Source organism: Mus musculus, chromosome 3 (genome assembly GCF_000001635.26).
Source record: "Mus musculus strain C57BL/6J chromosome 3, GRCm38.p6 C57BL/6J".
In the NCBI taxonomy this organism is placed as follows: domain Eukaryota; kingdom Metazoa; phylum Chordata; class Mammalia; order Rodentia; family Muridae; genus Mus; species Mus musculus.
This window is the reverse complement of record NC_000069.6, coordinates 67,813,873-68,892,002: the sequence shown is the minus strand read 5'-3', so window position 1 is coordinate 68,892,002 and position 1,078,130 is coordinate 67,813,873. Positions and strand designations below refer to the sequence as shown.

Here is a 1,078,130-nt window from a genome sequence, read left to right as displayed (position 1 = left end):
ATTAATAATATATATACATATATATGTGTGTGTGTATATGTGTATATATATATATATATATATATATATATATATATATATATATATATATATAAAATATATGCATAATGTTGGCGTCTGTCTTGTTAGAGTTTTTGTTCCTGTGGTAAAACACCATGAGCAATAACAACTTGGGGAGAAAGAATTTATTTTTGTTTTCAGTTTCATATTGCAGCATATCATCACCGAAGGAAGTCTGGTTAGGAATCCAAACAGGGCAGGGAACTGAGGACAGGGCTAGACCTCTCAGTTAGCTGAACTCCGGGGGGCCAAATGGGTTTGGAGATTGCATTTATTTATTAATTTGATCAATGAATCTTATTAAGGCATTTTCTCAAGTCTATCTTTCCAAATAATGCTAACTTGTCTCATGTTGGCAGTATAAACCAGCCAGGTCAGCCATGCTGTTGGCCTTCATCTCCAGCCCCAAACTTCTGCCCTGAGATCTTTTTCTGCCAATCACATCCCATCTAGATTTCATTCCCCAACCACCCCATTTATTATAACAGATACCCTAGCATTCAGGACAATTCTGAGACTTTGCAAGTTCTGTGCCAGTTACCTTCCTTCTCCCAAAGATCAGGTAGATTCTTCATTATAGCCTCCTCCCTGGTTTTTGACACTATCTTTTATAGTTAAAAAAATCCATACCTTGCTGAGCATAGTAAAAGCAACATTTGTAATTTCCCAGTGCAATTGACAGCACTGATACTGGACTCTTAACCAAACAGGCCAGTGTGAATCACAATTATGATATAAATGTAACTAAAGATACTGGTGCATTACCTGAGCCCTATCTCACTTCTAAAAGGTGAAGGTATAGACCTTCAGAATTTGAATGACCACTACACCTCTGATGAAAATATGGCATCACCCTTTCAGTCATCAGGCATGATTGAAATAAGACACTGTCTTGTCCTTCTCTAAGTCTCTGTTGAGGCATTAATGTAATCTTGGCATTCTGTTTCATTCACTGGCTCATTCCTGTATCCTTAGGTACCAGTCCTCTACATCATCCATTTCCCCCTTTGAAAGGGTATTGGCATTGTGATGACCTAGTTGTAAGCAACAGTACTAGTTAGCAAGTGCTTTTCCCTCAGTCCACTTCACATAGTGTAAGATTCCACTGAGTATAGAATCAGCAAGCTTTGTCTATCCATAACACAGTAGTAGCTAATAATCCATAGACTGCCATGGACTGAATATCCTCTCCAAATCTCATGTTGAAATTTAACTGCCATTGGGAAGGTATTGGGAAGTAGGACCTTTAAGAAGTGTTTAGGTCATGGGGACCCCACCCTCACAAATGGATGGCTTAACAAAAAAGTGTTGTTAGAAAAGTTTTCTCTTATAACAGAGACATGTGTTCCCTCCCTCCCAACCTCTACTTATTTCCTTACTGTGTCTTGCTCTCCACCCAGTTGGGATGCAAAGAGATGGACCTCACCAGATCTCAGCTCCTCAACCTCAAAGCCATGAGAAAGAAATGTCTTTATAATTCATGCATTTCCAATACTTTATTATAGCAACTAAGACACCCACCTCCATCAGATGTTTAGGGGTTTAGATGCAAAGCTTTAATGTCTTGATTTCTTACTCAGGAAGCAATTCTGTTTCCCATACTTGCCGTTGCAGCCTTGGTCTTGAGCATTGCATCTGGTGCTCCACTTTCATTTCTGTTGCTGTGATCATAAAAGAAGCTTTGTAGAATAAAGGGTTTTTCCCCCTTACCATCCCAGGTAATAGTCCATCACTGAGGGACTATAAGGCAGGAACTCAAAACAGACCTGATTGCTAGTCTACTACTCTACCAAGAAACTCCCTTCACAACCAATGAAGTAATCAGGAACTGTATAGGATATGGCTACTAGTTGGCTTATACAATTCAGGGAATGGTGTCACCCATAGGTTGGGCTCTCCAACATCAATTATTAAGAAAACCTCTTACAGAGATAACTACAGACCAAGCTGATCAAAGCAATTTCTCTCTTAAAGATCTCTGCTCAGGTGACCGTAAGTTATGTCAAGTTGACAAAGCTATCCGGGACAGATAGGACGAAGAAATTTAAAGATGGGAGAGTGTAGTCACAGGAGCATTCTTCCTGCTATGAGAATTGTGTAGTCATTCTACTCCATCCCCTCCTCCTGACACCCCACCCCAAGCCAGCAAGAAAACAGGGGTCTGTCTAATGCAGATCCTCCATCTTCTTGCTGACAACCATGAAGAAGGCTAGCCCTTCATGCAGGATGCTCCTTGACTTTCTACAATCAATGATTGTTTCAATTGCATGCTACATTCTCAGAATAAAGCCTTACTGTAAGTATCCTTTGGCATAAGAAGGTGGCTCGTGGTTGAATCAGTCTAGTGTCTTCTCCTCTGGTCCTTTGTGTGTGTGTGTGTATTCCTAGATAAATTAAGCTGATCCAGAGCATCAGCCTTGTCAGGACCCATTTGAAGCCCTCCCCCATCCTCCATCTCCCAGATCTGCCAGCCTCAGTCAACTCCTCAGCAGTTTGTAAGGCTTTCTGCTTGGAGACTGTGACCTAGACTTCTATCTGTGGGAGAAGTTCCTTGATTCTATCTATCTCTCCCCATTCTTGTTAATTATCATCATGTTCTCAGGCTTTACAGGGGCCACTAAGAGAAAGCCATGACAGACCTGATGAGGTTTCTCAGACTGTTGGTGGATTCTGTAGCAGTAAGGTTTGGTGGGATGCCATGCAGGTGAGGCCCCTTAATAGCAACATTTCCCAAGCCCTGTGTGACAGACCTAGTCAGTGGATATGATCAGCATAAAACTGAGTCCTGCTAACAGCACACACCAACTGCTTCATCAGAGCTTCTGTTGAGCATTTACATGGAGACCTGGAGAGCACCTTCAGCAAGGGCACTTCACACTTTTCCTCACAGCTTGTATTCAGTCCTCCAGGATGGCCATTCCCTCTGGAATAGTCACTTGCCGTGTAACTGGATCATGTGTGACTGTCTGTGATTGTGCCATGGTGAGCTCTGTAGAAATGAATAGCCTTAAAAAGGCTATTATTATAACTGATTTTGAAACCAAGGGCCCAGAGAAACCTTCACAGACTATTTAAGATAAAGATTCTTACCTGGGCCCACAGAAGCAGAAAGTTATCAAGGCTAGAGTGGGCTACATAGCAAATTCCAACCTCAGCAAAGTGGTGAGAGAGTTTGTCGTGAAAAACTAAAATCCAAAACAAAATAGAGATTTCCCAAAAAACTAATCTAATACCAGGTACCCACAAAATGAGACAGCACTTTCATTTAATAGCTATGGGTCTCACTGGTTTCTTGGTTTCACCCTGTCTCTATGTGGAGTGTCTTCTTGATGAAGAGGCCTTAGCAGTCCCTTTTGCTGTGCCAGGACAACTTTTCTTGAGGTAAGTGACTATGTCTCAGACTTATCAAAATTTGAGCTTGGTTCAGGGTCAAGGTTTTGTACCTCCTTACATATCCAAACCAGCTTCCTGTTCTAACACTGAGGCTGCCACCAATTCTCAATTCCATTGATAAATTACATTTTACCTTTATCAGCTGTAGTATAGTTAGTTTCATATCATGCATGACTTGTTTCCATCTATGGTTTCATATGTACGAATTTAACCCCTACTGTCTGATACAGACATGTGCTATGGTTTGAAGGTCCCTGGAGGCTTCATGCATTGAAAATTAACCTCCATTGCTAGGTATTTAGAGAATGAAAACAGTCTAACTGACATTTACAAATGGGGGCTGGGAGGTAGACTTAGATAAAATCATTATCGTGGCATCTCCATAATGGGGATTCCTTCTCCGAAGAGAAAGACAAAACACGTACATGCACCCTCCCCTCCCAGCCCCCACCCCTCACCTCCAGTCTGATGCTGTGTGATGGCCTATTAGGGGCAGTTTTTGATGCTAAGGTCCTGTTCCCCTATTGGTTCTTGAACTGTCAGTAAAGAAAGCGAGGTGGGGAGTGGGAATTGCTGGGCTGGAAGGTATAGGCAGGACTTCCGGGTCCCAGGAGGAAAAGGCAGTAGCAAGGAAGAAGAGGGAGTTTTTGCCATGCTTTGGAGGAAGAAGAAGCCAGCAACCATATAAGGTCTCAGGAGGAGCTGGGGCCTATGGCCACTACTACAGGCTAGTGGCCAGGGATGTTTGGTGTGGGCTAGGTGGGACCAGCCACTGAAGTTTAGGGCAGGTGGGAGGAGCAGAAATAAAAATATTATTAAGGGCACACTTCCAGGCAGGAGATGGCAGCTCCCAGCAATTGTGTCTTAAGGCAAGTTGAAAAGGAACAAACTCTCTCTCTCTCTCTCTCTCTCTGTGTGTGTGTGTGTGTGTGTGTGTGTGTGTGTGTGTTTTGCCCAAAGATTCAAGGGAAGTTGGGTGGGGGGTGGTAGCACAGCCCACTTCCCAGAGTGAAGGCAAGAGCATAAAACAACAGGCTACATCATATATGCCTTGAGGTTCACCCAGCAGGAGACCATTGCCAGCCTTGTATCCTGGAGTCTCAAAGACTGGGAGCCAAGTACCAGGCTGGGCTGATGATTAGCAACAGAGAGTGGACTAACATGGTAACCACTCAGAAAGGAAGGCTCTTCTTGCTATCTGCACTTAGCCTTTCTCTTTGTGATTGGCATTGTTATGAATCAGAGCCACTCAAGCAAGTCTTGTCATGGCACAAATGTGACCAAACCACAATTTTCTGGCACCAGCTGCTGTCCTAGTATTCAATTTTGAGATAAACTATCAGTGAATTAGCATCAGATCACACTAAAGTGATTTCATGGAACGCACCAAGACACTACTTAGAATTTGAGTTTTAGCATACAAGATGCAATTTAACAATAATCAAATGAGAGACATGCACCTGCCAAGTTCAGGGTGGGAGTAGGGCAGGATGTAGATGGGACGTGATCTGTGTCTCCTTGTGGGATCTGCTTGTCATCTGTGCAGCACATCAGTGTATTAGCAAACCAGCCTCAGTGTCCTCAGGTCTTTTCTGATTATTTAATCCGGCATTCATTACATAGGCATGACATAGAATTTATTGGCCGAATAAATGGACTCAATCTCCAAACCCATTTTGCCTCCTGGAGTCCAGCTGACCGAGAGCCCTAACCCACTAATCACGTGGGTGGTACTGCAGCTGGCCAGCTCCATCCTGAGTCTCATTAGTGTACTGAAGTTATGTCGGTCACTCAGGACATTCAGAAGGACCAGATATATTCTGTGTTGTATCAGAAAGTCATGTGCCCAGTCATTTGAATATTATATTTACAGGTGATCATGTGTATGTAAGGTGTGTGTGTTGGCACATACCTATATATACCTATATATACAGACCTATGTGTGTGTATATAATGTATATAGTTATGTGTATACATATATATGCATGTGCATATATATGTATATGTATGTGTATATATGCCAGGTGTGGTGGCTTATACCCATAACCTTAGTATTTGAAAGATGGAGGCAGTAGGCTTGCCAGAGGTCTAAGAAGAGGAGCTTGGTCTACGTAGAGAATTTTAGGTCGGTAAGGGTCAAATAATGAGACTCTGTCTCAAAATATTCAATAAAAGTAAAAAAAACCAAAAATAACAAAAAACAAAACCCACATTTATCATAGTAGTGTCTCAGCTGCTTTAGCACTATAACTTTTATAATCTTGGTAAAAATTTTTCACATATATGTTAACATTCTGTGTATTTTATAAACATATCAAGTGAAGAACAACTCCTGGCACTGGTCCCTGCTACAGATTGATATTTCCAAGGTTATGTTTTGGACAGAGAATGGTGTACAGAATAGAACATACATTATGGTAAGTATGATTCATGTTCATGGGTCTGTATGTGTGTGTGTTGTATGTGTGTGGTATGTGCACACATATGTACCTCTGTGTGCACGTAATGGAGGTCCAAGGCCGGCACTGAGTCTTTCCCTGATCACTCTTGATCTTGATCATTTCAGTCAGGGTCTCTCACTGAGCCTGAAGCTCATCAATTCAAATAGGCTGGGTGGCCAGAGCTGCAGGGATTCATCTCTCTCTGTCGACCTCTGACCCCAGGCTGAGGTTAGAGCACAGGCCCCCATGCCTGGCTTTTTACATGAGTTCTGAAGATCAGAACTCAGGTCCCTTGGCTTGCCTGGAAGACACACTATGAGTGAGGTCTCTCTCCAGCTCAAGTTATGATAAGTTTTAAAGCACATATATGTAGCTGGACTTAGCTACTTTGTGGGTTCTTCTTTTTCCCACCTTCCCTCCACCCCCATTTTCAGCCCCTATCACAAGATAGGAGAGAGAGGTTAGAGGGGGAGAGAGAGATTTCTGAATCTAATTTCTTTCTTCTTTGAGCATGACTACTAACAAGCCACAACTGACCCCCTGAATGACCAACCACCACCCACCTCTTCTAGCAGGGCGCTAGCATTTATGTACCCTCTGAAAATTTTCCAGAATTCCAAACATCATACAATTCAGAAACTATCTGCAGCTGGCAAAAGCATGCCTCTGGTAGAGCACCGGGTAAATCATTGTCAGCTGCTGCAAAGCAGCCCCGAATCTCCACACCTGGGATTGCAACAAAACTATTCTGATATTATCTCTATAATTAAAACAAAAACAAAAACAAAACAAAATTCCAGAATTCTCACTACATATATATTTTAGGATATGATTTACTATAGTAAACAATTAGTGTAAGTGTCTATTGAAGAACATCTCCAAACTTCTCTTTGTAAATACAGGCCATATATGCCTTTTAGACAGTGGCTATTGCTCAGTGGTAGGCACGCCTGGAGTGTGTAAGTCCACAAATGAGATCCTCGTTGTGGCAAAAATAAAAAGATACATTATTCTTTTCTGAAAACAAAGTAAGCATGCTATATAAATCGTCTCCAGGACTATACAGTATCTTAAGTCCATTTCCCTTAAAGTCCTCATTAATAATGAAACAAAATAGAAGTATTGTGTACGCCCCACAAAATGTTATGCAATAATAAAATATTCGTTGCTAAAAAATCTTGTTGATGTTCTGCAGATAAGATTGTGGGGGAAAAATCATTGGTCAGGGCTTCACACCATGCATACAATACCAAAGAGAAGGTGGCGTCTCTGCACTTTTGAAGAGTCTTTCTTATCTTCTACTCTCGCTTGAGTTTCTCCAGTGGCTTCTGTATACTGGCAAGTGACCTTTGGGCTAGAAAAGTTACACAATTCTCCAGACCTTTTACAGCCCCTAACAACACCATTTTTGTTCTGCCTGCTTCTCCGCTCTGTCCCTCTACTTGGCTTGAGCTGCTGTAATATTGTCACCTAACGATGGCAGCCCCGTGTGCCACAGACTCACCACACCCTTCTTGTACCATTTTAGATCAAGGGACTTTTAAGAGACCTTTTCACAAACACCCATTTCAGTACAATTTGGGGCTGTTCAATGCTTCAGGTATTCTCAATGTTCTAGATTATCTGAAACTTACTTGTAATAATCTATAGCAAAACAACTTTTATACTATTTTAATAGATAAACACTATAATTTGATGAAAATGGGTGTAACACATTCCTTTTTTTGTGAATATAAGAGGTCTCTAAGTTTATCTTCACTTTGAGAGTAGTATCACCAGAAGAGACTATTTAAATGTATTACCTCAAAAGCAAAGAAAACATTTACCTAGAGTGTATTTTTCTCTCAAGTTGACCGGAGCTGTATCAGAACTATTTGTAGTGGGCAGATGAGTAAACAAATATATTTCCTTCTACAAGAAATCAATAATCCAGAATTCATAAGACAAGAGCCTCTGTAGTTCTAGCATTAACTTAGGCTGTATCTTAGGTTTGGTTGCCCATGCCTGACCTGGCAAAGGGGCAGCTGGGGCATTATAAGTTTGCCTAATCTATACAGTGAGACCCATTATAAAATAAAAAGGGGAACAAAAGTTTAGTGGGACAAATAATGAATTTTCAAAAATGCATTTCCTCTGGTAAGTATTTAAAAAGCAACAAAATATGACTTCTTGCAAAGGTTAAGAGAAATAGATTTGAAAGTTAGTGTTAACTACATCACTTTATAGATGACAATAGAATTTGTTTGTTGATTGGGCTAAACCATCCACAATTAGAACTTCTGTACCGTGCTATTTGAGTCTCCTGAGAGATGAATTCCTGGGCTCAGTGTCCATGGTTTGCATTGGCCCACAGTGCGGGTTTAGTTTTGAGAAGCCGTGTGGATGTGCTTAGTGCAGAGACGGCCACGCGCAGGCGTTACTTCTAACTCCACAGTGTCTTCTTTATGAGAACCTTCATAAGCTTCCCACCAACTCCTCGTCCCCTGTGACCTCCTTAAGTTCTAGTCTCTATTTATTTATTCAGCGTTGTTGTCTTTAGACAACAAGATTCTTTCTTTGTGTTTCTTTCTACAAAGTCCAGAGCCAAGATGGGGCCCGACCTTCCAACTAAGCTCTTTACCTCAGGTTTTCTTCTGTTTTCAGGGTATCTTATTTAGAATGTTTTTTTAAACACCCCTAAATCTATTCCTCTGTAAGTTGTAGAATGTGTGGGCGAGTCAATAGAGATGGATAAGGAGTTCTATCTTCTTAATCTCTATAAAAGAATACTACGTCCATAGACTTATCTTATGGATGTTATTTTCCCTAGAGTTAGGCTTAAGGTTATGATCCCTTCTCCAGGTTAAAAAAAATCACAAGTGTTTATGAAAGAGCCTTTATTTATGACTCAGTTGTAGCATTTCTAAGTGGGTTTTCATGCCCATTGGCTCAGTTCATTTGCCCTCAATACTGAACGTGTTCTTTGGTGTCTTTAACATATGTCCATCCCCGGCCACCTATCTCCCACTCCATTCCTCCAGCCTCAGGTCCATTTTCCCAGGCCTCACTTCCAAGGCCACTGCTTCAATCCTCTCCTTCCTCAGAGCTTGTCTAGAAGGGAAGCCTCAAGATTCCATTTCTGATCCCTGATGCTAATGACCAATGCTCAGACCAATCTCAGCTCTCCCCACCATATTTGTATTTCATGTTAAAAGACACCCCCCCATCTACCCTCCCAGATCTATCATTCCGTAACTCCAAGTCCTTCCTTGCCTCTCCCAACTGTCCATCTTGCACCACAGAGGATCATAATGCAACTTACATGAGCCATGTCTTGTTGAGTTTATTAAAGCATTTGTTCATTTCACAAATTCTTTTTCATCAAAAAATGCCAAAAATATTGTAAAAGCTTTGGAATGGCCAAAAGTAAGTATGGGATTTCACAATGAATGAGACCAGTGTCAATTTTCAAAACATTTTAATTTTTATTATTGTCATACATGTGTGCACATGTATGGAGGTCGGGGCACACATTTTATCTATGGTGCATGTGGAATCACAGACAACTGAGAATGTTTTGGCACAATTCCCAAATAGATTTTCACCTACATTTATCTGGATATAGATACTGATGTAGATGACTCTGTACCTTTTAAATTAGTCCCATAAGCATCTTTCTTGACACTTGGAAAAAATAATGTTGTTGCCTTTTCAACACTTGCTAGAGAAAAGTGCAGTTCTGAAATCTACTATTTATCTCACTGCTCTGTTGTTTTATATTCTTCTCTTTTAATCAAACTAGAATCACTATGGCTTTCTCTTTCTACATTTTACTTGAGCTGCTGGATTTGAACTCAGGTTTCCGGGCTTGTGCGGCAAGCACTTTTAACCACTGAGTCATCTCACAGCTCCCATGTCAATCTGATTCATTAGTACTGGAAATCCAGCTTTAAACTCCACAGACTATGTTAAGTACTCTACACATTTCCTATCCTCACAATAGCTTCTACGGTAGGTATTTTACTGGTAAAGAAAATAGGTTTAGACACACTACTTTGCAGCCAGATTTATCAAGCTGGACTAGACAGGCTAACACTAAACTGCTACCATCCTATATGAAATCTTAGCAATAACATTCTCACCAAAATAGACAGAGAACCCTATCACAGGGACGCTCTATGTGTGTCCTTCCCACAGTAACTCCCTTTATATTGGATGTTCAGTTACATTAAACTCTGTGCTTCTCATTTGCATGCTGAGCATGGAAACCATTGTTCCCCCACTTAAAATGCTAACAGGGCTTTTCAGATCTTTTAAAGAAATTCTTTTAAATCCTAAAAATGAGCCAAGTCAGATTTAAAAAGTGAAACAGACAGAAACAACGTGAGTCACTTTTTCAAACATCTTTTATCATTAAACATGTCTCCATCCTACACACAATCTGAAGTCATTGTAGGTACCCACACAAGTTCTATAACTTTTTCTTTTTTGACACAGGGTTTCTCTGTGTAGCTGTGGCTGTCCTGGAACTCACTCTGTAGACAAGGAACTCACAGAGATCTGCCTGCCTCTGCCTTCCAAGCTTGCACCACCATGCCCTTAATCATTTCATGATATTTTAAATAATGGTTCCTTTACATAACAAATTTAAATTATTTTGCTGTGGAAAAACAAGTGAGGCTAATGTGCACTAAATGCCCCTCCTTGATTCAGAAGTACAAAATAGGGTTGCTGTTGTTCTGTGTCCATCAGAGTGCACAGCCTGTCCCCCGCCCCAGCTGTTCTGTACTTGTGTCTGTCCTTCACTCATTTCCTCATCTCCCTGGTCAGGTTTCCAGGACCAAGCTATGCAGGATGAGGCATACAGCTAGTACTATTAATGTTATTACTGCGTTTTCTTGATTAAAAAAATGAAAAGTCACCTCCACAACATGTGACATTATATCCAAAGACATATTCATGCCCATATTTTATTTTGATCAGTTTTATCCATTAAGCATGTCTATATCACACAAATAGTTGGGAGTTATTATAGATATTACCCAATAAGAATAGCTGAAAAGAAATTTGGTACCAAATGTTATAGTACAGAAAGCTAGAAGCAATGCACTTCCGTGTATTATGGTGAATTGTGTGGTATACATTTGCAACCTTGGTGCTTGGGTGGTGTAGACAAGAGGATCAGAGGTTTAGGTCATCTTTAGATACATGTGGAATTTAAGACCAGCAGCCTGGGGTACATGAAACCCGGTTTCAAAACTCCAGAAAGGATAAAATAGGAATATAGAAGCTCTGAAAGAAAGAAAATGATTATCTTAGAAAGAGATACATTGACAAATTTTTGTAAGACACTGTTTCTGGGGAGACATGATCAAACATTTACTTGTTCAAGATCTGAATCCACAACAGAACAAAGTAAGTCTACTGTCTGGGTTAGGGTTTTATTGCTGTGAAAAGATACCATGACCACAAAAACTCTAATGAGGGACGTTTAATTGGGGGCGGCTTATACTTTGAGAGGTTTAGTCCATTACCATCATGGCAGGGAGCATGGCAGCATGCAGGCAAATATGATGATGGAGATGGAGCCAAGAGTTTTACCTCTTCATCTGTAGGCAGCAAGGAGAAGACTGTCTACCACACTGAGCATAGCTTGAGCATATATGAGACCTCAAAGTCTTCCTACACAATGATGCATTTTCTCCAACAAGGCCATACCTACTAATAATGCCAAGCATTCAAACACATGCGTCTATGGGGGCCATACCTACTCAAACCACCACATTCTATTCCTTGGCTCTCATAGGCTTGTAGCCATAATACAATACAAATGCATTTAGTCCAACTTCAAAAGTCCCCATAGTCTATCATGGTCTCATGAATGTTTAAAAGTCCAAAGTTCAAAGTCCAATCTCTTAACTGTAATCACCTATAATATCAAAATCAAAAACAGATCACATACTACCAACATCTAATGGCAAATGATATACATTACCATTCCAAAACATAGGTAAAGGAGCATAGTGAAGAAATACTGGAACAAAGCAAGACCAAAAACCAGCAGGGAAACTCCAAATTCTGCATGCACACCACAAATCGCTCTTCAGATTCCCAACTCCTTTCATCTTTGTTGACAACAACACATGTCTTTTTCTTGGTCTGGTTACACTTCCAGTTTGTAGCTTTCCCTGACAGGTATTCCATGGTTCTGACATCTCTAATATCTCTGGGGTTCTAAGGCAATATAGGCTTTACCTTCAACAGCTTTCCTTACTTGCAAAGTAAAGATTCCTTAACCCCTTTCTTGGTTTTAAAGCCAGAACCACATAGCCAAAGCTGCCAAGTTTAACAGCTTGATGGGGGCTGAAACATGACCCCCTTGTTCTATTACATTTTCATCAGCTTTCTGTTTCCTATAATTTCCTTTACTGCTTAAGTTTGGCCATCCTGAAACTTGCTCTGTAGACTGACCTTGAACTCAGAGATCTGCATGCCTCTGTCTCTGAGTGAGGTAACCCACTCACAAAAGAACACACATGATATGCACTCACTGATAAATGAGTATTAGCCCAGAAACTTAGAATACCCAAGATACAATTTGCAAAACACATGAAACTCAAGAAGAAGGAAGACCAAAGTGTGGATACTTTGTTCCTTCTTAGAATGGGGAACAAAATACCCATGGAAGGAGTTACAGAGACAAAGTGTGGAGCAGAGACAGAAGAAAGGACCATCCAGAGACTGCCCCATCCCATATACAACCACCAAACCCAGACACTATTGCATACGCCAGCAAGATCTTGCTGACAGGACCCTGATACAGCTGTCTCAGTGCCTGGCAAATACAGAAGTGGATGCTCACAGTCAACTATTGGATAGAACACAGGGCTCACAATGAAGGAGCTAGAGAAAGTACCCAAGGAGCTACAGGGGTCTGCAACCCTATAGGAGTATCAACAATATGAACTAACCAGTACCCACAGAGCTTGTGTCTCTAGTTGCATATGTAGCAGAAGATGGACTAGTAGGCCATCAATGGGACGAGAGGCCCTTGGTCTTGCGAAGATTATATGCCCCAGTACAGGGGAACGCCATGGCCAGGAAGCGGGAGTGAGTGGGTTGGGGAGCAGGGTGGGGGGAGGGTATAGGGGACTTTCAGAATAGCATTTGAAATGTAAATGAAGAAAATATCTAATAAAACAATTGTTTTTGAAAAAAATAAAATAAAATAAAGGTGTCTATTACCGTGGCTGGACCTAAGATTTTCTTTAATTTCTTTTCACAAAATGGAAGCTTAGCTGGGTGGAATCTTGCCTTGAGGTCACCACTCCCTTAATTCCATTTAGTATCTTTAATGTGTTTATCTCCTTGAACACAGGATTTAGCTCCATACCACTTCCTGGTGCCTCTTTAATCCTTGAACCATACATTTTGCATTTTTTTCTTGCACAGCTTGCTCTGTCTTATCAAAAATGGTCTTCATAAGAGTGAACTACAGGACAGAGCCTATACTTGACTGTTTTGAGATTTCCTTTGCCAAGGCAACTAATCTAAATCTCTTCACCTTAGCCTCAGGCATATTTGGACAAAGTCAAAAAGTACCCACATCCTTTGCCAAAATATCACAAGAATGACCTCTAGGCAACTTACTAAAATTCTTTTCCTCTGAAACCTCTTGAACCAGGCCCCCATAGTTCAAATCATGTTCAATACCACTGTCTTCCATGTTCCTACTAGAATTTCCCCACTAAGCTCCACTTAAAGCTTTCAAGTGCTTTTCTAATTCACAGTCCTAAAGTTCATATTCCTCCAAACAAAAACAGGGTTAGGCCTGTCACAGCAATACCCTAGTCCCTGGCATCAATTTCTGTCTTAGCTAGGGTTGTATTGCTGTGACTTTTAAAAAGATTTATTTTTCTGTTCATTAGTGCTTTTCCTGCATGTATATCTTTGTGAGGTTTCAAAAACTCTGAAACTGGAGTTATAGACAATTGTGATTACATGTGGGTGCTGGGAATTGATCCCATATCCTGTAGAAGAGCAGCCAGTGCTCTTAACCAATGAGCCATCTCCCCATCCCCCACAGCAACTCTTATAAAGGACAACATTTAATTGGGGATGGCTTATACTTTCAGAGGTTTAATCCATTCTCATCATGGCAGGAAGCATAGCATACTGGAAGACATGCTGGAGACGGAGCCAAGCATTCTACATCTTCATCTGCAAGCAGCAAGAAGACTACCATACTGAGCATAGCTTGAGCATATGACCTCAAAGGCTGCCTACACAGTGATGCATTTCCTCCTACAAGGCCATGCCTACTACAATAAGGCCACACCTCCTAATAATGCCACACCCTATGGGCCAACCATTCAAATACATGAGTCTATGAGGACTATATCTATTCAAACCAACATAACTACCAAAGTCTGACTTGGTGAACAGATTAGTTTATTGGGATTACTTATGGGAGCTCAGATGACTCAATGGCCACCAAAGTCCACTTCAGTATGGGTGGTGACCAATGAAAGCTGGACCCTGATGCACCATTTGTAGGCAGCTTGACAGCTCTGAGAATCTCCCCTCCTCAGCGGACTTCACAACCTCTGTAACGTTGGGGAAGCCTGTCCTTTTGGTTAACACAGTAAATCTATTCCACTGTAAGTTGCAAAATGTGTGGATGAACCAACAAGGGATAGATGAGTTTTATTTTCTATAAAAGGATACTAGTTCTATTTCTGCTACTTTGTCTGGTGAATCTGGTAAGTTACAGAGACTTCCTGAGACTTGGGAGCTGTTTGCTTGCAGAGTATTAAAGGAAGGAACTTGCAGGGATTGACTGTTTTAATTCAAAGACAATTGTTACATCAATTTTCTAAAGCATAGACCAGAAGCAGCAAGAACTCTGAGAACCCTCATGAAGTAGCTGAGGGCACTTAAGATGAAACCAGGACCCATGAAGATCCAGAAGCTTTCAGAGGGCGCCCATAAACACAGGAAGAGACCAGTGAACAAACCGATAGCAAGTAGACATAATGCCCACGGAACACCTGGACCCATTTCAGAGAAGAATCTAGAACCAGCAAATTGTCTAACAGACACAGGGAAGCTGTTGCTTTCCTAAAACAAAATCAGAATTCATGAAAGACCCAGTTCTCAGAGCTCCCACAACACTTAAAAAGAGATCGCGTGGTGATAATGTCTATAGAAAAATAAAGAATTTTGTGCTTCGTGTTTTCCAGACCTCCAAATCAGAACTACAAGGCTTCTAGGGACAACTGGAAAAATGCAGTAAAAAAGATCAAAAAAGGTACTAAACAACTTATTAAAGTCCCAAAACAAGCTGAAGCACTAAGGGCTTCCTATCTCCCAAATGGAGATGTGTGAAAAGCCAATCCTCACCCAGGAGTTTGTTTAGGCTGCTCAAAAAGAAGGCAGAACCTAGGAAGACAGCAGAAAGCAGATTCTAAAACAAAAGTGTCCTCCATTTGAAAACAACCCCATCTCAGGCTAACTAGTGCTTCCGACTTCCTGTAACCAATACTTTCAACTTCCCAAAGTCAATACCACAAAAAGCCTTCTTTATCTCTGCCCTCTTGCCTCCCTATGGACCTATGGGGCCATTTTTATTCAAACCATCACATTGACCATCTATATTAGTGATTATTTAATACACTGACCACCTACAACACTGACCACTTATAACATTGGCCATAAAAATACTAACCATCTACATTAGCCATCTAAAACATTTTAAAATAAAGGAAACCCTTGAGCCAAGTAAGAGATATTTTTTGTTTGTTTGTTTGTTTCTTTGTTTGTTTTTCGAGACAGGGTTTTTCTGTATAGCCCTGGATGTCTTAGGACTCACTTTGTAGACCAGGCTGGCCTTGAACTCAGAAATCCGCCTGCCTCTGCCTCCCAAGTGCTGGGATCAAAGGCGTGCGCCACCATGCCCGGCATAAGAGTTATTTTATTGAAACAGTCAAGCACTAAAGAAAAGTTCAGTTGAAGACTTTTGGAACGGGGGCATGTATGATAGAACGCAAGGGAAAAATGGTGTTTGCAAGTCAAACGGTGTTTGACAGTAGATGTGGTGGCATGCTCTGTACAGCAAACCCAGAGAGGGCTGAACAAGGATCCCAGTCAAGAAGACTCATGTGATCTTTGTGAATATAAATCCAAAATTAATGTCTTCGAAGCTGGAAGCAAATGGGAAAGAATCTGCAGACAGAGTTAGTCATTAAAAAAGATCACCTCCTCCAACCCAGAGATGAGTTTCAGAAATGTAAACATCTGTCCTTTCAAACAGTGGGCAGAGTAAAGAGTTAGGAGATTTCATTTTCAAAAGGCAAATAGGAGACTGTCCCTTTGTTCCAGTCACAAATATGGGCCTGGTAGATGATAGCAAAGGTCTTACGGTTGCCTCCGTGAAAAGAGTCAAGTAAAGATAAGGATGTTGTGAGGAGCTTCCAAGAACAAGGCCTGGAAGAGTGACCTACGAAGCAAGACAAAGAGTGGAACACAAAGGTAGAGGCAAACTTGTCATGAGGCTGCAGAAAGCTGGCAGCTGGCTAGTCCAAAGACTGTGAGCATCAGGCAGGGAATATGACACCCTAATGAAGTGTCCTGACTTTTGCTTTTTTATCAGCCTGATACACACTAAAGTCATCTGGGAAGAGGAAGCCTCAGTTGAGAAAATCCTTTTTATCAGATTACCTGTAGGTAAGTCAGTGGGCACTTTCTTGATTAATGATTACTGTGGGAGGAGCCAGCCCACTGTGGGTGGTACCACTCCTGGGCAGGTGGTCCTGGGTTATACATAAAAGCTGGGAGAGCCAGGAGGAGGAAGCCAGTAAGCAGCATTCCTCCATGGTTCCTGCTTCTTTCCTCCTGAATCCCTGGTCCCACTTATCTCAGTGATCGACTATGACCTGGACAGGACCAGTAGGTCAGATAAACCCTTTTCTCTTCCAGCTGCTTTTGGTTATGGTGTTTATTACAGCAGCAAAAGCAAACCAACACAAAGAGTTTGCATCAAGAGATGACAGACACCTTTAAGACTTAGAAAAAGAATCAAAGTTAGTTTTGATCTGGTAAACATCTTGGGCTGATAATAAAAATAAAACTCATACAAACTGAAGAACAAATGAATGAATCTAGAAGGGTCAATCCTTGACCTAATGAGGCAAATGTGACCAACAAGGAGGGTAAAGACAAAATAGTTCTTTAGACAAAAATCTTAATGAAGCTATGAAAATTAGAAGATCATGTGGAGGCATTAAAAGACAGTCAGGGGTTCCTTCTGGTCTAGCCAATTAAACAGAGACACTGCAAATACCTTATGGAGAACACGATGAAGCAGGCAAGACCCAGCAATCATCCTAAACCGAGTTGCATATAGACTATGGGTCTCCAGGCTCAACCCCCCATTCTAGTTGTTCAGGACCCACATGAAGACCAAACTGCACATCTGCTACATATGAGCAGGAGGCCTAGGTCCAGCCCACATATGCTTTTTGGTTAGTGGTTCAGTCTCTGAGAGCCCCAAGACTCCAGGTTAGCTGACACTGTTGGCCTTACTGTGGAGTTCCAATTCCCTTAGGGGCCACAAATTTTCCTCCTATTCTTCCATAAGAGCCTGCAAGTGCCATCCACAGTTTGATTGTGGGTGGCTGTATCTGCCTGAGTCAGTACTGGGTAGAGCCCTTCAGAGGACAGCCATGCTAGACTCCTGTCTGCAAGCATAACAGACTATCATTAATAGTGTCAGGGATTGGTGCTTGCCCATGAGATGGGACTCAAGTTGAGCCAATGATTGGTTGGCCGTTCCTTCAGTCTATGCTCCACCCGCCTGTCACAGGATGGGATCTTTTATCCAGGACAACAGATTATTGGCAAGCCAACATGGGTTTAACCAATACTTAGATAAAGCAGTAAGCACCAAGGAAACCACAAAGCAAACTGAGAAAAACTGAGCAGAAAACTATAGCAGACTATGAAGAGGTAATATATACATAAGGACTGGAAGCAAAATAAGATTGCTGTTATGAAGAAAATGCAAAGGTTAAATTATGTTCATGAATATAGTAGAGAACACATTTTTGGAGCAAGATAGAAGAAGTATTGGCCATCTTTTCCAAGATATCTAGATGAGGAGCAGTAAAGAGATAGCAACAAGTCAGGGGCTATTGTGTTTGAGATCTAGAAACAGTAAGATCCCATCTTTTACTCAAAGTGGCAGAGAGGGGGAGGGGGAGGGGGAGAGGGAGGGGGAGAGGGAGAGGGAGAGTTCTACATATAAAAATTAGAGGGGCTACTGAATGAGTTCCAGGACAGCCAGGGCTATACAGAGAACCCTGTCTCGAAAAACCAAAACCAAAAAGTTTAATGAATAAAGAGGAAACACTTAACTTGGCTCAAAATATAAGCCTACAGAAGTCCGATGGAAAGAGTAAACAAAGAAAATGCTAGAAAATTACTCATTTGAAAGAGTTCTGTGCAAAGGGTGAAGCTGTAAGTCTAGTCTCATTGAATTACTCCAGTGAGAACCAATTGGAAGTGCTTCTGAGGTAAACCTAGAGAGACTGCAGAGCAAGAACACAGGAGAGAAGAGAGAGTAAGAAAGATATCAAAATCACGGGGATATTTAACTAAAAGCTTAGCTGATACTATTTGGGTTACGGACAAGCATTAAGTGTCGTCCCCCAAAATTAAAAGTGAATTTTGTAAGTAAGTAAAATCAGGCTCTATATGATTTTTATGAATAACCAAAGTACTGGTTTATTTAACACTTGATGATATTTATGGTGTTTTAAAGGGATCACTACATCCTCATTTCTGTGATTGGCCATATGAAAGGAAGGAGGGTTTTTTTCTACTACCAACGAGTCACGTTGGAGAGATGGTTCAGGCTTGTTACTCAAAATTCAACACACACACTCTTTCTCTCAACCAGGAAATCCAGGTTATTTACAATTTATGAAAAGCCATTATAGAATACTGTATAAATCTGAACATCACATTCATGCTGATAACATATCCATTTCAGCTCTGAATTCCACTTAAGAGAAACTATGTACAAAAATGGATATCGGGGTACTTATCATATTGCCTTTTAAACTGTTAAGAGAGGCCATTTCCTTTATATTGCCTTTGGCCTTTCCAATTGCATCTCCTTTTCCTTCTATAGAACGAACCTTCATGCCCTTTGGCATAATTGCAAATGTCATTTGCATGGTTGGAGCACCTGTGCATTTGCAGAATGTGGCAATTACTGGGCTTTTAAAACTCATTCTCTCTCGAGAAGACCTTTCCCCTTTGGTTATGATAGTGAACTCTCATAACAAATTGCATCTCACACAGCCTGTGATTACACATATGCACATTATTTGCATGTATATGTTCATCTAGCTTGTAAACTTCTGCATTATAGATGAGTTACCATATTTGGAATTTTTATTATCTTTTGTCGGGGGGTGGGGGGCGGAATGGTGAGAAGGCCTGAGGTTTTCTGGAAAACACGGTACTCTTGAATTCATTTGCCTAAGATATATATGCCCTAAAAATAAGCTCATTTTATGATTACTGATAGCCATGTACAGCACAATGTGCGATATCTGAGTAACATAAATATATAATTCAATATAATTATGTTTGGTTTAATCTTGTGTCACTTTCAGTTAATAGAGTCTCAACTACTAATGCTTTTCGCCTCTCAGTTCACAGTTTAAAATTGCTTTTCAACGAGAGATACATACTTCACATTTTAATATGAGTAAATCTGATAAAATTGTACAGAGCCTGGTATGGTGGCTCACACATGCAATCTCAGGACTTGGGAGACGGGGCTGAAAAGACAGGGCTAAGTTTGAGGCCTGCCTGGGTTACAGAGAGAGTCCCAGGCCAACCTGGTTTACAAACTGAGATCCTGTCTTTTAAAAAGAAATAAAAATGCACAGAGAAATAGTTTACTGTTTTTCTGCTTTAATACACTTCAGATGATTTTCTTTAATGACAGGGTCATTAGCTTTGAGAAGTTTAAAGCAAACCATTCTTTTTATTATAATCCATACATTAAAAAAGTTCCCAGGACATCAGACTTTTTCAATCACCCTTTAAAAGTTAAAAGTAATCAAATCATTTTAAAAAATCCAAACCAGCTAATTGGAGATTTCTTGGGCCCACCCAGCTTCTTCAATCATAGACCCATGTGGGTAATCTTTCTTGACAACTGGTATACTTCACGCTTCTCCAGAGGAAGCTGGACTTCTTGCCACCCTTTCCTCCCATGCTAGCCGTAAGCCACCACAGCTATATGGCATACAATGTATATAGTGTACACAGACATTACCATATGTACATTATACATGATGCATTAAAATGTGTCTTATTACCCTTTCCTTAAAGGGAATGTCCCAGAATGGTAAATCTAGTAAAATGATACCACTTAATTTTAATAAACATAGGTTGGGTGAATCCATCTTTGGACATTACTGAAAAGTTTCAGACTTAAATGAAAGTTACTAGTCCATTTTTATGTTTAGAATCACATTGCAGAATGTATCTCAGATGAAAAATAGAGAAGGAAATACAGGCAAGCCATCTTGCTACATGGTGTGGTATATATATATATATATTCCTTTTACATGATTCCATGATGAATGATACAGTTCAGAGCCAGGCTACATAATGTACACAGTTATTATAAAAAGTTATGTATTATGCTTCAGTACTAAAAATAAAATATATTCTCAAATAGTGAAAATAAGATATCCTTCATGTTTTTATGTCACATTTCCTGCTTGACCCTGACCTCCGCTTAATGAAATGATGTCCAACACTGTATTAAACAGTGACAGCACGTGGGCGATTTCTTGACAGTAACTGGCCTAAAACAAAACTGATTATCTTGTCAATTTGTTGAACTGTCTAATGCATGACAAAATATAAAAATAAAGGACAAAGATAAACAGTCTACATACTGAAAAATCAAAGTCCGCTGGTACCACATTACAAATACGGTCTGGACATCTTGAACAGATGCAGCCACTAAGCCATCCATCATGGTACCCCTTCCCCAACAAAACTGTGAGCCAGGAAGACACCAAAGGGTTTTCTGGGTCCTTTTCAAGGGATCGCATCACAGTCAAGCGCTGCTTCTACAGACTGCATGCAGCAGTCACTGGTCGTGGTCCAGAGCCAAAGGCTCCTCACCATTATGTCCTGGGAGACCGTGACCGGTCCAAGCAGGAGAGCAAGGAATGGACCTATGCTCCTTCCCTTTTAACAACAGTAAAGCAAGCCGCTGGTCTCTAAACACACCAAACGGTTTACCTGTTCTTTTGGATTGGAGAAGCAGGCACTTACAGTGAACACAAGGGGAGGCATGGCAGAGGGCGGGGACGACCGTCCAAGAAGAGCTGGGGGCTAGTCCTAAGCCATTGCCCCGCCGAGCTGCCCAGCCTTGAGCCCAAAGAAACATAGAAAACCACAGATTCCCCGGGAAGCGAGAGGGAGGGGACTGACCCCAACCCAGGCGCGGGGCTACAGGTTGTACGGGGATGCTAGGTGTGGTCAGAGGCAGTCAGTGGCGGCCGCCAACACACCAGCTGTTGCGTGCCACCCGCAGCCCCCAACCTTGTAGGATCCGGGCGATCCCCATGAGGCTCCCTGAACTCAGATGAGCGGGAAACGGACCTGGCCGCCGTCGGAGTCCCCGGCACTGCCGCCTCGCGGGCGGCCGAGCACCGACACGGGCAGCACGACCTCCGCTGGGCTGAGCTGCTGCAGCCGCATGGACTCCTCATAGGTGGGCAGGTACTTGACCTCCTCGTAGCTGGGCAGCTGGAGAAACACCGGTGACACCACGTGCAGCTCGTGCTCCGAAACGCAGGAGGGAGGCAGGCGTCCGCCACTTCCTCGGCCCCGACCACCGCCACTATCCAACAGTGAGTCCTGCGAGCCCGCGGCCACCTCGTCGCGCAGCAGAGCGGGCGAGTCGTCGTCGTCGTCGGGTGGCCCCGCCGTCCCCGGCGGTCCCGCACCCCCGGGAGGCCCGGGTCGTGCCTGGCCAGGTCGCGCCTGGCCACGCGGGTACCTGCGTGGGCTGGGGCAGATGATGCGCTGCAGGAAGTAGCCGATGGCGAAGAGCACCAGCAGGATGAGCAGCCCAGAGAGCTTGCGGACGAACCAGCCCACGTTGTCCAGAAAGGCGTGGAGCGGCAGCTTGCAGCAGCGCACGGCCGTGGCGTTGGCCGAGTCGCAGCAGCGCTCCCGCTCACCGCACGCCAGCTCCGCGCAGCCCCCGCCGCCCCGCGAGGGCGCCACCAACGCCAGCGCCAACAGCAGCAGCAGCGGCAGCAGCGGCGGTGGCGCTGGAGCCACCGACAGGCCCTCGGCGGTGACCCCGGGACCCCACATGGCCGGCGCAGATCTCCGCTGGCGTCCGGGACCGCGAGGCTCGGAGCTCCGTCTGGCCCCGGCGCTGCGATGGGTCCCGCGCGCGCCGCCTCCCGCGCCCCGGCTACCTGCGGCCCGAGCGGTGCTCACTTGGCCACGCTGGGGCGGGAGGAGGAGCCCGGGGCGCGCCGAGGCTGCGGGAGGCGGCTGCTGCTCACCGCTGTCGCCGCCTCGGGAGCCTGTGACCTCGAGCCGTAGCGCCTGGGCGCCAGGGTCCCGGGAGAAGCGTGCGGAGCCGCGGAGATGAACAGAGCCGGCCTGCGCTGGGTCTCTCTGGGCATCTCGGCCGTTGCCCGCCGCGCTCTTCTTCCGGCACCTGGGTACCCCGCGGCGCTGGAAGGGTTAAGGCTGAGCTCTCAGCCCCGGAGCCCCTTGATCTTGATTAATTCAGCCGGCGCGCTCTTCCTCGCCAGACGGGCGGGGCGCGCTCTCTCACTAGCGTAGGTGTCTCAGTTTTAAGTGATTGGATTTCCCCGGGAATATTATTTAAATTGACTCGGACCGGGTTCCGCTTACCATCTTTCTTGTGATCTTTCTGATTAAAAATGAATGATGGCCATTAATGGCCAGTGCAGCCCCATTGCTGCCCTAAGGTTCTAGGGTGGGAATTGCTGGATAGTTCTGCTGACAGGTAGGTCCAGGTTGTTGGGGAGCGCGGACCCTAAGAAACTCCAGAACAGGTAAGAATTCTTTGGAGAGGCTCAAGTTACAGCCACAGAGGTAGCCCCAGAGGGACCGAGAAGCACTCTGTTGAGGTGACCCTGCTCACCAAGGAGAAGAAAGAAGACCTTTAGTTCTCAGAGACTCACCTGACCCAGCCCTCGGCTTTCCTGTACTCAAAGAGGACAGCAGAATTGTGGGGTGCAGGGGCTCCCTCCTGCAGCATAAATAGCCTATGTAGGAAGGCGGAGGGGAGCAGTAAGTGGTTGGCCAAGTTCCTGAGCGCGATCTGAAGGTCTTTTTCAAGGTTATTCTTGTTTGCAAAATCTGACTTTAAAGGAAACAAGTACTTTGTTTCCAAATAGTACTTGGGTCCGTTTCCCTTCATGTCACCCACCCCTGGAGGAAAGCTCAGCGCATCCAGACCCTTTGGGCATATATCTGTTGGGTGGTGGAGCCCCTGAGAAAGCTGCTTTGGTTGAGGCAGTATAAAACAGACACACTTACACAGAAGGACTCACTGACGAGGAAAACTAATAGGGAATTTTCAAGGTTGGTGTGAGAAAATAAGTAAAAGGACATACAGTGCCCGAACAGACTCAGCTATGACCCAGGCTTTCTCTTCTGAAGAGAGGAGGAGAGCAAGCAGAATGGGGTGGGGTTAATGGAGGTCAACCATGGGCCAGCTTAAGTGCAAAGTCTTCTGGTTCTTCTTTTGGTGGGAACACCATGCTTTGCTTGAACTTCAAAACGACGATGCTTTCTCTTCTAGGAGAAGTGTCTGTGAAACCTCCCTAAGCCCAGGCGTTTGCTAAGTTCTTGTGAAGCCAAAGCATTCTCTGGCTGTGCTCTGCGGGAAGGACTGAGGCCTAGTCCATAAAGCTTAAATCGACAATGCTTTCAAGCTATAGCCAGATAGGGGAATGTCAGAGTCAAGAGATTGACTCTGATAAAGTGCCTGTTGTATTATTTTCAGTCTCCCCCATTCCTTTCCCGAATTTACATTGAGAATGTATACTGAGTATGTTCTGTATTTGGGGAATCCTGCTAATTGATGAATAAATAATAGCCTCCCAAGAGTGGGGTGACCCCAGTTCTGCATACCAGTTTCAACTGATCAGAGAGAACAAATGCCAAATGTCTTCCTTCTTCATAACTTGCCCTAAGCTAAGATAAAAATTGATGTGTTTAATAGTCTCAGGCTAAGGGAAGCTCATGGCTTGATATGCCATGAGAGAAGTGCAGGGTCTCCTTGGGTTTTTAGAATTAGGGGTCCTAGGATTTCTGCCAGTCCTAGCAGAAGCAATGGCAGAAGGAAAGGGAGGGGGGACTCTGTGATTGATGAAAAGAGGAGGGCGGCCTGCTGGGTGGTGTCTTGAAATTTGAAACAAAGGCATTAAAATTTTAAATTACACTTTATATATTTATTGGGGGGGAATTATCTTCTTCCCCCATGGAAGTCCCAGGAATCAGACTCATGTCTCTGGCCTTGGCAGTGGTCACTTTTACAGTTCCAGGCATCTCACTGGACCCTAAACAATGACGTTTAACCTGTTTCGCTTCTGTCTTCTTTTAGTGAGTTAGAATTTGTTGGCAGATCTTTAGGACACAGTTAAAGAACACAGGCCTTGTATAAAATGAAATACTGAGAAGCCTTGCTTCCATGAAAGCAAAGGAAAGTGAGTATAGAACGGAGTTTTTATTTTTGTTTTCCAAACTGGTAGTCCCAAAGTGTCATCTCTTAGACCCCTCTGCAGACACTCTTGAGTCTCGGGGCCCTTGGTTTCACCTAATCCATCTTTATTTGCAGACTAATGCATTGTGTGCAGCTTTCCGAAGGGAAGAAGAGCAATCCGAGTGCTCCACGTTGCTGCGTTCATTCCTCAGATGCCTTTGCTTATATCTAACTTGCAAATGAGTAGGACAGGAAGACAGAAGTTAATCACATGTCTCATAGGAGTTTCATAGGAAAAAGTGCATTTTGTTAAAATTTGCACTAGATTGTGCTAATAAGTACACGGGGGTGGGGGAAGATAGTGAAAGGTGACTGACTTTGATCTAAAATGCATGCTTTGTTGGAATACAGTTTGGTAAAAATAAAGAACATTACGAGCTGGGGAAGGAACTGGGTTTGGATCCCTGGCAGCCATATAAAAAGCTGGGTGGGTCAGCACAGATCTGAGGAGGTGAAGAAAGCCAGGTCCTGCAAGCTTGCTAGGATCAGTGAGCTCTAAGTTTTGAAAAAGACTCTCGAAAAATAAGGTAGCTGTCAACTAAAAAGACACCTGATATCAACCTCTGGTTTACACGCGCGCGCGCACACACACACACACACACACACACACACACACACACACACACTTAAGAACATGAGCTGAGCTGCTCATAGTGACAGATGTGTTCCTGACAGCTTGAGATAAACCAAGTGGATCCATCATGAATCCATCATGCATAGCGCATCACACGAGAACGGAAGGTCATTTCCTCTCATGTGTGCTGCCCAGGGTTTCTTGCCTTCAGGCCTGAGAAACAACAACCCTAACCTTTTCACATCCCTTCTTCAAAATGTCTAGGCATGGGCAGTTTGGAACATGTAAACAATCCGGACTGTAAGAAGCACTCAGGGTGTGCAGCATGGCCCTTCCTATTGACATCTCATTACTATAATTGATTTATTAAATACCCTCCTTTTGTGGCTTTCCTTCACTTGTAATAAGTCTTCCCTGAATAACAGTTAAGGGTTTTGTAAATATTTGCATGAATGTGCCTTCCTAGAAATGACTTGTGACCCGAGATAATCTGCTTTGGGTTTGTTTGGGGTTTTAATATCATATTTCTCCCCTTCCTCCTTCAATAAATATTTAATGTGGGCCCTTATCTGAGTTAAGTACTCGGTCCCACTCTGGGGATGTTATGAAATCAAGCCTTTCTCTGTCCTCGGGGAGTTTACTAAGAGGGTTTAGGATGCAACAGAAAAACAGTCAAAATAATGAAACGATTTGCCATCGATGAATGCTTATGGAAAAGTTCACTATGCAAAGCTTTCACCTTGGCCTGCCATGGGGATGATACTGGCTTAGAAGATCTTTCTAGAAAAAATATCTCTGTAAAACAGAACAAAAAATAGGAGGCAGAGATCTTTTGGGCAAAGGAAAGTTTATAACGCTAAGTCTCCAGAGTGGCATGGTTCTTCATCTAACTTCTCTAGTGTTCGGAAAAAGCAGTGTCACTTGGACTGCAAGAGTTGCTGCTATAGACAGGCTTTCAGTAACTAAACCACCCCTACAGTTAGACCGTCTCAAAGTCAACCTTCTTCCACCCAGTGGTCTAGGTGGTGATGGTTATCGTTAGTTCTCTTAGAGACCAGGAAAGAGATGGTAGGGTTTCCTGTTCTTCCAGTCTTCCTGTCTTGACTGGAGCATTATTCAGAATTCCTCTTTCAACATGGTGAACTCCCGACTAGTCAGCAAAAGGCTTCTTCAAACTACATGCTAGGAGAAAGATCGAAGTAAGATGTCCTGACTTTTTTTGTTTAAACTATGTGCAAAAGGAAATGGAGTGCTTGCCCCAGGACGGAGATTGAAATTTTCAGGCCCTTATGAACATAAGGGCCTCACTCTGTAGCCATAGGCGGGCCTTGAATTCACATTTGTATTGCTTTTATAATTTCTCAGAGAGCTTTCATGAACACTATTTCTTTTCTCCTTATCTGATGCCTATAAGATAGGTATGTTACTATTATCCTTTTACAAGCCAGCATATGTTAAAACACCTGAGTTGGGTTGGGGATGTAGCTCACTGGGAGAGTACTTGTTTAGCATGTGCAAGGCCCAGGATTCAGTCCCTAGCACCGGAGACAGAGAGATGGCCAGACCTGCACCTGAATCACAAAATAACCTAGAGACAGCACTGAAAGCAGACCCAAGGTCTATCGATCAAAGTCTAACTTGAAAGGCTAAGTGGGCAGCTCACCTCCTATTGTGTTAGACTAGTGCAGGGAGGGACATTATTCTTCATTTTGACAGCTCTTGGAGCATGGAAGAGGTAAATAATAAGACTAATGAGGAAGGTGGGCATAGTGTCCTTTAATTCCAGCACTTGGGAGGCAGAGGCACGTGGATCTCTTGAATTCAAGCCAGCCTGATCTACAGAGCAAGTTGTACGATAACCAGAGCTACACAGAGAAACCCCTTCTCAAAAAAAAAAAAAAAAAAAAAAAAAAAAAAAAAAAAAAAAGAAAGAAAGAAAGAAAGAAAGAAAGAAAATAAAAGAAAGAGAAAAAAGAATTGTTTATGAGGTTGAGGCTGGAATAAAATATAAAGCTCTTTGAAGAAATAAAAATTTTTCAATAATTTGTTTTGTGTGTTTTTATTTTACGGGTTTTGCCTGCATGTACGTCTGTGAGGATATCAGATCTTAGGGTTACAGACAGTTGTGAGCTGCCATGTGGATGCTGGGAATCAAACTCAGGTCGTCTAGAAGAGCAGTCAGAACTCTTAACTGTTGAGCCATTTTTCCAGCCCTGAGACAGAACTTTTATGTCTGTCTGTCTGTCTGTCTGTCTGTCATTTGGTGGCCACTTTTAGTAAGTAACCCATTGTTGATGCTTTAGGTAATAATAAGACATAACAGCTGTTTTTGTTTGTATTTCTGCAAACAAGTTCTCTCCTCCATTACAATTAATTCTTACCAATGAATCAAATCACCTAATGCTGATAAACAAGAAATTCTATATACTTTTGATAAGGACAGATTGATTGGGTTGTAAAACAGATGAACATACAATGTTATTACCAATGACTTACAGTTCTATATATGTTATTTATTTTTGTTGCAGGGATTGAACCTAAGGCTTTGCACAAGTTAGGCGAGCACGCTACTTCTGAAGTAAACCACCAGCCCTGAATGTTTTAGAAAAAGGTTTATTTACTTATTTGTGTGTGTGTGTGTGTGTGTGTGTGTGTGTGTGTGTGTGCGCCTTAGTGTATGCATATGCAACGTGAGGATGCAGGTGAGTTGAGAGTCCAGGAAAAGGCACCCAGATTTCCTGGAACTGGAGTTCCAGGCAGTTGTGAGCCACCTGATGTGGGTGCTGGGAACTGAGCCTGGTTTCTGCGCAGACCAGTGCGCGCTTTGAACTACTGAACCATCTCTCCAGCCCGAGCTTTTGCTCCATCATAATTTACTATGGCAACCTTGTAGGTGAGGCTGGTAACATTCACTTTACTGCTGACAATATGAAAACTAAACCATAAACATTATGAGAACTACTTAGTGAGGCCCTGGCTGTCTGAAATTAGAATTCCAGTTATGTTAACCGAATGAGTTTTCTCTCTCGTGCTCATTTGAAATTGTTAGAATGTTCAAGTCAGAATATGTTTTTCAGAGGGTGATGGAGTAGCCAAATGCTCACGTTGGCAGAAAAATCATACAGCATGAAATTATTTCATAAGAAGAAATAGCTTCATGAGGTGAAACACTTTTATGGCCCATTATTTTCGCTTGAAGCTGGTAATATACCTTTCGCACCCTTCTCATAACAAGGGGAAATTGCTAATTACACCCCGGCCTGCTCATTCTCAGTAAACCCGGGTGCTCCTTCCAGTGACTGTTCATGCTCTGCCCCACCCCACACCCAGCCCAGAATCTGCACTTACACCAGCTCTGGTGGCACCACTCTGTCCTCATTGCTGGGATAAAACAACTGTCACTTAAGAGTGAGAGGATTTAGTATCCCATGTCCCAAAGGTTTCAGTACACAGTTCTTGGTTTCTCTGATTCGGATGAAGCAGAACATGATGGGGTGGGACCGCATGGCAGAGAGTACTTAAGTCATGGTGGACGAGAAGCAGAGAGAGGGACTCAGAACAAGGCACAGCCATCATGATCTTGCCACTTCCCCCAGTAGTCGTGACCTCCCAAAGCTTCTGCCATCTTCCAAGATGGCACCACAGGCTGGAGTCCAAGCCTTCAAGAGAAGATCTTTTTGTAGGGAAGATTTCATATGTAAGCTATATCGAGGTCTATGGTCCCTCTAACCAACTGGATGTAATAAACTAATCACCCCCCAAGACATCGGTCTTCAAAGAATTTGAAGCTACCCCATATATTTGAAATGTCTCCTGGAAAGTCTCATTGAAGGCTTATCCAATCACGGATTTGAAAAGGCACCTCAAATATAATCTTAACCTTCTTCCCTGTTTTCTACCTCTTTCTTTCCTGCTCCTTTGCTTCAGTGAGTGGCTACCGGATCCAGCTGCTCAACACATGGTTCTGAGATATCACGTAGCCTTCTCTGTGAGTGCCTGTGGGAATTCGTTCTTTCTTCTAGCCATTCAAAACCATACAAGACATACATGGTCTGATGACATCTCTTCAAAGCCTTATGTGTCTCAAGCTCCACCTTCCCCAGCTGGAAGCTATGCATCTCTCTTTGTAGGATCCTTTAGCACCTTCTCATATGTGAGGTGATTCTCATCTTCTCCCTCATATTTGTGGCGTCTATGTACACATTGTAACTGTGATGGGTTGTATGTGCTCAGCCCAGGGAGTGGCACTATTAGAAGGTGTGGCCCTGTTGGAGTAGGTGTGGCCTTGTTGGAGTAGGTATGTTACTGTGGGCATGGGCTTTAAGACCCTCATCCTAGCTGCCAGAAATGAGTATTCTACTAGCAGCCTTCAGATGAAGATGTAGAACTCTCAGCTCCTCCTGCACCATGCCTGCCTGGATGCTGCCATGCTCCTGCCTTGATGATAATGGACTGAACCTCTGAACCTAGAAGGCAGCCCCAATTAAATGTTGTCCTTCTAAGAGTTGCCTCGGTCATGGTGTCTGTTCACAGCAGTAAAACCCTAACTCAGACAGTAACCGTAGAAGTTTTAGAAATAAGCTTCTATTAGTGAGAGGACTGAGTTAGCTGGAGTCAGGCTGACTCTATGACAGGCTGCAAACTGGCAGTTTGGGAGACTAGGCCTAAGTTTCTGTTTTCCAGAAAAGAGAACCCAGGTCCAGGAACATGGTCAGCCAACCACAGATGCAGGCAGCCAATCAGAGGACACCTTGTCATCTGGCCTGAAATAAGAATAGGTAGCTAGAATGAGTAAGCAACCCCCCTGGGAGGTCGCCAGAGTCAAACTAACTGTAGCATCAGCCAGACAACTAGAGATAGATCTAACCAATCAAGGCTAAAGGGCACATATCCCTCCCTGGAATTCCCCTAACTGACAATAAAGCTGGACCTGCGAGTCAATCACAGTTCTCCATCCTCTGCATGCAAGAAATTCAGTTGAATAAACACTCTTTACTTTTACATGCTATTTGAGTCTGGGGTATCAATCTTCAGAAATTCTTGGAGTTAGAAATGAGTGCTATTAGGAATTCATGAGGCAAAGTTCTCAGATGATGGCTTTTAGGCACCACCTTAGACCTTATTGTTAGAACAGTCTTCCTGGATACAGGTCATCGACATTACTCATGCACGGATAGGCTCGCCTGGGCCGGAACGAAGGCCACACACCCATGAATGGCTTGGAAGAGTTAGGCTGCCATGGCCATGCCATCCTAGGACCTCTGTGGAGTTGTTCATTGTGCCACAGAAAATGTTTATGTTTTTTCACAGATTTTGCCTATATTTATGAAATAGCATTGTTAGTATGTATTTCCTCCTGAGTTCCAACAATTCTATGGTTCTAATATCTGTAAAATGCAGTGTTTTGCTGTGGTTTCTTTTTTCAAGCCCAAAGTGGATTTCTGCCTTGCTATGGGGACTTGGGGTTTGGAGGACAAGCATTGCATTAGCCCGTGATTTGCTTCCTGAAGAACAGATGCCCCAGCTACAAGAAGAAGGAAATTTTACATTTATGCTGTCAGCACCTGAGCCAGTCTTGAAGGTTTTGTTTTTTCATTTCTTTCTTAACGTTTTGAAGCTCAGTTCAGATCAGAGGTGGCTCAGCCTTGGAGGGTGTGCTTCCCTGTGGGTAGAATTTGGCTGCATTCTGCCAGTGAGATAGTGGACAAGTCGGGCAGGCAAAGTGGGTTTTAACAGGTCCCTGGACTAGCTGATGTTCGTGATTCTGCAGGGGACCCTACCCCAAGGTTTCTTTCCATCAGTGGCAGTCTCAAGGCTGCCTACTCTTTCCCTGACAGATCCTTAGCTCTTCTTGTAAGTAATTTCTTGTTTTAAATTCTGTTTTAAAAATTCAGAGGTGTGTTTCTTGTTTGAACCCGATATTAATTACTTGTCTTGTCGCGGTGATAAATTAGCTGACAAAGGCAATTTAAGGGAGAAGGGTCTATGTCAGATCACCGTTGGAGGGGGGGCAGTCTATCACCATGGCAACAGGAACTTGAGGTTGCTGGCCATATCACATCAGGGAGCCTGGAATAATGACTGTTCAGCTCACTTTTTCTGTTTTATTCAGTCCAGGACCCCAGCTCAGGGAATGGTGCCTCCCAGAGATAAGGTGTATTTTCTCACTTCAACAAACCTAACCTAGACAGTCCCTTAAAGACATGCCCAGAGGCTTGTCTCCTAGGTGATTGTAGATGCTGTCCTGCTGACTGTCAACACTCGTCATCACAGATTCTGATTGCTGCTGGTGCCTTTGAACCATGCTCTCCAAGTCTAGAAAGCAAAGACTGTGAGTTATCCTCTGATTCTGCGGACTGACCCGAACGTCATTTCCCTTCCCCTGTCAACAAAGCAGAAGAAAGTTGGCTGCAAAATACTAGCTACAATAAACAGTGTACCAGCTATGGGACCTTGGACATTTTATCTCTGGGTTTGTGCTTCTTAATCTGTGTTACAAAGAGCACAGCACTGGGTAATTCATAGAGATTTGGGGATTAAGTAGACGGATACTTACTAAGTGCTCAGAGCACTCCTGGGCACAGTGAGCAGTTTGTGAGTATAAGCAATAATTATCATTTAACCACAAAGAGTACATACCTTTTCCTTACTTGGCTGTTAGTTTGAGTCTTAAAATGGTGAACTGCAATGCTAATTTTTTGAGGGTACTCATTAGCTAGATTTGCAACTTGTCTTCCTGAATCATCTACAGACAAATGGAACCCATTACCTGTGTAAAATTTAATATCTGGCTCTCAGGCTTATCATTGGCAATACTCTAAGAATTAGCAACATGTCTTTCTTGCAGTGTTTGAGAAACGGTTGGAGGTACTGGGTCTCCTATGATATTCTCCTTTTAGATGATTGATTTTAGAATCCCAATAAAGCTATGTTCCATACATGCCTGTAAACACTTGATTCTGTATCATCATGGTAATTGTGTAAATGGTTGTGAATCCCTTTGTGTTTCTGCCACTAGAAAACGTGGAACTAAATTTAAAGTTGTAATATTAATGTTGGCCATTCTTTTTATATTTATTGTTCTACTTTAGTAGAACCTTATTTTTCTTACTGTGTTGATGATTGATTGATTGATTGATTGATTGAAACAGGGATTCACATAGTACAGGCTGGTCTCAAACTTGCTCTGTAACTGAAGATGATCTTGAACTTCTGGTCTTCTTGCTTCCACCTCCCAAGTACCAGTGTGCTGGGACTGTAGTCATGTACCATTGTGCTGGGACTGTAGTCATGTACTACCATGCTGGGACTGTAGTCATGTACCATTGTGCTAGGACTGTAGTCATGTACTACCATGCTGGGACTGTGGTCATTTATCACCATGCTGGGACTGTAGTCATTTATCACCATGCTGGGACTGTAGTCATGTACCACTGTGCCTGAATCATACTGATAATGGGACCCGGGGCTTTAAGTGTATTTTGCAAACACTATACTAACTAAGCTATATATCTAGTTATTTAGTTCATTCTTTATTCATATCTTGCCATTTATATTCATGTTATAAGTGATGATATAATTCTTTGTGATAAGATGGAATATAAATAACACTAAATTTGTAGGCTTTTCAGAATACATTATGAATTTTTTTAAGCACCAAAGTGCTTTTAGAATATAATCTCAATGCAAAAAATAATCACGTTCTTTATTTTTTTCTCAGCTGTGCATGTTCTGGCATGCTCAAGAGTTTTGGTCACATGTTGGTCATTTTATTTCAGAGTCAATTATATTAGCCTTTACCAAACTTTTACGAGGCATGAATCCGTGGTTCGCTTTTTTTTTTTTTTTTTTTTTTTTTTCGAGACAGGGTTTCTCTGTGTAGCCCTGGTTGACCTGGAACTCACTTTGTAGACCAGGCTGGCCTCGAACTCAGAATTCCGCCTGTCTCTGCCTCCCGAGTGCTGAGATTAAAGGCATGAGCCACCACCGCCTGGCTGGTACGCTATTTTTGTTTCAGAAAAAAAAAAATGGTTTGTGGTCAAATCAGGTTGGGAAATGCCCAGTGAGCTTAATTACCTCATCATTTCCTAAAACCTTTGCTTTGTTAAGGAATATTGTGATTCTCTATAAAGAAACAATGCAGGGAAGAACTGCCCCAAGGGCTAACACTCCCCAACTTCCTCCTCTGTCATTTTTTTCTTACCTGAAATTCCAATTATGCTGAGTGTATGGGGCTTTCTCTCATAGGGTAATATTGTCGCAGTTTTGCTTCTGTGGGCTGGTGCTTTTCCATAAGCATGAAATGTTGTGAGGGTTTGCACAGGGAACATCTCCCCTAGTGTCATCATGGTTTTGAGCATGTGGTCCCCAGTAAATAGGACTATTCTGGAAGGTTGTGAGACCCTTTAGGGGTTGGAGTCTCACTGAAGGAAGTGAGAATCTTTCAACAGGCTTTGAGCTTTAACTCTGGCCCTGTTTCCTGCCAGGTCTCAATTTCCTGGTCCAGGGACTTCTGAACATACAGGGTCATACTCTGCTGCCACAGCTGCGAGCCACTCTACCACCACGCTCTCCCCACTGTGATGGGCCCTCTTCCTTGTAAGTTGCTTATTGTTAGGGAATGGCGTTCAGTATGGAGAAAAGTAATGCAAGCAATAGCTCACCATCAGTGTGGAGTGTTCCCGTGATGAGCAATCCTGAGGACAAAAGGACCCCACCCGGGGATCCATCCCATAATCAGCCACCAAACCCAGACACTATTGCATATGCCAGCAAGATTTTGATGAAGGGAGCCTGATATAGCTGTCTCTGGTGAGGCCATGCTAGTGCCTGGCAAATACAGAAGTGGATGCTCACACTCATCTATAGGATGGATCACAGGTCCCCCAATGGAGGAGCTAAAGAAAGCACCCAAGAAGCTAAAGGGGTCTGCAACCCTATAGGTGGAACAACAATATGAACTAACTAGTACCCCCAGAGCTCGTGTCTCTAGCTGCATATGTAGCAGAAGATGGCCTAGTCAGCCATCATTGGAAAGAGAGGCCCCTTGGTCTTGTAAACTTTATATGCCTCAGTACAGGGGAATACCAGGGCCAAGAAGTGGGAGTGGGTGGGTAGGGGAGCTGGGCGGGGGGAGGGTATAGGGGTCTTTCGGGATAGCATTTGAAATGTAAATAAAGAAAATATCTAATAAAAAAGAAAAAAGGATTGTAATAATAAAAGTCAAATATTTAAAGGTAAATTCACACTTTAAATGAGGTATTTTCGCTATTTTTGCCTAAAATCTACTAGTCTATGTAGAAATTCGAAGGTCTCATCATTCATTTGGGACTACAGCTGATGATATTGGGTAGCTACGGGTTAGCATTAGACAGAGCTAACTTGGATATGAGGCTAAGGATGGAGTTAGAGGGGTGAACTGAGAATTTTTTGACTGATGTGGTAGGAAATAAAGGGAATTACTTTCCAGCAATTTCTGTATATGTAATTCCCAAACATCAGACACAATTTTATTAAGATTGTCAAGTCAATCTGTAATCAAGCGGTTCAGAAAGATATTTCACCTTGATTTCCTGCTTATTAGAGCAGAACAAGAGATACCACAAAGTGAACCCTGAAGGATGAGCATCGTAGCGTCTGGCTGTGACCCCACAGTGCAGCAGCACAGCACTGGAACTCTGGGTTCCTGGTTATATGGTGTATATTCTCTCAGACTTGACAAAAGCATACTCAGACAGACCTGATTTTAAATTCAGTTCTGACACTAGCTCTGAAATCTTGGGTAGGTCACCTAGTTGCTGCAAGTCTCACTTCTGCCCTCTATAAAATGAGAGTAATAATAAAATCTAATTTATAAGGGGTTTATAAGGATTAAATCATAATACGAAGAGCTTGGTGCATAGTAAGTGCTCAGTAAATACATTATTATAGAGACTTTAGAAGAAAATGACATTCGGGAAGAGCCGTGTGCTCAAGGTTACAGAAACAGGGAGAGCTAGGATTCCACCTCTGGTGTTCTCAGTTACGACGGTAGGAAAGTCACAGGGGCCCTGGGCTGGGTCAGCGGCCTGTCTGGGGTGTCACTGCCAACCCTGCCCAACAATACTCTACACCAGTTCTACCATGGTACCAGGAGAGAACGGTGTGTGTTTTAGGGGTGAGGGTGTCAGAGTGGTAGTTACAAGTTCAAGCCCAAGTGTTGGATGCTCCCATGTCAGTGGTTCCTAATCACCCTGAGAACCGTGCTCCCTGAGGTGGTGCTCCCTAAGCGAGCAAGTGGATGTTAGCTGTTGCTGAGAGAGCATCCTGGGTTAAGCCCCTGCCCAGCCCAGCCCCAGCAGGATGGAGACTTAGACAAGCTGTGCTTTAGGGCCCCATCCCCAGTATTATTTTTAACAACCATGTTTATAAACTTTATCTACATAACCCAAAATAAAATATTTAAGCTGCTTAATAGGCTCTTAAAAGCAAAGATTTTTGGCAAGCTCTTCAGAGTATGTTTACTGCATCTTAGGTTTGTAGTTACAGTAAGCCAATATGTATTTTTAGATGGAATTTGAAGTTTACACTTACATATTATAGGCATAAAAGAACACCGGAGAATAAGATATTCCCATGATGCCCCCAACAACATTTGCTATTCACTACCATTAATTGGGAATATCAAAAGCATCAGATATTGTAAAAGTGATATCCTGGACTCTGTGAATCTGGGGAAGGAAAGGAACCTGGGGAGAAGGCTGCCCCCCCTCACTGGGATGAAAGCACATTGTAACTGAAGGTGGTGCAAGACTCAGGAAAAGGACAGAGCTGCGCAGGGTTATAAAGTACAACGGGTCTTATGATCCATCCAGTGCAGTAGCTGGGCTTGAAGGGGCATGTGTAGTTCCAGCATTTTGGGAAACCAAGCAGGAAGATAGTAGTGGATTCCAGGCCAGTCTGGGCTAGACAGTAAGCTGAGCTGCAGGTTATCCTGGGCTATGGAGTAAGATCGTGCAATTAAAAAAAAAAAAAGAAATAAGGGAAATAGAATAGATAAATAGATATCAGATGTTAGTGTTCACAGACCATAACATTGAGTAGGTAATTCTCCTTTTCCCAGAACTATGGCAATATAAATATCTCTTTGCCTCTTGACTCTGCTATGGCCTTCTCCTATGATAAGAATTATGGCTATCTTTGATATGTTCCATTTTCTATGGTTGTTGTTTTGTTTTGAGGCAGGTTCTTACTTGGTAACTTAGGCTGGCCTTGAACTTACAATATTCCTGCCCAGCCTCCCAATGCTGGAATCATGGGTGAGTGCCACAAGATCCATTGTATGTATCCTCTTACAATATCCTCTTACAACCTCACCTCATCTGGAATTCATGGTTTTTTTTCCTTTGAACAACAACAGAAAACAAAACAAAACAAAACAAAATAAAACAAAACAAGAAGACCAGTAGAAGTGAGTCAGGATGACTTTCAAGACTAGATTATAAAATACAATATGGCTTTCCTTTCCCCCTTCTTTTCCCTACCTCTCCCTTTCTCCCATTCCCTTATTCTCTCTTTCCTCTTCTCCCCCTTCCCCTCCCCTTTCTTCTTCCCTCTCTCTCTAGACTGGACATAGTGAAAGCCCCAGGTCAGTGGTAGTTGACAGCCCTGCTCAGTTAGGTCTTTAGTCAGTATCTGGGATCATGTGCGTGAACTAGCCTGATAAGAAACCTGCCCCCACATCCCCTGAGGTCACTGGGGAACAGCCATACTGCACCAATGTCACAAGGCTGCATTCCAGTTCCTGGCCCAGGGAACCAAGGGACAGAATATGTAGCTATTATTATTTTAAGGCGATTTACCAGGAAACTGCAGGAATCAAAGTGAGTTCTCCCACCTCAACTAAGTCTGAGAACACCTGAGGCCATCGAGTGTGCCTTGTGGCCATCTGTCTAGGTCACTCAGCTTGCCTTCTATCCAGCGATCACTGCTCTAGAAGCTGTCCCCTGGCACAGCACCTCCAAATGTTACGATTGCAGTGGGCATAATTAGAGCCACTTTAGGCTGGCTTGGGAACCTTCACATGTAGCAGAACTTTGACTCTGCTACTCAGCTCTGTAGTCAGCTGGAGAGAATCTGAAGGAGGAATGTTACAGACAGTAAGCTCATGTTTTGTAAGTATATTTGCCTTCTGGGGCCTTGTGTGTATATATCCGAATATCTGGATGCATGTTGCTTCTACCCACCACACAACTTCTAAACAGGAAGAAGAACAAATCTTAAAAAAGTATATTTAACACTGTGTCTGCCACTGCCTTAAGAAAACCACACCCAAGTAAGGCTATAAACTACACTAAGGAGGTAAGGATGTTCCCACTGCCAGTTTGTAAGGGACCTGGAATATGTAGGTCAGTAGGTGAATGCATTCTCCCAAAGCAATGGAGGATCGGCTGGCTTAAAAAACAAAAGGGTTGAGCATCACACAGCTTGTGAAATTTCCTGTGTGTTCTTCCTGGGACCAATTTTAGAAAGGCTGCAGAAAAAATCGTGGGTGACCATGTGGCTATGCCTGACCTCAGCCAGAATATCTCCAGGAGATATGGATACTATAATGGTCAGGAGACAAATGGAATTAATGGAACCTTTGTGGAGTACAAGAGGCATTGTTCATAGGCTTTTATGAGTTACTTAATATGACCATGGAAGAAGCCAATATGACACTTTTATTGGATGGGCGCTTCCTACTGAGGAGAGGAGGAAGTTGATGAGAGCCCATTATAGATGTCATCCCAGAGTCTGGGCACAGGTGACAAAGCTCTGGGCTGTGACAAGGTCATTAGTAGAGTGCATATAAGCCTTGAGAGCAGACAACTTCATAATCTCAGTGGATTTGCTCAGCAGTGTTGTTCTTCATTTCAAGAAGTTCAAAGCAGGTCCAGTCTCCACTAAGCAGTGATTTGGAGACCCAGGTTCCTTTCGTGTCTCAGATCCTTCCTCCTTCCTCTTCAGTCTCTCTACCAATGTGCTAAAGGCCTGTGGAGACTGAATGAGCATGCAAGAAGGCTGGTTGTATGTTGAGCCAGGTGTGTGTGTGTGTTGCATTGACTTGAAATTGTGGGACTATATCTAATTGCAAAAGATGCCGGGAAGCAGATTGCTACCATGTACTCGGGAAGCAGGGGCACAAGGCTAGATGACTGCTAGCCAGTGTCTTCCATGGAGAAGACAGTAAAGGCCAGTTCAAAGATGTAGCCTTGATTAATAAAATCATAAGGGGCTGTGGATGTGGCTCCCTTTAGAGTGGTTTCTGAGTACCCATGAAATTCTGGATTTAGTCTCCAGCATTATATAAACTAGGCATGGTAGCCTGCAATCCCAGCACTCAGGATCCAGGAGGATAGCAAATTCGAGATTTTTTCTAGACTACATAATATATTTGAATTCAGCCTTATGCTGGCTAGATTTATGTCAACTTGACACAAACTATCGTCACCTGAAGACGAAGGAAGCTCAACTGAGAAAATGCCTCCATGAAATCGTAAGAAAGCCTGTGGAACATTTTCCCAATTAGTAATTGATGAGGAAGGGCCCAGCCACACCTGAGCTTGCATTCTTGGGTTCTATAAGAAATCAGACTGAGCAAGCCGTGTGGAGCAAAACAGTAAGCAGCACCCTCCATGGCCTCTGTATCAACTCCTGCCTCCAGGATCCTGCCCTGCTTGAGTCCTGTCCTGCCTTCCTTGGATGGTGAACAGCAATGTGGAAGTACAAGCTGAATAAACCTTTTCCTCCTCAACTTGCTTTTGTTGGGTCATGGTGTTTCATCATAGCAATAGAGACCCTAAGACAAGCCTGAACTATAAGAGACTCTGTCTCAAGTCAAGTCAATTCGAAATGAATCAAACTTTAGGGCCAGAACAAGGTTTTAAAGTTATTTAATTCATCCTATTTAGTTCCATTTCAAGTCAAGCCAATGAAATTTGCAGACTCTATGTTAGGCTCTGTGAGGGCACTTAAGGAGAAACTGGGTCCAGCATTACCCTTGCCTTGCCTTGCCTTGAGGAATGGAATGTATGTGAAAAAGTGTGAGGCAGGATGGGTGGTTGCTAGGCAACAGAGGAAGCCTCAGGGGTGCTCAGTTTAGGTGTCAGAAGTGAGAAGATGGTGCTTCAAAGCTAGTAGCAACAATCAACATTGGTTTCCAAGAAGCCAGTTTCAAAGTTTTATCCCTGGATCTAGAAGCTCCTGGTAAGAAACCCCAGGGCAGAATCTAGCAGTGTCTTTAGCAAGTCTGTCGAGCAATTTTTCTAATATGTACAGTTGGAGAGTGTGGGTATCATAGTTCATTTTGTTGTTGCTGCTGTAATAAGGTACATTGAGAAAAGCAACTGAAGAGAAAGGATTTGTTTTAGCTCATAGTTTAAGGTATCATGGAAGGGAAACCCAGGATCCTCTTCCCAGGGAGTTCTTCCTACAGCTAAAGACGGGCCAATTGATTTAACCAAAATAAACCCACACATGTCCATCTCCAGATGGCTCTAGAGTCAGTCAACTTGACAATGGGCACTAAGCATCAGAGGGAACTTTATCATCAGCTTAGCAGTCATCCCTTTGCTTTGCTTCTGTGTTTAGATGTTCTGCCCTTTCAATGGTGTAAGGTTTTCTTCATCATCAAATATCAACATAGACCAAATTCTGCTATCAATCAGGGTCACTTAATGGGATAGATTTGATTGAAGATGCTCTTTAAAGTATGTGGCTTATGCACTCACATGGCCATGAAGGGTCCAATATTTCTAATTCTTTCTCTAGAATCTAAATCATGGACCTTACCTTTCCATGGTATTTCACAGAAGGCAAGGAACTAGAATGGTTTATAGGGATAATTTCATCAGGGCTGTGGACTGTAGGTTCTATAGAAAAAGAACAAAGGGGAGAAAATAGATTGGCCTACTGATATGGGCTTGGTACTTCACTGCCACGGACCGGACCGGGTCCAGTGGGCCCTCCTCAATCCGTGGGAATGAGGGGTTCTGGCAGATGGGCATAGAGTCAGCGGGAATTGGGGTGACAAACAGACTCAACACAAGGGAGTGTGGATCTGAATGTAATTTGTTAAATCGAGCATCAAACTTTTTATACAGAAGAAAATAGGGAAGTTGGGTGACACACCGGCAAGGTACAAAAAGGTTACTGGATTCTTACACAAAACAGAGGAATGCAAACACAGAAGGACTGGCAGGAACCAATTGGGATAAAATTCAATGTTAACAACTGGGATCAAAAACAGCTCCACCTAAGGTCCACTTAATCTTTGAAGTCAGGGGCAAGGGCTTCGTGCCCTTGCCATAGTTACTATTCTATTCTATTGTATAGTCCACCTTCCCCCTTGTACTGGCTAGTTTTGTATCAACATGACACAGATGGAGTTATCACAGAGAAAGGAGCTTCAGTTGAGGAAATGCCTCCATGAGATCCAACTGTAAGGCATTTTCTCAATTAGTGATCAAGGGGGAAAGGCCCCTTGTGGGTGGGACCATCTCTGGGCTGGCAGTCTTGGTTCTATAAGAGAGCAGGCTAAGCAAGCCAGGGGAAGCCAGCCAGCAAGGAACATCCCTCCATGGCTTCTGCATCAGCTCCTGCTTTCTGACCTGTTTGAGTTTCAACTCCGACTTCCTTTAGTGATGAACAACAGTATGGATGTGTAAGCTGAATAAACCCTTTCCTCCCCAACTTGCTTCTTGGTCATGATGTTTTGTCCAGGAATAGAAACCCTGACTAAGACACCCCTAGACCATTGTAAATACTTGTATATGGGTATAACTCAGCTATCTATAGTTCTAATTATCTACTCTGGTTCCTCCTTAGATCACAAACTTCCTTCTTTCTAGATAATGGTAAATTCCTGTGTGGGGCGGTGACTTAGCTATCCATGCCCAGGGTCGGATCAAGGACTGCCTAAAATCTAACTTAGCTATATGTCAAAATATCAATCCTTAGAAGCACTTGTAATAAAGCAATATTAATATATATTATATAACATATAATTGATTATATATAATATATAATTAATAATATTAATATATAATATATTAATATAATATTAAGGGAAAGTACACAGATCTGTTTACCAACTAAAGCAAGGACATTGGAGCATTCTTTATACAGGATGCCACGATTCCAGGAGACTAAGTTTCTGTAAACTTTTCTCCTCTGGACAGCGCCCAGGTTTTCGGAGCCTGTCGTGCTTGTTACTACTGGAGTGGATGTAGCACTTCACCAATGGCTTTCTGTATGTTGGGAAGGCTGAGAACTCTGTCCATTAAAATGGATGCTTTAGCAGGCCCAATCTGATGCTGAAGTCGTGGGTGATTCCTGGAGATCTGCCAGTCTTTATTTTACAATGTAAGACAGGAGAAGATAAATTCTGCTGTTAGCAAAGAATAGCAACAACAGTAGCAGCAACAAGGTAGTCAGACTCACCAGCAAGGAGAAAAGCAGGCAGGCAAAAACAGCACCTCTCTTCTCAGATATCTTTCTATCACCACAGGAAGGTGGTGCCTGCTCTACGAGAGGATTTTTCTCTCTCGGTTAATCCTTCCAGAACACCCTCACAGACCCACTCAAAGATCTGTTTCTTAGCTGACTTCAGATCCAATCAAGTTGATAACAGATTAACCATCACTGGATAGCAATTTGTACATACATATTTTAGGGAGAAGGAGCCTTAGTTTTCATAAAATCCAAGAAGACTATAACTCAAAAACATTAGAACAATGTCCAGTCGAACCCACATCTCTCAACATTATAAATTCTGGAAGCATCAGGGTCTCACAGATGACAAGGCATGTTTTAGAGTGTTTAGCTGAAGTGGTGGCAGAGCTGAGACGTAGAAGCAAAGCTGTCAGACTCCCAAGTACCTTCTGATCCTTTCCTTTTTAAGGAAAGCTGCCATTTCTGGTCATCCCCTGTTAGTTTGGACTACTCCCATGATGCCCCAGCACCCCATGGCACTGGCCTCTGACACTTGCTATAACCATAAATTTGAGTGAGGTTATAATATACAGTGGACTTCAGTGAGGGGGCTTTTGGGATGAAGAAGTGGCTCAGCAGTTAAGAGCATTGGCTTCTCTTTCAGAGGACCCAGGTTTGCTTCTCAGTACCCACGTAGTGGCTAACGACCATCTGCAGCTCCAGTTCCAGGAACCCAGTGCTCCTTTGGCCTTTGCAGGCAATGTATGCCCATAGCACACAGACATATGTGAAGGCAGGACACCTGTCCACATTAGATGAAAATAAACACTTTAAAAACATTTTAAAGAGAGGGCCTTGCCTTTCTGATATCATATTGGTCTAACTTGTCAATTGCTTACCTTGTACCACTGATATGTAGTACAGTGAGCATCACGTGTATAAACTCCAGTTTCCATAGGAAATCACAAGGGTATAACATGGTTATGGAGCAACTGTGAGATTAGTACCAGTTGTTAGAACTCAGTGTTTTATGATCTCCAGCTATGGTGACAATTTAAAACAAAAATAATTTGAATAGCTGTTGGGAATATAACCCACATAAGTTCATGCAATTTCTTTTAAAAGGTATCTATCTGACTGTTTGTCTGTCTTTTTGTTTGTCTATCCATCTGTCTGTCATTCTGCTCCCCAACCCCCACACCAACTGTGCAGCAGTATTTGTAGGTGGAGGTGAGAGGACAGCTTGTGGGGGATCAGTTGTCTTCTGCCATCATGTGGGTCCCAGAGATCAAACTCAGGTCATCAGGGTTGGTGGCAAGTGCTTTATCTGCTAAACCTACTCGCCAGACAAAGTAAACGCAATTGCTTTAGGTTTTGGATATAGTTGGGTAGGTAAATGAGCAACTTATTCTCAGCTTTCAGCTAGGAAGAAAAAGCCATAAGTTCATACTTTACAGAAACATAAAGGGGAGAGAAATAAAAGTCTTATGTTTTAGGTTTTCACTTATGCCAGTGTAAGGCAGGAAGCAGTCTATCACAACTCAAGCTTTTGGTAGTAATTATCCTTCATCTGCTAATTTCTAGGAAGGAAAAAAATATGATTTAGATGTGTTTCCGCACAGCTGTTGATTAGGCATAATGGCAGAGTAATCATGGGTGAGCTAATAGAGTGAAGCTAACATCAGAACATCATTGTCTGAGGGACCAAGGGCTCCAAAGCCAGAAACAACGTACAGAGAACCAACAGTTCCTCCCACACAATTTCACTTTGTCTGCACTTCAACATCAATTAAACAGAGCACACCAGAGCCAGTTAATGACATCAATTTCGAGGTCACCTCCAACAACTCAAATCTCTATGACAAATAAACCACAGTATTGAAAGCTGTTGTTTTAAAATCAATATATAGACAGCAATCATAGTATAAGAAGCTGCAGGGCATTTATCAGCCTATCAATAAATTCTAAACAAGTCTTGAGCTCTGATGGCCCTTTGTACCCTGTTTCCAAACGACAGCCTCCTTGTTCTTTGCAGGCTCAGTGACTGCAGCTCAGTGAGGCTGCAGCTTTGCAGCCATGAGAGTCCTCCAAGGAGCAGCACTCTGCAAATGGCTGGGAGGCAGACGGATAAGCTCACAAATGGGATACAAGGTGCTCTTCAGAACGCTTGATAGCACAATCGTGACCAGCCCTACATTTGTTATCCAGAAGTCCAAAGTTACAGAGTTGATAGAAAAGTAGGGGTGTTCAAGTAGAGGAAGAACAATGGGACCAGGGCTTGTCTTTCTTTCTTTCTTTCTTTCTTTCTTTCTTTCTTTCTTTCTTTCTTTCTTTCTTTCTTTCTTTCTTTCTAGAGGTCTCCTTTGTCATTTTAATTGAAGCTCTGCTAATCACTCTTTTAAAACCTTTAAAAGCACCAAATTTTAATATCTAAGTCAATTTTGGGGGTGAGAGGGGAGAAACACTATCAGGAACTTCTCTCCAGAACAAAACAATGATGTTCATTCCTCCACATGTCCAAATTAAAGGTCTACTGAAACCAAAATGAAAACCCAACCCCACACAGAGGAAAAAAATACTAAAATCCCATTCTAGGGGGTCAGTGCATTCTGCAGTCTTTGCTGGGCTGTCTAATTGTCCTTCGGCTGACTTTTAAAAATTAACACCCTAACTCATCAAAATATACATTTTTCCCATTGGCTTTTTAAAATTAAAAATAATAATTAAAAGTGAAAACCACTTGAAGGAATTCATGAACAGTTGCCTGACACATTTGATGGCATGGCATATGGAGGTCAGGAAGGAGGCTCGCAGCACACATCATTCAGGGGATGCTCATCTTTAAGGCTTAACTTTCTTCCAAACAGTGTAAAATACACACAATTCCAAGTATGAAGGGACACAGATAATCTCTTTTGAGAATTCCACAGGACAATACAGACGCCCCAGTTGTTCTCCATAGAGTGACAGGGCTTCAGTCAAGTTGACACAGTTCCCCTGTGTGAAGTATTTTCCATCCTGTTTCAGAACCTTCACTGACAGGTCGACAATCAGTCTGAGGAACTCCCATGTGCAATCTTCTTCTGGAGATGTAGAGATAGGGACAACTGTCAAATCACTAATCACATAATCAAACTCTCCCCCTTCTTTGGCATACCTCTTCAGAACTGGGTTGCAGTCTTCTATAAGACGCAGTCTTCTATAAGACCCTGATAGCAGCCTCCTTTAAGATTGTCTAAGACGGGTTGGTGAGATGGCTCAACAGATAAGAGCACCCGACTGTTCTTCTGAAGGTCCTGAGTTCAATTCCCAGCAACCACATGGTGGCTCACAACCATCCCTAACAAGATCTGGCGCCCTCTTCTGGAGTGTCTGAAGACAGCTACAGTGTACTTACATATAATAAATAAATAAATCTTTAAAAAAAAAAAAAAAAAAAAGATTGTCTAAGACATCTCCACATGTTCTCCGCATGTATTTCTTACATCCATCAGTGACCATTTGGTCAATCTCTACCATAGTGACCATCTTTGGTTTCAGTTTGACAATTTCACACAATATGCCTCCATCGCCGCCTCCCAATATCCGTGTATCTTTGCCAGTGTAGTCTTCTTTACCACTGCCCATGATGGCCCGAGTATATGCCAAGTCACTCTCTGCCAAATTAACATCCCCGCTGAGGATGAGAGTATTCCCAAACTGCTTTGAGTGTAGGATTTTAATGTTCTGATAGGGTGAATCTCCATCATACACCACTTCATCTATGTCATACTCAGCCAGGCGCCCATAGCAGTAGGCCAGTATCTGTCAATGGCCCCTCCTCGAACTATGGGTGGTAATCGCTTCACCTGCCCAGTACTGTCTTGACTCAATTCTTTCATTTTTCCTTCTATTTTGTTCAAAAGGCTGCCAGTTTCTTGTTTGCCTTGCACATCACTGTCGTAACTCTGAAGGTCCAGCAACACCAATCCATGTGGCTAAATTCGCACATTGGCAAAGTTGCCGTTCTTGTTCGTGTAAGTTGCTAAATATCCATGGTCCTGCCAGGTGTGCACTGACTCTGTCATCCCCTGCTCCTGAAAAATGGACTGAAGACCTTTCAGAATGGCCTCACCATCAGCTTTGGCGCCAAGTGTGAAGTCGAGCGTGCTGTGTCTTGCTGCTGCCATAGTGTGGCAAGGCCCTGTGCCATGCCTGGGGAGACGACGACGGCAGGAGACTGAGGGACCGCGCAGCATGTCAGGCTGCAGGCCGGTGGGGAGTCTCATTGTTTCTTTGATTGAAGGCCACTAAACAAAGTGTATTAGGACTCCAGCCACAACCAAATGGAAATCACTGTAGAGACAGAGTGACTAACAGTGACAGTCAACAGGGGAGGAATGGCTAGATGCTCAGTTGTAGAGAGAACTGTAACCCAAAGATACATTCAGATGGAGTCAGTATCCATTGCTGTCTTCTACTTTTGCCCCCTTTTATTATTTTTTCTTTTCATACATTTAAATGTCTCATATTCAATTCATCTTAAAAGGGCCTAATGACCAAGAAATGGATCACCTATGAAGAGTGCTTGTTCTTCTTGTAGAGGACCTCTGTTGGGGGTTCCCAATACCCACCCAGTGATTCACAACCTTATATTACTCCAGTTTCAGGAGATCCGATGTCTTCTTCTGGTCTCCCCAGGCATGCATGTGGTACACATATATACATCCAGGTGAACAATCATACTCATACAATAAAAATAAACAACTTTTTAAGTTCCTCCTTCTTTCCCACAGTCCTGCATGAAAGCGCCAGGTTCCCTCCACCAAACGAACTTGAGTATTTTAATGGTGTCAGGTCAAGCCAGGCATGGCAGGTGTCTTTTATTCACCAGTTGTAATTGTTGTCTGGGAAGCTTAATGGTTAATAAGGTCACTCCTTCTAGCTCTTTCTGAACTCTCTGTGGGTGGTTTAACTCGGCTGTTCTGGCTCAAACTCCTCTCCAAGCTGACTGATTCAATCTGCCTTCTCTCAGCTCTTCACTGAATTGTTCTGCTTGGGCTTAAACTAACTCTGGAAATTTGTTTTAATCTTCTGGCTCCTTCTAATTCTCTGGCTTCATCTGCCTCTGCTGACCTGCAGTGAAACTTCATGAAGCCATGAACAAACTCAACTCTACTGCACTGACTCGAAGCTGACTGCATAGAACTCAACACCATTCAAATGTATGGACTGAACTCACTCCCCCACCCCCACTCCCCGCTGCTCTTAAATAGCTTTTCTTTGAGAGATGGGTGTACCCTTTCTCTGACTCGTTCTGTCAAATCTTTCTCTGATTCGTCACTTTGTCTGCCCTCAATTAGACCCCGTTATTTGGGATTAAAAGACTGTACTAAAGGATTCCAGCCAGAGGGATTAAAGGTGTGTACTAAGGGTGTATCTGCTTTCTGGATGGATTGTACAGACTTAGAAGGTATTTAGATGTGATCAGAGCAGCCATTTTTCTGGATTAGATTCCTCTACACAGGCAATATGTCTCGAAATAACCATCTCCATACTCCAGCATCTCTCTTTTCACTCACTTGGGGATCTGAGCCAGGAAGGGCAATGAGTCCAAAGCCTGCCTGAGTTACATAATAAGGTCCTGTATAAAAACAAAAGAAACAAAATTAAACTACCACCAGCAAAAAAAAAAAAAAAAAAAAAAAAAAAAAAAAAAAAAAAAAGAAATGTACGGTTTCTCTCAAGAGCCACAGTGCCCCACCTTCTAACTAACCACTGCTTTGACATTTTTTATCTATTTATATTTTTAATTATGCATAAGTATGTGCATCTGTGTGTGGGTGGCTACACATGAATACTCCAGGAGTACGCACGGAGGTCAGAAGAGGACATCGGATCCCTACAAGTAGTTATAAACTGCCTGACTTAAGTACTTGGAATTGAATTCAGGTCCTCTGTAAGAGCAGCAAGGGGTTTTAACCACTAAGCCATCTTTCCAACCTCTGCTCTTACATTTTAATAGAAGAAAATTGACTATGAATTGCAAAGTCATCTATCCACTTCCTCATTATGAGAATGTGGTAATTCATTAATCTCCATTCATGAAGAAATAAGCTTCCATAAAGTTAAAACCATTGCTTCGTGAAGATACTCCCCTAAGATTACCTCTTGGAAAATTCCAAACTTCTAATTCTGGTCACTTTGACAGGAGAAGAAGAATGGCCTAATATTTCCAACTTGCATTTAAAATGAAGGAGTTCATTGGATATCTTCTTACTGGGATCACCCTAGGAGAAAGGAAAAGATGGATACAGGCTCTAACTAGTACCTCTAGCCAGTGAGGTGGCTCAGCAGTTAAAGGTGCCTGCTGCCAAGTCTGACGGCTTGAGTTCAACCCCTGGAATTCATACCATACGTAGAGGGGAACCAACTCCCCAAAGTGTCCTCTGACCTCTGCATGTCATGTTAGTGTGTGGGTGCAGCCACACACATGCACACAGAATAAATGTACTGAACAGAGCGTAACTATGAGGAGTCAGAGGATGAAGACTTCATAGGGAGAAGCAGGAGCCATAGATGGGAACCATGGCAGACCCTGATTTAGAAGGATATAGTGAAGGGATCATCTTGAACCATGTTGGCTGGCATTTCCCCAGCTCTGTTCCTAAGGTTGTGGGCTTTATTGCCCACTCTCTTAGCTACAGCTGGAGCCCTGAATTGTGGTCTTCCAGGAACAGGAGGATGTTCACGCCCTTGCAAGGAAGCTCATAGATGTTTCTCCCAGGTTTTGGCACCAGATGAGTGAAAATGAGAACATGACCACCTCCAGGTATGGTTGAGGGGAAGGTTTTTACTGTAGGTGTGAAGGAGAGTACAGCCAGGAACATCTGGAAGAGTCTAGAACGGGGATGGAAATTAGACTAGACATGACCAATGGACTGAACCAGGCAATGTCAAGGTTGCTGTAAGAGAGCAAAAGGAGAGGAGAGAGAGCCAAGAGGAGCAGGGGAGTGCAGGGGAGGGGGGAGGGGGTGAGAAGAAAGAGACACACAGAGAGAAACAGAGACAGACAGACAGACAGTGAAGAATGGAAGAGAGCATGTGGCCTGAAATGACAGGTTTTTATGGGAATCAGCAGCTTGGGGAAGGGAAGGGAAGGGAAGGGAAGGGAAGGGAAGGGAAGGGAAGGGAAGGGAAGGGAAGGGAAGGGAAGGGAAGGGAAGGGAAGGGAAGGGAAGGGAAGGGAAGGGAAGGGAAGGGAAGGCCCTGGACAGGAGAGGTTGAGGGAAGAAGGCAGGATGTGTTGAGAGAAGCCACAGGTGCTGAGGGAGCCAAGGCCCAGCATGCACTTTTGGTATGTTAATAGACACCTCGGAAGACCATTTGTTCTGGGTTTCTTTGGGACCTGACAGTCCTCAATCTTGGTTTCAGGGAAAGGGACCCACATCTTTGTGTCTCTTTTTGTCCACACTCTGCTTTTTAGTCTGGTATGGGGTTCCTGGCAGTTGTAGGAAGCATTCATTGCTGGCGAATTTGAGCCCATCCTTCCCGTAGCTTCTTCGAAGTCTCCCACATTTCCATACCCACGTTTTAGGTCCTTTCAATGTCATTTTGTAGAACTGGTTCAGGTTAGTAAGGTAAAGCTCTAGAAAAGTTGAGATATAATGTTACGATTTATTTTGAGAGTGATATTAAGAGTAATATTGAGATCGTTGTTTCTTCTGCAAGCCTTGAAGGTTCACAGGGAGCTCTGAAGGGCCACGGAATGCCCAGAGACCACAGAACTCCTCACGCAGCCTTTGCTTCTCTTCAGTGCCACGTCTCATTTTCATTTCACTGGATTCTCCATATTTGCTGTAGTCCAGTTTTGATGCTCTGCCAAAGACTTCTCTCGCCCTCACCACACAGAGATGCTTAGGTCTACGGACAAACTGTATGAAGGGACTTGGTTCTGGTGCGAGAACAGGATCTCATGCAATTGTCTGCTCGAGCTGATAGCCTACAATGAAAACATTTCAATACATAGATTTGATCTCATAACCTAGGGCAAGCGGGGCGGGGGTGGGGTGGAGAGGTGGTGCTAAACCCAACCATTATACAAGCTCTCTTTGGACTGCTACAGTCCATGGTCCAGGCTAATGGGGGAGAAAAGGGAAAGAGGAATATACAATTGAAGAGTACATGGTGACTGTGTGTGAGTGTGTGTGCTCAAGAGAGTAACTCTACCTGCTTCTCCCCCCTGACTTTCAATACCTACATCTCTACTGTCACTCTTGCCTGGCTGAGGAGGGCCCCTTCTGCATTATTAGGCAAATAAGCTAAACTCACCCATCTAGACCTTGGGCTGAGTAGAGGAACTGGTCTTCCAAAGGCCAGTTTCTGCGTGCGCCCTCGATCCAGGATCCGGTTGCCTTTCTGAGGATGTTGTCCTTCTGCCTTTCCTTTCTTTTCTCAATGCTCAGCCTCTCCGTCTGTAGCACATTGTTGCTGTCAGTAGACAGAAAAGAAATCACCCCTTTACATCTTCTGCTCTCTGGCTGCTCTCCTGTTTCTCTGACTAGCATTATTATATGGACAGTGGGGACTCGGGGACAGAGAGCTTCTGAAGGGACTGAACAGGCAGTACTCTTGGTTTAAAGACAAATGAATTTTAAGTGTAATGACTGTTTTCAGACAAAGAAGATTGTCTCTAAGTCTCCACGCTCTGAGGCTGAGGTGGCCTCGAGAAGGTGGCACATTTATTGTTAACATCTTTTGTGTATCATTTAAGGATGATGTTTGGCACTGTGTAAGAGGGATGCAACCCAGGGGCTGAAATAAATAAGGGCATTACTTACTTCATGGTTCTAGGTGGAGTAGGGTGAATGTTATTGGCCACACTGCTCCCAAAAGTTCAGGCCTTTCTCCCTCTTTCTGTTCTATGATCACGATTCATCCTCTTTAATGAAACGTGGCTCTGGAGTCCAACTCAGAACTCAGAAAAAGCAATTCGTAAGATGGAATAAGGAATGCCAGCCATGCCAGTCTCCTTCAAAGAGCTTTCTCATATCTTTAACTAGTGAATTCCACTTATATTTCTCTGGTAGTGTGGGCTTCTTAGCTAAAAGGGAGTGCAGAGAAGTAAGTATTTTAGTTTTCTGATTTTTCATGAGAAAAAAAAAGGGAAACTTGAGCTGTGGGCGACATTTTGGTAGCTGGGTGTGTGTCAAACATGCCATGTAGCCATCTCTCTGAAGTAGCCTTGCTGTCCATTACGGTACCCCCTGGGGAGCGTTTGATATGGATGGCCAGGCGACCCTTGGCTCGGTTAAATTAGATCAGCGAGTAGGACACCACACTGGTAATGGAAAAAGAACTAGAGTTTCTTCTCTAAATGCTGCCTTAGATGTGTTAACTCTGACCCAGTTCCCATTGGAAACCACTGAGGAAGTAAAAGGTGCTAGCAATGGAGGGGCCTTACTGATTAGAGAAGAAATGCTTAAGGGGAGTGAGGAGTGGGGATTGGAGCGCTGCATCCTGCCTACCTCCCACAAGTACCAGTAGCCCTTGGTCATCTCCCATTAGACCCAGGCAAAGGCAAGGAGAAACCTGTGGGCTTCGGGGATTATTTCCCCTTGATCCAATCTGCACACAAAGGTTGAACAGAGCAGGTAGCCTGGGACTGCAGCTGTGTCTCCTCCACCACAGTGATGATGCTCAGCTGAAGTCCAATTTAGGACAAGTGTGTAATTTGGACGTCTGTTTAATCCCCAACTACTTCTGGCTGAATAGGATGCTTAGGGTTTGAATGCTAGGACTCTCTCTACCCAATTCCCCCTGACTAAACTGCAGATATTATGCACTGGGTGTGCAGCTGCCAAAAAAGCCCAGTGCTAAAACGCCCTCATTCTTCTGGGAGCTTTGTTGGTTTTGAAGCCAAACAGCTGGTTCGTCTGAGTCCCTGGTGATGTCAATTAGCATGGGATTTTCCAGACACTTAGCACTGATCGTTCATCCAAATTAAAGCTTTGGAGAAGTGGAAGGACTTGACCAAGGTCATCCAGGCTCTTAGCTTCAGCACTGGGATACCAGCAAGGACCTATATATTAAATGGAATGGATGTTTTATACAGGGCAGAAACTAAACACATATATCCAATGACTCCTAAAGACTCATCGGTGTCTAATTATTGTTCTCCAATGTTTCAGAGCCCCGGACCCTGTAAGTTATGTCTCACAGCTGTAACGCAGGTAGGGAAGGGAAAAACAAGCAAGTACTACTTTGCATTGCTGCTAGGTCTATGTGCCACACCCAATCCAAGCTCCAACGGCACCTCCCACAGCCCGGGTTCTCCCCAGAGGGTTGCTGGGCTGAACCAATGCCTGCACGCCTCTCCTTTGCCACCCATTATTGAGAATGCCTCCACAGGGTTGCGTACATTCCAAGTAAAGCAAGAAGAAATCACCTATCTTAGGGATTTATGTGGAAAAGGCTGGCAGTAGCTGGAAGCCGTGCCCAGACTGATGTGAGTTTACGGTAATGTGTTCTCAAAGCTCAGTGTCTTAAGTCCTCTAGGTGACGCAAAATGATTGATTCTGAAAATGAACACTGAAGAAATAAATTGATTCCTTTGAAGTAAGCGGACCATTAATTCTTGACCTTAGAATCTCTAAAATGTTTTAAAAGAGGTTGACTTAGCAGTTGCTTCATTTTATGGAATTAACTCCTTTTTTCCCCTTCTTCTTTGGTAAAATTATCTTTTCTGGAGGCTTAGGCAACAGTTCCCAGGAAAAACAAGTGATTCATCGTGATGTCCCTTGAGTGCCTTATAAACATGAGCAATTGGAGTTGAAATCCTAGCAGGGGTCAGGTATGGTGGATTGAATCTATGGAAAGCTTAGAATATCCTTCTCAGCCTCCCTGGAAATTGGCAGCTGTTTGAGCCATTGGTCTAATGAGATCTCGTTGCCGGGGCTGGCTGTCCAAAACTCTCAGGGGCAGCCTGGTGGATCTCACTGTGAGACATACAGTGAACCACAGGAATGCTTTGTTGCTTCTCAAGTAAAGTATCATTTTTTTTTTTTTTTTAGAACAGACTCAAATCACCTCCCTTATACCACCTCCCAGGTCGACTCTTGATGGCCTTGTCATGTTCCGTCTACCCTGGGAGGCTACTCTGTTAACAGGGCAGAGGATGTGGCAGCATGTGGAGCTGACTGAGTCTGGACAGAGTGTCTTTTCTCTAGCCTCTTCCTTCCGCCCATAAGTGAAGGGCAGTCTCCTTAGACTGTTCCCTGTCCAAGGCTTTGAGTGACATCCAAGATAGCATGACAGACATTCGAACTAAGATGGCGATACCCTGCTTGGTACCATGGTAGTGTGATTCCACCAAATACAAACTTGCCAAACTAGGTCTGATCTCCTAGAACTGCAAATCTCATTACAAAAAAACAAGCTTTCAGGGAATTTTATAACAGTAGTGATGTCATCAATAGCTGTAATTTCCCCATGTTGGATATTTACCATAATTCAGAATACACATGGCATACTTTAATCTTATAGCCACCCTACAAGGGGGTTTTATTACACCCCATTTCAAGGAGACCTTTTTGTTTTCCTTCAATGTTTGTGTTCAAACTTGGGGCCTCATGGTGTGAGACTAGGCATGACACAGCCTAGCAGGGCAAGACCTCAGCCACCAATCTACAAGCTAGCCCAGGAAAAGAAATATGTTATCTAATGTGTTTTTTAATCACATTTATTTATTAGGTAGGCCCACACATGGCAGGCATGCCTGTGGAGGTCAGAGGACAGCTTAGAGGACCTGCTTCTCTACTTCTACTCTGTGAGTCCTGGGGATCAAACTCGGGTCATCATGCTCGGGGACAAGAAGTTTCATGTGCTGAGCTACCTCTCCAGTGTCGGGAAAATAAATATTAAGATGATTCAATATTTAAGAGATTAAAATAGCTTCCCCAAGGCCCACCATTTAAGACTTGAGCCAGTATTTCTGTGACTCCAATGTGAGTTTCCTAATCACTCTACTATAAAGTCAACAGTTGTCCAAGACATTCTCCTAACAGCTTTAAATAGCTCTTTGCAGGATAAGACAGCATCCTTGGACAGAAAGAAGCGGAACGTGTTTTCAGTCCAGAGCATCTACTTTTCCTATCTCTGACGCCATGGGTTCAAAGGCAAGCTGCAGCTCAGGCCTCTGGCAAAGGTGATGTTACAGGGTCGCTCGAGGAGGCTGGTACTTTCATTGGACACAGGTACTTTTCAGTCTGAGCTCTTCTTTTCCTGCCTATTTTCCTTAGAGTGTCTTAAGAGCCAGTCTTGGCTCTTAGAATAATTTAATATGCAGGATACACACATCTGGACGCTTCCAGTTTTGCTGTGGTGACATCTGCAAGGCATTTTCTTTTGAATAGCACGGTCTCTGATGATATCCTCAGACTCAGCGTTCTGTATGTGGTGAATGGGAGATGAGTTTCCTGGGGGCTATGGAGATGGAGGAATCCAAAGAACTAGCTGCAGAAGGGAGCTCGTGAAGGCACACACAGGCTGTGGCCTTACTTTCTGATGCCTTAAGACAAGAGGCTTTGCAGGAAGGGCTGAGAAAGAGGGGTATAGCCAGACTGAGGTAAGAAAAGATATTAGACAAGGGCTTTGAACTGGAGCCTCTTGGCAAATTCTTAAACGAAAGGTGTCATTGTTAGCAGTACCAGTGACATGTGGAGACAAAGCAGGCAAGAGTTTGGATCACTGGGAGTCGCCATGACTCTGCCCCCTATTGATGAAATTCTATGGTCAATGCCAATTCCTTACTTCTTCCCAGGATCCTACATTGATATGCTGAAATTATCCCAGAACTCCTGGGGATAGCTGCCAATCTTGCAGCACAGTAGCTCTGAGTGAAGCATTTAAGCGTATACTCCACCAGCCTAGAGGAAGCAGGATGGTGGTGCGTCCTCAGTGCAGGCCTGGAAAGGAAGCTGGGACAGCCAGGGAGGGGGTAGAGCTCTGGGTTTATTGTATTCCCCAGGCTAGCTCTTGACTGACAGCTGCACTAATTGCAGATTATGTTGCTGATACATTACCCATATGGCTCAATTGATAATGGTTTGGCAGCTAAATGCTTTATGACTAAAGACTCCCAAGGTGAAGGTAACCAATTAGGAAGCAGGAGACAGCATCCATGAAAGCACACACCCTGCTTTCTGTGGGCATGGATATGTGTAGGGGTCAATGTCGGCGTCTGGTCCCCACTCTGCACTGTTTAAAGCCTATTCACATCTCATTCTAGTCCTGATCTGCCTCTCCCCAGGGCTCTGTTGGATGGGTTTCTCTTCCTTCTGCCTCCCAAGACCATACGCTCAGCATTAAACTTTGTCAATGTAGTCGAAAGGGTTTATTTTCAGTTTTTAAGAGATTTCTTATTTTAGGTCAAGACTCATAGTTATGTGTTAGTGTTTACAAGGTAACTGTGAAATATGTGTTATTTATTCATTCATTCACTCATTTATTCTACCATGTGGTACTGATCAAACGTGACTTTTTCCACTCAAGCCAAAGATTGGCTAGCTCACTTCTCATCAGCTTGACACAACTCACTCAAGATAACTAAGTACATATGTTAACAAAAACCACATGTATGGGAGTGTTTTTTAAACTATTTTATTTTAAATTATGTGTATATGTTTGTGTCACCATGGTAATATGCACATGGGTGAGTGCAGGTGTCTACAGAGGTCGGAGAGGGCAATGGATCCCCTAGAACCAGATGGTTGTGAGGTGTCTGATGTGGGTGCTGGGAACAGAACCCTGGGATCTGGCAACCTCACACAGACATACACGCAGGCAAAACACCAATGCACATGAAATAAAAATAAGTCTTAAGAAGGAATCGGAAGAGGAAGAAGGAGAGGAAGAAGGAGGAGGAGGAAGAGAAGAAAAAGGAGGAGGAGGAAGGAAGGAAGGAAGGAAGGAAGGAAGGAAGGAAGGAAGGAAGGAAGATGCTGCCAATACATGTCAGTAGCATAGGCCAATCTCTGCCACTGTGTTGAGCCAGATACTGATGACTGCATAGACATGACTGTACCAAGGCGAAGCACACTGAACTAAGTTGGAATGTTGGTCACCTCCAAGGTAGTTGGTTATTGGTTGAACAAGAAAAGAGTAACAAAAGTAGTGTTGCCCAAGCTGGCTCTGCTCTGTCACGTCTCCTGCTTCGATACAGGCCTTCTTTGAACTAGGTTCTAGAAAATTTCATAAGCTTGTTTTCAACAATGCCTTACCTGAAGGCTCTGGTTACCTCTGAACCACTAGGAAGTCTTCAGGGCAAAAACCATTTCAGTCCAAACACTCACAGAGCCACAGTTGCAGTTTGTTACCATTGGGCTGAGAAAGATCTCCGTCTCTTCTCATGTATCTGATGCCTGAGCTGAAAGGACTTGAACACATAGCAGTAGCCGGAGCACTTGCACGACTCTTCATTCACGTGGATATTCTCCAGGTGTGGCAGATTCAGAGAAGCCAATCATCCCTGCGTGGAGGTGGGAGCCAAAGACATATCACAGGCCCCCAAATCAACCAGGAAGGGAAGCTGAGCCAGCGAAGAGGTTCTGTTCTAGTAAACACACAAGGGACCCTGAGAAGAGAGTAGAACTATGACTGAGCCAGGTAGTTTGGGAAAAGGGGAGAGAAGGGTCTAGAACCGGATACTCAGTACAGAGCCAGGATCTGTATGTGGTTATTTAAATTTAAATAATTAAAATGAGGTCAAATTAAAACTTAGTCACACTGGTCACATGTGGCTAATTGGCCTATTGCAGAACATTCACAGCATTGTAACTGGTCTACAGAGCTGCATTAGTTGATGATCAATTTCAACAGCATATGTGTTCTTCATGAATTAGCTCAGCGTGGAAGAAAGGTGGTCCATGGAAAGGGGGTTAGCTTTCCCAAGACGTAAACAAATGTGTTTGTGAATGAGCTGTGTTGGGGGGCGGGTGTGGAAAGGCCTGAGGAATCTACAAATAGAGGGGCCAAGTTTTCATGAGTAGCTGCTTGCTGACTAAATGAAAGATGTCCCAGGAGGCACTTCAGGATGTTTGAAATGGTATTAGCAAATTGGTCTCTCAAGGTAAAGTTTCTTATTTATTTATTTATTTATTTATTTATTTATTTATTGCCAGTGTGTGTGTCTGGGTGTGTCTGTGTATGTAGGGGTATGCATGTGAAAGTCAGAGGACAATTTCATGAATGAGGTCTCTCTCCAGGGACTGAACTCTGATCATCAGACTTGTGAGGCAAGTACTTTTACCCTCTGTGCCTCCTCACTGGTTTCAAGGTTAACTGTTTGCAAAAGGGCCACATTTAACTGGCTAATGGAGTCCACAGTTAAGATTCCTAACCACTCCAGTTTCAGAATCCTTGGCTGCAAATTGAGGAACTAAGAACAAATGCTATCAGTACTTTCTGCTCATCTGTGATTCGGATGCTTAAACTCTATGGTTATGATCCCTCTCCCAACCCCCATAGAGTAGCCCTGGCTGTCCTGGAACTAGCTCTGCCGACCAGGTTGGCCTCAAATACAGATCTGTCTGCCTCTGCCTCCCCAGTCCTGGGATTAAAGGCACAGTCTGTGTCACCACCACCTTCCAGCGGTAGTGCTGTTTTATTAAAAGAGCTTTGTTGTCCCCTCAAGGCTCAGAGATCTGTGCTGAAGAGGGGACAAAACAACACTAGAGGTGGTAGACACCAAGGAAAAGAATGTGTTCCAGATACAACAGGGCAGACACTTGTATGAGCTCACAGCAGCTGTGACAGCAGGCACAAGGCCTGCACAAGCTTGAGCCAGACCAAATCCCAGCATGGAGGATGGGAGCTGGGCTTGAAGCCCCACCCCTAGCAAAGGAGCTGTTGGTTTTTGATTGCTGCTGGTGGGGCAAAGTCAGTTTTCTTCAGAGTGATAATTGATATATGAACCACATTCTAGGATAAGTCCCATGCTCAGAAGCTATTGACCAACACCAATTTCTCTCTCTCTCTGAAAGGAGGTGCCTTAGTCAGGGTTTCTATTCCTGCACAAACATCATGACCAAGAAGCAAGTTGGGGAGGAAAGGGTTTATTCGGCTTACACTTCCATACTGCTGTTCATCACCAAGGAAGTCAGGACTGGAACTCAAGCAGGTCAGAAAGCAGGAGCCGATGCAGAGGCCATGTTCTTTACTGGCTTGCCTCCCCTGGCTTGCTCAGCCTGCTCTCTTATAGAACCCAAGACTACCAGCCCAGATATGGCACCACCCACAAGGGGCCTTTCCCCCTTGATCACTAATTGAGAAAATGCCTTAGAGTTGGATCTCATGGAGGCATTTCCTCAACTGAAGCTCCTTTCTCTGTGATAACCCCAGCTGTGTCAAGTTGACACAAAACTAGCCAGTACAATTGACCCCTTGTCAACTTGACACACAAACACATCAGTAGTAAGCCTCAACCCTTACATTCTTATTCATCCCCAAGATCTAAATAACTTTAAAAGTCCCACAGTCTTTACATTTCTTAAAATTTCAATCTCTTTAAAATATCCATCTCTTTTAAAATCCAAAGTCTTTTTACAATTAAAAGTCTTTTAACTGTGGGCTCCACTAAAACAGTTTCTTCCTTCAAGAGGGAAAATATCAGGGCACAGTCACAATCAAAAGCAAAAGTCAATCTCCAACCATCCAATGTCTGGGATCCAACTTACAATCTTCTGGGCTCCTCCAAGGGCTTGGGTCACTTCTCCAGCCATGCCCTTTGTAGCACACGCGTCATCCTCTAGGCTCCAGATGCCTGTACTCCACTGCTGCTGCTGCTCTTGGTGGTCATCTCATGGTACTGGCATCTCCAAAACACTGCATGACCCCTTCAGTCCTGGGCCATCAATTGCAACTGAGGCTGCACTTTCACCAATGGCCTTCCATGGCCTCTCACAGTGCCGAGCCTCAGCTGCTCTGCTCAACTCCTTCATGCCTTCAAAACCAGTACCACCTGAGTGACCCTTACACATTACCAAGTCCAGCCACAGCACAAGGTACAGCTTTGGCTATATCTGGAACGCAGCCACTGTGCTCTCAGAAAACACTTCCCAGAAGATGTCACCTCAATGATGCTGGTCTCTTCTTAATCACCGCTAATTTCTTAGCTCCAGCTAACCAGCATCAATAGTCCCAGTAATGCAAAGTTTTTGCTTTAGTAGTTCTGGTATCTTGTTAATCACAGCTGATTCTTCAGCCCCACCTAACCAGAACTACAGAATCTTCACAATCAAAACAGCAATGGCCCTGAAGAGTCTTTAATTTTCCCTCTGAAATTTCACAAGCCAGGCCTCCATCTTCTGCAGTATTCTCAACATTATCTTCCAAGCTCTTACAAAACATCTGACAGAGCTCTTAACAACGAATGGATCTTCAAGACCAAAGTTCCAAAGTCCTTCCACAGACCTCCCCAAAACATGTTCAGGTTATCACAGGAATACCCCACTCTGCTGGTACCAATTTGTCTTAGTCAGGGTTTCTATTCCTGCACAAACATCATGACCAAGAAGCAAGTTGGGGAGGAAAGGGTTTATTCGGCTTACACTTCCATACTGCTGTTCATCACCAAAGGAAGTCAGGACTGGAACTCAAGCAGGTCAGGAAGCAAGAGCTGATGCAGAGGCCATGGAGGGATGTTCTTTACTGGCTTGCCTCCCCTGGCTTGCTCAGCCTGCTCTCTTATAGAACCCAAGACTACCAGCCCAGAGATGGTCCCACCCACAAGGGGCCTTTCCCCCTTGATCACTAATTGAGAAAATGCCTTAGAGTTGGATCTCATGGAGGCATTTCCTCAACTGAAGCTCCTTTCTCTGTGATAACCCCAGCTGTGTCAAGTTGACACAAAACTAGCCAGTACAGGAGGGAACCTAAATTGAGGACATGCCTCCATAAGACCCCTCTGTAGGGCATTTTCTTAATTATCAACTGTTGGGGCAGGGGAAGTCATTGTGGAGGTGACATCCCTGGGCTGGTGATCCTCAGATTCGATAAGAAGGCCGAGCAAACCATGAGGAGCAAGCCAGTCAGCACCACTCCCCTTCTGCGTTATCTCCCATCTCCAGCATCCCACCTCCAGGATCCTGTCTTGTTGGGGTTTCTTCAATGATGAACAACTCTGTGGAAGTATAAGACAAATGAACCCTTCCTCCCTAACTTGATATTTGGGTCATGGCAATTAAAACCCTAAGATAGTTGTTGCTTTTTAAAGATTTATTTATTTATTTATTTTATGTATGTGAGTACACTGTAGCTGTCTTCAGACACACCAGAAGAGGGCATCAGATCCCATTACAGATGGTTGTGAACCACCATGTGGTTGCTGGGAATTGAACTCAGGACCTAAGAGAGGTTTATCATGGTATCTTAAAGCCTCACGGAGAGCCAAAAGTAACAATGGCAGCCTTTGGGTTTTATCTCATAAGCCAGCTTTTCTTATTTAGTAGAACTTGCTTGGATAACTGTGTGGAAGAGTTTTAAGATCATATTCAAGCTGAGTGAAAAAGATTGTTCTGGTGGATTAGTAATGTCTCCCTCAGGGATGGGACAGCAGTATATGTGATATCTGTCTCCCCAGGTTTAGATATTGCCTAACCCAACACCTGTTCTAAATGCTTTCTCCCTTTACATAGATCTATTGGGCATCGTGGAAAGCCTAAATACTTGCTTGCCTGGCTTGCTTTGTAGCTAAGGGTGATCATGTCACACGATTCCTGTTTGGATGTGAGTTTGCAGGTAGGCAGCCTTCTTGTGACCAGGAGGATAATTTGAGGAATCAGAACCTATAAATCCCACAAAGCATAAGGCACTGCCAACAGTTGGCCAACTTCAGATGTACAGTCAGGTGAGACCTGCCAGCTCCTATTCATTTCAGATAGCTATAACTTTTTGTGGAACATTTTCCTAACACATCCTAGATCATACACCTAACTTTCCAGAACCTAATATAAATTATCGTTAGTAGATATCAAATATCTCTTCAGCCAATCTCTTGCTGTTTAAGTGTGGAATTATGAATTCCTGCTACTCTGCTAGCTGACACTCCAGAGAAACAGTCCTTTAAAATATTGTGTGGCTACAAGAAGCCCATGAAATGGCTGTCTTAGAACTAGCTCTGTAGACCGGGCTTGCCTCAAACCCAGAGATTTGCCTGCCTCTGCCTCCCGAGTGCTGGGATTAAAGGTCTGTTCCACTTCCACCCCGTGTCTGTGGAATGGACAGAACACTGACCAAGGACACCAGGAAGGGTGAGGTACCGTCCCAGGTCTGTCCTTACTATTTGTGCCCTAAGTCTTTCAGGATTTCAACTGCATTGCATACAATGAAGGACTGGCCCAGAAAATGCTCAAGGTGTCTAGCTCTAATAGAAATGGATGGAAATGGCTCTGAAGAGTAACTTTCTCTCCGTGCTGCAAAAGATGAGCTTGCTGTGGTGACACGATCCTTGGATCAGACATAGGATCTTTCTCAGAAATGCTGTCTTGGTCCATCTGCTTGCTTCTGTCTGCCCTTTGCCCACCGGACATTTGATTCTTGAGCTATCCTGTAGCTTTGGTTTAGAAGCCTTCTCAGCAGTTTGGATTTCTGCATAATGGATTTGTTCCACCTCCCTGGAACTCTAACACCCATCTCATTTGTCTTCATGTTTGATCTCAGCTCCTGCCCTCCCCTCAGATCTGCAGCGAGCCCTGCTCTAACTCCAGTTACAGTGGAAAGAATGGAGTGTCCATAGAGACTAAGGCTTGTCCGTGGGCAATCCCCAACACCCCTAGTATCCAGTGTCCTGACACTCCATCATACTGAGCATGTCCAGGCCTTCATCATCATCATCATCATCATCATCATCATCATCATCAGCAGCAGCAGCAGCAGCAGCAGCAGCAGCAGCAGCAGCAGCAACAGCAGCAGCGTCTTCCTCCCACCCAGGCTGCCAGAGGTAGCTAGCCACATCAATCACACAGGTTAAGTAGCTGCCTTATAAACACCACGCACCAAGGAAAGTCTTCTTTGTTTGTATGGACTTTGAAACCCAGGTTCTAGGAAGAACTCAACTGTCCCAGCTATATGACCACATTTCTATAGCAACCACTTCAGGCTCCTACAAGCTGAACTATGAGGCACCATGGCTCCACCACACACGTGGGTGGACTGCTTATCTCCTGACCTTTAAGCATCATCACCTGTGCCCATGAATCTTTAAATTCACCCATTTGTAACCAGCCAAGAGGAGGAACTGAGCTTAGAAGGATGTGGGGGGACAGCTGTAATTCCTAACTCCATCTTTCCTTGTAACAAGTTGATTTGGGTATCATAAACCAATGTGGCAGCAAAAGGAGCGTGGACTTGAGATTTCCCATCTTAGCGGGAACTCCCATAATCATCCTCCAAACGCTGACACCATTGCATACACTAGCAAGATTTTGCTGAAAGGACCCTGATATAGCTGTCTCTTGTGAGACTATGCCGGGGCCTAGCAAACACAGAAGTGGATGATCACAGTCAGCTATTGGATGGGTCACAGGGCCCCCAATGGAGGAGCTAGAGAAAGTACCCAAGGAGCTAAAGGGATCTGCAACCCTATAGGTAGAACAACATTATGAACTAACCAGTACCCGGAGCTCTTGACTCTAGCTGCATATGTATCAGAAGATGGCCTAGTCGGCCATCAGTGGAAAGAGAGGCCCATTGGTCGTGCAAACTTTATCTGCCTCAGTACAGGGGAACGCCAGGGCCAAGAAGTGGGAGTGGGTGGGGGAGCAGGTGGGAGACTTTTGGGATAGCATTGGAAATGTAAATGAAATAAATACCTAATAAAAAAACAAATAACAAAAACAAACTAACAAAAATGAGAAATTTACCCTAGAATCTGATTTGTGGTTCCTGCTCTGTCCACGCAGTGACCTGCAGTCTGAACTTCAGACCTGGTGTGTCTGACTTCTGGAATCTGCCTTCTCTTGAATCTCTGGAGCAGCCGAGCTCCTTGTTACCCAGCTGTCAACAACAGAGTGCTGATACGCATACGCTTGAAGCTGTGCTCTCTTGCATGTTATGATAATTTATGCTTTCATACGGGTGTGTGCTTTTTTACTCTCTCTATATAATGACTTATATAAATAATGCATATGATCAGTAACAGACCGGCTAGTGTGTTAGTGTTAATCTTCAAGGTGATCGAATGTTTCCTAACACAGGTGATTAGCTTTTGTTTGGCTTAAATTTGATAAATCAGACTTGAAAAACAGATAACAAAGCTAGATGTCCATTGGCAAATGAGCTTTCTCTTTATTCTCTAACTTGATACCAACTGCCTCTCTAATGCACGCAGGGCCCAAACACAGCCTTCTGAGAGCATCTTTATGAAGAGAGGCCACTTCTGTTTTATCACTGTATATGGCAGAATGACTAATAGAGTCACCCCTTGTGCAGTCTACAAATGAGTGTTTGTCACCTACTCATATTCTGTGAAAACCTAAAAGCATTGAAGACACAGCTGAGCACTAAGCATCGAGTTCCGAAAGGCTCAAACTCAAGAATGAAGGAGGTTTCTCTCTGTCAAAAGCCCCCCATCCCATTTTAGAAGCAAGATGACTCTGCACGTTGGAACCAAACAAGAGGTGATGAGAAGTATTTTGCTGTAAGCAAGTATTTTCTTTCATTTTTTTGAAAGAAAAGCCGATTTCAGCATTTGTATATGATTGTGGTGTTTTCTCTCTCAGATTACGCCATCCCCCCCTCCAACAAGTTAGACAGTGTCTAAAAGCAAATTTAATGGCTTAACTTCATTAAAATTTGAAAGTACTGCAATGAAATTACATCAACACGGTGGATGTCGTCAAATTTCCCAGATTCTTGTCTCAGACCTGTCATTTAATGTTTTTATCAATGTGTGTGTGTGTGGGGGGGGGGGCTAATCAGGAAGATAACTTATACCTTGAATATTTTTCCTCTCATTGTAAGAACTGTTCAGTGTAATCATCAGTATGTGTGCACATTTGCTGTGAAAGTGAACCCCGTGATAGATCCACTCTCCCTAAACCATGATAAACATACAACAACAACACACATGGAATTCCTGAGGTTTATAAAACCAGCTGTGAGCCTGGAAATCTTCAGGAAAATGACTTGCTGTAATAACAACACCAAAAGGCATTCATATTGACAATGATCAGGGTTTCCAAAGCAGAGTTTAAATAGTGACATTTCTTAGGCTGCGGTGATGCTAGCGCCACGGATCTTACAGAGAACATTTTGCTTCTGATATTTATAACTTAGCTCAGCCTCTTTCTATTATTTATATTTAAATATAGAAAGAAATCTTTTCCTGTTCCTCTTGCTTTGGATTTTGCTTTTCAAACCCACGCAAACCCATGAGTCATAAATGAGACTGTGGAAATGAATGGTCCGCATCACACAAGAGCACACAGTGGCTACCCACATGAACCCAGACATTCCAACTATCAAGGTAGGTTAAAATTGCAAAAGTCTCAATATCTATGTTAATACCATTCAGAAAATCCAGAAGTTACAGAGGTAACACATTACTCTCATTCAACAAAATACACTTACATACAAACACACCTTTGAACTTTCACATACATACTGTAGAACATATGTAGCTAATGGAATGGAATAATTGGGACTCAGCTTCTAATCTTGGCTCTCTAATTCCTGGTTAGCTGGCATAAGTACATCCATCTATAAGACAGACATTAGTCTGTTTGCTTCCCCAACATGGCTGCAAGCATGGGAACTGTATTGTGTCATTGTTAAGTTTGAGATGCATATTACTGTTTCTTGAGTGACTGTAGAGGTGGAAGAATGACGACACAGTGGACTGAACTGATAAGCAGATTATAAATTTGGCTACTGTTATAAACATATGTAATGCTAAACTTTGTCCCTAGGGACCTGGTAATGAATTAAGCCTGGTAATACCAAAAGACATAATTGATCACTGTAAGTCAAGTTCAATTCAACCTGAATGACCCAACAATGAAAAAGTATGCAGTGGCCAGGACAGAGAGATCCATTGCCTTCTGCAGCTGAAACCCAGGAGGAAGCTGCCCTGCCAAGCCCCAGTCCATCACCGTGCGTGATTTATGAACAAGCTGCACAAATGTTATGTTCTAGTCTTCACGGTGCTGTCTCTGCTTTGGGGATGTGTAAATCAAAGTCTTGAAGTATATTGAAATGTGATCAGAGGTGATTGTTACATGCTATGGTTATTGCATTGGGACAGATGGGTTTTGGCTTTCAACTTTTGGTTGTTTTTCGAGACAGGTTTTCTCTCTGTGCTTCTGGTTATCCTGTAGCTCACTATGCAGACTCTCCTGCCTCCTGCCTGCTGAGGGCTTGGACCAAAGGTGTCCAACTTTTTTGGACAAAAGTTGTTAGAGTATTTGAATTGCTTTTGTAAGTGACTTTTAGTATTAACTGAGCTGGGTTGGTCTCATGTTTGGCTAGAATTGTAAAACATTTAAAAAAATTCAAGGGAAGGGATGATAATATAAATGGTGAAAATTCCAATAGTCCTAAAGAACACACATGAAAGAATTCATCTCACTACCAGGGCAACCCCAAAGGACCTAATTCTCTTCCTTCGAAGAACATATTCTTATCAGTCTGGTATGTCTGTGTCTACATCCTTAAACATTTGCAAATGTATGCATTTATATGTTATATAGAGTATTGTCTAACTCTCTCTCTCTCTCTCTCTCCCTCCCTCCCTCTCCCCACTCCCTCCCTCCTTCCCCATTTGCTTTTTTATACACCTTCTTATTCTACAGCAAAGACTAACCTGGGCCTCACTCTGTAGCTCATTTATGGCTGTAAATTGAGGTCATCCTCCTGTGTCAGCCTCCTGAGTGCTGGGATTGCAGGATGAGCAACCTTGCCCTGCTCTACACACAGTTATTTCCTTCTTATATATGCTTATCAATGTATCTTGGAGGTTGTTCTACAATAATTTCCATAGATTTGGGCCAACATTTTTAGTATATTCATGATACTTTATTCCATATTTGAAGATATTATAATTTATTTAACTAGTGTCTTATTTTTGGATAATATTTTGCTACTTCTAACAAGGCCAAAATCTTTGTATATATCTACATAGGCTTTAAAGGAAAGAAATGAACTTGTATTCTCTGATTATGTAAATACGAATACAGGCATAATTAAATAAAGGGATTATTCATCATTTTTAAAGTCTAAAAAACTCTCTCAATAACTTCTTAACCAAATAAGAAAGCAGGGTTGAATGCCATAGTTTCAGCAAATTTGACCTTACACTGATTAGCATTTGGATATTGTGTTTGGGTATTCAAAAATTATTCATTTTGTAGTCAACATCATGGAAAACTACAGGATTTAGACAGAAGTGTATGTCTCATAAAAAAAAGAAACCAAATTCAACAAACCAAAGTTACCTTTTCGTGAGCAGAAGGGAAATATGGAGAAGGGTTTTGTTAACTAAAATGTCCTGGGATGCTTTTTTTCTGCTTGGACTTGCTGTTGGGAACTGTGTGCAGCGAGCCCCAGGAGATAATTTAATAAAAATGGCGCTCCATGGAGGCCTACTTGTTGGTTTTAGTTCCATTTGGTTGTTTTGTTTTCTGTCTTTCAGGGAGGAACTGTAGCCTTCTTAAAAGAGACTGGGGTAGGAAGGGTTTTTCCACAGGCCCTCCTAGGCAGACAGGGCATGTCTGGACACAGGGTAGAGGGACGGGGCCGGGAACCACAGCTACTAGAGCTGGTCTGACCACAGGAAATAAAGGGGACTTTGTCATGTGTCCATGGGATCATGCTCTCCTGGAACGCCGTCACCGAGCTCATCTGAACTGGTCCCTGGCATCTGGAGGAAAGCCAACTGTAGAGTCTTTCTCCTTCTCTGTGGTCCTCGGCACCCTCAGGTTCCCCCATCCGTTTCTGCACCAGTCTTCTGGCCCTTTAGTGCAGATATTGTTTATCCACCTATCAGCAAGAGAACTATACTGTCACAACTGGGTATAATTCCAGGGAGATAGCAAAGAGGACTTTCTGTGCTCGTGGGTGTGTCAAAGCCTGCCTCTGATCCTGCTGTGTCACTCGACAATGTCCTCATCTGAAAATCCTGTGTCCCCAAGTTTCTGGAAGGACCAGACAAATGCAGCGGGGCATAAAATGGATGTGAATTACTCTGACATTTGTGGATCACTATAAAGATGTCAGCTTCCCCAGCGATTATTTATCTTATCTCTGCTGCTTTTATGGCCCAGCAGGTCCCAAGGCCTGATGGGAAGGGAGTTCTCTGAAGATGGATTGCACTTACTGTGTTCTTGTCTTCTCTGCAGCCAAGCCAGTTTGATTTCCTAATGACCCTACTTCTTTTCACTGCCTTAATGGCTGCATTTTTTTCCCCTACCATGTATAGAGACTTGGGGGATGGGGATTTTTATGGATTTTCCCCTTTGGCCATCGTTCCAAGTGGTAATGCCTATTAGGCTTTTGTTAAAACTCTCTCAAGGAAGATTTCTAATGTCCCTGCTTGCCAATGTCCTGTTGGCAGGAGGCTGCATCGTTGAGCCTGCCAGCCATAAAATTCTGCTGCCAGGAACCCGGGCAGTAGTTGACAGACTTGGGGATCAGAGCCACACTTCAGGCAGTTTTCTCTGTTCCGTCTCTGACAGACCCTGCCTCTCCTGCTTACCGAAACAATATATGGGTTTTGCATGATATCAAAAGCAAATTAGTGCTTATAAATAATTCAAACAACCTACTATAATTTAGGCAGCCAAAAAAAAAAAAGTAACCTAGTGATTTCTTTTACACAGTTCAGAGCTTGTTAGCTGTTCCTCTAGCTTCCTCTCTGTGCTTCTTCAAGCCCAGTCAGTCATCCTCAAAAGTAGAATCGACTCAGGCTTAGTTCTGCACACTGCGTTTTTACTTACGATTACACGTGGGACTTCTTTCCCCCCTCCATAAATTCTACACAGAGACAGAGTTGGAAAAGTGTATTATACTTCGGATAGAATCCTACGAGGATATCCACATTCCTTTCAATATTTTTTTAAATGGTTACCACTAAGATTTTGTTCATGTTTCTTTAAAGGCCTGCCAAAATGTTTTGGTTGGGTAGTTCTGGGCATTTCAACCTACTGCTTTTGAATAATCTTTAATCTTGAGCAGTTAAATACAAGAGTGGGTTATAGTCTTTTCTTATTAGAGCAACTTGCCGTTAGTCAGGGACGTTTTGTCATACCAAAGCATGTCACAGAGGTGTGGACTGTCGTTTTTATACTTCCTGGAGGCTCCTAAGATGTGGAGAGATCATTTTTTTGAGTCTACCGACTTACTTCCTGGGTTTCTTGATAATAAAGAAAGTGGATCTGAGATGACAGGTTACTGCTGTCCCTCACCTGGTGTGAGTCCATTCATACTTGGAGTCAGTGCCACCTAGTAGAGTAAGAGCCTGGTCTCTGCGTCCAGAAGGCCTCATTCTACACACTCATCGCTCAACTGCTTGCTTAGCTTAGCTCTCAATGCATGTACTGGAAATCTCTAGTCGGCTTCAGTCAGGAGTCAGCGAACTCCCATGAACAAGGCACCTGGAGGTGCCTGGGCCATTGAGACACAGTGACTAGCAATGAGATCAGCACCGTTTCTGGCACAGGCATGGCAAAGTCACTTCTCACATATCTATTCTCAATAAGCAAGGCATTGCCATGCCTCGCTGCAGAGCTCACATGGCAGATGAGGGTCTCTCTGCCAGCTAATAGAGGAGAGGCCCTCATGGATATGCCTTGTGGGGAAGGGTCTGGGGCTTGTCCAGGAGGGGTATAACAAGATATCTTGATTAAACATGGGTGGATCATCTAAAAACTATTAAAAATCATTCCATTGAGATGGCTCAGTCAGTAAAGTGACTGTCACACAAGGTCCTAAGTTTGGATTCTTGGCAGCCATGTTAAAAAGCCAGGTGTGTTGGCCCAGGGCTATAACCCCAGTCCAATGGGACAGAGACAGGGGTATCTCAGGACCTCAGAGGACAGGTAGCCTAACCTAATGATGAACTTGGGGTTCAGTGGGATATCTTGTCTCAAAGATAAGGTGCAGAGGGATAGCAGGAGACACCCACATGCACGCACACAGGCACACCACACACACCATTGACAGTACAGGAGCAAACAGGGTAAAAGGAAAAAAGAATGGGATTAAGATTTCTCTAAGCAATAAATAAATAAATAAATAAATAAATAAATAAATAAATATTTCTCTAAGCATGCTTTTTTTCTGTTGTTTTGACTTTTGCATTTCCTGTTTAACAAACTGAAGTATCAAACTAAATAAAACAAGAATAAAAATACGTATATTGATGTAAGTTATCACTGCATATTAATATTTTCAAGCCAGGCATGGTGATACATGTTTGTGATCCTGGTACCTGAGAGGCAGATACAGGGAGATCACTCAGACAGAATGACATAGAATGATTTTGTTTTTCTTGAGAATCCAAGGGGAAGACACCAGGAAAAGAAGAAATAAATGTATAACATGAGAAAAAAAGGTGCAGATAATTTTTTAGCACAAAATTTCCAGTTTATATTCTCAGTGGAGTATATCCTATGGTGACAAAAAGTTCCGGGCTTAGTGGTAAGGTTTATGCTTAACGGTGAAGCCGATAATGAAATTCTACACATTTGTGTGTGTGTTATCAGATAGACGGAATTAATGAACACGTTAATATTTTTTTGTGTGTGAGTCAGGGCTTTCACAGTGAATAAAGAGAGAGAGAGAGAACAGAGTATGAGGAAAAGCTAAAAGAATCCCGTGCTGTGGGATGTGAATTGCAGGGAGCAGCATAAATGCCCATGTTTGGGATAGAGGGTGTGGCTGAGGGCATGTTTCCTGGCTGCAAACTGACAGTGACTAGTAACAAGGATGCCCCTGCCTAGAAATGAGCACATCTATACGGGGTGGGTCTGGTACTGCTATGTATTCAACAGCAAAGTCCCTAGACTGCCTTCTACATTCCATTCTCCATTAAAGAAACTGTATTCTCAGAAACGGCAGAGTCCATGTCATGGGTCCAGCTGGGAAATTCTGTTGAGTTCAAAAGTAATGAAATGCTGAAAGATTAATGGGGCCATTCAGAAAAGCAAGCTTGAACCGGCTCCCGCAGGCCGACTGTGACAGGACATTGGACAGGACAATGACAGCCCCAGTAAGAGCCCAGTGAGTGCAGAACTTGGTGGCAGAGGGAGAACAAGAAACAGAGGGTGGGGCCATAGCTCACTGAGTGTGTGTGCCATGCTTGATGCCCTTGGTTAAAGGGGAAGGACAATTTGGAAAGTGGGAATATGGCCTTCACATTATATAATAGTATTGAATGAAAATTGACTGGTGGGAATGGAAAACTGTTGCTTTGGTTTTACCTGGTGAGAAAGTTCTAGAAATTTGTTACATGGCAATATGACTATGTTTAACATCACTGAATTTTATTTGCTTACTTATTTACTTACTTGTTAATTGAGGGTTTGAGATTGAACTCTGGACTGTGAGCATGTTCTGCAGGCACCTTTAACTACCGAGTTAGTTATACCATCAGACCTTACAGTCTGAAGCGTGTTTTCTGATTTTAATTGGAGCCCAGGGTCATCTTGAGAGGAAAGACTAGAAACAGACTAGATCAGAACGGCCTGTGGGACTTGTCTGGATTGTTAATTGATGTAGGAGACTCTGGCTCACGGGGGATAGCACTATTCTCTGGACTGTGTAAGAAAGCTAACTGAGGATGGGCCAGTGAGCAAGCCACCAGGCAGCAACCCTCCATGGGTCCTACTTCGAGTTTCTGCCTGAGTTTTTGCCTTGACTTCCCTTAATGATGGAATGTAAACCCTTTCTCCCCTAAGTAGCGTTTGGTTAATGTTTTATCCCAGCAACAGAAAGGAAACTAGAACACAGTATATTTTATATTGCTGACTATTTTAGAACAATTAAAACACTTTAAAAATAAATGATTAATATTCTGAGCTATGATGATGGTATTTTTGCCTATAGAAAATACAGAGGAGGAGCAGGGATAAGTGCTGTGCTAACCACACAGCTTACTGTCAAATGATTTATCGGAAAACAAACCGAGAGCCTGTAAACTTACTTTCCAGTCTTTGCAAGTTTTGAATCTATTTATGGGTATAGTAGCAGTTTGACTATTTATCATCCTCTTCCAAACTCATTTTGAAATTTAATTTCCATTGTTGCAATATTAAAAGGTGGGATTTTTTTAAAAAACATAAATTGGTGTGGTGCACATCTTTAATCCTAGCATTAAGAAGGCTGAGCAGATGGGATCTCTGTGAGTTCAAGGCCAGCCTGATCTACACAGTGAATTCCAGGCCAGCCAGGGCAAGGAGACCCTGTCTAAAAAACAAAACAAAAAAAGAAGTGAGACCTTCAGTTTGGCTGTGGGTTGGTGGCCTTTCCCTTCTTGTTTTCAGGGTTGCTGACTTTTGCTGGGGAAAGAGAAATCTCAGTGTCACATGAAGGAACAAATTAATTCAGCAAGGTGATTTCTTTTCACCAAAAGGATGTGCCTGAACCCAAACAAGGCTAGAGAGCACACCTGGACAAAATGACCTCTGTCTTTTACATCTAGGAGCAAATACAGGTAACTGTCTCATACCATTAGTGAGAGCTTAATTTCAGTCTAACCTGATTGGCTACTGTGTGCAAAGATGAAGGCAGAGATGGAGGAAGTATGGGTCCTAATCAAACTGACTATCTTTGATTTTTTTAAAAAACGTTTCTTCTATATAGAGTTACCATTCCTTTTATAGCCACTTCTTAAAGCAACAAGATCCAGGCTTACAGCCTGAGTGTGTGTGACCTTGGGAAGGGCATTGTTCCTTTCCACCTAGGTTACCAGGGAATCACAAACAAGGCTGTTAACAACTGTAAAGACTTCCTACCTTCCAGCATCATTATCAACTGTAATCCTGCCAGGGACCACCCAGTGATCATCTATAGGTTTCTTAGCAACTCTGTAAAGGTAGTAACTTCAAACTCCACCCAAGCTTATATACAACTATGGTGAGAAACGATGGGGCTGATTCTTCCATAGAAGCCCATACCCACACCTGGTGTGTCTTGTTTTTCTTTCTGAGTGTTTCTCCTCCTCTTAACTTTAAAATTTAAATCATCTTAAAAAAAAACTCTATTAAATCTCTACTCTGCTTCAAAAACTGTCTTGTCCTGAAATTCTTTTTAGTGCCAACCCCATGAATCCTGGTTTGGCCTGAGTCGAGGTCCTTGATGTCTAGGGGAGCCTTCTAGGACTGATGAGGGTGACACTGGGAGCTATAGCTCCTGCCTCTGTCCTCACTGGAAGCTGAAAGGAATGTCCCTAGGTAACGGGAATGAATACTCCTTGGAGATCTGTTTGATTCATAACAGAGACAGGAAGAGTAAGAAATAAGCCCGGAGATCTCATTGTACCTGAGAGTAAGGGAGGGCTTACAGAGCACCGGAAACTTGCCAAAAGGTACAGAAGCCAGATGTGGAGGGCCCTACTCACCAAATCTAGGGCAACTCGGGAATCAAAATAAATGACTGATGGGAGAAAATAATAACTCATCTTCAAGATATAAATCAGGGGCTGTTGTTTCCCATAAAGGACTAGATGATAAATATTTTAGTTTTTAAAAGCTGTACAGTCTCAGTCACAGCAATTCCTTTCTACCACTGTGGCACAAAAGTAGCCCTAGACGGTGTGAAAATTAATGATTGGCTGTGTTCTAATAAAACTTTATTTGCAAAACAGGTGAGAAAGCAGATTTGGCCCATGGATGAGAATTTGCCTACTTTTGTGCAACTAGAGAAACTGAGGGATGAATAAATAAATAGATTAAAAATAGAAAACTTGCTGTCATGATATGATAGGACATAATAAACACAGAAGGATGTAGAAGTTGAAAAAACAACAATAGGGTACCCATTATAGTAACTCCTCAGGTGGGAAACATCAGTGATACTACACATAATGGGTGAAAGAAGAATAAAGAAAGTTATTTATATAGTTTCTAGGTATCTGAATATCAAGTACTCACTAATTACTGATGGGTAAGGTATCTTTCCAGTGGGCAGCATTGCAATCAAATGATGGATGTTTATACCACCAGCAAAGGGACAGATCGACATCATTTTCTCCCAACTGCCATTCCATAAGGTCACTCCTGTGACCACCAGACAAGCTAACACCCAGTGAGGGGCGTGCATGGTGCATTTGAGGGTGCGGGGTTCAGCTAAGGGCTTCCCAGAATGAGACCCTTCGGAGGACACAGTATGGGACCCACAGAAGTGAAGTGATGCCCAAGGGAGTGGAGATGTTAGAGGAGGCTGAGTGTCCAGGAGACATGATTCAGCTTGTGACTAGGAGTCTCTGGGCTAGAGACTGAGGGCAACAGTGACTTAGGGTCTTCCAGATGGACAAGGTTCATCTTAGCTGTGGTTAGCAGACATTGGGTGTGATTTCTCAGGCTTACAAAGAAGATGGAGTCAAATGGCCAAGACCCTGTTTATCTGGGAAATGCTGAAAACTGTGAGTGTATGGATTTGGGTTTGGGCCCAACAGTCTTTTTGACCAATGGGTCTCAAGCTGCAGTGAAGAAAGAGACAGAAGCTACCATTTATTCCTTATGAAATAGACATTTACTAAATGGCACCTGTGACCTTCAAAACTGGCAGAGGTGTAAAATTCAAAGAGGGACTGAAGCATGCTTCCACCCTGAGGAGAGTCGGGTGAGGTGAGCGGAGAGGCACGGTGGCTACAGCCCTGGGTTGAACCCTCATTTCAAAGAACATCTCTGGCACGGTTAGTTAACTTTATAGGGGCAGCGGTTCTCAATCTTCCTAATGCTGTGGCCCTTTAATACAGCTTCTCATGTGGTGGTGAGCCCCAACCATACAATTGTTTTAGTTGCTACTTCCTAACTATAATTTTGCTACTGTATGAATTATAATGTAAATATCTGATATACAGGATATCTAATATGCAGCCTCTGTGAAAGGGTCATTCCACGCTCAAAGGGGGCGCAATGCACAGGTTGAGAATTGCTGATCTAGGAGAATAAATATTATAAAATTATTCATTATACATATTGTATTATATGACATATTGTATTATATTACATTACTAGATCCTGAGCTATTTTGCTATGAGCATCTTGTTCCTAGACTGCTTTGCTGCGTTGTGGAGAGTCTGGCCCAGGTCTGTTTGCTCTGTTCTCCTTCCTGAGCCATCTTTCCCAACCCCACAATTTGATGGATCATTTGAATGCTAATAATTTCCAACTTCAGGTTAACCATATCCTGGTGTTTTCCAGCAGTCACCAGTGCCAATGACAATGGAGCTAGCCTGAGCTAGGGAGTACCTACCTCTGAGAAGTATCAGACAGAAAGTATGAAAATCAAGAAGGAGCACACTTGAAAGCCCAAAGAGCTGGGGTGAGGACGGCCAAGGGTTATTCATTTGTCAGAGGAACAGGAAATGACTTCTTTAGAGACAAGAAGAAGCAGAGATGAGAATTGGAAGTATATTTGGGGACCCAGAGAATGCAGGCAATTTACCCTGGGACAGTGTCGAATAGAAGCTGAATGTGTGAAACACTTCCCAGCCTCCTCTGCAGTCAGCTTAGCTCAACCTGTCCTGTGCTCAGCCCACCTGACCTGTGTATAGAGTCTCTTTGTAGACTGGGGCCTCGAGTCACATGGGCACCATGTTTGCAGATGCCTTCCTTGATGTTTTCCAGGTCCTCTTGTTGCCTTGGGCTTGACAATGTTGCTCAGAGTGGCCCCCATGTTTGTGGCTGATAAGGCTCTGTAGGAGTTCTAAGTATATCCTGGGTCCTTAGAGGAGGCAGAGAGAGTAAGTTGTTTCCAGTGAACTGTGTCCATAGAATGTCAGAGGATACTGTAGGAGTGTGTGTGTGTGTGTGTGTGTGTGTGTGTGTGTGTGTGTGTATGTGAAAGAGAGAGAGAGGGAGAGAGAGGGAGGGAGAGAGAGAGAGCGAGAGAGAGCATGTATTTGAGTATGTATATGTGAGTGTGTGTGAGAGCATGTGAGTGGGTATGAGTGTATATGTAAAAGTGCATGTGGGTGTGATTGTGCATGTCTGTGTTTGTGTGTGGGTGTGTCTGTGTATGTGAGTATGTGTGTTTGAGTGTAAGTATGTATATGTGTGTGAGTATATGTGAATGTGTGTCTGTGTATATGTTTGGTATATGTTTGTGTGCATGTGTATCTGTGCATGTATGTCTGTGTGTATGAGTATGTGTGTGTGAGAGTATTGTGCAAGTTTGTGAGTATATGTGAGTGTGTATTTATGTCTATGTGTGTATGAGTGTATCTGTGTTATGTGTGTATATATGTGTGTACCTGTATGACTGTGTCTGTATGTGTTTGTGTGTGTGTGTATGTGTTTGTGAGTGTGTGTGTATATGAGTAAGTGTGTATGCGAGTATGTTTGTGTGTGTTTTACTGAGGGGTGAATCCAATGCCTCACTTGTATTTAAGATACAGCAAGATTGACCTCAGCAGAGGAGGTGGAGAGGGCCTTGCATTTGCAGTATGGCTACTGCAGGGCTGGCTTCACAGGCCTGTAGTCTATACAGCCCAAGTCCCTGCCCTTGAAGGATTCCAAATATGCTTCAGTGCTCTGCTATGACTTAATATTATTTTTTTCTTTAATTTTAGACATAATTATTTATTTGTATACTGTATGTGTGGTCTGTCTGTGTTTGTCATGTGCATACCTGATGCCTATAGAGGCCAGAAGAGAGAAGTGGATCCCCTGGCACTGGAGTTACAGATGGTTGTGAGCTGCTTTGTGGGTGTTGAAACCTGAACTCAGGTTCTCTGCAAGAACAAGAAGTAATCTTATCTGCCAGCCCGTCTCGCCAGCTCCCGCTGACTGCTCTTAATAATTTTGAACAAGGAACCTGCAGATTTTATTTTCTGGTCTGGAGATACTGCAGTACCTGGGAAATGTCCATCAAAAGTCTACCATGACTTAAATATTTTATACCATGTTTTTGCTGGGCCTTTTCTATGTTCACATATACTTTGATATACAGATACTTATTGTTGTGCTCAACTGCCTGCAGTTTTCACAGGGAACTGCAGTGTTGGCTGCTTGTCTTGGCTAAGGATTCATACGTTGCCTTTTATCTAGAGATTTCTTGGGTTATCTGATGCCAGTGGTGTGCTGGTCAACAGCTCACAACCAGCTTTGTGGAAAAACACCACACACCATTGCAATGCTTGCCAACTCTCATGGTGTAAAAATGCTCACCACGAATGGGTGTAGCTCAGCGGTAGACTGCATGCCTAGCAAAAGTGGTGTCCTAGGGTTGACAAAACTTACTATTCACCAGCTGCCCATATGGTGCCGCCTAAGGAGCTGGGAGAGATGTATAATAGCATATTGCTACTGGGACTCTCACCACACACACACGCAACTGGAAGTGTACTGACTCCTAGTACTGGTAATAACACAAGGTCATAAGCTAATTAGGAAATGGTGGCTTTTACATGTCTGACGTATTATTGTTCTGTATTATAGTCATATTTTGAGTCAATTTGTGGAAGCTTAAGTGACATACAGTCAGATGTCACTTAGTGAAGGGGATATATATTTGAGAAATGCATCATTGGATTATTTCATCACTGGGCTAACATTGTAAAAAGCACAAACATGCTGGGCAGTGGTGGTGCACACCTAAATCCCAGCACTTGGGAGGCAGAGGCAGGCAGATTTCTGAGTTTGAGGCCAGCCTGGTCTACAGAGTGAGTTCCAGGACAGCCAGGGCTACACAGAGAAACCCTGTCTCGAAAAACCAACAACAACAACAAAAGTTCAAGCACGCACAGACAGTGAGTGGAGCACAACACACCTTGCTCACATGGCTTAACTAATTTCTCTTTGAAGCAGGCAGTTGTACTGAAAACTGCAGGCAGTTGAGCACAACAAGAAGTAGCTGTATATCAAAGTATATGTGAACATAGAAACGGCTAAGCAAAAACATGGTATAAAATATTTAAGTCATGGTAGACTTTTGATGGACATTTCCCAGGTATGCAACAAGTAGAACTCAGAGAACCAAGTGATGAGTGAGGACAAGATCCCTGGGGACTGCCACAGCTTCATCAACAATGCACACACAGGCCACACTGCAGTTATCATTGTTGTTATTGCTGACATAGGGTTTTATGTAGCTCAGGATGGCCTTGTACTCAGCATATAACCAAGGATGAATCCCAATTTATGATCCTCCTGCCTCTACCTCCTGAGTGCTGACATTATAGGTATATGTCACCTGCCTGGTTTTCCTGTGCTAAATTTATTTTTTAAAGGTTTTCTTTAATGATTATCTTAGTTTTAAAAACTTCTTGACATTTCTAACAGTACTTAGCCTAAACACATTATTCAGCTGTGTAAAAATGGACACCTTTATGCCCTCATTCTGTAAGATTTCTTGTTTTCTTTTTCATTTTTCAAGCATTTTGGTAATTAGAATACTTAGTTTTCTAAGTATTCTTACAAAATAGAATACTTAGAATACTTAGTTTTATAAGACATCAACATACACATGAGGCTAGGTGTATGCCTGCTGGCGTCACGGCATCACTCTCTTCCTTTGTGTCCTTCTGGAAGGCTTCAGGCACAGAGAGCATGGAGTTGTCATCCTCTATTGCCAGTGCCTTCCGGAGTCCCCAAGGGCATGCCGGAAGCTCTTCATGAGGGTCTGTCACTCATTGCAGAAACTCTTCCACTCCAGTTTTCACTGTAGATGTGTCTGTAAGCCGATAGCACACCACAATCCTTCTTTTTCATTTTATTAAATCTTAGTTAATCTTGCTTTGCAAGGGGGAAGTAGGAGAGTGCGTACAGGCAAGAACACAGTGCACATATGGAGATACAAGGAAAATTCACAGGGGTTGGTTCTCTCCTCCTGCCATGTGGGTCCTGGGAATCAGACTCAGGGTCTGATGCCTGGTAGCAGATGCACTTGGCTTTGGAATGAGATTTCAGAAGTTTCTTCTGAACCCTAAACTGTGAGTTTTCAGGGTGGGTTGTTTCTTCTTGAGCTTGCTTGTTTTGCTTCTTCTTGAGTCGTGTACCCCTGCTCATTTCGGAGCAGTCAATAGGCAATTCCTTAGGCGTTACCTCTAAGACTTTCTAGCACCATCCTCAACCACACCCAGGTAAAATTTCTCTCTGCACCAAGCATCACCTGCTGATTTACAGAGTCTCTCATCCTTGACAAACCCTTTAGGGTCACATCCAAACGTTTTCAATGTCTTCCAAGGGCCTTTCATAATTCACTTAATGATAGCACCCAAAGCCAAGCACATTTTTAAATTTTTTTTTTCTTCTTGAGACAAGGTCTTGCTGTGTGATCCTGGTTGGCCCAGAACCCGTGTAGACTGGTTGGCCTAAACTTGTGGCAATTCTCCTGCCTTTGCACTCCCGAGTGCTGACAGTACAGTCATGTGCCACCACGCTGAGCCCAAGTAGAGCTCTTGATGAAGCTATAGATGTTAGCATCCATCCAGAATTGCATCCTTAGGGACAGCCTGGACAGTGGGGTTCAGGGAACAGACCTTCATCAACTAACTAATTGGACCAGTGATCTGATGTAGAGAGAAATGGCACTTGTGTACACATATGTGTTTCATGTGTTCACAGGGATGCATAGGTGTGTGTGTGTGTGTGTGTGTGTGTGTGTGTGTGTGTGTGTGTGTGTAGGCCAGAGGCTGAGGTACTGTCTTCCTTGATCACTCTCTTCCTTACTTTGTTAGGCACAGCCTCTCATTCACAGAAGTTGCTTATTTGCCCGTCTAGTTAACCAGCTTGCTCCGGGGATCCCACCTTCACCTGCCTTTGCCTCTTGCTTACTTGGATTCTAGATGGCTTCCATGCCTACATTTACATCAATGCTGGGGATCCCTGCACACGGGAAACACTTTCCCTGTGACTACATCAATCCAGGCCCTGAGACACAGGCTTTGACACAAATACACATCACCAACAGGACCGTGCATGGGAATGCTGTTAACAAGAGATACGTGAAACATATTTTCTCTAAACAGCACTTGTCCATTTTGCTGGCAGAGCAATTGGGGAGGGAATGTTGGAAGAGGTCCTGAGTTGTACCCAGCTTTTTACTGTTCCTGTGGCACATTGACAGCATGTGCAATGGTTGCTCGCTGTGCCAGCTACCAAAGGGTTTGTATTTGTGCCTGCAGCAACATGTCTAGGCAGCTCTGTTGTCTTGTCCTTCAAGAGCTTGAAGCTTCGCAGTGATTTTGTTCCCTTGGAGGGCAACCAGTCCTCATAGGCATCATTTTCAGAATATGGAGATTCCGCCCAGGTTAAAGACTTGCTCCAGTGAGTTTTCCTCTAGGACCAACTTATCTATAGGTTTCAAATATTCTTTATCTGGCTTCACACCAGCACTGGCAGATTCCACACTGACTTTCACATCAGGTAATGAATGCATAATGATTCCTGAGTAGTTTCAACCAGCCATGGCTAGCTGTAAATTCAATACGGTGACTGGGTCAGCCTCTTCCTTTAACATCATAGACAACTTTCCCTCTTGCTTTATTCACGGTGCTTGGGGGGACGTAATCTTGTGTTTTGGTATTAGTTCTGGTTAATAAGAGTTTCTCCAAACACATTCTAGGCCCTTCTCAAACCTTGATTAGTTTTGCTGTTTTTAATAAAGTAAATGAAGCTTCAGTGGTATCTGTATCTATGCTGAGATGGGACGTGCCTGGCCAGTGAGCAGTAACCAGCATGGATTTTTCACTCTGCAGTTATTAATTATCTTGTTTTCAGGTCCATCTCTCAATGTGACATCTTACCAGTAAGAGTAGCAGTGGGTTCTGTATGGTTAAGGGCCACAGTGAATAACATAGAATTAAGTACAGTAGACAATGATTTTTAAAGGATCAGCAAACCCAATATGTATGAGGCTGCCAAGGAAATTATATAGCTTACTGGAACATTTTCTCAAAACATTTTAAATTTATTCATTGAGGCTATCATACACAGGTACAATGTATGATCATATCTCTACCTTACTTCCCATTTCAACTCCTTCTAGACCTCCACCATGCTCCATACTCCTGTCCCCATATGTTTTTCCCCCCATGGGTGTCATTCATTGGAGCATGGTTGACATGCCAGGACACATTCTCCAAAAAACTGACTTTCTCTTCTGCAATCTTCAACTAACAATAACTTCACAGATAAGGGTGGAGCTTCGTGAGCCCCTCCCCCTGCCCAGGCTGCCATGTTGGCTGGCTTGATCTTGTGTAGGTCTTATTCAGGCAGCTATAGCTGTGTGTTCATGAGCTGAGCATCCTGTCAGGTCCCCACAGTGCTATTTCATAGCATTCCTCCTCGACCTTTGGCTCTAACGGTCCTTCTGTTTCGTCTTTCTGAATGTTCCCTGAGATTTGAGGGACAGGGAGAGACACAGATGACTCATCTGTGACTGAGCCCTCCACAGTCACTTGTTATGTGCACTTTGACCATATGTGAGTCTCTGTATTAGCTGCTGTCTACTGCTGCACTAACTTATGGGGATAAAAATAAGTATTTAGAAGGTAGAGTGATACTATGTCCATTCAAAATAATAGTAGTAGGTTCTTCTTTAGGGTCTACGAACTCTCCAGCCTTGGGGTCTTGGCCAGGCTTACAGTACCAGAAAGATTACACTCTAAATAACAATAAAAGGTATAGAACAATAAATACAGAAACTAGTAACCTAGTTGTAGTTAGTATGAAAAGTAATTGGTGTTGCTCATAAAGACATGTGCTATGCTCATACAAAACCTGTGGCATCATAGTTTCATTCACATCAGCATTGCTATGACTATGTGAGACACACATTTCACTGAATGGCTCTGACATTACTGGCGATAGAGATTTTTCATCTTCATTATAATCTTACGGGACCACTTCTGTGTATGTGAACTAATCAGAACCTCACTTTCAATTAATCACTATAGCTTTTAAAATAATAGGTTGCTTAATGGTTGGCTTATAAGGGTTAGCAAGATGGCTCAGCAGGTAAAGATTGTTCTTCACCTTATTTCAGACAGGGTCTCGGACTGAATTGGGAGTTCATCAATTTAGCTAGGCTGGCTGGCCAACATGCGCCAGGGATCCTTCTGTTTCTTCCTCTTCAGCACTGGGACTACAGATGTGTGCTGCCACATGCAGCTGTTTAGTGGGTGCTGAGGTTCTGAACTCCATGCAAGGCCAACCCTTGACCAACTGAGCCACCCAGCCCTCACTTTCTGATACCTTAGGATATGTTTTCCCTGAGCAGCGGTCTCCTGATGTTATTTCTACTTACAGATAAGAAATCCGAACCACAGAGGGGCTCATAACGTGTCCAGGGTCACATAGCTTGAGAGTATGGAAATGTATTTGACAGTGAATTCTCATCTGTAAAGCAGGTACTGCCTGCTCTGCTTAAGAATTAGCAAGGTGGGCTAGGGATACAGAAGCACTTTAAAAGGTCACAGGTGGGCTGAAGACAAAGGCCACGGCCACCTGTGGGCCACCTGTGAGCCACCTGTGGGCTACCAGTGTGTACAAAGCGGCAGCTGTCAGTTTATTCTTCATCGCTTTCATTTGCTTCCTGGCACCCGAGTGATGGGGTTACTGAAAGCCTTTCTTACCTGAGGAAAGTCTTTGTTTCCACACGCCATAAACCAAGGTAAATTACAACTTGAAGTTTAAGAGTATCATGTATTGTGAATTTGGTTCAACGCTTGTGTTATGTTAACTGGGTTCCCAAAATTGCACGAGAATACACACGTAAGATGCTGAGGGTCCCTGCCCCCAGTTGTTTTTTGATTGGTAAATGAAGTTGCTGGCATTCAATGGGCTGGTCAGGGAGACAGTGGCTGGACTTTAGTCTACTAGGGCAAGGAAGAAGGAGATATAGCTGCCATGCTGGGAATGGAGCAGTGGCCAAGCCTGAGATCTGTAGGAGAGAGCATAGCAATCATGTAAGACCTAGGAAAGAGTGGCCCCAGTTCCCCCCACCCCCACCCCACTGGAGCTAGGGCAACAACAATGGAATATAGATTTTAGTAAGTAGTATCAGGAATATCAGAGGGGAGGTATTAGGGGGGCCCAGTCATTGAGCTGTTTAAGGCATACTAAAATATAGGGCTATGTGTGTGTCTTTCATTTGGTAACCCAGAACACTGAGGTGGGTAGGGAGGAGGAGTGCATGTACCTGCCACCAGGTTGCTTTGTGCAGTATTAATTGGAAACTGTAACAGAGACAGAGGCAGGACTCTAGGATTCCCGAGAAGGGACTAAGGAAGAGAGAAAGGAGATCGCCACCATGCTGGGGAGGAAGAAGTGGATGCCACGCCTGAGAGATGCTGGACAGAGAACATAGCCATGATATAGGTGCTGGGGAACTCAGTCCTAGAGAACTGCTGGTCTAGGTCAGGGCAGCCAAGATGGAATATAGGATTTAATATGTAATAACTCAGGATCATTGGAGGGGAAAGTGTGTTAGCTGTGTGGAGGTTTGGAAGTGGCCCAGCCACTGAGCTGTTTAAGGCATATTAAAATATAAGGCTGTGTGTGTGTGTGTGTGTGTGTGTGTGTGTGTGTGTGTATCTTTTTGGGAACACAGAACATTGGGGCAGGCATCTAGAAACACTCTGCCCCTTTGAGTAGGATTAATTAATTACTGCAACAATCATGGTGTCTCCTATTTAAAGCACTTTCCCTTGGTGACTCGGGGTACAGATCGGTAGCATCTGTAAAGTATTTGTCTAGCATGTACAAAGCATCCAGTCTTTAGCACCTCATCAAAGCGACATGGTGGCTCGTGCCTGTAATCCAGGAAGTAGAGGCAGGAGGAACCAAATGTCCATGGTCATTCTCAGGTATGTAGGGAATTTGAGGCCCCTTGTGACCTTGTCTCATAAAAAAAGGGTAAACTTTGAAAAATGCTTACTATCTCTTGTTTTTAACCCCCTGGCTTTTGTTTAATGAAGTACAGATAGATGATGGGTGGAAACAATGGCATTGAAAGAGGAACTCATTACTTACGCATTCCAAAGGCAGAAGGCAAGTTATCCCTTGCAGGGCCACATGGGGAAACACAAGGGTTGGTAACAGGAACAGATAGGGGAATGCCTGGGCCACAGTTATTACTGTGGTTTTTGAGGGATGGAATGGGCAAAACCAAGTAGATGTGTTGAGTTAGTGCTAGAGGTCTTAACAACATCAGAGTTCAAGGCTACAGGAATAATACAAGTCGTCTGGGACGTGAACTTGGGTGATTTTAGTAAAAGAGCCATATGGGCTTGGTATGAGACAGTTAAATCAACAAGGCGGAGGTGTGTTAGTCAGTTGTGTGAGAGGTTTGGTACAGGCAGGGGGATTACTCTCTTTATAAGAATTAGCTCATTCTATGAGAGACAGTCTTTCCAAGATGAGCAAGGCCCAAAAGCATCATAACTAAAAAAACCAAAAAACCAACAACAAAAAAACCCTCTTAACTAATATACCTTTCTTCTTTCTCTTTACTCCTTCCCAAGATGGAATCTTGGAGAAGAGGATTTGGATCAAATAGAAGGAGGATAGGGTGGTAAATTCACACATGTCTGCTACACCCTCCCAGGTCAACCTCCTGGGTTGTGTCTGTTTAGGGCCAGTTCCCGAGGAGACACGTGTATGGGCTGAAGCTGACAAATTCAGAGGACAGCTGACTTCACTGGGTCTCTGGGGCCAGGGTGTTGGCACAGGTTGAAGTACCCAACTCAGCTTTTGCCTCTGGGTGGAAAGCCTAACTACTGTGCCCTCTATCTCAATCCCAGCCTACCAGGGTCATGGAACTGCTATAAGCTGAGTCTATCAGTGAGCCATTAAGCAATGACAAAAATCTGTGGCTGTATCATCCTAGAATATTGTTGGTGTCTAAGTTCTTGCCCTACTTTGCTGGGTTTGTTGAATGGCTGTCATGAACATCTCCACTTGGGTACAACCTCATGCAGATCAAATGACTTGTCTTAGTTTGCAAAAGGCAGGTACTCACATGGATATTAATTGCAAAAAGGCATTATCTGAAGTCTTTAAAGAGATGAATGTCGAAAGCAATGAGCAGATCCATTACCTAAGCTCATTCTTAATGGAGCAAGGTATTCATTTGGCCCAACTGAAATTCTTAAAATCAAAATGAAATTATGGCGAGACCACATTGCTTGGTCTCTTGCCAAGTCACACCTCCAGAAGGAATTCTGCTGACCTGCAAGATGGCATTTTGCTAAGGTCATCTGCCTCAGGAGAAAGCAGAGGGAGCCTGTGACAGCAGCACACAAGCATCAGGGGCTTGGGGTTTGCATCCCTGATATCGAAGAAAATATCTTTATTGTTTCCGCAATTGCAACTGGTTTAGACAGAACTGAAGAGCTGGAAAGATGGCTTAACAGCTAAGAGTGTCCACTGCTCCCCCAAAGGACCCAGGTTCAATTCCCAACATCTACATCAGGCAATGCTAATACATTTCATTTCCCCACAAAGGCTCTTATTCCAGAGGGGTCCTGCCCCATACCTAGGAGGGATGCAGTACGAAGATGTTTATTTCATCAGAATAAACTACTTCATTTAGTTACACATTTACAAGGTTGTCTATTTGCTATAGAATCTAAGCTTAAAAGTAGACCATTTCCCCTGGATCTTTAGGTCTTTATTTCTGGAGTCTTCTGTGTCATAGCACCTTTGGCACAACTTTCTCCTGCTTTCCTCTTATTAACCTTGGTTATGGGAATGTTGATTGTGACCCTTGATTGGGTGAGGACAGAAATTGCCCCTTCTGCCCCACAGAGGCAAAGTTGGGAGGGACTGGCAGAGAGATTAAGACTGCAGAGTGGCTGTCAGTGTTGATGAGCTGAGCCATGACTTCTTCAGTGAGTAGCTAGAATGGGGTATGGCCAGGGTCCTAGGAGTGAGAGACAGCAACTGAGAGGACAGGGCTTTATAAGAGTCAGCACGCCATAGGAAATTCCCAAGAAAGAAGCAGAGCGACAGGAAGCTGATAGCTAAAACATGTCCCTACAGGACCGCAGCAAGGACAGGTGTGCACAGACCTCCCAATGACCCAAGGTCTAAAAGTACTGGAGGTGTAGTGTGGGAGGCCAGAGAACACCCTCTTCCCTTTCTAGGGTCAGTGGCATGAGGCTAGCATGGCCTTCAGGGGGCCTGAAGAACATTCTGAGGAGAGCTGGTTCCTAGCCCAGTGAGAAGGTGAACACAATAGCATTTAAAGAGAACAACAGAGATACAGAGAAGTTTTGATGCTGACTGTGAGTATATCAAGGACATGAGAAACCGATTCAGGACTTAGAAGATGGGTTAGGAGGGGACACAGGGCAACCTGAGCGTAAATGACAGGAAGAGAAGAAATCCCGAGGTCTAGGTTCTTGCGATAATGATATAGAAACAAAGGGCAGGAGACATGGGTCAGATCCTTCTACTGGTTGTTATATATATATATAACATTTAACATTGTTTCCTTTATTGTTTGTGAATATGAATGTTTCAGCTGCACAGTTGTCTGTGTATCTAGTGCATGCCTGTGCCCGAGGAGGTCAGAAGAAGGTGTTGGATTCCCTGGAACTGGAGTTACAGATGCCGTTAGCTGCCAGATAGATGCTGTTGAATGGACAATGAGGACATGACTGCTCCTAGGTATGGTTGAGGAGGTTTTTATCATAGCTATGAAGGAGAGAACAGCCAGAGATCTGGAAGAGTCCAGGCTAAACATGGCTTTAAACATGGGGGAGGCAGGAGTGAAAGAGAAAGAGAAGAAAGAGGAACAAACAGAACAAGAGAACCAAGAGAGATCCAAGAGTGAAGCCAAGATGTCTGAGTTGTAGATGAAAGAGAAGGTGAGTGTCTTAGGGTTTTCTTGCTGTAAATGTACACCAGGGCCAAGGCAACTCTCATAAAAGACAACATTTAACTGGGGCTTGCTTACTGGTTCAGAGGTTCAGTCCATTTTCATCATGTCAGAAAGCATGACAGGGTCCAGGCAGGCATGGCACAGGAACAGCAGCACATTCTACATCTTCATCCAAAGGAAGCCAGGAGCAGACTGTTTTATTCCGGACTGGGTGGATTTTCAAAGCCCACTCCCACAGTGACACACTTCCTCCAACAAGGCTACATCTACTCCAAACAGGCCACACCTCCTATTAGTGCCACTCCCTGGGCCAAACCACCACAGGGGGAGAAGGATAGCAAAGTTCAGCTTCTGGAGAGCTTTAAAGTAGAGCATGGGGTGAGAAGCACTGAGGATGCTGGGAGAGCTTGGCAGCCAGCCTTAGCCAGCTTTGATATGTTAATAGGCACCTTAGTTAGCTTTTTATCCCAGGTTTCTTTGGGATCTAACAGCTTGAATTGAACCCTTGGAAGAGAAACTAGTTATCTCTGGTTGATATTTAAGAACATGCTTTCTCCAGATACATTCATTTGCCCAAGAATTTCATAAATTCATTGTTTTTAATAGCTGAGTAGTACTCCATTGTGTAACTGTACCACATTTTCTGTGTCCATTCCTCTGTTGAGGGACATCTGGGTTCTTTCCAGCTTCTGGCTATTATAAATAGGGCTGCTATGAACATAGTGGAGCATGTGTCCTTATTACCATTTGGAACATCTTCTGGGTATATGCCCAGGAGAGGTATTGTTGGATCTAGTGGTAGTACAAATGCAGACACTATTGCATATGCCAGCAAGATTTTGCTGAAGGGACCCTGATATAGCTGTCTCCTGTAAGGCTTTGCCAGTGCCTGGCAAACACATAAGTGGATGCTCACAGTCATCTATAGGATGGAACACAGGGCCCCCAATATAGGAGCTAGAGAAAGTACCCAAGAGCTGAAGGGGTTTGCAACCCTATAGGAGGAACAACAATACGAACTAACCAGTACCCCCAGAGCTCATGTCTCTAGCTGCATATGTAGCAGAAGATGGCCTAGTCGGCCATCATTGGGAAGAGAGGCCCCTTGGTCTACCTCAGTGCAGGGGAATGCCAGGGCCAAGAAGTGGGAGTGGGTGGGTGGGGGAGCAGGGGGTCGGGGAAGGTATAGGGGACTTTTGGGATAGCATTTGAAATGTAAATGAAGAAAATATCTAATAAAATTTTGAGAAAAAAAGAACATGTTTTCTGTTTTTGTTTTTAAATCATACAGCTGGCTAACTCAGCAAGTTAAATAGTAGTCTACTTATTAGGATTTTTGTGGCAGAACCAATTTTAGGATTTAAGCAGAGGAGTACCTTGGCCGCTTGTGGTATGCTACAAAGATCACACCACAGATATCATGCAAGAGATTTATGGGGAGGGGAGAGACCAAAAAATGGCTGTCTCTGAGCAGGGATGTGAGAGAGAGATAGAGTCAGAGGCAGGCAGATCAGGTAGAGGGAGAGAGACAGACAAGTAAGAGAGTAAGGGAGAGAGCAAGGGAGCAGTCTGTGATGGTGGGACCTGGTAAAGGGTACACTCATCACATTTGGTGACTGGTGCTGACATAGCTTCTGGTGCTGAACTGTGGAAGGCAGGCTGGGGCTGAACTACTATTATGAGCAAAACTAACAGTTTTGAAAGTTATGTAAATATTAAATAATCATGCTTGTGACTAAGAAAATAACAAGTAATTTCAAAGAGTATAAATTAGAAAACAAAGATCATCACCCCCATTCTTACTTCCAAGAGGTAACTACTAGAGAGAAGTTTTGAACATCCTGGCAGCAATTTTTTATGCATTCAAGATGGATAGGAGAGTTTCTTTTTCTGGGTTGTTAAAGCGCTATTAAAGACGGTCCAGTCAGCTGAGTATGGTAGCTCATGCCTTTAATGCCAGCACTTGGGAGGCAGAGATCTTTGTGAATTCGAAGCCATCCCTGTCTATAATCTACAAAATGAGTTCCAGAACAACCAGGGATACACACAGAAAAACCCTGCCTTGAAAAAACAAAAAAAAAATATTTAATTATTTAATGGATATTGATATTGATAATGAGTCTTATAAACAGGACTCCTGATATTTATTTAGAAAAAAGATTTGGAGGATGGGGCATTTTGATGCTCTAGTTGATAGCTGCTAGATCCCCTCCCAACCATCCCCACCCCTCACCTCCATTCCCCACCCCCTACTCCCCACCCCTACCTAATGCTCTGCTGCCTTGAGCAAAGAACTGTCAGACAAATAGCCAACGAAACCATCCTTAAGTCAGCATTGACTGGAACACCCCTTGAGTGCTGCTCTGAGAAAGTCCCATGACAATCTCAGCTGCTGTCTAGCATCTGAAGCTGCAGCCCCAGCCACGACTGCTTCAAACAGTTGGCACCAGACTTTGCCATCACAGGACTCAGTGCACCAACCCTATGTGACCTTGTGACCACTTCTATTCAGGCAGAAGGGGACAACACAGAGATGTGGCTTAAGTGGTGCAGAGGCAATGACACTGGGACTGGTGCAAATACAAACTTCCATTCTCACAGAGAGTTGGCTGTGATTGGTACAAACACCTCCTCGCTGGCCACATAAGCAGGCCATTCATCTCACCTGGTGAGTCTGTTGGGAGACACGGTCCTGTGGCTGCTTCCTGCTTTGCTCTAATATTAGACTCAATAAAAGACTTTTCTGGAATGGCTTTTTCTTGCCAGCAATCAAAGCAGGAAACCAAAACAGCAGAGACAGTTGAGAGGTGGTGAAGTGACGGACCTGTGGGAGCCCAGTGACCCAGAGGAGTGACAGAGATGGAGCTGGCCAGTCATCAGGTTGAGCAGAAAGCAGCAGAGAGGAACAACTACAGTTGAGACCTGCAGAAGAGGTGAAGCCACTGGAGCAGCAACTACCAACCACAGAAGCATCAGCAGCACAGAAGGGGAAGGAGACCATTACAGTTGTACCTGAGCCATGGAGGCTGGTACAGCAGCTCCAGGGTAGTATAGGACAGTGGTCAGGGCCACAGGAACACTGGGAGCAGAGAGGGTAAGAAAGGGCAGAGAACTGAGATGCAATTCCAGAAGGCTGTAGTCAGAAGAGAAACTGCCCTGGTCAGTGGGAGAGTTCAGAGAGCAACAACTCTGTCTCAGACTCTGCAGACCCTGGAGCTGTAACGTTGGCCACTGTCATGGGCTTGCAGCTATAGACAGGAGCATGGAAAGATGGTTTGTGCCTACCCATGATTTCTGTCTGGGTAGAGACAAAGGACTTCAGCATATGTAACTCCTTCACAGCTTGATTTTATCCATTAACAACAAATTTAGTATATATCACATGCATATATAAACCATCTCACTCTTGTGTACATTTTTAGTGTACACAGCCCATTAATCCCCTGTTGTTGGACACATATTTCTGTTTTTTACCTTATAAGCAATGCTTCAGTGAACATCCTGAAGTGTAAGCTTTGGTTTGTCTCCTTTTTATTCAGCAGTGCTCATTAGCTGTATTTGTAGTGTTAAAATAGACTTTATTATTAAATAGACTTTATTATTACAGAGCAGATGTACAATTATGTACAGAGCAGATGCGTAATTATGCAGAAGTTTCTGGAACAGAATTATGTTGTTTAACCTAAGAGTTTTAAATTCTTGGCTTTACAAAATATCTTCTTATTCTTCAAAGTACATGTCTAGCTTGTGTCCTGCCTGACAGCTGGATCCAACATTGCATTGCCCTGCCTTATTATCACTTGGGAAATTTTCCTCTACTATATCTTTAAGGATTATTTTCTGTGTAATTCTTCTAGGTCTTCATTCTAGGACCCCTGAAGTATTTTCCTAGACCTTTTGATATTATCCCATAGAGTTGACTAAGGTTTATATTTTTCCTCTGCTCTTTGGATTGCGTGATCTCTAGTGATAGATACTCAAGTTCATCAACTTTTCCATTATCATTACCATTCTTCTATGAAATTTAATTTAATGTTGTGTTTTTGAGACAGGATATTGTCAGTAAATCAAGATGGCCTCGAGCTCTCAAATCTCCTGCCTCAGCCTCCCAAGCACGGGGACCATCAAGCTTAGCTTAAAATTCTAATTTTAATGTAAACTTGATTCTCCGAGTTATTTTACATTTCATATTGTTGTCTTTGAACTTCTGTTGATATTTTTATTAGTCTGTTGAGATTCCTCAGTTTTGGGTTTACTGGGAAGACATAGGTCTCTATTTTGATGAGCAGAACATATGCTTTAAAATTCTTGACTGCTCAGTCTATCTTCGGGTGATGCTGGGGCTGATATCTCCTGATTGCCTTTTCTCTAGAGACTGGATCACAGCTTTCTTACTTTTTAAATGTCAAGTAATCTCAGATTGCATGTTGAAGTTGTAGTATGTATTTTATGTTGACTTTGGAATTTGTTATATCTTAGTGTCCCGGTCTCCGGTCTCCGGTCTCCACAGTCTCCCGCCCGCGGCAACAAGAACGACTCAGACACCAAGTCGGGTTCACGCAGCAACTTTACTTAGAACTTTTTCTTTTACAGCTCTCTTCCCCAGTAGCTTCTTCTTAGGGCAAAGGCTAAGCTACTCCTATTACAACAGCTTCTCTTACTCTACTTCTACTCATGGCAAGGGCTAAAACTTCACTACTCAAGCTGACTCACCTCCTTCTAGCTCCATCCCACCTCATCTAATCAGAATTCACACACACTCCAGGCACAAGCTCAGGTCATTCACAGATAGGCTGACAGGTCCTGATCACCAGGAACAGTCCAGCCTGGCAGGCAGCCCACGCATGCAGCCTCACTGTGCATGCTCGGGCAAGGCAGTAAACAAGTGGGTTTCATGGGGCCTGAGGCCGCACCCACTTCCCGCATCTCCCCCTTTTAGTTTTATTAGTAGCTCTGGGATCAGCATCTGTCTTAGGTTGCCCCCATCCATACCACATCCTTACCCGTCATGGGAGTGACAAACTCACTTTCGCCATCCTATCTTAGGTTGGTATGCGCACGTGAGGGTCTTACCCGTCATTGATTACTGATCCAGCATGTTGAGCCAACACTGGGGGGATGTTCCTGCTTCCAAGGCTGCCATAGCCTGCATTACGGCTCGTTTATCAGCCCTGTGCCGCCTTCACATACGTGCCATCCACCAAAGCATTCCTCCGCACACAACAGTCAGCAGGAGCGCTCAAAAGGCCATCCCTCCCAATTTTTTTTAAGAATTCCACAGTTCCCTGGATGATTTCCATCTATTGCTTTGCAGTTGCAATCTCCACATGGGTGTTGTTCACAGCAACAATTGTTGCCCGCAGTTCCTTCATCTTTTTGTCGAGATCATGACTCCAACTTCCTAGCAGCATTGCATCAATTGCACGCGACAGATTTGCAGCTCTGGAAAAATTCTGATACTGAACAGAGGTTACACACATTCCTGACATGAGTAATGCAGGAAGCAGATACTAACTGCTCCAAAATATTCATCTGTTCCTGCATCCAATCCACTCTTTGGTTAACCATAAGGATACCAGCTTTCAAATTTGTATTCCAGTGGAGCCGAAGCCCTGATTTCCTCTTTTCAGTCCCCTTGAAGGGAAGCTAGCATGGTGACTAGGCAAAAGCAAAATTTGAGCAATTCTATCTCCTGGGGAAATGGCAGACACCCCTCTGGGGGAGGAAACAATGATCTTATTTTTGTGAACACCTTATTACTTTCAAAACACAGAAGTACATAAAGAAAATCCTTTTATTCAAACTTGGCTATATTCTGTTCTATACCCCCATACCACACTGCCTTCTGTTCCCTGCCTCTTCATTAAATGTCTTTTCCATATCTTTTCAATGCTTACTGAAATACAGATTTTATAGACATAAATTTGTATCATATTTACATAGAGCATACATATGCATACCTAAGAACTTTAAGTGTTTTTATCTTACACAAAACAATGGTCTCTTTCATAGTGTTGTTTTCCTTCTAATACTATTGGCTAGTTCTCCCATCCACTATATAAGACCATCTTTTCTCTTTTTCTTTCATTTAAAGCATTCTCCTTTAATGGCTCAAGTTTCTACTACTGAGTCTTCAGGAGCTTTCCTGCAGGTTGCAATGTTTTATCCTGAAATACTGGGAAGGCCCCCACAATGGCGGGCACATTTTTCCAGAATTTTGCATGAAGACTATGCTTTCCCCTTTTTTCTCCCTCATCTTTATAGGGGGGAGGAGAAGGCAACGGAGGAGCTGATGGTTTGGGCGGACTACCACGCCTCAAACTCCAGACGTCACTGTCGATATCAGTCCTGTCACTGTCACTAATAGACCCTGCAGAGCTAGATTCCTTCTTCTCTTTCTTATCTTTGGTTTGTTGTCTAAGCTGTTTAGGTTTTCGGCGGCTAGCCTGAGAAGCAATCTCTTTAGCCTCCTCAAGCGCTGCTGCTCCTTCCTCTATTTCAGCATTGTACTCTCTACTGACGTCCCTCAAGCACGCCCTGACCAAGTTCCAGATGGCTAACGATTTTACTGTCATTTTAGTCGCAGTTGAACCCATGTTTCTGAAATACCCTTCGTCTCTATTCCTGAGAACCTTAATGCTTCGTCTCTATTCCTGAGAACCTTAATGCTTAGTCCCTTTTTTCCCTGGGAACCTTACCTTCGTCTCTATTCCTGAGAACCTTAATGCTTCGTCCCTTTTTTTTCCTGGGAACCTTACAGACCTGTGCTTTCTTTTTAATACTTTTTTTTTTTTTTTTTTTTTTTTTTTTTTTGGTTTTTCGAGACAGGGTTTCTCTGTGTAGCCCTGGCTGTCCTGAAACTCACTCTGTAGACCAGGCTGGCCTCGAACTCAGAAATCCGCCTGCCTCTGCCTCCCGAGTGCTGGGATTAAAGGCGTGCGCCACCACGCCCGGCCTTGCCACCACGCCCGGCCTCTGTGCTTTCTTTAAATACTGTTTCTTACCAAAATTTCCTACCGCTGTTTACTAAGGTTTCCTTACCTCTGTTTACCAAAATTTCCCTACTGCTGTTTACCAAAGTTTTCCTACCACTATTTACCAAAAATTTCCTACCACTGTTTACCAAAAATTTTCCTACCACTGTTTACCAAAATTTTTCCTATTGCTATTCTTATCAAAATTTCCTTACCTCTGCTTACTGAAATTTCCTTACCGTTGCCAACCGACATGATGAGTTCCCCGTTCCTCGTACGGGCCACCATTTGTCCTGGTCTCAGGTCTCCACAGTCTCTGGCCCGCGGCAACAAGAACCACTCGGACACCAAGTCGGGTTCACGCAGCAACTTTACTTCGGACTTTTTCTTTTACAGCTCTCTTCCCCAGTAGCTTCTTCTTAGGGCAAGGGCTAAACTACTCCTATTACAACAGCTTCTCTTACTCTACTTCTACTCACGGCAAGGGCTAAAACAAAACTCCTCACTACTCAAACTGACTCACCTCCTTCTAGCTCCACCCCACCTCATCCAATCAGAATTCACACATGCTCCAGGCATGAGCTCAGGTCGTTCACAGATAGGCTGACAGGTCCTGATCACGAGGAATTGTCCAGCCTGGCAGGCAGCCCACACATGCAGCCTCACTGCGCATGCTCGGGCCAGGCAGTAAACAATTGGGTTTCACGGGGCCTGCAGCCGCACCTGCTTCCCGCATCTTAGAGTTTTCATAAGCTTGTGGTTGAAGGCAATTAACTTAGTTGGACTGAAGTTGAAACCTGCCTTTTTATTCAGTTCTGTGCCTTCAAGTGGGTGTGACTACAACTTGAATCCTCTTAGTGAAAAATGGGAAGAGGAAGAAAAAAAGAGAAGAGGGGTACAAGCTAGGGAGGTGGGGATGAAAATAATCAAAATATATTACATGCATGTGTGGAAATGTCAGCAGGAAACTCATTATTATCATAATTAATGTGTTATAAAAACTTGACAGTTTCTGCTGGCTGGTTCGCCAATGTCTAATTTACTTTTTTGTTCCCTCTAGCGTGGCTTGCTTCCTGTATGAGTTTAAACTCTGATATTATTGTTTCCAAGTAACTGTTAACTTTTCAGATTTTAGTCCACCTCTTGGATTTCTTTGAGTCTTGTTTTTTCCATTAATTCATATCGAGTCTTGGGGGCGGGGGGCACGGAGAGGTATTTAGCTGAGTTTCTTCAGTTTCTGAAGTGGTCCATCTGCTGTGGACCTTTAATCTCTCTCTTGCTTATTGCTTGTCTTCCTCCAGCCTTACATGCTTGAAGCAAGTCTACTTATCCAGCAGCAAGTCTCAAGTTACACCAAAGGATGGATGGGTCTAATGGGTGAGCTACACACCCTGGAGCACATGGCTTGAGAGGAAATCTCCACTCTAGCACGGACCACAGACTCTCCCACTGAGACCCTGGACAAGTAGATTTCTATCTCGTTAATTGTCTTGTAGGCTTTAATTATGTAGTATAGTACCTCAGGCACAGTACTCAGTGTATATGGAAGAAAGATACTTCTACGTATTACTTCTGTAAGGGAGCAATAATACTTTTGCTACTGCTCGACACACAGGCACAAAGATGATAATTTAATTCCCTTTCAGTTAGCTCCCCCAAAGTTACAATTAGATAATTTGTGATAGCTGTTATCTAACAATATAGACCTATCTCCATCTGGTGGCCACACTTAAGAATTAAGATTAGTCTCAAGGTTTTGATCACCCAAGCAGTATTGGGTATGGGCTCCATCTCTTGGAGTGGGCCTTAAGTAAATCAGACATTGGTTGGCTACTCCCACAAGCCTTGTGCAACCATTGCCCTAGCACATCCTGGTGATGGGACATCATGGTAGATCAAAGGTTATAAGTCTGAGTTGGTGTCTATGTTTCTCCTTTAGTACCCTGAAGAGGGCCTTCTGGCATCAAAGATGATAGAATATGGGGGTGAAGGCTCTATGTAGGCATCAGCTTGACTTCTTCATTGCAAAGAGCTAGGTAGCGTTGTCTTCTGCAATGGGACTTGTCACCAGTTAGTGGAGAGCAACCTGTAGTTTTGACAACAGCCTGTGTTGTTTGGGGGATTCCAACAGGACCCCTTTGGGCAGCAACTTAATTAGATGTAACCCAATCCTAGTACCAGAAACTTCATTTGGTGACAAGAAGTATCGAGTTGGGGATCTGCCTACCCCATTATTTGGTGGTTTCATTTAGATTATTTTCACAATGCACACAAAGCTTCTACTATATTAAGTCTCCATACTATCCCTCAAGTGGCCTTTTAATTATAGCTGCTCCCACTCCCCACGTGGTCCTCCCACTCCAGGCTCCCACCATCTACTCATGCATCCCCAGCCCCTTACTCTGTACCTAATCTCTGTGGTTCTATGGATTGTAGCTTGTTTACCGTTGACTTTATAGCTAACATCCACATATAAGTGAATATATACCATATTTACCTTGGGTCTCAGCTATTTCCTCAGGATGACTTTTTCTAGCCCCATTTTTTTTTTTACCTGCAAATTTAATGATTTCCTTCTTTTAAATGACTGAGTAATATACTCCATTGCCTAAACACACCACATTTTCTTTATCTATTATCTATTCTTTGGCTGAGACACATCTAGATTGTTTGCCAGTTTCTGGCTATTATGAATATAATAACAATGAACATGGTTGAGCAACCATCTCTGTGGTAGGATGAAGGGTCCTTGGGATTATGCTAGAGTAAAATAGCTGGATCTTTAGGTAGATTGATTCCCATCTTCCTGAGGAAAATACCACGGTGATTTCCACAGTGCCTATATGAGTTTACACCCTCACCAGCAATGTATGTGTGTTTCCCTTACTCCATAGGGACCTATGAAATGAAATGCTACTGTTCTAAACAACAACAAAAATGTAGCAATAAAATATCTCCCAGTGTCATTCTGCTCCACTCACAGATCAGTGCCTTGCTCAGCCATCATCAGAGAAGCTTCCTCCTGCAGCAGTTGGGAACAAATACAGAGAGCCACAGCCAGACAGTGTGCAGAGAGTGAAGAGCTCAGAATTCCCACCCCTAAGTGGGATGTCTCCGTTAGATCCCTTCCCTCAGGGATCAGAGATATCTGAGGAACAGGAGGTGGGAAGAGTCTAGGAGCCCATGGGAATGAAGGCCACCAAGAGAACAAGGCCCTCTACATCAAAAGATTCATGTATCTATGAACTCACAGAAATCGGGCAGCATGCAGAGGGCCTGCACAGGTGTGCACTGGATGGGGGCCTAGAGCTGAAAGGAGAAGTGGACACATGCCTGCATCCCTAGCCCAGAAGCAGTGTCCTGTTGATAACCACTGGCAAATGAAAATTGAATTTAGGCCAAGGGCGTTTCACTGGGTAAACAAACTACTCTTAAAGCTAGGCAGCATGCCCAGTGGGAGATGCCAACAAAAATAAACTCGGTGGCAGCTTTAGGGGTTCCTTGTCTAATTATGTGTGTCAGGGCTTTACATTGTTTCTAAATTTACCAGTGAGTGTGTGTGTGTGTGTGTGTGTGTGTGTGTGTGTGTGTGTGACCCATACATATATATATACATATATATGCTGTCTTAGGGTTTTATTGCTGTGAACAGACATCATGACCAAGGCAACTCTTATAATAAGGACAACATTTAATTGGGACTGGCTTACAGATTCAGAGGTTCAGTCCATTATTGCCAAAGTGGGAACATAGCAGCATTCAGGCATGGTACAGGCAGAGCAGAGAGTTCTACATCTTCATCAGAAGGCTGCTAGTGGAAGACTGACTTCCAGGCAGCTAGGACTAGGGTCTTAAAGCCCACACCCACAGTGACACACCTACTCCAACAAGGCCACACTTCCAAATAGTGCCACTCCCTGGGCCAAGCATATACAAATCATCATATATACCATACAGGTCCTTTGCACATATATTATGACTTCTAGTTTAGTGTTTTTATGGGATTTCTGAGTGTGAAAGCAAGTGGTTATCTATGTTTGTATCTGCCTTTTGCACTTTTTCTTGGGCTCTTTTTCTTCTGTTTGTTCTGCTCTATTCTGATGTGTCAGTTTTTGTTTTCTCTTGTTTTATTGTAATCCCTTAGAAGCCTATTAATTTTCTAATAAGAGACAGAAGAGGGGATCTAGATGGGAGGGGAAGTAAAGAGAAGTTGATGGAGGGGAAAACCATAATAAGGATATATTAGGTAAGAAAAAAAAACCTGTTTCAATAAAAGGAAAGAAAATAATTAAAATTATCAATAATTTATTATTATTAAAATAATTAAAATTCTACTTATCCACAGATGCTTCATGTTGTAGCATTTGCCCCTCCCCTCACACATTGCACACTCATAGACTCTCTCTGCATGCTGACACACTCTGCATACTGACACACTCTCTCTGCATGCTGACACACTCTCTGCACACACACTCCCTCAGATAGGTCAGCATCTTGACTTAGTGCTGGCTAATTATTCGAGCACCACTTAATTGGTAAAAGTTTGTCTCTAGTGTGGAATTATTTGTCTTGGGTTCAGGCCACTTGTATTCCCCCTTTTGCTGGGCTTGGTTGCTTCATTGAATCGGCTCTCCAAGTCTGAAGCACTGTCCCAGGAAAGAGACTTTAGTTCCACTTCCTGGTTTCTCTCCGTGTGCTCACAGCTGCCACTCACAGGAAGTGTTACTCTGTAGCCAATGCACACAGCTTTTCCATCAGCATTTCGAGGGAGAGAAAAGCTCTCTGAGTTAATCTGTTTAGGAAAGATGCTATAGAGTGTAACAGTTAATATTGCCTGTAACCAAATCACTTCAGACTGGATAATAGAGACCAAAATAGGCCTTGGCTCTGGGCTTGGGCTTTCTGAGATGCAGGCCTTTTATTAGAGCTTTTCTTGGGTAAAGCAAAGTGGAATCCATCCCGAGGTCCTGAGGATTCTCCCATTGCTGTGGCTGCACACTGTGGTTCAGCTGTGACCTGGGAGGGAGAAAGAGAAAAGAACACCAACACCAGTCCAGCATATGTGCTCAGCTCCCAGACCCTGCCTGTGTAGTTCTTACATCATTGGTTACAGCCTTTCTGCTCTGCTTGCTACCTCCTTGTTGCCAAGGTAACACTGGCTGACAAGTCAATACCCTCTCCTGCCTTCCAAGAAACTATCATTTTCCTTCTTTACATTCAGTGTGACCCCAGTGTTCTCCAGCTCCGTCTCTGTCTCATTCTCAGAGACTCAGACCCTCAGCTTAGGCATCCACAAAGAAACTCACTTCCTCCTTCCCAGGGATGAAGCTCCTGCCATACACACTCTCTCTGTATTCCTAACCTTAGCTACTTAAACATCTTTAACCATATTCTCTCAGATGCTCTAAAGCCTCAGACTGTCCCTTGGCTAACTTCTAGCTTCCTGCTTCCCTCTCTGCCCTACCTACCACACTTTCCTGACTGTTCTCTGTCACTGGTTCATTCTTTCCACAGGACCCTTTTTCCTCAGGCTTTGTAAGGCCTCCAGCTGTTGGGTGCCATCTTTAACACATCATGGTGTTTTGTTTTGTTTTGCTTTTTTGTTTGTTTGTTTGTTTGTTTGTTTGAGACAGGGTATCTCTGTGTAGTCCTGGCTGTCCTGGGATTCACTTTGTAGACCAGGTTAGCCTTGAGTTCAGAGATCCACTTGACTCTGCCTCCTGAGTGCTGGGATTAAAGGCATGTGTTACCTCTACCTGACTTACATACTGGTTTTTATTATTCATTTCTTTCTATGGTCCAGTTTCTCATGACCTCCAACACAGCATTCTACAGTGTAACTGCACACTGCTAAATTCTCCTAAGACTCCTATCTCATAATAGCATCCGTACTTCCATGACAGCCACTGGCCTGCAGAAAGCCTGTTCATTGACAGAATAAATATTTCCTGCCATTCTAAATCACGTTTTGTTGATTCAGTTTGCGCTGGTGTCTCTTTTCTCCTGATTTTATCAGGGTCTGAAGATATTTCTTTTTTAATTTTTAGTTTTGAAGCACTTTCAGATTTTAAAATAGATGGCAAAACTCCCACATACTTTTCAATCTTTTAAATGTCAACACCTTGTAACCACAGTACAAGAATCGAAACCAGACATCCACAGTGATGATGTCTTCAGATTTTGTAAACTCCACTTTTCTAAACCAGGATGAAGATCTAGGCCCTCATGTTCTATCAAGGGCCGTATGTGTCTGCTTCTTAGGCTCTCTAATCTAGGCAGCTCCTTCTAGCCTTGCCTTTTAAGACACCGAACCTTTTGAAAGACTTTGCTTTTCAGCTAACATTTGGTTTGTGTAACATTCCCTCATAGTCATACATAGCTTTACACATATTTGCCAAGAAAATCCTTTACGGGTATCATGTGTGATGGCATACGCTTATAATCTCAGCAACTGGGGTGGGAAAACTATAAGATCAGAGTTCAAGGTCAAGTCTGAGCCATCTAGGAAGAACCAATGTCCAAAACCAAATCAACCAACCAAACAAGCAATAAACACAAATACTGAAGATGTAGCTTGATGGGAGAGTACTCGCCTCATAACACAGTGAGGCCTCAGGCTCTATTCTTGGTACCACAGAACAAACAAGTCTCAGCAATAGAAGCAGCTCCCACCACACTGTGTCAGGGGGTTGGGATGCCTGTTTGTGCATCACTGATAATGTGGATGTGGACCATCTGACCAAGGTGGTTCCAACAGCATTTGCCACTCTCGAGCTGTTCTTCTCTCTGTGTAATCGATGGGACCCTTGTAGGACCTAATCTCTGTCCCTCTGCTCATTCTCGTCACACTCCTGTGCCCTCGTTTTTAGTATCTTTTGTCATTCTGGACTTCAATAATTATGGTTCTAGTGGCTTTCTGATTCCCAGATTTTAAACGGGGCTGGAGAAGTAATTTATCCACGGTGTGTTGTGCAGTACCCAGCTCCAGGATGACCACAGTGCTTCCTGCAAATGAATCTTAGGCATTTCAGGTAGACTCTGCATCACAGGGCACTTTAGTACAAATTTCTCCCTTTCCCTTTTCTCCCCTGCCCACCCCCAGCCCCCATCTCCTATTTGTGGAGACAAAGAGGCTCTCCTGATGGGATGGTGGTGTTCCTGATGAGACACCAAGAAGGGCTATCGCAAGTAAATTGATCATGACTTAATTATTAATTCATGCCCCTAAAGTACATACTGTGGAGATTAGTGCTCTAAGCCAAAAGATCCTTGGCTCACATTTTTAGAACTACTGTCTTAAAGGACATTTGCCTAGGCTAAGATCATCAAGGTAGAATATAATAAATCAAGACCTAATGTCTTTAGGGAAAACACTTCTGAATCCATTTGGAACTATGTCATGGAACCGGTGACCTTGGGATCTTTTCTAAAACACTCAGGCAGAGTGTTGTTGAATCTGAGGGAAGGGTAGGAGGAAGGATAAAATATTAAACGTGCTCTAGCTCTGGGTACTTGCAGAAGGCCTGCTAGATTCTGTTAATCCCTGAGGAATGGATGTTTATTGTTCAAGTTTAAGTCCATAGAGTTAAAATAATCTTTCCTTTGCAACGTATGCCATAGCTAGTCTCATGGCAGTACAGCTGGAGTGAGCACTTTGGCTAGGGAGGCCGAGACAATCTAGACCCAATACACTTTTAAGTGACTGCAGAGCAAGCACATGGTCAGGATTCCTGCTCCTGAGAAAACTCCCTGGGAGGGCGGACCCTGGCTTTACAGTCGGGACTAAGTTGAAGAAGGAAGAAATGGACTGCCTCTGTTCTTGAGCAGGGGTCAGCAGGCTTCCCAGAGAGCAGAGGGCCTCGGTGAAGCCAGAGAGGACACTGGGCTGGCTATCACGGATTTCTGTGGACCTGTAGAGTATAGTTCTATACAGCCAGTGTGACCTAGAACATACACAAACTAGGGTTTCCCTTGTGATTTAGGCATACCCCCCCCACCCCCCAGGAACTGATAAATTCTATCAGGCTGACCTGTCTACAGAGCTGGGATCGTTGCAACAGAACGATTCAGAATGACACTGAGAGCCAGGTGTAGTGTCGCAGACTTATCATCTCAGCACTTGGGAGGCTGAGATAGAAGGATTGAGGGTTCAAGTCTAGCTGACTACACAGTGAGTTTCAGGTTGCCTGACCTAAATAATGAGACATTGTCTTTCTATTTCCTCCACCCCCATTCATATGTAATAGGCCTGGAAACCCAGGCGAGAAGGGTGTAGCATGACCAAGCCCCTGTCAGGATAAGGGATATTAATTTGGCTTCTTGTGTAGAGACCATGTCTTAGTCAGAGTTTCCATTGGTGTGAAGAGACACCGTGACCAAGACAACTCTTATCAAGGACAGCAGTTAATTATGGCTGGCTTACAGGTTCTGAGGTTCAGTCCATTCATGGTGGGAAGCATGGCAGCATCCAGGCAGGCCTGGCACTGGAGGAGCTGAGAGTTCTACATCTTGTTCCGAAGGTAAGCAGGTAAAGACTGCCTCCCACGTGGCTAGGAGGAGGGTCTCAAAGCCCAACCCCCACAGTGACACACTTCCTCCAACAAGGTCGCACCTCCTAAGAGTGCCACTCCCTGGGCCAAACATATTCAAACAACCACAGACCATCATCACACAATCCTTCCTCTTCTGGTATACACTTACGTCACATTAGAAGAGAAGACAGGGCAAACTGACCTTACAACAAAATAGCATTCCTTTATTAAAGGAGTCATGCTGTTGTTCAGCAAACACCAGTGTCTGTCTAGTCAGCATCAGACACCATGCCAGGACCAAGAACGAGGAAAAGAAATGGGGCAGATGAGGTAGCACAATAGGGGAATCTGATCGCTAGTGAGGGAGAAATAAGAGAAGAAATAAATGAGCTAGTATATTACGGATACTATGTATAATAAAGGTAAGGAGATAGAGAACTGCGATAGGATTTGTTTCGAGTTTAGGGATGGCTATTTGGCTAGGTACAGTCTCCATTGATCTCAATGCCTGGATAAGTCCAGTGACGTGAAGGTCCAGAGAATGGGAGTCCCAGGCAGTTGGGCACTCTCATGCACAGGCCTTGTGATAAGACTGTGATTCGAAGAACAGAGGGCAAGTCAGTGGGAGAGAAAGGGGCTGGAACGTGAAGGCAGGACAACGAATCGAGACAAGATGAAGGCAGGACAACGAATCTCAACAAGATGAAACCAATGGGCAGAGGTTGTCTCGTGGAGTCTCTTGGGTCTAGCAAAGAGTTATATTCTTCTCAAAGAGAGCTTGGAGGTCATCTGGTACAGGCTTTACTGTTTTTCTTCCTCAGAGACCCTGGTTTTATGCAAAACCCAAGGAAATCACAGAGAGGAATGCTCTACACCCCACTCTGGATCCCCACTCCTACCCAGTTCGCCTCTCCTTATCCATTTAGCACATTCTAGTTCAGTGTAAGCATTAGCCGCTCTGTGGTTTCACAGCTGTGTCCTGTTAAAGACAGCTAGAAAGTCTATCACCCCACCACCAGAAGGCGGGACTTACTCCCTCGCCTTGCTTCTGGGTTGATCCTATGACTGAGTTAACCAAAGGATGTAACAGAATCAAGACGGACAGCTTCCATTTCCTCCTCAACAGATGGGCTCTTGCAGCCTCAGCTGCTATCTAAGACGTACTCTTGCCCTGTTGGAAACTGCACAGGAAAAAGGAAAAACCCAGGAAGAAACAGACAAGAATCCCCGAGAGACTGACTGTCCAAAGCCAAGCTGTACCAACGACTCTAGCTACCACCGTGGCCATCCTGGTGGTGGTGAAAGGTGCTGGCATTCTATCTCCAGCCCACACGGCACTGAGCAGAAACACACCAATCCTGGACACCTTGTTGTGAACCTTCGAGTGGTATCCACAGGAAATGGTGGCTGTTTTCATTCCCTTTGTATTGGGTGGGTTGTCGGACTGCTATATAGATCACTGGAGAAAAACTTTGAACAGAGAGTTGGAAAAATAACTTCTCTGAGCAAGATCAGTGAGTGGCTTTCCAAGAAAATCAGATAGCTCAGCTCGGGCAGCAGAGAGGTAGTGGGGAAGGGCAGGTTACCAGACTTCAGAGAAGGGCTGGCCTGAGATGGAGTCACAGTTTTACCTACATTCTGAGCTTTCTTGGTTCATTCCTTAGAGGCTTCATGTCAAATGCTAAAGTGCAGGGGGCTTGGTTAGGAGTCCACTTGGAGAGGCAATATCCTGCCACTGCTGGAGTCCTTGGCAAACAGGTAGGTGTAGAGGTAGAGATATGGCTCAGGGCTTAAGTGAGCCTTCCAGAGGACTCAAGTTGGGTCCCCACCACCCACATCAGGTGACTCACAGCCACCTGTGACTCCAGCTCAAAGGGATCTGATCCCTTCTTCAGACTTCCATGGGCAGGTACACGTATGTCATATATTCACACAGACAGGCACATATACACAGAAATAAAAGGAATGAATGAATGAATGAATGTTTTGGTGGTGTAGGGAGTGGACCTGCTATACAAATGCACTGACTGATGAGCTTCCATGAGCTAGGTTCACCCAGTCCTTCACACAACTGCATTTGTATTGAGGGCCTTTTCCCCGTTAATTCTCAGCTACTGATCAGAGCAAAAGCAAGTACTCCCCTAGCCGAGCCCCTTCTTATCTTAGCTCATGCACCCTCTTCGTCTTGCATGTGTGCTTGTCTTTGATTTCTGTTTCTCCTCCTAGCAGACAGAAGAGAACTTTAGGCTCAGAGTACTCAGCGAGCATCAGGAGACTTGAGAGACTCTCGATGCGATCCCTTCACATCTGTTAGTTTTTCTTGTATTTCTTTTTAAGGGCCTATTGCTTGCTTCTTTTTGAGTTTGATATAAAGATTTTCCAGAAAAGAAAGGAAATGAGCTAGTTTTTAAAATTATATTGGGTACCAGAAATGGTACAAGTGGTACAATTTGACAAGACTAGGATGAGGTCCCAGGTGACTGGCACAAAATGCTGCCCCATTGACCGATGTCATCCAAGCTTTGTCTATGGGCCTCACTTTGAGCTGTCAGAATCAGGAGAAGCTGACAGAGCCCCTGAGTGTGTGTACTCTCCTCCTGTGTACACTACAGTAGCCTTGAACTCAGCAGAGAGAGGATGGGGTACCCGGAGGGGTTAACAGGGTCGACCCTAAGCCCGTAATGTGCAGTTAGTTGGTAGATCCCTCAACAGTGGCCCTGGAGCCTCCACACCTGTCCTGGGACTCCTGCCCAGGCCTTGTGTCGGCTCAGCTCTCTCTGACCTTCCCCCTGTCTGCAGCTCCTGCCTCCCTAATGCGCTCAGCACTTTTAGCTGTTCTGTGATAGTCTCTGAGGGCGCAAGGATGAGAGCCTTGCCGAAAATGTGCATCTTCTGCAGAAAAGGGCCACAGAACACTTAGAGAGGAAAAAGGGCAAAAGATCAAAGCGGTCTGGAACAGAAAGGGGAAGAAGGGGCTATAAAATTTGAATGAAGAGCCTGGAAAAAGCAGGGATAAGGTAGAAAAGGCTTTGTTTGTAGTCAGAGCAAAGAGGAGACAGGGGAGGAGGAGGAGGGGAGCCCTTCCAAGGAAGAGGCTTCTTAAAAGCTTGTGATGTTGATTTCCTCTGATCAAAGCATCCCAGCTTACCCACACTGTTGATCTCCGGTGCTGAACGAAACTGACATTTTCTTCTGGCACATACTGTTTCTGTGGCCCCTTCATCTTCCTGGGTGTCACCTCCTCTGGGAAATCTCAACTCACAGAATCTAAAACAGAACTCTTCCTTGCTCTCTAGTTCTGATCTCTCCCTGGGTTTCTTTATTATTTGTCAAGGGTTGATTTCATTTAGTCATTGCTGACTGACATTAGATAGTAACCCCACAAAGGCAGGCACTTCTCCAGTCAGCTTTGTTTCCGCATCCAGACAGACTTCAGGAAACAAATGTCTGGAGAACTAATCCCACCAGTTAATGTGTCAAGGCTCCCTACATGTCTAAGACAATAATACTGGGAATGAACGATGGATCAGACAGGAAATGCCCCTAATATTTTATATAACATGACTTGTTTCAGAGGGCTCGCAGTGTGCTAGACACTCTATATGTTGTGCTTTATTTAATAACCAGAGGCACTGTGCAGGTATAACATACTAAGCAGCAGGTGCTACACACACTGACTTACCTAAGCAGCACAGAGAGATTAAAGGCTGTGAAGAGCTGAGAGCCAGGAAGCTGCAGAGGCTCAAATCATACAAAGGTGGGAGTGGCTTACTCCATAGCCCAATCCTGGAGCAGTGCTCTCTTAGCATCCTACTGTGAGCACAGCAGAGTAGTAATGATCTTTGTTGTCCAAACATCCTTTAGTGGGACTGAGGACCTGGGTCCAGGTAGGGCCCCGGGGAGAATCTAGTTTTCTTTTAGGTTGCCATCTGACGGATATCTGGTCCAATGTTCATCTATCTAGGGCATGAGAGAAGGGCAGGGCAAAGGAGAGCTTCCCTGAGAGGAATCCATGGGGAAGTTTACAGAATCCAGGAAGCAGGTGGAGAGTTTCATGGAGCCATGTTCCCTCTTGTGTTCATGGGTGTATCCATGTCCTACGAGCATCAGCCCTATGGGGTGGTAACAGGCTGGGACTTCTTGCAAAGCTCTCCTGGGCCGAATAGTTCTCTGTGAGCTTTCGTCTTAGGTGAGAACTTATGGCAGTAACAGAGCACTCTAGTGTCTGTGCTCCTGTTTGTCGGCCCTCAGGGCTGTCAGTTGTCAGAGTCACATTTTCCAAGTTCACAGTTACAAGATAGAGGCTGGTCTCTTGACTGAGCCCAGCTACTGCAGCAGACTTTCACGGGGCTCACCACTGAGAGGGAGTTCAAGTTTACCTGTGACAGACAGCAGCTTGAGAACCATCTCAGAGGGTGTGTCTTCCTAACGCTTGCTTCTCTGCTTGCTAAATCCGTTCTGACTCCTCCAAGTGCCAACATCCATCCATCACTCCCTTCCAGTATTTACCATGTCTACCTTAGTGTGCATGGGCAAGGCACGGGCAAGGCTTTGTCCCAGAACTACTTTTGAAACAGTTAGTGATGATGGAATTAAATCTGTGCTCATGCCTGCATACTCTCCAGTGGCTTTTTGAAACATACCTAATGTTGGTATTCTGTCTAAACTCTACTCCCACAATTACCTGGCAACAGCCAGATAGGCCTAGCCCACTATAAAAGGGGCTGCCTGCCTCCTCCTCTCTCTCTTACTCTCTTGCCTTTCTCTATTGTCTCTTGCCCTCTTGCTCCCCCTCTCTCCCCATTCCCTTTCATCCTCTCTCCACGTGGTCATGGCTGGCCTCTACCTCTCTACTCTCTTCTTCTCTCTGCCTTTCTCTCTGCCTCTTTTACCCTCTTAACTCCCCTCTCCATGCCCAGAATAAACCCTATTCTATACTATACCGTCGTGTGGACGGTCCCTCAGGGGGAAGGGATGCCTTGGCATGGGACCACTGAGGCACCTCCTTCCCCCACACCTCACCACACCCCAACAGAACATATCTTAATATTCCTTTATCTTTTTATAATCACAACACCTATGAATGAATTATAAATATGCAGGAAAGCAGGTATTTTTGTATTTATCCTGCTGGGCAGGTCTTATTCTCCTGTGTCATGCTAGGAGATTGAGGCTTAGGATAGCCAAGGAACATGTCACAGTCTTGTGGGTACCCAGCAGTGGCAATCTGAACCTAGGGGACCTCTGACCCTGGAGCTCAGTGAGCCAGGTCCTGCTGCTTGACTCTCAGGCTACTTCCATTTAGTTCTGTTTGGGAGCTTCTCAGCAAAGAAAGCCCTGAGTACTTCAAGAAGAGCAGAGACCAGATGAATGACGAAGGTTAATCAGGGTAAGACAGTTCAAAGGCAATGCTCTCCAGTGTGAAGAAAGCAGACTGGAACTGTCACAGGCATCGGACTTTTGGGAGGAAGTTATTGGATGCAAGGCTTTTAAAACGTAGTTGAGGGAGGCCAAGAAACATAGAGAAAGCGTGGATCTGAAGGAGGAAAGTATCCTATACAAGGCACGCGCGAACCAGCCTGAGACACCAGGAGACAGGAAAACAAAGACAGAGCCACCACCACCAAAACCAACCAGACAACATGAAGGCTTTGCAGGGAGATGAGCAGTATGGAGCTGTAGGGCAGGAGTCCATGGAAGAGCATGCTGGGAGTCTGGGCTCGTCTTGAGGCAGGCCAGAGCCATGGAAGTAGGAAGCATGAGCCTCTTGTTTATGGGGAGAGAGAGATCGAACAGTTGGGGTGTGTTGTTTTGTTTAAAAGAGGGCTCTATCTTCAGTGAGAATCACAAGAACACAACTCAGGAAACACACCGTGATGGTGGCTGACCGACACCATGATGAACCGGTCCTTCCTAAGCTAACCTCCCTTGCCTCTCTGCTTCTCCTAACCTTGAGTTGAGAGTGTATTCGTGTACTGTGTAAATCTTGTGGACTGGGGACAGTGATGTCACCCAGCTTTACCTCAAGTCATCTTCCAAGCTCCACTTACCTCATCTGTGTAAGATCCATCCTGGGCCAGACATGCTCTAATGGTCACGTTGGTGGGCCAAGGCAATGGAGAACTCCTAATTTATATGCCAGCCACGTTCTATCTCTCTTTAAAACTCCAATCTGTCCCCCTTTTCCTCCATCCTGAAAGGTATTCCGGGCTTGGTGATTAGTTTCTGTTTTGAGGTCTTGGTTAATGAAGAGAACACAAAGCATCTATCTGCCTGGTTTTTATGAGGCCTGATACATTCTTGAGGCTTCAAGTCTCCATGCAGTTCTCTGCAGAGCAGTGTGAGTCACAGACTTAAAGGCTACTGGCACAGGTGGATGTTCACACACACACACCCACACCCACACCACACCCACACACCCACACACCCACACACCCACCCACACCACACCCACACACACACACACACACACACACACACACACACTGAAATGTCTGTGGTCAAATGAGACGCTGTCTGGGGAGGAGGAAAGACGTCATGGAAAACCAGCCCAGACCCAGTCATTCATTGTTGCAGGTGGAGGATAGAACGTGGAGTATCATTAAACTATCTTGACTACTTTGACATATGTTTAACTTGTCCATAATAAAAACTAAAAACCAACACATAACACACTGACTCAGAAAGCCAGGATGTCGAGGATCCTGGGTGATCCAGGGTGCTTGCTGAGGGGTCACCATACAGCATCTACAGGACAGCCTGACAACGTGGGCAAAGAGTAAACCTGATATGCTAGAGCAATTGACTGGACGTGGCGAGGCTTCTCTAAGGACCCTGGCCTTTGATCACTTGCTGACAGGACTATTTCCTGAGACTGTGTCTGACCTTTTGACATTGTGGCTCAGCATTGTAATCTACAAAAACTATACTTAAGAGCCATTCACTCACTGAAAGGAAGATTTTTCCATTGTGAGAGCACAAATGAATTCTGGCTGTCTGGGGCTTCAGCCCCAACATCAGTTGTATTACAGGGTTTATCTTTTAAAAAAGAAATTTCATAATGTTTATGGTCTGTACTGGACTACTTTTGTAGCTGTCTTCAGCCATATTCAGCCTGTGTGGACATGTCTGCCAGTGTGAGTTGTTATTTTCCTCTTCATTCCTTAGGGCTTTCAGGGTTTTGGTTTCAAGTTCACTTTTTCCCCATGGGCCAACGTAGCTACTCCACACAGGAGCGATAGGAGAGCTTTCTAACTTTTTGGCACAAAATCCAAATATGAGGTTTGTGTATATGTGCATATCTCTGTGTGTGGGTTTGTGTATGCATGCTTTCGTCATTTATAATTGTGGGGTCGGGGAGCCAGCTGCGGAGCTGTGGGGAACAGGCTTGGAGGAAGAGTGGGGTCGAGGTGTGTCCAAACCCTGGAAATCTCATCCTGAGATTGGCAGGAGGAGGCTCTTTCCCTTCTCCACCCAGGGCCTGCATGTTCTGGCACATGTAGCCCTGTGTTCCCCATCTGTGCCCACCAGAGGAAGTCACTTAGCCGGTAGACCCCTTATAAGGTCATGTCCTGCAGCACCTGGAACTCCTCCTCATGCAAATGAGGCATCCCCAGCACCCTGGCCCTGGCCAGTGATGTACTTGCATAGCCTCTACTCACTCCCAAAGGTTTAAATAGCCTTCCCCGCCCCAATAAATGGAACTAGTTCTCCGAAGCTCCTCCCAGGTATGTGGTCTTTATCCACACGTTCACTGCTACCCAAGATCCTCCCTGTACCACCTGTTCCAACAAAAGGGCCTGGCTACCCAAGGGAGAAACAGACAGTATACACGGGACAGCATACAATCACAGCTGAGATGCATGGTTTTCAAATAACTCTCCTTGTTGCACAGAAACATTCTGGTATTTCCAGTTGTGTTTAAGTCTGCCCATTTTAATCCAATATTATAAAAGGCTGTTTTGCCCTACTGATAGGATTTCAAGATCACTAGAGGATTACAGCCTACTGTTTAAAAAACCAAACTGGTTAGGGAGGAAATACACTGCGCAGGAAACCTCTGGTGTTCAAAACATCTGATGTGGGGGCTGAAGCCCCAGACAGCTGGAATTCATTTGTCTCTGACAGTGGAAAAATCTTCCTTTAAGTGAGGGAAAGGTCAGATCTGCAGCTCCGGCCAAGGTCTGACTGAAATACTGCATTTTCACAGCTGTGCTAATGGCTGATCAATAGGGAGAGATCGCAAGCTCTAACAGGGTGAGGATTCAGTTGATTCCGGCTGTTGTATGTGAGCTTTGAGTTTCAGGACAGGAAAACAAAGAGAGGGCAATTGTTAGGGGCACCTGTGGCAATATGGTAAGGCAATGTGTATCCTTCAGGACTGGACAGATCTGATAGGGATCCCATGGGCGACTGACCATCGTGCGACTCCTCTGAATTTTGTCTTTTCTCATTAAAATATAAAAATAGGATTTCTGTGATAATGAGATAATGTCTGCTTTTTTTATTTTCTTTTACATTTATTTATGTATATCTTGGTGGGGGAGCAGGGTGTTGTGCCATGGACTGCATGTGGAGGTCACAGGACAGTTTGAGGGGATCAGTCCTCTTCCTGTGGAATTCAAGTCATCAGGCTCAGCTACAACACCCTTTTCAAAAAAAAATTATTTATTTTTATTTCATATGTGTTTTATTTCACATTTTTTCCTGCTCATATGTCTGTATGAGGGTGTCGGGTCCCCTGGAACTGGAGTTATATTCAGTTGTGAACTGCCAGTGGGTGCTGGAAATTTGAACCCAGGGCTTCTGGAAGAGCAGTCAGTGCTCTTAACCACTGAGCCATCCCTCCAGCCCCTGCAACTACCTTTTACCTGTTGACCCATCTTGCTGGCTCAAAGGAGAAAATCTAATATTTGATTCCAAAGCTCAACACAAAGGCAGCCCTATTGGGATCACTCCTCTCCTAACACAGAGGTGCTGTAAAGCCATTCTTCAGTGCCTGCTGAACCCAGTGGTAAATTATCTGCAGGGTAAGCCTGTCACCACTACGTTGCCCAGGGCCTTACTGGAAGAGAGACAACTAGGACAAAATCCAATAGAGACGAGAAAAGAGATGCCAACAGACCTTCAGACTAAGTGACCTGGGGCCATCACTTGCCAGACTGAGTTTCTAGCTTCTCCATCATCACCCAGTGAAAAGGGAAAATACTGCCATCTCCAAAAAATCCTTTGGTGGCTGGTACTTCCTTAGACTTCTAGTCTCCTGGGCACAAACTCAGACTCAGTAGCTCACAGACATTCTAACAGTGTCCTTTCTAGTCTGACCACTGTCTTTCCAGACACTTAATTCTCCACACACACTCATCCCTTACTCCTTATCTCTCCTGTGTATCCTTCTCATTTGCCAAGGGGGCTCTTGGGGTAACTGCTTCTTCCCCATCCAGTCTCCACTTTGCAGCCACTGAGGCGTGCAGAGAGACGGGTTCACAGGGCAAACCGATGCAGATATCACTGTGCAAAAACCCCAGTGACCTCTCCGTGACCTTCTGTATCCCCTCGAAGAGTCCAGATTCCTGTCTTGTCTTTCTCCCAGGCTCATCTCGACCTCCCCAGGACCCTGTACCTTCTGCTTTGTTCATCTGTCCCACTGCACTGCCAATGTGGGACTGCAGGAACAGTGTCTCATGCTACTGCAGTAGGCTCAGTGCCTGGCACATAGCCAGACCTAAGTGAAGGCGCAGAGATCCTGTGCTGCCGCTGAACAATTCCTTGCTATTTTTCTCCTGGTTCTATATTGATAAAACCAAGTAACTACAGTACCATCACTCAGGTCTCAGGATGACTCCAAGGTTTTCAGTGGGGTTTGAAGGGCAAAGATAATCCAGGTATCTTTCCCATACCCTCTGCCACCATGACAACCTATGTAGTGAAGAGGTCAGCTCAGGAACTTTGGAAAATTCCACCAGACCCCCCCCCCCACCCCGAAGAGAAAGGTCATAGAGCGAATAGGCACCCCTCCCCTCCAGAAGTCAGAGGCTAATTACATTCCTCAGTCCACGGGATGGGGATGGGGTTGGGGGTGGGAGACCAACCATTGGTCACCTGTGGGTGGGGGACGCCCAGAGCACTTAGACACATTCTGACACCTACAGACAAGGGAAGTCCTTGCCACCTCATTCCCTAAAGACCAATCTGTTTAAAAGTCACACTGTTCTGCCAATCACGTTGTGCCTAATGGCTGCTGCTCTGAAAACCGTATAAAAACTCACCTAATGGGCTTCGCATGGTATTCTCTCTCCTTTGTGTGCAGGGCGACCACAGCATGCTGGGACAATAAAATTCCTCTTGCTTTTGTATCAATCCCCAGCTCCTGCATTGTTCACTCGGGGGTCTCCGGTAAGCTAAGGCTCTTCAGAATCTTACAATAGTATTGGTAGCTGTTCGTCATTTCTAGGTCAAGATCAATTGCTTTGACTAATTTTTCCCCCACTTACCATGGAGATTATTGCCCATTACAGTTTTATTCCATTTATTGGGTTAAATATGCATTTTAAAGCACTCTGTGCTTGATTTGGTGTGTGTGTGTGTATGAAGTGCTTCTTGAATGAAAGTTATGGGTAGTCAGAAGGGATAGAGTTGAATAATGGCCCATAATGAAGGCAAAACCACTTCAGTTAAATAATTTGCTTGGTAACAGAAGATTGGTAACAGATTCAACAGGTTTGCTTTTATTTCCTGTCACTGGTGTTACTTAACAACAAAACTCCTGTGACACAATGACAACGCAAACTCTAGGCTTGGGGTTCCACACCATGCAAGCCCTTCCAAGCAGTACTGGAGACGGCTTCAGAGAGCAAGAGGCACAGGACCGAATAAGCTTTCACGATGGATAATGTGGGCAGGATAGTGTGGGAGCTTCCCCAAGCACAGGAGGGGACACAAACCTCTTGCTCAGTGTTTCCTAAAGTGATGGTTTCCACATTATAACTGGTTTGCGGGTGCTCCTGAGTCACTTGGGGTATCCGATGAGATTGACCAGCCCAAGATTTAGGGTGGAGAGAGGAGCAATAGGTTATCAGTTAGACACATGTTAGGAAATTCTCTTCGTCAAGACTTCTCTCACATATCTGGTAATGGGGTTTTCTTACCTTTTCCTTTTCACCTCATTGGTTCAGTACACTCAAGACATCACCTGAACCTGTAGATGCTCTCCTCCAACTCTTCTGTCCTTATTAAACTGCTTCATCTTTTGGTTCTTTGCCCTATCAGTGGTGTGTCAGCATGTCAGCTGGCACAAAGAGAGGAGGAAGCAGGTAAGCCATACAGGTCCGGGACAGGAGGGACAGGAACAATAGGAAGCAGGATTGTCATGTTTTGCTGAGATCTAGTTCTATCAAAACAAGCCTCCCCCTTTACTCTTTAAAACAAACAAAACAAAAACCAAAAAGATCCCCCCAATAACAAAACAAACCCAAATATTTTTGGGGTATGATGGCTCACAACTGTAATTCCAGCCCTTGGATGGTTAAGGAAGGGCGATGATGAATTACACACAGCTTGAGTTATATAGTGAGAGCCCAATTCTACCAACTGAAGAAATAAGACTACTTACAATGCTGTTACATTGTGGAAGGCAACGAGTAGATCAGATAACCCATTTTTATCTATAATTTCAAAGAACTGTAACATGGAAATCATCAAAGAAGTGGTCCAAGCCCGTGTTGGTGGAGAACTGACTGCTGTGGGGGATATTAAAAGATGACGGGGGCACCTGAGGCTTGGAGTTAAATCTGAGGGCACCGTGAGGGCTCCCAGTGAGAGGTTGGCCCTGTGACTCTTGGGCTGAACAGCACACTCAGGAAACACTGCAGAGAGTCGGGCTGAGGCAAAGCTGCCTCCTTGCCAGGTTCCACTTCCTCCCACTGGAAATGGAGAAGAGTTGACACGTAGAAAAGCTAACATTGTTCTCCTACTAGGCCCGTGGGATTTGACCAGTGAGCCACGTGGCACTGCGTGGGTACAGGATGGATACGTGGAGCAGCCTGAATCTTTTAAGAGACCTACACTCAGGTAAAGTCCGATCCTTGACTCCACCCTAATAAATGCATAGCAGAACCTTATTGCACAGAAGTGGTCGTGGCCTAACCACAGTTTTTGCTGAAGTACAGTTAGCGGGACAGTTACATTTGTCAGGGCTGTCACGAGAAGTCCTGGGCTGTGAGAGGTCAGCTGACTCTCTCCAAAGCACACACGGATTACATCCTTTGATTCTAGCATGACGTTTTCTCCAATGGTTCAGGACTTCCCAAAATGAGATTCCTCCCCACGATGAATCCTAAACTCTGGTTTCTTTGATCTCTGATCTTCAACCATATTAAATTTACAAGGTATGCACTGACAGGTGTTAGACACATCTGAGAACAAAGACACGGTCCTCACCCTACAAACGAGCAGAGACAAGTAGACACATCTATGTCCTTACCTCTACACAGATAGCATCTTTCCTGCCACCCAGGCATATGCCCATGGTCCCATATTGATGCCAGTGCCATCTGGAGTACCTCCTGCCTCTTCTCCATCAGTTCAATGTTTGTCTAACTCTGAAAGGTACCTCCCTAGAGTACCTCAACTTCCTGATAATGCAGAGTCATCGGGAATCCTTTGCTGTTTTTCATTTTGTGTTACATGGAGGACACCAGGAACTGGGTGCCACTCCCCCCCTGACACACTCAGATAAAGTGAAAAAAAAAAAGTCCTTTGAACTAAATGGACTGAAAGTAGAAATCTGTAAAGTCACCTTGTACTGGCTGGTTTGTGTGTCAACTTGACACAGCTGGAGTTATCACAGAGAAAGGAGCTTCAGTTGAGGAAATGCCTCCATGAGATAGATCCAGCTGTGGGGCATTTTCTTCGTTGGTGATCAAGAGGGAGAGCCCATTGTGGGTGGTGCCATCCCTGGGCTGGTAGTCTTGGGTTCTATAAGAAAGCAAGCTGAGCAAGCCAGGGGAAGCAAGCCTGCCACGGACCACCTCAGTAAGGTCTGGGGGGTCCCTGGAATGAGGGTCCTTGAAGCTAGGTGGGTAAGGACTCAGTGGTGACAAACAGAAGCAAACACAGAGGCAGTTAGAATCTGAGTGTATTTTGCAGCTCTCAAGCAGGGGATTTTATACATTAAAAAAAAACAAACATTACATCTCTTAGAAACTGTATCCGGTGAAATAATCACAAATACCAACAAAAATCATTTGGCACAGTAAAGCTCAAAAATCACCCAAGCATTACAACTCTGAAACTATGTATTCAGTGAATCACAAACAGAACAGGTCACATCATTGTAAATCATCAAAATATAACAATTCTAAAAGGATGTATTCAGTGGGGGCTGTCATCCAAGGCTAGTGGCATATTTCCAAGAGCAGGTTAATAAATCTTTAACGGTCAGTGCTCTTAACCGCTGAACTAACTCTCCAGCCCCATGGTCAATTATTATTTAACATCTAAGTGCCTGATTTTTTTTATAAATCTTCAATGTATAAATTTAAACTATTTAATTTAATTTAATTATTCTAATTAAGGCTTTCTTTACCATATATCCACCTCTGCTGACACACACATAGCCATATGAAATTTTATTACTGGGAAAGTTTTTATCATAATAGTTTTATAAATGATTTAGAAAGTAAAGCGTTGGTTTCCCTGGGGATAAGGTCATGTTAGTGGCCCCATCTCTAGGGATGGTTTCTTACCCATTATTCTCACTTAAGATCTTGGCCTAGGCTACCAGAAACATGTAAATAAAAAAAGGAATAAGAGAAAATGAAACAGATGGCCTACATGTTTCACACCATGGTGGGAATGTATGGTAGAGCAACACCATGAACCATATAGCAGACAGAATGAAAGGGATTTAGGATCCCACAATCCCCTTTAAGGATATGCCCCAGTGACCTAAAAACCTATTTAAGTTCCACCCTACCAGTAAGATCATCCTGGGAAGGAGTGTTTAAGAGAGTGGCCTTTCAAGAACATCCAAGCTTCATATTTGGGCATTGTGGTGCTTGCTTGTGGTACCAACCAGTTTCTCAGGGCACTGAGGTAAGAAGGCCACTTCCAACTGGAGATTTCTGAGTAGCCTGGACAACACAGTGAGATTCAGGCTCCTAAAAGTAAACAATAAGCTCCAAGCTGTAGCACACCTAAAAGAGAAATGGCATTTTCCAGGTGGCTCAACTGCTGAAGGGGTGGGGGTGTGTAACCATGTTAATTAGCAAAGGATGGTCCTTGAAGTGACTGTTGCTGGTGTCATTCAAATGCATGGACCAAGGATGACCATCACTGCATGGGTGGGCCAGTGGATCACTGGCATCTGGTAGGACCAAACTTTGGTGACCATGGCCACCACCCTGTGGCTTGCCTTGCAGCTTCTTATGGCTGTGAATGTTACAGACTAAATGTTTGTGCTTCCTTTCCCATACATAGATCATGAAACTGAATCCTCATTGAGATGGCTTTGGCTGTGGATGGCCCCTTGGGAGGGGATTAGATCATGGATCAATGGAATTAGTGTCCTTAGAGAAGGCACCCCAGAGAGTTCTCTTATGGCTCCTCTCATGGGGGGATGTGATCTATGATCCAAGAATCATGGCCCCATCAGACACTGAATCTGCAGGAGGCTTAATTTTATACTTCCCAGCCTTCAGATTTGTGAGAAATAGTTTATAAATCGCTAAGTCTTCAACACTGTTACAGCGGCCAAGACACTAAGCAGTCAAATCTAGGGCTCTCACAAGATTGAACATCTGGCCCCACTAAAGCAATCAGCCAGTGGTGGGTCCCTTGGCCACCATTAATCACTGAGGAAAATGATGTTTCAGGAAAAAAAAAACCTACCAGCAAGTTCTAGTTGGTGATACATAATCTTAGGACCAAAAATAAAGATCCAGGGAACATCAGGCATGATTACTGCTTGCTGGAGCTTTGTCATTTAGTTACCGGTGATGTTCAGTAAACCAAGTTGTCAAGGCTAGGGGGTATCTCAAGGGAAAACATAGGTAATGATCTTTGAGCAACCATACATTTTAAGTATATTTATTACAAGTGTGTTTGATGGACAGTTGTATTTCAAAAGCTAGTCCCCCCTCCCCCCAGAACTCATGTTAAAGCTGTGTGTTTTGAAACTCCAACAAGAGGCCATCTGAATAGTGGACACTAATGTAGTTGCCACTTTGCTGGTAGGTGGCTTGTTGATTTAAAGTGTGTGTGTGTGTGTGTGTGTGTGTGCATTTTCATGGCTTTTGTCACCTCCCACTTTTGTGGTGATGCATGCAAATTTTATTACTTATTTGGCCTTACATGTTTTTGGTTTTTTGTTTGTTTGTTTGTTTGTTTGATTGATTGTTTTTGGCCTTACATGTTTTATAGAGGTTCCTTTATACCATGCAGCCTCATTTGTTTGGTGTTTGCTTGTGTCACCTTGACCAATAATCTGGCCTTTGATGTCAGAGCTCTGAGCAGATTCAAAAATGTGTTCTCTAGTGCACAGGGGTAGGGGGAGACCAACACAGAGCTGCTGTGTGAGGTATCATAGGCTCTGGGTTAAGAAAGGAAAGTCACATTTGGTCACCTGATAATTCCCAAATATCTGTGTTTTCAGGTGCAGACAGAATCAGAAAGGATTGTGGAGAGTAAAAGAAACTAGAGTTTTCTACAATATCTACAATGTTCTAGATGGAAAAAAATAGTATCAGGCTGATGAAAATTGTTTTATCCTGTTATCTTGAGTGTGTTCACTGGTACACTCTTTCATTATCGACTAATTGAATATAAATACTATTAAAGGGTACAGGATTCATTTTTTATTTGAAAGAAAGGAGCTCAACTGGTATAGGAATCAGTCTGTGGAGAATTCCTGACACAAGCCAAGTCTCATGTGACAAGCACCTACATGCCATGAGCTAAATGTAAGATTGCTTGCTTTACAGAATATATTAGTTGCTATGTCCTTGCGATTAGTTCATTGCCAGTTCCAGAGCCCACGCAGGATACCTTGACGGAAGAGCTTCCTTTTCCATCCTAGCCAGTAGGCTTATGAGAGACATGCCAATGATAACACACACACACACACACACACACACACACACACACACACACACACACACAGAGAGAGAGAGAGAGAGAGAGAGAGAGAGAGAGAGAGAGGGAGAGGGAGAGGGAGAGAGAGAGAGAGAGAGAGAGAGAGAGAGAGAGAGAGAGCAAAAGGATAATTCTTAGGTCTCAAACAGTTAGAGATATTTGACAGTAGTTGGGGGATGAATTCAAAAGCATGCCACAATGCAGTAAGAAAGGCTAGGGTTTAATTGAGAATGTATTTGAACATGAAGACTTTTAATACAAACTTCACTAAACTTGAATGTGTATTTGAGAATAAACACTTAGGAAGCGATGCTGTTACTCGCCATTTCTTTTATCTTCTATTGTTATGATAAAAGAAACAGAAAAAAAAAACTGTCCCCAAAAATGTTACAATTAAACTGTCCAGCTAGGGAGATATTTTAGTTAGACTGCAGTTATCCAGGGCCTTGAGAGACAGCACAGTAGGTAAAGCGTGAGGTCCTGGGCTTGGCTCTCCAGCACTCAGGTGAAAGAGAGGAGCCACTGTGACACGGGTCTGTACCTCAGTCCTTTAAAAAGTGGGGGACAGAGACAGTAGTGTCACCAGAGCTCACTGGCTAGCCAACCTAGCTGAAGTGATGAGTTCCAGGTTCACTGAGAGACCATGTCTCAAAAATGGGGTGGATTGACTGGCTTTTGGTGTGTCTATGCTTACACTCACACAGTTATATGGAGACACATATATAACAGGCACTCTAGACAGTAAAAATAATTAAAAAAAATAATACAGCTGTCCGAGGCTTTCTCTCATGGAAGTCATTCCAGTTCCCCTCCACTCAGACAAAGAACTTGTACCCTGAACAGCTTGCCAGAACCTCATGTGTTCCCAGTTTCCCAGTTTCTGGGAGGGTCAGGTAAGCTGGACTCTTCTAGGGGAGGATGGTCTGCTTATGAGATGCAGCACCTTGGCAGGGCTGTGGTTGCTCTGGGTGGAAGAATGAACACCAACGTCTAGACTGCTTTACACACATTGTCCTCAACCTGTTCTGTGAGGAAGCTGGGGCTCTGGCTTGAACTGGGGATGAGGCAATACTTCTGACACATCTGTTAAGTGTGCCTCCGCAGATGCTAATATCCCTGCCATGTCTGCACCTTGGTGCTTTGAACCCCTGCATTTTCAGGTCCCCCAGCCCCTGCCTCTACCTGAACTGTCAACTCTATCAGCTCTAGGCCTTCGATTTCCATCTTGAAGACTTTGCTCTGGTTGGCCCCTGTGTCCCCAGTGGAGCCATATTGTCTTCTAGGATAGGAACAGAGATACATTCCCTCTAGACTCAGAGCTTCTGGAGGCTGGATTCTTGTTCTTCTCTCTAGAACAAGAGGAAAGGGTGAATGATAGGCGGGCAGGAGTTTTACCTGAAAAAGTGAAGGTGAGGTAAAAGCTGGCATTTGAGGTGAATTCTTTGAAGTTAAGAGTTTGCCAAACAGTCACCAGAAGTCATTAGATTAGGAGTTTTGTGGGGTCTGAAAGGTGATATCAAGACAGTCAGGTCAAGAGCAGTCTTAGGCTCAAGACTCCAGAAATGAAGAGAGCCTCTAAGTGTCCATCTCAGATGTCCCAGTCACATTTCAAGCCAAGAAGAAAGGCCATACCGAGGGCATTCCAGCCCTGGATCTTCATGTGGATTTTAGCTTGAAGTATCTTCACCCATAAAATACAGTATGGGAGAGTAAGAAATCCCTAGTTCAGGGGCCTGGGTACCAATTCTGGCCTCAAATCTTCTTGTCTGTTTCCATCACTTAAAAGAGGGCTCTTCTGATGGAAGGTCCACCAAGGCTTTCTTACCTAGTCAGGATGCTGACGGTAGCCTTGCCTATGAGTGTCAACCAAGTCTGATGGCCACAGTTCCAGCACTTCACCCATACTGTGAGTCCAGAAGTATTCCTGAGGGTATTGCTGTCTCTTTTGTGTCCTGATGTCATATTCCTAAACTGTCCCCAGCTTTTTGCACACTCTCTCAACCTCCTGACCTCCTCAAGAGGGCCTTTTCACTTCTGCTAACTATGGGTGATAGGCAACCTGGGGGCTAATGGGAAAGCTATCCCAACAAACCCAAGTTCTCCGTGACCATGGCCAATGGCTACCTGTGGGGTACAGCCTATTATTTCAGTTTAGCTTTTTTTTTTTTCTTTCACTGAAACTCTCATAGGAGAAAAGTCTTCAGACCTCCCATCTACAAAAGCTTGGCCTCATGTTTGTGGGGTCACTTCTGCCCCTTCTAAGGAACACTGGTGAGTCATTGGTCTTTTAGTCATGAGAACTCCTCAGTCAGATATTACCTCCCTAAGCAGGATTACTCATTTTATGTTAAAGTTGATAGCATTTATGTTTCAGTTCCTTTGGTGAATAGCAGAGCTCCTGAGATGCCAGCCATCCAGGCAATAGATACCTCAGTCTAATAACACTAACTGTTAAGTAGGAACGTGCCTACAGACTCCTGAACAAGGGCTAAGCTACCCCTGCTGCAAGAGTGCAAAAAACGTGGAAAAGAGTGCAGACTGGGAAAGCATCGTGATGTAGAGTTTTCAAAGTGATCTGGTGATCCCAGTGAAAGAGCAAGGAATCTTCCCACACAAACCCAGTGGCAGGGGCTTTAAGAAAGCCCAGGGAGGTCTGGGGAAGAGCATGGCCTCTGGAGATAGTGCTGTGGTCATGGGTTTGAGAAGTGAAACTAAGGGTTGAACAGTGGTGGGTTAACAGCTTTGCTTATGAGCTAAGGATATGGGACCAAATGGCATTAAGAGACTCCACCACACTAAGAATGTAAATTGCCTATGCACTGATTTTAGGTCATAGCATGAGAACTGGTGTGAGGTCATCTAGGTCTTACCCTCCATCTACCCTGGAACCAACAATGTGTTGAGTGAACAGGAAACCGCTGGCCGGGGTCCTAGAAGCAGGTGTTTCACAGCAGGCGAAGTAGAAATGCATCTACTACAACATAGCTGAATGATCTGGGCTCTGAAGTGGAGGTAACGAAGATTTCTAAAAAACTGTTTCTATTTTCTAAAGAACTGTTTCTATTTTGTGGAATAGTTTGAAGAATATTTGTATTAGCTCTTCTAGCTCTTGAAGGTCTGGTAAAATTTTGCACAAAAACCATCTGACCTTGTTTATTTGTTTGTTTGCTTGTTTGTTTTTGAGAGGGAGACTTTTAATGACTGCTTCTATTCCCTAAGTAGTTCTAGGTCATTTAGATTGTTTGCCTGATCTTGATTTAGCTTTGGTAAGTGGTAGCTATCAAGGAAATTGTCTATTTTTGTTTAGGTTTTACAATTTTGTGAAAGTCATTTCTGATTTTTTTAATTTGGATATTTTCTCTCTGCTTTTTAGTTAGTTTGGCTAAGGTTTTATCTATCATGTTAATTTCTTACAGAACCAACTCTTTGATTCATTGATTCTTTGTATTATTCTCTTCGTTTTTATTTTATTGATTTCAGGCCTGAGTTTGATTGGGTATGCCCACTCACCTTTTTGTTCTATAGCTTTCATGTGTGCTGTTAAGTCACTAGTATGAACTCTCACTAATTTCTTTATGAAGACACTTAGCACTGCGTTCATTGTGTCCCATAAGTTTGAGTATGCTGTACATTCATATTCATTGAATTCTAAGAAGTCTCCAGTTTCTTTCTTTTTTTCTTCCTTGACCCAGTTTTCAATGAGCAGAAAGTTGTTCAGTTTCCAGGAGTTTGTAAGTGTTCTGTTGTTTCTGTTGTTGTTAAAATCCAGCTTTAATTCATGGTGTTCTAATAAGATACACTTCCAACAAAAATTAATTGAAAGAAATGTAGAAGGACACTTTACACTCTTCAAAGAAAAGAGTTCATCAAGATGATGTCTCAGTTCTGAATATCTAGTCTCCAAATGCAAGGGCACGCACATTTGCAAAAGAAACATTATTAAAGCTTAAATCACTTACAGAAACCTACACATTAATAGTGGGAGACTTTAACACCCTCACCAATGGACAGATCATCCAAATAGAAACTAAACTGAGAAATAATGGAACTAACAAAAAATATGATTCAAATGGACCTAACAGATATCGACAGAACACTTCACTCAAGCACAAAAGAATATACCTTCTTCTCAGCACTTAATGGAATCTTCTCTAAAATTGACCATATACTTACTCACAAAGCGAGTCTCAACAGATACAAGAAAATTGAAATAACCCACTGTATTTTATCAAACCACCATGGAGTAAAGCTGGATTCTTCCTAGAATTCAGTGAAATAAATGTACAACATACCCAAACTTATGGGACACAATGAAAGCAGTGCTAAGAGGAAAGTTGATAACTCTAAGTGCCTTCCCAAAGAAATTAGTGAGAGTTCATACTTGGCAACGTAACAGCACATGTGAAAGCTATAGAACAAAAAGAAGGAAGCATACCCAAGAGTAGATGTCAAGAAAGAATCAAACTCCGGGCTGAAATCAATAAAATAAAAACAAAGAGAGCAATACAAAGAATCAATGAAACAAAGAGTTGGCTCTTTAAGAAAATCAACATGATAGATAAAACCTTAGCCAAGCTAACTAAAAAGGCAGAGAGAGAATATCCAAGTTTATATTAAAAAAAAATGAAAAGGGGGACGTAAGAACAGAAACAAAGGAAATACAATGAATCATTAGGTCTTATTGCAAAAACTTCTGCGACTCAAACTATTCCAGAAAATAGAAACAGAACAAACACTACCAATTTCATTTTACGAGGCCACAGTCACCCTGATACCTAACCCACACAAAGACCCAACAAAAAGAGAGAACTTCGGATAAATATCTCCCTTATGAATACTGGTGAAAAAATATTCAAAAATTTTTTTTGCAAGAACATATCAAAACGATAATCTTTCATGATCAAGTAAGCTTCATCCCAGACATGCAGGTATCATATGAAAATCCTTCAATGTAATTCATCATATAAACAAACTGAAAGAACAAAATCCCCACATCATCAGCCTTTGTCAAAATCCAACATTCCCTCATGATCAGTCTTGGAGACATCAAAGATGCAAAGCATCCCTTAATCACAATAAATGCAATATGCAGCAAGTCAATAGCCAATGTCAAAGTAAATGGTGGTTTCTCAGAAAATTGGGAATATTTCTACCTTAAAACCTAGCTATACCACTTCTGGGCTATACTCAAAAGAAGATCCACCATACCTCAAGGCACTTGGCCAACTATGTTCATAGCAGCTTTGTTTGTAATAGTCAGAAACTGGAAACAACCCAGATGCCCCTCAACTGAAGAATGGATACAGAAAATGTGGTGCATTTAAACAATGGAGTATTACTCGGCCATTAAAAACAATGACACCGTGCAATTTGCAGGCAAATAGAACAAACAAACAAACAAACAAACACCATCCTAAATGAAGTAACCCAAACCCAAAAGGACATACATGGTATGTACTCACTGATAAGTGGATATTAGCCATGAAGTACAGGATAGCCATGCTACAAACTACAGAACCAAAGAAGATAAGTAACGAGGAAGACAGACCCAAGGCGGGGGTTGGGGGAGGGTGGGGGTGATCTTGACACTCACTGAGAAGGGGAAATAGATTAGACAATCTGGGAGGGTGGAGGAAGGGAACTGTGTTGGGGAGGGTTGGGATGGGAACAGGAGGGATGAGGTTTAAAGAGACTGGAGGAGATACAACTGGATTAAGGAGTAGGCATCTCTGGAGTGAACTAGAAATTGAGGACAATGAAAACTCCCAGGAATCTACAAAGGTGACCCTAGCTAAGACTCCTAGCAATGGGAGATATGGAGCCTGAGTTGGCCATTTCCTATAACCAAGCAAGACGTCCAATGGAGGGATTGGGACACAAATCCAGCCACAAAACCTTAAACGCACAATTTGTCCTGTCTACAGATGTGCAGGGATAAAAGATGAAGCAGAATTTGAGGAAAGGGGCAACCAATGACTGGCCCAGGTTGAGACCCATTCCACCAAAGGGAGCTTTGAGATCTGCTTTACTTGCAGACAGAAACCTAGCATAAATGTCATCAGAGAGACTTCATCAAGTAACAGATGGAAACAGATGCAGACACCCACAGCCAGACATTAAATGGAACTTGGGGAATTCTGTGGAAGAGAGGGAAGGAGGCAGAGGGGTCAAGGATACCACAAGAAAACCTACAGCATCAACTAACCTGGGCCCATATGGGCTCATAGAGACTGATTTGTCATCCAGAGAGCATGTGTGGGATACACCTAGGCCCTCTGCACATATGTAACAGTTGTGCAGCTTGGTCTTCATGTGGGATTCCTAAAGTGGGAGCAGGGGCTATCTCTGACTATACTGCCTGCCTTTGGATTCCTTTCTCCTATCTAGGATGTCATGTTTAGCCTCAATAACAGAAGATGTGCCTAGTCTTATGCAACTTGGTATACCAAGGCTGGTTGATATTCATGAAAGGCCTTCCCTTGTCTTTGGAGAAGGGGAGGTGGAGTGGATGGGGAGGAAGTGAGGTGAGAGGGAGGGAATGGAAGGAGAGGATGGGGCAGCATAGATTGGGATGTAAAGTAAATTAATATCATCATCGTCATCACCACCACCACCATCCTCATTGAGAAAATTAAAAACAAACAAACAACTCAGGTCAGAATCCTGAAGTTTGAACCAACACCAGCTACTGAGTCATATTGAACCAAACTGTCTTCTTGTCTCCCATGGGATCATCACTGCTGGTTGACAAGGTGAAAGAGATGTCCCTGCTCCACCCTCCTGAACCCCCTAAGACAGGAGGCTCTTGGGCTGGATAAGCATGACTGAAGCCTACCAGGGCAACTTCTTCCATGAGGCCCATAGTCAGGACTGACAAATAACCCACATACGGTTCCTGCGCAGAGCCAGACCTTACACAGCATCTAGGCTCTGCAGGCCTTGGTGGGACATGCTCTTTCCTTCCCTTGCTAGCTCCTTTCCCCTCACTAGCACAAAGAACAAGTGATGCTCACAGATGTTCAGAGCGTCAGAATTTACGTCTCCTCATCAGGGTTATCATAGTAATGCTGAGGCCAACATACATAATTCTGCATCATATTAGACAACAAACAAACAAATAAATAAAAAACAGAAAACAAAACAAAAAACAAAAACAAAAAAAGAGTGGCATTTTAACTGAGCAACTGTCAACTCCAGAGGATCAGCGTAAAGAAGAGAGCTAGTTAACAACATCTGCCTGCAGTCAGGATGCCAGGCCTAGAATACTAGTTCCCTTATTCAATGGCCATGATTCGGTTTAAATCCATGAGATGAAACCTTCTGTGCCCATTTCTCATCAGTAGACAAGGCATCTTGGCATCTCCATATACAGCTGCTATAGAGGACTAAGTGAGGTAATTCATGTGAAGCGGGACATGTGACGTGTCAGAGGACAACTTTGATGTCTCTTACTGTTTAACTTAAATTTTATGAATGCTTCACTTACGACATGTGCCAAGAGTACCTGTGCCAGGTGTAGAGTAATCAGGTTGCCCGGGGGAACGAGGTGTGGCTCGTGGGCACCCTTGACTCCTTGGCAGCCTCACAGACAACTCCCAAATCTATAAGAGTATTAAAGTCACTTCAGTTACCTGCTTCAGTCTCTTTCAAAGTAAACTGTTGTGCTCTGGGGCTTGGGTTGGGGGCACTAGTTCAAATCAGAGATGAACTAGGGATGGTCTGTTTGCCTGTGTAGGAAGCCAGGTCTGAGAGTGGCTTATCACAAGAACAACAACTCTTGGTGTTCCCATTCCTATTTGGAGTAGAAAAAGCCTGGGTGACTCAGAACTGCTTTAGAACTCCTCCTCCTGTCAGACTCAGGTTACAGCCCAAGTTGGCCTCAAAGTTGTGATCTTCGTGCCTCTTCATTCCTGTGTAGGGATTAGAAGCATGGACCACCTCACTCAGCTTGATGAATCATCTTCTAAGAAGAAAAATGTTTCTTGCCTTTTAAAGTAGCAACTGCCATTTTTAAGTTCAATCATAATATTTTACTGATTTACTCTTATTTGTAATTTAATTATAATATATTTAAAATGAACTCTTATGTATAAATAAACTTATCTACTCCTCTGTGTGTGTTTGTGTGTATGTGCACGTGTGATTGTCATGGTGTGCACATGACAACTTTTATATGTCTTATTCTTTAAATTGTATGCATATGGATGTTTTGTCTGCATGTATGTTTGTGTACTACATATGTGGTGCCTGCAGTGTCCAGAAGAAGGCATTGGACTCCCTGGGACTAGAATTACAGATAGTTGTGAGCAGTTAGATAGGTGCTCCTTCCAATCCTTTATATCCTTCTGTTCTCTTCTAACATGGGAGTTGGTTTTCCCCTTCTCTTATGTGGGTCTCAGGGATCAAAATCAGGTGGTCAGAGTTGATGGCAAGAACCTGCCTGGTCAGCTCAGTGTTTTTAAATTACGCAACGGCACACATAGAGATATCATTGCTGTGATAACATGGCCTTCTTCTGGAAAATCCACTGGAAGGAACAGCTCAAGGTATCTACAACGAACTCTTTGAATGAACAGGAGTATACTCTAAAATAATGATGTAAGTCCAATACTGTCAACTTGGTCATTTGTCATCATTGGTATGTGCCAGACTTATCTGTAGGAAATATAAACACTACAATGTTCTGACAGGTGTTACCAGGTGTGAATTTTCAGCTCTGTCATAACTACACGAGATCACAATGGCATATTCTATCCACAATTGACCTCAATGCTATTATGAGATGTACAACTGTATCTTTTATAGAAATACACCCCCACGCTGTCCATTTGTTTAAATCATTACATGCCTCCCAGGCACACTAGAATCAATACCAACTATCAATCACATACTTGGGCCGTCTTTCATCATCTGTCACTTTCTGTAACAGCGTCTGCCATTCTCAAGTGACATGCAGGATTGTGAAGACTTCAATGAAATCCAAAGCAAAGTGCAACCATGGGTTTGGTGTGTGATATAGCGCACACAAATCAGCGCATGTGACACAGGAGACTTGTAGGACTTACACATAAGCCTGGGAGGCAGAGGAGAACAGTTGCCAGCAGAGGAAACTGGCCAGTGAGATTTGGCAGGCATGTAGGTGACTCAGTCAACAGCTCCCACTTTTCCTTACTTGCCTCTAAACTCAAGCTGGGAAGACTGAAACCTCTTTTCCTGGTCTCCCTGCAGCTGGCTGAAACCAGAATGCCAGCGTTCAAGTCCAGTGTTGCCTCCTACTAGCTATGTGACCCTGAGACATTCATATCACCTCAGTTTGCAGATCTTCGAAGTAACTGCATAGCATGTCCTGAGGATTAAGTGACTTATCTGTTTTTCCTGTTCTCACACTCGTTCTGTTGTGCAGTAAGTGCACAGTCATCGTAAACAGGAGCCAAGGACTCATGACTGGCAGCTATGGACTGTTTATTTGGAATAAGATATTATTCCTGAAGTTTACTCTGGAAGCCAGCCAGGCAGGCCAAAGCCTAGAAGTCCACAAGCTCTATGTCACCCAGCCATCCTTGGCCGGGGAGAAAGATATCAACACTCAGATTGGTGAATTCCAAGGTTATCAGCCCTGCCACTCAAACAAGGCTAGTCCAGGGCCAATGATAGTTTAGACATTCTTTCCTTCCTTTTCTGATACCCTTCTATTTTCTTACACTTGGTTTTCTCAGCTCTGGATCTGCTCACACAGGGTTGTGGTTCATGCTCCTTTCCGCTCTGTAATGTTGATCCACAACTGGAGCATGTAATCTTAGTCAGTTAAGTCCTGCCGTTATCAGAGTCTTAGCACTGGTCCAGCCATGCCTGTATGTTTCTACTGAAAATTTTCATATTTGGGGTGCAGGGGGGCTCTGAGTCAGATTATTCTTTTGGGCAAGAAGTTTATTAGGAGAGTTATTTACATCACAGACAGACAGACAGACAAATAGACTGCAGGAAGGCTGGGCTTCTGAGGAGAGTTCAGGGCTATGTGGCAGAATGGCGGTTCCTTCTTACAGATTTCAGGGTAAGCAGGGGGATTTGATGCTACTTGGTTGACGAGTTGCCCGTAGTATGTGCCTGCAGCCAGGCTGTTGCTGAATCAACTGTTGAATGTGGGAGGGCCAGATTCCAGAGAAATAAGTTACTTTGTGTCTTAGTCAGGGTTTCTATTCCTGCACAAACATCATGACCAAGAAGCAAGTTGGGGAGGAAAGGGTTTATTCGGCTTATACTTCCATACTGCTGTTCATCACCAAGGAAGTCAGGACTGGAACTCAAGCAGGTCAGGAAGCAAGAGCTGATGCAGAGGCCATGGAGGGATGTTCTTTACTGGCTTGCCTCACCTGGCTTGCTCAGTCTGCTCTCTTATAGAACCCAAGACCACCAGCCCAGAGATGGTCCCACCCACAAGGGGCCTTTCCCCCTTGATCACTAATTGAGAAAATGCCTTATAGTTGGATCTCATGGAGGCATTTCCTCAACTGAAGCTCCTTTCTCTGTGATAACTCCAGCTGTGTCAAGTTGACACAAAACTAGCCAGTACACTTTGGAACTTATTAATCAAATTACTGTACGTTGAGGAATTGTCACAACCCAATCAAAATGGAAACGCTTTACAAAATGGCGTGGCCGTGGCTAACACCTACTGTTAGGTTTAGTGTTCAATACTCGCTCTCCCTTAGTTAGTCTGGGGTGGTGGGAGCTAGAGCAATGGCTCAGCAGGTGAGGCCCAGTACTACTCTTGCAGACGACCTAGGTTTGGGGCCCAGCATTCACAGCCACTTGGAGCTCCAGCTTCAGGGTATCATCAGACACCCCCTGCTGGCCTCAATGGCACAGAAGTCAGGTCCACACACAGTCACACATCCATACACATAATTCAAAAGGGAAAATCTTGTTTTAAAACCCAGTCTTTCCAGTCTTCTTGAGAGGTACCCAAGTGTTTCCCAGTCTGTGTTCTCCTAACAGTGCGTCAGTTTTCCCACTCCCTACCACGGACTCCTTAGAGATCCACCAGGCTTTTGTTCTATGAAAGACAGCCTGGATGAAAAACAGGGTGCTCTTTTGAAGTTACTTTTGGTCTCATGAGCATGGCGGGACTATTTACCGCACTGGCTAGCAAACGCACAAAATGTTCACGTCAAATGCAGAAAATGTTTCTGTAATCATAATAATTTCCTGTCCTCCTCAACTTGGTTCATCTAATCTATAATCATTTTTCAAATCATTTTCAAACGATGACGATGATGACAAAGAACTCAGTCACAGCCAGGTTTTTAAAGATTTTATTTTACGGACTCCCATCTTGGAGAGTAGATACCCACTATGTGAAACTTATAAAATAGAGCGTTCTCACTTTCAGCAAGCTGACTCAGTAAGTCACGTGGAACATCTGACTTTAGTGGAAAATGCATTTTTCTAAGGCTGCATGGATAGAAAGGGCGTGGCGTTGCCTTGGTGCCTTGGTGACATGACTCCATGCCACTCCCTGCAGTGGTTTTGTCTGGTTCTGTGATAGTTTGACAAGATTGTTCAACTTACACCGTTTAACTGAACAGTTAATCAAAATGTGATCTTAATCTAGAATATTTTAAGCAGGTCAGGGCTGTGTTTTCTATAGGTAAGAGGTGTGGAGGACACAGCCCAGATGAAGAAACTGAGGCTGTAACAGGCAGCCCTGGTGGGGGCCAAAAAATGTAGAGATGCTGCCTTGAGGCAAATTTTTAAGCAAGGGCAAAGGACATTTAGATGACTGTTGTCCATTGTAACAACTTTCTTTCGAATATCTCCAAATTTGCTTCCAGTTTTCTGTCCCTGACTCCTTGGGACCTCTCTCTCACACTATCCTAAACTAAGGAGAATTTGTCAATCAACTTAAACAGTGAGTCAGTAAAGAACAAAGAACTTTATTGGAGTCTTAGGACTGAAGGGCTGTAAGACAGATTGGGACTTATGCGGGGTGTTGGGGAGGAGAACTTAATTAGACAAGGTTATTTAAGGAGAAACTTATTGAAGTTGGAAAGGAATGGCAAGTCTACAAGGGGTACAAGATTGGTGAGAGATAACAATAAGTGCTTCTGTGCTCAGTAGAGCACCGGGAAGGCCAGTCTGATAGGGAGCTGATGTGCCTCTTAACACAAGGAACACAAACTCATTATCTGGATGCCTGTAGGCAAAGTGGGGAAAGCTCCCAGGCCAAGCAGAGCAGGAGATATGCATAAATCCTGCTTCTTAGGGGAGCCTCCTGCCTCCACGTGGCTTTCTTTTGTTTGCGTGGTTTTGTTTATGAGCTAAATTATCTCAGGTAGTCCAAGCTGACCTTGAATGTCACATCTGCTTGTCCCTCCAGCTCCCCGAGGGCTGGGATCCCAGGTGTGCAGCTGGTGCTGGCCTCCTGTTTCTCTTCAGACAGAGCTTCCTTCCACTTTCTTGTTAACATTCAGCCCCGTTCTCTTCCCGGTGCTGTGGCACATGGCATCTGAGATGACAGGGTCACACTCTGGGCAAAGACCTAGACAAATTTCAGAACAGAGTTGAAGAGGCAGTGGGGGTGGGGGTGGGGGTGGGGTGGGGGTGGGGTGAAATGGAGGGCGGGCAAGTGAGTAAAGGAAACAGGTTGTGTTCAGACTATTGTGGGAGGGGAAGTTTGCCTGGCATGAAGGTCAAAGTCTCTCATCAGGGGGCCTCCCTTTAAACCTTTCGGGTGAGGAGTCAGTAAAGTGACCCGACAGCTGGTATTGAGTTGTCCCTGGGAAGTCTATGTCAGTCAGTTCAGGGGAAGTCTGTGTCGGTCAGCTCAACTAGATCCTTGTTTGGGAGAGAAAGCAGGAAACAGCTGAACTAACAATTCACCAGAGAGAGAACTGGAAGGGAGGGTCTGTGCCTGGCGCTTCCACAGATAAACAAGGGATCGCTCTGAATCTTATGAAATCATATTGGGAAGGCTGGTCCTTTATCGAAGTCCTGCTAGCACCAAAGGCTGCAGAATTTCAGGAAACAAGGAAGTCCAATATTATCAGAGAGTCTAATTTATAGGACTCAACTCCAGTATGAAGGAAGGATGTCGCAGATCCTGGGAGATGCTGCCCTTCGCGCCTTCATGGCAGTTAACGGCTCTATTTGCTGCACTGGGCAAGCCCTGTTACCGCATGGGAACAGTGGGTGCCAGAGTAGTCAGGAAAGCAGGAGCTCACCCAAGGCAAGAGTTGCCCCTCAGTCTCACATGTGGGGGTGTGGGCCTGTGGTAGAGGGAGCCGAGAAAGTGGAAAAGTTGACTTCTAAGTGAAATCTAGTCTTATTTTTTTTTTTAAACTAAAAATATGACCGGACTAAGTAGTGATTTCATTATGACAAGTAAAATCCACTCTAAAAGTAGAAGCTGGGGCTGGGGCTGGGGCTGGGGCTGGGGCTGGGGCTGGGGCTGGGGCTGGGGCTGGGGCTGGGGCTGGGGCAAAGCTCTTGCCTAGCATGTGTGAAGGCTCTGGGATTCAGGTTCTCAAGACCCACATAGAAAGCTGGGCGAATGTGACAGCCTGCTTGTGAATCCTGGCTTCTGGAGGTGGAGACAGTATCCCAGAGCCAGCTGGTGCAGTGAGAAACCCTTCAGTATATGATGGTGGAGAGAGGTCTAGGAAGCCACTCAACATCAGCTTCTGGCCTCTACACGCCTGGGCATGTAGGTCCACCTATACACACATACAAATGAGTACACACACACACACCACACATATACATAGATTTTCAAAACAATACAAAAACACAAATAAACAAAAACAAGAACAAATATTGCTTGATGTTTAAGTGAGTTTTAGAAAAACATTTGCTGAAAAAGATTTGTGAGTGTGGCTATTTATTGGTTTAGACCAAGCCCCTGTTCTAGATCTGACAGCCTAATGCAATTGTTTATCCAACCTTCTATGAAACCAGGTACAAGAGTGAAAGGAAGCGAATTTTCAAAGAGGAAGTTAGCTTTCACCCCGAAAGGTGGTGCCTTCTCTGCTTTAACGTTTATAAGGAATGTGAGTCTGAAACAACCAATCTACTTTTTGTTTTTTGTTTCTGTTTTCTTCAGCCCTTCCCTGTCTGCAAAGCCAACCTCCTCCAATCAACAAAACACCTAACCCGTTGTATAAAAAGTATTGTCTGATACTACTTTGCGATTAAAAATGGATGTAAATGAAAGGAAATGTGATGTGATTTCGTCATTAGACGCTGTCTTAGTTACTATTCCTTGCTGTGAAGAGACACCATGACCAAGGCAACATATAAAGGACAGCATCCAGTCGGTAGTACTGGAGGAGTGGCTGAGATCTCACATCCTCATCCACAAGCAGGAGGCGTACGGAGAGAGCAAGACTGGACCTAGCATGGACTTTTGAAACCCCAAAGCCCACTCTCAGTGACATACCTCCCCCTAGAAGGCCACATCTCCTAATCCTTCCTAACAGCCCATCAGCTGGAAACCAGTTGCTGAAGAGGCTTTGTAGAAATTAACGTTCATCCTATCTCTGGGCATCCATAATTTGACTTTTATTTTTCTCTATAAATGAGAGGGGAGGTAGCTCAGTGAGTTAAAAGCAGTTGTTGTTTACAATTGTAAATACATGAGCATAACCTTGTCGCTGAAAAACAAAACAAATTAAAAGCTATTCAAATATACCAGCCTATGGGGGCCGTTCTTATTCAAAACACCATAGACAGCCATCAAGAAAACAGGAGACCACCAACTTGCAAACTGCAATGTAGCTATATTTTCTAGTTATAGCCTACAGATATAACTTCATTCCTTCCACGTGAGGAAGGCCCTGCAGCAGATATTCCATGTCACGAGAGGAGATCGATGACAGAGGGGTGAAGCGTATCACGAGGGTCACCCAGCTGGTAAGTTTCATAGCCCAAGTTGGAAGGCAGCAATCTGTGAGTACAGCTGCTCCTGTGGCTTCCGGCACAGCCCTGGCCAGATCTCCTCTTCTATGAATAGGGAAATGGGATCGCCTGCCTTTCCTTCTGCAGCTCCAGCATTCTGGGCAGCTTCTCTAATGCAATTTGCAATTCCAAGGAAGACTCGAGCAAGCTTGGGAGCTCTCCCCCAGCTCAGTTTAGAAAGTAAGCTTGCACTCACTCCCAAGACAGTTGGCTGACTTGTTTTTTAAGCTCCTGTCTCCTTCTGGTGCAGAATCTAAAATGACAATTGAGACCTTAAGAGAAAAGATGGCAAAAAGACCAAAAGAAGGAAAAAGATTATTTTTATTGGGTTGATGGCCAAGGAACAAGGCAAAGCAATTGTAAACAACAACTGCTTCTACCTCTTCTCTCATTTATAAGAAAGATGAAAGTCAAATTGTGAATGACCAGGGATAGGATAAATTCTAATTTCTACAAAAGTCTCTTCAGCCATCACAGGTGACAGATTCTGTCAGGGCTCAGGTCCTGACAGAACCCTACAGAAAGGAGCCATGACACACTGAGAACTTTGGGCAGACAACATTGAAAGGCCTTAGAGAAAAAGTCTTTCTGACACCCCTTGTCCTGACACCCCTATCCTGTTTCCTGTCTCCTTCTCCCAAAATGGATCACAGAGAACACACACAAACACACACACACACACACACACACACACACACACACACACACACACACTGTTTCACACTAGAAAGTCACCCTCCCCTCCACTCCCTCCTTCAGAAGACTCACTCTAGTGATCTCTGCCCAGCACATGTGCCAAGGAGACTCTGAAGCCCTGAGCCTTGCAGGCCACACCTTTCACCCAGTGTCATTTCCACTTGAAGTCTGTTTTTCATTGACTTCAGACATAAACATAGACTTCTTCTGAGTCCAGAGGTTATCTCTCTGAGGGTGTGATCAAATACATTTGTTTTGTTTTTGTCTTGCTAACTTGTATTTTGCTGTAGAAGTGTTGACCTCACATGACCCCTTTGAGGGGTAGAGATAGGTACCACATCTGCTTCAACTCTAAGCTAGTTATTTAATTTATTCCTGGATTCTCAAAAAAAAAAAAAAAAAAAAAAAAAACAATCAACTCTAAAACCAAACTGTTTTTGTAGTTGTTGTTGTTTTGTCTTTGATTTTTTTTTTTTTCTACACGGGTGTTTGTTTTGTAGCCCAGGCCAGCTTTGAACTCATAACCCTGGTACCTCTGTTTTTGAGGGTTGAAAACCCAACTTGTTATACTTTGTGATGTTTGAATAAAAGAGTTGATTAAGCCATTGCTGATATCAGTCAGAAAGAAAGGACTAGGCTCTGGGATAAATTCCCACAAGTGCTGGCAGCAGGCTAGGTGGCAGTTGGAAAATATTCATCAGGCCAGAGATATGAATGTAGTATCTGTATGGGCATGTCTACGGGCAGCAGGGTAGGAGAAAGAGATTGGAATATGCTGTCTCCCTCCATTGCTATTCAGATTACTTTTTGAGACAGGATCTCTCACTGACCCTGGAGCTCATGGATTTGGTCAGATAAAGCCAGTGATGGGGGGCGGGGGGTTGGGTGGGGGGGAAGGGTGGGGGTTGGGCCATTCAAGTAGATCAGTCTTCTTTTCTTTTTCTTTTTAAATGAGAAATATGGATGTAGGTGTCAATTCCCTCTAATTTGGCAACATAAGACTTAACAGGAAGTACCTGGAAAAGACCTTTCCAACGGGGCCATAAGGTATTATTATGGAGATACCTTTTTCATGAAACCACAGACTTGCTTGAGCTGGGGAGGGTAACACTATCCTCGCCACTGTAAAGAAATTATTTTTACCACAGAATAGATTTCCCTAGCATCTTTAGTAAGTTCTCGACATACATAAGAATCCTCTGGTTGCTAAACTGTCTACAGCTACAGGGACATACACCTCGGTCTTCCTATTACAACGTCAAAGAGTGAAAAACCTACATTCTCAAAGAGGTGTTCCATCATCGGTGTTGAAGGTGTCCACACGGCTTGGGAAGGTCTTTAATGTCGCAGAGATATAGTGCTGACAATGTCTGCAAAGCTTGGGAGGCACTGGTCCTGAAGACTTCTATAAAGCTTTGGAAGTTCTTAATGTCTCAACACCATGGTTTCTCTGTTAGTTACTTTGGTTTAGTTTTGAAAGGATGAATAAGAACACTATTGGCCTCATCATCAGGGGCCAAAGAGACAGCTTAACTTGCAAAGCACTTGCTCACAGCCTGAGTTCAATTTCTGGGTATCCTGTCAAAGGCAGAAGTAGAGAAGCAACTCTATAAAGTGTCCTCTGACATGCACGGATGTACTTGACACACATGGCACCCCTTCTACACCATATCACATACTCAGTAAGAAAAACAATAAAAACTTAGCTGGGCATGGTGACACATGGCTTTAATCTCAGCATTCGGAAGGCAGAGGCAGGCAGATATCTGTGAGTTCAAGACCAGCCTGGTCTACCTAGAGAGTTACAGGTCAATGCCAGGACTACAGCTCCAGGGAGAAGTTGTCTATCATCTGAAGCAAGGGGAATGAACCCGAGTTCCACAACAGCATGGTCTCAGTCTCAGTGTTCAATGTCTAAGAAAACCTAGAAATAGTTTTACCAGCCTATCACACCAAATTCCCCCTAAGAGCTTCTACTTCCTCCAATGTTTTCATGGCTGTGTCTTAGCTATTGTTCTATTCCTGTGAAGGGACACTGTAACCAAAGCAGCTTACAAGAGAGAGGGGATTCCCTTATAGTTTCAGAGGATTCGTCTACTATCATCACGGTGGGGAGCATGGTGATAGACAGGCATGATGCTGGAACAGTAGTTGAGAGCTTACATATTATCTGCAAGTTGGAAAAAGAGAGGAGGTGGGGTAGGAAAAAGGAGAGAAGAAAGCCTGGGTCTTGCATGGGCTTTTGGGACCTGGAAGTGCACCACCAGTGACACACCTCCTCCAACAAGGCCACACCTCCTAATCCTTCTCAAACAGTTCCACCAACTAAGGACCAAGCATTCAAATATATGAGCCTATGGGGGCCAATCTCAAAGTACCACACTGTCCAACCCTGAGCTTTTTGTCCTGTGCCTCTTTTGGAATATCCAGTCATTTCATTTTATTTGGAATAACGTTTCCTTCCTTCCCTCTGCAGATCTCTATCTTTCGTAGCTTCCTTGATGAAGTGCAGTTCTCTGCAGCAGATTACTTTACTCACTTTTGATTTTAGTTCCTGCACAGTAACTTCTGGTATTGTTGGCCAGTGTTCTACTGACGCCATTTAATAAAGTTTAAACGTGTGTTCTTTATTTTTTTGAAATACTTTTTTTTCTATAAACTTGGTCATTAAAAAGGCTTATAAATAAAAAAAAAATCACAGTCTGAAACGAACCAGACCCACAGTCAACCCAGCTCACGAACTGTACAGTCAGAATCACCATTCTGAGGCACTGAAGACTCACATTGGATTTTACATTTTCTATTTTAATGATTCCTATGTCACTTTATGCACTTTATGCCCCTTCTTATACCAAAATTTTTGACTGGCAAAAGGGAATTATTATTACTATCGGAACCAAATATATTTATATTTTTAAAAAATATATACAAGCAACATGTCAAAGTATATAATTTTTTTTGCTTGGTATGTGGGAAGGTGGCTTAGTATATGTAGAATTTATATAACATGAGAAGCTGAATTTGAGTCTCAAGAACTCATATAGAGCCAAATACAGTCTCACTCACCTGTAATGCCAGTGCTCCTAAGGTGAGATGGGAGCCGGAATAGGAGATATCCCAGAACTCACGGCCTACTTAGTATACACACTGACAAACAAACGACAAAGAAACTGTCTTAAACAAAGTACAAAGCAAGGACTAGAACTGAAGGCTGTCCTCTAACTCCAATAAGCCATGGCGTGCGCATTGGCCTACATTTATAGACATGAACACACACACACACACACACACACACAGACACTATATACACACACACACCCTTCAAACACACATCATATACATACTAATAAACAAGTAAACTTTTGCTAAATCACTTAAATTTTAGTATGTTAGCTGTTTAAAAATTATTCCTATCATATACATACAAGCATCATTAAATGGAGTCAGAAAATTGTATCATTATATTTATATGCATATATGTGCACACATGCATACACACATATGTGTATAATTAAAGAAAAATGAGCACAACTTTGAGAGGGAATGAGGGTGGATATGAGAGGGCTTGGACGGAGAAAGGGGGAGAGGGAGGAAGTTATGTAATTATTTTTCATTAAAAAGTTTTTCCCAATTAAAACTTATTCACAAGTAATTAGTATCTATTGTTTAATTTAATATATACCATGCTAATATTTCAAGTTATTAAGACAAGTGTCTGCATGCGTATACATATATACTTGTGTCGTTGTGTGTGTCAGAGTATATGTGTGTGTGCAGGGTCCAGAGAAGCTTAAGGCTCTGTTCCTCTGGTGATAGCCACCTTAATGTGTGAGACAGGGTCAATCACTGGCACTGGAAAGTAAGCTCTACATATTAGATGAGGCTGCCATTCTGGGATCCTCCCATAGACACTCTTAATCCTGAATGCTTAGCCTTAGTATTATGTCTCACTATCCATAACATGTGACTGTTGTCATGGCACAAAGGAATATTAACACACACTATACAGGAAAGGACAACTCCACTGGAAATTCCTCGGTGGCTGCCCAGCTGTGTACCTTGCTACTCATAGCTAGGGCCATGCACTCACTCCTCCAGAACTTTCTGTTGTGTCACTGTTCTGATGTTAATTATATTGCAGTAGAACTTTTCCTAGGGAAGGAGCCACAACATGTTTACTCGTGCTAGAGAGGGAACCCATGACACACAAAATACGGACACCACAAAAGTCCAACTTAGTGAGCCAGGAGTTTAACTGGGATTACTTGTCAGGGTCCAGCCTCGACACAGGATCAGAATTCTCAACTTGAAGCAGGGATAACTGGAAGGTGCATAATAAATACAGAGCTGCCTCAGCCTCAGCAGCAGCGGTCGCCATCTTGGTTCCGGGACTCAGCAGAACTTAGGAAATTAGCCTGAACAGGTGAGAGGGTGCGCCAGAGAACCGGACAGCTTCTGGGACAGGCGGAAGCACAGAGCTGCTGAGGCAGCACCCTTGGCGGGCCGCAGACAGCCGGCCACCGTCCGGACCAGAGGACAGGTGTCCGCCTGGCTTGGGAGGCGGCCTCAGCCTCAGCAGCAGCGGTCGCCATCTTGGTTCCGGGACTCAGCAGAACTTAGGAAATTAGCCTGAACAGGTGAGAGGGTGCGCCAGAGAACCGGACAGCTTCTGGGACAGGCGGAAGCACAGAGCTGCTGAGGCAGCACCCTTGGCGGGCCGCAGACAGCCGGCCACCGTCCGGACCAGAGGACAGGTGTCCTCCTGGCTTGGGAGGCAGCCTCAGCCTCAGCAGCAGCGGTCGCCATCTTGATTCCGGGACTCCCTGGAAATTAGGAATTTAGTCTGCACAGGTGAGAATCTGCACCACAGAAGCTGACAGCTTCTGGGAACTGCCAAAGCAACACAGCTTCTGAGAAAGGCCCTGTTTTGGGCCTTCTTCTTCGACCAGGAGGAGGTCCAAAAACAAGATATCTGCGCACCTTCCCTGTAAGAGAGCTTGCCAGCAGAGAGTGCTCTGAGCACTGAAACTCAGAGGAGAGAATCTGTCTCCCAGGTCTTCTGAGAGACGGTAACAGAATCACCAGAAGAACAATCTCTAAACAGAGTCAACTATAACTACTAACTCCAGAGATTACCAGATGGCGAAAGGTAAACGTAGGAATCTTACTAACAGGAACCAAGACCACTCACCATCATCAGAACCCAGCACTCCCACTTCGTCCAGTCCAGGACACCCCAACACACCTGAAAACCTAGACCTAGATTTAAAAGCATATCTCATGATGATGGTAAAGGACATCAAGAAGGACTTTAATAAATCACTTAAAGAAATACAGGAGAACACTGCTAAAGAGTTACAAGTCCTTAGAGAAAAACAGAAAAACACAATCAAACAGGTAGAAGTCCTTACAGAAAAAGAGGAAAAAACATACACACAGGTGATGGAAATGAACAAAACCATACTAGACCTAAAAAGGGAAGTAGACACAATAAAGAAAACTCAAAGTGAGGCAACACTGGAGATAGAAACCCTAGGAAAGAAATCTGGAACTCTTACACGCATTCGCGCGACCGGCCAGGAAGAACGCAACAAACCGGAATCTTCTGCGGCAAAAGCTTTATTGCTTACATCTTCAGGAGCAAGAGAGCAAGAGCCAGAGCAAGAGCAAGAGAGAGCAAGAAAGCAAGAAAAAGAACAAGAACAAGAAAGCAAGAGAAAGAATGGCAAAACCCCGTCCCTTTTAAGGAGAATTATCCTCCGCCTAGGACGTATTACTCCCTGATTGGCTGCAGCCCATCGGCTCAGTTGTCATCACGAGAAAGGCAGAACACATGGAGGGAAAACTGCCCCTGCACGTGTGCAGATTATGTTTACCACTTAGAACACAGCTGTCAGCGCCATCTTATAATGGCAAATGTGAGGGCGGCTCCCAACATGGAACCATAGATTTGAGCATCAGCAACAGAATACAAGAGATGGAAGAGAGAATCTCAGGTGCAGAAGATTCCATAGAGAACATCGGCACAACAATCAAAGAAAATGGAAAATGCAAAAAGATCCTAACTCAAAATATCCAGGAAATCCAGGACACAATGAGAAGACCAAACCTACGGATAATAGGAGTGGATGAGAATGAAGATTTTCAACTCAAAGGACCAGCAAACATCTTCAACAAAATTATTGAAGAAAACTTTCCAAATCTAAAGAAAGAGATGCCTATGAACATACAAGAAGCCTACAGAACTCCAAATAGACTGGACCAGAAAAGAAATTCCTCCCGACACATAATAATCAGAACAACAAATGCACTAAATAAAGATAGAATACTAAAAGCAGTAAGGGAAAAAGGTCAAGTAACATATAAAGGCAAGCCTATCAGAATTACACCAGATTTTTCACCAGAGACTATGAAAGCCAGAAGAGCCTGGACAAATGTTATACAGACACTAAGAGAACACAAATTCCAGCCCAGGCTACTATACCCAGCCAAACTCTCAATTACCATAGATGGAGAAACCAAAGTATTCCACGACAAAACCAAATTCACACATTATCTCTCCACGAATCCAGCCCTTGAAAGGATAATAACAGAAAAAAACCAATACAAGAACGGGAACAACGCCCTAGAAAAAACAGGAAGGTAATCCCTCAACAAACCTAAAAGAAGACAGCCACAAGAACAGAATGCCAACTTTAACAACAAAAATAACAGGAAGCAACAATTACTTTTCCTTAATATCTCTTAACATCAATGGTCTCAACTCCCCAATAAAAAGACATAGACTAACAAACTGGCTACACAAACAAGACCCAACATTTTGCTGCTTACAGGAAACACATCTCAGAGAAAAAGATAGACACTACCTCAGAATGAAAGGCTGGAAAACAATTTTCCAAGCAAATGGTATGAAGAAACAAACTGGAGTAGCCATCCTAATATCTGATAAGATTGACTTCGAACCCAAAGTCATCAAAAAAGACAAGGATGGGCACTTCGTTCTCATCAAAGGTAAAATCCTCCAAGAGGAACTCTCAATTCTGAATATCTATGCTCCAAATACAAGGGCAGCCACATTCATTAAAGAAACTTTAGTAAAGCTCAAAGCACACATTGCACCTCACACAATAATAGTGGGAGACTTCAACACACCACTTTCACCAATGGACAGATCATGGAAACAGAAACTAAACAGGGACACACTGAAACTAACAGAAGTGATGAAACAAATGGATCTGACAGATATCTACAGAACATTTTATCCTAAAACAAAAGGATATACCTTCTTCTCAGCACCTCATGGTACCTTCTCCAAAATTGACCACATAATAGGTCACAAAACAGGCCTCAACAGATTCAAAAATATTGAAATTGTCCCATGTATCCTATCAGATCACCATGCACTAAGGCTGATCTTCAATAACAAAAAAAATAATAGAAAGCCAACACTCACGTGGAAACTGAACAACACTCTTCTCAATGATACCTTGGTCAAGGAAGGAATAAAGAAAGAAATTAAAGACTTTTTAGAGTTTAATGAAAATGAAGCCACAACGTACCCAAACCTTTGGGACACAATGAAAGCATTTCTAAGAGGGAAACTCATAGCTCTGAGTGCCTCCAAGAAGAAACGGGAGAGAGCACATACTAGCAGCTTGACAACACATCTAAAAGCTCTAGAAAAAAAAGGAAGCAAATTCACCCAAGAGGAGTAGATGGCAGGAAATAATCAAACTCAGGGGTGAAATCAACCAAGTGGAAACAAGAAGAACTATTCAAAGAATTAACCAAATGAGGAGTTGGTTCTTTGAGAAAATCAACAAGATAGATAAACCCTTAGCTAGACTCACTAGAGGGCACAGGGACAAAATCCTAATTAACAAAATCAGAACTGAAAAGGGAGACATAACAACAGATCCTGAAGAAATCCAAAACACCATCAGATCCTTCTACAAAAGGCTATACTCAACAAAACTGGAAAACCTGGACGAAATGGACAAATTTCTGGACAGATACCAGGTACCAAAGTTGAATCAGGATCAAGTTGACCTTATAAACAGTCCCATATCCCCTAAAGAAATAGAAGCAGTTATAAATAGTCTCCCAGCCAAAAAAAGCCCAGAACCAGACGGGTTTAGTGCAGAGTTCTATCAGACCTTCAAAGAAGATCTAATTCCAGTTCTGCACAAACTTTTTCACAAGATAGAAGTAGAAGGTACTCTACCCAACTCATTTTATGAAGCCACTATTACTCTGATACCTAAACCACAGAAAGATCCAACAAAGATAGAGAACTTCAGACCAATTTCTCTTATGAATATCGATGCAAAAATCCTCAATAAAATTCTCGCTAACCGAATCCAAAAACACATTAAAGCAATCATCCATCCTGACCAAGTAGGTTTTATTCCAGGGATGCAGGGATGGTTTAATATACGAAAATCCATCAATGTAATCCATTATATAAACAAACTCAAAGACAAAAACCACATGATCATCTCGTTAGATGCAGAAAAAGCATTTGACAAGATCCAAAACCCATTCATGATAAAAGTTCTGGAAAGATCGGGAATTCAAGGCCCATACCTAAACATGATAAAAGCAATCTACAGCAAACCAGTAGCCAACATCAAACTAAATGGAGAGAAGCTGGAAGCAATCCCACTAAAATCAGGGACTAGACAAGGCTGCCCACTTTCTCCCTACCTTTTCAACATAGTACTTGAAGTATTAGCCAGAGCAATTCGACAACAAAAGGAGATCAAGGGGATACAAATTGGAAAAGAGGAAGTCAAAATATCACTTTTTGCAGATGATATGATAGTATATATAAGTGACCCCAAAAATTCCACCAGAGAACTCCTAAACCTGATAAACAGCTTCAGTGAAGTAGCTGGATATAAAATAAACTCAAACAAGTCAATGGCCTTTCTCTATACAAAGAATAAACAGGCTGAGAAAGAAATTAGGGAAACAACACCCTTCTCAATAGTCACAAATAATATTAAATATCTCGGCGTGACTCTAACTAAGGAAGTGAAAGATCTGTATGATAAAAACTTCAAGTCTCTGAAGAAAGAAATTAAAGAAGATCTCAGAAGATGGAAGGATCTCCCATGCTCATGGATTGGCAGGATCAACATTGTAAAAATGGCTATCTTGCCAAAAGCAATCTACAGATTCAATGCAATCCCCATCAAAATTCCAACTCAATTCTTCAACGAATTAGAAGGAGCAATTTGCAAATTCATCTGGAATAACAATAAACCTAGGATAGCAAAAACTCTTCTCAAGGATAAAAGAACCTCTGGTGGAATCACCATGCCTGACCTAAAGCTTTACTACAGAGCAATTGTGATAAAAACTGCATGGTACTGGTATAGAGACAGACAAGTAGACCAATGGAATAGAATTGAAGACCCAGAAATGAACCCACACACCTATGGTCATTTGATCTTCGACAAGGGAACTAAAACCATCCAGTGGAAGAAAGACAGCATTTTCAACAATTGGTGCTGGCACAACTGGTTGTTATCATGTAGAAGAATGCGAATCGATCCATACTTATCTCCTTGTACTAAGGTCAAATCTAAGTGGATCAAGGAACTTCACTTAAAACCAGAGACACTGAAACTTATAGAGGAGAAAGTGGGGAAAAGCCTTGAAGATACGGGCACAGGGGAAAAATTCCTGAACAGAACAGCAATGGCTTGTGCTGTAAGATCGAGAATTGACAAATGGGACCTAATGAAACTCCAAAGTTTCTGCAAGGCAAAAGACACCGTCAATAAGACAAAAAGACCACCAACAGATTGGGAAAGGATCTTTACCTATCCTAAATCAGATAGGGGACTAATATCCAACATATATAAAGAACTCAAGAAGGTGGACTTCAGAAAATCAAATAACCCCATTAAAAATGGGGCTCAGAACTGAACAAAGAATTCTCACCTGAGGAATACCGAATGGCAGAGAAGCACCTGAAAAAAATGTTCAACATCCTTAATCATCAGGGAAATGCAAATCAAAACAACCCTGAGAGTCTACCTCACACCAGTCAGAATGGCTAAGATCAAAAATTCAGGTGAGAGCAGATGCTGGCGTGGATGTGGAGAAAGAGGAACACTCCTCCATTGTTGGTGGGATTGTAGGCTTGTACAACCTTCTGGAAATCAGTCTGGCGGTTCCTCCGAAAATTGGACATAGCACTACCGGAGGATCCAGCAATACCTCTCCTGGGCATATATCCAGAAGATGCCCCAACTGGTAAGAAGGACACATGCTCCACTATGTTCATAGCAGCCTTATTTATAATAGCCAGAAGCTGGAAAGAACCCAGATGCCCCCCAACAGAGGAATGGATACAGAAAATGTGGTACATCTACACAATGGAGTACTACTCAGCTATTAAAAAGAATGAATTTATGAAATTCCTAGCCAAATGGATGGACCTGGAGGGCATCATCCTGAGTGAGGTAACACATTCACAAAGGAACTCACACAATATGTACTCACTGATAAGTGGATATTAGCCCAAAACCTAGGATACCCAAGATATAAGATACAATTTCCTAAACACATGAAACTCAAGAAAAATGAAGACTGAAGTGTGGACACTATGCCCCTCCTTAGAAGTGGGAACAAAACACCCTTGGAAGGAGTTACAGAGACAAAGTTTGGAGCTGAGATGAAAGGATGGACCATGTAGAGACTGCCATATCCAGGGATCCACCCCATAATCAGCATCCAAACGCTGACACCATTGCATACACTAGCAAGATTTTATTGAAAGGACCCAGATGTAGTTGTCTCTTGTGAGACTATGCCGGGGCCTAGCAAACACAGAAGTGGATGCTCACAGTCAGCTAATGGATGGATCACAGGGCTCCCAATGGAGGAGCTAGAGAAAGTACCCAAGGAGCTAAAGGGATCTGCAACCCTATAGGTGGAACAACATTATGAACTAACAAGTACCCCGGAGCTCTTGACTCTAGCTGCATATGTATCAAAACATGGCCTAGTTGGCTATCACTGGAAAGAGAGGCCCATTGGACACGCAAAATTTATATGCCCCAGTACAGGGGAACGCCAGGGCCAAAAAGGGGGAGTGGGTGGGTAGGGGAGTGGGGGTGGGTGGGTATGGGGGACTTTTGGTATAGCATTGGAAATGTAAATGAGCTAAATACCTAATAAAAAATTAAAAAAAAATAAATACAGAGCCAACGTTTTGGGTACAAGCTGACAGGCAAATGTCCAAGGCTCAAACTTTCTCTCTCTTCTCTCTCGTTCTTGGCTTTCTCTCTTGCTCATTCGCTCGCAGCTTGAGGCTGCACACACTCTGCATTCTCTTGTGCTCTCTGCTTTTCTCCTGTGCCCTTTTCTTTTCGTGGACTCTCACGCTCATACACACCACTGTGCATTCCCCTTTCACTCCCTCACGCTCTCTCCATACACATCTCACATACAAACCACATTCACTCTCCTTCCACTCACACACACACTCTTCACACACATCTCTCTCACACATACACCACATGCACTCTTCTTTCACACACATACACACACACTGTCCATACACACCTCACATACTCTCTCCATTCACTCTTCACATTCTCTCTCCACTCACTCTTCATGTGTTCTTCTGTTGCTCTCTCTCTCTCTCTTTCATTCACTCTCCACTTTCACCTCACATACTCCTCACTCGCTCTCTACTCGCTCTCTTGACTTTCTCTTGCCCCAGTCTTTTATTGATACTCCAAAAGCAAGTAGAAAAAAGACATTGTACAATCACTGCCAAATCAAATTCAAAATAATAACCATGTCCCACAAAGAATCAAGAATTACAATTGTTCCCCAAAGTTTCAAGCTTCCCTATTCCCAGGCCTGTAGCTAAAGTAATAATAATTGCAAACTTATCATTATTTAAACTTTAACTTTGACTTATTATACTGCAGAGCTCAGAGCTCCGAAGTCAGCTACTTGCATTTTCTTGTGAAGCTCTAATGGTAAAGGACGTGGGCAAAGCTGCCAGGCAGTGGCCAGAAAGAATCAAGTTAACCCTTAACTCAGTAGTTCTGCTAGCTTTCTGCTTCTGCACACTGCACATAATGACTCTCCTAAGAGTCCCAGTGTTTTTGACTTAGCTTTACTAATATATAATTTTATGTATTCTATACTTTCTTATCCAGGAACCACTCTCAAATGTTGTGCAAAACTTATTTCATAACTTCAATAGTTATTTTCTTTCTTGGGATTCCAATATTGGCTCTATTTCATTTTCTAGTAATTTCTTCAAACTTTCTTTGCAAGTCAAGCGTTAATCTGGAACTACCATTGTGCAGTTATTGCATTGTTTCCAAGATGAGAGCACACAGCATGCACCTGGGCCATTAGGACTGTGCTGTGCTGTGCTGTGCTGTGTGTGCTGTGCTGTGCTGTGCTCTGCTGTGCTGTGCTGTGCTGTGTGTGCTGTGCTGTGCTGTGCTGTGCTGTGCTGTGCTGTGCTGTGCTGTGCTATGTGTGCTGTGCTGTGCTGCGCTGTGCTGTGCTGTGCTGTGCTGTGCTGTGTGTGCTGGGCTGTGTGTGCTGTGCTGTGCTGTGCTGTGCTGCACTGCGCTGCGCTGTGCTGTGCTGTGCTGTGCTGTGCTGTGCTGTGCCCCATGCCTCAATTTTAATTGCTTAAGAATCATTACATCAAGGAACATCCAGTTTCACAGAATTCACCAGAGCAGAAGGAGAAAGAAGTAAGAAAGTCAGATAAAATAGAATAATTATGCACACCAAGGCCAACTGAAAAGCAGTCACACACAAATGAAATCTCTACAGCCATTGTCCAGGGCTAAGGTTAGAAGAAATGGGAACAACTGTTTTTTGTTTGTTTGTTTTGTTTGTTTGTTTGTTTGTTTGTTTTTTTACAAAGAGCTGCTGTGGGCTTTTGAGATGTCTCCATCCCAGCCTGCTGCAGGCAGTCCCTAATTTCAGATGGTGGTTCCCCTGGAGGGATGTGTCTTCTACTTCTCAGATGCCATCCTTTTCTACAAGGAGCTGCCGAATGCTTCTGAGATGTCTCCATCCTGGCCTATTGCAGGCAGTACCTGTCATTGTATGCTGTCCCCAACAATTACTTACAGGAATATGGGTGAGAGTTTATTTACAGCAGCAGAAATGACTCAAAGACAGCTGAATCACTAAAGCCCACCCCAGCATGGGTGACAGCTCACAAAGCTGGAAACCTGGAGCATACTGCACAGCCTGCAGGCAGCTCCTGTATGAGAGTGTCCTTTCCAGGTGCCTTGGTTGGTCTAACCTTCTTCCAGGTAGCTTGGCTGGTTTCTGCTTGTTCCAGTCAGCTAGTCTGCCCCAGGGCCTTTTTTTGTAGCTGACTTGTTGAGAAGGACTCTCAACTTTTGTTACTTACAATGGCAGGGAGGGGCTTAGTGAATCTAGTCAGTTTCAGGGACTTCCGAAGCTGTTTTGAGTTGTTTGCCTTCCTGCTCAAAGAGCTTTCCTAGAGGATAGAATGTTTCAATCTTGGAGGAAACTGTTATTTAACACGACACAGGTCCGCATGCTCACCCCTCAAAAGCCCCTCTCAGTCTACTTCAAGGATGCCGCCCTGGAAGATGAAGCATAATATTGTTCTCAAGCACTCTGTCTCAGGAAACTCAAAGCTGCCAAGAGTAGATAGATGAAGGGGAGGGAAGGGCAGGGGCAGAGTCGGAAGGCTACATGCCAGGTGTGATACCAGTCAGAACTGACTGTCATGTTCTTCTCAACTTTGTAGCTAACCTTGACTTCCTGGGGCTAGTAATAAGAATACTAGTCACATAAGGTTTTGTGCTTTGTGTCAGTCAATATGCAGAATTAACGAATATGGATGGGCATTCAAAATTGGGCTGTTACAAGAAGGTGACTCGTAGTTCTGCATTCAGTAAATCTATAGAATGTTTGTAACCTTTTCCCTAAAAATGTTGATTGTCTTTTTAAATTTTAAACTTAATTTTTTATATGTACAGATGTTTTATCTGCATGTATATCTATGCACTACATGCATTTAGTTTGTGCAGAGGCCAGAAGAGGGTGTTGGATCCCTTGGAACTGGAGTTACCGATGGTTGTTAGCTGCTCCGTGGGTGTTGGGACTCTAACCTGGATCCTCTGGAAAAGCAGTCAGTGCTAACTGCTGAGCCATCTTTCCAGACCCAGGAGAAGTTATGTAGCAGTTAATATCTTAGTCATTTAGGTGCAGTTTCTCTTTAGGGGGTAATAGACTAACAAAGGGGAACTTGGAAATTAGTGCCCACTACAGACTTTAGAAAGGTTATCCAATTTTGATTTTTAAAAATGTGCACAAGTCGGCCTAATAATAGTCACATATGGCACCAGCTGGTATTCCAGAAAGGGGGAATTGGGAAAGCTTTCTTTTTAAACTCACCACAAGTTAGAAGAGTTGCGAACAGTCAAGCCAGCCCAGGAACCACCAGTGCTAAATGTTAGTTAAATCCAAATTGTGATTGCACCAAAGTGCCACTAGATGTCACTGTGAATCAAAATTATTTTAGACAAAAATATGTCAAACCAACTAAAAGGGTTGATTCACTACATGTGGTTCTCTCACAAATACATCAGTTTAGAGCATTCTCTTTACCCTACTTGAAGGCATCACTACCATAGCTCACTGGTTTTTCCAGGTTGGTTTTTATGCCACAGAAGTCAAAGCACCCATGTACCAGGTGACTAAAAACAGAAGGCCCAAGAGTCCAGTCTGAGATGCTGGTGAGCTGCAGATCAGAGAGGAGGTTGCTTGGCCAGGCCTGATGAATGCTAAATGATAGTTGCTCTACTCAGCCCTGAGAGCATCATGCCCAGATCTGCTTCTTGGACAACTAGATCCTAGATTCTACTGCTGACACCATAGTGTTCAACAAACCCCTGAAGACTGAGGGAGCCCAGAGGCAGAATGCAAACGGTACAGAGATCTGGGGAATGGAGTAATTGGTTACAGCGATCCTGCGTTCTCTGTTGAGAAGGGAAGATTGCAGGTGACGGGAGTGGAGCTTCGGGAAGAGATGGGGTGTAAGGACATTTTTGATCCTGGGTGGATTGGGGATATGGACTTTGAGATAAGGTTTTTCACGTAGACTGAAGAGCATGACATGACCTGCAGTGTTAACTGTTTAATCTCCTGAGCTTTCCTCCCTCCATCTTAGACCTTTCTAATTAAATTTAGGACATCTCAGAAATTTCCTTTATCACACTAGTAATTAGATATAATGATGATGATGATAAAGAAAAATGGTGTTTTAAAATGAGCAGTTCTTAAAATGGAGGTGTCTTATTCTCCCTTGGTTCCCAGTGAGGCTTTGACAGCTCGCTGCTGTGACTCTCCCGAGTCACTCCACCCACGGATTCCATTTTTCTTTTTTTCCTTTTTACTACAGGAATTTCATTTTTTTTCCCCTATAGTTTGTGATTAGAAGCTCAGAAGGTTGCACATCCGGGAAGACAGCCAAAAAAATGTCAACTTCTGAAAAAAACAAAAGCCATCAGGATGAAAAGCATGACACAAACTGATTTCTGAGGAAATAACACTGAAATGATAATTGGTAAGTGGGAAGTGAGTTTAAACCAAAGCAGCACCTCTCAAAATGAGTGGGAATAGGAACCCTCTAGAAAGAAAGAGAGTTGTGTGGGGAAGATAGCGTCTCCAAATAGTGGGTGAAAAAATGTCAGGACGTGTCTGCTTATTGCAGGAGTCCTCATGTGTGTGTGTGTGTGTGTGCATGCATGCATGTGTGTATGTGTGCATGTGTGTGCATGTGTGTGTGTGAATGCATGGGCCAGAAGTTGATATCGGCTGTCTTTCATACATTCTGTGAAGAGCTATTTGTTTATTCGTTGACTTGTTTGAGACAGGGTCTGTCACTTAATCTGAAGCTCTCCAGTTAGGCAAGACTAGCTGCGCCCTGAGCTCCAGAGATTCTCCCACTCCTCTGGTTGCCAGTGTGTGCTACCACACCAGCTTTTAAAACTGGGATTCTGTAGATCTGTGCTGAGATGATCACTCTTTCCCAGCATGCACCTTACCAGCTGAGCCATCTCCTAGCCCCTCGGAATTTTTGGAGTGTGAGCGTTCATTTCCTCTCTGACAGGAGCACCTAGCTCTCCGGTGTTTGCACCAGCAGAGGCTGCTGAGAATTTCCACTGGAAAGACTGAGACAGTAAGGGTTCTGACTAAAACCTCTGGCTAAATCAACCTGAGCCTCCTCCTGGTGTGCTGGGGTGAAAGTGTCTTAATTTCTTTTCTGTTGCTATGATAAAGTACCTTGAGAAAATCAACTTATGGGAGAAAGTTTGACTCATAGATTAGGTTATAGTCTGTCATAGGTTAAGTGACAGAGGCAAGAGTTTGGGGGAACTGGCCACATCTCATCCACAGCCAAGGCCAGAGCCCAGCGAGTTAATGCACGCATGCTGGTGTGCAGGCCACCTCTCACGTTTACTTAGTCAAGAACCCACATTTGGGTTCCTCAAGCCACACTGGTCATCTTGGTTTTGGGAAGGCTTGCAATAAACAGTTGCTACCTGTTGTGAGCATTTGCTAGCCTCCAGTAAAGTTATGATTCCAGGGCCATGTCTGGGAAGTGGATTTGTGTCCGTTAGCAGTTACGTTTCTTTCTAAACAGAGGCCTGTACATGAACCACACGGGAGGCATAGATTACACTGTAGATTATCAAGTCTCACATTTGACCCTAGCAGAAAGGCATGAGCAAGGAAGATTAACTCCAGCTTCCTGTGCGGATGTGGCGGTGTTGCCTGCCAGGAGGCCAGATCTGGTAGCCTCCATACAGCTGACAACTGCAGAGACAGCCAGTCCTCATTCATGATGTATTTTCTGCCGTCAGTGAACCAAGTAACCTTAGGACCAGGGAGATGAATGCCACAGAGATCTTGTCTGACAGTTCACGGTGAGTTTTAGGCAGGATTGTTGGAGACAGAGGAATTGGGTCTGGCAGCAAGGCAGCAAGATTTAGGATTTAATAAAGCCAGAAGCTGAGTTAGGGCTTCTATGAGGAGGATCTGTTATTTGTGAATTCAGATGTCAGAAAAGCATTAAGGTTAAAGGTATCTAGCACCTAGTGTGGTAAACATAGTGATTCCTTCTCCCAGTGTTGGCTTGGGAGCTTCTTTGATTGAGTGGGTGACTGAAGCCAATGCTTAGGGTCACAGGAGTCATCCCTGAGCATTGCAATGCTCTTTCTTCCTCTCCTCCTCCTCTTCCACTTCCCCCTCTCCTCCTCCTCTTCCTCCTCCTCCTCCTCGATTTATTTATTTATTGTATATACAGCATTCTGACTGCAGGTCAGAAGGGGGCACCGGATTCCATTATAGATGGTTTTGAGCCACCATGTAGGTGTTGGGAATTGAACACAGAACCTCTGGAAGAGCAGCCAGTGCTCTTAACCTCTGAGCTATCTCTCCAGTCCCATCTTTCTTTTTTTCTGAGCATGCAAATGGAAGGGTTTCCTTAAGTCTGACAAAGTCAAGGTAGGGTTGGTGGTTAGGGCATGTCTGAGGGTTGTAGGGCCTTTTCTACAAGAGAGTCAGCTTAGAGGTTTATCTTCAGGGTCAAATGAGAACTTCATATGACGTGTCATCTGAGTCCTGGCTAGGGGATGCAGATGCAAATAGCACCCTGTCACTTCCAGAATGGCATGCTTACTGGCAGAGGTGCCAATGTCTATCTAAGAGCTTTTTTTGTTTCTAGGTGTTTGTCTCTGGAATCAATACCTGTCCCAAGAATTTTGCCTCATGGGAAGATATTTAACCTTGTTTCCTTATCTGGGCTACAGATGAGAGGATCATTTACCCATTGAAGGAAGATACTACTGATAACAGGCTATAAAGGGGAAGGACCCTTTGCCCAGGCCAAATAGATGGTGGTTGTCTCAGAAACCTTGGGGCAGGATAGTCAGCTATGAGTAACTTGAGAATTTGGGTTGTGTTACTCGAAAGCAAGCTGGAGACAGGAAGTACTGAGATACAGAAAAAAACATCATTTGGGTCCAGGACTGTAACCAGGAATCCCTGTGGGCATCTCTCAAGGGGGTACAGGGGTTTGGTGTTTGCTACAACAGGGTATGCAGGGACCACAGTCTGATGGATGAACCTAAGGTCTTATACCAATTGGTATATACCAGTAGGCTTTTCACACTAGAGTTTGAGCATGTTGGAAGGGGAATTATAGAGGCTGAGTGGGCTGATGGCCAAAGACTTAGAAATAAGAGGCTGTGGTCCTCTGGACATGAGGGAGTGCTTCAATCACTAAGGAGAGGAGTTAAAGCTTTCAAAAAAATTCTGAGTTGCAAGCAGTGGAGGAAAGAACATTTTGGGAAACAGAAGGGTCTAAACTAGTAAGGTTCAAGGTTCAAGGACTGAGTTCCACCTTGTCATTTGAGACAGTGTCTTTCACTAAGCCTGGAGCTCAGCAGTTTGCCCAGTGCTTATGTGGGTACTGAGAATCTGAAGTCAAGTCTTCATGTTTTCATGGCAAACGTTTTACCTACGGAGTCTTCTCCCTGGCCCAAGCCTGTGGTTTTGATGGCAATGCTAGAGCAGAGGGTGGGTAAGATATCTTTCTCTAGAGTGGGATGGGGCAGATGGCTAACTCTGAGGGCTAACATGTAACATGTGCTTTGCTAAGAAGCATGCCAGAAATGTGATGTGTTCCTACTGTAGTTTCCTATTGATTGCAGGGAGGAGTACTCTTGAAACATGAACCCAGGGAGGAGGACTCCTGAAACATGAACCCAGGGAAGAGTACTCTTGAAACATGAACCCAGGGAGGAGGACTCCTGAAACATGAACCCAGGGAGGAGGACTCCTGAAATATGAACCCAGGGAGGAGGACTCCTGAAACATGAACTCAGGGAGGAGGACTCCTGAAATATGAACCCAGGGAGGAGGACTCCTGAAACATGAACCCAGGGAGGAGGACTCCTGTAACATGAACCCAGGGAGGAGGACTCCGGAAATATGAACCCAGTGAAGAGGACTCCGGAAACATGAACCCAGTGAAGAGGACTCCGGAAACATGAACTCAGGGAGGAGGACTCCTGTAACATGAACCCAGGGAGAAGGACTCCTGAAATATGAACCCAGGGAGGAGGACTCCTGAAACATGAACCCAGGGAGGAGGACTCCGGCAACATGAGCCCAGGGAGGAGGACTCCTGTAACATGAACCCAGGGAGGAGGACTCCTGTAACATGAACCCAGGGAGGAGGACTGTTATTAGACGCGTTCTCACGACCGGCCAGGAAAGACGCAACAGACCAGAATCTTCTGCGGCAAAGCTTTATTCTTACATCTTCAGGAGCCAGGGTGCAGGAAGCAAGAGAGCAAGAAGCAAGAGAGAGAGAAAACGAAACCCCGTCCCTTTTTAAGGAGAATTCTCCTTCGCCTCGGACGTGTCACTCCTTGATTGGCTGCAGCCCATCGGCCGAGTTGACGTCACGGGGAAGGCAGAGCACAAGTAGTCATAAGATACCCTTGGCACATGCGCAGATTATTTGTTTACCACTTAGAACACAGCTGTCGGCGCCATCTTGTAACGGCGAATGTGGGGGCGGCTCCCAACATCTCCCCCTTTTCTTTTAATAAGAGCAAATAGGCCACCCATATTAATGAGAGTGGAGATAGAGGTCAAATCCCCAGTGTGTAGGTAAAGGAGCCATGTACAGGATTAGCTCTTAGGCTCACAGGCTTTTACCCAGAGCAACCCTGACCTGCTCCCGTGTCGTTTTGCCTGGGGGAAGGGAACTAGGACACTGAACCTTCATGAAAGATGACATGTCTCCCTAGAATAGGCTCATATATGCCGCAGAGCCTTTCCATTGCAGTGCTTAGCCTTGCAACTCTCTCGGGCTGCTGAAGCACACTCACTCTATCCCGTGCAATGAGTCTAGCCTCATGGGATATAAGAGCTGAGTGGCCAGCGACCTATTGCCTAAGCATAGATATATCAGGGGAAGCTCCATGTTCTAGTCCTGCAAGCGCCTGGGCAATAACCACCTTGTCTCTCCTAGTTTGGGCCTTAAGCTTACAGACCAATCAAAGAAGCAACACTAATCCACAGCAAAGTGTATCTCCAAATAATATTAATCCCACCCATTTTTTAAAGAAAGAAAATGCTGAGGAGATCCAATTGGGTAATCCTTTGGTCAGGGACAGGTCCAAGCGCGTGGAGTTGACCTGAAGTCTCAATTCCCGAAGGATCTGTTCAAATTCAGCCATCCAATTCTGTAACATATACTGAAAAAGACTTTTTGACAAATTAGCTGCCCTAGTAAATTTAACATACTGAATGGAAATAACACACAATCCCGGAAACTTTTGTTTACACCCCAGCTGAGCTATTTGCCATAATACATCTAGTTGTATCTGGACAAGATCTATGAGTTGATTAACCAGCATGAGACCTCTCTGTATCTTGACATTAGCTGAGGCCTGTTCATCTATGACTGTAGTCACTGAGGCTGACAAAGTGTTAATGGTGTCAGTCATCTGGACCTGTCCAGACAGAGCCAAGGCTGTCTGAATTAAGGCCAAACCCAGTTCCCAGTTAGTGGTAAAAAAGCAAGAGAATACTTGAGCATTATACATCACCGTCATTGGGAGTGGAAATGTCGACATTATCCCCCAACGCTGCTCTCTTTTTATTATTGACGCCCTGGACATCACCAAGACGAGGGACATCAGTATTCCCTTGGTCAGTCTGGATTTTTCGGGTGAGTCTTTCTGGTATCCAAAATGGGTTGTTTTCATTCTGTGGGAAAACACAGATAGCTCCCCTGGATCTTATCAAAATAGGATCCGGGCCATACCATTTATTATCAAGGACATTTTTCCATTTAACCATCTCATTGGGCCTATCTGGCTCTGTACAATGACGTTCAGCCGCAGTATGGCCATGAGCATCAATATTTAAAAAATTGAGTGTAAAGAGTGCCATAGACACCGACACTCTTGGTGCTCGGGGTACAGTCTCCTCAAAAGTTCCCCTCTTCTGTTTTATAAGATAGGCTTTGAGGGTGCGATGCGCACGCTCAACAATACCCTGTCCTTGAGGGTTGTATGGAAGTCCAGTCAGGTGGGTCACGTCCATCTGACGGCAGAACTGCTGGAATTTTTGAGACGTATAAGCTGGTCCATTATCAGTCTTAAGGAGTCTGGGTTTCCCCCAAGCACTCCATGCCTCAAGACAATGTTGAATCACATGTGAGGCTTTTTCTCCGGTTAACGGAGAGGCAAACATGATGTCAGAACATGTGTCAATGGACACATGGAGATATTGAAGTTTTCCAAAGGAAGAAACATGTGTAACATCCATTTGCCAGACCTGTAGAGGTCGAATACCGCGTGGGTTAATTCCCACATGAGGAACTGGCAAGAACTCACAGCAGCTTTGACATTGAGTAACAATGTCACGGGCTTCTTTTCTTGTCAGGGAGAAACGACTGCGTAATGTTTCAGCCGTCACATGAAAATTGTTATGAAAATTTCTTGCAGCCTCTACTGGGGATGATAGGGCAGCAGCCACCACTTTAGTGGCCTTATCTGCCAAATCATTTCCCAGAGCCATGGGGCCAGGTAGGCCTGAATGGGCTCTAACATGAGTAATATAAACAGGAGATCTTCTAGATAACAAAACTAATTGTATCTGCTGAAAAATATTGGCAACTCTACTGGAAGGCTTAATCACTCCAGCCACTTCTAAAAGATTTACTGCATTAACCACATAACAGGAATCTGACACAATATTAAGGGGTTCTAAAAAGGTTTTTAAAACTTCTAAAACCACTAAACATTCTACCACTTGAGGTGAATTTTCATTATATTGTTTGGATACCACTTTACCATTAGCCACATAGGCACCTATGCCAGTTTTTGATCCATCAGTATATACCACAATCCCATTTTTAAGTGGGTTTCTTACTGTTATTTGTGGAAACACAACAGATTGATTTTGGGCAAACTGTAAGATTGGATGCTTTGGATAATGGTTATCTATTTTTCCTGAAAAGGAGGTAACTAAAACTGCCCAATCATTAGATGCGGCTGCCAAGGTTTGAACCTGTGCAGCGGTATAAGGTACAATTAAAAGATATGGACTTTGCCCAAAGTGGGTGATTGCTGCTTTTAGGCCTTTAAGGGCAAGCTGTGCAATTGCATCAGGATACCAATCTATTATTTTAGCTGGGGATACGTTTGGATGGATCCACAACAATGGCCCATTCTGCCACAAAACTGCAGTTGGCAATTGTGCTGTCTTAAAGACACACAAACTGAAAGGCTGCGAATCCTCAATACGTTGTAATTGTGCATTCTGTAAGGCCTTTTCCACCTTTTGTAAGGCCTGGTTAGCAGCTAGAGTAAGAGTCCTAGGGGAGGAGATATGAGGATCTCCTTCTAAAATACTAAACAAAGGCCTTAACTCAGCGGAAGGAATCTTTAAAAAAGGTCTAAGCCAATTAATATCTCCCAACAGCTTTTGAAAATCATTTAAGGTATGGAGGTGATCTCTTCTTATCTCTACCTTTTGGGGCACAATCTTATCTGGGGACACCACAGAGCCCAAGAATTGTCCTGTATCAGAAATTTGGACCTTTTCTGTGGCTATCTGTAAACCCCACTGACTTAAAGTTTTAAGTAGAAAAGGATATGCCTTTTGTAGCATGGTAAGGTCTTTATGGCACAGGAGGATGTCATCCATGTAAAGGAGCAAAATTAAAGAGGGGAATTGTTCCCTCACTGGCAAAAGAGCTTCTTGTACATAAAGTTGACACATTGTAGGACTATTGGACATTCCCTGTGGTAAGACCTTCCATTGATACCTCTTATCAGGTTCCATGTGATTAATAGAGGGGATGGTAAAGGCAAATCTGGGCCTATCCCTTGGACACAAAGGTATAGAAAAGAAACAATCTTTAATATCTATAATAATTAAATTCCAGCCACGTGGTAAGGCGGAAAGTACAGGGAGACCCCTCTGTACTGGGCCAAATAAGTTCATTTGCTCATTAATGGCTCTGAGGTCATGGAGCAGTCTCCACTTTCCTGACTTTTTCTTAATTACAAAAATTGGAGTATTCCAAGGTGAGGTAGAGGGTTCAATATGGCCTAGTTTTAATTGTTCCTCTACCAGTTGAATCACAGCTTCTAGTTTTTCAGAGGATAGGTGCCATTGAGGAACCCACACTGGATTCCCCGTTTTCCATGGTATGGGCCGTGCTGCCCCAATGGCCACTAAGGAAAAACCCAGACCCTGTCTGTCTTGGTTTCCATTAGGTGAGATGGGCTCTATCCTTCCCTGTTCTTGATGTCCTAACCCTTTTCCTTCTTTATAACCCATCTTTGTCATGATATTTTTTGCTTTAGTTGAATACCCTCCCGATGGGGCGTTTTCATTGGACAAAATAAGGCCCAAATGCTGCATAATATCCCTTCCCCAGAGGTTAACCGGGAGTGGGAGCACATAAGGTATGAATTTCCCTTGCTGCCCTTCAGAGGATTCCCACGTCAAGGCAACGGAGCTTATAGTGGGACATGATTGATATCCTAGGCCCTGTAATGAATGAGATGACTCTGTGGTGGGCCATGCTTTGGGCCACCAATGTGTAGAAATTATACTTTTATCTGCTCCGGTATCAAGGATGCCTTCAAACTCTTTTCCGTTGATCTTAAGGCGGAGCTTAGGTCTATCATTTAAAGATACAACCAAATAGGCAGAATCATTTCCTGAGGAGCCCATTTTCTTTATCTCAGGTCCTGCAGATTTCTCCCTGGTATTATCAGGGAGGAGCAGCAGCTGAGCTATCCTATCTCCTTTACTAATAGAAAAAACGCCCTTAGGGCTTGAGCACAGGACCTGTATTTCAGGGGAATGTTGACAATCCATAACTCCAGGGTGGACTACTAAGCCCTGCAAGGTGAGTGAACCCCGGCCGAGAATAAGGCCCATGGTTCCCGGGGGCAAGGATGGTATAGGCTCCACTGGCACCGGCTGAATACTCATTTGAGGCATTAATAGGAAGTCGGAGGCGGCACGCAGGTCCACCCTTGTGGGTCTTCCTGGGTCGCCTCTCTGACTGCTTCCTGGGTCCTGACAAACCGGTTCCCATATCTTTGAGGGCCCTGGGACCGAGGGCCCGATGACCCGTTTTTTGGCACATCAGTTGATTGACTATCAGGTGGGGGAAGAATTCTGCCCTTTATATCCCTCACAGAGCGACACTGGTCAGCTCTATGATAACCCTTGCCACACTTAGAGCAAAGAGTGAGAGTCCCTCCCTGTTTATCTGGAGCTCTGCAATCTTTCTTAAAATGCCCAGGCTTTCCGCAATTAAAACATGTCCTCTGATCATTTCTGCTCATGGAGCGGTTCTGAGATTGGAGGATGGCGGCCGCTAAGCCTGCATTGGTGAGAGGTCCCCCAAGCTCTCGACAGACCCTGAGCCAGTCTTGTAAGCCTTTGTTCTTTCTTGGGGCTATGGCCGCTCGGCACTCCTTTGTGGCTTGCTCATAGATTAGCTGTTCTATCAGAGGCGCAGCTTGCTCTGACTCTCCAAAAATACGCTCTGCTGCCTCTGTCATTCTGGCCACAAAATCTGAGAAGGATTCCTGAGGTCCCTGGATTATCTTTGTTAACTGCCCAGTGGTTTCACCTGCTCGAGAGAGCGCCTTCCAGGCCCTAATAGCCGTGGAAGAAATCTGGGCATAAGCTCCCCAATGGTAGTTTGTCTGATCAGCAGAATAAGCTCCCTGACCCGTTAACAAGTCAAAAGTCCAATCTCTCTGCTCTGGAGTCAAAGCAGCTGCGTTTGCTCGGGCCTGCGCTTGTGCAGCTTCGTGCCAAAGCGCTCTCCATTCCATATATTTGCCCATACTAGGGAGAGCGGCTTTTACAACCGTTTGCCAGTCAGCAGGAGTTAGTGCCATGCCAGCGAGCCTGTCTAACTGCACCAAGGTAAAATTAGCATTGGTTCCGTATTTACGAACCGACTCGGCAATTTCTTTAATTTGTAAGTATTCTACCGGAGCGTGGACACGCCCACCCTCGGCTCCTTCAAAGACCGGAAATGCCTGTTGTATTTTCCTTTGTTCCTCTCTGGGAATGAATGAGTCTGCGCACTGCCTCTCTGCGCACTGCCTCTCTGCGCAGGACTGACGCACTACGCAGGGCGGGGACTCCGCATAGGGCGGACCTTGAAGCCGACTGCCCTGAGGCCAATCAGCAAACTGGCCTTCGCCAGCCGCTTTTGGCTTCCTTAACTGATTAGCTAGCACTTTACCTGGCTGGTACCCTTTTTTCTCATAATGAGCTGCTTCTCCCTCCCAGTCTGTTTCCTCAGAGGAGGATTCTTCACCTGCTTCAGAGCTACTAAGAGCTGGCTCCCCGAGCCCATCCAGCGATGAGCACAGGCTCCTTTTCCTAGAGACCTCCGCTAATTGATCTTTCTTCTTTTCCCTTTTTCCTCTTTTTCTTCTAATCTCTCTCCAGGTATTCCTACCTAACCTTAACTTTTCCTCGGGTTCAAGACCCTTGGAAAGGCCTGTATACTTATTTTGTGTACCATATTTTCTCTTTGTTCCTACTCTCTCTCCCCACTTTACTTCTGATAGCTTGTCCTGAATTTCATCTAGAATCCGCCCTGCCTTAACCACTTGATAACATGTGAAAAGGAACAAAAGGGCTTCTAACACTAGAAAAAATTCAAGGCCAAATATACCTTGCAAAGCCATTTTCCACTTTACTTCTGATAGACTGTCTTGAATTTCCTTAGAAAGTTCAAGATCAGACTTACCTCGTAAAGCTGTACTCACTGGTACTCTCGTTCCCCAGCTGAAAAGTTCTGAATTCATACAGTTGAATCCTTCTTAACAGTCTGCTTTACGGGAACCTTTATTACCGCGACCCGCAGTTCTGGTTCTGGAATGAGGGATCTTCCTTGCGCCAGTCCCGAGTTTTTTCTCGTCCCGGAATTCGGCACCAATTGTTATTAGACGCGTTCTCACGACCGGCCAGGAAAGACGCAACAGACCAGAATCTTCTGCGGCAAAGCTTTATTCTTACATCTTCAGGAGCCAGGGTGCAGGAAGCAAGAGAGAGAGAAAACGAAACCCCGTCCCTTTTTAAGGAGAATTCTCCTTCGCCTCGGACGTGTCACTCCTTGATTGGCTGCAGCCCATCGGCCGAGTTGACGTCACGGGGAAGGCAGAGCACAAGTAGTCATAAGATACCCTTGGCACATGCGCAGATTATTTGTTTACCACTTAGAACACAGCTGTCGGCGCCATCTTGTAACGGCGAATGTGGGGGCGGCTCCCAACAGAGGACTCCGGCAACATGAGCCCAGTGAGAAGGACTCCTGAAACAGGAATCCTGGAAAGCTACTGACAGCAGAAGACATGGCCCCTCTCTGACTAAAACTCAGTTCTACACTTCGGATCACGCAAGGCCTTTCCATAGAGATGAAACGTAGGGGGCCTAGCTGCCTTCAGTTCCCTTCATTTGAGCTGGAGAAGACCCCCTCCCCAACAGGCTCCTTAAAATCAAGGAGCAGAGTCAGAGGAAACTATTGAGAATGGAGCATGGAGCTGACTGGAAAACCTTTAGCTTCACTTAAGAATTCCGCTGACCCAATCACTGCATGAGGCTCCAGCGTGTGTTCCGACAGAGAGAGGCACTCAGAGTGACTGTGAGGAGTCTGTGAGTGAGAACTTACAGTGAGAAGAGGAAATGAAACAGAAGCTTCCCTGGGCCTTAGTTTCCCGACGGTGAGACAGAGCAGAGGGATTTAGATCCTGGCCGCGTGTCACTCTGGAACAGAGAGTCATACATAGGTGGGGAGACAAGACCAGTTCTCATTGTCCGGGGCAGCACCGTCAGTGGCCTGATACCAGAGAAAGCATCACAAAGGGTCCTCCTGTTTGGGCTCTGGGATTTTTTTTTTTTTTTTTTTTTTTTTTTTTTTTTTCCATTTTTTATTAGGTATTTCGCTCATTTACATTTGCAATGCTATACCAAAAGTCCCCCATAGCCACCCACCCCCTCTCCCCTACCCACCCACTCCCCTTTTATGGCCCTGGCGTTCCCCTGTACTGGGGCATATAAAGTTTGCGTGTCCAATGGGCCTCTCTTTCCAGTGATGGCCGACTAGGCCATCTTTTGATGCATATGCAGCTAGAGTCAAGAGCTCCGGGGTACTGGTTAGTTCATAATGTTGTTCCACCTATAGTGTTGCAGATCCCTTTAGCTTCTTTGGTACTTTCTCTAGCTCCTTCATTGGAGGCCATGTGATCCATCCAATAGCCGACTGTGAGCATCCACTTCTATGCTTGCTAGGCCCAGGCATACTCTGACAAGAGACAGCTATATCAGGGTCCTTTCAGCATAATCTTGCTAGTGTATGCAATGGTGTCAGCATTTGGAAGCTGATTATGGGATGGATCCCCGGATATGGTAGTGTCTACATGGTCCATCCTTTTATCTCAGCTCCAAACTTTGTCTCTGTAACTCCTTCCAAGGGTGTTTTGCTCCCACTTCTAAGGAGGGACATAGTGTTCACACTTCAGTCTTCATTTTTCTTGAGTTTCATGTGTTTAGGAAATTGTATCTTATATCTTGGGTATCTTAGGTTTTGGGCTAATATCCACTTATCAGTGAGTACATATTGTGTGAGTTCCTTTGTGAATGTGTTACCTCACTCAGGATGATGCCCTCCAGGTCCATCCATTTGGCCAGGAATTTCATAAATTCATTCTTTTTAATAGCTGAGTAGTACTCCATTGTGTAGATGTACCACATCTTCTGTATCCATTCCTCTGTTGAGGGGCATCTGGGTTCCTTCCAGCTTCTGGCTATTATAAATAAGGCTGCTATGAACATAGTGGAGCATGTGTCCTTCTTACCAGTTGGGGCATCTTCTGGATATATGCCCAGGAGAGGTATTGCTGGATCCTCCGGTAGTACTATATCCAGTTTTCTGAGGAACAGCCAGACTGATCTCCAGAGTGGTTGTACAAGCCTGCAATCCCACCAACAATGGAGGAGTGTTCCTCTTTCTCCACATCCACGCCAGCATCTGCTGTCACCTGAATTTTTGATCTTAGCCATTCTGACTGGTGTGAGGTGGAATCTCAGGGTTGTTTTGATTTGCATTTCCCTGATGATTAAGGATGTTGAGCATTTTTTCAGGTGCTTCTCTGCCATTCGGTATTCCTCAGGTGAGAATTCTTTGTTCAGTTCTGAGCCCCATTTTTTAATGGGGTTATTTGATTTTCTGAAGTCCACCTTCTTGAGTTCTTTATATATGTTGGATATTAGTCCCCTATCTGATTTAGGATAGGTAAAGATCCTTTCCCAATCTGTTGGTGGTCTTTTTGTCCTATTGACGGTGTCTTTTGCCTTGCAGAAACTTTGGAGTTTCATTAGGTCCCATTTGTCAATTCTCGATCTTACAGAGCAAGCCATTGCTGTTCTGTTCAGGAATCTTTCCCCTGTACCCATATCTTCAAGGCTTTTCCCCACTTTCTCCTCTATAAGTTTCAGTGTCTCTGGTTTTATGTGAAGTTCCTTGATCCACTTAGATTTGACCTTAGTACAAGGAGATAAGTATGGATCGATTCGCATTCTTCTACATGATAACAACCAGTTGTGCCAGCACCAATTGTTGAAAATGCTGTCTTTCTTCCACTGGATGGTTTTAGCTCCCTTGTCGAAGATCAAGTGACCATAGGTGTGTGGGTTCATTTCTGGGTCTTCAATTCTATTCCATTGGTCTACTTGTCTGTCTCTATACCAGTACCATGCAGTTTTTATCACAATTGCCCTGTAGTAAAGCTTTAGGTCAGGCATGGTGATTCCACCAGAGGTTCTTTTATCCTTGAGAAGAGTTTTTGCTATCCTAGGTTTTTTGTTATTCCAGATGAATTTGCAAATTGCTCCTTCTAATTCGTTGAAGAATTGAGTTGGAATTTTGATGGGGATTGCATTGAATCTGTAGATTGCTTTTGGCAAGATAGCCATTTTTACAATGTTGATCCTGCCAATCCATGAGCATGGGAGATCTTTCCATCTTCTGAGATCTTCTTTAATTTCTTTCTTCAGAGATTTGAAGTTTTTATCATACAGATCTTTCACCTCCTTAGTTAGAGTCACGCCAAGATATTTTATATTATTTGTGACTATTGAGAAGGGTGTTGTTTCCCTAATTTCTTTCTCAGCCTGTTTATTCTTTGTGTAGAGAAAGGCCATTGACTTGTTTGAGTTAATTTTATATCCAGCTACTTCACCAAAGCTGTTTATCAGGTTTAGGAGTTCTCTGGTGGAATTTTTAGGGTCACTTATATATACTATCATATCATCTGCAAAAAGTGATATTTTGACTTCCTCTTTTCCAATTTGTATCCCCTTGATCTCCTTTTGTTGTCGAATTGCTCTGGCTAATACTTCAAGTACTATGTTGAAAAGGTAGGGAGAAAGTGGGCAGCCTTGTCTAGTCCCTGATTTTAGTGGGATTGCTTCCAGCTTCTCTCCATTTACTTTGATGTTGGCTACTGGTTTGCTGTAGATTGCTTTTATTATGTTTAGGTATGGGCCTTGAATTCCTGATCTTTCCAAAACTTTTATCATGAATGGGTGTTGGATCTTGTCAAATGCTTTTTCTGCATCTAACGAGATGATCATGTGGTTTTTGTCTTTGAGTTTGTTTATATAATGGATTACATTGATGGATTTTCGTATATTAAACCATCCCTGCATCCCTGGAATAAAACCTACTTGGTCAGGATGGATGATTTCTTTAATGTGTTCTTGGATTCGGTTAGCGAGAATTTTATTAAGGATTTTTGCATCGATATTCATAAGAGAAATTGGTCTGAAGTTCTCTATCTTTGTTGGATCTTTCTGTGGTTTAGGTATCAGAGTAATAGTGGCTTCATAAAATGAGTTGGGTAGAGTACCTTCTACTTCTATCTTGTGAAATAGTTTGTGCAGAACTGGAATTAGATCTTCTTTGAAGGTCTGATAGAACTCTGCACTAAACCCATCTGGTCCTGGGCTTTTTTTGGTTGGGAGACTATTAATAACTGCTTCTATTTCTTTAGGGGATATGGGACTGTTTAGAAGGTCAACTTGATCCTGATTCAACTTTGGTACCTGGTATCTGTCCAGAAATTTGTCCATTTCGTCCAGGTTTTCCAGTTTTGTTGAGTATAAGCTTTTGTAGAAGGATCTGATGGTGTTTTGGATTTCTTCAGGATCTGTTGTTATGTCTCCCTTTTCATTTCTGATTTTGTTGATTAGGATTTTGTCCCTTTGCCCTCTAGTGAGTCTAGCTAAGGGTTTATCTATCTTGTTGATTTTCTCAAAGAACCAACTCCTCGTTTGGTTAATTCTTTGAATAGTTCTTCTTGTTTCCACTTGGTTAATTTCACCCCTGAGTTTGATTATTTCCTGCCGTCTACTCCTCTTGGGTGAATTTGCTTCCTTTTTTTCTAGAGCTTTTAGATGTGTTGTCAAGCTGCTAGTATGTGCTCTCTCCCGTTTCTTCTTGGAGGTACTCAGAGCTATGAGTTTCCCTCTTAGAAATGCTTTCATTGTGTCCCAAAGGTTTGGGTACGTTGTGGCTTCATTTTCATTAAACTCTAAAAAGTCTTTAATTTCTTTCTTTATTCCTTCCTTGACCAAGGTATCATTGAGAAGAGTGTTGTTCAGTTTCCACGTGAATGTTGGCTTTCCATTCTTAATGTTGTTATTGAAGATCAGTCTTAGGCCATGGTGGTCTGATAGGATACATGGGACAATTTCAATATTTTTGTATCTGTTGAGGCTTATTTTGTGACCAATTATATGGTCAATTTTGGAGCAGGTCCCGTGAGGTGCTGAGAGGAAGGTATATCCTTTTGTTTTAGGATTAAATATTCTGTAGATATCTGTCAGGTCCATTTGTTTCATAACTTCTGTTAGTTTCACTGTGTCCCTGTTTAGTTTCTGTTTCCACGATCTGTCCATTGATGAAAGTGGTGTGTTGAGGTCTCCCACTATTATTGTGTGAGGTGCAATGTGTGCTTTGAGCTTTACTAAAGTGTCTTTAATGAATGTGGCTGCCCTTGCATTTGGAGCGTAGATATTCAGAATTGAGAGTTCCTCTTGGAGGATTTTACCTTTGATGAGTATGAAGTGTCCCTCCTTGTCTTTTTTGATAACTTTGGGTTGGAAGTCGATTTTATCCGATATTAGAATGGCTACTCCAGCCTGTTTCTTCAGACCATTTGCTTGGAAAATTGTTTTCCAGCCTTTCACTCTGAGGTAGTGTCTGTCTTTTTCCCTGAGATGGGTTTCCTGTAAGCAGCAGAATGTTGGGTCCTGTTTGTGTAGCCAGTCTGTTAGTCTATGTCTTTTTATTGGGGAATTGAGTCCATTGATATTAAGAGATATTAAGGAAAGGTAATTGTTGCTTCCTGTTATTTTTGTTGTTAAAGTTGGCATTCTGTTCTTGTGGTTGTCTTCTTTTAGGTTTGTTGAGGGATTATCTTCTTGTTTTTTCTAGGGCGTGGTTCCCGTCCTTGTATTGGTTTTTTTCTGTTATTATCCTTTGAAGGGCTGGATTCGTGGAGAGATAATGGGTGAATTTAGTTTTGTCGTGGAATACTTTGGTTTCTCCATCTATGGTAATTGAGAGTTTGGCTGGGTATAGTAGCCTGGGCTGGCATTTGTGTTCTCTTAGTGTCTGTATAACATCTGTCCAGGCTCTTCTGGCTTTCATAGTCTCTGGTGAAAAATCTGGTGTAATTCTGATAGGCTTGCCTTTATATGTTACTTGACCTTTTTCCCTTACTGCTTTTAGTATTCTATCTTTATTTAGTGCATTTGGTGTTCTGATTATTATGTGTCGGGAGGAATTTCTTTTCTGGTCCAGTCTATTTGGAGTTCTGTAGGCTTCTTGTATGTTCATGGGCATCTCTTTCTTTAGATTTGGGAAGTTTTCTTCAATAATTTTGTTGAAGATGTTTGCTGGTCCTTTGAGTTGAAAATCTTCATTCTCATCCACTCCTATTATCCGTAGGTTTGGTCTTCTCATTGTGTCCTGGATTTCCTGGATGTTTTGAGTTAGGATCTTTTTGCATTTTCCATTTTCTTTGATTGTTGTGCCGATGTTCTCTATGGAGTCTTCTGCACCTGAGATTCTCTCTTCCATCTCTTGTATTCTGTTGCTGATGCTGGCATCTATGGTTCCAGATTTCTTTCCTAGGGTTTCTATCTCCAGCGTCGCCTCACTTTGGGTTTTCTTTATTGTGTCTACTTCCCTTTTTAGGTCTAGTATGGTTTTGTTCATTTCCATCACCTGTTTTGATGTGTTTTCCTGTTTTTCTATAAGGACTTCTACCTGTTTGGTTGTGTTTTCCTGTTTTTCTTTAAGGACTTGTAACTCTTTAGCAGTGTTTTCCTGTTTTTCTTTAAGGACTTGTAACTCTTTAGCAGTGTTCTCCTGTATTTCTTTAAGTGAGTTATTGAATTCCTTCTTTATGTCCTCTACCATCATCATGAGATATGCTTTTAAATCCAGGTCTACCTTTTCAGGTGTGTTAGGGTGTCCTGGATTGGGCGAAGTGGGCGTTCTGGGTTCTGATGATGGTGAGTGGTCCTGGCTTCTGTTAGTAGGATTCTTACGTTTACCTTTCGCCATCTGGCAATCTCTGGAGTTAGTTGTTATAGTTGTCTTTGTTAAAAGATTGTTCCTCTGTTGATTTTGTTACCCTCTATCAGCAGGCGTGGGAGACAAGCTCTCTTCTCTGAGTTTCAGTGGTCAGAGCAGTCTCTGTAGGCAAGCTCTCCTCTCTCAGGGAAGGTGTACAGTTATCTGGTGTTTGGACCTCCTCCTGGCTGAAGGTGAAGGCCCAAAACAGGATCTTTCCCAGAAGCTGTGTTGCTTTGGCCAGGAAGGTGGCCAGTTGTCTGGAGTCGAAGATGTTGCCGCCTCAGAAGCTCTGTGGCTCTTGCCGGGAAGGTGGCTGGTTGTCTGGAGCTGAAGATGGTGCCGCCCCAGAATCTCTGTGACTCTCTCACCCGTCCCAGAAACGGCTGGCACTCTGTATTCCACACGGTCACCCGTGCAGCCTGCCCTCCGCGGAGTCCCGGAGCCAAGAAGGCTCCCGCCGGCGCCTGTGCCACAAACCTCTCAGGCCAGGCAGACCCCCGTGCTCTCACCAGGAAGGTGGCCGGCTGTCTGGAGCTGAAGATGGCGCCGCCCAGAAGCTCTGCAACTCTCTCGCCCGTCCCAGAAACGGCTGGCACTCTGTATTCCACACGGTCACCCGTGCAGCCTGCCCTCCGCGGAGTCCCGGAGCCAAGAAGGCTCCCGCCGGCGCCTGTGCCACAAACCTCTCAGGCCAGGCAGACCCCCGTGCTCTCACCAGGAAGGTGGCCGGCTGTCTGGAGCTGAAGATGGCGCCGCCCAGAAGCTCTGCGACTCTCTCGCCCGTCCCAGAAACGGCTGGCACTCTGTATTCCACACGGTCACCCGTGCAGCCTGCCCTCCGCGGAGTCCCGGAGCCAAGAAGGCTCCCGCTGGCGCCTGTGCCACAAACCTCTCAGGCCAGGCAGACCCCCGTGCTCTCACCAGGAAGGTGGCCGGCTGTCTGGAGCTGAAGATGGCGCCGCCCAGAAGCTCTGCGACTCTCTCGCCCGTCCCAGAAACGGCTGGCACTCTGTATTCCACACGGTCACCCGTGCAGCCTGCCCTCCGCGGAGTCCCGGAGCCAAGAAGGCTCCCGCCGGCGCCTGTGCCACAAACCTCTCAGGCCAGGCAGACCCCCGTGCTCTCACCAGGAAGGTGGCCGGCTGTCTGGAGCTGAAGATGGCGCCGCCCAGAAGCTCTGCGACTCTCTCGCCCGTCCCAGAAACGGCTGGCACTCTGTATTCCACACGGTCACCCGTGCAGCCTGCCCTCCGCGGAGTCCCGGAGCCAAGAAGGCTCCCGCCGGCGCCTGTGCCACAAACCTCTCAGGCCAGGCAGACCCCCGTGCTCTCACCAGGAAGGTGGCCGGCTGTCTCTGGGGCTCTGGGATTTAACAGTGAAATAAACATTTCTTGCAGGGAGAGCCCAGCTTCCTGCTCTGAAGACTTGTGTTTGTGACATTCTGCTGTCCACCCAGTTTCTGCTGTTATCCTGCTTGCTTGCTTCTGGCGAGACTGGCAAGGTCTACCCTTTAACAGAGTTTCTATATATCCAGCTGAACTCTCTCCCACATTCCTACTCACCCCCCCCCCTTGTTAAAGATGTCTCCCTCTCAGGAACAAAAGATACAAAGTTTTCCATTTTTATTTCACTAGCTTGAAAAGTTCCAGCTAGTTTCTTTCCTGTCTGTCACTGACCATAATACCTAGCCCTGCAACAAACTTAAAACTGAAAAGGGGTGTGTGTGAGAGAGTGTGCATGTGTGTGAGAGGGCATGTATGAGTATTTATATATGACTGGGTGTGAGAGTTGTGTGTATATGTATGTGTGTATGTGAAAGTGTGTGTGTATAAGAGTGACTGTACATGAGTGTGTGTGTGTTGAGAGTGTGTGTGACAGAGTTGTGTGAGGGAGTGTATATATAGGTGTATATGAGTGTATGGAGGTGTGTATGTGGATGAGTGTGAGAGTGTGTGTATGTGTGGTGTGTGAGTGTGTAGGTGATCTATGTTTGCTGATACATTGTGATGGTTTGTATATGCTTGGTTCAAGGTATGGCCCTGTTGGAGTAGGTGTGGTCTTGTTGGAGTGGGTGTGTCACTGTGGGTGTGAGCTTTAAGACCCTAGTCCTAGCTGCCTGGAAGTCAGTATTCTACTAATAGCCTTCAGATGAAGATGTAGAACCCTCCTCAGCTCCTCCTTCATCATGCCTGCCTGGATCCTGCCATGTTCCTGCCTTGATGATTATGGACTGAACCTCTGAACCTGTAAGCCAGCCCCAGTTAAATGTTGTCCTTATAAGAGTTGCCTTGGTCATGGTGTCTGTTCACAGCAGTAAAACCCTAACTAAGACATACATCTTGCTTTCTAAAGTACCTCAACTAGATCCTTCATGTCAGCACAGTCACTTAACACTCTATGTAGCATGTTGTTTTAAGTCCTTTTCTAACCCAGCATGCCTTAGGTTTTTCTATATAACAGTGCTCAGGAGTTAGTAAACCCCCTTATAGGCACACACAGGTGATTGAATTGCTGCCTGAAGAAGGTTCTATCTATCTATCTATCTATCTATCTATCTATCTATCTATCTATCTATCTATCTATGGTGGGTTGTCTTGTACTTATTTCTTCTCCTTGGAAACTGAAATTTGAATTTTTTTCTCCATTATTCCTTAAATGTCTGTAGCCTTGTTTAAAAGGGGGGGGGGAGGCTTTTATTTTGTGCTGTAAATTCCTCAGGATTTCCTTACATTAGCTTTGGCTGGATCCTTGTTTAAAACATCTTCAGGGGGTAAATAATTTATTTAAAAGCTAGTCGAGAAAAGCACTTTAAAAAATTAAACCAAATCAGTAGATTTGAAAAGGGAACATAGAGGAGGAAGAGGGAGAGTCCCATATAGGAAACATAAATTCCGTTTATTTTCCAATCTAAACAGCTGGCCGATTTATTTGCTTCCTGGTTCTCACAGATGAAAATGACAATAATTTGAAACCAAGTATGCATTTTTATTTTAATTTTGCAAGCATTTATTTCTAAGGAAGACCATAAGGCGTTTGTATAATGGTGTGTACCAGGAGGCTGAACATGCAAACTTGGTGGTCCACACTTCCACAGTAAGTCCCTGAGCACAGAGATATTCTGATACTCCGAATCTAAGGCCCCTGAGCCTGCTGGGCTGATGTTCCTCACAGAACAGAGGATTCTGGGGGCTCTGAGGTGGCCTTGCCCTGATCTCCACAACGTCATATAGGAATGTTTATTAAGGCAGGTCAGACTTTGTTTCACTATTGACTTGATTTGTAACTTTTAAATACAGATAGTTATCAGCTTGGAAAGGTTCAAAGAACCACTTTTTAAAACTTCTCAGTGGTAGAAAATATAAACTGGACTTAACATTTTGGATTTTGCCAGTTTAGGTTTATAGATTTTAGGACCTCTCTGAGTGATTAGATTTGCTGTCAGTTTTGGGAACCAATGGTTTATCTGTTTTGTTTTTCATATGGTAGTGAGGATCAAGGCTAGGACCTTACTGATGTTAGGGAAAATGCTCTACTTCTCACCCAATGCCTAGTTTAAGGTGTAAATGTGGGGGAAAGTGATTTTATAGCTCTGTTGAACTGGTTGAAAACCTGCATTCAGACCCTATAGGTGGAACAACAATATGAACTAACCGCGTACCCTGGAGCTCCTATCTCTAGCTGCATATGTATCAAAAGATGGCCTAGTTGGCAATCACTGGAAAGAGAGGTCCATTGGTCATGCAAACTTTATATGCCCCAGTACAGGGGAAAGCCAGGGCCAAAAAATGGGAGTGGGTGGGTAGGGGAGTGGGGGGGGGGTAATGGGGGACTTTTGGGATAGCATTGGAAATGTAAATGAGGAAAATACTTAATAAAAAATATTATAAAAGAAAAAAAAGAAAACCTGCATTCAGGCATTTGTGCTTAACAGCTGCTTACAGAACTTCAGAAAGTTTATAAATCTCAAGAAGCAAATGAGGGAGCTCCTGGGGCAGGACATGTCTCATGGACTCCAGGTGAAGTATCCCCAGATGTGGAAGAAGACAGCTGTAATTGGGGCAATAGGCGCTCTCTGTTCCTCCCAGAATAGCACTGATACATTGTTCAGTCCATTTGGCATTCAATAAGAAAATAACATAGCCTGATGGATCAAGTGTGTGAGCGTGCGCGTGTGAGTATCCGTGTGTGCGTGTGTCCATCACAAAAGCGTCTTAAGGAAGGGTTTAATTTTGGCTCATGGTTCCTGGCTACAGTCGGCCCATCGTGGTCAGAAGCCGCGGCAGCAGGAGTGACAGGCAGCTGGCCACACTGCTTTGGAACTCAGCAAGCAAGGGGTGCACTCAGCTCACACTCTCGGACTTAATCTGTGTGGTGACCCAGCCTGTGGAGCGGCGTTTACATTCAGGGTGCTTCCTCAGTCAAACCTTTCTCAGTTAAAGTCCCCACAGACATGCAAAACGGTGAGCTTCCTTGCTGACTCCGAATCTTCTAGAGCAGTGGTTCCCAACCTTCCTAATGCTGCGACCCTTTAACCCTCACGTTGTGGTGACCCCCGGCCATAAAATTATTTCGCTGTTACTCCATAACTGTAATTTTGCTACTGTTTTGAATAGTAATGTAAATATCTGTTATGTTGGATCCGTGATTTGCAACTCTCGAAAAGGTTGCAACGCGTAGGTTGAGAACTACGGCTCTAATGTTAACAATGAAGACTAAACTTCACACTGGGTTATTTATGAAGAACAAAAATTCATCTCTTTCAGGTTCTGGAGGTTGGGGAACCAAGGTCAAGGAGGACTCTAGGTGTCATTATATGGTAGAATTGAAGCCCCTTTACCAGGGCACTAATCCACGCCGGGAAAGCCAGCCCTCAGTCCATGAGGTTTGGAAAGGACTGAACATTCAAACCACAGTATCCTTTTGCTTGGCAGAACCCCGAACATTACCAAATGGGTTCCCGAGGTTGCAGAGTGTAGACAAGCAAACAAACAGCTTCAGGACACGAACCTGTGAATCAGCCCAGGGCAGCCCACTGGGAGGCTTGTGAGCAGGCAGGTATGCTTTGTGCAGCACTGGTGCGGTGCCTGCACGCAGAGTCTTGGACAGAACACAAAGGGCCTTGGGCGGGACAGCGGTTCCATTCTGAGAGCCCGCACGCACTCTGTGAAAGGGCGTCCCACAGGTTATACTGTCCCACAGGTTACCTTTACTGGTAGCGTGTACCGCCTTCGCAGTTGATTCCCTTCCTGCAGCTGTCCTCTGCACCTACAGGGCACAGAACCTCCTAGTGACAATTAGCCTCGTTATCCACTGGTGACAACCAGTGCGCACATCCTCAGGACCGGAGTATGAGGCCCACAGTCTGTACGTGTAGGATAGGTTGCAGCCTCTTCAGGAACAGTCAGTCAGTGCTCTCTTACCATCAACCCGGAAGGCAAGAGCACCCCAGATTTTGCTTTACAAATACAGCCACACTAGGTATGCCTTCCTAGCCTGGCAGGAACGCAGAGACGATGTGCCTCGGGCCCCCAGGCCTGGGGTCTCTGTACATCCACGGGAGGTCTCTGAGGATGCACAAAGTCAGGCCAAGGTGCTGGTATGGAAGACAGGCCTGCTGTACACGTGGTTCTCTCTAATTCTAGGGCAGCTCTCCATCGCAGCCTGTGTGGATTTGGCCAAGACCCTCTGTCCTCCGAACTGCAGTTCTCCCCTGACCAGGAGGTGGCAGTGCGCCGGGCTCCAGGCGGGCATGCAGTGTGCTTGCTTGAGGATGTCAGAGCAGAAAGTCCCTCGGAACATGGGAAGGTTGGGGTCCTTGTTCCAGGCTCTAAGATGCAGCCGGTGCACATTCTATGGAGACGTGGCCAAGTGCCTTGCGGTTGCAGCCATGGCTGAACTCGGTGTTACCTACTTGCAGATATTTAAATAAAACTGGTCATTTGTTTCTTCAAGTGTATGGAAAATATCTTCATTATGCTTCCCAAGAGTATACCTGATTTTCATTACTGCAGTTTTAAAGTCGGACAGGTTACAGAGCCCCGACAGCAGGTTTTTGGTTTGAGTATTCCTTCCATTGAGACTAGGGTCTCTGGAGTTGGATAGCTGTGAGGTGATTTTATGTTTATGATGAAGTTGGAACTGTAGCAAATATCCAATGGAGTGACGGGATGATGGAGCTGACATAAAAATGTCTCTTCCTTTGTTGTAGTATGTGCGATACCCCTCCCCCGCCCCCCAAGGAACTAAAACCCATGGGGACAAGTCAGCTTCCTGGTCTGGCTGTTGGTGTCCAGGCCTCCCTGCATATTGGCTCCCCCCTTCTCGCTGTGAGACTTTCCCTGTCTGGAAGCTAAAGCTCACTGGCCTATGTTTTGTCTGCTCCACCGGGTCTTGAGAGCTTCTCATTCTCTCCTATCCACAGAGGAGATAAAGGGCTGTGTGTTAGGACATCCTCATGGTCAGCCTGCCTGGATTTAGGATCACCAGGAAAACGCTCCTTTTGAGGGGGTCTTGGCATTTCAAGGGACTTTAGGATATACCTCCCCTGAATGTGGGTGGTGCCGGTCCATGAGTTGGGCTGTTAGATGTAATTAAATACGAGGGGGGGGGGGAAGGAACATCAACAACAAGAAGAAACGTGATCAGCGCCCTCTCCATCTGGCTGCCTCGCTTTTCCACCTGAATGAGTTGGCCCCCTATAAACAGGAAGCTTAAAATTAACCCTCTTCATTGAAGTTACTTCTTGCCAGGTCTTTTCTCATAGCACAGAGACAAAAGCACTAGTATCCAGCACAGGGTATGCAGTGCTGGCTGAGGGAAAAGTATGCTTTTGCCACGGATGCAGATCTGGCTTTTAAGAGGACCTGTTTTGTGTAAGATTGGTTCACTCTGCATGCTCCTATAATTGGTTTAATAAAATGGACATGTGTAGAGACTGTATTACAAGATGCAAAGGTTGCAGCTGCTGGATCCGTTTTTTTTTTTTTTCCAGGACTATCACTGAAACCATATCTCCCAGTTTCAAGTTCGTGTTTCCCCAAGCTCTTTAGAACAGCAACTTAAATAGCAGGAGGACCTACGGGTGAAATGAGAGAGCTCGTGTATTTTCTAGAACCACGAAGCTTGGGAAATAATAAATGCGTGGAGGATTCAGTGTGTGACAATTCTTGTAGGGAAGGGGACTGTACCATGCTATGGCAGTTGACACTACAGGGTGCAGCAGAGGGGAGAAGGGGAAACAAGGCACGAACTGTTAGTGGCCAGCGGCAAAAGTATCATTTTCTATTTTCAAGCTGTGTGATCCTGAGGTAGTTAATTAACATTTCTGAGCCTGAATCTCTGCCTTGGTAAAAATGATTCTCATAGACGTCTTAAAATTATTAAGTGAGGACTGGAGAGATGGCTCAGTGGTTAAGAACACTGACTACTCTTCCAGAGGTCCTGAGTTCAATTCCCAGCAACCACATGGTGGCTCACAACCATCTGTAATAGAATTTGCTGCCCTCTTCTGGTATGTCTGAAGACAGCTACAGTATACTCATAGACATTAAAAAAACCAAAACTAAAACTAAAACAAAACAAAACAAACAAACAAACAAACAAAAAAAAACCCCATAAAACAAACCCCGATTACACAAGAACAAGAGCTTATGAGTACACATATGTTTAAACACTGTGTTCTTCCTGTCTGTCCCTCCACTCCTAGGAGATTCTGACTCAGGCCCAGGAAGAGTCTTCCTGAGACATGAGATGCATGTATTTATCACGCTGGTCCTTAGGGCCTGTCTTAAGAAATGCTATTCTGCGACAGTGGGAGATGCTTGGCCAGTTTTTATATCTTGAACTAGCTGGATACTAAAGTAGCCCTGAGCCTAGCCAGCTCTGAGCTTGGGTTCCTTAATATAATTTTTTAAAGTTAATTTTAAGTCAGCATGCAAAATGTTTCTGTTACATCCTCTGTCCACTCCAACGGCTCTTTGTATCACTATCCCGGCTCTACACCCTGGTTTCGGCAAGGTTTTCTAACCCTGTTGCAACCAGCCACCGTAACCTTCCCTTATGTCACTGTGTGTAATTGATGTATGATCTGAGAGTTAATATTGGTCATTAATACTGGGGGAAGCCATGTTTTTAATGGCCACGAGTACCACGTCAAAGCATCTCTCAGTGACGTAAGGTTGGGCATAGCTTTAAGTCTGCTGCTTTTAAATAACCTGACATTGTAGGAAGATGTGAAATTCATCTATGTCACTTGCATAGCTTGCTCACAATATACCTCACAGATATGCACAATTGTTACGTTAATCAAAATTTTGAAAAAATTAACAAGATAGAAATGTTAATTCTCCTTTTATGAACAATATACATTGTATACACATTTCAAATTATTCAATGGGCCCCATAATTCTGTACAATTAAAGAAACCTTTTTTTTTTTTTTTTTTTTTGAGACAGGGTTTCTCTGTATAGTCCTGGCTGTCCTGGAACCCACTCTGTAGACCAGGCTGGCCTCAAACTCAGAAATTCGCCTGCCTCTGCCTCCCAAGTGCTGGGATTAAAGGCATGCGCCACCACGCCCAGCTTAAGGTAACTTTTTAAAGGCTCTTTTAAATTGTGAGCACGAAGGAGTGAATGGCGCCATCTAGTGGGCTTCCAGATACATGTCTGGCTGCTCTGACTGCTCTTAGCTCTCAAAACCTCTGCATCAAAATGCCCCTCCCTTGCTTGTGAGTGGCACTTATTTCTAATGATGCTTTTCAGAATGATCCCATTCTGTTAACCCTGAACCCAGTCTTCTGATAGAATACAAATAAGCATCAATCAGCAAAGCAGTAACATATTTCTATTAAAGGAATCAGTCTGGGGGTAGGGTGGGGAGCTGGCGTTGCGGAGAGAGAGCTACTCAAACTTGGGGACCCGAGTAGGAACCTCCCGAACTTACAGAAAAAGCTGGATGTGGTCACAAGCACTTGTAACTTCAGCGCTGTGAGGGGCGGAGACAGGAGGATTGCTGGGGCCGCCTGGCTGGGAGCCCAGCTTCAGGACCCGTCTATATCGACTCCACAATGCAGGAGTTACAGGCACGTATAACCGTGCCTGTAAAATCATGCCTGCAAAATCATGCCTGCCTCTTACATGGGTGCTGGGGATTCGAACTTGGGTTCTCATGCTTGCAAAGTGAGTGTTCTTGTCCACTGGCTATCCTCCAGCCTGATTTAATCGTTTTAAAGACAGGATGTTACTACATAGCCCGAGGTGGCCTTGAACTTGTGATCACAGGATACACCCGTCTCAGTAGCCCAGCTAGTTTAATTTCTTGGAAGCATTAAGTAAGTCTGTGCCTTATGAGATACGTGCGACATCTGCCCTTTTCTGGGCTAAGACAATAGCCAATTGATATTATTCATTTATGGTTTTGGACTCTCCCTTCAAGGATGTGTAAGGCTACCGGAGGCCATCTTGTAGAAGGGAAGCTGAGTCCAAGCGTAGTAAGTACATGGAGGTATCCAAAAGGAGCTTTGCGAGCACGGTGTTTGCCAGTGTGCAGGACGATACTGCACAGGCAGATGCAGAGCTTCTAGGACTCTTCTGCCCTCATTTGTACAGGTTGAAGCTTCATAAACACACGGAGAATGAAATGTTTATTTTGTTTTAGTAACCCCTCTGTCTCATCTGGCAAGTGATAGCAGCCATCCTCCCGCCTCTGAGCTACATCTCCTGTAGACTTTCGTCGACCTGTGCAGATCTTGTCTGCTGGACTGAGACCTGAGGACCGAATGAATGCGGTGAATTACCATCTGATGTTTAAACAGCAGTTTTCCTGTTTCACTGTACTTTCATATGCGACCGTAACAAAGAAAGCAATGGAGGTTGTTTGAGTTCAGAAAAACGTGTCAATAAACACCGGTAAGAAATACTGAATACTGACAGAGCAGCCTTTCCCAGAACTCTCTCCGCACAGAGCAATTCAAACACAGTTGTCTGGCATGCGCTACAGATTATATCTGGGAAAGGTCGAAAGCAAGGCAGGAGGCCATGTCAGAGTCAGATTGGGTCCTGTAGCTGTGGTCTGGCATCCAACAAGAATAAACATGTCTTATAAATGAAATGTAAATGTTTCTCACAGGAGGCATGGACTCGTGTCCAAGAACCATCCAGGGAACAAAATGCCCTGATGTAAAGGTCCTCTGCCTTATTTCTTGTTGCTTCTCTCACAGATCTCCAAGGCATTGTTTACTATGCACCATTCTTTTTTTTTTTTCTCGCTTCCCATTTTTTTTCTTGTGACTTTGAGAATAAATCTCTCCCAAATGACACCTTTCTCCTTCAAACACTTCAGTTGTATATTTTACATATGTCATTTTTACACGACAGTCACAGCTCCCACCTGGAGTTTTGCAACACTGTCTGCATGTTACTTTTTTTTTTTTTTTAGAATATGCATGTTTTATTCTGAATAATTTTGCATAATAAAAATGAAAGTACAAAATAATTAAGACACACAATATTTTAACAAGCTGAAATAAATTATGAGAGGAAGGAGTAGAGACTTTTCTTATAAAAGTTTAAAATACCCTTCCACTTTCACTGATGAGACACAAAGCTCAAACCCTGAATTCTGGTAGCGAGATTCTAACAGAATCTATTATTTTCTTTTTTTTTAAATTAGGTATTTTCCTCATTTACATTTCCAATGCTATCCCAAAAGTCCCCCATACCCTCCCCCCCACCCCCTTACCCATTCACTCCCACTTTTTGGCCCTGGCATTCCCCTTTACTGGGGCATATAAAGTTTGCAAGTCCAATAGGCCTCTCTTTCCAGTGATGGCCGACTAGGCCATCTTTTGATACATATGCAGCTAGAGTCAAGAGCTCCAGGGTACTGGTTAGTTCATATTGTTGTTCCACCTATAGGGTTGCAATTCCCTTTAGCTCCTTGGGTATTTTCTCTAGCTCCTCCATTGGGGGCCCTGTGATCCATCCAATAGCTAACTGTGAGCATCCACTTATGTGTTTGCTAGGCCCCGGTGTAGTCTCACTAGAGACTGCTATATCAGGGTCCTATCAGCACAGTCTTGCTAGTGTATGCAATGGTGTCAGCGTTTGGAGGCTGATTATGGGATGGATCCCTGGATATGGCAGTCTCTAGATGGTCCATCCTTTTGTCTCAGCACCAAACTTTGTCTCTGTAACTCCTTCCATGGGTGTTTTGTTCCCAATTCTAAGAAGGGGCAAAGTGTCCACACTTTGGTCTTCATTCTTCTTGAGTTTCATGTGTTTTGCAAATTGTAACTTATATCTTGGGTATTCTAAGTTTCTGGGCTAATATCCACTTATCAGTGAGTACATATCATTTGAGTTCTTTTGTGATTGGGTTACCTCACTCAGGATAATGCACTCCAGGTCCAACCACTTGCCTAGGAATTTCATAAATTCATTCTTTTTAATAGCTGAGTAGTACTCCATTGTGTAAATGTACCACATTTTTTTGTATCCATTCCTCTGTTGAGGGGCATCTGGGTTCTTTCCAGCCTCTGGCTATTATAAATAAGGCTGCTATGAACATAGTGGAGCATGTTTCTTTCTTACTAGTTGGAACATCTTCTGGATATATGCCCAGGAGAGGTATTGCGGGATCCTCTGGTAGTACCATGTCCAATTTTCTGAGAAACCGCCAGACTAATTTCCAGAGTGGTTGTACAAGCTTGCAATCCCACTAACAATGGAGGAGTGTTCCTCTTTCTCCACATCCTCGTAAGCATCTGCTGTCGCCTGAATTTTTGATCTTAGCCATTCTGACTGGTGTGAGATGGAATCTCAGGGTTGTTTTGATTTGACTATGCACCATTCTTTTTACCATATTCTAACGCCCCCAATCTCATTTTTTTATATTTGGGCCTTTTAACTCTTTCCGTGCAGGTCCTCAGCAGACCTGCAATCGTTTCCTGCAAACTCTTGTCAGTTATACTGCTTTGCTATAGAATACTGGAAATTATTCCCACTATGTTACTTATTTCAGGACAGGTGCTGAGACATGTCCCTCCCCCACACTCTCTGTCTTTCTAAACTCTAGTGGTCACCGTTTATATTATTTGTTTGTAAGGACGACTTTGAGCTATCCAGTCACTCCTCTAGTAGTTTCAGACACAGTATATCACCGTAGAGATTTAAAAGGCACGGGCAGCTTCAATATTAACAGGATCACATTGAGATCTTGTTAATTGTCTAGGTTCATGGTCTGACTTAAACGCCTCTGGGTACTTGTGTTTATGATAGACGCTAGGAAAAGTTGAATTCATTAAAAATTAAAAAGTGGAAATTTCAAGTTTAGGAATACTCAGCCATATACCAGGCAGCCACTAGGTGGCATGAGTGAGTCCTTAGCGTTGCTCTTCAATCTAGGCTCCAGATCCCAGAACAGTTTAAAAGAGAAACCTGTGGGGCATAGAAGACGGCAGTCCAAATGTTGGATGTTTATTATTGGTTGAGCATGGGATGAGGCAATGGGATCCTGCAGAAGGGCAGGATCTCCTTAAGTCACCAGCGAAGTTTGCGAAGGACCGGGACTCTTTTTTTTTTTTTTTTTTTTTTTTTTTTTTGGTTTCTTGAGACAGGGTTTCTCTGTATAGCCCTGGCTGTCCTGGAACTCACTTTTTCCTGCCTCTGCCTCCCCGAGTGCTGGGATTAAAGGCGTGTGCCACTACTCTCGGTTCAGGACTTTAACCTTCGCAGCAAGGGGCTTTTCTGCACCCCCGCAACGCAAGATCACAAAGGTGAAGGTGGAAAATGCAGTAAGTGGGTGATGTTTTCTGTGGACCAGTGCGATTGCGCCGGCAAGCACAGGTTCTTCCAAGAACATGTTACTGTTTCTGAGAGGTCAGTACGTGCAGCAGATGAGATAAAACACCTCTTCCATTTCCGGGTCTCTGATAAATGCTTCCTTCACCAGCACTGGGGAAGAGCACAGAAGAGACTGGACTTCTGTCCTCGATGTCGGCCACCGCTGTGACAGATGCCTTGTGTTGGAGCTTGCTTAAGCTCATGGAGCTGAACGAGGGCAAAGATGAATTGTCTGCCGTGTGCCGAATACTTTTCCTTTTGGGCCACATAAATTACTTTTGCTATCTACACTTTTTAATTTCAATTTAATTTTAATTTGACTTGCAAACAAATGAAAATCGGACTTTTCATTGTGCACATTATACCTGTCTTAGGGTTTCTACAGATTTGATGAAATACCATGGCCACAAGCAACTTGTCAAGGAAAGGGTTTATGTGATCCACATATCCTGAATTATGTAGCCCGCTGAAGGAAGCTAAGAGCTAAGGAAGGAACTCAAACTAGGCAGGAGCCAGGGAGGGGTGTTTCCTACTGGCTTGCTCCTTACTACTTGTCAGCCTGCTTTCTTATACAACCCCAGACTGCTAGCCCAGGGATGTTGCTACCCACCATGGGCAGGGCCCTCCTACTTCAATCACTAATTTAAAAAATACCCTACAGTCCTTTTGGACAGGAATAGCATGAGGACAAAATGTAGCTACTAGTGCCTCCCGGTTTCAAGGGTGGATCCATCAGGATTCGCCACCGTTGGATTTAGATTTAATAAGGCTTATAAGATTAGGATTTTAGTTGTTGTACCCAGAAATTGAGTTACCATTATTTCTGAAAACAAAACAAAACAAAACAAACCCGAAAAACCTTACAGGTCGATCTTATGTAGGCATTTTCTCAGTTGAGGCTCCTTCTCTGATGTGTCTCTAGCTTGTGTCAAGTCGACATAAAACTAGCCAGCACACTTCCCTAGCAATTATGTCATATAAAGGAATAAATTGTTCAGTCTTTAAAAACTGTTAAGAAGCAATGGACTAGGGGGGAGCCGGAAGAGAGAGACATCCAAACACCCACTCCAGGCTCTGCAATGGGTACCACTACAATGAGAGAATGGAGATGATGGAGAGAAAGCAGAGGCAAAGCTGAGTGGTCCCTGCACTGTAGAGAGAGGGAACTGGAGATGAGATGATGGTGTGGCACAGGAGGATGTGAGGTGTCTGAGCAACCACTGGGGTCATGGTGATATCTGGACCCCGGCTGCCTCCAAGGTCTGTGGCCCTACTACATCTGGGGTCTATGCTGCTATCTGAAGGGAGGGCATCCCCATATCAGTGGTCTTGGCTGCCACCTGAAGCCATAGTGACTTCCTGGCTCATGCTGCTGCTGGGAGCATGTCTAGACCCAGGGTCCTGTCACAGCCAGGGTCTATGTTGATGTTGGAGGCATGTGTTACCATCAAAGGCTGTGCAGATGTGCCCGGCCTGGGTTACTGTCTGAAACCATGTTGATGTCCAAGCATTGTGTTGAGTTGGCCTTGCCCCTTGCCTCTGGCGGGAGAGCTGTCTCTACCTCTCACCTGGACAGCATGGGAGAGTTGACTCTGGTAGCTCTGGGGTGGGAAATCTGGCCCCAGTGGAGTGAGTTAGGGAGAGGTGAGCCTGTTCCGTACTGGGTGCAGTACTAGGAAGAGCGGGCAGCCCCTTCCCTGAGGAGCACAGTAGAGCTGGCCCTGCCCCTCACCTGTGAGGTGGTGTGGGGGAGGGGGAGATGCACCTCACCTGTTGTTGAAAGTTTTAATCCCTATCCAGGGTTTCTACCCCGCCTTTGATTTATCAGTTCCAAAATAAAAGCACACACAGCCTCTCTATTTACAATAAAGCCTAAACAGCACAAGAGTTGGGCAGATATCTACCCTCTTTGCTATAGAATATACTTCCGTATTGATAACACAGAGTTATTACGTACTGTGTTTCATCTGAGCTGCTCTTAACTCCAATGGGCTGAATTTTCAGGACTTCCAACCCTTGGTGTCTTCCTCCTCCTCCTTCACCTTCTTTTCCCTTGGGTGGTTCTCCCAAGCCCAGAAATCCTAAATTCCTCCTAAGTCTTTTCTACCCAGCTATTGGCTGTCAGCACGTTTATGTTGGAGGTTGGTTCTAATGCTTTGATTCAATCAGGAATCTGCATGTCCCAACACTAAAGGTCCACTCAGGGTAGAAGAATGGGATGCAGGAGCGGCAGGAAATAAAGCCAACCAGCCATGTGAGACTGGAGTAGCAGAAGACTTAGGAGTGCCCAGCCTTTGAGGTAGCCAATGCATTTTTAAAATAAGCTAATGTATGCTTGTCTTTCATTCGAGGATCTGAAGATAGTTCCTTGGTGGCTGTGTTCGTGTGATCCGCTGGGAGCCAAAGCTGCGTAGCCAAAACTCACCACAACATCTTTATTTACCAATCAGGAATAATTTGGGATCAAGGTCACATGGTGTCGGGTGGGGCTACATGCAGATCCCCTCTGGGACAACCAGGTCTTGGGGCTCAATACTAGCATTAGAATACAAGCAGCATCAGGCCAACCTACTATACCCACTCACTTCCTGCAGGCAGATGAGCTTTCCCCCCAGGTTATGAGAACAAGGAGAACTGGCTCCACCACTCATTGGCTACAGTACTCAGAAGAGTGGGTCCTGCAGTAGAGCAGAACAGCTCCTGGTTTTGTAGGTACAGGAGAGCTGGTAGCTGACCAACTCAGCTCCCACCCAGGCCCAGATCCAGGGCTTTGAGTTGGACCATTCCAACATCCACCCCATCTACAAAATACTAGAATACTTGAAAGGCCAGTCCTGCAGATCCAAAGCTGCAGGCTCTCCGTGACACAGGGTAACAACAGGATATCCTAGAGGAGTCTCAGTGAGGATCCATTATTGATAGTATAGCAGAAGCCAGAGGCCTCAAACCAGGCCAGTGACTCATGGCAATGAACATTTGCAAGGAAAGTTGTTTGGGCAGAAGGGTCTACTGTGGGACACACCACAGCTTCCACAGTGAGAGTTATTTATTTATATTCTTTGTTTTATTTTAGGAGGGAGATTGCAAGGCAGATATGAAGGAATGGGGAGATGAGTGGGATTGGGACCCAAGATATGAAATTCACAGGAATCAATAAAAACTTTTTTAAAAAAGAAGCAATGAGCTTTTGGCTGTGTAGGAATGTCTTAAAGGTGGTTAACATGCACTTCTTAAATAAGGAGTTTGTTTTGTTATAAGTGAGTATAAAACTGTGAGGAAATATTAAATGCATCATCTATTCTTATGTAGAACGAAGGCTGAAATGCCCTGAGCAGATATGTAGTTAGTTACCCTGCCTAGGAAGCTGGGGAGAGTGGATTAAGATGGCTTTCGCCCAGCTGGAGCAGGAACATAGCAATACTGATGACATTAGACAGAAGCCACAATATGCACACTGAGATCACTGAATTTGAAGCAAGATGAGGGCAGAGTGCTGTTCTTGCCCAGTATTTTGATAACTGCTTGAAAGATGTCGTCTCTGCCCTGGAAGGTAAGCAGGAAATTATATGAATTAGTAGCTTACATGAAATCAACGTGAGTGTCGGGGAGCAATTTTTAATATGAAAAGTGTTGGCTGTTTGCTTACAAACTTCAGTTCAGAGGATTATGCAAATTCAGTGGTAAGTACGGGGTTACCACCGTTTAATAATGATGACTCATGCCGCAGTTAGAGGAAGGGCTGAAATTCCAGTTCAGGTGACCTAAACAAACGCTTACTTGTCTTCAAAGCCTCTGTCCCCATCTGCTCCAGGAGTGCAACATCCACTCAGACACAGGTGCTTGTCAAATTCTAGGCCGGAGACAAGTCTTAGTAAAAGGAAGATGAAGGCTGTCTGCAACTAGAGACCCAGCCAGTATAGACTGAGCCCGCCCATCTCCAGGCACTGAAGCAGTGCTCAGGGAGGCCACTGGGTGGCACCAGTGAAGCTTGCCCACACTGTAACAGAACACGGGAAACCAGTAAGGGCCACAATTGTCTGGACTCAAGCCAGACCATAGGGTTCATTCCTCTGTTTTTAAGATCCTCTCTCTCTGTCTCTCTGTGAGTCTCTGTCTCTGTTCCTTTTTCTCTCACTCTTTCTCTTGGTCACATTGCTACACTTGAGCTCAAAACAATTCAAACCTTTGATTATTTATAGTTTATATGATCAGAGCACCAAGTTGCTTCTCAGGGAACTCTACTTACACATTTTCTACTCTAAAAATGCAGACGTGTATAATTGTGCCGTTAGGGTACACTAGAAGTCCAAGCAGGTTTCAGGCCAGCGAGGTTACTCTGGAGGTTTTTGAGGTGACAGAGTTTAGAGTCACCTAGGAGACACACTTTGGCTGTGCCTGTGAAGGTGCTTCCCCTGGGGTTTAAGATGTGCTCAGCATCACCTCGATGGCTTTATTCGGTTGGGAAAGGAGAGATCTGAGCCCCAGGCTCCATCTCTCTCAGGTCCCTTACTGCCAACTATGCAGTACATAGAACTACAGAAGTTCACACAGAACTTCTTACACGGCTGTGTCATGCCCACCATGACAGACTGTTCCCCTGTATTCTGAAACTGTGATCCCCCTCACCCCAAATAATCCCTTCGCTCCTTAAATTGCATCTTGTCAGATATTTTCTCATAAGAAGAAAAGTAACAAAGTCAGAGCAATTGCCCAGCATGTTGGAAGAAGCAATCCCCAGAAACGGGAGTAGGGTGGGGGTGGGGGTGGGGGTGGGGGTGGGGGTGGGGGAACAAGCAAGCAAGTAACCAACCAACCAACCAACCAATCAAGCAACCAAACATCAAATGACTTCATTTCAGAATGCCATTCCAGGCCGGGCTGGTCTACTTCCTGAAAAGCCAAGCTCTTTTCCAGGACATCTCTGGAGGTCTGCTGCCCTCTGGCGTTTTCTCTGGAGAAATTCAAGCATCTTCTCAGAGGACCTTCGCGTATCATTCCCTCCCCCTGCTCTGGTAAAACTGCAAGGTCTGATTCTCAATTCAGGGTCATTTACTTTGGGAAGCGGGCGAATGTATAGCAGAGATACGTTTAGTTGAGGCACAACCAAGAAGACCGTATCTGATCTTTGTTTCTCTGTCTCTGGCCTGCCTCTGCCTCCCAGGGATGGAACAAGTGTCTTATCATTCAAGGATTCTCTCAGGAGAACAATGGATCCCACGAGGAGTTGGGAAGGTGTGTGGGGAGGAGGGTGGTGGATGTGGCCCCCTCCAGGGATTTTGTTGATGGAAATTAACATAATAGATATGTTTATTCAACTGTTTTAAAAAGAATCCACAAATTGTAGATGGAGAGAAATCACCCTTTAACCATGGTTACTGTTTTCTTTGCACTGTTATTTACTTACAAGTTATTGGGGGTGGGGGTAGAGTGGGGGGCGGGGGTAGGAAGTCAAAATCAGGGTCCTGTGTTTGCTACCTAAGTGATGTACTATTACGTTTCACTATCAATTCTATGAGTCACTTTTTAACTGTTTTATTTTGAAATTGTGTGTGTGTGTGTGTGTGTGTGTGTGTGTGTGTGTGTATGCAGGTGAATGTATGGCCAATGGAGTTCAGAAGAGGGCATCTCCTAGAGATACAGGTGACTGTGAGCCACCTGATGTGGGTACTGGGAACAGAACGTGTGTCCTCTGAAAGAGTAGTATAACTTTTTCACTTTTTAAAGCATCCTATTCTGCTCTTGCTGTCATCTTGGTTCTGTGGGCAGCAGGTGGTTTTGAACCCAGCTCTCTGGTGCCTGGACTGAGGCTCGGCGGATGTAGTCCAGGTAGAGAGGCTCACACAGATATTGTCACTGGTTTGGGACAACTGTATGTCCCTCCTTGTTCTTTTATTAGAAGAGTGAGCAGAGCCTCTCAGTTTCTGAGATGTTTTTATTTAAACCAAATATTTTACTATTAATTCCTGATCAGATGAGGAGGGGGACTCTTCTGTATCCTGAGCTTGCTGGGTTATATTGGTGCTTGGGTTCACAGGAAGCTTCCTCTTCACGTCTTCATGTAGAAGCATATTTCATGACACTCTCTAAGGACCCCTGTTTGATGATTGTGTCCCTATGAGAATGGTGGGGCTGGACATTTGCCCATGGTCTGGAGTTCCTGGGGTAGAGCAGTTGGTGCCTGCTGAAAGGCTTAACCCCAGGTTAGGGGACCTGAGATGCAGTGCTGGGATGGAGATTTCAGACATTTCCAGGCCTCCCTGATACACAGGTCTGAGGAGTTCTGACGATGGCTTTCCAGTTTCTGACGCTGTTGGGAGGCCCTGGGTGAATTCTGACTGCTGGCCAGACTTGCAGTTGTGCCCTGGAGTCCATAGATGGAGTTCTGTTCATTTTTGCCCCGTGTTGATGGACATTCCTTGGTTAGAGTTCCTTGAGCCAGTCACCCACCTTCATCCTGCATTAGCCCATTCACAGCCGGCTCCTGTCTCAGAAGGGCTGAACCCATTTGCTACAAGCTTGATTTTCAGCTGAGAAGACACTCCTTGCATTTATAGCAACATTAGTCTCCTCAGGCAAGCTTGGAAAGCTAAAAAGTAAAAGGTAAAAAGCCAAAAGGTTCTGTTACAGAAATAAGGACACGAGTGGCTTGAATCAATTCTGGGAGTTTTTGTCTTTGCCTTCGTTTCAAAACCTGTTTGAGTAAGAGTATTACTTCCGTTTCCGGTCTCTGTGGGAGACTACCCGACAGGAAGGACTTGAGAAAGCAGGGATTTGTTTGGCTCCTAGTTGGAGGGGATACAGTCCACAGGGCTGGGAGAGGTTGGAATAGCAGTGCCTGCGGCAGGGTCGGCAGTGTCACTCCACGGCTGCCTTAGAGGGCTCTAGCTGGTAGCTGGCTGAGCTGATGCCCTAAAAGCCTGAACCCGATGACCTATTTCTACCATCCAGTCCTCATCTCTTAAAATTTCACAACCTTTTAAAATCTTGTCAGTAGTTGGCGAACCAAGTGTTGGCACACCTAAGCTTTTGTGGGTGCATTTTATATATAAACCATGACAGAAAAGGAAACTTACCTGGCGCATGCACTGAAAAAGCTCTCAAAAATGGAGTCGCTGCGTAGGCAGTCACTGAGGAGAGAGGGTTTGGGGAGGTGCTGTTACCAGGACTCCATTGGGACCCCTGAGCTGCCTCTCTTGGGAGCAGTGTGGAATAGAATATGCGATGTTTGCTTGGTGCTATGGTTTGGACCTGAAATGTTGTTCGAAGACTCAGTCTTGGTTGCCTGCTGATGGTATTGGGGAGTGGTGAAAACTCTAGAAAGTGGGGCACATTTGGAGGACCGAGGTCACAGACACTTGGTCATCAGGATTATTTAGGAACCCTACACCACACCCCTTGCTCTTCTCCTCCTCTGTGAGGAAAACCACTTTGCTCCAGCTCTGCTCTCAGCCCTGGTTCTGCCTCTCTATAAAGGGGTGCAGGAGAAATGGAGCCATCCCCCCCTCCCGCCCCCTGCAACCTCGTGAATGCTAGAGAAATAGTTTAAAAACTGAGCTATCCGTCCAACCCAGGATGTGTTTCTGACTGATACATCTGAACAGGAAGGAAGTCACATTTACTACTGTGGTATATGCTCTGCCAGCAAGGAATTATTTTTAAAGTATGGTAACCACTTAACCACCCAACCAGATATTTAAATTATTAAAAGTCGTACTTATACACATTGTATGTTATAACATGTATAGCTATTTCGAAGGGAGCAAGCATATATTTTTTAATGTTTTGCCTTTGCTTTAGTAATTGGAACTAATTTATGAAGAATACTTTATTGGACTATACTTGGTTTAGAAAAGGAAATGAGAAACCTGGGGAAGCCCGTGGCACTTTCTTTCTTTTTAAATTTAAATTATTTTATTTATTCGCATTCCAGTTGTTGCCTCCCTCAGTCCCCCCTCCCACAGTTCCTCATCGAATTCCTTCTTCCTCTTGCCTCCCAGAGGGTGCTCCACTCAATCCTCCCCCTTTCCTGGGGCCTCTCTAAGATTAAACACATCTTCTCCCAGTGAGGCCAGGCAGTCCTCTGCTACATATGTGCCAGGGGTCTTGGACCAGCCCATGTATTCTCCTGGCTGGTGGATCAGTTTCTGAGTGCTCCCTGGGGTCTGGATTAGGTGACACTGCTGGTCTTCCTATGGGGTTGCCCTCCTTTTCGGATTTTTTAACCCTTCCCCTAATTCAACCATAGGAGTCCCCAACTTCAGTCCAATGGTTGGATGTAAGTATCTGTGTCTGTCTCAGCGGCTGGTAGGGCTTCTCAAAGAACAGCCATTCAGGCTCCTGTCTGTAAGCACATCATAGCATCAGGAATCGTGTCCAGCCTTGGTGGCCCCCCAGGAGATGGATCTCAAGTTGGGCCGGTCATTGGACCTCCTTTCCTTCAGTCTCTTCTCCCGTGGCACTTTCTTTTCACTCCTGTTGTTGAGTGCCAGGAGCTAGAGGCATGCACATTTATAAGTAATGTGACACTTTTTGTACTGGAAGTTTTCTGGGGGAAGTGAAGCAGTCCAGAAGCCTCGGTCACTGTGAGGACGGCATAGTCGTGGAGAGGAAATGCTCCTTTGATTTACTGTGACTTTGATATGGGCAGAGAAAGGTACTTTTCGGGTTTACTGGTACAAATGAGCATGTGCCACCTACCCACCAGGAGAACCGACATGCTTCCAGCCTCAGGCTCCTCTATAGAGTAATGTGAGCAAGCACACACAGCACTCAAAGCGTTAGCTGCTGGTGCACACACACACACACACACACACACACACACACATACACACACACACACACACATACACAACCCTCTCTTTCACACACACATGTATGCACACACACACACACATACACACATACTCACACATACACATACAAATACACACACGTACACACACCCTCTCTCTCATACACACAGGTATGCACACACAGAAACATAGACACACACACAAACACACATGTACACACACACACACACACACACACACACACACACACATACATACACAACCCTCTCTTTCTCACACACATGTATGCACACACTCACATACACACATACACACATACTCACACATACACATACAAATACAAATACACACATGTACACACACCCTCTCTCTCATACACACAGGTATGCACACACAGAAACATAGACACACACACAAACACACATGTACACACACACACACACACACACACACACACACAGAGTCACACACACTCACCTCTAAGGGCTGGCACTGTCATGCTTCGTGAGTAGGACATGCCTTAGCTTCATTTCTAATTGTTGCTGCCACGTCAGCACTCCTCTGTCTTCCCTGACCCTCTCTGTGGACTGACTATGCTTATCTCTTTCAGATGGAGACATTTTACTTTCATAATAGTCGGAAGCTGAAAAGAACCCAGATGTCCTTCAACAGAGGAATAGATACAGAAAATGTGGTGCATTTACATAATGGAGTACTACTCAGCTATTAAAAACAATGAATTCATGAAGTTCTTAGGCAAATGGATAGAACTAGAAAATATCATCCCGAGTGAGGTGACCCAATCGCAAAAGAACACACATGGTATGCACTCACTGATAAGTGGATATTAGCCCCAAAGCTCCAAATATCCAAGATACAATTTACAGACCACATGAAGCTCAAGAAGAAGGAAGACCAAAGTGTGTGTGCTTTGGTCCTTCTTAGAAGGAGAACAAAATGCTAACAGGAGCAAATATGGAGATAAGGTGTATACCTTAATATAAGTAATATTGGATATTAGCCCTCTATCAGACGTAGGTTTGGTAAAGATCTTTCCCAATCTTTTGGTTGCCTTTTTGTCCTATTGACAGTGTCCTTTGCCTTACAGAAGCTTTGCTATTTTATGAGGTCCCATTTGTCAATTCTTGATCTTAGATTATAAGCCACTGGTGTTCTATTCGGGACGTTTTCTCCTGTGCCCATGTGTTCGAGGCTCTTCCCCACTTCTCCTCTATAAGTTTCAGTGTATCTGGTTCTATGTGGAGTTCCTTGATCCACATGGACTTGAGCTTTGTACAAGGAGATAAGAATGGGTCGATTTACATTTTTCTACTTGCTGATCGCCAGTTGAACCAGCATCATTTGTTAAAAATGCTATCTTTTTTTCCCCACTGGATGGTTTTAGCTCCTTTGTCAAATATCAAGTGACCATAGGTGTGTGGGTTCATTTCTGGGTCTTCAGTTCTATTCCTTTGATCTTCCTGCCTGTTTCTGTACCAACACCATACAGTTTCTATCACAGTTGCTCTGCAGCACAGCTTGAGGTCAGGCATGGTGGTTCCCCAGAGGTTCTTTTATTGTTGAGAAGAGTTTTTGCTATCCTAGGTTTTTTTGTTTTCCCAAATGAATTTGCTAATTGCTCTTTCTAACTATGTGAAGAATTGATTTGGAATTTTGATGGGGATTGCATTGAATCTGTAGATTGCTTTCAGCAGGATGGCCATTTTTACTATATTAATTCATCCAATCCATGAGCATGAGAGATCTTTCCATCTTCTGAGGTCTTCTTCAATTTCTTTCTTCAGAGACTTGAAGTTCCTGTCATAGAGATCTTTCACTTGCTTGGTTAGAGTCACACCAAGGTATCTAATGAAACTTGATTTTTTATTTTATTATCTGTTCGTTTTATTTTATTTTGAGGTAGAGTCTTACTAAATACCCCGTTCTGGGTCCTCAAACTTTCAATCCTCCTGCCTCAATAGCCTAATGCTCTGACTATATGTATGCACCATATACTTGGTCCCTACATCGATATTTTAGTGTCAAATGTAAGGATACATAGATACCACTGAAGATTTTTTTTCACCAAATACATTTAAATGAATTTTTTGGTAAACATTTAATTACAAAACCTTTTGAGGGCCAGAAAGATGGCTCAGCAGGTAAGGAAGGATGCTCTTCTGACAGCCTGAGGTGGACCACCAGAACCTATGTGGTGGAAGGAGAGAACCAACTCTTAAAAGTTGTCCTCTGACTTTCACAAGTGTCCTATGCATGTGTGCAACACAATAAACAAATGTGATAACAATTATTAATGAAAAAAAATGGAGACAAATTCTTTGTTGCCAAGGTCAGGCTTCCCTCCACTTCTCTGCAGGGTCAAGTGATCCACCTTTGTCAGCCTCCTTAGTAACTGTGATTACACACAGTGTGTGTGTGTGTGTGTGTGTGTGTGTGTGTGTGTGTGTGTGTGTGTGTGTATGTGTGTGTGTGTATGTGTGTGTATGCTCGCGCACGCACGTGTGAATGCATGCATGCATGCATGTATGTATTCATTTCAGGTATAGACAATTAAAATCTTCAGAAGATGTAGTAGGACTTGTTGATTTTAAATTTTATATGTACCTTAGGTTAAATTATGAAGTCACAATGGTAGCTGGAAAGAAATGTTGACAGTAAAGGGACAATAGAAATGCCTGTTGACACAGCCAAAAGTGTCTATAGTGGACATGGGGCTGGTCTCACATTAAACCTATTTTCCCCATTTGTTTCTGCAATTTCACTTTCCCTTTGGAGACAGAGGACCCTTTGGCATGTCTTGAGTTTTCCAAATCTGCCTTTGCACATGTGACCAGGCCTCTTTCCCCAGTTCTGAGGAACCTCAGTAGGCAGATTCCACCCCCATGTTTTCCATGCCAATCCTCAGGTGGATCCTTCTCTGTGTCAGAGGCGGTCAGGCTTGTTTCCTTTTTAGCGGAGCATTTAGGTCAAGGGGACTCTATGGGCTGTGCCTGGGCATGGTTTAAACTGAGGGATTTGGTCTGAAAAGTTCAGGCCCTCAGTCTTTGTTCTTGGAGGGAGGGGCCTTGCCTTTTGCCTGAATTTTCCACAGGCAACCTTTACGGCTGACCACACTCTAGCTGAGTGCCCTGGAGGGTCCAGTGCCTTTGTCTGCTAAGCCATCTTATTGGCCCTGCCTGGTGGGACCAGTGATGGGTATCAAAGATATAACCCCAGAGCTTTAACAGTTTGATTTGGAGTGCCCATTAGGTACCCGCAGTGTCTTATTTCTTTACTGTATGTGTGCTTTTGAGACAGGTCTCCTTTGGCCCAGGCTGGTGTCAAACACTCTTGTAGTAAAAGCTAGCCTTGAACTTGTGATGCTTCTGCATCTACTGCCCAAGTGCTGGGTTTCCAGGCATGTGCTTCCACACCTGGCTCCATCCATGCCTCATTTAATCCTTACAGTAACTGTGAATTTTGTTTTACTCTCTTAAATTTCACCAATGAAGCAATCGCAGAGGGTTTAATTACTCTGAGTTGCCATCCCCAAAGATGAAATAACCCTGAAAATTTACTAAGATGTGCTGTGTACTGAGGGCCAGGCAAATCATTTTATTTAACCATCACTCTGATCCTTGGAGGCAAGTTTGAGTATTATCTTCATTTCTTGGAAGAGGGCACGGAGGGGTGGGGGAGCCATTAAAACACTTGGTCAGAGTACGTAACACTGCTGCATATATCTAGCAAGATGTGAGAACTAACTATGGATTGAGGAATGGAATTTGTCCTGAAGACCTCACTTGGGCCCATTGGGTTTGCTTTTGTTTTGTCTGAGATATGATCTTGGCCTAAAGCTTAGGCTGACTTTGAACTCATAGCCTTCCTGCTGTAGCCTCTCAAGTGTTAGGATTACAGGCATGTACTACCATGTCCACCTCCAGACATTATTTAAAGCACATCTCATATTGGTGCCTAGGACAAATGTACTGAGTGTGTTCCTCTACACGGACACAAGTCTGTGGAGGAGACCTTCTCTTGCTGGGCTTGACTCAAAGATGAGATAGACAGTGAGTGTCATTCTCTAGAAGGAGTAGCCAGCGACTCCACAGCCTATGAGAGTCACTGTGATCTGAGCTGCTCAAAGGAAAAAATAACCCTTCCTGAGACGGGCCCTGGCCCGAGGAGAGCCCCTACCTGGGGGGAGCCCCTGACTGGGAGGAGTCCCTACCTGAGGGGAGCCCCTGACTGGGTAGAGTCCCTGCCTGAGGGGAGCCCCTGACTGGGAAAAGCCTACAGTTACCCAGTTCTTTGGTGAATCTGGTCTCCAGCGACTTATCTGATGATGGGTAGAGAGTGAGAATTGGACAGTGAGTTTGTCACAGAGGAGAGGCCACAATTATTTTCCTCTGGACCCCTGGAGATGAATGGGGGACCTGGTGGGAAGAAACAGCTTAGAAAAGGTGCTTCTCTAAATAAAGGCCCGAGAGCCCTATTCTATTAGGAAGGAACATGGTTATCCCAGAACCAAATGATGTGGTATTCTGTTGTGGGACTCTTTAGATTCGCGTGGTTTAAAGAACTAGGAAGACAGAATTAATACTAAGACCAGAAGAAAGACACTTCTTAAACCAAAAGAAAGCAATTATACATGGGGTTTGGGAAAACGTTCTATATAATTTAGGCAAGTAGAGAGTTTTTCTGTTTGTAATTTAAAAAGGGCTTCCCTCTGAGAGCCCAAAGGGTCCCACGAATTGGAATAATTTAGAGAGCCTCACAGGACACGTTTTCCAATGAAGAGTGTGATAATGTATTTGTTTAATGCACAGCAGGTCATGGCCCGAGGTTGTCAGGGAGAAAGATTTCAGTTATGTTTTGTTTGAGATTCAAATGTTGAACAGAAATAGTCATGTAATCCTTAAAAACTGTAATTCACACAGCCACTTGAGTATTGAGGCCAGCCTGGTCTCCCCGCAAAAACAAGATTAAGGGGATTGGGAAATGAGTCAGAACACTTTGGCCATTTTTTTTTCATGTATCTATCTGTGGTATATGCTTGTGTAATGTGTTCAAATGTGTGGATGCATAGGTGTGTGCATGAGCGTGCACATGGGCGGGGAGGCCCAAGGCTGCTGTTGAGTGTCTTTCTTGATCTCTTGCTGCCTGTGTACTGAGGCCCAGTCTCTCTCTCAGACCGTCATCAGTCTGACCTCTCAACTCAGCCAGCTTGCTCCAGTAGTCCCCAGTTTGCCTGACGAACACTGGGGTTACAGGTTGAGTTCTGGGTACCTGAACTCTGCTTGTCACACTTGTAAGATGAACACTGCCCACTGAGCCATCCCCCAAGCCCCATTGTGGCCGTCTTTGCAAGATTATTTTGTTCAAATCAGAATTTTTTGTGCTGTTTTTAAGTTTGTGGTGTCAAATTGACACAAACTAGGGGCACCTAGGAAGACAGAAGCTCAACTGAAAAAAAAAATGTCATCAGATTTACCTGCAGGCAAGTCTGAGGGGGCATTTTCCTCATTAATGATTGATGCAGGAGGGCCCAGCACACTGTGGACAGTGCCAATCCTAGTCTGGTGGTCCTGGGTTGTATAAGAAAGCCAGCCAAGCAAGCCATGGAGAGCAAGCCAGTAAGCAGCACTCCTCCATCCTCTCTGGATCAGGTCCTGCCTCCAGGATTCTGCCCGATGTCCCTCAGTGATAGACTCTAAGCTGTAACATGGCATATGCCCCTCCCCCCAGTTTCATGGTGTTTGTTTATCAGCGCAATAGAGTGCAAACTAAGACAGTTTTCTTGCAGTGTGTCTCAGAGCACTTAAACACTCTAGTTAGCTGGGCAAAGTGAGAAATAGGTTTGGCCCCAGCATTCAGGAGGCAGAGGTCATCTGATCTCTGTTAGTCAGAAGCCAGCCTGGTCTCCACAGCGAGGTCCTGTTTAAGTAATTAAATAAATAATCTATAGATAGATAGATAGAGACTCCAAGAACATCTGTGAAGTGATAACATTACTTTATTAGAACCACAAAATAAGGTATGTTTCAAAATGTTTCAAATTCATCTGATAAGAAATATTATAATAAATAGAAAATAAATAAATATAAATAGGCTCATGTACTTTCATGAGTATAAAATATAGCAATAAATATTTTTAAATAAGGGGTGACTGAGTGTTTTCATAAACACTTTGGCACAAAAACAATAGCTTATCAGTTCTTGCTCTTCTGCTAACACATTGAGGGGAGGACGTCTTCGCCCCTTAACAATATTTTGATGAAAACTTACAAACAACTTGTATAGTGAATATGAGAGAAGCGATGGAGGGGACCATGCTGAGGTAGCTGTGCCACCTTTGGGGAGATGAGATGTGATGGGAGAACAGATTCCTGAAGGAGCTTAAGGCCCACCAGGCCAAGACCACCTGACTCTTATGAATCTTTCTTTGTTTCCTATCTGTGTGAGGAGGGCGCTGTGGCAGAGGGCCTTGAGCCTTTCAGGCGGAGCTCAGATAGCCCATCACCCTGTTGATGGTCACGACGCGGGTGCTGAAGGCGTGAAGCAGGATGCAGAGCTTCATTTTCACTCTGTAAGGGTCTGCTTCTCCCACAGGAGGTTTCTGGCGCAGAGTCTCGCCATTATGATTCAGAGACTAGAAAGAAACACCAAGCATAGCATATGCACAATTTAAAAATTAGAATGTTTGTCTGCAAAATGGGAGACAGTCAATGCAAAGTCCAGGGCCTGCAACCTAGCCCCTCATCACACTCCTAGACCCATTTCACATCTACTCCTGCTGTGTTCCTGCAGGAAAAGAGGGAAGAAATACTCTTTTGTGAGCATATACCTATGTTTTTAATGATCTCTGACAAGACCCCTAAATTTTCCAGAAAGAAATTGTCATTAGAGCTGATCTCTCAGAAGGTGTGAGTCTATGAGGTAGCACCTGCAGCAATAGCTAATTAATTTTTATAAATTATGTTAAGAAGTCCTGTTCTTTTAGAGGAGGGAGTTGGAGGGTAAGTAGGATCTATGGATTAGAGCTTATTATCAACAACAGACCTATCTCTGATAGAAACGCTATTTGTGGTAGATAAACAAGCCAGTACCGTGTTTCCCCACTCGATCCTTTGATTTCATAACATAGAATAAGAACTTAGGTTTCTGTGATGTTTAAGATTTTTGCTTGCTCCTCACAAAAATCTCAAGAGAGACATAGGCTATTTAAAGTCATCTTATTTTACAAACAGGCTGACAAGAGTTAACCCTGTCAGCATAGTTGGCTGGTCCCTGGTAGACCTCTTCCTACTATCCAAATCACCTGACTTCTGGCCTTGTTCATGCAATATCCATTACAAATCTCTACATGATAGGTTGTTTGACCTGCATAAACTTCACTGTCTTTCAAAGGAGTCATCTGGCAATATGTAATGTCCTGGGTGCTTTTATGTTAACTCTACACAAGCCTGTGGTCATTGAGAAAAACACCTCCAGCCAGATTGGCCAGTGGGCAAGCCTCTGGTGATTTTCTTGATTGACAGTTGATGTGGGAGGCACCAGCTCACCCTAGCCTGGTGGTCCTGGGTGCTATACAAAGCACACTGAGCAAGTCATGTGGAGCACTCCAGTCACCAGGAGTCCTCTCCAGCATCAGCTTCTGCCTCCACTTCCCTGGGTAATAGACTCACTACACTCTACAAGATGAAATAAACCCTTTCCTCCCCAACTTGCTTTCCGTCATGATATTTTATCTAAGACATAGAAACCCTGTGCAAGACAGTATGTATGAAATGAAAAACAATTGCTTTCCAGGCAGTGACTTCTGAACATATGTTCATCCCACGCCTTGGTTGCCAAGGTGCTTGTCTCTGGTGTGCACACTCCTGTGCTTTGTGTTACTGGTGGTACAGCAAAGTTCCCACGGATACCTAACACTGTAATTACCTAGATGTAAGACCACTTTTCATTTTGGTCACATTTTGGTTCAAAATAGATTATACTTGGACACCAGCCCCAAGTGCTTCCCCTAGTAATATTTGAATATGTGTGCAGCCCCTAGAATGTCCATCCTATACATTTTAAAAAGGACACGTGTATGTTTGCCTGTATTGTATGCACTCAAACATGTGCATATCTGTGCCTACACCATGCAGAAGCCAGAGAAGAGATCACGTGACTCTCCATCTTATTTCTTTGAGGCATGCTTTCTCCCTGAACCTGGAGATTTCATGGCTAAACTTGCAGCAAGAAAGCCTCCATAGGCCTCCTGTCTCCACTCTCTGGAGTTAGAGAGCAGTTCAGGACCACACCCTGTTTGTTACATAGGAGCCCCAGGCCAAACTCAAGTCCTCTTAATCATCGGACTGTCTCTCCAGTCCTAATCTTGAACCTTTAAGAAAAGAATGTATTTAAAACAACAATAAGCTGGGCAATGGTGGCGCACACCTTTAATCCCAGCACTTGGGAGGCAGAGGCAGGTGGAGTTCTGAGTTCGAGGCCAGCCTGATCTACAAAGTGAGTTCCAGGACAGCCAGGGCTATACAGAGAAACCCTGTCTCGGAAAAACCAAACCAAACCAAACCAAACCAAACCAAACCAAACAACAAAAAACCCTTTTGTAGGGAACCCTCGTTCATCCTCTTAAGCTTCAGTTTCCTCCTCTGTAGAGACCTTATTTGCTTGTTGTGGGGATGGTATGAGAAGAAGCATTTGAAAAGTGCCTGATTTGTATCATGAGTCAACAAGTAGAAGGCTGCTTGCATTTGCCCTTATTGTAGAGGCCCCCTCAAGGCTCTCTAAGCAAATGTAACCTTGCAAGGCCTTTCATGGTTGGGGGATGAGGGTGTGGGGTGGGGTGGGGGTGTTCAGGTCTCTCCCAACCCAAGCTGTGCTGATTTTATCATATCTAATAAAGGACCTCTCTTCACCATGGAAAAGGAGCGCTGGCTGATAGGAGGAAGGCTTACCTGCATCAGCTCATCGATGGCCACCAGCATGCCCTTGTCTAGAATGATCTGCTGATGGTTGTGATTCTGAAGTGCTGCGTTGATGGCCTGGAACTCTGTCTGGTACATCTTCAAGTCCTCATAGATGCTACCAAGGCACAGGGTCTAGAGCGCAGGACACAATGGGCAAGGAATCATTGAGATGGGCTGGAACTACAGGACCCTGCTGCATTTCAGAAAAGTGATGTGGCTTACCATCATCAAAGACGTCTTCTGTGGGGGCAGGCAGCTCCCTCTCTAGAGAAAGAATGACCAGGCATCAGTGTTATGAATCCGTCATGGGGAAGGAACCCTTAGAGTGCTTACTTACTGTTGTGGAAGAAGTCTCTCTAGTAGCCAGGCAACTCTCGTTCTAGAAGAAAATCATAAACCGAGGAGTTTGTCTTCGTCATCATCATCATCATCACCGCCATCATCACCATCATCACCATCACCTGTTTCTATTGTAGCACTGGCTGTCCTGGAACTTACTCTGTAGACCAGGCCGGCCTTGAACTCACAGAGATCCATCTGCCTCTGCCTATCAAGTGCTGAGATTAAAGGCATGCATACCCCCCACCCATTCACTCTTAATATAAATCTCTCTGATATTTTTTTCTCAAACTAACTTTTCATTCCAGTAAAAGAAACTTCACCATCATAACTGCTTTTGGGTGGCTATGTATAGGATTCCTGTGTGCACGTGTGTGCAGGTGCATGTACTCGTGGAAATCGGAGGATGATCTTTGGGGTCTTTCTCAGCCGCTCTCCTGACTTTCTTGTTTTCTGATACAGGTTCTCTCACTGGGCCTGCAGCTCATGGATTCGGCTAGACTAGCTGGCCCAGGTATCCTCCTGTCTCTGCATGTGAAACCATCACACCCAGCTCCTACATGGGTGCTGGGGATGGGAACTTAGGTCCCCAGGCTTGTGACATGAGCACTTCAATAAGTAAGCTTCACCCGCCACACCACCCCCTTTCTTTTTAAAGATGAAATCTTGCTGTGTATCCCTGACTGGCCTCTAACTTAACAGGAGCCGGCCTTCCTCTATCCATCAAGTGCTGGAATTAAAGGTCTATACCACCATAGCCACCTCCTAGTTACCGAGTATATCCTTCAGCTTGTAGAAGTATTTGTATGGTTGTTGACTTTTTTTTTTTTCTTCAAAACTCTCACGTTTGATAGCTACAAGTAAGTATCTGGAGACAGCTGAGGTTGGCTGCACGGCTCTTAATTGTGTTTTTTGTTGTTGTTGTTGTTGTTTTTTGGGTGGGGGTCCTCCATACCTTGTGTAGTTCCAGTGGTAAACAGGTCTTCAATGTGCTGGTTTGGTCCCGTGTGATGTCTTCATGATCGATGTCTTCAGCAGTGCAGGAATAATGTTTCAGTTTTTCTCTGGCCTGGGAAAAACATAAGGAGAAGCTGAGGTGAATCTCTCAGCAAGACAGCTGGTTCCCTCTGAGACCTGCATCGCAGTGGATCAGCAGAGCCTAGGCTGGCCACTCTGAACCGTCATCTCTTTGGCCTGTAGGAAACTCAGGCTCTTCATAAGCTAAGAAACCCAACCTCCCGCACGCTCTCCCTACTCTCCTCCCCCTTTGCCTAGGCTGTCCGCCAGCAGGGTATTTTTTTCACCATGTGAACACTGGGGTGCAGCAGGCTGTACTCATCAGCATCAGTGCCACACTGTGCTGCTTGCTTCTGGTGAGTCCTGTGGCTTTTCCTTTTTCCAAGCAGCTGTGCCCTGTGAATCTCTCTCTCCCTCTATTTTTTTTCAAGTTTAACTTCTAAAGAGGAAACTGTTAAAGTCACAGCTTGATGGCTGTAACAAACTTGCAAGCCCTAAATACTAGTTGAGCTTTAATTTACATACGCGGGGACTGTCTCTTATTCCCTGGTGTGCTGGAAAGCACCACTGAACAGAATTACACAACATATTAGGAAGTCAACAGCTCTCTGACTGAAGCCTGCGATGACTTTTCCATGCAGCTGTGGTCCTGGGGTGTGACAAAGGACAGACAGCAATGTGCCCCCGTGGATTCCGTGTTCAACTAGAGAGCAATAGTGACCCAAACGAAAACAAGGTCGAATTCTATTGTGTCTCGAAGCCCAGTGCTGGTATTTGGCAGCAGAGGAGTGAGGAGCGGCTAGTTAACTTTGAATACCTCATCCCCTCCACACCAAACCTCATCTTAGGAAAACAATCTCTCCCTTCTGCAGGGATTCCTTAGGGAACCTCTCGTAAGGTTTCTCCTTCATTTTAAGGTTTCATGGCCAAGAGTGTTCTGCCTGCATGGATGTCTGTGTGGCATGTGCTCAGTGCCCACAGAGGCACAGAGAAAACGACAGGTTCCCTATGATCAGAGTTACCATGATTGTGAGCCACCATGAGGGTGTGGAAACTCTGGACCTCTGGAAGAGCAGCCAGCTCTCTTAACCACAGAGCCATCTCTCCCTCCTGGGAACCCCACTCAATTAAGACTGAGCTTGGAGGAACAGCCAGCAGCACGTTATGCAAGACGGGAAGGAAAGAAAGAAAATTCACCAAGAAGGGCTTGTGGAGCGGAGCTTATGTTGGGATAGCCATAAGACAACAAGCTAGAAGATCCTCAAGAAAGATTTAAAAACAAAACAGGAAGACAGAGTTTCCCTCCTTCCCTCCTCTGTTCCCAGGTGCTTATGAACGCACGCTCTGTTGGGGGATAGAACCCGGGAGACCCATTCATAATTAAGCCAGAATTCTACTGGATCTCCAGCCCTAGCAGCTGCAGGATATCTCAAACACATTAGCATTTTGCTGTAGCTTTGTCCCCAAAGCGAGAGGAAACCGTGGCAATTTTACAACGGAAAAGGCTATTTTGCATTCAAACATGAAACCTGAGAAAAATGAGTGGAGCCGTGACTAAAACTGGATCACACTTGCCCCAGAAAACTGGAGGCTGGACCTGCTTGCTATCTGATGTCTGAGTCCTCCCTGACATGTGTCCATCCGACAAGGGACTGCATCACAGTGCTGGACACTGGTGAGCAGGGGGAGAGACAATCTAATTCATCTCTATGGCTTGTGAAGCACAGAGAGTGTACCTAGAGACTGTCTCCCTGTTCCACCTGCCCTGAAGCAGAAGCAGGGAGCACCTGACACTGTGTCACACAGGCAGGCAGGCTGGGAGGGACATTGCAAGTCCCCACTTTCCTCTGTGTAGACACAGCCTAAACCGATGCCGTTACAATTTATTACCATTCTTCCTTTCTCTAGAGACACAGTTTCCTTTAGATTATATTTAGAAGTCTTGAAACCCTCTACGGTTCCTGCCAGATACCATAAACTTCCCAGCAGATACCAGATAGGTTAGAAGTCATGTCAACAGCGGAACTTTGAAGCCAGAAGGACAGGAGAAACTCACCGTCTTCACCATGTCATCTGTGGTCTTCAGCAGGTTTCGGGACTGGCTAAGACACCTGGCAGGTCCAGAGACTGGAATGACCCTGGCCAAACTGAGGTGGTTTAGGAGGGCAAGGGTGGCCAAAAAGAGGAGGTCTGGAAGGGAAACAAAGGGCAGGTGGAGCTTGTCAACTTGGTTTTGACCTGCCTCTTTCTTCAGCCATTCTGGCAATTTTTTCCATCCATTCTGGGTACTGACCTCCCTCCACACATAATTTAAGCCCTTCCCCGGGGCTGACAGATGAAGCAAGACCTCCCAGATCTTGTTTGGGGACTGCCTGAGACCTGCATTTTCCTTACATTGGTTTCAAGGCTGGGCTTTAGTTCTCTTCTGTGAAACGGGCATAGCCGTAGCCCCCAGGGTTGTTCTATAATGAGACCATGCTCGGTGCAGCGCAATCTAGCACGACCATCTTTCCCCTCTTCCTTCCCTTGGCCTGCAGTTGCTGGCAGCCCTTTAGTCTCCCTTAATGGGTCCAGGGCTTCTGTCTGTTCTTTCTCAAGCCTTCTCCTCTCATCAAGTCACCCTGGTCCCGGCCCTCAGGTACTTACAGCGTGATTGACACATGCTGGACCGGCACTGAGAGGAGCTGCTGGATGCCGAGGGTGAGGCTGTTGGAACGCTGACCTTGGGAGACACATTTTTATAATTGTCTGGATAGCCGGCAGGACTTTCCCAGGACTGTGTCTCTTGCTTTCTCTCTCTGTCTCTACATCTCAAGGACAAGTGCGTCGATCGCCCCCAAGGCTGGTGGCGCTTTCGAATTAACTCTCGGAGTGCCCGTTTGAGGAGATTCGGGACCGTCCCACCGCCCACCACACTCAGAGCGAAAGCAAAACCGGCCTGCGAGTAGCCACTCTTGTCCCGGGACAGGTCTGTCCTGCCCCACTACCCCCTAGCCCTAACACGCTGCCCAGTGCCCCTTCTAAAGAAGCACAAGCTACCCACTCGTCTCTCCATCGTGGACACTGAGTCTGACTCAATGTATTTTGCGAATCTGTCCTACTTTGAAAGTATAAAGGAACAAAATAGATGTGGTGGCTATATATCGCTTAAAACTCAGTTCTGGCAGTTTTGATTTAGTGAGACGACTGCACAGCATCTTGGGGGAAAAGGGCCCAGAGAGAGCAAGGCCATCTCTCTGCAGGAGCCTAAGAGGCAGCAAAGGCTCCTGAAGCCTCCAGATCTGCAAGAAGGCATTGCCTGGCTGCCAGTGGGATGCATTCTGAGCTAGTTTTGGAAATGGGAATCAACACAGTAGGGAGGCAGAGGGCAGATGGGAACGGAGCGCGTTGCAAGTTGTGATACTGGTGGGGATATATCTGGTCATTGCCGAGAGATTGTGGACAACATCTTTAGCCTTTCTGGACTTTTACCATAGAGATATCCTTGGATGTGCACGGTGAGAAGATTTCAGCAGCAGTGTAGACGCCAGATGCAAGGGTCCAGCTCAGATCCAAGGGAGTAGGTGGCAGGATATGGCCAACCCATGGCTCCATTCAAGATGGAGAACAAAGGTGGCTGAAGGGATTCCCAGTGGGGTAACAGGCTAACACCTGATAACTCCCCAGGCTGATTGAGCGTAGTCCCAGCTCCTGCAAAGAAAGTGTGAGAGTTCGAAGCTTGCAATGACAAGCTGTAATTTGGAGGTTTGGGGTAGGAGATTCCTTGGAACTTAACTCCTTTCTACCCCAAGACAGCCTCACTGGGTGTGCAGAGAGAGGAGGCCCTGCTTGGTCATTGACTTGGAGCCTGCCATGTGTCTGGCTTCCCCCAGACCCATCCAGCTGTCAGAGCCCACCTCCTATTGAGGCAACCATCTCCATAACCACAAGCCTTTGGGAGCACGGGAGAGAAGAGCCGGTGCCTCTTCCTTCTGAAGTCCACTAAAGCCTGGACAGAAGAGATCAGTGAGCACTTACTCAGCAGGGTGGACCTCTGTTGAAAAGGGCGAAGCCAAGCCAATAAGAAGGACACCATAGCAGCTCTGATCAGTGAGGTCCCTGTGGCTGTGAACTGGGGACAAGGGACAATGGATGATTAGAATTACTGATGTCGTAATAGTTTATGTAGAGCTGTGCTTGCCCAGGAGGTTACAATGAAGCTCATTTAAGGGAGCTGTTCCTTTCCTAGAGGGCAAACTCTTACAAAAAGGTAGTTCCTGCCATCCAGGTGAGTCCAGAGCCTCTGTTCAGTGTACATTCTTGGCCACCAGACACAGTCCCTAACCCATGCATTTAAAATACAACTTTAAAAAAATTCTTGTAGAATTCACACAAGCTACAATGTATTTTGATCATATTTGTCCCTCAGGCCTTCTCCAACGATCCTTCCCTCACTTCTGTCATGAGTTTAATTTGTCCTGTTTAAACACTCATAAATCAGGAGCAGAGTCAACTAACCAGGGGCCACAACTCCCCCCACCCCCCACCCCCCACCCCCCAAAAAAAGCCTGAATGTCCCTCCTGAAGAAGTCCTGAAATGTCATGCTCCATGTTGGAATCTTGCCTGGGTGAACCTGAAAACCTGACTCCTAGGACAGCTGCCTTGGGTTGGCAAGTGCACTGTTGCTGTATTCCAGAGAAACAGTATTTCTCCGCAGTCCTCCCTGACCTCTGCCCTTTACACCGTTTCCATGCCCTCTTCCTCATGGTCTATAAACCTTGCAGTGGAGGCTGGGATACAGATGTTTCGTTCCTGGGTGAGCACTCCATGGGTGAGCGGGAGGACTCACGCGTACTTGCTCTCTGTATACGTTTGCCAAACATTTCCTGATGGTTTTACTTTCCTCTGTAATGTTACTTTTCTTTAAGTTTGTTTGTTTATTTCTGATTTTTTGTTTTGTATTTTGTTTGTTTGTTTGCCTATTAGCCCTAACAGTATTTAGTACTGTATTAGAGATAGAGGTCAATGCTATAGGAAAGAAAAACGAATGAGAGATTTTAGTGCTGGAAACGAAAAGACAAGACCATCATTTTAACATAATTTGGTAGATGCTGAGCCAGTGATGAGTACAGCCTGTAATCCCAGCTATGTTTATGGCTGAGGCACAAGTTCAAGGCCTGCCTGGCTGCAGGGTGGCAGGCCATCCTGAGCAATGACATGAGAGCTTGTCTTAAAACTTTTTTTTTTAAAGAAATCTGGTGATATGGCCCATTGGCGGGGCATTTGCTTAGTGCAGGCAGCCTCCTGTGTGGTGCTGAGGGCTGATTTCAACGGTTGAGAGGGTTACTTATGACAGCCATAGTTTCAGTTTTGAGTGGGTGAGTTTATTAAGTTTAAAGCGAGTGAAAGTACAATAAATAAATAAATAAATAAATAAAAATAAACATCAAGTGGCAGTAGAAACAGGAAGAAGATAGGAATACATCATCAACTCATGAACTCATAATGTCCAGCAGAGACGACTGCAGTAGCCTGACCGAGAGAGCAGGGCCTTTCAAGCGTCCAGGAGAAACTGGGGAAGTTGAGGTGGTCACCTGGAGTTCCAGGTTGAGCTTTCTCACCAGGAATCCATAGCCTGATTAAATCAGCTTTGGAAAGTTCTTAGCTGTGAATTAGCTCTCCAAATAATGCCTATAGTTTCCAACCTGAGCTCATCTCAGGTTTCCATCGACAACCTCCTTGGATTCCAATCAGACACATAGACAGCCTCTTGAAACCTTCTACATGATTGATGATGCTCTTTTGGAATTTCCTCCTTCTTTCTAAGAACTGGGGTCAGGTGTTTCCACCTGCCTGTTTTCTACCAGTTCACTGTTCTAGGTCACTCTGACTTTCTTCACTTATGTCTCAACAATTGCTAGGTTCTGTTATTGAATGTTGCCTTTTTAGTTACTGTCTGCTTGTGGTTTTATTTTTTGGTACTAGAATTTCTACTTAGATTTTAAAACTATGTAGACTTTAGGTCCTTGAGGCATCCCCCATCTTGTATCCATTCTCCTTACCATGTTGACAGTCATTATGTTCTGAGTCTGATTATTCCAATGTCTAGATTACTTGTGTATGATCTGAATGTACATTTTGCTCTTGAACCTGTCTCTCTATAGCTGGTAATTTTCTATTGACTTGTAGACATCTCTCTGTGTCTGTCTGTCTCTCTCTGTCTCTGTTTCTCTGTTTCTCTCTCTGTCTCTCTGTCTCTCTGTCTCTGTCTCTGTCTCTGTCTCTCTCTCTCTCTCTCTCTCTCTCACACACACACACACACACACACACACACACACACACACACACACACACACAGTTTGTGTTCAGGGGTGTCAGCAGTCAGACCAAAACCAGAAACCCCCAGAATCCATGAGGGATCAAGCTGGCTTGAGGTTCCATTTCTAAAAGCTAGTCTTTACGTCTTTGTACTCATTTCTAGAATGAATTTCTACTGAAAGTACAAGGAGCTTCCCAAGGCTTCCCTGCTCTGGTGGGCTCTGAACCCCAGCGTTTATTTGTTCATCTCCATAAGACCATGATCACCTCTGCATAATTCCTCAACTGCTTTTTATTCTGTCTGTTTCACACCTGCCCTGCTCTGCTTATGAATGAGGAAAGACACAGGAGCCAAGAGCATCTCTGCCCATACAAGAATCTCCGTTTTACACTCTCCCTTCAGGATTTTGTCTGAAGCCCTGGTTAACTTGGTGTATCTGAATTTCAGCTTTTTTTTGAGCCTCCTCAAGCCAGAGTCTCTTTCCTGCTAACAGCCATTTTCTGCCCAGCGTCTCAGTTTTCGATCCATACCCACTGTGCTTATGAACTGGCAAGTGCCTGAGCGGAGAGTGCCAGCAGTAGGGGCGTTTCCTGGGAGTTCTCCAGCTTTCAAAGATCTTGGCTTCTCAAGGCCCTGGCTGCACAGACAGCTTATTAATGCATTTGGAATAGAAGAAATGTTAAAAAAAACATAAAGAAGAGGAGAAAGAAAGAAAGAAAGAAAGAAAGAAAGAAAGAAAGAAAGAAAGAAAAGAAAAAAGATTCTTCTAGTTGTTTTTATGGAATAGTTGCTATACAATCTAAAACGGGAAATGTCTGGGGAGATGTGGGGGATGGGCCCCAGGGCTTTGCAAGCCTACGCCCACTGAGATACTCCCAACCCAGGATCAAGCTTGAATGTGGAATGTGATCAAAGTTCCAAAACTAAAGCTTTGCCTATGTTCTTTTTTTAAAAAAATAGTATACCATTCCCAATACTCTTGGTACTAGACAGCTCTGATGGATGGAGATAATAATGATGTAAACCAATACTGTTATTATTATCCCTGAGACGACTAGTTTTAATTGTCTGCCTGATTGGATTAAGAAATAGCTAGGGGGTTAGTGCAACCCACCTTTGAATGTGTCTGTAATGATGTTTCAGAGACAAGTGGGTCATGGATTAATCAATGGACTGATGATCCCTTGTTGAGTACATAATATGATAGCATTGTTGGGAGGTAGCACAGGGGAGAAGGCACATAATCAGAGGAAGTATGTCATTGGCAGTGGGGGTTTGGATGGTGTGGAGTATGTTATATGTCATCTGGCTCTTTTTTTTTTTTAATTTCTGTTGTTGTTGTTGTTTGTTTTTCAAGATAGGGTTTCTCTGTGTAGCCCTGGCTGTCCTGGAACTCACTTTGTAGACCAGGCTGGCCTTGAACTCAGAAATCTGCCTGCCTCTGCCTCCCTGGGATTAAAGGCATGCACCACCATGCCGGGCATTTCTGTCCTTTTTTAAACTTTCTGTCTGTGGACAAATTAAGATACTCCTGAGTCACCTAATCCTGTCACCATGGTAACCTGCCTGACAGTGGGCCTAGAAGCAGAGCCACTGACCAAGGGCTGAATATTCCACAGCCGTTGGCCAAAGTAAAATCTTCCTCCCTTAAGTCCCTTCTGTCAGATATTTTGGTCACTGTTTTACAAAAGTAACTGATACAGTTCTCATTTTTACAAACAAGGAAACCGAGGCACGGGGTGTCGCCTTAGCTAGTGTGAGCAGCAGTCGCTGAGGGTTGAATCTGTGTGGTGAAATCTTCCTTTTCACACCTTTAAGTTCTGTAAGTAACTAGGTACGTGGATGTTTACTGTAAACCATTTGGATTTGCAAGTGAATGGAAGTCTAAAGTTGTGTTTTATCATTTGTCTCTGTGGCTTTTCTTGTGTTACTGCTGAAAATATTTGTGAAAATGAGACATAATGGAACCAGAGAGATGGCTCAGTGGGTAAGAGCTGGTGCTGCCCTCTAGAATTGAGTACTGGTCCCAATGGGTTCCCTGGACTGGGAAGGGACAACTCCATCCTCAGGGGATAGAGACTGTCTTCTGGACTCTGAGGGCACCTGCATCCTTGTGCACATATCCTCACACCGACATGCATATATAAACACATAATTTTAAAAAATAGTGGAGGGGAAAAATCTTATAGAACCCTACCCCTAAAGAAAGAGCTACAGGTTGCAAGGAGAAATAATCCTGTCCAGGGATGAGCCTTTAAATCAGTTATCCAATAGGAACCTGTCATCCCTGAACGTATACACATACAAGCAACAGAAAATGGACTCAGCAAGTTGGGTTCATGCTTATGCATATAGATGTACTAGTACCACTTAAAGAAAAAATGACCATGAGTCTGAGAGTGAGGGCAGGGTGAGACATCGGGAAGTTTGGAGGGAGGAAGGGAAGGGGAGGTGGGGAAACAGTGTAATTATATTTTAATTACAAAATAAAAAAAAATTCTTTTAAAGAAAATGAGTGTTGTGGTTTCGTAGTCCAGGGTGAGGAGGTAGTTGAGGGCAAAGTCTTTCTGGTGCTTTCTGGGCTGAGCTGGGTTCTTCCATGCGCTGTGGAAGAAGCTGTAGCTCTCTTTAGGCAGTTCTAGATGGTAGTGACTCGCTAATCCATCTTTTCCAGGAAGCTGGTCTGAACCTGCACTTTGTAGTTACACACCTCTGTTTACTACACGACCCATTGCTTGGGAAATTTACAGGGACTGAGCCCATTGATTTCAAAGAAAGGAGAAGGAAAATAGACCAGGAAAACACAGGGCCAATTGGCATTTCAGAAGGAAGAGTCGGACTAGCTTTCTGTTCTAAATGTTTCCTTTAGTGTCAGAGCAAAGCTTTGTATCTAGTTGGTTTTCAGAGAAGCGGCTGCAGGAGGGAGACCTTTCTGACATCCCACAATCTCATTTCCTCTGGTGTTTTCACAGCTTGAGAGATGCCCTAGTAAGGACAGGAACTTAACTCATGTCAAAGAACTCCAAGGATCTGAGACCACATTCTGTGTATTACCCCTGCTAACAGCATCCTTTACGTAACAGGTAGGAACAGCTTTGAGTGGTTTTCCTCTAGAAACTAGATTGTAATATTCCCACATCCAAAAAAATATATAGCTCTATAAAGAGTGTAAGCAATACATTCTTGTAATGCAATAGAAAATGATCTATCTTGTATTTAAATAGGGCTAAACTAATTTGCTGCAATGGTTTCGGGGCAGCCATCTGACAAATAGCTTCTACAAATCTACAAAAATGGATTCTACAAATTCTACCAGAAGCCATTATCATCTGAACCAAGATTTGGGGATATGGCAAACAAAAAGTCACTGAGTTGTATACAAAGTTCCATGAAGACTTCCAAATTCATGCTTTTTTTCTTGAGCAAACTGATTAGAAACTTTTTAAATAAAAGCCTCATAACTCAGATCTCTTTGCTGAGCTAAGGACAGATGGATGTCTCCGGTGCTGAGCTGAGTGGGTGAACTGTAAGACTCTTCACACTGAGCCCATGACTTTCTGAAAAAGCATGCCTTCTAAATTGGCACTATTTCCCCTTAAAACCAAACCAAACCAAACCAAACCAAACCAAACCAAATAAAAAACAATAACTGTTACTTTTTGAATAATAAAGAAAATATATCATTGTTAGTATATAGAATGCAGAAAATGCCTTCCAGAGGACAGTTTACTCCAGGAGAAACCAATAGTCTGTTATTTTGTTTGTATGATTGGTTTGGCTTCTCAAAATAGGCTTTCTCTGTGTAGCCCTGGCTGTCCTGGAACTCTCTTTGTAGATCAGGCTGGCCTTGAACACAGACATTCTCTAGCCTCTGTCTCCTGAGTGCTGGGATTAAGGGTGTGAGCCTCCACTGCCCAGTTAGGTTATTGTTTCTTAATGCTAGGGTCTTCTGTGTCAATAGGATAGTTGAGAGTCTTCAGTCCTTGAGTGGTGTTGTCCTCCAGGGAATCTTGGTACTTTTTCCACTTGTGTTTAGGGGATTTTTCACCCCAAATATTCTAGCTAGGGTGACTCAGGGAGGAGTGGCATTGCTGCTTGCTGGTGACAGCTGCTAATGTTTATTGTGTTCATGTTGTTGCCAGGGACTGTTACAGACAGTTGTTCATTATCATTTTGTCCAGTCCTCATAAACCCTATATGCCAGACGTCATTGCTGTCACTGTTTTACAGGCCAGGAAACGGCTTTAGAGAGCTAAGTTTAACCTGAGGCAGTGTAAGAGGTGGGGTTTGAACTCAGCATAGTGTAGCTGCTCTCTTAAAATACAAGTATGATGAGACGGATGCTTGAAGATGGGAGAATATTATGCAAATACAGCCTTTTGGGGAAAATGCTTTTAGAGTACCTATTAAAAGCCTTTTAAAACAACTTTTTTAAAAAAATAAATCAAAGTAAACAAGTTTTGAGGCCCAGGTTAATGGTGTTAGTTAACATTTTGGACAGCGATGATCTGCAGAGACACAAAGGAGGGAGACAGAGTGTCTGTTTTTCCTCTGCTCTAATACTCAGTGTGAAACACTGCTGCATCCAGATGGAAGTAAGATTTTTGGCCTTGATTTAGCTAATAATATCTGTTATGTCTCCTCGTTGGTGTGTAGCTGGTGCAGTTCATGTGCTGCTGTACCACAGCATACACTGCAGGTCCCAAGAACTCAGCTCGCCTTACTTTCCTTTCTATTCCCAACAGATGTGATAGTATCTGGACAAAAGACAAAACTGCAACAGCTTAGCTTGTGAGTCTTGCCTTTGTTTTTCATTCCGGAGTTGGGAAGTATTTCATTCATGGAATAGAAGAGTTCTGCTGAACAGAGCAGGGGGAGCTCAGACACAGAAGGGAGATGAAGAGCCTGATGTGGTGGTCCAACCTTGGGAAGGCTGAGGCAGGAGGATCTCAAGTTCAGCCAGCCTGGGCTACATCATGACACTTGCCTCAAACAAAACAAAACAACACAGAGCAAAACAAGGCAGAGCTGATGAAAGTGGAAGCATTCCTGTTGCGCGCACTCAACAGGCCAGGAAGAACGACGCTGCTACAGGATCCTTCTGCACACATTTATTCAGTCCTGTTTCTTCTTTCTCCATATATCTCCCTTGTTTATATCTCCCCTGTTTATATCTCCCTTGTTTTTATATCTCCCTTGTTTATATATCTCCCCCGAACCCTGGGCCTCTCACTCCTTTTATACTCTCTCTCATCCACGCACTGCAGGCCATGCCCCCTCGCCAGTCACGAGGCTTCAGCTAATCAGGGCAGCAGGGGCAAATCTCCACCAAATTGGATTCACCTGTATCCTGGTACACCTGCGCAGCACTCAAGATGTTTGTGTCTTATATGAGGAAGTCAGGTGCAAGTCATATGACTTAGCTGCAGTCCCTGGCGCCTTTGGGACTGCCGCCACACCCGCTCCCCACAATTCCCCCTTTTTTCTTTTTTGGCAGAGAGAATGTCTGTAGATAGCCCCCCGTAGTCATGCCCCTTACCCGTCCTTGGGTGACAAACAGCATTGGTTTGATCCCTGTCTTAGGTTGGTGACATGCCCAGGGAGTCTTATCACTGACTACCTCTCAATCATGCCAAGCCACTCCTGGGGAGATTGTGTTTTGCTTGCGGCAGGTGCATCAAAAGGCCAGGATGTTAATTAACTTATGGCCAGATCTTAATTGCTGCAAGCAAGCCTCATGGGTGAAGGTAGAGGTCTGATCCCCAGTGTGCAAGCATAGGGGCCCTACACAAAACCATCCCTTAGGCTCATCACCCAGAGAGGTCTTGGCCAGCTCCCGTGTCGTTTTTCCTAGGGGAAGGGAACTAGGACACTGAACCTTCATGCAATCAGACGTGCCTTCCACAGGATGCCAACAGCAAGCTATCCTCTGTGCAGTGCTTAGCCTCGCACCCCACGGCATAACGCAGCATAATTTCTTTTAGAGCGGCAAACCGAATCTGAGGAGATTGTCCCGCCTCCACTGCAGCAAAAGCCTACGCTACCATGGCGAAAGTGCGGACCCGCACACTCTGCACCTAACACATGTGCCAAACACAAAACACACACACACTATAACAAGCATACATCCCAGGGCTCTCATCCCCGCTCATCTTCCCTGAAGCAAGGGATAGATGGCCAGCGGGGCTATCTCTTTAAGGGGAATTCAGGGATCAAAAAGGCATAGAAAAATTTGAATGTCATGTCGAGCTGGTATTGGCGCTTCTGGAACACCGAAAGGATCTCTCATCTCGGCTCCATCCTTTGTGCTTGTGGGATCATCCACCACATCCACAGGGGCAACTGGATCAGGAGCCTCATTCTTGTAGCGTCTCACCAATCTCTCCAGCACCCAAAGAGGTTCCGTCTGGTCCTGTGGAAACACACAAACAGACCCTCTCGCCCACGTCAACACCTGATCTGGTTGATCCTCTCCAAATCTCCGGACAGAAGGTCCACCTACAGGTGGATGCTGAGGAGGCATAGGGAGGGGGGAGCAAAAGCTAATTTGCCTTCCTCCTCCACCTCAGCTCTTTTATTTTGTCCTTTCTGTCCACCTGATAACACTGTGTCTCCTTTCTTTTTCCTTTTTCTTTTTAAGCCCTTCTCTTCCGACATACTTTCTTGTTGCTCTATAAGGATTTTCTGACCTGTCTTGACTGCCTCTTGATTCAAACAGTAACAGAGTCCATATATCAGAACAAACAAGACCAAAACTATCAGACCTACCCACAAAGGGTCAATGGGAGAAAAAAGCATAACTACACAGCGAGGATCTATTGATCACTACACTGAGGTTATCATAGTTCCTTAATCTGTCCTGAAACTGGGAACCTTAACTTATCCCAAAACCGGGAACGTATCGTTACTTTGTGCCTGCTTCCTGGCAACTTTATATTCCCCTCTATTTTATCCGAGGTCCTTCCCAAACTCCTGGGTTACTTTGTGCCTACTTCCTGGCAACTTTATGCTCACCTCTATTTTATCGAGGTCCTTCCCAAACTCCTGGGGTTGCAAGTTTCACTCACCATGAACTTACCCTGCCAGCAACCACTGACTGCTGAAAGTTCTGAACTCGGTGGGGGAGTCGGTTCCCCGTACGGGCCACCAATTGTCGCATCTGCTCTCGACCAGCAAGAACGATGCGACCACCAGTCCTTCTAACAGCAGTTTATTCCGTCTTCATCTTTCTTCTTTCTCTTCATCAGTACCGTTCCCCAGCTGAAGAGTTCTGAATCCACGCCAGATCCTTCTCAACAGTCTGTTTCACAGGAACCTTTATTAACCCCTTCTTCCCCGTTATGCAGTTCTGAATCCTCCCTGTAGCAGGGGGTCTTCGCTCTTGCCTGAAGATGTTTCTTGTCCCGGGTTTCGGCACCACTTGTTGCGCGCACTCAACAGGCCAGGAAGAACGACGCTGCTACAGGATCCTTCTGCACACATTTATTCAGTCCTGTTTCTTCTTTCTCCATATATCTCCCTTGTTTATATCTCCCCTGTTTATATCTCCCTTGTTTTTATATCTCCCTTGTTTATATATCTCCCCCGAACCCTGGGCCTCTCACTCCTTTTATACTCTCTCTCATCCACGCACTGCAGGCCATGCCCCCTCGCCAGTCACGAGGCTTCAGCTAATCAGGGCAGCAGGGGCAAATCTCCACCAAATTGGATTCACCTGTATCCTGGTACACCTGCGCAGCACTCAAGATGTTTGTGTCTTATATGAGGAAGTCAGGTGCAAGTCATATGACTTAGCTGCAGTCCCTGGCGCCTTTGGGACTGCCGCCACACCCGCTCCCCACACATTCCTGCCCAGAAAAAGAAAAGAAAAACCAGAGAGATTAATCCCCGTGAAGAGTCAGAGGAACAAAGCAATAGAAAACCTCACTGACTGGTTCACAGGAACTAAGGCACACAGAAGGGAAGTTCGTTTCTGAGCCAGTCAAGACTGATAGTGGCTCTGTGTGTAGCTTAGCAATTCCTCATGTAGAGGTGGCTGGAAGAGCAGTTGTGCACACCGGAGGTGGTGGAGGGCTTTCCCTTCTCAAATCACGTTCTCTGAACACATGGTTGGAGTTACTATCACTATGAAGCATTTAAACCAACAGTATTGGTGTGCACTGGGTTCTGAAATGTCATGCTCAATTTGATGCTAAAGATGGGGCAGTTGCCTCCTGGTTGAACTATCTAAAGCTGGATAGAGACCTTCAGAAGTTGCAGGGAAAGCACAGAGGGTTCTGTGATTCACTTATAACATTGCTGAGGCAGCCGCTGGGACCATATCATAGACCAACAGCAAGAGGATAGGGCTACCATGGAGCTAGGTGCAGGTGGTCTGTGCTCCGGATCTACGGAGGTTATGATGCTATGGTGGCTATATATGGGAATGATAACTTTGATGATGGAGTGAGGAGTGAGCTCTATGATCTGTCAAGACACAGTGCTGTGGCTGGTGATGCAAGCTTGGGTTTCTGTGGTGGTTACTTTGTTCCTACGAGAGGACTGTCTCTTTTGTGCAACTGAAAATAGCCATTGCTGATTCTCAGCACTGAATCCCACTGAACTCATGCAGGTTTTGGAGCTGACGACAGAGTATCAGGAGAAGCAGATGTAGACCCCATAGCCCACGAGGATGCTGCCTGCCATGTGCAAAGATAAGATGCTGCTTCCACGAGTCTTCTTGGTTTGGATCTTGGAGGTGTCTCTGTAACTGTAGGTTCTTTAATGAAAATGGAGAAGGAATAGGTCATAGGGAAGGATATGTGTGTTTAAGAGGGGGAGTGGACGTGATCTGAGAATCTCAGTGAGAGCTGCCTGTGGTCATTGTCAGAAGCCAACATAACCACCTCCCAACCTAACTCCCCCTAGGCACCCCACCCTCCCTGCATGCAGCTGTCCTTGCTAACCCTCAATGTTATTTTACTGTAAATTCTCCCTCTCTGTCGTGTGTAGATTGTGTACGTCATTATGTCCCTGGTTTTTATAACTATGGTGTGATCAATAAGGATTCCTGTAATGCTGCTTTAAAAGTGCTGCTCAGAGGGTGGCCTCTATTATAGGACACCTGTACACTCTGATGCACTAAGTCAATAAAGGCACAACTGAAAAAAAAAAAAGGTGGAGAGTGGAGAGCCATTAGGGTAGTGGCTACATTACTCCTGATAGCTTGGGTGGCTACGGGAATGGTTGGTAGAGGTGGGGTGGGGGTGGGGAGGAAGAGTCAGTGGGGTAGGTGGGAGTGGCAGTTACTGTGAGTGAGGTAGCATGGGTAAAGGTGGAGTGCTGTGGGTGTACTGAAAGCAAAGTCACCAACATGCCATTCCCTCGACTGCCTCTGGACTCTCTGACTTTCTGCAGATTTCATTTTGTATTTTAAGAATTTTATAATGATCGAAGGGATATGCTTTCAAAGTATTATTTAGGTAGGTCAAACAAGTCCAGGGGTGCAGACCTGTAATCAAAACTGCTCAGGAACAAAATCCCTGGCATGGAGTTGGGGGAGGGGAGAGGGGCACAGAGTCTCGGCACTAGGGAGAGAGGTGTTGACCTCTGACAGTTGCAGGGAGAGAAAGACTCTGTTGATTTTTAAGGCTGTGGCCCCCCACAGGTCAACCCCACTCTAGGCAGGCCACTACCAAGGGACTACACAAACTAGACTCAACAGTTAAAAAGTAGAGGAGGGGAGGTGCATCTAGGAGGAGGGGGTGAATATGACCAAAATATATTGTACAAAATTCTCAAAGAATTAATAAAAATATTTAAAAACTCCAAAAATAAAATAATTCCCAGGATGGATGGGGTAAATTTTATATCACAGCAGAACATATGCTAATATCTTACAAACTAACTTTCATGAGAGATGATACAAGATTTCCAGACCTTGGCATGGATCTGAGATTAAAGACAGAGGCAGATTGGAGCCCCTATGTGCAAGCCCAGTGGAGGGAGGCAGAGACAGGAGAATCCTGGAACCACAACGACCAATCTGGAGAGTTTGTCACACAAATTACTCAGTGAAATTTATCAATAACACAGACAAAGTAATTAAGAACATGAGGACCCCAGTAGGCCAATGAGAAAAATCATTAACAGACAACTCACTGAAGAAAGCTATAGTTAATAACTATGTTAAAAAGATATGAGACGGCTCAACCAAATACAGGTACATGAAATAAATCCTTTTAGGTTGACAAAGGTATGAAAGGGAATTCATAATGAAACTGTTTCTGAAAATAAATTTGACAAAGTTTATCAAGAATCTGAACTTTCTGGAGCCGTTGACCCCGATAAAGCCAGGAATATACCTTAAAGAATTTCAGAAATGCAAAAGACAAAAATTGTAATAACAAAATAAATGCCAAAGTATGGGCAGGTCTCTCATTAGAGAAGCTTAAATGTGGTTAGCATTTACAGAATATAATACAGCCTTATGATTAAGTTTACAAAGAGCTTTGTCAAAATAACCTATGAACATTAAAAATAAAATAAAAGCAAGTGACTTAAAGCTATTGTGGGAGGAGGCTTAAGGTGCTGCAAGCTCGCTTAGACCTGAAACAGCTTAGGAACAGGGAAGTTGGAGAGGGACGGCATAGGAAGTGGAGAGAATCAGCCAAAACGTTGCCAGTAACTGTCACGGAGTCACGGCTGTGGCCACAGCTGAGTTTGAAGATCACTGTGTGCAACATCCTGTCGCGGTACCAGGAGATAAACGCGGGGCCTGTGTGAGGGTTGGCGGTCTGCTTCCGTGGAGACCCACTTGACAGAAGTCTGAGTTTCCCCCTCAGCATCTCTCCGCAGCCTAAGAATAGCAGAAGCCGAGAAAAATGAGTGTTGGATAAACTCAAGTTTGGAACTGGGCAGAAGGAGGTGGGAGGGAGTCAGGGTAAGGAAGGCAGCTGGAGTGCCTGCTTGAGCAATGAGTCACTCAACGGAAAGCCACCAAACATGTGTACTGGGTGCCAGGCACTGGCTCCTCTGCACCTGGGGCGGGGCGTGGGGGGCGGGGGGCGGTATCAGGGACTCAAAAACACTTGGGGGAAAGGACGGGGTGGGGGTGGGGGGAAGGCTGAGAGCAAGACACGAACTACATAATAAGCTGAATATGATTGTGTGATTGGAAACGAAGGAAATGGCAGAGCTTGGAAGCCCCAAACTGCAAATATTTATTTTAAATTTGCTCCCCTTTCTTCCTTAACTATTTTTGCATTATTTGAATTATATCTGATCACATGCGTACAGAGGCACAGACTCCCTGCTTTGAGTTCTGAACAAGCTCTGGGTGGGCATAGCAAAAAAAGACAGATTTTATAAGCGGGAATTGCTTGATGAACTATTTATAAAGATAACTGCTTGGCACGTGTGCACAAGGCTGCCTTCTTTAGAGGGTTAAGGGCGTATCTGAGAGATCGGGCACTGATTTAGCACACATTAAAAACCTTGGATTTGCTCACCATAACTGGCACCCCTCAAATTAACAACATAAGTCAGTGTAGACTTGTGCAAATATGGCGATTTGCAACTTACTCGGAGAATATCAGCCAACCAAAATGAAATGCACTGGGGTGGGGGGAGGGGAGCAGGGCGGTGGGGAGACAGAGGGTGAGCATCAGGTCACTCGGGACTGCTAAGTCTTTTCTGTATTTGTTTCTACCTTGTTTACTTTTGAAATGGCCAAGGACAGCTGGACACCCTAGCTCATGCCAGGAGTCCCAGTGTGAAGGCTGAGAGAGGAGGATTTTGAGTTCAAGGATAGCTGGCCTAAGGAAACAACAAAATTTAAAAAGCAAACAAAAGGCCAAAGAGTTTGTGACTTGATTCATTCACCAAAGCTGGTCTAAGTATAGTCCGGGTAGAAAGGGAGGCATTACAGGGGGCAAAGGTACCTAAAGGTTACTTACTACCCCCAGGATACAATAAGAAGGCATGAAGGTACACTCTACATAGCTCATACCAAAGAAATAAAAGAAAGCTTAAGAAATCCAGGACACAGAGAAACACTGTCTCGAAAAACCAAAAACCAAACCAAACCAAACCAAACCAAACCAAACCAAACCAAACCAACAACAAAAACAACAAAAAAACATCAACAACTAAAAAGCAAAACAGCAACACCGAGGTAAGAGGCTGGCGAGATGGTGCAGCAGTTAAGAGCACTGGCTGCTCTTACAGAGAAGCCGGCTTATTTCCCAGCATCCACTGCGGCTCCTACATCAGACACAGAGCCCCAGAGTCTGAATTTTACCGATATGGATGTGCGACTTCCACCTTTCAAGGATATTCCATTTGCTTGCCAAGGAGTCGGTACAAACACCTTGTGAACAGTGTCCCAGCATGTCTCTGTGAACCCCAAAATGGGTCAGGAAGGCATTAAACAGAAGTGGGTTGTCCCTAGATGATATGTAAGAACACTAGCATAAAAAGCTTTTATGGTCTGTCTCAATTATTTAATCTCTGCCAGTTCAGATGAGCGTCCTCTGCCTCTGTGCTAATCCACACCGACATGTGAAGTGAGGCAAGCTATTCCCGTAGCATTCAGGAACGGAAATAGAGGTGTCAGAGGAACTTGGGAAGCAGAAATGAAGAAATGACGTCCATATAATAGCTGCTGTTTAAAAATATACTGTGAAAACTGCCAACAGGGCTGTGCATAGATGCAGCAGGTCTGGAGAAGTGCTGGCCATTTTGAGCCATTTTCTCTGATGGTTACAAACAGCTTCAACCACAGAGGCTGTGTCTATAGATATTTTCTGAGACTGATTCTCTAAGTTGCACTCTAAAAGTAATCACAAAGGTATGTGTTTTCCTTATTGGAAGGAACCTTAAAGGGCTTCATTTCCAAACCCTTTGTTCAATGGAGGTAGTAACGTAATATGACCCAGAGTGGAGAGGTGACCTGCTAAAGTCAAGTTAATGATTTATGTCAAGAGCCAGAAGAGATCTGGGGCCCTCAACTCCCACCAGAGTCCTTTCTCTTGCTCTGCAAGGCCTTGATTAATAAACTACCTGCTTCCTGAAAACTAACCTGCAGGGGTCATTCTTATATGGTGCTCGGGACACTTCCATCCTCAGAAGTATAGCTTGTCTTTCTTGGGGAAACCCAGACTTTTGGGGTCATACACACATAGCCATGTTCTGTGTTTTTGAGGAAGGGATGAGGGTGATTTTGAGTTTCATGTGTGCAAGTGTGTATGTGTGTGTGTAGTGTGTTCCTTTCTTTAAAAAAATTATTTGTTCTTCTATAATGAGCCTGTTATTGCTTGTGTCTTCAAAAAAACTAAACCATTTTAAGAAATATTATAGGGTCCAGATTATAAACAGGTGTCATACTCATATGGGCAAGGCAAACACTCTACCAAGTATGTGTGTGTGTGTGTGTGTGTGTGTGTGTGTGTGTATGTATGTATGTGTGTGTATGTATGTGCATGTATATGTGTATATATATGTGTGTGTGTGTTTGTGTGTGTATATATATATATATATATATATATATATATATATATATATTTAAAAAGCACCAAGATAGATATTTTTCTTTTAAACAAAGTTGTATTATGTAATTCTGGTTGGCTCAGAACTTGCTATGTAAATCAGACTGACCTCAGACTCTTATGATGGCACACCTGTCTCTTCTTCATGTGCTAGAATTAAAGGCAACTCAGTGTTGATTTAACTTTAAACACGTGCTGCTTTCTTTGTTCTTATCTCTTCCCACAGCTCAGCTCTCTCCTTGGAAATGACTCTACTGTGAAAAGTATAGTCTTCTGAATTCATTTTCACACAGATGTTATGATGGGAAAATTTCTCAGGTTTTTTAAAAAAATGGATTACTTTTTCTTCTTTCTTAAAGGATATGTTTGTTGGGTATAAAATTTGAGGTGGCTCTAATCTTCTTTCAGTCTATTGATGGCATCCTCATCAGTAGACTGAAATCCTTTGTCATGATTTCTGTTGTGCTTGTTAAGAGGTTAACAGGTACTAGATAACAGGCAGCTAGTTTGGGTTTTTGAATCATGGATTAGTATCATTGGCTAGTTTTGAAACCCTCTCAGCCATTATCTCTTCAGATAGTGTCTTAGTCAGGGTTTCTATTCCTGGACAAAATATCATGACCAAGAAGCAAGTTGGGGAGGAAAGGATTTATTCAGCTTATACTTCCATACTGCTGTTGATCACCAAAGGATGTCAGGACTGGAACTCAAGCAGGTCAGGAAGCAGAAGCTGATGCAGAGGCCATGGAGGGATGCTCTTTACTGGCTTGCTTTCCCTGGCTTGCTCAGCCTGCTGTCTTATAGAACCAAGACTACCAGCCCAGAGTTGGCACCACCCACAAGGGGCCTTCCACCCTTGATCACTAATTGAGAAAATGCCTTACAGCTGGATCTCGTGGAGGCATTTCCCCAAATGAAGCTCCTTTCTCTGTGATAACTCCAGCCTGTGTCAAGTTGACACAAAACTAGCCAGTATAGATAGTGTTTCATTATATGTGGTTCTTTTTGTCACAGATTAAATGTGTGGTAGACCTTCAAATATATCTTCTATATTTTTTATCCTTTTCTCTTGATTTCAATTTTTTGTGTTTCTGTGCTGCACTGTGGATATATATATATATATATATGTGTGTGTGTGTGTGTGTGTGTGTGTGTGTGTGTGTGTATTCCATATTCTAGTTCATTAGTTTTTTCATCAGCTATCTCTGGGAAGATTCAATTTTCAGCACCCACATGGCAGCTCACAACTGTCTGCAACTCCATTTCCAGTGGAGCCAACACCCTCTTCTGACCTCCACGAGTACCAGACAAGCATGTGGTGCACATACATACATGCAGATGAAAAACACCCATACACATAAAAAATAAAAAGAAAATAAATAAAGAATATAAATGATTAGAAGATTAAATGGTCTCTGACTTCCAGAGAACAAAAATGAAATGTCCAGAGATGTAAATTTAGTCAGACTTGGAGGCTGGGGCCATTGGGCACTGGCATTCCTGGGACTCCAGTAGAACATCGAGGAAATTTTGCCGTCGTGATCCTGGAGCTCCCTGCCAAGAGGCCTGGGAAGCAGCTCTAGTTCTACAGTGATCATTGCTGGAAATATTTGCTGGGCACTGAGGCTTGGGATCTTGATTGTCTTCTTTATCACTCTGGATACAGTTGGCTGAAGCAATTGGTTACAGAGTGGTCATTTTCTACTTTAAATGGCTGTAGAAGTTTGTAGTTGTAGAAGAGCTTTATGACACATCATTTGTGGCCATGGCACCCAAAAGAGAGTTGAGAGTTCATTTGGTCCTGTGGCAGCGAGTGGCAGGAGAGGAAAAACGGTCATCCAGTGGCCTAACAATGAAGATGAGGGAGACTCTGCTTACAAATCAGTGTCTTCACTCCAGGGAGCTGAGGTAGGAATAATGAGGGAGCGAAGGAAGGAGGCTAATTAAAATGGGGAACTATTTATGTCTTTTCTGGGAAGGAGGGAAGATCTTTCAGGAACTAAGGTGTTCCTTTAGGACAATGTATTTCTGATTATGGTGGCTGGTAGCTATCTTTAGCCCATAGGTTAAGGCCACAAAAGAGACAGGCATAGTTTGAAGACAGAGATGTTTCAGCCACCCTGTCAGACATTTGCAGGTCTAAGCTAGGAGTCAGTATTTTCAACTATAGTGGCTCTCAAGTCCTGGATGGGCCACAGTTACCATCATAATCCATGTAGCTGAGTGCCACCCACAGCAAAGCTAGTGGGAGTCTAGTAATAAGTCGCTCAACTATGTGATCTCCAGAATTAGTGATTTTTAGGCCAACAAGACAAATGAAGACAGAATGTTTGTTTTAGGTTTTTCTTATACAGTCATATATACATACATATCTATCTATCTATCTATCTATCTATACACATGTATTATATATACAATATAATATACATTTTTCTTATATAGTCATATATATATGCACATATATAAAATATGACTATTACCAAGATTACTCCTGGAAAATTTTATATATATATAAAATCTCCCAGGAGTGACTGAGATCTGCCTATCTCTGCCTGTCTTCACTCCACTACAGTTACTAGTATACATAGCCATGCTTGGTAGTTTACATGAATATATATATCTTGAAATCTAAACCAGATGGCAGCTCCAATTATAACATTGTTCCCAGGAGACAAAAGGCAATAGTTAATGTTATAATTACAGATATATTCAAAGATATATATTAAAAAAAAAACTCTAAGAAAACACATCAAATTCTGAAGAGGAGTTTGTATTTTGGATGGAAAAGTCTGAAGTGGGGACAAGAAGGTAAGAAAATGATGGCTCAGGAGGGAGGGTCAACTAAAATTAATGATGTAAGAAAAAGCTGTAAGGAAGTCTAAGCCTCAGCAAGCTAATTTTTAAAATAGTTTTAAAAAATAATAAATAAAAATATTTTATAAAAAGAAGTGGGTCAGGCCCAGTGGTGTCTTTAACCCTAGCACTTGGGAGACAGAGGTGGACTCATCTGTATGTGTTCAAAGGCAGTCTGGTCAACATAGTGAGTTCCAGGCCAACCAGAACTATATACTGAGTATCTCAATAAACAAACAAAAAACAAGCAAACCACAACCACCAATAACAAAAGAATTGGAATGGTGTTACCCTGTATGGGTTGATAATTGTGCTTCCAGAACCTATAAATTACCCAATGAAAATCTCAGTGCTCAGGGTAGGCTGCATCCAATGAGTTGTTGGTCAGGGGGCCTACTGAGCCCCTCAAAAGTATAAGCAATTGCCACTATTGGTGATTGTCTGCTAGAGCTAGATATTAAGACCTTACTGCTGAGACATGGTGTTCTGGCCTCAAGGCATAGAGAAATAAAGCTGGAACTAGTCTGGAAGTGTCCTCCCTGCTGATTAGACCCTAGATTACTAGAAGATGCTGTCATCACACGCTTTCTCAGCCGTGGACCCTACAAGCAACACTCCTGACCATCCAGGTAAGATGTGTCTGTCATAGAGTTCATGGCCAGAGACCATAAGCCCAATTGGGGAAGCTATTCTGGTTTTGCTAAATGGCCCTGATGTTTTTGTCAAATTGTTTAACTGACAATGCCTATGCCAATAGATTGGTGCTGGTGACTGGGGAGTCCCCCTCTCCCCCCTCCCCCCCCCCCCCGTGGGCAGAAATAGCTGCAGAAACTAAGTGGTAACAGTGACTGTTGAGTGACTACTGCATGGGATATCTATATGACTCCTACAAAAGCTTAGGGTAAGAAACAATGTAGGAGTCAGGAGAAGAGGGAGACCTTTCTTCCTACATAAAGTTAAAGGTCGATATTGGGAAGGAGAGACATTTTCTTCACTGTGAGGTGCCCATGCTCCTGTAAACAACATCTATGTTCCTTGTTCCTATGGCAACCCTAACAACTCTCATTGGGGTCTTTTTTTTTTTTAATGACATGAAAGAGGAGGATTGGTTGGGAAGTGTAAGGGGTCAGTGCGAATGGGTGGAACACAAGAAAGGACAATGGGGTGAGGATGCTCAAAAACATTATATACATGTAAAGTGCTAGTGATACCTACTATTATATACAATTAACATGTGCTAATGATAAAACAAAAACATACATGTAGTCATGTGTATTTATATAATAATTATATATTTATTTATATAATAAGAAACAGTGGAGGTTATTTGGGACCCCGCATTTAAATTAGAACAATGAACAAATCACCTGTAATATGTAGAGTGTGATTCACCCTCATCTCAGAATGGCACATATTAAACACTAAGTGTCACAAATCCAGAAGGAGGTAACTTATATCTCAGCCCATGGTGGGTGGTGCCATCCCTGGGCTGGTAGTCCTGGGTTGTGTAAGAAAGCAGGTTGAGCAAGCCATGGAAAGGAAGCCAGTTAGCAGTACTTCTCCATGGCCTCTGCATCAGCTCCTGTCTCCAGGTTCCTGCCCTGCTTGAGTTCCTGTCCTGACTTCCTTCAATGATGAACTGTGATGTGGAAGAGTAAGCCAAATAAACCATTTCCACTACAAATTACTTTTGTTCATGGTGTTTCATCACAGCAATGTAACCCTAATGTGGTGGTTTGAATAGCTGCTCCCACAGGCTGATATATTTGAATCCTTAGTCACCAGGAAGTGGAATTCTTTGCTGAGCATAGGGGATTAGCAGGTCCGACCTTGTGGGAAGAAGTGTGGGGGAGAGCTTTGAGGATTCCAAGTCCCATGCTTGGCTCAGGTTTGCACTCTGCCCATGGATCAGGATGTAGCTCTGAGCTCCTCCTAGCACCGTGCCTGCCACGCCTCCCCATCATGTTAATAATGGACTAAGCCTCTGAAACTGTAAGCAAGCATCTAATCAAACAGTTCCTTTTTTAAGAGTTTCTTTGGTAATGGTGACTCTTTATACCAATAGAACAGTGATTCAGACGCCTAACCAGGACAGAAATTGGTACCCGGATAGTGGGGTAGCAGACCTGACCATGTAGGTTTGGGGAGGATTATGGAAGACCTTTGGAGCTTTGTTTGAGAACAGCCACTAAGTGTCCAAAGCTTGGCATGTTGTTCTGTAGGAGCTTGTTAAGAATGTTGAGAGCATTGCATATCTGTACTGTAAAGTTTCAGAGGAAAACCAAGACCCTAATGTACCTTTTGTGTGAAGAATACTGAAGAATACAGTGTGTTTGTCCAGCTGGAGCTGAATAATCAGCTGTGACTTAATGGAGACCAGAACCACTAAAGTGGGACCTTTGCTTTGTTGGGCTAATCGATGCTGCTCAGCCAGGGCTGAGGCCGTAGTGGGGATTAAGAGACCAGATCATTGATTCATTGACGTGAAGTGTTCTGGGAGGTGTTTCCATAGTGTCAACACACACACACACACACACACACACACACACACACACACACAAACACACACACACACACACACACACACACACACACACACACACACACGCTGTGTTCTGGAAGCTGTATGCTGGCAGCCAAACTTAGTAGTGTAAGAGTTACCCAGGTGGTTCTGGGTTAGAAGGCATGAAGGGGTCATTGAGAGCAGTTGAGGCAATGTGTGGCAAGGTGGACATCTCTGAAGAGAGCCAAGGAGAGGCTATCAGTGACATTGTCACACAGTTGCAGCAGAAACACCACATTTTGGAGATGTCAGTAGCATGAATGACCACCAAGAACAGTATCAGCAGTGGAGTGGAGCCAACTGGAGCCTAGAAGTGAGGTTGTATGTGCTGCAGAGGCCAGGGCTGGAGAAATGCTCAAGCTCTTTGGAGAAGCCCAGAACATAGTACGTAGATGCCAGACATTGGATATTGCATTATTTACACTGTTGGAGTTTGGTTTTGCTTTAATAGATTGTGACTGTGGCCTCATTCTTCCCTCTTGAAGAAAGTATTTAACCTAATTTTGACTTTTATGGGAGTTAACAGTTAAAAGACTTTGAACTTTTAGAAGAAATTTGGATTTTTAAAGAGACTGGATATTTTAAAGAGACTAAACTTTTATTGTTTGTATTTATAAAGCCTATGGGGCCTTTAAAGTTTTAACTAGGACAATTTCCAGCATAAAGGAATAACAGATTGATGTAATAAACATGACCATGATTCTGATCCGGTTGCTTTATATTATATATGTCACACCTCACATCAAACACACAATTATGTGTTAATTTTTAAACAATGGTGCACACTAGTATGGGGATGCAACATTTTGAAAATATCTCTTAGATATTTTCTCTAAGAGTCTGGAGCTTTTGCTGGCCCTCCCAGCCAGAGTTAACAATACATTTCAGATCGCTATATACTTACTCAGTATGCTTGTTGAGCTTGCCTTCAGGAGACCAATGTAATAAGCAACCTTAGGTGCCCTAGATTTCCCATCTGGTTAACTTTTACAACCTAAGCTAATGTGTAGCTATAATCTTAAATTATGTACTTATCCATGCCCCTGACTCAAGGGTAATACATAGATGTTTGCAGGTGTGTTATAATTATTTGCTGAAGACAGCAAAAAATAGATATTGAAAGCAATCTTATATAATGAGTATCCACCATAGATGATGAACACAATATATGGATATTGCTTGACCAACAGTGATGTTTGTAGTACTGTTCGTTATCTGGGTCAGTGGCTTAATCCCTTGTAAAACTCTGTTAAAGATTTCTGTAAAGTATTCTACACTTCTTCCCCCATGTGAGCCCTATGTTAGGGGACAGACATGGACAGATGCATTCACGCAGTTGCAGGCATACACACTCCCAGATACGGGAACAGATTCTTAAGACAGCCTTCAGGAAGGCACAGACTAGCTATGTACAACAGACAGACAGAAGGACAGAGGAGGAAAGTAGAGAATTCAGATCTGGGTTTGATCCTGATTAAATGGCACAAATGAGGAGGAGGTTGCTTCGGTTTCTTTCTTTAATGTGAGAACAATGCACTACTGGTGGTTTTGAGTTAAATTTTAGTGCCCTGTATGTGGAACCTTTAATGTGTTTAATGGGCGGGTACACACATGTACACACACGTACACACACAGACACACTTTCCCTTCGTGCATCTTATCATTTTGTGCCCTGGCTCATCTGCCCACAGCAACTCCTCAGTTTCTTGGCTCCCCAGCCTTCAGAGTTTGGGTCTAATGTCATTCGATCCAGTTTCCACCTTCTTTAAATTCTCCCATCCCTCTGAATGCAGTTTTGCATTAGAGGTAATTTTCTTTTCAGCCACTCTGGCTTCTGCAATCCTTGGAGACAGGCTCCCGGGTTGTCTTGGTACCTTCAGTGCGCAACACTGATCTGGCGCATGGGCCGGTAGAAGGATCACCTTCAGCACCGACTGCAGCATCTGGAGGCGATAGTGTTTGTCAGATAAACGTCCTATCCCAGGTGCTGGGCTTTCTTGTGGAGGATGGTGCCTCTTTCTTACTCTCAGAGAAGTACAGAGTGATGAAAGAAACAAAGGGAAAGCTGGCTCAGAAGCGAGTTGGCAGTGAGTATGTCAGAGAAGAGCTGAGGAGGAAGGGTCAGTGTAACCGGGACATCTTTGACTTGATTGAGGAATGCTTACCCTGCTTCCAAAACAGCTAGTATATGAGGCAAACCTGATGGAGTCATCTGGGCTTAACGAGGCCTCAGAGTTCCTTCGGCTGCCTGTCCCTCATCACCTGCAATTTCTATTAGAAAACAACATTATTTACCCCCAGATAGTTAGGCTAGGCCTGTGTGTTACCGAAATGATCTCATTGGACCTCAGATTGCCCAGACAGCTAACCCCAGGTCATGTCTCTGCCACTTCCCTTACTCTACAACCACTGAGGCCCTTGAGTTCTTCTTCCTCAAAGTCTCTTGCATCTGCTCTTTCTCCCAACTCCCACATCGCTCTTTCAGTTCAAGCAGTGCGATCCCCAGCGCTGTTTTCTTCCACTCCAGTCTCTCTCCACTGTCATCTCCACCAGCTGCTTTACCTGCCGGGAATAGCTACTTTCCTACCCAAAAATCGTTAGTGGTTTGCTCTTTTTAAATCTTGTCTTGGGGCTCTTTGTGAGCTGATTCCAGCTGCCCTTTTAAGTTCTGTGTGGTGGGAATTTAATTGAGATGTAGACTAAACATCTGTAAGAAAATGACCTCAAGTCCAGTACCATAGAGTAGATGGAGGCTCAATATTCTCTCTTGGCCTCCAGAGCGTTGGGATTATAGAGGGCATCGTCACACTTGGATTCTTTCTCGCTTCTTGAACTTAGGTGCCCACTGTTTCCTACCCTTAGATATCAGAGAAGCTCTTTTGTGGAACATTCAGACCTGGAGGAATTAGCCTTCTGTCAAGCCCATGTCTTCTTCTACCAGTCCTCGGGCCTCTGGGTTCAGATTGAATGGTATGGTCAGCTTTCATGGGTCTCAAAGGAACACATAGAAGATTGTGGGATTTCTTGGCATCCACAGTCACATGAGCCAATTCCAATAAAAATATCATGTTGTTGTGCTGGGCGTGGTGGCGCACGCCTTTAATCCCAGCACTCAGGAGGCAGAGGCAGTCGGATTTCTGAGTTCAAGGCCGGCCTGGTCTACAAAGAGAGTTCCAGGACAGCCAGAGCTATACAGAGAAACCCTGTCTCGAAAAACAAAACAAAACAAAACAAAACAAACAAAACAAAAAACAGAAAAGCAAAAAAATCATGTTGTGTATGTGTGTGGTACTATGTGTATGTGTGTATGTGCATACATGAGCGTACAATTTGCCATATTTCTCCCAGATCCTTGACCCTTATCTGCCTTATTTGTATAAGCTGATGTTGTAAGAAGTTAAATGATGGTCAGTTAACTGGGCTAAAGGTAGCTAGGTATGGTTGCTCCCTTGAGAGGCCAAGGCATGAGCATTACTAGATCTTCAAGGTCATCCATAGAACTACATAGAAAGTACCAGGGAAGCCAGGGCTACATAGCAAGACCCAGGCCGGAGAGAGAAAGGGGAGGGGGAGGGGGAGGTCTTCTGATGTTATCTGACACTATAGCCACCATTTATTTACCTTTTTGGAAGGAGAGAAACTGAAATGAATGAAATCAGATATTTTTCATTTATTCATGGGATTGTTCTCAGAATGAAATGGTATTTTCATACCCAAAGGTAATGTGCAAGCACATTTACCCTTCAAAATTTATTTTCAGTTAGCCACATTAATTAATGACACGTAACATCAAGAGAGATGTGAATGCCCCTATCTTTTAAATTAATCAACACAAACTTCTTTCTGTTGGCTTAGAGATAGAAAGATTTGCATAATATCCTGGTTTTTATGGCTGATAAACATCCTCTTCTTTAGTTAACTCTTAATGGAGAAGTCATGTAAAAACCTGTAAATGACCATATGAATTATGTATAAAGGACTCGACTCAAGCCATGCATATAAAATGGACATTAAGATCCAAGCCTGACTTTATTATTCTTTTATAAACAGTCCCACACAGGGCTTACTAGCACAGCCATAGCCATTTTCTGGCACCAAAATACAGTTTGAACGACTGGTTCGAACCAATTTACAAAATGGAAACAAACGAAGAAAATACAGCTTATACACAGAGTTGGCATCTGGCTAATAATTCTACTAATGCCCCTTAAAATTCTGTATATCTCACATAATGCTCTGTACATTCAGTGACTTGTGAAACAGGATCCCTTCTATGCTCATTTAGCCAAGGAAAACCAATTTTAGATTGGCGAGTAATTTGTTAAGGCACTCAGAGGGACCCAGGGGGATCCATAGCCACATTAGTTAAGGAGTCCGGAGAAACGGCACCAGCAGGAGGTAGTTGGGAGTGTGATGAACATCACATCTGAGAGCCAGTGATGCTGATGTAGCTCAGCACTGAGCGGATGGCGGAAGATAGATGTCCCAGGCCAGACAGAAGAAAGTCTTCCTTTGTTCAGGTGCTCAAAGAATTGGATGATGTCAACCTACAATGTCGAGAGTAGACATTTTTTTACACAATCTTCTGATGCAAATACTAACTTCTTTCAGAAACAGTCTCATACATACACTCATGAACAATATTTCACCAAGTGGCCGTGCCGCAGTGCTGTTAACCTTCTATTATATGCCAGTGATTCTGCATGTGTGCGTGCACATGTGTGCATACAAGCACAAGCATGCCTGTGCATGTGTCATAGCACCCACGTGGAGGTCAAGGGACAACTTGTGTGAATCAGTCTCCTTCCATCATTTAAGTACTGGGTGTAGGACTCAGATAATCAGGCTGCGCAGTCTTGATTGCTAAGCCGATGGGTATCAGTTTAAAATCACCAAGGAGACACACTCTATATATGTCTTCAAGGTCAATAAAGATTTAACGGAAGGGAGAAAAACCCACCGTAAAGGAGGGTAGCTCATTCCCTGGGGAAGCTGGCAGAGTATCAGGGTTCATCACACTCCACAGCCTCACTGTAGGCACACCATGTCCAGCCTTTTAAAATCTCCTGCTGCTGAGACCTTTCCACCATGATTCACCTCAGACTCTGAGGCAAAATAACTCTTCTCTCCCCTAACTGGCTTTTCTCAGGGTATTTTGTTGTGGTGGTGGTTTTTGGTTTTGTTTTGTTTTTCAATCACAGCAACAGAGTTAGATGTAGTACTTGGTTAGTCCCTATTTAATACTCATGTCTACTTAGGGTCCTGAGTGACCCTGTCACCCCAACTTGGCTCTGTATGCCTCTTGTCTTGTCACCTTTTAATCTTCTTCTTCTTCTTCTTCTTCTTCTTCTTCTTCTTCTTCTTCTTCTTCTTCTTCTTCTTCTTCTTTTTAAGATTTTATAGTTCTGGCTGGCCTGATACACATAGAAACCTGCCTTCCTCTGCTTCACGATGCTGGGATTAAAGGCAGATGCCACCACAGCCAACCCTTATTAAAGGTCACTTGCCCCAGAGACCCTTCCCTTGACAGCTCAGTGTGAGTTAGTAGTTCCAGTGAATAACTTAGTTTTATTTTCATCTTTCTGCCCACGCTCCCTCATTCCTTCCTTCTTTCCTTTCTTTCTTCTCTGTTTCATCTAGCACAATGTTTGCCACACAGGCTGGAACCTTATATACCCTCTTTCCTACTGTGTCTCAGTGCCACGGCACTGCCTGGCACCAGTGGACACAGTGAATAAGTGCCTTTGTTTTCATTTGGCTAAGTCATCTTAGAAAAAAAGTAAACTGGCATATTCCCACTCAAATTGCTTTGTTCACTTTATAAAAACAAATATTTCCCAGTTAACGTCTACTTATAATTTAATAATAGTTGGTAGGTGAGCTGTCTCTGACTTCATTAAATTAATGTGCTGTATTCCTTAGATGTTCAGTTCAAATCCCTGACTCAGGTCCCTGAAGACCTCATCTGAGTTACAACCATCATCCTGGAGCCTACTCCTTTCTGGGCTCCTAAACTCATCCCTGGTCTCGTGTCTTCTGTGACCCTTCAGCCCACAGGATTGTCCTCCTCGCTTCTCCCCCTTGTCCTGTTGGTTGAAATTAATGTATTAGTCACTCCCAAGGACTGGGAGAGGTAACTGTAAGATAGGTGGTGGCTGGAGTGAAGTTACTAATACTTTGAGGACATGGCAACGATATGTCTTATTTCTTCCAGGCTTATGGCTTGGGTTCCTTCACACAGTGTTTGTGATTTGAATGTACTGTTGACCTCTGTGACTAATGCCATTTTGTTGCTGCTTCTAGTTTGGATTATTGGGAAAAAATGAGTGTCTGCTCTTGGCAGGAGTTGGGCCACAGCAAGACCTGAGCCAGTTTTGGCTATGACCAGTGGCAGTGGTAGAGTTCAAGTCTCTTTCCCTCAGGATGCCCGGGACAGGAAGAGTGTTTCCTCTTTTCTTTGCGGTTGCGATTGTCCAGTGAAGTCACTCTTAGCCAGAAATGGGTTGTAAAAAATGCAAGAATCAGAACCTTTTGCCTCTCACTAAAGATCTCCTCCTGCCACAAACGTGGGAGATCCAGCTGAGATAATGCCTAATTTTAGCAGATACTGCTGAATCAACCGAGACCACCTTCCTTCAAATCCAGGAAACGCACTTAACACCCCTTACCAGATAAATGATGAGATGTTAAGAACTGTTAAGACACTTCTGACGGCGTCTTCCCATGAAAAGTAGTCTGAATTTTGGAACAAACCTTGCCCTTAGTGTAGAGACATGGTAAAAAAAAAGAAAGAAAGAAAGAAAGAAAGAAGGAAAGAAAGAAAGAAAGAAGAAAGAAGAAAGAAAGAAAAGGAAAGAAAAACCCTCACTTTTCTGAATTCCCCAGCCTAAAGAGAAAGTTGTTACTTTGGGTGACTTTGGCTAGGACACTTGTCCTAGATATGGTGACATTTGAGGGACAAACATGGGTCCTGGTACTGCTTTCTTAAGAAGAGAGCATAAAAAGTACAAAGAAAATTTCTGCCTCTGAATCTCTCTCACCGGTGAGAGTTTTGACCACAGAGACAAATTCTATTTCATTTCGAAAGCTTTCCTACCTTTTACTACTTTTACATGACACTACTTTCCTGGGGAGAGGAAAACTTTGACAGGTGTGCTCAATCTTTAGATCCTGTGACACAATGTTGTCATCAGCAAAGTTCATGATCTAAAATCCTGTTTCAAAAAAAAAAATCACAAAGTTCCCAGGATTCAAAGCATGAATGAGCACATAAGCACATATATGAGTTTGCGTTGGGCTGCATTCATGGCTGTTCTGAGGAGCAGGCATCCTGTGGACCACAGGTGGACATGCTGGGGAAACGTGCATCAGGCGGCGAGGTCTGGGTTATAGATCCTCATGTCTATCCTCATGGAGCCCGGTAGCTCTTACAAAGCAGAATGTATACTATGTTTTCATTTTATTTTTCTATGTCTGTGCCCCCATCTGGTGTCGGGCACCCCAGAGAACAGTCAACTTATCCAGTTGAGCGCAGCATTCAGCATACAAGTCCTTAATGTTTCTGAGCAAATGAACAATGTTCCTGGATGCTTTCAAGTCCAGATATGATCCCGGCTGAGGAAGAGCATTCTGGCAGACAAATAATTGGAGAGAGACAAGCTCTTTACTGAAACAGAAAAGGGACTCGGAACTTCCAACCCTTTCAACACCCCCAAATCCCACAAAACGGGACTGGTAGCAGAAGAGCTTCTTCCCAATGACAATGTGGGTGTTTCTAGGCTCTCAGGCCTGTCTGCATTTATAAACATTCATTTCCTTGCAGTATTGACAGGCTGGGGCTCTTCCGTTTGTGACGGTAGTGAATTGGGCACAGCGGTTCCATCCCACAACCAATCGGTACAATCCTCTCCTTGCTTAGGCATTTGGGCTGTGAATTCCAAAGATAAGTCTGGAAGCTGCTTCCTTATTAAACCAAGGGGATTGAGGTGAGCTCTCTGTTTGCCTGTGCTGAGATAACAGCAACTTGATTTTCTCAGGCCAGCTCTCCCTTTGTAAGAAGAAAGCAGCTTTTGATTGAAGGTCACCTGCTGAGGGAAAGGACCCTGGCCAGACTGTGCAACTGGGCAATGGTTCTCAGGTCCAAACAGTGACAGAACAGGCGGAGGACTGGTCCTGGGCAGCCTTCTGTGGCTTTCTAAACATCAGTGAGGTGGGTGAGACTTGGCTGTCAGGGTTTTCTGGCCAGGCTGGCATGTAAACTGAAAGCACTGAGCTCCTCAACGTGCTTGCTGAGAATTCTAATCACACTGCCAAAGCTGCACATTTGTCCCCAGTGCTCGTGTGTGCTTGTGGCTACCTCCCTTTCAGGAGTGACAGTGCTTCTCTCCAAGTCTAGAAACAAGCACTATAATAGCTCGTCTTTTTGAACAGTCATTGTGAGCCAAGCTGCTTTGTAAGTGCTCACACACATATCAATTGACCTAATTCTCACCGCATCTCTACAGCATACATACAGCCATTGGTACCCCAAGTTAACACTTTTGAGAACTGTATGAATGGAGGCACGGTTGAAGACCTGCGCCTGAACAACCTGCAACACATTGAAGAATGGTGCTAGATAGTTCTTGGGTAGCTCATCTTAGAGTCTTAGCTCCATCAGTTCCTGCCTCTTCATTACCATTGTAGGGTCTGACTATTAATCTAACCCTTGTCTGAGTGGCCAGCACTCTGAACTCATGGCCTTACCATCCTCCCCTCTGTCTTCTCTGTCCTCTCAACCCTCTACCTGGGGTCAGTCAACTGAGTCGAAAGGGCCTGGAAATAGAGTATGGTTGGGTGGAAACATCACGTTACTACAGCAGGCACTTAGTGCAGGCGTGTGGCCATTTAGGGGCATAAGAAGCCCAGTAACATTGCATTTTCATCACCTGCAAGTTTCTTCCCATTTCCCGAGTCTCTAGAAAGTCCAACGCAGTCCACATACAGTAAATGACTTCTCTGAAAATCTGCAATTAGAGCATCACTGGGAATGCAGTTCCTCAGGGTTCTCTTGAATCTCCATCAAGGGAGCCACCCTTATACCAGTTTTTACATCCTTCCTGTATGCTGTTGTCTTACTTAGGGTTTTACTGCTGTGAGCAGACACCATGACCAAGGCAACTCTTATAAGGACAACATTTAATTGGGGCTGGCTTACAGCTTCAGAGGGTCAGTCCATTATCATCATCAAGGTGGGAGTATAGCAGCATCCATGCAGGCATGGTACAGGAGGAGCTGAGTTCTACATTTTCATCTGAAGGCCACCAGGAGAAGACTGGCTTCCAGGGAGCTAGGACAAGGGTCTTAAAGCCCATGCCACAGTAACACACCCACTCCAACAAGGCCACACCTACTCCAACAAGACCACACCTGCTCCAACAAGGCCACACCTACTCCAACAAGGCCACACCCACTCCAACAAGGCCACACCTGCTCCAACAAGGCCACACCTACTCCAACAAGGCCACACCTACTCCAACAAGGCCACACCTAATCCAACAGGGCCACATCTTCTAATAGTGCTGCTCCCTGGGCTGAGCACATACAAACCATCACAGTAGTCCTCTCTAGGGTGCATCATTTCTCCACTGTCAGCCAGTCACCTTCTCATTTCCCTGTGGACTGGCCAACATGCCCGCCAGCACCCTCCACATTCTGGCACTTCCTTCCTGAGTGGCACTGGCTGTTCTTGCTTCTATTCCTTCTGTATGCATTGTTGTTCATGGAAGTCCCAGAAGATGTCTACAGTGGCTGTGCTCCTAGTGTCTGCAATATCCAGCTCACAGCTGAGAGACAAGTACTCAAGAAGCAGACAGCGCTGTAAAATGTCCATCTAAATATCACACAATCCAAGTGCAGACTTAACACTACTCTATTTTCCTTATGTGTGTTGATCAAGAAGATGGCCACAGCAAAATTTCTCCATTGGTGTTCTCTCTCCCCCTGGGGGCTGAAGCTAAGACCTGTCCCTTTTTTAAAGCCGTGGGCAGGTTGGAACTCCCACCAAGATCTATTACATGGTCAGGATCCAGGGAGGAACTCATACGGTTAGGCCTTAACTGTGTACCCTTCCCTTCCTCTGGAAGCCAGGGCAGGATGTCCCATATGACCTTTGCTCCCAGAATCATTTGCATTTAAAGTTCTGAGTAAATACAGAATAAACAGCAGCTAGCCTTGTTGTAGCTCTTCTAGGTAGTTTTCCATTCTGACGTGAAACATAAAATTAAGAATCTTGAACACAGGAGACCTTAGTGTTTAGCAAAAGGGTAGATATTATGAAGCATCATGATCCTTTAGCCTAAGGAGTAGATGATATTTCAGTGATTCCTGATTTTCCTTTGTTCTTTTACCGTAAAAACGTCATGACTCTTCTTCTACGTTAGAACATGGAATTTGGGAATTTGGGGTATCCTAACCCTGTGTTTCCGGGCCACAGTCTCTCAGATTTGGCTCTAGTATAAACTCTCTCTTAGTCCTTTCGAAGTGAGAACTGTATTTTTGTGTCAACTCCTAGGAACCCGAGTTTGACCCCAGAATCCACACGTGTGGAGTCACCGCAACTCTCCACCCCATTCGTTCACAATACATAGTAATATATTTAAAAAAAAAAACGTCAAAAGTAGAAAAGAGAGATAAAGACTACGAGAAGCACAAAGTTTTCACTAGAAGCCCCAAGAAAGTAACAGCGTTGCTCCTGTGAGTTGCTCCAACAGTTACACAAAGTGTAAAAATTCCTGAATATTTTCATTCCAACTGTTACCAAATTAATATGCTAACAGAATGAAACAAAAGAGTGCTCACCCGTGATTTCAGAAGGAATTCCTGTGGCTTCGTTTAAAAAAATGGGCTTTGCACCTCTGAGTCTCATATTCTAAAATTAGAAGAGGCAGAAAGGGACGTTGTCCAGGTCTCTAGTTCCTCCTCGGATAGAAACAGTCTTTAATAACGAGATTAGGCTCACAGGCTCTGACTCATTAACACATTTCCTGAACATGAATGAACTCCCCAGGTCGGGCAGACAGATAGATACCTTACTTCTCTGGAAGTAGGCTGATTTACGCAGCAGGGTTTTCCACGGAGCCCTATCAGCAGTGAAAGGTTAAACAACCCAAACAAAACAAGGTATCAAGTTTGCTTGACACCTGCTGTGGGAATGGGAGTCCTTGCTAACTTTAGTTTTGAGTGGCTTCCCCATAATCAGGACGGAGTCCCTCTCAGGATTCTCCTCTCCTCAGTTTCTAGGAGTCAACACTCCCTGGTGCCTTTTAGGGTATTTCTCAGGCTGATGGTATCTCCATCCTTTTGTCTCCTGCTGGAAGATCTGAGCCATAACTGCTTCTGCTAGTATCCCCTTCCCCTAAGGCTGCCTTTCGGAGCATTGTGTGTGAGAAGCTCCTAATGTATGGACTGGAGGGAGATGTCCCTTCCCGCTAGTGTTACGAATCCCAAATTGGCACAGGGAGGTCAATCTTGGGAGATAGCACAGTGGATAAAGCGCTCAGTGCACAGGTATGAAGACGTGAGTTCAGAGCCTTGGCTCACACGTCTAAGTGCCAGGCGAGCATGGATGCCTGTCTGTAATCCAAGAGCTTTGGGGATAGAGACAGGGGGTCCCCAGAACAAACTGGCTTGCTAGACTAGCCAAGTGGTTGATCTCTATGTTCAGCTAAGAGAGAGACTGTGTCAACATTTAAGGGGCAGGAAGTCTGAGACACACTGACATCCATTAATGAGAATTACTAGAAAACAGCTGCATCTTCAAAAGCGGGTTGACTGATTTGAACTTTAGGCATGTGGAGAGAATGGAATGTTTCGGGCCCAATTACAGTTTATCTTGGGCTTTCTTTAGCCTACCAAATAGCCATCCTCCTCCCTCTCCACTTCCTGTGGTTCCTGAGGTCATGGGTCTTAGAGGGTAACTACCACTACTGTTTTGCTATACCAGCATCATCCTTCCTGACTGCACTTTAAATACTTATCCTTAAAACCAACAGATAAATGTAGCTCTCTTAACTCATTAAAGAAACTTCTTTGCATGAGATGGAGACCATTACAGAAAACTACAACTTGTTAAAACACACAGAGTGACTGATTGTAGGGTGCCTAACCACAGCAGATTTATTTACACCACTCCTCCTGTACCCAAGGCTCAGAGATCATCACAGAGGTGGGAACAGGAAGACTGTAAAAGCCAGAGGATCAGGAAGTCTGCTGCAGGACTTTGTTTTTTAAATAGGACAAGGAAGCTGCATACATACCCTCTCAACACTATGGCTCCCTAAACAAGACCTGAACAATGACGACACCAGTTGTCATGGCGGTGACTATGTGGATGGAGAAATCTCATAGGGCCTCACCCTAGAAGACAAAGTACAGGCATTTGACTATTAAGAGATGGAAAATTAGTCTTACCTAGGGATGACAGCCCCAATGGGACACCCAATATCAAGTAGTCATTCCTAAAAAAACCATATATACCCAAGCAACACTAAATGGATTAATCAGGGTATAGACAGACAGACAGACAGACACACACACACACTCACATATGTAATAATTACAAAGAGCCCATGAAAGTAAAAGGGGTAATGGACACAACAGGAGACATGGAGGGGGGGATATAATTGTATTTAAGTGAAAATAAATACTTAAAGTCTAGATTTGTGACTTTCTTTGTTCTGTTACTATGAAAACCATATGAAACCACTACTCATTTTTATATCCCTCTCCAGCAAACATTTACATTTAAAAATACTTCAATGGCAAACTAGTTTGCAAAAATACTTCTTTGTTAAAAGTGGATGGAGTGTAACTGTTTTCTCTCCCCATTTTTCCTCCTCTTTTCCTTCTTTCCTTCCTTGTGTTACAATGACCAATAATCTTGATCTAGCACCAAGGATCATATGAGCGAATGTCACCGCAGAAACTGGTTAGTATACCCCCCAGTCTGGAAGCTCTCTTGGTTTTGTTGTAATGTGGGTAGTGACTGTCTTAGCTCCATTGGTTCTTCAAGATTGACTGGTTTCAAAATGATCTGTGCAAAAGAAATGAAGGAATGGGGGAAGAAGTGGGCTGCAGGGCGTTGACGTCCAGAAACACAGGAAAGCTCTTTATAAATGACACTTTTATGAGATGGGAGAGGTAGACAGATGCTTGGCCAGCTAGCTCCCTCTGACACACACAATAGTGTATCTCATATTTTGCTATTTTTTTTCTTCCATTTTCCCTTTCCCTTTTTGTTCTCTCCCCTTTTCTCTCTTATTATGTTGGGACTGATCTAACAAATGAGTTTGATTTTTAAAAACAGGGCTCTAAAACATTGAGCCCAAAACCTTCCTGACTACCATTCATCACTAGAGTCCTGCCAATCTGGTCACATCTGTAGATGAGGCAAGATGAGCCTGGAAGTCAATGTCTGGCCATAGCTGGGTCAGTTCAGTTTTTCTATAGTGTAAGTTTGTTCAATAGGTTAAATTAAAATCTCTACCTATGGTTGATGAAGCTGTTGACCAAAGCAAGCAGTAGATTTTACTAACCATATAACAATTTTATTGTATAATTTTCAAAGCTTTCTAGAACATACTGAACTCTAATTCTTGGTATCACTTTGACAAGTATTTGGAGTCCTTCCTTCCTTCCTTCCTTCCTTCCTTCCTTCCTTCCTTCCTTCCTCCCTCTCCCTCTCCCTCTCCCTCTCCCTCTCCCTCTCCCTTTCCCTCCTCCTCTCCCTCCCTCTCCCCCTCCTCCTCTCCCTCTCCCTCTCCCTCTCCCTCTCCCTCTCCCTCTCCCTCTCCCTCTCCCTCTCCCTCTCCTCCCTTCTTAAATTCAGATGTTCTTCACAGAGCCCTTCATCACAGAGAAAGAGGACTGGGCTTAAGAACAGCTAGTCTCTAATGACAGCTTTAATATGGTATCATGGATCCTTCTACAGTGTCATCCAACCCAGCTGATGACTTCAATGGCAGTCAGGTCTAGCTGTTGCATTGTTACTGGATGGAACTGGCACACCACTAAAGGCAAATGAATGGAAAAAAAAATCTGATGATGTCCTCTATAGCTACAAAATTTGGTTCTTCCCAATACCTAAGAAAATGCTTTTTAAAATGTAAAATAAAAATCTAATAGTACAAACAAAGACAAGAGGAACAAACACCTTAACTAAAGCCAATAGCAGAAATGAAAGAGTTAGAGGGGGAGGTTCAGAGAGAAGATATGCTCCCGATTCCATCCCCTTGATGCCTACACAAGGGTTCTAAGGAAGAGGGAGGCCTTTTACCAGGCATGGTACCTCTGGCTGACTGGCAGTTAGCAGCCGTGGGTTCCTTGAAGGTAAGGGCATTGACTCACTCCTCTTTCAGTCCTCAGCATCTGATCCAGGTTGCCTGGTAAAATCCAAGTTACCAGTCTGAGTGCAGATTCCATGACTGTAGTCATGGCTAGAACTCAAAGTAAGAGTGAGACCTGGTTCCTGCCTTCAACACACTCCCTTGGCTAGAGCAAAAGGACTTTGGGTAGGTGACCTTCTGTGTGAGGGACACAACAGGCCTGGTCACAGAGAGCACTGTCCTGAGGAGCTCATGTTCAGACTGGCTCTAGGTGACAGGAGGCTATAGGGTTTTCTTTATCATAAAAAAAAATAGACAATTAAAAGCTCTTCATGGTAGTACATGTCTGTGATGCCAGCACTTGGATGATAAGGGCAGGAGGAGCAGAGGTTCAAGGACATCCTTCACTACATAGGAAATTCAAGGCCAGGCTGGACTACATGAGACCTCTGTATAAAAATACACACTAGGCAAATCAGACCATTGAAGATCATTATACATTTGTTGACTCAAAGGACGATTAGCCATGAGCTTGGGGAAAAAAGACCAGAGCTGAGGGTTAACGGGGTGTGTTGGGGTGTGGGGAGTTGTGACAGTGGGCGTGTCTGGATGTGTGGCCTCACTCACAGTTTGCTGAGGGGCAGTTTGTCGTTTGCTGTATGGTTTAATCTTAGGAAGTACTATTGAAGCTACATTTGGCTTAATCTGTTTTAAGAGTTGTTTCTGGTACTGTTTCCTCCCCACTGACATTGTCCTGATAGAAAAGGAGCTAGAGTCTTTGATTAGTCCATTGATGGAAAGACAGCAAAGGAACCACAGAAGCAGAAGAAAAGTGGAAAATTAAAGACTAGCTTTATAGCTATGCGAAAATACTACGGCATCTATTAAATAACATGTGTCTTATATATAACTCTATGTATTTATCTGTAGGAGCTCCTCATGCCACGACACTCATTAAGGCAGTAGAATGTCCCCAGACCTGCGGGATCAGCCAGACTCACCAAATGTTTGTGTTAAGGTAGCCAACTTCAGACACGACTATTCTCTGCTGACATGTTTTACTCTACCATTGCCTCTCAAGTGGTCAGGTGGGCAGAGTTCTTGGACCAGAATCAGAATAGGACAGGTGGCGTCCCTCGCTATCCTGTTGGGACTGCCTGTCACTTGAAGATCTAGGCAGGACTGGGATGCAGGGGAGTCTGAGGAGTCTCACACTCATCCTCACCACAGTGTGCCCCACTGCTCATAAGTCCATCTCAAATCACTGTCTGGGCTGCTTAACCCTCCAAGATGGGTGCCAGTCCTTGTTCTTTATTTTTACAAATGAGCCGAGTGCTGTCCAGAGCTCCAGGCTATAAAAACCTGTTGAACTTGGCCAGGAGAGAGAAACGTACATTCTTATAGGCAGAAAAGTGGGCCAGGCTTGCTTTTTTTCATAGAGAAAACAGGTTTCCTTTTTCCCCTACTGCCATAGAAACCAAACAGTTTGAACAAAATTTTATATGCAAAAGAAAAATTCCAAGTAGCACAGAGAAATAAAGCCAACTCAACAAGCAGGCATGATAAATACGTGGGCTGTAACGTAAATGTAGGTTGTCACAGAACACATTTTAAAGGAAATTTTCAATCTATAATATTTACAAATCACATAGCTAATTATATATAAACTTAAACACAGCTAAATCTTTTTTCACATGGATTTTTACTTCAATCAAATAGTTTAAGTACACCACTAAATGATCTGCATTTAGACTTTACTGTCCCAAATTTTAGTTTTGAAAGGTATAGTCATTACACAAAAAAGGGGTAGGGTCATACGTATTAGCTTTCAACTCTCCTAAAGGAAAGCTGGTCCCAAACTTACTACATAAGGGATGAGGTTGGTACAAGACTGGGCTGTGCTTGGCAAAGATGATCTGAAGCTGGGGTTCATCTGTCAGATTTGGAGCCAGAGAAATATTCCTGTGGGAAACCCAAGGGCCCTGGGCAGATCACCTCTACACGTGTTCTTCCCAAGCCAGACCATAAAGGCCCCAGGACAAGCAGGCTAGCGAGCCATCACAATGGCGTTTGTTCAACAGGATGAAGAGTCCCAGGCTGTTGGATTTTGTTAATAATTAGATTTTAAGTTCTTAAGCCTTTAAACAAGTGCTTAAATTTACTAGGATTACGTGTGGTGTAAGAATAAAATTGACTCTACTTGTGGGTAAGAGAGAAGGACATAGCAATGAACACAGCTTATCTATTTCAGAACAAACAAGGGTCTCATTTGGGCATTTGGACACCATTTTAATTCAACTTAATTATTTTCTTTTAATTACTTTCTTGTTGAGACAGTATCATATGTAGCCTAGGCTGGCCTTAATAGATACACAAGGGTGACCTTGAACTTCTGGCAGTCCCATCTCTGCCTCCCAAGAGCCAGATTACAGGTATGTGCTACCATATCTAGGCTTTAACTTAATTATTCTTTTGTCTTTCTGATAAGGGATTTCTGGTTAGATGTGGCATCATTATAAATGGCACACAGGGACAGTAAGAAGGCTTAGCAGTAAGGTGCTTGCCGCCAGACCTAATGACTTGGGCTTGGTCCTGGACTCACATGGTGGAAGGAAAGAGCTGGGTCCTGTAGATTGTTCATACACTGTGGCACAGTCTCTGCCCCTGCCCCTCCTACACACAAGAAAATACATAAATGTAAAATTATTTTGAATGAGTATGCGTACAGTACATATGGGACAAAGGATTCACCACAACCAGTTTTATGTCCTTCTGCATCTATCATATTTTCTTGGCAGCTAGAGTCGGCAAGTATCTCAAAGGATGCATTGGAAACCAAGGAGCAGACATGGTAAATGTCCTCTCCCTCTCGACCTTATGAGATAGCTATCCCTCACAGTAATGCGGCTACATAAAACATCATATATTAAAATTTTGGTGTATCTACTCTAATTTGAATCAGATACTTGGGGCAGAAAGGGCACAACAAATTGTCCCAAATTTATATTATTTGGAATCTGCCAATCAGTCAGTGTCTCCCATGAGTGCCCATCCAAGGCCAGCATTCTCCCCAGGCCAGCATTCTCCCCAGGCCAGCATTCTCCCTGCTTGTGGTTTTTTGGGAACTCCATGAAATGCTAAATGAATAGTTAGGGATCCTTTCATAAGTTACACAAAATAATGTCTTTACAAAAATCATTTCAATTAGTTTTGGTCAAAAGACAACTAGCTAAATCATTAGTGGATAAATGGCACTGGTGGAGAAAACAGAAGCAGGCTGCCAGGTCTCAGAACTAGTTCTAGATGATCATGTTTTCTACGATGTCAATTGGTATCCAGTGAGGAATGAGAGGGATCGTTTGGGTATGCATCGAGCAAACCATCATCCTTTAGAAATGCGTAACGCATACAGCCACTAAAGGTTCTGAGAGGGTCCGAAGGTTTGTGCTTAAGTCATGTGTCCAATTGTAGTACCTGCATGGACAAAACAAACAATCCATGCACTCAACATCACTTCCTGTGTATTTATTTTACATCAAACTGTTCTAGGTCCTGGGATAGGACCATATTCTTTGTTCCTGGGTTTCCTCTGCTCAGGCGAGTCTATGCTTGTTGTGAGATATAGTTCTACACTCTTCGGACAGAAGCAACTTCTCGGACGAACAATTTGTGTGTGCAGTTTCTGAGGGTCTGTGTCAGTGTGTTGTGTCAAGAAAGACATGGCGGAGCAGCTTTGTCATGGCTGTAGGGGTGTGTGGCAGACTAAGAAGCAGGGAGTGTGGCAGAAACCAGGGTATGGGCATAATCTTCATGGACTGTTGCTACGGAGCTGATTCTTCTGGTGAGACCACAACTCCCAAAGGTATCACAGCCTCCCTAAATCACACCAAAAGCTGAGAGAAAGGTCCAAAATCTGTGCCCATGAAAGTTCAAGCCTTAGCACCTAGACTGGTCTGAAACTCACGGGCTCTGGTGGTTCTCCCTCCATGGCCCAAGTCGCTAAAACTATGGGCATACATTACCATGCTGAACTAGGATTGGTTTTTTTCTTTTCTTTTTTTAAATACCCTCTGAGTTTTAGGAGATGGTTAGGTCCTCCTGATCCTAGTTAGTATTCCAGCTGGTGGGTATCTTCCAGAGAGAAGGCGTCTTCTCCCTGGAGCTGAGCTGGTGCTGGGGAGGATCTGGGGTGTGGGCTGGGATTTGCTAACAGGCTGTAAAATATGAAACCTGATGGATGTGTGGCAGCAACTCATCCAAGGCAGAACAAAACCAGTATCTCAGGCCAGCAGTCATCCTGCAGAGTCTGAGCCTGGGAACAGAATGGGATCTTAGGAAATGGAACTAGGGAGGGGGGGGGGTGGTGGTGGTAGTGGTGCAGCTTCTCAGGAAGGGAGGTCTTCCTGACCCCAACAGGTCCACGGCACACTCAGACACCAAAAGAGATGTATTATCCCAGAAGGATAAGCGATGGGGGTGGTGGCTTCAAAAGTAGACAGCAAGCAGCAGCAGCAGCAGCAGCAGCAGCGGCAGCCATAGCGACAGGAACAAGCACACCAGCAGGCAGGCAAGTTAGTGATGAATGTACAAGTGCTTGCTTTCAGCAGGAGTGGATGTTTAAGGAGAGCAGGGAACCTGTGCTACAGTGAGTTTGTATGTCCTAATTGAACGTATTAACTAAATAATGAATTTCGACTGTTGGACCTTGCTGTCTCAGGGATGAGCTAGTGATCAAATCAGGGAATGGATCTCGGGTGCTAGCATTAGGAATGTTATCTGGTTTTGGTCAAGGGGAGAAGGAGGGTAAAAGGCACAACATGGCACCACGTTTGCCATGCTTGGGCCTCCTAGCAGCGATCTGCATTCTCTTTTCAGGGCACTGGTGATTTTGGCCATGATGGTGAAGGAACTTTTAAGGATGCGGATGATAACTAATACGCTATACCTGGTCATACATGTTCAGCAGCCATGTTGAAAACTGACAGTTCCAGAGAATGGTCCCACAAAGTCACACACTTCCACACTCCTACTGGTATTTGGAGCAAAGGACTGTATTTGAGGGAAGGAGGCTTTTAAGTGGATTTTAGGTGATCTTGCTACATTTTTTTTTAACACACCATTTTCTATACTTGGATGGTGAGTCTCTGCTCGCAACTTCCTTGGTACTGACAACTTCCATGGGCTTTTCTTCATTAACTGACTTCTTCAGACTGAAAGATGGATTCAGTTGCTACATTCTTCCTGAACAGTGGTCAGTTTCCCAGTTCATTCGTTATTTTCATGGATCCCCAAGGATCCCGGGGCTTAAGAACAGAAGTGGATGCTCACAGTCATCTATTGGATGGAACACAGGGCCCCCAATGGAGGAGCTAGAGAAAGCACTCAAGGAGCTGAAGGGGTTTGCAACCCTATAGGAGGAACAACAATATGAACTAACCAGTATCCCCAGAGCTGTGTCTCTAGTTGCATATGTATCGGAAGATGGCCTAGTCGGCCATCAATGAGAAGAGAGGCCCTTGGTTTTGTGAAGATTTATACCCCAGTATAGAGGAACGCAAGGGCCAGGAAGCAGGAGTGGGTGGGTTGGGGAGCAGGGGAAGGGGAAAGGGTATAGGGGATTTTTGGAGAGGAAACTAGGAAAGGGGATAGCATTTGAAATGTAAATGAAGAAGATATCTAATAAAAATATTTTTTTTAAAAAAAAGAACTTGTTTTCAGAAGCCACACTTACACACTGCTGTCCTGCTTCTGCCCCTGCATCCACGAGTGCTATCTATCACAGCCTGATAGCAGGTGAGCTGCACATTTGTGCACTTTAGTTTTGACACTCAGGAACAAGAAGACATGTGTCGGTGGGATAATATTTTATTATTATGTTAAGAGAGGAGGAGAAGCTTAATTATAAGACCACCTCAACCTCAAGTTCTTTTTTTTTAATTTTTAAAATTTTGTATGATAGGGTCTTAGATAGTCCAAGCTAACTGGCAAACAGCTAAGGGTGTCCTTGAATCCCTGGTCCTCCTGCCTCCACCTTCCCAGTGCTGAAACGATAGTCATGCCTGTTAGAGTATTTGATCTTATATGTTCCTGGGATAAAACCCATGGCTTTGAGCTGCTGAGCAAGCACTGCACACTTTTCCAGCTGTCACCTAGCTCTGCTAGTGGTGGCTGTGAGAAGCCCTCTCAGGGCTGGGCATTTCTTTCTGGTCCCCATCTGTAACGGTTCAATAAAGACGTTCGGGATTTTAGTTTGACACACATCTGCAGAACAACTGCTTGTTCCTTTTCTTCATTTTCTTTTTTTATTGGTTATTTTATTTATTTACATTTCAAATGTTATCTCTCTTCCCAGTTTCCCCTCTACAAGCTCACTACCCCCCCCCCCCTTGCCCCTATGAGGGTGCTTCCCCACCCACTCCTGCCTTAACGGCCTAGCGCTCTCCTATTCTGGGTCATCAAGCCTCCACAAGACCAAGGGGCTCCCCTCCCACTGATGCCAGATAAGGCCATCCTCTGCTACCTATCCAGCTGGAGCCATGGGTACCTCCATGTGAACTCTTTGGCTGGCGGTTTAGTCTCTGGGAGCTTGGGGGGTCTGGTTGGTTGATAGTGTTGTTCTTCCTCTGGGGTTGCAAACTCCTTCAGTTCCTACAGTGTTTGCCCTAACTTCCCCATTGAGGTCCCTGTATTCAGTCCATTGTTTGGCTGTGTACAACCATATTGGTCAGGACCTGGCAGAGTCTCTCAGAGACAGCTGTATCAGGCTCCTGTCAGCAAGCACTTCTTGCCATCCGCAATAGTGTCTGGGTTTGGTGTCTGCTTGTGGGATGGATCCCTAGGTGGGGCAGTCTCTGGATGGCCTTTTCTTCAATCTCTGTGCCACTGTTTGTCTTTGTATTTCCTCTAGACGAGCAACTGCTTGTTTCTTGCTTGAGAATCATTCCACACTCCTGTTGTGAGGCCAAAGTTATGTTTTAAGTTTAAATTCCCATGCTTAACAGATCTATAAAACAAAAATCAACCAAACAAGAACGGACAACTTTCTGGAATGCTGGGGGCTGCTGTGTATGTCAGATAGCAAGCCACATGTTGTTGCTTTTGTAAACAAGCTTGACCGCCCAACCGAACAGGACATACTCAATCACAAATGGGTGGAAAGAAGTATGTCATGATGTATGCTTGCCCCCAGTTGGGTGAAGGCTAGAAGTAGTACATAGCCTTGTGGGGCTTTGCTTTTTAAGTTTCTGACTATTGCAATTCATGACCATACTCTGAGAACCCCAGATAGTGTCCTGGCTAGTGTCCATCATCCTGGCCAAGCATTTAATAAAGCATGCTTCAAATTTGGCTTAAAATTTGGGGTAATGGTCTTATCCTCACCAAGTGGGATAAGACTCCAGATGTGGTTCTATCTGTCAAGAGGTCTCTGAAGGACTAGTGTGAGCTTCCAGACATCAACTCCTCTTTTCTCTCTGAAGCCCCATGTGAAGAGGGAACACAGTCTAGAGCCTGTTGTGACCAGGAACCACTGCTGTGGTTGTGTTCATCCAGAGACCTGCCTCATGAAGCCCCAGTTCCTGCGCAACAAGAGGAAATTCTCTCACCCGACTCCACTCACAGACCCTTAGCTCACGTTTGTGGGATCTTTAGTTTTTCTCTTTGGGAAGTAACCAGTTTTCTCCCACCTGACCTGAACTATCACTTCTTCCGCATTTTGACTTTCACAATCTGTGCAGAGCCTGGACTTCAGGAGCAGTGAGCCCTCAGGTGCCTGCTCACAGGACTGCCTTCTGATGCCTCACTATTCCACCGAGCCTTCTGGGGTTTCTAAACCACTGGCTTTGAAGAATGAGACTTATCAGGGTGGTTTGTGAAACTAATGATGTAACATTTTTCTCTGGTGGAATAGCCCAGGCTCAGGAGTTGCTCTTCAAACCTGCTCAGGCACCACAAGAAAGTGGGGGCCCGTGTTTACTCTCATCTGTGAAGCACCCATGTTCTCAGACTTCTTCCTTAAGGCCTGCCTTTGGTTCCCTCTGGTGTCTGATACAGGAAGTGAGCCAGAGGCTCCTGTCCTCTTGGGCCAGCATAAGTGAGGAGCCTGTTGTCCTTTTCCCACAATAGCACATCAGTGAGCTCTGTTGAGTTTCCTTAGACACATCCCAGTCAGATGCATAACTTACCAATCACAGTTTAGGCTAATCAATACTTGCCAACTTCCATTCACTTTAGAGAGTTTATCCTTCCTATCTGTACTTCTCTCTGAATGCTATTGCTGCTGTGCCCTGCACTGTAGGTGTGGCATGAATTCTTTAAAAGTTGAGATTCTCTGTCTACTACTGTAGAAAATGTCTACATATGTAAAGGGGTGGGGTAAATGGAATGACTCCATAATGGAGTGTGTCAGCCATCATTGGCCATCAAAGAAAAAGTCCAGGAACAGATAGATATGGACTACCTCTTTTTGGGTTGTTGGGGCATGGTCTTCCTCAACTGTCACATGCTATTGCCACTGCTCTTTGTCACCCTCCAGAACTTGCTGGGAATACTGTATCGATGAAGACACCATGAACCTGAATCATATGACACAGGGATTGAGGAATAGTCCTGACCTTGAAAACCTCCCAGCTACTCACTGATTGGTAAGACTCTGAGCCTAGGCATCGTACTCTATTCCAAATTAATAGTCTCCTGCCTCAATTGGAAAGCACATGCCACTGCCTGGAGTGAGAGAGGGAAGTAGAGATGAAGGAAAGAAAGAAGAAACGCAGGTAGACAGGCTTCCAAAAGGAGGTATTATCCTTCCCACTGAGTTGAGCCAAGTTCAGTAGGTAGATGGGGAATGAAAGACATTGCAGAGGAAGAAATGTGTTAAAAATCTAATCTATGGAATAAAAAAGCTGAAAAGTTCTGATTATGGACGGAGGGTTGAGTTCGTGTAGGAAACAGATTAGGCTGGGGGGGGGGGTGTCAAAGAGCACTTTGTCTTCCACAACAAGTTATTTGTGCTTTATCTCAGCAGCACTGAGAAGTGATTGATATGTTTCAGGCATAGCAAGGGTTGACACTGACATGAGCACCGTGTTCAGGGAGTCCCCAGGACAGCATTCCCTAGGTATCCTCATGGCTAACTGCCATAATGATTTCTTTCCATCTTTAGCCTTTCTCATGGAAGCAAATGATACAAATACCAGTGTCTCAGGTCAGAAGTTTGTGTATGTTGTCACCATCAGGTGTCAATAGACAGTGCCAATCCAGTTGCTATACAGCTGGACCTAGTTAAAGTAAATTAATTCAAAGCTCCAAGATTGGGAATCTGGGCAAGAAATTGAGACATCTGAAGTGTTGACATAGATGGGAAGGAGATAAGAGAGGGTTTGGAGGAAATATGTTACATACATGTAAGTTTTCTTTGTTGTTTGTTTGTTTGTTTCTCTGTGTAACAGATCCATGACTGTATTGGAACTTGCACTGTGGACCTGGCTAGCCTGGAGCTCACAAAGATCTGCCTGCCTCTGCCTCCCAAGTGCTAGAATTAAAGGTGTGCATCACCACACCTGGATCTTTGAAGAAATTTTAATAAAAGTTAAACAATAAGAATGTGAGCGTCATTCTCCATTTCTTGCTTTCATGAATAACCTCCATCTAATCTGTCAGGGTGTTCTCTGACACATCTCCCGAGCCTGTTCACTTCTCTCATATCTGTCCTGTCTGTCCTGGATAACTGTGAGTGCCTCCTGCTTAGCTTTCTCCTGCCCCTAAATGTCTACTAGAAATTGAAGGGAATCTTTGAAATAAACAGATTATGCAAGACTTCAAACGAAACTCTCTTGCTTACTCTGAGAGCTCTCTGCTGAACTTGAAATAGACTCTCAACTCCTTAGGGTAGAACCACTGGTCTACAGTGTGCTTTTTCTCCACTTTCCAATGTTAAGAGTGTTATCCTTGTGTAATCCAACACAATGACAATGTGTTATGCGTGTATGTCTGTGTGTGCATGTGTGTATGTGTGTTATATGTGTGTGTTGTATGTGCATGTTGTGGTGTGTGTGTGTGCTGTGTATGTATGCATATGTGTGTTGTATGTGTAATGTGTATGTGTTGTGTGCATGTGCTATGTGTGTGCTATGTGTATATGTATGTATGTGCATGTTTATGTGTATATTGTATGTATATATATATTGTGTGTGTGTGTATGTGTGTGTGCTGCTAGGGAATAAACCCACAAGCCAGACGCACACTTTCCCACTAAGCTCTGTCACCCATCCTTCAATTCATTTATTTTTTTCTTACAGTGTCATGCATTTTTTTTTTTACCACTTACTTAAAAATACTTTCAAACGTAGTTTATTTTTCTTTTTTCCCCCCTTCCCTTTTCCCTCTTGCTCTGGCCCTGCTCCCTTCAGCCCATAGGGTTTTTTGTTTGCTTGTTTGTTTGTTTCTCATTACGGATGGTTGTGAGCCACCATGTGGTTACTGGGATTTGAACTCATGACCTCCAGAAAAGCAGTTAGTGCTCTTAACTGCTGAGCCATCTCTCTAGCCCTGTTGATTTTTCTTAATAAAATGTCTGCCCTGGGAGAAAACGGACATGTCTGCTCTTCTCCACAGTACCTCAGCCTTGCATGGCGAAGCACATGCGGTGCCAGCATCAGAGGATGCTTGTTGACTGAATTATTGAAGAGCTGGATGCAATTTAATGCTCAAGGGCAAGGCTGTTTGTTGTCTCTCTGGATTTTTAAAGAGAGGAGGAGAAGGGGAAAATACCAGTTTATCCCTTTAGCCTTATCTTTCTCCTTTGTCAAAATGCACTTACCGATTGTCCTGGCTACTTTTATGTCAACTTAATGCAAGTTAGAGTCATCTGAAAGGAAGGAACCTTAATGGAGAAAATTCCTCCATAAGACCCAACGTAGGACATTTTCTTAATTAATGACTAATTGGGGAGGGTCTAGCCCGTTGTGAGTGGTGCCATCTCTGAGATGGTGGTCCTGGGTTCTATAAGAAAGCAGGCTGAGCAAGCCATGGAGAGCAAGCCAGTGAGCAGCATCCCTCCATGGCCTCTGATTAGCTTCTCCCTCCAGGTTCCTGCCCTGCTTGAGTTCCTGTCCTCCCTGTGTTTGATGGTGAACTGTTCTGTGGAACTGTGAGTGAAGTCAACCATTTTCTCCCCAAGTTGCTTCTGGTCCTGGTGTTAGATCACAGTTGTAACCCCAGTTAAGACACTGATCATAGAGATCAATTGCTCGGCCTGGTTTTCCACTGAGATGTTTTTTTCAGGGTGCTGACTGGCTGAGGTTGCAGCACAACCACGTTTCATCACATCCAAGAGGTGCTACTTGTCCCCACGGATCAAGACAAAATGAAACGAAACACAAAACAAAACAAAACAAAACAAGCTGTCTCACCAAGGGAGCAGAAATGAGTTCGGCTCAGACCACAGTAAGTACACACTGCAGAGTCCAAGGACGAGGAAGCATCTCAGGCCAACCCCCTTTGGTGGACACAAGAGGAAATAGGAAGTGTAAGTGGTCGAATAAACAGCATCTGTCCTGAGTTTCCTGCCACCCACTTGCATCCACAGCTTTTGGCTTCTAGCGCCACCCTGAACTAGAGTGGTCCCATGATCAGTGGATTAACATTTTCCACTACTGTGACAACAACAACAACAACACCATAAAGTGAACATCTTATAAAGAAAGCTAGTTTACTTAGCTCACAGGTTTGGGGCCTCCAAGATTTGGTAATCCCATTGGTCAAGCATTTGGTGGAAACCTCATGACGGATGATGTCACAGTAGAGGGAGGAAGAGACCCAAGAGCCATTATTTTACAACAACATCCTCTCAAGAGGAAGCTCACGCTATGGAACCCCTTTGACGTTGATGGCCTTGCCACCTTCAGTAGGCAGCACCTCTTCCTGGTTTTTAGTGTAACAATCGAACACAGGGCTCTACTCTCATAAGCGAGCACTCTACCACTGAGCTACATGCCAACCATAGGTTCTATCTCTTAAAGGATCACAGCACCAACTGGTTGCAACACCTGTTTCAGGGATACACTCGGGCGACAGACAAACCGAGATATTCTCATGAAGGAAGAACTGTGTTGTGTAGGCAAAGCAGTCAGAGCCATTCTAGGCATCCAGAATGCCCCCTGCATCTTAAATCTTACTAGTTTTCAATGCATTCTGTAAGATTTTTTTTTTTAGGGGAAGCTTATTTTTATTTGTACTTTCATGGTGCCTGCATTTTGATAACATTTCTAAGTTTACCATCTCTTACATAGTTGTGGAATATTTCTTCAGACTCTTGCAATATCCAAGGCAGGCAACCTCCAATTCTCATGTGGTCCACAGGTCTCACAGGCAGTGAGTGTGTCCTCTTGACCCCTGCACTTAATTCAAATTAGTTGCCAACATCAAAAATTGATCAATTTTATATAGTGATATGAAGTTATGGCTTCTCTTGGGACACAGCAAGAACTTGCAATTCTTGTCTGTAATCTTCCATGGCAACAGTTGGCTGGAACAGATTAGAAGCCATCCTATTTAGAGACCTGGGGATACTCCCCAGTTTAATACTATCACCACCACCACCACCACCACCACCACCACCACCACCACCACTCTCTATAGCCCATGTGCAGCCAGCTTGCTCGCTTACTTTGCCTGCTCAGCTCCTGAAAGTTTTTGCAGGAGTAACTCCCATTCCACCCCTCCTGAAGCATTCTGAGACTTCAGATCCATGACCCTCTTCATGGTCTCGTGGGCTTTGGGGGCAATGCTTCTCAGCTTGGGCCTCTCCGGTTTCAAGGGTCAGGATTAGCTGTTTGTTCTCTCCTGAGGGTGTGGTCCACAGGGACTTTGTCTTGAACAGTGGTGAAGTTTAGAAGAAAGCTGTTCTGAAGGATTTGAAAGCAGAATGTGGAGGGATTCGAGGTATACTGTAACAGTTAGGTTGGGAAGGGGCCAGGGAAAGTTCAGAGGTGTCTCCCAAACAGTCATGGAGCAAGATCAGCTAAGTTTGTACTTTAGTTCAGGAAAAAGAGCTCTTGATAGGAAAGGGTGTTCCCACTCACTCTCTACCCTATGTACTGCTCTGTCCCCCAACTCTTCCACAGCTGCTACCTCCGAAGTCACCACTAGTCTCTTCCCTGAAACACTCCCCCCCTCCAAATCTTTAAAGCTCAAGCTTTCAAAAGAAAAGGTGATATTTGAAGATAAAGGCTTGGAGATAAGGAAATTTAGATGATATCCTGAGGGTGGTCTTGGTGATAGACAGGGCTCTGGTTAGAGGGAACACGGGGAAGCTTGCTCGCTCTCATGTGAGTAGACAGTAAAATGCACACTGAAAAGCCACAGGCACACTGCTCATAGGTACCTGGCTTTTGGTTTTCAGTATCAGAATGCACAGTAGAACCTGGAGCCTACTTTTTCAGAACAGACACATACAACAGACAAAAGGCAGAAAAACAGCCAAGAACTGGGAAAGAGGAAGGAAAGTGTGACAGAGAGAGCTAGTTATACAGCAACACAGAATTGAACATCCCCATCCGGGCAGTAAAGCAAAGACCAGTTGTGTGGGTTTCATTCGTACACCCAAAGTTCTCTCCTGGTACCCTTCGCTTTCTCTTCTTGTCTGTTTTCTTTTGCAATGGATGCATGTGGGCACGCATGTGCACATATGCATATGAACATACATGTATGTGGAGCATGTATATGTGTGGAGAACATACATGTATGTGTGTGGAAGCTGGACATTGATATTCCGTGCCTTTCTCAATTGCCCTGGACTTTATTTACTAGGCAAGGTAACTCTGCCAACCTAGAGCTTGATAGTCAGCTACCCAGCTGGCCTCTAACATGCTGGGATTACAGTTGCCACGCCTCAACAGCTTTCACATGGGTGTGAGAATCTCAACGCCAGGCCTCACATTTGAACAGCAACCACTTTATCCTCTGAGCCGGGAACACAGTAACATATCGGAAAATCTTTCCTTTTCGCCTTTTATTGAAAGAACAAATTATATTGAAAACACTGACTACCTGTAATTTACTTTCTTTATTTAAAGTGATGTAGATTTGTATCTTAAAGATTAAAGCCATTTAGTGTTTTAAGCTTTTGTGACCACTTTGAGTTCTCAGACCATGGTAAGATATGGTGGACCTAGCTGCTGCTGCTACTACCACTACTACTACTACTAATACTACTACTACTACCACCTAACAGCTAATGACTATAATCATCAGTAATTAATATATGGAACAATGTTCTAAGTACGTCATACACAAGTCTTTCATTTCCTAAAATAACTCCAGGGGATAGATATTATTATTAACACTATTTTCCAGAGGAAAGAGTAGGCTTGGTGGTTTAATTAGCTTCCTGAAGCTCACGAGCTGCCTGGTAGATGAGTATGTTTCAGTTGAGGTGGTTTGGCTAGGCTGGCTGGCAAAAAGCTCTCGTCTCCACCTCTTAGTGCTCAGGCTACAGGGATGAATGTACAACCATGCTTGGCTTGTTACATGGGTGTATGGATTAGAACCCAGGTCCACATGCTTGCAGAGAAAGAAATATCTTCCCACTGAGCCATTGTCCTAGATCTAAATCTTGATCTTAGCGATTAAATATATCAGGTATTGACCTAAGTTTATGTCATATGAAAATGAGATCCAAGGTGATAAGAGCTGTAAGTATGTTTCAGTCTCTCAAATGGGATTAACATGTATTTCTAAATGATCAAGCTATTCAAAATATTCTATAATATCTAATGCCCATATCCCTAAGCAAGAACTACAGCCAAATACTGAGTAATCATAATTTCTGTCCATACAGCAACATCTCCCTAGGGCTGGGTTCTGGAACTTGACCAAGAGCAGATTAGAAATTGAAAAGCAGTTCCTTCCCTGTGAGGGAGTGCTGTAGTTGGTCAGAGTTTAAATTATTTGAGTTGTCTTCAAGGTGAACCCACTTCCTGCCAGATTGCAGAGGAAGACTGCCATGGCAGGTGTAAAGAGAAGTCCAGAGCCTCAGTGACTTAAGGAATCTTTGTTGGGGAAAGTTACAAAGTGTGACAACTAGGGAATTGGGCTTGCAAAGCTCTCCACGTATGCAGCCATCTGAGCATATATAGAGGGAGATCAGGAAAGATCCCAGGGGTCCACGCCTCCCTGACCCACAGAGGCCACGCCTCCCTGACTCACAGAGGCCAGAGCCTTGCAAGTAAGATTCAGGGGGTTAGATGGGGGCACCCGTGGGCATGTGAGGGCTTCCCAAAGCAGATAAGAACGCTGTCCAGGGTAATGTCGCTCTGGCCCAAGGTCAGGTTGACTCTGAGTCTCACAATTGTTGGTTAGTACGGTTGTATTTTATGAAGTTCCCTTAGAACAAAATTCAGCAATACCATCAAATGACTGATGTGTATTCTCTGTTCTGGATTATTATTATTATTATTATTATTATTATTATTATTATTATTTTGCCTCTGGGACATTTGCAGAAATGGACATTAACAAGAAATGAATTAAATAAACCACTGTCTCTAAATGGAATACAATATAGGTATGAAAAGGTGGCCTGTCTGAGTGGGCTGACTGAGAATTATGTTTGAGAATTATGCCCACACTTTTTGGTGTTCTTTGAAAAGAAATGAAGGATTATGTGGGTTTCTATCCAGCCTTCCAAAAACTGCACCAGGCTGTAAAGCAAAGTTAGGTGTGGAGATTTAACCAGCGTCTGGTGAGTCATCCTTTTCTGTAGTTGCCTTAGTTGCCAGAGCCACTACAGGAGTGAAAAAATAAGTATTTGTGGGTTTTCTGTTTATGTGTGTGCTTTTTTTTTTTTTAAATTTTAATGGAGACAGGATTTCTCTGTGTATCCCTGGCTGTCTGGAGCTCACTCTGTAGACCAGGCTGGCCATGATCTCAGAGATCTGTCTGCCTCTACCTCCTGAGTGCTGGGATGAAAGGTGTGCGCCACCACCACCCGTGTTTTCATTTTTGAAAGGCCATAAAGGACAGTGTCAAGGATGGGCAAGAGGTGACTAACATAGAGGGTAGCACTTTGGGAAGGTTTTATAGCAGTCCTGGTGAGAAAGAACAATGTCCAGACGGCACTGGTCCTCGGCCTGCCTAGGTGAAGTGTATGGGATTCATTTAGAAGAAGCAACAGCAGGGGCTGGTGGCCACTGCATTTGAACTGGTAAAAGACAATAAAGGTGTCAAATGTAAGTCCCAATGTTTCAGGCTTGAAACATCGCTGGACCTTTTAAGCAAAAACCTCTACAAGCCAGTGGGGATCCTAGGCTTAGAGTGGCAGGAAGTTTAGCCAGCCATAGGGGAGGGAGCAGGGAGACCTCACTACAGCTGGACGGGCAGCTAGGAGCTGGCTTCTTCCTTTGGGCTCATTTAGCCTCCAGTCCTCAGTGGTTTCCAGGGTTTCTTGTTAGAAGGCCATGAGCAGGAACTATTCAGGCACAATCACCTCAACCAAATGCCACAGAAATGGAAAGCGAAACCACAGGGGGCAGACGTAAAAACCAAAGCAAATGCCCTTCTTAGAAACACTTTGTTCGTTTGATTCTTCAGTTTCCATTTGTGCCAATGTAATTAAACAGCGTTCTTTCTTTTCCGAGGAACCTCTTTATCTGACCACAGGGATTTCCCTCTAGAGGAGCAGTAAGACCCTAAGACCTCAGAACACCTAAGGAACCTTCCTGACAATCATCGTGCCAATCCACAATGGGAAATTTGACCTCTGGTCCAGACTACAGGTGTCAAATTCACTCTGAAACCGTGGAGGTCTCCCATTCATGAAACATCCCATTCATGACTATTCAGACTGAAAACAAGAAACCTCATGCTGTGTATGGATGTAGTCATTATTAGTGGCCCAGTTATTTTCCTCTGATTCCAAGGAATTTAAAAAGACAGTCATTTTATTTGGCCAGACTTCCTTTTTTTTTTCTCTTCAAGAATGAAGAAATGGGGGCCAGTGAAATGGTTTACTTAGCAATAGCAGTTTTACCAGTGTGTTTATTTATATAAAACACTTTCACAGAGAAATAAAACATTTCTAAAAATGAAATACAATGATTTTAAGACTGAAATATGAGGAGAAAGAATGGGAACTAAAAATTTCTATATCTTAACAAATAAAAGTATTTTTCTCTAGTTAAATAAGAATTCACATATATGTATATTTACATGTATGTATGTATGTATATGCACATACACACACATACCCAAACACATTTTTTAAAAGTTTGCAGGAGGCAAAATCCAGAGCTTCATTCATGTTCTTCTGCCAAATTACACACTCAATCTATATTTCAAAGTGGATATTATGGTCAAATTACTCTAGCATTCATATCCCACTTGTACATTTAGAAAATAATACACCATTGGCTACATTTAGAAAATTTTGGAAATCATATTATTTGTAATTCTTTAAGCATAGAGTGGAAAGCTTGAGGCCATCTTAACCCTGAAAAGAGTATTGTTTTACTTTGGAGGAGGGAGGCTTTTCAAAGAGCCTAAGAAGTGGTCCAGTGATACAAGTATACACATGTGCCCATCTAATTCATATGGCTGCTGCAGAGTTTTGGGAAATGCCCTTCTTACCCCCTATATATATTTCCCTTTCTGAAAAATAAGAAACACAGGAGCCTGCCTTTCCTTGTTAGGAAAGTTCTGTGATCATATGTGGTAATAAAGCCACGTGAAAAGTCCTAAATTGTTTCCTAGGGCTGAGTTGACCATCTCTGGGAAGTTTCAATGACTTTTTCAGGCTGTAAGAATACTGGCTAGTTCCCCCTAAAAGGTAAATGAAAGATCACCTTATTGTTGCCTCTGCTTTGACCTGACTTCCCATATATTCCAGGAGTGATCAGCCATCCAAACACCAAGAAGCAATCCAACACCATAGGATTAGAATTGTCTCTGCAGAAGGAATCACCTGCCTAGCAAGGCTAACTCCAAAGTTCTACCCTGATGATTAGTCGGAACAACCAAAATGTATATGTCAAGAAGTTGAAACTCCTCTCAGCAGGCTGTGGAAACTCAGGTACTCTATATTCAGAACACTGATGAAGTTCTCAGCATGGCCACTCACGCATATTTGGTTACTTGTGGATGGTTGGTTCATAATACATGTTGCCCCCTTAGCTTGAAAACTGCCTGCTGTTCTATAAGTAACTCATTCCCTTAAACAAATGCTTAACGTTTTGTGATCCATTGATGAAGCACATTAAACTCTGATATCCAGTGTTCCTAATGTACTTCAGAACTAAGTTTGGCTCAAGATTTCATGGAAGATTAAATGCCTTACTAAGGCTTAGGAATGCCTTTGCCTTGAGAAAGATATGGAGTTTGGGGCCAGTGAGATGGTTCAGTGAGTGAAGGTACTCACTGTTAAACCTGGAGACCCGAGTTCAATCCCCATCATCCACACAGTGGAAGGAAAGAACTGAAAATTTGTCCCATGATCTCCCCATCAATACATTGGCAGTCCTGGGTAAAGGACTGCCCCATCCCCACTAAATAATTTTAAAAGTACATATGTAATTTGAAGCAGACATATATGCCTCAGAATTACAAAAGTTCTATGATAAGCTGAGTAGGGAGAAGTAGAACTTCTCTGTGGGATAATTCATTGGAACATTCATTTATTCATTCAGTCCTTCAAATAGCATTTATTTAGCTACTATTAAGTGTCATTTGCTGGAATAGAAATCCAGAAACAAAAATAAATGACCTTTCCTGTGCTCAGGGATCAGGAAAGGCTAAACAATGAATGGAAAATTACTGAAATGGGAAAATGGTGTAAGCAAAGGAGACTAAACAACAGATGGAGGGAAAAAGGAAGGATGGAAGGAAGGAAGGAAGGAAGACAGAAAGACAGCCAGACAGCCATGAAGTTAGGAGGGTGGTATATTAGGGGATACTGAAAGAGATGTAGGGTAGTGATGGGGATATGTAAGATCATATTTAATTGTATATATGCAGACACATAAAAGATGTTTTCAGAGGTGTAATTGATAGCAGGACTTGAGTTTTATTCACACAGTCTTGAGAAAAATCTTTTGCCTCTGACATCTCCCTCCTTGATGTCGCCCTGGGAGTAGATTCCAAAAGGGAGTAGTCTGTCAGGCCTCACTCAGCACATCAATGCACTAGTGAAAACAGAGAAGTAAAAGGCAGATTGATTTACTTACGATAACTCTTTCTTCCCCAAAAGGCAACTTAGAGGAGTAATGCAATGAAGCAAAGGCTCTTACCTGGAGCCTTGACTCTATTTGAGAGAGACAGACTACAGCCTCATTCATTGCTTCCTGGAAGCCAATGCAAAGAGAGCAGCTTTATTAAAGAATTTACAGTGAACTTCGGGGAGACTTGAGTATTACTGGTACTGACATCTCAAAGAAGTATTTATCACTCAAAAGTTATCACTGGATAACACAACAAATACAACAGGTAAATGTGAGTATTGTAGAGTTTTGTGATTTCCAGTAACTAATCTGGTCCAGCCAAGAGCTGATTGGTAGAAGAAATGTACTTTTCTCAGAATCTAGATTTATTTACATATCATTAATCAAATACATCTTTTCTGAGACAGGCTCTCATGCTTCCAAGGGTGGCTCCAAACTCCCTATACACTTTAACATGACCTGGAACCTCTGATCACATTTCCTCTACCTCTAAAGTGCTTGCTGCCAATTAGTGCAAGCTAATTTTGTGTGGTACTAGGGACTGAGGTGAGGCCCTTGTGAATGCTAGGCAAGTACTTTCCCAGAATTCCCTAGAACCATTGCTGTTTTCTCAAGACAGGTTCTCACTATGACTCGCTGGCTGGCCTGGAGCTCTCTCTATAGCCCAGGATGCCTTCAGACTCATACCAGTTCCCTACCTCCCAAGTTGTGGGATTATAGGTGTGTGCCACCATACATGGATATATCAAGACTGTTTTTGAAATCTTAGAGGAGTATGGTAGAAATCAGGTCAGCTCAGCACATCATTTCGTGACTACCAATCCCCTTAGTCTGTGTAAGGACTCCATATCACCCCTATTGTCTTGTTCTCAACTTGCTTCAGCCATTTGATTGTTTATCAGTCTCCTTCCTACATGCTTTTGTGACCTCTGGCATGGCACTAGCTCAAGATTTTTCTCTGTTCACTAGGACACATGGCATCACTTTGATGTTCTCTTTCCCTCTTTGCGGATGCCTCTCACACTATCTCCATCAAACACATCTTCTGTTCTCTTCCAGAATTTTGGAGGATGAAGTCCTCACATTGCTCACTCTTTTCCTGCTTCTGGAATCAAGCTCTGCGGGTAAAGCTACTCTCTTCCTAAAGACTGCATCCTCCATCTCTTATCTGCAGTAGGCTGAGAATTGTCTGCGTTTGTGATGGTGGCCTGGAAACTGAAGCCCAAGGGATTCCCTGTGAAAACTGGTTCAGTCTTAAGCATGGGGCAAACTTCAGTTGGGAATGACAGTGAGTACTTGTCTTAGAGATCTGAAGAAGTCCTGATGCCTGTCTTTCATTTTCTGATGCAATGAGAAAGCAGTGCTGCTTGTCCCCTTAGTTGGGATGCAGGCAATCCCATGCATTTGAACATGAACACCATCCCTTGAGTTTCACAATTCTGAGAAGGGTGTTCTCTTAGACCCAGATCATAAGTCCAAGAGGGTTCTGAGATGTGAAGTCAAGGTACTGGTGATGCTTGACAAGAGTAGTTAACAGCGCTGGATACCAACGAAGGCATCCATGAGTCTGTAGCCCTAGGTTCTTTACAAAAAGCATTATTGAGGAAATGATACATATATGCATACTAAAAAAAGGAAGTGGGCATTTTGATTTTTTCTTAGTGGCTTAGCAAAAGCATTTTTAGTACATTATTGGCACATCATCTATGCAAATCAGGGGACTGAGCTGATTATAAAATAAACAAGAAAGGCACGAAAACAAGGCAAGGGATTTAGATTCAAAAGATGGTTGACGTAGAGCTCTTTCATGTAAGATGCAAATAAACACTACTCTTGAAGTGTGGCCCTCAAAGGCTTTGATCAGCCCCTTGTTGCTTTATTTTTAATTACTGGTTTTGTCTCTTCCTTCCAAATCATACCAATTTCTATCCCTCAAATGATGGTTGCCTCAGTGTTTGGGAGGAGACACGCCCCAAGATCAGCTTGGGAAGTAGAGTCCTCAGGACTCTTCACTCCATAGTACAGGAGATTGGACACCTCGAATGCTAGGCAAATTCTCTACTACCGAGCTATAGGCAAGCCACAGCAGAAAGCAGCTTTTGATATGTATGAAGTGTATAATCATTCAGCTACTTTTGACAAGTGCCTTCTGGAACTTGGTAGGTCCTATGTAGTGAGAACCACTTTGGTGACTGAAGATAGTTTCCTTGGAAACTGCAGAGTGACTAAGGGTAGGCTTTGCTTCTCTGGCTCTCTCACCAGCAGGTTACATCAAGCAAGGAGTTGCTTGGCTGAGGGTTCAATGTCTTAAGGTATGTTGAAAGGAAACTCCTAACCAAGGCCTCAGATGAAACTGCCAAGGTCTGACGGTAACACTGGGTCCCCAGGCTTTGCACTAAGCCATACTCCTGTTCTTTGAAGTCCTCATGTGTGGCTAGGTTCGCTCTGCTGCTCTTGGGAGAAACCTGGCAGCTGAAGCTGCTGTCTCTATACACACCCCACAGTCTACCCTGTACTGTGTAACACTGTCTGGGAACCCCACAACTTCCCATGTGATCTTTCACTCCCACTCCTGGTTTAGCCAGAACTGCTCGAAATGGGTTTATGACTCCCTTACAAACATCCCCACTTCTAGTTATTTTTCTGAGGCATTCATTACTTCCCTTTAGCAGTTGCTCAGTAGGGACTCATGCTGAGAGTGGAGAAATGGTCTTTCTCAGGGAAGAATCCACTTCTCCCAATTGGTTAGCTAATACCATTTAGTCATCCCAAGATCATATACATACAGATGATGTTATAGAGACTGTATTTGTGTATCTAGGAATATATGCATATGTACATGTGTGAAATACATATTTAGTTACATAATATATATAGGTATATTTCACATACACATATAGTGAAAACGAAGCCAAGAATTTCAGAGAGAACAGAGAGGGATAAATGGGAGGGCTTGGAGGGAAGAGAGGGAATGGGAGAAATGATGTAATTATAATTTCAAAAGATGAAAAATTATAATAAAATGTTGCTTAGCCTGACAGAGCTGCCTGATGTTCTGTTCTCAGCCTGACCCATATCTGAGATAGTGACATGCTTCAAAATAAGCAGTCTTATCAACGAGGACAAGAGTCTGTTAGTTCCCTGGAAAAAGGAAATGGATGCTTCGCGATATGCAGGAAAGCCCTTCCTCCTGATAACATCCATACTGTCTTCTCTGGGAGCATCTAAGCTCGCTGAGAGGTGAAGGATGGGCAGAGGCTCACTAAAATGCCATGTCCAATACACAGGGATGCTCAAAGACCGAAAGAGCCCACACATTAAGGTGAGACAGAGTGTCACTACAGGCTGTGATTTCTTCTGAGGACAGACATTGAGGAGGAAGTAACTTTATGAAGCAGAAAATTAAAGAACTCATGTCTACCCTTACAGTGCCTTACCTGAGTTAGAACACATATGTCTATTTTCTGAAAAGCCAGAAAACAAAATATTGATTGAATATAAAGAACCAAGGAATCTTGTAATAAATAATCAAAGCAAAAGCTAGAGTCTGGACTGTAAAACCGACTCATTTCCCCACAGCCTTCCTTCCCTACTTCGTACACTTATACCTGGTTCAGGGTAATGAATTCAGTAACTTTCAAAGCCAGGGCTGTGTCAGAAGTGTAGCCCAACATTAATCCAGAAAAACAATATGCAAAGAAAAGTGTGTTCTGCAAAAGAACTTACTGCACCCGACTCTTGGCGATTCTTTGCAAGTCAAAGCTCCAGACCAGGAAGTCCCGTGGCTTATTTTCAGATTGTACAGACAGGTCATTAATTCATAAATTACTTACATCACTTCATACTGACATCTGACCATTGCTTCTACTAAAATATCCCGAAAATCTCATCACCCATCAACCCATATCAGAAGGAACACATGCAACCCTTGCATCTTCGACAAAATGAAGTGAGCATCAGTGCCAAGGGTATTTTGTACTTCCCAGAATTCAGCTAGGGTTGAACTACCCAGTGTGGTCACGAGGACTGGTGGGTCGCAAGGCTTTCCCAGATAGGTAGCAAAGAGACCTCCTATGCTCACTTGACATCATTATAAAAATCCACATTTATTTTTAGAAAGGATTGTTGATTCATAAATCTTATCTTGACCTTCTTTTGATTTCTGCCCCAGGGACAGAAGATTGACTGGGAAATGGGATTTAAGCTAAGCTGCAGAGGTCAGTGGCCAGAAATAGAGTGAGTCACTTCTTTTCCAGAGAAATGAAATAGCATGGTGTATTGGTTAACATTTTTTTTCCTCAGAGACCAGAACTGGTTTTCTAGCTCTTTCTTAAATGTGATTGCCCTTACTGAGGGCCTGACTTTGCTAGTCCAGTGGCAGATTCAACTAAGTGTAAAGGATCAAATGCCCTTGTTTCTCACTCCTGTAACACCGGAATCCTACTAGAACAGCAGGCAGCTGCCCATCCCCACCTCTACGCAGTGACTCGGGGGACCCAATCTCCTTCCTTTTGTGGCTTTGACATTTCCCAGGCCTTGAGATGGCAGCTGGTGTGAGGAGAGAGATGTTGGATAGATCCTCTTCAAAGCCTACGCTGGAGCTAAGACATCACAGCTATTAACATTTTATTGGAAAAAATCAATTAGTCAAGGAGTCACCTTAGACACCGGACCTGGGCATGCCTCTGCCTGATGAACCATGTCCTAGGGACACGGCTGCAACTATAGACATAGAGAGCCATGGGTTTAAGTAGATGGATAGCTATGTCTGTGATAAGGATATTTATTAGAGATGACAGATTCCGTAGAAAAATACAACAGATATCTGGGCTGAGGCCAAGTACTTAAGGGATAGAAATGAGCCAGTCATGGGGATTAAACCTGACAACAGTGAGCGTTGACCATGTGAAAGTCTACAGGGCCCACCCCTCAGCCAAGAAGAGAGGCACTGCCCGTTAAGAAGACAGGGGTGCTGTCAGTCAATCCAAGTGTCTTCAAGTACGAGTTGTCTTGGTTCTTCACTGAGGGCTGTCCATACTCACATGGTAGAGGCTTGTGTCTGCTCTTTGAACAAGAAACAGAAAATCTGACAGAGACTTCTTTCAGGCTACATGTGCTTGTGTGGGAAAGAGGTTCATTAATAAAGTGCCATGCAAGCTCAATGTTTAATGATAAAAATGAGTTGAATATTTGCCAGAAATAGGTCTAATTTTGTCACAAAGAATCAAACTTCTCTGCAATGGCTTTGCCCAGCCTTCTCTGTGATAGCTCCCTGTACTGTGAGACACAACACAACACCAGGTGACCGTTAAGGCAGACCAATGGGGTGAACATATTGGGAGGAGCTAAGCCCAAGCTAGAATGTGACCTAAGGGCAAAGAGGAGAGCCTTGGAAAGGATCTTCAAAGGAAAGAGAGTGGCTGAATAAAGCCTGTGCCAGCACTGCAGGGGTTTGTCCAGTTTGAAAACCATGGTGTGGGTATGTATATAGGTAACACAAGTGGCTGGAGCATTTGCAGAAATAGATGGGAATGGAAATTACCATATTGAGCAAAATAATGCAGACTCAGACACTTGTATTTAACGTGTGTGTGTGTGTATGCATGTGTACTTTCAGAGACAAAGCAAGTTGCAAAGTGTTGTTTTATGTGATTCCACTTTGTATGAACAAATTGGAACACAAACCCTACCCGTGTGCATCTGTTTATGCAGGCACAGAGAAAGGGGTATAAAAATGTACCCACAGGCCGACCACTAGTATTTAGAGGGTGGAAGAGCACTTGAAATGGGAATGACTGGTTTAATGCTTCTCTTAAGGATCTTCATTTTGTAAACTAATATTTGAGAAACAAACTCACAAGGCGACGTCAAATCTAGAAATGGAAGACAACATCCCCACCCCCAACGTTCTCACCTTTAGCTTTTTCCTTCAATGGCTCTCACTGTTGACAATGGTTTCCTGAACGTGATGCATCATCTCTGCAGTGATTCCAGATATGGTACTAACAAGTGACAAGTCAGAGTCTCAGTGGCTCTCTTGAGATCCCAGCCCTAAGAAGCTGGTAGAGCATTTCTTAGCCATTCCTGGTCCTAGGGCCTGGAAGGTCGTGAGTACACCTCAGTTTCTTCAAATATGAACGAGAGATAGTGTCCTATCCTTGGGTCCCTTCATCTAGCTGACTTAGAGCAGGTGAGGATGCTGCTGAGATTAATCCAGTGTACTGGCTAGATTTGTTTCAACTTGACACAGGCTGGGGTTATCACAGAGAAAGGAGCTTCAGTTGAGGAAATGCCTCCATGAGATCCAACTGTAAGGTATTTTCTCAATTAGTGATCAAGGGGGAAAGGCCCCTTGTGGGTGAGGCCATCCCAGGGCTGGTAGTCTTGGGTTCTATAAGAGAGCAGGCTGAGCAAGCCAGGGGAAGCAAGCCAGTAAAGAACATCCCTCCATGGCCTCTGCATCAGCTCCTGCTTCCTGACCTGCTTGAGTTCCAGTCCTGACATCCTTTGGTGATGAACAGCAATGTGGAAAGTGTAAGCTGAATAAACCCTTTCCTCCCCAACTTGCTTCTTTGTCATGATGTTTGGGCAGGAATAGAAACCCCGACTAAGACACCCAGTCTTTGTTGGCAAACCTCAGCAGGACAGAGAAGGTCTTGAAAGAACAGGCTTGGAGGTGAGCCTTCCACAGGAAAGGAGGTTTGAACTGGCTTCTAGCTAACTTAGAGTATGATCCTTTGAGACTCTCAGGCAATAGGGAATGGGGGGCACTTTCCTCCTAGGAAGACTGACACTGGAAAGATCTTGAAGGGTCCTTTGGGTGTGTCCTCATGCCTTGTTCCCTTCTTGAGTTGGGGTTCTTTATTGATAGTTATGGGCTGGGCGGATGGGTGGAGAGACTGGATCAAGAGGCCATGGGTTTCTTCAGAATGTATTTTTGTAGCTATGGAGAGTACATTGCTTAAGACCGAAGACTTTTTCTAAAGTTTATTGGTGTTGATTAAGTCTGGCAAGGGTTTTAAGAATTAAAACTGTCTTTCCTGGCAAATGAGTGTCTGTGTCAGCTCCAGAGAAGCAGGAGGCTTAGATGCCCAGATTACTCTCTCTTCCTTGAGCAGAGGCATTGTCCACCCTTTCTGTAACATTGTGCTCTCCCAAAGGCTAAAATTAATAAGAATATAACAAACTAAAACAAACAAACAAATAAAAAACCCCAAACTACTTGGCACTGAAAAACATGTTTTAACAAAAAGCTGACAAAGAAATTCCATGAGAGTGGTTTTCAATATGAGCACTTGGGGACCTTCTGCAGGTACCAAGGAGGTAATGAGATGGATAAGTGGGCAAAGTCACTTTCTGCCAAGCCTGATGACCTAAGTCCAATCCTTGGAACCTACAAGGTGGAAAGGAGAGGACCAACACCTGAGAGTCATCCCTACTTCCATACACCACTGTGGAGCATTCACACCCATCCCAATCAATGCTCTAGTAGTAAACATGCCAAGGCCACAAGAAGACCCTGGAACCAGTGTGTTATGAAGCTTCCACATGATTCCACCGCATGGCTGCACCTGAGAAGAGCAGGCCTACCCAAGGGGAGCATCAATGGTCCAGCGGATGGCCGACAGATGCAGTGGGACTTACTCAGGCATTGAAAAGTTGGTGGACTTCAACAGTCAGCAGTAATCAGGGCTGACCCATGGACAGCTCACAAAACTGAACCACACTCAGGGTTACGATTTTTTTCTATTCTGAATGCAAATGCTGACAGGTGTTACAACTTAAGATGACATATTTTGCCAAACATGAACTGTGGCAACTCCTTCAGTGACTTACAATGGTCAAGTACTTCTGAGAAAGGGGGATGGGATACTGGTTTCTAAAGTCTTGCCTGTACCGTGGACTACACAGAGAAGCCAAGTGACCTAGGGGCGGAGCTGGGCTGTTGAACTGCTCATCTCTGATAGTTGGTGGGTTTCTAATTGTCTGTGCACACCAGCTAACTGAATGAGTCTCTCTTCCTACTGGTCTGTGCACACCAGCTAACTGAGTGAGTCTCTCTTCCTACTGGTCTGTGCACACCAGCTAACTGAGTGAGTCTCTCTTCCTACTGGTCTGTGCACACCAGCTAACTGAGTGAGTCTCTCTACCTACTGGTCTGTGCACACCAGCTAACTGAGTGAGTCTCTCTACCTACTGGAGAACAGCCTACAATCTTCTTTAGAGCTATGTATATTTTTGAGACCAGTAAAAGTGCTTCAAAAATTACAAATGGCAAAAAAATAGCTTTAGAAACACAGTAAAAATATGTTGTGTTAGTTTTTCTGTGGAGCCTGAATGAATGGCTAACTCTACTTCAGATGGGGCACCAATGTCAGACCAACCAAAATGATTCCACACACATCTAACTTGATGTGAGCTGAATTAGTCACACAAAGGAGCATGGGTGGTTTGCCGATGCTACATACCCAAGGAGAATCCTTCTGACCCTCAGCAATTGTTAACTGTTCATGTATCCCAGGAAGAGAACCTCGTGCACTCTGTGAGCCCTCCCATCTTTCAGGAGAGGATGCCAGTGGGCCCAGTCATGTGAGGGTCTTGTGTAGGAAATCACAGCTACTCTGCCACGTCAGGCTCTGGGGTCCACAAGAAAAGTGCAAGCACCATTTGTTCATGGAGTAAATTTGTTAAATGGAACATTGACACCATCTGAGGGCCTAACAAGAGGAATAGGTATTAAAGAAAGGCACCGCTCCAGATGGGTTGCTTTAGTCCATCCCGGAAACGCTGGCCCTGATGTAACCGATCTCTTATTCTTTCTTACCTTGGGGCTTTCTTTGGAACAACTGGCAGTTGTCACTGTCTGGTGGGGATTCCCCCAAGGAACAAGGGCAAAGGAGACACAGCCAGTGCTTGTTAGTGAGCAAAAGGACGTATCATATGAAACAAAGTTTTAATTTTTATTTTACATATTTATACATAAAACTCCCAAGGAACCATGTGGATCCGACAGAATGTTAATAGCACATCTAAGAATAAACCTCAGGTAGTCAACATTCACAAAATGTTGAAAACTGATTAAAATATACGTAGTATGGAGAGCTACGACTTCACTACGAGGCAGGCATGTATTTTGACTTGTATAGCACCGTCATTTACAGTTCCTCTTCAAAGCTACAGTGAAGAATGAAACAGTCAATGGTAAAATACTGCTCCAACTTAAAGTCTCTAAACAAAAACAAAGTCAAAACTACCCTCTGCTTATCCACGGTTGTTGGTGGTTTAAGTACTGTACAGTTCTTGTAACAATGTTTTATTAAAAGGCCTGATAGTAAGTGGCAAGAGTAAAAAAAAAAAAAAAAAAAAGGAAAGAAAGAAATTAAAATAAATTAAGAAGCGAAGGCCAGTCACGGGACAGTAAGCTCGGACGTTACCAATGACTAACACTGATGTCTGTTTCGGAACCACCTTTAGCAACAGCAATTTTTACGACCACAGAAGCAAAATAAATTCTAGCTTGTTCTCTGGTGGATGGCTCTCTTTCACTTCGCGGGCATTTTCTCAGCCATGTGCTTCTGCTGACTCTCAGCGTGTCTGCAAAATCAAAGATACAAATCACTCAGCACTGAGGAGAAAGACCCAGCCAGACTGCCTTCCAGCCAACACCCTCCAAACCAAAGACAGCTACAGCAGCCTGCACACCAGGAGTCGGGATGAGACACACGCGAGTCAGGGTAGAGTGCTTCCTTTAAGCTCAATGCGCTGTTCTGGCTTTAGGTGATCATGGGTCCTTGATTTTGTCAATCGCAGGATTAATCTGAGGCTGACAGATATTACTACTGTGAAGAAGCAAAGTATTGTGTTTAAAAGGTGCCAAGAGGTGAGTAGCTGGAATGTCTGCATCAGTAAAGAGTTAAAATGTGGTTTCTACATGCTGTGCACTGCAACCAGGGCTCAAAAAGGCTGGGGTCTTTGTAGGGAGTATTCCAGTGAATGCGGCCAGGATGGGCACAAACTGGCAAATGAGGAGGACACAGACAGGAAACAAACATTAAAGGTGGGGCTGCAGCTCAGTGTAGCACACTCGCCGAACATGTAGGATGCCCCAGCTCTGCAGGAACCAAAGGGGTAAAACAAACAAGTCAAGATCAGGTTTCGAGAATGAGTGGCTGAGGGTGGACTGAGCGACTGTTCTAACACACGTAGATTGGGGCATTAACTAAGGCTGATGGAAACCCGCAGCTGTCCATCTAATTTGCTCTTACGAAAGCTTACGTCAAACACATGATGCAAAGCTCTCTGTGGACACGAAGTTGTCCTGTGTCAGCATAAGTTCCCCACCCCCAGATAATTCTAAGGCGTCAACACAACAGTGAAAGGGCCAAGCAGGGTATGATGCAAAACTTGGACAATCCAGAAGCTAGGTGGAGGGGACAGGAAGGGAGAAATGGCCAAGTTCTTGGCATGACCCCGTCCCTCCCCTCCCCCCAACCCTGCAAACAGACACAACCCAAAAGCCTGTAAGATCTGTAGGCTGCAAAAGCTAACGGTTTGGAAGGATGATTTTAGGAAATGACAAATCTTGTGAGAGGCTAAGGCTGTGGTTTCTGGCTGTCATCAAGGGTTGGGGACAAGATGTGTACTGTCTGGATGTGGGGAGTGAGCTGGTGACGCCAAGCTTAAGGCCTGGTTTCATGCAGAAAGCCTCCTAGCCATGGTGCAGAGAAGACTAACCACGAGCAGTTTCAAAAATCGGGCACGTGACCGCAGCATCCTTGCCACATCTAGAAACTCTGGAACAAATGGCAATGTCTATTTGGCAATCAAGGAGCTCAGGGAAATGCTGTTATTGGCCCCTCCTCCAACAAACCAGACCATGGCCCTGCTGATGGGTCTAAAGAGCTATGGACCATTTTTATAGAGCAATCTGTGAGCATCTCAAGCAAATTCAATTCAAGGAATGTTCTGATGTCCTGTGATGGGAGGTTCACTGTAGCTAACCGAACTAGAGCTCTTACAGTGTTTTCTTTAATGTAGCTCTACACAATTGTACACACCAGTACATGCATCAAGAGACTTTCTGCAAAGGCAAGAAAAAGTGGCAATAAACAGCTTTGGAAAATATTAAAATCAATGTTTTCTTTTGAGACACACATAAGAGGGATTTCATTAAAATCTTAAGAGGGAAAGGATTTCCATAAACCTTCCCATTAATCATCTTTACATTAAAGTCCTTTGTAAGATGTAAGATGTATATCATTCAAGCCCTGCAAAATGACTCTCTATATATAGATAAAATCATTGCTGACGACCTACTGTGTACATGGCAGGCCCAGTGCTAGAATCTAAAACATAATGGAGGATTCAAGTGGTGTGATCTCTGCTCTCAGGATAGGGGGTCCATCACCACCGGGGGAGAAACAGCAGACCTATATAACTGTGATAAAGCTCTTCAGAGGCCAGGCTGTGGCCAGGACTCAGAGGAGGGAGATAAGCTGGAATTGTCACCCTCACAGCTGGTGGCACCCTGGCACCCAGCACGTGGCTGGCCATGGGTGGGAGACAGTAGCATGGAATGTGTTGGGGCTACTCCCCAGGGATGGTCTTTTAGAATAAAGCCTTCCAAAGTCATAACTGTTGATCAGAGTTAGCTAATAGTGTGGTCCGTCCTGGCAATCCCACACAAAAGGGAAGAATAATGACTAAGAAGTAAGCTCCAGGGGACGGGCAGAGAGAATGTCTCTTAAGACACCTGGAAACTTTAAAAAAGCCCGATTCCTAGTCTAGTCCAAGAACAGTTAAATCAGAATCTCTCCAGGTGGGACCCAGGGCATCTGTGGTTTATAAATATCCGTAGGTACTTTCAGTGAGGAGTCAAACTCGAACTGAGTGGATTGTAAACTGACATCTATAACGGTGAGGGTAGAACAGGTAGAGGAAACTGTGGACCCAAACTTCCCAGAGGAGTCTCTGCGGTGACACCACTGGGAATGGCTCGGCACCCTCTGGCTCTCCTCTGTCCCCATGCACAGTCCCCCACCCCTAGCATGAACAGAAGGATGGGTCTCTCCCTCCATGTGAAGGGTTTCAAGGGAGCACCATGCCTCTGCCTATTCTAGGACTGCTCCAATCGAAAAGCTTCCTCTACTGTCTCCAAGCTTCTGACCTTATGGTCCTGCTTGCCCTGTCTCCCAAACCACCCTGTCTATACCAGCAGGCCCACAGAGAAACTAGTATGCAGCCTATCACCTTGAGAAACGGGTAGGAGTCCCTCAGTGTCCCTCTCAGCAAGGAATGCCAGCACCAGCCAGGGGTGGGGGAAGGTTTCTGCTACCATAGATAGGCGGGAGCTATGGAAGACTGCAGACTTCTTCTGTGAACTATGGGGCCTGGCTGTCTGCTTCCCTGCTGATTCTATCCTTTTGATTCGGAGACTTTTGGATTCTGGGGTAACAAAATGGGGTGCTTTACGGCTGCTGACGGGGCAATGCCCCAACTTGTCTCCAGGTGACAATGGTATTATTTGAGAGTTACTGTAATAATTCAGCTGCTGGCAAATATCCTCAACTTATGGGGCATCCTTCTTTCCTTTCTCAGATGAGGGATAAGATAATTCAATGCATACAAAACAAGGACCCAGGGAGAAAGCTCAGTGGTTAAAGTACTTGCCATACAAGTGCGAGGACTGGAGTGTGGATCCCAGAATCCTTGTGTATGACAAGTAGGTATGGAGACCTGCCTATAGTTACAGCCTCAGAAGGCAAGGGAAGAGGGTCCTCAGAGCAAACTGGTTAGCTAGATGAGCCATAGAGGTAGGACAGAGAACAAGCATGACACTTGGCATCAATTTGGGACTTTCACATGCAAGTGCTCACACACACACACACACACACACACACACACACACACACACACACACCCTACCCATACATACCCCATATCTATCTATCTATCTATCTATCTATCTATCTATCTATCTATCTATCTATCTATTTATCGATTCATATATATGTCCTCTATACATACATACATACATACGATGAGCTTTACTATGATAGAAGCTACTAAGAAGTGGGATACCCTGACCAGCACGAGCCTGATTCATTACTCTAACCTGCAAGGCAGCTGGACCCACATCCGGCTTGACACCAAGATCTCAGTGTCCCCATGATAAGAACAATTGGGTGGCACTGGGGCTTTGGAAAGATGCCAGCATCCCTCCCTTCCAAGCATGGCAGTAATGATCAAGAGATGGCCCACTTAACAGCTGGTGTCTCTTTGTGGTACTAACCACATGGCTATTCCTGCACTGGAGACAACAGAATGGAATGAATGAGGGCCAGCCATCTTGGGGGTAACAGTTTTGCTGGATGAAGTCCTTCTGGGCTAGAAATGTTGCCCTGGAAACATTTAGAGGAAAGCATAAGAAGTCCTCATAGATTGACAGCTATCACCATTTCTGGGCTGGGAGATAGCTTATTGAGGAAAGAGTTTGTTTTGAAAGTGGGAATACCAGAGTCTTCCTTGCTACTTTTAATTGTCAACATAATACATATTGGAGTTAACAGAGAAGCAAGCTTTGAAAGAGAAATTGCCATGATCAGGCTGTCTAATGAACCTGTCAGTTGGGAGATTGTCTTCATTTTAATTGATTCAGGAGGGCCCGGCCCACCATGGGTGATACCATTCCCTGGGCAAGTGGTCCTGCATTGTAAGGAAACGCTAGCTGAGCATGATCCTTAGTGAACTGGACAGTGAATGAGGCAGCAAACAGCACTCCTCCATGTTTTTTTCCTTAGAGTTCCTACCCTGACTTCCTTCAATGATGCATTATAACCTGTAAGATGAAATAAACCCTTTCTTCCCCTGAGTTACTTCAGTCATACTAATTATTGCAGCAACAGAAATGCAACGAGAACATCACAGAAAGCTGAATACTGTGGCATGCTCTACAGCCCCAGGACTGTACTGTGTACAGCTACTGTGAGGTGGAGCTGGAGATAGGAGACTCCCTGGAAGCCTGATAGAAAACAAGAGATCCTATCTCAAACAAAGAGGAAAACCGGGCAGACACTCAAGGTTGTTCTCTGACCTCCACGTGCATGCCAGAGCACAAGCATCCCTTCCCTACCCCCCAGACTAAAAATAATGCATTTTCTAGAGAGGATTTTGGGCCTTTCTCCTCTCTTCTAAGTAGTGAATATCAATAGCTGTTTGGTGAGTTAGGTACAAACGTAAGGGATGGAGTCTCAAGAGCTCATTCTTGCCCTCGTCTCCCAAGTTCAGACTACCCAAGGCTTCTTTTCTCCTTTGGAAGGGGGAAGGCAGACTGACCTAGTCAAGTCTTCAATGTCCACCAGCATGGCATCTTGTTCTGTGTGCAGCTCATCTCGAATAAGGAGCAGCTGGACCAACTCTTCATTCAAACCTGGGGCGAAAAAGAGAAGGTTAAAAATCCGATCAAGCCACGCCCAAATCAGAACATAATGCATGTTCACAGACACAAAAGTACATATAAGCAGTTAAAGATCATAGGAACGAATCTTTTCTTTCTCAATGTTTCGCACATGCGTGTGATTTACATGCATGAATATGTATGATTTTTATATGTCTGGGTGGGCAGTTATACACACAGATGCCCTTGTTGGGAATAATCTTCAATTGCTCTTCCACACTGAAATAAACCCACCTTGTAATCAAGCCCGCTCACCTCACTTCACTCTAGGGACCTGCTGTTTGTACCTTCCGAGGGAGGATTACAGGTACCACACCCACCCAGAATTTACATGGGTTTCTGGGGATCCTAATTCTATCGGACTCTTATATCAGCTTCTTATATGTGCAGGTGAAACACCCATTGGAGCAACATAGCCTGTTTGTTAAATTAAGAAGATTCTGATGAAAAGAAATATCCTCTGAAATACTGGAAAGTTAGCTTTGTCGTGTGGGAAGATGTGTAAGATGAAGAAAGATGTCTGGAAAGCGGTGTAAGGAGAATACTCCCCCTCGCCCTTACAGCCGAAAACTAAGCAGATGAAGACAGAAGTATTTCTAGCTCTCCAGATATTAGTGGGCTGGGTCAGCGTGGCTCAGGCACAAGCAAGGAGCCCGCTCTTATGTTTCCCTTCAGAGAAGCTAAGAGTTATTGCAGTTATATGTGCACATACAGGGGGCGAACAGCTGAAAAGATCTGAAAAGAGCTAAAAGACAAGAGACGAGAGTGGGTCCCTTGGACATGTTTTCAGAGATTCTGACTTCAAACGAGACCTCCATGCCTTCAGTTCAGAAGAGTTTGCAACTCGAATGGGGACAAAAATCACACACAGAGCTCTAAAACTCTACATGCCCCTAAAAAGCACCAGAAAGTAATGGTATTCCTTAACAGTCTAGGAGAAGCTGTTGCGGTGGCAAAATATGTCATGCTTCTCAGCCCTCGCATGAGTAACAAGCCTAGTGATTAAAACAGAATTCAAGTCGTTTTATGTCCTGTGAGGCTAAGGTTTAAAAACAAAACCCTCAAGCCAGGCGGCAGTGTAATGCACCTTTCATCCCAGGACTTGGGAGGCGGAGTGGTGGGGGGAAGGGAGGGGCGAGGGGCGAGCAGATCTCTGAGTTCTCTGTGAGCCTTGTTTACAGAGTGAGTTCCAAGACAGCCAGGGCTACACAGAGAAAGCATGTCTTGAAAAACAAAACAAATAAAACAAAATTTAAAATTCCAAAATGCTTGATTCTAAAGCATTACCTAAGCACCTCAGTTTTTATTTAGATCTACTGGGGAAAAAATGATCTTTTTCCCTTGCTCCTGGGTGGCCTTCTCCACGCCTCTCAACAGTGTCTGTCCGCACAGGAGGTTTGTTTTTGCGTCTTCTCCAGATCCATAGTAAGCTTTAAACTTTCTATGAAGGAAAACTTGGAACTAAAATAACAACAGCGACATCTTAGTGACTCCTCACAGACCCTCTTGGCCTCAACAATGAGCAGCTGGAATCATCTTTCTCGAGTCTACAGGACCATTTTACAGGCATCACACACACCCACACACCATCTCATCTGGGGGCTGATGACATCACCTGGCTGACCACGCCCTGTGGGGACACCATCTGGTGTCAGAGTGGGCCAATCACTGCCTGCTCTCTTTGTGACAAATGACCTCCAGTGAGCACCATCCCCACCAGCTCCCTACCCTCTCTGGATGCTTCTGTTGAATCCCTTTATACCGAGAGAGGAGAGCTTTGTAATTTTTCCATATCTGTAAACAGACATTTATCAGCTTAAAAAAAAAGTCTCGTTTGATGTATGATGATGACGGCAGCTAAAACAAATGTGTACCTACGTGAGGTGGGAGGGATGGTTGGGCAAAGCTTGCAGCTATGGAAGTTTGTTCTAGAAACAGATGCAAGTTAAATACATGGCCTGTGCTAGGAGCCAGCAAATTTAAAAGGACTGGTAACCATGGTGAACCTTGAACAGTTCTGAAAGCTTCTGACATTTTACAGTTTAAAGAAGAAAAAAAAAGAAAAGAAAAGAAAAAAAGAAAGGAAAAAACCCAATAGAAGGGTTCTGTGATTGTCTTGAAAACACACAGATAGCCCAGTGAAAACATAGAACTGAAGCAATGAACCCCCAGGCAGCCTCTCCTCTCACCACCTCGCGCCAACTTCCTAGCAGATCCCCCACTTACTTTCAATCTGGGAGTGGAGGTCATTGACGATCACTTGTAGCTGCCCGATAGTCATGTCTCTCAGGTCGGTGGGCTTTAAGCTTCTTTTCATCAAACATTCGCTTATGTGAGGCATGTGTGGGAGCTGGAGACACAAGGGGCAGCGGAGGGGTGAGCCCAGTGTCAAAGACCCGGAGAAGAGCCAGTCTGCTCTTACAGATCCTGTCTCACCCACCCACTTCCACCCAGGTTTGAGCCTAAAAGCTTTCCCAGCCCCTGAGTGTCCCAAGGGTGGCCCCATATCTAACACCCATTTCCTACGATGCCCTCCGTATACCAGATGATATGCTGTCCGAGTGCCAGGCTTTCGGTTGGTCTCTGACACTAGTTGTGGGGAACGTAATAGGAATAGCAGGGAAAACATGAACACTATCAGCTGCTGCTTACTACTCTATACCAGTGCCAGGTAAGGTGCCCTGGATGCCTTCTCACTGTGTCTTCGACAACCATACTCCCAACCGGGTGCTGTTATCCACAGGGCACATGTGAAAACTGGCATGCGAGCCTCTTGTCGGATCCCTGCAGCAGGCCAGTGGCAGAGCTAACCGTGACTGCTAAGTCCAGGGCACTAATTCATTACATTCCACCATCTCCTTAAAGAGGTGGGAGAGAACTATAGCAACCTTTACTTGTGCAAGAGCAGGAACACAGGAGATCTGAATCACTGGCCCTCGAGCATTTAATTCTACGAAATGCTGCCCCTGTGTTTCTCAGTGTAACAGGGAGACCGGAAAAAGAAACGGACTTTGTTCTTTCTCAATTGCCGGTGCTTCTGACAAACTGCCTCAGAGAAACCCAAGTTTGCATAACTCTGGGAAAGAACCCATCTTCAGCCCCAAACGCCCGCTTGCATGCCAGCCTCCGCTGCTTACAAGATCAGCGACGGGAGACTTTTTCCTGTTCTGTTTTTCCACTTCTACTTGCATTTTGGCCATTGGTTTGGCCATGGCCAGAGCCATTTTGGCTTCAGCTTGTAGCTTCTTTTGCCTTGTGAGGAAGTCCATGTCATCCAGGGATTCAGACTCCTCCTCAGTTGTGTCTCTATCCGAATAGGAAGAACTCTGCTTGCTCTGTGAAGGAAGGGAGAGCAGCTTCAAGCTTCACTCTAGTTGCCATGCAGCTGGGGTGGGGCACTAGCAACAGGGTCCTCTCTCCACATAGGTGGGGGCCTGGCAGCAGTACCACTACCCACTTGATCTCAATGAGCCCATCGGTCACAAGAAACCTCAAAAAGGGCCTACTTAGAATGACTGTTCTGAGCACGGATAGAAGAGTGGTAAAAGGTATAACAGGACCATGTTTAATTATGGAACCCAGAGCCACGGTCTGAGATAGTCTTCTGAGGTCAGGCATCAAATGACATTTGCCTGATCAACACACACCTCTTGGTCATCGGAACAAGATACCACAGAGGGAAAAACATCCCAGTAGCAAGCAGTCATGATTATTTTTGACTTCTGAAACATGTGAGAAAGGGCTGAGCCTGTAGTTCAAAGCCCAATGAGAAAGGATTCCTTCTTCCACACTTAGCTCCATTATATGTAAGGAATAGATAAGGGATGTAGCTATTCCTTATCTATCCCTAGGCAGCTTTGAACTCACTACGTATCCTAGGCTGACCTCAAACTTGTGATCCTCCTGCCACCGACCCCCAAGTGCTGGGATTATAAGCACACACCACCATGCCCAGCTACATTTTATAATCTCTAGACTAGTAAGTGATTTCTCTCATAGTCAACAACTTTAATAAGCCGTATTTACTGTATCCTGATTTTGATTTTGTGGTCATTGTCAAATCCCTTTTTCTTTTTTTAAAGATTTATTTATTTTATGTACGTGAGTACACTGTCGCTTTCTTCAGACACACCAGAAGAGAGCATCAGATCCCATGACAGATGGTTGTGAGCCACCATGTGGTTGCTGGGAATTGAACTCAGGACCTCTAGAAGAGCAGTCAGTGCTCTTGACCACTGAGCCATCTCTGCAGCCCCATTGTCAAGTTCCTGAAGCGTGTAACCCCAGCCCCTCCCAGAAGGGCTGCTGCAGATTCACAACAGAATAAACACTGAACAGCCAGGAAAAAAGACAAGATAACGGCTCGGCCGGTGGCCACGTGGACTTACCATGGGGGACAAGGGCGTGTCCAAGCTGGTTTCCGTCTTACTGTCATCTGCATCGCTGTCCTTGTCACTGCCGCTGTCATTGACAAAGCATATCTGGAGGTTCATCCCGCTCTGTAGTCTGGGTGGGAACAAGCGGGACAGTCATTCTGCTTAGCTATTTGTTACCTGACTGTAGCTGATTAAACGGGGTTAACTATCAAAACAGTTCTATGTGCTCTTCATGTGGAGAACTTAGTGACCCAAATCATTCTACATTTCCTTCTGTTGTGGTTGAGACAGGATTTTGCTACGTAGCCTGGGATGGCAATCCTTCTGCCTCAGCCAATTCTTTCCTGCAATTAAAAAGTTTATCAGAGGGCCTCCCAGAATTCCGGTCTTTTTTCCACATCAGTTTGTCGCTTAACGCTCTACGTTATAGCACCCAGTGGATAACAAACACAGAGCTGGCCCATACAGAAAGATGTTTTGTGTTTGCAGTTCTGCCACTCGAGATGAACAGACTTGAGCCAATAATGTGGTGGAATGCTATTTCGAATTCTGCTTTAGAAGGACAACCCAAACAAGTTCACAAGAACCAGTGTCCCAAGACTATGAAGAAAGTTTCCTTCCCCTCCAGGAAGACAGGGACACTCAATGAGAACCTTTATTTAAAGCGGTTGCCAAAAGCCAACAGAGGAAGCGCAACTTCTGTCACTCAAAGACAAAAACACCACAGGTCTGTTTACCCCAAGAGGCAGAAGCAAATCCCAGGGTGTTGGAAGTCACAGCACGCATGCGCTTCTGCAGACTGGCCCCCACACCCAGCACCATGAGAACAGACTCCTCTTGGGAGCTCAGGAGTCTGAAACTCCAGAAAGGATGGTCTGGAGTCAGACAGGACAAGCACTGCGATGACCGTGGCCAGACGGTGGGCTCCGCTCTTGGTCCTAACTAGCTTTTAAAGGTGAACCATATCCTCTCAGTACTATTTGGTCATTCTCAGGGTCTCCAGCATCCCAGTCCTGTGGGAAAGTAAGTCTTGTATGTGTGTGTGGGTATGTATGGGGGTGGGGTGCCAGAAGGGGCCATAGGGAGCCATTCTAAGCCCACTTTGGGGCAAAGGACACCAAATTTGCTCTGGTGTTATTCATGCTGCAAGGATCTAATCTAATACTTGACATTGTTTGGTTGTCTTTATCCTAATGATGGAGAAGCTTTGCACGTCTTGCTCATGACTACACTTGCTCCCCCATTTAGTCTCAGCACTGCGATTAAGATGGATATGTACTGCCACCTATTGTTAGACTTTATAATTGTACAAGCTCCGGCTTAGTTTTCCCTTAAAAAACCTTCCTGACACAGATGAGGAGGCCAGGCCCAGAGCTGAAAGGAAGCAGGCCACAGGATGACTGGTTTACAGCGGGTTCCAAACCCTGAGTTTGCTCAGAGCTTGGCATGGGGAGGGTGCTCTGTACATATGACCTACCTTCCTTTCTCCACTTTCTGGAAGCTGGGCAAAAACACAGAGACTCTTAGAGCTGACGTGACTTTCTAAAGGGACTGTACCCTAACACTGCTCCCACACTGAAAGCCACCCCATGATAGTCTGCTGTCTGAAGGAAGACTCACTCACGCCATCCATAACTAGTCAGCAGCTGGCCCTACAGTTGTGCCGGGACCTGCCTCCTTTAAATTTTCTTCACGTATCTTGCGGTATCTAGTATGTTCAGATTTCCCTTTGATCCAGACACGCTGAGTTTAGCAGATTTTTGATATCTGCAGTTCATCTAAAAAGTAGAATCAAGAAATTTTAACAATAAAATCAAGATCTATGGTTCGGAAGGTGATAGCAAGGACAGTCTGGGGACGCATTTGAATCTCACTCCAGTCAAGGGTTATATAGCATTTCCTAGATATGAATAAAGTCTCACAAAGAAGCTGCCTGCTGGAGAGAAAACTAAAAACATAAACAACCAGCAAGAAAGGATATCACAAAACCAAGTTAAAGATGCCCACGGACAAATATCTTCATTCTGAGCAAAAAATGATTATAAATTCTACAGCTCTGCCCCCAACTGGCCAACCACCCACAAGGAACTTCTAACAGCTGGGGGGACTTCAAGAATGCTTCCAGTACAGATTCAGAGCCCCCACCCCACCTTAGTAGCATAGTAGCCCGGTGGGAAACTGAATGAAGCTTGGGTGGGTGGGATGGGGGTGGGGTGGGGGGAGGGCTTGTAATTCCTTACAGCAGTAAGAAAGCTGCTCACAGGGACAATGGGACATCATGGCTGATTAAGAAAGGGTTTTAGTAAAGACATCTTCAATGGGCTCCCATTTCGAGGGGGATTTCTTTGCCTTTAGCCTTTAATCGCATTTTAGGAGGAAGACAGCTCTGGGTGAAACTCAACCACTTTCCCCAAGCAGAGAGGCTTGGCTGAAGGGTGATAGGGCCACCAGGTCTTCTGAAGGCCTCTGTGCCATGGAGTCAAAGAACAGATAATCCCCACTCCCGCCTTCCTGCCTGGCAGTGAGATTCACAGCTGTCTGCACAGTTTATTTCTGAAAAGTGCACTTCCCTGGGTCTCTGACCTTTTGCTACCTCACTTAAATCCTGCTTAGTTCAGTCTTCCTTGGTCTCTCGAGCCCAACACCAGGTGAAATAAAAGATTTTGCTTATGGAAGCTATCATTCGGGGTCATTTGATGTTTTAAAAGAAATTTATTTTGTTTATGTGTGTTTGGGACTATATGAGTGTACACACACAGACACACAGACACACACAGACACACAGACACACACACACAGACACACACACACACACACACACACACACAAGTATGAGTGCTTGTGGAAGCCAGAAGAGTCTGGTCTGAGACATCTCTCTAAGTATTTATCAGAACATTGCGTTAAAAAAAAATGGCACAGGTAGTCTGTCTTGCTGGTTGATTTGATTTCTGGAAGGTCTAGGTGGTGATTACCCCTGGAATCTCTTCATTATGGACCACACAGATGTCATACAGCAGAGCTACACAGAAGCATCCCCTCTAGAGGGGATGGAGGATAGAGGGTGGTTGCTGGAGGAGGCTCAGAACTTGTTGAAGACATGATTTCAGCATTCCAGCGCGAGCAGAAGTGGCTCCCGTGGGATGGTGTGGATTGCTTAAGTGGAAGGGCATGAATGGGGAGACTCAAGAGGTGTGTTTTACAGTGAGTGAGAAGAGCATCGTCTGCAGTTGGGCTTGGAGGATGGCAGACACAGGATGTTCATTGCTACCAAAGGAGATCTTAAAGCATAGCCAATGGTATACAACTCAGTAAGCCAACAAAACCAAAATCCCAAAACAGCTCTTCTTCAGGCAGTGATACCCGTAATCCCACACACAGGAAACAGAGGCAGGAAGGTTGAGAGTTGAGGCCATCCTGGGCTGCATGAGGAGTTGTTGTCTCTAAAGGCTGAGGAATTGGCATAGAGCTCAGGGGTAGAACACTGGCCTATGACAAGCAAGGCCCTGGATCTGACTGCTAGTGCTGAAGGGGTAAAAAGTCCATTTTTTTTTAAAAAATGCAGAAACAAGACTTGTGTTCGCCAGACATAAGCAACGTCATGGTTTTAAGTTTTCTGGTAACTTCCAGGAGGGTGGAAAAGATCATAAGTCAGGCTTGTGGGGCCTGGCGAGATGGCTCAGTGGTTAAGAGCACTGACTGCACTTCTGAAGGTCCTGAGTTCAAACCCCAGCAACGTGGCTCACAACCATCTGTAATGAGATCTGATGCCCTCTTCTGGAGAGTCTTAAGACAGCTACAGTGTACTTACATATAATAAATAAATCTTAAAAAAAAAAAATCAGGCTTGTGTCCTTGGTCTTAGGTTGGGCTGATTAAAGTCTGGTCTGAGGGCAGCTCTGAAAGTTCCTTCTTGTTTTCTAGTTCTAGAAATGAGAATATGGCTTAGGCAATGTATGAATATTTAATGTGTGTGTGTGTGTGTGTGTGTGTGTGCCCGCGCGCACGCACGCACACGCAGTATATGAATCTACACTTGTAGGTCAGAGGAGATTTTTCCTTAACTCTATCCATTTTATTCTTTTGAGACAGGGTCTTTCACTGAACTTGAAGTTTTGGCTAGGCTGTCTGACCAGTGAACTTCAGGATCTACCAGTCTTCATGCCTCCAATCCTGAGGTTAGAGACATTGTTGACATGCCCAACTTTTGTGTGGATCCTAGGGACTTGAACTCGACTCAGGTTCTCACGCTTGCACAGCAAGCATCCTAACTCACTGACCTATCTCTCTGACCCATTTCTAAGATTCTTTTAAGATTCCACACTCTTTCGAGCCTTGACTCTGCCATCACTCTCTGATGGCTCTCCATGTCAGTTCATCTCAGAGCTCAGAACCAAAGCCTAGGAACACATGAGAGCTCTGTTTTAATTTACCAGATCCTACCTGTGTTTGGCAGCATAATTTTACAGGGCTCATGCCTCCTATCATTGTTCATAATTTCAAGGCAACTGTAGGGCCAGGAAACAGAGCAAGAGGGACCTTCCGGATGCCTATGGGTTCCCAGCTTATATTGCTCATTAACTGTCTACAGCCATTGTGGCTCGAGAGCCACAGTCCCGCAGTGCCTTTCATAACTCAACATCCCCAACAGTTTGTGGCTAAGCTGTTAGAATACATTATTTCCATTTATCTGAATGGATCTTTGATGCATTATTCAAAGGCTTTATACATAATGAATAATCACTCATATTTTTCATGCCATTTTTCTGTTTCATATTGATTTCAAAGGGGATAGAGTATCAACTATGGATTATAACTACCCAAGGGTATGTAGAAGTGCTCTTCATTTTTCTGGGACTATGTTGTGATGACTGTGAGGACAACTCAGTTTGGGTGAGCTTTAGCTACACATCATGTGGTATGGTGGTAGGTTACTATTGCTTCGTAGAGAATTATAAAATACTCCTGCAGCCCACAAACTCTGCCTCTTTCTCTTCCCCATTTACTGTGCCTTGTAGATCATTTACCTCAAGAACTACACAAATGCCTACTGCTCTTTTAAAAAATGAGAGAGGAACATGGTTTCTACTTCTCCACATTCGTTACGGATGTAAACACAATGCTACAGCTTCTTCTATTCTCACAAGAGTGTATAACCTTCCTCTTGCTTCGAGGTCTAGTCAAGAAACAGGAAACCACTCTATTGGACTTAAAAAAAAATCATTCTGTCTACTCACCAGCTGCAAATGTTGCTGGTTCAACACATGGCTTCATCACACAAAAGCACCATAAAAGATTTTCCTAAGTATGTATGCAAGATAAGGATTGTTTGATTCCTTCCTTCCTTCCTTCCTTCCTTCCTTCCTTCCTTCCTTCCTTCCAGGAGCAGGCAACAGGCAACACACTTTCTAATTTGCTACAGTCCGACTACGGTCTACTGGTTTTTATTTGGATGCGTTCACTCATTGCAGTTCTTTGTTGGACCATGCAGGCATTTTATGGTGCTTAACCGTTGTTAGTGGAGGCACGGCAGTTGATGGAGGAATAAAACCGAGGTCTTCCGGCAGGTCACAAGTTCTGAGTCATCCGACACTGTGTGTAATTACACACATTGGAAGGGAGCTCAAAAACACTTGGTGAATGCTCCCTATTCCATCAAACACCTTTGCTACCTGGACATTACTAAAGTAAGGTGCCAGCCAGGAATGTTAAAGCAGAGAGCTTCAAATGAAAGGAAGTGGGGCGGGCAGATGGGTGAATCCAGAAGAGAGCCCAGAGGTCCATCCTCCTTTGGAAGTCATGTGGCCAGAAAAGCTAACTGGTATTTCTAACTACGTGCCAAAAAGTGAGTAGTCGGATGGGGGCAACAGGTCACTTTGTGTCTTGTCCTGCCCTGGCTTGCTTGCTTTCTCTTTCTTTCTTTCTTTCTTTCTTTCTTTCTTTCTTTCTTTCTTTCTTTCTTTCTTTCTTTCTTTCTTCCTTTCTTTTCTTTCTTCCTTCCTTCCTTCCTTCCTTCCTTCCTTTCTTTCTTTCTTTCTTTCTTTTCTTTCTTTCTTTCTTTCTTTCTTTCTTTCTTTCTTTCTTTCTTTCTTTCTTTCTTTCTTTCTTTCTTTCTATACGTCTGACCTGGCATCTTAAGAGAAGAGGAAATAGCACTACAGGCAGTGGGCCTGTGAACAGCTGTGCCTGGGTTTTCTTCTCTATAGCAAATACACAGTCCCCATTTCTGCTCTAAGGCTAGTTCTCAATTCTTCTTTCTGTACGTGTTCAGCGCTCAGCTGACAGGCTTCCAAGACCTCATGGCCATACAGTCTCTGTGACTAAGCAGCCAGTAGGTAGGTCGGCCACCCACGAGCTTTCCTCTGGAGAAGTGTCAGCCCGCTTCCTAACCTGGGCTCCAGAGAGCTATAAATACTTGCATTCCTCAGACAGCTGTTGGTTCTCATTCCACATCAGTGCCAATTTCTTTCACTGATGACCACTTCCCTGTAATTGAATTCGGAATTACAGGATTTTAATGTCTGCAAAATGTATTTTCAAGAGGAATACTCTTCAGTATGAATGGAAGGCAAGAACGAGCCCTCTTAGGATAGTAGGCATAAGATAGCTAGAGGTCAAATGTGATCTATTTTCATCTTAATTGAGTTCTGACGATTTCCAAGCAGCCTACTTATGAAATAAAAAGTTGCCGTCTGATAGCATCCGTTGTGTGCCAGGCACTTTGCCCACCTTACTTATGAGTGGGGACCTTGCTTTATGTAGGAAAAACAAAGTCCCAGACAGGTACAACTGCACAAAGTCACAGTGGTATGTGTCCTCCCTCCTGAGGGGCTAGGACACTTTCAGAAGGGTAAAATGAATTCATAAATGAGAATAAAAGAGAAGATGAAAACACAAGCAAAATAAAACCAAAACGAAACAAAAATCTGGAAACTAAAATGCTTAAGAATAAAAGATGAAATATGATGAGTTACTCAGCTAGCAAACGCACAGGTATGCACACACACACACACACACACACACACATTGGAATAGCTGAGAAAATGGCTGAAATGGCCTGATACAGTCTTAAGTAAAAAAAGGGTCAACAAAGAGTAGCTGCAGTGTGACTCCAATTTTATGCATAAAAATGCCAGCTCAATAGCTCGGCAGGAAAGGTCCCCTTCTGCTGCGCCTGATGAGCTAATTTCAATCCCAGGGCTCACCATAACGGAAAGAGCCGACTCAAGTTGTCTTCTGACCTTTGCGCATGTGCCGTGGCACACATGTGCTCCCTACCCCACAAAAATAGAGAAAATGAGTAATCTCAAATGTTTAGGTAAGATGGGAAGAAACAGACTTAAACAGTTCTTGGTGGAAGGCATCAAGTTGACTTTAGACTCGTCTCCCTCGAATGCCTCTGAGTTGTCATGTGTGGGCACTTGGTAAGAACTAGACAAGGCAAAGGAGAGAGGATGAGAGTTGGCGGTAGAGCCTGTGCGTTGGAGGGAAGGTGAGTGGGGCTCAGTGTTCGACAGCTGCCATCTGACTCAGACCGCACCGAAGCGGGAGTGTGACTCACACCCGAATCAGCCTGAGCTCTGCCTTTGGCACGTTGCTGTGGACAGTGGGAGATGAACCGTAGGCAGCTGGGAACCCGCCTCCCTGTGGGTGAACAGTTCCGTGGACAAGCTCTCCCACTCACCCCCAGACATCTCTCCTGATCTCAAGCCTACACTTCTCCACGTGCCTGCGGTAAATCAGAGCCCCTAGGCAACTGGCAAAAACTTAACTATTTTTCAAAGCCAGCCATCCTAATTTCTCCGCTCAGTCCCCGACACAACTGAAACTTTTTTCTCCTGCTAACAGCTACTAGAGCTGCGCACGGTAAAGGAGGAAGCATTCTTTTGTTAGGTGCCTAAGAGGTTCCGATGAAAATATGGCTGAGAATGTCAGTAGTGTGTGTGTGTGTTTTAGAATAACTAGGTTAGTAGGATTTGTTTGTCTGTCTTTTCTTTTTGGTGATTGGACAGAACCCAGAGCCTCACACATACCAACTTTGAGCTCCACTCTAACTCCAAGGTGAATATTTTAATTCATGTTGTTTTATACTTTTCAAAATAAAAAAAAAAACCATAGCATTCACTTCTCTTGTGGTCATACTGAGAAACATTTAGAGGTTGCTACTTAGGTTTGGTTTCATAGTAAGATTGCCTTAAAAGCAGCCCTTTTGAGATTAATTTCTGGCGGCCGAGGAGATGGCTCAGTGGTTAAGAGCACTGGTTACTCTTCCAGCACCCACCCAGTGAGGTTGTCTCTACTGGCTGGTTTTGTGTGTTAACTTGACACAGGCTGGAGTCATCACACAGAAAGGAGCCTCCCTTGAGGAAATGTCTCCATGAGATCCGGCTGTAAGGCATTTTCTCAATTAGTGATCAAGGGTTGGAGAGCCCCTTGTGGGTGGGACCATCTCTGGGCTGGTAGTCTTGGTTCTATAAGAAAGCAAGCTGAGCAAGCCAGGGGAAGCAAGCCAGTAAGTAACATCCCTCCGTGGTCTCTGTATCAGCTCCTGCTTCCTGACCTGCTTGAGTTCCAGTCCCGACTTCCTTTGGTGATGAACAGCATTGTGGAAGAGTAAGCTGAATAAACCCTTTCCTCCCCAACTTGCTTCATGATGTTTTGTGCAGGAATAGAAACCCTGACTAAGACATTATCACTATGGGGACAAGCAGAGCACTGGTGTTATAGACAGGGTAGGTAGGAGATTTCAACTCTGATGTGACAAGTTCCAGGAGAGACTTTCACCAAAGCATTTCTTGTTTTTGTTTGTTTGTTTTGCTAGTGCTAGAGACACATATGACAGGTCTGTGACAGGACGGTTGGATTCATGAACTCACAGCAATGCTGTTGCTTTTACATACAACCTGCATATGATCAAGCCAGTCAACATTGTAGCGTGGATTGAGACAGGTGCGTGAGTGAGAAAGACAGTCAATTTTTGTTACGGACTTGGCCTAGGTGGGTTAAGCACACTCCACTGGATGCCCCTCCCACCATGAGCACATGGGCAGCACACATTGAACTCTGGATTATTAAACAACAGCGGCAAAACAGGAATTTGGGAGAGGGTGAGAGGTGGGAGGCAGCCCTGAAAGGAGCTACGGAGAGAAGGAGGGGGTGGATACGATCCAAATAATTTGTGTGACATTCTCAAAGAATGGATAAAACATCATATAAAATGAATACGTCCAAACAAGTCTAAAATAAGTCTCTCCACAACAAAAATCAAAAGTTTCAGTGCCCAGGGGACATTTAATCAGCAGTGTTTTGTTGTGTTTTAATTTTTCATGTGCTATAATCAGCACTAGATGGAAGCAAATAAAAGCCGTAACGGAAATGACGACAGCAAATACCGAGGCAGTACAGACAAGGCACGCTCCTGAGTACATTCCCTGCCATCTTCACAGGGACCTTATGAAGAAGGCACAGTTATCATCCCATTTTACAGATCAGGAGGCTGAGGCACAGTGATGTCATTAGCAAGTGCTACTAAGTGACAGTCAGGCCCTGGGCTCCTCAGAGCCTGCTGCGACTTGCCACGCCCGACCTCCTTCCGAGTGACTGATCCAGGCAGGGCTCTGGACCGCTTGATGGTGAAGAGGCACTGCTGTGAACTGAGTGTGTAGATGCGTCATTTCTCTGTTCTGTGGGATGTTTGAGTGGGATGTGGGAGGATGAATCCGGGAACAGTTGATGAGAGACACCAAAGCCTGGAAGAACGGGGACTATGATGGAAAGGCATGAGTCTTCTTTTAAAGGCATTTTTACTGCTACTATTTACTTATCTACTTAACTACAAATCTATTATACATCTGAAAAGACACAACAAATTATGGCCACCCACCACCCCCATGTAAACAACAACATGGAAGGGTTTGTGTTCTCAGTAAAAGCACTTCCATGGGTTTCATGCATATGAGAATCTGCAAAAGATAAAGCTGAAGGACGTGAGATTGAATTAGAAGGTGATCCTGGGTGGGGATGAGGCTCAGTTGAGCTGCTTGGTTGAGGAGGAGCATGAAATTCTGAGCTCAGTGAGCAACTCTGAGGGAGAGGGAACGGTGCTGGGAGACCTCCAGTCAGCCAGCTCACTGCTGTTGGTGGGTGAAGCTTCCAAAAGGGAGTGGTGTTTCACAACCAACGCCCAATGCATGTTCGTGACCACTGTCTAAGGGAGGGGTGTTAACTGCACTGATGGTACCATGAGAACACATTAAAGATGATGTAGGATGAAAGCCAAATCCTAGAAGCTCTTGTAATTAACATTCTGCTGTCCACCGAGGCCATTTTTTAAAAAATATAACATGAAGCCCTGTGCCCACCCCCACCTTTTTGTGCAATAGCGCAGGCAATTGAATTCTCATTGTTGATAAAAAAATTCATAAGACAGGGTACAGCTGGTTATGCCTTTAGCAAGATGTCAAATTCAGCCTGCACAAAATTAATTGCACCTAATTAAACTGGGGTCACTGGCATTATTATAAAGCAAGGCTATTTATTAGACAAAGAAAATTTCACAAACACCAATTTACTTTTCTTTCGGATTTGTGAAAGAGAAAAATTGCTTACTTAATTAAATTTGTTTTGCTATTTTAATCTTATTACTTCTCAAAAGATCCACTTTAAATTCTGTCTCACTTTGGAAATTGTGTAATATTTTAGAATAAGGTCTCCTTGAAACAAGGCATTCAAAACAGAAAGGCATTCTGTAGAGTATGAGACGACAATTCACAAAGAATTAAAAGTGGATGTATAGCCGCAGTTTGCTGTGATGCTGGTGCTACCAATGTGAAGAATTGTTTGTTTGTTTCTAAACAAATTAATAGCATGTGTATGAGATCAATGTGAAGTTTTAAAGATACACCATGCATTAGAAATAAGGCACTTTGGTATGCACTTCTCATTTCAAGGAAGATGCTGTAGAAGGAGTCTCACTGCACTGAGACAGGTCAGCTTCTTTCTTCTCCCATGCCGGGCTAAAACAGCCACTCCACTTACTTCCAGGAAATTATGCGAAAATTATTACTGTTAGAGACAAGACAGTGATTCACTTTCCTGGCAAATGATGCTGGCTCACTTCACACACACACACACGGGGGGGGGGGGGGGGGGGGGGGAGGGAGAGAGAGAGAGAGAGAGAGAGAGAGAGAGAGAGAGAGAGAGAGAGAGAGAGATCTCCCATATTCAAAGTCCCATGCATCTCGGTTCTTTAAAGCTTCCTAGACCCACTGTTTTGGGTCTAGCTAAGCTGGCCATGCTTCTCCCTCTCCCACGCAAACACAGAGGAGGTAGCAGGTGTTTGTAATTGGCCTTGCTTCAGTCATTCACCAATAAACATGGAAGGCCAAGAAAGAAATGAATTTTGATTTGGGGATAGTTGAGATAAGTAAACAGTAATCATTATTCAAACCAGCTGCTCACAAACACTCTGGGGAACTTGTTTTTTATCACACAGCCTGGAGGGAAGGATAGAGCTCATCCCCGCTCCTCGATCGCTCTGCGAGCGTGATCAAGAAGACGGTTGTCTAGGATGCCTTTATACCTGCGTATGCTGAAGAAAATCCATCTCGAGTTAAGGTAGAAAGAGAGTGAAATATCAGACCGATCTGGGGCTACCGCAAAGAGAGGCGAGGAAGGGAAGTTTTCTTCTTGATGGCCAGTTGGGTTGTAATGCTCATAAATAAAAGATTTCCTAGACGCCTATCAGTAATGGCTGTTCATCTTGTGTCCCCACAGCGTCAAGACCTCCTTCTATCTCCTCAACACTCAGCTTCGTAAGTTCAAGATGTGGGAGGAGAGCAAGAGCCGATCCTGACTGTGGCCAGTGACAACTGTGCAGGGAAGCTTTACACCAGAAGCAAACAGAAAGCTGCGAGTGAGGGCAAGCCCGTGCCATCAGCAGGAGGAAGCTGCAGCAGGAGGGCTGCGAGGTGAAGGCCAGCCTTCGCAAGGCAGCACGACCTACCCCACACCCCGAATATTACTAAACCTAGGATATTTCTTGGAAAATCTCATTTCAAAAAAAAGCAGGTAATCCATTTTTCTTATTTCCTATTAAGCAGTTAAGACCTTTTCCAAAACGATAGAAGAATGACAAAGATCACACAGTCTCAGTTTTAAGAAGGTGATTATGTCTGGATTAGCAAATTTTGCAGGAAAATGTGACACGCCATGTAAGCCACACTCCACATGTGTCAGGTCTAATGAGCTGTGTTAGGCAGCAATCTCCAACGTTCTTTGGCTATGGTATTAAGTATAAAATGTCTTTATGGGATTATTGTAAGCCTAGCTTACATCTAACACTTACCACTTTAAAAAAAAAAACTGCTTTAAGAGAGATAACACCATCCAGACAAATGCAGCAGGGCTGAAACCTGGTGCACCATCCCAACCTTGACCTTGAAGGCACGACTGACACACTCGGACTCTCACGCACCTTCACACCTCTTACATAACGAATATGACTAATTTTTTTTTTTTTTGCAGGTGAGTTCACACCCTTTAATGAGCATGAACAGGAGGTAGATTGATTTGGTTTCCAAAGATCCCATTTACTTCAGTAGGCCCTGCCTTAGAAAACAAGCTTCCAATTTCAGAATCCAATACTTGGTGGGGGTGTTTCTGCATAGAGTCTCACTTGGTCACCCCAGCTTGCCTGGTGCTTCGTATATCAGCCTCAAACTTACTCTTCCTTCTGCCTCAGTCTTCTCTGTGCTGGGCCTGTGTTACCAGGCCTGGCTCTGTCAATTAGTTGTAAAGGCTGCACTCCATTTCATACTGAGGACCGAAGTCTTCAGGGTAGTGCATTCACAACAGGTCTATCTGGTTCTAGATGTGTAGCTAACGCAACACACCTGCTCTTGTGCATTCTGGAGTACTGTAGTGCTGAGCTGACATCCTCAAATACTTCTGTAAGAGACAAGGTAGTTCCCACCCCGTGAAATGCTTTTGGAATGACTGGTAGTGATCGGGGCGGGTTTGGTAGGAGTGGGAGGAAGATACAGAAGGTGACAAGAGAGAGGAACCAGCATGCCTTCTAAACGCATATGAAATTAACAAGGAACAAAATGAAATCAATAAAAACACTTACGGAGAAAATTTACATCCTTAATAGCCTCAATGACCACAGGTTATATAATAGGGATATCTAACAGCAATTTAGTTTTCCTGGAGATCCCTCCGCCCCCTGACACTACATTATGGCTAATGAGGATGACGGTAGTCAATCATAACAGATTTTCTATTTACAAGATAAAGCGATGTTTCTTAGAAACATTTAGGATCCTTCTTAAATATCACCTTGAGAGAAATTAGAAAAGTCATGGTGTTCTCGCAAATGATGCGCTCATCCTAGAACAGAGATGAGTCCCTCTGAGAGAACACTCTATAAATAATCTCTCCAAGGCGAGCCAACAAGTGCAGCTTGTTATACGCTACTTCGAAGTACATTCGTGTTTGCATAGCTGTCTCCAGGGGAAGAGGACTCGGTGCTTTTCCAATTTGGCTCTGCTCTAAGTCTCAAGTGGCTCTGGGAAATGGAGATAGGAACCAAATGGTAGAAGGGCAGAAAAGAGGACGGGGGAAGCAATTTTTGGGAACCCCAATTCCTGATCCTCAGTACTCTCCAATTGGAGAAGGAATATTTGGTTTTACATACAGGGTTTCTTCGTAGAATTTTACTTGAGAAGGTATTTCTGCTGAGGTTAGGTGTGGTGGTGTACTGCTTTAATCCCAAGACTTAAGAGGCAGACGCAGGCTAGCCTTTGTGAGTTTGAGGCCAGCCTGGTCTACATGTTGAGTTCCAGGCCAGCCAGAGCTACATAGTGAGGCCCTGTCTCAAAAACAAAAACAGAAACATGAACTCAAACCAGACAAATATTGAAAACCTCCATGAGACTTAAGCATAACGTGGTGGATACCACTATCTACCTGTTCTTATGAAATCCTCCTAACATCTGTGACAGGAAGACAGATACCCAGGAAAGAGAAACACCAGCACAAGAGTATGAAAATCTTAGGAAGATAAAATAAAATGTACAGAGATATTCAAGTGTTTCAGCGGCATGTGAGAGGGGCTGCTACTGGAGGAGCAGAAATTGACACTGCAGAATCCTGCGAATACTCAGGGGTGCAGAGACTCAGAGCAACTCACAGACTCTGTACTTGAAAGGACCATCTAGACCAGCTCTCTGCCTGGCTAATCTCTGGCCTCGAAGAATCAGGAAGTTTATTCTCACATCAGAAGTGCTCTAGACTGGAGTACCCTAAACACACACTAAACTTCCAAGCCTTCCCTTCCTAGGGTCATCAGACACTACCAGACTTGCATACAACCCCTCACAGTGAGGTTCAGCGGTTCTTTTCTACTGTAAGTCACAGACTAAGAGAAAAGACTAGATACGTTCAGTTGACTGAATTCCAGTGAAGGACTGACTGCCCCAGTTTGGTTAGTTCCATCGTGGAGATCCCGACTCATTTGTTCAACCATACTTGGAGAGTTGACCTCATGTCATGTGGTTGCCTTGGTAACAAACACACCAAAGACTTGCTTCCCAATAACTTACATTTGGGTGCTGGCTAAAGACAAAGAACAGATTTATAGACATTCTGTAAATGTCTTAATAAGGGTAATGGGTCTAAAGAGAACCATGTCGAGGTAAGTGGATAAACTGGATAAAAGAGAAAGTGACGGGGTGTGCGTGTTTATCTATAATAAAGCAGCCTGGGAAGGTCTCTCTGAGGAGATGATATATGTCAAAACAACCTAGCCCACAACAGAAGACAATAAAATAGCCTTTATTATCCAGTACTTAATTATTATCAGATGGAAAGCAAAAGAAAAAACAACAAAAAAAAACATGGGAAATATGAAGCTCAGTAAAAACTATCTTAAACAATCAAACTAAAACTTATATACTAACAATTCTGAAAGTGTAAAGAAAATGGAGAAATACCTTGAAAAATACATCTCATTAGAATTGACTCAAGAAAGATCCAAAAAGTAGGTACGATCAGACAGCTCTTAAGGAATGGAAGCAGCTTGGAAACAGATGCATAAATACCAGACCACTATTGTAGGTGACTTCACAGAAGCGAATCATTACAGCGGATATAGACATTTGGGGGATAATATGAAATATAAGTCCTTGCCCATTTTTAAGCCAGCATCATTCTAAAAGTAGACAAAATATTCTAAGACTATGAAAGATCCATGTCAATTATGAATACACATGTAACAATCTTAAGCAAGATATTAAAAGTAAAGGATATAAAAAGATAATTTACCTCAACCTGCTTGGCTTATAGGCTATGCAAGGATGATTCAACTTTTTGCAAATCTCTAATGTACTGCACTGATTCATTAATGGAACAAGATAACGTGACAAAGTTATTTTGGCAATGAAGAAAAATCATGTGATGGAATTAAAGGTCCATTTAAGATCAAAGTTCTTTGTAAATTATTAATAGAAGGGAACACTACTAATTCTATAAATGATTAGATAAGACATATAATTAACACCACTCCGAGCAGGGAAATTGTTGAAATAGTCTACTCAATCTGAGAAATGAGCTAGGGGTTCTAACCACTGTGGTTTCTAATCCTCTCTGTATTCAAACACCGATCAGGTACAAAGGAAACAGAGACAGAAACCAGAAGCATGGGATTGGAAAGAAGTAAATCAAGCCACTGCACTTAGCAGAAGATATTATTGTTTAAAAGTCTCTAAAGAGCCAGGCATGGTGGTGGATGCCTTTAATCCTAGCCTCTGGGAGGCAGGGGAAGGAGCAAACTGTGAGTTCCAAGATAGCCAGAGCTACATAGAAAAACCTTGTCCAAAAAAAGGAAAAAAAAAAATCCTTAACGAATCTTTGGTACTCTGCAGACAACTATAAGAAATTACAGAGGTAATATCAGCAATGGTAAGGTGGGTGTAAGAGCCTCTGGTTATGAAACAGGGCGGTAGAGCACTGTCTAGCATGCATAAGCTCTGGGTTGGAGCCCCATACAGGAAGAGGTTACAAGGGCTTAGGTAGGTAGGTAGTTGCATTTTTCTCCAGCAGCAACTAACAAAGAAGCTTTATTAAAGAGAATTTAAGGTGTCAGAACAGAAAGTATCTATTTCTTTAGTTTCAAAAAGGCTTAATAATTGGAAAGACAGACCATATTCATAGGTGAGAAGATTTCATATTATAAAAATGTAATTCTTCCTGAACTGACCTATACATAAATCCAATGAAAATCTTATAAATTATGAAAACGTTTGTACTGAACTTGGTTAGATGATCTAAATTTATATGGAGGAATAAAAACCCAAGAAGTATTCTCTCATTATTGAAAAGTGTTAACTTTCTTTTTTGTCTGATTGAAAATGATTAAAGAGAGTTGACTATCCAAACATTGTGATGTATTTTCAATCTATAATAATGAAAATTATAGTTTTGGAGCAAGAGTAGAAGCAATGAAATAAACAAGTGAATGAAATATTCCCATGCGTGTAGAGCAGGAGACAGCAGGATCTGCGGGATCAGTGAGTGAAGGGTGGGCCAGTCATCAAGCATAATAAAGTCGTTCGTATATGGTGAAGAAGAAAAAAATCTTCTCTCCGTACCTTATGAAGAAATCAACTGAGCAGACTTCCAAAAAATCCTACACCGTCAATTCTTGGTAAGACTAGCAAATATCTACTGGGCCATGGGACAGAGAAAGTTTTTGTTTGGTTTCTGAGAACTTGATATAGCACAGGTTGGCCTTAGACTTGCTATCTAATCAAGGTAGGCCTCCAGCTCTTGATCGTTCTGTCTACACCTCTTGAGGGCTGGGATTACAGGCAAGTGCCACCAGGCCCAGTTAGGAAAGATTTCGTACACAGAATTACATGCAACACTGACCAGGAAAAAAAAAAAGGCATTATTTGTATTAAAATGAAGACGTATGGTCACAAAACACATAAGAAAGTGAGAAACAAGTTACAAGCTGGGAAAAGATATTTGCAATGTGTATTTAGGATTCCTACCATGAACTATTATTATGAGTAAATAACCTTGATATGGAAAAGCACACACAGAAGAAGAAGGAGGGAAATTAGAAACTTGAAATAAGACACAGACATTTCGAATAAGAAACGCAACTAGTTGATAAACAACAATATGCTGCCATGTTCCTTCTCAACTAACAAGTAGTTTTTAAAGACTGTACTGAGTGCTGACAGGTCTCAGAGCCACAGGATCTCTGAGACAGTGCTGGAAGGACATTATCCTGTGGCAATCATACTGGCCATGATTGGCATTGTCTTGTCAGTGTGAACACTCATGTATTTTTCTAAGTCCACCCTCATGCACACACCAAAAAGAAACCCTATGCAGAAGACATGGACAAGAAGGTTACGAGCAGCGGTGTGACCTCAGCTAAATATTCCAAAACATCCTGATGCCCATCACTACAAAAGTGGAAGTCGGGCTGGTGAGATGGCTCAAAGGGTAAAAGCACCGACTGCTCTTCTGAAGGTCATGAGTTCAAATCCCAGCAACCATATGGTGGCTCACAACCACCCGTAACAAGATCTGACGCCCTCTTCTGGTGTGTCTGAAGACAGCCACAGTGTATTTACATATAATAAATAAATAAATCTTTAAAAAAAAAGTGGAAGTCATTCACGCATGCACAGAGAATACAAAGAGTCGGTTCTTATTTATGTTAAGCAGTAATAGGTCTCATGTAACTGAAACATGCTACATGGGTATACTGGCTTGTTTTGGGTCAACTTGACACAAGCTATAGTCACCAGAGAGGAAGGAGCCCCAGTTAAGAAAATGCCTCCATGAGATCCAGCTGTAAGACATTTTCTCAATTAGTGATCAGTCAAGGAGGGCCCAGCCCATTGTGGGTGGAACCAACCCTGGGCTGGTGGTCCTGGGTTCTATAAGAAATCAGGCTGAGCAAGCCATGAGGAACAAGCCAGTAGGTAACAGCCCTCCATGGCCTCTGCATCGGCTCCTTCCTCCACGTCCTTGCCCTGTTCCAGTTCCTGTCTTGACTTCCTTTGGTGATGAAGAGCAATTTGGAAGTGTAAGCTGAATAAACCCTTTCCTCCCCAACTTGCTTTTTGGTAATGGTGTGTTTTTGTTTGTTTGTTTTGTTTTTCAGCAATAGAAATCCTAACTAAGGCAATAGGTCAGGTGGAATAACAGGTCAGGTGGACTTGTGTCTGATCTTAAGAACACACACATTAGATTGTTAACTGATCCTAAACTGTGCTGTAACTAAAAGGGAGAAATGACAGGAAGGATAGGTAGGCATGTTGTGGGCAGAATGTGACAAAAATAAATCCTAGTTTTTAGAGTTGAAGCAATAGTTTTTTTTTTTTTTTTAATTTGAAATAAAACCTAAGAACATAAGCATTTAATTTAGAGATATGTAGGTAAATACCTGAGGTAGCAGCCAAGGAGCCAAAATGTCCTGCTTCTAGAAAGGAGAGCAGTATGTGGGAGCTTGCATGCATAGCCTTTCCCACAGACACACACTGAAACTAACACTAACACTAAAACTAAAACTAACACACACACAGACACATACACACACACACACACACACACACGCACACACACACACACAGAGTTTTGTACACTGTAAGAGAGGAGGGTAGGGGTTCAAGGAATGACAAATATGGTTTCTGCTACCTTCATGGATATATGTAAACACCCATTTGATTAATATGTAAACACATCATATCAAATAAATGACGTAACACAAATATATTGAATACACCTGAGAAGCACACATAAGTATGAGTTTACAAACAAGGTCTAACCCTTTGCACCAGATGTGAGTGACCTGGAGCTCCTAGCTAAGACATTCTGGCTTCTTGCGGCCATAGCAGAGAGCAGTAGCCAAATCTGAAAGGCCATACATACGCAGTGGTCCAATCTCCGTATTTCACATTCAGAAATCCGGGGATGAGCAAAACTAAACAGTTATTCATGCAGACGGGGCAGGATCAGGTGGGTAATGGGTATCAGGTTGCTTCTTCTGGGCCTCACATAAAGCTGAGATATGGTAGTAATCTGATTGACTGAATGCATGGACATTATCATCTGTTGCTAGCCCTGAGCTTAGTGTTGACAATATATTTGGTATTGACAAAGAGTATGTTTGCTTTAGGCCCAAAAGATAAGAAAATAGGCATAGTGGGGGATGGGGCAGAGGATATTAAGGAGTGCTGATGGGTATTCATTACTTCTTCATGAAAACAATGTTCTGCACGCTTCCATTAGTCACTAGGAATGGGATAATTCTGAAAATTATCTATGCTTCCACTAAGCACAGTAGACCACAGAATGGTGGTATGGTCATTGGGTAGCAGTGGCATAGAAATGTGGGATTTCACGCTCAGCTGAGACACACTGAATCAGAATCACACTTCCCCCGGGTGACACGTAAGCAAGTTTCTGTTCTCCTGGAAAAATTGGAAACTCCACATATTTTATTAGGAATAGAAAGCTATGCAAATTACCAATAATATCTTGAAATAAACCATGATATCCTATAACAGTGGTTCTCAACTTTCCTAATGTTGCAACTCTTTGACAGAGTTCCTCATGATGTGGTGACCCCCCCAACAATAAAATTATTCTTGTTGCTGCTTCATAAAATGTAATGTATTTAAATATATGATATGCAGGATATCGGATATGTGATCTCTGTGAAAGGGTCATTTGATCACTAATGGGGTCTCAACCCATGGGTTGAGAACCGCTATCCTAAAATAAAGACCAAGAGAAACTACCTGGCAGACGATCTTAAAACAGTAATAAACATCAAACGATCAAAGTGAGAATTACAGTTCTCATGTTCTGGTATTCATCGCAATTAAACATTTTAAGGGCTGCTTCTGAGTGCTTTAGGGTTGCTTAATGGGAAATCTGATGGTCTACCACATGCATACAGCGTGAGTTGCTTAGGCCTGTGGCCTGGTCAGTCCATGAAATTAGCATTCTGTCCAAAGATAAATGAAATATAAAAATGTGACCTCAGGTAGCTGGGCATTGGGCCATAACAGCAATCACCAGTGAAAATAACACAACACACAAGTGGGGAAGGGTCTGAGTGAAAGCCAGAACTAAGCATATGAGAACACATGGTTGTCTTTCGTTAGACAAACAGGCACCACCTGGTATACACCAGATAGGCAGACAGGCACCGCACAGTACACACCAGATAGACAGGCACCGCATGGTACACACCAGGAAATCAACTCAAAAGCTCACCTTGCAGAAAGGCTTGGCTTCCCACTTTTGCTGCAGCTGGTATAGATTCCTGGGCCATCGTCAAAGAAGCTTCCGAGTGCCAACTTCTGTCTGATAGACTCTCTCTCATTCTTCTGTGCCTAAAATTTCAAGGGGGAAAAAAAAGGTGCCAATCAGTGGGCAGATATAAGGCAAGCATAGGCAGTCCACCTTGCTAAGTAAGTTTCTTGGAACGTAACATTAGACATAAAAAAAGAAAAAAAAAAAAAACAGGCTGAAGTCCAGAGATGTTTCAACTATTAAAAGCTGAAATGAAATCAGTCTCTTATGGCTCTAATTCCAGTTCTTTGGTGCCTTTTTTTTTTTTTTTTTGATCTCCAGTTTGGGCATCGACTGTGATGCCTATTCATCTTCATTGGGCTGGACGGAGCTGCTACTCAGGGCTGGCTAACAATTTCTCCTGAATTTAATCACTCTGATCCCAAATAAGGCTTTCTCCCAGATCTTTGGCCCACACCCTCGGTACCAAGAACAATAACGCACTCAGCTGTGCACACTGGATTCTGGGAGCTGGCTGATGCCATAGCTTGGTCTGGCACAGAGCCAACCAGACCGATGTCACAGGCTGCCTGCACTGGGCCTCCAGTCTTGCTGGGTATGACTGCTTCTGTGTGCCTCCTATTTCCAGAGTATGGATGAGCATGAATATAATTCCTGGGATGTTTGGAGAGTTGTAATTGCCCTCGTCGGTCTCATATTTTGATTCGAAGCATGCATGGTAAAAAGACCTGAGCTCTGCTACTCTGGTCATTTGGGTATGTTTACAATACTCAGCTTCCTATTAAAAGCCCCATAAAAACTCACCAGGCTGAACTTTTCAGCCCTTTAAACAACGGGGTGGAAGATTGGATATGGTTTCCTTAGTTAAAAATAAAACCACTACAAAACCAACCAGAACGCCTGGGCTGAGAAGATCTGGGGGGTTCATGAGTGGGACCATTTTGTGTACTGAGCAGGTTCTTCAGGGATGCTGAGACCTCTGTCTGCTCATGGGACCTAGTGGGGCTAGAGTACTCCCTACAGAAGATTCTAGAGTCACACCGGTGCTCTCCTGGGTCAAAAAGATCCAATACATCCAGGTGGAAGGATGGGCTGACAAACGACTTCCTTCATTCCCACATGAAAGCCAGGACAAGGACTCCTTGGGCTCCCAGCACACTCGGATCACATGTGGCTGTCTGCGTTTCAATCTAACAATTGGTTAATTAAAATTTAAATTCAGTTCCTCAGTCAACCTGGCCTCGTTTCAGGAGCCCAAAGCCATCGGGGATGTGTGTGGATTTCACATTTGACAGCACAGTAGAATATGACAGCATGGCATTTTACAGTGCTTCATCAAGCTATGTTAGAATGAACTAGGGTTTTTAAAAGTACACACCTTGGGGTGCTAGATCCAGACACTCAATTTCAGAAGGTTTGAAAACTTGTTATTCAAAGAAATCTCACCTCACCTCACCTCTCCTCTCCTTTAACAGTTTCAAATTCTTGAATACCATAAGCATTCTAATTTACACTTAGCAATGATATCTATCTATCTATACAGCCAGTCATTGCTCCCTCCACCACATCTTGGCACATACCAAGAAGAGAATGCATACGATACAGCCACAAAGTGAAATACTGTTTTTTTATACAGATATTTTTACAGGAAAGAGGCTGACTTCGTTCTGTGAGTTGTCCTGCTCCAATACTGAGCACTACGAAAGTCACTATGAGATGGCCAAGGAAAGCAGCCATGCCTTTCGTTTGGCCAACCACTCGGAAGTGTGGTGCTGGCCCCTCCATCATGACCTACCACACTGTCACACACAGGCCAGCTTTGTGAAACACACTCCATACCCATCCGTACTTAGCACAAATGTAGCCTAAGTTAGTGAGCCTATGTCTCAACCACAGGTCTTCAACAGTCCCAAAACTGCTAAGTAGAACTGAGTATTTAAATAAGAACCAGGAGATAGTCCAACACTGGCCCTGGTCTAGAACAGGCTTTGGTGACGGGCATGGCCATACCCGCTGGGTTGTGTGAACACCCCCTTGGTTTCTTGACAGTTCTTTTTGGAATGCAGAATGCTACCAATATTGGTGTTGGGAGAACACTAACAAGTCACGTTTCCCCTCTGTTGCCCTATAAAAGGTTTCATTGAACAGAATAAGGAAAAATAAAGAGAATATAAATGTTAACGATAATCCTGCTACTTACATCATTGCTAACAGTTGGTATATTTCCTCCTAGGTTTTCTCTTTCTTTCTTTCTTTCTTTCTTTCTCTCTCTCTCTCTCTCTCTCTCTCTCTCTCTCTCTCTCTCTCTCTTTCTTTCTTTCTTTCTTTCATTGTGTGTATACTGAAAATTGCCCATAGAAGCACTTCATACTCTTTAAAAACACACTTTCAACGATAGCTTCTCGTCCCACCCTACGGAGTTTCCCTCCACAGTTAGCCATTTGGGGTTGTGTCAAATTAAAAATACCATCTTTACATAAATCCCTGCCCACATGTCTGCTGATCTCCTAGGAATCAGTTCCTGGAAGTGGGGTTGCCAGATCTGCCGCTTGTGAACATTTGCTGCAGCTCGTGACACATCTTGTCACAGTGCTCCAAAGGAAAGCTGCTCCTGTTCATTTGCCCACCAGCGATGCAAAGCCGGCTTCTCCCGGCTTCCAGCTACCCAGGAGTTAGGCTTCCGCAGGCTTCCAGCTACCCAGGAGTTAGGCTTCCGCAGGCTTCCAGCTACCCAGGAGTGCTTGCTGGTGTTTTGAGTTTGCTAGGCAGGCGTATTCTCTTAGTTCAGTTCCTTCCATTTATCAGAAAGAATAACTGCTTAAGTGTTTGTGCTGCTGTGTTTTCTTTCCCCGGAATGACTTGTACCTTAAGTTTGTTTCTTTTTTTTTTTTTTTCTACAGAGATCTGACAGTTTACAATTTGCTATATTAAGGGAATTTGACCTTTGGACTTTTAGCTGTGTTTGGTTGGCTAAGTCAATAGCTTGCCTCCTCTGTCACATTGCTGGTGGCTTTTGTGCATGGAAGCCTCTTTTCAGTTCAGAATGGAGAAGAATCTCTATTTACTGAAGAGTTAACAGAGAGAGTTCAGAGCTTCTGGCTGATGGTAATGTAGCCAGCAATAATAGCCACATCATGGTTAACCCTCCAATAACTTCTGTTTTGAAAATGAGGAGTGTAACAACAGGCTACCCTATCGGCATGGAGAAGAATAGGGTTTGAACATATGCTTTCTGGTCCTATATCTTTCTTCTCTTTTACACTGAGGGGAAAACGTGTGCAGACTAACACTGACAGTGGGCACTGTGGCGAAGACAGTGTGAGATGAGACCTATGTATCAATTTCTTCTCTGACATGGGCATGACGCTTTCCCAGAAAAGCACAGAACACGAGCAAACCAAAAAGCAGATCACATATGACCACAGGCCAACTGTAAACAGGGATCTCTGCAAACACTGCAGCGCAGAGCATAGATGACCACAGAGCAACCATAAGCAGAGATGTTTACAAACATCTTCGCGGCCACAGATATTACCACTACAGCTCAGCCCTCCTTTTAGAACGTCTGATTCCAAGGGTTTCAAGTACTATAATTCCCCTTACTGGCAAAGCGGGGATCTTTCGTTTTCTGAGGAATTCTATCCATAGGTCAATTGGATCTCACAACTCCCAAAGCCGGAGATGAAGCCTTTGGAGAAAGGCTAATGCAATATGACACCATCCGGATGTGCTGTAGCCCGCAGAGCCATGTCCACTACTAAAAAGCCTTGGGAAACACTCTCATAAAACAAAATGTCTAAAATTATATTGATAGTAAAAAGTCAAAGAGCAACCAAGGAATAGTGGCTCACGACCAGAAGATAGAAAAGCTGTCCAAAACCAAGGTGGAGATGAAACTGTGCTTCGATATTGATGCTTAACCAGCTTTGGGCAGTTTGTCCTAGGCTATGACTGCATTCCTTACCACCACACACTATGTCTGGGCAGATATCACTTCCAGTGGCCATTAAGGGTGTTGTGAAAGCTACAGGTATCTCACAGGACTCTTAGACTACACACACACACACACACCACTCCTTTCCCAGGGTGAAACTGATCTACCCAAATGTGGTAAAAAGAAATGAGCAGGGTGTCTTGCATGGGTAGACATCGTCTATTTGAAATCCGCCTGTCTCCGGGTCCTTTCTACACTGTTTCCAGGACACAGAACAAACCCATCCCTTATATTAATACAACCGTATCATTCCTGCAACCTCTGCTAGCTTCTTCCTGCTTACTTCTGGGCCCGGTTACTTTGCAGCACCATGGTGTCTCTAAAGCAGGGCTACTTGCTATTGAACATGACAACCTGCCCAGAAATTTATAAGGGAAGGATTGGGTAGTTCTTACAAAGTATATTTAACCGGCACACAGTATTTCTGTGGAGACACAGCTGTAAGGCATAAGGAACACTGTCTGGGGAAACAACACCCTAGCCCTAATTATAAAGTCTCTGGTGTTCAGGACAATACTAGGGGCTTCCTCCTCCTAACTCATGCACATGATACAACCATAGCCAGCCAGAAAGGCTTGTCAGAGCAAGAGGAACTTAATCTCCCCCATGATTACATATATTTAAAGAATCTTTGCTTAAAAAAAAAAAAAAAAATCCCAGGACCTAACTGATAAGAACTGTACAGAAGTGCCATGGAATGAAGTTGCTGATGCTAGAGAGATGACTCTGTGGTTTAGAGTACTGACTGCCCACAAGCCTTGACTGCTCTTTCTCCATCTTCTATGCTACTGCAAACAGAAGGACACGCTTGCAAAAGCAATGAAGTAAATGCAGTGGTCTCCCTATCCAGAGGTTTCAGATCAGAGACTCAACAGGAAGGGCTTGGAGGGAATCTGTCTGGACTAAGCATATACATACTTCATTCTTGTTGTTCCCTAAGCAACACAATGACAAGGTCTCTATACTGTACCAAATATGGCAAAGAAAGTATATGAGAGTCTACACAAACTCTGCACTACTTTATGTTGGAGACTTGAACATTTATAGGTTTTGCTATCTCTATCTGACTCCATCTCTGTCTATCTTTGTCTCTCAGTCTCTGTCTCTCAGTCTCTGTCTCTCAGTCTGTCTGTCTGTCTCTCTGTGTGTCTGTCTGTCTTGGAAGTAATGTCCCATAGATACTAAGAGATGACTACACTTTCTACAAGGCTAACAAGGAAAATGGCGTTCACAGAGAAAGACCTTCCTAAGTACTCTTGGTTATATTGTTTTGGGAGCTATTGGTCTTCAGTTGGAAGTCAGGGTTCCGGGAGCTGCTGAGACATGAGTTTGTCAAGTAGAGACTACGCATGAGTACAGGCACACACACGTGCTCTCTAGGTGGCACACTTCTTTGAGTCAGTAGTTCCCTTACTTGGATGTGCATGGGCATCACCCGGAGGGCCTGTGAAAGCACAGGCCGTGCTTCTGTGTGTGAGGGCTGGGCTGCGGCTGAGGGTGTGCATGCCAAACAAGCTTCCAGATGCTGCTGTTCTAAGCAGAGTTAATCCCCCTTCCCCCATGCCCACATCTGTTCCATGTAGCCTGTCTGGCCTCTGCAGCCAGGGCCATGTGATTGTCTGGCCCTGTGCGGATGCCTGCTTTGCAGCAATTAATGATCTTCTTGACTCAGTGCAATCTATCACATAGCGATACCTGGCTCGTCACCGTTAGCATCCACCAGGGAGCCCAGCTGGGCTTCTGAGGCTCCCTGTGGGAATGTGCGCATCCTTCAGGAAATGGTGGCCACTTATTTCTCTCCTCTGCTTGGAAGACAGCTGGACTCTAATAACTGCAGGCAACTCTCCAGTGTGGGCGAGGCTGAGACTTTTAAACATCAGGAAGCTGATATACAAAATGTATTTGTTCAGTGGCAAATTTCACTGACTTTTTTTGAAAAAAAATTAAATGGTAGAAAGAAAACTCGGGTATATTGATGGTATCCCTTACTTATTTCCTTGCTGTGATAAACCATGGATTTGTAACAAGATCAAACTAGGAAAATAGTATTCTATGAGAGAGGCAATGGAATACTTTTTAATGTCAGGTGCGTAAATACTTATATAGTGCAGGTTATTTCAAATTCTTGCATTCATTTTATTCCTTTGGAAGTGCTTTTAAATGATAGATATAGACGTTTGATGGCATTGGGTCTTTCCACTGTATGGCGGAATGGATAGTAAACCTAGACACCTTCTTTTTCACTTAGTATTTCTGACATTTTTCCATCTTAGACACTTACACTAACATTCTAACAAAAAGGTTATAATGAGATATCAGACACAGGTTTCCTGAACTGCCTTTGAAATGTCAGGACCACTACTTGGGAAAGCTGGCCTTCAATACGCATTATCCAGGAGGGGATTCGTGGGGGAAGGTCCATCTGTTTTACCTGAGAATGGCTGACATCAAAAGCTCTGGGCTGCTAGTTCATAGGATGAGATGTTTATAGTAGTGCAATCATGAAGGTGGTTTTGAGCAGTGTTGCTGACTGCCTGCTTTCTCACGCCATGAGGCAAACAGATGCTGCTGTAAAAGGCTCTGCTACCAGACGGCTGAGAACTAAGGTGTTTAGCAAAGGCCTAGCCTTAGCTCAGTTGTCACTGAGAACAGGAAATTTGGTGATGGGAGAAAAGGCGCAACTCTCAAGCCTGCCTGACTGCTAGAAGCCTGTAAGTGAAACCCTAACAGGATGCAGTCGGCTTTCCACCCTCTGATCAGCATGTTCCCAAAGAGAAGCTGTTGAGAGCAGCCTGTGCTCACTTCTAGTTCTCAAAGGACTGCACACCAACGCCTTCTGTACACTGGACAGAGTCATCTGGCAACTCTATTTTTAACAAGTATGGGCATAGACGCCTGTAAGCCCATCACGGTCATCTGGTATCACCGTCAGGAACACAACAGTCCAAAACACTGCCTAGGTATGAAATGGCCCTGGTCAACTGCCAGGAAAATGGTGTCTTCAACCCACTAGCCAGATGTATTAGGATCTGGGAGAGTGGGAGACAGACAGACAATCTGACAAGAGGGCAGGGCAGGAGCTGGGCCTGAGGATACAGGTGGGGACTGACACTACTTCAGGTTACAGAAACTCTTTGAGCCTCGGGGTGTTTTGTATTTTAAGAAGAGATAATATCTATTTTTCATGTTTAATCAAAGTAAATGTAGAAAGTGCTCGCCATGTGGTCTGACAGGGAGAACATGATAGCTGATAGTTTATTAATAGAAGCTGATGTTGATATCAAAAGGAAGAGTGGGCAAGATGGGGACTGCAGAAAAGGAAAAAAAATGAAAATGCTAGAAACATCTGGAACAGGTAAGTCCATAAAGACAGAAAGTGGCTGCCAAAGGCTGACTGGACAGGGATACAGAATGACTTCTAATGGCCCCAGGTTCGTGTGGGGGTAAATACAATGTTCTCAAACTAGACAGTAGTTTGCACCAGCTTGTGAATATACTAAAAGTCATTTTAAAAAGTGATTGTTGTTGTTGTTGTTGTTTTGACAATGTCTCACTATGTAGCCTTGGCTGACCTGAAACTTGCTATATAGACCAGGCTGGATTTGAACTGGAACTCACAGAGATCCACCTGCCTCTGCCTCCCAAGTGCTGGTATTAAAGGGATGTGCTACCACTCCTGGCACCAAAGGAATTCGATGTGTGAGAATTATATTTCAGCTTTCATAAAATACTATACTGATCCCCCAAAAGAAAGAACTAGAGCCCTAAATGTAATTCCTAAGAAGAGAAAGTAGAGGAGAAAGGAGGAGGCCAGGACAAGAAAGGGAGGTGACTATGGTTTGCTGAGCAAGAAGAAACCTAATGTGCGCAGTGTTTCACTATACACTCTAGAAACAGCCTATTCCCTGACCATCATGGCTGACTGAGGTGTGGCCATTGGGTGACAGAATGCAAGGGATCCAGAACCATAAGCTGAGAGCATCACACTGAGAACCTCTGATTCCTCACTCTGAAGAAAAGGAGACCCCAGGACCAAAACTGGCAAGGATTTCCCCGAGGTGGCAGGGGGGAGCTGAAAACACATGGGACACAGGGCCCAGGCTTGGGTGACTAACTTGGTTCTTCAGGCATATTCACGCCTCTGAGACAGGGAGCCGAGCTGGGAGGGTTAATGGAGGTCGGGGCGGCTTTGCCTTGGTAATTGTGTGGGGAGGGCAGAGCCTGTCAGGAATGGCAGCTGGCATTCCATGCTCCTGTTTATTGCAGTTTATCTCAGGCAGTCATTTCCATTCACCTTTTAAAAAAAACATGAGGCGCAGCTGTGGCTTCACTTTAAATATTTCTCCTTCCAGCCTTTTATGTTTTTTTCCCTCCATGGGGTCCTCCCTAATCTTTCTCTGTAATTAGATGGAAGACACTTGGGACAACACCTCTGTGGGACAAAGCTGAGCTGGCCAGGTCCTGGGACTGCACTGCTTCCCTTATTCTGTGCACAGTGGCCTGGGAACAGAAGGCTTCCCGGACAGAGCTGCAGCCCGTCTAAGGCTGTGTGCTAAACCGAATACTCACTAATTCCTTTCTCCCGGCTGCTAGTGTTCATTTGGATATCCTCTACCCTGGCACAGCCTTGGCTAAAGAATATGGAGGTCCATACTGGATGTGGACATTTTTCCAGGGCAGCACCTCTTCGTGGAGCGTGTTTTTCTGCTGCTAAGCTCCTAGAGGGAAGACTCAACCTCCCTTCAATGACCTTGCTGCAGAGTGTGTGTGTGTGTGTGTGTGTGTGTGTGATCAAGAAGGCTGCTGGGGAACGATGGAGGAGGTGGGTAGTGGACATACGCCAAGGGCCTCCTTGTTCTCACACATGCTCGGTGGTGGCGGTGGGTCTTCTTCTTCCTTCTCCTCCTCCTCTACCTCCTCTTCTTCCTTCTCCTCCTCCTCCTCTTCCTTCTTCCTCTGCCTTCTTCTTCCTTCTCTTCCTCCTTCCCCCTTCACTCCTCCCTCCTTCCCCTCCTTCTTCTAAAGACTTACTTTTCTGTGTTTGCCTGTACAGATGTGTGTGTGTGTGTGTGTGTGTGTGTGTGTGTGTGTGTGTGTGCGTGCCACATATGAGCCTGGGGTCCGAGAAGACCAGAGAGAGAGAGAGACTGTCGGATCCCCAAGAATGGGATTTACAGGAAGTCGTGAACTGCCCTGTGGGTGCCAGAAGCCAAACCTGAGTCACGTGCAAGAGCAGAGTGTGCTGTCGTCTCTCAGGCCTCTGTGGTTCCTCAGCAGAGACTCAGCAGTGACCACTGCGGAGCAGGGGAGTGGTGGGCTAAGCACACACCCCTCATTCATGGCCGAGACCTCCGCTTTTCCCCCTAAGTACTGTGATGTGTTCTCTATTTAGTTTGGTTTTACTGTGGTTATTGAATAAGCCGGGTTCTTAATGAAACATCTTTCCTACAGGCAGGCCTTCCCCAAGGAAAAGGGACAGCTGCATAATCTTTTCCTTCCTCTGCCTCGGTGAATCTAATTTTAGTCATCGGAAAGTGACCTTTCCCCCTGAAGGCTGTTTGTCTGACTTTAAAACAGCCCTGTAAAACAATCCCTATACGCACATGGTATTTATTAATGTGACCCGTTCAGGGAACTGTGTGGCACCTGAGCAGCAAACACTGTTTTTAATGCTGGGCCTTAATGAGAGGAGAGTTCACAGAAAAGGAAAGGAGATTTCATTTGGGGTTTTATTTTTATTTATAAGCATTTTATTCTCTCAACTAGCAATTTGTGCATATGTTTTAGACATTTGTACTTATAACGGCGAGTCCATGTAATTGTGGAATAAAATAAATGTATACTTGAGGCATAGGCCCCATTACATTTAACTGATGGATACAAGATCAAAATGACTGTAGGGTACTTCCTATGGCATCTAATTTATTTTTTTCCTTAGTTAACCAAAGACTAAAAACATTAAGGGGAAAAAAAAAAACCTTTGAAAAGGAAGATTCAGATTAGGGAAAGTGATTTTTACAGTGAAAGGTGTTTTTCTCATCTTTGTACTCTAAAAAAAGTACAAATGTTGATCAATTTCACTAGGAGCTCATAATAAAATTACAATTTTCTTCCCTCTGAGCATAATGAAGCCTTCACAGTGAGCGCCAGTATAAACAGCATTCTGCATAGACATCAAGGCACTTGCCCAGGGGAGGTAACTAAGAAGCCGATGTGACCAGGAGCCAATGCATATGTTCTGGGTTCCACATACTGTGTACCTGTAGCACTCCGTATGTTCCAGGTCCCACACACGGAATACCTGTAGCTCCCCACGTGCCTGGAAGCTTCACCTAACAGGTCGTTCACTTGTTCTGTTAGTTCTATTTCTCCTGAAATCAAGCATGGCCTTCAACTGCCTGTGCTTCGTGGTGGTCTAGACTATGGCTTGTTGAAGGTGGGGACCTAAGCTCTTGGAGCCCTAACTCAGGTTGCCAGTGTAGCTCAGCTCACTTACTCCGGGCATCTGGTTCCCTCTGTGTTTTAAGGTAGGATACAAGCACAGTGGTCACGATCTTACTGTTAGGGAATTAGTAATGGTATGCCTTTCATTTTTTCCTTAGTGTGAACTGATCTGGACTCTTTGGTGTTTTTTTTTTTTTTTTTTTTTTAATTTGAAAAAAAAAAAAGAGTTGACAAAGAAAACTGTGAGCAGTTCTCTGGCACTGAAGACCACAGGACACTAGAGAAGGACACCCTTGCTCTGCAGGGTTGCATAAGTAATCTGACTGATGGCAGAGTGTCCCAAGGGTCTTTTGTGTACCAGCTTCACCCAGTGGGGGAAGGGCAGACAGCTGGGGTTTCAGGACACAAAGTCACCACCCTGAGCTCTTAGTCCCTGGTTGGAGAACACCGGGGATGAAAAATACACAGGGCAACACGGCCCAGCACATTTAAGTTTTACCCCCCTGGAAGAATACAAATCATTATGAGATAATAAGATCTACAGTAAGCACCTTAAGGAGCCTCCGTATTCCCGTGCAGAGTTTAAGATGCAGACGTCAACGCTGACCAAATCTGAGGAATGAACATGCTAGAAACGTCTTCCTCTGTCTCACTCTGGTCAAAGGCACTAATGGCACCTTTGACTGAATGGAGACCTACAGTTGACTTCTGTCACATCATAAAGGACGGAGGGCTGTGTGTGTTTAGGCCTCTGTGGGCAGACAAGCATATACTTGTAGCTTGATTTCAGGACCTCACCCATATAACTAAAGCTATTTTTACTTGGGCCTGTTATTACCAGACAATTACCACATAAAACATTCCCAAAATATATTTACTGATGTTCAAAAGAAAAGGCCAGCAGCGTACTAACAGATATCGTATCAAGTTTTTAAGACTCCCCAAACTTCTCTGTAAAACTTTTTCTTATTTGTTTTCACTGTTAAAAACAAACTTAGATCTGTTAGCTCTGTCCAGTAATTGTTTCTACTGAACAGCTAAAATATGTCAATAATTAAAAAGAAATCCCTTTGCATAAAATGCTGCTATGCAATGAAGTACATAATAGGAATTGTCTCAACTTTAGAACACTAACATGGATGGTTTTGCTGTTCTTGTATCAATGAGTATAAGCTGGGAAGAATCGGGGTCTCCTGAACTGGGGTCTCCAAGCTTACTGTGGTAAATTCTGTGCATTTAGTTTCTCTTCAGTGTCTAACGGCAATGACCACTGTGTGTGGAATTTGGCATCCTTCCTCAAGGGCAACCTTCCTCCCTCTTAGAAAAATGGTCCAATTGTTTATAAACAAAAGCGCGCCCCCCCTTACCTTTTTATAATTCCCCTCCAAATCCAATGGGGATTCTCGACTGATGATGTCATGGTCCATTCCATCACGGTCCAAATTCATCCTTCAACTCTTTAGAATTTCACTTAAGAAATAACCTCCCATGAATCCTGACAGGCTGAAGTGCCAACTGCCCAGTCCCTTGGTTACCACTCATGCTGGCATAGAGAGCCTGTGCCTGGCTGCAGTGTCCTTGCCCCCTTCTGCCTCAGACACTGCCCCACCCGGACTGCCTGGCTTCTTTCTCCCGGGCACTGGGCAGCTGCCTGCTGTAAGGCGCACTCTGTTCATGACAATTGGCTTGTTGCGAGAGTCCAGCCTGCCTACCATCTGCTATCACCTTCCCTAAATGATCTGGCCCAGATTCTTGTCCGCAGCACCTTTCCTGCTCCCAAAAAGGGAAAGGGCGGGGGGGGGGGGGATAGTAAGCTTCAGCCAGCTGACCCCACCCCAGTTCAGGGCCCAGTGTGAACTGGAGTTTGGTGAGGCACTCTGAAGCCAGTAGACTGGGGGATAAAAATAGACACAAAAACTTGCAGCCCGAGAGAGCTCACTGTGAGCTGAGTCGGGTGCCCCGAATGAAAACTATCATTTAAGGTGACCCGTAAGACACATGTTTGCCATTTTTCTTTTTCCCCCGTGACCAACGAGACGCACTTCATTTCTTTTTTCCAAATTGTTTTTGAGATGTAAAAGTTTCAGAGTCTGAAAGGGGCACTAAGCCCAAGACTAAGGCTGCTTCCAACCCAGAGAAAGCCTTCCCTGCCCCCGAGCATGGCTTTGTCCTGTAATATCGGCAAGAGAAGAAAGGGATCCATCAAGTTTCCTTTTAGGATTCAGCCAGTGGCGGCCTTTTCCACAGAAGCACGCTTGCTTTCCTACTGCTCTTTTTACTCTTTTCCCATGGCTTCTGGGTTTGTTTATGGGTTTTGCATGCAGCCGGGGGAAGGGCCACAGCTGGAGGATGTTTGGCTCAAAGAAGCAGACAAACAGAAGTTCACAGGCACACGCTCGGGCATACTCATACACATTACATTAATACTCCCATAAACAACTAAAAAAAAAAGTGATTGCTTCAAAACAACAGCGTGCAGGGACAACCAGCCACAGAAGAACTCAAAGGCCAAGCTTCCACTTAGCAACGGGCCTTACCTTCTGAAATGTTCACACGGAAAATTGCAAATGCACTCGTCAATCAAATCCTCCGTACACATTCCTGAGCAACAGCAGCATGGCTGAGAACAGTTCTGAAGGGAAATGCCGTTCAATAGAACCTTGTTCCGGCATCTCAACCTCTGCTCACAGGCTCACCTTTAGCTGTTTACCTCCATAAATGTTTTTTAAATTCAATTTGTGTTGGACTTGTGATATAAACACGGCTCAGTGGGCTTTATGGTACCCCTCTTTCTATCAGGCAAATATTTTCTTCTCAGAGCCCAGATCCAAATCTAAATACTTTTATTCCACCTCCCAGCCCCCCCAGCCAGTCCTCTCCACTCCCAAGGGGATGAATAGCCCTTTTGTGAGGTATCACAGTGACAAGTTTCATCTTGTGGGATACATTTGCAAGGCCCTGTCTTACTCTGGTCCAGACCCCTGGACTTTCATTCCAGATGGCAGTGTCCTGGAGCGTTTGTCTGGATTCGTGTGGCAATGGTGGTCACTGAGTGCTGGCTAGGGCTGTGACCACAATGCAAAGCAGTCACAAAGGTCAAGAGGCTATGGGGTTGAAACTATGTTCCTACCTTGAAGGGTCCTGTGTATCCTAATGGATCTTACACGATGTGTAACAAAGTAACAACAGGTGTGCTTTACTGAGGCTAGGCACCTCACACGTGTTTCCTCTATCTTTCAATAACCCTATGGAGTAGTATGTATTATTGCCAGCTGCATTTTATAGCCAGGGGCGGAGGAGGGCACCTAGGGATGTTAAATAAGTGCCTAGCTACCTAAATTGCCATAGTCAGGCAGGAATTTGAATCTAGGTCCTCTGCCTTGGTGGCCCACAATGTAAATGGGTGTGCTAGAGCCCCCTACTGGCTGACCCCAGGAGCAATAAACAGCCACGATAAAGGGATATAGGTGGATTTGTTTTGTTTTTTAATTAGGATGTGTTGAAGAGAAACTCAGCCGCACTCCCAGTCATATGCTGAGTTGTTTTCTAAATCATACATCTGGAACATCCAGCATGCACTGCGGCAACCCTCCGGCTGCGGGCGCCTTAGGAAAATGGAAGGGAATTAGCTACCCTCACGACCTGGCACGCGGTCTGGTGAATTTTCTCCTCTGCTTGACCATGGCACTCTCAGGAGTCTCAGTAGCTTCTGACAGCTATTACTGTTTTAGGCCTTTTTTTTTTTTTTTTTTTTTTTTTTTTTTTGGCTAGGGGAACAGGGATTTGTGCTTAATTACTTTATTTGCCCCACTGCGCCTGCCACGATGTTGCTTTGCCTATGGTGAGCGAGCGGTCACTGAGGAGCTGCTGCAGTGAACAGCGAGGAGTAGAACCGCTTCCTCCAAACGCTCTGTCTACCTGTCTACCGTGAGAAGCAGCAAGAGCTAACATTACTGTTTTTCAACCCACACTGTTTGTGGGGCTCCGGTGAGGCTGACTGGCTGCAGGAGGAACGCCACCTTTCGGTAGGAAGGCTACCTCTCTGGAGGGCAGTTCCACCGAGGTGTTAGGATAGCTCCTTCAGAAGAATTATACACAGCCTACAGGGTGGAGCCTAGAGAACTGGCTTCTCCAGGGGAGAGGCAAAGTTACTGCATCTGGGCTCACTTCTCCCTCCTTGTCTGTTCTGCATCACGGACAATTTTTGTCACTCATTGGAGCCCCTATTTTAAGTCACTAATCAATTTACAGCTGATAACAAGCAGGTCTAAAGCTATAAAAATTTAGAAATTAGAAGACACCAAGACACATAAAATTCTGATAATACCTCTTTACCTTCATTATATCAGTACAGAATTGAAACGAGAAAAATTATATTTTAATTACATGAACAAATTATACAAACAATAGTACACGTGTATTATTGTATATATATAGTATATATTCATTTATATAATATATACAATAAATATTGTATACATAACACAAATGTGTAACTACATGCATCAATAATGTCATCTTTTAGAAATAGAACACTGAGCCAGGCAGTGGTGGCCCACACCTTTGATCCCAGCACTTGGGAGGCAGAGGCAGGTGGATTTCTGAGTTTGAGGTCAGTCTGGTCTACAGAGTGTGTTCTAGGACAGCCAGGGCTACACAGAGAAACCCTGTCTTGAAAAACAAAAACAAAAACCAAACAAAACCAAACCAAACAAAAAAACCCCCACTGAATCCAACATGGGTATTTCACTACTGTACAAAAATGATGAGGATTGGCAGTAAGGAAACTCAGAAGGAACTTCCTTCCCTCTCATCCTAAGTAAGCACTGTGTTCAGAGCCTCCTACAGCAGGGCCTGAGAGCCTGCGGGTGTCTGCCGAGGCAGAGCAGTAGTGACTCCCACCGTGAGCTCTCAGCACACAGGCTCACTGCTCAAATCCTCTCCAGGTGATCTGGTAGGTGGGGTCCTATCACGTGTGACACAGTGATCTTTCACGCTCTCTAGAGTTCCGCTACTCTTGGAGCAGAGCATCAATAAAGTCTAGGGGCCTATAGCAACAGTCTCAGGTCCAACTGCAGGCCCACCAAGTCAGAAGCTGTACTTCTGAAGATCCCTGCAACCTCCAACTGTATCTGATGTCTCTGAAGCACTTCTGGGAGAGCTTAGGGAGACAGATCATTATCAGCCATCTTTTTTATGTTTCAGACAGCAGTTCCAGACAGGGTGGCAAGACTCTGATTTTTTTTGTTGCTTGAGAACAACAGTGTAGTAAATTTCACTTCCAAGAGGTCCTAATGAACACAAGACTGGATAAAACAAATCTAGCCACTGCCCTGGCAGACAAGAGCTGAATATACGGTGGGAGGCTTTGTAGTAGCTTCATAAGCTAAGACCACACCATTATGTCTGTCCTTCCTGCAGAGAATGGCCTAAAAGGAGCTAAGCAGGAAGAAGACGGGCCTAGATACTAACGCTCGCTCTCAGAAATGTGCTTATAGCCTCTCAGAATCTGAGGTTGAAAGCACCACTCTCTACCCTGAGATCCAAGGATGCCGAGCTATGAACTGAAAGGCAAGGCATACTTCTCCTGTGATCTAATGCTTTTAAATGATCATTATCAGCCATCGGTGGAAATTATTGACTCTGAGGACCCTGAGCGCATTACTGGGAAATCACTTATGGATTGTCAAAAAGCTTCTCCTATTCACAGGTGGAAACTCTACTTAATCTTCATGAACCTTTCAGCCTTCTGATCCGTTCCTTTAGCACCCCTATCCCTCCTTCGACGTTACATCATCTCTTTCAAGCAATCTTTTCTTCTATGTAAAGCTCGTCTGAATTTGGTTTGCTTTTCAATTAAGACATTCGCGTGGCTGGAAAAAAAATCCATGGAAATTTGCAGCACTTTAAGAATGTAGGTTAAAAACATTAAAATACTGACATTGGGGGTAGGGGTGGGGAGTCAGGACTGGAAGCCGCCCATGTCAAACGCTTTTCCATACCCAAGGATTGAGGACCTCATTTGTAAATCTTCCTGCCAGGCTAACATCCCAGGTCCCTGAAACTCCTCTGCATTCATTCTGACAGGCCCTGGCCCAGCTTCCAGGTACATCACTAATGCTCTCATTACCTTCTCTCTGTGTCCCACTCCATAATGGCTCTCTGATTGCCACTAGGCTTCCCTGATGGCTGCTTTCTTTTGAACTCAAGCAATTTTGTCAAATTACTTTCTATTTCAGGAGGCTGAGTAGTTTCTGATGCTTCAATACAGTGTAGATCAAAGTTTGAAATTCTCCCCTGGTATAGAGAATATAAATATATAATGAAAATTGTCTCGGTTGGTATACAGCCCTATTAATGTTTCTTGTGTTTGTGAAACTGTGATTGGTCACCCAAGAGTCTATAATTATATGTATATACATATACATGCGTATAAGTGAATGTGGGGTTTCTAATCTCCAGAGGGCTCAGTGCAGTGATAGGTACCACAAAGGTGTCCCATTTCTTTCCTTCCCATCTGCTATCACCACTATCCATTCCACTTAACACCCATGAGTTAAAATGGGCTTTCAATGTTTACTTCTTTAAATCACCAGGTCCGGTCATGAAGACTGAGCCCCTACAGGAGTGGCCTTCGCTACAGTCTATGTCAGATGACCTTCACACTGAGCCCTAAAGGATCATCTTTCACCTACTCAGCCCTTGTCACTTGCACTTCTTTTTGTGAGAAAGCACAGAATTAGATTTTCAGACATCTTGGCTAAAGACAAAAATACAGACATTTATTCCCAGAATTACTTTCTTAGCTGTTACTGTTAGAAACAGAATACAGCTATTCTCTCTATCCAGGCAAAAGTACTAAGCTAGAACACCCTCAGGACTATCTACTGTGAAATCAAAACTTTCCAGCAAAAGCAAAATCTATAGACCGATAGAGACAATTGAACTTATATTTAAAAGCTTGTATGCCTTGAGGCTCCCTTTCCTTCTGAAGTGGTGTGGTTTTTCCCCCCTGTGCAGATGAACCCAGGCTTATCCCGGAACTCCCGGGGAAACTCTAGTTTGATACCTCGTTCTCTCGTTCTCAGGAAGGGAGAAGGAAAGGAGCTGCTGTCAACAGAGACAGATAGGTTTCTTTGCTTCTGTCCACCACTCCACGATCCACCTGAATCTTGGCTTGCTAGGCTGTTTACTGATTTTTCTACTGAGAATTTGAGGGTATCTTGATGAACTACTTAAACTGATACACTCCCCAGTTTGATTGTTCGAGACCAAGATAGGGTATCTTTTGTTTTGTGAGCTGGGCATGACAGTTCCACAGCATTTGCTCCAGGAAACTTAGTGTTCTGTGAGGCAGTGAAATTGCCCGTCTGTACTGTAGAGGAAGATGGTAAACCGTGAGAGGTAGTGAGAAAGCCCAGAGGGTAAAAACATTTGCTGCCAAGCCTGAGTTTGGTACCCAGAGCCCACAAAGTGCTGGAGAGAACTAGGTCTCACAAATTGTATACCATGTTCCCCATCTATCTTGCAAAATATACAAACAAACAAAGAAACCCGAATTTTCAGAAGATGTAATGTTATTAACAAAAGAATCAGGTGAAGTTGGTAGTGCAAACCTGTAAATCTCAGCTACTTAGGAGGCTAAGTCACCAGGATCATTGGACTGCTGTGTTTCAAAGTCAAAACTAGAAAAGACGGGGGACAGATGATACAACTCAGTGGTAGATACTTGCCTGATGTTCAGGAGGCCCTGGGTTTGGTCCTAAGAAGAGGTGCAGGGAGGGAGAGAGACTGAGGAAAAAGAAGGGGAGGTGGGAAGAGGAGAATAGAAAGAAAGAAAGAGAGAGAGAGGAAGGGAGGGAGGGAGGGAGGGAGGAAGGAAGGAAGGAAGGAAGGAAGGAAGGAAGAAAAAAGAAAGAAAGAAAGAGAGAGAGAGAAAGAAAGAAAGGAAGGAAGGAAGGAAGGAAGGAAGGAAGGAAGAAAGAAAGAAAGAAAGAAAGAAAGAAAGAAAGAAAGAAAGAAAGAAAGAAAGAAAGAAAAGAGTGGGTTGGAAAGGCAGGTTGTCAGTGAATACTTGCCTCAAGTAAGTACGGAAGAACCCGGAGAGAGACAATGATGGACAGCTTAGCAGGATCTCTGAGGTAAGCTGGAGGAGCTAAGGATAAGGAGGGATGAAGGACCGCATGCCGGTAATAGGCATGAGTTATGAAGGAGGGCATAAAGCTAATTGTTTTTCTAGCTGTCACAGTCTTGCTTGTTTGGATGGGTGCATAAAGTATATTTAGCATTAAACGAGTGTAACGTAGTTGAAGCTTCAGAGGTCCTGTTTTGAATGCCAAGTCTAGCTGTTTAGAAAGAAGAAGTTCTACCTACTAGTGCCAGCCTTGGGTCTGCTTAATTTTGGTGTGTGATATTTTCATTTATTGCATACATTTTAAAATAATAAAGCTTACAAAAAAAAGAAAGAAAGAAAAAGTGCAAACCTGCCAGATGATATATCATGAGGCAGGATGGCAAAATCTTGGGGTGAAACCAGCAGGCATGGAGGGATTCTCCAGACTGGACTGGGCTTGGGTGTGCATCTCCTTCATTCAGCGACTGCTCGTTGCCCTGTGTCTCTCTGTTCTGGCATATAGGATGTTTAAAGCATTGGCAATGGAGGTGCAGAAGCCTCGTAGCTGGTCCCTATAGTGCTGGGTTCAGCTTTGCTGAATTCCTGCTGCAAGGCAGAGATCTGGGTTGCTCTCTGATTCTCAGGTCTCAGAGCATACCAACTGCCGGAAATGGAGTCCAGCAAACATTTAATAAACGTATAATCTATGTGTAAGGCAGAGCCCTCTAAAAATTGACACAAGGATCTTGTCCTTAGGGGTCTTTCTCTAATGGGTGAAGCAGACACAGGTTACAGCCTTGTGAAGAGGTGCTCACGAGTGAGAAGAGTGCAGGGGAGACATTTGATGGGGAGGAAGTTTTCTGCAGGAGGTGTTGGCATTTGCGCCTTGAATGTAGCTGGCAAAAGGTGTGGGCAGGTGGTGTGTGGGCGGAAGGCAGCCCAGCTGGAGGCAGCACAGCAGGGACAAAGAGTGTGGGGGCAGCGAGCAATCCGGAGGGAAGAGGGAGGGGGAGAGAGGGAGAAGTGCTTCTGCCAGGGTTTGGATCCCTGCCAGGCCTTGAATCCACGCAAAAGGGTCTGGACTCCATCCGAAGGGACTGGAGAAACATTAAAGATTCCTGATTGCGCCTGAAGAAGGGACTCTGTGCTGGGGAGGGAGGTGGATGGGAGCTAGTCACATGCCCTTTTATCTCTTCTGTGTCTCCATTCCCACAGTGGCTACAGTAGCTAGGAATTCAAGGGTGTGATCTAGATCAGAGCTGGTCATTTAAGCTACAGCAAGTGGGGGGTGGGGGGGATGAAAGCCTGTCATTGTTTCCCATTCTGTACTTACCCCCAAACAACACTGCAGGAGAAGAGAAAAAAATAGTTGGGAGTTTTTAAGCTCAATGGACCCCCTTGACCTAAACTTGTGCTTACAAGTTAACAATATTTCTAAGCCGTCCATCAGAATCAATTTAGAAGAATTTGGCCTTTTGAAGGCTGCCAGGCCTGAAGCAGTGGGCAAGATTCTCTGCTTGAAGAAGAGATTGGCTTCCTCCCAAGACTGGAAAATGGAGGTCGACAGCAGACAGCTCTGCTTTTTAACGGGGTGAAGACCGAAAGTGACAACGCATGACTTAGTGAGCTGGAGGTTCATGTGAACCCCTCGGAAGGGAGATCAGAAAAGCAGGGTGACTTGAAACTACCATGGAAAATTCCCCAGCAGAATTCCTCTGCCCACTCTCCCTTGGCTCAGGTAGCTTGGGGCACAGGATATCTATCCAGACACTGGCTTCAGAGGAGACACATAAGCTCTTGGCCAGCATATCACCAACAGCGCAGGATCGATTGAGCCTCTATCAGCCTGGAACAGTGGAGACGGAAGTGACACGTGGCTTGATGAGGTTCCAAAAACACAGAAGAAACAGTCACAGGAGCAAGGTGGCTCTAAATTAGTAATGGCTGACTTGCTTGTGCAGAGGCATGGCCTCTGGCAGAGGACCAGACAATGGCTATGCTGTGTCAACAGGCAAAACCCCATTTCAGAGATGAGAAAATGGACGTAAGGGGAAAGAGGGCAACCCGCATCCCTCACAGAAAGGCAAGTCCGAAGAGGGAAGGAGGAGAGTATTCACAATGCCTTTTTACTTGGTCAGACATGTCTGCCCATGCACGGTACTGGAGACCTTAGAAAAGAAGCCATTCTCATACAGCAATGGAAACCAAACACAGACAGTGAAGTAAAATTGGTACTCATTGGTGGTGGCAAATGCTTACTATAAAGACAAATTTGGGAACTATAATGAAAAGTAGGAAAACTTGAGGCTTGTCTAAAGAGGCGGCACCCCCAGAAAAGGCCTGAAGAAAGAACAAGGTGTAGGGTAGGGTTGCTCAGTGCACTGTGAATTCCAGATGAAGGGCTAACAATGTTTTAGCACAAGTATGCACCCAATGGTAAATGTGACAAGCCTCTGGGGGTGGGGTTGGGGAGGGGAGTGTACCAGGTGGACCAGAGGGACTGAACGGACGAGTAAAGGCAAGCAGAGCTGGACCCCAGGAGGAAATGGAGGTGAGGGGATGGAGAGGTGGGAGACACTGGTATAAAGCCCAGGTCCTGTGAATAACAAGGTTCCTCTTCTAAGCGGGATGATAAACTTTCAAGATATTTGGGGATGTGGCACATGATAAGACCTTGATTTTAACAGCTTATTCTGGATACCATGTTGGAAACAAACTGTGAGTGATGAGAGACAAGGACAGAGACCAGTAAGTCGTTTAGAAGAACCCTGTTGCCATCTGATGATATAGCACTGGCAGCATCTATATGTGTGCGCCAAGATATGCACACAGCATTCAGGAGCCTGGAGTCTGAGCCCCCACTCATAGCTGCTCCATTAGAAGGCCCTCCAGAAATCCCACTAGACATCACGGATGCGAGAAAATAATCAACCTGCCAACGAACCTCTGTTAACCCCTTAGGAGCGCTCACCTGCTGGGATTGGCGACATGGGCATTCAGCACTGGGGAGGCACAGGCCGGATGACATTTGTGAGCTCCAAGCCTGTCTTGTATACAGAGTGAAATTCTGGTTCAAAAAAATAAAACAAAACAAAAAGCCCTACTAGCCTAAGCAATATGCCACAACTGCTCTACACTGCCATTTTAACATACAAATAGGTCCCAGGCCAAAAAAAAAAAAAAAAAAAAGCGGCGGCGGGGGGGGGGGGGGCAAGTTTCTGAGGAAAAAAAATGTTGATAACACCAGTGACTTGGGACTGCATCAAGCTAAGGATTTAGAGAAATCATTTTTTTCTAAACCCAATCGTATGTGACGCCAGATGGGTTCTAAAACTAAGGTTTCTAAGCAGGATTAAGACTTGGCATCAGGGCTAACATTTCTGTTTTTGTTAGCTAGCCCTGAAGGGAAGCATTTCAGAAGAGTCCACACACGTGCCCCCATTGGTGATACACCGTCTATTAACTATCATCACAACCCCAACACGCATGATTTTACTGCAGAAAGAAGCAATAAAGCCTTCAAAACTGTTAAACATACAGTGCCACTGTTAAATACTCAGTTCCTGACAAGTCACATCTGTCTTCCTTTGGAAGAAACATTTGGCTAACGTGGCCCCTCCCTCTCCAGATGAAACTGCTGATAATGACCAATTTTTCACCTTCCAAAAACAATGACTTTGTGCTTGGCCTAGTGAAAAAAAAAAAAACCCACAGGGAGTGTACCTCTCTCTAGTAACCTCCCCTTTGACATAAATTACAAAGCTTCTCTGAAAAGAAAGACGGAAGACTGTTTTAATTATGACACTAATTTAATCTCCTACAGCCCTATTGAGCCATCTACACATGAGGCTGTCCATGGATGCCGGATGTACCCCACCCTACACGCGTGCCTTTTCTCAGTTCTCTCACTTTCTCATGGAAAGAACGCCCGTGAAACACAAATCCTGATACCTAAGGATCTATATGTGGAGCCAAATGTCTCGTCAAATGAAAATGCCACAAAGCAGGCCTATGATTATAAAATTCTGATTATTAAGCACAAAAATAGTACCCAGACATATTTCATAGGCACGCTTCACTTAGCTAGCTAGCAACAGCTGCCTTCCTGGAGTCTTGTGAAATGCACCACTTTCCGCCTGCAGACATTCACACTGAAATGTGACCCTCAGAGAAACACCTGCTTGGCTCAGGTAACCCACCTCTCACCAGGAAGAGGCTTTGTTAAGCTAGAGAGCTGGTCTCTGAGAAACTCCATCAGGTGAGTAAATATCTCAATGCCAGCCACCCAGGATGTCCACCAGCCAGGCCAGCCACTGCATAGAGCAGTTTCTCTGAGAACATTCTTGCTGTTTACAGTGTTGCCTCTACAGCCCAAGTGGTAGGAAGGAGTTATGAAACACTCACTCGGGAAAGGAGCTTTGGAAATTGTCTGAAGTGGTGAATTCCTAACCCCAGATAGCAAATTAGCACATTAAAAGATGAACATGTGTTACTGAATATTTTTTCTATGTGAAGTTTGTAATCCACACTGGTACTATCATTTTTTACCTGCTAATCATTTAAAAGAGCATACTGGCAAAAACAGCTTCATAAAGATATCAGTGCAACTTGAAATGCCAAATGCCTGCTGACTGATTTATGAAAAATTCTAAGATCGTCAATCAGGACTTTTAAATGTAAATAATTTTCTCATAGACAGTCTTAAAAACTGGACTCTAATTAACTGACCTCTTATGCAATGAACAATAATCACATTTTTTTTTCAGTTGTGAGCACGCATCACCACCATGTATTCCACAAACGCTTTTAAAGGAAGGCCAAAGAAGCGGCGTTTCTGCCCCATTACTCCTCAGAAAGCCTCATTAGAATTCAGATACTGTATGCAATGAAGGCCGGGAGTGGAGCCCAGGATGGCAAAAATCCCCTGAAAATCCAGTAAGAGGCAACCTGCTGCCCTAGAAGAGCAAGGCCTCTCCCATAGGGTAAGGGCCTCAGAATCAAGCTTCCAACCTTACCTGGTACGAGCAGTTCTCCTGATGTACCATCTCAGTACATCCTAGGACGCAGACCCCAAAGCTGGACTGCTGGGCGAGGCTGCGCAGGGAAAGCGCTGAGCATCCACAGGCGCGAGAGAACGCCCTGGTTAGGCAGGGACTCCCCGCAGATTAAAATGGATGCTGTTCCGCTGAGCAACCTGCGCAGTGGCACTGCCTGTGCTGGGAAGCGCGCAGCCACCGAGCTCGCTCTGAAGCCTCCAAGCTGCTCTGCTCCTCCGGAACCGGGAGGCAGGCTGCTGAGCCGAGCTGGGACCGGCCTGGGGGAGGGGGCGGGCGCATCACCCGCACAATCAGCCAATTATATTATAGGCACAAAGAAAAGGATCTGTCTGGGGCTGGTGTGACCTTCTGGTGCTTTATGAAGGCAGTTAACCGATGTGGAAACATTCTAGTACTCATTATAGAGAAAAAGGCCAGCGAGGGAGAGAGAGAGTGACAGACACAAATCAATATTGCAGTTGGGCATTCCTAATCTGCGGCAGCATCCTTCCTGCCCGCTAGTGTTGCTTGGTTGGTGCTTATGAAAGCCAGGCCTTAAAGATCTTTTCGGAACTTTTAACGTGCTGAAGGGAACATCCTGAATACATACATGCGAGGTTTGTATTCATGCTTTATTTTTAAAGTATCTTGTCAACTTTCTGACTAAAGGAAGGACTTTCATTAAAATATGTATTTTTTTGTAATTTAAAAAAAAAGATACCTCATTTACCTTTTCTTAAGTGTTTTTAGTAAAAAAAATGATGGAATCATGTTTCTATAATTTTTGGAGAAACTTATTAAAATGTTAAGGTTGGTATTACTTATGTATTACATGAAAACTAAACTTTTTTTTAAAGGTAGGGCCTTGCATATGTAAATTACCCAATCCATGACTTGAATATTATACAGACACCCCAACATAACACAGGTAATCTCTGGGACAGACTGTCTTCAGAGTCTGCATGAGAAGAACTTGGGACCTGTAGGCCATAATCAAATGAAATACAGGTCGGATCATGTATGTTTCTGTGAGAAAATGGGGGCTGATCTCTGAATAATCTCAAGGACCACTCTAGGACACTAGGGTATGTAGGAGGGAGCAAGGAATTCTTCAACACAATGACACAAAGTTAGGGGGGAAAACAATAAAAATTCCTTGTTTATATTCCTCAGTTGTCCAAAACAATTGACACTGTTGTTCCTTTTGTGTCTCTATGTAAGGTGAGTGTATACGTGTCCTGGCAAGTGAGTGGTGGTCAGGTTGGTTCTTTCCCTCCACCATGTTGGTCTCTAGGCTCAAACTGAGGTCATCAGCCTTGGTGACAAGCACTTTGACTCACTGAACTATCTATATCTCTGGCTCTTCTTGACATAAATGGTCCTCAGAGAAACCTTGACTGGCTTCAAACTGTCATACTTTAAAGAAAGAGTCCCCAAGGCTGATGTTTTACGCTATCTCATATGCACACCCATTTCAGACCTCCTATTAGGAGGATAAAAAGTAGTAAGAGAGGTCCAACTCTACATTCTCTAAACTTGAACAGTGGGTTCTAGGAAAAGGTACTATGGACATGTGTCCTGCAGAACCTCCAGTATAGAGGGAGTTGGCCATGTTGGACAAGGAACATTTGATAATAAGGCAGGAGTCGGGGGGGGGGGGGGGGGGAGTAACAAGTTTACTTAACCTTAAGATGGAAGGAAGACCAAAATGCTATTATAAAGCAAAATGGTAAAAACTCAGCCCACCCAAACTCCAGCCTTCCCTGCTGTGCACACAGAGCAGAGATCTGTACGGAATGCAAGGGAGCGGGTGTCGTGAGCCGCATCCCACACTCTCCAAGACAGACCATCTTATTTCAAAGGCTGTTGGAACTTCACTTGGGCAATGGGCTTGATCTCAAGGCTCTGGGTCCTGAATCTACAAGTCTAAGACGTGGAAAGGAGTCTAAGACACACACACACACACACACACACACACACACACACACACACACCAGAGCTTTCTGTTCTGGCATATATTACATAAGCTCCTGAAGACATTTATCAAGTGCTGTTTTTTTTTTTTTTTTTTTTTTTTTGGTCTAAACACAATCCCACTCTTCACAGTTGCTGTTCCAGAGACAGTGCGAGTGACTCAGAAGTGGTATTTGGACAGAACAGATTTCTGACACTTGCATCCCAAATGCTGTCAAAACACTCGCCTCCCAAAAGGTATAAACAAGACGAAAAGGGACAGATGAAGCAGGCTGGTCTGAATAACTGTCCACTGGAAAGGACTTCATGTTATGATCTGCCAGTACAGGGAAAAGAAAGAAAAAAAAGCTTTAAACAAAAAACAGATGCCCCAAGAACATTTAAGCTAAAACAGTTCAGCAAGGGACATTAATATTTGTTATTTTTGTTTAAAAATAATGACATTTTTGTTTTAAGTTCAGTCTATTGAGCACTGATTCTTCTTTTTTTAAAAAAAAATTACTTTTTAATATTTTAGTTTCCCATTGACTTGAACGACAAATGGGATGTCTCAGTGAGTGGACACTCTCAAGCCTGACCTCAATTTGATTCCTGGAACCCACATAAAAGTAGGAGAGAACAGCCCACACAAAGTCATCCACTGAGCTACACACACACACACACACACACACACACACACACACACGCATACACACACTCACACACACACACACATACACACACACACACACACACACGCATACACACACTCACACACACACACACATACACACACACACACACACACGCATACACACACACACACACGCATACACACACTCACACACACACACACACACACACACACGCATACACACACTCACACACACACACACACACGCATACACACACACACGCATACACACACTCACACACACACACACACGCATACACACACACGCATACACACACACATGCATACACACACACACACTCACACACACACACACATACACACACACACACACGCATACACACACACACACACACAAAAGTAGGAGAGAACAGCCCACACAAAGTCATCCACTGAGCTACACACACTCACACACACACACACTCACACACTCACACACACACACACACACACACACACACACAAAAGTAGGAGAGAACAGCCCACACAAAGTCATCCACTGAGCTACATACACTCACACACACACACATACACACACACACACACACACACACACACTCTCTCTCTCTCTCTCACACACACACACACACACACACACGCATACACACACACTTTAAAAAATTAAGTCTTCAATTGAGTACCAGATACTGTGCTGTGTAGCCATACTTCTAGTACTGAAGAAGGTGAAGTGGGAGGACTATGTTTGAGGTCAGCCTGGGCTACACAATGAAATCTAAAAACAAAGAGAGCCGAACACTTGAAACTTTCCATATTTCATAATTAGATGGGACTTCCAGAAACTATTTAATCCAAAATTGTTGCTTGGCAGTTAGATAAATCTAGGCCTAAGGATGCTGTAACACACCCACTAACAACAATAAACAAACAAACAAACAAACAAACAAGAGTATCCAAATAAAGAAAACCAAGAGAGGAACACTGTTTTCCAGTTCCTGTCAGCCGAGGAGTCTCTAGGTACAACAAGGCCGCTTTTGCCTGATGGAGAGACAGTGTATCCACAATGCGAAGCTATGAGGGGGTGGAGCTGCTGAGAGGTCATGAAGAGGAGCCCTCGTGGAAGGGGCTCATGCCTTCTTAAAAGAGACTCCAGGCAGTCAGTCGCCTTCCAAAGGGCACAGTGAGAACTGAGCTGTCTGTCAATCAGGAAGCAGGCCCTCACCAGACACCCAACTTGCAGTGGCTTGAATGGCTTCTAGAATGACAGAAATAAAGTCCTACTGTTCAGAAGGTACGTGTAGTTTGCTGAAGCTGGCTCGACTAAGACAAAGGTGCAGTAGGACTCAGCGGCAACCAACTCACCCGCACTGGGCCAAAGCAGGCCCAGACCAAGATCAATGTGGCTTCACTTAAACCTCATCCAAGGTGTGTGTGTAAGGAAGAAAAGTTAGAGCACGTCTCACTTAACATCCATGTTTATGCCACTATGAAAGAGCTGTGTTTTTAAAGCTCAGAAACAGCTGTTCTTTTCCCATTGTGGCAAATAGGAGAAACACAATACAGAGCTGGTTTTAAATTTGTTCTTAGATGTAATTTTTTTATTTCATGTGTCTAGGTGTTTATTCGCATGCACATCTGTGTACCACATGCGTGTAGGGCCCATGCAGGCCTGAAGAGGATTAAATACCCTGGGGCTGGAGCTACAGATGGTTGTGTACTGCCTGTGAGTGCTGAACCCCAGGTCCTCTGAAAGAGCAGGAAATGCTTGTCCCTTCTGAGCCCTCTCTCCAGCCCCAGAGAACTGCTCGGAACCTTGGCAACCAGTCACATTCACAGGTCATCAGAAGTAAACCTGGGTCAGGGACTGATGTGCAGAGAGCACAGGAGACTTGCTGGCATATGCTACAAGAGCAGATTGTTTCCTTTATATGGGTATATGCATTTCTTAGCCTTACTGAGTAAATATTAAGATTTGTGCATTTTATTAAATATAGTATTTACCTCAAAGAGGTAGAAAAAAAGAGCTAGTTGCATATGTGCAACTAGCCCATATAGATATGTGTGTGTTAATATATATGTATATATGCAACTAGCTCATATATATGTGTATATATATATATATATATAAAGCTCCAGTTAGGTCTATGCAGGCTAACATATTTACAGGGACACTTGCTGATATATGAACCGTACGCTGAGATGAGTCAAACAAATGGAACGAATTGATGAATGAGTGGAGGGCAAGGCCACTGCAAAGCTCTGACAAAGCATGTTTCGAAAGACATCAATTGCAGAGTCTTAAAGTGGTAAGTAAGCCATCATTTGTAAAAGGCTGGAGACTTATGGGCTCTGAGAAGAAACTAATATACGAATTAGGATTCGTGAAGCAAATTTCCACTTTAAAATGTTCACAATGAAATGTTAGGGGTCGGGGAGGAAGGAATGGGGCACAAGGCAGATGAGCAAGGCATCTGAGTGTCCCTCACAACAATGGAAAGCAGCCAGGTGCTTTGTAGACTTGAGGGATGTGACCTCTTAGGATGATAAAAGAAAAGAAGTCAGGAGGAAGTTTAATCCTACGAACCTCAGAGTCTGTTGGTGCCCAGTGTCGGGGGGGGGGGGGGGCACAGCTCTCTGTCATCACTGGTGCCCAGCCTAGTGACAAACCTTTGAAGATGCTTCACAATGCAGCACTCCTTTCCCAACAGCTTCCTTGATTCCTACAATCTTGTAACTAAAACCAAGTCCTACTGGGTACAATTCAAAGCAGGGTTTCTACCCTCAGGGTTTGGTAAGATTACACCACACAGATAACTGTATACCATATGGAGTGAGCCAAATGCCTCCAAAGAGATTTTGTATGTATGTTCACTAGGAATTGAGAAGAGGAAGAGAACTCTCAATGAAGGTGAACATTTCCTTAGAGCTTGGATCTCAACAGGCTCAATGGGACATGACTAATCCTGACACTGAAGAGACTGGGGGCAGCCTGGAATATCCAGCAAGTCTTTATCTTAGAAACTAGCAAGAATACACACACACACACACACACACACACACACCACACACACACACAAAATACGAAATAAAAACCCAAACTCTTTCTCTTTCTATATGAAAAAGGGTTGCCTGGTGGTTGTGTTGGCTTTGAAATACCACCAGAGAAATGATAGTTAGCTGCATTTAGAATTTTCTCCAGAGCCCCGCAAAGGAACACAGCTCAGTTAGCATCCTGACTTTTGTCAAGTGAGACTCCATTCAAAGTTTTTAAGTCCCTAACTGCAAGACAATAAACTCATGGATCTGTGTTGACTTAAGCTGACTTGTGATGATTTATAATTGCACACATTCAAAACTAATCTTTGGGTAAAAGCCCACAGTTTTAGGGCAAGAAGCCATGTGGGATATGGTTAGCAAGGTGAGAGAAAGGTGAACTACCATGGAAGGGTACAGGAGAGAGAGGAGAGCTGTCAGTCATTTATCTGCTTCAAATGCTTCAGAAGTAGAGAAGAAACACAGCCAGAGCCACATGTTCTGAAAGGGAGGAAGGTATCAGCTATTCTTATGAAACCGTGAGCAGTCCAATGCTAGGGCTAGAAAGCCCTGGCACTGTGGGTAAGAAGTTGAGAGACTGAGGGAAAAGAGCAGTTTGCAAACACTCTTCTCGTCCATTCAGAGTAGCCGAGTGGTTCCATGAACATACAACAGAACCTTGTTGGTGTTTCTTAGTGGAAGACCAGGGGCTAGAGAGGTGGCTCTGGGGTTAAGAGTACTGGTTGCTCTTCTAGAGGACCTGGGTTTAACTCCCAGTACTCATGGTGTTGATAATAACTGTCTATAACCCCAGTGCCAGGCACACTCAAACATGTAGGCAAAACACCCTTACAAACCTAAAAGAGACAGACAGACAGACAGACAGACAGAGAAACAGAGAATGACACACAAAAAGACACACACACACACACACACACACACACACAGGGGGGGGGGGGTTGGCATCAGGGATGGAAACAGCCAGAAGGGAGAGTATGATGGGTGGGAAGTAACAGAAAAGGCCAGGTACTAGAAGAGCTGATAAGGCACACCTGGCATGTGTTCATTCCATTTTGGAAATGAAGACATGAATATTAGGTTACACAGAAGTGCTGACTAAGGAGGATGCTCTGGTGGGTATGGATACAGACGGTAGAGTGGCCCTGCTGGCAGCTGGCGGCTAAGGCCTGAGGGCTAGAGGGAGAGCTGAGACGCTGGGCAATTGTGGGAGAACCTTGTCCAAAAGATTTCCTAGGGGGTTGCTGTGCTCCCTGAGAACTCTGGTACAAAGCGGAAACAAAGAGGGTAGCTGACACTCCTAGGGTGTGTTAAGTGGAGGTGATGAACAGGCAGCAGCTAACAGAAGAAAAGTGTTCGAGTTAGACAATGAGTAAGCAAATAGATGCAGATTTCATGAAATATATTCAGTACTGTGTTAAACCTAAACGCAGTGGGCATGCTAAACGTAGGAAGGGATGGGAAGGCTAAAGAGCTGCTTGCTACCCACCCCTAAACCTTATGCACACTGTATAGCATGTGTATGGGGCACTCAGTGCTCATTACATTCAAGGATGGCCCACTGGTCACTCCTACTCTGCCCAGTTTGTACTCTGCATGAGAGGTGAATAACATAAGAAGTCAGAGGAAATCGCCTGTGTCTCTCTGATAAAGCAAGTGCTTGCCACTCACTGGCAGATGCCTTTTGTCTAATTGTGAATCATTTCAAAACCTCCACTCCAGGTGCACAGCCTGATGGTCTCCCAGGTGGTCTGCGGGGGAGAGGCTGGGCCTATGAAGACTGCATAATCCCAGACATAGGCAGCCTGACCTTGCCACGGCCCTGTACCATCTCCGAGGTCACCGCACGCCACACCTCTTTGTTGTCTTTGCATTGTGATGTAACTAGATTGCTACTTGAGCATCTTAATTGGGGCTGTGACTTCTGGGATGAAGACCTTTGTAGAGCACTTGCACACTATGACTCTGTCAAAGTCGCTCTCCCTGTTTCAGAGGAGGGCAGGGGACCCAGAAGACACTGGCAGTGCAATAATTCTACACCTTTTTCTCCAGCAATGTTTAGAAGACCAGGAACTGGAAGTTGGAGAAAAATAAATATAAGATGCATTATATTTCTTACAAACAAGATGCTTATAAATAATGCAAAATAACTTGCTCCCAAGTTTGACTATTCTGTCTCTGGCTTAATGCTTTCTATTTTAGGCTACACTGAAAATACCTTCCTCAGAAAATTAGTGGTGTGAATCAGTGGGACTGATTTTTATTTTGTACAGTAGTAGAGTCTACTTTTAAAACTAAAGCCTAAATGCAAAATGACTAAAAAATAATAAAGAAGTTTTTATGAGGAGAAAATTAACTTGAGCCCAGGCTGTACTTCGATGAAAACATGCAATTCTTCCGTTACACACAGATATTTGAAGGCATCCTATTAAAGATGTCCATTATAGTCTTATTCCAATTAGAGCCGACATTTCTTTTTGCATTTTGCTCTGTTGTGTCTTATCAAAAGAACACCATTGCAGGGAGGCAAGCAGTGGTAAGTGGAACCAGTTCTCAGTCATGGTGCATGCTGCAGTCTCCGGAGGATTATTCGCTGAGTGTATCCAGAAGCTCAGAGGCAGGGGACAGAGTCTTACTCATGGGTGACTTACTGACAACTTACAGTGATTGCTTACACTTCTTATAAACAAGGTAATAAAAGATAGAACACGGATATTTGCAACAGGGCATCAGCCTGTAACAACACTTCCTCGTTTGATGGGCTGAGCATTCTCTTGTCATTGTGCAAGCCGTGCCAAGCACAAGCGCCTGGCTTAGCCTGGCAGTGAACCAAGCCTGGCTTCTTGGGCAACTCAGATCATTCTTCCTGCCTAGAGACTCACAGGCATGAAGTTTTCAGAAAGGCTGGCACAGAGCAACCGTGTTCACAGTCAAAGGCATATTGACTAGTTCAACTACCCGAGAGCCCAGCAAGGCTAACTCAATCCGCTGATGTCAAAGAAGGAGTGGAAATACTTTGCATAAATAAGAAGGGCATAGACTCACCATGATACGGGCTAAATGCTATATTCTTCTTACCATTTCTTCATAGGCAACTTTTCTATCAAGTCCTACAGGTAATCTCATTTCTATATGTATTCAGGATTATTTTTACATTTTCATATTTTAATTTCCAGTTTTATGTTTTGGGGACTCGAGGATGAGGTGTTTAGCACATCATTATAATAGGTGCAAATTAGTCTCTAAAAATACCTGCTGCCGCCCTGGGTTTCTATAGACACAGTTTGAAACTAGGTAGTGTTATAGCAGCACTCTCCCTGCAGAATAATGAGACAGTTATATTTCCACAGGAACTGCCAAGGCACCTGTTTACGGCACAGTCTTATGGTTCTCCCCAGTGTGCTTTGTGCCTAAGGCAAGATGAAATTTGCATGCTGTAGAAAATTAGCAGCTGATGCATAGGTTCATGATGCAATGTCTACATGGTTTCTCCTTGAGTTGTTTATATCTTTAATGATGGTTTTACCTGAGAGAGAGAGAGAGAGAGAGAGAGAGAGAGAGAGAGAGAGAGAGAGAGAGAGCAGGGGATGGGGGGAGAACTAATGAGGCTTTCCAAATTTCCAAATAAAATCAAACAGGTTTTCCAAGAGAAGCCTGGGGTAGCACCAAGTATGTTTGTGAATGCATGCTAGTGCATACAAGGGGTGTGTGGAAGAAGGGACACACTTCCCCTTTGCCTTCTAGGTCTTTGAGTAGCCCTGATAATCTTATCTATCAATATAGGTACATTTACATAAAGCACTATGTGGAATCTCTGATGATGATGATGGTGGTGGTGGTGGTGATGATGGTGGTGGTGATGATGACGATGAAGGCTATTATTTACTCCTCTATACTGGGGTGGGGGTGGGGTGGGTGGTTGACTAAAACCAGTTGGAAAGGTGACCTCTAGTGGACAATTGTGTTTATTCAATTAGTTTCAATTAGTAACAATAACAAAAAAATGATCCTCAAAGGTAAGCTATAAATCTAAGTGCTGTCTTAATGATATCTAAAAGAAACAATAATAACATAAGCACGCACATTCTCAGTAATGTCAGTTAAGAATATATAGGTTACAGCAATGTTAATATGTCCAAAGCTACTACTCAGGCCATTCTTCAATGGTTCTACAGTTGATACAAACCTTGGACCTGGATTCAAAGAACTATTTGGAGTTCATGGGCATTCTTACCTACATAGTACAAAGGCAGCCCGGGTTACATGAGACCCTGCCTCAAACCCAAACTAGAGCTATCTCTAGGCATGACAATATATATTTATTTGGTCAACTGCTTCATATCTAAGGCCCTCTATTTCTTAATGTGCAGAACAGGTTGATTTAGACATTCTCCGCTGTCTTCTGAGGGCTATGGGATGACTGTGCTTTCAAGTCAAGTTGATTTTTATAACCTGAGTTTTCCAAATTAGCAATATAAAATTCATATCACTGTCTATGCTTTATGCAGAGCATGGGGTGAGTCAGAAAAATCACAAGACTTCAAGCGAAGGTAAATTTCATTAAGGTAAAAATCGGTTACTATTTTGTGTGTGTGCCTGTGAATGCTGTGTGTGCATACATTCCTGGATATTAGCAGAGGCACACGTGTCACGGCACTGTGGAGGTCAGGGGACAACCTTAGGTCTTGGTCCTTGCCTTTCACCTTGTTTGAAGCAGGGTCTCTCCTTTCTTGCTCTCTGTGATGTACACAGAATTTCTGGCCCATGAGCTTCTGAGGTGCTTCAGTGAGCACCTCTCGTTCTGTTGTAGGAGCACAAAGATTACAGCTACGAGTTCCCAAGCCCAGCTTTTACATGGGTCTGGGAACCTGAACATGTACCTTACATTTCCAATGCTTTACCCACTGAGCCATCCCAGCCTCCAGTTACTATTTTATCACCACGGTGGAACATAATAATATATAATTAAACTATTAATATAATCTCCAAGAAACTATTATAACTCATCAATGATCCTTAAATATACTTTTTTTTTTTTTTAATGCAGGAGTACTCTTGAAACACTATTATTTACCATGGATGGTGCCCAAGAGTTTCCTCAGGGACATTCTGTCAGCTTTTGTAGGACCAGTTAAGCAGTGACATGGACTGGGTTTGCAATCCTTTGCAGGCTCCCGGCCTCACTGTGAGACACTGCACTTACGTTTTAGCCTAGAACAAGCACTGGTCTGGAAGTTTCCCTAGTGTGTAAGGAGGTAGCCAGAAACACATTGAATGATCTAATTAGCTCGCTTAACGTAAAGCGACTGAACAAAAGTTCTCTCCTGTTTTAGAGGCAAGTCTTCCCAGGGTGTTAAAGTGCTGGGGAGGAAAGGACGGTGTTAGGAACTGAGCTGAAGGGTGAACACAGAGGAGGGCTGATGTCAGCCCCGACTGTTCTGAAGTATTTAAGTGAATCAGGACATCAATCCCAACTCCTCCAAAATCCAAATTTAAATCAGTTCTCCATTGAGAATGGCAAGGCAGACTCTTGCAGATACACAACCTGGGCCCCCAAGATGCTCACGTGTAGAAATTGTCGGGGCTTCTTCATTATTTACTAACTATGCTAAGACAGAATGTAACATCCCAGAACGGAACAGCCTCAGTTTTGTGTAGATAACCCGTGATTCACCTTATTCTCCTGACTTGATAACGTTTTACTTCTTGATTTAGTTCCCTGCTTATAAAACATTAAGGGCTGGCAGCCTTACCCTTTCAAATTAAATACGCTTCTCAACCTATAACAGATGATGTCACAACTCGACTTAGTTTGAACTCTCACTTCCTGCATCTTAAAACTTGTCGCTCTCACCAACTTCACCTCCAGACTTCCTTTTGCCATCTCAAAATCTCGCTCACTCCTGCAACTTAGATCTCAAACCTCCCCCCACTGCACTAAAGGCTTGGTTACCAGCTTCTTGGAACTGATAGATCCTTTAGCACGTAATGGAAGGAAATTAGGTCCTTGGGAAAGAGCCCTCGAAGGGGATATTGGGATCCTGATCTCTTCCTGTCTCTTTCCTCCTTGCATCCTGAGCACCACGAGGTGAGCGGGTCTCCTTTGCCTTGGGTTCTTATCCTAATGTGCTTTGCTGCCACGGGGCCGAGTAACCATACTCAGAAAACTTTGAAAATGTAAGCAAAAGGAAAGCTTTCCCCTTTGTAAGTTCACTTCCTCAGGCACTGTGTCAGAGCAATGACAAGTGAACTTACTGAGCTGTAGGCCACTAAGTGGTCCAGGAAAAGCCATGCTTGCTTCTGCTCAGGGTCTTCACACAAGCTGCTGCTTACCCTGGACTCTAGGCCCCTACCACACAAGCTGACTTTTGTTTGTACTTAAAGTGGGAAGACCTTTCCCTAGCTCCTATTTTAAATCAGGTTTTATTAGGTTTCTTCCCCCATATCTCAGGACAACATTTAACTATTCAGTCACTTTGAAGATGTAGAGTGTTGATTGTTCCATGAAACAACTGCAGTCCTATTGCTCAATCTATAATCCTACATCTAGCATCTCGCAGTACCAGACATACAGTAGGTATCAATGAATATCTGACTAAGCTAATGAACACAAATCCCAGGAAGTCTCTTACTTGAGGGAAGGGAAGTGCCCATAGCAGTGCCATGGCTGTTATTACTGCAGTATGGCCAAGCTGTCCACGTGGCTACTTGTTTGTCTGAAGTCAGCTGAAGCTCACCTGGGAGCCAAAAGGCTGACTGCCAGCTTGGAACTAAGCCTGGGAGGTATTTTGGCCACAATTCCCTCTTCGTTTTGAGCTGTGGTGATGGCAGGCTCTAAGGGCCCCCCTAACTTTGCAGATCTACCTACTACAGGGCCAAGACTGAGTGTACCGGCTGGACCGAAGGGCAAATAGTTGTTTGCAGGAGCTCAAGTGAGTTTAACAATTACTAATCTGCAGTAGTCGACTGCTCCTGATTCAATATCTAATTAATAAGTGGAAAGAGATTAGTTAAAGGGTCCTCCTCCTCTCCTCCCTGGTTTGCCACCCTATGGGATATATTTTTGGTTTGAAGGGGTAGCCTGGTAAAATAAGCAACTGACTTACTGTTGCAAACTTGCACAGCCTCCAAAATCATACTGATAAATAAATAAAGTCAACTTTCATCTTAGAAGAATAATAAAGTACCCTAAGTGACTTTCTAATCAAGACGAAGAGGCCAGTCTGAAGACATCCTGGGCTTATGAAAGACGGATACTTTTATATTTGCCTGCTGACTTTGGAAATTTAGGGCATGTTTTAAAGGGATATAAAAATAATAAAGAAAGAGAACAGATTAAGTGTTGAAACCAAAGTAAAACCTACAGTTTAAACTGTGGCTTTCCCTAAAACTTTCTAATGTGTTATAGAGATAGTGAGCATAGCTCATGTCTCTCTGATCTGTATTCTCTTTCTTTTCATGGTGTGCATGCCTGTGTGTGCGTGTGTGTGTACACTAATATGATAGACAGGAATTCATATCAAGTACCTTCCTTAATCACTCTCCGCCGTAGTTTTGGGGACAGTGGCTGTCACTGAGCTTGGAGCTTGCTGATTAAGCTACACTGGCTGGCCAGCAAGCCCAAGGATCAAGCATCTTCATCTCTGTGGCATGGATTATAAGAGAATCTGGCATGCATGGTTTTAAACCTGAGTTTTAGGGGGCCAGGTTCAGGTCCTCAAGCACTTGGCTCTCCGAGTCATCTCCCCGGACCCCTCCTCCACATTACCTCTGTAGAAAACGGTTCTTATCCTCGCCACAGTCCTACCAGAAAGGGATCACACAGAACTACTGAGGGTGTCGTCCTCATTGTCCAGGTGGTATGACAGATTAGTCATGGATCTGTGTTTGGTTCAGCGAATGCAGACCTGGCCGGGCTAACTGAAAGCTCTGTAGACTCTTTGTTAACATCTGTCCACACAATCTCAGCTCGATGGCTACACCTGGGGAGGGACTCAGGCATATCCCAGGTAGTGAGTAGGTTAGGATTCCATCTGACTGTATACACGAGGTCAGGCTGGTATGTGCTCCTGCACAGCTCAGCTCCTGTTATCTTCTTGAGATAACACGCTACAGGAAATCGATGTTTCTTGTGCAAACAAGAGAGCTCCCAAATCCAGGCAAGAAATGCTCTGGAGAAGGGATTTAATGCTCTGCTGTGACTGGCAGCTCACTCAGGCTTTGCTTTTAGTTCAGAATAACTTAAAGATTTTTCAACTTACTGGTACATGCGAGGAATGATATCAAATCTTTCGGAAGGAGACTGGAGTTCTTCATTTTGAAAAAAAAAAGTGTGATTAAATATTGGAGTCCATCATAAGATTTAGTATACACTCAGTTATTTTCTCATTTACAAATGATGTGGCAAAGGTGCTTTTCATTGTTTTTTAAAACACCCTTTGTCTTTGTTATTTTCCTGTTGCTGTGGAGAGACACCATGACCAAGGCAACTAATAAAAGAAAGCACTTAGTTTGTGGGCTCATAGTCCCAGAGAGTTAGTCTATGATCTCCATGGACGGAAGCATGGCAGCAGGCATGGGACCTAAGATGTAAGCAGTACCTAAGCGCTTACATCTGAACCGCAAGCACAAGGCAGTGAGAGAGAGCTAGCGGAGAAAGCCCACCCACAGAAACGCACCTCCATCAAGGCCACACCTCCCAACCCTTCCTAAGCAGCTCTACCAACTGGGGACCAAGTATGCAAATACAGGAGCCTGTGGGGCCATTCTCAATCAAGCCGTCATACCTTTCACCACTAAACATATGAATAAAATGATAAACTGAATTATCTAGCTGCTCCCACGGTCGTGTCTTATCACTTAGGTATGCTTTTAAATTTTATTCATTCATTCTTTCATATGTGTGTGTGTGTGTGTGTGTGTGTGTCCATCTTCTTTTCTGTATATGCATGCTTGTGTACAGGCACCCTCAGAGGCCGGAAGAAGGTGTTGGATCCTCTGGAATTGGAGTTACAGGTGGTTGTGAACTGGCTTATTATGTGGGCTATGGGTGCTGGGAACCGAACCCAGGTCTTCTGTAAGAGCAGCAAGTACTCTGAATTGCTGAGCCTAGCGCCAGTTCTGTCTCTTAGGGCCCCGAGAAAAATGCAACTGTGGACCTATAACTAAAAACTCAGTATGAACTTTCAGGATGAGGTCGCCGTGTAGCTCAGTAGTAAAACATTTGCCAAGAATGTGCAAGGCCCTGGGTTTGCACCCCATGGGTGAGGGGAGGAGGTGATTTTAGGATGATCACAATTATTCAGCAAAGGACCGAGCTCCTGGAAGCCAGCAGAGGTCACCCACCCACCATAGGCAAAGAGAAGGGAACCCAATCCAGTCATTTAGAGTGAGCGGTGGTGTGATTTCCTCGTTGGTGTGATCAACTATCCAACAACAGCAACTTAAGGAAGAAAGAAAGGGTTTATTTTGTCTCATGGTCAGAGGGCACATCATGGTGGGAGGGTCTGGTGGCAGGAACAGGAGCTGGCTGGTCCGATTGAGTGTCTGAAGTCAGAAAACAGAATGATGAATGGTGGCTCAGCTCCATTTCCTCGTTTGATTCACTGTGGAGTCCTAGCCCACGGAATGGTACTCCCTACATTTAGGATGGGTCTTCCTGATTCCATCAACCTACTCTAGAAACGGCCTCACTGATATGCCCAGAGATTTCACGTCACTTCCACATGACTCCAGACCCTGGCGAATGAGTAATAATTTGATTAACCACCACAGTTACTCCTTCTTGATAAGAAAACGAATCTTGGGTTTGGGCATGCAAAGAAAGAACTGCCCTCAGAGGAAACGAAACTGGAGAGGAAGCTGAGCGAGAGCACCAAGCTAGCCTCCACCAAAAGCTGGCCTTGCGTCACCACCACTTTTTCTTGCTAAGATTGGCACATCTCCCCACTCTACATTCCACGACGCATTACAGAAACCTCTCACTTCAGCTTGCCTGCCCCTCTCACTCCATACTTAGCAGGCTCAATCCCACCAGGTACTTTGTGTCAGCTCTCAGGCTGACATAGACGGCTAGAGAAAAGTATACAGTCAGGTCTACTACTCTTTCTTTAAATTCATGGCCGCTACCTTCAAATTGGCCCTTGGGTATATTTCCCTTGTCCACTCACATGCTCCCCTAGACAACCACAAAATTCTGACAGAGCCGTTCAGACTTGCTGTCTGCAGACTCTCCCTTTGAACACTTTCCAGTCAAGCTTTTGTTTCCACAAGCAACTGCCATCTACTCTCCTAAACCCCACCTCACCATGCAATGCTCCCTCCCTCATGCAGTGCTCCCTCAATCAGTGCTCCCTGATGTAGTGCTCCCTGTGTTGGATCCTCCAGTAGGACTCATCCCAGTCAGCTGCCTCTGGTCCTTTCCTAAGGTAAAGGCTTTGTCTCTCTTGGCTCCTTCTCATTTTCCTCACTCTTAATGCACAAGAGCTTCCTGTCCAATATGGCAGCATGTGTGTTAAGTGTGCCTCTTTAAGTTAAATCTAATCAAACATGTGTTCTTCAGTTACACACATCATGTCTTAAGGGTTCCAGACTTGCATGATTCAAGTGGCTGGACACTTGGATGGTGCAAAGACTATTTCTGTTACCACTGAATGCTTTACAGGACATAGCTACACTAGACTATCTGAGACTCACAGGAGTAGCTAGCTCTCTCTTTGTGTCTCTGTCCCTCCCCCTTCCCTCTCTCCCCATCCTTTCTCCCCTCTGGGACTCCTTTCATCTCTTCCCCAGTGACTTCTATACTCCCCTGTCTCCTGGACATTCTCTGAACTCCAGACTCCTTTATCGGTCTGGTCTGCCCACACTATTCCAATTGCAGATCTCATGGCTGCCTTAAGTTTATGAAGCCTAAACCCAGCTCCGGGCCTCTCCTAACCTTGGACACCCTCAGACTCCTGTTTCACAGCCTTTCCCATTTGATGGTAAGTTTTGTGCTCTGGCCTGATCTGAGAGTCATACCAGACTCTTCTCTATCCCTCTTCCCACAGTCTAGGAGCAAAACTTCTTTGACCCTTCAGAAACCTTTGGAATTATCTGACTCCATCATCTCTCCCTGGATTATTACACATGTCTTCTTCTCTGATTGCCTGATTCTGCCCTTTTAGCCTCCCCCACCTTGGCCTAGTCTCAGCAAAATAGCCTCTGTGTACACACACACACACACACACACACACATATGATTCTGACAATCTGATTCTATCTCTTCTCTTCAAAGTGTTCTAACAGTGTTCACCTCTCTCAGAGCAGACACCAAGCCTCAGCTAGGAACCAGTGTCACCTTCCTCCCAGAACCAAGGAGACCTGCTCTCCCTTCTACTTGGTCTCTATTCCAAAGCCTTCTGCAGCTGAGCACTCTGACTCCACTGAGTCTGCAGGAGAATCTCAAGGGGTTGCTTCTGTACTCCACAACAAATGTTGCCTTAGTAGAGAGGTCTCCCGTGACAACACTGTACACAGTAGTGACCTCTCCTGGATATCCCTTCCTATACAGTAGTGGTCTCTCCGGGACACCCCTTCCCATCCCATGCTCCCAGTTCTTATCTTGGCATTTACTTCATGTCAAGTGTGACATTGATGCTTGGCTGTGTCTGGCTCAACTCCCAGTGTACACAGTTCTTAAGATGTCAGGAGACAATCTTGTCCTCCGTTGTTTCAAGCTTTAGACATTGCACAACACCAGGAAGTCACTTCCGTGCATGGTCTCTGACTGAGCATGTCAGGCAGGGAGGTGCACACATGCCTTGTGTACTCTTGTTCCAGTTCAGCTCCTTTGTTCCTCCAGCCCCCTCTCCTTGTGGTGTGTTCATTTAATTTCAGACTGAATTTAAGTTACAGGTTTGAATTTTTTCTATAATCTGCCGACCTGACTATGTATATAATTTCCCCCGAAGACTGACTTGTCTATAATTATTATTTTTAGATGTTTTAGTCATTTCTTCTCGTAGGAAGCTATAATTCCAAGTGCTGGGTGCTGGTCTGAATCTTCATCAGTGGGAAGTCCCTAGTAGGTATTTTGATTAAGGTGGGTTTGGTGGGTGGGAAAAACACTTAGACTCTCTAGCTGGTTCTGTAACTTTACAGTTAAATTTTGGGCTGTCCTCCGGGGCCACAGAAGTCTTTTCCACAATGTCCTTCTGGAGTCTGGTGGCAGAGCTGGGAAAGGCCAACAGCAGACTGTCCAGGCTGTCATGTGTATGACGAGTGCTTCACTCAAACCTCTGTGGTGGCCTCCTGGAAGACCTGACCAAGCCTAACCAAGATGTCAGGGAGGGATGACTGATTGCTGGAGCGAGACAGGCACTTTCATCTAAGACTGGTACCAATTAAAGGAGCGGGGGGGGGGGGGGGAACCGCACGTGGCCAGATCTGAGGAAGTCCCACAGGCACTGGCTCTGCCACTTGCTGCCTCCCTTAGACCACCGGCAAGCAGGAGAATGGAAATAAGGTACAAGAGGTACTAGCGGACCTTTTGCGGCTTCAAGATGAGCCATAATTATCTACGTTATTCCAGTACTTCTAAGTTCCTTTGAAGAATGAGGTACTTTCAAAATGCACCCATAAACTCCTTATTCTTTTCTTTGAAGAAGTAGGATCTTGACTTAAAGATTGTGTTCTATAGGCTGATGGCTGGTACAGAGCAAACTTGCACCATGACTTAAGGACAGCCTATGGAGGCCATTCTTAAGGAACTGAGGCTTCAGGCCACCAGCCTCCAGCAATGTGTCCTTCCTTTCCTGAGTAAAGCCTTCTGGTGACTGCAGCCTCATTTTGTCACCCTGAGCTAGAACCAGAGCTCCAGAGAGCTCTAGGTGAGGTTCCTGCCTGTCAGAACCTGTGAGATAAAGTTTGTTAGGTTAAGATGAAGTAGATGACTTTAAAGCAACAGGTAACTAGGTCATAGGATAAGGACCACACAGTTAAGCCTTTTCATTTCAGATAACCTCATATAATCTCACACACACACACACATACACACACACACACACACACTCGCGTGCGTGTGTGTGTGTGTGTGTGTGTGTGTGTGTGTGTGTATATATATATATATATATATATATATATATATATATATATATGACTTTGCTAATGTAAAAAACAAAATCATCAGCTGTCTGAAAGGAAGAGGAAGCAATTCAGTTGTGCTTTCATGTGGGTCACAGCAGCCTTGGGCACAACCTGCTCAGAGTGAGGCCCAAAAGGTTCACAAGACCAGGAGCACCAAGGCATTGTCACAGTTCTGACACAGTATCAGCAACACTCTGCTCCAGGCTGCCCATGGTCCTATAAAGACTCTGCTGCTGCCGGGTGGCCTACCAGCCCTGCGGAATTCCTGGGTGCTCAGCCAGCCCTTCCTGGTGAAGATATGAACCCAGGGGTATTGGATAATACCCCCAAGTGGGTGGGTAGGGGTTGACAGCATTATCAGGAGGTATATAAGTGACCAAGGGCTTTACACTACTTGCACACAGGTTCCTGTTAGTTTGGCACCTTAATGATCTTACTGTCCCTAATTCAAAGCAAATCCAGCTACAGTTTATATGCAGCTCTTATGCAGTTTATGTGCAGTGATTGGTTTTTGTTTTAGTTTTCTCTCCCTATAACTTGAGTGTAACACGGAGCTCCCTGCCTGGGGACAGTTGATGAGAGTATGAAGAAGACAAGCACCTTCTTCCTGGGTGAGCATCTTCTGAACACGAGTGAAAGTTCTAACTGCAGCCCCATCCTTACGTGTACACCTGTCCTGCTATTAGCCCAACCATCACTGATATTTCATTCCCTTATCTGAATTACAGTTAACTGAAGGGTCAAGCCTTTAGGGTTCAGGGATATAGATATGAGATCAGACCTATTCCCACACTAGACATAGAGACACAGAAGCAACTATTCTACATATTACATATTTATCTTATGCACGTATTTTGTACATTTGTGCATACACAGGCAATATGAAGGTTAAAGGACAACCTAGGTGTCATAGCTTAGAAATTATTTGTTGTTGTTGAGACAGGGCATCTTCACTGGCCTAGAACCTGTGAAGTAAGGGAGGCTGTCTAGGCAGCAAAGTCTCAGGAGTGTGCGAGCTCTGCATTCCCAGTGCTGTGAGATCTCTGGTACCCATTTAAGCATTTGGGCTTTACTCTCAAGAAGTGATTAATGGGGTTAGGGATGGGGTAGACAGGTGGGTAGATTAAAGGGTGAAGAACCAAGGAGATAGGCAGGAGTTGTGGTGGGAATGAGAAATTTGTAGATGACAGTGGTATCTGTAATGGGGAAGGGGGGTGATTTAAGATAATTTATAAGGTGACTTGTTCATGGGAAATAAGGACCATAGGGGCATCATGAGGGACTCGTCCCCAGTGCTGGAAGATGAAAGAAACTTCCTTCTGCAATGGCTGCCTGAGGCCACTGCTACTGTCACAGCCGGAGAGTGCTGCCACAGACAGTTCTGAGCATAGGCAGGGTACCGACAGTTTGCATAAGTGTTCATTCTCTAGACGTCTCCAGAGGCTAAAAGAGCGTAGCTGTCGACCTAGCTACAGTCTGAAATAGGGGTGGCACATCCTGTTAGTAAGCAGCCCCGCTGTATCACTATAGGCAGAAGTCAAAGCTGGGTGTGGCGGGACACACCTGCAATTCTAGCTCTCTGCTGACAGAGGACTATTATGAATTAGAGACAGTCTATATAGTGAGACGCAGGCTCAAAAAGTTTAAAATTATTATGAAATAATAAACCTGCCTGATTTACCAACATGGGATGACTTGAATTAAAGTAATCTATTAGGCTCTGATGTTACCCAGAGTCATTTGTCCAAGGATGCCTCCTGTCCATTTACACCAATGCAGACCCGAAATAAAGATCAGTACAGACTAAAAACAAACAAAAACAGTCAATTTTTCCTTATTTATTTATTTTTCCAAGGAGAAATAAAAGCTCTAAGAGGTTGTAGCCAGGAAAATTGTCAAGAGAGACCTAAAATCAACTCTTCCCTTTCCAGATTCAGGGCCTTTCCTTGGGGTCACAGGTGGGGGTGGCAGAAAGAATATTAAAGGTGGAGCACCACAGCCCCTTTACAGGAGGAATGTCAGGGTCTGTGTTAGCTACTTTTCCTAACACGGTGACCAAATACTTAAGAAGAAACACCTTACGGAAGATAGGACTCGCTCTGGCTTACGGTTTGGACTTAAACATTTTATTTCATTTTATGGGATGGGGAATGAGGGTTGGGGATGTAAAAACAGAGACCTCGAAGCCAGTGGGAGGGAGTATGAAGTGATTTGCTAATATCAGAAGACAACTCAGGCAGAACCGGGGTGGGATATGGCCCATGAGACCACCTCCACCTCCCATCAATCCCTTCTTCCAGCAAGGATCCCCTTCTAGAAGATTCCACAACTGTATTGGTTAGTTGATACTGTCACCTTGACACAGCAGCAGTTCTCAACCTTGTGCATGCTGTGGGCCTTCAATGCAGTTCCTCATGTTGTGGTGACCCCCGCCCCCATCCAAAAAATTATTTTCATTGCTACTTCATAACTGTGATTTTGCTACTGTTATGAATCATAATGTAAATAGTTTTGGAGAGAGAGGTTTGCCAAAGAGGTCTTAACCCACAGGTTGAGAGCTGCTGACCTAGAGTCACTTGGCAAAAGGGAAGGTCCAGTGAAGATCTACCCAGATCAGACTAGACTGTGGTCATGTCTATGACTGTTGATGTAGGAAGGGCCAGACCATTACGTGCATCGCCATCTCCTGGATCTGGATTGTATAAAACAGGTGGCAGAGCCTGACCCAGAGGACCAGCAGTGAGCAGAACTCTGGTTCTGCTTGAGTTCCTGTCCCTTTTGTCCTCAGTGATGGACTTGTAACCCACCTGGAGGCAGAAAATGAAATAAACCCTTTCTCACCGAGTTGGTTTTGGTCAGAATGTCTTATTCACAGCAACAGAGAGGCAAAGCAGGATACCACCGTCCAAAACAGCACCAGCAACTGAGAAGTATTAAAACACAAGAGCCGGGAGGAACATCTACATCCAAACCATAGCAGGCTTATCTCCAGTGTTTTTACCTGGCCATATATTCTCTATGTAGGCTAAGGCTTTCTGAGGTGCTCTCCACTGAGGCTGACAGCTTACTCTGTCCTTCAAAGCGCCCCACTCTTGGTCCCTTATTCTCTGGCCTCTTTTAAAACATTAATCCCCACATCTGAGAAAGGAATTCTGGAATCTAGCCCTTTGTACTTAAAGATCTTCAGGTGTGGGAAGCAGAACCTTCAGGCAGAACTCTGCTCAAGAGCGAGCTCCAAGTCAACAGCCGAGAAGAATGAAGCAGTAAGCCAAGGTATACCCTGACTCCAGTGCACCTGTAAATAAGGGTCTCACTCGAGCAGTAGGGGGGCTGGAGGTTGGCTGGCCCTTCTAAGTTGTTCCAACCCTAGGGAAAGGCAGAGCCTTTGTTTCCCAGCATTAATCAATCATTAGATATGGCCTTATCTGGAGAAAGAGGCATTATCTAAGACAAAACAGCTCTGTTTAACCCCAAAGGGTCTCAGCTGAGAACTGTCGGCTACCAACATTCCTGGCAGCTGACAGACAACACTCGTAAAAGGGGTGGGCAGAGAGTCATGGCTAGGGCCATGCGGCCCCATTGTCTGCATGGCCAGGGTAGTGCTCCAGCCCTTCATTACTCAGTCCACAGAACTTAGGGGCTGGGTTTGGGGCTCTCTTACACTGACCCTAGCTTCTGTGTACCCTATGGGACTTAGATTTATCTCTCTATTGAGACGTCAACACTTCCAGAGGTTTTACCCTCACATCCAAGCAGCATTTATGGAAATGATTCATAATCAGCATGTGTGCTGGGCAGTTTAACATCAACACGACACAAGCTATAATGATAAGGGATGACGCACCCTCACTGGAAAGATCCCTCCATAAGATCCGGCTGAACTTAGGTCTACAGGGCATTTTCTTAATTAGTGACTGAGAAGGGAGGGACCAGCACATTCATGGTGGCGCCACCCCTGGGCTGGTGGTTCTGAGCAAGCGAGAGGAGTAAACCAGTAAGAACCCCTCCATGTTCTCTGCATGAGCTCCTGCCTCTAGGCTCCTGCTTGGTTTAAGTTTCAGCCTTGGTTTCCCTCAGAGACTGCATACCTCCCCCCCACCCTGAATTCTTCTTGGTCCTGGGGTTTCATCAAAGCAATAGTAGCCCTAACGAAGACAACATATATCCAGAGGCAAGAGCAAGGGGTTTGGAAACTAAACTGCCATTTATAGATATGACATATGTCACACTTAGTTTCGTGAATCTCCTTTCACCATTTATGGCAGGGAATAATTAAAACACATGTTATTTTATTTTAGCTCCAAGCTTGCTATGAGAACCTGGAGTTGTTTTGTTTTGCTTTTTTTTTTTTTTTTTTTTTGTCAACTTAACACATGCTGGCTAGGGTCATCTGGAAAGAGAGAATTTCAACTGAGAAAATGCTTTCATCAGACAGGTCTGTGGGGCAGTTTCTTCTTTTCTTGATTAATGAATGATTGATGTGGGAGGTCCTGTCCCACTGTGGTGCCACTCCTGGGCAAGCTAAGGATGCTTTGGAGAGAGAGCAAGCCACTCCGCAGTAGTTCTCCACGGCCTCTGCTCTGTTCCTGCCTCCAGGTCCCTTGTTCTGACTTCCCTTCATAACAAACCAACTGCTCATTGTAGGATGACAGAAATGCTTTCCTCCCAGGTTGCTTTTGCTATGGTGTTTATCACAGCAACGAAACTCAAAATGCTGTTGAAAAGGAAAAAGCTAAAACTAGTGTTTCACAATGTTAGATAGTAAATGCATACCCATTCAAGGGGGGAAATACTGGGCTGATCTGTGATAAATAGATATTTCTAAATACTTACAGATATTTATATTATTAGTGTATATTATACTATATATTATTTTATTAGTATATACTATATACTATTATTTTATTAGTAGTATATATTGTATAATCTATATAAATATATAGAATATTATAGAGGATATATAATATATTAGTATATATTGTACTATATAATATAGTTATAGAAATTGATATTTATAACTATTTATGAAGAAGTAAGGTAGAAGATTCAATATTACTAAGAGATAAATTCTCATCAAATAGATCTGTGAACTCAACAAAGGTCTTAAAAATTCCAAGTCTTTTGGGCAAAAATTGATGAACTGATTCTAAAATACAAATGAAAGCATGAAAGCTCAAAAAAAAAAAAAAAAAAACAAAACAAAAAAAAAACACAACCCTGAAAGGCAGAGAGAAAGAAACCTACACTTCTCATTTTAAAACTTACCATTAGGCCGCCTTACTTAAGATAGCGTGGTGCAGCATGGGGAAGACATATAAATCAATGCAGTAGAACTGAGAGTCCGCAAGCAAAGCTTTGCAATCACAGTGCACTGGCTTTCGGCAAATGTACCAAGATAATAGGACAGGACTGACAGTTGCTCTGACAGAGGTGTGGGCCAACTGGATAGCTGAAGGCAAAAAGCAAACCAAACCAAATCAAACCAAGATAAACAGGACTTAAAGGATAAACTTTCAGGAGAGGAACTGGAGACCATGTGAAAAATTTGTTAAATTTACTTTAAGAAATTGCCAAAGTATTCTAAAATGAACTAAAAATGAATCAGAACATAAGGTGGGCTTTTAAAAATGAAGAAGAAAACACACAAGAGATTTACAAGCTTGGGTTAGACAAAGAATTGTTAAACAACATCAAAAAGCATGATCAACTCGAGAGAATTTTGAGACGGAAATAAGATTTCAGCAAAATTAAAAATAGGCTTCAAATATATCAGTAGGAAATTGACACGACAGTGACACTCTGGGAGGACATGCACACAGAAGTATTACCTAAGGGTGAAAGAAATGTCTTAAGTTTGGGTTCTAGGGTGTCTGGGTAGCCCTATACATTTACTGAAATCACTGACTTGTGCCACTAAAGCAGGCCAGTGGTGTGGCATGTAATTAGATCTCAGAAAACTGTTAAAAATTAGAGAGCTTATTTTGCTCACATAATGAGGGCCGGCATCCAAGGTGATAGGATGAGCCTCGAAAGGGACAGGATCTCTATCTGAGCCTCAGCTACGTTTTGTCTGTGCCTCTCGTCTGTGCTCCCGCCTTCACTCCTTTCCTAGCTACAAAAGAGAAGAAACTAGACATGAAGAAGACATCGGCCACTGCTTCTTGGCCTTCTGGATGAGACCAGCTAAAGTACCTGTTTTTACCAGATACCTGAGGCATTCTCTATCTGAGGACAATCGTTTAGGAGGATTTTTGGAGCAGGAAGGGAGAATAGGAGCTTGCTTGACCCACATGCCACACATAACTCTGGAATTATAGTACCTTGAAAAATATTATACCCCCTTAATAGAATTAAAACAAACAAACAAACAAACAAACAAACAAACAAACAAAGATACTGGCCAGCTAAGCCAGCCATGTTAATAGGTATCTCAGAGAAACAACAACCACTGGCCAAATTATGTCACATGACCATAAAGGATTTTATTTGTTTATTTGAGACAGAATCTCACTATGTAGCCTGAGCTGGCCTGGAACTCAGATGTGCCTGTCTCTGTCTCCTAAGTGCTGGGATTTTATTTAAGGTGTATGCCATCACACCTTGTGATTTTACTCTCTCTCTCTCTCTCTCTCTCTCTCTCTCTCTCTCTCTGTGTGTGTGTGTGTGTGTGTATATATATACTCAAAGAAGCCAGAAGAGGGCATCAGACCCCCTGAAGCTGGAGTTAGAGACAGTTGTGAGTCACCCAATGTGGGTGCTATAAACCAAACTTGGGTCCTCTGCAAAATCAGTGCTCTTAATCACTACACCAGGGTTCTGCCCAGAGATAATCGACCCTTGGGTCTTGATCCCTTTGGGGTAATAGATCAGATATCCTGCATATCAGATGTTTATATTACAGTTCATTACAGTAGCAGAATTACAGTTATGAAGGAACTGCATTAAAGGGTCACAGCACTGGGAAGGTAGAGAGCCGCTGCTCTAGCCCCAGAAAGACTGTAGGAAATACAGTGCTATACTGCTGCTCCCAGTCAGCTAAGGTTCCATTAGCAAGAAAGAATGGACGAGCAGCTCAGGCTCAGGGTAGAAAAACAATTCTTTTTTTTCCATATATATTTTTATTAGGTATTTTCTTCATTTACATTTCAAATGCTATCCCAAAATTCCCCCATACCCTCCCCCCACCCACTCCCCTACCCACCCACTCCCACTTCTTGGCCCTGGTGTTCCCCTGTGAGGGATATACTGAGGCATATAAAGTTTGCAAGACCAAGGGGCCTCTCTTCCCAATGATGGCCAACTAGGCCATCTTCTGCTACATATGCAGCTAGAGACACGAGCTCTGGGGATACTTGATGTCAGTCTAAACACAAACCCGGCCAGCACTGTTCACACTGGATAGTGGTGTCTGGTCATGAAGCGACGACCCAGGGCGTGCTTATTGTTCACGGCTGCTAATTAAAACGAAAACTAAACAAATCCTCTGCGGAAACAGAAGGGTTCTAAAGAAGCTGTCTGTTCATTGAACAAATGTTCACTGTTCTTCATAATTTTAGCTCCAAGACAAAAACCTGAAGGCTGGGACAGTTGGTACAATGGAAAAACAGGATGCTCAAGTTAGAAATGGCTGCGTTTTGAAACTTGGTAGTGTCCTGAAGTAGCTATGCCTTGGGCAAAGGTCAGTGTAGCTCAGCCTCAGTTTCTTCATCTTTACAAAGGGAGGCCGACGGTTGCCTCCCGGGTGAGGGGAGGCCTTCACAGACAAGGTGTCAAGACTGGCCCTGGGGCTTGGCCCACATTCCTCGGGACAGAGAGGCACAGCTGCCACACACAGCCAGGAAGGGTGAGGACTCACTGCTTTTCTTGCCAAAATCAAACAGCTTTCCTGCCACTGTTCCCCACATTTCCCAGGCTGATTACGCTTCTCCAGGGAACTCCTAATTAGAGATCATCCACTCAACATAGATACAAACACACACTAATTTGGAGGAGGGGGAGGAAAAAAAACCCAATCTACAAAAAACAAAACAAAACAAAAAGCCAACCCCCCAGGCAAACAAGCAAACAAACAAAACCCCAAAAAAACCGACAACAACAAACCAGGAAAACGATAAAGACAGAAGCATACAAAGAACAACATTCTAAAAATCCTTTTTAAAAACCCCTCATATTGTTGTAATCTTCCTGGTGGTTGGTTCTTCCACAGAACCATAGACAGCACTTAGAAAAGCATGCTAACCTCTCCACGTACTGGGACACAGGACAAATGCAGATGCAAACTCAGATCATCCATAGAAGGCAGAGGGAGGGGACAGGGAGAAATGGCATCGGGGCAGGGGGAGATGAATACAAATATGAGCCTATAATGAGATATAGTCAGGGCTGGTAAGACAGCTCAGCAGGTAAAGGGGCTTGCTGCCAAGAGTGATGACCTGAGTTCCATCCCCAAGATCCACTAGTAGAAAGAAAGCTGAACCCCAAAGCCTGTGCAGTGCGCTCTCTCTCTCCTCCCTCTTTCCCTCCATCCCTCCCTCCCTGCACACACACACACACACACACACACACAGAGTCCACAACTTTTAAATGCTCTGCAAGTGTCTTGGCTTTTTACAGCTCCCACTTAGCATTGACTGAATACAGTCCCAGTTCCCATGTCTGCAAGAAATCTATGTGTCACAAAGATGAACTCCAAGGTTGTCCATGGAAAGGCAGAACAAATACCTAATGTCTACCATCTACATCAAAGGCTTCATAGTGGCAAACTCACTTGGTGTGTCTAATCTAGTGACAGGCACAAGACATGCTGACGTCTGCTCGGCTGTTCCAGTCACTGCACACAGCCATAGCTTAGCTTCCTCCCAGGGCCTCACTTAGCCACTGAGGCTGCAGCTCATCTGTGGGCGCTCTCCTCCACTGTGGGAAGAGGCAGCAAGGGCTGGACGAGGCCATCCCAGCAGTGGATGCATTGGCCGCTGGGCAGCGAGCGGTGTGACACTTGGTTAGCAGCAACAGTGGCTCTGCTTGCTAAAACCAACCAGCTGGCAAACACCTGCCTGTTTTCCAGAACATTCCTCAGTTCCCAGATTGAGAGATTCTATCTGTCCTTCAGTGCCCTCCAAAGATCATAGCTGTTCATTTCTAACCCCTGCTTTGTGCAGAATTCCTCCTAGCTGGAGAGCTGCCTCATTTCACACGTGCCTTAGAAATTGGCTACAAGCAAAACAAATCAAAGACAGATTCTCTATTTTTTTTCCCCCTTGGGTGTCATCTTCTTGTCTCTGTCTTCCCCCTGCCCCCTACAACTCAAATCCGGGAAAGCAGGGGAAGTCTTGTGCCTCCAAGCACACAGGCCAGAGGAAGGCTGGAGGTAACACATCTTCACCAGCGGCTCAGGTCTGGCTCCCAGTGGCAGCACAAGCTGATACAGTGTAATAAAAACCCACACAGTGAGCCCACAGCACCAGTGTGGGCACACTGTAGCTAGCCCACAGCACCAAACAGCCACTCAGGTGTATCTTCTGGGATACTGGAATACTTTGTATACCATACAGTTTACAAACACAATTGACTGCTCACTTTATCACAGTGTCTTATTTATGTGTTTGCCTGCCTATCTATCAATCTACCTTTATTTATTTAATTACTTATTTTATTTTAAACCGTTTCCCTACAGTCAGGCTGGTGGGGAACTTGCTATATGCAGCCCAGCCGGGCTTCCTACTTGAGCTCCTCCTGCATCTGCCTCTTCAATGCTGGAATAATAGTGGTGGTCTTCATCTACCCAGGCACTATCCACTAAGAGTGTAGGTCTTCATCACATACCTACGCCCTACCTCCAAAAGGATATCCTGCGTCCTGGGAAGAGACCCACTTGGACATGATTAACAGAGATGACCAGATCTGGACCAGGTTTGCATAAAGTTCTTAGAGTAATGGTCAGGAAAGCCCCAGCATGTTTGCTTAGCCTTTTGTTTTTGAGATGGGGAAATCTCACTTTATACCCCAGGCTGGCCCTAAAACTCACCAGTAGTTCAGGCTGGCCTCAAAGTCACAGAAACCCCGCCTTAACCTGTTATGTGTTAGATTCACAGGTAGGAAGCCACCACATGGGAGTCTGTGTGCTGTGTTATTTTTTAAAAAAAATTAATTCATTTATTATATGTAAGTACGCTGTAGCTGTATTCAGACACTCAAGAAGAGGGTGTCAGATCTCCTTACGGATGGTTGTGAGCCATCATGTGGTTGCTGGGATTTGAACTCAGGACCTTCGGAAGAGCAGTCGGTGGTCTTACCTGCTGAACCATCTCACCATCCCCCCGGGTGCTGTGTCTTAAAGTGGATCAGAAGGCTTCTCATTAAACTCATGGTTTATTTGGCTCACAACCACCCTCTTCTGTGAATAGCATAGCTCTGGGGCTGCTTCTGTGAGGGAGGAGGTGGGAAGTGAGTCTTTAGATTTTACAGTCAATGCTTTATTGAAGACACTAGGGGTCAGCAGATTCCCAAAAGTTGTGAGTGAAACCAGGAGCCCTGGCACCTAGGGCGGGGCCCGGTGCTCAGGGCGTTGCTGGAGAGATGCCCACAGCAGCCCGAGTCTAATTACTATTGTAGCCCCTTCCATATACAGGCCCTCCTCTTAGCAGTAACTTTAACTTTCATTTGGGTGCCTGACGTCCTCCTGCAAAGCCTGGGTGCTCTGAGACGATGATCTGATGCTGGAGTTTGTGCTGCAGCCCAAGCTAATTTACATAATACCTCCCACAGCATAGCCCAGGCTGCCAGTTCAAAGAAATATGACCTTATTTGGGCAGTGAGAGCCAAGAGATAAAATGGGATGGAGGTGGGAATGAGGGTAGGGGCGGGGACTGAAGAGGTGGCTCAGCAGGCAACTAAAAACCAGCACTGGTCTTGTAAGGAGGACTATTCAGTTCTCAGTACTCACAAGCACCCATAAAGATTGGGGGAGGGGAAATCTAACAGCTTCTGGACCCCGCAGGACAGGCACCTGCATTCACACATTTGTATACACACATACAAACTTAAATAATTGAAATAAACTAGAAGATTGAATGGGGAGAGGCAAGGAAATTTGCTAAGGACAACTGATTCTTCTGACAGAGTTCCTGGAAGTCCCCCTACCCATCTTTTCTTCCAATTAGATAAGAAACTTACTCTGGAGTCATATGATCCATACTCTGGCAACAACCAGGTGTGGCAATGTGGGATAGCTATAAAATGAAGCTGACTGCAAGAAACACAGCAGGGGCTTTAATAAAAATGATACAGTTCTGAGAAAAATTCTATTAAGTAAAAGAAGAAAACACATTCTAAATCATGTGTGTGTGCAGGTATGAGTGTGTGCAGGGGTGTGTGTGTGTGTGTGTGTGTGTGTGTGTGTGTGTGCATCCCATGCTGGAAATAGAACCCAGAGCTTTGTGGAACGGCTTTCTTCCCTTGAGCTTCAGCCATATACCCAGAAGCGTTTTCTAAAGAACGTCCTAGCTGTTTAAAAGCCAAATCTCTTCTCTGTGAAGCCAGGTTGAATATGGATTTTTTTCATATTTGCATTTAGTGGCAACTTACATAACACACTGAGGGGACAAAGCGTTTCAAGTGGGAAAGCAACTGAGTTGTATGTTCAAAAGCTGCAAGTTTCATGCCAGACCAACCTGTACTGGGGGGACACCAAAACTCTGCAGGATGACTTAAAGGCCATGGACCCAGCTCCTGACTGGGGAGGAGGACGTTATATATACTCAAGGCTTCTCTCCTTTACAGTTGCTGTGCAGAACGTATCATTGCTGGTTCATCTTCCTTCCCATGTGCTCGTCAGTAGACGTGGTTTTTTTTTAAAGTGTTGATCAAAATTATATCCTCTTGTTTTACAAGAGCAGGGAGCTCCTGCCACTGTGCCTGGAAAGCCGAGAGGGTGGAGGACAGGCCTGCACTCCAGTTGTCTTCTGATGCCCATTGCTTATCAGCCCGAAGCAGTGTCAGGCCCTCAGAGCTCAAAGGCCTAGGCATTTCCTTCATGTGCAAAGACGGTTTGCTTTGGAACTCAGCAGAGAATCAGTAAGGGACCAAAGGGATCGATCGCTAACACAGCCAGCTCTCCACAGCACTGAAGATGGCATCTGTGGATCAACTGCAGATAAAAAACCATTTCTAAGAAGGATCGAGGGTAGGTGTGGTGGCCAAGAGCACTGGCTGCTCTTCCAGAGGACAGGGTACGGCTCCCAGTGCCCATACAGTGGCTTTCAGCTCTCCCTCACATCTTTTCTGACCGCCTTCTGCACCATGCCTGAACATAGTGCACAAATACAGTGAAAGCAAAGCACTCACACACATTAAATACATCTTTTTTTAAACAACAACAATGATGACGACATTTAGGCCTTCTAAGAAGGTTCCTGGGGACTCAAGGTGCTTACTGCCAATCCTGATGACCTAAAACCAATCTCCAGGATCCCCTTCATTCCTGCAAACTGTCCTCTGACCTCCACTCACGTGCTATAGCGCACACATGCAGACGTAAATCAATGTCATAACTTTAAAGCTGTGTCTGTGGTGAACATGTACAGATCTTAACCTTGTGATTATTCTCTAAAGAGCTTAGTGTAAAAACTTGCATCATGTTTGTTCCGTATTTGTTATTCTATGCAATCGACCAAGGGCTCATCATTTGGGGAGCTGTAGGTAATGGGCTGCGCATGTACACTACTTGGGAAATGAGCACTTGTGCATCTTGGTAACCATGGGGAGTCTTGGGATAGTCCCCAGAGGATACCAAGGGATGACATATGACTCCAGGGAACAGGCAAAACTGACGCCACCTCTCAACTTTCCTTAGTTTATTCCATTCTAAAGACCTCTTGAAGAGGTAGAGTTCCATCAACTCCGTTCAAATTGTGGCAATGCTCTTGGAGTTGGGTGACGTTCTCTCCATCTGTAAACAGGTGATGGATGAAACCTGTCCTTCAGGTGACTCTCAGGTGTATGTGTAACACAGGTAATGATTTTAGCATTCAAATAGTTGCCAGGACCCTAATCTCAATATTCCTTAGGAGGAAAGCATGCTGTGACCTACAAAACCAGAGAAGCAGTCAGATCTCCATGCGTTCTCACTGTCTGTATTTATTCCCACCTGTGACAAGATTCCCCAGGTATACCCTGATGAAAGCAGGTTGCAAGACCTTGCAAACCCATTACCCTCACACAGGGTCTGTTATCTCTGATTGGGAATCTTAGATAAGCCCGAAGATTCTGAGAGTAATTACAGGGTTAATGCATGTGATTCGGGGATGGTCCACTCCGGAGGGGAGACTTTAGGCACTCTCAAAGGAGCTACTAAACACTTAAAGTCATGGCCCCTCTTTGCTTTTCCTTTGCTGCAGCTTACATCTGTGTGTGATGATGATGCATGTGTGGAGGCTGGAAGACTCCAGGCACCATGCTCAAGAGCACTATGCACTTCCTTTGAGGCAAGTTCTCTTGTTGGCCTTCAACTCAACAATCAGGTTAGACTGGCTGACCAGTGAGTCCAGGATCCTTCTGCCTGTGACCCCAGAGCTGGGATGGTAAGACCAGTGCTCCCTGGCTTGGCACGTTCACATGGGTTCTGTGGATAAACTTCAAGTGTGTGCCAAGCAAGGAATTTATCACCACTCCCTGCTTTCCTTTTTACAAAAATACAGGTTTCTAAGGACTTCAGTCATTCACTCAAAATCAAGTGGCCAGAGGAGAAGTTTGGGATCCACATATGTTTCAGGATTCCTGTTCAAGGTAGCAGAAAACAGGGTATCCTGGAACAAGTGCAGTAATGGAAGCAATCTCTCCATGCTACCCGGCTAACCCTTTCCTCTCTCTAGCAAAATTATCAGTTTTCCACGTTTGTAAAGTGCCCCCTTTTCATTGTATTACATGATGACAGGTGCTTAAGCAGCCATCTTGGAGCATAAGCAGAAACCAGGAAATTGAGGATGGGCGGGAAGACAACTCGAAATCCACAGCTAACACTAAGGCAGAGAGACTTCAGCCCTCTTGAAGCTGTCTTAGGTAGCAGACCTCACACTTTTTCCATGTTCCTTGTGAAATAAAATCCTACCCCTGTGAAGCTTTGTCATTTGGAACATCAGTCTCTTGCAGTAACAATCTGAGACTGCCAAGCCTGTGTTTGTCCACTGTTTCTGTTTCCACAGTCATCTGAGGCATCAGGGACACATCAGCTGCTTTTAAGATGTTGAGTCACTTATAAATGGGGATCGAGGACGTCAGTCATCATACCGCTAAAATCCCACTCATAGCTTACAGAGTGAATTCCACCTACATACATTATATTAGAAAGGTTGCCTCTTGGATGTGGAGAGGAATTGGGACTTAAAAAAAAAAAAGCTGGGCATGAAACCTCCTTTTAAAAGTGAAAACTCATCTATTCAAGACCACTGCTTTTGCCTCCTGTACCTGGCAGCTTTCCTGGAACTAAGAAAATGTTTTCCAGCTGTAACAGGGCTACTTTCTTAAGTTTCTACTAAAGTTAAGTGATTTAGACTCTTATTTCCAGCCTCTTCAACTATAAAATAAAAGCTCACATTATATTTGCAAAAGAATATTAATAGATTAAATGAGCTAATGTATGCAGCCCTCCCAGTACTTAAAGGGTGTTTAGTAATGCACTGGTAAGTTTTATGTCAATTTGATATAAGGTAGAGTCCTTTAAGGAAACTGCAACTAAGAAAATGCTCCTTCCAGAATGACCTGTGGGAAAATCTGTGATACACACTCGTAACTAATAACTGGCGTGGGGTGGGAGGAGTACCAGCTCACGTGGGTGTTGCCACCCCTGGGCTGGTGGTCCTGACTCAAGTAAGAAAGCAGGCTGAGCAAGCCCTGAGGAGCAAGCATTAGTAAGCAGCTCTTCCGTGATCTCTGCATCACCTCCTGCCTCCAGGTTCCTGCCCCGCCTTCCCTTCATGGAAGTCTGTGATCAGCACAGGTCATCTGAAATAATCCTTTCTTCCCCTAGTTCCTCTTGGTCCTGGTGTTACATGACAGCAATAGAAACACTAACTAAGCCGAGAAACAATATTTATTTGTTTGTTCTTTTGGTTTTTAATTGGTACAAGTGAGAGACTACTTGTAAATTTGTAGAACTGCATTTTTATGCATGAGTTTTATAATCATAGTATCCCTAATTACTGAAGATTGGGTTTCTTCAATCAGAATTGTGACAACAGCAATAAAATGATTAATTGTAGCCATAAAATTTGTTAACATGTTGTGTGATTATCAGATATTAGGCACAGTGCCAAGTCCTTTATTTTCATTGTTACATTAAAATCTTGGGTTTGTTTTTTTTTTGTTGTTGTTATTTTTTTCTGTCCTCTAGAGATGTTTGGGGGGTGGGAATAAAAATGAGGAAATGCATAGACACTGTTTATAAAAGAAAATTTCAAGTGAGACATGGAAGGTGGTGGTGCTTGCCTTTAATCCCAGCACTCAGGAGGCAGAAGCTGGTGGGTATCTGTGAGTTTGAGGCCAGCCTGGTCTACACAGTGAGTTCCAAGCCAGCCAGGACTACATAGTGATGATGAGATATACGTAAATATGAAATCAATACTGATTGGATAGCTAGCTTCTTTTAGGAGAAAAGACTCCAAGAGATTTAAACTATAGTGGATGGATCTGTTTTCTTTAAAGACTTAAGGCAATATGTTGATGAGGTATTTATGAAGTTGCTTACTATAGAAAAGATGACAAAATGTATATGGAGAACATACTGGAGTCCATTCCTTCTTGCTTTAAATATCTCTCATTTGATCCTCAGTTGATTCTTAAGAAAACTATGGTTCTGGAGTGATGGTTCCATGGACGAGAGCACTTCTCGCTCTTCCCAGAGCCAGAGCTCAGCACCCACCTCAGATAGCTCACAGCCACCTGAAACAGCAGCTCCAGGGTATCCAGGACCCTCTCCTGACCTCCACAGGCAGCTGGTGTCACATACACATCCATATACAGACAGAAATACACACACATAATTTAGATAATAAAAATACGACTGTTATGCTGTGTGTATGTATACATATACACACATATGTATGCTTTTGCTCTCTTATAAATAATTGTTTATGTTCTAGAAATGTGTGCAAGTTGCTGAAACTCTGAACTTTTGCCCCTTAGAGAAACATTTACAATATCTTACTTAGAGTAACTGCTATCATCCCCAGCTGGAAATTCTTGTGTGTGTATATACATACTCACTTTTATACATAACTCTCCTATAAAAAAAGAAGAACAATTAGGAGAACTGTCATTCATTTTTCTTACATACAAACGGAGGCTATAAGCTCTAGGATGTGGAAATGAAAAGGAAAAAAACCTAACCACCTGGATTCTAAAATGGAAATTTCTTTTTCAGGTAAAAAAATCACTCACTTTGCATTTTCAGCACAGCAGAGCACTGGGTGTGAACAGTGCCCTTACCCTCCATTGTAAAAGTAACTTTTATTTGCCTGCTATAATTGCCATCTCAGAGGCTTCCTTGTGAATTCTGACTAGCTGGTTCAACTCAGCTGTTCTGGCTCAACCCCCCACCCCCGTTCCCCCCCGCCCCCCCCCACACACACAACTGACTGATTCAATATGGCTTCTCTCAGCTTCTCACTGAATTGCTCTGCTTGGTCTCAAACTAATTCTGGCAATTTGTTCTAATCTCCTGGCTCCTTCTTATTCTCTGACTTCAACTGCCTCTGCTGACCGAATAAACTAAATGGAACTCACAAAGGAATTCAACTGTATTCAACTGAACTACACTGAACTCAACTGAATTGCACTCCTAACTCTCCCCGTGCGGTGGTTAAATAACTTCTCTTTCCTGTGCTGTTCTCATGGGGGTTGGGCATATCCTCTCTCTGACTCATTCTGCCAAATCTTTCTCTGATTCATCACTTTGTCTGCCCCTCAATTTGATGTCTCTTTCAAACATGGCTGCTTCCGTTTACAAACTAATTTTACCTTCATTGTTTGGGAATAAAGGTGTGCACTAAGGGTGTGTCTGTATTCCAGCCAGAGGGGTTGAAAGTCAGTCATTTCTGCCAGATTACACAGACCTAAAAGGTCTTTGGATGTGGTCCCTTGTCATAGTAGCCATGTTGCTGGATTAAAATTCCCCTATACTCCACGTACAGGGATTTGCTTTTCAAAAATCTGCTTGCTCTGCATTGAAGGGGTGAGAATCTGTACTGAAGAGATGGGAGCAGAACGATCACAGAGAGGCTACAAGTGCAAGTCAAGGGCTCACAGAAACAGAAGAATCATGGCCCGCCTGGTTCCTCCTCTGTCACCTGGACCCTCATAGCCCAGCACTCAACAGAGATCACATGTAGAAACTCCCTGATAGTTAGCTGCAGATCAGCAACTGCTACTGAAGTCTGTGCTCCTTAGACCTGTGATCTGCTATCAGATGCCACCTGTGTGGCAGGAACTGATTATGGCATTCTGTTCTCACAGGCCACTGCAGCTGTGACCTTTGTGGGGAGCAGAGGAAGCTCCGACTGAAGTCCGACTGAAGTCCCAAGTAAATGTGTATTGTTTCCATGAGCATGGCCTCTTAGACCACTTCAAGGACTAAAGCCTCAGCCCTACGGGTGGTAAAGCCTTCCCTGGAAGAGGCTCAGAGGGAAGGCAAAGGCTTCCTCTGAGCAGAGTGTGAATGTTAACAGAATGTGGGAAAAAAAAAGTCCACCATAGCTTTCTTCCTGAGGTTTTTTTTATATCTGCTCAGATTGTTACAGTTTGAAGACTGCTTCCCTACAGAGACCCCTCCTACTGAGATTAGCTAAACATGCCTCCTTGTCCAGCTGTACATAATAAATCTAATTCCTTGTTTATCTGTATGTAACAGCCCCACCCCTGTATCTCGCTGTATATAATAAACTAACTGAGCTTTCTGGGATGTTGCTTCTCCATCCGAGAGCTCAGTCCACCCAATCCCAGCTTCTCTGTGTATCCATGTTTGTCTTTTCTTCATTCCCTTGCAGCCCCAGTAGGTCAATCCTTGAAGCTGTGCAGGACACAGCATATCCTGCTTCGAGCAGCTTTGAATCGGTCCCTTTCTTGGATCTGTTGGTGGGAAAAAGAGGACCCATGAGGGGTTCAGAACAGACCAAAGACATCCTGGGACTCAGGATGACTTTATCAAATAGGCACATAACCACGGGGGCTGAACCTGAGGCACACTGGCTTGCCTATACTAGACTTCTTATTTAAGGGAGAGATTGTGGGAGGTGGGTATCAGCATGGTCACAACAGTATAGTATGTGTTCATTTATTTTCCATCATGTAGTCACCTTATATGGTGACTGCAGGAGGGGACAATGCTTTGTACATAGGAGCACTGGCACATGACTGATGTTTCATTCACATGGGGGTGGGGGTATACGTGAGCAAAGGAAAGCAGCCCCCGCCTTCCTGGAAACCTTCCAAGGCCCGCGCCCCTTCCAGCTCACTTGCAGGGCTTCAGCTCAGACAATCTAGACCCAGGCTTTGCTTTACAGCAGCTTCCCCATCCAAACACCTCTGCCCTGAGTTACTGCTCTAGATTCCAAATCTACTGTTTTACTTCACTGAAGATGCCTCAGCAAGACTTCACTATTCGTAGGATAAAGTCCAAAATTCCCAACAAGGTTGCGAGGAACCTGGACCCTATCAGCCCCTCCCACCCAAGCCAGAATTACAGATCAGTGTCTCTGTGACTCGCTCTCCTTCCCATCTTCCAGCCAGCTGTGTGGCAAACTCCTAATTCAGCCACTGGGTTTCAGTGATGTCCTCCACAGTTGTTGCCTCTTAATCCCTCCCATTACCCTTGCAAAGTCCTTTCCAACCCCTGCTGGGCTGTCTGTCCCGCGCCCTGTTAACTCTGTCCTGCTGTTACTGTGACCTTGGTCATCCCTGCCAGGCTTTTGCCTCCAGGAAGCAGCTTGGCAACTCTTACTAGATAAACATATTTGATTTTGTGCCAATTTCAATCCCATGAATGTGCAATCCTCCACTCTGTGACTTCACGGATGAGAGTAAGCTTTGAAAGGCTAAGCCATTTGTGAAGGGCTAAGAATTTGACTTTCACTTAGCAGTGCTTCAGGTCTCTTTACCCTAGGTAACTAGGCCGCATACCTGAGCAAGTCTGCCCTCCACAGTGCAGGGCCCCTTTACCTCAGGAGGAAGGAATGCCTGGGGAGAAAGAATTTTCGCGCGGGGGGGGGGGGGGGGGGGGCTCAATGTGAACAAAGCAAGAGAAGGAATGTAGGTCAAATTATTGCCCTGCCCAGTCTCTCTAGAGGTTGCTTAACGGTTGTCATTTGCAGGTACATGTGAGGCCACAATCTCAAATCATCAGATGGAAAATTCCAGCTTAACAACTATCATTAAAACCAAGGGTTTAAGTCCTCTGTTTTAGTACATGCTCTGTTCTAATTAAGAAAAAAAAATCACACATTCAACTTGTGAACAGCCAACTAGGTACAGAAATGATGGTGAGGGTCTGCAAGCATCATCCATGTTTGTCAATTGTAAGTGGAGACTAGGGCTAAGGAAAAGCTCAGCAGTAATACTTGATTGGTATGCAAGGGTCCCCAGCACGGGAGATAAGGAATAGGTGATAATAATTACAAAGATAAACCAGCTAATGTTACTTATGGCCCAGGTACAAAGGCAGATCAAGCCTGCTATTGATATCCACACTCCACAGATGCAGGAATCAGAGCAAAGAGAGTTAATTTTTATTTCAAGGTGGAACAGCTAAAAGGATTAGAGGGGACTGGGGAAATCCGAGAGAGCTTGTCAGGAGAGGGCGTGTCTTGAAAACATAAGAACCTGAGTTTGGGTCTCCAGTATCCACGTGAAAAGGTAAGCACGGTAGTGTACATCTGTAATCCCAGCACTAGAGAGACAGGCAAGAGTTTTCTGGGATTTTCTGGCCAGGAAGTGAACTTCCACATTGAGCAAGAGATCTTTTCTCAAAAAATAACATGGAAGGCAACTGAAGAACTTGACATTAGTCTTGGGCTCCACATGTACCCCATACAAACACTTACACACACACACACACACACACACACACACACACACAGACACAGTTTGTCTGGTTCCTAGCCTATTTTTTCCCAACTTTCTAGTTTGTATAACACAAATGAATAGTAATCCAAACAAATCATTAGATTGTATTTTCCCAAAAAAATCAATTTAAAATTTAGTAAAGTCTGACAACATTTCAATAAAAATCTGCATCTTATCAACATGCTGTTTTCAGTAAGAAACTCTACAGTGTTGACATTCTACTTGATCCTTTCAAAGTAAAACTGGATAGGAAGAAAAAAAAATGCCTTGTTAGAAGAATCTAAGGACAGGATTTAGGGAAGTATAAACGACTGTAGAAATCCCACACCTAACTGAGTGTGCTGGCGTGTGTCTTTAATGCTAGCACTCGGGAGGGAGAGGGAGAGGGAGAGGGAGAGGGAGAGGGAGAGGGAGAGGGAGAGGGAGAGGGAGAGGGAGAGGGAGAGGGAGAGGGAGAGGGAGAGGGAGAGGGAGAGGGAGAGGGAGAGGGAGAGGGAGAGGGAGAGGGAGAGAGGGAGAGGCAGACATAGATCTCTGTGATTTCAAGGCCAGCCTGGTCTATAGAGAGAGTATCAGGATAGACAAGGCTATTACACAGAGAAACTCTCTCTTGAAAAAAAAAGTTCCACATTTGAAACCCAGACTTCTAATAAAATCACGCTTTACAGTGTCTTGTGGAATACTCTTATTAACATACAAAAGAAGGGGACATGTTCATGTAATGAATCACCTAACTGTCAATATGAGGCTACAGCAGTGAGCGGTGCCAGAGCCTTGCACCAGCTGAAAGGAGGTTGTGTATCAGTTTAAACCTTGCATCTTGGAAGGGGGCTTGTAACAGTACTTGATATTACAGAGTACTTGAAACAACAGGATATTCTAAAGTGTGTTAAGACCCAGAGTGTTCTAAGGGAGTAGTGATCAACCTGAAGGCAGCGACACCTTATCAGATATCATACATATCAGATACTTCCATTATGATTCACAACAGTAGCAACATTCCAATTATGAAGTAGCAATGAAATAATTTTATGATTGGGGATCATCATCACAACACGCAGCACTATGTCGAAGGGTCAGAGCATTAGGAAGGTTGAGAGCCATTGTTCAAGGAGAGGTGAAATATTCCATCCTGCAGGGAAGCTTAAGTCTAGGAAGTAAGCAGTTCATCAGAAAGGCTGCTGAGAGACTTCTACCACACCACGCTGAGCTGCTTGGAAGAGGCTCAGACCAACTCATGTATCTGGAAAGGATGGACACTCTCCAGTCTGTTGCGCTGCCTGCAGGCTGCAGTATGCTCCAGGTTCCTAGCTTTGTGAGCTGTCACTCATGCTGGGGTGGGCTTTGGTGATGCAGCCATATCCACGTCATTTCTACTCCTGGTAAATAACCCCTTAATCATATTCCTGCAAGTAACCCCAATAAAATCCATTGGTTCATCAAGTTGGACTTTGGCCTATCATCTGTCCCCTAACTGGGAGTAGACAGTAGTGGACAACTTCCCAGGACTAGTCATACAGCAGAAGAACTGTTTGGAACAATTCTGAAGGGCTTGAGGTTGAAGCAGTAGACATGAATCTCTTTGGCAACAAGGGTCCAAAAACAATAGTCAAAGTCCGTTAGTCATGGAAACACAGACCAATTCAGTAGCTAAGCCCTTCGAGCCCTTGTTCTAGTGCCATGACGTCATCTGGAGAAAGACACAGTGTGGTTTGTCCAGAAACTTCTAGTCATTCCCCTCACTGGCATTCAGAATGCAGGGCTTTAATTTTAATCTCCCATCCATGATTGTCCGCCCTGGTGCTCTCTTAAGGGTACTTAACTATTTTGATTCTCCCCAGTCAATGCAGAACTTGTCACCAAAGAATTGGGAACATTGAACTCTGCTTTAGCACGATGCTTCTCTACTGCGACTTGAGCCCCAAATCAAAACTGTGCACCCCATTTTCTCTATCATCTCTACCATCACCTAACAAGTGTAGCATAGGGAGAGCCTTGCCTGCTCCCTTTAACTGCAGGTGTCCTTGCCCATTCGCGTTGTGTCTACATCATGCTCTCCTGCGGAATCTGGGAAGCGTGGTTTCTAAGCACGCATCTCCAGTAGGTCTCCCTTAGAAGGAGTTAGAGTACAAATTCCACCTTCTGTGTTCATTACTCCCCCAAACCCAGACTTCTGTCTGGCTCCTCAGTGTTCCTCAAGGTTACTTTCATACACAGATCACCTGTTTTATGTGGATTTTGTTTCTGCCTTCCTGTCTTCTGCTGCTCGTGCCTCTCCTGGCTGAGGAGTCTTCCCTGAGGCTTGTGGTCTCCCCTGTTGGAATAGACTCACTCCTCTACAAGTCCCTTTCACCCAACCCCCACACTTGTTGGGTGATATTTCTGAAAACTCTAATCTGACACACACGGAGTCTGCCCAATCCATTCGCCTTAGAACGACAAGATTCTAGATGATCTAGATTTTGCCTGAATCCTTGTTGGAGTTATATTACAGTTCAGCCTTCCTACATTCACGTTTGCTTCATTTAAAAATGCAGATCTCAGGGCTGAAGAGATGACTTAGGGGTAGAACAGTTGCTGTTCCTCCAGAGAAACAGAGTTCAGTTCCCAACGTTAAACCAGGAGGCTTACAACATCCCATAACTTCTGCTCCAAGTGGTCCAAATGCCCTCTTCTGCCTCTTCTAGCCTCTGTGGGTACGGCCCATGACAGCCACTTGTTTTCTCTCTCTCTCTCTCTCTCTCTCTCTCTCTCTCTCTCTCTCTCACACACACACACACACACACACACACACACACACACACAATTTTAGAATATTTTTCTTTTTTTAAAGTTTCTTGTTTGGTTGGTTTTTTTGTCCTTTTTATTTTTTTAAATAATTTTTATTGGATTTTATTTTATTTACACTTCAAATGTTATCCCCTTTCCCAGTTCCCCTTCCCGGAAACCCCCTATCCCATACCCTCTCCCCCTGCTTCTATAAGGGTGTTCCTCCACCCACCCACCCACTCCCGTCTCCTCACCCTCAATTCCCCTACACTGGAGGCATGTATCTTTTTCTTAATTAAAAAAAAAAAATAAAGTTCAGATTTCCAGATCTCAGAACCATTATGCCTGAGAAAAGGCTCAGAATCTACATACCAAACACAGCAAACCCTTGCCAAGACAGACTCTCCTCCCCTTACCATTGGCATCCTCAGTACATCCTTCTACACGGCTACTGGGCTCCCAATGTAACTTGCACATCCTCACTCATAATTTAACATATGCTACTCCCTCTGCCTGTACTCCTTCTTCCCCATACCCGTGTCACTAGTAAGGAGACCAAGGCAGAGATTAAGTAACTTTCCAAGGACCACATGCTTAAGAAGTAGAGAAGATAGGATTAGAAGCCCAGCTTATGCCCACATGAGCCACAACTCCTGAAGACTTATCGCCTCAGTTAGGAGCAGCAGCCAGTGGAATTTTAGGATCTGAGCTTGGTCCTGTCCTCCTCAAAGGTCAGAGAGAGTGTTCAGCATATAGACTGGAAGAAGAACTGAGGCAGGACCAGGGTGGGCAGAAGGATTCCAGGACCTATGTAAGCAGAGAGAAAGCTCTCAGCTCTTTACTGAGTTCCCTTAGGTCTTGTCATAGTTTCTCTCCTATAAAACCAAACTCAACATCGTTTCCTTTGTGACAGATGCCCGAGCCCTCTTTTAATTAGATTATATTTAATTGCTAAGGGTGGGCCCCCAGGAACTAGGATTTTTAAAAGGGTAATACGTCCTTCTTCCCACAATTCCTATAAGTAGCTGGAGTTGGAAGCTACTGTTGAGGCCTCTCCCCTCCTGGACAGCTTCCTGGATCTCCAGGTCACTCTTTTGCTGTGTACTACCATTTTATTGAAGTCCTCTCCGTTGGCCTCTCATAGAAGCTTTTAATCATTTTTGTGCCACAAAGGACCTCTTCTGGGGTTTTTATATGCAAGTATGAAAAACAAAGGATAATAACAACAAAAACAAATCCTAAGAAAGCAAAAACAGGCTTACAAAGTAAGTCAGCTCCAATGAACTACAGATAGGCTGACTGACAGCAGCCACTCCTCCACCCCTGCTCTTGGAAGCTTTCATTATTTTTATGTCTAGGAGGCTAGCGTACAGTCGGTGCTTAGTGGATGGCTGTGGTAAAAGTAAGTTCAATAATAAGCCACACCCACTTCTTGTTGAGAACCATTGGTTTGGTAATGGCAAAGCAACCCCATCTGAGAGGAACCAGAAATGCACGGGAGCTCATGAAGATTCTGGTGTTACATCATCTATTTCTAGAACAAATTCTTAAGGCGTCTGAAGATGTAAAAACTGGTAGCATTTTTTTAAATCAATGGAATTAAAATTCTGAACATGGTGTCATCTCTTCCAGTGTTTACAGAATGTTCCTCTTTTAGAGCCTTCCGATGCTATCGGGACAGGAAGCAAGGATGTAGGTCTGACTCAGAGGATGCGCTCCTCAGATGAGTAGGGGAGATGTTTTCCTGCAGAGTTCTGTCCTCCCCACATGTCTAAGCCTAAATCCCCAGACCCCATGATTAGGTCTTTATGATTTCTTGCACAGCGAAGGAGACTTCATAAGTATGGGTAAATTAAATCTAGAGCTAAGATTATCTAGGATAAGCTGGATGGTCCTAACATGATCACAAGTGTCTCCGTAAGACACTGCTGGCTGTAGGAGTGCTAAAGAGGAATGTTGTAGCTGAAGCTGATGTAAGAACAAGGCAGGGCGATGCTCCAAGGGATGTTGACACCTTCTAAAAGCCAGAAAAGGCCAGAGAACCTCTAGATCTTGCAGAAGGATTGCCTTTCACCCGGGAAGACCACTTCAGACTTCTGACTTCAGGACTGTGAGATGATAAATATGCGCAGAAAGAATTGTTTGTGGCAATTTGTTGCAGAGGTGATTAATAGAAGAACTCATCTGAAATTCTGCAATAAACAACCAAACGGCTAACACACACAAACTATGGGCAAAAAGCCAAGCACACGGCTTCATCCTTTGTTTATATGTTATGCCAGTATTTTTGACCCTGGGTGCTTGTTAGAACCATCCGAGAAGCATCAATGGACAGATACAGGCATAGAGATAAACAGGTTCTGACAGATAGTTCATACCACATACATACAAATACTGGGGCCCAAATGAATCTGAACCTATGGTGGGGTGCATTACACCTTGGACCGGAACATGGTAAAGCCACTCCAGTGTCATGATACATAGGAATGGCTGATGAACCCTGCCCCATACTGACAGAGCTAAGATAGGTTGTAGCCCTTTATAGCAAAGGTAAATTTATGTAGTATTCATTTTTGTAAAGTTGCATGTATGTGTTCATTAGCCAAAGGAGGACATGTCTTTCTCTATTGCTCTTAGCCTTATGAGGTAGGTCTCTCACGGAACCAAAAGCTCACTATTTCAGCTAGGCTGGCAAGCTGGCTGGTGAGCTCCTGGGATCTGCCTGTCTCTGAACCCCCTCTCTGATGTAGTGTGTGGGGTTACAGAAACACATACCCGTCTTTCTAAATAAGTGCTGGGAATTTGAGCTCAAGTCCTCATGCCTGCACAGCACTTACCTACGAAACCATCTTGCCAGCCCCTTGTATTCTCTTTGTAAATAGCTAAACTAATTAGTGCACCAAGAAGGTGGCTGAGACATACATTGAAACGGAGTAACTAGTTTACCTATGGCTATAAAAAGTTTCTGCGTGATTATAACCAGAATCCACATTCTTACTTAAATTTCAAATCAGTGCTGCAGTCATGATAGACCACGTCCATCCAACCACACACTACATCTTTATTCTGATGAACAGACCAACATGTAAGCCAATACAAAGCCCCGAGCCCTGAGACATGGTTAATTCCAGTTGCCTCGGCTTCTTTCTAAAGATGAGCAACAGAATGGAACAAATCCTAAGCTACCAATTTAAAACATACATTCCCTTCCACAGAAATGATAAGAACCAATAAACAACTAAAATCTCAGCTGAGTGACTGAAAGGCAAAAATTCTAGCAAATGAAATTTCTACTAGGTTGAATAGTGAGTAAAATATCTGGACCAAAACTGTGAATGGTTATCAAAATGAGAACATATTGCTTCTGATGGAGCAGAGACTGTGGTCCACACTAATGTCAGCTCTACCACACTCTTTAGCAACCTGCAAATGCCAGTGTTTGTCCTTACAGCATCTAGGGCACTAAGGGATAAGGTGCAGAGTGGGCCATTGCTGAAACTCAAGGTCAAAGACTGTAATATGGTCAAAGCCATGCTCCACGGGGTCTCTTTGCCTCCTCTCTGAGGTACAGCCTGGCATCTGACAGCTCCACAATAAAGGCTGATTGAGTGGAGTTGGATACAGTACAGGGAAAGCCCCATCAATACCAACCCCATCATCTCTAGAAATGAACAAAGGAACTGTAGCAAAGGGAGATGCCCATGGAATTCTCATCTGTCGAGGGAAAATCAATCACACACACACACACACACACACACACACACACACACACACACACGGCAAAGGAAGGACGCACAGAGACAGAAGCAGTTATTCTAAGGACATGGGTTTACACCACAAAAGAGTAATCAAAATATTACAGGCATCCCGTTGTCTGCGAAACTCACAATTACACAGCACTCTAGTCTCTGGTATTTAATTTTTTGTTTCCATCATCATCACTATTATTAGCAAGTAGAAAACAATCGATAAGATCAACTGAGGCAGACTAACAGCTACGCTCCTTCTCTGACCCTCCGCTCACTAGTACCAACGGTACGAGAGGCAAAACCTGTAGGCAGATGAGTGAACACCATTCATGATAAGGCCTGGCACAGGAAGAAATGAGCCAAAGCCCGGGGCTTCTGCTCTCAGATGCTGACACTGTCAGCAGGATGTTCCCCAGGCTCTGCTGTCACCGGGTTCCCTGCAGAGCCCTTCAATCTGAGACACAGGGACAGGCTGAGCCTCATGAGAGGACAGACATGGAGAGATTTGGCTCTGGGAGGCTAGGGAACATCTCTCTAGACACCTCAGGAGTGCCAGACTAGGAGAATGATTGTGGCTCTGCCTGTCCCTCCTGCAGGAGGCCTGAATCACATGACATAGCTCCAAGGTAATCGTGGTCACATCTCTTCCCCCTTGATTGCCCTGGTCCTAGCAGTAGCAGCAGGTAGTCTCTAACAACTCGTGTCTCTGGGTTAGCTCAGGGTCTGGGTTTTGCTCTTCCAGTCTTCCTTCACTTGTGTAAAAAAAAAAAATCCTTGTGTTGAAATTCGTAAAATGAGTTCTTTTGCTGCCAGGGCCTGGGTTGACACAATGGCCCTGAAAGTCAACCATGAGAGCTACAGTACCCTCACTTCATGTCACTGAGCCTGTGTAAATCCACCTCTCAGAGTCCTGAGGTCTCTACCTTGTCCATGTCACCTAGAGGCAGCTCCAAGGCCAAATGTCCCTCCATTCTAATGCTATTAATACACTCATCTGTACAAGAAATTAACTTTTAGTTAAGCTGAAGTATAAGGGGCCAGCACGGGCAGGCACACCTGACCTCTCAGAACCAATTATGAAGCCTGTCCTTATGCACCAGGGTTCGCAGGATGAAAGGATTTCTGGGTTTGAAAGAACACACACACTCTACAAACACTGAGCAGAGGACAGAGAACTTGGAGCTGGTTCTGGGCTTCCACCGTGTGGATCCCGGCGCCAAACTCAGCTCACCAGCCAGGCAACACGGGCCTTCCCCCACTGAGCCACCTCATCTGCCTCACAGATTCCTTTTCTGTTTTCTTAACTAAGAAAGGATCCCTACACTTAATGTGAACATCTTAAAATGGCACAACAAAGGCAGGCGACTTCTAAAAAGGACACAGCAAATACTGACACACAAAGCATATAAATATCTCCTCTGAGTCTGTCAACAAGCACAGAAAAATGGAGATAGTGTTGTAAGGGAAGACTGCGCCTTCATTTCTGTTCTAACCAGAGGACGAAACTCAGCACATGAAGGACACACATCACACTCTCTCATGCAGCTCATTCACTTGCCATAAACACAGCGTGTGACTCATGTAACAAAACGTCTCAGGGGCCCAGGAGATGGCTCCGTCAGTAAACTGCTTGCTGTCCAAGTACAAGGAACCAGCACCCATGTAAAAGCTGAGTACAGCCCTGTACATCTGTAAATCCCAACTTCCGCCTCTGCGGAGGCGGAAACATGAGGGTACTTAGAGCTTGCTGGCTAGCCAACTCAGCTGCTCATGAGTCTCAGGGTTAGTGAGAGACCCTGACTCGAAAAGTGAGGAGACTGACTAAGGAAGACAGTTAACATTGACCTCTGGGGTACATAGGGAAGCAGACTACCCGGGCCTGTCCCGGGGCAAAAGCCCCTTCCGCTCCACTCGAGCCCCGGAGTTCTTGGCCAGCGGAGTTGCCTAACACCCGCAAGGGCCCACACAGGATTCCCCACGGGATCCTAAGACCTCTGGTGAGTGGAACACAGCGCCGGCCCCAATCCAATCGCGCGGAACCTGAGACTGCGGTACATAGGGAAGCAGACTGCCCGGGCCTGACCCGGGACAAAAGCCCCTTCCACTACACTCGAGCCCCGGGCTTCCTTGCCAGCGGAGTCGCCTGACACCCGCAAGGGCCCACACGGGATTCCCCACGGGATCCTAAGACCTCTAGTGAGTGGAACACAACTTCTGCCAGGAGTCCGGTTCGAACACCAGATATCTGGGTACCTTCCCTGCAAGAAGAGAGCTTTCCTGCAGAGAATACTCTACCCACTGAAACCAAGGAGAGTGCTACCCTCCCAGGTCTGCTTATAGAGGCTAACAGAGTCACCTGAAGTACAAGCTCTTAACAGAGACAACTATAACAGCTAGCTTCAGAGATTACCAGATGGCGAAAGGCAAACGTAAGAATCCTACTAACAGAAATCAAGACCACTCACCATCATCAGAACGCAGCACTCCCACCCCACCTAGTCCTGGGCACCCCAACACAACCGAAAATCTAGACCCAGATTTAAAAACATTTTTCATGATGATGATAGAGGACATCAAGAAGGACTTTCATAAGTCACTTAAAGAATTACAGGAGAGCACTGCTAAAGAGTTACAGGCCCTTAAAGAAAAGCAGGAAAACACAGCCAAACAGGTAGAAGTCCTTAAAGAAAAACAGGAAAACACATCCAAACAGGTAATGGAAATGAACAAAACCATACTAGAACTAAAAAGGGAAGTAGACACAGTAAAGAAAACCCAAAGCGAGGCAACGCTGGAGATAGAAACCCTAGGAAAGAGATCTGGAACCATAGATGCGAGCATCAGCAACAGAATACAAGAAATGGAAGAGAGAATCTCAGGTGCAGAAGATTCCATAGAGAACATCGACACAACAGTCAAAGAAAATACAAAATGCAAAAGGATCCTAACTCAAAACATCCAGGAAATCCAGGACACAATGAGAAGACCAAACCTACGGATAATAGGAATTGATGAGAATGAAGATTTTCAACTTAAAGGGCCAGCTAATATCTTCAACAAAATAATTGAAGAAAACTTCCCAAACATAAAGAAAGAGATGCCCATGATCATACAAGAAGCCTACAGAACTCCAAATAGACTGGACCAGAAAAGAAATTCCTCCTGACACATAATAATCAGAACAACAAATGCACTAAATAAAGATAGAATATTAAAAGCAGTAAGGGAGAAAGGTCAAGTAATATATAAAGGAAGGCCTATCAGAATTACACCAGACTTTTCACCAGAGACTATGAAAGCCAGAAGAGCCTGGACAGATGTTATACAGACACTAAGAGAACACAAATGCCAGCCCAGGCTACTATACCCGGCCAAACTCTCAATTACCATAGATGGAGAAACCAAAGTATTCCACGACAAAACCAAATTCACACAATATCTTTCCACGAATCCAGCCCTTCAAAGGATAATAACAGAAAAGAAGCAATACAAGGACGGAAATCACGCGCTAGAACAAACAAGAAAATAATCCCTCAACAAACCTAAAAGAAGACAGCCACAAGAACAGAATGCCAACTCTAACAACAAAAATAAAAGGAAGCAACAATTACTTTTCCTTAATATCTCCTAATATTAATGGACTCAATTCCCCAATAAAAAGACATAGACTAACAGACTGGCTACACAAACAGGACCCAACATTCTGCTGCTTACAGGAAACCCATCTCAGGGAAAAAGACAGACACTACCTCAGAGTGAAAGGCTGGAAAACAATTTTCCTAGCAAATGGTCTGAAGAAACAAGCTGGAGTAGCCATTCTAATATCGGATAAAATCGACTTCCAACCCAAAGTTATCAAAAAAGACAAGGAGGGACACTTCATACTCATCAAAGGTAAAATCCTCCAAGAGGAACTCTCAATTTTGAATATCTACGCTCCAAATGCAAGGGCAGCCACATTCATTAAAGACATTTTAGTAAAGCTCAAAGCACACATTGCACCTCACACAATAATAGTGGGAGACTTCAACACACCACTTTCATCAAGGGACAGATCGTGGAAACAGAAACTAAACAGGGACACAGTGAAACTAACAGAAGTTATGAAACAAATGGACCTGACAGATATCTACAGAACATTTTATCCTAAAACAAAAGGATATACCTTCTTCTCAGCACCTCACGGGACCTTCTCCAAAATTGACCATATAATTGGTCACAAAACAGGCCTCAACAGATACAAAAATATTGAAATTGTCCCATGTATTCTATCAGACCACCATGGCCTAAGACTGATCTTCAATAACAACATAAATAATGGAAAGCCAACATTCACGTGGAAACTGAACAACACTCTTCTCAATGATACCTTGGTCAAGGAAGGAATAAAGAAAGAAATTAAAGACTTTTTAGAGTTTAATGAAAATGAAGCCACAACGTACCCAAACCTTTGGGACACAATGAAAGCATTTCTAAGAGGGAAACTCATAGCTCTGAGTGCCTCCAAGAAGAAACGGGAGACAGCACATACTAGCAGCTTGACAACACATCTAAAAGCCCTAGAAAAAAAGGAAGCAAATTCACCCAAGAGGAGTAGACGGCAGGAAATAATCAAACTCAGGGGTGAAATCAACCAAGTGGAAACAAGAAGAACTATTCAAAGAATTAACCAAACGAGGAGTTGGTTCTTTGTGAAAATCAACAAGATAGATAAACCCTTAGCTAGACTTACTAAAGGGAACAGGGACAAAATCCTAATTAACAAAATCAGAAATGAAAAGGGAGACATAACAACAGATCCTGAAGAAATCCAAAACACCATCAGATCCTTCTACAAAAGGTTATACTCAACAAAACTGGAAAACCTGGACGAAATGGACAAATTTCTGGACAGATACCAGGTACCAAAGTTGAGTCAGGATCAAGTTGACCATCTAAACAGTCCCATATCACCTAAAGAAATAGAAGCAGTTATTAATAGTCTCCCAGCCAAAAAAAAGCCCAGGACCAGACGGGTTTAGTGCAGAGTTCTATCAGACCTTCAAAGAAGATCTAATTCCAGTTCTGCACAAACTATTTCACAAAATAGAAGTAGAAGGTACTCTACCCAACTCATTTTATGAAGCCACTATTACTCTGATACCTAAATCACAGAAAGATTCAACAAAGATAGAGAACTTCAGACCAATTTCTCTTATGAATATCGATGCAAAAATCCTCAATAAAATTCTTGCTAACCGAATCCAAGAACATATTAAAGCAATCATCCATCCTGACCAAGTAGGTTTTATTCCAGGAATGCAGGGATGGTTTAATATACGAAAATCCATCAATGTAATCCATTATATAAACAAACTCAAAGACAAAAACCACATGATCATCTCGTTAGATGCAGAAAAAGCATTTGACAAGATTCAACACCCATTCATGATAAAAGTTTTGGAAAGATCAGGAATTCAAGGCCCATACCTAAACATGATAAAAGCAATCTACAGCAAACCAGTAGCCAACATCAAAGTAAATGGAGAGAAGCTGGAAGCAATCCCACTAAAATCAGGGACTAGACAAGGCTGCCCACTTTCTCCCTACCTTTTCAACATAGTACTTGAAGTATTAGCCAGAGCAATTCGACAACAAAAGGAGATCAAGGGGATACAAATTGGAAAAGAGGAAGTCAAAATATCACTTTTTGCAGATGATATGACAGTATATATAAGTGACCCTAAAAATTCTACCAGAGAACTCCTAAACCTGATAAGCAGCTTCAGTGAAGTAGCCGGATATAAAATAAACTCAAACAAGTCAATGGCCTTTCTCTATACAAAGAATAAACAGGCCGAGAAAGAAATTAGGGAAACAACACCCTTCTCAATAGTCACAAATAGTATAAAATATCTTGGCGTAACTCTAACTAAGGAGGTGAAAGATCTGTATGATAATAACTTCAAATCTCTGAAGAAAGAAATTAAAGAAGATCTCAGAAGATGGAAAGATCTCCCATGCTCATGGATTGGCAGGATTAACATTGTAAAAATGGCTATCTTGCCAAAAGCAATCTACAGATTCAATGCAATCCCCATCAAAATTCCAACTCAATTCTTCAACGAATTAGAAGGAGCAATTTGCAAATTCATCTGGAATAACAAAAAACCTAGGATAGCAAAAAGTCTTCTCAAGGATAAAAGAACCTCTGGTGGAATCACCATGCCTGACCTAAAGCTTTACTATAGAGCAATTGTGATAAAAACTGCATGGTACTGGTATAGAAACAGACAAGTAGACCAATGGAATAGAATTTAAGACCCAGAAATGAACCCACACACCTATGGTCACTTGATCTTCGACAAGGGAGCTAAAACCATCCAGTGGAAGAAAGACAGCATTTTCAACAATTGGTGCTGGCACAACTGGTTGTTATCATGTAGAAGAATGCGAATCGACCCATACTTATCTCCTTGTACTAAGGTCAAATCTAAGTGGATCAAAGAACTTCACATAAAACCAGAGACACTGAAACTTATAGAGGAGAAAGTGGGGAAAAGCCTTGAAGATATGGGCACAGGGGGAAAATTCCTGAACAGAACAGCAATGGCATGTGCTGTAAGATCGAGAGTTGACAAATGGGACCTAATGAAACTCCAAAGTTTCTGCAAGGCAAAAGACACCGTCAATAAGACAAAAAGACCACCAACAGATTGGGAAAGGATTTTTATCTATCCTAAATCAGATAGGGGGCTAATATCCAACATACATAAAGAACTCAAGAAGGTGGACTTCAGAAAATCGAATAACCCCATTAAAAAATGGGGCTCAGAACTGAACAAAGAATTCTCACCTGAGGAATACCGAATGGCAGAGAAGCACCTGAAAAAATGTTCAACATCCTTAATCATCAGGGAAATGCAAATCAAAACAACCCTGAGATTCCACCTCACACCAGTCAGAATGGCTAAGATCAAAAATTCAGGTGACAGCAGATGCTGGCGTGGATGTGGAGAAAGAGGAACACTCCTCCATTGTTGGTGGGATTGCAGGCTTGTACAACCACTCTGGAAATCAGTCTGGCGGTTCCTCAGAAAATTGGACATAGTACTACCGGAGGATCCAGCAATACCTCTCCTGGGCATTTATCCAGAAGATGCCCCAACTGGTAAGAAGGACACATGCTCCACTATGTTCATAGCAGCCTTATTTATAATAGCCAGAAGCTGGAAAGAACCCAGATGCCCCTCAACAGAGGAATGGATACAGAAAATGTGGTACATCTACACAATGGAGTACTACTCAGCTATTAAAAAGAATGAATTTATGAAATTCCTAGCCAAATGGATGGACCTGGAGAGCATCATCCTGAGTGAGGTAACACATTCACAAAGGAACTCACACAATATGTACTCACTGATAAGTGGATATTAGCCCCAAACCTAGGATTCCCAAGATATAAGGTACAATTTGCTAAACACATGAAACTCAAGAAGAATGAAGACTGAAGTGTGGACACTATGCCCCTCCTTAGAATTGGGAACAAAACACCCATGGAAGGAGTTACAAAGACAAAGTTTGGAGCTGAGATGAAAGGATGGACCATGTAGAGACTGCCATATCCAGGGATCCACCCCATAATCAGCATCCAAATGCTGACACCATTGCATACCCTAGCAAGATTTTATTGAAAGGACCCAGATGTAGCTGTCTCTTGTGAGACTATGCCGGGGCCTAGCAAACACAGAAGTGGATGCTCACAGTCAGCTAATGGATGGATCACAGGGCTCCCAATGGAGGAGCTAGAGAAAGAACCCAAGGAGCTAAAGGGATCTGCAACCCTATAGGTGGAACAACATTATGAACTAACCAGTACCTCGGAGCTCTTGACTCTAGCTGCATAGGTATCAAAAGATGGCCTAATCGGCCATCACTGGAAAGAGAGGCCCATTGGACACGCAAACTTTGTATGCCCCAGTACAGGGGAACGCCAGGGCCAAAAAGGGGGAGTGGGTGGGTAGGGGAGTGGGGGTGGGTGGGTATGGGGGACTTTTGGTATAGCATTGGAAATTTAAATGAGCTAAATACCTAATAAAAAATGAAGAAAAAAAAAAAACACATACAGGAGGCTCTCCTGAACAAATTTCGAATTCATCTCAGGTTTATCAGGCATGTGAAAGGGAAATGTATATTAACTGATATATATATCACATACACACACACACACACACACACACACACACACACACACACACACTCCCCTTGACATGTACTAGAAAAAAAAAAAAAACATTGACCTCTGACCTCAGCATGCACATGCCCACATGTACACATGCATGCACATGAACATGCACATACACACATTTTTGTAAAAAACAAAACTAATATTTTAATGAGTCACTGAAGCATTTCTAATCTCTGCACTTTGAGCTCCACTGCGGAGTGGAGTTTGCAGATTGGAGAGGGCCATCGTTTCACAATGGTAAGGCTGGAAGTGTGTGCTCTCCAGGCATGGAGAGTGGAGTCTTCCCTCCCAGCGCTGGACATGTGTGGGGCACATCTGTGAGAAAGAAACTTAACTTCCCACTGATCACAAAACCGGCTTCGGAGCCATGAGGCTAAAGTGCAGATTCTGGATCACAGAGACCCAGACTGTGGTCCTACCCAGCAGTTCCCAGACTGTGGTCCTACCCAGCAGTTCCCAGACTGTGGTCCTACCCAGCAGTTCCCAGACTGTGGTCCTACCCAGCAGTTCCCAGACTGTGGTCCTACCCAGCAGTTCCCAGACTGTGGTCCTACCCAGCAGTTCCCAGACTGGTCCTGGAGCATCCGCATCAGAAGCACCTGGGGCTCCTTAGAAACGCGAGTTCCCGGACCCAGTCTTCCACAGGCTGTCGGTGTTTTCACAAGTGTTCCAGGGGTTTCTTAACGCCTCCTCTAGCTCCAGAGGTATTAAATGAAATGGCATCGTTATTTGGATGCAGGTGCAGTAACAGAGGGGCAGGAAGGAGGGAGGAAGCGATGAGTAATCAGGGGCCAAAATTTACTAGGCCAAAGGGCCCCACTGGTCTGTCCAATGCTAGGCAAGATATCCTTGTGAAGGTATCTTTTAGATGTGGTTGACATTTAACCAGTTGACTTGCAATACAGAGAACATCCTTTTCCATATGGTAGGCCAGTCTCACCCATTCAACTGAAAAGGAGGCAACACAGGTCCCAGAAAAAAAAGACTGCCTCTCAGCTTTGGACTCCAAGATACAACATCAACTGTTGTTGCCTGCCTAGACTTAAACCAAGGCTTTAAAATCTCTCTCTCTCTCTCTCTCTCCCTCTCTCTCTCTCTCTCTCTCCACACACACACATACACACACACACAAACACACACACACACACACCACATACACACAAACAGACACATACAGACACAGACAGACAGACAGACATAGTTGTTTCTTTCTCTTTGGAGATTAATATAGGGTTGGGAGGAAGCGCCACAGATTTAAAGTAACCAGTGTTAAAAGTAGGAATTTATCCTCTTCTTTTCGTTTTCCCCCCAGTAACATATGTTCAGCAATTAGTAAACTCTCATATATTTTTAGTAAACTCTCTAAGAAAGTGCAATGGATAATTTGGCTCTAAGAGGAGCCTCTTGGAAAAGAGCCAACCCTGAAGACACCTCCACTCAATTTCTGTGGACAATAAAGCTCTCCTCGGGAATCGTTCAGATTGTATAAATAAGCCAACAGGAAGTCGCATCCAGGAATGTGTTGAGTGTGCCTGGGCTTAATTTCTTACAAGTGCGAGAACACTCAGCATTCAGCAGGCCCCTCTTAAGCTTTGTACCCAGCCGCGGCCCTGCTGTTTCAAGTGTGTGGATGTGGTGGCCGCATCATGTAGTTTCTGCCAGGCTTTATATCCAGAAGTAGCTTTCAGGGTAGATTCTTATCAGTGTATTGCTCTTCTGAAAGAGTGAAATCAAAAATTTAGCCTTAAAATGTTGTATAGTTTAGTACCTTTCACAATACATAATGTAATGAATGGGGTTTCCTAACGAGAGAATCGGATTTATGACTTCTACATTGCAAGTTTCCAGGGTGCAGGAGCTATAAAAACCAAAAGCAAGGTTGTCTCCCTGCTTTGAAGATTGTTTTCAACACACTGAAAGTGATCTTGATGGGGCTATTATGTATCCTCCAGGATGGTAATTTTATCTATAATATACTATTAAAACGGAATAAAAGCATACCTCGGTTAATTTTCTTCATTCCTCCTACTTAAGCCTAAATCGAGTTTCTCTGAAGCCATGCCAGGTTCTCAGTGCTAGCTGTCCATATTCAGGCTCAAAGGAGGAAGATGGAGGCAGCTGGTGTGAGGGAGGGCTGGAGGCAGCACATACGCCACCAAGACACTAGCAGTCCTTAGGCGCAGTCTCTGAGAATCTTGTTCAAGTTCAAACGTGTTCTATTATTTTGTTGAACCTGTTTTTCACACACACACACACACACACACACACACACACACACTGAATATAAGAAAGGGATTCCTTATTACATTACACACCCACTCAGTTATCTAGCATTTCACAGTTGGCACAAGACTCTTGAGCAGCCCAGACACAGGGAAGGGTCACCCAGTGTTCAAATAAAATCACAAAGGCCTGTGCCAACTGGGAATGTCTGGGACAAACAGTGACTAACTGGAAATGTAGAACTGGCACCTCAGCAGCCTCGAGCCTTTACAGACTGAATGCACAGCCATCCAGTCTGGGTACCAGGCAGAGACAAACATCTTCCAGTCAACTCATGCGGGAACGTCGTTGAAATAAATTCTAAGGCGAGTCTCTTCAGCTTTGGCGCTCTAACATAATTACCTGCTGTCTAAGTGGAAGCTACTTCGTCTTTATAGGCCTTTTCTCTTCATCCTTTTACTGAAAATGCACACAGTCAGATCCAAAGTCAGGCCTTCTCTTGCCCTTCAGCACCAAGGCTGACCAACCAAGCTCCTGTGCTCGCTCCCTGGCCCGCACGCTGTCTCTCTGTGAGTCCTCTGTTGTCTTTAATACTGTCCTCATGAGCTTCCTCCCACCTCAGCATGTCTATCCCCGTCCTCCTTGTTCGGATCAAGAACTACAAGTAACTAAGAAATGCCAAGAGTGGGAGAAAGAAAGTCTTGCTAGGGAAGAGTACTCCAACTTCTTTTCCAGTACCAAATGGTTGGCCCCGAAAGCATACATACTAGTAACATTATGCATACTGAGCAGGTTGTAGTTATTATTTTGGAGTACACACACACACATCAATGCCCACATCAATCTATTTTTCATTAACGACACTTCTGGTATTCTGAAGGATGATGAGATTATTCCAAAGAGTGGGTGGCACGTGTGACTGGCCTCGCCGTGGGGCCTCATGTCTGTTAGCTGCTCGGCCCAAGAGCACACAGGCTGCCTGGTTTCTCTGGGACTCACTTCTGTGCTACTGACTGAGGGTGAGCCGGACCACACTCATGGATGCTCTGCTGCCTCTCCTGTGACTTCCATTCTCACTAAGTACAGGCCTCACTATGCTTCAAAGGAGAATGGAATCATAGATATTTAAGAAAAATAAATTTTTGAATAGGCTACTACTAATGCTAATAATAATGTTAATGATAATAATGATAATAACACCAATACTACTAATAATGCTAGTAATACTGCTAATACACATTATTTTGAAACCCCTGAATCATGTACCAGTCCATCCTGGCTAATTTGAGAAACACAATTTAAAAAAAAAATATGTGATGCTAGGAATGATACCCAAGTCCTGGTATATGCTGAGCAACGCTCTACCACATCCTCTGACGCTGGGCTTTGGAGACAAGCTCTTCCTGCGCAGCTTAGGATGGCTTCATGCTGTCCATCCTCCTGCCTCTGCCTCCCAAGTGCTGATTTTACAGCTGTGTGCACCACATCTAGCTAAGACGTACAATGCTCAAATGAAGCATCTGTTAAATTCAGGAGGCCTTGAAGGTGGTGACGCTAATGCTCGGACGCCGAACCCCACACAGGTGGCCAAGGCAGCTCAGAGGAGGAAAGGCCTAGAAAGTTTGCTGGAATAAGATGCCGACGTTTCAGACGACTATATTTGCTGAGAAGGAGACCTGTATTTAAATTATTCTAAGGAATAAACAGTTTCACAACATGTAGGGACAACTGTTGAGTTCATCTTCGAAGTGTTTATTACAGGGTATAAGAAAGAGCCCTGTAACAGAGCTGGGGAGAGTGCTGTGTCTGTAAACTGTTTGGTGTGCAAGCATGAGGAATGGATTTTGAACTCTAGCACCCATGGGAAAAGGATCTTGGAGCCTGCTGACCTGGCAGTTTAACAGAATTGAAGGCCAGCATTATCTCAAAAAAGTACTCTACAAGTTGACCCTTGGTCTTCACATGCTCTCATGCTCACTCGCTCTCTCTCTCTCTCTCTCTCTCTCTCGCTCTCTTCTCTCTCTCTCTCTCCCTTCCTCCCTCTCTCCCCCTCTCCCTTTCCTTCTCCCTCTCTCTTTCTCTCAGTCTCTTTCTCTCTCTCTCACATACACCCAAACATGCGCATACACATATATTCACCCAAATTCATGTACACAGTTAATTTTAAAAAAGCATTGCAATAAAAAATGATCAGATCTTATAATAAACCTTATTTATTACCAGGGAAAAATTATCGAAGAAAAACTTATTTTCTGTAATTATATTATAATCTCAAAAAAGAAAGAAATTTTAAAAATTAATTTCCTCTAGAAAACCAAGCTAAACCTGCCATTTTCCCGCAGAAAGGGGGAGGGGGAGACGTGAACCTACTTACAACAGTGGCAAGAAAGAACACAGGCAGTGACCAGGGCATAGAAAGATGTATTGAAACTTCCCCATCAGACATCCACAGCCCAGAAGTAAATCTGATGATTTCAGTCAGTTTGTTTCACACAGACCAAACAACCAGAGTCTTTGAAAGGAAGAGCTGTCCCAGTGTCGGGAGAGCTCCTTTGTTCACTGCACACCCTGGATGTTTTGTGAAAACTCACAAACAGCCTCTTTATTATTCAAATTGATTAGGAAAATATATTTTCTTTTGACAGAATTGGGTTGCTTTTTAAGGAACTACTTGTTTCAAATGACACCCTTCTATTGGAGCAGTTGGGTTTGACACCTCATGCATAACTCAGGCCTTGCCCACTTCCCAAGGAAAAAGGCTGGCCCTGCGGGGGATGCTTCTGTATTTACATTCAGTCTCACACATCAGCATCTACCAGGGTGAGGCTGCTGGCTGTCAAACGCTGGCTCTTAGTCAATATTTAATCACTGTGCAGTTATGCAGGGAGAGGGAAGCGTACCGTGGGCCCCAATAACATGGCTTTAATATGGAAAAACACTCTCATTTGTCTATGGGAGCATGGCTAGGCCTCTCAGAGGAGCAAACTCATCAAGGGTCTGGACAGTGCTGCCCTGCAGACAATGGCCCACCCTAGCATTTTAAGTAATAACTGGTAGGTGTGTAAGATGAGTCATACTTAATATGACTTCTTAGACAGTATTACAGAGCATTGTGGGGTTCGCTCAAAAGCTTTTCACTTTTTAAAATGGATGGATGGGGAGAGACGTTTGTAGACTCCCCCACAATCCTTACCTGGCTTGTAGCTCTCAGCCTGGCTGGCTCAGTCACTAGGTTACACAGCGGGCAGCTGAAGGCCAAACATGAGATTGCATCTCACCTTTACTTGAGGTCAAAGTTCACTGTTCTTTCTCACTCCTTTCTGTGTGTGTGTGTGTGTGTGTGTGTGTGTGTGTGTGTGTGGTGTGTGTGCATGTGTGATGTGGTGTGTGTGTGTGTGTGGTGTGTGTGGTGTGTGTGTGTGGTGTGTGTGTGTGGTGTGTGTGTGTGTGGTGTGCGTGGGTGTGTAGTGTGTGCGGCCTTGTGTCAATTGTCTTCTTACATATGTCACAGACTGAGGCAGGGTCTCTTACTGAGCTCACTCCTGAGGTACCCCAGGAATCCCCCTTTCTACGTCCCAGCACAGCAGGCTATAGACAGGCAGCCACACCCTCCCAACTTTCCACTTGGATTTAAGGAACCTAAACCTGGGTCTTCATGCATGCATGGTAAACACTTTAACACCGGAGCCATCTTCTCAGCCTGAAGTTCTGCTCTTGACTGATTTGTAAACCATTTTCTCCAGCCAAGCACCACGCTAGAAAGAACACAAGCCACCAAGGAAGGAAATAATTGGGAGATGCCCACCATCCGGGGAGTCCTTAGCAAACCGTTCCTGATTCTTGTGTTATCAAGCAGCTCCTCTATCAAGATGTCATCTGAATGGGGGAGGCTTTTACCGAGTCAGGGAGATCTCACAGGCTCTGTGTGAAGGGCGGCTGCAGCTCACAGAGCCAAGATGGAAGGGGCACTGCAGGGAAGGTGAAAGGCAGGGGGGGCATCGGGATGATAATCCTGAAAATGCCTTGACCCCAAGGCGCGGCTGCTCTCTCTCCCTCAATGCTTCCACTAACCAATGCCCGAATGAACAGGTGTGAACTTGCTCAAGTAGATGACACGTGGAAGGAAACACATTCACTTCAAACTTGCAAACCAGATTTGACATTCAACAGCTTTCCGCTGCAGGTGGGGAGACGGAGTCGTCTTCTCCTCTACCTCCGCTCGCTATGATTCACTGCTCACGCTCTGACAGAGTAATTACCCTTCACTCCAAACCCAAACTCCAAAATCCAATCATTGTGAATCCGATGGCTGGGCTGGGGAAGGGAGGGCCTGGCTTGCTTCTCCAACAACACACTGCGTGTTCTGGAAGGGATCCGTGGGAAGGGCTTGCACAGTGAGTGTCATAACCAAGGGCACCTGGAAACTTCTCTACCCCACATCTTACAGGGGTAACTGACATGATGGGTGAATCTGCATTAACACACAAGGGAAACTGCCAAGTTTTCTGTGTTAACGTGGTCCCATCTCACAGTATCCAGACCTGCAGAAACCCCCACAAATATGCCCACTCCCTTTAACCAAAATACTCAGGAAGTCCCCAAGGCCTAAGAGTTAAACATTAAGTCACTACTAAATTCAAGCAATCACTTTCCACTCCTCCACTGCACAATACACCTATCTAAGCACAAAGAAACGACACTTCAAGATCTGTGGTTATTAAAAAGGAGAAAGGAGTTTTTGTTTTGTGGGGAGACAACCTCTCATGTAGCCTCTGACTTGCTGTGTAACCAAGGATGAGCTTGGACTCCTGCTCTTCCTGCCTCTGCCTGTCCAGTGCTGGAATTACAGGACTGTGCCATTGTGCTCAGGCTGGGTGGTGCTATTGCCCGCTTCCTGTGTGCACGGAAGCATCCCACCACCTCTGTAAGACATACTGCTCCAGATTAAGCAACTGCTGAATGTAGTTTCATGATCCCTGGGAGGAGGAGACTAAGCTCAACAGTTGTCACCTACCTTACAAGCAGCAAGCGTTCCCAGACAGACCCCACAATCTCCAGGCTGCCAGCAGCATCTAGCACATTCTGTATACAAAAGGGTGTTGCTAGAAACAGCTTGCTCAGGACCAAGTCACAGGAGTGCTGGGCTTCAGCCACTTTGACTCATCTAAGTATCATTTCATTTTCTTCAAGCCAACACACAGCGTGAGTTTTTGACCCCCGAGGACTAATGGTTTAGTAGAAATAAGCACAGAGGTAGTGATTAGGAGACTTTAAAGAAAAGCATGACATAAATACACTTTCATTTAAACAAAATTTTAGCTGATTAGGTTTCCATAAATGAAAAATGCTTAATAGAAGAAAAACAGGCCTAAGAAAGTGTCAAGAGATTGCAGAATATCAGATGTAGCCGTGCTGCAGGTAAAGAAAAACAAGCTACATAAGAGGCACACGCCTGTTTTCTCAGCATCTGGGAGGCTGAAGCAGGAGGATCTTGGAATCTAGACTATCTAGAGCAACAGTGTGAGACCCTGTCTGGAAACAAAACAAGTAGCCGGGTGCAGGCAGTCAGGCAGTGTCTGATGTGGGTCTAAGTGGCTCACTTCATTTGCTGTATCTGAAAGCGAACGTGGCCTTTGCAGACAAAGGGGCTGGTCCCATCTCTGTGGGTCCAGGGCTGCTTGGCTGGGAACAGATAGTAGCAGTCTCCACCCACCCCAGTGCAAGCCTTAGCCACAAGAAATGAAAAGTTTTGAGCGGAGTCGCTGGCCATAAAAGGAACTCACTAAGCCCTGCTACTGTTCTACTCTGCTTTCTGTTGCTGTGATAAACACTAGGACCAAAAACAACTTGGGAAGGAAGGGTTTATTTCACCTCAAAGGTTGCAATCCACCATGATAAGAAGTCAAAGCAGAAGCCAACAGAAGTCCATTGCTTGCTGGCCTGCTCCCAGGCTCACGTTCCCCAACCTTTCTTTTTGTTTGCTTGTTTGTTTCTTTTTCGCCATAGCGTATCTCTATGCAGCCCTGGCTGTCCTGGAATTTTCTCTGTAAGCCCGGCTGACCTCAAATTCTAGGAGATCCAACTGCTTCTGCCTCCTTGCCTCCTAAGTACTAGGATTAAAGATGTGTACCACCACCACCACCACCTGGCTCTGCTACATTTTTTATATATAGCCCACCTAACTGGGGATGGTGCTGCCCACAGTGGGCTAGATCCACTTATATCAATTAGTAAACAAGAGAATGTCCCACCAGCCAATCTGATTGAAGCAATTCTTCAGTTTAGGATCACTCTTTCAAAGGTTTCAGGTTGGCAATCCGGATTAGCCACCACAGCTACTGTTCTTACAATTAAACACCACACAGTGGGGATGTGGTTGCTCTTTCATAGTTTTTGCTAGTGTTTTACATTTTTAGAAGGGAGGGTGTCAAAGGATAGACAGGCCCATCTCTCTCTCTCTCTCTCTCTCTCCTCTCTCTCTCTCACCACTTGGTGAACTACCTGCCTGCTTTTCTGAAAAGCGTCATAGAAACAACTTTAAAACACAACTCTTTTTTTTATATGAATGCTCTTTTTTTTTAATTAGGTATTTTCTTCATTTACATTTCAAATGCTATCCCAAAAGTCCCCCATATCCTCCCCCTCCACGCCCCACTCCCCTACCCACCCACTCCCACTTCTTGGCCCTGATGTTCTCCTGTACTGAGGCATATAAAGTTTGCAAGACCAAGGAGCCTCTCTTCCCAATGATGGCCAACTAGGCCATCTTTTGATACATATGCAGCTAGAGACATGAGCTCTGGGATACTGGTTAGTTCATATTGTTGTTCCACCTATAGGGCTGCAGACCCCTTCAGCTCCTTGGATACTTTCTCTAGCTCCTCCATTGGGGGCCCTGTGTTCCATCCAATAGCTGACTGTGAGCATCCACTTCTCTTAATTCAAAGCAGAGTGAGCAGATTTATCCCTTTAGAACTTAAAGGCTTGCATCTTAGAACATGCAAAACAAAAAACAAAAAACAAAAAAATAAAAAAACACACAATCCACAAAGTAAGGAATGGTTGCAGAGCAGTTCTTACTTGAAAATGAGATCTATAGCATAGTATTTATTATAGGTTGTTATTCCTGATAAGCATGAGGCTGCTGTTTGGCTCCAGGGCAGGCTAATAACCCTTCCTTATGGTAAGTTTCATCTGCATCAAGGTCTGAGATCACAGAGGACAAACTTGCCTACAACGTAGCAAACTCTGCTGCCATGTCTGCACAATGCTACTTACACCATGAACACAGCAGGCTGAGTTCCCATGTGCCTGTCATGCTTACCCTTTCCATGTCACAGATGCTCCCTTACTCCCATCCAGTCACCCCATAAATGGTATGATGGGACACAGAGCAGGACATGCGGGTAAGGGTGTATGCACCAGATGCCCCTGGGCAGATGAGTCCTGTGGTCTGTGTACGTATTCATAGATCATGTCCAGTTTATGATAACTAGCATATTTCTGTCTCTTTGTGTGATTATTTCCCTGCCTGCAGCCTAAAGAACACTGGGCCAGTGGCTTGAAGGCTGATCAAAGCTTCAAGATTCCATGATTTGGTTAAAGATGTCTATTTAAGTGCTAACAGGCCTACAACTGGCACAATCTGAGTTTGAGTTTTATGCCATAGGAGTGTATGCTTAGGGTTACGAGTTAGGGTTCCTGTTGTGAACAATGAAGCCAGCAGCTCTGATGTTAAGACACAGAGTGAACAGGAGCAGTAGCTGAGGGAGGGAAAGAAGCCACAGCCACATTTCCTACAGGACAAGGCTAGGCAGCAGTTATGTCTAACAACAGCTCAGAGGACCTCACAGCCAGCACACGGAACCTCTAGTCCAAGGCTGGCTGCCCTTCCACCCACGCAGAGCTGGCAGAGGAACAGCTGAGATGGAAGCTCTCAGAGCATGAGTCAGCCACTTGTAATCACTCACTAACCAAAGGCACACAGCACACAAAGGAAAGAGGTCAATTCCCTAACGGAAACTGCAGAGCTTCAGGAAGGTAACTCATGTCGGCCTTCACACCCACATGCATCCTCTGCAGGAGGGTACGCTGACGATTACAGCCTGGGACAGGACACCAGGGTTCCTTCTGCCCAGAGAAGGGCATCTAATGAATTGGCAGGAACACATGAACTGAAGCAGTCATTCAAGACATTTTGGTTTGGGAAACGGTTTTGCTGAAAGAAATGCTAGGTTAGTGCTATCATAATCTACACTACATCAAACATGTAATTAGGAAAAGATTTTAACAAGCCTCAGGGAAGAATTCACCATCCTGTCAGCCAAATACAAAAAAAAAAAAAGGAGTAAAGAGGAAATTTTTATGAGACTACACTGCGTCACTTGAACAAGCCTCTACTAGTGACATACTATGCCCAGAACACATTCAGGTTTCAAATTTTAAAACTCTAATCATCTGGTCAGCCAATAAATGTTGAACATCCCAATTTCCTGATTTCTCTTCCTTTTTGCATGTATGCAGGAGTCTCAACACTCTTTTTATGCCATTTCCAATCTCCTGGGTATGTTCCTTATAACTAATCCAGTCCTCTAAACCACAGGCCACGTCTACCTGTCTGTTTAAACTGTCGATCCCCTCCTCTGCCAGGCTTTACCCAGCACAGTCACAAAAGCCCAACGGACTTGCTTTGGAGACTACACTCCCACATGGTTCCTTGGTGAATACAGAATTAGAGCCAATGAGAAGTGACAGTTTGTGGTTGTCCACAGCCCATTTAGAGGGATGAGGACACCAACCCACCCACAAAACTTTCCACCCAAAATTTGTCCTGTCTAAAAGAAATGCAGGGACAAAGATGGAGCAGACTAGAAGGGATGGCCAACCAATAACCAGCCTAAATTGAAACCCATCCCATGGGCAAGCACTAATCCCTGACATTATTTATGATACTCTGCTATGCTTGCAGACAGGAGCCTAAGATCACTGCCCTCTGGGAGGTTCTACCCATCGGCTGACTGAAACAGATGCAGAAACCTATAGTCAAATTATTGGACAGAGGTCGGGGGAAGAATTGAAGGCCCTAAAAGAGATAGCAACCCCACAGGAGGATCAACATAATCAACTAACCTGGACCTTGGGGAACTCTCAGAGACCAAGGCACCAACCAAAGAGCAGGTATGAACGCGTATGTAGCATATATGCACAGATGTAGCAGATGTGCAGCTCAGTCTCCGTGTGGGTCCCCCAACAACTAGAGCAGAGGATCTCCCTATAGCTATAGCCTGACTGTGGATTCTGTTCCCAACAGGGCTGTCCTGTCTGGCCTCAGTGAGAGAGGCTCCTCACTGATGCCTAGCCTACCCTGACAGAGACTTGATGCTCCAGGGTAGGAGGATACCCAGGGGACCCCACCCTCTCAGAGAAGAAGAGGAGGGGAGATGGGGGGGGGAGTCTCAGTGAGGAGCGGACTGGGAAGGCAGGCAGCATTTGATGTAAATAAATAAATTAATTTTAAAAAGAAAAGAAAAACAGAAAAGTCTGCGGGTAAGGGTGCAGATTGCCTCTGCTTAGGAACTCTTTCTGACACCCCTCACTCGGGGGCACAGGGCTTACAGGGTTCACCATGTGTTCTGCTCACGTTTCTCTGGCTGCCTTTCTTCCTTATCTTTCTTATCCACTTTGTTTGGTTTTGGAGACAAGTCCTGCAGAGGTGCTCTGGTTTCTCTCGATGCTCTGGGATCAGGATATCCTTCCACCTCAGCCTCCAAGCTTCCATCTGATCCTTGGCTTTGCCTTCCTTCCTGTCCCTTTCTTCTCCACTGAAGCAGCTGCAGGGCTTCTTGCCAGAAGAGCTTAGGCAAAACAACTGGCTGAAGGGAGGGCCAGGAGTCCCGTCTTTTAAATGCATTGACAAAGCAAACTCCAATGGCCTAACTTTTACTTACATAAAGCCTTTGCGGGCAATGTAGACCATGTTATTTATTAATTTTGTCTTACAGTTTTAGTCTAACTTTAATTTTTTAAAGGTCACTACAGGTCCAAATAAAAATCTATAATTTAGGTGCCACTGCTCATTTCCTGGCTTTGACAGGTGCTCAATAGTTACTTCAGAGGTAGCATCAGGAGCAGCAGCTGAGGAATACTCAGAACTTTCTGTACAATCTTTACAACTTTTCTATAAACTACAAATTACTCCAGAGTGAGTTTTGAGAAAAAGCTGACATTAAGGATTCCTATTTTCTTTGAAAGAAAGTAAATGAATAACTCAAACTTATCGAGTTTGCTGTCTGTGTTGACTCTGTACTTAAAGCCAGAAGTTCTAATAAGGAAAAGGATTCAAATGGTTTTCTTTCCAACAACTCCTTCTCCATATTATGAAGAAAAACAGCATGAAACAAAATCTCAATACCATTCAATGTTGATGTTTCACTAGAGTCTGAGTATCATGAAAGCTAAGTTTGGAGGTTAAGGGCCATGATTTTGTCAAAATTAATAAAAAGTAGAGGGTTGGGGACATGGCTCCATTAGTTGGGTACTTGTCCTGTGCATATAAACTAGGCATGGAGGCACATTTTTGTAATGAGCACTCTGGAAGTTGAGGCAGGAGGATCAGAAATTTAAGGTCATCCTTGGTTGCAACAGCAAGATCAAGGGAGAAAGAAAGGATGGAGGAAGGAGGAAATATGGGGTACCAGTGGTACAAACTATGACCTAAATATTAGACCTCACTAAGAGGATGAAGTAGGAGACTCCCAACTGTTGAAGGCCTTCCTGGGCAACTGAGCTCAAGGCTAGTCTGGACAACTCTCTGAGACTCTGTGTCAAAATAAATAGTGAGGGCTAGGGACAGAACTGGGTGGCAAAGAAGTAGGGTTCAGTAGCTCCCTCCGAAATCAGTCCTCATCACCCTTAGGATTAAGGGGAGTCAGATGACTTTTCAACAGATCCAAGAACCTGAGACTACAACTGTTCATTCCATAATGTGTGTTTACATTTAAGATAATCTGTTCTGAAAGAACTCTTATCTTTTCACTGACCATAACAATGAAAATTGAACCCGAACACATCTCCCTGAATCTAACAGCAAATGACTTTTGGAACAGTTCTAAAGAGGAAAAGGAAACTAAATGCTAACAAATGGGGTGACCCTGAAAATGAAATGAAACAGTGAGATGTGTCATATTTCCTATTGTTTTCCCTCTTGCTGTTATCACTTCTAATCACTGTGGCCCCTGACAAGAGAGAGGAAAACAAAAAAGTCCTTCACTAGATCAGAACAGCTTCTCACATGGGTTCTCTTTGCAATCCCCATTTCTACAAGTGCAGTATACCTCTCTGTAAACTGCCCCCTTACCCCAAATCACCCCACTTCAGGTAAGGCATGTCACTTGCTTGGGCCCCAGTTTTCTCATCTGGAGCCTCGGGAAGTTGAGGTGTGGGAGGAGAAATGGGCAGGCTGAAGTCATATTCTGACCTGCAGAATAGAGATGTGTACTTATGGCTCCTTGATAGCATTTTATAGTCAAGGCATTTATTTTATAAGTTACATGGAGGGTCACATGTGTGACAGTGCATGTGTGGAAGTTAAGGGACAACTTATAAGAATCACTTGTTCCCTTTTTGCCACATGGGTTCTGTACATCCAAGCAGGTGGTCAGACTTGGCCATAGGCACTCTTATCTCTGCAGTCTGTTCACTGGCCCTGATAAGATATTGCTTACACAAATCTGGCTTTGGTTTCTCCTGATGTTTCAGAATTCTGAGACGACATTGTGATGTGTCATCATGTAGCTAGCCAGGATGTGCAGTTTCCCTGGTAACTCTGGGATACGTCTTGAAGCTTACGATAGTTCTGCTCACCTGAGGGTGGCTTCTATGGGTTACTTGTCTGGAAGCATTAGGGGGAATGACTCACTCTTGCTCTGGAGTATGAGTATTTCCAGAAGACACACGAATCAATACAGCTTAAAGCACAGTAGAGCTTGTGTGTGTGTGTATGTGTGTGTGTGTGTAGGGTACCCATGTCCCAGCACATATGGCAGTATTGCACACCCATCCTCTTAAGGGGTTCTATATGCTACACCAGAAAAGTTAATCTAAGAATTAAGTCATTATACTCCATAGTAAATCAGGGATTTTTTTTTTTCCTTCCTGGGTTTTCTTTACTCATTCCTTCCAGAATCAGATCTTATTTTAAGGACTATTTGGGTCAGAATACGGGGCCTCTGCAGGCTTGATAAAAACACTAACGGATCACTGGTTACATAATTTAAGTGTTCAAAAATAAAATCCCAGCCGTCTGCTCTTTTGTTCCTTATTGAACCAATTTTCGGGTAGACACAGTGGGCATGAGCACTTAAGATGAAGCTGCCCAGAATAAATGGGCAGACCAGGTCAAAATGGGTCAAAAATGTATAAGATTGCACAAGAACAAAAATCTGCAATTTTCATAAGTAGGATAATATTTAGCTACTGGGGTCATGGAAAGAAACACAGAATTAAATTGATCTTGAAACTATTTATAAACGTGTTATTTTTAGCAGAAGGAAGATTAGCCTTAAGGTTCTAAGACACTGTACCAGTCTCCCAAAAGTTCAGACCCTGGCTATAATTGGAGGCTACACATTCTTTGGGTGGGAAAGAGAAGTGAGAGCTATTATACTGTTGGCTTGATATTAAAAATCCAATGTTTTACACACAGCACCATTCCTGGTATTATTATTTGTTTAATATCTTAACTTCAGATATAAGTTTATACCACTGCCAGGGATTTTAGGAATTGTCAAGAAATTACCTCATTGCCTTTCAATGTTTTTAGACAACCAAGCTCTTTCCATTTGTGGCAAAAGAAGAAGGAAACAGAATCAAGTGACTAGCTTAGGAACTACAACTTACCTTTCACTGTTCTTGTTCCCTGCATGCCTGTTACTGGCTTCAAAGTTGCTACAGACAAACCTTTTAGGAGGCAGAGATCTCTTTTACTTCAGTTACTATAGTTCAAAGGGCCCTTCTGCAATGCAACACACACAGAGATAGATAGATAGATAGATAGATAGATAGATAGATAGATAGATAGATAGATAGATAGACAGATAGACAGATAGACAGATAGATAAATAGATATCCTGAGTTAAGGATATATTCTCAGATCTTTAATAATTGTTCACTTATTTTTTTAATACTTTGGTTAATACAGAAACTCACAACTGGTGAAAGGACAGAGTAAGTGTCAGTGGAGTGCTCAGTCACAATTGGGACATCTGCATCACATCCCCTCCCAAGGCTCAGGGACCACAAAGAAAGAGAAGCCAGAAAGATTTTAAGAGCCAGAGGCTGGGAAGGACCAGAGCTAAATGGTGTTTTCTGGACATGAGAGGTGTGCCACACTCATGAACTCACAGCCCCTGTACTTGCCTCCTCCACAGGACTACCACAGTACACGTGATGAAGCCAGCCAATGTTCTAGCATCAGCCCCATCCCTAACTGAGGACCCAGGCAGCTAAGGACTTCTGAGGGAGGGAGGGCCAGTTTTCTTTAAGAGTGAGACCCTGGCAAGTCGACCATGCTCCAGTGATGGCCCTACACTCAGGAGGATATGGGCAGCCCAAATTACACTCAATAGAGTGAGCACAAAATTGGGGTGTTTGTGAATATGATCAAAACACTATGAATTTTTCAAAGAATAAAAATATTATATTTACAAAAGTTTCTCACATTGGGTATTCCTTAAATCTATTTAATTTCTTCATTATTATTATCCAGTGCCTTGAACACAAATGAATCCAGGGCCTCAAACACGATTAGACAAGGACCCTACAACTAATGGGAGGTATTGAACTCAGGACCTTGAGCAGAACCCTACGACTAAGCCAAGGCTTCAATTCTGGCAAGCTGGTGTGTTTACAACCTGAACATTTTCCTTCTACATCTTAAAATAAAGACCTCTTTTTCTAGCTGGGTATGTCTCTACACACCTTTAATGCCAACACTCTGGAGCCAGAGGCAGGAGGATCGCCAAGTTTGAGGTCAACTTGGTCCATATAGTGAGTTCTAGGACAACCAAGGCTATATAACAGAATATGTATATATGTATGTATGTATGTATGTATGTATGTATATTCTCCTTTCATCACTATTATTATGTGTGGGTACACGTGTGTATGATGTGTATGTTGTATGTATGTATGTATGTATGTATGTATGTATATTCTCCTTTCATCACTATTATTATGTGTGGGTACATGTGTGTATGATGTGTATGTTGTATGTATTGTGTGGGTCCATGTCTTCTTTCCTTCCAGGAGATCAAATTCAGGTCATCAGGATTGATGGCAAACAGCCTTTCCACTGAACCACCTGTCTCCTTGAAGTCCTAGTTCTTCCTGGAAGAGACCTGCATCTGCACTCTTAAGAGTAAGATTAGTATTAGCATAGAAAGACAAAAAAGACTGACTACCGTATGAGATATTGTAGGATAAACTGTTGAACCATAGAATAAATACATTTAGTCCTCATAATTTCTAATCACAGAAAGAAAAAACTTTATCATTCTCCCATAGTGTGTTCTCTGATAGAAATGATACTTGTATCCCACACCGTAGGTTTCCAGCATTAGGTTCCTGACTGCGTAATCAGCTAACTTTACATCTAAACCTTCCTGTATTTTGTAGGGCTAGTAAGGGGTTTTATTTTAGTCTTTAAAACAGGAATTTGTCTAATTTAACCATAGCCCCCAAGTAACTAAGGGAAAAACCACTCAGCCATTTAGTTACCTCTGTAGTATTGTGCAGAATAACTGGGTTGTAATTCTTACAGAACAATACATTGACTATTACTGGTAATTAGCACTTTTCTAGGGAGAAATGTAGGTAATTTAAAGTATGCTACTAGCTAACAGTATAAACAAATAAAAAGACAAATTATTTTTAAGTACTTTAGAAATAACCTTATTAGAGAGTTTACTTTCAATAAATGTATCAATTAATTCTTAACTTCTCATTAAATGAGGAAAATATACCTGTCAAGGGCATGATAGTATAATAAAACTGTATCTAATTTAAAAAAAAAACAAACAAAAAAAAAAACCACCTCTCTTCTTTGGAGAACAAAGGAAGAATGAGTTTGGTTAGATGTTACAGCTTTCCCGGTATCCTGAATAGAACTATCCTGGAAAATCCAAAAGTTCAAATGATATAGACTAGCTGCAAGGAGGGGGAGCCAACGTTCTAGTCAGCGGTGTAAGAGCCTTGACAATGACCACAGTGCCCAGGAGATGGCTCTGCAGGTAAGGACACTTGTCAGCAAGCCTGATGACCTGAGTTTGACCTCTGGAACCCATATAATACACACGACAAGATATGTATATGTGTACACAGTCATTTACACACACACACACACACACACACACACACACACACACCCCACAGGATAAATAAACAAATAAATAAAGTGTAAAAACAAAATTTTAAAGTCTCAAGGCAGTGGCCATCTAAAAGGGTGCTTCTTGGAAGGGGAAGGAAGGCATCTCAGGAAGTTGAACATCTGCCAACTACACGATCCAGCCCCACTTTCCCATACGGATCTAAAGGAACTGGGATGGAGGTTCACATAAAGAGTTATGTATAACTGACCATAGCAGGTTTACTTATAATAGCAAAAAACTAGAATTAATCCAAGTGCCTATCACCAGATGACTAAGGAATACACATATCTGAACATGTAAGTCGATGCATAGTACAGGAATCAGGGCAGGGACTACCTGGAAAGATGACAAGGGCATTGTGAAGGGACACAGAGATACTGTGCGGTGATGGGTCTAATGCCTTGATTTCACGGTTTCACAGTTGTGTCGAAGGTCACATGAGTATTATAGAAAACATGAAATTTACATCATCATTTCTGCAGTCAATCTTCTACATCAGCTCGACTGCTTTAAATATGGGGCGAGGAGCGTGTGTGTGTGTGTGTGTGTGTGTGTGTGTGTGTGTGTGTGTATGACTTTGGGCACGTGTGCTGGTGAGGACCACCTCAGGACTACCTTGTGTGAGGCAGGCTTTCCCTTGTTCGCTACTATGTATTCCATGCTAGTCAGCCCAGTTGCTTCTAGCAATTCTGTCTCCACCTCCAATCTCACTGTGGGAGGCTGAGATTACATGCATGGACTACCTTACGTATCTGGCTTTACCCAGGGAGCCAAATCCCCAGCCTAACAAGTCTGCTTTTAGAGAATATACAAGACAGGGGTGGGGAACGGGAGGCAAGGGGAACAGAGTTTGAAACAGGTTAAACATGAATGATTACACACACTGAAGGAGAGAAGCCCTCATAACAAAACCACGGAGGAAAGGAAAAGACACACTGGGGCTCTGAGCCATTCCATACCCCACCTGCATGAAGGGTATGTAAGTAAGCAAATGAGTGGTACCCTGCAGTTGTGGCGCAAGCCTTGCATCCTGGCACTTGTGGGGCAGAGGGAGGTGGTGGATCTCTGAGCTTGGCCAGCATGGACAGCCAGCATTATACAGAGAAACCCTGTCTCCAAAACAAAGTATATATATATATATATATATATATATATATATATATATATATATATATATATATACATACATACACACACACACACACACACACACACACACACACACACACACACACACATACACAGAGAGACAAGAAGGAAAAAAGAAAAAAAATAAGTGTCGCTGTACTAAACTAAAACCTAGAGATAGATGCAGGAAGAGGCTGTCAAGAGAGAGAAGGGAGACATTTCTGTTTCCCTAAGGACTATCTGCACCAGTTCTTCAGAGTAAAAACAGGCAGGGAGATAAGAATTTCAGACGAACATGAACTTCCGGCATAAAGGCTGTCATCTAGCATCAAAACCACCAATGTCCAGAATTATCTTTAGTCTGTGTCTGGCCCTAGCATGCATCAAGAACTAGCCCACCTAAAAGGGAAGACAAGCCTGGCAAGGTGACACATGGGCGGGCCCAATCCTGCTAGGGACAGCTCTCTGGGTTCTTGTGGTAATGAGATAGCACTACTGAGCTTCCTCACATGGGATAAGCCCAAGGTGAGTCACCAGAGATAAAGATACAGAATAGTTTAAACTTGCTGTTGGGGTTGGACCACCTGATACAGTAGAGGTTTGTGAAGGAACCTCCATCTCCAAGAAGTCAATAGGAGTCGGCCACCAGCATGCCTCCATCCAGGTGACTCGGGATTTCCCAGTTATGGCCCCAGAATCTCTCCAGCAGCCTAGTTCACATCCCTCCGTCAGCACCAAGGGAAGGGTAAATTCCCCGGACTCCACACACAAACCAGCTTGGGCTTTTAAGCTCTACATGAACATGGTATGCTTTAAACTTGGCAATAACTCTTCCCAGGAACAGGGGAGCCTAAAAGTCAAGCTACTTCTGAGACCTCAGTCTTTCTTTGCTGTTGCAGCTGAGAAGCAGGGCAATCCCAGGACTGGGAGAGAGGAACCCTGGATCCCTTTACTATATAGCTCTGCAGGAGCCAAACAGCGTCAAACGTAACCAACCCTGCCTGTGAGGAGAGACTCTGAAGCAATGGGATTGATGGCTTCTTAGATTACTTCAGACCAAGATACTGAGGAAGTACAAGCGAGGTCTTGTCATTAAGAAGTCACATTAAGATGACACAATCCTTTAATCCCAGCTTTCAGGGTGAGGACTAGGAGGCAGAGGCAGGCTACACAGAGAAAGCCTGTCTCGAAAAACAGAACAAAACAAAACAAACAAAAAAATCTTTTAACTTATTTCAGGGAGGGAAGTACTCTATCCTTCCTATCTCAAAGTAATTTTAAGTATGAAAAGAGAGAGGGAAGTTGCTCCTATGTGGTAAGGAAAAATCAAAAATTACCCTTTCACACAAAATCAAAAAGATACCCCTTCACAAGGTGTCTCATCGGCGCCTCAGACAAAAGTCACACAGCATCTCAGCCCCTCTGTTCTCAGCTGTGAGGTGAGGACTTTGGATAAAGTCTGGGATACGTGGATGCTATAAACGCTTCTTCCTTCACTGGACAGATGAGACCCTCAAACATCTCAGGCACTGTCCCAGGCACCGTGGCACAGCAGGTGCACACCTGTAATCACAGCACTTGGGAAGCAGATGAAGGAGGGGCATGAATTCTAGGCCAGCTTCTGCTATGTAGAGAACCTCATGGAGCCAGCCTGGGCTACAGAACAGCCTATCTCAAACTCCAGAGGACCCAGGATCAGTTCCCAGCACCCACATAATGGTCATTTTGGATGAGATGCCCCGCCCCAATAAGTCTTGGATATTTACATAGCTGGACCCCAGTTGCTGGCATTTGGAGAGATCAGGAAGTATGATCTTGGTGGAGTATACCTGTCACTGGGGTAAGGCTCTAAGATTTCAAAAGACTTGCTATTTCAATTTAGTTCTCTCTGCCTCGGGAGGAGCTAGAGATCTGCCATGATGGACTAGAACCATAAGCTCAAAATAAACTCTTTTACAAGTCACCTTAGTCATGGTGCTTTATCACACCATTCAGAAAAGTAACTAATGCAGTAGTTTACAACCATCCACAATTCTTGTTCGAGGGGACCCCACATCCTCTTCTAACCTCTGCAGGCACCAGGCATTCTTGTGGTACAGATAGATACATTACAGCCAAAATAGTAATACACATACAATACAGTAAGTAAACCTAAAAGGATTATTTTAAACAATTCCCAAATCCAAACCAAAACAGAGGTAAGATCCCTGAACTTTCAGCTAGATGTCCCGTCTCTGGGTTTTCCAAACAGAATCTCTCTGTGTAGCTTTGGCTGTCCTGGAACTCACTCTACTATCAGGCTAGCCTCGAACTCACAGAGATCTACCTGCCTCTGCCTCCCGAGTGATGGGTTTAAAGGCTTGCACCAGCTCACCCAAAATAGTGGGGACTCATAAACAAAACTATGCTATCTCGCTAAGAAAACCAAGCAAAAGTGGGGGCAGGATGAAGGGCGCTCTCACTCCGCTTTAAGAAGGGGGGCCAGGAATAACCTCTCAGAGCTGGTGAGAGCTGAACAGTCTGGAAGAATCAGGGAAATAAACCAATAGAGCAACTGAAGATGTAACAGCAAGGACAAATCCCTGAAGTGGTTCTTGGATTATACAGTAAAGAGAACTTAGCCCCTTTGTTGCATTTTACAGCCTCCTGCTGCTGATGCACCCAGCCCTGTTCATGTGTTGACTGACATACATCGTTCTAAAGAGAAGCACAATGCCAGTGGACTAGACTGCCTCCTTCAAAGGTAGGCCTTCTACGCCAAGCCAATTATTTGCTATTCTCCAGTTCCTGCCCAGATGGTTGCTTACTCCAGGCAACGATAAACAGAATTTAAATGCTGTTTTCAAAACTTTTATAACAGAAACCCAGAGTAACAAACTTTAGATGACCATACAGTGCATACACAAACCCGAAAGTCATAGAAATCACCAGGCTTTGTGTGACTGTGTCTGTATGTACTGCAAGGTTTTTAAGCATTAAGGTGACTTCATGGATATCTTAGTTTGAAAACACCATCCTAAGCAAACATGTAGTAATAACTTTATTCAAACACAAACCAAAGCCGGCCTCCTGTGAGATAGCTCAGCACGTTAAAGCACCGCCAAACCTCATGACCAGTGCTTAATTCTCACGGCCCACAAGAAGAGACTCCCAAAGGCTTTTCTCTGACCTCCGCATGTAAATCATGGTACATACATGTGCCTTACCGCAACATGTGTGTGTGTTCTTTAAACTTCTTTAAAAATTAAAAAAAAAAAAAGTGCAATGACTTCTAAAAACATCAAGAGCACACATCTTTAGAAGAGCAGGGAGCCTGAGAATCTGGGAACAAGGAGGAAGAAACTCCAAATTGTTGTGGAAGGAAGGAAGGAAGGAAGGAAGGAAGGAAGGAAGGAAGGAAGGAGTACCTTAGGTTTTAACAACTGCCTACCATATCAAGAGGATGTGTGAGCACTGGGTTGAGAAGGGTTCTGTCCCCGCAAGCCTTTAAATGTCAAGTTCCCAGAGGGCAGACCGTTTACCCTATCTCACCTTACCAGACTCTTAGCCCAGTTACAGCTATGTAACTGCTGATCTTCAATCATTGCTCAAATCCTGGGAGTTTAACTGGGAGAGGATGTTTCGTATCGCAAGGGACAAGAAATAACATTGGCTTAATGGAAAGACTCCACGTCTGTGGGTGGCATGGCAAACTTATAAACAGCTGGGATTAAAACGAGTGTGTTAATTTAATAGGTCATCTCTCAAGGGACACTAACCAATGGGCTCTGTCAACCAAGGGCGCTGACAGACACTGTGCCAATTTCTCTGTGAAACTCTGTTACCACCCCCCCTCACCCCCCAAGTCAGAAGTGCATGCACCCAATTTCCAGGAACCTGGGAGACTCAGAGTAGCCAAATTACACCTGCGAGGCAAGCATTTTCCTACACTGTCACACAGCTGTCACACACAGAAAGCAGCTCATTTAAACTGTGCCCTTCAGCCCTATTTAGGGATATCACTAATGATTTCAAATTACAACTGTTGCTTTATCTTAAACAGTGATAAAAGGGAGAGCTACGTTCATGGTGCTTTTCTTTTAAAGTCATTTATCTGCTCTCCTCTCTGGGGCAAAAAAAAAAAAAAAAAAAAAAAAAAAAAAATGTTGAGACAAGTACAAACCTGCCTGAGCTTATTATAGATGCAGCCCTCCTTCTCTCCCTCCTTCCGCTCCACGCCAGCACCCCTCCCTGTCTGGCTTTTCCAGAATTGAGGCAGTAGCCTCCGGTAAGGAACTATAAGTGGTTCTTTTATCAAAACAAGAAGGGATTCGCCGACAGGGAGTGAGTCAGGCAGAGGCAGCAACCCCCTCCCTCATCCTGGCAGTTCAATTCACCCAGTTCCTCCAGGTCAGCAATCGCTCAGGTTTCATGGAAGAAAAGTCAGAGGAGGGCCTTTAATCCATCCAAATCCAGGAGCCGGGATGGAACACACCCGCTTGTCAGATCTGAGGTGTGGGCAGGCGACTGAGTTCATGTGCACAGGCACTGCCTGGCTCAGGGGGAGATGTGAGGGGAGACGCTGGAAGACCCACGAGGATGGACAAAGCCACAACTATTATAGTGTGAAAAAGCCCCCGCAGGCACTGACTTCGGTCAGGAAATCTCCCTAGATTTATTTTCAGGCAAGTGACTCACAACCTAGTCTCCATAAGTAATTCCATCAAAATGAGTCGCGGGTTCCTCTAGCCCGACTTTCTGCTGCCCTCTGGCTGCCCCTCCCTTCTCTCCGCCCATCCTGTAAACCCAGACAGCTCCCAGACAGAGCAAGCGTACCCCAGGGGAGCAGGAGGCAGGCTCTCCGGCCCAGCCCCCACCCTCGGGAAAGGATGAATGGGGCCACCCCCGGCGAGAGCGCGGAGAAGGGGCGTGTGGGCTGCGCGCGAGGTGTGTACGCGGGTGTGCGCGCGTGGGCACGCACCCGGGCCAACTTACAGAGGTGGAGTTGGTCCTCGCCTGACCCTGGTTTCGCACCTCCTGCTCCCGGAACTGCAGCCCGGCCAGATGCTTTTCCAATGCCTCCCAGTCCATTGGGGGCGCAGGGGGTTCTTCCGGGACCCGCGTCCCGCCGTCCGGTGGCTGAAGGCAGAGGCCCCCAGATGCCCGGTTTCGGCCTCCGCGCCGGCTCCCTGGAGGCTGGGTCTTCTGGATGGGTCGCCGGGGAACCCGAGAGGCGTTCGGCCGGCCAGCTACCACCACGTTGCCATTGTGCCTGAGGTCTTGAGGGTCGTGCGGATGGAGGTTGCCGTTAGGCATCGGGGACGGCATGGTGGTGGCGGCGCTCCTGCTCCCGCTGCCGCTGCTGCCGATCCTGGCGCTCACGTCCCCCGGCTCCCGGGCCGGACAGCCGTCATCCCGATACCCTCGATCGTCCTCCTCTTCCTCCTCCTCCCCGTCCTCCTCCGGAGCCCACTCATCAATCACCTTCTTCTGGTAGACCGGGAAGGGCTCTTCATAGTCTTCCAGAGCAGACACCAAGTCCAAGCTACCCCCCGGCGACGATGAGGATTTGCACTCGGAGCAAGGGGTCACTTTGGTGGAGTTGGATTGTGAGCTGGCGCGGCTGCTGCTGCTGCTGCCGGCGTCACTGCCTAGATCCATCCCATCCTCTCGGTAATCCTGGGGAGGGGGGAGGCAGAAAGAGTGAGTGGCCGGGTAGAGCCCACTGTTCCGGCCGCCCGCTGCCCACCCGGACCTCCCCGCGCGCGGCGCCGGCCAGCCGTGAGGTGCGATCGCCCTAAGAGGCCTTGGGGCGGGAGCCAACAGCAGCCTGAGCTGCCTCCAACCCTCCCCGCACAAGTTGACTTCCTCCGGTTAACTAACCCGCAAATTAGCAAAGGGGTGCGCAGCCTCGGGCGCGCACTTTTCACCCTCATAGCCCAGGGGCGCGCACGGACTTTGTGTGAAGCATTTTACGCCAGGCGCCTCCTAGCACTCCACCCCAAGGATTCTCCCAAACACTTTCCCACTGAATTCTGATTCCCTGGGGGCGGGACCCAAGAGGGAGGCAGAATCTGATTTCGCACCTCGCGGGGGCACTGGGACCACCCCCAACCTGGCCCCGCCCCGCTCCGCCCCGCCCCCTCCCGGCGGCCGCTGGGAGCCCCGCGCCGGGCGAGCTCAGCTTTACTTTCTAAGGAACCGCAGTTGTCGCAGGGCACATCCCGCCTGCGTGCCTCCTCGGCCAGCCCCTCTCGGGAAGGATGGGCACGGGGGCGCTGTCGGCCCACGCCTCAGCAGGATGGCACCTCTCAGCGCTTGGTTCCGTCAAAGGTGTGCGGGGCCCGGGCGCGCAGCGACTGTCACTGCAGGCGCCGCCGCCCTGGGGAAGGGAAGACGCGCCCTCCCGGCGGCGGCGGCGGCGGCGGCGGCAGACCGGGTCCCGCCACGGAGCATGCCCAGAGGCTGCGGGGTGCGGCGCAGTCCGCTCGCCCGGTTTTCCCCGCCGGAGGCTGGAGCTAGAAGCGGGCTGGGAGAGCGCAGCGAGGCGAGGCGAGGCGGGGGAGGGAGGGTAGCGGCGCTAGGTTTACAGACCTCGCTGTGTGGGAGGACCGCGCCCTGGGGAGGGGGTTGTGTGCTGAACGCACCTCAAGGCCTCTTGGCTGGGCTCTTTATCCAAGCAAAGCCTCCTGGAGGCCCGCACGGACCCGATGCCTCCCAGTCCACGCGGAAGTCCCCAAGTGACCCTGAGAAGGACCTCCTGTCATCCTCACAGGCAAATACACATGCCGAGTAGGAGCTCAAGTGACCAGTGGTCAGGCCCTGTCATTTCCTTTCCACCTTCCCCCTGGCCGCTTCCTCTCCCTTCACCGCGCCCTGGTATCCACTTCCAAGTTCAGGCAGTGGGTGGAACCTGTTGCTTTTGCTCACGTTTCCTTCCCCTTCCCAGAGGCACTGAGGATGACCTCAGCGAGGTGTGTGTATGGCTAAGAAAGGGAGTGTGAGCTGAGCGAGGACTGTTAATCTAAAGTGGAGGTCAGAAAGGGGTGGAGATCTATCCTGAAGGTGGGGCCAGACATCCCTTCCAAGAGAACACATACAGAAGATTGTAAAGGAGAGAGAAAGGCGGTCCTGAGTGGTGGTGCCCCTAGTACCTTGGCTGGCTTTGCTTACTGGTTTTTTCTTTCAGGAAATTGAATCCAAAAACCTATGGGAAACATTCCAAGACCATACACGGGCTACCTGAACTGGCCAGACCTTCTTTTTAGGAAGAAGGTTCGATGCGATGTGAAACTATTTGCTTGGATAGTGTAGACGGGCTACAGAATACCTTTTAAGGACTAAAAATTTCCTCTGAACAGTCTTGCCCTGTAAGATGTTAGCTAGGAAATGCCTCCTCTGCGGTGAGAATAGAAGAGTGCTTAACTCTACATTGAAATGGAGAGTTTCCTTGGACTACCAGATTTAGGCCTGTAACTGATTTATTCCAGCGAGACTAGTCTGGACCAGACCCCAAGCCTTGCTTGGCACCTTCCAAAAGGAGGGGCAGAGGCATGCTTGGGATTCCTGGGTAGGGAGTGGCTGCCACCCGGCCTTCAGCCATTGTGGCTCTTGTGGGGGCCTTGGTGCAGAGACCCTTTGTCTCAGTGATTTCCTCTTAGGTAAGCTCCTGGTCAGGAAATGTAATCAAACTTTTTTTTTTAACTTGTCTGGAAGCAGCAATCCTGTGAATAACAGGAAAAGAGGCCTCTAGTCTGTCCAGCGCTTCAGTCGAAAGGGACTGGTTAGGACTTAAAATACAGTTCACGTGAACATCTGTAAACAGCCTGCTTAGTGCTCCAAATTTGTTTTGATCTGAGTTGCAGTGGAGTGAGTGCTGGCTGCCTCTGAGGGGTATGGATGTGGTCCTGTGTTCTGTGTCATAGATGGGAAGTATTATTGCTTAGAAGATCACCATGAGATATCACAAAGCTTAGGTCAAAAACAGCCACCTAGAGGGCTGGAGAGATGACTTAGCAAGTAAAGTGCCTTCTGTAAAAGCCAGGATCTGGGTGCTCCCTGTAGCCCTAACATGCTGGGGTTGGGCATGGAGACAGGCAGATCCCTGATAGTGGGAGTCAGGTTACCCCAAACTGCAAGCCCTAGGTTCAGAGAGAGAGAGAGAGACCCTGTCTCAAGAAAAAGAATTTCAAAATAAGCTGAAGTAATAAGGCGATGTCAAACTCTGGCCTCACACATTCCTACATGGGCAGGTGTACCTGAATGTGCATATATACACACATGCATACACACATATACACACATATACACACATGCATACAGAACACACACACATACACAGAGCTACGTACTCTGTAGCAGATGCAGGTAGACAAATATTGATCAATTGAGCCTTATGGTGACAGCCCAGCTTTTAAGCACCAGGACCTCCCGAGCCACCCACCCCCACACACCGCTGCCAAGCTCTCACGCCTCAGGAGCTCTGATGGAAGTGATCAGGAAATGTAAAATGAAACCTAAACGAAACATTTGGCAAGGTAAATGGCACTGCCAGAAATGCGTGGCATTTCAAAACTGGCTGTAAACATCTTGGAATTGATCTCTACTTTCACATTATTTTCTGACCAGATAATCTGGATCAGATGGGAAGTACCAAGTCTCCCTTTTCTCCACTCTCCATGGGAAGTGCTTGGCCAGCCCAGTTACCATTCTGTTTCCAGGCTTCCAACCCCTGCCAAGAACGCTCCCACTTTGGAACAGGAAGGCCCACCAACTTTAAGGTGGCAATAGTGAGCAGCTAGGTCCAGCAGGGTGGAGAAATGATTTGCAACGTGTTCGGAAAGTCCCGTCTTCTTCCTCTTTGAGGAAGATTCCCTCAAGTTAGTTTGCTGCTTTTTTTCCTCTTAGATCTATGCCCTAAAACCTCCACGAATCAGAAATCAGAAATGTGGGACAAGAGAAGAGGCCTACTTACAGAACCTTTCCTGTCAATCCAGTGTTGTCATTTCTACCTAGATTAAGAGTCCCTTTTGACCACCCACTGACCTCACACCAAGTACTGCACTCTGAAGTAGTCCTGACCATTCATTGTATGCAGCCAAGCGTAGCCTTCCTGGGAGTGCAGCTCTCTCTCCCTGACCATAGAAACTCCACAAGGGTCTCCTCTAAAGGGTCTGCTTCCCATCACCACCTGCAGCTTCTACAACTGACTTTTTTTTTTTTAAATGGTAATATAGCCGTCTTTCCTGAGGCTATGCCAGTGTCTGGCAAACACAGAAGTGGGAGCTCACAGTCAGCTATTGGATGGAACACAGGGTCCCCAATGGAGGACCTAGAGAAAGTACCTAAGGAGCTGAAGGGGGCTGCAACCCTATAGGTGGAACAACAATACGAACTAACCAGTACCCCCAGAGCTCATGTGTCTATCTGCATATGTAGCAGAAGATGGCCTAGTCAGCCATCATTGGGAAGAGAGGCCCCTTGGTCTTGCAAACTTTATATGCCCCAGTACAGGGGAACACCAGGGCCAAGAATTGGGAGTGAGTGGGTAGGGGAGCAGGGTGGGGGGAGGGTATAGGGGACTTTCGAGATAGCATTTGAAATGTAAATGAAAAAACTACCTAATAAAAAATTGGAAAAAGTTAAAAACAAATGGTAAGTCTCAGCTAGCACAACTTTCTCCTAGAAAGTTTGGATTCTTCCTGTTCCCCTGGGTCAGAGGACATTTCTCTGAGTCCATGGCTTCCACTGCAGTGTGATGTGCACTCTCAGTATTGCTGTTTAATCGGCTTCTCTACTAGCCTCATAGTAAGAATTACATTTTATATTAGAACTCAGGTCACACATCTGTATCAAAACAAATGTAAGTTTCATGAAACCCTTATTTTGTGAGTATCCTAGTCTAGGGTGCTAGAGGTGTGGTTCAGGGGTCAGAAGGATGAACTAGCATACCAGAGGCCCTGAGTTTGATCCCCCAATCACTTTGAAACAGGGTTTTGACACAGGCTTAGGCAATCCAGAGTAGGAAGCCTCAGTTTCAGGCCTTCATGCGTATCCTTGGCCTCAACCAAAGGTTCCAAATTTTAGACCTAGTCTCAAAATTCTTGTTCTAACTTATATAAAACAAGGCATAACTGTATCTTTATACCTTGCTATGGTGACCTGAAAGTCCTTAAGTGAGGTGGGATTCTGGTGTGAAAAGGAAGATACTCCTAGCTCTGTGAACAGCAGGGCTGTGAAAGGAATAAAGGCTTGATAGACATTTGTTGTTTGAGTTATTAATACTTTCTAACTTTCATCTGGTCCTCAAGATTTCTCTGAGAAAACTATTTTCCTACTTAATTTGTATGTGAAGAGGTCCAAGAACGGTGATATTAAGTAATTTGCCCAATGTCACAAACTGGTAAAGTAGGCAGCTGGGCCAGGACTTGACGCTGGGTAGTTTGGGTTTAGAATTTTTATTCTTACTCTTTCATCTACAAGGTTAGTAGATCTTGGTCCCACGTGGGGGAAAATGTCAGAAAGAGTCTCCTTGCAGCATCCTCAGTCTAGCTCTGTCTCCTACTTGGAATCACCGTGTGGGCAGTATGTATGTCTGTGTGTGTGAGGCAGCTAGCTAGCACAGTCCCTGGCCTGTTAAGTTCAGCAGTATTCAACAAATTAGGATCTTAAGTTGTAAAAAAAAAAAAAAAAAAAAAAAAAAAAAAAAGAGTATAGGGGCCAGAGAGATGTGTTCTATTTGCAGCATCCACATGGCTGCTCACAATATTTTTAACTCCACTCACTCATTTCTGGCCTTCAAGAGCATGGTACACCTGCATACATATGTGCAGGCAAAACACACACAAATAAACAAATTTTTAAAAATGTTGACAGGTGGGGCTGGAGAGATGGCTCAGTGGTTAAGAGCATTGGGTGCTCTTCCAGAGGTCCTGAGTTCAATTCCTAGCACCCACATAGTAGCTTGGGATCATTTATAATTCAGTCTAATGCTCTCTTCTGTCATGAAGGTGCATATGCAAATAGAGTACTCCTACACATAATGAAGAAATCTTAAATAAAAACAAAAAGCTGACTGGTAGTGGTGGTGCACACCCTAGATTCCAGCACTCTAGGCAGACGGGTGGATCTCTGAGTTGGAGGCCAGCCTGGTCTATGGAGCAAGTTCGAGGACAGCAAGAGCTATATAGAAAAACCCCATCTTGAAAAATCAAACAAGTTTTAAAGGAAAAGTATAGACACTTCAGGAAAGAAAATATCATGTTGCTGCCTGCTAATGTGTTAAGTTCCTCCCCTGTCTCCCCTCTCAAAACATTCCTTTAAGATCAGCTTGGGTTTTTATTTGTCACAGGTAGGAAACTGGATCCACAATAAAACAGTGTGGCTGAGATGGCCACACCCCTCAGGGAAAAGTAGCTAGTGCTGTTTCCAGGATTTTAATTTGTTAAGGCAGTATCTGAGAAAGGACCTGTTTGATATACATGTGTTGGAATGGGTATGAGAAGGGTGGAAAAAAAAGGATTATTTGCAGAAATTTCTCTAAGCTAGTTCAAATAATTAGCCCTGACACTGAATGTTCTTTATATTGTGGCTGCTATACTAACACGGAGGTGGCTATCGAAGGGCTTGTTTCATCTTTATTGTGTGAATTCCATGCAAGTCACACACAGGACACAGATGTTCTGCTGTTTCATCACCTGTGTGTAGCTCTGGGGATACTGAACCGCTCTGTAGGACAAAGTGTCCTAGACGTAGAACATCTGGATCTTGTTTCCAGCCCAGTCTCTAAACAACTTTATGACCACAATTTGCAGATGAAAGAGGGCGGACTGCCTGTTGAAGGCATTTGGCAAATAGTAGGGGTTGGTTTAATGTCTGGAAGAAAACAGGCTTCTTCCAGTCTAGAGACCCTATGGATTTCATCCTAGAAAAGATGGGAAATGGAATGCAAATAATGTCTCTCAGTCTTTTTATCACCTTCCTTATCAAAAGATGCCGCGTCTGCCCCACCCCGACCCCTTTGCCCCTTGTTGTGGCAGGCAGCAGGCTGGAGAGTTGGCTCTGAAGTCATGACAGCAGGAGGGCTGGTCCCTCCCCTTGCCAGCTCTAGCACCCAGGAGAGTGGGCCCTGCACCTCACCTGGGCAGCACAGAACTAGCCCTGGTGGCTAAGGCACAGGTAAGCTGGCCTTGAGAACATGGAGAGCAGGAGAGCTAACTGGCCCCTTGCTGGCTGCAAGATTCAGGAGATGCTGAAGAGTTCTCTATGGTACTGCAGGCTCAGGAGAGAGGGCAGAATGACCAACTCAGCTATGGCCCAGGCCCAGATCCAGGGCTCTGAGTTGGCTTACCCCAACATCTACTCCCATAGATGATCTGCTGGAGTACTGAAGGGGTCAGTTGTGCAGACTGCAGGATCTCCCTGACACTGAACAACAATGGGATGTCTGAGAGGAGGTCTGATGAGAATGCAGTATTGACGGTATAGCAGAAGCCAGAGGCCTCAAAACAAACCAGTGGCTCATTGCAATGAACATTTGCAAGTAAGATGTGTGGACAAAAGAGTATACTGTGTGACACACCACAGCTTCCACAACAAGAATTTTTTATTCTATTTCAGTTTCCTTTGGGGGGGGGGGTGTTGCAAGGGCAGAGGACAGATATTAAGGGGACAGGGAGATGAGTGGGATTTGGGTGTGTGATGTGAAATTCACCAAGAATCAATAAAAAGTTCAAAAGAAAAATATTCCAAGTTCAATTCCTGCATTAATGTATGTCTGCTAACAGGTGAGGTGGATTCTCTTGGGTACACGGTACCCCTACCAATAGTCAGTTTTCACTTAGTAGCTTATCTGTGTATACATTATAGAGATAGATATTCAGAATATCTAAGATTTTATCCCCCCTCCCATTGATTGTGCTATATTTTAATAGAATGTCTATTTAAAACTCATCTCTTGGGCCAGCCAGAGATAGCTCATCAGGTATAAGAATTTGCTGTGTAAGCCTGACAGCCCGTTTCTGCTCGTGTAGAGGTAGAAAGAGAGAACCAACCCCATAAAGTTGCCCTCTAACCTCCACACATATATCATGGCACATGCACACTCATCATACACAAATAATTAGAAAACATAAAGAATATAAGAAATCATCTTAAGGGCTGGTGAGATGGCTTAGTGGGTAAGAGCACCCGACTGCTCTTCCGAAGGTCCAGAGTTCAAATCCCAGCAACCACATGGTGGCTCACAACCATCTGTAACAAGATCTGATGTCCTCTTCTGGAGTGTCTGAAGACAGCTGCAGTGTACTTACATATAATAAATAAATAAATCTTTAAAAAAAAAAAAAAGAAATCATCTTAAGGGTTTAGATTTCCCATTGGATGATGTGATTGTACAGTATACATTTCCCAATGAGTAGAGCTAGCTCAAATAGTACTTACAAAATAGACCCAGTAACGTGTTTTCCAAACCTGACCACAGGACCTCTAGACTAATGGTTTTGATATTTACAGAAATAGGGAAGAATGTATGTTCATGATGAAAGTTACCCTGCATGGTTTGTAGGCATTAGTGATCCAAAAGGCTAAGTGCAGCAAAGATGGTATCTTTATTAGAGAAACTTCACAGAAAGATGCCCATTAGGCCCTTACCTAAACAATAGGTCCGTATGCATGGGATCATTTGGCACTATTCATATAGACAACAATGTGAGTTGTACCCTCTAGAAATGTGCAGTGCACAATATGAAAAACAGTATCCATAGGCCATGCTGGGATTCCATTAGTGGGAATTTTGCTCTCTTTTGACAAGAACAAAAAAGGGAGCAGGACACTCTAATGACGTCATACCTCAGATGGAAAGAACTATAGTCAACTGCCAGAACTTTCCTCTTGTGGGCACTTTCTGCCATCATCTTCTACATTCTTAAAGTTCTCAGCAGTTGAAAAGTAAGTCTGGAAACAATGCTTTTGAGCTTCGTGGGAAAGTATAGCTCAGAAGATCAGAAAGGACAATCTGGGGACATTATAGGGGTCCTCACTTCAAGGGCTCACAGTGATAGGCACAGAAGCCGGTATCATTTGACCCCAGTAAACGAGAAGCTGCCTCGAAGGCCTTGTGTCTTGTGTTTCTTTATTATGCTTGCCTGCCAAAGAGCATCTTTACAAGAGGCTCAGAGACGTGAGAACTCTGTTCTGGTCCTGAAACAGTTTGGCTGCTACCATTGCCAATGCCATACATAGGGAACACCGATTGTGGAGCAGGAAGGAGTTCTTCCAAGAGCATCAGCAATGGATCTGAACAGCCCTGTGTTCATGGACAAGGCGGGGCATGCAGCTCTCTGGTCCAATAGCATCCGTGAGACATGGAAACTGTATGAAAGTGTCTGAGCCTAGAAACTGCTAAAGCTTCATGTGCTATGACTCAGATGCTTGCAAGAATCGGGCAAATGCACGGAATAGGCACTAGGGGCAACAGGGAGGTCCCTGCTATCTTGGCCTAATTGTCAACACTAAGTTTTCACTCTCCAAGTGCCCCAGCCAAGTTAGAAGGTAATTGTCAAAGTTTAAGTGAACTTTGAGAAAGACGTTCATTTTATCCAAAATTACCCAAAGTTTCAGATGAAGATATGTACATTTGGTGCCATTGCTCTGTAAGTTCAAAGCTACTTTGTTTAAATAAGCTTGCAAATATCCAAACCAAAAATGGATCAATAAAAGCAGCATGTAGTAAATTTAAAAATCATTGAAAATATCTAAGTGACGGTTAATGTATGGAGTAATGGATTAATTCATAAAACTCACAAGGAAAAGTATAATTACTTCTTTTGTTGTCAGACAAGGTCTCACACATAACAGCCCTGGCTGGTCTGGAAACTCACTATGTAGAACAGGCTGGCCTCAAATTCACAGAGATCCACTTTCCTCACATTTCCTGGGATTAGAGGCATGGACCACCATGCTGTACTATAGTTACTTCTATTAAAAAAAAATAATAATAGAGGGGCCAGGCATGGTGGTGCATGCCTTTAATCCCAGCACTTGGGAGGCAGAGGCAGGCAAATTTCTGAGTTCGAGGCCAGCCTAGTCTACAGAATGAGTTCCAGGACTCTCAGGGCTACACAGAGAAACTCTGTCTCAAAAAGAACCTATATTATTATTATTATTATTATTATTATTATTATTATTATTATTATTATTATTATATTATTATTGTAGAGGGGTGGAGAGATGTCTTAGTTAAGAGGACATGGGTTTGATTCTTAGCACTCACAATGATGCCTCACAACCTTCTGTAATGCCAGTCCTAGGAGACCTGATGCTCTCTTCTGGTTTCCAGGGGAATTGCACATACGTGGTACACAGATACACGAGCTGGCAAAACACCCATACACATGAAAAAAATAAACCAATAAAAAGCTAATAGAACATTTGGATTGGAGTTAGTCCAATAATAGCATTGTGAAGCTCTGGGCTTGCTCCCTAGCACACACACACAAAAAAAAAAAAAAAAAAAAAAAAAAAAAAAAAAAAAATCAAAAGACAGAAAGAAGAAAAAAAGAAGAAAACGAGAACCAGCCTAGAGTGACGGAATTCATCTGTTTTCTACAGGAAGCTGATAAGAGGAAAAGGTCAAAAAGAGCAATATCTTAAAAGCTTATGTATTTTTAATGGAAAATTGATTCTATGCAAATATGCCACAGAGTTGGCATTTTAACTTTCCAGGCTAAAAGCTAAAGAAAAAGGTAAAGAAAAAAACTTGAAGTGAAAATCTTTTCAACTTTCTTCTAGAATGTTAAGGTTTGGGGTCCCACGAGGGGCAGTTCTATGCCTTTATAACGTTCTACTCTGTTGCTGACGGTACGACTATGGAAGCCACTCTGGCCCCCTCCCTTCCACTCACACCACCAAGTGGAATTATGAGCTACTTTTGCTCTAAGGAGGCCTCGATGCCTTTCCCCAGCTGCTGTGTATGCTTGGCCACAGGGCTCGCAGGGCTCCTCTAGGACAAAAGCGATTCTGTGCCCCCATAGTAGCAGCCTTCTGATTACACATTCCACTTAGGATCTCCTCCCTTGCTGTCTCTCAGCAAACGGCCTGCACCCAAACCCTGGAGAACCTGTGATTAAGACTCCAAGACAAAGCCTGGGCATAATCTAGGCACTAAGGAGGCAGAGACAGGCCGGTCTTTAGGAGGTTGAGGCCAGCTCGGTCTATACAAGTACCAGGACAGCCAGAGCTACATAGTGAACCCCTTTCTCTCTCTCTCTCTCTCTCTCTCTCTCTCTCTCTCTCTCTCTCTCTCACACACACACACACACACACACACACAAAGACAAAAATAATTTAGTGTGTGTGTGTGTATGCACTGTGCATGCATATATGGAGGTTAGAGGTCAACTTCCAGTATTTTCTACTGTTCTACACCTTAGATTTGGGACAGGGTCTCTGAAACTGGAGCCACCTCCCTGTTCTGACTAGACTGACTGGCCAGGGAAGCCACACTCGACCTCCACGCTTTGGCTCTACATGCACACACAGTCTGGGCATTTCAAGTGTGTTCTAAGGATCGGAACTCAAGCCCTCATGCTTGCCCAGCAAGCTCTTTACCTTTACACTGCTATTCCCAGCTAAATGCTACCCCACCTCATTTTTCTATGGTATTTAACCCTTTTGACCACTGTGTCTGCTTAGAGACAAGTTCTTGGACTTGGGTATTCCTATAAATCTAGTTTTCTGTGTCTAACTTTTAAAATTTAGTGTACGATGTTAATGGTTTTTAAAAATATCAGAAATACTCCTTATAAAGTTATTCCACAAGAGAACCCCTAAACAAAGAATTTAGAAGAGAGAAGCATTACAATTTAGAAGAGTTTCTAGAGTCATTAGTACCAGTGAGCAGAAACAGCTGTGGATGTACTATGGGCTTTGTTAATTGTTACTGATTATATTTTAAAATCACACTAATAGCCAATTGCCTGTATATGATTTCCTAAGACCTTTACATTTTATTATACTGTAACAGGATCACTGATGCTCAATTATTATGTGAATATCTGCTGACTACAAAGAATCCTTTTATTAGCGTATGCATATGTATTTCATTTCTCTTTCAATTACACCTACATTAGAACCTTGGCAGGGAAGTTTTCAAAGCCGGCTGTGTGCATGCAGCAAAGCCTGTATGACTTGTGTGACCTCCCGCTTTGTTGCACTGGGGCTATTAGCCCTCAAGAATAAGTGCAGATTAAAACAAGGGATGCTGTTGAACTCTGAGAACTGCTGCTGCTGTGCCCCGCCGTTGAAGGCATGGCTGAGTGCAGTCGGAGCTAGGAGGCTGAGAAGCAGGAATCCATGTACTGGCTCGAGAGCCCTCATGGATGCTGCAGCTTCCCAAACTCCACCAAAGCCATTCTCCTCCCTTTCCTTATTCCAGGAACAGGACACCATCCACTTCTTATACATTCCTAATGAAGTTTGTTCTGATAGACATTCCTCATTTATCTGTTCCAAGTGACGAATCTATTATAAGAGTAGAAAGCGACCAAGATTTGATAATCCTAGAAACCAAGTATTTTGTTAGTCAGTTTTCATTAATAAATAATTAATTTTTAAAATTAAAAAAGATCACTTCCCCTTCCTTGTTAGAGAATGAATTCAAAACAAAGAAAACAAAGCAAGTTTCTGAATATGTTGTTATTTAAGTATAGGCAAGTCCGGACTGTTCTAGAATATGTAATGAATCCACTTTCTAGAACTTTCTTTGTATAGTTATATTCCTCGACTTAGACCCAAACCATTCTCTTATGCTCCATGGAGCAGTCAGAGCTCTGAAACACATGGAGCCAAACAGTAGTTAGGCCAAGGCCTATATTCCACTGCTGGGGTCCTGCTAGATCATAGTCCATATTATAGTTTTCATTAAGTTGGTTCATTTTAGAAGTTGGTTAACAGCCGGGCATGTTGGTGCACACCTCTAATACCAGCACTTGGAATGCAGAGGCAGGAATATCTCTGAGAATTAGAGGCCAGCCAGTTTCAGGACGTTGAGACCATTTGAGTTCCAGGACAGCAGGAGTTACACACAGAAACCTTGTCTCAATCCCTACCCCCACCCCCAAATAAACATACGCAAAAGGAAAACTTTATATGACTGTTATCAATAGAGTACACATATCCCTTTGCTAAAGTAGAAGTGGCATGTAGGTTTTTTATTTCATCAATTTTAAGCCACATGTTAGACATTAGGTATCTCGCAATCAAGAGCATCTTGCCATTGTTATTATTACAGCGCTAGACTCAGATCTACTACTGAGCCCAGCCCTTGAAATCATGATGGAGAAGCAACAGAAATGTTGTCGATCAGTGCTGGGGACTAAACCTAAGGCCTCACACTTTTCAACTTCTCTGCCTTTGGGGCACCTTTCCCAGCCTATTGCTGCTCTGTTTATAAAATTTTGTATATGTGGGTCAGGAAGTGCCTATGAATGTCAGTGCCACAGAGGCCAGAAGATGGTGGTGTTAGATCTCCTGAGGCTGGAATCGCAGGCAGTCGTGAGCCGCCTGAAGTGCATGCTGGGATTTGAGCTGAGGTAATTGGGAAGAGCAGTATGTGTTCTTCACCACTGGGCCACCTCTCCAGCTCTTAATTTTTAGGTGCTTTTCTTAATTGCACCTAAAATGATGACATGCTTTACGTATCAGTAACACATTAGGCTTGATGAAATATAGTGAATGTTATATAAGCAGTATTATTAACAACCTTTTATAAATAAAAAGGCAAACACCGCACTTGAGAAACACGACACATTAAACAGAACTGTTAACACTGGCTCTCTTGTTGGATTGTTACTGACCGAGATAAGAAGTCACATCACTGACACAATCTGCCAGCTTTTAGTTTAACCCACGCTAAAAAGATGTTTAACCATTTCAAGGGTTATAATTCTGTTTACACGTAGAGCCAGCCAGGTGTGGTGGCACAAGCCTGTGATCCCAGCCTTTGCGAGACAGAAGCAGGAAAACCAGGCTCAGCTACATAAGGAGTTCAAACCTGCGCTATAAGAGATGCTGTCTCGTAAGAAAAGTGTACGTGTTTATACTTTGCAGTTTCAGAATGTGACGTTTCAGTATGTCCGTGATTTCAAGGTCAGCTTCTAACAGGCATGGCCAAGAGTTCGGTTATTTGAGTTTGGAGCATCTATGATTACACCTGAGCATTTTGTGCCTGATTTACGGGGCTGGGTAAGGTTGGTTAACACAGCACTGCATACCCTTGCCTTATTCTAAATAATATTCTCTGTGAAATCACAGGTTTAGCACTAATTCCTCTTCCCAGTGTATATATGTATGTATGTATGTATGTATGTATGTATGAATATAAATAGAAGACTGTCAAAACACACATAGCTGAGTATCATCAAAAGATGAGTGTGTCTCACACTGTAGAACATGGTCATTGGTTGAGACACCAAATGGGAAGGCTTTAGTGGAGGCAGGGACAACTGATTGGTAGCCAGGCTATCAAGTGGATAAAGTGGAAAGTCAAAAGGTAGAAGATGGAGAGTTGGCAGGAGGTCCTTGCATAAGAAGTTGCAGCCTCGAGGAGATAGCATAGTGTGTATTCATGCTTTCTTCGGGTTATTTTGTTTATTTATCCAGATACCTATGTGTCAGGCATCGGATTTTGGAGAGAGAACTGAAAGAGGCCTAAGAGCTCAGAGAACTAGGAAGGAAAAAGGATGCCAGCAATTTATAGTCAACAGGGATGTCAACAATTACAGCCAATAAGGATGCCAGAGATTACAGTCAGGGTTCTAAGTCTCAGGGGAGGCATTATCAAAGAGTGCAGTATTAAAAAAAAGCCAGAGAGGCATTAAACTCGATGTGGGTGCTTTAGAAAACCCTCAAAAGCAAAGAGATGCTTGAGATGAATCTTGAAATAAGCAAAAGTTGCTGAAGCCCTCTCACGTATGACTGGGGGAGAGGGTGGCGGAGGCCTACCCTGTCTGTAAATTCTCCAATAATTCAGAGGGATCAGTTTTATTTCAGCCTATCTATACCATTTTCTATGCCTTAAAAACAATCCGACACCCCCTTTTAAAACATTTTTTAAATATGGGAACACTTGCAGCACTTGTATAACTAGAGAGCAGAATGAGTTCCAGGTAACTCCAAACTGTAGCAACCCTGGTGCAATCCCATTTCCTTGGAGCGCCTCGCCTCAATCACCCCATTGGGTTATTTGCAAGTGACTTCCAAATCATGCCATTTTAAGACACCGATTTTCCATCTTCTCAACACAAACCCATGTTGCAATGGAAGTAGCTTGAATCTTGCTGTGTAGCTCATTAACCAAAAATTAACCAACACTGGGGCCAATTCTACTCTAACAGAATTTAAAAATAAAAGAATATTAAAGTGAGTAATTTCCAGAAAGGGATAAAAGAGAGTAAGTCATCAATAATGTTAATCTGCCAAATTCCTATCACATGAATTAAATTAATTAAATATGTGGGTAGAAATCAAAGGAATTTTAACTTTTTTTAAAAAAATGTACAAACTATCAAAGAATTACTCATTGAAATAACTATTAGACTAGGAAAACAAACAAACAAAAAACCAAGAACAGAAAGAGTCCAGAGCAGAGGGTGGGCTGGGAAGTACATTACGTACCAGTTGAAATGTCCCAGCCATTTAGAAGCAATGCAATGGATTCCTCCCGTGGGTAGTACTTGCTGTGTGCCACCTGTGCGCCAGGCTCACTCTGCACTCCAGCGCAGGGTTCCTTGGCAAAGCATCTCAGCTCCTTAAAGAGGTAAGCAGCTGCCTCTACCTGACTCAGCCGGAACCTCACCCAGATTCTATATTAAACACTTGAGAAATGGAAGCAACTGGAAGGGGTTCAAAGAAGTGGAACAGAAGATAATTAGACGAGATTGATTTTAGCAGAGAGATCAGAGAAACCAAATGCAGGGAACCTGGCTAAGCCAGGGATAAGAAAAATGAGCTATCTGAGGTTCTGTATGACTGCAGAGTAAGACCAGGCAGGGCAGCCAAGGGCGCGCCACCCACCTGGCGCCGGGTTGTACCACAGCCACTTCTATATGCTCTGACGTTCTGCAGGCTGCCACCTAAGGCCTGCCTTGTACGAGAATACCTTCTATATTTAATATGAGACTGGCTTCTAGACAGAGGGAGGTGGTCCTTGGATCTTCCCACTCTGGCAAGCAGGATGAGCAGGGAAAGTATTTCCCCCTAAGTGTAGTAATGTTCTCAACTTTTACAAAGTATTTCTAGTCCGCGTGTAAGTGTGTGTGTGTGTGTGTGTGTGTGTGTGTGTGTGTGTGAGAGAGAGAGAGAGAGAGAGAGAGAGAGAGAGAGAGATTGAAAGAGGCAGATAGAGACACACACACACAGAGAAACAGAGACACAGTCAGACAGATAGAGAGAGACAGGCAGGCAGAAACAGAGACATGATGGTAATCCTGGCATCTGGAAGGCTGAGGCAGGAGGATCAGGATTTCAAAGGTAGCCTCAGCTATGTAATAAGTTTCAGAACAACCCAGATAAAATGAGACACTGTCTTAAAAACTACACACATGGCTGGAGATGGAGCTCAGTGGCAGAGTACTTGCTTGGATGCCATAGTCCCTGGGTCAAATCTCCAGTACCAGACACCCATCATACAGAAAAAGAGTATGTCCAAAATGTGCAAGAATAAGGATTATCATTGCCATTTGTCTTAGTTAGGGCTATTATTGCTGTGATGAAATACCATGACCAGAAGCAAGTTGAAAAGCGCTTTAGTTGGTTTAGATTTCACATTGGATGCAGAAGCTGCTGCAGAGACTGTGGAGGAGTGCTGCTCCCTCTAGCTTGCTAGGCTTACTTCTTCAGAGACTCCAGGACCTTCAGCCCAGGGGTGTCCACACCCACAGTGGTCTGTACCCCACCCCCTATCAATCGCTAACTAAGAAAATGCCCTGCAGACGGATATTATTGTTGGCATTTTCTCAATTGAGGTCCCTCCTTTCATATAACTCCAGCCTGTGTCAAGTTGACATAAAACCAGCCAGGACACCATTCAACTACCCTTTGTCTCATGGTTTGCTTCCAGGACAAAATAAATAAGAACCTGGAGGACTTCCTTCTTAACAAAGTAAACAAGAAAATAAAAATAATTGAGTTCAAAAGCCTTTGCCACCCATCTTGCAAACAGGGCTCAGACAAATGGGTAGAAGAGCCTCCACAACTCTCCCAGATGATGAAGCTGGAGATGCCATTATTCTGCCGCATGTTCAACAATGCATTCAAAATACCCATGCAGTGTCTGGGCGATTCCACACTTTGAAGGGCAGTCAGTGTTCCTGCTGTTAACCTCAGGTGGCAGCATCCCCCACAAAGGGCCTTTCTGTGAAAGGGGGCAGCACAGATGGCTGCATTTGACCCCTTCCTGATGCTGAGCTCAGAGGCCTTGTGGGCAGGAATCCCTAGTGTAAGAGGTAGAGTTCTGCCACAGCTATTTCATACTTAAGTCCAAGCTCCCAGAAGCCAGCCAGAACTGGCTTTGCCTTCTTGCTCCTGGCTCTCACACCAGCAGTGCATTACCATTTTTGGTAACTCGAGTGGACAGACCAGGAGTTTGAATTATGCTCTTTAGTAATTCTAATGATGAGGCTTGGTACTTCCGGATTCCAGTGAAGGAAAGGCTCCAGGCTTACACAAAGAAGGCAGGCCATTTTACACTCTCTAATTTGGAGTTTTGGGTTTTTTTGACTAGAAAGAGCTCAAGGAGGCATAAAGTTAAGTAAGGAATCTGGCTTTTTTTCCCCACTAGACAGGATGCCTCTGTGTAGCCCTGGCTGTCCTGGAACTCAATCTGTAGACTAGGCTGGCCTTAAACTCAGAAATCCATCTGCCTCTGCCTCCCGAGTGCTGGGATTAAAGGCATGTGCCACCTCAATTTGGCTAATTCTGGAAATTTTTACTAGTATGTTTATACTAGTTTTTTTTTTTAATACTAGTTTTTTTTAAATATAAATAGAAAATGTCCCATAAAGGCTAGGTAAGGTTCTAACATCCCTGAGAAACATGCATCTTGGTGGAGACAGAGTATTAAAACTAGTATCTGAAAAAAATATTGTTATAACATAAAAAACTCCCTTCTCTCTCTCTTGCTCCCCCACTCTAAGAAATTCAGATCGAATGAGGAAAATATGTGATTTTAAGTAAAAATGGTCTTGGAGCTTTGAATTGACCTGGCAAATTCTCTAATTTTGCACCTTGCCTTTCCCCTCATTCAACAGCAAACATTTACTGAGCACTGGCCAAGTGTCTTGGTTTGTAGCTAAATGCTGGAGATCCAAACAATAGTCTATCTGTAGCTCCCTTCCGGAGACTAAAGGATGGGTAGAGGAAGAGAGGTTCAAAGAACGATGCAGCCTGGTCATGCTGAGAAGGGCAGGGGAGACGTGGCTGGTTTGGCTTGGTTTGGTTAGGTGTGCAGGAGGCCCTGAGGACCCCGAGGATGTACACAGCAGCTTCAGGGCATCTCAGTCTGAAAGAGTCCTTGGTTAGCATCTTGTTTCTGACAACCAAGGTGACCTCATCCAAATGTTGTGAGATTAGCTACTAGGTAAGACGAGATTTTTTCTCTACATGAAAAGTTAGCTTTCTATGAAACGCAAACTTGGTAACCCTCCCTGCTTTGTTCTTGGCTAGAACGTGGGGTGTGTCTCCTCCTGTAGGGCCACACCCAAGGCTCTGCATTGTTTTGTTTAGGTACAGGGTTTCATAAAGTCAGGCTAGTCGTGATCTCACTATATAGTCAAATAACCCTTTGGGTCTATGCGCCCAGTGCTAGGATTTCATGGGTACAACACCATACTCATCAGTTCATGAAGTGCTGGGGTCGGAACCCAAGGCTTTCTGTGTTCGAAGTAAGAACTCTACCAACTGAGGCATTCAGCCTTCTCTCTGGGTTTTTATTTCCTATATCAGAGCCTGGGCGTTTCTAATGCTTTGTTTGTTTGTTTTGAGTCAGGGCTCTCTACTGCCCTGGCAGTCCTGGAACTCATTGTATAGACTAGGCTGGCTTCAAACTCACAGAGATATGCTTGACTCTGCCTCCTGAGTGCTGGGAAAGGTGGCCAGGCAAGAGCCAGACTGCTACGATATTTCTGTACCTTGGGAAGTAAAGGTGCCAGGGATCGACTCTGGGGTCTCTTGCATACTAAGCACGTGTGCTCTACCATTGAGCCCCTCCTTGGTTGCTGGGCTGATAGAGTCTTCATGATAATTTTAAAGACAATGATTTGGTTAGGGGTGGGGAGTGGCCTGATCTTGCTGTTTTTTTCTCAGTTTCATTCAGAAAGTAGAAGGCAGGATATGAGTTGGTGAGCACCAGACTCCATCCACTTAGAGGGAAGGTAGGTACTTCTTATTATGACTAGTCGCCATGCTCAGCTACACATGGAATACAAATGGGGAAGACCCAGGTTTGGCTGCAGAGGCATCTGCCACCCAGTGGAAGCACTCACCAGTAGACAGACAGACAGACAGACAGACAGGCACCTACTATCTCTCTCCCTCTTTATATCAATACTTGTAGGCTCAGCCAGTGGACAGGATGCTTCTCCCATGGGTAAGAAGTGGGTCCTGTGAAGGTGAATCAGCAGGTTCGCATTGCTTCGTGGGTCTCTGCATATTGGGATAGTCTGAGAAGTCTGAGGACCACTTGCTTAGGGATGCAGAAGATGTAGCTATAGGGAGAGACAGTTAGGGCATCCTCTGAAGTCCCGGAAGCTGAGTTGCCTGGGTTGGGAGGAGTGTATGCACCTGGAAGCTATTTGGAAGGTTTTAATACTGTAGTAAAATTAGCACTAAAATGCCTGCAATCTCGTCAAGATATTTTGATGTGACCCTTTTGGCGGAATAAATGTAGACCTGGTACCTCTTATTCATGTGATTAGACATAGGTTTTATAAAATGATACAAGCAGGATCATTCCTGTTGACCCTTCGTGGAGGGAAATTATATATTGTTGTTCAGGAAGCGCATGTGATTTCACCTCCCTCTGCAAGCTAGAAGCAAGTCAGTTCTCCCTCTGAGGAGGGAACATCTTGAAATGCAGGTGGGCGGCAGGGCAAGGGATCTGGCTTACGCTGCCTGCGGAAAGATTAAGCTCTAGAATTCGGTGCTACGATGACTCTTTAATGTGTACAGGAAACCAACTGATGTTAAAATGGAAAAAGTTGAAAGGAGTTAATTTCAGGGTGTTGCGAGAAACAGCTTATATTTACTTAGTAGGCTTCTTTTGTTTGAGAAAGGGTCTCGCTGTGTAGTCCTGGCTGGCTTGGGACTCACAGTGATCCACTTGCCTCTGCTTTGCAAGTGCTGGCATTACAGGTCCACGACACCGAGCCTGACAGCAGCCTTCCTTTTGAAGACAGGATCCTCCGGAAACTTCCTACTATGTGCCTCATCCAGGCAACAGTCATCTCTGTTGTTCTTTGATTTCTGTGCTCTCAGTTCTCCCTCCACTTTACTAACCAGAGCCACACCCACTTCAGTCAGGGCTTATTGTCTGTAGTCTTTCCTCTCCTACTACTCAGTATGGAGTATGTAGCCTCAGCCTGGCTAAAAATTGGCAGCAAGCCTCCTGCCTCAGCTTTCTGAATACTGGATAAATAGTGAAGACAGCTGAAAGCTTCCAACGTGATTTTTTTTGAGATATGATTTTACTGTGTATCCCTGACTGCCCTGAATCCTACTATGTATCCTCAAGAGATCTGCCTACTTCCTTTCTGAGTGCTGGGATTAAAGGTGCAGGCTACTGTATCCAAATTGATCATTTTTTAAAATCTGAAAATATATATTTAAGGATATTTAGTTTCTTTTTTTTAAATTACTTTCATTTTTATTTTTTCCAGTCCAGCCATTGCCCCACTCTCGCTCTACCCTCCCACAGTTCCTCATCCTATTCCTCCTATCAATTTTAAAGCTCACCATGGTCCAGTAGCTTCCCACTGAACTAAGACACAGCTCTTAGCTGAGCTGCTCTCAGGGTTCTGGGGGATTTGTCAGTAGAAACCATTTCTGCATCATAGCCTGAGCAGGATAAGCATGTGTGCATGCCCCTAAGCAACACTGAGACCGTGCACCCAGACTCTGCCTCAGAAGTGCCAATAATTTAATGTAGCCCAGGCTAGCCCCTGACTCAAAACCCTCTTTCCTCAGCCTCCTGAAGTTTGGTTTATTAGGCCAGCCTGGGCTATGTAGAAACATTGTTTCAAAAGGAAAGAGAGAGTAAGGGAGGGAGGGAGGGAGGCAGGGAGGGAGGGAGGGAGAAAGGAGGGTGGGCAGGAGAGCACACACACAGCCTTCCCCTCTGTGAACAGGTATTACAATTCCTTCTTTCCTTCTTTCTTTTTTTAAATGTTTTTCTTCTCTAGAAAGTAAGTCCTGCTATATCTGCTTCCTTTCTGCTGTATCATCAGTGACCAGGGATATGTTTTAATAAGTGTTTTTTTATTTAATCGATACCATTAAGTTATATAGTTTTATTATTCATAGCAAATGTTTAGATGAGCTGGACATGGTAGCCTACACCTGTAATCCCAGCACTTAGAAGGCCAAAGCAGGGAAAATTACCATGAGTTGAAGTCCATCTTGGGTTACATAAAGAGATCAGGCCAGTCTAGGCTACTGCGGAGGTTTGAATGTAATTGGCCCTCATAGGCCCATGGGAGTGTCCAGCCTTGTTGGAGTAGGTGTGGTCTTGTTGGAGGAAGTGTGTCACTGTGGGTCTGGGCTTAGAGGTCTCCTTTGCTCAAGCTCCACCCAGTATGAAATCAGTTTCCTCCTTGCTGTCTTGGATAAAGAGGGAGAACTCTTTGTAACTCCACCACCATGTCTGTCACACACTGCCATGTTTCCTATAATGAGGATAATGGACTAAACCCCTTAAACTCTAAGCCAGCTCCAATGAAATGTTTTCTTTAATAAGAGTTGCCATGGTCATGGTGTCTCTTCATAGTCATAGAAACCCTAACTAAGACAGCTACAGAGAGGGTCAGTCTCAAAAGATCTAACCAAACAACCAAATAAATGTTAAGATGAACCAAAAAGGCATTATCACACTCACTTTTGTATAGAATACTGTGAAGAAAATACCCTACCCTGTCTACTGATGATGGAGGGAGAGGCTAAGCTGGGTATAGCATTACCTCCTTATTAGGTCATAATGGATTGTTTCAATGTAACACCATCAGTTGCGTTGTAAGAAAAGACCTTTGCATACAAGGCTTTAATTAGTATTTGTCCTGACCTCACCACTTTAGGACAAAATGTCTATATTAGTGACTATTACCTATCCATAAGTTGCATCCCATTTTTCTTTATTTTTTATAAACATTTGCATTTTTCTTTGTCTCTCTCTCTCACACACACACACACACACACACACACACACACACACCCCAGAGCAGGAGAGGGGTAGAGCCTGGGAGCACTGGAGCTGAGGTTTAGCATTGGGTTACAGGGCTTATTTCCAAAGTGGGGCCCCTAGACTATTAGCAATGACAGAAAATTGTAGATATTCCAGCCCCAGTTCAGATCTACATATAGTTATTAAAGAGATGGGGCCACAACCAGGTTTTAACGAATGCTTTATGCTCTCGCTTGTTTGTGAATTATTGCAATAGAGAGAATGAAGTCGAGTAGTTGGATGCAAGTATGATGAAATGGGAAGAAGGAGGAGGAGGAGGGAGAGGAGGAGGAGGAAGAGGAGCAGGGGGTCTGTTCCCCATATGATAATAGAGAGAAAGTCAAGAAGTCCTGCCAAGCTGCCAAGAGCACATCTCTAGCAAGACCCACAAGCCTTGCTCCAGTGACAATTTCCCATAGGCAGGCATCAGCTTGCCACAAACATTAAACACAAACCCTGAGCTCAACAGACAAGTGTGTGCTTGCCTCACAGGCACCCTCAAGGGACCTGGGCAACAGGCAGAGGTACCGTTGTTCTTGATTGCTCCAAATACAGCTTTATCTGAAAGCTAGACACTGCTCAAGACAGTTCCCCAAGTTTCCCCATCATGGCTGCCTCAAGAATGAACAAAATTATCTGCAGAAGTCAAAGCAAACAGCTGGAGATGGGTCCAGAGATTGAGATCAGCTTCTCTAGAGTCTCCAAATCACCTGCCTAATGTAGGACCACTTCCTTCTCCTCATTCCAAGTCTTCCTTCTTGTAGCATCTCCCACGAGGTTAAAGACTCTACAGAACACAGTCCAAAGCCCTACAAAACCCAGCAGCTTTTAAGCCATTTATGTATCCACCATCATCTTAACAACTGCTTTTTGGTTCTACTTAAGCAGAAACTGACACTTTTTTTTTTTATTAAAGAATGAATAGATGGGGCTAGAGCGATGTCTCAGTCATCCAGACCACTTGTTGCTTTTACAGAAGACCCAAGTTTGATTCCCAGCATCCACATGGTGGTTCACAACCATCTGTACCTCCAGTCTCTGACTTCCTCTCTTGATTGTCACCTACACCAGACATGAATGTAGTGCACATACATACATGCAGGTGAAACATTTAAACACATGAAATAAAATTCTAAAAAATTAAAACTTCATTTGTATATTCTGAGAAATATAACTATACTTGCAAATAGTTTGAAGAGCTACAAAGTCCAGGGCTAACACTGTTTTAAATTTTCATTTTTGTGCATATATGTGGTGTGTGTGTGTGTGTGTGTGTGTGTGTGTGTGGTGTATGTGCATTGGTGGTTTAGATGTGTGTGCATGCAGGAGTCAGAGGAAGAAACTGAGTGTCTGCCTCGATTGCTTTTTTTTTTCTTATGACAGAATTTCTCACTCTAGGGTCTCTGCTCTTCAACATTGGGCTGACAGATTTCTATGCGGGTGCTGGGAATTGCACTTCAGTTCTTTTGATTTCACAGCAAGCTCTTACCAGCTGAGGCCCCAGGGCCACTGTTTTATGAGCAAGGTCTAGCAATTCTCCTAGGAACTGTTGAACATTGGGATGCAGCAGACAGGGCCACCCCCACTGGCGTGTTTCTGACTCCCCCCGAGCTGTGTGCTCAGGTACTATTATCCTTCCCTTATGCACTTGAACTGAGCCTCAGACACACTAAGGAAGAAGCCCAGAGTCGAACACTGAATTTAAACTCTCAATCTAAGGGAACTCTAAATCCAGCCTCTTGGTGGAAGAGCTGTTAATCCAGGAGACCAGCTTCAGGGTGGGAGTGGGGTCATTTGTCTTCCCCAGCTGGTGTGCATGCTGTGACAGGTATTTGGATCATTTCAGCTGCTGAAATGTCTCTTTTCCTTCCAAATGTGGCAGAGAGATTGTCTTCCATATATGTCATACACATTCCTGTTACATACAGTAAAACACGCCAGCTCTTCAAACAGCCTGAATAATGCAAACAGCACACACAGTGGTGTTCTCAAGAACAGATGTGAACTCGTTAAGAGACTTCGTAGAAAAGCAGCAGCAACTGGTGTTATTGAAGCACATGTAAGAATCGCTGTCTTCTAACAAAAATTCTCCTTCAACACTTTTTATTGGAGTGGACCCCTCTTACAAAGATGCCGAGATGGTTTACTGTTGCTCTTCAAGCACATGGAATGTTATACCAAAGGGAAAAGTCAACTCTTCTTTGTCTCGGAACACAAATAAGTAGAAGTGAGCTTGCTGTAAGAAGGCCCACAATAAGCCTGCTTGATAACTAGGAACGAGTTGCCTCTCCTTAAAGGGGACTGGGAAGAGGAACATGAACCCACTGTGGTTCTAAACTTAGGCTGCAGAGCTAGTTTCTGCTTCCAAACCTCATTTCCTCCTCTAAGGATGATATATTTCTCCAGGTCACAGGGAGAGAAAAAAAATGAGTTACTCATTTACTTTGTAAACAAGGACACCGAGGTGCACACTAGCTAAGGAATTTCTCCACAGTCCTAGAATAAGTGAAGGGACCGGAAATGTAGCCCAGACCTGCTGAATACCAACTGGTCTTCCTACATCCTTGGAAAGTCCCTTCTAATCCACATGCTAGTAGTGAAGAAATTGAAGCATGCTTGAGATAAATGGCCTTGTGAATTCATACCATTGGTATGTGACTGAAAGTCACTGTGTGAGACGTTTAAGAAGCTGTACTTTTAAAATGCCTTGACTTTGCTTACAAATGATCACAATGTCACCTGACAGAGATGTCGGGGCTTTGGGGGATGAGATTCTGCTCTTCTTGCCTATGTGCACATTGAAAGCAGCATATACACATGTATGCATGCATATGTGTGTGTGCATATGTATGTGTGTGTGCAGATGCTATTATGCTATGGTGCCCTTGGAAGTCAGGGGACAATCCTTAGGAGCCAGTTCTCTCCTGCCACCTTGTGGGATCCAGGGTCAAATTCAAACCATCAGGCCTGCAAGCAGTCTTTTGGACTCTTCTTTCTATATTAGCTTGATGCAAAATGAACAGAGCTAGTCCCATAAGCTCAGATACTGCCTATGTTGTGACTATGAACTTTATGCCTGGACAGTAGCATTTGTGGTGGTAGGTCAGGCTCAAGAGAGTCCTTTATGGTTTTCGGGTAGCAAGTCAGAGTCAGACTTTGCCCACACATGAACAGCCAGGCAAGTGAGAAGCCCTTGAATGGAAATGGAAAACCTTGAATGGAAAAAGCCCAGTTGCTTAAAAACAAAATCTTTTCAAGGAGTCTTGAGGAAGCACTAACAAGTGCATAGGGCACTCATTAGTCAATAAATTAGCTAATAAATTCTTCAGTGACTACCCAGATATATGAATATTTTTTTACAAGGCATAGAATGTGTAAGGAATTTTAATCCAATTTTAAACCTTTCCACCACCAGCTACTGCACCAAAACCGGCTGGCCTCAGAAGATGAATAGCCCCTGACTTAGCAAAGAGAGAAGGCGACCCCACACCCTGCAACACACCATCGCTCTTTTAAATTCCTGGGCGGACTTCACTTTCGGCCACAGCTGATGAATGAGCTTGGTTAAAAGGCTTGGGACAGGAGATAAAATGACCCTTAAGGTTTTTTTTTTTTTCCTTCTGCCACACCCACTTCTCCTTAGGCAATCAATAAAATCCCACTTCCAAAAGAATGTATCTTAGCCTTTCCTAGATGCCCTGTGCTAGCAAGTATTTAGACCTTCAAAAGTTCTGTTAGTTGATTTCAGATTGGTTACTTAAGAGGCTACAACATCTGGAAGCAGAGTTAGTTAGTGAATGATGGAGGTACAATCAGCTTAAGAGCACCTAAGTCTTCCTGCCTAGGCTGGTGAAGGACAGAATTCCCCAGCGTTTTTCTTCACATGGTATTTGGGAGGTAACAGCGACACTTTGCCACAACTGGAGTCTTCCTCATCTAATTAGCCTCTTACAGCATTATATCGCAGGACTTCTCACAGGCACCCCTCCTAGCCCCACCTTGGGTCTGTGACTGCGGGGGGGGGGGGGGGGACTTACAGTTATCCAGACAAAGGGTTAACGCCGCAGCCTTCCCTGCTCTAGCGCTGTGAACATTCACCACTACTTTCCCCTCTGCAGTCAGCCCTATACTCCAGCTTCTACAAAGCCACCAGCACTTGCAGAAGCATTGTTTCCTCCTGTCCGCTTTAAACTTGCAGTTCATGAGCTTATACAGCTCAAGAGTCTAAACTTACCCCCTCATGGCTTTGCCTAGAATCTGCTCTCACTTTTCCTGTCCTGGAATGCCGAGGGCACGGTGGGGGGGGATCTGTAATCTTACTGCTTCCTCATTGGTGAAGTTAGACGCATCCTGGCTAGCTGCATTACTGCACATGTCTCTGATAACCTTGCTTTTCCTTCACCTCAAACTTCTGCAAGTAACACCCTATCTGCTGACCCTAAAATTCTCTAGCCGTTCATAAAAGCATTCGCAAGTCGCCTTGGGAACAATCCTAAGAGTTGGGTGCAAGTGAGAGGGGAAGGTTGGGGAACTCACCTGCAGAGCGGCAAGGATCAGACACAGGACTGGGCTGCCTGCAAACTTCCCAGGGGCTCTCTGCAGCCCAGTGTCTTGGCCTTAAAGGGGCAGGGCACTTTTCACCATATAAGGAAGGCAGTTTTGCTTGTCTGCTGCTTGGGCAGAGCAGCTGGTCTCTTGGCCTTTGAGGAGGCTTCTGGGGTCATCTGGAGCCTGTCAGTTCCTGAGGCAGGTTAATTGAACCTTGATAAGACACAAGAATAGCGCTTGGCTGAGCATTTTAAAGGCCAGGAACTGGGGCTTATCTTCTTACAAGGGAACTTTCTGGCAACCTGGAAGTTTTCCTGAATGCCAGGAATGTGTTTCTGCTTCTAGATTTCTGGAAATGATTGGCCCTACTCTCCTCCACCAGGAATCAGACAGACAGCCTTCCCCCTGACAAGCAGGCCCAGGCGCTGGAGAGTGCTGAGGCTTGGGACTTTTGTTTACAGCTTATTACTTCTGCACCAGAGGCAGGAGAGGAAGGCAGAGTGAGGTCCAACCACTTTAGGATCAGCGCATGAAAGACACCAGTGGTAGAGAGAAAGGCTGGAAGCCCCAGGTAAGAAAACAAAGCATGTGCCAAAAACAAACAAACAAATAAACACAAAAAAAACCCAACCTTCCCCAAACCCATCAAAAGCAAAAACAAAACAAAAAAAAAACCCAAAACCAACTAACCAACCAACTAAACAAAAACCCAACAACCACCAAAAAAAAAAAAAAAAAAAAAAAAAACCCAAGAGGAATGAAAATGACCCACAAAAGGGACAGAAGCCCTTTCGTGGCATTCAGAATGCCCCTCAAGGTTCTGGACCTGGAACCACTGAGCCTTGGATCCATTTCCAGTTCTAGCATCTCCACTGTTAGAAATGCTTTTCTTCTTCTCCGGTAATAAACCAACTGTGTACGTGTCTGTGCCTAATTTCTACTTCTGGGGCGTAAGAACCTAGAAATCCCACCGAGTACCCACCAACCCCCACAACTACCATAACACATCCTAAAAGTGAATAGTATTTATCTTCCACAACCCCCCCCCCAACAGATAGTTGCACACTGTCCTCCACCAGGGCTGTCAATCACTGCTTCAGCAGCCAGGACCCTGGAGTGTCCCCTCTTGGACTTAGCCTCCAGCTGAAGCTGGCAGCTGCCTTCACCTACCAACAGCGTTGGGGGAATGTGTTTCAGCAAGAGAAAACATTTCCTGCTGCTGATATTTAAATGCAAAGCTGTCCTGTTCGTTTGGGGGTGGATTAAAAGCAATTATAAAAGGCTGGATTCTAAGAAGCAAGTGCAGTTTAATTTAGTCATCACTTGGGTGGTAACATGCTTCTTTTTTTGCAGCCAACTGGCTACGGTCCTTTGAAAATGCTTTTAAGTCTGCCAGGTAGCTCCAGCCAGCACCCACTCTGCACTGCTTAGCTAACTCTTGATGCTGCCTACACTGGTGATCCGGGATTCTCTAAGAACGTAGTTTGCACCTGGTTATATAGTCTCCTGTTACCTTCTTACATGGATTTGTGTTTGTGTGTTTAAGGACAAAGAACACTTTGTTTTCCTCTCTACTCCAGTTACACGTAGCATGGAAGGCATAAGACTGACTTGCAAAACCCTTGTCAAACTAATTCAACCGAGTAGAAACCGGGGTTTCTGTTGGGTGTCCATAGAGTTAGGTGGATAAAGTGGATCTTTGCCAAATTATTGTGGTTGTTGACAAATAGACATGGGTTTCTTTGCTTCATTGTCTCTTTGAGCTCAACTTGGGTTTCTTTTCCATACCATTAAGTTTTCTTCAAGGGTGGAGATCAAAGAGAGTACTTTTTAAAGGTTTCATTCTGCTACCTCTTGGATCCAAGAATATGATCTCAAGGAAATAACTAATCAGAGGCAACACACGGTATGAGGGTGTTCCTTATATTGCCGTTTGTGATGAGGAAAATAAAAAATGACTTAGACTCCAAGGTCATCGTGTAATAACACCTCTCATTTGATGTTTGCTCATTATGTGTCACTCATTACTCCAGGGCCTTCCTAGGGATAGCTCAACCCCTCAGGACAAGCCTCTGAGATGTAATGGCCACCATTTCACTCCCTAGGCCATAAAACGGAGGCAGGAAGATTCAGAAACTGATATTTGGATTGAGGTTTTGTCTTAGTTATGCTTTCTGTTGCTGCAACAAACCACCATGACCAAAGCACACTGGGAAGGGAAAGAACACTTCCACACCATCGTCCATCACTGAAGAAAGTCAGGACAGGAAGTGAAACAGGACAGAACATTGGAGGCCATAGAAGAGTGCTGCTTACTGGCTTGCTCTCTATGGCGTGCTCAGCCTAGGGGTGGCCCTACCCACAAGGGCCTGGGCCCTCCACCACTGATCACTAGTTTAGAAGATGCTTATAGGCTTGCCTACATCTTGATATTGTGGAGGCTTCTTCCTCAGTGGAGGTTTCCTCCTCTTAGATGACCACAGTTGGTGTCAAGTTGACTACAAGTTGACATAAATCTAGCCAAGTATAGGTATATTCTTTCTGTATCGAACATCATAATAGGCACTGGAGATTGACAGATTTCTAATCAGGAAGCACTCTGCCTTCATACAGTGGTTAAAAGTAGCAAGTATACTAGGCATGGTGATCAAGTATCCTAGCATGCTAAAGACTGCGACTGGAAGACAGAATGAATTTGAAGCCAACCTCTGCTATATAGTGAGGCCATCTCAAGAAAACACAAGACAAAAGAAGAACAACCCTCATGACCTAGGAGATAATGCAGTTGGGAGAGTGCTTACCAGGTAAGCATAGCTCCCTGAGTTTAACTTCTTAGCATCTGTGGAAAAAACCGGGATGGTGCTGGAGAGATGATTAGTAGTTAAGATCACTTACCATTCTTGTAGTGGACCCAAGATTTTTTCCCAGCAGCCACCTGGTGGCTCATTACCATCAGTAACTCCAATTACAGGGAATCTAACACCCTCTTCCAATCTTCAAGGACACTAGGCACACATGAGGTGCACATACATACATGCAGGCAAAACATTCACACACACACACACACACACACACACACATCCTGGCACAGTAGCATGTCAGCAATTTCATCGCTGGGGAAGTGATACACTTTTCCAAATATCAATTAAAGTGGATTTTTGTTTGTTTGTTTGTTTGTATTTGAGAGAAGGTCTCTCTATGTAGCCTTGTTATGTAAACCAGACTGGTCTTGAGTTGACAGAGATCTGCCTGCCTCTGCCTCCCTAGAACTAGGATCAAAGGCTGCTCTACAGAGAGAGTTCTAGAATAGGTGGAGCTATACAGAGAATCTCTGTCTCAGAAATACACTCTGTCCCCACCCCCCAGAGAAAAGAAAAGAAAATAAACCAACCACCACCACCAATAGAAAAACCAAAAACCAAAACAAAAACCAACCAACCAAACAAAAGAACCAAACCAAACCAAACCAAACCAAACCTTCTTCTTGCTTTTAGCTCGTGGCCTTGTCTCTGCACTGAATGTGATAGGCTAGGGCTATGCTACAGAGAAACAAGAGTGTCTCTTGGTGGTGCTTGTTATGACTAAGCCATGAAATGCCCTTCACAAGCCCCAGTGTTTTAGCACTTGGTCCCTACCTGGTGGAGTCATTTGGGGTATTTGTGGAACCTTTAGGCATTGGGTTAAGTTGGAAGGGAAAGGAGTCTCTTATTCTAGAGTCTAGTTGAAGTCTTTCCCTGAGTGAAAGCAGATAATTCAAACCAAGCCCAATACAGCAGTAGAGGAGCTAAAGTGGACCAGAGAAGTCCCTCAGGGCTCTCCCCTGGTCAGGTGACTACAGGTCACCAGGGGAATGCTGAGAGCTGGAGAAGTCTTCCACAAGAATGAGCTTCTTAAGTGACTTTCCAATATCAGTCAGTCACCTGATAAGTGGATGTGTTTATTTAATTATATATGTATACACACACACATTACATACACGTATGTGTGTAGTGTGTGTGTGTGTGTGTGTAACAAAGAAAAGTAGGTCATGGAGTTAAAAGAGAGAGGATAGGAGGACAAAATAATGTAATTATATTTAAAGTTAAAAAAAGGGGATGAGATACATTAATATCTGCTTCAAAGGTTGCCCACACAGAGATAATATGCCCTTTTACATAGAGATATTTTTAAATAATAATATTAAAAGAGCAACGGTGTTTAAGACCTGAGATCATATGACATTGGAATGCGACCTTACTCCTTTCCCAAATGTGAGCCTGCAATCTTTTGGGAATCTTGTAAACAAGACCGTAAACTGTGTTTACAGTGAAAGCAGATCAGCTCAGGTACAACCCTCGGGGACCAGAGTTATACTTCTCACTTGTATTCAAAGTACATAAGGAACCACCCTATAATCTCATCTAATTTCCTTAGTAACCCTTGGAGATGTAACTTCAGAAACCAACCAAACTGTGAGTGTTAACTGTGACTCACTTGAAAACACCCATTCTTGGGTGTGTGCTCCCATTTTCCTAAATGCCTCCCTATCAACCTAGCACTTAAATTTATATTAAAATCACTTCTGAATAAACTCCAAATTGCTCCAAACTGTTGTTCTAAAGTTATTTTCTGTGGCAAAGAATCTTGCTTGTGCCAATGGCTCTTGGCACACTGGCCTCTGTTCAGTGTCATGTAATAAATAGCTGACACCAGAGTCTGACTTCCGGGGTGCTTTTCTTGCTATGATGAACCCTCCCTCCCTGAACCATGAATCAATGCATATATTTTACCTGTTAAGCTGCTATGACGGCTAAAGTTGTGTTTTAAGTTTTAATTATTGTTCTTAAGAGATCTATAAAACTACAATGCTTCTAAATTATAAGCCCTACTTGCCTAAGGACAGATAAACCTTTAAACCCCACTTACCCAAGGATAGACTTCCTGGAATGCTGGGCGATTCTTCATGTAAGATAACAAGCCATGTGCTTCTTTCACTTCTGTTTGCAAGGTTGGTTGCCCCAACTGCACAGAAAGTGATCAGGTGTAAGTGGGAGGTAGGTAGGTAGGCAAGGAGTATGTCAGGATGCATGCTTACCACCAATTGGATGACAGCAGGAAGTACATTGCCTTGTGGGTTTAGCCTTTATAAACACCAGACTAAAGCAACTTGTTGCCATTCTCTAGGAATCCCGTGTACCTGACCAGTGTCTACATCCTCACCAGTAGTTAGTAGAATCTTGCTTCAGATTTGGCTAAGAAATTCTGGCAGTGTTCTTATTCTCACCTGGTGGGATTAACATTGCTTCTGTCAGTTACAAGCAAAGAAACCATCACAGGAGATCGACTGTAACATTATTAGGGGTGGCCTTCTGCTAACACCACCACTCAGAGTAATTAGAAGATGGGTGGTGGAAACCAATGAGACTGTAGATAAATGAGTAAACAGATTAAGGTTTTCCTGTTTAAAAGGTAATAATGTTAACTGTAATTTACTTAATAGAAATTGGTTGGCTTAACTTATTTATTATTCTAATATGCTTATTGACTGGGTATGTATCACTGTTAGGTGTTAGAAGTGTTGGGTATATTCCCTGGAAAGCATCTGGCACCCATGGGAGCCAGCCGCAAAGAGAAACTTTGCTGCAGATAGCAGAGCTATGTGCACCGGACTATCCAAGCTGTTTGGAGTCCAGATGGTGACATCATGTGCTGCAGAACTGTGGGGTTTGGTGTTTGCCCTGCTGGATTTTGGTCTTGCTTTGGTCAACTTTTCCTTGCTATGCTCCATTTATCTTCTTTGGAATGTTTAATTCTCTGTCATTGCATTTTGGAAGTATGTGACTCCTTTCTTGTATTGTATTGTATTATATTGTATTGTATTGTATTGTATTTTACAGGAGCTCACAGTTAAGAAGTTGTCTTGAATTGAATGTGGCTATAACTGTGAGAGGCTATTGGGACTTTTCAAGTTGAATTTAATGTACTTTAACTTATGAGATGGCCATAAGCATACAAAGGCCAGGAGTGGGATTTTATAATTTGATATCAACTGTCTTCCACAGACTCATGAGTTTGAATGCTTCGGCCCTAGCTGGCAGTGATGTTTTGGGAGGTTAGATATAGGGCCTAACTTGAATATGTGGGACATTTTAGGAGATGTCTTAGGGAGGCATCTATCCTAATCTCACTTCCGGCATGAAAGCCCTCTCTAATTCCTCTCTCTCTAATTCCTGATCTGAAGGGACATGGGGAAGCCATAGCACATGTTCTCTGTATCATGAAGTCACCGTGTCTTCCCCACCACAATGGGATGTACTCCATCCGACTGTGAGGCACATAAATCCTTTCCTATTTAAGTTGCTTCTGCTAGGTATATTGTTACAGTCATGCGAAAATTAACCAGAATAATCATAGCATAGTTTGTTATATACACACCAAAAAAATAAAACAATAAGTATAATAAGAATAAAGGAAGCATCAGTGTGAGTCAGGTACAAATAAATCTTTTGATGGATACATAACTTTTAGATCTTGTGGTAAGATGAATTTGTAACATATTTTATGTATGAATTTATTTATTCATTTTTTTAAAAAACAAGATCTCACTATGTAGCTCTGGGTCTTCTGGAACTTACTCAGTCTTCCATACTGGCCTTGAACTCACAGATACCCACTTCTCTCTGCCTCCTAAGTACTGGGATTAAAGGAGTAATGTGTATTGTTGTTTTATGTTTATACTTAATATTATGCTAAAGGATATCATAGTAGTTTGGCCTTAATGCACATTTACACTTTTTGTTTTTAACTAAAAAAAGGATTTTGGAAGGCCAGCTGCTGTTTCTTTTGGTAGCTTTTAATTTCTTTGGTTCAGAGTTTGACTTATTTTTGATAACTGGGTCAGATGGAGCTATCAATGCAATGTTAACCTAAGCTCCTTCTCCTGTTTCTAGAACCTTGTCAGTTGCCACTTCCTTTAGACCAAAGCAAAACAAAACCAAAACCAAAACAAACAAACAAAAAACAAACAAACAAACAAAAAACAAAAATGCAAAATTAGCAATCTCAAACTCTGGCCAAGAAACACCTACTAAATAGTTACCAATATCATTTGACCTTTTTTTTTTCTTCAAGCAATTTTGGAAGCTTCAGTTGTATTTCTGTAAAGGTTTGCACCTGGGCAGTGGCACAGGGCTTTTATGAGGAGTGCTATTAACAGGACTTTCTGGAGCTGAGCAGAGAGAGGCTACAGGGAGCCCTGTTTTATAGTACAGTAAGGTTAGCCATTTACTGTCCCCATAAGCTATTTCACTTGCAATAAAGGTCAATGGGCCTTTTTAGGGAGGGGAGCTAGACCCCTGTCTCAAACTGCCATCTGCAGCAGTCTGGAAAGAGATAGGTTGTTTATTTACCAGGGAGAGAGGTTTCCTCTGAGCAGCTGATGGCAAAGGTTATCAGAATTCACTGACTTCAGTGCACAATCCCTAAGTCTTACAGCAGCTTGACCTTGGCTGCCAAGCTAAGAAGGCACAGCAAACGATAGATCTGGTTGTTATCTTGATATGTGAACTCTGCCCAGAAAGGTAACATTTCTGTACCTGGAACTCTCTCTGCCTAGATTTTTCAGAAAGCTGATGTTCCAAATGCCCGTGCCTTGAAGACAATGGAGAAGCACCATACAGCACAGGTGAGTGGCTCCATTCACAATTACTTTCTCCTTCTGCTGGAATTAGGGGACCCCACCATGATTTCCAGCTTATTTGGCAGAGGGAACTGAACCCAAGGCCTCAGGATGCCAGCTGAGTTGTATTTCCAGTCTGTTAGCTTTTTTAAAAAAAGTTTTACTTTATTTTTAATTATGTGCTTATGTGGTTATGTGCACGTAAGTGAAGGTGCCAGTGGAAGCCTGGGGCAGCAGATACCCCTGGAGCTGTAATTGCAGGCAGCCATAAACCACCTGACATAGATGCTTGGAACTGAGTTTGGGTCTTCTCTGAGTAGTGTATGCTTTTAACCACTGAGCCATCTCTTTGGCCCTCTTCCACCCTTTGATTATTTAAGAATGAGATAATACTGAGTGGGCACTTGTCTAAACTACGTACTGTGAGGAGCGGGTGTGGCAGCAGTCCCAAGAAGGCGCCAGGGACTGCAGCTAAGTCTTATGACTTGCACCTGACTTCCTCATACACCTGAATATAAGCCACAACCATCATGAGAGCTGCGCAGGTGCACCAGGATACTGGCAAATCCATTTTGGTGGAGATATGCCCCTGCTGCCCTGATTAGCTGAAGCTGTGTACCTGGTGAGGTGACGTGGCCTGCTGTGAGTGGATGAGGGCTGAGAGTATATAAGAGTGAGAGGCCCGGGTTAGTTAAAGGATTATTATTCGAGAGAGGATTATTATTCGAGAGAGGATTATTATTAGTGGGAGATATAGATGAAGAGAAAGAAGAGAGATGAAGACTGAAGTTTGCTGAATAAACTGCTGTTAGAAGGACTGGTGGTCGTGTTGTTCTTGCTGGTCGAGAGCGGACGCGACAACGTACTACTACTACTACTACTACTACTACTACTACTACTAAATAAAAACTGAACAATAGCAGCTTCTATATGCCTGCAATGGTGCGCTGGCAATTGTAAGGCAGGCCTCATCATCCTGACTAGTGTACCACTGCTGATCAAAGCTGGGTGGGAATTTTATAACATTTGGTAAGTATATTAGGAATAAATAATTTAAAATAAAAAAAAATGTACTCAATGGAAACAGCAATCTTGTTCATGGCAATAGGGATGAAGGCAGTTCCTGTCATGTCACTGGGCTCTCACACAGTTACATGCGTGAAATGACCTATAATAACACTTGACAATAATCTATCAACTGCCATCTGAATTCAATCCCATTTCAATTTTATTGAAGGCAAAGATTTAGCAACCACTTGACTTGCACAGGAATGTGGTACCTGGACATCAAGGTCATTCATTTTGTTGCTATCCTTTCCAACCTTTAAATTAATATTATTTCAGATTATCTTTACTTTTATTTCCGGCTTGGGTCTCAGGGTACTTTGTGCACCAGTACAGATTACCACCACAAGATGCTGGAAGAACTCTGTTGGGAAAGGATGCTGGGATGGGGTTTCTCAGATAGAACATTTCATATGAGATATGGACTTTAACTTATTTAAAACTCTATATGTTTATGGATCTTTGAAAGTTCCTACTAATGAATGCCCAGACTAATTATACCCCCAATGAGGACACTGCTCTAGGGAAGAGGGATTCAAGAGTCAGGAGGTGGAGCCATTGGGTTAGGAGCTCCTCCTAAGGCTGGGCTGGCTTCCTTTCCTGGCTCCTATCTATTTCCCCTCACACATCCACTTTTCTCTCTCTTGCTCCTTGGATGCCAATAACTGAGACAATGACAATGAAAACTGGAAGCAGGATGGGTTGTAGCCTTGGAGAAGAGCTCCCAACGAATTCCTAACTCAGTCCTCTTCGGATTCTAGACTTTTCCTGACACTCTAGGCCTTAAACCTTTCCAGAAATTCTTGGACTATCTTTTCCTGTCCTTACTTCTGCCTCTCACTAGCTCACAGAAAAAAAGGCTCACGGGTCAAGATTTGGAATACATAAGAAGTCATTTTACTTATTTCTCTCTCTCTCTCTCTTTCTCTCTCCTCTCTCTCTAATTAACTTTACATCTTGATCACAGCCCCCTGCCTCCTCTCTTTCTCAGCCTACTCTTATAAATCCTTCCCTCCATTGCCCCCTCCTTTCTCCTTAGAGAAGGGGAGCCCCCCACCCCCAGGTATCACCCCACCCTGGGGCATCTAGTCCCAGCAGGACTAGGCACATCCTCTCCCACTGAGGTGCACCCAGGTGGTCCAGGTAGGGGGAAGAGGATCCAACCTCAGGGAACAGAGACCAAGACAGCCTCTATTCCACTTGTTAGAGGAATCGCATGAAGACCAAGCTGTACATTTGCTACAACTGTGTCTAGGTCTAGCTCCTGCATGCTCCCTGGGGCTCCGTGAGCCCCCATGGTCCTAGGTTAGTTGACTCTGTGGGCCTTCTTGTGTTGTCTAGTCAACCAGTGACTGCCCCAACTTAAGACCCAACCCATGTGAGATAGCCAACCCCTGACACTATTAATGATACTCTGCTATGCTTAAAGACAGGAACCCGGCATAAGTGTCTCCTGAGAGGCTACATCTTGTAGCAGAAAGAGGCAGATGCAGAGACCCACAGTCAAACATCAGGAAGAGCCTGGGGAAATCTTGTGGAATAGTGAGGTATAAAAGTGAGCAAGTCAGAGAGGTCAAGGAGCCACTTTAAATCAATGAGAAAACTATGCTGACTCCACCACAAAGACCTGGGCCAATGATATAAACAGGCAGTTCCCAAAAGAAGAGTTTCCAATAGGTCAATCCCATAGAAAATGTCAAAAATCACTCTGAGATCATGGAGATGTCATTTAAGATAAATAACATTTGGGAAAGCAAATTAGAAAAATCACCATTTAGTGGTGGTTGGCTGGAGGATAAAGGGTTCAGTGAATATAAGGAGAGATTAGACAACACACATAAGCGTCTTAGGGCATGCAGACTTGAGCTGGCAACCCCACACTGCAGAAACCTTCAGATGAAGAAAACACAGTGTGCAAGGAAGACACAGCCTCAGACCTCATCACAGTGTGAGCTTCAGTCCAGGTTCAAGTACATTTGAAATGCCTCCTTCCTAGTCTATTGTACTGGTTCTCTTGGCTTCGATTTTTGTTTGTTTGTTTGTTTGTTTGTTTGTTTGTTTCTATGTGTGTCGTCCTGGCTGTCCTGGAATACACTCTGTAGACCAGGCTAACCTTGAACTCAGAAATCCACCTGCCTCTGCCTCCCAAGTGCTGGGATTAAAGGCGTGCGCCACCACGCCCAGCTTGGCTTCGATTCTTAATCAGTTTAAACGAGTGGCTCATGTGCCAGTAGGCTGACTGACTTCACCCAATTAGCTCTTTGTTTATCTGAGAGGAGAAATGTGGTGTGATGGATATGATTCATATTTTAGGGTTCACATGTGAAACTAGGGGTAATTTTTCTGCAAAAGACAGGGTTCAAGATAGGCCTAGCATATCTACAGTGGAGAAGAATGGAACTGAATTAAAAGTCCAGTCTGGGACATGAAATAAACTCTCACACCATGCAATGAGATGGTATATATTTCATCCATCCGTCCGTCCGTCCGTCCGTCCATCCATCCATCCATCCATCCATCCATCCATCCATCCATTGATTTGTTGGTTTGTTTATATCTGGAGACAGTCTTACTATGTAGCTTTGGCTGTCTTGGAAGTTGCTATGACTTCCAGTTGCTGGCATTAAAAATATGCAACACAATGAGGACCTAAAATGTTCTTGAAGAAGACAAATGATGTGGAAATAGGTTCATGTTGAGGAGAGAGAATTGCAAAAGAGACTATGCAATTTACTTTCACATTTTTAACATGCTCACAAAGAAAGAAATGTTACATAGAACATAGTGGTAGGGATAGTCGGGTGAAGGAATAATTGGTTATTTTAATTGTCTAGTCCTTCTGAAATTGTTTCTTTCTAAATGAATTACAATGAACATTTGAAAGCATTTAACAAGAAAAAAGACTCCCAAGATTCAGGACTTGTTTGGCTTTAAGATTAAAGGATATAAAAGTCGAGCCTAATTCTTGGCGGTGGGATGTTGGCCTGGGACTCAGGGAAGAAGTTCTGTGCACTTGCCCAGTCCCTGAGCAGAGAGCAAGCACAGTGCACGCTTGCCATGATGATAAGAGAAATAAGTGATGTAAGCAGGGGAGAAGGACATAGCCACCCATCTCTTCTTTAGCTCTCCACTTTTCTCTGAGAATGTTCAAGCCTCGGCTGTATTTAATGAATCTGTGTGGCCTAGGGAAGAGAGTATGGGATTCAGCCATGTAGAACCCATGGTTTTCTAGTTTTCTTAATGAAGCCATAAGCCACTGGAGCTACAGTAAGATAGAGATAATAACAGGTTATTTGTTTCTTCATATGGTTGTATGATTTGCAAACATGCACACTGTATGAATCTCCCCCCATTTATCTATCAATCTACAAAAATTTATATGTTATAAATGCCAGAAGTATGTATGTGTATATGCATATATATACATAGATACATGTGTGCATATATACACATATACATATATACATGTATATAAAGACATGCACATACGTGTTTGCATATATAAATACACACACATATGTGTATACATATATAAATACACGTGCATGTGCTTGGCCCATAGTGAATAGCATTGTTGGGAGGGGTGGGTGGCCTTGTTGGAGGAGGTGTGTCACTGTGTGGGTGGGATTTGAGACCCTCCTCCTAGATGCTTGGAAGGCAGTCTTTTCCTGGTTCCCCTTGGAACAAGATGTAGAACTCTCAGCTCCTTCTCTAGCTACCATGCTTCCTACCTTGATTATAACGGACTAAACCGCTGAACTTTTAAGCCAGCCCCAATTAAATGTTGTCTTTTGTAAGGGATGCTTTGGTCATGGTTTCTCTTCACAGCAATGGAAACCCTAAGACAAAGCCTAAACCCTTGATTTGGCCTTGGCTCAATCTCAATGAAATTGAAGATCACTGGACTTCTTGGGAAAGTCTGGGAGTCTGGATGACCTGAGAGCTTTGAGAAGTGTTCACCATGAGTCTTCTCCACAGGTAAGGAAGAAAAGATTAAAGAATATGGATTTCTGGTGAGAACAGGAGCCCCATAAACAAGAAATGTTCCTGAGAGACAAGCCATGGAAACAAAGGTCTTATTTACATTCAAACAATTGCTACAGCATTTTGGAATATAATAAATCATATCTCTTTTTTAAATGTTCACTGAGACATCTTTAAGATATTAAAATTTAAACAATAAATGTGGACATTAAGACCAAAGTCTGTGATTGCCTCCAAAGTCATAAACTATATTATGCAGGAAATTGTATTTGCTTTCTTGACTATACAAAACTGTATTTGGGGCTGGAGAGATGGTTGAGTGTTTAGGAGCACTGGCTGCTCTTCCACAGGACCTGGGATTAATTCCCAGCACCCACAGGACAGCTCTCAACTGTCTGTAACTCTTGTTCCAAGGGATCTGACATTCTCACTCAGACATGCATGTAGGCAAAATACTGATGTACATAAAATAAAAATAAATACATTTTAAAAAGTAATCATATTTGTTTCTCTGCATTCTGGAGGGTTAACCTACCCCATGGTTGTTGCTCTGCCCATCTACCTCAAATGTTCTCACAATGGTATTGTACCCAACACTATTGCCTTTGAATATAGTTTTTAGTGCTTTGATCATGGTATGGGACTATGCAAAAGACTATTTATTTACATGGTCAGGGTATGTGGGATTGAGAGTATTCTAGCTTCTTGTCCTGAAGTCACTTTGTCAGTTACTGCTGGTTTTTTTGTTTATTTGTTTGTTTGTTTTTTGAGAAAGGGTTTCTCTGTATAGCCCTGGCTGTCCTGGAACTCACTTTATAGACCAGGTTGGCCTCGAACTCAGAAATCCACTTGCTTCTGCCTCCTGAGTGCTGGGATTAAAGGTGTACGCCACCACTCACGGGCCTCTGCTATATTTTCTTAACTTCCACATTTATGGCTGCCCCACAACTATCTTTTCATTGGAATGTATTACTAGCGCTATGATTTGACCATGCCCACTCCAAAACTCATGCTAAAACTTAATCCCCATTATGAGATACTAAAAGAGAGGATCAGAAGGAACCTCGGAGGGATGATAAGAGCTCCGCTCTTAGCCGATTAATGGATTAATAGGTCAATAGGTTTTTTCCAAAGAGAGTCTTATAAAAACATTAGTGAGCCTAGGTCACTCACAAACTTCTTCCACGCCCCCTCAAGACTCTGCCAACAAGAAAACCATTACCAGATGTGGCCTCTTGACCCTGGACCAGAACTGTGAGGCAAAAATCATCTATTCTCTGTAGGTTACCCAATCAGCAAGTTACACTGTGTTATTAGGAACAGAAATGGACTAGGACAGCATCATTAAACTTTTCAAATGATTTTTGTGTAAAGACACAGACTAGTGGATAAAAAGGTTGACTGTCCTGTCTATATTCTATCTACTGCCGTGATTCCAGGTAACAGCTGCTTAAAATTGTTGGTTCTGAGATAGACATCCAGCTATGACTTAAGTCATCTTTGATCAGTCAGTCATTGGCACTGAAGTGAAATTTATTAGGTGGTGCTTTCTGTGTCTTGCCACATCAGTTGACAAGGTTGTGACTTGTCAGGGATGTACTGGGAATTTTTATAGCAACATCTCTGCCACCAGCTTTATGGGGCCAGGAGTTGGGCATGGGGGGGGGGGGCGGAGTCGGTGGCATCTTTTACCTGTTGCTCTTGCTATGTTGGTGGCTAGTGTGGGTGTAATGGGGTACAGCTCTGGAGTCGACAGAATTGGCAGCAACGTTTCCTAACTTTCTCCGGAGTTCCTTCTGACTTGTTGTGGGGTGGGCTTGCGGGGGTGGGGTGGGGGGGTGGGGTTGGGGTGGGGTTGGGGTGGTGGGGTTGGGGGGGGTCCTTCTGATTTCCCATCAGCCCTGCTGAGGTGCACTCTGTGCTTCCTCAGCTGGCGGCTCCTCCTTGCTCTTCTGGCAGCCCAGCCTCAGCTTGTTTTAATCACCTCATTTCCCGTGCTGAAGAGCTTTGCCCTTTGTGCTTAAAATAGAGCGATTCCTGTCCTCTGTAACAGAACCATCATCCACAGGACAGAGAAGAGAGCTGGCAACATCTGGTCCCTGCTTTGGTCATGAAGATAGTGACTTGGGAGGAGCAGGAGGCTCTTGGGTGGTACAGTTTTTCCTGTACCTTTCTGTGCTCCCAAAATAGAGGCTATTTGTCAGCTGCCACTTTGCTCGCGGTACTTCAAGTGTTTGTTTTGACAGACATCTGACTTCTTTTAATTATTTTGCCTTCATGCCCTATATTGAGTTGAGTTCCCACAGGTTCTAATTCAATCTTGGTTGAAAATAAATCTTATTTACAGTTTTATTTTGTTTAGGTTTCCAGGGCTGGAGAGACAGCTCAGTAGTTAAGAACACTGACTGCTGAGTTCAGTTCCCAGCCCCCATTGCTGACAATCTCTTGCAACTCCAGCTCCAAGGGTTTCTGAAGTTATGTGCTCCACAGGTACCGGCACTCATGTGACACACATAGACATAGTTTCTCTCTCTCTCTCTCTTTCTCTCTCTCTCATAAAAATAAATACATCTGAAAAATTATTTTTGACTCATTGAAAAAGTAATTCTTCTAGCTCAAGCATACTCCAAAAAGTCTCAACTCGGTGACCAGAAAGCTGTACACCTAAGTGGGCTTGGTCGCGTCTCTGTTGTTTCTATCAAAATATGAAATTAGCTTTGCTAGCTCTAGGGATGCTGCTGGGTAACCTGTCATGCCACTCTGTGAGGACACAACAAGGAGCTCACTTCATGTTAAGCTTTGTCTTCGACATCTGCCCCCCCTCTGCACTTTGCCTTTATGTTTTACTGTTAGAATGGACAGACCAGGGCATTGGCAGACTTCATGCCTGTCAAAGGTGTCAACCTTCCTTTCTTTATATCCTACTCTGATTTCTTCTCACTTGGATCTACTCGCACACTCATACGTTTCTAGGAAATTTTGTTGCACTTCTATTTAGCAGATTTTTTTTTGTTTTCATTTTTTTCCTTTCTTTTTATTTCATGCACATTGGAGTTTTGTCTGCATATATGTCTGTGTGAGGGTGTTAGATCCCCTGGAAATGGCATTACACACAGGTTTGAGCGATCATGTGGGTCCTGAGAATTGAACCCAGGTCCTCTGGAAGAGCCACCAATGCTCTGGACTACTAAGCCATCTCTCCAGTCCAGAAATTTTGTTGTTATTGTTTAGTCTTGTAGTTTCTCATTTTCATATTTAAGTCTTTAACTAGTAGTGAGTTTCTTTTTAAAAATGGAAATCAATTTCTATTTTATTGTTTTCCAGACAGGATCTCAGGTGGTTTAGGCTGGCCTCAAACTCTATATGTAGCCAAGGATGGTCTTGAACTCCTTATCCTTCTGCCTTCAGCTCCCAAATGATGGCATTGCAGACATGCTCAGTCCATTCTAAATTTGTGCAGGGCTGGGGATCGAACACAGATTCACGCTAGGACAGTATTCCACTGTTGAACTGTTTCTCCCCTCTGCCTTTTCTTCTTCTCACCCTCTACCTCTCTCTTTCTTTCTTCATTTATTTGCAATGCTTGAGATAGGACCCATGGCCTTGTGTACTCCTGACAAACATTCTATACTGGGCTATAGCCCAAGCCCTGATTTTTTATTTTTAATTGACAAAAATGATGATTGTGCATATTTATGGGGTATAACATTTCAATATATTTAAATTGTAGAGTAAGAAAATTAGGCTAACTTACTACTTCTCCTTTGTAGTTAGAACATTTAAAATCCACTCTTTTAGTAATTTTTGAAATAAACATCATTATTAACTATGGTCTCCTTGCTCTGTAGTATATCATCAGATCTTATTCCTTCTGTTTTGGCATTTTATAATATTTGACCAACTTTTATCTTTCTTTACTAATGTCCCTTTACCCCATTCTGGTGACAAAAGTTCTATTCTCTATATTTCTATGGCCTCAAATAGATTCTATACTTGCCTTTTAGTAAGAGCCAATTGTACCTAGTGTAATTGTTGAAGCCCACTTCCGCAGCATAGCTGTAGCCATTCTGTTCCATGCCTTCCAGTCATTTCATATTGTTAATCACACACACACACACACACACACACACACACACACACACACACACTCTCTTGACTCAGAACACTGTTTTTTTTTTTTTTTTTTTTTTTTTTAAAGATTTATTTATTTATTATATGTAAGTACACTGTTGCTGTCTTCAGACACACCAGAAGAGGGCGTCAGATCTCGTTACGGATGGTTGTGAGCCACCATGTGGTTGCTGGGATTTGAACTCCAGACCTTTGGAAGAGCAGTCGGGTGCTCTTACCCACTGAGCCATCTCACCAGCCCCCTGACTCAGAACACTGTTATGCTGGCGACATACCATTTTGTTCTGTATGTTCTGAGGTTTGTTAGTCTTAAGAAATTCTACAACCATAAGCTCCACTTAGGACCAGTCAGAACTGAGTTCAGTTTGAATGTATGATTAAACTACTAAAATAACTTGGAAAAAGGCCAACCACCATGCAGGCCTCCCTGCACCCACTTATGAGTTAATTGTGGGGTTTTGCCCATATACACTGACCCTCAAAACATTTATAGTCATGGCTTTCAGCTTCCGAGTCTGCTCTATGGCCCTGATCTATTAACCTTGGGGTGTGTGTTCAATAAACCAAACCTGTTTAACTGAGATCTGGGTCTGAGCGGTTTGTGCGATGATTCCCAGGCATCAGCAATAATGTCTTCTGCACTCAAATATTCTGGGGCAAATAACAGGTAGAAATTGAATACTACTCCAGCATTTATCTATACCAAACTTTAAAATACCCACTTACTTATTGATGGCCACTTAGGTCAGTTTCATATTTCGGGCAGTCTAAATAGTTCTGCAATGACCATGGGAGCACACACCTCCTGTCAGATACTGACTTTATACCCTTTGGATATAAACCAAGAAGTAGAATTGCCAGATTGTAGAGTAGTTCTATTTTCGGTTTTCTCATGGAGCTGCCATATTGTTTTCCTAAATGGCTGTACTAATTTACATTGCTTCCATCACCGTGCAAGGACTCCCTTTTCTTTACATCTTTGCCAAGTCTAGTTTTTCCTTTTTTCTTTTTGGTAAGCCTTTCTAACAGGTGTGAAATAATTATTGGATGGCACACCTGCTCTATTCGTATTTAATCTTCTTGTAACAAGACAGGTAGTGAGTAAGCGTTTATGTCAGCTGCCCCAATTCCTACTGCAGCATTAGGTTATGTTGGAGGCGTATTTGTCTTTAGCCTCTCAGTAGATCAAGGTTGTTCCTAGTTGTGTTTGAAATTTTCAGTCTAACAATACTCTGAAATGCTAATAATGTGGTTCCTAAACAAGACCTATATAATGACAATACCAGTTTATTTTCAACATCAGTATGAGAAATCTCACAAGACCTTGTCCCTCTATGAAATCCCTGGCTGATGAGAAAGTCAACGTTCTCTAAGAAGGAGGCCTAAGAGGTTATCTAATGTCTAAAGGTCATCTCTAAACACATACACATAAACACCAAATAAACTCAGCAAGATGCATGTTTGCATTTATATGTAACAATAATAATTAACAAAGAGGTCATACAGCTGAGGGGTGGGGGGTCAGGGATAGGGGGATGTTCGGGGAGGGGTAGCGTGGCAACATAAATATAGCATTCATGTATGAAATGCTCAAAAGAGGGGAGGGATGCAAAAAGGGAGAGATAGTTCAGTGGTTAAGATCACTGGCTGCTCTTCCAGAGGTCCTGAGTTCAATTTCCAGCAACTACATCATGGCTCAAAACCATTTGTGATGGGATCTGATGTGCTCTTCTGGGCTGCAAGCATATATGCAGACACTATCCTCTCTATATAATAAGTAAATAAATCTTAAAACCAAACAAACAATCAAACAAACAAACAAAAAACAACAAAAGAATTAAAAAATGGCTGCCCTTAATCCCATTCCAGCACCTGGGAAGCAAAGGCAGGTGGATCTCTGTGAATTTAAGGCTAGCCTCTATAGAGTAAGTTCTAGGATAGCCAGGGATACATAGAGAAACCCTGTCTCAAAAAAACCCAACAAAACAAAACCAAAAAAACCCAACAATCAACTAATCAACCAACCAACCAACCAACCAACCAACCAAAAAGATGTGGCAAAACTCAAGTGTAAGCTACACTCAGCAAAACTAATTTATTTCATGATTACTATTGAATTAAGATTTCAGATTTCTGTCTGAATAAATGAAAACCACCGAGTTTTAAGGGGTAAATTACAGTTCTTGGGAAAGACATCCAGCATTTTATCTTTGCTAAGCTGTTTTTCCTTTCTTAAACATTTTATTTTGATATTATTCACACAGTTTAAAGAATAATGGCAGGGGTGGGCATGGCTGGAGAGATAGCTCAGTGGTTAAGAGCACTGACTGCTCTTCCAGAGGTCCTGAGTTCTATTCCCAGCAACCGTAGGGTGGCTCACAACTATCTGTAATGGGATCTAATGCACTCTTCTGGTGTACAGCTACAGTGTACAGATACATACATACATACATACATACATACATACATACATACATAAAATAATATGAGGGATCTTGAATTATTTGCCCAGTACATGCAAAACTAGTACTTAAGTGCTATAGCACATACATTAGTTACTTCCCTTGTGATGAAGGAAGGAAGAGCTTGCTTTTGCTCATGGTTATGTATACAGTCCATTATGGCAGCAGGAGCATGATGTAGCTGGTCACATTGCACCCACAGTTAGGAAACAGAAACAGGAAGTAGAGCCAGGCTGTATGACCTCAAGGTCCATCTCCAATGACTCACTTCCTACAGCAAGTTCTATCTCATAAAGGTTCTACAACCTTCCAAAACCACGACATCAGCTGAGGGCCCAGAGTTCAAACACTTGAGCCTGTGGGGAAGTTTTTACAGCTAAGCACAGCAGTATAGTACTGGACTTCGCATTTCAGCATTGCTACAGGCAAGAATAAGATGATTTCTTCCTTGATTCCTTTACTATCCCTTCTGTTACCTGTGATGCTCACTTCCTTCCCTTGCCCCCTTGAAAATGGCTTTAACACCCTGCCCTTTTTTTCATTTTAAGAGTGAACTAAATCTTTTGGATAGCAGTAATGACCCTCACAGGTGACTACGGTGTATCTGCCACCACTCTCTTCCCACTCTAACCCATCATCTCCTTTTCAGCTCCTGTGCCCAGGAGGCTGTCCTCAGGAGAGCATGATACTGATACTCGGGCTTCCTTCTTTGCTGGATTCCAACTGGGCTCAGCTTTAGAGACACAAGCCAAAGAAGAAAGGGAAGTGGAGAAGAATATTTGATAAATTTTTTTCTCCTGTGCATTTCCTTGACATAGTTCCTCGTCATGGCTCTAATGTTAGCAAGCTTAGCTAGATCAATATTTTTTACTAGTTGGAGTCTACTTCTTATGCTTCATACTGTTTAGGCTCTAGAAAGTTGGTTCATTTCCTTTCAGCCTTAGGGATGATGACAGCTCCCTGGTCTTGCTTATTCATGGGTATTTCACCCTTTTCTTGTGTCATAGCTCTGTTAATGTTAAGAGGTTCATGAAAGCTCCATCAATCAAACAATTTGCATATCCATCTTTCTTTGTTAATGTCTCATTGATGGAGTAAGTTTATGAGCTGATTTGACAATAGTCTCCCTATGCTCCTGGTTTGAAGCTTTTCAAAGGCCTAAACTTTAAGCTTTTATTTGCTTTCCATCACCAATTTAATTGTGTTCATCCTATCCAAATTTTTTTCTTCATCTTCTCTTCGTTACCACTAGCAAAATTCCAAATGCTTCATCTTAAAGATTTGAGATGTGCACCAGGAAGATTTCCAATGTAATCTTTTATTTAGGAATATTCTTTCTCTATTCCCAAAAGAAAAGGATCAAGTTTTATCTGAAGATCCATCCTGTGTGTAAGATGCATATTTGTTTTTCTTTATCACCAACACTTGGAATGAGTGCATAGCTTATTTTTTAAAATTATTTTCAGGTGATTTTTTTCTTTGTGCTTTCATCTCTTCCTGTAGAAGATGTACAAAGCCTTTGTGTCCTCTGAGTCTATCTTGGTAGACCCAGATCATACCCACTTTGGGTATGGTAGTGCTCTAGCCTGAGCCATCAAGGGTACTAGCATTGTATTCTGGAAGATAAGAGAGCAACTTTTAGAAGAAGAAGGGATGAGAAGTAAGACAATGGGTGTAGGAAAAGGAGGAAGAGAAGGAGTAGGAAAAGGAAAAAGATGGGGGAGAGAGAAATATTAGAGAGGATAGGATGTCCTAGATAAAGAACACAAGACTCTGCCTAACTGATTCCTTACCATCAATAGCAAAACTAATTGGACAATGAATTTATCAGTAGTGACTTTGGAAGACAGAAGATTGAAGAGGATGCAGGAATCCAATATTAATTAAGATTGGATTTCCTGATAGAGGATAATTCTTTGATCCAGGAAAAAAATTTGATTTGTGTAAAAGTAAGATTTAATTAGATTTAAATAAAAATGAAGAGTCATGAAATTTCACACCAAGTTTGTGCTCCCTCTGTTAGTAGCTTAGTGTGCCACCCTCATTGCTGGCATATTCAAACCCAAGGGACTTCTGTCTCCTATACTCTATTTCAATGTCATGTCCTGTCCATTTATGGATTAGAGCTAAAGCTTAATAAACAGTCTATATTTGGCTTAGAGTAATCGCTTTATATCCATGACCTCATTTACCTTATTCAACAATCAGTGATATTTTCTTGATTTTACAGAGAAAAATCCTTAGGCTTACTGAGCTTATAATTTCTCTAAAGATATACATATAATAAAAGAATATATAAAATTCTACCCTTTTAAAGGTTGTGACATACTGTCTTACACCGAGCTATATTATTTTTAACCTGGAAATGGAAAGGGGGAAAGGCACCTGCCAACGACCTTGACCGTTTTCTTTTTTCTCCTGGGTTATCCTTTAAATATTTCCTATCTTTGATCAAGAGATAAATATCCCGAGGGAACCAATGTGGTGGTTTGACTCTGAATGGCCCCCACAGGCTCACATACTTGAATGCTAAGTCACTAGGGAATGGAACAATTTAAAGGGTTATAAGGACCAGAGGATGTGACTTTGTTGGAGAAGGTGTGTCACTGAGGGTGACTTTGAGGTTTCAAAAGCCCAGGCCAAGCCCAGTCTCTCTCCCTTCTTACAGATCAGATTATAGCTCTTAGCTACTGCTCCAGTGCTAGCATGCATGATGCCATGCTTCCCACCATGTTGACAATGGACTAAGTTTCTGAAACTGTAAAAAAACTACCAATTAAATATTTTCCTTTTTTTTTTTTAAATAAGAATTGCCTCTTTATAGCAATAGAACAGAGACTAAGATGGCCACATTCAGATAGTCTCCCATTAAAGCTATCATAGAGTGTGGGCGGATCTTTTCTGTTGTTTATTTCCTTGAAGTGAGGTCTCACTCTGTAACTAGGATGAACTGGCATTCACTGTGTATACTGGGCTAGTCTTAACCTTGCAGCAATCCTCCTGCCTCATCTTAGAAATTCTCGGATTACAAGTGTAATGAGGCACCATGTCTGCCTTATGTTCTTTATGGAACACTTATCTTTGCCAAAATTTGTACTTGCTTATTATATAATTCTTTGGCTAGACTCGGTCTTCATTCCTCTAGACTATAAGCTTATGGTAGAGGCTATGCTTCGTTTTGCTCCATTACAAGGGCTGACCCATAATGAAAGCTTACCAATGACTGGTCAATTGAATGATTTCGTTATCTTTATTGCATAGAATTAAAGACTCTCACAGTCAGAAGCCACTCCATTCATCAGAGATTCTCAGTCATTATAACTAGCTGGTTAACCATATTATGTTGAACATTGTCTTTGGACCAGAGACTGCTCAGGCCAGTATTTCTAGGGAGAAATAATTTATGGAGCTCCAGTGTTCTCCCTTCTTTACTTCCCATCAAAGTTTTCCTTACATTTTTTCTTCATCTCTTAGTACCTTGTATCTTAGACTGTCCACATGTGATCATCTTGTCTACATTCTCTGAACATGTGCTTCTAATATTCAGATCTTACAGAGAACATTTGGACTTTGATATGTTCTTCCCATATTTATTATATTTTGCACAGAGATACTATTAATTTCTGATTACTGATCCATATTGAGCTTTTATACAATCTAACTTCCATTTAAGATGAATAATGTGGATTATTTGATCATGACTCAATGTTTTATATACTGGTGTTTGGTTCTCCTCATGTCATTCTATTTATCATCTGTATTATATATCATATAGTAATATAATATATCTACATATAATATATTTTACATAAACAATACATTATCTATATTATTCCTTTGCCACACTGGTAAGCAAAGATTTTTTTTTTCCCCAAGCTCTAAGGATTGAACCCAGGGCCTCACACATGCTCAGTAAGCACTCTGATACTAATCTTCAGTCCCTGGAATTTAAGGACTTTCTGTTGAAGAGAGACTGGGAAGAAACTTTAGGCTACAATGAACAACTGAGCTATAAGATGCTGTATGAGTGGGGCTCAGTAGTCTTGGGATGGGCTTTAACTGGAAAGGCCACAGGTGGAGCACCTGTTGATAAGAGCCACCATAAAACCCCCTCTCCACATGGTGTATGGTGTGCCTGCCCAAGTGATAACCAATGATTTCAAATTTCCAAGCACACTGAGCTTAACAACCTGGATGGTTGTTTGACATTAAAGTCTTCACCTACACCAAGCTGTTTTCCTGTAGTGCTTAGCTTGGGTCATCTTCCCATCCCCTTACTGGAAACTTTGAGTGAGCATCTCTCTATCTTCTGGTTCTCCTTGGGAAAGGCAGAGGATGGTAGATTGATCCTTATCTAATATCTGGTAATTTTGTTGAGACCTCCTCAAGATGTCAGATTTCAAAAGCCTGCTTCAGAGTCAAAAAAAAAAAATGAAGATGAATCATTCCGTTTCTCTTATTCTCAAGCCTACTTTCTTTGAGGCAATGTTGTCATGTAAAAGAAATTTGGAAAAGAAAAATGAATTTTTAAAGATAGCATTTTTTTTTACACTTGTACTGTTGATAAGCACTATGTGCGCTTGCACTATGGATGCCTTTAGCCTAAGAACAGGTTCTAAGTAATTCTGTATAGATCATTTTCATGTTGAAAACATTATTTTCTTTTAAGGAAAATCCTATTTTAATTGCTCATAGAATTGTCTAATATAAGAAATAGCTTTTCATTAAAAAAAATCATTCACCAATGAGATCTTTATTAAATTACTGCTAGGTGCCAGAAGATTGGCTCTCCTACTTTCTTTATTAAACAAGGATATATCTGGGGATCACATTAATCGATGTGCTTTTTATTAATGAAGAAAGCAGTCTCTTCTAATAAGATAACATTCTAGCACAATTTTGGTGTGAAAAATTCATTTATTCATTCATTCACCGAGCATCATGCTGTTTGAGTCTCAGCTCACCTTTTGGCATATAGTAGGGAAGGCATGGTACATGTACACGGGCAGATAGCAGAGTAAATACTCCCAAGTGCATTTAGGTTCTCTGATACAAGGATGGCCACCAGAAAGGGAGTCAGGGGAGGTTTCCCAGAGCAGGTGAAGGCTGTGCTTTAAGTGCTGGGATGAGTGAGAATCTGCCAAGTGAAGAAATACAGGGTGGAGACTTGCAAAATGCCGCGGCAAGAGGATAAAGATTATGTTTGGAGAATGGCTAGTTGCATGGACATTTGTTAGGACATAGTTCAACAAATAGGAAAGAACTCAGGTTGTCTGAAAGTCTGTTTCTTCCACTTCCATGCTGATAGGAGCTTGGCTGTGTAAGGGGATGTCACTCAATGCTTGCTGAATGAATTGAATGATGCTGAGAGGCAGTGGGGTTTCAAAAATGTTTCAGGATGCTAAAAAGCAGAGATGTATTAGGGTGAACTCCATTATCAAGGTTGTCTACGAACCTACTTCTGCTAATATTTTGTGACATATTTCGTTCAGGGACCCCTGGCTCAGCTTTCCAGTATGTGTGTTACATAATTTACCTTAATTTCTATGGCATGCCAGTTACAAATCTGGAATGAAACCCATGCCATTATTTTGGTACATTTTGTTACTGGCAAGCTTCAACTCAACTTTCCATTTTCACTTGCACTTAGGTTGGTGCCCATATAGCATAAGCTGGCCTGGAACTTGTTATATACAGACAGACAAAGATGACCTTGAACTTCTGCTCCTCCTTGCACTAACTTTTGAGTGATCCAGTTACAGGTGCTCTACTATGTCCAGGTTATGTAGAGCTGGTGGGGGGGGGTGGGTTTAGAAAGGAGAGCATTGTATATCCTAAGCAAGCCCTCTGCCAACTAAGCTACATTCCCAGCCTGTGATGAAGTAAAGATTCATCCAAGCAATGTGTTTGGCATGCAAATCAAGTTCTCAAATCTTTTGCTTATGTCTGATACGCCTTCTCTACTTAAATCCATGCAGAAAAGCATCACACTGGATTCTAGTCACTGAGCTGAACTATGATCAAAGCCATGAATCAGTTCAAGGTCCTAACAACAGGTCCCTCCTTTACCATCTCAGCTATGAGGAGTATGGCAGACAGGGAGTGAATGTGTTCACACTGTCGATTACCCTGACAGGAATTTGAGAAAGAGTTGTCATTTCTATGTGTGGAGATGAATGTTGGAGGATCACATTGTGTGTCTTAATGGACAAATCTACTGCTTTTCAAAGTTGTCATCACTAACTCTTGCTGTGCCTTGGCTTTGAAAATCACCCTTACATTGAACTAAAAAACATATTTTAAAGATTTTTAAATGCACAAACCATGTGATGCTTGGTGTAGTCGAAGTCAGGCAAATCAGGTTCACGGATGCAACTGCACTTTCAGTTTTAAACACTTTCTCATTTTCTGAAAATTTCAGTCAGGACTAACATCAGCTTTGAAATTCACCTGCTATGGGGAATATGGACAATTTATCTTCAGAGTTCATTTATATATATATTTTTTAACTTTTAGCTTTTTGCTCTTGCTAGCTGACATTCTCAGAAATAGAGCGTTCTGCACCAGGCAGGCACCTGAAGTTAGGATGTGAGTCTGTGGGCAATACTTTCACAGGTGCTCTCTGGTTAACAGCAATTCTCTTCCTTCCTATGTGCATTTATGGGCTATTTGCTGAAAGGATGACAAAAGAATGAATGTTCAGGTTTGCCATTTCAAACAAATAGCAACCCAGGAAGTGCTTTGTGGAAGAATAACCTGGCTTGGCTTGCCGGAGGCAGTCTCATACACTCCCTACCTTGTTTTCAAAGCTAAGGTGTAGTCTTAGGCTTGTTCCTTGACCAGGATCTCTTATAGTGTATGCTGTGTTGGCTTCTCTGTTGATTAGAATAATGTGGTTTGCTTAGCGGCCAGGAAGCTATTCCTGGGCTCGCATAAAATAAAATGGCTGGAATCTGGGAGGTGCAGGCAGGAGAATTAGAAGTTCAAGACTAGCCTGAACTACATAAGACCCTGTCTCAAGAACTTTTTTTTTTTTTTTAAGAATATTACATTCACATATCAGGATCAAGATGCAGCCCATGGGGCTGGAGAGCTGCCTTAGAAGTTAATAACACTTGCGTTATTGCAGAAGCTTAGATTCAACTCCCAGTACTCACATGGTAGGTCTCAACCATCAGTAACTCTAATTCTAAAAGATCCAACACCCTCTTCTGGCATCTGTGGGTACTAGGTATGCATAGTGTGCACATACATACATGAAAGCAAAACACTCATGCACATAAAATAAAAAAGTAAACCTTAAAATGTGCAGGAGAGATTACTCAGTGGTTCAGAACATTTCTTGCTCCTGAAGAAGGCCCAGGTTTGATTTTCAGTACCATATGGTGGCTCACAAGTAAGTGTAACTCCTGCTCTAGGGAACCTGACAGCCTCTTTTGACTTCTGTGGGTACAGGCATGAACATAGTGTATGTGCATACATGCAGTCAAGACACTCATAGACTTAAAATAAGATAAATATATGCAATAAGACAGAACCATAAAGTGCCATCAGAAATCCATCTTGGGTGTGACTCTATGGGTTGGGGGAAACCAGGTAACCCACGGGGTTGGGTAAGCAAGCTGGTACAGATTATAGTCCAGTTATCACCGACACAGGGATGTGGGTGTATAAGGCTATTCTTCAGAATTTGTAGCTTCTTTCAGAGAATCTCCCAAATTCATAAACTCAAAATAAATATACCACATGAGCTCAGTGTTTGTGAGCTACCTATTTTCAACTGTGAGTATAAATTCCCTTGCTTTGTTTATTATAAAGGTTAGGGTTCTTTTAAATTTGGCATGTGCCTTCTTTCCCTTGGACTCATAGTTCAGACACTGGCTAAATCAGAGAGTTTCAGGTTCAATGTCTCAAAAAAGTAACACAAGGGCTGGAGAGATGGCTCAGTGGTTAAGAGCACTGACTGCTCTACCAGAGGCCCCGAGTTCAGTTCCCAGCAACCACATGGTGGCTTTGTAATGGGATCCAATGCCCTCTTCTGGTGTGTCTGAAGACAGCTAGAGCATACTCATATACATACAATAAATAAATAATTCTTTAAAAAACATCTTTTTTTAAAAAAGAGAAAAAGAAAGGTAGAGAATGACAGAGGAAGAAACTTAATATTGGTTGTTGGCCTAGATATGCATGTGTTCAGGTCCATCCACCCACACACATACATATCCACACGTATACTACACATGTATACTCACACCTACAAAATGACAGATTATATAGGCCACAAATAAACATATACTACAAATCATACAGATTGTATAAACTATAAGTAGGTATCATTGCTAGCTTATACATGAAATGAAAATCTGAATATTTTCTTTTGCAGGGCCGGAGAGCAAACCTAAGATCTGTTTGCATTCTAGGCAGGCACCGCATCACTCAGCTACCAGCCCCAAATATAAATTCTTCAAAGATATAATTCATAAGTGTACACCTTCCTGATGGTATGTGATTGAACATTATATTCGTGGCAAAAGTACCCATTCCTTTATATATTTAACAATTCCATCCACATAACTCAGTCTGAAGAGAGTATGCTGTTGCTGATGTGGGGTAGACACATGGCTGGGGGACATGGGAACTTGGCTCTGTTGCTCAACTTTGCTCTGAAGGTAAAACTATTTTACACAACCAAAGAGTACACATGGAGGGACCCATGGCTCCAGGCACATATGTAGCAGAGGATGGCCTAGTGGGACATCAATGGGAGGAGAGGCCCTTGGTCCTGTGAAGGCTTGATGCCCCGATGCCCCGGTGTAGGGGAATCCCAGGACAGGGAAGTGGGAGTGGGTGGCTTGGTGAGCAGGGAGAGGAGGGAGAGGAGGGAGAGGAGGGAGAGGAGGGAGAGGAGGGAGAGGAGGGAGAGGAGGGAGAGGAGGGAGAGGAGGGAGAGGAGGGAGAGGAGGGAGAGGAGGGAGAGGAGGGAGAGGAGGGAGAGGAGGGAGAGGAGGGAGAGGAGGGAGAGGAGGGAGAGGAGGGAGAGGAGGGAGAGGAGGGAGAGGAGGGAGAGGATAGGGGTTTTTTTCAGAGAGGTAACCAGGAAAGGGGATAACATTTGAAATGTAAATAAAGAAAATATCTAATAAAAACAAAACAAAACAAAACCAAAAAACCCTGTTCTACAAATATGGTCCTTGGATACTAAGATAACACATTTGCATGGGTTATGTGTACCATTGCGCCTGCGCGCCCGCCCCTCTGTCTCTTACTTTTTAGATTTTGTTTACCCTGAGTCTGAAAAGGTGAAAAGTACACGAAAGAGATCTTTTTTTTCGTTTGTTTGAAACCTTTTTTTGTTTGTTTGCTTGAAATTTTAGACTTGAATGATGATGCAGTCTATTTAAAAGAGAAAGGGTAAAATCTCACCACAGTTTCCTCTCTGGAGAGCGGTGATGAGACTAGGATGTCTCTGTCGACATCCAGCGGGATATACTGCATGTTTACTCTGTTTAACATTTAATTTCATAGCAGGAGATGGAAACATTAATTATCTTCATTTGTAGATGAGAGAACGTCTCAAGTTAATTTACCCAGGATTTAATAGTAGGAAGTGGCCTTTACATTAAAAACTAAGTTTTCTGATTATAGTGCTATGTTGTATCATAGCTGGAGTCTGTAATTTGTGCCCCTGCCTAGGCTTAACTTATGTCTTAGTAACACCTTTTCCAACAGATGAAGAGTGTTTCTGCCTCTGTAAATAATAAAGTAATTAATACCCTCTGTATACCTATACTTTCTCCTCGAGATATATGCTTAAGAGAAGTATTAAAATTTATACTATCCAGTGGATGGTGGTTAACCTAGAAATTCACGAGTGGTAACTGTGCAGTGAATCAATGTCTGTGTAGTGCTGAGCCATACATGACGCATCTGTATTATTGCCCTTCCTACAAGGTTCAGAGAACATATAGAAAGGGGGAGTTCAGGTTATAGAAGCCAGTAGTGGCCAAGGACCAGGACAGAGTCTTCTGGATATGACAAGCCACTGCATGAACCCACAGCAGCTGTGGCTGCCTGCAAGAAGTCAGCCAGCCAGCATCCAGCGTGGAGAGGAAGGGGTTCATGAGCCCTCAGCTAGGATGCTTTGTACAGTCTTACTTTACAGCCTGAGCATTTCTGCAGCACCATTTTGGTTTTCCCTTCTTGCTTACTCCTTAAGTTTGCATTTTGTCGATAAACGTCTCTGATGGCTTCACTCAACTTTTCCCCACTGGGTTTGAGACTATCCTGAGACTCTGCCTAGGAATCAGATTCATAATAACATTGCAATCAAGAACTCAGGCTCTGCAAGACCCAGCCATGGTATTATCCGGTTGTTGAGTACAAATACTAGTTTGATTCTTTATATCTAATATTGTTAGTTTTTACCACATATGCTCCTGGTGAAGATAAAATGTGGTAGAGTAAATGCCTATGTAAAAACCCAGAGAATGGGAGCGCCATCATCACCTAGATCATCTTAGATCAGACATAGTGATGCTATTTCTGTAGGCTTTTAACTTGGCTGGAGATGGAGATACTGTGTATCAACTGTTGGCATTTAATGGAGAGCAACTATAATAAAATAATGACGTAAAGTCAAATTTAATAAAGCTGAGATTGCTTATAACGCAATAAAATGTTCCTAGGGTTAGAATTGTAAAATTACTGAGCTGGAAGAGAGTTTACAAGAAGACGAGTTAATCTCTCAATTTAGAGTCAAGACAAGGGAGGCACAGATGAGCTTCAAGATTGCTTTGTAATACTTTTCATCCCACCACAGTCCCATTGCTCCAGGAGTCTGTTGCCCTCCACAGTTACCTAAGATTATGACTTGAGAATTATTGTCACCTTCACACAGACGATGGGGTTATACACAAAAATTGAAAGAAAACACAAAAATTGAAAGAAAACTCCAACTTGTGTCTTCTAATAGCTGGAAATAATAAAGAATAATTTAATTACGGAAGGGCTAGGGGTTAGGGAAATGGCTCAATAGGTAAGGTTGCTGGCCAGAAAACTTGAGGACCCGAGTTCGAATCCCCAGAACCCACGTAAGAAGCTGGGCATGGCTGCTTATGCCTGTAACATTAGCTGTATGGGAAGCAGATTGAAAGATTGTCGGAACTTTGGCAGCCAGCAGAGGTCCAGGTCTACAGAGAGAGCCTATCTCAAGAGAATGGGCTGGGAAGTGGTAGAACAAGACACCTGCCATTATCATCTGGCCTCCATATATTGGATGCAAGTCCCCCATCAAATACTCATATACATACAACATATGGTACACACACACACACACACACACACACACACACACACACACTCACTACTGGGGGCATACCTGTTCTTTGAACAGTAGTGCCAATATCCATTACATTAGTCTGATAGAATGAATTCACAAGTCCCATAAAAGGACAAAAAGATACAATGAGTTCCATTTGGAAATAATTGCAGAGTTGTCTTGCTGCATTTAAACTCTCTGAGAGGAACTGTGAGGACGGAGAGCAAGCCTCCATGACAGGCCTTTGCTGAAGGCAAGCTTAGGTGGTGCCAAATATATGGCTTAAAGGTTGCAAAATTTTTCATTTCTCTTTATCCTTTTTAATCTCTTTGTCTCTTGCTAATTATTATGCATAGACAAATACAATTACCAAATTTTAATTGCACCGTCACAGACTTTGTACAAATGATCATAATAAAGTAGCATTTGCAATCTGCTTTGGTAATTTTGGATTGTAGCTGTGCCTTAATTTGTACAAGTGAAATGCATTTTATTTGTCTTCTAAGTAGTTATTATTCCGCCCAACTTTTTTTTTTCTCATTTAGATTATTCATCCTAATACTGCTTTTCTAAAAGTTTGGTTAATTTATGTCACTACCATAATACATTTTGTTTTAAAGTATATTATATTCAAAATGCTTTAAAATTTAAGATGATTGTTTGCCACATTCATTTATTCAACAAAACTACCAAAGCATCTGCTATATTCAAAGGCAAGTATTAGATCCTGAGGACTGGAGACACAGAGGTGAATAATCCCTGCCCTTCAGCCATTAGACTCAGAGTCTAATGAGATTGTATTCATCTTCTTGGCTTTAATTACAACGTATCCAATAATGACCATCAACTTTCCAATCTTATTTCCCTTTCTTCTTTCAACTTCTAGATCCATGCATATTCAAATGTAGTTGACAACTCTACTAGTCTTAAAGGGTCTTCACATCAGCATGTCCTGACCTGAGATTGTCATCTTTGTCACCCAAATACTCCAGTTATAAAAGCAGTGTTTGCCACTCCCTGGATGTAAACAATTGGATTAGAGTTATCTCTAACTGCTTATTCTCAAGTTCTCTTCTCCCCAGTCAGTTAACTTTGTCAATTCTACCTTGTGAGCAGTAACCAAAATGTTTCTACATTTCTTCATTTCTTCCAGTGTTAAATGGTCCAGTTCACTGCCATCCTGCACTTTGTTCTAGGCGAGTCCTGATCAGTTGTTGTTTCTCTCAAAGACACACTAGAATAGCTGCACATTTGTAATCTCGGTGCTTTTGGTCATGGTGCTTGTCACAGCCTCAGAAAAAGCAAAATAGAACAATCATGAACCAAGATGTCTGACATTCATTCTGAAAGCTGTAAGGATTCAGGACATGAAATGATATATTTGAAAAAAAATCTCATAGTGCAGGGAGGGATGACTCTGAATGGTACAAGTGGGTCCTTTGAGAGGGTGGGACTCCAATTCAGGCCTGGAGCGATGAGGATTTATATAGGACAGAAGCGAAGCTAAACCCAAAGGGCTTGCAGGGGGTGAGGAAGGGTTAGTGAGCTGGACAGATCTTGGGTTGATATTTAGAATTCTGGTTTGGATGAGTGGATGGTGGTTTTCTTCCAGAGAGTTCTGACTGGTTTGAACAGAAGATGAAGGTAGCAGGGAGGGATGAAGCACGGAGACACTTAGAGAGTGGCATGAATAATGACAAGATCCACCCCGGGAGTCCCACGGAGCTCACAGTAACCAGAGTAATAGCCGAAGGGGTTCAAATATGAGTTTTACTCTTGTTCTGTGTGCTTCGTGAAGCTCCAGAGTTCTCCATGATGCTCTGAGCTGTGATGTACTTTAAACATTTCAGAATCCTCAGTGAGAAAAGAGATGGAAATAGGAAAATGCTACTACAAAACAAACCACTCACACCAACCAAATAACACAATACAAACAAATCAAAGCACCCAGGCATCGGATGGAACAGCTGGGTGTTTCTAGAAAAACTTAAAAAGCAGGATTTGGGTGAGAGTGGGAAACAGACATCAGTTTTGTGGGTAAGAGGAATGTATGAGAATAAGGAGGCCTTTGAAGGAAGGACGTCTGGGAACAGTGAAGTTAACAGAGGAAGATGATGGGGTAGCAGTGGCCACTTTAAAGCCATTTTAAGGCCTGGACTGGTGTGAGTGGGAATGTCCTCTGTTACTGTCCTCTGAGCTATGGGTACCTAATAAACTCCACAGGGCTGCTTAGTTATAGGGTCAGCCTAGAGCCTCCAGAGCATCTTCCTTGACAGGGAAGGCATTCTATAAATGTTGTATGTGTTAATCAACTCCAAAGTTGCAAAGAGCAATTTTATTTTGAAGGAAACCTTGCCATAGAAACAGGAGAACAAGCGTTTGGGATGGAGCTTGTCACTCATGGTGGGGACAAGCTTTCTAAATAAATCACACTGCTAATTGTACTACATAGCAATCAGCCCAGCGCTGAGACCTGGAGTGATGGACACATTGAGCTTGTTCAACCAATTTGTCAAGAATCAGAAAGCAATTGAGAAGCTCAGTTGGAAGAGATTGAAGGCTGCTGTGTGGACCCCACAGCCCAGGTTTCAAGGCAAATTGAGCTGAAATATCCATTTATGCTACCAGCACAGTTTCTGGAATTAGCAGTGGGCCAAGGGGAGACTTTTGTAGTTTGAACCAATTACAGAACTTGTTGTCAGGCTAGGGGGTTGGGTAATTTTTACTGTGAGATCATTTGAGTTTTAAAATATGCAGTTTGCTCATAATTTTCATACAAAAATATTTTGTTACCTGGCATGAGATTTGACAGTCCTGGAAAAGGCCCTGTATGTCCCAACTCTACTGGCTAATTAGAGCCTGACACAGTAAAAGGAAAGCTCTGTCCCTGAGGAGGCTGTGTCCACACAGAGTGTGTGTGTGAGCTCACCTGTGTGTTCTGAACCTCGACGGGAGTCACAGGCCCAGGCTGAGTAAAGCACAAAGTGAGGACCGAAGCAGACTGCTGTCGTTGCTTTGGCAACACCAATCACCTGTGCTCAGATACTGTGTTCTGTGAATACTTAGTCACGGGTGGATTCCCTTTCTGAAACAACGTTTAAAACCTATTCACGGAAACCTTAGAAAGGGAAAGACTCAGTAGTCTTGCTTTGGTGAAGTTCATTCCCAGATGAACCTCAAATCCCCGCAACAGGATGATTTTTGTTGTTGTTTGAGGCTCAGTTGCGGAAAATAAAGGTTGATTCTATGGACTGTCGTGACCTCTGCCTATCATTGTCTGGGATGTGCCAACAGGATCATGGGTGTTATCATCCGTTCATAATGCTTTTCCCAGTTTGTCTTAATAGCATTCGAATGCTAGCCGGAAGGCACTGTATACTCATCTAAAACGTTAGGAACCAGGTACCCAAAGCTACAGCCCAGCTGTGTGAAGGTCAAGATCCAACTAATCGTTTCTGATAATTGTATCTACTTGGTCTACATCCAAGACTGCTGGCAGAAAATCCTCCCTCAACTTCTTTCCAAATGTAAAGTTGGAAGACTTGAGCAGCTTTCCTTCTATGGGTAGCTTTTCTCTTTGAAGGAAAGAGGAACCTTAGAATTTGCATTTTTCTGTAGCAAAAGTCTCTCCTCCAAAGAAACCCAAAGGACTTTTAAAGTACCTGATGCTGCACAGTTTCAGATGATGAGGAGTCATTGTATTGTCAACTTATGGCATCAAAATCTTAAAAAGATTTATTTATTTTACTTAATGTGGCTGAGTGTTTGCACGAATATATGTTTGTATATATATGTATATACACACAACACACACATATATGTATCTATACATACACACACATATATGTATGTATATACATATATGTATATGTATATATCACATATACACACATATATATATGTATATATATGTATATATGTATACACATATGTGCCGGGAGCCCTTAGAAGTCAGAGGAGGACATCTGATCCTCTGTAACAGGAGTTATGAATGTTTGTGAGATACAATGTGAGTGTTGGAAACCAAATCTGGGTCCTAACTACTGAACCATCCCTCTATCTCTATTATCCATTCTCGCTAAGGATAACATCTTTCCATTGGTATTCAGGGCTGAGCTAATAAACCCTGTGATGTTAAGGATAGCACTCTTAATTCTAGGAATTGAAATTTTTCATTCCACTTTTATAATCAGCAGCTGAAGTTAATGTAAGTCTGCCTTTGTCTCAAAAGTTCAGTGATCCTGAAACACCATTTCTGTCTATATTGTGGGAAGGACATGGTAATTTAAAACATTTGGGTTCTGAAACTCTTATTAGGCTCTTGAAACTTATACACTGATTGGATTCTCAGTCTACAAAATTGCATGAATCAGAGGAACTGATTAAGACCACATAGTAGGTTAATAGATCCCAATATACCTCATAGCTGGGCTGAAGGACTTACACCCGTGGCAGTGGAGAGGAGTGAGTGTGGGTACTTGTGTGAAGGCCTCAGTTGTGTAGAGAACTCACTGAGGACAAAAATCAGTGAATTCAGAAGAATAGACGGGAAATTGGAAGACTAGTGAAGAGAAGACAAACTTTTAGACCAAACCATTAGCTCTGAGTTACAGAGTGCTGGGTTATTGGTGACCTTCATGGAAGTCAAAATTCAGCTACAGGTAACCAGATCAATTTTAGTTATTTGAAATGCCTGCCATTATTAGAACTATGCTCTGTGGGAACAACATGAGCAGCTTCGTGTTCCAGCCATCCTTCCCTCCCTGTCATGGTGGAACTGTAAGCTAAATGAACTTTGCCCTCCTTAAGTTGCTTTGCCAGATAGTTTGTTTCAGCAATGAGACTGGGGCTAAGTTTAGCTGTGGAAATGAAGACCTGTGTCTCCCCCTTTTTAATTTATAGAAATACTGTCATTTAAAAGAACTTGCAAAATCTTTATGAGTTCTTGATCGTTCCTGATATTTTTTGGCTCTGGCGTTTCTTTAAATGTACTAACTGCTTTTTCATTTAACAACTACATGTGCTAATTCCACTACGGAAGGTCTGATGATTCTCTTAACCTGTTTTCTGCTGGCTTTTGCTTATGGTGCCTTCCTGTGCTTAGCTATCTTTGAGTGTGTGCTGCTCATGGCCCATGAAACAAAGCATTTCTGAGGATTTCCAAGTCTAATACAATTAAGGATCTTTTCTTAGGTGACAGTTGGCTTCTGTTTCCAAAGAGGTGTAGGGTCAGCATCAGTCTGGTGGCACTAAGCTGTGTTGGATTCGTGGCACAGTACAACTTTGGAACTAATATGTGGGTTTCAAATACTCCTATGATTTGGCCTCTCAGAATGCAGTTCCTCCTTTTCTTTTCTTCCTGCCTGGGCTTTGTTGTGGGCTAAAGCATCTCCCTGATGGCTGTGGGAGGGGACATACTTCCTCACAGCAGAGCCTTTCATGGTTCATTTTAGCATGGTGTTTGCCTGCTATAGTCTCCCTTTGAAGGACCTTGGGATCTCATTTCCCTTACCTCACCCTGTGAATCCAGGAAAGGCAGAGTTTAGTCTCAGTCTGAATAGGCAACCACCCTTGGGACAAAAATAGTTTCCTGTGAGTGGCTTCCTTCTTATGTTCCCTTGATCTTGGTTTCGGCACCATTGTGTCCTGGCTTATTGATGCTTTTAAGTAAAGATTAAGACATATCTTATTCAATACTTTCAGTTATTTTCAGTGGAAGGACTGGTGTGAATAAATTAGATAATCATAACTGGATATGAGAAGTCACGTGAGGCCAAGAAAGCTAAGTGGTCTGAAGTCAGAACTGATGGAGTAACATTCTTCCTTGTGTAGCTTCTTCTAGTGTATATACCAGAAGTGAATTCACATTGAAACATTCAGGCAAGTTTACTTAGTTTTTTTTTTTTTTTCTTTCTTTCTTTTATTCTTTATCTCTGACTGGCCTAGAACTCTTACAGAGATCCTCCTGCCTCTGCCTCCCAAGTACTGATTGAAGGTGTGCTTCAATACACCCAATAATACAAAGTCTTCTTATCAGGCAGTGGAGTTATTCAAGGAGAAGGTATGAGAAAAACACCGTATAGCATATTGATGTAGCAGGTTCATAGAGAAGGGAGCTGGGAAGCTCAGTGGGAAGAGTTTGAAGATTGCTGTATGAACCTCAGATACCAGGTTTTAAGGCAAACTGAGGTCTTGTAAAGTGGGATAACAATTAGGAGAGAGAGCATCATGCCCACACACAGTCACGTTAGGACCGGCAGGGACACAGACACATGTTCTGTAGAACAAAGAGAGTTTTGACTTCTATAGGTTTGGGGGTGGGGGTAGAATAGGGTTGGGTTGGGCAAACTCCATACCATGTGACCTAGCCTAAGAGGCTAGAAGTAAAAACGATACTGGTGATGATAGCTGTTATTCACACGGTTTTGGGTCTGGGTGATAGAGAAGAGGACAGGTTTGCAGCTGTGAAGGGGGACTATAACACCACAGCACATACCAACTCTCTTTCCCAGAGAAAGAGACTGCAGGGAGAGCATGTGCTCTAGTTTCTGTGTGTGTGTGTGTGTGTGTGTGTGTGTGAGAGAGAGAGAGAGAGAGAGAGAGAGAGACCGCTGGAGGGAATGTGACTGTGATCCAACACCCGTTTATAATAATTAGTTTTTCCTTCAGAAATGTAAGTCTTTAATTCTAATCAGAACCTAAAGCATGAACAGAAAATAAATAGATAAAAAGGCTGACATCCATAATTATATTTTGAATTTTTCACTAAAATAAAATCTTCTTTCCTTTGGATTTTGACATTAAGATAGAACATAGCTCTGACATTCTTTTTTTTTTTTTTTCCTTTTTTTGTATGTTTTTGCTGTGAGCTTAGTTGAATTAGTTTTACTAAATCCTACGAAAGGATGTGAGACCAACATCCTGTTAGGTAAAGCACGTCTCTCAGAAGGAATCATGCATTCATGCATACAAAGCCATGAATTTCTTAAGGAGCAGGACTACCTGCCCATTTTATTTAGTGTTTTATTATCAAAGCCAAAAGTGTGTCTTGGTGAGTGGTGGCTGAATATAGATATGTACTGAGCACAGAGAGTAAGTGGAATAAAGAACTCTCGTGGAGTTCACCTGAGCTGAGGCTGTGAAGGACTGTCTTGAGCCTGGCTGGGTAAGTAGGACACAGCTTTGTCTTCAGGATGGTTTGGAAGTTTTGTGGGTGATTATGTATTGTCCTAGTTGGCTTTAATTGTCCAGCGGACCTAGGGTCAACTGAGAGGAAATCCTCAATTGAGGAATTGCCGAGATCAGATTGGCTCCTGGTCTACAAGGTTGTTTTGATCATTAATTAATGCAGGAGGGCCTGGGCCACCATAGGCAGCACCATCTCTATGTAGGTGGACTTGAGATATGTAGTCGGGCCAGTTAAGTATGAGCTTGTGAGAAGCAAGCCACTGAGCAATATTCCTCCATGGTTTCTGCCTCAAATCCCTTCTTGAATTCCTTCTTGACTTCTCTCAATGATGATATGTCACCCAAATGAAGAAAAACCTTTTCCTCCCCTTAGCTGCTTTTGGTTGTGGTGTTTTATCTCAGAAACAGAAAGGGAACCAGAACAGAATCCTTGAAGTGGGACACAGGGAGTTTTAAAGCATACCTGGACATTTATAAGCATAGACGTATGCCTGAGTTCAACACAAAGAGGCGAATGCCATTGAGAGATTGTATCAAGCTATACCTACCACAGGGAGCAAGTTAGAGTACCAGCAGGCTGGAAGAAGCCTCACTGGGAAAGTTTAATGCATTGTGGGAAAGCAAACAACTTAGCTACTGGTTACTGGTCAATGGACTTAGGGCTCTGGGTGGTCTCCGGCCTGTTATCTGAACCTGAATGATTTATAGCAGAGATAATACTGGCTTGATGGGTGAGGGCTAGGGTGGGGCTGGAGGTCAGGGGATGCAGACTGGATCAGCTGGTTTGTATTGAAAACTATGCTTAGAACCCACATGAAGCCTTAGCTTCCTTGACTGACCTGAGTCAGGTTTATGGCTTGAAGACACCAGTGGATTATACAAAGGAAACCTTGGTTTGGAAGTTGGTTGTTAAATTTTTACCTGATGGACTTTTATGGCCATCGCCAGAAGCAATGCTAGTTGCCAGAACTAGATCGAGTGAGTTAGGTGTCTTAGGGTTTCTGTTACTGTGAACAGACACCACCACCAAGACAACTCTTATGAAGAATGTTTCACTGGGGCTGACTTACAGGTTCAGTCCATTATCATCAAGGGAGGAATATGCCAGTGTCCAGGCAGGCATGGCTCAGGAGGAGCTGAGAGTTCTACATCTTGATCTGAAGGCTGCCAGGAGAAGACTGTCTTCCAAACAGCTAGGAGGAGAGTCTCAATGCCGACACTCACAGTGACACACCTCTTCCAACAAGGTCACACCTCCTAATAGTGCCACTCCCTGAGCCAAGCATACTTAAACCACCACATCAGGCTGAGATGCCATCTTCTGTCTAGTTAGCTCAGGTCATGGGTTGATTCCAGTCATGCTTATGATAATATGTCCAAAGAATTTCTAGAAAAAAGACAGTTTCCTTTAGGCAGATTTAATCCTAAAAAGTCCAAATCCTGAAAGGTGAGATCTCGAAAGAGAAGGACCCCCCCAGATACTTTTAGAAAAATCTTAATCCTAGATAAATAATATTTTAATTGTTGAAACCCTGACTCTGAAGTTCTCTCAAGATTTTTGTGGCTTTGACTTAATTCTCATAGGGAAAACTGCCATATAAGGGTGATATAAAAGCTAATCATAGGGGCAGGGTTAATGCATTTTTTGATTATACATAGTATAGTTGTGGCTATGACTAACCAACTGCACAATTCTGCTCTCTCACCCCTTCACACATACTGTCCTGTTTGCCTTAAAACAAAACAATAGCAAAAATCAACACTTTATTAGAAAAATTAAAGTAATTTAAAAAGCCACATTCCTTACATAATGATGGCATTTTTGTCCATTTTTAAAATATATATTTTGTATACGAGTATATATCTGTTTGTGAATGCATATGTCAATAAATTCTTTTTGTCATTTTACTCATATGTTAAAAGTAAACTTAAAAATTGTGAACAACGAGGTGCTAGGGAGACGGTTCTGTCCACTAAGTGCCTGTGGCATAGGCTTCATGACCTGAGTTTGGATTGCTAGCACCAATGTAAAAGGCTGGTACAGAGGTCTGTGCTTGCAATCCCAGGGCTGCAGAAACAGGAGATGAAACAGGTAGATCCCTGCTGTCTGTCTACTGGGCAGCTAGCCTCGCTGAATCAGAGAGCTCCAGGCTCAGCTAGAGATTCCGTCTCAAAACATAAGCAATTGAGGATAACTCCAGACACCTACCTCTGGTCTACACACACACACAGACACACACACACACACACACACACACACACACACACAGACACACAGACACACAGACACACACATACCTGCATGCACCTGTGAACATGCCATGCAAACACGCATATACATAATGCACAAAAGCAATACTAAACACACACACACAATAAAAAAAATAAAAATTTAAAGCTATATTTTTCTATAATTATGTTTTTGGGATTTTGTTCTTTTTTTGGTTTTAACATTCAGAATTATGGTGTTTGGGGTCCTGTCATTCGAAATTATGCACCAAACTCCATTTTCCTCTAAGATTCAGAGTTCTCAAAAATTCAGCACCTGCACTAACGCCCTCCACTTTGAATTTGTCATCCACCCTTTAAACTTACAGCTCTCTAACATCATTGCAATCTCACGCGAAGCTGCATAGTGTAAGTGCGCAGCCGCACCTAGAGGAGCAGGGGCAGCCAGTTTCCCTGTTCCAAGGCCCCACCTCCCACAGGAGCCAGCCTATAAGCCAGCCTTTCCAGTAGCTGTTACTTAACCGGAGAAGATTTGTTTAGATGTTTGCTATTTACCACAGGAAAGGACAAGGGAAGAAACTAATTTTTATTGAGTGCTTTCCATGGGCTAGCCTTTGAACCATACTCTCCAGTTAATTTATTTCTTTTAAGTTTACTTTCTAGGACTTTGATTTTAGCTGAACTGAGGAAAGAACAATACATTTGATTTACTCAGAGACAGGGTCTTACATATCTTACGCTAACCTAGGATGTTGTCTCCATCTCTTCTATCTCATCTGTGTGGTGCTTGAGATGAAGCCTGGCACACCCTGGGCAAACACTGCTACCAGCTGAGCTACATTCCCAAGCCCAGAATCCAAGAGGAAGATGAGCATGTTAACAGGTTCCCTCTGGCCTGTCCCCTGTCCCGGTATAGTTCACTTGCTAAAGTGTCCAGAGAAGAGGACTGTGGGATGGGATTGGGATAATGCCAAGTTAAGACAATGAAACTGGAATATTTTTGTCAATGTCCAACCCCTAACAAGCCCATTGAAAGGAAGAAATGAGAAGGCAGCAGAGGAGAAGGGCAACTTTCCCTGAACTGCAAGTAACTTATAGTTGTTATTCAGGAACAAACACAATGAGTTTAAAAAATACTGAGATAATATGTGCAATGTTTCTAGGGAATCATTAAAGACGAAAAAGGGGGAAAAACTAAAATTCAAAATTATTACCTACACTCTAATTGTAGCTACATGAAAATAGGCATGATATGAAAACGGATATTTGTTTGTGAAGTGGGGCTTGTGGATCCACATGAGGCAGCACGCAGTGGCCAGCAGCATAGGGCCACTCATGATGTCTCCTGTGCTCCCACATCTGAATGATAGCTGATAGGTAGACTGGGTCATCGAAGGAGGGCTTGCTTGGTCATCATTAGCTTTTGACACTCCTGGGATCTCATCTGTACAAGGATGGATGAAGTTCTGTACAGTATCATCAAAAAGAAACGGAAGACAGTGGGAGATCTTCCTCATCTTGTGTGAGCCCTGTTTAGATATCCCAGCTGTTTGAAAGAGAACCGTGCTGGTATCCGGTGTCCTCTGGGGCATCCTTTCTCTGCAGTCTGTCAGGCTTCTGTCCGCAGCCGATAGGAACACACGCTGTACTTGGCCAGATGACCTACCTGATGAGCATGCAACGAATATGGCAGCCTCCTCACCTCCTCAGAACTACTAGATGAACTACTATGCCTATCATAGCCTCTCTTTTCCCAGATCTCCTTCGTCGCTGAGGATGACGGGCTGGGAGATTGGTGGCCAAAATGAAAGAGAATCCTGAAGATGTTCCTCGTTGGCTCCCACTGGTGCCTCAGCCTGGCACAGATGATGGACCAGGTCTCACTGGTGATGGAGACCTTCAGCACTAAGTCTGTACTTCTGCATGTAAGGAAAAAGTATCCAAACAGTCTTGCACCTTTATTCTAACACCCTCAACTTCCAAGTTAGTGAGGTGGAGCCCAAGTACCATGCAGATGGAGAAGATGCATACACTATGAAGCAAGTGCTCTCACAGATGGGGAGTGAACTGCGACAGCGGTGGGTGCTGAAGAAGGCAGATTTGTGGTTCTGGGTTCCAAAGAAAACAAGGAGATCCAGGACAGTATTGGTTCTGAAGAGCCCATTTTCTGGAGAATGCCAGAGACAATGGCACCAGCAGCAAAAGAGAGTCCTGATATCCAAGTTGGCTTAGGGCTTGCATTATGCCACCTGATTGAGCATTACAGGCCCTTGTATTTTAACCACAGTTTTTCTTCTGGGGACACTGTCAGGGACACTGGGTTAGCCCACACCCTCCACTCCTGTCAGGTGGAAGTTAATGACTCTTGCCTTCTCTGACAACTGCTCATGCCCTGCCCTCTCTCTTTTTGAAGAGGGATGTCTCCCTTTCCCAGTGGGAGAAGGTAAAGGGTATCAGACTTCTACATAAGCAGAATTTGTAGATCTTAAGCAAAGGACAAGTAGAAATTAAATTATAATCTCTAACCTGAAAAACTAAAATATATATAAAAGGAAAAAAAAAGGACGAACTCACCAAGTCTGTTAAAAAATAATTTTGGTACTTATGTTATTAGCCTCATAATAAAGTAAATACAGAAATGTCACCGGAGAATTTGATCGCCCTTTTCTTTTCATTAAAATGGATTTTCTCATTCTCTGGGAACCTCTAGTCCACATCAGCCAGAGAAGCAGGTAGGCTAAGTGCAGATTTCCCCTCCTCCCTCCTCTTTCCCAACCCCCACCCCCACCCAACTTTCCTCCCCAGCTCTGTAATAGATTTCCTGCTGCTGCTGGCCCACCCTCATCTCCAGCAGATCACACAGACAGTTCTCCTCCAGCCTCCCCTCCCCCACACGCATCCCTTTATTCTAGATCCCAACTCCTGCAAGAATCCCCTGGGAAGCTGCAGGCCACTCGGCCAGGGAAGCAGGTAGGCTAACCGAAGATCTTCCCATCTCCCTTCCACCCTCCAAACCTATCAGCCTCCAAACTTACTCCAGCTCTGTAGCAGGCCACCTGCAAGCCCCCTGCCCCCTTCCTCTCGGCTCTATCTCCAGAAGCTCACGCAGATATTCTCTGCCAAACTTCCTCCACACTCATTCCATCGTCCCAGCCCCCAACTCCTGCAGGCATTCCCAAGCCGCCAGGTAAGCCTGTTGGAGAAGCAAGCAGGCCAGGAAAGCAGGTAAGAGGGCATTAGCTCTTCATTCTCCTTCCTCTCCTCCAAATCCAGTCCACTAATCACTGTCAGCTCTGAGGCAGACTACCTGTTGTGGCCTGTTCTCTGATGGGCTCAGGACTTTGCTACTTTCTCACAGGTAAACTGAGCATAAGTGGTTCGCATGCCCACAATTCTAGTGGTTACTATCCGAAACATGTGATTTTTGGTCTTGTTGATATTACATAGAAATGACACTTAATTAATTATTAATTTTTATTAGATATTTTCTTTATATACATTTCAAATGCTATCCCGAAAGTTCCCTATACCCTCCCTCCACCCTGCTCCCCTACCCACCCACTCCTCCTTCTTGGCATTCCCCTATACTGGGACATATAAAGTTTGCAATATCAAGGGGCCTCTCTTCCCAGTGATGGCCAACTAGGCCATCTTCTGCTACATATACAGCTAGAGAAACTAGCTCTGGGGGTACTGGTTAGTTCATATTGTTGTTCCACCTATAGGTTTGCAGACCCCTTCAGCTCCTTGGGTGCTTTCTCTAGCTTCTCCATTGGGAGCCCTGTGTTCCATCTTATAGATGACTGTGAGCATCCACTTCTGTATTTTCCAGGCACTGGCATAGCCTCATAGGAGACAGTTATACCAGGGTCCCTACAGCAAAACCTTTCTGGCTTTGTGCAATAGTGTCTGGGTTTGGTGGCTGATTATGGGATGGATCCCCAGATGGGGTAGTGAAATGACACTTTAAAATCTGTATTTTAGTTTGAGTATTCAGAAGACAACGGCAGATGCAGTTCCTTGGATCTTGCTGTTCATGAGGTTCTGTGGGAAACCCCAAAGGACGCTAGTTATTGTAGTAAGTGACTCTAACAATCGTGTTCATGCAAAGTGTTTGCTAAGTGGTTTTTCTAAGAGCATTATTGCAGGTTTACTAAAAGCCACGCAGAGTTTACACTCTAATGAGGAGCTGTATAAGAAACTCGTAAAGGAGAAACTCACAATGTGCTCCTGTGTTGCGAGTATTAAGGAGAAAACAAAGCAAAGAAGGGAGAAGATTCACAGAACAGAGCCCCTGGAAAAGGTGGAATTTGATAGCCTGAAGGAAAATGGGTGAGTGAAAGGGGGGCTTCAGGTGGCGCTCTTCTAGGAAAGGAAATGGCAGACGCAAAGGCCCTAAGTCGCCAAGTGTGCAAGTGTGCTGGGTGTGATGCAGGGAGAGGCAGCTGCCAGCAAGAGGATGAGAAGGTGTTGCCTTTGAGATCTAGGGTCACAGACACAGGACACACTTTCTGTAAAATGTTGAGTCCTCCTACCTGGTCCCCTGGGAAATAGACCAAGAAGGAACTCTCTTTGCTTTTGCCTTCTGGAATGCAATACTAGAAAGAGTCAGCCTTCTCTACACTCCTGGGTGACGGCTTGGCTCACCTGTGGTGAAGTCAGATGGAGCTCCTCGAAACATTCTTCTGATATGTCTCTGAAATGAGTGGGTAAAGCCTAGACATGGCTCAAAAAATCAAGGATACGTGGTGTGTGTGTGTGTTTGTGTGTGTGTGCACGCGCGTGCTGAGAAAGAGAGACAGAGAGACACAGAAAGAGACAAAGAGAGACAGAGAGAGAATGAGGTGAGGCAAAACATTTGTTTTTTTCACCTCCAACTACCTAGACACAGCCTTCGTTACTGAGGACAAATAAGGACCACCATGGAGTTACAGCATCTGCATCTTGCCTGTTCTTCCTTTCAAAGCTAGAGCAAGCTCATGCTCACACAGGATATGCTCTTCAGATCTGGACAGCACTCCTGTTGTGTAGCGAAGACGAAGAAGTCAATTCTCTTCTTCCATCCACTTCAGTCTTTGAAAAGGTATTGGATGTATTAGAAGTCCCATTAGGGGTCCCTTCCCTCTTCATAATATATATTTGCCAATAAACTGTCTCCTCTAAGTTTAAAAATAATTCTCTGGGGCTATAATCACCTTCCTAAAGGCTTGAAGAATAGAAAGGGTTGTGATGTAAATTTAATTACAACTTCCTGAACTCGTACTCTGAGAATTAACTTGGGGATTAGAGGAAGTAGCTCATCAGACCACCGTGCAAGTCTCTCCTGTGTTTTGTCAGCTCCCATCCCTGGTTCAACAAGTAACCAGTGAAATTTATAATTTGCTTGCATTCTTTTATTGGGATATTTTATTATGTTGGTCTTAAACATAATTAAATTGTAACTATATTTTATTTATATCAATAATGTAAAATGTTTTACCATTATAGTAAAAATTCTTACCCATCTTGCTCCCAATATATATGTATAATAGCTACCATCTTCTGAATTTATTCACTTTATTTAATCAAAGTTTTTTTTTTTTGAGACAGAGTCTAATTATATATTCTAGGCTGCCCTTGAACTTGTAACTCCCAACCTTAGTCTCCCAACTGTTGGGACTGCAAGCATGAAACACCTTGCCTGGCCAATCAGAACTCTGTGAATTAGTAAATTGTACTTGAAATGAAGAGGGTGATTGCCAATTGTCCACACTTTAGTGTAAATCAGACTCTGTAGATTGCTTTTCTTTTACTTGGAAAAATTATCTTCAGTGTGGAAATAGGACTTGGTAACAGAGTTTTGTGTTAAAGGGGAGCCAAGGACAATTTAAGAGAGTTCAGGCTTATGTAGGGATGCCATTTTGAAGTCAAAACTCTGGGTACTATGGAATAGCATATATAAGCCACATGCTCAAAGAGATGAGATATACATTAAAGATTGATAAGATTCAACATGTTCCTCAACCCATTTCCTAGAGCTCTGATGGTTTTGTTAAATAAAGAGGAAGAAATCCATCTGGAAAGGTCCACTCAAAGCTGGCTTTAGGCAGCGACAGATGGGGCAGTAGGAACCCTGTGCTTGGAAGAGACGGCTGGAGGCATGCCCACAGAGCAGCAGAGCAGATGCCCCTGGCTGTCCCATTTCTCTAACACTGAGGAGCCCCAGGACAGGGAACAAGCAGAAGCCTAGAGAAGGGGTTAGAACTTGTCAATTAGGCTATCTATTAAATGTTAACAAATAAACTTCTGGGAGGTAGGGCAGGAGGGTCAAGAATTCTAACTCATCCTCAACTACATAGTAAGTTTGCAACTAGCCTGAGATACACAAACAATTTACCCTACCAAATATATTCTAGTACATAAAAATACCTGGGAGGTTAGGTTCAGAATTAGAATTCTAACCCTCCTTGGAATTCCTACAGAGTATGGTGCTGCTGGTAGGAAGATATAGCTCCACTCATCTTGTATACTGCTCCTTTCTCTCCTCACTTCCACATCTTGGGGCCTGGTGAGCATACCCATGGATACCCTCAATTGCTCACTGTACGTGCAAGTTCTGTCTAGGTTCCTCCTTAGGTTTCTGAGTGTGTCTGGCAGTGTCTGCCCCTGGGGAAAGCTACTGGGGAAGGGCCTTTGTGAGCTAGGAATGCTGGCTAGGGTCATTTGAATAGAGAATCCTAGGGTCCGAGGGCATGGGTCATTACCTAGAAGGGCAGCCAGGGGATATAGGTACATAAGAGCCATTGACCCCTTGAGACACAGGGGAGCATGAAGATTGGAGTGTGGCTAGAGATGGATCTCTCCAATGGGGAGGGGGCTTGTACTTGACTTTGGAGACTCAGCCTAAATCTAGAGGTAATGACAACATGACTGTTTATCCCCACAGCGTTTTTCTCATGGCTGTGGCAAATACTCAACATGTGGAGAAGGAATGGATGGTTTGGATTTGCAGTTTGAGGGTGCAGTCTGTCATGGAGGCATGGTAGGAAAAGTATGAAGCAGCTGCTCACATTGCATCTACAGTTAGAAAATGAAAGAGCTGACTGCTGGCATTCAGCCCACATGACCGTCCTGCCCACAGTCAGATTATGTCTCCTCTCTGCACATAAACTGGTGTGGAAACTTACTCATAGACACATCTGAATAAGCTTCCACAACTTTGTCTTTTAGGTGTTTGTAAATCCAGTCAAAGTTGACACTATGGAATTCTAACTGCAACAGGGACATCCACCCTAAGACTTGGCATTTCAGAGAAATGTTCACTGTTTATTTGAAGAGATCAGAAGAGACTGTTTCTCTGCTCAGGCCAATCTGACAATAGTCTATGTTAAGAGAAATAACCTCACACTGGCAATTGCTCCAACATCTATTCTAACAATGAACTAGACGTTTCTGAAGTACTCAATGAGTTTAACTTCGTAAATAGTATTTAGCTATGATTAAAAGATATTTCAAGACATGAGCAGAGCAGACCTATTTATATGTAGCATAATCTAATAAAGGGCAAATGAATGCCCCTGAACCCTGATGCAGACAGAGGGAACATAGGAAGAATATACTTCTTAGAAAGAATATTTTTCAGAGGAAGAACTATAGAAGAAAAACTTTCCTAGAACCTTCCATGGCCAAAGGAAAACCTCAATTTCATCATAAATGACAGAACATTGTTCTTTGTCTAGCCATGACTACAAATTTTCTGCCAGGAACACAGGAGGGCAGCCTCCAAGGCTCTGTGTACAGGGTTTTATTGCTGGGTAGGAAGGACTTTCTTTTCCTCTGGTGTCCCAGGGAGAACATTAGTGACGGTAACTGTACTGACTACCAAGTGAAGCTAGGGTTCTTCCTGAATTGTCTTCACCAGAGCTGAGAAAACATCCTGCCTTGACCAACATTATGGTGTCCAAACCCATTCATGAAGGCCTAGAGAACTGATTCCTGGATCTTGGTAGAGTACTCCAGAAAGATTGTGTGGTAACACACACTGTGTCTCCTGGGTACCATAAGAGTTCGAGAAGCAAAGAGCAAGCACAATTTGATTCACACGTGGGCTCATCTGCTCATTGTCTCCTTTGGGGATGGCGCACTGGCAGTGTTGTGAGTGTTCATTGTCTCCTTTGGGGATGGCACCCTGGCAGTGTTGTGAGTGTTCATTGTCTCCTTTGGGGATGGCACACTGGCAGTGTTGTGAGTGTTTTGGGATGAACTGGCATATATGCACAGCTGTGCTTTTGTTCACCCGAAGAGTGTATTATTTATGTATGCCTTTGTCTTCCTCTTATTGTTAGCCACAGCAAACATGGGATTTTGTAAAATAGAAAGAAGTTTGCCCTGCAATCTTGAGTCTCCCAGTCTTTGCCGGGAGATACCTAACTGTGTCAGAGTAGAAGCTCAATACTTCTGCCCCTGTTTCTCTAAAGACACAGCAGCCACTTTTCTAGACCTACTTCACCTCTGTCTGAAGCCCTGTTTCAGACTGACCGTCAGAGCAGAAGTTCATGTCCTAGGCTCGGTTCTCGGCTCCTCTGGTCTGATGCACGACTGCCAATAGCATCTTCATCTTATCTCTTCCTGATGTTTGAACAAAGGGGTTCCCAGCTTGGGTTCTGCAGGTCCTGCTGCATAGGTAGGGTTCCTTGCTATCTTTTTTTGTGCCTGTTCTTACTTCATAAATCATTGCCAGTTAGAGCTAAACCGATATGCTCAGGAGGCATGTTCCATCAAACCAAGTGCTCTAGATCCACACCATAATAGAAAGTAGCCTACTCTTCGGGATTGTTTTCTTCTTGCTACTTTTCTCATGTATTTTTCTCATGTACTGACCAGTGAATTTGCTTAAATGATCTATGCTTCCTTCTTTCTCCTATTCTCAATTCAAATCCAGTTTTTTTCCCTAGGGTTAGGTGGTCTCAGTGCTTGCTGGGTGCTTGAGTCCATACCTAAAAGTCCAGATTCAGGTCCTACCTTGTGTGGCCAAGTCTATTACAGAGTAAGCACCAAATATTTGGACTTGAATTTTCAAAAACCATTTATTTCCAGGCTTTGGGCTAGATCCCTGCTGGATGTGTCAGGCACAGACATGGGCAATGAGTTCCTCTTAGGGGATTTCTGTTACTGGACCTGCTTCCTGGGCTTTCTCCACCCAATGAAAGCAACTTAGCTTAGTGTCTCTCTTCAGATTGAGATTATACCCCATTCTAGGTCATAGCATAAGTTGGCCTGCCTTACAGGAGTTTGTAAATTATATATGTATACTTAGAAAGGGAGTGGATGGGGAAAAGAGAGTGGATTTTCCACAAGTATAGAGCATACATTACTTGGGGTAGAATCTGCTGATGGTTTAGATTTGGAACTGACTTTGATAGACAAAGAAACCATTCTCATCAGACACAGAAAGGCTGTTTTAGGTAGGTTGGATGACTCCCTGGAAATGACTGAGAAACTAATCTCAGACTCCCAGGTGGTAGGTAGAAAAGGCATCAGGAAGAGAGAGATGAACATGGAAGGTCCTGAGAACAGGGATGGTGGCTTCTTCATTGCTGTGTCTTTAGGCATACAATAGTGTCTGAATATGGAAAGTATGTAAGATGTATTTATTTAATTTTTTTGTCTCTTTCTCTACAACCCTGAATGTTCTGGAACTCACTATGTAGATGAGGCTGGCTTCAGACTTACAGAGATCCTCTTGCCTCTGTCTCTTAAGTCCTGGGATTAAAGGCATGTGCCAGCACACTCAATGAATGAAAGTCAAATGAAACCTCCACATGGAGTCTTACATTAAGCCACTTCTTGGTGGGGGATAACATACATATATAATCATTTTCCTTGCCTTTACCCTGTGACAAGCAGTAAGTAGATCTCTGCATTTTTAAAGACATGTCTTATTTCTATTAGGGAAGAAGGGTTTCACTAAGCTTTCAGAGGACAATTTCATCTCCTGGGGCTATACAGAAGTGCCCCATGAGAACTTGTCAAATCAGGGTTAGTTACAGATTTTGATAAACTACAACCATATACCAAGTAATTCTGATCTCCACATGTCTGAGAAGCAGTGTAGAGCAGGATTGGGAAGTATGAGGATTAGGTGGTAGGATAAAGGGATAAGTTGAATTTGGTTTGGGGGTGCTGAGGTGTAATAGAGCATCCCGTGTTTTGGTGTGGTACTACTGTCCTCAGGCTGCTGAGACACTTGTATCCTCTTGTGTCCAAATACATACGCTCAGACATATCCTGTTCCCCATGAAAGCTGCACCTCAATTAAGGCAGAAAGATGGTGTCTCGATCACTGAGTAACCAGCAGAATAGAATCTGTTATCAATGTTTGCTGTGGACAACTTGAGAGGGTCAAAGTCGTAAGAATGAAACCTTTATGATCAAGTTATTTTCCAAGAGGCAAAAAAAAAAAAAAAAAAAAAAAAAAAGCCTACGTGTCTCCCATTCTCTGCTCATGACTGAAGCCTGTGGCATGGGAAGCTCTAACATCGCCACCCTTCTATCAGCACCAGCATCACTGCCCTGCCTCCCCTGGGTTTCACGGAATGGATCCTCTCAATGTGATGCACATGATAGAGGCTTCGGGGGTAAACTCTACATTATGGGATGATCTCTATGTTCTTGGTGCCAGTAGACTCAAACTAATTGTGACAAAGAGAAATGTCTCTGGACCTTGCAAATTGTACCTGATTTGTATGGGGAGGGGGAGGCCACTAGTTAATCACGGCTCACGGGACAAGTGTCTGATCCAGACTGCAAGCTGAGCCTGTGGGTCTTCCAAGCTGGCCCTCGTCCACTGAGAAGTAAAGTAACATCAAGCAGTAGTACTCACGTGAACACGCTGCCTTGCACAGCAGCAGAGACATCTGCTCTACTCTGGTTGTCATTTCAGAATAAAGGAGAAGATAACAACTAATATTATTGAGTGCTTGCCCAGTCTCAATGACTGTGCTCTGCTCTTAACATACACTTGTGCACTTAATCGTCTGTAAAGCCTCTTGAGAAATGCTATGCCAGCAGCCTTGCCACGCAGTAAAGCCGGCCGTGAAGAGAAAATGCTGGTGAACATCGGCGATGACCTTCCAAGTTCAGTTCTGTAGTCCTCCGTGCAACCAGGTTTTGGTGACACCTGAGGATCTAATTAGTCACAGCTATAGAGTATATCTGTCTAAACTCCAGCTGCCAAAGGGAGATTGTTGTGAATAATTGTCACCTAGTCAACCAATTAGTTTATGTGGTCATACAATTCCTTTCGGTACCAAGTGCTCTATTTCTGTGTAATTGGCTCCCTGGAAAGTGTGTGTGGGGGCCAGCTGGGAAAATGGGACCAGCTTAAAATCAGCCCTTGTATTTTCTGACTCTTGGCTCTCATCACTGTCCTTCCCAGGAGGTCATTGGTTTTGAAGCTATTTCTTTAAATTTTTTATTTATTCATTGTGTGTAAGTGTTTTATCTGAATGTATATCTGTGTACCACATGTGTTCCTGGTGCTTGAGTTGTCCAGAAGAGGGTATAGAGAGCTCCTGGGATTTGAGCTGCTGATGGTTGTGAGCTTCCATGTGGTTGCTGGGAACCAAACCTAGATCATTGGGAAGAGTAAATAGTGCTCTTAACCACTGAGACAACTCTCCAAGTCCTTTGGAAGTGTTTTCTAAATTATAATTCCAATCCCATAAAAGACACATGAATGATGGCTCATTGGAGTAAGTAAAAAACTTGAGTGATCATTTGAAGGAGAAACAGTTAAAGTCTAACTAGTAGAAGACATTGGACAGGGACGCCATGCTCCATGCACCAACCTGGTTCAGAAATTAGCCTATAACTTGAGATTAAACAAAATTACATTATATTTGACATAGAGAATTCTAACTTCAGGTCAGTAATCACACTAAAAATCTTTTCTGTTGGGGATGGTTTATGGAGCACAATGATTTGAACAAGAGAAGAAGAGAAAAAAGATTCATGCCAAGAGGCATGGATGCTAAGTATAAACAGAAGATACCTGGACAATAAGAAGTGGGGACCTAAGGGACTGTCAAAACAAATCAATGGGGATAAGTAGTGTAAGTGGTCAGGGCTCAGAGAAAGCTAGAGTCTTCCATATTCACTTGGGAAGGTATCCTGAGGCTTCACCAGGTCCTTCTGCACTCACTCATGCCTCTGTAAGACTGAATGGCTAACTGAGTATAAGCATTATTAATAGATTGTGCAAGAATGCATGGCAGGATGAAGTTGGAGATATCAGTGGAGAGAGCTAGCTTTGTCTGCAGGGAAAGGCTTTTTGTGAACACAAAACCTGGCATGGTGTTCAAGTCTTAATACAACCACCTCTTTTGGCAGACACACATGATCATGAGCATATGTCTAGGGCTCATGGAAAGGCCAGATGCTAAAAATTTAGAATTCTTAATGATTATGGAATAAAGGAAACTGGTTGATGGTTTTCCATCTTCTTTGAAGCTCTTTCTCAATACATCTTTGCCATGTGCTATGTCCCTATCATATCTGGACCCCAGGGAGAATGGGTTTGGCCAAGATGAAGGCTCAGCACTAACTCATGTAGGGCAAAGATGTAGCAGTAGAAGTACTTAAGAATACACAATAACATGTTCAATCTCTTTAATTTTTAATATCCCATCAAATATGACATTTCATAGGCTTAGTAGCAAATTCTTTTCATAGAAAAATAAACATACTTGCTTATATAAATTATCTAATCTGCACAGATGTAAGGAAATATGACTCTCTGTAACAAAAGGAGAAGGATGTCAGCATGGCAGAAATGTAGCTCCCGATCCATCAATCCTTGAATTTTAAACAGCCAAAGAAGGTATTCATCTTGCCTTGACCAATGCCTCTTACATTTCAAGAGTTTTTTAGAATAAGTCCAATTAAACATTAGTAATAGCTGAAAGACAGTAATGATGGTGCTCTTCTTCCCAGACTGGTTGAAAGACAATGAATTCAAAGCCACTAGATATATGTACAGGCTCTGATATTTAACTGATGGTATTGAAAGTTAGTGACCTTGACCCCTCCAGCTTGTTCAGCTCTATCTCTAACTCTTTCACAGGACTCCCCAAGAATTACTTATGTTTTGGCTGTGGGTCTCTATATCTGTTCCCAGATGCTACTGGATGAAGCCTCTCAGGAGACAGTTATGCTAGGCTCCTGTCTGCAAGCAGAGCAGTGTCATTAATAGTGTCAGGTACTGACTATCTTACAAGGGATGTGTTTCAAGTTGGGTAAGGACACCACAGGAAGACTTACAGAGTCAACTAACCTAGGCCTATGGGAGCTCACAGAGACTGATCCACCAACCCAAGAGCATGGAGGGGCTGGATCTAAGAGCCTTTACACATTTGTATCAGATGTGTAGCTTCTTAGTCCTCCTGTGGTTCCTCTAACAATTGGAGTGGAGGCTGTCTCTAAATTGGTTGCCTGCCATTGGATCCCCTTCCTGAAATGGACTACCTAGTTGAGCTTCAGAGGGAGAGGATTCTCTTAGGCCTACTGCAACTAGATGTCTCAGGGTAGGGTTGTACCCAAGGGGGACTTCCCCTTCCCTGATGAGAAGGGGAGGGAGTAATGGGGGAAGGAATTTGAAGGATGGGACTGGGAGTAAAGGAAGGTTGGGGTGGGGGCACGATTGGGATGTAGAGTGAATGAATGAATGAATGAATCAATCAATAAATATTAGTGAACAAAGGCTATTTGTTTGGTTCATTTGATACATTATTTGCATAGCATACATGAAACCCTGTGTTCCATACCCAGCATCATGTAAACCATGTATTACAGCTCATACCTATAACCCTCAGATTTCAGATTGGAGTTCAAGGTTATCTTCATCTACCTAGCAAGTTGGTGGTCAGTCTGGGCTACATGAGACCATGTCTCAGAACACTAAGAAAAGGAGGAGGAGTAGTGAGGGGGAAGCTGTCTGAGCTTTCCCTTGTGTTGAGTTTGTTTATTCTGCTTATCTTAATAGCACGAATGGTCTAATCTAAAAGTTAATGAATTTACATAATCAAGAGTTTACTTCCAGGCACAGCAAACTTTGCTCATATCAGCTCATTTTCTGAGTTTTGGTTGACATTTTCAAAGTGAATGTTTCTTATCTGTGCAAAATTCATGGACTGATGCATCTCCCTTCCCCAAAAGGCCCTTATCATGGAGTTCACAGCTCAGTGGACATACTGACTCATGGCTCCTGCCCGATCTCAGGTGCATCACCCTGCAGGAACCCCTTACCATCTCACTTGAAAGGCATTAGCACACTTCTTTCTGGGCTTGCAGATAGACCCAGCATGCTTCTTTTGCAAAGAGCCTCTGTGTTGGCTTTTTAGCCCTAACCATCAAGAAACCTCTCAAGCAAAACCTGAGTATCAAAATCAGAGTTGCAGGGTTGTCCAATCCTACATGGCAAGGCATTGGCAAGCATCCCTATGTGGTGTGCCGGAAACAGAGTGAAGTGAGGGGTTGGGAAGAATTTGGAGACAATGAAAACAGGTCTATGTCCTATAGGACTTGGAAGGATGGGGTCTTTCAATGTAGGAGCATTGAGAGCTGCGAATATGGTGTACAGTGAAGTCAGTTGTTCAGCCTTTCTTCTTTTAAATTGCTCATGTCACATTGTGACTTGACTGCTCCCACTTCAAATATATTTTGTTCTCCTTGGGGACCTTCCTTCTGTGTAGCCACTGGCTCCTTACTGCTCCGATATGTATTGAGCTGGGTAGAAGGCACCACACACACAATGAGTCATGGTAACTATAGTCACAATCCATTTCCTATTCATTGTCAGACTTTGACCGTGGAAATGATAGTGGCAAGTGTGACTGTGATCCTTTCTAGCACCTCTACACGCCAAATGACAGGCTCTCTCCTGTTTTACATTCATTGTGTCTGACCTTTATAATACTACTGCAAGGTATTTATCATTATTCCAGTCTTCCAGAAGAAATGGAAGGTCAGATCATAAATCAGTTTGCCCCATGGGTGAGGATAGAGGCTGAGAGCAGCTGGTTTCCCCTATGTCTCCCTGTAGCCTTCATCTAGGGTTAGAGCCCAGGTCCTCCAGGGGCAAAGGCAAAAAGCCGAGAGGAGGGGAATCCTTGACCACCTTGCCTGGGAATTGCCAGTCTCAGGATAGATCCTATGCTTAAACTCTTCCCTCTTAATTCAGGATCATAATCCTGGGACAGGTGAACTGCTTACTGAAGGGCTCTAGCCATCCCGAGTGTGGCCAACACAGGCCCAAACATGGAATCGACAGGTTTTGGTCTGCTTCTCCTTTCCCTCTCCCTTGCTAAAAACCATTAGACAGCATCCTTAAAACCAGCACCCAGGGTTCATTCCATTATTTGACCCCTGTCTTAATTCTGAGACTAAACAACAAGGTCCAACAATCACATTTCATTATTTAACTAACATGTCCAATCAGGACATACAAACTCATCCAAGCACTGATTCACCCGTTTCTCCTTAAAAACCCATACCTACAAAACAAAACAAAACAAAACAAAACAAAACAAAACAAAACAAAACAACCAAAAAACCAAACAAAAAACTCACTTGCTTGCTACTTTCTACTTTGGTATGTATGCCTTTGCAGAGTCCCCCACTGCTTGCCCTCCTGGGTAATGAATCTCTTTTATGAGGAGGATTTGGTGTCTGGGTAAGTCCTGAACTGACTCCCTTACATTCTCTTGACATTTTAACTTCCAAAGTCTGGTCACACCAAGTGAGGAGACAAAACCGCAGTTCTATACTGCAGGACAAGAGAGAAGGAGCTGCCGTTGACAGAGCAGCATTTCTAGAATATCTATGTAATAGCCCGAGCTATTTTTAGGAAGTAGCTTTTTCCCACTGATGTCAACCCAGACACTAACTTCCTTGAGAGAATTCCCTCAGAGAAGCCTGATGCTTTGACCCTATTAGAGTGTGCAACCTTCAGCTCTCTCCTATAAAGGCTTTTATTGTAAGGTCAGGTGAGAATACGAATCCTTGTTGGACTATTAAGCTGTGTCGCCAGAGGCCTGAGGATGTGAGCCAACTAGTTTCCTTTCAGTGAAGATAGATCATTTGGTCAACATGAGTCTCCTGAGGATGTCCTCAGCACAGGCAGAAGGGCTTCATAGATAAGGCTAGTGGGTCATTGATATGGTCCACTGCTGAGCCACTACTGATCAAAGCTTCTTACTGGCTTGGACCTAGTCCTACCTTCTGTCAAAACTCTCTGTTTTCCTCCATAAAGCGGTGTTCTTGAAACTGAAACATAACAGCATTCAACAAAAGAACTAGGTTTACCATAATACCATCAGAGTGCTACACCCCAAGTGGAGTGAGAGGTAGCTTGGAATACTTCCATTGGGTTCTTGTTGTTCTTGTTGTTGTGTACTGTATATATGTGTGCACATTTGTACATATGTGTCTCTATATACATGTTCACATATACATGTGTATGTATGGATGCATGCCTAGTTTTGCATATATGTGTGTATGTGTTCATGTGTGTGCGCATGTCCACATTTATATGTAAGTGCTCACATGTGTATGTTTATGTGCGTCTACGTGTGTATGATGTGTATATGTGTGTGTATATGCATGCATGTGCATGCATGAATGCTGATATGTGCTGTAAAGTCTGTGGCTCACTGAGAGCCATGGTTGGAGAAGCTGAAAAGTATTGCCTTACGAGGTCCTCCCACTCCTGTGGCCTCAGCTCTTCTGTTTCTAGTGAGACCCCTTTCCAGGTTCTTCTCCTTGGGAGTCTTTCTGGCTCTGAACTCAGCCATTTCAAACAGTCCTACTCACAGAAGCCTCCTGCAGCTGTGGTTGCTGTGTGCACCACTATCACCATGCACGCACATCAGCATGACCAGTGCTCTGCCATATATCATATGCCTGGGTCTCAGTCCTGAGGCTGTAGTCTGGCTGGCCATCCACATAGGTATGACCCAGGAAGCCCTATATATAATTCAGTTATATTTTTATAGCATTTCTATTCATGAACACACATAAACACATATGTATATATTCCAACAAGTGTGTAACAACCAGGAAAATAAATAAGGATCTATTATTTTATGAAGATAATTTTAAAAGTCTTTAATCTTATTTTTAGTTGTGTGTGTGTGTGTGTGTGTTTGTGTATGTGAGTTTAGATGCCTTTGGAGGTCAAAAGAGGGAGTCAGAAATCCTAAAGCTGGAGCTATGAATGCGTCACAACTGCCCGACAAGGATGCTGGGAACTGAACCTGGGTCATCTGTATAAGCTGAATGTGCTCTTAATTCCTGAACTATCTCTCTAGTCCTTAGACAGACATTTCTTGAACAGATGGCAATATGAATTTAAGAGAAGACTTGATAGCAAACTACAATATAATAGAGTCTTCAACTCCTGCTTTGTCCTGGAAAAAGTGTGTGTATAGTACTTTGCTTTCTGTTTGCTGTGGCAAAGTCTCAAGGACAGTTCACAGGACTGTCACATGTGGATTGTGAATTACGTGTCATGCAACTCAAGGGCTGACGTTCATTCTGTAATCTATGGGGTTGCTCAGTGTGCAAACTGCTGTAAAGTAGCTCAAGGGTTTCACTGGGCTTGTCACCATGTTCTGCTTTTCATTAGGGGGCTGGAATTAGAGCTATTTAAGGGACGTGGCGGTGGAACACAGGTGTGCCATGGCTCTTGTCTCTCTCCCTAGGCAATAGGATTCCTTGTGTCCTTCAATAGAGTCCCAGGAAATACTGGAATGAGCTCGTCCACTTCCTTTGCATAGTTACAAGGAGATTTAGCAGCAGTAGCAGCAGCGATTGGAGCAGAAAGGGGGGACAAGGGAGATGTTAATCTGAGCAGCCAACTAGTCATCCAAGAACTCTTCCTGAGTAAAAGCCCATTCCTTCAGAGAGTCTGCTTTGTTCCCCAGAAGAAAAGACAATTCCAGCCCAGCCTGGCGATGCTGAAGGAGGCGCTAATGTTTTAGACTGTGTGTGTTTGTGCAGATCAAGCTTAATTCTGCTGTCAGTTTAATAGGACCTAGAATCAATCACCTAGTAGACACGCCGCCGGGCATGGCCATGAAGGGTTTTCTAGATTGAGTGAAGGCATCACTGTTCTGTGGCCTGCAGTTTTGGGCTAGCCTCAGCATCTGTTGCTATCTGCTTCCTGACTGGATGCAGTGTGACCAGCTGCATCATGCTCTTGTCACTGAACCTTCCCTGCCATGATGGACCATACCCAGAAACTGTGAGCTAAATTAAACTCTTCCTTTCAAGAGTGATTTTTTTAACCAGGCGTTTTATCACACTGAGAATAACCAATCTAGGCATCTCCCATGACCTTCCATGTTTAGGATGTTCTTATGTATGGCCTATCAGCTGTAAGGAAAGTCATATGCAGACAATGTTCCAGGAGCTGGCTTATAGAAGCAGGGGGATGGTATGACTCTGGGGCAAATACCGAATCCCAATCTGGACTCTGCAGTAAAATGGGGACCATCACAGCATTAACACCTGTCTGGTGGGATGAGATGGTGATTCACAGACATCATGTACATAAAGTACTTGTGAGAGTGTCTGAAGATGACACTTAACCACCCACCCTCTGATGAGCAAGTGAAGGATGGAGGGAAGGAGGAAGAGAGAGACAGCAGGCTAGCCCACTGTGTAGTGAGTTCTGAAGGAATGTGGGCAACTGGACTTGAGGGATGGGGGGTTGGTTTTCATGATCTCTTCAGGCTCAGCCATTAAGGAATGGTTGGGGACAATTATTGGTCTGCTTGATTTTCAGCTTATAAACCATCTTGAGACCCTACCTGCATCTTCTGAGATAAGTCCCCAACCATAAGACCTTCATCAGTAATAGATTTCTCAGTTCATGGGTGCCCAAGGCTTTATGATGAATAAAGATGACACCGGACCTAGGGTGGGGGGAGTATCTACTTTTTATTTTTTTTAACTCATAAGGGAAAATGCAAATATTTTATTTGGTTTCATAGTGGTCCACTCCCCACCTCCATACCCAAATAATTCTGCCCGGCTAATTGACAACTTAGTCTGTGTGAACACAAGCGGACCTCAAGCTTCTTAGGAAAGAAGAACTTTTTGATATCAACAGTCATAGAGCATTGTTATCAAGTTCATGGACAACTGCTATTGACCAATAGAAGATGGTGTTAGTTACAGACCAACATTATCAGGCTGAAATGAGAGAGAACTCAACATAATCCTCTCTCGGTGATTGGTTTGTTGCTTATTACAAACCTGTAGTCTAAGCATCAAAGCTGGTCCCGCATTAACGTGACCTGGTGGGCTTTCAGAAAACATCAGATATATTTGTCTCACTCAACAGCTTAATTGGTTGGGGTGGATCTTAGCTGTCAGTCCTTATCGTAGGAGCTGCTCTTGCTTGGCTGGGCTAACATGTTATGTTTCCATAGTACCTTTGAGTATGCTCTCGTCCCACTAGACCTGAAGCATGAGAATCACTGGGTGATCTTGCAAAGGAGACAGCAGAGCCTGCCCCAGAGTCATTATTCAGTAGATCTGAGATAAAACGAAGGATTTAGATTTGTAACAAGTCCCTGGCCTCCACTCCTGGTTCTAAGCCACAACTTGGGGGTCATTGGTGCACCCAGCTGGCATCCATCAGGATTCAGATTCTCTCTAGTCTCAGTTCTTGCCTGTCAACATTTTCTCCTGCTCTCTTCCTCCCACCCAGAGATTCTCAAACCCTGTGCTTGTTCCAACCTGCAGGGGGTCTCTGAATGTACCTTTCCCTACAGCGTCATTCCATGTGGCAAGGTGACAAATTAGGACCCTGAAAAAACTCCATAATGCCATTTTTTCCATAATTGGCATTAGGTTTCTCCCAATTGCCATACAGCCTGGAAGCTGTACTGAATGTGTTAATGCTAATATATATACGTTTGCAACATGCTGTTTTTCATTAAGTGAGGTTTTCATTCCCACACTGAAGCGAATCTGAAAAGGAACTGTGGTTGTCCTCTTTGAAAATGCACCAGAGACATTTTCATACATTTTACGCTACTCTGAACCCTTTCAGACTGCAATTTGTGAGGTAAATAGGAGAATGGTCTTGTTGTGTTATTAACAGTAGAAACGCAAGTATTACACTGACTGAGTAAATGCACACTAAAGCAGTGTCTCTCGGCCCCTCCCTACACTAGCCAGTCTCTTTCTGCAGTGCTGCTGATGTTGCTGCAGGAGAAGGGCACTGGGTTGAGAGTGAAACACTGTTTCTCCTGCAGGTTGCTGGGCAAAGCTCCCTGCTTCCATTAAACTCCAGGGAAAGGACCAAATCAGCCAGCAAACAAATACAGATAAATCCAAATGATAAAATCCATGACACCGTCCAGTGTAAGCTTCATCTTCTCACTCTGAGTTAGTGATTTTAAAAGTAAGGAAAACGTTTCTGGTCTGTCAAAATTGAGGTCTGAAGCAATTCTATTTTACACATTAAATGTGAATGAGAAACTATTGAAAACTGTGAATAAAGATTTATCATCTATACTATCTATATTTACCTATGACATATCTGTATACCATAAACAAATATATAAATATATGTACATAAATATATATCATAGAGAAATAATGAACATATATAAATATATTCTTAAATATCATAAATAAATGCATAATATCATGATATTAACAGGAAAGATATATTTGTATTAATGTATATATTTTCCCTTGATGAAATATCTAAACAAGGAAAATAGCTACTGTGTTTACCAATTACTAGCAACCTAGTCATTGTACTAGGTGGTGGGTGTGTGTATAAACATGTAAATATATCACTTGATTTGCAATCCTAAGAGATAGGTTCTTTTACTATCTTCATGCCACACAGGAAGCTGAAGCATCCAGATGTAAATGATGAATTTGAGGGCTGGCAGCTTGTAAGAGAAGAGTTGCCATGTGAATTCAGAAAAAAAAAAAAATTAAGGATCTGTTTTTATTTTCTATTTCTGTTTTTATGTGTGTGTGTGTCTCTATGTCCATGTGGCTATGTGGATGCATGCATGCATGTGTGCAGCACCCACAGAGGCCAGAGGAGAACTTGAGATTTTCTGGCTCTTGAGTTACAGATGGCCGTGACTTGCCTGACGTCGATGCTGGGACCTGCACTCTGGTCCTCACGATTGTACAGCAAGTGTTCTTAACCACTGAGCCACTTTTCCAGCCCTGGTCTTTTTTTTTTTCCTTATAAGTTAATTTTTTTATGTTTATTACAAGTTTTATAATATACACAATGTATTCTATTTGCACAATACAAATATATCATGTAGATCTGACAGAAATTTGATGCTGCACATATTAACTCATGACAACATATATACAACTAAAGTAGACTGTTGATGAGTTAATTAATGTATTGTGACAGGATCTCACTGCACAGTTCAGGCTGTTCACACGTGCTTTCCATGTGGTGGGATCACAGCTGTGCATACCACACCTGGCTTAGGGGCTATTTTCTTTGGTGTATTACAGTTTTGCTTTCAAAAGCAGCTTAAGAAGAGGAAAAGGTCAACACAGATCATATTAAAGCAAAGAGGTGACCCTATGGGTTTGTGCCACCGGCTGGTTCACAGCTGCCATCAGCTAGAGCATCCTTTCAGATGCAGCCGCCCTACTCCCTGGTGAGGCTGCTTGCGTGGTGGAGATAAGCAGAGACTGGATTCAACCAAAGCCCTCACTGCTGTTTCCTTTCTCCTTTCTTCCTGGGGTCTATGCATTCAGGATTAGGAGATCTGTGTTCAAAAAATAGACTCAAACTCACCGGGTATCTAATATATAGTCTTAACTTTCTCCAGCAGCTGCCAGAGTGAGGAAGAGCTAAGTGTGCTGTCAAGGGATTTCAGTATCACCCCTTGAACTGATTTGATGGCTGCTGCGTTGCTTGAACCTGTGTTAACCGTCCACTGTAAGGAGATCACAGCACATAGTAACACACAAGCCCACCTTTCTGTATGTTCCTTTCCCCCATTTTTATATTTTAACCTTTTGCATGAAGGAAAAACAACTGATGTCTTATGTGAATTATTCATGACACTTTCTGTTCTGCCAATTCCAGCCCAGCACACGTTTGAAATCATTAATATGTCATGACTTGCGTTCATCTGGATTCCTCACATTCCCCCCCCCCCAAATAATGCAGTACCACAAAAGGCATCATGACTCATTAGCATGGATATTATTTTTAGATTCTTAGTTCATTCTTCTCAGCCTTATTAACACAATTAGCACAGTACTGAATGTTTGATGAAATAGAAACTGAAGAGTCTGTACCTTCACTCGGCTGTTATGAACGGTGTTATCAGACTCAGGGTAGCAGCTGGAAGTAAAGGCAAGCGGTTTGACAGCTCACAAAGCAGTGCCTTGCTGCTAAGTAGCTCAGCCTTCATTTTTGTAAATATAAACAAAAGTAACAACAAAGGCACTTTTTTTATTTTAAGGAATACTGAATGCCTAATCTTACCCCAGGGACACTCTAAATGACTTAGTCTGACTGTGACTGGCCCGAGCAGGGTGGCAGAGGCATGCTTGGTCTGTCCTCATGAAGCTCCCTCAATGGCTAGATCACCACAGCATTTGGAATCTTTACCCCAAGCCCAGGGACATGCCAATGCAGAACAGCTATGAAGATGGTTTCTTGGTAGTTTATTGATAATACCATGCCTGGTGCTGTCGAGACGACCCAGTAAGAAAAGTGCTGGCTCTTCAATCTTAAGGAGTGGCTTTGGTACCCAGGATCCACATAACAACTAGGGACATTCAGCATGTCTGAAGCCTCAGCACTGTGAGACAGAGACAGGCAGATGCCAGGAACCCATTCGTTAGCCATTTACGCCATCAGCGATCTTCAGGTTCACCGAGAGGCCTTGTCTAAACATAAAGAGGGGGAGCTATGGAAGAAAACACCTGATGTCAACCTCTGATCCCACATTCATATACACACAGGTCCATGCATGACTGCACATACCCACCCAATCACCCACCCACCTGCTTCCACCTACCCACAAAGACCAAAAAGGAAATAAAAAAGTAATATGCCTGAAGTCTGATCAAACAAAATTTACATCCCAAATCTAGTTGAAACTTATTTAGTATGGGGGCTGGAGAGATGGCTCAGCAGTTATGGCTAAGAGCATTGGCAGTTGTAGAGTACACTGGCTCAGTCAGTGAGATGGGAAGACTTTAAGAAGAACAGTCTTTATGATATCAGGTAGACACCCAAGTAGAAGCTGGGTGTATAGATCCAGAATTGGGCAGAAAGTTTCACTAAAGACCTCTATTTGGAGGTGGGTGGAGTTAAAGCTTAAAGATTGGACTAAGTTTCCCAAGGAAGGAGTCAGATGAGGACAGTGTCGGGGACAGAGCTGGGGACAGCTCAGCTTATAAGAGGCAAGTAGGTGATGACAAGGAGAGGCAGAGCTTTTTGCAGTAGAATTGTGGGAGCCTGAAACAGCATCAGTCCCTCCTCCATTCCTCAGAACTGAACATTCACAAGACTACACACACACACACACACACACACACACACACACACACACACACACACACACATGCACAGGAATCTCTCCACACACATGTGTGCACACATATGTAAATGCACACATATGTAAATATACACACATGCATGTGTATATAATGCTATATGAGATTTGCATTTTAAGATTGTATAGCCAGTAGAATCTGTGTGTGTGATGATGATGATGATGATGTGTGTGTGTGAGATGGTGTGTGTGTCAATGTTCATATTTCTCAAACATTCAACTTGCTCTTCAGCATCATATTTGGAAATGACTCCACAGTATAGGGACCTGTCTATTATGGATATAGAATGGGCTAGGTGATCGAGCCGAGTGCCCCTGCTAGTTCTGTGTCTTAGATGGGACTGGAACTGCAGATCCCTTTCTGAGCTCCTGCTCACCTCCTCCTCGCATTGGCAGGCAGTTCGCAGCCCTTTCTAGTGGGAGGAAGTGAGCCAGGCTCTGCTATTGAAACATTTGCCAGACTTCATGGCATTAGCCCATAAGCCTCTGCTTCTGCCAGAACAATGCTGGACCCAAAGCAGCCTTTACTATGACCTCAGAAGCTTCATAGCTGTAAGCCAATGCAAAGGGCTTCATGCAGATAATGGCATCCTTGGTTCCAAGCATCCTATGTTCCAATTTCTGTCTCCTGAAGAACAAACATATCACCATAGCAACCACATTCATGTACTGCACAACTGAGTGCCCCTCAGATCCATCCAGTTGCCTCTTCCCTATGGATGGCACTTATTAATTCAACATCAGACCTAACAATTAGCTTGTCTTCAGGAAGCTAATAGCTCTGATTCCCACTGCTGCACCTATGCCTAGGAGCTTCTGGGTGCTTACCACTGCTTCCCAGCAAGTGAAATGACATTCAGGCAGCAGGAAATGTCTGCCAATAAAATAAAAATCTAAACTGGTTGCCTTTTATTATCACTGAAATTATTCTCTCCACTTGACACAGATTTATTGGTCAGTTTAGACTGTGTGACAGATTTGGTTGTAGTCACACGAAGCGTGACTAACAGCCTTAGCTACATGCCTATAAACGGAGTATGATGTGCCCAGACATTATCACCATCTAATAATATCTGTAGGCTAATTATATAAAGGCTAGAGGAAATGGACACACCAGTAGCTGTGGCATGTGTGCAAATGGGGCCGTAGATGTGCTCTGGTGGCTGATTTGGGCTTCCAGGTGAAGCTTGGACATTTGAGGAAGGGTCACTGGTCTGTGTCTCTGTTGGAAGGTGGTCACTTTTGTCTTTTTCCTAGTGATTCAATGTTGCTTTGACACTTATTCCATTGGAACGTATGATTGACGTAACGTTTTTGGCTCTTACTGTGTATAGATTTCTAATGAAAGTGTGATATGCGAGGCAAACCCGTTACCCTTCTACTAATTTCTTTGCTGTGTGTTTTAGGAGAGTGTGTCCTGAAGAGACAACTCTTAACCCAGTTACTATGAATGTGACAGAGTAGTGACATAGTCATGTGTCCCTAAGGGCTCCAAGATGTCACTTGAAAAATGATGCTGTCTGTGGAAGAGGTGGTGTCGGGGAGAGGTAGCCCTGGGAACAGAGGACCAGGCTTAAGGTTCCATGTCTGTCATTGTGCAGCTGTGTAGCTGAGTGGTTTATAAATCCCTATGACCCTCAGTTTCTTTATCTGTGAACCTCACATGATTTTATTATGTGTGTCATGGAGCTAATGAAGGTAACAGCTACTTCACAATGAGCACATTTGGACCTTAGCACATGTGCTGCTGAAGGGTGTTACACATGTGCTTTAAGTTTCTCCAGGGAAACCATTGGAGATGGCATCGGGTAATCCAGATCCCCCCCCCAAAAAAGTCACTGTGGGAGTTGAGTGATTATCCTAAAGTCACCATGCCAAAGTGCTTTGTAACCTCAGAAGGAGTTCATATAGATGACATGGTGACATAGCTTTTGGTTGGTCAGTGAATTGTCACTTTAGAGGTACAGAAGCCTATGAAAGATAGGGTTATCAGAAGGGCCATAGCTTCCTCTGGACCTCTCTGGAGTCTGAGGGGTCACTGGGGGTCAGAGGGAAGTACATGGGCTTTGGTATCAGAAACATAAGTGGTCGAATGGCTGTGCTGATGAGCTGTGAGGTCCAGGCAAGTGGGGCTCTATTGAATCCAATTTCAGGATCTGTACAAGAGATATCATGATTAATCCTCATGGATATTCAGAGTCCAGTGAGATCATCAGTATGATCATGCCTGTTTCCCTTTGCTTGGTGTACAAACGCATCATACCAAACCCGTGTTCTCCCTCCATTGTCAGCTACACAATTAGACCTCTGACTTACTCCCAGATAGTCAGACTACCCATACCTCACATCAGCTAAGAGCTGTGTTGGGAATACACCTCCTTCCTGTCCTTCCTTTCTGGAAGACTCTTGTGTATCCTTCAGGACCAAGGCTACAAAGTCCCTGCTATGACATCCACTCCATGCCTCTAACTGTCTCTTTGAGTGGTGTCTTTCTTTCTCAGTGGCATTCTTACCTCTTGCTACCACAGATCACTGAGTGCTGAAAGGATTAGGCATTTATATGTTGTCCTATGTGAAAGAGTACTAGGTGGTGGTAGATACGTAGGTGGTATTCATGTAACCCTGTGGCTGTTCCATCCCAGTCACCTCCTTCGGAGTTATCTATTCTGAAAAGATTGACATTGAAGGTCACTCGTAGCCTTTTATTCCACACTTGGAGATGCAAATGAAGTTAATTTACACCAAAGTCTAGTCACCTACTCGATAGCTAATGATTCTCACTAATGAAGCAGTTACAATGTGCTGGATGCTTCATTTTTCATTTTCATAAAAAAGCCTAGAGGGTTCAAGAGGCTTGCTTAAGTTCACAGAACAAGAGAGAGGCTTTGGTCACAATACACACACAGATTCCATGCCTTTTATAACGGGACTGTACTCCCCTGAGAGAGTCTATGGGGGGCTGGAGGCCCAGCTAGGGAAGTGATGTAAAGGGCCTGGGAGGTAGCCAGCCCTAATAATGCTGGTCAGCACGGCTTACTGTCAACCACAACTGTCAATTGGTAACAAATCAATATGCTACTTTGAATGTATGCAGATTGCCTTTGCGTGAGTTATGGGGAATTTTGTTATTTGAAGTCAGAGTCTGTGTTGTAAAGTAGCTTCATTTTTCAACAAGATAGAAATTGACATTGTGATGTTTCTCAACTCCATCCTGTCCATACCTAGGTTCTACGTGGATGTTTATTACACACACACACACACACACACACACACACACACACACACACACACACATCCTGCCCCATGATCCCATTTTTCCCCTTCACTCAGACTCAGGTCTCCATTTCACAGACACCTAGGACTCACATGGGTGGGTGCACATCACATGTAATTTCCTCTGAAGTTTTCCCTGTCAGTGGTCCCAGACATCTACCCTGCATTTGCTTTACTTTATATTGCCCTTAGCATGTCCTTCACAGCACCCATGCTGGCTCTGACAGTTGGAATGCATTTGTACCCTGGATCCTCCTGACCTGGGCAGCCACTTGATAAGAGTAAAGGCCAGCAAGGGGCAGACCACACCGGGGTTCGCCCACTATCTCTGGGGAGCTAACTTCATAACCTCAAGGTCAGTGGGGGACTTTGTTGCTTTAATCCCCCTTTATGTATTTATCAGGAAACCATGGCTATTGAACTGACTACATCAGCGATGATAATAAATGCAGTAAATACATATTTGCAAAATAATCAAAGCTTTCCTGGTAGTAATGATGTTGTGAGGCTGTAACAGGTCTGAATAAAGGCAAGAGCCTGGATGACCAAGAAACTGCCTATAGACAGCCAGTGTGGCCCCAGAGCACCCACGCACTGCAAAGGCATGCTTTCCTCTGCACGGTCAGCGTTGTAATGTGAACGACTGCTGTATTTATGATGCTTTGAAGAGTGGAACAATAATCTGCTTTAGGCTTTTGCATGTACACTGTGTATTTTTTTTATATGAAAAAGAAAGTTTATTGACCTAAAAGTAATAGAAAATGACAGGGAAAATTGGTCGAATGCTTTCATAATTACATGATTTTTTTCTTTATTTTGCAACTTCTCTACAGAGGCGCTAATGGAAATTGTCAAATGTTTAGTGCACTTACGGAAACACAAATGCATTTTAACATAGTTGAGGCAATAGCCACACAAGCGCAGCTTAAACAGTGGCGGTGGGGGATGGCACAAATGGTGCCTCTGGCAGACAATAGACTCTATCTTTGCTCCACGTGCTGCTGCTGAGAGTTCTGCTCTGTCCACTTAACAAAGATTCAAGTGCAACCCGATTGACCTATTACCTCTGCAGATTGACCTATAACCCTACTAAACACATCTTTTTCTGTTGTTCTCATAAAACTTTCAATTATCTATAAAAGCCATACACCCAGACACAATAGTTCAAACAAAAATGAAATGCCACTGTGAAATTTGTAGTCACTGTGTTCTCATTCTGCCAATAGCTACTTTGGTTATAAAGTCTAAATTTTTCTTTTGATTATAGGCATACATGTCAAGTATAATAATAATAAAATGACAGCAAGTAACGTTTTGGCTACACAACAAATTTTTCTAAAAGGACTAGATAGATAAATATTGTATTATATTATTCACATCACTCCACGAAAGAAGTATTCATTTATTCATTTTATTTTGTAGATTAGGAAGCTGAGACACAGAGAGGTCGGTTAATTTGCCAAATGTCATGAAGCTACAAATAGCAGACATAGCAATCAAATGCAGATATTCCTAATTGCTAAGCTCTGTGGTCTCCCATGCTCTGTGTTTTGGGCTCATTTACATGAAAGGACCATCCTGTCTACCATGTGTCTTAATGACCTCGTCACACACCTAACAACACACTGGCTGCTTTCCTTCTGGTGTAATAAGGATTGATCTAGAAATTCTTGTGAACGGCTATGTTGCCTCCAGCCTGTGTTGAGCATGTAGACTGTTTTAGTGCCACTCTGCATATGAACCTATGTTCTGGCGTGTTTATTTTCCTCAAATTGGGCTTTTAGGGTAGGGGGGTCAAACAATATGCACATTTTAGATCTTAATAAATGTTGCCATTAGCTCTCTGTGATGAGGAAGTTTGCAACTGTGCTAGGGAGGTGGGTGTTGAGGCACCAGCTTGCTCACCCTGTCTCGTTTTGCTACTTGGTCTTTTGAGTAAAAGTAAGTTCATGGGGCCAGCAAGATGGTGGTGCAACATCCACTCAGTCTGATGACCTGAGTTTCCACCAAGAGCCACTTCATAGAAGAAGGGGACTGACTCCCGTAGGTTGGGCTCTGATCTCGCATGTCCTGTGTGCTAACTTACTCATGTACGTGTGTACACACTCACACATACACAAATAAATGAATTAATAAAATATTGAAGTACTTTTATGAATATATAATTTTACTGTGGCTGACGTTTTGTAAATTTTTTTTGGCTATTTTATTCCCAAGACAATTATTTGTGGGCTGATCATAAAACGCTTAAGTAAGTGGAAACAAAAATAATTGAATGTTGGAATTAAAAGTTTGGAACTTTCCCAGTTTTAAGATTTGTTTTTCCCTGGCAACCATGTTGATTCTTGCTGTTCATTCTCGTCCATCTCTCTCATGCTCTGGGGGACCAGGGAGGGACAGACCACCATCTGTCCCTGGCAGGTTTTGTGCCAGATGATCTTCCAAAGTCCCTCCCAGCTCAAAAATTCTTAGGGAACGTGAATTAATTTTAAAAAAGTCAAGCTACAAACTCCAGGAAGCTGGCTTTTGATTTTATATGGGGAGTGTATGTGGTTCAATTTTTTAAAAAAAGACCCTACAGCTATGCTATTAAAACAAATGTTGTGTCCCTGTATCCTGGGAAACATGGTAGCTATCAGAAATGTCTAGAGGTGGTTACACGGGGAGGCCGAGGAGGGCATAGAGTGCCAGACTCTCCTGAACTGATGTTCATTTTGACTCAAAAGATGCATTAAACAGAAATATTTTAATCAGACATTGATGGCTATTCATTGAGAAACAGTGACTGAGATAGACGTCCTGAAGTGGATGTAAATTCTTTGATTAATTTCCATAGTCTCCAAATCTGTTTTATCCATTGTAGACTTTATTTTATATTGCTTTTTTTTTACCCATCTCACAGTTTCTTCGTCTTTTGAATGCACACATGTGTGAAGCCTGGTGTGGTCGCAGGATATATGCATCCACTGCTGTGTCCAGTTCCTTAAACACCTAGCATTTCCTTGTGTTGAGATGCTTCCAATGTTTCTCTCTAGTCTTCCTAAAACCCATAGTTGACATTGTCCCCTGCGGTCTCCCTACTATGCCTCGCTCCACCTATGCACTGGTATTTTGGTAACTGTAATTTAGTCTTATCTCTCTGAAATCTCCAGTGGACAAAAATTTTACTATTTTCAAAATTTAGTAAAAAAATTATTTATTATTTGTGTGTGTGTGTGTGTGTGTGTAGGTGTACCATATTATTCACATGGCAGTCAGTAGAATTTGTTCTCCCTCTTTTACATGCGTTCTTGGAGGTGCCTGGAGAATGGTTTAAGATTTATAGCAAATTCTGTATGTAGTCCCTGAGAGTAACATTTGTAAAGGTTGTAAATATTGACAGGCTGGAACAGAGTTTTCTTGGCCACTGCTATGTTAAATATGAAATATATATGGGGCTGAGATGACTAACCACTGAGTGCTTGTTTGGGTAAAGGAAAATTATAATGCAAAACCGACACATGGCTGTCATCTTCTGTGTTGGCCTCTGGTTTGGTGAGTAAATTAGATAAAAGAAAGGATAACATAGTCAAGCTGGCTTGTCATATCTTATGACTGTAGGGTGGAGTTACAGTTAGATTAATAAGTCTATGTTAAAAAGTTTTTCCAGGCATCCAAAAACCTGAAACCCACAGGCAGAATTGGAGAGCAAGGAGGAGGAGGAGGAGGAGGAGGAGGAGGAGGAGGGGGAGGAGGAGGGGGAGGAGGAGGAGGGGGAGGAAGAGAAGAGGGGGAGGATCGGGAGGAAGGGGAGGAGGAGGAAGAGAAGAGGGGGAGGATCGGGAGGAAGGGGAGGAGGAGGAGGGGGAGGAAGGGAGGAGGGGGAGGATCGGGAGGAGGGGGAGGAGGAGGAAGGCATGGTAGAAGTAACAGAAGATACCCATCAGGTCTCTCCTTTAATAGAGAAGAAGGGAAAGCCCATGCTTCAGAATGCAGACCAGGCCTCAGTAATGGTCCAGTACAAGAAACTGTGATAGTTGAGGAATACTCAGTACCTGAACTGTGTGATTGGGAAAGACGTTTTAGCAAGCAATGGAAGTCCACTTATGCTGTTGGACGCAGGGTCAGATGGGGTCAATTTGAGTGTTTGGAGGCAGAAAAACTAATAAAACCACTCATGCCTACTTAAGACGAAGAAAGGCGTTATAATTTGAGGAAATATAAGAGAAATTTGTCTGCGACGTACCGGAGTTGTGTATCTGTTTATCCCCAGTGGAGCTCTCCATAAATAACATGGAGTGAAATACAGTAGAGGTTGCATAGATATTACTGAAGGAACTGGAAATGAGAGAGGCAGTCCTTGACGCTGAGGACCAGATAGCACTAAGTTCACAGAGAGTTAAGAAAGAAGCTGATTCAGGCAGGCCATGAGGTGGGTATGGGGCTTGAGTGACTCTGCTGAGTCCTAGGATGATATATAGTCTTTATGCAGTAGGAGGGGCTTTGAAAACCTCAATGATCCACACCATCATGCAAATTGAATTTGTATGATATTTTGGTTTAGTTTTATATCAGCAGACACAAGCTAGAATCAATTGGGAAGAGGGACTCTTGACTCTCAATAGAGAAAATGCCTCCACAAGATTGGCCTAAACTCAAGTCTGTCCGGCATTGTTTTTGACTAATGATTGATGGGGGCGGAGCCAACAAGAGAGTGTAACCAGAGACTTGTAGGGTGGAATAAATCCTTTTCTCCCCAAGTTGCATTTGGTCATGGTGTTTTATTACAGCAATAGGAACCCCATATGAGACAGGTGTTAAAGCACTCAGGGAGAAAATGGATGATGGGTTCTGTCAGAATTACATGAGAACTAATAAGATTTGTGCCGGGCGGTGGTGGCACACACCTTTAATCCCAGCACTTGGAAGGCAGAGGCAGGTTGATTTCTGAGTTTGAGGCAAGCCTGATCTACAAAGTTAGTTCCAGGATAGCCAGGGCTACACAGAGAAACCCTGTCTCGAAAAACAAACAAACAAACAAACAAACAAACAAACAAACACCACCACCATCACTACCAACAACAAAACAAAAAACAAAATATTTGTATTGAGGTGAATTCCTAGAGAGTTTCTGGCCATGATTTTACCAAAAGGTTGAAAGTAGAGGAAGGCAGGGAGGGATGGTGGTCCTGCACTGTGCCCTTAGTTACAGCAGAGGAAGATATCCTGAAATAGAAACCACCTAAGTCGCTACTCTGATGGATGATAAAAGTTCCTTCAGGTGGAGGCCATACATGGTGATCAGAAATCTCATGTCAAATTATGGATTCAGTGGTCCACTATCAATGTACAAAATACGAGGGCTTTGATAAACACCAGAGCTGAGTGCACTTTAACTCACAACAACACCCAAAACACCAGGTACATGTATAGCATGGATGAATACAGGATTAAAACAACAGGGAAGAAGGATCAAGCTTGTCCTAGATATGGATAACTATCCTTCTCAAGAGTATATGTGTATATTTCTCCACTGCAAGAGAACACTCTCTGGACATATGTATTGCTGGCACACACCCTGCATATCACCATTATAGAGCTTTGCCTAAGGGCAAAGGAAGTGTTGTATGATTGGATGAAATGGGCACCTGTATGTTGCCTGCCCAGAGTAGAATGGTGAATACCAAGCGGTATAGACTGCCTGGGGACCGGGATGAAATTACAGAAATCATCAAGACTTAAAAGAAGTAGAGACTATTTGCTCAGCCCAAAGCTCTTTAAACAGTCCAGAACATGCCATGAAGAAGATATATGGGCTCTGGAAAATGACTGTGGATTGCAGAGGGCTGTAATCAGTCAGTCCCTTCCATATTTGCTGTGGTGCCCAGCACTGCTCCTTTGACTGAACAACTGATATAGGTGATGGGGTATTTCCAGGATAATGCATTTTTTTAAAAAGTATCCCCCAAGCTGCTGGACCTGAAGACAGACTTGCATCCACTTGGAATCCTTGGGAGTAGACCTTCAGAGCACTTCTCCAAGTTAACTCCACAATCCTGCTTAGTAATCATCATGGAAGGTCGTCTGGGATCTTGCTTTGTTATCCCTCCCTTCCTACATAATAAATTTCATCACATAGATGACATAATCCAAACCCCTGAGTGTTTAGCAGGTTTAGAAGAGTACCCAAAAGCAGTTGGCTGCTCACATCATGCAAGGTCTGACCACGGCTGTAGAATTTGTGTTAGTAGGACAGTCTGAGAGCAGGCATAGCAGGCTTGACAAAGTTGCTGAAAAGGTTCTGTAGCAGCCTGTGCCTATAATGCAAAAGATCTGTAGTTCTTCTTGGGTTCCTGGGACACTGATGGATTTTCATACCCCACCTCACCTAAAATTCTCATCCTCTGTATACCCTGATAAGGAGGGGTGTCATCTGGGATCACTATAAACATGCTTTTGCGTAGATTGCAATCTTTGTAGGATAAGCTAAACAAAGGTGTGCCCAATCACCCCAGTGCCCCTTTGTGTTAGAAATTACCAAAGTCCAGAGACTATAGGTGGAGTCTATGGCAAAAAGCAACCTAAGCAAATGATTCTAATAGAATTTTTGTCTTGGTAATGGAAAAGGGCAGAAGCTCACTGCACCATGCTAGAACAGCAATTGCTGGCTGTATATAAAGCACCACAATAGGTGAAATTCATCACTGGCCCTGTCACAGGAACAGAAAACCAACAACAATAAAAAACAAAACCAAACAGTATTCAATTAAGCGTTAGATTGAAGGCCTTTTAGAGATGCCTCTTTCTGAGGTGGCAAAGACTCAAACTCTACACAGTGGTTTTTTTTTTAATCTACAGTAATGTTGTGTGGTATTAGTGAGCTCTCTCATTAATGCCATGTGGGCTGCCCTGGGGCCAGTTCATTTTCAAACTACTGAGCCCCCTCCAAAAATTGAAACAATAGCTAAGCTAGATAAAGATATAGAAGAGACACTGTCCCTGCAGATGCTTGGTGCAGGGATGGTATGACCAGAAGGACCAAGAAGTAATGGACAGATGAATAAATACAAATGAATACAGACACCATGTGGCTGAAGACAGGAGAAGAAGTAGCCATTGAGCAGAGTAAAGAGCATTATGATGGTAATAGCCCAGGAGACTTGGCTTGGGCCAATCTGTATTGATTGCTGGGCTATCTGCTGTATTCAGAGGCCACATTTTATAGATAGCCCAGTGGGAAAGGGGGAACTGATTTGTGTTCGGTTGGTTATTGCAAGGGCAACAGAAGTGGAAGGAAATATCTAATGGCATTTAACAGGAATTAGGACCCTGGGTAGGTTTTGTTTTGTTTTGTTTTGTTTTGTTTTGTTTTGTTTTGTTTTGTTTTGTTTTGTTTTGTTTTGTTTTTAAATGTGATTGACAGTAGCCAATTGAGTCCTTTCTGAATCAGGAAGCAGATGCCCATAGGCCATCTGCTCTCAGGTGCCACTAGATGCTGCTCACTGGGTACATGCAAAATCTGGTTACAGCAGAGCCAGCACGGGATGGGAAGTAGCTAAAGCAGTTGGCACTATTAACTATTAACTATTCACTATTCACTATTAACTATTTTGAAATCCCCTGTGCCGTCCAGTCACATGAGGCCTTCATGGATGGAGGCTGTTACTGAGCATATTTATTCATATAAAGTTCATTGTTACTGTTGAGAATGCTCAAAAATACACAGCATCCTTCTAACCACAAAACCTTCAAAGAGATCTGCAGTCTCCTCCCCAGAGCTCTGTCTCTCCCATTTATTTTTCTGACAAAGTTCTACACGGAGCAGAGGAGACTTCTGGTCTCATGGCATTTTCTTTTTTTCTTTATTCATATTTCAAATGTTATCCCCTTTCCTGGTTTCCCCTCTGAAAACTCCCTATCCCATCCCCTCCCCCTGCTTTCCCAACCCACCAACTCCTGCTTCCTAGTCCTGGCATTCCCTACATTGAGGCATCAAGTCTTCACAGGACCAAGGGTCTCTCCTCCCACTGATGTCCAACAAGGCCATTCTCTGCTACATATGCATCTGGAGCCATGGGTCCCTCCATGTGTACTCTTTAGTTGGTGGTTTAGTCCCTGGGAGCTCTGGAGGTACTGGTTGGTTCGTATTGTTGTTCCTTGTATGGGGCTGTAAACACCTTCAGTTCCTTGGGTACTTTCTCTAGCGCCTCCATTGGGGACATTGTGCTCAGTCCACCTCTGTATTTGTCAGGTTCTGGTACAGCCTCTCAGGAGAGAGCTATATCAGGCTCCTGTCAGCAAGCACTTATTGGCATCCACAATAGTGTCTGGGTTTGGTAACTGTATATGGGATGGATCCCCCAGGTGGGGCAGTCTCTGGATGGTCTATCCTTCAGTCTTTGCTCTACACTTTGTCTCTGTATCTCCTCTTGTGGGCATTTTGTTCCCCCTTCTAAGAAGGACCATACTTTGGTCTTCCTTTTTCTTGAGCTTCCTGTGGTCTATGAATTGTACCTTGGGTATTCTGGGCTAATATCCACCTATCAGTGAGTATATATCATGTGGGTTCTTTTGTGATTGGGTTACCTCACTCAGGATGATATTTTCTAGTTCCAACCATTTGCCTAAGAATTTCATGAAGCCATTGTTTTTAATAGCTGAGTAGTATTCCATTGTGTAAATGTATCACATTTTATGTATCCATTCTTCTGTTGAGGGACATCTGGGTTTTTTTCCAGCTTCTAACTATTATAAATATGGCTGCTATGAACATAGTGGAGCATGTGTTCTTATTACATGTTGGAACATCTTCTGGCTATATTCCCAGGAGTGGTATAGCTGGGTCTTCTGTAGTACTATGTCCAGTTTTCTGAGGAATCACCAAACTGATTTCCAGAGTGGTTGTACCAGCTTGCAATCCTACCAGCAGTGGAGGAGTGTTTTTTTCTCCACATCCTCAGCAGCAATTCCTCTTTCTCCACATCCTAGTCAGCATCTGCTGTCACATGCGTTTTTGATCTTAGCCATTCTGACTGGTGAGAGATGGAATCTCAGGGTTGTTTTGATTTGCATTTTCCTGATGACTAAGAATGTTGGACATTTTTTTTTAGGTGCTTCTCAGCCATTTGGTATTCCTCAGTTGAGAATTCTTTGTTTAGCTCTGTACCCCATTTTTAATAGGGTCATTTGATTCCCTGGAGTCTAACTTCTTGAGTTTTTTGTATATATTGGATATTAGCCCTCTATGGATATAGGGTTGATAAAGATCTTTTTTCAATCTGTTGGTTGCCATTTTGTCCTAATGACAGTGTCATTTGCCTCACAGAAGTTTTGTAATTTTATGAGGTTCCCATTTGTTGATCCTTGATCTTAGAGCATAAGCCATTGGTGTTCTTTTCAGGAAAATTTCCCCTGTGCCCATGTTCTCAAGGCTCTTCCTCACTTTCTCCTCTATAAGTTTAAGTGTATCTGATTTTATGTGGAGGTCCTTGATTCACTTGGACTTGAGCTTTGTACAAGAAGATAAGAGTGGATTGATTTGCATTCTTCTACATGATAACCAGAGTTGAGCCAGCACTTTTGTTGAAAATGCTGTCTTTTTTCCACTGGATGGTTTTAGCTCCTTTGTCAAAAATCAAATAACCACAGATGTGTGGGTTCATTTCTGGGTCTTCAATTCTATTCCATTGACCTACCTGCCTGGCACTGTACCAATACTATGCAGGTTTTTGTTTTTGTTTTTGTTTTTGTTTTTGTTTTTGTTTTTGTTTTTGTTTTTCACAAGTGCTCTGCAATACAGCTTGAAGTCAGGGATGGTGATTCCACCAGAAGTTCTTTTATTGTTGAGAGTAGTTTTACCTATCATTTCATTAGATGCTGAGAAAGCATTTGACAAAATCCAACACCCATTCATGATAAAAGTCTTGGGAAGATATAGTAAAAGCAATATACAGCAAACCAGTAGTCAACATCAAACTAAATGGAGAGAAACTTGAAGCAATCCCACTAAAATCAGGGACTAGATAAGGCTGTCCATTCTCTCCCTACCTAGTCAATATAATACTCAATGTCTTAGCCAGAGCAATTAGACAACGAAAGGCAGTCAAAGGGATACAAATTGGAAAGGAAGAAGTCAAACTCTCACTATTTGCAGATAATATGATAGTATACATAAGTGATCACAAAAATTTCACCAGAGAACTCCTAAACCTGATAAACAACTTCAGCAAAGTGGCTGGATATAAAATTAACTCAAACAAATCAGTGGCCTTCTTCTACTCAAAGGATAAAGAGGCTGAGAAAGAAATTAGGGAAACAACACCCTTTGCAATAGTCACAAATAATATAAAATACCTTGGTGTGACTCTAACTAAGCAAGTGAAAGATCTGTATGAAAAGAACTTTAAGTCTCTGAAGAAAGAAATTCAAGAAGATCTCAGAAGAAGGTAAGTCCTCCATCTTCTGAGATAGTAAAATGGTAAAAATGGCCATCTTACCAAAAGCAATCTACAGATTCAATGCAATCCCTATCAAAATTCCAACTCAATTCTTCATAGAGTTTGAAAGAGCAATTCTCAAATTCATCTCACTGCATTTTCTGCTCAACTACCTTCTCTCTGGCATCTTGGATGTCTCTTTTCCCAGCTTCGCCACACACTGAACTCATTTGACTTATGGCCTTGTTTGAACTCTGAAGCATTTGTCACTGTCCCTTTCCCCTTATTTTTGAGTTTCTTGTTTCTCTTGGCTTTTTCTCCCAATACTTACTTCTGGTTTCCCTTCTTTCTTTCTTTCTGCTTACCCATTTTCTACCAACTTCATGCTTAAGTCTAAACTCTCAGTATGATTACTGTATGGCTCTTTCCTTGGATGTCATGTGTCTTTTCTTTGCACTCTTGACCCTGGTTTGGGGACTTTATGTCCTTCTCTTTCTTATTTGTGGAGACTTTGCAGTTTCTAGCACACACTGCTCTCTTATCTTCCATGCCCATGCAGACAGTGGCTCCCTTGCTCATGATGTTAATATTCTGCTCAGACCCCCTTTAGGCCCATTTCTAGAATTTCTGTATGTCAAAGTTCTACTCTGCTCTCCACAGCCCACCATTATAATTGTTCTGTAGAGGCTGCCTTTGGCTTCCTGGTACTGCTTTGCCTGAATGCATTGAAAGATGCAACTTCTGTGTGCTTATGTGTCTTCCATTTCCCTGTCTGTCCCATTGCCAACTACATGACAGTGACCATTGAGTAGAGAATGTGAGAGACTTGTGCCTTACATGGTGTGGTACAACCAGGCTACAGGATGGAGTTAGAACTTACCAGAGTATTCTACAGCTGAGGAAGAGAAAGAGTAGACAGAGAAAATGTGTAGAACATGTGGCAGGTTTGACTCCTGTGAAGAGAGGAAGAAGGAGGGAGGACCGGGCAGAATAAGCCTCAGACATAGCCTGAATGGCTCTCAGAACATTCTGGAGAGTCTAATGTGGGGTTCCAATGTAGAGGCTGCTTGTAGTGGAGGCTTAGAAGCAAATCATATGACCCTATCTGTGTTCAGTTGTTAGCTAGTGGCTGCCCGGGAGGCGTGTGCTCTTGGTGAGAAGTTGTTGCCGAGGAACACCAGGAGATACCTGCTCTCGCTCAGTGTACCTCTAGAAGATGGACCCCAAATGCTCACTTCTCTGGCTCCATGAGTGGAAGCTGTAACGTTCTGTTTGCCCATTGGAGTTCTCTAGGATCCAGGCTCAACCTTATACTCTAGAACATTTGCCTGAGATCACATCCTTGTCTGACCCCTGCCTTGCTTCTTCATCAGTCTTTCTTCAGCCTTAGCAAGCTCCACAGAAAGAAGACCCTCCTTTATTAATCAGCTGCAGGTGGCTTCAGAGAACCCGATCTAAGGCACACAAATGTATCATACTTTTTCCCCCAGAAACTTAATAATCACATGAATCCTATTTTGTGGGGAGCCAATGAAGTCCTGAGTATATATTTACAATTGACAAGGGCACAGTCATGTCAAGGACCCCGTTGCCTCAGGTCCATAGGAATGGCAAGGCTTTCCTCCGTCAGGCCCAGATGGATGGAGAAACCTTCCTCTGGCCTAAGTATGCATGTTAATGAAAGGTTAACATTTAGCTGAAACCAGTAACTCCAGAAAGAAAGAAGGGACTGCAGCTTCCTCATGGATGACTGCAACCTGAGACTGTGTCCCCCCCAGAGTCTCCTCCTTCTCCTCATTCTGTATATAATGAATGAGTTGAGTTTTTGGGTTGCTGTTGTTACATCTCCACCACAGTGTGCATGGCCCACCAGATCCCAGCTTTTCTGTAAGCGTGCCTGTTATTCCCATAGCTAGGTCAATCCCTAAAGCACCACTGGCCACATCAGTCTTTTCACTTAAATCTTTCATTTTTCACAGCAAGCTGCACCTCCATGCACCCAGTTACTCAAGGCTGAAATCAGCACCAGTCCTTGATTTCTGTCTGTCTTTACCTTATGCACAAGGTTATGACAAAGGCCAGTTTCACTTGCATTTTTTTCAGCTCTGAAATGTCTGCAATGGGAGACTGTCTCCCTACAGCGGCTTTACTGAGGTTAGCTTACCCGTCCTTTCCCCCCTCCTATTCTCCTTTTCCTCCTCCTGGTCCTCTTCCTCATTCTTCTGTACATAGTGAATGAGCTGAGTTCATGGTGGGTCACTACTGTAATCTCACCTATTAGGGAGGACTACAAGTTGAAGCTCAGCCTGGGCTACATAGAGAGACAGTTCCAAAACAATGTTTTTTCCCTTTTAATTTTCTTGGGCAATTCTGTGCTGGTTAGTTTTAGCTGTCACCTTAATATAACCTAGAATTAAGTGGGAAGAGATCCACAAATGTCTGTTGTGGACATGTAGGAAAATCTGGCCTCTTGCGGGCAGCATCATCATTTCAGTTTCTCCCTAAGTGTTTGTTTCCAGCTTATTTTATCATAACAGAAATGAAACCAGAATACCTTTCTATGCCGTGGATCCCTCCTTGCCGTCTTTATGCTAGTGAATCTCCTTGGATATCCTAGCCAAACCCATGTCCCCAGCACAGGCCAAGTGAGCTCAGCACATAGCTGGTGTCTGGAGGAGGAGGCAGAACCCATAACTCATTGCCAAACTGTAGTGGTCATTCTGGAGGTGGCCAAGCTGTCTTTCTACTCATGAGTGTGAAATGGGATTTGCTTTTACAGTAATGTGCTGCTTTGTTCTGGGATGAACCTTTTGAGTTGCTGCCTTTGGTTAGAGAAATCTAAGGAAGAAGCCAGTGTGATCCGTACTCTTTGTGCAAAAGAAGTCCTTGGTTTTGGATACAATTGTAGGTAGCATTCCTTGTTTTGGACAAAGGGTGACCAAAGCCTCAGGCTGAGAAGAGGGGAGGTAACTGAAGGAGCATGGTTTCTCTTATTCCTCTCATAGAAACTGTCTTGCCCTTTAAGAACTTCTAAAAATGAAAACAAATATCCTGTACCTTCCCCTCTACTTGAACATACAATATACTAGATAAAATTGAAAAGAAGATCAAGGCAGGTAAGTGTTGTACACCTCAAATGTGTGGGAGCTGATGGTCTGTGGTCTAGAAGCAGGCAGATCGTCAGGGAACTTAGGGTCAGCTCTAGTTACAGCCCCCACCCCCATTAAGCTATCAGGTGAAGCCCTTGGGGGTGGATTGTCTGCTCTCACCTGCATTCCCAGAGTCTCCAGACTATAGCAGCCATTCAGGATTTTTGTCTCTTTGGTAATTGGACTGTTGCAGAATGCTTACTTTCTACTAGAAAGGTTAATAAAACTGATATTCTTCTAATTTTGTAAAATATAACGCAACCTATCCAACCAAGTTAGCTTGAATTTGATTGGATTACTCAGTCATTAGAATTGCACTCCTCCTTGCTTACTCTTGAAGCAAGAAGCATCCTTCTGGTCCTGTTCATTGGACAGTGTGAGAAGAGTGTTAGCGCTAACCCTCCTGTGGTCACTAGTGCAAAAGAAAAATAACTTTCACAGAGATCTAGATGGCTGAGGAAAAAGATCAAGAGGAAATGTGTGTGTGTGTGTGTGGGGGGGGCATTCATCTCTCAGTTGTCACAGATAGCCTGGATGAAGCAAAGAAAATGACCATTTGTGGATATATAGATACATATTCAGTCCACAATATGTAATAAATATTTCCATAGATCCCCATTAGCTACCCACCTCTTCTGAGACATTTGGTAGGCTGTATTGATACACACACACAAAATATGCAAAATGAAATTGAATAGAACTGTGACCATTACTGTCCGCTATCAGTGTCACTGAATTTAGAATCACCATGGAAACACCTCCGAGTGCTTCTGCGAGGGTGTTTCTAAAGACCATGGTCTGGGGACCCAGACTGCTAAATCAAGCTGACTGCTACCATCTTCCTCCCTCATTTAAAAAACACAAACAAAAACAAAACCCCTGCATGCTAAGAGACAGCATCCTTGGGCTCTCAGCTCTCCAGTTTCTCACTGCTGGTGGACTGTGTCCCCAAACTGTGAGCCAGAGAAAGCCCACCCCTTTGTAATTGCTTCTGCAGGTATTGTATCACAACAACAAGAAGAAAGGCAAGTAATCCAAGGAGTAGAGTAAAAACATCACTCAAAAGTCAAGGAGATACTGTTTAACCTCAAACAATTTCAGACGCTTGGTTTATTGGAAGCTTAATATAACTCAACAGGGCAGCTCAGCTGCCAAGAAAACACCTTCTGTCTTTGGTTTGAGCTAAGAATTCATGATTACAGGTGGAATGCTGGGAAGAGAGGGTGGTCAGATTACAGTCTCACTGAGACCCGTAAGCCATATCTGGAATGGAATTTCCCCCACTGAGCAGGATTGAACCCTGAGTTGCACACACGGCAGGTACATTCTACCATTGAGATTTGTATCTCTGTGTTGCTGGTAAAACTTTAAAAGACATGTACACTGGCAATTTCTAAATGGTTTTATGCTTAGTTGGGAAAGTAGAGACTATGCTTAAATTTACTGGCACTACTGTGAGGAAACAGGTGACAGTGAAGGACATGAGGACCCCCTCTGCCTTGTCCATCAACTTCTGCCTCTGTGCAATTTGGGGAAGATTGGCTCCTATAACTAAAACATAAAGTCCAATGCATGTTGTGTGATGAGAGAGTCCATGCCAGATTAAATATGCATTAAGTGACTATGGAAGAAAACATCAATTAGAGAGGTAGAATGTGGGGGAAAAATGAGTCACAGAGGAAATGAACCATCATGCACAACCCGGCTCAGTTCAATGAGGAAGAAATCTGAAGTTAAAGAGTCTTGCAGATAGACAAGGATATTCCTACTCTGATCATAGCTCAAGAGCATTAGGTATTTATATATTCTCTCTCCTGGACCCCTAAATCTGTGTTCACTAAACAATTGCATCACAAGCTTGCTTCCCTCATAGGCTTGCTTACATAGAGAGAATGCACTGGTTGACTCATCGGAAGATTCTGGGATCTGTGATGGTAATAGCTTCCATCCTAACTGAGCCGGTTAGATCTGCCTCCCTGAGCATGGCTAATGCAAACCTGCCCTGAAGCGTTCTCTGCTCACTTGCTGTGCTCACATAGAACTCAGCTTTAGAAACCAAACAGCTGAAGGCTAGGAATGTGACTAAGTGGGCAATAGTGCCAGCTGAGCAAATGGGAAGACCTGAATTCAAATCCAGGAATACACAGAAAAAGGTGGATGTGGCTCCCTGATGCTGTGGGAGACAAAGGAAGGATGCTGGGGCTTCACAGCCATCACCCCAGCTCCAGGTTCAGAAAGATACCTCCTGTTTTGTGAAAACAAGTCTGAGTGTGATGGAGTAGGAGAGATGTTCTCTTCTGGCCTCGGTGTGTGGCCTCAGACAAGTTTCCTAGAGACAGAGGTGGGTTTCCATATAGCAATAGGATCAGTTTCTGTAATGTGGCTAAAGCAGGACAGGAGACTTTGGGGTCAGCATTCCTATCAGCACCATTCACCACATCAGCCCTACCCTACCATTCAAGTTGAATGCCCTATATTCAGGGCTAGTTCTGTTTTATCTCATTTAACCCTCCTAGTAAACAGCGAGACACATTTCATTGTGCTTAGCCATTCTCCATGCAGGGAAATGAGAGACCCATAAAGACAAATCACTGACCTCAGAGCCAATAAAAACTGCAGAAGTGGGATGCAAAGCCAATGCCCGCTCCCCGTTCCCTCCCAGCTGCTCTGTTCACATGAAGTAGGTTTGCAAAACTGAGCTGTATGGAGATGGAGCTCACATTGAGATCAAAGTGATAAAAACCATCTCATGTAAAAGTTTAACAAAATCATTTCCCCTTTCTGCCTTAATGTGGACATCTTTGGTGCTTCAATAACATGTCCATAAAGAATTTAGCTCCAATATCTGATTCTTTAGAGCCTAGCATTTGTTTTCCACCCCTGGCAGGATATCCACCATCAAGAATGGGCCTCTGATAATTCCCAAGGCAGTGTAAAGCACACACGTGCCACCCATTTGGGTGAATTACACTCACTGAGGAGCCAAGGCAAATGCCAGCCACGCACTTTGTAATCCACTCTTGCAGTTTTTATGAATTTCCTGTGAAATACTGCTTCATTCAAGTGTCTTTTCTCAGTCAGTTATAGGATGTGGTTTCAGTTCTCAGATGAAGATTTGAAAATAAAAAGCCCTTTTCATATGCAGCCACAGAAAACCATTTAAAACCACCTCCTTGAAATCGATGCTAAATTTTAAGGGCAAAACTGTACTAACTCTTAGACAAATGCGAAAATAGGAAGGCTTTTGAAGAACATAGTTCTATGCAAATATGGACAAATGTTAGAACTATTAAAATCTGTACAGAGACAAATTTTTAGAACCCAATTCTGATGTGAAAGAAATCATTAATGATAAATAACTGATTATCCAGAGGAACACACATCCAAATCAATGATAACTGCTTTTAAAAGAGAACTTAACTTTCCTGTCAAATTCCAGGCTGGAGAGATAAGACACAAACAGGACTATGAGCAGAACTGACACTTATCAGTACCAAACAAAAATAATTAACACTCAGAGAAAGATAGCTAGGTACCAGGTACTGGAGGTGGCTTCTTACAGTTGCTCTTTTAAGCAAATCTCCACTAAACTCTGCGGCCGGTATGTCTCACACATTTTACATATAAGAAACCCAAAGCTTCTATTTTAGGATTTTTTTTCCCTCCCAAGTCCACATATTTAGTAAAGGAAAAAAAAATGAAATCTAACCCAGGTCATCTGATTCTCAGTTAAAACTGTCTATCCACTGTGACAGGCCACCTTCCAAACAGATTATGCAAATTTAATCATTGTCTTCCAACCCTGGCAACTGCTGCTTCAGAACTGATTAACCTTCTGTGCATCTCTTCACAGGGGCAACCAACAGCAGAAGAAGCCAATCTTTTCATGGCATCTGTCAGTCCCAGGGGCACCAGTGTGGGAGGAACTTCCTGGCCATCCCTCAGGATGAGACCTTGCATAATGGCCTCTCTGCATTTCTGATCTTTCTGATCATGGACCTGTATCTTCTCTTGGTGGAAAGGTTTTGAAAAACCTACCTTTTGTTTGGAAGTTTACAAAAAAAAATATATATCCCGGCCCATATTCAATTTCTTATAAATGAAAGCAGAGAGTCATAGCACTCAGTTGACTATCTCAGTTTTCTTTTTGTGTATAGACACAACTCATACAGAATTGAACCTGACCATGTATGGATAGAAAAGCCAATGTTCCCTGCTTCCCTCCTAGGAGTAAGATAAGGTTTATCCCTAAAGATGGAGGCCAGAGGATTACCCAAATCATCAAATGAAGAGGATTAGAGTTGGGCCCCCAGACTGGAGACCTGCATTGTGGGGCTGACCCTGAGAAGGGATTTGTGGATCTGTCTCACACGGTTGCTGGTAGAGTCAGGATTAGAGCACCTCAATTTCTCATTTGTACTTCAGCTCTCAGATAACTTCGCCCCCTGGGAATTGATGTTCCATATCCTAGAAGAACAGACAAGAATGCACTAACAGTTTTTGTGCTTATTGTTACATGGCTGCCAGGCTCTCTTATCTTCAATCTCCAAAATGTAAGAAGCGTCAGAGCATCAGTTATTTCTGTGGAGTTTAATAAAACTATCAAAGGTAGAAGATTATCTGTAGTAGTCAATACAAAATTATTGGACATTAACTCCAGCTAAGGCAGTTGCTTTCGACTGAGCAGCAACTGTAGCTGTCATTTAGGATGTGACTGCTCTTTGTTGACAGTGTCCTAACAGCTTTGTAAACACTATGTCTTTACAACAAGGTTAAAAGGTAGATAGTGTCCTATTGTGCAGAATAAAAAAGAGACTTGACAGGTGAGTCAATGCTCAAGGTTAATTATGTCATCAGTTAATAATAGAGATTAGAACTCTGGTTTAAGGCCTTTCAAATGCTCTGTGCAATGTACATCTGACAGCCTTCCAGCTTATACAGATCGAGGAACATTTATGAGGAGAACCTATGAGGGAATAAAATAGATTTAAAACGCATAGTTCATATGATTTCCTTAATGCACAGATTGTTTATATACTGTGGTATTTTGTCAATCCTCCTTAGGTTACTGTGACCATTTTAGGACATAGTGTGTTCACTAGACTGAGAGAGAGCAGGCATTTGTTTTGTCAACTCAAACAAAATGAAACGAAACATTTTCTATCCAGGTCTGATTTGGAAATTATTAAGAGTTGCTAGTGGCACAGTCTAGTAAATGAGTTATATGGGTAAGCTGGGTAATAGAATTAAACATTAATAAGGGAAAGAAAATGAAGAGTGATCATAAAGTAGTAAGACACAATTATATTCTCAGGAGCATTTGTTTCTCAGTCAACGTATGCAACATTTGCAGCAATACTCAACAGCTATCTTGTCATTCTTCACATGCACGGAAGAGGGCTTCCTGTAAGAGGAAACTGCATTTAATGCCCCCCGAATAGCTGAGAAGCAGAGGCAAGAAGATTGGGGCTCCATGTCATCCTTGGTTATAGAGCCAGATAAAGGCCAGCCTGAGCTACATGAAGTTCTATTTCCATAGATAAAGAAATGAATAAATAAAAAATTAAAAAAAATCAACTGAATGGTAGGAAAATGAGCTAAAAGCAACTGTTGTAATTTTTAGACATTTTTCCTTGGTGATTTCACACATACACACACACACACACACACACACACACACACACACACACACTCACACACACACACACTGCATTTCTCCATTCTTTTCTCTCATCCACTTACATTGTCATTGAACCCTATTTCCTTGTTAAGTCCTCCTTCTTATTTTAAGGTCCCACTTTTGTTTGCTTGTTCGTTTGCTTTCTAAGTTTAATTATGCTTGCTTGTATGAACACTGTGGAGCATTACGAAGGAGAGCTCTGAGGGCTTAGATGAGTGAAGATAATGATTGAGCCCTACTATGTGCTTGGTGATCTTGACCATTGGTTGTCTTCCCTTTGAAGAAAGACAAAACTGACCAGATTTGTTGAAACTATAAACACATAACACCTTTAAATGAAAACGCAAGTTTTATGATTGCAAATGAGTAGTCCTTAAGCAGAAAGGATTAGAAGGGGGTTGATTAATGTAAACATCTTGGTCATTCAGAAGAATATTGCTAATCAAACATCTCACAAGCATCCAAGATAATCCCTAGGAATTCAGAGGATGTTGTGACATCCATTTCTATTCATTTTTCTAAATTCTTGTGACCTTTACAATTCACAACATATTTTGGTTCATATTTTATAATCTACACATTCTATCAGTTTGATAGTACAGTAACATTATTCATTTGTGTATTTGAATAATGTGTAATACCTAAAAGTAAGGATCAGATTGTATATACAAATATTGACATATTCATTGTTGAGGACATGGGCAACCACAAATCTTTGTGGAAATGCTCTAGATCCATGCAGACCCCAAAGTGGAGCAAGCTCCCATCCAATTACGAATCAGACCTGACTTTGCTTAGCTTTCACAGTCAGGGTGAAATGGCTGCTGACAACCATTGAGAGCAAACTCAATGAGAACAACATAAATCCATCTAACGGGAGAGCCGTAGTGATTGATTGTTTTATATAATAGGCCATAAGGGGTCAGGAGATGAGTTTTTAGTGGCTTGAATGTTTCTCCTTTGGAGGCATTCATATTCTCTTACCTTAGTAATACTCAAGCCCTATGGAGAGATGACAAGATGAAGTTGTTTAGAGTGATATTCAGTTAGCCAGACTTTTTCAGCTATGTGTCGGACTTGATGGAGCTGAGTGAGCTGCCATTGCTGGATTAAAGTTCAGTCTAAAGCACTTCACTTTCAGGTGGAGAAATTCAAGTGACCTTAGTGAGACAAGGCAGTGTGCAGCTGGGTAAGCTTCTTGGTCTTCAGGGTGGGCGCTTCTGTTTTTACTCACCCATCTAGGAAAGTCACTAGAACAAACATCCTCACAGCATACAGAGAGACTACTGAGATGGGAAGCTGCAGTGAGGCAGGAGAGTGTGGCGGGGAGAGAGATTTAGAAGACTTTACCAAGCTTGCAGAGTTAGTATATGGAATGGACAGAGTCGACAGAAGAAGTCTAGAAAACCCCAGTGGAGGCTGGGTGTCTGGCCACCGGTAGAGGTTCAGAGGCAAGCCAGAGTGTCTGAAGACGATTTGAGACACATTAGAATACTAAAACACACACCCCTGTGTTGAGATTTAAGATACGAATGAGACATATGATATATGAAGTTGCATGCAGAACTGAGTGTTATACAACATGTGCAAGAAACCTTTCACGGAGCCCCAAAGCCCACACTGTGTAAATTACCCAGAAAGACCATGCAGCGTGACACAAAGCATCAACACTTTGTATAACATTGCCGTTGAGCAACTAAACTCTCTTTGCTTTGGCCTGCTTCGTCCTCTGGAAGTATATCTTAACAATTGTTTCTGCTTCTGCTGCAACTGGTGCCTCCATTCAGTTCTTTGTTACAGGACATAAGAACTTGGATCCTCTCGGGAGGTGCCTTCGAAACTCTTGCTGTTGTGAGCATCGTTAGAGAGCATCATCTGGTCTATCCTCACATTTAGTTAGCAAACCAAGGTACCTGGTATTACAGTAAGCATCTCATTAATGTAGAATGTGAGGACAATCCACTGTTTTCTGAGTCAGCCTTAATCTTAGCCAGACTCAGAAGGAGAACTTGGTACTTGAGAAGATGAAAATATTTCATTTCATAAGTGACACAGCAATAGTAATAGACATTAAAGAAAACTATTTTTTTCGCTTAAGAGGATTAAATCCCCAGGACTCAGCAGAACATTTCAAGTGACCCCAAACATAAATGAGTTAATGCAGTTTATACTACCAATTATCTGGTCAAAGCACCACCCTTCAGAAAGGTAGACCAGCCCTGGAGAAACAGGCTTGCCTTAAGCCACAATAAAGAGAGAGACAGAATAATTATCCTTTTCTGTACACTACTGTACTTTTCTTTTCCAGAATTCCCACCCCACCCCAGAGTAGTCCTTTCACTGTTATGAGATGTGGCTGGGTCTGTCCATCTTTCTGAGTACTGACTCAAAAAGGCATAGTGATTTCTTTTTTATTTATTTTGGCCTTTTCATTACTTGCCAGAGAGAGAGCCTAAGTATGTCTTTTCAGGATCTCTGGGTCTCTTATTATTTCTCTCAGATTCTCTCCTCTGTCATGTGGCTGCTTGTCTCTCTGTGGCTGACCTCCATCCTGGCTTGATTCGACTGACACGGCTTTCTTCCCGCCTTCTCTCCTCCATGCTCCTCCTCCCTGCAGCTGCTGACATTTACAGCTCGCCCGTCCCGCCCTGGGGATTTTCCAGTAAACTCTAATAAAACTGTCCACTTTGAATAAACTTTGGTTTTGCTTGATTTTCAAACCTTTCCTGCCTTTTAATTCTTTAATCAACAGAGAAAACAAACCCGTTCTTGTATCCCTTGACAGTACCATAAGAAATGTAAATTCTATGTGACATGTTAGCATTTCTTCCCCCTTTGTATAGCAAACTGTGTGTGTGTAGAATGGGAGAGAGAGAGAGAGAGAGAGAGAGAGAGAGAGAGAGAGAGATCTTTGGCTGGCTAGATTTTACAACTTGACACAGGTTAGAGTCATTTAAGTCATTTAGTAAGGAGGATACTCAACGGAGAAAAATGCCCCATTAGGCTGGCCTGTAGGCAAGCTTTTGGGGCACTGTCTTGATTAATGATTAATGACTAATGTAGGTGCCCCTATCCCTTAGGAGGCAGTGCCACTCTCTAGTGGCTAGTCCTGGATAGTTTGAGATAGCAGGCTGTGTGAGCCATCTGGAGCAAGCCAGTAACAAGCATTCCCATGGCTTCTGCTTCAGTTCCTGCTTCCAGGTTCCTGTCCTGACGTCCCTCACTGAGAGCCACTGACCTGAGACTTGTAAAATGAAACAAGCCCTTTCCTCTCTAAGTTGATTTTGGTTATGGTATATTATCACAGAAATAAAAATCCTAACTTAGGCAAGTGTGTATTGTGATACTGAATGAATTATATGTAATCTCTAATAATATCTAAATTCAGCATGTCTTGGTCTTAATTATATAGACATAAATCATTTAATATTTTACTTATTTTCCCGGAGACAGACCATTTTAAGTATGATAGAAATATCTTATAATGGCCAATTCTGTTTTTTTCAAGTGTTTTAATAGCTAGTACATGGGAAGTTTTTCTTCCTCCCTCCCTCCCTTCCTCCCTTCCTCCCTTCCTCCCTTCCTCCCTCCCTCCCTCCCTCCCTCCCTCCCTCCCTCCCTCTCTTCCTCCCTCCCTCCCTCTCTCCCTCTCTCTCTCTTTCTTTCTTTCTTCCTTTCTTTCTTTCTTTCTTTCTTTCTTTCTTTCTTTCTTTCTTTCTTTCTATTGTTTCCCCTCTCTCTCCCTCCTTCCCTCCCTTTCTTGCTTGCTTGCTTAATTGAAACTGAGAATATAATGCAATGATAAATTTCAAAAGGAAAATGTTAGTTATTTTACTTTCTATGACTTTTCTGAAGGAGCCCTTTAGCCTTTGCACATTCCATTCATTTAACCATAAGATTTCTGGGAGACTACACACACCTGAAATTCTACACCCACTTAATGAGTTTCCATCCTCCTGTCTGGAATGCTTTTCCTACCTGCATAAGGTCTCAATGTTCTGGTGAACCTAGCAGACAGGCTGCTCAGACCTCCCAGTTCCTATGGTTACCTTCGAGCAGCTGCTGTTTCTTGGGGCGTATGTATGCGCTCTTCCTACAGAATCCTTAGGCTTTGCTGCAGGCACCTGTATCATTGTCTATTCTCCAAGTCTTGAGCTCCAAGAGAACCATGGTTGCATCTGTCTCCTCTATTTCTACCGTTTCAGTGTCCTGTCCAGCAGTACTCTAGCTCCTGAAACACGCTATTAAAGAAGAGTGAAATTTAAAAATCTTGTGAAGAATAATTAAATTGACTCCAAAGTCTAATGTAGACTAGTCATAGTAATTGAATTTCTGTCAAATCATCAGCTGCTCCCGCATTCAAGAAACCTTTCAGCTGTTGTAACCAAACACCCTGTATTTGATTCATGCCAGTAGGGGGCTATCAATAATTTAATTCTGTCACAGCCTCAGAATGAGCAAAAGAATTCCAGGTAGTTATCTTTTGAGAGCATGAATAGTTCAAGCTACAACTGACAAGTATTGGAAAGGCGAGATAATTTGGCTGTAGTTCCTTCTTTGAAAATTGTTTATTTTAGCCTGCTTCTATCATCTTACATTAACAGCCATAGTTCAAAAGGAATTATTACTTTAATATACTAGAATTCTCTTCTGGTCCTAGGCAGCCATGCAAAGCATGCTTTAAAACTATAGTCCCTTGATAAATTTATTTCATGCAAATTTGACTCTGGATAAATATATAAATGTTTTCACCCGTAAACTCACACTTCAGGTCCTGCTGGATTGGCACATCTCATGTGCCAATTGCTTCCTCATTTAAATTAAGGGAGGAAAACAGCTGTAAATTTTATGACCTAGATAAAAATCATATTTCTTTGCAGTCTCTTACTCTTAGAGCTTGATAACTTAGGTCCTGAGAATTGATTTAAAAAAAAACAATCTAATTTCCTGCTTGCTATTTATGGATTTCTCTCCTTCTCTGTTCTTCAATTAGCTTCAGCGGGGAAAGCAGAATAGCCAGTGTGATGTTTATAGATTTGAGTATCTCGTGTTAATTCAAATCTAAAATACTGCAGAATGAGAACACCAGTTGCTGGTTAGTCTTCGTTGTTAACTTGATTGGATTGTAATCACCATGGAAACACATCTCTAGGTGTGTCTGTGAGGGCATTTCCTGAGATAGTTAACTAAGAACAGAACACCCACCCTCGTTGCTCCATCCCTGGGGGCTGGGGTTCCAGGTGAGCACCAGAATCACGCTTGCTTCCTGGCTGCAAAGACAAGATGTCCCTTTGCTCTAGCCATCGCAGGAAAGGCATGGACTACACCCCCTACTATAACCCGGAACAGATCTTGCTTCCTTAAGTTGATTTTGTTAAGTATTTTGTCACAACATGAAAAATAACTATCAGAGCCACCAATGAAATCTTTTATCTTCTTCAAAAGACAACATTTTGGTATGAATCCTTTTTTTTTTTTTTTCCTGTGACTCTTCTCATCTGCCTCTGAAACTAACGAACAAAACAGTCTCATGTTTCTCCCGAAACATCCATTATGTCAATGATAACCCCATTTTTCTGGATGGAAGACAGTTGAATTGCTGCTTCCTTTTATCAAAGACTCTTGGTTCCCACAAGGGACAATATTTGTGATTCCAAAAAGCTCTTCCCACCCTAAAGCTTGGGAACTTTCAGACTAAGTTGAAATGCTGAGTTAAGAGGCAGTTAACACACTGAGGTTTGTCAAGGGGAGTGAGGAAGTGGGACTCGCAAGGAAGAGTGGTTTGTCATTCATTTATGTGGTTATCCACTGGCCCAGAAGCACGGTGTCACACAGAGGAGTTGATTCTGAGTCTCCCTGTGCAAGATGGAATGGAAATGGGGATGGAATTACAGGGTAACCATGCTGTAGACAGAGGAGACTCACAGACCAGTGTGAGGCCTACGACTAGGACTCTGCCAGTGGTTCCCACACTTAAATGCTTCCCAAACCTGTCGGTCACTCTTCTTGCCCCAGCTTTCTGGCTGGAGATGGTTCTCCCTTCCCCCATAATCCTGCAAATAAAAATCAGGAAACATGCACAGGTTCAGAGCACTGGCCTTGGGCAGCTCTTTGGATGGATCATTTACTAGACAGTTCTGGTAAAGAAATATTTGATTTATTGACCTCAGATAAATGATACAAAAGGGAGAGAGTCACCGGGAAGCACACTGGACAGTGTGAAGGGAAGTGTCAGGGAAGATGTATATGTACAGAGGCTCCATTCTGGAACTTAAGTTTGTAGTGTCTTCAGGAATTTCTGGCTCTTCTTATAAAGTACAAAAGCCTGAGTTGTATGCCGAGCTTTTTATGGATCAGGTGGAGCTGTGGCAACACTGGAGTGCAAGTTTAGTTCCTTTGTTTGTTACCCATAATTTCCAGCTTGTGTTGTCAAATTTGCATTTGAAGGCGCTATTAAACCACAGCATCAAATCCGATCATGGTTGCTGCAAAATACCAGAAATCATAAGAAATGGGAGAAAACTCTCTGGAAAGAATGGCTCCAAATGTGGTAATTATGCAGAACGGTGACGAGCCTCATTCACACATAATGTCTACTTTGGGTGAGGGAGGAAGTGCTGTACAAACAAATCGGAGAGGAACCTGCAATTCCCATCAGCTGAACGCTGTGCTGACGCTCCTGTGGCCAGACAAGCAAGTATCAATTTGCAGTGGAGCACCGCACCGGGGGAAATCTGTCAAAATCGGTTTGTAAGTCATAACAAAGGAAGATACATTTAGTTTGTTTGTCTTTGTTAAACTAGCTACCAAACCGGAGAGAGGTGGATCTCCAGCTGTGCAGATTATTTTGGCTGGAAGCCCATGATTCCATTAGGCGTGTGCATGAGCTGGTGTGTGTGGGAGTGTGTGTGTGTGTTTGTGTGTGAGTGTGTGTGTGTGTAGAAGCAGAGGGTGTCAGCTTCAGAAGTTGCATCCACATCTTAATTGGTCTGAAGTTCACCTATTAGGCTAGACTTTCTTGTCAGAGCCCCACGGATCCTACTATCTTCTCTTCTATGATACCGGGATTACAAATGTATCCTCCCTGGCATTGAACTCAGGTTATGCTTGAAGGTAATGCCTTACTGATTGGAGTCTGCCTAGCCTCTTTGGATAGAGTGGGGCATTTACAGCCTCCTCCCTTTGTTCTCTTATCTGTAGTGAAACACTGTATCTTTCCTTCCTTTTATTAAGCTCTCTAACTTACCTCCCGAGACTTTTATAAACATTCCTAAATCTCTCTGCAGTCTATGCTCTTCTGACATCACAACATTTGCTTAAATTAAATAATCTTTGCATTATTTTCACTGAATAATATATACTAGTGAGTCAACATCTTATTCTAAGATCACAGATTACCCCTTAGTAGTTAATTGCTTTCTCCTCTTTATAAGTGGGCTTATATCTGCGTTAAAGAACTCCCTACTCCACTTCACTCCAAAGATCTATCATATGCCTATGTACTAATAATTTCCACATATGCATTGATATCAGGCAATCTGATTGTTCTACTCCCTTTTAAATGGACGCCTTTTATGGCCTAGCCCTTTGTTTTATTACTCCAAACTAGACTGTTTTCTAAAGACTTACTGCTGTACATTCATATCTACATCTTTCACTTGACTTGAATCTCTCCTTACTTTATCAACTCTCTTGGACAATTTCATGTCAGGTTGACATAAGCTAAAGTCATCTGAGAGGAGAGAACCTCAATGAAGATGTCTCTATAAGATCAGGCTGCAAGATCTTAATTAGTGATTGATGGGGGAATGCCCAGCCCATTATGAGAAGTGCCATGCCTGGGCTGGTGGTTCTGGGTTCTATAAGAAGACAGGCTGAGCAAGCCTTGGGAAGCAAGCCAGTAAGCAGCATTCCTCCATGCCCTCTGCATCCTTTCCTGCCTCCAGGTTCCAGCCCTGTTTGAGTTCTGGTCCTGACTTCCTTCTGTGATGAACAGGTATGGAAATATAAGCCAAATAAACCCTTTCCTCCCTAACATGCCTTTTTGGTCATGGTATTTCATTATAGCAATAGAAACCCTAACTAAGACACCATGCCAGATCCTCTCTGTTTCTGCTCACTCCTGGCAGCAGCTGTCCCAGGACAATTAGTGGGAATAGCTAAGTATTGTGGGAAATATTAAAAAGGACCAACAGGTTTCCCGTGCTACTGCTGGCAGCTCTCTGCCCTGGCACCGTCTGCTGCCTTCATGGCTAGCCCCATGCAATAACTGCCTACCTCACAGTTAGATATCACAATACCCAGTAACCTGGTACAATCAAAATCCCCTGGTACAATCAAAACTCTTGATGCTTATAATTAACCAGTCAGATTTATATTCTAATAGAGTCTCAATTCACATGATGCCCATACAATAATTTCAGAGCCAATTGATAATGATAAAAGCTGCCCACCTAGGTCAGACAAGTTATCCCAATTATTCTATCCCTGTATGAGATTCATAGCCACCTGTGGCTATTTAAAACCAGACGGGATTAGGACCTTCTTCCTGTCCTTCTTCCATCTTGCTCCTTCTCCTTCTCTCCTGTGAGTTGCTCTCTGTCCCTGCAACTCTTCGAGTTGCCTCCCTCTTCCCTATCCAATCACAGGCCTCCTGCTGCACTGATATTTTAATGTAATTGGACAGGCAAAATCCTGCCCCAGCTAAGCAGTTTCTTTCCTTTTCCTAATTGGAAGCAAGGAAAGGCTTGGTGCCACAGGGCTCTGTGCACAGTGGATGTGCAGCCCACACCCTTAAAGGAGATGGAGACCCATAGAAACCATCTGATGCTGCCACCCTTCCTTTACTCCCAGGAGGACTTCTGTTCTGGCTTGTTTCCCTCTTTGCAGAGTCCTCTAGAGCAGCTGGGTGGCAGGTCTCCAAGGAGGATCATCTGTTTGAAGCTGACAGCTGTGTACATCTTGGCTTGCACAGGGCTGGGGCTTGTCATGGAGGAGGAGTTGATATTTAGATATTTTCCTTTACATTTTTGTCTTTCTTTTTTTTTTTAAAGATTTATTTATTTATTATATGTAAGTACATTGTAGCTGTCTTCAGACACTCCAGAAGAGGGAGTCAGATCTCGTTAGGGATGGTTGTGAGCCACCATGTGGTTGCTGGGATTTGAACTCTGGACCTTCGGAAGAGCAGTCGGGTGCTCTAACCCACTGAGCCATCTCACCAGCCCCATTTTTGTCTTTCAAAAAGCACACACACAAACATAAAATTTATCGCAGTAGCCATCTTTATGTATAAGATTCCGTGGCTTCCACATGACTGTGTTGTCACCACTACTACTTGCAGACATTTTAGTCATCTCAGAGATTCCCCAAGCAACACCTCTCTCCTCCAACTCCTCCAGCTCCTGATGACCTTGGCTTTGCTCTGTGAATCTGCCTATTCTAACACATGTGTCCCTTTGTATCTGGTTTTCTCCCCAGCATAATGTTTTCTAAGTTTACCCACATAGAAGCACCTAACAGAATTCAATTCCTTATATCAAAATAGTATTCTGTCGCATATATTTCCTGTATTTGGCTTATCCATTCATGTGTTGCTGGTTTTTGGCCCTCCCCTCCCCAGTTTTGCTATTGTGAGTCACGTTGCTGTGAACACTAGTCTTCAAAGTATCTAAGTTTCTATTTTGCATTCTTTGAGGTGCATGCTTAGGGAGGTAGACATCCAGTCTTACTGAAATGCTGGTTTGATTGGGAGAAAACACTATTTTCCCAACTGCTTGTTCATTTTCCATTCCATTCAACATTGTGAGAGGGGTTCCAGTTTCTCCCTCTTCCTGCCAACACTTGCTAATATCTCTTGATTTTAGGAAATCATTGTCTCAGTGGTCATGGACTGTTGTTCCACTGGGTCATTTGTATTTTCCTAGTAAGGTGCAGGAGCTTCTCATGTGCTTGTCGGGCAGTTGTATGAGCTGGTTTAAGATTCTATGTCTACTTAAATCTTTTGTCCATTTTTTTGAATTAATCTACACTATTTGTTAGTTCTCAGCCTCTTTCATACTTTTCATAATTTTATGGATCTGAGAATATAAGTATATAGTTTTCTGTATAATCATTGAGATTACTTATGTTTTCATTTGTCTCTCAATAAGACTGAACCTGTGGGAATCAGTAATAAAGATTATTGTCTTAGGGTTGCTAATGCTCTGATGAAACACCATGACTGAAAACAACTTGGGGAGAAAAGGGTTTATTCATTTGCACTTCCATGTATAGTTCATTATTGAAAGCTGTTAGGGCAGGAATGTAAACAGGGCAAGAACTTGAAGGCAGGAGCTGATGCAGAGGCAGTGAAAGAATGTTGATTACAGGCTTGCTTCTTATGGCTTGCTCAGACTGCTTTCTTATAGCACCTAGGACACCAATGTAGGGGTGGAACCATCACAGAGGGCTTGGCACTCCAACACAGTCACACACACCCAAACCAACGAACTTCTCCCTAAACAAAACCAAAACCAAGAAGCCTCTGTGGGCTTGCCTACAGTCTAATCTTATGGAGGCATTATCTCAGCTGTGGCTCCCTCACTCTGATGGCTCTAGTTTATGTCAAGTTAGCTAGCACAATTACTCCATTTTCACATTCTGGATATACAGGAGTTTGACATCATTTTTATATGAATTTTTTATATAAATTTTATGTAAAATTGACATCAAATTTATATTTGAATGAACAGAAAGCCGAACCATGACTGTTTCGTATAAACCCTGGTGTTTCATGCTTCTAGGTCTTTGCACATCCCTCTGTCTGTCAGGATCTTTCCTGCTCCTCCCATCTGCCTGTTTTCCTGCTTACTCTTTGAACCCCAGCTTTCATCTTTTAAATAAAAAAATCAAGTTAGTTCACAAAGTAATGGGTTTCACGATATCATTTTCATACACATGTGTCATTATGCTCTGTTCTAATTCATCCCCCTTTCCACTGACCTCCATTTCTTGAATTATATACTATTCTTATCTAAAGAGTATGTGTGTGTGTGTGTGTGTGTGTGTGTGTGTGTGTGTGTGTGTGTGTGTCTGCCTGTGTGCATCTATGCCTATGCAGAAGCCAGAAGAGAGCACCAGGTGTCCTGTCCTATCATTCTCTGCTCTCCCTTTGAGTCATGGTCTCTCTCTGACCCTCTCTGTTTCGTCCTAGGACAGATGCCAGCAAACCACAGTGATCATTCAGTCTCCAGTTGCTTTGGAGCTAAGTTTACAGGCAGGAGTGGGGTGCCTGGCTTCTTAAGCAGCTGCTGGGATAGATCTGAACTTTCTTCCTTATGGCTATACAGCAAGCAACCTTAACTGCCTGCAGATCCCTCTCTTCAGTCCCCCCTTCTTGAATTTTAAGGCAGAGTTGGTACCTCTCTTTTCCTTCCACTACTTCCCCATTGTTTTACAAATGTTATTTATTTTCTTCAATGCTGAGTGCATGTTGTATTGATTTTTAAAACATCTTGAATGTCCAGTGAATTAAATGTGAGAAATTGCTTAAATAATACCTGACCTGGCTGTAAACACAAACAAATCCCAGTTCTCCCCTTAGGACCCAGAGCTCAGGGAATAAACACAGCGATAAACAACCCACCACTTTACAAGGCTTGTGGTCCATATGGGCCTACACTTTCTTGTTTTGGCTTTGCCACAGTCTTGGCAAAGGAGGTAGAATAGCCCCAAGGGATAGATGCCTAGGACCAGGGAAGGATATGGCCAGCCTAAGATTATGCATGCAATAAAACATTTTCATTCTAGAAACTACAATTCATTGTTGATCTGTAAGCAACAGGCCTGCTAAGAAGCATGGTCCCCCCTTTAAGCAAGTGACCAGACTCAGAGACTTTGGAGTAATAAATTATTAAGTCAGAAGTTCAAAGGAAAGCTCAAAGGCTTTGTCCAAATGGGATAGTGTAGACAAACCTCTGAAATAAGCAAACAGAGATTTACCTAGAGAAAGAAACCCAGCACAGCATGGCAGCATGCTGGAGTTGCCCCCAGGAACCCTTCCTTTCCTGACAGCCTTGGCCCTCAAGTTCTCTAAGGGTTTAGAGACCTCTCAGCATGTTTCCATGATGTTTTAATGGATTAAAGAGATTTCTTTTATAGTCTGGAGCATTTAAGTATTTGGCCTCCAGTAGGTGGTATTTGGGGGTGGCCCAAGAGGTGTGGCCTTCAAAGAGGATGTATGTCATTGGCCACAAGCTTTAACTTTGCTTCTCTCTGTTCAAGATGTGAGCTCTCAGCTATCTGCTCCAGATTGCTTACTGCCAAGTTCCTCTACTATGAAAGAGTCTCATCTATAAATTGCCTTGGTGTTTTATTGAACCAATAGAAAAGTAGCTAATATAGCCATATTGCCAGATGATGATTTCTTACTGTTTTGTATGCTTGGAGAAACTGTCTATAAGAGTCTCATTTCAAAACCACATAATTTGTCTCATGCCAGTGCTTTTAAAGTCAGCTCAAAATGTTCTGGGCTGTGCAGAGAGATGCATTTTTATCATGCTCACTGTGAGTTAGGTTTTCACTTACAGGTGACATAACACACTTCAGTGTATGGATCTGGCTTGTATGCTACACGAATCCAAGTGCAAATCCTGGCTTAGCTAACATTAAAGAGTTGTTTGTTGGTGGACAATTACTTTGCATCTGTGAGCCTTCAATTTGTCCTTCTGTCAAAAGGGGTTATGATAATATTATTCTTACAGAGTTCTGGTTGAATGAAGCCCTGTGCCTAGACAGATGCCTGACAGATAGTAAAGCAAGGTAATGCTGCTTTTTCATCTTTTGCCTAACACACCTTTGTGTGTAATATATTTCTCCCATCATGCAATTGAGTGTAAGAAAGATTTAAATTTATCTTCTGGAATAAGTCCGACCCTGTGGTCTGTAATTTCACTAGTAACTACCTAACTTCTATTGTCAGATGGCAGCTGCCTGGCAGAGCTGTCTTCCCTGAAGACACATGCTAATATCAGGGTATGTACTAAAGGATGCCAGGAAAGCAACATGGAGAGTGGCTCTTCAGGAATTACTCTAGGGAAGACACAATATCACAGCTGGTAGGTTACCAGTGTGAGGAAGAGATTCCTTGCAACTGAGTGGTTCTCTGGGTGAAAATGACTCTTACTAGGCATAGTTTCTAGCTCAGGCAAGTTTTTTTTTTTCTTTTCTTTTTCTAAACATTGATGGTGAAAGGATTTAAGCCCTTGAGTCTGTTGCACTATATAATGGTCTTTTCATGCCCAGGAGAGCCATGGTAAATGTCTGATTAGGCACCCCAAGAATCAGTTGCCAAATAAGACAGAGGCCCAAAGATAACATGGTCCACAAGTGAATGTAAATGTGTGCTCAACAAACCTCATTCCCCAAGGAAACAAGTTTTTCCTTTTTGTTGTTATCAAGACCAGAAAAAAAAGAGCTGAGCTCTGGAGTGGGGATCCCTTTAGCATCAGTTTTAAAAGGTATCATAGGTGTGTGTGTGTGTGTGTGTGTGTGTGTGTGTGTGTGTGAATGGGAGAGAGAGAGAGAGAGAGAGAGAGAGAGAGAGAGAGAGAGAGAGAGAGTCAAAGACAAAGAGAGCCTATATGGTATTTTTATTTAATCTTCCTGAAGGTAAACTATTCACCAGGGAGAGGTTTCAGCAATAGTCCTTTCCCATGCATCTGCTGTCCCATTTTGTCAGCTTGTTTCTTCTCTGTCCTTTACATCTACAGAGAAGTACAGTCAGCCCTCTTACTAAAGTCCCAAGACAGAAGGGAGGGAGCAGTACAGAAAGGGAAGCTGTGAAGCTTGAGGGTGGAGAATGAGTCTATTCTGGGGTGGGTGGGTGGGGATAAGTTGGGAGTTGAGAAGAAAAGCTTTGGAGTAGGTGTACTTTCAGGGCATCTAGGGAGCTTTGCCACAAACCCAAGCCCTGAAGCAAGGGTAAGTGCTGTAGGTGAAAGAAGTGTAGGTAGGTGTTGTGGTTTACACTGTTTTGCTCAAAGGCTCTTTTAGGCTTAGGATGGTGAACTTCTTGGTGATCATTCTTATTCATGTAGCTCAAGGTCCAGACTGTGCTATATTATTTGTAGCTGGTCCTTTGATCTGTAGGTTTATCTCTCTGCCTTGTGTGTGGCTTTGGGTATCAGATTCTAAAGAAGTGAGTCCACAACTCATACATTTGGGGTGTAACGCATACTTCCGTGTCCAGCTGGTACTTTCCTTTCAGCTGACTTGCTTCCTGTTGTCTGTGTGGTTCCTGTGTCCCTCCAGTCCTGGGATCTGTTTCGGACACAGGTCACCTGGAGAGTCTGTTCTATGTTCTTAAATTCACAGTTCATATTATATATCTTGAAAGCTAACAAAAATCACCAATTGCTCTAGGGAAAGTCACGAGAGAAGCCAATATTTTTAAAAGTTCAGAATAGCGTGATGACTACTTAGAAAGGCCAAACACGAGATGATTGGAGGATGGCCGTGCAGTCGCAGGTCACTTGATTCTACCTAGGGGACAGCTAATTAGTCTTAAAACCACTCATCTTACTTTTTTTTTTAGATTTATTTATTTATTTTATGTATATAAGTACACTGTTGCTGTCTTCAAACACAGCAGAAGAGGGCATTAGATCTTATTACATATGGTTGTGAGCCACCATGGAGTTACTGTGAATTGAACTTAGGACCTCTGGAAGATCAGTCAGTGCTTTTAACCGCTGAGCCATCTCTCTAGCCCCTCATTCTTACTTGTAATATGAGACTATGAGAGGGTTCCTGGGAGAACTGAATGGAAGATACATGTTTAATGCTAAGCACAATGCCCCAGTTGGTAAGTTTGGTAGTTTGAAAAAGAATGGCTTCAATAGTCTCACATGTGACACACGCGCACACACACACACACACACACCACACACACACACACACACACATATATATATATACACACACATATATATATATATATATATATATATACACACACACATATATATATATATACATATATATATATATAGTACTTGGTTACTGTGTAGTCAAGTTCTTTGGTAAGATTAGGAGGCATGGCCTTGTTAAAGGAAGCGTGGTGGTGGTGGGCTGTAAGGTTGAAAAAAAACCAAGCTAAGACCAGTGTAATTTTTCCCAGTCCCCAACCTGTGGAGCTGTAAGCAAGCCCCTAATTAAATGCTTTCTATGATAAGAGTTGCCTTGGTCATGGTATCTCTTCACAGCTATTGAACAGTGACTAAGACAGTAAGTAATAACTATAGTATTACAACTCTTCCTTAGGATATAGCACTAAACATATTTGATAAGATGCCTTGGACATATGAGAAGCAACAGTAGCCATTGGTTCTTTGACTAGTTTTGCATGGATCTGGAAACATTAACCTTCTATCTCATAGAAAGAGCCTGACCTTCCTGAAATGTCAGGGTTAGCAGAAGGAAGGCCTTTGTTGTTGACTCAGCACTGCCAAACTGTCCTATACCCGTGTGACAGAGAATTGTGGGAGAGAACAAAGATTCTTTTGATATCAAGGCAGATTCTACAAACATGCCCAGTAGATTTTTTGGAGTGGTACATACTATAGTTTTACTGCAGGTTCATTTTGCTCCAAATCTCCCAGTTTTACACAGCTTTCAGATGGGCATATATACTTCCCACTAAACCTAAGATCAAGACAGTTACCATAAAAAGAGGGAAAACATAGGCATTTGTTTCACATTATGCCATTCCTTATAACGCTAAGTAAATACTTAAATTAAAGAGGTATATATATATATATATATATATATATATATATATATATACATGTTCTCTTCTCCAGTAAAGATATTTTCCATTTGTTTGAATTTTTGATATCTTGACTATGAGAGATCAGGTTTCTCTCTGGTCATGTCTATGTGCAAGTTCCTAAATGTCTTTTTTTTTTTGAAAATTTTATTAGATATTGTCTTTATTTATATTTCAAATGTTATCCCCTTTCCTAGTTACCCCTCCAAAAGCCCCCTATCCCATACCCCTCCCCCTGCTTCTATGAGGATGTTTCCCTACCCACCCACTCCCACTCCCCTGTCCTAGCATTTCCCTACACTGGGGCATTGAGCCTTCATTGACCAAGGGCCTCTCCTCCCATTGATATCCCACAAGGCCATCCTCTGCTACGTATGTGGCTGGAGCCATGGGTCCCTCCATGTGTACTCTTTGGTTGGTGTTTTAGTCCCTGGAAGCTCTGGGGGTCTGGTTGGTTCATATTGTGTTCCTCCTATGGGGCTGCAAACCCCTTCAGCTCCTTCAGTCCTTTCTCTAGCTCCTCCATTGGCAACCCCATGCTCAGTATAATGCTTGGCTGTGAGCATCCACTTCTGTATTTGTCAGGCACTGGCAGAGCTTCTCAGAAGACAGCCATATCAGGCTCCTGTCAGCAAGCACTTCTTGGCATCCACAGTAGTGTCTGGGTTTGATAACTGTATATGGGATGGATCCCCAGGTGGGGCAGTCTCTGGATGGCCTTTCCTTCAGTTTCTGCTCCACATTTTGTCTCTGTATCCCCTCTCGTGGGTATTTTGTTCGCCCTTCCTAGAAGGATGGAAGTGTCCACACTTTGGTCTTCTTTCTTTTTGAGTTTCATGTGGTCTGTGAATTGTATCTTTGGTATTCTGAACTTTTGGGCTAATATCCACTTATCAGTGAGTGCATACCATGTGAGTTCTTTAGTGATTAGGTTACCTTACTCAGGATAATATTTTTAAGTTCCATCTATTTACCTAAGAATTTCATGAAGTCATTGTTTTTAATAACTGAGTAGTATTCCATTGTGTAAACGTACCACATTTTCTGTATCCATCCTAAATGCCTCTTGTGTTTGGAATCCAATTTTTTTATGTATAGCTGAGATGTTTTCTACTATAGTTTCATTTAGGAGTTTCCTTTTAGGTTTTGCCCCTAAGTATATATCTTTTTTTAATACAATTTTTATTTTTACATTTTACAAAAATTACCGTGTCATGAATATTTACAGAGGTTGTTACAGGGTAGAAGGGACTTGCAGGAGGGACAGAAGATGGTCTGGGTCTGTGACTGGATGAAATACAGTAAGATCAAGCAACAACAGACTCTTCTCCTAAGAGAAAGAGCTGCAGACAACAGAGAAGGACTGGGGTGGGGATCTCTCTACAAGGAAGCTGCTCAGGTCACCACCCAGGCAGGCCATGCTGCTGGCCAGTATGGTCAAGGGTATCTGCTGGAGAAGCTTTTTCATGGTTAAGAGTCAGAGAGTATAGGCCTGGGCACAACAATCAGAGCCTGGATAAGGCAGTGTGCAGGGAGGAGAGAGGGACAGACCATGGAGACAGAAGTGTGGCATGGGAGCCTGCAACTGGGACTGGAAGACACTCATCAAATAAGGCATTCTCCTTCTCCTGCCTGTGCCTGGGTGAGCTTCATGGGGTTTGCAGTGAAACCTGCTGCCCTGACCTGATGGTGCAAAAGGGCTAAACACAGGTATAGACAAGCTTCCATGCCTTCTCAGAGTCAGAGAAATCCCAGGACCTTCCTGTGCACACAAGTGTAATACAGGAATATCTCTTTCTGCACCAATCAAAAGACAGACACTAACTGACCAGATTAACACCAACGCCCCTAATGATCATGCCACCATGGAACCCATGCGTACATCTTACCATGCTCGTCATTATTGTAGCTCATGAGTTCACAATTGAGTAACACTGCTGATGCCCTTTCCTTTAACAGCCTGCATAGCACCTCCCAGTGGGGTAAAAGCTAGCCAGTAAGGAGGAAACGTCCTGGTCAGTGCTGGCTTGATTGCTCCATGTCCTGTGTGGTGGTTTGAATAGGAATGACTCCTAAAGGCTCCTATATTTGAAAGCTTGGTCATTAGGGAGTGGCAATACTTTACAGGGGCTAGGAGGTGTGTCCTTACTGGAATAGGCGTGGCCTCACTGGAGGAAGTGTGTTACTGAGAGTGGGCTTTGGGTTTTCAAATGTTCAAGTGTCTCTGTCTTCCTGCTGCCTGCTGGTCTGGATGCTGAAGTCACAGCTATCTCTCCAGCACAGTGTCTGCCTATGTGTCACCATGCTTCCCACCGTGATGACAATGAAATAAACCTCTGAAACTGTAAGGCAACCCCAATTAAATGTTTTCCTTTTAAGAGTTTTTGTGGTCATAGTGTTTCATCACAGCAATAGTAACCATAACTAAGATTTCCCATGACCGAAGTGTGTGGTATCTTCAGCAGTACTTATCATTAAGTTCTGGTGGGCAATGCGTTGCAATGTTAGTAACCTGCATTGCTTTGAGCATCTTTGGGATACCTGTGACCAAACCCTGAAGGGAGGCATTTCAGGGTTTTATTTGGCACTGGGATGTTTATTTGGCAATTTATTGCTTCTGGGATGAGTGTTAAATCCAATTTCATATGGAAAGGATTATAACATGTAAAACAATAAATCCCTATATTGCTGTTTCTAACATCTTTAGATTTAGTTACCCCTTTTCTTATTCCCTTCTGAAATTCCGTCCAAGGCCCCTCTCCACTTAAACGTCCCTCCCTGTTATTCTCTCTGTCTCCCTCACATTATCTATGTTCTACTGGCCACTCTCAGGTGCTTAAGATCCTTCCTCTCCCACCAACAGCCGATTTCTAGCTTCCTGGGTTCTACAGGAACTCCAGTGAAACTCAGAAACCTAAGGATTTGATGCTATTATCAACATCTAAGAGAGTGTGATATTTATGTGGGTTACTACACTCAGTATAACGTGTTTCAGCTCCTTCCTCTTACATGAAAATCTCAGAATTTTCATTTTCTTTACAGTGGAACTACTTTCTGATTGGACTTAAGGCCTGTGTCACAGGAGGAAGCAACACACTCAATATTATAAATATGGCTAAGAATCCATGACCAGAGAGTACCCAGGCCCTCAGAGTGAGAGAGTACAACAATTATTTTGCTAAGTGAATATAGTACCTAACTGCCTTCTGAACTCATATTTCTATACCCATAGATTAGTGGAGCTTCCTACTTCATCAGAGAAGTTTCACTGTATGCAGATCGTAATTCTTAAATAACTAACAACATATTTTTTCCAATGCTTTAGCATTATATAATTATTTATTAGGCATGTGTGGATGGCAGTTATGTAGAAACTCACAACTGGTCAAAATGCAGAGAAGTAGTATTGTGGGGTTCTCAGCTATGCATAGGACATCTGTATCATACGGCCTTCTCCACAAGCTCAGGAGATCATCTTGGGAGAGGAGGTGGAAAGATCATAACAGTTACAGGAAGAATCTGAGTGAAGTGCTATTGTCTGGACATGATAGGGTTGGCAGCTGTGGTTGTCTGTACAGGAACAAATCAGACAGCTTTCTGGCATGGAGGGGAGGGGCTTATAAGTTCCCACCCCTGGCTGAGTAGCAGTTGACAGTTGATGGCTAATTTTCCTTAAGGATCTACTTCCTGGTGGATTGACAAAACTCTAGTGAATGATCACACGCCCATGAGTATATCGGCAGCACAGTTGGACTCAGTAGGTTACTAAAAATAAAAGTAAAACAAACAAAATTGGGAAGGGTTGTGTGATGAATGGTAAATCGTGGAGGAGTTAGAGAAAGAAGTGCGGGTGAATATGATCAAAATACATCACATGCATATGTTAAATTATCAAAAAAATAATTAATATATAACATTCTTAATAGAGTAATATTAATTTAATTGGTATTATTTAATTATAATTAGTATTAAATTAATTATTACAATAATTATTTCATTTATTATCAAATGGTAATAACAATTTTTCCATATTTGTATTATAATCCTTCCTTGACTTTTTAGTTCTTTTTAATGTTTTTGTCCATCTTAAAAACATGAAAAAATTAACTTTTGTGCTTTCTTCTTTTTTCTGGTTTTGGATAGCAAATCTTACAGGCAGGGGTGCTCTCTCCTATTTCTGACACACTTGGTTTCCCGTCCCTGTGCAGGCTCTCTCAATTAATAATAATAATAAAAAAACCCCATACACCTTCACCAACAAAGACATAAAAAATGAATTAAAGAGTGGAAATCAATCTTCTAAGAAAACGGAAGCTATAAACAAGCTGGTGTAGCTCTTCTCTTATCTTCAAGACAAAACTACTTAAAGGAGATAAAGAAGACTACAATATATTAATAAAGGCAACAACTCACCAAGAAGATAGGAAGATTAAAGACACTTGCTCCAGAGATTGCTCCATATTTGAAGACAGTCACTCAGAAGTAGGAAATGTCAGACAGGTTCCAAGACAGTGACAGGGAATGACTTCAGCGCCTCATTCGCATCCTTTCACACATACTTTTATTTGGATTTTTAAAAAATATACATTTCAAATGTTTTTCCCTTCCCAGGTCTAACACATATTTTTAATTGATGAGTTTTGTTGTTTGACAACTCTCTATATCTATCTATCTATCTATCTATCTATCTATCTATCTATCTGTCTGTCTGTCTGTCTGTCTGTCTGTCTGTCTATCTATACACACACATATCCTCCTACCTTCTTCTTTCTTTCTTTCTTTCTTTCTTTCTTTCTTTCTTTCTTTCTTTCTTCCTTCCTTCCTTCCTTCCTTCCTTCCTTCCTTCCTTCCTTTCCTTCTTTCTCTTTCTCTCTTTCTCTCTTTCTCTCTTTCTCTCTTTCTCTCTTTCTCTCTTTCTCTCTTTCTCTCTTTCTCTCTTTCTCCCTTTCTCTCTTTCTTTCTTTCTTTCTTTCTTTCTTTCTTTCTTTCTTTCTTTCTTTCTTTCTTTCTTTCTTTCTTTCTTTCTTTCTTTTGAGACAGGGTCTCTCTGTATAGCCCTGGCTGTCCTGGAACTCATTCTGTAGACCAGGTTGGCCTTGAACTCAGAAACCCACCTGCCTCTGCCTCCCAAGGGCTGGGATTAAAGGCATGTGCCACCACCACCTGGCCTCCTGCCTTCTCTTATTCCTTCCCATCCTTGTCGCCTCTTCCTCACCCTTTTGTTACCTTTGCCAGGTTCATGACTTTAGCATTTGCTTTGTAACTCAGTTTTCCTAGGACTATCTCTATAACCCTGGATTGGAAGCATGTGCTGGAGCCTGGTGGGATTGTTGATGGGTACACGGATACAAGCCATGAGTTTTTAGCTTCCTGAATCCAACAGTAGAAATGGTTTGGCAGGGAGGAGTAAAGCTCCCTAAGTTCTCCCTTTAACCAAGCCAGATTGTTGGCAGGCCCATTCTTTTGCAGCCAGGTAGGCATTTATAGTTGCCATTAGTTCATGAGTGCAATAGCTGTATCTTGCACAAATGAGATTCACAGGTCTTCTCACTCTATTCCAGTTCTTACATTTTTTTTTGCCCTTCTTCTGCAATGTTCCCACCACCTTAGAGGGTGGATGGTATAGATGTCTCGCTTAGAGCTGCATCACTCTCATCATTAGAGAGATCTTCCAACTAAAAATCAACAAAGAAAGGGCTAAGCTATAGGTCAGAGTGATTAGACTCAGCAGATATCTACAGAATGCACCCTCCATCAGATAAGGAATACATAGTCTTCTCAGTGGCTGGCCCATGGAGTGTTCCCTAAAACTGATCATGTAATAGGCAACAAGACATGCCACAACAAACACAAAACCATAAAATAAATGAAAAATAAAATCCATATAATCCTGAAACATGTGGAATAGAGATCAACAGCAAGAGAAGCCACACAAGCTACACAAACACCTGTGGATTGTACAAAAGATATGAAAATGATCCCACAAGCCATTGGAACTTCTGCTACAAGCTTAAGACTGTTACAACAGGACATTTATAACATAAAGTACTTACATTAAAAATCCAGAAAGATCTCAAATAAATAACCCTAAGGTTATAGAAACCAAGAACCCGAATGCAAATGCAGCAGAAAGCAGGAAATAATACCTAAGTAATAGAGATTGGGGCAGAAATCAATAAAATGTAGGCTAAAAGGATAAATAACTATTACCATACAATGAGTTGGTTCTTTGTAAAGATAAATAAGGCTGATAAAGCCTTAGCAAAAGTAAATGAGAAATTCCAAATTAACAAAATTACAGGTGGAAATGAAGTTGTTATGAGATACCAACTTTAAATGCTTATAGTCCAAGAGTCTGGAAATGGATGAATCTCTAAATGCATATGAACTGGCAAATTTAATCAAGAAGAATTAATTTTGATAGGTCAATGAGATTAAAGCCGTTATTAAGTTTCCTCATAAAGGAAAGATGGAGTCACTGCTAAATCTTACCAAACTTTCAAGATCTAGTGCTGGTGTTTCCTAAATGCCTCTACAAAATAGAATAAGAAAGAAGAATGCCCAACTCATTGTCTTTATATCAAAGCAGGATAAGGACAAAACAATGACAAATTATTAACCAGTTTCCTGATGAATGATGACTCAAGAATTTTCAAGAAAATACTTGCAAGCTGAGGTTAGGAATATATTATCAAGATTATATAAAATGGTTGAGTTGGTTTCATCCCAGAGATGCAAGGTTGGTTCAATATAATGTAGCATAAAGTAGATGCCAGGATAGGCACCACCTGATTGTTTCAAGAGATGTTGAAAAAAACATTTCATGAAATTTAACAAACCTTTATAATAACAAGTCCGTAAGAAACCACGCATAAAAGAAAGGTATCTCAAAATAACAAATGCCACATGTGACAGATTTACACCCAACGTTAGAGTTTGCTGGGAACAGAACCTCGTCTAAAGGCCTGAATGAATGTTCATGTGCTTACTCTCTCCACTCTTATTCACACTCAGTGGTGCTTGGAATGTTAGCAAGAGCACCCAGTCAGAAAGCAAGAAAAGGGATGCTAACAAGTTCTGAAGAACTCGAACCAGGTCTGTTGCTCACAACACAATCCTAAATACTTAAAAAAAAAAAAAAAAAAAGAGCCTGAACCCTCTACCAGAGTGGTAGATCTGATGAACACTTTTGGCAATTTGGAAGGGTATAAAAATCAACATACAAAAATGAGCAGCTTTCCCATATAATAATTAAAATCTTATTGAGGAAGTAGGAAAAAACATTCCTCTAATCAGAGCTTTAAAAAAGCTAGGAATAAGCATAACCAGGGAGATATAAGCCACATCCCATGTTCACCTGACCACACTGAAGAAAGCAGGGTGTGGTGGGGCACACCTTAGATCTCAGCACTGGGGAGGCAGAGGCAAGCACATTTGTGAGGTTGGAGCAGACCAGGGCTACACTGAAAAACCCTGTCTCCAAACACAAAACAAACCAAAAAAAGACCCTGAAGGAAGAAATTTAAGAAAACAGTAAAAGTGAAAAGGCTTTCATATTCATGATTCACCAGAATCAATATTGTGAGAATGGCTGTACTATCCAAAGGTGGGTTATGGATTCAACATAATAACCATAAAAATTCCAAGGTTAGTCTTCACAGACTAGGAAAATAAAAATGACCTAAAAATGGACAAGAAAACACAAAAATTCCAAAGAACCAAGTAATTGTAGGCAGACAAAACAGTGCTGGAGGCACCGAAGTACCTTCAAATTATACATCATAGTGATAAAGACAGTATGGCAGTAGTGCTGAAAGAGTCATGTAGATCAGTGGAATAGAATAGAGAATGCACCTCTGTCACAAACAGCACATGTATGTCACCCTCCCCAACAGTTAGGAAACATCATGGAGGAGGTGATATAAAGAACGTAAGAACCGGAAGTTGGGTAGAAGTGTTGAGGAATAGTGTGTTTTAGACATGATATGTCCATAGCATGCATGAACTCACTGCACAAGGTTGGGCCCATCATCATTTCATCATGCATGGGTCAGCAATCACCAGGCCCTATCCCTCACTGGGGGACAGTCCACAGTTAATGGATACTGGGGAGAGGATGTGATTTCTTTAGTAGTGTATCCACTGATAAAGTACCCATGTTTTAGTAAACAATATCCCCCATTCATGATCATGTAAGCGATCATAGTTTAAGCTCGATGGTGGTGGTGGGGGGAGGGGGGAGAAAGACAGCAAAGTAGGAAAACGCATGGCAGCAGGAGAGCTGGGGGGAATGAGAGAGGCAGCAGGGTGGGAAAACTGAGAATACACAGCCATGACTGTCAAAGAATAAAAAGAAAAAACCACACAGCTCACTAGTAAATCCCCTCTAATGTTTGACAAATGTGTCAAAAGCATACACCAGACAAAAGACAGGTTTTCAATAAATGGTGCTGGAAAACCCTGGTATCCACATGTAGAAGAATGAGATTAGATACACATTTCTCACTTTACACAGAAAAATCAATTCAACATGGATCAAAGACCTTAATATAAAACCCCAAGTGTAGCCGTTCAAGGAAAGCCCTTGAAGACACAGGCACAGGTCAGGACTTTCTGAAGAGTACAGGAAAGAGCCCAAGGGTTTACAAACAGGATTACATAAAATTAAAAAGCCCTGCTCAGTGAAGCCATCTATTACAAGAAGTAGCAAACTAGACTACATAATGGAAAGAAACTTTCCAGGAGGTTTAATATTCAGGATACATAAAGACCTGCAAAAATTAAACACCTAAAAGCAAATCTTCTAATCAATAAATGGGTCAATGAGCCAAACAGAATTCTCAAGAGAAAAAAAACCCCACAAATAGAAAATAAATATTTTAAGTGTTCAAGATCCTTAGACATCAGCCAAAATATTAAATCTGCTTTGAGAGTCTATTATAGCTATTATTATGATGAACATCAAGAAGACAAATGACATAAAAAGCTGGTAAGTATGTGGGAAAGAGGAATCTTTATTCTTCGCTGATGCCAATAAAAACTGGTGCAACCACTATGGAAATCAATAGGACTTGGGCTATGGCTCAGAGGCAGACTGCTGGCCAAGTGATTGCCTAGGTCCAATATCCATATCACAAACCAAACACACTTTAGTGCCCCTTGTATTGGTGAATGGTCATGTGTTATCTGAGCTCACTAGGGAGCTGGTCCTAGAAGTAGGATATTATAGACAACCCTGACTCCTGTTTCAGACTCAAGCATATTTGTCACAAAATGTCCTTCAAGGCCCCATACCTGACTCTGTGGCAGAAAGGTCAGATAATAAAGCAAGGGTGAAAACATCATGCCATTGTGAACAGCTAGAATATAAAGCGTTTCTAAAAGAGGTCAAACTATTTCCCACAGAGAATAAAGTACTGTTTGTCTCATGATATAAAAGCGTCTATGTATGCTGTGAAAGAAGCTGAAGTCAGCAATGGGAGGCTCATCCACAGAGAGCCCAACTGGGAGCCCAAATGCCCTCTCCAGCCTCCCTGGGTGGTTCCTGTTGGGTGTTGAGTGTACCAGTCTGATGATGAACACACAGCTGCTGTCATTTGTCCTTTCAGTTTTGGAAGCCCCATCTGAGGGAACATTCTGCTCTGCTTGGGGCTGGAGATGGAAAGTTCTAGCTGATTGCTTTAGGAGACCTTCTCTGTCCATTTCTGTTGAATGTTTTAAGTTCCCACCCTGACGATGTTGTGCTATGTATCTATTTAGTTACCTGCCACTTGCTGTTTATTATTTTACTTTTGTTTGCTACATACTTGATAAACACATATATTCAAAACCAAAAGCATAACTATCATAGATTGTTATCTGGAATGTACAGAAAACAAGCAAATGATCAAATAAAAAATATAAAAATACAGGTAACCTTAGCAGAAATGTCCAACAGTTGGGTTATGGAACCTGAAGAGACCACCTCCAGTAGCCAGACATGACCCCAGTGGATGGACTGGGACACCAACCCACCTACAAAACTTTAGATGCAAAATTGCTCCTGTCTAAAAGAAATACAAGGGTGAAGATGGAGCAGAGACTGAAGGAATGGCTAACCATGGCTGGACAATTTTGAGACCCATCCTATGAGTAGGCAACAATCTCCCACACTACTAATGATGTTATGTGTACTTGCAGACAGAAGCCTCGCATAGTTGGCCTCTGAGAGGCTCTATTTAGCAGCTGACTGAAACAGATGCAGATATCCACAGTCAAACATTGGACAGAGATTGGGGACCCTTATGGAAGAGTTAGGGGGAGTATTGAGAGCACTGAAGGAGATGGCAACCCCACAGAAAGACAAACAGTGACAACTAACTTGGATGCCTGAGAGTTCCCAGGGACTGAGCCGCCAACCGAAGAGCATACATGGGCTGGTCTGATGCCTCTGACTCATATGTAGCAGAGGGCTGCCTTGTCTCGCCTCAGTAGGAGAGGATGCGCTTAATCCTGCAGAGACTTGATGCACTAGGGTCAGGAGATATGGAGGGATGCCCTCTCAGAGATGAAGGAGAAGGGGGGATGAGGGAGAAACTCTTTGATGGGGTACTGGGGAGCAAGATTTGGGGTATAAATAAACAAATTAATAATTAATTAAAAAATAAAAACACCGTATGACTCAGCCTTACAACTTCAGAGTATTTACATAGGGTTCTCAGTCCTACCACAGAGATTCTTACACACCCATGTTTATCCAAGGACTATTCTCAATAGCTAAAACGTAGAACCAGTCTAATTTCTATAAGTAAGTGGAAGGATAAAGAAAACGTGCTACATACACACTTTTATTCAGTCATAAAGGAAACTGGAATTATGAGACTTGCCAAAAGAGGTGTATGGAACTGGCAATAATTATAATAAGCAAAGGAACTCTGAGCATCAGTTACTGCAAATTTTCTCTCATATGCAGATGATAGATTTTAGTTTTTACTTATGTGTACATATGCCTGTGTGTATTGGGGGTCGTGTGAGTCCTGAAACTAGAAAGAGGATGGTGAGCAGCGGCGAAGAGGACTTGGTCGGGAAGAGGGGAAGAGGGCAGTGGAATGCACATGGCATGCAGGTAGAATGTGTACAGGGAAGTTTTAGTCACCAGATGTCATTGTCCTCTAGGAGACTCACTGCTGAATAAGTTCACTCTTTCTAGTTCTTTCTGAACTCTGGCTGGCTGATTCAACTCAGTTGCTCTGGATCAAATTCCTTTCTCTAAGCTGACTGATCCAAACTGGCTTCTCTCATCTTCTCTCTCACTGAGTTGCTCTGCTTAGCCTCAAATTAACTGGTAATTTGTGCTAATACTCCTTTTTTCCCTCTGGCTTCAGCTGCCTCTGCTCATCTGCACTGAGCTATGTGAACTCACACACACCTCAGCTCCCCTGTACTGCACTCACTGCACTGATTCCCAACTGACTGAATCTCTCCCTGCACTGTGCTTAAACAGCTTCTCTTTCCTGTGCTGTTGGGTGCATCCTATCTCCATTCTGTCAAATCTTTCTCGGATTCGTCACTTTGTCTGCCCCTCAATTAGACGTCACTTTGAAACATGGCGGCTTCCTCCTACAAACTTTACCGTCATTGTTTGGGATGAAAGGTGAGGACTGAGGGCGTGCCTGTGCTTCAGCCAGAGGGATTCAGTTGTGTCATTGCAGCCTGTTCACACAGACCTCGATCTGTGGATGCGATCCCTTGCTGGAACAGTCATACGCTAGATTAGATTCTTCTGCTGAATGGGAGCAATTGGAGGGGGAAGGGGGCTATGTAGGAAGGAGCAGGGCTAAGGGCAAGGGAGGAGGAAGTGAAGAATCAACAAAAACAATGTATGGATGAAAATGGCACAGTGAAACCTATTATTTGTATGTGACTTAAACAATACTAATGAAAATGTAAAATAATTTTCAGAAAGTGTACTGCAGTTTTAAGTGCATTATTTATAAAACTTAAGGACTATTCAATTGAAAGAGTCAATAATGGTTCAATATTTTTCTAATCACATTTAGACCACTGACAGTTGTATAGGAAAGGAGATACTGAACATCATTGAATGTGTGTGTATGTACAAGTAACATATTACATGGATTTACACACCTTGCACATGTATTTCTACCATGTGAATTCATTCTTTAGAAAGTACATTTTATATTGGAATTATTGATGGAAAAGATGGGAACACATAAATAAGCCAATACTTTTTGAAGCTTCAATCATGAAAATTTCTGCAGTGGCAATGGTCTTTCAGATTTAGGGGTAAAGAGAACTTGAATTATTCTGTAAACCTGACATCTTACTCTGCTAAATAGAACTAAGTTCCACTTCTACAAAACACCTCAGAGACACTCAACATTTCCTTCAGACTGAGTCTCTCCAATGCATAGAAACAGGGTTTGTTTATATAGCTGTGCTAGACTGAAACTGGCAGAGCCCTCTAACCTGAGTGGGAATGCCCTGGAGTGGCAGGTGTCTCAACTTTGCTGTCTTGGACTTGTAGTTCATGTGGTTGCGTTAGCGTCTGGTGAGCTCTGCACCTGCCCATGTGCTTGGGTTGGCTCCCTGCCAGACTGGGAGGCACACCTGGCATCTGGGACAGCTGACCAGAAACAGCTTCTTTAGGGTCACCTTTGGAATCCCTGGAGCGGCTCTTCACTTCTGCAACAAAATAGAATGTTGCTGTAATGAAAGAAGAGGTCAGAGGCCATGCAGAGGGCCTTGTTTCTGGGAGACAGCTGTTCTTATTCATCTTATCCCCCAACTATGTGCATGGACACATGTACGCACACTTCTGAGGCATAAGCAGCTCTTTTAGAAAAGAAGCAAATACTCATTGTCTTACTGGGAGTTGATTAGCATCCTCCTTGGGGGCGGGGCACAAGGTTTCTGCCAAGTTTGCTTTACTCTAAGTACTAGAGATATCAAGGAATAGCACGAAAAGCTGGCAATCAATTTGAGTGTTATTGAAAGGTGCGCTCATAACACACAAGGATTAAAAGAGCTCAGTACCTGTGAGCAACATTTCTGCCCTTAGAGAGCAGACTGCGAAAAGGGGGCAGTCTTGAGTGTCGGAGACTGTCCCGTTCACACCCCTTACTGAATTCACAGTGCATTTGGGTGGACAGGTGGTGTGTCTGGGGAACATGTATAATTAATCCTGTTTCTCTCTTGTCACTCCGGTCTCAATCTTCCCAACTTTCTCTATTCAATGAACCTGCAGGGTTTTAGGTGACAACCTGGGCACACCTGTCTGTGGAAAAATGGCACCAAGTCTCCTAGGGCTTCTCATCACTTGGCTTGCCCGTGGTCCCCCCCCCCCCCACCCCCAAGGGTAACTGAGATGACTCAGAAGCCAGAAAGCTGTCGAGCATTTGCTTAGTTATCAAAGCACAGCACAATGGGGTAGGGCTTACATGGCCAAGTATCTGTGCAAATTGCAGAAAATAGAAGTTTTCAGGTGTGATCTGATTGCCAGCGCCATTTGGCAACAGTCAGGTTAAGGAATTCCAGGATAAGACATTTTTTTTGTTTTAATTTAAAATAGAATTTGTAGATCAAAAAGAAAAAGGAGCTCCCATTCTGTTTCTTGGTCTTGTTGCTTTTCTGACGCATACTGTCAATATTGGCACTCAGTAAGCTGCACATAGCCACCGCAGAGTAATGGCCACAGAGAAAGAGTCTAGCACTGTGCTGGTTTGTGCTGGTCATGTGAGGGATACAGTCACCATTGTCGGCCTGCCTCCATTAGTTCATCTGCAGAAATGTCCTGCCAGCTGGGTTACTTCTCAGGAATTAGAGGGCCAACTTTTTTGGGGAGCCGAGGCAATGAAGGGAGAAAAAGAACACAGTATATTATCTTTCCTTTGCATCTTTCTTGATACCCAAATCTCTAATGGTTGCCATTGCCTAATATCCTTCCTTGTTGAGACTGGGTGTGTGTGTGCCATTGTTACAGATGAGTTAAATCTTCAAAGGGTGTCCTATGCTAAGAAGTAAATCCAGAGTATCACTGTAGTTCTAAAGTGCTATTTATCTCCTTCTCCATTGCCCACTTCTCCTACGATGCACTAAACCAGCATCTCTGGTCAATATGGAACATACACTTGGGTCTAGGAGAAATTTTTGTAAAATTAACAAGGTGTCATACTTTTTTGATTGCTTTCATGTAAAGTATTATGCTACAAAAGTATATGGACCCCTGCCACTCTGTAGGCGGGGAGCGTGCATGGAGAGTAAAGGACTCTGCCGCTGTGACGCGGATACTGGCTCACCTGCTTCTTGCTGATTTGTGATTGCTCAGAGAATGATCTTAGAACAGGATGGGCTCTGACCTGTGTCAGCACCACCATCCATAAGATGGGACAAACACATCTTCCATTTACACAGACACAGCATGGCTATGAAGATAAATTTGCCCTTGTTAATGTTTTTACTACCTGACAAAGAACAGCTGTATACATCACTGGTTTCACGTTTCAGCTCTCCTTCTTAGGATTTCATTTTGACGATGACAAAGCAAACAGCATAGGCTAGGAACCTTGACTATATAATGTCGCACAAAGCACTGCCATTTGTTTGCTTTCTGCAGACCAAATAAAGCTAAAAAGCAGAGGCTAGCAGTTCACTCATGCTGCAAACTTCTGGATGGCTGCCTAGATTAAAAATAACAGTAACAACAAACAGAAAGGGCATGGTCTCCCCTGCTATAGAAATTTGTTTTATGGGCTCCAATAAATTCTTGGCAAATAAAAAGGGCATTTATGGAGACGAGAGACAGTTTTCCTCGAAAGAGGGGTGCCATGTCTTGGGTGGACTCTGGCTGGTGGGGAGGACAGAGCTTAGGAACCACTGATGTTGGCAGCTCTGTAGGGCTTCTGTCTCAGGCCCTGTTAATCCCCCTCTTTTTAGAGCAGAGGGGGAAACCAAGGGCAAAGCTTCAAATTGCCCCAGACATGCAAGTTGTCAGGTATGCAAGTCAGCAGCCCAAAGTGCAGGGTTACAATGAGGCAAGGGCTGGCCTCACTGAGGGTGTCTCTTTCCTTCCAGACATTTTGAGAGACATTTATAAATCAGGCTATGGGAGTGCTATAGCCAGGTGCTCTTCTTGACCCTTATTTTCTATTGAAAACGAAGAAAGGTGTTCCCATCTTTTTAAGCAAGAGATAAATGGTGACAGGGATTCTGGCTTCTGTGTTTTCTTTTTTAATTGAAGTGATGTCCACCGTTGCCCCGATGTGAGTTTATGGCCACCCTACCACCCCTAAATAGATGCAGATCTTCCTGAAAGGCACCTTGCAGGCTGCTGAAAGGACTCGTAGCTTGGCTAAGGGATACTGAGAATGGAAAGACGGGAGGGTAATGGAGGAGAGATGATGTGATTTATATGACCAATCACAGGGTGGACAGCTTCACCATGCGGCTTCTGGGATGTGCCAATAGGCCTCTCACAGCAGTCCCAGAAAGCTTATTTTAAGCAGGACTTAATGAAATGAGAGCCTTGCTTATCACTCACTACCTTATTCCCCTGAGGCAGCATCTGTCACTAAATCTGGAATGAAGCTGCCAACCAGAAAACCGGAGTGTGTTTCTCATGTCTCAGAACCTCTGTACAGCGCTGGGTTACTGGCACACACACACACACACACACACACATATCCACATCTAGCTTTTATGTGGTCGCTGAGGATTTGAATATGCATAACCCTCTTACTCTATGAGCCCTCTTACTCTCCGTGGCCCTGTAGTTGTTATTTCTAGGAAGTTAATTCTGAACTCACAACTTATTCATGATATGATGAAGCAAAATGCCAAGTCATCTTTAAAAAAAAAACACACACATATCCCTTCAATACTTCTTTCAAATTCTCATAATGTTACCCACAATCTCCCTCCCACCGTTATATTTGTGGTGTAACAGGTCTCCAGATCTCAGCACAACTGACGCCATGATGGAAGTACCATTCAGGCCTTGGAACCCAGCGTTCAGATAGCACCAGCTGTCAAAGCTAGAACAAAGACCTCATCCATCAAAGAGCACAGTTTGGGAAACTTCCTTCATGTATTAACTTTGCTTCTCGACTTTTGTAGTTCTGCTTCTGGCTAACTCTTTCCAAACTGAGGTGCGTCAGGATGTGGTTTTTGTTGTTAAAAGCCCAGTTTGAGAAAGGCCTGGGACTGTACTGGGCTTCGAACACTGAGTGTAGTCACCAGCTGCTAATAAAGACTTTCAATTGGCTTGAACCCATGCCTGAGTGGTCTTCTCTGGTGGATGCCCCACAATCTTGGCTTCTTCTCCCTCTCCTCCACTTATTAATTTAATTTAATTTTTATTCACTTCACATCCCCAGATCCTGCCTCCCTCTCCTCTCATCCCTCCCTCCCTCCCACAAGTCCTCTCTAGCTCTTCTCTTTTCCCCTGGGATGATAGGACCCCCCCACCCCCCAGGTATCACCCAATCCTGCCTCATGAAGTCTCTGCCAGGTTAGGTACATCATCTTCAACTGAGTCCAGACAAGGCAGCCTAGTTAGAGGAATGGAATCCATAGCAGCTTTCAGGACAGGCCCAACTCCAGTTGTTAGGGGACCTGTATGAAGATCAAGCTGCAGTTATATATATATGTACGGGGGCACCTAGATCCAGCCCATGCTCACATCTTGGTTGGCAGTCCATGTTGGCTTTTTTAATGCACGTGAGTCCAGGAGTGGGGACAATGTTGTAGTGGAAACTGTCCTGGCCGTCACACCAGAGACACTCAGCATGAAGGAAAAAAACAAACCAAAGGCCTCTGAGATTCATGTTCTTATCATGCTATAGCCCAACCTATCTGCTATGTCATCTACAGGAAGGTATTGATGTTTTCACCACTGTCTCCATAAACTAATAACTAACACTTCCTGAGCAGCTAGCTCCCCATATGGTGCATGTCTAGGTCCTCATAGGAAGCATCCCCCACCCGACCCTCATATAGCAGATGGGCTCCTCTCTCCTGATAGCGCTCCTGCTTTCCCAGAGGATGGACGGGACTCTACTGATTGGGGTAGAAGAGAAAGTGCTGGAAATCCTGCACACTTCTAGGAGTTTAGAGCCTCAGTCCTGCCTTGTAGTATTCTAGGTCAGCTCTGGGCAAAGCTGCCCTGTGGCCTTGAGGGCTTATCCTCTGTACCTCTTTATTCCCAAGAGGGAGGCTGGGAGCAGAGGAGCAGGATTGATGATGGTGTAATGGGATCCAGACCCCCATCAGAGCCCTGAACTACAGGGCAGCTATGCACGGTACAGAGGGGAGTTTGAGCAGAGCTGTGTACTGATCATCAGGAGGCCTTGCTGTGTAGACAGCTGTGCTTTGGTTTTCTAGTTTGTGTCCATAAGGAATCCTTTTGATATGATTCTATGTATTTTTTTCTAATCTATTTTTAATCACACTTTCTTTTTGGGAATTCAAAGATTGACCCTGAGTAAAATCTGGGAGTCTTCCTAAACTTAGCATCTTCTCATTGTTTACATTCCATCCATGTCTGTGGTGCCCACTCCTTCCTCTTCACCGGGGCATCATTTATGTACACACTGTATAGGCTGGGCACTTTGTGCACACATTGCTGAGAGTAACGAGGCTCACTTGATTCAAGTTAATGGGGTTCACAGCCCAGAGGTGCTGTGCTTTTCTATGTCCTGTAAAGATGTTAGAGAGGCCAGCCCCCTCAATTTAATTTGCCTTTGTAAAAGCACCAGCTCCTGCTCGTAGCCTCTCGTCCTTCCTGGCTAACCTTTGGCCACAGTGAACATCTGCCAATGCAAATCTGACAGAGATACTCTCTTAGTTACATCCCTAAGTAGCTTTCCCCTTTCCTCCTTAAACACACTACATCTAATTTTTATCAGACAGCTCTTTCACTGTACCCTGGGCTTGTTGATTCATCTAGACTAGAGAGCCAAGGAGCTCAAGAACACCTCCATATCCTCTCTCTGCTCCACCGAGTGCCCAGGTTACAGAAGAGCTCTGCTATGCCTGGATTTTACGTGGGTACTGGGGGATCCAGACTCAGACCCTCAAGTTGGCAAGGGGGTCTTAGTTTCCTTTTAAGTTGTGATAAAATTCTATGGCAATAATCATCCTCAGGGGGAAAGGGTTTCTTTTAGCTCATAGCTGTAGGTTATGGTTCATCATGGTGGGGCAGTCAAGGCATCAGGAGCTTGAAGAAGCTGGCCATATTGTATCAGTTGGAGTAGAAAAGCAGGGCCAGTGCTGACCTCACGTTCTTAGTCTCTGCTATTACCCAGTCCAGGATACACCTCCCCAACCCACCTACACTCAACCTGTCTACTAAGTGAATGGTGCTACCCACACTGCACAGGTCTTCCCACCACAATTAGCATAATAAAGATAATCTACCACACACATGTCCAGAAGTTCACCTCCCAAGTGATTCTAGATCGTGCCAAGTTGACAGCTTACACTAACCATCACACAGGGCAAGCACTTACCCTCTCTGCCACCTCCTCAGTTCCCAGGCTCTGTGGTTTAAGTCTAAAATTCTAAAGTCTAAAGTTTAAAGGCCATGCATGGACCCTCTACCTAGAACATTATCTTTTCCTTGGGCTGCCCTAGAACTTTTCCTTTGAGGCTCAGTCAGAGTTACCTCTGATGAAACTTTTCTAACTGCCCATGTGGGGATTGACACTTGGGTCTGTAGGCCCTCATCGCACCCACCATTACAGCAATGGAGCATTTCAGTTCCCATGCCTGTCTTCCTGTCTGCAGCTCTTGACTTCTGTGAGGCCCTGGAGGGTAGTGTTTGCTATTCCTTATTTGTGAGCCAGCACAGTGCCAACAGGTAGCAGCAGCCTTCTATTAAATATCTATGAAATGAATCCAACTTGGTTTTAGGTTTAAATGAACAGTTTCCCAGTGAAACTCACCGGAAATGAAAGCTATTTTAATCTTAAGCTTTCTCCTCACCTTCACTGAAACCCAGTAGTTTAGACTACACAATAGCCTTTGTGAACTTGTTCTTGTCAAAGTCTTGTGAGAATTGTGGAGGGCTGGGCTAGGAGGAGCTGGGGTGAAGGAAATACAATGTAACGTGCTGGCATTTTTATATTGATTCCCTTACCCGATCTTCCCAAAATGCAAGTGGGAAACATAACATCACTGTGATTAGGTTTAAAGAGATAAAGCAGCTTCAAAACAAAATGAGAAAACCCAGATAAGGATATTCAGTCAGAATTCTTAAGGGGCATTCAACTCTGAACAACAATTTGACTGACGTTGGTTATGAAAAGAAAACTTACATAAGAGAAAATGAAACCCCTTGTTGGAAAGGACCCCTGTCATCTGGGCAAAGAACTCATGCGTTAGAGTTGCAGTTGGAGAGAGCTGCTGTCCACATCAAATAGAAGAAGGCTCATGCCTCAGACTCTTAATTACTGAGCAAAGGGAACTTAATTTTTTGTATGTATTCCTCTTTATCTAAAGATGCATAAGAATCTGAGAAAGCTGAACTTCATAGACGCTGGCCCCTCACTGCCTTTATTGAAACCCCAGGTCTAACATATCATACTTATATAAACTTGGGTAAGTTATATAACCTCTCTAAGAGTGTGATTCCTCACCTGTGAAATGATGTTACACAATAATGACATCTTCCCCACAGGGACTTAGAAAAGATTTAGTATAAATACATTTGAAATGGTGAGCAGCTCAGGTTTAGCAGGCATTATTACCATCTAGATACATCATCCTTGTCCCACCATCACTACCACCATCACCACCACCACCATCACCACCATCATTATCTAGAGACCATGGTGATTACAATCTGCAGAGGAACATTGTCCCAGTGGCCTCTGAGCTCTTATTATTTTATAACTTTGTATGAAATCCAGTTATTTTTGTTCAGTACTTTACTTTATAGGACATTACAGTTTGAAAAAATAAGCACAATAATTATATCAAGCACAAAATAAATTAATCAATTTATTGATTATTTAGTTATCCATTTTTTTCTGATGTCTAATTAATAAGTGTTTTCAGTGTGGCTTCATGTCTTTTGTATTTTTGTGATTGTTCTGAATGAATAGTGTAGTTCACCATGAAGTAGGACTTAAAGGTTTTTCTCTAGTTGATAGCATAAAATACAAAAAATCAAAATACATAAATAGAAAGTCCAATTTTTATGTCTTTACCATATGTTGCACTTTTGAGATAGATTCATCCAACAGTATCTTCAATTTTGTCTTAGAGAATCTCAGAAATAAAACATGCAGATGTTGGTCTCAGTTAATAAAGCAAATCCATGGCTTTGTTATTTATCAAAGTGAAGAAGTGTTTTCTTAGCTTCAGCAATGTCATTTATGTTGTTAATTATCGTTGTCTTCATCTTTGTCCAAAAGGAAGTTTTAGTTCTGATCTCTTTATATTCATACTGACTTGAAATCTGGCTTTTAAAAAGTTAGGAAATTCAATAGTCACCTCACTTAATCAAATAAACTAACACGGGGAAAACAACCATGGCACGAGCCTTTTAATAAGATAAGAACTTGGGTCCAGAGAAAAGACTTTCCTGGCTGAGAAAACCATTCATAGGTATCTGATATTTACTATTCCTGGGGACGATGTTTTAATATTTACTGCTTTGACCTCAATATTCTAACTCTGAGGACATTTTTAGTATAATCATTGCAGCTAGGGTCACACCAACATAAAGTAATTAGGTTCATGAAAACACTTTCTGGATTAAGACCTTTAGGCCAACTCTACTTCCCAATTAATCTTCAATAGACTGTGCTTAATGATTTGTAAGTTCTTTCCATTTTCTTTTTATATTACTCAAATTATTTCCACCAAGATCAATTCTTTTCACTAAATCTTATGTCAGTATTCATTTTTGTCACTGATAAGTTACTTTAAAAATTATTATAGCTTTGGACACAGTTTTTCTCTTATACTCATTATTTATGCAAAGTGAAGTTTCCTTGGAATAGTATATTTTTTCACTAATTTTAAGATAGTAAATTTTAGCAGTATATTTTTAGTACTGATAGAGCTTTCAATCTAATAGTATGTTAATCATTTCTATCAAGAGTATTCTTGAGGAATTTTTAAAGTTTTACAATGTTCAGATCAGAGCCGTTCTGTCTGTTCCTTCAAACATCACTTGTGAATGAGAGAGAAACTTACGATTCTTTCTTTTCGGGAATATCAACCATACTCCAGGGCAAGCCCGGTGCCCAGGAGTAGTTGGCCAATATAAATTGGACTTCATGGGGTTTGTGAGATTTTTGTTTTGTTATTTTTGGCCTATTACTTATTTGTTTTAATATTCACTTTTTGAGAGGGGGAATGAAGTTGAATGAGCAGGGAGATAGAGAAGGTCTGGGAGGAGTTGGGGGAAGGGACATCATACTATCAAAATAAATTGTATGAAACACTTAAATATAACATGAAAGATTTTTTTCTAGCTTTTAAAAATATATACAAGACATCATTATTATTTTCCACAGTCATTCTATTGTACAACATAGTATAAGATTGCATCACTTACTATGTAACTTAGTATACAGTGACTAACTTTTATTGAATTCATAATGATTTTTTTTTGTTTGTTTACAGCAGAGGGTCTTTACCTCATAGTAAACAAAAAGTAGTGAGGGAGAGACCAAAAGGAGCCTGTGACTAGATACAGCAGAAGGACACATGTCCAATGAACTACTTTCACCAAATTGCTCCATTTCCTATCATTTCCAGGACCTCTGGAACAGCACCACCCCCGGGGGACTGACCACTTCACCAGGAGGTTTTTGCGGACAATTCCTATTCAAGCCATAATGGTAGAGTTTCAAAACACAAGCACACCTGCTGTGATGGGCAAGGCTGATTTCTGAGTTCTCCTTCTGATTGCTACCTATGATCTTTGCTAAACAACACCAAGAATGTTACAACTCCATATTGCAATGCTATTTAGAACATGAATTTCAGTTAATCCACCCTCCGTGTGAGCAAAGAGGGTAATGGCTTTTTCAATGCCATTCTATACTAGAGCATGGGTCCAGGCAAAAGATGAAACACTACGCTAATGACAGCTGCGGGAGAGATAAACCATCTTCCAGCTTCAGAAATTGTCTGCCAATAGATTTGGTTTCAAGCTTCACATGATGAGTGTTTGATGTGGAAAGGAAACAGGGCACCCTAGTGGAGACAGATGAAAGGGGGAGGCCACAGGGGACTCCCTCTGCAAGAGGCTTGGAACTATATCTGGTGTTTCAAGTGTGAAAACAAACTGGGTAGATGTCTTAAGAACAAGGAAAAATAATACTGAATCCAACTCCGAAAAAACAAAAACAAGAACAGGTCAGTTGCGGCCCATCACCCTCTACAAGAGCTTGGATTCCTGCCTGGTTGATGAACAAGAGAGAAGGTGGTTCCATTGCTTCCTGAGGCTCTCTGTTGGTATTGTCCTCTCAGTGTGTCCCCCATAATGCATTTGATATCTGCCGCACTTTGCCACTGCACTGCCACCTCAGGATGAACCTCTACACTCCATTACTTGTTTCTCTTGCCTAGGGAGAAGGCTGGGCCTGGCGGAAGAGCACTGGGCTTGGGGAAAGAGAAGCTGAGACTGAATTTAACTTTGCCACGTACTAGCTGTGAGATCCTGAGCATGCCTAGCCCATTTAAGGCTGGGATTTCTCATATAATAAATGAAAATAGTATCACTAAGAGCTACGGGGGCGGGGGGGGGGCGGGTAGTTACATGAGGCGCTTTTTGGGATTGCCCAGTGTATAGCTGATGAAGACAGACCTCTCATGGTCTAGATCAGTGGTTCTCAACCTGTGGGTCATGAATCCTTTGTGGGTTGAAGGTCTCTTTCACAGGGGTTGCTCACTGTTTTCCAGACCTACAACCTGCTTGCTTACTGGACAACCTTTGCAAGCCTGAGTTCCCGCAGGCCCTACCTATGTTCTGGACGACTCCTACTCACCATTGGAGCATCAAGAGCTCTTTCTCTCTGGAACCTTTCTGATGTCTCTACTCCACTGGAAAATTTACAAGCGTCATACTTCTGCTGGGCATTGTGTATTCCTTGATTATAGATTTTTTTAGTTGAGGAAATATATCTTCTCAGTAAGATGGAAATTTTATAAAGGTAGAGATTTGACTTTTATTTTGAATCCCTAGAATGTACTGTTTTCCAGGGTTATACTTAACCTAGATACGGTAAATGACTATGGCTTAAGAAAAAGTAGGCTAATCAAGCCAGTTGATTCTACACTAAGGCCAACAAAAGGTAAACGGACTGGGTATTGGGCTTGCCCATCATTATGGGTAAATTAAAGGTAGAAAGGAAAGAAATTGGGGGATTGGTGGTCTTATTTAGAACACCAGCAATCTTCTCTTTGCTAGAGAAAGCATTTAAGCTGTCTATTTTAGGGTGAAGATGCTAAGGCACAGAAAGGTAAGGACTTTGTCCATTCATTAATGCCAGAGACAGACTCTTACTGACCTCTCTTCTACAGAACTATTTCCCTTGAATCTCATTGCTTTGAAAAGATCCTCAAATGATTTCAAATATTGGGATATCCAAAGACTGACACTGAGGCAGGATGGATTTATTCAGGAGCACTGGAAATCCTGAGAAAGTTATCAAGGCTCTAAAACTTGGCCCCAGTCTGCTGCTGCTGCTGAGAAGAGAAGGTGAACAGAATGAGTGGAGTCTTGTGACTGGCAAGATGGCACATGTTTGGTCCAAATGCTGTAGTAATTTCATGGTCTACTGTCATGGGAACTATGTGTTCCTTCATCTGTTTATTCCTGATCATTTCTACTTATGTCTTTGGGGTTCATTTTTGACAAACATACATGTTAAGTGTTTGATTTATAAATTCTAGTATCAGTGTTGGAGACAGTATGGGAATCTACACCTATGAATTTAGGCTTTGATTCTCTAGATGTAGCAAGTTGGATCATTGCCTACTACCATGTCCATCTCCCGGACTTCTGGACGACCTCCCTTGCTTCCAGTGCTTAGTCAGACCAATCATTCCGCAGTGCTGAGCTTTAAAGGGCATTGGCTTTTGCCTTCACCTAACATTTTGAGTCATTTCAGTGGCTTCTTCAGGATCCTTGTGGCCTGAGGGCTCATCTCCTCTCATTAACTTTATGTGTCTCAGTGCTCACTCCCCAGGACTCTAAGTCATGTGCGGGCCTCTGCTTCTACAACTGCTACCTAACCCTGCTTCACACTAAGCTAAGCCACAAATGGAACTCAGTTTCCCAACCCCACTGCCTTCTGCATGAGACACTTATGTGTATGTATCATTTTGTTAAACTTTATGTGTCTAGAGGAGCTATCCTAGTATGGACTATACCCACACTTGACGTCAGATATCAGTCAGATCTTTCCACCTCAGGTAGCTCCTATTCTCTCTGCAGCTCCAACTTATACCAAGTTTCTCATCTTCTCTTTAATTCCATGTCTGGCTCTCTTTCTTCCTCCTTCTGATTATTGACACCTTGTGGATGCCCAGCTTGTTTAATATTTCTTATACAGAGAAGGTCTGCAATCATTCTCTGTGGCCCTAGGTCTCCCTTTAAGTCGCTCCTGTGTTCCTCAGATCAAGGTGGCAAAACAGCTTCCTGCGGAGGTCGCTGGCTCAGGTTGTCACCTCAGCATGTGTGTGGGCTCCTCTACTCTGCTCACATCTTTCCAAGTAGTTTTGCATTAAAGTCTCTTAAACTATCTTACTTGGAATCTACTTCCTTTTAAGGTAGCTGGACATTTTGAATTAATGTTAGTGGTGGCTCAGGTATTAGCTTCCAAACCCTGACAATGGTCCTGTTTGTAGACAAACAAGGCAAAGCTTTCACTGGTCTGGTATGAATTTTAAAAAGGTCAAAGGAGCATTCTGAACAGGTTTAACTTGGAGTGATGTATTTTGTTATTATATGTTTCTTAGCTCATTATGAAGAAGGAAAAAGTATTCTTGCATCATGAGTGTGCTTTTTTAAAAAAAATGTCTTTACTTGGAAAAGAAGAATGTTATGAATTGGTGTTCTGAAGTCTTTTGCAGGTGAAAAAACAACTCTGAACCCAGAGAGTTGAGGATTCATAGACCTCTGGGACAAAGTGTTTGTGTATTAGTTATTCCAGAAAGACACAGAGATGGCTAGGACTTACCTCTGATTGACCTGCCAGCTTAGCATAGGAATGAGGGAAAACACTGTTCTTGGTTTTTCTCCTGGAGATAGTCATGAATGCTTCATGGGTGCAGATGGTCTGTCGCAGCCATTTGTAGCTACCGACTTAACCTCAGTTAAGTTCTTTGCATGCTGAGAGTTTCAGTCAAGAGTCCTAACGAGAGTCTGTACTTGAAGATAAAGCATGCTAGGCAGCTTAACTAGCCATGAAATAGCACCATGCTTTCTCTTCAAGTGGAGACTGTTTTTGAGACCTGTTATTGCCAAATCCCCAAATCCTTCCAAAACTCACTTTCTTCAATTAGAGGGTTACAAATGTGGTCAGAAAGCTCTCCAAAAGTCTGTCATCATGTTAGCCCTAAGAGAAAGCTACAAATTAATTACTGGGATTTATACCTATATATATATACACATACATACATACATACATACATACATACATACACACTCATACGCGCACACACACACACACACACACGTGTGTGTATATGTGTGTGTATGATGGTGCACATATGTCAAAGGACAACTTTCAGAATTAGTTCTCGCCATTTACCATGTGGGTTCTGGGGATTGACCTCAGGTTAACAGGTTTGGTAGTGGGCACCTTTACCCACTGAGCCATTTCACTGACCTATTAATTTATTTTGCCAGCATTTTAATGTCTGTCTGTGTATTGCTGTGACATTTAATCTGGCAGAATAGGAACATACCTGATTTCAAAGGGAGCCCTGAACCTACTATTTGCAGCCTTGTGATTCTTCACCCCTTAAACCTCATCTTTGATTACAGAACCAAGAGTTTCAGCTTCATGGAAAATCTGATTCTACTCACCGGGAAAGTCATCACTAATGCACTGGAGCATCGTGGGGTGGCCCCAATGGGCACAAGTTTTCTTCACCCTTGATTATCTTTTTCTTGTAGAAGAGATTCCTTTTCAGTTTTGCTAGATCCAGGACACTGTACCTTACAGTTTGCCTAGATCCTGTTCCACATATTTATAAATCATGCCTTACAAAATCTTCCTCATGACTAGCTTTAGTCTGTGAGGTATTCCTATTGAAGACCACAGCAGGAACCATTGCACGGGAATGTGTATGATATACCATGAAATGGTTTTAAGATTGAAAATGGATTTTTTTTTCTTTCTCCAGATCCTTACTTTGGGATTTCATCCTTTTCAACTTTGTCTGTCTTTGTGGATGCTGTCCTTTCTCTGGTCTGAAGTTCAAGAGTTACATCAAGTTGTTCAGTCCTGTTGAAGTTGGAAAACCTTAGAGAAGGCTCCAAAGTCACTTCCTGGGCTGCCATCTGCTCCGTCTACAGCTCTCTCAGTGACCAGAGAGCCAGTTCCCTGACTTTACAGCTGTGGCCACCCCTCCCTTCATTTTGAAGACAGTGGGTACACCAGGAGGTCAGCGGGCATGAGGACCACTGTGTGTCTGCCAGCAGCCACACACTGGGTCATCAGGAAAGGACCTGCCCTCTCTGAACTGACATTTCCAGATGCTCATGGAGGCATGCTGCTTTCTCCACTAGCAGATCTCACTGCAGCCAGTGACTAATTGAATCTCATTTGCCTTGTCACTGATGGGGTCGCTGTAGTATTTTCTCTGGAATTTATGACAGATGCTGGCCAAAGAGCCCTTTAGATATCAGAATTTGGGGACTTTTAAGAGAATGAGGCTCTTGGCACATTTTAAGAGAATTGGGCTATGGGTGGACACTGTGTTGGAAACCCAGCATCCTCTCCATTTTCATCTGTATAGATCTAACTACACAACAGCCAATTAAGCAAACAGCCAGGCTTCATGGTTTATCAGGCAGTGTTTCCATCAGTGAAGGACTTAGCGGACTGAACAATTTGTGTATTTGGGGTAAACATATTTCAGAAATGAATGCACTCAGCCATCTGAGTTTATATTCAGACATGAAATTATGGTTAAATATAGAAACAATTGACTCCCCTCTATGCTGAAGACATTGGCAATGAGTTTTCCAGAGATCAGCTCCATAGATTTTCGAGCTTCGGTGGCTGCTGGGATTTGTGCTTTATGGAGTCCTGTCTTGGATGACTGATGGCTGGTTTATTGGAAGTCAGGCTCTCAGAACCATTATATGTGCGCATATAAAAGTCACTTTGGCTATAAGTTCAAATGTTGTATGCTACGTGGAATGGACAGAGTCCAGTGTTTTCGTTACTAACTTCCTTCAATTAACTTTGCTTTATCTTAGCAGGGGAACGTGTCTGATTGTCACCCAGTGTCAGAAGGCAATTAACCCACTGACACAACACAAGGAAAAACATGTTCAGAGACAAAGCAAACATGCTCAGGAAAAATTACTTGGTATTTTTTTATTAATTAATTTCCCAGCCATCAAAGACCGCCTTCAGCTTTCTTTTGCGTGAGCACATTCCTTTTACTACAAGTTCCCATTTTATCAGCCCTCTAAACACAGGGAGCGGTTATGTCCACGGGATCCCAAAAGGATGGGGCAGCTGCATGCCAGGGCTTCAGCTTTCTGATATTATTCCAGGTCCTTCTCACATTGGGGACAGCCAGAGTAAGTAGAGGGCAATACCTGGAGTGGCTCCATAGTGACTTATTGAATAATCTGGGAGCTTCCCATGTTGTGATTATGCAGGTGGGTGAGGGCCTGGGCAGTGGGAGAGATAGCATAGTGTTATTTGAGATAATTCAAACCAGTCTTTCTGAACTTGGAATGTGAAGAGCAGCTCTCTGGCTTCTGTTCTACCCTGTGTTAAAAACATCTGGAAAGGAAGCAGGATTCACAGGGGCTGGGGAGATGGTCCAGGTGCTAAGGTGCTTACTGTGTAAGTGCATGTGAATATGAGGACCTGGCTTTGAATCTTTTGCACCTATGTAAAATCTACACTTGCTGACACATGCCTGAGATCCCAGTGAAATTCGCAGGGTGACAGGTGGATCCTAGGATCTCTCCAGCTAGCCAACATAGCTCAACAGTGAGCTTTCAGTTCCATGACAGACCTTGTTTCAAAATATGTGGTGGAAAACAACTGTAGAAGACAGTTAACAGCAGTTTATGGTGTATACACACACACACACACACACACACACACACACACACACACACACATGCAAATTTAAAAAACAAGTGTTGCACAGAAGTGCCATCTACACAAACTTTCCAGTACAACTTCCTTTTTGCTATGCAGGCACAGTCCCTCTGAACTCCTCCTTCATCGTCCTGTGTCTTTCTTCATGTAGACAGAGAAGAGGGGTAAAAGTGAAGATCTTTCTGTCTAGGACAGTCCTTCATTATTTTTGCATTACACTGGGTTACCTGATAGATTAAGGAAGGCCTGGTCGGAATTTCTCATCACCCCACAAGCTCTAACCAGGAGGAGCACCACAGAGAAGCCTCCAAAGGCCCAGGTTCATATGCCTGGTTAAAGATAGAGCTTGTTTCTTTACAGTTTTCCCTTTTGCCCACAGTCTGAGATATTCTGGACTGCAGCAGTGAACTCCTAGAAAATGTGTGTGGTGCTTTGAATATATTCAACCAAGGGAGTGGCACTATGAAGTGGTGTGGCCTTGTTGGAGGACGTGTTCCACCACAGGGTTGGCTTTGAGACCCCCCACCTAGCTGCCTAGAAACCAGTCTTAATCTGTTTGCCTACAGAACAAGATGTAGAACTCTCAGTTCCTCCTGAACCATGCCTGCCTGGATGCTGCCGTGCTTCCCAACATGATGATGATGGACTGAATCTAAGAACCAATAAGCCAGGCCCAATTTAATGTTGCCCCTTATAAGAATTGACTTGGTCATGGTGTCTCTTCACGGCAATAGAAACCTTAATATGGCGGGTCTATATTAGATTAGTCACCAGACTAGACAGGAGGGAAGGATCCTGTAAGAACAGCCTGCTTGCCCTCAACCATCTATTCTTGTTAAGGTTGTTCTGATATGTCTTCTTTTGTCTCCACAGAGTGATCACAGGGCTCTCCATGACTTTACCAGGCACGCTCCCTGAAATCCCAGCTTTTCTGCCTTCTCCAGTCTTAGTATTCACATCCACCTTTACTGAACATTCCAGTGTATGTCAGGATCTCTTCTAAATACTCTCAAATGCTCTCTTCTGTAGTCTCCCCTCCCCCAGCCTGAAACCTGCTTGCTCAGGGGTGGAGCTTCCTGCTCATTCGTTCTGCCACACCCACTGCTGGAACCTGCGGAGCCACACACGTGCACCTTTCTACTGGACCAGAGATTATTCGGCGGGAATCGGGTCTCCTCCCCCTTCCTTCATAACTAGTGTCGCAACAATAAAATTTGAGCCTTGATCAGAGTAACTGTCTTGGCTACATTCCTTTCTCTCGCCACCTAGCCCCTCTTCTCTTCCAGGTTTCCAAAATGCCTTTCCAGGCTAGAACCCAGGTTGTGGTCTGCTGGCCGGACACAACACTCTTCTTTAGCCATCACAACATTCTTTCCAAGAAATTGCTAATTTTCTCATTCTACAGATGAAGATGCTGGGATGATACAATGTGAAGATATTGAGTGAGGGCACACAGCTAAAAGGTCCTGCCTCTCTTCCACCCCATGGCAAGACTTTGAGCTGAATAGATGCTCATTAACTGCTTACTTCATCTATTTTTCCTTTTCTGAGGATACACAAGTCGTCTACTCTGGATGAGGAGAGGGTCTGGTGGAGACCACCATTTGATTAAGCACACCATACAGCATATCCCTGAGCACTCAGAAGTCCATCATTGTGCGTTGAGCATCACATGGACACAGCGGACTCATGTTATGAGAAAGGCTGGGACAAAATATTGTGTAAACAGACCACAGGGAACCACACAAATGCCTATGGGCACAAAGGAAGCTTTTTGCAGAGAAAACAAAAGTTACTGGATTTGATCTAAAGGAGGCAGACATGCTCCAGGTACAGAGGGCAGAAGGCTTGCACAGAGGAACAGTGTATGCAAAGGTGTGGGTGGGAGGAGGGGGCCTGGATGTTCCCAGAGAAAAGCTATCCTATGTTGCTATCAGATAGGAGATACAAAGAGTCTCATAACTGGGTAGCTGCCTTTGTATCTCTGAGTTTGTGGAAGTGTCTGGTTAGTATCTCCATGGATAGGGTCAGGGCTTGAGACTAGAGAGAGTAGGAAAAGATTGTGGTGGCTGCGTTGGGAGATGATACTTTTCCATAAAGGTAAAGCAGAGAAAGAAAGGGACTCTGCAACAGAACTCATTGGAAGCCACAGGTATGAAAACAAAAGTAGAAAGTGCTATGGTTTCGCTGTGGAATTTCCCTCATAGGTTCATATGTTTGAATAATTAGTTGCCAGCTGGTGGTGCTATCTAGGGAGATGATGAAGTCATCATGGGTGGGGCTTAGAGGGAGGAGTTGTGGGGCATGCTTTTGAGCATTGAAACTTGGCTGCTTATGTTTATGTGGTCTCTGTAGTGATGTGACCTGTGACCCACAAAGGACAAGGACCGAGCTTCTCCTGCTGCCCTGCCTTCGCTGCCATTGTGGACCATGTCCTCTGAGACATTGACTCAAAAATTTACCTCTCCTGCCTGTAAGGTACTTTATTACTGTTATGAGAAAAATAGCTAAGGCATGTAAGGTGATCTCATTTCAGCTCTGTTGAATGTATATAGCATGAAAGCCCCACACCAGGGGACACAGAAGCAGTAGCTATACCCGTATCCATCTCCCTTTGCTCATGTATGAGAGATTTGGTCCATTTCCATGCAGACTGAGTTCTGGGCTATGAATAGTCCTCATGCAAATTTTGTTGGCAAATACTAGGTCAGGATATAGGAACCAACAGAAACCTTCTAATTCCATGGAAGCTCTTAGTAAGGCACCAAAATGTATGAACTCAAAAAGAAAAGCCACAGGAAGAGGGAGATGGGTGAGGTGAAAGGAATATTGGTAAAACAAGCCAGCAGGGCAAGGGAGGTTCATATGGGCAATAGGAAAGTTGTTATAGATGTGTTTAAACCAAGCCTCAGTCATACTTGGGAAGCTTCCTCAGGATGAAGGAGATAAAAAACTGACTGGTGAGGAAGTGAGAATGGTAGAAGACAGTGGGTAGAATTTCCTCCTGCACATCATGTTTCTTAAGAGTAAACCCATAGCAGTGAGAAATCAAGGAACAAATAGAAGTCAGTACCACAAGATTTTCCTTAGCTGAATGCTCTTAGTTTTACAAATAGATGGGGCTTTCTGGGGGAGACTTTAAACACACACATAGAAAGAGAGATGGCCCAAGGGCAAGAGGGCTCTTGCTATAGATGAATGAGAGGGACCCAGTGGGTTAACTCATCTCTTGCGCTGGGATCATGGGATAGGTGGGGTAGGCTACACAATGACTTCTCAGTGTAACAAGGCTGTGCCAGTGTCCAAGACATGTCAGGATCTGTGAATATTGGTCTCAACTTGTTCTTAGCCTTGGGACCTTGTTATATATTTGTTCCTCTGTGCCTCCCTTGGTTCCCTCTTGGCTTAATAGAACATAGGTCCTCCCTTCCAAGATTGCTAGAAAGTAGCAAGTAAAAATACAAGATTATTTAATCTTGGATTTTCCATAAACAAATTAGGACACATACTAAAGAAGTATTTGTTTAACTAAAACTCCAGCTTAAAATTCCATTTAAAAAAATTCTGGAAATGGTCTTCTTTCACCCAGTGAATTCTCTTAGTTCCAAGACTTTGAGTTCATATTTGAATGTTTCTGCCCCTGTTGCTGATATCTTGCACAGCACAGAATTAGGCAGAACATTGAAAAGAAGCAAACTCTTCAGCAGTCTTTAGACCTGAGTCCCTCTGACTGAAGTCCTTGGCAGGTCCACAAATTAGTTCTAATTTTACTATACAGTTTTGTCACACCTTAGAATGTAGAAGGGTTAACACACATGCATAAAGTTTATCTAAAAAAAAAACCTGACATGTAATTAAAAGTGTGTGTGCATGTGTGTCTCACACAGAGTTGGCCAGAGTAATGTTGTCTAAGTGTTATCAGAAATTATCTCTTGTTAATATTTAATGCAATTATTTCTGATAAATATTTTTTCTGGACTTTTTAAGTGTTAACATGAGACTGTAACATCTGATTGTAAATAATGGGCCTTTCAGTTTTATTTTTTAACAGCCCCATGATATATTCGATTATATATAATTGAATGTATGGTATAACTATAGCTGATGACTTTTAAAAGGTAACATTTTTCATAATGATATTAATGGCGTTATAAAAGGTTTCTGTTTCCAAAGATGTAACTGGGGTCCACATATCCTTTGACAGACTTTAGCATCCCAAAGCTGACATCAGAGACACTCTCCTTTAGCCACTGCTTTCGTAAGTTGCTCATTCCATGGTGAGGTGGCAGGCTCCCTCCATTGGCAAGGATTTCATCTTGAGCAGCTGCCTCAGTCTGTTCAGTCAGTGGGTCACTAATTCCCCTGTAGTTAAAGGCAAAATAGAAGCAGATGCATGCGCCTGCATCATACATCTGCATCACCCTGAATGTAGAGTGAGGTGCAAACTCAGCTTCGCTTTCTTCGGATTCCCTTCTTATCCTCTCTTTTACATTTCTAAACAGATCTATAACCCTGCCCCAAGGAGCCGAAGTCTCAAAAGATTCTCCTATTATATATTATTCAAAACCCAAATCACGCATGTATGCAGTGACATAAGTCAGCAAGTAAGCCCTCTGTCCCTTAACTTCTCCAGCTGCCAGACCACCAAACTTTGCTGTGATGTCATCTGCTTGTTTTTTTGTGCTGAAGAACCTTCTCACCGTCTCCCTCGAACAGTGATGTGGCTATGCTCATGTGGCAACTCACACAGAGTTGTCCAGAACAATGTTCTCTGTGTGTCCACAGCGATTAACTCTTGTCAATATTGAATGCAATTATTGTGATAAATATTTTTCTGGACTTTAAAAGTGTTAACACGAGACTGTAACATTTGATCATAAACAGTGGGCCTTTCTTCTTCTTTTTTTTTTCAAGTACTCGTGTGTTTTAGGATGACACATCTTTGAAAGTCTTAGCAGTTTGGCCATATAACTGAAGGAGCTAAAACAGGAGCTCCTGGTAATTACACATTGCTTCCCTCTTTCACCAGTGAAAAGTAATTTATGTTTTGGGGACCAGAAATTAGTATTTTTGGAAAGTCTCCCAAGCTGTATCTGCCCTTGGACTGTCCTTCAGAAGGTAGGGACGTAGAGACAAACAGCTTAGATTCCTTCCATGTGAAGAAAGCCCTCCTCTCTGTCGACAGGGGTGTGACAGCCCTAATGAGGATGAATAGCCACCTGTCCAGTGCTGCCTGCTGCCAAGTAAATTTCCTAAATGCTGCTGGAACCTTCCTTTGAGCTATTCTGCTTATTTGGACCAGAGGTCTTACTGAATGTGAGAGAGGGAGACAGAGATATATAGAGAGAGACACACAGAGAGAGACAGAGACACAGAGACTCAGACAGAGACAGAGAGACAGAGATATAGAGGGAGAGACTATGTGTGCTCTTTTTTTAATTCTCTTTTTTATTAGATATTTTCTTCATTTACATTTCAAACGCTATCTTAGAAGTCCCCTATACCCTCCCCCCCTGTTCTTCTACCCACGCACTCCCACTTCTTGGTCCTGGCATTCCCCTGTACTGAGGCATATAAAGTTTGCAAGACCAAGGGGCCTTTCTTCCCAATGATGGCTGACTAGGCCATCTTCTGCTATATATGCAGCTAGAGACATGAGCTCTGGGGGTACTGGTTAGTTCATATTGTTGTTCCACCTATAGGGTTGCAGACCCCTTCAGATCCTTGGGTACTTTCTCTAGCTCCTCCATTGGGGGCCCTGTGTGTGTTCTTGTGTGTGCACACATGTGCATGTGGATGGGTGTGCATGCATGCAGAGGACAGAATAGCATTAGGTGTCTTCCTCAGTCAACCCCAATCTCTCTTTTTTTTTTTTTTTTTTTTTTTAATCAGGGGTTCTTCCTGAAATCAGAACTCACAGATTTGGCTACACTGGCTGGCCAGCTCCAGGAATTCTCCTATCTCCATCTCCCTAGTGCTTGGAGTATAGATGAACACTGCCATATTTAGCTTTTTATATGGGTGCCGGGAATCCAAACTTGGGTTCCCAGGCTTCTACTGCAAGCACTTTACTAATAACTGTCTCCCCAGGCCCTGGAGTCTTTTATAACATATTTGGAGTTTGAAATGGGAGTGCCCCAAGCTTTGCCATAGAATTTCTGAGGGGAGCTGTGGACTGTCCTTAGGCCCAGCATGAACATGGGAACTTTCTGGTTCCAGCTAACCCAGGAGCTAGGCAGGAGGTGAGCTAACATGCTGTTATCATCCTGGGGTAGGAAAGGCTACACTTCAGAGCACTCAAAGTGATGCTGTCCATCTGTAAGGATGTATGTCTTGGTATTAACATATGCTTTCTCACCAGTGCATTTGCTAGACTGAGAGAGGAACAGAGTGAAGGGTACTGCTGAGATAGTCAAGCAGCCAGTAATGCAATCTGCATTCACTTAGCACTTTCTATTCATGGCATAGATTTCTAAATTAACTTTTATCTTTGAGTCCTGATTACTTATGGAAATTAGTGTCCAGTCAGTGAGGCTAAAGTGATTCATTCTTCCTGCCTTCCACTTAGGGGAAAGGACACTGCTCCACAACCCTTAGCTTCCTCCCACCTAGTTGTTGCTTCTTATCTTTCTGGGGGAAAGAAAAGATGGTTAGGGGAAAAGACATTCCTGTGACCCAAAGTACCCAGAGACAAATATCCTTATCACTTCATTGTCTTTATCTGATCTTCAACATAGTTTTTCATTTACAAAATCCCAGGTTTATCTGACAGATTTAATTGAGAAAAAAAAATCCAAAGCTTTTAATTTGTTTCTGGAGTTTCAAAGAATTGTTCAGTGATCTTAGTACAAAACATTACAATCAGCATACAACTCATATCTCCATCTATCTATCCATCCATCCATCCATCCATCCATCCATCCATCCATCCAATAATTTTATACTGAACAAGAAGTATGTAAAATGATGAATAAAAAATGGTACTCTCTTAAAACTTTCCATCAATCTAGCGGGGACGATATAACCCCCGCCTCAAGTTACGTATTTTAAATGTTTACCCAAGGGTAATTAAGTAGGAATTATTGATAGTGTGTAAGGAGATGGCTCAGCAGGTCAGAGAGATTGTTGTGCAAACAGAAGGACCTGAGTTTGAATCTCCAGCATCCACGTAAAAGAGTGGCATGACTCCATGTAACTAAACCCAAGTGCTGGTGAGAGGAGGCAGGATGACAATTTGGGCTTGCTGGGTGCCAGCCTGGGGTTGGAATGGGCAGTGAGCTCCAGATTCACTGAAAAGACCCTGTGTCCTAGTTTGGTTTCCGCTTTGTGTAAACACCATGAACAAAAGCAACTTGTGGAGGAAAGGGTGTATTTGGTTCATATCCCCAGTCACAGTCCACCACTGAAGAAAGTCAGGGCAGGAACCTAGAGGCAGGAATGGAAGCAGAGACTATGCAAGAAAGCTGCCTACTGGTTTGATCCACATGGCATGTTCAGCCTACTTCCTTATACAACCCAGCCACTTGTCATGGATGGCACCATCCACAGCTGTTTGAGCATTCCCACATAAATCATTAATCAAGAAAGTGTCCAACAGAGAAATCTATAGGCTAATCTGATGGAGGAATTTTCTCAGTTGAAGCTCCCTCTTTCCAGATAATCAGGATTCCTATCAAGCTGAAAAACAGCAGCAGCAACAACAACAAAAACCAAGAAAAAGCAAATCTACAACCAAGCTTAACATATCCTGTCTCAAGGAAATTAGCAGAGAGTAAATGAAGAAAATATCTTATATCTTTCTTTGGCCTCTGTGCATAGGTGCATGTATACACACACACACACACACATTACAGTAGAGAATCAGACAGCAACTCAGTTCAAATCCTATTGCTTCCATATACTGTCTATGAAAACTTGGGCAAAACATTCATCTTTTGGTATTCTGGATTTTTACTTATAAAGGAGGATAAATATAGTATGTGTTTCATCAGCTTTTCAGGAGGATTAAATGTATTATATATTTATTTTAAAAATCCAAGATCATACTATAAAAGGTAAACAGAATCAAATAGAGAATTTCTGCAAATATTTCAAATCCCTTCCCAGCACCCCGCTAAAGCTTCTATTCCTTTCTTCTTCGCCCTTGCCAAGTAGCACACACCCGCATTTGTGTGACAAACAGACACAGAGAGTGGATTGGTTTTAAGCAAGGACTCTTCTCTGAAAGAAGATGCCAAGTTGTGTCTGGAATTTTGTTTCTAATAGGGCCATTGATTGCTGTAAATATTTATTGTGCTAAATATAATCACGGGAACTTAGGGGGTAAAGTCAAAATGGCTGCTTAGAGAGGCTTACATTCTGGAGTGCAAGGGAAATAGGAAAGTAGCCAAAAGAGAGAGACAAATTATGGAAAAGGTGCTATATGAAAAAAAAAGTCTGAGAAAAGAGGTCAGGGGCACTGGTGGAGCGGGACAGGTCACCATTCCTGTAGGTGGGTAGGGACAGAGCTCAGCAGGATGACATTTGAGCAAGGGTATAGAGACCTTGTGTCAGTTGGTTGCATATGTACTGAGGGGACAATGATGAAGCACACGTCCAGGTCCATTGTTCTGAGGGAGAGCATACGGGGGCCGGGGTGCCTGGAGTCAAGGCAAGTAAGGAAGGTAGGAGCAGAGAGATTAGCATTTGAGGGGAGCTGTCCACCCTTTCCACAGTGCAATGACTCCCTAGCATGAGTGTGTATCAGAGCTATTAGATACACGATCTACAGAAGCTGAGAGTGTTCAACATTTCTAAAAAATACCCAGGACAGACTTCTGCTGGAATGTGGGGTCTAAATTTGGAGACTCCTCATTATCTAGAGCACAGTTTCACTAGCTTATATATCTCTAAACGAGTCAATTGTGTTTGTTGGGTAAAGTTTCATTATTTTGTATATCTCTATATATACAAATTGTCTACAAAACTTGAAAATATGTCTCTTATATTTAAATAATTAGAATTGCTTTCTTTCTTCCACGTATCTTGCATTTGTCACTAGAGAAAACAAAACATTAATAATATAAATACTTTCAAAATAATTATTTACAGTGTTAAACATTTTTCTTTGTATAAACACAATGTATATGTTTTGGTGGTATTGCTAAGTACATAGAGTCCTTCCCAGACTCCAATTTAGGAATCCTTACTCCAGGACATGATAAGTTCATTCAGCATTCATAGATTAGCCTGATGGGTCTCTATCGGTTCTCATCTTGCCAATGGACTGGAGAGGAAACACAAGATTTGACCTCAAACTCAGGGTAGGCCAGAGACAACTCTTACAATGTTTCTGATTTAAGCTGTTGGCTATGATGATAAAAGTTCTTCAGTCCCACTATAAATACATTTCAGTATTTTCACTGAATTAGAATTGTGAAGGACTTTGATACCAATATAAATTTGGGCCCCTTGGAATACTGTTAATATTTAAAGACTTTTCATGGTACGCTGGTTAGTTTTGGTCAACTTAACACAAACCTAGACATATCTGAGAATAAGAAGCCTCAACTGAAGAATCACATTCCTCAGATTAGCCCATGGGCATGTCTGTGGGTCGTTTTCTTGATTGCTAATTGATATTGAAGGGCCCTGCCCACTATGGGCAGAGGCATCCCTAGGCAGTTGGGCCTGAGCTGTATAAGAGAGATAGTTAAGTGCTGTAGTTCGAATGAAAATGTGCCTCCTCCACCTCCATAGGCTTATGTGTTAAAATATTTGGTCTCCAGTTGATGAAACTATTTGGAAAGGATCAGGACATTTGGTCTTGTTAGGAGGGGATGTGTTTTACTGGTTTAGAGATTTCAAAAGACTCACACCATTTCCAGGGCGCTTTCTCTGCCGCCTGCTTGTGGACCAAGATATAAGTTTTTAGCTGTTCCTGCTGCCATACATTTTCTCTCTTTGTTGTAAATTCTAATCCAATTAAATGCTTTCTTTTTTTTATAAGTCACTTTAGTCATGGTGTTTTATCACAGCAAAGCAAAGGGTGACAGGAAGTGGGCTGTTGTTTGGAGGAATGTAAAAGACATTAGGACTTTGTAGGAAAGAAATTGAATGCTGTAAGCAGAGCCTAACAGGTTATCCTCATTGGAGTTTGGAAGACAGTAGCAATGTGAGCTATGTGGATTACTGAGGCCTAGTTCAAAAAGTTTCAGAAGGGAACAACATTAGCAACCAGGCTGGAGACTTGTTTTGATGGTATTTTGGCAAAGAATGGCTGCTATTTTCCTTTGTCCTAAGACTCTGAGCAAGACAAAGCTAAAAGGTAATGGGCTAACTTCTTAAGAGGAAGAAACCTCAAGACAACCTAATTCTGATTCTGTCATGTGGGTATGCAGTGCTACATTGAAAAAGAGCAACTGGGGCAAAAAGAAATACAAGATGTACAGTATGAAGAGAAAAAGAACACCACCAGGAAATTTAATGTTGGAGCCAGGACTTATGTTGGAAGAGATGAGATTAAAGAAAGATTTGATCTAAATTAGAATAAAGAGAGAGATGCCCTCAGGAGGCTCCATCCATCTAAACTTCCCACTTTTGGAAGGAAAAGGACTTCAGTATGTTTTCCTCCTAAAGAGCAACAACAAAAACAATCTACTGCAAATTTGGTTCAAAGATTATTGGCTCTATCCCAAGTGAGTAGCCAAATTTGTCCATGTGATTTGGGCTTTAGAGTTATAGTTACATGAATAAAGGGGTTGTGGAATCTTCCTCCATGGTTAAGGAGAGCCACTGAAGCCAGGGAACATGTTGCAGGCTCATGGCCCATGTTTCAGGGTAGTCCCTGCATGAAGGCCCCTAGAGGGTAAGAGGTCATGGGAGATCATTGTACAAAGCTGGGAAAGTGAAGCTTGAATTGCACTGGAGACTCTGAAATGCTTGACATGCCAGGGCCATGAGGTATACACCAAGGAAATCTGCACACAAAACATGGAACCAGCCTGAGAGTGAAGTGTATTACAGTCAGCAAAGTTTGCTTTTTTGTTTTATAGCGGTTTATAATTAAGAGATTGTTTTAAGTCTCAGAAGAGACTTTGTACTTTGTACATTGAAGTACCATTGAGAATGTAAATGACCATGGGAACTTTTGAAATTGGGCTAAATGCACTTTGCCTTATGATATGGCCATGAGCCCATGAGCCTATAATGGCCAACAGTGGAATGTGGTGGCTTGACACTGATATGTTTGAATACTTGGTCCCCAATGAGTGAAACTCTTTGGAAGGATTAGGAGCTGTGGTCTTTTTGAAGGAGATGTGTCACTAGTGATAGCTTCAAGTTTTAAAACTTGTGTCATTCCCATTGTGTTCTCTGCTTCCTGCTGTGGGTAGGCATGTGGGCTCCAAGCTACTGCTGTAGTGCCATGTCTGCCTGCCTGCTGCCATGTTCTCTGCCAAGATGTGGATGGACTTCTATCCCTTGGGATCTGTAAGCTCCAAATGAACCCTTTCTTCTATAAGCTTCCTTGGTCATGGTGCTGTGTCATAGTGATATAAAAAGCAACCAATAAACTAAGCAAACCAGGACAGTGCTTTCCCTCATGGTTTCTACTTCAAGCTCCTATCTTGTCATCCCTCAAAGATGAACCTGTAAGATGAAGTAACCCTTTCTTCCCAGTGTTGCTTTTGATCAGAGTGTTTTATCACAGCAACAGAGAATCCATCTAAGACACTCAGACTTGCCTTATTACCTTCTGTCAGAGTACGTGGCTCTGCTATGTCTCCAGAAGGGAAGATGAAGGACCTGCTATGTCACACACAGCCCCTCCTCAACAGGATGGCACCTGTGTCTTGAAAAAGAGGTAACTAATCACCAGACCTCTGAATAATACAAGATTTGTGTGACTGCTTTTTAAAGAGAAGATGAAGTAGTGCTCAAAACCCAGAAATGCCCTAGTAAGTACTTGCTGTGAAGAGTGAGTGTAAAGAATATTAAGTGGGAAACTGGGTTGGGGGGAGGTGGGGAGACTGAAAGCCAGAATCAGATAACTTAATCACTGCACCACGAGGTCTGCGGCGTGTGCAACCTACTGTGTATTTACTAGCTTTTGCAAATTAGATTGGAGCTTGATCTATAGGCTGGGCATGGGCAGTTATGCATTCCCTGGACACTTGGGAGAAGAGGTGCTCAGCCAGAGTATGGAGAGGCAACTGGCATGTTGAGAATGCAAATATGAGGACACAAGAGCTCCGATGAGTAGAGAAGAGAACCCGGCAGTGATTGAAACCACACACAGACCAGTGGAATTATTTCCTTGTGACATGTACCATTTTTTTCAGTGAGAAGCTGAGCTATAAAACGTATTCAGTGACTCTGATTTCAGCCCCTAACTGATTAATGCCAAGCATGGGGGTGGGATTTAAATTATAAAACAGTGCCTCGTATTTTGAAGCAATTACTGAGTTATTTTCACATGCGTATCTCTCTTCAGTTTTCTCTGATGTCATGCACTGGCTTTGAAGATGGCTGCCCTTTTTAGTTGATGGCACGGTGGCTGCCCACTCTCCATGTTAGCAAAGCCCACATCTCAGTTAAGCACCCTCTATACTGTGTCCACCAAAGGAAACAGTAGCATATAACTGTCAGTATTGTCTCCTCTTGAAGACAAACACCTCAGGAATAGTCATCAACAATTATGGTCAGGTAGCTTGCTCTTCTTGTGGGACTCCTTGTGGGACACTGGCAGTGGGGGCTGTCTCTGACTTTTGCTTGCTTTTTGAACCCTGATGCTCCTACTGGGTTGTCTAGTGCCTAGTATTACTTTGACTTTGAGCGTCTGAACACTCACAGTTGACCACTAAGTTTGGTGACTGGAAAGTCACTAGACCTGGGGTCTGTCACTTTGGTTAGAGTCTTCACTGTGCGTTACTGTGAGTAATCTTGGGAGAGTCACTTTTATCTCAGCAAATGTCTTCTCAGTGGTTCCCAGCTGGGAGGCTGTGTGCGCATCACATACTGCACTTAGGATAAATATTTTTTACATTCTGCAGTGCTGTGTAGAAGTTTGATATCTGTATTAATAGTATTTGAAAAGCAACATTATACATTTTTTTCTTCTGAAAATATTGCCAGAGGGTAGGAACATGCTTAAATAAATGGAGTGTTTACATGTCAACAAAACATTGTATCAATAGTAAAAACTGAATTAAGCACCTGGAATTTGTGCATAGCAAGTCACAGAGAGTAAAACTGAATATGTATCTGCATCAGAAAATCCTGATCATCAGCTATATTCATAAACATAAATTTGCATTTTACAAACATACTTCAGATAAAATGAGTTGTCATACGTTAAGAATAATGGCTTTACTGGGCATGGTGGGAGGAAGGACAAGTGGGATTTTGTGAGTTCAAGGTCAACCCTAGCCTACATAGTGAGTTTCAGATCAGTTAGAGCTGCATAGTGAGACCTATCTCAAAAGATAAATAAAGGAAGAATAAAAATGAAATTGAATGAAAGAAAGACTAGTGGCTCTAAGTTTTGAGGGTATTGAGAGTTTGAGAGTGGCTAATTTTGGTTGTAACTTGATTAGATTGGAGATCCACTAAAACGCATCCCCAGGCTGACCTATGAGGCTGACCTATGAGGCTGACCTATGAGGATATTTTCTGTTTCCTAGAATTGACAGCACCATTCTGTAGTGGTCCAGACATGAAGAGAGATGAGCAGAAAGGTCATGGACATCACATAAAACCCACAAAATCAACTAATCTGACTGGACCTATAATCAGGGAGCCTGTGTGGGACTGACCTAGGCCCTCTGCCTAAACATTATGGTCAGGTAGCTTGCTCTTCTTGTGGGACTCCTTGTGGGACACTGGCAGTGGGGGCTGTCTCTGACTCTTGCTTGCTTTTTGAACCCTGATGCTCCTACTGGGTTGTCTAGTGCCTAGTATTACTGCAACTTGGTATACCATGTGTGTTTGGTATCCTTGGGAGGCTCGCCCTTTTCTGAAGAGACATGAAGGAGGATGAGTGAATCTGTGAAGAGGGGGAAGTATGGGAGGGAGGGAGGAAGGGTCTCAGAGGAGAGGAGGGAGGGTAAACTGCAGTAGAGATGCAATAAATGAAAGAATAATAAAACATGCAAACAAACAAAAATAAATAAAAGTTAAATACATACATACATACATACATACATACATACATACATACATAAATTCCAAAATGGGACTGCTGAGGGATCCAGTCTCATAAACTGAGAGACCAGGTTCTCAGCTTCTCCAGCCTGCTGACAGTCACTGTAGGACTATCCAACCCCTATTGTGTAACATAAGCTAATGAGTTCCCTATGTAATATATGTCAGTTTTATCACTTCTGTTACTCAAGAGAACCTTAACATAGACAGCATCCTTAAAAAGTATTTGCCATATGAATGCCACATATGTATATATAGTTTAAAACAACACTGGATATCTTGATGCTATTTTTTATTGATGGCACAGCAATTGAGTTTTAAGTCTCGCTGGAGCGCACATGTTGCATTCCAGAGCACAACTGTAAATAGAGCTCATTTCTGAGTTTCCAAATTGTTATTTTGTCAGATTATAAAATTATGCAAATTATCTAACACAGTTTAAAAATCGGAGACTTTGCATCTGGACTGTTTTAGAAATCATACTCAAAATATTTTTAAATGTGGGTTGAGGAGACGGCTCAATAGGCTTTGCAAAACACTCTGAGTTTAAATCCTCAGTTATAAGTAAAAGCCAGACATAGTAGTGCGAGCATCTCTAATCCCAGAGTACCCCTACTGGACATGGAAAGAGACAGGAGAATTTCCTACTGCTCACTGGGGAGCTAGCCTGGAGCATCAGTGAACACAAGAAATACTGTCTCATCAAGGTGGGAAGGGAGGGCTGACCCAGGCCGTTGTTGTCTTCCAAGCATCATAGACACACTGTAGTGTGCACACGTGCGTGTACTCTCTCTCTTTCTCCAAATAAATAAATAAATAAATAAATATTTCAAAATGTACTATAAGAATTATATAAATATGGCCTATAATTCAGCTTTAATTTATAAAATAATAATTTCTCCAATGCTTCAATGTGTGAAGACTGTTTAGAGTGAAATATAACTCCCATATTTCCTGTACATATATAGAAATTCATACAAAGAAACCACTATTGAATGAGCCTCATTTAAATGTGCAGGCTACAGCATGATATTTTTAAAATTTACGTCTTTTGAGATAATTGAAGATTTACATTCCTTGATCTACATGTCTCCCTCAGACAGCTTCATGCTGTCTTGATCACTTAGCTAAACACTGGCTTAAAATTGAACAGATTTTATTTTTGCTTTAAAATCTGTTTTAGATATTTGAGTCCTTTTACCTTTCCATTATGAGTTTTAGAATTTTCTTCCAGGTGAAATAAGGAGTGTAGGGCTCCTAATACAGAAGTGTCTGATGTCACAGGTTCAGGGCACACTGATGTCTGATGTCACTGTGGCGATGATGATGATGATGGAGATGGCACACTGGTTACTTGTTGGTAAGAGTGAACTTTCTGATTCCTTACTGATTTCCTGCAACACTCGAATGTGGAGGTCTGGACTCCTCTGTTGGCGTGATTAGGCCTAGATGGCTTTCTCAGCAGTATCAGACTGCAGTAATGTGAATATTGTCTAAATATTACAGTCTTACAAGTTTTCCATTGGTCAAAGAAATCAGATATCTATTGCGATTTTCCTGCATCCATTGGTGCTTCTGGGCTCTCATTTTCTTTAAGTCTGTAACATATGGGGCAAGGCAAAAACCCTCCCCAGTGATCCAGAGGTCTCCGTCACCCTGCCTTCTTTGCTTTATGGTTAATAGCCAGGATTGTTTTTTTTTTTAATTTTTTTATTACATATTTTCCTCAATTACATTTCCAATGCTATCCCAAAAGCCTCCCACACCCCCACCTCCCCTACCCTCCCATTCCCATTTTTTGGCCCTGGCGTTCCCCTGTACTGGAGCATATAAAGTTTGCCTGTCCAGTGGGCCTCTCTTTCCAGTGATGGCCGACTAGGCCATCTTTTGATACGTATGCAGCTAGAGTCAAGAGCTCCCGGGTACTGGTTAGTTCATAATGTTGTTCTACCTATAGGGTTGCAGATCCCTTTAGCTCCTTGGATACTTTCTCTAGCTCCTCCATTGGGGGCCCTGTGATCCATCCAATAGTTGACTGTGAGCATCCACTTCTGTGTTTGTTAGGCCCCGGCCTAGTCTCACAAGAGACGGCTATATCATGGTCCTTGCACCAAACGCTTGCTAGTGTTTGCAATGGTGTCATCATTTGGAGGCTAATTATGGGATGGATCCCTGGATATGGCAGTCTCTTGATGGTCCATCCTTTTGTCTCAGCTCCAAACTTTGTCTCTGTAACTCCTTCCATGGGTGATTGTTTCCAATTCTAAGAAGGGGCAAAGTGTCCACACTTTGGTCTTCGTTCTTCTTCAGTTTCATGTGTTTTGCAAATTGTACAATAGCCAGGATTGTTATGTGTACGCACAGCGAGGGAGAGACAGAACAGCATGTCTATCCTGTGTGCCCAGAAACAGAAGTTCTCCCCACAAACTGTAATATTTGTCCATAAAAATGCTATCAGCATGGCTTAGCGTTCACTGTCACTTGTGAAATAGAGGTGACAGGGAGAGCATGACACACATCGGGAGGCTTTTTGGGTCAGAGGTGTGGTTTTTCAGACTGACCTGACTTCTATCTGTGAGATGTGGCATCATGGTATATTTGCCACAGTCTCCAGACGTCCACAGATTACAGAAAGGGCTTGGTAGGAGTCCTGCCTTAGACTTTGTTGGCCACTAGTTCTGATTCTGAAGAGGAAAGCCATCTTACTGGAAGGGCCAACTGACTTCCGGTCACGGTTTGAGACCACCGGGCCTTTATACTTCTCTCAGTTCAGAAAATTAAGTGAAGGTTATTTATAACCTTTTACATCGCCGAGATTATGTCTTGAACAAGCAGCATTTCCGCAGGAGTGAGCCCCCTCTCTCTCACCTTTTGCTGTAAAAACACTCGGTAGGTATCATTTGTGGGGACATTCTGTATTTTATCTAATAAGTAGTCCATGAGACTTTTTAGCAGTGTGAGCAGAGGCACCTTTTTCTATTCTGGATTGTTAAAGAGCTCCAATTCTACCCCAGGCTTTACCATTCAGTTCAGCGCATGCGTCCCGTGTTCGTTCCTCTTGCCAGTTGGGACAAATTGCTGTCCAGTCATCTGTGAGGTCCAAATACAAGGCCAAGTGTGAGGCAGGATGTCTGTGTGGGCTCTGGAAATGCCAGTACTTAGAGATGCTTAATTAATAATCATGACATGGTTATCCAGGCTGTTCCTCACAAATTCCTCCAATTGGAATCTTGGTAGAACCCTCAGGATAAAGTTGCTGTTTAATAGATGGAGGGATGAATGCATAGATAGGAGAATAATGTATCCATGTATAATTTATGAATATGTAAATGCACCGCATTGGTGGTATATTTAGACCATAGCAGAATCTTAAATGTTTTGAAATGTATAAGTTAGACCATGTGCCTCCAATACTCCTGAAAATTGGCCAGTATCTGTTATTTTGACAAGCTAGTTTATAGTTGCATTTCTCAGATCTAAGTTTTATACTGTCGACAGGAAGTGTGGGGGCTGCAATTATTTCCATGCTTTTTCTTTTTTTCCCTTTGCCCTCATTTTCTGTGTCCTTACTTCTTCCATTGATCTAACCTCCAAGGTTAATGTTGAAATGAAAAAAGGAAAACTCAAAGCTTTTAAGTCGTGACTATTAAATGAGACCGGAGTCAGGCGATGAAGTTGTTAGATTTGATGCTTAAGATTCATTTCAAGTCTTCCAGACCCAGCTCATATCTTTGCTGTCGTTTGAATGTGAAATACCTCTATACGCTCATGAATTTGACTATGTTGTCCCCAGCTAATGACACTATTTAGAAAGTGGATCTCAGTACAGGGAAATGCCAGGGCCAAGAGGTGGGAGTGGGAGGGTGGGGGAGTGGGTGGGGGAGCATGTGGGGGACTTTTGAGATAGCATTGGAAATGTAAATGAAATAAATACCTAATTAAAAAAAAAGTACTGGCTATTGAAAAAAAAAAAAAGAAAGTGGGTCTCTGGGGGCAGGCAGGCTTTGAGACTTTTATAGCCCAGCTCTAACTCCTGCTTATGCCCTATTCCAAGAGTGTGAGCAGCCAACCTCCTGATCCTGCCACCAGGCTTTTCTCTGCTGGCTGTCATGTCTTCCCTACTATGATGGGCTGCATCCCTCTGCAACTGTGAACCCAAATCAACCCTCTCTCTTTTGAGTGTCATGTATCAGGGTGTTTCATCACAACATCAGAGAGTAACTGGGCTACTGTCCTTTTTCCAAGGAGTGATCTTTATCTCCCATCATTTTGGTGTAAGAGGATCTTCACACACTGGCGTCACTCCTTCCCGACTTCCAGTTGCCAGTGATCCTTTTACTCCCTCTCTGGCACAGCTATCACAGGTGTTTGTATGATTTCTCCACTATATGGGTCCAGACTGGTGCCAGTCCTCCCACAAAAGCTTAGGCGTGGGATTTCCCCCAACATATTTGTATGATAAATGTAAATATAATTTAAAAATTTAAATTCTTCCAAAGAACACAAATAAGCCCTTCAGCTTATTACACTGTATTTGAACTGTAGACATCTGCCCAGATTTTATCCCTCAGATTATCACTAACTCTCTATCAAGGAAGGGAGGGAACTGACTGAGAAACATGACACAGCTCTTGAATTAGGGCCAGAATTTTTATTTCCTTCCTTCCTTCCTTCCTTCCTTCCTTCCTTCCTTCCTTCCTTCCTTCCTTCCTCCCTCCCTCCCTCCCTCCCTCCCTCCCTCCCTCCCTCCCTTCCCCTCCCTCCCTCCCTTCCCCTCCCTCCCTCCCTTCCCCTCCCTCCCTCCCTTCCCCTCCCTCCCTCCCTTCCTTTCTCCCTCCCTCCCTCCCTCCCTCCCTCCCTCCCTCCCTTCCTTCCTTCCTTTCTTCCCCCTCCCTCCCTCCCTCCCTCCCTCCCTCCCTCCCTCCCTCCCTCCTCGGTCCCCCCCTCTTTTCCTCCCTTCCTTCTTTGGCATGTATGTGAAGGCCAGAGAACTACAGGAGTCAGTTCTCTTCTACCATGGAGGTCCCAGAATTGAGCTCAGGATGCCAGGCTCAGAAACAATCACCTTTAAACACTGAACCATCTCACCAGTTCCTGAATTCTTGATATTTATAGTAACAAGGTCTTTAGATACTCTATTGAATCTATATGAAAATCAGACTTAGGACTGGAATCATAGCTTCATGATAGAGTGGCTGCCAAATGGTCCCAAAGCCCTGGGCTCATGTTCCATCACCCCCCCCACCCCCACACACACACAAACCAAACAAAAACAAACTTTAAAAATGCATTGAGTTTTTAGACCCAATGTTTGGCATTGTGATACTGAATTAATAAGATCGTGAGTTTCCTCTTCTTGAATCTACTTATGCAGTACAGAAGGGATAAGAGCATGAAGATACACAAGGGGGTTGGTTATCCAGAACACACATATACTGTACTAGGCAAGATGCTCAACCAAATAATTATCCATGCCTATGTGGCCTTGTCAATGATCCTGAGATGGGGACATCATGCTGGATTATTTGGAGGATCAAAATGCAACCAAGACATCCTTATAAGGGGGGAGGTGAGGCAGGAGGAGAAGAAGACACCACAGTAGAGATGACAGGTAGAAGTGAGAGATAAAGAACAACCTGAAGACTCTGTTAGACAGCTCTGAGACTCTGAAGATTGAGGCAAAGGCCATAGATCAGATAACACAGGTGACTTGCAGATGCTACAACAAGGAAAGAAAGAGAGAGAGAGAGAGAGAGAGAGAGAGAGAGAGAGAGAGAGAGAGAGAGAGAGAGAGAGAGAGAGAGAAAGAAAGAAAGAAAGAAAGAAAGAAAATGTCTCCCTTAGATTCTGGTATGACTTCCAGTACTATAAAAGGGTGAATCTGTGTTGTTTTAAGCCATTTAGTTTATGGCAATTTCTTACAAAATTTGTGGTTAACTACTACAAAAAATACAGTATACATAAATATGTTTTAAAATTCTACATACACAACTGAACATTTTCTACTAGTCACATTAAAAGAAGTAAAATAATATGAGTTAAAATTAATTTAAATAGTTACCTTGTTGAATTCAATATGTTCTATTAGATAATATATTTTATTTTAATGTAAATTTTTTATATTTTTGAGAATTTTAAGCAAGCAGGTAACATGGTTTGATTATATTCACCATCTCATGCATATTACTCATTTTTAAACAAGCATGTGGTTTTATATACTTCCTTCTTATTAACTTTCAAAAACCTGGTATATACTTGATGCTTACTGCACAGTTCCAGTTTTTCCAGCCAGTTCAAATATTTGGTTGCTAACCATGGCTGGTAACTACAGTATAGAACAGTCTAGACATTGGTCTTTCAATCACAGGTCATTTGATCACATTCATTGACAAACAGGTGGGGCTCACTGCCAGCATCAGCATCTGTGAGTGATCCCTCTTCGTATTGAATGCCAAAAAATATTGCTCCCTGAAGACTTGATAAAATCTCTACTTTCCATACCTGTTAAAAGATCCTTGAATATTTGCTTCAAATGTCTCACTTCCAAATCATTAATACTTTTGGAGATTTCTTTGTAGGCTATTAACCTCTGTTGGGAAAATTCAGAATTTTCCTTGGAGAATTAATTCTGCTACACCTTTGCAGTGAAAGACTCTTCATGAAATAATTTGGTATTTGGTCCAGCTACCCCCAAGGTAGAGTGGATATGATACTATTAAAAAAGTTAGCTACTCATTGAGTAGATTCTCAGTAAAGCCTAAGAACATGTCACAAGCCACCTCTTTTTAATAATGGCACATATGGTTCATGCAAAATGTTTGACACAGATCAAAGTGCTGATCCTGTAACAGGGCAAGACAGTGCAGAGGTTTTTCCATTTTTGTATTCTTTTTATTTTGTTTGTTTGTTTTTGTTTTTCATGACAGAGTTTATCTGCATAGCCTTGGCTGTTCTGGAGTTTACTCTGTAGACTAAGCTAGCCTTGAACTCACAGAGATCTGCCTGCCCCTGTTTCTCAAGTGCTGGAATTAAAGGTAAATGCCACCAATGCCTGACTTTTATCTTGTATTCTTACTGAGGTCATTTCAGGTTTAACTAGAATTTGATGTCTTTGATGGAGAATATGGTGGAAAATAACCCAACTCTAGTTCAGGAACCCAAGGTCAAGATGGCTCAGAGAATGAATCTTAGCTTCTGTTAAACAGTTTGCTTGCACAAAACTATCCCCCCTCCCCCGCAACTGCTGACATTAGAATGCATGTTTGTGTGTGTGTGTGTGTGTGTGTGTGTGTGTGTGTGTTTTACCTTAAAAACCCCTTACCATTTAGATATATATTTGAGTCTCCAATACCTGAATGTAGTCTAAGCCTGCTGGAATAGAGACTTTCGAGGCTATAAACTGTGTGTGAGTGTTCATTTCTGGAGGGCTCCCCATAACAATCTTATAGCCTGTTCACACACATGCATTATCATTACTGAGAAAGCTAAGGCATGTGTCATCATTGATGATGGGAATGCTAACTTATACAGCACTGTAGAAGTCAATGTGGCAGTTGCTCAGAAAAATTGGAACTCAATATACCTCAAGACCCAGCAATACCACTCTTGGGCATATATCCAAAAGATGCTCCATCTTACCACAAGAACCCTTGTGTTAGGATGTTTGATTATGTTCATAGCAGCTTTATTTATAATAGTCAGAAACTGGAAAAGACCTAAATGTCCCTCAACCAAAGAATGGATCAAGAAAATGTGATACATTTACACAATGCATTATTATTCAGCTATTAGGAAAAAATGACTTTGTGGAATTTGCAGGAAAATTAATAGAACTAAAAAAAAATTCTTAGTGAGGCAACTGAGACCCAGAAAGACAAACATGATATGTAGTCACTTATAAGTGGACATTAGCTATTAAGGAAAGAATAATCATGCTGTAATCTATAGCCCCAGAGAATTTAAGTAACAAGGGGAGTTCTAGGGGGATGCATGGATCTCTCTGGGAAGAGGAAATACAATAGATATTGTGGGTGGAGTGGGAGCAGGTGGGGATGGGAACAGGTAAGTGAGAGAGGGATGGGTAGGGGAGAGTACAGTTGGAGATTATTGGAATAGGGGGCACCTAGGGGGAAATGTGAAATCCTACTGCAGTGGAAACCTCTGGAATCAGTGAGGGAATCTGTGAGGGTGACCCTAGCAAGGACTCCTAGTAATGGGGGATACTAAGCTTGAATCAGTCATCTTCTGTAACCAGGCAAAGCTTTCATTGGTGGTACTGGGATACCAACAAAGCTACAAAACCTTTGTCCCACAACCTTTCCCATTTGCAGGATGTACTAGGGCAATGGTGACCCAGGGCCTTTGGGAGTGACCAATGAATAACTAGCCTAACTTGAGGCCCACACCACAAAAGAGAGCCCATGCCAGACATTGTTTATATGACCAGGAACCAGAAACTGGATGGTAGACTCAAACACTCATAGTTCAATGCCTAGCCTAATCTTCATGAGAGATGATTCCTTTAGCACTTGGTGGGAATAGATGTAGAGACCCACTGCAAAAGATTAGGTGGAGCTCAGGAGAACCCTAAGGGAAAGGGGTATGAGAAGATTATAGGAACCAGAGCCCACAGGAACACAGCCCACACACTCAACGAAGCAGGGCTCATAGGACTGAACAAAACTGAAGAGGTAATCACAGAGTTTGCATGGGTCTGTACTAAGTCCTCTGCAATCTTATGGTTTTTTGAACTTAGGGGTTTTGTGGGACTCCTAACAGTGGGAATGGGTGCATCTCTTACTCTTTTGCCTGCTCTTGGGACCCTTTTCCTCCCACTGGGTTGCCTTGTCCAGCCTTGATATGAGGGTATGTGCCTAGTCTTATTGCATCTTGTTATGCTGTGCTTGATTGATATATCTGGGAGATCTGCTTTTTTCTGAAGGGAAATAAAGGAGGTACAGTGGATCTGGAGGGGAGGAGAGTTGAAAGGGTGGTGGTAGGAATAGGGTTGTGGGACTGGGAGGAGACTTCAAGGAGTGGAGTGAGGGGAGGCCATGGTCCAGATGTCTTTTATGAGACAAGAATAAATAAATAGGAAAAGAAAAGAAAGAGAAATATGGAATGAGAGTCTTTTCTATCAAATAATATAAATTTAGTATTTGAGATAAGTAACCATAATCTTTTTATTTCCTCTGTCTTGTACACATTTTATGCAAATGTTTTATTCTTCTCACTCACAAAGGCTCAGCGCTCTATTCTAGGAATCTGATGGCCTGAAGTAGTGACCCTTCTCTCCTTGGAGCATTGACTCCTTTCTTGTTCTTCTAGCTCCTGTGTTGTAATTATTTCACAATAGCCAATTGAATAAGATTGTGAGGTCAGACCACAGCCAATGAAACAAAGACAAAGCCACCACCTGGACTAGAAAAACTGAGTGCACTTCCTGACGAGGTGTGTTCACCCTTCCTGAGCTCCACTGATCAAATATAGTCTTCCTTGTCCAGATACTTGAGTTGGGATGGTGGTCTCTTTCTTTGTGACCCCAAACATATTTCTTACAATAGCAAATTCATGCTCCGATGCAAAGGTAGACTAAAGATATTAGTCTTTAGGAAAAAGGAGTTTAAAATGTCTCCAGTAGAGAGAGAAAATAAGAGAATGTGGGAGAGTTTGGGTTAAGAAAGATGATTTCTGACAATTTAGCAGAAGAGCCAAGCAATAAGACTATCAGAGGGAGGAAGAACAAAAGAATCCCACTATCCAAAACCAAGCAATGGCCTGCAAGGTAACTAAGAACACCAAGACAAATGCCACAAACGAGAAGATCAAATCCATGGCGAGAAAATACATTATTTCAAAGCTGAGATACAGATCAGTGGTGAAGTGCTTGCCTAGAATGCATGGAGCCTTGGGTTCAAGCTCCAGCATCACAAAGGCAATCAAATGAGAATAAACATGGAAGGAATAGCAATTAAACCGATAACAGAATGCTATTAAGGTTTTAATTAGCACATAGTAATTATATAAGCGATAGCAATATCACCATAGCGTTCCCATGCATGTATAAAATGTGTTCTGACCACTGCTACCCCGTTTGTCTTCCTTACATTCTATCTGACCCCACTCTTCTCATGTTCTCTCTCATCCCCCTTCTACTTTCATGAAACAGCACAGGGACTTTCAGTTTAGGCATAGAGTGCTAAGGAAGGTGCTCAGAAAAGATGCTTGTCAACTCATCATTCAAAAAGAAGGTATAATAGTCATTTATGCCAAAAAAAAAACCAAAAAAAAAAAAAAAAAACCGAATGAACCAACAAAAACTACGAGCTTACCACCCACAGGCAATCTCTAAACAAACTCCCAAAGGCTGTTTCCTGAAAAATTAAATTCAACCCAAAAGAGCAAATTGAGGCATAAAAATGACTAATGAACCATGTAATTAGAATATAAGGCTAAATATAAGTAAACACTGGCTGCATAAATCACTAGTAAAAATGGCATTAGCAACCACATTCTGATAAAGAACAACAGCGGGAAAATAATGAACACCATTGACATGCAGATGGGAGAGGACAACCAGAGCTGCTAGCTGCTATGAAGAATGTAAGTTATTCACAAAACCAGAAATAACTGGACAGTTTCTGATCAATTAGAGGAAAACACTGAATAGAATAAAAACAAATAAACAGCAAAGAAAGAAGAGGAAAGGGCACCAAGGTTAACTGTCACAAGACAAGATGGTCCAACTAAAGCTCCATGTACTTCACAATGCAGTCTGTTCTAGCTAAAACCCTGGCTCCAGATTAGTAGACATCTACTCATTGTCTGCTTACAAGGCTGCATCGATACCACAGATGCTTAGGAAGGTTAAGCGGGAAAAGACCACCAAAGTACTTTGAAGAAACTAACTCTAAGGCTGTTTGTGTTTCAGTGTGAAATCCCATGGTTCCTAGAGTGAAAAGTGTTATCAGAACTGAGAACTGTAGCCTAAGAAGAAAAGGCCCACTTGACTAGTAAAGGTAATATATTTTACTAATATAGGCCTAATAACAAAATATTAACAAGTAAACTTTATATACTTACAAGGAGATATGGACAAGTCCTCAGTTATCCTATGAGAATTCAATGTATTATGATAAGTAATTGGCCGACAAAGAAGACAAAAACTCTGTGATAATATAGAGAATTTCAACACCATAATTATCAGCTTTGCTCTGTCCCACAGGAGTGTGCTCAGTCCCCCAACATAATGCCAGACCCACCAAATACAACCACCAAGTAGAAAACATTATACTGTACTGATGCTAACAATGACTCAACAGTCAGTGAATCAGTTCCAACAATCCAATAGAAAGTTACCATGCCAATTAAAGAAACCACTAATGCAAAATTTATCTTAAGAAATCCAACAGGTCCAGGTGTGTAATAAAACAGACAGCATTTGATAAAAGTCAGTGCAATCTAGTGACAAAAATTTCCTGTAAACTGAGAAGGGAATTTCACTAGGTGGATGTGTAGTGGTGAATATTATGCATACAAATTTAAACTTGTCTCCCTCCCCAGCGAGACTTCCCCAGCCTTAATCCTTGGGTCCAGTGAACCTGCCAAGGGGTGGCTTCCCAATAAGCCTGTTTTTATGTACTTAATTTGGTTTGAGTTGGCTCATTTCACCATCGGAGAAAACAACTTATCATGCTTGATCGAATGTTGGCGGATGTATACAGCTAGACAGGAAGTATGTCAGCATGTGCTCCTGCCCCTGAGTGCATGAAGACAGGACATATGTAGCTTTATGAGTTTTGCCTTTATAAACCCCTGGCTAATGTCATTTAGAAATGCATCTTGACAGTGCTCTGAGGCACAGGCCTGGTTCTTTGAGTATCTGGTGCCAGTGTCTGAATAAAACCTCCTTTTTATTCATGGTCAGATTGGTGAGTCTTTGAAGGAGCCCAGGTGTTTTTTGACACATGAAAAGTATCTACAAAAGCCTTTATTATAACTATGTACTAGGAGAATGCTATACTCATTCCTTTTACAAATTGAGAGTAAGATATCATGCCTCCATTTCTACTCTGAAATTGTGCTGAGAGCCTAGCTGGTGAATTAAAATGAGACAAAGAAGCAAAATGTCCGGGCATGACAAAGAAAGAGACACAGTTATTCTTACTACCTGATAATACGATTTTTTTTCTACCCAGAAGCAAAAGGCCACAGATAACAAAATGATTATAATGAGCAAGAGGGTTTAGCAAGCTTCCCGGGTTCAGATAATACAAAACTGCACCCTTATTTGCTAGACGTGAAATGCTGACAAAACATAAAAATAAAGAGAAGCATCATTTGCAATGACTGAAGCAAAGCCATCTCGTGGAATAAAGCTGCTGAGCCAAGCCAACGGAGCTCACAAGCCAAGCCGATAAAGCTAACAAGCCAGCTAGCTCTCTCCCATGGCCTCTGCATCAGCTCCTGCCTCGAGGTTACAGTCCCTTCTGAGCTCCTGTCCTGACTTCCTCCAGTGACAGACTAAGCTATGGAAGGTAAGCAAACAAACCCGTTCCTCCCAAACTTATTTTTTTGTCACGGTGTTTTCATCACAGCAACAGTAACCCTAACCAGGACAACACGTGTATGAATCTGTAAACCAGAGAAAGAAATAGCATGGTGTCTAACTGTCAGTTATTGCTCCGAGCATATAAATTAGTGCAAGACAACTGAAAACCATAAACTGCTGACAGCAGAGAAACTCACTGGTGTTGGAGACCATGGCACCAGGGCTGCCCTGGACAGTATCTGGGGACACACCAGCCAGCCTGCAACTGCAACCGGAGGCATTTCCCTGTTCTCAGACGGACAAAGACTTAAAAGTGAAATGACCAAGAATTGCAATGATGTGGAATGACAGGCACTCAAATAAAAGCTTATGAAAGGGCAAAGGTGTGTAACTGGGGACTACTCCCCTCTTACAAACTAGCTATAACTCCTGCATAGTCATGCTGAACAGACCAGCACACGTGCTTAGGGAGGGAGAGCCCCGTGCCCATCCTAGTTAACTCTCTGAAGATATTCACACCACCCCTCCTCTCTCTGTCTGCTTCAGCCACTCAGTCGCAGATGGCCTCCTTGTTCCCAGTTCACACTAGGCACATTTCAACCTCAGGCCCTTTGCATTCTTTTGTTTTTTACCTGAACCTGAAGGTAGCATTGAGGTTTTTTTTTTTTTTAACCCTTTCTAATTTACCTTTAATATTGCGCTATCATAAATATAAACTATACTATATTTATTTACTTACTTGTAGAATGTAAGTTCACAGAAGCACCCTTTTGATTTGCTTTTGTCTACTAAAGTATCTCTGGTATTTAGCACAGGACCTATTTCTTCAAGAAGATGAAGAAACCTGCTTTGTGTGAAGACATTTAAGCACTTCTGTCTAGATCAACATCAATTGTCTCTCCTCCTCCATGAAGAGAGAGCACACATAATCTATACCTGATGTCAAGAGAGGCATTGAGAAAGAACATGAGTGACCAGAAAGAAAGTGGACAAACCAGTGGCCTAGGTGAAGTCCAGGTGAGTGTCAGTGCCTCGTTACAAGTGTGACAACCTGTGTTCTTCAACAGACCTCTCAGATGGGTGCAGTGTGTGGCATAGGAATCTGAAATCCATCTAGATGAGGAGCTCTGAGTACATCACATAGACTAATCAAAATGCCGTGTGTTCTCACCAGCTCCAGCCGATGAGAGGACGTGAGCCATGCTAGCCAGCTCTTAGGATGTGGGGTGCTGGCATCTTACCTTTAAGCCGAGCACGGGGGACTGGGTGTGACCTTGATTGTTTGGCTGCTTAATTCAGCTTCTAAGAATGTTATAGAACAACATAGCATACTTGGAAAAAGTAGGAGAAACCACCTCTTAAAGCTGAGCATGCATGGAGTCATGATCCAGCAATCCCCTTATGAGGTACACACATAAGAGAAAAGTGTGCTGTGTACTCTGCATGCTGTGTATGAGGGTATAGCAATGTGTGAGCTGGTTCCAAATCCTGGGACTGGGCACTCACATTGATAGGAATAATCATTTGCTAGGTTAATGTTAAAGTCATAATATCGAGTGAAAGAAGAGTTCACAGAGTCAAAAATAATGTATGGTGCTAAAATTCAAGACCCTTCCCATGGGTGGAGGTGGGAAGCACTGAACAGACATAAAGCACAGTGAGTTTCTGGGCTGCTGATGTGGATTTTCCATTGTGAAGACTCATCTGTCTGTGTGCTCACAGCTCACACACCTGCATGGCAGTGAGGCGGCTGGGTCAATTCTCTGGTGTTCGGTCAGGTATCAGTAGGCGCGGAACGTGGAAGTCTGACAGAGAAATCTGGGGGGATGAGGCAGATCAGGCTGCATCACTGAAGGAGTAGTGAAAGGTGACGTCAGGAAAGCATGTGGTTTGTCAGAGAAGGCTGCCGAGGCTTGACGGGGACAGGGATAAATGTTACATATTAGGGATGGAATAAAGTATGTGGGCAGATGTCAGAAATCTGGGCGGGAGTGATCTGCGAGCGAAACCTACACCATGAGTCTCCTCAATAAACCTAAGAGTGAGATGACCCCAGAGGAGCTGCAGAAGCGGGAGGAGGAGGAATTCAACACAGGTCCCCTCTCAGTGCTCTCGCAGTCGGTCAAGAACAACACGCAAGTGCTCATTAACTGTCGCAACAAGAAGAAGCTGCTGGGCCGGGTGAAGGCCTTTGACAGGCACTGCAACATGGTGCTGGAAAATGTGAAGGAGATGTGGACTGAGGTCCCCAAGAGCAGCAAGGGCAAGAAGAAGTCCAAGCCTGTCAACAAGGACTGCTACATCTCCAAGATATTCCTGCGTGGGGACTCGGTCATCGTGGTGCTGCGGAACCCGCTCATCACTGGCAAGTAGAGCCTGCTCCCTGCCCTGCAAAGGCCTGAAGAACCCTGCCCAAAGGGTGAGAAATAAAACCCTGTGCTTTTTGTTAAAAAAAAAATCTGATGAACATTAACCACTAAAGTAAAATTTAGAGATAAAGATGGGCAGTGTCGAATGGGGAGCATCACAAATCAATAAAATAATTCAAGTATAATGATAGACATATTTACATATAAACATAGAGAAAAGGATATTTAGCATATTACGTTGGATATAAATATGTGTCTAGTTGTGTGTATGTATATATTTTCAATTGTATAGGTAACATATTAACTATTTGTGGAGAAAATTAAAAAAAAAAAAGCATGACACTCCACTCTCCAGGTATGACATTGTCCAAGGCTTCATACTGAAAACTGTGACTTAATTAGTGACTCAATGTTAATCATGTGGAGGTTTATAGTGAGAAGAATTTGAGCAGAAAGTTCAAGTCAGAAGATCTTTACAGTTGATAATCTTGTCAACCCCAACTCCCTGTTAGGGTTGGCATCATCAGGCAGTGGGACAAGCTGACGAAGACTTCTTTCCTTCTTCCCTCAGATAATTGCATTATCATATTTCCCTTAAGATGAACATGTCAAAAGGTGTCCAACCGGATTACAACCCTCACCCTTTCCAGGGGGAGGTGAAGTTTGCTTGTCTTTTTCGACACAGCCTGTCGATCTGGAAGGTAGAATTTGAGATTTTGAACACAGAGAACTGTTCTAGACCCTGGTTTAGCAGAAAGATCAAATCCTGGGTGAAGGTTATAGGAGAAGACAGAGTGTGGGAGTAGGGACTAAAGATGGTCCAACTGTTATACTGAGTTTACTAATTTTGTCTATCCTGATATACTTTTCAAATCTTTTCTATGACTGCATTTGGAAGAGGAAGAGACTGAGAGTAGACTTGTGAAATTTCTGTATGTCAGGACCTTTAAAAAAAAACTCTGTATAGGCAGGGCCTGGGAGCACTGTGACCTGACTATCAAAATGTCTGAATGTCTCGACAGTTTCTCAGACAGAAAGGAGTCTCTTTCTTGACCAGTTTTTGTCACAGAAACCAGATCATGGCTCTGAGGAAGTCTGGTTGCCAAGACAATTATATTCTATGTTTCATCATTATTGTGACTTGCTGGTAGACAATAGGGGGTGCTTTCCTTCCCTGTCAACAATAGCTCAGGTGTTCTTAGGTTGGCTCCTTAAGGATATTTGCCTGTGATGGATGTAGAATAGTCCCTGGAGCTGTTTGTGGCCACACCCATGCTCCCTCCCCAGAGAGACTTTGCAAGTGGCTTTCACCCTTGCAATGACCTGGTTATTATTTAGATCTAAATCTCTTTAAGCAATAAATATATATGTATCCGAGTTTCTCTAGCAATGATGATGATGGTGTGAAGAAGCCCAAAGGCAGGGTGGATATTTGTCTGTGAATTAAAAATGTACCTGGTTGTTTCTAAGGAGAGAAAGAAAGGGTGTGGAGTTGGGTGGGTGAGGAGGTTGGGAGGATCTGGGAGGATCAGGGGGAGGGGAAACCGTGATCAGAATTTATTATATGAAAAATTTCTATTTTCAAAGAAAAAAAGGGGGGGAACCCTGGACTAAGAGGATTTGGAGTTGATTTCAAGGGTGTAAGTCAGAGATCACAGAGCCTGAGATGAAGAGGCTGCCAGGCAACTGGAAACTCTAGCTCAGGAGAAGCAGGGAAACAGTTGCTTGCCCTTACCTGCTCAGGTCAAGGGTATTTGATGCTCCTGTGGTTTGTTAAAAAGAACTCTGGCCCTAGTCACAAACAGAATCTTTAAGTTTACTCTAAGGAAACAATTACCAGGAAAGGCAAAACCACAGCGGGAGAGGGAGAGGGACCTTCCATGCGCACATCAATGCATATTAAGAATAATGGCAGAGCTTCATTTTTCCAAAGGGACTAATTTGTCCCTTTGTTTCACCGAATGCTTGCTGAGCCCCCCTGAGTAGTTCAGAAGGTGTATCTCAGACCACCATCTACCTTACTCCATTAAAATGGATGTGTCCTTCACTTCACGCAGATTCTCACCTAGAGACTTAAGTTTACAAACAAAACATGGATTATTGCTGTGGTGAAAGAATCCTCTGCACAAAGATGAACAGCAGGACACCTCTAAGTAACATATTTCCCTGGTGGGTTTTACAATACAATTCTTGGCAGGGTAATTTGATCTGCATACAATTTTTCAAGACACACACCTGCAGGTCACAAGTGGAGTGTCTGTATATTCATGATGGTTACTGAGATGGCTAAGCATCTCAGCCTAGATTGTGTTGGGGTCGATCAGTCACCGGAGCTGGTTCCTGACCACTGGTGCTCCTGCAGACAACTCACAGGAAGCTTTGTTTTTTTAGCTGCTGATCTCCTGGAGGGAACCCAGCAGGGAAGAAACAGGCAGATCTTGCATTAGCTTTCTAAGAAGAGGTAATGTCCTGATTAGTTTCTGGACTGACTAAGTATAGTGATTTAGAGTCATTCACTCACTGTAATATATGCAGATGTTTTTGACTTAAAAAGAAAGTAATCACGAGGGCTGTTATTAGACACTAACAGAACAATGTACTAGAATGCGCTTTAGTGGGAATGCCAACACATTAACTATTAGTGTTTATCACTGAGCCCTCCTCCCGATGCTCAGAACAGAGAGCTGTTGATCCTCAAAGATAAAGTGATTAAACACTGAGGCTGGCTTTGCTCCCAAAAGATGGCACCAGCACCAAGGCTGGAACAGAAATGTATTTGCCAAGATATCTAACTTCAGTTTAATATAGGAAAGACTGGAAACCTACAGGTCCATTAACCACCAAGCTGATGGGATGTTACAAGGCTTGCACATCACAAAAGGCAGTTCTGTGACAAAGTGACTGGAGTCCTATTTCCATCTGCTCAGGGGCACTTGACACTTGCCAGCCCAATGAACTGCCCACAAGTGCTGCTGGCCTCTCAGTATCTTGAACACAGCTTATCAGCAGGAAGAACCATTACCCAGCAGGAAAGAGATACAATGAGGACAATAAACTGAAGGGGGTGACTGAAGAGCAATAGGGGAGAGCTAGAGGGATGGGAATTTCCATGGACAGCAAGTTCAACAATGTCGGGATGATGTAAAATGTCACTAGGGAAGTGACATGGGGAGATAGTGATGGTCTCAGCACAGAGAAACAGAGCGTGATTTCAAACACCAAGGGGTAGAATATCAGATCTCAGAATCAAATGCAAACACAAAGCAGAACAAAGACCATGTGTTAAAGGTTAAGATGCCACAGGGCTTGAGAACTGTATTTTGTTTGAGTCTGTAAAACAATGGGCTAAAAAGCTACTTCCTGCAGGCAACTGACCTATTAGAAGCAGGAATCACTCTCCTTGGTCAATAGTTGCCTTTGGGGACATATACATGATATTAATCCTTCACTCAGCCTTCTGATCTACAAGAACAAATCATAGTTTCTGGTTTTTATCTTGGACCTAGCAATGACTTATTAATTTAGCAACATATGTCTGTTATATTTACATTCTTTCTAGGACATCGTGCTACTATTGGTAAGGGATTATAATCAACGGGACAAAAGGAACTAGTTGACAGCATTAGAACTGTACTCATGTGTGGACTATACTTAAAACCTGAAGCCCGTCTTGACCTGACACTATGAGACAGAAAAAGTGATGATTATTAGACACAGATAATCTGTACTCTGTTTCCTAGTGAGATTTTTTTTATAGAAATAAACAAGAGAAAAGGGAGACTTTTACAATACAATTTCTCCTTTTATTGATAGAAAACGGTTGGCATTTGGAAAATGTTCAATTCGTCTTGAAGCCAAACATCCCTAAAGTTTGACCGCAGAGGTTCATACTAAAGCCATTATCTCATAGCAAGCAAGCATGGGAGTGATCTCATGCATCACATGAATGGCTGGCTCTGCAGGGACTGGTGGACGGCATTTGACTGGGAGGGGATGATGTTAGAGCTTGCAGTGAAGTACTAGACATCAACAGGAGCAGGATCACATAGTGGACACCTTGGCCCAAAACGAGAGATGGAAGGAACTCAGCAGAGAGACCCTAGAGTTTGTGAATTTTGCATTAACATCTGTAAACATGAGCCTGTAATAGGTGACCTCCATGCTAAAGCCCTTAGATGCAGGTATTTTGGCTTTGAAATGCTTAAGACTATACTTTGACCATAGCTAGAAGGATGTGCAAATGTATAGACTGTGAAAACAGCACAGTGGTAGATTAACCACATAACTCACACAGTGGATTATGACAAACCAACCTGCCTCCATCTAAGGCTTAAAAACCATCTTATAGTAAAGACCAACTAGGTTCATTCCTGCTTATGATTAAATCTCTGTTTCTCAAGAATTGGGCTTGCCCAACCTGTAACCTTAACTACAAATGGTTCTGTAATGCCTGTTCCAAGAAATGGCAACCATGCCTTCATTTCTAAAGGTTATTATGACCACCCTGTTATTGCTAAGTTGTTATGATGACCTTGCAGCCACACCTTTGTTTCAAAAAGTTGTTACAACCAAGTTATGCTTCTGTGCCCCTTCTGTAACCCTGCCTACCTGTGTGTCGAATCCCCTGGAACCCCGTACTCCCGGACCATAAAAGCCTTTATCTCATCCATGTCCAGGGCTGATCTCTTGGAACCTCTCCTTTAGAGGTAGACAGTTTGTGTACGTGAATTTTTAAAAAGGGTGCTTTATTTAATTGCTTGCTTTAATTAATATGGTTATGATTGGGTTGATGGTCTTTCTCCTTGCATCTGTGGGATTAACAGTTATATGAGAGTCATTCTAAGATACTTCTAAGTTTATTGAATGTCTGGAAAATGTCATAATAAAACATTGGGGTTAAAAAGTAATACTTTTATCTTGAAATAGATTCTGTACAGAAGTTAAAACCATACTTAGTAGAGAGAAATTGGAGCTGAGATCTGGACCTTCTATGTATATTAAAGACCGAGGCAGGAGCTCTGAACTACACAGTGTTTCCAGTTCCTAGGACATCACTCAGTCCTGAGTAAAAATTTCTTTTATTATTTTAAAAATTATTATTTAAGAATTTCATACACGACTAAAAATTCCTTTTTAAAAACTGAACCATGGCTGGTGTTGTATTTGTCCCTTTATAATACTGGTCCTTGGCTTTCTTTCTCTGATTCTGAGAGAACAATATAGGGAAATCTTAATACATATTGGAAACTAGGATTTGCATGAAAGTAGATGGTACAAAGCAGAAGATAAGAAATGAAAAGAACGTGATATGCTCAAAAGGAGTTTGTGATGGTACAAAAAGTATTAGAAAACTAAAGTAGAATGTAAGGTAGAATGACCCCAAATCACTCATTAATATCAATAATTGGGGTATCATACAGAAAATGTGGTACATTTACACAATGGAGTACTACTCAGCTATTAAAAAGAATGAATTTATGAAATTCCTAGGCAAATGGTTGGACCTGGAGGGCATCATCCTGAGTGAGGTAACCTAATCACAAAAGAACTCACATGATATGTACTCAGAAACTTAGAATACCCAAGATACAAGATACAATTTGCAAAACTCATGAAACTCAAGAAGAACGAAGAGCAAAGTGTGGACACTTTGCCCCTTCTTAGAACTGGGAACAAAACACCCATGGAAGGAGTTACAGAGACAAAGTTTGGAGCTGTGACGAAAGGATGGACTATCTAGAAACTGCCATACCCGGGGATCCATCCCATAATCAGCCTCCAAACGCTGATACCATTGCATATACTAGCAAGATTTTGCTGAAAGGACTGCTGATATAGTTGTCTCTTGTGAGGCTATGCTGGGGCCTAGCAAACACAGAAGTGGATGCTCACAGTCAGCTATTGGGTGGATCACAGGGCCCCCAATGGAGGAGCTAGAGAAAGTACCCAAGGAGTTAAAGGGGTCTGCAACTCTACAGGGGGAACAACAATATTAACTAACCAGTACCCCCTCCCCCCCTGCCTAGCTGCATATGTATCAGAAGATGACCTAGTTGGCCATCATTGGAAAGAGAGGCCCCTTGGTCTTGCAAACTTTATATGCCTCAGTACAGGGGAACACCAGGGCCAAGAAGTGAGAGTGGGGGGGGGCAGGGGAGTGGGGGGAGGGTATGGGGGACTTTTGGGATAGCATTGGAAAGGTAAATGAAGAAAATACCTAATAAATAAAAAAATAATTGGGGTATCATAGATCTTGGTTTGGAAAACAAATCATTATACAGATAGGGACATAAAGCTCAAATTCTAAGTAACACATTCTTGGTTTTCTAATCAGAATTTCAACAAAGATATTACCTGCTTTTCTTCTTATTAAGGTCAATCTAAGATCTTCAGTAGAGATAAAAACTCAAAAACTGAAAAGCAACCTGGAGCTGGAGAGATGACCCAGTGATTAAGAACACTTGCTCCAAATTCTTAAGGGCTCAAATTCAGATCTCAGCACCCATGTAACAAGCCATGTGCCCTGTAAATGCCTGTAACCACAGATCTGAGGAAGGCAGAGAGCGTGAGACTCTCTGAGGAGCTTTGAGGATCTCTGAGAACTTTGTGGCTTCTAGTCTTGTTGAAAAACTGAGCCCCACTTTCAAGGACGAGACTCTACATCCAAAGAGTAAGCAGAATTATAGAGAAGAAAACCTGAATCTCTTCTGGCCTTTGAACCTACACGGGTACATGCAGTGTTATGCACATGTGCACACCCATGTACAAATTCATCCATCCACCCATCCATCATCCATCCATCCATCCATCCATCCATCCATCCATCCACCCATCCATCCAACCATACTTACATATATATATATATACATAAGTAAAGATAAAGCTCTTAGAAAAAGCCCAGGATGAGGCCTAACTCCACTGAATACACTCACAAACATCCAAGATTTGCTCACTGAGAATGAGCAGTTTGATCATTATCTAGTTGAGTATCCAGTTTCCACATACTGTGCCCATGAAAAAGCCACTCCAAAGAGAATGAGATCTTTGCAACTTGAATAACAAAGTCAAAAATCAAAAGACAATGTATCAAGTGCCAAACAGCAGAGAGCTTAATGGGCCACCAAGGTTTATCAGGAAATGGACAAGCAAAATCATCAGTGGGAGCTCATGCTCTGTAAGTGTACAAGTCTGGCCTCCTTAACTTCCCACTGCAACAGGCCAGAGTCACTATCAATACCGGATTTGGCCTGCTTTTGGTAGCAAGTGAGGGGAAGGAAGCCCTGCCCATGAACCTACAGGGAAAAATGAAGACTCAGAGCTGTTCTGAGCTTTTCCATTTCAGTTATGCCTTAAAGTAGGTACCAAGAAAGATCAATTAAGCAGATTGTTCCTTTGTTCTTTATTTTTATAAGTTCCATCAGCATATTTTTTTGTGTGTGTCCTCCCACGTGTGTTTTACTGTTAAATAGGTAAGTATAACTTATACTTTATCTATCTATCTATATCTATCTATCTATCTATCTATCTATCTATCTATCTATCTATCTATCTATCTATCTACCTTCTGAATAGCCACATCAAGTTGGATCTCTTCCTTTTCCTCTTCCTAGGACTGCAAATTCTTTTTAGTGTAATGAAGAAGCTAGAAGCAGGTGGATATTAAAGAAAGTGAGGGCCCAGTATCTGTCACAACAACTCAGGATACATAGGAGAGATGCTCCGTCCTAAGATGCTGGAGGATGCACGTTAGGCGTGGGCTAGCCAGATCACACAGCAGCTCTCACTGTTAGTGTTGTGGGGAGTCTGCACACTGTTCCCCATGCTGCACTAATTCGTGTTTTCACCAACAGCATGTGAAGGTCCCTTTTTCTTCAGATCTTTGCCAGGATTTGATATTTTATTTTTGTTGCTAGTAGCCTTTCTGACTGGAATGAGAGGATATCTCATTAAATTTGTATTTGCATTTCTCTGATGGCAAGAAGGCAATATGCACATATTCATTGGCCATTTGTATGCCTTCTTTTGAATTTTGCAAGTCCTTGCTAATTGCAGAACAATTCACAATAGAACCAATCTAGGTGTCCATCCATGGTACATATATGCAAGTATACCATTATACATATGTATATGTACACATATATATGTATATAATGTGCATATATATGTGTGTGTGTATATTAAGCTACAAAGAAGAGTAAAATTCTGTAATTTCAAATGAAATGGAGGAATACTATGTTAAGTAAAATAAACCATACACAGAAAACAAATATCTACATTATCATTCATCTACCCATAATAGTTTAAAATAGTAATAGTAAAATAGTTGGGAAGCTGAGGGGTGGGTAAGATGGATACTAGGGGCTTGGATTTGAGCAGTTCATTTTGTATGCTTGTGTGCTGTATAGTTTTATGTCACCTTGACACAAGATAGAGTTATTTGAAAGCAGGGAACCTCAATCAAAAAATGCCCTATGGCATTTTTTAAATTAGTTAGTGATTAATGTCAGAGGGTCCAGTCCACTGTAGGTAGTACCATTCCTGGGCTGGTGGTCCTGGTTCTATAAGAAAACAGGCTTAGCAAGCCATGAAGAGTAAATCAGTAAGCAGCACTCTTTTATTAGCCTCTGCATTAGCTCCTGCATCCAGATTTTTAGCCCTGTTTGAGTTCCTGTCTTGCTTCCTTTGAACATTGTTGTGGAACTATAAACCAAGCAAACCTTTTCTTCCCCAACTTGCTATTTTGGTTGTCCCTAGCTAAGACTCCACATAATGGGGAATATGGAGCCTGAACCAGGCAAGATTTCCCGTCAAGGGATTGGTACACAAACCCAGGCACAAAACCTTCAGCCTCCAATTTGTCCTGCTATCATGATGTCCTGGGATAAAGGTGACACAGAAATTGTGGAAGTAGCTAACAGATGAGCGGTCCAGCTTGAAACCCATGCCATGAGAAGGAGCTTACTCAGATAATATCTGGAGAATCAAAATTCAGAGGCCAGATGGACCAGAGACGTAGTATAGAATCAAACACAACTGGCTAACAAAGTAAAGAGATGATTCCTAAGGCTATTCTGGTATACTTGTAGACAGGAGAGGAGCCTGGTATAATCACCATCAGAGAGCCTCCATCCAGGAACTGATGGGAATAGATGTACAGATCCATAGCCATACACTAGGCAGAAATCAATGAATCCTGAGGAAGAAAGAGAAGGACTGTAGGGGCCAGAGAGGTCAAGGACACCATAAGAAAACTGACAGAATTAACAAACATGGACTCATAGGGGATCACTGAGAATGAACCTATTATCAGGGGGCCTACCTGGGTCTAACCTAGGTCCTCTGCATATATGGTATAGTTGTGTAGCTTGGTGGTTTTGTGGGGCCCCTAGAAGAGGGAGTAGGGGCTGTTTCTGATGCTTTTTACTACTTTTTGTAACCTTATACTTTTACTGGGTCCTTGTCCAGCCTTAATATGAGAGAGGTGCCTAGTCTTATTGTAACTTGATGTGCCACGTTTCGTTGAAGAGAAGATCTTGTGAAGAGAAACAGAGGAGGAATGGATGAGAAGAAGGGAGGTAGGAGAAAGGGCTAGGAGGAAAGGAGAAAAGGAAAACTGCAGTTAGGATGTGATATATGAGAGAATTAAATTAATAATAATAATAATTAAAAAGTCATGAACTCCCTTTTAAAAACATGTTTTGGAGGAACTAAGAGTGCGCAGGGAAGGTGAAGTGGCTCTGAGACAAGCAGCTTCAGGACGCTGCAAGCACGCTGAGTCTGGACATATGGAGGAAGACAGGAGGCTTCAAAACCCAGCCATTTGGGAGCCATCCAAGGTGAGTGAGAGGGAGAACGGTTTCAGGGCTTTCCCCCAGGTTTTGCATCCTGGTTACTTCCAGTTTCCTCCAATTGACCAAACTTCAGGGGAGTTTAGTTATATCTTCTAAAAGATAGGCATGTGGCACACATCTGCAGTCCTAGCATTCAGGAGACTGAGACAGGAGGATTGCAAGTTTGAGGTGAGCCTCTCACTGTGTCAGAGAATCAAACCAAACCAAACTAAGACCCATGCTAAGGCAATAATTTAGTCTCAGCTGTTGCAAAACAGGGCAGTGTTGGGATGACGTGAAATGCAGCTAAATGCAAGAAGTCAAAGGGTACAAAAAACGTCATTGAGGTCCTCTTCCATTTACCCTACCTTCACTCAAAGCCCCAGCCACTGTGCACATTCTTCTACACACATGCACAAGGAAAGAAAGTCTGGCATAGCACATGGACATCATGTGGCTTATGGAACATGGCTTTCATTCAAAACAGCACAGCCAGGGTACAGCAGATCTGAGTTCTAAAATAGGAAGGCAACTTAGACACAACTGTTACACATGCTTGAGAGAGGAAGCAGAGAGCTTAAATAGCATGCGCACATACGCATGAGCGAGAGAGAATATGCCAAATTCTATTAAGTTAAAATCCATTATAAAATTAAAAGAAATTGTGTGTGTGTGCCTGAGTTTATGAGTATGTGCATCATCCAACTGCCTGCGTGTGTGTTCAAGGGAGCATGTGTATGTGTGATGAGTGTGTGTGTGTGTATGTGTGATGCATGTGTGTGTGTGTATGTATGTGCATGTGTGATGTACATTCAGTGCATTCATGTGCATATGTGTGTGTGTATGTGATGAGTGTGTGTGTGTGTGTGTATGTGTGATGCATGTGTGTGTATATGTGTGCCATGTGTGTGCACATGCCCACACATAGGTCAGAAGAGGGCTTTGGATCACACTGAACTGGCAGTTTTGTCACCTGATGTGGGTGCTGGAGGCTAAACCCAACTTCTCTGTAAGAGCAACAAGTGTTGGCCACCCCTGAGACCCTCTCCAGCCCTTACCTACCAACTTTTACTTTTCTTCTCTTAGGCAGAATAATAATAATGTATATATCTACAAAATACCACTAAAGGCCAAACAATGGACATCCAGACAATGGTTAGTTCTTGCTACAAAGAAACTCAAAAGTTCTCTCATGACTGGTTCTGTGCAAAATCCTTGTGCAGGAGACTAAAATAAGCAATATAACTCCTTTCTGTCATGTCTCATAAGACGAAAAGTGACAATTTCTTCTTTTTCCATGTCTACTTTTCCATCTTTTACATTTGAATGATTATTTTTTTTATAAATGCATTTTGTTTCCTGACATTAACCTAGTTAAGCCATGAACAGCTGTCTAGAACATATACACAAGTAATTTCTAGTTGTATTAAAGTTTTGTAATGGGAATATTGGCTTCCCGGAAAGGAAAATTATTTTCCTTATCCATGCTTAATAGGTATTGTCAGCCATGCATTATCTTTCTGGTTTCTAATTTGTAAGGTGATATGATGGCACTTTTTGACAGTTACTAAAATGATGTATGGCCATAAAGATACAATCTCATGGTTATAAGAAAGATTTATGATTTGGGTTATAGGAGATATTTCACTCCTCAGCAACACTATAGGCATGCTTGAAAGCCCAACAAAATAGAAATAAATGTTCAGAATGAGCAAGCTTGTCAGGTAATAAAGGAAGTTCTTCAAATCAATGGTAAGGTTACCTAGGGGCTGGAGGCTTCTTTATGGGTATAATTTTAATGCTGTTTAATAATTTCACCTCAGATGTTTCTAGTCTGTGTCTGTTTGTACTTAAGAAAGTAATTTTCCTATAAAAATGGGAAGCCGAAAAAGATAAATTGAATCTTTTTACAAAGCGCCAAGTATATAATGTTATGCCCGAGAATTTGTTTTAGGAACACATGCAAAGGATGTTTCCAAAATCTGCATCTCTTCAAAGCCCTTGCTATTTGGCAGAACAGTCTTAAAACTGAGTTGACTACAATTAAATATAGCAGTCACGTCACACCGAGAGTCAAGTTTGAAAATGTAAGCTACCAATCTGTTGATTTGTCTGTTACCAGGGGGTGAGGACTGAGATGCCCATGGTGAGCTGAGCTATTGCGGGTCATTGTCCAAACATGAAGCGTTTTGGTTAGAATGCAGTGTGGCAGCTGAAAGGATTACTGTCACTATGGAATTGCTGTGCCAAAAGTGAGCTCAAATTAGGCAAGCCCACAATCTATTTTAGTGAGCCCCACAGAGTGTCAAGGTAGCACAATAGTTTTGTAAATAATTGTAGTGCCGCGCAAGGATAACAGACACTGGGATGGTGCCGTCATTTGGAATTCTGGAGTAGTTTCTAATGTGGCATCATATGCTGTCATGATGGGATCACTTTGACCTCATGATTACTTTTAGCCAATATTATTCAAATTTGTTAAACATTTAAAAGAAAAGACTAGGTGATTATAAGTAACATTTAATGGCTGTATAACAACAAAATGTTCATAGGGGTAAACATTAGCAACTGCCATATTTGTGAAGCATATGTAAATGTCAGACATTTTACTCAGCATACTGGGCTTCAAAATGAAAGCATTCTATATTGTTATTTTTATAGTGAGTAAAGTTGAGTGCTTTATATATATATATATACTGGTTCTTTGTTGTTGGAAGAGATGTTTTTCCTTCATATTCATAGCCTTCATGTTTTGGAAGCCCTTCTCCTCCACTGGACTAAAGCTGGTGACCCGGGGTAAGGAAAGATCACAAGCACATAACACCCAAAAGAAAAACAACATGGAAGCCACTTGAGGTGGCTCAATGCGACACATACTTCAGCTGAGGGCCAGTGTGGCTCGTGCCATCATGATTTGATGCACAGTCTAGTGTGCCCTGTTCAAGGCAAACCTTAACATGACAGGCATCTGTGAGAGAATTATATCCTCTCTTTTATTCATTCAGGGGGCCCTGGATTTATGTACTAATGGGCTATCAATGCTTGTAAATTGTGTGAGGGGGGTCTCGATAACAATAAGAGACAGATAAAAGCATCCGGCTCCCATTTCTAGAAAAATAAAATATAGTGTAAATTTTCAAGTTGTCCAGAGCTAGTGAAGAGGCTCTGTGGCCTTCATGTTAGCCACTCTTTTTTTGATCCTTTAACTAGGGGCAACTATTGTATTATGGACAAAATAAGTATTCCCATTGAGAATAAATGGATGTAATTTAAAGACTAAATACAAGCTCAAACTTCACAGTTTTGTACTAAAAGTACACCTATATGGAACTCATGCTGTATGTGGGGATGATGCTGGGTTCTGATGAAGGATTGATCCAGCCTGGCTTACACTTTCAGGTTTGCTTTAACTGCTGACTCGTGCCAAATGGGGTATATGCTGGTGTCTGTCAAAGTGTCATTTCACAGGAAATAGTTTCTCTTGGACAAGTTAAGTCTGCCTCAACAATTAAGATTAGATACAGTTCACCCTAATCACATAATTATTTTGGCTTAGAATTATAACTATGAGATAAAGTTAGGCAGGTAAAAAACAAATTTAGGTAAAACGAAAGCAGTTAAACCTAAGAAGTTGGAAGTCTGAACTTTCTGCATGGAGAGGGAATAGAAAAACACCAGATCAGCCACCAAACGCTGACACCATTGCACACACTAGCAAGATTTTATCGAAAGGACCCTGATATAGCTGTCTCTTGTGAGACTATGCCGGGGCCCAGCAAACACAGAAGTGGATGCTCACAGTCAGCTATTGGATGGAACACAGGGCCCCCAATGGAGGAGCTAGAGAAAGCACCCAAGGAGCTGAAGGGCTCTGCAACCCTATAGGTGGAACAACAATATGAACTAACCAGTACCCCGGAGCTCGTGTCTCTAGCTGCATATATATCAAAAGATGGCCTAGTCGGCCATCACTGGAAAGAGAGGCCCATTGGTCATGCAAACTTTATATGCCCCAGTACAGGGGCACACCAGGGTCAAGAAGTGGGGGTGGGTGGGTAGGGGAGCCAGGGCGGGGGAGGGTATAGGGGACTTTTGGGATAGCATTTGAAATGTAAATGAAGAAAATACCTAATAAAAAATTGGAAAAAAAGGAAAAACCCCAGGTAAGCAGAAACCCCTAGGCAGTGGGCTAGCTGCAGAATCCCAAGCCCCACTGCCTTGAAAGCGAGGAGTATTATTAGAGATGAGGAGGCATACTGCATACCATTAAAATGACACTTCTCCAGAATATAGACCAATAAAGACACAAGGCAGTTATATCTAGCTAGAGAGACCAAAAATATATGAGGGAAACACTCTTTCAAACAAATAACTGAAGAAAAGGACTAAAAAAAAGACAGCATTTTTACATGCAGAGTTTGAGAATTTAGTATTCATTTAGTAAATAACAATCAGTCAAGATTAATGAATAATGCAAAAGATAAGGAAAGTGCAATTAATAGCAGCAATGTGCTAAAAAAAAGCCTCAAAAATTCAATGATTTAAGTTCGTTTCAGCAGGCTGGAGGAAAAAGTAAACTAAGCATCTTACACACACATTAAAAAAAGACAAATATAACTATTTTAAATGTCTTAAAGTAAAATGTCACAGAGTAAAAACAGCAATTACCACAACAGAAAACAAACATAGAACCAACAGAGATGGTTTGTTAAAACAACGACTAAATATGATCTTACTTCTCCACAGATCAAAAATATGAAATTTGGACACCACACACAGCCAAACTGACCCCATTCCTTAATTTAAAGCTATGGGCATTGAACAAAAGTAGGTAGATTCTCAGGGGAGGTAGAATTTGGAAGAAAGGAATGATGTCGTGTGTCTTGTCTGTTATGCCTTTTAACAGCAGCAATAGCAACAAGACAACCTAAGCAAAATCAGGGCCCCATGGATGTGCTGCATGGCTTAGGCAACCATGGTAAACATTATGGACCAGGTCGCCTAAACAACAGAAATGCTTTCTTTGTAGTCTCATGGATTGAAAGTCCAAAGGCAAAGGGGCGGCACCGTGAGAGCTTCCCAAGTGAACTGATGATGGCTGCTGGCCCACTGTGTGCTCATGTGACCTCTTCTTGTGCATGTATGGAGAAAGAGCAAGCATGCTCTGTATCAAGCCTACTTGATACAGGCTTACCCTCTGAATTAATAAATTCAACCTCAGTAGGTCTCCCAGAAGCCTGATTTTCCAATACAGTCAGTCACTTTAGGTTAAGGGCTTCATCACAGGGATTCTGGTCACAGTCCAGTCTGCATAATGGAACTATACTTCTAGTAGAGAATAACATTTTCCCTGAACAAATTAGAAATAAAGAAATTGAGGGCATAGCCACAGAAAGGAGAATACCTGCATGTGAAAGTCTCAGCTTTACGAGTGATCTTTGTTCAAATTTCTTTCTTTTTCTATTAATTATTTTATTTATTTGCATCCCAAATGTTGTGTTCCTTCTGGTCCCCTTCACAGAATTCTTACCCCACCCCCTCTTTCACCTCTGAGAGTGTGCCCCCCCCAATTAGGTATTCCCCCCCTGGGAGGGGGGGGTCATCAAGTTTCTACGGGATTAGGCACATCCTCTCCTGCTGAGGCCAGACAAGGCAATACTTTGCTACATATGTGCCAAGGACCTTGGACCAGCCTGTGCATGCTCTTTGGTTGGTGGTTCAGTCTCCAGAAACTAGCAGAGGTCCAGATTAGCTGGGACTGTTGATCTTCCTATGGGGTTACTGTCCATTTCAGTTCCTTCCATCCTTCCTCTAATTCTTCCATAGGGGTCCTGACCTCCATCCAATGCTTGGTTGCATCTGTATATGTTGTAGTCAGAAGCTGGTAGAGCCTCTCAGAGGACAGCCATGTTAGGCTCCTGTCTGAAAGTACAACAAAGTATCAGTAATGGTGTCAGGGATTCCAGTTAATGGATTATGTCTTTATGAAAAAGACTCCAGTCAGGTGTAAAGGAGCTAAACTTAGTAAAGCTGCCACCCCAAAACATTTGTAATATCAGCCCTGCTAGGTTAAATGATTGTAAACATGGAAGCAAACCAGAATCCAGAGTCCCATAACGACCCGACATTCAGAGTCCAATTCTCCTTCAACATATGACGAAAGTAGACAAGGAAAGCCATCTCAAAAGCAAAGAAAATCAATGGAGTCTAAATCTGCTATGAGTCAGATGCTGAAATCAGCACCATGCTGTTTTAAAGCAGCTACTCTTCTACACTCAAGGGTGAAAATGCTGACAGTGAATGAAAAGGTTTTGAAGACCTCAGCAGAGAAACAGAGGCTACAAATAATCAAATGGGATGGTAGAACAAAAGATGACAAAATGGGAAAGTGTTCAAATGTATACACTTAACCATGAAATGGAGATGGTAGATACGTGCAAACTTCAAGAGAGAAATGATACAATGTAACGAACTAGAAGAAGCATAGCCAGAGCCTCAGAAGTTTGAGAGATAATAACGGGAGGCTTTCATGGAGTTCTGAAAGGGGATGGTGAATGGGAAAACATTACCCCTTCATTGGTAGTGAAGAGAAGTGAAGGAAAAGAAATAGGGAAGGAGGGAGGCAGAGAGAGGGAGGGAAAGAGAGTAGAAGAGAGGGAGAAATATATAAGCCTAAAAGTGAGTCATTTATGCAAATTCTATAATCCTTAAAAACAGAGTAGCTTTTGTGATGAATTTAATGACAATAACCTTAAACAATTTAAGGAGAACCCACAAACTTTCTTTAAATACTTGTCAAAATTAACCCTAGAAGGTAGTACAAATATGCATACTACTCCAGTGAAGAAATTAAATGGGTGAAATGCATAAATGAAAATCCTTAGAAAATGTAGGCTAACAGTTTCTCTAGCATTCTTCTAATTATTTAACAGAGAAACAAGACCAGTTGTGTTACTTGTCTTTTCAGGGCACAGAAATTCACAGGATACTATCCAGTTTATTTTGTTCTTGAAGCCAACTTGACTTTAATATTAACACCTGACAGGCATATTCTAAGAATAACAAACAGGTCATTTCTCGTCATTTCTGGTCAATCTTATTCATGAACTTAAGCATAAGAGTCAAACCCAATATTAGTAAATCACATTCTAAGATAAAGGGAAGAACAGCACTTCATGGCAAAGATGAGTTTATTGAAGGATTATAAAAATTGTTTAAACATTCAAAATATATCCATCAGTATAACTCATCACCTCGATAGGATAATTGAAAAAATGATATGATTATCTCAATAGATAGAAGAGAAGCATTTAAATTCTACATTTACTTGTGACTCAAAAAAGTCTTAGAAAATAATAAAAAGTCATTATGCACCACAGAATTTTGATGAAAGAAGAATGTAGCAAAAAAAAAAAGTGCATGTTTGAAAATGAAAGATAACATGATTACAGCTGCAATGGCTATATATATGCAGAAATACAAATGAGTGTTGAATTATCATGAAATTAAAATGTGATTTTGAGACTACCCACCCTGCTGACCCCAGTCAAGGCTCCCTGAGGACCTAATAGAGCCTAGTGTCCATTCTCCACACTTTAGAGAATCTTCATCAAGACTATGCTAACTAACTCTACAGGGGTTTGTACCTACAACCAGAAGCTACATCTAACCTCAGCTGAGCTAGGACCATTTCCAGTATCCTGGTCTCATACTAGAGCTGAAGTCCTCAAACATTATTTAGCTGATCCAACACCTAGCAAGTTGAAATAACAGTAAGGAGAGATTTAAATGCCCATTCAATGATGGTGGGACAGCTATCCATAAGAAAAGACATGATCAAATACCTCACACCAGGTGTTCAGGTCCTATTGCAAAAACATGAAGAGTGTACATACATGCACTCACACAGACACACACACAGACACACAGACACACACAGACACACAGACACACAGACACACACACACACACACACACACACACACACCCCAAAATGATCATATAGCTCCTCTAAAAATGGACACTCCCATAGTAATGGTGCCTACGAAAAAGTAACTTAAATGACACACAAGATCATGACACCCCTCTCACCCCCAGAACTGTCACTACATACTTGATGACAAAAGTTCTTTGAAAGGTTAACAAGATCGAGAAACCATTAGCCAAACTTACCGAAAGGAAAAAGCAACACTAACCCAGATAATCAAACCAGAGGTGAAGGAGATATTACAACTGACACTGAGGAAATTCAGATGATCACAAGGACACATTTTAAAATGATATTATACTAGCCCGAAAATCCAATTAAAGATGAATGAATTTCTATATGCATATGACCTATCAAAGTTAAATCAAGATGAAGTTAATAATTTAAACAGACCGATAACACCCAGTAATATAAAAGCAGTTATCAAAAATCTCCCTACTATTAAAAGCCCAGAGTTATACGGATTTAGGGAAGGATTCCACCAAACCTTTAAAGGAGAACTAATACCATCACTCATCAAATTATTCCATAAAATAGAAAATGAAGTAAGATTTCCAAGTTCTTTTTATAAAGCCAGTACTACCCTGACGACAAAACCCGATAAAAGACTCAAAGTCAGCAGTAGCAGAAAAGAAAAGAATAGAGTATCCTCCTGATGAAAAAGATACAAAATTCTTTTTTTCTTTTTTGTTTCATTATTCTTTTATTAGATATTTTCTTCATTTACATTTCAAATGCTATCTCAAAAGTCCCCTATACCCTCCTTATGCCCTGCTCCCCTACCCACTCACTCCCACTTCTTGGCCTTGGCGTTCCCCTGTACTGGGACATATAAAGTTTGCAAGACCAAGGGGCCTCTCTTCCCAATGATGACCGACTAGGCCATCTTCTGCTACCTATGCAGCTAGAGACATAAGCTCTGGGGATACTGGTTAGTTCATATTGTTGTTCCACCTATAGGATTGCAGACCCCTTTTACATTAAAAAGATCACTCATGGTGATTGTTTGAATAAGAATGGTCCCTGTAGGCTCATATATTTGAATACTTGGTCACCAGAGAATGGCACTACTTGAGAGGGAGATGTAGCCTTATTAGAATAGGTGTGGACTTATTGGAGGAAGTGTGTCACTGAAGGTGGGCTCTGGGGATTCAAAAGCCCATTCCAAGTCCAGAATCTTGCTGTGTGTGGATCTGGATGTAGATCTCTCATTTACTTTTTCAGCACCATGGCTGCCTATGTGGCACCATGCCTCTCCACAAGCCCACACTATGATGACAATGGACTAAACCTCTGAAGCTGTAAGCAGGCCTCAATTAAATGGTTTCTTTTATAAGAGCTGCTGTGGTCATGGTATTTCTTCACAGTAATAGAACATTGACTAAGAGTGATCATCATGATCACTCTGGCTTCATCCAGGAGATATGGAAATAGTTCAATATATGCAAATCAATAATTCTAGCCTACCACATAAATAGACACCAGAGAGGAACCAAATGATCATTTCAGTAGATTCAGAAAAGGCCTTCGACAAAATACAACATCTTTTCACAATAAAAGTACCAGACTCCGAGACTACAGGAGATATATCTGAGAATAACAAAGACAATGTAAAGCAAGCTCACAGCCAAAATCATGCTATATAGAGAAAAACTAAAACTTTGCCACTTAAATCAGGAATAAGTCAAGGATGTCTACTCTCACCCTCCAAGTTCAACATAGTACTTGAAGAATTATCTAGAAGAATAAGGTAACAGAAAGAGATAAAGGAGAGACAGATAGGAAAAATAGTGAAGTAGTATTTGTTAAATGATATGTATTATATGTAAAACCTCAAAAAACTCTACCAGAAAACTCTTGAAGCTATAAACACAGTCAGCAAAGTAGCAGAATGCAAATTAACATATGCAGATTTTTGCCTTCCTAGATATTAACAAAAAAACATACCAAGAATGAATTCAGAGAAACAAATTCATTCACTATAGCCTCAAAATTCATCCTTTAATAAATCTACCTAACAAAGTGAAAGATGTGCCATGAAAACCCTAAAGCTCTCAGGACCGAAATGTAAGAAAACACTAGAAGATAGCTCATGGACAAGTAGAATTAATAATGGGAAAAAGGCCATTATTTTCTAAAAAGCAAATCAATAGATTCACTGCAAGCCCCATAAAAATTCCAATGCATGAGCATGGGAGATTTTTCCATCTTCTGAGATCTTCTTTAATTTCTTTCTTTAGAGACTTGAAGTTCTTATCATACAGATCTTTCACTTCCTTAGTTAGAGTCACGCCAAGGTATTTTATATTATTTGTGACTATTGAGAAGGGTGTTGTTTCCCTAATTTCTTTCTCAGCCTGTTTATCCTTTGTGTACAGAAAGGCCATTGACTTGTTTGAGTTAATTTTATATCCAGCTACTTCACCGAAGCTGTTTATCAGGTTTAGGAGTTCTCTGGGGGAATTTTTAGGGTCACTTATATATACTGTCATATCATATGCAAAAAGTGATATTTTGACTTCTTCCTTTCCAATTTGTATCCCCTTGATCTCCTTTTGTTGTCGAATTGCTCTGGCTAGGACTTCAAGTACAATGTTGAAGAGGTAGGGAGAAAGTGGGCAGCCTTGTCTAGTCCCTGATTTTAGTGGGATTGCTTCCAGCTTCTCACCATTTACATTGATGTTGGCTACTGGCTTGCTGTAGATTGCTTTTATCATGTTTAGGTATGGGCCTTGAATTCCTGATCTTTCCAAGACTTTTATCATGAATGGGTGTTGGATTTTGTCAAATGCTTTCTCTGCGTCTAAGGAGATGATCATGTGGTTTTTGTCTTTGAGTTTGTTTATATAATGGATTACATTGATGGATTTCCGTATATTAAACCATCCCTGCAATAAAACCTACTTGGTCAGGATGGATAATTGTTTTAATGTGTTCTTGGATTCGGTTAGCGAGAATTTTATTGAGTTTTTTGCATCAATATTCATAAGGGAAATTGGTCTGAAGTACTTTATCTTTGTTGGATCTTTCTGTGGTTTAGGTATCAGAGTAATTGTGGCTTCATAGAATGAGTTGGGTAGAGTTCCTTCTACTTCTATTTTGTAAAATAGTTTGTGCAGAACTGGAATTAGATCTTCTTTGAAGGTCTGATAGAACTCTGCACTAAACCCATCTGGCCCTGGGCTTTTTTGTGGTTGGGAGACTATTAATGAATGCTTCTATTTCTTTAGGGGATATGGGACTGTTTAGATCATTAACTTGATCGTGATTTAACTTTGGTACCTGGTAACTGTCTAGAAATTTGTCCATTTCATCCAGGTTTTTCAGTTTTGTTGAGTACAGCCTTTTGTAGAAGGATCTGATGGTGTTTTGGATTTCTTCAGATCTCCCATGCTCATGGATTGGCAGGATCAATATAGTAAAAATGGCTATCTTGCCAAAAGCAATCTACAGATTCAATGCAATCCCTATCAAAATTCCAACTCAATTCTTCAACGAATTAGAAAGAGCAATATACAAATTCATCTGGAATAACAAAAAAATCTAGGATAGCAAAAACTATTCTCAAGGATAAAAGAACCTTTGGTGGAATCACCATGCCTGACCTAAAGCTGTACTATAGAGTAATTGTGATAAAAACTGCATGGTACTGGTATAGCAACAGACAACTAGACCAATGGAATAGAATTGAAGACCCAGAAATAAACCCACACACCTATGGTCACTTGATCTTTGACAAGGGAGCTAAAACCATCCAGTGGAAAACAGACAGCATTTTCAACAAATGGTGATGGCACAACTGGTGGTTATCACGTAGAAGAATGCGAATTGATCCATTCCTATCTCCTTGTACTAAGGTCAAATCTAAGTGGATCAAGGAACTCCACATAAAACCAGAGACACTGAAACTTATAGAGGAGAAAGTGGGGAAAAGCCTTGAAGATATGGCCACAGGGGAAAAATTCCTGAATAGAACAGCAATGGCTTGTGCTGTAAGATCTAGAATTGACAAATGGGACCTCATAAAACTGCAAAGCTTCTGTAAGGCAAAAGACACCGTCAATAAGACAAAAAGACCACCAACAGATTGGGAAAGGATCTTTACCTATCCTAAATCAGATAGGGGACTAATATCCAATATATATAAAAAACTCAAGAAGGTGGACTCCAGGAAATAAAATAACCCCATTAAAAAATGGGGCTCAGAGCTAAACAAAGAATTCTCACCTGAGGAATACCGAATGGCTGAGAAGCACCTGAAAAAATGCTCAGAATCCTTAATCATCAGAGAAATGCAAATCAAAACAACCCTGAGATTCCATCTCACATCAGTCAGAATGGCTAAGATCAAAAATTCAGGTGACAACAGATGCTGGCAAGGATGTGGAGAAAGAGGAACACTCCTCCATTGTTGGTGGGATTGCAAGCTTGTACAAGTACTCTGGAAATCAGTCTGGCGGTTCCTCAGAAAACTGGACATAGTACTACCGGAGGATCCCACAATACCTCTCCTGGACATATACCCAGAAGATGTTCCAACTGCTAAGAAAGACACATGCTCCACTATGTTCATAGCAGCCTTATTTATAATAGCCAGAAGCTGGAAATAACCCAGATGCCCCTCAACAGAGGAATGGAAACAAAAAATGTGGTACATTTACACAATGGAGTACTACTCAGCTATTAAAAAGAATAAATTTATGAAATTCCTAGGCAAATAGATGGATCTGGAGGGCATCATCTAAGTGAGGTAACCCAATCACAAAAGAACTCACATGATATGTACTCACTGATAAGTGGATATTAGCCCAGAAACTTAGAATACCCAAGATACAAGATGCAATTTGCAAAACTCATGAAACTCAAGAAGAACGAAGACCAAAGTGTGGACACTTTGCCCCTTCTTAGAATTGGGAACAAAACACCCATGGAAGGAGTTACAGAGACAAAGTTTGGAGCTGAGACAAAAGGATGGACCATCTAGAGACTGCCATATCCAGGGATCCATCCCATAATCAGCCTCCAAACGCTGACACCATTGCATACACTAGGAAGATTTTGCTGAAAGGACCCTGATATAGCAAACACCATCAGTGGAAAGAGAGGTCCATTGGTCGTGCATACTTTATATGCCTCAGTACAGGGGAACGCCAAGGCCAAGAAGTGGGAGTGGGTGGGTAGGGGAGTGGGGGGAAGGATATGGGGGACTTTTGGGATAGCATTGGAAATGCAAATGAGGAAAATACCTAATTAAAAAAATTTTTTAAATTCCAATGCAATTCTTCATAGAAATTGAGAAAATAATTTCAAAAATATTGTGGAAAAGCAAAAGACTGAGGATAGTCCAAATAATCCTGAACACAAACAATGTCAGGGAGTTCACCATTCCTGGCTTCAAATTGTACTAAAAAACTGTAGTAGCAAACCAAGCATGACATTGAAATAAAACTAGACACCTCCATCGATGGCATAGAAACAATGGCCCATATATAAGCCCATGTACCTACAGCCACTTGATTTTTCCAAAGTTAATAGCAAAAATATACATTGGAGAAAGCATCTTCAACCAATGTATTTGATATAACTGGATTGTTACATGTAGAAGAATGAAACTTGATGCTTATCTGACATCATGCATAAAACTCAACTCTAAATATGTCACAGACCTCAACCGAAGACCTGGTAGCCCATCTCTGATAGAGGAGAACATGATACTTGGTACTTGAACATGAGCGTACCTTGTCACTAAGCAATTCTATTCTTAGGTATAGAGCCAGCAAGTCTATGAATGTTCTTCAAGCGCTGCTCATAATACTCTGACATGATAACACCCCAAGTGAGTTTAAACACTAGGATTCAATGTAATTCATTTATACTCTGTATGTATTTTTTTAAATGTGCACACACACATATCTAAACTTATTTTATTTAAAACCATTCTTTTGCTATCTAGTTTCCTATACTCAGAAAAATTACCCTCCTAATATATTCCTACTAACAGAATTTAGAAAATACCTCTAGGGTCAGTTGATTTTATTAATTTTGTTGCAGAAACAAAGTATACTTTACAATCTGCACCATGTATGATAATTTCTTTATTTTTATCTCAGTACTGAAAGATCCAACATATCACTCACTGGGAGGTAGAATTCTATTCTCTCAATTACAGGAATCATAGCTCAATGACAAAGCTAGCGAATGGCAGGTTTAGGAAATCCTTTGAGAGCGTATGTAACTTATCATTAAGCATCCTGCCATGCCTCATGCTGAATTGACCTGTGGGTGGCATGATGCCTGCTATTACCAACTCAGTTCCTAGGCTCTGTTCAACAGAAGGCATAGAATCACTTGGAGCAAACTAAATAGTCCCTTGAAGGGCTGTGCAAATGACTTTGGATAGTATCCAACAGAGGGTTTCATTGCTGAAACTGGAGTTTAGATTCACCATTGTAATATTAAGAAAACTCTGACACATTTTATTTTCATTTATGCAGTAGATTAAGAGGAAAGAAGAATTAGAGAAGAAAAATGATACCCTGAATACCTCACGTCTAGAGTTCTCTGAAAGCCATTTTCATAGGTACCACCATACAGATGTAAGCTTCATCCATAAATTGAAGATGGGCAAGGCATCAGCCTTGAGAGTGGGCAAAGTGTCAGCCTTGAGAACATGGCTCTACATATTTCAGAGCAAGTTCACAGTTCCTTTAAACTTTATTATTTCTGACTTTTCTCCTTGAATGAACTTTGAATTTATGGTTTAAGGTAAAAGAGAACATTTTCCTTCATAGAATGTGAACCTTGTGGATTCTAAATTCTGAATTCTAAATTCCAGCATTTAGAGAGAGACTTCGATTGGGCTTTATTTCTAAAACATTCGCAATTCTTGATTCATTAAAAGTGTTTGCAAAACAGTAAAGTAGATTTGTGTTGATTTGGATCGATTAAGCAATGACATGAATTGTTCACACACATTTGTTCCCATCTCCTTCCCTTGCCCTGCTTTCCCATGCTGAGATTTGGTCTGGAGAGATATCCATAAATCTATCAGCCACCAGGGAACGAGCCACGTCTCCAATGGCTTTGCTGCAGTGGATCCATGAAAGCCCCTTTAAGTAACTGCTCTCTGGGAGGTAAATTAATCAGACAGGGAAAGCAGCAAAGAACTCGTCATAACTCCAGCGCTCTTAATCCGTTCCATGATCCAAATGCGCATGTCCCATAAAAAGCTCCCTTAAAAAACAGTTTAGAATGTTTACGCTTCTGTCGCCATCTGCTCTGACTCTTTTCTGTATCATCCTGGTTTATGATCCTCCAAAACACATATTACCCGTTTTCTGAATGGGCTTGCTGATACTCTTTGCTGTCAGTTCCATCTAACTCCCAAGTCCCGAGTATTTGTGATTCACAAGGGCAGCCTCTGTGCCCATCATTTCGCACTGCATCAGCAGTTCAATCCTTGGGCTTAACCTTCTGTTCAGTGTCTTTATTACTCAGCTCCCCAGGAACGTGGCTGCAGACTGGGTCTGCTGCCTCCTCAGCCGCCTGCTACTCTAATGAGTTTCCAGGCTGTATTTTATCAACGCAACGTGTCAGGGACTTTCTGTTATTGCTTTGTGTTTTGATGGGTTAGTGTTGGTTATTAAAAGAGAGCACACATTTCCCCCCTCCCCTTTGACAGGCACATTGAAGGCTTTCTGTAATAGGTGCCAACACAGGAACATCTGGTGTACATTTAATGATGCATTGTTGTATTGTTAACTTAAAGCTGTTACGCGCCTTGATACACACATAATGGGCCTCAAGAAATTAAGACAAAATTAAATGTAAATGTTTACACAAACTATATTTCCTTTCTTTTCATTCAGTCATCTGTACTTGTACTTTCTGTATAAGGAAAAGAAAGGGCTATTGCAAAACTTTCCTAGCTTCCATGAGCCACATTGTAAGGAGCTGAGTGCCTAGTTTCTCTTCTAGATAGGAGCTACAGCTGAGGTCCAGTGGTGCCATGGTGGTCTTGCTAAATTATTTAAGTGCTGTCTGTGCTCTCTGGAAATTAACTAGGTGGTTAAGAAAAATCTTTATCCCCTTGATATAAAGGTCTTCTATGCAGTAAAGTATACTGCAAATTTCCTGAAAATATTTTTTTTGGTATCATATTACTAGGTTGGGCCTCCAATTTAGCACTTGGTTAAATGCTAAAATGCATTTGCCTCTTTTTCTTACACTGCTGGGAAAGTGCACCAAATAGCCCTTCCCACAGTGAAAACTCACATATCCAAGGGCAGGAAGAACATTTCAAAGCCATCCCCAGTGCTTGAGATTCTTTGGAATAAATAACTTTTTTCTTAAGCTACCAGGCCTATGGCATTGTTCACAAGATAGCCCTGTTTTCCTTTCTGAAGAAACATAGGGTCAAAACGTAGTTGAGTTGTTCATGAGGGAGGGAGAGTGCCAGAAGGCAAGTAGAGGGAATGTAGAGAGCGGAGGAAAGTGAGAGCCACAAAGCAGGAGAGGGAGAGGAAGAGGGAGAGGGAGACAGGGAGAGGGATAGAGAAATGGGGGGTTGGGGGAGAGAGACAGAGACACAGAAAGAGAGACAGAAAGACAGAGACAGAGAGACAGACAGAGACAGAGAAAGACAGAGAGACAGAGAGAGAGAAAAGCAGACCAACAAAACAATTTAAACAGATTTCCTGAAAAGACATTTACAAAAAAGAGACATTCAAATGGCCAAAAAGTAGATGCAAAAAAAAAAAAAAAAAAAACCAAAAAACAAAACCAAAACAAAAACCCAAAAACCAACCACCAACCAACCAACCAAACAAACAAACAAAAAATTTCACCATAACTCACATCAAGAAGATGCAATTTCAAACCAAAATGAGATGTGGTCTCATCCTAGACACAAAGAGTATAGTCAAACAAGTACAGGGTGTACTGAGGGTATGGACAGAAGCTGTTTCAGCCATTGAAGGAAGCAGTAGATAAAATAGACAATTATAGGAACCAGCCACCCTACCACTTGGTCTACAGTTAAAAAAAAAATCAGTACAACAAAGAAATACCTATGCTTCAATGTTTATTCTAACACAATTCACAATAGCCAAAGTATGAGTTAACCAATGTGTGTGCTGATGGATGAATGGATAAAGAGAAAACATATATGAATATTATTCATCCATTAAAAGGATATACTGTCATCCTGTCATTTTGAGAAACATGGTAACATGGATAAAACTGAATATGATTATGGTAAGTGAAGTAATCCAGGCACAGAAAGACATATGCACATGACCTCACTCATATGAAATCCAAAAATAGCTGATTTCAAAGAAGAAGGGAGAATAGTGTTTTCTAGGGGCTGGGATGGGGCAGGCAGAAAAGTGGCAGACTGGAAAAGCTACCTCTGTGCTGTGCCGTAGGAAGAGCAAGTTCTAACAGTAGGGTGATTGTGCCAAAATCATAGAAAGAAGAGAGGGGTTAAAAGTTCGTGGTTGCACACTTCTTTAACCCCAGCACTTGGGAGGCAGAGGCAGGTGAATTTCTGAGTTCAAGGCCAGCCTGGTCTACAGAGTGAGTTCCAGGATAGCCAGGGCTACATAGAGAAACCCTGTCTCAAAAAACAAACAAACAAACAAACAAACAAACAAACAAACACGTTTCCAGCACAAATGACTGGCAAGTGTTTAAGGAACAGCATGTTCCATACTCTGGTTCTGTCCTGCATGCACCAATATCCCAAATTACACTGCAACACATTCGCATGCACAATTGTTATGTACTAATGAAAGCAGCAAGGTGATTCAGTTCCCAAAGCTTTTTACAAAACAGTGCAACTCTACTGTGATGGGCTTAGAAGTGTGTGGGATGCCCAGTTCTAAACTCATTACAATTTGACAAGTGGACTGGGCTTGGGATTTTAATATTATTCTATGTGTTTCAAAATATGGTGCATAGAAATAGTTTGGCAGTATGTGTGTGAAGGTTAGTTGCCATCTAAGAATACCAGAATTTCACTGCAAAGAGGTTCAGTATTCAGTGGTAACATATGACCATTCATGGGTGAAGGCATATCATTCTACAAGCAGCAATAAATAAATAAATAAATAAATAAATAAGGAAATTCTGAAAATATTTTAATCTGTAAAAAAAAAGCATTTCTGAATTAAAACAAGGAAGTGACTGTATACACAGACACCTGGAATTACTTGCAGAACTATCAACAGATTTTCCCAAGAAATAAAAGATAGGGTGGGTGAAATGGCTGAGCGGGCAAAGGTGCTTGCTACTAAGCACAATGACCTGTGTTCACTCCCCAGGACTCACAGGTGGAAGGAGAGACTCAACTCTACAGTTGGCCTCTGACTCCCTTACTCTCATGCTAACAGTGACATAAGCCATTCTCTGGCCCAAATAAGGTATCACAAAAGAGAACAAATTAAATCAGAGTGGTGGCAGTACCTGAAAGCGTTTCTTTGTTACACAGGTCCCAAAAGACAATCAGATGTGTTTGTCTAGCTTCTAGATTAACTACAGGACTCCATGTCCGAGGCATTTACACAGGCTCCTACGGCAAGATCCACACTTTACACTTTGTCTGCCTCTCCCATTATTGAACAGAAAAGGCAATTTGTAATGATAGGAATGTGGTTTTTTTGTTTTGTGTTGTTTTTAATTCCAGGTGTGGGGATATGAGGCTGTTTAGGACCGCCCACAGCAGCTCACCACGACTTGCCTCCTGTTCTAGCCAAGACATGGTTTTGCCAGCTGCAGATAGTTTCTGCAATTGTATGATGTTTAGAACTCTGAACTTTCCAGAGGGAGTATAAGTGAGCATCAATAGGCAGGGTGGGGGGTCATTGGTATTGGTGGTAGTGGTGGTACTGGTTGCGATTTGTTAGTAGTTGTGCCCAAAGAAGAAACAAGAAGAAACTACATTCAGAGATCGCTATCTCTTTCTTCCCTCTATCCATCTTTCTCTCTCATCTAATGATAAGATGCAATGGGGACTGATGGGGGTGAGAGAAGATAACAGGTGGGAAAAAGAAGAAACCACAAAGTAGCAAAGACTGGTTATAGTAACTTGTGTCTTTTATCCACATTCCAATTTGTCTAGGATAAATATCATATGGATTCTGTTCTTTACAATTTTTGAAATAAGCACTTCCCAGGATACAATTTTGAGACCTTCTTGGTCTCATTTCAGGGACATCATAGAAATGAACTGGACATAGCTGGCTGCGGGAGGGGCTAGCAGAGGAGGGGCTGAAGTCTGTAACTGAGTGGGAATCTAATTTTCAGAGTCTAAAGTTCTCCGAATGTGTTCCTAGGAGAATCTAGCCCTTAATTACCTTATTTCTGGTAGCAGGTGGGGAAATTCCTGTGGGTAAGAAGACTTCTCATTCATTTCTGAAATGATGGGAATGAAAAATTGCCAAGGCACTGACAACTGAAGAGAAATGTGATGTTCTGTGCGCCTTTGAAAATACCTTACTCTATAGCACAGGCCCAATTAAAAGTCAAGAAACAGAAAAAGGTAGAGGTGACCCTAGAAAAGGGTGAATGTGATGCGATTTTGAGTTTCTTCTTTGAAATAGTATATTTATATTACAGGAATTTTTATGAGGAAGGAGAAAGCTAGAATCTATCTATTTATCTATCTATCTATCATCTATCTACCATCCACCTGTCTATATATATATATATATATATATATATATATCTTCTTTTTAGCTATCTCCCATATCTATTAATATGAGAATATAAGGCATATATATTGTAATCTAACATCTTCTATAAACATAAAAAGACAGGTAGATGACAGATGGATGGATGATAGATTTCTTTAAAGAAATTTCCATTACTTTAGAATGCCTTGAATAGACTCTTTTTTCTCACTTGAAACAATCTCTTCAATATTAGAGTTTTCATATGAGATTTCCAGCAAACACAAACATATATTTTTTGTTTTCTATTGGTTGCAGTGTGTTTGTGATGTTACAGTGTGGTCGAATGTTCGTCCCTTTTATTATCTACAACAAATAGAAATAAAGAAGTAGAATTTTTAAAAGCAACCAGAGGAGAAAAATGTGTAAGACAAAATTGAATTGTAGAATGCTAAATTGGGATTAATCATTTCTAAGTCAGTCACACATGACCCATGCTGTGTAGACATTGCCAAGATACACAGGACTGTGTATTTAGTCCCAAGCATTTGTCAGTTTAGACAAGATGCATGAAGGAAGAAGGGGCAGAAAAATGTACCAATAAAAGCTGCAATATTTTGCACAAACATTCACATCTTTCACCATCCTTCAACCCTAACTAGAGCACATTCCAGGTAAACAGCGTTTTCTGTACCAAATTAATGATAAGACATTTACTATTTCCCCTTTTAAATTCATCTTTTTCTTACTTTTGCCTCATTAATGGTCTAATATTGTTGATTTGTATGCATTGAAAATTTCACATGGAACAAGGATTGTTAGATTGTAAGCACCAAATTAATTGCTTATTTTTGAAAATTGGCTTGTGTTATTGACTATCAAAACAGTGAAAAAATCCATTTGGAATATAGGCAGATCTGCATAATTGTTTTTGTATGTGCGTGGTTTGTATGTATGCCTTGAAATTTCCTTCCTTTTGTCAGCGATATTGGCTGCTATTTGGACTGCCTAGCTGTAAATTCCCTTCTTGTACTATGTCTTCTCTTTTCAAATCCAAGGGATTTTGCTGTAACCACTGCAGTCTGTGCCTGTGCACACGCGGTTCTGGATTCCTCAAAGCGAGAACTGGTCTTTTGCTCTGTCAACAGAGCTAATGTTCTTTGATCCTGGGCAAGTATACAGATCAGGTCATGAGAAAGTACGTTTACAACTTGTGTTGGGAGGTGATTGAATCTGTGATTGCTGGCCCCAGTGCTAGGCATCACTTCAAGTTAGTCCTTCAGGAATTGGCTTTAATACAGATGATGTGTCTTTGTTAACGACATATGTTATTTTTAATATGAGATGGATATTTATTAATGACATTTGTTACTATTCTTCAAGTTGTTTAAAACTTTTTTAGGGTTTTTTTAAGGGTATTTATTAACGCTTCAGGTTTTTTTTTTTTAAATTAGGGTTTCACAGTTGTTTAGTGTTTTTTTTTTTTTTAAGATTTATTTATTTATTGTATGTAAGTACACTGTAGCTATCTTCAGACACGCCAGAAGAGGGCGTCAGATCTCATTATGGATGGTTGTGAGCCATCCAGTGGTTGCTAGGATTTGAACTCAGGACCTTCAGAAGAGCAGTCGGTGCTCTTAACCGCTGAGCCATCTCTCCAGCACCCCCCCCTTTTAAAGACTTATTATTTATTTGTTATATGTAAGTACACTGTAGCTGTCTTCAGACACCTTGGAAGAGGGCATCGGATCTTATTATAGATGGTTGTGAGCCACCATGTGGTTGCTGGGATTTGAACTCGGGACCTTTGGAAGAGCAGTCAGTGTTCTTAACTGCTGAGCCATCTCTCCAGCCCTGTTTAAAACTTTTAACTGTTGCCAGGGCTGGAAGAACATGCCTGAAATTCTAACATTTGAAGTCTGAGGGAAGAGGAGCTGGGATTGAGAGCCACCCCTGGGCCACATAGCGAGACCCAGTTTCAAACAGCAAAAGACCAACAAGCGAACAATTGAAATGGTTAATCTGTCTTATGTCCCATGGAGGTCATACTCTAGCTTTACAAAAATACATTTTGGAAGCATAAACGTAACAGAGAAATTCATTTTATGCTAGACATCATGCAGAATTTTTATATGTAGGCTAGGTCTCCCTCATAGAGAAGTCATATTTGTAGTTTGTCATCTGAACCCAGGTAATGAAAGGGGCTGAGGATGAGCATCAACAAGATTGTGTGTCCATTGGAGTTAAGGTTGGATGAGCAAGCAGACTGGGTCTAGTCTAGCCACAACAAGAGTCCTGCTTTCTTCTCTGTGTGTGTAGCTGAATCTAGCTTCTACATCAGAGAAAACTTGCAATATCTCTCTCATTACCTTTTCTTAATCCCCTCCCATATTTTAGGTTTTATTTCTGCCACATATATATTTATGTATAGTCTATATTGTATCACATGTGTGTAAATCTATACACATATATATATGTATATATATTTAACATTATATATTTTAAAATTATACATTATAGGATTTTAATACATTTAGATTTTATATTATACTAAATATATATCATATAAGTATATTATATTAAATATAAATATATATTATATGTATAATTTTTTGAAAATCTAGTTTCATGGTTTACCTTCCTTACCTTCAGTTCTCTTTATTTGAGTAAAAATGATATAAATCTTTAAGGATGAATAAAATTTCATTGTGTACATATACTACATTTTCTTTATCCATTCCACTAATAATAGACATCTAGGCTGGTTGCATTTCCTGGCTAGTGTGACTTATAAACTAGATGTGCTACAGTAAACATGGATGTGCAAGTGTCTGTTGAATGCAAAATTTGTTTCCTTTGAGTATATATACAGTTTCTGGAGTGATATAACTGTATCTTAGGGTAGTTCTATTTTTAGTTTTTCCAGGAACTACAGAACTGTCTTCTGTAGTACCTGTATCAGTTTGCATCCCCATGAGCAAACTGGGAGTAAGGCTCCTCTTTCCTCACATCCTTAAAAGCATCTGTTGTCATTGGTTTTCTTGATGATGTCTGACTGTGTTAGATGAACTGCAAAGTATTTTTTTTCCAATTTTTTTATTAGGTATTTTCTTCATTTACATTTCAAATGTTTTCCCGAAAGTCCCCTATACCTTTCCCCCTCCCTGTTCCCCTACCCACCCACTCCCACTTCTTGGCCCTGGTGTTCCCCTGTCCTGAGGCATATAAAGCTGCAAAGTATTTTTAATGTGCATTTTTCTAAAGGGAAGATTTCCTGGTCACCTGTACTTATTCTTTAGAGAACCTTCTGATTAATTCATTTGTCTATTTACGGACTGGATGATTTGTTTATATGGTGTTTGATTTTTGGAGTTGTCTATAGATTTTAGATATTACCCCCCCCCCCTTTTTGATACACAAAAGATTTTCTCCCAACATGTAAGCTTTCTGTTCATTCTACTGATTGGTTCATTTGCTGCACAGAAGCTTTTAAATTTTGTGAAATCTCACTTGACAGTTCTTGCAATTATTTCCTGGGCCCTTTTGTAAAAAGTCTTACCTAAGCACAACTTGTGCTCAATGTCAAACTGTGAACACCCAAAGATGCATGGTGACAAAATTGATTGCTGCCACCCACACATAATGATGCAAGTAACCCCACAATCTAAAAGATAATAAAATAATTAGAAAGAGATGAATTTTATGTATTTATTATCTTTAGCTTTACTTTGACTTACTTAATTGTAAATTCATATAATTAACTCTAAAACAATGACTGATTAAAACTGGGCTCACAGAAGTCTCGAGGTTATTGGTTTGACTCACTGTAGGGTGATGACTCTAGTTCAGCTTGAACTTTCCTCCCTAGTTTATCTCCTTCCCTTCCTTTTAACTCCCTCTATGAGACATATGGAGGTACAATTGTCTTTTCTAATGTCCTGTTTTCCATGCCCTCAGAATGGTCTACTCTCTGTTTTGTTGTAATTGGGTTGTAGTTAGATACTTAGAGCTGCAGTTATTCTTTCTTCTTGTCCACTAGAAAGGACATTTTAGTGAGTTGTGGGTATTGTTGTGTCCCCCACAGGCTCCTATATTTGAATGCTTTGTCATCTGTGAGGGGCTCTACTTAAGAAGGAATAGGAGGTGGGGCCTTGTTGAAGGAACTGTGTCACTGGGCGTGAGGTTTTGAGGTTTCAGAAGCCCAAGCCAGGCTCAGTGGCTATCTCTCCCCACTGTCTGTTGATCTGGATGTAGAATTCTCAGCTACTTCTCTAGTACCATGTCTGCCTGTATGCTGTCATCCTTCCCACTGTGACAAGAATAGACTAAACTCCTGAAACTTAAGATCCAATTAAATGCTTTTTTAAAGGAGTTGTCGTGGTCATAGTATCTCTTTACAGCAACAAAACACTGACTAAGTTAGGCATCTTGGTGTTGGAGAATGAGATTGAAAGTTGGGATGAGCATAAACGGAGATAAAGATAGCAATCATATGACTATATCTTTAAGAGTTATGAAAGTTGGCTGTCTAATTCATATCTAAATCCCAGATAATTATTTGGGGGCAAAGGTAAAGTTTGCAAACCTCTTCCTCCTCCTTTGAGTTTGGTTCCTCCTACTTGTGAAAGAATTATGTGTCATGGTGAATGGGTGGTTGTGAGGGTGAGTGACTGACAGCTGCAAAAACAAAAAGTATATACATGGAGAGTAGACTGCAATTTGAAAAGTGGATTGGTCTAGTAAATTGTTACAAAAGAGACTAGGTTGAGCTAATTTCTGCACCTGTGATGACTAATTAAAATTTCAGAGATGATAGGAATAGACTTTGCTGTCCAATGTGGTAGCCAATAACTGTAGATGCCTACTGACTACTTAAAATACAGATATTACATTAGTATATATACCTAAGACAGTTAATTTTATTTAATAGTAAAAAAATCACTTTTTATTTTAAATATCTGTAAGTAGCTAGTGGATCCATATTGGATAGTGTAGCTCTAGACCAGGAATCAACAAACTTTGGTGTGCAAGCCAAATCCAGGCACCATTTGTTTTTGGGATGGTCACAGACTCATATGAACTACAACTTAAAATGTTTAATATTTGGTTTTTGCAGAAATGCTTATTATTTCTCTTTGTAAATATTGTATTAACATCTAGAATGGTAATGGCCATAACAAGTTCAGTACACTTGCTCCAACGAAAACTAGACTTCACTGAAATACCATGAGGCCCTCAAGGAGGGTAAGGCTAACTTAGGAGAGGCTTAGTCCTATAGCAAGAAGACAGAAATAGCAGAGTGGAGTTATGTCCAAGACAATGGCTAAGAAATGGAGGACCACAAGTGTGGCAAGAGTAAGAGGGACCTGCAAGCATGCCCTAAGAGCTACTGCCTGGGGACACATTGGGCCAGAACAACAACACAGCTGAGTCTACAGGCAGGTGTAAGTTTGTCCTACTTGTACTATTGGAACAGTGTCCTTGAAGAGATTTTAGAAAAGTAAGGGGCCCCTCCACTGTTTATACAACTCTACCCTCTATGAATGGAGAAGGATGACTAGTGAATGATCACAAAGTCTGAGATTTTTTTTCTTTGTCTTTTTCTTCTTTCATACAATATACCCCAACCACAGCCTCCCCTCATCCCCCCTCTCCCAGATTCATTGCTCTTTCTTCCTTTCCTCCTGCCAGAGGAAACAATGGTAAGCTAACTCATCGACTGGCATGAGGACTCAGCAGTGCTTTCCTAGATGTAAAAACACTGGTTTCCATGTTAAGATATGGATTGCGTTTTCTCTGCACTTCAAAGTATAAGCTTTGGAAAAGAAAAGATGCAAATTCTCCTTGTCCAGAGACTCTGAATGCCTGCAGTTTTGTACCCACGTGACCACATGCCCCATTTCCCCTCTCAAGCTATGGGATGATTCATGAATTCTGATTTCATGATTCCGAGTCATGAAATGGAGCAGGTAATATATACAACAGCATCCCAGAGCACGGCCATCGGACTCTGCCCCACAACCCTATACGTCTTCTTTTCCCACCTAATGAGTGAATGGTGACACCAAGGACAACCTTGAGAAGCACACACAGACTATAGTGCAGCCTCTGTGACCTGGTATGGAAGACGGCTTCCCTTCTGTGACTGTTGAGATTCATGAAGACCATCTACTGAGTGTGTGGATTTGGGATTCTGTCAGTCAATATAGCCCAAACAAATCTTCCCCAGCTTCCCTTCCCAATACCACAAACAAGTGCTTATGCAGTTCTTTTCTTGACATGACCAAAGGTGTCTCTTTCATTTTGGAGAAGCAAGGACAGATCATTTTGTGCTAGAAAAAGCTGATGTTTATTGACGCTTACAGTAACCCAACATCTCCAAGAAAGGCACAATATTGCAAAGGAAAGAATTGTTGGGAAAAACAAAAACAAAAACAGAATTCACCTTTTGGAAAGAAAAGTTTCTTCAGGTCAGTGTCTTGTCTTTAACTGTTGCAGTTGACAAGAGTGTGTGAAGAACAGAGACCACAAAGACCCTGGCAGTCACAGGGAGGAGAGGAAACACTGTAGCTAGGGAAGCTGAGGCTGAGCTTTCAGTGTCCAGAATTAGCATAGTTGCTAACCACATGCTCTCCTCAAAAACTGTTCTCATGTATCTTGTCTGGGAAAATTCTTGACTTATATAAGAATTTTAAAAGTTAAAAGTGTTCTTTCTTCTCTGAATTGCCAGAAAACTCGCATGTTAATTGTGGCTTGGAGAAGCCATTGCCAATCTGAAGGGACAAGTTTCATTTGCTCCCTTGAAACTGTGACAAAATTGTTTCACGCAGGTCAGAGGTAAGAGATACGGATAAAGTTCAGTGAAAGATGGAGGAATCAGGCCCTTGGAGGTGTGAATTTTCCTTAAGTGATGTATGGCTGTGAACTTGGAGAGCTTACAGAATCTGCCTGTCCATATCATAATTGCCTAATTGAGTACCATAGAAAGACAACAAAGGAGTGCATTAAAGTATTTCATCACTAAAACTCAAGGTCAAAACTTTGCAGGAACACTGTCAGAATGGTTTCATCCTACCAGGTTCAGGATGGCTTGCTTCTGCCTGCCACGCCTCCTCTTCTTGTGCATTGTTTTCCTTCACCTTTGCCTCTGGAGGCACACCCTCCACACTCTGTCATGTGCTGTGTCCCTCACTGTGGCAGCTGTGCACCGCCTGTGCCCTACTACCTCAGCCTCTTGTGTCAGCTCCATTCCCTCATCCATCCAGGCTTGGACTCAAGCCCCATTCTCCATTGCTGTCTCTGAGGGGTTTGGGCATTCATTCGTGCCATTTGGATAGTGTCCATTCTGTTTACTAGATCATGACCCCAGGGGGCAGGCATGGAAATTATGGTGCAATAATTGCTATACTAACCAGCAAATATCCACCTACTGTTTTAGATGTTATAATGACACTTTGGGTTTTTTTTTTTTTTTTTGTTTTTTTTTTTTTTTTTTTTTTTTTTTTAGGTAAGTTCATACTGAAAGTGTGTGTTACACTTAAAACGTGCATTTTGTGATTAGAATTTGTTTGGTGACTCTAACTCACTTCATTCTCACTTGCTATGTAACCACATGACAGCTGCTTAACAGAGCCCTAGCCATTAGTTTCTTTAAGGGAACAAAGGGCTCTGAGAGCCTGCTCAGGCACTGGAGCGTTGCTTATGGGCAGCGTAGACAGAAGTAATTACCCTGGCTGGAATTCAGTCATGACAATGGAAACAGCACACATTACCATAGAAAGCCCAGGGAACTATTTTTCTGGTATATATGTTGCCTTGAAGTTTGGGAACTATTATACTTTGCTTCTATATTTCTTTCTATGACTGAACAAAGAAGATTAAGATCAGCAATAAAAACAAACTTTCAAATATTGAATATGTTCATAACATACAGTATTCTAAACAAAGCTGGGATAATTCACTGTTTTGCTTTTTCACTGTGCACACAAGTGAGCCAAATGGTGTTTAGATTTTTCTCGGTTCTTTCTCAATAACGGGTCAGATAAATCACTCTCTGATTGCCTATTACGTTCTCAAGATTGCACTGGCAATGACTGGCAGTAAAAGGCCCCAATGGAAACTCACTTGTGTGCAAACAATAAACATTGTTTACCATTTTTATATCTATGCCAATGATTATAAAATAGTCAACAGCCAAAAGACACTTAAAAATAAAGCGCATCTTGCCTACAGAAAGACATCTCTGACAGAAATTTTTCTCCATTTCCATCTGATTATGCTGCTTCACAGCGAGGCAATCTTGTGAGACAGGCAGCCATCCTCAGAGCCACTTACAGCTTTGCTATCAATTACAGAATAATAAGCTGGAGAGTACAAACATGCTGCATATTAAGGAAAAACAATACTTTTGTTTGGCTTAATATTCTGTTCCTCTGTGCATAATTCAAAATTGCATGGTTGACCCAGTTTACTGTACAGATTTTCCTGTGTCTCTCTTCATCCTCTTCGTTGAAATACTGCTGTGAGTGTGCACATTCGTATCATTCATAAGGCTTTGGCCCATTCAGCCTCTCTTCTGATTTGATAAAGCTTTAAAGAAAACCAAAAAAGAAACCCCAAAAGCAAGGAAAACACTCTTGAAGACCTATAAGATGAATTGTCTAATGTTTGGTTAAATGGTCATGAGGAGCCTGGATTTTTATTTCGCGTCTCCAAATCTGAATCTTTCCTGATGGTCAAAGATAACCTTGTTTGTTTGTTTACGCTCGAAGACATACATTTCTGGATCAAGCTGCCAAACAACTGTATTGTTCTGCTGATTAATGGATAGCTTCCACTGACCCGTCAGTTTCTGTAGGAGTGCTGTCATGGTGTGGGCTACGCAGCTTTGTGTGTGCACTATGGTTACCAAGCAAAAAGAAGGCAGCTGAGAAGAGAGTGTTCACACACAGAGAATGTGATTACAAGCCCATCCCTGTACAGGCTGCTGATTGGGCTGGAAGATTTCTTGTAAAAGGTGAAACTTTAGTTGGGTCTTTCAGGGTATAATGGCCTGACATTGTCAGAAAAAAAGCAGATGGCTCTCCCAGGTGGTGGGAACTGCATGAAATGACTCCAAGAACCATTTTAATGGTTATAGTGAATAATTAGTATAGTTACTCCCCAGTATGTCTGCATACTTGCATTTTAAATAATAATTTATCACTATAGGTAGTGTCTGATTCTCATGAGTGTTAGTTAAAAAATAATTGCATAAAGTTTTATTAATTAAAAATATCCAGCCTTCATTAAAAGTATGAAATCTTTCATGTTCTCCTGTGGTAAAAACAGTGTACTTGCTATAAGTTAATATACAAATTCCACCTTGATAGTGCTTGACAGTGAGCAATTTTGGGAGGTTTTATGTCTTGGGATTTATAACTGGTAGACTTTTGGCTGTTGTCATATTGAAGGCCATTACTCCCTGGAGAACATCAGTGAGTGTTTCTGATACTTTGAACATGCATTTTAACCTTCTGTTCCCATCTCTCCTGTGATCAGAGTCTGATATTATACTGGTCAGGGTAGTGCCTCCATAGCACATAGACAGAGACATTAAAGGACTCTCCAGCATGATGCACACTGAGTGGGGCAGTATGAGCCTCCATCTCCAGTGTGAGCTGGATGTGTTTAAGAAAGCAGAAAATGGGTTTCTGTTAACCTGCTAACTCATTTCTCTTCTTCCATGGAGCCCTCTGAGGGCCGCAACAGAATGAAGTGCTGAGTGAATCTGCTCAAGTGTGTCAGAGAGAAGTGGGAGCCTCCATGGGCAGAGATGGATGTTGCTAGGCATCAGAGGGCTGCTGGAGACAAAGACTGGGCAGCAGGAAGAGGCCAGCCATCTGCTGGGAGGGAGGAGGATGGACAGGCTCATGAGGTTGGGTTAATGAGAAGGGTAATGGAACTGGACTCATGTTACAGTCAGGCAAGCGGACGAGCTCCCGAGCTTGGAGCAGCTGCCCCAGTTGTGGAAGGAAAGTGGGAGAACAAAGTCCACAGCCTGGATGACTTGAGACTGCCTCCTACCTGCAAGAAAGTAGTGGAAGTAGGCAAATATGGGTGGTGTTTTACACCTAGCTCAACTGTCACCTTCTTCCTTCCAACCTAGCTGTTAATCTATGTCTTGAACTTATACCATCATTAGTCACTTTAGCTAATTGTTCAAATTTTCTTCATTTAAAGAAGTGATTGCTTATCAATTAGATTGCCTTGTGAGTCTGGGATGAGGCATTCTGTGGCTGGGGTGTGGCTTTCTGTGGCTTAGCTGGGCATTCTGAGGCTGGGGTGGTCAGTGAAACTATTCTTTCAAACATGGGAGGATAGCTGAACTTTGGGAGGAGATTTGAAGAGAGATGGTTTGGGTGTACGTGTCGGTGTGTGCATGTGTGTAGGATTGTGTGCAGGTGTGCAGGGCTGTGTGCATGTGTACTCTTTGGTGTACCTATTTTATAAAACTATTGAAATACTCTTGCTTTTTGCCTAGTGTCAACTGGATGCTAATAAGAAATTTTTGATATGGCAGAAAAACTAGAGTTTAGGAATAGCCAGCAGTTGTCCATCCTAACTGGGTCAGAAAATCTATCACACTAATTTGCATTTTTAGTAGGCAGACTTCTTAATAAATTTCTTGCAAGGGAAGTGGATTTTAATTGGGGAGGGTAACTAATGTCCAGTGTGATTGATCTTATTAAAAATAAGCCCTTCATGTTTGAGGTTTTAATATTTCAACCATGAGATTAGTGCTGTCATGTTGTGGACCTCATTTGGATTGCTTGCCAAAGGCATGAGTGAAAACCAGGCTCAGCTCGTATGAAGTCTCACAGCAAACAAACAATGGCAGACAACTTGCAGTGGCTGTCAGAGTCCAGTTCATCTGACCAGGTGATTGCCAAGTCAAAACTGATACATCTCTCAAAGACGAAAATGTGTGGTGATGTGCAAACTCCCTCCCCACGTTTATTCCTTCACAAGGCGATAGAATTAGGTACACCTGGAGAAGAAACTCCAGCATCTTAGTTGCCATGAGTAATGCAAAAGTTTGTTGAAATCCACACAGTCCTATTTATAAAGAACACCTGGGAAGCTTTATTTTGAGCTTAGAACAAAGCATAAAATTGTTGAGAACATCATATTTAAATGTCCTCATTTGCATAGGCAGATTAACAGTGGTAGAGCAGCTTTGCTGTGGATCTGTCTCCTGGAATGAGAAAGGGCCAGCTGCTGCAGGCGTGGGCACAGTGGCAGAAGGACAGCATCGGCACTGGGGAAGTTACCTGTGATCTGTTCTTTTTTCCCACGTTTCTCTGCTTTTACCATTCCATCCGCTCCAGTGTTTGTTGGTCCAGCACAAGCAGAAGAATTCTATTCTCCTGATAAAATGTGGAAAGAGGCAGATTTCTTCCATTTGAGGTTCTGTCTGTTGCAGAGGCCATAGACACATACTTAGGCCCGTGATTCTGTAAGTTAGCATTGACTGTCTTATCTTCAGAAGTTTTATTCGATTTGAGTAGACACTGAGCTAACCCCTAGGATCAAGGACTTCATCTTTGTTCTTCAATCTTAAACTCTTTTAAAAATGTCTTTCAGAAGTTGTCTCATTAAACAAACAAACAAACAAACAAACAAACCAACCAACCAAACATTCAAAAACCTCCATGGAAAAAGTCAGAGAAGAGTGGGAAATATTTTGCCAACATGGAGGCCAGGAGAAAAGACAATTTTAATATATTTTGAACATGTTTGTGAAAAAAATGAACTTTATTTTTGGTGAGATTCATGACTAATGGTAGTTATGAGTGGTGGGAAACTGTGAAGTGAGACAATTCTAAAGTATTTTAAATGGTATTATTGCAAAGAATTAAAAAAAAAAACCCCAGCTTAGTCTGAATTTAAACAAAATGCACACATTTCGGTTTTTTTTTTTTGCTTGTTTGTTTTTTTAAATTTAATTTAATTTTTAATTAATTTTTTATGTTCCATATTCCGTTCCTGGCCCCCCCTCCACCCTCCCTCTGCTCCACATCCCACACCTCTTCCATACCCCACCCTGTCTCCACATGAATGCCCCCACTCCCAACCCACCTGACCTTGAAACTCTCTGGGGCCTCCAGTCTCTTGAGGGTTAGGTGCATCATCTCTGAATGAACACAGACCCTGAAGTCCACACAGAGGGTTCCTTAGTTCTTTAGAGAAAGGGTCATCCCTTTATTCATTCTCTCACCCTTTCATTTGGCAAAGGTTTATTAAACATCTACTCTATGCTAGCTTTAGACACTAGGAATGTAGCAGGGAACAAAACTGGCAAAATCTTTCATCATGTAGAGCTTAAATTGTATTGAGACAGGCAATAAACAAATGAGAAAAATATGCTATATTGCACAGTAGAGACAAATGAACTAGGGAAATGACCCCAAAGCTACTGATGTGAATGGACGTGCATCGCACTTTTAAGAAGAGCCAGCGTAGGCACCATGAGTAGAGTGACATTTGAACAAGCTCTGATAGATGGAGAGAGGACACCAAGATGCCAAAGGGAAGCACTTCCCAGCAGAAGACATTTTAATGGGAAAGAGAGCACTTCATGTGGGAAGCAGCCTGAAGGGGGAACAGGAAGGCTATGGTGTTGATCAAGGTGAGTGGTGTTGGTGGTTAGCAGTGTAGGCGAGGCAGGGTGATTCCATGCTGAGAACAGACTGAAGAGTGGGACCCTGAAAATTGTATTTGAGTGGATATTGAGTGTGTGGGGGGAGAATAATCCTCCAAGTGTTCACCAAGGATCACAGGTGAATGCATTGACCACCGGCCTTTGCCCATTCTCAATGGATCATCAGAGACCTAATCACCTCTTGGGCTCAGCCTCTGTCACTTACACAGTCCCTGAGATCACAGGTTTCAGAAGCCTGTTCTAGATGTCCACCATGTCCTACAGAAGACATCTGGGACACCGAGGGAGAAACTGCGTAAGGAAGACTGAAACTCACAGGTGTGAGCTTTTAGATCTGAGCATTTCAGATGCTTAAGCAGAAGCTGCAGGGAGACATTTAGCTGATCAAAGTTTCCCTTCTGTGTCAATGTCTTATGCATTTAAGTGATTTTATGTATTTATATAAAACCTAGTATTCACAAATGAGAGAAAATACAAGATTTGCGGGTTTTTGTGTGTGTGTGTGTGTGTGTGTGTGTGTGTGTTTGGCTTATTTCACTTAATACGATCACCCTTAGTTGTATCCATTGTCGAAAAATGACCATTTCATTCTTCCTGTGGCGGAATAAAATTCCATTGTACACACATACACATTTTCTTTATCCAATCATCTGAAAACTCCTCACAGATGTGCCTTCCATTTTTTGATTTAAAATCAGATATAGTACAAGCAGACAACCAAGAATATTCACCACAGATTCCTAGACTGAGTCTATGAATTGGGTATTTTGACTATTACAACAATGAACAAAGATGTACAGGTCTCTCTGTGATACAGAGACTTCAGGTATACACCCAGAGTATATTTGAGTCTTAGGGAAGTTTATTTTTATTTTTAAAGAAAAATCTACACTAACTTTCATGGTGACTATAGCAGTTACACTCTCACTAGCAATGAATAAGGGTTCCCCTTTCTTCAAATTCTGACCCACAGTTGTTTTGTGCCTTTCTTATGATAACCTTTCTGAGTGGGAAGAGACAGACCCTCAATGTAGTTTTATTCTAAATCTTATTGCTCCATTGTGCTCTGGTTGAGACATACATCTTCTTAGTCTACCTTCATTCCTTTATCAATAACCATGGGTTTGAAATAGCTTTATTTAGCTATTACATACTGTGATGTCTTTTTTCTATTGCCTTTTCATTATTTTATTTTTGAAATCATAATATAATTACAACATTTCCCCCTTCCTTTTCCCTACTCCAAATTCTCCCATATAACCTTCCTTTCTCTTTTTCAAAGTTGTAACCTCTTTTAAAATTGTTATAACATACATATATGCATATATCTATCTTCCTAAAAATATACCCTGCTCAGAATATAATGTGGTTTTATATATATATATGTGTGTGTGTAATGTATATATATATATATATATATGTATATATATATATATATACATATATATATGAACTGAACATTTGGTATTAGATAGCCAATTGGTGTTCATTTTCCTAGGGAAGGCTATTTCTATTTCCCCTATTCTCAGCATTCCTCAGTTGCCTGCACTTATTTGTGCAGGGTTGAGGCCTTTTGACTTTCTTCCATCCACGTTGGCATGTTTGTTGTTGTCTTTGTTAGGCAGTCATGTTGGTGAAACTTTATAAGTATAGTTTCTGAAACTACTAGGAGGCACAGTCTCATAGCAAACTCCCTGATCCTTTGGCTCTTAAAATCTTTCTATCCCTTCTTCCATAAAGTCCGTTGAACTTTATGTGCTGGAGTTGTTTGTAGATATATCCACTTCAACTGGGATGTACAACTCAGCATTTTGCTTGATTATGGTTTTCTGTAATGATCTCTCTGTTGTAAAGAGATGTTTCCTTGATGAGAGGTGAAGACTACCCTTGTCTGTGGGTATAAGAACACATATTTCGAACGTAGTTAGGGATTGTGCTGGTTTAGCCAAGTGGTGGTTGTAGGGCTTCCTCCACAATGCACATCTGCACTAGCTGTGAGTACCTGGCTAGGTTTTCAGTACCAGGCATGCTTTTCTTCTTAAGCCCAATGAGATAGCTTTGGCTAACACCATGGTATGTGTGTCATTACTGCAGTCTTAGGGTTATCGTGTCACGTTGGTCATTGTTATGGTTCATAGGTGTCATAGCTTGGCAGACCTGTTGCTTCTCTCTTTAGAAAGTGTACACAGCTTTTCTGGTGCTATGAGAACTAGACTGTAGAGAGGAGACATTCAGGTCAGTTCCAGGTCAGGAGCCTCTGGGTCCTGTATCTGAAGCTCATGGCACCTTTAGCAATAGGTTCTTAACTTCCTCCTCTGCAGTCAACTGAGGGTGAAAATAATACTTTGTAGTGTTGAGAGTCTGTTGGATAGCTCTGACCAACAACTCAAAAGGAGGCTTCTTGTGACTCATGGTGGGGTTTTTGTTAGAAGGTCTTGAGGAAACCTTGCCATTTGAGATGAGGAAAGTTCATTTAAACTATAATATGTATATTTAAACACAGATTTATGCCTATTGTGGGTTTTTTAAGGTAGACCGTTAATAGTCCTTATGACATTTTCATCCTTACTGTTATTTTTACCTTCCATTCTCATTCTTCTATATTGATCTCCTCCCCACGTCTGTAATTGGAGTCCCCTTTCCTCATTTCCTTGGTAAGCTCACTCATACCCTATTATCCCCCTTGCTATTGCTTCCCCATAATCCTCGGGCAGTGGTCTCTTTGTAGTTTCCTAGTTTCTGTAGATACTTCACAATACATTCTCACATCTGAATATGTGAAGTTAGGAGCCTCTGATGGAAGAGAGCATACAATGTTTGTCTTTCTGGGTCTGAGTTACTTAATATCATATTTTAAAATATAGCTTTAATTTACATTTTATTGTGACTAGAGATGTTAAACAATTTTCATATGTTCCCTGCTCACTTGTACTTCATTATTTGAGAACTGCCTGTTTATTTCACTATTGACATGGATAGGCATTTTTATATTAATTTCTTTTAGCTCTTTCTAAAGCCAACCCTCTATGTGAAATACAGCCATAAGGATTTTTCTCTGGTTCTGCAGGCCATCTTTCCACCAAATTAACCATTCATTTGCCATGCAGAAGCCTTTTAATGTTACACAATTCATTCGCCAATTCTTGATGTTATTTGCTGAGTTATTGGAGACCTTTTCAGAGACTGTATGCCTATACTTATGTGTTAGAGTGATTTTCTTACTTTTTAAAAAAGATTTACAATTTAAGGTATGTTAAAGTTAGGCCCTGGTTCTTTCTTCTAGCCCCATGCTTCCAGAAATGAGATTCAGAGTCAAAATATATTTATAAATACTTTGGCCATATAGCTTGGCTCTACTCTGAACAGACCATAACTAAAGATAAGCTGTTTGATTTAACCTATATTCTGCCACAGGAATGGCTACCTGTTCTCAGGTACTACATGTCTGTCTCCTCACATCTTCCTGGGAAGCTCTTCCTGAGCCCTTACTCTCTCCTAGATGTCCCACCTCTATTTCCTGCCTAAGCCATAGGCCATAGGCTTTTTAATTGACAGTTGATGCATCACAGATGTTATTAAGGTTTTTTAAAAAAATCTGTTTGGAGTTGGTCTTTGTAGACGGTGAGAGCTAGGGCTCTAATTTTGTCCCTTTCCACATGGATTATCTACCCATTATTCCTACCACAGTTACTGAAGAAGCTGGCATTTCTCCATACCTATGAGGGATTATTTTGAGTATGTTAATTGAGGTAGTAAGTCCCACACCAAAGGGAGCTGCATCATTCTTTAGGCTTGGGCCCAGGAGTGTACAAAAGGAGAAAGCAAGCATCCACCTCTCCCTGCTTTCTCACTATGGATTCACTGTGACCAGCTTCCTCAAGCTCTTCTGTCATGACTTTCCCAAGATGATGGACTGTCCCATGGAACCCTATGTCCTTACTTTCTTATTTGCTTTTGTCAGGGTATTGTTGTCACAGCAAGGAAAGTAGTTAAATCGGGTGGTTGTAGTGCATGCCTTTCACCCCAGCAGCCTGGAGGCAGAAGCAAGCAGATCTGTGTGAGTTCAAGGTCAGACTGGTCTACAGCGTGACTTCCAGGACAGCCAGGGTTGTTACACAGAGAAGCTCTGACTTGAAAAACAAACAAAACAAAACAAAGCAAACATAATACTGGCACAGGCCTTAAGTCACGTAATCTATTGCTACTGTACTTGCATATTCGCAGGGGCAGGAGATTCTAGGGCAAAAGCAACGTTTGTTTTTATCTTAACGGCCATTGACATAAAACACACTTGAACACATTCTCTTTCTCACCTGTCACATAAATCCCTTTATGGAGGCTATCTTAAGTCCCATGCATTACGCTTTAAAGCAACTCTATATTACTTGCAAACCTTAGTGTAAATCCTCTTGATATGTTTAACTAAGATTCGCTAAAATAAAACCTTGGGCCTCTTTCTTTTGACAAAGCTGTGCTTATTTTTCTTGCCCCTGTTCAAATTTTCTCCTGAGGGTTTTGTCATCTTTATTCTGCATGGCTGTATTTCTGTGGCAATTGGAAAGACTTCAGGACCCCTATTTCACTTGCCCTCATCCCTACATGGTCTTGCATAACTAACTGCCTGCAGAGTTATGACACATGCACAGACATATACCTAATTATGCTTTTGGACTTAGTGGAATGAATATAATTCTGTCCTCTGATCACAAGCTAGATATTTAAATTTTTAATTGGCTATTATTTTTCCAAGTGAGCTTTTTATAACTTGAAGTTGAATTATATTGGAAAGTATATGTGAATAAAAATTCCTGTATTTCATGTTTGAAATTTAATGTTACACATATTTCTAATAATAGATTAGCAATTATAGTGTTTGTATCTGTATATGTTTTACCAATGCATTGTGTATAGATTTGTGTATGCATTTTATAGTAAAATCTCTTTATAATGTGGAACTGAATAAGAGTTACCAACCAAGAGACCAAGCCTACTGCCATTATTGCTATTTTTAAGAGGCTATACTATAATATTCAGTATATTAAAATTCCACACTGTGATTCCACTTAGAAGTCTTTATTAGTCTGGCTGTACATAGAGTGTTCAAACTCTTTAGTTCAAGTACTAACAGTGGTGAGACTAACAAACATCCCTTAGAGGTATCTTCTCTAACTAAGGGAAGCACACTAGCCTCTTGCTGGTAATAACCTGTTGTGCAAACATTACAATCAAAAGACTTCTAGAAATGCCACTAACCCCGAGTTTTTGTATTAAATCTCTTAATTTTAAAATTCAGGCCAAATAAATCATGTGTGCTCTGTGCATGAAGCTGTCACAGACCTGGAGTAAGGCCTGCTGGAAAGACCTCGCCTCTGAACACTGCTCTGGAATTTCTTCAGCTTGCCTAGCTGTCAGTCCATGGGCATTGCTCCTTCTAATCAAGGTAAGAATGTCCCAGTCCTCTTACAGGGGCTCTGTGCCTGCACATGGCCACTGATGACTGGAGGCTCAGTTGAGCACAGTAGATGGAGACCAACAGGGAAGTGGGGCAGGGACGGATGCTTTGCTTACAGGACAGTGGGAATGCAATCTGGAAACACCTCACAAAGTGCAATTTAGCAACATGTTCAAGAGGAATTTTTCTTGATATTCTGTCTTTAACTCAACCATCATGCTTCTACATATTTATTTATAAGAAAATTACTAATGTTAAGTCACATAAGTTTGAGACATCATATGTGAAAAAGGTTAGCCATTCCAATTATTATCTGTGGTGGTTAATAATGAAACAACCAAAATGTGTTATGGTTGTGATTTGAGTCAATTGTGATATCTCTTTTGCGTGTGTGTGTGTGTGTGTGTATGTGTGTGTGTGTGTACTGTAATGGTTGGTGTATTTAAATGCACAAAAACACCATTTTAAGTGAAAGGTGAAGATATTAAACATCAGGAAGAAGTTCTAAGCCTAATGTATTGGTATGGGGAATTAGATGACTGTCATTTGTTTTACACAATACAAGGGTGTACAGAAAAAGTGTGGAACAAGAAGCAAGCTGGAAGAATGGATGTGTGTGTGTACATAATGATACTGACCTGAGGCTTATAGAATGCATGCCACAGTCAGGACCTTACTGCAAGGCTGTGGTGTGCCTGCGGCTGTAGCTTGAGCATATTGCTTCAGTCAGAGCTAGCTTTTTGAGCACCCACATACGCATCTTCCAGTACTTCCTAATAGGGTCCTGTCATCAGGAAATGCACTGGGCTGTTTCCCATATCGGTGGGTGTCTCATTCATTGCTGATCACATTCCCAGGAGCTCTGGACCCACCTTCTGTTCTTGAACGGTCCCTTTTCCTTTCGTGTTCCTATGGTAGACTCTCACCAGGACCTTTTGCTGAGTCCCCTCCCCTCACTCTGTGCACTCCATAGTTTTCATCTGTTTAGATTTCTTCCTTCTCTAATCAGATGAGAGCTTTCATAAAGGGCAATTGTCACACACACACACAAACACGACTCTACACTCTCCTGTATCCAATATAAGCAGCAATTCTGGAATTGTCTTGCTTTTAATAGCTGGACCTGCTGCACTGTGTACCTTCTTTCCCCCACCCAGACACAACTGTGTGTGGTGGTCCTGGACCTCAGTTTCATGTATATATTTGTCTTTTTTCCATTACTAAAATTACCTTTAGGGCCTACTTTCTATTTGACAGTGATTACATGCCTGTCCCCAGATCCTAACTCCCAATACCCAGTGCCCAGGATATTGTTTTGTACAGTCTTCAGGCTTTGTAACAAAAAACAAAAAAAGCTGTATTTTTATTATATAAGTTCAAATTTCTTTTAGTTTGGGACCTTAAAGGCCTTTATAATTCTATTTTAAAATATGGATGAAAGGGTAGCATTAATAACAATAGGTCATTATATGATTCCAACAAAAATTACTTTTTTGAAACTGCCTTCTTTTTACTATTTTATGAATTGGCAGTTAATCTTCTGTGACACTTCATCTCAATAATTTATAGATGAGTGAAGCAATTTGAAAAATTAAAATGAGTTCTTGTTGGGGTCATTTGAATTGCTTTTCTTAAAAAATACTTATTGATTGATTTTATGGGTATGAATATTTTATCGGCATGTATGTCTGTGCACCACACACATGCCTAGTGCCCTCAAAGGCCTTAAGACTAGAATTGCAGGCAGTTGTGAGTCATCATGTGGGTGCTAGGAATTGAACCCAGATCCTCTGAAAGAGTGATCAGTGCTCTTAACCACTGAGCCATCTCTCCAGCTGCTCTTAACCACTGAGCTATCTCTCCAGTCCCCCATCTGAATGCATATCTTCTCAGAAGCTCCTGACCAACCTTGTCTTGTGACCTTCCAGATGCTTAGATTGGCACTTAAAAACATGTAACGATCACTTTGTCTCCACAGTATTCTTGCCTTTGTCATTTAAGAATATGGAAAGTAATGCTATAGGTAGCTACAATGACTCTCCCAAATACTACATATATCTGACAACTTCTGACCACAAATTGTCTCCTCCACATCACACTGGGAAACCCTCTTCGATTGCTTTTCTTGAGCTCTTTAATAGACTTTACCCTAAATTTTGTATATAATTTTAAGATTCATGTTACTTTATGTATATGAGTGCTTGACTACATGTATGTATATACACCACATACATGTCTAATGCCCGTGAAGTTAAGAAGAGGGGATTGGATGCCCTAGAACTGGAGTTATTAATGGTTTTGAGCTGCCAGGTGTGTACTGGCAGCTAAACCCAGGTTCTCTACAAGAACAGCAAGTGTTCTTAGCCACTCGACTGCTTCTTGAGCCCCCAGAGTCACCTTTTCTTCACCCCCTCTCTTTTCTTTTACATTTCCATTAGGGTAAAGGTCCAGGTATAAGCCTTTAAATTTAGACTATCTCTCTTTTAGGTTCATAATATTTTATTTTATTAAATATTACTTTTTTCTTCAGTGTCACATATTATTAGTATTGTAAAACTTATCTTCTCAAATGAAAGTCATCTACAAAAGAAATGAAATAGAACCCAAGTTAAATAAATAGAAATCATTCATTATCTTGACTTAGACATAAAGATTTTCTACCAAAATTTTACTTAGCTTTTAAGGAACAAATCTATTCTGAAATTAACCTTGACATGATTTAATAAAGATGTGTGATCATTTTTAAATTAGTTTTATTAATTCTTTGAGATTTTTTATTAAGACTTACTTTGATCATATTCACTTCCCCTTTGGCTTGGCTCTTTCTAGATCCACCTCCATTCCCAAGCCGCCCAAGTTTGTGTAAAAAAGAAAAAGAACTCACTGAATCCAATCTGTGATGCCCATCTATTCTTAGATGTGTGGCCTTCCACAGAACCTACCAGAAATCACACCCTTAATGAATATGACTTTCCGTATTCCACTAGCTATCAATTCTCAATACCTTCAGAGCTAAGAACAGAATTGCATGCCCCCATCTCCTCCCTCCTTGCTGGTATTTTATCTGGCTTGACCTTGCACAGGTCTTATGTATGCTGTCATAAACACTGTGGGTTTCTATGTGCAGTTGCACTGTTGTGAATGGAAAACACTTGTAGTCACCTGTCTCCTCTGTCCCTTACAATCTTTCTTACTCCTTTTCTGCCATGGTCCCTGGGCCTTGGGAGAAGTGGATGTGATACAGGTGTGAAGTCATTGAATTCACAGGGTTTTTTTTCCCCCTTTTGACTTTGACCAGTATGAATCTGTGTTAACCACCATCTATCGTAATGTAAAAAGAAGCCTTTCTGATGAGGGCTAAAAGATGGACGATGGCATTTCAGTAAGTCATTGTAAGCTTGTTTAGTGCTATGTCCATTTAGCAGAGCAATGGTCATATGTTCTCCCCCTGGACCTGTGGCCTGCCTAAACTTAGGTTTTTGGTTCTGATAATGGTGCCAGCTCTGGGTTCCACTATGTGGGATGGGCCTTGAGACATTAACTAATGCTAAAGACCCTCTGAAAAATGTATGGAAATCTACCACTGTACAAACTTCCTAAAATATATTTCCATGAATTTACATCACACACACACACACACACACACACACACACACACACACACAGACACACACACACACAGACACACAGACACACACACACACACACACACACACACACACACACACACACACACATGTTCTGACACCCCTCAAACATTCCAAGCTAGTCCCTTTGCTCTTGGTTACCCTCCAGAACTTGATGATAAAATCCTATTGCTGAAGAAATCACATGACTGCATCACAGAACATGGAGAAGTCAAGCTGGTGCTGGCCAGCTTCATCCCTGCTTGCTAGCTTCCACAGTGCTCCAAGATGCTGTGCATACTACTGGAGGAGAACAGTTATCAAACATACCCAGCTGTGAACCTGGCAAGCTACAGCAATGACCATTCTGACAAGGGAAGTTAGTGTGATCGTCACAACACAGTGAATGCCATGGAAATTGCTAAACACTATAAATGTTTTATCTTTACTAATGCATTTCCCCTTGTGTTTATAGAAGACATATTTCTAGAAATTGTTGGAAGGATACAAAAAGGTGATCAAAGTCCAAAGAAGAAAATCTTGTCTTGCTCTCATCCCTACTCGCGCATTTCTATCTGCTGGCAGTCGTAGAAGTTATATCCCTCTAAGTTGCTCAGTCGTTCAATATTTTATAGTTAACACGCAGAGGGAGTTTTCTCAATGGGTGGAAAATGGGGCAGCATATATTTTTAGGAAGCCACAGCAGTGCCATGACAGCTTTGCAAAATAAATAGAACATTACAGAATGCTTTTGCTGTGGCTATGTCTGCAAAGTTATCACTGTTGGAATGTCTTCAAAAGAATTTATTTTAAAAGAAATCCATCTCCAATTAAAAGAAAAAAATCAGTGTCCATAGAAGTATGGAGAATAACAAAGATGAACCTACATATTCACCATCAGTGTGAGTATTCAGACATGAAAATAGCCACGCCAGCCCTCTCAGTATCCTCCGCAGATCTTGTTCCTTGTTTTCCCCAGAAGCTGCCATTATTAGATCCCAGTGCATGCCACTTCTTTGCATGCATTTTCCCTTTTATTATATATGAATACATCTAAAATAATAAACTCAAGATTTCACAGCATCCAGTATATTTCTAAATGATGCACAAATGGTCTTGCTCTCTCTACATCCCTCTGCCACCTACATCTCTTCTCTTGCTCCAAAATGGTTTCTGAACATTATCCATATTACATATAGTTCCAGTTTCTTCCTTCTGCAGTTATATAGAATTGCATCGTATTGATAGACTGTAATTTCATTTTCCATTCCCATAGCAATGGACATTTAGGCCTATTCATCTTTCTTGTAACTACCAACAACATCTCATTGAACTTTGTTCGCAGACACATCTTCCAAATAGGGAAGGTACGCTAAAACCTGCATTAAGGCTTTCATTAGTGGCTCCCACTAGTTGTGCTAAAGCTTTATAAAATTTTTTATATTTTAAAATTGGCTACTTTTCTTGAATACACACCTCTACTGAATGCCAATCTCATACACTAATAAGATGGCTTTGGGGTGGATTGTACACATGTACACTTACACACCCAGATCTCTGTATATGATATATATATATATATATATATATATATATATATATATATATATATATGTGTGTGTGTGTGTGTGTGTGTGTGATGTATATGCATCAGTGAGTTAAAAACATCAAAACTATTTGCTTAGAAATGTTAAGCTAGTGAGAAAATTTAGTTCTAAGGTTTGGTGGCTTAAAGATGAGGCAGTTTAATCGGTGACACAGTATGTATCAGTAATACCAACCATCATCAATGAAGGCCCTGCACAATAGTGTATATTATAATGCCAGCACTAGGGGCAGGGGCCAGAGGGTGAGTATTGGCAGAACTCTGTGGCCAGCCTGGCTCATGGAATGAAATCTTGTATCAAAGAATTCTCATGCTTAAATATTAAAATGTTCTCTTCACAGCAAAATCTACTTGGACAGTTCATTTTTCATTTCCGATCCAACTATCACTTCACTTTGAAGGTGTATATTTATTTTGTGTCTTCTGTTATCTGCAGGGTACCTGCTCTGAAAGTAATTTTTTTCTTTTAGTGAAGGGCAGACACTCACCCTACTCATCTTTCCTGAAAGGGAAAAAAAATGCCAATTCAGCTTCAAATTTACTCACTTCTTTTTTTCTTTAAGTAAAACTTGTATGATAAAAAGACTTTATGGTCATTGCTATTCTTAGGATAAGGAAAATGAAGTTCTCCTGCCTCTTATAATGTAAATCACAAAGCATTTGGCTAACACTTTGGATTAAAATTTTTCACTATGTTAGATCCGTGCGGGAGCAGGAACATCAGTACTCTGCACCCGGGAGGCATCTTTCCACCTCCAGAGCTCCTTCTCCATGTGGCCTGGACCTGGCTGCTTCTACAGCATTAAAACTTATGGTTGAAAGTAAACAGAAATGAAAACCTGGGTAGGAGGTTCTAGATGGTGTAAGAAAGCAGAATGTGTAAGCTTTGGGGAGCAAGCGTCTCCCTTAGTTCTGCTCCCAGGTTCTGGTGGGCTGTGACCTGTGAGATGAACTAAAACCTCTCCTCCCTAAGTTGTTTTTGATCATGGTATATTAGAGTAGTAGAAACCCTAACCAAGATACATGTAATAACTTGTACATTTGCTTATTATATCGTGCAATATTTCAGTATGTATGTTTCCTATATTCTCATCAATCTATGGAAATCAGCATTGATATTTATGCATCATTTACTATGTCTGGAACCTTTGTGTTAAATCCATTTGGATAAATAAGCCACTCAATGGATGAGTTGGATTGTTAACTCAAACCTGTGCCCTTCTTATATGGCCATTCTGGCTTTTACACCCCGGAGTAGGACACTTGATTATTCATCCCTGTATTTATTTAAAAGGTCAGGAAGCAGGGAGTAGAAATAGGTGAAGTTTGGTATAGAGCCGCAGATCTGGCTTGGTTGTTTTATGTGACAGAAACTATTGCAAGGGCTAGGGAGACTGTGTTGGTCTCTAGAGCAGCAATTTGAAGAAATCAAAGGCAGAAGGAATGGTGGCCATTTAGAGACAACCAAAGCTATCTCAGACCATGGCTTTAAAGATGCTGAGGTCTGACCAAGTTCTTGATTTGTTTGGAGACTGAAGACAGATATGAAGAATTTCTTGAAACATTGAATATAGAGATACACAGGTGATATGTAGGAAAGAGAATAATTTAGGCTAACCCTGAGAATATTTGCTGGAGTGATACTTTTCATTAAATGCGCATGAGTAGGTTTACAAAGGAGTGTAAAGAATTCTATTGAAAATGGTAAGGCAGAGATGGTGATTAAGTATCCTAATGGAGATGCTGAGTGATTGGGTACCCAAGAGATCCAACCACATTAATTGTATTTCAAGTCATGGACTTAGTTTAGATTCAAACTGTATTTAGAAACACCAAACAAGTAGACTTCAATAAAGATAGTTTTGATAAAAAAAATTCTGCTTCTCTTTCTTTATTCATAAATCAGAGTGATTCATTGCCAGTAACCAGCAAATAGTTTCATGGCCCCTGCTTGACATCAATGAGACTGATTAACTCATTTATGCAAGGTGGTAGAATTGTTAGATGGCTACACTGACTGTCAATCAAGAACTATCTCAATTTGTTAACAAACTGTTTACATACTGAGCTGAATCTTGTTTAGAGTTTATTATGAATCACTTTATAAGCAAATAAGTAATTCCTTTCAGAAGTACCTTAAATGAAGCTAAGTGCCGTATAGGAACTGACTCTGTAAGTTTGGAAAATGTGTCAGCAAACACAAATTTCAGAACATCACTAATACAAAGGCTTTCTTGGTATACACTTGTAGTGTCTCATGTTTTGGACAATTTCCTGGTTTCTTGTGTTGAGCTTGTGGTGAGCTAGATCATCTGTGGAAAGTACTTGGATTCAGAAATGGCAGCTTTCCAACTGACCAGAAGTTAATTCTACAGTGATTTGGTTATCACATCTTCCTGCAGATACAGGCTCACTCCCTATCCATCACTTGAAACATTATTAAGATCTCTTTTTCAAATGGGATGATAATGTCAGACAGACATACACAAATAATCCAGTCTTGACCTGGGAAGATGGTTCAGTTGGCGAAGCACTGGCCACTTAGTACTCATGTAAATGCTGGGCAGGCAAGTTGCCTACCTGTATTCCCTGTGCTTGGGAAGTGGAGGCAGGGCATCCTTGGGGAAAGCTTGAAGGCTAGACTAGTTGAATTGGATAGCTCTGAGTTCAAGTGAGAGATCTTGTCTCCGTGAACAAGGTGGAGAATTTTGGAAGATACCTGGTATCAACCTTTAACCTTCATAGGCGTGTATATACACATGTGGACATACATTTATATTACACAGAATCTATCTGTCTCTGTTGCTGTATCTCTTTCTGCCTCTCTGTCTCTGTGTCTCTGTCTCTGTCTCTCTCTCTCTCTCTCTCTCTCTGTCTCTCTGTCTCTGTCTCTCTCTCTTTCTCTTTCTCACATACACACACATCCTTCCTCATGTCTCAGTGGGTATTTGAAAAACTATAATGCTGCTAACAAGGGCTGTTAGCCTTGTGCCTTGATGCCTTGAAATGGGAAGAGAGAGGCAACTGGGACCCACAGCTTGCCAGAAGCATTTCTGTAGCCATTTATTGGGTGACAGGCAGTGTTAGCCCCTGACCATCAGCATCTGTAATGGAAACAGGCTAGTTGTCAGGCTGAGTCTGAGCACTATTTGGAGAGCGCCGGAGTTCCTGTCGCCCTTCAATCAAGCCATTTCAGATGGTCTCCATAGCATCCACTTATTCCGGGCACACAGTGGCAGCTGGGCTGGAAGGAGCCACTGTGAGGGCTGAACATCTGGTCTAGCCCTAGTTCTGCCCTTCAGTGAGCTGGTCCAGAAAAGACTCAGTTTAAACCTCAGCCTGCTTCTCTGTTTAGAATAATGAAAGGGAGGTAGAAGGAAAGGAATGTGAGTCTTCCTTGTGAAATGTCAACAATGTGGTCATGCATCTGTAATGCAAATAGATTCCTGAGCCAAGCTCATCATTTCTAAAGAAAAACAATGAAACATTTGAACCATGCAGGGAGTGTTGTGTAATAAGCCTACATGCAGTACCACAGCTAGAGAACAAAGCAAAGCACAACAGGCACTGTCTGTGTCCCTCCACTAAGTCCCTTCCCCATACACTAGTAATGGGGAATCTAGCATGTATCCATTCTGGGCACATATTTTACATGTGTAAAATTATGTAAGTATGTACATATATTACTTCTAAATAACAAAAGCAGAATATACTATCATGGCATACTCTGAATTTAAACTAATCGTATCTTGCTATACTATTTTGACACGTCTGTGTCTAGTGATGCACTATGGGGACACATCCTTACCCATGTAGGTATATTTGAAACTCTGTCTTTTCTGAAAAATTACTCTTATGGTGATATAATAATGCATAACCCTCTTAGTAAAGTCCAGATGCTCACACTTTCGCTGAGACTAGGTACTGTCAGAATTTGAAATTGGTGGCAAATTGGTGATATGAGATGTTCTCTCCACATGGCTAAACCTACATTTTCCTAAATAGTGATGCTGGCCTTTTAACATGTTCAGTGGCCATTCAAGTGTCCTTTCCTGGTGCATTCCTAGCCCCTTGCATTTATCCTTTCTTTCTCGCTTTCTTCTCCATCTTTGTTCTAAAATTACTATTGATTTAAAAAACAAAAACAAAAAACCTTTTCTCCATTCTGGATCCCCATCTGTTATTGTGCCTTTACTTTTCCAATGGTGATTTTGATGGATTTGAATTGAAATTTTAACATGGCCACACACCAGTTTTTGTTTTTATAGTCCGTGCTTTTGGTCTTATCTGTGCTTAAGACATTCTTCTCTAGTCTCAGTTCACAAATATATCCAATTACACTTTCTTAATGAAAGACTTAAAGTTTCGTCTCTTATGCTTTGGGTTTTCATTCATCTAAAATTGGTCTTGTGTATGTCACAAGCCATGGGCCACCATTTTGTTTTCCTTATAGTTAAGAGTCTCAATAGAATTTATCATTACTATTATTTATTATTATTATCATCATCTGTTGGTTTTTTTTTTGAGATAGGGTTTATATGTGTAATGCTGGCTGTCCTAGAACTTTCTCTGTAGAGCAAGCTAGCCTTGAACTTACAGGGATCCACCTGCCTCTGCCTTCTGCTTGCTGGAATTAAAGGCATTCACCACACTGCTTGGCTCCATATAATTTAATAAAATAATTATTTTTCTTATGGTCTCTAAAGAAGGTTTATTTATGTACATATAAATGCCATCCTTATGCACATACATGTCCATATGGTCTGTTTATCTATCTTTGTGTGGAAATTATACTGTTAAAATTACCATGGCTTAATAAGAAGTCTTGACTTAAAATATCAACAAATTTGGCAACTCTCTCAAGCTTGCTCTCCTTCATAATTGTCTTGGCAGTGTGCTATCTATTGTTTACACGTCATCTTGACAAATAATTTGGAAAATTCTATGAAATTTCTGTCAGGTTGCACTGAATTAATACATTAACTTGGAAAGGCAGAGAAGATGTGTTGTAGATCAATTATATAGCAATTCAAATGCTTACCTCATGCCAGAGCCTGCCCTGAAATCTCTTAGGAAGCATCTTGGTCTGGGCCTGGCTTATTAAACCTCCTCGTTTCTAGATCCCACCTGGCTCTGTTCCCACACCAGGTGCCCCTTCCCTATGAGCAAATGTTCCACACTTCCTCTGTTTTTGTGACTTTTGCAGATTCTCCTCCTTCTGCTTGAAGAACTCTTGGCTCTCATCTCACTAACTCCCACTGTTTATACATTTTCCCTTCCCGAGAATTCCCTGTGTCTTGTTCAGGAGGGTGATGTGCAGTAGGCATCCCTATTCACTAGGGTAAGATGCAGTAGGCATCCTAACTGGTCCCCAGGCCCCCACTGCCATAAACCTCCTGTGGTACGGTAATTTTCTCTGTTTCCTATGGCTCTGAGACCAGTGAGGACAGGCTGTGTTGCTTCTGGAAGTCTCTCCTGCACTGAAGACTCCTTAACTCTGGGCACCTGGTTGGTGCTCAATAAACACGGTTTTGTACATTGGTTATCTACCAGAAAGAAGTACATGTGAAAGATAGACTTTTTCTTGGGGAGGGGTTAAGAGTGTACAAAAAGTAGTACTTGAAGCATGGAGAACATAGAGTCTGGTGGGTTAGTAGACTTGTATGTATTAGTCATCCTAGAGTAGAGAAATTCATTAGAACTAACAGATTAGGGCTGGCAAGATGGCTCAGTGGGCTAAAGAACTTCCTGGGATGTCTGATGACTTGAGTTTGACCTTCAAGTCCGAGGACCCAGATTGGGGCAGGAAGAAATTATTGTACAGTTTGTCTTTTGACCTTCTCATATGTGTGTACCCACATAATAAATAAATGTAATTATAAAGAAAAATTAATGGATTAAGGATAAATATACAAAAAGTTATTGTATTATGATCATCTTTACTCTTGAGCATACGTAGGTTTTAGGATTGCTTCTGCTATTTAAGTTGTTTGGGATGTAAATATATTTTTAAATCTCACTGATTCTTTAGTAATTATTAGGATATTTCAAAATTATAAAAATGACTAATTCCATGGCAGGTAAGAGTTGGTTTTATTCAGATATAAGATATTCTGGGATAAACATTGTAACAGTTTCTAGTTCACTCAGTATGGCATCTACATTGTTTCTCTCGGCTACACCTAATTTGTCTGCACAAGGTTTCAACACAATGGATATGACGGTTTCTTATTTCTCGTTGCTTGAATTTGGGCCCCAGTTGCCCCTCCATCACAGTCTCTTGCTATTTATTTTTCCTAACTTTTTTGGTTGCCCTATCCCTCAGACCTAACCTGAGTAGCATTCTTTCTGGAATGGTCTCTGAAGAACAACTAGAGGCAGAAGAATGAACAACCAGCTCTGGCTCGCACAGGGGGCATCCTCATGTCAGCAGACCATCCTTTGTTCCACATCTTCATATCACGCTCATCTCTTTTACATTTCTATCTCCATCCAGATGAGTTCCCCAAAGGCAAGAGCCTGAGCAATTCTGTTTTCATCTCTGAAGCCGGGCATAAAAGGGGCTATGATTTGCTGGTCAGTCTCACCTTTAGCAACTTTATTTATCTATTTTCATCAAGCATGTTACTGACTCAGCTTTGTCCCCAGTCCTTTATAAAAAGTTCACTGGAGAAATTAAACATGTAATTTCTTGGACAGCCTATGTAAGTTACTGGTTTTATTTGATAAGTCTATAATTCAATTTGTGAAGAATGTGATAAAATTATTAAAAAACTGAATAATTTTGTTCTAAAGTAAATTTTTAGTGGGAAAAAGTTGTTAACAACTCACAACTTGTTAATAGATAGAGGGTCAACAACATTTTGATTCTTTTTAACGAGATGAAAAGGAGTCAAAGTTCTACTATAATAACACCTAAGTTAATTATGTAAAAAAGTTCTAGTATTGTTTGGAAGCTTTAATATTATTTCCATGCTAGGTTCTTTTATGAAAGAATCAAAGGCAGAGAAACATGCAAGGGGCAGACGGAGGGATACCTGACAAAAGAATGAGACTCTATGATTCTACTGAATAGTACAAATTGCTTATTTGATTAGCTCAGTTGGTTTGGCATTATAAAATCATTTGAATGTCAATTTAATAAACACCTTTAAATCCCTATTTAATTATTTATTTAGTATGTGTGTGTGTATATATATATATATATATATGCCATGCAAGCATGCGTGTGTGTGTGCACATGCACACACACACACACACACACACACACACACACACACACACACACACACGCCAAGGTGCATATGTGTAGCTCAGAGAAGAATTTTCAAGGAGTCAGTTCTCTCCTTCCATATTCTTGGTTCCAGAGATTGAACTCAAGTAGTTAGCCTTAGCAACCTGTGCCATTACCTACTTATCTATCTTGTTGTCCTGAATGTCTAGTCGGATATGGATTCCTAATGGTGACTTAATGTCTTCAAAGAGATCAAAATAAGTTACAATTGTGAAAAGAGAAGTTATGTTGTGTATGCAGAAGGAAGCAGCATAATAAAAGGCTGTAGAAAACGTTCACTTCTTTTGGAGTGGGTCATAGTCTTTTCAAAGGTGGAAGGATAGATGTGACCCATTGTGCATCACAATGGTCTTAGGCACTGAATAACCCTGTGAAAGTCTTCCAGGTTGGTTGGGTCTGTCTGTCTGTCTGTCTGTCTGACCCAGAAAAATATCAAATCAAATAAAAACTCCTAGACTGCTTTGAAGAGAAGCTACTTAATGTATGGTATAATTCATTAAGGTCTGAGTTTAATCTTTGGAAATGCAAACAGAGTTCTGCCATTCTTCTCTCTGGTTAGATGTTGCAAAGCTCATCACACAGATATTAATGAGGCAGAGATGAAATGAGAGCATAGATGGGAAAAGCTTGTCTCTCCTGAGCTACAGAAGCTGATCATTAAAAATGCCCTAGAAGGTTAAATAAAGAAGACCCTAACCTTAATTATAGAGGACATAATTATATAGATAAATGACAATGTCAGTAAATTAAAAACAGTTTGCTGCAAACTCAATATGCTATGTCATTTCCCCCATAGAAGTCTATAAAATGAGATTGCACCTCAGCATCAATGTCTTCCATGGCATTTACGATCAGGGAAACAGGGCAGATGTTCACACCATAACCTATTGAATCATGTTTTTGCTAGGAATTCCAACCACTGCTGTTACACATAGTCCATTATGAAGACTTTGGAATCCATTTATTTTTCTATAGCCAATTGTTTCTTTAGGCAAAATGTGACTGGATCCATGAGTGACTATTTTGAAGATATGTTAGTGGAAACATGACAGTTTTTCCTGACCCCAGTTAAGAATGCATAGTCCTGAATTTCAACACAAAGAATGTATCCACGAGGCAGAATCTTCCTCCACTCAGCCCTCTGGGTGATCACTTTAGGAAGTAGAGAACAGAGCCACTCAATTTCCTTTTCCTCTGACATTTACCCAAGTAAAATGATTAGACGATTTTTACTTAATCTCCCGAATCTCTCCTTTCTTTCCCAACCTGCAGCAATTTTCTCTCACAGTGGAAGGAATATCTGTTATTCTTTCACATCTTTTTTATATTCATGGATAGAATTGTTGCCCTTTGAACAAGACAATTATTCCCTAAAACATAGAAATGAGTTTACTTCCCCCATGGTTCTGAAGTAATTATATAAACAAAATTTTAGAATGCAAAGGAGAATACAAAATAGAAAGAGCTGTTGGCGGAGTTAATTGGCTGATCTTTTTATGTAGATCTAATTTGGGATGTCAATTGAATTTTTGGAAATCATTGTTTATTTCCTTTGAGAATTATTTATTGCTCTGCATAATTTGAATGTATAATACATAGTTGGTTCACTTCTGCCTTATAGCTTGGTAGAGAAATACTGCTTCTATCAGACAGAGATTAAAAATATTTGTGAATCAGTTTTTCCACCCTTCCAGAATAGGTTTAGAGAAAATATACAGATTTCAAATGAGCATGTAATGAATTGTTAGACTTAACTGTGCTTTAATTATTTCCTGATATTGGACAGCCAGTAGAGGCCTGGTGGGAGGGACCAAGGGGATGTGAGCTTTGTCTCTCTGTGACCTTGACAGCCTCAACTCACCTCTTCCCAGTCCTCAAATACAAATGTGCAAAATATTCTAATAGTGATGTCTGCCAATCCTTCTGTCCCTTCTCTCTGCCCTCTCCCTCCTCCCTTTCTTCCTTTCCCAGTTATTTCTTTTTCTTGGTTTTACTTGCCTCCTTTCGTAGGAGATAGCACACTGACTTCAGAATTAGACAATGTTACCTGACTGGTGTGCTAATTCTGCAACGCGGTGATGCTGGCACTTTGTTTCCCTACTCTGGCCCCATCTCTTGCATTGCAATATGATAATAACCCATATTTTAAGGTGACTTTCAAGACTGTGACAGCCTAGGAAAAGCACATAGCCTAGGTACACTCCAGACCCTCAGTAAAGGACAACTGTTAACACCATAATGTGGCTGCGAAGAGCTTGTGATAGGACAGCTGTTAAAGTCCCACATCAACATGAAAAATGGTGTCAGCTTGAAATGCAGCTAGCACCTGCTCCTTTTGTAAATCTAACTCAGTCTTGAGTGCGGTGACTGGGCTGGGTGCCAGCATCGCTCTCTTCCTGCCTGCCCAGAACTTGCAAAGCACCTACTTCTGAACTACTGTGAATTTTGACAAGTTCATAAACTGGTCGATCAAATGTCACTTTCAGAATGACTCCTTTGCCATTGAAACTCAAGCCAAGATCTTTCTTGGTAAAGCCGGCAAGTATTTTACAAAAGGATATTCTAGGTAGCTGAGCATGCAGTCTTCTTGGTGAATTCATGTCTAGTGAATTGTGTCTGGTGATGACTAGTGAATCATGTCTCTTCCATATTGGCAACTCTATACAAATGGCCAATCTGCCAGGTGCTGGTTAGGTACAAATCTAAAGACTTGTTTCTTCCTCCCCACCCCAGGACAGCCCAAACCTCCTTCAGAGCTCCTGTGGAACTTCCATAGTAAATCTTAGTGTTCCCCTCCCCCACACAAAGGTCTTTTCTGTATTCTCAGCATTGATAGACTGCAAGGGAAAACTCATTCTTCGCATCATCATCTTCCATTGCTTATGTGTTTGTGTGTATGCACTTGTACAATTATCTTAGTCCTTGGCACACTGTAGGTAAACAATAGATACCTGTTATACCATTGATAGAAGGAAGTGTTTGTGTGCATAGTCTATAGTGAGAACGCCGGACTCTAAACAGTCACTTAGTTATTTCCATTTTATTGCCTCATATTACATTTTTGTATGTCAACTCACGATACTTACAAATGCTTTTAATTTTGGAAGTAAAACTTAGGTAAGCTGTTGTATTTTTAACCCTCTAAGCCCAAGATGTTTTGAAGAATGATCTAACAGAAAACGTAAACACAACTTCATTATGAAATAGTCAGCGGATATAACATTGTCTTAGTATACTGACGGCTCTCTTCATATTCAAGGAAAAGTAGCCAGACTTAGTAATTCTGTATGCATCCTCCAATTTCATTACATACATTAGCCATGTAAGATTTTAAAATAAAGACACCTTGCCATATTCATTCAGTCTGCTGTAGAATTCTGCTCTCCATACATTGACTACTTTTAAATTAATATTTGTTTGTGTATAATGTATGTCTATTTGCATAAGGGCAGGTACCAGTGTGTGAGGCATGGTTGTGGAGGTCAGAAATTCTCGGATGTTGGTCCTCACTTTCTATCTCAGTTATGACAGGCCTTCTAATGTTTGCCCCTGGATATACCAAGATGCAGGGCCCAGAAGCTTCTAGTCCTTCTTCTTCAGGCTCCCATCCTGTCACAGGAATGCTGGGATGGCAGACAGGCATTGAAGCATCAGTATTAGATTTGAAGATCTGAGCTCAGGTCCTTACACCTGCTCAGCTAGCACTTTACCCTTGGGCCATTGTAGAAGCCTTTCAGCCTTTGACTAGCTTTTGATGCAGCTCATGATTGTTATATTATGCTGTGGAATGGAGGCCTCATGTTATTCGTATGCATAAGGGTCTCAGCCACATAGATTCCCAGGCACAAAGGGAACCCAGCTCAGGAACACACAGCTCAGTACTTAAAACCGTGACATAATTGTTTTCTGAAATGCTTCACACATTTAAAAAAATATTTTGGTTAGCATCCAAAGAAACGGGTTCTGCTGTGACATTGTTGTACATATATGCCACCGTGCTTTGTTCTCCAGCTCTCTCCTCTCGTGCTAGCACTGGCTCCCCTTTCTTCCCAAAGAGCTCCTTCTGCTCTCAGGACATCCATCCATACCCCGCTACTCTCTGCTTCCTCTCACTCCTATTTAAAACTCTTCCCTCCCCTCCCAAGCTCCCTTCCTTTTTATTCCTCTTGCACTTGGATAGGCATCACTCCCTCTAGCTTTGGGAGACTTTCTTCTATGATTTTATTCAACTTTGTTTGCTGTTGGCATGAAATTCTTGGCCCTCTATACCTATATTCTGTAGATGTGTGTCCCTAAACTCTCCTATGTTCTGTTCAAATCTTTAAAAATGTCCCTTGACATGAAGGCAAAATCCAATTCCCTTAGCTTGTCTTTGTGCCCTGGTGTTCTGTCCATCCTTCACATTGCCCAGGCTCTGCTGGCACGAGCCCCTGAGCTTTGCACTCGGATTGCTGAATTTTTCATCACTGGCATCATTTTAGTTTGGTTTCTTTCAACAATTCTATCTTTTTACAAGAGTCTGTGTTCATAGCTTAAAAGGGTCTCCTTTTTGTTGTTCAGCTGTTTTCTTCTGAGCACATATCTTGTTTGAGTTGTTTGAAGATATTTATAGCCATTCTTTGGAATTCTTGGAAAGTTCTTCTAAGTTTCTCTCATTAAGGAGTCATTAATATGGGATTGGTTAATTTTGGAGAAAAGACATTGTCTTTTGTGCATGTGTCAGTACTGTGAATGAGAGCGGGGGAGGGAGGGGAAGAGGGAGAGGAAGAGAGAGAGGGAGAAGGAGAGGGAGAGAGAAAGAGATTTTCCTTTCAGAGACTTGCACATCTGGAGTTAATTTGTTGGCTGATTTTCTCTCTCTCTCTCTCCTCTCTCTCTCTCTCTCTCTCTCTCTCTCTCTCTCTCTCTCTCTCTCTCTCTCTCTCTCTCTCTCTCCTCTCTCTTAATTCTGTTTAAGTATCTTTTTTCTGTCCATGGAGACGTGTGCATTGTTCAAGGGAGGACTGAGTCATAGCATGGTTAAGATGCTTTTCTCCTCTCTGTGGGATGCTATTCAGGTTTGTGGGCTCCACCTCTGGTCTTCCTTTGAGAATCAACTGCTCTCTGCCTAATAGTCACTCACCAGGATCAACAGACCAACTCTAGTTCGTTCTGGCCTACCCCTTGCCTCTGCTGTCCCCACCCATGGTATGGGTTCCTGCAGGCCAGATGCCCTAATAAATGTAAGGTCTGGCAGTGTTCCCACCTCTGCTGTATGCTGTGGGTTCCCGTGCATCTGGATAGCCTAGCTTGGGCCAGCTCCAGCTTCTTCTCTGCTTCTGCAGCCTTCACTGCTGCATGTTACAGATCTTGCAGTGCTGCACAAATAACCCTGGGGTAAGGTCCAGCCCAAGCCCTGCCGCCATGGCTTGTTGTGAGACCTGGACTTACCTGGATCAGATCTAGCCTGTCTCCACTTACACACTGTCCTGTACCTCTTGTGTGACTCTATCTTGGGTCAGGTCTGGACCACTCCTTGTCACCTTTCTACTCTTCTGTCCTACCTAAACAGTTGACTGGCTAGATAGATAGGTTCATCATATGAGAGAAAACAATGATATTCTTCTTTATGAGCCTGTCTTCTTTTGTTTAATGTAGTATTCCCAGTTCCACCCATTCCCCAACAATGGCATAATTTCATTTTTCTTTTTGTCTGAATAAAATTACGTTGTGTACATACACCACTTTAAACAATCTATATGTTGATGGGCTTCTGGCTAGTTCCACATCCTAGCTATCGTGAGCACTGGTACGATGACCATGGATGTGCAAATATCTCTGTGGCGTGCTCACTTAGAGTATTCTGGGAATAGTACAGCTGAATCCTATGGTAGTTTTATTTTCATTGTTTAAGGAACCCCCACATTCCATCAGGGCTGTGCCAGTTTTATACTCTCATCAGCTGTGAAAGGGGCCCCTCTTTCTCCCACCTTTATCAGCAGTCACTGCAATTTGCTTACTTTGGAAATTTTGTTTCTTTTATTTCTGAGATTTTAATATGATTGCATCATTTCTTCCTTCTCTTCCTTTTCTCTAAGACCTCCCATAGGCCTTGTCTTGTTCTCTTTCAAACTCATACCTCATTATTTATTAACGGTTGTTACATGATTTTATGTTTGTATATACAAATGTATTCATAAATATAACCTGCTCAGACTGTATGATGCTACACATATGCATGTTTTCAGGGCTGACCACTGGTACTGCACAACCAGTTGTGCTCTTCCCTGAAGAAGACTGTTTCTTCTGCTCAGCACCCCGTAGTTGCCTGTAGATCTTTGTGGAGGGTTGATGTCTCATGATCTTTCCCCCACCCACTGCAGTCAGTATTTTTGATGCTGAGAACACACATTCTGTCTAGGGTGAGATGGCTCTCAGAGAAGCTCTAATTTGGATTTCCCCAAAGGCTAAGCATGTTGAATATCATTTCAAATATGTTTTCTTCATGTCTGTTTTTCCTTTGAGAGTTGTTTAATCAATTCAAAAGCTCCTATATTGACTGGATGACATTATTTGATATTTAACTTTTGAAGTTTCTACAAAAGATTTTAGATATTAATCCCCTTTCTTCTTATTTTTTTCCATTCTGTAGGCTGACTGTTTCCTTTGTTGGGCAGTAGCTTTTCAATTTTATGAAACATAATTTGTCAGTTCTTGGGATTGTTCACTGCACTGTCCCTTTCTAAAGTCCCTTGTCTAGCCTTATATCTTGAAGCATTTGTCCATGCGTTCCTTTAGAGCTTCCAGTCTTACCTTAAGGTCTTCATCCCATTTTTGAAGTGTTGTTTTTAATTTGTACTAAAGGGTAAGGAACTAGTTTTAGTCTTCTACATACAGATTCCCAGCATAATTTAAGAGTAGATGTCCTGATATGTTTAACATTGTTCTTTCTGCTTAAGTTTGATTCGACTATTTGAGGTATTTTGTGCTTCTACATACATTTTACAATTATTTTTTATCTAATTCTGTCATTGAAATTCTGATGGGAATTATTTTGAATCTAAAGATCACATTTGGTAATACAGTAATTCTCATAATATCAATTCTGACAATCTATGAGCAATGGAGGTTTTCCCATATTAAGCATTTAAGGTTTCAGTATCTGTTAATTGCACTCTTTGCAAATACACTGCATGAAGCCCAGAGTGAGGCATCCTTACTTTAGAGGAGAAGATGGGATTTTCATCTCCTTATTTTGATGTTGCACTGTATGTACAAGTATCCTTGGTAGTGTATTTATAAGCATGACTGAATAAATCCAATGTTGATTTTTATGCAATGATGTATTAGCATGAAATGTTGGATCTTTTATATCTGACTGACATTAAAGGTATCTGTAAGCACATGCATATTCAGACTTCTCACTTAGAATGTCATGAGCTCACAATGACAAAGGGAGTCAATAATAACACAAGAGGGGTAGAAGGAACATTGTAATATTTGTCAAGATTTGACTATTAGTGCCACATTTTAAATCAAAATGTGAAAGAACATATTATAATAGTATTGTATAATTAAAATAAAAATTAGTTAGGACCTTTTTTAATAATTTAATCAGAATGTGAAATGAGTCAGTATTATAGCTCACATTCTATCACTGCGTACAGAGAAGCAAGAGCAATTAAAACATTACATTAGCTCAACATTTATGAATTTGGGAAATAAGCATGTACTAAAAAAAGGACCCTAGAGAAAAATATAGTGTACAAATTATCTTTTTATTCAACATGTGCTCTATTATTTTGGGAACTCCAGAATCAGGGACAAAATTCTCACAGCTAGGCTAATTACTTTAATAAGGCCTGCATTATTTAAAAATAAATCTAAGTGGATGTTAGAGCTGGATCTGGTAACAAATATTTATCCTCTCTATGGGCTTTCTCCCCGTGGCATTGAACAGTTGGTTCCTGATCTCTACTTTGGCGGTGCCAATTGGCTCTTAAGATTCTTGCCAAGTGCACAAGGTAGAATGCCCATTCTCCGCAAGGAGCTGTGGCCTTTCTGTGACCCTTTTCCCCAGATGTCTGTTTTCCTCATAGTCATGAGACTGCCCCATGTCCTGAGAGAGCATCAGTCTCTTCTGCTGTGCCTTCAAAGCCATGCCTCATCTTTCTTATCTTCAGCCAACGCTCATTAACATCTGCACCGTGCCCAGCATCATACCAGACCCATGGATGCAGGAAGCATGCCTGTTACTAGGAATACTTCAACAGAGTGGAGTTTCCTAGAGCTAACTTGATAAACTTATTAATGATCAAATATTGTGGTAGATAAAATGTCATTTCTCACATACAATAGATGGGCTCCATAGTGTAACAAGACCTTTAAAAAGTAAGTAATATAGAGAGTGGATCAAAGTCAGCACAGAACAGTTTTTATTTGTCTTTGTGGTGAGGGGTATATTCATGTCTCGCAATCAAGAAGCCAGTTTTCTTAGGTGGCCTTAATTCACATACACTTGGTTATGGACATTACTCATTTTTATAAATCTTCAGGCTCAGTTGTGGTTTTTACATTTGTTTTATCTTTATTTCACAGACAGGGACTTTCCAGATAACCCTACAATTTGAATAGGATTTGCATTTGAGTCAAGTGCGAGTCTTCACCTCAGAGGAAGAGACAGCAACAGGGAAATATTGGGCTGTTGACAGCTGCATTGTCTGTACTATTCCTTGTCTAGAAGGCAGCAAAGTGTACTGGCAAGCCCTTAAAGGGTCCAGAGTAACATGGGGACTATTCATAAACTACCTTGTGGAGACAGATCTTCACCATGGGCAAGAGGCTAGGGAAGTGTTGTCTGGATAATAGATACATGGGCAACTGTCAGCCCCAAACACAGTGTGAGTAAACTCAACCAAACAAAAACTACCCAAAATGAAACAATAACCACAGAGGTGAACTGTCTCTCAATTTTAGAGTTTTTAGACTTCCCATTGAAAGTTGTCTCCTGAAGCTGCCAAAGAGACATTTTTGGATTATTGTCACTACTGTACCCTGTGGGCAGTATAACATTCCTGCTTCTCCCCCCCCTCCCCCTTCCCTTCCCCTCTCCCTCTCCTTTTCATCCTCTCTCTCTTCCCCTCCCCACTCTCTCCCCCCTCTCCCTCCCTGCCTCACTCTCCTTTTCACTCATCTCCTCTCCCTGCCTTCCTCCCCCTCTGTCCATCTCTCATATAAAGGAATCCTATTTTTAAATTTTTATTTAATGTGCATTGGTGTTTTGCCTGCCTGAATGCCTGTATGAGGGTGTGAGATCCTTGGGAAGTGGAGTCACAGAGCATTGTGAAATGCTGTGTGGGTACTGGGTATTGAACCAGGGTCCTCTGTAAGAGCAGCTGATGTTCTAAACTGCTGAGCCATCTCTCCAGCCCTCTTCCTTGTTAAATCACTGTTTTCTTTGATAAAAAAAAAGTATGTCTACATTTCCTCCAGACTCTTGGGCTACTAGGTGGTTATATTATCTAAATCTGGCTTATGAGATGCCAATAGGAACAAAAACCTACCTTCCTCCTTTCTTTCTTCCTTTGTGGTCTATATTTGTACAGAATCCATGAAAACAAAAGCTACACACTGAGGAAAATAGCAAGTAGATAGGAAAAGCCTATGGCATCCATGATGGTGCCACAGAGGAGCTGATCAAGCTCCAGCTGTCCTTCCCTGTGCCGTTATGTGACACAAGTAACCCCCTGTATGTAGATTCCTGATACTAGTTATGAGAAGCAGATACTCAACAGGACCACTTTTCTGAAGAGATGCCTTTTTTTGGCACTAGAAGATATTCCTAAGACTTCAAAAGTTGTGAGATCTAAAAGCTGGGAGTTGGGGATACAGCATTAGTTCAGTGGTTGGAGCATTTGCTCTTACAGAGGACTTCAGTTTCATTCCTAGTACTCACATGGTGGTTCACAACCGTCTGTAGCTCCAGTTCCAGAGGATCTGACACCGTATTCCATCCTCTGAAGGCACCAGGCATAGAAGTGGTATACATGCATACAAGCAGGTAAAACATTCAGTGTTGTTTGTTTGTTTGTTTGTGTTTGGTTTCTTAAGCTGGGCATGATAACACTTGTCTGAAATTGTAAAATTTGGGAGATAAAGAAAGGGGGATCAGGAATTCAAGACCAGCCTTGGCCACATAAGAAATTTGAGGCTGAGCCTTAACACCATGAAACTCTATTTCAACAAAATAATTAAAAAAAAAAAGTCCTGGGATATGAAAGCAAATATTTCTAGAAGAACAGAGAGGGCACAAACTCCTTGACATTGGTTTTGGCAATAATTTATTTTTGGATATGACCTCAAAGTACAGGTTTTTTTTTTTTTTTTGAAAAAGGTAAAATGGTATCAGTGGGAGTGACAGCAAATGAAAACACTTCAGCACAGATAAGAAGCAACAGACGACAGAGCTGAGAAGGTAAACTGCCACGAAGAAGAACTTGCTTGCTAATGTGTTTGGTGAGAGATTATCTCCAAAATATGTAAGAAACTCTGTAGTTAAAGAAGTGACAACCAGAATGTAAAGGTGGGCAAAGAATTTGAAGAGATGTTTTCTCAAACAAGATACAAACTGGCCAATAGGAGTCTAAAGCACTGCTTAGCATCAGTAACCACAGCTGGCAAAACTACAAGGTCAGATCACCTCTCTCCCCTGTCGGTGACCTTTACAAAAGTCAGAGGTTCTGGTGAGGAAGTGAAGGGAAGAGGAACCTTGTCTTTTGTGGTAGGGAATGTAAATTACAGTGGCTATTGTGGAAAGAAATTTAGAGATTATTCCCCAATAAAATTACAAGTATGCTATAAATTATAGCATGGTCCTCTAATCCTACTTCTGTCTATTTATTGAAAAGAAATGATATCAGTGTCTCAGAGAGACATTAGCAGTATCATACTGATTTAAACACAGCTCACGACAGGTATGGTGGTCGGGAAAGCCCAAGTGTCCATCAAGAGGGGATGGCAAAAAATTGTTATTTATAGAAACACACACTACTACTTTATTCAGTCTCCAGGAATAAGAAAACTCTACCATCTTCAATAATATGAACTGACCTGAAAAACATCATGTTATAGTCATGTATTTGGTAATTTTCATCGAAGGTGGAATCTAAAAAACCAAACTCAGAGAAGCAGAGAGTAGAACAGTAGCCCTCAGGGATGGAGGCCGGGCAATGGGGAGATACTGGTGAAAATATACAGTTTCAATTATGAGCATGAAAATCTTCTAGGGATCTATTACATAGCATCACACATTTGAAATTTGCTAATAGAGTGTATCATGAGTGCCCTTGCCACACACTAATGGTGGGTATATGAAGAGATAAATGTGTTAATTTGACTAATTGTAGTAAGTTCACTGCATACTTAAACATCATACCATGAAAACATGAAACAAGTCTTTGTAGTCATGAAACTTTCGCTTCCTAAGCCCATGGTGTATTCACTTGACATCCCTGGAGATAATAACTGGTAAAGGTTTATGCAAGCTACAAATGGGCATTGTGAGATACAGGTTCTTGGGTCTTTGCCTGAAGGAACAGAATTAGTAGTGAGGACTTCAGCAGCTAATACACACGAAGTGTTCTTTGATGGCCAATTGTTTCTGAAAACAATATGTCTGCCACTTATCAACGTCCCTCAAGAACGTTATACATATGGACTTTAAGTTCTTGTAACACACTGCTGGGGAGACATTGTGTGGTAGGTCTTAGACATAAGGACACAGAAAAAGAGCCACTTGCTCATGATCATAAAGAGAAGAGAAGAGAACTGAGATTCAGACTATATATTTGATGCCAAAGTCCATACCCTTTCAGCCACAAGTATGTTCTTCTTCTCAATAGGGTCACGGGTACCTGTATTTCTTATGGAACCTGGGTAAGTACTAAGGGATGTTTTAACAGCCCTCTTCCTCACAATTTAAGTTCTAAATAAGTGGCTTTCTAACAACATGCAGCATCCCAGAACTTCCCAGAATGCCTTCTCCCAAATGGTCTGCTATAGGTGGCTGGTCCTATGTGTGCTTTCATGTATTCTAGAGCCCAAGAAATGGAACCACTTAAAAGTAGCAATTACTAAATCTGTAAGTGAAGTAGGTGGTCAGGGCACCAGGTTCCCAAGTCTGGCCCTTTGTTCCATGTCCTTTAGCCTCTAAAAGCCACCTTGAGATCCTGCCAGGCAATACTAGCTGTTCAGGACTAAGAGGGAGTAGAGGAAAATGGATTTCCTGAAACCATCATGGAACTGAACATTGAATTTGAGAACTCTGCTTTTATTTGACCAAGAAAAAAAAAAAGCTGGGCATAGTCCTCAAGGTCAGACAGAGAAGGCAATGCTTAGTCTCCAAGGAGAGTGCCGAGATGACTGCTCATGGCCAGGAGGTAAAATGCCCACTTGCTCTTTAAAAACAAAAGGAAGAGGAGTAGGCAACACGCTGAAAAACTAAATGTTATCATCCCTAATATCACAGCTTGGGAATTAATGAGCTGGAGGAATGGAAAGAGACGCTTTGCCGGGGCTCAGGCAGACAACTGATGGGATTCTGTGCTAACACATTGTAGAGCTTTGTAATTGTTTCTCTGAATGGTCAATCGTTTTAATTCATAGGCAGTGCGTGATTTTAATCAGCAGGGTAACTGTTTTTCAGGTTCCTTTGCTTTTCTCATGGAAAGTGCAAAATGAGCGCTATTTAAGTTAAGTCTTTCATTGAATTTTTAGTAAATACCTATATTAAATATAGGTACAAAAGCTGGATTTTAAAATTCTATCAGCGATGTGTAGAGGAGATTATCCTGTATCTCACACGGACCCTCCCATTTAGTCCTGGCTTTAAAAAATGCTTTGATATTAACTGGCTGTCTCCACCTGGGTCCCTGAGATTCTTTTGTGTGCTTAGCAGGCTGATCTGGCTTACCAGCACCATGGCATACCTGACCTATGATTCTCAGTTAATCAGAATAGCATATGACTACAGGTGTTCACTTTCATTAAAATAGAACTGACTTACTCTGGTCCTAACCACTGTCAGCGTGTGCGTGCGTGTGTGTGTGTGTGTGTGTGTGTGTGTGTGTGTGTGTGTGTGTGTGTGTGTGTATGTGTGTGTACGCCCATGACAGAGCTCATGTGTGGGGCTCAGAGAACAACGTTTGGGTTAAGTTCTTCACTTTCACCCTCTCTGTGACACGGTCCCTTTTGTTTCTATCAGTGTACTCCGTACTGCAGGTTAGCTGGTCAGCTAGTTCTGGGCAGTTCTGGCTCGACTTCTCATCTTGCTGCAGGCAGGCTGAGATTAGATATGTGCCCCACTGCATCCAGCTTCCCACCACCATTTTTAAGCATGAGAGGACGATGTTTGTCTTTAGCCTGTATTAGTTTCTGTTGTACATTATAAGTGCAACAAACCTTTCCCTTGTTTACAGATGAAGTGGCTTGTGCACTTGGGTAGGAGGACTGAAAAAACTTTGAGACCATCATGGGTTAGCCTGGGCTTCAGGACGAGACTCAGTCTCAGAATCCCACTAACCATAAAAAAGTCCCATATTTGTTATTTTATTCTGTTGGATGTTTACAATATTATAGATTCAGTGAAAACATCTTTTTTCTTTTATAAATTCATTGGACAGCAAAGAGACTCTACATTTGGACTTTCTGGCCTCTGCTTACCATGTCACAATAAGACCGTGCTCTTATCCTTGAAAATACTAGTCACTGTTGATCAAACTGTCATAGTATGACAGAATATTACACACTCATGAATACATACATATTTACATGTTTTATGCCCATGACTTTAAACTTGTCATTGAGCAGAAAGTAAACACGAAATGTTAAAATGCTATTAATTTAATCACCAATTTTGTAAATTCCAATTCAGTATGCCTTCATGTAGTGATGTGTAAGAGGCTGACAGTAACTCACATTTCTGGAGCCTTTGGCTGTATTTGGGGTCCCGATGGTCCTATCTAGGACTGAGATTGATGCAAGCATCTCCTCCTGTTGTTTCAGCACTTGGCTTAATAGCACACAGGAGCATCTGGGCAACAAGGAACTGCGATTTCCCACAGAGACAAAGTGTGATTGATAATCCATTTATATCATGGGACAGATGAGCTTGATCGTCCCTTAGAATGGTTCTGCTTTTCTCACTACTTGCTGCAGATTAAATGTATTATACCTCAGCCAACAATCCTTTGCTTTTATGCTGAAAATTACCAAGCAGCATCTTTGACAGAGAAGGGAAAAATAGCAAGAGCCATTCATGAAAGTGCTTCCCAAATTTCAATTCATTTAGGAAAAAAATTCCCAGAAACAGCTGTTTGGTTAATGGCTAGTGAAGACAGTGGGAGTCATGTCGGTGGTACCCAAACTGTAGCCAAACTAATTGTGTGAGAGGCTGACTTGAAGATAGGTTGAATATATGGTTTACATTTTGTAGAGAGATGACATTCATTTTAAGAGTTCTCGCTTATTTCCTTTTAAATTGAAGCAAGGTAGTCCCGACTCTACCTCTCTATCGGCTGCCTCTCCCATGTCACCTTTCCTATTCTCTCACCATCCTATCCCATTACCTGGCTTTTTGCTCATCTGTCACTCAACAGAAAGACACCACTCACTGTTGGGCACTAGAAAGACTGCCACTGTCACATCTGCTTCAGGGTGGAGCTTCAAGGGTCCAAGAGGCCGTCTGGTCTCAGCTTGATCCCAAGAATCATTGCCTAGATTAAACCTTGTTTCGCATTTTGGAGATAGGCTATAGAGTGGAATTTTGATGGCTTTTGTGTCTTTTCTTACTCCTCAGTCACTAATGTGTATGTGTAGGAGAAAAGCAAACTGAAAATAATATCTATTTCTATTCCCATTTAAGAAATACATATTTATGTAAAAGAGTTAATAAGAGAGTCATTTGCCATAATTTTCACAGTGCTTTATAATTAGTACCTGCAGGTCAGGATGCTCAACAAGATGATTAAATTCATGAACTGTGTTCAGTGGGTCCCCCTTGACTCCTCCTTCATCTCAGAGAATCTTTCAGCTTCAGTGACTTGTGTTTAGAAGACCGCTTCTCTTGCAGCCTCAGAATTTAACTTCTTGTACTTCATGATCAATCTTTCCTTTTAAGAGTATGGATTTTTTTTAGAGAGATGATTAGTCATATGGATAGGTATATGCTTTTATCTAAGCAGGCAACAGAGACAATGGCTTTGTGAAGTGCGGTGAGTGTCAAGAAGGATAACGCCATGTGTGCTTAACTTCTAGTCTCCAACATACTTTTTTCAGGGATGCTGTGGGAAAAGCATCAGGTTTTCATCTGGCTAATGCGAAGTATCATGTCCAATGCCTTACATCAGGAATACAGTCAGCTTTCTGAGCTTACAGGGACCCTCCCCACCCCACTATACCTATGTGCATATATATATATCCTGGACCAAAACCATTCCCTTTTAGCTTGCTCATTGTCATTTGGCTCTTTTACCAGCCACCATCCCCAAGCTGTCCCCTCCTCTGTCTTTCTGACTTTCTGAAATTCTTTAGAAGGACCACTGAGTATACACTTTGTGTTCTCTTATTCAGGTTGGGTGAGAATTTTATTCATGATAGAGTTAAACCATTGATGTTAAATATACTAATTACTGTTTCCTCAAATCACATCAGGCAACAAAATGCTTATTAAAAGCAAAAACATGGATTACATTATACTTTTTCTTGCCAGCTTGCTGGGCTGGGCTGCAGAATCGAACATGAGGCCACTAAACTGGTAGGAACTCCTACGTCTCAGAAATCACAGAGGAATAAGCTGGTGATTGGCCTGTTAGACCTCACAAATAAAAATACAGGATGCCAAGCTATCTCAATATCACATAAAAACAATTTTTTAAAAAAACATGAGGATGTCCCAAATATTAGATGGGACATTTAGAGAAAGAAATTAACTTGTATATTTGAAATCCCTCTTACACTAAGCATTTTGTATTTTCTTTGCCAAACTCAGTAAATGAAGATGCAAGGTTTATTCTACATGCTTGTGTGCATGCATGTCTTTCTGTGTGTGTGCGCGCATGTTTGCCTTTGTGTGTCTATGTGACTGTGTGTGTCTCTGTGTGCCTGCGTGTGTGTGTGTTTATGTCTGTGCATCTGTGTTAGTGATAAGAAACTGTATTTTTCAGTGATGAGAGAGAACTTGTAGAGCCCATCTCTAGACAGGAAGACAGGGTATCAAGTGAGGGATGGGGTTGCCAGCCCAGAGTCAAAACTCTGACCCATAATTGTTTCTGTCTGAAAGAACTGCAGGGACAGAAATAGAGAGGAGCCTGAGGAAAAGAAGGTCCAGCGAAGCAACATACCCAAAGTGGGAGCCAGTTCAAGGGGAGGCCCCAAGGTCTGACACTATTACTTAGGCTATGGAGCACTCACAAAAAGGGACCTAACATGACTGCCCTCTGAAAGACCCAACATGCAGCTGAAAGAGTCAGATGTAGATATTTGCTCCCAACCAATGGACAGAAGCAGCTGACCCCTGTGGTTGAATTAGGGAAAAACTGGAAGAAGCTGAGGAGGAGGGCAACCCTGTAGGAAGATCAGCAGTCTCAATTAACCTGGACCCCTGAGATCTCTCAGACACTGGACCACCAACCAGGCAGCATACACTAGTTGATATGTGGCCCACATATGGCTGGCTGCTGGGTCTGGGTTCAGTCAGAGAAGAAGCACTTAACCCTCAAGAGACTGAAGACCCCAGGGAGTTTAAGAGGTCTGGTGAGGTGGGGGCTGGAGGGTGGGGACATTCTTATGGAAACAGCAGGGTGAGAGTGAGGTATGGGATGGGGAACAGTCAGAGCGTAGACTGGGAAGAAGATAAAATCTGGAATGTAAAAAAAGAGATTGAATAAAATTTAAAAAAAAAGAAAGAAAAAAAGAAACTGCATTTTTGAGACAGTGTTTCTCACAGCCCTGGGGTTTACTTGGTAGGCAAATGAGCCCGGAGGAGCTGGCTGACTCTCCCTTCCCAACTCTGGGATTACAGGTGACTCTGTCATACTTGCATTTTCTTGTGGTATTAGGAATTAAAATCAGGTCCTCATGCTTGCACACCAAGCAAGGCATTGACTGAGTCGTCATGCAAGCATTCTTTTCTATCACTACACAGGATATATAGGGGTTGACACTCTATTTTTTTCTCATTCAATAGTTTATGAAATGGATTCCCTCATGCATTTAGAAATCACTGTAAATATTTTTTAAATATTGCTCCAAGTTAAGTAAGAGAGAAGAAACATCTTAATAAGAAAGCAAGATATGAATGTGCCACTGTTTCCTAGTGATGCAGCATATGCACAAAACCCCAAGCTCTACCGAGAACAAAACAATTAAAATAGAAAAACAAATTTAGCAGAGTTGCAGATAATAAACTCAACGTGCAAAAGTCAGCAGTGTTTCAATGTGAGGCCAACAAATCATCCCAAGAGAAATGATGAAAAACTATCCCATTTGCAGTAAAAAAACAAATTAAAAAAACAAAAAACAAAAAACGAAGAGGTACACACTGGGGTAGTTTAAATAAGAATAGCCCTCATTGGTTCATACATTCGAATGCTTAGGGGTGGTACTATCTGTTAGCATAGGTGTGGTCTTGTTGGAGGAAGTGTGTGACAGGGGTGCGCTTTGAGGTTTCAGAAGTGCAAGCCAGGCTCAGTGTCTCTCTCTCCCAGCACACTGTAGATCTGGATGTTGAACACTCAGTTTCCCTTCCAGCACCACGCCTGCCTGTGTGCCACCATGCTTCCCACCATGATGAAAATGGACCAACAGTCCCCCAAACCCATTTAATTGCTGTTTTTTTTTTAGATCTGCCTTAGTTATGGTTTCTCTTCAAAGCTATAGAACACTGACTAAGACACATGGTAATTTAACCTGGGAGGTGAAAGACTTGTTTACAAGTTCTCTAAAACTCTGATGAGAGAAAATGAAGAAAACATGAATGATTGGAAAGCTGTGTCATGCTCAGAGAAGGGAGAACTAAATACTGTGAAAGTGTCCACACTAATACCCAAAGTGACTACAGGTTAGGCTGCAATATAATTTTTCATAAAAATAGACAAAGTAAACCATATGCAAGCACAAATAATCAAAGTAATCAAAAAAGATATATATATAAATAAAGATATATATATATATAAATATATATATATACTTTAGATATATAATATACTCAGATCTTAAATCACATTATATAGTGATTACAAGAAGAGCTGGATAACAGAGCCAGATAAAAAGGCCAGAAATGACCTACACACTCATGCAGAATTGATTGTTGATGAAGATGACAAGACATGTAATATGCAGTGACTGGGAAAGAACAGCTGCTCGGCGAGAGTGGCTACGCATGCAGAACCATGAACATGAATCATGTAACACCCCATATACAAAGAGCAGTGTAAAACAGCTAAAGACTTGAATATAGTCCCTGAAACTGACCCTGTCTGCAAACACCGAAGGAATGCGCTCTATTGAAGATCTGGCAATGATACCTTTTGGATATAACTGAAAGCACCTGCAACAAATAGAAAAATGGACAAATGAGATGCTCGAACACAAGAGGATTCCACCCAGTGACGTAGCTGACTACTGAGGTGATGAGAGAGCCTGCAGAGTGGGAGTCCCTGTGTACAGCAGTCACTTGGTAAGTAACTGATAGCTAACACACATAAGGAACCTGGCAAGTGACCCAGATTCCTGCTTTTTCAGTTCCACCCCGCCTGGCCCTGCATCTTTGAGTCTCCCCATACATTCTAGTCCACTGACCCACCTCAGGACTCTCTTGAGCTGTCCAGATAGCACTGGTGACATGCCTGGTCCTCTTGAGTCCCTCTCCAATGGACTCTAAATTGCTGAGCCTACCATCCTGATTGAAGTTTGGGCCAGCTGGTTGTGCCTTTTGATGGGAATTTTGAGTCTGCACCCAGGAGTGGGACCACCAGGACATATACTAGTTCAATTGTAGCTTTTTTAGGGATCTCTACAGGGATTTGTAGTCTGGTTGCACCAGTCCACACTTCCACTGACAGTGAATCAGAGCTTCTCTTTCTCCAAGCCCTGAAACATTTTCTGTCATTCATTTTATTAATCTTAGCCATTCTGACTGGGGTGGGGTAGTTTTTATTTGCATTTTCCCTGTTAACTAATGGTGCTGAAGACTTTTAAAAAGTGTTCATTAGACATTTTTTATTTTTATTTTGAAAAATTCTATTCAAATCTGTAGACTACTTTTTTTGATTGGATTGTTTGTTTACATGATGTTTTGTGGTTTTGTTTTGTTTGGGAGTTCTTCATGTGTTCAAGATATTAATTCTCTATTAGATGTAGAGCTGGTAGATTATCTCCTATTCTCTAGGCTGCCCTTAGATGTGACTATCCCTTCAGAAGGCTTTTGTGTCATGGACTCATACTTGTTAGACATCCTTATTCCCTGAGTGCTTAGATTTTTAAGTCCGTAGCAATGTTTACCTTCTAGAAATTTCAGAAGTTCACATTGTGTGTTGAGGTATGTCATCCATTTGGAGTTGATTTCTGTTGCAGGGGATGGGTGATTAGGATTCTGCTTGGTACATGTAAACATTATCTGGTTGAGCTGCCTATGAGAAATACTGTTGTGCTTCTCTGGTTGGCCTTTCAATCTAGCCGTTCCAGCTCTAAAAGCACCTGACATGAGATAGCCTGCCATGTTCCTGAATGGCAGAGCCAAGGCACAGCTTTGTCTCTTATGTGTGTAGATTAATGCAAGCCTTCACAGAGACAGAATAAGTTCAAGTATGCAGATCAACTTCAGCTGGTAGAGCTGTTGTCTAGAGAACATGAGATGCTGGGCTAGATCCTCAATACTGCATAAAATGGGGGTTATGGTATACACTTGTCATCTTAGCACTTCAGAACTAGAGATAGGAGGATCACAAGTTTAAATTTGCCTACCTACACATGGAGGGCAGCTTAGAGTACAGGCGATCTTGCCTCAAAATAACAAGACAAAACACAAAAAGGGATTCACTGTGCTTTGGCTTCCTTGCTCTCAGCTTCTTCTCCACCCTCACCAAGAGCTCTCTGCTGAAGCTTCAGCTCCTGTGGCAGCCTTTGCCCCACTTCCTGCTCTGTTGCCCATTCCCTAATTATCCTGTTTCTATCTCCACACTGAGTCATTCTCAGATGATTTAACAATGATTTTGAAGTTGCCAAAAGGAGATACAGAAATGGATCTGGAAGTTTTAAGTAAATTCCAAAGAAGGAGAGCCAGTTTGGGGTATAGGGACTCTAAAGAGAAAGCAAACCAGTAAGTAAGGATAAACAAACTAGAACCAGGCTTGGTTGTTTGTCTTAGAGTAATTTGCATGCTATCAAATTTATTCCTTTAGAAAGTAAAATAATGTAGTGTTTAGTAGTCTTGCAGTTGGGTAGCCATCACCACTGTCTACTTCTAGAACATTTCCTCAGTGTCTCCCCAGATCTGTGTATCTATTAGATATCATTTTCCATCTTGCCTACCACTGGAAAGCTCTGATTAGCTATCCCATCTTTCTATATTTATCTGTTCTGGACATATTATATAAATGAAGTCATGCAATATTCACACAATGTCTTCAAGAATCATCTACCTGTGGCATGTATCAATAATTCATTCTCCTTTTATAGTAAAAAAATTTAATATTTCACTTTGGTAAGATCACTATCTATTAGTCAATTTAAGGTTGCTTGCAGTCTTTTTGTCTATGAATTATGATTCTATGAGTATTCATGCACACATATTTGTCTGGAGATATGTTTTCTATTCTCTTCATGAATTACTGAATGACATGGTAAATCTGACTTTAAATTCTTGAAGAATTGTCAACCTGGTTTCCAAGGCAATTGTGTTATTTGCATTCTTGCCCATAATGTATGAGCCTTTTAGCTTATTTTTGTTTTCAACATCCCTCATTTCTGTGGAACTTTAAAATCACATGCATCCTATTTGTTTTAGTTATGGTTACTATTGTTGTGATGAAACACCATGGCCAAAAGCAACTTGAGGAGGAATGAGTTTATCTGGCTTACATATCCTGAATTACAGTCCATCAAAGCAGGGACTCAAACCAGACAAGAACCTGAAGGTAGGAGCTGATGCTGAGACCATGGAGGAATGCTGCTTACTGACTTGTTAGGCTGCTTTCTTAGAGAACCCCAGACCACCAACCAGGGATATTTCCACTCACAATGGGCTGGTTCCTTCTGACATCAATCAGTAATTAAGAAAATGACCTTCAGGCTTGCTTACCCACAGAGCAGCCTGACAGAGAGAGGCATTTTCCCAACTGGGGCTCTCTCTTCTCAGATGGCTCTAGCTTGTGTCAAGTTAACATGAAAGTATTCAGCATGCTTTTGGAAGTAAAGTAATATCTCGGCATTTTTAATTTTTAAAGTAATGTTTCCAGCCATCTCAGAACCAGGACATACTTTGATAACTGGCACTAAAATTCTCTATCTGGTTTTCTGCTTGAGACAGATTTGATCAAGGGTGTGTCTTATGTGGACTCTTTGTGGCTTCAGTTTTCCAGGTCTTCACTTGGCTGGAATTTCCTTTCCCTCTTACATATTTACTGTACAGATGGACACACTCCTCAGGTTACTGGTCTTACTCCTGTAGCATGTGTTTATGAGTCCTACCTATACCTAAGCTTTGTCATGGTTTTCTTTCCTTTATCACTCTCCACCTTATTTTTGAGTCAGGGTCAGTTATTGAACTTATTGAACCTAGAATACATCATATTGGCTAGACTGGCTGGCCATTAAACTCCCAAGACTCACCTGTCTTGGCCTTTTAGTGGTGTGGTTATGGGAATGGGCCAACATGTCCTAACTCTTACAGGGGTGACAGGGATCTAAACTGAGGCCTCATGTTTGTGTAGCAAGCACTTTACCTACTGAGCCACCTCCCATGAGCCTTATTTAAACTGTATGCCTCAGCGTCTTCATATCTTCATTCTGTTGTAATGAAGAGTAAATGAAGATATAATTTAGAAAGATTTTGAAATACTGCAATATGGGATTTCTGAAATATAAAACTTAAATTAATTAAGATTCTTAATATACAGAATATTCTCTTGAATTGGGACTTAACATGTCTCCAATGGCAGCAAATTGTGACCCTTCATTTTTTTTTTCCATTTACCCCTTTTTGGCCCTGGCGTTCCCCTGTACTGGGGCATATAAAGTTTGCAAGTCCAATGGGCCTCTCTTTCCAGTGATGGCCGACTAGGCCATCTTTTGATACATATGCAGCTAGAGACAAGAGCTCCGGGGTACTGCTTAGTTCATATTGTTGTTCCACCTATAGGGTTGCAGTTCCCTTTAGTTCCTTGGGTACTTTCTCTAGTTCCTCCATTGGAGGCCCTGTGGTCCATTCAATAGCTGACTGTGAGCATCCACTTCTGTGTTTGCTAGGCCTTGGCATAGTCTCACAAGAGACAGCTATATCTGTGTCCTTTCAGCAAAATCTTGCTAGTGTATGCAATGGTGTCAGCGTTTGGAAGCTGATTATGGGATGGATCTCTGGATATGGCAATCACTAGATGTGACCCTTCATTTTTAACATTGCTAAAGTCCAATTAGTGACCACAAAATGACAGGAACACTTCTTATAGACACATTCCATGTTTCTCAGCTATGGTGATTTAAAGAAAGAAACAGGCAAAAACTGGAAAACAAAAAGAAACAAACAAAAAAACCCCATAACATTTGCTTAAAGATCCCATGGTCAAGGAGCACCAAGGAAAAGGGGGGGGGGGGCAGAAAGAACATAAGACTCAAAGGCTTCGTAGAAGTGCTGTGAAGTGTCTTTGTGTAAGACATGGCCATTGCAACTATGAGCACACAGCTGTGGTTACCTCCACAATATCTGCAGAGGATTAAGCGCCTTCTGCACTTCACACGGGCAGGAGAGGAGCTGAGGCACCATCTAATGCTAGCCAGGGGAAGGAGTATCGTGTTCTTCAGAGTGTAGCCCCTGGTAAGTGGTCAATGCCCAAGTAAATAAGCACTCTATGTTAAACTTGGTTGGCAGAAGAAAGGAGGAGAGAGAGAGAGAGAGAGAGAGAGAGAGAGAGAGAGAGAGAATGGGAGTGAGGGAGGGAGGGAGGGAGGAAGGAAGGAAGGAAGGAAGGAAGGAAGGAAGGAAGAATGAAGGGAACTAGCTAGGCCAGGAACCAGGAGGAGGTCATGAAGAGTAGGAGAAAGACAAGAGGAGGTGATATAGTTACAATATATCGTATATACAAATATTTGTCATTTTTTAAAAATTCCATTGTCGGACTGATTATATGAAATGATCGAAAGCAAGCAAAGATGAAATCTAAGAGGGGCCTTTTGCTACTGGATCTGCAATGAGAAGACTTGAGGTCATTAAACAGTGGAAAATAAAGATTACTGAAGAAGGCTTCAAAGGAGATCAATACATACAAGAAAAGAGAGGATGGAGACTGGTTTTTTAAAAATATTTTTTATTACATATTTTTCTCAATTACATTTCCAATGCTATCCCAAAAGTCCCCCATACCCCCCCCCACTTCCCTACCCACCCACTCCCCCTTTTTGGCCCTGGCGTTCCCCTGTACTGGGGCATATAAAGTTTGCAAGTCCAATGGGCCTCTCTTTGCAGTGATGGCCGACTAGGCCATCTTTTGATACATACGCAGCTAGAGTCAAGAGCTCCGGGGTACTGGTTAGTTCATAATGTTGTTCTACCTATAGGGTTGCAGATCCCTTTAGCTCCTTGGGTACTTTCTCTAGCTCCTCCATTGGGAGCCCCGTGATCCATCCATTAGCTGACTGTGAGCATCCACTTCTGTGTTTGCTAGGCCCCTGCCTAGTCTCACAAGAGACAGCTATATCTGGGTCCTTTCAGCAAAATCTTGTTAGTGTATGCAATGGTGTCAGCGTTTGGAAGCTGATTATGGGGTGGATCCCTGGATATGGCAGTCTCTAGATGGTCCATCCCAGTGTCCATTAGAAACTAGCCATTGTAGTCAAGGCAACTTGAATCTATATTTGGGAACAAGGGCAACCTGTGAGTAAGACTGAGAGGTAATTGTATGAGAGGAGAGAGTAGACTCAGTCACAAGATCATTAACCACGATGGTTTCTCCCTGACTTAGAACATTCCCTTTTATAATCCAGTTTACTGACAAAATGGAAGGAAAATGTCCGATGTGTAAACTGATGTGTTTCGTCTAGCCAACGAGCATCTTGATTTACAGTGTTTTAAGAGAGTTTATAGGTTCTGTGCTGTTCTTGTCTGTGACTTTTTTTCTCTCCCAGATTTTGTCCACATATTTGGAATCCTGCAGCCACATTTTATTTCGGGTAGACTTGAGCACATTAGAAACCATTTTGTAAATTTGATAAGAGTAAAGTTTCAGTATCACGTACATTACCACAATTGCACAGGGCGTAGTGAAATGTGCTGTGAAGAATTAATAGGATTTCCCAAAGGATATATTTTCCTGTCAAACCTAATCCTCAGGATCAACAACTGTAGCGCCAAGTAACACTTGATGATTTCTTTTATTCATGTTTTTCCAAGCTCATTCTTACATATCCTCCAGGGTAACTTTTATTAGAGGAATTGCTGGCTTTTCTGCCAAAAGAGAAACATGGGTTTCTATTCAGATGACAGGTAACAGAGTCAATGTGTTTTTCCTTAATGGTACTTTATGAAATATGGGCAATCTTTTATAATTCTTATTATTCTCCAATTGCAGCCTGAAGCACTGATGTTGTGTCCTCTTTTTTTCAGTAAGTGGAGATAAATTAGGCAATTGGAGTCAGTACAGTTCCAGTGGACTTTCATACGGAGTTTAGTTGTCTAGCTACACACGTTTCTGTACAATTGGTATAGCTATTTCATTTTGAGTTGGGGGCAATATGTTATTTTTAAATTGAATTCATTGAGAAAACAGAGCTACATTCATTTTCCTATGTGGTTCAAAATAGTGACCACACACTGTGCCTGGTGGTTCAGAATTTATCCCTAAGGTGTTGACATAGAGCAGCTAGGGAAAGTTTGAAGTCAGACATTTGACTCCTCTGCATCTCAAGCCACTGTGGTGATTCCACGGGATGCACAGCTTTGCAGGGAGGCCTAGGCATGAGCGATCTGCTCTCAGCTCCCCTGCCCGTGACTCACACATGTCCCCCAGCTTCCTGTTGCTCCGGCTAGGACTGGGAAAGCTTCATTTTGTATCCTGAGGGCAATGCACAGGCCATTTTCCTTCAGCAGACAGGTAATGTGATGTCTTGTTCTCCTTCACATTTCCCACTTCTTCCTCTGAGACCTTTAAATGCCTCTCCCTCAAACATTTTAACATGCGTATTTAATTAAGAATATTGCAAAGAAGTGTCAGAGTTTATTATTGAGGCCATAGACGACACTAGTTAAGGAGACCGGTACCTGTTAGGCATTGTGCTGTGTGAACCTAGGCAAGTTACTTAATCGCTCTGTATTCCAAATTCTTAATTGCTACAGAGAAGATCACAATGTTTGGGCTTCCAGGAGCTGCTACATGGAATGACTTAGAAGAGTGCCTGGCAGTGAACAGTATAAGCATTTGCTGCTGTGCATGTACGGAGAAAATAAAGCAGTCATGCCTTATTTTCTCCATGCATGCCTCTTTAAATATCCAGTTCTGTATCATGCTTGTTTCATTTGATATCATAACAATTGCTTCCCATGCTGTTTTATAGTTCTGGCATTCTAATGACTGTAGTGTTCTAGCCCATACAACGTTCAAGTTGATTTTTTATCTTTTCTCTGCTATCAATACTGCTGTAATAAATGTCTTTTATTTGAAATAATGAGAATAAAGAAGATTAAAGGTGGAAGACATATATTTTTCAGATGTGTTTTGCTGAGCAGGGTGTACAATCTTTATTATTAGGGACAAGAAAAACCCATCAATGCCACCGTCACTGACAGTGAACATTTATATTTACCACCTTCATTTATTGTCTAACTGTTTATATTTCTTTTTGTGTTGCTGGCAACTGTGTGCCCAATTATCTATTGCAGAATTTAGATTTACATTCTGTTAGAGAAGAGAAGAAGAAAGAGACTGTGCCTCTGTTGCCCTTGCTCGAAAAGCCACCATCTTTCCCTGGCTCGTGTTTTGACTTTTTATCTGTGAGAGATGTATATGATTAGACAGCAGACTGACTTTTGTAATTTATTGATAGTGGTTTTAAGTTTCTTAGAGCTCTGGGAAACGATTTAACATTTACAGTGTTCTACTGATTGTCTAATAATTTGTATGAAATTAACTATTACGTGATTTGAGATATGAATCTAAATTGCCTAATCTGCACATGGGGCCCCATGAAAGTAGACACACAAGCTGCCCGTTCTCTTGCTTCAGTGTGGCTGCCTGAAATGTACTAAGCCACCATGCAGGCAGAGGCAGATTGGGCGTGCATATTCTCACGATAGTGACCCGTCTGTCCAGCAGATGAACCTCCACTGCAATTCTTTTGCTTTGAAAGACATTTGAGCATTTGATAGGATTAGAACAGCCAGATCCTTTCAAGGAGAGATTCGAAACTGTCCAGTCTATATTTTGTGTGTGTGTGTGTTTGCACGCGCGTGTGCAGAGGCCAAAGGATCCTGGGTGCCTTCTTCTTTGAGACTGAATCCCGTAGGGAACCTCGCCATTTGGGGCTTTTGGCTAGACTGGCCAGGCAGTGATTTCCCAAGACATGCCTATCTCAGTGCTAGGGTCACCAGCATGCACAGCCATATCTGAATTGTTTTATGTGGGTGCTTGGGATTTGAACTCAGGTCCGTATGCTTATGCAGCAAACACTTTTATCCACTGAGAATACTCCCCAGTCCTTCCGCTCTGTTTTTAGTGGTTTTGTGTGTCTTTAAAAAAAATTATGTAATCTACAGTCAAAAAACCCAACCGTCTATACATTTAGAAAAATTTGCAAAGTCATAACCATCACCATCCCTCCAAAGTCTCTTGTTCCCCTTTTACACATCATCCCTCCTTCTCCAATCCAGTCCATTATTTATATGATTATTTTCCCTATATTTGTCTTCTCCAAAATGCCATATAAATAGAATCATAGGTTGAGACTGCATTTTAAGTATATCTCCTTATTTATATTGTAACACTTCTGAAATGCTTCATGTTGGTGTATAGAATGTAGATCTTCATGCCTAAGTACTCCTTCCTTTTTTCTTTCTTGTCTCCTTCCCTCCTTTCTTTTCTCTTTGATTCTGACATGTGAATCCAGGGCCTAGGGCGTGCTAAGCAAGAACTCATCTCAGCCTGTCATCACTATTCATTATGAGTCATTTATGCCATCTTTGAATATAGCACAACTGTTTTATCATTCACTAGCTTCGGTACATTTGGGTTGTTTATAGCCTTTTTGAAACTGGAAGTAATATTGCTATAAACAGTTACACGTTGGGTTCTGTATAGGCAACTGTATTTGTTTTCTTTCCACCTGAATTTACAAATATATTATTCAGTTATAGGAATATACTGTTAAGAATTGGTTGGTATTTATGTAGCTATTTTTATGGGCAAGAAAATGACAGGTTATTTCATTCATTTTTCTCGACTAGAAATGTAAGCAATTTAAGGGGTTTACATTTCCCCAAGTCTTGTAATAGATGCATGCACAATTTTCTTCATATAGAATATACATTCCTACCTAATATTATTATTTGCCAACATTGGAATTCTGTTGTTAATGTGAACAAAATATTTAGAATAATATCTTTGAATAGTTATCTCTAGAACACATAATATAGTAATTGTATATTCATCTTCAATTTAATACATGTGTGAATAATTTGTTGTTCCAAACTGTTACCTGTTTACCAGTTTCAGCAGTGTGTATGCATGCACGCGGGTACGTGCCTGTGTGTGTGTGTGTGTGTGTGTGTGTGTGTGTGTGTGTGGTCACAACATATTTTTTTTTTATAGTGTATAAAGCTGGTATTTATGTTTTAAAAACATGAAGCATAATTACTTTGGGAATTCTCTTTACTGCAATTAATGAGGGCTATAATGAGCCTTGGTTCTGGTTTTGGTGATGATCCTGCTAGTCATAATTAATTCACAGTTAGAGCTGATATTCATAATTTTTAATAATAGAATTCCGGTTAAAGGCATTTGTTTGTCTATTTTGAGTTAAGGTCTTGCTCTATAGCCTGGTGTGACACTGACTTTGTAACCCCCTTCTACCGCAGCACCAGAAGGGCTGAGATCACAAGTATGTACCATTGCTTTAATCACTCTTTATTACTCTTTCCTACCTGGTGAGGGATGGCATTACATTTATTAAATTCATTTGCCTTATCTATTGGTGATTAGGTGAATCCTCATATTTAATATGTTAGTGTTTTATATAAACATTTAACTGTATTAAATTATCCTTGCATTTCTAGAATGAAAATGACTTGAATTATTTTATCTAGTATTTATCATAACATTTAACATTTGTATCAGGAAAGGAACGAACTTGGATTTGTGCAGTATGTCTTTGTATTGCACCATCCATTTTCCTTGCTTTATAGCTTGAACTGCATATATTTTACATATAATTGTTTTTTGAAATAACTTATAGTAATGGAGTTATTTGAATAAATAAAAAATGATTAGGAACCCATCCAGAAGCATGCACGCATGCACACACACACACACACGTGTGTGTGTGTGTGTGTGTGTGTGTGTGTGTGTGTGTACTTGCATGCAGTCAGATGTCAATGTTGGGTATCTCCCTTGGTCCCTCTCTGTCTTCCCTCTTCAGTCAGACAGTGTTTCACTGAATCTGGAGCTTATAGATTTGGTGAATCTGGCTGGCCCGTAGACTCCAGAAATGCTCCTGTGTCCACCATCCTAGGATTGGGATTACAGACACATGCTGCTATACCTGCCTTTTGCATGGGCACTGGGGATCAGGGCCTCGTGTAGTGTGGCCATCAGTTTATTGACTCATCTCCCCAGTCAAGTGAGTTAAGGGAATTTGGTTTGAACAGAATCTTGTTTTTTTTTTTTTTTGTCGGTATCTTCCCCCCAGTCTGCCTGTTCCCATTTGCTAGTGGGGACTTTCCTGTAGACTGCCTAATCTTGTACACATTTCTCCTCATTAAAGGAAATAAGTGCTTATTGGATGACTACTACTAATTTTGATAATTAGTTCCTCATTATCTTTCATAAGAATAATATCATTAGTATTTCTATGAAGTGGAATCTCATTGAGGTTAGAGAACTTTTTAATGTTATGTGGAATTCAACCGTTAACTACGCATAAATTAGAATGCAGATGTGGCTTTCCTTTGGTAATGACAGCAATGACATTCCAAAGCAGGTTGCTTTTCCCATCCTGCTACATTCCACCATTTCCCAAACACAAGGGTCTTAAATATATGCACACCCTTGGCTCCTTGCTTAGGTTTTATGTATGTGACCCTGTAAATGTAACTTTCATTGCCTGATGAAATTGTCACTCTGGAGACTCACTGCTGAATAAGCTCACCTTTTCTAGTTCTTTCTGAACTCTGGCTGCCTGGCTGGTTTAACTACGCTCTTCTGGCTCAAACTCCTCTCCATGCTGACTGATTCAGCCTGGCTTTTCTCAGCTTCTCAATGAACTTCTCTGCTTTGCTTCAAACTAACTCTGGCATTGTACTCATTCCAATGACTCCTAACTGACCGAATCACTCTTTCTGTGCTGCTCTTAAATAGCTTCTTTCCTGGGCTGTTCTTGTGAGAGCTGGGCCTATGCTATCTTTGACTCGTTTTGTCAAATCTTTCTGATGCTTCACTTTGTCTGCCCTACAATTAGATGTTACCTTCAAACATAGGCTTATTTTATCTTAAAGGTGTGTATTAAGTGAGTGTCTGTAATCTACCCAGAGGGATTAAAGGTGTTTGGTGTGTCTGCATGTCTAGGACTTTGGATATGATCCTGTTCCATAGCAGCTATGTTGCTGGACTAAAATATCTCTACATAACCCTTTATATTTTCAGATTTTGGATAACAGTGAATGTGTTTGTAAAGCTTCTAAACATGTTTTGCTTATAACTGGATAGAACAGGGCTACTAATAATTATAGTTCCTTATATTGCTCAAGACCTCGTTACTGACCAGCAATTGATATTTGACATGTAACAACTGCCTCTACTTTAAAGTCACTTATTTCATTTGGGGAGGGGATTATCAGTTGAGGATGACCTTGAACTTTTTATTTCCTTGACTCTACCTCCCCAGGGAGGGGTTAACTGCAGATGTGACTCACCATGTCTTCTTCATATGGTGCTGAGGATTGAACCTGGGGCTTCATGCAAGCTAGGCAAGCACTGTACAAAGTGAGCTACATCTCCAGCCTTGTCTTCTTTTGTTTTTATATCGATAAAGTCTTTATTTGTTTAAGATATTGAAGTTGCTTAATTCTTTTGGCTAAGCGAGGAAATGGGGCTGCCTATGCAGCCTATCTAGTAACAAAAACAACCCTGCTTTAGTTAACATGTACCTTATGAAAATGAACCTAGCCTGTGAATTTTGGCACATGCCAGCTCAAAGCTGTTCATTAGAAAACTTGCCTGCTATTTATTTCAGAGTTTCCTGGGCTAACTTATAACTGCTCTTTTATATTCCTTTTCAATAATTTTATTACCAGAAATATACAGGGACAAACTTTGAATAATTGTGGACCAAAATTTTCCTAGTTCTCAAAATTCCTACAGTTGGATTTATCGTGGAAGCAGAGAAAACTCACTTCAGATATAGAAGCTTAATAATGAATGCTTTATTTTCTGAGCCCTCAGAGAGGTGGCCAGTTCAGAATCTGAACCATACCCCTGAGGGCAGACTGTCCAACATTTTTAAAGTATGGGAACACAATCAAGTGGTGAATTGGAGGGGGGGTGGGGTGTTGCTGCAGTGTTATCCCATTGTATTTTGACATTATGGGTTAAGCAAGGGAGTACCTGTTGGAGACTAGGCCACAGCCAGGGCACTTGGCTTCAAGGTTCTTAATTAATTCTACTAGACATTAGATTTGGAGCTCAAAGTGATAAGAGGACAAAGGGGTGGGTCAGTTGCATGTAGTTAACTGGGGAATAACAGACTATTAGTTATATATTTTTATAACTTATGCACCCTGGTTTAGGTAACATCAGTTTCTATATTCTTTATCAGTCAACAGACAATTAAGAAAACATTTGGAGAACCAGGATAGGAATTCCTAGGCCTGGAACCATGAACTTGTTTGACCCTGCCAGCGAGATGGGGAAGTTGTCCTTGAGATGACTGGATGCAGACAACTGTCTCCTTACACATTGTCCCTGAGGTGTCTGGACGCAGACAACTGTTTACAACAGAAGCTGTTCAGCTATTGAGAAGTCCCCAGCTCCCCTAGAGCCTGGAACCTTGAATTTAGTTTCTCCCTGTGATTAAATGGAGTCTGAAAATGACGTGGTAGTACTTAGAATGAGTTTCTTTTGCTTGTTCCCAGGCCGACAATGACATAAAAAAAGTTTCAGTGTTTAAGAACTAGAATACTATAAGCATAGAAAAAAATCAAATCTAGTCCACAAAGATGAGGCCAAGAATTACTTCAATAAATAATAGAGATTCTGCCATGTACATCAAAACTATTCATTCATCAAAATTGGTAGCCACTAAGTCTCCAAGGAGAAAAGCATGGCACATCGAGAAGACAGATTTTGAACATCCAAGTCACACTGACTGGAAGCTTCAGATGCGTCAGTGACCAGACAGCCAACAACAAGCCAAGAGTCCAGTCTCCAATAGTCTTTCAGGAGATGAGAAAGAACAGCTCTGAGCTAAATCAGCATTGGCTATGAGGCCCCCTTTGAAACCATTCAGCTCAGCTCAACAACCCACAGCAACTCGGAATGTCAGACACTGTGCAAGAGAGCAAGTTCATTAGTTATGAAGTCGGACACTTAAAAAGTTTGGTTGGTTTAATTGGCACAACTTTCTACAGACAATGAGTTGAACATCTTTTCATACATTTTCTTTTTGTTAAGATATTTCTTTGTAGCAAATCACAGAAGTAGGATAAATTTATGATTTCTTGAAAGAAATTCTCATTTTGTTTATAAAACTAACTTTTAAAAGAAAGTTGTTTTATGCATAAACATTAAGACTGGTTTAACTTTTTTTAAAAATCAAGGATTTAAATATAATGACCAAGCTTGTCACTTTTGTATGTAAAATCCAAGACTGCAAGCATGAAGTTAGCGCCTCCAATCCCCTTCTGAAAAACATTACAGTGATATAAAAGCATATAGAAGAGTATGTTAAGATGGCTACCCTAGGCATGTGGACAGAATTTTTAAAGCAAAAACTAGATATTAAAATGATCATTGATGGATTTATTCATTATTCTAACAGCTATGTAGTCAACTTCCCAGCCCCCACATGATGGCTGATGCCAATCCATAACTCTATTCCAGAAAATCGGGATGCCTTTTCTGACTCCTTGTGCACCAGGCTTGCACAAAGTACACACATGTAAGTGCAGGCAAGACATTCATACACAATACATTATGAAAAAATGAGCTTAGATAAACATGTGTATGTGTGTGTGCTGTTGTGGGTGTGCAAAGGGGCAGGAGGTAGAGACACAGAAGTGTTTAGTGAGAGCTTCAGCAGCATGCTAAGACAGATTACACAAAACAAGGAGTCTTTAATTTTTGTCTATTTTCGTCTTTAATTTACTTTTTAAAATTAAAAATGAAATAATAAAATTAATTATTTTATCATTTATTGTTACATTATTAATTTTTAACATACGTGTGCGTGCATGCATGCACATGTGCAAGCAGATAGAGAAATCAGTGAACAATTTGCAGGGAGCTATATCTCTCATTCCACTATGTGGTTCTAGGGGCTGGAACTCAGGTCATTAGACTTGGCTGCAAGCCCCCTTAGGCACTTAGTGATCTCACTGGCACCTGTTATTTTATTCTTATTGTTGTTTGAAATTTAAGGTGATTTTCATTTGGAGGTGCTAAAAAACAAAACAAAACAGAACAAAACAAACAAACAACAACAACACACACACAAGCAAAGTGGCAACCCCAAAGGACACTGAAAATAACTGGTTAGAAAATACACTAGAAAAACTAGAAGATGGCATTAGAAGATTAGTTAATCAAGGAGGCCAGGCTCAGGACCACGCTGGATTGATGGCTATTCTATTGGCAGCTGAATGCTCATTGCCTCTCCTCTGCAGCTAATGAAACTATTCCTCTGCCAAACTCAGGTTCAAGTCTTACCCACTCTTAGAATTATCGACAGCTCATGCATAGAGTTGTGAGAACAGTTCTGCTCTCTGCTTCATTCCAAATCCAGTAATTACCCACCGCCTTGACTTGTGTCCCAAGGGGTGTTTTCATGGGTCATTTAAACAATATGTCATGTAAAGAGATGCCATCAAAAGAGCAGCTGCCCGTGGGGCATTCTTCTTTAGACCTTTGCAGAGCTTTCTGGATCTTTAATCCTGAGAGCTACCATTTCATTCTTTTTATAACTGGGAAACTGAGGCTCAAAAAATCTAGTCAGAAGTTAGGTCTGGAACTCAAACTCACTGAGGTTCCAAACCTCTTGCTTGTTCTTCGCCACCATACAGTATTATGCTTGTAAGTATCCGCTCTTGTGTCCATGGGGTTTATAACCTTCTTCAAATTCATTTCTACATTATTCCTTGTCTCCAAATAAATTACTCTATTAAAAACTTTTTATAATCATTTTGAAAAGATTTTCCCTTAAAATTTGCTTACGTAAGTCATCTCTCAAAACCGGTGTAAGAGTGTATGTGCTATGGAACTGCATTCAGGAGATCATTAGCCTCCTTGCTAATCAGGTCATATTTAAGCACTTGCTAGTTTGTTGTTTATTTTATCAACATAGCCTGCTCTTTGGTTCACTTAAGGACTTTGAACTTGTAGTGAATGAATCCTACCTCCCATTTCTCAGCAAGGACTCAGGACCTCACCAGCCTTAGCCAGCCTCTGCTACCAGGTCTTAATGGAGTCAAGAGCTTTGAGCACAGAAGAAAGATGCCTTCAAGTCAGACTGGGACACTGCACAGTGAGTCATTCAGCCTCAGTGTAAAATCTTATTTCAGCATAAAGAAATATTTACAACACCTCAAAATAAATATTGACCACAGTTTTCCTTTAGCCAGAATTTATTCCCTGTGTAAATTCCCCGTGTAAGTTTCAGTATTTACCTGAAAAGCCAAAATCTATGTACTAGAAGCCTAGGATATCTCATTTAGTCCCACACCAAATACTTGCACAGTGCCCAGTAACTGCAACTCAATTACTAAAGGATCTTACTTCCAAAATCCTAACCATGTGTCCAAATGAGTCTCTCTCTCTCTCTCTCTCTCTCTCTCTCTCTCTCTCTCTCTCACACACACACACACACACACACACACCACTAGATATCAACTTAAGAGTATAAGAAATCTTTATCTTTATAGTACATGCTTCCTTTTGTTCAGATGGTCTTTGGCCCAAGAAACAGGAGAGTGGCTAGGAAAGTATAGTAGAACACTCAGCTTCACACAGTGAGTAAACACTCTGCCTATAGAAGGACCACTTTCTAGACAACATACCAGGATTCTCTGTTTTTTTTCAAAACTTATTATTATTATTATTATTTTTAAATCAATCTTATGTATATGAGTGCTCTATCTGTCCAGATACCAGAGGAGTGCATCAGATCCCATTATAGATGGCTGTGAGTCACCATGCGTTTGCTGGGAATTACCTTAGGACCTTCTGGAGAGCACTGAGTGCTCTTAACCACTGGGCCTTCTCTCCAGGCCTGGATGGTTCCCTATGTTTAATCTTCTTTCTTGAGGTGAAGAACAGGACTGCTGGTGTGAGATCCCCAGGGGCTGGGATGGTGTGAACTGGATGTCTTCGTGTGAAGAAGGTATTGTCTACAGCATACTTCCTCAGGCGGCTTTATTTTTGACTTGAGAAGTTTCAAGCCCCCATGTTATGCCATTAAAAATAAAACTTGTGCTTCCAGTAAAAATTCTGTAATTATGCCAATGTTTAGACATGACTATTCAAATATTAAATACTAAGAAGCAACACCATGGAGAAGTCCAACTCTGCCCCGTTATCATGTATGGGCACCAAGCAAAGCAAACAGATGAGTGTGGGTAAATGAAAATCAATACACTTGAAAAGGCCTCTTTCATCCAATTGATTCAAGCTCAGTGGATAATAGCCCAGCAGAGAGTGAGATGGTGTTAACGTGGCCTTGGTGCAAATCCCATTTACAGGAATTACAGTAAGCGAATCAAAGCATGAGGGGATTTAATGGACCACAATGAACTCTTTACTGTGGAGTTTTACAGATGTTTTTAATATAGTCTTATCACCATACTATTTGAACTTCAATGAGGCAAGATAACACTTTACAGTATGCATATTATTTTTTAAAATCTAGATTGTCAGAATAGCAAAATGTTATTTTGTGTTAAGGAATGCAGAGTGCTGGAGTTAGATGTTAGAAGGTCTTACTTCATAAAAGAAGGAACAGGAGTTGCTAAAGTCATCATTTGTTGCTCAAGGTAGCACAACAACTTGTTGGCCTGGTTCCCCAGAATGTATATGATTGACAGGCCAGTGTTACTTTCCTTTTTTCTCTAAAAATCAGTTAGGGGGAGGTGGAATAAGTACACAGGCGATGAGGGCTGAAACATCAGGAAAACACATCAGCTGGTTGCTAGGCTGCATTCTCTTATTGCCGCCAAACTTTCAGAAATTCCAATGGTAGAAATTGAGCACATTTTTATAAAAGCAAAATTTGCAGAGAGCATTAGTGGTATCCATGGGGACCAGTTAAATGATTCTATTGCACTCATATACTAGATTATTATAGAACTACTAATACATAAATTGAGGGTAATCACTATATCAAGATATAGAAAGACAGTATTTATTTTGTTTCTCCATTTCTTTTTAAGACACGATCTCATATGGCTCAGGGTGGCCTTAAATACAGTGTTTTGCTAAGGATGGCTCCTTCCTGCCAAAAGCTGAAAGCATCTTACATGCAACTCTCATCTTCTTGTGATGTCATATAAGGTTTTGAGGAACAGAGAAATTTAGTAATGACCCAACAATTCAAGTTACTCAAATGGCTCCATTGACTAAGAAGTACATTTTAAGTTCCTTGTAGTTAAGAGTTAACCTGTGGTCCCCCTGGTCAGTGTGACTCTAAGTCAGATGGCTGGCCTGGAGTTTGCAGCAGACTCGACCTCTAAGTAAGAATGGCTCCCTACATTGCTTTTTCAACATGGCAGAGGAACATAACACACTTTGTCAGGTTAAAGTTACTGTTTCTGACCTACATTTCCCATCTTACTTCTAGCCATTCTGTCCCATAAACCTCGCTCCTAACTCCCAAGATTTCTGATGCCCAACCACATGACTTTGCAGGACCATGATGGCTGGCTTTACTGTAACTTGCCACGAATTTACAATCACCCAAGGAAGGCGCCTCAGCTAAGAAATTGTCCTAAATGACTTAATTGATGTGGAAAAACCCACCCCAAAACAGAGGCAGCACCTTCTGGCAGCAGCCCAGATGAAAAGGCAGAGCTCCAGCCACAAGGCAGTGCGCCTCAGCCATCCCCATATGGAACGGAACATTCGAAAGGGGGAAGCTCATCCCCCTTTTGTTACTGTTTTCATAGCCTCTCTCTTGCTGCTAACTTGGCTTACTCCATTGCTGCTGCTGCTGTTGGTGGCAGTGGCAGCAGCGGTGGCTGCAGTGATGATGATGATGAAGACGACGACAATGACAACGACAATGACAACGACGACGACAACGACGATGATTCCTTCACTGATGTTAGGACCAGGATTTCCAAGCTTCCACCATGAACTAAGGACAAGAGGCTGTGTAGGAACCTTTCAAATGTTCAGTTCCATATTGGGATGGCTGAGGCACACTGCCTTGTGCCTGGAGCATACTACTGGTTCTTGACTTCCTTGGTATGAGTTAGCCATTTGAGGACTACCTCAATTGCTGAGACACCCAGCCTTAAGGACCCAACAACTACAGAGATCTCAGTCTACCAGGTGTGAGACAACTGTTGTTACTATTTCAATGTAAGCAGGTTTGATAAATTATATATCTTCGTTTCCCAGAATTTAAGTCTTCCAGTACTAAGACTGGAAGATCCTAGTCACACTGGGACTGGTTGATCACTACCAAACACCACAGGCCCTCTTGCATCTTTTGTTTTGTTTTGTTTGTTTGTTTGTATTTTGTTTTTGTTTTTGTTTTTTGTTTTTTCGAGACAGAGTTTCTCTGTACAGCCCTGGCTGTCCTGGAACTCACTTTGTAGACCAGGCTGACCTCGAACTCAGAAATCCACCTGCCTCTGCCTCCCAAGTGCTGGGATTAAAGGCGTGTGCCACCACCACCTGGCTTTTTTTGTTTGTTTGTTTTTTGTTTTTACCCTCTTGCATCTTTTGTCCATCTCATACATTGTTTCAATTGTCTAGATTATCCTTTGGGTCCCTCTCCATAGAACACTTGTTTATTCACCAAGACGTATCGCAAGCACCCTCAGGGTTACATCTGCTCAGCATTACTAGGCAGACTTCATTTGATCGCCTCCTTTGGTTCTTTGATCGTAATTTCCACAGCTACACTGACTAACATAACAGCTTTCCTTTGGAGACTTTACCTGACATGGTGTGGACAGAATTGAATTCAAAGTCACTTCTGTGAGATGGTCCCTTGTTGAGTCAACTTTGAGAGTGACATTTCCTATGGCACAGCAGTTGTCCAGACAAAAGCAGACAAAGGCAGAGGGAAGAGGCAGAGTCTTAAAACATGTCGAAAGCATCTAGAGACTGCCTCTCATGGCAGGCGAGGGTGTAGTGAGAAAGTATTCGTACAGAACTGGCAGCCTTGCTTCACAGCCATGCGTGTGGTTCCAGGAGTCAGCAGGAGAAGCTTGCAGCATATGATGTGGTGCCCTGAATCAGTTTTGTAAAGACTGCCATGGTAAAGTGCCCAGGCTGCATGATCTAATGTCTTCATGTGACCCTCCTCTGTCTAAATATCTTTGTGGAAAGCCATCCCTGCACTTGGATTATAGCCCGATAACAATCTGGCTTTAACTTAATTCTCCCTTGAAAGAACACATGTCTAGGTATAGCTACTGTCTCTGTGCTGGGATGCATAGCTTCAAATCTTTCTAGTTTAGTTGTGTGAGCCAATGAATTATCTTTGCTTTGGGGGTTAACCTTGATTTAATTTTGACTTAGTTGTTTTGAAGGAAATATTCCTTTGCATATAGTTCTGTCCCATTTGTTAAATACAGTTATCACATAGTTCTAAAATAATTGGTTCAGATGTCAACCTTCCCTACTACACTGTATGCAAACTTCTCTGGGTGAAGGTTGTTGCTCTCATCCCTAATTCTGGCCCTTCAGGCTCTGACATGCACTCGGTAAAAGGTTAGCAATAATTGTCAAATGAATTTTAAAATTTACTAGTGGGAGCAAGATATCTGCAAAAGTCTTTCCTGACTCCTTGTGATCTTCATTTTAACTGTTTGGATTAGTAGTTTCCGGGCCATAACCCTAAGATGTCTGTGGCAGAGGGTTTGCACCCTCACCTCAGCATCATTCCCCCTTTGCAAGGCCCAGGAGATGAAGGATGGTAGTAGCAGTGGCAAGCAGGGAGACTCTGTGGGGTAAGGAATAGGAGAAAAGAGCAGACATGCCTGAACCTGTGTTTGCAGAGACCACATGCCTTCACTACATGCTGCATAATAAAGCAAGAGACAAGGGAAACTTACTGTCATATTTCCTCTGAATTGTCAAGTAGATGTGTGATTTTAGATGCCAAAGTTTAGAACAATGATGAAGAATGTAAGTATAGAAACAGGTGAAAGAGATTTCACTGAACCTCAGATGCTCATGGAAATGTGTTAAAGTGTGCTTTTAAAAAAGCTCTTAGTTCCTCCTGCACTTCCCAGAGGAAATGTGATTTCCCTGGGCCTGCCCCCCTCCCTCTCTCTCCCTCTCTCTCCCCTCCTCTCTCTCCCTCCTCTCTCTCTCTCTCTCTCTCTCTCTCTCTCTCTCTCTCTCTCTCTGTGTGTGTGTGTCTGTCTGTCTGTCTCTGACTCTCTCAATCAGATAAAAAGGACAAATTTTGAACTTCTCCTTTCTTAACTTTTGAGTTCCTAAGGGTTAACAGGTTAACATTTGAGCTCCCAAGGGTTAAACATGAATTCCCTAGTGGCATTTTGCCTTCATTTATCAAGTTCAGATGTCATAATCCATTCTTCTTCTTCAATGTATAAATTCCCTGAGTGATTGTCTCTCTGTGCTTTCCATCTCCACCGACAGTGAGTTTGGCTTCAGTCCAAGAACCTCTTTTACTACCTATTACAAGCAGCTATTACAACCATCCCAAACCATTAACTTAAAAAAAAAAAGTTAGCTCCCTGTTAGGAGGTTAAACTAAATGTGTAACTTTCAACAGATGTCTCTGTTTTCAGGAGTTAAAGAAGAAACGGAGCCAGGAGGGAACAGCTGAGCCCTGAAACCCTCTGATGTCAGGCATGCTGGCTGGGATTGTCTTCCTGGCCTGGGGAGGCTGGAGCTGTCAAGAGTGACTTAGGGATTGTGTATGAGCAGGAAGGGTGTCTGGTGGGTAGAGGGCCTTTTTCAAGAGAGGGATCGACATGTTAGAGAGAGCTTATTACCCAGTCCTGAGAAAGGACAGTTATTAGAACAAGAGGAATAAAAATGGAGCAATGTGAAGAGTCACCCAAATGGATATATTTTTCAGAAATTACTCTGAGTTCATGGTATAGTATTTTAAGTTTCTTTTGGGTTATCTCTCCAGAACACTATAGCAATTTACGTACACATGCGAGATGAAGTGTGCTTTAATTTTTTGGTGTGTTTATGCACATGTGTGTGGGCCATATGTCTATGGGTTCACATGTGCATGCATTTGTATGTGTAGGGTGAGATGACAAACTTGGATGTCGTTCCTCAGGTCTCATCCACTTGTGCATTGGGACAGGCTCTCTCACTGGCCTAGTTCTCAGTGATTAGCCTAGGGTAGGTGGACAGCATGCTCTAAAACCTGAGGGTGGGAGTTTGGAGCCACAGTTACATATAAACAAAAGCTAGGTAGTCATTGTGACCTGACTGTAATTAGAACCTCAGAAATGCAGAGATGGGGGTTCCCAGAGCACACTGAACCAGCAAAAATAGCCGTATTTTGTGAGCTCTGAGTTTGATTGAGGCATCTTATCATAAAGCATAAAGCAGAAGAGAGATTATAATTCTTGACCTCAACCTCAGGGCTTCACATGAACACATACATACATGCACACACAGAGACTCTACACACACACACACACACTGTACACATACATACCGTATACACTAACACACATACACTTACTCATATAAATGCTCACGCACACACACATACACACAGACTCTACACACACTGTACTCATACAAGTTGTATACAATAACCCATACTCATATAAATACTTACACACACACCTGTACACAAAAACACATTCACATAGTTGTACACCGCACAGACCTCCACACACAAAGAAAAAAGATGTTTTGTGGTATTTATTAAAATACATAGATTTTTTTCCTTAGGCCTGACATATTTTAGTGCTGAATCAATATCTAATACATGCCATTTAAAATAGAATATCAATAAAACTAATCATTCTCTCTGTAGCTTCCTTCATTCTTCTTATTAAAGAGTTTACAACTAAGATCTCTTGTTCATACAGTTCAACTTTGAAGCTTACCATAAAGTTCCCAGTATGTTGTACCAACTTTGTAATTTTTCCAGCCTCTAATGATCTAGCCATATCCAGGCACCATTTGCCCATGGTCTATCTGTCTGCTGTCTATCATTCTATCTGATAAAAAAGAGAAACAGTAAAAAGTTACTAAGAATGGGCAAGACAAAGATAGGTACCATCTTTGTTTACCAAGTCATCTCTTTATACAGTTAGCATGCATCATTAGCACAACACAGAATACATTCTAATTTGCTGATAATTATCTCCAATTAGATTAGCCATCATTCTTGGATATATCCTAATTATTAAAGCAGCATTCCTTAATGAGAAAGCTGAGCTAATTACAAGCATGATCATCAGTATCCATATCAAGTTTTCTGGTAAAAATAATATAAAAATGAATATACAAGAAAGTAGTGATTCCTACAAGTTTTTTGTCATAAAGTTTTATTTAAAGATTTTTAACTTTATGATAAATTTGTATGGATGGGCTTTATATTGCCACTTTAATTGTATAGAATCAACCAAATAAATACGTACTGTGAGGATGGCGTAGCTTTCACAATCCTTCTTGTCATGCTAGTGTGTTTCTAACAATCTTTACATAAAATTTACACATTTTCCTGCTTAGTTACATGAAGATTCCCACCTACAGATTGATATACTCAATTTTCTCACTCTCCCACTTTCAAAGTCAGGTTCTATGCAAATCTGACTAAGTGGTTTTGTATAGAAAAATACCCATCAAGATCTTAATTTTTTTTTATGAAGTGGGGCATTTCATTCTATTTAACTCTACTTTCCTAACAACTTGTCAGCTATTTTCTGAGCTCCTCTGCCCTCCACCATGCTCTAAACAATTTATATAACTAGGTAGATATAGAGATATATCTATGCATATGAGGTGAGTGTAAGGTTTAGATTTCTTGGATGGTCTTTTTTCCTCTCCATGAAGGAATTCTTCTAGGGTATAAGGCACTTAGTCAGCTCCAAATTTCACTCATCTTTCCAAATCAAAGTGTGAAAACTCCTTGTAGCCATATAAATGAGAAGATCAATCTATCTGATTTTCTTTAAAATGAAGCCCATTATTCTCTCTTATCATTTTCTCAACGCAGAATAAAAAAGGAGGACACTTGTATTTGCTATGTTAAACAGTTCCTGGAAGTCTCACTGTATTAGTGTGAGACACAAACCATGAGGGCATCCCTGGAATCCAGTCACCGCTCATCCACCCAGCTCCCGACGAGGGAGGAATAATGAGCCTCGGAGAGAAAGTGATCAGTCATCCTAAACTGGAGCCGAAACCATCTGATCAGAGTGAAAAATTCCATTACGTTATCTTATTAGGTTGAAGCTATATCTGAGTGTCCATTTCAGAGAGACTTCATACTGTTCAGTTGGCTCAGATGATCGTCAGTGTAATACCAGTACAAACTCATCACTCAGGCTATTCAAATCCTTCAGGGTATAGGTATTTCTGCCTTCCACTAACCCAGGATAGCTCGCACCCAGCCTGCTTCCTGCTATTCATCTTGTTGGTATGCTAGACTTTCAATACCTGAGAATTTAACTGAAAGGAAGGAAATGTTTTGCTCAAAGTTTTGCATATTTCATTTCATCATGGCTACTATGGATGTTGATATGGTGGCCTGGAGTGGGAAAGAGAATGTCCACACAGTATGCCTTCCTACTTCTTTGCTTTGTTATATCTCTCTTTACCCTATGGAGTGACCGGTCTTCCACCCTCATGTATCTCCTCTCCACCCTGCCCCCAACATGTCTACAAAAATTATCTACTCTCTTCTAGGCCGTTTTCAGTATAATAAAATTGGCAATCAAAGTTTATCATGTCTGGCAGTTTGGTCTCTTCACCAAAGCATCTTCACTCTGCATCTCTTGGATGAGCAGAATTTTCAGTGAGACAGTAAAGTACACTCTAGATATCAAATTAGAGCCATAGTCATTTGGATTAGGCTTAGTGTTACTATTGCACTACACTAACAAGTATCTTGACCTTGTTGATTGAACTCAGTTTCAACTCTTATGAAATGGGTTCCTCCCACTACAGGACCATCCTGTTGTGTTAAACCTCTGTCTCTTAGTTGTTTTGGGACACTCGCTAGATTTCTATACATTGTAAGACATGAGGATAATTCCTTAGTGTTTTTGGAAACCATAAGACATAATGCTATATACCACTGTCCTGTATTGTCTGTCTTCCCTGGACATCTGTAGGTAGAATCTGTCTGATTCTGCTCAGTGTAGACCTAGTCTTCCAAGCATACAGAGAGTGTAGTGAGCAGTCCTGGCCCAAGATTCCCCTGCAAAGACATGTCCACCTTCTCTCTGAGACATATCCACCTTCTCTAGGCAGCATCCTAGTCTAGTGAAAGTCCTTATAAAAACCAGTCCAGGCTAGAGGAGAAAATTTTATTTTAACCATGTAATTACCCTCCCCCAGAAATTAAAGACCACATGTATGAGGCACTTACAAAAAATAATCTCCTCATTCTTGAAAAAAATGGCAAGGAAATACTTAAATTCATTTCTCCCCATTTTCCTCTTCAAATAAAGTGTCAAGCACCTTGGTCTTAATTGGTGGACTCCTGTGCTGAGCATTGTATCTTATTATATAGTTACAGAAAGGAGGAAGAGGTTTCGTTCTTAAACTATATAAATTAGAAAATTTCTGAATAGCAATTGTAAGGTTTTTTCTACCTAACTCTCGACTCACTAGCTAAAGTACCGGGTACCGTGTCAATTCCATGCCTGCTGTCAGGTGGTGGCAGAAGTCTGTACGCCATTCTTCTCTGTCTCCACATCCTGGTCTGAATCTAGAAAAAAATCACCGACTTCTATCGGCTTCAATTTCTTTGTGAGTAAACTAAGAAGTTTGGGCTTTCAGGTCCCTTTCTGCCATCGTCTCTAGTTTTCTATTAAATCATTCGAACATGGGAAAAGCTAAGACTTCTTGGCTACCAAGTGTCCAAATTTATAGATATACAAAAATGAATACAAACTAAAAGGTAGCTCGTACGATTACAGAAATTATATTTTGTTTTAAAGAAAGAAGCACATTCCTTAAATCTTTACAGGACCTCTGCTCAACTCCCAAACTCAAGGATAAAATATGAACAACCAGTACTTAGGGACACTCAGATCTTAGTCCTTGTCCTCTTTTTACTGAATTTGTTACCCAAGATCACGTGACTCTGTCCATTCAGGTTGTTGTTTTGGATGACTTTCCTTAGGATCTGGGGACAGTGGCTAAAGGAGATTAGCACATGACAGCTTACCACCATAAATTAAAAAAAGATTGTATCTATAGTATATGTCTTATAAAAATGAACTCCTTTGTCCTGAGTCCAACTCTGTTTCAAAACCTTAGCTACCATGAAGACTTACATCAATCAACACAGCACATGATACTGATGGGAGCCTGCAGTCAGTTGGTTTACGGTGCTTAGACTCAGGCTGTAGAGCCCACTGATGAAACACTGCTCATTTCGTATGCCTCACAGAATCACTTAATTGTGAATTTATGGTATGAATCCCTTGCTGTGATTTTTTTCCTGTCAATCAAAACCATGGTCATGTGGAACATTCCTGAATTCAGGGCACTCTATTAGCACAGGGAGGGCAAGGGCACATCTAAATGAAGTAAAGCAATTCATTGAACTGGAAACCTTGAACTGTTCATTAAAAAACGAGTCTCTTCCTGCCAATAAGAAAGACGGAAAAGCTCACTCTAAGAGACTCTGATTCTCTGATCATCAGAGGCACATTCTTCCTCACTCGCAATGCTACAGAGGCCTGAGATCCCACACGGTTTCGCTGCATATTTCCCTTTTTGTTTTGACCACAGAGGTGTGTTCTAACACACCCTGAATCCTTCCCTCCTCTCTCTCTCTTCTCCTCTCAATCTTTTTTTTTCCCCATCATTTCCATCCCACAGACAGCACCTTCCTTCTAAGATTGGTAAGCCTAATCAGTTTCTACAAGATTAAACCAAGAACCACGGCTATGTCTTGCTTAAAGCTAACACCTCTGTGGCTTTGGACAAATCACCCTGAACCAATAGCAGTTTGAAATGTAGCTATCTACATAACGAATGAAATACTTAAATTTCTTTTAGTATCCATGTACTTATTTCTTACTTTATTAAATGGAAAAATGTCAGGCAAAGTGCCTTTTCTTTTCCAAGTAGTGAAACCATCTTGAGAAGTACTATAATAGAGGGCTGAAAAGAATTCTTACTCCTATTATTAAAGTATTTTTCTTCATTATTGTAATGTCTTTGGGCCTGTTGGCATCCCAAGCTTCATTTGCAAAGACACAATTAAATGACTATTGACGTCATTTTTCTGTGTCTGTAATAAAAAGGGGAGGACAGAGAGGAGCAGAACTTTGCTCCTTGCCAAGGAAACCTCCACTTTTCTTCAACATTTATTATCAGGCCTCCTGCTGGAGTTTACTGCCTTGCAAATGGCTTTGGTTCAGCTTGCAGGCTTGCGTTCTTATCCAAGATCTACACACCGTTTTACAAAAGGAGTCAGGAGAGGTACATTAGATTAAATATTGATTTAGCTGTAAATCCATCCTTCTAACATTTGGGCAAAGCAGAAGGCCATCAGGTTACCAGCAGGTAAGGCTGGGCTCATGGATGATTAAAGCAGGGTGTGGCAGAATCAAGGGCACCTGATACCCAGAAGGTCGATCTCTGGCACTGCAGTGAGACGCACAAAGACAAACTGTGCTTTGACTGTTGCTCTTTCCACCCCCCATTCCCCTCCCCCCCCCCCAGTTTCAATAGCCCTTTAGAAACTTTAAACCATTTGCTGTTTTGTAAGTAGGTAGGGAAGGACACTGGAAAGGCTGTATAGGAAGTTGGGAAGCCGAGATCTACTTCCTATCTCTCTTGCTGACAGTTCTAAGTAGTTCTTTGGAGACAATTGTCCTCTTCTGCACCACTCTACCTTATCCTGAGGACCACATTACTTCAACAGGAGATGAGTCAGTCTGTGGTATGAAGTGTCATTGTCTATAACACAGTGTGGCATGGCTGCTCTGTAAAATGATGGTTTTACTTCTTTGTTTTATTTCTATTCCCATTGTTCACTATCAAGAAGCATTCACTGCAAAGGCGACTCTTTTGGTTTGTTGGACATGCATTCAAATTTATTCTCTATAGCAAATCCTTCTGGAGGGCTAGGCAGAGTCTCACAATAGCTCTCTGACTGTCCAGCAGTTCTCTATGTAGACCAGCCAGTCCCTGACCTTGTGGTAATTGTCCTGCCTCTGTCTCCTAGGTGCTGGGATTAGAAATATGCATCACTACACCCAGCTTCTGGTTTAAAATGATACAATTTAGTCAACACACAGCAGTCTCATTAGACACATGCTGCCCACCACAACTGAAGCAGGAAGATTAGCGGGAACAGTGTGAAAAGATTGCCAAACCTTTACATATTCATGAAGATATTTAACCCTCACGGTGATACAATGATGATTCAATGTAAAGGCAAGATGCTTATTCTTACTAAAAAGGGAGAAACCAAGAATCAAAGACGTTACACATACCCTGAACAGTTATACTGAGGAGGATTCTGAGACATGGCAGTGCAAGCCTAGAAGAAGGGTCTGGGCTGTGGTTCAAAACCATAGTCTGTCTAATATTTGATCTGGTGGCACTGATAGTTTAGAAATCCCAGTGTTTCAGATATTCTGGAATTTGAACATCCATTTCCTCATCATTTCTGCCCCTCTGATTTCTTGTTTCTGGGTACTACAAACATTTAAGCTTATGAAGGCATTTGGGTTCATGATTCTTACTATAGGCCAGATTACTGGAATGTGTGCTGAAATGAAACTAAGTCATTTTATACGTGTACAGCCTCGTGGCTCCTCAGTTCCCAGGCAACTCTCCTGCCATTCAGCCATTTAGTCAAACCAGCAACAAGGCCCTTCTTCCATGATGCTCGCCCAACCATTCCTCAAGAAGTGAATTAGTTCTGTATCTTAAACAAACAAACAAACAAATCCTTAATCATTGATAAACAATTATAGTACAGGTAGAGCCTTGATAAGTAAGTGATGGTTCAGCTTAGGATTTTCCTTATTTAATGTGATATAAAACCAAGACACATTCCAGTGAAATCTCACATTGAATTTATTTATCTATTTTCTGAAGCACTAGGAATTGAATGGGTTTTTAATTAGTTTTTTTTTTCTAGGCTAGAGACACATGGTGTGATATTCCTTCTCCATGCTGGGCAGCAGCAATGAGCCACGTTTCCCAGCCAGCCAAGCTGTCACCAGGGTAACTGATGGATGCTGTACAGTGTGCTGTGATTCTAAGCTAGGATCTTTAAGACATCCTGCCTGGTAATGTGCATATAAAATGTCTTTTCAAATTACAGTAAATTTACTGGGACACAATCCATTTAAGTTAAAGAACATTTATGTTTATTAATATGTTGTTAATTATTGTTTTAATCTATACTGTTAAATAACATCTAACTTCATATATTGTATATGTGTTTTGTATGAATCAAGTTTATACTTGCTTATTTTATAGTTACATACATATATGGATATGTGCACATAACTTATGTGCAGGCTATACGATACAGTGATCTATATTTTTGTGTCTCCTTCATATTTAGGACTTAATGTATATTCTTACAAATGGTTAGGGGATGGATGACTTAAATGCCCAAAATATGTAAGATGATATACTGTGTTCAGTATTAGCTAGGTATTTTCTGGACATATATCCCATTGTCCATGATCACTTAACCCAAAATTAACAGGTACAGATTTCAGTGTGCCAGGAATTTTGTACAGGAGACCTTACAGCCTCTCTGAAAAGACATTCTGATTTCACCAGGATGTCTATATCTTTACCTAGAATGGTTTTCAAAATGTTTTCCTGATGATACTTAATAAAGTAGCTATGATTTCTCATTTATTAAGCTTCTATCAAGGCCCAAGCGATTCTATTGGATTTCCTTTGTAAGAATGTGTATGTATGTGGGGTGTACATGTGAGTGTGTATGACAGTGGAGGCCAGAGGTACCAGGTCAGCCTGGAGTTAGAGTGACAGGCAGTTGAAAGCCATCTAAAGTGGGTGCAGGGAACTCAAGTTGGGCCCTTTGCAAGAGCAAATTCTCTGTTCCCAGCATGCCTTGTTTTATTCTCTGTTGACACATGCAGAAGTAATGGAAAGTGGCCCGAACAAGTGTATGATCACAGGAACTCTTGCTCACGTACAGCTCTGAACAACAGAGGCCCAGATAGGCCATGTTACTCTCCTCTGAAAGACACTGTTATTTTCTATCATCTCAACATGATCAGTGAACTTCTTAACTTCTTTGCATGCTTCTAAATGCTAACGGGAGGGTCAGGTCTCTAGGTTCCTTGTTGACTGAGGCAGGAGGATTTTGAGTTTGAGCAAGCCTGGGCTACACAACAAGACACGATGAAGAAGGAAGGGATGATGAGAGGGAGATGGAAGAAGAGGGAGGAAGGAGAAAGAGAAGGAAGGATGGGATGAAGGAATGGAGGGCAGGGCTGGAGTTGCAGTCAGGGAACTATAACTTAGTGAGACATGATTGCAGTCATCCATCCCCGTTTCTATCTTTGTTTAAATGCACACAAGGCAACATCGCTATATTACAGTAAATATTGTCTTGTTCTGGTCTATGTTATCTGTTCCTTACAAGGAGTGTCCTGCTAAAAACACTAAGATATATGACCCACTAGGCTTTATTGGGAGATATCATTGCAACAGTGTTAGCAGTGTGTGCGTGTGTGTGTGTGTGCGTGTGTGTGTGTGTGTGTGTGTGTGTGTGTGTGTGTGTGTGTGTGTGTGTGTGTGTGAGAGAGAGAGAGAGAGAGAGAGAGAGAGAGAGAGAATACTTGTGCGTTAGTGTGTGTTTGGAGCATGTGTATGGGAAAGTATGTATGAGTATGTGTATATGTGTGTGAATGTATGTGTGTGATTATGTGAGTGTGTATGTATCTGTGTTTGAATGTATGTATATGAGTATGCATGTGTGTGTGTGTGAGTGTGCTTATATGTGTGTGAGTAAATGTGTGAGTGTATGTGTTTGTATGTGAGTACATATGTGTGTGTATGTGTGTGTGAGTGTGTATATATGAGAGTATTTAAGTGTGTAGGTGTGTGTGTGGGTATGTGATTATGTATGTGTGTATAAGTGCATATGTGTCTGTGAGTATGTGTGAGTGTATGTGTGTGTTTTTATATGTGTGTGAGTATGGATGTGTGTGAGTGTGTTTATATATGTGTGAGAATGGATGTGTGTGTGAGTGTGTGTGTGAGTATATGTGTGTGAATGTATATGCATGTATGTGAGTATATATGTAAGTGTGTATGTGTGTGAGTGTATATGTTTGTGAATGCATGTGTGTATGTGAGTGTATATGTGTGTGAGTGTGTATGTGTGTGAGTGTGTATGTGTGTGAGTGTTTATTGTGTGTATATGGATGTGTGTGTATGTGAGTGTATATGTATGTATGAATGTGTGTGTGTGTGTGTGAGTGTGTATGTGACTGGGGGCATGTGAGTATGCATGAGTGTGTGTGAGTGTGTGAGTATGTGTATATATATGCTGTAGCAAAAACATTTTTGCTTTGATACAAAAAGTTGGTGGATAGGACATTTATCTGTTGAAAGAATCTCCACGCGCCTGGTGGGTTAGTTGGAAGCCACTGGTGCAGAACAAACAACCCTGAGTCTAATATTTAAGAGTTTTCACAATTTCAGTCCAAAATGATTTCTATTTATTTATTTATTTATTTATTTATTTATTTTTATTACATATTTTCCTCAATTACATTTCCAATGCTATCCCAAAGTCCCCCATACCCAAAAGGATTTTTTAGATTACCCCTAACTCCCTACCTGCACACCCAAAGATCGTGTTGTTTCCATCTAAATTTTGCCCTTTGCTCCCCAATCTCTGTGTGTTCTTTGTTCCTGCCTTCTGCATCTTATGTGACTCTATTGCCTCTATATGGAATGTCCACCCTTCCTGATTCTGAATGTACAAGCCAATTTTGCCTTCTCTTGGGTCCCTCCTTTCTCACCTAGAGTTCATTTGTCTCTTCTCACTCTGTGTGTGACTTAGTCTGTATCTCTTCATTCGTCACATTAAGACTTACCCCAATTAATTTGTCACATTAATCTTACCTTCTTGTCTTAGAATGTAAGATTATAATGCTTTAAAAATAGGATTCATGAATGAATATCAACCCTGAGTGCTTCCCTCAGAGAGATTCAACCTACACTAAACTAATACAGTGGAAATGACTTTAAAGCAATACATTGTCTTTTTGGAGGTTGTGATAATTAATATTCCCAGCTCATTTTGTGTCAGCTGTTGCTTTCACCCCATCATTTCCTCCTGGCATATACAAGGGGATCCCCTTGGGTGATTCTTGTGCCATGTACATGGTGTCTCAAGCACAGCCTCTGATTCCGCACCCACAGATGTGAACTGCTCCACACATGCAAAATAGGCTGGAAGTATTGACTTCCTTAGGAGTAACTGTCAACAAATGACCAGTTGCATAAATGTTTCATCTTCCTTTTCTGTCAGTGATCATGATATCTTTTTCTTTTTTTTTTTTTTTTTTTTTTTTTTTTTTTTTTTTTTTTTTTGAGACAGGGTTTCTCTGTGTAGCCCTGGCTGTCCTGGGAACTCGCTCTGTACACCAGGCTGGCCTCCAACTCTGAAATCCACCTGCCTTTGCCTCCCAACTACTGGGATTAAAGGTGTGCGCCACCATGCCCGGCTGGTGATATCATTCTTAAGTGGGCACCACACAGACCCTTTAAAGGTACAGGGGCATTGAACGCCTCCTGCCCACGCTGTTCTGCACACTGACCCATCCGTCTGTCTTCTGTCTATTTCCAGTCTCCCTTCAGGAGTCCTGTCTCTGTTTTCCCTAAGTACTTTACTGCTCCTAAATTCTCTCCTCAGGGTCTGTAGTTGAAAGATTAAACTGATCAAAGTCTCTCCTTTTCCTGTGCTTATTAGGAAATGGGAAGCAAACATCTCCTAAGAGTTCTTGGAATTAGAAAATGGAGAAGTTAACTGACAGAGACTGGACTCAATCCTTTTTACAGAAAGAGGAGGTAGATCTTGTCTGCAGATACAATCAAGCCAACAGAGCTGTGGGTTACTTACACCAAAACCATTAGAGATGCTGATGCTGCAGACCAGAGTGGCTTCATCTGGAAATTATTACTGTTTTCAGTGTTGGGAAAGGTGTCCTGCTCTACTGGAGGGCCTGAGAAATCCCTCTCTCATTATTTGGGAATAAAAACCAAACTGGATACTTATATGTGTGGTAATTTTCAAACATGTTTGCCTAGAATGCAGAGGATTACAGAAGCAGCACATGCCTGAAGATGAAATGCCTGATGGGAAGGGTTCACACTTGCAACAGTAATGACATTTTTCCCATTCAAAAAGAGCAATTTGCTTTCCCAACTCCCCCCCTCCCTATCCCTGCCTGCTAGAGAAAAATCACAGTCTCACACATGAAATATTTTCAAACTAGAGGTGGCAGGTTTATGGAAGATTACACTGAATGTATTTGGGTTCCGACCAACTCTCCCAGCTCCATAGTACTTGTGATAAGCATGGCTTCCAAGTCTTGAGTTGTCAGGTTTCCCTGTTAATTGTTAATATAACAGTGAAGTCTCCCTGGAGTGTGTGTTATTTTCTCATTTATAAAATCATAAGGCTTGGGATAATTCCTCATTAAGTCAATAATATTCCCATCAAATGAATGTAACATTGACCATGTGAGAATATTCTGCCTAACTGTCACAGTGAAGTGCTGTTCGTTCCTACTACCCTGTGGATTTCTCTCCTCTGCTTCATCTTCACATCCACCCTTTGGAGGTTTGGCAGCTTTTACTTGGACCAAAGTGGTTGTCTCACAGTGAGACCACAGTCCTTCCCCCTAGACTCCTTTAAACCACCTTTCATTCTGTCATTCAGTTCCCTGCTCCTCAAATGACAGATCTGACCATGTGATGACCCTGCTCTGAAATGGTTGATAGTTTCTATGGAGGAACTTTGTGGTCTGCCCTGTACCCACTCTCTCCTCCTAGCAGGGTCAATGCCCCTTTGCTTCCTTTTGAAGGAATTTTCCTTCTCTTTTAGGATGTTCCTCCCAACACCTCTTTCCTCTCAGGTGTGGGGAAGACAGCTGGATGATCTGTTTCTAAATGTTGGATCTTCAGCTGGTTGCCAAGGACAGAAACAAAGGTTGCAGCTCGATCAGACACTCCTCTTTGCTGGGCCTACAGAGATGCCTCTGTCTTTCTGTATTTATTATGTATATTTCTTTAACGTAAACATAGTCTGTTTCTGTTGTTGACAAGAAAGAAATCTTGGTAGAGCTCACTATAGATTTCAGAACAGAGATTTATTTATAGTTTCATGTCTTGCAAGGTCATCCAGTTTTATGAGACACCCCAGCTGCATCACCCTATCATGCTATTTATTCAAACAAACAAACAAACAAACAAACAAACAAACAGCATTCCATCACTTTCCACTTGACGATCCTTACCTTCAATTGAGGGCCAAGAATAAAGGTCTGAACCTGATGTCTGCTGCCTTTGCTATCGTCTCTCTAAATGGATTCCTCCCTAGCCAAGGCCATATGCTTTATTGTTCTTCCCATCACTGATCACTTCTTTATCAGCCCTTACTACATATGTATACAAGGTTCCTCAAGACAGGGTCTATGGCCATTTCCTCTTCATTACCCAAGAGACACTGTGTCACCTGGAGATTGTATTTGTCAAATGATGGTTAGGAGTTGAACATTGTGGACTTAAATTTTATCTCAATACCACTGCTCCCCTGCCAAAAAGCTGCTTTTTAAGTTGTTTCACTTAAAAAGGGGCAACGCTGCTTACTTTACACTATTAGGGTGAAAGTGAGAGCAGGCAGGCAGGGAGTCTGACACTAGCTAACAAAGGAAAATGAGATGTATCTTGATACATCTTGAAAACTAGATGACTCCTGATTCAGTAGGGAGTTACATGTAAAGTAACCAAGGAAACAAAGTTGCATCCTGGGACTATGTCTCTCAATTGTTAAAATTCCTCTTTGTGGTTAGACAGCCTTAAATTTTCAGCTGGGTTCTTCTTACTGTATCCAAAAATAAGGCACCAGACACTTTTACAGTGCTACACATTTACAATAGCAAACATCCTGACAAAAGGAAGGAAATATTCAGAGGCATTTTGGCCCTAGTGTCAAAATGAAATTGAAGGAACTTAAAAATGAAATCACAAGAGGTAGGAGACTGTATGAAAGTACTTAAAATCTACCACACAGACATAATAGGCTACCTGAACACCATCATGCCAACACGCTCCAGTTTCTCTTTGGAGATTACTATCATCAGAGTGCTTTCTTTCAAGTAGGCAAGGACACAGGAAAAATCCCAACCCTATAACAAAAGCATGGAGATAGTTCTTGTCATCACCCACCCAGTGTAGTAGGGATGGCAGGGATGCCTCTTTGTAAATGCTGGGGGCATCTCCTACAGGTGGACCTAATGGAGGACTGTTTGAGAGCCCAAGGATTGCTAGTGCAAATAATGCTAGCCAATCAGGAACTGCTGTTTATGAGAGTTGCTTTCTTGGGACCAATGGGTGAAGGATATTAAAGGAACTTGCAGCAGTATTCAGAGAGCTCTCTATGGCTTTTCTCACTGCTCCCAGAGTCTGTGTCATTGACTTTGTGCCAACTCATCCCCAACTCCCAAGGGCAGGTAGCATTGGGTGGCAAGCAGCCCAAGGCACAGGCAACAACCCAGAACCCAAATGTTTGTTTAAAGAATAATGAGCCTTTACTGCCTATAAAGTTTCCTTTACCTCAAGAAAGTATACTATTAACAATAATCCACAAATAAATGTGTGTGTGTGTGTGTGTGTGTGTGTGTGTGTGTGTGTGTGATACTATTTGAAGGCCTCTCTTTTGGCCAGACTCTAAGAAAACAAAAGGGAAAGACCTGTTTTCTGTGATACATCAACATATTCTCATACATAAAACAAAAGTAGAAATCTCTGTACTAAAATAATTATGATAAATGTAGTCATGCTAATACAGTTCTCTTTTCTCTTGAGAAAATGCCAAACAGCTCTACTGTAGGCTATGGCCAGAAGAAAGAAATAGATATCCTTTGTTTTCCCCATCAAGGTGAGCTTTCAGGACCAGTGAAGAACCCACTGAGTTGAGTGACATTACTAATCAGTGACACTGCCATTTTTTGCCGAATTAAACAAGCAAACACCAGCAGCTACAGATGAGTCTAGAATGGTTTATGAGTACGTACAATTGTATAGTAAAACAATATTTCTGTTCAAATATAGCATAGCTACAGAGGATACAGTTGTAACATACCTGGGGACAGGTTCAAATGATAGCATATTATGTCAGTAATAAAAAGTCCACATGAATCTCTGGGGAAGACAGATCTCTGGGCATTCTGTGGTGTGTGTGTGTGTGTGTGTGTGTGTGTGTGTGTGTGTGTGTGTGTGTGTGTGTGTTCTGGATTGCTTTAAACATGGTGTGAAGATCTATCAACTGTGAGTAGAATGACTCTGTTTAATGAAATCCTGAACTGCATAAGGATGAGAAAATGAATAGAACTCAGGCATTCATCGCTCTCTCCTTGATGATCAATGCCAGGTGACTAGATGCCTTAAGCCTGCACTGTTGCAATGGTCCTGCCATGATGCACTGTATCTTGAACTGTAAGCTAAATTAAATCCTTTCTCCATTAACTAGCTTTTGCTGAGTATTTTATTGCACCCACATGAAAAGAAATTTAAGACACGTGGTAATGAATTGAAAGCAGGAAAATATTAAGATACTTATCAATATTTTTAAAAAAGGAAAATTATAATTCTAATTTCACCAAAAAGGGTTCAGTGAAACCCATGCCTTTATTAGTTATACACACTGATTCTAATTCAGTGTACAGATACAGCCCTTGAGTCCAACCAGGCACAGTTCCTCAATGGACGAAAGACAGCAAGATGCAGCCAAATCATGGAACAAGAAGGTTTTGAGGAGCCACCCAGAAATGACTACAGAAGAAAAACACAGAGCTTAGCTTCTTCAGTCTCACCCATCTGTGTGCTTGGCTGGATGAGGGCATTTCTTTAGAGAAAACTGATTGATATTAGGGTCATGTGGCCTGGGGCTGTGGGGTCTCTGATGCTTAAGTGGGGCACCCACTTGGACAGACCTTTGACTATCAAATCAAGGCTCGGTGTCAGTTTTCCTGAAAGTAAGGGGCCCTGTGATGATCAGAATTCTCAGCTAGGCTCCCACAGCTCCAAGAATTCTAATTCCCAGGGAGTGGAAAGCGGAAAGCTCTGGATTTCAGCCCAGCCCCTGGTTTAAATACCATGGTTGTACATTTCTTAAGACTTAGGGGAATATTAATCTAGACAAGGAAGAATTGGAGTAAACATTGTAATATTTATTGTGTAGTAGACTTTTTTCTAATTCCCTTTTTACATTTATCAACTTTCTTTATTTTATAACAATTCCCAAGAACAGTGTTATTATCCACGCTTTACTGTTAAAGAAACTGAACACTGTTGAACAATCTGCCCAAGTTAATAATTCCTATAGGCAATAAAACTGGGATTAGAAGCAAAGCAATCTGACACTGTTACTGTTTCATAATTCCAGTGCCCCACTCCTTCTCATGGTTCTCATTCCTGCTCAAAGAGTCTGCCACCCGGGTATTACATACTTGGTCTCCTTTAAATATAAACCTTATGTTTTAAAAAACTACTCTTGATTTACAAATTATTCTCCATTATAAGGCTTCCTTTGATCAAGAATTCAGGCTTCCAGGAAAGGGCAGGTAAGAGAATCACTTTTGGCTTTCCTCAGTAGAAAGTAGACTTTAGAAAGTCAGATTAGGACCATTTTTCTTTCTCTACTGTTTCTTTCCTTTCACATTTATTGATAATAATTCATAGGCCAGAAACCAAGCTAAGCAGGGGAGACAAAAGCATAGAGGTCACTGCTTGTGATATCTAAGATCTCAGAATCCAACTGAAACAAGTATCTATAAGTCACAGGGTTCATTCAGAGACATCCATAGGCAAACACGGCGTGGCAGTCAGGAAGAACACCAGAGACTGGCGATAAGAGACAAGAAAGACTCTAGAAGAGGAACCTTTTCCTATTGTTCAATGAATGGTTTCAGAGGACTTGGCACATAGTAAGTGGATGTAGCACAGGTGAGTACAGAATCACTTCACAAGTTATACAAATCAAAAGAGGTTATCTAAAGGCATGCATAACAGGTACCATAGTATACTTGAGACTCTTCAAATAGTTGGCATGTTAGGGAAGATATGAGGTTGCACGGTTATTCCCACAATTGGCTCAAAAGACAAGTTAGGATCTGTTAAGGGAAAACCTCATATGCTCTACTTTGGATTTTGTCCTGAAGACATCGAAGTGCAGTGTGGATCTAGCAAAGGGTTACAGGAGATAGGAATGGAAAGAATGAACAGTGTTGGAATAGAATCGGTAGAATCAGATATCTGTATTCCAAGGCCAAGATATGGAAGGAGGCAGTCATGTTCATGTCATTTACAGTAAAGCTCCCCAGAGTTGCCTGACCCCCTGAAGTGTAGACACCTAGTGTGGACTGTGTAGACAGCCTCACTTTCCCTAGAGCTCCCCTTCCTGGGCACATAGGCTACAGTGACTTGCATAACAAACACGATGCTTCTTCTTAGTGTTTAGCTCCTATGCAGGAAAGTTTAGCTGACTTGAGTCCCACCATTCTTTGCTTTCCATAATGTGGTCAAAATAGACTTTACCTTCCAAGTTTAAGGACCAATTAAAATAAAGAAATGTTTATAATCTTTATCTAAAACTCATCATTTTAGCTGGCAAGTTTCAAAGAAAGAGAGAGAGAGAAAGTTAAAAATGTAAAAAGCTCTGTAGGTGACACAAGAAAAGAAGCAAAACCAAAACCAGGGCTAGTACCTTGGAGACAGAGCCTCCCCCAGGTCTCTCTAGGCCTTAATATAGCTTGCACCTCAAAGCACCTGCAGGAGGCAAGTGAAAATGCCAAGGTACAGAGCCACAACTATGGGTCCAGGTACTGACAGGGTACCTGCTCAGCTGTGTTTGAGAGCAAGATCTACAATACTGCTATCTGTACAATTTTATCTCAAAAGATTGGGAAAAGGTACAGATATAGTGTACTCAAATGTGAATGGGTATGTGCAAAGTTCCAGCCTGAGTTGTTGGTTAATTAACCAGTGACAATTTGCAGGGTTACACTGGATGCTTCGTAGTGGATCTAGCCCCTTTCAGGACACCTTCATTTCCCTACTGATATTTTCAGCTGCTATCAGATCCCATCAGTTAATGTCGATGCTTAGGGCTTCCTTATCACGAAAATCCTGGTCTTTTGCTACTTGGCCTACATGGTTGTATCTCCTGCTGGTGATACCATTCAGTGAGCTTGGCTAGGAAGTTAAGTTCAGTCTCATACAAGCCATATACCCATATGTCTTTTCAATGTCTGCAAAGATTTTGACCTTGGTGGGGGATAGAATCACCCCTGCTTAGTGTGAGGTACATCGTGCATGGTCTAAGGAGATGACATTCCACCCCCACCCCAGTAGCATTTATGTAGTACAACTGTACACCTCACAATCTTATTACCATGCACAAAGTACTCAACAAAATCAAAACCACATTTACATGCATTATGTCTGAAAGAATGTCCCTTCCTTGTGAATGAACCTTGAATTGTAAAGAGCCTAAGGCAGAGGACCCTTCGCCTGCCTCTCTTGGTTCATATTTAATCAACTTGAAGGCAATAGAAGTCCAAAGGGGCATGCTAAAGCAAGAGGACACAAAAGAGCACCTGAAGTTAGGAAAATGACAGCTCTGAAGTTTTGCGTGGGAGTTAACCCTAGTTCCTTTAGATGTGGGGAAAACACCAGGGATTTGTTTTGAATTGCCTGTTGCTTTGACATGCTCTCATAGCTGAATACACAAAGAGAATTTGATAAGAATAGTTTATAAAGGCCATTCCCCTCAAGTGTTTTGTGAAACATTGCAGTCAATGAGAGTAAAGTACATGTTCTGTGGAATATCTCATTTAGCCTACACAGAAACCTTGTTCTTCTCGTTGCTTTTGTTGAGACCGTATTTCCCTAGATTACTCTTGCTGGCTTAACCTCACAGCAGCCCAAGCTGGCCTCAAATTTAGGATGCTTTTGCCTTAGCCAGAGAGCTAGGGTTAGGCAGGTACCGTCATGCCTGGCTACAACCTTGCTCATGAGTGCAACTTTTATTTACATAAGGAAAACTCCGAAGCCCTGAGGAGAGATGTGATCGATCAAGTCTCTGATTACCAATAAGATATATTAATTCCAAATATGCTGCTCTACAGCATAAAGTATTCTCTGCTCTGCCTCATCAATGTGTAAGGTGGCTGTGGTCAGGTCTCTCCAGCCACAGCTACAGAGTAAGTGGTACTAGGCAGCCAAGGCCCATGGAATCTATGAGCACAACCTACTCCATTCTCATCTCACAGCTTGGTAACAGTAGGGTGGGAGCAGTGTCACCTATAATTACGAGTAGCCAGAGAATGACACACAGATTTGTTTGTTTTATCCAAGTTTTATTTTATTTTTATCTATTGTATGAATACGTGTGTGTGGAAAACAGAAGAGGGCATTTGAATGTCTGTACCTGAGTTTACAAGCAGTGGTAAGTTGTTGAATGTGGGTGCTAGGAACTGAACTTGGGTCCTCTACTAGAGCAGCAAGTGTTTTTAATTGCTCATCCATCTGTCTACCCTCTACACTGTTGTTTGACTGCCCCAAAGACATTCCTAATCAACTATTCTACCTGCTTCTCACTCCTCCACAAACAGACTAGAAACTGAGTTCCCTGCCCTTATCCTTCCCCTTGAGAATAAGGATGCCATCTTAGACAACGATCTGTGAGGACAACCTTCAGGAGAGACTTGGAAAAGGCCATTCTCTTGCTGTGAAAAGAAGACAGGCACAGGGAAACCTCATGCTCTCTGTTCTTGGAGCTTTCTGTGTGAGGCTAGGCTTGCTGGAGTCTCGGTAGCCATCGTGATGTCCTGAGAGGAAGTACTATTGGAGATACACTTACCTAAGATGGGATGTCAGGAAAGTCGTGAAGATGCATAACCAATTAAAGCCTGACTGTTTATCAAGCACTAGATCTTTAAGGTTTAAGCCACAGTCTGTTAGATTTCTTGTTACCTGCTGCCTTATCTAGCCCAACTGGTATGGAGCAGGAAACAGCTGACAGAATCGCTGCTTTCTTAGTGTTGCCCTGTGACTCACATGTATGTATTTTTGTCATTCACAACAGTCTAGGATGAAGCTGCTGTTATCTTTTCATTTCACAGATGGGAAAAAACAGAGACAAAGATTAAATTAACTTTCCTCACACACAGCTAGTAAGTGATGGCATAGAATTGAACCCAGGCCATGTGGCACCAAAAGGGCAGCTCTTAACCACTGTACAGAAGCCATGTTCTCTGCTCTCTGTGTGTTTCCAAACATTTGAGAATAATGAACATAGATGTTCTTTGATTTTGATCTGGGCTTTCATCCACACAGGAAGCAGGCCCCAGCTTTATGCCTGAAGCAGCTCCCCCTGCCCCCTTACAGAACACTCAGATAGACTCGAACATGAGTCCACCAATTCCTACCTTCATTTTAAATGTGGTCAACAAAGTTCCAAATCTGGGTGGGCCAAGAAAGTCTTTCCTGACTATAGAAAAATGAGTTTAAAGATGCTTTCCATGAAAGGCATTTTTTTTCACCCTTACAAATGTGAGAAATGTGAAGTCTAATTACTTAGTTTTACTAGATATGCTTTTTCAGCTTCTGCTACACTTAGTGCAACACAAACTGTGCTTATCCTGCATATACAACACGCCTCATTAATTTCTTTTCCCTCCAAGCTCACCGAAGGAAAATGGGAACAGGATGGTGGGGGAGGGCAAATTCATCTCATGTTAGTGTCTCTATGGGTGGCTTCTGCTCAAATCTAACTCTTTCTGCACTTCCAAGGGTTACCAGCTAGCTGATGTGGTCAGAACTTATAGAAACTCTTATGAGAATCTTTACTTTTCCTGAATAATCCATCAAAGAGTCCTTGCTGAGGTCTGCAAAGAAGAGATACCACACAGATCCATGGTATGGCTGCCCCTCTCCATTCCACTAGAACTGTAAGCATTCTCCAGTCCTTTCAGAGGCCCCATAGACACAGTGGAGTAACGACACCCTCACAATGCTGTCTTCCTCCCAGGTATGCAGAGCAATACACAATGCATTGTTTCACACCCAGTGAATCTTAGGTCCCCTAAGTATCTCCCATCTCCAATGGAAGATTCTCCAAACCTCTTTTTTTTTTTTTTTGAAAAAGAAAAGATATGATGTATACATTTTATTACTCCATACCCTTTACATTAGCTGCTTATATGCACATAAAATCATGCTATAATTAAATAAAAAAGAGAAAATTTATATTCCTATGATGTTGGTGTCATTTATATGTAGAGAAAACTTAAGGAAGGGCTTAGTTGGTTCTATGGCAATAAAAATCAGACATTTTCAATACATGTCCTTGTATTCTTTATTGAGCCGACCTGAGCATCTAGCTCACTGTGTACTGCAGCCACAGCACCATTCTTACTAAAACTCATTGGTCATCACAAAATGCTTAGCCTCCATTTAAACATGGCCACTAGTTCTTTAGTTCTCTTCATGTGACAAAGTAGAAGTTGATGGCCTTCCCTCAGGGTGTGGACTCTAGGTGAGCAGAGCAAGGTAGAAGGAATTGGGGTGTAATTTCTAATGCCAGGTCATTAAAGGACTTTCGACACGCCCCACTCCTGCATTGCCCACTTTAGGGAAAGCTAACTGCCATACGCGGAAGGTACAAGCAGCACCGCGGAGAGCTCCCCAAGGGGGCGCTCATAGGCTTCCTGCCAAGAGCCAGCACCAACTTGCCAAGTGTTTCGTGACCCATGATGAAGGTAAATTCCCTCCAGATTCTAACAAACCATCAGCCTCAGTCAACCTCACACAGACCTTTAGCCAGAACCACCCAGCTAGGAGACCCACAATAATGGTGTGGACTTGTGAATGTTTGAAGCTCCTACATTTTAGAATCCACTGTTGTGCCAAATAGACAATTAACATCATGTCAGGGTAGAGAGATAAGTGGCCTGCAACATAATGGCGACAGAGTTCTCATGATGGCACATCTGCAGTCAGCTGTAATGCCTGAAAATAGTGACATCTTGTGAAACATTTCCTATATTTTCTAATGTTACCTTTGCATTTACTTTTGTGGCCAATTTTGTGTTTCCTTTTGGTTTTTGCTATACCTGTTGTTATCATTTGCTTCTCTCCCTTTCCTCAACCCCCACCATGTTTTCTCCCCCCCCATCCTTCTCTTCATCTTCCTTCTTTTACCCCTGTGAATAATTTTTGTCCTCAAGCATGAAAGCAAGCAAGCAAACCAACAAACAAAAACTCAAAAAAGTCTCTATCCAGTCTATTTTTCTGTTTCCCTCCTCGATCCCTGTTCCCCTCCTACCTCATTGGCCTCTATATTGAAGGCACATTAGTTTTGATCACCACCTGTCCTATCCTTATGGCTTCTCCCAGAGCCCCACCCCATCCCTATCTTTGGCTATGAGTGACTGCCAGTGCTCACAGGTAACCCTCTGTGCCTTTTCTACTTCACCATTGGTGGATCTTCTCTATCTATGGCACTGTCTGTTTTCCTTCCTAGATAAGACATACTACTTCTCTCTTTAAAAGAAACTCCTCTTCATAGAAAGTCATTTACCATGGGCTTTGAATTGGCAATGAAAATCCAGGCCCTAAAGTAGATTTCCTTCCTTGGAGCTTTTATCTTTAGCCCCACTCACAATTGCAGCACTGACTTCCCACTTCATTTCCCGAACCTCAGCATCTATCTTGATTACCTCTAGGCTTGCTCTGTGTTCCTATGCAAATACATCTGTCAGATGTGGGGAACAAGAGTAAGGAGCTTTACTCTTTCCTTGGTTGCTCTACTGATGAACGCTATTCTCTTGGTTCACCTTATAGAGTAGACTGATGCCTCTCAGTATTTGCAGTCTCAGGGGGCTGTGATCCTGTTGTACTATTTAGCAGTTCTTGCTGTCCTCGCCCCAACAGTGCCCAGGACAGGGAAAAAGAAACCTGCTAAACAGCTTACTTTCTCATATCCCTTGGTTTGCCTTCTTTGTCTCCCGTTCAATGGCTTAAGGACTCTTCAGTGCCCTCAATATTTCCAGTAGACTCTTGGGAAGCCAGATCGAGCTGTGAGCACAGAACCAGAGCAGAACGTCACCTCAGGAAGAACTCCTTTTTGTCTGGCACAATCACTAGTTCTGATTACTTTCCAAACCTCCTGGTTTTGTAAATGTAGGTTGTATCTAACTTAAAATAGGTGACTTCATTTTAACAGATTGTAAATATAAAATGGTGAAATTTTTCTACAGACCTCTTTCCCCTAGTAGATAACAATTTAAACCAAGCTTGTTTAGATAATCAGAATTGCTGTGGGGAAGCAGTTTTATAAAACTTGAGGAGCAACTCAAAATGAGATATCCATTTCTGATCTCAGCACACAAAGACACTTACAATCATTTTTTCTCCCTGGATATACAAACCTGTCTCCTTTCTTTCTTTTCTAAGTAAATCTCATCATTTTCTTTTCTAAGTAAATAAAATTTTTAATTGCTTGGATTGGGGATGGAGGAAGTCCAGTATAACCAACTTAATATACTTTGCTAGGTTCCATGTTTGAAAACACTTCTTCCCCTCTTCTGCCTCTTTCAGGGCTTACCCTGGGCCTATGGCATCATTGATATTCATGAGAAACCATGGCGACAGTTTGGTAAACAAACCAATAATAAATCCATCTCTCCCATCACATGCAGCAGAAGTTCTTCAGGGGCTTTACTTGTGCTATTTACATATTCAGGCTTAAAATATGTGGTAATTTTATTTCACAAAGGCACCAGGCAGCAAAGCATCTATTTTACACTTCTCGACCTCATTGAGGAGGTGGCTTAACCTGCTCTTGTGCTTGTCTTTCTGCAAATGAGTGACATAGTATGGAGATGCCACCTGTTTCATGGTGGGAGAGCAGGAAAAAAGTGGAGGATTAATTAGTTAATATCTCCAAAGCGCTCCGCAGATGGGAAGTAGATTCGCCAGTGTGGGTTCATATTACGGCTTGCTGCTCTCCTTGTTTCTTACTCTGGAGGCAGAAACCACTAGGTTGATTTTTTTGCAAATGAGAAACCCTGCTCTAATTTATCATTTAGATGCTTTGATTTTAGAGATGTTCTGTTGTAATGATGGGGATATTTGCTCCCTACCCTAACTCCTCTGTGAGAAAGGCAAAGAATCTGCATTCTTTAAGGCACCAGAAATAGACACTTAAGGAAACCCACCAGGAGTGAATAGTTATCACTGGATTTCAACATTAGCATGAATGCTCTGTGCTGCTTCTTTTCCTTCTGGGAAAACAGCCAGTTCACATTTAGAAGAGTATATAGAATCTGAAGTCGTATTCCTCGGCATATGGAATTACCTAATAGGATTGCCTGAACACTTCCACCTTAATTCCAAGCAATGGAAGGCCTAAGACAGCACAACTCACAATCGCCACACATTGGAAACTGTCCAAACACCCTCCGAGAGTTGAGGTGATGGGTAAATAATGGTACATTCACAGAGTAGAATTCAGTTCAGTAGTGGGAATGAACAATCTACAACTAAGCCCACACCAAAGCACACACCTTGTAAGCATAATAAAAACAGAATGAAGACAGACAGAAGAGCTCATGCTTTATGGCTCCACTTGCACGGGGAGCAGGGCACAGAGAATGGAGCCTCACTGTTATCAGTGAAGCAAGGTGTCACTCTTGCATGGAGCAGTAACTGGAAGGCTTCATAGAGGTTTAGCCCTGCTTGCAACGTTTTGCTTCCCGGTGTGAGTGGTTACATAGATACTGCCCTGTGGTGGCAATGTCATGGAAATTACACTTACTATTTATACAAGATTCTCAAAAGTCTCTGAACCATCCACCATCCCTGCATTTCTTGTAGACAGGATAAATTTGGTGTTGAAAGTTTTGTGGGTGAGTTAGTGTCCCTATCACTCTACTGGGGTTCCTTCCTGGCTACAGGAGGTGTCCTCTTCAGGTTCCATATTCCCAAAGCTGTGAGTCACAGATAAGGTCACCCCATTGATTCTTGGTCACCTCTCTTATCCCAGGTCTCTGCCACATCCTCCTGGAGATGCCCTTCACCTCCGTACCCCTGTCAGGTACAGATTTTCTTTCTTTCTCATGACCATAAGGCCATCTCTCCTGTTCTTTCCCACACCTGACCCTGAACCTTCCCATTCCCTTCCCTATCCCCTATCCCCTATCCCACCCACTTCCCTCCCTACATTCATCTCTTATGACTATTTTATTCACCCTTCTAAGTGGGATTCAGGCATCCTTACTTGTACCTTTCTTCTTGATTAGCTTCTTTGGGTCTGTGGAGTGTAGCATGGGTATACTGTTTTCCAATAAGCAGCCCAACTTGAGACCCATTCCATGGGCAAGCACCAATCCATGACACTATTAATGATACTCTGTTACGATTGCAGACAGGAGTCTAGCATGGCTGTCTGCTGAGAGGCTCCACCCAGTAGGAACTCCACAGAAAAACCAACAGAGTCAACTAACCTGAACCCTTGGGACTCTTAGAGACTGAACCACCAAGCTGTATATCAGCTTTGTATTGAAACAATTCAGAAGGTCGGTCAGTCTAAGAGTATAGCACAGTGGCAATGTGAATGCCTAGCAGAAGTGAGATCCTGGGGTTAGACTCCAGTACCCCATGCCTCAAATGGCTTATTTTTCTCCTTTTGCATTGGATAATGTCATTGATTTATAGAATAATGAAAAAACTGGACCCACAGAATCCAGTATGGAATGAGTGTCTGGAGTGTAGGGCAGGGGTTCCCTCCATACTGTGTCAGGCTATTTGTGGCTAAGCTTGTTTATTTAAGTAAACAATTCTTCAAACATCTGAAGTTTGCAAGCTTTCTCAGGATGTGGACACAGAGAAGACTAAAATTCCCACTCTTTCAAAGTACATATTTCTTTTTTTATTGGATATTTTCTTTATTTACACTTCAAATGCTATCCCCTTTCCAAGTCTCCCCTCTGGAATTCCCTATCCCATCCCCCTCTTGCCCTGCTGAGAGTGTCACATCACAGGAGAGAAGGTAACAAGTCTCTTGGGACAAGAAAACAAAACCCATCAGGAAAAGGTAGAGTGAATAGAGACTCATGGTGGGAGAGAAGCAAGTTGACAATCTCAGTAGATCAGTCAGATACCCAGTCTCACTGCAAAGGTGAGTTGCTCCCCGATGGACACTGAACAATCCTGACCCTGCCTCCTTTCTTCACACAAAACAGGCACGCCTTAAACTCTACTCCACAAGTAATTGTTCTATCCCCCAAAACAATTGTACATCACATGGCCTTATTGGCTATTGTGATCTGCATAGCAGGTGGTACCAACTGCCCACCATAGCCATGGACATATTTTAATAAAGAGTCTCAATAACCAACAGACTAACTTGCTCCTTGGGACAATCAAACAGAGCCAATTACATTTAAAGGGCATCTGCCAAAAATAATGCGCTTCATTTCTGAGAGGTTGATAATTATGCCATTGTTTCCAATAATAATCAGATAGCAAGACAAGATGCCTTTTGAGACCTCTTCGAGTTCTGAAGAGACAGATTAATGATCCATGAAGAGCAGATTTCCCTCTTATTCTCAGTAGCCCTGGTTGCAACCATCCACAAACCTTCACATCATTAACTTATGAATTAGAATTAAGGAGGGTCACACAATGTGACTTTAAGGTCATAATCTACCCTGAATGTAAAGCCTACCCTTCCCCTATATGCCATGCCATTCCTTTCACCTGACAAACCTGACATGACCTTTAAGAACTTATTTATATTTCCATGCTCCTTGACTTTTCAAAACCTTTGTGCCTTTGTTCTACCTATCCCTCAGCCCAGGAAGACCAAGAATCCTATCGTCAGTTTGAATCCTCATGGTGATTTTTCTTCTTTGTGAGGCCTTGTGCTCTCTGCCATTTCTCTTTCCTTGGCATTTATTTGGTGTCTGCATTATGTCTTGGCACCAGCCAGAGACTTCACTGGACAGTTAATTATGTTTTATGGCTGTGCCCTCAATCCCTGGTGACACTGAAAAGACCCTCAACAGCTTTGCATTTCTGGGTCTCAGCCCAGATTCCTTTACTGGCTATATTTTTGACAGATGGCAATGAGGTGGCATTAGTGGGGAGAATCAGCCGCAGACAATGAGAATTGATTCTAGTTCTTCCCCCAAGAGTTCCTTGAATGTTTGTGAATAGAGACTGAGAAAAGCTAGTTGTTATGTCTTGTCACCAAGTTCTCACATGCCCAGTCAATAGGGATGCTATTATGACAACAGGCTATTTTATATACTAGATACTTACTATAATCCATAGACAATTTTAAAGCATACTAAAGTGTGAGTGACAGAGTGTGTTCCCAAATGAGATAAGATACTGAAGGAAAAAAAACTGAAGGAGTTAAGATGACAACCTGCTCACTTTGGGTCACTACAGCTATACAAGTAAAGGCACTAAGTATGACACCCTACTGTGTGCCACAATTGAGGTTAGGTGTTTCTTACAAAGTGTCTGCAATCTTGTATCAGCCCATCTATGACAAGAACAGAGATGTTAACTGTTCACACTTAAGATCCCTCAAGTAGAGGCACCGGAAGCCCAACAGATCATGTTTGTAATGATCTCTCTACTTTACCACAGCAGTATGAGTCACCCTGTAGATACCACTTGCTCTTTCATTCATAAGCAGCCACAGATTTGAGAAGTAGATTAGATATCACAAAATATACAATCATTCTGTGTGTATTAGTTAGGTTTTACTGCTGATAACAGACACCATGACCAAGGCAACTCTTATAAGGATGACATTTAATTGGGGCTGGCTCACAGGTTCAGAGGTTCAGTCCATTATCATCAAGGCAGAAGCATAGCAGTATCCAGGCAGGCATGATTATTTCAAAGGCAAACAGGAGAAGACTGGCTTCCAGGGAGCTAGGATGAGGGTTTTAAAGCCTTTGCCCATAGTGACACACTGCTTCCAACAAAGCCATCCCAATTTCAAGAAAGCCACATTTCCTATTAGTGCCACTCCATGGACCAAGGATCTTCAAGCCATCACACAGTGCAAATGAAGAAACTGAAGCTGAGAGGTTTTTGGAGCATGCTCTTATTGACAAGCTGTATAGAGGGCAAACCCATAATTAAATCTGAGTCTTAGTGGAACAAGATCTCTCCCATTCTTTCTGTTGTTGTCCTGTCTTGGATATAAATGTTCCCCATGGGTTCACCCCAGTGATGGTACTAATTTGTGAAGTTGGGGGAACAAGAAATAGATAGGGCAGAGTTGGAGGGACAGGGTTATTAGATATAGATCCTTGTGGATATAGTACCCCTGGCCACTTCCTGCTTTGTTTACAGCTTCCTGGACTGGGTGAAGTAAATAGTCGTCTTTTGCCAATCTACTGCTGTCACATCCAGTCCAAATACATGGACTCAGACATTCAAACCAGGAGCCAAAAGTTGCTCTCTCTCTCTCTCTCTCTCTCTCTCTCTCTCTCTCTCTCTCTCTCTCTCTCTCTCTCTCTCTCTCTCAGAAAAACAAATGTAACTAATACCTTGTCTAACAGTGAAAAGGTGAGGGGTCTCAGGAAGACCAATGAAGAGCTTATGGCCACAAAACTTTGCCATCGGTTTCCCTTGGGCTGCACATTATTACTGGATCTTGGAACTTTAACTGTGTACTTCTGATCCTATATGAGAATTTATCAGGCCAGGCTCACTGAGCAAATAGTCTGACTTACAACAAATAATTCCTTATATTTAAAAACATATAGAGGGGTTGGGGAGATGTCTCTGTGTGTAGGAGTGCTTGTTTGGCAAACATAAAGCTGTGAACGGAAGTTTCCAGCCCCCACAGAAAAAGCTGGGCATGATTCCATGTGTCTATAACCCCAGAATAACAAACACAGTCAGCTCTGGAGAACTTTATTGAAAGTTTGCCTAAGTCACCTATGAGACACATGAGCAGAGCTAAGATATTACTCCAGCGTACTCGAACTCCATTAGTCAAATAGTCAGGCAACCTTCAATTATGCAAGTGGGACCAAACCAGCAAAGCCTTTTAACTACCTCTGTCCTGTGGCCACCAAGTCTTACTGGGTGGCTACTAGGCTCAGTGGCATAACTGAAAGGATAAGCTATTAATTCGGTGAGAGATCCTATCTCAAAACAGTTAAGGTTCAGAGCGATACAGGATGATACCTGGTATGCTGCTCTCACCTCCCTGTAGATGCATGTACCACAGATGCACACACATACACATACACCACACATGCACACACTCACACCACTACACATATGTCTACACACCACGCACTCATATGAAATTCATACACACCACACATGCACACACATATGCATACATACCACTCATTCACACACATATGCACACCCACACCACACCCACATAAATATATGTATACAAAGTACCTAATACACACAGATATATAAGAAACTGTCAGAACATGAGTGATAATGATTATAGTCAATAATTTGTGCAATTTCAAGGAAAAACATTACAAGCTACAGATAATAAAATTTAGAAGTTGATAAATATCAAAAATTTATACCTTTCTTTCAAAAAGTACATTTTCTTAGAAGAGGTTGAAAGGCTCCCTCATCCTTCAAATGAAATAATGAGTTGGTTCAGGCAACTACAAAGTAAAGTTTTAATGGAAGTGGCAGAATCTGAAAGGTATACATCCTTTGACTTAACAATTCTACTTTTAGGAATATATCCTTTATGTTGGCATGCTAAATATTCCAAAAGTTTTGTATGAGTTCTTGGCAATGTTGTTTGGCTAGTAAAGACATGGAAGCAGCATAGATTTTTTGGTAATAAGGAATAAATTAAATCAGACCTTACTTGAATTTTGCAGCTAGTTCAAAGCGATAGATCTTTTTGTGGTGACATAACTTTGGCATGTACCAGTCACCTCCTGTCACAGAACCATTACTTAAAAAATCACTGAGCCCAGCAGCCCGCTGGCTATTTCTCAAGATTTGATGGTTACCTAGTAACCCCAACAGGGGTCACTAAAAGTCTTTGCTGCCTTGGCCCCACTCACATAGGTAAGGGCTGTTGGGTTATTTGGCTTCTGGAGCCTTGGCTTTTCTTGTGTTTCTCAAAGGTGAGCCAGGCAAATTCTCAAGATGGCAAGAGAAGTTTGCAGGAGTGTTTCAGTGCATAAACTTCTTTCAAACTCTGCGCTTTCAAATATGCTACTAACATACTCACCTACTTGTGTGTTTCTAGTGCCAAGTTCAGGGACAGTAATGGTGCAGGTCAGCTCTCCAGTTCAGGAGAGGACTGCAAAGTTACAGGACAATCTGAGGATCTAGCACCATGGCTGCAACCTGTCAAGGCCCACCAGTAAGGGAGTTGTTTCCTCTGATGGCTCCCATTACTGTGCATTTATATGTTTGCCCATGCAATGGCATACATAGGTCTGTATATACCTATATGTCTATATGCATATACCTATATGTCTATTTATACCTAGGCATTCTATAAAGGTTTCCAAGAAAACTTATAAGAATAGTTCATTCTTGGAATTGTGAGTTTGTGAAAGTGTATGAGATAAGCTATTAAGTCAAAATTAGAATCTCTAAGACTTTATCATTTGCATGGTTATCATGAAGTAATGAATTTGGGGAGTTTATTGAGGCCATGAGGTTCAGGGTGATTTTGCAGCTCTGACTGTGAATCTCAAATTTTTTCTGTTAGTTTGGTCTCCTGGGTTCTAAACAGTCCTTTAGATGCTTCGGCTAATGACTGGGCTTCCAGAGCCTGCTTTGCTGAGTAAGAGCTCATTAGCAGGCAGGATAAATCACACAGACTTGCCTTCCACAAACCCTGCCAGAGGAAGTGGACAAAAGGCAGAGAAATATGTCATACATAATAGCCAGTGTGAGGGGAACCTCTCTTGGCCTGAAATTGAACACACAACCCCTGTTCATTTTCAGCTGCATAATAGATTGGCATTGACCCAAATCATCACAAAGTTCATATTTCTTACATGTGGCCATGTCTGGCTGCAGCTTTCTTTCACAGAGCCATAACTAGCTCTCACAACCATAGGCTGCTCTCTCCCAAAGAAATCAGGAGCTCTAACCACGTAGATAGGTTTGATACAGCTGCTACTATACTATTGGCATTTTGTTATTGTTACATAATTTAATGCCTGCTGGGCTACCCCACATAGCCACACCACATGTGTGTGTTAGATGCTGAGAAGCTGAAAAAATTAATGTCTTCCTACTTTCATTGGATTCTTCTATACTAACAATTCTGAATCAAGATTTCAACTATGGAAATCAATCCGGATTTAAAATTTACTAAAGTAGGTTGATGAATTATTGACTGTTGGGGAGGGAGTAAAAAATAATACAATTAAGTGAACAAATAATATTATGGATATTCTTCTAGAGAAAGCTAATAAAAGAATTTAAGAAATTGTGAGCAGTGATGATTTATGTGCTTGTTATGTGCTAGACATTGTTCCAGGATTTGAGGATATCACAGTGGGAATGAAATGATGTGTTTCATAGAGCTAAGTACTACTTTACTGGATAAAATAGATACTAAGTGAGAAAAATAACTAATATCAAGTGGTGGTAAATACAATGAGAGAAAATGAGATTAATAAGATGGATATGTGAAGGAGAAATAGACCAGTCCCTGGGATGAGCGATAAGAGAGACCTCGCTAGAAAGGTCATACTTGTCATATTTCTTCTAAGACACAAATAACAAAATAACTCCATAACTATGAGGAAATTCTGTGAGCAAGACATGGGTAGTACAGAGTTCCTGAGACTGGAGACTTGGGGGTAGGCACTAGAAATAGTAAGGTAAGTAGGAACAGGAGAAGAGTTGGGAAATGAGACAGAGGAACAGGAGGGGGTGGATCATGGGAGACTTGGAGACCCTTACTCTGTCATACAATAGATTTTAGCCCATTACAAACCCACCAGCACCTTTGACTTATGAGAACACAATTGTTTTGCTCTTTTTTTTTTGGCCTGTTTGTTTGAGAGAGAGAGAGAGAGAGAGACAGAGAGACAGAGACAGAGACAGAGACAGAGACAGAGACAGAGAGAGGCAAACAGAAACAGACAGACAGACAGACAGACAGAGGCAAAGAAAGAAGGGAACAGATATATTGACAGACAGACAGAGGTGGCATCGATTTGGGTGGAGACATGCAGAGGACCTGGGAAAAGCCAGGGGAATGGAATATGTGGTCAGAATATATTGTATTCAATATATTTTCAATAAAAGCAAGTGAGCAAAAAAATATAAAAGCGGCACTTTAGGATGGCTAATTCTCCATCTGTTTGGTTGGATTTAGCATCTCCAAGAGCCTGAGGCAGTCCTCTGGCTGTGTGGGTAAGGAGATGACCCACCTGAGTATGGCTGGTAGCACCCACAGGCTGGAGGCCCACTCTGAATAAAGCGGGATCAGGAAAAGTAACCTTGCCCTTTCTCTGCATCCTGGCTGCTGTTGGGGAATTGAACCCTCTGAACCTGGGAGTCAAGAGGAGCAATTCCCGCTCACATTGTTTTCTCCCAGCAGCAAGAACAGTAATTAATGTAGCACATAGGCTGACAATGTTGCTGAGATGCTTGTATTTTCCAGCTTTTCATTATTGAAGTGTGTATTTGCTTAGAGAATGGTACAAATAAAAATACTCATTGAGGAGTTTGTATACTCTGAGTAAATTGTATGACATATCCATTGTACTCATACATTTACATATTTCTATTTCAGAATTAACTTTGCTTATTATTCTTTAATCCTCAAAATGCCCAGTGTTATATTATTTCCTCCATTTTATAGAGGATGAAACAGAAACTTAGATATTCATAATAATTTATTCAAAGTCATTCACTATTAAGCATAGGAAATAGTATTTGATACATATATAATTTAGTCTCCAGATCGAGTCTTTCCCTCAACATTGTTGGCGTCAAATCAACCATATTCTCATTCATTTAGCTAAGCTGCTGGTCTGACCACAAAATAAATCAATATTTAACCAAGGGATATTGTCAAGAGAGATAGGCAAAGCACCGCCATCTAAAGAAAACAGTGGTCATATGCGAGCACACACAGGTACTTGGCAGTGCACTGGTATTTACAGAAACCCTTCCAATTCAACAGCATAGGGGCAGGCTGGCTTTCAAATAAATCTGACACTGCAACTATATGCAATAGAAGCTGATGTGAACTGAAGGCCTGACACCATCATACTAGGTAGCTGCTAAAGGGAAGATAGCAACACCCCCCCCCCCCACCACCACCACCTAAGACTTGAAACAAGACCTGGATATCCAAAGCCTAAAGTTCTAAGTATTCAGAATATGATTTTAAAAAAAATCATCCTATCACGAGAAAAATCACGACTCACTTGTGAGGAAGACAACCAATAGGCACTAATGATTTTCTATACCGCTTTTAATATGTAATTCATGTAGTATATATGTTATTTTAGTAGATATGATGCCTTTATAATTTTAATTTTATATCTTAATATTTAATTTTATAAGGCTAAATATAAAAATAAACATTAATTTTTTCTAATCTATAATTAAATGTAGACTAGCCACAAAAAGGGAGTAGCTAGCTTTCCATGGCTCAGGACTCAAACAGCATCTCAATTGTCTGTAAATGACCAGATGGAATGAGTCCCTATCGTCGAATTTTCAGAGTCCTAGTCTCAAATAGAAAACAAAAACAAAGGCAAAACCATCCCCTGAAGTATAACAGCAAGCAACAGAGGATTATAGCCTGATATCACAGAACTGCAGCCCCTGACCTGAGCCTCAGCCCAGCATCCAATGCTGGTCAAACAAGACAGCTTTTATTTGTGTGACAGAGACTGCACAGATGGAAATTAGGGGCATGTGGTTCACAGTAAGTTCCTAGAACCATACACCTACCATCTGGACTGCCCCATGTTCTAGAATTCTATGCTAGAAAACTGCACATGCAATGACTCACCCTAACCTAACAAGCGTTTCTTACAGTAGAGACCCCAAGCCACACTGCCTTACACTACAACAGGTATGACACTCATTGCTCAGTCTACTGCCTCTTGTGGTAAACCTAATATATCGATCTGTTTTCTTTCTACTGGTTTCTAATGGGGGAATTACGTCACTGCCTACTATTCCCTTGCTCACTGTCATGTTGGAATGGCTAGTCCAATACTGTTCACTTTCCCAGGACTTAGTCATATCAAATTTACCTTTTCTCCTCAACTGTCATTTCCTTATCTTCGATTTCTTGAAAATGACTTTAGTTCTGCTCTGTGTGTGTGGTTTGTGTCTGCCTATGTGTGCATAAATGCGGGTGCCTGGGGAGGTCAGAGGCACCAGATTCTCCTGGCGCTGGAGTTACAGAGAGCTCTGAGCTGCTTCATGTGGATGCTGGTGACAGTTAGTCTCCTCTGCATGAGTAGTTTTACTCAGACACCTCTCCAGCTCTTAGTTCCTCATGTTTAGGTGAAAGACAATCATGTTTACCAGATAGATTTCTTGGAAGGTTTAAAGGTCACACATGTTCAGCTCTGTGATGGTTTGACAAGTGGAGGGAATATTAATGCTAGTTTCTCCTTTCCTACACTAGCTTGGCAAATGGTACCAGTCCTGACCTTGAAATGAGATTTTTCTTCTTATTTTGGAAAGGGGCAATAATGTCTGGAGTCTTGTCTCCATTTCCAGTGCAATAATAATGGAAAGAAAAAATGGAATTTCTTCCTTAGCCACTGTTCTCTGCCATTGACTGGTTTTCTGAGGAATGCTAGGTCACATAAGGCCCACAAAGAACAGAGTCAGTCTTCTATTGTCATATCCACAGAAGAGGCCACTGGAAAGATTCATCACACACACAGGACACACAGCCACTCCTGTAGGCTGGCTTCTTTCTTGACTTAGGAGTTACCCTTTTATTTGTATATTACAGAAAATACCGAATGTGACACATTTAGGTAAATTTAGACTTTTAATATTGAGAAAGGAGAAGAAGCTAAAGGATGCATTTTCAATTGCTTCTCAGCATTTTGGCTAAGATCAGCTATGGAAAAATAGCTCTGGAAGGCCAATCTGACAAAAGAGAAGACAGCAAAGTCATAGGGCTGGAGAGTCAGGAGAGACCTTGGCAGGTGTCCACCACAAGGGCTGAGGGCTAAAGAGGAGGTAGAATCTATCATTTGGAAAATGATTGTTTATATAGATAACTGTTAAAATGTGCCACTTTGTGTAGGAATACCTAGCTATACCAAAATAAATAAATAAACAAATAAATAAATAAATAAATAAATAGGGATTTGTCTTGCTCATTTTTGGGGATTACAACTATTAGAAACTTTTAGTAACACATTTTCACCCTTCAAGAAGTATTTGTTTCTGAACCTGGTTCTATAGGCCTGTGATCTGAGTTACTTAAAAGACAGAGGCAGGAAAATTCTAAATTCTAGATCAACTCAGGTTATAAAGTGAACTCAAGATCAGAAGTGGCAATTTCTTGAGACCTTGTCTAAATATTTAAAAATAAACAACTAAAGAGAGGGCCGCGGATACACGTGTGGACAAGTGCCTGTCGTGTACATACGGTGCCATGGGTTTGAGCTCTAATACAAGGATGGCGTAGGAAGGGTTGCTAAACAAACATATGAGTATTCAACTCCCTGATGATGTTGCATGCATTATGGTGGTTTAAAACACTAACTTAGTAAATGGGCTTGCCAATTTACACTGTTCATTTTGATTTTAATAAACATAGTGAATTTCCAGAGGAAGACCGATGCTTGTACTGGAAGGAGATCCACATGGCAGCTGAGAGCATCTCTGTTTAGCTCTGCTACTTCACTTTCTCTTGTCTTCCTCCACTCATTTGCTGTGCTTCTATTTTCTCTTATTCTACTCATCCCTAGTCTATTCTGGATCCAGGAATCTGGCTAGGATGCTACAGCTGGGGGTGCCACCTCCCTGACAGAACTGCTTTTCCTGATGACTAACGGCCATTAGGCTCTGGCTTTGTAACCAGGTACCGGCCTTTCATCAGCTATATAAAGGTTCTTGCTTTCCTGAAATGTCATCATTCAACATGACTCCACAGAGTACCCAAAGCACCAATTTGGATCTGTACAATTGATTGGTTTCTTTCAAGTGGGGAAAATAGATTTTCTCCAAGTGTACCAGTGGTCTCTTAATGTATTGCTGTATATCACAATGGTGCCCTGCAGGTGTCTGGTATACTGTCAAGCTTTTATGCCCTATACTGTCAAGCTTTTATGCCCAACTACATTATAAACTGATACTTGAATTCTTCAGACAGACAGACAGACAGACAGACAGACATTGTAAGGATATTGATTAGAGAGATAATAAATAGTCTCATAGATCCTCTAGGAAATGCACAACAAAATTATTTATGAAATATCATTTTCTGCCAAAAGAATCTTAGTTTGGACAATAGCCCTTAGATTAACAGAGTCAGTCTTACCTTGGAAGGCATGTTGGCTAGATAGGACATTAAAATTGGAATGAAGTGATGAACCTGGATGGTGGTTTGAGACCATGGGTCTTTGGACTCAAAATCTTGCTTTATCTCTTGGGAAATATTTCTTGCTGTTTGTAAAGCCCAGGTCCTCAACTGTAACCATAGACACAGAACAGTGACAATCTGCTTGGTTTGCAAAGCAGTTCGCATAATCTCTGGTGTGTAACAAATATATTCCCTTTAATAATAGTAATGTATCAAAAAAACTTGTAAAAGTGGTAGGTGACCTTAATTCTTTCTTTGAGTTTGTTCTGTTTTAATTCTGGGCTTTGTTCAATTACTATAATTTATTATCTTTATAATCAAGCCATTGTTCCTATCAGTCTTGGTCCCTGTTCCTCATGAACAGTGCCTGGTTCATGGTCTTGAGCGTTACAAAGTGACTTTAGAGCCTTGTGAGCATAGACCTCAATTCTAGTTGTGGTTACATTATTACATGGCAGTGATTCTTATTGCCCTGCCAATGGTCTAAGAACCAGATCCAAAGTGCAACTGTTGAGTTATACTTCTGTGAATGAATGACATGAAAACTCATGGGTTTAAGTTTAAATACACATTGAGAGTTTCTTTAGGCTTTTATTTATTTGGGGTACTATTAATCTTCCAGCACATATTGATGCACCAATATTTTTGAACTTTTGAACTGCTACTCTTTTATTCATGCCCCGCATTTCAAGTGAGAATCATTTCTAATCTCAATGATGTCATAGATAAACATTTAATTCTTCCCAACTTTTGTTTCTGCTAAGACATTCTCAGTTATTTATTTCTAAGTCCTACTTGCACACTAACAAAAGAAATACCCTAGTGGCTGTGGGATTTTTGCCCTTGAAAAATCAGCTTTAATTTAAAATTTAACTAAATTAAATTTTGAATTTATTTTAGTTAAATTTATCTATTAAGTTTTGAATTTAATTTTGTTAAATTTTTTTTAGTTTCAAAAAAAGTCAAAATTTATTTGAGAGTTCCCAATAATTCTGAGGTTAGACACAAAGTTGTCTTTCAATTAAGGAGTCCCTAAGATTGATAAGTTCTTGTGTGTGTGTGTGGGGGGGTTGCTAACTCAAAATGTATGTGGAAAGGAAAATGAAAGAATAAATGTTGTAGACAAATTTTCCTGGACTTGAATACTGGTTCTTTTTCATTTCCTAGCTCTCTTCTCTGCCAAATATATTTTTTAGTTACTTGTACTACAACAATCCAGTTGACTTTTCTTTTAAGTAGAGGTAAAACAGTAACTATCTCATGGGCTTGGTGTAAAGGTTAAATGGATTTGCAAGGCAGCATAATCTCTGGCATGTAACAAATATGTTGCTTTTAGTTATGTAATGTATCAATACTTGGAAAAGTGGTAGGTTTTATATATATATATGTATATATATATATATGTATATGTATGTACATATATATGATACAAGCATACATTATATGTATTTATATATTATATTATATTATTTATATATTATATATATGTCAAGTATGAGCCACTTTTCACTTAGTCGCTATCCCTTCTGCACATACTTTTGCCATCAAATGCCCAGTCAGACACTGGTAGAGATATCAGTATGTACTGGACTCAGTGGAAGAATAGTCAGACCACTCTAAGTTAACAGAAACAAAACATCAGTCTACTGCCTTCCACTCAGGACCATCTTTTAAGTCCTTACATCCCTCAAAGTAGCATATCTACCCAGCCAGCCAGAGCAGGAAGCTTAGAGTCACCCCCAAATTTCCCTACTTCACCAAATTCAGTGAGTGATCAAGTCCTGACTTCTTGCTTCAAGATCCGTATGCTCTGAGCCTTCTGCATATATACCCTCAGTGTCTTAGATCAGTCCCCAACATAGACCTCCCACTTCACAGCTGATGCCCCAGCCAATCCTTTCTGTCCATTATTATTTTCTTGTCTCCACTCTCCCAGTCATTTTTCCCAAGTTATTTTTGAAAGGACCAACTAGATACTTTTCACTCCTTACACTGAAATCCGTCCATGACATTAAGGGAATCACACATTGAGTCTCCACTGTGGCTCTTTAAGCTATTGCTCAGTTATTCTAACCTTATAAATATTCTGGACAGGGCATTTTCTTAAAATGTAGTCATGTTTTCAGTCCTATTTCATTGGACTCAGTAATGACTTAAATTGTTAAGAACTAGAGCAGGCAAGAGCACAAAACAGCCAGGTAATGAGATGGTCACTAGGCCTGCCGTGCTTCCAAAAGTTTAGGCACTTGAAAGAAAACAAAGAAAGAAGAAAGAGATACTGAGGCATTTTCCTTCCTCCTCCAAATAGAAACAAAGCTACCCATCTTGTTATAACAGTATATCTACCCAGCCAGTCTGGGTCCCAAAGAGTCTACCCATTAAGTCAGTTTTGCACAACTGGGTTTACAATTGGAAGGCAGGACTTGCTATGCAGTCACCTTTACATATAAGAGTTGGAAGCCACTCAAAGCTCAGGCCTCACTGCTCCATGAGTAGACATTGTTTTTAATGGCTCCAGCCATGCTGTCCCTCCATCCCCAGGGTGTGAATAAGCAAGACAAAAGGACAAAGGGGAAGGAGCAAATAGATGCACTGCAAGGATGGAAGAATTGGTGATGTTTTCAGCACACTCACTCATTTCATAAATACTTATTAGGCATCTACTGCATGCCAGGTCTGTGTCTTGGACCTTGACCTAGGCACTGGTCTTGAATGAAATTCCACTGAACTGTAGAAATAGTTTGTCTATAGAAATACAACACATAGTTTAATTGCTTCCAGGTGAATGCCCTACTGAGCCTACACTGCTGAAAGTTTGTCTTAGAAAATGTATCTTTTTTTTAACCTCTTCAGTACTGTGTATTCAGTTCCTGCATAAAAGAAAAAGAGGTCCCTAAATAATACCTTGAAATCTAACATTTGGATGAAATAAGTTTAATTCATGAATTTATCAGGATTGCTATTAAAATGATTGAGAGCAGCAGCAAAAACAAAAAGTCTAAGAAAATTAGACTCCTTCCTTCCTTCCTTCCTTCCTTCCTTCCTTCCTTCCTTCCTTCCTTCCTTCCTTCCTTCTTTCCTTCCTCCCTCCCTCCCTCCCCCTTTCTTTCTCTTTCTTTCTTTCTTTCTTTCTTTCTTTCTTTCTTTCTTTCTTTCTTTCTTTCTTTCTTTCTTTCTTTCTTCTTTCTTTCTTTCTTTCTGTGCAGTAGAAACTTGTCCACTATAATGGGACAATTTAAATGCATAACTGTTTAAACAAACTCCTTAAATGGTTCCCAGCATGCCCCAGCACTCATCCCCTTGACTAGTAAGACATCAATTTTTCATAAAATACTCTGCAACTGAAAAGGAGACATCTAAAGGAGAGGGGAAAATTGAATTTGCTGCTTCAGCTCGGGCTCTGATGAGTCTGCTGGTTTATAAGGTAATTAACTGATTGGGTGACAGGGAGAGGCAAGCTGATCTTCACAGAGCTCACATGCAGATCTCCAGCTTCTGACACTCCTCATTCCTTAGGCTCTTTGCTTGTGCTTCCGTTCTCACAGGCATCTCTTGTGTGGCAAAAAGGAGCTGGCTATGTGGCAAAACCTTCACTGCTGTGTCTCCACTTCCACCTCTGCAGACAGCCCATGCCTGCAGCCCAGGCTGGTAAGTTTGGTTAGCACAAGCGCCGCTCTATTCCTTGTTGTTCACTACTCATGATGCACTCCATCTTGGTAATGGGGAAGAAAGGTGGGGATATGGGGTTTCTTCCTTCAAGGGCTCTGCCTAATATGTTCATATTTACAGGAGCTGAAGGATGTTTTACTTTGCTTGTTAATGTTTTGTTTATTAGATGGTGTATTTTTAATTGAAAATAGATTTTTTAATACAATATGTTCTGATTGTAGTTCCATCTCCCCCCACTCAGGTCCTCTTCACCTCCCAGGTTCTTCCCCCTCATAGGTCCTACCCCTCCCAGATCCTCCCCACCTCCCTAGCCACACACATACCTACCCTTTCTTTCTCACTCTCATTAGAAAATAGGCATCTAAAAGCCAGTATTAAAAACTAACCAGAATAGGACAAAACAGAAAAAAAAATGAAGCAAAGTAAAAGCATAAGAAACATGTTTAAGTGAGCGCACCGCAGGTCTCCTTGTCAACATCTGTAAACCCTTCCCCGTTCACAGGAATATCTTTTTTTTTAAATTTTTTTCTATTAGGTATTTTCCTCATTTGCATTTCCAATGCTATCCCAAAAGTCCCCCATACCCTCCCCCCCACTCCCCTACCCAGCCACTTCTTGGCCCTCAGGTTCCCCTGTACTGGAAGCATCTAAAGTTTGCAAGACCAATGGGCCTCTCTTTTCAACGATGGCCGACTAGGCCATCTTCTGATACATATGCAGCTAGAGACATGAGCTCTGGGGGTACTGGTTAGTTTATATTGTTGTTCCACCTATAGGGTTGCAGAACCCTTTAGCTCCTTGGGTACTTTCTCTAGCTCCTCCATTGGGGGCCCTGTGACCCATCCAATAGCTGACTGTGAGCATCCACTTCTGTGTTTGCTAGGCCCCTGCATAGCCTCACAAGAGACAGCTATATCTGGGTCCTTTCAGCAAAATCTTGCTAATGTATGCAATGGTGTCAGCGTTTGGAGACTGATTATGGGATGGATCCCCGGGTATGGCAGTCTCTAGATGGTCTATCCTTTCATCTCAGACTTTGTCTCTATAACTCCTTCCATGGGTATTTTGTTCCCAATTCTATGAAGAGGCAAAGTGTCCACAATTTGGTCTTCATTCTTCTTGAGTTTCATGTGTTTTACAAATTGTATTTTGGATATTCTAAGTTTCTGGGCTAATATCCACTTATCAGTGAGTACATATCATTTGAGTTCTTTTGTGATTGGGTTACCTCACTCAGGATGATGCCCTCCAGGTCCTTCCATTTGCCTAGGCATTTCATAAATTCATTCTTTTTAATAGCTGAGTAGTACTCCATTGTGTAAATGTACCACATTTTCTGTATCCATTCCTCTGTTGAGGGACACCTGGATTCTTTCCAGCTTTTGGCTATTATAAATAAGGCTGCTATGAACATAGTGGAGCATGTGTCTTTCTTACCAGTTGGAACATCTTCTGGATATATGCCCAGGAGAGTTATTGCTGGATCATCCGGTAGTATTATGTCCAATTTTCTGAGGAACCGCCAGACTGATTTCCAGAGTGGTTATACTAGCTTGCAATCCCACCAACAATGCAGGAGTGTTCCTCTTTCTCCACATCCTCGCCAGCATCTGCTGTCACCTGAATTTTTCATCTTAGCCATTCTGACTGGTATGAGGTAGAATCTCAGGGTTGTTTTGATTTGCATTTCCCTGATGATTAAGGATGTTGAACACTTTTTTCAGGTGCTTCTCAGCCATTCGGTATTCCTCAGGTGAGAATTCTTTGTTTAGCTCTGAGCCCCATTTTTTTTTTCTTTTTTTTTATTACATATTTTCTTCAATTACATTTCCAATGCTATCCCAAAAGTCCCCCCCCCCCTCACTCCACTACCCACCCATTCCCATTTTTTGGCCCTGGCATTCCCCTGTACTGGGGCATATAACGTTTGCCTGACCAATGGGCCTCTCTTTCCAGTGATGGCCGACTAGGTCATCTTTTGATACATATGCAGCTAGAGTCAAGACTGAGCCCCATTTTTTAATGGGGTTATTTGATTTTCTGGAGCCCACCTTCTTGAGTTCTTTATATATATTGGATATTAGTCCCCTATCTGATTTAGGATAGGTAAAGATCTTTTCCCAATCTGTTGGTGGCCTTTTTGTCTTATTGACGGTGTCTTTTGCCTTGCAGAAGTTTTGCAATTTTATGAGGACCCATTTGTCAATTCTCGATCTTACAGCACAAGCCATTGCTGTTCTATTCAGGAATTTTTCCCCTGTACCCATATCTTCGAGGCTTTTCCCTACTTTCTCCTCTATAAGTTTCAGTGTCTCTGGTTTTATGCGGAGTTCCTTGATCCACTTAGATTTGACCTTAGTACAAGGAGATAGGAATTGATCAGTTTGCATTCTTCTACATAATAACCGCCAGTTGTGCCAGCACCATTTGATGAAAATGCTGTCTTTTTTCCACTGCATGGTTTTAGCTCCCTTGTCAAAGATCAAGTGACCATAGATGTGTGGGTTCATTTCTGGGTTCTTCAATTCTATTCCATTGGTCTACTTGTCTGTCGCTATACCAGTACCATGCAGTTTTTTGTTGTTGTTGTTGTTTTGTTTTCTTTTGTTTCGTTTTATCACAATTGCTCTGTAGTACAGCTTTAGGTCAGGCATGGTGATTTCACCAGAGGTTCTTTTATACTTGAGAAGAGTTTTTGCTATCCTAGGATTTTGTTATTCCAGATGAATTTGCAGATTGCTCTTTCTAATTCGTTGAAGAATTGAGCTGGAATTTTGATGGGGATTTCATTGAATCTGTAGATTGCTTTTGGCAAGATAGCCATTTTTGCTATATTGATCCTGCCAATCCATGAGCATGGGAGATCTTTCCATCTTCTGAAATCTTCTTTAATTTCTTTCTTCAGAGACTTGAAATTCTTATCATACAGATCTTTCACTTTCTTAGTTAGTCACACCAAGGTATTTTATATTATTTGAGACTATTGAGAAGGGTGTTGTTTCCCTAATTTCTTTCTCAGCCTGTTTATTCTTTGTGTAGAGAAAGGCCATTGACTTGTTTGAGTTAATTTTATATCCAGCTACTTCACTGAAGCTGTTTATCAGGTTTAGGAGTTCTCTGGTGGAATTTTTAGGGTCACTTATATATGCTATCATATCATCTGCAAAAAGTGATATTTTGACTTCTCACTTTCCAATTTGTATCCCCTTGATCTCTTTTTGTTGTCTAATTGCTCTGGCTAAGACTTCAAGTACAATGTTGAATAGGTAGGGAGAAAGTGGGCAGCCTTGTCTAGTCCCTGATTTTAGTGGGATTGCTTCCAGCTTCTCACCATTTACTTTGATGTTGGCTACTGGTTTGCTGTAGATTGCTTTTTATCATGTTTAGGTATGGGCCTTGAATTCCTGATCTTTCCAAGACTTTTATCATGAATGGGTGTTGGATTTTGTCAAATGCTTTCTCTGTATCTAAGGAGATGATCATGTAGTTTTTGTCTTTGAGTTTCTTTATATAATGGATTATGTTGATGGATTTTCCTATATTAAACCATCCCTGCATCCCTGGAATAAAACCTACTTGGTCAGGATGGATGATTGTTTTGATGTGTTCTTGGATTCGGTTAGCGAGAATTTTATTGAGTATTTTTGCATCAATATTCCTAAGGGAAATTGGTCTGAAGTTCTCTATCTTTGTTGGATCTTTCTGTGGTTTAGGTATCAGAGTAATTGTGGCTTCATAGAATGAGTTGGGTAGAGTACCTTCTACTTCTATTTTGTGGAATACTTTGTGCAGAACTGGAATTAGATCTTCTTTGAAGGTCTGATAGAACTCTGCACTAAACCCATCTGGCCTTGGTCTTTTTGATTGGGAGACTATTAATGAATGCTTCTATTCCTTTAGGGGATATGGGACTGTTTAGATTGTTAACTTGATCCTGATTTAACTTTGGTACCTGGTAACTGTCTAGAAATTTGTCCATTTCATCCAGGTTTTTCAGTTTTGTTGAGTACAGCCTTTTGTAGAAGGATCTGATGGTGTTTTGGATTTCTTCAGGATCTGTTGTTATGTCTCCCTTTTCATTTCTAATTTTGTTAATTAGGATGCTGTCCCTGTGCCCTCTAGTGAGTCTGGCTAAGGGTATATCTATCTTGTTGATTTTCTCAAAGAACTAATGAGCTCCTCATTTGGTTGATTCTTTGAATAGTTCTTCTTGTTTCCATTTGGTTGATTTTGCCCCTGAGTTTGATTATTTCCTGCCATCTACTCCCCTTGGGTGAATTTGCTTCCTTTTGTTCTACAGCTTTTAGGTGTGTTGTCAAGCTGCTAGTGTGTCTTCTCTCTAGTTTCTTTTTGGAAGCACTCAGAGCTTTGAGTTTCCCTCATAGAAATGCTTTCATTGTGTCCCATAAGTTTGAGTATGTTGTGGCTTCATTTTCATTAAACTCTAAAAAGTCTTTAATTTCTTTCTTTATTCCTTCCTTGACCAAGGTATCATTGAGAAGAGTGTTGTTCAGTTTCCACGTGAATGTTGGCTTTCTATTATTTATGTTGTTATTGAAGATCAGCCTCATTCCATGGTGATCTGATAGGATTCATGGGACAATTTCAATATTTTTGTATCTGTTGAGGCCTGTTTTGTGACCAATTATATGGTCAATTTTGGAGAAGGTACCATGAGGTGCTGAGAAGAAGGTATATCCTTTTGTTTTAGGATAAAATCTTCTGTAGATATCTGTTAAATCTATTTGTTTCATAACTTCTGTTAGTTTCACTGTGTCCCTGTTTAGTTTCTGTTTCCACAATCTGTCCATTGATGAAAGTGGTGTGTTGAAGTCTCCCACTATTATTGTGTAAGCTGCAATGTATGCTTTGAGCTTTAATGAAGTTTCTTTAATGAATGTGGCTTCCCTTGCATTTGGAGCACAAATATTCAGAATTGAGAGTTCCTCTTGGAAGATTTTACATTTGATGAGTATGAAGTGCCCCTCCTTGTCCTTTTTGATAACTTTGGGTTGGAAGTCGATTTTATTCGATAATTAGAATGGCTGCTCCAGCTTGTTTCTTCAGACCACTTGCTTGGAAAATTGTTTTCCAGCCTTTCATTCTGAGGTAGTGTCTGTCTTTTGCCCTGAGATGGGTTTCCTGTAAGCAGCAAAATGTTGGGTCTTGTTTGTGTAGCCAGTCTGTTAGTCTATGTCTTTTTATTGGGGAATTGAGTCCATTGATATTAAGAGATATTAAGGAGAAGTAATTGTTGCTTCCTATTATTTTTGTTGTTAGAGTTGGCATTCTGTTCTTGTGGCTGTCTTCTTTTAGGTTTGTTGAAGGATTACTTTCTTGCTTTTTCTACGGTGTGGTTTCTGTCCTTGTATTGTTTTTTTCTGTTATTATCCTTTGAAGGACTGGATTTGTGGAAAGATAATGTGTGAATTTGGTTTTGCCATGGAATACTTTGGTTTCTCCATCTATGGTAATTGAAAGTTTGACTGGGTATAGTAGCCTGGGTTGGCATTTGTGTTCTCTTAGTGTCTGTATAACATCTGTCCGGGCTCTTCTGGCTTTCATAGTCTCTGGTGAAAAGTCTGGTGTAATTCTGATAGGCCTGCCTTTATATGTTACTTGACCTTTTTCCCTTACTGCTTTTAATATTCTATCTTTATTTAGTACATTTGTTGTTCTGATTATTATGTGTTGGGAGGAATTTCTTTTCTGGTCCAGTCTATATGGATTTCTGTAGGCTTCTTGTATATTCATGGGCATCTCTTTCTTTAGGTTTGGGAAGTTTTCTTCTGTTATTTTGTTGAAGATATTTGCTGGCCCTTTAAGTTGAAAATCTTCATTCTCATCTACTCCTATTATCCATAGGTTTGGTCTTTTCATTGTGTCCTGAATTTCCTGGATGTTTTGAGTTAGGATCTTTTTGCATTTTCTGTTTTCTTTGATTGTTGTGCTGATGTTCTCTATGGAATCTTCTGCACCTGAGATTTTCTCTTCCATCTCTTGTATTCTGTTGCTGATGCTCACTCACATCTATGGTTTCCGATTACTTTCCTAGGGTTTCTATCTCCAGCGTTGCCTCACTTTGCGTTTTCTTTATTGTGTCTACTTCCCTTTTTAGGTTTAGTATGGTTTTGTTCATTTCCATCACCTGTTTGGATGTGTTTTCCTGTTTTTCTTTAAGGACTTCTACCTGTTTGGTTGTGTATTCCTGTTTTTCTTTAAGGACTTGTAACTCTTTAGCAGTGTTCTCCTGTATTTCTTTAAGCAAGTTATTAAAGTCCTTCTTGATATCCTCTACCATCATCATGAGATATGCTTTTAAATAGCTTTACTGGTGTGTTGGGGTGCCCAGGACGGGTGAGGTGGGAGTGCTGAGTTCTGATGATGGTGAGCGGTCTTGGTTTCTGTTAGTAAAATTCTTACATTTGCCTTTTGCCATCTGGTATTCTCTGGAGTTAGTTCTTATCGTTGTCTCTGGTTAGAGCTTGTTCCTCTGGTGATTCTGTTAGCCTCTATCAGCAGACCTGGGAGACTAGATCTCTCCTCTGAGTTTCAGTGGTCAGAGCACTCTCTGCAGGCAAGCTCTCCTCTTGCAGGGAAGGTGCCCAGATATCTGGCGTTCGGACCTGCCTCCTGGCAGAAGTTGTGTTCCACTCACCAGAGGTCCTAAGATCTTGTGGAGAGTCCTCTAGGGACCTTGGGGGTGTCCGCTGACTCCATGCCCAAGGTGATCCAGTGCTGGCGCCTACTGGAAGGGACCTCACAGTAATATCTTAGTCTAGGATAAGATAAAGCAGGACCTCCCGGGATTGTTCTCTAGCTCTTTATGTTTTGTGAACAATAGATTATCCTCATCCCTGTCTCAAAAGACAATATCACAATATCACAAAATAAAGTCTTATTCTTGTTTAGGACAGAGTAAAGTTTATTTTGATTTTGAATAAAAAAAACCCAGACAGCTAAAAAGTAATGGCAACATTCAAAATCAAAGCTACTTATAATAAGCAACCACTTCAATATTGTCCTGAAGTATAATTTCTGCTGAATATTATTTATCTTTCAGAGTTGGAAAACCACCAGGCACACTGATCAGAGAAGCTTTCTCTACCCTAAATGAGCCATTATCTATTGTATCCTTTGAAAGCCACTTGTGTCAAAGTCTGGGCAATGATCACAAGACAAGTTTAGTCCAAAGTGTCAGCGAAGTGCCTCTTTTCTCTGATACGAAATATTTCACTTATTCAGCATATACCACATTTACAAAACACCAGCCTAGTGTTGAGACACAAAATAAACCACTTGTGATTGTCCTCTTTCCCTATACCGTAGAATCTCATTCCCACCTTTAGCAATTCAACAATGACAAGTACTTATTGAACAGCCACTATGTAATAGGTCTTAATTGCCTCCTTGATATCTGTCAGTAAATGAACAAAATTAGCAACTGTCTTGTAGCCTGTGTTCTAGAGGAGAGTCAGACAATGTGCATGCTGCATAAATTGACATATCATGCAGTCATTTGAATAGGAATGGCGTCCAAAGACTCATGTATTTGAATGTTTGGCCTATTGGGAGTGGCACTATTAGGAGGTATGGCCTTGTTTTATTAAGTGTGGCCTTGATGGAGTAAGAGTGTCACTACTGAGGTTATATATGCTCAAGCTCTGCTCAGTATGACACACAGTCTCTCATTGCTGCCTGGGGATCAAGATGTAGAACTCTGTCCCCAGCACCGGGTTTATCTATATGCTTCTATACTTCCTGCCAAGGTGATAATGGACAAATCTTTGTATATCCGTCCCAATTAAATATTTTTTTATAAGAGTTGCCTTGGCAATGGAAGCCTAAGACACATCTTACTTAGAGCAGGGCGGGAGTATCAAGAATAATATTAATAAGGCAAGACTATCAAAGACAAGGGGACATTTGCATCAAAGGTCATTATGTATGCAGATATTTGGAGATGAGTCTTCTAAGTGGAAGGAGCGACCAATGAAAGGTCCCAAGGGGAGAAGTGTGCCTGGAGTATGCAAAGGACAAGGAGAAGACAGGAGAATGAAGTGGGGTAACTAATAGCTGCGGGAGGAGGGATGCTTGGAGGGGCAGGGAGAGGATGCAGGCTGCAGTGGGCAGGAAGCCTGGCACCAAGAGATAAGGAGCCAGCTGAAATTTGGAACAGAGTGGTAACTGGCTGACTAAAATTGTAAAGCAACCGTCTGGGCACTGTGTAGAAAGCAGACCACAGAGTCAGCAAAGAGACCAATTCAGAGAACATTAGAGTTTCAGCAGTGGCATAGCCCATAACCTAGCTATGTTAGTGGGAAGATGAGTTCATATTCTCAAAAGGGTTTCTGGGTGGATTGTGTATATGGGATTCGAGACAAGCTAGTCAAGTACAATGCTAATGCCTAACTTAACAGATTTTCTAAAGTGAGAAGTTCCATATCAATTCAAAAGTTCATATGTTATGTGAAAGGCAGCCATCAATTCCAGATAAGGAATGGGATTCAGGTTTAAATGCAACTGTTTCAGCACTTAGGACTCACAATCCACTTGGCTCCAGCAGGATTTGCCTACAACCGTTGTTTGTGTTTTATTAATTCACTCCTTATGTAACTTTCAGTATCAACTGTTTTCAATAACCAACTTCACACAAGAACACTTGTAAACAAATGGGAGTAAATTAAATGCCTCCTTGTAAATCCAGTTCATGAGGTAGTTAACATTGGCCCACATGAAACTCATACTTATATGGTAGATTTATAGCATTAACAGTGACTTAACTAGCAAATGCTTTTGGTCTCTGTTATCCCATGCATAAAATATCTTTTTACTAGAGCATGGGCCATGGCTTTTGAGAGATGAGGTAAGCAAATGGCTTGTGCTTTGGAGTCAGACCAGACTGAGTAAAAGCCTGGCAGGCTGAAAACTGGGGCAGTGCTAAACCTCACTTTTGTCTCTGTGTCCTTGGGGCAACAATTCCAACTTTCCTGGACCTTGTGATGATTTGAAACTACATATATAAAGATTGGAATTTGGTGGATCCTAGAAAATAGAGATGCTATCATAGCCTGCACTGTGCAACTCAACGGTTATTTTATATTGCTGTGTTTTAATGCTGATGTTTATATATGAACACATTCTTCATATGATTTAATCACAACACCAATGATACAACAATGTCTTGTAGTAGATTCAAAGCAGAATAATCTTTTTTTTTTTTTATCAGAACACCCTGTAGTGAGTTTAGTTTTGGTGGCCCATATATTGCTACTGGTTGTGATGAAAAGGAGACCCATAAATAAAAACATGTCAGCCTTAAACACCTTAGCAGCTGATGGGAAACAAGGCAACTGACAGCTGTTTCCCTATGTGGTGATCCTGCAAGAATGAGAATACAGAGGAAGATTATCTGCCAGAGGCCCAACATAAATACGATTTGTGCAACCAGCTACCCCAGATTTTAGAACTGCTCATCTTTACAAATTACCTCAGAAACGCTTATCCCAGAAGGCTTCTTGACTCAGCATTTCAAGGAGGTTGCGATTTAAAAATTTCCTTCCTTGGGGAGTCAGGTTTCTTTAAGACAAGTCAGCTACATACCAGTTGAAGGTCACATATTCAAAATACATGAGCTGCACAAATTAGACTCAATAGGCTAAGTAAAAAAGGAGGACACAATGTTGGGTGGGTAGGGGAGAAGGATTGGGTCTGGACAGAGCTGGGAAAGGGGAATATATAATCAAAACACATTGTACAAAATTTTCAAAGATACACACACACAGAGACAGACAGACAGACAGACAGACAGACAGACACACACACACACACACACACACACACACACACACACACACACTCCTTCTTACTTTTCCCTTTTTGAAACAAAAACCGTTAAACTGGATACCAGCTAATTTAAACCCACATTCTAGGCAGCAACCTTACAGTTCCAAAATGCCATGATTTGTGTCTTTTTAGCAAAAGATTCAAGGGAAGATCTTGGGAACATCATGGTGTTCATCGAACTCTCCATTTGTGATGCAGTTCTCTTGGAAATGGTGAGGAAGTTCTCTCTAACTTAAGATGCAGTTGGACAGGTGGAAGACCCGATCCACCCGGTCAGGCAGGCCTGATCATCCCAGATGTTGTCTGGCCCACCTGACAAGGTGGATGCTATAAAAACTGAAGCTGGGAGAGATGAGATGTAAAATCCTCCTCTGTGTATCCCGTACAGTGGGGCCTTGAGGGGAGAACACCATCTACTGCTTTCTCACAGGACTTGCCGAGCCCTGCTTCTCACAGACAGATGACTGCCTCTCTCCTTCCCCTGTCCATTTCCCAGGAGATCAGGCAGCTTTTCTTCCTGTCATTTGGTTGGAACCCACAGTGCCCCTAAAGTGGCTAGCTATTTTCTGAATTACAGAAATAAGTTTACCCTGCCAAAGGCTAGAGAAGACTCTCACAGACACATCATGGTAGATTGTACTTACTAACAGAGGATTAGTAATTGTGTGACTCTAATCTTCAGACTCATATGAAAGCTCTAAAAACCTTTTGGGGGAAATTAAAACTTGCTTGTTCCAGTAATTACAATTGATATGACTCCATTTTATTCATCAGTGTTTAACCACCGCAGGCTATAAAATCATTGGCTAATGAAAAGGACATCCTAGGTTTTGATTTATTGTCTCTGCTATACGAGCCGACCACGGCCACCTTTACAAATGTGTAAACAACCATAATGAAGGTTTAAAGTGCTTTGATCAGAGGTCACCATTGTCTGTGCCCTGGAGATGAAGCTTGGTATGCCTGAAATCGTGTAATTAAAATCCTTCCACTCAGAAGAAAAGCAATTCAGTTATCAACTAATTTATGAAAGCGGCAGGAAGACTCTTCGATGAACAGCAAGAGCCTCAGCAGGAATTCTGACTTAGGCGCAGGCATTATTAATTGGCACCGTGACTTTAGAGATACTGACTTTCGAGATGTTAAACCTTCTTGAGAGGCTGTGTTTAGGTGTCAGTAACAGATGCTGGCAAACACAGCTACCAGCATTATTTTCAGTTACCTGCCTTCCTGCCTGTGTAAAGTGAAACAAAGTTGTAGACTGTGTTTTTTTTTTTTTTCCCTTACTTCCATTACTTTATGGACACAGGTCTGTAAACTACCAGGAACCAACTGAAAAGCAAGATTCTGTCCTTGACTGGTGAAAGCCAAAGACACAGGCAGGGCGTGTCCAGAAGGAAAGAGTTGGCAAAATGTGAGCTAGCCATTCTGTTCTTTACTGGGTGAAAAATAGGATTCTCTTTGGGGACAAATTGAAGCTGTCTAGCTTGAGACCAGGGTCGTGCTGGGTGTGTATAGAGACTGGGTTATTTATCTAAGTTTTTCTTGAATACTTTGGGTCAACTTTCAAAGTCTTCCTCAGTGGCTTCTGTCAACCTCTGTAGTGTGTTTCCCATTTCCTCAAACTCACCTTGTATTAATGTGAAAAACTAGGATTTTTTTTAACTGTACTAAAGTTTATTTCAAACGACTGTGCTATGGTAAATGTACTCTCTCATGAAATATGCTCCATTTGAATAAGTATTGTCTTCAGACCAGCTGATGCAGCCCCACATTGCCTCTTACAGTGAGAGGTCCCAACCCTCTTGGGTGATGCCTTCAAGGCACTGTGCCTGGATGCTGCCAGTGCTTATGCCATTGTTATCTATCATGGAGGAGCTTATTGTGTGGTCTGCTTCACACTTGAACTCCCTTAAGGATGCTCACGTTTTCTGTTCAGTGCTTTGCAGCAGAAATGAGAGAGTAGTCACAATCATGTCTGAAAATGTTCAGTAGGCACATTACGAAAGTCTAAATGCAGAGAGCAAATTAATTTTAATAACATCTATATAATGCAGTAACAGAGTAGAATATTACTCTTAACTATATAATTAGTTAAGCTGTAATTTAGAGTAAAAAGTATTTTTTTATAGTAAGTCTTCAAAATCCAATGCATATTGAATACTGAGAACACATGTCAGTGTAGACGGGCCATAGCTGAAGTGCTCAAAAGTCACATGTGCTAAGTCACCTCCATGTTGGAATGCACAATTGCATTCTATTGACTTGATACATGGATTGGCCACGCAGTCATGCCGGCACTTAACAGTATGACAATTAATCTTCCTGTGCTTCTACATGCTTCTTTCTGACACCCAGGAGATGCAGCTTTCCTAAAGGCCACTTTGCTTTCAGGGACCCTAATTTGCTCAGTCCCTTTCCATTGCTCCCCTGCCCCTCTCCTCTCTTAAAAGCCTTCTGTCAGATGTGGTGCTTGCCCGCCCATCGCTCTGTTTACCTCCTCAGCCCTTCCCACTTTCCTCTGTTTGCTTTCTTTCAGGTCTTCTGACTTGCAGAGTCCCAGGCATACGCACAAACACAGCTCGTCCTTTCCTGTATCTAAACACTTAAGGGTTACACATCAACATCTGAATAAAACACACTCATTGCTCTCTATTGTCAAGGGCACGTTCAAAATATTGGAAATATTGATGTAGAGATGCAGCCACATTTTTAAATGTTATGTCAATAGCCTAGCAATATTAGAGGAATAACAGAACTGAATAATGTCTTGATAAGAATGTTAATTAGTGCAACCACTGTAGGACCCATATGTGGCTTCTGTCTTTCTTTCATTTTATTGTGCAGGCTGACCTCAGGCTCACTCTGCAGCAAGGATGGTTCTGAACTATTCATCTTCCTGCCTCTACCTCCCATGTACTGCTATTACAGGCACACATCCATCTGAAAGTAGGCTCTTTGGAAACCAAACCCTGAGAGCAGAATGGCAATATGACCTAGAAATCACTGCTTGGAGATTTGGAATCAGCAATTTTAAGATATATCTTCACCTCCATGTTCATTGTGGTATCACTCACAATAGCAGAAGTGTGGAAATAACCCAAATGTCTGTTGGTGGAAGGATTTATAGGAGACTGCTTCATACATAGTGGAATATTATTTGGCCTTTAAAAATTAAATGTTCTTACTTGTGACAGCAAGGGTGGAATTGGAGACCATTATGTTAAGAAAAAATAAACCAGTCATAATAAAAATGAGCATTTCATATTTTTAAGAATATGTGGAATCTAAAACAACCAATCTCCATGCAACAGGTAAAGATCAAGGGGGAAAGAGGGAAATGATAATCAAGGCACAAACCTGAACTGCACGGGCGAGGAAGGAGAGCACAGGCCGCAACTGACAGAGAGGAAGGTTTCTGTCTCTGGGACACAGCACCACACAGACAAACATAACAATGAATATATACTGGATGTGTCAAAATTCTTGTGAGAGGATATTTCCAACGTTCTCTCCTAAAAGTTGTTAACTCTCTGAAGGGTCATACATGTTGATTGGATCCATTTAATCATTACACATTGTATTCACAGATCATGCACATCACAATTATAATTCAAAAATGTAAATGATCCATAGATGATATTTAATCATTTTAGCTTCACTATAAAAAAGATCTAAATAGCTACATATCTTTGAGTTTTTTCTTTTATTTAAAGAGACCATGCTCCTGTGGTCTAGTGTCCCTTGTCTCCCAGGATTAATAAAATACTATCTCTTACTCATAAATACTTTAATTTAAGCATAAAATTTAGAAATATATGCGGTTCATAAATTATTCTTATAACTGTTACTTTCTTTTAGATGTGATATTACTATAATCAAGGTCTCCATTTATTTTCTGTCCTTCTGATGTTCATGATTTAAAGTGTGAGTCCACACACCTTTTCCGTAAGAAACTAACGATACTCTCTGCACTGTGGGCACAGGCCTCTGTGGCTACCGCTCCATGCTGCTGAGACAAAGCTAAACAGTTTATCCAGGTCACTGCAGCTATGTTAGTTATGGACACTAAAATCACAATTTCCCATAAGCTTTTTAGAGCACAAATACTGTCTCTCTTTTGATAATGTTTTTTCAAAACTGTTTTGTAAAATAAAGAAAATTGTAGAATTTGTGTAGATTAGATTAGGTCCTCACCATATTCTTTGCTAACCTTTAACATAAAAGACCAGAAATGAAAGGATTTGTTTCAAAGTATATTAGGCTTGAATACGTTATAAAAAAGTAAATACAAAAATAGTTTCTTGTATAATTCTTTTTGTTCTAAGCTGGCCATGGTGGCATATGCTTGTAATGCTCCAGTGGGTGTAAGGTGAGGGTAAGGTGATCAGGAGCTGTAGGCCAACCTTGGGTGTATGTGAATTAGTTCAAAGCCAGTCTTGGTTACACAAAACCCAGCTAAAAAGGCCCTGAAACACCATGAGTGAATGAATGAATGAATGAATCTGGTAATATTAAAAAAAACTTCCAAAATAAAATAGAAAAGTATAAATGCCAGTAAATAAACATAAAAAATTAAACCAAAATTACTTAAATATTTCAGAGTGCCCAGTTCCCATTTCATCACTATAATTCTTAGCTCTTGATGAATGCCTGCTTTCTATAGTTTTTGAAATTGTTAAAGTCTTTGTTTTAAGCTCCTTCTGCTCTGTTCTCAATTCTATTAACAATTTTTACACTGAAGAGATGCAGCACAGTTTATTTTAAGACTAATTTTTTCAATGTCCTATTTAATTTGTACCCAGCCTAAGAAATTAGAGACATCTATTAATATGAAAAAAATATTTATAATGCTTAGGCATGGTAAATATTTCATATTTCTTTGATCAGTATGAATGCATTCATTTTGATCATTTACTCCAATAAAATTCAAACATACATGGGATGTTATTTGCTGTAAGGTTGCATAACTAAATATCCTAAGAGATGCCTCCAATGGCAAACAGTTAACACAGGGAAATGATGGTGGAACTCCATGCATTTCATCACTGCATTACACTACAAAGCATTTCCATAGACCAGTTGTTTTTATTTTTAAAGCTCTAAGGTATGAGCAGTGGCTTATCTATGACCTTTTCCTATGCTTAGTGTTTCTGCCCCATCCAGTTGGTGACAGGCTAGTAGCTGAACTAGAGCAGACCTTCATCCATGAAGCTTTGTCAGTCTTTTCCCTAGAAGAGTTAGATGTTCTGCTATGATATGAAAAACAGTCTTCACAGTTACTCATCAAACCTGCTCACCTATCTTGGTAAGGGTGCGCTCACATCTGCAGATTATGTGCTTCCAAGAGTGAGGACTGCAATGTCTTCACCTTGGAGTTTTCAGTAGCCATGAGGATGTATAGGAAGCAATATGTATTCAGAGGATATATGAATGATTCATTTTTATGTTCAATACATACTATTAAGTGTTTTGTTTTGTTTTACATTTTAAGGATAACAATTGATGCAAGGAATACAAAAGTAAATATAATGCAAAAAGTCCCCATTTTTCATTCATTTCATTCTAGCAAAGTAAGAGAGATAATAAAGAAAGTGAGAGAATTAGTCAGAGATAGCCACAGGAACTGAACTAAGAAAAGACAGACAGGTAGATAGACAAATGTAAATGATACAAAATATATAAACACAGACACATGATAGACTGATGGTAGTGGGTGATAGATAGATAGAGGTCATAGATTAACAATTGACAATAGGTATAAATGATAGTAAATATAGGCAGATTAGATAGATGATAGAGGAATGCAGATAAATTATGAAGTGCTAGAGAAATATAGATTGTAAATGGTAGATGTAGGTAGGTAGAAAGACCAAAGACTCATTATGTTATGATAACATGGAAAAAGTGGTGCGAAGGAAATATTGATGTTTGTGGAGTTTCAAGGCTAAAGAACCAGAAACTGTAATGTCAGAGGGCAGGAGAATATTGAAGTTCTAGATCAAGAAAGGCGATAGAACTGATCACCCTTCTGCCTTTGTACAGTCCCTGAGCCCTGGATGAGTTCGATCCTTTTCACATCATCTGTTATTCAAATTCTTCCCTCCAGAAATGCTTTCAAAGAGATGTTCAGATATAATGGCCATTCCTTAGCTCATTCAAGTCCACACAATTACCTACCATAGGCTCTAAAATGGGTAGCATATTTGAAAGCTTCCAGGGCCACAGATAAAAGTTGAGCAAGGGAGGATGTAAGGCATACTGAGGTTGTGATTATTCAGCAAGAATCTTACATTTAAGTGAGAATTGAGGAACATTGTATAGCAACCTTATTCATGGAGAACTAGAGAGAAAATGAAGGAGTACAAACAATTTGTTGAAGACAGACTAGAAAGAAAGGAAGAAGAGAAATGAGAGTAACCTGTAACATTACCGAGAAGAGTGTTTTTGCCCCACTTGAGAGCATTGGAGGTTTTGAGCATAGTATTGACACATTATTTATGTATTTCTGCTGATAGGCCTGGTAAAATAATGCACATTAGAAAACTTGATGCATGAAGGAGATATTATTTGCCCAAGGTCACACAACTGATATACAGAACACATGAGACCTGTTAATAGACTTCCTGGTCTATGATTCTCATATTGCTCACACAATATGAATGAATAGTTTTCATAAATGTGGTTATGGTTGAAAAGAATGATTTAGTTTCTTTGCAAATTGCTCATTGATTATGTCTGGGGCCTTTCAAGAAAAATCAGAAAAGAAATTAGTCAATCCCAATATTCTAAGCAGGCAACGCAGACATTCTTCATGTTCTAAAATGCATATGTATTTGTGACTTTCCAGACAGGACATTAAGATATGACACCAAATTGCCCACTTTTCAGATGCCTTTCTGTGGGTCATTTATGCACCAAAGTGTCCTTAGTTTTATTTTTATACTTATAATGATAAGCATCACATGGAAGCAGTTATCAGTGAATTTGAAAGTGCTCGCTGGATGCCTTTCTTTCATAGACAAAAAACAAAAAACCAAACCACCATTTCGTTGCATAGGAGTAGAACACACATTTATTTTATTTTTCTCCTTAATCTGAAACTCTGTAGCTACAAATGATTGACCTGATGGTAACATTGTATCAGTATACAATTGACCACTGTGTTCTGAAATCTGTGTTCTTGGAATGAAAAAGACTATCCACCTATATAGCTGAAAAATAACACATAGCACAACAACAAAAATTCATCAGTATTGCAACAAGGTTAAATTTCATTATTGAAAGACGATTCCCAGATAGCACATTCATATTGTTTATCATTTCATTTGCAAAAGAATATCATAGATGATTATTAAATAAATTACTGAAATAATCAAAGTGGTAGCAGTCTCGGAATTTGAAGATGAGAAGAGCGTATCTAATAACTTTTCACCTAAAATAATGATCTAAAAATAATTAGAAAATTAGTTGTCACTGTTATCACACAATTCTTAGTAGCAGAGAAAAGTAATTCTGTTTTCATGAAAGAATATAGATTCCCAGGAAGGAGAAATCCTCTGTAGACCAAGGACATGCCTAGGGCTATCCCCAGATACCCTAGACATGCCTAGAACTATCCCAGATGCTCTATTCTTCCTCCCTTCCTTTTCTTATAACACTAGGGACCAGAGTGAAGCATCAGTAGGATTAAGTCATATGAACAGTAATCATTGCTGCTTTATATATCTGATGTTCATTGTTTTCACAGTGCACATGGTATCGCATTTGCTTCTGTTTCAGTTTGGTGTCAATCAGTTACCATGAGAGTATGATAACTAGTCTATCTGAACCTGTCTTTCTTGGCTTAACCATTCACTGGTTCTTCATGTCCACCCCTCAAACACATCTTGGATTTAGAGATAAGTCTGACTTGGCAAACAATGAGCCCTATAGTTTCTTAACTATCTCTCTCATCATACCTGCTACTTAGGGCTTGCTAAGTGTGTGGTTAGGATTGGCTTCAAAAGACAATTTTGTTGTTCATGTCACTGACAAAGGCAGAGGCTGTTTCACAGGGTTTTCAACGTTTTAACTTTTATCAAGAAATGGAATCTTATAAAATGTTGACTTTCTGTGTTCATTACTGCTTCTGTGACTTATTAGAAGTTGCTTGCATCAGAAGCATTCCATTTCTTCCTTGATCTCCTGATTCCTAGAACAGTGTTAAGAGCGGCTTATCTCTACAAAATCATATGCCCAGTTTCTAAAAATTAGCATCATTATGTACAAGGGAATACATGCGGTAGAGGTAGAAGGGAGCTTGGAGAATGCCAGAACATGAGGCTTGACTCTGAGAAGTGGTTAGCCAAGGGAGAGAGAGATGGTATCCATGGAAACTGGGAAAGCCAATAGTGAGGAATCTGCCAACGTTTGTACGCAGATATGGGAGGCAGGCTGGACAGCGATCATTTTAGGTGCATGTAAGAACGAGAGGTCTAAACGAGGGAGCTGTAAAGGCTCAAGATGAGAAGAAGGGAGATGTTGGAAAGACCCTAGAAAGACTTTAGATTTACGTCCCATCCCTCATAAAAGGAACTTCTTTATGGAGCAGACAGATCATGACAGAGACACAATGGTCAAAACAGATAAAACAACTGGCTGCGGGATGACCAAGGCTGTTGATATATCAGCAACAAGGTCCCTGCATCAAAGCTCAGAAAAAAATGGAGGAAGGGGAGATGAAAATACCATAAAATCCAGAGAACCATGGCATCTTCTGAGAGATAGTGTCTCTTATATATGACAAAGAAGCTATATTCACAGACCCTCAAAAATATGCTTGCCTAAATATGACCAAATCACATGAAATGCCACAATGGAAAGGGGAACTCTCAAAAGGTCCTATCCCTAGATGAAGAGCTTCAGGCAAGTTATATATAATTCTGTGAGGAAGAAGTATCCTGTAATAGATGATCCAGTCCCAAGCAGTCCGCTCTAAACACATTTGCATATAAGCAACGTCAAATGAGCCCAGCAGATCGGATTATGAATGGTATATGTAAAATAATAATGAACGGATAAGAGGCCATGAATTTGAGGAGTTAGAAGGAGGAGAAGGATGGAAGTATGTGAATATTATACCCATATATGAGATTCTAAAAATATATACTAAAAATTAGGTAAAAATTCCTAATATCAGGATTTAGACAAGCTAGAAGTTTGCAGTGGAAATAAAAAAACTATCTTAGAAAAGTAAAGAGAGCAATGTGCTCTCCGTCAATGAAGCTCATGAGGTAAGGAAGACACTGTAAGACAGGAAGACCTCCAGTGCCCATAAATTGGTAAAAATGGCATTGCATTTTTAATAAAGTCATGGTAGTTGAAGAAATTAAAAATTTTAAGTGTTACTATAATTATTACTTTCACATTACTATGACCAAATGCCTGACAACACAACTTACAGGCAGATTTCTTCTGGTTCACACAGCAGAGGGTAATTTGACCTATCATGGCAGGAAACGGATGGTAGTTAAAAGTGTGTGGATGAATTCTATCACAAGTAGAGCCCGAATTTCCTGCTTTCTATTCACATCATACAAGCCAACTTTCTAGTATGAAGACATGCATCTACCATTCAACTGGCAGCAAGAAGATATTAACACATATTAAAATAAGGAATAAATTATATCATACAGCTCATAAAACCTCCTCTCAGATTAAGGCTTCTGATTCAGTGATGTTGACCATCAGAAAGATCGTCTGTGGCAGGCAGAAGCTTAGGGAAGCTACTTGTTACAGGTAGTTACCTGAAAGAAGGGGAAAAGGCAAAGAACAGAGCTAGTCTCTACCCTCAAATACTTCTTTCATGACCCTAAATTATCCAGATAGTCCCATGTCCACACGTTTCCACTAGCTCCCTAGACAATTCTGCAGCTGGAAACAGAGCATTCAAACACACAAGCATATGAGGACATTTTACATCCCACCTTAAGAATTACTGTTTAACAATGTTTCCTATGATATAAACTTTTTCCCTTTCAAAGTATTTCTTAGATGCTATTGACCCGTGCAAACATGTAGGAAGGCTCCCTTGGGCTAGTGACACTGGTGGGCAGGTAGCAGGGAGTTGATGTGGCATTCTTTCTACTTCATGATGGTCAATTAAGTTCTAACGGGGATTGTGAGAGACAGTTCTGGAAAACTGGAAAGGGATGTATAGACAGAAAATATTAGTAATATTAATCAAGCAGTGAACATTTAATGTTGACTCTATGCCACAGAGGAATCTGATATTATCATTAATATTTGTAGTGAGGATACGTAAAAATAGGAAAAGAGTAACTTGTGCAAGGGAAAAGGCTGATTAGAAGACTTGAATCTTATTTGTTTGAATTTGGTCTTTAATGTCTTACTGATGTAATCTGACTTCCATTAGTGTTAAAATGACCATTGAAAATAATGATTCCAGAAATGTGTGCTGAGAACCAGTGAGGAAGATAAATAAAAACTGAGACAGAGATCCTTAGTGATGACTCAGTTTGAGAACTAAAACTTGGGTGCTACTATATTTGGTAATCATGAGTTCACAATTGTTGAGGGGTGATCTTTATGAATGTATTGGTTTGGATATTATACCAGAAGGAAGTAAGACTCTGTCAGCAAGGTGAAGAGTTCCTAAGAAGATCAACTGAACTGTGCTATAGAATAGTCCATGCCATTCAGTTACAATTGCATGCTACTCCAAAATAACAATATCTGTCTGCAGCAAAATGTCAAGTCAAGCCGATATGATAATATTTTACACCAGGAGACAGGCTACCTTTTAGGTACCACCTCAACCTTTCTCTCTTCAGGGTGTGGAGATGGGGATGGATTTGGTTCAACACAAGCACTGCTCACAACCTACTGTCAGGTTGTTTTTGCTATAATACTAAATGACAGCTCTGAAAGCCAATATGTAGAGAATGCCTGAACTCAATAGCTCATTATGTACTTTATTCTTCACTGGAGTGTTTTCAAAATAATATCAATAAAGTAGGAACACTAAGAGAACAGTCACCTTCCCCTTCAACCCTGTAGAAATGTGTATTGTACATGGAAATACTTGACAGGAAATTCAATAAACTATTTCTCTATTCTAGTCTATCCTTATGGGAAAGAACTGTATGAACTATGTGTGACTAAAGGATAAACAGACCAGTGGGAGCTTTATTGTGAGTGTGCACCTGTGACACATTTACACACTGCCCTTCCAAATCTTTGCACTAGTGATGTTCCCTATCAGTGTTGCCCAGACTTGCAAAGACTTCTTTTTCTTTCTGCTTAAAATTGAAAAGTTCTTTTAAATCCCTGAAAGTAAAGACAATATTCTTTCTGGGAAACACAAGGGGAGAAGAGGAGAATATGCTTTGTTTGTTTGTTTGTTCCTATAGATCCACTCCACGGATGCTCATGCAATACCTATGTGGCAGAGGTAAAGGCCTTAAGACATCAATGTCTTTGCAGTACAAACAGCAGCAACATGTTTCTTCTCTCTGTGAGTCTGAGTTTGATTGACGCAAATGGTTTCATCCTCACTATGCTGCCTTTATCCATACACTAGCTGTTCTAGGAAATCCATCTCTTTATGGGCACTGAGCCCTACCTAATGAATCCGAAAGTCTTCTCCTTAAGTGCCTACTGTGGGCTAAAAGGAGCATTCTCATAGATTATGGTTTATGGGACACTTAGAGGATGGTATCAAACTCTATATCCCTGCATCTTGGCTGTGCTCGTGTGCAGTTCTTCTCCTCAGATCAATGAAAAGTCATCAGACCTATGGTAGCAAGACATGGTTATTGGTAGAAAAAAATAACAGGTATCTTCCTTTGGGAAAGTCCCAAACACTGTTTCAGACTATTACAATATTATAAGCAACAGTGAGCACAAACTGGCATGTGGTTTGTGAATGAAACAAAGAAGCAAGTTTGGCTACCTTGATTAGAGCAGCCAAAGAAATTCATAGTTTTCACTAAAGTAAACATTACCAAATTTCTATTTTTTCCCTATTTGGCTTCAGGTATGCTGTAGTTTTAAAAATGTATTTCTAGCGTCAAGTGAACATAAAATGCATCATACATTTAATAAGTATATGTTTATTTTTTTCTGGCAGAATGGAAGCAAATAATAGTAACCAAAGATCTTCAATAGACAATGCCAACTGCCATCGCAGGAGCAAAGCTGGGGACGGATCGGTGCTGCTCACCAACTGCCAAGATCTGTGGGGCAGAGCTGGCAGGTGATCACCGTTTTCAGATCTAAAAATAGTAGTTTGGGGGGGGTGTCAATTGGACTGGAGGTTGTTCTGTTAGTGATCCTGAAGACACATAGTTAACAAGGCTTGAAAGTTTCTACTGCCAACCCCCAGCAGATGTGACTTGCTCAGCTATCTGTGCTAGGGAGGAGCTACGTTTGTTGCGTTTGTTCAATATTTCATTACTGAATAACCTGCCAGGGTCTACCATCCTTTGGGTTTGTTAAATCACATTACAAACTTTAAAGCCAACATATTAACTGCACAATCCATTCCTTATCTCTGTTCTTTATAAATGTAGGCATTTTGCTTACAATCTAAATATAAAGGTCTTTGATCATTTTCTTACACACATCATAAAACATCTATTAAAATTTTTTCTTGTTAGGCCGTTTTCTTTTGTAAGATGCACTTATTTTACTCATTTCACTTTCCACATAGTCATCATCAACTAAACACAGTCAAGGGGGAGGAAGAGGAGTACAGGAAAGTTTATGCTCAAAATTGTTGTAACTGAGAATATCAAATGTGAGAAACTGAGCAGTAGAGTTTTAGTAGAGTAAAACTCTACTAAAAAGTAGAGTAGAGTAAAGCAGTGAGTGGGTATTTCTGAGGTGATGTAGAATATGATTCCGGTCGTAGCTTACCATGGAGGGTTCCAGTTACCCCAGCCCAGGAGAGGGTGAAGGACCTTGCTCATCTCATGGTGGAACTCTTTGGGTGATGAAAAAGCCAACGCCCAGGGAGTATTTGCCTAGACTGGTGAACTTTGTGGCAAGGACAATTTAAAGGGGAGAGGGACAATGGGCAGTGGAAAAGCAGACAGGACAAGGGTGTTGTCTACTTGGGGGGGGGGCATGATCAGAGTTAGTTGGTGGCCAAAAGTGGGCTGCTCCTGAGCCTGCCCAATGTTGTGAGTAGCTTCAATAACATGTGTGTGCATGTTGGAGGGGGGGCACATGGACATTTTTCTACATCAAGGTGGTTTGGTTTAGGGAGAGCAAAGACAGTTCTGGGTAAGACATAAACATCATATTCTGCATTATGAAAGACCGACTTCATTCCATAATCTTGATCACATTGTGCAAATTTAATTACATGGGAATTTAAATATGTCAAAAAACAAAACAAAACAAAACAAAAACCCCAACCAACTAATCCTGATAGAAAAGTTCGGCAACAAATCTTATTGGCAGCCTCCTCCTTCACAGCTAAGACTAGAAAATTCTGTATCATCTTTCTGAATAAAAGAATTGGAGATGGAAATGTACATGTCATGAATGGGGAAAATGTTAATTTTTGCTCACTTGGCTCTTTAGACATATGAATAATTTAAAATTATCTTCATTATTAATCAGTGCTCACACAGATTTAGTGGCTGACAAATATTTCATTGTAAAAGTAAGAGAAACATGATTAGATGATTAAAACTCAGCACTGTGCAAAATCCTCCCTTCCCGTTTTCTCTTCTGTACGTGGAAGAAGTTTGCAGTGTTGGCAGATAGAAAAGTCCCGTGGAAGTGGAAGGGAGGGAGAGACATACCATGGTCTGTCTCATGAGGTTTATTATAGAAATTCAAGAGAAAGTTGATGTTAATTGAGACAGACGATGGTATATCTACTGAGCTGGGCCTTCGCCTAATTCTTACACCAAAACTGCTTATGATAAAGATATCTACTCTCACTTCCACATCATCAAAACCAATGGTTTACACTAAATTCCACCTTACTTATGCTTGTCTTCAAACTTCTCCTTGTCACATAGCCTCCATTGGTTCCCATGACATCATGTGTCATTGATGTCAAGCCCCACCTTTACTGCTTCTCCCCAGCTATTCATGCTGAAGGCTTTAAGGCTGATATTTGTCCTGGTTTTTATTCTGCAGATCTCATCTGGTCTGATGTCAGATAACATTTGTATATCAGGAACTCTCAAACTGATAACTCTAAACGTGTTCCCAGCTCCCAAATTCCAAAGAAAGCCTAAATATTCCTAGATATTTGACATCTTATGTTAACCATGCCCTAGGGTTAGAATGTAGCTCAGTAGAAACACAAGAAATGAGGTTGATCTCCAGAATATATATACTAAGAGTGGTAGTTCATGTCTTTTATCCCTGAACTAAGGTAGTAGATGTAGAATAATCAGAAATTCAAGGTTATCCTGACTATATATAGTGAGTGCATGGACAGGCTTGGATACATGAAATTGTCACAAAACAAAACATCTCTCTCTTACACACACACACACACACACACACACACACACACACACACACACACACACCAGATGGCTCAGCAGGTAAAGGCATTTGCTGCTAAGCATAATAATCTGAGTTTGATCACCAGAACCCAGATGGTAGAGGGAGAAAAACTGACCCCCCCAAATTGTCTTCTGATTTTCTATGCACATATGAAGTAAGTAGTGTAGAAACTAAAAACAAAAGTCCAAACTTCTATACTGACGTTCCCTATATCTGTTATATCCATGTTCTTTCTGATCACTTGAAGAAATTCCAACTTTCCAACTTTTTTTTTTGGTTTTTCGAGACAGGGTTTCTCTGTGTATCCCTGGTTGTCCTGGAACTCACTCTGTAGACCAGGCTGGCCTCGAACTCAGAAATCCACCTGTCTCTGCCTCCCAAGTGCTGGGATTAAAGGTGTGTGCCACACGCCCGGCTCTATTTTTTTTTTTTTTTAAAGATAAGTTTTCCTAGACTGGTCTCAAACTCATGGGCTCAAGTATTTCTTCTGCTTCAACCTCTTCAGTATCTGGTAGTATAGGCATATATTTCCATAAAATGATGTTTCTTATCAATATTATTCTCTGATCACAACTCATATTCTATATACCTAGCAATATATCCAGAATCCAGCTTCTGGTTATACCATGGTCTATCTCCATTAACATCAACTTTCTCTTGAATTTCTATAATAAGCCTTCAGGATCCCTATTGCTATGGTCTATTACCCCAGCATTTGTCAGATATTGCTGTAAAACCTAAGCTGCACCAGGCAATCATTCTTCAGAAAACCCTGCAAAGCTTCCCATTGCCCTCAGATTAAATCCAGGTTCTAGGCTCTGGACAGTGGTCTAGGGTCCTACATGACCTTAGTCCTTCTCTTAGTTAGGGTTTTACTTCTGTGAACAGACACCATGACCAAGGCAAGTCTTTTAAGGACAGACAGCATTTAATTGGGGTAGACTTACAGGTTCAGAGGTTCAGTCCATTATCATCACGGCAGGAAGTGTGGCAGCATCCAGGCAGGCATGGTGCAGGAGGAGCTGAGAGTTCTACATCTTCATCTGAAGGCTGCTAGCAGAATACTGACTTCCAGGCAGCTAGGATGAGGGTCTTAAAGCTCACACCCACAGTGACACACCTACTTCAACAAAGCCACACCTACTCTAACAGGCCACACCTTCTAATAGTACCACTCCCTGGTCCAAGCATATACGACTACCATAGTCCCCATCCTCGAGTACTTTTATGATCTCACTACCCTTTAGTCACCACTCCAGCCAAGTTGTTTTTCACATCCAGTCTTTGCAGTGCCTGTGTCTTTGGCTGAGTATTCTTTCCCCAGAAGCTTCATGCTTAACCTTCTCCCCACCATGAACTCTTTGTCAAAATGTCCCTGAGGATCATTTTAAATGACATTGCTATCTTTCTCTAGCACTCACGAGCTTCACTCTGGTCTTTTCTTTGCGTATAACTTTTCACTTCCTTATGTCCTGTGCAATTTACTGAATTATTATTATTTGTGATTTACTATTTGCCTCCACCAGATGGACTGTAAATCTCACATGGATGGGGATTTGAGTTTGTTTCGTTCACTGTTTCATCCCAAGTGTCTCGGATGGTGGGTAGTATTTCATGCATGCTCAAGTGTTGAATAAATGAGGGTGAAAAATAACACAGATGTTGTGTAAGGGAGATCAAGAATTCCACAGCAGACACCTGGCACCAGGGAGGGACTGGTGGAGGACATGCAGGTCATTCCCCTCCACATCACCAGCATTGTATATGACATCTGATTTTTAAAGTGATGGATCAGTGATTACAGGGTAAAACTTGGCTTCATTAAGGGTAGAAATCTACTGATGCCTTTTAAAAAGAAGGCCCAGTGCAATGAGCGTGTATGAAGACATGATCTTTTCAGCCCCATGCAGCCGAAGAATGAAGAGAGAAGCATGTGGTTCACCAAACTAACAAACGGACTGAATCAGAACTTAGCTTCCTTTTGATGCACCGGTCTAATCGCACAACTATAACAATTTCTCATAGATCAGAATCAGAATCAACCTCAAGCAACAAATGACTGCACAATAAACAATCTTCTTCATGTGATTTCCTGGGAAAAGCAAGATTATAGACACACAGAACAGACCTACTATTGCCACATGTCAGGCATGAGGGAAGAGGCTTACGATGAAGGGATTCAAGGGAACTCCTTGAGATATTAGGACTGGGCCTATTTCCTGTTTTGCCTGCTAGTTAAATGAGTCTCTATATATATTAAAATTTGTAGAACTATGAACCAGAAGAAAAAAATTAAATACCACTACATGTAAATTTGTTTAAAATGACATCGCCCATTGACAAGATACTGCTGATGCGTTGCTAAAAATCTAAGCTGAAGGCTACACGGTCATAAATTTGAAATAAAATGGAAGCTTAATGGTCCCCGAGCTCCTCCTGATGCTTACATGGAGAATCTTTAGATGATCAAGAAGGACTCCTCTGGGTCCAGATATTTACATTTGTCCAGTCATGCACTACTTGGCAATGGGAAGCTCTGGGTATGCGTTTACTCTATGGTGTCGTTTGTTAAGCCCACTCTGTTCGAGCTGGCCGGTCACCTCCATGTGTGCTGTCAGCTAACAAGTAAATGAGGTATACACACAGCAGTCATATTTGTGGTCCCTGCTTTCACACACCGTCCTGATAGTCTCAGGAACTGCATATGCTTAGATCTGCTTTGCCTTTAAACTTCCTGACTTCAGGTCTTCATTAACTGGTTCTTTTACAGGAGGCTGGTTTCCTGAAATTACATTGTGATTGATACTTGCTTAAGGCACAAGCTATTGTCTTTTAGAACCCCTGCTTACCCCACCTCACATGTGTGTTCCATTAGAATTCCAAATTAATATGTGGTATTTATTTAATAAGCTTCACCTTGTGAGCTTGAAGTTGTTGCATCTATTAGTATGGTGATACCTTATTTTCATGTATATCTTATAGTTGGCCACCTACTTCTATCTGTGCAGCATCTTTTCATCTCTTAATAAGAAGTGGAATTGACATTCAGGTAGTATCATTTCCATTTTAAGAATTCTGACTCAGAGATCTAAATTGGTTAAGTACCTTTCTCAAGGTCACATGGGCCATCAGAAAAGCAGTGGGAGAATTAGATTCCATGAAATGCATGAGGTCAGCCATCTTCACTTCTTTTATGAAAAATGAATCCTCGCACCATCTTATGCGACTCTGAAACTTATCAGCATACAATCTCATGTTCTTTGCCTTGTCCTTTAAAATGGGGTGACTACTGAGTAACACAGACGTTTGACTCAATTACCATATGAAATCCCATATGCTCTTCAGCACCAAGTCACACTCACATTTTTATTTATACTACCAAGAGGCTATCTTGTAGGTGTTGTAGAATGCCCTCCCTGGTCACCAGAATCACACCCTAGTTGCCTTCTAGATTTTAACAGGTTGAGAAATTGCAAGGCTATGTAAGATAGCAATTAGAATTCCATCCCCTTAGTGCGTGGGTGTAGGTGGTTTAGCTACACATCTTTGACTCATTGTAAAGCCTTTGCTCAGGAAGTTTAAAAGCCAATCAAATTCTCCTGAAAGCAGATTCTTCAACAGCAAAAGGCTTGTAGAGGGAACTGAAGAAACTGAGTTATGGTTTTGGGGTTCCCAGCCACTCTTGAAGCTCACACTGTATATGTGCAACTCTTATGAGAGACACTGCTTTCCAAGAGGAAGTGCCACGATCATATACACCTTGTACGTGCTTCCTACTCAAGCCACAAAGGCTCATTCTCCAGCTCCCAAAGCATTTCTCAACTTGATTCAGCATTCCTCTCTTGGTCGGGAGGACTCTCAGGAATGACTATGAGAAAAGCTAATGACAATAAAAGACGTCAGGGCAGAAATGTGGTAGGTACATCTGGTAGAAATGTGTCATCTGTCCTTTTGCTTCCTCTGCTCCTTCCGTTCTCTTCAGGTGACATGTCTGCTGTCATGGCAGCCGTTGCTAGCTCCTGAGTTTTAGTATATCAGACTTCTAGCTTTATCCCCTTGCTTTTGTTCGTTGATGACTATTCTTTAGGCATGGTATTATATTGTTCAAAGTGTGTTTCAAGTGATGCCACCCACCTCATATCTGAGGGGACAGAAGAAACTATACTTTGTTCTGAATTCTACCCTTATTCCACAGCTGAGTATAACCCACTGCCTGCCTGGTGAGAGATCCCAAGGGTACTGGTTTCTATACATGTCTGGGTTTTCATCAGACATCCTGAAAAGTACCTGATGCTTACTAAATGCTTGATGAGTATCTTTTGGTTATACAAATAAATATATACTATTTGGAATTCATATATATTGATATAATGGAGGAAACAAAATCAATGAAATAGACAGCTGAATGAAAGGATGATGAATGAAACCCCTTTATTTCAGGAAATCACCTATCAGACTCCACTCAGGACCCTTGCTTTGTGAGTCACCTGATCTACATGGTAACTTCTTCCTTAAGATCATCTATTCAGAAGGCTGTACTTTTGTTGGTAAACTTACCTGAGTCTGACGGTTTGTCCAGCTCCGGTGTGTGTGTGTGTGTGTGTGTGTGTGTGTGTGTGTGTGTGTGTGTAAACTCACATATACTCTGGGTCAAGCCCATCATTTGAAATATATGCATCATTCTAGAATGTATGATTCTCACCAATCTTGAAATATATTTGAGTAGAGAGCTTTCCCTTACTCCGTCCTGTGTCTTCACGTTTGGGTGTCTAAAAGACACCAGGGTTGTCTGTAGTCCACCTCCTGAACTCATGCGTTCTTAGCTTTGCTTTAATAACAAAGCTTAACAAAGTGGACAGGGGAACATTATGAATTCAAGTGATATCCAGCTATTAGACAGTCATCTCTTTATCCTGAAACACCTCTGTCTTGTTAGAGCTCAATCTCCAAATTTGTAGTAAAGTGTTTTTGATCTGAAATCTGATCTAACCCAATTCAAATAGTGCAGTGAAATTATGGGAAAGCAATGGATAAAACTCGGCTGGTTGTTCAGATTTATTTTCCTTCAGATATTCAATTTAGTTTAAAAGAATTGAATTCATTTGCCATGTTCTTTTTGGGAAGCATTGTGAGAAGTATAATTTAAAACTGCGCTCTCTTTTGCATGGCCTCTGCAAGAAATAAAAGGGGGCTCACAATACGTGTTTCTCCTATAATGAGGGCTCTGTTCGGTCTGTCTGCCTCTGTGTGAATTGCTCCTTCAGACAGAAAGTTAAAACTGTAATGAGTCAAAATTCTCACAGGGCCTAAACTGCTCCTATGGAGTAAATGAGACATCTTTTCATGCTTAACTCTTTCAGACCCCCAGACACTCTGGAAAAAGTTGCTAATGGTTCAAGAAACCCATTTTTGCTGTCAAAGCTGTCTCATTAGCTAATGGTGAGCGATCTCTCCAGACCTTTTTTTCCCCAAATTAAAATACCTAGTTTAGATTCTAGCAACAGCAGCAGCAGCAGCAACAACAACAACAACAACAACAGCAACAACAACAACACTCACCATATTTCTCTGTCCACTGTTCTCTAACAGGAATTGTAAGAACAACTTCCTAAATAGTAAAAACTCTACTTTTGAAACCTAAATAAGAATCCTCAGCCAAGCCAGCACATGGCTGACCAGCCCAAGGGACCAAACTCTGTGTGTGTCAGGAGAAATGGGTGTGGCTAACAGGAACACATCATGAAAAGGGCACGTTGAGTAGTTGCTTGGCCTACATAGCATATTCACAGTCAATCCCATTTGGAAGAATAGTTACTATGGACATAATTATTTTTCATTAAAAATATTTGAATCAAATTATTCCTTCCAAATTCTAAAACAAAAGTAGCACATTCAAACAAATGAAGTCATTTTGTTGTTGTTGTTGTTGTTGTTTTAAGTTATTCTAACTCAGTAGGGTTTAACATCCCTCCACAAAATTGTATTTAATGTGTCCAGGTCAAACTTACTTTCATCCAGAAAAGTATAATAAGGTAAGATTGTGAAGGCTAAGCTAAGGCTGAGCACAAAGGGTGGGCTGGAGAATTCCAGAGAGGAGGGCCAGGAGGAAGCAAGATTATTAAGGAAAGAAACTCCAAGAAACTGAATATAATTTTGAATTCAGGATAAATACCGAGGACCGGACACACGACAGATTCTTATCAAGTCTCTATTCGTGCATCTCAGGAAATTGATTTGCACATTCTGAGTTCACAGCTATCTGGTTTTGTATAATGTCACCTTCCTGTGCTCTAATGACTAAGATGAATGTCCTCAGCCCTGGCTAGTTGGATTAGTCATTTCCTTATTTTTGTTCTGTACTGGTGTTGGGAGGCTCAGCACAAGGCAGATGTTGTATTCAGAAGAGTGTCAATGATATGTGCCCTCTGACAGACTTCCAGGGAGCAAATTCCAGGGTCCCTTTTCATGGTTTTAGAAGATTTACTCTGTTTTTAGAAGCACTTTTTCAATATATCTGGTGTGTGTATGGAGGGATGTATTTGTGTCTGTGTATTTAAAAATCATCGGATATACACAGCCCAGTCTGGATTGTTATAACACCTTCAGGATAGAACTCAAGAGACTTACTGGTAATACGTAGTTTCTCATTACCTATAAACCAGGCACAAGTCTGATAGATCATCTAGCAGACCAGGGAAATACTTTGTCAATAGCACAAAATGTTCAGTCCATGCTGGGAATATAATGGAGTTGGCCAGCTTAATCTCATTTTAAATATTTTGTGTGCATGGATGTTTGTATATGTATGTGTAAGTATGTGTATGCATATTCGTGTAAGTGAGGATAGTGTACAGGTAACTGTACATGTATGTGAATAACCTTAGATGTCAACCTTCCTCAGCACTGTGCAATTTGCTCTTTTTTGCTGAGACAGATCTCTGGCTAACCTGGGATTTGCTGAGTATGACAAGAGGGAGTCTGCCTGTCAGTAACTCACCAGTGCTGGAATGATGAGACCTCAGGGCTATGCCTAGCTTTCTGTTTTTACATGGGTCCTGGAAATTGAACTCAGGTCTTCAGGCTGGCATGGTGTGATGCAGTTTTATGACAACTTGACACAGCTTGCGTCATCTAAAAAGGAGAATTTTAATTGAGAAAACATCTCCATAAGATCCAGAATACAGCATTTTTAGAATGTATGTATGTATGTATGTATGTATGTATGTATGTATGTATATTGACAGGGTTTCTCTGTATAGCTTTGGCAGTCCTGGAACTCTATAGACCAGGCTGGCCTCAAACTCACAGAGATACACTTGCCCCTTTCTACTGAGTGCTGAGATTAAAGGTGTATGCCATTGCCACCCAGACATATGGCATTTTCTTATTTAGTGATAGATGAGGAAGGTCCCAACTTATTGTGGGTGGGGCCATCTCTGGGCTGGTGCTCCTGGCTTCTATGAGAAAGTAGAGTGAGTAAGCCTTGAGGAGTAAGCCAGTAAGCAGCACCCCTCCATGACATCGGTTCCCACCTCCAGGTCCCTTCCTGCTTGAGTTCCTGTCCTAACTTCCTCTGATGCTGGATTACAATGTAGAAATGTAAGCTGAATAAAGCCTTTCCTCCCTCACTTGCTTTTGGTCATGGTGTTTCCCTGCAGCAATAGAAACACTAAGACACACCACACAGCAAGCACTTTACCAACCCGAACTCTCACTGGCTTCTCCTGTAGCATCTCATTGTCACAAGCAAAGCAAGGGGCCCTTCTGGTGGCACAGTCACCATGTGCTTCCTTCCTTTTAATACCACCGTGAAAAATAGAGATACAGTCTTAGTGGCATCTTACAACCTAACAGTTCTAGTCACAGTGTAGAAATAGATGAGACAAGTTAGTTTCATTTAAATATCTATTTACCATATTTTTTGTTCATCCTGACCCCATGAGACCTGTTTAAAGAGTTTTCCTCTCCCTCTTCCTGAACTTATTAGATGTGGAAGTCAGAATTACTTTGTTCACTGAGATTATTCTAGGTCACCATGAAACCATTTCCACCCACTCTATTCCTACAGGGGAATAATCACTTTATGTGCGTCTAAGTTCCAATAAGAAGATTGTTATACAAGATGACTTCATAAATTCAGAACATGAAATGAAGATTTCTTCTCTCCCCAAATAACCATTGAGAAACCCGAGACACATCTTTGTGAAAGAGAATACTCTACCTCTCATAATACCCAAAAGGAAATTCCTATGAATTAATGCAGTGATAAATACTGCAGATATAGCCCCTCAATATATAGTAACACACTGTTTTCTAATTAGGATGCAGCAGGATCCACAGAGGCCGTCTTTCATATTAACAGCCAGAATTAGAATAACGTGTAAATGACGACACTCGCTCAGGCACGTTCTCCCATCATGTATTTTCAGTGAAAGCTGACTAATTTTTGCTTAGAATGTAATGGGATTATGGAGTGACTCTAACTAAAATAGCTGGTTTACTGGTAGTGTTGTAAGTCAATGAGTAGCAGAATTTTTCTTTTAATTTTGTTACTGTTTAGGAGATCATAGGGAACGAAAACACAGATACAAATTAAAAATAACTCTGAGGTTCGGAGCTTAGTTTCCACCAAAAGCTATTTATATTTTGCCAGGACATAAAGCAATTTATAACTTTGCAATGCTCAACTAGTTGAAATTACCATAAATCCAATAACTAGCCAGCAGAGTTATCGAAGGCTGGCTTCAAGGGTAGCAGTGTATAATGAAGTGTTCAGTGGGATTGGTACGTGTTTCCTCTGGACCAAAGCATGTGTTCAGTTTGGGACTGTTACTAGTGTGTTCATTGGAAGCTGGGGGGATGGGGCAGGGAAGAAGGGAGATGAGTGGGTATTTTGTTTGACATTTGTTGCACGGTTGGGGAAACACTGAAGAACAGCTAACTGATGATTTGATTCTATGTGCCAAATGGTTCACCATAAAACACAATTTCATTGGCATGGTATTGAGGACAGTGAGAGGCTACTAAAAATCTGAGAATGCTAAGCCTTCAGGCAAGGCAGTCCCTACCTGAGACTGAGCTTAGTGTGGCCCACAGATGACAAGGCCAGTTTCTGAGTCACCAAAGGTGCCGTTTTGCAAAGAGAAAATCTTTTTACCAGAGAGTAGATACAGGCAGAGCATCCTGCCTTGGGTGCCAATTTTTTAAAGCTGGAGAAAAGGACCCTTGCCAATTGCAGAGTTATAAATTTCAGTTTACCCAAGGAGGAGCTGAGAGATTGTGGGGTGGGAGAGGAGGGCCTAGACTCTTAAGTGTAATGTCTTAGAGCTTCTTTGTTTTTCAGCCTCGAACCCCAAAACTACGAGTGTCACAGCTCAGTTATTGACAGGACAAATCCCACTGAGTCAATTCAGGGGCGGAAAGATTCCACAAGCCTGGTCTCAGGAGAAGAACTGTCATAGTTTGAGTAGAGACTCACAACTCTCCAGATGAACCGATGTCCAAAGTGCTCTGTCTTGAACAGTGGGCGCCATCAGTGCCTCGAATCCTAGAGACCTAAATTTAGGTCTGCATCTTTTCAGCTATGTGTCCAAAGTCTGTGAAAAGTCTGTTTCTGTGTAAAATTCATACCAGAATGCCAGACATTTTTGTCATAATGAAAATATAGATTTATATTTTTAAACCATGAAGAAAGTAATCAAGAAAATAATAAATGCTGGCCCTAAATTTAAAAACAAAAGCAAACCCAGAAACCCTCCTGTTTTCTTTGTTGCCATGTCTCTAGGAGAATGAAGCAGCAGCAGAGGCTCACATTCACAGGATCGTAAGCTTTAACTCTCATTCTTTCTTCTTCACTTACAACAGAGGTCTAACTTTGTGGATATGTGTAAATGATAGATAGATAGATAGATAGATAGATAGATAGATAGATAGATAGATAGATAGATGAAGATACATGATAGATACATACATGTATGATAGATACATGATACATACATACATGATAGATAGATAGATAGATAGATAGATAGATAGATAGATAGATAACAAGCAGATAATAATAATTCCCTTTGCCCTTTGGGAAAACTAAAATCCACTCACTATTTTAATTTATACTTCATTTTCCTCTTCAGCTCAACACATGTGAATTAAAAGCAGAAAGCAAAGCAGTTTTCCATGAGAGCTTTGACGCTGAGTGTCTGTTTCCCTGTAACGTTCTACCCTTCTAGCCCATAGGCAGGACATACTGGCTCTCCTGGACTTAACTTCCTCTGCCTGCTCCAGGGGGAGATAACCAGCTAAGTTATAACTGAGTCCTGAAAATGGAACCTGCACCATGGGTTGTAGTGCACAGCCAGCTCAGGGTGATTTCTAGAATTAGAGTGACCAAGCAGATGGTCACTCCCCATTCAGATAGATCTTTTCTCCTTGCACTCACCATCTCCCAAACACATTGCCTACCTACCCATCACCTTAACAAGCTTTGGCCAAACCTGTGTATCCCCTGAATCGTGACTGGCCTTGTTCACTTAAAGTGACTACTTTCAAAAACCTTAACTAACCAAGTTACTTTGATCCTAAGCAGTGTCTTTGAAATCAGGGTTCTGACGAAGCATTTTCTTTCTATGTTAAGGTTGAAATGACAGCCATTAAAATGTTCATCTCTTAGCAGAATTAAAGACAGGAATAGACTTATGGCTTCCAAGGAGGAAGTTGATACCATTAAAGGGCAGCTCAGTGCCTCCTGATGGTTCTGTCTTGACTGTGATGGCCACATAAATTTGCATGTTATGAAACTGAATCAACTAAACACAAAGGTTTTTCTTTTATCTTTTCTATTTTTTTTAATTCTTGAAATTACTTAAAGTTAGCAGACTCTCCTTGTCAGTTTCCTGATGTGTGTGTGTGTGTGTGTGTGTGTGTGTGTGTGTTACCAAGTTCTCTTTCTGTGTTTGTGTTCACTGTAGTACTTGGGATACATTTGTTCTAATGTGGTTTTGTTGTTTGTCTGAGATGCAGTTTTGGTCAGGCATATTATATTTGCTTGCTTGTGAGAAGAGGGCTTGATAAGTAGTCAGGCTGGTCTAGAACTTGGGGCCTCCCTGCGTCTCTACCTTCCCTTCCAGGATTAGAATTACAGGGCACTAACACACTGAGGCACGCATCTTGTATTTTATATGATAATCATGCATTTAATCTGAGATAGGAAGCAGAATAGCTTTGTAAGTGCATTATTGATAAGAAAAATCACATATGCTTAAGGTAAGAGAACAGTGGACAGCTTCCGTAGTATCCATGGTTGTTTGTATTTTACTCTGCCCCAAATAAAGTGAGCAGCTAGGGCCATTCTCTTCCTGTCAAAAATCAGCTCCCCCATTTTGTGTAACGTTAGCTAGACAAATTCTAGCATTCCTTTGGCACAGTGGTCTGTACCTTCTCTCCCCATCCTGTTCTGTACTCATGTAGCATGACCTGCAAGGCAATAGAAAACTATTGGTCTAAGAAGTTACCTTGCAAGTCCATCTCCTGCATACTACTGCATCCCACAGACTATAATGGCATCTGTGCCTGCATGCAGTAGCTTCTGTAGCTATGGTGTGGCAATATGTGTTGTACAGGATGCCGGCAATTTTCCTGACTCTGAAAACAGACAACCACTAGTAAGTTTGAAATGGTTGCCAGGGTAAGTAGTGTGGTTTAGGGAAAGACTGCTCTTGGATTGAGGAGCTCTGGGTGTGATTCTGGCCTTTGTCACTTATCAGCCTTGAGAATTTATAAAGGACCCTAGCTTCTCCAAACACTGACTTCTTTCTTAAGCAAAATGGGCATCTTCACACCCCCATGTCTAATGCCCTTAGAAAACACTGAGATGTCTGGGAAAGCACATGAGACGGGCTCCTCACAACTCTGTCCTCCAGCTATGTGACCAGGGGAGTCTCTGGAAGTGTTCAAGCCAAGATCAACACATCATTTACTCTATCAGATTCTGTGACTTTCCATCAGGTCTCTCAAGAGAAGGAATCATGATAGTCTTGCTAGAGAAGCAATCTTAAAGTAATAGACACAGTAATTCTTCATTTGTTTCTGTCTTTGTATTTAGATCATGGCGCCTAATCATTTTCAGGGTAGTTCCATGTTTCTTTTTTAAATGGAAAGAATCTTGAAATAATGAAGAATGTTTTCTCAAGAAATTCCAGATGAAAATCTTAGTATCTTAGTTTTCTTTGAAAGTTAATATTAAAAAATATTAGATTGATTTGAAAGAAAACATTTGCCTTCTCCAGTTCCTATATTTACCACTTCTATTTTAAAGTAAGAAAAAACATTTCCTAGTGATTTTCAGATTATAAAGCTTAATACTCTAAATTCACATTTTAGGATAGATATCTATAAATCCTTTTACTATATAATTCCAAATTTTCACACACATAAAAAAAATCTTTCAAAAACCTTGATGAAAAGATATAAAGAGCAAAGAATGACTTTTATAGCATTGGAAAGAGACACGGTTAACTGACAGGACTAAATGTCATCTCTGAGGTCAAAAGGAATGAGAAAGTGTGTGTGTGTGTGTGTGTGTGTGTGTGTGTGTGTGTGTGTGTGTGTGTGTTAGTGCTAGTATAAAACCCAGGGACTTGGGTGTGCTCAGCAGGCACTCTACCGTCAAGCTACACCACCTTGTCCCTCCAGTTGAAATGAGGTCTTGAAGTCTGCATTGTAAGACTCATTAAGCAGTCTGTGCAGTCATTGGTCTTAGAATCTTCCTGTCTCAACCTCCCAAATAGTTGGAAATGTGGGCCTGCATCAATAGGATGAGCATAAAGTTCTCTTCCCTTGTTCCTCTGGAGTTTGGCTTGCTAACTGCAAAGCTATTGACAAGCTAAAGCGTGATGTTATTAAATGCAGTGACACATGGAGACCGTTGAGGGAGTGAATTACATGTGAGGTATATTCATGAGTCTGGACAGTAGACTCTGTAAAGTTGTCTCATACTTCTTTGGTAAACTTTGATAGGCATTTCAGTTTAGTCTTCAAAAGCTCCATTTGGGGGCTAGAGAGAATGCTCAGTAGTTAAGGGTCCTTTCTGGTCTGACAGTATCAGAGTATAGATCCCACCATCCATGCCAGGTAACTCATAGCCCCCTATAACTCCAGCTTCAGGGGACCCAACACCCTCTTCAAACCTCTATAGGTACATCCATTTATGCCTTCATATCCATATGAAAGCACACCAAATTCACATGAGTAAAAAATGAAGTAAGCCTTTAAAATGTTCTACTTGCATTGCTATGGAAATGGAACTTTCTTCCTTAAATCTTATAAACAATAGATAAACATACCTCCTATGTCAGTAATAACAGATATTACTATGCACAGTAATAACAGATTGTAGATGTTCGTTAATTGATAGTGACATCATGGTTTGCATCTCCCTAGTTGACAAAATTAACCAAATCCTTGACCAAAACTCCCTAAGAATAATTAGTGGAGGAAAAGAGTGGCATTGTTGTATCTCTGTGGAGGCAATACTGCAGCCTCAAGTTTCCTTCATAATCAGACAATAAAAATAATGTTATCAAATGAATGAAAATTGTATATCTCCGATTCATATCAGAACCCTTTCCCTCACACCAATTGTCTTAAAGTTTTACACTGCAGAGTTTCCACACAAACTGTGGCTTGTATTAGACCTGACTCAATGTCCTCCAACCCTAGTCTTTGCTGATCTTGGACAACTGAATATAGAGAAAGAAAAATGAAATTATTAAACTCTTTAAAACATTAGCCTGTTTAGTTGATGTATCAGAAAATTAGCTTTAGCTTGGTGTCTGTGTGACAAGAAGACCAAACACATGAAAAGTGAACTCTCCAGGCAGACTGACTGGCAGATGGTCTATCTGCAGATACTGATTTCTTCATATCATAAAGCAGAAAAAATTATAATAACCAGTGCTACACATCACCCACCATTCCTGAGATTGTTGACCATACAAAGACCCATATATACCCACACACTGAATATTGTTCTTTAGAACTATTTATCTTCACACTGACAAGAGTAGAACTCACTCATGCTTACCAAAGACTTGGCTCCCTTACATAGTCTCAGAAAGAAGGAGGCCAGAGCATTTTGCTAGAGGATCAAAGGTCAGGGTTTCAAAATTACTGCTTACTTCTGAAGAAATGCCTTCAAGGAAGGTACGCCTGGAACAAATCTTTCCCATCACCCTCAGGCCTCATCTCCAGTTTCCAGGACACACATACCTACTGGAAGACCCTAGGAGGTGATGGGTCTGGAATAGAAGTCAGGTGCTGAGTCTCAGGCCAACACTTCCTCAATTAAATAATGTAAACTAGCTGTATTTAATAGAGGATATTTAGCCAAATTTGGGCTCATATGTATAAATGGCAGCAATAATAAAAATGAGAATAGTTTTATAGCAGCAAAACCTTATGTTTCTTGGCCCTTTCCCCATGCCAGTCACTGAGCCATGAGCTATGTATTTGACAGACATCTTCATCTGTACTCACAGATTAGCTCCACTGGTTGGCATTATGCTACCATTCACTTGATTTGATCTAAAGAATTAAGAGTTAGGAACTTGCCCGCCATCACAGAATTAATAAGTATTAGAGTCAAATTCTAAGCCGGTTCTGTCTGAATACACTAGCAGATCTTTAGCTATCTCCTAAAGTATAATAATGATAGCAGAATAATATTAAGAAGTGTAGCATATGAAGAACCTCTCTTATCCCTAGTCCCACTGACATCAGAGACAGTGAACTTCACCTCTCAATTTAAGTGCAGATGTAGATGCTGTCCATTATCACTGGGGGAAACCAAATGAGCTCTTAGAAACATGGTTAGCATGCCAATCATGACCAATCCTGGAAATCGTAGTTCTGAGGATAAGTGTTATCTTTGCACTAAAAAAAGATGGCATTCATTTAAATAAAAGAGAAGGTTCTTGCTCAATCATAACCCAGTTCCACTACAGGCACCTGTCATTAACCCAGCACATAACTCTTGCATTCAGGCTGAGTCGTGCTTTAGAAACTAGCAGCCAGACTATTAAACATTCATACATACATTGAGTAGAGATTTATTTTTTTCAACCACTCACTCCTCACAGACGGAAAAGGGAAGGTGTGTATTGTAAGGTAAGAAGGAACTGTTTCCCCCAGGACAGTTCACAATGGGTGGAAGCACTATATAGCAATTTCCTTACAATTGCATACTTTCTTAGCTTATTAAATTTTGAAGAGGTTATCAATTTGGAATAGAACCTAAAGAGTTTATGTTTCATAATTTTACTTTATTGCTGAAATATTTATGCAAATATTCAGTGTAGGAAGATGCTGCCAGATGGAAATGCAATAGTTGTGGAATTCTTCCTGGCATTTCCGACAGAATGTATAATATCGAATCACTTTATGCTAATGTTTTGCAATGGAATACATATTTTATAGCTACTTTGAAATGCAAATGTAAAAGATCTGAAAACCCTCAAAATCCTGCCAATGTAAAGTAAACTAATATAAAAAGAAAGAGTTGGATAGATAAATTATAGCCATGCCAGATCAACTAGATTTTGGTAAAAGTAGCGAACCATTTCTTTATACCAGTCATGTAAATACACTTTGATATTTAGAAATAGAGCTGTGATATAGCTGGGTCCTCAGGTAATACTATGTACAATTTCCTGAAATCCCCCACAAAGGGGAGGGAGAACCTGTTGAGACCATATCCAGAGGTTAGGCATGGGGCCCTGTTTGAGGGATGGGACCACCCACCTATCTCCAACATTTTTACCCAGAATTGCTTCTGTCTAAAGGAAATACAGGGGCAAAGAGTAGAACAGAGACTGAAGGAAAGGCCATCCAGAGACTGCCCCATCTGGAGATCCATCCCACATACAGACACCAAACCCAGACACTACTGCTGATGCCAAGAATTGCTTGCTGACAGGAGCCTGATACAGCTACCTCCCGAGAGACTTTGCCAAATCATGACCAATACAGATGTGGATGCTCACAGCCAACCATCAGACTGAGCACAGGCGCCTCAATGGAGGAGTTAGGGGAAGGACTGAAAGAGCTGAAGGGGCCTCATCTGGCAGTAATGGGAGGGGAGGCCCTTAGTCCTGTGAAGGCTTGAAGCCCCAGTGTAGAGGAATGCTAGGGCAGTGAGACAGGAGTGGATAGGTTGGTGGGTGGGGAAGCACCCTCATAGAAGCAGGGTAGGGGGATGGGATAGGGGTTTGTAGGGGGGAAACCAGGTAAGGGGATAACATTTAAAATGTAAACAAATAAAATATCCAATTAAAAAAACAAATAGAGCCATGTTTTGGCAAGGTTAATATTAAGCACAAGATCTTATGGCACCTGAATGATGCCTTCTGAGGTCCATCCCTACTCTGCTTCCTCAAACCCGTTTTCATCCGGAAAAAAAAATCTGTGGTGTGGGTTTGAGGAATCAGTTGCATCCAAGCCTGAGTGGAAAGTATGAGCTTTGCACAGTGACTTAGAGTCTTGAGAGGGTTAACTTGGTTTTTATCACAGATCATCTCATGCTAGCACTCGTTCACTTCAGCTTATCAAGTGAGCTATACTGCCACACTTTAGAGCTTTTAAGAATCACAACCATATCCTAAGCCCATCATTCCTAAACCCTGTGCTCAGAGCCTGGCATTTAACTCTCAGACCTGTGAACTGATACTAGAATGCATAGCTTGCTCACCGAGTTCACGGAACTATTTCCTCTTCGCACGTTAGGATATATTTCTTCCAGGATTAAAAACAAAAGCATTGAATTTTGAAAGGTGTGATTCTTCTTGACCATGATTTCAATTTATGTTGTCCATTTTGAGCTACTTTACCACTAATTACGACTCAGAGATTGAATCTGGGCAGGAAAAAACATCTTTTTTGTGTGTGAATGATTAAAATTATAAACTCCAAAGCTTGATTAAAATTTTGGATCACTTCATGGTCTAAATATACTCTAGAGTATTTTCTCATGTTCCATCTTCCCCTATCTCAAAGATATTAAAGAACCACAAACACATCAATGCCACTGGAGTTTTTTGTTTGTTTGTTTTATTTTTGCAGATAACAGATTATTGAAATCCAGTAGAACTGATTGAAAGATATTGCTGAATTCCCTATTAATCAAATATATTACACTGATAATAAAATCCACTGCATTTGGAATTAGTCATTATTCCACTCAGGAAAATCCCAGTTTGGCAGGCAGGTCTGTGATGTGGCTTTGTAGCACCTGGGAACTGGCTGATGGACAGGAAGTGTCTACGAAGACTAGTTCCTTGTATGGTGCTTCAGCTCTGATCATTTCTGTCTGACATAAATGTGTGGAAAGACTATAATTCATGATTCCTCACAATCACTTTCATCTGCTCCCTCTCACTGGGAGGCACTTGTCAGAACACCCACTGCTTTCTTTCCTTTTCCCCTTCCCCAGAGCCCACAGACACAGGACTACGTTCTATGTACAGTTTATGGTCCTACTGTATACTTCCACAGCCCTACATGGGGATTATATGGAGTATCTCTGTGGAGGACAAAATGTGTGAGGGACTCAGGTACAGTCAGACGAATGTGAAGCCATGAGGAAAATGAGGGAAGAACAGACTCTTCGAGTCTGCCTTACTAGAAGCCCTGACCACCACTGTAAAGGAGCCCCTGTCCAGCACCGCGTTCTCCTGATAATTTGCACTTAAAGTCACCTTGAATTTGCAAATCCTAAACTGAGATCCCAGGAATTTTATTTATCAATGAAGAAATAAGAGTCTACTTCTTTCCTCAGAGTGCAGACATTAAACTTTTACACGAAACTCTTGCTTATGCTATTAGAATTCTAGGGTGAATTGCTGTAGGGTATACCCACACACACCAGTGACCACAGCAACTTCCCTCACTGAGACAAGATGCTGTGGGTGATTATTCTTCATAATAAAATTACTATTCTCGACAGCGCGCAAACCCAAGCTAATGCAAAGTGAATCATGTGGCTGCCGACACATTTGAGGTAAATTAGGAATCACCATCTGGCAGAGAGTGTCTCTTCTTAAAATTGCTCTCTCCTTTTTTAATTAAAATGTGTTTTAATTAAAAATAGACATGTCAAGAAGTGCTGTATATCAATTACATGACTGACAATATGCTTACGTTTTTTTTCAAAAACATATGAACAAGGAGTGGAATGTCATGTTATCCCTCAAGACAATGATGTACAGCATGGAGAAAGTGAGCTTTGCTACCAGGAGCCACTGTGGCTGTGTCAGAATTCAACCAAGTATTTTCTGGAATGTTTTATTGCTTTGAAAAAGAACCTTAAAAGGATGTTTCCTACACGTTTTATGCAAATGCTGGGGTTTTCATTCATCCCTCACCATGAATGGTTTGCAAAGTGCTCTCAAATATTCTCAGCAGCCCAGGGAGGGAACCTGGAAATTCCAAGACATATCCTTATTTTTCAGTCCATCTTGGGGTGTGTGTATATGGGTGCATGTGGGTGCATGTGTGTGTGCATGTGCACTCATGTGCATTCATACATATGTACCTGTGAATATAGAAACCGGAGATCAATCTCTCCTGTTTTTCATCAGGAACCATCTTTATTGTTTCTTTTTCTCTTTCTTTCTTTTTCTCTCTCTCTCTCTCTCTCTCTCTCTCTCTCTCTCTCTCTCTCTCTCTCTCTCTCTCTCTTTCTTTCTTTCTTTCTCTCCTCTCTTTTCTTTCTTTCTTTCCTCTCTTTCTTTTATTTCTTTCCTTTCTTTCTTTCTTTTCTTTCTTTCTTTCTTTCTTTCTTTCTTTCTTTCTTTCTTTCTTTCTTTCTTTCTTTCTTTCTTTCTTTCTTTCTTTCTTTCTTGAGTCAGGTTTTCTCACTACAACTAAGGGCTTGCCAATTCTGGTAGCCTGTCTGACCAAGGCACCCTAGGGACCTGTTCATTTCTGCCATCCCAGTGCTTTTTATATAGGTCTAGGGACTGGACTCAGGTCCTCATGCTGGCATGGCAAACACATTCTCTCTTCAGTTAACTCTTCTTGCGTGAGTTATCTCTTCAGCCCCTTGGGCTCCCTTTGAACATCTCCCGGTCCCTTTTCAGGACTAAGAAGCACGAAGCAGTAAGTGCAGCAATGTGATGGGGTGACTGTGGTACGTGATAGTGAGAGGTGAATATTAAACCCATGGGAAGGATAGGTGGCAACACACACACAGGTGCATGTGTGTGCATGCGCACATGTGGATGTCCATTTGTATATGTGTGTGTGTCTATGTGTAAGAGAGAGAGAGAGACAGAGAAGAGAGAGAGACCAAGAGATGTTGTCAGGCAAGTAAATCCCCATGACATTAAGACTAGCATTTGAATATTCCCACAACTGCCTGAGGGTTCCCATGACAATTACATGAGAGTGTTAAACTCTAAGTGGCTAAACTGTAAACATCAGTAGCCACAATGAGACACATTTTAGCAACAGTCATGTAGTTTTGAACTTTGACTGATTTTTATCAGTTGCCACATATGACCAGCGTCTTCTTTCTTTAAAAAAAAATATGCTTTTTTATGCTTTCTCTATCAGTTTGTTTTATTATGCTCCTCAGTGTCACTATAACCTAGTTTAGAAAAGAAAAAAAACTTCATATTAAAAAAAATAGATATTTTGTCTGCATGCAGTGCCCAAAGAGGTTACCAGTGGGCCTCCGCTTACCTGGAACTGTAGTGATGTACTATTGTGCACCGCCATGTGTGTACTGCAACCTGGGTCAGCTAGACAAACGTCATTATATTCTTTAAGCACTTTTAAGATTTATTTATTTTTTATGTATATGAGTACACTGTCGCTGTCTTCAGACATACCCAAAGAGGGCATCAGATCCATTACAGATGGTTGTGAGCCACCATGTGGTTGCTGGGAATTTAACTCGAGACCTTTGGAAGAACAGTCAGTGTTCTTAAACATTGAGCCAGCTCGCTACCCAGTGGCTCTCAACCTGTGGGTCATGACCCCTTTGGGGGTGGTATGACCCTTTTACAGGGGTCAGTGAAGACCATCAGAAAACACAGATATTTCCATCACAATTCCTACCACTTGCAAAGTTACACTTATAAAGTGGCAATGAAAATAGCTTTATGGCTGGGGGTCACCATAAACCTTGAGGAACTATAATAAGGGGTTGCAGCATCAGGAAGGTTGAGAACTACTGCTCTTGTGCCCTATTTCCTACTAGAATTAAATTTTCTTAGTAAATGTTCCTGTTTTAGAGTAGTTTTACATTCACATTAAAAAATAAAGGAAGAGTACCAAGTTCCCAGTTTCCTTCACTATTAATAAATCAAAATCTCAACTGAGGAATACCGAATGGCTGAGAAGCACCTAAAAAAATGTTAAACATCCTTAGACATCAGGGAAATGTAAATCAAAACAACCCTGAGATTCCACCTCACACCAGTCAGAATGGCTAAGATCAAAAACTCAGGTGACAGCAGATGCTGATGAAAGATGCAGAGGAAGAGGAACACTCCTCCATTGCTGATGGGATTGCAGGCTTGTACAACCACTCTGGAAACCAGTCTGGCAGTTCCTCAGAAAACTGGACATAGTACTACTGGAGGACCCAGCGATACCTCTCCTGGGCATATACCCAGAAGATGCTCCAACATGTAATAAGGACATATGCTCCACTATGTTCATAGCAGCCTGATTTATAATACCCAGAAGCTGGAAAGAACCCAGATGTCCCTCAACAGCAGAATGGATACAGAAAACATGGTACATTTATACAATGGAGTATATCAGCTATTAAAAACAATAAATTTATGAATTCCTTTAGCAAATGGATGGATCTGGAGGATATAATCCTGAGTGAAGTAACCCAGTCACAAAAGAACACACATGGTATGTGCTCACTGATAAGTGGATATTAGCCCAAAAGCTCAGAATACCCAAGATACAATTCGCAAAACACAGGAAACTCAAGAAGAAGGAAGACTAAAGTGTGGATACTTTGATTCTTCTTAGAATGGGAAACAAAATACCCATGGAAGGAGTTACCAAGACAAAGTGTGGAGCAGAGACTGAAGGAATGACCATCCAGAGCCTGTCCCACCTGGGGATCCATCCCATATACAATCAGCAAATCCCACTATTGTGGATGCCAGCAAGAGCTTGCTGACAGGAGTCTGGTATAGCTGTCTCCTGAGAGGCTCTGCCAATGCCTGACAAACACAGAAATGGATGCTCACAGCACAGGGTCCCCAATGAAGAAGTTAGAGAAAGTACCCAAGGATCTGAAGGGGTTTGCAGCCCCATAGAAGTAACAATAATATGAACTAACCAGTACCCCCAGAGCTCCCTTGGACTAAACCACCAACCAAAGAATACACATGGTGGGACTCATGGCTCCAGCTGCATACGTAGCAGAAGATGGTCTAGTCGGTCATCACTGGGAGGAGAGGCCCTTGGTCCTGTGAAGGTTCAATGCCCCAGCATAGGGGAATGCCTGGGCCAGGAACCAGGAGTGGGTGGGTTGGTGATCAGGGGGAGGGGAAGGAGATAGGAGGTTTTTGGAGGGGGAACCAGTAAAGGGGATAACATTTGAAATGTAAATAAAGAAATTATCTAATAAAAAAGTAAAAAAAACCAACAAAATAAATTCATTATACATTCTTATATATTAAAAAAATAAACAAACAAAAAACAAATCAAAATCGCTACATTATTGTTAGCTTAAGGTTCTCTTTAACTCAAACTTGCCAAAGCACCCCAGGTCCCTTCCCCCTGGAGTCCTGTTAGGACCCTGCTTTACCTTCATTTACCCTGTCTGTCTGTGTTCCTCTCTGTGGAGGTGGGGGGGTGTGGGGGGTGGGGGCCGGCGTTTCTCAGATGTTCCTCCTTTTTGTTGACATGGGTCAGGTATATGGGTTCTTCTTTCCCCGGAAAAGATCATAGAAAGTGCCACTCGGCCATATCATATCAATGGGACTTTCTGCCAGTGCAGCACAGGCATGCTCTACTGGAACACAGTGCATCTCTTTCTTCACTTTAGCTGACATCATTTTTTTTTCCTCTCAAGTTCTGTTTTTATTATTTTTAAGGTCACTTGTCTCCTTGTGAGTTTTATGTATGCCAGTTCTGGGGCCTACAGAGGCCAGACAAGGCTTTCGATCCTCTGGAGATGGAGTTTCAGGCAATTGTGAACCACCTAATGGGGATGCTAGGAATTGAACTTGGGGCCTCTGTAAGAGCATCGCATGCTCTTAACTACTAAGCTATCTTTCTATCCCTCTAGCTCTAATCGCTAAATTTATTATGATAAAATTAATAGTTCTAAAAGGTATAATTCTTGATATAGTGTATGTATTACAGTGTATATATTAATCTTAAAGATCAGTTTGAAATATTACTTTCAAGTAGAACTAATAGAATCTAATATCAGGTGATTTGATGCCTGTAACTATCAGTTTTAATACATATTTGAAAGGGCTCTTGATTTGGATGCTAAGAATAACAATCATTACACTCACCCTAAAAAGGGAAATTTTAGAAATGACGTCAGAAGAAGGTACCAAAAGAAAACCCTAATAGGTATAAACATGCCTAAATTAAGCTCCAGAAAGTGGCACGTCCTTCATGAGAGCAGAGATTCATAGCCGAGCCACAGAGAAGGGAGGGAAGGTGCCAGCCACCATTAAGTGAATATTGAGCAGCCACTGGTGGGCTGGCATGATGGATTATTTCCCCTGGAGACCTATCGTCTCTGAGAATATTCATTTATCCACATATTCACCCACAGGTCTTTCAGGACTATGAAGGGAAATACGTCCAAAGGTCAGAAATCAGAGGAGGAAGGATAAGGAGGAATTTCCTTTGAGGTACATAAATATTGTCCCAGACCAAACTCCCCTGAAAGGTGGAAAGTATTGTGGGACACTGAAGGACTGCTGGCAGGAATATAACTTAGGTTCTTGGAGCTTTCAACTACCAAACAGGGTAGCCAGAGGCAAAAGAACTAAGGGAGCGACCTCCAGGCCACCCCAGGTCCTCACCAAGCCCAGGGCAGCAGTGTTGCTGCAGACTAAGTGGGCTAAAGATATCGCTCCTACTACAGAATGAATGGGACAAGTCTAGACACAAAAGCCAACGGCAGCTGCGCTGTAAGCAGGAAGATATCTCCCATAGCTCCAGAGTTTGGCAGCTGAACTCTAAAGCACAAAAAGGCTTCTGGAGTCTTTCCAGGGCTTTGACAGGAAGCCCAGTTGAAAGGAAAGCCTGGGTCATCCCTCTCAGGCATCTACAATCAGGGTTAAACCACGTAGAGAGTCAGATGGAGGGAGCCCCAAGTTTGATCAAACACAGTTCAGAGCCATAGTGTGAGCTCCATAGTAAAGGGTGTTATCTTTTCTCCATTGCCTGCTGATTACTTATATAAAATGGACACACATCACACCACAATGTATGAAAAAATAGTAAGAAAATATGACTCATGATAGAGAAAAGAAAGAATCAACAAAAGTAGATTCCAAACTGGCCCAGAGGTGCAGATTTTCCATATGAGATGAAAGTAACGACATTCACCTCATAGAAAGGACTAGAGTCTGGGTAGACAGCAGAATGAGGGAGTGAGCGATCTGATAGCTTGATTCACCTATTGCATACAATATGAATTTTATACTGTGAAACCCCCATTGATTCCTTCATCTAATTCTCTGTAAAAATGTAAATTATTTCAAAAGTTATGTCCTGACTAAATGATTCCAATATTTTAAATATTTCACTTATTATCATTTTAATTATCATCATTATTGTGGGCACTGCACATTTGATAAAAACAACAAATTTTGAAGGCTAAGTATTAGAGGTCAAATTATTTTTATTGGAATAATATCATTTTTGAGCTGAATGAAATCATTTCTTTCCATTTGATCGTCTATTACTGAGTAAGAATCACCTCTTAACAGAACAAGACAGGTTTTATCCATTGATTCTTTTTCTATTTACCATTTTTAATAAGCCTGAAAATCTATATGAGAGTGGATAAGAATTCATTTGTTGACCAAGTCATTAAAAATAAGACTCTTACAACCCCAGCATCTGTCATCAAATAATATGTTTGATTATCTATCAATTGATGATTGGATTGGATCATCTTTAATTTTATTGAAGACAAATAATTAAGTACTCTATGATTTGTAAAGCTATTTGCTACCCCATGTCTTAGTTAGGGTTACTACTGCTGTGATGAAACACTATGAACAAAGCAAGTTGGAGAAGAAAGAGTTTATTCAGCTTATACACCCACAGCACAGCTCATCATGGAAGGAAGTCAAACAGGACAGGAGTCTGGAGGCAGGGGTTGATGCAGAGGCTGTGAAGGAGTGCTACTTACTGGCTTGCTTCTCATGGCTTATTCAACCTGCTTTCTTATAAAACCCAGAACCATCACCCCAGGAATGGCACTACCCACAATGAACTGGGCTCTCCTTTGTCAGTTACCAATTAAGAAATGGAGCTACAGGCTTGCCTATACCCTAATCTTATGTAGGCATTTTCTCTCTTTAGTCTTCCTTCTCTGATGCTGCTAGCTTGTGTCAAGTTGATATAAAACTAGCCAATACACCTAGTGATTAGACTCGGTCTTTTTCTGAAAATCAACATCAATAACATCTCTATCTCGGAGATTCACATGCAGGTAAATGATGTGCACACAATTTGGGACAGGTGGAGGATACATATCTTTAAGTAGAAGGGTAGTTATGGAAGGAGAAGGGACGTTCTCAAGCATTCATTGTGGAGAATGCTTAAAGGAAAGGCAAGGTTCTCTGAACTTTAGTCCATTAAGTTCCACCCATGCCCTCCCAATCTATGGCAAGTATTTTTGTAGCTGTACTTTGATTGCCATGGACTTGAAACATCCATTAGGTAAGTAAGTACACAGACTGCATGCCTTTCTATCAAATGTCAGGGAAGGGAGTGTTGTTCTTAGATATCTGAATCACTGCCTCAAATACAGCTTTGTGTTTTGTAGAAAACACAATGGTTTCCATCCATAGAGGAACAATTCATAATTCTCTTACTTCCTGAGAAAGAGTAAGTGTTATTCGACGCGTTCTCACGACCGGCCAGGAAGAACACCACAGACCAGAATCTTCTGCGGCAAAGCTTTATTCTTACATCTTCAGGAAAAGAGAGCAAGAAGCAAGAGAGAGAGAAAACGAAAACCCCGTCCCTCTTAAGGAGCATTCTCCTTCGCCTCGGACGTGTCACTCCTTGATTGGCTGCAGCCCATCGGCCGAGTTGACGTCACGGGGAAGGCAGAGCACAAGTAGTCATAAGATACCCTTGGCACATGCGCAGATTATTTGTTTACCACTTAGAACACAGGATGTCAGCGCCATCTTGTAACGGCGAATGTGGGGGCGGCTCCCAACATCTCCCCCTTTTTCTTTTAATAAGAGCAAATAGGCCACCCATATTAATGAGAGTGGAGATAGAGGTCAAATCCCCAGTGTGTAGGTAAAGGAGCCATGTACAGGATTAGCTCTTAGGCTTACAGGCTTTTACCCAGAGCAACCCTGACCTGCTCCCGTGTCGTTTTGCCTGGGGGAAGGGAACTAGGACACTGAACCTTCATGAAAGATGACATGTCTCCCTAGAATAGGCTCATATATGCCGCAGAGCCTTTCCATTGCAGTGCTTAGCCTTGCAACTCTCTCGGGCTGCTGAAGCACACTCACTCTATCCCGTGCAATGAGTCTAGCCTCATGGGATATAAGAGCTGAGTGGCCAGCGACCTATTGCCTAAGCATAGATAACCATATATCAGGGGGAGCTCCATGTTCTAGTCCTGCAAGCGCCTGGGCAATAACCACCTTGTCTCTCCTAGTTTAGGCCTTAAGCTTACAGACCAATCAAAGAAGCAACACTAATCCACAGCAAAGTGTATCTCCAAATAATATTAATCCCACCCATTTTTTAAAGAAAGAAAATGCTGAGGAGATCCAATTGGGTAATCCTTTGGTCAGGGACAGGTCCAAGCGCGTGGAGTTGACCTGAATGATGGCAAGCCTCGAAGGGTCTGTTCAAATTCAGCCATCCAATTCTGTAACATATACTGAAAAAGACTTTTTGACAAATTAGCTGCCCTAGTAAATTTAACATACTGAATGGAAATAACACACAATCCCGGAAACTTTTGTTCACATCCCTGCTGAGTTATTTGTCATAATACATCTAGTTGTATCTGGACAAGATCTATGAGTTGATTAACCAGCATGAGACCTCTCTGTATCTTGACATTAGCTGAGGCCTGTTCATCTATGACTGTAGTCACTGAGGCTGACAAAGTGTTAATGGTGTCAGTCATCTGGACCTGTCCAGACAGAACCAAGGCTGTCTGAATTAAGGCCAAACCCAGTTCCCAGTTAGTGGTAAAAAAGCAGGAGAATACTTGAGCATTATACATCACCGTCATTGGGAGTGGAAATGTCGACATTATCCCCCAACGCTGCTCTCTCTTTATTATTGACGCCCTGGACATCACCAAGACGAGGGACATTAGTATTCCCTTGGTCAGTCTGGATTTTTCGGGTGAGTCTTTCTGGTACCCAAAATGGGTTGTCTTCATTCTGTGGGAAAACACAGATAGCTCCCCTGGATCTTATCAAGATAGGATCCGGGCCATACCATTTATTATCAAGGACATTTTTCCATTTAACCATCTCATTGGGCCTATCTGGCTCTGAACAATGACGTTCAGCCGCAGTATGGCCATGAGCATCAATATTTAAAAAATTGAGTGTAAAGAGTGCCAAAGACACCGACACTCTTGGTGCTCGGGGTACAGTCTCCTCAAAAGTTCCCCTCTTCTGTTTTATAAGATAGGTTTTGAGGGTGCGATGCGCACGCTCAACAATACCCTGTCCTTGAGGGTTGTATGGAAGTCCAGTCAGGTGGGTCACGTCCATCTGACGGCAGAACTGTTGGAATTTTTGAGACGTATAAGCTGGTCCATTATCAGTCTTAAGGAGTCTGGGTTTCCCCCAAGCACTCCATGCCTCAAGACAATGTTGAATCACATGTGAAGCTTTTTCTCCAGTTAACGGAGAAGCAAACATGATGCCAGAACATGTGTCAATGGACACATGGAGATATTGAAGTTTTCCAAAGGAAGAAACATGTGTAACATCCATTTGCCAGACCTGTAGAGGTCGAATACCGCGTGGGTTAATTCCCACATGAGGAACTGGCAAGAACTCACAGCAGCTTTGACATTGAGTAACAATGTCACGGGCTTCTTTTCTTGTCAAGGAGAAACGACTGCGTAATGTTTCAGCCGTCACATGAAAATTGTTATGAAAATTTCTTGCAGCCTCTACCGGGGATGATAGGGCAGCAGCCACCACTTTAGTGGCCTTATCTGCCAAATCATTTCCCAGAGCCATGGGGCCAGGTAGGCCTGAATGGGCTCTAACATGAGTAATATAAACAGGAGATCTTCTAGATAACAAAACTAATTGTATCTGCTGAAAAATATTGGCAACTCTACTGGAAGGCTTAATCACTCCAGCCACTTCTAAAAGATTTACTGCATTAACCACATAATAGGAATCTGACACAATATTAAGGGGTTTTAAAAAGGTTTTTAAAACTTCTAAGACCACTAAACATTCTACCACTTGAGGTGAATTTTCATTATACTGTTTGGATACCACTTTACCATTAGCCACATAGGCACCTATGCCAGTTTTTGATCCATCAGTATATACCACAATCCCATTTTTAAGTGGGTTTCTTACTGTTATTTGTGGAAACACAACAGATTGATTTTGGGCAAACTGTAAGATTGGATGTTTTGGATAATGGTTATCTATTTTTCCTGAAAAGGAGGTAACTAAAACTGCCCAATCATTAGATGCGGCTGCCAAGGTTTGAACCTGTGCAGCGGTATAAGGTACAATTAAAAGATATGGACTTTGCCCAAAGTGGGTGATTGCTGCTTTTAGACCTTTAAGGGCAAGCTGTGCAATTGCATCAGGATACCAATCTATTATTTTAGCTGGGGATACGTTTGGATGGATCCACAACAATGGCCCATTCTGCCACAAAACTGCAGTTGGCAATTGTGCTGTCTTAAAGACACACAAACTGAAAGGCTGCGAATCCTCAATACGTTGTAATTGTGCATTCTGTAAGGCCTTTTCCACTTTTTGTAAGGCCTGGTTAGCAGCTAGAGTAAGAGTCCTAGGGGAGGAGATATGAGGATCTCCTTCTAAAATACTAAACAAAGGCCTTAATTCAGCAGAAGGAATCTTTAAAAAGGGTCTGAGCCAATTAATATCTCCCAACAGCTTTTGAAAATCATTTAAGGTATGGAGGTGATCTCTTCTTATCTCTACCTTTTGGGGCACAATCTTATCTGGGGACACCACAGAGCCCAAGAATTGTCCTGTATCAGAAATTTGGACCTTTTCTGTGGCTATCTGTAAACCCCACTGACTTAAAGTTTTAAGTAGAAAAGGATATGCCTTTTGTAGCATGGTAAGGTCTTTATGGCACAGGAGGATGTCATCCATGTAAAGGAGCAAAATTAAAGAGGGGAATTGTTCCCTCATTGGCAAAAGAGCTTTTTGCACATAAAGCTGGCACATTGTAGGACTATTGGACATCCCCTGTGGTAAGACCTTCCATTGATACCTCTTATCAGGTTTAGCAGAATAAGCTCTCTGACCCGTTAACAAGTCAAAAGTCCAATCTCTCTGCTCTGGAGTTAAAGCAGCAGCGTTTGCTCGGTCCTGCGCCTGTGCCGCCTCCTGCCACAGAGCTCGCCATTCCACATATTTGGCCATACTAGGGAGAGCGGCTTTTGCAATCATTTGCCAGTCGGCAGGAGTTAGTGCCATGCTGGCAAGCCTGTCTAACTGCACCAAGGCAAAATTAGCATTGATTCCATATTTAATCTGCACATATTCTACCGGAGCGTGGACACGCCCACCCTCGGCTCCTTCAAAGACTGGAAATGCCTGTTGTATTTTCCTTTGTTCCTCTCGGGGAATGAATGAGTCTGCGCACTGCCTTTCTGCGCACTGCCTCTCTGCGCATTGCTGACGCACTACGGGCTGACGCACTACGCAGGGCGGGGACTCCGCATAGGGCGGGAGTGCACCTGGTAGCCGATTGCCCTGAGGCCAATTAGCAAACTGGCCTTCGCCAGCCGCTTTTGGCTTTTTTCTTGAATGACTAGTTAGCACTTTACTTGGTTGGTACTCTTTTTTCTCATAATGAACTGCTTTTTTCTCCCAGTCTGTTTCTTCAGAGCACAGGCTCCTTCTCCTAGAGACCTCCGCTAATTGATCTTTTTTCTTTTCTTTTTTCTTTTTCTTCCTTCTAATCTCTCCCCAGGTATTCCTACCTGACCTTAACTTTTCCTCGGGTTCAAGACCCTTGGAAAGGCCTGTATACTTACCGTTTCTCCTTGTTCCTACTCTCTCTCTCCGCTTTACTTCTGATAGACTGTCCTGAATTTCCTCTAGAATTTTTAGCCCTGCCTTAAGCACTATATAACATGTGAAAAGGAACAAAAGGGCTCCTAACACTAGAAAAAGTTCAAGGCCAAACATACCTGGTAAAGCCATTTCTCACTTCCGTTCCCCAGCTGATGAGTTCTGAATTCGGCAGTTGAATCCTTCTCAACAGTCTGTGTTACGGGAACCTTTATCACCGTCGTTCCCCAGCTGATGAGTTCTGAATTCGGCAGTTGAATCCTTCTCAACAGTCTGTGTTACGGGAACCTTATAACCTTGATTCGCAGTTCTGGTTCTGGAATGAAGTATCCCTCCTGCGCCAGTCCGGAGTTTTTTCTCGTCCCGGATTTTCTCGTCCCGGAATTCGGCACCAATTGTTATTCGACGCGTTCTCACGACCGGCCAGGAAGAACACCACAGACCAGAATCTTCTGCGGCAAAGCTTTATTCTTACATCTTCAGGAAAAGAGAGCAAGAAGCAAGAGAGAGAGAAAACGAAAACCCCGTCCCTCTTAAGGAGCATTCTCCTTCGCCTCGGACGTGTCACTCCTTGATTGGCTGCAGCCCATCGGCCGAGTTGACGTCACGGGGAAGGCAGAGCACAAGTAGTCATAAGATACCCTTGGCACATGCGCAGATTATTTGTTTACCACTTAGAACACAGGATGTCAGCGCCATCTTGTAACGGCGAATGTGGGGGCGGCTCCCAACAAGTAAGGAGTTCTGAAGAAGGTGATGCTTGTGACCTTGGGTGGACTTTTAAAAGCCAATTGGCAGAGACGAACAGCCCTTTTCATTCATGCAGAAACAAGGAGTTTCTTTCTTTACCAAAATAGCAAGAAAACAGATGTGTGATCAGACATCGCTGCACTGTCATTCTAGTAAAAGCACCAAGGGTTTTTCCTTTTAATTATGTTATATTTGGCAAAGACAGCGCCATTTTGAAGACTGCAGGAGCCTTTGTATTTTCTGAAATGGCTCAAAATGGGAGTTCTTTGATGTTAAGGTTGTGGCTACAACAGAAGGGAGTCAGAGCTAGCTTCATTTGACCGTTTCATAAGATGCCTGTGGATATCTATGGAGCCTAGGAATATTCACATAGTTGGCTGTCAGTGTCAGGAAATTACTCCAAAACTAGAGATACATCATGCTATCAAAATGAAGCAAAATGAAGTACCATGTTTCTTCCTCAAATAGAAGCTATCTCCAGAGTATATGGATTCAGGTTTCCAGTGGAGTATCTTTGGCTGGGAATTGCAATATACTCAATATATATGGTCTTTAAGCACAGACTTTTATATTTGCTAAAATAAAAGCATTGATGAAATTCCAGTGTGCTGAAAACAAATCTTAGGATCAGCCATAGAACCCAATATCCTACTAGACTATTCAGATAGCTAAACAGCAATGTGGATGGATTTGGGCTTCTATTGGTTATTACCCTGATCCAAGCTACTTTAATATTTTACCTGGGTCACAACAATAGCCTCTAAGTTTGGTTTTTCTATTTTCACTCCTGGACCCAAGCCTGTGATCTGTTTTCAATGGCCAAGAATAAAACTTGTTGTCACTTTAGTTGCTTGAGAGTGCTACTCCAGTATGGTCTACCATGACCTCTCTCATCTTCTGCTCTACTCTTACTTTCCTCGGTAAAAGCAACCCTGAGTCTTACATGATTTCTTTTCCTTGCCATGTCAGCTGCTGTACCAGTGCACCTACTTGTTTCTCACAGTAGCAGGGCTATCTGCAAGGTTTGCCATCATCTTTCTCAGCCATCACCTTCATAGAAGCTTTCCCTGACTCTCCCATTTAAGACTGCAGAGCTCAATAATTCCCTAAAATCTTTTTATTGTTTTATTATTTCTTTTATCCATTTGAAGGCAAGCATTTGTATGTATTTTTTCTCCCTGTTGTATTTCCACAAACAGCAAAATTTCTGGCTCAAAGAAAGAGCTCAAAAACATTTATTGATGTAAAAGAGGTTGTAAAAGAAGTACCAGATTTCTGCTTCGTCATAAGTGGTAATGAAAAAAGAACACATAAAGTTAACTGACTGTTTCTTGACTTTCTTTTTTTCCATGTGCATGTATGTGCTCATGTGTGTGCACGTGCGTGTTTGTGTGTATGTGCGTGTGTGTGCATGTGATGTGTGTGTGTGTGCATGTGCGTGTGCATGTGGTGTGTGTGTGTGTGTGTGTGTGTGTGTGTGTGTGTGTGTGTGCATGGGTGTGGAGGCCAGATGGTAATCCTGGGTGTTGTTCCTTAGGAGACATTTGTCTTTTTTTTTGAGACAAGATTTCTCACTGAGGTCTGGGGTTCTCTAACTCGGCTAGACTAACTGGCCAGCCAACCTTGGGATCCACCCATCTCTACTTCACAGGCCAAGGATTGTACTGAAATGCCAAGCAACATGTTGGATTTTTCTCATTTGGGTTCTGAGGAGGAAATGCAAGTGCTTATCCTTGTGTAATAAGCACTTTACATGCTGAGCTACTTCCTCAGTCTCACATGTTTCAGTGTCAACATTTAAGCCAAACCTACTATAAGTGAAGATGAACACCATCTAGACAATAGCAGGGTGTGTTTACAACCAACAAAAGGAAGTATTTTAGATGCCATAGGAAGGTTATAGTGATGGATTCATAATGCTTGATGGTGTACATGTCTCTCTCCTGCCATTAGATACTTCTTTGAATTAAAACAAGACAAACAGTAGCAACTAAAGAATGTCTTTCAAGATTTCTTGACAGAATGATTTAGGCACAAAGTTGTTACTTGGCCCTTAATTGTACAAAGAATAAAAACAATGATCCACGTTTCTCATCCATCTGAACTAAGTAAGTACCACTTGTTATTTGCTAAAGTCCAATATCTACTTGAAAAGTCATTTTAGCACTTGCTAGGATGGCCAAAATAAAGGTGACTGATCCTAGCAAGGGCTATCTAGGTTATAGAATCTCTTAGGCATTGCTCACATGACTATAATATGGTAGAGCCTGGAAGACAGTTGGATCATGTCACATATAAATAATTTATCCCAGCAATCCACATAGCTCTTTTACTCAAAGGAAATAAAAACCTACCTTCATACAAAATCTAAATATGCATACTTATGACAGCATTATACACAAACTGTAACTAATTATACATAAACTGTAAATAGTTCAAATATTTAATGGGAGAACAAGTCAACAAAATTACAATGATGCAATGGGCTCCACTTCTAGTATTTGTAAGAACATGAATTGCTTTCAAATGCAATTGACTAGGAAGAAGAAACCCATCACTCTGACATATAAACTCCATTTATATGCCATTTTAGAGAAGACATGGGATGGACAGGTTAGCATTAGTAAGACTTGTAGAATGTAGAGTGATTTGACTGAAGAATCAACATAAGAAAACCATGGTAGTATACATGATTTTTTTTCATCCTTATAGTGGTGGTGACCGGAACACACACATATGTCAAAATCCATAGGCATTTTCATCAAATCAAAACTATTTCATTAAAGAATTTATAAAAGTCAGTTATTGAAAAACAGGAAATAAATAGTATGATTCCCTAGCATAGGCTCTGGGCAACTTTGAAGGAATGTATATCAAATCTTGGGTCTAGCAGTGTTGCTTATAGATGCCTGATCCTTACACATATATGACCTCTCTCCCCTGTGTCACATGTACAATTAGATTCTGAACAGAGTTACCTGTGATGTTTCCTACACTCCCAGATGACCTAGAAGGCCAACCAGAGGGGCAGATGTTATCAAGCAGGATTCTCACTGGATGATATTCATTCCCTCCTGTTCCATTCCTGGCAGCTTTATTAAGGGTATGCAATCTTGTTTTTCATTTTTCTCTGCAGATGGTAATCTTTGGCAGTGTGTTCCACTATGCCATGGAGTTTTGTGTTTCATGAAAAAAGGACAACACCTAAACACCTAAACACAGTCCTGTTATCTTTTTGGGTCAACAAAATATATATAGTTCATTCTTGGAATTCAGAATTATCTAGTTAGAACATGTTTCTAGCCCGTCGCTGCTAAATACTAATTTATCACCTCCTACATGCCAAAGTTTACTTAGGAAAATACATAAGTTTTATGCAATGTAAGTTTAGTTGTCTCCCAGCTCGAAGTTAATACGAAAATTTCCCAAAGTTGATACAAAGGGATCTTACATTTTGGTGATAAAAGCTAATTCAAGAATTTGGCCTAAAGGTTGGCTTCAAGCTAGTGTGCCTAAAACGATTATTGCAAGAAAGCCCATGTTTGTAGTAACAATCTTTGCTATCCTCTACTTCCATTCATGTCTCCTGTTATGGAACCATGACACTGGATATACTGTAAAATTTAATTTTATCCTCATAGAAAGCATCAATTGTTTGGGTGTGTGTGTGTGTGTGTGTGTGTGTGTCTATTGCTAAGAGCTAGATATCGATTGGTTAATTTAAACATAACAGAAGAACAAGACCATACAATTAATCCCCACAGCAAACATTTTTATTTTAGGTACTGTGAGAAGAGTTTTAGCTCATATTTTCAATTATTCCTCCTCTAAATTCTCACAGAGCTGGAATTTCTAAGCCTTATATTTCTCTTTGGGGATTTAACTGTCCCTGTACATAAATGGATATAAAGAAAACAGGCTTGCAATTTTAATTTTATAGACAATTCAGCAAATATTGCTTATTTTTAAAATAAGGAAACTGATGAATTCTGTTGCACAACATAAAAAGAAAAAAGAAGACCCCTGTGAGGCTGATACAAGTTCATTTTGTGAAATTATTTCTTTATATTTTCCAAGGTATGGGCTTTGCTTCAGAACAAAACCCTCCTGTATCACATCTTCTTGTGTGCCACTCACTTGGCTTAAACACAGTGACCACTTTCTAGGGCCAAGATGCTCTGAAGACAATGAGGACAATGAGGACACAAAGACTGAAGCAGATCACAACTCTCCTAGGGACTTGAATCAGTCAATAGTGCAGAAATCTCTAGAAACATCCATGCAACTATTCTGTAATTGATAATCATCTCTCTTCCACACTCAGTGATGTGTGAAAATTTATTGCTGTGTCCCAAATCTGCTCATCCCAAAATCCCACAGTCCCCACACCTCATATAAATCCTCTCCATTGTCCAATTGGCCCAAGATTTTTTTAATTCCTGAGCTCAAATATGTCAAATTAACTAACTGGTTCATAGGAATTCTACTACAAAATCACAAGCCGTTCACAGCATGGTGTACACAACCTAACTTGCAGCTCTAGTTGTGTTCCTGGTCATGAATATTTCATTTCTAAAAGAATCTTAAAATGTAAAGGACAAAACAATTAAGGCTGTTTAACTAAAAGTTACCAAAGATCAAGTGGAAAAAATATTTGGTGCCATACAATATTTATATTAACAGGATTTAACAGAAAGAATATAGACTTTCTGAGACTAACTTGAAATCAAATCTCAACTTGATAGTTTATTAATTGTGATTTTGAGCAAGGTACAGAGCTAAGGCTGGCTTATAGGGCTATTTTAAGGATTGAAAAAGGTAACATAAACAAAGTAATTGGAATGGAAATCTACTATGAAGAGGCATTTGGCAAACTACTCAGAATTTGAGATTAATGGAACCAGCCAGCAGGGAATGTGTTCCAAGTTGAGGATGTGCACAAACTAGAAAACAATGGCACTAGACTGGCTAAGTAGTGTGTTTTGTCTTGGGAATGAGAGATGGGATGTCATAGGAGCCACCTGAGGGGGTGAATTCTGTTACAATTTTACTGATGAACTAGGACCAGCATAGCCTATGTAGAGACCCAGGAGCTGCACATGCAGCAAAGAGTGAGGCCAGAAAGTGACCTGAGATAGGAATGGTGACAGCATGAAGCGCCTCGTGTTTAGGGTTCTGCACTGTTACTGCTGATTTGAATCAGAGAAAGTTTGTAGCCATGTTGTGTTTTGGAATCTCATTCTGGAAACAGGAAGGATTGTATCATTGGTGGGACTTGAGGTAGGAGGTGAATGAGGGAAGCGTGAAAAAAATAATTAGGATCAAGTGACATGGTGTCAATGGTGCTCATGAGAGAAAAGTGTTACAAATTAGAGCTATGCCTAGTACAAGGAGATAAGAATGGATCAATTCGCATTCTTCTACATAATAACTGCCAGTTGTGCCAGCACCATTTGTTGAAAATGCTGTCTTTTTTCCACTGGATGGTTTTAGCTCCCTTGTCAAAGATCAAATTACCATAGGTGTGTGGGTTCATTTCTGGGTCTTCAATTCTATTCCATTGGTCTACCTGTCTGTTGCTATACCAGTACCATGCAGTTTTTATCACAATTGCTCTGTAGTACAGCATTAGGTCAGGCATGGTGATTACCCCAGAGGTTCTTTTATCCTTGAGAAGAGTTTTTGCTACCCTAGGTTTTTTTGTTATTCCAGATGAATTTGCAGCTTGCCCTTTCTAATTCGTTGAAGAATTGAGTTGGGATTTTGATGGGGATTGCATTGAATCTGTAGATTGCTTTTGGCAAGATAGCCATATTCACTATATTGATTCTGCCAATCCATGAGCATGGGAGATCTTTCCATCTTCTGAGATCTTCTTTGATTTCTTTCTTCAGGGACTTGAAGTTCTTATCATAGAGATCTTTCACTTCCTTAGTTAGAGTCACACCCAGGTATTTTATATTATTTGGGACTATTGAGAAGGGTGTTGTTTCCCTAATTTCTTTCTCAGCCTGTTTATCCTTTGTGTAGAGAAAGGCCATTGATTTGTTTGAGTTAATTTTATATCCAGCTACTTCACTGAAGCTGTTTATCAGGTTTAGGAGTTCTCTGGTGGAATTTTTAGGGTCATTTATTTATACTATCATATCAGCTGCAGATAGTGATATTTTTGACTTCTTCCTTTCCAATTTGTATCCCCTTGATCTCCTTTTGTTGTCTAATTGCTCTGGCTAATACTTCAAGTACTATATTGAATAGGTAGGGAGAAAGTGGACAGCCTTGTCTAGTCCCTGATTTTAGTAGGATTGCTTCCAGCTTCTCTCCATTTACTTTGATGTTGGCTACTGGTTTGCTGTAGATTGCTTTTATCATGTTTAGGTATGGCCCTTGAATTCCTGATCTTCCCAAGACTTTTTATCATGAATGGGTGTTGGATTTTGTCAAATGCTTTCTCCACATCTAATGAGATGATCATGTGGTTTTTGTCTTTGAGTTTGTTTATATAGTGGATTATGTTGATGGATTTCTGTATATTAAACCATCCCTGCATCCCTGGGATGAAGCCTACTTGATCAGGATGGATAGTTGTTTTGATGTGTTCTTGGATTCGGTTTGCCAGGATTTTATTGAGTGTTTTTTGCATCTTGATATTCTTAAGAAAGAAAGAAAGAAAGAAAGAAAGAAAGAAAGAAAGAAAGAAAGAAAGAAAGGAAGGAAGGAAGGAAGGAAGGAAGAAAGAAAGAAAGAAAGAAAGAAAGAAAGAAAGAAAGAAAGAAAGAAAGAAAGAAAGAAAGAGAGAAAGAAAGAAAACTGGTGGTGGAGGATGGAGAGTAGCTCTCTTTTGGAAGGGGATGCATGCTATATTGGTTTCCCAAGACAGAGCTAAAACAAGTCTTAAGGGGCAGGCTTTGGGCATGCAGAGGTTAATGGGTGAGGAACAGGAATACATCTAAGACACCATTGATACTGTCTCCTAGATTCCCTATTGGGAGCAAACCCAGGTGCCCAGCACAGAAATCTTCTCCACAACACATCTTCAACCCTATTTCACTTCTTCAAGCTCCCCCTGGAGCTCCTGAGACACCTTCCTCAGTTAACTGCTTTCCTTCAAGCCCTGGCAGGGGAGTCTGCTTATAGAGAGCTACCGAGTCCAACACTCACTCCCAGCAGACATGCAAGTCTGTGAGCTACAAGAGGTCTGAGAAGGATAAACACAGAGACTCCCATATATAAACGGAGATCAGAGCCAACATAAGGAATGAGTTCACCTTGAGGAAAGGAGCCTGGGAGACTGATTGGGACATAAAGTAAACGTAAAATCATTTCAGCCAAGTTTGGGAACTGGATAGCTTTAAGAGGACCCTGCAGGTTTTCCAATGATAATCGGTGTCAGGAAAGTTTTCCAAGTTGTGTGGAAATTCTGGACTAATTATTTTATAGTTATACAATCAATCTAATTTATGGTTCCTCTGCTGTAGTTTGAAAATTGACTATTTGCTGGTTCTTTATGAGCTGTAACATTTTATGGCCTGTCAGAGCATTGATTGATACAGGGCACTGAAAATAATTATATAAGATTACCCTAAAATACGTATCAGTATCTGTCATTCTGACAGTGGAATTGCAAAACTATAAATCTACAAAGATTAAAAAATTTAAGTCAAGTGTTCTAAGTCAAATATTTATTAAAATATCTCAACTACACCCAAGAAAGAAACAGAAAAAAATTCTAATTTGACTAGAAGAAAAGTTAGCCTTGTGATTCTGGGATTATAACAGCTCTTTTTTTTTTGTTGTTGTTGTTTTTGTTTTTTCAGTTCTTAAAGTTCTCCACCATGGCATCTCTAATAAATGACAGGAAAACAAAGAACTCCACTATGTATCTCATGACAAATATTTTCCGAACTAGTGTGCAGTCTTTGAAGATACCATCTCTTCAATTTCATTTTAAGCAACATTTTGAAATAGCTAAAGGAATTGCTGATCTGTGAATTATTTGATAAGTCTACTCTAAAAATCTGGAGAAAACAATAATTCAGATAATTGATTTTTCAACACCTTGAACCAGCCACCTGTATCTAGCCACTCTTGCTATAGCCTTTCTTCATCTACTGCATTGGGCCACTATCTTGCATAAGTCTCCTTACCTGATCCTTAACATTCCTATGATACTATGCAGACTGACTTGTACAAAACAACTCTAGTCACTCAGACTTTTAAAACTGCAAATTACTCAAATATAGGAGTCACCTCTTAGCCGCCATGTACTCTTGGGGTGCTGCTGTCCAATAAAAATGTCCGGAATGAAGGAAATATTCTTCTACCTCATCAATACAGTGGTTATTTGCCATGTGTTCTGTGCCTTAAGATATGTACCAGAGGAATTGAACTATTAATTTTCTTCAAAAAAAATTAGAACTCACTAAGTACAATGACTAATGGCTATCATACTGGATAGTTCGGCTAACAGCCTTATCAAGGGTCTGGAAAGTAGCAGGTATAATATTTGCTGACATGGACAAGACTTTGCTTGTTGGGTCACCTAGGCTTTCCCTCTAGCTCAGCCCGAGTCTTTGCTCCATTTAAAATTCTTCTCAATCACTTCAGTGATGGAAACTTCTGAACCATCTTTCATTTTGCCCATATACCCTCCAGGCCTGGCCAATGGAGCATCCTTCTCTTGTCTCAGAACTCCTTCCAACATCAAATTGTTTCCTTTGCTTGTTTCTCCCATATTCCTCACTTCTACAGAGGCTATAAAACAGGACTGTATTTCCACCAGAGTCTCCTCCACAACATGTAACCATAAAACACAGAAGCAGAGTTATTAAAGCCTCAAGGGGAAATGTATGAGCAAAATATCAGCCTGATTCATTATGAACAGCTATTATAAACAGTGGGCTTGCTAGTAAATGACAGGAAAACTAATTTGCATTTGCAACAAAACGATGCCACACACATCCAACCACTGCATCTCCCACCCCCCTGCCCATTGAATTACTGAGACTTTTTAATTAAAGAAATCCTGCCAATTTAGAAGGTTTGGGTGGGGGGTCTGTGACTCTTGCATGGGGTCTTGTCTTGAAATCTATGCTAACGATCTGGGTATTTCACACACTTTCAGGAAGATAAAACATCCTCTCAATACCCATGAAGATGCTAAGTTATTAGATACTGACAACATTCCAGGCAGAGTGCCAAAAATTAAAAATCCTTTATCTCCACCCTGGCACTTCTGAGTATCCCCAGGAGGGGTTTCTATTTGCATTTGAGTAGGAGGAAGAGGAAAAGTTACTATTTCCCCTACAGTAGGAGCTCCCCAGCTCCAAACCCTATATTTTCTTACTAAACCTCTTGGCCCCTCTCAGGTGTCAAGATATTGTTCCAGCAATTAATAAACTCTAGAGCAGATAATTTAAATAGAAATCATTTTCCTCTTTATATAAAAATCTTCATTATCATGAATTATACTTTTAAAGATATCTTTAATTTCTTTATCATCAAGTAAATATATCCTGATTCTATTCTCTTTTCTTTAACTCTCCTATTTTGTAAACGTTTCTAACACATTCATAGTCATCTAAGGATGAACTTTGAGATAGCCTCATGCCATCTTGGTTTGCTTAATATCTGAGGTAGCTGGGTTTACCACTTTGCTGAGCACAAGCAACGCTTTGTGGAAGGAACTAGAACTAGCTGTAAACATACTGAGTAAAAAACTGAACTGAGGCAAGTGTTAGCTTGGGATATCTGCTTTCATTTTTGATTCTTAACTGCCTCATTTCATAAAGTGATGAAAATAACAACAGGGGATATATGGTAGGTTTTATGAGAAACGAATTAGCATTCTATGCATACAAAACTGCTACATCAAACAAATCTAATCTTAATGTCACTTTATCATTAATATGTGTAATTTACATAATTAGCATGCCTTATTAAATTAGTAAAATACTTCAAGTTAATAATGAGGAATCTTTTGTAAGGGTAGGGCAAAGGATGAAGAAATAAAACTCTCACCCTATAATATAATGCTTGGACACTACTATAATAGTAAAATGTATGAAGAAATACATTAAATAATATACACTTAGTACATACGTTTTTATCTGCAAAATAGTAAGACATAGACTAATACTGAGACTGGAATCTGTATTGAATCAGTTTTATCAATATTAAATGGGTATTTAAATCTCTTTTTAATGTCTAGACAATAATAGTCATCAAATTCTGCTATACTCATAGACTAGTGCCTAGCAAAATCCTCATCAGAGAGGTTTCCTCTGGCAGCTGCTAGGAGCAGATGCAGAGACCCACAGCCAAACATTACCAATGAGAGAGCCAGAATTGGAGGTCTCTTTCAGGTCCTTCCCCTTGGAGCTCATGGAACCCCAAAAGGGAGGGAAAATTGAAGGAGTCAGAGGGGTCATGGACACTAGGAGGACATGTTCCATAGAATCAATTAAGCAGGGCTCATAGAGAATCACAGGGACCAAATTATCAACCATGGAGACTACATTGGTCTTCAATGGGTCCTCTGCATATGTTTCAGTTGTTAGCGTCTCAGTTTTGTGGGGCTTCAAACAGCAGGAGTTGGAGTGTCTCTCATCCTTTTGCCTGCTCTTATGAGCTTTTTCACATATGGGGTTGCCTTGCCCAGCCTTGATATAAGGGTTTGTGCCCAGTCTTACTGTGTCTTGTTATGCCATGTTTGGATGATATCCTGAGGAGCCTGTTCTTTTCTGAATGGAAATGAAGGATGGATGGGGAAACTGCAGTCAGGATGTATTTTATGAGAATACAATGGAAAAGTCATCAAATTAAATTGTATTTTCACAAGAAGTAATAGTGAATTAAAGGTTCAAAGTAGGGTAATAGTCAAAAATGATCATTGTGAACTAGTTCCACCATCTCCTCAGGACCTTGAGTGGGTGTTCAGAGTGTCTTTGCTTTCGTGCTACTGCCTGTCAGCAAGAACAATAGTACTAACTAAGAAACAGGGTTGCTATGAGGGATAAATGAAGTAATGCATGCAAACTTCTTCTAGCAATGTTTGACACATTATGAGAGCCCAACCATATTTCACTGTAAACATGAAAGGAGAATTAGTACAGAGATTTCAGACGCAAAAACCCTAGCTACAGTCATCTATGTTTTTTAGTATTAAGCCTATATTACAGTCAACATTGTAGGAGAGTAGTGATCCTTTCTTTCTAAACTAAAAATGTTAAAAATGAAAAAATGCAAACAAATGACACATCCTGTGAGTGCAGGTATGTATGTATGTATGTTTGTTTTGTTTTTAATAAGAAAGTCCTTGAACATTCCTACAATGAGCTGCCTACATTATTGAAGTGTAATGATGGTGAATAAATATGTAATTAACAAAAATCAAGTCTACATTAGAACCAACACTCCTCTGAATCAAGTAGACACCTTATATATTATCATCATAATTTGTTCCATGATCCTATTTTTCCAGACTAGGGGAACTAGATTTTAAGAGAAGTCTGGAAACACATCTGTGCACACATATGTTTGAGAGAAGTCATGCATCTGTCTAGTTCACTTTTCCTCAGGAAACACTGTAGTGTGCACAAAAGGGAAACCATCTATGCTTAGCTCCCAAGGAGCAAGTGTGGAGCCTTAACCATAAAACTGGAAACATTGAAACAAAACTTGGAGTGGGGAAGATCTACATAGTTATCAAGACAAAGTTGGGGCAAATATGTGAATCTGCTGTAAAATATTGCTAATGCTCATATTGAGAACTAAGATGGTTTACAGAGATGAAAGCAGGGCTTCATTATTCTCTAAAGACTGGGACAGTGGTAGGCAAATTACATTCTTCATGGAACCTGTGGAGTTGGTTTGTATTGTATGCATTGGAAGCTATCCAGTCAGCACTTGGTTCAAGTTATAACCTTATAAATATACAAACTTATTCCAAAACCAATCACACACATGATCAGGATTTTCCAAATTATGTGAAATAGAAGAAACGTCTAAGATAATATCTTTTTAGGTTATTATTTTTAGGCCAATCAGATGAGTGAGATTCTATTTCCTGTTAAATAGTTGGGTTTCTAATTGCCATTCCACATTGCAGCTCTACCTTCATCTTAATCATGTTTTGACATTTTATGATCAATCTTCTGTGAGGGGAAAAAAAAAGCCCTTAAGATGAGTGCTGACAATGGGTAAGGTAGGAAATCCTGTGGTCTAATTTCCATGTTTCAGACATGTCCCTTCTTGGTTTTAGGTTGAATTTTAAAGGCAATAAGACCAAATACCAGAGAGTTATTCCTTTATCAATATGTTCCTTGATCGGGGGTGGAGGGTGGATTTAAGCAGTCTATATCAGGAATACAAATAGATAATATTTAAAGAAAAATAAACAAATTTACAGAAAATTTCTCAACCTCAACCACAAATTAAATTATCCTTTTTTACCTATGAGAAGTACAAAGGTGGAAAGTTCTGGCAATACAAAATCCTACCTCACTCCAGGCATAAGGACACTGCACATGGATCCAACTTTCAGAAGCAATTTACCCATCTCCCTCTCTCTGTCTCTTTTCTGTAGATAAATAGATAGGTACATAGATGATAGATAGATAGATAGATAGATAGATAGATAGATAGATAGATAGATAATGGGTAGATGAAATATAGATAAATCAATAAATAACTTTTGCTAATAATTTCACTCTAAAGAATTATAACTATACTCACATATATATATGCAGAGAGAATGAAAATATTAATAGATAACGGTTAGATCATATTCAAAAATAGGACTCTAACTCCCTATAACCTAATCAGGAAACTAACCCATTTTCTTCAGTAAACAGACTGCTATGAGTCAGGATTTCAGGAAGCCAGATTGCTTTCTCTGGTAACAATCCAGGAAGCTAAACAGCACTATCTTCAGTAATCATCAGCAAATGACCTTCTGTTGATTACAATCTAACTTAGCAGCACCGATCGGAGAAAGCTCAGTATGCACTCCCAAGCAATCAAATGGTCAGTCCCTCTCCTAGAGAGCTCCCAACTTCATTCTCAACCTCCAACCCGCCTTTACATGAGAGATCTGCCTCCTTCCCCACTTCAAGGCAGTCCCTCTCCTCTGCCAACTTTTGACAATCTGTCTGTCAAATACAAGTAGCAATGGCCAGCTTGGAGTATAGCTAGCTTTTCTCAGTTAATCTTCATTTATTTCTATAGTGTGCAATGGCTACATAAAAGAATATTTATTCCAACATTACTTAATGTGTGAAAGGGCTAAAACCCAATGTCCATCTACAGAAGGATTCTATTTACAAATGTGATCCCTTCTCGAATTGAATTGTGTACACATATTAACAAGAAAGAGGGCGAGAAATGAGTGTGTACATGGACAGTCACCAGGGAAGGTCATTTAATAAATAAATTTTATAATGTGTGCCAGCAAATGTGCATTGTATATAATAATGCAAACCTAAATGTCTCTAAGTCAATTCACAAGAAACTGATGGGAATATTTGTTTGGGAGAAGAGTAAGAATGAGGATGAGATGCAAATGTACTTTTTTTGAGACAAGATAGCCTATGCTAGCTCCATAGTTAAAGATGACCTTGAACTTTATGATCCTGCTGCCTTTATCTCTCCAGTGCTAGAATTACAGATATGTGCTACCAGGACTAGAACATGAGGTAGTAGAGACTGAAAACAAGGCTTCCATGTGGTAGGCAAGCACTCCACACACTGAGCCACAAAACATTTTAATAACTTTTGAAACATCTGACATACAAAAGAGTGGCTGGCCATTTCCTTGTTAAGAGTCATAAGTCAGTCAACACCTTCCACCAGCAGAAATATAACAGACCTGGAGCAGTGGCTCAGCAGATTGAGGTGCTTGCTGTCAAGCCTGGGGGTATGAGTCCAAGCCACTGAACTCAAGTAATAGAAGGAGGGAACCAATGGACTCACAAGTTGTCCTAAGACATGTGTGCTGTACAGGTTCACAGATGTGCACACATATGCAATAAATAACTGAAAAAGAAAATAAAACCATGAGCTCTCATTGCTGTAATTTTAATGCTAGGTCTTTGAACTGGGGCAACTAGACAAAGATAACAGGACCATGTGTTAAGCACTCAGGGGAAGTTGCAGCTGGAAAGCCTGCCATGATGGTACATGCCTATAATCCCAGCATTCTAGGCAGAGGCAGGCAGATCTCTGTGAGTTTGAGGCCAGCCTGGTCTACAAAGCAAGTTCAAGGACCCCCCAAGACTATTACAACAGAAAAAACATGTCTTGAAAAAACAATGACAACCAAAAGGTGAAAGATGTGTAGTTGCAGCTGGGACTGCAGTAGACAACTGAGATATCGCCCAAGTTATTTTCAATGACCACTGAAGTGCCAACAACAACAGACAGAAATGCCTGATAATCCCAATCTGTACCTTTAGAGCAAAGCTCCGTTGCCTCCCACACATTCAGAAAAAAACCCCACATCATTATATAACAACATCATCTCTCTTCTCACCCTTCCATATCCAGAAAGCAGAGCTCAAAGTCACTTAGATACCTGCTGCATCCTGCATCATGTGGCATAGGGAGGATGAACGAAGGTATCAAAAGCTTAAATCATGCCTAATTTAGCCTTCTTAAAAAGCATTCCAGATAATCTTCATGCAGAATGTAGGAGGACCTCCCTCCAGCACACTGAGTCACCAGGGTGCTCCTAACTTGTGGAGAGCCGTGAGCAATCGCCATCATGAGCCTCTGCTGTGCCTAACTGGTAAACAAGTAATGTGCACAGATGCAAGAGTAAATTCGTGCCAAGTCACTGCCCATCCCGGGGCGTGGTGATGAGGCTCTGGGAGAGCAGCCAATCAGGTGTGGACACGCCACACTAAGGTGTATATAAGCAGCGCCTTTTTGGTGCTTGGGGTCTTCCTCTTCATGTTGAAACTGGTGTAATAAAGTTGCTGCAGAAGGATCAGGTTTCTCACGTGTGTGTTCTTGCTGGCAAGACAATAGCGCATGTGAGAATATAACCTCCAGTCTCCAGTGGGCTGACTCAGGAGTTCTGTTGAGCATCACAACAGATTTTCACTTGAACACAGACTTGTTGGCACCCCAGGGGGATCTTACTTAACAGTGACACTGTGTGTTTTGTCTGGTAATGGCATGAAGGACTGAGTCCTCAGAGTCTAACAACAGAGATGGGCTGAAAGACTGGCAGCAAACTGCACATTTGGTCCAATGGCTTCCAGTGGATTTCGCAGTTGAAAGTCAACTGCCAAGTTAGTGTTTGCTTCCCCCCCCCCCACACCCCATGATTTTGACTTCATGCTAGTCTCACTACCAATATTAATGACTGTCCCTATGCCAGAATTCAGGTACTCCACAACATGACCTTTTGACCAACATCACTGGAATAACTAGTGTCTGCCACACTGTGGGTGTTAAACACGCACCAGATAGGTCAGCAGTCCCAGCATCCCACATTCAAGGTTAGGGAACCAGCTTTATGTTCTACTCATTATTGAGTCCACTCCAAGTTTAGTGCTTTATCAGTTTTCTCTTTTTGTCATGTGCATATATGTATGGTGTGTACTCATCAGTGTATGTGTGTTTGAATGTGTGTGGGTACACATGTGTGTAGGTGAGCATGGATGTGTGTGTGTGTGTGTGTGTGTGTCTGAGTGTGTGTGTATGTATGTGCTTGTGTTTGAATATGTGTGGGTACACATGTGTATAGGTGAGCATGGATGTGTGTGTGTGTGTCTGAGTATGTGTGTATGTGTGTGTTTGTGTTTGAATGTGTGTGAGTACATATGTGGATATGGGCATGGTTGTGTGTGTGTGTGTATGCATATGGCATCCTGAGGTTGTATGTCAAAGTCTTCCACCTTATTTGAAGCAAAGTCTTTCAGTGAAAGTCAATGCTCAACAATATGGTTAGTTTGGGCAGAAAGCTTTTATTTTTCAGATTTCCAGCTATTTATTCATTTAAAATGCAGATATCTTCATATCATCATGAAACATGAAATGTCCCGTCATTGAAGAACCAAGAGGGACGTTCTTTGAAATTAAAATAACCATGGAATATCGAGTTTCCACTTTAAATTGATTATATCTAAATCTACAATGCCTTCCCATGCAGATTCATGGAGTTCCCAGGAACTACACTGTTGCTGACAAAGGAGTTGTCATTGGAATCACAGCTATGAGGTTCTATGTCACAAGCTCATTCCTTGCTGCCCCTTGCATGTTTGGGGAAGTATAGAAATTAAGAAAGTTGCCTACTAGCAAAAGTGTACTTCATATGCAGAATTTTCATCATTCCACCAGCCATGACTATATTATTTTTTAACAGAAATACTATAACTCATTAAATATGTCTGAAATAAATAGTCCTTAAAGATAAAATGCTGTGAAGGTCTGGGCTGGCATTTGATTGATGGTCAGAGATGAACCACCAGAACCACGAAGCCAAGACTATTAGTCTGTTCTGGATGCTGTAACAAAATACCACAGACTTGAGGATGGAGAGATGGCTCAGCAGTTAAGAGCACCGACTGCTCTTCCAGAGGTCCTGAGTTCAATTCCCAGCAACCACATGGTGGGTCACAACCATCTGTAATGAGATCTGATGTGATTCCCTCTTCTGGTGTGTCTGAGAGAGTGACAGTATACTCACATATATAAAATTAACACACCAAAAAAAAAAAACCAAAAACAAACAAACAAAGAAAAAACAAGAAAACAACCAATCAACCAAAAAAAAAAAAAAAATCCACAGACTGGGTGCCTTATAAAACGGAAACTTATTTTTCACAGTGATGAAGGTTGGAAGTCTGAACTCAAAGTGTCAAGTGTGCTTGACTCCCTGTTAGACACCACCTTTTTTTTTTTTAAAATAGCCTGCCAGTTATTTCCTGTGCCCTCAGGTTGGAAGGAACAAGGCAGCCTCTCTGAGTCTTCTTTTATAAAGACACTAAATTCATTCATGAGGGCTCCACACTCTATTGACCAGTTCACCTCCCAAAGTCCACACCTCTTTATAGCATCATGTTGTTGATGAGGCTCCTCCATAGATGAGTAAGGGGCGATAAGCCATCAGACCAGAAGCTAAGCTGACTTACATCTCTAGGCGTGCCACCCAGTGCTGCGATGAGAGTGTCAACAGTGAAAACCTGTGAAATACTTCAGCACTTAATTGGCCAACATTAAATACTGCTTGACAGATTCAAAGGGAAGCTAAAGCTTGGTTATGAAAGACCCTGGGAAAAGGCTTTTATCGCTAATTATACTTGGAAAGGAGCAAACAACATTGGGAAGAGGGGTGCTTTTTTTTTTTAACAGAAGACTCACAAATTTGTAAATCAAATAGAAATAAAGCCATAATGTTAGAACAAGTACCTCATTATTCCACTAGACTTTAAATATAAACATCAATGCCCAGAAAAAGGTGTTAACTGTTGACATTTTAATGGGGCTTTAACATACTGAGTAAGTCATCTGGCCCCATTCTTGGCTACAGTCCATGGTCTTAAGATCACACCTTCTGGAAGTGTGCAGACATGTGTGGGGATTTATAACAGTCATTTAAATTGTTCATAGCAGGGATTTTTCTTTTGTCCCAATAGTTTTTAGGTCCAAATAGTTGCCTCCTGTTTGGCTCTTTCTAGCCACTGTGAAGTATAGCATAAAGACATTTGTTTCTGCTTACTAACTGTTCATGTGCTTTTTTTTACATAACAGTTTATACTTAGGTCATAGGGTTGGCTCGAACAGCAGCTTAGAGATGCTCTCTGGCATCAAGGCCAGTTTTTTTCTGCTCTATTTTTATATTTCAAACTATAGCACTCACAGATTCCCATTATATGCAGGTAGAGCTATGGAGGTTATGAAAGTGAATTGTTGTCCCATTATTTTTCCTTATTAGGAAAGAACATTTCCTTCAGATGATACTAGCACACATCTTTATCTCATATCTCATTAGCCAAAACTCAATGGCAGACTTGTTCCAAAGGAATCTGCCGCCAAAAGAAATGGAATGATATGATTTGGCCCACAGTAACATCTACACTGCAATCATGGTGCACTGACCACCAAGATAATTCACTAAAACAGCTGATGTAAATAGAATAGATTTGGACTCCAAATACCTAGTTTCTGGCTCCTGCTGAGAAGTAGAAACAGTACTGGTCTCAAACAAACACAACAAAATTGTAGAAAAAATCACCTCTACAGACGTTCTATTACTTACAAAAATAAAGTCAACCAATGACCCAGAGTCAAGAGAGAATCAAGTATCTACAAAGAAGACAAGATGCAAGCACTGGACCAAACTTTACCTCTTAAAGTATCTGTTAATTACAAATAGGGAAGCCCGAGGGCTCACCTGACAGGCTATCACGATATAGGCTCTGGACCAGTCATTACATCTTCGTGATGATTCAGATGGCTGCTTACGTGATGCAACTAGACAGGAATTATAGTGCTGGTAGCTTTCTTTCCCCAAACCCATAACTTCAATGTGACTCCAATAAAACAGCAAATGAATCAAAGTTACAGGACATCTTAAAAATGCTAAAAAGTCTTCTTCAAAGACTATAAAGTGCTGGAAGACAAGGGGGTGACAAAGAACAGTTTCAGGTTTGTGGAAGTGAGGGGCACATGAAAAGACAATACAGCTAGGCTCCTGGGTCAGGGGCAGAAGTGGAAAGAGGACAGCAGTAGAAGAGAGAATTAGATCCAAAGTCTACAGCCTTGTCAGTACCATTATAGAAAATGAACCTCTTTCTTTGCTAGAGCTATTGTTTTGTGGCAAGTACTAAGGAAAAAACCAAGCACGGGCCACAGGAGCTCTCTGTGATATGCTTACAGTGCTTCTAAAGCTAAATTTATTCTGAATTACAATTCTAAAGGATGATTCTAAAAATTCTCTTTATCTTATTTCTGAGTCAGAAAATTCAGTAGATGGCATCAAACTCACATATTTTTCTAGTTATTTACAACAGTAGCCTTTGTGAATGTCACTATGGATTCCAAGAAGTGAACATATTAACTGACAAATACATAATGCATCTAAGTTTTGGAAGACTCAGCAACAATTCAAATGTCATAAAAGAAAAAAAAAGCCCAAAAAACCAAAACAAAAACCAAAAATCCCTCTGTTCTATACTGTGACCTTCTGCCATGTGTATCTTAATTTAGAATTAATTTTCTCAACTCTGGGCTCATAACTCTTCTCCCATAGTTCTCATATCACTGATAAACAGCCTCTTTTTTTGTCAACTCTGTTATGTGCTTTAAATAATAAGGACTGTTGAGGATTTTACTAAGTGACTTTAGGGTTGCTAATCTGGGCTACATGAGAGCAAACATGTTGACTATGTTCTTCATATGAGACAAACACACTGGCAATTACCCAGGAGGAGGAAGAGTAAAAGGAAAGATGACATTTGTGATTGAAGCTAAAGAATAATGCAAGATTCTGTGAAAGCTTCCTACCCGACTATTGATTCTCTGATTTCTAGGCAGAAAATGTCAACCACGATGTTTTCCCATGTTTCATGAAGTGTATAGTGTGGGATGAGGAATGGATAGCTTGCCTTTCTAGTTCATAGGTCAGTAGAACACCAACGGGTCCCATGTGAAACAGGGCAGACGCTGAGATCTCCTTATCGTAAGGGTGGGCGGGAGATGAAACAAGCACTTGGTGAACTAAATAGTGAGGGGCAACAGGTCTGCTGGGCATTACCTACACCCCATTTTTATTTCCTCCTGGGTCAGACTTCACTTGCAGACAGGAGGAATCATGAATTCAGTTCTGTCCATGGAACATCTGAGGAAGCGATATGTGTCATTTGCAGAATGGCATGTAACATGCCTTCTCTATGCCTTTTGCTTCTTTTTTGACCAAATGCTTACCCTCAAAAGTTCCTTGCTTGTCCCACGTCACAGAGAAAAGAATCCTTGTCATTAGAGGATTCTGAACTATGGCGTAGTAACCATCATTCCTTCATCCATATAATGGAGTATGCTGTGAATGAAAATAGAGACTTTTGTCTCATGCTGCTGAAGTTGTTCTTTATCACAGCAGGTAGCCTACCATTAATAACAGAGGTTCCTTTATGATTTAGGAAATAGGGACATATGAGTACCCTGTGTCTCAACCTGCTGTGCCGTTTGTTGCATCTCGATGGATGGAAGTAAAGGAGGCACATTTGGATGTTTGTCCAGCATCTGCCCCTTCTTTGATCTTTTGTCTTCTGGTCTGTTGTTACTTTATTGTACTTGAGCTTTTGAGAAATGAGGTAATCATGTGCTCCCTATACAATGATTAGCATGAAACTTCCACGTTCACATTTTGTATATCAAATTATATGGTTACACTTGTCCTCAGCAATCTTTCTGTCTCCTCCTTGGGAATGTATGAGACATCAATTAAAGAGTGACTGAAATAGATCTATCGTGAAGAATATCTGATTTTATGAGTATGTGACATCACACATTTCTTCTATTGTTTTGAAGAGCCAAAATATATGCTTTCTATCCAAGATATTACATGCCTATCATTTCTTTATGAGCATATCAGCCGCAGTGATTGGGAAAAGATTAAATGGAAAACCCATAGAATATCATGTTAGAATTCATTCAATGGCTTAAAAATTGTTTTGCTGGATATTGTATAGTATATTATAATTATTATCATGGGGTTACAATTCAGTTATCAAGCAATAATAACTTTTAAACTATGACATAATGGTTTGAGATGAAGGAAATCTACTCATGAGCTTAGATTTCTCATGGGAGCTATAACTGAGGAGGAGAAATGAGTCACCTGTGCATCCATAGACTTAAGCTTGCATTAAAGTCTATGTCTAAAGATTAATTCCATGTGTATCTTTTCCATTTAAATGAATTTCAAACTGATAAAATATACTTTATTGGCAAACGGGGAGTAATTCTTATTTTCTGCATCATTAATTGCAAATAGACATTTCTTCACACTCCTTTGAGACAGTTTGAAGAAATCACTTTAATTTGGATTGCTTTTTTTTCCCCAAAACAGGTTTTAAAATGAAACAATAAAAAGGGAAGAGCTAGCTATAATGATGACGTCAGGGTTAATTAGAAATTAACCTTAGAATAGCTTCTTCTTAAACAATTACAATGAAGACCCTTCCCTTGCAGGAAGAGTGAGTGTAGAAATGAGAGTGTGTCTTGTGATTATAGACTGGCAGCTGTCATCACATGATATGAAAACATAAGTAGCAAATTCACCTTTCCCCCACTTCCTCAGTAATCAATCCTAAACCTTGCCATTCTGAACACGGACCACAATCTGTTTTAATTCCGACATGCAAATGAGATTGATTTTATTCAGGTCACCACTTGAACCTACATCATTGAAATCTCTCTCACCTTAGCTCAAACTTAGGGTCAAAATGCCACTAACCATTCATGAGAATTAATCACAAAACATGCTGGAATTTTGTGTTATAGCTTGTACCTGCAGACCTATTTGAAACGTGTCCTGCTGCATTGAGTTTCTGTCTGAAATAGCTGATGTAAGCCCTTGATATAGTGGAGCTGGTCCTCCATTCATTGTGTTATCATTTTATACAGTCTGTCCATAAAAACCCCAAGAGAAGAATGCACTGTCTGTCCATAAAAAATAACTCATCCTCTGTGGCTTATGGAAACAACAATAGAATTTTAAATACCTCAAAAAGGCAAGGCTATTTATATGATTTTGTCAGTGTCCCACTGGTTGGATGGCAACATCCACATATAATGAACAAAAGAACTCAATTAAACATGCACTCTAATAAGGAATGGAGGACTGAGGTTTCTGCCACTTTTCAAAAAAATGAAAGCTTCCAAAATTTAAAATAATGAAATAACGTGGCCGCTGGAGAGCCAGGCATGCGTTATTAGACACAGTAGTAAATGTCAAATATAATATACTATGGCAATATTCTTCAGTTTGACTAAGGCTCTCTTATTTCTCATTCCCATGTATCTCCTGCTGTTACCTGTTCATCTCCCATCAATTCTATTCTCGTCAGTAGATGCCCTGGTCAGGCACAAAGACTATCTTGGTTTAATTAAATGTCCCCACTAATAAGAGGAAGCGAGGCAGGCTTGGGCATGCCTGAGGCACCGGCTCTCCCATTGAAGCAGGTGGTGACAAGCCAGGGCCTTACACTGAACTCTCAATTTTATATCTTCTGGAGATAAAGACTTAGAAAAAACTTTTCTGAGTCTTGAGGCCCTGAAGAATGAATAGAATTTACACCAAGATAATTGTTATTGATTTTTGCTACATGGAACTCTGTCATAATGACATCAGATATATTAAGTACCCAGTGATGTTGCTTTCACTTAAACTGTAACACAAACTCACTGTGGACTTTGCAAGGTGTTCAGCTAAATCATATTGATTGGAATTATGAGTTAGGTGTTGAAAACATTATTAGTCAATTTCAGATGAAGGAATAAAAGCATGAGTACTTTTGCTTCATCTGTACCCATTTCAGTCTCATAGAAGGGAATTAGAAAACGAGGAAGAGAAATAGCTGTGTATGTGCTAGTAACTTGAAGGGGACAGGATACCCTCTTCATGGGAGTGGGAATCCCAGGGTCCTTCACCATTAGCAAACGAGGTTGACGCCTCAGTCATATCCACATCTGGGGGAGTGTGGTGAATCAACAAACAGCTGCAGAATTTCAAGATTTTGAGAGCAATTGGAATCAGAAGCATCAGTGTGGCCCATGGCTGCCCTTGGGATTGTGGTACTCTACTGGGCTGGTTGATCCTATTTAAACGGATACAGACCTAAATTAGAAGCAAGCCTAATTTGTAGTACACTTTGGAGAGATTTTTCTTGCTGCTGGCTTCTACCTAATGCTTATGTGTTATATAATGCAAAAATCATTTGAAAATTAACCCACAAGCTCCCCCATCCCAAAGCTTCATGTTTTTCTTAGCAATTCATTCTGTCAGTCCCTGCTTTGCATATATGTAACAAATCAATGCACAGTGTTTGTCTGTGGCCCTCTGAGTGCTTCAATTAATCTCCACAAACCCCTGAGCGTGTTGTGCACGTTTACAAGAGGAACCAGACCCTAGGAAAGATTAGCAATTTGCCCTAGGTTGTCTGACAGATCAAAAGATCCTAAGACTAAGCTCTGGTAGGTTTTTTGGATTTTGTTTTTTTTTTCTTTCCTTTTTAAAAATTAATCACTTTATTTGTCTACATTTCAAATGATATCTGCTTTGCGGTTACCCCTTCACAACCTGCCCATCCAATCCCAAGTCTCCTCCCTCCTCTTTGCCTCTATGAGGATGTTCCTCCACCCACTCACTCCTGCCTTAAAGCATCCCCTCACTCTAGCACCCCCTTATGCTGGGACATCAAGCCTCCACAGGACCAAGGGCCTCCCCTCCCATTGATGTCAGATAAGGCTATTGTCTGCTACATATGTATCTGGAGCCATGGATCCCTCCATGTCTACTCTTTGGTTGGTTGTTTAGTCTTTGGGAGCTCTTGGTGGCCCGGGGTTAGTTAATATTGTTCTTCCTATGGGGTTGCAATCCCCTTCAGCTCCTTCAGTCCATCTCCTAGCTCTTCCATTTGGATTCCTGAGCTCAGTCTGATGGTTGGCTCTGAGTTTTCCATCTTTATTGTTCAAGTGCTGGTAGACTCTCTCAGGGGACAGCCATACCAGGCTCCTGTCAGCAAGCGCTGGTTTCAACATAATGCCTCCACACCCTTGTCCACTTTAGAATGCAGCTCCTGTTTTACGTGATATGGCCATGTGTGGTGATTTTATATCCTGCCTTTGCCTTTTCATCAAGATAAGTCAACCTCTCATCTGTATTATTGGATGACAAAAACCCACTTGAAAGAGTGTATTAAATTTAATGGATTCAGTCTTTCAGGATATTTATGTACATCTCTTTGCTTTTCTAATATACCTAGCACACTAGTGAACATTTTCTTATATAATCCTATTTTTCTTCTTGGTTGGTATATAATTAGTTGCTAAGAATAAATTCCCAGGAGTTGTATTGCTTATTTTGGCAAGAGATATAAGCAAAAATATTTAATTATTTTAAATGCATATATGTGGTTTTATGTATATTTTATTAAATATATATACATGTATTAAATCCATATATATGCATATATTTAAAATAATTTAATACTTCTGAATGCACACACTCACACCTTATAGAAGTTTTAGAAGACATTTTATAAAAGGGTTAGAATTGTAGTACATTATTTCAGCATTTCCAGTGTATTCCTGTTGCATGCTGAACAACATCTGATATTGGGTATACAAACCAACCCATCAGAATATCAGGTCTATCCTTTCAGGCACATAATTACACTGAGGTTAAAAAAGAACCTGAGCATTCATATTCCAATCAAGGAGATAATTTACCTTTTGGATATAGTCAACTGAATTTTCCCTGGATATTTATACTGAAAATTCTAAAAATCAAAAATCATACCATGATATTAGTTAATAGAAAGTTGTTCTGATATATACTGGAAAGGAGGAATTAAAAGCATTATATCCAAATTGGCAATGCTATAAATTTAAGTTAATGAAAATTCAACACATTATAACAAACTCCTCTCATGGTCTTGCACTTTGCTTTAAATTTGTTCTAATTGGATTTCATGTATTGGGTATGCGTGATAAGATGTGACATGAAATGATTGGGATAATTATGGCTTCTATTCTATTATGTGTATATAAGTAAGGAGAAACAATATTTTATGAATATTGCCTGTGATTTGTGATAAAATGTAGAATTACAAGATGGACCAAATATTGAAAAATGTGCAGCAAACTGTAGGGAGAACTAGAAAATGTTTGTCAAGAGTTGAATGAAAGAGAAAGAACTAAACATACACTCTCTCTGCTTTTTCTTTTGTGGAGCATGACTACAAGATAATGAGGCTTGCTTCTGTGCCTAACACAGTATTAATCAATTTGTACAGAATATCTTATGGACCAAAATTTTCAATTGAAGAATTAGTGGAAGAGTTTGAAATGCAACCATAGGCTGGCCAATTGATTCACATTTTTCATGAGTTATATTATACCAAAACTCAAAAAAGTTCCTTCTAAGTTATTAGAAATCCAAAGGCTACAATGTCAGGTGTTCATATTTATTTTCCAGGAAGAAAGTTAGCACCTATGGGTGCCTGGTACAGTACACATTCCCATACTTTGCACACATCCTTGTTTAATTTACTAAATATCAGCTTCCCCCTCTGTGAAATAGGTAGAAATGTGTTATAGCATTAATAATATCATATATTTGGCACTTGGTACGTTCTCAACAATGGTGTATTTGTTGGGGTTTTCTAGAGGAACAGAAGGAACAGAATTTACAGAATGGAAGTATATATATATGGAATTTGAATGGCTTACAGGTTGTGGGCCAGCAAATCCAGCAATGGCTGTCTACAAATGGAAGGAATGTAGTAGTTGTTCAGCCCATAAAGATGCATATCTCAGCTGGTTTTCAGTATATGTCAGAATCAGAAAGAAGTAGGTGCTGATGCCAGTGGAGGAGTGACTCGCTGGCCAGAGCAAGTAGACAAAGAGCAAGAGCTTTCCTGTTCCATGTCCTTTATATGGGCTGCCAACAGAAGGTGTGACCCAGATTAAAGGGTATAATGTAATTAAAGGATGTAGACCCACAGGTGTACCTAGACACTTGGGGTTTGGTTAGTTAAAGATGTAATCAAGCTTACAACCAAGAATAGCCATCACAGTGTACTGACTCAATAGTGTCCGGAAGGTGCTAAGACCGGCCTTATGAAGGCAGTATTTATAACACATAGATTAGCCAGCAGTACTCATCAAGAACTTTCATTCACATAAGCAGTTATTAAACATTCACTGTCACTTCCACTGACTGCTATTTGTTATACAGGGGCCATTCTCATCCATCCTGTGGGGAACGTTACTGGGGATGGCGATTTGTGCTAGTCATGTAGGAAGTTGAAGCCACCATCATCAGCAGGGGATCCCTTTTGTATTACAGCCTGACCAACTGTTCTGTAGGTTGTGTAAGAAGCTACTGCATTCAATATATAAGCACACTGTAAACAATACTGACAGATATAACTCACTTAGCAAAACAGGTTGAAGTAGAATGTGAGAGAGTAATTTGATAAGAAATACAGGAACGAAGAGAAATCGGGGCTCATGGAAGCTATCATTCATATTGTTGCCCTAGAAATGCCAGTTTCAATGCTGACATTGAAGCTGGCTACTTTATCCCACCAACCTTGCCTACATCTTGATTTTCTGATCTGACCCAAAATAGAATTAATAACTCACACATAAAATTGTTATGAAGATTAAAAACGACAATGTATTCTCAAATGGTCAGTATAAAGAAGGAGTTTGGTGCTATTTAAACTTCCTTTCTTTTTTTAAGAAAAGAGAGTCTTACATATACATCTATGTTGTAACAAGAAACTCAGAGAATTTTTTATTGATGAGACATGATTTCAGAAGAATTGCATGTGTGGGGACAGAAAAATCCAGTCCATGGCCCTCATGCTGTATATACCCCAGATAGCTATGCATGCTACCCAGCACAGAACTGTAAACTTAATTAAAGCCATATAAGTGTGTGTGCATGTGTGTGTGTATGGGTGTGTGTGTGTGTGTGTGCATGTGTGTGTGTGCATGAGTGTGTGTGTGTGCATGAGTGTGTGTGTGTGCATGTGTGTGTGTATGTGTGTGTGTGCATGTGTGTGTGTACATGAGTGTGTGTGTGTATGTGTGTGTGTGCATGAGTGTGTGTGTGTGTGCATGTGTGTGTATGCATGTGTGTGTGTGCATGAGTGTGTGTGTGTGTGCATGTGTGTGTGTGCATGAGTGTGTGTGTGTATGTGTGTGTGCATATTTATTCTTGTAACTCGTCTGTGCTTCTGTAATAGAACTTTGGTAGATGACAAATTCATTCCACAGTATCAAAAGGTTTGATACAACTATAGGGTAATCTGGAAGTATCAACTTTGGTCAAGAAGAACAATATTTTCTCTGAGAAAAGAGAAAAAAAGTTAGTGTTATTTTAAACATAGATAAATGTACAGATGTAGACTGGGAAGGTCAATAAGTTTACACCTAATGGCCTGTTATTTCTGTAAACAAAAAGTTGTTGTTGTTTAAATATCCATGAGATGACAAGTTAGGGAGTAAAGGAGTGTTGTAGATTTGACCTAATGCTGCTTATGTTAATTTGGTCCCCCAAATTACACGGTAATCCACGTCTGCACATAAGATGATGAGGGACCCTGCCGCCAGTTGGTTTTGATTGGTAAATAAAGTTGCTGGCTGCCAATGGCTGGGCAAAGAGACAGAGGTGGGGCATTTAGGATTCTTGGGCAAGGGACTGAGAGAGGGAGGGAAGATATAGCTGCCATGCAGGGAAAGGAGTAGCTGCTGTACCTGAGAAGGCAGGACAGAGAGACAGGCAATATGTAAAAGCTGGAGAAGAACAACCCCAGCCCCACCCTCACTGGGTCTAGGGAAACAACAATGGAATACAGATTTTAGTAAGTAATAACCCATGTATATTGGATGGGAGGTGTTAGTCACGTGAAGGTTTGGGAATGGGCCAGCCATTGAGCTGTTTGAGGCATATTAAAATTTAAGGCTGCATGAGTATGTCTTTCGTTCAGAAATCCAGAACATTGGGGTGGGTAGAAAAGAATGCATAGCTGCTGAATGAATTCGAGAAGAGGTTAGTTGGAAACCACGACATATGCCATGGGGATGTGAGGGCATCTCAGGAGAGAGGATTGATGAGCAGCCTTGAGGACATAGCTTGAACTGGAGACCACGTTTGTAAGTTATCTCATTACTACCAAGCCAGCAGAACCTGAGATTGGTGCCGGAGAGGAAGGCAATGAGTACAGTGGATTGGAGAACTAGTATTTGTATATCAGGGACCTAGATACGTTGAGGTAGCCTTTTCAAGAAGGGTGGGAACATGGGTGCAAGAGTGAAAAGTCCAAGCCGCTGTAAGAACGTAAGGACATAGGACAGAATCCATAGATGTTGATAAGTGTTAAGAGCAACAGCCTTGAGGATAAGGGTGTGACACAGACAAGGATGCTACCTTAACTGGAAGCCCAGGAATTTCTGAGCAAAGAGCCTTTTGTGTCATAATGAGGTCTGAACGGAGCTAGTGTTAATCAGAGCTGAGTCTTCTAAGAAAGTAGGCAATGTAACTGAAAATAACAAAATTGGAGACTATGGACATGATAGAGAATACATTTATGGGATGTCAAAAATATTTTCAAGGAGAACAGAAAGAATGAAATAGAGTCATAAGCTCAAAGTAATTAAAATTCCGTTGACATTGGTATTTCTTTGATGAGAGACTTTTTGTTACTTCACAAGAGGCAGTTCAATCTTACTCTTGCATTCATGTGACAACCAAATCCTGTTCCTTCATAGGCATGTTGCAGCCAAGACAATTTATGAAAGCCACGTGAGAACTAGTTAGCCTATAGGGGCAAATACAATCATGAAGACATCGGCCTTCTTTTTTTTAATAAGGCATTTTTATTAGATATTTTCTTCATTTACATTCCAAATGCTATCTCCAAAGCCCTCTATACCCTCCCCCTGCCCTGCCCCTCAACCCACCCACTCCCGCTTCCTGGCCCTGGCATTCCCCTGTACTGGAGCATATGATCTTCGCAATATCATCAGCTTCTTTTATGAAAGGAAATTTTCAGAAGTATCACTAAAATGTAATAACTAACAGAATTGTGGAATATACTCATGACAAATACCAAATATTGATACTCGCCTCCTAGAATTATTTAATTATTCTCTGAGGGGAAATTAAAGAAAAAAATATATAACTTTGTCCTAAATTCTGAATCCTAAACTCACAGATGCCATGTAAATTGACATATTTCCTCCCAGCCTTAGAAAACAACTGGATTTTAATTAATTTTGTACTATAAATTATTTCTGCAAATTAAAATCAAGTTCCTTGTCATGGCAAAGGGTTAAAGATTCTTCATCCCAGAAAGACAAGAACCAATGGAATGCTAGGTTGAAGCAACTTATCATCCTGACATCACAAGCATAGCTCTCCATGGTACTCCTAGCAACCATCAGGCAAGCATAGCAACAGCAGCTGGTACACTGGAATGGCATTGTTTAAAATAAATATTCTTCCTAGTTGGCATTTGCAAGTGATCTTTTCATTCTCACTGTTTAAAATATAAGTGTGAACATGTCTTAAGAAAACAAACGAAGAAGGGAAAGCACTTAGGTATGAGGGAAGAGTTACGGGAAAATGCTCACTTCCAAAAAGAGTCCATGTGTCACCCTCTACTGCCACCAGAAATTCCCTCCTCAGAAAAACCAAAAGGTTTAGCTACAATGGTCCTCCAAATTTAGAATGTTACAACCATCTTTAAAAAAAACCCACATAGGCTATTTCATTTCTCCAGCACTCGGAGAATGCTTGTGGCTATGTGTCATGTGTGTGTGCGCCAAGAGCCACAAGTTTCCAAGAGAGGTGAAACACCACAAGTCAAGCCCACAAGGAGCTATGAAGAAACTATGTGGAGGAGCAGGAGCATGGCCTCTGGGTAGAGACGTGGGTCTGGATATGGTTAGCTCCTGGCAATAGTGACTGGTTACGTTCCGTAGATCCTCTGACGTTCAGTCCTTCATCACTGAAGTGAAGAGTCCCAGGGACTCCAAAGGTCAGTTCCAAAGGCCCATGTGAAGCTCAAGTGAGTTAATTCATAGAAAGTGCTGCTTAAAATAAGACCAAGAATAAATAGCAAGTGCTGTAGATGCTGTAGATGAGTGCACTTGCATTAATTTTAAGATAAAATGTGAAGGATGCCACAGATTAGCTAAGATGCCACGCAATTGCTAGCTAAGAAAGGCAGTATAGCTTGGAAATTGAGCAAAACTATAAAGGAGGTGAGTTCGATTAGGTTTTCAATGGAGAACAACGATAAAGGTACTCTACTCACCATGGAGCAAGGCAGTCTACTCACCAGTGGCTTGCAAGGAGGGAGAAGGCAAACGGCATAGAGGACCAGGAGGCCTTCACCTTATATTGTGGCTCTTCAATGGCTTCACTGACAAGAGGCCGCTACAGTCAGTAACTTTTGATGGAAATCTACATGTTTGATGTACGAGTTAAGTTTTAACCAAAAGGAATGCAAGGAGTTTAGGTTGGCTGAAGGTGCAGAGAAAGGCAGTGGGACAGAAGAGGGGGAAGCTGCACACTCCAGTGACGTCATACTGAGGAGCTGGTCTTTACTGTGTAGGCGTTATTCCTCAGTGTGTCACAGGATCTTCCCAAGGTATCAACTTGAGAACATTTTAACATGTTAGTTAAAAAGGTATATTTCTTAAGTGAAGGACAGGATTTTCAGATTAAAAGAAAAAAGAAAGTGTCAGGGGTGGGGGGAGAAAGAAGCTTGGAGGAGCAGGAGCTCAGGATGACCTGCTAAAGACCCTGCCTTTAGCTTCTTCCTTGCTCTCTTCATTCTAAGAGATAAGTAATCACTGCAGTTAACAGTGTGTGGATACGTCACTTCCATTATAGATTTGCAGCCGTCAGTGCCACCCTTGAATATCTGCTTTGAGATCCCAGCACCCAGGAGGAAGAAGCAGGCAGATCTCTGACTTTTATACCAGCTTGGTCTACAGAGTGAATTCCAGGTCAGCTTGGGCTACACAGTAAAATGCTGTCTCAAGAAAACAAAACAAAGAAAGTACTTCACATACATCGAGGTGCAATGTATGTGAAGTAACTACTCCATATAACAGTCACAGCAACGTCAGAGATAAGTGAGCCTGTGGCCATGCATGACATTCCAAATGCATTATACATCAGGAGGGGCCTACAGACATGTGGAACCACTGTTAGAACCATTGTGCTATATGAAATGACCCATCCAGACAGCTTAAACAAAGTCTCACTATGTACTACTACACATTTTCATACTGTGTGGTATGAAAATGATGTAATGTCAACTTGACAGCTTGAATAGAAGCTACAGAGATTCGGGAATAAGAAACACATTTCTTTCCCTGGGGTCTTGGTGACTAACATAGAGAATCGTCTCTGTTCGTTGACTGTCTCTCTGGAAGGTCTCTAGGCTTTAGAGGTTACTTTTCAAATTCCCCACGACTCTGTACATCTTGTTGGTATGTTTAAAGAGCCGCCTGTGTGAGCCACTTGACAAAATAGCATCTGCGTCTGTTGTAATTCACACAAAGCAGTAGCTGCACATTCCTGTTCATGGTCATGATGGAAAAGCCAGTTTCTGCTGAAGCTCAGACTTGGGGGTAAGCAACACTGGGGTAGCTGGAACACAGAGGACGCGCTTCCTGTGCAGGCTTCCCTGGCGAGTTCTGAGCTATCAAAGTGTGAAAACATACACACAATGCATGTATTCTCTCTCACAAATGTACACACATGCACACATGAATACACATGAACTTACTCACATACATGCACATATACATGCACACACTCACACACATGCACACACACATGCCCTTACCCACTCTCATGTGCACATACACACTCATACATTCATTCTCTCTTATGCACACATGCACCCACATACACACACTCACACATGCATTCTTTCTCACACACATATGCACACACTCTCTCACACACATGCATACTTTCTCTCTCTCACACACACATTCACAAATTCTCTCATGTGCATGCACACACACACACAAACACACAAACACACACATACACACAAGAAGAATCTTAAATCCTGAGGTCTGTAAATGGTGTGCTTTAAAATTAAATCATGATTTAGTACTGTCTTTGTTAGAAGGCTTGGCAAACTTTTCACTCATAATCTTCTAGGATCTGTCCTATGAAAATGCAGATCTTTGAATAAAGAGTTAGATCATAAGACACTCATGAACTGTATGAAGCAAAAGGCATCTAGATTTTACCAGGACCTGGGATGTCTGGCCTCTTCACCTTCTCCTCACTTTTTCCTCACAAAACAATCTCTTATAGTGGTTTTTCTCCCAAGGACCCTACAAAACATAGTTTCCAATATCTGGTACTGGAACAAGTGTGAAGGTGAGAACAATCCCAATAGTAATTGTGCTTGCAGCTATTTCTGTATTTAATATGATCTTTTCCACCCAGAAATCCTCTACCAAGGAAAGATAACATTATTATCTTTCCTTGTTTCTATATTTCTAAATAAAACAAACCCATTCACAACTCATGAAATCCAGCTGAATATAGATCCCAAGTATTGGGGTTTCTGGGTTAGTGGTCTTCATCTTCAAACCTTCTCTAATTAAGACAGTAGTGATGACCTCCAGAAGCCACACAATCTGGGTCTGTGACATCACTTCTTTTCCCATCTTCTTCCCCCAGCCCAACTCCTGCCACACTCTCCTTAGAGTGAGCTTTCTAGTTCAGCCAACTCTTAACAGGGTATTACAAGGACGTGCAGAGCCATTTCCCTCCTCTCAGAAGACAGATTAAGAATCCATGGTATAGCATATTTTATTTTTAAAATGTTTTTTTCACACTGCAAGCTACAAGTAGGAGGTATATAAAACTTTCTAATATGGGTAAATATTCAAGATAAACAGAAAAAAAGAAAGTTATAGTGAAGTAAAATCCTTTCAGAAAAAATTTAAGTGGCATCTTCTTACAGGGCCACAGAAATTATTGGAGCTGAAAACGCATGTAACAGGAAGGTAACTGCAACATGGTAACATGACTGTGGTTATTTCCATGCTTTGGAGATGAGAGTCAACCAGGCTATGATTCCCTGAATTTCAGAGCTCAGGCCCTGGATTCACACTGGTGGTTGAGACAGTCATAGTATCTATATAGCCAGAGGGAAGTTACTCAAAATCTCATTCTTCTATTTCCTCCTCTGTAAAATGGGACTCCTAATAGAACAAGTGAAGGACCAAATGAAACAACACTTCATTGTCCTGCTCATGAAGAGTAGAAATTTCCTAGAAATGGTGCTTACTACATTATTGCAGATTTTTACAAGGAGATTGTATTTCTTGTATAATTTTGAAAATTCAAAAAGAGACTATGAGGGCAGGAGAGAAGACAAATGATTTAGCTTCTGAAGACTGCCATAACAAAGTCCTCCAAACTAGACTGCTTGAACAATCGTGTCGTAATTCTGAATGCTAGGATTCCATGACAATCAGCAGGGTTGGCCCTTCTGAGAGATATCAAGAGAAAAAAGTTGATCATGGCACTGCTCTTGCTTCTAGTGGTTTTCTGGTGAGCCTTGGCACTCTTTTGCTTATAAAAGCAGCATCTAGGCCTCTGTCGTTATGTCCAGGTGAAATTCTCCCATACTCAAGTCTGTCTTTTTATGCCAATGACAATCAATAGGTAAGAGCTCACCAAAAAGATGTTACCTTAACATCATTATCTGAAAAGATGTGTGTTGGTGGTTTTCTTACTTCTGTTACAGAACTCCTGACATAAACAACTTGAGGAAATGGGAGATTATTTATATTAACTCATGATGTCAGAGTGTGTGGCCCACAGTCTGTTGGATCCACACCTTTGGAAAGAATAACATGGCGGCAGGAGTGTGAAGCACAGTTTACATGTTGGTGCATAGAAGCAGAGTGAGAATCACAATGGAGGCAGTGATGAGTTAACCCCCAGGATTCATCCTCTGTGACTAGTACTATCAGTTCTAAAGAATCCAGAACTTTCCAAAACAGCACTATTAACCGAGAACAAGTTTTCAACTTTAACCACTTGGGAATAGTTCACATCCAAACTACAACAGACTTTACTTCCAAACTACTGCTGCCAGTGGTCAGAACATCATTGCTTTGGGGTGGACATAATTAAATCTAAATGATAGAGAAAATCAAATTAAAAGTTATTATGCTTATCCAGATTTTATCTAGGGCACTGGACTAGATGAAACCATCGAGTAGGGAAGATCAGCATGCTCTTTAGTATTTATAGGGAATCTATAGTCTCTAGAATATGCAAGCAATTTATGAAATCTGGGGTGGGCATATTGCTACATGTCTGATTATTTTTTCCTCTTAAAATATAAAGCTCACCAATACTTGGGAGGTTCAAATATGTAATGGAACAGCCATTATCAGTTATGATAAGCCCAGCTAGTAACTTAAGTCCCTCTTCAAAACCAGAATGGCAACACCTATTTTAAGTACAAATGTTGATGGAAAGGCCAATAGGTCAACCATTACAAATATCAGTAAGGCAGCTTCCCAAATGATTAAAAACTGCACTAGAATATGGGCCAATAATCACAGCTAAAGCAAATAATAACATAATGACTTCTGTCACTATGTTAAAGCAGATCTGCACACCATGTCCATTGCACTACCCACAATACTGAGGATACAGAAGCAAGCTAAGTGTCAGTGAATGAAAGAACAGAGAAGAAAACATAGTATTGTGGAATGTAACTCAGCGTTAAGAGGACAGAAGCCCTTCTGTTTGCGACACCATGAATGGACATAGAGAACTATGATGCTGAGTGAAATCAATCAGACATGGAAAGACAAATACTGTATGATCTCCCTGACATGTTGACTCTAAAATCAGTGAGAGTGGCGTGGTGGTTCTCAGGACCTAAAGTGTAAGGAAAATTGGGGAAGTGTAGTCAGAGTTTCTATTCCTGCACAAACATCATGTCTAAGAAGCAAGTTGGGGAGGAAAGGGTTTATTCAGCTTACACTTCCACACTGCTGTTCATCACCAAAGGAAGTCGGGACTGGAACTCAAGCAGGTAAGGAAGCAGAACTGATGCAGAGGCCATGGAGGGATGTTACTTACTGGCTAGCTTCCCCTGGCTTGTTCATCTTATAGATGAGCTTTCTTATAGAACCCAGGACTACCAGCTCAGGGATGGCACTACCCACAATGGGTCCTCCTCTCTTGATCACTAATTGAGAAAATGCCTTACAGCTGGATCTCATGGAGGCATTTCCTCAACTGAAGCTCCTTTCTCTGTGATAACTCCAGCTGCGTCAAGTTGACACACAAAACCAGCCAGTACAATATATAAAAGGTAAAAACATACAGTTATGAGTCCTGAGGACAAGGTTAATGGATATCATGGTAACCATAATATAGTGATTAATAATGTATTGCTTGCTTGAAATGTGGTAAGAGGGCAGACTTTAAGCATTCTAACCATCCAGACAGACAAAACAATAATTACAGGTAATAAGAGATGATAACCAATTGGATGATGGTAATCAGTATATAATACATTTATGCATTAAATCTTCATGCTGAATAATATATACAACTTTTGTCAATTAAATATTTTAAAGTGAAATGCTCAATGATTAAAAACATTTATGGCTTTTGCAAAGGTTCTAAACACCACCACAATGGTGGCTCACAACTGTCTGTAATTCTGCCTACAGAGGATCTGACACCTTCTTTTGACTTTGACTGGTGCTACATACTTGTGGTGAATGGAAATATATGAGGTAAAACACTCATACACAAAAAATTAAAAGAAATAAATCCTTTATAATAAATACTCTCTATGGTATCTGGGATATGTAAAAACTCAGATCTAACTAAAAGGAGGTGCTTAAGCATACACACACACACACACACACACACACACACACACACATGTATGTATATATATATTGCTTTATGAACTAAGTTTAGTTCACATGTTCTTGCCTATAAAGTATGGAAACTGCCTTCTTCTTTCCCTGTCTCAGGAAAATCATCTTTATTATTGAAAATTGAAATTTGGAACAGTGAAATATAATTGCACAACCTGACACACAACCCAAACATTGATGATCTCTGAGGTAACTAGTCTTTCTGTTTCCCCCTCACATTTATCTTTAATTTTTGCTCGAGTATTTCAGTAGCTAGCATACACAGGCACATTATTAATTACATATCAAGGATGACTTCCACTAAAATGTATAAAATATCTATTCTGTGTAATTTCTGAGAGATAACACAGTGGCCAACACCAACCACGTCTGCCTTCAAGTCATGGTCCAGAATGAAAAGCCTGAACATGTACAGTTTCATTCAGGGCAGGGGCAATAGAAAGCAAGAACTATTATGCTGGGCAGACAGCTCTGGGACAAGAGCATTTGCTGCACAAACAGAAGACCCCGAGTTTGGATCACAGTGCCTGCATAGAAATCCTCCCTCTCTTCTTCCACCTCCTCCTCCCCTTTTCCCCTTCTTTCCCCACCCCCCTCTGTATTCTTTCCTCCCTTTAGTAGTTTTCTGGTTTGGGATCTATTATAAGAGTCTTACTCCCTGTGCTCCTAACAATTATGGCCCAGACCGACATGGTGCATAAAATATCCATAGAGACTTGAGTCTCAGTTGCAAATGGAGGCTTGTTGCTAGTCTATTCCTTTGTTTTCTGAGTACTCAAGACCCACTTCTAGTTTTTGTGGGTAAAGACAGAAGCCTGTTTTTTTTTTTCTCTCCCATTCAGTCTTTTCTTCTTTGAGAAGTTGGATCTTGATTCTCTATGAAGACTTTAAAATGTTTTGAAGGGAGAATCTGAAAAATAACTGTAAATATACTTGGCAGGATTTGAATAATTTTTCAACTTTCTGCAGTGTATGCAGACAGCAGACAAATAAAATTATAAATCATGGTGTGCCACTTGAGAGTTTTGTCGAATGAAAAATGTCGTCTCAAATCTTAGCCAAAAGGTAGGCTATAAATAAATGCCCACATATTCTGAAGTTAAGATTTCTGAAGCTGTCCCCCCCCCCACACACACACGGGGGTGGAGGTTATTTTTAAAGCATCTCATTAGCAGACTTGGCTTGTAAGAGCTTATGGAAAACCCAAACCAACATGGTGATAATAGTATTTGTCGTTTCTTGTTCATGAGGAGATGGAAATATGTAGACATTGGATGCTGGTAGGCTGAGACTTCACAGTGCTTTAAACAAATGTTTGTGGCTTTTGGAAAGTGCCACCTGACTTAGTATACAAAGCCATCAAAGTAGCACTTCAGAAAGGTCATAAAAAGCAACGATTCCAAACTATACAAAGCCATCAAAGTAGCACTTCAGAAAGGTCATAAAAAGCAACGATTCCAAACTTCTCATCATACCAATGTCATCACAAACTCTGAAGATGCATAAATACTCGGTCCCCACTGTTTAGGACCTCATGGATGGTCATACAGCACCAGAGTAATGATTCCACATTTTCAGAGGCATGCTCCTGTAGAGTACTAGCTCTGGCATAAGAACCAGCTTGTTCCCTGGTTTCTAAAGCATGAATTTTAAAGCATGGATCTCCCACTAATCCTTGGTCCTGTTTGGTTCTCTGCAGTCCCCTATGTTGCTTTGTTTTTCTCTAAAGAGAATAATTATGTAAAGAAAAAAATAAACATCTCTCTTCATTGCATGCTTTCTGTCCACTTCTTCCTTTCAAACTTAAGGGGGACAGATATTCTTTATCTTAAATATTGAATTAATTAGTCTGAAAGGCATCCTGAGTATGACAGGTTCCCAATCTCCAGAAGCTAATTTGATATTAGGACAGTAAACAGAAGGATGGAGAGAAAGAGTATTGCCTCTGACTTTGAGATTCCGTTTGCATTAACCACCTGCTCCTTGCATCATTTATAATTCCTCCAGACAGGCTGCTCCTTTCTTTGCATTGTTAACAGTGAAGTCTCAGCTGTGCTTCAGACCAGGTTACAACAGAAGCAACACTTACTGTCAAACTATCTTCGCCCCAACTTTACCCCTTCTTGCCTCTTCATGAACATTGGTGCTCATCAAGATGAAAGGATGGAGCAAATTTGGTAGCCTCAGGGACATCCTGTCAGCTTTTTTTTTTTTTTTTTTAAGATGTCTTCCCTTTTGTATTTGGAAGCATGTGGGAGTGCAGTTAATTCCTTATTTAAGAAGACATACCAATGTTCAAACAAGTAACTTTAAAAGTGAGACTGGGGCTGGTGAGATGGCTCAGTGGGTAAGAGCACCCGACTGCTCTTCCAGAGGTCCTGAGTTCAAATCTCAGCAACCACATGGTGGCTCACAACCATCCATAATGAGATCCGATGCCCTCTTCTGGGGTGTCTGAAGACAGCTACAGTGTACTTACATATAATAAAATAAAAAAAAAGTGAGACTGGAGTTTGTTCTAGCTTATTTGGAGAGAATATTTTGGTCAGTCTTCATGTGTCCATTAACCAGATCAAACAACTATCAAGAACTTCATTTCCTTCCCATCCCTCTTTTCCACAGCTCCCTCTTCTCTCATCATCTTATGACTTTATGTACATGACATGAATCCTATTGCTTCCTAAGAATTCTCAATAGACATTGATACAAATGCTCAGAAGTCTGTATGCTGGATGAACACACTGATGAAAATTCAAATTCATAGAATGGAGTAGTCTGAAACATCAGAGCATCTCCTTAGTTATTTAAAGCTTATGGCCATGAGCACTTGGAACACTAACTTGTTAGTCCTTGTGATTTTCCTACTAAAAATATACAAACCCATTGCTTAGTTCTACTCTCTGGGTTCTCTTAGGCTAACTCCTCCTTTAAAAATCACCATAGTCCTAATGCTGCCATTATAAATGGGTGAAAAGGACAAAAATGATGTATATCACTCACAACAAGTTAATTGTCTCAATAAACTAGTCAACTATCCAAGATCCTTAGCTCAGGGTCTATTGCTGGTGCATATTCTGGAATAATGTGTAAAAAAAAAAATTTTCAGCTAGTCTGTGTTAGCAATGCCGAGAGCACTGTAATCTAGTGGTGTGGCTCTGCAGATTTTTTTAATGAAAAATCAGTGAAGTCGAAGGAGATGATAGCAACCCAAGCAGCATTTGTAACTGGAGTCCTGTCAGTCTCTAAGAGTGACATAATCACTAATAATTAATCATACTGAGTACAGTTGTGTTTTGTTTCATTTTTCTTTATAGTCTGTACTTCAGACTCACTGAGCAGAGGGAATAACAGACTGGAACTCCTGTGACGTGACTTTAAATAGTTTCGGTTTATGTAATGTATCTAGATGTGATATGAGAAGATTAAATCAGACTCCATCCATCACTCATGACATGCCGTGGCTTTCCCCCTTTTCTCTTCATTTCCTTTGCCCATGAAGCTCCACTTTCATCAACTGCATGATATTCTGACAGTGCCTCAGAAATTGATTTTTGTATATGAAGTGCTACATTAAACTCCACAGAAAGCCATTGAATATTAGTCATTTACTTTCCCATTTTAAATTTAAAAATTTATTTATTTGTCCATTTGAGGGGGGACTAGGCACAAAAGCAAAGAAGTTAAAAAATAAATTTCTAAGTCAGGCTGCCTTTCTCTTGTGTCTCTTAGTAACCATGTAACTAGGGAAAGTTACTCTTAGGCTATTCACCTGTAAGAGAAGAGCAGCTATAGGACCTACTCCATAGGACGGTTGTGAAGAGTTAGTGCCATCACATACTTAGAGTACCTTAACATAGTAATCCTCTATACGGTTCAGCTACTATAACTGTGACCATAGCTGTGTGCTAGAAAGTAATTGAAAACAGATTCTATCCTATACTTTTATCAAAATTGTCCAAGCATCAAATGCTCTTTTTCTTTAAAGTTCCTATTCAGAGCACAAAATACCAAAGATAGTGAAAGAATTTTTTATAGAATACTCAGACTCAGTAGTCCTACCCCAAGGCACTGAAACAATTCATTCATAAAAACTAAAAAAAAAAGAATACTTTCATATTCAAGTAATTTTAGAGTGTTTTAGAGGAGAACATAAATAAAAATAAGGATAGTAAAAGTGTAGTATAAACAGTGACAAAGCAGCAGGAGACAGTGTGGTAGGAAGTAAAAAAGACCAAACTTCATTATAAATATGCGTGAACCTTCAAAGAGAAAAAGATAAATTTTTAAATAAAATAAATAATATGTTAAACCTAGTTTGTTATTGTGATGTCTTGAAACAGAATACAAATATCAAAGCATAGCTCTTGCAAAGGCCAAATTTAAATAGTTCTTAAAGACATAGAGACAATCCACGAATGAAGTCTGAGAGGTAAAAGAGGGGGTAATGAGACAGGGAAATTAATAACAGGAATCAGAACAGCATCACCATGGAGCCCACTGGACTTCTAGTACTGACCACTGTCCAGTGAAGTGAAGAACCTCAATGGTATTCCTCAGATAAGTGAAGACCTATTAAAAATATTGCAAAGAGGTGACTAATGGATGCAATTTCATTTTTACTTTTAAAGCCATATATGTATTTGTAACTACCAATGGGGTGAAATTTAAGCAGAATAACTCTGGAGTAGCTCTAGAATTGTGACAATATTTATAAATATTTTGAATAGGTTGTAACAAAGTCTAATACTCATGATGAGATCTTAAAATGTAATGGAGATATAAAATCTAGGACTATTTCCAATGGTTTAGACATTGATCAATGGCCAATTGACTAATTGTTCAATGCCTTATAACATGTGTGTTCATGTAAATATTTTTCCTCTAGCCTGAAAGATTGAGAAAATTTGACAACAAAAATAAAAACTTGATCTTAATTTCACTCTTTTTAAAATTAAGTGTACTCTACTAACTGATAAATAAAAATGAAACAGGTTTTTGTAAGGTTACATGTGATGTTTTCATTTTATATTCGTTGTTTAATGCTTCGATACTGAGTAAAAAGTACAGTACAAAATATTGCAAATACTTCCTTCAGGCCATAAAAATAAAGAGATTCAGTTTTCCCTAATTCTTATGTTTAATTCCAGGGAAATCTATCAAAATACTAAAAATAGTGGTCCACATTTGATTAAAGTTGAACTAGTTTATTAAGCTTTGTTTATATTTCCTGAAATGAACATAGTTTCATATTATAACTGGAAATCAATAAACATTGATTTAAACGTGACAGGAATTTTTATTATATGGAAACAACTCTCAAAATGAATTGACCCTGTGTCAAAATAAAAGAGAGCCCAAAATGTGTGGACTAATGGAAGGTGGCTTGCCATTATTGACATATTTCACTGATGAAGAAGCCTTACTTCCTAAAAGCTTCAGATAACCGGTGGTCACTGCACTTTGTTGTGAAAAGTAAACAGCACTCTCAGACCTGTCAATCTTTATGAAGATGGGAAATTTACTAAAATTAATAGATGGGATTCTGAAGGAGAGGGGTGGGTGGAAGGGTCCAAGGTTGTGGAAGGCTGAGGCAAGACAGTGTTTTCTGGACTAAGAAGAGCTTTGAACTCATGAACTCGCAGCTGTGGTTGCCTATACAAGACTTACTCACGATGGAGCCAGTCAATATTCCAGCATGGGTGGGAGAGATACCATGTGGGAGATCCACAAGCTTCCACCACTAGGTGAGAGGCAATGGGCAATTGATGAATGCCAGGGGTGGGAGAATCAGCTTTCTTTAGGGGTGTGGATCCCTGTAAGCTAAACATGCTCTAGTGGATGGCACCACACCTGTGCTATACGGCCAGCTTGAGTAGGGTTATTTTATTAAAAATAATAAGAATGAATTTGGGCGTGGGACAGGCTGGGTGGGAGGAGTGAGGCGTGATTGTGATTGAAATATATTATATTTGTCTTATGTCAAATTTTCAGAGTTAAACAATAAAGAATAAGTCAGTTCCAAACAGGGCTGTGTAGTCCCTGGCATGGAATGATTCTTCCTAACACTTTACTCTCTGACACATAAGGATTCTAAAATCTAAGTTAGTTCATTTTCAGGCACAAATATGGACACCTAAGAATTGAAAATGAATCCCTTCCAAACGGAAGAAGCCATTTGGAACCAGTGCCTCTGGATCCAGCGAGTTTTCCTACCTTCTCTCTTCCAAAATCATTAAAGCTAAGTTCCAAAAGGGTGAACATCTCTGTTGTACATTTTAATTAGCCCACTCTGTAGTTCAGTTGCCAACGGCGACACTCGAAACGCCTAAGAAGTTCTGTGACTGTTGTTAGATTCACATGACCACTCAGGAGCCACCCAGCCATAAACAGCCCACAGGGCACAGGGAACTTCCATGACACATGAATGTGTGGATGGCTGCTTCCCCAGCTCTAACCTCCTGGCACAAGTCAGAGGTGCTATTCCAAGTGTGAACAGTGGGTGCAGTCATCGATCTACAGGGTGTGACTTTTCTGTGACTGTTGGTGGGCGCTGAACTGGGCCTGGCACAGTTCATCCCTCACAAACACTGAATGCCATCCCTTAGGGACAGGACCATCAGGAGCCCAGAAAAACACAGCTTTTAGCTGCTTGGTGCTGAAAACTTCAGGCAAGATTCCAAAAGCCCTCAAAGCTAATGTCGAATTGACAAAGTGCCAAACCTCTCTGGCATTAAATTTCCACTCTTTCTTTTCCCCCTTCAGGTTAACAGCTTGTGGAAATAATAATGTGATAATGCCACCCTGTGTTTCAAATATCTCGAAGCACCATCTTGTTAAGCCTAGTGTCCCTTTGAGACTAATGAGAATAGAGCTGACTTTTTCATTCTACAGATGAGAAAACCTCACAGGAGATGGGTCAAATGTCTGGGCAACAGCCAAGTAGACTTATCACGCAGGTCGCAGGTCTGAATTAAGTTCTCAAACAAGGCCAAGTGCTGTAGAAAAGTGTCTGAAAAGCTCAGCTAGTATCAGAAAAGGCCAGAGCAGGACTCACACAGGATGCTAGATGGATTAGGGTAATCAAGTGGTGAAAGTGATCAAAACACATCCTAGGAGAAGCAATGGGGCTTAGGCAACGGCAACAGCAATAAAGCAGTTTGGGCGTATGGCCAACTGGAATGAAGGAGAACCAGCATGGGCCATCGCTAGATCTAATGAGGCAGCAAGGGACTCTGATAGCCTCAGGCACAGGAGTGATGTGTGTGTGTGTGTGTGTGTGTGTGTGTGTGGTATCTGAGTTCCCCTTTCTTGGGATTACAAAACCTATTATGAAAATTACACTTGGAAGAAGAGAAACATCTTTCTCTTCGTGCATTTTAGCAATCTAATCTAGGTCATACTATGGCTAAGCTCAAAAGTTTTGATCTGAACGAATTGTCTCTCAGAGAAACAAGTAATGCTTTAGAATACCATGGCCATTGCACCCAATGTACTTCAACAGTATTGTCCCCTGCCTGGGCTTCTGAATAATCAAAATTCTTTAGTTCCCACTTAAGTCTCCATGCTCATTTCCCAGAATTCCTGTCAATTAATGTGTTTTAAATGCATCCCTTTTTTGTCTGAAATTAACCAGGGTCAGCTTCCATACTTATCAACCTGACAGACTAATGCAGACGCAGAACAGAGTTCAGGGTTGTGGAAGAAAGTCTTAAGTGCTCTAAAATTTTGTTTCTCTTCCTAGTGCTCTGGAAATAAGTGCATTTCTGAGTCTTCCCTAAGGTTAGGTGTGCTGTGGATCTGGGGTCAGTCTGGGATAATGTGAGGGCTGTGGGATGTGTGCTTTCCAAAGAGGATCACTCAGGCCTCCCATGCGTACCACTCTGCCCTCTGTGTTGTCACTCCTGGTTTTCTGGAAGGAAGGTAACTGCCTGTTGGCTTTGAGAACTGTGTGCTAGAGAAGGCCAAGCTCATGCTATCCTGGGTTTTCTGAAGAACTGCAGGGGATACTGCTCTGCCGACTTGTTCCACAATCCAGTGCTAACATGTAATTATAAAAGAAACCTCTGGGCAAGGCTATGGCTCAGCAGACACATTAGTCACACAAGACCGATGACCTGAGTTCCATCCCCAAATCTTTGCACACAAAGATGGATGTGAATGTGAACCTGTAATCCCAGCATTTCTACAGCAAGATAAGAGGAGCAACCAGGAGAACTGGCTAGAAATTCACAGGCCAGCTATCCAGAAATGCACAGTGCAGCAGCAGAAGCAAGAAACACCCTGCTTCAACAAGATGGAAGGTCAGAACTGACTTCCAAAAGTTATCACTGATCTGCATGATCATTAGAGCATTGCAGACTTTCGTTATTTGATGTCTTTGTGAATGCAATCATAATTCTAATTGAATATGGTTGCATTGGTTAAATAGCTCTACCAAAGAAGTGTTAGCTAAGAATCTGAATGACACTGGGTCAAGTCTCTCAGTGCATGTTATGTGTATGGAAGTGTGCCCATGCAAGCACATATGTGCTCATGCGCCTATGTCCATGTATGCATGTACATATGATGGAGTAAATTATCCCTAAGGTCCTCTCCAACTTGAACATAGAGGGGAAGCAATATTGTCTTATTTAAAAGCTTAAGAGCTGGTGAGATGGCTCAGCAGTTAAAAGTTCCTGTGCTCTTTCAGAGGACCCAGTTTGGTTCCCAACACCCATATTGGTAGCTCAGAATTGCCTATAACTGCAGCTCCAGGGAATTTGATTTCCTCTTCTGGCCTTCACAGGTATACACACACACACACACACACACACACACACACACACACACACACACATTAATGTTTTGGGGTTCTATTTGTTGTGAATGAGCCAAAAAATATGGCATGTACTTTAAAAACAAACAGATAAACTGTTAATCAAGCAGAGATTTACATTCAGAGCAAACCTTAGGGATGGATAGCATACAGCTTTGGAATTTCTCTGAATTATAAAAAGGAAGTGTTGGCAGCTGTGACTCTCTGGATCTACCATTAGCTATAGGCACACAGAGTGGCCAGCTGCAGGCAAAGGATGAAAACAAACAGCAGGAGGTTGTGTTTACCCTGAGTACAGCCACTGGGGCCACTGGGGTGGTCAGAGATCAGGGTGTTGCAGTTTTGCATTTCTCTTCCACATTTCCCATCATCTCCATGGTAGACACAATGAAGACATAAATTGTATTTCTATCTCTGCTCATTCCCTTTTATTCCATCGTTTCCCTTTGCCAGCAGCTCCAAGTGATACATTACACTCTGCTTCCTAGATGTTTTCCAACTCCCGAGGTTTAAAACAGAACCATCAGGTGTTTTTTTTTTTAACTTATTTCTCAATCTGCCTCTTTCTTGCTCATTCTTAAAACGATTGATTCCTTCAGGGCTCAGGAATAGTGAATTAGTCATGTTAGTCCTTACTTCAGTATCAGAGTACATAACTAGTAAAGGGTGACTGAATAAAGGTTTGTCTTCTATCTTTAAATTTTTATTCCCCCCTCACTGTGGTGTGTTTGTGTGTGTGTGTGTGTGTGTGTGTGTGTGTGTGTGTGTGTGTGCCTGCCTTGTGTAACTGTGGAGTCCAGAAGAGGAAATCAGATTCCCAGGAGCTGCAGTTATAGGCAGTCGTGAGCTACCAACATGGGTGCTGGGAACCAAAATGAGTCCTCTGAAGGAGCACAGGAGCTCTTAACTGCTGAGCCATCTCAATATTGTTTCCCCTCTATGTTCAAGTTGGAGAGGACCTTAGGAATGATTTACTCCACTATATGCACGTGCATACATGGACATAGGCGCATAAGCACATATGTGCTTGCATGGGCACACTTCCATACACATAACATGCACTGAGAAACTTGACCCAATGTCACTCAGATTCTTAGTTAACACTTCTTTGGTAAGGCTATTTAACCAACAAAACTATATTCAATTAGAGTTATGATTTCATTCACAAAGATGTCAAATAATCAAAGTAAATTTACATACAGTGTCTGTATCTACAGTCCTTGAGCAATCCCAAAACAAATGAAACTTGGAAAAATTGTGTAGCTTTCTCTAAGCCATTGAAGTCTTTTTGTCCTTGTCTAATTACTGTCAAATCATTAGACTCAACCAATCATGGATAACTTGGAAAGCCATATTGATATATTATGGAGAGTCAGCATGCTTGTTTTTCTTAGGACAGTCTTATCAATTCCAACCTACCCAAAACAAATCCAAGTGGAGAAAAGTTTCTTCACTGCCTTTGTGGTGAATAAACCCCAGAGATGAAGACCCCAAGACACATCCTGGAGATGACAAAAGCAGATGTCACTGTAGAGTGCCGGATTCTGAATGCATATCACTCAAAAGATGTTCTTAATGGAGCCAGGCTGAATGTGGTGATGTGTTGAGTCCAGAAGTATGGCTAAGATAATCTAAGATCAATCTAAGTCAGATGAGAGTTCAGAGACTTTGATAAGTCATGTAAGATGGAGATGGTGTGTGTATATTCTAATGATTAGCTCTAACTTCTTTGGTTTAGGCTTGTGTATTCTGAATTATCACTAGATGTTTAGTTAGTTTTTATGAGAGAGAGAGAGAGAGAGAGAGAGAGAGAGAGAGTCATGATCACTTACAGGATCCAGTTTGTGAAATACAAATTAAAATGAGAAAAACATAGTATCAAGACTTGGGTTTCATTTTTAATCTTTCAACTGCATAGATGACCTCCATGGGAAATCTCTAAGTTCTTTGAGTTCTACTCTCTGAAACAGTTCAGATGACACCATTATTTCCAATAATGACTAATACAAATCCAAAATTCATATTGCATGAGTATATTTTTATTTATGTAGGTCTATCATGAAAGATGAAGTTAGAATATTTCTTATGTGTATAACTGGGGAACTGAAAGAATAGTTTTCAAATTCAGCAGTCAAAACAAAACTCACTGGAGAACCTACAGCTGAAATATTCCCAGACCAAGATTCTTCAAAACACAAGATGTTTTGAGTAGTAGCATCATGTCATGTCATGGAATTATTTAATGTACAAATGGTTTGAAACGCTTAGACTGTCTTTGAATTATATAAGTTAATTGCATGTTTATAATTGAGTCTAAAGCTCAAAATCCGCAGCGCCAGGAATTGCCGATAATGAGCGCTCAGTGTGACAGAGATGGGTGAATCTAGACTGATGCATACGTTCAGAGATATTCTTTGGAAAACTGGGTTCTGATCTTAAGACCCCGACATTCATTGAGTGCCATTCATAGTGACAGAAAGCTTTTAAATTAAGTCAAGAAATCATTTGGGACCAACCAACATCCTAATATAAATAATCTCAGGAATTCAGTGTGTTTGTAAATAGCTGTTTCCTTGACCCAAACCTACTCCCAAGCTCTCCCACATGAAGAGGACTCTGCTGTCACTGTAAATCCCAGATATGTCACATCTAGAAGAAGCTCTGATGGAAACAGATCCAACAGTAGGAAACATTTCCAGGTTGTAAGAACCATTTATAAGACCAACTTTTCTGAAGGATTAAAAGGGTTAAAAACTCCAGTGAAAACATATCTATCATTCCCATCTATGTCCAGCATCCTTACAAAGGATTTTAACTACAGTGGTTTTTGCTAAACAGATACCCCCCCACACTTTTTTCAGCCAAAGGTTATAGAGCCCCGCAAGGGTGGGTGAACCACAAAACTGTGAGCATATTTTTACGTTGGCAAGAAAAACAAAATGTCAGTCAACTAAATTTAAGATTGTTCACACACATCTGCTACCAACAGAATGCTGTAAAAAAAAAAAAAAAAAGAAAAGAAAAAGAAAAAGGACAAAATGGGGAGCACTCACAGTCTAAATAGCTCTGTGTGTCTTCTGTTGTTGGGTGATTTGCACTCTTTCAATAATGATTGAAAGGCTATCAGACCTGAAGCTAACATCTGTTGGTGGTTTGTCATGTAGCAACAATTTCTAGTTAAGCAAATACATAAACAACCATATCTCAAACTGTCTAAGCTAGGTAGCGGCGGTTATAAATACATCACCAAAATGTTTTCCAAAGAGGAACAAATGTAAAATGCTTCACTCCTGACAATATTGTACCACATTATGTCCTTGAGAGACTGAGAGAGAGGAAAAGATTGACAGATAACAGATCCCTGAATCTAGCAAGCCTCACAAACCCAACTTTAGAGCATACAGCAGGCACAGGTTATGACACCAGCCTCACATTGTCTGTGTTATTGAAGGATAGTCTCTCCACTCAAAAAAGACTTGTCCAAGGTCCACTTCCTCTAGGGAATAGACACAGCTCATGAGAAAAAGAATGTTAAAACAAAGTCCCACAGCACAGCTACTATGGGGAAAAACACTGTTTCCTTCTAAAATCCATGCAGAAACGTAAAACCCAAGCAAACAAAACTAAAAGATCTGGGTGGTAAAGCTAGGTTTCACACATTTCAAATCGCTTAGTTCTCTTAAATATTGAGATCAATTTAGGAAAGCTCTAGTGTATCTACTAAGCAAAGCTGTCAAAAATACATATAACAATAGCACCTTAGTGCAAAATTAAGTCATGTCTTTTTAAATTATACATTTCACATACTGTCAAGAATAAGTACCATTTATCTAAAAATCAAATGGCAAGTTACTGAAGAGTTAAGATGAATGGCAATTCAGCTGAAATTAATATATAATAGAAAGAAATATCTATGCTTGATGTTTTCAAATATAAGAACCATCAAGAGAAGTGAGTTTTATATCATAATAACATTAAAAGAGTGTCGTTATACTTTAAAGTAAAGGGTTTAGCATATGTGTCTGAAACTATATTTAACTGGCCTGAAAAAATTTTTTTCTTTAATTATGTTTTAAATGGCCCTATGTTCTCCTACACAGAATATGTGCTGGGGTCGTTATTGGCAGCAATTAAGAGGATCTTCTCCCTTGGTTGTGTGAGGTTGTAATATACAGTTCTCCAGGGGTGTACGGATGATTTGTAAGGGTGGCTAAAGAATGATTGGGGGGGGGACGACAATAAATTTGTTGTTTTTGAATTTTTAATTTAAACAGTTAAGTTGGAAGTTTTGAAACTAAATAAATATATCTAGTGATACTAAGATAGCAATTTCAATAGCCCATATCTAATCATGTTATTTTAAGAAGCTGCTTATAACCTCCATCAGTTCCGCTGTATGTATTTGATGCAAATAAATGCCAGCGCTTTAAGTCACAATTGTCACCTGTGTGTCTGAACATTAGGACAGCTAAGTGCTCTTTTGGAATGGAAATTATGATCTGTGGTCTAAGAGTTTAACTGCTCTTCAGGTTAGTGACCAATCAGAAACCCCCTTTCAGCCCCTTCTGATTACAAAGAGCAACAAACTGCACATTTGAAACTATCTATGTATGTTTATAAAATGATAGTTCCAAAACATCTGGATTGTATATTTTCAGTGTAGTTAATTTGTGTTGGAGTTTTAACTTTCAACATTCTCAAAATTCAAAGTACAGACATTCACATCATAGAATGCAATATTTTCTTTAAATGAGCATATTAGCTCTTTCTAAAATAACATTTACCTGGTTGTCTCTAAACTTTAAAATGCAGTGAAGAACCTATCTTTTATAGTGTCTGTTTTATTAGACTTGGGGGTTACTGTTCCCATATGTCTATGGTATACAAGACTGGATGTGGAAAACTTACTCTGTCAGCTTGCTTGCCTGGGTCGCAGTCCCACGCGGCCCTTACGCGCTGCTCAGACCTCTCCATGGTGCTGAAGAGCTACCCTCGTCCATTTGAGAAGGAAGAGCGGTTCACTGAAACCGCCTTGGAAAGGAATCCATAGAGAGCCACTTTGTTAGCAGGTAAAGTTACCTAGAGAGTTTCTACAGCGCATGCCGCGAGGTGTGATGTCTCCCCTTTAGTTAACAACCCCGGCAGCTTAAAGCAAATCTTGGAGCATAAATCTTCAAAACTGAAGGAAAAATGTAAGTTTCCCAAGAGAAGAAACTGCCTGGTTTTTGTCTGCGTTGTTCAAATAGGGGGAATAAACATACAAAGATGACCAGGCTCCTTGGAGAACAGAGAAGTCCAAAGAGAGAACCTCTTGATCTTTATGAAGAGAACAATTCCCCTCTAATATGAAGCACTTGATTCACCTAATCTTCATTAACTTAAAAAATATATGAAAATAAAGCTGAAAACTCCACAAGGCTCCATTGTGGAATTCCACGATACACACTGTGCAAGCAGCTCTGCCTCCCTCTCGTCCCGGCTTCTGTCTGCTGAAGATTCTCACAGCAAATATCAGCAGACTCTTCTGCTTCTCGTAGGTTACCTCTTTCTGAGGCTGGAATGTATAAAGAGCCACATGACACCCAGTGATGTCATCTTGAAAGCAGGTCACAGTTGCTGCCGTATGTAGATGAAATCCTTCTATTAAGTATTTAGCATAATGATTTTCTTGAAAATCTATTTGCATCAAATAACTTGGTCTTCCACCAATACGGTTAACCCTATCAACAGAATGCCTCAAAGAGGTCGATTCCCAGCTCACACGCGAAGCCGTCTCGGGGTGAGCTGGGATGAGCTTCTGGTGTGCCTCAGGAGATGTGTCATTATGATCAACTCATGAAGAGTGTGAAGCCCCTTCTCTGCTCCCCAGGAGCTGCCGTAGAAACGAGAATGATTTCTTCAGACATGGAATCTACTTCGAAAACAACTCAGAATTTTTAGCACGTTAAAAAAAAATGTAATCTTCTAAAAATCAGATCACCATGACTGAGAAATAAAAGCTCAAGCAACTCCCTTCAACTCCTAACACTATTTTATTTAATGGGATAAAACATTTCAAAAGCATCAAAAACTTACTACTTCTGAAAAGATTTGAATTGTATTTTCAAAAAGTTGGTAGGGAGCTTTCTTTAATTATTCACAGATGTTTTAAATACAGAATGAAGAAATAGTTAAAATGTTAACGATATATTCTAAATAAGCCACTGTAAAAGATAACATACAGGTACAGTTTTAAGGAACTTAGGATGAGAGTGTCCAGTTTTATTCTATACAGCATGCTTCTCTTTTATTTCTAGTTAGTCACATAGCCTAATTAAAGATTTTTTTTTTCAGTCATGATTGGCAAAACTTCCCCATGCGTGAACTCAGTAGGTTATAAGAGGGGGAGCATGCATGACAGGGTAAGTGAAAGGCGGGGGAAGGGAAGAATTGCAGAGGAGGGAATGGAGGGGGATACGGTCAAAACACTTTAAACACGCTTATAAAATTATCAATCAAAAAGTTGTCACAAAAGTTCGTGTTAGTACAACACTGAAATAACTAATATATCAAATTGTATATAAACATACAAAAGTGAAAGCAAGTAAAAAATAAGGATGCTATGCCGCCGGATACAAAGCCAAAATATTGTTGCATGGAGTTTTGGATTGCCTTCTTCCAACCTCAAGTTTCCCTAAGGGAGCACTTTTCTATAAGCCCCACAGCCACTGGTGTCCCTCTTTTCCTCCTCTCCGGGAAGCTGGAAATTGCTCAGGCTGAGGGATTACAAACTAGGGCCTCTGTGGTCCTGATTTGTCTCCATGCCCAGGACTCCCTTGGCCTTGCTTGTGGGTGGGGTCAACAGCTTTCAATGCTACTGGTGGCTGCTAACAGTTGATTCTAGAGTCCAGTGATGATGCTCAGCCTTGCCTCTGTCTGAATTATACCCAGGATTCTAATGTTGGTAAGAAAGAAATCTCAGATGTAGATCCCCTGCTGTCTATCACTCTTACTTCCTAAGAAGATGTTCCTAGAAAAGGTGTTATCTACTAACTTCTGAAATCCCACCTTCCAATAGCACTGATTTGTTGGCTAGACTTGTCTGGTTTAAAGCGTGCACACACACACACACACACACACACACACACACACACACACACACAAATATTCATATACATTCTATGAGTCAGCTGATGTAAGAAGTTTTATGTGCAAACTAACTAAATAAAACTTTCAATTGTATAATATAGCTCTATAATATAGGTCTAAAAAGGGGGATGCCAAAGTCTTAAATGGCGTATCACACAATGCACTATTCAATTCATATTAATGCTATTATTGAGCCACTGAATTCTATGGATCAATTTTCTGATAAGATAAAACTAATAATGTATTTTATGGAGAAAGAAGATTGGAAATGTGCGAAAGTGTCTCTTTTTGCATATTCAAGTCTGCGATGACACAATAGATATGTACAAAATCCTATGGTAAATAAATTGACTATCTCATCTTCCTTCCAAGTAACATCTGCTAATAGCTACAAAAAGTACTATTTCTGGTACCAGGTTCTGGAAAATTACACCCTAGAAGATGTTGTGGAAGTTAGATTTTATTAATAAGAAAATATTTCAAGTCTACACAAGAAATAAAGAAATCTGAGTATCTCCCTTAAGTTACTGGTATGTTTGTTACAAGAACTGCCAGTCATGCCTAGGGAATTATATAGAGTCTGTGCAGGTATACAAGTTGTAAGGCTTGCTTGATTTAGTAGTGATCACCATGTCCCAGTGTCTTAGTGTGGTAACAAGGTGCACAATAGCCCCTCAGATAGTTTGCAGAAGGAGTGTGGAACTAACAAAGTGGATTTAATTCAGGATGTGAGTAACTCTGCCGTCTTATCCCACCACAGACATCTCGGTTATAATAGGCAAACATAGAGAGCCGAAGGACCAAAAGATTTCCAAGCAAAGTAGCTATAAGAGTGGAGCACATCCAGTCTTCCCACATCCCACTTCTCTTTGGACCCTAGCATGTTCTTCATGCGATCTGGTGAGGTCTGGTACAATGTTAATGAGGGCTCAGTGTGCATGTAAGACAAAGAGCCATCTTCTGTCACTTAAGCTGTAGAGCAGGGACAAGACCATGGTGAGGACAGGTGTCTACAACCAAGTGAGATTTCTTTTCTACCGTGTTTATTGAAGGCACATTACCTGGTGACTAGTGCTCTGCCATCCACACACAGGTCTTGATATTAGCTTTCAGATCCCAATGGCATCTTCATTATATTAGGAGAGTAAACGAGTCAGTGATCAATGAAGTCACAATTTTGTACATCAGTCAATATTTAAGGGTTAGCAATTTAAATTTTTATTTATTTCTTGTTTTAGAAAATATCTGTTTTTAGTTTAAAATTGTATTATTAACAATAACAATAATTTATTTTATTTTTATGGGGTTTTGCCTGCCTCTATATACATGTCTGTGAACCACATCCATGCCTAGTACCTGTGGAAGCCAGAAGAGGGCATATCTCTCCAGGGCTTGACCATGCCCTCTCAAATATGGCCTCTTTTTCCTTAATCATTATTGGTGTGTGTATGTTCATAAATATTCAAATGCAGCCTGCTAAGTCAGTTTAGTGTTGCCTGTACTTAAATGATTTGGGGATGACTACTAGGTATTGGGTAACCAATTAGAGGCTCGTATCCAGAGGAAACTACTTTTCCACCTGTCAGCTGTCATTACATGCCTGTAGTTCTTTGTCTAGGAATGAGGTCCCATGAGAATTTCACCTTCCATATTCTCATGTCTATTGGTGCTGTTAATGTTCATGTCTTGTTTAAGTAGCCATATTGTTGAAGTATCATAGCTTTCTTGTTATATCTAGGAGGTAAAATCTCACAGCATAATTTCTGACCCCTTGGCTCTTACAAACTTTTCTCCCCGTTTCTTCCACCACAGTGTTCCCTGAGCCTTGAAAAATTTTAAACCCCAAACCAAAACAGCTTGTTCATATTTTAAAACCTGCCAGGGTAAAATTATCTTCAAACAATAAAATTAAGAAATATTGGGGGAAAGAATTTGTATTATCAATGAATATTCAAAGACTTAAAGGGAAATGTGTGAAGACGTTTTTATACAAAATATCTTTTTGTACACTGTCATACATTGTTCTTTATTACTAAAATAATTTCTGAAACTTTGTTCATTAATTTTCAATCACTCAGTTTCAAGAGAACGGGGTCTGCTCTATGTAAATAGGAGTCTCCCCCCTTTTCTCATATGGTTGCTCTATTCTCCGTGCTATTTGTGGGTCTGAGACACAGGGTGGGAGATGAAATTTGGATACTGAAACACTAAGACTCAAGAGACCTAAATCTGTAAAAGCTGGATACAAGCCTATAACTTGCCTCTGACCCGGAAAATTTGGGTTGTTAAATTATTAAACATAACACAAGGCTTTCATTCTCTATAATTCCAACACTGGAAATTGTATTGGAAAGGGTCACTACAAAGCCTCTTTCAGGGCCCAGTATGCTCTTCCCCCTGAGTGGGCATGGCTTGACTGCAAATCCCTTTACACACCAGATTCCTCCTGGTGTACTTAAAATCTGGATATTAGAGATCCAAAACGAGTAATCATTACACGTGATGTGAGACTGACTAGCTGTAGCTCTGCCTTCAGGGGCATGGTTGACTTTAGAGTGTTTGGAAAGCCTTGGCGGATCTATTGAATCCATGAATGTCTAGAGACTCTTGCTAAAAGCTAGAGCCACGTGGACAATGCCAGTAATCAAATGAGCTGACTGCCCCTTTCTCCAGGACAAATGAGGCACTAGGATCTTCAGGTGGTCCAAACCTTTTTTCTTTGAACTTGCTCAGAACTACAATCCTTCTGCGTGGGACTGGGGTGATCCGTGGAACCTGGGCTTTCTGCAGCTGCTGGTATGAAGAGAACCCCTCACTCTGCTTCACAAGGGTCTCATAATCCTCTGGAAAGATGATCCGCAACTCCTCCACTACGTGTGAAGTATGGTCTCTCGGGAGATGTCCACTCATGCAGACACAAAGACTAAAATTTTGTTTCATTCTCAGAAAGTCAAAGGCTTTGGTAAGAATACATGCTTAACGATGTACACTTTTTATTATGTCGTTATCATACTATGCACCCACATATACACATGTTCATTCTAGGACAAGCTGATTCTGATGGGTTAATTTGGAGAATCTCAAACAAGTGTGGGGCCCCATTCAGTACCAAGTCAAAAACCTCCTCCCTGTAGTGTACACTGTTTTCAACAGTGCTATGGAAATGAGAAAAGTGCACTGAATATCATCAAGAACAGATTCAACTATTTTTTTGAGAGCCTCTAGCCCCCAGGCTCTGTGCTGAGTTTTACAGACAGCATGTCTTTTAATCTTCACAGCAATACAAACCACCTGTGAGGTGGGTATTACTTCCAGTGGCAGATGAAGAAGGACTTCTCAAGTGATGTCTTAGATGCACAGAAACAGTGGGGACCCCTATTTTAGCCACATGGCTTTATCAGACCACTCTCAGTCCCTGTACCATACTGCCTCTTACAGGCAGGAAGATGACATGACACCCACCCAGAGGAAGTGACCATGTCTAGGAGGGCAGAAAGGGTCTTGGCAACCATGTCAAGCCAAATGGGATTAAAAACTTGTAAAATCTCAGCCTTTGTCTGCCTGAGTGCATGCTAACGACTTCTACACAGGTCACCATCTCAGAGTCTGTGTCCTCCTAGACAAATCACAAACCACAGGTACTTTCACTTTGTACTGGTACTCTGACTGTTGTTCTTGCAAAAGAAGAAATGTTTCTGAGATAGAAAAGGTAACTTTTCCTCACCTCGACACTTACCATTTCCATTCCCCAATTACAGTTGCTATTCAAATTTCTTATTTCTAAACCCAAACTTTCCAGTTACAACATGATACACTACAGTATGAGGGCACTTAATATGCAAATTGCTAACATAACTTAATATTATCTCCCCTCCTGTTGCTCTTTAATTTGGCGCTGAATAGCTGAGGTTTGAGATTTTAATCAAAGAGCACGGAGTAAGGCAATTTATAAAATCAAATGGGCTTTTTCAACTGTTTCATTCAGTGTTTAGAGCTATCAAACTGTAGTCTTACAAATGCACTAGCTGATTGCTGCCCCTCCTCCTTGAGCATGCCTGAATGAAGGCTTGCTTTCAAGCTGTGTGAAATGATGGAAGACAGAAGTGGGCAAGCTCTGGTCCGGTGTGTAACCCAAGGGTGGCTACTCATCTTTCAAATTTCATTTCCATTGTCTGTAAAATGGAGATAATAATTGTGCCTCCTTCTCGTGGACACTGAGAGGACTGAATGAGGTAACCCCTGAGAAGTGTTAGCCAAGAGCCAGGCATGTGACAAATCTTCAGTTCTTCTTAAGGGGGAGTTGAGAGCTCATGCTCAAACACGCCCGCTGTTCCATATTTTAAAGCAGACACATTCTGGGCTCTATATTAATCACTGTGTTCTGCCAAAACAGTGAGCAGAAGCACCCAGAAGAGCCATTCTCAAGTCAGTGAGAGGATTCAGTTTGGATCAAGGAACTGGTTCCCTATGGGATGCACATCTGGGACAGGCAGTAACTGAAGCTATGACCGTGTGTGGGTGGAGAACAGCTGATCTAGCTCCAGAGACAACACAGGCAGTCAAGGAAACTGGACAGGGTCTAGGCAGTTACAACAAGAGGTTCAGCAAACTACAAGAGGAGCACAAGTCAGGCCTAGGGACTCTCCCGGAGGGCTTGTGCTGAAGGTTTGAAGAAATAAAGAAAGGATAATACGATGTGCCTGGCGGTTTGTAGCACCAAAGCTCTCAATGGTTTTGTTGGTCATTTGTAGAACCTGCTGCCTTTAAGACAGGAGCATCCTGTGCCTTGCGTAAACTTGAGCCAACTCACAGTGGGCAGGGAAACCAAGCCTCCGAAACAGGGCCTTCTGAGAGCGGTAGAGGGCTGTGTGCTTGACAGGTTGCTCAGAGTAAATCATACTAATTTTCTACTTTGTCTTTATGTGGGCTGCAAGCCCCAAAAGATGTAAAGATAAGTTTCTGTAAGGGGTCTTGCTGCAGTGATGAGTGATGACCATGGAATATAGAAGAACATTTATCCAGTTATATTGACTTCAACCCACTAAGCACAGGTTTGTGTTGTTGTTTTTTTTTTTGTTTGTTTGTTTGTTTGTTTGTTTTTTTAACATTGTGCCTTGTAGGATAGGGCTATAGCTCAGTGGTAGAATACTTGTAGACCTACATAGGCTTGATGCCCAGCACTGAGAGAATACAATTAAGTCTTGGATATTTGCCTATCTGACACCCTGGAGGCTTGGAAACAGTTCAATATCTAATATTGCTTATGTCTTACATTTTGTGTGTGTCTTATTTTGTACAGTTGCTGTCACATGATTGTCACCGCTAATATCAAAGTCATCGATATGATCAATGGCCCCTATTAGAACTCTGATCAGGCTCTGCTTGCTTTCTGATAGCAGATTGCAATAATGACTTTTTGAAAGATTTGTTTGACTCTTATATTTTGCACAAGTTTAAAGATTTCTTTGTCCCTCAACCCACAGAGCTAGACTACACTAGAGTGACTATCGGGTCGGATACACCTTATGAAAAAGCCAGTTGACAGGGAGAAGTTTGGACAATGCAAGCTCCTCTATTAGAAAAAGATTCAGGGAACTCAGGAGATTGGGTGGTTTAGAGGACTCAGCACCAGGGGCGGATACAAATAAACTGGACGAGCCACAGCCCAGGAGAACAATCATTTACTCAAGTGTTTACCCAAAACACTTGAGGTGATAGGGTTGAAGGAGCAGGGCGGAAGAGGCTAGGATACATTCTAAGATGTCAACAACTCTCAAAGACTGAAGAACACTAACGCGCACACAGTGGGTCACCCGACTCAGCGCGGCAGCTACTTGCCCTGAATTGGGACCTTTAGAGCAGCAGTTCTCGACCTTCCGCATGCTGCGACCCTTTAATTCAGTTCCTCATGTTGTGGTGACCCCCTATCATAAACGTAGTTTCGTTGTTACTTCATAACTGATTTTGTTACTGTAAATATTTTTTGGAGCTAGAGGGTTGCTAGAGGGGTCGCGACCCACAAATTGAGAAGCACGCTAGAATACAGGGGCAGTTTGAATCTAAATCCCTAACTCACAGACAAAAACGGTTTCTGAAATAGAGTTTCATAGACTCTTCACAATCATTTCATTGCATTTTCTATTGACATTCACAGCAAAGGCATCCTAAGAGCTCAATTTTCACTTTCTTTTTTACTTATAAACCAAGCACCGCCCAGCATTTTCCAATGTGGTTCACAAGCGCCCTCTAGTGACCGGGAGGCCAGTAACAGGGATCCCTTTCTCCAAATGACCAAATGTTGGGTCGATTAAACAGATCTGCCGTTTTTTACTTTCACAGCTATAAAACTAGCTTTTTCTTTCTTCTAAAAACTAACTAAACTAACAACAACAACAACAATAACAACAACAACAAATCAACTCACATCTACATTAAAATATTAGGCAATAATGCCAAGCCATGCAGACTTCTGCACACATTTCAAAGAAAGTAACTTTTGCCATATCTCATCATATGCCTGAGAAAGTATGACAGCAAATTATAAAAAGAATATTTTTTAATAATATACTTTGCATGGTTACCTCTTCCTAACTTTTTATCATTTCTATGACTATTTACAAATAAATGATCGCAATGGCGAAACGCGCTGATTTAACAGAGCCTAATGATGATTCCCCCACCAGCGCCCCCACCCACCCCCACCCCCACACCACACAAAGCACAGGCTTGTAGCAGATGCGTTAATTCCATAACCCCATTCTGGAGAACTCAAACGGGTGGCCAATTTCAGTATGCAAAACCATATGTTTCCCTTTCAAAACTTCTTAATGGTTGTCATCACTTAAAACTCTGGACGTCAGGAGAACTGCACTTGCCAGCGTCTGTCCTGCCTGTACAGGTGCGGCAGGTTCCCCCAAGCCCTATCAGGAGTCCTTTCAGGAGGGGTCTGTGCAACCCATTTAGCCACACTCAATCCATTTCAGCAATTTCAGTCTGTGATCAACTTCAATTTTTCCTGCCAAAAGTTCTCTTTCTAATCCTAATAACGAAGATGACTTTCCAACCAGACAAGCATCACATAAGCACATGCCAGAGAAAACACACCAGAAGAAATGGGGGGTGGGGCGCACCCACCTCAGGGATAGAGAAGCAACGTCGCACAGAATCCCCACTCTGTGGACGCATTGAGTTCATTTTTGTATCATGAATCTTGTCTTAGTTCTACCACGCCAAGAGCCTCACTGTGGGCTCCCATGCAGCAAATAAGCACCCCTCCACACACACACACACCCCATCACAAACCATCTCAAGATCTTTTCTGGGAACCAGAGCCTGGGCTAACAATACTCAGTGCAAGACAGTCCAAGCAAGCGGCCGGGAGACACTCACGGGTGTGCTGCTGTCGGAGAAGGTGTTCATGCTGACAGAGCTGCTCAGCTTGTCTGAAGAGACAGAAGGTGGGGATGGGCTCCGCTTCTCCAGGGGGTCCTGCCTCTGCAAGTACTCTCGCCATGCTCGCTGGATGCTGCAGAAAAACCCAGCAATATGTCACGGCCAGCCATCACCCACACACTCCGAAGGGCACGGGGGCGGGGACTGGTTTAGAGATAGAGAAACTGTAAGCTAGATTGTGCTCGAAAGAAAAGCGCTTGGGTTTTAGCTCCATTTTGGCCACCAAGACTGGATTTTAAACATGAAACAAAATAGAGCAAAACAACAAAACCAATTGGATTGCCTTTCTCAGACTTAACTCGGCTAACTCAGCCTTAAAAAACAAATTTAGTAGGGGAAGAAAGAACCCACATCAGTCAAAGTCAAAACTGGCTTGTACACTGATTTTTTTCTGTGCGTATGTTTTAATTTCTCATCTTTGAGAAAAATGGACAGGTGGACGATTACATATTTATTCATCCAATGCAAGATTTTAGAGGTTCCATGGGTAGGCTCTGGACAGGGACCACAGAGCACATTTCCGGGATTCCACTCACACAGACCTCAAGGGGAGGGGGGTGTGGCATTCTCAACACTGAGCAATGTGTCTGCATGGCCAGATGCTGTGGTCTGGTGGCCCTGATTTGGCGGACAAGACCACAAGGACATTATAGTCATTTACTTAACATACTGTAGAAGGGACACAGGTAATAAACGCCCAAAAGTGTCCTGTGCTAAATAAGACAGTAAAGTAACAGATAATTAGGGGGCATTTTGTTTTGTTTGATTTTTGGTTTTTGTTTGTTTTTTTTTTTTTTTTTTTTTTTGTTTTTTTTTGTTTTTTTTTTTTGGCTTTTTGGTTGTTTGTTTTGGCTTTTGTTTTTGTTTTGAGACAGGGTTTCTCTGTGTAGCTCTGGTTACCCTGGAACTCACTTAGTAAACCAGGCTGGCCTTGAACTCAGAGATCTGCCTGCCTCTGTGTCCTGAGACTAAAGGCATACATTTCTACACTAGGCTTTTTTTTGTTTGGGGTTTTGTTGGTTTTTGTTTTTGAAGCTGTGGTTAATATCAGGAAAATAAAAAAAACAAAAACCTTTCTAATAATAGAAACTGTAAGACAAGGGCTGTCAACATACAGCCTGGTCCTTCCTTGCACAGCTGCTGACCCTTTCTAGTGATAATTGCTCACTGTTTTATTGCCTGCTTCTTGAACAAAATGTACCCTCACAGATTTTTCCTTGGGTTTAAGGTTTTAAACATAATTTTAAATTCCTGCAGATGGCTTTTGGCCTCATTGTTCCCTCTAGGGCATCCTTTATTAGAGAGCTGAAAACTTTTGGATATTTGTGAATCACATGATCTGACGTTCAGAGGTGGGGGTCTTCCAGAACTCAGTTAACACTTCAGGAGCACTCTGGATAAACCTGGTCATTTAGGTCTCAAAAAATGTTCTACTTAAAAATAAACTGAGAGTTTATAAGACTCTAAGGCATTCTTCTCTACCATTTGTTCCAAGCAAGCAAACAAACAAAAAATTACCTTTATCATTCAGAAAATAAAATGTACCAGTTGAAGCTCATTGCACTTTAGCATGTGGAACACTAGGGGGCGGTGTAACTCTTTAGTGATTCAAACAATGTGGAACAAACCCAAAATAAGGAACTTGGTTAAACATCCCCCTTCCCTCTTAGATTTTTGGAACCCAGAGGGCAACATACTAATTATTCTCACATCAAAGATTAAGAAAGCAGAGTTAATTTTTTTGAGTGAACAGATATATCCTTTCATTGAAAAATACTATAGCAACATTTACCGTCTTTTGAATTATATGACTATACACAGTAAAGTATTTCATTTTAAAATTTGTATTAAAACATTTCTACACCATCTTAATTTCTTAACACACATTATTTTTGAACACCTGATGTATGGATATTGTGCACATCAGAAACAATTATATGTAGTTGAAAGTGTATTCTTTATCTTAATCATTAAAGTTTTAAAGTCTACATTGAAATCTTACTTCAGAGGTTAAAAACAACGAGCAACACATGGCATTGTATACTATTATACCAAATTATGACATTTTAAAAATGGTCTCTGGGCCTGAGAGAAGTGTTTTTATCCAACACTACTCATTGACATTAAACTATACCACCAGCATGGCCTTCAAACAGTTGTGTGTTCTAATATTAGCATAGTTAGTACCATCTGCAATTGCTGGAGGAGAGGATGAGAAGAGAACCCAGATACTTCTCACCCACGAGTCACAGGCACCACTTTTTCATGGTAACTTTACTATAATTCCAACTAGGGAGTCTCTCCTTATGGATGCAAAGTACGGTGTGGAGGGGCTGCCTTGACGTTGACATTTTTATGTTTAAAATTAAGCAGTGACATCACATAATGTATTTAGAATTGGTTGAAATCAAGGAGTACATAACGTTTACTCTGACATTGCTGGTAACAGAGGCTGAACATCCTATGAAATCACGTTTTGGCTCTCAGTTTTTATTTCTCCCGTCTCGGGTGATTTTTCTGCTTCTGCCCTTAGTTGGTTTATTTTCATCTGTTTTAGAGCAGGGGCTGATAGTGGCTGTCATCCTGTCACCAGATAGCCTGATACCTGTGAGTAGGAGAAGCTTCCACAGGAGGGCTGAGATGCTCAGGGAAGGTTTGGGGTCGTTTGGGGCTTTGAATTGGGTCTTAGAGGGTGGATTAGAGTTGACAGCAAAGACATGAAAAGAGAATAGATATCAGACAGGAGGCTCTGGCGAAGGTGGTGAAGCTAAGAGGCTGTGAGGACAGCTCCCTCACAGGTTATAGTTTGGACAACTTGGGTCTTAATTCTGTAACACTCTTTTCATTCGGAAGACAGAGTTCTTCTGATATGTGGCACATAGGAAGCCAGGAGTCCAACACAGAGAAGTGCTCCCTCATGACGGTATGAAACACAGAAAACAAGCCCATCACACTATGTCATCTTCCCAGCAAGTCCAATTTCCTCCCATGGAACCAAAAGTCCTAGAGCAATGATCACCTACATATATACATCACTGTCATGGTAGTTCCTGTACGACGATGAGTAGCTCATTAACAAATGTATTTTCCTAATATCATGTTCTAGAAATAGCTTGAAGAAGAAGTTGTATCTCACAAGAAAGTGTGTTTGGCATGATAGATGTTCTTGCCCAGTTTTACTTCTCATTAGCTGTGGCCTTAAGCAAAATGCTAAACAGTCTGGCCTACATTTTGCTCTTTCACAATAAGAGCATAATAATAAATTCTTTCTAATTGTTTCAAGAGGTCAACTGATGAGATATGCACATACACACCATTTAGCCTGACACTTGACAAACAGAGCAGGTCTTGATAGCTATTATTATCACTTAAGAAAACAAAAGACATAACAAACACTTTCAGGTTATGTGCAAATCACGTATAGATGGTCTATTCTGGGCTCCTGAAAATACCACAGGCTTTGCTTTGAGGACAAGATAGGCATATAAATATGTTTGGAAAAAATACATTTGTGTAGCAAGTATACTAGGCTAAACATTTTTCTCTGATGCTCTCCTGGAAAGGTCATTAAGATTCTATAGAACGGACCCAAGGAGCTGAAAGGGGTTTGCAGCCCCATAGGAAGAACAACAATATGAACTAACCAGTACCTCAGAGTTCCCAGGGACTAAACCACCAAACAAAGAAAACACATGGAGGGACCCATGGCTCCAACTGCATATGTAGAAGAGGATGGACTTGTCAGCCATCAATGGGAGGAGAGGCCCTTGGTCCTGTGAAGGTTCAATGCCCCAGCATAGTGGAATGCCAAGACCAGGAAGCAGAAGTGGGTGGGTTGGTGAGCAGGGGGAGTGGGAATGGGATAGGGGGTTTTCAGAGGGGGAACCAGGAAGGGGGATAACATTTGAAATGTAAATAAAGAAAATATCTAATAATAATAATAATAATAATAAAGATCCTGTTAGGGTCAGAGTGCAGGGCTTGACAGAGGCTTCCAGGGTTCCTAATGCCACATGGTAGCTGAGAGCTGGGCTGGGATTTGGATCCAGATTGCTCAGTTCCGAAGTCTATTCTCTGGAGCACCCTTCCCACATATCTTCCGTAACTACACTTTGGGCTGTAGTCATGTTTTAGTTGATATGATAAGACACTGACCAAATGCATCTTAGGGAGAAAGGAATTTATTGCAGCCTAGAGACCCAGCATTGAAAGACGTCAGAACAGGAGCTCAAGGCAGGAACCTGGAAGCAAGAACTGAAGCAGAGAACGAGGAGGAGGTGGTTACTAACATGGCTCTCCTGGCTTCTTCTGTTTGCTTTTTATAACTCAAAACCACCTGCCAAGGTGTGGCACCACCCACAGTGAACTGGGTCTCTGACAACAATCACTAGTCAAGAAAATGCTCCCACAGGTCACCTTGATGGAGGCAAGTCCTCCTCTGTCTTTCCTCTTCTCAGTGACTAGCTGTGTCCGTTGATATAAACTATCTAGAACAATGAGGTAGATACTGTACTTTAACAATGTGATTCAGCCAAGCTTTTTATGAAATGTTTTCACAAATTCTGAAACCTCAACAAGTGTCTTTTTCTCTTGCAAGATATCCAATTCTGTCAAATATATCTTTAAACGAAAACTGATTGATGTTCAACATGCCCATATGTTGGTTCTATCAGAAAATATTGTCAAATCATCTTCCCAGGCGAGGTCACATCCATTCTTGCTTCCCAAGAGACAATGCCCTGGCATAATGGTAATGGTTTAAATTGGGAGAACTTCTTGATAGTCACTTATAACCTGGTAACTGGCCCAGACGTGAAGGATGATGCTCAGGGAGCTGAAAGGTGGCTCGTTTTTTTTTCCACAGGGCACCGACACTCATCTGTTGCCCACAGGTCATTCTAGCCTGCAGTCAGAACACACTCAGCTTTTGTTCCCAAGCTGGACTGGCATCCTTCATCTGGATGCTTACCTTCTCCTGGTGTGTGGGGAACCTGTCTTTCAATTTTCCCAAATGCCTTCCATAAATTCTCTGTGGTCCTGATTTTTTCCTTCTCTTGACACATTCCATTGATCATCCAAGTCTAAAACTCAGGATGACTTCTCACCAGGTGTGTTGTTGAATGAAGTCACATAATCCTGATGACCCCCCCCACACACACACACACAAACATGCACTCACACACTCACACATTTTATCACCTGTTTATGCCTCTGCTTTTTTCTTTAGGCTTTGCCCTACTGCATTGCAGTCTCTTTCTGAATTTCTTTCAAATATTTTCCTTCTCACAATGCCTTGAGTGTGAGAAGCCAACTGAAGGGATCTTGTGCTGCCCCACACGCCATGCTGGGGTTCGCACTCACTTGACCACACAGGACACGTTGCCTGTACCAAGAGAAGTTCTCTTCTTGCTTGTCTTTTACATTTGGAGTTCTGCCTCTCAAGGTCTCACTCTGACCCAGCTTTTTGGGGCTCATCATCAGCCATGTAACCCAGCACTGGAGCCTACAGTGCTTCTCCATCGGGGAGGAGAGAGAAGGCACCAGAAGGGTAGATTTTATGATAAAAATGAGCATTGCTTTTCTCTTTCATCAGCAGATGTTTAACAATGTCACCACCAACAGAGGACGGAGGCCCTAAGACAAAGCCTGTGGCATTGGTGGTGACCCTAAATGCTCAGACAAAGGCCATATTTATACCAGTTCTCTTTATGCCAGAAAATTGTCCCTTGGGAAGCAAGAATGGATGTGCCCTCTCCCAGGACCTCTACCAAGGTCCTGCAGAAAGATTGTCATAAAAGACACCTGTAAAAGAGCAAAAGGCAGAGCCAATGAGGAGGTGAAGTCTGTGTCATTGGTGAGGGCTTTTGGTAGATCCTGTGGCCCCCATCCTCCAAGATTCCAAGCCTTGCAGCCCCCATAAAAGAGACAGAGGTCTAGAAGCCTGAATGCTCATCATTGGTGGGGGACTTGGGCAGCTTCAGGGAGTTAGCACAGGGGAGGTAGGACGGTCTGCAGCAGAAAGGAGAACAGGAGGGAGGCAGAGAGAAGGAAGATGGGAGTAGACAGGGTGAAGGTGCAGGCTATATGATGTGAGCTCTCCCTGTCTTCCTCCCTTTTTCTCTCCCTCCCTCCCTCCCTCCTTCCCTCTTTCTGTCTCTCTCTGTCTCTCTCTGTCTCTCTTTGTCTCTCTCTGTCTCTCTCTCTCTGTCTCTTTCTGTCTCTCTCTGTCTCTCTCTGTCTCTCTTTGTCTCTCTCTGTCTCTCTCTGTCTCTCTGTCTCTCTCTGTCTCTCTTTGTCTCTCTCTGTCTCTCTCTCTCTCTCTCTCTCTCTCTGTGTGTGTGTGTGTGTGTGTGTGTGTGTGTGTGTGTGTAAGGGATATGAGCAACATGCCCAGGGAGTTAAGAATTTAATAACCAGATTAGACAGGACTCACTGAGCTGGAGTGAACTCTGATAGGACTCAAATTCCATTATTGGGCAAGATGAAGTTCTCTGCCCCATCCCCCTCCAGTAACTGGAAATGGGGTTCAGAGCTATTACGAGAGATAAAAAGCATTCATTTATACTTCACTGAGCTGAGACTCCTCCATCAAACCAGCAAACATGAAGTCATAAAGCCCCAGCTCTCTCCGCTGGCTGGACTCACAAACCCAGAGAGCTGATTTGTCTTCGATTCTTCTTCTTCTCAGTACCCATTCCTCTGTTTTGATTGGAGATGATTTTTTTTAAAGGATCAGGCATTTTCCTAACTTAATTCTTCCATGAAGCACTCTCCGTTTCCCCACACAGCAGAGTCCCTATGCAGTACCTTTTCATTTAACAGGACTCATCTGAATGAAATTCCTAATAACTCAGCAACCTGTGCCTGCACTTCAACATGTTCTGCAGTGAAAGTGACACTTGCTTGCAGAAAGCAATTCAACAGGCAGAGTCATTCCAGCCAGGATGTGAGGCACAGATCTTCCTAGCAGGGTACCTGGTCAGTTCAGAAACTGTCTGGGCTTATCATGAAGGGGAGGCCGGATGCTCACACTGTGATGTGTATGGTGGGCACAGACTTGGAGTGATGCGGATGGCTATTTTCTTCCCTCAGCAGGACATTATAACCCAGAGGTGGCGTATTGTTCAAAGCCGCTCACCCTCAGCCACCCTTCTTCAGAGTGACTTCTTTGAGCTTCTCCACAAATGATCTGTGTTTCTCAAGTTCAGACATATTGAAACTCTGCAGGTGTTCAAATATCTTAGAGTTTTAATGGGACTTGGGAGGAGAGGGAGGAAGAAGGAGAACTGTGTACACCAACATTGGCAATTCTTATTTGTGCCTCTGAGGGAGACGCGGAATAGGGAAGAATCCCAGAATGAGTGTGAATGGAACACTCTGGGTACTACACAGGGGGATCTGAAGCTCCTTTCTCTACCTAAAAATACCTTTTAAGGGTTGATAACTTGCTCTCCAGTAGGATTTGCTTCACTTTGGGGCTCACCAGCTTCGTTTTATTAATGTTGCGGTATAGTTATCACTAATTTATTATGATAGTCAGGTATAACAGAAAGTGGGGGGGGAGGGTCATGTGGGTCTTTCTTGGGTGGGGCTATGCAGAAGCACCACCCACTTCGTGGGGGCAGGAAAGATAAAGGGTCATTTCCCCCAGCACTGGAGGTGGGGATGGAAATAGGAAGAAAGAAGGGCTTTACAAATTGTGTGCATGCATGCAAGGCGATGTCTCCAACGGTGAGATGACAAAATGAAGGCTGATACAAAGACTCCTGCTAGCCTTGAAAGGAAAAACAGAAACAGTAAGCTGGAATTCCATAAAATCCATCCAACCATGGCCAGTAATGGGAGGTGTGGGCCAAAGCTACATTTGCTGCTGTTTCGACCCTGGCTGGACCCGTGGCACACAAATGTGAAATAAAGAAATGTGTGACTCTGTACTGCCACACTGCTCCAGGTTTGTTCACAAGCACCCAAGGCACATGCCTGGACAACTAACCTCCGGAACTTTGTGACAACTTACATTTTCACCTTTGATTCCAAGGGCTGTAGGCTGAGGGGATAGTTCTCAATGTTATTCTCCACATCCATGGCCAGCTGGTGACTAGAAAGAGAAAGAATGTATCTATGTAGTTCAGTCCGGAAAGCCATTGCTCACAGGGATAATTCTTTTAACTGAGACAGTTTTGAAAAGAGTGATGTTGATTGATTAACAAAAATCCTAATTAAATTTTTTTTTTTTTTTTTGTGGTAAGGAACCTGGCTCTGTAAACAAATCTTTGCCTTCTCCGCTGTTTTCTACCCATCTCTGCTACTCAAGTGCTAAAGCTTGAAAATTGACCCTTTTGGATAAATAAAGAGGTAATGTGGGCACTTCCCACAGGGTTAGACCCACAGAAAACAGTACTCACCTAGCGGTGACTGCATAGCTCCAGTGAACTTGTTTTAACCCCTTACTTTCTTTTCCTTCTTATTTCTACCCCTTATCCATCCTCAAAGATACCACTGCCAAGGCCCTTCCCCCTTTCATCCCGTAAGCTGTTTCTGAGCTCACAATCACCAGGACCACAGCTTCTTGCAGACATGGTCCCTCCCTGGGTGCTTACGGCTCAATATGGACGCTATCCTTGGCTAGGTTTTGAAGAGTGGATAAGAAAGTGAGAATGAAGCGCCTACTGCAGACAGCGCCACCCCTGGGCAGATGGTCATGGATATATAAGGATGGTACCTGACCGTGAGCCTGGAAATAAGCCAGGAAACAGCATTCCTCCAGTTCTAGGTTCTCTGCTTCAGTCCCCGCATCTAGGTTTTTGCCTTCCTGATTTCCCTCAGTGATGGTTGGTTAACTATGAGTTGCAAGGAACCCTTCCCCCACTCCCCACCCTCTAAGTTGGTTTTAGTCACTGCTGTATCACAGCAATGGAAAATCAAACTAGGACTTCAGTCGTAGAATGCATAGTGCGTACAAGGGATGTACATGGTTGGACCAAAAAACGTAGGTCATACTTTGATATCAATTCTTGTGTGTCTATGTTTTGTTAAAGGCAAGTGGTAACCTACCAAGCTGTAACAAGCTACCAGTGTATGGGGACCTCCAGTTCGAAAGCCAACACTTCAGGGAAGCAAAGGATTTAGAGCAGGGGGTTCAGAGGGATGTTTAAGACTGACGCAGGGATGAGATGGGAATGTGAGGTAGCTACACAAATTTATGTGAATCATGACTGAGAGAGCAGGAAAGAACAGACACACACGAAGAGGAAGAGGAGGAAACTATCCTAGAGCTACCCCACTACTTTCCTTCACGCCAGTGAGAAAACCTGACAAGGCAGATATTCTATATGACCACTAGGTGGTGCCATGAGCCCAAAGTAGCTCCGCTGTTGCTCAGCCTGATTGTTGATGAGTAAGAAACATTTTTTTTTCTTTCTTATTCTGTGGCATTGGTATTCAGAATTTGCTGTCAATTCTTTATTATTCAGTCATTTGTGGGCCAGAAATAACTCAAAGAATGTGGTTAAAATGGTGAGAACACCAACAATAGCTCATCTTCTTTCAGTCTAGAAGGTGTGTGTTACAAGTGTGTGTGTATGTGTATATATATGTGTGTGTGTGTATATGTGTGTGTGTGTGTATGTGTGTGTATATATATATAATTGTGTGTGTGTGTGTGATTGATTATTAAACAGGAAACACAATGGATCCAACCCAGAGTAGGTGAGCATACAAAACTCACTTCATGACCATGCAATCTTATAGCACAGTAGTCTTATAACAACGGTGTTTTAAAGTTAAAGTCTATTAAGCATACCATTAATTACAAATTAACAAATTGTCAAAGAATGCCTGCAATGCAGGCAATTATCACTTGCAATAATCAAAGGCAACAACAGCAATATTTTAATAAAGAAAATACATGACCTAATTTGGTCATATAACTTATACATTACCAACAAACTATAAATGACAAACATCTATTGGCTTAAACTGTCTAGTGACAGGGCAACTCGTCAATAATTTCCTGTGGCTCATCAAGTCACTATATATTATCAGCACAGTGGTGGAACATAGAATGCCAAGTCTCCTGTCAGAGATAGCGAGAGACTAGCTCAATAATTACAACTAAGAAAGGCACCTAGACTAAGGTATTACTTAAGTTAATGTGTAATTACCATAAATAATAGACTCCCAAGAAGTCTTCTAATTAATAGCATTACTAACTACTTGTCTCTGGTCTTGGACACTTGCCAAGCTCTATTGTGATTCTGTGTGTGTGTGTGTGTGTGTGTGTGTGCACGTGTGTGTGTGTGCGCGCGTGTGTATGCGCACACACACACACATGTATGTAAATGCCCTTAACTGGCTTTATAGTGTGGAGTTGTAGCTTCCCTGCCCTTCACACCAACTGTCTACCACAAAATGCCGGTTGAGTGTTTGGGATAAATGTAATGTTCCAAAGGGGAATAACCAATCAACTGCTATGACACGACGATCACTTAACTTACAGTCATTGTGAATTGCGGAGGTGATTTACATCGCCACCCAAGTCAGCTACAGCTGTAACGAAATGCCTCATCTGCTCACTCAAAGCACCCCAGGTTTTTCAATCAAACTCTGACAGTTCTCAAGGGCAGAGTCCTGCCTGGAAGCAAACCAGGAAAAATTTCCAGCAATCTATGCAAATGTACGAAGAAATCCATTTAAATGTTGAGTCTGGCGCCCGTAGCATTTGCTTCTCTCTGTCCCTGACAACTAGGAAAGAGATGGTTTCATTTGAAACTCTTCCCTGCATGGGAGGACTTGTGCCTGTCTATGTGCTTTGAAGAGAGCCAATTCCCATCCCTAGAGTATTCCACCCTCACAGGAGAACACACCAAACTGCAAGACAGGCAGGTCATTCACAGCTGTTTTTAGCTGTTCTGAGTCTCTGGATGGCACAAGGGAACGATTACACTGGTGTTGGGACTGGGGGAACAAGCCCACACATACTTCACTGCTGCTCACGTCTCCCTGAGAGCCCAGAGCTGGGGAATTAACATGGTGGTGGTAGTAAGAGATTTGATATGGAGCTGTGGTCAATTAGAAAGGGAGAAAAAAACTTTTGGAGTTCATTTCCTACATTTAAATCAATAATGAAAAATGGATGTAGCCAGGTTGACTAAGTGTATGGGCTGAACATCAGAGAGGCACTGCCTCCTCAGAGAATGGGGCTGCTTGGGAGTTTGCTGAGAAACTGCAGACTGGGATGCGCCTACGCACATCCTCACCCCAGATCCCCCTCAGAACCACTTGAAGGGAGCTCTTAGATGCTGCTTCCAGGGTTCCAGATTCTATTTGTCTGCAGTGGGGCTTGAGCCAGGACATTTTCCATAAGCTCTCTCTCTCTCTCTCTCTCTCTCTCTCTCTCTCTCTCTCTCTAGGCAAAAGAAGTATGATGTAGCCCTAATGTCATTACTAGAAGAAAATTCTTTCTAGGATGAGCTAAAATCTTTACTGTTTACATATAGCCAGTGAAAGTGCTGGTAAGAAAAGATTTTTTTTTTAAATATAAGGTTTTTTTTTTCAACTAATCAAGGAAACTTGGACATTTTAGGGTTGGCATGTGGCTCAGCTGTTAAAAATGCTGCCTGCTTGACCTGCTACCACGGAGCCTAGAAATCAGATCCCAGCACTCATGGGACAAACCTAGAGTCTGAGCATGTGTGTAACCTCAGATGCAATGTTCTGGAGAAAGCAAGAGCTCTGGGGCCCTTACACTTCCATCCCAGCTAAGAAAACATGGGTCTCAGGTCTCAGGAGAGATGCTATCGCAAAGGAATAGATAGATAGATAGGAACCTCTTGTTCCCATTCAACGGTAACGAAGACAGTACCTATTTCCCCTTTCTCTGCCCCCAAACCGTCCCTCCCAAGCACTTGGAAATTTCCATTCTACTTCTCCACTTTCATATGATCAACTATTTTAAATTACACAGATGATGATCTAAAGAGTTCCTTCAGTATCCGGATTGCTTATTCATGCAATTTCTCCAAACTTATCCATATTATAACTAATGACGGGATTTTATGCTTCTGTAGATGCATAATATTCCATTCTGTCTGTGTGCCACATTTTCTTTATCTATCCACTGCCCCTGGGGCTGTCTCTATGTCATGGTGATTCTGAGTCATGCTGCAGCCTACAGGAGAGTACAACATCTCTTGACAGACTGTTTTCAGTTCCCTTGGATATATCTTGTAATGGGAATTCTAGGTCATAAGGAAATTCTACTTTTTAAAAACTCCATGGTATTTTCATAGTGAATAAGTTTCTGCATTCTTATTTACTTATATTATGAGACCAGGCATAACAATAATGCCCTAACTCAAATGTGTGTGTAACTCAGAATCTTCATCTAATCAACAGTGAGACACTGTCCTTCAGTAGATGACATGGCAAGGCCGTACACCACAGACATGGAAAAACCTGAGATGCCCTGTCCAAACACCCACCCACATGGGAAGGGAAGGGGGCTGACAGTGAAGGTGTCATATGTCCTGGGTTATCTCTTTTTACATCATCAGGGACGTGGGTGGTTAAATGATGGATCCTGATTCACAAAGCAAGGGAAAGAGAGAAAGAGAACTCGCACCTCAGGTGTTCCATTTATAGGGATGTTTTCCACATCCTGGGTGTTTTCACCTCTTCTCTCCTAAGGCACTCCTTGTACCTGTCACCTCATTTCTTAACAAAAATGTCTGCGCCGGGCGTGGTGGCGCACGCCTTTAATCCCAGCACTCGGGAGGCAGAGGCAGGCGTATTTCTGAGTTCGAGGCCAGCCTGGTCTACAAAGTGAGCTCCAGGACAGCCAGGGCTATACAGAGAAACCCTGTCTCGAAAAACCAAAAAAAAAAAAAAAAAAAAAAAAAAAAAAAAAATGTCTGCTCTGGCGTGGTGCAGGCTGGCATTTCAAAATGGTTGTCATCTGTTTCAATAACATGGCTGCTTCTGTAAACCCTGTTCACTAATCCATGTTCTGCTTTCTGGAACAGAGGAGGAACTTATAGCTGCTCCTTAGCGACCATCCATTGTGTTCCTTCTGAGACTCGTTTTTATCCTCCCAAGCTACTCGGGCTTACTTCTTTGTAGTAGTGTATGTGCTTTGAGAGCTCTCATGGTTGTCATTACCTACTTTTGTATTCTCAGGAATACTAACATTCTTTCCTAGTGCCCAGAACCATGCAAGACTCCCCATGCCTGTTGCCAGTTCATGAGGACTCAGCTGGTGGTTGTTGACATGAGGGCTCGGGAGGCCTCCAGACCCAGCTTTCACTGTCAACTTCACACACCAGCTGAGGATAAGTAACTTGGAGAAATTACTGAAACCTCCTTTATCTGCAAAAAGGTCAGAACCCTGCCTAAATCAAAGGTCACATCAGAGTTGAACGAAAAATTATGTGCTAACCCTTAGCAATATAGACTCCACTGTAAGTCCCAGCATAGGATGGCTACATTCTCTTCCTTTGTCTTGACAGCACATGGTTTGTTTTTTTTTAAATCAGCTAAACATATCAAAGCTTTAGAATCCTTATAAAATTACAAACTAAAGTTTAATAAACCCTTGAAGACTTTGACCTTGAGTTGAAGTCAAGATAGAATTCTCATGTACTCTAAATAGTATTCATTGTTTTTAAAATGTAAGTGTAAGATCATTTATCTTTCTCTTTGGCTTTTTGTAGAGCACATTTTTAACTTTATTTCTGTTTTGAAGTGCTATTTCAAATGCATACTCTAATAGTCTAGTTTGTCCTTGCCTTGTTTCAAAAAGTATGCTTGCCTTCTGTGATTAAAACCAGAGACAAAACAGGGTTAAGTTTCAAGTTCTAGGACCTACACAGGAGATGTATACACATTTCATTCATCGGTTCAATCAGTAGAACTAGCCCAACCTATCTACCTATATCTCAATGAGAACACATTTCTTAGCCCAAAGATACTGTGAGCAACTGTCAAACTTACTTATTCACTTTTGCCTTCTCAGAATTTGTTTTTCATGTCATCTTTCTAAGGTAGCAAATAATATAACTTCCTTTGAACTTTCACTTACTTCTCAAGCAAATATTTTCCATCGTCAACTTGTTCTAAAGGATTCTGTAGTCTCTTTAGTTCTTCCTGTAAAAAAAGAAATAAAATCAGAAATTAATATCTTGTATTTTGGGCAATATTATTTGAGGTCAGTTGTTAGCAATATTGAGATAGTAATACTTAAATTCTGCGGAGGTAGCAATGGTTAGGTCTTTAAACATGCAATACGGTTTAATTCATGCTTTAATTAGAATATGATATCATCACATAAACAAATTGATCTTTTTCATCACTAAGAAGAATGTTTTCAACAGGTTTTCCAGGGTGAGTGTATTTTTATGGGTCCACATACATACATGAGTTCACAGCAAGCAAAGTATGCAGAAGTCAGGTTTGCTGACTGTGACTCAAATGAATGTATGCTGGGTTTGGCCATGCAACAAACATTCTTTCTTGTATTATGGTAACCACTTCTATGTAGTCCACACTTGCAGGTGTGCGCATGTGCAAGCACACACACACACACACACACACACACACACACACACCCCTCTGAATTTTGAATATTTGTAGACACTATGGTCTCATTTCTGTAGTTAAAAAGATACTCTAGAAGTTGATGTGGGTACTTGATAAGACTGCCAACAGGTTCTCAGTCTTAATAATCACAGAAGAGGAAATGTAAGGAAGGAGTATAGTACTCTCATCCTGGGAAGATCATTTCTTAGGACTATACTAAAGTGACAGTCCCAAAGGAAGGCACAACCAGAACTAAGGGGATCCCTCACTGAGGGGTATTGATCTGAGATTTCTAAGAACTCCAATATCCCAGGTGCCCAAGTCCTAATGTTGATATATCTTTGAATATACCCTACACATCTCTTGGCACACACTTGAATGTATACCTGCATTGCATTGTGCATTCGAGAACTTGACCTTACCCCAACCTCTGTCCAGTCTCTCTAATCTTAACATTGGGACATTTGTAACTTCAGTACATCATCGGCTAACACCTCTTCCTTCAATTTGTTTGGACACTCCCTAAATTATCCTGGTTTAGCTGAACCATGCCTTTCTCTTCTGGGAATAGCTAAATTTTTATGAGAGCAAAATCAACAGACTGTTTCGAGAAGAGTTTCAGCATTTAGAGGATTTTACTAATGACAAATTTGGCTGAGACCCACATTATGCCTTCTTCCTGAAGCCCTCTTAGAAGGGAACCATTTCTTCCTGAGATCTATATACAACATGGACTGGAGACAGGGTGGCTCCTCCTTATTCCTGATTATATCTTCCTGATTTTCTCTACTCCTACATAGCCTCAATTCCTCTGACAATATGCCAGCCACCCATTCTGAGCTTTGTTCACCCTGTCATTCTCAGCACTGTTTACTTTTTATGGAATTCTATCCAGTCTAGGTAGATAGGTAGCTTGATAATTGATAAGTAGGTAGATAATCAACAGTCCTACAGAACATCATTATCAATGAAAAACTTAGCATTTTGCATTAACAGTAAAATTCTGTCTTCAGTATTTTAAGCTTACTCTTTATTTACATCTATCATCTTTTCTCCAATCCTTTCTACTTACTCTATCATATCTCACCACACCTTCAATGTCACAATCAATAAATGCAAGTTATAGAAATGGTATGCTTATACTTGCTTTTACAGAGAACCCATTTATAAGAACAATATCTTTGTATGTGTGTGTTTAGAATTTTTAGTTCCTGAATTGCAAAAAATATTAATTAAGATTTTTGAGACAGACTCCTGTTAGATACAAGCTGCAAATGGGAATATACTCTATAAGTTACAGGGTAGAGTCTGTAAATCATGGAGTAGAGCATCTGTGATCTTAGAACAACAGTACCCGTTGCTTCACTTACTTATGATGGGAAGATCAATGCTAAAGTACAAATGTTGTCTTGCTTGAATATCCACCAATTATTTTTTGTTGTTTTTGTTTTGTTTTTGACTGTTTGCTTTTGGAAAATTGTATAGCTATATAACAGTGCATCTCTGTCTTAACTACATTTGAAAGCCAGAGTTCAACTTTTAGGCTTTGCATCCTCCACACTATGGTTAATAAAGAGCACCAGCTCTTGGTGGTCTTAGCAGTTTCTTATCTACTGTGTGCTGTGCTGTGTTCACTGTTACTTTCCTTTTGGGGAGGACACTCAGAGAAAAGAGTTGGGAGGGAATAGTTTGCATGCTCTGGGCCAGGCACTTTCCTCCAGTCCTCAATTATGGGAGTGTCCTGGGTGGGGCAGGCTTTGATGCAACACATCATTCAATCTGACCATTGATGTTCCAGGAAATTATATCAGACATAAGGGCAATGACTACCCCGAGCTTTCGGGACAGCTGCTTTACTGACAATTTGGAGGATGGATTGTGTCATTAGGATATTTATGCTAACTATACAAAGCATCTCACTTCATTTGGTCTGGAAGTTTCAAACCATGTCCTCATTGTCACAGAGATGAATCAGGAAGTTGGCTTGCTCAACAATCCCCACTGGGTGTTTTATCTTTGTGAAAACTCTGTTTTATTGTTAAAAACATACACAGAGTCTCTGTCATTAGTTTCTCTCACTAGTCGCCTCTGTGTTTGATTTTTGTATCTGGCAATAATTGTTTGCTTTGTTTTTGTTTTTCCCTGAAACTGGAAAGTAGCTCCTTGATGCTGCGGGGATGGATTCCACCCCTACAACTGAGGTCTTAACACAGTTGAGTTTGAACCCAGCTTGCTTCTCTCTGCTTTCCCTCCTCTTCCCACACTCCTCTAAGCCTGCTCAGATACACAATGCCAGAAACCACATGTTCTCCTCCATGATGTTCAATAACTAGGTCTTCTCATCTTTTCTATCAGCTGGTCCTATTCTTCTTTGAGGTTGCCTCTACCAACTCTCCCCCCCCCCGCCCCCATCCACAAATATCTTCCCAACCCTCAACAAGGGTTTCGTCTCCTGCCCCAGGTCCTTAGCAACATGTCATCATTCCAATTTTTATTTACTTTTAATTCCCTCCCAACTAAATTTCTGAAGATCAGGGCTTCTGGCTCATCTACCTGGTGTACCTATTCCCCCCTCAACAAAGCATTTGTGGGTGGCTTAATAATGATGTGCTGACTAGATGAATTGAATCTGTTGTTGTGGCAAAGGCACAGACAGTTTAGTATCAGGAGGGTACAGTCTTGGCTCTTCCAACTGTTATTCCTTCCAGTGTTCTCCATTCTCCTCTGTGTCCTGATGAGCTTGTGGTTTGAGTTTTTATTATCCGTGATCCTTTGTTCACAACTCTTGGGAGAGAGGCACCAAGATGAGTGAGAGAAGACGAAGACTTCAGAAATGTACATTATTGCTGGAATGCAGGTTGGCAGGAGGTAGAAGCCACAGCTCCCAGTAGCTCCTCCTGTGGCTCTTCCAGCCATTGCCCAGTAATTCCCCCTTTTCTTTCCTTGCTCCCATCCCCTTCCATTCCCTCTACTTCTCCCCTTACTTTTCTTCACTTCCTTTTCTTCCTCTCCTTCTCTTCTTTTTCCTTCCTTCACACTATCACCCCAAGCTTGGAGTGATTCGTAGACCCTCCCTCCCTCCCCTGTCAGCCATCCACTTAAGTGACTTATCTGTTTTAGCTCTGGGTACCAGCTGAAACTGCAAGAATCGTAAGTAGCTTTTGTTTGCCCTGCCTGGCAAGCCCAACAAATACAAGGGATACAATTAACCAGTTATCTTGGTATCTTGAATATCAGGGTAGCGTATCTATCCAAAACTGATTCCTCGTAGGAGAAGCTTTCCAACCCAAAGGTTCAGACGTACTTTATGGCTCAGTTTCACTCAAAAAATAACAGGGCAATTCCTACACGACTCTATTCGGCTACTGTCTTTTTGGAAAAAGAAATAAGCTCAATGTCTCTGCAAAATACAAGTTGAATTATTTAGGTACAACCTATATACACAGAAGCACAATTCTTCCAAATGAAGTCTGTTCTGAGTGGTGAGGGAATGTAAGCTATACCATCATGGTGAATAATTGACTGGCTCCTTCTCATGCTTCCCACTCTCGAGAGAGTTTTTCTGAAGTCATTTGGTTGTGAAATATTAGAATGAGTGGCCAATGGGGTATTGGCTTTTTTGTGTCCAGCTTCTACCTGTCAAACACGGTAGGATACAGCTAAGAGACTGGCAAGTTCATTCCCACGGTTCAGCTACTAGACCCACTCAAGAGTCAAGCAGTGTCACCTGTTTGTTTGTCTTTTTCCTTTGCCTTTAACCCATTTATTTTCTAAATAAGTTTGGTATATTGTTTGGACAGGTTTAAAATCAGAAATCTTTTTAAATGCTGTTTTTCCTTTAAAGTGCACCAGGCCAAAGTAAAACCTTTTAGCTCCTCTGAATTGCATATTGTCCATGTTATTCCCAGCATGCTCTGGAGCATCTAGGGAAACTTAAAATTTGAACACAATCTACACTTTACTTCATTTTAAGGCAATAGGTGATAAAATCAATAACACATAAATCGTGTGTGTGTGTGTGTGTGTGTGTGTGTGTGTGTGTGTGTGTTGGGAATAATTTCATATTAACCTAAGGGTAACTATTTAACAAAAGTTAAAAGCCAAATGTACTTTTGATGCTTTTGACTATTTAATCATTCAATTAAATATTAATAGGTCTCTTCACCAATCCCCCACCAGATTCTTTTTTAAATGGAACGATAATAAAGGCACTAAAAGGGGCTTACTAATGTTTGCATAATTTGGAAAAGTAGAAGACATAAAATCTATACTAATTTTAGCTCTGAATCATTAAACATGAAATATTGATTATGGCTCTTTTGTAGCCTGCTCTATGAAGCTTGGCTGCTGTGTCCACATAAAGTGAGTATGGTGCTTTGCCCTTGAACCCCGGTGGCTGTAAATGATGCCCCTGGTGACAGCTGGGAGGCAGGCCTTCTGATCCACAGCCCTAAGAGATGCATTTCCCAGATTAGACCAGGGATGACCCAGCTGCACAGCTCAACTTCAGAAAATTAAATTGGAGGGATTCCAACCTCTGTTGAAATAACTGTGTGAATTACAGCACTTCCACGGGCCTTGTTATAATGTAAATGTGCTTACAATTTACTGCCATTTTCCCCTACCCCTGCTGTGAATATGGGCATTAATAGTCGTCCCATATATTTAAAGGCAAAAAGGCATCAAAAATAAAAACACAAGACTTATGCTTTCTCCCTTTGGAAGAAGGGAAGCTAGTTTTCTCTTTATTCCTTTTTCCTTTGACATTTTCTTTCTTTTTATTTTCTGTAAAACGAACAGTTTATTTACGTATTATGCATTCATGTTTTTTTATGGCCAGCACACCTGTAAATTTCACATAGGGAAGTTACCTAGAAGCTGAACATGAATTTCTGTGGGAGGAAAAAAAATGGCTAATGCCACATCAACAGCTCATTTAAGGGACTCATTCGGGTAAGTTATGGGCACATAAGTGAGGTAGTAGACTTTAAAAGACATTTTTCTGTTTCCAGCACTGTGAGGACATTTTGAGAGTCCCTTTTCTTGCAGAAGGGCTGTGACTTTATGGCAGTAATCATCAGGTGAGGGACTGGGTGAGTGTGGGGACTCTTGTGACTGTTTGAAGCAGAATTATTACTCACAGCAAACATAGAGACTTACTAACGTAAGACACAACAGGAATTATACTTGTTCATTGTTTATTCCTGAATGACCACCTATATCACACTCACAGGGCACCCTAGCCTTTGACTTCCAAATATGAGTGTCCAACACCTGAACTCATCTGAACAAATGCCAAGGGACCATGTTACATAAAATTAAATGAAAACTTCTGAGTCACCATCCTAGGTCCCTGGGTCTGAGGTGAGCTCAGTCCTTGGGATTGTCTTGGAGTGCAAGTTGTTTTCAGAAAGATCCAATGACAGTGATGTCACTCGGGCCAGCCCTTTGCCCACATCGAGATACACTGATGGGATGAGTCAGCCTCACATTATTTTGAACAATATGCTTCAGGATGAAGTGCCCTCTCTGTCCTTTTCTAAGCTGGAGTGAGGTCTCGGGAGCTTATGCTGACTTCGGGTCACAGATATTCTACTTACTGTAAAGCATCTTACACACTATAATAACTCTGCAATGTAAGACAGTTGAGCCTTATTAGTCATGATTTTAAAGTTATCATTTTACCCAAAGATTATTTAGGGGGCTGTTGAGGTGCTTCAGAGAATCAAGGCACTTGCTGCCAAGTCCAACATTGTGAGTTCTATCCTCAGATCCCACAGGATAAAGGAGAGAACAGACTCCCACGAGGGGTCCTCTGATTCACACCCATGCCTTGGTATTCATGCATATGCATAGAAGCAAGTACACATGCATATATGCACATACACACATGCAATTTTTTCTTTTTATCTATGTATTTATTTATTTTTATTAGATATTTTCTTTATATACATGTCAAATGCTATCCTGTAAGTTCCCTATACCCTCCCTCCGCCCTGCTTCCCTACCCACCCACTCCTGCTTCTTGGCTCTGGCATTCCCCTGTATTGGGGCATATAAAGTTTGCAATACCAAAGGGCCTCTCCTCCCACTGATGACCAACTAGGCCATCTTCTGCCACATATGCAGCTAGAGATACGAGCTCTGGGGGTACTGATTAGTTCATATTGTGGCTCCACCCATAGGGTTGCAGACCCCTTCAGCTCCTTGGGTGCTTTCTCCAGCCTCTCCATTGGTAGCCCTATGTTCCATCCAATAGCTGACTGTGAGCATTCACTTCTGTGTTTGCCAGGCACTGGCATAGCCTCACAAGAGACAGCTATATCAGGGTCCTTTCAGCAAAATCTTGCTGGCGTATATAATAGTGTCAGCGTTTGGAGGCTGATTATGGGATGGATTCCCAGGTGCAGCAGTCTCTGGATGGTCCATCCTTTCGTCACAGCTCCAAACTTTGTCTCTGTAACTCCTTCCATGAGTGTTTTGTTCCCAATTCTAAGAAGGAGCGAAGTGTCCACACTTTGGTCTTCGTTCTTGAGTTTCATGTGTTTTGCAAATTGTATCTTGGGTATTCTAAGTTTCTGGGCTAATATCCACTTATCAGTGAGTACATATCATGTGAGTTCTTTTGTGATTGGGTTACCTCACTCAGGATGATGCCCTCCAAGTCCATCCATTTGCCTAGGAATTTCATAAATTCATTGTTTTTAATAGCTGAGTAGTATTCCATTGTGTAAATGTACCACATTTTCAGTATCCATTCCTCTGTTGAGGGACATCTGGAAAATGCAAATCAAAACAACCCTGAGATTCCCCCTCACACCAGTCAGAATGGCTAAGATCAAAAATTCAGGTGACAGCAGATGCTGGCGAGGATGTGGAGAAAGAGAAACATTCCTCCATTGTTGGTGGGATTGCAAGCTTGTACAACCACTCTGGAAATCAGTCTGGCGGTTCCTCAGAAAATTGGACATAGTACTACTGGAGGATCCTGCAATACCTCTCTTGGGCATATATGCAGAAGATGTTCCAACCGGTAAGAAGGACACATGCTCCACTATGTTCATAGCAGCATTATTTATAATAGCCAGAAGCTGGAAAGAAGCCAGATGCCCCTCAACAGAGGAATGGATCAAAACTTTCTTTATCTCCATCACTAGCAGGTAGATCCTAAGCCCTTAAGCCTCACAGGACTGTAGAAAAGAGTCAGAGAAGAGTCTTTGCACCCTGCTCTGGATGCCCTTCAGCCCCTTCCCCTGATATTTCTACCCTCACCACATACAAACCTCTTAGAGCTTCAGAAGGTTAGAGGTCAAACTCTATGAATCGTGGAATGAGTCAGTCTTGGTGTTTGGATGATTTAACCAAATGGGAGCCAGGTATTGTGGTACATGCCTTGGATCCTACAACTCTAGAGGTAAGCAGGGGATCTCTGTGAGTTGGAGGCCATCCTGATCTTTGAGTTTCAGGCTATATATGAGCTAGGGCTATATAATGGGACTAGATCTTTAAAAAAATTTACAAAACAAGGATAAAGCAAATCCTTACAAAGAGAAACAAGAGAGCAGCACACACTATAGTATGTAGTTGAACACGCAGATCACCATCAAGTGGCTCCCTTTTATCTCCATAATTTTCCTTGTCTTTCAGTCACCTGGAGGCCAGTTTCAGAAAGTACCATATCTTGAAACCCACCATTGAACCTGAGTGTAAAGGCACAAAAGACACATAGAGACAGCTACTGTCCCAATCCCACCTACATTATCTTGACATCATCATTTAAATCTTTCCCTAGAAAACAATTATTAAAATTAAGAAAGACAGTAAAGGATGTTAGAAATCAGTGAACTCTCTTTCAGCCATTTGATCACTGTTCTAGTCATTTCGTAGCAGATGCAGTCAAGGGTCAGGCACTGCCCTTTGTGTGAGACTGCAGTGGAAGACAGTAGAAACAGTCCCAATCTCCTGTAGGATTCAGCACCAGCCAAGGAGGAAAAATGACTGGTAGGAATTATTGACAATGTTCATATTCAAAAATTGGTCTCCACATTTTTTTTAACATGGCCGGGAGCAGAGAGTGAATTCATTGTGTAAGACTGTTTCAAAACATTATTCCAGGGAGGCTAAGGAAAGTGGACTCCTGAACTCATGAGGCTGCTGCTCCTCACTGGCTAAGTTGAATGGCATACCAACATGGAGGAAGTGGAGAAGGCAATGAAAATGGCCACAGAGTTCAAATATTAATTGACAATGTGGTAATTAAGAATGATGAGTATACTTAATGACCAAGAAAAGACAAGCATACAAGAGAACAAAAGATAACGTGTCAGAGGGTACTTTGTCATGAGCCATGGCACCACTGCCAATAAGAATGCCCGCTTTCCTCCCAGAGTATTTTAATTTATTCTCAGCTGCCAAGTACCATGCTGTGGCCAATAACACCTGGAAGGCAGCGTTTGCAGAAGACTAAACCGTTAGAGTTATGCATCTTGAATCAGATGTTCATTTTCTTGAATAGACAGATCCTCTCAAGGACAAAGTGGTATTAGGTATGGAAACAGAACACCATCATTTGAAAAACAAGGCATTTCCAACAAGACAGCCTTATTCTGTTCAAATGGGAAACCCCCTAAAATGCCCATTACACCTTTAGATCTTAGCCCCTCCCCCAACTGCCTAGCAAGTGGGACAAACACTTCGGTGCAGATAAGCGTAAAACCAAGCTGTATGAGAATTGATCATTTGTCTTCAGAGTATGATAGCAGAATGTGTGGAAAGAACATCTCAGTTCCAAGAAACGTCGTCTTGGTTGAGTCCTTTGCTATGACAGCTTCTTTCAAGGTAGTTAGGTATTATATGTACTGACAAGACTGACACAACTGTTGCCTAAAAAATCCCAAGTGTGTGTGTGTGTGTGTATGTGTGTGTGTGTGTGTGTGTGTGTGTGTGTGTGTGTTTAATGCGAGTCATCTAAAGATAGAGAAGAAGACAGGAGAGAGAAGATCAGGACAAAAGCATGGAATGCTGTTCCCATTCCCCAGCACTGACCAAGTCCCTGAGTGTGGCCCCCATCCTCCAATGTAGAGTTCCAGAAAGCAGTCATTCCCAGGTTGGTTAGTATACTTCTTTCTCCTCTCAATTCTTATTAACTGACTTCCAGACTGTGATTTCTTATTCTGCATCTAGTATGAAATTATCACAGTTAACACAGTTAAGAAATCCTCATGACTAGTGCGCTAAGTTCTCCAGTGACTGAAGCTTCTGGAAGCCTTGGCAGTGATATCACATTCTCATGGTGTTGGGAAGGAACTGCCTTCCTTTTTGTGTGTGTGTGAAACAGCTGCAGTGAAGTCTTCACTGAAACTGTCTACTTTGCTCTATGGAAATCTGTCAGAATCCTCTCCAAGGAATGCTCTAGCCACAGTTAGAAGACTGTGATACACAGACTGTTCCCATGGTAGCCAACATCTGTGGAGGTGCATTCTGGTCCTGACTATCAACAACTCTGAAGTAAAGGCACAGCCACTGAATCCATAATGGCACATCTAGAGCCTATTCTATTACTTAGCATTAGCTCTGGTGAAAGTTGAGCAGAGTCAAATAAATACAATGGAACATTCCCTTAAGAGAAAGAATCTGATATTTCACCCACCATGCTACACATTGAATAATAAAAATGCTTATTTAAGATATTTTGAGGATATCAATAGAGGACTTACATGCTTTAATATACCTTGGAATTCTGTTAGCTACAATTTCATGGTGGCTAAATAATTTATGATAATTGACAATTCACTAGATTTTAATTCACCACTGCCAAACCTACAGATTTGCTAGCATCTTTAAAATCACACATTTTCAAGGTGAAGCATGGCATTTGCTATGTTCATTGCTCCTGCAACTGCCTAATTTTATTAGTTTAGAATGTATGCTGTTATTTAAACCTGGATCATTTGGAGGTTTTCCCTAACACAGAGCAATAAACCTAAGAGCATAACACTACCTCATTAAACCTTCTGATTCCAGCAGCTGTCTGAACATTAGCTGAATACAATCTACTGTGTGAGCTGGTACTCTGTATACCCGACTCTGCAAACAAAAGCACAAGCAGAGAGTAGATGTGCCTGCCAGTGCACATGGTATTTACAAAACACATGGAAATAGCATGGAAGATTACTAGGCAAACTCTTGTAATTTTTGTCCAAGGCAAGAAATTAAACCTTGCCAGACATGTCCCACCCCCATTACAGTTCCCTCCTCTCCTTGTTATGGCCTCCTTATATACCTGAAGATGACTTTGAACTTTTGGTCATCTTGCCTCCACCTTCTCAGTGCTATTACAGGCCACTAGGCCTAGAGTTATGCAGTACTGGGAACTTAGCAATTGAGATACATTCTCAGCCCATAAACTCATTGTTTGAAGTAATTACAGATAGGAAGAAAATTTTTAAAAAATGTTTAATGGGAACATTTATTTTGTTGGCAGTGGAGGTGGTTTTGTCTGGTTTTTTAAAGTATAATACTCAATATAATTCTCACAAACCGAATCCATGAACACATCAAAATGATCATCCATCATGATCAAGTAGGGTTCATCCCAGGGATGCAGGAATAGTTCAATTTATGGAAATGCATCCATGTAATCCACTATATAAACAAACTCAAAGAAAAAAAACATATGACCATCTCACATTAGATGCTAAGAATGCATTAAACAAAATTCAGCTCTCCTTTATGATAAAAGTCTTGGAAAGATCAGGAATTCAAGGCCCATACCTAAACATAATAAAAGCAATATACGGCAAACCAGTAGCCAACATCAAACTAAATGGAGAGAAGCTGGAAGCAATCCCACTAAAATTAGGTACTAGACAAGGCTTCCCACCCTCTCCCTACCTATTCAATATAGTACTTGAAGTCCTAGCCAGAGCAATTGGACAACAAAAGAAGATAAAAGAGATACAAATTGGAAAGGAAGAAGTCAAAATATCACTTTTTGCAAATGATATGATAATATATATAAGTGACTCCAAAAACTCCAGAAGGGAACACCTAAACCTGATAAACAACTTCAGCAAAGTAGCTGAATATAAAATTAACTCAAACAAATCAGTGACCTTCCTCTACACAAAGGATAAACAGGCTGAGAAATAAATTAGGGAAACAACAGCCTTCACAATAGTCCCAAATAATATAAAATACCTTGGTGTGACTCTAACTAAGGAAGTGAAAGTTCTGTATGATAAGAACTTCAAGTCTCTGAAGAAAGAAATGGAAGAAGATATCAGAAGATGGAAAGATCTCCCACGCTCATGGATTGGCAGAATTAATATAGTGAAAATGGCTATCTTACTGAAAGCAATCTATAGATTCAATGCAATTCCCATCAAAATTCCAACTCAATTCTTCACAAAGTTAGAAAGAACAATTTGCAAATCCATCTGGAAAAGCAAAAAACCCTAGCATAGTGACAATAAAAGAACTTCTGGTGGAATCACCATCCCAGACCTCAAGCTGTACTATAGAGCAATTGTGATAAAAACTGCATGGTATTGGTACAATGACAGACTGGTAGATCAGTGGAATAGAATTAAAGACCCAGAAATGAACCCACACACCTATGGTCACTTGATCTTTGACAAAGGAGCTAAAGCCATCCAGTGGAAAAAGGACAGCATTTTCAACAAATGGTGCTAGCTCAACTGGTGGTTAGCATGTAGAAGAATGCAAATCGATCCATTCTTATCTCCTTGTACAAAGCTCAAGTCCAAGTGGATCAAGGACCTCCACATAAATCCAGATACACTGAAACTTATAGAGAAGAAAGTGGGGAAAAACGTTGAAGATATGGGCACAGGGGAAAAATTCCTGAACAGAAGAGCAATGGCTTGTGCTGTAAGATTAAGAATCGACAAATGGGGCCTTGTAAAATTGCAAAGCTTCTATATGGCAAAGCTCACTGTGAAAAAGAAAAAAGGCCACCAATAGATTGGGAAAGGATCTTCACCAATCCTAAATCCCTTTATGGGGCTAATATCTAATATATACAAAGAACTCAAGAAGTTAGACTCCAGAGAAACAAAGAACCCTATTAAAAAATGGGGTACAGATCTAAACAAAGAATTCTCAACTGAGAAATACCAAATGGCTGAGAAGCACCTAAAAAAAAATGTTCCACATCCTTAGTCATCAGGGAATTGCAAATCAAAACAACCCTGAGATTCCACCTTAAACCAATCAGAATGGCTAAAATCAAAAACTCAGGTGACAGCAGATGCTAGCAAGGATGTGGAGAAAGAGGAGCACTCCTCCATTGCTGGTGGGATTGCAAGCTGATACAAGCACTCTGGATATCAGTTTGGTAGTTCCTCAGAAAATGGGACATAGAACTACCCGAGAACCCAGCAATACCACTCCTGGGCATATACCCAGAAGATGCTCCAACATATAATAAGGACACATGCTCCACTATGTTCCTAGCATCCTTATTTAAAATAGCTAGAAGCTGGAAAGCTTCTATATGGCAAAGCACACTGTCAAAAAGACAAAAAGGCAACCACAACAGATTGGGAAAAGATCTTTACCAATCCCTAAACAGAGGAATGGGTACAGAAAAGGTGGTACATTTACACAATGGAGTACTACTCAGCTATTAAAAATGATGAATTTATGAAATTCTTAAGCAAATAGATAGATCTGGAGGATATCATCCTGAGTGAGGTAACCCAATCACAAAAGAACACACATGATATGTACTCAATGATAAGTGAATATTAGCCCACAAGCTTGGAATACCCAAGATACAATTCACAAACCACATGATACTCAAGAAGAAAGAAGATCAAAGTGTGGATATTTCTATCCTTCTTAGAAGGGAGAACAAAATACTTATTGAAGGAGTTACAGAGACAAAGTGTGGAGCAGAGACTGAAAGAATGACCATCCAGAGACTGGCCCACCTGGGGATCCATCCCATATACAACCACCAAACCCAGACACTATTGCTGATGCCAACAAGTGCTTGCTTAGAGGAGTCTGATATAGCTGTCTCCTGAGAGGCTCTGCCAGTGCCTGACAAATACAGAAGTGGATGCTCATAGCCATCCATTGGACTGAGCATAGGGTTCTCAGTGAAGGAGCTAGAGAAAGTACCCAAGGAGTTGAAGGGGTTTGCAGCCTCATAGGAGGAGCAACAATATGCACTAGCCAGTACCCCCCAGAGCTCCCAGGGACTAAACCACCAACCAAAGAGTTTACCTGGTGGGACTCACGACTCCAGCTGCATATGTAGCAGAGGATGGTCTCCTCAGTCATCAGTGGGAGCTGTGAATGCTCTATGTCCCAGAATATGGGAATGCCAGGGGTAGTAAGCAGGAATGGGTGGGTTGGTGAGCAGGGGAAGGGGGGAGGAGACAGAACAGGGGGAAGAAGATTTTGGAGGGGAAACCAGGAAAGGGAATAATATTTGAAATGTAAATCAATAAAATATCTAATAAAAAAAACTATCAGGGTAAGGGCAATGAGGTAACTTATTGGCAAAATTCACATATACTTCTCTAGAAGAAGGGGGAATGGCGGGAAGGACCCCTAATTTTTCTTTCCACCTGAACAGCTTAAAACCCAAACTTGTCTGAAGAGTATGCTCAAAGTGTTTCTGTCTATAAGAATCATAGTATGTACATCTTTAAAAAGGAATATCAAGAAAATAAAGCAGAAGAATTTAAAATAAAGAAAAAAATAGAGTATTACTGTATAAATTAGGCCCATCTTAAATTTGCAACCATTTTTCTGTCTCTACCTGAAAAAGCAGGCCACCACTGTACCTGGGAAGGACCCTTTATTTTAATCACTGGCCTTAATCCTGACTCCTGATACAAGGGCTTTGGCATCTCTAAGTGTCTTAGTCAGGGTTTCTATTCCTGCACAAACATGACCAAGAAGCAATTGGGGAGGAAAGGGTTTATTCAGCTCAAACTTTCCACATTGCTGTTGTTCACCAACAGATGTCAAGACTGGAACTCAAGCTTTCTTTCTCCTCAGGAAGCAGGAGCTGATGCAGAGGCCATGGAGGGATGTTCTTTACTGGCTTGCTTCCCCTGGCTTGCTCAGCCTGCTCTCTTATAGAACCCAAGACTACCAGCCCAGAGATGGCACCACCCACAAGGAGACCTCCTGCCTTGATCACTAACTGAGCCTTACAGCTGAATCTCTTGGAGGCATTTCCCCAACTGAAGCTCCTTTCTCTGTGATAACTCCAGCCTGTGTCAAGTTGACACACAAAACCAGCCAGTACACTAAGTTATAAGAACTCCTTTCATAACTTAATAGAATGACTGATGACTGGATCCCTAGACAGCTTCAGGTGGAGCTAGTAGTTCTATTAACCAATGATAACTAACAAATGGTTTAATCAATCATGCTTATGTAATGGAACATCCATAAAAATTCTAAATGAGGTTCAAAGATCTGGCAATGATGTGGAGATCCTGAGAAACTTTTATCATCTGAAAAGGGCTTGGAAGTGCCAAAGTTCTCATAATGTGTTGTCTTATTCATAACTCCTATTTTTTCTGTGCCTGAAATACGATCTTGATAAGAAACTGTCAAAGTGCTTTCCTGAGCTCTTTATGGAATGTATCTGTCAGAATTGGGGTTGCAGGATCTCTCAATTTCTATTCTATCAAGATGGAGTTATAGAAAGTAACCTGGGACTTGTGAACAGCCACTGTAGTAGGAACAGTCTGGATGCCTGGAGCCCTTTAATCTAGGTGGGATTTCATGCTAACTCCATGTAGATAGTATCAGAATTGTATTACATCACAGTAAAATACCAAAATATACAGTTGCTGACAGCAGAGAAATGGAAAATTGTTAAGTATAAAACCTAATTAAAATCAATCAATCATAAGATACAATTTGCTAAACACACGAAACTCAAGAAGAATGAAGACTGAAGTGTGGACACTATGCCCCTCCTTAGAATTGGGAACAAAACATCCATGGAAGGAGTTACAAAGTTTGGAGCTGAGATGAAAGGATGGACCATGTAGAGACTGCCATATCCAGGGATCCACCCCATAATCAGCATCCAAATGCTGACACCATTGCATACACTAGCAAGATTTTATCGAAAGGACCCAGATGTAGCTGTCTCTTGTGAGACTATGCCGGGGCCTAGCAAACACAGAAGTGGATGCTCACAGTCAGCTAATGGATGGATCACAGAGCTCCCAATGGAGGAGCTAGAGAAAGAACCCAAGGAGCTAAAGAGATCTGCAACCCTATAGGTGGAACAACGTTATGAACTAACCAGTACCCCGGAGCTCTTGACTCTAGCTGCATATGTATCAAAAGATGGCCTAGTAGGCCATCACTGGAAAGAGAGGCCCATTGGACACGCAAACTTTATATGCCCCAGTACAGGGTAACGCCAGGGCCAAAAAGGGGGAGTGGGTGGGTAGGGGATTGGGGGTGGGTGGGTATGGGGGACTTTTGGTATAGCATTGGAAATGTAAATGAGCTAAATACCTAATAAAAAATGGAAAAAAAAGAAAAAATATAAAATCAATCAATCAATCAAACAAAAACATATATATATTTGATGTTAGAAATGTGACTATAGTGAGATGGCTTTGTTTTTACATTGATAACTCACAGAATTTATTAGAATTCCATCAATTATATAGATACTCTCTATATGTTCATAGGGTACTACATATTCAGCCTTGAGTAACCACAGCCTTCATCAATACACAGACTATCCACTTATTATCAAGCTGCTCCCAGTATTTTCTTATGAGTCCAAACACCCCTTCTCACCCTAAATTCCCTGGCAAGACAATTATTCATCTGTATTCCACCTTTATGACTTCTTTGAGATATCAAGAGTGAATTAATATAGCACATGCCTTTGGGAATATCCTTTCCCTCGTAGTGTCATTTCTTTGGGGCCCATTCACTTTGTCTAACAATAGCTGTGGCTGTGTTCCCTTATTAGCAAGCTATATTATGGTTATGTTGGTTAGTTTATTGATGGACTTACTGAAGAACATGCAGGTTGAGTCCAATTTTTAGCTATTCTAATAAAGCCACTATGAGCACTTATGTATGGATTTTTATATGAACATAACTTTATGTCTCCATAATAGCCAAAGAGTGCAATTTCTGGGTTGTATGCTCAATGTTTCTGTTTTTAAGAAAAAATGTTAAGCTATTTTCCAGAGTAATTATATCATTTCACACTCCTCTCATTAATACAGAAATGACCCTATTTGCCTGGGCTCTTGTTAGTATTTTGAACTTCCCACTTTATTGCACTAATTCATACATTTCCAAGCATTATCTTTCCTTTCTTTCCTGTTAGCTTGTGAAGCTCCCAGACAGGTTCATCTGTGGAGTGTCCTAGTCTGGCTTTTCTGAGTAGATGCACATATGGACTTCAGTTAGCAACTGGAGTCAGAGACTTAATCAGATACAATCTGACCCTCTGGAAAGACACAGGCTATTCCTCAGATGTGTCCTTTCATACACGGCTCAGAGTGGTCTGCCGGCCTCTGTATTTCCAATGATAGCCCTAGAAGCATAAATCTATTCATTTGTGTGTGGGAGATGTGGACAAGGTTATATATTCATTTGTACGTTTTTATGTATTGTGTGAAAGAGTTCTGTAAAACCCCTTTCTTTTCTTGCTTGCTTTATATGATCATAGCAGGATGAATGCTAGTATTCTCCCTTTCTCAGCTTTCAGAATAATATGGTTCTTTGCCATCTTGCCCACTTGCCCAATTATTTTTTCACACCACTAGGACCTCACAATTTAAACAAGTCCAGTCTCTCTCTTCTTACTGTGCTGAATACTTCTAATAACTTGATTTTCTTATTACTAAGACTCAAATTACGATCTGGGAATGCAGCTCTGTTGCTAGGGTGCTTTCCTGGCTTGAGTGAATCCCTGAGTTTGCTCCTAACACTCCAAACTGACCATGGTGTTTCATACTTGCAACCCCAACAGTTTGGAAGTGGAGGCAGGAAGATCGGGTATCCAAGGCCATCTTTGGCTACATAGTGAGTTCCAGGACAGCCTGGACTACATGAGATCCCGTCTCAAAACAAACAAACAAACAAACAAACAAGAAAACTCAAAACTGATTTCACTTCGGGGCAGTAGGAGCCTCTTCTAGTTAGCCCATGGGTCAGTTTAACACAAACCTTGTCATATCTGGTGACCTCCTGACTATTGCCCATAACAAACTTGACTGGACCTTTACACTTCCTGCCACAAACCCAAAACCATTTCTCCTCAGGAAGCACTGGCTCCTTCTACTGGGAAAAGATTTTGTGTTTGGTAGACATTGCCAACTAGATCTTCCCATGTGTTTTCAGTAGTTGGCATGTTGTCTAAGTTTCCTTTTATCTCTCTCCTTTAATTTACTTTGATTTTTAGCATTTTCTGTTTTCACCTCCTTTCTCACTCATGAGATCACCTGTGTGCTTGTTCACTCTCGTGCTTCTATTAGCATAATGCTCAACTCTAGAATTTTAAGTTCTCTTTTGGTTCTGCCATCTCCTCAGCAGAGATGAGGACTCAAACAAACCCTCCAAGACAAAACAAAGTAAATAAAATAGAAATGGCTTTTTTAAAACTGCTTCAGAAAATCCTTTTTGGTCTGCTTTGGAGCTGAGACTTCAGGTGTCTGCAGCTTAGGAACCTCTAGGCTGTGGGAAAGGCATGCAAACTGACAGGAGGTCCTTATCTAAATCTCCATGGAGCTTTTGAGATGGCAGGCAGGACCTTAAGGCCTTTCAAAGCACGGGGTGTTCGTCTCTACTTAGAGAAAATTGTTATAATTTATAATGGCTTTGCTCTCTGTGGGAAAACACTCAGGAGCAATCACCTGCTGGCCATTCCTTTCAGAATCCTAAGGCCATTGCAGGCCCTTTTAAGAACAGGTTTTCAGAGAAGTATTACTTAACCCTTGAAGGTCTGTTGTCAAGTTTCTGTGGTATTGGGGAAAGCAGCCTACAGAGTATGGAACACTTGGTGTCAAGCTTCTATAGTTATTATATTAGTTAATTGGCTCTGATGTATAAGAACACTGTAACAACAAGGGACACTTTAAAGAAGAAGTGATTGTAGCATCAAGAAGTTCACCTGGGAACACACAAAACAGCCCAGCTCGTGCATGCAGGCTTGGTCTAACTCCACGAGCATAAATTCCATTACCTTCTGTTTGGAGTTTGGAAAAATTAAAATACATAGACCAATAGAACAGACTAGAGAGTTAGAATCCATCCCACAGCCGCAGAGCCAACTGACCTTTACACAGATGCTCAGAGTAGCAACTGATAAAGGATAGAATTTTCAGGAAATTGGGATGGTAGTATTAGATAGCCACATGCAAAAGAATTAACCAAGACCTTTACCTTTCACTAATTATAAGAAAAAATTCAAAATTCTTAAATATAAAACCCAAACACTATGAAACCACCAGAAGAGAATATAGAGGAAATGCTTCAGAGCATCTAAGTAGATAGGAATACATGACCCCCTAAGTTAGGGAAGACAAGCCAAAATAGACAAATGGGATCATATCAGTCTAAAAGCTTTTATATATCAGAAGACACCAGAGTTTAGAAATAATCTATAGAATGTTGGAAGATATTTGCAAACATTACCTGGCAAAGAGTTATTGTTCAGAACATACAATGAGCTCTTAAAAACTCAATAGCAAATCAACCCAATTAAAATGAGATGAAATTAAAATTAAATGGCCAGTAGATCTAGTTAGGACATACAGGTGACCAGCAGGCACATGAAAAATGATGCTCAATTTCACTAATCATCAGAAAAATGCTAGTCAAATCCCTACCATTGTTCCAGTAATAATAGCTAATCTAAAAAAAGTACTGGTGAGGACATGTGGGAGATCAGACCCTTCACACTACTGATGAGAATATAAATTAGTATAATGATATGGAAAACAGTGTGAAGGCTCTTCAAAAGATTAAAATTATGATCATCACATGACCCAGTAACATTACTCCTTGAAGTATAGCCCAGGAAATTGAAATCAGTATGTTGAAAGGACACCTGCAATCTCTAGTTGCTGAACTCCACAAAAGACAAGAGATGGAAACAGCTTAAGTGTTCACCTGCTGAGGAATATGTGAACTGCGATACAAATACACAGTGGCATATTTTTATTCACCCATGAAATGAGTCCCGATGCTCTATTAGAAAGAATGGTGACTGTAGACAGAGAGAATGCACTATGCACTGGAGAAAGCTAGGAAGCAGGGTTTAACAGAAACGACAAACAAGAAAATGAACATGATAATCCTCATTTAAATATTTTACAATGGGCCAAGCCATCAGATTCTATATCTACATCTATCTATCTATCTATCTATCTATCTATCTATCTATCTATCTATCTATCTATCTCTTGTTTTTATTTATTGGTTTGACAAACACCATAGTCTGAAAACAGCTAAGCAGAAAAGCAGGCGTTTTTGGCTTCAGCAAATCGACTTCTCTCGGCTGCTGTGCCCTATGCTTCAAATGCTGGTGACTGTTTCTCTTTTCAGAATACATATGGCCTTCTTGTATCATGAGGCTTCTTCTCTAAAATCAAGTTCTAAAATAACCAAGCACTTAAAGGACATGGAATTGCAATGGAAACTTTAGACCCTGAAGAGTATTTCTTGAAAACCTGACAGTTAGGCAAGTTCCCTGAACTCTCAGCTTCATTATAACCTCTAATTCTAGCATTGCCAAGCTAGGCCAGGCCAATCCCAGAAATTCATCAGCCAGTCCTCAATAGCAGAAACCAGTGAGCTTCAGCTTCAGAGAGAGAGAGAGATGCTGTCTCAAAGGTGTAAAATGTAGAGCGATAAAAGACTTTTGACATTCTTTTCTCTCTAACTTCTGAATGCACCTACATGAGTTTGCTTTTGAATTAAGCTTCCCTTGCTTGCAAAGGTCATGAAGGACCCATATATGATTCTCACTGCTGTAGCTGAGGGCTGCTTTCTTTTTCTACTCTTGTGGAAAGCAAGTTGGCCTGGCCATAATAAAACATTTGCCTTGTCTAGTCCCTGATTTTAGTGGGATTGCTTCGAATATGAACTAACCAGTAGCCCCAGAGCTCATATCTCTAGCTTCATATGTAGCAGAAGATGGCCTAGTTGGCCATCACTGGGAAGAGAGGCCCCTTGGTATTGCAAACTTTATATGCCCCAGTGCAGGGGAATGCCAGGGACAAGAAGCAGGAGTGAGTGGATAGGGGGACCAGGGCGGAGGGAGGGTATAGGGAACTTTTGGGATAGCATTTGAAATGTATATAAAGAAAATATCTAATTAAAAAAAATTTGCCTTGCAATATTGTAGTCTCTGAAAGTGTTTGAATTTTAACTCTGCAACTCTACAACACACATATACATACACACACACACACACACACACACACACACACACAGAGAGAGAGAGAGAGAGAGAGAGAGAGAGAGAGAGAGAGAGAGTCAGAAGCTAAGTTAGTGTTTTAAAACCACATAGCTGATGTCTGCTTTTGTTCCATATTCACCATGGATCTACCTTGGGTGCTGGGTTTTCACTGCATTGATGGTGGAAATGAAGTATCCATCCCCCACAGAGTTTCCACTCCTCAAGACCAAATAAACAAGCAACTATATTAGCTTCCTAGGCTGCTCTAACAAAATAGCCATTTATTTTTATTTTTTATAGTTCTAGAAGCCAAAAGCCCAGTATGCCAGTGGGATTAGTTTCTTCTGAGGCCTCCTTGACTTGCAAGTGATTGCTTTGCAGTTATGTCCTGCCAACCCTCCGGCTGTGTGCACACTTCCATTCTGTCTTTTCCCTCTTCCTATTAGGACAGCATTCTTTCAGAATTAGAGCCACATCTTTACAACCTCAGTTAAAGTCTCTGTTTTAAGTCTCTGCCTCCAAATATGTTCTAAGATACCGGGTTAGGCAGCAGCCCATGACCCTGAAGGAAGTGACAAAGCTCAATTCACAGACACCCAAGCACACAGTTTGTCATTCAGTTCTGTCCCATAAGCTCCCTCCTCTTTGTGCCTGCTGCTGCAGCTTCCTTTTAAACTCCGACAAAGACAGAGTGAAAAGGATTATCAAAGACTCTTAAGGGTGCACATGTCATAGAAATCTGTGCTTCGGGAAGAATGGAGGCACACTGCCCGGATGCTCATCTCTCATCCATTAGGCTTTTTTTCATGCCTCAACAGGGAGGAATTTCAAAACCATAAAGGACAAAGAGAAATCTATGAAATGTCTTCCTGGGCATGAGAAAACCTTCCCATTAGGTAGGCTTTTCTCTTCATGTACCTGACGTCCCATCCATTGCCATCAAGGGAGAATTGGAGGTTTGGGTGTGAAGTGGAAACTGTGAGGAGGTATTTAAGCCTGGCTCACAAGTCCTTTCTCAGTATGAACACATGAATCCCCTAAGACTGCTGTCCTAATAAGACCAGTCCTTCCAAACCATCAAGACAGGACAACAGGCCCAACATAGTCAGAAAGAAAAGGTTAGACTCCATACCAATGGCGAGATTATTCAGAGTTTACTTTAAAATGTTGTGGTTGTGTTCCTTTTGAAAAATCTTTGACTTGGTTTTCAAACACTGGCAGTTTATTTATTTATTTATTCATTCATTCAAAAGCTTTATGCCTTTTCTTCAGGGTATCAAAGGGTCTCGTATCTTCTAAATGTCAAAAGATTATCTCCTTTGCTGACCACTCAGTGATTATGATAGACCCCTCTCTAATCTTATGTAGAGATGTGCTACACAATTGAAACACAGTGCTTTTTCCCTGACAGAGGAAGCCTCTATCCACCCTGCAATGCATTTAAGCAGATCTTTCCTGATTCAGATCAAAGCTTGGAGGAAGGATTTGGATTCTGCTTTTGTTTTTCTATAATACTCTTCAAACTGGCCCTGTAAGTAGAGATAGCCTCTTATCAGAGGTGCATAGTCATTTCAACTGGAGGTTCTAGGAGAAAGAATAAGGCTAGCCAAATGTTTCCACACTTGTGAATGTGCTAAGCTGTAAGGCAAGGGAACCTTTGCAGACACCAAGATGAGGAGTATATCTTGGGTGTGCTGAGATCACAAGAATCCATACATGATGTCAAAGGTGTCAGAGTCCAGTAGAGCTCCGGAGATAGTCTGCTGCTGGCTTCAGTGATGGAAGAAGGAGCCACAAATCAAGAAAAGCTGAAAAACCTTCAGAAATTGTCTCCAGAAAGAGGAAAGCCCCACACAGATCTTGATTTTAGTCTAGTGAAACTCACTGCATACTTCTGACTTTTAGAACTATAGTCCAATACATGTGTACTAGCTTAGGCTACTTAGAAGTCATTTGTTCTAGAAGCAATGGAAAACAAGTAGAAAGATTCACTCCATAGAGTCTTCAAATAGGACTTGAAATATAGAAGGATTCATCCATTGGCATTATGAACAAGTCTTAATAGTTCCCAGATCTAATTTCCCACTCCAGGCTATCCACAGAGCATCATATAGTCCAACTAAGCCACAAGTGGATGCTGATACTATTTCTTACCTACTATATGTATGACAAAATGCAAAAACTTATGACACAGTACCGCCATGCTACCTGTCTGACATTCAGGCCCATCACCAGCATACGCCAAATTATTTGTTATCTAGTCATGTGTTCAAATGTAACTCCCACTAAACACATATGAGCATCTATTGGGAAACTATCTACCACTGTGATTAAATTTCAGCATAATCTCTGAGGCATCGCTCGGTGAGAGCCATATGCCATGTCCTTAGGCCTGTGATTACATTTTCTTACATTCAACAGTGTTTAAGAACCCATGGGCTTTGGGCACAATACTTGGATTCTGATCTCAGCAATTCTGATTGACAGCTCTGTGGCCTAGAATATTTAATGTGATGAACTAGGGGAAGGAAAGGTGAATGCTCATTTTATCGTGTTTTAGGGAATAATAACAAGAGTTACATATGGTGTTATTTTTGATGCTTTTAAGAATAAATAATTAAAAATATCTACAACAGCTACTGCCTTGTGGTAAGTGCCACCAGGTATTTCTTCTCACATTATTTATTGTAGTTGTTAATCACCATTGCCCTGATATGTGGACGACATCAAAGCTGCAATACTAAAGATAGCTTAGTCCCTGTCCTCAAGTCACCTTCCTTCTAATGGGAGATCTAGGAAGATAAGGAAGCCAAAATGACTTGCTGAGTGTGTCTGTGTCTGAGCAAGACCTACAAGCATGTATTTGGACATAGAATCAATGAGGTGAGAAGGGGAACAGTCTTGCATGCAAGTTAGCCTGCACAAGGCTGCTTCAGCTGTGTCCTGAGCAAGGAGGGACTTGGTTGGTGTCATGGTTTAGATAGAAAATGTCCCTCAGGATTCATGTTGTTGAATTCTTAGTGTCCAGCTGGCCCACTGTTATAGGAGGTTCTATGACCTTCAGGAGGCCTAGTGGAGAGAAGTGTATCATTGAGGGTGATCCTTGCTGTTATATAACCTAGCTTCACTTTCGGTTCCATTTATCTGCTTCCTGGTTTGCCTAGATAAGCCCACACAGCCTCAAGCTCCCATCCTCATCTATGAAGGGCAGCAGCCTCAAACCACGCATCAGAAGAAGCTTCCCCCACTTGAGTTGCTTTTTTTCAGTATTTGGTCACAGTGCCTAGAAAAGTAGCTAACATGAGAGAATAAAGGAGTTGTCGAATAAAGGGCTATAAAGCAGCTTGGAAAATGGACAAGAATGTTCTTAAGTTGGGTGTTCACTGAAGGAAGCAGATTGCCTTAGGTATGATGCAACTCTTCTTGATTTACTGAAGCCTTGTGCTTTTAATTCAACCTGCAAATTCAAGATAAATTTAGATAACATGTGGAAGGCGAAATCCATATTCCAGAATAAAGCCAACTATGCATGAAAGAGTGCCCAACAGACACAGATGACAGAGTTCAGTTCTTCTAAAGAGACATGACTTGAGGAACCATTTTGAAATCCGAAAGTCAATTTAGTCATTTGATAATAGGAAAATAACAACTAAATGTTATAACATTGGCAGAAAACCAAATTTCTAGAAAAATTCCAATCCTAGGTACATACTGAAATCATGTAGACACTTAGGGAAAAATCACAGGCTCCTATCCTGAGCCTATTAAATGATATTATGTATGAATGGGTGTTTTCAAAAGTGACAGAGATACACAGCTAGGAATGAAAACTACAAGGTTAATGTCTGTAAAATGTTAAGATTCTTGGAAGAGTCCGAGCCTTTCTATTCAATGATCTAACTCAGACGAATGCTTCAACCCAAACTTGAAGAAATAATCAAGCTGTTAAATTGGTAAAATGGAAGGTACTCTGTCAGCAAGTAAATCGACCCTGAGATCTGGGCTGTCTCCTTGCCTTCATGGATCATTGGCCTCTATGTTTATGTCACATTATTTTGTTTTTAAAGGTATCTCTAGGCGTTGTTTTGATAATTTGCCTGTGACCTTTTATTGTACTGCTGAAATGAACACATCATTAACAGAAGATGGAAAGTATGCTGTGCTGGGCTGTCATTTACTTTACAAGAAAGAAATGCATGTATGTCAGTCAAGAGACAAGTCACAGGCTGCAAAAAAAAAAAATGTCCTGCTGAACAGAAAATTAGCCAATGGTCAGGAAACAACGGGCACTGTAATGGAAATCTTTCAAGCTTGAATTAGGTTACTGACTAATGAAGATCCTGCAGGGAAGGGTGAGAAGGGGGGGCTGGATGCTTATTAAAGAACCATTCATGCAAATTACCTGACTGATGGTGTTCCTGGCAAGGCCTCTAAGATGTCCCTGATAAGGCAGGACCTAAGGGGCAGCAGCCATTAGGCAATTTAGACATGGAAGTATCTGGGGAAAAAAAAGTAATTAAGAATTTTCTTTCCCTGGATCCTAGAAGGAGAAGGTAGCATTATTTATCAAAAGAGGGAGACTTCAGCCAATGTGGATTAAGAAATTAGACCCAACTGTCAGTTGAAAAGGAAAGATCTTTCTTTCATTTGCTGTTTATCAACAAGAGTATGACAGGTTGGTGACAGGGTGACAGAGGGCCAGAAGCTAAGGCCTCTGTGCATTTGGAGTTAGCAGGAGGAAGCAGTGGAAGACAGAAAAACTTCCTGTTTCTTTTCTAACACACACACACACACACACACACACACACACACACACACACTCACTCACTTCCATTTATTTTTGCAACTTTGACCTTTTTAGGAGAGGAGAGAAATCCCACCAGTTCCCACCAGAGGTGGGTGTGCTCATGCAGTTCCTCGAAGACAGTGAGACATGCCCACGTAGCTAAGTTGTAGGCCTCCTAGAATCTGGAGATTCTAATAACTTGAACCAGACGAGTTCTTGACAGAAAGCCCATCACATAGGAACAAGACCCATGGCACAATTATAGCTTAGTGGAGGGGAAAGCTGTGCTTCAACCAGGAACCTGCGCTGCAGACATATTCAGCGCATGCTTCTTCTGGGATGTCTGGTCCAGCCATTCAGCATCTTTGAGGTATTTTACAACTCCATAGATCATAGAAGACCAACAGCAATGCAGAATAATCCTCTATAGATACATGCATTGTCCTGTCCGGTGCAGGGTCAGCCAACTTCTCTCTCACTTTGGAAGAAGGTAACTTTACTTCTGCTTGGACTCACACTTTGATATTTCTGACTAAATACCTTTCTTGCCCACTCACCTATGCCTTCTCCCTGTCTAACTCCCCCCCCCCTTTTTTTTAAACTTGATTTGTTAGTATTTGTTCTGGATTTTTACAATTTTAGATTTGGATGGGAGCTATGTTTTTTGTCATTGATCAATTCAGGACACACTGCCCTTCTCAAATGGCACTGGGACATACTGAGTATTTTATATTGAAGGGTTTATTTAAGGACCTAGTGTGGAGGAGGGGCTTTCTGAATTTTCTATGAAAAGAACATAACAGCATTCTCTGCCTAGTGAGGAGCCTTATACAAGAGAAGGACCAGATTTATTGCTGATGATGACGGGACAGAGTGGAATTCAAGCAAGCCTTGCTACACCTTGGTGGTTTATTACATTTAATTCAGATCAAATTTCTCCATGGTCTACATCTCATCAAACCTGATCAAAACACCTCCAGGACTGGCCACATCTTAGACTTCATTCTGTAAGACTCCAGTGCCATGTAAAATTTATATTACGTAAACATACTTAATGTTGAACTTTTATTTTACAACTGTCTTTTTTACTGGAGTCTCAGCCATGGACCACAGCACAGTGAATATTTTGTGCTGGAGGAATTTAAGATAAGAGAATATTATAGAGGAAAAAGATGTCATTCCCTCCACCCCCACCTTCTTTTGAAAGGCCCATAGAACAGTAGATTTCCCAGCAGGGTAGCAGACAGAGAAGAGCTAACAAGATACTATTTGAGTCCAAACATGTGTACTTTGAGATGAACTTGAAGAAAAACTTCAGACACATAGCCAAACTCCAAATCAAGACAGGATAACCTCTAGGTGCCAGAGAAGAAAGAGAACTAAGAACCACAGCATGAACCATCACTGGAGTCCAGACATTCACAAAGGAGTAGAAGGTACACCTCTCACTGTGCAGCTAGCCAACCTGCTAATTTGGTAGGAAGGGTTACTTTCATAGGCTGGAGGCAAGCAAGAAGTTCTTCTGCCTATAAAAGGGTGGAGAAAAAAATGGCTTCCATCTGACTGCTTTGACACATAGAGAAATCAAGTCATCATTGGAGGATCATCCTGGGTTTTGTATTTTGGAAGCTTGAATTTGAAACAGAAGTTAGATGGAAACCCCAGTCAGAAAAATAAATTGGAAAAAATGTAAATGAATAAATTCTGTGTGATTCTAACAAGAAGACCTTTGAACAGCTCAAGTGAGACAGACTGAAGGCTGTGACAGAGAGGATCCAAAGCAGGCAAGATGAAGCCAATAACTCTGTGGAAGACCAGAATAAGATAGCTTAGATTGAAATAGGAAAAAGGAGAGCGATCTATGACACTTGAGTTTGACTCCATTGATACTGGAATAAAGAGTGTCATTAACAACAGAAAGAGAAAGAATGAGAAGACAGGGCAGCCTCCAGCAGAGGTGGCAATGGCCTGGATTTGCATTTAAGTCATCAGGGATGTCTGCAACCCAGAGACATAAAGCTGTCTAGGACACAGACTTGTGGAAGCACAAGATTGGAACTGGAAGAGTGAGATTTCCCAAGGAAACCAAAGTAGCACTCTGAATGAAGAAGGAAAGCCCCAACTGTTGCATGCAGTTTTATACTACCATCTTTAGCTCCAGCACATTACCAGTCCCCACTTAGCTTCCCTTGTATCTTGGGACAAAAGACACACACAACGTTTGTTCCTTTTCAACTCGCCTTGAAACACAATTGCTGTGCATTACTATCTCCTGCCTGGAAAAGCACTCCCTTAATAATATTTTTATCCCTTCTCCTCCTGCCTGCCCTAAACTTCAGTCCCATCTAGTCCCTGCCAAAACATCCATGACCACCCTCCTGCAATAGTGGCCACAGACCCCAGCTCCTCCAAAGATCCCGCATGGCTACTGGCTTCGTCTCTCTTCAAAGCATGGCAACCCCCCCCCACACACACACACACACACCTCCAACAAAACAATTCCTGCTCTTCTTCCTTGTGTCTGCCTTTTCCTCCAGGAACCCAGAAGTCCCACCTGTATCTAACACTCAGCAATTAGCCCCTGGCTTTCTTTACTGACAGATCAAGAACCAATTGGGGAACAGGACCTTAGCATCAGAACCACCCCTCCCCTTCACCAAACCACCAAGCTGAAAACATGGTCTAATCAAATGAGCAGACTATAACAAAGTGAAGCCTCTGATCTAGGCACATACAGGAGGGAAGAGCTACATTTCTGTGGTTGAGTAAACTCTTTGTGGAGAAATCCTTGTTCCTCTTGAGCTAGGTCCAAAATAGAGGACTCACTTTACCATCAGGGTTTCTTCTTCTCTGGCCTTGTCTGGGAATCTCAGAAACCCCCACACCCTCTAGTTGAGGAGTATCTGAGAGCTGTTTAAGTTACAGATTAAGCTTCCTCTTTCCTGATAAGAACCTGTCCAGCAAGCACCTGGAATTGCTGGAATGCCTCTCCATACAAATGAGGCATTATTCTGTACCCTTAGATGTAGGCAGTGATAAGAAACCTAGAGATCTCTACTCTCTCCCCCCCAATACTACATAGCCCTTGCTTCACTCCAATTAAAGTTGAGCTGCTTCTCTGAAACTGAGTGGGAAATAGTCATTTCTGTCATACCCTTGGGCCATTCAAAACCCCATTCTTTACCTCTGCTTTCCTTGTCCTCATGGGCCAACAGAGCCCAGGGAGAAGGGAGGATCACAATTCCTTTTTCAGAGGAATTTTTCAACCACAAAAATGACAGTGTCTTTAAGGACAACAGGTTGGTCTGAGACCTGGAAATATGAGGCATTTACCACTAGGCAAGTATTTAATGAGCACACACTCTGAGGGGCAGTTGCTCTAGTCCACACAGCATCATCTTCGTTCTTCAATTATTAGGCTTAAAAACATAAGCATACAAAGTATCGAGATTCATTGTGGAATTTTAATGCATACTTTGCTTATATTTGGCTTCTTTCTTTGCTATTCTCCCCAAAACTTTTGTCCCCAACTTCCATTAACTCTTCTGCTTTCATGCCACATGCATTCTGTTGCCCTCTATCTCCTCCTTCCTCTACCCTTGCTTAAGGTCTCTTCTTCAAATACCATGGTACCCTTTCTATTTTTTTGACTTATCAACACACACACACACACACACACACACACACACACACACACACACACTAAGCTCCACACATGAGAGTTTGTCTTTCTAAACTTGAGATATTTCACCTAAGACAAAAATTTCCAGTTTTATCCATTCTCCTGCAAGTATCATGATTTCAATTTTGTTTGCAGCTGAATAAAACTCCATTGTGTGTTTGTACCACGTGTTCCTTACCCTTCATCTGTGCATGTATCCAGGCTAGTGTCATTTCCTAGCCATTGTGAATAGTGTGGCTAGAAGCACAGATGAGCAACAATGTCTAAGATATGTCTTTGATGTGCTGACCAAGTAATGGTATGGTTGCAGTATATAGCAGTTCTCTTCAGTTTTCTGTGAGGCTTCAATGGTGATTACACCTGTTTATACTTACACCACCAATGAACACAGGCTCCTCTTTCCCTTTGTCTTTAGAAGCATTTGCTGTGTTATTTGTTTGATGTTAGCTATTCTGACCGGGACAAGGTAAAATCTTAAAGTAGTATTACTTAGTCTTTCCTGATGATTAAGGATGTAGAACACCATTTCAAATATTTACTATTTATTTTCTTCTTTTAAGAGCTTAGATGATAGTCTTAAATTGTGAGTTGACCCCTGTGGCATGGTATAACTGAAAGTGAATTTTGTGGAAAATGTAACAGAAAAGGTCTTTTTTTAATTCATCAAATGTGAATTTAAAACCAAACATGTAATGAATTCCAAATGTATCTTCTGGCAATCTTGTCCATGTTATATCTTCTGGCTTTGTTGCAGCTTTTGATTCTAAACATATTACATACAACTGCGCACACCATCTTATCATGCAACATTAATGCATGCTGCCTGAGACATCTTGGCTCAAACCAGAGACAGTCGTATATTATAGGTTGCAGTCTTCTATTACACAAAGTCTTGTGCTCTTACAGAAATTCTTTTTATTACAGAAAACAACTTAATATTTTCCTACTGTTATTTCTTGGCATGTATTGAGTAAGTGTGTCTTCAGATGGTATTGTTTGAATGTTTGATTTAAAAATTTCAGTTTGACTTGTTTTAAGTTTTAAGAAATATTGTAAAATGGATTTTGGCTTGGAGTTAGAGATAATTTCCAACTGTTTACCAGAAATGGCCCCAATGAGACCACCACTATTTTGCACTACTTATTTATCTGAAACAGCATTTTCGGCATTAATAATTAGAAGATCAAATTAATTATCAAATCTAAAAAGACTGAAAATTATCTATGACCTAAAGTTTCAAATATTCAACCAAGATTTAATTGTTTATTGAAAAATAAGCAAGCACATCTATCAATTGATAGGCATAGTTTGATTTGTTTTAATGAATGGATAAGCTATATGTATACCAGAGAATTGTTTGAAATAAACTGCTTTACATACTTTTATCAGTATAAGTGTGTTGTGTATATCCACTTTACATATACTTTTTTTCTGGTCCTAGACAATCGGATTCAGGAATCTGAATCCCAAATTTAGTGACAAGAATTTAAGTCATATAGAAAGTATATAATACAGCACAGGGCAAACTTAACCAGGGTCTTAGTGGAGGATAACCTATGAAAATGCTATTAGAAAATGTCCCCAGAGGTATTGATTTCTTGACTTCGTCTGAAGTAATTTCGAGGATTAACACAGTATTTTTCAAGTGTTGGGTTTTATTCTAAGTAGCTGTATTGCACATTTAAATCATTCCATCTCTGGAGCAACCCCTAGGGTAACCATGACTTACAGAAGACAAGACAATGCTGAGGTTGACTTGTCTACAACCACTCAGGAAAGAAAGAATAATTCCGGGAGCTGAACACAAGTGCTCTGCTTCCACAGTTAATCTTAAAGCCTCTCATAGTCCTTATCTTTGAAAGATAGCTCAGAAGTGCTCAGAAGTTCAACAAAAGGACCAGAATAGGTGTTTCCTACCTAGAAAAGGATAAGGAAAAAAAAAAAAGATGGAAGATATGGTCTATATGATGGATTTTACCTGCAATTCTCAGGGTCAGGGTGTGGATTGTTTGTGACTAGATATGTTCCTGATGCTGATATTAAGCTGTTTTATTTAAATTTGGGTTGTGATTTATTTTCTCAACAGTCTCTTGTCTAGGGAACTCCTGAAGCCATTGCAAATACCCCCTCGACATGAACTGCCTCCCCCAGTACCTTACATGATCTCCCTTTTGAGTCTTTCTAACCTAACTCAGGCTTTAATAATTCTCAAATGTCATTCCCTCTCTTGTGCACCATCTCTGTCATTCTTCTGAAAGGATAAAGCAAAGAAATAGAAGCTTTATGCTCTACACTTTCTTTCTAAACTACTCACCTGCAAGTCCAGTCAATGGAAAGATTTGCAACGATTTTCAAACAGACTCATAATCCACTATATCTCTTTACATGGTATTCATTATTATAACTCAAAATTGACAGTAAATAGGTAGCCGACATGATCTTCATTGCCTTCATGATCTTTAATACATGATCTTCATTGCCTATATATTTTGCTCTAAAACACTATTTTAGATTCTAAACTTTGTTGTGCGTGGATTTAATTTGCCCTTCACATAAAGGGTAAACAATGTGGTCACTTTTGAGAGTGAAAGGGACTTTTCTAATTGAGAAAAATGTCTAGTGTACCATTTTGATTTAAAAAAAGATGACTGGGTAATAACCACCTTACTTTCTCTGGAAGTTTCTGGTAAAACAATCTTTACCTTGATCAAGATAATGTTAAGCCAAGTATTTAGGTTTGGGGAGACAAACCTACCACCCACCACCCTTCAACTTCCATTTTCTGTTTTTCCTCACCCACACAATGATGGATCCTATAGAGTTAAAACCCACAGGGCATCATTTTAACAGGCCCCCTTCACACAATAACATAATCTGTTGTTGTAACTATTTGATAATTGGTCATACTCGTATTATTTTCATGTGATTCTTATTCTTAAAAAACTTGATTCTTAGTTTTTAAACAATAACAAAGGTATTTTCTTTCCATTTTCAAAGATATTCAAGCTCAATAACATATTTTATATATGAAATAAAAATAGTTTATCTTGGAATTGTGTTGTATGTGATTGGATTATACTGTTATAAATACAAACCTCCAGGGGCCACATAGAATGACAGAAATTAAATAACTTATATTGTTTACCTTAAATATTCTATACTTCAGAGTTAGAAAGATGGCTCAGCCATTAAGGGCTAGGCTTACAACCAAAAATATAAGAATCTATACTTCATATGAGCCTATTGTATACATACCCTGATATGAACATAATAATCATGAAAAGCTCCCAAAGTGACCAGATATTTTCTGAAGATTATATACTCTCAAAACAAGCACATATAGCTGAGCTTGAACATGTCAGTGCCATGCACAACTCAAATCCAATCTTGTGCAGAATATTTTATGTACAAAGGCAAAGTGACAAAAATGTGCCAAATTTTTATTTACATACATGGCATTTAAACTCAGCAGTTTTGTAGAAATTGAATAATATTATTAGCAAAATATTGAGGGGGCTATTTTGTCATAGATATCATTTAAAATTGCTGACCTGTGATAAGCTTTTAAGAACTGATTTTAATAACTGACATTACAAATTTAGTGAATTTTGTGTAAACAAGATGGCCACATTGTCTACCAGGATCACTCCCCTTGATCTGCTCTTGCTTGGACTTAGCCTCCATGAGGCCATGGTATCCCTTCTGGCACAGAGCCTGTTCCTTTCACAGGTTCACAGCCTTATGTCTCCCTATCTTTGTCAGTGTATTTGGTATACATTGTGCCTTTGTGATTTACTTATGTCCTGCTATGTCATTTAAAATGTATTAGCTAGAACCTAGGATTCTTAAAAGTGGAGGCAAATTGTTACTTCTTGGCTTCAGATTAGTGTCAGCTGAGTCACATTCTCCCAAATGCTCCGCTGGAGAATCTTTTCTTGCATTTATGATGGCCCCAGGTATTCCTTGACTTGTCTACAGAACTTGAGTTAACTTGCCCACTTGAGTTAATCCCAGAGCTTGATAGAAAGCTCTTGATAGAAAGCTCTTGATAGAAATTGCATGAATAGAAATGTAGATAAAATATTTTTTCTTTGTAAATAGAAGACCATTGTCTAGAAGCAATGCTCTGTGTGAGGGAAGAGTGTCCTGTGAAATGATTGAAAATATAAGAAAGTCTTCTCTCAGAGGAGAACAATGGAGCCAAGCATACCACAGAGAATTTTTCATCAGGCAGAGTGCACAGGACACTTTGGGAACCGTCAGGCACAGGAGCCAAGGCCCTTTCTGACAAAAAGAAAGGGTAGAGCTGCTTAGAAGCCCAAGGCATCAGTAGGACAATTTAGGCTGAGTGTAGTACAGCCACTTTCATGATGTCTTTGAGGAATAGCCTGGGCCCTTTTCTGTCATCTATCAAGAATTCCCCAGAAGCATCCACACAGGGCACTTTCACTCTGAAAGGTCTCCGGACTTGATGGTCCATGAAGATTCAATGAGTTCATTTTTCCTCCCTTCTAAATTGTTCCACTCCTACACTAGCAAATGCGCATTCATTATCTTGTCAAAACTGTGCTAAAGGATAATTTTTAAAATAATGGTGCAGTGCACCATAACCCTAATTGCCTCCAAACTACTGTATATTTGCTTTCTTAGCAAGTGTACAAATGATCTCAGATCTGGCAGCATTTGTTTTCAGCTTGTTCAGCTGAGGATGCTTACTAGGAAAAAAATAGTAGTTTTCAAAGGCTTAAGATGAAATTAGTTATCAGCGCTCCCAACACCAACTAGTTGGCGCTGGAGTCCTAATAACTACTACAAATTCTCTCCCCCAAATGGGTCTTTTTAGAAACATCTACCTAGCCACATTTTCCTACATTCCCCAAACATGAACTTCCCTTCCTATCAGTGTTTGATGAATGATCTGAAATCTTATTTACAGCTTCCATGAGTGAGAATATGATGCCTGTCCCATGACACCTAAGCAGAAACAGCTCTGAAAACCATAAATTACAACAGTCTAGTGATTTTCAAAGTCATCTTTTTTTAAATCAAAATGGTACACTAGACATTTATTTTTGTTTTTGGTCATTTTTTTCTATCTCAATTACCCACAGATCTTCATTTTAAAATGTCATAGCTTTTAACTTTCATATTTTATTGAGAAGAAAATGCTGAGAGAAAAATAAAACAGCAGAGCTATATTGTCTATACTTTTTCTTGACTACACACAGATGGCGGCTTAAACCACTAGGGTTTTCTAAGTGCATTTCTGAGGAAGGCAACAAATGCAGTCTATTAACTATGAGGTTAACTATTTTACTTTATAGTACAAAAATAAAAGGGGCATGTATCTCTCTAGAGACTGTACTGGTTGGTTTTATTGTCAACTCAAGGAGACTAGACTCAACTGGAGAAGAAAACTGTGGAAGAAAGACCCTCAGGTGAAGAATTGTCTGGGTCAGCATGACCTGTGGTCATGTCTGTGAGGAAATGTTTTGATTGATGATTGCTGTGGGATAATATAGCCCACTGTGGGTAGTCCCATTGCTGGATTCTATAAGGAAACTAGCCGAGCATGAGATCAGGGAGCAAGCCACTGGACAATATGATTCCACGGTATTATGACCTAGAAGTCTAAGGAAATTAAATTCTTTCCTCCTTGAATTAGCCAGGGTTCTCTTGAAGAATAAAACTAATGGCATTTGTGTGTGTGTGTGTGTGTGTGTGTGTGTGTGTGTGTATGTGTGTATGAATTAGGTCTGTTTATATTAAAATATCAACAACAGCAGATTGCTCAAGAATGCCAAGAACTGTGGAGTTGTTCAGTGTTTGAGACTGGAGACCACTCCTCAGGGAAGGGCAACAAAGCAGTAGTTGCTCAGCCAACACTTGAGGGCCTTAGTATTCCCACTCTGTCCCTGAAACTTGCAAGGTTCCTGGACGGCCACTGATTGCTAGTATACAATGGTAACATGGAGATGCTGCATCTAGTATCAGTGAAAGAAACCAGTCACAGCAACAGGGGAAAGCAAGAGGGAAGGCTGGGGGAGCAAGGGTGGATCTTCCTCTGTCCTGCCCTGTTTATTTACACTGCTGCCAGAAGCTGCCACCCATGACTGAGGTGGGTCATCCTATATCACATAAGGCAATCAAGACAATTTTTTTCAGTTGAGACCCCCTACTAAGGTGTTCAAATTTGTGACAAATTGACATTAAAACCAATCATAATACTCCTCAAGTTGCTTTTAGTCATGGTGTTCATTACAGCAATAGGGAAAAAAATACTAAATACACATTCCGCACCATGAAAATTCCTTCTTTTAGAATAGTATATGGAACCCGGACTATGGGGAACAGACTTTGGACAATGATTCTAGAGAGGTGGGTACCGGGGTGGGGTGGGGCTGCAGATAACACCATGAAGGAGAAGGAGGGGTTGGGGGAGAACCTGAAATAGCTGATCATTTGGAAGCAGACAGATTTGAGTTGTCAGAATTTGTGCGATACTGACAAACATGTCATCCTTGTTCTAGGATGTCCCAAAGAATATTCACAGGATGGAAATCCAATTGCCCTGGTCATTGCCGTCTCTTGGTGAGACTGACTGACAAATAATTTCATCCGCCGGAAAAGGAAGTCTACCTTCTTCCAACTCTCTACTCAGTTCCTGAGGAGTGTTTTGCTCGCCAGAGTCCTTGAGTTGGTCAAGTTACTCAGCGTCATGAAAGTGGAGAGTGACAAACTGTAGAGGTTGGGGCTTGGGTGGGCACTTTAGATGACACATAAGTTAACTTGCAATCAAAGTTTCCAACATAGTGGAATCTCAGTGGATCCTCTGAACATGGGTGTTTGGGGATGCTTTCTTCCCTAGATATATTCTGCGCATTGAATTCAATGAAAAGAAGGCTCCTATACCGTAGAAAAGCACAAAATCCATGCAATGACACTTTCCCAACTCTACCCTGAGTGTTTTCTTTCTTGGTCAATTTCAACCTGTTTGTTTCCCCGCATACCATAAGAGGTTTTATGGAGTTTTATGACACCTGTTGGAAAATTATTGAAACTGAGAGTAGTTTATGATGGTCTTCAAACTTGTGGTTGATTTAAGGGGTGAAGGCACTTTTGAAGACCACTCATTGTATCTTTGAAGTTGGCCAAATTCATTCCAGAGAAACACTGGGTGAAATGGGATGTCTTGCTGCTTGTCAACTTGACACAAATTATGACAATCTCAGAGTGGAAGCAAAGGAAGCCCTTTCATTCGTTTCTGCTACCCCTTATAGCATCTGCTGGTCCTTCAGACATAGGAAGCCACAGGAACAAAACCTAACTGACAGGACATCAAAACTCATTATTCATTCAGCTCTACCCAGAGCCCTCCAAGTTATGTCACCCTCCAACCTCCAGTCACAAATCCACCCAGGTCCTCTCTCTCTGAAGTCCACCCTGTAAGAACCAGATTCAGGAAGGGTCCTTCCTCACCCTCACAAATCTTGCTTTCTCTCTATTTGAAGACTCAGCTGTTATTTATATATCCATGAATCATTATGGAGAATTAAAGATGGTCACAAATTTTTCAGCAATTATTTCATTGATAAATGCAATATAATATATATATATATGTATATATATATATATATATATATATATATATATATATACCTCCATTTGGATCTGGGAACGTTCTAATGACTTTGAACTAACTGAATTTAGTGGAAATGACTCTGCTATTTGAGGTTTCATAGCTCTAGTTGCTAATAGAGTTCACTTTTGCGTCTTGGAGCACCAGGTCTAATACTCCCAAGGCACCAAACAGGTTCAAATTGACCACTTGAAAAAATGGCTGGCCAACTTCAAAACAAACATTCCTACATAGGTACTAGAGTGAGAAAGGAGGTTTCTTACATGTACCAACCTCTGAAATCTAGAATTTTGAATTGAGAGAGGAGCATCATGAACCAGAAAGCAATGTTGGAGCTATGCCAACATATTTGTAGTCATTGGAACCACTTTGGTTGAGGATATAGTAAAGAGAAAGCAGAAAACAACCATTGCTCTATGTCCTTGACTTGTATTAAATCCCCCAAACCATAAGATACAACAAATGGTCATATGTTGCAAGGTTAAGTTTTAAGCTTTAGGAAGTTATAGCCGTAGCACTCCCTCATAAGTAGACATTCACACAGGGAGACTCAGATGTTTTACACCCATGGTCATCTGCCTCCTCTCCCCTATTTAGAGCTTGTACCTATACACAGAGCCATGACTCTCTGTCCTCTGAAGTCCACAAACAGCTGACTCTCATACATAAGAATTCTGTCACCTTATGAATCCTCTTTCTCACTCAAGGAGATTCACCTGGGTATATAGAGAAAAACATTGTCATGAAAATGCGCGTGCGCGCATGCGCGCGCGCGCACACACACACACACACACACACACACACACATACACACACACACACACACACACACAGAGGAAGGGAGAGAACAAGTGTTTCTCCTCAGACACCTCCTTAACAATACTTAACAATGTTCTCAGTGCGCAAATGACAGACATTTTAGACGTCTTAGGGGAGGGTGGGGATGGAATAGGCTTTTAGACAAATGAATGGGACTTACTGTGATGTTTGGGATCAAGCTGTGACAGCAGGACACAAACTAAACCAGGAAACCTAAGAGTTAGACTACCCATCGCTCATCATTGATGTAAAATTGAATTCTCGTCACCTCCACTTAAGAGTGACACCCAACTTTGTCATTTAAGGCAGGCATAGTCACCCTAGAGACCACCCTCTCCTTGACTGCGGTTGACATGCTCAAGCTCCTGCCTCAAGTCCTTTCAGGAGACACACCTAAACTGATTGACTTGTACAAAGAGAGAACACCCAAGCCAACCTGCTCAGTGATGCTGAGGCCTTACCCTCTGAGTAAAGAGGGAAAGTTCACATAAGCTACAGATGTCCTTTGTAAGACATTCAACTCATTTGTAAGAATAAACTGCCAATAGAAGGAGGCTTAGCTAATGGAATTTCTCAGAATGTTAGATGCACCAACAGTTAGCAAATGCGGGTCGAAAAGCAGTTAGCAATGTAAGAGTCAATTAAAAATCCATTGTACCTTATATAAGGAAAAAAGAAGAATCTGTTACTTGTCTGGGCTCAGCTGTGCTCACTGGGCTGAAAGGAAAGCTGAGTGAGGCAGCCCCCCCCCCCCCCCCCACACACACACACTAGAAGCTCCGCATAGCAATCTGCACAATTGTGCTCAGCTGCCACTTAGCCCCAGAACAAATGCAGTGATTGGGCTTTTACTGTTTGCTCAGCTTGCCACCACATAGCCTCCTACACTCTGTCAGTTAAGGTGTGGACCAAAAAGTGCCAACAAGAGCAAAAGCGACCATGAAGGAATGGCCACCATTTTATCCTCATCTCAAGAGAGAACCGACTTGTGTCCTGAGGAGGAGGAGAAGGAGGAAGATGAGGAAGAGAAGGATTCATCCATAAGAGGCACGTTGAAAACAAACTCCCCCAGGGATCAGAAACGGAGAAACTTGTTCTTAAATCTCATTTCTCTTTCCATTTGCTTCTGTTTTGATTAGACATCTGGCCTTTTAGTTTTCATGTTTAGAATATACCAATCTACCAAATAACTTCTACCCCTGCTTCAACACTCAGAGTTTTCTACTCTTGGAATATTCCAAATGTGTTGAAAAGAAACTTAAGCACTAGAGTCTTACAGTTAAACTCACACATGTACACACACACATACACACACTATCTCACGCACTTTCACACACACTCATACACATGCACACACATATAACACTCTCACACACACTCTCACAAACACATGTACCCCTTTGCATATAATTTCAAATAACGCTGAATTATGTGAATAACATGATTCTAGAAATAAAGCAACTTTCTTTAGATTGCAAACTACTTTGAATGGGTCAGGAAAGAAGCCATTCACGTCCCATTTCCCAGTAGAGTGTATTTCAGGATTCAACATTCTATGCAGGGGGGTGGGGGGGTTCCATGTGAGTCAACTAGCCTATAAACCTGAATCCTGTTTACAAACCCAGCATCAATGTAACAGGCAGACAAGTAACTTGTTCCCTCACTTCACTGATGAAAAACTGAGAAAATAAAATGGAGGAGCTAGAGAAAATACCCAAGGAGCTGAAGGGATCTGCAACCCTATAGGTGGAACAACATTATGAACTAACCAGTACCCTGGAGCTCTTGACTCTAGCTGCATGTGTATCAAAAGATGGCCTAGTAGGCCATCACTGGAAAGAGAGGCCCGTTGGACTTGCAAACTTTATATGCCCCAGTACGGCGGAACGCCAGGGCCAAAAAGTGGGAGTGGGTGGGTAGGGGAGTGGGGGGGAGGGTATGGGGGACTTTTGGGATAGCATTGGAAGTGTAAATGAGGAAAATACCTAAAAAAGAAAAAAGAAAAAAAAGATAATGGATTGAAAATCACTCTAGCCCAGGTTAGATGGTCGATTATGAGCGGTTCTGTGTGACCCGATGTACTAGTTCCTTTTCTCATTACTGTGACCAAATATCTGGCAAGAAGCAACTTGAGAGGAAGGGTTTGTTTGGACTCAGAGTTTGAGGGTATAGTCCATCCCAGTTGGGAGGCCAAGGCAGTAGGGGTGGCTGGGAGCTGGTGTGGACACTGCAAGAGGCTAGTTGCTCACAGCACTATGGACCAAGAAGTGGGGAGACGGAATGGCATTGTTTTGCTGGCTTTCTCCCTTTTCCTTTTTATTCAGACTGGTATCCCAGCCTGAGGGATTGTGCTATCACTCTCAGGGCAGGATTTCTTCCTTTGTTAATCTGTGTATAAGACTTTCACTGACACACCCAAACATGCACTTTCCTAATGCCCTGGGAATTTCTTAGTCCAAGAAAATAAAAAACAAACAAACCATTGCAAGGGACAAGGGAATAGAGACATGAAAAGAAAGGATAGGTTCTATTCCAATCAAGGAATATAAGAGTGAAAGATATCTCCAGCAGGCTCTTACAACCACTGGAAGTGCAGGGAAAGAGAAGTGAAAGTCAGTGAAGAATAGCATCTGGCTCCAAACTGCCTACTAAATATGTTATATCCAAAGACAAGTTCTACTCTCAGCCTTCCTCAAAGAGGCTTTTCTTTGTCATGGGCAGTGGTAAATGCAGAGATTTGTGGCTGCTCTAGGTGCTGAGGAGTGACATTTGTTTAGTCTTTTTTATTTTTCTTTTTTATTTATTAGATATTCTCTTCATTTACATTTCAAATGTTATTCTCAAAGCCCCCTATGCTCTCCATCCACCCTGCTCCCCAACCCACCCACTCCTGCTTCCTGACCCTGACATTCCCCTGTACTGGGGCATATGATCTTCACAATACCAAGGGCCTCTTCTCCCATTGGTGGCCAACTAGGCCACTCTCTGCTACATATACAACAAGAGACACAGCTCTGGGGGTATTGGTTAGTTTATATCGTTGTTCCTCCTATAGGGTTGCAGACCCCTTTAGCTCTTTGGGTACTTTCTCTAGCTCCTTCATTAGGGGCCCTGTGTTCTATCCAATAGATGACTGTATTTGCCAGGCATTGGCATAGACTCACACAAGAGAACTATGTCAGGGTCCTGTCAGCAAAATCTTTCTGGCATATGCAATAGTGTCTGGGTTTGGTGGTTGTATATGGGATGGAGAAGCTGGAAAGAACCCAGATGTCCCTCAACAGAGGAATGGATACAGAAAATGTGGTACATTTACACAATGGAGTACTACTCAGCAATTAAAAACAATGAATTCATAAAATTCTTGGGCAAATGGATGCATCTGGAGGATATCATCCTGAATGAGGTAACCCAATCACAAAAGAACACACATGATATGCACTCACTGATAATCAAATATTAGCCAGAAACTTAGAATATCCAAGATACAATTTGCTCAGTCTTAAAAGAAGCCTTTTATATCACCCTCTCGAAGGCCCGGAGATTATCATAGCAGACAAGACAAAAAGAATGTGAGAGCCAGAAGATAGGGGTAGGGTTTTGAAGTGCTACCTTTGAGTATGACTCAACCACTGACACATGACCCTACCGCAATGGCATTTGGCTCTACTGGGCCTGAACAATTCAGAGCTTTTCATTAGTCAATCATGGCTCACAAAGGAACTCATGGGCTCTGCCCCTTCTTGCTGAACTATTGGCTCCAACGGATCGTTCCAAATTTATGGTGCCCTGGTTTAACTCAGTAGGCCATAAAACAAAACAAAAACACATGAGCATGAAAACTGGACTTATAGAGACAGGACTAGAAGGAAAATAGGTGAGGGTGTGGGGATGAGAATAATAACAAGAGTGCACGTATGAAATTGTCAAGTAATATATTTCTTAATAATAATTTTATATATCATGAATGTTTATACATAACATAAAATATGTAATTAACATTTAAATTATGTAATTTATAAATAATTATATTAATTAATAATAGATTTATTTAAAATATAATAAAATACATATGAATAAAATTAACTCCAAAATCCAATAAAAACAAATCTTCCACTGTATACACTAAAAGAATCTAAATCAGCATACTATAGATACTTGCTGTTCTAAGCTTGTTACTACACTATTCACAAGAGCCAAGATGCAGAACCAACCCAGATGTCCATCAAAGGAAAATATATATTCATATAGATATATAAATATTATGTAGAGTTTTACTTGGCTGTAAAGAAGAATGAAATCCCATCATATATAAGAAAATAGATAAACTTAGAGATCATATTTCGAAGCAAAACAAGCCACATCCAGAAAAACAAATATCACATGGCTGCTCTCATATGCAGATATAAATTGAATATATACTCATATACATATATATGACATAAAATAGAAGGAGTGTCAGGGGCATGTCTAAGTGGAGGCTGGAAAAAGAATCACTCCAGGCTGTTGTCAATTCTTTTTTTTTTTTTTTCATTTTTTATTAGGTATTTAGCTCATTTACATTTCCAATGCTATACCAAAAGTCCCCCATACCCACCCACCCCCAATCCCCTACCCACCCACTCCCCCTTTTTGGCCCTGGCGTTCCCCTGTACTGGGGCATATAAAGTTTGCGTGTCCAATGGGCCTCTCTTTCCAGTGATGGCTTCTTTTCCCTTATTCTAACACAGTTTGTTTGCAATGTAATCTTGTGATTCCAACTCTCTGAAATTCTTTTTATTACAATGGAAGTGATTTTAAAATATCATATTTTAGTGAAATTATTTTAAAATTTTATTTAAAATAATAAAGCATGCTGTATTCTTAATGGTTTCTCTTCCATCAGCTACTTATTGAAGTCACTCTCTTCATAGAGAAAATTGTCCCTGCGGTAGTTTGACTGAAAATGACCCCATAGGCTCATAGTGAGTGGCACTATTAGGAGGTGTGGCCATCTTGGAGTAAGTGTGGCTTTGTTTAAGGAAGTATGTCACTGGGGGGGGGGGGGTGGGCTTTCATGTCTCAGATGCTCAAGCCTGGCCTGGTACTGCACTCAGACTATTCAAAGTAAATATTTCTCTCTTTTTGATTTTTTGCTTGCTTGTGTGTGTGTGTGTGTGTGTGCGTGTGTATTTGCATATGTTTATGTGCACCTATGTGTTCAGGGGCACATGTATTCACATGCAAGTTGAGTCTAGAAGTTGACTTCAGATGTCCTCCTCAATGGCTCTCCACCTCATGTATTCAGTCACAGTCTCTCACCTTGAACCCAGAGCTTTTGGATTCACCTAGTCTAGTTACTTGGCTTTCTTCAGGGGTTCCAGGTCTCCACAGGGCATAGTCAGAGTGCCATCTAGCATCTCTGTGGGTGCTAAGAATCCCAACTATGGTCCTCATGCTCGCAGAACAAGTCTTCAAGCAATGAGTCATTTTCCTAGCCCCTAAGGTAATGCTTCTGAAAAGGTCTAATTCCCCTGTGTGAATAGAGACAGGAACCTAGAATAAAAGTAATTACAAATTGGAAGTCTTTATGACTTATTGTTCATGGATTCTTTGTTATATATTTTATTACATAATCCCAGAAAGAAAAAAATGTTTTTCGAGTCCACTAAAAACACATTTTTTTTTCCTCCAAATTTCTATTTTAAATCTCAAACTGACTTTTGGTTGAATATGAAGTCATTGTGTTCAGCAGAAGAGAATGTCAAATGCACAGCATCACTTAGCTTCTTCCAAGTCACTACCCTCAGCATCATCTCCTCAAGTACATGGTCCACCTTCTGTCTTACATGGTGCATCTTTCCCAAATGCTTCACTTCTGAATTTCCAGCCTACCAGTCCAAAATCCTGATTTCCTTCCCACCTAGCTGCAGGCTTCAAATTTAGATGAGAAGGGATGCTTATTCCTCTAAAAAATAGGATGTTTATTATGGTCAGGCACAGCTGTCACATTAACTTTTGCTCAATTAGAGTAACAGTTGGATCAGTCAGTAGTCTGATATCTGTGTGACTGAAATGTACTTCTTAATGATACAAGCCAATGTAGTCATTTGACATCAGTGAGTGGCATTCTTTCATGCAGTGATTCAGTGTCTGGGTTCTCTTTGCCTCTTGTAGGCATACTATCATTTCCTACTTATATCCCGATAGCCATATCTAAAGGTTTTCTTCCTCCTAGAAATGGTTTCCCCATTCTCTTTGGTTCAGCTCATATACAGTTAATGTTGTCATATCATCACACAGATTTGTGAGGAAGGCTGAGATGCAGTCTAGTTTTGTTTCTGAAGAAAAGGAGAGTCTGGCTTCTGATGTGCTTCTGTGCTCAGCACATTCAGAAGTCTGAGCTGATTAACCCACTTGCTCTGTCTACTGTGTGAGAAGTCTGAGGTTTCTAGAGCTAGGACTCTACTTGTAGATTTTACTATCTATGACTTCTTTTTCATTTTCTCTGGATCATTGAAATTATTATAGCATCACTCAACGTCTCACCTCCTTCATTAGAAAGAGAAATGCAATAGAAAGGATGGATGTGAGCATTCCACACCGATGTACTTGAACCTTATTTCTAGTTATAACTATTTTTATAGTCTCTGGTGAGTTGTTTTATCCTTACCTCTTCACTACTGAATGAACCCAGGCCCTGATGGATAGCTAAGCCTACCCTCTACTATTGATCGAAACCCTTACCCTTAATTAGAAACATTCTCAAGGAAAAGATTATTTTGAGACATTTACCTTAGAACTAATCACTAATGTGTGATTGGCAAAACTAACAGTCCCTGGTCAGGTCTGTTGCTTATATGGAAACATACCCATAGGAAGTAAATTGCCCATCACTGAAACTCCTGCCAAGCCAACAGGAATGGGCTGCTTATAGTATTTATGGCATGACTTGCATACACTAGATGGTCAGTAATGCTAGATGCTGCTATTTTCTCCTTCCCTCTTTCCAGTTGTTGAGACTCAGAGCGTCTCGTTTTTATGGAGAAATGTTGGTGCAGAGAAGAACATGGTATGCATGTTTTTCTACTTGATTAAAATTTCACAGTCCATCTAGTTAGCTCATAACCACTGAGAGAACATCTCTGTTTCTGCCACACGGTCTTTGTTTAATAGGATAATGCTCATTTCAGAGCTTGCTGGAGAGCACTTTCTATTAGAATTTACAAGACCTACTTGCAAAATCCATGGTCTTAGGGCATTTACAGCTCAACCAGAGAGTCAGAATGCAGAAAGGAGAAAACAACCTTCCCTGGACCATTGCTTACAAACTGGAGTGCACAGAACACAGCATGGTTTGTTTACCTAAGTTTTGATACTGAAAAGTAGCAATGGGTTTCCCACACTTAAAGACCAAACACTGTATTGCAATGTCTGGCGTGGCCTGGGTTGGGGAGGCAGGGAAAGTTGACCTGAGTTCCTCAGTGCTACAAAGCAATAATGAATTCACCAGGGAACTGCTGCACTCTTGCACACCCACACACCACCCACATCGCCTGCCTGGAGGTAACAGCTTTTGGCTTTTGTTCTGGACCCCATGCCCTTTAAGTGTTTACTCTTATATTTCTTGTTCATGTTGAATGCATTCACATCATTTCCTAAGCTCTCTAATGATGTTTTTGCCAATTATGCTTAGAGTGGAGAAAGAATCTCTCTCCCGCTGACCTAAGATAGGTGCAGATGCTTGTGTTTCAGTCAGGTTTATCGGAATCAAAGGTTGTTTGAAAGAAGGAGGGAGCAAATAATCCAAAGACTACAGAAATGGTTTAGAAGACATGAAATGGGGGTGGGGTGGAGCTATGGAGGGGGTAATAGCCATGAAAAATGACAGGATAAGACAAGTGTCAAGTTCAATGTCAAACAGGGCAGAATTGATGGAAAGTGGTATCTGAGGGATCTCAATTCCAACCTTTGCTTACTTGTCCATGCCTCCAGGAAGAGATGACCAGACTTCCCCCACTCTCCCTCCCATTTCAATCAGCTTCACGGTTCATATTTTTCTCTCTACTTAATGATTTGCTTATATACATGTGGTAAATGTATCAAAGATAAACCTTGCTTTTCAAGTGGGAAGATAAACCTGGTACCTTTAATAAGAGAAAATTTAAAAAGAATGTTGGAAAATAAACATTTTTTCTTTCTTTTTAACAGCCTGGGCCTTGGGAAATGGCTGGATGTTGAAAAGTCAATTTAGTTTAGCAAATAAGAATCAAGCCATAGATGCAGTTAGTGGTTTGGTTTAACAGTTATGTGGACTGATCACACCGGAATTGGAATGCTGAGGTTTGATTCTTACCTCTCCTCCTTCTCAGCTGTGTGACACCTGATAGGTTACTTAACCCTTCAGTGTCTTTTTTTTTTCCTCAGAGAGATGACAATTAATAATTGTGCCTGTTTTTTAAAGCAGTGCAGGAATGATACTGGGTCTTGAGAGAGGCAAGAGCCTTCACAGGCATAGAATAATGAGTATGCCCCCTTGGGAAAACACCCCCTCGCCCTGAAGAAGGGACGAAAGCCAATTGCAGAGCCCTGTGTGGTGAGGCAGAACTGACAGAAGGGCCCCAGAACAGTGGTTTCCAAACACGATCGAGTATTGAAATCACCTGGAGCATTTCCAAAACTACTGATGCCTGGGTCTCTTGGCCCCAGAGATTCTGCCTGAAGTGTTCTGGCATGTGGCTGAGTCTGGGGAGTTTTAAAAGTTACTCAGGTGATTCTAACATGCAGCCCATTTGGAAGACCATGCTTCTAAATGAGGTACACAAGCTTCAGGACCCTGCCCCCATGCTCATCACAATGTACATCTAAATGTAAATACTACTGTGTCCTCTCATTAAATTGCCATGTATCAAAGACTTGTTGGAAGATAATAAGAACAATAGCCACCACTCACTAGCAATTATAGCAAAAATAATGCAGTGGCAATGAGCACAGACTCTGAATTTGTTTAAAATCACAGCTCTAGCTCTTAATGTGTGAATCTGAGGATGTTACTTATCTCCTTGTGTTTTACATTCCTGATATGTATAATGAGAACTCAGAACTGTGCACTGGTACTGATACTGAGCTAGTACCTCTTAAAGATTTGCCATTCATGTCTTTGATATCATTATTGAGTCTCTATTCTCTTCTAGACACTACTGTATTACGTCCTTATAAACCACAGGAATTCTAGCTGACACGTCAACTGGAGTCTTATATTCTCCTACCACAGACCCACCAATAAAAATATATTAATTTTCTCTTTCCTTCTTAAGAGAGTCTGATAGGATACTTGTGTAATAAGTCTTATATTCATCTACACAGTGTGGGGCACTTACCTCTCTATCTCCAGCCCAGCCAAGTGTAATGGGTGATGTAGTGTGTTCCCAAGGTGCTCTTTCAGGACACCACATCACTCATTTCCCTGATGCTATGGATATTGCTTCTGCTGACTGATCAAGGCTGCCATCCTCCCCATGAACTACCATTGGGTTTAAAGAACTATTTTCATACAGGTCAACACTCCTTTCTTGGGACCTCCAATAACTGATAAATGTAGGAATACAGCAGTCTAATTCTCTGACCTATATTTGAGAAACAACAGTCCTATGGAACTCCCTCTGTAGATCAGTTGATCCATCTTTTCTAGCTTTCTGTTAGTACTATTCTGTCTTTCTCTGAGGGAAACCGTTCCTGAAAGTACACTCAAATACAATTTCTGCACTAGACTCTTCATCTCAAATTCAATTCCCTGGAATCTAACCAGCTGGTGTTATGAGTAACCCAACCAAAGAGACTCTTAAATGGGAGTTTTTCAGATGGTTCATCTTTAGTCACCTGATATTATAATCCTGTCTGTAGTAGAATGAGAAGAATAAACACTCCCTGTAGAACTTTCCTAGTGCAGTTGTTTGAATATTGAACAGTTGTGAGTTGAAAAGGGATACAGGGGAAGGGAATGGCCTAACAGATGCTGGGAAAAGAGTCATTAATAAGAACAATTATGTTGGATGTGTATGTATGAAAAGTGCATTAGAACAATAGTGTGACTGGCTACTAACTTAAGAAGTGTTTTCATTGATACTGCTTTTTTTTTTTTTTTTTGAGGTGGGGGAACAGGTCAGTACTAGAAATTGAATTCAGGGCCAGACATTCTAGGAAAAATGTAAAATTTAGAAATTTTTTCCTGGACAAAGAAGAAATAAAGTGTGGGAAAGTCAGAAAAAGCCTGAAGATAAGAGTTTAATCATAAGGGAAGTAAAATTTCAAGAAGACTTGAGTTTGCTGTCCTGTAAGTCTGCTGCTAAGGCCTTGTTGGAAAAGAAACAAGACCCTGACTTTTGGAATATGGACATCTTGTTTAAAGTGCTTAAAAAATCTTGTAACTCCAAACTCCAGTGAACCTATGAGTTAATAAAAGATGCCCACACCGCCGGGCGTGGGCGCACACCTATAATCTCAGCACTCCAGAGGCAGAGGCAGAGGCAGGCGGATTTCTGAGTTCAAGGCCAGCCTGGTCTACAAAGTGAGTTCCAGGATAGCCAGGGCTATACAGAGAAAGCCTGTCTCGACGCCCCCCCCCCAAAAAAGATGCCCACACCTTCCTGTCACAGGCTAAATCATAGTGTGACAGAGAACTTGAACTTGAAAGAAAACATTTGCTTCCTGGATCTACTATCTCTCCATATCCACTTGGCTACAAGGACAACATCTAGAGCCCAGAAGTGATGGGGTCTGTAGGAATAGCTAAAGGACTCTTAGCAGGGGATGTGCAGAACTGTAGTCTATAAGTACTGGTTCAGGGGAGATAAGCAATAACTTAGGTAAGGGATTATTCACTAGTAATATAAGATTTAAGTTGCACTGATGACTTTGGAAGATGTGTTCATATGCTGGTAAAATGATTACCATGGCACAAAACAGAAGAAAAATACCAAGTATTTGAGTGTAATAGTAGGCTAAAATGGGCAGACTACATAAGGTTGAACTCCCATCGTACAATTACTACATTCAAAAGATTCAGCTCAGAACACGCAGCATGTCCAGTATGTTGCTAAAAGCATCATTAAGAGGCTCAATGATGTCCAACCTTTATCACTTAGCTCTAATGTAGAAGAGTTTATAAAACTGGACCCGCTATAGCAGTAGATCCAATGGATTTAATGGATCTAATATCTAACCCAATATGATAGACACTGGGTGCTGACACTTAAGCATCAGAAACAATGGCGATATCAGGGAGGCTTCAAAAAGCATTTAACACAGAGAACTATGGATATGGTTAACACAACATACATCTCTAGTGAGTGAACAAGTGGGCAGTCAACCAATACATCGCATGGTCCATATAACACAAAAACATTAGGCATAGATTACCAGGAGATTCAAACTAAGTGTCTAAGTGTGTGTGTGTGTGTGTGTGTGTGTGTGTGTGTGTGTGTGTTTGTATACCTTTCTTGAATAAGTTTCATTTTTGAACAAGTTTTTAGAGCTAATCCACATTGACTGAAAGAGAGGCTGAGCTAGGAGAAAGGACTCTGATACATCACAGCAAGTACATAGGTTAGCTTCCTCAATCCATCCTCCAAAGGCCTTTCCTCAAGACCATTTATATGCATCCAGATACAGAAGAAAAACAAATGTCAAAGAATGTAAAGAACATCAGCACTTATGTATGGAGGCCTCTGTCACTGGCTACACTGATGTCAGCAGAACAGCCTAGTAGCCATGGTGGCGAGGATGGAGGGTGCATATGAGCTCAACAGCAGGGATGCTCTCTGCTACTAAGTTTTATTGGGCTCTTGCCACTGACAAATGTCCCACATGCCAGTTAAAAAGAAAAGACCAATAACCCTCCATATGGCATGGTCCCTTGAGAAGACTAAGCATTCACTTGGTGGCAACTTTATAGCACTGAACCCCTTCTAATTAAAAGGGACTAGTGATTCATTACAATTGAAGTTGACATGTGTTCTGAGTACAGAATTGTCTTTTCTGCTTCCAGTATATAAAAGCTCATACGATGTTTGATCCTATCGCATGAAACCACATAATTACTATCACATTGAACAACGGAACCCACTCTACAGAAAGGAGCATCATGATGTCATATACCAAGCAGGCTAAAATCTTCTGGTCTCAGCTAAACATCATTTGGCTCTTGGGAGTAACAGCTTGGAGATGACATCCTTCAGAACAACGTGATAACATGATAAGATCTGTAACCAATGGGTGGGAATGGTTCATTGACATCATTCCTAGGGAGTAACTTGGGGAGATTGTATCTCATCCTCAGCCTTTTAGGTCTTCAGGTTTCTATTTGAAGAAAGCAAGCACTTTCCTTTAGCCTGAGCTGTAGTTCTCTCCTACCCATGTTTGGGGGACAAGTATGGCTGTCACAAATAGACAAGATGGTGATCCAGGATTCAGACCCATCAGCGATGAGATCCTGGGATGTCTCATAACATAAGGGTACTGGGACATGCCAAAAATCAACCACTGTATTTCATAATCCATATAAAACAAATAAATTCAGGATAGATTACCAGGAAGCTCATGAATGTTTGAGTAGCTTTGGGGTGGGGCAATTAGACAGGCAGCAGCCTTGTCTCAGAGAACAGCTACATTACAGGGGCTACAATTCATTTTCTAACCTTCAGTTGATGAGATTCTCCTGGGACCAGAATTTTTTTTTAATATTTTAAAATTTAATTGACAAATTTTAAATGTATGTGCTTATTCCCCAAGCATCAACAGTGTTATTTCCTAAATACAACTTTTTAAAAACTTATTCACCTTACATCCTGCTTACTCCTCCCCTCTTGGTCACTCCCTTCCAAAATCTCTCCCCAACTCCCCCTCCCCTTCTCCTCTGAGCATATGAGGCTCCCCTTGGTATCCCTTCCCACTCTGGCACATCAAGTCTCCATGAGGTTAGATGCATTCTCTCTCAGTAAGGCCAGATAAGGCAGCCCAGCTGGAAGAATATATCCCATGTACAGGCAACAGCTTTGAGGATAGCCCCTGCTCCAGTTGTTCAGGACCTACATGAAGACCAAGCTGCACATCTGCTACATATGTGCAGGAGGCCTAGGTCCAGCCCATGCATGTTCTTTGGTTGGTGGGAACCAGAATTCGTAAGGCCCTATTTTCAAGTTGGATAAACAATATCTGAAGACATCATATCTACATATATAAAGAATGAACTACAGTGGGTGGCTGTAGTGTGATTTTAATTCGGGATCAAAATACTCATTGCCCCAAAGCAGCTTGATGGCCACTGCTTATATATATTTATCCATTCTAGAATTTGTTCTTTGCTGAAGAAGACTTCCTTGTCCAAGTTTATAATCCCCTTTCTAGGCAGTCAACACCCAATGACTGTTCCATTACAAAGGATTTTTTTTTCTTTAAAAAAAAATCCCCTTTGCTCAAGTACAAACAACTACAAAGGCTCTTTCTTGCTCAAGAGTTCCCAGTGGGACTGATCACAAGAGCTTCCTAGTACAACTTGTACCTCTGTGCAATGTTTTTTCTTACTTGTGGGGTACCTGTCTTATAGAGAACACCATCTTAAATAGTCTGTCTGCAAACACCCATCTTACGTCTGGGATATACCTATATACCTAATCTATATCTATATCTATAATCCATACCCATATCTATATCTATATCCATATCTATATCCCCAAAGCATTACAATCAAGGAGTATGGCTGTATAAGATAAAAAGATGTTTCTTCAAGCCCAATTTCACCCTCGATGGTAGTGGAAGGTTTATCCACCTACTAATCATGCTATTGTTAAAGAGAAGACAAGCGTATAGCATATGTAGAACATGTACTTGACCTGCAGGAGATCTGGCTTTAATATGAGCAGTAAAAAAATGCACAGAAATGGATAATAGAGTATGTCTAAAGAGACCAGACTTCTGATTTATCCAAACACAATATCCTTTACAAAAATACCTTCAATACTAATCTCTAAATCCCAGAGCACTAACTAGTGTGGATATTTAACTAAAGGAAAGACCTTCTTCTTGCCTTCTTCCACTTAGAAGATACAGGGTCACTCCTTTGGGAAAACAGACAGAGCTTCCTGAGGGAAATAATTTCCCATTGAAATGTGAGAAAGGAATTCAGTGGCCCCACTGGTCTCCTATATTCTAAAATGTACTGGAGATGCTGACAAGAAAATCATTATAATGATAAAATACAGAACTCTATACACTCCCTAATCTGGAGAATGGGATATGGAGCTTGAGTCAGACTGCCGGTGTTTCCGGAAGAGAATTTTTAACCTCGGTCAGAGTGTTTTTAAGGTGGCTTTATACTAGCTGTAATAGAGATAAAATCTCCCTGTTAAAATAGCTATAATATTAGTTACCTCAGGGGGATGCTGTCAGGCTTTGTGAAGTACTTTGTGGTTCCTCAGATCAAAGCAGAGATAAAGCTGCAGTGTTATCATTTTTCAACGAGGAGGGCTATTTGGCTAACCCTCTGCATGAACTCACTCTAATCAACCAACTCTCTTGCCTACCGAAGCCATCAACTCCATCACCCACTTCATTTCAGTGGAGACAGGGAAACAAGATGACTGATTTCTTTGAAGACGCTGGAAAATGTCACAATTTCACTCAGGGGAGCAAGAGAAACTGGGCAGCGAATGCTACAAGGTGTCTAATAGACATAGCCTTGCTGTCCTCCAACATTCTGGGGCAAAGTCATTTTAGATACCCAGCCTGGGAAGTAAGACTTCCACCACCTATCCCTAACTTTCTTCCTCTTCTCCACAGAGGCAAGGATGGCTGAGTACACCAAATGCCACTCTTCACTGAGCAGACGCAGGCACAGGGTTCCTTAGTCCTTGCCGAACGAGGTATGGCTGTGGGACTTGTTCTCACCAAACAATTATTGCTCTTAGGCCTGGGTGAATGTTAAGAAAAACTGAATTATTCCCAACTGTCCCCCTCTGACTGAATATCAAGCTCTCTGTGATCCCAGCAGCTAGTGAATTGAAAGATGTTTCCGAAATAAAAGTTTTGTATAGGGTGGTACATGAGAAAAAAAAACAAGCAAACAATCCCCAGACTTCTAATTGTATTAACACTGGAGTTTACTTATTCCAGTGTTTACCAATACCTGAAATTACACAAGAATACTTTTTGAATTATTGAAATATAGCAGATACCTTTCCAAGCAATGAGCCCGTTGTACTTTTAATCCTGACACTAGCCTGCAAGGCAGTTACTATAATTCTCCTCATTGCATAGATGAGGAAATGAGGGGCAGAACAACTCAGCAGTGATCTAGCTCACATAGGCAGTAAGACCAGAGTGGGCCCAGGTCTCTCTGATCTCAGTGCTATGTATTCCTCAGCCAGAGGTCACTGGGTCCATTTGGCTCCCTCCTTTCATCCCTTAATTTCTTGCTTCTGAGGCCACAGCCTCACCAGGTCACCCACCTTGTGAGTAACTTACTGTCTGTAGTAGTGGCTTTTGCATCACTATAACACAATGTTTGGCAGTAACAACTTATGGGAAAGAAGATTTAATTTAGCTCACTTTGGTTCACAGTTCCCAGGGGTCCAGGAAAGTATGAGGAGAAGCTCAGAAAAAGGAGCACACAGCAGTCACACACATCAGGGAGTAGAGACCCTAGTGTGAAACCAAGGGCCAAGCATCATCTTCAAAAACCTTCCTTTGATTTTCTACTCCTGTCAGCTGGGCCCCAGGTCTTAAAGCTCTTCACAGTCTCCCAGAACAGCAACATCAGCTGGGAACCCATCATTGAAACCCTGGGTCTGTGGGAAAGACTTCATATTCAAACTAAAACACTGACTGAAACCTGTCAAATTTAACAAGGCACTAATGTCTCCAGCTGCAGCCTAAGAACTCCATCCTGGTCCAGACCATCCCCTCCTTAACCTCACTCCATCCTTTGTGTATCTGTCCATCACTGGGGAAGAGTATATTTCCTAACGGTCTTCCCAACAGAATGACTTGCTCAGGGTTGGCTTCCCAGATGTGGATGAAAGCATAAGAAGCCAGCAGTGCCTTGCTTTCACAGATCTGCACACCTCACTTGGCAGAAGCAGATCCCGAGAACTGTTTACTAAATAAAATACTTGCACACGAAAACACAGCACTAAGCAAGTAGACATGTCCTCAACAATCCGCCGGGAGAACTTTGGGACCATTGGTTCAGAAGATGACACAAACACAAGAGTCTTGTTTGGCAACAGATGAAGTTTCTCATCCTTGCACTTGAGTAGAGTGCTAATCTCTATTTCTGTCTCTAGACTTGTACAGGTATGGATACTTAGGGCATCCACTTCAGTAGTACAAGTGATTCTACTTAAAACAATATCTATCCTTCATACTCTGACCACAGTTTCTATAATGCTTGAAATCCCTCTATTAAGTGTTCAAACATTGACAAAGTTGAGAGTTTTTACACATTCTCATCTGGATACAAATAGCTTAGCTACACCATTCCTTTAAAATAGGATTCAAAGGGTTAGGGAGGGGGCTCACCAGTAAAAAGCACTCTCCTCTCTAGAGGTCTCAGCTGAGTTCTCATACCTATGTCAGGCAGCTCACAACTGTTTGTAACTGAGTACCGCACACAGGCATACACAGACTTTAAAAATAATAAAACAACTAACTCTTTAAGAGTGGAATTTGAAAAAAAAAAAGACAACAAACTTTTAGAATTCTAACCTAAGGATCTCACTTTTGAGAAACCAGGTATGAGAATTCAGGGTTAGGGCTGGTGATGAGATAGCCCTTGGAACATAGGATAGCAGACTTGTCTGCTTTTTCCAAATGCTCAGAGAGAGTCTGAGCCCGAGATGATTGTATTCACAGAGGACCACGGGCCTATTTACAGAAGTGGACACTATGGCAGTTTCTCTGCATTACTCTAACACGGGTCTTCTTGAATAGGACTAGAGAAACTCGACCCTTCATCCAAACTAAACACTAATTGGCTTTGGGAAAGATGCTGCATTGGTCAGGAGTAGGTTGGTCACCAGAACTACCCCATGGCAGAAAGAGCTATACAACTACCTTCTAAAACTTCTCTTACTATTTTCTCTGTTTCAGTGGTGCCTGTCACTAGCCCTATCTAGCACCAGAGGCTGAAGTCTGCTCAGTATAAAAGGATAGGAGAGTCAAAACTTGCTAGAACAACCTGACTTTGAAAGCTCCAATGCTGACTTTAACTAGCTGTTAGAAAACTGAAAAGTTATATTGATCATTAATGACAGATAGATGAACTTGGTAAGAATGATCAGTCTGAGTCCCCAACCCCACAGGCGTAAAACACTCAGTAGCAAGCATGCCACGTGTAATGCATTTGATCCTAGCCTTGACTTCCAAACTTCCCTTCCCTTCGATAGGATGAGGTAATGTGCTCTCATGGCTATTCCTCTGCTACATGTGTTATTCTCTGACTCTATTAGGTTAAAGTTCTTCCCTGTGGCATGCTGGAGCCTTATATAATCCTATCCCAACATACAGTGTGAATTCAGACTTACCATTGAGTTTCAGATGGATGAATAAAATATTCCTTCTTGTAACTCTATACTTCAGCCTCTGTGAACCTATAATTTTATGCTGTCTTTGATCACATTCTAGTTTAAGATACAAATTATCCTGGAGGAAAAGCCCTACCATTAAATAAACAGAATACTTAAATTGCCTTTTAATAATTCAACTATTCAACAAATATTTCCCCTGCTCCTACAATGAGCTGGTTACAGCAGTTTTGCAAAGGTGACCTTTGATTTAAGTCACAAGAAAGAAGAGGATAGCAAGAGGAAGGAAGTGGGGCAGGGGTGGAGCTGCCAGAGGCAAGAGCATCTAAGACGTCACAATGACTACGGGTGGGGCAGAATCCTGATTGGACTCTTGGAACAAAAAAGGGTCAGCTAGTAAAAGTAATATAATTACAATAAGGTATGGGCCCTACTCAAGAATGCCTCAGTGGTCCATTAATTATATTAAAGATACCTCGCAATGCAAAAGATTAAGAGGGAATTTAGGCTGGAGGTTGATAGGAAATTCCCTCTGTAATCTGTTACTAATTTTTCCATAGATCTAAAAATAATCTTTGAAAGGCCTATCTTATAAAGTAAGGAGGAGAAGGCCCAGGACACCAAAGGACAAAGCACTCAGGACCCCCTCCCCTCCTTTTCCTCAGAGAATCGGAGCTTCCTTTATGATACTGTTTCTTACTTAGCTTGTCAGTAGCTTGGGGGATACATCTACTCCCAGTTCTGACAAATTGCTCTCACTGGCTTTAGCTGACAGCATATCCCACCCACCCTGCCCAGACAACTGGCTAAAAATCTTGCATGTGCCAGGTCTGGTGGCACCGGTTTATAATCTTAGTTACTCTGGATGCTCAGGCAGAAGGACCACCAGCCCAGAGTAGGCTGGACTCTATCGTGGGTTCAAGACCAGCCTAGGAAACCTAATGAAACTGCCTCAAACTAAATGATATAAAGGAGGCTAGGAGTGTATATTACATGAAAACTCTTGCCAGGCATGTACAAAGGCATCAGGTTCAGCCCCTAGTACCCCAAACCAAACCAACCAATGGAACGCAGAGAAGCAAGGCATGTAATGAGCAAGAGCAGCAGGACTCAAGGAGCCCTCACTACTGCTGCCTTCAAAGCCTTTCCCGTCTCCAGCCAGCAATGAGTGTGAGGACACCAGGTACCCAGTGCGTCAGCTTTCCTACCACCATAAGGAGAACAAAAAAGGGTATGTAAGGGGAGGGAGCACAGGGAAGCAGAAATGACTTGGTTATGTTATAATCTCAAAGACAAAAAAATAAAGACAATAAAGAGAGAAAACAAGAGAACTAGACACCATAATATCACACACACCCCGAAGAAGCAAGATGGAGAAGGTGACCTTCCGTGCCATCCTTTGCGATTTCCTGAGAGCACATGTCTGAGGACAGTGCTGCGGGAGACAGGCATGGAAAGTTCCAGCTAAACTTTTGGACCTACTTGGAGTCTGGCTTCAAGGCTGACTTGTGGACACTTGATCAAGTTGACCAGAGCATGCAGGAAGAGAAGGTTTCACCATGGTGAGACACCCTCCTTGTGACAAAGACAAGGTCACCGAAAGGCATGCAAGTGTTACGGCCGTTATGGTGTTTGCTTTTTAGTTTGCAAGCAGAGTAACATCAAGGATGAAAAAGTTAAGCAACAGATTCCCATGTTTTCACTCCCGGAAGTCTACCTAAGGCCTACTGTCTTCTTTTCTGGGCTTGCAGCAATAAAGGTCAGAGGTTTATTTAATTCCATATTGAGTCTCTAGTCAGGAAAATCAGTTGGACATAAGAGCCATGGAAGAAGGAAAAGCCACTTGTTTCTGCTTGCCTCTTATTCCAGGGCTCAGCACCCCAGCAAATATTTAATCAGAGCTCTGTAAAGATGTGTTGAATAAAATAAATGCAAAATATCTTTAACTGCAGAATAAGTTACCTAAATAAAACAAATGTCGAGAATTGCATGTCTAATCGCTTATCTTTAGAGCAGAGACTCCAAGGCAAGTCAGAGAAATAAGTGCCCAGCGGCAGCATCTGAAGGCAGAGTATACAGGTTTCTCAGGACCGGTCTGCGCACCACAATGGTCTCACCCCGAGGCTCGCTTCTCTCGGAAAATCAGCCATAGGACTGAAGATAGCCTTACAAAGATGACCAGTCTGACATTCTGTTCTCTCACCCTCGGCACGTTCAACCACGCCGAGCTGGCTCAGACCTGCTAGCTCAGATTGACAAGTGAGAAACTGCTGCTCTCTCATTAGCTGCATCTTGCTAGACAGGAAACAGCTTTTCAAAACAACCAGCAATTCAGCCCGTTGGGGGAAAAGAAAAGCAGCTAAGATAGAACGGTAATGTCGCCTTTCCTCCCTTCTGAATCTGCTAAGCCTGAAGGTGGTAGGCATGCGACTTAATGCTCTAGAGAGATGCCTCGTTCCCTTGTGACATCAGCATGTGAGGCTTTTGGCCTGCTCTTGATTAGAGCTTCTGTTTGCTGCTTACAAGTACTGAATGACAGCTTTGTAGGAAAAGCACAAACAGCTTTCCACAGTGTTTGAGGTTTGTTTGTTTCTTTTTTTTTCCAAACTGTTGCAAGGTATGTTATCTTATTGTTAAACAAGTGACTTACTGACCCCCAAGTATGCAAACTCATCACATGAGACACTTTATTATATTTTTAAAAATAAAATTTAAATGTATTTAATTATAGCATAGGATATACATAAAATTGGGATAGTTTTAAATCTAGCTATCATCCTCTTATTTGATCTGTCCCTCCCTCCAGATGATAAATGTAGTCAAGAACATGTGCCACACTGTCCCATTGTGCTAGGATCAGGGGACATTCATAATCCTCTGGCTGACATAGATCCCTTATTGCTAGCCCAGACCTAGAATGTTCTACCCTCGCCTGCATTGCCATTCACTGCAGTGTTCCTCAATCCTGGCTAACGCCCCTCAATTCCCTTCCCTGTCAGCCCTGGGTGGATTCATCCAACTGGTGTTTTTTTTAACATGTCTACAAGTTCCCTTGTACTCCTCCCCTTAAAAGGGGGAGTCTACAATCCTCTCCCTTCGAGAATAGATTGCACTTAGTGGCTTTCATCTCACTGCAGAAGCGGCAGAGAGTGACTTCCAGAAAAGTCTTGAACTATTTGTGGTCTCCTGGTTCCTTCTCTTGGAACTCCTACTCTTGGGGACATCAGCTACCACGACATAAGGAAAGTCACGGAACTTTATGGAATAACTTACATGGTAAGGAATGGTGGCCATATGCAAATGGTCATGTGATGTCTCTATATGCGTTCTCTAGCCTCAGATCCTTAGTCAAGACCTTTTTTGTTTTTTGTTTTTTTTTTAACTTTAAAAACATATATTTATTTATTCAGCCGCCCCTCCCAGTACCCCCTCACACAGGTCCTACCCCCATTCTCCCTTTCCTCCTTTAAGAAGAGAAAGCTCTCCCCTGGGTATCACTCATACTCCCCACCTTGCCCCAGAACATCAAGTTACTGCAGGACCTCCCTCTGAGGCCAGTTGGGAGAATGGGGATCCACAGGCAGGCAACAGATTCCGGGACCGCTTCCCCTCTTGTTGTTGGGGGACCTGCATGAAGACCTAGCTGCACTTCTGCTATGTATGTGCAAAGGGCCTATGTCCAGCCCATGCTCACTCTTTGGTTGGTGGTTCAATCTCGGGGAGCCCTCAAGGGTCCATGTTAGTTGACTCTGTTGATCCTCCTATGAAGTCCCTGTCTTCTTTGGATCCCTCAATCTCTTCTACAAGATTCCCTGAGCTCCAGCTAATGATGGGCTGTGGGTCTCTGCATCTGTTTCTATTGGCTACTGGGTGGAGTCTCTCAGAGGACAGTTATGCTGGGTGCCTCAGAAAATTTTTAATCACTGTGGATCGAGTAATATTTGACTATCCCCTTATCTCATGAGATAAATCATATCCCACCTTTGATGCTTCCTGTTACAGCCATAGTGTTATGGCTCTAGAGCCAGCAGACATTGGAGTATATAAATTTGATAAGTAACTAGTTGTCATAGAAAAGTAACAGTTCCTATTGTAATGTGGCTTCATGGTAAGGCACCTATATTTTGTATTTCTTTATTGGACAACATCAAGAAGACAAGATTACCAAGAAGAAGGCAGTTAGGTGACGTTGAAGAAGCATTCTAAGATTAATGACAACTTTTACAGAACACAGTAAAGAGTTTGTTTTAAGCAAATGTAGGCTGTGGCCCCACTTGGGTTTTGCCCTCTAGCTGCGGCCTAAAAAAATGGTACAAAAGAGAAGGTAGGAAACTCTGGATAAACCTGGCCAAGGGATGATGATGATTTGAACAGGAGTTGATGGTGACAGGAAGATGTGGTTTTAAACTGATTTCAGAATATGACTGAAAGAAAGTAAAATGTCTCATTAACTTTTATACTGAATGTGTTGAAATGGTAGAATTTTTATACAGTTCAATTAAAATATAAATTATACTACTAAAACTAACTTCAACATCTCTTTTACATTTTTAAACATAGATAAAATAAATTTAAAATTATGAATATAGTTATGTATATGCCTTACAGTAGAAATTAAGGCTGTTATTAAAAAGCAAAATTTTACTTATATTTCTAAGGTTGGTCATTCCAAATCTAATGTTCCTTTTAAATAACTTTATACTACTACTAAAAGTTGTAATTTGAATTTGATTGTTAATAATAAATCAATTGTTTCTTTAAGACTATATATAAAAGACTCCTACAACTGAAATTTAAGAAGATAAGCAAGTTTGTTGAAAGTAGTCAAATATTTGAATAGTAGTGTCACTTAAGGGTCTTATAGGAATGACAAAATAAGTACATGAGCAGATGATTTTCAAGGTGACTAATGAGTCATTAAGGAAATGTATACAGCACTGAAAAGGGGCAGAATCAAGAAACCTGGTCATCCAAAGCACTGGTCCCAGGACACCTGCAGCCCTTGTGTGCTGATGATAGGATTATAAAACAGTAAAGCTCTTTGGGATGGAGCATGGCAATTCGCTGTGTATTGGACATAACTCTAGTCAAAGACTCTCTCTAATCCAAAACAAGTCTTGCAAGAGAATAACTCTAGTCATGATAGCTCAAACTGAAGCCAACCTCTATTTTCCTGAGTTGATGGGTAAGCATGTTGTAGAATGTGCATACAATTCAATACTACTACTTGGTAATAAGTGGACGTGAGTTACTAATCCAGACAGCAACCTGAATGAATGTCAAAATCATGATTCTGAACAAAATTCTAGGAAAAGGAGACCATCATTAGACCAGTGGTTGCCAAGGCCCAACTGTGTTTGATTATATGTGGTTTTTGTTTTTGTTTTAGTATAAGCACAGATAATAGAAAATATACCCTCTAAATATACAGAGAATGCTTTTGTGATGATATTTAAGAACCCTATTTTGAGTTCTAAAGACTACTCATTTCTAAACACTATTAATGCAAATAGCATCGACATTAAATTATAAGAATGCTTGGTATATTTTTTTCATTTTTATTTTAGGCATCTGAGTGTTTTGCATGCATGTATGTACATGCCATGTGTATGCAGTACTTGAAGAGGCCAGAAGATGGTGTTGAAATCTCTGGCACTGGAGTTATAGAAGGTTGTGAGATTTCATATGTGGCTCCTCTGAAAGAGCAGTGAGTGCTCTTAACCCCTAAGACATCTCTCCAGCCCTGGTTGGTACAGTTACTACCTGGTCTTCAGGGATGCTTAATGAGTGCAGGGGACAATATAAACACATTTTCTTCAGTCTGAGTTCTGTGTGTTCCTCAAGGACTTCCCTCTGTCTAGGGCAGAGGATGAGATGGTCAAAGCTGGAGGAGGCACTATGGCAGATAGTCCGTCTTAACAAACTCTTCAAAGCAAGAATGGAGATCTGGTTCTTAAGTCTTGTAACTATAGTGACTATATGACAAAAAAAAAAAAAAAAAAAAAAAAAATCCCCAGCCATGGAAGTTCTTCTGCTACATTTTCTTACATAGTAACATAGTGACCTAAATCCTAACATCTCTGGGAACCCAGAACAGAAAACAGATAATAATTGGCATCTCTTGTAAGTTCTTTAGATATTGCAGGCATGGTGAATAGAAATGAGTTTCATAGGCTCATCACTCATCATAAAAAGAAGATGAACCATCCTGCTACTCCCCTTTGGCTGCTCCCTGCCTCAATGGAACCATTAAGCTCTTTCCGTGTCATCTCTGAGGTAATTAACATCACCCGGAAGACACCTGAGCAGCCCCTACCGTACAGAAGACACGTTGTTCTGTCATTCAAGAAGAGCTGTAATTAGGAACTGCAGCAAATGTGAAATTCTACAGATTTTATTTCAAATGAAGAGAAAGCTATGGTACCTCAAGGAAATGAGAGAATAAGTTGATGCTAAATTCACACACGCACACGAGAATGTTGTGCATTTTAACAGTTGCAGAAAACTCAAAAATGGAAAAAGACACAATATCTAATCCTATTTTGTAATGTGACATTTATTGTTTTGGTTTATTTGCGTGTGGTGGTTTTAAGGTATCCTTGTTTCATGGCCATAATGTAGCATTTGTGTATTTTTAAATCAGATTTAAATGACAAACATTTTTCCATGTTGCTAACTTCCACAGCTAGTCCATTATGCTACTCCATCATTTATGAAACCAACCACCTACTCATGGAGACTTTTAGCTATGTTATAATCTGACCATTATAAAAACCAGTTTCAGAAACATCAAGCTTATAGCTATTTTCCAGGTCTAGCTTATTTCTTCAGATTGATTTTTTTCTAAATGGAATTACAAGATCAACAGTGACAGAAGTATTCATGAATCTTAACATATATTGCTACAGTATTTTCAAAAGAACGTGTAATAGCAATGGAGTGTGGAGGTTCTGGCTGAGCCTGTTCTGCCGTTAGGGGCAGTCACTAAAGGCCACAGCAGTCTCTCAATATTGGTGTGTTGTTCCTAGGCTTCCAGGTTCTCTGGTCAGTTCCATGGGTACCTAGCCAGAACCCTGTGCTGGACACAGAAATTTACATTTGACAAGTCCTTCAGGAGGTTTTGAAGCTGACTCAGTTCTGAAGAATATTGATCTGACAGCATTGGCTGTGACTCACCTGCACAGAATAGCGTTTAGGGTTCTAAAAGTCACGTAAGAGTGCAGATTTGAGTCTCTAAAAACACAAGCATCGGTTTCCTCCCTGGGGACACTAGCCTATATCCAGGGCTGAGACCCACCGTCTCAAGTAGTGGTGTTTGCTTGTGATTCTGGTATTTGCAGCACCAAGCACCACCGAGGACTCTGTGATACTATAAACTTCTGACATCCACACAGAATCTTGGGGATGGGGGTAGATCTGAAAATCCCCTTTGTTGAATAAAATGATAGATGTTGAAGTTTCAGAATAGCTCATCTGTCTGATTGAGTATTTAGATATGGACACAGTCTCTCTCTCTCCCTCTCTCTCTCTCTCTCTCTCTCTCTCTCTCTGTGTGTGTGTGTGTGTGTGTGTGTGTGTGTGTGTGTGTGTGTCTGTGTGTGTCTGTGTGTGTCTGTGTCTGTGTCTGTGTCTGTGTCTGTGTCTGTGTCTGTGTCTGTGTCTGTGTCTGGCTGTGTCTGTGTCCGACAGTGTCTGGGCAGCAGAATACCCATGCAGCAGTAATATAGCTGCACCTCCACCCTTATTCTCTTCATATGACTGTGATCAAAATATCTGACAGAAACATTTAAGTGACGAGTGACTTGCTTTGGCTCTCAGTGCCAGAAGATTTAGTCAGTCATAGTGAGGAGGGTATGGTGGAGTTCTCAATCATGAGAACATGTGGGGAAGATTCCTCACATCAGAGCACACCATGACCTCACACTTCTTGATTCTACTGGGATTATAGGTGTGTCCTACCACATCTGATTTATGTTGTGTTGGCTAGCAAAATCAAGGCTTTATGTATGCCAAGTACTTTACCATCTGAGCTACAACTCCTGAATTCTTCAAGTTATCTTCAAATTACCAATAATACTCATACAATGAAATGTTATGTAAATGGACATTATGCTGCATTGGTTAAGCAATGATGGCAAGACAAATATTTTGTATATATTCAGTATATTTGCAGTTTAAAAATACTTTCTTCTCTGTGTGGTATATACACATACACAGATACATGTATAGAAGTAAGCATATGGAAGATAGAAGTCAAAGATCGTTGTCTTCTCTAACACCTTCCACCTTAATTTTGAGGAATGGTCTCCTACTGAACTTGGTGGGCACAGATTGCCTAGGTTGGCTGTCCAGCAAGCGTCAGGGATCCACCTATCTCACTCTTTCAGCTCTGGGTTTCTGGAGTAGCGCCTTGCTTGGGCTTCTGAACTCAGGCCTCACGCTTGCACAGAAAGCACTTTGCACATTAAGTAATCTTCCAGTCCCCCTCGAATATTTTCAATCACTCTTCAGTTGGTTGAAATCAATGATATGGAATTCACAGATACTCTGAGATATATATATATATATATATATATATATATATATATATATATATTAACAAACAGAAGCATGTGGACATATGAACAGAATATATAGGGAGATGTTAACTAATTTCATGAGGGGTTGGTGTTTAGTAGTACCTTGTTTCTGGATTGTTGTATTTCTTCAATTTCTAATTCATAAACATGGTCCATATTTGCATACTCACTGATTTCCAAGAATACTATCTTTAAAAACAAAGTTTGAGGTTTTGATTGATAAAAAATATTGTAATGAACTGGCTGGGTATTAAATTATTAGCTTATAAAGGCCAACATAAAGAAGACAAAACTTTCCACAAGCATAAGGAGAGACCAGAAAAGGTATTTAAATATAACCATGCCTCAGAGAATGACTAAAGAAAACACTGCACCTTAATTAGCTGGGACTGGAAAGCTAATATTAGATGGGACAAAAATGATGGATGACTTCACTGCTCCCTTTTTAAATTAGGCTTCGAGAGAGGAACCCACATCTGAGGCTTTGCAGCTAGATGCTTGTGACTAGAAAGTATGAGAACCCAAGCTCATAGTCTCTATGGTCCACCTCACAAGACCTTCCTAAAGGGCATGCTGGCTATGATCTTCATTTCAAAATAACAAAGTGGTCCAACCTGAATCCCAATGCCCCTCAGAGTCTTTAGAACTCTCCTACTTAGTCAATTTACTTACTTATGGGAGTGATCATCTTAGCTGGAACTCCATCTCCTGGCTGCTTTTAAACATATCATTGAATTCCACAGCTGAGATTCCAATGCTACCCATAAATAACATTTTAACCAAAGGCAAGCCAATGAGAATTTAAATGCTTATTTTGATGTCTCTGACTCATACTGATTGGAAGTACAACTTTATGATTATCCAAATAGGATATGCATTCCAATGGAATTATACTCCAACATTTGCATTTTGATCTACTTTCTAGTGATCTGCAGTACAATTGCTTCTAATACTAGGAATGGCAAGGAAGCCGCAACTGCTACATGCTACCTCATTACAAGAACAGAGAATCCACAGCCTCCCCACGATCAATTGGGTTCAGGAGCTCAGGCAAGTTAAGCGCAGGTTCTGTCTCAGATGTTTTCAATCTCCAACGTGAAGTAACCACTCTCTTAGAATCCACTGACAAAGAGACACAACACAAAGGTGTTCATCTCTGGATAGATACCAGACCAGTTCTGCTGAAGGTAGAAAGTCTTCTATCCAAACTGAACTGCATCTGCAGATGACCTGTCTTCCTGGTCAGAAACTGAGAATGCGTCCTTCTGCTCTGCCCTGAAAGAGTTGCTAAGGAATCAAATGTTGTGAGGAAAGTGAAAACTCATGACATAAAGCTTTATGAAGACATGGCCTCTCACAGGAGATGGACCCAGTTCTTTTGTGCATTCAAATGGCAGGAGAATACTGTTCTGGGGTTTCTCCGCAGCTGGAATGTCAGCAGAGGACTCTGAATGGGAGAGGATGGGAGAAATCATCATGGGTCCAAGGCAAACTTTGTCAAAACTCGCTTTGTTTAGGACCACCAGTCAAATTAGAAACACCATTATTCTCCCTTACAGAATTCAATGACACTGTATGAGGAGGGTAATGAGTCCTGCATCTCTAGCATCTGGCCATGTATTAAATGCATGTCCCTGGATCAGCAGGTCTGCCTCAGCTTGCCAGGTGTCATTTCCAATGGCCCGTGGGAAGTCATGATGATGGAGGTCCACTAGTAAGTACTGCTTTGTCTTCCTTTTGGGCCTCTATGGGTATCATGGTCAGACACAGGCTGATGTGAGGAGGTCATTCAACTTTCCCTTTGCAGAAAAATATGTCTGTGACCATAGGTAACTACCCTCCAGGCTTCAGGCAGGACCAGGGCTGATAAATACATGTAAATGCCTCTAACCCCACGTGTCTGCCCTTGGTGCAATGATCAGCAGTATATTCAAATTACTGAACTCATTCATGGCAAATCAACTGACTTTATTTTCTTTTTTTTGCAGGGTAGGGAGTAGGAGGTTGAGGGAGTTTACATCAAAGCTTAATTACAATCCAGCGCCTTCGATGAACTCACTTTTCTGAAGTAGCCAAGACTCGAGTAGGCATGCATAATTTTAACTCCAAGGACATTGAAAGCAGCATGTAAGAAGAATCCTCTTGTCAATAGATCTCAAACTTAAACAAGCTATAATTGAAAGAGGACCAACCATTTTAACTCTGTTTGCTGCATTCCACAGCTGGCGTGACCCAGGTCTTAAGCTGTCTTTGAAGAATTTGCCATCACTGGTGAAGGCTATTACAGACTGGGACAGAGGACAAAGGTTGCACAACATCTGTACACTGCAGAGGTTCACTCAAAGTCTGATTCAAAATAACTAATTGTTCTGATATTTAAAAGGAAGGTTTGGAAATTATTTTAACACTGAAAATAGTTGCCTAGCAACTCTTCCCTGCTTTGCATGATTCTGTTATGATTCCCACCTGCTAGAGAAAAGCATCAATAAAATTATTTCCTTGCAAATCAAAAATGTAGGAAAATGAGCCAGTGATTCAAATGAATACATGGTATGCTTGCTTGATTCCAGACATCCGAAGACATATGTGTGCTTACTTTCCTAAAAAGATGCTAATATTTTAAAAAATGTACTTTAACCAATTTTGACAATGGCCCAGGCTTTCCTAAATGATGCTTATTTCAGTAGAGTTTCTGTTGTAATTGAAAATACAGAAACAGCCTTCTGTTCAAGCAGCATGTGCAGTTGCCTGAGTGATAGAACTCAAGAGGTTAAGCAAAGCCTTCCATCCACACATCTCTCAGGGATACAGAGAATCTGTCTCGCCACCCTTTTGGGTAGTGTCTGAGTAGAGGGTTTACATGAACTAGCCATCACTATGCCAGTATGAAGTCAAGGAGTGGTGGTACCCTAACACCCTGCAGTATATAACAGCATTATCCTACATATTTGGATGTGCAGATATAATGTTCAAGGCATTTATTTGTTCAAGGATTTATTTGCCTTGGAAAGCAATTGAGCTTAGGATATGCTGCCCCACTAGTATTGTCAGGCATCATTCAGATGCCCAAGCTGTGTGTGTGGCTAAGGCTGTGAGTACTAACATCCAGTTAGTCCTACCACATTGTAGTATAACAAGTAATTTTTAGTTTGTTACATTCAGCATTCTTTATGCAGACTGACACTGGACCAGTTAAAATGCAGATGCAGCTGGGTGTGGTGGCACACGCCTTTAATCCCAGCACTTGGGAGGCAGAGGCAGGCAGATTTCTGAGTTCAAGGCCAGCCTGGTCTACAGAGTAAGTTCCAGGACAGCCAGGGTGATACAGAGAAACCCAGTCTCAAATAAATAAATAAATAAATACATACATACATATATACATACATACATATAAATACATACATACATACATGAATTAAATAAAAAATAAATAAAAATGCAGATGCAAATGTGAGTATGATATGCCAATAAGAGTTCTTTACAGTAGACTTGACTTTTTGTTGTGTACCTTTCTCCTCTTTGTCTTACTGAAATAAGGGTGTGATTGTTAGTGCTGAATATCCATTTTATATTGTGCCGTCAAGGGCCAAATATAAGGATAATGGAATGACAATCTTGTAGATACCTTATCACTGTGCACCTTCTAAAATGGCTCTGGAAGATGTATAGCAAAAACTGTGAATGGTATGTAATATAACCAAATGTTATTGGGCGTTTGCTCTCATGTGCAGCTAAATCTAATCCCAACTGTATTAGGTTTATACAAGAAGTTCAACAGAAAAGTTACTGAAAATATTTTTGTAATATTTTAAAATAATAATGAAGCCAATACTCACGGTTTAAATTTCTAATTCCATCTACTCAGAAAGTGAGTCAAGAAGATTTCAAGTTCAGAGCCATCCTGGCAATCTTAGTTAAACCCTGGTGGTGTACACCTGTAATTCTAGCATTCAATAGGCTGAGGCAGGAGAATTACCATGAGTTTGTGATCAACCTAAGATACAGAGTGAATACATGCCAGTCTGGGTTACAGAGGAAGACTGTCTCAAACACAAACCAACAGGCAATAGTAAAGAATACCGTCCGAATATTGTAGCAAAGATGACATAGCCATCCCCCACAATGTGAATATCTGACCCTGCATGTGGAAGAAGACTGAAGAATCAATGAGTATGCCCTGAGACTTAGCCATCCTTCTGCAGCAAAAGTCAGCCAGTGATCCTGGCTCTGTCCCAGAAAAGGCTTTTGATGTCTATCAGTTCTAGCTGGGTTTTATGGTCCCTGATCAAGTCACCTGGAGTGAGCTTCAAGAGTCTACACCAGGGTGTACTTTAACTTAGCAAATAATTTATTGAACAAACACAGCTTCACTATTACCATCAATTCATTTCTACAGTTGCCCTACCTAAATCCCCTTTGACTCAGACTGACTTTCAAACTTCTATACACACACGTTGCCAATCACCCAAGAAGCCCTTGGTCATTCGAAGATGGACTAACCTGTTCATAACCTAGGCACGCCTCATATAGACTACCCCAACCTTAGCATGGCCCTGCCACTGGTGTGGCACATGGCCAGGTAATTAACATTCTGGACTTTGTTTCCTTGCCTGTGAAATGAGAGTAAGAACAACACATGTTTTATATAAACTTTTCATAAGGAACAAATGAGATGGGGCATGGAAAGCATATTTTGGGCATGCAAGAAGTGCTTGACATATCACAAACATGGTGAGTGTCTTCAGCCAGCACAAGTGACAGGTCATGAGGGAATGTTGATGGAGGTGCTAGGTGGCAGTATAGTATACAGTATCTACCTTTCTGTCTTATGTTTGCTGAACATTGGTCAATAAACCAAATTTAGTGAGAAAGATTCTGTCTCTGTCTCCAGAAACTATCATTGATGAACATGGTGATTACCATAGTTTCTATTTCAAGACAAAGTAAATATGCAGAATCAACCAAGGAGCTAATTAGCTTGAAGTATGGTTATTCAAATATCTTAAAATCCCAGTGGTGATCAGATCTGTTTCTTTTTCAGCATCTGAGGTCTTGCTCCCTGAGCACCCGATTCTCTGAGCACTAACCATTTCCTCTATCAGACTTACTTACCAAGCCAGGTACGACTGGAGATGTTCTCTGTAGTTTCGAATTCATCAAACTGTACAGGCCTAAGCTCACTCAGCCTCTTCCTGTTCATCCTGTGTCTTCCCATGAAAAGCTAAGAATGACAGAGGACCTTCATGCTACCCTTTAGATTGTGCCCTACCTCTTGCTGCTAGAGGCCTGTGATGGTTTTATATGCTTAGCCAAGGAGTGGCACTATTAGAAGATCTAGTCTTGTTGGAGTAGATGTGTCACTGTGAGGGTGGGCTTTAAGACCCTCACCCTAGCTTCCTAGAAGCCTTCAAATGAAACAGTAGATCTCTCAGCTATGCCTGCACCAAACCTGTCTGGTTGCTACCACACCCTTACCTTGATGATAATGTACTGAAACTCTGAACCTCTGAACCTGTAAGCCAGACCCAATTAAATGTTGTCCTTATAGGAGTTGTCTTGGTCATGGTGTCTGTTCACAACAGTAAAATCCTAAGATAAGATCTGTGAGTACAAACCTCTCCTTTTGGATAGCCAGGACCCTGAGTAACTTGCACATCTCACCATTCCTGACTAAACAAGCCCAAGTCCACACTGTAGAATGGTGGCAGTGTGTCTAACACCATCCTCAGTTTTTGACCTCCTGATGGGTATGAGCACCCCTTGAGGATATGCAGTCATGACAGTGTGACATGCTTTCCCCTCATATGAAAATTCACCTATTCTTGAATTACACACTTCGAGGACCCCAAGTTAAGAATTCCTTGAATAGGTCGGCGCCAGCAAGGGGGCACCTTGGGCACGGAGTCTGAGGACACCCCCAAGGTCCCCAGAGGACTCTCTACAGGATCTTAGAACCTCTAGTAAGTGGAACACAATTTCTGCCAGGAGGCAGGTTCGAACACCAGATATCTGGGCACCTTCCCTGCAAGAGGAGAGCTTGCCTGCAGAGAGTACTCTGACTACTGAAACTAAGGAGAGAGCTAGTCTCCCAGGTCTGCTGATAGAGGGTAACATAATCACCTGAGGAACAAGCTCTAACCAGAGACAACTATAACAACTAATTCCAGAGATTGCCAGATGGCGAAAGGCAAACGTAAGAATCTTACAAACAGAAACCAAGACCACTCACCATCATCAGAACACAGCACTCCCACCCTGCCCAGTCCTGGGCACCCCAACACAACCCGAAAAGATAGACCCGGATGTAAAAGCATATCTCATGATGATGGTAGAGGACATCAAGAAGGACTTTAATAACTCACTTAAAGAAATACAGGAGAACACTGCTAAACATGTAGAAGACCTTAAAGAGGAAGCACAAAAATCCCTTAACGAATTGCAGGAAAACACGACCAAACAGGTGATAGAATTGAATAAAACCATCCAAGACCTAAAAAGCGAAGTAGACACAATAAAGAAAACCCAAAGTGAGGCAACGCTGGAGATAGAAACCCTAGGAAAGAAATCTGGAAAGATAGATGCAAGCATCAGCAACAGAATACAAGAGATGGATGAGAGAATCTCAGGTGCAGAAGATTCCATAGAGAACATCAGCACAACAATCAAAGAAAATGGAAAATGCAAAAAGATCCTAACTCAAAACATCTAGGAAACCCAGGACACAATGAGAAGACCAAACCTGCGGATAATAGGAGTAGATGAGAATGAAGATTTTCAACTTAAAGGGCCAGCAAATATCTTCAACAAAATTATAGAAAAATACTTCCCAAATCTAAAGAAAGACATGCCCATGAACATACAAGAAGCCTACAGAACTCCAAATAGACTGGACCAGAAAAGAAATTGCTCCTGACACATAATAATCAGAACAACAACTACACTAAATAAAGATAGAATATTAGAAAGGGCAATTGGCAAATTCATCTGGAATAACAAAAATCCTAGGATAGCAAAAACTCTTCTCAAGGATAAAAGAACCTCTGGTGGAATCACCATGCCTGACCTAAAGCTGTACTACAGAGCAACTGTGATAAAAACTGCATGGTACTGGTATATCGACAGACAAGTAGACCAATGGAACAGAATTGAAGACCCAGAGATGAACCCACACACCTATGGCCACTTGATCTTTGACAAGGGAGCTAAAACCATCCAGTGGAAAAAAGACAGCATTTTCAACAAATGGTGCTGACACAACTGGCGGTTATCATGTAGAAGAATGAGAATCAATCCATTCCTATCTCCTTGTACTAAGGTCAAATCTAAGTGGATCAAGGAACTTCACATAAAACCAGAGACACTGAAACTTATAGAGGAGAAAGTAGGAAAGAGCCTCGAAGATATGGGTACAGGTGAAAAATTCCTAAATAGAACAACAATGGCTTGTGCTGTAAGATTGAGAATTGACAAATGGGACCTCAAGAAACTGCATAGCTTCTGCAAGGCAAAAGACACCGTCAACAAGACAAAAAGACCACCAACAGATTGGGAAAGGATCTTTACCTATCCTAAATCAGATAGGGGTCTAATATCCAATATATATAAGGAACTCAAGAAGGTGGACTCCAGAAAATTAAATAACCTCGTTAAAAATGGGTCTCAGAGCTGAACAAAGAATTCTCACCTGAGGAATACTGAATGGCAGAGAAGCATCTGAAAAAATGTTCAACATCCTTAATCATCAGGGAAATGCAAATCAAAACAACCCTGAGATTCCACCTCACACCAGTCAGAATGGCTAAGATCAAAAATTCAGGTGACAGCAGATGCTGGCGAGGATGTGGAGAAAGAGGAACACTCTTCCATTGTTGGTGGGATTGCAAGCTTGTACAACCACTCTGGAAATCAGTCTGGCGGTTCCTCAGAAAATTGGACATAGTACTACTGGAGGATCCTGCAATACCTCTCCTGGGCATATATCCAGAAGATGTTCCAACTGCTAAGAAAGTCATATGCTCCACTATGTTCATAGCAGCCTTATTTATAATAGCCAGAAGCTGCAAAGAACCCAGATGCCCCTCAACAGAGGAATGGATACAAAAAATGTGGTATGTTTACACAATGGAGTACTACTCAGCTATTAAAAAGAATGAATTTATGAAATTCCTAGGCAAATGGTTGGACCTGGAGGGCATCATCCTGAGTGAGGTAACCCAATCACAAAAGAACTCACATGATATGTACTCACTGATAAGTTAATAATAGCCCAGAAACTTAGAATACCCAAGATATAAAATACAATTTGTGAAACACATGAAACTCAAGAATGAAGGCCAAAGTGTGGACACTTTGCCCTTTCTTAGATTTGGGAACAAAACACCCATGGAAGGAGTTACAGAGATAAAGTTTGGAGCTGAGACAAAAGGATGGACCATCTAGAGACTGCCATATCCAGGGATCCATCCCATAATCAGCCTCTAAACGCTGACACCATTGCATACACTAGCAAGATTTTGCTGAAAGGACCCTGATATAGCTGTTTCTTGTGAGACTATGCTGGGGCCTAGCAAACACAGAAGTGAATGCTCACAGTCAGCTATTGGATGGGTCACAGGGCCCCCAATGGAGGAGCTAGAGAAAGTACCCAAGGAGCTAAATGGATCTGCAACCCTATAGGTCGAACAACAATATGAACTAACCAGTAACCCAGAGCTCTTGTCTCTAGCTGCATATGTATCAAAAGATGGCCTAGTTGGCCATCAGTGGAAAGAGAGGCCCATTGGTCATGCAAACTTTATATGCCCCAGTACAGGGGAACGCCAGGGTCAAAAAGTGGGAGTGGATGGGTAGGGGAATGGGGGGTGGAGTGAAGGGTATGCGGGACTTTTGGGATAGCATTGGAAATGTAAATGAGGAAAATACCTAATAAAAATATTAAAAAATATTTTTAAAAAAGAATTCTTTGAATAGAGGGACCAGATTTTACAGTGGTGGCCAAATCATCAACTTTCTAAAGTTCCTTTCAGGTTCCAGTTCTGAAGCATGCCTTCTAGTCAGCCACTAAGGACAGCCAGTGACCTAACTAAACAAGAAACCTTACCAAGTGACCTCTGACCACTGATGCAAATTCCACAGGAGACATTTTTCTACCTCAGAGAGCCTTGGTGCACCTCCCAGAATTTCCTTCATTCCACAACAGTCTCTGACTTTAATGCAGAAGTGCAGCACTCACCACTCTAATGCAACACTCATTCTAATGCAGCAATCACTCTAATGCAGCACTCACAACTCTAATGCAGCACTCACAACTCTAATGCAGCACTCACAACTCTAATGCAGCACTCACCACTCTAATCCAGCACTCACCACTCTAATGCAACTCTCACTCTAATGAAGCACTCACCACTCTAATGCAGCACTCACCACTCTAATGCAGCACTCACCATTCTAGTGCAGTCCCACAGTTCACTGGAGCATTGCAGCTATGGCTCTGAAAGAAGAGCTATGAGACTCAGGTCAAAGACACATGTGTTGTTTGGTCACAGAACAGTGCCTTATAAATATTTTGAAGCAGAAAATCCAATTTCCATTACACATTGTTTGTATATATAATTATCTCTCACACACAATATAATAGGAAAAAGAAACTTTGATGTGAAAGAAAATCCTATGGGAACGAACTCATTGTATTAAAACTAAATATTCTTCTATAGTCTAACAAGTTCTAGGAAACAGTGACTTACCCTAGTACAGAAGTATTCTGTTTTGCACTGACTGTAATGGGAAGAGCTGAAAATGGCCCAGATGTCTATCTGTAGGAAGCTAGTTTAAAAACAAAGCAAAATAAAACTAGTCCATTCATACATAGTATTTGGATTCTTTCCAGAAAAATAAGAAGGCTTTATGTACTGACGCCTCCTTAAGTCATCAAAATATGTTAGTGAAAAGCAGCATGCATCATATAGTATATTCCCAGTTCTTGTGTACATGAAAGGAGAAGAAAATGTGTGTGTGTGTGTGTGAGAGAGAGAGAGGGGGGGGATGAGGGGGAGAAGGGAGAAGGAAAGGAGGAGAGGAGGGAGAGGGAGAAGGAGAGAGAGAAGCCAACAGCATTGGAGATTTGAATGTGTACCACTAGGAATTCTGCAGATGTTAGACAAAGAAAGGAAAGGAAATCTTCATTTTTATGCTGCTCTAGCTCTGTCTCTTCCTATAGATTCACATTTCTGCCAAGACCATGTGATGTGATGCCTTAGCCAGGGCAGTTTTGTTAGAATGCCTTCATAGTTGAACCTCATACCCACTAATAGGCTAGCGTAAAATCCATTCCTTGCATTATGTATAGACAAATGGCTACTTACCAAGCCACATTGCCGAAGACTTCTTTTGACCAAAAACATTAAACGTTTTGTTATTTGTTCGTTTGTTTTCTGTTAATAAAGCCAATCACCAGAAAAAGGGTTACTGCAACACAGCTAAGAAATACACCTACAGTCATAAAGGTGGCCACTTGTAAACACATTTATGTAGAGCAGATCTACCATAGCTTGTCAAAGAAATAGTTTTCTAGACACTACTTGATTGTAATTACCTGTTGGGGGGATAGTCCACAGAGCAAATTATGTGTGTCTAATACCATGTCCTGAGCCAGATCCCCAGACAACGCCTGCTCCCTCTTCATTTCTCCTACTTACTCTCTCTCTCTCTCCCCCTCCTCCTCCTACCCAGCCTTGTGTTGCAGGAATGCAAACTAATCTCTATGTTAGACTAAGCAAAACACAATCAAAAGGTAAATTTGCCAGTGGACAGATCAGGCAGTGCCACCCCAAGTCAAACATAACTGGCTTTGAGAGTATCCACTGTTTTGAAGAATCAAGTGCATGGGTAACACATCCATCTGTAGACTAGATGGACTTCAGAGCATGAAAACTGTCTTCTAGGAAGGCCCGCTTAGCTTTCTTCTAATATACGAGTTGGAAGAAAGTCCTTAGTAGCTAACTAAGCCTGGAGTGTAGTCAAAACCTTTGTCTTTTTATTATGTGTGGCACTGGTCTCTGTACCTATTTTAGCATGAGGAACCTTCTTAAAGAAACTGAAGAGTACATAAAACAAAAGCGGAGCCCTCGGAACTCTTATCTACCCATCATCCCCTCTGCCTTCACAGCTTCCCTACAAAAGGACTGGACAACTTCTTCACAAAGGCTCTGGGTTCTCAGAAGCAATTTCTTTCTTTGTTGTTTGTTTGGTTGGTTGGTTTTTTAGAAACATTGATCATGTTTGGTCTGCTTTGCCTGGTGCTCAAGACTCTCCACAAACAGTTTCTCACTTGCTCGCTTAACCAGCCTCTGCCATAAACCGGCAAGTGGATCTGTTCCTTGCTCCTGAAGGACATTGTGCCATGCCCCCTGTTTCCTCAGGAAAAGACCCCTCCCTCCCTCCCTTGAAGGAGCCTCTTAGCCTAGCCCAGCCCTTCAAGGCCCGCCTCCCTCAGGAAGTTTTCCTCCTGAATTAGCTTTTCCTTGGCCACACCCCATTTTTCTCATTGAAAACAACAACAACAACAATTGTATCAGTAAATCAAAAATGCTTCTAAAAGGACATGGTTTGCAGATTCCTTTTATTTCTATGATCTACACGGTAGAACTTAAGACACATTAAATGAAAACAATCAGGAAACTAGATGACACCTGGCGGCTGTGAGAACGTTTGCGGTGGTTCCTGTACGAGCATGTTTAGACGTGAGGTGTGTGCTTACTCTCCAGCATCCTTTCCAGGTGTCTATAGCAACAATTCAACTTTCAAAATAGTGTGGGCAATTTTAACACTCAACAAAGGAGCTGAATTTCACTACTCCAGGAATTATCTGCAAATCACCGACTAGATGTTTGTTGATGCCCATCTGTTGCCTGTGCTGTTTGGGGTGCATGGATATTGCATATATTTTTGAAGATTTCAGAATTATTTCATTCTTGCAAAATTAAAATTGTTATTTAAGGCTTCTGATATTGAGTTCACATATAATCTGTAGGAAAGCAAAATAAAACTGACATATTAAAGCTGTATTGAATGATTGGAAATTTAGTTAGGGTAAACTTGTCCCAAGGGGATGGGGAGAAAGAAAAAGGACAGGATATGAGAGAATATGCTCAAAGTACATTATATGAATATGGCTTTATATAAATGAGTATTGCATACACAAACACCGCACAAAGAATTAGCTTCCTCACAATTTCCTGTGATCGAATCTTTCATTATCTGGGCCTAGAAAAGACCAGATGAAACCTTGTTACTATCTAGAAACATAATGTGTCGTCTTCTGTAAAGATCTTAAAATTGACGGGTGGGATTCCCATCACCTACAAGTTAGGCAAGAATAAATGACCACGGGATATTGTCCTTTACTGGAAACTATCCAGAACTATCACTCACAGAAATCACTGAAGAAACCGCCCCTGTGCTCAGTAGAGGCAATTTCTGCTTCATTTCCTACAGAGTCTCGGGCACACTGGAGATGGATAGAAAGCCAAGAGGGAAGCGGGATACAGGTATAAAGGAGAAAGAGTCATATGGAAAAGGTGAAAAAGAGAAAAGTGTGGGGAGGAAGGAATGGAGGAAGGGGGAGAGGGAGGAAGAGAGGGAGGAACCTTCACCTAGAAAAAGGGCTGATGCAGACTGGTTAATGATTAAGGTTATAACCATAGGGAGTAATTCATGAACGATGTAAATATGTAATTCTAAGTCAAAACATAGAATGTACATTCACACTGCCTTAATTTCACCCCAGTGACTTCAGGCTCCTCTTTAAGTCTCTGGGGCACTGATTAGTCCTGGCAGTCCCAGGTTCCTCCTATAACGCCATAGCACTCTTTGAAACTACCTTCCAAAGAGGATCCAAGGCTAATTAAAAACTATGACTATAAAGTCATTGAAGTGTAACCAAGGAACCAGTGTCCTGAGGAAACTGCTACTACAGCTGACACTAGAGTCATTGCTCTAGACTTGTGATGACATCACTTAGCTAGCAAAATGGATGTCACATGTGGAGCAGTGGATGCTGTCACAGGCACATGTCATTGTAGATCCTGCTGTGTACCTGGGAAAATAGATAAAAATCTATTTTCACAAATCTACTACAACTTTTCACTTACCATTCACAAAGATCAGCAATTCCTACTTTACACACACTTTTATTACTTAGTTGTTGAGCAAATTATCTAAATTACATAATTATAAAGTGCATGCAGCCTGTGTTGGTCATTGTCCCATCTTCTGCACCCAAAGCAAGGGTTACCATGGATTAGAGGATCAAAACCTATTTGTTGAAGAACAGAGTGAAGAATAAATACATACGGTAACCAGTGTTCTCACTTAGCACCCAGCTTGGTCAGCTGTAGTTGGCCTCCATGAACGTAATAACTGAGTTTTCATGATGTCATGGCCATCTGTTATGTTATTTCATAGAGAAAAGTTTTGGGTCATTTGATTAAGAGAAAGTTAGTTAATAATAAGTCCTTAAAAGACTATTTGTAAAGATTGTGTGTATGTGTGTGTTTGTATGTGTGTGTTGTTCAGGACATTGAAAAGAAAGGCCCACACATACTCAGTGATCACCCTGCCTCAGAATTACACCCCAGCCCAGATTTGTATGGATTTTTAACCTCATCTTTTTCCTTAAAATGAGTTCGGATATGATTCTACATTTTCACAACTATGTCAGACATTCTTAAAATTATATTTAATTATTTTTAGTACCTTTTACAAAACCAGTTATTTACTTCTTTATTCCTTCATTCATTTATTGCTTTGGAACAACTTTAGACTTAAATTGGTAGAAATGAATTACCCACATACTCTTCACCCAATCTTGTCAAACTTGTCAAAACTAAGGCTGTATTACCCAAGCTCCACAGTTTCCATTTTATCATTTCCCCAACTATGACCCTTTTCCTGTTCCAAGATGGCATGTTGCATTTAGTCATGGGCTACTTTTTTTTTGTTTATATTTTTTATTGGATATTTTCTTTATTTACATTTCAAATGTTATCCCCTTTCCTGGTTTGCCCCCTGGAAACTCCCCATCCCATCCCCCCTGCTTCTATGAGGATGTTCCCTCACTCACCCACTCACTCCAGCCTTGCCACCCTCACATTCCCCTACACAGGGGCATAGAGCCTTCACAGGACCAAGGGCTTCTCCTCCCATTGATGTCCAACAAGACCATCCTCTGCTATATATGTGACTGGAGCCATGGGTCCTTCCATGTGTACTCTTTGGTTGATGATTTAGTCCCTGGGAACTCTGGGGGAGGAGGGCATCTGGTTGGTTGATATTGTCATTCTTCCTATGGGGTCGCAAACCCCTTCAGCTCCTTCAGTCCTTTCTCTAACTCCTCCATTGGGGACCCCATGTTCAGTCCAATGGTTGGCTGCGAGCATCCACCTCTGTATTTGTTAGGCTCATATTTGATGTTAAAATGTATTAGTTCTTGGAGTTTCATGAAACATATTTTAGTCATATTCCCTCCCTCCACCAATTCCTCCAAGATACCCACTTCTCTATCTGTAAAAACTGTGTCCCTTTAAACCCATCAGATGCAACTTGCGATGCCTGTATACTGTTGAGTGTGTGATCGATTATTCACCAGAACTTGGTTGACCTAGTGGAGGGTTCAATTATAAAGAAAACTGACTCCCCCCTCCCCCAGCAGCTAACAGCTGTCAACAGCTTCTCAGCTAAAGGTGGAGCTTCATTCAATCACACTCTCTTTTGTCACATTGAGACTTGATCTTGTGCAAGGGTTATAGATGCTGTCATAACCGCTATGAATTCATATGAGCAGCTGCCCTGTTATGCCCAGGAAATACTGCTACTGTGTAGTCATCCACCACATGTGGCTCTGACAGTCTGTCTGTGCCCTCTACTGCAATGGCCCAGGAGCCTTGCGAAGAGAGGGTGAGATGCAGAGGTCCTATTTAGTTATTTTGAGATAAAAAACATTTCTAAAATATATGCATTGTTTCCTTAACATTATTCCACCTTTTCTTAATGACTCAAGGTTGTGAAAATGACTTACTTAGTCATTCCTGTATGTATGAAGTATGAGTCACCAGCTTGTGTGTACAATGGACCAGACTATACTAGAGCGACTGTAGCCTGGGATGTGCGATCATAACTCATCTTCTAGCAGTAGATTTTTTTCTTACTGAAGAAAAAGAAGGAAGATACATTTAATTGAAACTTGGCCATAGTATTTCTAGGGAAATGAGTAATTCGTTTTGTTTATTGTTACATTTTCAGACTATGTTGTCATTTTTATTTCTATCTCCTTTACTAAAATTTGAGTTGAGGGTGAAGCAATGATTATTGCTGATTTTCCTTTGTGTATCTTCCCCACAAACACAACAATCTGGGCCATGCCAAGTTCTCAATTACTACTTATGGAATTAATTTTATATAAGTCTTAAAAAGCAGGTATTGTCCATTTGTTCTAAGTGAAGAAAGTAAGATTCAAAGAGGTAAAGTAACCACGCATACTTACTGAGTGGCTAGGCTTGTGTTTAATAAGGTCTTCCATATGACTTTAATGCCCATATTCTCTCAGGATGCAGAAGCACAGTTACCTATGGTGGAGAGTACTTTAAAACCACAGCACCCCTCTAAGGGCATGGTCCTTGAAGTGTGAGAGTGAAGACCAGGATCTCCAAGAAAGGAGACCACCAGTTCCATGGTGCCAGAAGAAACAGCCATTTTCATAGCTCAGCACTTATTTCTGAGCACAACACCAACTCCACTCAGGTAAACATGACCTGATTCATAGGTGTTATTGTGGAACACACATAAGCATTGCCTGGCTGGTCCTCAGTGTGGGTGTCATTGCTGCCCACCTTGTGTCCTGGGGAGAATTGTGTGCCACTTAAAGTTTTACACATTTTGGATGGTTGACATACCTATCAATGAGTTCGCTGTGGATGGGAACAGCCTCAGGTCACAGAATTTGAATGCAAAAGGTGGATGGAATTTTAGCAATCATTCCTTTAAGTTTCTTCTGTTTTATTTTGTTTTCATAGGGTGAGACCAGAACAGCTAAATGACTTAACTGAGCTTTTCCAGAACCTGCACCATGAGAGACATGATGCCTCAGAGGATAGATGATAGATGGGGGGAGAAAGAAGAAGGATGAGGGATGAAGCAGGCTGCATGCAGTGGTGGGGAACTGTGGTTGGAAAAAATGCAAGTAATGCATTATGGATTCTCAGGACACTGCCAAAATCAGGACCAAGCAGTAGACTCCAGCCCAATTAGCTTGATCCAGGAAGCCCTGGCAGGAAGCTCAGGCCCCCAAAGAACAGACTGGCTAGCATTCAGGCTGGTGGGGGGGGTGCATGGCAGTGATACTCCAACCACTGGGGAGTGGAGATGAGAACTCACCTTCATTTAAAGCAGTGGATCTCAATCTTCCTGATGCTGTGACCCTTTAATACAGTTCTTCATGTTGTGGTGACCACCCCCCCCCCAACCATAACATTATTTTTGTTGCTACTTCGTGACTGTAATTTTGCTACTTTTGTGAATAGTAATGGAACTACCTGATATTCAGGGTATCTGATTTGCAACCCTTACCCACAAAAGGGTCACTACCACAGGTTTAGAACTACTGATTTGAAGGGATGAAATGGAGGAAAAGGTGGAAGAAGGGGTGTTGTTAGGGTTAGACATGTTGGGCATGTTAGACAAATGGATCCAAGTCAGGAAAAGCAAGAGAGGCTCTCTCTGGTGCAGAAGAGAATATAAAGGACTCAGGCACTGGGGGATGGGAGTGAGAGTAGCAGGTTGTGGGAAGGATGTGAAGGGAGGGGACCTGTCTACTACCCTTGGATGCCTCCCTGCAGAGCTTCGCATTTTTCTTGGAAGTTGAAAACACAGATGTAAGGCTCTGAGGCTCAGTGTCAAATGGGGCATAAGAACAATAGCATCTGCGGAGTAAATCCCTTAAATCCAATTTACTGGTGTTAAGATTGCAGTGAATGAAAATGAATGTTGACTCTCCTCTCTTAAATACACTGGGAGGAGGGCCCAGATTTTCAAAAGCGGAGCCCACATGAATATTTCCATTCTAACTCTCCATCTCTTCTCTTTTCCCTAGAGAAGCCTTAGCTTTAGCCCCCAAACAGCCTCTTAATGTTTAATGTTTTTGCTAATATACCTCGCCCGGAACTACCTAAGAGCTATCTGGAACAGAAAAAAAAAAAGTTCTATTTTTAAAGTACCATGAAAAAAGACCCTAGCATAGAAGCTGCTCCCATCCAATATCTGAGAGAGCTACGGTCGGTATGAATAATTCAGAAACAGCTTCAGACAAATGATCCTGGGATTATATGGAAATATAAAAAACCCTCCAGAGTCTGCCGCTCCTTTTATTAAAGCTCGGCTCACATTGAACACTGTTTTCTCTGGGGTCATTTCTGGTACAAATGAGCAGTCAATAAGATGGGATCTGCTCAGGATCATGCCCACGTGAGAGCAGGCAGAGAGGGCATTTGGAGTTTTAAGCCATTTGTATCTTGTAAATTATTAACCATTGCAGGCTGGGTAAAAATTAGAAGTATGAAACTCAGTCTTCATTTGTTTATTTAATTATTTAGTGGGCTTCCCAAGCTTCATTGCAAAACATATAGGAACATGTGACTCTTATTAATTTGTGTGCTAAATGTGCACAGATGTGACACAATTAAGCAATGATAAAGCTGTCATCTAAGAGCACCTTGTCAGTCACCCTGCCTGTGTCACTGGCAGGAAGCTCCATCCTGCCTTTGTTCATTAAGGTATCTGCCAAGGTGAGTCAAACAGGAGCTCTCTAAGAGAGTGGCTGTTGGGAGCTAGACTTCCCCTGAAACTGCTTGTAACCTTTGGCATCAACCTCCCTAAACAAAGGCACTTGTAAGAAAAATCCTTGGTTGACAATCACATCCAGCTCCCAGTGTGTTGATAAAGCTAGGTAGGCATGGTTTTGCAGTGCCTAAAGGAATGCCTTCCATGGCAAGGGAATCCTTGAGGAAAATGTCATGGCAAATAGGGGAAAATGCTGTGGGTGAGAGGCAAAAAGACTTCTTGGAGCCAATGTATTTAAACTAATGGGTCACTTTGTACTAGGAAGGTGTCAGTATGTGGGTGCTATCAGATCAAAGAGCTCAGATATTTAAACCTATGTCTTACAGATTCTCTTGAGAGCATCTTGTCTCCAGTGAAATTTTGGCTTTGCACACAAGCTAAGAACTAATGCCAGGAGATAGTACTGGGGCTTTTATTTTATTTCCCATGCTAAGAACACATTAGTTTATTTGATACACTTTGGCAAAATAATTGTATGGAAGATAGTGAAACAACGGGAGAATATGGGTAAAGGGAAAAAGAGACCCAGATGGAGAACTGAAAGACGGTGAGCAAAGCTTCAAGTCTGTGACTCGAAGAAGAGAAAACTAAAGAGGAGAAGATCCATGGTCTCCACAGGACTCATAAACTATGATCAAAGATGCACAGGAGCTGTTTTTCTAAAGGTGGGTGTTAATGCTAATTCAACCACTGAGCATAGTTATATGTTCAGAAACATCATGAACTGGGGCTTCCCAGGCCATAGCTTGCATTAACTTGGAAAAGGATGGCCACTTAGGTCTCCCCTCACTCTAATTCAAGTCTGATTCAGTGGATTTGGATTGGAGGCTAGCAATTTTTGTTTCCTTTATTTCTTGAAAACTTTCAAAGTGTGTGTGTGCACACGTGTGAGCGTGTGTGTGTGTGTGTGTGTGTGTGTGTGTGTGTGTGTGTGTGATATGTGAGCAGTATTCCAAAAATCAAGAAGAGGGTGTTCGATCCCAGAGTTACAGGTGAACCAACCACCCTACATGGATGATGGAAACTGAATTCATCTCCTCCGGGAGAGTAATAAGTGCTCTAAACTGCTGAGCCATCTCTCTTACCCCTACCTGGATTGATTGATTGATAGCTTGGTTGATCAATTGATCGATTGATAAGTCTGTGTGTTTTTATTAATTCACTTATTTATTTAGTGGTAGTATCATTACTTGTCTGTGCACGTATGGGCACCCAAGCATGTGAGGTGCGTGTGTCGGCACACCCCATGGCAGTCAGAGGGCAACTGTGTGGGGTTACGTCTCTCTTCCCACCTTTACATGAGCTCCAAGGGTCAAACTCAGCTTGCTGAGCTCGTGCAATTGCCTTTATCAGCTGAGTCATCTCATGGGCCCGAGTCTGCATTTTCTGCATCTCAGATACAATTCTTACTCCTGGTCTAATGGATGGGGCTTTGAGAACTACTGGCATAAATGGATTTAGCAGAATATCTACCAAACAGTTCACAATTCTACAATTGGCTATTCCACCATGGGTAAGCAGCCTTAGAAATGATACCATGCCATCAGTCATGTGTTTCTGGGACCAATTCAGATATAAAAATTATGTAGACAAGCCAACCACGAAGACTGCCTATATTAGGTATGTGAATATAAACTGAGACAATTATTAAGAGTTGGTCTTTGTTTTGTAACGGTAGTTTTTCTGCTACTCTCCCTAACCCCACCCCCATTGCAGATTTCCTCCAATCAGAACTTCACCCAAAAGGAAGAAGGGATGACGGTTTTCCTCCCTGAGATTTATGTTAGGCCACAGTTAGTTTGCTGAATGGTTTAGGACCTGGGTCAAGGTCAGTCCCCAGTTAACAGCAGGAAGCTCTAGATATTCAGAGAGGTTTGTACGCTGTCTCTCAGAGCCTTATATTTTCTACCTCGATGTGCAACCATTATTCTGTCCCATGATGCACAGCTTGAGGAAGGGTAGGGCCAAAGACTGGGATGAGAAAGCCAAGAGCTGGTCAGTTTCTTAGAACCTGGCAATAGTGAAAGCCATTACAGAATTCTAATCAGGATTCTAAGCTCAGTCCACACGCCAGGAGAAAATTTCAAACAGCTCTCCCTTTTGTACTTAACAAGTGTCTCTCTTCTCTGCCATTCCTTAAGGAGTTCAAAGAAAGGCTCATTTTGGTATGAAGGCTTGACTTCATCAAAATTAGCATAAATTCCACACTGATATAGTAAAGAGAAATTACACAATTGTGAAAAAATGAATCTAATGTTCAAGAGGCAAGAGTCTGGAGTTAAAAGGAGTGTTAGTTTATAGATGTCGGAAACACCATATGAAAAACAAGAATATAGCCTTTCATTCATTTTAATAACTGACATTGATTTTAATTACTCATGGTAATCACTCAAAGTCTATTTTTAACATTAATGAAGGCTGTGGAAGCTGAGCCCACTAGAGAGCCCTTGATGACTTAATCTTGGCTGGGAAATATGGTGGAACTGTAGTGTTCTCAGCAAGAATGTCCCATCTCATGAGCTAGTAAGGTTCAAATCATTCTATGTAATTACTTTATGCCTGGGGCTCTTATTTACACACTTGAAAAAAATTTAAACCATTACATTTTTCTCAAATATACCATCCTGCTTTTATGGATGCTAGGGCTTCGAGTATGTTTTATCCTGATAGATGAGAAATCTAAGGTATAAATGTAATTTAGGGATTTTCTATAGCCCTTTTTTTCTCCTGAATAACTGCAGGGAGTTTCTGCACCTGCTCTAGCCTATTTTAGCTCCTGGATAAAGACACAGAGACCTGGTATTTTGATTAACAGGCTGCAAGAACTAATAGTTGGGAAGATTGTGATCTATTCTAGCCCATCTTGGTTGCTAGAATCCAGCCAAATGCCCATCACTTGTCATTTAGTCTTGCCCTGCCTCACTCTGGTCCATGTGTGTCATTATGGCTGCTCTCTTACAGAGACTTCATGGCATCTCCTTCTGGTTTCTCCACATGGTCTCTCCCCCTTCTTCTTCTCCTGGTTCCTCTTTGCTCTTATCTCTCTAGGATCCCTTGACTGGGATCAGAAGTCCTACCCTATTCTCTTCTGCTTAGCTAATTGGCTAATATGCTCTTTATTAACCAATCAGAGGTGTTGGAAAACAAATGTTACATAACATAGATACCAGATATGCTTGACAGTGGCGTTGTCCAGACTTCAACCAGATGTCTAAGCATAGAAATCAGCATCCAAAAACACAGTGCACAAAACCATCCCCCACAAACCCACCTCCCAACACAAAGGTCCCTACAGGCTAAATGCTTGTCAAAGATTAAATACAGAATAAAGTCAAGATCAGACTTGAGAAATAAAGGTACCTCTAATTCTTGTCCCTCACCATCCGAGGAACTAGTCCTTTGGAAGGCAGGGTGAAAGAGAGGCTGTCTTAGAAAGTCAGGTGCTGAACGACCCCTCTTCTCATTCTTTTTATGTGAAAGAGGTCTTTAGAGGCCATAGACAGGGAAGAAGGTCTAAAGAATAGTCTCCATGACTGTTCCTTGAGTGGCATTCTGTTCTGTCACATGTCACTGCCTCCTCTGGTTCTCACCTTTAAAATTTCAAGCAGCAGCAAGTATTTATAAAAGCTCCTCACCTTTCCCTCCACCTGATCTGATGGCATCTGCTTGCCATGCCTTCAATTGGAGTTATCCAGCTGACATTTTTACAAATGCCACCAATCTCTGAGCCATAAAGAAACCCAGTTGCAATTCTGTGCTTTTCCTATAGATTCCCTTCCTCTTGTCCCACTTTAGTATCAGGGTCAAAACCCTACTCAAACTAGTTTGCATCCCCACATTTTCTTTGTGTGGTCATGTCTAACACAGAAATTGCTTCACAGTGGCTCTGATAACTAAGATTGGTAACATTGATTCAGGCTGTGGGTCTGAGCTTTCTGCTTGTTCATAGCTCTTGGAGGCACAGACTGTGATCTACCTGTTATCCTGCATGCCTGTAAGCCTCAATAAGCATTTTCTAACTTTATTAATATTTATTTAATTTACTGTTATATATCTAGAGCCAGTGAATTTTGTTGAATGAAAGGATGAGTGGAAAATCAGAGGAATCAACAATTGATGGAACAAATAAAGAATGACATAGGACATGAACATGAGTAGATTATGCATTTTTCCTCCAGACAAATTCTTCTCCTAGTATTCTAGAAAATGTTTTAATAAAGCATAATCAAGAAAACTATTTCAAGAATCAAAATGCTCTGGTCCCCTCTAAAAAATATTTGAAAAATAATTTTCACTAATTGCAATAAAAGAAATCTTTGGAAATTGTAAAGCCACTGATAGTTTGTTTTGATACTTGTATGAGGAAAACACTATTTCCCAAAATTGAAATGGATTGTTTGTGTTTGCCAGAGAGGAACTCCTGGAAGCCTAGATGATGGTTGGCTCCACTGACAGGCATGTGGCCATGAATGCCTTCCACAGTCCAAGGGAGGGTCCTTCCCCTTTTCTGACTCCTTCTCCATCATTCTCAACAGGCACAATCCCCATGTTCATTTTCTTTCTATATTGGTAGAGAATCACCATGGCAACCATCTGAAATAAATCAATTCAGCCCTTGCTTTCTGGATGGCACAGCCTTGTTCAGGGGTCAGATTTCAAAAGGAAGCAAAAGACTGAAGCTTCTGACAGATGAAGGAGGCAGAAGAATTTCCTGCTAACCAAACAGCACCAATGAAAGGAAGCAAAAGATGATATCATCCTTACAGGCCCAGAGCGGGGGCGGGGCGGAGGTGGGGCAGGGAGAGTGAGAAAGAGAGACTAAATCTTCTCACAAGGAAACTTTTAAGCATCCCTGAAGCAACGTGGGAATAATTTAAGCGAAGAAAAAGAGCACAGGGCTTCTTTATTTGAAATGAGGCCATTTCTTCATAGCCAATTCTTTAAGGAATTTCTCTTTAAAGCGTTCATCTATTTTCTTCTGAAGTTACCAAGATTGACTTCCTTACCCAAAGTAGCAAGACCTTACAATATCTGATCCATTCCACTAGGGTGATTTTTAAATGTAATAAGTGGAGTACATGCACAAGAGTGTGTTTGTGTGTGTGTGTGTGAGAGAGAGAGAGAGAGAGAGAGAGAGACAGAGAGAGAGAGAGAGAGAGAGAGAGAGACAGAGACAGACAGAGGGAGAGAATGGGAGGGAAGGGAGAGAGACAGAGGGAGAGAGGAGGAGAGAGGGGAGAGAGACAGAGTGAGAGGAAAGGGAAAGAGAGAGAGAAGACTGAGAAGTACATTAGAAGTCAGCAGATCTGGGGATTAGCTCAATTGTTTACAGAGAATTGTGACCTGAAACAGGTCGCTCCACATGTCTGCATCTTGCATCTCTGATCATGTATGATCATGATTAGCCCGTTAGAACAGGCTAATCATGTCTGTGAAGCTGTCTCACAGGGTTATTGTGAGGATTTGTGACAAGAAACAAAACTATTAACCATATTTCTGTTTTGTTTAGGGTCAATAGCAGAAATCTTGTTGATTCTTAAAACGCTGAGGTATGTGAGCTATTCTGTGCCTTTACACAGAGCCAAGTCTAGTGAGCTGGCATAGCTCTCTTTAGAAAACTGGAGGAAAAGGATGGGGAGCTAAAGGGGAAATCAAGAGGCTTAGTTTCAGTACTGGACCTGCAAGTGAACAACTTGTAACGTCAACTCACCTGCTCTGACGTCAGTTTTCTCTCTGGGCTCCGTGGTGCCTTGCCTGTGTTCAGCCCTTGTGTCCCCTCTAAAAAGTGTACTGATAACTCCCAAGAGATTTGTAACTAAGAACTAGGCCTTTGAGGAAATGATTAAGTCACAGTGCAGAGCTGTCCTAAATGGGTTACTAGTGCCCAAGGAAAGGGCTCAAGCACGCTACACTGCTTCTTGAGTTTGTTTTCTCTTCACCTGGTGGGGACATTGCCTTCAGCGTTGTGGAGATGAGCACACAAGGTGACAACCTAGAAACCAGTCCTTACTGGACACCAAACCCACCTTTTCCTCAATATGATTTTTAACTCCAGCTTCCAGAACTACAACAAACCTTTCTTTCTTTGTAAGTCACCCATTCTTGGACATTTGGTGATATTACACCAATATAATAAGTTCCTGAATAGCCCAGTAAGAATGAACTGGTTAACATTTTTAAACTCAATAATTTTTTTCAACTGATTTTGGAGAAAATTGATGATGGGAAGTGTCACACCTGATCTCCTTTCCCCAACCTGTAAAGACTTCCCAGTAGCCATTCAGCTTCTCTGAGGATAACGACAAATATTCTAGGTGTAGGAGAAAAAGAGTGTCGACACATGGATCATCTGTGGCGAGGATGGGACATAAAGTGAAAACTAAAGATTCGGGCCATTGTTTGACAATACATTCCCCTAAATGTAAGACCCATCTGTCTTAGTACATGACCTTTAAATGACACCCGACTGCCTACATCACTGTCAGCAGCACAGCTTTCTCACTGATGGCCCACAGCACAGCTTTCTCATTGGCATGCCTGCTGTGACAAGCACAAGAAAGACCTGATAATCTCATGGGACATGAGCAACAAGCACGTTTACTTTAGTTCAGTCTGAAGCCTCAGGAAATGAGTTAAACTGTGATCAGTGCAGGACATGAGAACAGGCAGGTTTTTAACAGTGATTGCAAAGTCAAACACAGCCAATCAGCTGTCCATCTCCCCTCCCTGGGGACTGTGGGGGCTGCTGTCCAAGTGAAGCAGCTACACAATGATGTAATTAGCACAGAGGCAGACTGTGCACGAGGATGCTGCGAAGACATAAGGAAGAGCATCGCCCTGTGCCTACACTGTCAAACTAACTGCAGAAACTGATTTTTATGTTTATTTCCTTTAGCTACAAAGAGTATGTATTCACAGTGCAAATACAACTTCATGGGTAGCAGAGAAAGCAGAATAGAGCATGGGCTAATATGCTCACAAACAGAGCTTTGCCCCCTAAACGTGGCTAAATCTGTCGCTTACATGCAATTAAAGTTCTCGTGTGTGGAAGTGGTTCTACCAGAACCCACCACTCTGCACACAGTGAATGCTTACCATGATGATTTGGAAGAAAATACGGCTTTGGATGGCACACTTCTGCTAGAATTATGTGAGGACCCCTTCAGACCCTGCTTCTGGGTCAAAGTATTTCCTTCACATACCATGTTTGGTCTTAGGTTCTCTAATGAAAATGTCCTAAACATTTCATGCTGTGTGGCTTAGCATGCCATTTTTATTTTTAATTAATTTTTAGACAATATATTTTGACCATGTTTCTTCTCCTTCTCCAAGTCTTCCCAGGTTTGCCCCAGCTTCCTACCCAGCTGGCCTTCTGATCTTTCTTTCACTCTCCCTCTTTCAAAACTAAAAACAGAAACAGAGACAAAACAAAACTCCTCAAAATACAAAAATGAAACACAAACAAACAAAGGATAATAAGACAAAAGAATACCAAAATAGAACAAAAGCCCACTAAAACACCATTGAGTTAATTTTGTGTTAGTCAACTCTTCTGGGCATGGGTCCTGCCAAAAAGTGTGTGGTTGATAACCCAGGACACTCTATTGGAGAAAACAGATTTCCTTTTGCCAGAGGAATCAATTGCAGATAGCATCTTGGTTAAAGGTAAAGGACCCTTTGTCTACTTTCTGATCCCAGTTCCCAGGTCCCATCTGGATTGAACCTGTGCAAGTCTAATTTTGCTGCTACATCGTGTAAATTTTTTAAATAGAGATGTCTAACAGCTGGCACTCAAGCTATAGAACGTAGCAGAGGCTTTCAGAAAACCAGTGTGACCCTCAGACATAGCTCCTTATTCCTCTGTCAGCATTGGCTAATCTCTGGTTTCATCTCCTCCTGGGCTTGCTGGGCAATATATCTGAAGTAAGAAGGTCATTTTTACTGTGATCTAAAATAATGCCACAATACATCTTTCTAGGAACATAAACCATGCCATACCATATGCACACTTATGCTATCCAAGATGTGGGGTGCACACAGGCATTGATGTGCACTCATCAGCTCCAGCAAAGATACCACTGAGATGCCAAGGACTGGCAGAGGATCCCTCTGTCCAGTGACATGCTCCTGTACTTTGGAGGTTATTGGATGCTCTACTTCCTGCTCCACTCTGCAGTACTCTAAGGTTGCTAGAATGTAGCCTATTCCATGTAGGTTCTTACTCCACCATTTCAGTGGCTTTAGGACAAGTACTCAGGCTTACCTCGTGGCCCTGCTGGTCACATCATGTGCAACCATCATGCTTAGCCAGCATGTTTTGCTGTCTTATGTTTTTTGTCAGGAAAATAAGTTCTATTTATTTTTTACGGTCTACTTCCCCATCTTATTCCCATGGCATTGGCATGAGGAAGTGGACACAGGGCCCTTTACCTTTAACCAAGGCACTATCTGCGATTGATCCCTCTGGAAAAAGGAAATCTGTTTTCTCCAATGAACTGTCACTGGGTATATCAACCACACTTTTTGGCAGGACCCATGCCCAGGAATAGTTGGCTAACACAAAATTGACTCCGTAATATTTTTGTGGACTTTTGTTTTATTTTGGTATTCTTTTGTCTTATTAGTCTTTTTTGTTTTATTTTCATTTTTATATTTTGTGAAGTCTTGTTTTGTTTTGAAATTGAGAGAGGGAGAGGAAGACTATAAAGTCAGGTGGTAGGAAGCTAAGGAGGACCTGGGAGGAGTTGGAGAAGGGGAAGAAACAAGATCAAAATATATTGTTTCTAAAAAAAAATATGAAATCCACCCTCAACATATGATCCAATTCTAGACCAACATTGAAAGAGACCCAAGTACACCTCTGTGCAAGGCAGGTCTTAGTGTCAGGTGCTTCCAGTAGGGGACGTAGTAGAAGATCTCTCAAAGAAGCATCCAAACACTGATTGGGAGGGGAGTGGTTTCCAAGCGTGTACTCTGGGAATGCTTTCCTGACACCATGTGACTCAGACTCTTCCAGCTCAGGCACAGTCACAAAAGTTATAATAACACACCACCACACAAATGTGGGTGCTTTTAAATGTAAATTTGTTTGCAGATACAGTTCTGCATGAAAGGAAATAAACACAAACATAATGAGTTCATTTCCTTTTCTTCTTCTTTTACTTCAGGACCAGTGTTGGCAGGAGTAGCTTCGTGTCCATTTCCCCATCAGTATGTCAGCAGCCAGAGGTAAATAAAAACCCAGCATTCTCAATATGCAAAACCAAGGGAAAAAAAAAACATTTCTTTTGTCACATTTTTTCCTTTTTTGGAAAAAAATACACTTTATAGAGATATGGACCTGATTGTGCAGCCTCACTCAGCTATTGTTTTGGCTTCTTAAGGACATAAAGCCATCTGCTACAAAGCATCAATGAAAATATAATCGTTCTCTTCTAGGGCAAGTGAAAAACAGTCATAAATATTCTCTCCAGGAACGTATTAGTGGATCCAAGTATCTGCTTTTCATATAAAAGTCCATTTGAAGCATAATCCTAAAATTGGCTCTTATCAAGAAGTTCTACAATCTGTATTCAGAATGAGATATGAAATATCAAGCTGAGAGGAGGAGTTCCATAATCAAAGGAATGGAAACGCAGGAAGGTGCAAAGCATACCCAGTGCTTTGTGTGATGGGTGAGGATGATGTAGTTAGCTTTAATTCTACTCTTCTTGCCTGACATCTGAGCTCACCTGGATGCATAATATTTTTTTTTTTTTTAGAAATCATCCCAGCATAACACTTTATCTTGCAAATTTGATTTTCTTATGAGTTGTTAAAAAACATTTCATGTTTAACAAACCCTAGTTTAATTTTAGAGATTTATTTTACAATGTTTATGTAGAGCATTAGAGATTAAAATGAAATAGATTACTTAAGGCAGGGCCATTTGTGACTGGTGTTAGACTCATGTCACTCATAAATGGGCAGTAGCCAGGCTTATGACTTAATTCATAGTAATCAAGTAATGGTCACTGAGTTTAATTCCATCTGGAAATAAAGAAGAGTTGAAGTTACAGAACTGTTTGATGAATATAATTACTGATGCTCTATGATAAATCAGACAAGGGTTTGTAAATCCAAAAAGAAAGTTTTAAAGACTGATCCATAGACATTTTTTTTTCCTAGACAGTTCCAAGAAGAACAAAGGTCAGTGCACTGGCAGGGAAACATTCTTTAATATTCTTTGTGGCTCCCTTAATAAAGAATGAAGGTCATGTCAACAGTGCTAGGAATTCCTTTTCAACAATAAGCAAACTTGGATTGTGTGAAGGGTTTTCTAAAGCTCACTGTGATTCCTGACACCAGTGGCTGTTGGCTTTGCCTGACACAGAAACTCTTTGTGAACCTGTGCAGCCGATTCGTGCCACACTGAAAGCCCCATGGCAGCTGGAGGTCTGAGGTAAAAGCATCTGCAGTTTGTTCATAGCCCTGCCCTACCCTTCTTGAGTTAAGTAAGCAGCTACCATCTTAAAGTTTAATGTTGTTTCTACAAAGTTGAGGTATGGACTCCAGACAAGTAAAGTAATTCTCTGAAGAGGTAGGAGATGATTAGAAAGTGGAGCTGTCCTGAGTGGTTGGTGTCCTTACCAAAGAGACCCCAGAGAACTTTCACTCATGTATCACATGAGGACAGAGGAAGAAAAGAGCCATTTGGGCAATGGATGCTAAGCAGACATTGAATCTCTCCCTGCCTCTAGATGTTTTTGGTTGTTGTTGTTGTTTGTTTGTTTGTTTGTTTGTTTTTTATAGTTGCCTTGTCTGTAGCATTTTGTTACAGAAGCTCAGGTTGACTAAAATGCAAGCATGTCTTCAGCCTCAAAAAAAGCATTCTGATTTTTGTGTATATAACAACATCAAAATAGTATTCTGTTGGGAGTCCACTCAAAGTTCCCAACAAAACCCACACCAGGCTATGAGAGGCTCTGAGTTTAATTCAAAGCATAGATCTTCATGTGTGAGCATAGAGACTAATTGCCTGTGGCTGTGTGGTATGGGATATTTCAAAAACATCTGTGGATGGCACTGTGTACTCTACAAAGGAGGAATAGGAATATCCTGGCTAAAGATGCAACTCAGTGATAGGACTTGTGTGTAGCATCCATGGGATTTTTATTTAACCCCCAGTACCACACTGAGAACGAGGTATCTTTCTTTCTGGGTGAAGCTTACTAAGACATCAATTCCCTTATCAATAAGAATATCTTATCTTTTATGTCATAATTCCCATGGAGTTAGGAGTTGTATAGCTTTGTCACAAAACACTAACTCTGAACTCACGATGTCTGTGTTCAAATCCTCTCTCCTGCCACCCACTATCCTGTTATCTTAAAATTTTTTCTCAACTGCTCTGTGCCTTAGTTTTTGATCTGTAAATGTAGGTAATGGTACCTACTTCTTTAGGATATAGATCTGCAGTGGAACTACTATTTTAACAATAATTTGTGACAAAATCTGGAATGCACAAAGTTATACATATTTAGTGAGACACTATTCTTCCCCTCAGAGATGTTACTCAGGATGCTGGCTCACTGCATACGCACAGAAAAGAGCTTCATGGTTGTCAAAGGTTCTGTGTGGCAGAAACAGTATTATTGTTTTCTCTCCTCCCTGGCCACATAGACTATGTGTCCCAGACTCATGTGTACTCAGGCATGTCCAGCAAAGGCAAGAAATGATGAGTACCAGGCCAAGGTTAGTCCACAATATCTTAATGCAGTCTTTCAGAATCCTTATTCCCCATCAGTTCAATACTGATAAACATAGCAACATAGGAATCATGTGTTAGAGGATGAAATTTGGGTGTCAATTTACTTTTTCTATGGGAGAGAGAGCACCTTGACCTGAGCCCCTGGCCTGGCCTGTTGTGTCATTAGGAAATAAATTAGTCATATGATAAGCTATGCTTTCATAAAAGTACCTAGTAAATCACCATAATCACACATTCCAATATTCACCACTGGGACTCTATGCTATAGTGGAGGTATGGTTAATGCCGGTTGGGTAGAGCTGAGGTTAGATACCAAGAGGGCATGGTGAAAAGACAACCAGGAAAAAATTAGAGTGGGAGGTCAGCCAAAGACAGGTGCAAGTAAGCCTCCCAGGAAGTGTCAAATTTAAATCATAACCACAAGTGTCTCAGAGGAATTGACTTGAAAGATGGCTGCTGTCAGCACAGCTGCCCAGAGCACTAGTCCAGCTGGCTCCTAATTATTTCTTGAAAACAACTTCCTTTTATTCACAACCATCCCCCTTCCCATTGGCGCAGAAGCTGTCCTAAGGAGCACTTTTCTAAGTCTTTGAATTTATTCTAGATCTTGCATTTAATATAGAGTGCCCAAATATCTTTTTAGGCAGCCTTGTCTAACTGATTAAAATCTCTATACTTCTTACAACCTCCAGCTCAAGTATTGTGCCCCATGCATTGGGTTCAAATACAGTTGTTCTCCATCCTGATTCCTGAACAAGTGAGCACTGCTTTGCAAGAACAGTATCCCCCTACTTAGATGCGTGCCAGGAAATAGGGAAATTTTGATGGTGGGAAGAGCTGGATGCTGTGTGGAAAGTTTCTGAGGAAGACAGCTTGAATATGTCAGTTCTGGGAGAAATGCTACCCATCTGAGTGTTTGAAAGCCATCTGTTGAAGGTCCTAGAAGGGCAGAAAAGGTCACAAGAAGGAAGTTACATTTGCTCTTTTGTGTATGTATTTTCTATTCATTCTTGGCTTTGTTTCATGACTCCCTAGGTAATAACTCAGATCAAAGCTGAATAGATTCAGCAAATAAGCAGGCCCCTGGAATTCTCTGAATGAAGGACATACTAACAGGTGGTTTTACTTTGAATCCCCACCTCTTAGTGTTTATGTTGCTATGTGGCCATATTTCCTTGAGTATGGAAGAGATCTGACTTGCTTCTGCCTTAGAAAATACAACAAAACTTATAGATTATGATGTTTGGTTGGCTATGATATCAAACTAACAAGATACTCTAGACCCTTTCCCTACTGACTTAATGACAAAAGCACCCATAATAGGAAAGGCAGACAGCAAGACAGACAGACAAGGAACTACAGTGGCCTCTGAGCCAAGGAGAGTCTCTAGTCCAAGTGTGCAAGAGAATGAGTTGAGGCCCTTAGTCCTACCTGAAAACCACAATCAAGTTAATTCTGTCTACAACCCAAAGGCACTCATAAGCAAATTTTCCTTCAAGTGAGGCCACCGATGAGATTTCAGCTTTGTAGGTACCATGTTTACATTGTTTACAGTCTGTGAGATCCTCTACATAGGGATCATTTAAGTACTGCCTTGGTTTTTCACTCATAGGGAAGAAGTCAAAATATCACTTTTTGCAGATGATATGATAGTATATATAAGTGACCCTAAAAATTCTACCAGAAAACTCCTAAGCCTGATAAACACCTTCAGTGAAGTAGCTGGATATAAAATTAACTCAAACAAGTCAATGGCCTTTCTGTACACAAAGGATAAACAGGCTGAGAAAGAAATTAGGGAACAACACCCTTCTCAATAGTCACAAATAATATAAAATACCTTGGTGTGACTCTAACTAAGGAAGTGAAAGATCTGTATGATAAGAACTTCAAGTCTCTGAAGAAAGAAATTAAAGAAGATCTCAGAAGATGGAAAGATCCCCCATGCTCATGGATGGCAGGATCAATATAGTAAAAATGGCTATCATGCCAAAAGCAATCTACAGATTCAATGCAATCCCCATCAAAATTCCAACTCAATTCTTCAACCAATTAGAAAGGGCAATCGGCAGATTCATCTGGAATAACAAAAAACCTAGAATAGCAAAAACTCTTCTCAAGGATAAAAGAACCTCTGGTGAAATCACCATGCCTGACCTAAAGCTGCACTACAGAGCAATTGTGATAAAAAACTGCATGGTACTTGTATAGCGACAGACAAGTAGACCAATGGAACAGAATTGAAGACCCAGAAATGAACCCACACACCTATGGTCACTTGATCTTTGACAAGGGAGCTAAAACCGTCCAGTGGAAGAAAGACAGCATTTTCAACAAATGGTGCTGGCACAACTGGCAGTTATCATGTAGAAGAATGGGAATTGACCCATTCCTATCTCCTTGTACTAAGGTCAAATCTAAGTGGATTAAGGAACTCCACTTAAAACCAGAGACACTGAACCTTATAGAGGAGAAAGTAGGGAAAAGGCTCGAAGATATGGGTACAGGGGAAAAATTCCTGAATAGAAGAGCAATGGCTTGTGCTGTAATATAGAGAATCAATAAACGGGACCTCATAAAGTTGCAAAGCTTCTGCAAGGCAAAAGACACCGTCAATAAGACAAAAAGACCACTAACAGATTGGAAAAGATCTTTACCTATCCTAAATCAGATAGGGGTCTAATATCCAATATATATAAAGAACTCAAGAAGGTGGACTCCAGAAAATCAAATAACCCCATTAAAAAATGGGGCTCAGAGCTGAACAAAGAAGTCTCACCTGAGGAATACCGAATGGCAGAGAAGCACCTGAAAAAAATGTTCAACATCCTTTATCATCAGGGAAATGCAAATCAAAACAACCCTGAGATTCCACCTCACACCAGTCAGAATGGCTAAGATCAAAAATTCAGGTGACAGCAGATGCTGGCGAGGATGTGGAGAAAGAGGAACACTCCTCCATTGTTGGTGGGATTGCAAGCTTGTACAACCACTCTGGAAATCATTCTGGATGTTCCTCAGAAAATTGGACATAGTACTACTGGAGGATCCTGCAATACCTCTTCTGGGCATAGATCCAGAAGATGTCCCAACCGGTAAGAAGGACACATGCTCCACTAGCAGCCTTATTTATAATAGCCAGAAGCCGGAAAGAACCCAGATGCCCCTCAACAGAGGAATGGATACAGAAATTGTGGTACATTTACACAATGGAGTACTACTCAGCTATTAAAAAGCATGAATTTATGAAATTCCTAGGCAAATGGATGGACCTGGAGGGTATCATCCTGAGTGAGGTAACCCAATCACAAAGGAACTCACACAATATGTACTCACTGATAAGTGGGTATTAGCCCAGAAACTTAGGATACCCAAGATATAAGATACAATTTGCTAAACGCATAAAACTCAAGAAGAATGAAGACCAAAGTGTGGATACTTTGCCCTTTCTTAGAATTGGGAACAAAACACCCATGGAAGGAGTTACAGAGATGAAGTTTGGAGCTGTGACGAAAGGATGGACCATCTACAGACTGCCATATCTGGGGATCCATCCCATAATCAGCTTCCAAATGCTGACACCATTGCATACACTAACAAGATTTTGCTGAAAGGACCCAGATATAGCTGTCTCTTGTGAGACTAGGCCGGGGCCTAGCAAACACAGAAGTGGATGCTCACAGTCAGCTATTGGATGGATCACAGGGCCCCCAATGGAGGAACTAGAGAAAGTACCCAAGGAGCTAAAGGGATCTGCAACCCTATAGGTGGAACAACATTATGAACTAACCAGTACCCCGGAGCTCTTGACTCTAGCTGCATATGTATCAAAAGATGGTCTAGTCGGCCATCACTGGAAAGAAAGGCCCATTGGACATGCAAACTTTATATGCCCCAGTACAGGGTAACGCCAGGGCCAAAAAGTCGGAGTGGGTGGGTAGGGGAGTGGTGGGGAGGGTATGGGGGACTTTTGGGATAGTATTGGAAATGTAAATGAGGAAAATACCTAATAAAAATATTTTTTAAAAAGTTGTAGGATAATAAATTTGCTGTTTGAAGTTTCTTCATATGTCATAGGTATTTTGTTATACAGCAACAGGTAATGAATACACATTTTCATAACATTCCTGACCACCATTACCTCCCATTCTGCTAATATTACCCTTGTAGTGTTCCTCTTGTACCATGATGTCAACATATATTGAACAATATTCAAGCAAGTTATGAAATATTTCTAGCTGACATACTTTATATAGCTTCACCCGTGTGTGTGGGTTGAGGGGGGCATACTGGCTAGTTTCATGTCAACTTGACACATGGTAAAATTCCACATTTTGGAAGAGGGAACCTCAATTGAGAAAACGCCCCCACAGGTTCAGCTAGACTGGCTGGATAAGAAGTTACTCTGATTTTCCTGTCTCCTCCTGTCTCCAGCTTCTCAGTGCTACAGTACAGAGGTATTCTGTCAGTGCGGAGGTTGAATCAGGTTCTCACACTTAGGCACTGACAAAGCCGTCTTTTTAGCCATACTCAAGTGCTGGTTTTGTTTCTTTTATTTTTTGGTACTGTATGTGTATCCTTGCATGTAGGGTGCATCTGCTCTACAAATGAGCTGCAGCCCTAACACCTAGACAGATTTAAACTCCTTCAAAGATTGCATGTAGTTTGCTTTTAGAGACCTCATTTCACATAAGATAGTGGCCATCACTTGTTTTCGTATTACCTATTAAATATAAGTTTCTCTGTAGGAAAAGTAAAATGAGAAAACTTATTTACATCTTTGCCTTAGAAATTAGTTGGCCTGAAACACAGTTTAACTAAGAATGTCAACGATTTCTTGGCAATTATCATGGTAGTTGGAAATTTGTGAAAGGGGGGCCTCTAACCTTCAAATGCTTTCCAAGATCATGAAATTTTCATAAATACTAAATTGAACGATTAATGAAGCTGGCATAGTGTTAGTTTAGGAAATGCTTAATTAAATATTTATTAATATCATTTCTGAAGAGTTCCATAAGAATTTTGGAACCAATGATTTCTGATTCAGGCTTCAATCTGCTCCGTTTTCTCCTGAGAGACTCATGTGTCCTGGGCTCTGTGCCAAGAACATATGATAATAAAAGAGGCCTGCCTGTTTTTTGTTTGCATGCTTCCTTTCCTTTCTTACTGTATTGATAGTTGTCCACACCAGTGAATGTCATATATAGGTCAAAGATAGCCACACTCTCAAAGAAAGGCAAAAGAGGGCTACTAAGGAGCATAGAGGGCTGGTCTTCTCAGTCTTGTTTCTCTTTCCAGGAGAGTCTATGGAAATCTCTTTCTCACCCTACCCAAGACAGTAGCAACTCTGAAATTATGCTTTTGAACTTCTTATCCTTGAAAACCAGAGAGCAGGCAACCTTTCAAATAATCAAATCCGTCTTTAGCATTGAGGCTTTGATATTAGGAGTGATGAACAGGTGATCAATGAAATGATCATCTCTGACATCCTTGGAGTCCCTGTGTCCATGTCCAGGAAGCAGACTTGAACTAGATTTAGAATACTAGCAATCATGTTGCCTGTCTCTGATCAAGTGACTTCATTATGCCGACCTTTCTCATAGAAAGTATGCAATAAAAGAACTTATGAATGCCAAATCTATGTAAAGTTATGCTTTCTTGGGTATTTAGAAAAAGAAAAACCTAACCTGAAAGGTCTTCAGACAACAGCATCTTAATCCATGTGTAGTTATCATGAGTTTTTGTTTTGTTTTGTTTTGACAACGCTGTCGCCTGTATCTCAGGCTGGTCTAGAACTCACCATGGTGCCAGGAATGACCATACACTCTACCCCTCCAATATCCACTTCTAAGATTGCAGGCATTCCTTACCACAACCCCACTATGCAGTGTGGAGAGCTGCGAGCAATTGCCATCATGAGCCTCCGCTGTGCCTAACTGGTAAACAAGTAATGTGCGCAGGTGCAAGAGTAAATTCGTGCCAAGTCACTGCCCATCCCGGGGCGTAGTAGTGGGGTGATGAGTGAGCAGCTGATCAGGAGCTGACACGTCACATGGAGGGGTATATAAGCAGCATCATTTTCCTTGTTCGGGGTTCTTCTTTCGCCTATGCAATCAATGCTCTCCCAATAAACGTGTGCAGAAGGATCCTGTTGCAGTGTCGTTACTGCTGACCAGTCCGGTGAGTGCAAGAATGTAGTGCTTAAATTGAACCTAGGGCTTCTTACATGGGAGAGAAGCACTCTAACAGCTGATCTATGTCCCCAGTCCCCAAATCAGAGTCCACAATTGCCTAGAGGTGGAAAGGGCTAAATTTAGTATTGATGAGAATGTTCCCCAATTACCTCTGATTGGTTAATAAAGAGCTGATCAGCCTATAACCAGGCAGAGGAGGAAGGAAGTCCCAGGTACAGGGAAGTAGAAGTACCACAAGCAAAAGAAGAAAGAAGTTAGAGAGATCAAGTGGAGAGACCAAGAGGTGGCCATGAGGCAGAGGGTCCAAGAGTAGCCATTATGAGCAGATTGCCAAGGGATTCGCCATGAGGACATACATGGAGCAGAGCAAACCAGGGTGAGACTCAGCTTGAAGTATAAAGGACCACATGGCTGAGAAATAGTTAGCTTAGAGGGCTAGTATATATTAATATCTGCCCAGCCTAGGTTTGCAGCTTATTAATAAACTTAATAGGTCTTTGTGTCAATTATTTGGGAGCTGACCAGAACAGATAAGGTTTCCATGCATAAATTAATGCTTACAGAGAAGCTAAAGAACATGACCCCAAGATAACCTCCAGCTACAGTCCTAAGTCTTATAAACAACAGCAGAATTTTCTCCACTGAAAACCAGGCTATAAAAATTTTAGGAGGAATTCTGCTAATCAGTACAAGATCTTGATTCAGTATTTAATACAAAAATATATAAGTTTGCAAATGGAGGAGCAGGTTTCTATGTTGACTGGAAGGTTGCCACAGGAGAACCCTGGCTTGCTTGGTGTGGAGAGTGGGAGCCCTCCCTACCCACAAACAGAAAACAAAGCCAGGTAGACACACTGAGAGCCAGAGACCCCCACTGATTACTACTGTTTTATATTTTAATTAATCCCTTCCCACCTTCCCCAGTCAAGATCAGAGCAGAAATAATAGCCAGCACAGCTGCTTCCAAGAAAGGGTCTTAGGAAGAAGAGGGGGCTAGGGCAGAAGGAAGGGACCACAGAGCTGCTGGGAGCCTAGCAGCATGAGCAAGTTCCTCTCAACCTTTAGGCAATGTAGTGCACTGAATGTAGAAGTCACAACTCTTGCCAGAACCTAGCTACTAAAGCAGAAAACAGCAGAGAGCCCAGCAGCTCTTCCCCCATTGCCTTCTGATCTTCAGTGTCCATTAGCCAATGTCCACTAGTAGCCAACTGGCCGGAAAGCTTCTGGGATGCATTTATAGAGTGCAGACACACTCAGACCACAGGGAAAACAGAAAAGAGATGAAGGCTAGGATGGAGGACCAAGGGAGAACCACCAATCAACCGAGGGACACAGACAGCAGGCATAACTAAGTTGCTGCTCCTTCTAGGTTACAGAACCAACAAAAGTACCTGAACTCATGACCTGTACTCCCAAGTGTGTACTCATCCCTCCAGTCAACCTCACAGCCCTGTACCCCACATGTGCGAACCTTTGCTGTTTGCCAGTTCTTCCAAGCATTGTCCCCCAGAAATAGCTGGAGGGGAAAGAGGGTTAGATTTTAGTTCTGTTTTACAGATGAAGTAGCTAAGGCTCAAAGAAGTAATTAACACTCTTCTCCTGAAAGATAGGTGATAATTAACGACTTTGATCCTCTGAATGGAGCCTGCCTACTACCTAAGTTAGCAAAATAGAAGAGATTAAGCAAGGATTTGATGATATTTAAATTTTTCAATGCAAAAGGCACTAACGAGTATTTATTATGATAATCCTTATTAAGTTTGCAAATATCTCCCATCATTAGTCTAAATTTTATTTTCCCTAAGAACATATAAACAAAGACAAGAATTAACATCCAGTTAATTAAGTGTTGCGAGCTTCTACAACAATTGCCCTTAAAGCAGATGCTGCTGCCAAAGGTGGTTGCTGGTTCCTTCTCTCTAGTGCTACAAGAGATAGGCTTGCGGTCTTTGCTATTTAACAAAATGGAAAAGACAGTTAATTTATAACAAAGGGACATTATTTTAATTTATTATGTATAAGAAAACCTAAAATACCTGTTTCCACGCAGACTCTACTACTCCATTTCTGCCTCAGTCTGCCTCTGCACTCAGACTGCGCTAGTTGAAAGTGGGTGTTTCAAAAATTGATCTGTCATCTTTGACCCTTTCTACTTGACCCTGACTCTTCTCTGCCTATAGCAGGTGATGGTGAAATAAATCTATGTCCATGGAGCTACCATGGTTCAAGGCAAGGTGCACGAGTGTGTCCTTTCATCCTCACCTCAACCCAGAAGCCTGACATCCCACTTCAGATAAGAGTGTTGAGTGTGCACCACTCGCCAGGGTGTGGCCAGGAGGCATTCATATTTCTGATCACTTTGCTTCCTCAGCTGTCACCTGTATCCACCCTGCCCTTGGAAAACTGTTTTGAGGCAAAGCATGAGAAATAAAAGTAAATAACTCTGCTGGGGGCTGGGTAGATGGATCCCTGGTGAAAGCGTTTGCTACACATGAGGATTTGAGTCTAGATATCCACTGTTAGCTTACAGACAATTCCACTAGGCTCCTCCCATGCACCTAGCAATAGGGGTCTAGGGATAGCTTGTGTCTCACCTGTCCCCATTCCCTGTCAGGTGCAAATGGTGGCATATAAAGAGGTCTATTTGCTCTCTCTCTCTCTCTCTCTCTCTCTCTCTCTCTTCATACTTGTTTCTGACCGGCTTCTCTCCCTCTCTTTCTGTCTTCTCTATCTCTGCCTCTATCCCTTCTCTAGGTCCTCAATCCTCCCCCTCCCCCCACAATAAGCCCCCTTTATACCAGGTCTGCCACATGCCGTGATTTATCAAAGGGACACCTTGGCATTTGGCCTGCCATATATCTACTTATCCCCACCACAGCCAATTTATATTTCCTAACACCCAGTACCCACATAAAAAAGCAGGGCATGGCCACACCATTTGTAACTCTAATCCTGAGAATGGAGAGAAGAGGATCCCTAGAGTTCCCTGATCAGAGAGTCTTGCCAATCATTGAGTTCCAGGTTCAGTGAGATATTCCAAGAAGAAGAAGAAGAGGAAGAAGAAGAAGAAGAAGAAGAAGAAGAAGAAGAAGAAGAAGAAGAAGAAGAAGAAGAAGAAGAAGAGGAAGAGGAAGAGGAAGAGGAAGAGGAAGAGGAAGAGGAAGAGGAAGAGGAAGAGGAAGGAGAAGGAGGGGGAGGGGGAGGGGGGAGGGGGAGGGGGAGGAGGAGGGTGGTAAAGAGTACTACATCTTTTATAAGTGACTACACAAGACAGGACTGTGTTCAGGAGGGTGAAAAGCTTGGCAGGGGTAAACTCTTTGGTCTTTGAAGGCCAAAGCTCCCATGAAAACTTCTGTCTATTCTCAAGAACTTGCATCCAATTCACAGAGTCGCAGAGCCCTCCATCCACAGGATACACTTGTGTAATACTAAGTGCACATGTGTCGGGACATGCATATGCACAGGAGATACATGCACAGGAGTGGGTGTCAAATCTGGTAAAGTATGAACAAAGTGAATGGTTGTGTCACTGATAATACCTGCTACGATACTGAGCCATGCTTGGTCAGGAAAGTCTCCCTGTATGGCTGGCAGTACCTGGTATGATACTGAACTATGCTTAGACAGGAAGTTGTCACTGGATAAACTGAAGGTCATGTGGACTTTCAATTTTCTTGCTCAAAATTGAATGTAAGTCTAAAATTACCTCAGAATTTAACAACTTTTTAATTTGTTTTTAAATTAAAAACACTGGTTTTTCTAAGTGCTGAAGGCTTTCATTGCTGAGAATTGCCTTTATACCATACCCCTCTCATCAGTGTTCTGCCTCCTGACTCCCCTCCTCTCTGTAGTTTTCTTCTGAGAATCTTTTCCCTTCTATTATGCAGAGAAAATTACCCTTGTCCCATTCCTATGACTAAAGTAGCATAGCTACAGACTGGAAACGTTAACAATTACCTCAGAGACTTGTGATTTTTACCTCAAGTTGCTAATGTTGTTATGGTGTGTGTGTGTGTGTGTGTTTAATTAAAGTTAAAAAATGCATTGTCCTTGTTGATGAACACACGATAAGTTGATACATAAGGCTGATTTCAGTGGTGAATAGAATTTAACAGCTAGAATTGAAAGTAAGATAGAAAGAATGTCCTAGGATGCAGAAACAGGATGAACAAAGGTACAGGAAGAAAGCCAGGGATGTGCGCTTAAGAAACAAGCTACCTTGTTTAGAAATAACATCCAGGAGGGTGTATAGAATATGCCTTTGGTAAGCACAAAAAATGAAACCTGTGTAATGATTGGAGAAATATCTGGGGTTTGTTGTTGTTGTTGTTATTGTTTGTTTTGTTTTATTTTGTTTTCAGCTTTGTGGGGGAAGGTAAGGGTTATGATCTGATGGAAAACAGACATATGCTGCATAAACCTAGAGACTCAAGTCCAAATCCACAGAACACAAATAAAAGCCAGGGGCATAACCAAAAACCTATAATTCCAGGACTGCTAGAGAACTCTCAGAAGCTTGTGGGCCAGTTAGTCTAGAGTTTTCAGTGGAAACCTAACAACAACAACAACAACAAAAATGTTTAAAACCAAACAAGGTGGAAGTCAAGGAAACAGCCAAGATTGACAGACATCTGACCTTCATATATGTGCTGTGACACATGTAGATCCACATTCACATTTATGATCACGTGCACACACAGACACACACACACACACTCTCACACACACTGGACAAATGAGCATTGTTTATACAGAAGGCATTTTCTCTTTGAGTAGAAGAAAGAAAAGTCCCATATTTGCCACTCACCCCACGGAAGAATGGCTAAGCTATGGTGGTAGGAAGAGCTGGCACATGTGTGACATGGAAGATGAGAAGGGCAGCCTCTCTTCCAGGGCCTGGGCACAGCATGACAAAGTAGGGAGGGTACATCCAGAAACCCAGGGACATGTGTGACAATCCTGCAGGGGCTGTTGAATCCATGGGTAAGACTTCAGAAGGGAATTCCAACAGACACTTCTAGAAAAATACTCAAATGCTGATCGTACCAGGTAACAAGAGAGGGAAAATGTATTTCTGACTTCCATTCTATTACCACACAGAGGAGAAAGTACTTGCTTTATAGGTGAAATGCCAGTGCCAATCTGAAATTAATTCTTTATGTCCAGATTTCTGTCCATTCTTTGGACTCTTATATGAGCAAAATCACAACCAATTGTAATATCAGTTATTAATAATTTTCAACCCCCCAAAATGTACCTCGGTCTCACTGCTTCTGAAAGCATGCTCTCTGGTATTCTCTCTCATGGATACCTGAATTTTAGCATGTGTCTAACAATAAAACAGAACCATGTCTCTAGTTCGTGGTTTATCAAAAAAAAAAAAAAAAAAAAAAAAAGAGGAAATGGAAAAAAAAATTGGAGTAGTGTCAGAGGCTTGTAGAGACAGTAACCAGTAACCAGTAATCAAAATTTTCATATTTCTTTTTTTCATACCCTTTCAATCATAAGACCTGCGTCTCTTGTAACTAGCAGTAATAACTTACAAAGGACCAATGATAATTGTTTATTACCTAAGTAAACACTGGAGCTTCAGAACCCCCGGATTAAAGCAGAGCATCCATTACACTTCTGCAGTGCAGCAAAATCGTCTACATCTAACAGGAAACCCAAAGGCGTCCCCACTGGTTTTTAATTAAGTGTCATTCCCACTGAGTTAATAAGCATACCATCAATAATGCAGCTATCCCTTAAAGTTTTGATAATTACTCAAGCTGCATTTTACAATTACCATTAATAGATTGGATAAAATTCTCTAATTCCCAGCGTCTTCTCAACACCCCTGACTAAATGTATTTTGCCTCCTGTGCTTGGGAGCAATACACCTTTCCATTCCTAGAGTTTTAATAAACACGAGTCATGAGAAATTGATGTTCACCCCAAGAATAACGTACAACTGGGAAGTTCAATCCTGAAACACAAACAGATTGCTTGGTGGCTAAAAGAATAAGTACTGTCAAGATTAAAAACAACTTCAGTTTCCTGAGCTCTTATTTTGTACCAGGGCTGTGCTAGGAGATTTTTATGGGCATTTCATGAGTGTTTGCTGAAAATGACAATCAATACAATATACGGAGGCCTAAGGGAGGCAGAGATTAGAAGGCTGGTCCAGATTCCCACAACTGGTCAGTGGAGTCAGAATACCAGAATGTGTGCTATTTTCACAAGCCCCCAATTCCTTCTGTCTGATGGATTTTTCACCATCCCCCTGAGAAATGAAGAACCTATAATAGACCCCAGAAGAACCTTAGCACAGATTCTATCATATCTACTTGACTATCATAGTGGGATGAGAGCAGATGGGAGGAGATGAAAAGCTACTGTGGTCACACTGGTGGAGATGACAGTGGTCGTTTCCAGACAGCTGGGGGAAATGAGCACCAAGGGCTCTGGAACACTAAGGAAGAGGCTATAAAGGAGATGAGGGAGTCAGATCTATGAGGGGTCAGTCTGCCTTTTTGTCCTGAGGCATTCAATGGTAGGCAATAAGTTTGAGAAAGAGTGGGGTAACATGAGACAGGCAGGAGATACAAGGTACATTCAAAAGAGGGTGAAGACTGGGTGGTGAAGGTCCCTGCAGGGTGGTCACCTGAAGGACTTTAGCTTCCTAAGTTAGAATCTAGGAGGGGGGGACAGTTTAAGCAAAATTGTCCCTGATATTCTCAAGTCTCATGACTCACAAGAAGAGTCTGGGTGGGGTTTCTAATGTCATACATGTTCAAGTTCTTTGTTTTCACTACATCAACTGCAGGCAAGCTCTTTCTTTAGGAAAGCCTCTAGCTCCTCAACTCTTTCAAGGTCTCTAAACAGCCTACAGCTGGAAGGTTAAAATATCAAATTCGGGGACTTTTAAGGGTTTTAATATTTGAATATAGAGGAGCAGAAAGAGCCAGCCCCTTGCTCACAGTTCCCAAGCTCTGGTCCATTTAGAAATTCTGTTTCTGCCTAAGAACCCATCCAGAGGACTAAATAAGTACAAGGAAACTGCAGGACATCTAACCAATATCTTAAATACCCACCCTTTTGATCCAAGGGAAGCAGTTAACGTTTTAGCCTCCACCCCAACCCTCACATCTTACCAGCTCATGGGGCAGAAGCATCCAAGTACCTAAGCATCTGCAATGAGATCTCGAGGAGGCGCATGAAGCTATTGTGAGTGAGATGGAAGTCACAAGAGGTATGAAGTTAAACGTGATGGGCAGAAGAAAGATTGCCAATGCACAAAAATATCCCTTCTCATATTTATTTTGCTTTGATACTAACAACACTATATTATTCTGGAAAATGGCCTATTTACTGCCCACCATATTAAAAATTGTTATTTTAGAAGGAGGGAGAATCTGGGCCTCCTACTTTTCAAGTTCTGGGACTGACTGAGATAAACACGATCTTCCTCTGAAATTTCAAATAAAGAAGAACCATTGCCACAATAATCACCATCACTGTTCGTCTTGGTAGTAATTACCTATTCATGCCAACTCCCCTCAAGATTTAAACTCTAGTTAAAATGCAGAAAGATGAGCAGATTGAAAAGTGAAGCTTATTTATTTACTTCTGAAGTGAGAGTACCATTCTGCCACCCAAAGACTTCAAGAAAAAAAATCTGACAGCCCAAATTACTCCCACCTCAGGAAATGGCTGTGGTGGGATAAGACATTAATAAACAATCTGGACTTGTCTCTTTTAAGCTTGTGTTATTTATTTGCCAGTTCTATTTCATCTATATTTCAAAAGCCACTTTACTGTAAAAGTCCATATTCAATTGAAGATGGTTAAAAGCAAAGCCATAAAAGAGATATCAAAACCTTTTTAGAGAAAATAGGAAATAACTTTACTAAGAGTCCGAAGTAAGACATTATTCATGTGAGCATCCACTTGGCTCCAAGTTTTCTAGCATCCAAGACAAAAACAAATAAAAAGGGAAGACTTTTAGATGTCAACTAAGAAGTATACTTAGTTCTTAAGAGAGGAACATTCTTTTTCTGTCACCAATTTTAGCTCAAACAGTGACTACAGATAGCAAAGTTTTGGTGCTAGAAATTTTTTTTCATTTCATTATTATCTGTGTCTGATCTGTTGGAAGTTGTTCTACAGTTATCCTTTGCAAATTTATTGTGTTGAAAGTCTAACCCCCAATGTGGTGTTATTTGTCTTTATGAGTGGGATTCATGTCTTCATAGCAGGGTCTCAGAGGGCTCTCTGTTTTTATTACCCTCCCTGTAAGGTACAAATCGGCATCCCATAATGCAAAGGGATTTCTCACTAGTACATGACTTCCATCTGTATGGACAGAAATCCAAAGTGGAAGGGAAATAAACTCTATACTCCCCGAGTTGCTTACAGCAAAAGAAACCCTATGATAAAGCATGAGCTGAATTTGGATCCCTAGGACCCACAAAAAAAAAAAAAAAAAAAAAAACAACCTAGTACAGCAGCATACACCTGGACTCTTAGAGCTGGGGAAGCTGAAAAAGAAGGAGCCCAGAAACTTACTGTCTGTGTAGTCCAGCTGGATAGATGAGCCCTAGGTTCAGTAAGAGATCCCATCACAAAAAACAAGGTGGAAAGTTCCTAAGGATGACATCTTAGGTCAACCCTTGGCCTCCACAGGCATATACACAGGTACATACGCACTTCTGTGCAAGACATATGACACACCCAGTAACTAGATCAATCAATCAATCAAATAACTGATTAACAAAACTTGGACTTAGGAGCCAGCTGGGTGTGTTCACATCCCGAACCTGTCACTTATTAGTTGTCTGAGCCTAGACAAGTTATGTCATGTCTCTAATGCTTGGTTTTAGACTTGGAAATAGAAATGACTATAATAATAACTTTTACTTCTCTAACTTCTTAGAGATCATATAGAGACCTAAACAAGGCCAAACCTCACCACACTGATCAGACAAGGACAGTATACATGTTTTCCACCATGACGTCCAATTGCTCCTCATTCCCTCATCAGAATAAAATAGACAATTGCCAAATTTCACTATTTGTGAAATGGAAAATGCTGCCTGTTCACTACAGCTTGTATCCCCTAGATAGAGCCTCCAAGACAGGATTTGCCCTTGGAAACTGAGCAGATAGTATGCACGGTACTCAGAAGACTCCCTTCAAACCTCCTTCACATGGTCCTTTATGCTCACTCTGTTTTGTCATCCTTCTGCTACGTGAGGAAGCTGAGGCCTAGACCATGAGAGAGACACTCCAGAACACGCACAGGAAGCAGATCCTCTCCCCTCACAGCTGCAAATCAGACAGGTGCAGGCAAGAAATCATTTTTTTTTTTTCTGAAGCCACTAAGCTATGGGAGTTGCCTGTCAACTAGCATGCTAACCCAGGAAGGCAGCTGAAAACACTTTTTTTCTCTCTCTCTCTTTTCAGGCATAGAGTAGAATCATGTAGAATCATGTAGTGTACTTTCCAGCAGAGGCTGGGCATGGAAACTCTGCAGACTTCACATGGAGCTGACACATTCACATGTGGGCTATTTTAGCATAAATTACACACTAGCCCCCCCCCAAGGTACCCAGTACCAAGAGACCTGACCACTTGAAGTTGCTTGGTTTTGTTGCTGATTTGTTTCATTTTTGTCCAAGTTATAGTAACACATTGTTGGAGAGGAAAGAGGGAAATGTCAAAGTTTTTGAAACAGGGCATAGTTTCTCAAAGAACCAGGGAGATTTCAGATGAAAGATTTCCCCTCCCTGAGACACAGAGAGCTCCCTAGTCCTCCTCCCCTATTCCCCTGTACTGTTTTTACTAGTTTGAGTGTGCAAAAGAACTCAGAAGTTAGCCAAAGAAACTACTTAAAACCACTTAGAAACAAGAAGTCTTGCGTGAAATTAAACCTACGTCTCTGATTTTGTAAAATACAAAAGAATTACTCACACACCAAAGAACTCCGCGCCCCCATATACACTTTCCTATTTCCACACAGACCAGGCATCACACATCACATACGCAGAGAACATGGGGTCTGTTTGCAACACTCTTCGCTCTGAAAGATGGAGCGAGCAGATGAACTGGCATCAGTTTTGCACAACACTCTGACTAATTTCTTCTTTTTTCTTTGGGGTGGAAAGAGGAAGAAAATAACAGAATTATCCTTGGCGGACAAGAATGGGGCTGAAAAGAGGAATAGCTAGAATTATTATCTACCTCTCTATTATTTCTAGCAAGCTTATGCCATCCAATATTTGCATTGTCCCTAACCCACCCTGCCTCTTAATTTCCAGATGCATAAAAAGAAATATTTGGGTGCTTTTCTCCCTTTGATGGTGCCATTTGTCTTATTCACCACTTCAGGCTCCATAGAGTCGGTACAATTTATATGGTCAGAGATCATTGAATAAGCAGCAGTTAATTAGAGGTCCAAGTCTTCCATCTCTAAGTGCCTTCCCATCCAGCTCCGCTGCTCTCCCAACTGGTTTCTGACAGGTACCGATGATGTAATTACCATCTCAGCCCATTGTACTGAGGTGCCAAGAATATCACTTTCTATTGTGAGTGCTGTAAAGGCAGAGCTATCTTTAAAGTCAATGTTGCTTATTAAACGAACATAAAGCAACTCAGAAGACAATAAAAGACCATCCTGTCAATAGAATGTCCCTGTAAGAATATTCACTTGCTTCTCCATGACAGATGCTATTCCAGGGATCATATGTAACTTCTCTTTCCTTCCCTCCCCTTGAATATGGTTGCTGTCCTCGTGATAAATCGACAGTATGCACCGTGCAGATGAATAACAGCCAGGGCTTTTCCGTATGCCAAGGCTGAGGGTCACATCTATCATTCCTTCACCTCTGTTTTCCTTTTAATGATCTCGCTTCAGTTAGAAGCGTGACTTCAAATCATAAGCCTTAGGAGAAACTAGATTTTAATTTACAGAAACACCAATAAATATAGTTTGTTCTAAGACAATATTTCATAATAAAGTCGGGTGTCTCAGGGATCTTTAAACCAAATGGCAACTATAAACGTTTTTCTTCATGGCATGGTGTTTTGCTTTGAATCAACCTGAGCTCATCTCTAGCCCATCAAGCTAAAAGTTATGTTAAGTATATACTCTACCTTTGTAATAAACTACCTGGCATGCTGTATCCCGAATCAATCACATGTTAAAGGGGACTTTTCTTAAATGAGTCACATCTTTGGCAACTTCTGAGGTTTAGGCTCTGCTGGGGTCTAGTTGACCATTTCAGGGAAGTGTTTCTTCTTTCTCAATGTCTGTTCATGTCTGCAGGTTCTAAATGAGCTCATAAGTTGGGCCCACCGTGTGGCCGCTCAAACAAGCTCACACGTTCCTTCAGCTCAGGGATTGCATTGAAGTGCCACAGCATGTGTCTCTCAGTGCAAGGGCCTTCAGACTGCAGAGCAAGCTCCCAGGGCTGTCTCACTCTCCAGGAGGATTCACACCAATTAAGAGTTCTGATGGCCTCAGGATCAGAGACACAGAGGGGTTGGGTCTGTTCTTCAGCTACTGCCCAGCCATCTTTGTCGGAGGTATTAAAGCTTTTTCTGAAGGGATATTAGTTCTATGTGTCTAAAGGTCTGGGTTAAGTGTTTTCCTTTCCTTTCCTTTTATATTTTCCTCTCTCAGGGGACAAAAAAGCTTTCAACTTCCAACAAGGAAGGTGAGTGCATGTTTCATGAAAACTGATTGAATGAACTCAAATGTGGCATTGTAGTTGCTAGCGTCTGAGAATCTGAAAAAAAAAAATCCAATTTTATGGGTCAGACTAGGTGACTAAACAAATGGCAGGAGTCTCTAGGGTTTATAGACTCAATGTTAGAGGCAGAAGGATGCTTAAAGACCATCACTATTTCATTCAGAGAACTAGCTAGCACCTTGCTCACTGTTGCACAAATCTGCCACAGAATTAGGACAAAACCAAGGATTCTCCTCAGTTCACCAAGACTCTCTTATATGCCTATCATCATCATCATCATCTCATACAATGTATCCTTAGCTCAGCCTCCCCTCCCAGTGCCATTCCCTTCCCTCTACCCCAGATCCACTCCTCCTTCAGATAAGAGCAGTTGATATCAACTGCACATGGCATAACAAGATGCGATAAGACTAGAAACAAACCCTCTTTTCAAGGCTGGATGAGGCAACTCAGTAGAAGAAAAGGGGTCCCAAGATCAAGTAAGTCAAAGAGTCAGAGACAGCCTCTCCCCTATTGGTAAGAGCCCCACAAATAAGCTAAACAGCACCGCGTGTATGCAGAGGACCCAGCCCAGACTCATGCAGGTTCTGTGATGCAGAGGACCCAGCCCAGACTCATGCAGGTTCTGTGATTGCCACTTCTGTCTCTGAGCCCTGCTTAGTTGATTCTTTGAGCCATAACCTCATTCTGCCCTCAACCCCTCTGGCTGCTACAATCCCTCCTCCCCCCTCTTCCATTTTGCTTGCAGGGCACTTGCTAACTGAGAGAATTTTTCAGGAAAACTAGCACTGAAAATAGAATCTATTGCAGTCTTCTGCAAAATGCACTAATTACATGATTTGCTTTCAAATAACTGAGGAAAAAAAACATCACGACACAAAGTTGCCTTACATTAAAAATCACAACGTTATTTAAATATGTATATATGTAACCGTAAAGCCTTTATGCTGATTGTTCTTTCAAAAGACTATTAAACCAGAAAAGATTTTCAAATTAAATGCAAATGAAACCACAAAGCTCCTACCCCCAAGCCCAATTAATAGCATTAGTTAAATGTGACATATCTATAGATGTTTCCTGCCACTGAATGACATGGGGTGGACACAGCACCGACTGTTAGGATCCAAGTTCTGTAGGGTTGAAGAGTCCCACACCACTGTGTAACGTGAAGCAATTGGGCAGTCTGTCATTTTGGTCTGGGCTTCTCCTCTGAAGGGAACAATGAGATGAGTGACATCCACATGGACAGCATGCATCCCCAGTGAGGGAAGGATGGTCCAGGATGGCTAGGCTGGCTTTCAAACCATCACTGTCCTAGTCACTGTTCTATGGCTGTAAAGAAACGTCATGTAAAGAGACACCATACATTTTTATAAAAGGAAGCATTTAATTAAGGGCTTTCTTATAGTTTTAGGGAATGAGTACCTGACCATCACAGTAGGATGTGTGACAGCAGACAGGCAGGCATGAAACAGGAGCAGGAGGTCAGAGTTTACATCTAACTCACAAGCTGGATACACACACACATACACACACACACACACACAACGCACATGCACAAAGAGAGAGAGAGACAGAAAGACAGAGACAGAGAAACTTCAAAGCCCACTCCCAGTAGCATACCTTTGCCAACAAAGCCTCCCTCCTCCTTCATCCTTCTAAGCAATCCACCAATTGGGAACCAATCATCCAAATCTATGAACTTGTGGGTGCCATTCTCATTCAGATACCACACTCACCAAAACAAATCCCCCTGCTCTTCAGATTCTCAAAGAATACACACACGCCCCGATATTATAGTTCAAACCCAGAGAGAGAGAGTGTATGCTTCAAAATTATCTAAAATCCTTTGAAATATTTTATATCACTCCAAATTTAACGTTATTTTTTGAATTCCAACCCCTAGCACAAATGGACTCTATGTATTTGGTTGTCAGAGATTATGGGATACACTGTACTCTATATTTATACAAGCTCTGTTAGAGTGGAGAACAATAGAATCACAAAAGTAAATCACAATGGTGGCAGTTCCATGAAACCTCCAGGGAGAGCCTCTACTTGAGTCGGGGACATCCATAGCACCAAGGAGACATCAAGAGCAATGCATCCCATATAAAGCACCTGAGAAGGTGGCTCATGAAGAAAGCCAAGTGAAGAAGCTCAGCTGTGTGTTCCATTATCTTTAAAAAAAAAACCCATCATTTTCTAATGTAAGTAATTTCATTTCAAGCTCCATTGTGTACAGAGCTTGAAACCACTATAAAATACCTTTAATCATAATTTCAGAATGGAGTTTTCTTTTGGTTGATGGCAGATGTCCACTTGATGTAGGAATGGAGAGAAAAATGTGATTTTTGTATAACAACCCAAATTTCCAGATTCACTGCCCTTGGGCCCCTTTCCAATAGGTACAGCCCAGACTGTTTGCCCATGAAACCAATGTTGGATATCTAAAACCATGCTTGACTGAACGCAACTGTTTTTCCTCAGCTGCTTGATGCCGCAATCTTTCTTGGAAAAAATTATGTGATGCTCTAAAGTGAGTTAAACTTCTGAGATTTTTCTGATCCTTAGCATTTTGAATTAGTAAAGTTTTATTATTTTGAAAATTGAAACCGGAGGATCCAGCAATACCTCTCCTGGGCATATATCCAGAAGATGCCCCAACAGGTAAGAAGGACACATGCTCCACTATGTTCATAGCAGCCTTATTTATAATAGCCAGAAGCTGGAAAGAACCTAGATGCCCCTCAACAGAGGAATGGATACAGAAAATGTGGTACATCTACACAATGGAGTACTACTCAGCTATTAAAAAGAATGAATTTATGAAATTCCTAGCCAAATGGATGGACCTGGAGGGCATCATCCTGAGTGAGGTAACACATTCACAAAGAAACTCACACAATATGTATTCACTGATAAGTGGATATTAGCCCCAAACCTAGGATACCCAAGATATAAGATATAATTTGCTAAACACATGAAACTCAAGAAGAATGAAGACTGAAGTGTGGACACTATGCCCCTCCTTAGATTTGAGAACAAAACACCCATGGAAGGAGTTACAGAGACAAAGTTTGGAGCTGAGATGAAAGGATGGACCATGTAGAGACTGCCATATCCAGGGATCCACCCCATAATCAGCATCCAAACGCTGACACCATTGCATACACTAGCAAGATTTTATTGAAAGGACACAGATGTAGCTGTCTCTTGTGAGACTATGCCGGGGCCCAGCAAACACAGAAGTGGATGCTCACAGTCAGCTAATGGATGGATCATAGGGCTCCCAATGGAGGAGCTAGAGAAAGTAGCCAAGGAGCTAAAGGGATCGGCAACCCTATAGGTGGAACAACATTATGAGCTAACCAGTACCCCGGAGCTCTTGACTCTAGCTGCATATATATCAAAAGATGGCCTAGTCGGCCATCACTGGAAAGAGAGGCCCATTGGACTTGCAAACTTTATATGCCCCAGTACAGGGGAATACCAGGGCCAAAAAGGGGGAGTGGGTGGGCAGGGGAGTGGGGGTGGGTGGATATGGGGGACTTTTGGTATAGCATTGGAAATGTAAATGAGTTAAATACCTAATAAAAAATGGAAAAAAAAAAAGTAAAAAAAAAAAAAAAAAAAAAAAAAAGAAAATTGAAGACATTTCTAAAACATCTCCATTATTGATTATAATCTACAACTGTCACGTGTATGTTTATGACTATTTTTTAAAAATTCTGTGTTTTAGTAAAAGGAGAAAGAAAGAAAGAAAGAAAGAAAGAGAGAGAGAGAGAGAGAGAGAGAGAGAGAGAGAGAAGGAAGGAAGGAAGGAAGGAAGGAAGGAAGGAAGGAAGGAAGGAAGACACAAAGACACAAAGAAAGAGAAAAGAAGGAAGAAAAAGAAGGAAAGAAGGAAAGAAGCACAGAGAAGAAATTCAGTTGAGAAGCCACCACAGAGCACTCTATCTTCCACGAGCTGTGCTGTGGAGAGATACAGTACTGAGTAAGACAGCTATGCAGAACAACCCACACTACAGAGGAAGTCCTTCCCTGCAGACAGGTTCTGTGGCAGTTTGGGTAATGCCTCAGAAGCTTCAAGTGACAAAGGAGGAAGAGGCACCAGAGAAGAATGAGAGCTGTGTCTGGGCTGGATGTGAGGAAGTGACATTGTGCAAAACTATGGGAATGTGTTTCAGAAGGAAGACCAAGTGGGACGAGATGCAGAGGGGACACATGCAAAGGCACAGAGGTCCAAGTGTGCTGAAACGATGACAAGGAGATTCAGAGCAGCCATCTTCACAGAGCGATTCCTTGTCCCAGGCATGGCGACAACCACTTCGGTGCATCATTTCACTTAAGCATCACAACACAGTTGCCCCATTTTATTGCTGAAATATTTGAGTCTCCAGGGTGTCAACCTGCAATGATCCTACAGTTGCTAAGTGGGACAGCTCAGTAGAAGCTGGAGCGAGGTCTTCATAGCAGTTCCCACCTCTCCACTCTGCTGTTCAGAAAGCTATAAATAGCCTGGCATTGCTAATGCATGAAGTCAAAGCAGACAGAGCAGCACATCTGTTTGCTAGCATACCACATTGGCACTTGCATGTGTCTTCCTTCAGGAGTACTGCTTTATTCCCAGAGCATGCTTCCAATACATTAGAGACATGGCTTGAATCAATTCTTCATTTTGTTCGTGGTAAGGAACTGGTCTGTGCATCGTTTACATTTCTGAGGTGATTATGATGAGAAAAAGGACAAACCATAAGACAATGGGGCACATACAGCTCCTGTCAGCCTCAGTGAGCTCTGTTTGTGAGACTCAGTGGGCCAGCTGCTCTGCTAGCTTCCCCAGACAGCTCAAAGCTCAGTCTTGGAGACTGGTGATCCCAGGTTGAACTTCCTGTGATTCGTAAAATAAACACTAATCACACCTACATCTAAGAATTGTTGAAAGGATTAAATTAGTTAATATGTGTGGTGTCTTGCACAGTCTTGGGGTCAAAAGCTACTCAGCATCAATTGATACCACACTCAGTTCTACACAAACCCAACCCATTTCTTTGATAATGCTCTTTTTTCATTGCAATATGTTCAGATGTCTGAAAACAAAACAAAACAAAACAACAACAACAAATAAAAACAAGAAAATACAATGAGCTTATAGCATAATCCTTGATGTTTGGAGACTTAACACAGATTCCTGAGGCTAAATAGTGGGTGTATAAAGGTATCAAGAAGATAAAATTTCACTACTGAGCTTCACCATAAGGAATGAAGGTGCCTAACAAGTTATAGGCGTAGTTTCTTATAATCCAGCTGTGGGAATTACTGTTGGAGAGTCTTTTTTTTTTTTTAAAGAAGACTGCTTAAACAAACAGGAATATACTTTTTTTCACATTCTTTTTTTTTTATTAGATATTTTCTTTATATACATTTCAAATGCTATCCCGAAAGTTCCCTATACCACCGCCCTGCTCCCCTACCCACCCACTCCCACTTCTTGGCCCTGTACTGGGGCAAATAAACTTTGCAATATCAAGGGGCCTCTCTTCCCAGTGATGGCCGACGAGGTCATCTTCTGATACATATGCAGCTAGAGATACGAGCTCTGGGGGTACTGGTTAGTTCATATTGTTGTTCCACCTATAGGGCTGCAGACCCCTTCAGCTCAGATTTTGCTGAAGGGACCCTGGTATAGCTGTCTTGTATGAGGCTATGCCAGTGCCTGGCAAATACAGACGTGGATGCTCACAGTCATCTATGAGATGGAATACAGGGCCCCCAATGGAGAAGCTAGAGAAAGCACCCAAGGAGTATACTTTCTAAATAAGCCTCTTCCTTCCCCTGACAGCAAGACCAACCTTCTTTTTCTTTCCTTATAGCCTGTTTATACAGGAGCAAGACACTCAAAGCATTGCATTTGCTTCCAAACAACCAAGAGCTACCACACATTTAAGAATTTATATCTTCTGATGCAATTGCCATCTTTAAAATGTTTTATTCTACAAGGTGAGAATATAGTCAGGTTTATATGGAACAAGTAACAAAATATATGCAAATCAAGTAATTAATTTTAACCAGATCTTCAGTGTCCTTATTACTGGCAGAAACAGGAGAAAATTAATCTCAATTTGTCAATATTTAGAATCTCTAACTAAATAAAGCTGCAATCACAGCCAGCGTTTCATAGGATTCCTTGCAGGCTATTTAGGTCATGAAATTTCTTTTTGCTTATGCAACCTAAAAGTTAATTTCCTCTAAAATCCTCTTTCTGCAGATTGGTTATTCTCTACGAAGATTTTTTTTTTTTTGCAAACCCCAGATGCAACATCCTAGGTATATTGGGGAAGCCTTGTGAGCAAGCACTGAGTTGTCAAGAGGTTGCTGTGTTTCAGGAGCTGCCTGCTGTCGTCAGTACCTCCCACATTCACAGAACTCAGTGACGTTCATAGCACACAGTGTGGATGTGAGTGTACATACACAATCTTCATGAATAAAGCTCCTCTTTGGGCACCCAGACCTTCTTCCAACTCCATGTCACATGTTTGATAATGTGTCTCAGTTTTCTGGTCCATAGAGCTCAATGACGAGATCCAATCTCAGAGGAGTCTCCAGCATATTGCATTGACAAGCAAATGATCTCCATCCCTGTCACACTTAAGTAGTCCATTTAAACTACCATAAGCAGATAGATAGCTAGTCACTTCAGAGAAAAAGAGCTCTCTCTCTCTCTCTCTCTCTCTCTCTCTCTCTCTCTCCCTCTTTCTCTCTCTCTCTCTGTGTCTGTGTGTCTCTATGTATGTGTGTATATGTGTGTGTGTGTGTGTGTGCGCATGCGTGAGTGTGTGTCCTGCCTGTGCTCTCCCCTCCACCTCCCTCTCACCTTCTACCTCTCTTGCTAGTCTACCTTATCCCTTGCTTTGGCTAGCTGCCTCACATCTTCCTGTGTTCTAAGCATCACTGTCCTCTGGGAGCTTAGCCTATATACTTGTCTACCTTATGTGCTCTTCCCTTTCACCCGTGGACCAGCCCCTCAAGGATCCTGGCTTTAGCACAATCCACATACTGGTGACTATCTTGCATCTACATCCCGAGATCTAATCTCTCTTCTGAGCCCTGGGCTGTTACTCTAACTCCCTGCTGAACAAGGTCCCTGAATGTCTAGAAGATATCTCAAATGACAGACCTGGCTCTCTACGTGACACTAACTCCACACTCAGTCTCCATCACCTCAGTTAACGGCTCTATCATTCCACCAAACTCAGCACATCTTCCTCATTTTCTCTACCCAACCTCATCTATCGCACTTCCTCTGCATAAATGTACAAACAAGCAAATGGTCCCATCATTTCCACAGCTACTATGTTGAGCTAATGTCACAGCTTCCTAACTGGTATCTCTTCTCTCATTCTTTTTTTCTACTGTAACAACCAAAGTGATCTTTTGAAAACACAAGTCAACAACTCCATAGCTTCAAGCTTTCAAATGACTCCCTATCATATCGACAATAATCCCAACATGTCCTAGAAGGGAATGAGATGTGTCGATCTCCTGCCCATCTACTGCATCTCCTTCACTTTCTCATATCTTCATCAAGCTGCTTACCCAGGGTCCTTCTTGTCACCTGTTAAGTCACAGTGCTAGTCCTCTACCCCACCTCCAGCTTTGAGTCTGCATTGCTCTTTTCTTGGATTTTCCCATGGCTTCTTTTTTCATTCACATCTTTGTTCAAATATCCCAATCCACCAATCTAAATTACCTTTTACCACAAGAGCATCATTCCAAAGACCCTTAACACCTCCCCAAACTTTGTCTTTATTACTTTTGTGTTCTTCTTGAGAGTGTTAACTCGACCGAAACTGAGATCGTGCCTGCAAATTTCTGTAAAGTTTGCATTCAGATTCTCCAAGACAATCTTCAGAATGTGGTAAGTACACCAACTGGAAATGTTTTAATGATTCAGTCTGTTGTCTTTCTCTACAAACTACATCTTCAGCAGAGGTAGGGTCAATAGTCCATACGATAGTGGTGATTCTTGCTAAATTATCAAAAGGCTTCTGAGTCTACAATACTACCTCACAAATGAAAATTGAAATTTTCCTTTTTTAAATTTCATGTCACATGAAAATTCTTTCTAGACCCCTTCCCACACTTCATCTGTTGTGACATTAACAACTCATTCATCTTCTTGAGCTAAGTTACAAGCTAAGTGAGACAAGTGTGTAATTACTTACTGGCTGGGTCATTTGAGTGCATTAAGAACTTGTTGGATTCAGTGTTCAGGCCTTGGTTCCATTTATTAAATACAACACATTTTAATACGAATCTACTATATTGCAGAATAGACACATTACTGAGAAATCAACCAGTCAAGAGAGAAGAAAGCAGACACAAGATAAGCTTTTGATCTTGGCATCACCAAGGGAAGGACAGGTTACAACGAGCACAGAACATAGGGGTAAACATTTTGGAAGAAAGATCACAAAAGGCAACTGGATTGGTTAACTTTCAATTGTTGCAATAAGCACCATGTCCAACAGCAACTAGGGGAGAAAAGTTTCCACACTCTAACCACAGCCAATCATTGAGGGCAGTCAGGGCAAGAAGTCAAACAGAAGCTGAGGCAGGAACCATGGAGAAAATCAGTTCACCTGCTTGCTTCTAGAATCGCACTTCACTATCCTTATATCACTCCAGTAACCCTGACCCGGGGTTAGGACCATCCACAATGATGTGGGCCCTCCCACATCAACCAACAATCAAGACAATTCCACACATACATGCCTACACGCCCACTGCATTTCCTCAGTTGAGGTTCTCTCCTCCCAAGTGACTCTAGTTTGTGATAAAAACTAACCAGCACAGCATCTCCACCTTTATTTCATTTAGAAAGAAATCTATAAAGAATGAGATAAATACATTTATAAAGGATCTAAAAAGAATGCTGTTGAATTGGTAAGCATGGAAGACAAAGACACTTTAAAGACTTTCTGATACCTTAGAATGACTATAAGGAAAGCTACATGGCTACACTCTGGGTGTGGAGAAATGGAAGGAAAGAAGCCCTGAGTGGGCAGGAACATTGAGGCTAGGGTACGCAATGCATGGTGGAGCCAAACTCTAGATAGGCATTTTAAATGAATTGAAGGAAAGGGACAAGACTATGAGGGTCACGTCATAGTAATTACCAATTTAAACTCATACCAAAATGACCTATTTCATAAAGAATCACACATTACCATATTAAGCTGATTCAAGGAGAGGACTTGGGGAGGAGGAATGAGCATGCTCACAAGGACTAAGAGAAAAATAATAAAATAAGACAAAGACCTTCATGGTTTGCTGATCAGAGGCCATTGAACTGAGGAGGAAGTTGGTTCAGTTTTGAATCTGGTCCTGTGTGAAGGCATAACTGAATAGCTAAATGGGCGAGGTAAAAGAGAGTCCAGAGATATGACAACTGTGAACCCAAAGGAAGAAAATGCCAGGCACCTTTGAAGTAGAGGAAATGGTCTGCACAGGTTTTTTCTTTTCTCCTGATAACAACCTGTACTTTCACTTTGTATCCTTGTGTGTTTTCAGCAGAGCTGGGTTTTGAACCCATGACCTTTTGCATGAACTCTCTCACTGTCTGCCTCCCATCCTCTTCCTTCATTTCTGAACTCATGATGAAACATCGGGCTTAGATTAACTTGCAAGTAACTTTTAGAACATCTGTGAGCAAAAGTAGAATATTTCTCAATGATGAAAATGACACACACATCAAACATAACATTCACAGTTGCCTTGTTGCTGCAATAAAAATAGATGAAGAGACTAATACCACAGTTAAGGTAAGATTTAGGTAAGATTGGAAATGTTCTTGGACTTGGAACAAAATTGCAGAGAAAATCCTGTGGCAATGGAAAATTGTTTTAATGCAACCTTTACATAAATTAAGTTGGATCAGTCAGGAATACAGAACTTAGCTTTGCTACCAATGATAGAGAGGATAGGAGGGAAGGAGGGAAGAAGGGAGGAAATTAAGAGAGGGGATAAAGAAGGAAGAAAGGAAAGAAATAAGAGAGGGAAGGTAGGAGATAAGGGCAAGGAAGGAGAAGTTCCTCACTGAAGGCAAGGATTTCCCAACTCTTAAAAAAATCTTACACATTCCTCTACAATGAAATGAAGAATGAATAATATCTAAACCAATTAAAACCTGAAAGACAACTGGTGTTTTCACTAAAGTAAATTCAATGATTATAGCTCTGCTGAAGCATATCATGAGTGACTACAGGTCAGTATAGTGGTCGCTGCAACACTAGGGTTAGCCAACATTTCTTATCTGGATTTGTGTGATCAGTACAGGATATTTCAGTGGAAAAATCATCATCTCATCCAATCATAGCCTAAATAGAAGCCTAATTCTCAAATTAATGATTATTCTTCCCTGCTAGGCATATTAGTAGCTATTCATTCCAAGGTTCTTATCATACCTGCTTGATTTCTACAACGATTTTTTTTTTTTTTTGCTAAAATTCTGAATAGATTTGGCTTTTATCATTCCTCTCCCTAAGTGCTTAGAAGGATAAATACTATTATGGAGGCATGCCACAAAAGGGAGTACATTTTAATAGGATTATGATAACATAATCTTTATCCAAGGACTGCTGCAAGGAGCAGAGAAGGAGACTTCTGTTTTCAGATTAGAGCTCAGGCTTTGAAATGAAAAGTGGATTATCTTATTAGCTTGGAAAATGATGTATACCACTCAAGCCGCCTTTCTTGTTTATAAAAGGAACCGTTTTAGGTGAACATGCTGTTGGCGGGCTACTGGTATGACGTGCATCCCACAAAGCAAAGCCACAAAGAGAGCCATTCTGCTCCTCTCATGGCAGCTGTGGTTACTTTTCTTCTGAATCTCAAAAGCAATCAAACCCCTCAGTAGCTAAAACCTGCGCAGCTGCTGTGTGTAAATAGTGGATGGATGAAACTGTAGAGAACTACGCTCTCTTGGAGACTTGAATAAAAATATTTTCACTTCAACTGCAAAACATGAGTTTAGCCTTCGTGATGCTTAAGAAAATCTGTGTTTAACTGAGCATGAAATAGGAACAGGGAGTTTTGGTGTTAATAAAATTTTGATCACAAAAGATTTGGGGCCACATCTGGTGAAACTTACTAAAGAAGTTCCAAGTGTGTCAGGAATAAAGGGGTCTGAGGATGTGTCATGGGAGTTAGCGAAGGTCAGCTTTAGGTATTCTCTTTGAAGCTGTTGCTCTATTGGCAACAATGAAATCCAGAAAAGCCAACCACTGGACCAATACTCAGGATGGTAATCAGCACCTCGAAATAGGCTCCTCCACCCACAGAGTAGCATTGCTCTCAACAGAACAAACTAACAATGTGTGCAGACAGCCCTAGCACACCAGACTTCACTGTACAGGACTCCCTTCAGGTCTGCCTCTTGACTGGTGAACTCTATACTCCCCGGGGAAGCACCTGGGGTGTCAAACATTCAAAAATAAGGGCACTATCCATACTCATGTATTAATGATTTTTCTTGCCATAAGTAAAGTACCTGATGAAAGTGAATAAAGGAAGGGGGAGGTTTATTTTGAGTCACAATCTAAGGAGATGCAGTCCATAATGGCAGGAAGGTGTAGCAGCCAGATTAGGAGTCAGCTAGTCACAGTGTGTCTGTAGTCAGGAAGCAGGGAGAGATCCATGCTGGTGCCTCCCTCACTGTCTTTTGCACAGTCCAGGCCCCCAGTCTATCAATGGTGCCACTCACTTTCAGGAGGGTGGCTCATTATATTTATCACTAGTTAAACATCATGGAAATAGCCTCAAGAACACACTTTAGAATTGTGTTTACGTGGCGATTCTAAATCTAGCCAAGCTGATAAAGAATATTAACTACCACAAACCATTTTGACAATTTTAAATAGAAAAACATTAGCATTCCATGGTTTCACCTGGTACTGTGGTTTTGAAAGGCAGTATTAACTATCAGAATGCCCAGCTCTAGGGCATGATTGTTTTACAAAGAGTTATGTGATTTATTAACAAAAGAATTAGAAGTGATATAACAACTGGATAAAAGGATATTCAAAATACATAGTGGTTTCCTCACTACTAGTTGCTTAGCATGCAGATTTATGGAGTGGACATATTTGGGAAGGGTAGTTATGTAGGATACTGGTAGAGTAGAGCTGAGGCCTCTCACAAAATGGTGGCTATTACCAGTCATGAGAAAGACTTTCATATTGTAACTGCTAGTGTGAGTGTAGATTTGGTTGTGATGAAAACAGAGTTATGACAACCAACCTTACATAACAAAGATCTCTTTAAAATGTCATTTGACCCCTTCAAGGTTAAATACATTTCCCCAAATAAAATTTCATGACGTTAATATCTCGCAGCTATACATGTCTTCCACTGTATTGACCCCATCTCTGTGTTCTAACAAGGATCCTAAGGGACTCGCAAGGATTTCCTGTCATTCTGTGTTCCTCTATGTACCAACTCAGGATGACATGTTGGACTCTCTCCATTTTGTAGATGTACAAATATGCACAACAATGAAAGAAAAGAAGCATAATGGGAGCTCCAATAATTAGCCCTTCAGCTTTGTTCAGGGTCTGGACTTGGTTCTAGAATCAAAATAATTGTGGGGGTAGGGAGCTGGCTAATCATGATTGTTAACTTAGAAAAATGTAGAATTACCAAGACTATATACCTCTGTTCATATCTGTGAGGGAATTTCAGCATTAGGTTAAATAAGATGGAAAGACCCACCTTAACTGTGAGCAGCACTAGTTTATAGGCTGAGGTTATGACCTGTTAAAAGGGAAAGCAAGCTAAGCATCAGAGTTCATCTCTTTCTGCTTCTTGATTGTGAAATAACCAGCTGTCAAAAGCTCCTGCCAGTAGGACTTTCTCGCCATCTTGAACTGCATCCTTCTAATGGTAAGCCAAAACAAACAAATGAATGAACAAACAAAAGATTCTTTCCTTAAGTCACTTTTGTCAGATAGTGTTACAGCAACTAGAATATTAACTAACAGTATGTTACAGTATGTTTACTGGATTTTTTGTTTTTTCCTAATTTAAATGATACTTCATTAATTACTTGAGGAATTTACTCAATATATTTTGATCAAATTTGTCTTCCTACTACAGCACATCCTAGATCTACCTCTATCCTCCTAACTTCATGTTATCTTTTTCTGTTTTAAACTCACCTTGTCCAATTCCACAATGATCCCTGTGACTTGAGGGGAGGAATACGATATTGATGCCCCACTTATGGAAAGTACTCTATAGTCACTTATTCACTGCATATTGACCAACTCTGTTAATTGCCACCTATAAAAAAAGGAGGGGGGAAGAAAAGAAAAAAATAGCTTCTTCGATGAGGGCTGAGAGATGCAATAATCTATGGATACAGTGATAAATCATTAGAAGTCAGTTTAATGTTATGTCAATTTAGCAAAATAATAGTAGTATGTTCTCCCCTAGGATATATATAGCCTACTTAGCCATAGGTTCTTAGCTCCAATAATGATGACATACCTGGGTTGTATCTGGGGGAACAAATCAGAAAGTGCTTGATTATTCTCATAACATTTTTGATACCACTGCACAAGTGGGTATATCTTGCCAGGCCAGCCATTATTGTAGCACACAGCCTTCACATCTAGATGTGATTGATGGCTGCTCTTCTCTTCTGGTAGTGTTCGAGCACTTCCTAGCACTATTAGGCAAGAAGCTTCAAGGTCAGAAGTAGCTTGATTTTTCTATATCTATATCCCAATTATGTGTGTTTTTAGCAATAGACTCTTACCACCTGATTCTAGAGGGCAAATAAGAGCAACACCACCAACCTGTGAAGTTTAGGGTCTATGCTCTAATCTATACTTGTGATTACAATGTGCTTAGAGGATGCTGTCAGGCACCAAAGGTTAGTACAAATTCAGGCATTTGTTTCATCATTGTAGAGGAACCATAAAATTTGTAAAAAGTAATCAAGATGTAGCTAATTGTGAGAGATAAAACTTGGACTGAACTAAAGGGATTTTTAAATAAACTGCTGAAATTTCAGGAATGAGGAAAGTCTAAATAAGTGAACAAGTTAAAGATGTTTAGCAATTCCACCAGATTGCAAACCCACAGAAATGTCATTATGTTGAGGTACATTGTAGAGATAATGACCCTGTCCCTCTAAATACTTAAGGGTGAGTCTCTTACATGCAAAAACATTCTCTTACATGATCACAATACAATATCCAGCTAAGAAAAATCAATTAGCTTAATAACAACTTTTAGACATTCAAGGAATAACTTGTCTTCCATTTCTAGGCCGTCTTCTATGGTCTTTGTCATATTGGAGGTAAAAGAAGAATCTGGGGTCCAGTTAAGTTCCAGAGTATACATTTGGATTCTCTGTCTTTCTTTCTCTTTCTCTTTCTCTTTCTCTTTCTCTTTCTCTTTCTCTTTCTCTTTCTCTTTCTCTTTCTCTTTCTCTTTCTCTTTCTCTTTCTCTTTCTCTTTCTCTTTCTCTTTCTCTTTCTCTTTCTCTTTCTTTCTCTTTCTCTTTCTCTTTCTCTTTCTCTCTCTCTCTTTCTCTCTCTCTCTTTCTCTCTCTCTCTCTCTCTCTTTCTCTCTCTCTCTCTCTCTCTCTCCCTCTCCCTCTCCCTCTCCCTCTCCCTCTCCCTCTCCCTCTCCCTCTCCCTCTCCCTCTCTCTTTCTCTTTCCCTTTCCTTTTCCCTTTCCCTTTCTCTTTCCCTTTCTCTTTCTCTCTTTCCCTTCCCCCCTCCCTCCTTTCCTTCCTCCCTTCCTCTCTCTGTTTCTGGTTCCTCTACAGCTAACACAATATCATTGCCTTTTGCTTGACATGTTTCCTGGCATTGACTTTCATAAGAATGCCAGCCACTTATAAAATGTCTGACATTTTGAGTTCATCTGATTATTTACTTATGGTTAGATTCTAGTTTGACTTTTTTGTCAAAAGCACTAGGGAGATGACATTGTTCCCTTCTTCTTAGAACACATTAAGAAGTAGGTAACATCAATCTATTCCACTCATGATGACACTAAGTTGAATAGTGCATTATTCTCAAGATCTTTCCATTTTGGAGGCACACATTTCCCTAGTAATAATCTAAATCAACCAAGGTGTGAAACTTGGGGAGTATGAGAACAATTTGAATTCATGAAATGACTCTAATGCCCACTAATGGTCTTTGTCATCATATTTTATATTTACTAGCTGATACTGCATGAAGAATAGCTTTCTGCATTCCTCTTTCCTCTTTTCTTTTATCTGTTTAGTTTCAGAATCTCCTTTCTGGGGAATGGTCCTGCCCATACTACACAAGTCTTACGTTATCAGTTAAGGAATAAAGATGACACCAGAGACACAGGCCCAGAGGTCAACCTAATCCAGACAATTTCTCATTGTGACTCTTCTCAGGTGATTCTAGATTGTGTCAAGTTGACAATTAAAACTAACCATCTCATAGCCTAAGCAGAGTAAAACAGTCTTTCTGGCATTTTCCTGTACACACTTAAAATCAGTGATGTCTTCCAGGAGTATTACATCTTATAGAAATTACTGATGAATTGATAAATTTTATAAATGACCCCACAGGAAGGGAAGTCACTGAAAGATTAGCTCCAGAATCATTTCGTGTCATTTACTCAAAGCTGACCTTCATTTGCTCCAACCATTTCTCTCTTCCTAGATCCTCCAATATGGCACCCTTGTAACATGCCGTCTGGTTTCCAACCCCAAGCAAATCTAACTACCCTCCTTTGCTACTGATTCTCTAAATGATGGATTATAGACTAGCCTCAACCACAAATTATGTAAGCAGCATACTTATGAGAAGCAACTCCCTCCTTCCTACAACACTTTGACCATGGAATCTGTGCATTCCTCTTGAAAACAAGTTACCAGTAGGAATCAAAAACCCCGAGTTAACAGGCAAAAATTAAATGCCATTAAATCTTATCCTACAGAAATCAGGCCTACTTTGGGAGTAACTTCTTTTATTTTCATGAATTTCTCTTTATCTTCAAAAACTTTAAATGAATGAATTGAAGCACACACCTTGTGTGCTCTCACCCTGACTCCTCTAGTGCTGGGGGGAAGGTAACATCTGGAGACCCTAGGCCAGCTCCTCTGATTGCCAACTGTGTAGCAAATTTATTTAATCTTTCCAGTATTTATTTCCTCACCTATAAAACATATTCAATAATAGCAATGGCATTGAAGAGTTGTTATGAAGATAGAATGCAAACCACACTAAAGAGATCTAATATCTGCTGTCATTCCAACAGTCAATGATATAATGCATCCATACTGTTGTTAATGGAATGACTTTAGCCTCCCTAGACAAGCTTACAAAAGACTTACCTAACCATTTCTATGGGAATAGCTTGCTGATTCTTCACTATTTCTCATCTCAACATCTCCTCTTACATCCTAGAAACACTCTACTAGCTTCTCAGAATCAAACACATTCAAACTGCATTTCCCCTATCTCTCTAGGATCTCCATCTTTATTCCCTTCAGCTTTTTAAAACTTTTTAAAATTTCTGGATAATACTCAAAAAATGTCTCAACATGCCACAGGGGACCGTGTTCAACTATGTTCATAGTGGCCTTATTTGTGATAGTCAGAAGCCAGAAACAACCTAGATTTCCCACCACAGAAGAATAGATACAGAAAATGTGGTTCATTTACACAATGGAATACTACTCAGCTATTAACAACGAGGACATCCTGAGTTTTTTAGGCAAATGAATGGAACTAGAAAATATCATTCTGAATGAGGTAACTCAGACCCAAAAGGACATGCATGGTATGTAGTCACTAATAAGTAGATATTACCCCCCCCCCAAAAAAAAGTACAGAATACCCAAGATACAGTCCACAGAACTCAAAAAGATCAACAAACTGAAGGGTCCAAGTGAGGATGCCTCAGTCACACATGGGAGAGAGAAGAAAGCAATCACGAGTGGGGAGTGAAGGAGGGACCTGTGAGGGAAAGTAGATGGGGGAGGGGGGTGTGGAGGGTAGGGGAGCCTGATCAGGTATTGGGTGAGGTAAAAGGACTGAAGTCCTGAGGGCCAGCAGAAAGAATGGAAACAGGCAAACTCGGAGAAATAGGAGATTGGGGGGACCCTCCAGAATGCACCAGAGACCTGCAAGGTGAGAGACTCTAATGAATCAAAGGGAAGGACCTTCGATGAAATATCTGACAGTACTGAGAGGGAACTTATAGAGCCTACCTCCAGCAGGAAGACAGGACATCAAGTGAGGGATGGGGTTGCCATCCCACAGTCACATCTCTGACCCATAATTGTTCCTGTCTGAAAGAATTACAGGGATGGCAATGGAGAGAAGCCTGAGGGAAAGAAGGTCCAGAGACAGTCCCAAAGTGGGATCCAGTTTAAGGGGAGGTCCCAAGGCCTGACACTATTACTGAGACTATGGAGCACTCAAAAAGGGACCTATCATGACTGCCCTCTGCAAGACCCAACAAGGGGCTGAAAGAGTCAGATGCAGATATTTGCACCCAATCAATGGACAGAAGCAGCTGATCCCTGTTGTTGAATTAGGGAAGGCTGAAAGAAGCTGAGGAGAAGGGCAATCATGTAGGAGGACTAGCAGTCTCAATTAATCTGGACCCCCGAGATCTCTCAAACACTGGACCCCCAAACAGACAGCATACACCAGTTGATATGAAGCCCCCAACACACATACAGTAGAGGGCTTCCCAGTCTGTGTTCATTCAAAGATGATGCACCTAACCCTCAAGAGACTGGAGGCCCCAGGGAGTCTGGAGGTCAGATGGAGTGGGGGTTGGAGACATCCACATGAAGGCAGGGGAGGAGGTATGGGATGTGGAACAGTCAGAGGGTGGATTGGGGGTCAGGGGAAATAAAATATGGAGTGTAAAAATAAATTAATTTAAACATTTTTGGATAATTGAAGGTTCACACACAATTGTAAAAAAATAACATGAGATACTGTATACTGGCCACTGAGTTGTTTTGTATAACAATAGTGTGAGATCATAAGCAGGAATCTAACATTGATACAACTTTCCTATCTCAGCCAGATTTCTTCAGGCACTGTGTTAGTGAGTTCTGTGTGATTTTACCATGTGTATAGGTTCATATAGTTACTGTCACAGCCGAGATGCAGAAAGTGTTCATTACAGGAATCCCTCATACTACCATTTCATGGCATCTTCTTCCTCCTGACGACCATCCCTAACTCTTGTCAGCCACTTACTTATTCATTCATCATTTCTATAATTTTGTCACACCATGATACTTATAAGAATGGAGTCACAAAATAGAGTTTTGATACTTCCTTTTTAAAAACTTACAATGGCTCCCTAGAGATAGTCATAATCATTATTACCAATGAGTGTTGGCTTCTCACTGCTAAAAAGAGCTCCGTGATCTATCTGGTGGAGCACAAACAGGCTATTCAAGTAGCATTCAGGTTGTGTTCGTTATCAAGAAAGATGACATGGCCATTTGCTTTTCTGTTTCTGTGGGATAAATATGTAACAAAGCCAATGCTATGGTGAATGTGAGCACACGTTTGGTTAAATTGACCTAATTGGCTATTCCTTATGGCACTTCCACCAGAAACGTGTGAGTGGTTCAGTGTCTATGCACCTCCTGCTGTTATCATTACTTCTTATAAGAACTGTTTTGATCAACGTATACTGGCATCTCTCTTTCATTTTAATTTCCATTGCACCAGTACCTCATGGATGTGCCATGTTTTCTCACACTTGTTTATAATCTCTATAACCTCTTCCGTGAAAGGCTTGTTTTTGTATTTTTTCCCATTTCCAGTTGGATTATTTGAGTTGTATATTATTTACTTCTAGGTTTCTAAGATTTTAAATATATTCTAGAAACACGTTCTTTGCTAGATATGTGATAACTCACACTGTATCCCAGCCTGCAGCTTGCTGTTTCTTCTGAAGTCTTTCACAGGATAAGTGTTGATGAACCCTGCTTGCTAATTTTGTTCTTTTTGTGGACTGTGCTTTTTCAGCACCAATTCTTCACTTTTTAGCCTTAGCTCTTGATGTTTTTCACTGTTCTCCCAAATCATTCTTAATTTTGTATTTTACATGTGAGTTTCCAATTCATTATGAGAGTTTTAAAATAAGTGGGCAAGTGGAGGGTCAGCTTTCCACGGAAGGACAGAGATCCTTAGCTCATCACACAGAGTCCAGACAATGGACAGGTCCCCTCAGCATCACTTCTCACCAATGCCCACAGTGCCTTACCCACACAAGACAATTCCTGATGCATCTTCTTCCAAAAATATGGGGAAAGTCAGATGTGATAGGATGTGAGGTGGGACTCAATAGCAACTGTTTAAAAAAGTTTTCATGTTGGTTTTGCTCTTTAAAAAAGAATACTGTTCTGGTGGGGATCATGAAGAAGCAAAGGAAAAATGAGGAGGAGGTGAGAAGGAGAAGGAGGAGGAGGGATTTTTAGCGGCCATTGTTCCCACCATGAAACTTTTTTCTTGGCCTTTCCCCTCAACCCCATTAGAAGCTCACCTTTTCTGTATTCTCCATGATGCTGATGTTCCCCCTCCTCAGACAAAACTCTCTGCTCCCCGATCTTCTTGCCCCTGGTGTTATTTTTTGTTTGGTTGGGTTTTGTTTTTCTTTTTCTGAGACAGGGTTTCTCTATGTAGCCCTGGCTGTCCTGGAATTCACTCTGTAGATCAAGCTGGCCTTGAACTCAGAAATCTGCCTGCCTCTGTCTCCCAAGTGCTGGGACTAAAGCAGTACACCACCACGCCCGGCTTGCCCTTGACATTCTTAGCCCTCTCTGTTCCATCCAGCTTTTCCTCTCCCAAAGGGGGCTCACAGGAAAACAATTTATTTTATGGAGGATTTTTTTGAGAACTAAGTTAAGTTAGATATAAAGCTCATTAAGAGCTAACCTAGACCACAATCAGATCTCAATGCATTAATCATTGTGATTGTAATAATTGTAATGATTGAAATAATGTCTTTGGCATATCTCATGTGATAGCTTATTATAGATGTGTGTTATGTATTTATTCTTTCCTCTTCTCCACCAATCACGTAACATTTCCTACAGTGCATCTTGTCCATTACACTATGGCACCATAGGCTCTGAGAAATAGCTGCTGAATTGTATATATATCAATTTCTATGCCAGCTCAAAATAAAGAGTAACTAAATTTTACTCCCAATCAACATATCATTTAGTTGACAATTGGTAAATAGCCCTTTTTCTTCAATTGTTTTATGTTTTATTGCAACATTAAAAGTTAAATGACTTATGGAAAGAAGAAATAATTAGGTTACTTAATAGAGATTTAAAAAAAAGTAGGCTTGAAAGTGGTGGCTGCTGTTGCTTTTCTTCTTCCTCCTCCTCCTCCTTCTCCCCTTCCTCCTCCTCATTTTTGCTTTGCTTCTTTATGATCCCCACCAGAACAGTATTCTTTTTTAAAGAGCAAAACAAACATGAAGACTTTTTTAAACAGTTGCTACTGAGTCCCACCTCACATCCTATCACACCTGACTTTCCCCACATCTTTGGAAGAAGATACATCAGGAAGGATTCGTGAAGAAGAATTAATTAAACATTGTGGCAAAGAATGAGAATTCAGGATTCCAAAAGATAAAGCTAATCGAATTGGGAAGGCTTTGACAGACCACACTGGAAAAAAAATGACAAGTTCATTTGTAGAAAGTGGTAACATAAAAATAAAACTTTCTAGAAAAGAAGTAGAATCTTTTATGCTACTGAGAAGCTCAGAATATAGATGTAATTAACTACAAAAAGGAGAGCTCAGAATGTTTGGGTACAAAGTTAAAGCTGGGTAGGAGGAATATGTTCTGGTGTTCTGCTCCACAGTGGGAGGTCTATAATTAACATGGTGGAACATGCACTTCAGTATCGCTAGAAGAGAGAATTCTCAGTGTTTCACCACAGAAAAAGGATAAATATTTATGGAGGTGGGCTATCAAATTGTCTGATTTCATCATCATACAAATCACATCTGAATCAAAACACGATGCCATGCTTCTCAGTTTACACCTATACATCCACGGGGGGGGGGGGCTATAAAAATATCTTTAAAATCTCCCAAAAGCTGTGTGGAAGAATTCAGTTGCCATTTGCTGCCACAAAGCTGGCTTTGGTTTCAAGATGTACCATCTCCAGCTCAAGGGAGGAAAACTTAGCTAGACCATTGCCAGTGCCAATATTTGGTTTTGGTAGAGGGACATGACACATTCTGGGTGATGAGATGTAAAGGATGGTCCACTGAGACCTTTGTCCTCTTCTTTATTAAGAATTTGTCCTATTCTATTATTATTATTATTATTATTATTATTATTATTATATTTACATTACAAATGTTGACCTTCTTCCTGGTCCCCCCTCCCAAAGTTCTTCACCTTATTTCCCCCCCCCCCTTGCCTCTGAGAGGGTGTTCCTCCACCCACCCTCATACCCCCACCTCATACTCTCTCTCTTAGCATCCCCCTTCCCTTGGACATCAAGTCTCTACAGAATTGGGCACATTCTTTCTCATGAGGCCAGACAAGGCAGTCCTCCGCTACATATGTGCCAGGGGCCACAGTCCATGTATGGTCTTTGGTTGGTTGCTTAGTCTCTGGGAGCTCTGAGGGGTCCAGGTTAGTTGATACTATTGTTCTTCCTATGGGGTTGCCATCCCCTTTAGATTCTTCAATCCTTCCCCTAACTCTTCCATACGGGTCCCAAACTTCACTCTAACGGTTGGCTCTAAGCATCTATATCTGTCTCAGTCAGCGGCTGGTAGAGCCTCTCAGAGGCCAGCCATGCTAGGCTCCTGTCTGCAAGTACAACATAGCATCAGTAATAGTGTTAGTAATAGTAACCCCGTGCATGGGATGGATACTAAGTTGGGCCGGTCACTGGATGGCCTTTCCTTCAGTCTCTGCTCCATTTTTGCCTCTGCATTTCTTTTAGACAGGAACAATTCTGGGTCAAAATTTTTGAAGAAGAGCGAGTGGCCTCATCTCTCCACTGGGGTCCCTGTCCATCTCCTGGAGGTGGTCTCTTCAGGTTCCATCTCCCCACTGTTGGGCATTTTGGCTAAGGTTATCCCCATTGATCCTGGTACTATTCTTAAAATTAACAGATGTAAGAAAGGAGCCATGCTACACCCTATCTTTGTCAATTTTATAGCTGTCTCCTGTGAGACTATGCCTGGGCTTAGCAAACACAGAAGTGGATGCTCACAGTCAGCTGTTGGATGGATTACAGAGCCCCCAATGGAGGAGCTAGAGAAAGTACCCAAGGAGCTAAAGGGATCTGCAACCCTATAGGTGGAACAACAATATGAACTAACCAGTATCCCCGGAGCTCGTGTCTCTAGCTGCATATGTATCAGAAGTTGGTCTAGTCAGCCATCAGTGGAAAAAGAGGCCCATTGGTCATGCAAACTTTATATGCCTCAGTACAGGGGAATGCCAGGGCCAAGAAGTGGGAGTGGGTGGGTAGTGGAGTGGGGGGTGGTGGTGGATGGTATGGGGGACTTTTGGGATAGCACTGGAAATGTAAATGAAGAAAATACCTAATTAAAAAAACAGCATTAGGAAAAAAAATGCTGTGCTTTGAAGTCTTGAGGTCATCAAACAACCAAAAAGACATTTATGAGCACCAGAAAACTTGGAAGGAGCAGGGTGCCCAATGAAATTACACAACTTTGGAAAAGAAATGGGAAGACCTCTAGCTCAGTATACCTTGTTAGAATAGCTTAGCTCCCCCCTTTCTGGTCAGCTTCATGGATTTTCTGTTTCTAGTCTACAAAAGTCACTTGATTGACACTGCATTTGGGTGGATTCTCTAAGTGTTACAGTTTGAATATAAACTGACTCTCCCAGACTTGTGTTATATAGGCTTAGTCCTCAAATGAGGAACTATTTGTGGAGACTGGAAGTAGATCACAAGAGCAAGTCCTTAAGTGTATCTTGTCTTTAGGCTTTTCTCGTCTCTCTGTACCTCTGTCTGCCATGAGATGACCCACTCTGCTTTAATCTCCTCACAACGATGGACTGAAACCTTCAAAACCATAAGTCAAATGTTTCTTCTCTCTCAAGTTGTTCTCTCAGGTAGTTTGGTCATAGTAACTTAAAATCTAACACACTGAGTCTTCATAACAGAGAAATTTTAAACAGGAAACTGCAGTTTAGTTGGCTAAAAGTGTGTTCATGCTGTCAATTAATATTCCAGAAAAAAAAAAAAACAGGCTTGCTGTATACACAGTGAGGAAGGAGAAAGAACAGAGACACAAGATACAGGAGGCCTAGGTTCAAAGCCCACCTTGGTACCTCACTGACTAGCTAGCCCTGGGCAAGATTCTTTGTTTGAAGGACACTCAGATCCTGTATTATAAAATGCCCACAGTAATGCATACCCTGTAGGGTGATGCAGAGAATTAAATGCAATCATGCAATAATAAAAGGCCTGTCAAGTGAGAAACAGAATAAATGTTAGTTTCTTCTCCCCTAATTAATCCTTTGGTACGATGCGACACTAACGCAGTTTATTAGACTATTAATTCAGAAGCTGTCTTTCTAGCAGAAATTACTTTGACAGTTAGGCTTGTGTCACCAAGAGTAATTTCTGTTGAAAATCTTCAGATCTGAACACTTACCCCAGGAAGCCTGGTGTGTTTCAGAGGGCTCAGGCTGGGTGACTTCCAGCCCTGGGGAAAATTGATGTGAGGATCCACAATCGGAGGGATTCTACACCCTTGACTGTTTAATTCTCACACCTTGGGAAGAGGATGTGTGTGGAATTAATGGACTTCAGGGATGCATGCTTGTAAGAACTCTTCCTTCAAGTGATTTCCACACTGTCTGGGATGCTGCATCAAAAGTTAACCATATCCTGATAATTATCACCAATCTTATGAATACAATTAATTAACATACTATGTATATATTGTATCTGGAGCATAGAAACAAAACTAGGGCTTGGTTTTAACAAGAATCATACTGTCTTAAAGATACATGCTAAGCCAGGCGGTGGTGGCGCTCAGAAATCCCAGAACTTGGGAGGCAGAGCCAGGGGGATTTCTGAGTTCGAGGCCAATCTGGTCTACAGAGTGAGTTCCAGGACAGCCATGGCTACACAGAGAAACCATGTCTTGAAAAATATATATATACAGGCTATTGTGAGGGTACTCAGCTTTTATGATAAACAAAAGCCATATTTACTTAATCACTAATATTCTTGCATGCCGCATAATAGGATTAAAATGCAACTAGAAGAGTTTTAAAGATTCAGTTAAACGTTGACCTAGAAACTTTACCTCCTGAGACTTATATTGAAGAAAGAATTGAGTACTTATGCAATGATTAGTTGTTTTATGTGCATGGTCATTTTGCTTTTGTGTATGAATGCTCACGTGCAGTGCACGTGTGTGTAGAGGCTGTGGAGGCCAAGTGAGGGTGCAGGATCCCTGGAACTGGAGTTAGGACAGCTGTAAGACACCATGCAGATGCTGGGAACTGGTCCTGGGTCCTCTGAAGACCAGCAAGTGCTCTTAATCACCAAGCCATCTCTCCAGACAGTGACTTTTAAAGAATATTATTACAAGAAGAAAATGACCTAATAATTCAGCCTTAGAAGATTCAACAGAGTTTCACAATGTCTACACAGTGAAATGCAATATAACTACTGAAAGGAAAATTATAGAAAGGTATTTATTGGCATTTGAATATTCACATGACATATTGTTGAATTTCTAGAGGTTATACACTATGTGTAGTGTATTATAATTTAATTAAATGTAATGTATTTATTCATAAAACTTTCAATATTATAAACCAAATAAATATGAGTACTAATCCTGTTTTTTACATCTTGTCTTACTGTTTTTGTAGTAAGCAAGCATCATTTGTATAGAAAAGTAATTTTTAAAAACTCAAAACAAACAAAAGTACTTTTGGTTTAAACAGGAGCAAGAGTTTGTCATTATTCATTATATAGATTGTTTTAGTTTGCTTTCTGATATCTGCTGTGATAAAACATTCTGACCAAAGCCAACTTGGGGAGGAAAGGGTTAATTTGTTTGCTTTACATTTCATCTCACAGATCATTACTGAGGTAACTGTAGGCAGGAACTGGAAGCAGGAATGAATGCAGGTGCCATGGAGGAACGCAGCTTACTGGGGAGGAATGCGCAAGTCATGGCTTGCTCAGTTTGCTCCTTTTTAATACAACCCATGGCCACCACAATGGACTGGACCCTTCCACATCAACAAAACCAAAACCAAAAAAAAAAAAAAAAAAAAAAAAAAAAAAAAAAAAAAAACCCACTCCACACACTTGCCTATAGACCAATCTGATGGAGACATCTCAATGGAAGTTCCCTCGTCTTAGATAACTCAAGATTGCAGAAGTTTACAAAAAGCGACCAGCACACTGATTCCCAACTCTTACTTCTCTGATTTCCCCCCATGATCTGGCTTATGAGACTCTAGACAAACTGAGGATAAAAAGATCTTAGTGCTGTTTTCTTGGGGGATGTAACTCCTCTGAGGTCAACAAACCTGGACGAGTGTCTCTTCCTTCCCACTCATCCTACCAGTGGCCATGATCTAGCCAGCTGATACATTGATCCAAGCAAGACATCTGGCCATAAGCAATACTCCAAGTCCTGCACTGATGATGGGGGAAAATGGAAAAATTGTTGTTCCTATGCTTGGTTAGTTCTTTTTATTTTCTGATGATTTCCTTCACTGAGATACATCCTGATTTATATCCACTCTGGGAAGTAGCTCCTGCCTGCCATTGCCAAGTAGGCTCTAGCAGAGCCTACTGTCCTAGATTCAGGTTGATTTATAATATTAGAGATTATTATTATTACTGTTTTTTATCCATACTCTGCTATTTAATCTGTCAAGTATTTCCAAACATATTTCACTGAAACACTTAACAACAATGTTGGCAGATTAAAGCTATAATTATTCATTTTATAGATGATGGAAAAGGTTGCCCATGGTTGTGTAGGTAGTAAGATATAGCATCAAAATGAGATGCCAGTTCTTCTTGCATCTTTTTAGAGATATTTTAAGTCAGTGATTCTCAACCTTTGGGTTGTAACCCCTTTGGAGGCCACATATCAGATAGCCTCCATATTAGATATTTACATTCTGATTCATAAAAGTAGTAAAATAAAAATTATGAAGTAGCAACGAATAATTTTATGGTTAGGGGTCACCACAACACAAGGAACTGTATTAAGCCATCACAGCACTAGGAAAGTTGAGAACCACTGCTAAATATAATTGTTTAAATAATAATATTTAAATCATTCTAGATTGTCTTTGGGGAAAACGTTCAGGTGCCCACTGGCAGGTGTTTCTAGACCTGAAAACAAGATTCTAAGAAGATAATACCAAACTACTTCCCAGTCACAGAAGTGATTTGCTACAAGTCAATGCTCTTGGATGCTGGTGGCAAGGACTCCCAAGACATAACCTAAGGCGCTGTAAAACTCAGATCCCAACATAGAAAATGAAGTTTGTAAGTCCTAAATATCTCATCTGTGAATATCAAATGAGATGGCATACATGGGAGCACTTCCCACATACAAAGGTCAAGAAGTCTTGATTATGTCTGATTACCAACTGCTTCTGCCTCAAACCCCCAGGAAATGTAACTTTTATATAGCATTTTGTAGAAGATTGAGTGGGGGATTTTAGAGGTACAGAGGAACCTTAATGTGAAGAAGTCCCACGAGTAGTGTTTCCCCAGGTTTCCCATTATTATGTCCCGAGGAAAGCCATCAGCTCAGTGTCCCCATCTCCCCTCTCATGCCTTTGATTTAATGGTTCTGTGCTATGTGCAGAAGGCCTTTGCCATGTGACCTGTTAGATGTTAGGAAATCTCGTACTCATTTTGGTTTCAGTTCCCTAGGAGCAAACTAGAGCTTTGGCAGAGAGTTTGTACACACTTGGTTTTAACTTCAATGTGAGAGCTAGCACAATTACTCAAAAACAGTATAACAAGGCTGAGGATTATAGCCGCATGAGGGCTAATCTTTTTTTTTTCCATTTTTTATTAGGTATTTAGCTCATTTACATTTCCAATGCTATACCAAAAGTCCCCCATACCCATCCACCCCCATTCCCCTACCCACCCACTCCCCCTTTTTGGCCCTGGCGTTCCCCTGTACTGGGGCATATAAAGTTTGCGTGTCCAATGGGCCTCTCTTTCCAGTGATGGCCGACTAGGCCATCTTTTGCTAATCTTAAACTAAGCAAAGCCCTAATATCTTACGGTTGAGAGAAGCAAGGGATTTTTTTTTTACTATATTTTAAAAATTAGCTTAAGTTATAAAAGTGATACATAGTCTTCTGTTGGTGAATACTTAAAAGGACTTTCAATGTCTTCTATGATTACACAGGTGAGTGACTCCAAATATCTGTTTTAATACAATGCCACTCTTGTAGACTGCTTTTGAAACGGATTTCTTCTTCTGAAATTTTGACTTTCGTTTTTACCTCCATATGTGTGGCTGAAACCATTTTAAACTTTCCTCCACAGCATCTCATTACATGGCTGGATCATGCATTATTTAAGTGTTTTTCTCTGGATTGAGATTTGGTTATTTATAGATTTTTAGCATCATGGGCAATTTTACCACCTCTTCCTTTAATTATGTGAGTATGTAAAGGACATTTCATGTATGTATTTGCTGCATGTATATAAGCATGTGGGTGTGTGTGTCCCTGCGTGTGCACACGGAAATGAGGCAAGACATAGATGTATTCCCTTATCATTCTTTTCATCGCTGCATTATTACTCGGTGAGAGAGTCTCTCACTAGACTGGAAGCTTGTTTTTTTAGCTAGTCTGGATGGACAGCCAGCTCCTGGGAAGTGCCTGTATCCTCTCTCCAATGCTGGGGTTATAGGCACATTCAAACATACCTGGCTCTATTATATAGTATCTAAGAATGCAAAGTATATCTTGAGGTCCTCATGAATGCTGAGCAAAATGTTCTTAACCATTGAGCCATCTCTCCCACCCACTACAAAGAACTTCTCAGAAGTAAAATCAGTAAGTCAAAAGACACAAAGCCGGGTATGGTGGCTCATGACTGCAATCCCAGACGAAGAGAGACCAAAGCAGGAAGATCGATGTTAGTTTGAGGCCAGCCTATGCTATACAATGAGTCCCAGACCAGTCTTCACTGTTAAGTGAGATCCTGTCTCAAAGTACCAAGTACTGTGCATTCAAATATTGACAGATACAACAAAATGTCTTCTCTTGGTAGTTGCATTAGTTGCTCTTCCCTGAACACAGAAGTGAGAACCCTATATGCAGACATAGATTGCATAAGAAACCGGGTTACTAAACTGAGGCACATGATATCAGTGATTCAGTGGAAACTGGATTAAAGATGAGAAGTTGTAAATGTTTGACCTCAGGTGTAGTGGACATCACTAGGCCTTCCCCTTAGGAACAGTGTGGAAAAGAACTGAATTTCATAAAGGGATTAACAGTTACCGTGCTGGTACTGGGTGCTAGTAACATTCTAAGGGCACTGCTCACATAAAGCCACCCATTCCTTCCAATACCCCTACAGAGAAGGTGCTGTTATAGTTATAGATTAGAAAAACAAGGCACAGAAAACTTAAGTCAATCTCCCAGGGCCACCCAGCAGATAAGTGGTAGAGCCCAGTTTGAACCTAGAAAGCTTGGGCCCAAGGTCAGACACTTTAAAAATTGTACATTATACCTCTGTGCTTCTAATGATATGCTCATCACATTTATGGGGAAAAAAAACAGCCTGTGTCAAGAACAGCAGAAACACAAAGAAGAAGATAGCATTCCCACCCTACTCATTTAAAGTGGCATTCTATCTAGCACTGTATTCACCCGCATCAGAACCACACTAACACAACAACATGCTCCCATTCGCTTAATCACGTGTGCGTCATCACCCATAATATACGATGGCAAATTGCTTTTTCCCATTAAGTAAGAGGTCATTTTGTTCCTTTAGCCTTGGGTAGGGATGCTAAGAACCACTGTCTTCTGGACATAACATGGTTGCTGTACACATGGACTCATAGCAGCTGCAGTTACTTACACAATGCCTATAGAAGATCAAGTCAGTTAAAAAGGAGCTACTGAGATCCTATCTTTGCTGAGGGAATATTAGCAGCTGATGGCTGCTGGGGTGATGGAGAGTAACTTTCTTTTTAAGGGGTAGCCCAATGTACCAGAAGGGGGTTGGTTGCCCATGCACCAGTGGATGACTCCACATTTATGCATATATTAGCAGTCCTAATTGGACTCTGTGGACACAAGAAAAATGTTATCTCTAATTATCCAATGTTGACTAAAATTTAACATCTTCAGACATTGACAGATCTAACATCTTCACATTCTAAATATTAATAATTCCACCCTGAAAAGAAGGGTATAGCTCAGTAAGGAGGGGACATCCACTCCATTACAGAAACACGCCCTTAGAATTCAATAGCAACCTCAGCAAGAGCAGTGTCACCCAGGAACAGTTCTATAATTTCCAACCAGGTGTCTCCCATAACGTGAGAGCAGCAAGAGGAAGAAAAGCATCTAAGGAGAGTCTCCTCATCACCATCCTTCTCCTGGCACATCTCGGAGCTCAGGCATAGGTTCATATCTATTCTGATACTCCCCCACTCTGTGGACATCACATTTCTAGCCTCGTCTATAAGATGAGAAGCAGTCTAGAGAGCCTGCATCAGTGGACTCCCACTAAGACTCAGAAAGTCCAGTGAAGATCTCTACCCAAAAGTTAGTAGATGAAGCACAGTCTAACTAAACTCCCGATCAAAAAGCACCACTCACCACCTCCAGCATTCCTCCTTTCCCCATATTGTATTCCTTTTTGTTTTGCTGAAAAAATCAAACAAGCAAACAAACACACAAAAACAACAACAAAAAGTGATGCTTTATAACTGGATCAAGAGCCAAAAAGAGGCTTGGCTTTTGAAAGCCCCGTGCTCTAGTAGTCAGAGTGGCTGGCAGTATTTATATATTTTTTCTGGGCAGCTGTAGTTATGAAAGGCTGTAAGATCTATGATATCATCTTCACAAAGCAACTAGAGAGCATCTTCTTATTATCACAGCTTATTAGGCACACATCAGTGCACATGGCTATTTAGTAACTTTTGACAGTTAGTTTGTCTTATCTCTCTAAAGTTTTCTTTCTTATTTTGATTATTGTCTGCTACTCTGGGTAGAACCCAAGGCCTCTTGTATGGTAGCAAGTGCTCTACCAGTGAGAGCCACTCTCAGCCATAAAAGTTTTCCTTTTGTCCATTATGATAGTAATGTGAAGTTGATAACAGGCTTTTCCTGTTCTGTACAATGAACCATGGCAGCCTGAGCAAATATGCAGTTTTGGCCGCCATGTCATTCTGTTTTAAGGGCAAGTAAATATTTGCTCTGAGCACCTCAGATTACAGTGCAAATTTTCATGCAACTCATACTCGTCGTTTCCGTTCTTACAGTTTATTTAGTATCTAGGATTTGCTGTTCTTCTCCTCTATTGGGTTTTCAATTATATAGTGTCTAAATCATCATATGAAGAAATTTAGTCGTTTTCTTCCTTGTTCATGTTAGATCAATTACCTTTGTCCTTTTGTTAGTTAGGCAGTGTGATACAGTCATCTAGATTCCTCTATGAGAAGATGCAGCATCTCATGTCAATGGCATTGACCTTTGCATCGTCCCACAGAGTGAATGAGGACCTTCAATTAGATGGGCTAGCCTTTACCAGCCTTGCTAGTCAGGATTGGGTCTATGTGGTGCCAAGACAACATTGTACAAAATAAAATATAATGATAATGAGTTACTAATACTGCCTGTTAGATATTTATGGGTTCAAAGAAAATATTTTCATAATTGAATATAAAACCATAATTTTTATTCCATGCCTTAATCTTTTATTTAATGGAGTATTTTCTTAAGTCTTTAAATAGCAGTAAACTTAAAACCAACCAAAGTTTGAGGAGGTGAATAACAGTGCCTGACACGTGTTCAATTGGAGCAGTGGTTCTTAACCTGGGGGGTCATAACCCCTTTGGGGTGGTATATCACATATCCTTCATATCAGATATTTATATTAAGATTCATAACAGTAACAATATTACAGATATGATGTAGCAGCAAAAATAATTTTAAGGTTGGGTCACCACAACTTGAGGAACTGTATTAAAGAGTCACAGCATTAGGACAGTTGGGAAGTGCTGAATTGGAGTGTCTGGCAACTAGGGTAAGACAGGCAAGACACTAGAATGCCAAGCTTCAGGAGACACTAGCGCTAAGAAACCAAGGTGCTGTCACTTCGGTGTCTCTCTCACCTTACCCAAAATTCATCTGGCAGACTCTGTAGAGATACCACATTGTCATAAAGAAGGTTACACCCCTTATATCTCTCTCCAATTCTTGGCATCATGCTGTAAGAACTGCATCTAGTGAAGACATGTTCAAAAAATCATTGCCCATGCCAGTATCTCAGAATGGTTCAAATTTTTGGCTCTTACCTTACAGCTTTGACCCATTTTGAGTTTACTTTTGTACAAGGTTAAAAGATAGGACTCTACTTTTAGTTTCCTCCTAATGCATATTATATTTCCTCAGGATTATATGTTAAAGAGGATGCCTTTTCTTTGATATGTTTCTCTTTTTTATCAAAAATCAGCTGGCTGTAGATACATACATGCATGCATGTTCTCTATACTATTCTATTCAATATATGTGTGTTTTGGTTGCAATACCATGATGTTTCTGTTGCTATGGATATATGACATGTATTGACATCAGGTACTAGTATTGCTTGTTTAGCTCTGGCTAGCTTGAGCTCTTTGGGTCTTTTACACATAAATATGAATTTAGGATTTTTTCTGGTACTGTGAAAATGTCATTAATATTACAATATGCTTTGCACTAAATCTATAGTTTGCAATTAATTCACTTATCTATGAACATGGGGTGGGGGCTTCCCATCCTCTAGTGTCTTCTTCAATCTCTTTCCTTATTGTCCTAGAGATTTATCAGCACAGTCTTTCACCTGTTTCATGAGGTTTATCTTAGCACATTTTTAGGCTACTGTACATTGGATTGCTTTGCTGATTCTTTCCTAGTGAGTTCATTATTTGATTATTAGCAAATCTCTAAGGCTGTATATTGATTTTGTAATCTGCCACTTTGAAGAACTTTTTTTTCTCAGTTCTAAGAGGTTTTTTGCTGAAATCTTTGAGGGGTTTCATGTACAGAATCATATCACCTGCAAGCAGGAATTTCTTAGTAGAATCAAGAATTGAAATACAGGACTACACCAAATTAAAAAAAATTCTTCAAAGCAAAGAAAACTATTTCATCCGTTTAAGTATTGTCTTTTTATCTCTTACTTCAACTAATCTGACAATCTTAGACACATACAAATACAAACACATACTCACACATGCATATCGAGTCACACTTTGTATTTTTTCATCTTTCCCATTTTTTTTCATACCTAGTTCAAGATTGCATTTCTTCTAACTTATAATCAAGATGACCTCCTAACAGTCCTCTATACTATGGTCACATTAATACAAACACACTCAAGAAAAGAGATAGTATACAGAATGGGAGGTCTTCACCAGAGACTTGAATCCAGAACATACAAAAATCATAAAAATCTAACAACAGTATAAATAATCAATAAATGAACAATCTGAGCAGAGACTTCACAAAAGAAGAAATAGAAACACTCAGTAAGTAAGTAGAAAGTGCTCAACATCTTTAGAATTAGGGAATTACAACTCAAGACAAATTTCCATCTAACTGAAACCAGAATGAATATTACATTTAAAAACAATGCTGATAGAGATGGAGGAAACATGAAACTCTTATACATTGTTGGTGGGGATATGAGTTACTATATTCACCATAGGAAGCATTATGGAAATTCTCACAAAATTAAAAGTTCCTCATGGTCCAGCTATACCACTCCTGGGCATATAACTAAAAGAAATGAAGTATGCTTGCATAAGAAATACCTGAATGGTGGAAAAGCTTATTGTGACACTATTCACAGTAGCCAAGTTATAGAGTTGGTCTAACACACATCACTAGATGAATAGATTAAGGAACATTATTTACCCATAGCAAATAATAAGACTGCATTGTTTGCAGGAAAATGGATGCAACTAATGGTCATCATGTAAATAAAATAAGTCAGATGCAGAAAAGCAAGTATGTCTTGTGTTCTCGCAGATGAGATAACTAGAATTTAGAAAGCCAACTTGAAAGTGGTAGAGGGATTACTAGGGACAGGGAATGGAAGAGATAAGGAGGGAGGGAAAGAATGATGAGACAGAACCCGTGGGAGGGTGAATACAATCGAAGCATGTAATTTGTATGTACAGAACTGTCACTTTGAAACTCATTAATATGTCCAACTAACATGCACCAATAATCATATAAAACACGGTTTATAAAGAAATGCCATTAACTGAGTCTCTAGATATAGAATATTCTGATACGCATCTGTTATTAAACAAAGCCCATTCTTTATAGTGGAAAACCATTCTCTGCCCAATTTTGTTTCTTGTCTTTCATCTTTATTGTCCTACGAACCACTTAATGTACTAAGACTCTTTTCATTTCTTCCCAGAGGACCAAAATGGCACATTAAGTAAACAACTAGGCATGCCAGTTGGTAACAGGAGCTAGAGGTGAGGTGATAACACTCCAGTGATTATGTTATGCAATAATCAGAACACTTGACCCTGGAGTCCAGTTTCAAATCCAAGCTCTCCCACTTATCCATTATACAATTACACAAGATCTCTTACTTCTCAGTGTCTCATCTGCAGAATGGGAATATTAACAGTAGTCGAAGGCTGTGTGCATTAATTCATTTAAAGTACTTAGCACAGGGCCTGAAGAGAGGGCTCAACAGTTAAGAGCGTTTGTTGCCTTTGCAGAAGACACAGGTTCAGTTCCCAGCACCCTCGTGATGACTCACAACAGCCTGTCACTCCAGTTGCAGGGGATCTGATAGCCTTTCCTGACCGCTGATCACATTGCACAGACACAGTGTACATGTATGCACTCAGGTACAAACACATACACATAAAATAAATGCACACATATCAAATAAATGCACACATATAAAATATACGATACTTAGCATAGGGTCTGTTCCATCTCACAGACAGAAAAACATGCTCAATAAATAGTAATTAAAGAACTTGCCTCTCTCTCTCTCTCTCTCTCTCTCACTCTCTCACACACACACACACACACACACACACACACACACAATCCTTTTTCAGAAAGCTGTTCCTCCTATTAAGGCAAATGAAGATAATCAAAGCCATTTTAAAATCATCCTTATAATTTCCTTCTCAGTTCCCTCTCCTATGGCCTGCACTGTGGCTCCTCTCCACAGAATCCCCCACCTTCTTGTCTACTGCTGTCATTTGTTTCTCCCCATCTTCCTTTCTTATCCACCCCAAGTGGCCATTTCTTCTCCTTTATAACCCAGTAAGGAGTTTCTCCCGGTCCTCACTGTAACCATCCCCTACTGGCAAACCTACAGACCATGCTGTCTTGAAACCAAGTAGAACAAATGAGAAGTAGCGTAAGTCTCAAACTGTGCTGCAGGATTTGTGCCTCCACACATGGCTGCTATGGAGAAAAATGCTCTCTGTTTCCCTAGAAGAAAGGCCTCCCCTCCCCACCCTTTCGTCCTAGACCAGGAGACAGTATGCCAGTGTGGTGCTTCGTAAGTGGTTAAAGAATGAGTGACTTCAGTTGAAGATGCGTGGTCAGCCGACAAGTTATATTTTTAACATACGTGAGGCGTAAAATTGAAATACTTGGTAAAGCACCCTCAACCTTCAAATGAGGACATTATTGCATAGGAGAAAGTGTTTGTTTAACCACAAGTGTGGGAGTCATATAAATAGGTTTTAAAAATAAAGACCTGATCTATCAAGCCTCCAAAAGTGAGTGAGAAGTCATAATCAGGGACAAATGGCAGAAGTGGCATTCTTTTCTTTTCACTATTGAGTACATTTGATATTCCTACTAAATAGTACTGAATGCTAGCATGTTACCACACAGTGCCGTAAAAGCTCAGAAAAATGAAACCTCTTTAATTCCCATAAAATTGACTTCACACAAGCCTGCTAACTTCAGAAGTAGGGCAAAAGTGTTTTGCAATATGACTGAGTGCAAAAATTGTTCTTACAGTTCTTAATAACATATACATTAGCATATTATACTACATGCAATATACTGCTAGTGATGCTTCAGCTGTCCTGGTTTATGTATTTGAAACCGTTTACAATATTTATACTCAAAGGCAATATTCTTACAGGATGGAGAACACAGTCTTAGATGTATTTATAGAACTGGAATAAATAGTACCTAAAATAAAAACTAGTTATGTCCAGAGCAACATATGAGCATAACATCAAATGTCTCCCACTGGTTTTTAAAGGTTCCTAATACTCTGTGCTATTTCAAGAAATCACTTCACCATATTGAAATTCCCTATAGTGCTTTTAATAATCATTAAGTGGACATGGTTGGTTAAAAATCACTATTAAAATTTATGTAATTAAAACTTACATGTAGTCCTCTATATTAACTTGAAAAATACTAAGTTATGAAAAAAGTAATATTCACATTAACTCCAGGAATATTTATTTTATTGTCACAACTATGTAAACTGTGTTACTGAAGTTTTCAATCATCTTCAATTGAAAGAAAATAAATATCTTTTTATTCAAAGAAAATAAATACCTTTTTTATTTTATAGTCAATATCATGAAGAAAAAATAATGATTAGTCAATATAAAATAATGAGGCTATTTACCACCTTGTTTAAAGTGCAAGGAGCTACCAGACAGTGTAAGCACAAACCTAGACTTTTCCAACTACCTGGCTATTATTTCAGAAGTCTCCACTTTCAAATACCCATACCGACTCTCCATTTGAACATTCACTGGTAAGGATGGATTTGGACTAATTTCTTAGAAAATTGCTTTTCTTCGTGGGTTCTGACTTGCTTATCTACCCGTTTTTATAATTAGTCAATACTGGTCTCCAAGAGCAAGAAGACCATGCAAAATGACAAAGAGAAGGAAGCAAGCTGTTGTCACCTCAGGGAGCAATGCTCAAGAGAAGTTGTTTCTCTTGGGCACTCAACACATTACAATCATAATTAGCCCACCACTACAATTACATACTCACATGCTTGTTCTTCAAAACAAGCCTTTTAAATAAAGTAGTGCAAGCTCTCCCCAGCCTAAGGATTTGAAATAGCAATTAAGCCTGCACTTTAAATCATTTGTCTTTATAACTAGAGGACCAAGTCCCGAGGATGTAAATCTCCCCGCAATGAGACCAGGGCTGCCGAATGCATTATTAATTGCTAAGTAATTTCTTAATTTTAGAATCTAACTTTCAACACTAGAAAATAAGTATTGTGATTTATGGAGCCCACACACTCATGCAGCTTTCTGGGAGTTCAAGAACCGCAGGCGCATCCTGGGTACAGCATAAACGTTATCCCTACAAGCACCAAAATACATTACTGGATTCAGCTCCGGCAAAGCCACTCTGTCTACTTCTCGCCGGAGCACTAATATCTAGAGTAGCTAAGATGCCTGCTGAACACTGCAGCTCACCGTCCCCCGGGCTTACTCCGGAGCACAGTCACATCTCTTCCTAAGCGATTGCTGACTTTTAAGAAGGCAGGTGACATGGTGTGGAAATCTCTGCAGCAGCCAGGTAACTCTTCTCTGAAAATCTTCAAACCCCCCATCCCCATCCCCCTACACACACACACACACACACACACACACACACACACACCCCTTTCATTTGTTTTAAGAAAAAAAAAAGAAAGGTTTTGAATAGCTATCTAAAATATGCTATCTGCATGGTGTAAGAATGTATTTTTCTTATACTTGCTGCTGATGTGTGAGATGTTTCCAGATCTAATTAGAAAGCCTGGCTACGCATAAAAAGTACTGCTTTCAACAAGACTCTTAGTGAAATCTGCCTGAACAGACATATGTGCACATAAATTACCCGTATTTCTAGACACATGCCTTTATTAACAAGCATGCATGCACACGCACACCAAGAGCTGCAATTAATCCCCTGGTCTGTAAGCCCCCTTTCACCGGCTTTTGCATGCATGTTATTCAAGAGAGAGAGAGATCTTTAGGGATAAAAAAAGGTAAGCAGCCACATCTATTGCACAGAGAAGTGGCGTGCCGGAGAAGCAAATACGTTACCAGTCGCATTTTGAAGTTTCTAGAGCACCTGCAGGTGAGAGGAGACTGAATCAGAGGCTGGCGCACGGTGTTCCTCGGAAGCACAGAGCCCGGTGTCACTGTGGGGGAATGTGAAGCGAGTGTGAGGCTGGAAACCTTTGAGTTGAGCTCGCTCTAAGCATCAGAGAGCCTCAAAGAGGAGAAAGAAAAAGGCAGCCCACAGACAGGGAGACGAGAAACTTCTGGCACCTCTCCAACTCAGGAATGAATTCTGTGTAATTTGGAGATGGATGGTTGATGGAAATGAAGAGAAACTTGGATTTCCCAGCGAATTTGCTCAGCCACGCAGAAATGGGCAGGTAATAGCTGAGCTCATTGGAAAACAGCCATTCAGGATTCAGGAGCGAATAAAAAAAAATTAACAGAAATTCTTGTTGGAAAAATATCAAAAAGGCTACTCCAGCCAGCTTCCCAAGATGCCTTTACAAACTTCAAATGGATTGTTCCCTGAGCTATTTGTTGTGTGTTTCATTAATCCCAGTGCAGAGGTAAACTGGAAAAATCTAATTCCTTTTTATGTAGAAAACTGGATTTATTGCTTCTTTTTATAGTGCACTTTACACATATAAATACATAGGTTTACTTACAGAGCTCCCATTTCTTCTGAATAGCCACTGGTGTTTAGTTCAGATAAAAATCCTGAAAAATAACCTCTTAATTCTCAGAAGCTGAGCAGAGTGCTGTTACGTGAACATAGAGTTTGAAGCACAGAGAGTATAAAGAAGGAGCCCTGACCCATTAAGTGGTAGGTACATCACAGATGCAGCTATGCAATGCCCTGAGCAGGCAGGTGGTTCACACCCATGAATATATCCATAATTAAGGATGGTAAGAAAAGATCTTGAGCAAATTAAGTTCTTAAGGACAATAACCACGATTTTGTTAGGCTACCAAGGAGGCTAATAATTTCTGAGGAGCACACATGGACTTCACCTTGTCTGAAGAACCTAACATCAGACAGAGAGCAGGGTCAGCAGGCATTGTGCTCTGGCAATCTATATTCAAATGTAATGAGCAGAGGATGATATTACCATGAGGAATGTTGTCATATTACATTGTGCCTGTGTGGCTTAACTACCTATCTAACCTTGCAAATGGCCATTTGGCTGGATGTGATAGTGAATATGCTATTGATGGGAGGAAGGAGGAGGAGGTGGGAAACTGTTCTTATTTGTTTTACACGAGCATCTCTGAGAAGCTCAGGGATAAAACGCCCAGGGTGAATGTGAGTGTAATTCTTTCCAAGGCCACACTTACCGGTAATAAATCTGTGGTGGAATTAATGATGACCAATTAAACTATCTATTACTTTAACTCCTGAGGTCAAGGACAGCCCAGTGTTTATGTTTATTGATAAGGAGTCCATGGCCAGACTGCTAAATCAAGCTAGATTCACCATTAAGGCAAGTTTAATAAACATATACTTCCCAGGGCACTTCCAGCTCCTCTCACAGCCCAGTGCTTCTTACTGTACAGAAGTTTTTATTCTCTCTCCTAACGATCTGCTTCAACCATTCAAAAATGTTGAGTTAGATGCTGGGTACTGTGCAGGACACATAGACCCTCCCTCAGAGTTTGCCGCTGTCATTCTCAGAGCAGACTCTACAGGGGACATCAGAATTACATATGAATGTTGGTACCCAAAGCCACCCTTCTTCCATCTTGGAATCACTCTTGGTGGTGATAGGAGAGCAATATATATGCTCTGAAAATCCTCCTAAAGGATTCTGATTGAGACTCTCCTACCTCCCAGAGCTCTAACTAAAACTCAGGAATGTGGTGACAAAGTCTGACAACCACAGAGGGAGGAGCAATGCCCATAGCTTCAGGACTCAAGCAACAGAGTTACTTGAGCTGACCACTCTTCTCGGTCATTCATTGTGGGATAGCCTAACACAGGGAAGTCCCATACTTAATCAGTTTGACCCAGAGCCCAAATCTGCAAAATTCTGAGTAGATTGGAAGCCAAAGATGAAGGCAAAATAGAATGTAAATCTTGTAGTTAATTTACACAACCATTCTGTCCCTCTTCTTCTGCAGAGGACAGGCTCCAAGTCCATAATTATTCTACCCAAAATCATAGGAGACCTCCTCCAAAAGAGCCAATACATCTGTGCCCAAGAGAGGACAAGCCTTACGTGAGAACATGGGACTTGTAGATTAGAGGTACTTTAGTTGTATCAAATTAAATCTGGTTGGGAAAAACCTTCATCCTGAGAAGTAAGGGTCCCAATACTCTTAATAGTGCGCTTCTATGCATTTATACAGAGGCCTCAGTCTCAAATAGCTAGATTGCCTGCCCCACCCCCTTAAGTCAGCCCCCCCACCTTACACACACACACACACACACACACACACACACACACACATACACACACCATCACCACAATGAGAATAAGAATAGTTGAAAGCAGAGGGCACCTTCATACTCTACAATGAACAGTACATCATTCACTCAGGAAGAATCCAACCTTGATGGATGTTGTGATGACAAAACACCTGATGTAATAACTCTATTAAAAAACAATAATAATAATAATTTTATGTCTCTCTTTCCTTTCTTTTAAGAATATTAGAAAATCTTGAAACAAAAAGACACAGGAAAAAGCAGGAATGTTCAATACAAAGATATTAGAGACAGACGGGACTGGGGTAAAAGGCTAAATTCTCTGTGTGTGCCTTTAGGTAAGGCCCAAGCTAAGGGTTCAGCTCAGCCGATGGAGTTCTTGCCTGGCATAAACAAAGCCCTGACTTGATCCCAGCACTACATAAACCAGGAGTGGTGATGCAGGCCTCAGCATCACCAGCACTCAGAAAGAGAATCCAAGTTCAAATCATTCTTCCTCCACTTTAGCAAGTTTGAGGCCAACCAGACAAGATGCAGGAGACCCTGCCTCAAAAATAATAAACAAATAAAGTTCCTGAACAAAGAATTCTCACCTGAGGAATACCGAATGGCAGAGAAGCACCTGAAAAAATGTTCAACATCCTTAATCATCAGGGAAATGCAAATCAAAACAACCCTGAGATTCCACCTCACACCAGTCAGAATGGCTAAGAACAAAAATTCAGGTGACAGCAGATGCTGGCGTGGATGTGGAGAAAGAGGAACACTCCTCCATTGTTGGTGGGATTGCAGGCTTGTACAACCACTCTGGAAATCAGTCTGGCAGTTCCTCAGAAAATTGGACATAGTACTACCGGAGGATCCAGCAATACCTCTCCTGGGCATATATCCAGAAGATGCCCCAACTGGTAAGAAGGACACATGCTCCACTATGTTCATAGCAGCCTTATTTATAATAGCCAGAAGCTGGAAAGAACTCAGATGCCCCTCAACAGAGGAATGGATACAGAAAATGTGGTACATTTACACAATGGAGTACTACTCAGCTATTAAAAAGAATGAATTTATGAAATTCCTAGGCAAATGGATGGACATGGAGGGCATCATCCTGAGTGAGGTAACACATTCACAAAGGAACTCACACAATACGTACTCACTGATAAGTGGATATTAGCCCCAATCCTAGGATACCCAAGATATAAGATACAATTTTCTAAACACATGAAACTCAAGAAGAATGAAGACTGAAGTGTGGACACTATGCCCCTCCTTAGAATTGGGAACAAAACACCCATGGAAGGAGTTACAAAGACAAAGTTTGGAGCTGAGATGAAAGGATGGACCATGTAGAGACTGCCATATCCAGGGATCCACCCCATAATCAGCATCCAAACGCTGACACCATTGCATATACTAGCAAGATTTTATCGAAAGGACCCAGATGTAGCTGTCTCTTGTGAGACTATGCCGGGGCCTAGCAAACACAGAAGTGGATGCTCACAGTCAGCTAATGGATGGATCACAGGGCTCCCAATGGAGGAGCTAGAGAAAGTACCCAAGGAGCTAAAGGGAACTGCAACCCTATAGGTGGAACAACATTATGAACTAACCAGTACCCCGGAGCTCTTGACTCTAGCTGCATATGTATCAAAAGATGGCCTAGTCGGCCATCACTGGAAAGAGAGGCCCATTGGACACGCAAACTTTATATGCCCCAGTACAGGAGAACGCCAGGGCCAAAATGGGGGAGTGGGTGGGTAGGGGAGTGGGGGTGGGTGGGTATGGGGGACTTTTGGTATAGCATTGGAAATGTAAATGAGCTAAATAGCTAATAAAAAATGGAAAAAAAAGAAATTTCAAAAAAAACAAAAAAAAACAAACAAACAAACAAAAAAAAAAAACAAATAAAGTTCCTTGTGTTTTCTCCCTTTGTAAAAGAAACCAAAAGCTGCCTTATTGAATTATTGGGTGACTTTAAAAGAAAAAGCACCCAACACATCCTAAGGACCTCAAGAAACAAACTCAAAACAAAACTTCCACTTACCTCTGACCTGTCGGCTCCTGGGAGGTAAGAACAAAGGTCTTTCACGTTCCTGATACCCAGAGTAGCACAGCCCTCTACAAACATCGTACTTTTTTTTTTTGAGCATCTACCTACTACCATATTCTGGGCTAGGCCACCAAGAACACAGAGCAATGGAAGCAAAGGTGGCCTGTGGCCTCCTGTGACTCTCAGTCCAGTGAGGAGATGAAAGTTAAACGGTGCCATGAATAACTGTAAAAGGATAATAACTGAATAAAGCAAATGATGTTGCTAATTAGTTCATGAAAAATCTTAGGGTTTTGTTCATAATGACCCAGACAATGTCAAGGACACAAATGGAAGAAAATCTGTGAGTGCTTTGGGTAATTATCTTCAAACCTGGGGACTCAGGCTGGTGGGCTGGCCCTCATTAAGTGGGAGATCTCCCCCAAGAACAGTCCCTGGAGACCCATCACAGCAGCCCAGGCAACCCTTTGATCTCTGCACAGTCCCTTCCATTCCACCATCAGACAAGAAGGTTCTGGTTCCTGACCTTATTGTTTTGCATTCTAAAATGCAGTAACAGTGAGGGTTTGGGTTTTGTTTTGTTTTGTTTTGTTTTTTTTTAATCAACTGAGATTTTAAATAAAGTTCTAGAGACCCAGAGCCAAGGATATTTTTTTTTCTAAAAGAAGCAATATTTGGTTTTGGAAATATAGAACCTTTTATAACAGAGACTTCATATTCTGTGATGAGTGAAAAACAGTGGCATAAGCTGTGCCCTTCAGAGAGAGAGAGAGAGAGAGAGAGAGAGAGAGCATTCACAGTGCATTCACACATATTCCTGTGTATGTTCGGTTCTCATCCTGCCTAATGAGGACAGAGACAGGGAGACAAACGGACTCCAATCATTTAAACCATTCAGATGTTTAAGGCAGACAGTTAATGGAACAACATAAGGGGCTGTCTCCCGAGAGCAGGAGATTACCTTTTGTTCTCCCAGATGATTCTCTTTGATTTAAAAGGTTTGGCTACCGGACTTGCAGAAAACAGCAGTGGGTAAGAAAGCCTGCAAGTACTGGTGGGCAGATGTTGACCACACTCTTAAATCTATAGAGTGACCACTTGGGATACTTCAGTTCAATGCCACACATCCTCAGATAGTAAGTGGATTAAAAATCACATAAAACCCTAACATTATAGCTAGCCTTTTAGCAAGATTAGTACATCTTTGAATTCTGTGGTTCTGTTAAGTCATTCCAGCTGCTTGCCAAGTCCCTGAAAGGCCCTCACTCACCAAGCCGGCTACAAAAAGTGAGCTTCAAAGCTGCCTAGGTGTTCTTCCAAGCCTGAAAAGTGTGTCCCTGTGCTGTTGTGGACAGTGCACACTCATACTCATTCCTAATGGTCAGGGAGGCCTGTGATGCTCTGGCTGTGGGTATTTGTGAAAGATCTGTTGGGAGCTGTCCATCTCAACCAAAAAGGATGGGAGATTGGCAGCATCTGCTACCAGCCCATAGCCAGAGACCATGGCAGTGGAACAATCACAGATGCATCCTTGCCGAGGGGTGGACAACTATGCTATGGGTCTGCCACAAAACCTCAGCCAAGGCACTGGCTAGACTCCACAACTGAATCTGTGGACTGTAGACTGGGATGGTGCTATATTATGTTCCATGCCCCTGATTCTGTGGGTGTTGTGGCTTAAGTTCAAGAGACAAAGGATAAGGAGCTAAACTTATAAAAGTGGTAGGCAAATAGCTCCACTCTAAGCCCTCATTTATCTAGGAGAAAATTGTGTATGACCTCACATACACACTGGCAATCACCAACAGCTCAACAAAGCCTGTCAGTTCTAGCTGGTGTCAATAGACACAAAATCCTAGTCAGTATGATATGCTCTTATGTATATCAGTCTATATTTTTTGCTATATGTCTTGCTATGAACAAATGTATGTTTGAGCTGGGATATAGATCAGTGGAAGAGTGCTTGCCTAGTATGCACAAGGGCCTGGGTTTACATGCCCCCATTTTACATATATGTATGTCTTTAAGTGACAACAGCAGGTTAAAATATTTCCAAGACCAGAAAAATCAATCAATGAAACCTGCTACATCCACCACACATGGGACTCCAAGGCATGTAAGAATGAAGGATTAATAACCAGCCAGCGACAACCTGGAAGTCAAAAAGGTTAGTCTGTGAGAGTGGCTGAATCTCAGATGATACAGACCATGGAGGGTAGGGGGTTCCCACAGTCAGCCTTATGTGCCATCTGGTGTGGCGTGGCAGCACTGGGAGAGAAGGTACTGCTCTTCTCCACCATCTAACACTACAGTTTAGCCTCAAATCCCTTGTTAGTGTGAAGGGACCAGGGCGGGGAGGAGCAGCTTCCTGCTTATTTCAGTGTTACTGTGTGGAAAACCACACTATACACATCAAAAGGAAAACAATTTACAAATAGGTTTTAGCCACACCGCCCAATAGCAAGCAAAGGTACCAGGGCATCACTAATAAATCACTACTGCTTATTAGCATAATGTTTAGCAAAAGGGAAAATCTGCTTATTAGAATCCAAAGAAAGAATCCATGTGGAGTGTTAAGCAATACGAAAGGGAGAGGAAAGAAAATCAAATTTCCCCCATGCCTGACAATATCCCAGTCAGGGGGCCTTTCTGATTTCAATTAAGTGCCAAGTTTCCAGAGAGCCTTGTAGATTGACTCTCAAAGTTCTTGCTCAACTGAACTGAAGCCTCACAAAGTGACCACCACTAAGGCTCACCGAGGAATCCCTCATATAAACAGTAGTCAATGTCCATTAACCTTTGAGAACTGGAAAATTAAATGAAAAGACTGAGGGATCAGCAAAAAAGACAAACACAGATGTAAGCTGCAGCCTGGTGTTGTTGTAAATGCTATAATCTCATAGTGGTTCATTTTAGGATACTAGGAGCAGCTCTCACGATAAATAATCTTTCCTAAAAACAAAAACGCATTACAAACAGGGACTGGACCTAATTTACTTTTCTCCATACAGCACTCTGATTGATCCCACATCTGCTGTGGAAGTATAAATGTTTATTGACGATGTCATATTGGTGCCATGAGTGTGTGTGTGTGTGTGTGCATGCGCGCAGTATCAGTAAATACACCACATTCAGCTGTGTATCATTCAACTTCCTCAATTGAAAATTTCAGCAAGATTAATTAAATTTGTAAGTTATAATGGAATCACCCCCCTTAGGAGGAGACTCGATCTATGGAGTATAGGTCTGACTGACAGCCTCCTCATTAAAGGCGATATTAGCCCTTGAGTGGATGGGCCATTGCACATGTACCCATCCATTAGCCCAGCTCGCCTCTCTTCACATCACTGCTTCTATTCAGAGAGGTCTGAGGCCTCAAAGGCATGTGTGCCCAGAAGATAATTCTTCCTGTGTTCTGACCACCAGATGCCTAGTGCCCACTGCCTGGGGCAGTAATATGCTCACACCAATTATAACCTAAAGGTTGTGGACCAAGAGAAAAAGTCTTCCTAGACCTCAGACACCCCTTTTTGAAGTCACTATAAAGGGACTTATGGGGTGGGATATGAAGCCACTCTCTAGAAATGGGCATTGTGCTTTTAATCCCAGCATCTGAATCAGAAAAACTATGAGTTCAAGGTTAGATTGATGTACATAATATGTTCCCTGAATCAAAAAATAAAGAGGAGCTGAAAGGATGGCTCAGTAAGTAAGAGCACTTGCTGCTCTTATAGAGGACCACATGGTGCCTCACAACTGCCTGTAATTCCAGTTCAAGGAGGTTCAACTCCCCTTCCAACCTCCACGGGCTCCTGCATATATGTGTTGTACACAAATACACACAGAAACACAAGCTTGCACATAAAACAAAATAATAAATGTTTTAAAATAATTAAATAACAATAAATAGATAAGGGTCCAGGGGATGTTTCTGTGGGTAAGAAAGCTGGCTGTACACGCATAAAGCCATGGTTTTGGTACCCTACCACCCATGTAAATGGCCACTTGTGTCTGTAACCCCAGCACTGGGAGGGGATCAGAGACAGAAGAATTACTGGGGCTTCTTGGACATGGTAGCAGAAAAGCAGTAATCTTGTGATTCAGAGAAAGACTCAAGAGAGACAGAACAAGACAGTCAACATCATCCTTTGACCTCTAAAGGCATGCGTGCACATGCACATGAACACACACACACACACACACACACACACACACATCTGTGCAGGTGTGCACACATTCATTTTGAACACAAGATTTGTGTTTTATTTGGGGATTTTTGTTATTGTTTTCTCTCTCTCTCTCTCTCTCTCTCTCTCTCTCTCTCTCTCTCTCTCTCTCTCTCTCTCTCTGTCTCTCTCTCACTCTCTCTCTCTCCCCAGTCTTAACTGCTGAAATCATTCTTTACCTAGACTGTATCAGCCTTATTCTGCCAACAAACTCTTCTATTCCTACTTCTGTTTCCACAAAAACTACATTTTTGTCCCTTTACTTACATCCGTTCTTTGGAGATAAGTTCTGTTCTAAACCAGAGACCATCCCCACCCTGTCCTCAGATGGCTATCTGCTTCCATACTCAGGTGATCTCAGACATGCTTGTCCAGGTTTCTCTAACTCAGGATGTTTTTCAGCAAACTGAATTTCTTTGTTCTTTTGAGACACATGGAGCTTGACTTCTCTATGGTGCAATTCTGTGGTCACTCCACTAAAAGCAAAACCCACTTTCTTCTGTTGTAATGCCAAGGCTGGGCTTGGGGCTCAAATGAAATGGAGAACAGGACATGGTACAGAGGGTACCTCTAAATCTGCCAAGTCTGCCTACTGGCATATGTTACAAACATGATGTTTCTCCTGCTCTGAAAAGACAGTGATCTCCTAGGCATATATCCAGAAATGCTCCAACATGTAATAAGGATACATGCTCCACTATATTCATTGCAGCCATATTTATAATAGCCAGAAGCTGGAAACAACTCAGATGTCACTCAACAGAGGAATGGATACAGAAAATGTGGTCCATTTACACAATGGAGTACTACTCAGCTATTAAAAACAATGACTTCATGAAATTCACAGGCAAATGGATGGAAATTGAAAATATCATCCTGAGTAAGGTAACCCAGTCACAAAAGAACACACACATGGTATGCACTCACTGATAAGTGGATATTAGCCCAAAAGCTCAGAATATCCATGATACAATTCACAGAGCACATGAAGCTCAAGAAGAAGGAAGACCAAAGTGTGGATGCTTCAGTGCTTCTTAGAAGTGGGGGACAAAATACAGGAAGAAGTATGGAGACAAAGTGTGGAACAGAGACTGAAGGTAAGGCCATTCAGAGACTGCCCCACAGTTACCAAACCCGGATGCTCTCGAGGATGCCGGGAAGTGCTTGCTGACAGGAGCCTGATATTACTGTCAACTGAGAGGCTCTGTCAGAGCCTGACAAATACAGAGGTGGATGCCGACAGCCAAGCATTGGACTGAGCATGGGGTCCCCAATGGAGGAATTGAAGAAGGGAGTGAAGGAGCTGAGGGGGGTTGCAGACCCAACAGTGTCAACTGACCAGACCCCCGGAGCTCCCGGGAACTGGACAACCAACCAAAAAGTATACATGGAGGGTCCCATGACTCCAGCCGGCCGGGTATGTGGCAGAGGATGGCCTTGTTGGACATCAGTGGAAGGAGCGATTCTTGTTACTATGGGGGTTTCAGGCCCCAGTGTAGGGGAATGCCAGGGCAGGAAGGTGGGAGTGGGTGGGTGGGTAGGGGAGTACCCTCATAGAGGCAGAGGAAGAGGGGATAGGATTGGGGGTTTCTGAAGGGGAGACCTGGAAAGGGGATAACATTTGAAATGTAAATAAAGAAAATATCTAATAAAAGAAAGCAAAAGACAGTAACCTCCAACTTTCTGTTAAAACGCATAATCTCCAACATTCTGCTAAAATGAATATGCTGCTATAGTAGATCTAAGTTGTTCAGAGAATTTATATTTCTAACAATCTCCTAGGTGATCCTGATGTTATTGATCAATAGGTCATATTCTGAGTACAAGTGGCTCTATAGTAATTTTTCTGAGTTTGGATGTAAAGGGAAGGATGATATGATTTGTTAACAGTGCCTGTTCTGAGCATAGAAACGGCCAATGCCGGCACTGGCTGTGCTGCTCAGTGATTCGCTGGTTCACTGATTTATTTACCAATTTTTATTGAGTTTATGCTCAATCTATGAACATATAGATGATTAAAATAAGACTGATTTATGTAGTTATCAAATAATTTTTTTTGAAAATTTTACTGCATAATATTAATAAGTACCCAATGGGGATTGAAACTACTCTCGTCTTCCATATTTGGCAACATAATTTTGAAAAAATTCATATTCCTTTGTGAGTTTAAGTTCTTATTTTGTATTTTTAAAAAGTGAGGTTGCTTTTTTTTCTTCCTAGTTTGGAATCTATGAATTTAGGGAGCATAATCTTTTCATCTGTTTGGCATCTCTGTTCACACAGTACTAAACATGTATTTTAACAAATGCCAAGTAAGTAGGTAGATCCATTACTTGGTGGTTATATTGGAGGCTGTGTGTTTGCATGTATTCATACTTATGTGCACATGCACATACGTATGTGCATATGGAGTTTCGGGGCAGACGTTAAAGATGTTCCTATGTTGCTCTCCACCTTATCTCTTGAGACAGCTTTTCATTGGACCTGAAATACTCTCTGACCAGTGAACTTCCAGGATCCTCCTGTCTCTACCTTCCCAGCACCAAGCCTCTAGTCTTCTGTCGCTGTGCTCAGGGCTGGGGATTTGAACTCTGGTCGTAATGCTTGCAAAGCAAGTGCTTTATCAACTGAGCCATCGGCTCAGCACCGCTGGTGACTGTATTCTTTCACAAGACAAATAAACACCAATAACAAAAAACAGCAACCCAAATGGGTAGCGCACTGTAAGAGGAGATGTGGGTGGTAAGAAGAAACTGTTTTCGTTCTTATGGTGGCTAGTGGCCAGAGGTCGTCACAATGAGGTCATACTTAGGTTAAGACCTGAGGCATGAAGCTGTATGTCTCTCAAGGAAGAGGTTTGGGGACAGAGAAACAAGGGAGGAGAAGTTCCACGGGTTTGTGTGTCTGTGTAAAAGTAAGGAGGCCAATGCAACAAACTCCCTCATCTTGTAAACAGGGAAATGGTGTCCTAAAGGAAATTCTAGCTGTAACGCAAAGAACACTGTCTCAAATTCAAAGCAAATGCATATCCTCCCTATATGCATAGTACCACTTAGCCAGAGCGGTGGGGACCTCCCGTCTCAGTAGTAATTCAGAGACCCGAGATCCTTCCATGTGTGCCTTTCAGGGTCACTTCAGAGCCAACTTTCTACATCTGGCAGGAAGAGACACATCACTTCTGCTCGCATTCATTGGCACAGTACTTTGTACACCATGTACCAAACACTGGGAAAATGAAGTACACTTGGTAGATGGGGAAATGATTTGGTAACTACACAGCTAGTCCCCAGCAGAAGTCACCTTCCTCCTAACCCAGGAAGTTCTCTATACAATGGCCAGCCTCTTAATGATAGTTGGCACTTCTAATCATGGCAAAATGAATTCATAGTGACCTGATGATAGTCAAAATGCATAAATAATTTTATAGTTCAGTGGGTAAACTGAAAGAATTATGAGGTCAAATGCCCAAGGTGAGAAAACATGTCTTACATGATAATTCAAGACTGATTGACTGACTACGGCAAGCTGAAATATTAAGGGTTAGGGGACACAAATTATCTTAGCCTAGTTTTAGTTTCCCTTAACTGCTATCTAATACCCACAACTATGTGTGTCTTAAGACCTTTGGGATGATCAGGAAAACACTTTTTGTAACATACAAACATGACACCCATCAAGGCAAAGGTTAGGCATGTCACCACATAATATCTAAGGTGTGAGCAGTAGTTATCCTGGTTTGCTGTAGCATGCCTACCCAAGGTTTCCACTGATACATTTGAAAAGTGCCTTGATTTATGAATTTTGTTTTGCCATGTTACACTTCATGAAGGCATTACTGTGCTGGGACATTGTATTTTCAGAGCCATCCGTGTCAAGCCATAGTGACTTGTATTCATCTCCAGGATAGACTATCTCTAGTGCTATTTGTCAATAGAAAATCTCAACGAAGGGACAGCAGAACTCAGATTCAGAAAACTGGGATTCTACAGAAAATATTTTAGATATAAAAATCATCTAAAACTTCACATATATATATATGTATATATATTGTATATACTATATATGTATATATTATATATACTATATATATATATATATGTATATACTATATATACTATATATAGTAATTGCTAGAGAATAGAACAGAATTTAAATAATAGCTAATGAACAAAGCTATGGTTGAAAACCTTGACCTTTCATCCTAAACTAAAAAGCTAAAGCGTTTTAAAAGATGGTTTCCTGTCATTTCAAATTTCATAGCATGGATGGAGCTAAATTATGTAAATTATGTAATTAAAGCCAAATAACCTTACCCCATACAGATACCTATAATAATATCAATATCATGGATAAACACAAACCAAAGTAGAAACAATCAAAACTCCTATTTCTTTTGGTAGAAAAATCTACTTAAAACACTAATAGGTTTGATTTTACTTAACACACATTATTGATTAAAAAAAAGACCCACAGTATAAAGTAATTTTGCTACTGGATTTTAAAATAGTAATACAGATAAATACTAAAAAATTCTGCCAAAATAAAAAGTTGTGAAAAATATTTGAGTAATATGCAACCAGAAGCAAGACATTGCCTGTTAGCTTGAAAAACATTGATATTTTAAAAATTAATTTTATATTAATACTAACATTCATACTTATTTCATTTCAATAGATATTTGTTGGGCACTTCCTCTCAGTGCTCAGTGCTCAGTGCTCTCTGGTGTCTGCTTCTTAGAAACAACCCTATCAACCTTGACATCTAAAAACAGTTTAAACTCTTCCAAATCTTAGCCTGAACTCTGTGACCTTATTTATAACTAATGTCCCATACTTCCTGTATAAGAGCAGTTTGGTTGATGATGGTGTGAAAAATGGTTTTGGGTTTGGAGGCATGTTTGATAGAGTTAATTAAGTTGTACTCAGTAATGAACACCCAGAAAGTTCACCTTTCTCAGAACTCATTATTCTAATTTCCTGTCCCACTGATTTGCCAATCAGTCATTGATCATGCATTGTCTGTGGCATGTCCCCTCTTGTCAATCTATACAAAAACACTACTGTTAGGCTGCTATGATTTTCGCATTGCCCCCAACCCCTGCTCCTGAGAAGAGAAATCTCATCTAGCATGCATTAAACTCTCTAGAAGCACTTTTGCACACAGTAGGTGCACACAGATTACAATGCTGGGTGGTGCTATGGACGAATTTAAAATCTGAGTGTTGTCATATTAGGACAATTCCTCTAGACCAACGTGAGGCAGAGCCTCATCTCTGTGATAGAGGAACAGAGGCCTTTAATGGAAGGTTTGGGGAGAATATGCTTTTATAAACTTGCTGAAAAGCTTTGAGCAGAAAGGAATGCAGAGATGATATGGAGAAAAAGGTTTTGAGGACAGAATAAAAAATAAATAGATTGAGAATCATTTCACAACCAAACTTCATAAAACCAATACCAAAGAGCTGGCCAGAATCTCAGGAAGGCTGCCATGCAAATGAATACCAAAAACATAGAAAGGGTCAAAGTCAAATAGTTAGTAGAAGACTTTAATGATGCCTTCATAACTATAAAAATTAATATTTTACAATGAATCATGTCTTTCAAGCAAATATATTACTTTTAGAAAATATCTATGTAATATAGTACAGTTGATTAAAAATCATTTGATGATCAAGTTATACTTTTTCAAGATATACTTTTACTTGTAAAACTATATAGCTTTGAAGAAAGGACTCTGCAAGACAGATTGATGCCCTCCTCAAAGATATCTCCCTCCTAAATCTCAAAAAATTGTGAATATATTATATTAAATGACACATGGAAATTAAGAGTGTAGATGAGACTCTTTGTTAGTGACTGATTCTAACACAGTAGACTTACCCAGATGATTCAGGTAGCCCCAGAGTCACCAGCAGTTCCTTAAAAGCAGGCAGAGAGGGAGAATTATGGTCACACTGATGAAACGTGAGAAAGATGGCCAGCCACGGATGGTTTTGAAGGAAGAGGTGGAAGGCCAGAGGCCTAGAAACTCTGGCACTAACGGGAAGTAGGAAGCAAAGAAAAAAATCTCTATAGTGCCGTCAGAAGGAACAAAGTCTAGTTGACCCCTTCAGTTGAATTAGTGAGACCTGTGTCAGACTTCTGACCTACAGAAAAATGAGACAACCAATTTGTTTAACCAATGTTGTTTCGTGATAAGTGTGTGGAAACTTTTTACAGTGGCCACGGAAAATTCATACAAGGGGAAAGACTTTCAAACCCTCCAGACCTCTAAAACTAATACACATTTTCATTCATGTTTTCAAAACTAAAATTGGTTTTCTTTTCTTTTAATGTTAATCTTTTTATTAGATATTTACTAAAATTGGTTTTCAGTACCAATAAAACTAGGGATCAAAACAATAAACAAATCAGAAAGACCCACATAAGCTACGACTTATTTCCAGAAGGAAAAGACCTAAAAACTCAAACGTGCACATGTAATTTCACTTCTCTGCTCTCTACCCTCTTGGGCTGCTGTGTGGCCCTTTGTCTTTCACAGTAACGTGTCAAATGCCATAAGAAAGATATGATAAAGAACTGCCTTTGAGAAAGAGCGCTGTGCCTTAGACACGCCCTGCCCTGGTGTGTTGCTTTGCCATTGTCTTGAGTTCTGGTGTCACATTAATTTTAAAGAGCATGATATAATATTTGCTTCAGTTCTCTGATGAGAAGATGTATAGAATATCAAGCAGGTAGACTGTGACAAGGACAAAATTAACTGTTCCCAGGGTGACAGCAAAACGCCAGCTGTTCACACTTCTTCTGATGCAGTGTAGTTGGAATCCATAGAAGAGGAGAACCGGACTCTTCACTATCATCAAATTGCTGAAATTATTTATTCCCTTCCCTTCAAGGACCGCTAAAATCCACATTTTACATACACTGTGTTTAACTGGAAATAAGGAATTCAAGCAAAGGAAACAATCCAGTAAGAGATGGAAAATCATGAATGCTATATGACCATGACATCGTCCACAATTGGTCACAAGAGAGTTGTGGTTGGTGATATCCTGCTCCCTCTGAAAAGCATCCTGTTTCTGGTTACCATGACAGGTGCAGGAAGGAGAAGCCAGGTTCCTGGGTTCTCAAGTCCCAGTGCTGATCTCTGAGAACCTAGGTTTTCTAGACTAAAAACTAGGGGTCAAAATCAGCAGAGTAATAGCCAAGTTAACAACAGGTATTAAATCTCCAAGTTGAATCTCAAAGTCAGAAAAGCATTTCCTTTTCAATGTCCCTTTAAGCTTTTCTGTAAAGGTCAAGGTAAAAGTCTAAGCTTGGTGCTAGCATTGCTCTGACAGTTCCCTAATACCAGCAAATCTCCCTTTCAATAAAGAGATGCTCAGAGTTTAATTTCAGAGACTTCCAAAGGTAACTAGAATTTAAATATTGCCTTGTCTTTGTTGAATTTGATTTTATATTTACAGCACATAAAACTAGTCTCTTTACACTTAAGGCATACTATAGTTTAGTTAAGGCATAATGCTGTTTATTCAATTAAAGGAAGTTAATTCAAAAATAAACAGGGAATCGCTACACAAGTATAATAAATATTTCTACAAGTCAGTACCTAACCAGCTTCTGGTTAAAGAACTAATGTGTTAAATTACTCATAGCGTTCTGTCCCATTCTAACACTCCATTATTATGGTAACTTTTTTGGCATATTGTCTATTTTGTTTAAACAGTAAGATAATTCCTGGACTTATATTAGTAAATTAATGTACACATTTCTTCCTTCACAGGTAAGTAAAGTAGCAAATTTCCCCAAGACAGAAAACACACATGTGTCATCAATGTGTATTCAGACTACATGAATTATCAGTTCTCTTACATGTGGATGTTTCTGTGCTGCATAAGAATCATGAATTTAAATCCAAAATCCAGTTAACTGTACCATTTCCCTATTCTTCATTTCTCCGGTCACCCACAGAAATGATGAGCCCTTCTCAGGTCAGACAACCCATTTGTAGACAATTGTTAATAATTATGTGTTTCTGAGAAGGTCTTAATTAGGTAGCTCTTATTATTATTAAAAAGATAAAGATGACTTTATAATGAAAAGACTTGGGGGTTGAGGAGATAGTTCCAAAGCTTAGAACACTTTTTCAGAAGTCCTGATTCCATTTCCAGGACCATGTCAGGCAGTTCACAAGAGCCTGTTGCTCCAGTTCCATGGAATCCAATAGCCTCTTCTATCTTCTAAGGCCAACTGCACATATGGTACACACTCAGACAAGCAGGCACACACACATACATGTAATATAAAGATAAATACATCTTTTAAAAAAGAAAATTGGTTTTGGCTTTTATTTGTGCAGATGCATTGGGCCTCATCTGGTAATAGCCTTAAGAAAGAATCCTGACATTGCAGAGAGCATCACATGTAACGTAAATGCTGAGCACACATGTATGTGTGTATATCTGCATATCTAATCTCTTCTTTCCTCCTCTTCCTCTTCCTCCTCTTCCTTCTTCTTTAAATAATGTTATGGGTGTTCCATTTTAGTGACTTATTCAAACACAATTATTTTCTAAAAGTCTTACCTCTACACATCTCAGTCCAAATAAATCTACACTTATCTAATACCATTCATTTAAGAGGATTAAACCTATGCCTACTTGAATCATAGCAATTTCCTAGTTCATTTTCTAGACAGCCACCCTGGGACTAAACCACCAATCAAAGAAACGACATGGTGGGACTCATGTCTCTATCTGCATATGTAGTTGGCCATCGGAGGGAGGAGAGGCCCTTGGTCTTGCAAAGATACTATGTCCCAGTATAGAGGAATGCCAAGGCCAGGAAGCAGGAGTGGGTGGGTTGGAGAGCAGGGAGAGGGGGAGGGGATAGGGTATTTTCAGAGAGGAAACTAGGAATGGGAATAGCATTTGAAATGTAAATAAAGAAAATATCTAATAAAAATGAAAAGAAAAAACACCAAGAAATTTTTTAAGATCAAATTATTTATTTATTTTTTGTGTTACTTCCTTTTTTATTTTATTTGTTTTAATTGGGTATTTATTTAATTTACATTTCCAATGCTATCCCAAAAGTCCCCCACACGCTCCCCCACCCACTCCCTACCTACCCACTCCCACTTCTTGGCCCTGGCATTCCCCTGTACTGAGGCATATAAAGTTTGCACGACCAATGAGCCTCTCTTTCCACTGATGGCCGACTAGGCCATCTTCTGATTCATATGCAGCTAGAGACACAAGCTGGGGGTGGGGTATTGGTTAGTTCATATTGTTGTTCCACCTATAGGATTGCTGATCCCTTCAGCTCCTTGGGTACTTTCTGTAGCTCTTCCATTGGGGGCCCTGTGATCCATCCAATAGCTGACTGTGAGCATTCACTTCTGTGTTTGCCAGACCCCGGCATAGTCTCACAAGAGACAGCCATATCTGGGTCCTTTCAGCAAAATCTTGCTAGTGTATGCAATGGTGTCAGCATTTGGAAGCTGATTATGGTATGGATCCCCGGATATGGCAGTCTCTAGATGGTCAATCCTTTTGTCTCAGCTCCAAAATTTGTCTCTGTAACTCCTTCCATGAGTGTTTTGTTCCCAGTTCTAAGAAGGGGCAAAGTGTCCACACTTTGATCTTCGTTCTTCTTGAGTTTCATGTGTTTAGCAAATTGTATCTTATATTTTGGGTATTCTAAATTTCTGGGCCAATATCCACTTATCAGTGAGTATGTATTGTGTGAGTTCTTTTGTGATTGGGTTACCTCACTCAGGATGATGCCCTCCAGGTCCATCCATTTGCCTAGGAATTTCATAAATTCATGCTTTTTAATAGCTGAGTAGTACTCCATTGTGTAAATGTACCACATTTTCTGTATCCATTCCTCTGTTGAGGGGCATCTGGGTTCTTTCCAGCTTCTGGCTATTATAAATAAGGCTGCTATGAACATAGTGGAGCATGTGTCCTTCTTACCGGTTGGAACATCTTCTGCATATATGCCCAGGAGAGGTATTGCGGGATCCTCCAGTAGTACTATGTCCAATTTTCTGAGGAACCGCCAGACTGATTTCCAGAGTGGTTGTACAAGCTTGCAATCCCACCAACAATGGAGAAGTTCTTTCTCCACATCCTTGCCAGCATCTGCTGTCACCTGAATTTTTGTTCTTAGCCATTCTGACTGGTGTGAGGTGGAATCTCAGGGTTGTTTTGATTTGCTTTTCCCTGATGATTAAGGATGTTGAACATTTTTTCAGGTGCTTCTCTGCCATTCGGTATTCCTCAGGTGAGAATTCTTTGTTTAGCTCCGAGCCCCATTTTTTAATGGGGTTATTTGATTTTTCTGGAGTCCACCTTCTTGAGTTCTTTATATATATTGGATATTAGTCCCCTATCTGATTTAGGATAGGTAAAGATCCTTTCCCAATCTGTTGGTGGCCTTTTTGTCTTATTGACAACACCAAGAAAATTTATGTCTCAGAAAAAAAAAAAAAAAGATCTGGGATTATAGATGTCAAAGACAAAAGGGAAGAAGTAAAGAAAAGAAAAAAGAAACTAACAGAACACCCAGATTCATTTGTTTTTTAATGAAGCCCAAGTCAGGAATTTAAGCAGTAATTTTTAAAATCAAGTAGTCTAACAACTGACATAGTAAGTCGAAGGCAGGAAAACATTAAGAGTTTTTTTCAGTAATGCAACCATTATGTTGTATAAAATAGAACTCCTTGAATGTTGGTGAAACCGCTGTGATTCCTAGCATATGACAGTCTCGCATTGGAGTTGAGGTGTTTCTGTTAAGACCATCAGCAGACAACATGGAGCAGTGTGAAGTGTTTGTGTGATATGCTTTGCCCCAGACTGTAGTTCAGTCATTTGATGTAATGGCAGTACCAGAAACACCTTAGGTCTATTACACATTGGGTTGTTTTTTGCTGTTGCCCATTTAAAAGTATTTTACCACTGCTATTTTTTCATGACTTCCATGTTCAGATATACACCTCCAATTTTATCATGAGCTAATATTTAAAAAGCTTGGAGGAGGCCTAGAGAAACCCTAGAACACTGTAATCAGAACTTACCCGCTCTCTGGTGAGAAAGTGGATGGCAAGAGAGCCAATAGAAATGCATACAGAAAACCTGCATGCGAGGAGTGTCAGAGGCCTTTATCAGGAGCCAAGCAAGAGTCCATTCATTTTATATTCTGGCACATAATCTGGTTACATCTGCCCTATCATGAAAATATGACTGAACTGGGAATGAATTCAAATGTAATAGACCACGCTGTTTGGCAGGAGAAATTTGAAGACAATATAATATGCAGGGAGTGGCACGACTATTGTATACCTTATTTTCTCCCCAGATTTACAACAAGAGACAGAAAGCATAGCAGAAAGATGTGTTATCGTTGTATGTTGTTGAGAAAAGGGATGTGAACTCTATCAAAAACGTAAATGGAATTGTTTAGTGTGGTGAAGAATGGAGTTTTAATTTGAAGACATGACAGGTTCAGAAAAAGTATAATTGCTAAAGATATTAGCAAAATTAACAAGACACATCAGGTGTCATGAGAGAAAGACCCCACTCATCAAGAGCGATAGAATAGAATAGTGCAGATTCATTTGAAAGAAGACTGAGAAGATAGGGCCTTCAGGACACCTTGCTGGAAAGTGGCTATTCGAGTAAGTTTCTTCTGAGGTTGAGCTTAGGATCTAGCACATGAAAGCTCTTCCAGTCATGTAGGCCCCTAGGTTTGAACACTTGGTCCCCAGCTAGGGGTGCTGTTTTGGGAGGTATAAAACCTTTAAGGACAGAGGTCTTGGGTGAAGCAGATGGGTACCTTGAGATGTATAGCCTGTACTAGTGTTCAGTGCCAACTTTGATGAGATGTGGGCATGAGGCTGCCAGAAAGTTCCTGCCCCTGTAGAGTGGCCTGTCTGTGTGTATAATTCAGCATCACAGAGTGTACTTCCTTAAACTGTGAGCTAAAATAAACCTCTCTTCCCTTAAGTCCCTTATTAAGCATTTGCTCACAACGATGCGAAAAGCAGCTAATACAATCTCCTCTCTGTGTGTAATGGGGCTGGTTAGCCTTCAAGGAGCCTAGACATTAAGAAGGAGACTTCTGTCTCAGGAAATAGGCAACATAATTCCATAAATAAAACTAATCTATAGGAAATAGTTTGTTTGTAATGAAAGTTAATGTCCAATCTAGCTTGCTAGCAAGGCCTCCTTGTTTTCTAATTTACATTAGAAATACATTGCAACCCTTGGGAAAACTAAAAAGCTAAATGTCTTCCGTCATTTCCTCAGATCCTACACTCCTTCAGTCTGTGCACTCTAATTTGAAGCTTCTAACTCTTAACTCAAAGTGACATTTTCGTTCGTTCCTTCTTTCCTATAAGAGGGAAAAATATGTTCCACTCTTATTTTGCTTTCACATTACAAGGTACTAATCTATAGACTAGTACTCAGATTACCCAGTTCAGGAGAATGGAACTGGCCATAGCCAGGCCAGGAAAGAACAGCTGTAGAACACAGGACCTGGGGCTGAAAATGTGGTTGAACTGGGTGACATTGCTTAGAATGCACAACTCCCAGGACTTCACCCCCAGCTTCACATAAACTCAGCACAGTCACGGCTGGAGATACATACTTACAGTCTCAGCACGTGCATGTGTGCGTGCTCGTGCACACACACACACACACACACACACACACACAAGTCTGGGATACATAAGACACTGTGACACACACACAAAGTTTAAGGCTCCCCTGTGAGACTTAAAGAAAAATTTATTCCATGTGTTAGGGAAAAAAGTAGAGAAAGATTTGAAGAACTGTATAAATCAAGGTGTTCAAAATAGAGGCATTGTCCCCCTGAGCAGAAATTGGATAATTTGTGAGTCTGGGCCCCTGCATCGGCTACTTTGGCTATATGACATTGAATGAATTGCTTAAACACAATTGCTTCATTTTGTTCAGCTTTAAAGAGGGTTGAAAAACAGTAGATGACTTACTGGGCGTGTCTGGGGATTCTGTGTGAATGCATGTGATTGCAGCAGTCCCTCATCGAGATGAATGCCTGACATTGCCTATCACTGCTACCCTGCTATATTGCAAGGTCTTTATCTGTGTGTTGGTCTTGTCCTATCTCACGGTACACTTAAAAGGGATTTATGCTATAATCACTCTTACTTCCAGAAATGTGACTGCCTCTAATTTCCAGCACATTAGGACCTCATTAATTTGTACTGAATGAATGAATGAATGAATGAATGAATGAATGAACAAGTCGGCTGGTTGGGCCTGCTGCAGTGCTTCTTTCCCATCAGCCCACAGTTCAAATCATTTAAGTGGGCATACTAAAGCATATACTCATTAAAATTGAAAGAAGGGTCCTCCTCTGATCTACACATGCACAGATACACGTGTACATACCACAACCAAAGATTCATGTCCATAAAATTAAAAAAACAAAAAAAAAAACAAAAAGTAAGATTAGAAGGTGATGTGAAAGCCGGGCGGTGGTGGTGCACGCCTTTAATCCCAGCACTCGGGAGGCAGAGGCAGGTGGATTTCTGAGTTCGAGGCCAGCCTGGTCTACAGAGTGAGTTTCAGGACAGCCAGGGCTACACAAAGAAACCCTGTCTCGAAAAACCAAAAAAAAAAAAAAAAAAAAAAAAAAAGGTGATGTTGTGAGGCATAACTCATTCCAATGGGGCTTTGAGAATTACTTTTCCAGAAGTGAAAAATAAAATCTAAATTAAAAACACATTCCATGCATCATACAAAAAGATGCAAAAATTACAAGTGGTGAATTACATGGGACATTTGCACTCTGCCAAGAGTTCTAATGCCAAATTTGCTCTTTCATACACATGTTGCAAAAGATAAATAATTTCTTTTGATAGCCCTTTATTTTTTGCCAACATTGCTAATTAACCTGATGAGAGGGACTTAGCCAAACTGGCTAGTACAGTAGGGGATTTGGAGGAGTTGATGAGACCATTGTTTTCCAACAGTGGGCTGAAAGCTTTTATGTATGAGTTGAATTCTCTCCTCAGTCTTCATTGTGCTTGCTTCTCTGGCTCTCAGCACTCACTTCCCAGAGCCTACGGCCCTTGGATGTACACTACTTTGCAAGGTCATGCCATATATGTATTTCAGCTTGATGATTCTGCAAGCCTAAAGAAGTGGGTGATGGGTTAGCCAAGGGAATTATGAAGCATGCTTTGTAAAGCCCAGCTGGCTGATCTCCCGTGTGTCATGATGTCCCTTTCGGTGGTAGGAGGTGGAGAGTTTTAAACAGTACTTCCTCGGAATGCTGATGGGGGGCTAATGCTGCTATGCTGGCTCACCTTGTTTAAGGCTGAACTCAAAACCAAATAAAATAAAATCCAAAAAACTCATTCCTCTCTTGGGAACTAATTAGTTCGGGAACTTGGATGCTAAAAGAGCTATCTCTAAGCACCAAGCGAACTTCAGTATTTAAAAAAAAAATCTCAATTTACCTATCGAATTTGAATTTATCATCAGGCACTTCAGAAATGTGCCAATTTGTTGTTGTTGGCAATTAGTATGGTTTGGTATTTTCTGAACTTGGCTTTCAAGTCAATTTTCAAACTGTTCAGGCAGTTATTAGCATGATGACAACCCGCCATTTTCTCTTGCTTCCCACTATCTGCTTTGTGTCCACAGAAACAAAGACTCCAGCTCATCAGTACAGTCTTCTATCACTGAGAATGCATAATCTCTCTTTACAGTTTTTGATGTATAAATTAATTGATCACTATGCTGAACAATATTGAATAACAAAAGAGGTTGTTATTTTTTTAAGTCCTTTAATTCACTGAAATGCCCTCAGTGTTGCTGAGTAGATTCAAGGGCATTTGTTGATATTCTTCTTATTAAATATAGCTGATCTTTAATATGTTGTAGTGGTAACCACCTCAATGTAAATGGCAAGCCACCGTGAGCCTATTAATATAAAATTTTGTGGCTAATACATTATGTAATTTGCAAATATGACTAACAATTTATTCAACTGAAATTATTCAATTTCTCTAGAAATTTCTAAACATCTCAGTTTTGAAGTGTGAAGTTCATGAGAAAAAAAATTTGATGGCTGTGATTAATTCAACATAAAGTAACTGCAATTAAAAATAAAATATCCATTGACTCTCAAAGTCTAGTAAATAGTTATGTTTGTGTTCACAAATGGGGAAGCATCTCGATTTTTTCATTAAAATCTAGAAATTTCTAACTACTGCTCCCATAAAGTGAATATCATGGTGCAAGTAATAGCAAGTATACCTGGAAGGCAAAAGCACTTTTATTTTTCTAATTAATTTCATAATCAAGATGGATGCCTTCCCCCAGGGTGTCTGGCTCTTTTTGTTTTGCTTCTAATATCTATAGCTTCAACCCTGTAGAAGCGTTACATGGTAGGAGATGGTTTCAATGGCATTTCAAATAAGAATTTCCCTCTCTGCAATCCTGACCCTCGAGCATTTTCTCTTTCTTCATCTTTTGGAAGGAAAAGAATGGTCAATATGAACACAGTATTCTGTGCTGGAGTCTCATCTTTGTTCCCGGAATATGGCTGCAAAGCATGATGGTCGTCCAGATCATTTTTCTGGGCACTCATACTTCTGCCACTCAAATTTTTAATTATAAAGTGACATCTAATAAAGTAGAATGTCAGAGAGCTGCCGCGACTACACTTTCCTTGTAGTTTCACTGTGGACCCACCCTGTCAAAAGCCGGCCCTGGCGATCATTTTTAATTAAATGAACGGTAAACCCTCCCAGACCAAGAATTACAATGAAAATCGGCTTTTCAGTGGAGCAGCTGTGTAAACGCACTATAAAATTAGTCACTTCAAAGCTGTGTTTTACAGCTTCCATGTGTCTTCTGCAGCACATGTCAGAATGAGAAAATGGATTCTGTCAAGAACATCCTAGTCATTTGGGGTCCAATCCGTTTTAATGGTGTCATAGCTAACTCAAATCTCTCAGTCCCAAGGAGTTGGGCCCAGGGAGACACGATCAAAAGTTTCCGTATGAGCCGAGTGTTTGCTTTAATTTAGATGGTGTTGACACAACCATGGGTACTGTAATAAAACCACCTGGCCTTTTGCCCAGGGGATGTAAAATCAAAACAAGACAAACAAGAATATAATGAACAACTTAGGCTGACAGGCAGAGGAGCCTAGATACCAGACTTCTTAGGAAAGCACCTTAGAACAGTGAAGAGGGATATCTACAGCTGCTTCTCACCCTTCTCTTTGTGGGGCCATCGGTACCATTAACCCTTCTCCTCCCCACCATCCCAGCAAAACCCTGAAATGGGATTTGTGTCTCTTCTACCTATGTTGCCACATTGATGTTCTGGAGGATTAAAATGAGAGACAGTGAGGATGGGACAGGTAAGACAGGACTGGCAAAAGAAGGGGGGCAGAGTTTGATATTGCCCAGGATAATAGGAATACACCTTTAATTTGGATCTCTGAGAGTACAGAAATCCATGTAGAACCACAAGCAAGTCTTCATTTTGTAGTGAGCACTTGCCTTTTTACTCTTTATTAGTGATAATCTGACACTGTTCATGTGTATAGCCTCAGGAAACTTGTAGATTTGCATCACATATGAAGAGAAAGCTTTTGGGTTGTCAAATATTCTATATTCTAAGTAGAGAGGAAGTCAAGTTGAAGCATGTAGTTTCCTGAAAATTTTCCAAAATAACTGACTTTGATCCATATATATATATATATGGTGTATATATATGATTTATTTCTCATTCTAACATATTTTTACTCTGATATCTAATGAGTCCATAACATCACAATGTTCATGTCATGGTGATACTGAGCCTTCTTACAAGTTTGTCACTTAAGAAGACAGTATCGGAGTGATGTCAAGAGCAATGACAGTAGTATCACCTTTTACATTCAAAACTGTCATATCCAGGGATCCATCCCATAATTAGCCTCCAAACGATGACACCATTGCATACATTAGCAATATTTTGCTGAAAGGACCCTGATATAGCTGTCTCTTGAGAGACTAGGCCGGGGCCTAGCAAACACATAAGTGGATGCTCACAGTCAGCTATTGGATGGATCACAGGGCCCCCAATGGAGGAGCTAGAGAAAGTATCCAAGGAGCTAAAGAAATCTGCAACCCTGTAGGTGCAACAACATTATGAACTAACCAGTACCCCGGAGCTCTTGTCTCTAGCTGCATATGTATCAAAAGATGGCCTAGTCGGCCATCACTGGAAAGAGAGGCCCATTGGACACACAAATTTTATATGCCCCAGTACAGGGGAACGCCAGGGCCAAAAAGTGGGAATGGGTGGGTAGGGGAGTGGGTGGGGGACGGTATGGAGGACTTTTGGGATAGCATTGGAAATGTAATTGAGGAAAATACGTAATAAAAAAAAGTGTCTTGGTCTGGCTGGATGGTGGTGCCACACACCTGTAATCCCAGCACTCAGGAGGCAGAGTTCTCTGTGAGTTCAAGGCCAGCCTGGTCTACAGAGTGAGTTCCATGACAATCAGGACTACCCAGAGAAACCCTGCCTTGGTTTGAATGAGTGATAAATTAAATGAACACTGTATAAACAGCAAAGTGTATTATGATACAAAATTTGGAACAAAGTCTTGGTTTTAAAAACCCAGTCACCATCATTTACCAGTTAGGTGGGAATTACCAGAAGGAAGTGATTGACCCTCAGTGATGGCTAATTTATGTCAAATGAAATGGCTTTGGGACATACCTGTAATTGGTTGATTATTTCTGAGTGTATGAAGATGCTTCCAGAAGATAATAGACTGGGTGAAGCAGGTGTCCCTCCTGGTGCAGATAGACACCATCTGGATTGGGAAAGACGGGTGTGGAAAGGCTGAGTTAATCATTCACCTTGGACCCTGGGGTCTCCCAACCCTCACACATTCTTACATCATAAGCTGTCTGGCTTCCAGGCATTTGAACTACACCATCAGCTTTTCTGGTGTTCTCACTTGCAGTTAGCACACTTCAGCCTCTACAAGCATATGAGCCCTGTACTAAATCACTTCCTAGACAGGTACATCATATACACTTAGTGGTCTTCTGCAAAATCAGATACATCTTGTTTGTGTTCCAGTTTCTTTGTCTGTGAAATGTAACAGTGTATAACTGAACTGGCCACAGCATGGAATGAGTTCACATAGGTAAAGCATCTGGAACGTCTGCCAGCGATACACAGAGGACACACATAGTGGGAGTTTGTTGTTCTTGTCATCACTATGACTACTGATGTTTCCCAATTTGTTTTTTAATTCACTCTTTACTGTTTTGATTAAAAACAACAACAACGATTTGAGCACCGGGGTACCTTGCCAGTGGAGTCGCCCAACACCTGCAAAGGCCCACACAGGATTCCCCACGGGATCCTAAGACCTCTGGTGAGTGGAACACTCACCAGAACACTTGGGGATACAAATTGGAAAAGAGGAAGTCAAAATATTACTTTTTGCAGAAGATATGATAGTATATATAAGTGACCCTAAAAATTCCACCAGAGAACTCCTAAACCTGATAAACAGCTTCGGTGAAGTAGCTGGATATAAAATAAACTCAAACAAGTCAATGGCCTTTCTCTATACAAAGAATAAACAGGCTGAGAAAGAAATTAGGGAAACAACACCCTTCTCAATAGTCACAAATAATATAAAATATCTCGGCGTGACTCTAACTAAGGAAGTGAAAGATCTGTATGATAAAAACTTCAAGTCTCTGAAGAAAGAAATTAAAGAAGATCTCAGAAGATGGAAAGATCTCCCATGCTCATGGATTGGCAGGATCAACATTGTAAAAATGGCTATCTTGCCAAAAGCAATCTACAGATTCAATGCAATCCCTATCAAAATTCCATCTCAATTCTTCAACGAATTAGAAGGAGCAATTTGCAAATTCATCTGGAATAACAAAAAACCTAGGATAGCAAAAACTCTTCTCAAGGATAAAAGAACCTCTGGTGGAATCACCATGCCTGACCTATAGCTTTACTACAGAGCAATTGTGATAAAAACTGCATGGTACTGGTATAGAGACAGACAAGAAGACCAATGGAATAGAATTGAAGACCCAGAAATGAACCCACACACCTATGGTCACTTGATCTTCAACAAGGGAGCTAAAACCATCTAGTGGAAGAAAGACAGCATTTTCAACAATTGGTGCTGGCACAACTGGTTGTTATCATGTAGAAGAATGCGAATCGATCCATATTTATCTCCTTGTACTAAGGTCAAATCTAAGTGGATCAAGGAACTTCACATAAAACCAGAGACACTGAAACTTATAGAGGAGAAAGTGGGGAAAAGCCTTGAAGATATGGGCACAGGGGGAAAATTCCTGAACAGAACAGCAATGGCTTGTGCTGTAAGATCGAGAATTGACAAATGGGACCTAATGAAACTCCAAAGTTTCTGCAAGGCAAAAGACACCATCAATAAGACAAAAAGACAACCAACAGGTTGGGAAAGGATCTTTACCTATCCTAATTCAGATAGGGGACTAATATCCAACATATATAAAGAACTCAAGAAGGTGGACTTCAGAAAATCAAATAACCCCATTAAAAAATGGGGTTCAGAACTGAACAAAGAATTCTCACCTGAGGAATACCGAATGGCAGAGAAGCACCTGAAAAAATGTTTAACATCCTTAATCATCAGGGAAATGCAAATCAAAACAACCCTGAGATTCCACCTCACACCAGTCAGAATGGCTAAGATCAAAAATTCAGGTGACAGCAGATGCTGGCGTGGATGTGGAGAAAGAGGAACACTCCTCCATTGTTGGTGGGATTGCAGGCTTGTACAACCACTCTGGAAATCAGTCTGGCGGTTCCTCAGAAAATTGGACATAGTACTACCGGAGGATCCAGCAATACCTCTCCTGGGCATTTATCCAGAAGATGCCCCAACTGGTAAGAAGGACACATGCTCCACTATGTTCATAGCAGCCTTATTTATAATAGCCAGAAGCTGGAAAGAACCCAGATGCCCCTCAACAGAGGAATGGATACAGAAAATGTGGTACATCTACACAATGGAGTACTACTCAGCTATTAAAAAGAATGAATTTATGAAATTCCTAGCCAAATGGATGGACCTGGAGGGCATCATCCTGAGTGAGGTGACACATTCACAAAGGAACTCACACAATATGTACTCACTGATAAGTGGATATTAGCCCAAAACCTAGGATACCCAAGATATAAGATACAATTTGCTAAACACATGAAACTCAAGAAAAATGAAGACTGAAGTGTGGACACTATGCCCCTCCTTAGAAGTGGGAACAAAACACCCATGGAAGGAGTTACAGAGACAAAGTTTGGAGCTGAGATGAAAGGATGGACCATGTAGACACTGCCATATCCAGGGATCCACTCCATAATCAGCATCCAAACGCTGACACCATTGCATACACTAGCAAGATTTTATCGAAAGGACCCAGATGTAGCTGTCTCTTGTGAGACTATGCCAGGGCCTAGCAAACACAGAAGTGGATGCTCACAGTCAGCTAATGGATGGATCACAGGGCTCCCAGTGGAGGAGCTAGAGAAAGTACCCAAGGAGCTAAAGGGATCTGCAACCCTATAGGTGGAACAACATTATGAACTAACCAGTACCCCGGAGCTCTTGACTCTAGTTGCATATGTATCAAAAGATGGCCTAGTCGGCCATCACTGGAAAGAGAGGCCCATTGGACATGCAAACTTTATATGCCCCAGTACAGGGGAACGCCAGCGCCAAAAAGGGGGAGTGGGTGGGTAGGGGAGTGGGGGTGGGTGGGTATGGGGGACTTTTGGTATAGCATTGGAAATGTAAATGAGCTAAATACCTAATAAAAAATGGAAAAAAAAAGGCAAAAAAAAGGCAAAAAAAAAAGATAAAATAAACCATTTTCTGCACCAAAAAAAAAAAACAAAAACAAAAACAAAAAAACAAAACAAAACAAACAACAACAACAACAACAACAACTTTATTTTGGTCATTAAGAACAGAAAGCTAGAGAACATTATTTGTCACCAGTCCTTGGCTACTTTGTGGGTTCGTTTCTCTTCTACCCTTCTCCAACCCTTTTCTCCCCCCTTTCAACCCCCTTAAACAATATAGGAGAGAAAAAGGATAGAGAGGTAATGTTATTGCTAGACTACTATTGCCCCTCATGCTGATTAGGGGAATCCAGTTCCGTGAGGCAAGTTTGAATTTTGCTCTCAGAACATCTTCTTGTTGTTTCTTCTTTGCACATGACTACTAAGCATCCTGAAACCACCAGTACCCTACAACCAACCAACAGTCCACCACCAACCCACCTATTGGGGTTCTAGCATTAAAATAATCTCTTCAAACTCCCCAGAATTCCAAGCATCACATAATCACAGAAACTATCTGAAGCTGGCAAAATCACATCTCCACCAGAGCACGAGAAAATCATAGTCAGCTGCCATGGGCAATCCAAAGCAGCCTCATATCCCACACCTGGGATCAAAACAAAAACACATTCCCATAATACCTCTGAGTTTCTCAAAGAAACCAAAACTCCAAAAATGTCACTACAATTATTTTACACTGTTTCTGAGAATTGCATAATTACTAATTACTTCAGGGAGTATAAGGAAATTGAACTCAGAAACAGTAATAACTTTATAAATTAATACTGTCCATCTGTAGCATAAGTAGACCTAACCCAATTGGGGAGTATCTCTCCCCAATACTAAAAGAATTCAAGTCATGATTGGCTGACCTACCATCAGCATGTGTGGTTGTATCCTGCATTAGATAGCTTATTTAACTTGTGACTTCCAAAGTCATGATCAGTACAAGCATTCTTTGTTCTGGAGTGAGGATATAGCTCAGTGGTAGAATGGCTAAGTGAGAAACACTGGTTTCAGTTTTCTCTACTGCAATTTTAAAAAAGTGCACATTTATATCGCTTCCATTTTTAGGCAGAACATCGCGTGTTGAACAGTTGTCTTCCATTTTCTACTTACTCAGATGCCCTCTTTGCTGTGTTTAGCTCTCTGGGCTCACCCTGTATTCTGCCCTAAAGAATTCTCAGCCTTTGTGTCAGTTTATCACTGTCCCCGTGGAGGCAAAGCTTAATAAACCAAGATTCAAAACTCACAATACATGCACAGAAAAATACCAAGATTCTTCAAACTTAAAAATCACAGAAAAAAACAAACTGTTGAAAGGATAAGAGAATTTTGTAGGAAGAAAAGTTTTAAATATTTAATGTTCTTTACAAGGTCTTTTTGGAAGAGATTAATACGATTAAAATGCAGTTTGTTTGCATTAAAGTATTTAAATGTTATGCTTTTAATGTAAAATACATATTCTTATTTCTTCCTTGATGTAAAGGCACATTGGGAGTTATGTGATCATGTGCAATTTGTTAAATGCAAATCACACATTAAACATTCATATACCATATTTGCATTTTAAAATCATAACTTTTAAAAGGAAGAGTACATAAGAGGAATAAAATCTAAAGTGCATTATAGTGAAGACAGCAAGGAAAATTTAATATGCATAATAGATGGAATTTTCTGCTACTACTGGCAAGATAAACAGGGAAATCTACACAGATTTGAGATTTGAGGATCACATCAAGAGAGCTATGAAAAACTAAGGCCAGTGATACTCAAGGTTAGCCTTATCCCTTCACTTTGAGAAAAAAGATATAGAGGTTCAAAGACGCTAAGTGACCTGAACCTTGGTAGACCAAAAAGAAACAGATGCCAGTTAAATTCTGTGACAGATGTCCAAACAACTGAGACGACCTCTACCCTACATCCTTTCAAATGTCTCTCAGACCAGCTCTTTCTGATGACTACTCATTGGGTAGACTTGAGTAAAATCCAGCAACAGAAAATTAAAAATCAGTTTTAAAAAATCTAACTGACTAATAGACAAATGATAATGCCTGATGATGGCTGATGTATCCTGAAATATATTCATATATTGTTGGCAACCATTTGAATGGGTGTAGCTTTTGGAAAGCAATTTGGCAATCCTTAGCAAAAGGCCTTTAGCCTGTTCATGTATTTCTTTACAGTGATTCAAAATTAAGTAAGTACAAGGAAGTAATACTAAAACTGGAAAAGTCTATATAGGTGACAGTAATGGCGGGGCTGCCTCTATGGAAACACACACTGGGGTCACGCAGCCACAAAAGCATCTCCTGCAGGAGGACCTAATTGAGGACTGCCTGAGAGACTGAGGATTGCTGGTGCAGACAATGCCAGGCAACTGGGGACTTCTGTTTAGAAGAGTTGCTTTCTTGGGACCAATGGTGCACAGGTGGAGAGTATTAAAGGAGCTTGCAGCAGTGTTCCGAGAGCTTGCTAAGGCATTTCTCACCTTCTCCCAGAGTCTATGTCCTTGACTCTTCACCACATAACCTCCAACCCCCAGTGGCAGAGAGGGTTGGGCAGACAGCAGTCCAGGGCATAGACAGCATATATATGCAAAACTTTATCACAATATTATATCCTAAAATTTGGAAGTGGCTTAAATTTATACTGATGAAGAAATAGCTAATGAAAATATGATTTATTTCCTGCACTAAAACTCAGTATAATTAAAATGACATTAAGCATTGAAGAACTGCCTCAGAGCCTTCACTTGCTGCTCTTGCAGAGGACCAGGGTTTGATTCCCATCACCCACATGGTGGCTCACATGGACCTGTAACTACAGTCCTAAGGGATCTGATACCCTCTCTTTTCTGACCTTCATGGGCACCAACCATGCAGGAAAAATACTCATTCACATAGAATAATAAAACAAATAACTCTAAAATTATTTTAAAGGAACGAGTAAATAACTTGCATAAAGCTGCTATAGAACATATATAGTTAAGAATGCATCAATGTTTTAAGAATGATGGAATCTATGCAATATCTACTCATATTAAACTGAAAATCAGCTAATGAGAGTGTGTAACCAACATCTAGATTATGGGGGAAAATATGTCAGGGCTTTGAAGCCAGTGGTTGTAAACTACACAGTGAGCATCTCTTCACTTAAAACGTGTCAAAAACACAGACCCCAAGTGGTAGGCCTGGGACAGGATTCTGGAATGGACATTGTCAACCAGACCTTCTTTACCTCTGTGTTTCAAGAATGATTCTTTCTGCCTTCTTAGATTTTTCTTCTTCCAGGCTTCATGGGTTGCTACACGCTTGCTTCAGCAGACTGACTTGAAGTTGGGGAAACACTTTCACCTGAGCTTGTACCTTATCACTATGTAATACATTTTATAAACATTCCACTTCAAAGCCAAAGAGGTAGAATTATCCATTTTTGCCCTGATTTTGTTATGTTTCTATTGTTTTAATGAATTTTAAAACAGATTTTAAAAATTTAAAACCAGGTGTTTTTTCTGAACCATCACTAACTTTCATTACAAAAAGAATGTTCGGTTGATAAACTGTCCTGAAACTGGACATGGATTCACTCTCTGGGGGTGCTGGCGGGAGGACAAATGAAAGCACATGAGGGGCAGGGAGTGGGGCTGGCACAGCGTTGCCCTACAGGAAGATGCTTTGGCATCCTGGATGCTGTGAACTGAAGGACAACTAAAGGGTCTCAGACGTCATCTCTTTCTGATCTCCCGTCCCTTCTGCTTTTCTCCCCTCTTTCCTCCAAGGCAGACCATAAAAGCTAAATTCCCTTTCTCTCGAAGTAGAAAATATAAAGTAGATCCAATGTCCACCAAAGCCAGGCATAAGCCCCCAAATACTACTTGTGCCTTTTCCTAGCTCTTTGTGTTCACAAAGACAGTTCTCTGACAACCCTCACATAATCAATAGACCACAGGACCTCCATTACAGAGGAGGGTCCTGTCCCACACCCAGAAATAAAGGTTGTTTCAGTGAGTTGGCATGAAGAATCAGGACAGGCCTTGCTGAGTTGCTTCTCTTCAATTACTATCATCAGGTCAGACTCCTTTTGACAAATCACATTTTCTCTATGACTGCCCATTCTTTTGGGGGAGAAAAAAAAAAGAGAAAATACCCACTATCCAAATATCTAGATCTTTATGAAGATCCCTATGTCACATAAAGCTTTAATTAAACAAATCTGCTTCATGTTTGCCTTATCAATCTACTTTTGTTACAGGAGTGGCAATCATGGTCCTATAATAGGAAAGGAAAAGACTGTTTTTCTATATTTACTTAAGTTTTTTTAATCTAACTTTAAAGTCTGTTTATTATTGTAACCTTATTGTGACTCTCTGAGTTTGATAGATTTCAAGAAAAATTAATAAGAGAAATTATTACCATCAACGAACAGTGAGCGATCTTGATATGCTTCTCTAGCAGTGTGGTGGTTGACAACTAGACATACAGAAGAAGCCTCTTCTTAGGCAAATGAAGACCTAGAAAAAGAACATATTTTTGCTAGCATGTTGAGGCTCAAGGGACATCCAGAGATCAAGAGAGAGAGATGACTGATGAAGAAAGCAAAACACAAATAACTGAACAATGGTACAATTAAGCAAACAGAGGAAAAAACAATGTCGTTGTTTGTACTAGACCAATGCAAACAGGTTGGAACAATAGCTGAGTCTGATGCTCACACCTCAAGCAAGGATCCCTTCAAAGAAAGCAAAGCATCAAAGTTAGGCAATACTCCTTCATTTCAGAAGATGCAAACTTGAGTCTTCAGAGTTTCCACAAAATTGAGTCCAGTCATTCATGGGCTCACAATCAAAGCTCACCACACAAACACAGAGAAACAATGAAACTTCGTGAATAGGAGTCAGTGGGTTATTTTAAAGTCAGTAGCAACTTCAGAAATACAATCTATGTGTAGATCTTAACCATAAAATGTAAAATATAGTTATTTGGAGTCCCCAAGGAAGAGAATTGAGAAAATGATGAACTTATTCTTAAAAATATTGTTTGCAACTAGGTGTGGCGGATCACTTGAGATGCTGAAGCAAGAAGATTGCTGAGTTTGAGACTAAGAGTTCCTGGCCAGTCTGGGTCAATAGTGGCATTATAGAAGTTGGCCGTTACTGCATAGAAAAATGAATGGGGAAGGAAAGTTCATGGCACAGGAAGAAATGGCAAAGGTAACTCTCAACCTATATGAGTGCAGAAAACTCCAGCAAGGGAAAGCTCAACTTTAACAATTATGGGGAAAAAATAATATAATAATGTCAGCACATAAACCACTCTGAGAGAATGAACAGATTGTATTTTTAGGGGGCCTGTGTAAATATGCATGTGTGTTGTTTATGTTTGTATTTAATTTCTGTTAGGGATTGGCTTACTAATAATAGGCTTAAACATCATTGAATTGTTTATTTTTCATGGTACAATTTAAAACTAAAGATAGCAAGCAAACAAATAAGCAATCAAAAAGTACTTGCCATGCCAGACTGAAAACCTTAGTTCAATTCCCAGAGCCCATATATAAAAGCTGGCCAGTGTCTTTAATCCCAAAAATCCTACAGAGAGATGAGAGGCAGAGATGAAGAATCATCAAGGAAGCTTGCAAGACAGCCAACCTGTACCATGCATTGCAACAAAAACCAGAGAGACCCTGCCTCAGCAAGGCAGAAAGAAAGAACTTACCCCTCAAACTGTTCTCTGGCCTCAACATGTGTGCTGTGGAATATGCACACTTGTATTCATTCACACAAATACACACACTCACACATGCACACTTAATCATGATGTTTTAAGGAAGCCGGGGCATGGTGGTGGACATGTTTAATCCCAGCATTGGGAAACTCAAGCAGCAGTGCATCTGTGGGTCTGAGGCCACCTTGGTTGTACATACTGTGCTCCAGATCAGCTAGGGCTACATCAGGAGGCCCTGTCTTAAACAAATATGCCACATCAGCAAAAGGAGATGAGGGAAGAAAGAAGCAAAATTCACCTAAAGAAAAATAAATCACTGGAAATAAAATGAAAATCAGTTGTGGTGCACAGGATACCGAGAGTAAAGCTGAGGGGGAGTGTCAAACGCTGTGAGTAAGGACAGGCCAGAGGCAGCAGTGCTGGGAGGACCTACAGGAGCAGCAATGCTTGCCCAAAGGAAGAACACACACAGGTGGTGGTGGTGGTGGTGTTTTTTTTTTTGTTTGTTTGTTCATTTTCTTTTTATTTGGGGGGGTGGGGGTGGGGGGAACATGGCTTCTTTGTGTAGCCCTGGCTGTCCTGGAACTTGCTCTGTAGACCAGACTGGCCTCAAACTCAGAGATTAGTCCTGCCTCTCGACCCTCTGCCTCTGGCTAAAGTATTTCTTTTAAGTCAAAGTTGCTAAAGCACTAGAAAAAAGAATTGAAGATTAAACAAAAAACAAACAAACAAAAAAATAAGAACAACAAAAAACCCTCAAGAACAAGTTTTTCCTTGAGAGAGAAATATAACTACCCCCAGAAGGCTGAACCAGCAATGCCTACTTTGAGAAATATCTACTGGCTCCTCAGAAAGTTTCTTTTCATTTAGTCCATGAAAACAAAATCCATCACATTTAAACACAATTGAGGGTGACATGCTAATCTTAAACAAAATTGCTGTTAAAAAAGATAAAATTAACCCTCAAAATAGAATACACAATTAAACAAGAAAAATATGTGTGATCTGAAAGAAGCAAAGCATTTTGCAGCAATAAATATGCCCATAAATAAAATGACAAGGCAATAAGATGTGAATTTATTCCACTTCAGGGCATAAAAATGCAAACAATGGACAAATGAAATGCTAAGAGATCCCTATGGAATTTTGAGGAGTGAAATATCCAGTGAAAAGAATATAGGGTGAAAGAGAAAGCAATAGAAAAATATGAGGAAAAAAGAAAAGAAAGGCAAAATAAAGGCCAGCATGCATGTAATTTGAGTACCCAAAACAAAACAATCAATAAAATATAAAAATGAAATTCAAGACATTTGAAACAAGACTCTAATCTTTATATAAGAAATCCACACTGCACAACCAGACAAAGCATATCATAATACGTTAAGTCCAAAATATTTTATAATAAAACTACTGGACTTTGAAGAAAAATGAAAACTGTTACTTAAAAACATTAATATATATATATATATATATATATATATATATATATATATATATCAGGTCACAGATGTGGAACATAAAAGCAAACTGATAGCAGACTTCAAAACCAACATGTGATGGTAGAAAACAGGGGAACACATCCATTGAGTGCTCAAGATATTCACGAAACAGAATATAAGATGAGAATTTTATGTGATAAATGCTGTGGCCAAGCAGTTTACAGCTTCCTGTATATTTAGGAGCCTTGCCTAAGCATTATACTAAAAAAATGAGCTTGGAAATAATATGACATTGTTGGAGAAGCTTTGACATAAAGAATGAGCTGAGCCCTGAATGTATTTAACTGTAAAGTTAATATTTAAAATGGGGAATACAGAAAAAAATGATTTGAAAATGTTACACAATTTAACAGTATAAAACCAATAGAGCTGACAATAATAGCAAGCTGGGGACCGAGTAAGTGGAACGTTAACTAAGCTTGCCAGTGGGTGGCAAGAGTAAAAAGGGTAGGAGCCTTTAGATGCATACATTTAAATCTTGTGCTAAATTAACGGTATAAGTTCACTAGTACCCCTAAGACAACCTGTGGTGAGCCTAAGTAGTGTGAGGCACGGTCCATCAGAGAACCTCAGGAGCTCTGTGTGGGGGCAGAAGCTTACAACTGCGACTTCCCAACTCTAGTAGATAGGGAGGGAGAGCTGGGATACAACACACAAGGCTTACCCTTGGGGGCTATGCCGGCTAGCTAGGCTCCATGGCCCAAAAGACCCATAATTTCCAAACAGTACCTCGAATTGAAGACTGGGTATCCAAACACATGAGCCTGGGGCATATATTTTCCCCAAAACCATAGCAGCTGCTTACAATATAGACAAGGAAGAGTGTAGAGAGAAGAGAGAGGTAGACAGGTCTAGACACTTCAAACCATAGCTGCAACTTTAGAATTTTTGAAGGAATCACATAGAATAAAAGGCTAAGGATATAATTATAAAATAAGTAAAATTCATCTTAAAGTTTAGTTTTAATTGCCAGCATCAGTATGGAGTTAAGGTTGTTTTTCTTAAAAACAAACAAATAAAAAATACACATAATTCCTCATTCTTCCTACCATAACAGACACAAGCAATTATTTCCAAAATGTCAAGATTACCATCAGTACACATTAGTCTCAGTATTAGGAATAAGCATTTCTTAGAGGAATGGCTTGATAGAGCTAGTGGTAGGAAATGTCTACAGTACCAATGGCCAATGGCCCCAAATGAGTCAACAAAAGACTCAACATAAAGGGACTCCTACTGCTGAAGGTAGTCTGGACAAGAGAAACTTTGAAGAAACTGTGATTGCAAGAGATTGAAAGAGATTTCCATTAAATGAAAATACAGTTCATGATTATACTTTTTTGAAAATGGACTGAAATAAAAATGAAAACATCTTACTGATCATTTGGTAAGAAAAATGGACAACAGATACACCAAGAAAATTGAAAGATAGTAAGAATGAAGTTTCAGAGCTGAGTGGATGGCTGGGTTGGTAAAGTATTTATGCAAACACTAGGGCATGAGTTTAGATCCCAAGCCTACTAGCAGAGAGTATGTGCTAGTAGTGCAAGAAGAGGTGGACCTCTGCTGCCCACTGACTAGCCAGAGGAGTCAACTGCATGAGCTCCAGGTTTGTGAGTGATTATGTCTCAAAACATAAAGTGGGAAACAATGGAGGAACACCTGGTGCTGTCTTCTGGCTTACACACACACACACACACACATACACACACACACACACACACACACACGTGTGTGTGTGCATGTTTGCACACAGACATAGAGAGAAACACAGCATGGTTCATCAACAACACTTGTGGAGGATGTAGGAGAAGGAAGGGATGATAAACAACCATCCAATAATCTTAACAAGCAAATGAAAAGAAATAAACATTTTCTAAAAGAGAAAAATGAAGGTACTTTAAAGATGGTTTGTTATAAGTAAAGAGAAGACAAAAATTAAAAAGCCATAGTTAGTTTCCAATTTATAATAAACGTCTATGTAACAATATACCACACACACACACACACAGGATTTTTCCTCCATTTTCCACAAAACTGTATTTGAGCTTCCCAGGGTTCCAGTTAATAAATGTAGGAAAAAAGCAATAGAATTAAATAAATTTCCCCTTTTAAATGTCAGACAAAATAGTTGATTCAGGTTACAATCATCAATGGTAAAAGATTAAGGAAAGGACTCCGGCTGTGAACACCAATTAATTGCAGCATCCTCTCGAGAAGGACAGCTCTGTGCAACTTACCTCCTGATGTGGCCCAGCAGAGACAGTGCAGCAACACTGAGGACGTGCACTGCATTGAGAAGATGGGTTGGATGTAGGAGATGCCTTTGGGCACATTCCTCCTCACTTGTGAGAATAACAAGGAATGAAAGAACAAGTAAAGCCATGCTGTGGGAAACGGGAGAATCCCACCCACGTGTGTTCCATTGCACAGCACAGTCCATCAACACATCAGGAAAGCAGGAGGGGAAGAAAGGGAATAATAAACAAATAGGTAACAAACATACAAAGGCAAATATATATATCCCAGAGGGATTAAAAGTCGAGATATTTTAAACATGCTTTATTTTAGGCAAATGAGGTTGAAAAAATCAGGAGCCCAGTTTCTAATCCATCTCTTGCAAATGAGAAAGGTTGATATTCTGGTGTTTGCTAGGATTCATCATCCTGATCTAAGATTGTATATTAGAATTAGAAATTGGTATGACCAAATGAGCATGGCCTGATCAAGATGACCATTTACAGCCACCCTTTGATACAGAATTCTCAAGAACCTTTCCCAGAACAATCCTTGTAAATGCGCACCTAGGGCCTTTCGGGGAATTCTCCACAACCTACTTCACAAAAGCAATCTGAGTCGCTAAGAAGATGAGCAGTAAATTGTGATGAATTTACATAATAGGCGATCGCATTGCAGCAGGTTTAAAGAACTCTGACTAAGGCAACAGCATGAATAAATCATTTTAGAATCATAATATTGGGCAGGAAAGACACTTTCAAAGATCCTATTCAGTCTGATTCCAGTTTGTGTAGTGCTCAAAGCTGAACACAGAACTGCATACTGCTTAGGAATATACTGGCTTTTATATTAAAATTGAAAATCAAGGAAATGAAAAACATAGCAACAGTCAAGGAAGTGATGACTCTCTTTTCTTGAAGGTGACAAAGAATATGAAGAAGAAGGAGAAGAAGAGGAAGAGGGAGAAGGAGAAGAAGAGAAAGAAGAGGAAGAGGAAAACTTCAACAGCTTTCATGTTTTAAAAAATCTCAATCCTAAGCAGGGAGTGAATTCATGAATGTTTGACTTATCATGATTTATAATGCACATCTAATACATATTTGAAATTTAAAACAAGAGTTTTTCAAGGGGTTGGGTATGTGTCCCAGTTATTAGGATGCTTGCCTACCATGCACAGTGCCCTAGGTTTGATCCCATATGAACATAACATGGTTGCACATGCCAGAAAGCCCAGCACTCAAGAGGTAAAGACAGGACCATCAGAAGTTCAAAGTCGGGTGAGGATCTGTGGGGATGCCCAGAAGAGCGAACAAGAGAAGGGACAGACCTAGAGTTATTAAGAATGGGCCTTTGCATTGTATACCATTTGGGCTATTAGCGGTGCTCCTGGGCAGGAGCCTCCAAGTACCCCATCCCCTCCTGTCACCATGACTTCCATCATAACTTCTAAGGGGGGAGGGGAAGGGGGGAGATTTTATATATATATATATGTATATATATATATATATATATATATATATATATATACATATATATATATATATCAAGTTTTAAATTATTGATAGTTTGTCTGGATTACCAAAATCACTCTTTAGCCCTTCCTGTGGCTATTATGCCGACCTGTCTCCCCTGCCTCTTCCCGCTTCCCTCAAGCCAACTATACAGCCCACCAGAAGGCTCTGGCAGTGCCCATGGGCCCCAGAAGCACCAGCTCCTTGATCACCTGGGGTTTGCCATCACGGTGTCTCTGCTGTTCCACATGCCCTTCTGCCACCTCTGGGGTAAGGAAACCAAAGGATCTCAGTGGGGGTGGGAGCTTCAGCCTCTCCCCTCCCCCCTCGCCCCACCCCAGAGACCCTGCTCACACCAGAAGAGACTATTGAAAGATGATTCATTTTATTTTTTCTCTGACCTTTCCATCCTTGGGAAAACAGAAAAACAAAACAAAACAAACAAACAAACAAAAACAAAAACAAAAACAAAAAAAGAAAGAAAGAAGAAAGAAAAAAAAGACAAAATTGACCGCTTAAAAAAAAAAAAAAAGACAAAAAGACAAAAAACCAGAGCCCACCTAATCCATAGAAAGTAATGTCTTTCTCCCTCCTTGGAATTTTTCTTCTGTTCTGTTTTTGGAAATAATATTTTTTTTAAAGTTGCCTTATTGTGGAGCGGGAACCTGAACTAATGCCCAAATGCCTGTTTTCCTTGAGCCTCTGGAAGAGCTCCACCTGCCTGGGATGTCCCTGGACTTGGACTGACTAGAACTTTCCTCAAGACTGAGTTGCATGTACGGGGCCTCCTACCTGGAGGCAAGAGTTGGGACAGTTCTATCAGAGCTGTGCCCAGGACACCCTTGCTGTTGCATTGTCTGAAGCCAATGTCCTGTGTCTGCACACTGTTGCCACTGTCCTTGTTGTGCTTGCTGTCGCCTCTCCAGGCCCACTCTGCTCTGCTCCACCCCGCCCCGCCCCGCCCAGCCCTGGGAAACCCCATGGCCAAGTTTGCTTCAGACTGTTGTAAACATAATTGGTCTTGCCTGGTTAAAAAAATAAATAAATAAAAAAGTTCAAAGTCATCTATGTCTACATTGCAAGTTTGAGGCCAGCCTAGGACTCATAAATCTATGTCATAGATGGATAGACAGACAGACAGACAGACAGACAGACAGACAGACAGATAGATTAAATACTAAGCTACTACCTGGTCATAAAAGCTACATGTAAATTAGTATTATCAAATTCAGAAAAGATGATAAAATAGGCAACCTCCTCAAGTAGTAGCTGTTTCATTAGCCTTCACTAATGGAAGTGTGAGGCTTCATTTACTAATGTTAGTGTTAGACAATGTAAAATAAAGTTTGTTCTTTCTAAAGACAAGCATCATGAGGCAGCCGCTGTGGTGTGTGTGTGTGTGTGTGTGTGTGTGTGTGTGTGTGTGTGTACTGTTACAAGAGCACAAGAGCATATACGCATATACATTGGCAGGAAAATCAGCAATGAGGAAGTTGAGGGCTTAGAGAATTTTAAAACATTCTTAGCCTGGTGGTAGTGATGCACATCTTTAATCTCAGCATTCAGGAGGCATAGGCAGGCAGATCTCTGTGAGTTTGAGGCCAACCTGAACTACAGAGCAAGTTCCAAGACAGCCGGAGCTACACAGAGAAAGTCTGTCTCAAAAAACAAAAGCAAACAGCTACAAAACTTTAATCTCTTGTGGAATAAGAAGGATTTGGTTTTAGAACTAAAATTGGCCAGATATTTGGAAAGCCAAGCCAATTGCTAAAGTACTTGCTTTTAAATCACTCCTCAGAAGTATGGAAGGAAGCCTGGAGCAATTGAAGTTCTCCCTTGTAAGTGAGGGCAAGTACCAACACTCTTACTGTTATATTGGCCTGGTGCCTTTCTGGTCTGTTGCTTGCCATCTGTGATGTCTTTTATTAGCAATATCCAATTTTTAAGTAAAAATTAAAACCATTCAAATTGATGTTTTGGGCTGTCATGGTTACTGAATCAAACACTGCAGCTAAAATTGGGAGATCTATGGCTTCTGAGAAGGAAGAAGATAAGGAGGTAGAAGAGAAGTTGGTCCTGCCTGATGCTGAGCAACTACAATCATTGCTCATCTTTGATATGTGTCTCTGTGAGCCATCAAGTGATGCAAAGCTGTCCACAAAACCTTCCATGTTTCCTTATCCTGCCTGAGTAATAAACATTTATTCTCACAGTCTATGGAACCGCCTGCTTACGATTAGTTCCACACTGGTTTCAACCAATTGTGCATCAATTTCTGCAACTGCATGGGTGTTTCATCTACTCTTGTCCCTATTTTTCATAAGATAAGTAGAAAACATAAGTGGAAATTCAGATTTTGTGTATCTTTTTTTAAATTTTGTTTTGTTTTTTGTTTTTCGAGACAGGGTTTCTCTGTGTAGCCCAGGCTGGCCTCGAACTCAGAGGCCCGCCTGTCTCTGCCTCCCAAGTGCTGGCATTAAAGGTGTGCGCCACCACGCCAGGCTAGATTTTGTGTATCTTAATTAACCTACAAAACAGTAACAGTGGTGGTAGTTTACTAATACCTATGTTGTGGTTTTCATTACTTTAGCCCTTTTCTTCTTCATCTTCATTCTCTAATCTATGGGCATCTCTGTGGATATCTCTGACATCTCTGCGCACATACAAAATACACCCCGAATTTGTGTTTTGACTCCATCTTCCCTTCAAATACAGCAGATTTGTTCTTCTCTTGTTTCAGAAAATTGGGGTGAGCCTCAAAATGGCCTTATCACTTCCACTCTCATTCTGCTCAACTGTAGAATACAACTAGTCTGAGTTCTGATCAGATTGCCCTAGGCAATGTTGATGAGTTTTCAACTCTGGGCAAACAACTAGTAAGGAGTTGATAATATAGAACAAGATGAGAGGTGTTCCCACCAATCAATCAACTCAGGTGCTGCTTGGGAGCCTAAAGACCTCATTCTTTTCCTCTTACTTGCAAAGTTCCAGACTGCTTGAGACATTTTTGAGGTGTGTACTCTTTTTCCTCCAAGCTACATTTAGTTTTAATATTAATAAGATTTCATAAAAACAAAAGTATGAGAGAAAATAGGTAGAAAGGGGATATTCTGTTTTGTTTTCATTTTCCATTTATTGAAAAGTAAATTATTTTCTCATGCAATATATGTCCTGATTATAGTTCCCACCCCTCTTCACTCCTTGCAGTCCCTCACCACCTCCCCTACCACTGGGATCCACTCCCTTTCTGTCTCTCATTAGAAAAGAACAGGATTATAAAAGAAATTAACCAAACATGGTGAGATAAAATGTTACAAGATAAAGGGAAAATCATCACATAGAGACTGGATAAGACAACCCAACAGAAGAAAGAGTCCCAAGAGCAGGCATGAATATCAGAGACCCATTTGTTCATGCACCAGGGAGTCTAATGAAAGTATTAACCTGAAAGCTATAATATAAATCCAGAGGACATGGTGTAAACTTGTGTAGGCCTTTTGCTTACTTCTTCAGTCTCTGTGAGGTCATGTGTCTTGCTGAGTTGATTCAGAGGATCTTGTTCTTTTGAAGTCTCCCATCCTATATGAATTTTATACTCTTTTTGCCTCCTTTTCCCTGAGGTTCCTTGAGGGGGGGGGTGGATGAAGACATCCCATTTAGAACTGTGTGTTCCAAGGACTGACTCTCTCTCTCCCTCTCCTCTCTCTCTCTCTCTCTCTCTCTCTCTCTCTCTCTCTCTCTCTCTCTCTCTCTCTCTCATGTCTTGCTATGGATCTCTATATTTGTTCCATCAGCTGCAGGAGGAAGCTTCTCTGATAATTTGTTTGATTAGACCTGTAATGTTTGGTTTTATCCTGAGTCCATGGCCTATCTAATCTCTGGCTCTTGATTATCCAAGAGCATTAAGTATGGGTTCTATTTCCTGAGGTGGTCCTTAAGTCAAATTAGACATTAGTTGGGTACTCCACAAATTCTGTGCCACTATTGTCTCAGCATATCTTGCAGGCATAACAGATTGTAAACCAAAGGTTTTATAGCTGAGTTGGTGTTTTCATTTCTCTTTTGGTAGCCTGCAGAGTAACTTCCCACACAAAAGACACTAGAATAATAAAGTAAGGGTACAATATAGGCACCAGCTTTACTTCTCCGTGTTCAGTTAGTTGTGTGGGTATTGTCTTGACAATGGGACTCCTCTATCAGTTTGAAGAGAGCAACCCATTGTCTTAGCAACAGCTTAGACTGTTTGAGTATTCCCCTTAACCAACAACTCTATTAAATCCAACCTAGCCCTGATACTGGAAACCTTGTTCCATAACAAGAGCTAAGCAGTTGGGACTCCATAGTTTCCCATTAGGATCATCTTCATGCATTTTTAGGAAGGTTTGTTGTACTAGGTTTCCATATCATCACTCATGTCCTTCAAGTCCCTCTGTCTCTCCCTGCATTCTCTTCCTCAGCCTTATGTCCCTCCCCCTCCCCACATTTTATCCCCATTCTATCCCCAGCTGCCCCCAGTCCACCCATAAAATCTATCTAAGTCTTCCAGGTAGATCTATTCCTCACCCCAGTCCTTTCCTCTATACCTAACCTCTCTGGGTCTATGGATTATAGTTTGCTTATTATTTATTTAAAATATTCACATATAAATAAGTACATGCAAAATTTATCTTTCCAGATCTGGGTTATTTCATTTGGGATGATTTTTTTTCTAGTTTCATCCATTCACCTACAAATTTCATGATGTCATTTTCCAACAGCTTATTAATACCTTGCTGTATAAATATATCACATTTTCTCTATCCATTCTTCTATTAAGGGACAGCAAGGTTTTTTCCAGATTCCGGGTATTATAAATAGAGCAGCAGTAAACATGGTTGAACCAGTGTCCTTGTAGGAGGAAGTATCCTTTGGGTATATTCTAGGAGTGGAAGAGCTGGGTCTTGAGGTAGATCAATTCCCAAGTTTCTTAGGAAACACCATATTGATTTCCTAAGAAAATTGTTCAAGTTTGCACTTCTACCAGAAGTAGAGGAGTGTTCCCCTTTCTATACATCCTCACCAGCATGAACTATTACTTTTATTGTTGATAGGGGTAAAATGAAATCTCAAAGTAGTTTTGATTTACATTTCTCTGGTGGATAAACTGTTTCTTTAAGTACTTCTCAGGCTTTTGAATTTTCTCTATTCTCTGTTTAGATCTGTACCTCAATTGGATTATTTAGGATTTTAATATATGCTTTTTTAGTTCTTTTTATGTATTTTGGATATTAGTCCTCTGTCAAATGTAGGAAATATTTTTCCCATTCTGTGGGCTACCCTTTTGACCTATTGATGGTGTCTTTAGCCTTACAGAAGCTTTTCAGTCTCATGAGTTCCCATTTACTAATTGTTGATCATAATGATCATACTAGAAGGGAGAGATTAACAAGAAAGGATGTATTCTGTATATTCCTCAGTCCTCCATTCAAAGGCAATCATAATCAGAAACGAACTGTCCTCAAAAGGCCTAATGATGCAAGCCAGAAAGGCTGCATTCTCCCCAGGCTCAAGAAGGTATGAAGCCAGAAAGGCTTGCAAAAACACAGAAGTGGATGCTCACAGTCAGCTATTGGACGGATCACAGGGCCCCCAATGGAGGAGCTAGAGAAAGTACCCAAGGAGCTAAAGGGATCTGCAACCCTATAGGTGGAACAACAATATGAACTAACCAGTACCCCAGAGCTCTTGACTCTAGCTGCATATGTATCAAAAGATGCCCTAGTCAGCCATCACTGGAAAGAGAGACCCACTGGACATGCAAACTTTATATGCCCCAGTACAGGGGAACGCCAGGGCCAAAAAGTGGGAGTGGGTGGGTAGGGGAGTGGGGGGAGGGTATGGGGGTCTTTGGGGATAGCATTGGAAATGTAAATGAGGAAAATACCTAATAAAAATATTAAAAAAAAAAAAGAAGAAGAAGAGGATATGTCTGAGGCAGACTAGCATGAAGACATTCTCTATAACCAGGATAGAATCTTTCAGCTGAAGAACAGGGAAGTCATCTCAAATCATGTCTTACTGGGAGTAGAAACATCCCAACTCTACTCCAAGGACTCCGATAGGCACCATGAATAAAAATAATCACAAATCACCAGCCATGGTTCAAGGTTCTTTATAAACCAGAAACAGTGGGAGCTCAGATGACTTAGGTATGGAAAGTGATGATAAAAACATGTAAGGCCATTGCAAAAATGAAGAACCCAAGGGTTTTTGGTGCCTGAGAAGAGACAGAGGGCCAAGCTGGGAAAGAAGGTGACCCTGGTGTCAGCAACAGCATTAATGAGAGACAAGGAGACCTAGCAAGGAGGAAAAGCAGCTAAGCATCAACTATTGTTGATTATTTCTATTTCTAACTTCTGTCGTCTGTCTGAAGTAATTTACTTCTAGCTCTCCCAACTCTGCCAAGCCCCCAGACATCTCTGACCTGCTCTCCTTCTATGTCTGTAACCTGGCTCCTCTTTCAGAAAGAACCTGGAAAGGACATTCATTCTAATAGCAATATTATTGCTATGAGAAACAATCCTTCAATTAATTGAAAAAAAAAAGAAACTTCCTGGGAGGAGTTTACACATCAAGAGATAAATGGAGGGCAAATTCTACAGCTGAATCAGCATCCCCCTAAATTCTACATCATGACCACCACCACCCCCAAGCCTTGCATCCCATTAGGAAATTGAGTGGGAAAACAGCTGAGAGATAAAGCTAAAGAAGATATGAAACTGAACTACATAATCAGGATGTGCATGGAAAAGTGGTGACTGTTCTCTTTAGTTTTTCACCACAGTGATGGGGCAATGGCTTAGAACAGTAGTTACTATAAGGGGAAGAGCAAGTGCATGGATATGGGGAGGGGAGGGATCTTTCTATGGACTCCTGCCTTCATCTGTTTGATGGTTGCATACAACATAAGCATAAAAGCTAGAAGCTATACACCTACCACCTGAACCTTTTGCTGCATGTCAATTACAAACAACTTTGAAAGTTAATGTTAAAAGTTAGCAAATGTTATCCAACAGAGTTTGCCACTTTGTGTAAGATTGAAAAACTGCATGCTAAATTTTAAAGAAGTTAAAATTGGAAGCTAGCTTGCATATACTATCACATTTTGTAACTAACCACTAACTTTTGTAAAATGGCTAAGCGAATACAAAAACCTCTAGATGAAGGGATTTGGGTTCAAAATAAGCATCAATATATCAACAAGCATTTTATTTTTATTTAATGCTAATATATTTTATGCAGCACTAAGCATCTTCCCTTAAAAGGCAGTTGGATGTGTTTAAGAAATAGATATAAAATTCCCAAATCATCACTCCAGTCTCTTTTACCTTTGAAAATCCTGACATCTAGAATGGGGGATTTGGCCATTTTCATGGTCTTTAGTATAATTTCTTGGCTTGCATAAGAAATATCTAATATTTGACTTCAATGCTACAGCTCAGTATTATCCTTCTTGGAAACATTTGAACTCGTAATTAAAAAAGAACTCCAGCTGTGGTGGTTTGAATTAAAATGGCCCCCACAGACCCATAGGGAGTGGCACTATTAGGAGGTGTGGCTTTGTTGCAGTAGACGTAGCCTTGCTGGAGGAAGTGTGTCTCGGTTCTCTTCCTGCTTCCTGCAGATCCAGAAGTCTCAACACCATGTCTACCTGCATGCCACCATGACAATAATGAACTAAAGCTGAGAAATATAAGCCAGCCCCAATTAAATGTTTTCCTTTCTGAGTTGCTGAAGTCATGGTGTCTCTTCAGAGCAATAAAACACTAAGACAGACATTGGCACCAGGAAGTGGTGAATAGAGTGTAGATATAAGACAGCAGAACTCAGCTGAGGAGGAAATTAAAGAATCAGCTCATGCTACATTCACAGAAGTCCAGGGTCTTGGCACGTCCATTGCAGCCCAATCCTCCACGTGGTTGTTGGGAGTAGTCTAGAGAAACATGAGGCGTCTCCTGAAATGCCTAGGTGTGATGCAAAAGGAAATTTTAGCGTTAGTGTGGAGACTCGAGTAAGGATAACACATAGCACCTAGTCCCAGGCTTTCATCAGCATCACTTCTCACTCGGTCTGCTGCCTACTGTACCTCTGAACTGTATTCAGAGAGAGTAGGAGCTCAGGAGAGACATGTAAACTTTTTGTATTCTCAAAGCTTTACTTCTTGGCAGCTATTGGTCCTTGCTCACCATGACACCCATGGTTCTACCCATGCTCTTTGGTGATTTTTTTCCCTATCTGTCTTAGCTATTGAGCTTTTGCATATTATTTTCTCTTTTCTTTTTAATCTCCCACTTGTCCTTAGTCATCATACCTCACTCCCATTGTCTAGGTTTATAAGAATCTATGCATCATGTAATAAAGAGAAAATGAGATTTTCTGATTTTCTGTTATCTATGACAGTAAGCCTTTGTTTATAAAAGAAAGAAAGAAACACAATTCTTGACATACACACAGTGTGCCTCACTTTGATATAGTGATAAGATAAACACTGACCATTTCCATTCTTTGGAAGTTGACCTACAACTATGGAAATTAGATATTTGAATTCCTACATAGACCATGTGTGGAAGTGTGACATGAGAAAGAAAAGAGAGAGACTTGAACTGAGTGACAAGATTAGAGTTGATCAAAGACCAAACAGAAGCTGAAGCTGAAGGAAAGACTATCCAGTATGTCCTGGCTGAGCCTCACCACATACTGCCGATCTTTCCCAAGAATCTAGTCTAGTACATAGTTAACAGTGTGATGAAGCCCAGCAAGTATTACTCTGCACTCTGAGACATACTCTAGCTAGTAGTCTAATACTATCAATAATTGATTAACCTACAGATGGTGCTCATTTTATTTATTTCCCAGGAGTAGGATTAGACCCACTCACTACCTTTAATCTGAAAAAGTTATGTTGTCTACAAGCTGTTCAGGAAATTAATGCAAAATAACTTTTTGTTGGTTTTTTTCTTTGTTTTGTTGTGGTGGTTGTTTTTGAGATACCTGTAAGAATTCTTCTCAAACCATGTGTTTGCTTGGAGAATCAATTATAATTTTAACACAGAACAATGAGGTATTAACTCCTTTGTCCTGAGGATAGGACCTAGAGCCCACGGATACAGAGCAAGCACCCTACCTCTAAGCTGTAAACCTGGGCATTTGCTTTTAATTGTTATTTTGAGATAATCTTGCTCAGTTACCTTAAACTTATGGTCCTTCTGGGCCAGCCTCCCAGTAGCTGTGTTTACAGGGTCAGAGTTGTACCAGTAGGGCCCAGTGAGTTATTAGTTATTTGTTATCTTTCATTGAGTTCTAATGTCCCACAGAAGAAATACAAGGTAAAGATCAGGGCAGTGACTTAATGTAATGTCAATAACATTAATGAAGACCCTTCACTTGTCAAAGCAGACTACCTCAACCTTCTGGGAAGAATGCTAGGAAGGGATAAGTTGACAGGATCTGAGACTTGAAATTCATGAGCCTTGTCTGACCCATGCTCCTGAAATTAAAAATGTGCAGAAGCCAAGAAGTAAAATAAATAGCACCCTGAAGATCAATCGTCCATGTAAATCTCGTTCAGTCGTCTGCCCACAATACTCCAGGATCTCACAGTGACAACCATGCAGCCACTGAAGGGCAGCAGCTTCCTTCAGTACCCACAATTACCCTCTTCCTCTTCTATCTCATCCTTAGTGAATAACAAGGCCCAGAACCAACAGACTATGTCAGCCAAAACCTCAACTCAGATTTATAACACAGGAAGTCTTGGTGCTGCTGGCAAGGCAGGTAACAGTGGGAACGACTCTTCTTACAGAAATGCCTACCACCCCACCCTGAGTCTGACTTCCAGAAGAATGAACAGGCCATGTTCCACACTGAACCAACCGTGGTTGTGTGGATTTGCCTCTACATTGTTTATTTCCTCACTATTAGCTCAAATGTCTGCCAACGATAGACTCAATGTTCATGGATCTAATTTTTTAAAGTGCCCCAAAGAGCAAAAGTTTAACTCGTTAGGATCTGTCTGCTTTGCAAACAACTTAGAACTTCATCCAAAAAAAATGTAACCTGGTGGTCATGAAACTTCCACTGCCCTTCAGAGCAGTCTGACCCAGATAAGACTGATTAGAGAAACAAAAGAAATTATGGTGATAGGGGAAGAAAAGAATGAGGAAGACGTGCTGCATCAGGACTCAGACATCACCAGTGCAGAACATGGTCCCAGTAAGAGTGCACGCTTTAAGAAAAGCAGCTGAGACAGAAATGCCAACATTAGTGAACCTGCTGCTTCCTTGGGGCGAAGATTATCTGTAGTCTTCAGTTTCTAGCACTCTCATTTCATTCCTGGACATTACCCCTTCATAAATCTACCCTACAATTTTATTTACAGAGGAAATACTTTGATCACTCAACATGTTTGTGTTTCAATCTCTGAGACATGGAACTCAACAATCCACAGGATTATAGAAAGCTGCCACAACCACAGTAAGGCAGGGTTTTGAGAAGTCCACGCCCTGCTCAAGTGTGGCTGCTCTTCCCTGAGAATCTTTACTTTTATCTCCTCCTCCTCCTCCTCCTCCTCCTCCTCCTCCTCCTCCTCCTCCTCCTCCTCCTCCTCCTCCTCCTCCTCCTCTTCTTCTTCTTCTTCTTCTTCTTCTTCTTCTTCTTCTTCTTCTTCTTCTTCTTCTTCTTCTTCTTCTTCTTCTTCTCCCTCATGCTAAAAATCTACATTGTAATCTCTTTTAATAAGCTCCAACTCCAATCCATACTGGCTTTTTCTGGAATTCTTTTCTGTTGTGAAGCCAAGAGTCCCAAGTTTGTTTGAATGGAGGTCCCTGGGGTGACAGGGAGCTCCACAAACTTCTGCCAATAACGACATGGAGTGGACTGTCCACCCTGGCCACAGCTGACCCAGAGACTCCCCATGGCTCTGTCGCCAGCACCATCTCTTCTGCTCTCTGGAATTGTTGCTTCCTCTCCCCCTAGACAGTTGCCTTTGGATGGTCTCATGCTTTAAGGGATTTGCCCTCTTAAGACAAAACCATCAACCAAAAAACAATTGTTTTGCCTCTTGTGGGTATCTATATTCTCCTGGGATAGTCCGCAAACTTCTCAAGTGCCTACACGCTGTCATTAATTTCATCATTTACTTCAGTTCATTCATTCATATGACAGCATGTTAGACACAAGGTGATATTCATGTCACTAAGCTTCATAGTCTGTACTTCAGAGAATTAAAGAATCTATTTGTATGCACAACAAATTGGCAGTGAGGGCTCTGAAAATCAACAGTTAACTTCTAAATCTTCCATTACTTAGCAAAATGTGGTTCCTTTACTCTGTAAGTCCTGGCGTCCATCTCTAAAAGCCATGTTCACATCACTTCATACGAAAGGCAAATGTCAGGGTGGGTTGAGCTCATTTTCCTAGTGAGCAACTCATTGTCTCATTCATTTTATATATCTTTCCCCTTCTATAAATGTATATTAAGCAAGAAAAAATGAATAGGATTCTCTTAATGATCAGGTTTTTCTCCTTCTTATACAGTATGCCTACAATAATTAAATTGTAAATGCCATGCCTTTACGTGTCTATAGTCCCTAAGACAATAAACTCTAAAAAAGGCACTAGCATCTACCTGGTTTCCAGGATACAAAACATGCACCTTTTCTTGGGGAATGATTGATTGGGTGAATAGGGTAGTGAAGCGAACAGGTGCCCTTGGATAAGAAAGACAATGGTCTAATCAGAGAGAGTCGTCAGAGAGTGGAATTTAGCAGGACTGCCTGGTGGATGGATGGCTTAGGTCCACCCCTAGGAAACAGAGCAAAGAAAAAGCCTGGGTGCAGCATGAACATAGGAAGGAACATGGACTCTTCCCAGAGAGTACAGAAGCTGTCTGAGCACATCCCTCCAACCCGAATAACTAACAATAGGGCAAGGCAGAACGGCAGTGCTCCAGCTAGAAAAGCAAGGTGTTCAAAGCTCCCATCAGCAAAGAGGAAGATGGAATCTCCTCCAGCTCATGGATATCCCCATGGCCCGAAATCACACCTGCTAGGTGTGTGGAAGCTACATCATAAAGCACATTGTGGAATAAGAAACATCAAAACTCCTATTGTCTAAGCAAGTAGTAACACACTGTATTGATCATATTAAGTGTATAGGCAGGATAAACGTCAACCCTAAACGCAGGATGTCTTAATAGAGAGTCAGGCTTCTAAAATGACTGAGACTTGCTAACAAAGGTGCTAATTTGAACACCTTTCCATGCCTCAAGGCTAATGACAAGGGTGTTTATTCTCTAAATGAGATACCATCTGAGGAGCAGTTAACCTACAATGTAAAATACCCAGATCTCCTCCGAGAATTAATGATCTGCCATCCCCTTAAGTAGGAACCTAATCACCAAGTTTCTACAGCCAAGGCCAGAAATGGGTCCCCAAAGACTCTTATGCCCAGCACATTCTCTTTTAAGGGGAAAAGGCATTCCTGTTAGTGTTTGTATTACTGATTTTTAGACAAACTGTCCATCCTGATGGCTGCTTTGGTAAGCAGCAACTTCATTTTTAACAATACATTTTTATAGAAAATTACCACCAAAGCAAGGATTCTAGGTGTCATTATCAAAGACACAGTGCACAACAGCATGGAGCAAAAATAAGTTTTTCTGAAGGAACACATGTGTGAAGGACACAAAGAAAGGGAGCAAAGCCTGGTACTTAAGAGACATTCGTCAAGTAGAAAACAAAGTAAGTGTGTCATTTTTGCAAGTGACATGTACCTGGGCTTCCCTCATGTCATTCAAAGGGCCTTGATACACAAGAAAAAAATGACTCAAACATAAATTTCATGCCTCCTGCTATGCCTTAAGGAAAAACCCATTTATTTCTCTAGAGGTCTTATGTGTTTATCCAGTAAGTATGGCTTTGTAGCAGGCTTGTTGCTGCCTTTCAGTTCCTGACGGATAGCAATGAAATGGCTAACAGGGACTAAACCACCAACCAAAGAGTACACATGGAGGGACTCATGGCTCCAGCCACATATGTAGCAGAGGATGGCCTTGTAAGACATCAATGGGAGTGGAAGCCCTTGGTCCTGTGAAGGCTCAATGCCCCAGTGTAGGGGAATGCTAGGGAGGTGAGGTGGGAGTATGTGGGTGTTGGAGCACCCTCATAGAAGCAGGGGGAAGGGGATAGGATGGGAGTCTGCTGAGGGGAAACCAGGAAAGGGGATAACATTTAAAATGTAAATAAATAAAATATCCAATAAATAAAGAATTATAAACCTTATAGTATCCACTTACCTTTTCAGCAATATGATGGTTTGTCTGAGTCTACGTAAAAAGCCCAGTTTCCCCCTTCAAAACTCAGAGAACATCAGAGAAGAGAAGGTGTCGACAACGTAAATCCAAGGGGATGGGGTGTAGTGTTGTGGAATGTACCAGCCATGATTTGGCTGTGGCACTCATGAACTCACAGTAGCCGTGGGTACCTGCACAAAATACAAGATGGATCTGCCAGTATTCTGTCACAGAGAAGACAGGTAATCAGTTTGCTCCCCCTGTCCCTAGAAATGAATTTCTGGGAAAGAGAGACATTTTAACTAGTGTGGCTACTGCTAAAATGGCTATGCTTCTGTAACTAACTTTTCCCTCACACTCTTGTAAATAGCAATAACAAAAGAGGGGATGGGAACAGGGTGGGAAATAATGGAGCGGGAGTTAGTTGGGAAGAGAAAGGAAATCAATCAGTAGAAGTTGAAGGAACAAGAGGAATGGAGAATCTAATGTCCAAGCTACATTATACATACATATGGCAATGTCATAAGGAAATTCATTCTGTTCTATAATTAATATATACGAATGAAAATCTTAATTCTCAGTCCCACCCTAGCATTGCTAACTTGCACCATCACTACATGTTGGCTTCCTTGTAATAAAGTCTCTGCTGGCGCAGTGTTTGCATGGCTTGGCTTTGCTCTCTTCTGAGGCTTTGAGACAGCCATCAGTTAAGCTCTTATCAGCCACTTGACAGTGGGGTGGCCTACCTTCCTCTCTCTTCTCAGTAAGCACTATTTTTGGGGAGGCATGAGTAATGGTTATTTTCTAAGTCAGTAATCACTAATATGGTTTATTTTAATAAGACAGCACTACTTTGTTAGTTATAAACTGAAGCCAGGGTCACAGGGAACACATATTTATACCACAATAGCATTAACAAAAACAAATTTGTTTGCTCCTTCCTGACAGAAAGGGGCCAAGACACTTACAGGTATATCTGTGCTCCCTTGCAAGGGACTAGAGTTTTTCTAAAGAGCTGGGTTGTGTGGGAGAATGAGAAGGACAGAGTGAAGCCAGGAGCCAGCTCCCGCAGAGCAGTTGCCTGGCAGGTTACACTACCCCTCACCCTTGACCATCTCTTATCTGAACGTCACTAGAAACAATGCCTTTCTCTCAGCTGAGCTGCTCAGAGAAATACAGGGTTAAAGCAAGAGAGCATTCACATAATGTTGGTCCTTTCACAAGTCAGTCTCCGGGAAGAGGATTCCACTTCTGCTTTTAAAGAGAAGGGGAGAAAAGGTATAAAGCTTGTACTCTGTTACTGGTTATCTCTCAACAGTAAAGTTGTGGGTGGTCTTGTTTTCTTATATTTTAATGGCTAGTACCGCACCTTTCCTATGTGAGCTATTAATATCATCAACATATCAGATAACACCGACTCAGTCCTGATGCCTCAATGCCAAAGTATGAACAATCATACAGACAGCATCAACCCAGTCTTGCCTCTGCTCCCTCTCCCCTTCCTCTGCTTTCCAGAGCTGAGGCACAAGCAGCCTTCAAGTAACAAAGTAAAGAGAGACTTGGTGGCTCAAGTGAGCTTAGCCAATACCATCGTAACAGGACTCATGTTAAAAATGGACACAGAGGTTAATCAATTTTTTTGTTTGTTTTTTTGTTAATATTTTTATTAGGTATTTTCCTCATTTACATTTCCAATGCTATCCCAATTTTGAACACCAATACAAGATCCTAAGAAGTAACAACCCCTGTAAATTCCCTAAGGAAAGACGAGAAATGCACACGCTGAGTGATGTGTAATAGCAAGCTTCCCAGAAGAAAATGAGAACCCATTTACGAAATCTTCCCATGTAGGAAGACTAATGTGTCTATTAAAAGCAAAAATGTGAGCTCCAGGTCCTCCCATTGGGGACTGATTTAAATGCAATTTTGCTAAATTAGCTATAGCCGAATGCGAAGGAGAAGGCTAACAATAAAGTCAGAGAAAACAGCATACCCCTGGTTGGAAAACTGTGTTTGTTCTGGCACCAACACAAAGCAACGGAGCAAATGGGTATTCAGAAACAGTTTTTAAAGGTGTTATGAAGTAACGGAAATGAGGCATTGCTTTACCAAATCTACATCATATCTGTGAGATGTTATTTTAATGTTCATCTTACCATTAAAAGAACAGCCCATTTTAGTGAGGTCAAACATTAATGAAAATCAACTGCACTGCACAAGTGAAGTGTTTTAATACTAAATCTGACTTTAACCTTAGAAAGCCAGTGCTGGGTAGCACTATTCCTGGGGAGATGTGGGGAAAAAAAGAGGTGTGCTCACTCCAGATAGGGAACTGATGAGGGACCAGCGTGCAGATACTACTGAAGTCCAGTTCATGAAGAAACAAGTATTAGAGGGGCTGCTTACAGGAATATGGATTAGGGGTTAATTATAGAAACAGAAAGACACACAAAGACAGCTACATCACCCCCTCTACCATCATGAGTGAGAGTTCACAGTATCCTGAAACCTGGAGCACACTGCACAGCCTTCAGGCCACTCAACAGTTGGAAGGTGTACCTTATTAGTGGCTCTGCTGGCCTGAGCCTCTTCCAAGTTACTCAGCTGGTCTTTGTTTATTCAAGCCACTTCAGCTGATTTCTATCTGTTTTCTGTCTTTTCCAGCTTGTAAGTCCTGCCTAAAAGTGTTCTTTGCAGGTTCGCTTGTTTGGGAGTGACTCTCGGCAGTCCGTTTTGCTTATATAAGTCCTGGGGAAGGAAAGGCCTAGTGAATCTAGTCCATTTCAGGAACTTGTAGAAGTTATTTTGAATTTCTTTTTATCTCCTATCTTAAAGATTTTCCCTGCAGGGTGGAGTGTTTCACCTCCACATAGATCATCCAGTTGTTTCACCTCCTGGTAAGCATTCTGTCTTAAGAGTTCCTGCCATTTCACAACACTGTTAATCCTTTTTTTCCCCAATGGTATTTTTTTTATTAGATATTTTCTTTATTTACATTTCAAATGTTATCCCTTTCCTGGTTTCCCCTCTGAAAGTCCCCTATCCCCTCCCCATCCCCCCTCCCCCTCCCTCCTCTCCCCTCCCCAACCCACTCCCACTCCCATTCCTGGTCCTGGCATTCCCCTATACTGGGGCATAGATCCTTCACAGGACCTAGAGCCTCTCCTCCCTTTAATGACCAACTAGGCCATCCTCTGCTACAAGTTCCACCATGTTTGTTTGGTTGGTTTTTTTTGTTGTTTTGTTTTTGTTTTTTGTTTTTTGCTTTTGGTGGTTTAGTTCCAAGGAGCTCTGGGGGTAGGATGCTCACAATCATCCACTGGACTGAGCACAGGGTCCCCAATGAAGGACCCAGAGAAAGTACCCAAGGAGCTGAAGGTGTTTGTAGCCCTGTAGGAGGAACATCAATATGATCACTGTTAATCTTATGTTTTAAGGAGTTTCCCTCCAAGACAAAACTTTTTAACATCAGAGAAAATTGCTATACAATGGCCAGCAATAAGGGCAATAAAGTGATATGAAAAGCTAGCAAATGACTTCTAACTCTTTAATAGACTCAGAAGAGATGAACTCTAAAAGAATCATTTCCCACTTCATAGTCTAATCTGTTTATTTTCCCTGGTGTTTCTGACTGTCAATCATCCTTTGAAGAGTAATATGTGCCAATCAATTTGGCACTTTGGGTTAAGTTTGGTTTCCTTTGTGTCTATTAAATAACAAACATAAAAATTCAACAGAAACATGAAGAATTCTGCTTAGAGTTTCCATGAAGACATAAGTAAAGAACTAGAGAGATGGCTCAGTAGCTAAGAACACTCATTGCTCCTGCAGAGGACCTGGGTTCAATTCCCAGGATCCATGCAGTATACTCAACCTGCAGGGCACCAGGCATTTGCATGATACTCATCAGTATATACAAGCAAAATACACACACAAAAAAAATAAAATAAAATAAAATAAGTAAATCTAAAAGAACTGTGAGGCTTAATTAAGTAGAACAATATTTAGCAGTACAGAAATGATCTTTCTTAACCTAAGAACATGTGTTACTCCTTCACAAAACACAAACATGTGTTAATCAACCACCTCTCTTCACCTGTTACAATCAGAAAGCTCAGAAGTTCTGTAGAACAATGGAAAACATATACCCCAAGGAACATGGGATGAGAAAAGCACTCAATGCACAGGCAGCAGCAGCAGGTGGAGAAGGGATCCAGGGTCCTGAGCTGAAGGCTGTGAGCAGCCTCGAGTGCTTTTCAAAACGTAAGGCAGAGTTGGAGCAGATGGCTCTTGGTCACCAGAGAGGCTTAGGTACCACTCGTGCCCGCCTGCCCGCCCAACGAAGCAAACACTGAGGCACTGAGGAATTAGGATATTCTGGTCAAGTCTTTTGCTCTCTGTAGTCTCCCTCCGGAAATTTAAAAATAAAGGCAAAGAAAATGACTGGAACGTGGTAAAGATGTTTTGCTTTGAAGAATTGCCCTTCAAGAACAGAGCTTCTGTTCGGCCTTTGTGGAGGAAATGGTAAATGTATGACATAGTACACATTTAGGAACAAGGATAAAACTATTAACCAAGAGCGTTTATATTTAATATTATTGTTATAGTTAGAACTCAAGACCAGGGGTGGGGAGGGTGTAATTTTTTTATTTGATAAAAAATAAGAAAAACAAAGGAATCAGGAGCTGGAATTTTCCCACTGGACTCAGAATAGCACAAACATAAACCTGGAACGTCTCCCAAAGTCTTATTTACAAAATATAATCAGAATTGTATTCTCAAATTAAATCAACCTCCAGACAAGGTAAACATGAAGCCTTCCTGTCAGGTGAGGGGTTTCGCTGAGGTTCATTAATTCCAAACAAGACAGTGTTCTGCCCGGCATCCTTCAGTGTGTGTTTTCATTTTTCTCACTTGTATATTTTGGGCATGGAGCCCAGCTCTGAAAGACTCCTGGGTCCAGGCATTTGGAGAGCAACAGCTGCTGTCCTGAGTGCTGGAGCCATCCCACAGCAGGAAAAAAAAAAAAAAAAAAAACTGAAGAGAGAAACTGCTATTGGTTTCTAAGTGTAAGCCTTTTAGTTACTTAGAATGGTGATGCTCTAAATAGCTGGGACGGACTTCTAAGTGGTCACTTATCTTCATTGCCCTGACAGTGAGCTGTCAGCACATCCTGTTGGGGTGGGGAGGAGCTTTACCAAGGGTGGGATTCCTCCAGACAAACTGAGAGAATGGTCTGGATTCCTGCCTATAGTCTACATACATCAAATGATTGATAGGGAGTCCTTATCCACAACTCTTTGGTAATAGTTTTCACCGTAAGTAAATAACTTTAACAGTCACTAGTGAGGATTGGGCTGCTGATTCTATAAGTCAACATCAGCAGTCAGCTGTTCACTCTATTTCACTGAGTACAAGGCATGGGGCTTTTAGACAAGAGCAATGCCATTACACTCTCCTTTAACCAAGGTATGTGTCCTAAAAACAAGGGCTGGACTTCACAGAGTGTTTGCTCTACAAACAAAGAACTTGATTTTGATCTTCAGAACCCATGAAAAGACAAAAAGCATCACGCCAAAGCGGCACGCCTTTTACACTGGGGAGTCAGAGTCAGGTTGAACCCTGGCACTCACTGGCCAGGCAACGTAGCCTGGTCATTGAGCTCTGGGTGCCCAAAGTAGTGTGCATGGTGCCTGAGGAGTGACACTAAACTGCACATGTGGGAGTGTGAATACACTCACACATTTGCTCTCCCATGACAATAACAAAAACCTCCCATTTCTTTGGCCCTGTGTGTCAGAACCTTGTGATGTTAAAGAGATAGTGTCATCACGTGACAACCTTAAAGAGAGCACTAAAGTCTCGTTCAGGTACAGAGTTATGCCTCACACCCCTCACCAAGGTCATGCCTCTGGATCCTGCATGACAGGGGACTCAAAGCAGATCCTGCTCTGTCCTGGTCCCACTTCCTAGCACTGTGCCCATCTACATAGCAGCACAGGACAGTCCCAGAACACAAGGTTTTATCCTGCTAACATCCCTCTTCTCTCTGTTCTTCCTTCCACCTCCCAAGACAGAAAAGCACAGGTTTCATTTCTCTTATCACCTCTACATCACTATGACAAGATACTTCTACTCCTGGTTTCTAGGGGCTTTAGGGGGTTTGTACATCATCGTGGCAAAAGCATGCTGCAGGTCATGTTGGAAGAAGCAAAGAAAACAAAAAACCCAGAAATGGGTATAACCTCCAAAGACATTTCCCTAGCCATTCATCCCCTCCAGCTAGAAACGTCATTCTATGTCTTCAAAAGTAGCACCACCAAGAGCAGAGCAGATGTTCCAACGCAAGAGCTTGTACAGAACGCTGTAGATTCAGGCCATAGAACTCTGGAATCTTGTCCAACAGAAGGCACGAAGGAAGTGCAAGGGTCTGCTCACAGAGGCAAGAGGAACTCCCAAGGTTTTTTGTTTTTTGTTTTTTGTTTTCCCCTTATTTGAAGGAGTGGGGTGATAGCATCGAAAAGTCTCCACCTAGGCACATCAGCTGCTTGAATAAATGAAACACTTGTGGACTTAGGAAAAGAAACTTATAGGCGCCACTCGGACAGTAGGATGTTTCCTTTGCTATTACAGATATGGCTGTAAGAAGGGGCGTGTCCTTCTACCTCCACACGTGAGTTTGTTTAAAAAAAAAAAAAACTTCCTAAAATGTTTACAAAATATCAGACTAGGAGACATGAGACTGTTCTTTGACAGCATTTGGGAGAATGGATCTGAGAAACATCAGCAGAACATACATCCAGACTCAGCTCGCATTGCTCCTGCCTAAGGTACGATTCTCAGGGGAAGGGGTCCCTTTTCGGCTTCACTTGCTCGGCTCGCTCAAGTGTTTTCTCACTCAGTTCACAGTTCGAGGCTCCTCTGGACCCTGTTCCTTTGCTCTTTGTATTTGCTTTCTTTAAGATGTCTGAGAAATTTGCTAGTGCTTTTACTAGGCGAACGCTACTGTAACGTAGTTTCATCGGATGTCCTTCTTTCCCAAGCTCACTCCTTTGTCTTTCTACCTTCTCCCACAACAAATTACAAGCAATGAATTAAAGTGTCCTCCACATTAAAGTCAGTGTTCAGCTTTGCCCAGCTGTGCTGTGCCTGAGTTTCTGAAGTTAACTTCTCAGTCCTTGACTAAAACCTTTTTCTCACTCACTGCCTCGCACTTTACTTCCTCTCTGTACAGATCTGTCTGCTGTGACCCACACTGTCACCTCAGTAAACAGCCACACATACATACTCGTTGCTTTAATTCTTCAAACACTGAAACTATACCCCACACTCCTCTACTTTCTTGCAGGCTTTATTCCATCTTTATGTCACATCTGTAACTTAGGGGAAAAATTGCTGTTTGATTCATCAACACTATTTATGAAAGGCGTTTCTGTTGTGTACATTACTAATAAAAATTTTTTCCAGGATTACAGATGAGACATAAGAAAGCAAAAGAGGCCTGGCTCAGCTCAACTGAAGAAGCTAAGCCAGAGGAATACTTCATTCAACCTCTTCTTGCGGATGTCCTTAGATGCATTTACATCCAGCCCTCTAATCAAAAAATCAAGGGTCAAATAAAAATATTTTCAGAAATTGTAATGACTCAGTTCAAGAGGACACACTGCTGATGTGTAGATAATACAATCATCTCATGACAAGGACATAAACCTCTGAACCAGATGGCCTTACAATTGAATTTCTCAAGAAATTTGGGAACTTATTACAGGAACCTATCTGCACTTCCAGGAGGAGAGCATAGTCTTCTACCGGAGTACGTCGCAGAGCTGCCTAAGTGATTGAGTCTTCTGCAAAGCAGATTACCATAGACTATGGCCTCTGCATCTCTATTTCTGGTGATAATAATGTAAAACCTCCTGGAAAAGAAGAAGAAGAAATCACTTGGCTTTTACAAGGCACTGGGTGAGAGCACTAATGGTCAGTGGTATAGGAGTACCCACAGAACAAAGAGAAGGAATAGGGAGGAGGTGAAAGTCTTTCCAAGGTTAGGTGCCAGATGCTAGATTGACTAAAGTAAGGAAGTTCTTGGCTCTCTTCTCCCTTTTTTTGAAAATCACCCCCATTTTATCAAGATCCTCTCACCAAGTTCAACTCTTTAGTTTAGGGGGAGGTCAGAAGTGGGCAGCTGAGCCCCTGGAGCTGGGGTTACAGGTGGATCTGACTGCTCAGAGTAGAGCTCTGGTCTGCAGAATATGGTCTGCAGGGATTGCTCTTAACTGCTGAGCCCTATACCATTGTTTCCTCCAGCTCTCTGGTGATGTCCTGATAAAAGTTCACCTCACAGAAGAAGGAAAGGGCCTGTGTTGGTCCTTTGGCTTTGGCAGCCAGAAACTAAGTCCAAAATGATTAACCAGCACTGGATCTCAAAAACCTCATACTTACCAGTGAGAGGGTTTAAATAGTAAGGACACTTGCCACCATGCCTGGTGACCAGAGTTTAGTCCCTGGAACCTATATGATTAACAGAGAGAGGGAGAGGATGAAGAACAAGAGAGAGGAAGAAAGAAAGAAAGAAAGAAAGAAAGAAAGAAAGAAAGAAAGAAAGAAAGAAAGAAAGAAAAAAGAAAGAAAGAAAGAAAGAAAGAAAGAAAGAAAGAAAGAAAGAAAGAAAGAAAGAAGGAAGGAAGGGAGGGAGGGAGGGAGGGAGGGAGGAAGGAAAGGGAAGAAAGGAGAGAGGGAAGAAGGAAGGAAGGAAAGGGAAGAAAGGAGAGAGGAAAGAAGGAAGGAAGGAAGTTAAAAAGGAAGAAGAAATAAAATAAAACCTCATGCTCACATTTAGCCTTGGGCACCATTCATGGCTGCATAAAAACGATATGCTCACCCAGAATGCACAACTCTCAAGTCAACTGTACCTTTTCTGGTTCCCTTGACATTTCCCGGAATATTTTGTTTCACATAAACCAGGACTACCTGCAGCAGTAGAGCATCTGACAGGAACTGACTCCTGGGGCTCTGTGGAGAGGGCTGCAACAAGGGCATCTCATCTCAACTCAAGCTTCTGGCACATCCTCTAACCTCCTGGAGTGAGAGCCAACAACAGCAAGGAAGCTTCTCTCATGGTGATCAGCAGGATCCTGACCTCACTGAAGTGAGAACCAGAGGCCCTTAGAGCTGAGATAATGTGTGTTTGCCACACTCACCTGGTTACTAGGAAACCCACCTTACCATTTAAAAATGAGTAAATTTCCCAAATACGAAACAATGGAGGTGTTAGAGCATCCCCATGAAGATGGAAAATCTCTACTTCTCATGCCAGTCCCCTATTGGCGACTATGTCAGCAAGTATAGGATAAAGCAGAGTAATTTCCTCATGTTGCAAATCATAATTCATATACATAATTATTGTTAGTATACATTGCTACATGAATACTGTTGATTCACTTAAATATATCCAAAATTACATGCATTTTAAGAAGGTATGCAAGTGACATTTATATAAATCAAAATGGCTGTCTTAAGTATAAAGCAAGAGTAAGAAACATGTATGAAGTTTTAAGAAAATTGTTAATTAAATAATTATCAAATACATTTAGTAGTAATTGAGTTAAATCCTACAGATGGAATTCTGAAAGAAAAAAAACAACAACAAATAAAATCTCTGGACTAGAAAATTGACCAGAATCTTGGGAAAGACAAAACAGCCAATGGTGTTTCCATAAGGAATCCTGCACACTGTTCACCCTGGTGAAGGTCGGGTTCAGATAGGTCTAAATAACAGATAAAAAACAAACATCTTCCCAGTGCTGCTTGGGAAGAACCCAAGCCTCATCAAAAAACCTCCCCTGCTCTATGGGGCTAGAAAAAGAATTCTGAAGCAGTTGACATAGTGTTGCTAACACAAGTTCACAGCCTCTAACCAGAACCTTGGGCCCATGAGACCACTGTCCATCTATAAAAAACGGTGGCACCAAAGACTAGCAGCAGACCTAGGTGACATTGAGGTGGGAACAAGAGCACTGGAACAGATGCCTTGGGAATCTGACTGCCAGAGGCCAGATGGGGCTGGAGCATCTCAGCAGATGCTGGCAGAGAGTGATGGGGATGCCTGGAGAGCAGATGGGATGATGTTCTGTTCAGCAGACACCAGACTGGACAAATGAAATCCAAAACTCCAGTGCTTCTCACTCAGCACTGCTCTACATGCAAATCCTCTGAGAATTTAGAAGCAGTGCCTCCCGTGAGGCACATAATAGGGGAAAGGTTGAATGGACAAAAAACATGGGGATTCTTGAATACAGGATCTACTGAGCTTTCCAAAGACATAGGCCTGTGAGCTAGATGGTGTATGATTCAAGAGACAACATTGTTATATTGCTACCCTGTTACATTGTTACATTGTTACTTCTTCAGTGAAAAGGAAAATCCTCCCATGTATGGTATCCACCAGCTTCTTCAGGTAAGGTGGGTTGGGAGTGTGTCAATGTGGTTCTGAAAATTGCTGGTTGCATACCAAAACATTAAAGGAAAAGTCTCCAGGACTGAGAAGTATAAGAGAGGCCCCAGTAATGCAAGGGGCACCTAGTTTGCAACCAGAGACTTGGACTAAATGGCAGGGCTTGCCTACTGACTTTGAGGACATCACTGAAATGCTCCTGGCCTGCCTCTGTGTCCTCATTCATAGAATAGAGACGATGGAGAAAACGATTCTGATTTCACAGGGCTGCTGTGAGGATGAAATGAAGTCTGTATGGAACCATGCCTTTCGAACTCTGAAAATCACAGTGACTCTTTGTCTTTATCATTGCCTATGAATAAGAAGCAGCCTTTAGGCAAGCATTTCTGCAGATTCTGAACAGATGCTGGATCTTTGCAGCATGCTACAGATGCTGGAATTATCTGCCTTACCTGCTCTGGTTTTGTCCCTTTGGAGAAGTAATGCTATCAATTAATTATTAAATGGATGAGTAAATACATCCTGGATAATAAAAATGAATTAAAAATAAAATCAAAAGGTTATTACTCTGTCTTTCTCTCCCCACCACTGTGTGTGCATGGATTCAGGTGTGTGTGTGTGTGTGTGTGTGTGTGTGTGTGTGTGTGTGTTTCAGTGTAGGCTCACTCCTGCCTTGTTTGTGAGAGGAAGTCTTGTTCACTGCTACATGCCCAAGCGAGCTGGCCTTTGTGCAAGCCTTCAGGATTTCTCTTCTCTCTGCCCCACATCCTGTCATAGGCCATTGGGTTACAGAGGAATGCTGTAGCCTCCAGCTTTCTGTGCATTCTGGAGATCTAGACATAGATCCTTACCCTGTGGAGCTGTATTCCTAGTTCATGACTTACTTTTAAATATGGAAACTCATAAAAATCAATTCAGCAGCATCCTTGCACATCCTTCAGGAAGAAATATTCACTCTAGAAGCAGAAATTGGGCTCTTACCCTTAGAATAGACTTGAAACATCAGTACAAGTATGTGTGAATCCATCCAATGAAAGCAGTTACAGCAATTTGTTAACGAGTATGTTACTATTTTATACACAATGCAGCAGTATATTCCCCCCTTTGGATCCTCCTAGCTTTTTATGTTATTTTCTAATTACCTACTTATTTCCTCTTAACCCCAACTTGATTGCTAAGAACCATAGGGGAAAGGGGGTATTTTCATGTAAATCCAGACTTCTAATATGTGTCAAAGGTACATGAAAGTATCCTCTGCCATTTAAAGTCTTTTCCCATGACCTGTGTACTGCTTTCTTTTTCCAAGTCTAATCCTTTCTTTGGAGGTCAAAGTCCACGCTAACCACTTAAGGAAACCCCACAGCCTGTCTATGAGCTTGAATGATCCTGAAGCTCACAAGGAGAGCATCCCTTCAGCTTGGAAGACTCGCTTTACATCCCAACAATATGGCTGCTGAACAGGACCTGGGCCATGGTAATATTTATAGGCAGGCTCCCAAAGATGGGAGAAATCTCTCATCCCCCAAGTCATACGTATATATGCAATACTTAATGGCATTTATGCATATATGTAATGATAACAAAGAAAAAGAGACTGTGAATTTGAGAGTAAATGAGGGAATACAAACAAAAGATAAGAGGGAAGAAAGGAAGAAAATAATGTGATTATATTTTAATTCAATATATAGTTAATAAAAAATTTTAAAAATAGTGAAATTCCAAGTCAGAAGGCTATATACATAGCAAGCATTCAATGAGTACAAAGAGTGGAGCAATTAGAGAATTGTTTTAATCCTCTCCTCCTGCTGATTTAGTTCTTGGCACGTAGTTGGCTCCTAATAAATACTGTGGAGTGAATTGTATTGGTTAATCAGCTCAGAGCTAAATGACTGTTTGCAGAATGAACAGCCTTTAAAAGCTTACCTCCCACATCATTATCGTCACCTTGGCACCTCCTCTGACATCTGGACCGTATCTCCAACTGCCCCCTGGACACTTCCACTCAGACGTTACACAGAAAGAGCGGGGTGTGCTAGGGAACTAGAATGGGTGAAAAACAGGTAATTGAATAAGGAGGTTTGAGGGGTCTCAGTGGGCTCACAAATTGCATGTTGCCGTGTGTAAGTCCACACACACCATTCTGCCCTCAGAAAATCATGGACACAGCATTCAGGATCTCCCTAGTTTTAAAAACCATGACAGATACATAGGCAAAAATGCAAACTAGAACATTAATTGTGTTTTTATCTTTTTACGGTTAGTATTCATTAAGATTCTTGGAAGCTGCAATTTTGCCATTAGATCTTTATGGCACCTGTGTTGCTGTTAGTTTGAACTCCTGAAGGCTTGCACACAGCCAGCTAGCATGGGTATGTAGCAGTGACCGAGCTAGGGTTCTGTGTTGTTCAGTGTGCACTGTTACTATGCTTTCCTTCATCCCGTTTCTAGTTCTGTTCATCCAGGATCACTCACAGTGTTAAGATTTTTCCCTCTTGTGAGTACAGATCTTTTCCAATGTGTCCAACAGCCTTAGGGTTCACAACTATCACTTCTACTGTTTTTTTTTAATCCATAAAGACTGCTTAAATGCATTCTTCTTTACATTTTAGAAAAGAATTTGTATGCCATTGTATGTGTGCACACATGCACACACACACACACACACACACACAGACACGCACACACATTCTTGTATAACCTTGTACATACATGTATGTGTATGGAAGCCAGAGGTTGATCTCAGATGTGTCTTCTTCTATTACTCTCCATTTTATTTACTGAGGCAGGGTGTCTTAGTCAAGATTTCTACTGTTGCAATGAAACACCATGCCCGAGAAGCAAGTTGGGGAGGAAAGGTTTATTCTGCTTACACTTCCACATTGCTGTTTATCACCAAAGAAAGTCAGGACAGGAACTCACACAGGGTGGGAACCTGAAAGCAGGATCTGATGCAGAGGCCATGAATGGGTGCTGCTTACTGGCTTGCTTCCCCTGGCTTTCTTAGCTTGATTTCTTACAGAACCCAGGACTACCAGCCCAGGAATGACATTACCCACTGGGCTGGGCCCTCCCTCTATTGATCACTAACTGAGAAAATGCCTTACAGATAGATCTCATGAAGCATTACCTCAATTGAGGTTCCTTTCTCTGTGATAACTCTAGCTTGTGTCAAGTTGACACAGATCACCAGCTAGTATCCAGAGTCTCTGGATGAACCCAGGGCTCTCTGAATGAGGTAGTCTACTCAGCCAGATTGCTCTGGGGAGTCTCTGTCTCACCTGTCAAGCATTGGAATTATAGGTGGGCCACCATGCTCACTTGGATAGCATTTTTTTCTCAAACTTTTATCAATTCTTTGTGAGTTTCACATTATACACCGAGTCTAACTCATCTCTCTATCCCCTTGAATCTGCCCTCCTCCCTTGCAACCCCCCAACAAAAGAAAATAAAAACAAACAAAAATAAATGAAACAGCATAGAAAACATCTAATCGTGGAAGCTGTAATGTGTCACCATGTTTCCCACAGGATATCCCTCTGTCCACACACCTTCACTTGCAAATACTCACTATAATGAGTCTTCGGTCTGGTTCAAGAACTCTGGATTCTATGACACAATCAGTATTGGATTCTCACCAGACCTCCTGCTGGTTATCCTGTTGTTGTAAAGATATTGTTTTTAAAGCAGTTTAAAGTAAACCATGAGAGACTGGGTAATACTTAAAGCCTATACACTATTAGATAGTTCTTTACATTTTATTTTGTGCCATGAAGCATTTCTCTACATGAGGAATTTAGACACTCATTTATAATCATTTTCTCATAACATTTTTGGGGGTTGCTGCTCTGTTTTTGTGTTTTCAAATCTTATAGAATTCTCCTCATCAGTATCTCCTGGGGGTAGAGTTGAAATTCCACAAATTTCACATACAAAATGTTGATAGAAGATGTAATTCCCAAAAATTAACCTGTAAGACCCACATGCCCAGGAGCCAGTTAACTTCCTGGTATGGTGGGAATTGTTAGGGAAATAACAAACTCCTATGGGGAAGTACAAAGTACAAAGGGCCTGCCTATTTGTCCTTATAAGCCCTTGCAACACATGGCTCAAGGCCATTCTCGCTGAGAAATTCCCAAGAATGGTCCTGACAAAAGTCTATCTCTTGGTCAGCAATTAATATTTAATAAATGCTTGCTTTAAGTTTGGCCAAAATGGTGGTGTTGGTTTTCCTGATGAACCATAGGATTAACATATGGAGGCCCTGGCAAGATGACTCCACCTCAAATTCACTCTTCACTCTGGGATATGAGAGAGGTTAGGGGTATTGCAAACTTCCACACAGGCTGAGAAAAACTAAGCATTATTTTTAATTTTATTTTGTTACATATTTTCCTCAATTACATTTGCAATGCTATCCCAAAAGCCTCACACCCCCCTCCCCTACCCACCCATTCCCATTTTTTGACCCTGGCGTTCCCCTGTACTGGGGCATATAAAGTTTGCCTGTCCAGTGGGCCTCTCTTTCCAGTGATGGCCAGCTAGGCCATCTTTTGATACGTATGCAGCTAGAGTCAAGAGCTCCGGGCAACTGGTTAGTTCATAATGTTGCACCTACAGGGTTGCAGATCTCTTTAGCTCCTTGGGTACTTTCTCTAGCTCCTCCATTGGGGGCCCTGTGATCCATCCAATAGTTGACTGTGAGCATCCACTTCTGTGTTTGTTAGGCCCCGGCCTAGTCTCACAAGAGACGGCTATATCACGATCCTTGCACCAAATGCTTGCTAGTGTATGCAATGGTGTCATCATTTGGAGGCTAATTATGGGATGGATCCCTGGATATGGCAGTCTCTTGAAGGTCCATCCTTTTGTCTCAGCTCCAAACTCTGTCTCTGTAACTCCTTCCATGGGTGATTGTTTCCAATTCTAAGAAGGGGCAAAGTGTCCACTCTTTGGTCTTCATTCTTCTTCAGTTTCATGTGTTTTGCAAATTGTACCTTATATCTCAATATATTAAGTTTCTGGGCTAATATCCACTTATCAGTGAGTCCATATTATTTGAGTTCTTTTGTGATTGTGTTACCTCACTCAGGATGATGCCCTCCAGGTCCAACCATTTGCCTAGGAATTTCATAAATGCATTCTTTTTAATAGCTGAGTAGTACTCCATTGTGTAGATGTACCACATTTTTTGTATCCATTCCTCTGTTGAGGGGCATCTGGGTTCTTTCCAGCTTCTGGCTATTATAAATAAGGCTGCTATGAACATAGTGGAGCATGTGTCCTTCTTACCGCTTGGGACATCTTCTGGATATATGCCCAGGAGAGGTACTGCGGGATCTTCCGGTATTACTATGTCCAATTTTCTGAGGAACCGCCAGACTGATTTCCAGAGTGGTTGTACAAGCTTGCAATCTACAGCAAACCAGTAGCCAACATCAAAGTAAATGGTGAGAAGCTGGAAGCAATCCCACTAAAATCAGGGACTAGACAAGGCTGCCCACTTTCTCCCTACCTCTTCAACATAGTACTTGAAGTATTAGCCAGAGCAATTCGACAACAAAAGGAGATCAAGGGGATACAAATTGGAAAAGAGGAAGTCAAAATATCACTTTTTGCAGATGATATGATAGTATATATAAGTGGCCCTAAAAATTCCACCAGAGAACTCCTAAACCTGATAAACAGCTTCAGTGAAGTAGCTGGATATAAAATTAACTCAAACAAGTCAATGGCCTTTCTCTACACAAAGAATAAACAGGCTGAGAAAGAAATTAGGGAAACAACACCCTTCTCAATAGTCACAAATAATATAAAATATCTTGGCGTGGCTCTAACTAAGGAAGTGAAAAATCTGTATGATAAAAACTTCAAGTCTCTGAAGAAAGAAATTAAAGAAGATCTCAGAAGATGGAAAGATCTCCCATGCTCATGGATTGACAGGATCAATATAGTAAAAATGGCTATCTTGCCAAAAGCAATCTACAGATTCATGCAATCCCCATCAAAATTCCAACTCAATTCTTCAACGAATTAGAAAGAGCAATTTGCAAATTCATCTGGAATAACAAAAAACCTAGGATAGCAAAAACTCTTCTCAAGGACAAAAGCACCTCTGGTGGAATCACCATGCCTGACCTAAAGCTTTACTACAGAGCAATTGTGATAAAAAACTGCATGGTACTGGTATAGTGACAGACAAGTAGATCAATGGAATAGAATTGAAGACCCAGAAATGAACCCACACACCTATGGTCACTTGATCTTTGACAAGGGAGCTAAAACCGTCCAGTGGAAGAAAGACAGCATTTTCAACAAATGGTGCTGGCACAACTGGTTGTTATCATGTAGAAGAATGCCAATCGATCCATACCTATCTTCTTGTACTAAGGTCAAATCTAAGTGGATCAAGGAACTTCACATAAAACCAGAGACACTGAAACTTATAGAGGAGAAAGTGGGGAAAAGCCTTGAAGATATGGGCACAGGGGAAAAATTCCTGAATAGAACAGCAATGGTTTGTGCTGTAAGATCAAGGATTGACAAATGGGACCTCATGAAACTGCAAAGTTTCTGTAAGGCAAAAGACACCGTCAATAAGACAAAAAGACCACCAACAGATTGGGAAAGGATCTTTACCTATCCTAAATCAGATAGGGGACTAATATCCAATATATATAAATAACTCAAGAAGGTGGACTCCAGAAAATCAAATAACCCCACTAAAAAATGGGGCTCAGAACTGAACAAAGAATTCTCACCTGAGGAATACCGAATGGCAGAGAAGCACCTGAAAAAATATTCAACATCCTTAATCATCAGGGAAATGGAAATCAAAACAACCCTGAGATTCCACCTCACACCAGTCAGAATGTCTAAGATTAAAAATTCAGGTGACAGCAGATGCTGGCGAGGATGTGGAGAAAGAGAACACTCCTCCATTGTTGGTGGGATTGCAAGCTTGTAAAACTAAGCATTTTAAAGCTAACTTCCTCTTGGTTCCTGGATTCTGGTTAAGAGGTACCCTATCTGACAAACTGGATGAACCTGAGGAGATTTATAGACCTTCATTCAAGCAACTGGGAGACACCCAGTGGGCCATTGACTCTTTCTGGGTAATTAACAGTTCATGAAGAGACATGAATTATTTCCTCACCTGCCTTGTAGCCCAGGAGATGCCATGGTGACACTGAGAGGCTGAAACTTCCCAGTGGACCAGAACTTTGGCACCATCAGCAGGGTTCTAACATCTAGGCTGCACAGCAATGCTCAAGATTCCTCAGGGCTCCAGGCAGTCCAGAGATTACACAAGGTGACCTCTGAAACAACTTTCTATCCTTTAAATTCTACTGGTCAGACTGGTGAGTCATCCCTGAGACACCAATTCAATTGTTACTGTTTTCTCTGCTATCCTCTGTTTTGTGTCTGGTCCATTTCTGATCCATCTTTGTGTGTTTTGACTTGGGTGCAACTAAAATAGACAAACAAATGAGTTCCTAGCATCTATTCTATGAATTTTCCATGAATTTGGGAGCCATAACTGGAACTTCAGATAAGCCCAATATGGTTTGGGGAGCCAGGAAAGACTATGAACACCCCTCCTTTGATGGATCCCTAGCATCTGGGTTATACAAGAAGAAATTGCTAAATGTTGTTGCCTTGTCTTACATATATATGATCTATCTTTGTGTGTTCTGACTTGGGGTTGTAAGGCACACAGCACCAGATGCCACTGAGCACCCCTCCCAACCTGGATCTAGCTGTGAACTTTGGGATAACCCTACTGTCTATTTTGTATGTATGAATGTTCATGGCCACTGCACACTTGTTTCTGACTGGTCTTGAATGTGTGAATAAATGCTGTTACTTTTTCCTGTCTCTGTTTCCTGCTATCAGCTGCCTGGGTTCAAAATTTACCTCTGGGTTTTCTGGTCACTGAATCTAATACAATAGAGATTCAATGTTATTTGTGTATCTGAAGTTAGGTTATAAATCACCATTTTACAGACCCAGGCATGATTTTAAAGTCTATGTCCGGGGTCAAAAATTAAAGGGATTATTGGCTTATAAATTATTGGGTATGGTTAAAAGTAGGTAATAGCTATATGAAAAGATTAACTTAAAACTCATAGCTCTGGGTTAGTAATTTAAAATCTATACTTATGTAATCTTAAACCATATGGCATGATTTTGTTCTGGAATATAAATAAGATGTGGCTGATCCTCATCTTGTCTATGAGATAAAGAAGGTGGAGTCATGGCTTCACTGCCACCCTGATAAAGGACAACCACATGGCTGACAGCCACCTCTGTTATGGATTGGAAAAGAAAAAACAGGAGGAGAAAGAAAGAAAAGAAAGAGAGAAAGAAAGAAAGAAAGAAAGAAAGAAAGAAAGAAACAAAGAAAGAAACAAAGAAAGAAACAAAGAAAGAAACAAAGAAAGAAAGATAGATGGATATGGCCTCACTGTCTGCCGAGTTCTGCTTGGCCAGCTAAGAGACAGAATGATGTGGTTCCTGTCCCTGGAACAGAGCCAGCAGAGAGTGAGCCTCCATGAATGTTGATGTTTGCTTCGGGCATAAGGCTAGTTTGTCTAATAATGTACATATTGTCAAGTAACACTTTTAAAGCTATGCTCTATGGCATTTGAACTGCAGAACAGAAATGACGAATGCTCTCAGTTACACCAGTGCTGTTCATTCATGCTGATTTCTCTTCCCTCTCAGGTGCCATCAGGACCCTAAAGACATGTTTCATTCTTATGACCATGAGTGCTGGCCACTTATAGTAGGGAGCAGCCATGAATGTTGGTTCAGCAGCCACAGGTCAGCCACTTGGACAGAGAGAATGGCCCAGTGAAGTGTTAGTACAGTGCCAGTAAGCCCTTGTGGCAGGACAAGAGAAGTTGCCTGTTCCACCAGAATGACTTTGTAGCAGTTGTCAGCTTCAGGAGCAGACAGAGACAGAGCAGGCAACTCTGAGGTGACACTTACCAAGTACCAGAAGAGAGCAGCAGAAGAGACAGACTCTAAAACTTGGAGTAGAATGAGGTGGGTGGCAGAAGCCAGCAGAAACAAATGATCTGCACCTTTAAAGTATCAGCTTAGCAGCTTGGTTCAGTTAGGTTCGTGTTTGCCTTTGGTGGCTTATGTGTTCGGGTATCTATACTTTTACTTTTAAATATTTGCCTGTGTGTGTTTCCCTGCATCTGTATAAGTGTACCACATGCATGCATTGACCACAGAAGCCAAAGAGGGTATCTGAACTTCTGAAGTTACAAATAGTTGTGAATGCCCATGTAAACACTGGGAACTGAAGCTGGGTCCTCTGGAATAGCAGCCAGTGCTTTTAACCAGTGACCTATCTCTCCACTCCCATTTTTTTCTTTATATTAATAAGTGAATGTTGGGTTTTTTTCTATTCTTTTTATAGGTATTTTATCTGTATTTTTCACTGAAATTAGAAGTTAGAACCTCTCCACATAAAATTTCATCCAGTGTTGAGCTTTGTCAATTGTTCTGCTTATATTATAAAGAATGGGAGTTAGTGATATGGACCCTGCAAATCCCAGACCACAGTGCCTTCCTTCAACTAGCACAGAAAGTTGTCAGGCAAAGCACTTACCAAAAAGACTAGTGACTAGTCATCTATCTCCTGCATAATATTTGTTAACATTAATTGCATTTATGCTGTAAAGCTGTAAAGCTGGCCACATGTCTTAATGGGATCTTCTAAAGCACTATGTAAAGAGTCTCCTTACTCTGCTTTAAGGTCACGCTCACTCAGTTATGGGGTTGGGATCCTTATTTGTTTGGTTTGTTTCCTTGGGTTTTTCGAGACAGGGTTTTATGTAGCCTAGGCTAGCCTCAAGCTCACTATGGAGCCAAGGATAGCCTCAAATTCTTTACACAAATGCCTCTGATTCTTGAGTACTGGGATTATAGCAAACATCATCCTGTTCGGTTTAGAGGCGGGGACAGGACCAGCCCTCACCGGCACCACTCACTGTAATGTAAAGGAATCTGGCACCGAGCGGCTGAGTTTTATTTCCAGTGAAGTCTCTTCAATGTCAAGGTGAACTTTGATTCACAGCTGCACGAATGGCAACTCGTCACTTTCATTACCAAAAGCAATAAAAAGCCTTGTACCACAGATAAAATAATGAAACACATGATGAACCGTGCATGTGACAATACACTTCACATTGACAAGATTGACAAGTTTGAGTCTCACAGTGAAGTGGAGGTGTGTAATAGAAGTCCTGAAGGGTTTCAGACTGTGTGGCACTAGTTTAAAAAAAAAATCAATATTAACCCTATTTATGAAGATTCACTCCTGGTTTCTAAAACAGGCTTAATAAAAGACATTATGCCTTGGCACCAAGCTTCTTCATTCTATGTATTTATTGGTTGGTGAAGAGAATGATAATAAAATACAACCAGCTTTTGCCTCTCTTGGCTGTCTAATAAAACCTATAAACTTCAACTTTCATGAACTGAGTGATATCAATACAGCAGCTACAGTACAAAGTTTGTATAAAAAAGAAAAGATTTTACTTCCAGCAATTAATCTTTGTGGTAAAAATTATTTTATTTTATTTTATTTTGGGATCCAACTTTCTTCCTTCATTTCCTATCTTTCCTTGTATCCAGAGGGACAGCCAAGGCCTGACCAACAGCACCATCCATTTTCATGTTCTCAGACCAGGTTCAAAGGTAGACATGACCCATGACCAACCAGGCAGAACCAGGGAAGGGCTGCCCCAAAGGCAACAGCAGAAGAGCAGGCTTCACCCACTCATCTTTTTAATCTAAAAGAAAGAGCATAAGTCTTGGTATGGTCAATGTATTGGTCATTTCTTGGGAAGAATCTTTTTGGGACTGAAGTCAGTGTAGGAGACAGCAGGCCTGGGGAAGGCAGAAGCAGACATGTAGACCCATCATTTAAGTGCTGAGCTCCAGGCACCCCGGGACTCAGGTGCCATCGATTCTCTAATCTGCGATGCTTATGTGTGCATGTGCACCTAAGTGTGCAGGAACACACACTTTTCTGCATAGGCAAGTTGATTTTTTCATGCTGTCTTTTACACAATTCAGAAAGTAAATTGCAAACATGAGGAAATGACATGGCTGGTGGATAAAAGGGGGGGTTTGCATCTGTCTCTTACCTGTCTAGGCTTCTTGGCTGGCTCCTGGAAATTAAGCTGACAAAAATCAGATTCAGAAAAGAAAAAAACTACTCTCAGAGGTGAGTAAATCAGAGGTTGGCTCGACTTAGCCTTGTAGACCACCTTAGCAAAGAACAATAGTTTTGAATAGAACTGGCATGACAGATGAAAGAGACTTGAACCTTGAAGGGGCAACAAATTGCAGAAAGGCAAATACATTAGGAACGAATGGAAGAGCTAGTTAGTAACATCTGTTGAAAGGAGTTAGTTCTCAGGGACATCATGTCTCCAGTGATAAACTTGTCTCCCGTTCCTGGGCCTGGGGATTATGATAGACTGCTGAGAAAGAAATTTATGCTCTTTTTTAACTGTATAGGGAAGGGCAAACAGTTCATCCTGTGTCTACGGCTTCCATGGTTCTCCAGAGAGTGGTGTGTTTCAGAGCCACACACTCTGATCTTCAGAGTAGAGGTAGAGTGTAGTAGGCTGAAGGACTGGAGTCTACAATCCATGTGAAACCTGAGAAAAGGAAGCTGCCATCCCTTCCTCTGCCTCTCTGCCAAATGCTTATGCAAATAAGAAGTAACCACAAGGACAGCCTTTCAGGAAAAAGAGATTCCTCCTAAACCGACAGAGCAACACATGGGTAGTGGTTAGTAACACTGGAGTGGATGCTTAAGTGGATGCCTCCCATCCGTGGAACCATGATAGGCAGCTCCCAGTTTCTGTGGGTGCCCCTGCCCTGCTGTGCAGAGCTTGGCTCTTCTCTGGACTCATCTTTCTGAAGCATGGAGACACCATATTTTCTAATGTATTATACAGCCTTGTGACATTGGGGTGCTGGCTGTTACCATAGCTGCTCTCAGCAATCACAGTAGGTGCCCACTACCACAACCTGCAAGAGAAAAGAGTCCTATGTGGCCCTCTGGCATACAAGGCAGAATTCATGAAATTGGTGCAATTAAGATCTGAGTTTAAAAATAAAACAGTACCTAGTAGAAAAAATAGGAACAGATGAAAGAATAAAAGCCATTCATAAATACAAAATATGTATGTATCAAACTATAGAGGAGCAATTCCTTATGTGATTTCAGCAGATCTTCTAGCGGGGATCAAAATAATTCCTTCTTTTCAACCAATCCAGAGAAGAATATGGATGATAAATATCCATCTATTTTAAGTGGTTGGACATTTGAAATCCTTTCATCAAAGACTGTGAAATGGTAGGCACCAGGCAAGAGGTTGAACCAGCCTGGGTTCTATGTGAACGTCCCATGTGTTGTTAAACATGCCCTTTGTCCTTCCTTTCCAGTCCTTTGTCAAGTCTGCTATCGTGGTGTTCCTCCAATTCCACCAAGCAAGATGGAAAGAAATTGCCCCATACACCCAACTTTAAGATCCTCCTTTTATTTCCTCGAACCCATCTCTTATTGGATATTTCTTAATTTGGGGCTTATTTTCCAGGCCATCACTTCAATTTTCAAATGATTTACAATCTTTGGAATTCTCATTTAGAAAGCAGTCGTGTCTATTAATCACTAATGGTGTGTCTTCATTTTATCTCTGTTTTGTATAGCCTCAAAATGGAGCCAGTCAACTTAATACTCATTACATTTATTCTTACCCCAAATGCATTTACTTTTTTACTAATGTTTTAACAAGTCTGTTTACGAGAACCAGAGAGACAGTAGCTAGAGTCTAACGTGGGGGCACGCACCTGTGCTCACTCATCAATATAGAGAAGAGCTTTGGATAGTCCCCTCCGTTACTCTCTGCCTTCTTTCTTTGAGGCAAAATCTCTGACTGAGTCTAGAACTCAAATTTTTCAGCTAGGCCAACAGCCAGCAAGGCCCAGAATCCTCTTGGAGAGATGGCTCAGTGCTTACAAGCACTTTCTAAAGCCTTGTTGGGCCACTACCAGCTGTGACTCCAGCTCCAGGAGAGATGATGCCTGGCCTCCAACAGCACCTGCACACCACCCTGCCCTCAACACACACACACACACACACACACACACACATGAGCACACATAGTTTAAAATAAAAAATAATTAAAGACCCAGGAATCCCCCTGCCTCTGCAATCCCCTATACTGCAATTCCACCTGGTGCTGAGGTTATAGGAATGTAAAGACTATGCTCTGCTTCCCCCCAGTTCCTCTCTTCATGTTTGCACAGCAGGAACCTTTAATCACTAGACATCTCTCCAACCCTGCTTGAATCTTTATAGCATGTTATAGACTTGCATTTTCCTTTGAAAAAACTGATTTTCCTTCTGAATCAGTGTCACACACACACACACACACACACACACACACACAGATACATGACTATTACCCTTAAAATATTAAAGATGGTTGGGAGTTGTCAGCATTTTTCTAGTATCTATAAAGTCACAGATTCAGACTATGGTACTATAAGCAGAAAATTAACAATTTAGTTAACTAAAAAGACTTTTGGACATCACACAGATCCTACTGAGACCCAATACTTTAGAAACAAAATCAAGAAACCTACTACTCTGCCCAGCAAGATGTGATGCTAAAGAACTTGAGCAAAGGAACCAGAGGTATGTGTATTGGAAAATGTCTAAGAAACTAAATGAAGCTAAAAAGACTCCAACGGTTAAAAGCATTTTATGTTCTTGCAGAGGACTTAGGTTCTGTTCCTAGTGCCCAAAATTGCCTGTGATCCCAGTTTCATGGGATCCAATGCCCTCTTCTGGTATCTATGAGCTCCTGCGCAAACATGATACACATAAGCTCACACAGACAAACACATGTACACATAACACAACATAAATAAGTCTTTCTTTAAAAAGCAAATTAAATAATTCTCTTGTAGTAGAAGGAATAGAGGAGTCAAATAGTGTCTACATATTAGTCAAAGTATAAGTTATATTGTGGTGAAGACTAACCTCCATAGCCCGCTG

The 1,078,130-nt window shown here is 42.0% G+C and overlaps 5 protein-coding genes, 1 long non-coding RNA gene, 1 other non-coding gene and 3 pseudogenes across 13 annotated transcripts; 2 read left to right on the top strand and 8 right to left on the bottom strand.

Moving 5' to 3' along the window:
* Nucleotides 1-19,839: 19,839 nt before the first annotated feature.
* 1110032F04Rik (RIKEN cDNA 1110032F04 gene) lies at nt 19,840-22,417 on the bottom strand. The gene has a single exon (NM_001167996.1). The coding sequence runs from the start codon at nt 22,293-22,295 to the stop codon at nt 21,552-21,554; it is 744 nt and encodes a 247-aa protein (NP_001161468.1). The 5' UTR covers nt 22,296-22,417; the 3' UTR covers nt 19,840-21,551.
* Nucleotides 22,418-44,399: 21,982 nt separating this feature from the next.
* Gm7270 (predicted gene 7270) lies at nt 44,400-46,018 on the bottom strand (annotated as a pseudogene).
* On the bottom strand, nt 129,330-130,508 carry Gm35584 (predicted gene, 35584). Its single transcript, NR_153374.1, has 2 exons — nt 130,487-130,508; nt 129,330-129,954 (listed from the first exon to the last, which is right to left on the bottom strand). It is a non-coding gene; the product is annotated as a predicted gene, 35584 (long non-coding RNA).
* Nucleotides 130,509-193,452: 62,944 nt separating this feature from the next.
* Nucleotides 193,453-201,359, bottom strand: Il12a (interleukin 12a). 3 transcript variants are annotated; one of them, NM_001159424.2, is made up of 8 exons: nt 201,262-201,359; nt 200,437-200,512; nt 199,847-199,980; nt 197,729-197,842; nt 196,772-196,813; nt 196,657-196,698; nt 196,423-196,566; nt 193,453-194,108 (listed from the first exon to the last, which is right to left on the bottom strand). In NM_001159424.2, the coding sequence occupies exons 1-8, from the start codon at nt 201,262-201,264 to the stop codon at nt 193,953-193,955; spliced, it is 711 nt and encodes a 236-aa protein (NP_001152896.1). In that variant the 5' UTR covers nt 201,265-201,359; the 3' UTR covers nt 193,453-193,952. The 3 variants fall into 3 exon arrangements, with proteins under 3 accessions (NP_001152896.1, NP_032377.1, XP_006501107.1); NM_008351.3 differs by lacking the exon at nt 201,262-201,359 and having other exon boundaries at nt 200,437-200,579; XM_006501044.4 differs by lacking the exons at nt 199,847-199,980; nt 200,437-200,512; nt 201,262-201,359 and adding an exon at nt 198,078-198,262 and having other exon boundaries at nt 193,455-194,108.
* A 64,161-nt stretch (nt 201,360-265,520) lies between these two features.
* On the bottom strand, nt 265,521-827,201 carry Schip1 (schwannomin interacting protein 1). Of its 5 annotated transcripts, none has more exons than NM_001113421.1 (8): nt 826,996-827,201; nt 396,746-397,429; nt 295,735-295,853; nt 275,446-275,563; nt 274,195-274,392; nt 273,284-273,407; nt 270,937-271,030; nt 265,521-266,196 (listed from the first exon to the last, which is right to left on the bottom strand). In NM_001113421.1, the coding sequence occupies exons 1-8, from the start codon at nt 827,059-827,061 to the stop codon at nt 266,145-266,147; spliced, it is 1,455 nt and encodes a 484-aa protein (NP_001106892.1). In that variant the 5' UTR covers nt 827,062-827,201; the 3' UTR covers nt 265,521-266,144. The 5 variants fall into 5 exon arrangements, with proteins under 5 accessions (NP_001106892.1, NP_001268974.1, NP_001268973.1 ...); NM_001282045.1 differs by lacking the exon at nt 826,996-827,201 and adding an exon at nt 423,774-423,820; NM_001282044.1 differs by lacking the exon at nt 826,996-827,201 and adding an exon at nt 397,634-397,822.
* Iqschfp (Iqcj and Schip1 fusion protein) lies at nt 265,521-999,783 on the bottom strand. The gene is made up of 11 exons (NM_001113419.2): nt 999,682-999,783; nt 850,745-850,809; nt 844,685-844,765; nt 836,605-836,740; nt 396,746-397,429; nt 295,735-295,853; nt 275,446-275,563; nt 274,195-274,392; nt 273,284-273,407; nt 270,937-271,030; nt 265,521-266,196 (listed from the first exon to the last, which is right to left on the bottom strand). The coding sequence occupies exons 1-11, from the start codon at nt 999,688-999,690 to the stop codon at nt 266,145-266,147; spliced, it is 1,680 nt and encodes a 559-aa protein (NP_001106890.1). The 5' UTR covers nt 999,691-999,783; the 3' UTR covers nt 265,521-266,144.
* Nucleotides 344,295-344,483, top strand: Gm22073. Its single transcript, XR_003954841.1, has one exon. It is a non-coding gene; the product is annotated as a U2 spliceosomal RNA (small nuclear RNA).
* Gm10292 (predicted gene 10292) lies at nt 558,122-558,811 on the bottom strand (annotated as a pseudogene).
* Gm5848 lies at nt 581,468-585,813 on the top strand (annotated as a pseudogene).
* On the bottom strand, nt 835,410-999,783 carry Iqcj (IQ motif containing J). Its single transcript, NM_177585.3, has 4 exons — nt 999,682-999,783; nt 850,745-850,809; nt 844,685-844,765; nt 835,410-836,740 (listed from the first exon to the last, which is right to left on the bottom strand). The coding sequence occupies exons 1-4, from the start codon at nt 999,688-999,690 to the stop codon at nt 836,563-836,565; spliced, it is 333 nt and encodes a 110-aa protein (NP_808253.1). The 5' UTR covers nt 999,691-999,783; the 3' UTR covers nt 835,410-836,562.
* Nucleotides 999,784-1,078,130: the final 78,347 nt, after the last annotated feature.

Coding starts and splice junctions, on each gene's coding strand:
- 1110032F04Rik (NM_001167996.1), bottom strand. CDS start 22,295: ATGTGGGGTCCCGGGGTCACCGCCGAGGGCCTGTCGGTGGCTCCAGCG.
- Il12a (NM_001159424.2), bottom strand. Junction 199,981..200,436: donor CAGCATGTGTCAATCACGCT/GTAAGTACCTGA, acceptor TTTCCCTTCCAG/ACCTCCTCTTTTTGGCCACC. Junction 196,567..196,656: donor AGAAGACGTCTTTGATGATG/GTAAGCCACATC, acceptor CCTGCGCTCTAG/ACCCTGTGCCTTGGTAGCAT.
- Schip1 (NM_001113421.1), bottom strand. CDS start 827,061: ATGGAGAGGTCTGAGCAGCGCGTAAGGGCCGCGTGGGACTGCGACCCA. Junction 295,854..396,745: donor CGAGGACCAACTCCACCTCT/GTAAGTTGGCCC, acceptor TTGAAATTTTAG/GCACAGAAGAATGAGAGAGA. Junction 266,197..270,936: donor GACATTGAAGACTTGACTAG/GTCAGTCTGCCT, acceptor TTGATTTTGCAG/ACACGCTGAGAGTCAGCAGA.
- Iqcj (NM_177585.3), bottom strand. Junction 844,766..850,744: donor GGAAAATATTTGCTTGAGAA/GTAAGTGAAAGT, acceptor TTCTCTTTCTAG/TCACCAGCTGGCCATGGATG. Junction 836,741..844,684: donor TTGGAATCAAAGGTGAAAAT/GTAAGTTGTCAC, acceptor GTTTTTCTGCAG/CATCCAGCGAGCATGGCGAG.
- Iqschfp (NM_001113419.2), bottom strand. Junction 274,393..275,445: donor ACACGCCCTTGTCCCCCATG/GTAAGTCCACGT, acceptor CTTCCTTCACAG/AGCAAGCAGAGTTCTTCCTA. Junction 266,197..270,936: donor GACATTGAAGACTTGACTAG/GTCAGTCTGCCT, acceptor TTGATTTTGCAG/ACACGCTGAGAGTCAGCAGA.